Raw genomic sequence first — 1,153,433 nt, forward strand, 5'->3', positions numbered from 1 at the left:
AACACTGGAGGGTTCCTTAGACCACTGTTACTCTTCACTTCATCTCTTTCTTCTCTAGCTCCCCTCATCCTTTTATTTTATTCTTTCATTCTTTCTTTTCTTTTTTCCTGGCCATATTCTAGCTTTTCTACAGAGAAAATTCATCACTCTACTTCTTCAAGCTCAGGGATGAATTCAACCACTTACTCAAAGCTGTAAGAATAGTTTAAGTTAATAGGTTGTCTAGACAGTTAAAAAAGATAAATAAAAATCTTCAGAAGGCAATTTTTTCCAATATTAATTTTCTCAGTTTATAGTAAATGGGTCAGTTCCATTCAGATGCATTTGTCTGTTAGTAAAAGTCACCTAGGCCCTTAACTTTAAATAGATGCCTTGATTTTGGACATCTTCTTCTCTCATGACTCCCTGTCAGGCTGACAGATGAGCACATTAGTGACCCTTAAAGGAGAGTCACCCAATACAAGAACTCATCATTTCTTTTGATGGTGTCCATATATGTTCAGCTCTCGTTTGGGTTTTCCTGGCTCTGAGAATCCCATCCACCTGAATCTAGTGCCCAGACACAGAATTTACCACTGTTGCCCCTGCCTACCTTGCTGAGTGCTGATACTGAGTGTTCAATTATTATTTTATATGTGCATGTGTATCCACCTACATTGAAATGCTATGCCAAAAGTATTTGAATTGTATGCAAATGTGCCATATTTACTCTTCCAAGTGCACTTATGGATGTAGATGTATATATATAAGTATAAAAATGTTTGAATTAGCTACAATCAAACTAGCCCAAATTTCAGTTCTTTATAATCTGAATGATATTTCAAATTCCTTGAGTATATGGAAATTAATCTTAAAATAACAATTACTGAGAAGAGCATCAACTTAGTAATTCAGAACACCCATGCCAATTATCTTATTACTATATTATTGTATTACTTTATTGTATTATTGTCAATTACTGAAATTATATTATGAGCAGAGCTGATATTGTTCAGAGGAATTGAAAATAATTTAGTTTAGCATAGCACCAGTTATCATTAGCACCTTATTAGGAAGTTTTATTTCAGAATTAAAACACACAGCTTTATGTATAAGTGTCTGAATAAAAATTTTTAAGCACTCTTTTTGATATTGTGATACTGTTTTCAGAAATTGTAGGATAGAATGTTGATGAAGGATTTATTGGAGGATTTGTTATTCGCCCTAAACAGTGTCTAATGTTTATGATTCCTACTAATTTCTGGTAAAATGTAGAGGTTTTGAGGGCTGGCTTGTGGATATGCTTGGCACCCCCACTTTACTTTTAGTTAACAGTAAAAGCAGGTGCTTTTTGTCAGCTCCTGTGAGTTTAGAGTGGATATTTATGTCTGAATTTAGTGTCATCACTTTTGCTATTCTTCAGTGCTTCAGCTTCCCAGTGGTTTTGGTCAATGGAAGTGAAGAAAGTAAGAGAGACTAATGTGTCCTCATTCTTCTGTACCAATCAAAGATTAATTCAGGCTGGAGTACAATAAAAGGATGGTTACTAGAATGGTCAGTTAAATAGATGACATTTTTTGGAAGGACACTAAAAGAAATAGATATATCTTGGTTAGGAAAAGAAGATCAAGAGTGAATACAGTTGAATTCCTCATGAGTTCTCTAGGATGAGAAACACAAAGACCAAAAAATCTGAAGAGATAACTATGTACAAAATTATCAGATTATTTTTAAGATGGAGGATATCTCACCACCAAGGTGGCAGTCTAGGGCATCATTCTACCAGGAGCAGAATGAATGGAATTACTGTAGGATCAAGTCTGGTCAGCAAAAGAGATGATAGGCAAATGTTGGTAGTCACAGCAGAGAAATGAGCTTGGCAGGATCTTCCATCTCTTGAATTATTATTCTTCAGTTATGGCATTGAGATATTTTCAATTTCAGTGAATTTGTTCCTTACTCATGGCAGTAAAAGTAAATTCATCCACAATATTCTCTTGTGATAGTACAAGCATATGGAAAGATGCTGATGCCAGCACTCCTTCATCTTCCAGCTTGACTACACCAATACCCTTCCTTCCAGGATTCCTTCCACTAGAGTTTTAGAAATAATCTATTTTTATTTTTATGTCTTTACCTGAGAATTCATGTAGAATACCTGGACTAGCAAAATGATGATGTTTGAAATATGGCACTACTGTAATTGCTGAAGAGTGAATGGGAAGTGTTAAAACTTCCCACCTGCTCACTTACGGATTAAACAAAATTCTAGAAGTAATGCAAAAAAATATCACAAACGAAATATTTTCATAATTTTATAAGATATATTTTTTTTATTGTGTAAAAGATAACTGTAGGACCTAACTTTTTTCTTCTAGTGATGCTGGAAGAATCTTTTGGGCTGAAGTTGGTCTTCTGTGTAGGAATGATCTAAAGTTTAGGACAATAATAACTGCTCAGCTAGTGTGTGGGTAGGTGTTTTTTTTCTTTAGCCAATGATGTTTGTAACTAAATAAGTTTTTTTAAACGCTACAATATATATATGAATTGACAAGAACAGCACATTTTGGAGACAGAAAAGACACAAGCATATTTTCCCATATTAAATTGAAATTGCATACAAGCAGACAAGAAGAAATACAGCAGTAAAAAACCAACCAACCAACCAACCAACCAACCAAAAAAAAAACCAACAAAAAAACCCAACAAAAAACCCAAACAAAACCAAAAAAACAACCAAACAAACCCAAGATTCCCCAAAAAACCTGGAAAAGCCCCAAGAACTGATGAACAAAAGGGAAAGGAGGAGGAAAGGGAAAATTCCAAAATGTTAGGACTTTAAAGTCTTCCTTACAATCTAAGTTTTTCAGAGCTTGAGGGAAATGAAAATTTGCTGAAAATCTTTTCTTTAATTGCAATCACATTTTTTATTTAGCCACAAAGTGTAGATGCATGTGGCCTGTACTCTGCACTGGCCTGCAGTGTGTGATCTGACATACAGCCTCCAGTAACCATCCTGAGTAAATGGCTGTGTTTGGATAACATGGGAGCCTCTAGCCAGAACAACTGCCTTTGAGTGTGCTTCCTAAAACAGAATGCTAAAAAAAGGAAAAGGAGGGAAACCATTCAGTTGCTGTGTTACACTAATGTGGAATGTCAGAGAGGAATGGATTGTACCATAACTCAATAGGAAATTTAAAGCCTAGGGATATGACAGAATCTGTTGGCCTGGTCCAACATATCATTTAACCCACTTTATCTGAATTCCTGCTGAATCATAAACGCCAACCTTTCAAACAATGCAAATTAGATCAGAAAAAATTATAGCCATTCTTATTCACAGATCAATAGATTGAATAAATATGCCATTTATTTGATTTAGCTAAAGGTAGAATTAGTTCTCAGTCAATGAAAATATATTAGATTCATAATTATTTTCTAAATTTTTATTTCCTTTTCCCTTAAGATACAAATTGTATTGACAAGCTTCCCTAAATTTCACAAGAAACCAGTTCTTCCTCTTTGAAGTCATCTTATTCTCTTCTCCACTGTCAGTATTTGGACTTTTTGCAAAATTACAGAATGATAGAATCGTTTAGGTTGTAAAAGACCCTTAAGAACATGATTCACTCCTGGCAGGACTTCTGTGGGAAGGATAATTCGTGACTTGTATTTAAGAACAGTAATTCTCTGACAATAAGCACAGACTGCTCATTGCTTCTCTACTTCTAGATTCAGGTCTTGAAATCTCTGAGGTTTCTGAGATATAATGTGCCATGTCTAGAGAGTCAAGTAGTGAGGTTCTAATATGCCACAATACTGAAAAACAGGCTGTAGCACAAAGCAAATTAAACAGCTGCAATTTTCAAGGAGATATTGATTTTCCCCTGAACAGTTGATTCGTCTCTACATTTTGTTGTATGGTTTCCTGTAGCTAGTACATATGAGTTATAGTCACCAGTAGGTGAAAATTCAGAGCAGATTGTATTTTATCCAAATTGTTAATATATCTTTCTACTAAAAAGTTTCAGAAGAAGTGCTGGATACCCCAATATCCCGCAATAAGAATATCTGATAGAAATGTAGGATTTGCAGACCTCTTAACACATACATTTAAAAACAAAATGATAATATTTTCCTTTAAAAGTAAAATTTTAAAACTAAAATTATTTTTAAATTATTTGATCATGTATCAAGGATAATAAATATAAACCTTTAAATTCAGCAGAATTTAAGCAAAATTTTGAGGCACGTTTCAAGCTTAGTAAAGTCTATGTCCTTCCATTAGGGTGATTCTAGCCACTTGGAAATATTTTACAGGAACAATAAATTTTTCAGTTAGGAAAATCAAAATATAAACTGCTTCTCTTTACTATCCTTGCTGAGCAAGGACATGCTGGATATGGAATGTGACACAAGAACTGTACCCCAAAGTACATTCTGCCTTATGAATATGAATTGCATGTTACTGGGCTTGTGCTCTTTATAACTATTATGACACAATTTAAGGAAGCCTGTAAAAAAATATTCTTTTTCTTGATGACTACACAGGGCAAGAAAAACAAAACTGAGCTGAGGTGTGGCTCACAATATCAAAGTTAAGTGGCAATTACTGTGGATGAGGGATTAAAAAAAAACCTTAGAAAGAATCTCCAAGGAAGAGGCATGAAGCAAATCAGAGTTGCTGGGAATGCATATGATAAAATTCTTGGTTCCACTGATCATAGGACACACCTACAGCAACAATCTCTAATCACCAAATTCAGATTCAATTAAAAAAATACATTCAAAACTATTTATGTTTGACATACAAGCAACATTGCTGCTAAATCAGAAGCAACATTAACTGTCTGATATTTTCCCATAATTATTTACTTCTCATTTTGAAACAGGTTTTTGCTCCAGTCCCATCAATATTCAAGCAAGTATAACATGTCCTTATTCCCAGTTCTGAGCTAATTTGGGTGTACAACTCCTACAGCAAAATTAAATTGAATTTTCTTTTTGATGAAGAAGCTGTCCATCAAGAAGGGCTGTTTTATCTAAAAACTTCCTTTTTTGAGAGAATATGTCAAATTTCGACAACATGATTTACAGAAAAAGGACTGCATGATATATAGCTCAAAGATTATATTAACAAAATCAAAATATTTTACTCCAATATTGTTAGACCTCTTACTGCAATTTATTTTCCAATTCTGATGATTTATACTACACTGTAACAAAATAAAGGCATTTAAGATTTCAAAACAACATTAAATTATATAATCTCTTCTGAAATAGCTAAAGGTTTTTTTGCTGTGCTGCTAGTGTAAGCAAAAGACAAAGCACAAAATAATTTTCTGAGGTGAAATTAAATTAAAAACTTCTTTCAGAACAAGAATGTTTTCCTCTATTCATCTCCTCTTTCCTTGATTTGAGATAACTTTCAGTTGCTCCGTTATGAACTTTCTTTTCATGTGAAGGCCCTAAATCAGGCAACCATGCAATCATAAATTCAAAGAATGGTTTGTATTGGAGTGGACGCTAAAGGTCATTTAGTTCCAAGCCCCCTACTGTGGACAGGGATATCTTCTACTAGACAAGGTTTCTCAAAACTCCGTCCAACATCCACAGACATGGACTCCATGATTTCTCTGGGAATCCTATTTCAGTCCCTCACCACCCTCATAGCACGCAATTTCTTCCTGATATCTAAGCTAGACCTATCCTCTCTCAGTTTAAATCCATGCCCTCCTGTCCTATCACGAAAATCTCTTGCAAACAAAGTCCCTTCCCAGCTTTCCTGTAGACCCATTTAGGTACTGGAAGGCTGCTACAAAGTCTCCCTGGAGCTTTCTCTTTTTCAGGCTGAAGAGACTCAGCCTGTCCTCACAGGAGAAGTGCTCCAGCTCCCTGATCATCTTCATGTCTCTCCTCTGGACTCACTCCTGCAGGCACATCACCTTCTTATGTTGGAGTCCCCAGAGCTGGATGGAGAACATCAGAGAGGGTCTCAGGAGAGGAAAATAGAGGGGCAGAACCCTCCCTGGACACACTGGCCATGTTTCTTTAGATTGGCAGCCCAGGACACAGTTGGCTTTCTGGACTGCAAGTGCACAATGTTGGGTCACACTGAGTTTCTCATCCACCAACAGCCCCAAATCCCTCTCTCCACATCTGCTCTCAATCCATTCTTCTCCCAGCCTGCATTTTTGCTTTGAGTTGCCCCAGCCAGGCACAGAACCTTACACTTGGGCCTATTGAACTTCATGAGGTTTGCACAGGCCCATCTCTCAAACCTGGAAGATAACATTGTAAGACAAAATCTGATTCCATCTTCTATATCTTGAACATAACTTACTCTTCTTTTGCCTTTCATATTTTTTTTATTCCCCACCTTCCCCATAATTTTCACACACATTTTGCTTTTTCACTGTTTGTTAATCATCCTCCAGCCCTCTTGTTATAGAAATTGTTAGTTTAGACAGGTTGATCTAACCCTGATTATCCCACTTCAACTGGGATTTTTTAGTATTTAGTCTTGATTACTATATGGGCTAAGCGGTCTTCTATACAAGCTATACTACTGGTTTTGCTACAAAAACATCAAAATTAAGGTAGCTTTCTGAAAGACAGCAGTATGGATCTAAGCTATGTGAGAGTTTATTAGAGCCCATGTGATTAGGCTGAAACAAAGTGGTTATTTTAAAAATGTTTATGGCTCTTAGATGATGGATGATGGAACCCAAAGGACTTCAGTTTCAGGAATGCAGTCAACAGAACACTACTTAAAATCATCAGGAAACAAACAAACAAGCACAAACCATTCGAAGTGGAGAAAAAATTATAGAAAGTAATGATTATATTAATTTCCACATTTTTTCCTTTTTTGAAGTGATTAAGTTCAGTGTATATATGTTCATACATACAATATATAGGAACATTTTAGATATTCAAGACTCAAAGAATAATTCTATCTATCTTAGAGCTGGGAATTATGAATGATAGAAAAAAATACCAACTCTCTTACCAAAATTCAACTTATTTGATGACAAAACTCTATGAATCACAGAAGGCTAACAAATAGGCAAGGGCAGTCACCGGTTATGGTGACCTTTGTTCCTTAGCCATTCAGAACCAAAACTGCTGCCACATTTGGGGATTCATTTCTAATAATGCCTCTTCCAATGAAGTGACTGTGCTCTCCAGGCTCTCTCGGTGTGAAGCATGGATATGACAGGGCTGAGCTGCCTCTTGTAATTTATTCATGAAAGTAAAGATATGTTAGGTGGAGATATGCAGAACTTGCAGAGATAGATAATGATCTGTCAGTCAGCTGCAGGCTGTGGAGGAAATGAGGACATTATTGTTCCCTTGAATGTATGCACCGTGCTCTACAAGGATGTGGCCAGAGGAAAGAAGGAATATGGATCTACTGTCAGTCCCTCTGCAGAATGCTGAGAACTGCATACTCCTTGAGACTCCCTGCTGAAGGTACTGTCTGAAGGAGAATGTCTCAGGCAACCCTTGGATTAAATAAAATGCTGTCACAGGCCTTAGAGAATGTAATGCAAGATTATTTTTTTTCCCATGCAGCAAGAAGCAACCTGACTACCAAATAAAGTAAGAGCAATGTAGTCAGCTTCCAGACGTCTCTGCTTCAACCAGACCTTCCCAACTGTGCCAGTGGTTTGTGCAGTCATTGCCCTGTGTTGGTACCTTATCTATGCATCATCTGACTTAACTTTGTACTTAAATTTTGAATTTGAATTTTTTCTTCCTTTACTGTGTTTCCTGAGAGAATATTTTCATACCTCTTCTTTCTGATAAATGGATTATAGAAACAAATGTGATATACATATAACCATGAGTGCTTGTTTTGCCTTGAAAGAATTTTAATATATCCTGTTTCAGCAGCAGTTAAAAACTAAGTATCCATTATTTTGCATACTGCAATAAGTCTTCAGTAAGCCTAAGTGAAAATCCTTATTTATAATAGATTACTGAAGTTAACCTAAATATTTACAATGGTTGCAAATATAATTAAACTGAAACACCAATATGCATATTATTGAATCCTTGGTAGTTTGCAAAATATGCTAACAGTTTCTATAAATATGCAAACTTAGGACTGCTTTGTTGCAGACTTGCTACTTTGCTCACAATATCACAGATTCACAGTTTTATATGTTTATATAAAAGGTATGAAATAAAGTAATGAGATTATCAGTCATAGTGCTATTTTTAGTCTTATTGTCCTCACAATTTCACAGATAACACAATATACCCAGTGATAGCTGCAGAACACACAAATTATTTATTGTACCTCTACCCTGGACTTCTCCTGATGTCTTTACATAAGTAAGATTTAAATATTTTGGAAATTTCAGCCTCATATTTTGGTGGCTGTACAATGTTATCTTAGTGCTCTGCAAGAAATTGGTATATATAACATAATAAATATTGAGGCATTTTTGCATGGTGCATTTGTTATAATTTTGAGGACCAAAATTTATCTTTAGTTCAGTTAAGATTAGTAGGTGGTATCCCAAGCCTTTCAGCTGCAAGAAGAGTTGCAGACTACGAGGATAAGTAGATTTAAGGAATAGAAATAATTTGGACAGGAAAGATTTTTTGTATCTGTGTAGACTAAACTAAGGGGATGTCTGTGGGGCCTTTATACTCACTAATGTGACCCTCTGAAATTCTGCAGTGGGCTTGAAAATGTCTGGATACAAGCCAGGTTCAGTCTGGAAGAAATACAGCTTCATTCACACAATCCTGCACCAAAATAATAAATCTTTTCTCTCCCGACTGCAGTGGTTCTGCAGCTATATTGGCTCTCATCTTTGCAAGCCTTGGAAACTACACTGTGCTCCATTGTACGGTCTAAATTCACCCACAGCATTTGACTGCAGGGCAACTGTAGGCACCTTCCTTTTCAGCACACTTCAAAGTGTCATAGCACAGAAGCTATGTCTACACTGCTTATTGTGTCAGGGGCATTTACTGGAAATGATAAAACTGGACACCAATATTTTCTGGATTTCATTGTGTTTGTTTTCAGAAACCTGAATTTTAATGAACTGAACTTTTGTGGCACACTACAAGACATCATCTAGAAACTTTAATTCTGTACTAATGAAGCACTGGTATTTTTCCCTTCCAGTTAATTTCTTCAGGGATTTTTGTTTGATTTGGCTTTTATTGAATTGAGACATACTTCTTGTAGAAGATGTTTGCTGTTTACATTTAATGTTGTCAGCCAGGTTGAAGTTGAGATACAGCTATAACTAGATTCTGCATGCAAAATGACTCAATATTTTCCCCTAACCTGAACACATGGGTATAAAATGCTATGTTACACTTATGGTAGAAATGAACCAGCAATGCACTCCTGCTGCAAAGACAAATGATCGCATCAGACATTACCAGCAGGTTGAGGGAAGGATCACCCCTCCTTGTATCAGCACTGGTGAGACCACACTAAAAATACTTTATCCAGGTCTGAGATCTTTGGCACAAGAGACATTAGTCCATATTGGAGACAGCCCAGGAAAAAGCCAAAAGAATGGTCCAGGCAATCACTATCTGTATGAAGTTTAACAAGGTGCTGGATCCTGCATCTGGGGAGGGGCAACTCTGGATGTATATTCAAACTGGGGAATGAGAGGCCAGAAAGCAGAGCTATGGAAAGGGATCCTGGGAGTCCTGGTCAATGGCAACTTGAACACGAGTCATCAGTGCCCTGGCAGGCAGGAGGGCCAACTGTGCCATCAGGCACAGCATCACCAGCTGGGCAAGGGAGGGGATTGTCCTGCTCTGCTGTGCTTTGCACTGGGGTGGCCTCATCTTGAGGATTGTATGAAGTGTTGGCTACCACAGTGTGAGATATTAAGCTACTAGAGAGTGTCCAAAGGAGGGGAACAAAGATGGTCTTGAGGGTAAGTGATTGAGGTCACCTGGTCTGTTCAGCCTGGAGAAGATGAGACTGAGGGAAGACCTCATTGTGGTGTACAGGTTCCTTGTGAGGGGAAGAGGAGGGGCAGCCACTAATCTGGTGGTGACCAGTGGCACCACTCAGGTGACCAGTGACAGGACCTGAGAGAATGGTCTGATGCTGTGTTTAGGGAGATTTAGGTTGGTATTATAAAAATTTTCTACACTCAGAGGGTGGTTGGGCACTGGAACAGACTCCTCAGGGAAGTGGTCACAGCACCAAGCCTGACGGTTGAAGAAGTATTTAGACAACGATCTCAGGTACATGGTATGAATCTTGGTGTGGTCCTGTGAGCCACCACGAGTTGGATTTATATTATCCTTGTGAATCATCTCTCTGACGAGGAAAGGCTGAAAAAGTGTTGTTGGACATGGGGGAGAGAAGGCTGAGGGGGAAATCTTATTAATGTGTGCAAATACCTGAGGGGTGATGCAAAGAGGACAGAGCTTTTCAGTGGTGCCCAGTGACAGAACAAGAGCCAATAGACACAAACTGCAACACAAGATGTTGCCTCTGAACATGGAAAAAAACTTCACTGTTCAGGGTGACTGAACACTAGCACAGGTTGCCAAAGGGAGGTTGTGGACTCTCCCTCGTTGGAGATATCCAAAAGTTGTCTGGGCTTGGTCCTGGTTAGCTGGCTCTATGTAGCTGTTCTTGAGTAGATAACCCTTAGAGGTTCTGTCCTATCTCAAGCCCATCCTGTGATCATATGAATTCACTCTTTCTATTTCTTTTACCATTGATAGAGTGCAAAGGGGAAATGATGACCATTATATTTGCTGTGATCCTTTACCTCTCCAAAACTTCATCTCTACATTGCATGTTTAGATGGAGTGGGTCTTGTACCAGGTGGTGCTTCTGGGCATGCACAACCTATGCAGGGAGCCAACTGCTGGAACTATTTGGGTCTGCCTTGCCTGGGGATGCTCCAGAGCTGCACAAATGAGTGACTTTTGAACAGGACATTGAATACCTCGCAAGCACTCCTGAATGTGTACCACAAGATACTCAGACAAATTCACATAAAAAATTTGTTAAGGTGGAGCACACTGACACCCTAGTCTGTATCCCAAATCAACAGAAAGAATTACAATAATTTATGAATGTGGCTTAAGACAGATCTGCTTATTATCTTCCATTTGTCTCTTCCTGAAAATCAAACCATATTTATAAATATTTCCAGTTTATTCTAATTTTCTTGACTTCCAGCCAGAAAGTCAACATATTTAAAATTGTACTAGTGTATGAAGAGTGCTCTTTTGCTGTATGACACCCTTTCTGCCCTATAATTTTGTTAGAAAAAGGAGTATGTCACAAGTTAGCACAGCTTTCAGACACTACAGTATACCTCAACACTTTCTTTTCTGAGCTTAACCTGGCTGGACTTCCTGCCTTTGCTGCAGCTGGACCTTTCCAGCAAGGCCTAAATCTCATTCCCTGTGTTGCTCATCTACCCACAACTGGTTCCTCTACTTCTTGTATGAATCACATCTCAGCTTTGTATTAGAACATCTAGACCTTTCAGATTTCAAATTACTTTGGACCTAGTTGCTGCCTTTTCAGAGACAGAGAGTTTCTCAGATCCACTCCAAAAGCCTTCTACAGCCCTTGTGGGGCCTCAAGAGTTTGGGAAAAGAAAAAAAGGCCCAGGGGGTTCCTAGAACCCATGAGAATACCCAGCTGTGTGACATGAAGGAAAAGCAGTTCAGCTGCAGCCAGGAAGCCAATTTTCTCTCACAAACCTGATGGTGCTTACTTATACATTCTGAATATTTTCTTCAGTGACATGTTAAAAAATTTGCCAATGGAAAAATCAATAGCCAGAACACACTGAGATAACTGTGTTGTGACAAGGATTTGTGGTCCAGTCAGTGACATGGACAGAATGTACAGCATCAGTCAATGCTGACCTTCAGAAGCACTGTGTATCCAGACTCCCGTGTCAAATGATCTGGTAGGATACTTAGTTTTATCTTACTTATGAAATACATCAAATTTCAATGAAATACAAATTAAAAATTCTCTATTACTATGGTAGAGAACTCAGTAAGATTTTCAGCTCAATAAAACTATTCCAGAGAGATGAAGACACTCTGAAATCACAGATCTGAAAAGTGTGACATAATCTATACAAGTTTGTGCATTCCCTCTATATTTGAGCACATGCATCCACTTATCACACAAGAAGTACAGGACTTAGAAGGTAGATAGATAGGAAAGATGGAACCCCTACCATTGGAAAAAGACAGGGAAAAACCCAAACCCTTGCAGAAGGCATATATACCTTCCAGTCTCCCTTGTCCTGCTGCATTCTTCACCCATATCTGAAGGAAGAAGCCTGTTCTGGAAGGAAATTGAATTGCAGGAAAAACATTCCTTGAATTCCTAAAGAGGGACAGGTTTGATTTACACTGTACACAGAAAAAGCTACTTCATGCCTCCTTAAGGTACCTAGTATTTTTAAATGCTAGGAGTTTTGGTAGTTAAAATATACTCCTACAAATCAGTCCCTCCTTGCACAGTGTAATCCATCTGATTTTTAAGACTACATGTGCATGCAGCAAGAGGTGTGCCTTGCTTGTTTAAGGCTATAATTTTAAATTCTATTTTCTCATAAAAACAGTGCAATGCAAAAGCCACTGGGCATCTGATCTCAGTGTCAGCCTAAGGTTTGAGGAAGAATTGACTGACATCTAAAAAAACTGCTTATTTTTCTCTTTTCAAATTCCTGTATTTCAGGAACCTTTTACCTAGACTTAGAATATTGAATCTGTGCATTCTTAACTTCCAAAAAATTTCAAACTAACATATGGGATTTTGAGCATAAGACAACCATCACAATGAAAGTCCTGGGCTCTCACTGTGGGAGATCGATATGCCAGGGAGAGAGACAGAGAGAGAGAGAGGTGGAGCTAAAAAACTGGCCCTTACATCACAGGTGTGGGGAGCTCTGCTCCTGTTTACTACAAGTGTCCAGGAGCTTTTCCTTTGTGAATCCCTCTCAAAGACAGCAAGGCAGCTTTTGGCAAATCCAGTTCTGTTGCCAGCCTGAGCATTTTTCAGAGATGTAGGATCTGGTCGGAAAGTGTAATGATTTTTGTTTTGGTTTTTCTTTGTGAAGTAGAAAAGCTTACCTCATTTACCTGCAAAAAAGACACAGAATTAACTTTTATGGGAAAATAGAGCATAATTTGTAGAGAAAATTTCCAGGGAAACTTTACCTAAAAATTGAATTATCTGATGTCCTCTTACTTTGTCTCTAGTCAATGTTGTACTCTCCATCACAAATATTGTAAAGGCTGTAGATGTACTTGCTCAGATTGGGAGCTTACTCTACAAGCACTGTGTAAGTATGGGCAGGAACTGGTCATTGGATAAAATTAATATACTTTGGAAAACTTTTTTTTTCTATTTTCAGGTCACAAAACATCGGAAAATTCTAATAGAGTGATATGTTTAAGGGACACAGGAGGGTTTTAACTAAGAAATATTTTTGGCATGGGACACATCACATCTGAGAACCCACTGGTATTATTATATCATCGACTGATTCATCCTATTTCAGCAAACAATGCATGATGGCTGGCTAAATTGTTTTTGAAATATCATCTTGGAGACAGTTTTCCTCTTTTAAGAACCCAAGTGGCAAAAGCAATTGAAGGGAATATAAAACAATCAAATAGATGTAATATAAAGGCAAATAGGCAGGAGAACTGATAGTTTTCTCTCCAAAACAGCAGGAGATAGTAAAAGATTGCAGGAAAGGAAGGAAAAGAAGTGAAACAGAGGTGTAATAAAAAATCCTGGATCCAACAACCTGACTTTTAATTGCAAATCATAGAGCAGTGGGACAAAATCAAGGACCAATTTTCCAGAAACCAAGAGATGAAACTTGTTTTTCTTTCATAAATAGTTTGTAATTTTTCAATATTCTTTTAAATAAGCAAAACATGACAAAAAATTTAATGGAGTTATATTTTTGACATTTATAATTTGTTCAGGACCATCGTTTCTGCTGATAATTATAGTGATACATGCTACCAAACTGATAAAAAATGTTAGAAATACAAGTGGTTTTAATACTCAAGCATATGGGACATTTCTTACAATACTGTTATTTTCTCCTCATTTTATTTTCCTTTCACTCTTTTAAATTCCTTTGTTTTTCCTTCTGTCTTCTTTTGAGGGTTTTCATTGTTTTTCTTTCATAGAATTTATTTGAATATATTTAGCAAAAGAAGTAAGAATATTTATTTTTGGAGTTCTTTTTAAATATCTGTTATTCATTCAGGATAAAAAAATTGATGTTCAAATTTTGTTCAGATTTGGACATTCTGTGTGTCAGTTTCTTATGAAAGCATTGGCTACTATCAGTAGTAGGCAATGAGTGGAGGCTACACCCTTTGGAAAGAATACAGATTTTATATGTAACATGTCACATAATTTAAAAAAAAAAAGCTAGCTGAATAAAAACTACTACTTTAAAATAAGAATGACTAGTAAATTAAACAGCCAAAATGGTACAACATTCTATCCAATTCTTATTTGTAAATCATTACCACAAAATTGTGCAATTTGATCATAAAAAGCAATATTTTCTAAATAAATTTTAAGTTTCATCCACACCCATTCTAGCTGTTGCATTAATGAACTAGAGTCCTGCTCTGTTTTCTCTAAAATCAGTGGAAAATTGATTTTGATGGGTAACAGAAAACCTCTCAGAATTCAGATGCTCTTCCAGTACTTAACTGAAAACTTTAACTGGGTAAACATCTGTTACAGGTAATAAAAATTAAATCAGAAGAAAACCCACACATTACTCTAAATGAATACAAAGAATAAAATCTTTTGTATTGTAGGTAACAGATGCTCTTACTCATTTATCTCAGGGCAAAATAGAAGAATGTGCTTGCATTAGCAAGTGTTCTGTATCATACTGATGATCCTTTCCATTCGTAGAGGAAGTGATTATTTGGGAATTAACTCATTCCACTTTCACCTACACTTCTATATCATAACAGAGATATCAGCTCATAAGCACTGAGCATTGCTCATTCTTACGTAATTACATCCCAGATTTCTTTTTTCTAACTGTTCAAAGCACATTTTGGGGGTTTTGGGATGGTACAACCACAGAGCAATAGCATTCTCTTCTTGCAGTGACAAAACTGCAAAGGGTTTAAGGATAGAATGTTTAAAAATAGCAACATGAAAATCAGTCATTTTTTTATTACTGACCTGCAATGTCAATTCTTAATGACAAGAAGCATGCACTTACTGTCAATTTTGCTAAAAGAAATCAAGAGGGAAAAGAAAGCAGGCTGTGAAGTTCGGAATGCTAGAGACAAATGGTTCGGCTTTGGAGAACAATGTGACAAACACAAGGTCTGCAGAAAAATGACTTTGCCAGACTTTGCCAGATCACAACTCCTGCCCAGAGAAGCTTGAAAGTTACATTGCTAACTAGGTAAGAAATTGTTCTGACCTTTTCACTGTATTACAAGCATACTGTTATAACGTGATTGCTATTGAAATTGATTTTGGTAGCAGCATAGAAAGCATTTTTGTTGTTCATCATGTTTTTGTTTTTTAACAGTTTAAACTCATCTTGGTGCTGTGTAACAATATGCTTTCCATAGACTGAATAAACTGTATTGATTAATCATGACCTTAAATTCATGTACAGAAAACAAAAACCAAATCCCTCCTGATAATATTACATAAGGAACATGCCTCAGTTTAAAATTCTTAACGTGATTCTTTTAATATGACCATGGAGCAGTTATTTAAGAACAAAATAAACAAAAAGGATTATTCTCTAAAAGTCTTTACAAACAGCTCTAAGTATAATACTAACTGCAAATTATATGCAGTTAGTATTATACTTAGAGTATATATGCATTATATACAAATTATATGCAGAGGTAACTTATCAGACAAGTAACTACAAAATATATATACAAATTATATGCAGAGGTAACTTATCAGACAAGTAACTTCAGAAAGAAGGCAATCTCCCTGTCCTGATGAGAGTTTGGATTACATTAAATTTAATTGCTGTATGTAGCTCTCCTGTAATAAGTAATGTGGTAGCCTGGTAACATTACTATACTCTATATTTGTTATAAAGATAACTAAGAAGAACTACTTTATAGTGTGAGTGGTTTGTATTTCTAATATAGCAATAAAGTACAAATAGTGTAGAAATTTAACTCAGCATCTGACTACATCTATGTTTTCACATTTTGTGTGTAACAGAATGAATAAAATTTATAGTGATGAGGCAACTCCTCAAAAGTTTCACATTTTAAAGCCTTCTCATGAGAAAATTCACATCTCCCAGTGAAAAAGACCTCCCAGTCTCATTCCTCCAGCCACCCCTACCCTGATGGATCCTCAAAAATAGAAAAACTACTTAGTCTTTTTATCTTAAGAGCACCTACAGAAGTCTGGGGATGAAAACAAAGAAAGCATTATCCACTTTTTGCATTATTAAGAGATAAGGTGTAATATGGTGTGGAATGAGTATTTCTGAGACTCTCTTGTTATTCATCTTAAGTTGCGTAGTGTAACTATACCAGATTATGACATATTCACAGTGGAGTAATCTATTATCATATATTTAATTTTTGGTGTTACAGTCAGGAAGAAAAATAATTCAGATTACAGATTTGAATACTGAAGCATAACAGTAGCTCAAGATAAAACCTACATATGGATTTTTCCATTAGTGCAAGAGATAAATTCTTATGCTACGAGGCTGGTGGGCTTGGTTCTAGCAGTATACTAAATTAATGGCAGTACATGATGGCTAATAGGCTTTACAAAGCATTAAACTGCCCTAGGTGTGGATAAGAAATTCACATATCAGGAGATACCTGGAGTACTTCCACTAAGAGAAATCTATCTGCTCTGCAATCACAACCATGTGGAAAAGCATAAAATTATATTAGTAGGCAAGAAGAAAGTATGTATTTCGTGACCTTGCAAAATTATACAATAATTTTTATCATTGGTTTTCACTCAGATCTTGCTTGTTACTGTCCCTATAATTTTTTGATTTGACAAGGGAAGTCATCATCATCCCAAATTACAATAACAGAAAGGGCATATTAGGCATTAGTGACAGAATAATTTATGAATCAAGTAAGAGCTTATAAGCAAATACTGCCAACACTATTTAATTTGCAGTGATGGAAACCAAGAACCAGTGACAGCTACTGTCTCAGCTGTAGGGTGTAATTCACTACAGCCTTCTTTTAGGGAGCACCAGGGGGAAAATTTCATGAAATGGAAAATAACCAAGAGTTTGATCCTCCTTTCCACTGGGAAAAAAATTTTCTCAGTAATTGCAAAAGAAATCATAAATGTGATCTTCAGATAGCTGTTTTTGATGTTTCAACATAGGTAACAATAAAATTCAGAATCTCGGTTTATAAATATAATTTTATTAAGGAAAAAATAAATGGGAGTAATGCTGACTATATTAAGTCAAATGGCTGCAGAAAACCTAAACTGTATGACATGTAAATTAAATATTTTATAGGTAAAAATTAAATATTTTATAGGTAACAAACACTTGGCTTATGTTAGGAAGTTTAATAATAATAACAGACATGATTCTCTAGAGATGAAGGAAGGCTATTTCAAAGTTCTCATGTTGGCAAATCATATCCAGAGAGAGGGCTTTGCTTATTCTGAGCATGCAAAGAATGCAACTCAATTTTGATAGCAACAGCAAAAATAAGAGAAAATATCTTTTCTTCAAGCCTTGGCATTTGCAGATAGAAAACTACACCTATATGGATTTGCCAGAATAATAACTTTATTTTGAGGCAACTATATGTTCCTTGCAATTGTCAGTTGCTGTTTACAAATCATGAGCGTACAATGTATTTGCCATTTGCTATCAGCAAAAACATAAAATGTCTTTCTGCATACATAACTGTATTAATAATAAAAATTAGTCTTTCTGTAGGAAACTTGAATAAACCCTACAACCAAGATTTCTTTTTCTTAACCTAGACAAAGCATACTAGACCATGCTGAAAGAAGGAGTCTCAGCCTGTGTGGAGAAGCAAGTAGGTGGTGCATTTTAGATGGCCATTTAAAATTTATTGAACTTAATGGCTTCCTCTTGTAAGTCTTATTGTTTTTTTGTAGTCAATGGAAGTTTTACCTGTGCACTAAAAGCACAAAGGGAAATATTACTCTGTAACTGATTTGAGTTGATAGAAAGTGAAGAAATGTGAAGATGCAATTAAAAAAAAAAGACGTTTTAAACATTTATTCAGACAATAACTTTACTGCTTAAGATATTATATAGGCTGCAATTTTAAATTTTTGAATTGTGTGGTTTTCACTAGGGTTTTGGTTTTTCCAGGCCCTGTGCCATAATATCCAAACCAATGCATGATTAGATTTGTAAAAATTCTTCTAAAATTTAATTATTTAATTCTTATCCTAATCCAATCATAATCAACCAAAGAATTCATAGTGATTTATTTGGCAGCTGAATAAAGTGGTACTTAAATATAAATCAAAGCGACAACATATATGCTGATCTTCACCACAAGCAGGTTGACTGGATTTCATTTTGAAATACTCAAAAAGAAGTTCTGTCTTCACAAGACACTTGTAAGGGAATTTAATATTGTTCTCCATCTACCTTTCTAAAGAGCAGAATTTTAACCCTCTTTAATAATAAAACTTTGGGAAGGGGTTTCAGGTTTTTTTGTTCTCTAACTGATTGCAATCCTGAGAATTTTCTTTTTATGTTAAGAGTTTTTTAACGTTTTTAATTCTTTGACAAAAAGATTTTTTTTCAAGGAAATGAGTAAAAATACCCAAATTATTCTGATTCATCTGTAATAGAATAAAAGACTCAAATTCTGGCAGTTAAGTTGCATGTAGCAGAAGTATGTGTGGTTTAGATTCTGTAAGAATATTTTGTATTTTTATTACCCTTTCAGTTCTGATGTGATTGACATGCATTTCCTAATTACCAGGCTTGTTAGATATTTCTCTATTTCAGTTGTTATAATCTCACTTTTGCTTTATTGAAAGATATAATCGAGTGTAAAGGTGTAAAAAATTCCACCAACAACAACCAGATCTCAAAATAGTACTGAAAAACTAATTCCATTTATGCATGACTTAATGAGATACTTAGGGCCTAATTCCATACCTAATGTTCATCAGCCCTCAGTAGATCATAAATTTATGAGAAATTTTGTTAACTTTTAATTATTAGATTCAATTTAGAAACATTTTTTTTAATGGGTGACTATAGCTAGCATTTCCTCCCCACCCAAAAAACTCCAAACAAAATCAGCAGAAAACTAACTTTCTCAGACTCTTGTATTCCCCTACTAATTAAAAAAAAAAAAAAAGTCCAAAAAATATGATCATTATAAACTGCAATACAACAGAGGAAGTGACAAAAGAAAAATCTGTTTGATCATGTTGAGAGTGTTCGCCAAATGTGGCTATCTAAGCTACACTTTAACCATGACCCTACAGTATGGATTAATGAGGATTAATGAAGTGCTCTGGTTTGTTTCCAAATTCATGAAAGTCTTGGGTGTACATAAGTCAACTCTCATCTCCAAAAATTTAGCAGTAGATAACAAAAGATTAAGTTGTTTCAGTCTTTTGCTCTTCAGCCGATCATAATTCTGGCTGCCAGGAAAAAAAATTCAAAAAACAGAATTCTCAACTCTAGAGGATTTTTTTTTTGTTGTTCTAATCTTCTCTCCTTCTTGAGTCAAATCTAAATAAATATTTTTCTTTAAATTTGAAATCACAGTGTGAAAATATTAATGGTTTTAAAATTAAGGCATTAATGTTTTTCAAAAAGATACCTGTCAATTTCAAATAAATAGTTACCGTGTGTAAGTTTACATAGCAATTTTTTGTTCTTTCTAGGAAAATGGTGGTAGCAGAAAAGTAGTTTCACTAAAAAGCAGAGTAAGAACAGAATGGTTTCCTCTTGATTCATAAGCTCAATGGTTTGCATCCACCTCTAGGTTGCAGAAAACATTTACTTTTCTCTCGTGTCTGAAGGGACTAGGAGGAATTCGTGCCACTTCTTTGAAGAGTGCTGTGCATCTGCATATCACTCTTTTGAGAAGTGATTCTCTCAATCCTTTTCGATAAAGAGTTTAATTTAGTCTGTAATACTTAAATGTTCATGCAGTGAGCAAAAGTAAATAAACTAAAGACTGTAGTTAGTTTGGGGCAGTTGCTGTCAGAGACTGAAATGTTATTGTCAATAGCTTAAACATTATTAGGAAGGAGTTTTACCCATTATGGCAAAACTGCACAGAGAAGCTGAGACCACCAAAGCAAGCACACCCTTACCTGAAAATGCCCGACTGGAACTTTGGATTGTGAGTTCAGACACCTAAGGGAACTTGAGATAAGATAAAGGTGACACTCTTGTCCAATTATCTCAAGTCCAAAGAGGAATAAACAAAACTGAGGGAGAAAAATGCTTTCACAGGAAAGCCAAACCCAGTTCTGAAAATGATCCATGGCTGGGTTTGGAGTGGGGGAGGCCAAAGTCCCCAGGTTCCTCTGCTGAGGCCAGGTTTGCACACACTCCTCCCCATCCAAGGAGAAAGGAGGAAAGTTTTGGGTTGAGTGGCGAAACCTCTGGTCAGAGGGAGTGAACACCCATCCTCCCTTACACAAACTGCCTCATCTATAAAACCCTTCATCCCGGGAAGGCCACATTCATGGGATATTCACATGAGAGGAATGGCACTTACAGCACTTAGGAAGTGCCATAAACCATCAAAGATCCCCAGGGTACTCCCCTGGACTAATGCCTGAGGTTTTGCAGCAGAGCATGATGCAAAGTGATGCAACAGATCCAGAGTCTGTTAGACTCAGTCTGCAAGAGACAGTGACAAACTTCACCCACACCCCCACGGGAGGTACCTGGGCGTTCCCACATGGCCAAGGAAGACCAGATGGAGATTATCAATGGGACTCCCTTGGGATCCACAACGTGGTGACATTTTCTACTTAATCTCTCTCTCTCTCTCATTTCCAGGTACATAACATCCATACTATTGACTTTGGCATATGGTATCATTTGCACCTGAATTCAGGCAGAAGCATCTCTAAACATTTTAATAGCTGGCTCTTAACACTTGCTCCATTGGAAAACTCAAATTGAAACCTTCTAAAACCAATGATGGTAACATATGGTTTCTATAGCTAGGTTAACAGAGACCTAGTGAAACTGATTTAAAGTTTAGTGATATGGACTACCCAATTCTTTCCTTTTTTTTTTCTTTTTTTTTTCAAGAAAAAAAGCTATGTTAGATACATTAAGAAAGAAAAGCTGTCTCTGAATATGGACTAGGACTTCTAACACAGGAAGACACAGAAGACAATTGGTTACCAGTTTCCTCTTTTCTTTGCTGTTTTTGAACCAGTAAAAGACATTATATAGCTTTCAGCAGTTGAAAAAAAAGACAGTAATTTATTGAAAGAACTCTCTGCCTGAAATATATTCCAAAAATTATTGATTATGATAATTTCATTATCAGAAGATAATTTCATATAAGAATGTTGTCTGTGAATCCCAGATCAGTATAAAATTTACATTATCTGCTAGTTCACAATAAACAAAAAGGAAAGAGCAGTTGAAGTACACAAATGCTTATCCACAAGAACTTTTCCTTCATCAGTATCAAGGGCAATACTTCTTAAATAAGATGTAGGATCATCTTCGTGGTTAATAAAAGGTGACTGCAAGAAAAATAAGGCAAAATAAGAGATTTTGGCTGAAGGCACATATGGATAGAATGCAGTAGTGGTAAAACCTCGGGAAGAATTATCATACTGGAAAATGAGGTATGCTAATAGCAGTACTTTGTTCTGAAGCTCTGACACAGCATTATACATTTCTTGTTCCTGCTTTGCAAGAACCTCTGGTGTGCAAGAGAAATCACATTTCATGATATGGGCCCAAAACACAGTCCTGGTATATATGCTCCCAGTACATGCTCCAATTACTTACTGACATTTCTTAGCACAGGAGTGTAACAGAAAAGTGGTGCAGTAATGCAACAGGAATTTTATTAAACTCATTCAAATATGCATCTTCACTCATTGATGTAAATGAGATGAATAAACCCAGGCAGAAATAATCAGGCTCAGTGCAATGTTAAATATGAACATTAAATTTTGTCTTTGTTGACACACATAATTTTAAAACTGATTTTTTTTTAATCTTTTCCCCATCCTGGTCAGAATGTTTTCATTAAGCTAGAATCCATTGTAAATACATTTAAATTAATTCAAGGCAGAATTTGAAAGTCAAAAGTATGCAACAAGTGCCTGAAATTTAGGACATTTGAAAAACCCCATCACATTTTTTTTCTGGTACCCTGTTACAGATGATTAGAAGTGGTCTAATATTTGCAGACTCTGGTCTTCATAAAAGTAATAAAAATAACGCTAAAATGAGATTTATCTATAAGTTGAATCAAGGAGATAAATAAAGGAGATCAATGAAAGCTCCATCAACATTTGAATAGAGACTTGTGATCTCAGATAAAGTTGATAGTACATGACTGACTTACAAATTCTACAGGTTTTATATTTTCCAGAATCCACTCACCTGACAAGGGTTTTCATCCTCAAGGAATTACCCTAGGCAATACCTTAGGTCACCTGAGCCATGGGGAAAGTTCTCAGCTACTGGCTCAGTGCTCCAAGGAGGAACTGACTCAACTGACCTTTCTGCAAATCTTCATTTATAGCCCATTCAAGCCTCATTTTTGGTCAAATATGGGCTGGACTAGGAGATCTTCAGAGCTCCCTGACATACTCAGTGTTCAATGTTAGAAGACCAATCCTCTGTTCTCTAACTAAACACCCTTTTCTATATTATTAGTAGATAAAAGTGGAAATTGCCATTGACAGAACACTGATGACAATAGAATAGAGAAAGATAGCCTGTTTCTCCTGGGGAAAATAAACAAAAAAAATAGCAGTAGTGTCTTTTGCAGCTTGAAAATTTCTGGTTCACCGGTGCCAGAGACTGGACAGATTGATGTCTTGAGACATTTTGGGAGGCATGTGTGCGCAGGAAGGGGCAGTTCTGGCCTTGCCCTTGCAAAGCAGTGCCCTGCCCCATACCCCCACCCCTAGAGCCTGTATTCCAAACCAGCAGAGCTGTCAGTCATGGCACACTGGAGGCAGTGCTCCACATGTCCCTAACCCAGCTCCTGAGTGGCCAAATGACCACAAGTCCCACCTGGGAGAAGGGCCCATGAAAGCCAAGGGGTATTTAAGGCCAAACACAAGACCATCACTGTCTAGACCCTACATCTCCTTGGATTTGTTGCTGTTCCCAATCCTCTAAGACAGCTTTTCATTCACTTAGGAAGATATCTATCTTTTTATGTCCAGCTGGTTATCCACTATTATTCTCACACCCTTTGAAAATCTTCACATTCTGAAATTTGTCATAGCATTTGAACTTAGGTAAGTGAATTATATGTGCCCACAGTAAAATATGTATTATTTTTTGATTTACAAATCCATGTCTGGCACCATGTTGGTGTCATGTTTACTATTTATCAATCCTCAGACACTGGACCATCTGAATATTTTACCAGTGGTTCTAACATTTATGTAAAAGTAATAGCTAGACTCAAAGGAAATTCTGGAATCCATCTAGGAATAACATTCAGTAAGTGATAATTCCCTATTTATATATATTTTTGAGAATTTAACAAATCTATCATATTATTTTTGTATTGTTTTAGGGTTTTTTTATATATGAATATACATATTTAATTTGGACATAATACTGTTGCTGCATCACTGTTGAAATATAAAATCATCTACATCCATTTAAATCTGGACCAACTATTGTTTAGTCAAAGCAGCATGAAGATTTTCTTGTCTCCTTTATGATATATGATAATTATTGAAATAAATGGAAATAAATCTGTAATTTCTTTTGTGTGTCTTAATAATGAATAGGGAGAAGAGAATCAGTTCTACCTCTATCCCTGCACCCTTTCTTGTGTAAGCATAATTTGGCTTTCATCCATGTTTATAATATAGGTTGTAGAACCTTGGCATCAGTTCTTTCTTCTCATAAATGCAGCTTGACTGCACCATAGCCTTCAGAAAAAAACAAATCCATTTCTTAATTAAACCAATAAACAAACAAATCTTTCTCTTTTCCTTCCTGACCTTGTAAACTCTCCAACTCTCACTTCCTCCCTCAATCAGGGAAGTAGAAAGTACTCTCATATAACTATTTAGCAGAGAGAAAGTAACAAAATTAGAGTTTAAGGTCATTCATCACTGTTGGTTTTTAACTTCACAGTGATTCTCTGTCTCTTTTAAAAGGTTCATGAACTTCTATGTGTTAATCAGTTTGTGTGTGGAAGCTTATTAGCAGGCATATTTTGGGTTTCTATACAAGATGCAGACAGCAGAGCAGATGCTACAGGCAACCCTTGAGATCTAAATAGTACAAAGGTAGATTAAACAAAAGCAGAAGACAACACAGATATACACAGATATACACAGATATACACAGAAGTTAAGTTGCTGTCATTTAATTGTCAGTACATTTCATCATGAGTCTGCATATGTTCTGAAGTACACACAATTACCTCAGTCCAGCACAGAACTTAGCCATCTGCTTAACTTTTAGCATTCTTAGAATTTAAAGGAAACAGAGAAGTGCTTAAGCATAAACAGAGACTTGAATCTTTTGGATATCTAAATGTTCTTATTGGACATATTTAAGAACAGAGGATAGACATACAATTTTTTTCAGATTTCAGAAAATTATTTGAGTTACCAGCATTCAGTAGGGAAAAGATATGCAGCAAAATTGTAATTTAGCTGCAAATTAAGATACCTGAAACTGGTGAGTACCTGTGCAGTGAAGGTCTAAAACTTGGCTGTTGTGAATAGAGACCTGGGGAGTCCAGTCAAAAGAGCCAGGAAAACAATTTTGCTCAACCTCTTGTCCATCTAGTGAAAAAAACTCCAAGTGCTGTTGACTTCGTTGCCTAAAGCAAGGGGTTTTTGGAAATCTGGCTCCCTTACAAACTCTGACACATTTACACATAAATTTAAGGTTTTCACCTCCAACTGAGTATCATTGTTAAATTCTTTTTAGATGAATCCCAGTCTGTCTCTCATTATAAACATAAAACTCAGTAATATGCTCTGCCCACAGAAGTTTAAGAATTGACAGTCTAAAATAATGAAGCTAAGCAAATTCAGCTCAATAATAGGACTTTAAAATTTGAATTATGAGAGAATTAGCTACCAGACTAACTTATAGAGAGTTCTAATTGTGCATCAGACAGAATACTAAAAATTAGATGGGTTATTTCACTAGTTGACATTATCACTTGAGAATGCTAATCCTAGCTTTTACTGTAGGTCACATTTGATATCTCTTTTGGCATTATAATCTATGATATTTGATTTATCACAGGACTCACAGATTTACCCCAGCAGAATTTGGAGCTCAGCACTGGTTTTTAATACCCAATCAGAACCTAGTTTGCAAAACAGTGCTGGTTTTATTTAAAAAACCCATTAGACTAACACTTTAAACTTTAAAATTCAAACTTATTGCCTTATAAAGAACAGCCTATGCAAACTACAAATGTCTATTTTAAATAATACACCTGCTGCTCCCTCGCAGCATTTGTGACAATAGGATTTTAATTCTGAGCATAGATCAGAGTCATTAGTGCAGTTGTGAGACAAGACTTAATGTCATTAAATGAGCAATCAGTTGTGCAAGCTTCTAGCATGAAGGGAATTATAATAATAAATCTGGGCAACAAAAACCAATTCTTTCCCTACATTTTTTCATTTTTATGTTTATCTGGGTAGTAGGTTTTTTTTTTTTTCATTACCGTTTTTCTAGAAGTGAGATAGATATATATATATATATATATATATATATATATATATATATATATATATATAATGTTTTTATATTTAATGAACATAGTACTTACCTTTCTCAAGATGTCTTGAAAACCAAATGTATGGGAGCTTCTGTAATTTGGATATGTTCAGTAATTTTTTTCTAAAACAAAGGGAAAAGGAATTAAAAAGACAGAAAAGTTTAAGAAATATTACATTTCAGTAAAAGGTACACTATGTTGCCAATGCTTTGCCTGTGCATTACCATTAATCTTTCTGTAGTAAACATTGAAAATTTTATCTGTAATGGAATAAAATAAATTTTAAAATTTGGGGGAGGGGAGTGTCAAAAAGGACAAATTCATTTTTTATTAAAAATTCTATTTTAAGATGTAGCATTTCCAATCAAGTCACTAGGGAAAGAAAGCCAAGACTCTGCAATTAGCATGCATACTACAGGAAGCAGAACAGATTTTCTTGGCAGTTATCAAAAGCTTCAAATATATCTATATCTGTGACTACCATCACAGTAATACCTGTGGAATTAAAAACATGAATTCACTTACCACCATAGTACCAGTAAAAGCTACCAAAACCATTGCACTCCACACTTAGAAACTGATTTTCACAAAAATACATGAAATTTCAAGAAAATAAAGTATATGGTTGTCCTAGTTCTCCTAATCTTTGTCCAACTTTAGATGTTATATGTGTTTACCTATGTTTATTATGGCATTCACTGCACTTTGGTTGGATCATGGGACAATTCTGTACAGTTGGTACATTTTTGCTAACATGAAGATATTTCTAAAATGTACTCAAAATGCAGTGAGACACTGGATGAAGGATGATATTATGGAATGGTATTTCTGCAGACAGATTACAATAATGAAAATTAACAAATAAATAATTTTTTTAAAGCTTCAATATAACTACTAGTTCCTTTTAAAAACATATTTTCTGATACAGGGCACCTGCTCTGAAGAAGTACCTTTTGAACAGAAAGTGGTGATATTTAACCCTTCATGATTCATATTCTCTGCTTGCTATTTCTTGTATACATCTAATTTTTTCCTATGTTGTCACTCTTTCTTTCTATCTTTTTCTTTCTTTCTTTCTTTCTTTCTTTCTTTCTTTCTTTCTTTCTTTCTTTCTTTCTTTCTTTCTTTCTTTCTTTCTTTCTTTCTTTCTTTCTTTCTTTCTTTCTTTCTTTCTTTCTTTCTTTCCTTTCTTTCTTTTTTCTTTTTTTTCCCCCTTTGTTTTCTTTTTAACTGTTATTGTTATATTTTAAGCCTAGGCGATCTACTTCAGCTAAATAAATTTTGAAAGTTGGCTGCATGAAAAGATAACCTAAACCTCTATTACTTTTTCTGTTACTTCCACTTATCTGAGATGAGGAGGAGAAGGTGGAGATAAACTCCTCCATAACATAACCATAAATATGTGATCCAAAACAAACTAAAAGCAACTTGTCCATTCCTTTATGTAATAAAGTAAAATAAAATAAATAATAAAGTAAAGTAAAATAAAATATTTCTGTTGGGAAATAAGGTAATAAACCACTCCCAAGTTAAAATGTCAAGCTGTGGCACTATTTGTGTGTGATGACTGAGGCACAAACTACAGTATGTTTGGGAAAAGTCCCAAACAATGAAATAGTAATGAACTTAAAAATTGATTTCAATATGGGTCCCTGAGGCCAGAAGTGATGACTTTCCTGACATGCTACTTTGCTACTCATCCAGTGTGGAAGGGGTTTTGAGATTTGATTTCACCCTGCTGTGAAGAGGTAACTAGAACATGCACTTTGAATTTTTCAGAGCACACAGTAAATTACAGGAGGAAACTGTCTGGTGCAATTTACTTAACATTTCAATCTGTTAATTTTCTCATACAATTCATTTCATATTCTACTTCTGAGACAGAAGTACTATGTTCTAACTCAGAGCTGACCAGACAGTTCTGATCTAATAAATTTTGTTTGGCATCTCTAACCAGAAAGACCCCACACATTAGAAAACACAATATAATGAAAAGGGGTCAGGTTTTCTTGGGTTTTGTTTGCTTGTTTTTCCTTTACCACCATCATAAACACTGTGGTCACAAAGCCTGCTTTTTCCTCTTCTTACTACAGTCTTTGTCAGTGAAATGAAACAGAAAATTTTAATACCCAGTATAATCTCTGAAAGACAGTAATATACTGTGTAACTCTGACCTTTTCAATGTTGTATAATTTGATTGGCAGGAAGCCATTCTATTTCTCTGTTACATTTTTGGCAATCTAAATCTCAAAAGAGAGGCTGTATGACCAACCAGTCAAAATGCAAAGTATGTCAGATGCAGTGAGTAAGGTTCAGTAATATAATTTACAGATTACATTAGAGACCAGAGAGAAATGAGATTCTTGTCACCAGTCAATTATTGTATGATAAAAATGTTGATAAACAGCCAAAAAGAATAAAAAAAAATTTCTAAAAAAGGGGTAAAAGATGCTTTTTTTTCTTTGTATACTGATGAGAAGGATAGTGTTAATGAGATCAAGAAGAGTGGAGAAATGCCCACATGGACAAAAGATATATATAACACAATATAATCCTTAATATTATATAAATACTTTCCCAAAGATCTCTGACTACCATTTTAATCCTTTTTTGTTCTGGGATAAAAGGAAAATAAAGGAAAAAAAAAAAAAAGAAAGAAAAGCGAAAAAAGAAAAAAGCTGTGTGAAAATTAAATGCAAAAGAAAGAAGAGTGATTATTCTCTTGCTAATGATTATTACAGGAAACAAAGCATGTAAAGTCTAAAATGGAATGACTTTATATTCTCTGACAGCACATCAAAGCTGGTATCCAGAACTTAAAAGACTGAAGTACAGATAGAAAATAAGATGTCTAAAATCTTGGCATCTAAGACTGAACTAGTCACTCCTGGGTCTCTTTCTAATCAAGGCAACATCAAGGTAACATTTGCTTCGGCTCACACTTAGACAGGTCAGTTGCATTTCCTTCTAAAGGTGCCTACTTCCATCCACTGTTTGCAGAGTGAAGCCCACTGAGAGGAGCAAGAGCTCAGAAACTTTCAGCAAGGTGAGTTGACCTTGTCTTGATGCCATATGCCCATCCATCTTCTTTTCTCAACTGCTCAGGGGGAGAAATGAAAGAGTTTGTGGATCTAGATAAAGATAAGGAGATCATTTATCAATTACCATCATAGGAAAACCAGATTTGATTTGCGGAAAATTAATGTCATTCATTGTCAAATAAAACAAATTTGGATATTGAGAAATAAAGATCAAAATACCTTTGACTCCACTTCTTTTCCCAGTCTTGATGCAATTCCTTCATTCCTGACTCATTCATCTCCCCTCAGCCTGAGCAGTGCATTGGGGATGAGAAGTAGGAGATTAAGAAGTGAGTCTATTAAGACATCCTGACTCTCCTTCTTCCTCAAACTTTTCCCCAGCTCCAGTATGATTCTTTCCCATGGGCTACTTTTAAGAGCTGCTCTGGCCTCAGTCCTCTCTACAGGCTGTAGTCCTCTAGGATAAACCCAGTCCAGAATGTGCTTTCTACCAGCAGCAGTTCCTGTTGTGAGAACCTGCTCCAGCAGAGGCTCTTCATGACATGCAGATTTTGCCAGAAGTAGCCACTGACTCTGGCATAGCTGTCTCCATTGCCTGCAGGGAGATGCCTGCTCTGCTGTGGTCTCCCCCACAAGTTGCAGGGGAATCTCTGCTCTGGTACTTGAAGCACCAGTGCCTCTCCTTGTACTCTCATCTTGGCATCTGCAGGGCTGTTTCTCATCGTCTTTCCTCTCCCTCTCACACTGCTGCATACTGTTTTGCCCTATATTTATTCAGTGATGTGTTCAGCTTTGTTCTGTGCTGGGTCTGCTGCAGGGATGGCTGGAATTGGCTGGAACCAGCTGTATCCAGCGTGGTCAGCCTTGATCCCACCTCACAGAGGACACCCTTGGAGTGACCCACTGCCAAAATATTAGCACGGATACCCAATGCAAAACAGGATATATACACTACCCCAGACTCCAGAAAGAAACAACCCCAAGCTCTGGATACAGAATTTGTATCCCCATCTGTAGTTTAAAGCATAAATTTTGGTTCGTCCTTTTATCTGAAAATAAAAGGTAACTTCAGACTGTGAACATATGATACATTATCAAATTAAAATATTGTTTTTCAAATAAGATACATACCTCCACCTTCCAGCATATATGATTTCAATGCTATTTATCAATACTAATTGTGCTTCTCAGCTGTGGAAGAATCACATTATTCTTTTATGCAAATACTTGTAGCTACAGTAAAGACAAAGATCCTTCCAAGCTTCTTAGATTCAAAAAGCTGGAGTGCAGATTTGCTTTGCTCATGAAGAAATGTTAGAGGACAGCAAATATTCCCTTTCTACTTCTTTTCCCATTTCAATTATGTTTGTACCATGTTTCACTGAAGAGGGATAGCTCCTGTGTACAGCTACAAGTCACTTGCTCCAAAGGGCAATGATGAGTGAGGAGCCCAAGGCTCTATCCTTCTGTCTGACAAGCACAGATGCTGTACTTCCCTGAGCAGTATTAACGAGCGTAGCCCCAGTGCCTACACGTCAACATTTTATAGTAGTGCAAACCGACACTGGTAATAGTGGAGAAAGCTGAAAGCTGCAGGTCCTCTTGCCTTTGTTAAATGAGCAATGACTTATCTCACTGGTATCAGTGAATCTGCTTGTCAGGCTGCTTAAATGGAGGAAGCATTTAGAGCAAGATACAGGTGAAGAGAGGCTGAAAAAAAATTGAAGTCACTGTCCCAAACCAGAGTTCAAGTAAACACCTGAGAAATTCAGAATAAGTTCCTTGGAGCTGTATAAAATATGTGGAGGCTCTAGCACTTGTATTTTACCTGTGTAATGATGTGTGCTTGTATGTGAAAGGATGCCAAAGGCAACAGGAGTCAGAAGAAATGAAAGATTGATGGGAGTCAAAACAACTGTGCTAGTGCTTGTATTAACTGAAAAGTCTGTTTAGGAAACAGAAAATGTGTAAATTGATTTCTCTGGCTTGATAAGGCCATTTGAATTGCTCATGAAAATCAACAGAACTGAACATGAAATAACTAAGTATCATTAGCAATTTTTCTTAACAATGGAAACATCTCAAATTATTAACTGCCTGCCCAAGGGAAAAAAAAATTGAACCCACCCAAAAAAAACCTGACAAACCAAAACCCCAAAAGATTTTAGGTTATTAAAGAAGAAGAAATAATATACTATATCATTCCTCAAAATTATTTTGAATATATGTTATACAAATAAACTGTGTATTTCTCTCTAAGTTTTGGCCATTGATAAGAATTTCTTGCTGCTGCAGTCATGGTTACATATTCCCTATTATCTCCTCCAGCCCCCAAATCTGTCTGCTATAAGCGATGAAAAAAAATCTTTCAAACATATCTTCAAAGAAAATTTGCCTTGGTGATAGTCTAGTAGGGGAAGAGACTGTTTCTAAACAAAAATAGCTCAAGAATCTAAAATATTATAATTAATCTGACTTCAAAATTAACATTTTAATGAGACTGACATAATCCAATTTGCATTAATTCCTTTTAACATTTCAGTCAGCTAGAAAACACTACTTATTCTTTCCAATATACTAAATAAAAAGCATAAATATTTCTGAGGCATTGAGATTTGCTAGAAAGTCTGAAAAAAGGCTCCTGTTGAGTCCTAACAGCAGCATACAAGCCATAGTCCTCATACAAAAGAAATCTTCCTCACCTCTTTTATTTATAAAATATTGTTAAATTGTGCATAATGGGATGTGGATGAAAGACCACAGTTCTGTAACTGTTTCCTTTACTGCATTCTGTGAGTAATAAATGCTTAATGGCTTAAGCATTTCTAAAATCATCAGAGGACTTTTGCCCACTATAGCAAACTGCAAAGAAGCAGCTGTTCATCTGTGACCACTGAAGTCCACCCCTCCCCAAACAGGCCACCTAACTGGGATTTGGACTGCGGCAGGAACTTAAGATAAAGGGGATAATACTGTCCAATCATCCTAGGTCTGGAGAGAAGAATGTATCCAACAGTGATCCTGGAAGAGACTGGAACTGATGGCTCAAACAGGGGACAAGCTGTTGATGTGCAAAATACCCACCTCAGGCTACAGCTGGTGTTTACTGAGGTACAAGGGAAACCCTGTGGGGCCTGAGGCCAGTACCAACTCTTTGTCCTTACCCCAGAGCCCTTTAGAAGGACCTTGACAGGTTGGAGAGATGGGCAGAAAAGAAATTCTTCTGAAATTCAACAAGGGCAAATTCAGGATCCTGCACCTGCTGAGGAACAGCCCCAAGGACGAGTAAAGGCTGGGGGCTGGCCTGCTGGAAAGCAGCTCTGTGGAGGAGCACCTGGGGATCCTGGTGGAAAACAAACTCTCCATGAGCCAGCAGTGTGGCCTTGTGGCCATGAAGGTCAAGGTTATCCTGGGGTGCATTAGGAAGAGCATTGGCAGTAGGACAAGGGAGGTGATCCTGCCCCTCTACTGAGCCATAGTGAGGAACATCTGGAGTGCTGTGGTGAGTTCTGGGCTCCTCAGGAAAAGAGAGAGCATGGAGCCCTTGGAGCAGGTCCAGTGGAGGGTGACAAAGATGATTAAGGGACTGGAACACCTCTCTTAAAAGGAGAGGCTGAGGGAGTTGGGCCTGTTCAGCCCTGAGTAAGGACAACTGAGAGGGGCCTTCGTTAATGTCTATAAGTATCTGAAGGGAGACTGTCAAGTGGATGGATCCAGGCTCTTCTTGGTGGTGTCAAGCAATAGTACAAGAGGGTACAGGCAGAAACTAATGCACAGGAAGTTCCATCTGAACATGAAAAATAACTTCTTCACTGTGGACCCTCACACAGCCACTGCACACAGCCACTGCACACTGGAACAGATTGCCCAGGGAGACTGTAGAGCCTCCTTCTCTTGATATATTTAAAAGCCACCTGGATACAATCCTGAGTAGTGTGCTTTAAGACGAGTCTTAATCAGTGAGGCTGGACTGGACAACCTCCAGTGGTCCCTTCCAATCTTACTCATTCTGTCACTGCGTGTTTCTGCAAGTCAGAAAATCAGGGGAGGAAAATCTCCTTTTTTACTTCCTTAATAAAGGACAAGGTTTTTGAGACTGAAACATGGGAAGCGTCATGTAATACAAGGCCATTAGATAACACCTTGAATTCATTTGTTGTTATTTCATTAAATATATCTGACTATTTTATCTTTTTGTCTCCTATTCCAATTACACCGAATATTCTTATTAGATTATCAGTTAATAAACTTGTTAACTTTCACCTACATCTGGTATTATTACATTTATGTAAAAGTTCACTACATTTCTTATGTGCTATCTATGTTTCAATTCTGAGAGCAAGAAAACATATTTTATGTCAGTTTCTAGAGGGAAGAACCTGAAAGAACATACTGCTGTAGGATACAATACAAGAATCTGAAAACATCTTTAAAATGGAGGTGTTGTGGTATGAATCAAGTTATTGTACATCTTCATGTTAGAACATCTGCACTTTTCAATGACCCAAAGATCTTTCCATTAGCTGAGGGCCCTTTACCCACCTAATCCCTCTGAATTCATTTTTGGATCCTTAAAAAAACTTTGTTTGAAATATTAATACTATTCAGGCTCTAAGAAAGTATCACAAACAAACCCTTTTGGGAAAAGAAGAAAGAACTCATGACACTGAGTCTATGGTCAAAAATAAAATTACCTCTTTGTTTCAATTTTCTACAGATATAATTAAATAGTGAATATATATTTTTAAGAGAAAGAGCCATTAGCAAAATTATAATGGTTTAAGAAGATATTTGTAGTATAGCTATAACCTTCTTCTAAAGGGTACAAATGGGAAAGCATTTTGTAGGATGAAAATCCCTTAATATTTTCAAATTCCTAATATATATTATCAGATGTCAACCAGCAGCTGATTTGAAAAAGAAAAAGAAAAAAAATGTTTCTGGAATGGCTTCATAGAGTGGTCTGTTACATTATTTCGGAAAATTTATATCATGAATCTCGTCTCACCCCTGAGTATTTTAAGTTCATAAATCTCATAGGTTCATTTAGGAATAAGAAAATCCACAAAAGTTACACTTTTATATCTTATCAAGGGTGTTCGAGCATATAATATTAGTACTGAAATAATATTAGTATTGAAAAATATTAGTATTGAAATTTAATGTCAATATAAAGGTTGACCAACCAAGCTACATCTAATGAAGAAACCTGAAAAAAGAGAGAGAAAACAAATTTAAAAACCAGGCCAAGCAGAGCACATTTTAAACAATTTGCACCTATAAGGGAGTGCCTCTTAAGACACTGTAACAAATACAGAAAATATTTTAGGAAACCAGGCTTTTACCTGTAATCAAACAGCTCATCATGGTTCAATGGTGTCAGCTTTTGAAGATCTGAGTCTTCTTCTAATTTCTCAAGGAACTTTATTCTCTCTTTCTATACTTTGTTTTAGTCCACAACATTTCTGCTTAGGCATTTTGCAATACAAGTTACAACTTAAATATATGGAGAAATCAGTGTAACTAAAAAATAATGAAGGCACCAAACAAGACTAAGCATGAAAATTATGGATTCTCTCTGTGATTGTTACTTCCACAAAAACTGTCTTGGACTTGGAGGTCCTGTCAAATGAAATGAAAAAGTCATATTAGTATGTAGCCAAATACTTTAGCATTTTACAATTGTGAGGCTAGCATATCCAGTTTTAAAATATGTGGTTTGTTTTATACAGTTTTCCATGCATTTTGATAAGATTAAAATGCTTTTAATTGCATAACTGGATGGGAGACAGAAAAGAATACTTAAAAAAAAAAAGAAATAGAAAGAAAGGGAGAGGATTAAAAAGGGCCAAAAACCAGGATATGAAATATTAAGGGTGAGAAAATCAGAAAGAGCAATGATTAGCACTTTTTGGGACTGATTTTCATTTTCCTTAAGTCAGTCATAAGCATGAGAATGAATATAAAAAGAATCACGTCCAACCCTTAATCCGTAATTGACTGGTTCTGAATACACTGGGATTTTTTGCTTCTCTATAGGCCCTAACACACTGCCAGTCTTGGGCTGCAGAATTGCTGTAACTCTGCATGTTTCAAAAAAATCCTCTAAAACTATTTACTACCCTCTGAGGATTTGACCTATTGTTTAGAAATTCCATAGTTACAGAATAAAGATGATGAAAAACAAACAGAGAAACCCGAACCGCTCTGAGTTTCCTCTGTGTCAGTGAACTGCCTCTGAAAATCCCAGGCAGACTGAGACAAACAGGCTTAGAGAAGGATCCCAGTGGAGCACTCTCCCTAGCAACAATAGTCATGTAAAATGAGTCTCTGCATCCTCTTCTTCTTCATGTAGCTATCCCTGGCTCAGAAACACTCAGAAGCTACAGTCAGTGTAATTTTTGAGTCAATTGGTACCTGTAAAGATATAAATGAGGAAAAAAGAATTACACGGTACTATGTTTTCTGATAGAGCATACTTTAAGAAAAGAGTTTGTGTTATTCTGCACATAGGAATTTTCTCTCTTTTTGATATTGCCATCATAATTTATATTATGGTACATAATTTATATTTTGGTACAAGTACTAAAGACTAGAAAATTGATGGATTTTGATACGCTTACCTAGGAATGGTTTTCAGACCAATTTTCTGACCAGTTTAAGTCCCACTCATTTTTCTTACACAGTTTACTTTTTTCCCATTATAATAAGTTCCTATGGTATTTGTTTCTTTCATTTTAGTCAACCCTAAGAGATAAATAAATACACTTTCTGTTGTACCAAATTCAGGTTATTCTGAAATTCTCGAATCATGCAGTCAATGCATGTATGGAAAGGAGAGGCAGTTGCATCCAAAGTGGATGAAAGTGATTAATGACAACAGCTGAAAGGAAAAATATCAGAGATGGAAATGGTATGAAAATGAATCAATCCTGGCATAAAAGCTCCAAAATGCAGTAACTTGGAATTCACTTTCAGTAAAGGCTATTTTTCTTATGCAGTGTCTTGATCTATTTTCTATCCAAAACATGCAGGAATAAATTCTACAAAATTACACTGCACCAAATGTAATTTGGTGTAAAAAAAAAACAAACAACAAAACCCTATTAATTAAAAAAAAAACCCCAACTATTATTAGGTAATTCAACTCACTCCCTTAATTTTTTTATAATAAAAAAGGATAATTCCCTACTTGCCTCTGCATATAATTCATTATTCTATATGGAGCACATTTTTTCAATTTTAAATCTTATTTGGTCATCCATGCTTCTGATCTCTTGCAGCCTACCCTAGAATATTTTCTATTTCTACTGGTGCTTCATCTTCTTGAGAAAGTTCAATCAATAATGTTTAGGAATACTATGGATTCATGTATTGGCTGAATTACATTTTCTGCTTTGTTTTCATTTCCATTCCTAATATTTCCTAGCTTACTTTTTTTTTTTTTTTTTTTTTTTTTTTTTTTTTTCCCCCCCACATATTGAAAGACTTTATCCCCTTTTTGACAGAGCATTTCATTTCTGCTACATGCAGGAAAGCATGTATAATGTACAGAATAGCTTCCCAAAGTAGCACCTTGTTCTCACACCCTAACACCAAGTCCCAGTAACATCTGCTGTACACACCTGGATGCACTTGGCTGTGGATGCTTTTTAATGACCTGGGATCTGCCTGCACAAATATCCTGTGTCCAAAGCTGAGGAAAGTAGAATTATTCCATTTTGAAGAATGCAACCAGGAGCTACTTTCCTGAATGTTATCTGTACTTGTTCCTATCTAGAAAATGCTATCATATTTATTTTTCTAAATGCTGCTCCTCAAAGTTCTTAAAGACCAGCCCAGTCTCATTTCATTATGGGTTACTGTACTGAAGTATTGTACTTCAGGATCGGTGACCCACATATACATTTCATTACTTCATTAAATACTGGTTCCTGATTTCCAGTTATTTCTGTATTTTACTTTTTTTCTGCTACTTGAATATTCTCAGGCTTTTGATGATTTTTTGCATAGCAAATTCCTGGCCTCCTCTTTTCTCCCATGGCCTGGATATATTTCTAATGGCCCTCATTAGCTTAAGGGAGTTTTTCAGAATCAAATGATAGCTGAATAAGGCAGCAGTAGGTCTTTCCAGCTTCAGTTTGACCCAAAATTCTTTCAGAAAAGTTGCTTAATGCAGGTATATTCTCACACCACTGTTAAGGCTTGCCTCTTCTTTAACTTTTTTTAGTAAGAGTGTCATCTGTTATAATTATCTGTTATAATCCTTCAAAGCCTAGTTTACTTTATGTCACTATTGACTTGCAGGCTCTGTTCATACCCAGAGCCCTTTGTACCCAACAATACTTGTCAATAGGCATGTGAAATACTGCCAAGCTGTTCCAATGACACTGATACTTTGCATGTAAAAATACACACAGTCAGCAGTTTAATCTGGTAAATCATCTAGAGTGTCCTCAATAGCTGGCAAAGATTAGTCATTCTTTTTCCTTGCTTTGTTGGGAGGTCTTGTAAAAATTAATCTGAAAATTTTCCCATGGTACTGAATTTATGTTTTTATTTGTGCCAGTTGGAGTTGGGATATTGAAGTTGCCATATTGAAGAGGTTGTGTGGGTTTATATTAATTTGATTGGTTTTTTAGAGATTTTTCAGTTGATTCCTTTTGCATGACAAAATCTTAATTTTGCATATTACCACTGTGTATTGATACTTTTTTGCTATACTTTTATCTATAATCCCTAATGAATATTTTCCTTCTTTCCTCATTCTGAGGATAGCTTCAAATTATCTTCAGTTCATATCTATATATAGCATTGTTTTGTTGCCCAGCAACTATATCTCAGAGTACAATGTCCTTGTGTGTGTTTCTTAATGGACATTTTACATTTTCAAGATTCGTCCTCACTATTAGAGTCATGATGAGATATCACAAACACTTTATCCACCATTTGGCTCAAACTAATACTGCTGGTTTTCAGCATTGATTGGATTTGAGGTATAACTGAATTAGGCACCAATACAATAGCCTAGCTACAGATGTGACATTTGAGTGGTTTTTGCAATATGTGTTCACTAAGAATCTCAGGATATGCTCTTTACAGGCTATAATCTCTTCTCCAACAGAGTTCTGAAGCTATTCAGCCAATACCTGGACTGCAGGTGAATAAGTGACAGTGGACACAGATGAGACTCAGGCCATGAAATACCTCCCTTGCCTCAGTCTTCACCACTGGGGGCTCCAAGGTCCCTGTGGTCAGTGAAAAGGTTCAAGGCTTGGGTTTATCAGCTGTGAATAAGAGATGAGCCAGGGATTACTTGAGAGGGTTGAACCTCTGCAAGCATATATAAAAGGCTGTATGCAGTGATGCTGGGAGATGTGGCTGCTCTCACCTTAACAGGTCATGAAGATAGAGGGAGTATTCCCAAAAACAGGAGAAATGTGCATATTGTACCCATCTTACAAAAAGTGCAAAAGAACAGCCTGGGGAATTACAGATCAGTCATAGTTTGCTCCCCATGAAAATCACAGAGCAAGGTGTGTTGGAACTGATTTTCCTCAGACTGTTTTATGTACTTTTACACTGGACAAGAAAACTCAAGGTCTGTCATTTCTCTGGTTTTCTTTTGCCTAAAGCTGCACAAAATGCTGCAGTAGTAATAATTGTTTGAGTTAAAGTAACAATTTCCAACAAATTAAAATAATTTAAATTCTTCTTATACAAATATATTTTAATATTATAATAATAAAAATATATACAATTCTGCTGTCTTTACAAGATGAATGGCTTTCTATGTTACCCTTTCATGTAATCTTCAGAGACTTTATACTACTTCAGTTATTGCCCACAGTCACATCTTCAGGTTTAGTTCACAGCTGTATCTCTTATGTTCCATTAGCAGGTGTTCCTTTTCTTCCTACTACTTTCTAAAATTATTCTTTTCCTTTCTGTGGATCCTGGTACTCCCAGTGCGATCACTACTTCACTGCTTCTTATTATTCCCGAGAGATTCCATGATAACTCTACAAGACATAAGTTAGCTCCAAATATTCAGCTGTGCCTACATGAAGTAACATGGCAGCTGTGGAAGAACTATTTCAGATTATCACTTATCCCCAGCCTGGTTTCTCAGCAAGATTATTGATTACTCAGTTGGTGTAAAGCACTGCACTGACTCAGCTGTAGCATACATAGTTATGGGACTGGCTCATATGCAACAAATTTAAATGTATCCGAGTAGTTGCTATGCTACTTGCAGCAAATATCTAAAACTAAGTAGGTTTTATATAAAACCAAACAAAATAGAAAAAAAAAAATAAGGAGAGTGTTAGCCATGCAAATAACATCCAAACCATAGTAGATAGTATAGATAGTTTTAGGAAAGTAAAGCAAGAAATAAAATAACTATACACTTTCACTCATTGTAAAGAAATATCAGTGTTTCGCTTGGGGCCAATAAAATTAAATCTATTTGTCTTTAATTAGAAGTATGGTTGGAATTTTTTAAAATCATATTCTTTAAATCACATGAATTAAGGTCTATTAAATCACCATTAAGTGAGAGAAAGATTGAACAATATACACCATTCTGTTTACTATTCTATACCTTCATTCCCATGTTAGAAACATTTTACTGTTTTCCAGTGAATTCAAAAATCTTGAATTGAAACAATAAGCAGAACAACATATTAAAAAAAAAATAGAAATTTCTGTATAGAGTAGCTCAAAATATCTAGCTCACAGTATGGGGCATCTGGTTTTTGTTTCTTCGTGACTACCACCACTTTTCACCCCCTTTTATTGTTTTACTCATATGGAAATATAAGTTAAGTGTAACAGAATAGCAAGATAATTTCCAAAATTTACAGTAATTAATTAAAAGCAGGCAATTCCTGCAGCATTTAGGCTAGGAGTCAAGATGATTCCATGTTCTAATTTCAACTATGGCAGTGACTGACTTTGGACAACTTTTCTGACTTTTTCTCCTTGTTCCTTATTCAGCTCAGCTGCACAGCTGAGTAAAAAGCAAGTCACAGTGACAGCCAGCTGCTGTGCCTAACCCGTACTCTCTGGGGAAATTGAAAAGGAATAGGGAGGGAAGAGAACACACAAAACCACCTACCATCTCAAACCAGATAATTGCAGGTACCAAAAAAGTGCTAAATAATGTGCATGGTCCGAAAGTCCTTACTAAGCATCACCAAGATTCTTCTTGTTTAAAAGGTTTTTAATCTCATGAAAAAATACTCTTGTTGACATTTTATTGTGAGGTAAAACCACTGTTTAATATCTGGCACTTGCATTCTACCTTCTCTAAACCCTGGTTTCTGCTTATGACAATAAGCATGTTTTATTTAAAACTGTAGCAGGGCAACATTAAACGCTGCTAGTGATCAGCAGCCCATGTGTAGTTGATGAACTATGAGCAGTAAAAGTTTGTAACAATGTAAAACCTTGATAAATTCCCACCGTCTCTAATAAGAATTGATTTAAACACTGCAAGTGAGAGCATTTTCAGTGCTCCATCACTGAGCAAAGTCAGGATTGAGACATACTGGCACAGCAGTGTGGAAAGCACAGTAGTGCTGATATCCCTTTTATAGCAGACACCATTTCAGTTTCGATAACATACTCATCATCAGATTGGCCTTATGAACAGTGGCAGCTTGTGTGTTTGCCAATGGGTTAATGCCACTTATTTTGGGTTTTGTTCAGAGTGAGAAGGAAGTGCATTCTGCTGTTCAAAACTGTGTATATATATGATTTCTAGTAAATAAATAAGTTTAGAGTTAGATGCCTAAAATTTGGTGTCTGAATTACACTTTTATTTATCTCAGATACTAGTTAATAAATGCCTACAACACATTGTGATGTATTTCTCCAAGAGAAGGTAAAACTCCTAAATATGTTACACCAATCAAGAAATCTTTTGTATGTGTGTGTGTTTTACTTGGTACAGTTTATTTCTCAGTTTATGATGAGTCTATTTAGAAGAGAGAAGAGCCATAAGGTCCCTGTGAATGAAGGGCAGTAGGCAGTCTCTCTCATAGTGTGCCCTGCAAATGTTCACTGATTTCATGCCCCTCTTAGTCTTTAGCTTAGTCCCCAGTGACAGGTCACAACCATAAGGACATTTGTACTTCTGCCTGGTCCCTAGATCAAGTCTCAATTTTTTATGTTTTTTTTCGCTGCTGTACATTCTATCAGTGCAATTCTGGGATTGTGCCCAACCACAAAATGTTTCTTTACAAAGTAGTTTTTGGAGTAACCACAGGTAAGAAACGCACTTGTCCTTTATCTCAACCTGCATTGTAGCACTATACACAACTGTGAGCAGTGTACTGCAGAATTATTAGTCCTGCTGAAGACAGCAGAAGACAACATACTGCTGTGAGGCATCTTGCCAGAGACTGGTGATTTAAATGCTGTGATGTCAAACCATTTTAAAGTGCACACTTTAAGTGCCATTGTTATCTAACCTTTATTTATATCTTATAACTGGCAATCACTGAGGTACAGAACAGAACTCTGCATGATACAGATACAGCTGAAAATATAACACAGCCCAAGTATTGTCATTTCTGAATGAGCTATAAACCGGATTTATTAAACGTACTCTATCAATGCTACACCAGGAATGGAGTGGTTACAGAACCTTTTACATTGTAAGAATGTATAATTATGTATCCTCCTTAAGAAGAAAGAGGATTTTTTTTATGACATACTTAGTATTTTTCAATATGCTGGGCTGTGTAAAACTGATAATGAGTTGAAAATTAAGACTGTCAGCAGTACATTTTACAAAAGAGTACATAAGCCAGTCAAATCCGGAAGCTATAATGAACTTTTTGTTTGGGTTCTTCTGGGAGGGAGAAGGGCTGAGCTGAGTGATTTGGGCTTGGGGTTTTGCTCTCTTGTTTGAGAGGAGGACCAAAAAGGAGAAGCTTTTGGGGAAAGGACATTGACCACCTCATGACAGCTTTAAAAAAAGAACCCTAGAATTTCTATGACAGAAATAAAAAATCGTTTTGTCATTATCTTGCAATTTAAACTACTATAATAAACCTCAATATTCAATAAACAATATTCTAAAGCCCTTCATCAGCTCAAACTCCTAATGAACTCAATGGTAATTTTTCATTTGAGGACAGATTATAGCTTCTGAAGGAAGCCCACACAAACTTTATGCAGAACTAAAATCTATCATATGTGCTGTTTTGAAGGCTTATGTCCAATTTAGATGATGTGATTTTTTTTTTTTTATCTCAGCTAGAAACCTGCAGGTTTTTCTCAAAAATTATACTTACTCACTCTAGTACTCATCACCTTTTCATAGGTTTTTAGTTAGCATTGAGGTATGGCATGACATTTGTCTTCTTTACTGTGATAGCAGTCTCCTTAGACATAACTCCCTAATTTAACATTAAATCACTTGGGACTATGTTAATGTAAAACAGGTACAAGAACACTAATTTTGATAGGATAATTATATGAGTGAACAGTGAAAGATTTCACTCATTCATTAATTAGCAATAATAAAATGAAAATCAGTTTTACAGAGATAACTGCAACAAGATAAATGTTCTTGGTATTAAGCACAGACATCCAACTACATTTTAAGAAAAAAGATCTTAAGTTTTGGTTTTAGATCCATCTGCAAATGCAAATACGTTAACAATCATTTTCATGATTTTCAGGTTTTAGTTACTCAAATATTTATCAAAAATTTTCTTTAATAATTGGCAACATGTTCTACTGAGGTTATATTCTGTATCCCTTATTCATAGTTACTGCATATATTCTCTATGCATATTTTATTTGTATTGAGCTAGATATCTTGAGGGGGTAAGATGCTCTTCAATGACATAAATAAGATGTTAGAATGTGTCTACAACTGCTCAGGTAAATTGGCATTTGGTCACAGTAGCAGAAAATATTTTCAGAGAGGTGATAAATAATCATGCAACTCACATTTTACACTTTTATTTATCCAGATACAGAGCATTATTCTGAGTGAGGTTCAGGGAATAGTAAGCAAAGGGAACTAACAATCTGAAGTAAGGAAAAAGAAATCAGTCCCCTACAAAGGATAAGAGTATTAGGCCTGCACTTTCAAACTGTAAATGACTAATAGATACTATCAAGGAGATAAGTAGAAGCAATATGGTAACATGAACAGGAAATCTGAGCTGCTCTGAACTGGACAGATGAGTAAACTAAATGCTTCTGCATTTAGAAGTTGCATGTGAAGATTTTCTGTTTTCAAAGATATGGAAAGAATTGTGCAGATTGTTGTGTAAGGGGGACAATTAAATAAGAATGTACAAAGAACACCATAAAAACAATGAAAGATTTGAGAATTCAATCAACATGGCAGAGTCACTATGAAGAGAAATACATGTAAAAAGATTGTCAACAAGGAAACATTTGCACCAAAAAGTCAGGCAAAGTAGGTAGCAAGATCTTAACTGACGTACCACCCTATAATCAGGATAATAGTATTTGGGCAGGAAAGAAGTAAAATTAAGTGAACAATTTATCTGTGTGAACATCTGAAAGAAAAAAATGCTCACTCTTATCTACTTAATAATTCTAAATGCCCAAACTAGAAGGACCTGCAACTTACGTAACAGAAGTATGAGTGCATGTGGGATTCAATACATTATGTTCATGGAATCATCATCTTCCCTCTCATAATAACATTTTAAATCTGGTCTTATTTAGTACTTCAGCTGCTATCATTTATGTTTTAATCATAGTGAGAGAGAGACTCATGTAGTAACCCGCAATAAATAAGTTTGCTAAAATACACAGGCAAATTACTTTTATATCAGTGTGCATATTTGTAGAAATGGCAAATGAAAAGTTACATCAGAAACAATGATATTAGAACAAAGAAATCATCGACAAAACAGGAAAAACAAACCATGTTTGAAGAGAAGTCTAATACTTTCAAAGTTAAATACTGAAATGCATAAAGGTGATTGTTGAATGTTAGATACTCATGAGGTTCATATTATTTTGGTGAAAATACTATCTCCCTGTCCCTTGCAGCTCTAGCACTGTACAGCTGAGAATGATGTTCATGTTCTGGTTTTTAGTCCACTATAATTTTGTTAATCTAGGAACAGTTCTACAACAAGATATATAATGAAATAATACTGAACTGATGACTAGGTAAGCACATATGACAAAGCATATGGTTGGTGTAATATTAGTGTATCACACCAAAATTATTACTCCATGGAAATATTAAACCCATTGCATTCAATACCAAAATAATTTATGATGTAAATTTCTGTTCCTCATTCAGACAGAAGAGCATATTTAAATTTTTCTTATTTAACACTTTCTTACATTTACATTGTAAAAGCATAAAGAATTCATATAATGGAACTCATTGACAAAAAAAATGTTACCAACTATCAAGTGGAGCCTGTAGAAATAAGACCTATGGTGGTGTTTACAAACAACTTCATACATTTATTCTGAGGCAATCACCACAACAGATTTCATGGCTGCGCAGAGATCACAATTTTCACCTTGGACTTTGCCTCCACTGCTCAAAGCTGTGAGCACTTGATATGTCTGTCTTTCTGAAGTCAAAAGGAACTTGGGAACCTCATACATTTCCAGCTTTTATTTCAATGTACTAAAGATAAGTTCTTTTGAGACTTTACTTCTGAGTCCCTTTAGTAGGCATTTACAACACACCAAGATTTAGAGGGGCTACAAATATGAAATAAAGCTGCTTATGGCATTAGTGTAAGTCAGCCTGAGAGTGTAAAAGATATTGAAACTTAGAGTCTTTGAATCCTTTTTCAATTCAGTACTTTACTTATTTACTTCTGTGCACACTTATTTTTATTACCTTGGATTAATAAATAAATGTGCATACTAGTATGTGTGAAGCTTATTTGAAGCTTTTTGAAGCTTATTATTAATGGGATTTGTAGACAAGCATCTCTGTTGCTTGCTGCTAAAGGACAGATTGCTTAAATTATATATCTTCCAAGGAGAGGATCCTCATATAAATCCTTCCTTTCACTCACGTGCAGATGTTAGTAGTGGAAGAGATTTTCTATACATGCAGCTCATCAATATTAATCTTTTCTCTTACAGTATAAATTATAAATAGTTCTATTTAAGTTATACAGATAGGGGATTTTTCTTTTTTGTGGAAACCAAGATAGCCATTGACTCAAGTTTCAAACCACTTATGCTGAAGAAGATAGCCTTCTCTTAGGACAGGCTTGTGACAAAACCTACAGACTTTAGCCTACAGCTGTGGAATAGCAGCAGGTTTTTGGGATGCCTGTGTATACATCCACTGCCCTTGGTTACCTATTTCCTGTAGGATGAACTAGGAGCTCCCCACTTTGCACAGAAGAGCCAAAAAACTGTCCTGAGACAAAGGACTCATCTGCAACAACCTGAGATTCAGGCACTCATGAAGATTCCCCCAGCAGCTTCTGCTGCATCTGCACTGGCTGACAGGTACTATTTGTGTGGTTGATTAACCTCCTGGATGGAGAATGTGGCCAGAGACAGCTGTGGGCCCTTCCTAATGTGAAACTGATGGAAATTGTACACAAACAAGGTTCTTGTAAATAGCCAGTAGAAACTGTGCTTGCAGATGCAAAATGTTCACATAAGACAATCCTCCTCAAATAAATGAAATAGTTAAGATATGTTTTGCGCAAAGATTAATACAAATAATAGAAACCAATCATGTTCTGAGGGGGTTGTATGGGCCCACAGCCCAGCTGGACACAAGAACAGAGCAGCTCAGCGATTTGAGGAAACCCATTCAATCCAGCTGGATGTCATTGCAAGGACTTGTGCAACAAAGACTCCCATCACCCTCTGGACTGTGACCAACCATCCTGTCACAGAAATTCAATTCCCATTACAGTATTCAAAAGATACCAATAAATTAGCTTTTGTTTGTTTGCTGGTTGTTTGGTTTTTTTTTGTTGTTGTTGCTTTATAGGCATTCTGACCATGAGTGCAACAGCGTTCAATTCAAGTCTGCGAAAAGTACAAAAAGAACACTGATGCAATACACAAACAAACAGCATAGACATGGAAATTCTTGTACACCCTTTTCTTATGCTAACACATTTTTTTGCTTTGCTTCCTACCTGTGCTCAAAGGAGTAACCAGGGTTAAAGTAAATAGCAAACAGTGGAGAGCAGATTAAAAAAAACCTGTGCAATAAGGAGCCACTATTCTTAAAGTAGAAGGTTTAACATCATCACTAGAAAAAAAGAACTGCACCTCTCTTTTTATTCCTTTTATGAGGAAAAAGTAATGATCATCTGTGCATGTGAATTAGCAGACTTTTTGCAGTGAACTTTATACAAATAGCTAGTGCTATCACAGGTCTATAAGATGATTCTTTTTAGAAAGATAATGCAGATAAAAAATTCAGCAGGTGTGAAGATGAGGTAATTGTCAGTCTTCTCTATGAGCTATTTCAAACTCAAGATCAGTAAAATAACATATAGAAGTTCAGGAAAATAATATATACATTTCTGGAATAAGTTATGATTGATATTAAAGATCTAGTCACATTTCAAGGAAAAGTTGAAAAATCATACCACAGTATTATGCAGAAATAATATCTATCAGACTATAAGAAAGTGTATGATAAAATCACTACATCACATAATTACCCACTTGTAAATTCATTGCATCTATTTCTTAATCTGTTTTTCCTTTGTAAAGCCATAATGGTATATAAAAATGAATGAAAAGTACTATCTGAGGCTCCATATTTTTAATTTAATATTGTACAATAGATTTTATCCAGTAATCCCAGTAAAACTAATGGATTTAAATGGATTAAATAATTTCATATCATGGAATTATCTATCATAAGTTGTATTCTTAGATATGCAGTCCAAGAGCTGTAAAATTTCTCTTTTCTTGTAGGAAATTTTTCACCTGAAGAACAATCCAGAATACAGCTTAGATTACTTTACTCTTGTGAAATGCCTGGAATTTTTTGTTCCTAATGCAGCATGTCTTACAGCTGTCAAGACTTTTTTCCTAAAATTTCTGTGTTGAAATTGAAAAGCACTTCCCATTTTGTGAGTGCAAATGTGTGCAAAGAGGACCCAAAGCTCTTGTGTTTTTATAAATTTTGTCTTTATATCAAGAAGAGAGAGTGAAAGAATGAAATTTAAGACTCAGACTGAATTACTGATTTTAAAATGAGGCGTGGGGAGGGAGTGTGTTCCAGTTGAATATAGTCATCATAAAATGAATGTGAACACTTCACATGTGTATGAAGGGATGAAGTATGCTTGTACAGAGATCTTACAGTCACATTCAGAATTAAATTAATAATTTTCACCTGAAGTTTTCATTGTCTATTTTGCTTTCTAAGCATCTGTCAAAGGTCCAACGTGCTAGTCAAAGGAGTTCATGGTACCACATATACACAAGGTCATGACTACATGACATCTTGGAGTGCAACACCTTGGGGTATTTTTCTATTTCTCCATCAGCATGGTATCTTTTACATTTTGCTTTTTCTATATGTCTATCTCATCACTAAATTGTTACTGATTGGGTGTAAGCATTTGGTACAATTTGTGGATTACACAATTTCTTTGCCATATTCTGTTGTTTAGCCCAGTTATTCTCTACTTACATTTTTTTATTCGACATTTCATGTACATTAGTGTCAGTGTGTTCCTTTCTTTCAGAAAGGAAAGAAATGTACATCTTATTTCCTAGTCTATAGGGTCTTTACTTGGACTTCTATTTTCTAAAGTACACAGGCAAATCTTCCTTTGTAATTCAAGACTTGCAGACCTGGATCATTTTGTTTGCCCCCTTTCAATCTCAACAATGTATTTCTTATATTGAAAAGAATAAAATTGGATGTGATATTAAAAAAAATCAATTCAATTTTTAAACCATTATCTGGGGAGCAACATAAAGTGCATTATTAGCAGTGTATTTTTTCTTTGAAATCAGAATCTGTTGTGAGATGAATTTAGGTCTCCCTGGCTACAATAAAAGTAAATGGAATATAATGGGCCAAAGCGTATACAGTACAAGCCTTTTCAAGCTAAATTTTGTCTCACTGTCAAGTGAGATTGATATGTTATCACAGGCATTAGTACATACAAATCTATAGTAAATGCAAACTCTAATGGGAGATAAGGTGCCAAAACAAAAGATTCTGTGCAAAACTGAAGTAATTAATTTTATGTATCTACTGTAGTCACCAGCTGGAGCCTTGTGTGATCACTAATAGTAAGTTTTAAAGGTATCCCATATATCTAAGGTATTTCATAGAACAAATTAAGTTAGGAAGTCTAATTTTTATGATTCTTCTGTGGCTTTATTTATATAGGTCACTGGAGCGCAAGTTTATGTTGTGTATTAGAGTAGTGAAGTAACATCCAGAAATTTAGAGAAAGATGAAATGTAAAAGAGAAGAAAAAAGGATGACGAAGGAAAATGAGAGTATCCTACTACTGTTCTTATTTAATTTTCATATTCAATATGAATATTTAATATTAATTTTCTTATTGTTTCACTAAAATATCAGAATTTAAGTTGATGATTAATTCATCCAATGAGAATACAACATAAAGATTGGATCACTGCTCTATTTGCTGAACAAATTGGTGGCTGCATTCCAATATGATGATGTAATTCATTTGTATCTTAAATTGAAATCTTCAATATGACCCACAGTTGGGTTTTTTTCATCTGAGACAACAGTACCATTAGATGGCACTCTGGGTAAAGTTGAAAAATTACTTTGTAAGGCTTTGCAACTCAAGTGTTTAATGAAAGCACAATAAAAGAGAAAATAGAAAAATTTTCATCAAATGAAAATATATTAATATTAATTATACTTTCAACAGTCTATTATTATATTTATATAGAATTATTTCGATATTATATTTGAAAACAACATTTTGAGCTTTTTTTTTGCTTTTAAATGAGAGTTAGTGAATGCTTCCTGTAAGATATACTAACATGCCCTTTTTTAATCTTCTTTTCAGCTTTCTTTGGGACATGTTAAAGGCAATGGAAAGAATGTCAATATCTAATTATGTAAGACAAGTATCTCACAACATGAACATTTCACAGTTTTATCACAGTGATTGAAAAAGTAAGTTACCTCTCAGATATGTGTTACTACCTCATACATATTTTATCTGAAAGTGAAAGCCTGAAATTTTTTATTAATATCAAGTTTGGCTTTCCCTTACTTTGTATGTATAAGTATTAGAGTATAATAAAAACATGCTTTTGAAGAATGCTCCAAGATGCTTTTTTTTTTTCTTGACAGAAGTCTTCATGTGAAAAAGGAGCAAGCAAAACTTCTGAAACTCAAAGGAGTCAATTATTTAAGGGAAAAATTCTCCTAGAACTTTGAGACTAGACTATCTTTTCATCTGTGTCTACCTGTACAGACATCCTACATCCTGGTAGAAAAAAGCTCAATAGAATAGTCAAGTGATGATATACTAAATAATATTTTAAATATTGTCCTTTAACTCCAAAATTGCCATTATTCATACTCAAGCAACCATGAATCCAGTGAAATCCCATGCAGTTCCAAAAGTACACTGATGCAGAACTGTGTGAAGACCTTAATGATTAAATTATTACCTGGATTGTTTCTTATGAAAAGTTGGATTGCCACAGTTGAAAACCTTTCACTTCAGAGGTTCAATTTTTCTTTCAAGCTGTTCTTAATAACCTGTTTTCAACCAATATTCAAAAATATTTCAAAAGCTGTAGATTTAATCTTAAGACACTTCTATCCCAATAAACCATCACACGTATTTCAAGAAGGTGCTGTGAATTTCAAACTAGACTTTTTATCATGAATACTAGCTAATATGCTTCAGTCTGCTCCACATTGTGGAGAAGAGCAAATGGTAGCTAAAGGGCTGGAAATGTCCTTCAATATGCTTTTGGGGAGCAAAAAACCTCAGTAGTGCTTTAGCCATGTGAAGCTAAGTTACTAGAAAATCATATTCTGGAAGCTCTCCAAATTTTTAGGGTCAATTTGTCAAATAATTTATGCCATGGACACTTCTGGCTGCTGAGAAGTTCATTGGGAAATTTTGAATAATTGATGATGGGAGTGGGACACTGTCTCCTTAACATAGGATGAGGAAAAATTTAGAAATATTAGTATCCAGTAATAGCAGGCATTAGCATTAGTATCCACTCACTCATATATGATATATAACAACACCATCTGGTAGTACAGGAAGATTGATTGATTTTTCAAAATTGATCCCTGCATTTTATATCTTCTTTCTATCCCCAGTTTTTGTGAACATTAATTCCCTCTCCTTCCCATCCACTAGTTCATTTCCACAAGAAGTCCCATTCTAGAGTAATGATGGTCTCACTTGATATTCAGAAACAGGTGTGAAGCTGCCTTTCTTTCTGAGTGCAGCCTTCACAAATTAAGTTCCACTCTGGTACCTCTACAGGGAAATACTCACAATTCTGACACCACTAGGGCACTGTAGGCTAGATCTAAGCCTTCAGTCATTCCCAAAAGATCTAGCTGAGCTCTGATAATGTTATTCACTTTGCAAGTCTGTATTAAGAAAGTTAGGTATTACAGAATTTAAGCTAAAAAAAAAGGAAAAAATATTTCAAGAGGAAACCCTTTAAAATTGGAGATTTTTCATTCACCACACAGAATAATTTTCTGAACTTTGATGATAATCTAGTAAAATATAACTTCTCAGAAACTTATTCTTCCTCCTTTGCAATAGTCCCTTTGATGTCTTTTCTGTGGAACTCTTCTTTCCTTGCCCTTGACTATTCTCAGCACTGAAATATTTGCTTAGAGGTAGTATTTCTCCAGCTATATGTTTCTTTTTCATTTTTTATTCAACCAGTCTATTAAGCTAAACAAATTTAGTCAATACAGTAGATAGTTCAGGAACTGGATCCATAAAGATAATTTGATTTCAATTTCTATATGAATTTTCAGAGTTCCCTTTACAATAGAAACTCTAGTCTCCAAATACATACAGTTATTTTATTGATGCTTCAAGATTCCATCAATTAATTAATGAACTAATAGAACTATTACCAGTGTAAATCCCTCTATGCTATTTGGATGCAAATGTCAACCTTGTGGAATACCAGTGTTGGTATTCCACATTTGGAAGATAAAATAAAAAACAGCAGCACAACAGATTTTTCTTGTTTGGTTAGTTGGTTCATTTCCAAGCCCTCTTTTTGTAGCAGGCGAAATGTGAAAACAAAATGGTATAGAGAAAATGGAGCAGAGAGTTTTTTATCTGTGTGTTAGGACAAAAAAATATCATGCTATGCCTAGTTTGAGATAGAAAATATGCAGTTATTTTCCACTGCACTTCACCTAGAGGGATAATCACTCTGTCACTCTGCAGACAAAGAGGAAAGACCCACCACATCAGGAGAGAAGCTGCAGCTAAGGCAGCCTCACCTGCTCCCGGTACAGCAACCATGGTAACTGAGTAAAGCAAGGGGATAGCAGCAGGTGACTCTTCTGAGAAGGAGGGAGGATCCCCAGCTGCTGGCCTGCTGCCCTCCTCTCTAGAGGTGAGCTCCTCACCAGGGCCTGCTCCTGGCTGGGCTGTTCCAGGACCTGTACAGACCACGGCTGTTTCCCGTCAGTCCAGTGACAGTGTCATGGTTTAAAAGGAAGTGAGTTTTTTGGAATGTTGTGGTCAAACCAATGGGTGCTCAGATTTGAATGTTGGCACCTAGTGTGGCCACTGGGGACATGGATACTCCTCTAGGAACACAGGGGTTAAAAGCAGAGAACTCGCCGGGGGAAGCTCTCTTGAGTTTCTGTGGGGAAAGAGGTCGGTCTTCCCCCGGGCCCAGCTGGGCAGGGGAGAGGAAGCCATGCGGCCTGGCCCTAGGCCTGGCCCCCGAGAATGGAAGGGTGGAGGAGCACCAAGAGGCATTCGGCAGCCACGGCCTCCCCCGCCCCTGCCACGAGAGAGAGAGAGAGAGAGAGAGAGAGAGAGAGAGAGGGAGAGAGCCAGCCTGTGCCTGTGCCCGGGACTGTGCCTGGGCCTGTGCCCGTGCTTGTGCCACCTTGAAATTCGATAGCAGGCCGGCCGAGGGGGGCGGGGGGGGGGGGGGGGGGGAGGGGGGTGGTGCGGTGAGCAGGTGCTCCTCAGGCAGAGACTGAGATTTTTAACCCTTTTCTAGCATAATGGAAACCTTACAAATGCTAATCCTCCTGGAGCTGAATGAGAAGAGAGATAGAGATGAGGTAAGAGAAAATGGCCACGAGAGAAGTGAAGAAGAATCCTAGGTAGGTGGAGGTGATGGAGTGGCCTTTGGCTGTATTTTTCTTGTATAGCCATGAACAGAACCATTTTTTTCCAGTGACACAGAGACTGCATTTAGGGGGAGGCAATGGCTTGGAGCCAAGAGAGTGCAGTGATGTTATGTGAAGGAGTGTGTGAACAGAGACAACAGGTGAGGAGGGTGGTTGGTGCCCTCGATCTTGAGTGGAAGAGAAGATCTCTGTTTTTGAGACCCCTTGGCCCCAGGGGGTGAATTTGGGGGGGGGGACAGGTGTCCCAAAACTCAGTGACTGTGCTTTTTTTTGGAACTGGACAAAGCACCCTTAAAAGGGGAACCCTAGAAGCAGCTTTGGTCCATGCGCAGTGGTGAGAGCACTGGGCATGGAAAGAAGATGTCACGATGGCAATGATCTCTGGGCAGTGCCACATGTGACATGGAAACACAAGAGGTCTCAACTGTGTTTCCAGGGGAAGCCCATGGCACAAGAGGGACTCCTCACCCCTTAATGAACTGAGAATTGATGATCTAAACGGTGGTGATGGACTGACAGTTGGTGATCTGAGGGATGGATGTATTGGAAATTTGGTGGAGGGGAGGAGGAAAGTTTTTGGAAGGTTTTCATTCTTTCTGTGTGTTTCTTTTTACATACAGTTCTAAGTTAATAAAGTTTTTTTTATTCCTAAGTTTGGAGCCTGCTTTGCTCTATTTCTGGTCACATCTCACAGCAGACACCAGGGAGAATGTATTTTCATGGGGGCACTGGCATTGCGCTAGCGTCAAACCATGACACACAGAAGCAGCACGAGCAGGATCAAAGATTACAGAGTCCTGTGAGCAGTGATACAGGACTCAGAAGCACAGGTAGTTTTTTCATCAGTACTCCTGGTCTAAGGGAAGGAGGTTGAAAGGGACAGTAGTGTTTGGAGAGTAAACAATGGTCATGGGACTGATGGTACAGCCAGGAGTGAAGTACTTATACCATGGGGTTTGCTTTGAGAAACCTGTTCTGCTGAGGTCAGATGCAGCCCAGCTGTCAGCAAAGGGGAAAATCATCTTTGGTCACAGACTTGACAAGCTGTTAAGAGGGCTTTAAGCAATAATTAGTGGATAAAAGGAACTGCAGTCCATCTCACTCCTGTCAGTTTTATGCCAGTGTCAGAATGAGATGTGCAGAGCCTAGAGTAGGGTTACAGATCAGCAGGAGAGCACACAAACACAAAGGAATTCCAGCCACTCCAGACAATAAGGCAGCTTCTATGGGGGCCCAACTTAAATGTCTCTATGCAAATACACACAGCATGAAGAATAAACAGGAGGAGCTAGTGGCATGCACACACCTCCAGGGCTGTCATCTTATTAGAATCATGGAGGTGTGGTGGTATGACTCCTGTGAATGAAGCATCAGAATGGAAGCATACAGGCTCTTTTGGAAGGACAGCTAGGAAGGGGTGTTGCTCAGCATTATGGAGACCATGGCAGGAAGGTTGGAACATGATGATTTTTAATGTCTCTTCCAACCCAAATTATTGTATGATAACAGAAAGCTAGAACTATGAGCCAAATGTCTGCTGAAGATTCTAGAAGAAAGTGATCAATAGGAAGGCAGCTACACCACATATTTACATGCAAATATAACAGAAAGTGACATTGACTTTCACAGAATGTTCTGGCTATGTAGTTATCATTAAGGTGTCAGACAAAAACTTCTATGAAATTAACTATGAAATTCTCCTAAAGTCTTTTATCTGGTGCCTACCTCTTTTATCTATCTCATACAACTGCAGATCCCTCTGTCAACCAAATAATACTGTGGTGTCTTTATGTTCATATCTATCCCTTATCCTTGTCCTTTCACTCACAGTAGACCAACAAGGCTATGCAGGAAGGCCTGGAAGACATGTAACAAAAAGTCTTCCAGTACCCTCAGATGTCTGCATCATCTCCAGCAACCCACTGAGCAGAGCAGCAACCTATCAGGAATGCTTTTCTACAGAACCCACAAAGCTCTACACTCATATTCATACAAAGTCCAATGAGAAGCATTTATTGCTTTGTATAATAACACTGGATTAAGCAGAGTTTCAAATGCCCAGGAAGAACCAGATGGCATCTGATCTTTGTGTTTAGAATGGAATTTGTCTACAGTTTACAATGTACAGCAATGTAGTTTGTACTATATACATTTCTAACTCCTGAGTGATGCTTAACAAAATAAAATTCTGGGTTTTTTCCTCTGTCTTTAGTTCAAACATTTTTTTTTCCCAGGCTGATAGAGATGTGAAAGGAAGTAATCAATTTGCTAAATAATACCCTCTGGTATCTTCAAAAAAAGGGACAACATTTCATTGTGTCTAATCATATGGAGTGAATGGCAAACTGACAAATTCTCTGGGGTTGTCACAAATCTTCACACCTACACTGCACAGGAATTCAAACACTGTACCTTTTTTACAGTGAGTTGCTAAATTAAATATATTTCATTTTCTTTCTCATAATCTTCAATGAAACTATAAGTCCATTCTCAAGTTTTGATGGACATTTATTGTTTAACAATTAGGTAGGTGGCAAAATTATCATCATCATCATCATATTATTATTATTACTATTACTATTATTACCACTATTACATAGCCATTGATATTTTTGTTTAGTATTTCTATAGTACCTGTGACTAGACTTCCTCAAAAGCAAGAACTTTATTTCATACAAATGTTAAGTTTTGAAATTAATTTTCATTTTTCATCAGGAAGAAAAAAAAAGCCCAAATGAAAACAACAGCAACAAAACACCATAAATTAAAAACAACCAAACAAAAAATCCTCTACAGAAAAAAAGAGGAGAGAAATACCAAAACAGTCCAAAATGACAAAATTACTAAGGAATTATTACATAGCCAAACAAGCAGCTGGACTACTACTAGTGTTACTTACTGTGTGAGACAGCTTCCCGTCTAATTCCTGCAATGTATGTTGTCCCTTTCTTTTTTCTACATTGACACAAACAGGGAAAAAGTTGTGGAAATGGTAATACTGACATAAGTTTATAATTGGAAAATACACAGATGCTGCTTTCTACTGCTGCTACCTCTTCTCAAAATAGTTTCAATATGTTGACTATCCACCCAGCTCGGAGGAATATTGATGATGTTGGGTAGTCAAAGACTTATGTAAGCCCTGGTTGAATGAACAGCAGGAATACCTGGGTGGATGGACTGGCTTACAGGTCTGAGCTGCATCCAAGCTGCCAAACAGCTGAAAACTCTTTGCCATTAGTGGGCCCAGAAATAACTAAGAAGCTGTATCCATGAATACTCTGTTATGTAATGCAGAGACTGTTCCTCTATCTAATATGTGAAATGATGGAAAGAGATGTCAAAGGACTGGGAATAAGGAAGAGAGGGAGAAGGGAACAAAAACCTTAGGATATGTCTATATTACAATTTAGTTTGGCCCTTGAGTAAGAGATCTATACAACAAAGCAGATGATGTTGAAGAACCAATATTCAACATATGCTTTTCAGAGCTGTTGTCTGGTCCCAAAACATGAATGTTCATTAATGCCAAGAATGCATTAGGTGTTCTTCTGGGAAGCATTTTCTTGTTTACTTTCATCTAGAGGAATTTAATTTGTGAGTTCCAAGCCTGCACTGTGATGCAATCTGAAATCAAATGGCTAAAAACAATAAGTAGATTTATTTTTCACTCTTAATCTAAACAAATTATAGACACACCCCTAGGCACTCGGAATTACTTCTTCATTTCTCTGGGTTTTGTCCAGTGTTTGTAGGCTGTGTGTAAACAGTGATTGTCCACAACTATTTAGGATATTAGTAGTGACTAATATTTTAATTCTAGGTAAATCCATTAGGAATTAGCTTAGTAATTGATTTTTCATCCTATGGCTAAGAACACTGTAAGTGATAACACCATTTATTGTTTCAAAGATCCAAAAACCATTTATTGATTCAAAGATGTGAAAGAGTGACTGAAATGTTCCTTGAGCATCATCACCATTTGTTTCCTCATGATACATGGAGAAATGTGAAGGATGTGTCCGTGTCCTCTAAACTTGCAGCATTTTTTTAAGTGTGGCCATTTCCACCCTGATAAAGCAGATTTTGCTGATTAGGTCTAAAATTCACAAAATGTGGTCAGTTTGCTGACGTTATCTGAAATGATCTGAAGAGTGCTCAACCCCAAATTTCTTGAAATACTATAACAGTTCAGAACTAAGGAAGTGAGTGTGGTGAGAATTGGCAGCCAAGCTTATTTTATAGTTGGAGAAACATAATTTTATCTTATTAACAGAAAACAAATTTTTGTCAACATAACATAAACTTGAAACTTTCACTGAATTGCCCCTGACATAAGTCAGTCATGGGGGCCAGTGCTGTGGGACTGTAACTCCTTGCAATATTTTGCAAGAGTGATAGAAAGGTCCAAGAGAATCTTCAAGTTCTCAAGCGCAGGATTCACTATCAACCTCAGAGATTTAGAAGATGAACAGTGAATGCTTCTCAAGTGTTATGAAAAAAAATTTTCACCTAACAACATGAGAGTATGCAGCTTCAGAAATTTAAACCAAACAATATTGAAAGCTGTTTAAAGCTGGTTTACAAAGAGATTTTAAAATAAGCATTGTGATGTTTTTCAATGTTAAAAAAATCTTTTTTATCTAATAAGACAAATATCACCACTAATAGAGAATATACTCCCAAGAGTATTTTACTGTACAATAAAAAGGGACCATTATTCACATGTTAATAGAGCAGGAATATGCAGGAAGTAGTGACTTCTTTATGAACAAAATGAGAAGATAGAAACAGATAGATCATATTTAACTGTATTCTTGCTCTATTAGTTACATTATGCCTTTTGGAATTAAAAGGTTGACTTGTACAAAATTAACAAAGTCACCAAAGCATCACCTAAGATTTGAGCCTGAACAAATGCAATATATCAAGAGTTTGAATTAGCTTCATGCTGGCCAATGATCTTTTCCCCAACAAAAAAAAGTCATTAAAGGAGAACATAAGTTGACCAAATTGCAATCTGATGTTTTCTAAATGTATTAATTTTTGGTATTAAAATATCTTGGATGTTTAATTGAGAAATATGTTTCCAAAATATAATGACAAACCATTCTGATTTATCCATCCCATTCAATGCTTAGGGAAGTCTTCTCCTTGCAAAGACAATGAAGTAACCAAATGAGGAATTTTTCTCAGGAACTTTCTCAGGAAAGTGTAGAACAGGATGGAAATAATCTGAAAGAATGTGGAAAAAATGTGTCAAGGAGAGTGTTGGATTTCTAGCCTGAAAACATTTATACTCTCTATTCAGTGTTTCAGTTTAAGAAATACAGTTCTCTATCCAAGACACATATAAGCAAAATGTGTCACAGACAATAGCTTACAGCTATTTGCAGTGCAGAATACTATATTCAAATAAGAACGATAACTCTTTTAATGTAACCACAGTGATCTGTTCTTCTACCACATCAGAATGGAAGCTGGATTTTTGCCAAGAGAAACACATATAGCTAAGAATATTTTCAGGAGCGAATCAGGCAGAATAGAGAATACAAAGGATCAGTAGGAAAAAAGGAAAACAGAGGATACTATGCTGAGATTGCAGATGGAGTTTACGTGAAGATCTTTGATATCCATATCTCCTATTTCCCCTTCTCCAAATTTTTACAGGCACACGTGAGCTCCTAAATTTCCCTCCAAGTTTCAGTCTCCAGCACTAGCTCTACACCCTCATTAAAGATGTTAACAGGATTATTATAAGAAAAATTAGTCATGTTAAGTTAAATATAGCTGAAATAACTGTAAATAAATTAACTTGGCATAAGAATTACTCTGGATGTATCCGTGCAATAAGTGTAAATTGAGACAAGTAGCTCAACAAAATAGAATTTTTTTTCTTAAAATTCTAGGTTGATTGATTTTTCTTTAACCCTAGGATCTCTATATTACACTGCAGATTCCAAATGAGTGTAACACTGAGGTCCTGGATCCAGAGACACAAACCTTCTTTTCCTGCAAAGATGTCCAAGATCACTCACAGACAAGTTCTAACTATTGGTATATATCTGGTAGTGTCTGGTAGTGAACACTTTCAGTACTGGTTAAACAAAATTAGCAATCTGCACACATATTGTAGACAAGACATGTACCTTCAGTTTCAGTTTTTAAAGGAACTTAAATTTCCAGTGAAATAATAAGAAGTAATAATTTCTAGGTAGTCACACAGAGATAAGTGGTGCTAAAACTCACTTGAATAGTTTCATTTTCCCTAATAGTTTTCATGAACAATACAATACTCACATACACAGTTATGACAGCTTCCCTCTTCACACATGGTGTTATAAATCAACTTTCATTCAATATTCAGAGTAACTTGAATAAACATTAAAAGATATTCAAAAATTGCTTTGACTTTTGTATATTAGATGATAGTTGGGAAATAAAAGACACAGAGGATGGAGATACACCAGATTCTGCACCTGGAATGAGGCAACCCTGGTTGTGTGTTTAGCCTGAGGAATAAAAGGCTGGAAGGTAGTGCCATGGAAAGGGACCTGGATGTCCTGTTCAATGGCACATTTAACACGAGTCAGCAGTGCCCTGGTGGGTCAGCCAGGAGGGTCAACCTTTTCCCAGGGGCATCAGGGACAGCATCACCAGCTGGGCAAGGGAGGGGATTGACCTGCTCTGCTCTGCAATGGGGCAGCCTCACCTCAAGTGCTGGGGGCAGTTTTGGGTGGCACAATATAGAAGACATTAAGCAATTAGAGAGTGTCCAAAGGAAGGCAAAAAGGAGGGTGAAGGAGGGAAGCCCTATGAGGGACAGCTTATGTCACTTTGTCTGTTCAGCCTGGAGAAGAGGAGACTGAGGGAAGACCTCATTGCAGTCTTCACCATCCTCACAAGGAAGGCAGGTACAGATCTTTTCACTCTTGTGACCAGTGACAGGACTCGAGGAAATGGCATGATGCTGAATCTGGGAAGGTTTAGGTTGGATATCAGGAAAATGTTTTTAACCCGGAGGGTGAATGGGCACTGGAACAAGCTCCCCGGGGAAGTGGTCACAGCAACAAGGCTGTCCAAGTTCAAGACATGTTGGACAATAGTCTCTGGTACATGATGTGATTCTTGGGGCATCCTGTGCAAGGCCAGGAGCTGGACTTGATGATCCTGAAGGGTCCCTTCCAACTCAGCATATTCTATGATTCTATGGTTCTGCATGGACTATTTCCTAAGCTCTTATTTTTAGATTTAACCAACCAGAGGTCATGAGTCAGCTATTTCAGATAATTTCAGAACTCCCGATACATTTATCAAGGAAAAACTTGTATGTACAGAAAAACCTTCATTACGAGAAGCCTGTATTATTTATATTTGTTAGGTAGCAACATCTAAGATTGATATAAGATGTTCTCTATCTGATAGATAACTAAATAAAGTTTAATTAAAATTACTTTTATCAATAAGTTTATTGTTTATATTGTTAATTATTTCAAGAGTAATATTCATCAAAGATTATCATGCCTATCTTATTAATAATACTAGAAATCTCTATATTAAAAATTTATTTGCTTTTAGCCAGGCTATTTTATATTGTATTTTTTTTTAATTTAAGTTTTAAATTTCTAATTGTATGCTAATTTTAATTAGCATAAAAATTAATTTAGTAGGAATGCATGAGGATTTTTCCAAGGTGATTTTTGTTCAACATACATAGATTTAGTGTGAACAAAATTACCTTGAACTTGAGTGGGAGTCAAGAAAGCAGAAATTTTGTTTTCTAAGGCTTATTTCTCTGTTGTTTATATTTTGTTATTTGATGGCAGTAGTCACTGCAAAGGTTGCTGTCATGAGCAAAGTGAATTTGATTCAGCTGCTGCTAATCTTGTACAAACACAAACCTGCTAATTGAAAAGCTAATTATGATGATGGAGTGATGAGAAGCACATTGGGCAGGATGACATAAAACCCATGAAACATCTATTATAAACCAGCTGGTATCCTTTGAAGCTGGAAGTATTATAGATTGCCTTCTTGTATTAAAGCAGGGATATTAATGTTATTCCTTGCACAGCTAGCCATTTTTAAAATCTAGAACTCTCAATAACCAGAGACTTTAAGCAGACAGCGTAGTCCATAATAATAATATGTACATCAGTTCTATCAGTGTTGACTTTAATGGAAACGTTTAATAAACAGGAAAATGGGAGGCATATGAAGTGCTGATAAATATGAAAAATGAGAAGTCATCAAACACAAACTGTGTTTTTGCATCAGTCATTGAATTTTTGGCAAGATACTGATTTGTATTTGAACATTATTAAAGATGAAGGTCAGATGAACAAGGATTTGAATCCTTTTCTATTCAGACATTTGAGAAAGTTTTTTCTAGCTTACAGTGGAAGTCTGTTCCAAAGGAAAACTTAGATGCAAATTTTCTTATTTGGTGTGCTATTTACTGGGCCATCCTTTTCCCCACAACATGCCACCAAACTGTCTAACTCCATAAGGCTGTAAAGCAGAGAAAGAGTAGAAATGGAGATCAGGTTTTTTTTCTTTAAATATTTTACAGATAATAAAAGAGGCTTAATAACTAAGATGTTATAAATAAACAACTGTAAATATGTATTTCATTATAGTTCAATTGATAAAAACATCTTTTAACTCAAATATTAGGGTTTAAAAAAAAAAGATTTTAAAAAAATGAAACTGCAAGAAGCATCCATGTCAGAGATTAACTTTTAGACAAAATATGAACTGGAGATTAATACTTCTTGTCCCAGCTCTGTTGAATTTTCTCCTGAAATTTCTTTGTACTGTCTCATCAGGGAAAAAAATCTTATTAAATCTTTTAATGACATCAAATAAGTCTTCCTTTTTGAAGGGTCAGTAAGGTTATTTACACATATTCTGCCACAAGAAGAAACATATGACTATTGTGGGTATTCTTATAAAGCCACAAATATTCTTCATTTTCAATATATTCTAAACATCTTTTTAAATTGCCTTATGATTTTGACATGAAAATATTTGCCAGAAATTATTGTAATGCCATACAAAAAAATTGTGACTAGTGAACATCTGGACAGAAATTATAAAATGCAATTAAAACAACTGGAGAAAGATTTTAGACTGAATACCAAAGCAAATCTCATTTTTCTATGCAGACACAGATACCACTTAATTCAGCATAACCTGGCTGTGATTAAGTAGCAATTAGTAGGAACAAACCTAATGGAAATAAGAAATATGTAATAGAAAGCCTAAGCAAAGCCAGAATCAAACCTGAAATTCAGAGTTTTCTTTAGCTTTATACCATTGTCTAATGCTTTATTTGTAATAATATTTATTGGTTTATCAGAACTGTAAATTATGGAGTCAGAGAACTGAATTCATATATCTGAATTCATTCCTAATCTCTTCAATTCCTTCCTTCACCTCTGTGATTTTACATTTAAGGTGCAAAATCTGTATCTCCAAATCACTGTGTGAACAGTCTTGTACAATACTATCCATTAACTATATTTTATAAAAATTTGTGTGAATATGCTCTCACTTCTATCCACAGATTTTTATGAGAAGGAACTCAAACTCAGATTTAGAGCTTGAATTCTTCCAATATTCTTGATCTAGCTTTCACTCATCATCCTGGTTTGGAAGAGTTAGCTCAGATCATGTAGGTCAGAATCACTGAGAATTGTCTCCCTCATCCAGCTTCCATAAAGATGGAAGGTTTCCAAGCATGAAGGAAAACTCCAGGGCGCTGATAGATAATTTCCTATGTCTATTTTGTGCATATACAGAAAATATTTTAAGAGAATAGAGGTAAAACTGATTAGACCTACAAGCTAACTTCAGGAGCTGAAACCAATTCCAAACCATTTCCAAAGGAAATAGAAAGTTTGATGGACAGATTTTGCTGGGAATAGCTCACTTAGTCCTTCTCAAAGAACAAATCTCCTTAATTTATGTACCAAAAATTTTAACAATTTTTATTTACATGTATCATATTTTGTTTCTCTGACTTCTTTTCATTCTTGTGAATGTTTGACAGAGGTACAGAGTTGTGAAAATTGTGGATGTACATTTGTAAATGAAATCAAATATTCACTTACTGATAAGAGACCATGACTATTCCATTTTTTAAGAAAAATTCTTTTTAGCATGTCTAATTTCATGAAATCACATGGGGCATACTGATATATTTAAAGTTAGACCTCTTGATCAGACTTTTTCCAAGTATGTCTGTTGCTCTGTCCTTGATGCAGGAACAAGAATGCCAGAGTCTAATGAAATTTGATTGAACTTTGATTAGGATAATTGCACAGGGCTTTCAAATGCTAGCCTTGATAGAACTACTGGATCTGTTATCTTCAGCAGTGTCTAGACTAGTAAATATTTGTTCAAAGTAGCTCCAAATCAAAAAGAAGAAAAGCAAAACTGTAGTCTCATCTTCCGGGGGAAAAAAAAAGTTGAATGAAGCAGTCTCTAAAGCAAATTACTTTGAAAACATTCATTTAGTAAGAGACAGATCTGCTCAACTCTGTTCAGTCACACCATAAGTCAAGAAGATTGGTGATAAAATGGAATTTATACCTCATATTTTAAAATATTCCACTATTTCTACTGAAATCACTGAATTATTAGTGCTATGCTAATAAAGTAAGTTGGGTCACCTGAGCAGTCTCCTTGCTATGTAATAAATCTTTTAATAAAAAAGTGCATTTCATCACAGGTTTGTGATATCTAAGCAGGTAATAAGGACCACGTTGCACAGACAAAAGTGCATGCCAAACAGCAAGAGTATCTCTAGGCAGAAAATAAGGAAAAGAGATTTCCAACCAGTGGCAGTTTCTGAATATTGAATGAGAAATATTCCCAAAACAGTTTCTCTTTCAACAAGCCAGAAGTAAGCTGAAAGAAATACATATCACTGTCTATACCCAAGGCTTTGTTTTTACAACTTGACAGGAGTATACAATCCTTGCAACAATTTCTCCAATGAATGAAGAACAGAAAACAACATATAATACAGCTTATGATATGGGTTTTTCTACTCTGAGTGCATGTTTTTCTGTTTCTGTTTCTGTGGAAATGACAATAGTATTAATGACAAAACTAAGAAAAACTGAAAATTCAATTACAACTAAGATTATGAAATATATCTTACTTTTTTGTCTCAATTCTATTTTTCAGAACAAGTACTTTCTAGCTGTCATTATCTTTGCACATTCCTATATGATATTCCTATATCGTTTTATAATCCTTAAAAAGATATAGTAACATCATTTTATGTTGGTATATTTCATATGAGTGACTGAATTTGGGAAAAAACCACAAAACCCAACAAGTTCTTTTACAGATAAAATGGCAGTTACAGTGTGTAAGGAATGGGAGATAATCAGTATTCCAGGCAAAGGCTTATTATTATGCAATTAGTCCAAAGTAGAAATGCTCACTGTTTTACAAGAAAAATTTCCTGATGTATTTGTGGTGAGAAATTTGAGCAAGAATCAGCTAAAATTATGCACATGTTCCACTTCCCTTATGCTGAAGTTCAGTTCTTTTATTTTTGTAGCCTTGAAAGCCCCCTGACACTTCTTACCTCCCGGGAAAATAGCCCCACACAATTGCAACTTCAGGTGGAACTTATGGAATAGCTCACTGCTGATCTCAAGGTCCCATCAGGAGTAAAGTTTAGAGGAAACAGTCTTTTTGGAACTTGTATATTATATTTTTGAATCTGCCTTGCACTTCATATGGCACCTGGAAAAATCTGTGTGAATTAGCAGGGGGTTTTCTGAAGAATTCAACCTGTGTTATAGAATAAAACTAGAATCTGGAGGGCACAAGAGTAAAGGAACCTTTACAGATGGTCCTGTGAAAATTATTTCCTTTTTTTAAATTTTGTTTAAAATATTACAGAATTTTAGAACCTTTTTCTTTTTAACCTCCTGGCAATGATTTCTCTCTGTATATTTTTCTCTCTGACACTTTCTCTTTGGTATAATAAAAGACTTGCAGTCCATCAATCTTTGTACACGAGCAGCAAATGCATATATGTTCAAATTTTCTTGGTTTCCTTAACAACAGCAAGCAGTCTGTGTGAGAAGATGATTTCTAGTCAATTGCTGCAACAAGATGTTTCACTGCAAGAAAGTCTGGAAAAGGTGATTTACCAACTTTAATTTTTTTTTGTCTGCATTTTCTTTTCTGTGATGTTGTCAATGTTCATGATGATTCAGTTTGCAAAGTGCACTTGAGAAAAATTCAGTTCCAGTTAGATTTATGTGTATCGACTAGACAATACTATCTCAACCCACAAAGACAAATGAGAGAATTCTGTTGCTGCTTTCTTTTGTCACTGCCAAAAGCTGCCAAGGTGAGGTCCCACACCCTGTTTGAGATTCATTAGCCATGTCACCTTTGCAACTAATTATCCTTTGTTTTGACTGTGACTCCACACTTCTAAAATCTTAAACATGCATCTAGGCCAACTTGAACACAACTTTTCACTAAAAATGCAGAGTGAGCAGTTGCTGCCTGTTTATGTTAACAAGTTATTGCCCTCAGACCGGCAACAAGTGGCCATCCTGTTTCCCTTCTTTTTCTTCTTATCCTTCCGAGTGGTTAATATCCACTCAGACAAATGCTCATCAATTTCATGGACACAAGAATGTGAGAAGGATGGGAGGATTTTAATTTACCACTCTGTGTTTGCAGCAAAGATAGCTCTTCTTCCAAATCAAATTCACTTTTATATATTAACTACTTTCCACTATTAATTCTACTTGTGTACTATCAAGCATATGTCATTTGTCCTACCAAAATTTCTAATTATTATTGAAAATACATGAATCACTCATTACTGACTGTGATTCACATTGCTTGCAAGTATTTGTCCAGTTTAAACGATACTTATTTCTTTTTATTAAATCTCTGCAAAAATAATAAGAAGGAATGTCTCAACAGAAATATTTCTGATTAACAAAATCTAGCTACAGGACAGACAAATACTAGAGGTTAATTGGGTTTTTATTGTTTGAATTGATTGAAAATGTCTCCTAGGGTTTTTTTCAGATTCAGTCTGGGTGGTAGGAGCATGTTTATTGCACAGCAAGGTTCTGTGTCTTCTTGTGAATTCATTTTATACTCGATAGTAGAACAGGGCTAGACTTGCTAAGATTGACATGTGACGTCTTTGTTAAAAGATATTTTAAAATAGACGGTGTAATGAAAGTCTAATATCATAAAGAAGTCTACAGAGAAGAACAAATTCACAGTACAAATGATGAATGCAAATAAAAAGAGCAGAGACAGAAATGCTGCCAAGAAAATGCAGTTTAAAAAAGTGTATTTATGTTTATCATATGTCTCAATGAACAGAAGAATTTCCTATCTCAGGCTTCATTCCTTTAGCAGAAAATTTGACTTTTCTACTGTTAGTCCAGAAAAAAAAACAAAACTGAAAACTACTAATCACCTATAGAGAAATTAGTTTAATTTCTAGAATTTCAGTGAGAGAAACATAAGCAGCTTAAATCTCTCTCAGACACCAAGTCAATAAAAGTCCAAATGCAATGTGATGCTATCATAGATAGCTATTGTGTTGATTTATAAAATATACAACATTAACGATTGTCACTTTATCCAAATAAATATTTTAGGAGCAATCACCTTGCAGTATAAAAATTATCAGGCTCTAAATTAGCCTTGAAATACCAGTTAGCATCTTTAAAATTTGCATATAAAGATAATGCATTATGCAAAATGTAAAAGGATAAAATTTTCCATTGGGCTCAACCTACAAGTCTGTAAGTAAATGTAATACATTAAAGCTAAAATTCAAGGACTGTATAATGACATAAATCAAATCATGCTAGGAAGGTTGAAAATTTTCAAATGTGCAGCATTTTCAGCTATTACTGGCATTTTCAAAGGTGAATGATTATATTAGTTGAATTTGCAATGGGAAGTACCATTGGATCAGACATTACTAATTAGGAAGAAGTAAAGATGAATCAGCCTGAAAACAAGCTTTGAGATCAGATGATAATTACTATACAGCTGTGATTATTATGATAAAAGATGACAGATTCTGCTCTCTCATGCTATGCAAATCTAGAATCATTGCATGTTTGGTAATGCAGACCTTTATTTTCTCATCAGAATGGCAGAAAGGAGGAAACTGTCAGAGAAAAAAATAACTGAAAGAAGGAAGTAAATATGCCTCCAAGTGGGAACAGACAGTATTAGAAAATACAGTGAAACAGTAACTGAGTAAGGAAATAGAAAAAATTATTCTTGAGATTCAATATCCAGAAAATAAAATAGACTATAGGGACTGACAAATTGAAAAGGCACAATTTAATAATCAGGTGTTTTAAAATACTCACCAGAACAAAATGATATAAGGTGGAAATACTTAAAATCTTTCAAATATTAAATAAAAATAATACAGACAATACATGATGAAAATTATAGAAACTATTATACTGTTCAAATGTTGCTTCAAATGATGATGAAATGCCTCAGAGCATTTCCTAAAAAGTTCTGATCATTTCTTCTCAAAGGGATGTTGCAGAAATAGGGTAGGCACATGAAAGAACAGTGTGAAATACACTAGTAGCTCAGAATACTCAAAAAGACTGGAGAAAGCAGGCTTTGTTCTTAACCTTAAGAAGGCAGATGAGGTGGGATATTATTGAGGTGGGATATTATTGCAGACAGCTACCTACTGTTGGACACATTATAGTCATGGGATGGTTTGGGTACAGTGGACCTTTAAATATCACCTAGTCCAACTGCCCCTGCTGTGGGCAGGTGCAACTTCCTTAGACTGTGCTGCTCAATGCCTCATCCAAACTTACTTTGAACACTTCCAATAATTAAAGGGCATCCATAGCTTCTCTGGGCAACCTGTTCCAGTGTCTCATCAGTCTTATCATAAAAGATTTTTTTCCTTATATCCAACTAAAAGCCTCTTTTAGTTTAAATGCATTGCTCCTTGTCCTGTCACTATAGGCCCTGGTAGATGTCTTGCTCCATATTTCTCTAAGTCACTTTCAACTACTAAAAGGGCACACTGAAGTATCCCTGGTGCCTCCTCCTCTCCAGTCTGAAAAATCTCAACTTTCTGAGCCTTCTCTCATAGAATAGGTGTTCCTCTGATAATTTTCATGGCTTTCCTCTGGGCCCACTATAATCAGTCCCTTTGTGGATATATACTATGAAAGGACAAAACCCAAAACAAAAGCTACCAAAACAGGTATTCAGTTAGGGAAAAATCTTCACTGCTAAGTTTGTCAAAGCCTGTAGCAGGTTGTCCAGTGAGACTGTAGAATCCCCTTCTCTGAAGATACTCAAAATTGACTGCCCAAGGCCATGTGCAACCTCCTCTGCTTTAGCCCTGATGTGGGCAGAGGTGTGCATTAGATGATTCTCAGAGATCCCATTACACCTGTCTTTTTCTAGAATAGAGAAGAGAACTGAGAAAAGGGTTTTTCAAAAGAAGTAGTCAGTATCTCCTACAACAGTATTTCCTCATTTAATGACCACAAAAGTGAGAAGAAAGTTGGTAGAGTTCAAAATTTTCAGTGCTAAACTCTGAAATCCTTAATTGCTCCTCAAACTAGAAATAATTATTAAAGATCTGACTGCACATGTGGGAAAATTGCCACATCAAATGTTTCTCATGATGACTTGAAAATATCTACATTAATCTTCTCAATCTGAGTACTATTTTCTTTAGGATATTCACAAAATTAGCGAAATTCAAGTTTCTTGCTGCAATAATGTAATTTTCTAAAGTAAAAGAAAAGCTTTCCATATTTAAAGTAAAAGAAAAGTTTTTCATATCAGAGTGACTTAAGAATTATTACTCTTTTGCTGAAACTTTACAAAAAGAAATTCCATTGTTAGCATCACTAGTTTGAGGATAATAGAAGTTTATAATAACATGCTTAATATCAATAGTACTTGACAAGTAAACAAAAATAGCAAATGAGATGGACTATGTTCTGGTGGATAGGGCTTTGTCCCTGGCTTTCACATTATCCTGATGTGTAAATTGTATTGCTTAGGTTTTTCTCTATGTGCTTGATTTTTCACCTTTTGTTCATCTTTTCTTAGACAGCTATACACTGCTCTGAACAGTAGCACTGAATTCTTGCTTGTTTGTTTTGTTCCTAGTATAACAGAGCTTCTGAGGTTGGAACATCTAAATAATGCTGTAGTGAAAATTAGCAAATAACAGTAATGTCACAGTCTCAGATATTTTACAAGACTTACACAGACTCAGGCCATGAGGTAGATATGGCACAACAGAATCATGTCTTGTGATAAGAGCTGCTGATTTATGTCACTGAACCAAACTTCTGAACTTCTGACTTATTTATGTCACTATCACCTCAACTCTTCAGCCAGACAAAGTAACTTTTTAAAATGGTCTTTATATTTGTTTTATATACTATACAGCCACAGAACAAGACTATATGCCTTACTAACAAGATCTCGAAACACTTTGATATCTAAGTGAATAAGGCAGATATTTTTTAAAAGCAGGCAAATGTAAAATTAACAGATGATGAGTGGAAAAACAATGAAAAAAAAGGTCAGATCTAGAGGACATTGTATTCAGTGATCCAATATCCCATGCAAAATAGATTTTGGATCAGATTTTTAATCAGCAGAGAAGAAAATCTGTCTCTCTTGCACCTGATTTATTAACAGGTCTGTCTCCCTTGGAAACTAAAACAAACTGATAGCATACAACAGTAGTGAAATAATACAGTTTGATTCATAAATTGAAAATACAAGGAAAAATGCATATATCTTAGAAGATTAAATAATACATGAGTTTATGAGCAGGCATTCCTACGTAAGCACGAGACCAAGTTGCTGGGAGGAAAGTGTTAAAAGTGGAAGAACAGCCAGGAGAATGGTAAATTCACTTGAGTATCCTTGCAGGTGGGATTACTGAAGTCTGGAAAATAATAGTGTGGGAAGCCTCATTATATTATGCCTATGGCTATTTTTCCTCTCTCTGTTTTGAGATGTAAAATCTCTGTGTAGAGATAACATAGGTGATTACAGAGATTTGGAGGCACTCTCATGGACATGCTTGAACTCCCTGTCTTGGGAGAGAGTTCAAAATTCAGAGATCACAAAAAGCACAGAGGAGATCACTTTATGGGAGGAAACACTGCATGCTTGGCCCTTTGCTAAGTTGGTGCAAACAGCAGCCCTGCCTTGCTCTGACTGAGCCTAACTCTGCCAGAGTTCCCACTTGTGTGTCTCTGCCCAGGTGCTGCTTCAGGATCCTTCAGCTGCAAGGCAATGAAATAAATTTACTCTTTATATTTCAGCCATGTTTTCATGTTCTATCCACATGACTGTGTCGATGACACACACAAATCCTCTGCAATGCCTCTTTCCACATTCCCAGTTTCCTCTACCCACTACTGAAATAAGCAGTCAGTCAAAGACTTTCAGGTTTCAGTGGATTGGTCACCAGTTTGTCTATATATAATATTTTTGCAATGATCTATATCTGCCAGCCAATACAAGAAACAGCAAGTGCAATAGAAGTCTGCATCTAAATGTTTTGAAAGTCTCACATGTCAGCATCAGTCTCTTTCTTTTTTAGCAGAACTGAATTTCATAAAAGGATTTCTACAGCTTACAAGTTCTTTTGAAACCTCTCTTTACTGTGCATGGCATTTTTTCCTCACAGTGTTTAGGGGAATTTATGTCATCACTTTGAAAAGCAGTAAGTATTGGCTTAAGATGTAACCTCATTCTTACTGTTCGTTACCACACCCACAACTCTGTTGTGGTAACCGATTTCAGGGTAATCCCTTGATACAAAGCATGTTTTTGCAGCTTTGGGATACAGTTCTTGTAAATTTTCTTTGATGGATAAGCTCATCTTTGAATTCCTGGACCTCTCTCCTCCCAACTTTCCTTTTTAGTTTCATTCTGTAGTTCCTTATTTCTTCAGGTAGCCTGCTTAAATTTGTAAAGTGCTTCTGAAAACCACGTTGGTGATATATTTTGGGAAAAGTTTTCATAGTGACTGTGTGATGTCACATCTAGATTATTGTAATCTTTATGATGTGATTTTTTCATTTATAGCTAAAATTGCTTGGTAACTTTTCTAAGCACTACCTTCCTCTGAAAGTATATCTGCAAAAAGATGTATTGGGAGTTGAAAAGAGGCAATTTGAACAGATAACCTAAAATGTTCTGTAAAACTATTAAAGAACCAATTTTTGCTAATAATATGGCCAACTAATTTACTTGATCACTCCAAAAGGACATCTGAATGGATATAAGTGATTTCCTGAAAACTCTTGCCCTACAGGAGCTCTCTCCAGTTACTCTCAATGTGCTCTAAGAGATGGCTCTTAGATTATGTAGCAAATTAAGGAGGTCACTAATTCATATGTCTCTGCAGAAACTCAGTCACATTCTTCTACCCCACAGGCTTACCCAGTTAGAAATTTTTATTTCAATGATTGTGATCTGTGTCAAGATTTAGTTTTATTTTATTATTATTTTTTTAATCCTTATTATATAAGACAATTATGTGGTTAGCAGGGAACACATGTAAGATTGAGGTATGGAAACAGATACAGCAAAGGTGGAAAGCAGATAGTGGGATGCTAACAGCTGATGGTGTGAAAGGAGCAGAGAAGACGACAGGACCTGCAGTAAGTGGTGGAAGGACTGAGATATTAGGGGTCCAAGAATCTTAAGGACACTGAAGGCCTGAAAGAGTGAGAGAGATATTATAAAGTTGGATTGAGGTGTTTGCAGACCTGGGGTACAAGGGATTCCAAAAATTCTGAGGCATGAAGGAGCAAGGTGTCACCATGATCCTTTACCCTTCCCTTCTCCAAACATTTCTAACAGCTCAGTTTGGGACACTATTATACGTTAAGTCACTATTGCCATCATTCTCTGTCACTCTGATCCTCATTCAGGTATAAATATGATGATTAAAAAGATACAGCTGTTGCAATTTTTTTACAAATTTATCTTCTATGATGCCTAGATACCTGCTATATATTTCAAAGGAGAGGCCAAGAACATAGGTGTTTAAATATTTACTTTTCAGTGAACTAAACTATATATGAAATTATAGTGGATTGTGCTATGCCACTACAAATTTACAAACACACCACATACAGGGCAGGTCTCTGCATGCTCAAGTGGAGCTTACTCTTTGTTCCTTCTGCAGGAAGTGTAACTCAGCCCTGAAAAAAGAGCAACCATAATTTTATGTGCAGATGAAAATGGATACATACATCATCCTACAATTTTTATGTAGGATGACAAGCACAAACTCTATGTAAGAGATTACTCATTTGTTTGCCACCTTGGTCAGTTTTGTTGTAGTATTGTACAAAGAACTCTTCTCATTTAGTATGTACCAGAATGATAGTAAAACATGTGATCACTTATCTACCAGGTAATTGAAGTCTTCTGTACACTATGGTGGTCTCACTGACATAACCCCATCCTAGTCTTCTTATCTTTTGCACAGACAGGTATTAAAGATTCAAAATAAATTTCAATACAAATGCTCTAAATGCATGTAAAACACTTTCATTTGAATACATGTACACATGCATCCATGCAATAGAACACTTAGAATAAGTTCATTAATGCTGTAAGCACTTTTCTTTTCCTGAAAAAGAGTTCCACATTTCAATTAAAAAATCAGAAAGTTAAAAACCGAATTAACTTTGCTTCCTATAGGACAAACATTTCAAACTTTGATGATTATTAAAATATTTTTTCCTCTTTTTTATCTGTAGAATGAAAGAAGAGGTCACTCAGGCTGTCAAATTTTGCATAAATCTTGTTGTTCGGTACATATTATATGCAGAAGTATCCCATTATTTTTAATCTCCATAGTCACACTTTGATACTGATTCCCAGAAACTGTCACAGACTTTAATCCTAAGCCAAAAATCCCAAGAAACACAAAACACTAGAGGGACAGTCTAGAATACACATTTACAGGTCCTTGCAGCAGCAGAGCATACCTTAGGTAAGAAAACCAAAAGACCTGGAAGCAATATGCTATAGAAGAAGAGAATAAATTCACAAAAAAAAAATAGGATCTACTAGGAGCCCATGAAAAGATACACAAATTTTATATTCTTATTCCAAATTAGATCATGTGAGCAACATACAATTAGTCATAAGAATTATTTCCCAATAGTGTTTATGGTGCATGACAGGTTTGTCTACTTCATCTCTTGCCTGCAACTGTGGAACATAAAATGTATATGGCCTTGAAAAATAATTTAATATGTTTTGAAATCAGTTTTCTATTAGGAATTAATTAGGAATCAAAATACTTCAGAAAAATCTCTCATGTTCCCAAGACAGATTAAATGAAATCCCCAAGGCTTTTTTCCTTTTTCCAATGAAAACATTCTTCTGGGTACTGCACATAATCAGCTCAAGTAGGGAAGAATTGACTCAGAAACTGAACTTTTGTGTTGACATAGAATTCTGAAATCTCATTAATAAACTTTATAGATATAATAGTATCTATTATTTTCTTTATTTATTCTAATTAGCTATTGTTAAAGGCAAGTTTGATTTTCCAGGAAAAGCAGCAGGAAAATATTGGCTTGTTAAATCTGTTAACTTATTGTGTATTTCACAGCATTTCTGACATGAGCAAAAAGATGATTCATCATTCAGTTAAAATAAATAGATATTTGTTCAACAAAGGATATTCAGTAATCTGGCTATTGAAACCCACTACCTATGTGGCTGAGTAAATGGAATAAACTGAGTATGAATGTTAAACTTGATTTCACGTGTGGTTCATCCTAGCAATATACAGTTGCACTGAGATCACAAAATCACCAAATACCTAAGGCTGGAAGGGACCACAGTGGTCATTTCATCCAAATTCCCTGCATGGGATTGCATCCAGACAGTCATTGACTATCTCCAGTGAGGGAGACTCCACACCCTCTCTGGGCAATCTGTTCCAGTGCTCAGCCACCTGCACGGTAAAGAATTTCTTCTTCGCATTCAAGTGGAACTTCCTGTGCATCAGCTCTGGCCTCTTGTTCTGATGCTTGGTGCCACCCAGCAGAGCCAGGCTCCATCCTCTGACACCCTCCCTTGAGGGGAGATAGACATTGAGAGATCCTGTCTCACTCAGCTCTTCTCAAGATGAACAGACCCAGCTCCCTCAGCCTGTCCTTGTAAGAGACGTGCTCCAGTCCCTTAATTATCTTTATCTCTCTCCACTGGATTCACTCCAGGAGCTCAGATACTGAGGATAATCAGTATTTAATTGCTTTAATTTAATAATTTCATCCAATAAATAAATAAAATCACCTAAATCAATAAAATATATATTTGCTTTGTGATGCCTAGACGAGCTTCTAATCAACTGAGTCTTGATTCAGAACTGAAGGATATATACGTTAATTTGAGAAAACAATTATTGAAAATGTAAGGAAATAAACCCCCTTCTGATGTATTGGCAAGATATTTAAATAGCAGGATATTTAGATAGCAAGACTGACGCATACATGAGTTTCTTTCCTTGTTACAATCCTATATATTGCCTATTAGCATAATACCTAATTCTAATGATTTTAGTAGGAGGTAGTGTATTTTTAAAGATGTCAGGAGGTGGTAATCTATTATTATGCACAATTAAAAAACTTAAGTTAAATCTGTAAGCATATTTGCAAAGGTAGTATTAGAAGATGTTTTTCTTTTTTTAGTTCTTGGCTTAGGAATGAAATATAATGTGTTTTGGATTCTGACCAAAGAAATTTAAAGACCAGCATTTTTGGTGAACTTGCCATCCTCAGTCACTTTCAACCTACCAAGAGAATGTTGGCAGTAGCTAGTTTCTGAAAAGTGCCTTTTTTTAGCTTGCTCATCACTCTACACAAACAAGTTTCTGTAACTAACTTATTTTAGTGACAATTACCATTTTAATTAGTAAGTCTCTGTAACACTTCAATAAAAAAAAAAGAAAAAAAAACATTTTGCCTTTCACTTGCGTATATATGTATCTCAAAGGGATAAGACTGATATAAAAGTCTATCATAGACACAACATTTGGGAAATAAAAGTAATTTCATTGTTAATCTTTTCTTCTTCTCTCTTTTCCACCATGTAATAAACACACAGAAAATAACAAGTTTTCTTCTACCTATTTGATACACATGCAACTACCTGCTAATGACAGCAGTAAGAGTTGCACTCTGGAGCATAAGATAGAAGTCTGACAATCAAGACTTTTATTTTATTCATAAAAATAAAATATAGCTCAGGTTGCGCTTAATTTGCTTTGGTCTTGCACTTAGGAAGATTTAGGAAAAAAAGACAGAAATATTTTGGAAAATGGGAAAAAACAAACAAAAAGAATGTGATAATTATTCACATATATTCACATGCTCAGTATCAAGCAGTATCTAAATATAGCCATAGTAATTTTTTTCCTCAACATGAATCAAGAAATCTCCACCCATTTGCAGTCCCTGTTTCAAATACAGAGACACAGCAAGAGTTTCTGCACAGATCTCTGCAGCCTCTTGGAGCCCATCTGCTGATGTCTGAGCAGCCAGAAGATATGGCTTTACAGGACTATCAGAAAGGGCCAGTTCCAGCCACATATGCTATATATTTACTTATGGTGTTAGATAAGTTGGAAATAACATTTTTTTTTTTTTTAGAGAAACATCCTTCTTATTATTTATTTGCTCATGGCAGAAACAATGAAAGGAGTCTGCTTTTTTATGAATAGTTGGTGACTGAAATATTTGGTGTACATGTTATTCTTTGCTTAAAGTATATAAGTAAATTATGAGGCTTCAATAAACAAAGAGAAATATAGCTATCATGAAAAGGAGAGGAGAGGAGAGGAGAGGAGAGGAGAGGAGAGGAGAGGAGAGGAGAGGAGAGGAGAGGAGAGGAGAGGAGAGGAGAGGAGAGGAGAGGAGAGGAGAGGAGAGGAGAGGAGAGGAGAGGAGAGGAGAGGAGAGGAGAGGAGAGGAGAGGAGAGGAGAGGAGAGGAGAGGAGAGGAGAGGAGAGGAGAGGAAAGGAGAGAGGGCTACTGGCTGATTAATGGTGAATGTCCACCAGTACCACAAGGCTGTTCTCTACTAAGTCACTTTCCAGATGATTAGACATAATGTGTATGACAGCATGGGGTTATTCTTCCCAATTTCATGAGGCTCTTGTTGGCTCACTCTTCCAGCCCCTCTAAGTCCCTCTGAATGGCAGCACAAGCCTAAACCCTAAATGCACAAGTTACTCCTCTCAGTTTTGTCTTATCTGTAAACTTTCTGAAGATCTGCTTGGTCATATCATCAGTGTCATTAATAGTGATGTTAAGCAGTGCTACATCTACATTCATCTCTGGTACAACCCACCAGTGTCCAGCTTCTAGACAGACTTTATGCTGCTGATTACAGCCCTGTTCATGTTTGTTTTTCTGTATGCTGTCACTGAAACCCTAAAGTTTACAAAAGATTGGTGGGTTAAAGACAGGAGCAAACAAGGAAAAAAAATTGAGGTTTTTTATTTTGAAATTTTAGCTCATTCACATATTAAGGGAAAAATATCTTTACATTTAGCTACTCAAAACAAAACAAATAATTTTGAGTTTTTAAATAAAGTTCTTTATTAGTATTAGTGTGTTAATTATATGATAGCTTTTATTAGTGCCAAAATGTTAGCATTTCCACAGAAGTAAATACTTATTTTACTTTGAAGATAGATAAAAAATAGTGGTTTTGAAGCATGCTTACTTCCCTTCTTACTGGTATCTATCTTATTATAAAGATTTATGAAGAGAAACAATTAAGGAACTGAGATAATCTTCCTCTATAAAGTTTATCTTTTTAAATAATAATACTGGCCTTACAGTGACACATGCAATTCTTGTTAAAACTTGGAACTGAAAACAAGCACTCTGCAGAATGAGATCTTTTTAAAGTAAACAACTGAAATCAGGGAGGTTCATTACATTTAAATCCTGTTTTCTCATTAGGACTACAACTCCTTGCCAGCTGGAAGTGACAAGTGTTTAAGAAGGGAATTTGCTCTGCTACTACTTTAATTTTTATTTGTCAGTTTGCCAAGGCTTACCTCTTGGTTAGAGCATGGTACTAATAATGCCAAGGTTGTGGGTTTGATTCCTGTACAGGCCAGTCACTTAAGAGTTGGACTCAATGATCCTTGTGGGTTTCTTCCAACTCAGAATATTCTGTGATCAGCATCAGCATCTTATTGCAGCCACAGACCTGAGAATAGATAGGACTTGGCACTGGTTACTGCAGTAAAGAATGCCTCTTGTCAAGACTTCTTGAAAAAATTTAGTGCCAGAACAATTTGCCAGAGAGAAATCCATGCCCTTTTCTTTATTTTCCTTGTTTAAATTTCCTATTATTTTAATCTTAAGAAAATAATGAAGAAAATAAACCATTCCAAAATATGATGAGAGAGGCAAGATCAAACACAACAATCAACTTGAGAAACCTATCCAGTTGATCTGAGGATAAAAATCCTATTTCATAAACAATTCTGAAGTATGTGTTTTTGCAATGGAATAAAGAAGAGACATTTATCTTTTTTCACCAGGGAAAAAGAGAAAAAAAGTAAGGACCAAAGAGCACACAACAGCAGAGCAGACCTCAAACTGACATAGCAAGAAGTCCTGTTGTTTCTGCAGCTACATTTTGATGTATGAATTAAACTGTGATAGAAATTGGAATTTGAATCTGTCTCCTCTCAGAGAAGTGTTTTTTGTTGGCCTTTTGTGAGAAGGAATATTGAGGAATGGAAGCGCTGCCATAAGCTACCTCTGTCTCTCCCTGCAGAAGAGAATTTAAGCTGCAATCTCTGCAAGGTTCAGTTTCCTAATATAATTGATTTGTCTTCTTCAGCTATATAAAAAGAAGTACTGGGTCTGCTTTAGTTTTAGCTGCTTTAACAGTTCCTTCTGCCAAGACACAGGATGCATGAAAACAGATAAAAATGTGGCAAACACAATGTCAAATGAGGTCACACCCCACTGCCAGAATAGCCATTTGGTGTGGGAACACTTACACAGGATAGTACACCAGGAACCCAGTACCCATCTCTAAGCCAGGCAGTTCAGAAGCATGAAAAAACTAAACCTATTTTTGTGAACTGTTTGTCTGGCACATAGATTAGCCAGCACTGAGAAACTAGCTTTTCTCTCCATAGGAAATTTATTTGTCCCAGCTTTGCTGGCAGTTTTGTTCTATTCCCTTGGCACGAACCTGCTGTTCACAATTTTATTCGGATCTTAAGGAACATATTATATGGAACACATTATTGTTCTTGTTGGTTAACATGCTATGACAGATAGTATCTGTGGAGTCCTAGCAGCTACAGTGAATAACAGCCTGGAGTCTTACAACCTTTTAGGATACTGCTTACAGTTAAGTGATTATCCTCTCACATTCCTTCCCCTTTCCACTTCTAAGGATTTGCTGGTACCATGATGGTGTTCATTGCCGATCCAGAAAAATGTGCACTGCAGAAGGGTGAGATAACCAAAATGGTGTTGACATGAAATGGGTACATGTTTTTCACCCATTCATATCACCTAATTAATGATTAATGACTAATAATGATAATATTTTCAATAATAATAATAATAATAATAGTAATTTAAACCAATCTCCCTTAACAGGTAATACATATAAAAACTATTATCCTTTGTTAGTCCTTCTGTCATAGGTAAAACATATAAAATTTAAAGCAGAAAAGACTTTTCATTTCTAAAACATTGGCAAAATTGTCAGTGTCATTACCATTTATGAAAGTGGTTATACTGGAGTAAGACCAAAGATAAGCTATCCCAAAATATAAAACTTTTCAGTTTTCCTGTGTGACTGTGTAGGCATTTCAATCTTTAGTTGGAATGCCCTGTATATTACAGATCCATGCATCTCAGAGATGAGTTCTGACAGCTTTGGTGGAAATATAACGTATATCTTATTCCAAACATCTAGTATGTCATATATCAAATCTCCCTAAGCAGGCAGTCAGCCAAACTGCTGTACAATGTCCAGCTTTGTGAGTTTTAAACTTGAAGGCAGGAGTCATTGGAGGCAGAGGGTGATGAAGAGAGAAAGTTTACCTAAGTATGCACTGAGAAGAGAATGGATTGTCCAGCAAGCTCTGGAAATGCACTTTGTAAAGGCTTTCAATCTTCACTGTGGTTAGGACAACTAGGTGTTGTTTTCTACAAAGTAGATGTACCAACTGGGAGGACAATTGAGAATTTCAGAGTGAAGGGTTACTTGGATGATGGTGACAATAAAATTAGCACTTTCATGGAATTTAATACAGATGGAATTTTATCAAAATAATAATTTTTTAAAATTCCAGTTATATACTTCAATAAACTTAATGCATTTATTTGAAAATTTCTATAATGGATCCATCTAAGAAAAGAAATCTGGAATAAATTTTGAAAGCATAATAAAAGAGCAGTCAAACAAAAGATGAGTTCAGTATACAACTCACTCACAAAGATTAAAAACATGATTTCAAATGTTTACTACAATCTTGAGAGAAAAAAATCAAATGAAGCACAAAGATGCAACAGTAACCAGAAGCCAATTAGTTGCAGGAGGGAAAGCTAGAAGTGGGCTCATGTGCCACTCAGTGGAGAAGGAAAGCTATGGATGGTTAATACCAAAAATATGAACTAATTTCTCCCATTTTTTTTAACTTAAAAGCTAACTGGACTGAGCTATGACAATTATTTTCAATTGCAGAAGGAGAAAACAAAAAAAAAATACAATAACAGAGCAGATTATAGGGGTTAGTTAGATAAATTCATTGAATTCAAGCCGTTGCATTGTAGGAGATGTAGGCATCTGGCTGATGAAATTTAGACAAACGCATGGCCAGACTAAAGGAGGCGCAAAGGAGGACCACAAAGGTGCTTGAGCATCTGGACAGCATGCTCAGTGAGGAATGACTAAAAGTGTTAGGTCTTTCCTTCCTGGAGAAGGGAAGGCTCAAGACAGACCTACTTACAGCATTCCAGTTCTTAAAGAGCAGCTCCAAAGAGGAGGCTCCCTCTTCCCCAGGAGGCACATGGAGACGACTGAGGACAGCAGGTGAAATTTGCTGTGGGAGTGGTTTCCTCCCTACATTAAAAACTTATTTTCTATAATAAAAAAATTATTTGGTGAAAGGGCACAGAGTCCCTGTCGCTGAAGGTTTCCCAAAATGTGATTGAACAGGGTGTTGGATAATCTCACTGTGGCTTCCACTCCCATGAAATGTTTGACCAGATAATATTTTGAGATTTCTTCCAACCTGGTCGGTTCTATGATGCTACAATTCTTTGATTCTATGGTCTTGTGATCTCAGCTATCCAGTGATTTTCTTTACAAACTTTTGAAGGACAGGTGAATTTCCAGAGGACTTGGAAAAAAGCCATAAATTATGTTTTAAAGAAAAGAGCATATGGGCTATTTAACAGACTCCTGATATTAATTTAAATTTTGAAAGGAATATTAGGTAGCATTTTAAATTAGAAACAAACAAATAAACAACAACAAAAAAATTCACTCCACCTTTAAATATTTCAAATGTGACAAGGAACTAAGGAAAAGAAAATAGAGATTTATTAAGAACAAGGCTGGACAAATCCTAATTCTTTTACATGAGAGAGTAACATTAGATGGGAGAAGGCATGCAGAAGGGAAGAAATAAATAAAACCAAGATCAAGCACAATGATGCATGTCATGTTTGGAAGAAAAATGCAAGAGACCACATGTAGGAAGGAAGACTGAACAAACACAAAATGGTGAAAAATTAGCTTAGTACAATCCAAAGCTTAGAGCAGATCAAATCTGTAAACAAGATGACAAATGAAATAATGTGTTGAAAAGCTGTGCTGGGCTTTGTAAACAACAGTACAGTATGCAGGAACATAAAGTAATCTATCTGCTAGCTAAGACACAAATAAAGTAATATAGAAAGATGGGGACTTACTAAGAAAATTGAACAAGTGATTGATAAAAATGATCAAAACACACTGTCTGAAAACTGTTATCCTAAGAAGTACAAGGAAGGATATGATAACTGCTCTGAAGCATGTAAAAGGTTTCTGTGAATGGTTAATTTTTTTCATATTTATAGTGGAAAAGACAAAAAAATATAGATTTAAACTGCAGAAAAGATACCTGTAAATTAAACATTAGGGGGAAAAAGTTTTCTATTGCTAATGCTGGTAAGGCTTAGAAAGGAATTGCCTGAGAAGTTGTAGAGTGCCCATTATGGGAGATCTTTAAGAAATCATTACACAAACATTAGTCAGAAACAGCAGAGATATATTTGATCCTTTTCTGTGTTGGAAGTGAATACTTTTATGATTTCTTGAGTGACACTGAAACTCAAGAAGTTATCCTAATCTTTTAGTTTAAGTACACCTATAAATGGTGCTAAAAATGGAAAAGAACTGCACATTAATGTAATATTCTGATAGCTTCAAAGGATGATGTTCTTTGCTATAATGCATGTATTTACTTTGTTGCTAGTTTGATAGATCTTTACATGGAAAAAAAAGGACTAGCATAAAACTGTAGTGTAAGACTGAACTGGTAATTTTTGAGTGAGAAAGTTCCTTCTTTAATTTATTTGAGTATGTTGCATTTAGCTTTCACAGAGCTACTGGAAATTGTGGTCACATGTTATACAATATGCAATAGATGCTATAATATGAATGTCCTGCTGCACTTCCTAAATATGTAAAGATAGAAAGAGTAAGGGAACTTTATTAGGTGACCTGGTGTTCAAGGATTGGATATAATTCCCAGCTCCAGAGAGAATCCAGTTGCTTATGCATGTTCAGCAGACCTAAAAGAACTCTTCATATCAGCAAAAGAGCTGGTCATTTTGGAAAGACCAATTCTCTTCTGAGAAAGATGAAAAAAATAAAGATTAGAAAAAAATTAGGTATGACACTGGGTCATTTGGGGAACATTCCCTCATCTGGGTGACTTAGTATTTCTTTTTGTTCTTAGTGGTACTCAATTTATTTCCTACTTTCTTATTTTCTTTTCCCGGCTCCCCAGAATGATAAGACTGAGCTTCATGTATATGAAGGACAGGAAAGAGTTCAAAATCTCCAGAGGTATTGAAGTATCCCTCACATTAACTTCTCCACATGTCAAAAGTTTCTTTAGTGTGGTAAATGGATTTACCTCCATGTGGTTTTCCATTATGTAACAACATATATAGGCTTTTCTACTTTATTTTAAATATACCTTCCTCCACTTGCTAGCATTAATGGTTGTTCAGACATGCATAATATGCAAACAAATTACTTTTTGTATGGAATGAAATCTTTTCTGTACAAGAAAAGCTTCTGGATGAAGTTTCAGAAAAGATTAACTGCCAAGGTTCAGCCTTCTGTAATTGAAGCCAATGGGAAAAAAAATCTTATTTATTTCACTCAACACACTAAGGATGGTATCAAACTTGAAAAAGAAAAAAACCTCAAAAACCTACTTTCCCCAAAGATCACACATCCTAATTGCAGGAATGAAGATAAAGTGACACACATTAACTCTAATATTAATCTCTAGAAGTATATTGGGGCAGTGACTCCAACTTTAATAAAATACTGATTAAAAATTCTCATCACATCAGAACATAGAACAATTCAGGCAGTTTAAAGTTCTGTTAAACTTCTCTCAAAGCTCTAACTAAATAGCAACCACTGCCAAAGTAATTACGTGGAAGAAAAATACTTCTGAAAATTGTTTTCACTACTGAGTAATTTGATGTCTGAAGTATTCAGAAACACTGTACTTTATTAGATAGTTGGATGGTTGGGATTTGTGTCTGTTTGTGTTTTAGTTGTGTGTTTTATCTTTTGGTGTTGCTTTCCAATGCCTTCTACAAGTACTTTTCCTTCCACTACCCAAGGTTCAAATTTTACCTTCATTTTCCCTTTCTATCTGAAACAGCATTATAAAAAGAAAAAACAAATCCAAAAACAAAGAAATGCAAACAAAACACACCCAAAAAGCAAAACCCCACACACATTAGTTTTTGAACAAATAATCTTTTTCTGTCTGTTTTCAATAGAATCTCAGGAAAGCTGGAGGATCCTTGAATTTTTCTATGTGATACCTGTTGAATTGGATTTTTTGAGTGTCATGGTTTAGGAATGGTATTCTTTAATTTAGTACTCCAACTAAAATGACCACATGACATTTCCCTTTCTGCTCCAGTGGGAGCCACAAAAGCTGAAGATCACTGGCTGGGATATGAACAATTTACAGAAACAGGAATGAGATAAGAAAATGAACAGTAATGGCAATAATAGTAAAACCAAAAGGTAAAAGGCAAAGAAATTATTTACACAGAAAAACCTCTGAACATAAACATACTGGACTTTCCACCTTTTTCACTGGAAGGGAAAGCCCATTTGCCCTGCCCCTGTCATATCAGAAATAGTCCTGGCCACATGCCCTCAGCCACACTTCCCTTCCCAAAACCAGGACAATGAGGTATCACTTGCAGCTGCACTGAACGTGCATTTTATGAAAAATGAATGATAAAATTCTATTCAGTAAAATCTCATCTACCATAAGGTTTTTAATAATTTGTTCTCAGTCCATGTGTGATTAAATTGCTACTGTAGATCTGAAGCTACTGTCACTGCTCTCTGCCTTCAGATATTTACAAAGGATAATGTGAACAATTTGATAATAAAATCATGCCCATAAAAGAAGTCTTCCACCAAGTTAAAAAATTATTATCCAGCCAAAATATATTATATCCAGAGTTGTCTTTATGAAGCTGGATTAAAAGTGATGATCACAAACCTGCACATTATTTCAAACAATTGTGTTGTATATCTGGGTTTTCTTCTATGTCAGCTGGATAATACTGCTATAACATGTGAACTTGTACTTGCTTTTTACATTTATAAATTTTAAATTTACAAAAAAATTCAAAGCTTTATTGAATACTATGAAAATTCAGTCGAAAACCAAGTTCCTTGCTACAACAAAAATATATTTCTCAAGTAAACATTTAAATATGCATATTCCTCTGTTATCATTTTATGAGACTCTTTTCTAGGAGGTTCCAAATGCTTTTCCCTTTAATCCAAGAAAGTGTGTGATGCAAAATTCAATATTGTGCTAATCCTTACATATAGGTAATGCTGACTGAAAGATGCAAAATAAGGTTTATATTTATGGGATTTGCTGCACTAAACTAAACCTCTGGTGCTTCAAAAGAGAATGCTCTCAGTAAATTATTTCTCCGAGTGTCAAAGGTTGGAAGAGGGTAGTGGAATATACTGATAATGATGGAAGTTTAATCAATAATTCATACTTTTGTTGATATTAAGAACATTCTCATCATAAAGAAATCACAAACTAAATTTGTTTCAAGGAGATAAGTCCTCCAAGGCTTTCTATACTCCTTAGAGAGAGATTCCCTCAGAGAAAAACTCAAAGCCTCCACATCATTTTTGCATTTTGAATCACTCTTTAAAATAACAGATTATTTCTATCTCTATTGTCTAGCACCTCAACTCTCTTAGGTTGAAAACAGTCTCTGGGAACACCATGATCCCAGCTCTAGAAGAAAATTACTAAATTTTGCAACTGCTGAAATAATTTTGCATGTATTTTTTTTCCTGCTGAATCTTTACGAGATTTTAGATTAAAAATAGTAAAATAATTTCTTTTCCCTTTTCATCTACAACTTCACAAAGATCTTAGGAGGCAAAATGGGTACTTCTGTAAACTGATCTCTTCTTTCAGATCTTTATTCTCTCCATGTGATGTGGCTTAAGCTTGGACCCTAAGAATCCAGTCTGCACTATGTGAACAGTTTGCAATACATTAAAATATTGCTGAATACAAATAGCAGTAGTAAAAATCTCCACCCAGTGTGACTAGTTTGTGTTTTGAACATTAATTTACAAACTAGTTTGCATTATATTTTTTCTCTTTTTAATGTACTTTTTATACTGGCCTCCTTTTACTTTTTATTCTATGCGTTAAATTGTCGATCTCCCCACATAATCTTTAAACTTCTTTTTCTCACTTGTTCTTTTCACACTCAAATTAATTATAACTCTTTTTAACTAGCATCCTGAGAAGTTATTAGCAAATTTACAGACTCTAATCTGAAGCTCTGAAGCTCTCTCTTGACCTTCAGAGAAGGATTCGTCAGCAATTCGTAAGAAATATGATAGCAAACATAATTTAAAAAAAATAAAACCAGGATATGAGTGTATTTATCATGGTTCAGCCAAGATAATTAGTCACTTTTTATAATCTTGATATAAAAATCTTATCTGATTTTTCCAGATTGAGTCTACTACTATGTGAGAGATGTTAAGCAAGATAAACATCTTCCATTCTAAGTACCTTGACTCTCAGCAGAACCACCAGCAGTTGCAAATCTGTTCTCAGAATGTATAAACCCACAATTGCATGAATGTTTAGCTGCCAGGCAATGACTATAGATATAAAAATTCTATGTTCATGAAATAATTGATGAACACAGGGAAATTATATATCTTTATACTTGAATTTGCTACAGCAGGTAAAAGACCAGATATATTACAACCAATTTCAACTCCAAATGTCTGTCTTGGCTTGATCTTGAAAAGACAGCAGTTGAAAACTCTTGATCACAGTACTTTTTGATAATTGTACTGTGTAAATCCTTTTGTTCCTGTCACTGGCTTTCAGAAGCCATTTGGAATCATGCAGTTTGTGATATGGAAATTTCTCCATTTTCTACCCAACTTAGCAACACAGTCAGAAACAAAACAAATAAATCCTCTGAGAAGTGTTGAGGTCAACTGTCGTGAGTAACAGTTCCAGTTCAGTTAATTCAAGCTGTTATCAAAAACACTTAAGATTGATCCCTGAGTAAATAAGGCATAAAAATAACATTGCCTCTTATTTGAAATTTGAGAAACTTCATCTGGAATTTTAGTAGGAAATCATTATTTTTGTGCAACAATATTTTAAAATTAATAAACAAACTGTAAATTTTCACAAAATTCAGCAAGAAAAAGGGAAGATCAGAAGGACATCATATATGAATGTATATATATATATATATATATATAAAGTATATATATATATATAAAAAGTATATATATGAACATATATACTTTGCTTTGTAATAACAAAGCAAAGTATTAGCAACCTTGGTTTTAATAGTTTCACATTATGGTCAGAAATGAATTTTTAAAAATTCACCTAAGTAAAATAATGATGAAATGTAGAGAAGAAATTGCTATTCCTTATAATTTCTAATATGCTTATAAAAGCATATGAATGAGCTCACGTTTATATAGCACTTTTCTTTCAAAAGATTCCTGAGTCTTTTGTCCAATATTTTCAAAGAATAGCTAAAAATTGAGATTTTTGACTGAGTGCAGGTTAAAAGCATCTAACTCATAACTGACAATCTAACTAATCTAACTCACAACTCTTGGATAAAGAAAAAATCAACAACATATAAAGTGCCATCATACAAGGACTGAAGGTCCATTTGCAAGGTAAATACATCATAAGATTTGAAGGTGAGCAGTTCCCTGACAATGTCTTTGACTGCAATCTCCCGAAAAACCTAGGGTTTTTCTGAGCTATCCTATCAGTAACCAAGTTTTTCCTGTAATTTTGGTGTCTTTGAGAATCATGGCATCATGGTTATCAGACTGTGTGCACACTGTGCATTTCATTCCCTAAATGAATGGTTTAGTGGTTTTCCCTCATCTTGTCTCTGAATGGAGGAGACACCAAACTGGTTTGGGACAAGGGTCTCACCTGGGACAAGGTAATTTCCTGAACTCCCAGCTGCCCTCTCAGCAAAGCATTTGACTCTCTAGTGGGCATTGTACATACATTCGATGAGTTGTTAAACCTTCTGCATGAAGAATTTATCAGTACAAGGAATTTATTGCTACTGCAGACTTTCCAATGAAAATTTGCTTTGTTTCTTCTTTTGATATTTCTCTATTTTTCCAAACTTTGAATAAAAGACTTACAAGACCTATATATCTCACAAAGTTTAGAGGCTTCTTAAAATACCTGTAAATATCTCTCAGTATCAACACCAGTTTATAGTAGTATTGATATTAATAAACAGAAACACTTGTATTCTAATATTAATAAAATAATATTAATAAAGTTAAATGAATAAATAATATTAATAAAGTTGAATTAATAAATAATATTAATAAAGTTAAAAGTCAGCAGCAATAACATTTATAATTCATAGCAGCAAAATATTTATATTAACTAATACTGAAATGTAATAATAGTCCACATAAACATTGGGATCTAGAGAATGCATTTTATTTTGGATCCATGGTGTATAAATTTACAGTCCAGTCTCTAGTGTAGTATGACTAGAATTATTCACCATTTTAGGTGATACTTAAATTAGAAATATGAAATAAGAAAAAATATCTCTTGTTATCATTTTAAAAATTACAGACAAGTGAGGATTAAGAATCTTTTATTTCAATTGAATATACAAGATGCTAGTTATATGTTCCTTGCAGGTAATAGCTATGCTTTTTTAATTAATCTGAGGAGGTGTATAAAATGTTTTTGGTTAAGTATTTTCCAACTTTTTTTTTTTTTTACTCTTTTTTCTTTTACTTTTTTTTTAATCAGGTTCCTTATACTGTCTTGAACTCACATTTTCTAGGGAAGTAAACTTCCCTGTATGAGATTACTGAGTATAATAGCCATTATAAAGGAATATTAGGAGAGTATTTTCTGGTTATTCAGTGGAAAAAACCATAACTAATAACAGTGTAATTAGATTTGATATATGTAATGTACATCAATTCTGCTGCCCTTCTAGCAAATTATATCCCCAGAACTGATCAAGTGTTTTTGATTCTCTGATGAGACAACTGCCTCAATGGAAGAGGAAAGTACTGTAGATATTATTTATCCTGATGTCAGAAAGGCTTTCCATTTAGTATCTTGGTGTATCCTTGCAGTCAAAATGTAGAGCTGTGATTTTGACAGTAAAAAAAACTGTACATCTTAAGCAGTAAGACTGTGACCAGCAGCAGGAAGAAGAGCTGATGTCCACTTACCACTGGCACTGCTCAGGGTGCTGGTGCTGTTAAACACCTTCAGTAGTGACCAGGGTGGTGTGACAGAAGGCACCTTTTAAAAGCTCATAGCTGATACCAAACTGGGAAACATTTGATACACTGGAGGGTAAGGCTGTGATCTTAACAGGTTGGAAAAGTCCCTGGCAAACTATTAATGAATTCCTGCAAAGACAAATGCTAAGATCTGGGACAAAACAATCACATGTGACAATACCTGCTGAGAAACAACTGGTTAGGAAGGACTTTTACATAAAACAAGCCCCAGGGTCCTGGTATTGAGCATGAGTAGGCAGTAAGCCCTTGTGGCAATGGGAGACTACAGTAAATATAAGCATTTTTCATAGATGTGCCATACAGGACAAATGTATCATCAGAAAAATTGTTCCTCAAATATTTGTTGTGCTCTGTGTATTTAATTATAGGTAAAGATACCTGGAAAATAGATTCTACCCACAGATATGGATATCCAGGTATGTGTTTTGTCCTGGATCAAATGCTGAGAAAGCTATTCAATAATTCTATTGCTTCCAAATTATTTAAAAAGGCAAGAGAAGGCAAGGTTATTTGGGTTTACTGATTTTTATGGAGTAGTAGTCATTTAGCATTATCAAGCTGTTTCCTTGATATTTCATTTTAAAAATTGCTAAGTAAAATAGTGTTTCTTAATTGTGGATAGAATGATCTGAATTGTTTATGCTTCCTATCCAGAAATGGGATAGAAGTAACCAGAATTGTCTCTTATGATTATATATGGCAAAGCAAAATAATTTTTACTGGCCCTTCCTGGAAACAGCTGAACTATTTTATCTGAAACATCTCCAGAAATAGTTAGCCTGAGGGAAGCATACTCCATGTAAAACCTCAGCCAAATGCTTAGAGATTGGCAAAGCTACAAGTAGATGTATGAATGGTCCAGGTTTTAAAACTGACTATTAAAAATAATGGAATGGGAAAAAAAATCTAACTGTTTTTGAGAAGAGCTTGATATATGTGCTATTATTGAATTATGACACAGTTTCTTGAAAAAACAAAGCCCTGATTTGGAAAAACATTAAGGTTTAGTCAGCTATTGAGTCACATTTCACATCGTGGTTACAGAAAATATTTGAAATCAATAGACACATGTAATAGACACAATTAGCAGCTGCCTTTGTAAACAGTGTAGAATATCAATTTTCTTCTTTGCATATATAGAGCTCCCAGGGGGTACTTAGAGGAAATTTGAAGAAAACCCCAAGGAAATCAAAACGCACACACACACAAAAACCAAAACAAAACCAAATTATGTCTTATGATTTAGAAATTAGGAGGTTGTCACAAGTAGGATTCTGGCCTTTCACTTGATTGTGGAAAAGCATTAACCAGCAGCTAGAACTTTGTGTGTTTTCTATTGTTTTATAGATTTTGAAAAGTGATCAGTCTATGGGTCATATAAAAAAAACACTAAACACCTCAAACATCATAGCAACTGTAAATTTTTTTTTTTTTATTAGAATACACTGGAAAGTCAAGATTTTTAAAGTTCTATCTAGAATGGCAGTAAAACAAAGTTTCTTCTAAGTCCTTCTGCACCACATGACAAAGAATCTAGGGAATTCATTGAAAGTACAAGCATTTTGTTCATTTTTTCATCACTCTACCTTTAGTCTGGTCCTGAGGGAAATAAATACAAAATATATAATATAAATTCTGCCATATTTCTACCCATGAAACAAAAGTAGGATTTGAACATAAAAGCAAATTGAGTATAAAACTACATTCTGAACCAAAAGGGAAGAAAATCTTATTTTTTCTTTCCCCAGTGGAAAAAAAAATTAAACACTTTAGTTAAAAGCTTAGGAATTACAAGTAAATAATATTGTCTATTTTAATTATTTCTTTTGGTTTATTAACCCAAGGCATAATTAAAGAGAGTAGCTGAAAAGTTGGCACCACTGATCTTGTAAGGAACACATTAGCAATATTACTTCCCTTTTGCAATTAACACAATTGCTATTGCATGTTGTCACAGCACTTTTAATGTATATCCTTCCATTCTCTAAAAATACTTAGGAAGAATTTATTTTTTGTTGTATAATAGCTTTTCCTCTTTGTCTTTGTCAACAGATGCTGCTCTTTTAAGACTAGGCCTAAGAATCCAATTACAAGCTTTTTGGAAAGTTCCAACTAATTGAGAACAAGATGGTTTACCTGATAACACTGCAATTACTGACCTGTAACACTCCTGGCCAGCATATAAACAACATCAAGATACAAGCCACTAAACTAGTCTTAAGAATCCAGGGCTAATTATAATTTGCTACTCTATACATAAATAATAAATAAATAATAAAATTAATAAATAAATAATAGAATTAAAGTATTTCCTTGTCCTTTTCAGCTAATAATATCACACACATAATCTTATTACAAATTATATGTTTTCTTCTGAATATCATTTGCTTAATAAGGTATTTGAAATGTGACACTTTTTTATGTGTACTAGGACAACTTATTTACAGTAATTAACATGCCAATAAATTATTACACTAGCAAAAGCTGGGTGCAGTTTTTCAAAGAAGATGATGTTTAAGGCACACTGGTTTTCATCCCTTACCCTTTCCTTCTCCATAAAAATAAGACTGACAAAAGTACTTGTCTAACATCAAGTAGAATAGTTTCTTCTCAGGGACTTGAAAAAGGATCTAATATTTCTATACTGATATTTTCCATTATGATTCCTCTTGTACTTTTCTACTATTGGTCCTTGTAATATATCATGCTTGCAATTAGCATTCTCCAGTAGTTCTGTCTGAAATTCCTTCTTTCCTATTTAATAGTATTTAGTTTTATATAACCAGCTATTAAACCAAGTATTCCCTTGACAAAGGAAAATACATCTTTTCAGTTTGTGGTTTGAGCAGCATTTTGAAAAGTAAAATTAAATTCAGCATTTGGAATTTTTCTTTTATTTTAGAGAAAACTAATGAATCAAAGATGATATTCTGGAAAAGGATCTTAGACAATGGTGAAACGCTAGCTACTCCAAGGTTTGGTTGTCAAACTACTGAGCAGAAGCTGATGGTCTCCTACCTGTTATTTTTGTGTATGCAGTGCTATCAATATAGCATTATATTCAATATAGCAATATATTCAAAGCCCTGAAGAGCTCTTAGGGCATAAAAAGCCACAAAAGAAAATTTCAGCTTTGAATCAAGGACCCTTTTACCAACAGAGTAAAAATCCTTGACAAATATGTTATGCATTGAAAGACTGATAGCTTTCTTAGACTGAGTTTGCATCAAAATTTAGATCATTCATTAAAAGAATGTAATATAAAAAAGCCAAACTCAAACCATGACATATTTGATGCTACAGAGTAGGGACAACTTTCTATAGAATTTGAATATTTCAAATACAATTGAAAAATCTTCAAAGAGAATTCAGAAAAATGAAATTGCAGATGCTTACAGAAAAAACTAAAACATCAGCTACTTTAATGTTCATTCAGAATCAGGTAGAAGTATGTCTTATATTCTGATGTACAGCATAAAACAGACAAAATAATAACATTCATTAATTCTTTCACTACAAAATAATAACATTCATTAATTCTTGCACTGTGACTCTAATTTCTGATACAGTTATAGTATGGTACTTAAGAACACAACTAATCTTCAACCAATTTAATTTTTAAAATTTCACTTAATGCAAAGTTCTCTAGCTCTAGACACATTTCCCAAAGGTTAATTATACTCTTTGTTAAAGTGTACACTGTGTTTCTCAAAGGAATTCATTTCTTTTCCGTTTCTACTCACTTATCCTATTGTTGTTGTACTGACTCAAAAATACATTAATATTCAGTTTATTTCAAACAAAACTTTTATGTTTTGTTTGAATTATGTGTATGTACTCATGACTATATTCATGGAATCATCTGACATACCAGGTAGAGAACATCTGGTTGGTTACAGCAGCCAAGAGAGCACACTTTTAATTAAGAACTAGTCTACCAACATGGGGTACAAAGAATAATATTTTCTTATCCTAACAACCACAAAGTTAGAATATACGAAGATGAAATTATTCTCTCATTCATCCTTTTTTGTACTTCTGTTAAAATACGATACAGTTATCATAACAAAACATTTCCCCCTTGTCTCTTCATAAGCATATCAAATTGTATCATATAACCACCAAAGAAAAATACTATGTAACATATCAGTGGATTCCCCTCAATTCATAAACTAAAATGGTGGGTCTGAACTGTGGAATTATTTTTGTATTTTTTATTTTTTTTTAAAAAGATAAAAGCTGGTAATAATCCTTCATCTAAAGACTAATCTTATGACTAAGCTTGAACTTCTCTTAATGGAAAAGTATTTATTGCTTAGAAACCACCTGAAAATTGCCCTTCTATGAAAAAACTAACTTCTCTAACACATACTGAGAAAATGTCATCATAGGAAAGGTGTTTCAGCCCTCTGATCAGCCCTTTGTGTCCCCCTGCTGGACTCATCTTTCTCATTGTCTTGACATCTTTCTTGAGCGAGGATGCAGAACTGCAGATGGGGTCTCATGAGGGCAGAGGAGAGGGACAGACTCGCCTCTTGACCTGCTGGCCACTCCTCTCTTGATGCAGACCAGAATGTGGTTGGCTTTCTGAGCTGCAGGCTCACACTGTTGACTCATGTTCAGCACTTTATCCACAGGAACCTCCAGGTACTTCACAGAACTGCTCTCAGTGACTTCTTCTCCCAGTCTGTACTTGTTTCTGGGATTGCCCTGACCCAGGTGTAGCACCTCTCACTTGGACCTGTTAATCTTCATGAAGTTCTTATGGGCCCATTTTCATGCTTGTCCTGGTCCCTCTGCACATCATCCCTTTCTTCTGCTCTGTCAGCTGAAGTTCTCAGCTTTGTGTCATTGGCAGACTCGCACAGGGGGAACCCCACCTCACTCTCTGTGTCATTGACAAGGGTATTGAACAGTACCCATCCCAAGACAAAGCCCCAGCTATAGTGAGTGTCTTATTGCCCTGAATTCACAGTACTGGTCACTGTTGGACCAGAAGCCTCAACTGATGTGAGTTTGCTCTGCACAGTGAGTGTGACTGTGTGACACACATGTGCAATTTTTGTAGACCAGAAATCAAAACCCATTTACTATATCTATTGCATTCAGAAACCAAATTTTGAGGAATTTGTTTTGCTAATGACTACCGTGTTTCTGTTTTTGAGATTTCCTGACTCCTAAACTCCACTGGAAACAAAAAGTATTAGTTATGTGCACCATTCAGTCAACAAATCAAAAAAAAAAGTTTCTGAAGCAAGTTTAGAAGTGGGATCCTACATGCACACATTTTGGTACCTCTTGATGGTAGAAGAGAATGGACACAGCTTTCTTCAGTGAAACTGTCCCATTCTCTGCCCCATTCAGGCATGTGATTTCAGTTATAATCTAATATGCTGCTTTAAACATATTACTTTAGGATTGTTATCTACCTAATTTTAAGAAATACATGAGTTCAATTATAATTTATTTTCTGTGTCAAACGTAGGGTAGTAGGAATACAGCAGGATTCTTCAAGAACACACAAAAAAGAATTAAATTTAAATTCTGGAGACACAATCAAATGGTAAAATCTCCTCATCCAGTAGCAATAAAAGAGAGATTACTTCTCATTTTAAAGGTCAGCCTATTTGTTAGGAAAATAAAAACATTACTTTTCATTTGGATGAGATTGTCTAAATTATTAAATACTTGGTTAAATTGGAAAAAATGTGTTTACTCTCAAATTAAAACAATCAGTGATCCTATAAATAGTTCTTACTTTGACACATAGCAATGTGACTCTTCTAAGAATTCTCTAGCACTTGAATGATTAATGTGCCTATTGCATATTAAAAATGTAGTTATGCTTTGTGTAAATTATAAGCTCCATTCAAGTGCAAGTATGCTAAGGAATTTTTTTATAGTTTAATCTTCAGTTTCAAATTATTTATTTTCAGTATACAGCTAACAGGGTTCAAATATCTCTTTAGAATTATACAAATATCTGTTCTGAACTACCAAAGATGTTTGTGTCCTAAACCAAACAAACTTTTTCCAGTGTTATATATTTGCTACCATGATTCTCTTCACACATTATTCATTTGAATTTTAAAGTTCTCATTACTTTCCAAATGATAAATCACATTGTGTTCTTGGCCTTTCAAACAGATCTGCATTGGCATATATTGTTTCTCTTCTTCTCTTTATTTAGATTTGATTAAAGACAGTTTTGCATGAATAAGTTCATAAAGAAAGTGAGTACTCTCATGTGTATTTATGACTTTGGGGTATTGATGCCTCATATTAAAATTGATGAAACAAAGTGCAGAATTATGATTTCCTATTTTCACATGTCAGTAGAAATCACACCCAAATCAAGACAAGATTGAAGGTTCCTTAGAAATATAAATACCTTAAGAGCATGAGCAAATAAGTGAAAAGAAAAACCAAAACCACAATCTTCACAAAAAGCCCCAAACAAAACCCAAACCAAATATTTATTTATTTAAAGGAACATGATTTTAGGGGAGTCAATGATTATTGCTCTAAAAGTTAACTTAGTCATTAATTTACTTATTTTCCAGCATTTTTTTTAGCAATGTCTTGGTAACTTTCCTATTTCTTTGCCAAATAAATAAGTACTTGAAGAAAGATTACATTTTATTACCTAATTGGCTTAATACAACAGGTTAGGCACATTCTGCAAGTAACTTTCTACTTTGGGCATCTCTCATATTGGCATAAATCATCCTAAAGATGATATTACCTTAGCACAGAGTTTATTTAGGCTGAATCTGTTCCTTTTGTGTTCAAGACATATGTACTCAGATGAGCACTCAGATGAGACTTCTGAGTGCTGGGGAATAATAGGAGTTAAAACAGAAACAAGATCCAAAGATTCTGCTCTTTTTTGTCCTTTGTGTTACAAAAATGTTATCAAATTGCAGAGAATATTAATATCAAATCAAAACGCATGTTCTGTTACAGGCATTTTAAGCAAAAATATTCTACTGCACAAATATTTATTGTATAACATTGAAGAAAAGTGCTTAAAACCATCAAAAACCATCTTACATCTCTAATATAATGTTTAGAAATTTTACTCACAAGGTATACTAGAGATGTTAATAGAAATGCTTTATTTGAGGTTTCAGAGGGAAAAGACTGCAAAAGACAAATTTAAATTATCTTTCTTAACAACAGAAAGAATATTAAAAACATTTAATGCATGACTGAGTGCTCAATAAAAAATATTCATGTATGTGAAAGTATATGTACATATGCTTCACTGTATCAGCATTTACCACTCAAAGTAGGTGTTTTAATAGTGTAGAATATAAAGTATGAACCAGAAAGATATGCCATATAAATAATTTGTTCAGCCCATTAGTCATCAAAACTGCTGCAGGGCAAGTGAAATCTCATAGCTAAAATATTAAGAACAGAAAGTGGCATAAATTGGCTTAGCTGAATGATTGAATTCAGCAAATATTTACTGATGAACATGAGTCAGTAAAAGAAACTCATGTGACTTTTCAGTCACAAGTCCAGTAGAATGTTTCAAAGATGTCTTTTCGGTAACTGAGGTAAATAGAGCCATCTTAAATATTTTGTTATTTCTAAGCACTAGAAGTCAGAAGTCAGAAAATGCTTGTACAGATTCTTTTGAATAGGCAAAAGAGTAGGATTTAATACAATAAAATGCTTTGCTCTGTTGTTTTTAAGAAAATTTTTACTACAGAAATGCCTTCTGTTAGCAATTGAGGCACAGAAGAAGGAAAGAAACTTCACAGGATTTTGCAGCAACACAAAGGCAAACAAGGATAATAATTCACATTTTCTCAATTCCAGACTAAAATTTTTACTACTAAAAATGATAAACCTGTACTGCAACTAGAGCAGATATAACTGAAAAACTTTGTCTATTTGTAAAACATCTTCTTGTAAAAGTATTTCTTTAAACTAGAATGAATAAGCCTATGTGATATTCCATAGACTGAGGCATTTCCTTTGCTTCAGTCTCCACTCTGAAGACTAATTGTCCCCAGGATTCCCAGCCCTCAGAGCTGGAATTTAGGGACAGGGATCTTAGGGAAGCCCCCGTAATCCTGGAGATAGTTAGTGACCTGCTATACCAATCAGACAACCATAAGTTATGGGTCCTCATGGAAGCCACCCCAGGGTAATGAGGGAAGTGCCAAAAGAACTTGCCAAACCACTCTCAATCAGCTACCAGCAGACCTGGTTAACTGAAGAAGTTCTGGATGACTGGAAATTAGCAAATGTAACACCCTTCAACAAGAAGGATTGGAAGGATGATCCAGGGGCATACAGGCCTGTCAGCCCAACCTCAGCACTGGGCAAGGTCATGGAAAAGATCATGCTGAGTGTGATTAAACGGGACATGCAGAACAACCAGGGAATCAAGCCCAACATGGATTTAAAAAAGGCAGGTCCTGCTAGACCAACCTGGTCTTCTATGACAAAGTGAACCTGCTTGACAGATGAGGGAAGGACCTGTGGATGTGGCCCATATAGACTTCAGTAAAGCATTTGACACCATCTCCATGGCATCTTCCTAGAAAAACTGCTTACTCACATCCTGGGTAGACTCTTTGCTGGGTAAAAAAACTGGTTGTCTGGCCAGGCACAGAGAGTTGTTGTTAATGGAGCTAAATCCAATTGGTGGCAGGTCACTTGAGGCGTTCCCAAGGCTAGTTTTGGGGCCAGTATAACATCTTTACTGATGATCTGGATGTGGGGATTGGGACCACCCTCAGTAAGTTTTTCACAGAAAGAGTGGTCAAATACTGGAATCATCTGCCCAGGGAGGTGGTGGAGTCACCATCCCTCGATGTGTTTAAAAAAAGACTGGATGTGGCACTTGGTGCCATGATCTAGTTGAGGTGTTAGAACATGGGTTGGACTCGATGATCTTAAAGGTCTCTTCCAACCTAGAAATTCTGTGATTCTGTGATTCTGTAAATATGCAGACGACACCAAGCTGGGTGGGAGTATTGATCTGCTCCAGGTGAGGAAGGATCTACAGAGAGACCTGGAAAGACTTGATCAGTGGGCTGAGGACAACTGCAGGAGGTTCAGTAAGGTCCCGTGCTGAGTCCTGCACTTGGGTTAGAACAAGCCCATGAAGCACTATAGGCTGGGGAGAGTGGCTTGAGAGCTGTTTGGCAGAAAGGGACTTGGGGATGCTGTTTGACAGCTGGCTCAGTAAGAGCCAGCAGTGTGCTTGGTTGGCCAAGAAGTCCAATGGCATCTTGGCCTCTATCAGAAATAGTGCAGCCAGCAGGACCAGGGAAGTGGTCACCCTCTGTGCTCGGGACTGGTGAGGACACACCTGGAGTGCTGTGTTCAGTTCTGGGGCCCTCAATTTAAAAGGGATTTTAAGGTGCTGGAGCATGTCCAGAGAAGGGTGACTCACAAATGGATTAGAAAACATGTCCTATGAGGAAAGGCTGAGGGAGCTGGGTTTGATTAGTCTTAAGAAGAGGAGGCTCGGGAGGGACATCATTGCTCTCCACAAGTACCTGGAAGGAGCTTGTAGTGAGGTGGGGGCCAGTCTCTTCTGCCATATCTGCAGTGACAGGATCAGAGGAAATGGTCTTAAACTGACACAGGGAAGATTCTGATTAGATATTAGGAAAAAAAAAAATACTGTTATGGTGGTCAGGCACTGGAATAGGTTGGAATAGGTTGCCCAGGGAGGTGCTGGAGTCACTACCCCTAGAGGTGTTAATGAGATATCTGGATCTGGTGCTTGATGATCCAGTTTAGTAGTTTAGAGTTTAAAGGGGTAGTGCTGGGTTGGCAGCTGGAGTGGATGATTTTAAATGTCTCTTCAAACCTTGATGATTTTATGATTTTATATTTACAGACTAATGTAAGGTCTCAAGTTTGAGTATCTCAAGTAGAGATAGTCAAATTTTGTTTTCCAGACAAATAAACATTATCCTTTTTTAATAATTTTTTTTCTTTACTACATTGCAATTTGCCTCTTCTGCCTCCTTATTCCTGAATACTTTTGGTAAACTTATACAGAATAACATTAAAGCTTGGGTCCTGAAGTTGAATGCTTTTTGCTCTGCAGCTGATGGAAACCCATAAGCATTCTGTATTGAAGTGGGACATACAAATTAAGCTAAACAGGACAGTTTCATACATAAAGCATTGAGTTCTGTTATAAGAAAAGTCTCCTTTGCCACACTGGGATGTCGGTAATTGTATTGATAGATTTCATTGCCACCTCTTATTTTTCCCACTTTCTCCTTCTTTTTCAGGTTGTAGTGATCCTTCTATGTTGTGTTGTGTCTGTATAACTTGGACTGTTCTGTTCCCCCTATCATGTAATGGTTCTGCTCTGGTTCTCCCTTCCCTCCTTTATGCTGCCAGTTATCCCAACTCCTCCCCAGTTGCCTTGGAGATTAATGCACCCTTTCTCAAATCCCTCCCTGGTGCCCTGTCCATCACCTGGCGCTCCCACCCTTCTCTCTAGAACTCTCTAGAAATTTCCAGCTAGAGCATCGAGTGATTGGCTCAGGAGCCAGGGCCCCACCCTCAAGTTATCCCCATTGGTGTTCTCCCTAAGTCAATCTTTCGTATCCCACTCCCCTCTGAAACCCTATTCATCCAAGGACTGACTCCGCCCTTTTTTCCCTCCCTCCTTATAAGCTGTTGCAATTTTCCCCTCTTCCTCTTTGGCCGCGGGTTCGCCTGGGACCCAGTAAACCTGGATTCACCACAGCTGGAGAGCACTCTCTTACTTCTGCTGACTGTAGCCACAGCCCAAGCCACGTCCTACCACAAGGCAGCGCTGCTGTCACAGCACAGGGTTTGCCTCAGGTGCTGTCCCGAACCACGGAGATGGGGACAGTGCCCCCGTACTGCTAGCGGTGCTGGATAGCCAGCGGGATGTCCGACAAGGACAATCTTTCTCCAGCTGCACCGCTTCACTTCTACACTAGTTTGGGGAGTCGGACTTTTTTGAATGATAATTTAGTTATTAATTTACTTATTTCCCATATTTTTCTTAGTAATTTCATATTAATTTTTCTACTTCTATGCCAAATAAATAAGCACCTGAAGAAGGACTCTTTTATCATATGATTGACTTATTATAAGAGGTTAGGCATATTCTGCAAGTAACTTTCTATTTGGGCACCCCTCATATTGGCATACTCTTCACTATGGACTAACGAAGAACAAAAAGGATAAGCAATGAGTAGAGTTGTGTTCACATATATGATTCTTCTCTCTTATCTCAAAAAAATATTCTTTGATAACTTTGTATTAATAGCCACAAGAAGTAAAAATACTATCTTACAGCTTTCAAACACTGAAAACATTTTTTTCTCTTCTCCAGTGAAGAATTTTATGCTCAGAACAATGATTTTCATTTTTCTTTGTCCTAACATTTAATTGTTTCATTGGCTGTAACAGCCCAAGAAGGCTTTTCTTTTATGTAGCTGGAATAAGCAGTGGACATAAGTTACAGGAAACAAAGCCCACAATAAAATGCAATTCCTTCCCATTTCTGTAGTAGTTGCAGAATATTCATAATTCTTGCATAGTTGCAAGTTATACCATTATTTTACCAAGATGTTTGTTGCTGGGTTTGTTATTTATGGTCTGAAACTTAATTTCAGTTGATATTGTAAATATTTCTAACATTGTTGTTGGGCCATGATTCACCCCAAGACGCAGAGATGTATTCACATGAACATTGGTGAGAAGAGCACCAATTTAATTTGACAGCAGACCCTATGGAAACCTCACAATCTGCACTTCCATGTAGATACAGCTGTGAAAGTTTCCTTTTTTTTTCCCTTTTTATAAATTTAAAACCTTCTATAAAATATAGAAGGTATAAAAATGTTTTCTTAGGAAGTGTTTTTAGAGAGCACATAAGAATGCCACTATGGCAAAGCACTGTGTTAAAGACTTTTATTTGCCCAATTCAGGCTGAACTGGAATGAGAAGGTCTGGCCTAGATAAGTCAGGAAAGATACTGAAATAGGACTATACAGTTTACAAATCTGGACCAGGAAGAGTATCCCGAGGCCTGAATCTAAACACCAGGCCACTTACAATTTTCAAAATCAACAGCTCATGGTTCAGTCAATATTTTTCACAAAATTCTATTTTTCTGAGAACACTGTTTTCAGGAAGGTTTTCTTATTGTTCTACTGTGGAAAAAAAAATCAGTATAGTTCAAAGTCTAAAAACTTGCTTCAGGATGACATTGATTTGCCATTTAATTCTGGCACCACTAGACTGTGGCACCAAATACAAAACTTCAAAAATTATAAATCAAATCTCTAGAACCCATTGAATGTTTACATGTCATCATATATTTCCTGAATTGGGTTTTTTTTTTTCTGGTTATTTTGTATATTGCATCATGTTTTCTGGTTATTTTGTATATTGCATTGTGTTTTTTAATTATAATTACTAGAAACTGAAGGAAAAATTTTAAGGGAATAAAAGGGAAGTTTCTTACAGAGATGATATTATAATTTGGCAACTGTGCCTTACAGATTCACGGACATTTTGGTAAAATATTAAGTCCCATTAAGCTGCAAAAAGGCATCTCCAGAACAGGGAATGACCAAAAGTAAATTGTTTACTCTTGTAAACTCTGGATCAAAAATTTGCCACAAAAGTTTGTTACATACTGTGTACTATTTCAGTTGACTGAAGTTAAACTATGCTTGTTTAACTCTGATTATGTAAGGTTGCATTTGATTTTAGACTCTAAGAGAAGGCATTTATAAGAGGTCTTACAACTCCTCACCCCTTTGGATATGTCATAAACATAACACAGGATAGAAGTTAATTTGCACATATGTAACCTCATAATTTTTTTTGGAGAATCTTAGTAAGGTTGGCTTTACAAATATGAATCAAAGCAATGAATGTGAAACTAAGTAACCAAGTTTTTATAACTGCAAATGCTGATGAAAAAAGCTGGTTATGAAAGTTTCATCTTTCATTTTTGAATTTACTATATCTTACTATGTTTTCATGGCAATATGATGTTATGACTGACATATAAACTAGTTTCAACACAGTGATGGATTTTTAAGATGGATGGATTTTTAAGAGTTATCTGTATCGTGTGATTGATTCACAAAGTAATGTAAGGCTTATTTTACAATGGTTAAGCAGGTAGGATCCCACTTAATGTTTTGAGTTATCATGAAATTTTCATTTCATTTCTAAGAATATAAAGATGCACTCTTTAGTTAGATTGAATTGTAAGAAAAAAAAGAAAAGAAGAAATGTAGATAATCAGTTTCACAGATAGTGACAGGCAGTAGAGATTAGATCATTTGCCACAACTGATAATACACAAGTAAAATAATTCTATAAGGTGTTCTTCCTGGCTGACAGTCATGGAAATTACAATAAACAGATGAAACATAATTATTGACATAAAACAACTGAAAGAGAGACTGTGGTTTGATTCATGAGTCTTGTCACACAGACAATGAAGGCAAGGCCAGATGCAGTTAGAGTAACCACACAGAGGCTATACAAGGACAGTATCTGTCCCTGATCATGCTGGGGGGGATGAGGGAGAGGCTGTGTAGGGGCTTTGGGTGCTGGCTGGAGTTAGTCCATGACACCTTTGGGCAACTCATCTCTTTGCCCTCATACCTCTACATACTGTACAAAAACTCCCATTTATCTTTGCTCACTAACAACACATCTCTTATCACAATTTGCCTTAGATGTATTGGTGCATTCTTAGTGGGGCAAGCAACATGTCGGAGACATTGAATCAGTGCATCCATGTGGGGAGAGTGGAGGAAAACCATGCCCAGAGCCTACTCCAGAAAAATCCATCAGAGCCTTTCCTACAACAATTGTATGCATGTTCTTAATTCTTAACATTCCGGGTTTAAATTTATTGATGCCTCAGAAATTCTCTTAGAATCTCTTATGTAACTGTCATTGCAACTACACAGATAGGAGATTCAGTCAGCCAAATTCATAGACTGGCTCACAAAAGACATTTGAAAAATCTGGATTCCTGCAGTTGAAGCACCAGGGAGTATAAGTGAGATTAAACTTGTGGTGTGTCCATGTGAGTGTGAGAATGAGGTATGACAGAGTTTGAAAGGTCATTTGCATTTCCTTATCCTCTTGTACAGGGCAGAAAAACATTCTTTTCTTGGCAAATATTTTGTAATGCAAAATTCAAACTTGTCAAACACAAGCTCCTGTGGAGCCACAAGCAATCCCCTTGAAATATTGAGCCCTAAATAACTGCTTTTATTTCCAGAGCAAGAGTTTTTGTTATTTTCTTATCTTTTATTTCCATCCAGTGGACAATGCAGTGCTCCCACTAGAAGAGATATGAGAATGGAGATAAATACAATGAATACAGATATAACTTTTAGAATAGGGAAGATATTGTTGTACGTGTGAGTCCTAGGGTATTCCTCCATTAAAAATGGGGGGGTGAGAAGAAGTGAAGAAAAGTGATTTTGTGTATTATAAATCATATTTAACAGCAACAATTTAAAAATAACAGCTTTTAGCTCTAAGTTTTAGATAACTGAAAAAATAAAAATTATAAAATATTAATAATAGCCATGTTTCTACTGTTAGAGGAGAAACTTACCACATAACCATATAATTTCACATAGAAACATTCAAAGATACTACCAGTACAAAACAGAAGAGCTCAGAAAGTCAAGACTGATAACACTTGCACGTATTCTATGCTACCATCTCTGGAGACAAGTTCAGTCACTCCATTTCAAGGACTATGGCAGAAAGATGTTACCTGAATGTGTTGGCTTTTGTCAACATACTTATCTAAACTGTCCCTAAAGTAGGAATTTGATTACCAAGAACAATGTAACTGAGCTATGGGCCAGCAAAGCTTGTGTGGAAAACTGAAAAAACCAGCTGTGACTAGACCTACTGCTGTTCCTGCTATATTCCTCAGTTCTCCAGATTAATGCTGATTTCACATATTCCTGAACAGTCTTTGTCACCTCTGTGTAATCCAGTGGTTGTTTCACAATCCAACTCCAATCACAGCTCATGAATTGTGTTTCTTTTCCTTTTATGTATCCTTGGTCCTAACTTGGTATGTCACTGCAGAATTTTCAGCAAGACTCCGATGGAATTCCAGTGACTACGTTCTGATCAAGTGACTTCAACTCATCCAAAGAACTTTGGTAAACCAGTCAGCTGAATGGGGAGTTGCCACAACCTGCACCACACAAAGCCTGGGAGAATTCCATACTGAAGGCCTCTTAAAGAACAACCTACCAACGTGAAACCTGTATGTATTTGCTCACCAGTAAAAAATTGTAAAGGAGAAAGAGATGGTGAGGAAAAAGGAGACAAAAAGGAAGGAAAAAAGGGAAGGGAAGGGAAGGGAAGGGAAGGGAAGGGAAGGGAAGGGAAGGGAAGGGAAGGGAAGGGAAGGGAAGGGAAGGGAAGGGAAGGGAAGGGAAGGGAAGGGAAAAAAAAGCAAAAGGGAGATATGGAGAGGGATGAAAAATAAGGGTGTGGGGCTTTTACATAAAATTACAGAAGAGAGAAAGGAAATAGGTACCAACATGATAGAGGAATTGTCTAATGTGTGGATTTGAAATGTGTGATATATCACTTAGCAAGTTTTTTTATATCTAATTTATGCTCAGGTCGTTACTTTTACTACCAGTTAGCCATGCTCAAAGGCATGGCTTAAGCTTTATCTACACAGGACTGACTTATAACCTGTGGAAACTTTAAAGCAGTAAGCATTTTTTAAAAGGAAGAAAAGATGACAGCAGCAGAGTCAGAATCTGGAGACAGAATCTGAGAGATCTTAGGCCTGGGTATCAAAGCAAGAGAAGATTTAACCCAATAGATATCAGAGAAAGGCGATTTGAACATTTAAGAATTGTGGTTTCTGGAGGAAAGATTGTCTTTTTGATCAGCAGTGTCATATAGCAGGATTTCTCACTCTCTCTTTAAAGTCACTAGCAAAGAAACTTTCTTATTTTTAAGCAAGTGGATATGAATGGTAATCATATTTCTCTTACACAGGCATTTTTTACTTTTATTTTAGAAGTTAGTAGAGAGAAAGAAAAGCTTGTATTCAAAGAGTTGCTGTAAATGAAGGAAAAAATCTGCTTAATAATCAACAATAAAGAGAACATTTTTTCTCTTTCTTTTTAACATTTTCATTTCTTGATATGGTTCATGATCAGGAGCTTCATCAGTGATGAAGGCAAAAAAAAACAGGTGTGCTTTTGAAGGAAATGCTGTCAAGGTAAACTCCATAAGGATTGCTGCTCACAGCAAATGTGAAGACTATTTGAAAAGACTGCACTATAGCACCATAGAATCATGGTTTGGAAGTACCTTAAAGATCACCTAATACCAGCCCCTCCTCCCACAGGCAGAGCTAATGCCATGAGGTTGGATCCCAACAAGGACCCTATATGCACAAGTACTGCAGGAATCTTCTAAGTTTTTTTCTTCTATTTGTGCAAAAAAAGTCGTAGAATCACTGAATAACTTAGGTTGGAAAAGACCTTTAAGATCATTGAGTCCAACTGTTGACCCAGCACTGCCAAGTCCACCACTAAACCATGTCCATAAGTGACACATCTACACAACTTTTAAATACCTCCAAGGATGCTGACTCCAAGACTTCCCTGGACAGCCTGTTACAATGCTTGACAACCCTCTCAAGGAGGATTTTCTTTTTTCCTAATATCCAATTTAAGCCTCCCCGAGCACAACCTGAGACCATTTCCTCTCATCCTGTCACCAGTTACAGGGGAGAAGAGGCTGACTCCCACCTGGCTACTTTCAGGAAGCTATAGAGAGTGATAAAATCTTCCCTGGGCCCCTGCCTTTTCCCCAGGCTGAACAGCCCCAGCTCCCTCAGCTGCTCCTCATCAGACTTGTGCTCCAGGCCCTTCACCGTCTCTGTTGCTTTCCTCTAGCCCAGCCCCTTGTAGTGAGGGGCCCAAAACTGAGCACAAAATTCAAGTTACAGCCTCAGCTGTGCTGAGTACAGGGGAATGATCACTACCTTAGTCCTGATGGACACTAATAAGTACTGATGAACAATTAATAACTTCCTGTCTGTACTATCACCCACCTACGAGCAAAGTTTCAACAAAATCTGTGATTCTTTCAATCTTTCTCATATAAAAAAATTGGATTAGGGGGTATATTAAAGTTTTCCATTAGAGAAGGAAAGAGTGAGTTTTCAGAGTATTCAAAAGGATATATTATATTAGTAAAATAAAGTTGAGTAGTTTCCCATTTGAGAGAAAATTATATACCAGTCTTCTCCCAAATGTGTAATTGGTGGGAACAAGAAATAACTAATGGAATACTTGCCATTCTCTCTTCTTTTTAACCCCTTTCATAAATTACTTTTCTCTCTGTACTTTTCCTAATGCCAGCTAGGCAAATGTAATTTTTGCAAAATTAAGTTTCAAACCTGGTAAAATAATGATTAGATGACATCAATATGCAAACTTCCTGTAAAACTTTTCACTGAAAGGTAAAGGAAGATGACACAATGAAATTTTAAAAGCAAACCTGTTAGGCTAGCTGCAGTGCAAGATTTCTGGGTTTCTGACCTCTATTTAAATATAATTCCAACTTTTTCTGCCACTCTGTGAACATATGCTGTTGTTTGTGCTGCTTGCAGACAGATGGACTGTGCATTTGGCTACAGAAATGGATATGTAATAAGAGAAGCAGCTCCTGAAACTTGTACAGATTCATGATTTCTTTTCAGAACTTTTTCTTACAACCCCATCCAGAGCTACTAATCAGGTTGTTGGGCTGAATTATGTACAAAATGTGGATAGAATATATTCTATTAACTGATCTATTTATTTACACTACAATAATGATATTTTAATATATATTTTCGCAAGTCTATCTATATAAATTTATGAGCTGAAGAGAGTTCATAATATGTATGATGTAGCTAACTTCCTATATTGTGAATATAATAGCTCACACATTCATGAAAATACTGATGAATCACTGGACATGAAATTCAAACTTTCAGAATCTAATCCAAAATTCTCTAATGTTCTGCAATACTTGATTTATATGGTTTTCAGCACAAAGTAATCAAATAAAATAGTCCATCGGACTGATTAATATTAATCAACTAAAAGTATGGAAATCTGCTTTGAATAAAACAGTACAAACAGGGTATGAAGTTCTGTTTAAGTGTCTTTTGTTTCCTGACTATGGATAACCACATCTCTGGCAATGTGTCCTCCAGATACAAGTGCTGACAAGGCAGGAATCCATCACTGTCCAGCCAATTCAGTAAGCCAGAATCACTAATGGTGGATGAATGCTTATGTTGTGCTCTTCTTAAAGCCAAGATTTCTAAAGCTGTGTCCCTAAGGTTTTACTTAGATATCTGTTTTCAGCTTCTGTTTGACTCCATTCACAGTAAGCAATTAGAAACTTAATTTTATGTATACTGTTTTCAAAATTTGAGTCTCTCTTTTCAGTTCCTTTGTGTGGGTGTTAATAAAGGAAAAAATGTATGCTTTCCTTATAAAGAAATTGAAAGTTTGCTTCTTCTGAAAAATAAGAATATTTTGAAAATTAACAGTTGTGTTTTTTTCTACACATTTCTAACATGAACTTAATCTTCACAGCTATGTAAAAAATATTGTGTTTTATCTAACTAAAAATAATAAAGCACATAAAAGAAAACAAAAATGCATACATATGAAATAGCTGTAAAGACAAGATTAATTAAGAAAAATGGGTGAACTGCAATTCTGTTTGCAGTGTTCTGTATCCAGACTAGACTTGACAAATTCCCTATTTTTGCCCGGAGGGTCCAGATTTCCATCCCCACCTTCAGGCTTGCCAAGCTCATTCATCTGGCAGCTCATCCTTCTGCCCAGCCGAGGTAGCGCGTCCCGCTGACAGAGCAGCCATTGCAGCCATCGGTTGCCAGGGGCCTCGGTGGCACCTGCTCAGCCTGCAGCCATCTGACCTCCTTTCCCTCCATCTCCCAATCCCCTCCTGCAACCCCACGCAGGCGCGGAGTGGTTTAAAGCTTCTGATTCCGCTGATGCAGCCCTGTTCCCAGGCAGCAGGTTATGTACCAGTTAGCCAGACTCGCAGCAGCCCTGTCAACCCCTCTTTGTCGTGCCAGCCCTGTGTTTTGCCCACAGCTTCCAGTTCACCTGACCCAAAGAATGTGCCTGCTGAAATAGCACTGCATGCACAAGTTGCTCAGCCCTGTTCTCAGGTTCACATCAGTGACAACTCTCATTCTTTGAAATCAGCCATACAACAGCTTCAGTTCCTAGCGGGTTGTCATCAGCAATTTGTCAGTCTGTTATTTTCCATTTGGATTGTAATGCTGCCAAACACAGAGCTTTTGCATTTACCTGACTTCTGATTTCTAGATGTCGAACCATGATTTCTCTGTTCTTATTGTAATTGGGATTTTCAGATAATATCTAATCCAATCTACTTCATATTTAATAGCAGGAGAATTTTTTCAAAGGGAATTACATTTACACTGTTTTCCATAATTTCTTCATGATGATAGAGAATTAAGAAGAGAAGTTTATTCCCAGTGAAAAAAACCTACCAATTACTGCTACCTGGAACTGCAAGTTTTCTTTTCCTGTGAAAGAGGAGATTGATTAGAGACACAGAGGCAACAACCACCTGCCTGCAGCTGTGTCATGTGATGCAGAAGGACATGGATTATTCTGGCTGAAGAATGGGGAATCCCTCTTGACAAATCTGAGGTTGACTGATGGTACCTTCAAGCATTCTGTATGTGATCTGATGCTGGGGTACTGATCACTGCTACAAGTAGCTTTTATTATTGACCAGAGGAAGCGCTAAAATCCTTGATTCAGCAAAAGCTTCATTTACAGGTTTCATTTGGCTAGTAAATGGAGAATGGGAGAGGGTTAGGGACTAGTTTAAACTGCCTTAATATTTCACATGTAAATAACTGTAAAGTATAACCAAAACTCCATTAGATAGCTAATAGTAGACAATTATTTTTATTAGAAATGTTCTTACTACTTTGCAGATTTGTCAAGGCATTCAGTACAGGCAACATGTTAAATCACCACATTTTTCCAACAAGCTATTTGAAATCTGTGTCAGCCAGATTTGATTGATGCAGTGTACCAGAGAGCATAAGTATTGCAGAAAATGCCATTTCAGAGTTCAAAGCAGTAGAAAAATTGTTGTTTAATAATTCAGCAGTGAAATGAAAATAATGTAAAGAAGATTAGCCATGGTCTTTTACTGCGTGGTATTCATAGTAACATTCTCATTTCTAGGCTTGTTTTGTCCAAGTTATATTTTTAATCAAATGCTATTAATGAAACCTTTTTCCTTCCTGTTGTGAGTAAGGCCAGAGAAGGGACATCTTCTAAAAGAACAAACTACCTTTTATTCAGCAATAATACAGAAATAAAATTTGTTCTATGTATTATACATTTGTTTCTGTCATAATGATACGCAAAAAATTCAGCCAAAGCCTGTGTCCTCCAAGAAGCTGTTGTTTTCATTGTGTGAACTCTTCAAAGGCACTTGTAAACATTCAGCTGCACCCTGTTTTAATATAGCTTAGATCAGAAGTGGAGCTCTAGGATAACTGTTCCATTTCAGTGTTTCTCCCATGTCAAGGGCTTCTTTCACACTCAAAAGAGCTGCTTGGCCAGCAAACACAGTGTCTCCTACACAAGTCTATTTCCATTTCTACCCAGTCACAATTCTCCCAGAAATCTTGAAAAGCAGGAAACACTCAACATTTGCAATATACTAAATTCATGCTCTGCAGACCATTTTTTTTTTGACACCTAAAGTAATAGGTTCCTGGGTCAATAACCCTTCACACATTTCCAGGAAGATCTAAAAATTATGTAAATGTATATTCTTGAAAAAGCAAAACAAAGCATTATTCTTCACAGTTATTTTCTCTGCAACTGCAATGAACAAAATAAATATTCAAAGTCAATTGAGCTTGCTTATCAGTCAGTTGGACAATCTGGTAAATTCTCAATTCTAAGAATTAAATTTCCACAGTTGTTCTGCAAAATGTTCAGTTTCAAATGTTTATTGATCTGTTTGAATATCCTGGCTATTGGAAATCCAGTTTTCAGCAGAAATTATTTGCTAAATCCTCTCTATGTTTGAGAATACAAACACAGAGTAAAATACATTTTGAGGAATTGCCTCATCCTATACATTTTCCAGCATACCTTACCTAAGCCTTTTCCTTTTGAAAATACAAAAGAACAATTTCCATGAGAGCAATAACTCATGTCATTTCTAAATTTCAACTGGTGAAAGCATCCAGTAAATTAATTCAGAAATTATTTTACTTGACAACAGGTTTATTAATGGAACTGATATGGACTGGAATTCAAAACACAGCTGTAACAGTGGAGATTTTTTGCTGCAGTGTATATCCCCTGCTGTGCAAAACATCCTCTAAGATATTGTAAGATTAAGGCAGCCTAGAGATGTTGTTTAAAGAAAACCACCAGCCGTCACTGCTCTATTTCCCAGCCTGGAACAACTTCTATTCTAGTACTGTGGTGCTGCTTGGAGATTGAAAGGCACCATTCATTACATCAGTCACCCTAGCTATATCTTTTGGTGATCTCTGATTAAAAGATCATCCAATTTCTAAAAATCTTGAAATGTATAAATACATTTTCAGCATGTTTTCAATAGAGTTGGAAAAAGTAGGAAAAAAGACCCATCCCCAAACATGAACTAGCAACATCTGTAATCTACACTCTAAAGTATTTGCAAGAATGCAGATTTAGAGCTTTTTTTCCCCTGAGTTTCTAGTCCTCTGTCTTTCTATATTCTGCACACTTTCTTGTGTCAGAAAAAATTAGGAAATTTTTTATATATATTGTTTACAAATGGAAGGGTATAATTGAGGAACATGATATTGCTTGAATTTTGACTGGAAATATTCAAGCCATTTAACATATAAATTGCAAAGCTGTTTTCTCAGTTCTGCAGGCAGCCATGTATACAGGTAAAGCAGTGCATGTGCAACAGTCTGAAAACATCAAGCAGCAGGGCACCTCACAGGTTAATCTGACATAAAGTGGAATGAAGCAGTGCACAGCAAATACTTGTTCATAACACAGATGCTATACCATAGCCTGCAGTTGCCAACAAATAACTTAACATTTTGTTTTAAAGAAATCAGTAGAAAGCATGCTGACCTTTTAAAACAGACAATATAATCACTTTCTGCTGGGAATATTCACACATTTAAATTTACCAAGGTGTTTAGTTGCTGTCCTGAAACCATGCCAGCATGTCCAGCTTCTTTCATTATCAGGTACATTGGAAACACTGCATAGCAATTATTTAAGTTTTGGTACATTGCCACAGCAATTATTTAAGTTTTCGACATATATGGAAAAACAACTCAAGGAATTCTAAATAGAGCTTGTCAAAGAACATGTTTCTTAGTCATGTATGACAAAAACACTGAGAAACAAGAGCAGGGATCAGAAATTACTAATTCAAAAGAATCCCTGATTTAAATTAACAAGAAATACTGTCCACAGTATTATCCACCTCTTACGATCCAGTTATTCAAATTATTAGAGTGATGCCTCTGCCCGAATTAAGGTGCAGACAAGACCATATCCAAAGTCAATAGTATGGATTTTATTTAACAGTAAATGGGAGGTAGAGAACAATAGGGAAAAAAAAATAGAAAAATAGGTGAGAGGGTAGATGAAAGACAAAGACAAAGACAGATTAAGTAGAAAATATCACCACTCTGTGGATCCCAACAGCATCCTGTTAATTTCTTTTTCTGGTGATCTTGGAGGTGAGGGTCCCGCAAAACACGGAGTTTGATGGATTAACAAGCCCGGGCCAGGGCTAATGCCCAGGTACCTCACCTGGCAGGGGGGAAGGTTGATTCTGTCTCTTGCAATGGACTGGATCTATTGAATCTCTGCATCACTTGCAGTTCTGTAGTGCAAGGCCTGAGGAATCAGTCTGGAGAGAACTTTGGGGGCGTCTATGATGGTTTATGACACCTCCTCAGCTGCTTCTCACAGGAATGTCTGGTGTGTCCATCTTCCTGTGGCTGGGGGCAGGTTTACTGCTGAGCCAGCCTGTGCAGGGGAGAATGGGAGTTCAGTCTCTGCCCAGAAGTTATGCCACACACCCCAGAACTCTTCTCCTTCCCCCCTGGCTGCAGGAAAGTGTGTGTAAACCTGGCCTCAGCAGATGAGTCTGTGGGCTGTGTCCTACCCTACACTGAAGCCAGGTGGGGATGATTTTCAGGACAGCTGCTGGATTTGGCTTCCTTGTGGATACATTTTTCTCCCTCAGCCTTGTTTACTTCTCCCTAGACCTGAGATAATTGGACAGTAGTGTCACTTTTTAAATCGCTTTACCTCAAGTTGCCTTGGGCAGCTTAACTCACAGTCCAAAGTTCCAGTGAGGTGGGATATTCAGGGAGGAGTGGGCTTTGGTGGTCACACCTTCTTTATACGGTTTTGCCATAATAGGCAAACTTTCCTTCATGACAACATTTAGGTGATTAATCATAACATTTCAGTCTCTTACATCACCAAACAATATTTTTCAAGATTTTAATTAGGAGTAAGCCTTATAAGAAATTAATCAGAGAGCATAAAAGAAGTTATGCACAGATCATAATTTTTTTCATTGAATTTGTTAAAGAACCACATATTGGATATTTTTAACACCAATTCTTGGAATTCCAAAACAGTAATAAAGTTAATTTTTGAAGAATTCCATTAATAATTTTCCCTATGTAAACTTCATAAAACATTCCCATAATGTAAACTACTTCCTATTTAATGAATGTCTGTTTAAATCAAAAGGAATTGCTACTTTGGGGTTTCAGAGGAAATATCAAAAAAATGTTTATCTCGACAAATAAAGGTAACTGTAATATTCAGAAAGCAGATACAAAGATTTTTATTCTGATTTTTATTAAGACAATGAATCAAGATTTTGTAAACCTGTTCTTACTAAATGGACATTCTGTAGCTAAGACTAATGCAACTGTACTGTGAATCAGCATGTGAATTTAATCTGTGCTGTGGTGTACATGGGTGCACATTCTTCAGAAAGCTATTTAAAATGCCTCAGCTTTTACATCTGCAGAAAAAAGTGCTAATTTACTAAATTACTGATCGTAGAGAAATATTCAGTTGATGGAAAAGGCAATAGAATTACAAAATAACTTTGAAATTACAGTGTCATTTTTGTTGAAAGTGAGAGCACCTAAACAACCAGCCTGCTCAGGGAGGGTCAGCTATAATACATTGCCTCAGTCCATGTTTTGACAGGCTTTGAATATATCCATAATGGAGTTTGCACAAACATTCTGGTCAACCTGTGCCAGTATTTTACCAATCTCACAGTAAAAAATAAAAGAACAAAGGGGTTTTCTAGGATTCAGATTGAATCTGCCTATTTTCTAATTTTTGGCCATCATTTCTCCTATCACTGTCTACTGCTGAGAAGAGCCTGCCTATCACATCTTCAGTTCTCTCATCAGGGTGTTATACACAGGGATGCTAACCATTCAGAGCCCCACCTCTCTCAGCCTGCTCACTCCAGTGCCTTAATCATTTCTCTGGTACTCCACTGGGTGATCTCCATAAAACTCCATATCTTTCTTGTGCTGGGAGGTGCAGAAATGGCACAGCACTCTAGATGTGTTTCATCAGGGCTGAGCAGAGGAGAAGGATGACTGTCCTTGATTGCTGGCAGCAGCCTGGGAGGTTGTCAGCCTTCTTTTCCTCATGGGGCATTTCTCACTCAACGTCACCTTTTGTCCACCAGGACCCCAAGTCTCATCTTTACAAATTTGCTTTACAGGCAATGTAATGTGTCTATTGGTGCATAGGGATGCTTCACAGGTGCAAGATTTTCCTTTCCCTTTGTTGAATTCCATTAAATTCCTGTTGGTCCATTTCAAGTCTGTCTAGGCCTCTGAATGGCAGCACAACTCTCTGGTATCCCCAGTCAAACATCTCATCTCACTTTTTATATCTCTGGAATTTAAGGGAGACATCTCTGAGACATTACTATTTGCCTAACTTGGAAGATAGTCAAGTTTTCCAGACACTGAATCCAAGGCAATAATTCATGTTACAGTGGTTAAAATTGTATTGTTTTCACTGTATTCAGTGTCCCTGTTTGTATGCAGAAACTCTGAGCTCTCCCTAATTTAAACCAACAGTACTGAGCCTACCATGAAGCAGACCTTCAGGTGTATTCAACAACATTGTGGGGGGCAAGAACAAGCCTGCCAAAGAGCTGACTTTGGTATTAGTCTGGGAATTACAGTCAGCACCCAGAAAATGGGGAGGTCTTGTCTCTTGACCTTTTCAACCCAAAGTGATTTATACCAGCATTTCTCCTTCTTCAGACAATCTCATTTTTTTTCCAAAAAAACCCTGATCAAATAAAAAACTATAAATGAGGAAAGAAACTTGGGAACATAACTTAGGTTTGTCCTTTCTTGTTTTTTTCTTTAAACAGATTTCAGCCTCTGCCTGGATATTTCTCTTCTGTTTCCATGATAAATGAACTCTCAGTGGTTACTTGATAACCTATTATTTAGGGAAACCTCTAGAAAAATGATTTGGTTCCTTTTAAAAGGAGACAGGCCTATAACTAGTCTTCATTAAATGACATTTGAGTACTACAGAAGCAATACCTCCTGGAAACCTTAAAATCCTGCTCAATATATGCACTTGCAAAGAATTACTTCAGCAGTATGTTCCAAGGGGATGAGCATATTCATCCTGAAAGTGGCATAAACTTTCAAAGAAGCCAGCCTTTAAGTTCCAAAATTGGATGCAACAGTATTGATATAGATAGCCCTGCACTTGGCCTTTCCTATTGATTAATGCTAGGTCAGCCCTTTCACAGTATATTCATCTTTTTGGATTGCACTTCGGAAGCGACAGATGCTTCTAAATGATTGTGTGGGGAGCACAGAGGTCTAACCCTGCCTTTCTTGGAGCATTACTCAATGAGAATGTTAAATTAGTCTCTGTGGATCTCACCTGAAGGTTGCATTTATCAGATGCTGCTCTTTCCTGCCTTTGGATATAGTTCATTGCCAATATTTAACATCACTTTCAAAAGTAAGGAGAAAAAAACATAATCATTATATACATAAGATGCCAAGCAAATGAGAAATGATCACAATGCTAAAGTAATTTTTTTCTGATTCAGAACAACCTTATAATATTTACATTCTTATGTTACTATTGTCACTACTATTTTTGTGACCAGAACATTCACTGTGCAAATTTCATGGTTTTTTTCATGATGGATTTATTTTAAGTTCACTATTTGGTCAAAGCAACCAAAATGGAAAGGCATACCAATGAACACTGAGGGAGATAATGGGAAGTTTATATGATAGAAGTAAAATGTATAAATCTGTGACCTGAATATGTCTGAGTAGCCAGATTTTCTCTTTATAAACCTGCACACTCAGGATTAAGTCCTGCAGCAGTAACACCACAAGTATATTAAAAATTAAATTCAATCTGAAGTGTTGCAGAAATTTTTTTGTTCTCTGGTTTATCACTGTGATAAGGCTGTATTTATATGTGTTCATGATTCTTGAAGAGGTACATGAAAACTGAGGGAAGACATGTCCTTGCCTTGGAGAGCTACCAAGGACTGAGAAAGCTCTGGATGATGTGGCTTGGTGAAGGAGCATCCTTGCATAGTCCTGAAGCCAACCTCTGAAATAATGGAAGATCTTCTTGCCAGCATATGGGGCCTTAACAGAATGTGCTGCTACTCAGAAAGATTATTAAAGAAGAAATTATTTGGTTATGGTATAACCACCTGGAATGAGATAGGTAGGCAGGAGACATTGTGTGTTAACCCTTTGTTAACTTACAGCAGGAAAGTCAGTAATTTATAAGTGCAAGCTTTAGCCAGAAATTGCATTTCAGTCAATGTTCTTTGTTATCATCCATTTCTGATGGTTTGCATTTTTTCCCCCTAGCAGACCCTTGTTAGAACCAGAAGGTGAGGATAACTTAACTTCTTCTTAACAGATCCCTTGGGGTGGATTAAAGTGAAGCAACACTGAATGATCAATGTTTGTAAATATATATAGGGTTTATTTTAGAATTGGTTGCAAAGGAAAACAAATACATAGCCATTTGGGGGTTATTTTCTATAGTAATATAGAAATAGAGTAATATAAGAATAACACTTAGGAAAACACATAAGAAAAAGACAGAGAAAAGACAAACATTGAAAGATATATACAGTTACCACCCCTAGGATCCAGTGGCAAGTCTTGGTTGTAGCAATTTCAATTTTCATTGGCCAAAGTGACTCTTGATCCATCAGCAGTAGAAAAATTCATCAATTTTGTGAATTGTATACACTCAGGTTCAGGTGGAAACACCCAGTACTTCCTGGCCTGAGGTGGGAAGTTTTACCCTGGATGATGCAATGCTGTGAGTCTCAGGATACTGTTAGGAGTCTTTGATGGTCTAAGTTCCTAGAGCTGCCTGGTAGGTAGGTGCAGTTGAGTCTATTATGGCCCATTATGGTCTGTCAGCAGATATGAATACTGTCAAGCCACCTGTGAATGTCCCAGTATGTCCCAGCAGGAGAGTTATCACAGCTGAGTTCGCCTGTGTAAGGACAAAAAGCCAGTACCAGCCTCACAGGATTTGCCTCTTTCCTTATCTCAGTCAGCACCAGCTGTAGCCTGAGGTGGGGCTGTGCTCACCGTCTGCACCTGGGTGGTTTCTTTAGCCATCAGCAGCTTGTCCCCTGAATGCTTAGGCTGTCGGGTCCGGCTGTCTGTCTCTGCCCTGACACGGGCAGGGTGGTTCTTGGGTGGCACGCGATGCAAAGGACGAGTCTGGACTCTTCAGCTTTTCGATCTTCAGATTGTTTATTGTTTCTTATCTACAAAATTTTCTGTCTGCCCAACAGAGGTCTGATCTGCAAGGCAGCCAAGGGCACTCGTGACCACCCACGGGGCGGTCATGTCTTTTTATACTAAAATCTACGTACATGATATTTACTTTTATTTTCCAATACTTTTCACCCATGTTGGCAAGTGCACCTTCACCATAAACCAATCCCCAAGTGCCAACATCACCACAGGAGATGGAAGACAAGAAGAAGAAAGAAGAAGGGCGAGACATGCCCTGATCCCTCCATCTTGTCTCCATAACCCCCCTGTACCAAAAACCTTAAAGTTTATATTTCACCCTATAAATGTGTCCCTTTTACACCCTTCACTCTAAAGTGATTCTCATGTCCTCAAACTGCTGTCACTTCTGTGGATGGATCAAAATCAAGCCACCAAGCACTCTTGGCAACATTCCAGGATTTCCGAGACCCCCAAGGGTTCTCCTGGCATCTCTGGACATCGGGAGCGATGTGCTGAGTTCCCACATTAGGCCATCAGCATTCCAATCTCTCTTCCAGTATCGCCTGTGGATACATTCTTCTCCCCAGACCTGGGATGGTTGGACAATAGTACCTGCTTTATCTCAAGTTCCTGTCACAATCCAAATTCCAGTTAGCTGGCCTGTTTGGGGAGGGGTGGACTTCAGTAGTCACAGATGAACAGCTTTTTTCTTTGCAGTTTGCTACAGTGGGCAAAAGTCCAGGATTTTACCAATATTTAAGCCATTAACTATTTCTGTGTCTCACAACCAAGATACATAGAACAATTCGCTAGAACTAGGTTTGCCTAGGCCAAGAATCTCACATCTTTACCTGTGCTCCTTCCATTGCAACACTCACATAAAAGCTATAAACTTTTAATAATAAACCAGCTGAGTTGGGCTTATTATTTTATTTATAAATTATTTTTAAAACATTTTGCACATAACTTATCTGTATAACTAAATACTAGTACTATAGTCACTATGTTCATTTTCTTTCTCAAGTTCAAAGGGCACATTTTTCAAATTAGGTGTTAATTCCTAATGGAAGTTCTCCTTCATGTGTAAAGGACTACTCTCTGAAAAAGGGATTTTATGTTTATTAAATACATTTATTTGAGGTCACAGACTTGCCAGTGAAGTAAATAGCTAAATGACATTAATGTCCTAGTTCTTCATGAGTTCACAGACTTTCTAGTTGTATATAATTTCCCTCTATTTCCCCAGGACTGGGAAGGCAAAAAAAAAAACTGATGTGTGATAAATTAGGAGATAAAGAATCCAACTTTATAAAGAAATTAGCATTAAAAACAGCTTAGAGTTCCAAATTTCAGCAGAGGTAAACAAAGAACAAGAGAAATAGCTCATTATAATGAAAATATTTTGCAGTTTTCACTGCATCATAATATTCACTTCTGACTACATGGCTGCAATAGAAGTCTTCATCTTCAAGGGTGCTGTATAAACATAAGCTGTATTTTTAAATGTCAAAGCAAGCCTTTCAGAATCAAAGAGTAAAAAAGAGATTTATGAATGTATTTTTTTGTATAATATTCATTCAGTGCTGATTCCAGAAAAATATTCTAGATGCATTTACAGATAGTATCCACTCTTGTTTTGGCTTTAAAATTTAAAATTGTCATAAATACTTTTTGTACTATATTTATTTATGATGTGTCAATGGTAAAACTATTTGTATAGTAAAGACCATTTTTATAACAAGGATTGATAACTTACTTTGGTTAAAGTCTCAAAAGTACATCTACAAACCCTCAACTTACAGGAACCTCACAGGAGCCTTACTTTCTGTTCTTTCTATCCTTCACAGGATGACATCACTTAAAACAATTTCCTGATAACTTTGTGTGTATTCTCCTCAAAGAGCCAACCACTCTTTTGCCAAAATGCTACTCACCTTTATCTATTTTCAAGTAGTCCTTCCCATGAGATGAAAGTATTGCTTACTTCCACAGTAAAACAATGTATATATAATTTACAGCACTTTCTACACTACATTTCCAGTAATTTAATTGACCTATAAGCTCTTTTTTCTAAATCTTCCTGGATTTTTATGACTGTATAAATATATTCATACCCTAGCATCTATATAAGGAAGCTCTGCAGACAGAGATAAATCTTAAATTCTGATTCTGTCTGCATCTTGGTGTCTGCCTCAGCAGCTCTTGAAGGCAGTTGCCTGAGTAAGAGATCCATATGTCAGGCTTTTCCCTGAAAGTAGTTGTTCAAGTCTAAGTCATGTAGGATGCATTAGATTCACTGTTGATATGAAAATCAATTGCTGCTTGGACTCACTGCTTATGTGCTGATCTGCATGCACGGAACAGCCATTTACTCATCACTTGCAGAAATCAATAGGTTGTTACCTGAAAATAATAATTTAAAAAGCACGTCAGACTGCCAGTGCAAGGAGAAAGGTTCACAAATCTGTTTCTGAAAATGGGGCAGCTGCTTTCATCTTAACCTCCTCTCACTCCTTCTCCAATCTAGCAGGTCCAAACTCAGGGCAGACAATTAGTTTGAACATAGTTGGATCAGCATTTTCTGTGCCTAACAGAAATCAAACTGAATTCTTTTCTACAGAAGTGTTTGAACCATGTGTTATTCTAACTGACCTACAGAAAACTTCAATGATAATAATGAGTTTACTATATGCGCTGATGTAATTATATTATATAAACAGACGTGCTAAATAGCAATGAAATGAGATAAAACATGCTTTTCTTCTATTCTAAGGACATAATTGAAAGAAATAAGTAGCTTATATGCCACATAGGGGCAGCTGTCTCTGACATGATCATATCCCGTTAAATCTTTAAATCTTCATATTTAAAGATGTCAGTCAGACACAGGGCATGAAGACATGCTGCAGAAAGGCTGAATTTTCACAATGAATCTTGGAAACAATTAGGTCTTGATTCATTGAGGTAGAAATTAAGTAAAGTGACAGTAGAATCATATTTTATGTTAAAATGCTTGGGTGGACTTTTCAGTCCGTGTTAAGAGAAAAGAAATGTCTTGAAACATGAATAAAGTTTTACATAGCTTGTAATGTTGATGATAGCTGGAAGCCAAATAACTTCTTCTATGTTGCCCCCTTCCTAGCACACGCATTTGTTTACATACACATACATGGACACATACATACTCGTAGATGTGTTTGTGTTCTTCTAAGGTCTAAACACAGATTTAGAGATCTTCCCTTTTAGAGAAGATCTGCTTTCCACCAAATAAAGTTAAAGAAATGTATCAACAGAGTTGATTTTAGTCTTATGGTCAAATTCTTTGATCTTTACCAAACTGGTGCTTAATCAACTATCAATGGGAAAAAAAATGAGTGAGAAGGATGGCTGTCTGGGGGGGAAAAAGAAAGATGTAGAAAAGTTTAAAAAAGTCAAATGAACAGGAAGGTTGTAGATAAGTATTTCAAAAGCTCATTGAAGAGAAAATGAACCTTCCAAAAATAATGGTAATAGTTCTTGCAATATTATCAACTGAAAATTTCAGAAAGGACAAATTTGAACATTTGAATAGTTTCATTCTCTGAGTTGGTATGTATCTATTAATGATTTGTCATTCCCCCCACCCTCACACCCCAAAAAAATTTTCTTGAGATATTTCAAAAATATGCAAAAGTCAAATAAGTCTAGATACTTATGAAAGTGTTTGTCATGCTTTTGTGTTTTCTAGGTGAGTTACAGTGTTAGGCCTCTAAATAACATGTTTTAAATTTATTACTGTTACAGTAAGTTCAATGATAACAGATAAAAGAAACCTTTCCTATCTCTCCAGCCTAAAGGATGGAATGTTTTTACATGGTGTACTTAGTATTTCAAATTTGTCTATCTTCTAATACATGGACTGACCAAATGTTACAGTGTGTGACAAAGTTATTTTAAGTTTTATCTACTATCACAGTAAAGTCTTAGAAATACATGCAAATAGATAAAGTAAAAGTAACTCATTGCAAACACAAAAATCGTATTTCTCTTTAAAGAAAGAGTGCTGAAATCAATATAACTTTTGTTCCTGTACTTCTCCATAGGTAGGTCTGAGCATTCAGCTCATTATAATACATAACTTTGGTTCAGATACAGGGCAGATTGTGGTGTGTGATGGGTAACAATGTGTGACATAAGAGCACAGTGAACATAGGTCAACAATTTATCTGTGGAACACTTACATTTGCAAATCAAAATATCTCATGGACTACTTTTAGAAGTGGAAAATAGAAGTAAGATAGAAAAGTATTTCAAATCAGGCTTTTTGCCATGAATTCTTATCCAAAAAACTTCTTTTTAAAGCTCTTCCTAGTAATATATGAGAAGGATTGATGGTCTGAGCTTGAGATGCAGTTCTTGTAAACATCGCCACCAATTCCATAAATTTGGTCCAGAAACTCTCTGGTCACCATTAGTCTGAGAAGAGTGGGATTTTGCGTGCTGGTAATATAATGTTAATGCTTTTCATTTCCTTGTGAAAAATTTTCAATTTATTCACACATTTGCCTACTACTATTGTTTATTTTTTAAATTTAAAAATCATAAAGTTGCGGAATACATATCTGGACAACTTTTTTAGAATTGTCTTAAGCCTACATACAGGGCAGAGGTTTCTCTAAAATAAAAACCATAGAGTAAACTTTTTTCACCGTTCTTTTGAAACAGTTGGAAGAAGTATTATCTCTGGTAACAACGGTATTGATCAAAAATATAAAGAGGTTCTTAGATGTCCATTTCTAGTTTTTGGTCCTATTTGCCTTTATCAACTTAGAGGGATTCAATCTTTCTCTCTCAGCTTCAAAGTAGAAAGAAAAACTAAAGTCAGAGACAGTATCTGGAAAACCATTCCATTTCCTGCTAATGCAGATAAAAGAAGTACTTCTGAATTATATTGGAGTAAAATATAAAGTCTCCAGTAGCAGCTTACCGCCAAGGGTCAAGTCATGGCATTTGGAATGTGTGTGTAGATCAAGATAATTAGCATAACTGAAAGAATATAGATACATTTATGTATGTACATATATGCACATTTTTATTTTCTATCTTACTAAAATGACATTTAATACATTTTCATTACAGGATGATTTCTTTTATCTTAAAATGTGTTTATCATAGATTCATATAATAGGATAACTGTCCTGTCTAATGCATAAAATGAATGACTGACCAGACAAAAAAATCCCCAGCAAAAAAAACCAAAAAAAGGAGTATCAAGACAATAATTAGGAAAGGGAGAAATTATATAAACCCACCAACCATTTAGAAGAAAGATGGAGAATACAATGCTGTCTCAGTTCTGATTTTTCTCATCAGAGCCTGACACACATGACTACCTTGACTGAAGACTAAGAGCCACCAAGGACTGCAGTCAAAAATGCTCAAGACTAAGAGCCACCAAGGACTGCAGTCAAAAATGGCATCAGCTGTGGGATGTTTTGTTAATGCATCTAAAGTAGTATATGATTACTAAAGAGTAATTTCTTTTTCCTACTGGTAGTGATGATGTTCAATAGAAGCGCGAACTATGAAAATATGAAAGTGTGTTGCTTAGGAATTAATTCAATTAAGTTTAGGTATAAACTGGTCTGATTTGTCAGTCTTCTAAACATTCCCATCCAAATTGCCTCTAATTTGCTAACTGGCATATTGATAAATATGTATGTATGAAAACATGCATTTACTTGCAATAATGGGGAGGTAAATATTTGTACAGAGGAGCTTGATTAGTGAAAAACAGACTGACACAGTGTGTAAAATAATTTTTTTCTTTTTATAATTTTTCTGTGGTGGTTTATATTCTTGAAATAGGTTCCTAAACTAATGCATACCCAACTCCCTTCCTACATCCTATTAAAAATTATTAAATAATACAAGCCTAAATCACCTGAATTATCTTCTGCAATACTTAATTTCTGGGTATAGGAAAAAAAAATTTATACATGAAGAAAAAACAAAGAAACAATCAGGAAACAGATTATTTTGTGTAGATTCCCATTCACTGCAACTGACTAGCTCATAAACCTTCATCTCTTGCTTTCTTGCATTCTACACTGAATGCTTGCAAACCCTCTACAATTGTGTATAAATGATGGTTCATTCTGCCATAGTATCTACTCCACTGGAAGAAAATATAAATACATTCTGATTTCTTTTCTGGCCTTTTTCACCTGAGTTAGATTTATGTGTTTTATTATAGATAGCTGTGATCCTTTCTTATACCTATGTGCTGGAAAACTAAAACATTCCTGAATCTAAGTGATTGCCCATCATTTGCTAGATTTATACAGTTATCAGATTAGTATAGAAATATTAATTCGATAAAATGGTGAGGCTGAAAACTAAACTAATATATGCAAAGGGTGTTTTTTTACAGATCCTTTAGATTAAAAGGATCTGTAAATAACAGTTTATTGTACAGAAATTCAGAAAGTTTTTTTTTACAGTAGATTAAAATGTTCTGTTATCACTTTATCCTGAGTTTCCATTTGCTGTTCTTCTGCTAAATTTTTACTTCTTTCTTGATTAAAATGGTACTTCTAGTAGAAATATTCTCATCCAAAGTCAAAGTCTGCAGTTTCATGTGGCCTTTGCAACCTTATTAAACATACCCTCAGTAAAACTAAATCAAGCCCAGTTCAAATCTATTCTTTATCAGCTCATCCCTCTTGGTGAAAAAAAAAAAAAAAAAAAGAGAAAAAGAAAAATCTGAACCATTTCACTGTTTCATTGAAGGATGATATCAAAAGCTGATCAAATAATTATAACAGCTTACTAACTTAGAAGAGATTAACATATATAAATATTGGGTGTTTATGGCAAGGTTTAGGTAGCAGGGGGACTAAAGAGGTGACTTCTGTGAGCAGCTGCTAGAAGCCTGCCCTGTATCCTACAGAGCCAATACTAGCCAGCTCCAAGAAACCTTGGCCACTGGCCTAGGCTCAGTCCATCAGCCACAGGAGTAGTAGAACCTCTGGGATGCATTTAAGAAGGGCAGGGAAAGGGGAACAAACAAATAAACACCACAACAAAAACAAACTTGAACAAAGGCACTTGCAGCCCCCTAGAGGAGTGAGAATATGTGAAGGAAACAATTCTGCAGACACCAAGAGCCATGAAGAAGAAAGGGGAGGAGGTGCTCCAGGTCTCAGAGCAGACATTCCCCTGTGGCCCATCATGAAGACTATGGTCTTGGAGATTAACAATGGAGCATATACCCATAGAGGAGCAGATACCCATAGAGGAGGCACGACAGACAGATGGATATGTTCAAAGGAAGCTGTGACCCTCAGAGGCTCCTGGAAAGATCTGTAGACCCATGGAGAGAGGAGCTCACACTGCAGCAAGTTCCTAGCAGGACTTGTGACCCTGTGGGGGAACCACATTGGAGCAGCATGTTCCTGAAGAACTACACTCTGTAGAAGGAACCCATCCTGAAGCAGTTTGTGAAGAACTGCAACCTGTGGCAGGGACTCATGCTGGAGAAGTTTGTAGAAAACTGTTTCCCATGGGAGGGACCCTGTGCTGGAGCAGGGGAATAGTGTGAGGAGTCCTCCCGTTGAGGAGGAAGGAGTGGCAGACACAAGATGTGATGAACTGACACCAGTCCCAGTCCTTGTCCTCATGTGCTGCTGGGCAAAAAGGATGTAGGAAATTTGAAAGTAAAGCCCAGAAAGAAGGGTGAGGTCAGAGGAAGGTCTTTGGCAACAAATGAAATTAATTTCCCCAAGCAAAATCTGTTTTGCCTGTGACAGTAATTGCTGAGTGATCTCTCCTTGTCCTTATCTGGACCCCCAAGCCTTTCATTATGTCTTCTCTCCCATCTAGTTAAGGAGAGGAGTGATAGAGTGGCTTTGGTGGATGCCTGGCATTCAGCCAGTGTCAAGCCTCCACACCAAAATTTCCAACTGCAAGCACAGTAAACCAGTGAGGAACTGATGTCACATATTTCAGCTTCTCTGTCATTTCCAGCATAAGGTTAAAATTTAAAGCTAACCACAACAAGGTATTCTGGATTCTGGAAAGAGATAAAAATACTCTGCATTTTGCTGCACCACAATTTTAGATATTTGCCTCCTAAATGTAAACCACTACATCTATTTTACATGCTAATTCCACATTTAAAGCCCAGAAGCATGTAAAAGCATAAAAAAAAATTAAATTTCCAGAAAGGCCATATTGAATGGAAGATACCTGAAGTAGCCAGAAAAATTGCTGAGGACCAAGGAGGATGTTAAATTTTGCTGCTCTTCAGAGTTTGTGCCACAGAAATATATCTTTTCTCATTTTGTTTACACCTTTTTGGAACCAGGTGCAGAAGACCTTATTTTACAACAGACAGATGGCAAAACTGGCACTATTTCCTTTGCTGTGCCCTTTATTCATTATCTGAACACTCACCCAAGACCTGGTTTCAGGTGCCAACAACAACCTGATGAAATGAAGGTCACAGCCACTATTCAAAAGAAGCCAGACTTAACTTCAGTGGTGTGGATCACCTCAGACTGCTTAAGATGATCCATCCTCTGTAATATAACTAAATAGCTACAGGAGAGTGTGACACTGGAGATGCTCTTTACTCAGTGAGTAACTGGTGGAGTTATCATCCCTGGAGGTGTTTAAGAAATTTAGTGACATGAGTTGTGGCATAAATGCATTTAGTGCACTTAGTGCATTTAGTTGACATGGAGGTATTTGGTCACAAGTTGGACTTGATGATCTTGGGTTTTTTTCCAACTTAATTGATTCTGTGATTCAGTGGCTTGACCCCCAAATGGGCCAGAATCACTAATGATCTTTATGTCAATTTTTAATCATGAGAGTGAAAATAAATGTCAAACGTCCTTTGAAATAAGAGAGAGCTTGTTTGTTAGCTACAAAGTTCAAGTAGACTTTGGGCAGTGATTGACAGGTAAATGGTGCATATATAAAACTATAGATTTGTTAAACTTGAGGAGGTATTGTGAATATGATTTTTTGTATAATTTATATTTAATTAAAATTAAATTTGAAGAAGATTTACTGGGAGATTTTTTGATTTATTAAGTCTGACTGAATGAATTAAAGGACAGGTTAACATGGGTGGCACTGTGAGTTTTTACTACAGGTCAGCTGGGCAGGAAGAAGTCAATGAGGCCTTTTACAGACATTTGGATGTAGCCTCATGACCACAGACCGTAGTTCTCATGGAGCATTTCAGCCACCCTGGTATCTGCTGGAAAGACATCATAGCTGAAGACACACAGTCTAGAAGGTCCCTGTAGAGCACTGATGACAGCTTGACACATGCGGCAAAGGAGCCAACAGGAAGAAATGTATTGTTGGACCTTGTACTAACAAAGAAGGACTGGTTGGGGATGTGAAGGTTGGAGGGCAGCCTTGGCTGCAGCGACCACGAGAGTGTAGAGTTTAGGATCCTACATGGAGAAAGCAGGGCAATTTGGTAGGACTGCAACCCTGGACTTCAAGACAGGTAACTTTGTCCTCTTCTGAGACCTATTTGGAGGAATAGGATAGGTCTCTAGAAGGCAGGGGAGTCCACAAAACCCATTTAATGCTCAAGCGTCACTTCCTCCAAGCTCAAGATCATTGCATCCCTATCAGTAAGAAATCAAGCAAAAAGTGAAAAAGACCTGCATGGATAAGCAAAGAGCTTCTCACAAAACTCAAATAAAAGATGAAAATTTATGGCATATGGAAAAAGAGACAGGCAACTTGGAAGAAATATAGAAACACTGTCAGAATTTGCAGGGATGCAATGAGAAGGATAGATAAGGTCCATCTCTTTTGTGAGGAAGGGCTGAGAGAGCTGGGCCTGTTTACCCTGGAGAAGAAATTATTTTGAAGGGATCTTATCAATGCCTACAAATGTTTTAAGGGTGAATGTCAGGAGGATGGGGCCTCTTTTCAGTGATGCACAGCAACAGAAGAGTCATCAAGCCCAAACTGAACACAGGAAGTTCTATCTGAATGTGATGGAAAACTCGTTTGTTTTGAGGGTAATTGAACACCAGAACAGACTGTCCAGAGAGGTTATAAAGTCTCCTTCTCTGGAGGTACTCAGACCTGGACATCACCCTGTGCAACCTGCTCTTGTGGACCATCCTTTTGACACCTTAGATTTTAGCTTTCATATTTTTCAGATTCTGTACTGCTGTAGTGTGTAGTTCTGAGCATCAAATTAAGGGACAGTAAGCTCTCTTCCCATAGTAGCTAGACAAAAAAATTCCTTTTCTAGCTTGGGACCAAGGACAACTGATCCAAATTTCAGGCCCAAAATCATAAACAATGTGGACTGAAGAGGAAAAAACAAGAAGGATGTGACTTCATAAGCTAAAGCTATAACTGGACAATTAACTCCAATATGTAGATGAACCACAACTAATAAAAGTGAGAGACCTCATGACCGGTCATCCATTTTTTTGTGACCATTTTGGGTTCATCTGGGGTGTAGCCCTAGCTGGGCTCTGGTACTGCCCAAAGTGTATCAATTGAGGCCTTTTAATAAATACCTACTTTGTTCTTTAACTCCATCATGCCTCTCTTCTAGGTCAGCCTTGACAAGGCATCACTTTAACAGCAGGATTGGACTAGATGATCTCCAGAGATCTGCCAAACCCAACCATTCTGTGATTCTGTAATTCTGTGACTAATGGAAATGAAAGAAAATAAAATATTTACTGTCTAGTAACTAATTATTGGGTGAGGGAGGAAAGAAGATAATAGATCCATATTTTATGCCACCTAGACTATTTATGACAAATGAAAACTTCTTTCTTTAAATCTTTAGAGGAGTAAGATGAACATTTTTCCTGTAGTTTCAGTAGAAAGCTTCAGCATTATTTATGTACTGTGCTTTTTTTTTCTAATAGATAAAGTGCATTGTATGGTTAGAAGAATTCCTGATAATTTTGTTCTTGATGTTATAAATTAAATCCAGAGTAACTCCTCAAAGGCTGATGATACTTGGCATTTGTGACTTACTGGACAAGTGCAGCAAGCCACAGTTTTATTAATATAAATAGCTAGTGGAAATTGGTATCAATATCATTGGGAAAAAGTGAAGTACAAATGTTTTCACAAAACTGTGAAAAGAAAATGACTGACTAACTTTAACCACATTTTTGAAAGAGTTATTAAATTGGGGAAAAAGAATAAGAAGTCCAGAATTAAAAGACCATGTAGGAACTTATGTACAGAAGAAAAGTTATTATATTTTTAAAGATGGACTTGAATAAGCAGCAGAATGAATTCAGACTGTAGTGCAATAAACATGTAGAAGATAGATGTCACAGCTATCACAAATAGATTTTTAAAGTGTAAATATCTAAAACTTACTTATCCTCATCAGCTGGGTAAAATACAGAGTTTAATACCCAAAGTTTTCTATTTTATATTTCTGGCGTGATTGGTTTTTTTTACCCTTCAGGTAAAAGTTTGGAAAGGCACAAAACTGATATAGTCAAGACCTCTAAGTTGTTCCTAAAATATCTCTTTCCTTTTTTCCCCCTCCTGCTCCGTAATCCTGAAAAAAATGTAATATAAATTATTCAACTTGATCTCAGAGAACTGATTGGATTTTGTGATTTGGCCATTTTTTAAACTTGCTACAATTTAAAAAATGTGTGTGATTTTGTTTTTGTGTGTGTGAAATTCAAACAGCAGTAAGTGATGCAGGATTTTATATTCCTTGAGTTTTCCAACTTCATAATTGTGATAATTACACATCATCACTATGAGCTGAGTGAGCAATTGCAGCATATGGTCAGCCCTTGATTCAGATCTCCTCTAGCTAATGTTTATGTTTTACAATTTCTGAATCAGTAAAAGTAAATAAATGAAAATGCAACAACCACAAAACCATAAAGTGTCTTCTATTTAATTATTTTATTCATTCTCTGAAACTTTCTAGAAAGTGAACTTTTTCAGTCATTCACTCTCAAATGTAATGTGAAACCAATGAGTACATTAACATCAAGTGAGTATTTAATCTCTCAGAAGCATGGTAGACTGGTTTGCAATTGTTAAGGCTTAGCAAGCTCACCTGGCAAATGTGTTCTTCTTTGGATAGTTAGAACAGCTTAAGCTGTCCAAAATCACACACCAATGGAGAGATTAACAATGTTTGTGTCTGTCATTTTCAAATATTCATTAAATATATTAAAAGCTTTTCAGTCTTATTCACTGTGGAAATGTTGTTTGTTTTCCCCTAGATTGTACAAACAATGTTCTGCCATACTAATTGGAACAAAATAAGATATTTTCTATGAGTCACCTTATACTGTAAAATTGCAAAGACTACTGGTATTACTCAAGCACCAAAATGTTGATAGAAAATTCCTGATGCACATCTATCATTCATTCTGAAGTAGATGGATAATCAATTTTTAACCAATGTAACATTTTGAGGTGTCAGAGTTGAATAGGATTGGGAAATGAATTAAAACAGTCAAAATCCAAAGGAATTTTGAGGCAAAACCCTGTTTTAATAAGAGTTATATTATTGTAGTGTCTGATTTTTGTTGGTCCTTATTTTTCTCTTGCAAAATAATGTAAAGGATATGAGTTATAAATTTAGGGACCAGTGAAATAAGTGACAGATCAATATTGTGGAGAAAGTATTTATCAGAAAATACAGTTTTGAAAAAGACATGATAGTTGGTGCTGGCCACTTAAAATTTATGAAAGGTAATGCTTTTCTTCTTCATTATCTTGAGGTAATTACCAAATGACAATTAACTTAGAAGGTTATATAAACAATTAAACAGTAGAAGTTGACTGCATAAATTGAGTGTCTTGAGAAGACACTTCATGCAAGTCCACCTGAATTATAAATCACTAGATACTTGAATCTTTCGCAGTAGCGGGAATTCAGCTTGGGCATTTAAGGTAATTTTGAAACATAGTTATGTTCCTACCACACCGTACAGAATAATAAAATCTCTTTCCAAGGTAATATATTGTCCATAACGTTTATCTAGTGTCACAGTCAGAAGTTCAGGACTAAGAGTTTCTTGCACAGCCAATGCTTCACTCACTAATTTTCTTGCGTACCAAAGGTCAGAAGATGACCGGAGCCACCAAAGGTGATGATGCTATGAGGGTGGTGAAGCACTGATACAGGTTCCCCAGAAAAGATGTGGGAGTCCCATCCTTGTAAGTCTTCAAAGGCCAAGCTGAAGGGATCTTTGAAAATGTTGGTCTAATGAAAGGTGTCTTTGAGCATGGCAGGAGGATTGAATTTATCCCATGGCATGATCTTTAATGTCCTTTCCAACACAAATCATTCTTGGGTTTGTTCAGCCTGGAAAAGAAAATGTTTAAGGATCACTGGTTGTGGCCTTCCAATACCTGAAGGGGGCATACAAAAAGGATGGAGAGTTTTTTACAAGTTTGTAGGGATAGGACAAGGGGGAAATGTCTTCAAACTGAAAAAGAGTAGGGTTAGTTTAGATACTAGTTAGAAATTCTTTACTGTGAGGGTGGTGAGGCACTGGACACGTTGCCAAGAGAAGTTGTGGATGCTCCATCCCTGGAAGTATTTAAGGCCAGATTGGATGGAGACCTGAGAAACCTGGTCTAGTGAAAAGTGTCTCTGTCCACATCAGAGGGGGTGGAACTAGATGGTCTTTAAGATCCTTTCCAACTCAAACTATTCTCTGATTCTCTGATTCATTGATTCTATGCTGTGTAAATATCTAGAATTCTGTGAAAAATAGTGGCAAAGGGAAAAATGTAGTTCCCATGTTTTGTTCTTTTAATTTACTCTATTTTTAAAAGTTCATTGGTTAATGACATGAAACAAATAATTCAGCAATGAAGATCATCCTGAGTTATTTGAATCAAACTAGTTTTCTACAAAAGTATATTAATGCTTTAGTCTATTCTGTCTCTTCCAAATAAGAAGGAGTCTTATGAGTCTTAATGCTACCTATGTTTGTTATGCTGCTCCTAAAGATGTTCCTCAATCAAAGCATTCACCAGTTTGTGTCATGAAGTATTTACTAAACTATACCTCGTTCTGAGCAGATCCATGAACTTACTGGTTCATGGATAAGCCTTGACTTTCCTAAGTTCATAGCCATCTCCTGCTGTCTAAACTAAACTAATTATATAGTATCACACTAACTGGACATTAATTCTTACCATTTAATAACATTTCAAACATTCTTAGGGAAAAAACAACAGTCCTTAAATACAGCAGCCCAAGAGAGGTGTTGGTTGCCTCATCTCCAGCACCCCTGGCTGGGTAAGAGGTGAGGCTGAAGGTGAGTTTCCAGGAGGCCTGAGCACACAGAGCACATGCAGGTACCATGTACATACCTGTGGCCACACTGGTAACCAGCAGACACACAGAGCATTGCACAAACGCCCTCATGCTTCTTCCCTCTCTGGCTGAGGAGGTGGAGGTCCCCTAGTGAGAATACATAGAGTTATACATAGAGTTATGCATAGAGTTATACATAGAGTTATTATGTACAGCTTGTACTCCTCCCAGCCCAGCTGCTGACACCCAGGGCTCCCTTGCTGCAGTTACACCCTAGCCACATGCACCCCTATGACACACTGTACCACTACAATTCCTGCTGCTTGCAATCCCTTACTTCAGTCTCTCCACTGGCTGGCACTGCAAGCACAGAGACCCTCTGGCCCATGGCCTAATTCCATTCCTCATACCCCCATACACATACATGCACACAGAATAGAAAGAACTTCAGCCAGGAAGAAGTTAGAAAATAATTCAATTGTAAGATGGGACAGACTGTGCAGATCAGGTATAGCTCATGATCAGAGAAGTGCATTTACCACCAAACAAATATATGCCTGGCTTCTTTTACCCCCTTATCCTCTCTTTTCTCATATTATCCCTCCCAAAATCATTCAAATATATTCCTTCACCTACCTTTGGCCCCTCCCTAAACATTCCCATAATAACACTTCAAAAGTGCTCTTCCCCTGCATTGCTCTCAGGTAACATGTCTGGCATTGGCTCATCAGGATGGCTTTCACACCCAGTCACTGGGGCTGAGGCAGTCCTGGGACTGTCCTGGGAGGCAATCAGACAGGGTGTCCCTTTGTCTGAGTCCTCAGAGTCCTGTCTGCCATAGAGGCCTTGTGGTGCTGTGAATTTAGGATGATAAGCCTTATTACCTTATGGGCTTATGGTTCTTGTTTTGGGCCTGATAATATTCTACCAGAGTGTTATTAGGGTTTCCCTGCTCCTCTGTGAATTTATAGATGAGCTTTTAGCACACAGCCTATATAAACAAAGTACAAGATGCAAGTAAAATATTTTAAAAGGCAAACCCTTTTAAAGAATTAATTTTGAGTCCTCATTTATTGCTGTTGATCATCTTCGCTTTGTTATTCAGCAACTATTTTAATGGAATAATCCCTGCAATGGAACAATTATCCTCTTACAAAGAAATAGAGATATATAGAAGCACTTCATATTAAGTTAGTCATTAAGTAGTCAAAAGTTAGTCATTAATTAGTCAATACCCTATTGTCTGTATAGGAGCTATCATTTAGGATATCATTTAGGATATCTAGCTATCATATAGGAGATATATTAGCTATCATATAGGAGATATCATTTATTGGATAGTCTTTGATATTTGGAGTAATTTCATAACATTGTAGTCAAATATGATGATAATATAACTCAGTAGTTATCAGGAATAGACAGACATGTCTGAAGACCAAATCATTCTGCAGTTAGTGGAAGTCTTATGGGATGAATATGTTTACATAATTCTGTCTCTCTCTAAGGGCTGCTGCTGAGGGAACCTGAACAGGTAATTTAGCCTCGTGTCCTGGTTTCATCTGGGACACAGTTGAGTTTCTTCCTAGTAGCTGATACAGTCCTGATCTTTGGATTTAGGGTGAAAATAATGTTGATAACACACTGATGTTTCAGTTGTTGCTAAGCAGTGCTTACACTGGTAAGGTCTTTCCAACTGGTAATGAAGCTGGGAGAGCACAAACATCTTGGAGAGCACACAGCCAGGACAGCTGACCACAGCTGGACAAAGGGATATTTTCTGCCATATGTTATCATGCTTAGCTTATAAACTCTTGAAAAAGTTGAGCAGGAAACACTGCTCAGAAAGTGTCTGTGCATCAATCAGTGAATGGTGGGCAGTTGCATTTGGACAGCATTTGTTTTGTATATTCTATTATTATTATTATAATCATTCTTATTGTTACTATTTACATTCCCCATCCTTTTCTGTCCAATTCAAAGGTCTTTATCTCGACCCAGGAATCTGAGATTTTTTTTCCCAATTCTCTCTCCCATCCTACTGCAGGAGGGAGGGAGGGCATGGCTGTGTGATGTTGCCTGACAGATTACACCACACACCTGGAAACCTACCTTTGGAAACGAGTTTGGGGAGTTTGTTTGTATCACAAATGCTGTTCCTGCCTAGGTATTATATGTGGAGTTCTTTAGAGGTAATCCCATGCCTTTCTGAGAATTCCTCTTCCAATGTGAGTGCCATCTCTGGCTCAGCTTGGGGTGTGGGCAGAGGTAAATACACACCACTTTGGGGTAACAATAACAGTAAATTCCACACCTAATAATATTTGGAGGTGGCAAAATAAAACACCATCCCTGCCTGAAGGGAGAACACAGTATGTGATTCTAGTCTACTGAAATGTGTTTCCTTGAACAATGTTGGAGACTTAAAGCTTCCATTTTTTCCAGTGATTTACAGAAAAGGTATGGTTCACAAAAACAACGTGCTACTTTTCAAAGCAAAACATGCAAATTTTGGCCTCCTGAAGATTCAGGCTGGCTTCTCTTCTACTGATTTTTATCAATGACATTTCAATTCGTGTCCTGCATTAATACCCATAACAGTGTTACCCCTCTTGTGTAGACTGTGCTTTTAGAGAACACCTCTGAGATGTTATTGCTCTCAGTAAGTAGGGGTAGTGATGCACATAATGAACAAAATGCAGCACATTCCAATTAACTTTCTTTTCTACTTTATTGGCAAAGCTGTGCTAACAGTAAGTGATAACATTAAAACTTATTCTCATGACTACAGTCAGTAACTATGATTCTGAATACACCACAGGGCCAATCCTTTGATATTAAAAGTCTCACTTTAGGAGATTTTAAAAAAGAAAAAAAATTAGAACTAGAGCTACACTTTTAATATTTAAACTCTTAGAAGTGGTTATTTAAGGAATATTTACCCACAATTAAGGACAAAAATTTATGGCATACAGATTATTTTATTTTTCAACTAATCTAGTAAGCTGGTGGATTTTAACTATTTGGTAAATGTTCAAATAGTTGGTCAATGCTTAAAATTTTACACTTGCTTAAACATTTAATTAATGTCTTTATTGTGAACAAAATATATCACAGCCTTATCTTTTAAGTAGAAATATGAGTTCAAATTAAGTAAGTACAGTTTTGTAAAACCATCACCCTATAGACTCCAGTCATCAGTAACTGATGTTGGCAGATATACTGGTCTCATACCAGATCCATACCAGCTAGGCAGAATTAGGATGAGTTTATACTGTTGTCACAATGAAGACTACAAAAATATTGCAAAATAACAAAGAATGGTTTGGGATTTTTTTTTCTCTCACACTAAACCCTGTCACCTCCATCTAAATGAGACAGGATTTTTGTCTGACACAAACATTTGAGCTCAGACCAAAGGGTATTTAATTTCAGTTCTAGTTAGGATCTATTAATAGAGAAAGAGTTTAGTCATATATCTTATATATCTTCATACATATTTTCCTTAAAGGTTAAAAATAGGTTGTTCTTATTTGGCAGCAAAGGTACGTTTCTTCAACATAAATATGTCTGTGTAGAATCTATCATGTTTTAATTGGTTTTAAGTCATAGCATTAACTATGTTGCAAAACTCAGTTCTCCATATAACAGGTTCAACTGAATGACAGATTTAGAGAGTATAAAGCTGTTGATTTACCAATGCAATGCAAGGCGGTATTCAACTCTTAAAAATGGGGAAAAAAGGCATTGAGGATGAATTATTATGTGGCTGAGACATGAAGAGATGCAGTGCACTTGGAAGGAATTCCTCTGATCCACTGTGGAAATCTACAGCATCACCTTCTCAACTTAGCAATTACCATAGCACCATTTTATAGTTAAGGGGGAAGAATAGGCACTCACTGAAAACTAAGTCTTATCCTAAAACGACCGCATAAAACCTTGTGTAAGGATTTCTCCTTTGACTAGAAATGTAACTTAGTGACTTTCTCATCTCTTGCTATCTACATTGCAAATATCTAAAATCATATGACAAATTTAAAATTTAGAGTAGGATTGATTTTCCTAAATGGAGGTAACAGGTGGCATTTGAGACGTTTAAATCTTCTTTGTGAGCTTGGGAGGCATCACAATAACCTACCACCCTTGAGGGTCTTGGTGTCAGGCTGCTTGAGTCAGGCAGTGTACATTATATACTTAGAGTTAAAACATCTGTATGTCTCTTTGCAGATAATAAAACATCATCCTTGCTATCTTTTCATCTTCTATGATTTAATACAGAAAAAGTGGGATTCATTTCTCATACCTTTTACAGGAGTTAAATATATTACATATTTGCAATTAACATCAGAGAATCTGGAGATGCTAATATTGTAATAAAAATAAATTATTTGTGATACCTTATAAATATTTTAATGCTTCCTCAAGTATTGTTAGCACTAAATGGCAAAATTCAATGAGTAAGACTCAAGATAAAATAGTTTAACTTAATGGGTATTCTCATACCAACAAGTATTGATGTGCTTACTTTAGGTGGTAGAAGCTGTTACATTTTGTCTTTTTGCCAGAAGTGGTTTGAATGTATTCATAAAACAAGTCTAAACTATCTTTCAAGTCTAAAAACTCAGCCAGCTACTGACAAATCATTACAGATAAAATCATGAGATTACTGATATTGATACACTCATACTCAATTAAAACATTCTTTTTTCCTGTCTATTTTCTGCCTGTTAGAGAGAGCTCTGGAATTCTTCTGAGGACAAACTACCCCAGACTCTGACACCTGACTTCTTATGTCGATATATTACCTAAGAAAATGATGACTATTTAGTTTTGCAGATGAAATTGAGCCTTAAATGAAAGGCAAAATTCGTTAAGGCACAAACACACACAGGTGTATGTATGATGATAGAATAAAATTCTGGTTTATATTAAGGCAAATAAAAAAAAAAAAGTAAAAAAAAGGTTATTTATCTTACTGCAAAGGACATGTACATTCAGATTACAAACTTCAAATTTAAAACTAAACCTCCATTATTTCAGTGTCTTGTTCTGCCTGCTATTTAGAATTAGGCTTGCATCCAAATACAATTTGGGTTTTAAATATGAGATGTGAATTAGCTCTGGAAGTTGGGGGGTAGGGCTGGTGATGCTCTGGCTGCCCCTCAGCCACCTCTCTCTGCTTGGACTGCAGGACAGTCCTGGCTGCCCCAGGGGGGCCCTTCCCTCCCTCCCTCCCTCCCCAGGTGCTGAGGGACACCTGAGCCCGTGTGCCCTGACACACCTGTACCCTGACATCTGCCTTGACTAAAGGCAGTACTTCACAGTTCTAACACCTAAATGCATATCAGTAGAGTATAAAATGTTTATTATTATTATTCATTTACATTGATCCCATAAATGTCATGTAAGCTTTATGGAACAGATAAAAAGACATGGTCCATGAAATGAAAAGCTCACCATCTAATTTTAGAGGAGAGAGAGCCAGAGTAAGCAAATAAGTCATACTGCTGAAGAGAGTCATCAGGAAAGGTATCCAGCTGCAAAAAAATGTAAGCTGGTGTAGAGCAGCACATGTAGGCTAGGAAAATGACTGTATGAATTTCCTTAAACTGAAAAGGTATACTGCCTAAGGCTCAATAGGAATTAAAAAAAAAAAATATTTTCATGTGTTGGCACTGAAATCAAGCAAATGATTCTTTGTATGTGAATATCATGCAAAAAACTGGATTAAGGGAATACTGATTGTATCATTCTGACTTCATAAATGTGCAAATTAAATCATGAAATGCAGCAAATTTATTTTAACAGAAAACACACTGTGAGAATACATGGAGTTCATTTCAGACAAGTCCATTGGAGGAAATATGAAAATCTGGTACTACTGGCTCTCGCTAGGCACCTACATAATGCCAGATTTTTCATATCACACATTAAATAGTTTTTGGCAGCTCATACTAGGCAGTGTTATTAATGAAAAACTCTTTTAAAAAATTGGCAGCACTGGTGTGAAAGTGAAACTAATCATAATGGTGTGGTGTGGGAATTATTTCAGGACTGACAGAATTATATTTGTTTCATTAACAGAGAGTCATTTTAAATGGTAAAAATACACAAGAAACATTTCTTGAAATAAACGGATCCAGTAACCAATTAGATGTGACAACAACTTCCTGTAAATTTTTAGTTTTATAGATACTCCATATTGAGCAACCTATAAAAATATGACATGGACTAAAGCAATTGGATGATTTCCAGTTACTATTCCAATTTTCCAAATACTTTTCTAAGTGCAGACTGTCCCTTACCTTTATTCAGACTGTCTTTGATTTCTATTTGTACATCATATAAGCGTCAAGCTCAGTTCATACTTCAAGATAGAGATCAAAGTTCTAATTCTTTGGAAAAGTCTATGGACTTGCTTATATTCATGTACTGAGGGTAGCTATCTATGCTTTATAGGTAGTACTCAGTGCGTGAGGAGCAGATTTAATGATTACAGCAATGGTGCAAAGCAAAGCAAAAGCACCACCAAGGTGTACTGAAAATAAAGATGTTAAAGACAGGAGGGACCATCCAACCAGTCAATTTTTCACTGCATATTGCCCACTCTTGACATTTCTTTTAGGTTTTCTCTTTTAACAGATAACTGTGGTTTTTCTTTCAGATCTTTATCAGGTCAGATCATTTTCCTGTAAAAGAAATCACGATCTTCTTGAATCTTTGCCACTATTAACTTTTCCATTTGTATCTCAACAAAGTCCTCATTATATCTTAATAAAATACTTACCAGAGTATTCCTGATTATTGTCCAGAATGTCACCCAACTCATGGATCCTTTTAGCCACATCTCAGCTGTGAAGTTCAGATTTGCCTTAGGCCCCAGACTAGACAGTAGTCTTTTTCAAACTCAGGGCTGCTGTGGATACTGAAATTAGTGTTTCCAATCTCTTTTTGTTATGGGAATGTGTTGCAGTGGAATATCTTCTGCAGTCTTCTACCTGGGGGGAGAGACCTGAAGTTAATCGTCCATGTGTGCTCCAAATGAAACTTTCTACGCTTGAAGTTGCTTAGTTCCTCATGTTAGCTACCACATCTCTGTTGCCACATTGCTGCTAGCCTGCCCACAGCTGCAAGGGGGAGCAGCTCCTTGTGTTGCTGATGCTGCAGGGAACAACCTTCATTCAACACCTGCTTGCTGTTCTGCCCAGCAAACTGCAGCCACAGCCCTTCCCGAGTTCTGCAACGCTGAGCTGCATGGAAGGCTTTGCTCACAGTTTGATGGGTTAAGATGATATATATTTCACACACGTTTTCTTCTGTGTCTGAAGAGACTTTATTACAGCTTTGACTGTACCTCTTGGTTTTTATGTTCCTTATGATATTTTCTGCTGTCCAGATGACTTGAATCCAGCACAGTTCTCATATGCAGTACTGAAGACCTACAGTATAAATCATGACTCCTAGTGGTCTCCAGAAAATATTAAGTCCTATAAAGGCTGTAAAGGGATATTTTAGGGCATGTCCCTTTGGCCATCTAATTTTTACTGCAATAATCAAAATATAACACAGATTTTAAGATGGAGACTTTACAAACAGTAGATGTTTGTGAGAGCAGTTTTGTCCTTCTCTAATATGATAATATTTCAAGCTAAAATGTTATGAACTCCTGAAGCGTAGGCAGGTATAAAAAAGGGCGTTTTACATACTGTGAACACGTTAGTGTTTTCCTTTAAAAAAACATGCATTGAAATCTCAAACATCATTTTACCATTATGTTCTAGGTCTCTGGAAAGACAATGATTTGCAGTGGAATTGCTGACAAACGGATTAGTTCTAACTGTATTGGTACAACAACTAGATATCTCTTTCTTTAAATATCTTTGTAGCTTATAGTGAATTCTTTGAGGTTTCAGGTTTTCACATTTCCAGTAAAAACTGAAGTGGACCTATTAAATACCTAAATATTTTCCATTAGAGAGGCTAATACTGTTTATTCATTAACACTTTCATTGATTTATGATATGATGATATTTTGTTGATTTATCATATGATGCACAGAGCTTATATTCTTCAGATAGTTTCATATAAAAAGTAGAGACTAAAGAATTTTATAGCATACCTTAAAATGTGCATAAGCTTAAAAGCAGAAAGGAAACATCTCAATTACAACCTCAAGAATGAAGGATGAGACACTAATATTATATACAAAATTCAGTAATATGTTTGGTAGCCCTTCCTTACTTTTTTAAGAACCAGAATTTTGACAGTGCCCTTGAATTTTAACTTCTGTGGAGACAGACTCTCAAATAACATCCTTCTAAACTTATAAACCATGCTAGGAAATGGAACCTCTCTGCCTACTACCCACCAATATGTAGGATCTCAAAAGTTAGGTGATGCCACTGTTATATTCTATTTGAGAGATTTTAGTAAGGGGAGCTAAATTCTGATTAGTTTTGGCTTCTCAGTGTCTCACAGAGATTGCAGAAATGCAATTTCAGGTGAAAAAAAAGCATGGTGAGATGTATCAAGGTTCATATGTGAAACACAATTCTACATTATGTGCCTAAAAGAAAGATGGGAAAAATAAATAAAAAGCAATCTGATCTGAAACTACCACTGCCCAAGAGTAGCTGAAGGTTTATTGATACCTCCCTACAGGAGAACATCCTAAAGAAGGTCACGTGCAGAGGACATTATAAACCTCATGCCTTCATTTTTGCCTTCCAGCATACCAATAATATTGCCAATTTATTGAGAGACAACCATGGTCTAGGAATCTAAAAGCATGAGACATGATTGTAAATAAAGGAATTAACCCATTAGCTTAAAATTTAACTCTGTCAAATCTCATTTCACATAATACAGAGTCACAGAATTGTTTAAGTTGGAAAAGACCATTGAGTAAAACCTTTGACTGATCACCACCTTGTCAACTAGGCCATGGCACTAAGTGCCACATCCAGTCATTTTTTTAAGACTTCTGGTGGTGATGACTCCTCCACCTCCCTGGGAAGCCTGTTCCAATGCCTAAAAAAACTTTCCATGGAAAAATTCTTCCTAATATCCAATTTAAACCTCCCCTGCCACAGCTTGAGGCCATTTCTTCTTGTCTAATCACTTGTTGTGTCGGAGAAGAGACCAACCCCGACCTCGCTACAACCTCTAGTCAGAGAACTACAGAAACCAGTAAAATGGCCTCTTGAGCCTCCATTTCTCCAGACTAAACAAAGTCATCTCACTCAGCTGCTCCTCATAGGACTTATGATCTGTGGGCATGATGTTCATTGTAAGTTCTCATCGGGTTGAACAAAGACACCAGACCACGTGTCAGAGAACTCTTGCACTTTTATTGTACAGTCACTTTACCTCTGGCAACTAGCCCACTATGTAGCCTCAAAGGTGTTGGCAAACAGGCCCTTAAATTCTCAATATCCTTTGTAAAAAGTGGAGGTTAACAAGCCCTTAGATTTTGTATAGTACATTTCTATAAGTTCTCAACTCCCACAACATCACTTCTCAAAGGTGTTGGATGACAAGCTGCAACAAACCACCAAAGGTGCTGGCTAAGAAACCACAACCCACCAATACTCAAAGGTGTTGGCTAACAAGCCACAACACACTTTTACAAGCTTTCCATTTCCAGAATAAAATTCAGTACAGAGTATGAGGTAGAATACCACAGCTGTGTTTTGGACAGTCAAAGCAACAGAAGAGAGAAATAAAGACAGAAAAATAAGAGAGAGAACAAAGAATATCACTAGTCCTTGGACAGCACATTCATCCTTCTGTGAGCATGGTCCAGAGCTGGGGTGAAAGAGAAAGAGAAGGAAAAGAGAGTGAGGGGTCCTAATCCTCTTCCTTTTATAGTTAAACTGGTGCATACCTATTATGTAAACTAGATTTTTTCTGCTTTTTGCTCACATATGCACAATCAGCCCTCCTTCAGCAAGTTGGGGTAGGGGGACATGACTGAGCACAAGTCTCAAGGTAGAACAGGAAGCTGGTTCAAAACAGCACTGCCCCAATTCCATGGGATCCTCTCCTCTGATCACTTTTTTGCTGCTGTAACAGATAGAATGTTTGAAACAAAACATGCTTAGGTCTGGTCCTTTCCACTTACCTTCTAGAATGGTCACCACTTTCATTGCCCTTCTCTGGATGTGCTCCAGCCCTTCAATGTCTTTTTTGAAATGACAGTCCCAAAAGTAGACACAATACTCAAGGTGTGGCCTCACCAGTGACAAGTATGGGGGCAAATCACTGCCCTGGTCCTGCTGGGATACAGGCCAGGACACCATTGGCTTTCTTGGCCACCTGGGCCCACTGCTGGCTCATGTTCAGTCACTGTCAACCAGCAGCACAGATCCTTTTCTGCTGAGAAGCTTTCCAGCTACTCTTCCACCAGCCTGTAGCTCTTTGTGGTGTTGTTGTGACCCAAGTGCAGGACCCAGGACTTTGCCTGGTGGAACCTCATACTGTTGACTTCAGCCAACTGATCAATATGCTAAAGCGGGACATGGAGGCACTGTGAATCCAAACAGGTTGGCCCTTCCACACAAACTCATTCACTTTTCTCCACTACATTTAGCATTCCAGATATTAACTATTACCAGGGTTAAAAATATATCTGTATATCTATTTTTCATTTTTCGAATTTTTACTTTGGGCTCTTTCACTTGATTAAACTGAAAATTTACAGTAAGTTATTTCCTTGCTACATATGTATTACCTGCTCAGGCTACTGAATAAATTTCTATTCAATAAAATAAATTGATTGATTTCTTATATTTCTGTTAGAAATTATGTTTCCACAGCCACATACTTGATGTTGCAGTTTTCTGCACCTATAACATTATTAAAAATCTTGCCAAATATGGGCATTAGAACAAGACTGTTGGAGTATATTCTCACACAAGCATTGTTTCTCTAAATACTTTTTAGCTACTTAAAGAAGAAAATATGGAGAGGTTCCTTAGACTGTATTTTTCATGAGGTGGATGTCAGTATTAGAAAGGATAAATTATCCAGTTCACTTACAGGGTACCAGGTAGCTTCTGTCTGGTATTTTTTTTGAATTATTTTAATAATTCAAAAAATGTTGCTTATGTCATGGTTATTTCTGAGAGAAAAATAGGCTTGTCTTTGCACAGTAACCTGAGAGAAAGAACAACTTACCCTTTGGAATTTCACTTTGAACTGAAATAGGTTAAAGAGAAAGTATGTTTCAGTTCAATTTTTGTCAAGAGGGAATTTTTTAGAATTCTAAAATAATATTCAAATAATTTCTTTTGTCATAATATGTAACTAAAGTTGTACACCTACATTCTGTTCTATCTTATTTCATTTTCTCTTATTCGATACCCTAAATGTCATTCATCTAAATGGAAGCTTCAGAAGAAGCTTATTAAAAACTTTATCAAAATGTAATATCCATTTCAGAAAAGAGATGAACTACATGTCTCAAGAAGAGCATTCATCAGAAAGCTTTAAAATGAAAGGTAGGTTTCTAGTATCTTTCAAACATATGAAACAAAAGTTCTTGTAAATGGAAATGTATGAACAGGAACTCTTTTCTTTTAAAAATATACTGAAATTTTGAGTATTTGCAATAAATATAAAACATGATACATAATATGGTAGAAATTTTCCCTTAATAAAAATCTTTTTCATTTCACTGCAATATTTTGTACCAAAGAACAAACTGAAATATTGCCAGAAAAGCATACAATGGCATAGAGTTTATATGAGGAAAGAAATAGCAGTGAGTATGACAAATAATTAATAGAATAAAATGTCTTACTACATTTCAATAATTCTGCCAACAACACACATGTATTTTAAAGTTAACTGGAAGCAGCACAAACAAATTATGTTCAGTATTAAAATATTGCATAAACGTATAGATTTGTTTCTGTTCTTCCACATCTATACCTAAAGGTATCATTGCCTGATTGACTGGCTGTTTAATGATGGTTTGTGGTAAGCTCGCTCTAATACAGATCTAGCACAGCAAATTTGATGTGGTACCTCCCTCCTAAACCTCATCCCCAAATTGCCTGTGGGCATCTGATGATGGAAAGTAACTGTACAACAGGGTACATGAACACAGTATGAAAAATATTTAATTACTTCTAGTTTTCACCTTTATGGACTAGAAATGTAAAGTAGGGGGTGATTTATACAACAGAAATAATCAAGAGCATAGGAACTGCTATGATGTTTCTCTTTCTTATGATTTCTTTTAATAAAGATGAGTGTGATTCAGCTACATGTTAGACACATGAGGTAAGAAAGAAAAATGATGCAATAAAAGCCAAGGAGAACAGGAAGAAGAAAGAAGATGTGCAATTTCAAAAGGCTTTCTTCTGATGTGAAGATACTTTTTAAGGGACTGTGATCATGGACTATATTCACTACATTCATAAAGTTGTAAAGTCATTGTCTTTGGTTAAAACACAAATTTTTGAAAGTAATAAAGGAGAAGAAATTTTTTTAAGAAAATATAGTTCCAAATAACACTCTGACTGCTCTAATTTGGACCAGTGAAAATATCATTCCCTAATTTCATTTTGAATTTTAAGGAAGAGAAAAAAGAAAGGACAAGATTGAGCAAGAAAGAAGAAGGGATAAGAATGGGCAAAAGAGAAGAATATAAAAACACAGACTTGTGAGTCTGGCTCAGCTTTCAAGACCTGTTTAACTGTTAGTAGAATCTATCTCTGAATTTGGTATATTTACAAGACAGTTGAGTTTTGGTTCAAGGAAAGGTAAATGCAAAAACTGCATGCAGAAATGCTGAAAAACCATCAGTAATTCCAGTGCAAAGCAAGAACTGAAAATATTTTATTTTTCTGTGATATGTTTAAGGTTTCAATAGGAGTATCATATAAATGTATGAGCTACAGGCTGTTTTACCATTTTGAAATATAAGTCTGATTATACATAGCAGAAAATCTCATAGCAGTAACTTGCATCATTCTTTAAAAATGGATGTAAAGGTATCAAATGCCATTGCTCCTTGCTAATAAGTCATTCATACTCTAAGGGTAAGTGCAGGTATAGAATTCAAGCTCTTTGCCTGAATATTAAATAGTTGTTAAACAGACTTTTACAGACAAAGGAAATTCACCATGTGTTTCTGAATTGCCAAGCATTATATTAATATTCAATTGGTGAGCTGCTGTGTAGAAAGAATGGCTTGCTACAGGCTTAAAATGCTGAATGCATGTCTCAATTTACTGTAACTGCATACTAAAAGGACTTCTCTGTCATACATTAGAAAAAGAAGTTCAACAGCTGTTGTAATGTAGGAAAAGTCCAAATGCAAGGTACTTGGTTTGAGTTCTTAGAATTAATTGAAGTCACAAGCACACTAAAAAAAGGGGGAAAATCCTTTGCCTACATGAATATACTTTTCTTCTTAAAATTATATCTCTTCTAGGCTTCTGTATTAATCAGTACTTTAAAGGATATCTGTTAGAGTTGAGTGAACTGTTCAGGTTGAATAAAAGCAGATTAGAACATTTTGCCATGACTTGCACTTTTTGAGCCATACATGGTAGCATTGAAATATGCTTGGCCACAGACTTCTTTGTGTTCTACCTAGGGAAAACAGAAGAAAACTAGAGTATTCCTAGTATGCTGAGTCCATCCAGGTGAATTCAAATGAGATCATATGATCTCAAAAAATGCTCAGGGCAACCATAAGCAAAGATATCCCCTGTGATGCCAAAAGAGCACAACTATGAACTGGCATATCCAAATTTCATGCAGGTCATGTGCAAACCATAAGCAAAGTCTGATTAGTCTACTTAATAATCAACATTATCCTTGCAGGTTGTCATCAGTATCATGGTAATGTCAGTGACAATGTTATTACCATCCATGCCAGTCTAATTGATTCAGAAATTTACAGCACACTTATCACACAATTCTATTCAAATATTAAGAAAGACTAGAAAAAATTTGCAAAAGCCTTAACAAAACTAGTATTTTATTTTTTTGGAGGTAGCTTGTCTCTTTCTTTGCAGTTCCATTTAAAAAGAAGTATATAGCTGCCTTGCCTCAGGAAGCATCAAGAAAAGATATTATTCTCTCACAAAGGCATGATTTCCTCCCTATTCTCTCATTACTCCCAGAGGTTAGCAATTTGTTACTAGCTCTGAACAATGCCAAATGCTGTCTTAGCAAAACTGAACACCACATGGGATTTGGAGGGAAGCAGAGAGGAAAAATCATGGTTCCATTTTTCCTTTTGTCCAGTTTCCGTACAGATACAGAGATTAAGCAAGTGCTAACTCTGCCCTTGCTTTGCTCAGATTAGTTGTTGTGGCAAAGAGACTGGGAAAACAGTTTGAAATTTTATTTCTCAGCATAAATAAGGATAATAATTTGAGATTCAGAATTATTATGGTTTTAGATGCTGAATTAATAATTCTCAATACATGTGGGATAAAGCCTATAGCATATAATCCTTCTACCTTAATTTGTGTTACTTCTATATTTATTGAAATTTCTCTATTAAAAAAAAAGTATTTGTAGTCACTTGTTTGGGGAATATGAGTGATTCATCCCCTCCCCTCTTTTTCTTTTTCTTCTTCTTTCATTTTAGGTAGGAGTTGGGTTTTTTTTTTTGTGGATTTGGAGTTTTTGTTTGTTTGTTTGTTTGTTCTGTTGAATTTTGTTTGTTTGTTTCTTTTTTCCTATGGTAGATGTGTGGCTTGGTCACTTTTGGAGGTAACATTTCAAATAGATATTAGCTATGGTATATAACTATATTTTAAACTTTATGGTTAAATTTTACAATTATTTCTTTTTATAATGATAGGCCTGAAAGAGAGACCAAAAATTTCAATGAAATTAATTGTAAGTGCAGAAAACTTCTCATGAATAGTATATTTAATTCCTTTCAGGGAAAAAAAAAAGTGTTAAATGGGTTCATGTTAATAGTCTTGGCTAAATAATAAAAATGGGAAGGGTGCCCAATTCCCCACAGTGCTTTGCTGCCATGCAGGAGGATCTCGAGAGCCTGGAGAGATGGGCTGAGAGGAACATTTTGGAGCTCAACAAAGGCTATGGGAGGGTCCTGCACAGGTGGCAATAGCTCCATGCACCAGTACAGGCTAGGACTGACCCACTGGTGACCATCTCTGGGAAAAAGGACACTGTCCATGAGCCAGCAGTGCCCTTGTAGCCAAGAAGGCAGTGGTATCCTGAGCTGCATTAGGAAGAGCATTCCAGAAGGTTGATCCTGCATCTCTTTTTAGCCCTGGTTTGCCATACAAGGATTGGCTGAGGTCACTTGGATTGTTCAGCCTGGAGAAGAGTGAGTGGAAAACTCATTGCAGTTACAACTTCCTCATGATGGGAAGAAGGGAGGCAGGCACTGATCTCTCTTTTATGTGGTGACCAGTAACTGGACCTGAGGGAACACTCTGAAGCTGAGTGAGGGGAGATTTAGATCAGATATTCTGAAAAGGGTTTTCACCCAGAAGGTGGTTGGGCACTAGAACAGACTCCCCAGGGGAGTGGTCACAGCACCAAGCCTGACAGAATTCAAGAAGCATTTGGACACTGCTCTCTGGCATTTGGTGTGATTCTTGATGTGGGGCTGTGGAGGGCCAGAAGATGAACTTCAATGATCCTTGTGGGTCCCTTCCAACGCAGGATATTCTTTAACTCTATAATAAAATGGAGTGAAGCACAAATCACATAGAAAGGCTGTGCAAGCAGCAACAGACTTGGCCTGTGCAAAGCAATAGATCTAGCTAATACCTTTCAAAGATCTGAGTGATGAGTGTAAACTGGCATCTGAAAGTCAAGATTAATTTTGTTCCAATGATTCTACCAACAATAAATACACCAGTAAATATTTAGTTGAGTCCTGTTGTTTATATGACCAGAATAGAATACAATTCACTTACCTACACATATATTGACACCACAATACTGACAAAGCAAGAAGGATGTCGATGTTGATCACTAAGCTAGTAGATATGAACCTGAACACACAAGAGATTCAGACCATAGAGGAAACTTTGCCATTTCTGTTTTTCCAATCAGCCTAGTTAATCCACTTTCTTCTTGTTTAGGAACAGATCCAAATAGTTACCACAGTGAGTTTTAAAAAGCATGACTTTTAAGTACAATCTTCTCTCTTTACAAAAAGTGTGTGAAATCATTGGACTGTTCTAAGAGCATATAAGAACAGGGCTGTGCTCTAGGCCTTAGAAATGTTCTAGTGGAATAACACTGTCAATTTTCAGTCCAGGTTTTAGTGACAAGTGATTAAACCATGACAAAATAGCCTTCTTCTCAAACAGCACTGCCTGGAAATATATTATTTTTTATGATTAATGCATGTGAAGTGTGAGCTGTAAGGGGCCCAATTCAGTTGTGTGCATTCAGAGAACCATCATTACTGTAATATATTAAAAGGTTTAAGCTGTGACTGAAGAATGGCTGTGAGTTACAGAGGAAAGGAGCTCTGAGAAGTCTTTTATACGAACAGGAGAACTAAATGCTTTTTCTGAAAGATGTTCCTTTTAGCCATACTGAACATAGTTCTGTGCACCAGGGTATATTGCACAGAAGGTCCACAGACCAGCAGCTGTAGCAGCAGATTTCCAAGGAATTCAGTTTCCTTTTTCTTTGCAACTGTAATGTCAGCTTAAAAACTTTTCAGATGCTACAAAATAACATAATAACAGTAATAAAAGAAATTGAGAAGGTTTTTTTTTTTTTCCATCTGCTGTTCCTATACTATCATTGATATAGGCAAACCTATCAGGTTTAAAACAGAATTATTTTAAAATAAGGAATTACAAAGATTAATAATATTTTTTAGAATTCTCTGATATGAATCAGACTATTCAATTCCCGCTTCTATAGTTGTAGGGGGAAACGCCTAAATCATAATTTATGCTGACAGCCAGACAACAGCCTTTGAACAGGTTAATTTTATAAAACCCTCAAAACATTGATGAACTTCATTGTACATAGGTCTCAACACTTTCAGTTCCTAAAGGCTTAATTTTCTCCTAAGTCTACTTTTTCTATAAGCAATTTTAGAAAGGCCTAAAAAATGAAACAAAATTTAATTTTTTAAATTTATTCTCTGCTCTCAATGGCTTCTGTCACTTTTGTTATGTTTAAACAGCACTCTTTAAATAATAATATGGTGTCTGGGATGGAGATAATTTTCTTTATGGCAGCCTGTAGGGTGCAGGGTTTTGGATTTGTGAGGGGAACAGTGTTGCTAATGCGTCTGTTTTGTCACTGTTACTGAGCATTATAATGTCAAGGTTTTCTCTGTTTCTCACTCTTGTCTCTGTACCAAGTGAAAAGGCCAGGAGTGGACAAGAAGGAGTAGGAAGGGACACAGAAGGGACATCCCATCCTAAACAGCCAAAGGGATATTCCAGGCTACATGAGGTCATGCTCAGCAATAAATAAAAAAGAAAAAAAAAAAAAAAAAGCAGGGATCATTCAATGTAGCTGCATTTCAGAGACTTATTGTACATCAATCTGCTAATGGCAAAGATTACTTCCTTTGGATCACTTTTGTGTTTTGGTTTTGTTTTGTTGGGGGGTTTGGTTGTTTGTTTTTGGTTTGTTTTTTGGGGGGGGGAGGGGGCAGGGATCTGGGGGTGATTTCTTTTGTTTACCAAACTGTCTTTACCTCAACCCAAAGAAACCTCAGCTTTCTTGATTTCAGTCTTCCTATTCACTCCTCAATCAGAAGTGGGGGAAAATGAGTGAGTGGCTGTGTGGGTGCTTAGCTGCTGTGCAGAGTCAGCCTACTGCAACTCTTGAAATGTTTGTCAGGGTTGCATGCATGAGACTGGATTGCTGACCTGACCTTGGGCTGAAGTTAACAAAGCAGGATGTGACAAAGTACCAGAAAAATCACCAGACATGACAAATAGCAGTCTGAGAAGCAGCCAGGTGTTAAAGATAGTGCCACAAAGTAGAGATGAAGCTCAAGAGTGTTTAAAGACAGAAATAGGAAGGGCCTGAGCCTCACAGATCCTTTCAGGGAGTACTGACTCGTGCTGGGATTGTGTTTGCCCAAGGCCAGCTCTGCCAGGATAACTGACAGTAATGCTGCACACCACTGTCACCCATGTGGTAACAGCAAAAATACCAAATTGAATATGGATATAGCAGTGCTGGGATTGAAAGAGAAAAAAATATAAAAAAAATAAGGGCAGGTTCTTTATATGAGGCTGTATGGGTGGTAAAAAAAGGGTCAAGAACCAGAAAAAATGATAACAATTTATGTAAATCATGTCATTGGTGCTGTACAGAGATACCTGACAGGCAGCCCTGTGTTTGATGGCACAGGCTGTGATGGACTAAACCCTCAGGAACATAATGTGACTCCTATAATGGATGAAGGCCCAGTGGAGATCCACAAGGATGATATGCCATGAAGCTTAGAGAATAACTCAGAGAAGATAACTTTATCACAAAACAAAAAGAGAGGTTCTTTTAGTAAATAGCTATCAAGGTGAGTGTTTCATCTGGTATAAATGTTTCTCTCTGAGTTCATTAAATGAGTGTGAAGTGTGATGCTCCCTCACCAATATTGTGTAGAAAACTGTGTGTCTCCTAACTGCAAAGTCAAGTCAGACACCTGTGTTCCCATCAGAACAGGTTTGTTGTTTGGCTCCAGGCTTTGCTGGTCAGATCAGGGTTGCTCACCAGGGACCTCCAAACAGCCCCACTCACAGGTTGTATTTCACCTTATAGTTGGGTTTTTTGCCCTCTTCCTCATGGATAAACAATTTACCTACATTAAACTTTTTTGCCATTCATTCCAGTTTTACTGATTTTACACACTTGGTTTAATTTTGGCCTTAAACACCAAACCCTTGGTGAGCCAGCTGCATCTGTTCCACTATTTTATCGGCTTCTTTGGCTTATATTCAGCTCCTGATACTACCAAAATTTCCCTAGTTTCTGCCTTTCCTGTCTTAGTAGCTTAGGCCCTGGTCAGATGGGGCAGCTACTTTTCCCCTTATGTTTTCTGCAGGATCCAGAAAATTTTCATCTTGAAACCCTAAGATGGAGCTCTGTGGAATTCCACTCGTGACAGGTCACCAGTCTGATGTCACCCCATTCACTGTAATCCATCGTGCCCAACCTGTGAGCCAGCTGCCCACTCATCACATGATGCATTTATGCAATTGTGTACTGGATTTGAATATAAAGAACAGTGAACTTCTAAGTGTACTTTGTGTGATGCTGGCAGCAGGCACAATCAGATGGCATTTTCCATAGTTTTAGTGCATTGCAAGAATCCTCCATGTCTAGCTCCTTACTCAGTAATTTTTATTTTGACTAGATGACTTATTAGAAGAAATGCCTACTATCACCACATTGAAACTGTGTCCCATTGCTGTGAAACAGCAATTCAGGGTATAAGGCAATAAAAAAAGCACTGAAAGTTTTATATTGTGCAAATTAAAATAAAAATTCTGTTAATTTGTATTTATAGCAGTTACTAATTAAAACTCATCAAAATTCCATTGTTCAATAAATAACTATATATAACAATGCTACTTTATTTTTTTTTTAAAGTGTTCCCCTTCAACAATGACAAAAACATCATCTGTCATTCACAGACATCCTGGTTGGAAGATGAAAAACTACTTGTTTAGTTTCTTTCTTTGGTATTTGTTTTCTGTTGTGTCTTTTTACAGCTTTTTTTGTTTGTTTTCTTTACATAAATTTGCAAGGTTGATGAAGCAATTAACCAGATAGGACAGAGGCTAATTTCTCTGAATTACTCCTGAGAAACCACAGAACCCTGTAAAATCAGCTATAAACTGAAAAATCAGTTCTCATGAGTTATGAGTGAATTTTCACAAATCGCTAGAAATTAGTCCTGAAATAATATTAGCATAGTAGAACAATAAAAAAAAGCGGAGAAGTAAACTGAACTTCCAGGGAGAAGAACGGAAGTTTTTTCTTTAGTGGAGGTTACTTATGTGGGATATGATCAACTTTTTGCTGTGAATTGCAGCTGTAAGAAAAAACTGAGCTACTGCTCAGACAGCAATAGCTGTCTTGCAGTGATAGTGATGACAGTGGGTAATTTTTTTTCTTAAAGAAACAGCTACAGAGAAGAGTCAGTGTGAAGCATAAATAGCAACGTCTCTTCATAGACACTGAAATTAAAAAGGTAGGTAAAAGAGAATGCTAGTTGAACAAATGATAGATGAGTTTTGTGTTAAACAGGTCATTAGCACAGATCAAATACATCAAGGAGCTTATTAAAATATTACTCAAGAAGGCATATTAATAAATATAAATATTATTCTAAAATCTTTTTGGAGCTGGATGAAATTTCTCCTTCTCTGTATCACAAATTGGAATAAAATGTGAAATTTCAATACTTGTATATGACATTTTGTCTTGACAAAACACTTTTGTTTGGTAAAGTCAAAAAATCTTGTCTAGATAAGATGAAGAAGTCTTACTTTAGTAGTATCATTTAGAATATACTATACAGTAGTGTAAATACCAATACAAATATTGAGTCATAGAGTCAACATTGTGTCACATTACAAACACACAAACAAGTATGTCACATTAAAAACATGGACAGATAAAATAAACTCACCTTAGAAAAATGCAAATTGATATAGTTGATTGAAAGAGTGAAACCAAAGCAATAACTGTACCATCTCAACAGGTAACCCCTGTTGAGATGGTACAGAATTTTTTTCCTTCAAAAAGTAAGATTTTTTTCCATCAAAAATGCCTTAAATTGGTATTCCAGAGGAGCATTGAGACTAGCTGTGCTCTTAGTTCTGCTGACTGACACACATATGTTTGACAAGACATTGATTCTAGTAATGCCTTTTCACCCCAGAGACAGTCATAGACAGAGATCCTTGTGCTTGGGAATGATGTTCCAGTCTAGGAATTCACCAGAAGATGTTGGTCTGACAGTGAGACCTGAGGCATATACTTTGTGAAGAAAGAAAGGAAGTGACATTTACAAAATAATTTATTCCCACTGAGTTTCTAAAACATAGGCTTTAAAAATTTAGACTTCTTTGTTGTTTTGTAAGCCAATGTTAAGGAGGAGGTGGCAGAAGTTTTGGCTAAAAACACTGGCTGACCTGGAACCCAGTTACAGATGTACTAAAAGATCCTCTGTACTTTTTGTCCAGTAGCTCCTTTTCTATCTTGAACTGGGCATCCCAAAACTGGAAACAGTGTTTTTGATGCAGTCTTAGCAGGGTAGAATAGAGGGGGAGTGTAACCTCCCTCAGCCTTGTGGCCACACTCCTCCTGACGCACTCCAGCACTCAGCCACAGAACTCCTTGCTGCTGTTCCTGTCTGCCTCACTGACTGACTTTGTTCTACTGAATTGCTTTTCTCTGTAATCATAAATGTCAGCTAGATTACTCTTCCTAATCATGGTGTCGATATGCTTGAGTTTTGAAAGGCTGATACTTTAAAAAATGTTCTTTGATTGATTAACTTTAATTTGAAAGGCAATAGACGATGTACCAGACTTCCAGTACCTAAAGGAAGTCTACAAGAAAGATGGAGAGGGACTTTGGACAATGGCATGTAGAGATTGGCCAACAGGGGATGGCTTCAAATGGAAAAACAGTGAGTTTAGATTCAATGTTAGGAAGAAATTCTTTGCTATGAGAGTAGCAAGGCACTAGAAGATATTTCCCAGAGAGGTTGTGGAGTCTCCTTTCCTGGAGACATAAAGAGTCCCCTGGACAAAATCCTGAGTCATGCACTCCAGGGGGCCCTGCCTGAGCAGGTTCTGTGTTTCTATGACCATTGTTTTCAAACAGCAAACAATTCCATCAATTTGCAATTAAATGTGTTGTTACTGTCTATTTATATATGTATTTTGAGAAACCAGCTTACCATTAAATCACTTTGTAATCAACATATTGAATCCAATCCATTCATTTTGCAGAAAGATGGGCAATTCACATATATATTTCAAGTCTTACTAAATAGATTTATGACATTGAGTGTAAATGTTCAAATTTTATGGGGATTTATTTCTATTTTGGTAGGTGAATTTCACTTCTACTAGGAAGAATGACTAGGGTTAAGAAAATCTTGTAGGTAGTTTGTGTCCAGCTCAGTATAGTGGCACAGGATGCAGATTTCTAATCCTGTTAATCACTTCAAAACAACAAATCCATCTGCAAGGAGCAAGTACCATGTCTATGATTCATTTTAAAACAAATTCACGTACTTTTTCATTTTCCTTTCATCATGTAAGCTACATCTCTTGTAAACGCGAGCAATTTTCTTAAAGACTATATGAGCTACCAATTAAAGCAAAACACTTCTCTTGATAAAGCATTCCAAACAGCAATTCAAGTCAGCTCCCTTTACAGCAACAATAAGCTCTCTTTGTTGCATTTTCAGCTACAATTGCATCTGAAAAATGCCCCTAACTAACTACTGTGAATGGCAGTAATATTTTGAGACAAATATTTGTGGATGGCAATGAAAGGGCAGCAGCCTTCTGCTTTTTGTCAGTGTGATTCAGCCTGAAGGCCCAAGTGAAATGTTAGCTTTATTTGTATAGGAGCATAGGCAAATGAAATAAATCTTAAAAAAATAAAAGTGTGTCATGACTATAACAAAACACTTTTTGGCACATTGAATCTCTTTTTCTATTGCTACATATATCCTGTGTATGGGTGGATTTGCCTTGCATCACACATTATTTTCAGTTAGCCCTTTGGATTTTATCACTGCTGTCACACAAAAAAGTATTTGTTCCTAAGAAAATCACCTGGAAGTAAACTTCAGATTTATGTATCTTGTGTTCTTGGCTGCATTCTGTGCTATTGCATGACTAAAAGAGGAGAAAAAAAAGAATATAAATGTTACAACCTGAGCCTGAGACCAGGCTCTTGAGAGCTTTCTTAGGTCTTCAAGTTTAGACACAGTGAATGTGGTTAGAGAACAGAGCAGCCATGTACATTTAACATCACTGGACTCTTATATCTGGAAGAGTTAGATTTGGGCAAAACATCTTCAGCGTCTGCATTTTCTGGTGGGTTGCAACTGGGTCACAGAAGACTGACACATTACTTCACCAAAATCCTGTACAGAAATGTGAACTCCTCAGGAACTGACCAAACACAAATTCTGGAGTAGAAAAAGCATCAAGTAGATGCTTAATGATCCCATGACCCTGCAAAAGTATAGAAAGAGAGAGATAAAAAGAGAATAAGTGAAGTAAAGAGTGGGGGAAAAGGAAAAGGAAATAAATTAAATAATGAAAAATATCGGACTTGTAGTCCCTAAATTTTTTGTTTCACTACACATGATGTGAATTTGGCTTTTTAAGGCAGAAATATCTATGTACTAGAAATTAATTAACTCATTTCATAGTCGTTTTTTTGTTATCTGACCTGATGCTAACATCTAACCAGATGTTAACTGAGAGTAAAAAATGAATTTGCAGACCTCTGTGCAAAAATGAGTTTTGTCTTTGACCCAGTGCTTCAGAAGCAAACATATAACATCATTTTATTCCTTTAGCACAGAGAAAAAAGCACTACATTGAGCATTCCTATTATACCCAATGTAGTTAAATTCCACCTTTCAGGAAAACTATTAATTAATGAAAGTGAGAGTATAATGATCATTCTTTAATTTAGAAAAGGTAATACTAAAATTATCTCTGTACACTTTACAAAAAAAAATATTCTGGGAAAGTCACACTGCAAAGAAATTAAATATATTTAAACTCAAGTAATTAAATTCCTGTGAACTACTTGTAAGTAAAAGTAGTGTCCACCAAATTTTTGCTCATGATGAATATTTGTACATGCAAATAGAAATAGTAAGATATGTCTAGAGTATATGGAAGTATATAAGGCAGAGGGAGTTTTTTCTGACTAGCTATTTCTCTAGGGTTCAGTGTGAGCCTTATTTGCTTTGTTAAAATTGTTAAATTCTGGTTAAACAACTTTAATTTCACTTTCTTAAAACCCTCCCATTTTTTTTTCTGAATTCTGGAAAGCAAATACCATGTTTATGCTAAAATATAATCTTGATGGGTTATTTAAATTTTTCCCCCCAAAGTGTACCTCCTTACAAAAAAAAATCAGTTATTATACTAGATGTTGTATTCTACATGGTTTAGAGAATAGTTTCTCTGAGGTACTCTATGATTTCCTGACTCAGAGTTTGAAATTCCTGCAAGTTACAAATCCATATTATGTTTGCAAAATAAATTAATAACATTCCCCAGAACTATAATGAGAATCTCGTAATACCATATTGTATTATAATTAGCTATTTGTAATAAATCTGAAGGAAAAAAACCGACATGTTTAAATGAAACTAGTCTGAACTATAATTGAATTAGAAATCATTTTGAAGTTTAAGTAGCCACAACCAGCCATAAACAGTTGTATATTCATCAATTATGTGAATAAATAGTTTGAAAATTTAAAATCTATCACCCATTAAAGAATTAATTCTCATTGTCCAAAAATTTTAGCTGGTTTTTACTTTAAAATCTATTTTTACAGTGTTAATGATTTTAGTTTAAAAATCATATTTGCAAATGCAAATATATCAACCAGTATAAAAACCCATCATCTCTACCTGTTAATCATATTTCTCTTTTTAATTGTAACACACATTCTTGTGTCAGTCTTGGTTCCAATGGATCCTCATCTTTACAAATTTTTTTGAAATTCTTAACCTACTTGATCTCAATAGCACCAAACAAATTTACTGATGTCAAATCATATTAAATCACAGTAGGCAAAATCGTAAGCATATGATGTCATCAGCTAATATGTTTAATTTAAATAGCTTCAGTTTGCAATTTGTCACTTGAGGGTTTACATGGGTTCTTTGTGGACCAGGAGTCTGACATTGAGTTATGCATTTACATTGTGTAGTAATGCAAAATGTCCAGAGCATTTTTCTCCATTTCAGGCAACTGCCCATGATGTATCTCTTGACACTGATGCTCTAATACAGCTCATTCCTGCCAGACATTTTAATCCTGTCTGCCTGAACTGAAAAAACATTTAAGAAAAAGTATTCATCTTTATGCTGGCTCATACTACCATTATTACAAGGGTGAGAACTTGTAACAATGTGCTGCAGCCTGAGCATTATGTGTTAGTCATCAGCTTTGATCAATGTTTTGGAGCTTCACTGCTGATGGAAGGAATAAAAAGCAATTATATAGCATTACCACTGAGGTGCTATTCTAACTTCATCATAGTTTTCATTCTTTTTCTTCTTTTGCTCTAGAAACTAGTAAGTTTTATGATATTTAATATCCTTCTACATTTTCCTCAATCACTCTTTTCTCCTTCAGTTATAAACTATCAATAACAGTGCCTTAGTTACTTAATGCATTATGTGAAATAAATGTTTAAGTTATAGAAGATAGGTACATACTTCAAAATGGTGAGGACATTTTTCCTTCTTTATAAGGACTCCCATATCCTTTTCCTCAGGGCTGGTCTCAATCCACTCTCTGTCCAGCCTGTATTTTTTTTTTGATTGTCCCAGCTCAGCTGCAGAATCTTGCACTTGGCCTTGTTAAGCACCATAAGAATTGCACAGGCCCATCTCTCAAGCCTGTCCAGGGCCCTCTGGATGTCATCCCTTCCCTCCAGAGCTGACCACACCCCACAGCTTGGTGTTGTTGCCAAACTTGCTGAGGGTGCACTGCATCCCACTTTCCATGCCACCAACAAAAATGTTAAACAGCGCTGGCCCAATGCCAGCCCTTGAGGAAAGCCCTCAGAACATGCTTAAGTGTTCTTTGTTCTGCAGTTTTAGGATGTGATTGTCTTGTCGTTACTGTTTTTATTACTGTCTTGTATGACATGTAGCAATCATGGGGGGGGGGGGGTTAGTTTTCTTTTCAGTGTATTCTGCAATCTCACATAGTTTCAAACATCCTTTTCCCTTTTAAATGATTTATTTTTCCAGAAATGTTGACAATCACACCATAGAGTGTCTGTCGAGCACTGTGGGATTTGGCACTGTGAAATCCCTCTTTACCACCCCACTCCTGCCATAAGAGTGAGTGAAAAGATAGGGATGACTTCTGTGATGAACTTCACCTTATCAAGAGGGGAAATTAAATTTATAAATGTACTACAACAAATACATTATTGTTAGGTGTTTAAGGTCAAGGCTGACCATTACTGAAGATTCAGCTCTCAGCATTGCTAAAAAGACATTTCAATTAGGAGTCACCCATTATCCTGACCATATCTAAATCAATAGATTTGGTTCAGACCAACTCTTCAGACAGTATTACCAATCACTCCAACTGTGTGTCAAAAATGAGTGTATGTTTCTAAGAGATTTGGGACTTTTTTCTGCTCAGAACTAGAAGTAGGGGTTTTCTTTGTAACCTAGATCCTCTGGATGTTCTCTGTGCTATGTCCCTCAGAGTTGAGAGATGTCTCATGGGAAACAATCATGAAGAGACTTGAGGAGAAATTACCATTTCCAGTATCCAAACAGTCTTTATAACTTGACCGTACCATCATATATTTTATGTCTTGCTTTATGTCCCCTAAGACATAAAGAAGGTGAATGTTTGAGAAAAGAAAATGGTGAATGCTTGAGAAAAGAAAAATCTCAAGCTCAAGCATTAGATTGGAACTTATATTCTGTAGTTGCTTTGAAAAGATTAACATGATTTACACATAGACATCTCTTGGGTTCCATGTTTTCTTTATGAAGTAGTATAGGATTCAGAAGCAAGACTTAGAGGAACTGATTTCTTCTTCAAAGCATATGTACATTTATAGTAAATCCAAGAGAAGAAAACAAATCGAAAAAGGGATTTTCTAAAGCATTACTTGATATAAATACTTTGGAAAAAATGTAAAGAATCCCAAAAATGGGACATACTATTTTTAAAATTAATCCACTCAGAATTGAAACCCATTATTTGCATAACTTCATACATATTTCCTGGATTTGAATGTAGTAAGAATGAGGAATTTCTGCTCTATTTAAAAGAGATTTAGTTACTGACTGAAGTCAAGTACAAAAATACAAGAATGCACAGATCATGGAAATGATGCAACAGAAAAATCATAATGTTAAGAAAAGTGCTTTGTGTCAAGGACTTAGAACAAATTTTTAAAGAGGTAAAGCAATAAGATAACCAATGAGAAAAAGATAAGGTGGAACATGCTTTAAAACTGTAAAATTTTATTGTTCACATGTTCCATATTAAAAACAAGTGAGAGTGATGAAATCACATAAGAAAAAATCAGTTTGAAATAACAATATATACACTATTAAGACTATTATATCAGTATATTATTAAAACGAAAACAACAGGGATGTATTTCAAACAAGAGTATATTTGTTTCTGAAATGGAATCAATATTACTGAAATATCACAAGAAACCAGCAGGTATACATGTGTGTTTAGAAAGTAGAACTTCAATTTAAAGATTCACTTTAAGCAGTGAAATTCAGTAGAGGATCATTGGAAGGAGTTAAGAAGATTAATTAAATTTCCAAAGTTCATGTGTGTTAACAGACAATATAAGAAAGGTTTAATTAAAATATTTAAGGTTTTTCTAATATGTACAAAATCTCCTTATGACAGTTATGATTTAAAAAAAAATGAGTTGAGATATCAAGCTTAATAACTTTGTGTGAACATAATAGCTGTTACATTGCTATTTAATTTACATTAAAATGTAGGTTTTATACACCTTTCTTTGTATCCCTAAGTGTTGAATAATTTTAAACATTAATTTAAATTACATTTTATTATTGATACAACAAGCAATGACTTTCCATCAAAAGTGCATGGTTAATACATCTCTGTATTTCTAATCTTGCTTTCTGATAGGTATACATTTGTTAATCTTGGTGACTGAAAATGTCATAAATTTAAACAATTTTGTTCAAATGAAGAAAGGTAGCTTTTAAAACTTGGGGTTTATTTTGAGGTATTATAATGGTAAATAACAATATCTACATAAAGTAAATTTGAATAAGGATCACTACTCTTTTAAAACAAATGGATTAGATTTTTAGGTTTTTCATGTTATGAAGCGCATTTTTAAACTGTAAAGATACAAATTTTTATTTTATTCCTAAACTTATGTCAATTTTCATTTTATTCCTAAACTTATGTCCTTTTAATACTTATTCCATAATGTCTATCCAAGTGGAGAATGGGAGGGCAAGAACTTGGAAAAAAGGCAACCGGATGCCTCTGGAAGGAAAATGCCAAATCATAACAAACCTCTCCAAGTTCCACCAGCTGCTGCTTCTTCTTGGGAATGCTCTTGTTCTAGGGAAGAGGGGTTACCAGCCATATCTGGAAAAGGCTGAAGGAATAGAGAAACAACATTTTGTAGCAATTCTTTGTTGCTAACTAGTATGCCTTAATTTTATAATTTCTACTCTTTGAAATTCAAATAATAAAAGAAATAAATCTGTCATCCATGTATACCAATACCATAAATCAATGATAACCTCCATTTTCTTACAACACAGTTGGGAAAGTGTTGTCATACAAGACCGGCTACATAGTCTCCTAAGAGTAATTTCCTGTCAGAGTATAGATGAGATATTGTGGGTGATAAATTGCAGTCAACCCTTTAATCCAAACTGCAATTCTTATTCTATGGATAAATACCCAACCTTTGAGTTTATTTTCTGACACTGCACATAGGAAAAACTCAGACAACACTACCAACACATTTTTAATTGAAAGCCTCCAGAGGAATGAAATAAACTTATACAGGAAAACAACATAGTGGAAATCTACTAATTTCATAATTCAGATCTCTTGACTGTTGAGTCTTAAGGCTTCATATTCCACAGCTGTTGGTAGAATTATAAGTATATTGGTAGTCTAGAAAAATCAGTTAATAAAGAGATATGTCCTATGAAAGAAACAGTTTCCATATATTTGTCTAAAAACTATTTTTAGATTTCAAATGCATCTACCAACTTCTGCAGCTTATGCAGTGAATATTAATAAAACTGAATAATTGTATGGTTTTGTACTGGATTTCTTGTGCAGAGTAGTTTCATTTTGGTCTACAAGTCTTTAGACAAAAGTGTCACCTTTTAATAACTGTCTTTCCATTGTTTGAATGGTATTTAAAAAGGATGTAAAGGTCCTTGAACACGTCCAGATAAAGGCAACCAAGCTGGAGAAAGAGGTGGTAGGCATATCCTGTCAGGAGCAGCTGAGGACTTTGGGCTTGTCTGGTTTAAAGAAAAGGAAGATGAAGGATGAGCTCATCATTTGCCACAGCTTCCTGAGGAGGTAAAATGGAGAGGGAGAGGCTGACACCTTTTCCCTGATTTCCAGAGACAGGTGTGTGGGAATGGTTCAAAGCTGCATCAGAGAAGCTTTGATTTGGTTCAGACTTGATATGAGAAAACCTTTCTTTACTGAGATGATCATTAAATACTGGGAACGGCATCACAGAGAGGTGATCAGTGCCTGTTAGTTCTCAAAAGGACTAGAAAATCATTGTGGTCACTTCCAACTGAAATGATTCTATTCTAGTTTTTAGATAAATGTACAGTTTTCTTAGATTCAGAAAAAGTCTTAAATGAATACTCACATATAAACTCAAAGGTTCAAACCTGGAATCACGCAAAAAATCTGTTATCAATTCTTTCATTCAGGTATTCTTTAAGATTTTTCATAAGCTTAGAGGTTTGAGTAAAAATGTTTTAAATTTTAGCCTTGGCAAAACTTCCCTGTTAGAATAGTGGACACATTATTTTCCTGAATTTTAGATGGAGAATTTGGACTGGGTCACAATGTTCTGACACAAGTGTTAGAACAGCCTCAGTTTGTAAGTTATGCATCTTCTGACTTATGGTAGGATCCACAAGGAGAGAAATGTGTTCTTGTGGCAGCTACAAGTTACCATATAATCTTCCCAGACAATCTAAATTTTCTTTATGCAGTCAAATTGTACAGTCTGTTAATGGTCAAATATCCTGCAAACACTTTTCCCATGTTGCTCTCTGGAATATTATAGATTACAACGGCCTCCCTCCCTGACATTTGATCACTGGGCTTCATCACAGTCACTGCACTTATGCTTCCTCTCAAAAAGACTGTCTGCATTTTCTTAGATGTTAGGAAATTCTTTGTAGTGATAATCCTTTGTTCTTGATACAGCTGTTGCAATAGGAATTATCTAAATTTGATTAGCTGGTTGATAAAATGTTATACTATCCTAGAAGCAATTTTGGCACTTTGATTTTCTTCTTTTTATTAAAGACAAAACCTGCAGATTTAGAAAAATTCTTTAGTGAATGGTCCTGTATAATCTCATTTTATTCACCTACTCTGAACTGATTTTAAACAAAGGGTAGTGTTTTGTTTATGATTTGTATAGTGCTTTCATTTGTTTTTCTTTTTCTGCCTCCCTATGTTTCTGCAGAGTTACAACCTTGATTTACAGCTGGTTTGCCTTGATTAAGTCTTTTTAATATTCCAGAATGTTTGGTCCCAGAGCTCAGACATTTTTTTACGGTAGCGAAATTTGCCAGCTTAAATTCTCCTTTTTTTATTGCATTCTGCTTTTAAACATTTGCTTCTGGGAAATGCTTGGATGCTTTTAAGAAAACTTCATCACATAAAAGACATTTTTAGTAAAAAGAGTGACTTGTCTCAGCAGGAAATGCAATTTTCAAAGACATCAACCATAGGAGATGTCCACATTCAACTATGTATTATGACAAAGAATTTGGTTTCTAGCAGCAGGAGTATCTCTGAGCTATAAGAAATCACAATGCTTTTTGAAACTGGAGAATATGCAATCTGTCCTATGCTCAAGATATATTTAAGAAGTGATTAGGCTTCTTTGTATAAATGGGTAGCTGAAACAATGGCTGCCATCACATAAAAGGTGAAGAGTGTGAAGGACATCAAAAACTAAACATATGGAATAAAAACTGGTTTCAGTAGAATGTTATAAAAATAATGGATATGGATATGTTTGAATGTGAGAGCAATGCTAACAGCAGTAAGAGAAGAAAAATAAGATGAAAAAGTGCACAGTGTTCTGGGGGAAAATACATTTGGGTTGCAACCCAGGAAGATTATTTTGGTTTCCCTTATGTTAATATTCAGAAGAACGGAATTTTGTAACATTTTATGTATATAACAAGAACTCTGCCAAAGATATTTAATAACTAATTTCTTCCTTTCTTCAAAGGGGCTTTAGAGCTGACATTCATAGTAATTAATTCAGTTGATTAGAGCATGATGCTAATAAAGACAAGGCTGTGGATTCAATCCCTCAATCCCTGTGTAGGCCACTCTCTTAAGAGTTGGACTCAAAATTCTAGTGGGTCCCTTCCATCTCAGAATATTCACTAATTTTAATGAATTCAGCTGACTGAGGTGCTGTACTAGCTCAGAGACTGCCGAACAACTCCTCCTATGGTTTAATTGTTAGGGCTCCCACTTGCATGACTTATCCCACACCAAACCTCAAACTCCTAGACAGTGCCTGAGAATAATGCTCAGGAGAATAATGGGCCAAAGCATAGGCAGCATGAAGGAAGATGCCTGTTTTTTACTCTGGAAGAGAATATAATCATAGGGCCTTTTCTTACTGGAAGAGACATAACTTCTAAGTCTTCATATGAGTCACCTGAAATCTGACATTAAGTTAGGTGCAAGGTTGATGTTGCACAATGCCAACCAGTTATAGCTTTAACACTTTTTCTTTTCCAAAACTGTTAATACTGCACATTTAATGTATAGAAACATTTTTTAAAGTTTCAAATAATAATTGGCTAATTACAGGATCACAGAATCATGGAATATGCAAGTTGGAAGAGATTCACAAGGATTATTGAGCACAACCCTTAACCCTAAACAGGACCACTCCCCAAGAGTTATACCATGTGCTTGAGAGCACTGTCCAAACATTTCTTCAGCTCTGTCAGGCTTCATGGTCATTGTGGCTGAGGCAGCTGCCAATCTCCACTCATTCATGAGATCCACTCTGTTCACCAGCAGCAGATCAAGGAGGGCATATTTCCAAGCAGGCTTCTTTAGGACCTGTTCCATAAAGTTGTCATCCAGATTTTTTAAAAAATCTTCTGGTGCAGGTTGTACCAGCTGTGTGATGCTCTCATTTAGCTTCTGGCAAGTTAAAGTCTCCGTAAGGACAAGGGCAGTTGACTTGGAAGTGTCCCTTAGTCCATCAAAGAATAAATTCATCACCATCATTGTCCTGGCTGGGAGGTCTACAGCAGACCTCTGCAATGATATCTGCATTATTTTTTTGCCCCTTGATTCTGCCACAGAGACTCTCCATTGTGCCATTCCCAACTGTGAGCTCCATACATTTGAACATTTCTATTACATACAGTGACAACCCCCAGCCTCTGCTCCACTGCCTGTCCCTCCTGAAGAATCTGTAACCATCCAAGAGGGCACTCCAGACACAGGAATCATTCCACAAGGTTTTGCTTATACCAGTAATGTCAAATCTCTGGGACTGGGACAAAGCCTGAAGCTCCTCCTGCTTGTCCCTCATGCTACGTGCAATAGTGTAGAAACATTTCAGGTGTGGTACATTGGCACTTACACCTCATGAAGCAGGCTGAGAGATCCCATTAGTGCTCATTTCCTCAAGTTCTGGCACACCATCCCATCACTCATCACTGGTGACCCTGGGTTTTTCACTTTCCCCCTTTTAAATCAACTTTTAAATAAATACTTCTGAGGATGACTGTGTTATTCATCTCCTCTTTTGAAATATCTATTAAATCAGAATTTCATTCCAAGGTTTACAGAAGTTTAAAAAAAACCAAAAAAAATTAAAAAAGAGAAATAGCAAGCAAGTTTTTTCTTTTTTTTTTTATGTGAATTCAGTTTTCCTCAAAATAGTCACATATTTACTATAAGGTTGTTTTATGCTGCAATACTCCTGAAATAAATCAAAAGTCTTCATTTATAGCAATCAATGTATATGAATTAAACTTATATGCAGAATGCTGCACCCTTTGTTCCAAAGAGATTCCAAACAAATGATTGTCATTTCTGTGACTGTGGAGATGTCATGCTTAGTCCTACCTTACAATATTAATTCATTCATCTTTCTTGGTTTTGTCCTGATGTGAGAGTCCAATGATTACATTCACATTTTAGTCTAACCTGTCATTACCAATATTTATGCTGACATAAATGTTAAATACTTTGGCACCCAAAACATTTTTGACTGGCCATTTTCCAGTGGGAAGAAAAGTATAGATCCCAACCTGAAGAAAGCAGAGAAAATAATGATATCCAAGAAGAGCAAACTAAAAAATGCAATAAGTTCTTGCCCAACTAGATAAATGCTTTTCCTAAATTTAAGTTTTTTGAATGTCCCTTGCTGCATTCATCACTCTGCTATATATAAAGCTGCCTTGCAATGAGGCTTTCTTAGCTGGATGACCAGAAGGGTACAGCCATGCCCAGTAAAGCTTCATATATCAAAAATTCTGGTGAGGACTGCAGTAAAACTTTGAAATGCAGTTGAATATATTTTACACATATATCATATGGTGACAACCAAAGTTCTTATAAGGCGTTGACATAAAAGCAGAGAACACAAAGAATTGTTAATCTTCAAACTAAGCAGTCAGTGCCTGGCATCACAGTAAATCCATTGTTTTCCAGAAATGCTCATTTGTAGCAATGTATCAGAACAATTTCTACTACAGGGTGCACCAGCCATCCAGCTTGTAACTGCTCTCATCAGGATTTTCTCAGGGCCCTGTGGTATTCATCAAGGTTACTAAGACATAAACTGTGCTAAAATAAGAAAGAAGAAGCTGAGAAACTGAATTTCAAGACCGCAAGAACTTGATAACGGGGCAGCGAAGCACCGGGACTGTAACCAATCACATATTCTGAGAAGTGCATGCAAAACATGTGGACAAGCAAAGGCACCAATAAGAAATGCGTGATGAGGTGTGCAGTAGAGTTAGAATGCATAAATAAGTGCATAATGTAAACAATAAATGGCTTCTGCTTAATCATATTGGTTAGTTGCCCAGTAATCTTGAATTTCCCACACTCATTGGCATTTCTACATGCACATTTGTCCTGTGGTAGAATTAAACCTCAGCCAGTTGTACTCACCACATGGAGAACAAGTGTAAATTACAAACATATTCCCATCAGAAGTAGAGGAGGCCTAGTCAAATCAGACTCTTGTCCAACCACTTATCCTCATTATCAGTTCACTTTTGTGTACAACTCTCTAGGTATTATATCTTTCTAGTCTTCCTGATTATGTAAATTTTAAGTCAGATCCATGAAGTTGATGTAATTGATGAAAACACTTAGAAATGGCTACAAGGCAAATAAGATAGTAGAGGTACTGATTTTTCTCATTCTTCATTAGATTACTGCACAGCATCTAATCACAAAGGCATAGAGTTATTATGAAGTTCCATGAAAGGTTTAAAATACATCACGTGTAACAGTGTTTCTTTCTCTCTCTTTTTTTCTCTGACAATGAAGTACAGAGAAATGACACCTTTCTGACCCTGAAGGAATCCAGGAGATCAAGGAGGCAACTGAAGACAACCTGTGACATTGACAAGATGAACTCTTTAGACAGGAGATCTGTTAAATTGGAAGACAGTATTGTTTCTTTTAAGCATATTCTTAATTTAAACAGATGTCCTTTAAATAATTGACAAACAACCTTTGTATTTGTATAAGAAGGGAATACATTCAAACAGGAGGTATTGTGTTGGGAATTAATAGAAAATGTCATGCAGTCCAGCATCTTACACAGTAAAAACTATGACAAACTGAAAATTCTTGCAGCCTGCCACACAAACCAGGCAATAAGGAGAGATTCAAAATAATTACACTTATTTGATATTAAATATGACATCACATTGTGTCTCTTGCCTGATAGCTAAGGTTCTGAGCATCTGATTGAGGCCTCTGAAACAATTCCGTAGAATGTAGGTCCCTGTAAAGAGAATTCCAAATTTACATTAATGTGTTATCCAGGGGCATCTGCAGTTCAGTCAGAATTATCATTCCAGACCAGCAGGAGTTGCAGGCACCTTGGCTACTTTTATTTTTACATGGGGCTTTTTATTTAATTAATAGTCACTAAGCATTTATGTGTTTCAGTTCTGCTGTTACCTTCTGACAGTGTCTACAGAGAATTTGAAATTCCCAAGAGGGCTTTGATATTGTCTGGACCTACTTAAAGTATATTGAATTCAACAAAAAAAAGCACATTATGTATTGTTTCTTGCATTAACATTACAGGCTAAAGAAGTTCTACTGCCTATATACAGTCTTTAAAACACTGCAAAAATTTTGGAGACTGGACTTCAAATGTCATTCATTTGTTAAAGTGCCTCCCTTCCCTAATATATAGCAAGCACGTAGTTTTCACTTCTTATATGAATCTTCTAAACATAAGAGCCTTCTAAACATATAAGCCTTCCTTCCTTCCTTCTAGGCAAGGAATATTGAAGAAATTAACAAAAGAAAGACTAGCTCCTTAGCTCAATGACTACTGCTCAATTCCTTTTGGAGTGGTTTAGTATATAATTGGTTTAGTTTCTGATACTTCGCTGAATAAAATGGATGTTTAGTTCTGAATTCAGGACCAGAATGTAAATATACATTTCTCGAAAAATGTCATAAATATTATGATATATTCCTGGGTTGGTACTTCTGTGCTATTCTATTACACTTAAAACCTCTGACTATCACATCTTTAGGTATTAACTGTCCCAAGCAAAATCCAACAGAGTTTTTTTTGTCTTCTTATTCTTTTCTTTGCCAACACCTCTTGGGAAAAGCATTTTTTGGAGGGGCAAGGGTGAATAGGATATTATACTCATAGGTAGCATTTCTGATGAGTAACTGGTGCAGTGTCACTAATCAGATTGCTGGAACACTGAATCACCTTTCTCTGCACCTCTCTCCATCCTTCAGCAGCTTTAATTATCTACACAGCAAACACTGTGAATCACTCAGTCATAGGCAAATAGGCATTTTAGGAATGCCCATATTAGCATTCCTCATATAGTGATTGTATTGACAGTAATAGATTTATTTTGGTCAAATCAAATATGTAAAAAAGACTGTATGGATATAGCTGAGCATAACATCTCAAGAAAATGCAGAAAGTACCAAAGATCAAGACAGCATCAAAATCAGAATTGATATTTGAAGACTAAACTGAACTCGTCAGATAAAAGCAGTGACAGGCATCTTTAAAAGAACTGTGTTTAGATGCTAAGAATTCTGATCAGTTAACATTTGGAAGAAGTTCCTGATACAGCAACTCCAACAAGAAAAAAACAAGAGTTGGAAGAGGTTACAAAGAAATAATTAAGAGATATAATGTGAAGGAAATACACTAGAAACTAGGTGGAGAAATGTAAACCTACACAGAGGCACTAATGTGCTCCTTGATCCTTGTGAAGTCTTAGTGTAACGTGAAATAGAATGAATGTTGTATATGAAGTATGAAGGAATTTCCAGGTCTAGTTTTCAAATACAGATTTCTAAATATAACTTAACTGTATATTTAGGCATCAACAACATATGTTGGTCATAAATTAGTGCTGACTAGCTATAACATATATTTGGATACCCAAAAAAAAACCCCAAACCCAACACCTCCTCCCTCCTTCCCAAGGAATATTTGAAAAATCAAAAATAGAGAATTGTGATAATTCAATTTCATATAAAATATAAACAAAGTACAACCTGGATTTTATTAAATTATGCTTAAAATAAAATGCAGCTACTTGGAGTTTACATTAGAAGGTGTCAGTAAAAGCATTGACTAAGAATATCTCACCATCCTCATTCCTTCTAATTATCTTAAGGTCACTTAAAGAAGAAAACAAAGAAAAAAAGTTGAATATAAAGGAACACTATGAATTTTAGACATTAATAGCATGTCTTATGCAAGAAGTATTTGTAAAAATGTATGCAAAGGTAAATATATCATAATAAGGCTTTACAAAAAAAGAAACCCCAAGGCAAAACTAAATATGATTGCTGATCCGGCTTAAAACAGAGCAGTAAAACTGACCTCACTTGTGAAAAGTGCATATTATATGGCTCTATGCAGCTATTTACTGTATGTGTTATGTTGTATTGATTAGTAGTGCTGTATTAACATTTTAATAGTATGGTAAATGTAGTTCTTGTAGTTAAAATATAAACTATGTATGTGGGATATTTTTTAATGAGGTACTCGCACTGAGATAGCAGCCACAGGACACCTAAATCTTTCAGGGAAAAAGAATTTATTGCTCCATTATCAGAAGAAACCAACTTCTTCCTGCCTTGCTCAACCCTGAGACACCATCAGGATTAAGAGGAAGAAGTTGACACTGACCAGATAGAATCCTTTGTTTGAATGGAATTTATGCAAGATGTATGAGATGTACAAATATGCAATGGACTATTGCTTTTTAGAGTTAAACCTCCATTAACGTGGGCCTTTTTCGGGCTTATTTTGCCCAGAAAAAGGTACCTGGACTGTCCATAACTCTTTGTTTTTATTGTCTTGTATTGTCCTCAATCCTAATTGTCCAAATTTTTATTACTCTAACTATATTACTATTTTTATAACCATTTTATTACTATTAAACTTTTAAAATTTTAAAAACAAGTGATTGGTGTTTTCAACATCCCTCAAGCTACACCTCTTCCCCTGCCCCTTTCCAGAAACAGTGGAAATACTAGGACAGATCTCAAGCTGGAATCACAATTTTACTAAAAAACTGACAATAAACACAGAAATATTATTAAAACCACAGAAATATTAAAAGAGGGCACAAAAGAGAGAGTGCTCTACCCACAAGAGGGTATTCACCACTCAACAAACAAAACCACTTCTGAGAGAGAGGGACAGGAGAGAGGAAGAGCCTGGCATTGTTTTCTAGACAAAGACAAAATGCCTATCCCCACTCTGCCCATCACTCTGCCCGGGAGAACAATGGACAGGCTCTTCCCTTTGCTCTCCCCAGTCTGCAAGCACGGGAAGCCAGGGCAGAGCAGAAGCTGGCAGCTGGTTCAGATAAGGAGCCTTGCTGCCGAGCTGCTCGCTCTGCGCTGCCCAGCAGGGCTCGGCTCCCAGGCCGGGTCTGGGCTGCTCCATCCCAGCACTGAGCATCCAGGGAGTCCCAATCCCGGCCCACCACAGACCTCCCATGAAAAGAGCCCCACAAATAGATGGAGACCCTTCCAGCCTTCTCCTGGCTCTTCCTGCTGAAACCATGGCCCCACTGAGAGTGCGTGATATGGAATTAGACAGAGCTAGAAATGCCACCCCTCTTTCCCTCTGTAACCAGGACAACTGCAATAGCCCTTCAACTTTTGATACTATCAGATGGTTTTCTGTATTGGTTTTATTTTCCTCAAAGTCATAGATAACATGAAAAGGCTCTATTTTGTCATCTTTGAGGAACTTCACTTGGCTGAGAAAATTGTTTTTCCAGTGCAAAAGTTTCATCTTTGCATCTCTGCAAAACTTTTTGAATTTATCTAGTGCATGATCAATAAGACAAGAATTAAAAGACACTACCATTTCTAAACTGGATCAATTGTGTACTATAGCATTAAAGATTAGTCTCAATCTCATCTTAAAATGTTCCAGATATATCAATTTAGAGTATATTTAATTTTATAAATGCTGCTCTAATTATGTATATTAATTCCAGTGAAGCAGAACTGTAAGCACCTAGAAAGCTGTGTCAGCAAGGGCATAGTGTGTTTTAAAAAACAATACGTGACACATCTGGCTGAGTTACAATACCAATATCACTTAAAAGATCTTGAAGAAGTGGAGAATTGACAGCATCTCCTCACAGCCCCAAAGGCATTAAGAGCTTCACCTGGGGCCCTCAGCCACCTTTGCACACAGATCTAGGGCATAATTTTGTCTCAGCTTTGGGGCTATCACAGCTCCCCAAACAATACTGCAGAAGCACCAGTCTGCAGCCCAGCCCTGGTCCCCTGGATCAACCCCCAGCACTATGATTTGGCTTACCTTGATTTCTTCTCCTTCTGCTCCCAGGAGTAGGACTTGGAAGGACACTGAACCTGATTCATAGCTTGTCCCACTGAGGGACCCTGTCCCCTGTTCTGAGCTCTGCCCTTGGGTTCAGGCCTTGCAGGATTTTCCCCCATCATCAGCAGGGAAATGTCCTGCCACAGCCAGCCTTGGCTCCCAGATTCCCATCCCTTCAAGGGCAGCTGTCCCTCACTGCTCTGTGGCAATCCACTCTTAAAAAATCTTTACCTTCAGGTTGTCTGAATTTCTCTAGTTTTAGATTTTTGATAACAGTTTTCATTGTGCTGTAGCCAGCTGAGCACAACAAGCATCTTCTCTCCTGTTACAGGCAACTACAGATCCAATGTTTGTTTTTACTGCTTTCCTTAAGTAATAATGCAGAGGTAGAGAAATAAAAATTGGTCTGTTTTGTTCCCCTTATGTGTCTGTTTTTATTGAAAAGGCATGCCATGCTACAGATTTTGTGGTACAACCAGAAATAAAATCTTAGGAATGTTACTAAGAATTGAATTTTGCTTATGGCTATAGATGAGTGAGCAGGATTGTTTGAGGACTTTCCTACAAAAACTTCTGAAAATTGTTATTTTCCAATGACACTGTAGGGATGAAAACCACTGTTTGTTCTACTACTGCTATAGACAAAGGGAGTTAGTGACACACCAATGCTACACTTTGGAGTCTGTACTAAGCTAGAAAAAAAAGTATGGTGCTAGAGGGCACAGACTTGCTACAAACATCACATTTTTGCATGAGGCATAGCAACATTAAATCACTGACTGTGAAAGTCTCAGCTTTGTGCAGACATGAACAGCATTAAAAAACCCTTTGGAAACCATTTACCTTCTTATATTGGAAATATCAATTTCCATCTTTTTGCCAGGTTTCTGAAATCCTGGAATATTTAGACGACATCTTTATTAAGTGAATTTCTAATCTTACTTAAGACTATTACTTAAGACTATTACCTTACAACTCTCTCTCTGATATTGAGCCCTTTGTTACAACTCAAAATAAGTCATAAATGTTCAGTACAGAGTTAAGGAGCCTCCCATAACTGAGCCATGCAGGTGTAAAAGTTGTGCTGTGCATTCACAAGTATTTTCTCTGCAGTGAAACAATACAAGCATGTTCCTCATGCAAGTGAGGCCCCGAGTCCATATGTGGGTCCTTTATTTAATCAAATTATATCTTTTTTTCTGTAGAAAAGGTTCTAATCCCCTGAAGGGACTGTGGAGTCCCAAATGTGGGACTGTGGGGAGACAGTGCAGACCAAAGCATGGAGAGCCTTGTCAGTGTCCAACAGGCATGATGCCACACCTGGCAAAAACAGCACTGAAGTTTTTACAGTGGGGGTGAACACTGAGATGGACCAATTCATCCTGCTACAAATCCTCTTAGGTGACAAATTTAACAGGGGAGGAAGAACATGTTAGGAAAAGCTATGCTGGAGACCTGTTGGCAGATCAGACAGCACAGAAATGGTGACAGAATTAAAAAAGAATAAAAAAAAGTGTTGAGAAATAGTAGTTTCACATTAAATTAAATAAATTGAAAGGAGAAAAAAATCAGCAAGCTTCACTGTCTTTATCTGTCACTAGGCTTTCTGCTATGTATAATCTTCAACATCATGAAGGTCTTAATGGAAAAAGGCAGGAGAAAGGGATCAGTGAACTGATAGCAAAAAGTTATTGTAATAGCATGCTAACAAATGGCCCTCAGCCCTTCTGATGCTTTATATTGCATTATTAACATAATTCAAAATAATTTGGGGAAATCATTTTACAAGATAATATCTAAAAATTTGCTTAAATATGTCCAGTAAGGAAAGAACTCTTCTCTATTTGAAATCACTCATGGTAGGAAGAGGAAATGTTCTCTTCATTTTAACCAGAGACACTGTTCAGATTCGTACTTCTATAAAGTCAATAGAAACACTTATTATTTGACATTATTTCTGCTAAATCATCTGGCTTCATTGCTTAGAAGTTTTCAGTAGAGCCCTCCTTGGTATATTTTCACAACATAGATTGTATTTCAACTGACAATTGATGTTAGTTTACATATAGTTCCTATTGTTTGCTCTGAAAAATTGTCTATAGCCTGGTAAAAATAGAGCAATTTTATCCTTTTGTTCCATTCCTAACACTCCCCTTTATGTTGCAATTGCCAGTCATCTTTATCCTTACATTATCTAATCCATTAATGTAATTAAGTTAAATTTACAATATTTTTGGCTTGAAGTTTCCTCTTCTTGACTTTAGAGAAGTGGAAAGATTTGCTTGTTCAACCCTTATATTTCTTCTCTCTTCTCCTCTGCAAGATATTTTATTTATATAGAGTCATTTCCTTCTACAAACTTTCACTTTTATCCACAGAAATTAATGGCTTTTACAAAAGCAGCATCTTAAACTAGAACACTTGGAACACTTGCTTACGACGATCTTCTGCAGATCAAATGAAACAATGGTTGGTGACCATTAGTACTATCCTGCTGATCAAATCATTGTGTATTTTTGCCTGCATTCACAGGGTGTCCTTTTAAAATAATAAAATTTAAAGAAATAAAGTTTCAAAATTTTTGGATTTCCAATATGATTTCACTTTGTTAATTATTTCCACGGAGAAAGAAAATCTTTTAAGTAGTGGAAAGATAGTGATGAGCCTGTATTAAAAATGCATGTCAGAGATCCATTCTCCAATAAGTTCCTTGTATTATTTCTTAAGAAATAATTCAAGAATTCTTGATATACTGTAGATATTGTGAATGTTATACATTTCTTGTAAGTAATGTAATGATAAGCAAGAACTAATTAGATCTACTAACATGGCTTTACTTCTTTTTATTTTATTATTGACAAAGTTTGACTGTAATTATACAAAACAACTAAAAATAACCAGTGTAAATAAATAGGGACATTTATATAAAGATTCAGAAGTATTAAAAAAATACAAATTTTTAAAAATGATCCAAATTTCAGGCATTTCAAAGGAGAAAATAAATAAATACAAAATTTTATTTAGCCAAAATTTTTCAAAGGATTGTCACACTAACAGTGTGGAGTTTTCCATTAAACACATACAAACAATTTGATTTCAATACAAAATGCAAAGTTATTTAAATAGGAGGACTGTCCTTTTTTAGTGCCCTCAGTAGTGAATGGACTTCAGCAGAAGAAATTAATTGCTTTGTTTAAGAGAAACAATAAGTTATCAGTTAATGCCATTTTGTGAAGTTCCATCATAACATACAGGTTTTTTTGAGGATGGGGCTTCTCACATAGAAATGTTTAACCATGGGGAACATTTAGGTTAGGTGAGATAGTGGTACAGATGCACAATATGTAGTTCAACATAAGAAATAAATCCTTTATCTGCTTGTACTGCTGTTCTACTTTTGATTACAGGCTTTACTGTAGTCTGTAAAGAAGAATTTCTTCCCCTTTTCTTTTTTATTTTTTATGAGTTTAAAAACAACACAAACAACACCTACTTTAATGAAAATTGAAGCCAAGGTTTATGTTCCAGAAGATCAAACAGACCCCTTGGCGGCCAGTGCTATGAACCTTGATGTCACAGTTTGCATCTTGGGATTTGGCTTTGGTTTTAATAGTCTTGACATTTCTGACATCCAGTGACACTCAGCACAACTTCACTGAATTATGACAGAAACTAAACTATAAGAAACTAAGAGCACATGCCAATCATTTACTGCCTTTTTTGACCAGTCCACCTTTACATGGATTTTGACAGTAAAACAGCACTAGTTGAATATGGCCACTGATGCAAACACCATTGCATTGGGTTTGCATGGCAAAGTTTTGGTAGTGGGGCTAGAGGGCTGGCTTCTGTGAAAGGTTCTGGAAGCTTCCCCCAGGCTAGACAGGGTCGATGCCAGGTCTGCTGGCCAAGGCTGAGCCTGTCAGTGACAGTGTTAGCACCTCAGGAATAATGTATTTAAGAAGGGAAAGAAAAAAGCTGTGGAACAGGAGTGAGAATATGTAAGACAACTCTATGTAAACAACTCTACACACACTGAGATCAGTGACGAAGGAGGGGAAGGAGGTGCTCCAGGTGCCAGAGCAGAGATTCTTTCCCCTGCTGCCCCTGAAGGATCCCACATTGGAACAGGTAGATGTGCCCAAAGGGTGCTGTGACCCTCTGGGAAGCCCACCCTGGGCAGGCTCCTGGCAGGAATCGGCAGAATCATGGAGAGAGGAGCCCACACTGGAGCAGGTTTGCTGGCAGGAGTTGTGACTCCATGAGGGAATAGCTGGAGCAGCCTGCTCCTGAAGAACTGTACCCTGTGGAAGGGGATCATGCTGGACCATTTTGTGAAGAACTGTAAACCATGAGAGTGACACTGCACTGGGGCAGGGGAAGAGCATGAGGAGTCCTCCCCTTGAGGAGGAAGGAGCAGCAGAAAAAACGACTGATGACTTCAGCCCCCTGTTAGAGCCCCATCCAGCCTGACCTCAGATGTTTCCAAGGATGGGGAATTCAGTTTCCCTGGGCAACCTGGTCCAGTGTCTCACCAGCCTCATCATAAACAATGCTTCTTTGTATCCAGTTTAAATCTATCCTTTCTGTTTAAACCTATTGTTCTTTATCCTGTTATAGAGGTTTTGGTATGAAGTCTCTGTCTTGCTTGTACTCTTTCTTTATATATTAAAGTCCTAAGTATTATTCAGACAGAGGAAACATAAACATAAATACAAATAATATTTGCTGTTTAGTCTAATCCTCAGTCCAGCTGATAATGATTCCACATCACAGTTTTACAGAGATCTGGTTCCAGACATTGGTTGGATTCTTGCTGTCTTCCATTATCCTCCACTTCCACGTATAGTACAGAAGATTTATGTATCAGAAATTAAAAGGCAAATAATTACCATGAGAAAAAAAAGTCAGACTAACATAGAAAATTTGATCTTAAGTTTAAAATTAAGAATGATAGGTTTAGAGTTCTCCACAGTGAACAGAAGGTGGGTAGCTGAAAAACTCAATTAAACAAAAGACAAAAGACATATTTTTGTTTTTTTTTTTTATTCCCCAGGAGAAAAGATGAGTGAGAGAGGACAAAAAGAACCAGAACATAACAGAAAAATATCCTTAATCTTAGCACAGAATATTTTCATGCTCACACTTTGTTTTAAGCTGATAGAACTTATGGATGATAAGGTTGATTCCCAAGAACAGTGTTTATAGAAGTAGTCTACAAGTTGAGTTTCAAGAAGTCCATTGGCCTTATTTATTCTGAACATTGAAAAATATATAAGTACTCAAATATAACTGTTTAGGCCTTATACACAGCACTTAGGAATAAATAAGAAGCTTAGAAAAGGTGTACCTTGCCCCTAAAATTACTTGCATTTTAATTTAACTGGAAGAAAAATGAACAGTCCAAATAGCAAAACCAAAAGAAATAGTCTACAGTGAAAATTCAGGAAGAAATGCACCACTAAAAGAGTGAATAAATTAATTGGAAATAATATCTCTGTTATTCCTCAAAATACAGCATTATTAATATCTGCATTGTCTGTATCCCTCCACCATTCATTACAATTTTAAATTTCCTAGCTAAATATTATTGTATGTAAAATTTTTGCAGAGATCGAGTAGGCTAACAAGTGTTACATAGTAGTGATAAGCATTTTAGAGATGCAGGGTAAGCATTGTGTTCAGCAGTTGGATATCAAAACTAGAGTCTACAGAAGAGAGCTCATCCATCTTCTTGCACTAGCTAAATCCCACTGTTACTTCATTCCTCTCAGTGCAATGATTAATGCCTCTCCTGTTTATCACATGCATCCAAATAATGATACAGACCTATAAACAAGTTATATGAAGGAACCTAGAGATGTCCTCTGCTCCACATAAATGTCTGTCTGTTTAGCTAATACATAATGGAGGGCAGTTTACTCCTGAATTGAAGCTGCTACTGAGAGCTTACAAATAATAATGCAGAACTCTGATGTATATTTATTATATTTGCATGATTAAGTATGTTGTGTATTTGTATATTTACTGACTCAGCTCATGTCCATAGCACCACATTCTTCTAATTTAACGTGGATTTTCTTAAAGATTCTATGCTACTATGTAATACATGTATGACTGTACAGAAATAAGACAAAATAATTTGGATCTTGAAGAACATGAATTGATATTTGGTAAAAAATACAATCTAATCTGAGTTGTGCAAGTCCCACAAAAAGGCAGGTGGTATTTTTATTTCTTCTATTTACCCATAAAATGCTCTCATTTATGGTTCACTACCTTTATACATACCATTTATGTTAAATTAATAGATTTAAATGTCCTTTTTACGGATTTTGTTCTCGTTCTTTATGTTTGTTTGGGTTTTTTTGATCTGCAGTGATTCTCTTTTTTTGTATCGGACAAGACATTGTGCTATCTCTTTCATCTCTCAGAACTGTGTTTGATTAATATCCAATTCAGCAAAGAGGAAGACAGATTTATATATAATAGATATATTTAAATGAGAACAAATAGTTTACATACTAGAAATAATCTCCATGACCATGGAAAAAAAGGCTTCACTAAAAGTATTTTGTAAAATACATGTCCATGGCCTCATAGAGTCTGTAAATGCTGTCAAATGTTTGTCTGTAATCTCATGAGTAAGTGGAGTACTACATCACATATATGTATATAGATATATCCATATATATGCATATATATGGATATAAATATTGATATAGTTATATTGTAGTTCTTAACTGTTGAACAAAGAAATAGTAATATGGGGATGTGAGGCGAGGGAAAAAAATCACTTAGATATTAATTAAGAAAACATAAAGAAGAGAGAGGAAAAAGTAATGACATGCATGCAGAAAATCAGAGACTTTGGTGGTGTTTCTGCCCTTTTAAGTCTAACCAACACTTATGGTTCCAACACTTTCCATTACTTTTTTTTTAAATGTATGAATCAAAATGCATATGCTTCTTTTAAACACCCTGTCACAAATTAACAAGACTTTCATGACAAAATGTCCCTATGAGCAAAGTGACACTATTGTAATAAAAAAAGGTTGAGTCTGGTCTCTCCTGGACAAAACTGTTAGATGTCATTTATTCTCAAAAGTATATTTACCATTTTACATAAAATATTAAACTTTCATTGCATCTGGTAATAACACTTCAACAGAACCAGACTGCATAATTTACATCAGTTAACTACTGAATTTCATAAATTTTTTTCACCTTTTTTCTCATTAGTCTTCCTTCTCTCATATTTCATCCTGAAATAGTTTACATGAATTTTATGGTACTGGGGAGTGACATTCATCTTTATTTTCTTTCCTCCCATCCTTTTCTTTCTTGCATTTATTTCTTTACCTTCTGAATTTACCTCCCACTTTTCTGTTCATGTTGTGTGTGTCATTTATCAATTGCCAAATAATAACAAATGAATTACTGTGTAAGTATAGAGATTTGTGTCCCAGACTTGCTGTTGCACAGGTTTATGTTTCCAGCTCCATCATAAAATAATATTCCTGAAGATTTATATTTCTTACATATTACAAAAGAAGTCTGAAATGGCTTACTGGTGATGTCAAGCTTAGTTAGTGATATCCTCTCACATAGTTTGCTCTATATAGACATTATACATGTCTAATGATGCCTGCACTGTCATGAATAACATGCTTAATCTCAGTTTGAAGGATACTTGACCTCAACTTTGCCTTAATTATATTACATTACATTTTATTAATTTATACAGCACTTTTAGTATCAAACACTGAGAATGTGTTTCATTTTCAAAGGCTGTCCTTCTAGCATCAAGCTTCATTACTTTTTGCCTTGCCAATGGCTAGTAATTGCTTGATTAGTGATACTTTCTAACCAAGCTGTGAATTTTTGTCTTCAATTATTAAATATGCTATCTCAAACCCTCTTCTAGGACCACCAGTATAAATTACTTCAATAAATACATGGAAATGGATGAATACTTATGTATAAATATAAATATTTGAAGTTATATGGTGAAATTCTGTTAACAAGTGATTGCATATATGAATAGATTTGTATCTTGGTTTTGGATGAGACAGAGTTAGTTTCTTCTTAGAAGCTAGCAATGTGCTGTGCTTTGGACTCAGTATGAGAATAATGCTGCTAACACATTAATGTTAGGTTGTGCTAATCCTAAATCAAGGACTTTTTAATGGCTCATGCTCTGCCAGTGAGGAGGTATACAAAAAAAGCTGTGAGGGAGCATGGCTAGGATAGGTGCCCAAAACTGACCCAAAGGATATTCTGTACCATAGAACATCACGTCCTGTATATAAATTGGGCAAGTTTTCTGGAACGGGGACTGATCAGGGTTTTGGACAGGGTCTGGCATTGGTCAGTGGGTGATGAGCAATTTTATTGTGTATCACTTGTTTTTCCTTGGTTTGTTTCAGTTTTTTCCATTATTATTATTTAATATTATTATTATTATATTTTACTTAGTTTCAATCATTAAAATGTTCTTATCTCAACCTACAAGTTTTACTTTTGATTCCCCTTTTCATTCCACTGGGGATGGGGGGAGGCTGTGAGCAAGCAGCTGCATGGTGCTTAGTTGCCAGCTGGCTTTCAACTACAACAATCCTTTTTGGTGCCCAATGTGAGGCACAGTGGGTTGAGATGACAGATCTGACCATACTGTGTAAAATAAAAGTCGTTATAAACATTCATTGCATTGGTTCACTAGTTACTGGTTATAATGGTGATTCATTTGCTCTCACAGTTGTGTTTTAGCCCAGGGCTTTGTGCTGTAATAGCAGTAGTATCTTACTTGCAATATGTGTTCCCTGTAGCAATCTTTATTGTCCTTGGGGCCTTGGCTAAGATTATCATTGAGGGGCATTTTGTAGTATTGGCTTATGATATGGTAGTTTTGCTGGTTGGTAAGCCAGTCTGCTGAATGTATTCAGTATTGCAAACACCTCTGTGCTTTGGGACTCATCTACTGAATGATCTACTGGGAAGGATTAATAATCATACTTGTGGCCTTTTCTCCTCAGAAAGAGAGCTGGATATCCTTTAACACATAGCTTTATATATTTTGTAATACAGTAGGAGAAATAAACACCATACATTTGTTTACTCCACGACAATTAAAATTTATGATTGTCCTGGGGTAACCCAAAATGTTTTTGCATTCCATAACTATTTGTGCCCAAAATTGTTAATGCCTCTTAAATCCCAGAGGCGTGACCAGAACCAGAACTGTGTGGCTGTCAGGAGGTGCCAGTGCCCTTAAAAGGCTGGGGTACCTGAGCTGACTCCCTCTTTTGCCTGGCAGCCTGTGCTGAAGGCAGAGGCACTGCTTTGGAGGGTGTTGCTTCCCATGGGTTTTTGGGCTTGCAACTGGAGCAACTTGGAAAATCTGCATTTCACAATTAGAAACTGTTCTCTGAGTGAACTTTGCAAACTCTATCAGCAGAGAAGCATGAGCCAGGCCCTGGCAGCCATTTCAACCCTGTGTGAGCACCAACAAAGCTATTTTTCCCCCCAGCACACCCACAGAGCAGGGGACATCAGCACCTGCACCACGAGTCTGATGGACAGCAGGAGGAAGCAGCAGGCAGCGGTACTGACCCCACACACGCTGGCAAGCCTCCATCTGCTACTAGAACTTCTCCATAAGTTCTTGCATTTGAGGAAGAGTTTGCCACCACCTTGTCCCTTTGTTTCCCAGAGCACGCAGTCCCCCATGTGTGCCAGAGACCAAAGACGCGTCTAAGGCCTGACATATTTGGTCTGTGGTTGTGCACATCAACAAGATAATGTAGAAGAAGAGCTTATTGTTAGCTGGTAGAACTAACCTTCAGAAATGAAACTATGTATTGGTCACCTGGTGGCATTTATCCTGTGAAAGGGAAACAATATACAATAAAACCACTGTGATCATGGGCCATTGTGACCTCATCTCATGCATTGGCCCTGTGTGAGATGATGTTGGAACTGGCCACTCCTGAGGTGAAGATATAAGGGTGTAGTCTCAGGGTGGAGGGTTGAGGATGACATGAAGCACATTGTTTTCATCCAGGGGATGCCCTGAAGGTGCCCTCCCGCTCAGGAGCCATGCTCTATCTCTTCCTCCTGCTTGGTGGCTTCTCCCACATCCAGGAGTTGGTATGTATTTATTGCTTTGCTACTCTGACTGCATCTTGAATTTTTTGTGCACAGGCATCTTCCCTAACCCATAACACCATGGCAGGCTCCATTTTGGGAATGGTCTGATGTCATTTTCCCTTTGTGTCCATGCACACAGTCAGCAGTGGGGCCATCTTGGACGGGGGTGGTGCCCTGCCATTTTGTGTGATCCTTCCCAAGGAGTTAATAAGATTTAGCAGTTTTGTTCCTAATGATTACTCACTGTTATTTTATGCCTGTTGCTGTTTCACTTATTACTAAACTGTTATTTTTTCACTTACATTTTCTTGTAGCCATTGCTTATTGGTGGAAAGGGATTGGTTCAAACTAAAGGAAGGTAACTCATTTTAGAATGTCCACCTCTTTAAATTGTCTTAAACCAAGGCAATGGTAAAATAGATTCCTTCATACTTTTGAAATTATTCCTTTATTGAATCATACACACACACAAGGTATGTGAAAATGGAACAAAACTTATACAAAAATGTAACTTATTGTAAGAGGCTAGACAATAATGTAACACATAAAATGGAACTACATAAATAGACTAATAAAGACTACCTAAATAAACTAATAAAAATGAGCTTCTCTTTTGTTGTGCAGCCCAATATTAATTATTTTTAAAATTAATTTATGTAGTTTTTCTTTAGTTCTCCTTTGATAGAAAGGATCTTCTCAAATAATTACTTTTAACTAATTTTCATGAGTCCTCAAACAAAATCTCACTCAGCAACTCAACATCCTTCACAAAGTATTTCTCTTTTCCTTTCCTGAAAGCTATTTTAAAAAATAATAACAGAAGTTTCCTTCCTTAAGCTATCAGGGAAATGCTCATGGTAAATGAAATCCTATTTTGAATGAAATAATAGTGCTTCTTATCATAATTCCTACATGAAGATTAGAGTAGGAATTATATATAGGTCAATGTTTTATCTTTACAAATTTAAAGACAGGAAACAGAGAAACCAATAAATTAGTCACAGTACAATGAAACCAGTCACTAGCCAAAAAGATATAAAAGTCAAAATTTGAATGGGGATTTAAATGCCGTAAAACATTTTTTTCAAAAAAAAAGAGGTGAAGGTTCTTCTATGCAATTCTATCTAATCTGTTTATATGGATAGTACAATGTGTATGTCATTATTTGCATAAATGGCAAATTTAGTGTTATTTAAATATTCTCAAATACAGTGATAATTTACAAAATAGGTAAGTCCCATTTCTGTACCAACAGATAAACACCTTTCTGTGTTTAAATAAATCTTAAATCCTACGTAAGAATTCCCTATCAACTTTCTCATAAACACCATTCATTCATTTCTGAACACAGTCTCTTCTGTACAGTTAGGTGTGAGACTCTCTGATATGTTCATTTGTACAATATTGTTCACTGATTGGCTAGTCTTATAGGCAACAAGTGAACCAATTCTGAAAGCAATTTAGATATCTTTGTGTTTGGACTAAATAATATTGTGATCCTTTGTTGGATCCAAATAAAATCTTTGAAGGGTTGAATTCACTGGGTATGACAATCACTATGACAGCTACTAATTTCTGGTCACCTTAAAACTTGTTCTAATTCCCACTGTTCTTGTTATTTTATGACTAAGGCTAGTAAAGAAAAACAACCCAATAATAAGATTAACAAAAACCAGAACACTAGCTTAGAACATCAGTACCTACAGCTTCAATTTTTAGATATATAAGAATATAATTAAAAATCTCATTCCTCAGAACTTCATAAGCACACACATTTCATCACCATTATCCATTTCTTATCTTCATATTTCCTCCATGGTACCTTTGTGCTACACCCACATGTGTGTGAACAAGTTTCACAAAATTACTGGAACAAGAAGTTGACTTGAAAAATAACACAGCAAAACACAATTAGTCTCCACAGAATTTCTCCAGCTTTTTAGTTTGTGCAATTTATAGTTAGTTCCATGCTATAAAGCCCGAGAAATCCCAAAATACCATATAATAAAGGCATTAGAGAACTTTTATGGGTGACATGAGCCCATGTTTCCTCAGATGAATAAAGTATTTGAGTTTATATCCTTCATGTTTCATCTAAATATTCTTTTCTTCCCTAGAGTAGGTGATTGGTACAAATTCTTCTCAGAAACATTTTACTAAATATTTTTTCTCTGTCTGTTTGCTTTGGGTTTTTACTAAACCCCTGACTCTTTAAAAGAGTCTAACTCTGGAGAAAAGACATTAGGCCAACCCCAAATAATCTCTTTTCCTAATTAAACAACAATGAAGACAACAACATTCACAATCTATTTAGTTCTCCTGAAAGCAATGTTTTCTTTTTTGTTTGCTTTGTTTTGGTAATTGTTATACATGTATAATATGTAGCCATATCAGAGAATTTTTTTGTCAAAGTCTGGCCACCAAGATGATCACCATTTGTGATGAATGTAAAGATGTGCTGTACTTTTTCAAGTAGTTATCTTTACTGTTTAATTATTCTGAGTATTTTAGGGAAAATATTGATTGCCGAAAATCTATATTGCTATTAAGAGACTGCAATGAAAACTGAAACTTCTTACACTGAAATGTTTATTATACTGAAGTGGTGTCCGTATAAAGTAAACAAGTTTTCATCCCCGCATTATTTTAAACAGTTTTATCGCCATTGTAAGATAAGCCAGTCCAATCAGATATAAATAAACCGTTTTACCTCTGAGTGAATTAAAATAGCAATTATGTAAAAAAGCAAACAGGAAGAAAAATCAGAAAGCTCAGCCAGACCACTATTTTGTTCCTCAAGGACACAAATGTGTCAAGGACACAATATGCCCCTGAGGGGTATATCAGATTCACATGCAGTAGAAATAAAACCCTTTTTCTTACCAGTATTACACATGAGAGTGATTTGAAGATTCATATTCCCATGTTAGAGGTTGCTGGATTGGGTAGCCTGATGGAGATAAGGCTATTGTCCTCCCTGTTTCCAGAGTTCAGCCGGCAAAAAGGCTCATCACACGATCCCCAGCAGGAACACACACACCCACAGTGCACTCACAGCCTGCTCCATGAACAGCCTGTCACTGTATACATGTCCAGCATGCACACAGCTGGCTGCACAGACAGCACCGAAGGAAAACTGTGCCTTACCAGCACCTATGCAAATATGCAGCATTCACACAAACATGAACAGCACAGATGGCTTGATCCTCTTCCTCCACAGGAGCAGGGTTAGGAAAGTCTGTTGGTAGGATGATAAAAACCCAAAGAAGTCACTGACTGGGAAAAGGCAACATGCCTTTACTGATGCCTGACTCACCTGATCACCTTCTACAGCAAAATAGCATGTTCTGTCAGCATGAGTGGAGCACTTGCTTACTTGGATTTGAGCAAATCATTCAACACCATTTCCCACAGCCTTTTCCTGGACAAACTGCCAAAGCACAGCTTGGATAGGTGGTCTGTGTTTTGGGTATGGAATTGGCTGACAGGCTGCACTCAGATGGTTTGTGATCAAAGTTTTCTCTCAGGCTGGCAGCCTGTCTCCAGTGAGGTCCCCCAGGGATCAATGCTGGGCCCCATAATGTTAAGCATCTTCATAAATTACCTGGATGATGGGATAGAAAGCAGCCTCACCAAGTTTGCTGATGACACCAGACTGAGGTGAGGCAGACATGTAAGAAGGAGGAGGCACCTTACAGAGAGACTAAACAGGCTGGAGGAACAGGTGAGAAAAAACTGTGAGGTTAACAGAAACACCTGCAATATTCTGCCCTTGGGATGACAGAACCAAAGAGCCCAGAACAGGCCATGATCTGTGTGCTGGCTGGGGAGCAGCATCACTGAAAGGCTCCTGAGGGTCTTGGTGGACAAGAAGCTGACTGTGAGTCAGCAGTGTGTGGCTGCAACAGTGAAAGCAAAATGGATCCTGGGCTGCATCTGCAGAACCATTATTAGCAGTGGTAGAGATGTGATCATCCCACTTTGCCCAGAATTTTTAAGGCAACACTTGAAGTACTCTGCCCACTTTTGGCACCTGAAATTTAAAAGAAGATGTGGATAGAGGAGAGTTCAATGGAGTGTCACCATGAAGATCAAAGGGGCTGGAGAGCCAGCCCTAAGAAGAAAAAACTGAAGAAGCTAGGTCTTTTGTCCCTGGAAAGAGAAGGCTTGTGGGAACCTCATAACACCATCCCTGCACTTAAAGAACAGTTACACAGAGGGATGTCTCTCTTCATGGCGGAAGCCACGTGAAGAAATCCATGCCCAGTGAGTACAAGTTGCAGACCGGGACCAATTTAATCTTGATACAAGGAAAAAATTTTTGCAGTGAGAACAGGCAATGACTAGAACAACTTCCCCAGAGACATGGTAGAGTCCCCATCACTGAAGTTTCACAAGACATGATTAACAGGATGCTAGATAATCTCATCTAGGCTGAGGAAATGTCATATAATTATGTCAAAAATTTCACTATGAATATCCTGAAAAACAATACTTTCAAGTGTGAGAAAAAAATCCACTTGCATTGTTAACATTTTTTGTGTGAAAGATACCTTGAAATAAAAGTTATTTGTATTATGTATTTTTTACATTATTTTTCATAATATTTGAAATTTGATCCTGTTTATTCATTAGTATATATCACATCATGCTAGATTACATTTAAATATATTTATAAATTCTTCTGATTTTAATTTATTTATAGCAGGAAAAAATGTTATGTATTAAAACTATTGTAGACTTCTGATGAAAAGTGTTGCTTACAAATTAGAATACAGATATGACTCTTCTAAGCTGTTTGAATGGTACCATATATGTTGACACGTGAAGTAAATATTGTATCAACTTCTGCTGAAATCGCTGACTTCACAGGAAAATGAGTCATTGCTTTATAAAACTGCTTTCTGAGAAATAACAAAAGCTACTTAATAATAGGCTACTGCAAAAAACATGAGAATCTTCCAGATAATCTTTCCAAGCCATCTAAAGCTTCATTTGTTACTAATAAAACAAATGACAAATAAAATGTTTCCCAGATCTATAAAGAACTTTTAGTGAAATTAAAACTGAAATAGAACTGAGTGCTTGATATCTTGATAAACCTATTTTCCTCAATGCTTTAGCCCAGTGGATTGATAGGAAATTAAAAGATTGGGAAATATATTTAAGATGTAGAAAAAAAATAAGAAAGCATTCAATAACCAAAAGTATTTTTATATGATTAGCTGTCCAGTTTAAGTCTAGCCACAAGAAAGAGATGGGAACATACAGAGACCAGCTTTGTATAGCCCCCCAAGTACGCCTCAGTTTTATGGAATAGTGTTTCCTTAGAACGTTTCTCTCCCTAGACATGCCAGGGCTGGTTTAGGTTGTCCTCCCCCTGGAAATGTGGAGATATGGGTCCAGGTATGTGGACACTAAGGGAGCCAGTTCATATCCTGAGGGGAGTGCAAGGGAACCAAGGCAGCCAAGGCTCACTGGGTCAGTGTTGACTCACCCACTGCAGGAAAAGGTTATGTCCCCTGTGGCAGCTCTCCTTCCAATAGTCAAAGCTCAATGGTTTCATTCAATATGAAATTTTCAGATAATCTTTTAGGTGAGCTGAATACCATCTTTATGCCAAGCCACTCCAAAAACCTTTAGACAAGATTTATAAAGAAACTGAGCTTTATGCAGATACATTTTTGAGATGTCAGCTGTCCTCTGCAGTTGGCTGTCCCGAGTTTCTGGATCAATATGGTATCATGCTGATGATATTCATCAAAAGATTAAGAGCCTCTGAGGAAAGACATTACCACGTTTTACAGTGTTAACAGCTATTGCATATGTATAATATAATATATGAGTATTCTGGATTAATATACACTATTGCAGAAAACTAGACTACCCAGCAAAAAGTAATAACAACAGATGCAGAGAATGAATTTAGTCATGAACTGCAGAACATGGGAATTTAAATCCAGCTTCAGCTGAAAGATCTCAAAAAACCTTAAGGACCTATTAACTATGGATTTAATACTTATGCTTACATATTTTTCTTTCTAAGTAGGACATTTTTTTTCTCTCTGTAAAGCATAACTTGGTACTCATGGAACACAGTGGCTTTACACAACATGTGAAATTTTAATGACAAAAACATGATTCGCAAATTAGACATCTATGCAGATGTACATGATTTATGCATTGAATTATTTCTGTGTTACACAGAAAGGACAAGCAGGTCCTTTTAACCCAAATTTGACTTTGATTTTGCTGTTTTAGCCATGACCTAATTTAGAGCTGTCTCAAGCATGTTTATAAAATACTCAGCATTTAGACCATATGGTGTAGTTAGAGACACATTTGAACCTTCCCGAGAATTAGACTTCAAACTCTTTGTAGTGTTAACATTAAAACCTAACTTTTTAATTTAGTAAATACTATACAACATAGATATAATCCTAAAAGCATAGAAATCCAACATTAAATCTTCAAATTCTCTGAAAAACAGTCCATCTCTTTCTGATGTCTATAAATAGCATTGTTCATGAAAACACAACCCTGATGCTTCTTAATTTATGTCTGAGTAATTAACTATACGTATAACTAAATATCTGCTTCTGCCTTTGACCTAGGAATTGCCTGCAAGTACTAAATCACACATTGTCTTTAACCAACAATTAGATGTATTTACAAAAACTCCAGAAATTAATGCATTTAACTGTAAATAATCCCACTGATGCTAAAACTGTTATCAGCATAAGCAAATAGACAAATAAAACCTGTAGGCTAAAACATTGTCACCTATTCTCATATCAATTTATATGTGCTAAGGAAAGAAGACACACAGGCAGGCATCTAAAGAGACTGTCCAATCTTTCCAGCTGCCTCTGGCAGGACATTCTGTTCTATTATGTGTAGACTATATAGATATAAATTTGTGAGATGATTTTTACTCCACTGTTGAAGATCCACTGAGAAGAATCCAACTCATTCCTAAGCAGGATTTTTAGTGCTTTGTTTTACTTACTGATTCCTGCAAACCCCTATCTTTTTGGCAGTGAACTCAAGACTACAACAGACACAATTTCTTTGCCAGACTTGCTGGAATTCCACCATCAAGATTTTCATTCAAACATTTTCTTTTTTTTTTTCTCAGCTTTCTTAGTATTATCATGAGACACAATGTTACAAGACTTTAAAAGCTACGTTATATGACTCTACTAGTTCTGTTCTGTCTATGAGGGCTTTTATCCTGTTGCAGAAATAAATTAGCGTGTTTTGAGGTGGTTTGTTAATAAACCTTTTTTTTTGGCTATTGCTCTGCTCTTTCTTATTTGCAGGCACTTCATGTTTGTTAGATTATTTTTTCCAGTTTCTATTTAGAAATTAATATTAAAAGATGCACAGTTCTACAGTTCCTCCTTCTCTGTATTTTCTTATATGTGGCACAGCAATTAGCTTTTTGATCTGTAAACTCTCAAAATAACTAATATCTGATTTCACCAATTAAACCTTTAACTACGTAGACTAAAAACTATATAGACCAAGTTACGTACACTACATAACTTGTATAAGTAGTCTCTAGCCTATTCTTGATTTATTTAAGGCTGAAAGATTTCTTTGCTCATTTTAACCACATTCATTTCTAGGCTACAGCTCAGCTGATATTTAAGTCAAGAATTCTAAAAAACATAACTTATCATGTTGAACTTCCTATCATCATCTACCAACAGTTTCCTCCTCTTGTAATAGTGGACCCATTGTCACTAAACCAACTTTTTCATTCTCTTCATGCCCTCTTCTTATTGCAGTCAGTTAAGAGTAAACCCAGTGATCTGTTACTATATTTTTGGGAGGGATTAATTAATTTGATGACAGGTAAATGTCTATTATGACTTCCCTTTGCTGTATAGGTAGTGTAATGAATCAGATACTCTTAGAATGCAATTCAGCATATACTAAACTGCAGCAGACAGTGAGTAGCAGTTTTCTTCTGCTCCCAGGAAGAGTGCTTAGAATTACCAGCTCCCATGCAAAAGTCTTAACTGTGTATATCTGTAGTTATGTGAAATTAGTCACAACAAGCCTAATTCATGTCATCTCTCAGATTTACTGATCTGTGGAGATTCCTATAATGTTAATGTTCCTTTTGTCCTGAAGCATTACCCAGAACATTTCCAAGAGCTTCATTTAAAGTTTCAGTATAAGAATTTTTTCTTTATGTTAGAATGCTGAGTTAGTCCCTCTTCTGTGCCTTTCTTTGCTAGCAAACCATACCCCTCTCTTGGGCACAAGGGCACACGGCTGGCTCATGGACAGCCTGCTGTCCACCAGAATCCCCAGGCCCTTCACAAAAACTGCTTTCCAGCAAGTCTTTCTTCCAGCCTCCTGGTCACCATGACCCTTCCAAAATGATCATGAGTGGCACAGCTACAGTGCCTGCCAGTTTTCACAACACTCATGGGTGCATCCTGCCAAGGCCCACGAACCCAGGGCCCGAAGAAAGGACTTATATAAGAATATAAAATTATAAAAATAGACTAAATCAGTAACAACTTTAACTCAAGTCTGTATTGATAAGTATAGTTAGCAAATGCTCTACATCATCTTTGGTTTTGTACTTTTAATTCTTCGCTGATAAATGTTTTCTATAAAAGTATCCCCTCCACATTTTATTTACCCTAGCATTTACCCTCTGATATTTTCATTTATGATTAATGAATAGTTACTGAATGTTTAGTGTCATAAAATAATGGTTGGTGTTTAGTTGCCATAGAAATGAGAAATATATTTATGCAGGTTTATCCCCAACCTCTGCAAAAAACTAAACATAGGTGAAAAAACCCAAGCTTTATTTTGTCGCTTCTTAGAAAATCAATATTTTTAATAATTTTTCAGCATCTGCACAAAATCTTACTAGTTTTCTTCCTAAAGCTGCTTAGAAAAACTGATTTTTAAAAATTTATTAGACCATATTTTTGTTACTTATGACTTTGGTGAAAAACTTCTATAGTACCTTATTTGAATAATGGATACAAAATATTAATTTCTTTTTTCCACTGGAAAAAAAACCCCACAAACAAATAGAGTCCTAAAGAAAGATCTTGGTAAAAATTAGCCTGAGGTACCGAGAAAGTAAGAGTTTTAAATGCCTCTCAGTAGCTCATATAGTTGCTTTCATATGTGTTCAAGCAGCAAAGGATGCATGACTGAAGTTTTGGTTATAATGAATTCATTATCTGTGGTACATTAACTACCACATTTCCTTTTATTCAAATTACACAGATAATTTTATATGTTCCATACCTAAACCCTATGAAATCCAAGTGGCATAGATAATGTTTGCACTGGCACAAATGAATACTAACTATAGATCTTGTCCTTTTCCAGTCAACCCAAATTTCCACAGATTTTCTTCCCTTCACGTGTGTGTTAGAATTGAATATAGACTAAAGTTACATGAAATACCTGAGGTGACATATCTGAAAAGTAATTGAATGTAGAGTTCAAAGTTCTGTGAAACAATAGAAAACCCTTTTGTTTGTTTGTTTGATCCTGAACCCTCTTTATAGCATAACTTCAAAGAACATTTGCAGGCACAACTTTTCCTTTTGAAATGACCTGTTGCTTACAACTCCCAATGAAAATCTTGATTGCATACATTACTTCAGTTGCTGTCAGACACATGAACATATGCCTTTCTCTCTTTGTGTATTTGTATTGTATTTGGTTGACTGTGTTGGATTTCTATAGGGAGATAAATGCTCTTGACTTGTTTCTAAAAATCTTTTAACACATTTTGGGAAATCTGCTACTAATGTAAACCTAACAGGGCTCATGAGACCACTGCTGAAAATTTTCTTAAATTTCAAACTGAAATGGTAATTAGGCACACATTTATTATGCTTACATGACAAACATGCAAGATTCTTTACAGAAGGACTTTACACAAAAATGTTTCAACTTTGGAAGCAGAATATTTTTTTCTGATGAGAGCTGAGATTTCTCACTGTATTTTATAACACTTTTGTATTATTTCAACATCTCAGTAGAAAGGTGTCATGTGACTCAGTAGCTAAGGGTATTGATGCATTGCAAATGTCAATGCTTATTAAATTCTTTTTTGATAAATTTACTCTTCTCTGATGTGTAGAGCAGGTATATATACATACAGAGACCAAAGAATATAAAAAAAATATTTAAATTATATTGCAATTCACATTGACATTCAAATTTTGTAATACTAAAAATTTTTTATGCACCTTTGTAACTGAGAATGAAGGAAAGAATGATGGGCAGAGATTACCTGAAAAGACTCTCTCAGTTTTTGATTTTCCCTTGGATAATGTGGTATATGTGGTAGTAATACATTTCCAGGGGGAAAAACTGAACCAAAATAAAATATAAGATAACATTTCTCTTCTTGAAAGGAAAAAAAAAAAAGAAAATCAAGACATCAAGATGCTGAGTAGAATTAATATGGACGGAGTGATAGCAATGGAAAACAATATAAAAGCTTCTTCCTTGTCTCCCTTATTTGCTTTATCTTGCTATCTTCTGCAAAGGAAAGTTATAAAGTTGGGGAAGCCTTTGCAGTCATATTAAACAGCCAGTCTGTAAAGGAAGGTAGTTTAGTGTGTGGTTCCAGCCAGGACAGGGTTAATTTTTCAGTAGCCAGGAGGGGGCAAATCCAGGACCCAGAGGTTATTCTGCACCACCTCATGTCATTGCCAAGGGCAGGGGAAGGAGTCTCTTATGAGGACAAGGGTTCCTTCTGGCAGAGGGAGAGGTGGGTTGGTGGCTGGAGAGAACAGCTGGGTAATGCTGCTTTCAAGCTGGAGTGAGTGTTGGGCTATTGCCTATCATCAGGGCCTTTTACTGTGGGCAGTAACATTTTTTCCTTGTATTCTGAGCCATTAACATTGTTGTTATTGCTATTCAGTTTTCTCTCATTGCTGTTTCCAGGAAAATGTTCTTATCTCAATTTGTGATCTTTCCTTTTTGTGCCTCCAATTCTCCTCTCTAGCCCACCTCAGGAGAGAAGGCAGTGAGGGAACAAATGAGTAGTGCATAGTTCAGGAAGTGTCTGTGGGAGTACTAACCTGGGGAGTATCGTTCCTAAATCACAACACCTTACCAGACAAACACTATCAACAAAATTGGGGAGCAAATACTAAGCTACAGTTCCTTTTAATGGCAATGGTTACACAGGCAGCAGTGCAATAAGAGGCAGGAGTAATCAGTCTGCAGATGAGTTTCTCAAGTATACTGTGAATCATTGATTTATTTTCTGCTGGAGTCTTCTGTAGTGTTCTAGAGAGCTTACAGACAGCTCTGCCTACAATGTCATGTATAGGTTCCATATTAGGGTATGATGCAATTTTCTATCAGTAAAAAGGAATTTTCAAAAATACACTAAGAGCCTCCTGAACTTTGAAAAACCCTAGTTTTGAGGTGGGAGAAGTCAAAAAAAGGTTAGATGTGACTTTAACAGTCTTTATATAATTTGGTCACATGCATTCTTATTCCAAATTTGTTAATAATTTTCTCTGACAACAACAGAGCCCAGTATATATATAATTTATATAAAAACATATATAGTATAGCACTATAATAGTACAATAATGTGTACAGGAATTTTGTGATATTGATATCTATTTAGTTTATGACCATGTTCTGATATGAGCAACAACTTAGTTGCTTTCTGGATGAAACACCATGCATATATCTTGCCAAAATAAATTCTTGTTCCACTAAGATTTAGCAGTAGTAACACACACTGATTAAAAAACCCAAAATATGTCATATGTAGTTACGTGTCATACATGCAATTACTGGACACTGTGAAAAAGGATTTTTCATTACTTGTTTACTGTTAGTCTTGTGCATCCCCAGAGATGAAACAAGATGGTTCTGTTTCTTTGGTACAAAAACATGCCTGTTCTTCTTTCAGGACTAGAGAACAGCTTTGCAGGCAAAATGTCAAACATTCTTGGAATAACATATATTCAGAAATTTTCTACCTCAATCCTAAATGTCTGCTCCAAACAAACACTGCTAGACTCCTCCTGAAGGGTCTAGCCAGGAGCAAAGAGCACAGAAGTGTTTTTCTTTGCTATTTTTCAAACCTGTTAAAGTCAAAGACTGAAACAAACATTAGCATGCTAATGTAGCTGCTAGTTTGGCAGTTAATTTTCAGCACCATCTTGCTACTCTTATTTCATTATCCCAACTGACATTTTATTCACTTAGTCACAATTACACTGCAGGAAAAGTGTAACTGTGCTAACATAACTTGGAATGGAAAGACATAAAGCATCATACATTTCCACCTATTAACAATCAACAGTTGTTGGCTTTTTCCACAATGTTAAATGCAAAATCTTTAATTCCTAAATTGTATCATATGCTTAGTCTTTGCAAAATTTCCATATTGAAATGGTGGAAAATAAGAATAATGAACCATGCTGGGAAATCTGAATATAAAGAATAGGAAAAAAAAAAAAGTTTAAACTTTATTCTTTTAATCCTTTCAGGATGTATCTTCTGTATAAAATGTTTTGCTGGTGACAATATATTTAATTATGTAGGTTTTAGTAGACATTTAGACATATCTAGATTAGACTCCAAAAATTTTCCATTAGAATGCAAAACCTCAATTCATCTCATCATTATAATTTTTGTCATTTTGGAGATATATTTCCATTTAGCCCTTTCTCAGCTTTTTCAAGGCTCCTTTCTGCATAGTCTCCAATATAATTTCCAGCTTTTAATTTCTAATATTTTCTGCATATTGATACTGAGCTTTCATTCAAAATGATCTTTAGAAGCCATGGAGTACCGTTTCTCTCCTATTGATCCAAAACTAGAACTAAAGCAAACATAATGCCAGAAAGAGGAATGTGAATGAACAAAAAAAAAACACAACCAAACCAAAAACAGAACAAACCCCACACAACTTGAAGAGGGTTTTTCCCAAACAGAATATTCAGTCAGCTCATCCCATTTCATTCAGATTGCTATTACCTAAACCTTCTGGCAATTTGAAACTATGTCAGCCATTGCACATTTTCTGTGCAAACCTTTAGATGACCTACTCACAATCCATAAAACCATAATGACTCTAAAGAATGTGGACTCTTTTCTCCACCTTGCTTTAGACATGTACTTAGAACCAAAACTGTATTTTTTACACTTCAGTAAATGACCTGTTTGCTGGGCTCCCACAGCTTCTACTGATGTCAAGGTTAGTTACCCTTTACATTGTCCTATTTCTTTCTCCAATACATTTACATGGCAAAGCTACAACTTTATGATCATTAATAACAGTTACAACTATGCAAGCTAACATAATTACAATAAAATTGTATGCTTCAGGGCATAAACTGATAATCTGTGGGAGTCAGGAAATAACTTTTCTTCTCTCATTATGACATTAAACAATGGACAAGTGCTTTATGGTGGCTTTTGCTGTTATTTGAAGCATCAAGTACAGGCAGCTGCTTATGGAATCAGAATACCAGAGTAGATTTAATAATTCAGTAATTCAACATTACCTCTTTTATAGTCTGATAAAATCTCACCCATCATATCTCTTACTGTAACAAATAACATTGATATTAGAATGAATACAGAGGTCATTTTTATTCTATCATTCCTATGCCAAAAAAGTATTCCTCGGTGTTTCCACTGGCAAGATTGATATTTTCATGGGGTTTTTTTTTTTGTTGTTAGTTTTTGTTTGGTATTTTGGGTTTTTTTTTAAATAAGTAAATTCCAAGTGAATAGTTCTGAAAAAAATCTTAAAATGAAAGGTGAACAGTTGCTGGGAGGCAATGAAACTAAGAATGTTGACTAAGTGTGCATGATAAGTCTGTCAAATTGACTCTCAAAAATGTGCTCCAAAGCCATGTTTTCCTTTATTCCATTTCCCTTAGAATGTAGGAAGAGAGGAAGCAAGAAACAAAAGAAGAAAAACCTTTAAAAAGAAATTATAGAAACCATGACAAAATAATGTGTAATGTAATGACAAAAAATATGTAATACAATAAACACACCCTTGATAAACTTCTCCAGTTTTTTGGAGGATCTGTTTCCAGTGACAATTGATGATTTCGGACAACTGGGAAAATAAAATTAAACTTTTAGCAATTATAAAATGTTTTCTTTTTATTCCTTCTAAATTATTATCCTACAATATTACTTCCCAGCTGTGATGAAATGGTCAGTGAAATAAAAAAAATTAATTTCAAAACAGTAAATTTTATTCTTAGAACTACCATTGTTAACTTGATATCCAGACAGAATTTTTCAAATCATTAACTACATCTTCCTGGTATCCTCAGTGGTGTACTGTCCCTTGGGATAAAAGCCAGTTGTCTTTATTAATGACAGAGGAATCAGAGGAAGATTAAAATCACTGGGTTAGAGTTAGCCTTTGGGGATATTTCCATAGATTCTTAATTTTGTTGTTGAAATCAGGTGAAGTAAATTCTGATTCTGTATATCAAACACAGAAAAATTTATTATTAGAAAATAAAGCATGTTATTATTGCATGTGGATCCATAATAAAACAGTTGTAGTTTTGGAGGGGGAGATGATCAGGAAACTGTTACCTTGATTCCCCAGCAGCTTTATCTAGTAGAGAAACTATCCAGTACCAGACCATTTACCTCTCTCCCATCCAGAAAATTGATCTCATATCATAGTTTGATGTTTAGTTCCCAAATGAGGAATATATTCAGTCAACTTCTCTCAGGTCTCTTGAGAGTGCCATCATCATTCTCTGTCTTCGACATGCTATAATTTCAATTTCAGGTAATGCTTGAAAGAAAAGATAAAATGAGAGTTTGCTTAATTTCAGTGACCTATCTAAGCACCCAGATCTCAAATTTCTGTGATACATTAGCCGTATTATTGCTATCAAGGTTATCTCTAACAGCCCTTTCCAATCCAATTTTTCTTCCACGTCAGGCTACCTGCATGAAAAAATTCAAGCTTGCAAAAGGTATTAGTGCTTTTAAAAATGAGAGGAATTCTTGGTTAAAAACCTGCACAAATGATACCCTCTTGATAGCCCTATTTTATGCTCCTCTCACATAAAGAGAAGACAGGGCTTTCTTTCTCTCTGAAGCTCTGTACTGTGGTATTTTCGCGGTCCCCCATGGCATAAAGGAATGATGAATCTGACTCCATGTTCTTAGAAGGCTAATATATATTATTATATATTATTATATATTATATTATATTATATTATATTATATTATATTATATTATATTATATTATATTATATTATATTAAGAATAAAGAATATATCTAAAGAATAGAGAAAGGATACTTACAGAAGTCTTAACAAGATACTAATGAAAAACTCGTGACTCTCCAGAGTCCTGACACAGCTGGACTGTGATTGGTCATTAAGTAAAAACAATCCACATGTTAGATAAACAATCTCCAACCACATTCCAAAGCAGCAAAACACAGGAGAAGCAAATGAGATAATACTGTTTTTCCTTTTTCCTCTGAGGCTTCTCAGCTTCCCAGGAGAAGAAATCCTGGTAAAGGGATTTTTCAGAAAATATGACAGTGCCACTGTCATATCTATGTTTTTGCTAAGTTAATTTGGCAAACAAAACCCTCATTGTCATTTTTCCAGTGGACCCAATGGGAATAGTTGCTCTTTAAAACTTAAGAACAGAGATATGGTTAATTCACAATCTTGAACACTCAAATATCTGTACATTATATAGTCAAATTAGGAAATTGCTATAATGTGTCTATAATTGGTCATACCCAATAGACAGAACCCAAATCTGAAAAATTGCCTATTTATAAAATCCTGCTTGCTATTATTCACTGAGAAGAAAATCTGCTTTTTTTATAGACAGGCTTCAGAAAAAAAATCACAATGTGCTCACTAGTACTGAACAAAGGAGAAGGATTACATTACCAAAACATTTAAATATATTTCCAAATTCTGGCCAGGGTGAAGGCATTTACTTTGGCAGGGTCTCATACAGATATTTTTAGGCTGCAATCTTCATGAAGAGTGTGCATATCTATGTATAAAAGAATAATATTCAGATTAATTTGGGGGTGTAGAATTTTTACTGCATCTAAATCTGTTCACTTGATCTTAATTTACTCAGCTTGAAGTTGAAGCAGGATCCTGATTCAGTTTTCACAACTAAATTACATACATAAATCTGAACAGACTCTAAATTCAGGACCAGACTTTGTCACTTAGGTATATTATTACTTTAAATACCAGCAGAAATCATTACGAGAACACAGAACACAGAAACACATGATCCATCTGAGTCAGTTATTCCTTGAAGGAATATTTTATATTAAAAAATCCCTTCAGAATAATATCTGAGAGATTGGATGGAAGAAAACATAAGGATTCTCTTTTGCATGTTGCTTAATTACCCCTGCTTCACGCCAGAAAAATTAACTATTCCCTTTAGGATGTGATCTGCAATGCGAGCTATGCTAATCGTGAAGGCTACTGGTGCTGATCTTTAAGGCATGACTAGAAAATTTTTCTGAATTCAGAAAAGCAGAAATTTAAATCAGATGCATTTTGTATCTCTAAAGGTTTAATGATGAGTTTATTTGGTTAGAAGGCATTGCTACCCACTTTATATTTTCACTTACCCTTTTTTTAAGTCTGTGTACCTTGCAAGTCCACCTTGAAGAGACTGCACAACTGCCTTATCTATAAATTCATAAAGATGCTTATAGATTTGTCATTATATATATTTTTGCAACATTAATTGGTGCATAGGTGTCCTGACTGTTTTCAGTCCCAGTGAACTCTAATAGCACTAATAGCACCTTACATTTGGTACTCTGATAAGTTTAGAGGTCAAATACCTCTCCAGAAAGGTTCCATCATTGCAAAGAAAAATGAGAAAAGGAGCAATGCTGCAAGTAGCTGAGCTATAGCTCAGGTAGAAACTACTGTCAATCTTCCTTTGCATTTAAAAGAATTTTCTTTGCCAAAGCCAAGAGTTGGAAAACAGTGATTGTTAGAGAAATTAAAATACATATTATGCGTTCATGGTTTGATATGAATACTTCAAGAAGAGTTAAAAACTGACTCTAAGGTACTCAAATCTTTGCAATAAGAAATCGTATTTGCCCGGAGAGTTTATGGAATCTCCCTCACTGGAGATAATCAAGAACCATTCAGACACAATCCTGTGCAGTGTGATCTGGAATGAGCCTGCTTGTGCAGGGAAGTCGGACCAGGGAAGTTGGACCACTGTGCTCCCTTCCAACCTGACTCAGGCTGTGATTCTGTGATCCTAGCTGGAAGTTTCTAATGCACAGATGTAAGGCTTTTTAAATTCAGTGAGAAAAACAATAGAGTAAAGAAAGTTTTAAGACACTGGTCAAATCATGCATGTATAAATAAATCTATTCAGAAGAAAAATTATCCCATCCATTTGAAGTAAAATAGGCAAATGTCATTTCCAACATAAAATGGATGCAGTAAAATATACAGCAAATATTTTATTGAAAAATATTTTAATTCTGCACCTTTTTTAATTTGCATATTTCAATCTATTGATAGATGAAGTTACTATGCCTGGGAGGTGGTCCACTGAGTTTCCATGCATTAATACAGCATAAGCAGAACAACCAAGTCATGAAATGGAGTCTTCTGGAATTCACACATCGGGCTGGAGAAATATGGAGGGACCCAGCTGCCAGTGGAATATTAATCAACAACATTTTTCCTTCATTTTTACCCTGGTGTATCCTGTAAAATAAAAACCAAAAAACAATTGCAATTTTTAAAATCTGCTCCTTTCTACTTCATGGAAGTCCTGTGGTTACATAATAGGCATCAGAGAAGTTTAATAGGAAACAGGCTGGACTTATTCAGTTACTCTGATTTTACTGTTGCTATTCTCAATCTTTTCTCTGTGTGTCACAGAAAAAAAATAATAGAAGGATAACATTGTTGTTGTTCATTGTAGTACCCTCTAAAATAGAAATAAATTCCTCAATGTTACCTCATTAAAATTGATTATCATTCTCAAACAGTTGATTTTCTATGGGTGTGCATTGAGACATTTTTGTGTCTTTATTCAAATACTTGTATATTTTCTGCACTAAAGGCTGTTTCTATATTAACTACAAGAAGTACAGACCTTTCACTAATGAAATCAGTCCTATGGAAAATTATCAAATCTCCACATTATGATTTTTCATTTTGTATTTTAAAGAAATAAAAAATGCAATATCTTTTGTACCAAAAGTTTGATTTCTTTTTCCTACAAAAATCAACAGAATGAGCAAGAGGAAATGAACACCCTACTCTCTTCTACTATTGAAAGTATATTCTAAAATAAAATATTCTATCTCTAGCACTGTATCATCACCTCTCTGTAAATGGATATATTTAATAGATACATTTAATTAATTTGAAGTCATAAGGCCCAAAACCATTTGTTTCTACCATTTCACTTTTTTTGTACATTTAACACATCCAGTTTACCCTTAGAACATAATTGATTGCAACTAATATTAGCCTTCTTAAGTGTTAGGAACTTGGGATGCCTCTGTGGTCAGTTAAGACACCTGTCCAGGATAAACATTGCAGAAAGACTAGATGTGCTTGTCTCTTGCTATAAACACCAATGAAGCCTAGATAGGTATTTGTCATTAGATTTGTGGCAAGTAAAAAGTTATTAAATGGATCCCAACCTGTTGATTTTAGGGTCTTCTGCATATTTAGAAATTACATATGCAGATCCCCTAAACATACAGCCCAAATTTCATACCTCCTGAGTAAATTGTACACTGATGATAGAGAGCACTGAACTATTGAATAGATAATCTGCTGTACATGCTAAAAAAAGTATCTTATTATTCCCAGAGATGGTCTTTTGATTAACATGCTAGACAGAGACTCAAGCAATCCTTACATTCACAGACAGCTTCACTGAACAGGAAGAGCCTTTTGTTCATCTTTAAAGCAGTGTTTTAAAAGAATTTCCTTTCCCTCTTTCCATTTCTTTTAACACAGAGCTCCTTGCAAACTCAAATCCTTTGGCTTGTGGAAATTTTTATTAGTGCCTATTAAATTAGAACCAATCACACTTGGTAATATTTTATCATGCATAGTTATATTAACATGTTCTCTGTTTTTTTCAGATATAATTTTAAGATTATGTTAAAATATCTACATTTATTCATTAAAATTAGGATAGAAGTCATCTTTTATACAACATATATTCTGCTACTAAAGCACACAGCCAATGCTCCTCAATTCTGTAACAATACATGACTTTTTCTTTTTTTTTTTTCTTTTTTTTTTTGTCTCCAGAGTGGTAAAGATTAACACCCTTTTTTTTCAGAAAAAAGAATCGGAATAGCAAGTGCCAATGATGTATGAAATGAAAAAAAATTCCAGTCCAATGTGCAGACAGAATATGGACAATGTTAGGCGTTCTTAAACATTCTTAGACATCCACAAGGAAAAAAAAGTGTGGAGGGAAAAAAAAAAAGAATATAAGCCAGAACACTTAAAGAGACAACCAAAGCCCATTGTAGTCACAGAAAAAGACTCTTATTAACCTCTGTAGACTTTGGATGTAGTGATTCTAGATGGCTTCTTTGAAGGGGCTATCTTTTTTTTATCCCTTCTGTCTGACTTCTTCCTTTGAATCTTTAAAGCTTCTTGCAGTCATACAGCTCTAATACCAATGTTCCTTTAGACCCTGTATTTCAAATCACCTTCAACTGGAATATATATACAAGAAATTTCATAGGAAAATGACATAATCATAGAAAAGTCCAGGTTAGAAGGGAGCTCTGGGATCAGATATTCACCTTTCTGTTGAAAGGAGGCATTAAATTAGACTATTCATGGCTCTGTCAAAACTGTCTTGAATATTTCCAGCAAAGAAATTGAACCACTCCTCTGGGCAACTTATTGCAGTATTTTGTTATTCCCACAGACGTGATTATGTTTCTTATATCCAATTGGGATTTCCCCCGAATAAATTCATGCATGTAGTCTTACCACCATATATTCTTGCAAAGGAAGTATCCTCATCTTTACAGTAGTTATGTTCTAGGTGTTGGAAGGCAGTGATTAGACTCACACATGTCCATCAGCAACCTCCTCTCATAAGGAGAGAAGCCACTTTCTTCAACATTCTCATGCCTCAAGTTCTTCAGTCTTTCAATCATCAGAGTGCTGTGGCCTCACTGAGCCCTTTCCAACATTACAGTTTTTCCTCTTATTTGAGCTGGGGGAAGCCACAGCTAGACACATTTTTCCAGGTGTTGTCTATGATGTTGCAAGTGGAGTGGACTAACCACACACCTTTATCTGCTGGATATCTTAGAAATGCAGCACAGGTTTGCCTGCCTTGCTGCCCTTCCACACTGCTAATCAATGTTCATTTTACTGTCCACAGAGGGACTTCAGCAGAACCATACCTCAATCTGTATTTCCTTTGGGGACCATTCTCCTGTGTAGTACTTTCCATATACCATTGTTAAACCTCATAGCATTATTTCTATCCCAATCTTCCAGCTCATTGCAGTGTCTCCATGCAGTGGCTTGTCTTTGCAGTGTATCTGCCTTCCCTCACAATTTGATGATTCCTGCAGTCCTTTTTAGGAGACATAAAGTCCTGTAATTCAGATATTTTACAAGGATTTTGAATAGCATTGGACCTAGTACCGATCCTTTTATGGGGAAAACTTTTCTGAAAATGCTGGTTTTTTCACAGCATGAGGATCAAAGAAAGCAGGAACCATTTTATTCTGATGGAATAATGGCCAAACACAAAATCCAGAGGCATGAACGGGGACATCTACATGATACATCTGGTGTGTTAGAGAGGGGTGTTTGGTGGCAATTTGCTAATATCCATGCTCACAGGCCTGCACCATACTCCCAAGGGCACCACTGATATGCTCAGAACAGTTTCACTGCCAGCAGAACCAGTGCTGAAGCCACAGGACAGGGAGTCACTTAAAGCTCCTCACTTGGCCCATGGATGCAAGGTTCTCCAGCTGCTCTTTCCATGTGTGCATGGCTTGTGCTAGGACCAGGATCTTATGCAAAATGTGCTGCTAATAACTCCATGATGGTCCTGGAACCATAGCAGACCATGTTAAATCAAGTGTTTGACCTTCTTTCCCTGCACTGCACCTGAAAATATTGTATATACATCCACAAAGGACTATTGGATTCACTGTAATTTGATTGGGCTGAAAACACCTAATGTAATCCTTGCTAAAAATCAGGAAATCTTTATTTCTTCCAGACTGTCTTAGATTCTTCTGCATAAAATACCTACTATTTGCTCAGGTAGATGAGTTGTAAACTATTCAGAGCTAATGTAGCCCTGAAAATATAGTATTGCTGTCCATATTGCCTAACTCCTCAGGGCCTCAGAGGTAAAATTGCCCAATTGATGTTGGCCTGCCTGGAGATAAAACTTGCTTGTTTCCTTGCAGCAACTAGGTTGAATACTACCTAACTCAATCTAGCTCCAGCTGAATTTTCTGCTATTATGACACCTCTTCTTATAATAATTTTTTAAAAAAATTCTGTAGCAAATAGATCTTCACAGAAAGTAGGTGTTTTTTTTATAACTCTAGAATAAAAATGAAATGCAGAAAATGACAAGTGTAAGAAGTTAGCAGAGGCTTTGAAAATAGGGACACCACCTGAGCCTTCAAGCATGAAACATCTAAAAAATTATCAAATCCTGGTCAACAATGTAATACTATCTTGAATAATTTCCTTCAAGAAACAGCTAAAAGACTTTCACCCTGAGTGAAGGTACCTCACTACACCCATTAAATTAGCTCAGATCTCATATTCTCAATTTCTTAGGTTTGCTCTGTGGCAGAGTACTCTAGAGATCCTAAAAAGCACTTTGGATCTTGAGTAGTTTGAATCATAGAGCATTTGAGCTGGAAAAGACCTCTGATGGCCATTTAATCCACTGACCCTGCAATAACAAGGGACATCTCCCACTAGATCAGATTGCTCAGAGCCCCACCTACCCTGATATTGAATGTTGCCAAGTATGGCCATCTGCCACCTCTCTGGGAAAACTCTTTTGGTGTTTTACTGTACTCATGAGAAAAAATTCCTTACTTCTATCTAATCTGAATCTACCCTCTTTCAGTTGAAAACCATAGTCCCCTGTCATATGGCAACAGGCCCTACTAAAAACTCTGTCCTCATCTTTCTGAAGTACTGAAAATAAAAAAAATATGGTCCCCTTCCCTTCCCTTCCCTTCCCTTCCCTTCCCTTCCCTTCCCTTCCCTTCCCTTCCCTTCCCTTCCCTTCCCTTCCCTTCCCTTCCCTTCCCTTCCCTTCCCTTCCCTTCCCTTCCCTTCCCTTCCCTTCATTTTCTCAAGGCTGAACCACCTTTCCTCACGGGAGAGCTGATCAGAATCCTCTTCATGGGGCTGCTCTGCACCCACTCCAACAGGTCCATTCTTTCCTGCACTGACGAGTCCAAAGCTGGATGCAGCATTCCAGGTGGGGTTTCAGCCCAGCAGAGTGGAAGGGGCAGAATTCCCTCCCTAGACCTGCTGCCTACTCTGCTTTTGATGCAGCCCAGGGCCCGTCTGGCCTATGAGTGCCCATGGCCAGCTCATGCCCAGCCTCCCATCCAGCAGCAGCCCCAGGTCCTGCTGGGCAGGGCTGCTCTCCATCTGCATGGGCACCTGGAGCTGCCCTGACCCAGGTGCAGCACCTTGGACTTGGCCTTGTTGGCCCTCATGGTTCACATGGATCCACTTCTCCAGCTTGTAAAAACACAAAGATATCGTGTGGTTATAAGGAACTCAAAAACTATAAAAGAAAAATTTCTCAGCTTTGACAACATCCTACTCTCACATTTTTTTTCTTTAATATATTGCAATCAAAATACTGGTGAACTGTAGATTTGTGGCTAAAAGGTTAAAGATATGGGAGCTGAAAGAGTTTCACAGGGAGACATCAAGGCTACCCTCTGTTTTACTTGGAACAGCATAATTTCATTATTCAGCAAAACTTGGACTATTCATAACATTATTTCATGGCATTCAGTAAAACTGGCAAAAGAAAAAGTGGTTTGATACCTAACATCAAAAATTTTTGCAGACTAGATCACAACTAGTGTATAATATGAAAATTCATTCCAAAACGAAAAGACTAATCTCATCCTTGAGGTTGTAATGATGTAGATAAAAGACTAAATCAAAAAATGATAATGCAAATTTATAATGCAGAAGTCATAATTTTCAAAAAAAGATTATTAAAGTCAAGTTCCTAAGATTATGTTTTTGACCAATGAAATCACAGGAGCTTTCTAAGAGTTTTATTTTCAGAAACCTTTGTCACTTCAACAGGTATAAAAAAAAATTAATTTGTACAAATCTTAAGATTTTTTTTTTAACTTGGTGAACAAGGTAAAGGATCAATGCACAAAATGAGTAAAAATTGATTTTTCCCCCCCGTACATCTGTTGTGCAGTGTTTCATTTTTCAAAGTTAGTGGGTTAATTTAGGTAACTCAGAATATTATTTTAAAATTTTATTTTATTTATTATTTAGAGCTTCTTTTCCTACCTTGGCTATAGAAAAGGCTGTGAATTGACATGGATTTCTCCTGGCTGTATTTCAAGTGGCAAGCAGCCTCCAAATCCTACACATGGCCTTCCCTTTGCAGTATCAGCTATGCTGATTGGAATTTTGGGGAGTTCCAGAAATGCCAGGTGAAGGAACTGATCTCCATAAAAATAATTTGGAGAGAAAGAAAAAAGTGAAACAAAATGTATTTTTTCCCCCAATCTTTCCCCAGGGATAATTGTATCAGTGGAAACAACTGAGGCAGGGAGACTGAAATGGCAGCAATGGAATTTGGTAAAGAATCCACATCAAACCTTTCCTGACTGTAAAAGGTTCAGCCCTTTGTGGCAGCCAGTTGATTACTTTTTCCCCTTGATATTTCAAACTTCCAACAGAGGACTCTATACTATAAGCATTATTTGGGCTAAGTAATAGCTCCTAATTCAACCTTTCATACTGAAATGCCATTCAGGTTGCTGCCAGTAAATGCCACATGGGTGTATTAAGGATTATGGCACTGTCCTGTCTTCCATTTGTTCAGAAACTGTTCAGTCAGCTGACATTTCTGACATGTAAATTACTCTGAATCTCAGGAGTTTGTTTGGTTTTCATTTACTAAATACATTCAAGTAGATATATCCAAGGCAAACAAAATTAAAAGTTAATGTGAAAAAGTCAGTGAGTCATTCACTTTACTGACTCAGCAGCACTTGAGATAGTAAACATTAGTATTAAAAGGAAACAGCACTAGTAGTCCTCAAGTAGGATAAGACATCTATCTACTTATTTCAAATAATGCATTACCTTATCATGGTCCACCCAAAGAGGGGGAATGCTTGAAAAGGACTCCTCAGAATCACAGGAAAAAGGAGACAATGTAGGGTTTACTCTGAAAAACAGTTTTGAATAATGAGACTTATTAAGATATGGATGGTGGAATCCTAACAAATTCAAAAGTTTTTATCATTAAAAATGAAACATTTCAAATTTTCCTAATGCTTTTGATTAGTATGCCTCTATGGACAGAGGACATACTTCAAACAGGTAACTTTTATTGGCCTAACACTGAGAGGAAGTACTGAATGCTTTCCTCTTGCAGTTACTGGTGATTTAATAAGAGCTTGGTGGAAGATTGCAAAACGCTTTCCATCACCAATAGCTAAGAATTAGTCTGCCTCATAGAATTACCTGTTTTATTTTATATAATTTTATCCAATAAAGGACAGCAAGGAGAACATAATTTTTCAATGATTCTTTGTTCCTCTCAAAAGCTAAAACAAAAAAAAATATTATTCCTTGCCCCAACTTTAGGGGCTGGGCCATTCAGATTTACCTCTGCTGGATATTGTTGACAATTTATGGTGAATGAACCATCGTTAGAGGCAGATTCCTGTTGGTTTAATCTGAATTGTGTTTCCCAAAGCCCTGATCAGTTATTTATCAGATTCATGTAATCTTGAAAAATGAATTTGTATGCATCACAGCCACAAGTAGAGGAGGGTGAGAAGGACAAAAAAAGCAATTTGGCAAGCAAAAAAGGGCAAAGAAGAAGGAAGATGAAAGACTGTAATCATCTGGGAAATAAACACTAGCAATAAATGGAAAATGCTGGTAGCAGAAAAATATTATTATATTATTAGAAATTTGCTATCAAATAATTTTTTTATTAATTATTTACCCTAGAAATTAAAAATTACTGAAAATATTCCAGAATTATCTCAGTGACAATGATGTAGTGAAAGGATATAAATCAGAAGGAAGCAAGGAAGGATGAAGGGGATGCAAAAATTACTTTAATGATAAATTTCAATTTAATAATAAACTTCAATTTGTTGGTGAAATAACTTATATGACTGGGTTATCTGTCACAGCAGATGACTCAAGTAGAAGGGTTTTCATAGTTAAATGCTCTGATCTGATGAATACAGAAGAGAGAGGACATGAAAAAGAAAAAAAAACAAAGTTCTTATGACCAGCTTTGAAACTTGTTCATGTGTCATACTAGGCAAGCAATCTCATTGTACCAGTACAAACATGAAAATTAATAGGTTAGATGACAGAGAGCATTGTACTTTCTTTTCCTAAAATGATAGGGAAAAAAAGCTAAATTACAGTTCAAATTGTAAATGAAGAGAATTTATGCCTTTGAATAGGCTGAAGTAGGGGTACCATGGAAATTAACAAAGTTCCAAAATATTAGAAGGATAAATTACACTGAATTTTATAAGCTTTTCAAGAAGGTGTATAAAATGTTAGTTTTTCTGGCACATTTGGCATAAGATTTATAATTTTGTTTTTCTACCATCACAGGATGCATAATACTCTTGTGCCATTATTAAATAGCATGGATTTCTATATCACTTGCAAAGCCCATATTTGTGGACCTGGATCAAATGTACTTGCCATTTAAAGCCTGAGTTGATGAGTTTGGGGACAAAGATATAAGACATACATATGTGCTTGCAAACCCTGTTGCACATTTCCTTATAGTGCTTTTGTTTCATTTCAATTTATATCTGTTTATTTTATTTATTTTTGTTTCATTTCAATTAATTTACTTTGAAAATTAAAAGGATTTTTTTAATTTTTATTATTTGAGGGTCGTAAGAAGAGTCTCCCTATGATGTAAGTTACATCTTTCTCATAGAAGTAGGACCAACAGAACAAATTAAAGTGCTGCATTCCATTTATTAGTACAATCTATTTGCTTTCTTTGTCTAAGCAAGAGATGCAAGAGACAGTTGAGTTTATAAGGAATCACTTTGAGTTTCTCTTTGTCCTGGAACACAACCATGAGGCTGAACTTCTAACTTGAGTCTGTCTAACTAACTTCCAGCTCCTCTTGAGAAATGCACTGTTACAGAACACAGCAAGAGCTGAGCTATACCACAGACATGAAAAACAGATTTGAAGGAGGCAGAAAAACCAAATCTTTCTAGTTCACAGAGGTATTAGTTAATTAAAGAAGTTCTAGGATTCCTCTGAAACCTTGCATGTAAGCTAGAACAAGCTGGATCTTCAGGAAAGGAATCCTCCAGGGCAGGCAGAGGGGAGGGGAGTTTGATGTTCTCTGGTCTCATAATAGGTATTGCCCATAGTGCTCATGAAATCCCCTGAGCAGTGCTCCTACTTAATTCTTCACTCATATGATATCTCTATCAGTTCTTCATTAGGGGATGCAAAGCAGAGTCATCTATAATTCACTTATTTCCCTTTTATCACCCACAGCCTCCTCATTTCTCAGTGAGTTTGCTACGGTGCCAGAAGCAAATCACTTCAAATCCAGTGCAGATTCTTTCTACTTACACATTTAGACCTTATCCTGGATGAGCACTAGTAAAAGCAGTAAAACATTTGCAAAAGCAAGCCCCGTTGTATTCAAAACAAAGTTATGATTCAGTCCATTTTTAGCTCTTCAGAAATTACCTCATAGAAGAAATTAAAAGACACACAAATTCAAAAAACTAAGATCAATACAGGAAGCCTTTCTCTCTCTAAAGCACCATAAGAAAAACTGACAGCTGAAGGGAAATACATTTTTATCTGTTGTCACTGGGGAAATCAAGACAAGACTTCAGAAAAGAAAATAATATAGTTTTAGCAACCATAAATAAACTTCCTTAGAAAGAGTTTAAAACAGAGAATCCAAGTGACTTTAAGAGATATTTTAGTTGGTTTATAGGTAGCGAGGGATGAAATAGAAAATCATGATTACCATACCACTGGAAAAGTGATGTGAGACTTGTGTCTCAAGTCTGCTGAGACAGATGCCCTTTCTGATCCTTAGAGTTCTCTGTTAAATATACTGAAGTAAAATTATGGAATGGATAAAATTAGCTGCTTTATCCAAATGACTCATCATATTTTTTCTTTGTTTTTAAAGACTTTTTCCTTTGCTTTTTAAGATGGATGATCTATGAAAATTGATTGATTTATTTATTTTTATTAAAGTATATAAATTTAATATCAAAGACCATGTGAATTGGTTAAAAAGCAGTGTCATTTTCAGCATAGATTTTCTTGGTGTTTAACACCAGCAAATCATGCTGTGCTGGGAATGGAAGATAGGAAGCTTCTGGTGAGCTACAATACAATGATTGATTGTACTTTTCTAAAGTGAACACAATTTACTTGCCATGCTAAGATTATTTACTTTGTTATTTACTTAGTATTTTTGTTGATCAAAACTGCTGGCAATAATTGCAGACAATATACAAACCTATTGCTTAAATCTTGAAACATAAACACTGTATTTCTGAGCAAAATTTTATTACCAATGTGAGTTTTTCTATACTGAATTTATGCTAACATCACCACATTAATTTCCTTTATGAAGAATGAAGTTCATTTCTTTGTGAAGAGTAGAATTTCAGAGATTCAAAATTAGAGAAGATACTTCCTTAGATTTCTAATTGTAACAACTGAGTTAAATGAATAAGATGGATATTGATTCAATATTAATCTCCTTGATCATATGCAAAAAAAACCCCTATACAGCAACATAGGGCCTCAAGTTTTTATTTTGCTATTTGTGTATGTCAGAAGTAATTAGTTACACAGCCCTGCAGCGGTTTTTGCATCCTAAGACTATTCAATTATTGAGGAACATGCTAGTGTTGTGTTTTAGAAAGTTATTGAAATCTTAAAAACAAAAATACATTCATTCAAGGACCATAATCTGGTAAATAAAGAGAAAATTCCTTATATTAAAAAATTCCAATGATCTTCATTTCTATATTTTCCTATTCCCAAATAGACAATTCTACATACTTTATTTAATAGAATCAAGGACTCATTAAGGTTGGAAAAGACCAGTAAGATCATCAAGCCTGATCTTTGTCTGAACACCACCATGCCAAGTATTCCTTTAGATACAGCTAAGCAACAGGGTATTTCATCTTCCACAATATCCCATGTATCATCACAGCAGTACTGTGTAGTGGGCAGCATCATGATATTCTGTTTGCAGAAAAAGAGATTGGTGTGGTTTTACCACAGGTGGCAGCTCAGCTCCACTGATGGAATGCAGGAGAGAATCAGAAGAGTAAAAGTGAGAAAATGCATCATTTGAGATAAAGACATTTTGATAGAGAAGGTGCACGTGTAAGCAAAGCAAAACAGGGAATTCATTCACAACTTCCAATGGACAAGGAGGTGCTCAGGAAAGTAGGACTCCAGCATGCATAATGATGACCTGAAAGACAAACACATCACTCCAAAAGTCCCTTCTCATTCCTTATTCCCCAGTTCTATGTGCTGAGCACAATGCCATATGGTCTGGAATATGGATCTGAAGGGACCAGTTATCCTGGCTGTGTCCCCTCCCAGCTCCTTGTGTATCCCCAGCACCCTTGCTGGTGGGGTGCCTGAGAAGCAGAAAAGGCCTTAGTTCTGTGTAAGCATTGCTCAGCAACAATGAAAAAAAATCCCTGTGTTATCAACACTGATTTCAACACAAATCCAAAACACTGCCCCATACCAGGTACTGTGAAGAAAATTAACTCTATCCCAGAAGAGAGATAAAAAGATAAATGTTTAATTGCATGTCAGAAAGAACAGCTATGATAATTAAGACTCTGAAATTTGCTATTCCAAATGCTACATTTCTATTCAGGATGACTTTATAAATTGAAAGCCTAACTTTCATCTGGTTGTCTAAAATGAAAATGTTTTTTCAATTCAGTATTGTTCCAGAAAAAAAAAGAAATTATACCAAAGCTTAATTTGCTTATCAAACCATGCATAAAGACTGGTATTTTAATTTCAAAGGAAGAACTATGTCTTCTTTTCATTCTTCAATAATCATCATCATTAACATCATCATAGTATTTTGTTCTGTTACTGATTGTATAGTTTTTACTGGCTGCTTGAGGAATTCCCCTGTAAATATTCCCCAATATTTCATGCCCTATGGAATACATAAAAAACCTGTTCACTCAAATCTGGAAAATAAGAATTCAACCTGCATTAAGGAAAGAAGAAAAGGAAAAAAATGCTGCTGTACAGAGCAAAGCAAAATGACAAAAAGATAAACTGTTTAAATTACAAAATACCTATCAAAAAGAAGAAAACACTTCAACAAAAGTAGATGTGTGAATGTAGACACTTTAAAAGAATTTCTCTTGGTGGAATTTTGCTATTATGAAAATAAATATAAGATACAAAATGAGTTTTATTTGCTTTCCTTTAGCATTGAATCACCATTGAAAAGCAGATTTGAAAATGCAATCTGAAAACCAAGTTATATGCTAAACATCAACCAACCTTAGTGTCATCATCAAAAACTATAAAATCCCTGCAGATAAAAAGAAAAGAGACAAAGGTGTCAAGAGATAGGAATGAGAGATAAGATAGTCTGGAGATTTTGATAACAGAATAAACACTGCAGAACATAGAAAGCCAGTACACCATTCCAGGAGCAAGATTCAAAGAACTAAAGCAGCATTTCCAAAAGGAAAGAGGGAAAGTTTGTATGTTTTACACTACAACATGGATTATAAAATACATCAACAATAGCAGTAGATAGTTTTATCAACAAGACTCAGTCCAGTTCTCTTTTATTTTTTCTTGTAAAAATAATAATTGTTGAAAATCTAAGTTTTGAATGCTTGGCTGTTATAGATGAGTCATAGCTAAACTCAGACATGCAGACAGAACACCTTAATCAGCATTCAGACTGTTGTACATTTTGTAGCCTCTTTGGAGATAAGCAAACATGGTATTTGAGAGCCTTCTTTCTGGAACTCAGCATGAAATCTGCACAGAGAAAAAAAATCACCAAAAAAGAACACACAATCAGAAACAACTTCCCCCTTCCCCCCCCCCAAAAAAAAATTAGAAAATAAAATTCTTAGTAAAGCTCCCTGGTTACATAATTTTTTTTATAATTTTGTCTTAAAATGGTGTTGAAATTATTTTCTGATTTTGGTATGACTGACCTTTTGGAGTCTTCAAAGCTGTCATATTTTAGTCCTACTCCTTACGATTCTCTGATTTTCTTCATGGAGTAATTGCTTCTTTCTTCATCTATAAAGGAAATAGACTCTTGAAAAGCTTGGATTTACCCCTTACTTAAATGCCTAAACTGGATATGTAATTAATGAATCAGTAGTCACTTCAATTATACTAAATACTGCTCACTGCACTAACCATATTGCTCATATTTGTCCTTACAGATTAGACAACAGAACTAGGAGGTATAGAAATTTGAGCAGGTTTCAAATCTCCCATAGAGCAAATTTAGATACCAAGGACAGGTTAAATCAGAGCCCCCAAACACACAGGAAAAAACAAAAAGACATTAAATGAGTCCAGATTTTGAGTACAGCACTTTTGTGCTGCTATGAAAATTTTTCATCTGTGTTCTCCATATTATTCATTCACCAGGTCTCAGCTGAGGAGCTAAGTCAACTTTTGGAAGGATACCTTCAGGAATTTTGTAGTATTAGTTGAGACTTTTCCCAACTAATTTTGTGATTATTTTTCTGCATACAAAGGCAAATATGACAAAGTCAGTTGATAAGAATGTTTGAAAAAGGTGGGTGGCACTTATGACTTTCACAACTTTCACAGTAATGCAACAACAGACCTGCTTTAGAATAAGGCAGAGCAAAACCATAAAGTGGAATGTGGAGATTATTTCAGTTCTCTAGATTTTGAATTCAAAGTATATAAAAATGGATCCCAAAAGCTATTGAATACTAATTTCTTCATTGGAAATTAGTAAATTAGGACTAAAGCTTTGTCCTTTTTGTAGATTTTAGAAATTCACTGATTAATCTTCTTGAGATATTGAGCACTGATAAAACCCAGAATAATCACTTAAAAGTTCTACTCTAATAACTCATCAATACTTTCTTTTCCTAGTTTGAAAAAAATGAGTGTTGCATTAAAAATCTTGTTCTGGGCATGGAAAGTACACATTTTATTTGAGAATCCAAGAAAATAGTAAATTGAAATAATTTTAATGGTCTAATCAAAATACAGCAGATATAAAAATAAAATAGAGCATCATAGCAAGGCTTCAGAGTGCAAAGGTGTCTTCCAGCAGCTCGGCTCTGTCAGCTGGGGTACTCATGGCTGTCTCTGTGTCCTTGTGTTCAGTGATTCCTGATTATTGAGGCTTTCTATGCCCCTTGTTAACTTTAAAACAGATTTTATCTTGAACAATACCTGGTGTGATTTGTGATTTCTGTTTGTGAACTACCATTTTTAGCTCCGTAGCTCAGTAAATATATGGTTGACATTGTTAGTAACAGGCTGTGTAATGACTTAGTTGGGACCTCCAGACCGACGTTACAAAGTTTACTTTGTCTGAATTTGCTTCATCCTGCCTGGAAATTTGTTTTTATTTGATTTCTCTGTAACAGCAACTCTTCCAATGACTGAGGCTATACCAAATTTGTTTCTTTTCACTTATATTTGTATAGTATAGCTGCAGTTTTTATATAGAGAGAAGTGCAAGCATGGGGGTGGCAAAGAGACAGAACACGGGCTCCAGACCTCAGGGTTATAAACAATTCAAATAAATGCAGACATAAGAGTAGGTTTTGGGGTTTGTTCATAAAGAGAACAAAGGAAACCTAAACTATATATATAAAATGCACCATATGTATGAAATGGTTACAGACCACAGGAGTGAAATCAAACTGCAGTGGGTTTAACAAAGGCATAAAAAAAGCCCTAAGTAAATTCAGGAGAGAGAAGGAGGAAGAAACCATCATAATTAACACCATATGAAAGGACTTAGGATGCTGATGACTTGCAATACCCCAATTATATTGAAGCCATTTACCTCAGAATACAGAGAAACAGTGAAAAGATAGTCAAAACTCAGAAAAAATGGGTTAGGCACCAGGATGTGTGCATAATAACTTCAACAGTATTCTAAATGATTTTTTTTTCTTTTGATAATGATGTTACTCCTTATTTTCTTACTTGGCAGTAACTGAATCTGATAACAAATGAAATAAAATAAAGTGAAATAAAATAAAATAAAATAAAATAAATAAAATAAAATAAAAATCTTGAATAGACTGTTAAGATTTCAACTGTATGAAAAACAAATTTTTGGCTATATACTTTGTTTACCCATAATAAGATACCCATAATAATATTTCAGTACCAGGAAGTAGCCTCTGGTATCATTCTGTGTCCACTCATCCATACCATATTTTATTCAGAGACAATTTAATCTGCACAGAATAACTATGTCTTCTCACTATAGGCTAAAGCAAAAAAATTCAGTTACCTGATAATTAAACAACTGCTAATATATCTAAAAGGAGACAAGTACAATCATCCTGAGTCCCCAAAACCTGTGGCCCATCTACCTATAATGGAAATAACCTGATTTACAGAAGATGCTTGGATAAAGTGAAAAAGCATAGGAGACCTGGATTAGAAAAGTAATTGCTAGGGAAAAATAGGAGAAAAGGAGTAAAAGGTGTGAGGGATAGATGTGCCATGGGGGTGAGATGGAGAAGCAGGGAAGGGCCTTGTCAATGTTCTGATACCGAAAGGAGCGGTATTAGTGCACTGCACCCCAGCACCGTGGCAAATACCAGTGCCAATGTCAGGGAAGGAAAAGGCAGGATTCTTCATTCTGAATTTGCTGTCATCCCATGGGGTGTCACCAAGTGCTACATAATTTTCACCTTTGCCACTTTAGGAAAACTTACCAATAATTTGTCTACTTACCATTGTTTTAGATAAAAGATCTACTTGTTCAAAGGAGAGCTAGTCACAACTAAAATTTGATTGGGACCTTAATTCTTTTATCCCAAAGTGTGTAAGGTTTCTTAGACCAATGTTTGGGTTAAAGTGTATTCCTTGCCTTTCTCCAGAAGAATTGGAATCACAATAAATGAACTGAAATAACTAAATGGCAAGGTGACCAGTTTTTCCTTAGTTATATGAAGCATGCTGATTCTCCAAAGGCTCTAGAAAATGTGTAGATTTATTCTAATATATATGTTCAAAAAATAAAATATACCTAAATAAATTCTAGCAATTCCTGAACTTTTTAACTGTAGCTCAATGTACAGAAGAGCTCTTAGTTAACAGTGGGAGCTGAGCTCTACTGAAATTCTTTTCAAATCCACTGAAGGCACACATAGTTCTTGGTAGCGATAAATCATTTAATATCTACTCGGAAGAACTTCACAACCTTTTCTAAATTAATTTTAAAAATCAATATAAAAAGCCAGCTGTAGATTCAAATACTGGAATAGATGTGTCACCAGAAAAGAAAGTTAATGAAGGCAAGATATGACTAAAAGGATTCAAGGTGTTACCAATGAACATTAGAGGCTCCGGCCTGACATCACCCAGACTTACATCAGCTTTTTATCAGCTCAGGTTCTGACCATGAACTTAAAAGCAACCCAGGGGCACATGCACCCTACCTACCACAGGAAAGTGGTTTCCTGGCTCCAGCAGGACCTCCTAATGAGGCAGCCAGACTCCTTCCACAGCTTTCCTAAAAAGATCTTCTGGAGAAGTTACTTTTCTCCACCAACATATTTCTCTACCTGCATTTCCAAAGGCTGTCTCACCTAACAGAACCAAGCAACAGAAAACATGAGTCACATCAAAATACTCTTTTAGGAATAATTTGTCAACTACTTTTTTGATCAAACAAGACCACTGGAACAAACATGACAATCCTTTCACAGAGCAGTCCTGTAGTAAGCACCTGAAGTACTGAAAGTAACAGAACTGAGATATTAAGTCTTTCCTGCCCAGAGCAGCCTTAAACCCATAGCTCTGCTTTCTGAGAAAGTGTCTGAATTTACAAACTGCAGAGCCTGGGGCTGAGCAGTTAGCCTTCCAGATGGAAAGGGAATCATTTTAGTTACCAGGAAAGTCATACAGAGAATAAGCAAAAAGAAGCCTTATGGCTTCCATATGACAAGACCTCTTCTGAGATTTAAAATTTTTCTTTTTTCTGACCAGCATTCCCAAGGGTAATCATGCATTTTCTCCAATTAACTTTAAACATGAAGTTCGTAAACAATCTTTGACATTGAGTTCAGGCTCTCATTCCCTCCCACCTCCACACCCACCTTGCTGAGTGACACAGTAAGAAATTCATGCTGGGAAGTATAAAATCAGATAGATGGGCATTATCAAGGGCAAATTAAGAGTTTCCAATTACAGGATTTTCTCCCAGGTGACACTGTTCATTAGATTTGTCTCAGATTCAGAAATTTCACTGCTTAGCACATTTTTTAAAATATTGATCATAATGGTTAGGCCCTTTTTTCCTTGACTGTAATAATAATATATCTGATTATAAATTTAAAAAAATATAGATATTATGTCTTTTATTTGGATTTTAGCTTTTTGGGGGGTTAAGGGTCCTTTGGTAGTTTTGGTTGTTTATTTGGACTTTTTTGCAGCATTTTCTATATACTAACCTATTTTGGCATGTGTAAGTACATTTATAAAAAGTATATTTTGTATAGAGAACATAATGTTAAAGGTTAGAGAACATTTCTTCATTATAATTATCAGTTAAAGGAGCTGTAGTATGCAGGTGTATTTCAATGGGTAATATGCTTAGATTCCAAGAGTCTTCTAACAATATAAGATCTTAAACAAACTTTTCCATACTATACCATGCACTCTATAAATGATATACAATATCTATTCATCATATACGTTTTTTCACATAACTGGAATATGCACAATGCATTATATTATTTTTTTATTCTTTGAACTTATTTTGCGCTTAAAGCCATGAATTTAATTTAATCTTCTATCCCAGATAGGAAAATTAATTGACCACCCCAAACTTATAGCACAGTTTTGGTGGAGGTTTGAGTCTGATTTTGCATTTTTGAGGTGGTTTCTTGGTTACATCAAGGTAATTTAGTTCTATTTCTATTAGAACTGACTATACTTCTGAATCAGCACTAACCTATAAAGCTGCAAATAGTCAGTTTGTAACTGTGACTTCATTCACAACCCTGGTTTGCCTGGTTTGAATAAAGAAACTCTCAAACCAAAGTAGGAAATAGCTGGCATAATTTCAAATACTTGCTTGCTCCATTTAGTTGAACAGGATATACCCAAACTCCACAACCCAGCCACATGTTATATCCTGCGAGCTATGGGTTTCTCTCCATAATCTAGTGATCACATTCCACTGATCAGGAAAAAAGACTGAGAAAAGCAAGACAAACCAGTCAAAGCAAAATCCAAAGGATCAAAGCAAACAAAAGGTATTTTGTGAATAAGATTCCTTTAATGTGGGAATACAAAATAATGCAAAGACTTGATCTGAATATTTTCAGTTATGAAAACATATGAAGTTATTCCAAGTTTATTCACCTTCATTGTTTCATGATCTTGAATTTTTTTGTTCTGAAATGAAATATTTGTCTTGGTTACATTTTACATAAAATCAGTCTGCTTCTCTGGAGAGCCCTTGTCTTGACAAGCTTCTATTGTCTAATAGAATACATTTTGTTATTATACCAGTGTCTGCTTATAATACTTGTGTCTACCAAGTCTAATGATAAATGCATGCCTGCAAGCTTCTCAGAATGATGGGTTTGAAGGGCCCTGAAGGAACAGAGCTGAAAAAAAACCCCATCTTTAGAGTTAGAAACATAAACAAAGAATCCCAACTGCAACCCTTTCAGACAACAGAAGGAAAATAAAATATATGCAAACTAATAGTTAATCTAAATTATTGTTTTATAGGCAGTGTGGCAGTTACTCTTGGAATCCTGGTGTCTTAGGATAGTCTTCAGCACTTCAAGACACTCTTATTAGACAGTATGATAGAATTCTGTGTGCAAATAGACTAAACTCTGATAATCTAACACAAATTCCCCATTTCGATGAAGAAGCTTTCAACATGTGTAAGAAAATGAAAGATTTTTTTTTTGTAAAGGCCCTCATAGCAAAAATTATTCTGATTCCAGCTATATTCAACCCTAAATCCAATTCTTAAATTCAGTCCATGGATTGAATATTCTAGGATTATATCTGAAAAACCAGATTAAACACTCAATGACTTTTACTTATTCCAGCATATTTTTGCAAACTAATGTCTTTATTAAGCTATATTTAATGCTGAGCAGCTCTTCTCATGGTGGTCTGTTAAAACAGATTGTTTCCTCTTCTAATTAGAATTTCATTTGCATGAAGAGTATCTTTGATTAGAAGCATTTACATCTTATTTTTTACCATGGCCTTCTGTGAAATTATAATCATTTTCATAGCAATAATTTGAGATATCACAAACAGAAGATTATTAATTCAAGTAGAGACAATAAGCAGATAAGATCCTGTTTTCATTCAAGGTTGTTGGCCATATGGAAAATAAGAAAATGGGTTACATAAAACTGCACAGCATCAGCAGATACTGCAGTGAGAGCTCTGAAGACTGATGTTTATCTGCAGAGCATGTGTCACTACTTTTAGCCTCTCACACAGACATACTGGTAGGTGTTTCAGCCTTGTTTTGGAAGAAGTGCATCCAAAAGAGTGTATGAAAGCTGTTGACTTTGTTCAACTAGAAAGGGTGACACAGAAGCCAGTTATTGTGTGAGAATAACAGCTTCTTCTGAAAAACATTTGATGAATCACTGTATAGCCTGAGAAAAGTAGAGATAATATAGTTTATTTTTTACTTTCAAATTCTAATTTGCAGGAACAAATGTACTGACACACTTTTTAGCACTCTTTAGACAATGCTTTGTTGATGAACAATGTAAACTTTCTTTAATTTCCTTTTTAAAAAACTTGTTACTTCATGCAGCGTTATTAAGCAGTGTTAGTAAGTGTAAATAGGATCTTTATTTTCTAACAGGTCATCTGTTCAGCCTGAATTTGCAATCATCTGTCTGTGGCAATATAAATCATTCATTTAGCTTATAGTTTTGAACTCTTAAACATTTTGCACTGTTGTAAAATATTTTTATTGTAGTGCCTTGTAGTATTCTTGAATTTTAAGGCCTTTCTGATCAAACCTTTTAATTGATTTTGTTTACTCTTGAGGTCATCTGGTAAGAGAAAGATTGTTTTCTTGAAGTTCACAAGGAGTAGACAGATTTTAAATATTAATTATTTTTTCAAAGGTCTTAAAGTATCAAATTGTATCAAATGCATAGCATTATTACCATCTATGAGTCATATGATTTTCACAAAAACTGATCCTGTAACTAATTTAATACAGACCTACATTCATTTGCTCTTAGAATTATAAAAATTGTCGAATTGCTTAGGTTGGAAAAGGCCTCTAAGATCATTAAGTCCAACCATTTATGTAGACAAGTACTCCAAGTCCACCTCTAAACCCTGTCCTTAAACACCACATCTACACATCTTTAAACACCTCCAGGGGTGGTGGCTCAATCACTTCTCTGGGCTGCCTCTTCCAGTGTTTTGACAATCCTTCCACTTGAGAAACTTGTACTAACTCCTGAATCAAACCTCCCCTGGTGCAATTTGAGGCCATTTCTTCTTGTCTTGTTGCTTATTATTTTGGAGAAGAGACTAATCCCGACCTGGCTACAGCCTTCTTTCAGGGAGTTGTAGAGAAGATCTCCCCTGTGTCTTCTTTTCTCCAGACTAAACAATCTCAGCTCCATCAGCATCTCCTCATCAGACTGCTCCAGACCTCTCACCAGCTTTGTTGCCTTTCTTTGGACACACTTCAGGTCCTCGATGTCTTTGATGTAGTGAGGAGCTCAAAACTGATTTGTGTTCCTATTTTAAAAAGTACTTATTCCCATCAGAATTTCAGATCCATCACATCTCTTAAAAATGCTACTGCCCATGGCGGGCCAATCTGTGAAAGCTTTTAAGTATGGAGTATTTCCTGTTCATGGAAGCATAGGGGCACAGAATCAAAAGCTAATGATTTACAGCAGCTTTACAAGCCACTGTTCATGAGGTGAGTTGCAATAGCCCATATGTGCACACTTAGCTCACCCTATCTTCTGAGGTAAAATGCATTAGTTTAAAGTAATTTCATGGGGGTATAAATTCTACCTTATCTTTTGGCAAGGTTAAGATGACACATAGCCCATTGCAGTGATATAGCATCTATCTGCTGACTTGTTGGAAGGCTGTAACTCAGTCTGGATTGATCCAGACAAAGCTCTTAGACTATCAGCTTGACTTCTGTAAAAGGTAATTTTTATTGATCTCAGTGATTGCATAACGATAAATCATCTCTTTAAAAAGAAATCCAGTCTTTATTCAAAGAGTCAGAAAGAGGAAGCTTTAATATTTGTGAGAGACTGGATAAAATTATTACTGGCTCTAAATAACTGAAATATGGATTGGGGGGGTAGCAGTGCAAGTTCTGTGGAAGTAGGACATGCCCTGCTCCACACCTTATCTCCCTGGAGCCTCTAGCCCAGCCCAGAATGGTTGTCAGCTGCTGGCACACCTGGCACATGGGAAACCATGCCCCCACCCCACCCCTGCAGCCCCACTGAGCCCCAGAGTGGCCACAGGTCTGGAAGCCCCTCCTGGGTGAGGGTGGCAACAAGAGGCCAGAGCAGATAAAACTTCTTGCCCTGAGACACACATGGTTGTATCCCTATTTTACTTGAATTTTATGGCATCTGAAACCACATCAGGATCCAAGACACTAGCTGTATCTTGCTTTTCCCTCTTCCTATTTCTCTCTTTCTCTTTCTTCCTATTTCTAATTCCCTCTTTTTGAAATATGGGTTATTTAAGATTGGATGAGTAGAGTTTGCTAAGCCTATTCTCAGTGAAATACTTTATTTTGATTGAATGGGTTTTTTTTTTAAGTTTTGCCAAATTTCTGATCTTTTGAAGTTTGCCAGTAAAGTTTGGTTTTAACCTCCTGAGAATGTTGTTGCATTTCTCCCATGCACCCACCTCAAGACCCTTTAAAATAAACATGCCAAGTGAGGACTATGGCTCCACACCATTTTTTACTTATTTAATTGCATTTTCCTTTCATGAAAAAATATACCTTTTATTTCTAATTTACTAGATTTTATACTTTCAAGCTATGATTCCTTTTATACCTGTCTCCAGCAGGTTAAAAAAAAAAACCAAAAAACCACACAAAACAAAAAACTCACCAGAACTTTCTGTACCTTGAGATATTTATACATTATTTGCAGTTTCTTTGAAGATTGTGATACATGTAATTTCTACAATAGCATCAGCTTCAGGGAAGGAAATAATTTTCAGAAATGCTTTCAAATCCATTCTTCAAACCTGCATTTGTGATACACATCTTCAGTTAATCATTGTCCAGAGGGGGTCAGGAGGCAAAGTTTGGCACTGTGTGGGAGTGACCAAACTGAGTATTGTACACCCACCTATGTTACCTTAATTGGCTGTCTTTTGGGGCAGAGAATTCTTCACTGGCCAGGGTGAGGAGAGGTGGCTGCTGCTGGAACCACACGTGGTGCTGGGAGGGCCCTGCCCACACTGACGCCCAGCTGCTGTAGCGATACCTGCACTGCTCCTCTGCAGCAATACCTGCACCTGCTGCAGCGATACCTGCACTGCTCCTCTGCAGGGATACCTGCACCCTGTGCTGGCCGCTGCTGCAGCGATACCTGCACTGCTCCTCTGCAGCGATACCTGCACCCTGTGCTGGCCACTGCTGCAGCGATACCTGCACTGCTCCTCTGCAGCAATACCTGCACCTGCTGCAGCGATACCTGCACTGCTTCTCTGCAGCAATACCTGCACCCCGTGCTGGCTGCTGCTGCAGTGATACCTGCACTGCTCCTCTGCAGGGATACCTGCACCCTGTGCTGGCCGCTGCTGCAGTGATACCTGCACTGCTCCTCTGCAGCAATACCTGCACCCTGTGCTGGCTGCTGCTGCAGTGATACCTGCACTGCTCCTCTGCAGTGATACCTGCACCCTGTGCTGGCCGCTGCTGCAGCGATACCTGCACCACTGTGCTGGCCACTGCTGCAGTGATACCTGCACTGCTTCTCTGCAGCAATACCTGCACCCTGTGCTGGCCACTGCTGCAGCGATACCTGCACCACTGTGCTGGCCACTGCTGCAGCAATACCTGTACCACTTCTCTGGCCGCTGCTGCAGCGATACCTGCACCATTGTGCTGGCCACTGCTGCAGCAATACCTGCACCACTTCTCTGTCCACTGCTGCAGTGATACCTGCACCACTCTGCTGCCCACTGCTGCAGTGATACCTGCACTACTTTGCTGCAGCAATACCTGCACCCTGTGCTGGCCGCTGCTGCACAGGACCTTAGACCAGTGCCCAGGCAGAGTAAATCCCTTCAGATGGAATCAATGGCCTTCTTTCACCTCCCAGCCACGTGGAAATTTTGGTTTTGCCTGAGAGGTGGGGGACCAGGTGGCATTTTTCCTCTGCTGGTTTTGTAGGTAAAATGTTTTTCTCTGTACTGTTTGTGAGTTTAGCTTCAGTAAAACTGTGACTCTAACATTTTTAACCTCTCTCAGTCTTGTTTTCTTTGGTTTCCCTCCACAGGAGTGGGGTTTGAGCAGTCTTAACTTTTCTCCAGTGAGTTTTTAAAACCAGTACAATAATTAATACATATTTTTGAGTTGTTACTTACTACTGATGATAAACATCAGACTAAACACAGCTTCCCAGTTCAATAGCAAAGACAGACACCTATGAATAGTTTTTCCAATATATTTGTAAAATGAGAAATTTTCAACAAGTACAGGAACATGATCACAAAATTTACTTTTTTTCCTGTCTTCAATTTTTCTGGTTTCCTACTTTTGGACTTAACAGGATCTTGTTATATTCTGCTTAAAAGCAGATTATGAATGCAGTTACTGGTGAAACTATATGGAAATATATCTTCCATTACTTTTATCAGTTGCATGTAGTAAATTCAATATAAACTTTCAGATTCCATAAAAATAAAAATAACATAGATATTTATCAGTCTAGGCACACCAATTAACTTTTCATTTTGCCATATTTTTTCTTAAAATTTTCTAGTCTACTTTTATTTTTAGTTCAGGATCTTACAATCATCAGAATAATCAGAATTTTATACTTAAATTCCCTATACAAACAAAGGAGTTAGAATATGGACTTGTAAGCAATATTACATTGTTCCTGAATAAAGTACCATGAAATTCCTTCAGCTTGAATAAGAATATCTTAATTTCTTTGTGAGATTCCATAGACTAAAATAGGAGTTTCTACAGTAAATTGATGGTAAGAATGCACTTAGCACATAAAAATATGGTTCTAATGATAATCAAGTCATGTATGAGCTCAGAGAACTGCTTGTCTGAAGACTGTAATCAAACAAAAACTGTTGTTCTCTCCTACAGCCAGCTTTTCCAGGCAGTTAAAGGTCTTGTTAATCCTCACTTAATATCCTGTCCTTATTATGACTGTGTCTCCTCTCAGGTTGATAGCAATGGGCTGAGAATGCATTAATGCCATGTTACTTTTTTCCATTGTACAATGAATAATTACATACAGCTCAGTAAATGTTCATCTACTTAATTAAAGTGTACTCTGGCACATATTGAAGAAAGCGTGATGTGAGACATGAAACCTATGTTCCTACAGCAAAAGAACAAGTGTACAACATGTAAGTAACAAGTTTTTCTTGCTATGATGAGATGCAATGAAATCTAACATCAATGTCTTCAAGATAAAGAGTTAACTAAATAAAAGTTATGTTCTTCCATTGCTCTGGACAATGACCAGTAAAAAAATTCTGTAGCATCACAGTGCCACTCTATCAACTTGAGAGCTTTCAGAGCTCTATTGAATATTTAAAATTTAGATTATTTTATAATTTAGATACTGGATGTAGCCATGATTTGTTTTATAATAAAGTAAATTATTTAAAAGAAAGTCTAGAGTTTTCAAAACAAATTGATGCTTTAGAAAACTGCCTTGCCTTCCAGTGTCAGGAGACTCATGGAAAGATAAATGTCACTAGAGAAAGACTCTTGTCAACCACTGGGGTTTTAAAACTTTTAAGTTTTTCAGGCATCCCACTGAGTAAAGCAACCAAAAAATGTTAGCTCTTCCCCTTATAAAATCCTGTAATATTTTCAAGAACTGTGACAAAATACATAATTGTGTGATTATATAAAACACCCACACATCTAAATATTGTCATCACATATCTTTGCATTAAATACTAAGATAACAGACCTCTAAAGATTCTACAGAGAGATTGATGACCTACAAGTAAGGCACTAAGTATGTGATATTAAAGGAATGTATTTTTTCAGAAATTGGGAACTGTAGGTTGAAATTATTTCTGAGTAATTGGAAAGTAGTGAACAGTCTATCCCTAATGTCATTCAAATAAATTGTTTTCATTGACATTCATGAAATACACTAGTTTCAGCAGAAAGCTGAGCACATACTTATTTGTCCAATTGAGTTGTACAAGATTACTCAGCACAACACAAATGCTACTTAGCAGATGACAGAATTCACCATTTTGTAAAACAGAGAACAACTATAATATTGGAGCATTAGTAGTCCTGTTAAATGAAAACAATTTACAGGTCCTCCGAAAAATAGGTTATGAAAGTTGTCTGAGTTGTCTAAGAGATTTTATTTTGGTTTTCTCCAAAACATCATAGATGCCTTAGAAAAAAAAAAAAAAAAAAAAAAGCATCATTAGGTGTAAATAGAATCTTTATGTACAATATATCTTGCACAAATATAAGGTTTTATGCTTGGAAGAAATTATTCAGTAATAAATTAAAATGAAACACAAAAGTTAATATTTTCTAAATAACAAAAAAAACCCCCTCAAATATTTTATCATTTTCTGTGTATTTAGAGGTCCCGTAATTTTTTAGTATTTCAAAAATTTTTCACTTGAGGGGCTGAAGTAAAGAAAAAAATCCTAATATTAATGTCCATAGGAATATTGTATTTAGTTCTTTTGCATTTTTATATGCTATATTATTTCTAAAAATTAATAACCTTTCTTAAAATTTTCAGTTATTCACATAGTCCTTTATACACATATAAAATTGATTAGCCAAACTACCCAAAGATGAAGCAATAACTATGAACAGGGAATAATCAATCAATAGTACATGGAGTATGAATTTGCTTATCTGAACTGTTCAGCAGAAAGACGAAAGAAAAGACATTCAATGAAATCAGGCTGTTAAAGCATTTCATCCTCAAACACAGATTAAAGGAGTGGTTTTTTGATTTTTTTTCTCTGTGCATAACAATTTATTCTCTTTTACTTAGAAAACTTTTTTATAATATAACTATTAACCTTGGTAAAAATAAAATTATAGGCATACTTAAAAGTGTTTATACAGAGACTGTATATTGATTCAATTCACAGAACAGCCTGCTAGCAAACAAACACTGCAAAGGTAGCTGGTTCCATGCTTAAATATTTAATATCCTTAGAGCTTCTGGACCTCTAATTACAGTACTGCTCCCTGGATTTCTGAAAAAGAAGTTACTTATTTAAAGGTTGTCCCTACAATTATACTGTGTTGCATCAGACTTATTAGCTGTATGGATCATATCCTCGTGGACTAGAAGATCTTTTAATTTAAAAGTTATTGGCTAGTTTTAAAGTCCTTGAAACAAATAATAATATATGATACTCTTTTTTTATGCAGGTTGGTCTACTGATTACATAAACTACTCTCTAAGATCTGGCTAAGTAATGCTTCAAGAAAAGAGAAAGGAGGTATATTTCCAAAGGGTCTTTAAGAGTGATGTTGAATTAAGCATGTTCCAGCAGAAAATAAGTAGATAATATAATGGTTGAAGACATCCCTATTCAGGGAGTTTCTTGGTTCTCCAGAAAGAAAAGTTAATGTTCCTCTTGATTTTTTATGAAGTCGATGTCTTCTTTTACTAGAAGGCATGTATGTGTATACTTGTGTACAATTTAGTGTATCTGATATCAAACAACACTTGACCTACACAAATTACAAATGCAAGAAGAAAAGTAAGCAATCAGTTGATTAGTTTCACACGTTGAATGTGTGCAAGGAAATCACATATACCTCAGTTTCATCTAAAGGCTCAAAATATTTCAGTGAAATTTGTATCGTATCCAGTAACTTTTGAAAAAAAACCACAAGACATTATGCAGTAAACTTCTTTAGTTAAACAAAACTTAATAAAAAGAAACAGCCATTTGATAAAAAGTCATATTAGTGGCTCTATGGTTTCTGTCTGATAATGTTTAAGAATGTAACCTATGTACTCCTTACAAACATTCTGTCATGCTTCAGCTCACAGTACTATGAGCCCAGAGGATAACTTCATAAGGTATCCATCTGGAATTATTTCCAGATACAGTGTATTGATCCATCAAAGATGTTCTCCTAGAAAATATGCAGTTGGCTGGGCTGCCCATACTCAATATGCTAATTAATATTTTCTTTCCTCTAACTTTATCTCTGTGTTTGTGCTCTCCAGAGAAAGAAAATAAGTCTGTTGGCAGTTTGAGTCAGAAAAATAAATCAAGCATATGTCAAAAAAATTCAAAAAGCATCTTCAAACTATTTTAAAGGATCATTTTAGATTCCAGATTTTTGATGAGTGATTCATATTTTTAAGTTGAGCAACAAAAATCCATCATCTTTGCAACAGGAAGGCTTTGAGCTCCTAGATGAAATTTCTCATTGAAGGAATACTTTGCACTTAAAGGCCTTGGGAACTTAGATGTTACTTCTTCTTAAACACTTTCTAAAGATGAAAGCATAGGCTTTGTAGCACCTAGTTATGTAAGAAAAAAAAATCACATGAGAAATGTATCAAATCAAAACAAGTATGTTGTCTGCCCAACAAAAATATTCTACATCTCCTGCATTTGTAAAGTCACAGGGTGCTACTGAAGATACAGATTATGTTTTACAAAAGAAATACAATATTTTAGGGATTAAATAAAATCCTAAAAACTTAAGAATAATTGAACATAATATTGTTCTTAGCTCAGAACTGAAAGTATCCTTACCAGATTTGGACCTGCAATTAATTTATTTCATGTGTATAACATGGGAAAATCCATTCTAAAAGGAAAGGGAATGTCAAGATTTTTCTGTACTATAAAATGTTTTATGTTTCCGTTTTCTGCTTTTTTTGTGGTCTTTTCTGTTCTCATTCTCCAATATAATTTTCCTTTGCCTTTTCTCTTGATCCTGTTAACTATCCCTGAACAGCTCTATGACATCCTTACCTCATTGTCAAACTCTAGAAAGTTAAACAAAGTCTTTATCAGCCTACAAATTGGTTGTGTTTAGTTTCCTAAAGTTTAGCAACAATTTCTTTGATTTATCTTCTCAAATTGCAGATATTTTTTTAAAAAAATAAAACCAGGGAGTTTTCCTGCTCTACAACAAAGAACATTTGTATGATTTTGATGAGGCCTTTAGGTACAATTGTAAAATGAACAACATAATTCACAATAGTAGAAAGATATTAAGCATATGACCTTAAATAATATTTGTATATTTTTCTCTGCTTTCAGTTTATGAAATTCATATACCATGTCAAGCAAAATTCACTCTGTATTCTGCAAGACAAAGATAATTTATTTACCTACATGAGAAAGATGATGACAAAGTAAACTACTCAAGTCATAACAATAGGTGATGAGATTGGAGCTATTGCTCTGCATTTCAGATGGCATGCTATGGTATGGGGTACTGTTTTTTTTAAAAAAAGGGATATGTCTTCCACTCTTGTTGCTAAAATGAAGCAGGTACAAACAAATAAAATAAATAAAATCCTTGGGCCTAAGTAGTAATTTATGATGAATGATCAAATGGATCTTGCATAAATGTCTTCTCTCAAGGATATATGTCCCTACAGCTATGTACTTATGTATGTATGCACAGAAACCTTAATAGGTTGACCTGCACACCTGCTTGTGGAAGCAGCCCTTTTGCCATCACAGACCATAAAGTTTTGTAGGCATATTTCAGTGAATTTGTGTAACTAGCTGTTAAATCTCATTAAAAAGCCCACATTGTTATTCTGAAGTCTTCAGAATGGAATTCTGGTTTCATTTTAGTAATAATACTGGTCTGTTTAGTAAGTGATGTTTTTAGGAAAGGAGTGAGGATGATTCTTCCCTCAGGGTATTGATGATGAAAGAGCTCTAAAATGCATAGTTTTTATAATCACTTTAGCATCAGCAGGTAGAATCCATCCCACACAGAAAAAAGAAAAAGAACAAAAAGTATTAATTTGATTATGTGGCTCTCTGAGATTCTCTGGGAGAGTTTTTCAACATTGTTCCAGATCCTTAAAGAAGTTCACACATATCATTAGATCATTGCTGTAACTGCAACCCATGGAAAAAGCTCAGCTACTGCTAAGGCAGACATTTTACTTTAGATTAGTAGTATTTTATCTTTAACCCCTGAATTATTTCTTTATTTTGCAACAGTTAGGTCTCAGAACAAATATGTCTGTATTCTATTACATCATTCCTTAGTTTAACCTTATAAAAACAATTATACATTTCCAATGACTAGTGAGTAGGAGCCTCTTTAGTATTTTAGATGTTGTTCTTTAAACTCTGCCAAAGCTCACACTCGGCTGGCATTTGTTACCTGTTACAATGCTATGTTTATTTTTAATTAAAAGTCACTGGAACCACAAACTACTCTGCCTTCTGAAAACCAGTAGATTTCTCTGAATTCTCAGTCATTACTTCTGCTAAAAGAAAATATCAACCAATTTCTGTTCAAGAAAAGAGCAAAGAGGTATCATTAAATATATGCTTAAAGAAAACTCTATTGAACTAATTTTGCTTTCTACCACAGTTATGCTCTTCTGAAACACATTTGTGTGTGCTCAATTAGCAACATTACCCACAGCTACTATTCTTACGTAAGATATCAGATGTAGGTAACAGTGAAATTCTTGCTCAAGTCTTCTGAATTTAGATTGAAGAAAACTATAGTTCAAGAAATATGTTTCCTTGTCTACTTCATAACCTGTATTTCATGGCATCCACGAGACAAAAAAAGAAAGCTGTATCTCCACCTCTCGTAGTGGGAGCGAGCTCTGCACCTCCTTCGGCTCCATTTCCCAGGTGTTCTTACTCATGCAAAAGAGCCTGTGCTTGGATGGGCTCCAGGCTGGCTGCACAACCAGGAGCTGCCACTTTCCAGCTCTCTCTGCATGCAGGGCAAGCACGGGCCAGGCATGGTGGCGCTTCTCATGCATCACTGCTGAGATGCAGAGCAGAGCAAGTTCTTGAAGGCAAAAGTAGGCTTGTCACCAGGGTGTCATACTTTCAAAAACACCCCAGAGAACCACACATCTCCTCAGTCTCACTGTGGTCAGTCCTGGTGATCATTCTTCAAGTTTCCACTTTTTGGGAAACAAGACCAATTGGTCTTGTCTTGCCACTGCGTTTTGCTGCTCTGCGACTTGCCTTTGTCACACTGCAAGAGATATTTTTTCCCAAGCAAAACTGAAGCATGAATCAGCCTGCTCTTGGCTACATCACCTTTTGTTAATGCTAATAAGCATCAGCTCTGAAACAGATTTAGAAAAATAAGATAAAGGAAATAAAATAATAAAGTTTCCACTTGTAATCTTTGTGAAATGTGTCCTTGAAAATGTTTTTGGAGCTGAAAAAACCCTGGCATTTCAGACAATAATAGTCTCTTCATCATTTGACTCACGGTGAGCTCAGGGAATAGGATGGGACAGAATAACATAGAATAGAATATAATAGGTTATGCTACATAATGCCTATGGTAATATGTGACAGTCTAGACCTAGGCATGAGGGGTCCACCCAGGAGCAAAGGTATTTGCAGTGCAGATCCCAGGAGACAATATCAGAGACAGGCACACAAACAGCATACTTCCAGCAGGGACTGCAACATTCCTGTACTGTCAACACTGGTTTTAGCACAAATCCAAAACACAGCCCCACACAAGCTACCATGAAGAAAATTAACTCTATCCCAGACGAAAACAGCAAAATAGGGAGTGATTGCTAGTTTGTAATATCCCTTTGAAAATACAACTTAATGTTATTTTCACACTGTATTGAAAGTGTTCAGAATACTACCTCTAATTGCATTTCTGCTAGCATTAACAATATTTAAAGTAAGAACACTATATGAGCACAAATTGTATTTGTACTTGAATTTTTCCTTCATGAATTTTTCAGTGTTTCGTCAAGCTGTAATAAATCATGCTGAAATTCTGTTTTCTGTGACAGTTTCTGAGGACAAATCAAGTGAGAAACACACCTATCATCAAGCTAGAGGCAGCAGGTGAAACACACTTTTGACCATTTTATTTGAGTTCTAGTTCTGTCTTTGTGTAGTTGTGGAAAGAAAAATGCACATTCACTGTCCCCTGTGGAGCTCAATATATAGAAAAAGATTTCAGCAACACTTGCTCTTTTTTTTGGCACATGCTGTCTTTGTACAGGATAGATGTGTTAGACAAGAGATTTAAAAAAAAAAAATCACACTCCACACCACAGTGAAACAAAATTTTTATATTACAAAAATGTCTAGGGCAATAAGAAGTTACAGCATGACATGAACTTTTTGGTATCCAGTATTTCAGAGTTTAAGAAGTTGGAATACACACAGGTTCAGAAATCAACACATCATGAAATAAAATGCCATGATTTGGGGAGCCTGTTCTAGTGCCCAACTACTCTCTGTGTGACTAAATTTTTTCTAATATCTAACCTAATCTCCCTAGACACAGCATCATGCCATTTCCTTAGATACTATCACTGCTCACTAGAGAGAAGAGATTGATGCTTGCTCCTTTTTTTCTGCTGGTGAGGAAGCTGCAGAATCCTCTGAGGTCTTGGTCTCCTTCAGGCTATCAGACCAAGCGACCTCAGCCATTCCTCATATGGCTTCTCCTCAAGGCTCTTCACCATCTTTGCTGCTCTCCTTTGGATGCTCTCTTACAGCTTAATATCTTTCTTAAATACCAAAAACTGCTGACAATATTTGAGGTGAGGCTGCCCCGGAGCAGAGCAGAGCAGAGCAGAGCAGGACAATCCCCTCCCTTGCCCAGCTGGTGATGCTGCCCCTGGTGCCCCCAGGACAGGGTTGGCCCTCCTGGCTGCCAGGGCACTGCTGGCTCAGTTGCCACTGATCAGGAGCCCCAGGTCCCTTTCCATGGTGCTGCTCCCCAGCCTTTTCCCAGTCTGTCTGTACATCCAGGGATGCCCCATCACAGGTGCAGAATCCAGCACTTGCCCTTAGACTTCACATGGTTGGTGATTGCCCAGTCCTCTCATTTGTTGAGGTCTCTTTGCCTTCGAGGGAGTCAACAGCTTCTCCTAATTTTGTATCATTGGCAAACTTACTTATGACAGAGTACGATTTATTTTGATTGTCCTTAAAATGCTTAGTACAAAATACATTTTTCAATTATTTTTGTTTAAAAATATGATTAAATATATTATGAAAAAAGACCAGCTAGTTAGGATCTATCTTCTTTGACTCTCCTGGGAGCATATTGATTTATGCTAGTTTTCTATATCTTAACTAAATTAGAATGATACCATCTTAGATTAAGAATGTACATTTCTTTGTATGCTTTGGAGCCTTGCACTAAGTAGCAACTATGAGTTGAATATGGAGCATTTAGGTTGTTATAATCTCAATATGTGAATGCTACAGAATAAACATGTTCCTATGTCAAAAGAAAGCTTACAAGTATCAACTCATATTGAAAAGTCTGTCAATTATGAGAGAAAATTAAAAACCCCAGAGTACTAGCACTTTCTATTAATTATTGAAGAACAACTTTGTATAGAATAGTAATAAAATCATATCAAAGACGGTTGGAGTACAACTTACTAGTTTATTTTTAATTTTCTGTATATATTTTGCCCTGTTGATTTTTTCCTGACAATCTCCTACCAAAAAAAAAAAAAAAAAAGTAATTTTCCTTTCATTTTTAGCTACTCTAAATTGAACTGGTATGATATACAAAATTGTGTGAAAACTGAAACTCTGTTTTAAGGTCCTTGAATACCATAACTTTCTTCAGAAAAGTTGGCTGAAATCTGAGTCTGTGCCTATAATACATTTGAGTATTCATGTCATGGAAATAATTGCTTCTGTGGCTTTTATTTCTTAGACATATACTCAGGTAAATTTTTCCATAGTAGGCACCTCCTATTAAAACCTACACTAAGGGATTGGAAATACTGGTTAATTCAATTTTTTATTACATATAAATGCTTTTATTACATATAAATGTTTTTATTATTTTGCTGTTTTAGGAAACTTTCCCTAATGAGTGAGAGCATCAGTCTCACACTTGAGGAAAAAAGATGTGTAACTCTACGGTTTACAATGTTGGCTTCAGGCTTCTAAAGCAGAATACTTTTTTTAAGTCCCTTGTGAAAGCCCTTTTCTTTTTTTTCCCTCCTTTTCTTTAAACCATTTGAAGATAATTTAGTGTTGATGAAAAGATGCATTGTGATAGTAATGGAAAGTGGGTTTCTTCTCTGCTTAGAGCAAGTATACAAAGACACTAAAAATAAAGTAAAATTTAAGGCAATTAATTTACCCAATGAACTCATTTCATATGTCAGCATTTAATGATTTAAATGATGCTCATTTAAAGTTCCTCTTTCTTCTTACTTTTTTTTTCCCAAGTAAGGAAATAAAAGGATCTGTTGATAATTAGACTCCACAGGTCCTAGCATTTATGCATCTAACAACATCTACTTCAAATCCACTGAGGGGTTCATGATCCCTTTCAATTTGACATCACCTTTCAATTTCTTACTAAACCAACCATCAGAATTGCTAGATTCACACCAGTAGGACCTTCAAAAACATATTGCTTGCAATGTTTGCAACCAGTCCAAAACTAATTGGAAAAGTACCTTTGGTTTTTCTTTCCCTGCTAACCCGGAACAGCAAATTCTGCATTTTTCTTGCTGTGGTCTTTCTACTTTTCACTGAGCATCACAATCAGACACAAAAGGTTTTGCATGGATTCATTAAAGGGCTAAAAGCTGTTCCAGCCCCAAACTGGAAGGCAAGAAATCATTGTGGAAAGATACAACAACATGAAATTATCATTCTTCAATCTACAAAGTGATACAGAGCCATTCCATTATTACTGTCTGTTGACCTAAAGTTGAAACAGAGAATAGATATACCCTACAGAGCATCCCTAATATAACCTCTTCAATGCTGTCTCCATAATAGCAAAGTTAATTAATTCCTTGCCCAAAGGCAAAAAAGGGTCAAATCAAGAGAGGAAATAATTAACAAACCAAAACCCTCCACCAGAAATAAATCTCACCTTTGGTCTTTTATAGAAAAAACATATATTAGCAGAAGAGTATGCACTCCTTGGTGAGGACTGTAACAACTTTTTCTGCTATTCAGATCCCTTATTTTCCTCACATGAATTCATTAAATTCTTTTCTTACCTTGTTTGTTGGTGTTCTCTCATTCTCTATCCTATGTATCAATGCTGCATTCCACAGGAATGGCAGCAAATGGAGAAGGGGATGTAGGTCACGATGTCCACAGATAAATGTCCCAGCAACTAGAGAGACTTGACTGTGTTTATCTTTGCCCAGGGAATTTAATACTGAACACGTGTGTGTGTGTGTGTGTGTGTGTGTGTGTGTGTGTGTGTGTGTGTGATTTCTTAGCAAATGTTTGAGTCCGCTGTGTGTCTGTGAGTGTGTGAGTGAGAGTCCCTGTGCTGACACATGGACTCTGGTACACAGGCTCAGCCTCACTAGCTGCCAGACCTGCAGACAGGAACAGCAGCAGCCATGGAAGCAGGATGGAGAGACCCCTGGGTTCCTAGGCTGCATCTGAGATGGCTTCAGCCACTGCAAAGAAGAAACCCTGGCCCTGGAATCCACAGATTTTAACAACTCATAACTGGCAAAATATTTTCACTTTTACTACCTTTGAATTAGACATGCTGGTTTTGATTTGATTTGCTTTGAACAGCTTTTACACAGATCCATTAAACATACAAAACATTATTTTCATCTGTTTGACTAATATCTTTTTCACAGGAACACAGCATCTGATGTAGAAGATCAGAGGTCCATTTAATCTAATTTTCAAACACTTTGTGCAGTGAGATGCTATGAAAGCTGTCATGTTCAATGGTTCTGCTAACAAACCCCTCATTTTAGAAATTATTAAATTATGGATCTAGGATTCTCTGAAGACTGGTAAGAATAGAAAACTCAGCACTAAGCATGGGACAAGTAGAGTGTCCTTCTGAGTAAGCAAGTATCATCCACAAGCTGAACAGCTGCTGCTTTTATGAATGCTACCAGCAAAACAAGAATTTCCGGGTCCTCAGTGACAGCATGGAGAAGAGGTGACAGCAGCAATGAAGAGTCTGGGTGAGAAAGCAAGGGAGGGCACAAACTGAGACCTGGAGGATCCTGCGGTGGAAAAAATATCTGCAGAAGATGAGTTGGCTGAAAGACAAAACACAGCTCTTCTCCTCCAATGGCCAGGGCTTCAGTGTTCAACTTTTAGGTCATTGCAATTGAACAAATATGTGTCTATGCATCTATGTGTACATATACAATATATGTATGTGTATCTATTTTTTAGTTAATTAAGAGAATGCTGTATAAGAAGACTGACAAATCAGGTCAGTTTTAAGCTTTAAACCCAAACATTACTAAATTTATTTATTAACAACACATTTTGTGCTAATAATTAGTTTTTCCATATTACCAATCACTGCAATGTATACAAAAACCTGTCAGTCAGTAACATTAATATGCTACTCATTAATATGTATATAATTTATTATGAGTATGCAACACCAAGGATTTCAGGATGACATTGTTGTCATGGTTGTTATCAGTTCTCAGTTGCTGAGATTAAGATGATTAAGACCAAGAGACTTTGATGAGAGAATTTATAACTGAAGGGCATTAATTTTATTTCTTCTTTATATTTTCATTATGTCTAATGTTTCTAGGCTATTTGGTTCTCCCAAGGGGAAGCAGGCTCTCAACTTCTTCTAAAACTGTTTATATTGGGGTTTTTTTCTCATTTTGTAAGTCTCGCTTCTTGAGTATTCCCCAAATCATCCTGTATGCAACACATCTTTGTCCCTTTGATGATCACAGTCCTCATACACTTTGTGAAGAGGTTATGCACAGTTCTGCCATCACAGCACTAACCAATACATAATATTAATGCCTTATTTTAAGTTATTTTATCAGTCTTAAAACTGAGTTCAAGGCAAATTAATACAGATTACAGCATTTACAGTTTCTCATTGACATAGGCCTCTGCTTTGGCTACAAGGTATCTGGCACCAAGATAAGTTATTTAAACCCTAAGCTCAAAATCTTTGCTCCAGGCAAAACACACAAAGAGACCTGGGCCTTCAATAATCAGATGCACAACAGCCAGTCCTCTGACTAGAGAGTTTCCAGAATGAGCAATTATAGAATAATGAAAAAATGCATCAAGAGTGTACACACCTAATTCTCATCCAAAGGGAAATTATTTTATTATGAGGATTATCAGCCTCGAATTCTCTCATGGTCCTTGGTTCCTAAACAATTTCTTTAAGAAACACAAATGAGTCATTTATTCCAGAGGATGCCTGAAAGGAATTCTGTTTACCAAAATCTCAGGAGTAGGCAGCTTGCCAGGATTTGGTAGTCAGACTGGATGCTCAGCATAGGAGACAGACTGCCTAGAAAGCATGGACACTGATCAAAGGAGAAAAACATGCTTTGTCCCCTTGAGAAAGGCTCGTGAATAAGTATTAGATGATTAATTCACTTAAGAGAATAGAAACATGTGTCTAGTCCTAGTAATTACGACATAAAAATCTTACTAAATAGTCATTACAGAAAGTAAAATTTAATAAGTTCCAACTTTTTCACTTTATTCAGAAATATTTTCTCATCTCTTCTATTTTTTCCATTCTATATTCACTCTATTTCCCCTAAATTCTGTATGTAATGTTGTGGGCCTCACATGAGTCCGTGGCGTCTCCCAGTATCATCAGCAAACTTTCTAAGCATGTATTCAACTCCTGCACCTGGATCATTGATAAAAATATTGAACAGAACTGGCCCTAGATTTGAAGCCTGAGGGACACTTGGTACAGCCAGATGTAGCCCCACTCACTGCAACCTGTTCAGCCAGTTCTTCATTCAGGTCACCACTGAACTTCCTCCTTCTACAGGTGGACAAGTAGTTGAGAAAGATGTTGTGAGAGACAGTATCAAAAAGGCTCACTGAAATCCAGAAAAACTACTTCCACTGCTTTCCCTTAATCCACTATGTGGGTGACCTTAATCAGAAAGATACTAAATAAGGTAAGACTTTCTCTTTGTAAACCCAAGTTTACTGTGCCTGATGATTGCATTGTTATTTAAATGACTTTCAATACCACCAAGTATAATCTTCTCCATAATATTTCCAGGACCTGAGGTTAGACTTACATGTCTGCAGTTTCCTGGGTCTTCCCTCACACCCTTTTTGTAGACTGGAGTAACTCTGGACAGTTTTCTGTCAGGAGGGACTTCACTGAACTTCCAGTAGATGACAAGAGGGGTCCTTCCATAACATCCACTCCTTCAGTGCTCTGGGTCGAATCCCATCAGGCTCCTGCACTTACAGACATCCAACTGATACAACTGCTCCCTTAAAACTTTAGTGGCCTCCCCTGGAAAATCACCATTTCTGCAGCTGTGGTCCTCCAACTCAGAGGACCACGTAGCCCAAGGGCTTACCAGTATTATTAAAGACTGAGGCAAAAAGCCCCCAACACTGAATGCTGTGGAGACCTTGGGGGGCATTCCCTGGTTTAGGGAGACACAGAAACTTACCTCAAAAAGCTGTTAGACCCATTGGCTCATTCCCCTGTTCCTACCTCTGTTCCTATGTCCCTGAGCCACTCCCTCCCTATTCCCTGACTGGCCCTTATCTTTGTTCTGCCCTGGGACCAGGTTTACCCCCAGGCCCCTCAGAGATGGACAAGCTGGGGATGCTCCATGTGTGGTGCTGGGCCCTGATCATCTCACCGTGCGGCTGAATAAACAATCTGTGGATACCACACAAGGACCCTTTTTGCTTCCTCACCCTGGACTTTACCAGCAGCAATTCAGGCTGCAACAGAATGCCTCCAGCTTTTCTTCACCCTTATTTGTCAGGTGACAATCAAGTATCAATCAAACATTTTCCTTAGACCTCTCTTGCTATTAGTATGTTTCAAAATGTCTCTTTTGTTTCCAGACATAACACTGGCCTGTTTCAACTGTATCTGAGCTTTGCCCTTTTTATTCCCTGCTCTGTGAACTACATCTCTGTAATCTCCCTGAGAAGCCTAACCTTGTTTACAGAGATCATACAGTTTCTTTTTCCTCTTGATCCCCAAGAGGAGTTCTCTGTTCAGGTAAGTTGGTCTTCTGTATCACCTACTAGCTTTATGATACTATCTATTAATGATACTGAAAAATTATAAAGTCCCTATAGTATATTTTATAGTGTGCTTTTTATTTTCCATCTGATTCTAGGCATACTCCAACATTTTAATGTGATGAAACAAAATTAATTGTCAAAAATCTTTCAAATATTCAACATTCTTTCCAAAATATTTTCTTGAAATAACCTTGAAATATTTACAGTAAATTTAACTTTCACCATTTAATGATTGTAGAGCTACTGAAGATTATTTTACAGTCACCTGAGTTAATTGTCAATTTTTCAATATATTCAATATCTAAGGATCTTATTATTTTCTTTATTTGTAGCCCTTCAATATTTCTAGTGCAAATATTTTTTCTCATTTAGTATAAAATATTTGCATACCATTAATTGTATCTCTAAAATACTTCTGCCAGAGGATATTGGGATTTCAGACAAAAAAACTACTTGCTTATAAATGAAACTATTTTCTTAAAAATATGAATAGACTGAGATGCATATACTCATACATTCAGCAAGACAACACACTACAGTCTTATTTTATTTTGTTTCTATAATAATGGCAAACACATATATAGATAGACAATAAGCCTGAAATTAAAAATGTAACTGATTACTCTTTCAGAACTGTAGCTAACACTTTAGTGGGAAACTGGAAATCCTAAAGCAGTAAAAATACATGAGTATGGAAAACAAAAAATTAGTGCCTCTATATATTAATACTATACTTTATTGAAGTACTCTTTTAAAATAACTTTAATTTTTAATAACTGAATTTGGAGGACTTAAAACAATAGTTCATTCACGAGCATGGGTCATATAATACATTCTATATTTTATGTAAAAAAAAGTAATTACAGAATAGTTATAGAATCAAAACTAGTGCACATAGCATGTCAACAAATTTTGCTCTAATGAAACCAATAAATAGGTAAGAAACAGCATATTCAAGTGCATCAAACTACATAAACCATAGATGTATAGGACTGAAAAGCACAGCCCACCACCTGAAACACAGAGTAGGGTACCAAGCAGCAAACTGTCAGCAGATTCCCTTTATCTTCTTCTGTCTCCATTTTTGCACATTTGTTCCTCCCCAAACTGGCTTGATCTCTTCATCTGCCCACCTTTGGTTTCCCCCAAAATGTTCCATAGTAGGTCTTCCACCACCCCAGCATGCTCTTTCCCTGTATCCCATAATGAGCTCTGTCCCCCAGGGCAGGGACCCCTCAGCCTGTGTGCTGTCCCAGGGGGTGATCCCCAGGGACTTGTGGTGCTTTACCTCACCTGGGGCTGATGCTCTCCCAGGACAGCCCTGAGGAGCTCAGGGCAAGGGCTCTTTCTGCTCCTCTGTGAGGGGGAAGGTAAGCTTTTCATCACATCCCTTAACACAGGTCAGCTCAGATCTGCATTTCAAGCTGCACAAAAAATTACAGCGTCACCACATCAACACTCATTACTTTTAGCTCATCATTCTCCAAGTGACGTGATGCCCATACAGAGAACAAAGCAAGAGACAGAGCTGGTTGTGAAATGCTATTTAAAATCAGCACCGATATACTCTTCACTGTAATACTGCACTCAGCTAAAAAAGGGAAGGGATTGAAACATTATAAATCATTTTAGAATGGAGTACAGAGAGAAATAGATAGCAAAAGGGTCTAGCTATGTTCATGCATACCAAGTATCTAGCTGAAACAAAATAGCTTGACACTAGTCCAATATTCTTTCCCACACACTTTCTTTGACCCTCCCTCAGCTTCTGATTAATGTCTGACATTAAATAATATGAAGAAAAGCCTGAAATATTTTACTAGGCTGCCTTGAACACCGCGACAAATTAATAGTGCAGTTGCGAATCAAAATTAAATCTTAGCTGTTTATCAGATATCCTTACGTTCCTGTTTTTCCTGTCTTCTCTTCAAGATTAGTAATTACAAACACTTGTTATCAGAATTTCCTAAGCTATCTCTAACTTTAAAATCCCAACATATGGCATCTAAAAGCCATCAGTATATGTTAGTTGTGTGTCCAGAAATACATCTCTAAACTAGGTTATCAATTGCCTACAATGTCAACAGACATTATATTCTTAAGTGTTTATTAAAGAATATATGGCAGGTAGAATTCCCATCTTCTTTCTAGCTACAAATTACTTATAAATGTTCTTTATGTAATTTCTAGTCTGAAATTAGAGTCAGGGTTACCAGTATTTTATGGGCTTTCATTATGTACAGCTGCATGCACAGAATTCTGGTTCAAGCCAAGGGAATCCTTCATGAAGAATAACAGAGAAATAGAGGCTTACTAGATTTGTTCTAGATTTGTTTCTCTTCTCTGGCATATGCCAGAATATTTATATCCATAACTTCTGCAAGTATTATCAAGAATAATTAATAATTTTATAAATATAGTGTTTATCTTCCCTGAAACTTCAAGAACCATACAAGGAAATTGAAAACATTACAAAAGATAATACAGAAAAAAACCCCAAAAAGAACAGTCACAGAAATAATTAAAGCAAAACCTGGGATGCGAGAAAATTTTTTTGCATAAACAATTCTTTTCACCCCACAAGCGAACACATAGAAGTTTACAGAGAAAATCTACACTCACCAGTGGAATGCATTTCAGATTTGATCAATGAAGAATGATTGTACATACACTGCATTTCATTATTACTCAATTGCAGTAAATAACTGACATGTTTAATATACCTTAACTATATCTCAATCCAATGCAAACAGAAGAGTGGAATTCTGAAGGACAGTTTAACATCTTCCCACCAGCTCACGAACTTTATTACCTACACAGTCCACTAAATAAACAAATTTTTTTTCTTCCTGTTACAGCACCTCACTACCCTTTCCTGACTTCTTTTCCTCTACATACTGCAGTAGTACTATTACAACAGAAGGATAATATGTGATGCAATTCTGGATAATTCCCTTTTGCTTATTACATTAGTGACAAAGCATAGCAATTTCCTAGCACACTTTTTTTCCCTGCAATATTTACCTTTTCTTCTCTTTTGTTCTACTGTCACTGTGTGCAGTAATTTCCTATTATGGAAAACAATGGTATATAGAACCCAAGGTGATATTCTGTCTTGAAGTATATATTAAATAATTTTATTTGGTGCAACGATCATATAAAATGTATTTTCTAAACTTTCACTATTCAAGTGTCCCTTGGAAAGCTTCCACTGCACAATGCTGTACTGTATCTCATTCATGTGGGAACTATCATGTTGTTATACTCTCTTTTACTTTGTATCTCCACAAAAGCAGTGCATTGGGCAGAATAAACATTGGCATTTTTGGTCACAGACTGAAAGTCCTAAATTACTGAGCTAAGGGGTAATACTAGTGTTCAAATAGGTATCTGAACAGAAACCAGTCCATTAGCAAAGACAGGGAGATCAAGATATAAATTCTGCCAAAGCTAATGTGATTGTACATACTAGATAAAAAGTCATTCTGCCTGTGTAAAGAACTCAGACACTTCTGGTTTTTACACACCCTATAGAATTCCCAAATCATCCAACTCTGCAGACAAGAGATGGCAGAACAATACAGTAGTGACAGCTTTTGCTGAGAATGCCCATTGTCTAAATCTCAGACAGACACAACTACACACCAACATCATCTTGACTGATCATGACTAATAAAATACAATACAATAAATTTAGTCACTAAGATAGAAAAATCTTGTAGCAGTAGAACAAAACTAATTCCTTGGATTCCACTTGAGAACTAAGTGTCTTATGGTACAACATCTAAAACATTGCATAAAAGAGAATTGCATTCTCTCTCTTGTCTGCAAACAGATTTCACAAGTGGCCTCTAGTAGAATACAAGGAACATTTAACAGGGAGTTAACAAAATCACAGCTAATTCTGATGCTGAAACATAAGAACCCCATCTCCCTATGCACAGTGCATCTGAAGGAAATACACTTTATTTTTTAAGTCAGAACTATAGTGGGTACTCTTGAATATTGCTGCTACTCAGTTTCGTTGAACAAAAAGAAACTATATTTTCTTGAAATATTTTGTGTTAGAGGCAGCTTAGAACCTTACTTGTGAAAGCTTAAGTAGTCAAGAAGAGGTCAGTAATACTGCACTTTCTCCTCCAACTTTCTCCATTACTATCTTTGCTTTAAAACATCTTTTAATTGTCTGGGTTGTATTATCTTTACACTATGACTGTATCCTGTACTGTGAATATGAAGCAGTAACAGCATCACATAATAGTATCCCAATATTTATGGAATGATCTCCATGGACTCTTTTCTATTGAAAATTCATTATCTGTTTCATGCAGTAAAATGATTCTAGTCTGAGTGAAGTGGGAGTGGCACAATGGTGTCCTTCTCTTTGTGACCTCCCCTGAAGGACTCCAACATGTTCAAAAGCCTAAGTGAGGAAATGGACGTTTACAGCATGTGATTGTGATACTCTCCTAGTGTTTTCAAGAATGTTAGGTCTCACTGATACACATGCGGTCTGTGTTCTGGGTCAGAGTTCAGACCAACAATCGTACCAGCATTTATAACCACACAGACTAAGTTACAGGAATACAGAATATTCTGCAGTCAGGATTTGCAAAAGAATTATATAAGTGAATGAATTTTGTATCCCAAGTCAAATACTCCTTTTTAAATATCACCGCCTATATGCTTTGCACATGCCTACATATGCTGTCTGTATTTGCAAGCATTGTGCACCATATTATTCACAGCATTATTTGTCACAGAAGACCCCAGTGCATTTTTTAAAGCAGAGCAATCAGTCTATCCACAATTAGAGTGACGTTACCTGGAAGCAAAATGTAGGAGCTATTTAACAAAATACAGCTACCTCACACAAAAGTATATGACAGTGAATGGAGAATAACAAATGCAACTGAAAACGTAGGAGGAATTCGTAATGTAATTATCAAACTCAAATTTGATCTGCCTTGGCAAAGTGAGCAGGGAACTGTGAACGGGGAAAATGTGAATACCAATAGTAACACCTTATTCTGTAGAACTATTTTGGTGTATTTACTTCTTGGAGATTCAGAGGCAAGTGCCTGCTTACAGATAGTGTAACTAAGGCATCACAGCCTGTCAGGTCTGGGATACAAGTTTTCCCCTAGCAATGCTGATATTCATGTGCCTGACAGGTCAGACAGTTAAGTATCTGCCCATTTCTGATTTCAGCACATTTTAAAATTCTTGGGAGTATTTAATAATAGTGATTGACTTAATGGTCCTTGCCAAGTCACTTTCATCCTTGACTGATACCCAAATGATCAATAAGCTTGACCATGCCAAAAATGAGAACAGAGAGAAGGAGAAAAAAAAGACGGTGAGAAAAAAAAAGAATGGGGAAGAAAACACAAAACACAAAGGGAGGAAGAAAAATAGAGTAAAGAAGCACAAGAAGGAAAAAGGGAAAGAAGGGAAGGAAAGAAAGAGAAGAAATTGAGGGGAGAAAGGAGAGAAGGAGGGGAGAGAGAGAGAGGGGAAAGAAAGACAGGAAGGAAAACTAAGATGGAAGAGGTGGAGGACACATTATGAGTATGAAACATACAGCATAATCTACAACTTGAACCCAGAATCACACAGAAGGTTATGGGACAATGGTATTGAACAACAAATCAATCACGAGAAAAATGCAGCATCACCGTGTTGGAGGGTTGGGGTGGGGGGTGAACTATGAAGAAATTCCAGTCCATCTCTAGCACTAATACTACCAAATGTGCCTAGCATTTGCCTTAGTAGCTGAAGTGCTATTTTTAAAATGCATCTAAATTACTTGAAAACCTAAGGGTCATTGAAAATTACTAGGAATTGCACCACAAAAAAAAATAAAAAAAAAATCTTTGGTTCCTTTTTTAACTGTAAGCAGTTCTTTGTTCATGTTGAGCATCTAATTGATGATCCAAAAGTTCATTTTCAAAAAATAATACAGATAACTTGCAGCATAAATCTTTTTGGATGCCAAACAGATGTGACTTCTAATGACATTAAAGACCTCTAAATAAGTTAGGTATTGAAGTATTGAGCAATGCAATGCATGAATTAGAAATAACAAGTCTGTATCTTCAGTATCTATTTCCTATCCTCTACAACTGATAAAGTATTTACCCCAAGGGATTTTGAATTTCAGAACCAGAAAGTGTTCCTGGGGGAATAAAGGCAGACTTTTATTCTGAGGACACACACCCCAAAATATGAATACTCGAGGTGTGGCCATCTATGCTGTTCTGAAAGCACAGGTCTTCAGTTTTGAATTTCTCTTGAAAAAATGGATTACAGTTACATGCATAAATGTAAATACATGTATCTAGTAAAGAGAGAGATTCCATAACTAATAAATGCAGTTGACAGGTTTAGAACAAAGTGATTTTCACCTATCCCACTTTCGCTAAAATAAGAACCACTTGTTTTAAAAATGTTGAAAATTTTAAATGAAATTTTGTCATAACACTGATCCTACCATGGCACTGCCCTTAACACCAACACAAGGCTCACATCACTTGTGCAATCACATTCTTGTGTCACTGCAGAGGAAGAAAACAAGCCTACCAAGTTTCAGTTACAGTAGTCACACTTCAGGACTTATGTGTCAGCAAGAGAAGGCTGTGGATGGTACACAGGGCTGTGAAATATATACCTTGGCTTCTCCCCAGTCAACAAACATGTATGGATCCAATGGGACTGGTTAGTGTCAGCACTTGTAGCTGAAGTGATTCTTTCCTCACACATGAGAGCTATAGAGCTGGGTACAGCCAGCCGTGTGCAGAGCCACATTCTGAATCACTGCCGGCCTCACTGAAAGAGGGTTTAAGTACAGGTGGAAGAAAGGCACATACTGCTCACCCTGACACCCACATGGGAGCAGAATTACAGCCATACAAACCTCCTCTTTTACACAGTGCTTTCGCAGTAAAGAGTGAATAATTACCTTTACAGATTTCTTCAATACTATTATCTGTGGTGTTGTGGCACTATTACATATATTGTGTATATATACAAATATGTGGTCATACAAATTCATACATGCACCTACACCTATACAGAAAGCCTCAGTTCATATTCAAAGTTCCTAACCAGGACAGATCTTTCCAAAAATGCACTCTATGCACGTAAGACACACCTCCACACAGTTCAACACAGGGAAATGCAAACCCCTCCGTGGACACACCTTCAAAGATACATGCTTTGTTACTGGCTGCCAAAATTTCCCAGCTCATACACCCATGTCCATTTCCATCGGCACTTCGAGTTATGCATTTACAGAAGTCACACATTTAACAAATGTGCATGTGCACACATGCGCCATATCAGCCATGCAACAACTTATACACACAAACCTGCATGAATTAACAGGTGTGTGAACAAACCCGTGTGCACACACATGCAAGACATAAGCACATCAGAGGCACACATGTGACGTGATAGAGCACATTCACACAAATACACTTGCACAAAATACACACATACAAAGAGGCACCAGAAAGAACCCATGCACACTCACACAAACACTGAAGCGTGCACGTATGCACAAAACACGTGTGCTCACACACCCGCACCGAGCCACACAAGCACTTGCACACACGGACACGGGCACACGCACAAACACGCACCACACGCGCACTCACATTCATCGCGGCAGCACACACGAGCACGCACAGACATTCACTCGTGCAGCGCGAATGCTGACAGGCACACGGGCACCCAAACACTCACTCCGCCCCCAAGAGAAACCTCCCACGCACGCACTGCGGGGCTCGGCACACGCGCGCAGCCTTTACGCGCAGAAATGCCCCCCCACTACTCCCACCGCCCCCGCACACCTGGGACAACACCCCCGCGCCCACCCACGTGCGCGCCTCCGCGCCGCGGGCGGTGCCTGGCCGCCCCCTGCACAAGCTCCCCGCAGCGGCGGAACGGCGCAGCTTGCGCGGTGGTTGGGCGGGCCCAGGAGGGCAGCCCCAAGCGCGGTTCGGGTTCCCCAGGCCGGGGCAGCGCCGCTCCCGCGGCGCCCCCGCTCCCCCCGCCCCGCGCAGCGCCCCCGCCCCCGCGCAGCGGCGCGGCCCCGGCGGCCGGCAGGTGGCGCCCGCGCTCTTCTGGCGGAGCCGCGGCCGCGCCGCCCCCGCTCCTCGCCCGGCCCGGCCCGGCCCGGCCCGGCCCGCTGGGAGCCACCGCCCGCCAAGCCCCGGCCCCCGCCCGCCGCGCCAAGGGGCCCCCTCAGCTGTGCTCAAAGGGAGCCGGGCTGTGCCCGCCGCGCTCCCCTGCCCGGCCTGTAATTGATGTCCCCACGCAGAGCAACCAGGCTGCGCATCCCCGGGGGCCGCGCTCGCTGCCGCGGGGTGTGTGCCCGAAGGCGCGGGTGAGCCGCTGTGTGCGAGCCGCTGTGGCCATGGCAGCCCCGAGCACCGCACGTGTGTGCTTAATAACGGGGCTGTGATTGCTGCCGCGAGCGGGATGGGCGAGCCCCGCCGCGCCGGCCGCTCCAGGCTCCGCCGGGCGGCGGGGGGATCCCGGCACTCCGTTATCTCCCGAGCCGCTCTCCCAGGCAGAACTGATCCTCTTGAGAGAACAAGGGGGTGGGGGGAGAGTCTCAATCGCAAATACTGTTCGGAGTTTATTGGAGAGAGCGTGTGAGCGCTGAGGTGCTCTCCCGTGGCTCCCGGTGGATGCTGCGAGGAGGGAGGATTGTGGTGGGTTTCGGCTGTGCAGGGAGTTGGGGTAGTGGGGGGGGTGGGGGAGGAAAAGACACGATCGAGAGTAGCTGAGACTTTGTGCCCCCGTTGGAGAGATGGTTGAGTCCTCGTCAAGGTTGCTGTGGTATCCCAGAAACACCATTCACTCCGAGCTGTGACCGCGCACCATCAACAGCAACAACTCCGCTGCGCCTGGCCGAGGAATAGGAATTAGGAGCTCTCAAGAATAATATGAAAGGGATCTGCAGAGGGGAAATCCGTGCAAAGGAATCGAAATTAGCAGACTTTTGGGAAAGGGGATGTACTAAATGTGGCCGGCTGGACTTCATCCTGGTGAAGAAAATGGAGATTAAAAGTGGATTTACATTTTGGAACCTCGTCTTTTTATTGATGGTTTCGTGTGTGAAAGGTAGGGTAGTATTTGAGTGGTATATTTTTAGGGGTCCATTTGCTTTCTGTCAGGGCGTTGCAAGCTCTCGCCTTGTATCAAGGTGTATTTCAAAATATATTTATCTCTTATTTTGTATTTTTGCCCTTGGTACTTTGCAATGGAAATATATAAACGATCGCTAAGGCGGGGAGGAAAGAAGGAGTTGATTCAGAGCTCTCTTCGGAGATAGGAAATGTATTTGCTTGCCAGAGCTGGCGTTCAATGCAGTGACTGAGCTGGGGCTCAATAAATATTCTTGCAGTATGCTCAAACGGAGACGTGAGTTGCTTCATATAGCCTCTAACTAGTGTATATTCAAACAAATCCCACTGGTTCACTTTTTTTAAGGTGACGATGATGTTAGTGCCGGGTGTGTGGGGGAATTACCTACAATTCTGGATTTCGGTCGAGCAGCGGGATCTTTGCGGGAATGCCTGTATCGATGCACTTATTAGTTTAACCCGTTGCGTGGGGAAAGTTACGGAGGAGCCCAGCGTACTCGAAGCCGTCTCACAGCCCGAAATGCGCTTCACGCTCAGCTGTCTGTACGCATGCAGGGCTCCCAGGCTGTCGGAAAGGTGCGTTAGGAATTCATCCTTGGTCTGTCGCTGGATGCAAAGATCGACACCTTTTCTATTCCCTCCCTTGGTCCCTTTTCTCTGATGTGTGTGAGGGAGTTTGGATGGTGGCTTTTATCTCTATTTTTTTTTTTTTTTTTCCCGAGGCAGGGGCTATTTTGCTTTCTTCTTGCTTCTGTGTTCATGAAAGGAGGGCAAAAAGGAAATGTCTAGTTAGCGGCATAAATATCTTCACTAAGTCTGTGCTTGCAGGCAGTTAAGCGAAATGCTACACACAGAGAAAAGAAGAAATATGTGGCTTGAATAATGTGCACCTGCAGAATTACACAGGCATCGCTAAACAGTGAAGTGCCGATCCCATCACGCGTGCCTTCAGTAAAAGGATCTATTCTGCTACTCCTCACAGTCGGCTGCCTACCCGAAATAATCTCCCCTTGTTTGTGGCCAGTGATTAATATCCGATTAATCACCCTTTTATCCCCCTCCTCATCCTCATCCCTCCTCCCCGCCACACTCATACACTCCCAGAATATGTAGTAGACATTATCGATCCCCTCCGAGTTTTTAGACTTGGTTATCGCCTACAGAGGTTGCCTGCACGGGTGGGAAGGAGGTGTCTTGTGGGGGTGGCATTCAAAGGCGCGCCTTCCTGAGCTGGCGCTGGCTTGGATGAAACAGTTTATTGTAGAGCTTTGCAGCTGCTTTTCCCCCCATTTGCATCGCGTTGAAAAAGACAATTCGCGTTTCACGGGGAGGGTCTGGAGGGCTTTTACCTCATCCCGCGTTATCCTGACGCGGGGTATCCAAGGGGCTTGCCTGCGACGTTTATGCACACTGTAATTAAAGGCAGCCTTTCTGTGTTTGCATCTATTGAAGGGAGCCGCTCCCGGCGCTCTGCCCCGGGCTGGAGACGATTTGCTGTTAGCACCGGCCCGGGCCTTTGGGGGCATTTCTTTTCCCTGGTTCAGCCTTCTGCCATCAGCGCGTTCTGGGTGCCGGGTGCCAGGGTTCGCAGCCCCGGGCTGGCTGCCGGCCAGGCTGCGCGGGGCCCGCGGGCGCGGTGCGGGCGCGGTGCGGGCGCGGTGCGGGGGCTCCGGCGCGGATGCTGCGAGGTGAGCGCGAGTCGCGGGGCGGCAGCACCCGACCGCGGGACGCGCTGGGCGCAGCGGAGCGGAGCGGCTTCCCCAGCACCTGTTGAGAGCCGCCGCTTGCCCTTGGGGGTGGGGTAAGGAAAAAACGCTGAGCACAGAGGGCAAAAGCTGCGATGGAGCGCCAGAAACAGCCCAAGAAACAGAGAAAAAAGGGTTTTGCAAAACTGGCTGTTTCTACTTCTTCCCGTTGTTAAGGCCTAAGCTTCCCCGATCCTGGCAGTTTCCATAGACTTCCTTTGGACTGGGGTGGCTCACCCAGAAACTGCCGACCCAGGCGGTGATATTTTACATTCTGGATGTGAGTTCCTTTAGGCAGCCAAGCCTTACAGAGCTGGCTTACACTCACTGCAGCACTGCATCTATTCTGGATGTTTGTATTAATCCTCCTTCCACTCCCGTGAATGAAAGCATTTTACTTCGATTTCCATTCCCATTGTGTCAACAGAGCTCCTGCCCCCAGAAAGCAGAGGCAAAGGATGAATGAATACCTGCCCACGTAAAACATTCCAGATGTTGGGAGCAAGATGACTCCACAGATCCTACATCTGCTCTACCATTGCTTTGCAAGGCCTTTTTACCACACCCCATCTCTGCAAGCTCTAGCCCATACCCTTCCTTGTTTAAACATTTCTACTGAACAGTCCAGCACCACATCATAACGCCCAAACTGTTGCTGTCATTCCTGTCATCCAGACCATTTCCACATATCTTTGCTTGATATTTGCCTCTCAGGCTTTTCCAATTTTTGTCATTGTCCTGTCATCGTTTTTCCAGTTTTGATCCACAGCTCTCCCATCATTACATATGCCAAACTATCTCAGGATGCTTAAGGAACCACACTCACATCTGGATAATTAGGCTTTCCTTGGATATATTAATATGGACAAAACAAATCCTTCATGTTTATCTATAAATTAATGACTCTTTGGAACCTTCAACAATATTAAAAGGGGTTAGAAAAGGGAGAAGAAAGCAGGAGAAGGTGGAAGAAAGGAAATTGTCAGAACTGCTGAGGAAGGAGTGATAGGTAGAGCTAAGTAAAAAGGAATTGTTCCTTTTTCAATTAAAGTCTTGCTTATACAATATCCCATTTATGCCATGGAACCATCTCCAACAAAATCTTCCTTCAATAGGAATGGAGTAAAAAAGCAAAGAAATGACACCACTGAAAACTGAGTGGTGTGAAAGGCATTAAAACAATCAACTACATCCATGATCCAGCCTTTAGAAAAGGCCAAGCAGAGTGATTCCTGATCAGTTACAGGGGGTGATGAATCCTGTGCTCTTCCCTTCAGATGAAGGAGGCACCCAGGAAAGCACCCTCCCCTCACACCATGGGAGAAATGAGAAGCACCATTGAGGCAAGGGAGATACAAACCAAGTTTAGAGGAGGAGAGAATGGAAAACTCCACTGTCTAACTCCCTTACAGAAAGTGTGGAAGAGGGCATGAAAGAGTGGGAAAAAATTAGGCAGTATCAATGAGGTTTGCCTCCTGGGATTTAGGAGAGGACTTGCACGCCTTTGGCTTGGCACCTCCTTCCACAAAAAAAAAAAAAAAAAAGAAAAAGAAAAAAAAAGAAAAAGCTTGCGATTGTTAGTGGAGGCAAATCTGAGAGGAAATCAAGCAAGATTCCTCCATCTCTTCTATTTGGCTGTCTCTCCAAGAGAGAGAGCACCAAGGTCGACTTTTGTCTGCCCGGCTAAAATGAAGCTTTGCCGCTGCTGTTGTTCTCTGTTCCCTTCTTGCAGTTGTGACAAGCAGAACAAGGGCAGCTTTTAAAATGAAAGGGAGATGAAGCACTGAGATTTTAAACGGCTCATTGACAAGAGAAGTGATGAGAAAATGAAAAGCATTTCCATTTCCAGTGATGGGTACCTGGCATGTGGGACTATTTAGCAGGGACAAAGCATTCTTTTAACCACCTCTGCCATCTCCCTTTTCCCTCATTCCAACCTTAATCCCGCTCCCTTCATGCTCTGCCAGCCCCTCCCCACCGCTTCCTTCCCAGTCACTTGATTTATGGAGTTTCTGACGATGGGATTACTGGCGGATGGCTTTCCCCAGTGGGCACGGGTGGGCGCAGCGAGATGCTGGCTCTGTCCCCGAGGCGGGGATGGTCGGGAGAGTAACAGCAGGTCCAGGTTTCCTCAAATCCAGATGGCTGATGCCGGCGCTGCACCTTTGTGTGCATGTCTGTGTGTTGAGTTAGTTCTTGTGTTTGTGCCTATGCACTCATGCAGGGGGATAGGGACAGCGTCGTCCTTCCTTTCCAACTCCTCCACACCCGCTCACCTCCTCTAGGGAGCCTCTTTGCGTAGCCCCCGCGGGTGACACGGGGCTGGCTGTGCTCAGCGGGCTGCGCACCGCGACCCGCCGTGTTTCCAAGCTACGCAGCTCTTCAGGGTTGCAGGCAAAGTTACCCTCTGTCACCCCCGCCTTTCTCAGGACTAAAACACAGCACGGCTGTGCCCCCGCTTAGCGCTCGCCTCCTCCTCCCCCTCTCCTGCAGGGCAGCAGTGAAGCAGCACACGACCCCTCCCAGCAGCGCCAGCAGGGACTGTTTCTCCTTTCCCTGCCGGTGCCACTCGGGTCTCACAAAGGGCACAGGAGAGCCTCACCTTCCTTTCCTCTCTTTCATTGTGAGAGGCAGCAGGGTCAAGGCGGAGCCGGCCCGCGGGCAGCGGCACCCGGCAGCGGCACCGGCCCCGCAGCGCTGAGGTGTCCGCACCTCCGGGCACTCCTGCTGACAGAATTCCGTCCTTCGGCTTTGCTTACTTTATCTCGGTCACTCCTGCGCGTCTTCGGACGGCAAGGCTGGTCGGCTGATTGGTTTGTTCGGCTGACACACAGAAATAGCCCCTCAGTCCCTAAGCACAACCAGCCCGCTCCTCTGCGAGAGGCTGAGCACTTGAGCAGCCATCCAGGGTGGAGAGGGACAGGCTGTACCTTCAACTCCATTATCAGCATCTCAGTTTGCAAGCAGCAGTGCATGAGACCTAAAGAATCCTATGGATGTGCTTCAAAATTCCTCCTTTTCCAAAATTCCTGTGCAGAAACATAGCAGAAGCTTGTAGTATACCGGTGTTTTTTCCTTGTTTGCTTGTGTTTGGGGCGGGGGAGGATGTTTTTGAGCAACAAGTCTAGCAGGATAATTGCCCATCTAGCTTAGTGTCCTTTATCTCCAACCATAACAATTAGCAGCAGGCTAGTGAAAGGCTGTAGAAACACAGCAAGTGGAGTGACTAGCACGTCCTGGATTTCAGCAGCCAACAGCTTTGGATCTCCTAAGATACAGACTGCTTTTGAAACATCACATTTGGAAAGGCATGGACTGGCCTCTGTTCCTCTCATTTGTCCGTTGTCTTTCATTCTGCTGCCTTTTTCCCTTGCTTTGCCCTGCCTTGCCTTCCTTCCCTGTTTCATACCATGGCGTTCATATAAATCCTGCATTCTTTCCACTCTTCATCTGGCTGAAAGCACTGGTTTGTATGAACATTTGTGATAAAATTGGTTGTCGTTGACATGATGTGAAGAACTACCCACAAAATCTGAAGTTTGAAACCATTGCATGCACATGTATCTAGTAACAAGAAAGAAAATCACATACTTGTTCAGAGAAATTTGAAAAGGTTTTAAAATATCCTACGGGGATAGTTCAATTTGCCTGATCGTAAAAACTTTTCAGGGGAAATGTTCTGAAGAATAAGACAGCCTTGTGTTGTAGCTTAAAAAAAAAATACTGTCTTAGACATTGTCTGATTTTCAGAGGTATTGAGCATTTACAATTTCAGGTGGCTCTAGTAAGAGTCTGGAGGACATGTTAGCATCTCTGAAGCAAGGCCAAGTGAGTCCAGCATTATGATACTGAGACACAGAGAAACAGTATAAGTAAAAGCAGCTATAAAATAAATTAAAATTATATATAAAATTTTGATTCTACAGAATCTGATAAATTGGAATGGTTGGAATAAGAAAGGCTTTATGATCTGCTGTAAAATTAGTTGTTGTTTTGGGGTTTTTTCCCACTTATAGGAAACTTCCATTCTAATTCCATGGGGTTGTGATATCTCAGCTTCAATTACTTGCTGATACATATCATTCAGGTTGTGTTTCTGACCATAATGGTTGAGGTTGGAAGGACAGAACAAAGCCTTTGAGGGAAATTAGCTTACCAATTAACTTACAAAGCAATTTCCAGCAAAGAGCAGTCAGAAGAGAACAGACAACTTGGTCTAAGCTGTTGGGTTTTTTTCTTAAACCCCTATATTTTTAAGACAGCTCTTACAATGTGAGATATTTGAAGAAGCAATTTTTAAGTCATAAATCAGAGCCACATCTGATAAAATAAATTATTGCAAGGTTATAAACCTTACCTCAAAATTTTAAGTAATTTCCATGCTAGAGTTTATTGCAAAAATCCATAACATTTACAAGATTTAGACACATGCCTTTTAATCAAATTTACAGAAGAATGTTTCCTTGTCAGCGAAAGGGTACAATTTCTTTACAAAAAAGGATAACATTTGTCTTTATCTAAAATTCAAGGGACAATATTTGTCAATTATCTTAGGCCTAAATAGAACAGGGTGTGACATGTAGTGCACTAGTTTTAAAACTCCCTTTAAAAAAACAAACAAACAAAAAAAAAACTAGTAGTAGAAAATGTTGAAGATCTCCTTCCCAATATCCAGTTAATCTTCTGGGAAGTAAAATGGAGAAGGATATTGGACTATAAGGAGGATTATTTAAAATACACATATACACACAGACACACATTTACATTTGTACTTGTTTACATTCAGTTGTTTACCTTTCCTGGGCAGATTTACAATCATTGTTGCATTGCTTTGTTCTCACAGAACGGGTAAGATTTAGTATGGCTTCATAATTTCAGCATTACAGATGCTGAGTACCGTTGTAAATGTCAAAGATGGGAATAGTGGGAATTCATCATGTCCTTCCCAGGGTCTGAAATCTTAGTTGGGTAAGTTTATAGATTTAGGAACAGTGTTACTCATAAAGGGTGAGCCCTGGCGTATTGATGAATGGCAAACAAGGGATCCCAGCAGGGCTGCTCCTCTTCTAGAACTCTTGTTGAAAAACAAGATGGGATGCAGCCAGCACAGACACAGAGAGATGGACTGCCCATTTTCCCTTGGATTCTACAAAATGCTTCATAGCATCATGTGTCATATTTGCATTGTATCATAGAAATAAGGAAAATAACTGTAAATAATTTTACCACAGAAACATTCCTGGGGTGATGAATTCTCATCCCCCAAGGCCTGTAAATAGCACAGACTGTCTTTGCAAAAGAACTGAAAGAATTTGGAGGCTTGAGGCAGAAATGACTGAGTTGATTATTTGGATTATACTGGTATTGAATCACTATTTATGACCTTGAATTCTATTCTGTCTGTTTCCCTTATTTATGTAACTTATTAGCCTTATGTATGTAACTAGTTTGATTCAATTCTCATGGAAATATGTATATGTATATGTCTACACATGCATATGTAATATGCATGTGTAGAAATTATATCCACATATTTGATTATGTTATGAAGAAATTCCAAAGACTGCATTGTTACCTGTCAAAGGCACAGGTAACAACTCAAAACTTATGTCCTTCCTAAGTTACCTATTACCTCTTAATTTATTGTGTATTCTGAACCTCAGAAGGAAGTTCCACTATAATACATAATTGATTTCACTAACAAAAGAAGAGTGATAGTAGTGATAGCTAGGTGTACTTGTTAGGAGAAAAGCTTGATGAAAAGAAAAAACACTAGTTACTAAAACCAGTAATTAAAAAAAAATAAGAATTGACTGTCATATTTATTCCTAGTGATTTAAGGGTTTTTTACCAAATATAGTTTCTATAAACTGCTTTTAGTAGATTGAAAACATCTAATCACCTTTCAAGTATACAAAAAAATGAGCATTTCTGTGCTATCTTCTGGTTTATTTTAATACTGGTATTATCCTTTGAAGAGACTGACATATCTCAGAGGTGGCTGTATTTCAGTGCAGTTAAAATGAACTCTCTGCCATCATTATCTCCTCATAGAGCCATTTTCAAACCCAGCAAGCAGATACCTTGGTTAAGGTAGAAGAATAGAACATAGCCTTTGAGGGAAATCAGTAGTTTGGAGTCCTTAGTGAAAATGAACCACAGAAATGCAAAGCACACATATTCTCACTGAACATATTGTTGAGATGGAACTACTTGAATTATGAAACCTTTTCTCCACTATTTAATCTGACCCATAACGAAAACTTCACAGTCTACTATTAGTTAGCTTTCTTGATTGCTGTGCAATTATTTTGGGAAATGAAGCTCAGTCTAATTAAAAGTATTCTAAAAGCCTATACTAAAAGTTGCATTTTTGCTTCTTTGTATGAGCTTTTACCCAAAGGTAGCTAAATTTGTAAAACAGGATATAAAAAGAACCTCTAAGCTGTCTGTTGTTTGAGCCCATTGAAGGCAAAAGGAGAGTCCAGAACAAGATCTCTGAGAATAGATTTTCCTGTTTCTTTTTGTACTGAGTTTTGAATTACAATTTCCTTTACATATATTTTGTTTGACTCATAAATATTAATTACAACAGAAGTAACGTATTTCACAATATATGCTTGATATTTTAATTTGAAGTGGTCTTTGGAAAACTCTTATTGCATTGTAAACTGAAGGATTACACAAGTAAATTGTTTATGATTAAGGGAAAATAAATTATATATTTGGATACAGTAGGAAAATGCTCTTTCCCCATTTCACTGAGGGTCACATCAGCAGGATGAGTCTACTGGATTCAGTGTAATGATAGTATGCTAATACAATGTCAGGTGTAGTCCCTAGAACCCCAGAATAGTCCTGTTTTTGTCAGGACATATGATGAAGTACAGCAATTTTTTAACCTAGCTTCAAGATTTCATATTAATTTTTTTTGTTTTTCAGTAAAGCATTTTGGAATTTGCACAATGCTGCTAATGGCTGCAGAGGAACTAGGAGGACTTAGGAAAATAGATTGCAGTTTAAAATGCTTCAAATTTAATTATAAATGCAATTTGGTTTTACTTGTATCAGGTTATCATATATTCCAGTATGGAGTTATATTTGAAAATGCTGAATTAGCTAGTAAAACCAAAGCACAAAAATCAGAAAGTTTCCATGTTAGTTTTATTGCATTTTTTTGTAACACATTCTTTGTATTTGCCACTGTCTTATTTTAAAGACATCTAATATGCTGAGTCAAAATCAAAAGAACTGAAATATAGTGGAAACCAAAAGTTCCAAACCTGACTCTTGGGAAGCCTACATGGCTAATCAAAGATTTGGGGAAGAAAAGAATAGGTCTTTGGCCACCTGACATAATCATGGCCATTGGCTTTGTGGTAATAGATGCTTTTTTCTTGCATCTCCAGGGGCATGCAGGAAAACAGACACACCAGCACTCCTGGTAGCAGGCATCTGTAACTGTGTCCTCTATCAGGAAGAATTCTGCCTAATTCATGGCTATGCTCTCATCTTCTGTGATTTCCCTTGAATGCATCTGTGCTGACACTTCAGTTATATGACTCCTGCTGACCTGAGCAATGCTTGTTGCATAGAATGGCAGATTTGGGTGGGTTGGCAAGGACCTCAAAGATCATCAAGTCCAACTGTTAACCAGCAGTACTGAGTGATGAGCGCCATGCAATTTTAGTGGCCACAAGAGAAGAAATACGCATAATAAAAGGACAATCTTTGCATCAATATAGTGCTCACAAAAGTTCTCAGCTGATTAGAGAGTTTTTATTGGTATAATATACTGAAGTATATTGGCATTTGCACTGTCAGCAGTGGAAAGTTGCACCAATCAACCTTATAAGACACAGTCTTCTTGAAAATGTACTGACAAATGTTTGATTTGCAAAGCTATTTATCTGATATAGAAATGAGCAACAGAATAATGTTTAATATAGAACAAGTTCAACAGCACTGCTGACTCCTGAATGCCTACCTCCATAACTTTCCTAAGGATATGCTTCAAAATTCCTAAATCTTTCTAGTACTACAATTGCAGTCCATTGAAACATGTATGAGTTTCTACACTATTTTCAGCTACTTTTAAATTAGACTACCCATAAAAAACCCCACCATTCTCCTTAGCTCTAGCCATATATTTTTACTACACTCAAATCTAGCTCATCAACTAGCTCCTGTAATTTTTCTGAATTTATTCAGCCTCCTCTGCACTTCTGGGCTCCCTTCCCAAATTCTCTTCCCACTCCACAAGTACTGCTGGAGAAGTCCCAATAACATAAAGCCTGCAGAAAAATATAGAAAGTTCTCTTCAATTTCCATGTAATTTGTAAAGTCCTTTTTTGGCCCAAAGTAATAATCATGTAAAGGTAATATGCTAGGAAATGAAATATCCTCCCAGCCTTACAGTCATAGATTAGACTTACTAACTTTTTCAGGAAGTTCTTTGGATTTTATATCATCTCCAAGAGTGCAAGATTGAAAGAGTGGTTTTTCAGTTATATTTCTTTTCATTCTTCAGTATCTCATGCCTGTTTACCTGATTATTTTTTGCTAACCAAAATAATACCCATTCACCCCAAAGAAGAAAACTTCAAAACACACTTAAAAAAAGTCCAGAATTTGATATTGAGATATTTTTACACTCACTTGTGTATAAATGAACAGTATAGAATCAGATAGTTAAAATTGGAACACTTGATATATTTTGGAAATCCAAGATATATCTTCCTGGTTTTTCAAGCTCTAATGTATACAGTTTAACTGTCCAAGTGACATGATAAGAAAAATTTTACAGATCTAATATTACTCTTGTTAATCCTTTACTAATATCGTTGTTCTGGGATGACCACTGACTTGTTGGGACTCTGGATTCTACATAATATTGTAGAATAAGAAAATAAATATAAAAGGAAAAAAATTGCACATGGTAAAACCAGGCTAGATTTGTCGGGATGCTGTTACACACTTGCTCCCATTGACTTTGTGTATTCCAATGAAGTCAGGAGGGTTTGCTGTGTATCTGATTTGTGAAAGGTACTGCTCCAAATTGCTCCCTTTGGGGCCTCCTGTATTTGTCCCCTCTTTGAAATCCATTGACAGCTGAGTTAACACAAATCTAAGAGTGTGCCACAGATACCAACTAAGGAGAGAATCTGCTCATCAGAACCACTGTAATTATTAAGGAGACATGAATTTCCTCCAGGAATTTACAATAGATCTGAGGTAACTATATGGAAAATGGTTAATTTATTTTAGAATATGTATGCAATACAATGAGCATTGAATCATCACTTCTGAAAACATCACTGGATTGCAATATTGAGGTGTTTTCTGAAGAACATTTTCTTCATTCTTACAAGTTTTATTATTTTGCATTGTTAAGCTAGTACACAGTGTCCTGTAGGTAAACATCCTCTGGCCAAACTGATATGGGTATATTTTTTGATCAACCATTTCTCCTCATCTGCTTCCTCCATGCTTCATATGTGGAAAATTTATTTCCACTATCTCTTTTGTATCATACCTTTTTTGTGCTTTTAATTCAGATTGCTCTGGGCAAGGTTCCTATTTTTTGTCTGGTACACTTGGATGATTGTGCACTTTTTAGAAGGTGTATCTTTGATTTTTCCTCTTTTCCCATCTCTTATCAGTATTAAAAGTATGCTCATTATCTACATGAATGTCCATATTTTACAATCTTATTGTCTTTTTTTTCTTACATGACAATACTATTTTTTTATTTCTTTTCTATTGATGGCTCCGTTGGTGTTCCTAACAGTGTTTCTATTTCACACTGCTTGGTGGCTCTAAGTCTCCCCATTCAAAGCTTCTTGCTTCTCAAGTGAGAAGTGTACTTTTGAAAAGAGTGATCATCCATTCAATTATAACCTTATTGAAATATTTACCAGTAGATTATTTTAGAGCTTGTCCCCACTGAACTGAAGATTTGTCATTGACTTTTAACAGAACAGAGCATATTGATACTAAAAAGCAAAATACTCATTTCAATACAGAGGAGTTTATTTAGGATGTGACAGCTCTACAAAACTGTTTATATCTTGCATGGAACTGAACTGATGAAACTGAAAAGCTGTAACAGATGAACTCCACCAGATTCTATTTGCCAGTACCCTAAAATGGTATTAGAGCTAGATGGGTAAATTATTGACACTCAAAAACCTGACAAGCTTTGGTCCCTTTCGGTTCACTGTCTTATGAGAGTAGTTAAGTGACCTGACAAAAACAATGCTTCAGACTACAAGATAAATAATCGGGTTTTATTATAGTTTTCAAATCCTATTCTAATTCATCATTCATTTATAAAGATGGCAGGAGTAAGGCTACAGTTGCAAGATGACCAAAAATCTAAAATCCTTTTTAAAGTTTAAAGTAAATAGTATCAAAATTTTAGAAGACAATGAGGTAAAAGTTTATTAACCAATCACTTTTTTTTTTTTTTTTTAACTGATTTGGTCTAGAATTTGGCAGAAACACATGAGGAACCCTGAGAGTTTAAAGTTTCTGGCTGATCTCTAAATCTAAAACAGCTGAGCAGATTTAAATATTTTGTGTAAACAAATTTGCATCCAGGCTGCTAATCTGCATGCCAGCTTTCAGCTTGACATTTTCTGAAATGATGGAAAAATGCTAAGCCCTTAATACTAAATGGAGTTCATAATGGAAATGCTGACAGACCCTTAATTACCTGTATTGTGATTCTGCTGAAAGCTTCTTTATCTGTCTAATCTTTCACAATGCAGTTAAATATATAAATTCTTGAAAGGAGGAAGAAAAGGAAATTTGTGTTGGAAATACTAAACTGTAGCAATGCTATATTTTCTTCCAGACATCCACTTATGGAGGCAGCAATGACAAAAAAAAATATTTTAAGAAATATATAGCATTATCTGTGCAAATGTAAAGGCAGCCGGTGATGCTTAAAAGTTTAACTTAAACTCCATTTTTCAATCTTTTTGAGTCACCTTTCTGGCAAAGTATGATTAAACAGATGCAATCAACCATATTTAATATGATAATGAGGTATTATTATAGAAGAAATTTCTTATTGACTTGACATGGCAAAAAAATCACAACCAACAAAACATATCGAAATTATCATTCCACTGCCCTAATACTGTGTACTTATGCTTAACTCTTCTTCACTGAGTGGAGGAGGAAGCAGAGGATAATATGAGAGAAATGCCATTGTCTGGACTCTAATTTACAAACTCTGTAATGTAGAAACTCCACTATCTGCCAACTTTAGAATAGAGTCTTTATGATTCTCTGGAAGAGATTTTTGTTGTTGTTGTTGTTGTTTGTTGTTGTTGTTGTTGTTCCCACCATGAAAATCTTCCCCAGTTTGTCCAGGCTATAACCACCTGAAAAACTAGACAGTGTTTGCTCTGCAGAGATTGCTTAGGGTGGATGACTCAGACATCCCATCCTTGCTGCAGCTCCACACAATCTCTGCCCCAGCCAAGGCACACAGCTGTGCCTGTGGAGCAGCTTTCACACAGGACCTTCAAGGAAACAGAATATCCTCTAGCATTTTTGCCTTTATGCTTTGCTGGGCGAATGAAATCTATTTCTTCAAGGTTCCCATAGCAATGACTGACAAAGCTCAAAGAAAATATCCTGAATGAAAATGAGAAACATATCACTCTGATACCTTCTTTCCAGACTGTCACCTTCTCCAAAAAGACACCTGGAATTTTAATTTTTCCTTATAAAGAAACTACTTTGGTTCCAAGATCAGCTATTTGCCCATCCCTGTATCTTCTTTAATATGAGTCTGCCTTTCTTGACATAAGGAAATTAGAAGTCTGGGCAGTGCTCAAGATAGGGGTGCATTGGTGTTTTTTGTAGGGGATAGATTTCACTCTCTTTGTCTTACTCTGCTGTTTGTGGAAGTGTCATGGAACATGAAGTCAGTAATTTCAAGGAAATTTCAGTGATGCGTCTGAGGTCAACTCTGAGTTCAGCTCTCAGGTCAACTCTGAGTTCCAAGCTCATCATCATGCAGGTATCATTTAGTTATATTTTCCTATATGCATATTAATAGCTAAAACTTGCCTACTTCTGTGTTTGCACACCTATTGATTTTGGGAGGACATTTTGGAATACTTTGACATTGCTGCATCATTTGATTACCCAAAAAATCTTAACATCTCCAGTCTAGCAAATTTCCCTACATACTCCTTACTCTGTTGAGGATAGAGATGTGAGGAAAACTGATGCCACCACTAATCTGAAAGTGGCAACCCCACTTTTGATTCATCATCTCAGCAAGTGATCATCACTTATTCTGTGTCTTATATTTTAACATCTTTAAGTTCATTAAAGGATCTTTCCATACATCCTACGTATTTTTAATAGCTTTTGGCGGTGAGCCTTGTCAAGAGATTTTTGCATGTTCACAGTGACTAAACCTAAAAAAATTAGTTTTTCTGATTAATGGACCTATACCCAGAGTTCCCTTCTCCGGTGTGACAGCTTTAACCAAGGACCAAAAGCCACAGGAGAAGAGCTGCCTGGATACATTGCCTTCTCTGCTACCCAGAAGAACCATAAATATTTTCTAAATCAGGGCACTTTTCATAGTACTTCTGAGATACAATGAGACTGTTTAGTACTTTAATAGCTGTCTTGAAAATATATTACTGGAGTTGTAGGAAATGGTGCTGTTTCTGTTGGAAGCATTTTCTAGAATTTGAACAAATTACTATTCCAAGCAAAATTTAGAGACACTGAGATCTTGCAGTTGTCATGTTTCAGACGAGATGTTGCTGGCATGTCTGCTCCTGAAAGATTGCATGGTATTTTTCACAGAAGATTGTTATTAGCCTTCATCTGCTGGCTGAATTCCAATTTGGATAATTGCAGTCTGCTATCTAAATTCTCTAAGCAGAGTGTGTTAAATAACCTTCTACACTTCCTTTTCTAATCTTCTGAGGGGCATTTCTGAGAATTATTAAATAATAGATCTATTTAATCTAAAAGGCAGCTGCTTCAAAATGCAAGGGGAAAGGAACTGTTTTAGAAGGTGTGTTGACTACTCAGTGCTCAGTGATAAATTACACAGTGGTATTGGTGTAGGAAATGCTCCTTAGCACTGTACAAGAAAATAAGGAAACTACCTCCTTAACAAGATTGCTGTAATTTAATTAAGAGTTCATGGATACATTTTAGATAGACAATACAGTATGCTCCTCCAAGATGAGAAGCACTAGCCTGGAGAAATCCATATAGAAATTTTTGGAAAAGTTGCAAGTTATTGAAGGTTGAAATAAAGATTTCTTATTCAAGATGAAGGATTAATACACACAACTTTAGTACACAGGAGAATATAGAAAAGTGCAAAGCTTTGAACTTCCTCAGATATGAAAAAAATCAAAGGGAGAAAATGGGTCAGTTGGACCAGTCATGAAGTCAAGTCCCAGATTTGAAATAAATGGATGAAAAGGAAATATTGCAGATGTAGTTGAGTACAACATTTTGCTGATTACATACTAGTTCAGTTGTTTCTTTCAATGTGAGAAAAGAAGGGAAGGGAATTCAATATTAATCACAATTGCTTGACATGTCTTTGAACATGTGTAATTATTGGACTAGTTTAAGGATAATTTGTTAAGCATCAGCTCATTGGTCCATCAAAAGTGGTGTTTGCTTCTCCCTCTTGGCCTGATGGTAAGTAACAGAATTCAGCAAAGTAAGAAAGAGATAGGAAGCAAAGAGATGCCACAGAAATGTCTTGACTCAAAATGTGTTCTCATATTCACAATCTCCATCTTTCCTTGGGGCCTGTTGACACAGATGTGTTAAACGAGAAGAAACCCTTTCCTGTACCCTTTCTTCCAAACTTATTTACCTTCCACAGAATGCCCTCTAGCAAGCCCAAAGATTTTTGGTCTCCATGAAGAAAAGACAACAATGTCAACATTTTTGCTTATGATTGTTCCACCCTGAATTTTGAGAACTTTGTACAGGTTCACAGTAAAAATTTTTTGTGGGGGGTTTTATAGAGAACAATACAACCACATAATAATTCTATGACTCCTGTTACTGTTTGGCATTATTTTAGTTCAAGAAAAAAACATCATACCCACTTGTGCTCTTAAACTATGTCTAAGCTCAGTCCAATCTGTTTGAAAAAGCATAATAACAAGATCATTTTAGGTAACGTTATGTTCAAATTAGGCATTCACTGGGTTGATGCATGGCTGGATGGAATGGAAGCAGAGGTTGTTTATAGCCCTTTGAGAAAGCATTTCAGTCTGGTTCTAAGAAAACTCTGTTATAACAGTGCAGGTGGTTGAGTTGATTGCGATCTTGAAGATTAAGGATATCTTCATTTCTCTGATGTTACAGAAACACGGGGAACTTCTTGGCCTGATTGTCACTATGACTTACTGTTGCCAAAAACTGCATTAACTGCTATTTTGGAGCCTCCTCAGTACAGAATTTTCATTAGCTTAGTTTCTTGTATGAATAAAAAATTAGTAGATATGAGTGTAACACAATATGCACAGTTCCAAACCAAGTAGCAGCATTCTTAAGATAATGATCAAGAGAAAAATGGAATGAGCTTATTTCTCTGTTAAACAGCTTCATTATCTGTTGGTTAGTGAAAATTCAGGTACTTTTGTGTGCAATTTAACACTACATTGCCAGAAAGATTCAGTATGTATATTGCAGTTTGAAATGCACTTTGAAGTCTTCTGTTCTTTATAGTTGTGTAAGAAATTGGCTTCAAGGGAATTGCCACTATCCTTTGCTAGAGAAAAACCAAAAATAAAATCTTGAAGTTAGTGGGTCAAATATCATCTGCTTTAATTACTTTAAACAGATGGAAACCATGAATAATTATTCATAAAAGCCTTTTTATATGCTTTTTCAGGGGGTATTATTGCAAGATTTTTTTCAGTTACATAAATAGCAAAGTTAAAAAGAGCAAGTAATATCATCTCATATCTGCATTAAGAAACAGCAATAAATGGTTTGTTTTATAAGTGCTCTGAGAAGTTGCATGGGTCCAAATCCAGTGCAGACAGCACAAAAAAATTTCTAATGATTGAGATCAAACTTGATTGAAGGATTTATTTCCAAGTTTCATTAATGCATGGTGCTAAGAGGGCAACTGGGTATTAATTTCTTGGAACTAGATTTTTCACTAAGAGAAGAAAACATACCTCTTTTCAGATAAACGTTCAGATAATGCTTGATTTCTACCAAAGGAAACTGTGCAACATTTTCAAGATTCACAGAACAAGAGTTCATTCATACATGAAAGATTTTTTTCCTGATGATTACCCCACTTTCATAATTGTATTACATTTCAATTTGCATTTAGATATGTATTATTTCTGATTTTGTGCTCACTAACATACCATGTTTTTGCACCTAAAATCAAACATTTTCCTGCTGACTAGTGGAATAAATATTCTTATATAAAATGCTGAAACATATACAAAATCAAAACCATGGTCAAACAACTGCATCACCATGGGTATTTAGACCCATGCATCTGCTCAGTTTCCCACCCTTCTGAGCTTGCTGGATATTTGTATCAGCTTCTGAAAATTTCTCCCTGTCCATTCTTACAGTTCAAGGTATACCACAGTATAAAATAACTTACACAGTTACAAGTGCTGAAATAATTTACTTCCTACAGTCCATCAGCACATTTCAACTAAGAGGCAGCAGGTCTTTGAGTTGCTGTTACACAACTACAAAATAGACATATGAGAATGTCTGTTTCCTCTTGCACTCACTTGTGGTAGTGAACTCAGTCCTCTGTAATAGCACACCTTTCTTTTTTATTTTTTTTAATATATTTCTGGCAGTTCCTAAAAAAAGAGCTTGAATTTCAGAAAATGGAAGAAAAAAGGTAGGATTCCTCAAGTGCCTCTCATTCTACATTTCAAAGACTAAAACAGAAATTGGAGAGAAGAAGTTATATATTTGCAAAAATAATAAGCAAAAGTAATTGTTGCTTGTTTCTGCACTTTAATAAGAATGCACTGTACATTGCTAGTTAACTGCAAATAAATTACAAATTATGGTTTTGCCTTTGATATATTATTTTTCCTTCCCAAGACATTTCAACACCTGTTTATCAAAACTGCTTAGGCAATCTCACCAAAATTAGTTTTGTTCCTGTTTTAATTATAAACATTGTGGCAGGTTTTTGGTTGGTTGGTTGTTCTGTTCTTATTTGAGAAGTGGTCTAGGGGGTCTTTTTTGTCTCATCATTACAAGATTTCACAAACTTTCCCTGTTAGGAGTGAGAACTAATGAAAAAAAGAGCCAAACAAACCTTGTGAGGGTGTTTAGGGCAACATGTTCTGGCCTGACTCCACAGATGCTCATCTATGGAGACGGTTACTAAGGACAATTTAAATTTCAGTTTTTGTATGCTTTGTGGTCCTTTGGGTTAAAAGTTGCTACTTCCATGTAAGCATTACTTCAATAGGAAGTCATACAATTGTTTTAGGTATCTTCCTATTGTTTTCTCTACCCAGTAGGGGGGTTTATCTGCCAGTGAGGCAGCCTGGCTGCTCACCTGTGCAGAGCAAGGGACCTGAAGGGAGCACTGGATGCTCCTCCACAGAGCACAAAGCAGCCACGCAGAGTGGAACATCCTCTGTACTAACTAGGACGTTTCCCAACGTATTATAATAATTTCACACCACATTATACTGTGAGTCTTAAAGGACTGAATGTCTCCTTTGAACATTCAAAGGTTCCCTACTCTGCTAGCTCACTGTTATCTCTTCCTACATTGCCTCGTGGCAAATTAATTGAATATACTGTAAGAAATGGGAGATCATCAGTATCTTATTTGCATACAAACATCATATTATTTTCAAATTATCTTCTTTAAGGTTCTCATTTTCTTAGGATGTTTTCTTCTGCCTGTATGAAGTTTGCTCATTCTATATGCATTCTTCTACTAGTGTTTTGTTGCATAACATAATAGATTTTCATTTCCACCTTTATTCTCTGCCTGGATATAAGTGCTAAATTACACAATGGTAAGAACATCAGCAATACTTCACAATTAACTTTTACCAATTTATACAAAGCTAGTCAGAAAAGTGAAGAAAAAAATTATACAAAATTAAAAAAAAAAACAAAAAAACTCTTCTCTTTCTCACTGCATAAATGCTTGGATGGTTTGAATATTCCTATCATTGTCACTTTGCCTAAAAACTTACAGAAAATTTCTCAGGCTCATAATGCCTTAGGCAGCAACCCCTATGTTTTCCCCTCCCACAGAAAAGAAGAAAACGCTTGCTTACCCAACAGTCTTCATGGGTGTCTTTGGCTCATTCCAGTAATTGTATTGGTTTTGTGTTGCATGAAAAACTTGTACTTTGAGGGACACATACTTTGAGGGATAAGGGAATGGGAGGTAATTTTTCTAAGAGGAACATGCTGAAAAAAAGTTAATCTATGTACAGTTAGCAGTGCTTTCACTGCTGACAATGTCTGAACTGCAGACATGCTGAGATGTAATGGGGAATCACAGATTCAGGGAGCCATCTGTGGATCTCAATGCAAAATCATTCAACCCAGCGAAGTTAAAGCAGAAGCAGATCTATTTGAATTTTTTTTTCTTCAGCTGGGAAAAGACTTTCTAAGGAAGATTACAGGAGAATTAATAGATTTCAACTCTACCTTATTTCTTCTTTGTCTTGACCAAGCTCCTTTATGCAATGATCTGGTTTTTGTGCAGTACATAATATTAACATTGTACCTCTCACTGAGAAAATGTTAATGTAATTCCTAAAAGACATTTTCATTGCAGCTTTTGAAACATAGGGAAATATGTAATTATGACATTCCTTAACTTTTATATTCTGGAGTTCAGTACCTGAAGAATATCTCAGGTGCTATTGGTCTTGCTAAAGGGAAGTGTCAGAACCTTACTGTGTTAGGACTGAGAAAAAGTAAAATGTTCTTTGAAGCAGAATTCTGTCCATTGCTTCCTCTCTCTACATGACAGAATAACAAGGACCTAAAGTATGTACAGAATAAAATGAAATGCTTGTTTAATGAAACTGTTATTTGCCTTATATTCTACATATGGTAAGAAGTTTAAAATGATAAAAATTATAATTAAATAAAAAATTCCATGGCAAGTCTTTAAAAAAAATGTCTCACAAAGATTGCCATACATACCACACTGTTTCTGGATTTCATGTAGCTCCTTTCACTGTCAAGTACTGAACCAAACATCACTACACTTAGCATTGCAAAGTTCATAGGGCCTGTGGCTGACTTCACAGGCTTTCAGGTCCATAGCAAAACAGACATCACCGATATGAGCAGTGAAACCTATGTAAATCCATCACTAATTTCTTAGAACTATAAAAAGACAAAAATATTTCCTTTTCATTGCTAAAAATGAATTGCAATGTATGATCATATAATCACGGTTTGACATTCGAAATAAACCACAGGCATTCTATGTTTGAAGTCATGGAAAAGGGGAGATGTGTAGGGGAGAAAGTGGCATCTGGCCAGTGATTTGGTTATTTTTATTCCAAAATACAAGTTCTCTCTGCTACTGATTAGGAACAGCATGTTTAAAAGCTGCAGTTCATGTGGTGTCAGCTAAATATTGTCACTCTTTTGAGATGTGAGTAAAGAAACATTATCTTTCACAGAATACTGGTTTTCTAATAATCTCTGGCAGTTAACTTTTTCGTCAAGGATTTTAATAATGCTGCTTAGATATATAAAAATGTGATAGTCATTTCTAGTAACTGAATGTTGAAGTATGTTTTAAGACTTTCAAGCTGGTTATGAGGGTTTTAATTGCTGTTGTTTTCCAGTCTCTGTCAATACATTATCTGTCACATAAATGCATACTATTAGTGGGATGTAAGGTTTGGTCATAATTAAGAGTCAGGTCCAATTTTCTTAGTGATCTTTCCTCATTGTATTTTGTATTTCAAAGTGATTAATGAAAAAAATCAGATTATTCACTATTAATCACTAAAAATCAGATTATTTTTTAGATTTACTGTCTTTTCTAATAAGAGTTGCCTTACCTTACCCATTTCTGATGGAATTGTTTTATTCACATGCCAAAAGCAGATTTCTCCATTTCAGGATAACAGCCTTACTTTCAAATACTGAAAAAGCAACAGTGAAACAAAGATGCTGTTGTGAGAAATCCTGGTCCAAAATACCTCTAAGATAATATGAAGTATTAGTAAAATAGAAATGCAGTATATGTGAAGCAGCACTGGTAAGAAGAAAAAAAGAATATGAAAAATATTTCTAGAAAACTTTCTAAAGGTAGTTGATCCAGAACGGATTAGTTAGACATAGTCTGTCATGTTGCAAGAGTATTTATGACTTTTTTAACTCTCTCATGCATTACATTTCTTATTATCTTCTATGATACAATTTATTGACAGTTGTTATTTCATCAGTACAATAATTCCTTGCAAAATCTTCATTAGCAGTGCCATGCATTAAATTCACACCTGTTTCAATGGACATTTGAAGTGTTCTTTTGATCAGATTAGTAGTTATAGAGAAAAGAGGATGGCCAACTCTGGACAAACAGACAAACAAAACAGCAGAGACAAAGATAAGCTTTGAAATTGAACACATACATATACTGGCTTTTAGTGTAAAATACCTTTGTTACTACAGAATATCTGATAAATAGTGCATCAAAATGAAAGGAGAAATGGAAAATACCTAGAGCTGAAGTGTTAGTCTAATGTGTGAATGCCAGTAAATTGGTACAAAGTGCAGGTGATTAGAACAGTGAGCATACCAGATCATTTAAGATCTTGATTGAAAGTTTGGTTTCCTTTTTGTTTTTCAGTCTCTGAGTTTCTTTCAACTCTTCTCAACTTCCGTTCACACCTTTTTTCAATGCACTTAATCCTTTTTGTCGCAGTCTTTAAAGCACCTTTAATTCTGCAGTGTCATCTCTGGTACAGTCTGGGCACTACTGTCTGCAGTTTTCTAGATACTACTACATCATTAATATTATGTAATGACATTTTTTAATGATCTGTCTTACATATTGATATACTATCCCATGCTTTAATATATAGCAGTGCTATAATCTTTAATGCATGTTTCCTTCTACCAATGTCATAAGGGAATACTATTACCTGTTACCTTGCTTGCAGATAGAAAATCTTTCTGCAAGTCAGTTATGGGCCAGATCTGTTCAAGGTATTTAGGTACCTAATGATCCAGGCAAGTTCCTAGCAGAACTGACAGAAGCCTAAATGTGTAAGACCCATTATTTCAATAGGTGTTAGGTACTACATTTTTCAAAGTCATGCTATGCCCTCTCTGGAAAATACCTTTTAAAAATCTTAAAGAAATTTGAAAATGTCCCAAGTGACTTCCCAAAGTTACACAAGTCTTTCAACAAGCAGAAAGCTGAAGCCATATCTCCTGATTCCAGGACACTTCTGTTAACAGTGATCCATGAAAAATCCTCTCCTTTTCTATGAGTAAACATAAAATAATAACCATGTTGTTACTAGGTATAAAGGAACAATGTCCAAGGGGCTTTTTATATTATTGTAAATTTATATTTTTTTCTAATAAGATGTTAGGTTCTATGCCACTTTTCAGTACTGATCTGCTTTACATATTAAATAATCAGCTTAGTACAACAATTCATAAAATAGAAGTGACACAAGTCTTTAATTACTAGGCATTACTTTTTCTCTCAGAAATATTAAAATTTCAGTGGACATATAAACTGATATACAGTCAAAGCCATTGGAAAGGGACACATACAATGAATGCATATGATAATTATTAGTGTTGACTAAAATTTACAAATAATTGTAATTCCAAAATATAGGTGCAGGATCTGGTAAATGAGACTGGTAAAAAAAAGAATGTAGAGTTTTTTAACATGCACTAGGAATGATTTCTTTTTTGAGATTTTTTTTGCTATAATTTCTCTAAACCTGGTACACCTCTGGCAGCTGGTGAATTGAAAGCACTGCATTTTATGGTGATTAGCACCATCTCACTGCTTCTTTGTGCTCCCTAGTTTACATGCACTTGCACTATCCTGCATTCTGTTTAGTCTGAAGTCTTCCCAAACTGAAGTCGGTGTCTCTCCTGTCTCACTGCAGTGTGTAGCACAACATGCGTCTTGTATATGTCAATATTTTGGAAATATTGTCACAAAATAATGGCTGAAACTATGCATGTAGATGATTCAGTGGGTCTAATGATTGACTGCTTGTTGCTTTTGAAAGGCAGAGTTGTTATGAAATACAACCAAATCATAATTTTGCATTTCCAATGACAATAACAATTTATGTCCATTTTTAAAAGACATTAATGGCAAAAGGACATTCATGGAGATGAAAGATCAAATCTCATCTCTGTGGGATTCTTGGCCTGTAAATAAACTGGACTTCAAAAGTTTTTAAATCTCTTAAGCATGCTTCAGTAGACTGATTAATGATTAATCAAAATGCATGTAACAATAACCTAATTATCTTCAAAGTTAGTCTGGGTTTTTTTTGGGATTTATTAATTACATTAAAGTCCAAAATAGAAAATATTTCTCTTGAATGTCACAAACAACTTCATACTTTAACTGGAACTTTTTCATATTAAATCAATTGTCAATTTTCAATGAAGAAAATTTGGTGGTTTCTTGAAGGTTTTTATTTTTAAGCATAAATTTAGAAAAATGAATTGTCATATTATATGCTAGATATGCAGTAAAAATATGCCTACCAGTGTGTAAATATTCTGATTTCTCAAATATGCATTGTGAAGGTCTGCATTCTTGTCCATATTCCATTTTAAAAAAGTAGAACACATTTTTGCCAAACATTAATGATAATTTTGACATGTACACACTGAACTTCCATCCCTGAATTGCAGAAAAATGCAACTAGCCACACGATATGCTGAAATGTGCAGAAATCTCAGGGAAAAAAAAAAATAACGGGCCAAACTTTCTCCACTCCCTTGGTATCCATTCAGATTTGTATGCAAAGAGGTCAACCAAAGAGACCAGCCAGTATGGAATTCATTCTTGTAATAAAATACATACTGAAGTATTTATTATTAATATGCTTCTCCACTACATTGCTATTGTTTAGTTATGTCTGTAAGATACTAATTATTTTTTTAGTTTACATTGTTCTTATAAAAAATTTACAGTAAGAAAAGGGGCTGCAAGGTTGTAGAAAATCAGACCAGATGCAGAGTAATGAAGACATAGGTTCTGGTATTTATCTTGCACTTTAGTGGTGTCTCAGGTGTATGTAAATATTCTATCTTGAGATGTATATTCTATATTCATTACGAGCTCAAATAATATAAAATTTAAACTATCTTTTTTTTTCCCCTGAAGTTTGGAGGGTTTTGTCCATGTTTGCTATAGTTGTATTGGCCAACAGCTATTATTAATACTCAAGGCAGGGAATTCTACTTATGATTTAATAGCCATCTTTTGGTTTGGTATGTTACTCACGGGACACAGAAAGAGAATTTACTTAAGTGATTATTAGTGCTTGAACCAAGGACATTTTCTGGCTTGTATTCTTGATCTTCCTCTTGCATCAAAATGTATACTTTTTTTTTTCTTTCCCCCATACTTTTTTTGCCAAATTGCAATAGAGTGACTACAAATGGAGGATTGGAGAATGTCCAAAAATCATATTCTGGTGTTTAGGAAAATATAGAAGACAAGTGAATGGCTTCATGAAGAATCAACAATTTTTGAACCAGGAAGAATACTCTAGTTATAAGCTTCATTGTAGTGTTTCTACTTATTTTTTTTTTCTCTTTGGGAGGTTTTTGAGACTAGGAGGTTTCAAACTGAAACTGCCACAACTAGAAAGAGGAACAGAGTGTTACATTAAATTGAAGTATTTTGGGTAAAGTTGTGACTCTCTTAACATTTTATAAAAATCACAGAATTATCAAGGTTGTAAAAGACCTTCAAGATCATCTAGTCCATCTATCCAGAACCATCATAATAATCCCTAAGCCATATTCACAAGTGACATATCCAGACCCCTCTTGAACACTTCCAGTGACAGTGACTCCACACCACCTCCTTGGTCAACTTCTTTCAGTGCCTAACTACTTATTCAGTAATTTTATTTTTTTTTTATAATAACTAATCTGAACCTCCTTTGGTACAACTTAAGGCCCTTTCCTCTCCCTTTTTCACTTGAGACATGCTAGAAGAGAACAAATCCCTCCTTCAGTACAACCTCCTTCCAGGTTCTTGTACCAAGTAATGAGGCGTCTCCGAGCCTCCTATTCTCCAGACAAAACTATTCCAGTTCCCTCAGCCACTCCTGCTAAAATGTTTTTTAGACCCCTCACCATCTTTGTTACCTTTTGTGGACACAAAAGATCAGTACAGACTAGAAACCTAGTCTATTAGATGGATTTTGAGAATGCCTACTAGATGTTCTGAAGACAGAAGTAAAAGGATGGCCTTAGTCCAGACTAAGTATCAAAGAATTTCTCAGTGTCTCAACTCCATCATATTAAACCCCAGGCTTTTAAGTTTATTCTGTCCTTGTTTTCTTTTTGTGTTTTTTTTTGTTTGTTTTTGTTTTTTTGGGTTTTTTTCTTTTTTTTTTTTTTATGGTAGCCAAGCAGATTGTGAATGTTTCACATTCAAAATGCTCAAATCTTCAGAGGTACTTCAACTCCAGTTCCAATTGTGTCAGTTGCTTTGAAGTAACTTATTTAATCCCCAGCTTAGCACAGAACTTCTCTATGCCTAATACTTTCTAAAAATCGCATATTCGGATAACATCAACACTTATCTAGTAGACAGAACAAATCATGAACATGATTTGCTCAATATCATTATGTATTGATTCATCAATATCTGTTTGGGAGATCTGTAGGTGGAAAAAAAAGGGAAAATGTTTTATTAAGGTTTTTTACTAAGTCAAAATATAGCATGTAGTAGTGATAAATCTTAATAATCATGAAAAGTAGTTGAATTTAAACAAGTTGGCTTAAATGTCTCACAGTGGATTTTTTTTTTTTAATAACAAGGATTAAACAACTATTTCCAAATAATACATGGTTTGTTGAAAGAACTGGATTTACTTATGGGTTTTGTCTGTTTGCTGTATAGGTATTTAAAGAAGCATGTATATCTTGCCTTTCTGTGGATGTTTATTTTTTTCCTGTCCTCTGGTTTCGTAAATTCTCAAAATATGAATGCATCAGAAGTAATTCACTGGCCATGCATGAAACGTGTGAAAACACAGTAACTGCTCTGTTTCTCATAGCTGAGTTCAAGCCAATGCAACTCTTTGTGCTATTAGGGATTAAACCTTTTCTATTTTGTGCTACAACGTCTGCAGAAAAACTTGGCATTGATCTGGACCTTGTTTGTCATCTATATTGCTGGGAAAGGGAACTGCATTCATTTACTGTACACGGCTGCTGAAAGTAAACCAGCTGGACCTTGGTTCTGGTGTGAGTTTGTTGTTTGGGGTTCTTTGTTGGTTTGTTTGATTGCTTTTAAGAGCAAATGTTCACAGCAATACTACTAAAATATTTCAGTATTCAAGAAATAGTAGATATGGTTACTCCTCTGTTGTCAGTGCATTTTGATAATGGGAAGTCAGTCTCTCATCTTATTACTCTGCTGCTCTTGGCAGGCTTCTGATATTATTTATCCTGCATTTGATAATTCATCCTCATAAAGCTGACTTCTCTAAAAACACTTGTTTGTGGGTCTAAAACGTATGAGATGAATTCAGCATGTAAATTCTGAATTGCATCAATTTCATCATATATAAACTATCTTTTACTAGCAACACATAGATTTTCTTGTGTAAAGATTCTAATGCATAGTTTATAATAAAATAAATGCTCAAAACTTAATGTAAATTTTCATAATTCATACATGTAGCTTCATTTTTTTGAAAAATTTGTAAGCAGAGAAAATTTCTTTTCATTCCCTAAAAGTATATCATAGGCACCAAACAATATTTGTGAAGGATTCTATGATTATGAGCCAAAATGTTAGGGAAAAGATGAAATATCCATTACGCAGCATAATACCTTGCTGTATGTTCTTACTTCTGTGTCTGATCCTGCACACAAAAGTTTAATTTAATTTACAGTGAAACAATCCTACTAACTCTTTCCTGTTCTTCTCCTGTTGATCTAAATGGCAAAACTTGCACAAGACTTGAAGAACAAGACAAATTTCTTAATATGAAAAGTTAATTGTGTGGCTAGCTTCAATCACACGGGTATCACAGAACAAACAGCATTTACTTGCTCCCTTCTTGCTCCCTCAATACTTTTGCCTTCCCTCCTTCCCTTCCAGAGGCCATCTGAAAAAAACATGTTGTAATCTAGAACAGAGCTGTTCTACTCCTGTCTGTGTGTGACTTGTGTTTAACTTAGGTAAAAGCTTAGATTGCCTCAAGACTTCCCCCCTCCCCCCAACAATTCCATGGTCCTTTCATCCAGATTTTATAGATTTCACAGAGATCACCTAGCAGTCTGTGCATCTACTTTTACCAAGCACTTAAAAAACAGTAAAATGCACATGCAATATGTGCATATGTACAGGATTGGTTTTCTCTTCAGAATTAACCAACATAATAAACAAAAGTGCTGACAGAAAAAAAAAGCATTGAGAAAGAATATTTTTCATGTATCCATCAATTATACAAATATAAATCTGAAGTGATGTTTTAATTACTGTACCATCGAACATTTCAGTGTTGCATGCAAGAGCATATTTCCCAGAGACTATTTCCCAGAATATTTTAGAGCAAAAGCAATTCTATCTGAAAAAAAAAATCCAATTTCTTTTCGTCTTATTTTTCAGAAGATGATTTTCAAAGCTTGTTAGATAAAGTGGAGATATAAAAAGCCACTTGAAAGTACAAACAAAAGAAAAGGGGGGAGAAAAGCAAAGGAAAGCAAGGAAAATCAGAGTAAACACTTATTAACCCTTGACAGCAATACCTTGCTCCCACATTTAGCAGCAGAAAATGTCTTCAATGGCCTTATAGACAAAGCTGAGGTTTCATAAAAATACATAATAGTTCAGCACATACTTAAAATTAGACAACTGAATTTATGTACTTCCTTGAATTAAAGGCATTTTTTCTACTTTTTCCATAAGTTTAGCAGTTATAATCAGATGAAACATCTCTGTGCAACAAATAGCTTTTTCTTCTCGTGCAGTATTAAAAAAAGCCTGTGGTGGGTTCACCCCTGGTTGGGGACCAGGTGCCCGTTAAAGCTGCTCTATCACTCCTCTCTCCAACTGGGCAGGAGGGAGAAAATATGAAAAAAGGCTCATGAGTTGAGATCAAGGCAGGGAGAGATCATCTGTTACTATCATAGGCAAAAAAATTTAATTTAGGGAGAATGAGGAATGGGACCTGTGGCCAGTTCATCACGTCTCTGCCAATCCTTCATCCTCAAGAGGAGGACTCCTCACACTCTTGCCCTGCTTCAGTGTGGAGTCCCTTCCATGGGAGACAGACCTCACAAACTCCTCTGATGTACGTCACTCCCATGAGATGCAATTCTTCACGAACTGCTTCAGTGTGGGTCCCCTCCAGAGTCACAAGTCCAGCCAGGAATCCTTTTCCAGGCTGGGCTCCTCTCTCCATGAGACCACAGGTCCTGCCTGGAGCCTGCTGGAGTACCATCTTCCCACAGAGTCACAGCATCCTTCCGGCACATCCATCTACTCCAACACTGGGTCTTCCATGGGCTGCAGGTGATTATTTTCTCCACAATGGCCCTCCATGAGCTGCAGAGAACAGCCTGTCTTGCAGAATCTAAGAATCATAGAATAGTTTGGGTGGGAAGGGACCTTAAACATCATCTGGTTCCAAACTCCCTCTGCTATGGACAAGGACACTTTCCACCCGACCAGGTTGCTCAGAGCCCCATTCAGGCTGGCCTATACCCACCAGGTATGTGATATCCATAACTTCTCTGGGAGGTGTATTCCAGTGTCTCATCACTCTTACAGTGAAGAAATATCTAATCTAAACCTACACTCTTTCTGTTTAAAGCCGTATCCTATTATCCTATCACCACATGTCCTTATAAGTAGTCCCTGTTCAGGCTTCTTGTGGGTCCCCTGACAGTACTGGAAGACTGCTTTAAAGTGAGCTACAGTCTGTGGAATCCCAACTCTCTCAGCCCCTCTTCATAGGAGAGGCATTCCAGCCCTCTGATCATCTCAGTGGCCATCCTCTGGACTCTCTCTTTTTATGCTGGGGACCCCAAAGCTGGATACAGGACTCCAGGTGAAGTCTCAAAAGAGCAGAGAAGAGGAGGAGAATTACCTCTGTGGATCTGATGGTCATGTTCCTTTTGATGCAGGACACAGTTGGCTTTCTGGGTTGCAGGTGCACATTGCCAGCTCATGTTGAGCTTCTCATCCACCAACACTCCTATTTGTGGCTTCTCCTTAGTGCTGCTCTTAATACATTCTCTGCCCAGCCTGAATTTGTTCTTGGGATTGTCTTGACCCAGAGGCAAGACCTTGCCTATGGTCTTGCTGAACTTCATGAGGTTCAGAGGGAACCACCCAAACCTGTCCAGGTTCTGCTGGGTGGCATCCCTTCCCTCCAGAGCATTGACCACACCACACAGCTTGGTGTTGTCAGTAAACTTGCTGAGAATGTACCAGATCTCATGCTCGTTTCACTGACAAAGATGTTGAAGAGCACCAGTCCCAATACTGACCCCTGAGGAGTAACACTCATGACAGGTCTCCACCTGGACAGTGAACCATTGACAAAAGCTCTTGGAGTGTGACCATCTTCCTAATTCCTTATCAACTGAGTGGCCTACCCACCAAATCTCTGCCTCTCCAATTCAGAGACAAAGAAATTGTGCAGGACAGTGTCAAATACCTTGTTCAATTCCAGGTAGATGATGGCACTTGTTCTTCCATTACCCATCAACACTATAGTCCTGTCATAGAAGGCCATCAAATTTTTTGGCACAATTTGCCCTTCGTAGACCCATGTTGGATGTTAGTGCTCACCAATCATCTACTTATTTATCTTAGCATAGCTTCCAGCAGGTTCTGCTCTGTGATCTTGTCAAGCATACAGGTGAGATTGACCAGCCTGTAGTTTCCTGGGTCATCCTTATTGCCTTTTTTGGAAATGGGAGTTTTGTTTCCAGTTTTCCAGTTAGTAGGAACCTCATTTTTCCACTATGCTGGATAGTGGTTTAGCAATTTAATCTGCTCATTCCCACAGGACCTTCAGATGCATCTCATCACGTCCCAAGGACTTGTGCACTTTCAGGTTCCTTGGGTGGTTTTGTACTTGATGTTCTCATACACTGGACATTTATTTGTTCTCTCAGTCACTTCCTTTGCCTTTTGTGACTTGGGTGGTGTGTCTGGAGCACTTGCCACTGAAACAGATACAGAAATGTTGTTGAGTATTGAGTACTTCAACCTTCTCTGTAACTCTGAGTAACCAGGTCTGCTGTGTCCTTTCACAGAGGGCCCACATTTTCCCCAGTCTTACTTTCAATGCTAGCATACCTGTAGAAGCTTTTCTTGTAGTCCTTGACATTCCTGGCCAGAGTTCTGTCAAGGCTGTAGCTTTCCTGACCTGATCATTTACTGCTCAGACAATTCCTCTGTATTCCTTCCAGGCTACCTGTCCTTGCTTCCATTCTGTATCTTTTTGTATTTCAGTTTGTCCAAGAGCTCCTTGTTCATCCCTGCAAGCCCCTGACTTCTTCTTTGTTAGAACGCATCACTCTTGAGCTTGGAGGTGATCCTTGAATATTAACCAGTTTCCTTGGGCCATCTTACCTTCAGGGCTTTATCCATAGTACTCTACCAAGCAGATCCCTGAAGAAGCCAAGGTTTTATTCCTAGAAGTCCAGGGGTGAACTTGCTGCATGTCCTCCTCATTGCCCTAAGGATCTGAAACTCTACCAATTACTGGTCTGTACAGCCAAGGCTTCACATTCCTTCACAACCTGGAGTGTCACATCACCAATCAGGCCCTCCTTTTTGGTGAGAACAAGGTCAAGCACAGCACCTCTCGTTGCCAGTTTCTGTCCCTTGGAGAAAGTAGTTACTATCAATGCATTCCAGGAACCTCCTGGGCTGCTTATGCCGTACTGTGCTGTCCCTTCAAGAGGTATCTGTGGTTGAAGTCCTCCATAACAACCAGAACTTGTGAATGCAAGGCTGCTCCTATTTATATCTAGAAGTCCTCATACACTCAAGTCTTCCTGGTTGCAGGGCCTGTACCTCTGTGAGTATATCACCTGCCCTTACCCTTCCTTTAATGTCAGGACTAATCCCAATGTAGGCCACCAATTGTTGGTACCAATCTGACTGTCACCATCAGTTCATCATCTTACCATAAAACTTTCATACCTTCTCTCTGTGAGTTCCAACAGGCAGCTTCTTACAACTCTGACTCCTTCTCTCTTCCTTCTGCACGGTCAGCTGATTCCTTCCTGTCCCTTGCATAGCCACCTAACCCTTAATATCCCTCACAGCACATACTTACCCTTAGCTGCTCCTCACAGCACACCCAACAAACTCCAGCTCTCTTCTCAATCAGCTAACCCACTCTTTTAGAGCACCCATCCTTATTGGACATAGCTGTGCCCTTCCTACTCTTTGGTAATTAGTACAGCTGCAACTCCTCAGGCATGAGATTGCCTTCAGCACTATCTCCGTTCTCCTACAATCCATCCTCCCACACTTTAATTCTGATGATCCATAGGCTCTTGGTCTGCTCCTCAATCATTCTCGAGCAGACCTCCATGAACTCCAGCTGGTCTTTGACAAAGAGTGTAACACCCCACCTTTGACTCCTCTACCTGTCCTTCCTTAAGACCTTGTATCCTTTCATTTCAACGCTCCATTCACAGGAGACATCCGTCCCACCAGGTCTGTATGTTATGCAAGTAAGATCACATTCCTGTAGGCATGTGCTAATCTCTGACTCCCTTTGTTTATTCCCTATGCTGCTTGTGCTTGCATAGAGGTATTTGGGTTGGAGCCCCAGTGAAGCTGCCCTATGATCTGGAGTGGCTGGAATTCCTTTGTGCTGTTCTTCAGGTGTTCTCCTGCTGACCTGCAGTTCCTCTCCAGGCTCTGGGCATCTCTTGCTGACACTGGAATCAAACTGGTAGAAGTGGGATGGACTGAGGTTCCCTTTCCCCTGGCAACTTCCATTGTTTCAAATTCCATAGTCAACTGAGTAATTAGAGTAAAATCTAATGATTCATTTCACTGAAAACAGCCAAAAAGTGTGTCTGAAGAAGGCAGGCTACTTGCTTATGTAAACAAGCTAGTTTGTAGCCTACAGAGTTAGGCTTTTTTGTCTAAAAAAGGAAGAATTATTTTCTTTGTGATCACAATACATAGATAGTGTGCTGCCTTTTTAAGGTGTGTACATTTTAGCGTGGCATAATATAGGGGGTAAGATTTTGAAAGCCCTTAGCGCTGACCTAATCTTGTTCTCATTTAAGATACTGCTAATGACTGACTGTAAAAGAAGGGATTTTGTCAGGCCTGAGTGCTACTGCAAATCCTATCCATTATTTTTAGTTGTACTTGTGCACATTGTGTTGTTTTATGAACACAAAATCTCATATAAAAACCTTAATGGAAAGATTCATGACTTATGAGTTAGACATCTCATTAATGCCAACAGTGAGTGACAAGAAACTGCATCTTCTGGCAAACACTTCAGTACTGAAAGTGCCACCTATCCATTTCAGTTAAAATTGCCTATACTGAATGAGGATAAATAAGTTGATATGGTTTTGAGAGACTGACAGGAAAGATCCTTGATGCTTGATTGTCACAAAATATAGGCTTACTTTAATAATTGTTTTTATAATCAGTAAATTATGGAGATACCATTTTTTTTAGTTTAATATAATGCAATTTAATTTAATTTTAATAAAATTTTACCATTTAAAAAAATTAAACACTTTATAGTGTAACTTAAATGAGTAAGTAATTTTCAAGTAAAGGTATAGAACTTTTAAATCTCTTAATGAGACATAGGCTACCATATTTCTTTTGTGAATTCTTATGCTGTATCCTCTGATCTGCATTTGCAATGAGTTCATTAAAAAGTATATTATGCAATTTGAATTGGAACACTCTTCAACTGCATATAAATATAGCTGCTGTACCTATTAGAGGTTATCTGGGTTTATCTCTCTAATTTAAATTTCATTCCACTGTCCACTGGTCTGTCAGTCAAATTTACTTCTCTTCCTTCTGTCAGTGAAAGTACTTGAACAACATGAATGACACATAATTTGGTCTTTCATTAAAAAAAACCATTTAAATTATTAAAAAATTTGGTCATGGAGGAGCTCTAGATCAAATTTCTTTAGCATTTTCACAATTTTGAAATAGTTCAAAATCATAAACTCCAGAGACCCCTGAAAGTCTTGAGAGTTCAAGTGTTCAGGGAATACTGAGAATGACAACCAGTGAAGGGAGGGGGTAAAGATGGTGAGCACATTCTACATTTTCAATTTTCCTCAAAATTTTAAGCAGGATTCTTAATGAAAAAGGCCCTTTTAGAATTATTTCCATCTTAGTGCTCTTCTTGTGCTTTTTGGTAGTGAATGCCTACTTTGTTTCTGCTTTTTTTTTGCCCATTGTGTCATACGTTGGATAATCTAATAAAACATTGAGGGTATACACTGTACTAAATTGATTCACACAGCCAATATTGCTATTGCTGACAGGACTCATATAAGGAAGGATGGGCCTGGGAGGTGGCCACTTCAGGTCTAATACTAATGTGGGTAGGATTGAGAAGGTTAAATTGCTGCTTTTGTGTAGAGAAACAGAAGCACGTAGCTTCCAGGAAAGTCAGTTTTTTTTAAGCTGTAGAATTCACTTTTAAATTATTCCTAGTTTTATTTAATTCTCTGTTTCTGTGCTGCTTTCTGTTTGTGCTTCTCCTGATCCTGTTTTCCCAAGAGGTAGTTAGAGCTCTTCTTACCTTTCTTAGACATTTTCCGTACACAGCAGACTGATTTATTTCAGAGTGTTTATACAAATTTCCAGAGGTGAAGATACTTGGCTTTGGCTTAAATCTGTCCAAGTGACTCTTCCAATGACTGCTGTGGAGCAACTGCAAGCAGAATTCCTTGTTTGTGTGTGTGCCAGGGCAACTGTCAAGGGAAGAAATGGAAAGCTGCAGGAACAGGAGGAGAATTAAAATGGAGCTTTCAGATTTGCTCTAGATAAGAAATCCTTACCTAATAATTTTTTTTTCTGTTTTATTTTTTAAAAATATATTTATATATTTATTCTTATTTGGAAATGGAATCAATAAGAAGAGAATACACTCACAACTGTCATTTGGGTGGAATAATATATAAATCATTCTGATTATCAGCATCAACTTGGAAGTCTAGATAAAAAGAGTGAAAAACTAGGACTTATAAAAGTAATAGGTAATTTTTTATTAGATAGAAATTAAAAAAAACCAAAACAACAAAAAACAACAACAACAAACCCTCCTTGTGCAAAATCCAGGTCAGTTATGGTGTGGTAACAAGGAAAGCTGAGGTAAGAAAAGGGAAACCAAGAATAGTGGGCCCTGCATTAAATGAATGCTTTCCCCCAGTGGAAATGGTTATTAATCTTTCTGTCTTGGAAATATAAACGTTCTTCACATTTCACCAATCCACCAGCTCTGCTTTATGACCCAGATATTTGTCCTATTAGTTTGTTATGTATGTAATGGTGCTGCAAGCAGTACACGTATCACTTGCTAAGGTCAATGACATTTCTAATTTATTCTTACTTTAGGAATCCATCAGTGACCAGCTTAATTTAGTGCAGGTTGGTTTCTGCTACTGAAATATACTAATTTGCAGTATGGAATTGTAGCATTGTTTCCAGGATCCATCATATTTACAATTAAAAATCTGTTACAATTTAAATGTCATTGATTAAGCACTTTATTTTAGCTGTCCAATTTTAAAAAAATACCTATGTCTAATTTTAATTGTAAAATTTTCAATGGTTTAACTAAGTAACATGATAAACACTAAAATCAATTTATTAAAATGGACGGTAAATCATTACATCTATAAAATTTACTTGCATTTCTAATAATCTTTAGTGATATTTACTTGACAATAAGGTTTCAAATATAAGCTAAAATATCCACTAGTGTCTAGTTTTAGCTGTCTCTTTGGTTACCTATTCATTGTGATTTATTTCCATGAAACTTTCTAGTATTTTTGTCATAAGAGGAAACAAAGGGTCCTTTCAATGTTGGAATGACTTCATATTCATGCAGGTAGCCTTTATGTTTCTGACTGCCAATGTATCCTGTATCAGCACTAAAGTGACTATGTTGTATGTTTCAGAAGGTTGTTATTGTTTCCATAACTTATTTCACCTCTATTATGGAAATTTATTAATGCCATTAAGAGAACATTGTTCTGGATTCAGTTAATCTTCAGCCTGGAAAAAATGCTGCAACTTTACACATCGTGGTATCCTTGACACAACTGCAGAGCTGATATAGGTTAATGTAATTGTTTGTGTGCAAGACCCTTGGCATTGACCTGAGAGACATCAAATTCTGCCTTTACTAACACTCGTATAAATCAGGAGTAGGTCCATTGATTTCAATTACTCAGTATTTACAGTGAAATGAAACAGAACATAATTTACCCTATACATCTAAATTTAACCTTGACACAAACTCTCACAGTCCCTATTTACTTGGATGAAGCAGTTAGAGAATTCCAGAACTGTACTGTAAGTGGAAAACAATGATATCTCAAATAGGTAAAAGTTAGAAAAAGTAGCTGAACAGCCATTAAAATTTAGTGAAATCACAATTTTATCATTCCTTCTGCCCACAAAAATATCATTTGCTTTTAATTTCATAGTTTCTTACCAGATGTAGCTTATTTGCAGTACAGTCTGGATTACTCTTAATTTTGTCTTCATGAAGAACTATTCTCAATTATGTACTTTTGCATCCAGTTTCTGCTACTTAGCTCCATGAGAACAGAAGAGGTAACCCTTTAGTCTCTTAGGAGAGACTGAAAATTCATCTAAACCAGAAAGCAATTATTCTTAACATGGAGTTTTAGTATTTATAGTGAGCAGTGATTAATCTAAGCCTTAAAAAATATATAGAAAAACTGAGATTAGGAAGATATGTTAAAAGGCAGCTTCAGGTTTATACATGATGTGTAGGAAACACAACTAATGCTGTCTTTCACCCTGTTTTGGAGACTAAAAATAAGTATTTATCAGGTTTCTATATCTAATAAGGCTATAATTAGTTGTCTGATATAATATTATTTTTCCAAGAAAGAATCCACTCTTGCTTATCCCTGCAAAGAACTGTGCAGATAACAGTGATTTATAAATTATGATATTGTATATTCCTTGTGCCTCAATTTTGACTGTTTCAGCTGACTAAAACTGAAAGTTTATTTTAAAGTCTACAGTATTCTCCATAGAAATTATTTTCATATGTTTTATTTTCAAAATGCATTTTATTCTGTGTTCCATAAATAAAAATTCCTCTCAATATGGATATGATGTTTGCTAGCATTACATATATGTGGTTTTATATTCCCATTTTCTGTAGCTGTATTTAAACTGTACTCCCTGTCCAGAATATAACAAAAGACGATAGCACGAAGTACCTATCTGGGTCATCACAATTAAATTGTATAGAAATAGATAAAAGAAAACTTTAAAGAAAATTGGTTCCTTTCCTCTGCAGAGACTTGTTCCTCCAGGGTTTCCTAAGGATGAGCATCTTTAATCTTTAAAACCAGACACTGTGCTGAAACTGTTTCAGAATAAAAATATTTTTGTACAGTAAATACATTTTGCAAAACTGAGTACTGTAGCTGTCATATTCATCAGGAAAATCTCAGCATAGAAAGCTATGTCTCTGACTTTATGCCTACACTTACATTCACACACATCCTTCTGATGGCCAGATACAAACTTGTGCTGCTCAAGCTGGGTCAGGTTTTGGGGGTTTTTAGCCTCTCCCTCATGCACATAGGAATAAACATCAGCTAATTTATTTTTTCATAAAAACTAGTGCATTTTTTTTCTATAATAATCCTCTTTAAAGTAAAAAAATGTAACTTGCAAGATTTTAAAGATAGAGAGGTGACAGAAAATACAGATGTGCATCTAGTAATAATATTGATTGTGCTTAAATAATTAATTTACAGGTCACTCTGCATCAGCAGATGCCTAAACCTCAATTCAGAGGCCAATAAATTTAATATAGACATAACAAGCTAGTGGTAGAAAATTCATATTTTTTAGTTTAAGGCTGAATGACCTGTTCTTTTATTCAGACATCATGATATCAAAAATCACTGAGCTCTTTCTCTGATTTTTATCTGGTACTGATAAGCATTTGCACTGGTATTAACATTGCAATCCCTTTTACATGGCTACAGAAGTGCTTCCTCTTTAAGAGCCAGGTGTTTAATCTTGAAGAAACATATTCTGTATATCCTGATGTTGTGAATTTGACCATATAAAACCATATTAAATTAAGATTAATTAAATTTGTACATTTATATCTACTCAGTCCCTTAGAAGTTTAAAATAATCCCCTCTGCCTGCCTCAGATTTTACCATCTCTTCCTGTGGTGAGCAAGTTGAACAAAATTCCTAACATTTCACTAGGCTTCTGGAATAAAGAGGGGCTGAAAAATCAGAACAAAAAATTGGTACAGGACTTCAGAGGATGTTAGATTGCTTTCTCATATGAATAATTCTGCTAGTAGGATGCTGTTTTCGGGACTGGATGAAGATAACAGAGGTACTTAATTGCCCTTCTAGTTTATCTGTAGATAACAGCTAATCTGTACCACATACATTGCTAACCTCATAATAATTTACTTTGTAAATTTTACTAGCTAAACTTGAGGCTGAAATATGACACTGTTTTATAATGCATTGTTTTCGTCCTCTATGAAGTAATGCAATATCAGAAATCTAATGCCATCTATCCCTCCCAATGCAAATTATCAAGAAAATTAATTCCAGATGTTTTCACTCCTCAAAACTAGCTGAATTTTGATGGGAAATGAAAATGAGCATATTAGAACTGAGTAGATTTTTGGCCTGCTCCCAAACTTGGAAAGTAACAAAACCCTGAGAGGAAAATTGAGAAACACTACTGTGGGAGTGGATGGTTACAGTGGAAAAGTTTTCAGAGTTTCACAGCAAGGTTATAAGCTAAGGAACATTTTTCATTATTCATCCACAAGGCCAATGATTAGGGACAAGTAGCCTTCACACTACTGCTCAGCCTGAAGATAATGTTGCAAAGAATTTTCTCATGAGTATCTACTCTATATATGATGGAAAGGTCCATTGCACTCAAAGTCTTGAAGCAATCTATAAAGTATGCATTTAATTACTAGAGAGGTAAAATAGATGGATGTGAATGCAGAAGGAATACATGATCCAAAAAGCTACACTGCAAGATACTTTTGCTTCTCTTTCATAACCATAGAATTTGTTTTTCATTTACAGCAGCATGATAACCACTCAGAACAACAATCCACTGCTTAGGTATTTCCCTCACTGATTGCAATGCCCACCCTCATCAAGCACTTACTATAAACACATGGAAGAATGAACTGGTTTATAAACTATGGAAAATAGAGTATCTCTAATGGATGTAGTCAGGGCCTGTGGGATACAGATGTTCTGCTACTTAAACTACAGTGCCCTAACAGCATATGTTGGGTATAGGCAAGGACAATTAATCTTAATTAGAGAAAGAGTTTAAAAAATGGTATATACTTACTGCCACCAGCTTTGATTTGAAATAATTTGAGTCTTTAAAAAGCAAAATTAGGAAATAGAAATACAATTTTATGTCATCATTTATTAAGGAAGTAGAGGGGAAAATATCTATGTAGTTCATGCATCCATGAGCCCTCTTGATGTTTTTAGCATTTCTTCCTTGACCTGGTCTCCTTTACATCTTTTTTGTATTTCTTCTTGATTAGTTTCAATGAAACAGATGTTTTCAATGCAAAGCGATGCTCTCATCCAAAATAATTTGTACTATTAGACAAAGTAAAGCAGAAAAAAGAGAGCAAAATAGCAGCAAATTAGCACTTTTAAATAGTTCCAGTTTATCATGGGTATAATTTAAAAGAAATCTTATCAATTCAGCAGTAGCAAGCAACAGAATTGTTTATTGTGGTGGTTTGAATCTGGATGGGTGCCAGGTACCCACCAAAACCACTCTATCACTCCTCTTGCAACTGGGCAGAGGTGAAAAAATAAAATGAGACTGGTGGGTTGAGATAAAGGCAGTAAAGGTCACTCACTGATTACCATCACAGGCAAAACAGACTTGAATTAGAGAAATTAGTTGAATTTATTACCAAACAAAATCAGAGCCGGATAATGAGAAGTAAAGCAAATCTTAAAAACACCTTCCAGCCAACCCTCCCTATTTCCCAGCTCTACCTCCTCCGCCTCAGCAGCACAGACAGACAGGGATGGGGGCTGCAGTCGGTTCATCACAGGGTGTTCCTCCTCAGGGAGAGTCCTTGCCCTGCTCCAGCCTGAAGTCCCTCCCATGGTGGGAGGGACAGTTCATGAACTTGTCAAAAATGAGTCCTTCCCATGGGGTGCAGTTCTTCATGATCTGCTGGGGTGCAATCTTTCAGGCACAGGCTGCTTCAACATCAGTCCCCCGCAGGGTCATCATTCCTACCAGCAGTCCTGCTCCAGTGTGGGCTTTTCTCTTCACAATTTTCCAGATCCCTGCCAGGAGCCTGCTCCAGCATGGGCTTCCCACGGGGTCACAGCCTTTTTTGGGTTCATCCACCTGCTCCAGGGTAGGTTCCTCCAGGGGCTGCAGGCGGATCTCTGCTGCCCTGTGCTCTCCAAGGGCTGCAGGGACACAGCAGTCTCACCACGGGCTGCAGGGGAATCTCAGCTCTGGTGCCTAAATCACCACCTCCCCCTCCTTCCTCACTGTTTCTCTCATATACATCACTCTTTATCTGCAATTATTTCTGTGCAATAACATTTTTTTTCCCCTTCTTAAATACACTGCTACATGATTGCCATCTGTGGTGGGCTCAGCCTTGGCCAGTGACGGGCTGTTCTTGGAGCCGGCTGGCCTTGGCTCTGTCAAACACGGGGAGCTTCCAGCAGCTTCCCGCTGAAGTCAGCCCTGCAGGCCCCCAAAACCTTGCCATGCAAACCCAATAAACTTATTAGGGAAAGGGATTATGGTGATCCATGAAAAGATGCATATAGAAAAAGATGCATTTATAGAAAAGATGCATTTATTCTATACTACTGTAATAACAGTAAGTTATTACAATGATACAGAATATGTTTTGTTCCTCTGCTTTCCTGAAGAACTGTGTTTTTACTGGTTTGCTTTTATTCTCCCAATCTATACTTTCTGTTGAGATATTTTTAAAACATGCTCTTCATAGTATTAAAATCAGTGAGTTCATGTACATCACATCTTTACTGAATGCCTGTCTTACGTTTAAATTGGGTGTCCTTCCCTCTAAAACTATTGGGAAATAAAATCCCTGAGAAATATTAAGCATAAAGGAACATGCCTTAAGTTCATAAATTTCCAAGGAATTTGACTGCAGAATATGCCAAGGAAGTTTTATTGCATGCTTCCTTGTTTCATAGTCTTCTCCAAGAATTTAATTTACTGACTAATATATCATGCATATAAGCCTGTCTAAGTTTTACTGTGCTTCTTTTTTAGGGATGTAATAGCAATGTGAAGAAAATACCAGTTTTTAACAAATGTATGATTTTCAAATGTAAAAAACATATTTGTATTATTACTCATGCCCCAGGCTGTATTCATGGTGGTAAGAAATCTTGTATTAATTTCCCATGATAAAAAAAGCTGAGATAAGAACATGATTACCACTTCCTAAGAAAATACCTACCATAAAAGCATAAATTTTTTTAAAAGAATCCATACAAGGCCCATTAAATGAATTGACTTTGTTGCCTGATGTACACCTGAGAGGATCATTAAATGTATCGGAAATTTTTATGCAAAATATTTGCTTTTGAACCATGTGTTGTTGTTAAATCACTAGTAGCAGAGGATTCATAAACTTAGGAAGGGTAGTTAGTAGCCATTTTTTCTTCTGTACTGAAGCTGGTGGGAGTCTAATATTACTGCTTTCACTCTTTCTTAGGTTATTTCTTTTGGTTTTTCAGGAAAGATTGTGATGGACAAGCATCCTCATAAAACAAAAGTCTGTGTTTTCTTATGTTTGCTTGTGAGAAGTTGTCAATGTACATGAACTGATGTGCTGATTTTTCTCTTGTGTTCTCTGGTACCTGCTAGAGCTAATGGATGCATGATTTCATTCAACAGCTCTGCATGTGTTGGCGATTTTCTGCCTCTTCCTGGTCTAGTTTTGCATTTTGATGCTTTTGGAAATACTACATACATAGTGTTATGTTCTTTATTCTATTCAGTGTTCTAACTTCTTCCTATACTGTCCTCTTCACAATTTTGGTATGTTATATAGGAAGAAAGATAAGAAATACCACTCTGCTAGCATTTACTCTGATTTATTCAAACTTGCTGAGGATATAATCTATACAATCATCCAGATAATTAATGAAGATGTTAAAGAGAATTGGGCTCAGAATTGACCCCTGGGGTGCATCACCAGTTCCTGTACTTTAAGTACAGTTCATCCCCCTGATCACCACCCCCTGGGTCCAGCCGTCCAATTCACCTCACTCGCTGTTCATCTTACCCATACTTCATCCACAGCTCTGGGAGGACTGGGAGAGATCCCTCTGGGGAAAGGAAGGATTTCAGGAGAACCTTATGATGGAAAGATTGTCTTGCAGAAAATGCAGTCACTATATCTTAATTCTTTTCATAATGCATGAAGTAAAAAATAAAGAGTAATGACTGTTATCAGCCATCAATGAAAAAAATGGAAAAACATTAGAAACCTTTTATCTCTACTGGAGGTCTGCTTAAGAACTTTAATGAGAACTTTCTACATTCCAGTAATTTCCAGATACACAGGTTTTTTTACTAGTTTCTTTTTGAAAATTGTTGCTAACTGTAGTCAAATTATCCAAATTCCACAGTCTTTCAGGAAAGCATTAAAAAATACTATTCAATGTATCAAAATAATTAAAAACCCCTCTAAATTAAATTTATTTTTTAGAATCTAAATATATACATTACTTAGCAAAAATTAAAATAGAAATCTATTATCTAAATAATAATGTATTTTTTTAAGAACCATAAGAGTTGGTGATTGGCCTCATGTTTTTTGAGGGAAAGGTCTTTGACATTGCTTGTTCTTTCTTTGAACATTTATATTTCTTTTTAATGTTTCTGGAATTTGTCAACAAGCAGATAATAGATGATAAAGGAATTTTAAGGTTTAATAGAAAGGTAGTAAACACCTTGTAGTAAATATTAGCATCTTAAACCAAGTTGTGTGTGAGTATCTTTTCGCACTCTATCACAATCCAGAAGTAGGAGCATGTTCTGTGTTTTTTGGACTCCCTCTGCTAGTTTTATACCAAGAAGCTAAACACGACAGATGCAAAACAGAGAAAAGATACCCAAGTCTGTATGAATGCAGATAAAAATACCCAGACATCTTTAATTTATGGAATCCCAAGCAGATGGTAAAATATGTTTACTGAACTCTTCTCTCTTTTTCTCTAAAGAACCAGAAGCTTTAAATATCACATCATGTTTCAGAATTTGGCAGTGAGGACATGAGTTTTCTCTGGTTTTCTTCTTCTTCTTTTTTTTTCTTGGAGTCCTAATAAGATGTTCTTAAATTTAGAGCACTGTTAAGATTTTGATAGCTACAAATCTGACTCAAATTATTTCTTTGGTGTCTCTATGTGAAAAATTTACTTTTTAAAATGATATAAAAGAAAAAATGTTTTCTTACTATTTTCAGTGTCTGTACTACAATTTGATTTAGGAATTAGAATTTAACACTGTCAGAATTAGGCTGCTTTGAAGGCCAAAGTTACAATTAAATTGTGTAATTTTTATTCTTGCATAACAGGATTAGAATAAAATAATTTCATTATTTTTGCACATATGGGCAATGTGGTGTTTGTCTGAATGAAACACATCTTCCAGTTAGACATTCATTCCTGCACTGAGACAACAAAAGACTTGAGTCCTGCTGTCACTTATTGAGGATCATCTTAGAACATTTTATTTCCTTCAGTTGTTCCTTCAGTTGTCAGATGGTTTACTTTTCATTCATTTTTTATTGTTTTTATTTCTTTTCTTGTGTAGATTCTTAATCATAATTCAGTTTCAGAAATTGAATAGCATTGATTTAAGTGATTAAAGGAAGAGTAGAAGGAGATGATCTGAACTATTGCTACTTCATATCAGTAGGTGATATCAGAAGACACATACTGGATGCCTCTTGTACATCCATGTGGCTCCATGGTTCAGGTTGTTGTTCCAGAAATTTTTGCTAATATGCCTGTCTGAAGACTCTACAATAGTAGTGTTCTATTTACCTAGATAATTATTAATAATTACATTGAGCTTTTGTGTCCTCACAGGTAATCATGTACTTGTTTTGAATTAGTCTGAAAACTTATTTGATATTCAGGAGTTCCAAATTATTCAAAATTTTTTATTTCCACAATCTTCAAGATAATGGTGAACACACTGTTGGACTTCCATATGAGGTTGTTGGTATTTGCAAGGTGTTTAGATGCAATATGTGTGAAAAGTGTGTGTACAACCTGTGTGAATCTATCTGAAAAAAATGAAGTTACAGTCTAGATCTTCTGAATACTTCTTCACAAAAGTGACTGTGAGAGCTTCCTTAGAAGCCTGTCTAAACCAGAAGAGGAGAGACCAAGCTGTGTGGCTGGGCAATGTGCAGGCAGCAAACAGCAGACGCTTTCTCAGGAGACCATTCTTCAGGATTATTTCTCTGAATAAATTGTTGAAGAACAGTTTCCAGATGAAAGAAGGAAAAATGGATTTTTGCATGCTACATTTTTATGAGATTTTTAATGGACTCTGAAGGAACAGGCATGTGAAGCAGAATCAGAGTGCTGCTGTCATTTCCTGTGTTTCCAGGACTCAAAGTGAAACTCCTGTCCTTTGTAGCTCACATTTCAAAAATTTTGTGGGTATTACTGAATTTAGATTTTTTTCCCAACATCTCTGAGGATAGATAGTATAATGAGAACCAACAACAAGAGAAAGTATTCTCATGCAAATAACTCTGTATTCTGAGTGTTCTGAATGAGAGCTATAGTAGCAATTCAGGGGTGACTAAGCCTCAAAGTTGGAGTAAGTAATGTGTGTGCATGTGCATACATGTGTACATATCCCATTTTACATATTGAAAAGTATAAGGAACTGTATGAAAGCTGAATTTGATCTACCTCAATCTGCAGGTTTTCCATTCAGCAAGTATAATCTCAATAAAGAGGAAGAGTATGTTTAAATATGTAGCACTGTAGAGTCAAATTTGACAGCAGAGAAGAAAACTGTGGTTTGGGAATCAGGTTCCAATAATATGTAGAAGTGGGAATATGCACTTTTTTGATGGAGACACATACATTTCAATATATGCTTTAATATAGACATTATTGTGATCTGTTTAAAGGCTTCCTTTGTTTTTTCTTATTTATACCTTCCTAAAATTTGCATTTCTTTGATTCCACAATTTTTAATAATTATTTCTTTACCATTATATTGATTCTTTAGAAAATTTTCCTACCTTCTAATTACCCACAGTAACATCAGATATGTATAAACATAGGGTTATAAATAATATTTGGCATTATTGACATATATCATTTAATTTATCCCTTTGAACAATGCCCTCTGAAATGCTGACATTCTAAGTTTTTGACACATGAATGCTGCTCTGTGAAAACTTCTACATAATGGTTTTGGAGAAAGTGAAGGTGTGAAGAATGAACATTTAGAAGGAAATTTGGAAACAGTTTTCCTGAAAAATTAGGTTATGAGTATGGTATTGTCCTGTTGAACGTTCCGTTAAGCATAAGGGTGAGAATTCAAATCTTTTATTTGCTTTAAGCACTTTTACTACCCTTTTGTGATTGCTAGTTATAAGCATTTGAACTGCATACACAATTAAATATTTTTAAAATTAGCTATTCTGGAACTCCAGTCTTTATTCTCAAAAATTAGAGAATATATGTCAAGAACTTGACTAAAAAAGAAAGGTAGGGATATGAGAACTGGAGTTATGAAAAGTTTGTCTTTAGCTGTGTACACTTGTAACAAAGATATCAAAACTGAACTTCCTCCATTTCATCCAGTGAATTAATAAGAGAAGTGTGCCTTTTATTAAAGCAGTGACCTTAATGATAATGGTAAACAAATGCTTTACAGCCTAGCAGGTCAGTAGCTTGGTGATTTTAGGATATGGAAATATTTTGGTTAAGCAACCTGCATATTATTCTTTCTTGAGGAACCAAAACACTTTCATGTGGTTATAAATTACTTCATAGCAGGATCTGTTTTGGTATAATCAGGGTGGGGAGGTAAGCTGGTCAGATGCCTTGTCCCTGCTTGCCTGTATCTTGCACACAGGTTTTGACCAGAACTGCTGGAATTCCTTTTAAATAAGTTAAAATTGTAATAATTTTCTTTATAAACAGTCTCCCTGTACAGTCACATAAGTTATGGATTCTCTTATTTGTTTTTAAATGCATCGGTTTGTAAATCTGACGTACCTATTCTAAGCACATCGTCTTTCTGCTCCTGAGAGTATAGAAGGTAGACTTGTAATAGCTATCAGAATATATTTTCTAAAGCTTATTTTTTTTTCTTTCTTTAACCTTGTTTCTTAATCCACAAGTCTTCAACAAGAAAAGGGATCTAGTCAACTATGTATCTTCCTTATTTAAAGGTACCTGGTTGTCGCTGAAAATAGTCACATAAGGGGAAAGGAAGGGAGCATCCTCTGCAACCTGATGATCTGAGAGATAACAGAATTTCATTTAAACATTTTCTGATTTTCCCATGAAAGAAGCACTATCAAAATGGGACAAAATATCAAAGAAGTGGAAAACAGTGAAATGATAAAAACAGAGCTCAAGTACGTTGTGAATAGCATGTCTAAATATATATGTGTGGAAAATTATTAAAACTTGTACACTTGTAAACCTGTAGAGTGCACTTCAAGATCAAGATGGTAGATATTCTAAATCTCATCTGTGTAGGACAAAGTTCCTCCCAAATGCTGACTTTGTCTTTCTGTATCAGTTTCTAAAAAATAACACTAAAAAATGTGTTTCTTTTTCTTCTCTGACGATTTTTAAAGAAAAAACTAATTTAAAATCTGCCTTGTGATTAAGTGCATTAAGCATTGTTATACAATATTTGCACTATATTAAGGGAATTGCAATTTGTTGGATCCTAATTTATTTCTTTAAATTCTGATTATATCAAAGCCTGCAACAAGGAGTCTTTTCTTGATTGGAAAGAAAAGAAAAAGTGGAAAAGTCTCTCCATATAAACATTTATTTATGTTTATGTGAGTGTATAGCCATAGCCTTCAGTGCAGATGTAGTTTGGATAGCAAGGGATGCAACATCAAATAATCATTATTTTCTGTTACATTAATGTAAATTCAGCAACTATATACCAATTTCTGGGTTTAAATTATCTGGGAGGCTTTTGAGGGGAAGATGGAAAAAGGAGCTGATCAGGACTTCTAGAAGTCAGTCCTATGTAATTTCAAAGAGGAAAAACATGATGTACAGCTCAGCAGAGAATCTGGGCCATAATTACCAGGGGTAAATCACACCTGACTGATCTGATTTTCTTCTATGATAAAAGGACTGGGTATGCAGATGGGGAGAGAGCAGTGGATGTCATTTACACTGACTATAGCAAAACCTGTAATACTCTCAGCCACATTAAACATTATGGTCTGGATCAGTGGAAAATCAGATGGGTAAAAAGTGTTTGGATGGCTGGGCTCTAAGAACAGTGGTTAGCAGGTTGGACAGTTCAGAGGCTGATAACAAGGGCAGGGTCTTGGGCCTGTCTTATTTCCCACCTTTTTCTATGACTGGAAGAAAGTTATGGAATTTCTTGGTGACAGCAAAGTGGGAGGAAAATAAATGTAAAAATCAATACTTAGTAAAACCTCCTTTAAAATTCTGTAATTCACCTCAAAAACTAAATAACTTAGGATATATTAGAGAGAATAAAGTGAATTAATCTGGATGTGAGGTTACTTCATTAATCTATTATAAAATACAGCAAGTTCAGAAAGATACAAAATCTACCGAAAGATAAGCATAGTACAGCTACAAGTCATAGGTCATTCTCTGTGTTATTTCATTTAATTAGAAAGTATGAGATATCTTTTTCTAGAACTCAATTTTGAATGATCAAGTTTTGGAAATGTAAATAGGACCTAAAGAAAACTGTTCCAAATACGTAGGTAATGATCTCAATATATGTTTTAAATTTCCATTTTGGGAACACTCAGAATTTCACACTGAATTTTTAGAGAAACTTCTAAAAATGGCTCCTTTTTATCTACTTTTTTTTTTAAATAATTCTCTTGGTATTTACCATGTGAAATCCATGTCTGTCTTTTACACCTTTAAGAGCACAGCCGCTGTTAATGCGGACATTGTTTTAAAAAGCTTATAAACTTTAATGAACCAAACCTGCTCCTGATTAGTCTCTTTCAGTGTATAGTCTTTCAGTGGAACATTTCAGTATGAAAGATTTTTTAATGGAGGAAAAAACTAAAGCAAGGTGTGATATCACAGCAGATATGACACAATTAGTGATTATAGAGACTGCTAGATTTGAGGCTTAATCTATTATGCTCTTATAACTAAGTTAACACAAAGTTAAATAGCTTTTTTTTTTCTTGAATGCCAATATTATGTAACTTAATTTTGGATTTTTTTGCTAAGTTTTATGCATAATATGGACATAAAACTATATTTCTCCAGTATGATTTGGGTTTCATTGCCAGAAAACATTCAGGTTTAACTTCACATGGAGTTAGTAACTTTGGTGCTTGATAAAATTAGATGGTACCATATTATTTCCCATAAAGTATTTTGTTTCTAAGTAGGTTATATTATCATTACAAATGCACGTGACCTGAAGTAGCTTAGAGACTGCATGCATTATTATAAAGTTAAGCTGCTTGTAAAATTGTCTGTAAAAACACCAAGAGAAGAAGGAATAAATACCTGCAAGTACACTTTCCCAGGCATAATAGAAAGAAAAAGAACTTTCAGTTCATAATTTAGCACTTTTTTTTTTAGTAGAAAAAGTGTGCTTCATTTCTATTTTAATTAGAAATGTAACAGTCAATGAAATGGAGATTGAAGTGCTGGAGAAACAAATGAAAGCTCCTATTTTCCTTTTCCTTGTTTTCCTATCTTATTCTTGCTCTTATGTTCTTATTTTCAGCTCAGCTTCTTTTTCTCCAAATAGGAATATTGTTGAAAATGTGGATTTTACAGGATGTTCAGAAAAAAAAAATCCTGTCCAGTTTTTGTTATAAATCATTAAAAACCCGGAAAGGATTCAAGTGAACAAAGTGCTGTTTGGCTATTCATATAAATTACTGATAGAGATTGTTTTTAAGACCATGTTGCCCATGGTTAAAGTTTCTTTCTGTCTTTCAGTTTTCTAGACCATTTTACACAAATTCTCTTGACTGAATAGCAAGCTGAAAATCCTGATAAAACCCCCAAAGCTGGCAGCTCCTCTCCCCATTTTGTGCGTGAAGTACAGGACAGAGACATTTGAGCTCGTGGGATGCCACAGAGGTTGCGTAGCAACGGATGCGAGAGGCAGCTCATCTCTGCTGACTGTCAGACTCCCAGGACAGCAGAGAAAGTATTTCAGGGATTGCAACCTCAGATCTTTTAGGCTCTTTAACCTTTTGTGTTTAAAAGAAAGAACTATTTTTAAACAGTACTGGATAGGCATACATAGATTTTTAGGTTCCACCAAGACAAGGAAAGTTAAACAGGAATATTAATACTACTTTTCAAAAAAGCTTTTTATTTTTCCTTGTACTTTCAGAGAATAAAGCTGGAGATGGGACAAAAATGTTAGAGGGAAATCACATACTCTACTGTTCATTGGCAAGATGGTGCTACAATTAATTTTTTGTCAATGGTACAAAACCAATAATTTTTTTGTATTTTTCTGGATCAATGGATTTTTTTGTGTAGTGAGAGCAATAAGAGATGCATGATATGCATAGAATTATGAAAGGGTTGGAAAGGATTGACACTTAAACATGACAATGCAAAGGTTGCATTTGGGACAAATAACACTTTATAGTTTATATAAACACAGTTTATATTATTTCAACATGTCTGGTCACTAGGTAGGCAGCACTTAGGATTCTTTATATTTCTAATATTTTAGTTTCAGGATTTTCATGTTTTACGAAGTAGAAGTGGGACTTTGCAAGCTACTTTCATTTCTTTAGGAAGAAAATGTAAATCCAAGTAACACTTCACACATCTATGACAGTTCCTTTAGAAGATTATAAAGGCCTTTAACAACATGAAGCAACAAAGCTTTGTGACAAATTACTCCCAGATATGAACAGAAAACAAGTATGGCTCCACAGAGAAATAATTAGGACAAACTGGCACACTATTTAGATTGGAAATCATCATAGGAGAAGATTGCCCTTTTAAGCCTCAAAAGAATTTGAAGTGATAAATTAATTTGTCAATGAAATGTAGACACCTCCTGTGTTAGGCTGAGTGAGGATTTTCAGGATCAGAAGTCTGGACTTAGATGCCTAATATGCCCATACATTTCCTGTGATCCAGAGTCTTTAGTTATAAGTTGCTTAAAACAAAAACTTTAAAGGGATTCAATTGTTTTTGTCAGTAACTGATCCAAGGTCCCATAGGCTGAGTTTTCAGGAGCACTAAGACTTACAGTTCCAATGGAAGCTGGCACTACAGTGCTTTTGAACTTGTATGAACTCATGAAATGTTACACACTGCTAAGTAGTGTGAAAAATGAGATGACTTTAAATACAAACTTCGTAATTATTTTTGGATTTGAAGGCTCTGTGATTCAGTCCCTCTCCTATAAACAGTATTGGTTAATCTAGCATGGATATTTTTTGGTGAAGCCATGTTTATGGTTTTGCTATCTGATACTTGTAGAAGGGTTGCTCTAGCTGAGGCACAGGCACTGTATTTCAGTAGTGAAATTATCTCTGCCATTTCACATGCAGGCTTTTACTAATCTTTTCATATTTTTTTAGTATCAGATTAAAAAAAAAAATCTGGATGCTCATGCCTGATCTTTGCTTAAGAAGAATGGCATGCAATTCAAGACGTGGCGAATTTGTTATAATCCCTGTCAACCAAAGGCTGGCCCAAGTGGGAATGGTATCTCCATGGCTGAAAATGACAGGTTTTGAACTGAGCAGACACAATTAGGCTCCTCATATCCCAAGATGAGAAAATTAATTTCCATGCCTGTAAGCAAAAGTAGTGCCTAGTATTGCAAGTTCCCCAAGGTACAAGGACTCCAAGGCATCCTTACAGAGATAAACAAAGCCTGGGATGCATTACATTACCTGCTAAACTGATGGAGTACAACACAATAGTAACAATGTTGCACACATAATGATATTATATATTTTTAAAGAACTATATTAGATAACATACATAAAAAGCTAATTAAGAGAAGTGTCATTCACAAAAGATTTTGAAGTAAATATTGCGATTTCAGATCCTGCATCCATTTTGGAAAGGAACACAACATTGGAACCTTCATTTTTTTCATAAGATTTACTGAATAAACTAAACTAACATTACTAAATAATTTCTCTTGTTTAAAAAATGTGAAATACAGTTCATATTGACCTATGACATTGAATATAAAAATAGCTGTACTATTTTAAATATAAAACTTTTTGGTAAAGCTGACCATTTGATTGTTTATTGCCAATATGACTTACCATATAAAAAACCCCAAAAACAACAACAGCAACAAAAACCAAACCAAAACAAAACACCAAAAAACAAAAAACCCCAAACAAACAAAAGAAAAAAAAACCAAAAAAACCCCAAGAAAATAAACAAAAAAACCCAAAAAAGCCCAAAAGAAAACCCCTCAAAACAAAACAAAACAAAAAAAACCCACCGAAACCCACCCACCTTGGTTCACATTAAAAAGAACTTAAGATTTCTTTATATTTTAATGCGAGTCTTGAAGATTATTGAATTTTTAGTATTAAAGCTGTTCTCACAAAAATTTATCCATAAAAATTAGGTTACTTACATGCTTATGGATGTAGATTTTTTGAGGTTTACAATAGTATCTTTCCTAGCATCAGATAATTTAGCAGCAGTGACCTTTAGTATTTGGCAGTAGTACTTTTTTTCCCAAACAGTACTGGAGGAAATGAAACACATGAAAAAATACTTAGCTTGTGCTTTGTGGAACTAACAATTTCAATATCTAAGCCTGAGGGACAGATTTATTTTTAATAATCTATTTCTGTAAATGGGATGCAGAGTCACAAAAATTTATTTAAGACCACAACATTGTATAAAAAGTGGTGGAATGGGAACTGAGAGTAAACCTTAAAGAAATCACAGTGATTTACTTGTTACTAAGTTTTTCTCAGTCATAGAAATTTTCTCCTATACTCAGTGCTCTCCTTTTCTAATCCTTTTTCCTACTCATAGCACTTACCTTATTCTTGCCTTGCTTGACTTGTTTTCATGCTAATGCTTTCTCTCCACTTCTGCAATTGCTGAGAATTTTATAAAAGCACATTCACACAAACAGAAGTATGTAGTTAGCATGTAGTTAAGTGTGCATGTAGTTGTGTACATGTAGTATGAATTGTAAAACTAGCTACCTACATTTTCTAGCATTTGATGACTAGAATAATTGTGAAAATAATATATATTTTTCTGCCATCTGTCTTTAATACTTCAAGTAGAAAGGACTAAAATGCTGCTTTTATTTTCCTTTTGATTTTTCTCTTAAATTTATCTTTCACATATATGTAAGAAATATGACTTGTTCTTAAAAATACTTGAAGTATTTGTATTCTGCCCATGTAAAGTCAAACCTCCAATGATTTCAGTGGAAGTACTCAATACGATTAGGAAAAGGAGAATTACGGATCCATATTGAACACTCTTTTTATTCAATCCCTGTTTATTATTTTCTAGCATTTGCTGCATATAAGTAAATAAGTATGACAGCTTAGTTTATATTATTTCAACATATCTAAACCTGCAAATTAAAGAACCTATAGTATCAGAGCAGTTTCAAAACTTCTATTTGCATTTCCAGATCAAGTTTGGTTTTCAGTTGAAAAATATACTAGAAAAAGTAATATGTAGCACAGGATAACTGCACATAATTTCCATAAATGGGTTTTCAATAATTATTTGAATGAATTTCATGGTACTCTGCCTTCAAAGAAAAATCAGAAGAAAACACTTCAGTGTTCACTATTAAAAAGTACTAAAATTAAAACTTATTATAGGCTTCCAGTTGAAATCACTGAGGCATTTTTCTCAGAATCATTTTGTAAAATTAAGACAAGAATCCAGTACAGATAGATAGTGGTGCTTGCTTGCAAGTGTGCAGTAACAACATCCTTTAGTATTTAGCTGCTTCCCACCTCTGAAGTGCTCTTTTCCTCTTGTCCCTTGCTATATAACATGAAAGTTTGTCATCTGCACTTTCCTAGAACTCAAAAGAGGAATCTACATATGGAAACTTCTCTCTGGAAATATTTTGACTTTTGATGTAATGCAGATTTTTGCTTGTCTGACTAATGCAGCTCTTTATTGTTACCAAATCTATTTATTCACAGAGCTGGGTTTGAGGTCCTTCAATAACATTATTTTTCTCAGTAGATATAAAAGAGAAGGAATGACATGAGGCTCTTATTGGTAGGAGGCTGCAAGGAACACATCTGTTCCAAAACAATTTGTATTGCACAGTGTGGGTTCCTGAAGTTTTACAGCCATGATAATTTATTAAATAAAATTCTGATCAGGAAAGTTACTGTGATAGCAATTGGACAGAAGGGGAGCTAAAAATAATTCTGGTATTTTAGACCTTGTTAACTTTTCCACATGACTGTTTCAGATTTTTTGGGACTTCCATAATTCTGTGACAGAAATCCATAGTATTCTAGCTTCTGGAACACTTAAGGATTTGCTCATTATGCGTGGCAAAATGTGCATAATTTGGCTAATATATGATCCTATGGATGCTAGAAGGTACAGATGTCCGCTGGTGTGCTTGTGACAAGCATTGCTGATGCTGCTGTGCAGTGTCGGTGTGTGGAGGAAAGGGAGAGCATCCTTTGCTGGGAGCCAGAGCGGTTCTGCATCTGTGCCGCGCCCCCGAGAGCCACCAGATGGAGCGTGTCACTCACTGGGGGACAGTGTCACTTACCAGGGACAGTGTCACTTACCAGGGACAGTGTCACCAAAGACCGTGTCACTCACCGGGGGACAGTGTCACTTACCAGGGACCGTGTCACTCACCGGGGACAGTGTCACTCACCGGGGACAGTGTCACTTACCAGGGGACCGTGTCACTCACCGGGGGACAGTGTCACCAGGGACAGTGTCACTTACCAGGGACAGTGTCACCAAGGACAGTGTCACTTACCAGGGACAGTGTCACCAAAGACCGTGTCACTCACCGGGGGACAGTGTCACCAGGGACAGTGTCACTTACCAGGGACAGTGTCACTGGATCGTGTCACTTACCGGGGGACAGTGTCACTCACCGGGGGACAGTGTCACTCACCAGGGGACAGTGTCACTCACCGGGGGACAGTGTCACTTACCAGGGGACAGTGTCACCAGGGACAGTGTCACTTACCAGGGACAGTGTCACTGGATCGTGTCACTTACCGGGGGACAGTGTCACTCACCGGGGGACAGTGTCACTTACCAGGGGACAGTGTCACCAGGGACAGTGTCACTTACCAGGGACAGTGTCACCAGGGGACAGTGTCACTTACTGGGGGACAGTGTCACTTACCAGGGACCGTGTCACTTACCAGGGACCGTGTCACTTACTGGGGTACAGCACCACTTACTGGGGGACAGTGTCACCAGGGACCGTGTCACTTACCAGGGACCATGTCACTTACCAGAGGACAGTGTCACTTACCAGGGACAGTGTCACTTGCTGGGGACAGTGTCACTTACCGGGGAGCATGTCACTTACCAGGGGACAGTGTCACTTACCAGGGACAGTGTCACTTACCAGGAACTGTGTCACTCACCGGGGGACAGTGTCACTTACCGGAGGACAATGTCACTTACTGGGGGACAATGTCACTTACCGGGGAGCGTGTCACTTACCAGGGACAGTGTCACTTACGGGGGAGTGTGTCACTTACTGGGGGACAGCGTCACTTACTGGGGGACAGTGTCACTTACCAGGGGACACTGCCACTTACCGGGGACAGTGTCACCAGGGACAGTGTCACTTACTGGGGACCGTGTCACTTACCGGGGACAGTGTCACTCACCGGGGACAGTGTCACTTACCGGGGAGTGCAGCCGCTCGCAGCTCCACCAGCTCACCTGGCCCCGGAGCCTCCAGCACAGCAGTCACACCTCTCCTTTTAAACAGACAATGCTTAAAAGCATTCAAATGAGAAGCGACTGTGATACGAAACTTCTCACATTTCCAAATATTATTTCTATAATAATAGTATTACTAAATATGAATGCATCAAGTATACTTTCTGTACATTCCCAAAATTTAAGCTGGTTTATGTAAATGTTATGCAAACAATTTAGTACCTTGCAAAAATCTCTTTCTGTCTTTCAATTATACTGCATCTTTTCTGGAAAGGACCTTCCTCTGTCCCCCCCCCCTTCCCCCCCAATTCAGTTTACATATATTCATTGTGCTCTAGTCATAGCCTTTTGTACTCTTGATTATTTTAGGATAGATCTTCCATGTGCCATTTAGCAGAAATTATGGTTTATCTAATTTCTAGAGACTAAAATAGGCTTTACCTTTAATATAGAGCTAGGGTAAAACAGTATGATGAGTAAAATTTAATCTTCATTTCTCTGTTGGTGCCATGTATAATTCTAAAATTAATTTGTACATTAAAATATGAATCATACTGTGAATCCCCCAGTAGCTATTCTAAGAAACCCAGACATCAAGGATCCAGCAACCCCTTGCCATCCTTAGCTCCCCTCCCCACTGCAAAGCAATCTCTGAATGCAGAGGAGCTGACTGGGACCTCTAACTTGTTGGTCATAAGCTCATATCAAAACAAAATTGTGATGCTACTCTATCTTGACATGTGTTTGAATTCTTATGAAGAAACACCAATTGTAATCATTGTATTAAAAAAAAATCCTTCAGAAATGCAAATACCTTCTATATTTAAATTGAAAGTAAGCTTTAAAAGTTTTCACACAGATGTGGGGTATTTTGGTTTTGTTTGAGGGGTGGTGTTTTATTTCATCTGGGAGGAAAATTTCAGTTTTTAAAAACTAGAAACCTAGACTTCCCCACCCCCTCCCCCCCCCACCATTTGGATTAATTACTTCTGGGCCTGTTTACTGTTTAAACACAAGTGCTTAATGGCATTAACCCCATAACACTCCACAAAGAAAACAAACCCCTTCCAAACATATAAAGTCTGGATCTTTTTAGAGTAGTCAGTTTACAAAGACGAAAGTACCTTCATTCTTAAAGTGTATAATGATAGAAGGAATCATGTTAATATAGGACTTTCATTATCTGACTAAAATTAGTTTATCTGGAGGAATGCTTCTGTGAATAAATCTTGTATGCAAGGCTGAACAGAAATACTTTTGCAATATGATTTTTATCATGTCAGATACTTTTGTGTCTCTAATAAATACTTTTCTACTGACATTTTTTGTATAACTTACTGCATTCCCCATTCTCAGGATTTGAATTCATAAAACCAAAACTTGGATGTTTTATCTTAAAAAGATTTTTTAAATTAACAGCGATAACAAAACAATGTTGACAAAATGTAAAGCTTAACATCATTCAGCTCTCTGAAAAGATTTGCACAATCAGTTTTGAATTAAAATGCTGTATCTTCTCTTGAGTAAAACTTAATCAGAAGAGTAATAGCATAAGAAAAATATACGGTGAATAAAAATGGTATCTATTGTTTTTTGTAAGAAGATATGCATTCATGTTATTTTCATGGTTCATTGGTGGAATTAATACTTGGAACAAAATTATAGGAACAAATCAAATGTTGCTATTCTGCAGGAGTTACTATACAATTGTTTTTCTCTCTCTTTTAAACCAGAAAAGGAGTTGTAAAAAGGCAATGCTGACAACAGATTCTCAAATCAGTTCAAAGTTATTCATACAGAAAAGTTCAAAACTTACCCACATTTCAAGAGAAGTATTTTTGAAAAAAAAGCAAATTAGAACTCTTCAAAATTTTATTGAAAGGGGTAAAGTTGTTAAACCATTTTCTTTTCTCCCATATGTTTATGAGAATATGGATGAAGTCAGAGATACAACTTTTCCTGTTATTTCAGCCAACACAATAGGTTTTTCCCCAATTCTTTATTTCCTTTGATGTCTTAGAGGCCATCAGTGAGAAACTCTTCTTTTTGGTTGGGAGGATTGTATGCAATAGTAAGGAAAAGAGAAGGCAGCTCTTTGTGTATAAAATAAAGTAATCTAAAAAAATACAGCAGAATATTTGCTAAGAAAAGGAAATCTGAAAGAAGTAGGCATGCAGACCTTAAAATGACAATGGCAGCCATGAAAATGTGTCTTTATCTGGTACAATGGTGTGGACTCACACACATATAGAGAAGAAATATAGGATTAACATATATAAATTGGTATTTTATTCCATTATCTTTCATTGAATTGATTAACAATATACAGTGATTCAGAGACTTTGACATAGTTACAATAGTCATGTTTCATTTATTATTTGGACTGTATAATTTCATACTCATTATCATTGTGTAGTTGCAAAAGGAAAGAATAATTCATAGAAAGGTTTATTCTAGAGTGCTTTGTGATGGAGCTACCTCTGCCAGTCTGACTGCAGCTTCAGTTAGGTTTGTAGGATGCTCTAGGTTTAGGAAAGGAAGGGATTTCTGAAGAAAGGGTTTTGGTATCTTTTTTAATCCAAGAAAAACTAGAGAAATCTTATAAAACTGGAGAAAATATACGAGAAAATTGCAATCACATAATGTAGTGATAGGCAATAGCATCTGGACCATGACTGCTTGTATGCCTATGTAATGTAATTGTGGGAACTATTTTCTTTCCATTGAGATAGCTTATCTTGCATTTTTACTAAATTCATGTGCTAAGTCTTTTCTTGCTTGAACAACCTCTACAGAGCACTGGTTAAACAGAACTTTACAATGTATAATTATCTTCTTTTAATATTCAAGAATTAGGCAAAATAATAATTTCAGAGCATCTTATCTGAACTGCCTGACCTATCATTTATGCATTCCATCATTTCATATACCCCATTCTTATTTATCTCTTTTAAATGGCCTCCTTTCATTCATTCTCACAGTATCTCTGCACATATTATTTTTCTCATAATTTCTGTAATATTTCTAAAGAGAAATGAATGTAGTTGATCAGTTATCAGCTGTTTTATATCTGTGTAAATTTTTGGGCTTCAATGGATTTATTCCAATATGTATCAGAAGAGGATGCAATTTAGTACTTCAGAGGAAGAATTTTCAGGTGCATTAATTCAAAAATATAAACATTAAGTTTATTTTGTGTGTCTACACACAAATTTTTTATTTAAAAAATACTTTAGATCACTGTTTCAGTGTAATTAAGATTTTATTCAGATAATCAAAATTGTGTCCAGTAAATCAGTTAATTTTCATTCAGAAGTGTGTTAAATCATATCAAGCTATGTTCCTTTTCATCCTCTTTCATTTTCTCAAATACATTTTTGTTTGTTTCTTACAAACATCCTCCTGACTTTTTCCATCCTCCATCTCTCAAATTATTTCATCTCTGTAAAATCCTGATCTCTTCCTTTGCCCTTTTCAAAAATCAGTATCCATTTGAAGAAAAAAGAGCTGCAGTACAGTATTTTTTCTCTCCTCTATTACACTCCACATGACTTACAGCCTGATACAAGTAGGTATTAGATACACCAACTTTTGAAGGTATCTGTACTCATTCAAGTTTAGAACAATGAAATTAAATTTCTGCTTTGTTCATAGATGATATAAACTCGTAAGAAGGGACAGGCAAGGAAAGAAAGGCAGAGGTGCAGCCCTGTATGTTTAGAAGAGTTTCAGTTTTCTAGAGTTTGATGCTGCTGATAATAGGGTTGAGTGTTTCTAGGTAAGAATCAGGAGAAGACCAAGAAAGCAGACAACATGGTCGGAGGCTGTTAGAGACCACACATCAGGATGAAGGGATGGATGAAATATTCTATAAGCAGATGGGAGAACTATCATGATTAGTAGCTCTTGTGGGGGGCTTCCACTTTCCAGAAGCCTGCTGGAAATAAGGTACAGCAGAAAGAAAGCAGCCCAGGAGATTTCTTGTATCTGTGGAAGATAACTTCCTGACACATCTGGTAAGGGAGACAGCTACAGAATGAACTTGTTTGAGAATAAAGAATTTGTGGGAGGTGTGACGGTTGCAGACCAACTTGGACAAAGTTATGGTGAAATGATAGTTTATAGTTCCCAGAGAAGTAAGGAGCAGGCCTGATAGACCCGCTCCCTTAGACCTCAGACAGGCAGACTCTGGCCTGTTTGGGAGACCAGTTGACAGAGTCCTTTGGGATGTAGTCCTGAAGAGCAAAGGAGTCCAGGAACACTTGACATTCTTCAATAAGGAAATCCTAATAATGGGAGCAGGCTGTTCCCATTCACAGAAAGACAGGCTGGAGGGCAAGACAAGTCTAGATGAACAAAGAGCCTTTGTTTAGAACTCAGGAATCACAGGAGAGTTTATGACCTCTGCTAGAAGGGGCAGACAACTCAGGAAGACCACAAGGATATTGTGAGTTTATGCAGGGAGAAAATTAGAATGACCATAACCCAACTAAAACAACCCAGCTACTGCTGTAAAAGACAATAAATATGTTTCCAAAAAAACACAGTAACAAATAAAGAAGGGCTAAAGAGAACCTTCATCTTTTTTGGATCTGGTGAAAAGCCTAGTTACAAAAGATGAGGAAAAGACTGAGGTAGTTAATGACTTCTTTGCCTTGGTCTATAACAGTAGGACCAACTCTTCTCTGGTTCTCAGATGCTGGAGCTGGAAGACAGGGATGGGGAGCAGAATGAAGCCCCTGTAATCCAAGAGGCAATGATCAGTTACATGCTATACCACAGCAAAATATGAAATCTATCTACAAGAAGGGTCAAAGGGAGGATTCAGAAAAGTGTAGGCCTGTCAGCCTGACCTCTGAGACAGGGAAGGCCCTGGAGCAGATAATGTTCAGTATCATGACACAGAATGTCAGGGGATGAGGCCCACTCGGTGGGGGTTTGTGAAAGGCAGCTCCTGCTTGGCAAACCTGGTCTCCTTCTGTGATAGGATCACCTGCTTTGTGAACGAGAGAAAGGTTGCCCATGTCTGCCTGGACTTAAGTAAAAAGCATTTGACAATAGTTTCTCACATAAATCTCCTGGAGAAACTGTTTGTTCATGGCTTGGATGGGTGGACTCTAAACAACTGTCTATGTCTGGGCCCAGAAGGTGGTGGTGAATGGAGGCAAATCTAGCTGACATTCCCCAGGGCTCAGTATTGGAGCCGGTTCTGTTTTGTATCTTAATGATTTGGTCAAGTGGATTGAGTGATCTTTCAGTCAGTTTGAAGATGACACCAGGCTGGGTGGGAGTGTTGATGTTATGGAGGGTCGGAAGGCTCTGCAAGGGATCTGTACCAGCTGGATCAAGGTCAACCTCAATGGTGTCACATTCATTGTGGCCAAGTGTCACATCCTGCACTTGGGTCACAACAAACCTGTGCAGTGCTACAGGTTTGGGACAGAGCATCTTCAAAGCTGCCCAGCAGTAAAGAATCTGGGACTGAAAATGATCCACCATGTACCCAGGTGGCCAAGAAGGCCAACAGCTTCCTGGCTTGTATCAGCAATAGTGTGGCCATAGGTACTAAGACAGTGATGATGCTCCTGTGCTCGGCACTGGTGGGGCTGCACTTCCAATCCTGTGTCCAATTTTTGTCCCCTCACTACAAGAATGATATTGAGGCACTGGAGTGTGTCCAAGGAAGGGGAATAGAGCTGCTGAAGGAGCTGAGAATGTTTAGTCTGGAGAGAAGGAGGGTCAGGGGTGACCTCATGACTCTTTACAACTACCTGAAAGGAGGGTATAGTGAGTGGGAGTCAGTTTCTTCTTTGAAGTAACAATTGATAGAACAATACAAAATGGCCTCAACTTGTGTCAGGGGAGGTTCAGATCGAATATAAGGGAAATTTTTTTTCCCAAAAAAGGTTGTCAAGCATTGCAACAGGCTACTCAGAGAATTTGTGCAGTTGACATTCTGGGAGATGTATAAAAAAATGTGTAGATGTGGTGGTAGATGTGATGTTTAAGGACATGGTTTAGTGGTGGACTTAGCAGTGCTGGCTTGAACTCAGTGATCTGACAGGTCTTTTCCAGCCTAAATTATTCTCTGACTCTAGATGCCACCACAATAAACATGATCAAACATGTATTTCTATTCACCTCCTTACTAGCATCCGTATCAATGTATTATCTTTCACTGCCATGTGCCAATTAATTTATGGTCTTGCAAGGCTTTTGTAAAGGACTTTTTGTAAAGGACCCTAAGCTTTTTAGGCATTCAGATAAGTCATACCTTCTGTTTCTCCTCTGTGACACTACTTTGAAGACTGCCATCTTCAAACACAATTTTTTTTACTGTCTGGATTGTACTCTTCTGACTGTCATGAATTTCATTATTGTTTGTATCAGTTTTCCAAAATCCAGTGTATGAATGGCCCTTTAACTACCAGTTTTCCTTAGCAGTCCAGTGTAAATTCTAGTACTATCTAATTCATTGTATCTTAAATGTCTTTCGAATGTCATTTGAAAAAAATAATAAGCAGAGAATTTTATACCAATCTTACTACAAAAGAAATAAACTGAATAACATATGTTTTTTCTTTTCTTCTCCTGAAGGCAGAGGAGTGGAGTGAGGGGCATGAAAGTTACCCATTGTGCATGTTTTGAGCACGTCTTCCAAATCTAATGTAAATGTTCTACTTGCTAATCAAGTCTCTATAGCCAGACTGTGTAAGACTGCAACACCTGCAGTTCTGCTGTCTTGTTCTAACTGTATTTTAGTTTCAATATTAAAACAAATATAATGAATTTTGTTGTGTAATAAAAGGGGAGAAATAACAATGGCAGAAAATAAAAGCACATCTCATTTAGAAGGACTTTGCAATTTTGCAGGTAGGAATTCTTTCCTTTCTCTTGGAGAATTTTTTTGTCTAATGAGTAACTTATAGCTGTTTGAAGGGCAGTGAACTTCATAGATATCACTGTGCATAGCTGTAGTATCTTTTCTTCTCTGTCTTATTTTTTTTCCTAAGGCAAGGAAGCAATGATTATCTTAGTTCAAAGTCAATGTTGCTATGTCATACTGTTGTCATTTAGGTCTGATCTTTATGAATTAATGATAAAGATCTATGAACTCCTTTGCCTCAACTTTTTATATAAATGTTTTGCCATATAGAATCCCAAGGAACATTAAGTTAGAGGAAAATTAAAGAGAAAAGTGACCAAGAATGTCATAATTTGTGAACCCAGTAACAGCTCAGTGTAAATCTTTAAGAGTTCTTTCATCTCTCTTGAGCTCATTAGCTGTAATAATCTTCCTGATTCTGGGTCAGCCATTGAAGTGTAAAACTCTCAGGGATATGATTATATTTACCTGTTGTTAAGACAATTTTTTTGACATCCCAGGACTGATGAGAAGGGTAACTGTAGCTAATGCTTCTGCATTATTCCTTAGGCATTTTGGAAATCTTGTAACTCAGCCAGGTGGAATATTCCAGTATGTTTCTCAACATTATCTCAATGTCATCTTCCCCTGTAGCAGGTAATGCAAGCCACAAAAAGGTTACTAGCTTAAGTAGGCAATAAATTCCCATCAAATGGAATTTAAAAGGCAGATTAAGAGATGTTTTCTCTCATATGTTTTAAAAAAATTGCCATTGACAATCATTAATGTTTTATAGCTCATCCCTAAAACTACTTGTCTCTGCTTTTTTTCTTCATTTCCACAGTAATATGAAAATTAGAAAAGTAGTATTTAAACAAATTGTCCAAAAATACAGCATACAATTTATTACTTGAAGACTTTTTTGAGAAAAAAAATTCATGCAGAAGCTAGAAGAAAATACTGGAAAAAAAACCAAAAACTGAACAGCTGATTGAAACAAATATATGATGAAACAAAATAAAGTAGTAAATATAAAAACACAGTGTTACCAAGATGTTAAAATATTGTCTATCATACACTGCTAAAAATATAGCAATCTTTTCAATTTTTCCTTATATAGGAATTTTAGTATTTGGTGTCCTAAATTAAATTAATTGTAAAACATAAGGATATACATAAACTGTCAATAAGTAATAAATTTTTTTTTTCTTGTATCATTCATAGTATATTAAGGTAACTGGAAGAGAATATTTGTACTTAAATGGTCATTAAAGAAATGCATTTCATGACTGGCACAAACTGGTTGCTCTGTTATTTCAAAAATTGAGATGAATTTAGTACAGGGCTTAACACTTAGAAGGAAATCAGTTAAACAGGCTGGTATTACCAGCCAAAAAACCAAAAAAATTGTTATTTTTTTCCAAAGAATGGGTTTTGTATAATATTAGAGCCATCAATATTTATGGATTTTAAATTAAAATAAAATCTATATCTTGTCTCTTTATAAAACCAGAATCTTTAATTGATTGTGAATTGTAAGAAACAAGTTGTTTTGATTTATTCCTGCTCACATGAAAAAAAATCAATTTAGAATTTTATAGAGGCATGAACAATTTTAAATAGATTATTTCAATTATTCTTGCTGTTTATTAGTCTGCATGGGGTCATTAACCCTACAAACATTTAGGATTACAGATTTACACAAGGAAAATATTAAACAAGTCTGGAGGCAAAGCAGACCAGAATGTCTCATGTAGAGAGTTTGGATAATTGTTTTGCTGAGCAGGACCCTCTAGAAAGGTGTTATCCATAATTATTGATAAATTGTTTTTGACAAAGCATTGTTAATAAGAATAAACACAGATTTTTCTGTGGTGTTGATAAAGTACAAAGAAAGTAAATCTTCAGATTTTCTCCATGCTAAGTATAATTTTGAAATATACCTCAGTGTTGTTAAACTGTATGTTTTAGTATATGGATAAAATGTATGTTTTATAAGATGGATTCATTAGAATTAATTCTTTTAAAATTCTCACTGGAATGTAGGGAGCTTTGAGTGCAAGTGGAGAATTTTTGTGAGGTTGTTTTGTGAACAGAATTGCAAAGTATCAAAAGGATCTAGACAACAGATGCCACACTTTCTAAATGAAATCTAAACGTATATTGACATTTTCATGTAAATAAATACTCTTATTTTTATCAGGAACAGCCTTATTCTCAACATTTCTGAATATTTGATATACATATTTTTGATATCTAATCTTCTATTTCAAATTAAAGCTAATGGGTTAGTTTCATTTGGTGCTTAATGTGTTGAGGCCAGTGGCACTTAAAAAAATTAAATCACAATTGAAATTGATTCTGTTCCCTCCTTTTGTTCTTATAACATTTATCAAATAAAGATAGATGCAATGCAATCTAGCATTATTTTTTTAAAAGCTAACAACTTGGAGTGGTGATTTGTTTTGTTTCTGAAGTACTGAGCAGTCCTTCTCTGAAGTTTCTTATTGCACATTTGATGAACTTTCAGAGAGCTTTAATGAACTTCTAAGCTTTGAAAAAAGTTGCAGAATCTGTGCATAGGAGATATTTGTTCTTTAAATGGAGACCCTCTCAGCTTTCTGGTGAGTTCTAAGAGTTAGTCTATTAATCAACTCAAATCAGTGTTTAACCTTGATATAGCAGCTCACATTACATATTCAAAAAGACTTTCCAGTATATTAATGATGGCAGTGTCTTAGTAGGACACAATTTTTTTATAGCCTAGCAATCAGGATTTTTGAATGCACTGAGCAGCAGTTGTATTCCCATCCCTGCAGTGTCAATCATACACAGTTTGCCACCATAATTCAACAAAGTCAGTACATCCTTTACACCCAAAAGGTAGGTGGTTTTTTTAGAGGTAGTTGGGTTCACTGTGCATTGACTTCAGCATATTGCAGTGTGTTAATACCCTAGTCACATCCCTCAAATTACAACAAAGTAATTAAGAGAAGCATAAAAATATAATTATGTTTTGTTTGAAAATTCTGTAATTTCCATGCAGACTGGGTAAATTATTCATACTGGATGTGGATTTCATTTTTGCTTTATTGCACTGATAGGATAATCACATAGTCCTAATTATAGAGATAGTAAATAAGAGAGAAAAGAATATACCAGCCCTTACTCCTAAAGAAATTTCTGCTGGCACACTAAGGACTAATTAAAATTCATTATTGCATCACATTTTGCACGAATACAGAAATTTTGTAACAAAAGCCTGTGTGGGAAGGAAGGAGTCAGAGGGTTACTGTTGGGATATTTTTCAGTGAGTATTATTCTTTCTCTCTAGCACTTGTTCAAATGCTTCAGATTGTTCCCATAAAGCTGTTGCTGTGGGTCACTGGTGTCATGTGGGCTGGGGCACTCTCCAGTGTGGAGCATTCGTTTGCAACACCTGCAGAGCTAATGCAATTTTCAGTTTTCCTTGAAGAACTGGTTAAGCTGTATTGCCATATGCACTGTTTTCTTCACTGCCATGTCTCCATCAACTCCACCTTGCACACAGAAAGATCTGACTTAGGATTTGAGGCAGAGGCAGAGGGCGATAGAGCAGCCTAATTACCTTCTGCACTTCTTGGATCTGGGGGAGAAGCTGTTACATAGAGCTGAAACAAACCAGCTTGATGGTCCTGCCCAATGGCAGGATGGCAAGATGTGATGTACTGCTGGAACATGCTGACAGATTTTGTCTTGCTGTGCTGCCCATATTGCATTCTTCTGCACATTCTGCAGTGATGGCACCAACCATGGCAAACCTCTGTTGTAATGTGCAAGTAAGAAATGGAGACCAGACATTGAGCATGCACTGCTCAGGTACCTGGCCCTCATCTCTTTCAGAAAAGGCAGAGAAAAAGAAAACACTGTGAACTTACAGTAAAAATTACAAGTGAATACTGAGGTTTATAAGCAACTGTCTACTTTTCCATTCATTTACTCCTGTCCTTGTCTTGCTAGAGAATAAAAAAGGCAATAATATAATAATTGAAAAGGAATAAAGTATCAATTTATCTTTGGGAGGATTCTCTCACTTGATCTTAGGCACCTGTGGAACAAGTGTTTAAGTTGACCTAGATATTTAAATTTCTGTTATAGACAACAGAATGGAGTCAGTTTATTTGATTTCAGTCTGATATACAGGACTAATCATCACTGAATCTATTGTCCAGGACTTGACTGATAATAACAGGAGCCTTCCTGTTAGGACATTGTAAACACCCACATTTAATCAAATTGTGCTCTTTATATCTCATTTGTAAGCAGATGAGAGAAGAATAAATGTCAGTACTGGAACATAAAGATGACTTAAGTCCCTGGACTGCATTCAGTAGCTAGAGGACTCTGGATACCCTGGCAGAAAAGTTACTGACATGCAGTTAAGGCTGAAAAATAAATCTGCTTTTACAGAAACACAATTTGCAAATTTGGATTCGATCCTAAGCAACAAATTTAATGAAAACTAAGACACTCTAGAAGATACAAGCATGAAGCTGACTTGCAATTAACCTGTGTCAAATACTCTGTGGGACACATAAATTGGGAGAACACAGAGACTGAGGACTTGAAATTGAGTTTAGTATACCCCAGTAATTACTGTGAACAGCTAGCTATTACATGGGATGTCACTCTTAGTTAGACCAGAAGTTCATGTTGGCATTAAGAAACCCTAATAAAAATGTATTTGGATATACATTTAAAGAGGTTTTGATTGAACAAATTTTTATTATATGGAAGGAAAAAAAAAGAGATAAATAGTTATACCCAAGCATTCCAATCAATTCTGTTTCCAACTACACCGTCTCTGAAGAGAGTGCCACACAAGGTGATCAAATCTCTGAGACAGGTACTTTGATGCAATCAAAGCTTTTTCAGTGTGGTGCAGTCTTTTACCATGCCCCACATCTCTGGTACTTTTTTATCAAACATCAATCCAAATTCCACTCCTACACCATACATAGGGTGAAACTGAGCATTTCCTCATCACAAGGATCATTTTGAGCTGTTAAAAAGAATATTTAAAGTATTATAGGTATGTGTGGTTTCTTTCTTTCTTTCTTTCTTTCTTTCTTTCTTTCTTTCTTTCTTTCTTTCTTTCTTTCTTTCTTTCTTTCTTTCTTTCTTTCTTTTTCTTTCTTTCTTTCTTTCTTTCTTTCTTTCTTTCTTTCTTTCTTTCTTTCTTTCTTTCCTCTTTCTTTCTTTCTATCTATATTCACATACATGCATATATACAGAAATCAAGTATTTTAAAAATATTTCCCATGAAAAAGGCTTTCTCTGTATTCATATTTACTGTCTTATAAGCAGACATTTGCCTTTGCTGTGAAGAAGTAGAGAATCAGAAAGTAATAACAACATATCTTTGGTTTAGGGAAAGAAAGCAGCATAAAAAAGAGGTGAGATCCCTAATATTTATACTAAGAGGATCCAATGCTTACTGTTTAATGCCAAAATATAAATCAAAGTAGAAAAAAATAGTGCCTCCCTCCTGAAAATTTTGGTGGGTAAGACACTGCTATTATCTGATATTTAATAAAAAGAATATGACCTGAGAAAGACACAAAGGTTTCTCTCGTCATTGGTTTCAATTGAACAAGCTTTAGTACTCTGTTGAGATTCTTTACTACTGGGGATATTTCAATGCAGTACAATTTGTTTCAAAGTAATAGCTTTCCTGTTAGAGCTAGTTTGTCATGTCAGAGGGGGTGATTATTTATGATAAGCCACTGGCAATATTACCAGCAATTTTTAAAAAATGTAGGGTACTGATTAATTTCAGAAATATTAGCTACTGAAAGCAGACATCAGTACTGCAGGATGGATGAGACACTTGGAGTAACAGTTGCCAAAAGGTGAAATAAGCTAAAACTTGGGAACACATCAATTACAGATATAAAGTCACACAATTTAATAGAAAATGATGTGTTTTGCTTACCTTATCAGAAAAAAACCACTGGACCCTGCTGAGTATTAATTATAGGGAGGGAGAAACTGAATGTCTCAGACTTGGGCTGTTGTACAACAAATTTTCATTAAGTGTCAAGAAATAATTAGCACTTTCTTTTTTTTTTTTTTCTTGTGCTGATACAAGCTGAAACCCAAGAAGAAAGACTCAGTCTAGACATTTGCACTTTTCCCATGCATAAATTGTTGGCATAGGAGTAGTTATGATGTAATAGTATATAAGAGGCATTAGTGAATACATAAAACCTAGCACATAAGTAAAGTATGTCCAAATTCCAATCAGCAGATATGGCAGAAATTAAGTAATAAGCCAGACTCCTTTGTCCCATACAAATGAAAAGAAAGACATTTTGCTAATAATATCTCAGTATTTGCAATAATATTTTTTTTAATAAAATGGTGTAACTGTCCTCTAAAACAACTTTACATTCCAAATACACTATCCAAGTCAGAACTACTTACCTAAACATTTTTTCTTCCTGTTTCTGTTACATCTGTACTGCAATGTTTGACTTAATTTCTCTAGGGTATTTTTTTTTTACATTCTTAAACATTTTGTATAATTATTCATGATAATCATGTATAATTATTCATGATATTCTTATGACTTTTCACATAACCTTTTTATCTAACTTTGTTCTACATTCCCAGTTGAGGTGATCCAGCATTTTTGGCCAGAAGATGTTGTTGGTAGGAATATGGAACAGGGTAGCTGGTCAGTTCTGAAGATCAAATGGGTTTTTCTTTGATGCTGAGCTGGTGTGGTTGAGGTTTTGTTGGTTTCTCTGTTTGCTATTTTCAATGGAGCGCGGGAAGAGAGAACGTCAATCAATGGTGCTGTTAAACATTTACTCCTCTTTCCCATTTTTGTAAATGGTCACAGTGTAGCTTCAAGTTTTATCAAAGCAGGTCGACAGATAATTATTCTTTTCTTCCTGGTGATGACTCTACATGGGGATGCTTATCTCACATGGTAGGCTGGAAACTTCAGCTGGGGTGGATGAATCAGTTCATGTTGACTCAAAGTCATAGTAAGGGCAGCTGGCCAGGAGTAATTCTCATCAGTTGATGTTTAAAACTTGTCTGCTCCTACCATCAACTCCTAACATTTTGCCATAATATGCTGATTTCCTACTCAGCAACTCAAGGTATGAAGTTCACCTGTCTGCCTCTACAGTGTAGTAGGTTTTCTCTGGAAAGAACGAGAATAAATATATAGAGTATTAGCAACAGTTTCAATAGTCCTGTGATTATTAGGACCACAATAAAATCTGAAACAACACTCAATTGTATTGCTCAGCTCTATAACATTTAAGCATTCTTATCTCTACTAAATAGTGTAAAAAAATCAAGAAGCTATCAGTGCCAGAGAGTTGGACATATTTGTGCAGCTTTTGTTGTAGAGCAGTTTAAATACCTTGTCTAGAAATTTTTTTGTGACTTTGAAGTGCTTTCCATGGTATGGAGAAATAAATACCTGATTTATTTTTTAGAAAATTATTTTATTTGTTAAATACATATTTAAAAGTCAAATCCTTTGGTGATGATGTTGGCTTTCTAAATGGAAATGATGAGAATATATATATTATATATATTAGATAATATAGACATTAGATAATATAATTATATAAACAATATTGATAAGACTAAATTTATTGTTTTCATGATATCAATAAATTAAGTACCATTAAAAAAATCTTAAAAGCTCAGATATTAAAGTAACTAACAGCAGTCTTTATCCTTTATCATTTGATCTTTTCTTAGCCTCAACTACCAAAATTTAGATTCTGGCTTATGATAAAATATATATATATATATTTATGACACATAAAAGTACATGGTAAAGAAGTTTATCCTTTGACCTCCTGAAAATTCAGAAGTGTACAATTTGAATAAATTCAAAGTTAAAAATTGAGCAGAAGTGACAATATCTGAAAAATTACTTTTGGATTCACACACCTGAAATTATTGAAAAAAATCATGGCAGTCTGTAGATTTTTAGATGAGAAGAATTAATTTTTTAGTGTATTAAAAGTTTCCTTCAATCAAAAATTACCTTTCTAGAAATTTTAAATTTAAAAGACAGAATTAATTTCTGTTTATAAAAGGTGTTTAAATTTTTCCAAGATGTTTAAATTGTGCTCCCTTCATTTTTAAGAACTGGCAGAAACTGTCCCATAATGTCAAATTCTTCATGAGAAGTTCTCCTGATCTCCCTGCATTTGGTTGACCCTTATATAGTCTGTGTCTCTTTGAAGTGGTTTTGGGATTTTCTCCACTATTATGTGATCTAGAAAATGAAAAGCAGAAAACCCCTGGAGTATATCAAAGACTCTAGCTGGATTTTCCTGCTGCTGCTTCCTTTAATTCTCAACATAACTTTAATTTTGCTACCCTCAGATAGTTTAGGTTATTGTAGAGTACATGGAGTGCATTTGGTACAACAGTCCAAATCCTACAGTAATGGCAGAGTAGCTACGACATCAAGTTTTATATAGGCCTCACTGTGAAAGCTGGCATTTCAGAAGCATGAAATACTAGTTAGGTAATTATTTAATTTATAGCAGAGTCTCAAACGTCTGAAATTCCATATGATCTAAAGCAGGAATACTTTTATTTTATTTTGTAAAAATTGTATTTTATTAAGGTCATCCTTGTGAGTGAATGAGGAGAACAAGTTTGTTTATGTGTAAAGTAATCTGAGCTGCCACAGAAGTCTGTCTTTCTCTTTTTGGAAGAAGGAAACAGAATATAGGAAGACTGTCTGTGGTAGTGTTCAGTAAACACTGTTCAATGTCTATTAGCAGAAACTTTAAACATAGCCTTAATTTTCTGCTGATTTTCCAAGCACTGAGTATTGAAAATCTTTTCTAGTCTCGCTGAAGTCACTTCAAACCAGCATTGTATTTATTTCATAGTGCTTATTTCCCTTCTGATTGCTTACTAAAAATTTTATCCTTATTCTGACTTTTTTACCCCTTCTCCCCACTCCCTCCTTGAGTTTGACTAAATCTATGATGTTTTTGAAGATTTATGGGAACTGTTTCTTTCTTTCTCTAAAGCTATATATGAACTTCAGCAGATTACTTAGATTTACAATAATCTTTTCTGTCACTTACCTGAAACTGCTGCAAAATTTCCAACACCAGAGGAAACATATTGTGGCTCCCTTCCCTTCCCTTCCCTTCCCTTCCCTTCCCTTCCCTTCCCTTCCCTTCCCTTCCCTTCCCTTCCCTTCCCTTCCCTTCCCTTCCCTTCCCTTCCCTTCCCTTCCCTTCCCTTCCCTTCCCTTCCCTTCCCTTCCCTTCCCTTCCCTTCCCTTCCCTTCCCTTCCCTTCCCTTCCCTTCCCTTCCCTTCCCTTCCCTTCCCATCTCTATGCAGTGGTCCATATCCCAGGTCTGAGATTTCAATGAACCAGGAATATAATGACAGAGGTTTACTGCGTATGCTAATGGCCTTTAAAGTTAGGGAATTCAACTCAGCATTATATTGTCTGTTTTCCTGTCACATTAGAATTAATTTGAAAACTAATTAATGCTATAGGACATTTGAACTGTAAAAGTGTAGTACTAAATCTATCTTAATTTCTTCAGAAGTTACTTTTGTTACAAACATTATTTGTAGAAGGTATTTCCTTATATTCCACTATTGCCAAGAGCAAAGACTCTTCAAACACCTTATTGACTGTTTCCCTTAATTAAAAATTGTCTTGTTTACTAATTTTACATTTGTTAAATTGTACATATTGTTAATTAATTATTCTGATATGGAAAACTCAATTTACTCTTTATATTTTTGAAAATTTCTCCAAGCCCTGTTATCCATGTATATCCTAGAGACCCAAAGACCTGTACTCTAAAGCAAAGTAAATTATAAACTGCTTTAGAGGCAGTTTGACCTGATACTGCAATGGTTGTATCTTACAATTGTCTTCATGAGGTTCACATGAAAAGAACTGGCTAGTTATCAACATGTTTTAATAAAATGAAAATTTTACTCTAAGGTATTTTAATTTCAAATCAGTTAGAAAATCTCTGCAAATTAAAATTTTATTTCTAAATTAACATAACACTTCAAATTATATTGCCAATACATAGTATTCTGTGAATGGTCTTCCCTATCAGTTTGACTTGCTGGGACATGGTTCTAAGGTAACTTTACAAATATCACAATTTAATTATGAAATTAACAGTTTCACAGATCACACATAAGATTAAAAGAAAAAAAAAGAGCAAATAAAGAGCATTAAAATCTTTGAACACGTGGTTAGATTTGCAGAGAAAGAAACAGTGAAAAGGAAATGTAGACTAAATATAATTCTTTCAACAACTTATCTTTGTAATGGAATCTCTGTTCCTGTCTTTTCCAGAGAGTAAATTTCCTATGTTATGTATTTATGTAAACACAAAATTTGAATGAATTCATTTTCAGATATGCCTTTGATATGCTGTTTTCTTAAGGGCTGCTGGGAAGATTCCTGACACAATTTCTCATGTGTGATGGTTACTTTCCACTTTTCAAGTGGAAGAACTGCAGGAAGAGCAGGTAGATGCAGAAAGAGTTTAAGCTCGGAATACTAATGAAGAAACTTCACAATTCTAAAACATGGAAGTCATAGCTCAAAACGTTTATTCACAGGAGTGAGAAGCAGGATAGCCAAATGCCACTGAAATGAGAAATTCTTTTATTTGAAATTAAAATTATCTTTTAAAAAAACCCTCAAAACACTTTAATATCTATCTACATTCTCCCCAAGCATAAAAAATATGATTTTGCCCTGCAATTCTGTAGTGCTCACATATATGAATGGTATTAAATATGGCAGGATTTCAATCCCAGAGAGTTTTTTAATTTGTTCTGTGATGAGATTCCAAATGTCCTCTCTTGTTTTTATGTCTAGTTCTATTGCCCAGATGCTTGTCACATCTGAGAGATTACCCTTATCTGGCTGCATGAGCAAGGAGGCAGTTGCTTTGGAACAGATGATCCCTTGTCTACCAGGCATTGAGTATTACGTGAGGAATAGGAGAGAAGGAACAGGAATAGGAGAGAAGTATTGAAATATCCTTAGAAGGAAAGTTAATTGCATACTGGGGATAAAATCTTGGGTGTATTTCAGCTGACTTTGTTGAAACCAGACTTTCATCTATGGTGGTGCTACCAATGCTTTTAAAATAGAAGCAGAAGACTATTCCATATCAGAGAGTTATGTATAATCAAATGCCTAAAGGTGAGTTAGACCCTCCTCTATTTTCCTGTGAAGGTGATAATCTTCTATTGAATGATTTAGAGATTTCTAGATTTATCTTTCATCTTTTTTTAAAATTTCTCAAAGACTGGCAACACTATTGAAGCTAAACCCTCTTTGTTTTCAATTATAGGAAACAACAGTTTTCTGTTGTAGAAAAAGAAATACAAACAATGGCAATAAATCTTTATTTTAATACATGTAATAAAAATTGTATGGGTATTTCTGTTACATGAGATCCAGTTTCTTATTTTGCTGCCTTACAAGTTAAGCTTCCTGCTGCTCAGAATGTATTCCATATGAACATGAGTAGCCCTAATGTTTCTTACACCTTATGATTCTCCAAAGAAGTAACACACTCAAGGCTGACAGGAGAGAACAGAAACTTTTGTCTTTCTGGTAGTTTTCACAACTAAGACAAGGGGGAGACAAGACTAAAAAATATTTCTAAACCTCTTTCAGAAAATGTGTCTGTAACAGAGATACAAAATTACCCTCCAGAGGGAAAACAATACCTCCAGAAAGTGTTTCAAATGTGGTGATAATATACAGTGATTGTTTCTTTTTGACTGCTATTCTGTACCAGTTCCACTGATTAAGTTATAGAGTTTCCAGTCAACCCTGCCAAAAGATTGGAAAAGTCATTTTGGTACCTTATTATAGCTTATGCAAGGGCAAGACAATCTGTCTTACTCAGTTATTTATCAAAAAATATAACCATCTTTTCTCATAGCCTTAAAATGATAAAAATCACAGATAAACTTCTTTTGAAAACTTCATGGTGTCTAAACTTCATAATGTCCCAATTTCTAGTAAGCTGTTTCAGAATATGTTGTTTGAAAAAGCAAACAACAATGCTTTTAAGAACAAATTGAAGTACAATGGCAATTTATTTAAGAAAGGCTCAATTACTTGGAGCTCCTAAGAGCTGATTTTCAAAGAGGTTCTTCAGTGTTCTTTGTGCACTTCACACACACAATATTTTTGTGGGTTTTTTGTTTGCTTTTGTAATAAGGCTTTATTAAGCAGGTCTGAGATTTCCTTTAGCTAATTAAAAGTCTTAAATCAAGGAAATTTGCATTATATATCAAAACCACTAAGAATTATTTACAAAAACAAAAAATAAAAGACAACCCAAAAAGATAGACATTACCAAGACAGAAGAAGTTGTAACTGTGAGAGCTGGAGTGGTTTAGGTTCCAGGGACACCTTACAGAAACCTTCCAGGACCTAGAGGAAGTCTACAAGACAGTTTGAGCAGAATTTTTTAGAAGGATGTGTAGTAATGGGACAAATAAAAATAGCTTTAAACTGATAGAGGATTAGATATCAGGCAGAAATTGTTCACTGTGAGGGCAGTGAGATACTGGAACAGGGTCCCCAGTTTGTAGATTTTCCATCATTCAAGGCCAGGTTGGGCAATCTGGTCCAAAGGAAGGTGTCCCTGCCCACAGAAAGGGTTTGGAAATATATGACCTTTAAGGTCCCTACCAACCCAGACTCTTTTATGATTCCAAGTTTTTATTACCTTGGTAAATTAAGATATAGGACAGTAACAATTATAGGTGGTCAGGCAAAATATTAAATGTAGACTTTTCTCAGCTGGTAGAGAGCTCATTATAAAAGCTACTATTGGAGCTGAGAAAGAAGTGAGAATTATTTGAAGTACAGAAAATCAAATTAAACAAAGGCTGAGATCTATAGGAATACAAGATAGTATTTTCTGAAATAGCTGAAATAGCAGGAGCTCTAAGGCCTTGGGGCTGGCATGGTGTCCTGGTTTAGAGCAAATTTAGGAGAGAACCTCTGAAGGGGTTTCTCTAGAAAGCAGAGTCAAGCGGCCCCTCCCCCAACTGGATCGGGAAAATATTTCTTTGGAGGAAAGTGGAAAAAACTCTTTATTTAACAGGCAAAGCATTTACCAGCACAAAAAAAAAAAAAAAAAAAAAAAAAAAAAAAAAAAAAAAAAAAAAAAAAAAAAATTTAAACAATAAAACCTCTTTCCACTTCATGAGATGACAAACTCAGAAAGTCCCTCCCTGGTGGGCTGTAGCTCAGCTCCCCCAGCCTGTTATCAGTCCCTCTGGCGCTGGAAATGCTGCAGCCCAGGCCTGGCCACAGGTGTGAGCTCCTGGTGCTCTTCTGGGTGTTCAGTCCAGAGCAGGTTTAAACAAGTTCAAAGAAAAAGAAAAAACAGAGTCCAGGGAACTTCTCTGCCTCAGATCCAGGAGCAGGAATGTGGAGGAGGGAATGCAGTTTCTGAAAACCAACTCCATGCTTCTTCTCTCTCCTCCCTTACTCTCAGAACCAATCTTAATGGTGCAAAACTGATTTCTGGGCTAAACAGACGAATGGGGATACGAGCATCATAAAGTCACCCCAGCACACGTGGATTCCTACTCCACTGTGAGCTGCTACCCAGGTGCAGGGTGCTTCTGTCCTGGTGTGCTGTGCTGCAGGGCTGCTGCTTGTATGGGCACCTTCCTGCCAGGACAGGGGAAACAGGAGAGCTCTGAAGGAAGAGGGGGCTGTAATGTTCGGGTAGGAAGGGACACCAGGCAGTGTCCTTAGCAGTGTCCTAGGGTGTCTCAAACTAGGACAAACAGTCAACAGTCTTTTCATATGAAAACACAGTAGAATAAGGAGGAAGCTTGCAAGCTGATGGAGACATGGTGTAGGAGGACAAAAAGGTGGAGGGCAAGGAGGAAACTAAGTCCAGTACATTAAAGGAGATGATTACCTTTCATATTTGTACTCATGTGACAAAATCAATAAAACTTTGTCTTATTGGAAATTAAAGTTAGTGAAAGGAGGCTTGTTTTATGTAGAAAAGAAGCATAATGGGAACGGAAAAGAATAAATTAAAGAGAATTAAGACAGGATGAAAAGTAAGAAAAAGGTTAATTTCAAACTCACTTAAAATGTAGTCATCACATCTGATGTGAGCATCCTATTCTCAGTTTTATAAATGGACTTAAAGATCTGGGAGTGAGGCATGTCAGGACAATTAAAGTTGAGATACAAATAAATAATAGAATATTAGAAATAAATATTGAGCTTATATTTTACAAAACTGGATAAGATTGATAGCAGAAGAAAAGGATTCACAGCAGAGGGATGGGTTCACATCACTATGAAATCTATTTCTGTTGAACTCCAGTAGGTCCTTTGAAGTGCTAACTAAAAGGATGAACCTACCGGAACCATAAAAAACCAAGGTGATGATAATACAAGTGAACAGAAAGAGATTCCAGAAAAACAGAACAGAATTAGCAGGACAGTTTGTACTGATTTATGGTCACCATGAAAAATAACTACTCTTTGCTGCCAAATCCAGTCAAGTGATCAAAGGCCACAAACAGAAAACAGTGTTGCAGAAACTTGTGATGAGCATGAGGAGAGATAAGTGACTAAAGTATTCTGAATAGAACTACCATTTAGAGGGACAAGAATAATTTTGCAAATAGGTATATTGCAGACAATAAAGGGACATGAACATGGGTGACATGGCTAAGGAATACTTTAAGATAGGATTGACTATGTTTTAAGATAGGTGCAAGTGAAAGAAATGAAAGGAGATCACATTATCAGAAAAGATATTGAAGAAAAATGCAGCAAATATGAACAAATAGTCTTCCATTTCTTTGGTTTTCTCTTAAAATAAAACGAAGAGAGTATTAAAAACTTAATTATAAGGAAATACACAAGCAACTTAGAAATGTATGTGTGTTAATCAAGGCAGACTCAGTCTAATTATCTTATATTAATGACTATTATTAAAGAACACACTAAACAGGGACTAAACTAAATTAAATTAAAGGTGTGGAGTATGGAGTATTTGAAAGGTGAAAGGTGTAGAAATATGTTATTAAACAGTATAATTGAATGGTCAGGAGAAAGAGAAAAAGCCAAAGTCAATATTGTTGAGTATTGAATGAGTGTAATTATGGGACATTCAAGGGCGAGGGGTATGGACATGATATAAGAAATACTTGCTTTGTTAGAAGGCAATGAATGTTGAATAAATGGATTAAGAACTGCTGTTACTGATGCTCACAATAATCCAACAATGAATCAAAGGATGACTGAAATCAGGAAGAAGAGCTGTGTCTTCTGATTTCAAGAAGTATTTATCCATGTAAAATTGATGAGAATTAAACATCTGAATTTTAAAATCTGGTAGAAAACAATGCAACAGAAACTTTGAATCGTACTAGCTATTAAGAGAATCTCATGAGTGGTGTTGTTTATGTTCATACTTATTTCAACAAGAATTTTTCTTTTCTAGTCTAACTTCAAGCTTTTCAAAATTCTTTGCTGTATGCTTTGAATAAAGTCATCCCCGTAATGAAAAGCAGTTTGCAAGTAAATTCTGCTTGGAATGCTGGTTCTGAAATCTAAATGAAAAAGATCACAGTATATGCTACTAGTTATTTCAGCATGAATTTTACCTCTTGAAAATAAATGTCATGTTTTCCACATTTGATCAGACCAGTCAGTTAATGCACGCTGTCTATTTTGATCATACCCAGGTTGGAATGCCAAGGTGAAGAGCATCACAGAATGAATTAACATATGAAAGCAGAGATTAAAGTGCACGTTGTGCACATGGTTTCTGTAGGCATGATTTTCTTTTTATTTTACAGACTAAAAAACTAGACCTATCAAAATCAAACTTCACTGTTGGTTCGTTTGTTTTTTTTTTCCATTCTTGGAATTAAAAGTGTATCTTCTGACACGTGCATAGCTGTGCTACATTCTGCTAGTCATCTCTGAGAAACATCCAGGTTGTATCATCTTGCAGCATATGAATAATTCTCTTTTGTTACAGTTTGAATATGGAATAAAAGGAGTAATTGGAACTTGTATATATCATGGATGTTTACATTTCATATCTGTGTATGAAAAGGGCTAATTATTGGATTGAGTATGAAGCATTATAATTCTTAATAAGTAGCATGTTATCTCAGAAGACTGTTCCCTCATAGTTGTGGCTCTGGGGTTTTTTGGTAGATGTTTTCTTGTGGGATTTTTTTTTTTTTGCTGTGTTTTTGTTTTGTTTTGTGAGTTTTTTAAAATATAATTTTATTCTGGTAACAGTAGACCTATTATAGATGAGTTTTTCTTTGTAGTTTGCATTGAATTAACAGAACAGTCCATATGTAACTTCATGAAATAGGTACAGCAACAAAATTCTGAATTATAGAGCAGTATTATGATCTTGAGCCAAAGTTTATACTGTACTTTCCACACTTGGTCTGGAGAGATGGATGAAAAATTAACAGTGTATGCTATTTAATTTTCAAGTCTCTAAGTTTTTTTCTCTAACTCTATTGAAGTAGGCCTCAGCAAGAAATTTCTAGGAAAAGCTAGAATAATAAATATGTGGAGACAGCTATTTAAAAAGACTTATTACTGTGATTGTCTTTGGTAAGAAGTGTTCAAGTTCTAGGATGTAGATCTTACGAGTAAATAGTTTGATTTTCCAAAGGGTCTTGTGCAAAACTGTATTCCAAAAGTGCTAAATAAAACAGCTGAGCTTAAATAATAAATAGTAACACATAAAGAGGATTTAAAAATAGTTCAAGTATATGAGGGAGATGCAGAAAGAGATAAATAAAACAGACTTCTAACAATGAAGTTTGTGCAGGCACTGATATTAGAATGAATTCTCTAAGGCAACTTGCAGTCGAAGGTAAAATTTGCTATACATGTCAGATGAGGTAAACAAAACCCTAATTACATTCTAAGAATATTTTCCCTTCCCTTTTTGTCCTCTGTATCTATGATACACTTGTAATTGTACTAAAAAAGCAGTCAAGCAGTCATACTTCACAAGAGGCACCTCTTCTCACCACTGTAAATATATACGAAAAAGCTGAGAGTAAAAAAATTGTACATGCCTCTCTTCTTTCTGTCAAGAAAACACAAATAGCAATACCAAGTGTAAAATCTCAAGAGATTTCTGCTTAGTACTTCAGGGAAAGAGGACTCTGTACATTTAAATGCTCAACGTGAAGACGAGCTTGTGAATGTGCCATGAAGAAGATGATTTAACGAGCTCAAATATATACATGTGTGTATAATTTAAGAGTTGGCGTGTGGTTTGTTTGTTTGTAGTTTGTTATGAAGTGTACATCATGTTGCTGTGAAAGAGCAACTCAGTGCTTTGTGCTTTCTCTCAGATGAAATCCCTCCACTAGAAGAGGATTTCTTGAGGAAATCCTCTAGAGGATTTCTAGAGGAAATCTTCAGAGCAAGGAAGCAAGATCCTTGCTCTGAGGATTCTTGGGGAAGAGAAGTTTCGGGGGTGTAAAAGGCAAAGCAGGAAAGCTGATCTAATATTTAAAGGATAAGAGAGCAGAAAGCCTGGAGAGGGAATGTAGAACTACATTCAGACTACAAAGCTGGTGGAAAATAAAAAATATTCTAAAGTCCCAAAAGTGTTAAGAACTGCCATAACTGAGCATTAGAACTTGAAACAAAATTGTAGAAAAAGACCTGCCCTACCAATGAACAGTGTCTTGGGAAAGGCCTTTTTATAATAATCCTTGTTCTCTTATTTTTTTAAGGAAATGGATTTTCTATATAAAAAGAAAATTTGTTATAGTCCAAGAAAAGTTAGGGTTTGAATGTAGGGTAATTTCTGACATTTAAGAAGGTTCATTTTAAAAAGGATCTATCAGCAGAACAACTTTTCAGCTTTGATCCACTGTACTGAATTTGGCTGGAATAGTCTTAATTTATTTCATGGTAGATCCTATGGTCTTATGTTTTAGGTTTGTGACCAAAACAATGCTGAACATTTGATCAGTGCCTACACCATCCAAGCTTCCTCTGCTTCTCATACTTCTGGGAATGGGCAAGAAGGAGGTTGGGGTTACAGATGGGACATAGATAACCCCAACCAATAAAAGGGATATTCTAGAACATACGGCAGCATGCTCAGTGGTAAAAGCTGATGGAATGAAGGAGGAAGGGACCACGTTCAGGGTTATGGTGTTTGTCTTCCCATGTAACCATTAGGCCTGATGTGGGCCTTGCTTTCCCAGAGGTGAACACCAGCATACCAAAGCAGCAGGATGAATTTCTTCATCCACTTTGCTTGCATGCACAGCTTTTGCTGTGCCTATTAAACTGTCTTTGTCTCAGCCCACAAGTTTTTTCACTGTTACTCTTCTTTCCTCCATCCCACTGTGGGGGAATAGAGGGGGAGTGTGGATGTGCTGTGTGAGGCAGCAGCTCTGGGGCCCTACCTGATCACTGCAGTTAAACAACATCCACATAGGGTCAGTCAAAACATGTAACCTGTTAATATTTATATGAGATGATATAGTGGGGCAACAGATGGCTATTTGAGATTGAGCCCTTAAGTACAGAGTTCTCATAACCCAGAATTATCGATTGGGAAAAGCTTGTTCATAATAAATAGACTTTCAGTCTTTTCCAGAGCCAAAATGTATGGAGGAAAAGCACAAGGTTTACAGGATTCACATGTATCAGACCTGTATCCAAAGAGACTTATTTACTCTTCCATTTGACAAAAAAAGGAATTGATGTGAATACTTTGTTTCATAAGCAAACAAATTTAGTCATAGATGTTGTTATATTTATTTTCAAAGATGCTACCATATGTCTTTAGATAAACAGTATGGAAAACACATTTGTTATGTAGGTGGGATTGTTTTGCATTAAGTGGCCAGCATTTGTTTAAAACCATGGGCTTTACCTTTCTAAATGCAGTAGTTGCTAAAAAATATTTTGATACTTTTTCTAGTGAGTTATTCTATTGAAGGTTGATATAAAAATGGATTACTAACTTTTTTTCCTTGATTTTTTTTTTTAGGATTTATTTATACCTGTGGTGGGACTTTAAAAGGACTCAATGGCACTATAGAAAGCCCCGGCTTCCCATATGGATATCCAAATGGTGCAAACTGTACCTGGGTTATAATAGCAGAAGAAAGAAACAGAATACAGATCGTCTTTCAGTCTTTTGCTCTAGAAGAAGAATATGATTATTTGTCATTATATGATGGGCATCCTCACCCTGCAAACTTTAGGACAAGGTAAAGAATAAATATTATTAAAATATCACTTGTAGTAATAAATAAAAAATATCTGATAAAATAGTTAAAGCTAATGTTTTTAAATTATGGATTCTTTCTTAGTCTTTAAGATGTGCTTCCTCTAATTTATCAGGTGTCAAAATGTATATCATGCTTTAATTTTAGTTAAATTAATGGCTGAAATTAATCTAGACCTCATAAAATAGGTCCCAACAAAACATTGAATTAAGAAGCCTATGAGCATGGATACATTTAATGTGAAGTGAATATGAGTTTGTGGAGGTCTCAGTCTACACGATCTAGTAACAGTGGAACTTTTGTAGTCTTTGAAACAGGGGGCTTTTTATAGAGATCAGGAAACATTTAATTAAGGTAGACTAGGTAATTTGTGTGTGTGTGTTTGTATATGAACATCTAAAAAAAGGGTTTACAAAAGTGAAAAAATCTGTTTGAGATATCAAGAGTGTGATGTGCCACAGACCATTTTCTGTCAGAGCCAACTTCAGAGTCTTAGCCCAGATGTTCAGTTCTGGAAGGCTGCAGTTTAAGGAATAATTCTACAATACCAATAGATACATTACTCATACATTTGCTAGTTATCTTTACTACCATCTACCTTGATTTCTGTAAGTCAATTTGTCATCTGCCTAGACATCTGTAAGGTCTTTGGCATCACCACACAACATCCTTGTAATTAAAGAGGAGAAATTTTTATTTGATTGGGTGGACTGTTTGATGAATAACACAGTGGCCATGTGGCCATACCCAAAACATTGCATTCAACAGCTTAAAGTCCAATTAGAAATCAGCAACGAGTGGTGTCTCTCAGAGGGTCTGTATTCAGACAAATGCTATTCAATATCTCTGTTAATGATGTGGACAGTGGAAGTGAGTGCTGCCTCAGCAAGTTTGCAGATGTCACCGATACGTGCGGTGCAGTTGACATGCTTGACGGGAGGGATGCTGTCCAGAGGACATCAGCAGGCTGGAGGAGTGAGCCAATGGGATGAAGCCAAGTGCAGCATCCTGGTCAGTTCTGAGTATCCATACTGACTACTGGATCAATGAATTTAGAACAGTCCTGCAGAGAAAGACTTGGGGATATTTGTAGATGAAAAGTTGGATGTGAGCCTGTAACACAGATGAGGACTGGAGCACCTCCCCTACAAAGACAGGCTGAGAAAGCTGGGGCTGTTCACCCTGGAGAAGGGAAGGTCTTGTGGAGACTTGCACCCTCCCAGTATCTGAATGGGCCTACAGAGAAGTGGGCAAGGGATTCTTCATCAGGAACTGTAGTGATAGGTCAAGGGGGAATGGGTGCAAATTGAAAGAGGGGAAATTCAGGTTAGATATTAGGAAGAAATTCTTTACTGTGAGAATGGTTAGACACTGGAACAGGTTGTGGATGCTCCAGCCCTGGCAGTGTTCAAAGACAACTGGATAAGGCCTTGAGCAACCTGGTCTGCTGGGAGGTGTCCCTGGGGGGGTTGGGACTAAATGATCTTATAGGTCCATTCTAACCTCTTAAAATTCTTTGGATAAATCATAAGGTTGGATATGAGGAAGAAATGCTGTATGTAGAATGCAGTAAGATACTGGAACAAGTTGCCCAGAAAAGTCTTGGCTTTGTGTAACCCGAAAGACGTCCCTTCCCATGACAGTGGGGTTGGAACTAGGTGATCTTCCAAACCAAACCATTCCATGATTTTATCCTGTGGTAGAGAATGTAATATCTCTTCCTAATCAGGGAACATCCAGTTTCATTTTACTTTGCATAATGTTGCTCAAAGAAAGGAATGTGTTTTCATAATATTTTGTTAAGTGTTGATACACTGGTAATGTATTTTTTAAACTATTGCATAACAATCTGGCATCTGATCACTAAAAGGAATACATAACTTGGTACTACAAGGAAATTAGAAGAGTAAAATTCTACATCTCAAATTTGTGCGGGTTATAAATTCTCTTAAATGTTTAAGTCAGCAGATGCAGAGAGATGAATCTCTAATGAAATTGTTTTCCTTTGTACTTCTGTGTTTTCATTTCTATTTCATGAGTGCTTGCATGCAATTCTGATATCAGCTGCAGGAAAGAGGCAACCCACAGATAAAAGATTTGAGAGCTGTCTTCCACAAGTTTTTCTCCTTTTTATTCACTCCTCAAAAGATAAAATAGATTTTCTCAAATGTTGGAGCCTGAAAAGGCCCTCACTGTCAGTTGAACCTTTGGTTGGTGAATCTACTTTAAACTGCATTCTGAAGGAGTATGTGAACAATGTTCTGCTCAAATGCAAAGAATAAAACTATGATACCAGTTAGGAACCAATAGTCCTTACTGAGTTACAGTTTAAATAACCATCAGGGAAAGCAGATGAAGATAGTTAGCAGGCTAAAAGGAAGATGAAAATAATATCTTGTAAAGGCAGAAGTATTTTTCTTTATGTCCTGTTCAAGCTGCTGAAACTGTTTATATATATTTGTGTGAACACATACATTCATATATATGTATCAATACATAGGTATATAGATAGCTATATATGCATTTATACATATATGTGTGCAAGATTCTTTTGAAATTAAACTAATTCTTCAATGCTGGAGCTTTAGAATATGGGGGTTTTATAATATCTTAGAAGAAAGTCAAGGAGACCTGTAATGCTGAAATGTTTCAGTACTGTATATTTAGTATGCCATTAGATTTTGGTGAAGAACAGTGTAAGAAGTTATGTGGAAGAGAAAAGAATCAGTCAGCACTTAAAAAGGAAAAGATGATTAAGCCTCAATATAGGGCTTGAAATAGACCACTTTTGCAAGACTTACAAGATCTTTTCAGAGTGTGGGTGTGGAAGAATAGTACACATTTGTGTGAGTGGAGAATTGGCTTTAAAATTTGGAAAGAATGACAGTGAAATTACGCAAGCTTTACTAAATCTTTCATAGTGACATTTATTTTCTCAGATTGCTGTAGTAATTAGCAAGGTGATGTTTCCTTAAGTTTTCTTTTTTACAAATAAGTCAAGTTTTACCGAGGAACAGCTGCTTGTGGAAACTTTCCTTCTAGCATGACAATGTATTTTGACATTTTACTTAGTGACATGAATGAAAGTGTAATCAGATTACACTTTTCTCCCTCCCTTTAATTTTGTAACAGGCAAAAATATTTTCAGGGGACTACACATGTACTTGAAAAAATACATAACTAGACAGCTAAAAAAATTGTCTTGGATAGACAAGGCCACTATTTCTGTTTTTTTTACTTTAATATTGTGCAATAACTGTCTACATGAATGAAATGATTTTGCAGTTCAACTGTTTGTTAATCTAATCACCTTTGTCTCCCTCCTCATCCAGTTTTGTACTTTGTCTAATTGGTCTCCTCAGAATTAAATCCTATTGAAATTACATTGCATGTCTTCAGCAAATGCTCAACAGCTTTTAACTGATTTACCTGGCACTTAAATGGCAGATAAACAGTAATAAATGGAAAAGAAACATGTCAGATATGACCACTGTGGAAAGTGTAGTCAGTATTTTGCTTGCATCTTTTACTGTATGCTTGATTTAGTTTATTTCACATTATAATCTTTGTTTCAAACTGTAAATACAGAACAGCTTAAAACTCTGAACTTTATGCATTTTTTTTTATAAATCATATTTTTAATCACTTTAAAAAAAGGTTTTTTGCAGAAATAAAGTATTGCTTCCTGCATTTGAACCAAGCTTTTTGGCAAAATTTTATAGTTGGGAGTATTTCTGTGTCATGTCACTGTCTATTTTTAGAGCTTTCTTGTTGTCCCCTGAATGCATATTTGTGATTTTTGAGTATACCCTTTCTTTCACATTTATACAATTAGTTCCCCTCAAAATAAAAATAAAAAAAAAAAAATCAAGGCTTGATATTCTTATTGCTTTTAAAAACGTTGTTTAGTCCTTATTTTGGTAAGTAGCTAATATTTCCAACTCCTGCTCTAGATAAAAGTGGTGCATTTCCAGATTAAAACTCCTGTTCCATTTTTTCCAAATTTTCATCTTTCTCTTTTGTTTTTTTTTGTGTGGCACATGAAGAATCATTTCAGCTAAGCTTATAATATGTTTTCAATTTTCTGAGTGCCCAGCTTGAGAAAAAAGGGTTTTGTTTGCACTAGTGATAAGAAATCCCATGCTTTAATGAAGTTAGCAGAAGATATGCTTGAACCAATAAAACATCACATAAATCAACTGCTTTGCAAAGCCAGTAGGAGTCATCTGATGATACCTTTTGCATGTTATGAAAATAGCCTTTAGTGCATCTTGTAAATAATTCATTGTACTAGTGTTATCCTAGGGAGTGGTGGGGAAAGAGCTGCTCCACAAAGGCACAAGGCAGGAGCCAAGGAGATCCTGCTCAGGCACAGCCTGGCAGGGGCTGAGCAGCAGAGCAGAGCTGGGATCTGAGAGGGTCCAGCACAGCCCTGCAGAGCCTGAGGCAGGCCCAGGGTCCCTCCAGGCTGGGAGCAGGAGGACACAGGGCTCGCCACAGAGGCTCGGGCAGGAGGCAGGGATGGGGACAGAGCTGCAGCTGGATGCCTCAGGGTGGCTGGAAACAGAGGCCCAGGGACCATGGACAGTGGTGGGTGGCAGTGCCACCATCTGAGGCTTGTCAGGGCCAGGAAGGGTTATTGGTTTTCTCAGAGTCCTGACTCTGCAGAAAAGAATCTGTGAGAAAATGATTTAATTGCCTATAAAGCAGAAGGTATGGACCTAACTATATGAATTCTTCATTGTGTACTTCTCTTGTCAGTCCTTGAAAAGTCACATGGAACCCATTATTAGTTTTAAAGCACACCCTCTGTGGCAGTGATATGGTACATATGTAGGTGGATGACTGAATGGCAATATGAACCCTGATTATTCCTTGCAATTATTTTACTTTGCAACTTGGATAATATCTTGTTTTCTTCTTTCTTTAAAAGAATTGCTGTGTGTAAGACATAATACATTGTCAGTAAATATCAAAAAGCATATTGGTATTTTTCTTTTTTTTTTAATTAAAGAGTTAGGTGTTTAGAATTAAATACTAATTTGAAAAGACGTGTTGTACTCAGCAGTTGTCTAAAACTCTTTTTTTCTATAATTAGCTTGCAGTGTAGTATTCAAAATAGCTTTAAATATTTGAATAATAATGTGACTATATACCCAAACTCTGTTTGCAGTTCCAAGGAAATATATTTCCAAATTTACTAGTACTTAACCAGTTAATTAATTTAACCAGTATTTCATTAGCCTACCATAATGTTGTGGTAAAATCATCATAAAATTCCATCATGTGTGTCTTCATAAAGACAGACATGGTACAGGAGTTTAGAAAGCTCTGCTGTTAGAAAAATGGTATAATCGTTTGTGATTCATTTGTTTGCATAAGTGAAAAAAATTATGAATATGTTTATTTAAAAAAAAAAAGTGGACTTGTGAGAAACTACCACAAAATGGAATTTTTGATCCCTGAATAAATATATATTTTTTTTCCTTGTATGGAGAGCCTGCAAGATCAGCATGTATCTGCAGAGATATTTTTAAATGTTGATAATATCACTGTGTCCAAAGATTTAATTATATTAAAATCTTTTCTCTTGTGACTCGTAGTTAATTTTCTCTTAGGAACCTTAATGGAAGGAAGCTTTAAACATAGTGTTTAAAAGGGGAGTTAATACTCATAGTTTTTAATCTCTTGTATTTAAGCAAGACAAATCATCCTTTCATCTACACTCCCTGCTGAGGCCACCAAGAATTAAATGTACAGGTTACCTGATCAGTCCTGCTGAGCTGAATAGGAGAAATTAACTGAAATTACTGGAGACATCTGCTGCCTTTCCTCTGTTGGTGAATTGCTCTCCTAAAACATCTGACTCCCTGACTATGCCTACATTTTTAACATTTACTCCCCTTTCAGAGAAAGCATTTTCAGTAGATTAATAAGTAGATCTGTAAAATTTCAGCATGCTCCTAGTGTTAAATATAATTTGGTATTGACTTCTCACTCAAGTACTTCCAAAAGTTTGAATTTGGTACTTAATCAACAGACTCATACTGACTGTAAAATTAAAATTAATTTCTTTGGTCCAACTTTGGTAAAAGCAGAGGAAAAAATAAGCGCATAAAATATGTAAAATTACAATTTATCCTTAATATTCATTCATATTAAATACTGTTACAATTGTAGGTGGATGAATTGTCTGTTTACTTGACTCTGGGGCAAGGCTATGGTAACTAAGAAGGGAATGGAAAACCATCAAACATGCCAGAACAAGAAGCCAAACTGGCTTGTCTGGCCATGCAGGAGTTAGACCTGTCTCAGTGGTCTAAGGGACCACACAAACAGCAGAAGGACTGGTGAGGGAACACCCATCAGTGCCTGCTCCTGGCCTGAAAACCTTCTCAGATATCTGTTTCTCCATGATAAATGTGCCAGGTATTACTGACAACATGAGCAAACACTGTATTTTAGCTCAAAACCAATCACAAATCTATGGTATATTTTCTCTGAATAATTTACTTTTTTATTATTATTTTTTTATTTTAGGGCTTTGAAATCATAGAATTATCCATCCTTTTCTCTACATCTAAATTTTAATTGAAAACCATTCAGGACATTGGATAAATAAAACCAAATCAAAACAAAATCACCAACAAAATCCAAAGCGAAATCAAGAATACTTTCCCGATTTCATGTTCTCACTTAAAAAATAAACAGCGCTAAGTCAAATGCTAACAATGCCCAATTTTAAAAGGCAAAAAGTATATTTTTGGAGGACTAGATTTTGCTGTTAAAACTTTCTATTTTTAAAGTGAAAGAATTACAATTTACATCTTTCATGTGCTAAATTGTCAAATTTATCTTACAAGACTTTGATGAAGAAAGGCTAGCAAAAGAACAAGTGTTGTCACTAGCAGAAGCTTCCAGTGTCCTCATTTAATAATTCTGCTTCCTTTTTCATTTCTTATTCTGGCACATATGTGTTTCTCCTTTCAGTAGATATCAGTCTGTGTCAAGCAGGCAGCTATTAGATTATTCTGTTAACATTGTTCTGTCAACTAAATCCACCCTGGTAGCTCCAGTAAGTGTTTTTTTCTGACCCTGACCCTTTCCTTCTCCTGGTCATTAGAAATTCATCCATATTTCTTTATGAACATTTATATGTATCTTGGATCCTTTACTATCTCCCAGCCAAACTCCTTACCTTATTTTTTTTGGAAATGATCAGGTTATTATGTATTTTTATATATTCACTATATGTTATTATTAGAGCAAGTGTTCCACTCTTATGCTGATTCTCATAAAAAACAGAAGTCAAAAAAAGGTCCACATTTTTGCTTTGCTTTTGCCTCCTTCTTCCTCCATTTCTGCTATGTCACGGTTTCAACTTCTAGAATTTCCTGACTTGAAGATTTGTTTTATTTGCTCTGTCTTTTCCCACTTCCTCTCCCTTTAGGTGATCTACAGCACTACAAGATGTAGTGCAGGGTGCCCAGAGCTAGACCCAATGTCTTGTCTTGGTAAAGTACCGTGAGGGTGTGTTGATTCTCCTTCCTGAATCCAAATTTTGTTGTTTGTAGATCCATTTTACTTCTTGTATGTGTATCATTTTTTGTCTTATTAAGTTGTTTCTCATATGAACAATTCCTTCCTAAACCATATAAAGACCCTTTCAGAGTATTTTATCAGTTCACTTAGATTATTGCCATTTTAAATGGCAGATGGAATATCTAACTCCAAGTTAATTCTGTACATTACATCTACTAATTTAACAGCTGCTCAAGTTAGCAGACTACTAATAAAATAAAGAAAAAATGTCAGCTCTGTGAGGTTCTAGATTAAGTCTGTCAGAGACAAGCTCTCTCTGACTGTTTTGTTATTAGGGCTTTAAGACATGTCAGGGTGGAATATTTGCAGTCTTCATTCACCACGAACATTGACAATTGAAACTTACAGAGCTTTCTTTTTCACTCTCCTGTTTATGTCTTTTTGGATATTGATGAAGACCAGGACTTGTTGATAGGGAGACAATGAATCATTGTACCTCAAAAAGTTTCCATTATCAATCATAGTTCTGATTTTTTTCAGCTCATGCTGTTTATTGTACCTTAAGAATACACATTTTTCTTCTTTCATCATGGTTCACTTCCTGTCCAAATTTTCAACCAGAGCAGATACTGTCAGCTGATTAGGATCAAACTAGGGATTCTCCACTTTGGAAACAACTTCAAGTCTCTTATCACACTGATTTTTATTTCAGCTGCTCCATGGTTTTTTAGATTTCTCCATTATTTGTCTGGAAAGAGAAGAAAAAAAGGAATTTCATTTGAGAATTTAGGGACTAGTGAACAAAACCAACCGGATTATACTCTCACAAAGAAAGAGAAAGTAAAAAAAGGTATAAATCCTAGACAAAGGCCAATGAGTAGATAAGGATACAGAAAGCAGCAAGAACAAATACCAAAGGAGTTGAAGGAGAAAACAAAGGCCATTAAAAAAGGAAAGAAGGAACCAGCAACCAAAGTGGAAAACTATGAGATAGTAAACTAAATTATTCATACTGGGAAAATTTTCACAGCACAAACAACCAAAATAAATCATGTAAAATAAATAAATACTGTGTCAACAGAAGATATGGGGAATCTTGAACTGAAAATTGGTAGGGACACAACAATAAATACAGAAAAAATTGTAGATAAGAGAAATAGATAATTGAAAGAAATGCAACAGAATTAAATATATTGGTAAACAGATATTTAGCTCTGAGATGGATTCTGAGTAGACAAATCATTTAAAAAGAGGAGTTTTTTTAAATCTGAAAAGTTTGCTTTATGAAAAAATACATTGAAGTAATAGCATTTTTGGCACTGTGCTTTTAAATGCAAAGCTGAAAGAACATGTCAATTGTTCTATACTCTTAGAAATATTTTTATGTGATGTTAAAAGTCTAGAGACTGATAGAGAGAGAAAGGTAGATAATTAAAACCGATAAAAGAATATACTTGTCTGGACGAGGTGCTACTTGTCACTTGAATTTATACTTACATTACTACAAAGAAACCAAGGTTTTTGCAGGTTTGGAAAAACCTGCAATAGTTAGCTAGAAAGGAAATCTAAAATTAAGTGGTAAGGATTTGAAAACCAAACCCAAAACCAAACCAAGGCAAACTAAATGAAACCTAAGCAACCAACTAAAATTTTGGCTATATTTGAAGGTGGAGGTAACTTTCTAATAACTGACCTTAGAAGAGACGTCCCCATTATCAGCTTTCCATAGGATATCTTTCTCTGAACTGGATGGCCAGTGTGGCTGCTTTGAATTGGCTGATGGATATTGGACTAGCTTGTTTACTTCTCATAGAAGGCAAGAAAAACCTCTTTTACAGCCTCTGAGATCTATTCTCTGTTTTCTTTGGATAAACTGGTAGCAAATTTAAACTGATAACCACCTATATATGAAGAGTGCACTTGCCAGTTTCATAGTGGGATGAGTATGGTCATTTCTGAGAAACAAAAATTTTACTTATTCACTTTTATTTGTGTTGCTAAATTCCTTCATGGTATTTGAAACAACCTAGGAAGAAAAGCTGATTTTTGTTGTGAGGCCATTTATACTCTGTAACACAACCTGCCAGCACTCTCTGTGGCCATTAGTTTTTCATCTATGTTTCAGTTGTAGAAAGGAAAAGAATGATCACAAAAATAGTCTTCTCCCAGAAAGTTCTAGTCTTTGGGAAATTATCATTCTATTACAGGGTTGTCTGTTAGACCTGTTTACATGACAGAAAGGTAACTCTTAAACCAGCTATTAAATTCACCTTGTATTGTTGCAGTTAGCAGTATCAATGAAAATGCCTTATAAAGTTGATAATTGAATCAGAATATATCTGGAACAACCAAATATTGTTGCTAAACTAAACCCTGAACTGTTGGTTTCTGTATGAATACACTATTTCTAGTATCTTTGAAGAAAGGCATAATCCTTCTATTTTAACCTGTATGTCTGAAGAAAGCCAAAAGAATCCTTTGAGGTTTTGTGCAAATATATGTTTGTTTGTATGTATTTACATATACACTAATTAAAAAGAACATCAGGCATATGGCTTTACCTGAAGAACTTTTCTCTCTGTCTCTCTAATACCTGCACCTGTAATAAGCAATATGCTGGTAGGCTTTCAGCTTTGGGTATATTGAAAGTTGGAATGGCATCAATATGATTCAACAATTATATGTAGAGATTTTAAACCTTTTCTCTTCCCCTATGTTTTGGGTGAAGTAGATTTAATCATTCTGTATCTCAGGTTTTCTTGATGGTTGTCTAGGGAAATTAAGTCTTTTTTGTTTGTATTTTTTCCCAGTCTAATATTGGACATAGGATTTTGTCTAAAGATTTGGTTGTATAGAACTGCACTAAACTATTGATCAATATGCTGTAACAACAGGTTTCATTATTATGCTAATGTGTTCCACACATATATGGAAGTGGCTCTTAACACTGTTTTATGAGATGCAGCTGTAAGAAATTTTTTAGCTGATAGTAAGCTATGAAGAAGTCAAATCAAAAACATGAGTTACTTCAAAAAAAACAAAACTATAGACTTCATTAAACAAACAAATTTATTTATTGCCCTTTATGTTTGGTTGGGGTTTTTTAGTAAAAAATCTGTTTTCTTAAACAAAGTATCTTTTTAGATTGGTATTTAGAGTAGTGCCCAGTTATTCTTGATATTGAATTAAAAGGTAAAATTTGAAGTAATGTTTAAAGCAAGACCAACTTTGAATGCTCTAAAAAACCCTATTCACTTTATGCCTTGTTAAATGGGTTGTTTAAAGAATAATTTTAAACTGAGTTCTCACTTTGTATTACATGAAGCAGTGGTTTGACAAAGTTATATTTAGCATTTTTATAAAGAGTATATCCATAAAATGCAAGGAAAATGGAAAAGTTTTAAAATTTCTATGTAGGCTTTTCATTGTCTTTATCAGTCACAGTACTAAAAAGTAACAACTCTAACTCTTTATTTTGGAATGAAATGTGGGTAGTCAACTCATTTTCTTCTCTGTGAGATATCCTGTTTGCATTAACAATTGCTTCCCTTTTAAAGTCGTGTTTACTCCGCTGTCTGATTCTATTAATGCCAGTCAACGATGATCTGGTCAATGTCAGAGTTATGGCTCTGATATGGAACCAAGATAACACAGATAACCTATCCTTTGATGATTGCAAAATAGATCAGCTAAGTGGACTCATATTTCTATTATAACTTTCTTTTTATTTAAACCCATTTATTAAAAGGCAAATGCTAGTTTTAGACCAGTCAATCCAAAAACTATTTACTGATGTGCATTTCATATGCCGTAGCTATTATCCAATCCTAAATGCAAAGACAAACACTAGTTGCAGTTTCTTATCTGATTTCAACAAAAGTAACAGAATCTTTTAAAATCTCTTTTCTGAAATTATTATGGCATTTCTTTGTTCATTTTGGAAGTATTTCTTCTATGTTCAATCAGGTATTAGAAGATTATGAAGAGTGGAGGTTAGAATAGGTTACCTGACACACTTCTGTTATATTTCCTATGTTCTCCAAGTCCAAATTTTAATTTAGATTTTTCTCCCTTGGAAAAGTGAGCTTATCTTCTATTTTAAACTCAAGTATCCTTTTCTTAAAAAATGCTTTTCATTTTTCTCTTAGAAGTTTTTCTAGGGTATTTCATATGTAGTAACCAATATAGAATTAATAATTTACCTTCTATGACACTGGAAATTGCATGGCTTTTTATTTATGTTTATATAGAATATAAATTGTACTTATGTAATAGGTACATTACTTTAAACCCTTTATTTCACTGCATTTGTAAAGATCATTATAGGGTCACGTTTCTGGTTTGATGGGATAAAAAGCACCTGAAGTGCCACAACCATTTTTCTTAGATCTGTCTTTTTCAGAATTTTAGATGTGTAAATGTAAAATATTTAGCATTATAACCTGGTTTTCTTTTCTTCTAATTTGTATTTAATTTGATTGTCTGTTTTGTTGCTTTTTTACCTACCCAAACCCCAAGGGCATTTCAGAGAAATTCTGAGTTTAATTTCTCACTGCAGTGGTCAAAAAGAAAGACTTTATTCATACTTATTTCCTCATTGCAGTGGATTCAGGCTCTGCCTTGAAACACACCATATGCTCCAGACCTCTGAGTGTAAAGATAGACATACCCAGTGCTGGAGGAGAGACACCTTTACTCTAGCACCTCTCTTCCCTCTCTTGCTCTTTCCAGTACACTCTCCTTATATGTTCTTTTTTAAAGTGAACAGGGGCCTGTGAGATAAGTAAGTTGTTTCTGACAGTGAAAGTTTTCTGGAAGAAAATAAATTAAATAAAATCCATGGAGTTTTTTGTTTGCTTCTTCTTTCTAGGTATCACAGCTAATTTAGCTGATGAATCTGTTGGTTTTATTCTATTTGTTGTCATTACTCTGTTTTAAAAGGCTGAATTTTTCATATTAAAAGCATAGATTCTGAAATATATGCATGTAGTTGGTCCTCTTTTACATGGCCTGCTACTACAAATTTATCTCTATACCAGAACAGAAATAAAGAGTGTGGTGATAATGTCACAAGCCTTTTGCTCATGGATGAATTCCAAAGTGACACAGAATATTTAGTATAAGTTGGAGCTGTTCTGGAAGTTCCTGGCACCTACAATGGTGAGAAGCAAAATATGGTATCTCTCCTTTCCATATTGTGCTATTTTCACACATTAAGGCAAAGTTACAAAAGATAGTCCAACTCATCTAAGAGCTTGTTGTCACTCACAGAAGGAAACCCATCTCCTGTGTTCCTCTGGCTTTGGCTCTATGATCCTTCTCTTTCTTCCACTGGCTCTGGCACTCATCAGGCATACCACTTTGAGGATATGCTTCCCTTTGCTAACTGAATTGACTCAGGTTTATTTTTAAAGCAATAATTCTTCATCAGGGTGGTTAAAGAAATTCAGAGTGAAGGGTGCAAATGACTAGAACCAGTGTGAACTCAGTGTTAAAACTCTGGGGAAATTGGAAGGAGCAAGTTCCTCTCCTTTTGTGCTTTGAAAGCTCCAAGATCTGCTAAAATGTCTCATCGATCTTCACCCAGGTTTAAGATGAGGACAGTAAACTATATTGTCACAATGTTCCAGATGCTCAAGGTTAAAAAGATGTACTGCTTGCTTAATGTTTTTCTTTTTTAATTCTAGTTACTTTAAGGACCTAGGATGCTTTCAAATTCTCTAAAGGTATTGTCTTGATATGTTTTGTTCTTAAAAGTTTTTCTCTCCAAGAAGCCAGAAAATCCACATCCTACAGATTTTTAAAGACTATTTGTATGGTACTGCAATATCTGGTTCTTCTTACTTATCATTTGAAATTATTCTTGATAGTTTTATATCTTAAAACAAATTGAGGGCTTTAGAAAAGATAATTATTTATAAGATCTGTTTCATTTCTTATGATAGAAAAAAAGTGGAGAGTTTTATAATAAAAGTTTTACACTGATAATGGATGATGGCAGGTTTTAGAAACATGTTTTGTACAGAATATAATGATCATACCAGAACCTGATGAGTACTTAATTGTTTTGTTCAAAGCAGCCGTTCAATTAACAGTTTTCAGCCTTGACCTATAATCATTATTTTAAAATAATAGATTGCATGAGCAGTTTTGCATTTTGACAGGGAAAAAATTATCATTTGACAAAAATTAAATTAGTTCATAAATCATATGTCAATTTGTTAATGACTTGTTGAACAAAGCAAATTTTTATTACTATTTTCAATGAAAGTAAAACTCAAATCTAGTCGACCACTTTTGATCAATCAATTTTTGCTTTGTTTTATAGACTATTAAATTCTGTTTATTTATTTTAAACCAACTGAAAAAACATATAAAAATTGTAGGAGTTACTCCTATTAATATTTTAATTGGAATACTCTTAAGGAAGCCTTTAAATTTCTTACTTTCTTCCTGACTCAATGGCCGAGTAACTGTTTCTTTAGAAAGAAATTTGAAAGACCAAAGATACGCTGAATTTTTCCAGGATGTTGCAGTCCAGTCTTGCAATACTCTCAAATGCAATTTAACACCTTTATTAACTTCTCAACATGTACACATGAATGCACACAAGCACATCCAAAAACATAAACACTAAAGGGAATTGAACTTAATTGTCTATTACTCAGTAGATAAGTGTTATCCTTTTCTAACACACTCCTGAGGTTTAAAAGTTGTTTGTTCTGAATTGGTGTGTAAGAAAGAACATTAGAAGTTGTGCTGTTGACTTTGGCTGGCTGCCAGATGCCCATCAGCCACTCCATCACTCCCCCTCAACAGCAGGAGAGCAAGCAAAAAGAAGATGAAAAAATTCCTGGGTCAAGACAAAGACAAGGAGGTACCTTTATGCCAGAACCCAATGTACACATGAAATTTACACATTACAGAGCTTCAGTCACTGCCTAAAAATTGATTGATTTCTTGAATTATGGGATTTTCATATCCCATGTATTTCTTTAGCAATTCTATCAGCAATATATTGCTGAACTATGAATTCACTTATTACATGAGTTACAAGTCCAATCCCTTTCTGAATTCTTTTAAGCGTTTGGATTAATTGAACAACTAGTTCAACAAGGTAATTGAATTTCACCTTACCAGTTTTAGTTTGACACTTTTCAGTTTAATTAATAAGTGTGTGTATATAACAAGTGAGTAATTGATCACTATCATGGATGATTGTGTGATCCAAATAATCAGAATTCTTTTGGAGTTTATTTGATCGTCACTTGAATTAGCTACTAATATTTGCAGACTTTTTGACCCTTGTGATTTTTGAACTTGCTATTAGGATATGGTCTTTTCTGCTCGAAGCTCAAAAAGGCATGGTTGCATAGGCAGGTCAATAAAACATGGATGTGAGAAAAGGCCAATGCATGGGAGTGTTAATGGGAGATTAGTTTTTCTCTGGCAGTTAAAAGAGTCATCAGAAAGATATAATCATGGAAATATTGTTGATGCATCAGATTAAGTACACAATTCTCAAATCTTCAGAAACTTAAATTCATATGTAAGATGTAAAGAGTGTTATTTTGCTTTAAGAAATATTATGGTGTACTAATATTAAAATATTGTCTTTTTAAAAAAATGTAAAACTTCTTTTAATTCTAGAAAAGTATTTATTTTCTATCTGGAAAAGGAAAAAATACTAAAAGTAACTCAGAAAACCCACCCCAAACATATGCTATAAACTAAGGAAAGTAGGACTCTTTTGTGCACAAGTAGAATCATAGAATCATTGTGTTTCCTTGGGTCCTGTCACTGGTCACCACAGAGAGACACCAGTGTCTGCCCCTCCTCTTTCTCTCATGAGGAAATTGTAGACTGTGATGACATCTCACCTCAGTCTCCTCTTCTCCAGGCTGAACAGACCAAGTGATCTCAGTCTCTCCCCACATGGCTTCTCTTCAAGCCCTTCAACATCTTTGCTTCCCTCCCTTAGATGCTCTCTGTAATAGGTTTTATATCCTTCTTCTATTGTGGTCCCCAGAACTGCACATGGTACTCAAGCTGAGGCCACCCCAGTGCAGAATAGTGGGGGACAATCTACTTCCTCAACTGGCAATTAATGCAGTATGTGATGAACTTTGTACATCTACTTGATGTAGAAATACTCTTGTAAAATTTGTATCATAAATAAATAGCGGTAGTACCAACAAAGATTTGGGTTTTTTTCCCCTCCCCTCAGTTAGAGGTTCCAGGGACCTCTTATTGTGATCTTTCAGTACCTAAGAGAGGCTTTTAAGAAAGACAGGAAGACTCTCAGTAGGGCCTGTGGTGACAGGACAAAGGTTAATAGTTAATAGTAAAAGCTAAAAGAGGTTAGATTCGGACTAGATATAATGAAGAAATTTTTTACAGTGAGGGTGGTGAAAGAGTGGGCCAGATTGCCCAGAGAAGTGGTAGATGTCCCATCCCTGGAAATACTCAGGGTAAGGTTGGATGGGGCTCTGAGCAGCATCCTCTAGTTGAATATGTCCCTGCTTATCACAAAGGACTTGGACTAGATGACCCTTGAAAGTGCTTTACAACCCAAAGGTTTCTATGCTCCTATGACTTTATTTATCATAAGGACTGTGAAAAAGAACTCTCTACAGAGATTGGGGCTTTCAAAACAAGCCTGAATCCTGGTATCCAATTCTTTGTACCTGTTCAATCACTGGAAGAACAACACTTTCTGACTTTGGTATGTGCTGTCAGACTAAGCACATTAGAATTTCAAGGTTCTCTCTCCTGTGGTATTTGTGATCGCTTTGGTTTGTTACTTAGATCAGGTGACAGGGCTATTATCACACAGAATAATTTGAATCTGATTTAGTGTGTCTCTTGGACAGTTAAGGACTGGATCTGACTGCCCAGAAGGCTGAGACACCTCCTTTCTTGCAGATTTTCAGAACTTAACTGTATAAAGCCCAAAAAAACTGTTCTGACCTCAGACCTGCCCCTGCTTTGTTTGATGTCCTCTTATTTAGTGCTGTGAAATGAATATTTTTTATATCCAAGCAATCTTTTTACAGTAATTTTCACATATATTTTTCATATTTTCCACATTAAAACTTTTCTATTTATTTATTTGGGATGATGAATGTAATTTTGGTAATGTGCAAGGAAAAAACATAACAGGAGTGAAAAAAAACTCCTTTCTTTTGTGGCATTCATGATACTTTACAGTGGATATGGAGACAGTAAAAAATGCTAAAATCTTAGAGCTGCATCTCGAGCACTAGGCTGTGGAATTTGATATAGAAATCCAATAGCATGATATGTACTTCAAACTGAATAATCTGTATGCATTTGTGTATGGAGTATGGATTTCTGAGAAGCATAGGTAAATATGTTCTGGACCACTTTAAATGTTTTGTTCAAAAGAAAAGATAGTTGCAGTTGATAGTTGTAGGTGACTTTACTTTTAAAAATACTTTATTTGATTACTCTTTCATACACTTAAAAGCATTGTTGATACTTAAATAATGTATTTAATGATATAGAATATATTTTGTTTCATCATTTTTGGTAGTGAATTACACAGTTTTTAAAAGCATATTGCCTTGCTTTTCTTAGCTTTTCTCTTGACTGCCATTTATGGATGACTTCTATTGCTCCTTAAATAGTTTTCAGAGCTTTTGAAACTTTCTACTGGTAGGTGCTCAGTTTGCTGTTTAGATATCAGAGATGCTGTTGTGGTTTAACCCCAGCTGGCTGCTAAGCACCACACAGCCACTCCCTCACTCCCCCACCAGGGGGAAGAGAAAGAGAAATGGAAGAGTAAAAGTGATAAAACTCATAGACTGAGACAAAGACAGGTTATTAGGGAAATCCAAAGCCACACACACAAGGAAAGCAAAACAAGGAATTAATTCACCCTCAGGCAGGCAGGTAGGCATTCAGCCACCTCCAGGTGAGCGGGGTCCCATGAGGAGTGATGGTGACTTGGGAAGACAAATGCCATCATTACAAACATCTCTCCTTCCTTCTTCTTCCCCAGCTTCATATGATGAGCCAGACACCGTGTGCTATGGGATATCTCTCAGGTCTGGGGTCAGCTATCTTGGCTGCATTTCCTCCCAGCTTCCCATTCATCCTCAGCCCCCTTACTAGAGTGGTAGCACAGGGAGCAGCAAAGGCACTGCCCAGCAGGAACAGAACCATCCCTGCATTATCTCACTGTTTTCAGCACAAATACAAAACATAGCCCATATCAATCAGTGTGAAGAGAGTTAAGTCTGCTCCAGTCAAAATCAGCACAGATGCTTACATGTCTGATGAATTATTATGGAAATGACACAGAAAAAAAAAAAGATAACACAACAGACTGAAAGAGAAAGAGATGCTAGATTCTGCATTCCCATGAAAGAGGGCAACCAAAAAAATTAACAACCAAAATATGGGATGTCAAATTTGACACATTCAACATTGAAAATCTATGTTTATTAAGTAATCATATATTTTCTTTAATATCTTGGTATTAAAAATAAGAAAATGCCATGACGTGTAGAAATAAAGGGATATGGTCCTCAGAACCAAATATTTAATGCGTATGAGATAAAAACAAATTTGCAGCTAGAAAAAAAATACTGAAGAATGTTTTTATTTTAGTTGAGTAGATGCTGGCCACAGCAAATGCCGCAACAAATTGGGTGAGAATATAATGCTTTTATCTTAGAGAATGCAAATAAGCAAACCCTTCTGTTGAGGGCTTTCTTTTTTCCTTTTTTTTTTTTTTAATAATAATTAGAGCTAGTAGGAAAATGTTAAACAAGTATCTGGCAGGCAAAAGATCTCACTAAATTTCAAAATGAATAGTGTAGCATCAGGCTAGTCAGATGTTAAATCTAATCATCTGCTACTTAGAAAATTAATAGAAGTTTATATGAATACAAAATCATACAGACAGGACTCCAGCAGCTAATAATGGATTCATCAGTATGTGGTCCAACAAAACCAAGCCCCAACAGTACCCAACGAAATTCAAGATGTATTTATTTGCTAAGTATTGACTGGTCGCGTCTGCATAAATAACAGATAGCAAGTTACTGGACATGCCAGCAGATGAAGTGGCTGGTAGAAGGATTATAGCTAGCTTAATGGGAAAAATCCACTGGTGATGAAGCTTCATTTGTATATGTGTTATGGATTTTAGAATAATATTTTCTGAAGATTATCAACTTAAATATGTATCATTAAGACCAAAATTTTTTAGTGGAAAAGTTACATTCATGTAAAAGAAGGAAAAGGAAAAGTTACATTCATGTAAAAGAAAAAAAACCTAGAAATATTTTCTCTGTTATTTGAAAATATTAGATATTTCAGTTTCCTGTAAACTGCTAAATACTGAATAAAATTTCTGTTGTCTTCAGAAAGTTTTCCTTTACTTGTGGGGAAGATTCTCAATGAAGTTATACAATAGTTTGTTTTACCTACCTTCCTTTTATTCTTAGACTTTGCTTATTATGCATATTCTTTTTCAGAATTTTTCTTCTCCTTTTTACAGGAAAAAACAGTTATTTGGAGATCAAACTAACAGTAAGAATGTAGAAACTTTGACATTCTTTTTAATTTTGCGGTCAAAGTTGCAGTAACTCGGCATGTTAACACATTTTATGTTTCTGCATAATAATTTTACATAAATTAGGGACAAACAATTCTTGCACCTTTCAGATTAGACTAAAACTCTTCCTGCTGTAAAATTTCTGTGACCTAATCAAAAATTTATTAAGTGAGACTGCTATTCACTTAAAACTTTTTTGGTCAATTTCTTTGAATACGATCCTATCTAAGCAGAAGTATTCCTGAGGAACTGTATTTTCTTTGGAAACAACTAATAAACTGTACAAAAGCTAGAATCTTGTGAACACAAAAAGAAAGCAAAACAATACAAAGAGCTGTTAAAATACATGCAAAAAAATTACCTATTTAAAAGCATAATGAATGTCAAACAACAAATATCTAAGTAAGACACACAAGCAAAGAGGAAACACAGTCATCATCATCACATCACAGTCTCAAGTAAACAATTTATCTAGGAGCACTTTTCTATGACTAATCAATATTTCTTTCCATAATTTCAACTATGCAATTATTAAATGATTGCTCTATTTAGATTCTGAAGCTGGGAGCTGGTCTTCCTTGAGGGCTGATGAGTTTAAAGTTCAGCATGCAGCTTAAAGTGATATATGATTTAAGTTTTATCACAGGGACCACAGTAAAAGCAGAAAACAAATGATTTATCAAACTGCAGAAAATTCCAGTCAGAACTCTAAAGTCTTGGAAACCCCAAATCTGAGATTATTTGTTGTTTTAAAATTATGTCATATGTGATTGAGAAAAGATGGTGGGAGAGATTAAAATAGAGAGATCATAATTACTCTTGGAGTAGTAGTGTTTTAAAATATACTTTGAAAATGAAAACAGATTCAACTGTTTAATATACATGCTTTCTTTTTTTGAATGTGACAGAATATAGTACAGGAGGAAGAGACATGGGGACACACTCTGTAAATGACCTGTTTGAAAGAAACTAATTATGTAATTTTTAATCATTTACAATGCCAAAAAATATTACTACAAATTTGCATATAGGTATAAACATTATCACTACTGCCCAGAATTTAGTTATTGTATTTTAATTGGTATTGAAAGAATATTTAGCAATTCCTGCATACATAAGACAATATTTTGTTTGAGACTCCATTTGACTTTTTCCATTACTGAAAAAATAAATGACGATGGCGTCGGAAGACACATAAGACACAGATTCCTTCAAAACTAGTCTCTCACCTATAAAAAGACATCCTTAACTACTTTATTTGTACATTACAAAATTGTATGCACTTGGACCACAAGTATTTAGAGACATCTGAGGACCCAAAAAAAATCTGTCTTATTTCACCAAGAAGTCTTAAGAAATGAAAATATAGCAGTAAATATAACAGCTATTGTTACTAATCCGCCTATAATATTACTAACACTCATACTCAAAATAAATATTTATTCAAAAATATGCAGTTAAAATTGTACAGAATTTACTAGAATCTACTTTTTTTTTTTTTATGGTGGTGGTCTGTGGTGCTTTTTATGTCCATTTGGATCCTAAGCCACTTTGGTTTTCCTTGGGAGGATAAAGATAGCACCATGGGGTAGTTATGGAAAAAAACCAGCAAGATTAATTCTTTGTCACAGAGTATGATGGTGAAGATTTTCTTATCCTCAGTCTTGGGTCTACATGGAGTAATTTAATCTCATATGTCCTTTTCTCTGGTTCCAAGGCAATGGCTGTTTCTGTTCTCCATTCTTACACTCAGAGATGATTGCAAATACATTGACAGATTCATGTTACTGAAACTATATAGCATTGTAGTTTTGCATGCAAGTAATGTATAAATTCTGAATACATATTGTGTCTCCAAATGATGTCATTAATTTCACCATATTTACTACTGGAGTTTTAGAATTTCTATATACAATAAATATTTCAGGATGAGCATCTGGTCTTTCTGACATAAAAAAGTTGAATAAATAGAAATACCTCTTAACCTTTTCCTGTGCTCCCACAAACATCTGTATCCTTGCACTACATACATAATGTGTCCATTTCCTGTGGGTGTTAGGTGCCTGGCAAGCTTGTTAGACACATCAGGAAGAAAAAAACAAATATATTCATTCATGCAGTGTATTCATTTACAAATTTGTATCACTGTTCTGTGTTTGATAACATTCTGTAGCTAAACTGCATCATCAAAATCAAATACTCAAGTGGAATTTCACAATATAAAATTTGGGTTTTTAAGAGTTGAAATAGGAGAAAATAGATTTTCTTAAACCTCTATAGACATTGTCTTTTAGTTCCCATGGTTTCCCATGGCTTCCCATGGCTACCTGGTATCAGGTACTGAGGGGATCTTTTAATGAGGTCAGAGAACACTTCCAAAATCAAAAAGGGAAAGAAGAAAAGGAACAGATAATCCCACCAAAAAGGAAAAAAAGAAAAAGAAAAAAAAAAAGAGAAAGATCATGTGCAATATTTATTTTTTTTTTCTGCTAAAGTGCTAGACTATAAAGGAATGATTGAAGAGCCTACCAAAAGATGTAGGCATGTACTGATGTCCTGCCTGGCCTCCATCTCTCCAGAAGCACATGCATCTCACAATGTCATACCTACCAACTCTGTGCTGATGTTTCAAATATCTCACAGTATCTAACACAGCAATGGAGACTCACCTGAATAACTCCATTAGGTATTTTAAATTTGAAAAAAATTAGTACAAATGGAACGAGATATGCAAATGCAATGTAAGATGGAAAATTGTTTAGATAAAAAAAACTTCAGCTGCTAGAAGAAATTTAAATTTTAAATGTGTTTAATATGCATATGATATCTGCTTAACGAGATGACTTCTGATTTTGCATAATTTTTCCACCTAAAATTTCATTTTTACCAGAGTGCTGAGTTAGACATTTAGTTGTCTAACATTTAGTTGGAAATTGAGACTGATCTGAATAAGTGACAATCAGATCCATGCAGATACATTGTCTTACAGGTATTTTGCTGCTTACCTGCTGTCTCTCTCCTGCAGTTATGATGTGCTTGCTATGTTTCATTTTAAAAGGCAATGAAAACTATTCTAGCTAAAACTTATGACAGTTTGTAGAGATATAAGACTTAAATAAGTGGTAATAAGACTCAAATAAGACTTAAGCTCTGAGGTCAATATCCTTTTGTACCTAATAAATAATACTCAAGTATTAGGTTATTTCAATATTAATTACATTACAGTTCTTTCTAAAAATCTGTAGTATTTTACTGAGTGATATTAGCATGTTGAATTTTTACTTACTAAAACTTTTGATTAATTTTGCATCCACTAAACCAAAAATATCACCTTTGAATTTCTTCATATCAATTCAAGTGTAGCAACCAAATTAAAGAAAGAAGCTTATCCTTTTTGACTAAATGCAACATAATGATGGTTATAAAAGGCCCACTGCTGAAAGCTAAATGGTATCCAACAGCTCCTATAATGATCTGTTTTGCATCAGGAGTTGTAATGCTTACTATGCTAGTAACATATGTGTTCATTTTAAAAATCCACTACCCATCTAAGCTGTGTCTACATACCACTCATAAAATTCAATACTTTGGGATAACTGTATTTCTTTTCTGCTGGGTATATGTTTATACCCAGAATTCTTTTAAATCATTGAGTACATAAATGGATACCAGCTAAACCTACTGTGAGTTTTATTCTAATTATTGGTTTGGTTTTACATTAGGCCAGCTTATTTTATAGTATTGATGTTAACCAATGAATTAAGTTATTTATTGGTTGATGACCAATCTCTTAGAAAAAATGCACTGATATTGAGTTATTAAAAATTATGTATATGCCTGTTTGGGAGATGTAAGCATTTTATTTCCTTTTTTTATTAATAAGACAAAAATATACTTTCCTAATGAAATAAAAGATGCATTTCCTTAATCATAAATATTCTGTACATAATTATTCATCTTCTCATATTAACATAAGTTCTTTAGTCTTGTTTTAATTATATTATTCATAAAGATACCAATGACAAAACAAAGAACAGCTTTCCAAATACACCCTCTAAGGACCTGCTACATATAAATATGTGAATATATGCCTCTTTAGGGGCCTTTCCTACTTTTGTTCATGTTTTTCATTTTTATGGTTATATGATGTGAGTACTATTATCATTTGGTTTTCATACCTTGCATGACTGTAACGTGGCGAAAATTGGCTGTTGCATTGAAGAGTTTGTTTTTTTTTAAATTTTGTTTTGTTTTCCAAAGATTGCTTAAGAAAAAACATCAGTGTACCACCCATCAATTTGCAGTATCCGTTAAGGACACCAAGTACATAGAGATAAAAGAAATATATAAAGCTTTTTATGATTGCTGCAGTAAATAACCTTAATGGTGAATTACTGGTACAATATATAGAACTCATCTAAAGGCATCTTAAAGCTAAAAATAAGTATAACATTAAATAAATGCTAATATTGCAATTACACTATTTTTTAGCAGATTATTTCCTGACCTTTTGAATTCTGGGCTTCTCATCACTCTACATCCTTCCCTCGATGAGACTAGAAATGCTGATAATGGCAGGACATAACTTATCAGTTAATTTGTGATTTCAGACGACTGAGACTGAATTTCAGAATGAGAAGCAATAAATGTTCTAAAACGTCCGTAAACACCATTGGTGTTTGTTCCTACATCAAGCAAAATCAAAAATATGTCATCTCTTCCAGCAAAATCATCAGAGTTTAAAATCTTAAAGCGTTTCTTAAAGCGCTAAAGCGTGTTTCTTAAAGCGTGCTAAAGACCAGCCTATGTAGCTGCACATATATAGCTGTATTAAAAAAAATCAAACCAAAACAAAAAAACTAAACCAAACAAAAAAAACCCCTTGGGAACAAAAAGTCACCATGAATTTGTTCTATCAATGAAAAAGGAAAGTGTAAATCTTGAGCCACCCAGATTAACTCTGCCTTTTATCCCACATTGAACTGTATGTTGGACTATGTGGCCTCCACAGGTCCCTTTCGACCTACAATTTTCTGTTGTTCTTAATTCAAAGTAAAATGTAAAATAAGGGCTTATCTAAAACACATGAAAATAATTTTAATCACAGTCATTAATAAAATATATCAGCCTATCTACTACACAATTCACCACACATGGCTAAGTGGGTTCCAAAGGTATGTGTTGATTTCACTGGTCTAGTTGTACATAGCTAAGTTTTTCAACTTGTTCTTTACACATTTTTGACAGTTAAATGTTACGGGCTATGTTGGTCTGATATGAACCTGGATAAGGTTATTCTTCTAAAACTGAGGAAGATAAGAGTTGTCATATGGACATCAAATAAATATGTAGAAGTGAGTATCAGCAGAGCTTATCAGCAGTGCTGAGTACACAAAAATATTTTCTTTCATTTGTGTCTCAAACACAGTGGTTTTAATAGAACAAAAGAAAACCAAACATACAAGTGACAAAACCACAAACCTTAATGACCCCGTAATTCCTTTCAAGAGAGCTTTTTGTATGGATTTATTATTTCACAATGACACTGCTCTTCGAGTTCAAATTAAAAATTTTTTCTCTGAGGCCAAAGTGTACTGTTTAAATACTAAATTCCCTCATTAAAGTGAATCATGGTCCCTTTCTTTCATCACATTACTGTGGAAAAATTCAGCTACTACAAATTTTAGCAGAAACCTGTGTAAGATATTTAGCGCAATACATTTTTGAACATAAACTCTAAATTGTCTGGTGATTTCTTTTGTATTGATTCCTTGTATTGTGATTTCTTTGGTTGTTCTATTTTTCCAGCTACTGACAATCTGAACTGGTTTTAAGTCCAGTTTCTGCATCTTACTATCATCTATTCTAAGTATAGTGTCCATCAAATATAGTAAAATTTTCTAATAATTCCTCATTTGCTATATAAAATAATTTTTGCAAGTAATGCAAACTACATCCTTTTAAGACAGTTGTCCTTTCCATGATTAAATATTATTGAGAACAGCCATCTGTCACACACAGTTTTATTTTCCAAACAATTAACCGTGAATTGTGCTTTTTTGTTTCTTAGGTTAACAGGATTTCATCTTCCTCCACCTGTGACAAGTACAAAATCTGTATTTTCACTGCGCTTGACAAGTGACTTTGCAGTTAGTGCTCATGGGTTTAAAGTTTACTATGAAGGTAAGACATTCTTAACAATATAATCGGGTTTTTTTTCTCTGATTTTTATACATTAAAATAACCCCTAAACATCCCCCAGAAATATACAAAAATACACACATATAACTTTATCCAAGTAACTATATTTGCTTTTCATGTAATCATTTACAGATGCATAGTCATATCTCAAACCAAAATATTTTAAACTCTGTAATCTATAGTACCATCCAGACACAAATATTTTTTTATCTGTAATAGTGGCGAGTTTTTTTAATTCTGAGAAACTTAATTGTTATTGAACAATTGTTATTGTTCTGATGCTTCTGACACATGCATATTCAAATTAATGTCAAGACACTACTAGTTAGTCTTGAATTTCGCTGGATTGTGGCATCTGCAAATTTTATGGGTGGAAGCCTTCTCATATGTTTGCACAGGAGAACTGCTGACTCAGTTCTCTGAATTGACATAAATATATTTCTCTATTGCTGTTTACACAATTGCCTGTAGTTTTCACACAGACACTGAAGTTAATGAGCTGGAACATGTATTCCTGAAGTCTAGAAGTTGATAGTATTTCATATATATGTCCCAGGAAGGATCTTGTTTATGATCAAGTTCACTATGGTAGTATTTGAAGAGTTGGTTTATACCATGAATTTATTTTTTAAACCCTTTTCTTGGTATCAGGGACTATGAACGCTAATAAGTTTTTATAGGATATAAGCAGAAGTTGTTGTTTTTTTCTTTGCTATAGTGTCTGGTGTTTTGGTTTTTTTTTTCATTTTTTGGATTCCCCACCCTTTTTTTAAGGACACTTGGTGTTAAGACACTTGATTTTTCTATTTCCATGAAGTGTCTCAGTCAGCAAAGCTGGAGCTCTGGTAAACTGCCTAGAGAAGTACTGAGGCCATTGCTGTGCCCTGCTTGGTCCCATCTGCAACAGACACTAATCTCTGAGAAAGTGACTAGCTGAGTAACACTTTGATAGCCAGGAAACTATCCAAAAATTGGTAATACAGTGAAGAGCTGCTGTAGAAATACAGCCCAGAATCACTCTGTAGGAAAATGTCTTCAGCCATTGGAATAATTTACCTTTAGGTATGATGCATTAGAATTCTACTTCATGTAGAAATTCTCTCCTATGTACCAAGATAGAAAATGAAAAACATAAAATAATTTTTAGGTCTTTCTTGTTCCTTGATTTATTACAGAAAATAGATGAAACTATTATGCACTATCTTTTGTTTTTGGAGGGTGGGTCGCACATAAAAGAGAAATTCAGGCTATATGTAAGTGGTTCTGTCTAGATTACAGCTACTCTGCAGTCTGTTATTTTTCAAGCATTTGGTAACTGTTCAGCAGCAGATAATTAAAACTGTTTTATTAAAATGCACTATGAAATTCCTATGGATTTTTAATTATGCAAAATATATGCTTCTCATGCATGAATTGAATTCATTATGTATGATATCATCTGTCCCTATAAACAATTTATTGAAAGATTTTGCACTGCTAACGCTAACACATAGCATGCTATGCATCTCAGTTATGATAGAGATTAATTAAGATTAAAATGGATGATCAGTCAAAGACTTCAGCTTGCACATATGACTGACCCCTCACACAGCTCCTTTCTAGGTGAAAATAACATGCTCATTAATAGAACTCAATCTCCTGGGTCAATATAAAATCTGGGGAAATCTTACCTTCAACCACAGAAATCAGCATTTTAGAACAAAGCATAAACTTGTTATCTTGAACTTGATACTAATTTCTTTTTGAAACTGATGTTTTGTTTTGTGAAATTAGGAATTTTCAAAAAAGTTAAGCTGGATACCAGAGTTTTAGTTCAATGGAATCTCCCTTTCCACAGCCAGATCTACAGTTTTAAGACCTGAATCGAGCTAACTTCATTCAGAGAATTTTTCTTTCACTATATTTTTTCCAACTTCATGTGAAGCTATCCTCTTTAAACCCAGATAGCAAAGTGAAAACTCATTACATTACATTACATTCATTTAATGCCTCTTTCCTTGATGTGAGAGAATAGATGTATTTAAATGATAATCACATCAGGGAAATTTCCATTTCTGTTCTTGTACTCTTTGTGAACATGTATAACCCTGCAATCAACATTTTAAGATCTGGTTCTGCCTAGTATCCAGTTTTCAAAAATTTTGATTGCCCAGTAGCTCCTTTTTAGCTTCTTGATGAAACATCTACATACTTAGCACCCTTAAATATCAGGCCTCATAATTTAAAGCTTCATTATGGATATGTAATTTGAAATTTAAGATAGAAATGATTAACAACCTGTCATTGCAATAAAGCAAAATTATAGAGGTGGCTTGAGAGGATAGGGTGAGAAGTAGAGAGACATATATCTGAAGGGATTAGATCCAGTTGTAATTTGAAAAAGAAGGAACATACCTTTCATAATCAGAGATAATTTAAAACATTTTCTTTTGAGATGATTTGAAATAGATTTCATAGGTATATGGATATATGGAATCCATTACTGTTCACTATTTAGAAAAAATAAAATAAAATAAACAAAGCCTCCAAATATCTATTTTATCTCATCCTCTTGACAAATTTGCAGTTGAGCTGAAAGTTGACAAGAAACTCCAGAGTACCTAACAGAATCTCTGGGAAATATGAATCCATGTGGACTTTCTTGATCATACCATATAGGAACATATTAATTTTCTGATGTCATGAGAATAAAAATGTTTATGAAAAGATATAAAATTGTATCATTAATAGAAAGACTATTCTGATCCACCTTATATAATCCACTGCAATTGCATTCAGTCAAACCAAGGGCACTGTAGACCACAAAATATCAACTCTGGCCTGCTAAACATCAATATCATAAGCCTCAGTCTGCAATCTTCATCCCTCCATTCTTCTCTCCTTCTTTCTCTTCTTCTCACCCCCTTTTTCTTTCCTCTATCAAGTGGCATATTTGAGTTATCTTTGGTACCATTATACACAAACTTCTTCATGTTTAATTTCTTTATTATTCAGAAAAGAACACATCTGATAATCACCCCTCTCTATATAGCACAATACCCCTGAAGAAAAATTAGTTCATGAGAGAAAACTGGAGCAGATTACTCAAAAGTAACAGACTTCACTTACAGTGACAACAGAAAATGGTGAGGAGCACTAAAAATTAAGGAGGGATTTTAAAAATACCCTGAAGCTAATTTTATCACTGTCTAGTAACACAGCATTGCTGGTTGGAGTAAGAAATGGGGAAGTTCTAAACCTGCTGATTCTGTGCCTGGGTTTTTTTGTTTGTTTGTTTGTTTTGTTTTGTTGTTTTGTTGGTTTTTTTCTGGAGAGGTTTATGGGGAGGTTTTTAGTAGCTTTCAGGCTCTCTACAACATGTATTAATATCTGGAGAAGGAATGCTATGCTTAATTTCCTATTTGATAATTTAGGCTAAGTACAGCGTAGATGTGCCCTTTTATTTTATTTCTTGTGGGATAATTTGGTTTTGGAACAGAAGAGGTCGAAGGACTTTTCCATTTCCTGTTGTCCTAAGATACATAAGCAGCTTTATTCATGAAGAGTACGGGAGGGGAAATACAGCTGCTGAGAAAGAAAGCAGCGGAGCAGCTTGGCCACACAGCAAAGGGGATTCAGTGGACCTAGTCCTGCTTTGAACAGTGCTTCCTTCTGTTCCCACTGTGGTATTTTACAGCTTTTAAACAGGTAGCTGACATTGCTAAAATCACTGACTTCATTAAGAAATGGACTGCTAGAATTTATGGCAATCTTTATTCAAGTTAAATATGATAGACATTTTTTGTGTTATCCTATTGGCCATGGTAGAGAATAGAAAAATTTAATATATAGATTACCCTTATAGTGGAAACTCTGAATGCCCAGGAGGTGAATTGCAAATATTTATAGTAGTGGTATGAAATATAACTTTATCTGGTTTGTACTGCTGCACATAATTTTAAATCCATATTACAAAACTGAATTATTAGACACTGTATAAGTAATGAAATAGTCTTAATATTTGTACTGCAGTGCTGCCATGGAGTTCAGAAATTCGGCTGAAATATTTTTGAGAGGGATCTGAGTGCAATGTTTAAAATTTCAAGCATGATCACAGCTTTATCAATAATGGGAGGTGGGGAAGCAAAGAAAGGAGCAGATGGTGTTTATTAACAGAATAGGATTTCCATCTAGTGACTTCTGTGGACTTATCATGCATTTCTTTCAGAAATATTAAGAAAAACTGGTAGCTGATGTACAGCATTATTGAAGCATGTAGATAAGAAATACTAGTAGGACTTAAATATGTCAGGATGTGGGTGCTAAAAATAATTTTGGCAGTTGGTATAAAGCTAGAGAATAAATAGGATAAACAATTTTTAGCTCTCCTGCATATCAGAATTCAGAAATGTGGCTACACATAATCTCAATCTGGGATTCAGGTAAGGTACATGAAGTCCTAGGTGTATAAAGCTAATAATATCACTGCTAGCTTAATATAACATTTAAAGGAGTACTAATGAATTATTGTTTGATTTTGGAGTGCTTTCTATAATAAATCCTGAAAAATTGTTTGCCAGGTTGGAGTTGTAAAAGACACTGAATTGAAGCTGTAAGTTTGTCACCAAGCTGGTACCTGATGGATACTGCAGGCTCTTTGTTGTTCTGTTCACATTTTGCTAAAACTGCTGTGGGTGTGGCTGCTCTCTGTCATTACATTGCTTCAACAGCCCCTTAATAAAAATTGAATTGAATGGAGGGGAAAGGAGAGGAAAGGAAAGGAAAGGAAAGGAAAGGAAAGGAAAGGAAAGGAAAGGAAAGGAAAGGAAAGGAAAGGAAAGGAAAGGAAAGGAAAGGAAAGGAAAGGAAAGGAAAGGAAAGGAAAGGAAAGGATTAAATTGCATAGATACATTTAAATGAAACATACCAAATCTAACAAAGCAACATGCTAGACATAAGCTGTTATGTCTAGCAACATGCTAGACATAAGCATATATTTTCTATTTATAGTTCTATTCAACATGTTGGATAGCAAGAAGAAGGAAAAAAAATGGGTGCTGGAGTTTCTGTATTTTGTCTCAATGGACAAATAATGGACAAATATATGCCAAATTGTCTAGGAAGTCCCAGAAAATTATCTAACAAATCCTTTTTGTCCTGGAATACTAGCTTGGATGGAAAACATCCCACTAATTCCTCTTCATAGACTTGTATCTACTACAGATTTTTATGCCATTCCAAATGCCAGATGCTTAGTAAAGCTGTACAGTAGAATTCCTTATGAAAGCAATACCAGGTTGCCATGGTGCTACTACCTATTTTACCTATATGCTGTACTGGTACCATCATTCTTGTATAAGTCCAGAGGAAGCAGAGAGAAAAATAGCTCTGTGGACTTAATCTGGTTAATTTTTATAGCATTTCCCACTATTTTCTTGATACCACAACCACTGATTTGTCTAAAGAATAACTTCTGGAAACAAAGTTAGCTCTCAAAGACATCAAGCTTTAAGAAAACTTTCTTTGATCCCACTGATCACTCTGCCTCACTTAGAAGTAAGACTTTTTAATTCTGATTTTTGAACTTCCAGCTGCTGGCTTTTGTTCTGCTTTTATCTGCTAAATTATAGAGCCCTTATTATTAGAATCTGTGAGTTCTTATGGAAGTTCTTAAGTACTGCAATTAAATCAGAGGCTTCAGAGTATTCTTTCTCTTTAATAGGGGCTTTTGAAGCATTAACATTAATTTTCCAAATAATGAATTATTTTCTGTCATTCTTCTGTATTTTCATCATTTTGTTACAGCTCTGTGAAAAAGGGCTCTGATCAGTACACCTGTCTGGCTGAGGCCTGCACCTGATCACCATAACCTGTCCTATCTTCTTATTAAATCTGTTTTTAACTTTCAGAGCAATCTCTCTCTGTGGTGCATGTGTGAGGGTTAAAGGGGCTGAGTGCCAGCTACTGGAGCCAGGCTGGGTTTGTAGGTAACCCTGGTCTGGTACCAGCTACTGGAGAGCCTGGGGTCTCTGTGCCAGCTACTGCAGAGGGTGGGGATCTCAGCTGCCACTCACGGGGTGGGAATGGAGTGTGTCCCAAAAAACAGCTATCAGGAGGAACCTGCATGAGCAAAGCAAGGGAAGGGCTCCATGCCAGCGCTTGGAGGAAGCCGTGTGACAGGTGCTGAGGCTCTGTGGTGACAACTCCCCTCAGCCTCTCCACTCTGGGTGTGCATGGGTCACTCACCTGCACGCTTCCATCTGGACTAACCAGCAGGAAGGAGATCTGGATTTAGGGTGAGGTACCATGCTGGACAAGTGTGCCAGTACTGCATGTTTGCTAGTGAGCATCAAGCTGGACCAGCCAGTGATGAGGGGACTCCCGAGGCTGTAAGGGAGCCTGGAATCTGGGTGGGGTTTCCAGGCAGGCAGAGGGATCATGCTGGCAGCTGTGGGACCCGTGAATGTACGTGTGCCCATGCAGTCAGGTAATTCTGTGTGTGTGTGTGCCTGCATGGATGGCCTCCTGTGTCTGCCAAACAGAGAGAGGATTTCACCACTGGTGCTCATGCTCAGGGGTGCTGGCAAAGCAGAGTCTTGCCTGTGACAGTCTGTAGCCCCATCTGTCGGTATCTTGTGTCTGTGTGTTTCTCTGGGGTACTTACTCAGCAGTGAAACTGGTTAAATCCACAAATGGGAAAGCAGCAAAAAAGTCCATTGGCTTGACTTACATCACCAGGCCACAAGCTGTCCCAGGTGTGGGCTCCTGTGGCCAGGTGAGGAAATCACCAGATTTCAGAGTGGCCAGTTGCTGCTGAAAGCAGTGGCCACCTATTACATCCCTTCAGATGCCTAAATTACCAGATTTCAGTCATTTGGGTTCACCAAGCAGAGTTTGCCCTTGGTAAGACTGTGCTAACTACTCCCAGTTAGAGTCATTCTTTAGGTGATGGAAAAGGGAATACAAAAATGTGTTCTTAAGGCTACTTCCAGGAACTGAGGGAAGGATTATTTGTTTATAGTGTCTGTAGCAATCCCTCTCGCTTTCATTAGGACAAATGTATCACTAATCTGTCTAATCATGAAGGACTACTGCTGATTGCTATAATTTTTCATGGATTATAGACAGCAGCTTTTCAGGTAGAGCAGGGGGAGAGAGCTCTTCTGGTGTCCTTGGGTGAATCTGTGAATTGAATATATCCAACTTTTCAATGTAAACCCAGAACCAATTACCACTCTCCTTCCCAACTGGACTGATATATGAACAGGTTACTCCTTATGAAGAACAATGCACACAGGGCATGGAGTTCCTTGGCCTTTTCCATATTGAATATTATTGTCTTTTCCACCTGGTGAATCTGCATTTTTTCCACCCTTTTTTGCCACGAGCATACTTGTCAAGGCCCTTTGCATAACCCATGAAACTCTTCCCTAGTGTTAGTGCCCCCTTGGACTTTGATCTTCTTGATTTTTCTTCCTAAGTTCCATTCCTAATACCTTTCTGTCCACCCTATTTCCCTTTTTTTTTTTTGTCTGTACTTCTTTGCATTTTAGTTCATTAGGAAGCTCCCTTATTAGCCTCATGAGTCATTTGCCAAAGTTCACTTCCCCTTAAAATAGTTGGGTTGTCATTTAAAAAAATCATCCATCTCTCTGACTATACTTCCTCCCCATAATTGCTTCCCAGGAGATTCTGCCTAAAAATTCCCCAAATAAATCCAAATATGATATCTTAAAGTCTAGTGTCCTAATTTTAGTACTTACTTCTCAGCCTTCCTTCTAAACCTGGGCTCAGTTTTCTTTTACTCTGTAGTTAGGTCCCTGTCCCCTAAAAGAGTGAAAATAGTGTTTTTAAAGGCCCTCCTTCTGAGTTAAAAATGCCTACATACGACTATATTCTTATTTGTGCTGATCAGGCAGTTTCATTTCTTCCCAGCACTCCTACTTTGTCTTCAGATGAGCTACTATGATTATGAAGACGTGTGAAGACAACTGTGCAACTAGGCATTGTTCTGCTGGATGCACTTGCAGCCAGAACTTTTTTCCTAATCAGAAGGATTGAAAGGGATACCAACGCCTTAAGGGATCACATGCATCCGTTCTTCCCCTCAGAATCCCATATCAACCTTAGATCACCTTATGGTTTCCCTTGGCCATCTTATTACCATTTAGATGAGTGAATAGCATGAAGCAGCAGTTGTGAGGCTGAAAAAAGAGCAGTTGCTCAGTAAAATTGTAAAAAAATATTCCTGAGCTCCGGGCAAGGAGTACACAGTCCAAGACTAGAGGTCTGTCTTGCAGGCAGGGGATTGTACCATGCAGGAGGGAGTATCTGACCACTAGAACCTCTCAAAAGCTCATTATAGATGGCTGTGTCACTTTATTATCAGTACTCAGAAAGTACAGTTAAAGATTGTTTCTGCTGCCAAATATTTGTCATCCTATTTTTGGGAGAATGTGTCATAAATTCATCTAAATAGACTTGTCACTCTCTTCCCTGTTCTTTTGTTTGAAAAATAACATATCATTTTTAGGAAAAAAGCTCATGCACACGTGCTTGATTACAGATCGAGTTTTATTCTACCATAATTAGCAGTTAGCCTCTAGCGGTTGTTGAGTGCTCAATTTTCTTTGATAAATCTTAAAAAAAAAAAGTTGATTGATTAGAGAGCCACAGAACATGCATAATATTGTTCCAGACAAATGAATGGAAATATATTTATTTGTTTTATCTTTTGCAAAAAATGTCATTCTTTGAAAGTTAAAAACCAATTAAAAACATATAATTTCTTCTGCCTTGATAAAAACTAAATTATTGGGAAAAAAAAGATGTCTGTCCCTTAATCTGGTAAAAATCCACTTACTATTTCAATGTTCTGTTTAATTTATTTCTTTCAGAATAATGTTGTTAAATAAGCTATATTTGTCAACTTATGGTACTGCAATTTATCATTTTGATACGTGCCTCATATTGAAGCTTAACTAAGACAGTGATTAATTTGAATCTTAATTATATGTCAGCCTTACTTTAGCAGGTTTTTTCTTATATTTCCAATGTCATTTTTCATTAAAAGAATACTTGAATATATACTGGAAGTCTTGAAAGAAATTTCCCAAGAGAGTCTAAGGTTTTCTTGGTGAACTTATATTCTTCAGCTACTGGACTGTTAAGTACAGTACCCTGACAAAAGCAGATCTTAAGGCAATCTAATTTAAGATTCACATTTTGATCCCATGTCTAGACAAGCATTGATAACTATAATCCAATGTAGCTGAAACAGTATTCTGAAGGAACCAGTGTATAGTGCTCATTAAAGTACCTAATTCAATGCAGCTCCATGTTTATAAGCAGGTGCTTCCTTCAAGTTTTAAGTTACAGCTCAATGAAATCTTTAAATAGTAATTCACAATATCAGACTTTGAAATATCCATACAATTCATAAAAATGAAACTGCTGCTAAATACCACTTACAAATCTAGAATTACATGGCTTAATCATTCAATCTGCATTTGGTTTTTGATAGCATTTTGGCTTTGATTTGTGATAGCTTTGACAGAACTTCTGTAGCAATAATATCAAAATACAGAGATCTGCAAGAACAGGTTCAGTATGCCAGCAGGCAATCTTAAAAACTCTTCAAAACATAGGAGCTCTGCAGATGGAGAAATTTATTTATGGAGAGAACATAATACGGAATAATACAGAACTGTAACCTAAAAGACTCATTTTGTCATCTTAGCAGGTTTTCAAATTTGCAAGTTTTTCATGTGAGTTAAATTTATATTTCATATCTGGACACTTAAATCTATAAAAGATAGTCATACTGTTGAGCACAAATTATGTGACGTGTAAAATACTTGGAAATAGGTGAAATTTAAGTATCCAGTTTTGTCAGTCACTAACATCATCCTGAACAATACCAGTAAAATAATTTAGTGGTGATTATGACATCAGTTTTATTTTAACATGAAGAGAAAAGCAATTGCTTACTCAGCACTGGAATTCTCTGCCTTCTAAAGTGAAATGAAATTTTTTAGAAGTGTATTTTGAAAGATATTTACTTTTTTGAGCAACTCTTAGCAGAGAATTTCTCAATAGCCTATGAGACCATCCAAGGAAAACAGTGCAAGTGTAGAGAGCTTTGAGATGGAATAATAATACTGTGAACTAGATGGACAGTCAACTGCCTCACAATTCGGAAAAAAAAGTTTAAATTATTGAAAATAATTTATAATTAAAATGTATTTTTATATATATGAAATAATTAAATACAAGCAAATAGTAATCTTCTTTTGGAAGAGTCTTTCTCCTTTGAACCCCTGAACATCATAAAGAAAATGTCATTCCTTTGCCAGGTGACAATAGGCCACTAACGTTTCATGAACCACCAGTGGTATGTTACAGCTAAAAATTATTTAGCTAAAATAAATACTATAGATGTATTTGGAAAGATCACAAAGCATTCACAAAATTTTAAAACTTCTTTTTAAAATTTAAAAGCTAGCTTATTTTTTTTAAACAGATATTTATTCTAAGAAAAAGTAATAATAAAATCTTGATTTCTGATAAATTCATGAATTCATGGTTAATTCTTGATAGATATTTATTTTAAATCCTAGAAGATTACATACTAAAAAAACATTAGTTCATTACATGTAGAATGTAACATATAAAAAGAATTTTCTGAAAATAGTACCAATGGAATAATTAAAAGAAAACCTATCAAAGTATCAGCTGGAGTTTTGGTGCAGAATTCTTATGCCTTCTTTTCTTTTGTTTTTAATTTTGCATTCTACATTTTACCTGCTATAAAATAGCATGTGAAGTGTGTATTGAGAAAATGAAGAAACCTGACATCAGAAAATAATCCTACTGCTTTCATATGAAAAAAATTAGAATACTTGGAGACATCCTTATACATTTGTTGCATGATTAAAGAAGAAATAAAAATATTAGGATCACAAAATATTTTTTAAAATTTAATTGAGCATTAATGTTGTTCTACCTTACTCTTCTGTCAGTGTGCTTCTAAGCAATGTGTTCTTAGCTCTTTTAGGACCAGATCCCGTTGCCACTTGCAGCATTCAATTCCCAGTCTCTCTTAAAGATATAATCAACACTGATGCACTTAGTGCCAGTTGTAGAGCTGATTTTGTGATGAAATATGCATCCTATGGGAAATGATTTGAAATCACAGGGTAAGAAAATGTTCCTAAACGACGGCTTCTCAACATGAAGTCCAGGTTTGAACTGATGATGTAGAAATAAAAGTCTGTGCTAAATACTTATTCTTCTCAGCATCCTGTCACTCCAGATTACTAGTTAATAGTAAGTAGACAGCTGACAAGAATAAGATGTTTATAGGCAAATATTGTTGTTAAATAAAAACGTGCTGTGTCATCTTTAATTACAGTGTAGCATTGCTCAGTTCGGTGCTTGTGACAGGAGCTCATACTGCAAGAAATAAGAATGTGTTATTCTGGGCATGAGGCATCTTAATTTGGAAAACTTTCTTCTTCCACCCACAATTCTGCTACTGTCACACCTAAAATACATTCCAGCTTCACATATTGTTGAGAAGCCATGAAATACAGATTCCTTACCTAGTTCAAATCCCCAGGCATGGGCAGGGACACCTTCCACTAGAATGCATTTGTCAGAGCTCCATCCAGCCTGACCTTAACACTTCTGGGGATGTGGCATTCACAGCTTCTCTGGTCAGCCTGTTCCAGTGACTCACGGCAAGGAATTTTTCACTGAATCACAGACTACTCTGGGTTGGGAAGGACTCACAAGGAGTATTGAGTCCAACTCTTAAGTGAATGGCCCATACCAGGATCAAGTCTGTGACCTTGGCATTATTAGCACCATGCTCTTTTTCATAAAATCTAATCTAAACCCACAGTTTCAGTCACTTTATAATTTAAATACATTTATTTATTTACTATTCATAGGATACCTCTTAAGTGCAGCATAAAATAACATTTAATAAAACCAGGGAAAATTGATCAAAACCAAGGAGTTAATTGGAAAAGAAATCAAAATAAGAAATTCTTCAAAATTAAAATGCAAAAGGAGACAGAACTTAAGCATTGACAAAACAGATTTAGTTATACTGCAAAGTCAACGGAAGACTCTTATAACATGCATTCTCACATTATTGTTGGTGGGCAACACATTTCAGTTTTGACCAGCAGACCAAGAAAAATAAGCACAGCACTAGAGAAATTTTCAGGGAGTTACTTGGTGAGATCAAGTCAGAACTAGAGAGAAGAAAAAGGAATTGAAAAAGCAGTGAAAATTATTTTAATTTGATTATTTAATGTCACTATTGCTTTTGAGGTCCCACAGACTTCATCTGATTCCTATTGTCATGTTTCTTTCTCCCTCTCTGCTCAGCACTCACCAGGCTATATAGGGAGCAATCTCAGGAAAATAATATGGATGAAAACAAATTTTGTTGCATCTGTATTAGTTCTTCATCCTTTTCTCTAGTCCAGCCTGCTGTATGGCTTAAAACCACCAGCAGGAACACAAGCAACCAAAATCATAAATGAGATACAAACAACTGATGCTGTGAGAAAACATATCTCCATTGGAAACAGCACATTTACTTTAATTTAAAACATTTATCAAATTGCATCTTGACGCATCATGTCTAATGCAGAGTGACAATAGGAGGTTGCAACAGTCAGAGCTGTAAATTGACTCACTAATTATCTGCATTTCAATGCTTAAAACCTGCTGACAGATTTACTCACACAAAACTGATGCTTGGTGCTTAGGAGAAAATGCATCACAGTATTTTGGATTCTCAAGATTGTTTTGAGTTGAAAAGGCTCCATGAAGCAAGTTTGTCATGTTTGGTTTTGGGTCTTTCATGACAGAGTTACACAGCATGTCTGTTATATTCATTTGAATCCTGTTTAATCACTATGCAGACTTGAAATCATAGATTAAAAATGAAAAAAATAAAGTCCCAAAGATTAACTTTGTATTACAGATTGAAAATAGTTAAAAAAGAAACACTTAAGGCTTTTAAATCTTAACACTTATTTTCCTTTGAACTGTTTCAATTTCCCTTGAGACTGAGATCTCTTTTTTCCGAACTCTCATCTGGAACCTCTTTGGTTTTAAGTTTGGCTTTTCCATGTGAGATATTTCAGAATATACTTTCACTATTCACCTCTATGGGATGGAGTTCTTTTGTCTTCTTCTGTCTCTATATTTTAGAACTTAAGTTTATTTATTTGATAGATAGAATGTTCTGAACTGTCCATGAAAATCATGACATGCATCAGTCTTCACTACAGGTACTACTTCAAACAAAAATGCAAAAGAAGGAAAAAAGGATACTGCCGTGTTTTTTGGCATTGGTTTCCTTTCTTAGGAATTTTTTTTAAACTTTCATTTTAATGGCATTGTTTCTATAGCTCTCTCCTTTAATCCTAGCACACCATCTTGTAGGTGGCATTTTTAAAGATTACTACATCAGTTTATAACTCCTATCATGTGTGAGGAATTAGGTGGTAAGGATTCACTAGACATATCTTCCAACACATATTACAGTGCTTATGCCAATATCCTGTACCATCATTGCAGACATCCTGTACCTTGGAGGGTAGAGGTAAACAATTCCAGAGTACTATGCTATTTTTTTTCCTTACTATTGACTATAAAGTAAGCATAAATGAATAGGAGTTGTAGGTGTATAGCTAAATCATACCAGACCACACTGCAGCAAACAGTTTTTTTCTCTTGATTGCCATGATCACGCATATTTGAGTATAAATGTTTTTCACCCCATTCCCCAGAAATCTTAATCAGTTTTACACTTTTTTCACATAGGAGCATGTGACATGGTGAAAACCATAAGTACTTGTGGCATTATTGCTGCTCCTGCCTTTGGGTCACAGATGAGCATTGCAGTGACTCCTAGGGCAGCTGGGACTTTCAACTCGTGGGAGGGCTGAAAGGCCACAGCAGTATTGCAGTTAAATTCATCCTGTCCTCATCAGAGCACTAAAAACCTCCTCCATACTGCTACCCTCAACCAACCTGTCTGATCATTTCACCTGTTATTTGCTGGTGGGTTTTTCCTATGATTTTTGCCTGTATGCAACAAAGGCAAGAGTAGTTTTCGGTTTCTTTCTGAATTTGTCTGCTTCTTTGAAAGATTGAAGCTAGGAAACTTATTCACAGAATTTACTTGGATTTGCTCTATATTTAATGTTATGGTCTACAGATCTGGCCTAAATATGTGCATGTCTATTCCTGATCAAAATTACAACTTCATTACAGTTCATCTGATCTGTTGACTCTTTTTTTTCTTTGAGAATAACTAAATTAATTTCATTTCATTTATCACAGAAACTGCACAGAATTCTAAGGATAGTTATCAACTGATTTTACTTTAGGAACAAGATGAAAGAACTAATTAGTTGTAACTGACAGGGCATCAATTAAAAGTCACCCATTTTTTATTCTGTGGCAATGATTCAGTCTCTTTGTTTGGTATACAAAACAAACATATCTATCCTTATACATCCACATGTTAAAAGGCAACACCATTAATGTTTGGAAACAAATGAAAAGCTTTATTTCAAGTCTTGTGTTACAGACCTTTTTCTTTCCAGTAAATATTGGAAGATAAATCTAGTGTTGATTTTCATATTACAGAGAAGGTCAGCTTCAGGATAAAAAAAACCCAAAGCAACAGCTTTTCTGTGATTCCAGCCAGAATTCTTTTAATATTTTTCTTTCTTTAGACCCTCATAGATATGCTATACTCTTTTTTAAAAGAAAATTAATATATCAGGAGCACCTGTTCATGTCATTCATTTGGGCCTAAAATCATCTTTTCTGTTACTGGGTTGTTTTGGGAAAATGCTAATAGAAAATTCTTTTCTTGTAACAGGATAAACATAAGCTTCAAATATTTGTTACATGATTCAACAGTGCACCCAGGAAACCATGGAAGTTAATAGCATACTGGGCTGCCTCAATGCAAGTGCAGTCAGTAAACCAGGGAAAGCAAATTTTTCCGCAGCTTTTAAATCTGGAATGTGGCCTTCATTGTTGGATCCTCAGTGCAAGAAAGATGCTGATACATTGCAGCAAGTTCAGGGAAGGGTCGCCATGGAGCACTCACCCTTCAAGGAGAGGGGAAGGGAGATGAGCTTCTTCAGCCTGGAGAGGAGTTTCTTGGGACAGAGAGGTGTCACAGGATTCTTCAAATACTTGTGTGGAGCTTAGTGGGAAGGGTCTTCATTGAAGTGAATGGAAAGACAGACATACTTACCAAAATATTCTGGAGTGATTGTGGAATCTCCCCTTTCAGATCTATTCTTCCAGTTGACTCTGCTTTGATCAGGAGGTTGGTCTAGAGCTCTCCTGAAGTTTCTCTGACCTGAATTATTTTATGAGTCTATTCTAAGCAACCCATAGGAAGTAACCAAGAGTAATAATTTTAACTTGTTTAATATGAACATCAAATGTGCATTCTTGAAGGATTTATTTCCCTGCAAATACAGACAGATTTTGAAGTTAGCTTGACATAGATCAAATTAAATGGAATTTTATTTTCAGAGAAAAGCAAAGGCTGGACAAAGAACCTGAAACTGAGGGTCCCTGGGTCAGTTTCACACAGACTGTGCTCTCTTCAATGGGACACAGATCCACAGCTGGGACATGGGCCACAGAGCCAGGGGCTGGTAACAGGGTGAGGGCCAGGCTGGAGATAAAGTACCAACACAGAGCTGAAAGTCCTTACAGAGCTCAGCCCACTGCATCACAGGGCAAGGCATCTGTGCAGCAGGCTTCCAAAGGCTGGCTAGAGGGCACTGATGGATCCAGACTGGGTTGAAATGGGACTCCTGAGCCCATGGAAATGCACATCCCAGTAGATGCTGATCAAGTTCTATTGCTGCCTTTACTGCCTTGGCATTTAATCTGCCTCAGGTTATTGAAGATATTTTTACTTTGTGTATGCATATTTTCCTTTTTTTTTGTTGAACTGTGATAGCTGCAAGTATGCAAATCCTACAGTTTTACTACATATCTTGAAATCTAAAAATAAGCAGACATGCTCTGTTAATCTTTTCTACATTATTCATTCTTTATATTTCTGAATTGACAAGTCAGAAATACCATCATGTCAAATTCCACAGGACAATAATTTTAACATTTGTAACCAGGTGACTTCTACCTTCAAAATAGCTCAGAAGGCATGATGAAAGTGTTTACAACACTAAAGTCGGTTTATCTCAGAGAATTTTTTTTGGACTTTAAATCATCCTGTGAAAAGGAAATATTTTTTTCCATTGATTTTCTGGAAAGCATTATCTCTTAATTTTGAGAACACTGTGAGGATCTTGATAGTAAGAAGGCTCCACAGAGGAATCTGGGCAGGCTGGATTGATGGGCTGACACCAGTTACATGAGGCTCCACACTGGGGTCCTGCCCTTGGCTTAAAACAATCCCCTGCCCCAACAGAGGTTTGGGGCAGAATGTCCAGAAAGCTACTGGGTGGAAAAGGACTTGGGGTGTTGGTCAAGAGCCAGCTGTACATGACCCAGCAGGTGTCCAGGTGGCCCAAAAGTGCAGTGAGATCCTGGCCTGTGGCAGGAGTAGTGTGGACGGCAGGACCAGGACAGTGAATGTCTGATACTGAGTACAAACAAAACTAATCATTGATATTGACAGTGAATTTCCTTTCTTTTCAAAATGCAATTGTACCACTTTGTTATCTGGTGAAATTAACTTAAGAGAATTATATTTTGGATATTTTAAAAGTGTCATCAATTTACATGTTATATTTGAAAGCCATGTAAAACACATTTCCTAACCTTGAAAGGTTTGCAAATTGAGTTTGTCACAGACCATACAATGGACAAGACAAAAGGCTGAGAGAGTATACTTCTACTATAAATTTATAAACTTAGATTAAATGTCTAAATTGCATTGCCAATACAGAATACCTTTGGAATGTTCATTACTCCTGGACCAGCATTAGAAAGTAAATTAATTAAATTCTACTAATTAAAGCTGCATAAACTCAATGCAGTAAATTATTTGCATAATTTTTGGCTAATTTTTCTGGCCAACAACCAGCTCTGAAAAAAATTAAATGTGGTTAAGTAGTTATCACTATCAATAAGGACTTGTGCCTTTTTCTGTTTAAACACTATTATTGCTACCCTGTGCACATTAGCATTTTAAATAGATGGCACATTCTTTTAACTTTTCTAGAAGTGTTCATCTACCTCCACAAACCATTGAGAGCTTATTAGCAGAACGTATTTGTTTGTGACTTGTTTTGTAAACTGCAGTAATTTGAAAATTAAAAATAATCCAAAAAACCAGAAATAGCAGTATGTATTAACAATAGTCCTAAAATTAAAGATTTTTTAATAATAACTTTTTTCTTTTGTCTTCTTTCTTGTTTGTTTGTTTATTTGTTTCCTTTAGTAATGGGCAACCATTCTGTCATTTACCAGGAGTTATGTCATCATTGATTTTTTTCAAGTGAAAAAATCTCTGTAACTCATAGTACTATCATTAGAAATTTCACTGTAATATTAGACAGACCTAATTTGGAAGAGCATGGTTTCACAGTCTGCACCAGGAAAGTAAAGAGGTTGTCAGAAAGACTGAAATAAGACAACAGGAAACAATCAATATCTGGCCTTATCAAAGAGCCTCAGCTAGGGAGACAATGAATTGTCATTGATCTGAGACTTCATGGAAAAACTCAGCAGATCAAGAAAGATAATTGAAAATGTGTTGAAAAGATAAGAGGAACAGTAGAAGTCTACAGATTGTTGGACAAAAAAATCGTGAGTTGATTTGTTGAAATTTTAAAACAGAAAAGAGGAATTTAAAACTTAGATGAGTAACTCATTAACCTAATAAGGTTCAATCTTACAGTAACAAATGAAAATCAAAATAATTTCTGATACAGAAGAACCAGATGCAGTAGATTAATAGCTTTGCAATCTGAAAAAGATAACTCTTAGCAGGTTGGGAATTCCTTGTATTGATTAGAAAACCTCTTCTTAAAGAAAAGATCTAAATTTAAATTGCCACCCTGCTTGCAAATTCAGCTAAATTTGAAATGGGCACTTATTCAAGATCTAGACTCTGTGAACCTGTTAATTAACACATAATCTGTAGTGGTTGTCTCAGTCTAGATGGTTGCAGCTGTTCCACTTGTATGGACAATTAGATATTTCTTTCATCTGGGATTTCAGTCTCTTTTATTCCAGGTGATTATTTGAAGAACCTCACTTTCTTTCTCAGCAAACTCATACAACCCAGTTAGATACTAGTTTTCATATCTTCCTTTTCAGCTTTATTTAAAATGAGGAAAGTTTTTTTCTCATCCAAAAATTTGGTATTAATAATATTATTTTTTGCACAATTTTTTTGTGTCTGTTCTTCTGAATTTGTTGTGAAGAACTTTAATAATTTAAAAAATATATAGTTAAATATAGTTAAATGTCTGAGAGAAAAGCATTAATTTATATGATCTGAGTAGTATTAAAACAGAAGAATTAAACTCTTCATATATTTCAAACATTTAGATAATCTTAGTAAGAAAATACTCTGTTGCGTGAAAATCTTTTTTGTAGTGCAGTAAAAAATACAATTACATTGTAAAAGAATCTTCTTGCCCAACTTAAATATAATTCCGTAAAACAGAAACATTTAAAAATATGGTGCTATTGGAGGTTATATTAACAAAGGAAAATGAGCATGATAAATCATATTAAGATCATAATAAGAGAGAGATGAAGATGAAGTAATAAAATGAAATATTTTCATTTATAAATTAATTCTGTTGCATAGTATTATGATTGACTGATTTGACAAAGAGCCATAATTAACTGATTATGGTTCTTTCCTGTATGAAAGAACCATTATCAATAGGTATTGGTATGGTATGGTTCACATTACTGAAATACAAGTTTTATACTATTATATATTTATATTAATGTATTTTTCCTTCATTTAAAAAGCCACGTACCATTTTAAATACCCTGGTTTCTCATAGCAAGGACAAGGCAAGATCCAGAAGTTCTGTGTAGTACCAGACCTTATAATGAAAAAAAAAAAAAAGATATGGATTAGTAGACTTGTTCTTATTTCCCATACAGCCTCACTGGTATGATTTGTGAATAGGGAGAGGCCTGGTGATGATTTCCAGTAAAGTCCCTGGCCTACAAAGGAGCAGCAAAACAGTAATGAACTTGAAGGCTTTTCTCATCCCCAGAATTCTACCAGCACCTTACTAAAGAACTCTTTGTCAGTACAAATTTCTCCTGATATTTTTTTATTCTTTGCATAAAGGAGATCTATATAATTTTATTGAAAAGTAAAAGAAAAAAAAAAAGATAAGGCATAGTCATTAGCCATCATAAGATATTATCTGCAATTTGGAAGTAACATTAAACTAAACCAACCTTAGTTCCTCTTCCTGCAGACCAGTCCAGGGGCTCATAGAGTGTTAGTGGAGACTGTGGTTCAGCAGCAGGGTGATGTGGATTGAATCAGTGCTCATCACTGTTCAGGACTTTATCCCCAGAGTACTGAGTGCTACAGGCAAGGTAACAACTGCCAGTGCTTCTACCCAGTGCACTGCAGCTTTATGCCTGCTTTTGTCATGAACATAACATTGTGTGATGTCTTTAGCCTGCAAACTGGGGAAAAATCTCCTAACTGATAATATATCATATGAAGTTATTTCAAGAGCATAAGCAATACTGCATTTTAATTCTGCTATAAATGCACTATTTATATATTTTTAATCAGGAACATAGTATTCTATTCAAGTAATTAATAGACCCATATTTCTGTATGTTTAATTTTAAATAAAATAATCATTTGTTCACAGAATTTCACTGTGGTGATAGAAATTCCTCTTTCATTGTCTTTGCAGGTATTCAATTAAGCTTTCAATGTCGAAGCAGTTTTTAGTCAGCTAATGAAAGTAAACTTTAATAAAGCACCTTTTTGTAAATTAAATGGTTATTGCGTTCTATGTTCTACTATATTTAATTCTTGTAAAATTCAATTAACCCTTCATATGTTCTCTTTAATGTATTTATCTATTTTAATTGAATTCTCCTCTCCCGCAATTTAGTGAATAAATAGGAAAAGCAAAAGTGAACAAATAGCATTTGGCTGTACTGGGAAATGAAATGTTAAAAATGAGAAAATTAAATAATCACTAAAGCACATGTGGAAAAATCACCATCGAGGCTAAAATTTGGTAAGATTATGGAAAAAAAAGGACTCCATATCTATACAGTCACCTTCTACCCTAGCCCAAGTCTTTAAAAGATCAGGAGAGATCCAGGACACCATAGGATTGCATTTTAGAAACAATGATATTTTAAAAATAATCTCTACAGGGTCCATAACTGCAGCATGTCTGTCATAGAAAATCTAGAGGATTCTAGGTCACTTCTCTGCTGTGAACTGTTGAACAAAAGATTTGAAATAAAAATGCTATTCGTCAGCATTTCTACTGCCTGCAACCTAATAAGGGCAGCAAAATGTATAAAATACTTTTTAAATTGTGAAGGAGAAACCATTCAAGCCCTTTCAAGTTTCAAGTGTCAAGAGTTCCAGGCCTTCAGCTCCAGGGAAGAAACTTGTATTTTTTATTCTATAATCTGCTTGTGTGGATAGCAGATGATCTGTGATTTCTGGGAGCATTTGCTCAAGATGACAAACACCAAAAGAAGTGGTCTTGTAAAAGAGACAGGAGAGTGAGCTAGGGGTAGTCTTTAAAATCTTCATTTTACCAACTTCTTTTTTAACTACCATTTTTTCTCTAGCTTGCACTTGACATATGTACAAAATTGAAAAACAAATATTAACATGTAAAGTTAATGACAACACTCACATCTCTTACCAGTTTGTTCTTGCCCAACTTCTATTTCTGTGAAAAGCAGGCTTTGAGCTGTATCTGCCCTTCCTATCATTAACGCTGGCAGAGTCTGCTTTACTTCATGTGGAGGACTTGGAGCAGCAAATGAGATGCATCAGCTAAAGCTTCCTAATACCATGGCAAGGTAGAAATGTAAATATAGCCTGTGTACAAACCAACCTCTTTTTCTGGATAAGGGATTTATTTTGGATATGCATAGCTGGGAGAGTCTCTTTTTGAAGTGACAAGGAATTCTTCTTATGATAGTCGATGACAAAGTTGGACATTTTGATAGGACAGTATTAGTACAACCTTAGGCAAGATGGGGAAGTGGTAATTGATAGTTCAGTAGAAAAATATGCCAGATAAAGCTGAAACATGACATGCTGCTTATATTCTGTTTGCCCCACTTCTGGATTGCAGAATTTTTATTTTTTTTTTTATGTCTAGACATCATTAAATTTGGACTGTGGGTTCCAGCATAGTTTCCCACAAAGTCTACCTGAAGGCAAAGATAAAATCTAGCATTTCATTTGGAATAAATGACTGCAGTTGAGATCATCACATCAAATTATACTTATTTTTTGGAGAGAAAATTATGTCAGAACATTCAGCAGTCAGTATCATGGAAAAAAACCTTTGCTTCTATAATTCAGAACTTCAGTGCTTTCACAGAATGCCAAAAGCAAGAAAATACCCCCTAATAAAAACTTGCAGTTTTCCAGTGCTCCAAAGGGCCACAGGACTTCTTGCCCTTGGTTTGTTTGTACAGCTCCCTGTTACATTAATGTGAATCGTATGGGTGAATTAAAGGCTTGGCTGTAGCCTAATTATCCTGACATTTCCACAGTGTATAACTTTTGCTGCACAGAAACCACACCAATAGAGTTATTTAAATGTATGCTAAAAATAATAAGTAGAAACAGGTATTTTGCATGTAATTCAGCTCTTTACAGAAGAGGGGAGGAAAACAAGCTAGATCACATTTCTTGCATCTTCCTGGACTCAGCTTCAACTTTTTGTTCTTTAAATATAACAGAAACAGAGAATATGTAAGGCAAATATTGCATTTTTTTATGTTTCCACAGAAGTTTCCATTATTAGTTTTATTATTTTATTCATAGTTTTGTTGGGGTTTTATTCATAGTGAATCAATAATTTTTTTATTTTTGTATATGTTAAAAATTTATTGCTTTTGCACTGAAATCAAAAGGGTTTTTCCAGCTTTATTAAAAGGCAGATATGTCAAAGACCTGTATTTATTTTGGCCTCTGAAGTCCCTATTCATGGCATGATTCTGCATGTGTCTTGTGGTGTTTATAAATCCATTAAATATATTCTTTTTTCTAGACATCCATCCCTGACCTCTCTGTCAAAAATTATGAAGTTCAAAATGAATTTTTATACATGGCAAATAAAGTCAACTTCCAACAGGTCTATCTGGTGAGGACAGACTGTTTATCTATTTCTACAGGACAAAGTACTGCTTTTAATTTATTGTAGATTAAACAGAAAATCCTATCTGCACTATCTGGTAGTTAAAAGTATTAGTAGTTATAGTATATCCGTACTAGCTAGGGCAAAATAACATGGACAAGACTTACTTTTTATCTTCTAATTTAAGTTAATTATGTTAAGGACTATTATTTCAGAATTGCTTACAGGCTGAGTTAGCCTTTGTTATTCACAGTTGTTAACAATATTGATGTCTGGAGGTGAGTTAATCACTGTTCTTTTTCTATAAATGACAGGAAATAAAGCATGAGCCACCCAACTTGGTATAACACTAATGTCATTCATTAAGACAATTAACTGTTCTTTAAAGATGCTGCTCACAACTAATTATAAATGGAATGCAGAAGAACAGTTCATAAGTAACTACACTATATATATCTGCATTTATTATAATCATCTGTTGTCCTGGAAAGTCTATTTTTTGCATCCTGTTGCTGTATTTTTTTAGCTTTTTTTAATTTTGCTTTGACACAAAAGCAACATTTATGCATTTCCTATCACAAAACAATTATGACTGATACACTATTGAGTAGGAGAAGCTTTTTCACCTGTTGTACTGTGTCTGTCTGTTGAGCAGGACTAATATCAGCTTTATTAATCATGACTTAGAAACAAACATGAATTAAAGAGAACTCTTGCTGCATGGTCACCTTTGGCTATGCTGAAAGAATTGTATTTGCCAGCCTTTCTAAAGGGTTCTTCAGGGTTAACCCTGTTCCTCAAGTGACTTGTTTGTCATCTCTGTAGCTCAGGTCATGCTGGCACAGTCAAGGTCCAGAAGTGTAACTGAAAAAAAAAATTCACAGTGAAAGAGATAAAAATTCTGAGCAAGGATTTCACCTAGAAGTTTTTTAACACTTTAACTAGGTAAGATCTATTTGGGTTACCATAACCATAGACAATAATTATAAATATTTTAAGCTTCTTCTGCAAATAATATGCATGTGTTAGTGTTCACTGCACTCTGTTTTTTTTCCAAACTTGATGCATTTTAATGTGTTTCTCCTCTCTCTGATACTTTGTGATACTTGAAAGAATGTGTAGTGTGGTACTTGGAGGAAAAAAACAACAATTTGTTTATTTTAAATAAGTTGGTCTTTGGTCATGGAAAAAATTATTGTGTAACAGCCATGGGTTTCTTTTTATTTCTTGGTCTGATAAAACTGGTTCTGGAAGCATTCTGGATAGTAAAGTTCTGAATTTATAGGTCAGTGGGTATAAGATTAAAAGAAATTTTAGTTTTATAGTTTTGATTGGTACATATCTTTCTTGGTAATGTCTTTTTGTATTTTTTTTTTAATAGAGGATCTGGATATAAATGTTGATGTAATTTAGAAAATTAAAATTCAGCAAAGCATCTGGATATTATATGTTGAATAAATATTTGGAAAGAGTTATGTTTAATTTAAATAAAAACAAGAACCCAAACAAACAAGCACCCAAACAAAACACAAAATAAAAAACCAACAAACCAAACAATACCACAAAACAAGTACCAAGTCAGAAAATATTATATTTACTTAATCTGAGGAAGAAAATTCCCAACTCCGTACTTTTTTCTATTTCAGTTTTCTGTAAAGTTGTGTAGAATCCTAAATGGTCTGATTAGATTCTAATGAAACAGATAAATACCATGTCACTAAATATGTACACCATCTATGGTGTACATATTACCTAAACACTGTGTTCTTCTTTTTAAGTTGGAGGAAAAAGAGGTGTGCTTCAAGAATCCAATTTATCCAGACTCTGTACTCATCTACATTAGGAAGGCAAAGTCTTTCCCCAGCATCTTTCATCAGCCCTAGCAGCAGTCTTGCTGCCACACAGATTTTATTTCCCATCCAAATGGTGTCAACACAAATAAATACAAGTATGTCTTCCCTCCATATGGAGTGCTTGCCCCTCAAAATTTCCAATATTCTGGAAATTTAATTTCAAATTTTTGCTATAGGGGCCTTCCTTCTGCTTAACACTGCTATTAACAGCGATTCCCAGAGCCTGCTACATAGAGTTCTTGCTCAGGGAATGCATTTCCTTCATCCACATCACATCTGCCACTTGCAACTGCATCAAAGTTAAAGATAAAACAATGATCCCAGCTTGAGCTTTTTAAGAATAGTTCCATGGTTTTAATTAACAAGGAACCTGATTAGAGCAGATGGAAAGACATTTATGCAGCACCGACTGAATTACTTCAGTTGTATGCTCAGTGGTAAACCAAATTTCTCTAGGATTGGTCTAGATCCACCCTAGTAGGTGATCATCTCTGCTATTTAATTGTAATATTATTCCCTAGCATTTTTTCCCTTTCTATAAATTAGCATTCTGATTCAATTCAAAGGCATGATGTATGGGATTTCATGTGTGGATGAGGCTGTCATAGTTTGGGAAAATACTAGAACATAAGGATTTTCACCATGGCTTTCCACTGGTTCTCAGGGGTAGTGAATGGTTGCTGACCTATTTCTTTACTAACATTTATGTAGCCTCAACCTCTCACTTGACAAATGTATAAAAATCACTTGTTTTGCATGGTTTTACCAGCTACCAAATTTTGTATATTCCCTTGGTAAATACCCATACCTGGGAACTATCTTTCCTTGGTATTCACTTTTTCTTTGTGTAAGATATAGAACTAAGACATGGAATTCAACTTTTCAGATTTTTGCCTTGGAAGATGGGTGTTTAAAATCTAAATAAATCAACAGAAAATATGGCAAGTTTTTTACAATTAGATACTTTTTTACAATTAGATGATCATTGGATTTATTCTTCTCAAAATAATTTCAAAAATAATTAGTTAAGGATTTCAAAATAATGGCAAGAAAAAGGGATAGTCACTTTTATCATGGTTTGGTAACATTGGAAAAAACAATCATTCCAAGGCACATATTCTCGGAGATGAAATAAATTATTTATCTTGATGAAGGGCTTTTATTAATTACTTTCATAATTTAGGAACATTCCTTAAGCAGCTAAAAAAGCTGCATCTTTATGCTGGAAAATGGGAGCAGGTGCATGTCCAGCTAAGAAACAGTCATGTTAAAAAAGAAAAAAAAAAGAGAAAAAAGGATTTTTTAGGTGTATGGTAGTTTGGCTTCCTGCTGGATAGTTTAAGTTATTTAATATGCTTCTAGGTCATTAGGAAACTTTGCTTTGTCTGTAAAGTTTCACATGTTATACATCAAACATGAGAGAACAAACAATTGCTGGTATAGTATCACAAATCAATTGAATGCTGCTTAACAATTTTTATTTCACACCAATCATCACTACTAGGAAATGAATTATGTTAAGATAACCATCATTGTTTAACAAATAAGGGCTTTAATTTCAAAATTTTTGTTGTTCTGTATAAAGCTACCAGATGGCATCTTAAAATATATCTAAATCTGTTGATCTGAGGTTTAGAAACCCCAAGTTTTAGGATGTTCGTGACATGTCACTTCTAACCTTAGATTTCTCAAGTCATTCAAGAGATGACTGTTCTGGCAGACATATAAAAAGAAATGAACTAAAAACCATAAAGAGGTAAATGAATGGGATGAGGGCAAATTATATGCTAACTGCAGAGAAATAACTGGATATTATATTGAGCTACTAGTTTCTTTTAGTCTATAAAATATATCAGGCTAAATCTGATTTAATTTGAAATTTATATAAATGCAAAATACTTCACAAGTTAGTGATGCTGTTGATATTAATTTAACTTATGCCTTGGGGCAATTGCCCCACTTTGAAATCAATACATCTGCATAATTTCAAATTTATAGCAGCATTGATGAGATCTTTGCTTTGCTGTTCAACATTATGAATAATATGAATATTATGAAGCATATAGCAATCAAAATCTTGAAATATATAAAGATCTGCATGATCACTAATATGGCATTGCAGAAACTGAAAAAAAAAAAAGAAAAAGGAAGTTGGCACATTAGGACACCATGGCTCCATGACCAAAGATTTATTTCATCATGAAAGCATCACAAAATACCAACAAATATAAGCAACTTATAATAAAAATAAGCAAATATAAGCAACTTCCTCTGCTTCTTGTGGTAAAGAGTATATTTTCACTCCTTTCACTCCTACATTCACAGAAACTAGACCCTGACTGCCACTTTCCTGCCCATCAGAGTACTTTACCAACTTTTTGTGTAGTAGAATTAACTGATAGTTTAAAACAAGGCCCAGTGCTAATTAAAATCATAGAAAAAATTCAAGAAGACAGACATAAAGGTTATAGTGATAAAGTGTTGATTTCTCAATCTCTGGGCCTCAGGCTGGGCCCTCCCAGGGAGTTCCCTGTCAGGGAAGACCCTCCTGGAGTGGCTTTGCATCAGGAAAGAGAGGTGCACTGGATTTTTTTGGTCTTCAGGTTCTTGTTCATCATTATCTTATCTAAAGTTTTGCACACTGTCCACACCAGGCTTAGCACAGTGGAAAAGCACCACAAAAATGGCCAACAATCTCTTGTTACAAGGTCTCTTAAGACTAAACTATCCAATTAAGAACTGACACCTAGATTATTTCCCCTTTTAACCCAATAACTGATCTCAAAGAGCCTGTAATGTGGGTTTTTCTGCCCAATTACAAAATGCCACCCAAACCCATGAAGAAGAAGGAAGAAGAAGCATGAAGGAGGAAGAAGAAGCATGAAGAAGAAACCCAGGACAATACCCTGTGCTCTCCATCTTGCTCCCATCCACAGCGTACTAAAAATTCCAAAATCTAAATTTCTCACCTAAGTGTTACACCTGCACTACTCTCTATAATCCATTTCACACTTTTGTGGATTCTAGTCTATCTTGAAGTCTAGGAAACTTTCTCCATGGATGAGGGTCAAAGTCAATGCTCCCCTGGGGGTCAGGACACCCTAGAGCAGACAGAGAAATATTCCCAGCGCCCTGGGTTTCCACAATGAAGAAATTTTCAGTTCTGCTGCTCCCGTAACAAACCCTCTTCTGTTCTGATTCTATTTTACATTCTATTTACCATGCTTGGAACATGGAAGTATGTGCATTTTTAAATTGAAATAGTCCCTAAATTTAAAAAAACCCGAAACATTTTGTACCCTCAAAATCTCTTGCTGTCACCTGTAGAAGCTTTGTGTCTGTGGCAGCAGGACAGGCAGCAAGTTGCAATGAACAGGATGGCCTGATGGTAATGAGAGAGCTACAGCAAGCCTTTGTATGTCTCAATTTATATGCAAAATCTCTATATTCTCTGGATTGCTGCTCAAAGACCCATTTGCAATTGTTCTCCGCAGCTGTAATTTTTCCTTAGAGATAGCACTAAATTATGGGATGGCTAAATTAGTGTTATAATCAGAAAAATAGAAGTAGAAACCACATTCCAAGGAAACCCTTAAAAATGTCATGATACCTTCCTACCAATACCAATATTAAATCCTTTATCCTAGCCAATTGCAGTATGAATAATTAATTCTGCTGAACTATTTTGAACTGCAAGCTATTTTCTAATCCAAGACACAATGCCCTGATTATGTTTTTCATTTTAAATACTATGTTTTATCTGGGATCTCAAGATATTATCCTGAGTAAAGACATTTTCTGGATACAAACAAGTGAGGAAAAAACGGGATTTATCAGCTTCATAAAAAATCATTTAGGTAATTACTTAGTCCAAAACAGTACCAACAGCATACCCATATGCTATAATGTGTTTTCAAAAGAGAAATTGAATTACATTTCTAGAATGACAAGGCAGTAGGTTTTTACCAGGAAAGATTGCTGAAAGCAAGACTGTTGGAAGTGAAAACACAAATAGACTAAATCTCAAGCAAACTCTGAACTGAGGAAAAAATAACTCTGAATTCTTGGAAAATGTACCATTAATACCAATACCAAAGCACTTTTAGCAAACTGAAAGCTAATTAATTTCGCCAGGTAAATATTATTCAAATTAAAATCATCTCAAAATAGTGTGAATTCAATCAAAGTAGTAATGTCTTTAAGAAATGGTCAAGGACAGATAAGAAGTACTTAATGCATTGAAAAAGTTTGAGGTAATAATATATCAACCCCTGAAACATATAATGATAAAGTTCTTTAACAATACAGCTCTTATCTGAATATTTTTCATGCAAATGATATATTTAAATGATTAAGTGAATCTATTTGCCATGGTGTGCCATATTTACAACACAACTTCATGGAATGCTCCTTCAGAACTGACTTTAAAAGTGAATCTTCTTTAAATTCTCTCCAGATTTTTATAGTTTCTATATGTAACATTTAGCTTGAGAAACAGCTTTCCTTTGAAATATTGCAGAGTGGATTACTTATCATTATATAAATGTATTTAATAAAGGGGTGTAATATTTTCTGTTGTTTGTATTTCTAAACATTATGTTTAAATTGAATTTTTCCCATTTTCCAAGTTTTAATTTCTGGGAGGAAGTTTTTTCTTCCTGTCTGAAAAACTTGAAATGCTTGGTAAGTTTTCTACATTCAAGAAGATCTTGAAACTTTAACAAGGTAAACTTTGTGTGTTTTATTACCTTGTCTAATTATGGCTATCACACCAAACTGCAGAGGCCAAGTTCAGTGGGAATCTGGGCAACCTCTCAGAGACTGTGGTTATGGAAAGTTAGGACCATGTCTTTTCAAACAGAAAGGACCATGTCTTTTCAAACCTTTGGAATGAAATTTCTGCACTTTAATGATGAAGGCTTCTCATTGCTTCCTCAAGCTCAGTTAGACCAAACACTGAGGGTGAGATGAGGGCCTTCCTCTCCTCTGATCCCAAGGCTTCTGCTGCTGACACCAAGGACACATGAGACACTGCAAGGCCTATGCCTGTTCTACATGTTAGGAGGTAATTTTGGATTGAAGGAGGATGCAGTTCAAGAAACTCTCTCACAAAAACTGGAAGATGATCAGCATAATGAGAAGGAATGAAATAATAAGCTTCTTTTGACAGATTTTTTTAAAGTACTTTTTTTTTTTCCAGGCAATCACAGCCTCTTTGTGCTCCGCATATCTTAAAAACAATTTCTCCTTTTATATATTTTTTTTTTTGAAAATGATGAAATTCATGCCTAATGTCTAACATTTATAACTGAATAAAAATTTCAGTTTTCTTCCAGTAATTTTGGTTTTCAGCTATAAAATCAGTGGATTTTAAGCAGCATCATTCTTGAGCAACTAAAATATGAAAGGTCTTTTAGGAAAAAATCCACTGTAAGCCTTCTAGACACTCTGGTAATTTTGCCACCATTGTCTCCTGTATATCTTGAAAACTGTTGACTCAGATGATTTAAAATCCTCTAAAATGACCTGAGGCCAGTGTGGTTTTGACACAGAAAACAGATAACCAAAAAGAATCGTATCAGAAACAGCTGATATGAGCATATAGATATATGGATTTACGTCATAAATTAGTGGGGTTTTTATTTTTCTTCTTACAGAGGTAATCTTTTCAGAAGAAATTCTAGATGGTTCATGATCAAAAGGAGAGCTTGTGTTGTGAAACATGTCTTCTTATATATTCTACATATCAGGTGGAATTATTACTTGTTAAGGGTAGGGAGATATTTAAATGAAAACACTATTTCTTAAAATGGAAGCAATCATGATCCACTGAATGAAAGAATTTTACTGTGAATAAATTTAAAAAAGATTGAATAATTGCATTTTCAAGTGAAGATTATGTAATTATCAATAGGTCATTCAAATGGATCTGGTATTAGTTAGGACTAAAATATATAGAATGGATCCATTATTGATCAGAAATGAATGGCATTTAGGAAAGCATTTCACCAGGAACTGAGGTGATGTATTTTGATTTCTTGAATTCAGTATGTGGATTGATTTGCATTTGAGGTTGCCTTGACATCTGTTTCTAAACCCTTGTAAAAAATTACCCTTTATTCCAAAGCTGTAGTGAAAATGGACACTTCAATGTTGTGTGATGCTCTGACACGTACAAATTGAAAATAGTTATAGTTATAAACAATAACTGGCATTTCTGGACACTGCTGATGCTTGGAACTTGAGTTTTGGCTGTGAGCCAAAGGACTACAATGCTGAAAAAAGCACTGATTTTGGAAGAGCAAGCAAGAAAATTTGATGTTGTAGTCAAACTCTTGAGGTGTTCTGGGGATTGTTTTCCTTTTGCACCACCAGGAGCAGACTGATCGCAGTAAAGATTGAAGTAGAAAGCAGTGCAGAGAGATTAATGTACTTTTCCAAGGAAAGATATTAAACTAGTTTGGCTTTGCATAACCAAAAGCACACTTGACCCATCTATTTTCAAGAAAAAACTATGTCTGAGACATTTTCTATTATCTCTACAATTTAAATAAGTTTCTAAATACAAACCCAGTATAGATATACATAGAAATACAGACAACAATAAAAAAGTTTTATTTCTTTATTCAGCCACAATAATTTTCATCACCAAGTACAGCAAGTCCTTATTCATCTAGAGCTTGGTATCCAATCACATATTTAAGCTTTTGTTCAAACACAACTATATAACTTAACAGTTTTAATAGCTAAATAGTTCCATAAATTGCAATTTTGTTGAAAAATTACTTATATCAGCAATGTAGCAATGCAATGAAGCATCTGCTAAGGAAAGTTTGTAATTGCTGATTTTATTAAATCACTTTGTTTCAAAATATCTTTTATTTCACAAGAGCAAATGAAATATTTTAAACAAATAAGAATTTTTATTCTCTACTCTCAATCTTATTTTTGATGTCACAGAATTAATGCACCAGAGTTACCAGTGAAGCTTTCTCAACTTTATTAAAAAATGCTCATTAAAACTGTGAATGAGGGGAGGTCACAGTATAAATTTGAAATGCTATCTAAAATTTATCTGCAGTTTGTAGATTTGATTAATTTAGGTACTGTTACCTTTATAAAACAGCACTGTTGACTACAACAGTAGTCAACTTTACCATAACTGTAGACTTTATACTTAAATCCTCTTGTAAAAATAACTTAGGAAAGCAGAAATACACAGACTTATTGCAGTTGAGATTACATGGTTTTGGTTATGTCTCAGAATATTCCCAGTATCTTTTTGCAAAAGTTGCTAGTGTAAGAGAAGGCAGAACATTACATTAAAGAATTGATAGATTTAAAATGGAATAAACTACTGGGGGAAAAAAAAGAGACTCAAATTATAATAAAAATTTTCAGCTTATATATACATTCAGATCTATTATAATAAGATTTAATAACTCAATTTTCTTAATTTAAACTATATGTAGAGGGAAGAAAATATGATGTAATGAAGCTATGTTTGATTTTCCTTGAAATAAGATAGATATTCCAGAAATCCCATTAACACTATAGTGTTGTCTATGTAGTGTCCCATGTCTTTTAGTAAATATTTAATTAATTGATAAATAATAAATGTTTTTCAGGAATTCCAGAGGTTATCCCCAAATAGCAAACTTATTACAGCAAAACTTATTACAGAAGAATGTTGGACTGAGCCTTCAGGGTGCTGAGACACAAAAAAGAAGTCTGGACATCTGTAAACTTCCTTGCACCTGACTCAATTTTTTTTTTTTTAATTTATTATTTAGAATTTTCCTTATAGCCTTCTGTTTACATTTGGCCAATACATCAATTCAGATAACATCTGATAACCAAGTCCATGTCAATTGCAAAAGTACTTCAATTGTTACAAATGTGTCTGATGAAAGGTTTTTTTGTCCTGAATGAAAACATATCTTTCTAAACTTGTTGAGAAAAAATTTAAAAATGGATTTTTCTCTTAATTTTTCTCATTCACCTTTATTTTGCAGGGGAAAAAGGAGGAAAAACCTCAAATATTCATCAGTTTGTAAGTGTGTGTCCAACAAAAATGGAAAATTAATCTGAAAATAAGGGACATTTGTCTGTCAATTGCCTCTGGCAATCTCTTGCTCCTTACACATTAATGTAGAACTCTGTATCACGTGATTGAGTGTGTCAGATATAGACCAGAGGACAGATTTCTGCGTATTCCCTACCATTTCACACTGTGTTAACAACCTACTTGTATAACATATATTTCTTTGACGCTGTTTAGCTCTTCTAACACACCAATCTGTCACTCTTTAAAGAAGTTTTGCAAAGATCTCTGTAAGATATATGATCTTTCAGTGAGTTAGCACCACAACGAACACTTCATAAGCTCTGTCAAACAGTGATTTGTGCGGCACTGCAGCAGGCTTTTCCTAGAACATTTTTCTTTTTCTCAATAAAATCAGAGAGTATTGAAAGTATTTAAAAGTAGAAGCTGACAGGGTGTTTTCAAGCCATTTTTCAATACAGAAATATCAGTAAGTTCAGAGACATGACTGTCACAGCTGTTTCAGTACTAACCTGTCATGGAGAGATAGCCAGAGAAATGGTGGCCTACACAGATGTTCAATGTGAAGTTAATGCAAATCTTGAGTTATTTAAATGATAATCCTTTCTTTCCTCTCAAGTTATGACCACTTCTACTCAATCCAATAACAAATTAATCAAGAGAGGAATGACCCACAGAGGATAACATGAAGGGATAGGAATAAAAGCAGTTCTTATTGTGGCTGCCAATATGAAGGCTCTCTATGTCAATTCTAGCTTATATTATTTACAAAAGGAGACTTTGAAGAGAGAAATTTTACATGTTTACGTCACATTAATTACTTGGCTGTTGCTCTCCATGATTACATCTATAAAATAAGATTAAATGCCTTTTATTACTTGTGTCTCAAACCAGTTATTTTAACGAAGGAAAAGCAAAGCAAGTTGTTTGATCTCTGATCCTGCAAGACTTAGACTAGAAACTGCAGATAGCTCTTTTGATGTTAAAATGTCTGGGGAAAAAAAATGATACCCACAACAGTCCATAGCTCAGAATCAATACTGTTGTGAATAGTTCACATTGATATGTTATTTACTTTTTGACTGTTAGGAAGAGAAAAAAGTCTTGATTAACCACTTTTCCTTGAGATCCACACAGGATAGCTTATATAAATCAGTGCCAACTATGCCAGGTGATACTTGCTTACAGAAGAATGCTGATACATCAATCAATTTGAAAGTTCTTTCTTCAGAATTTGAAACCACTCCTTCATAACAAAATCATGTTTCATCAAACAATGCACCACTTTCACTCTCCCATGCTTCAGAATTCTGAAAATGGTTTTCCAAATGTTCCAGGGAACTTGGGAACTTGCCTCCAGCATAAGGCAAAGCACACAAATTTTGAGACTTGAGAGATGTTCTCTTAGAACTGTTCTCTTAGAACTGCTCTCTAAGCCCAGGCAACGAAGGTGATAATAGGATGCTGAACAGCAACATGATGAAGAAATTCTTTACTGTGAGGGTGGTGAGACACTGGAACAGGTTACCCAGAGGAGTTATGGATGACCCAGTCTTGGCAGAGCTCATGGTGAGGTTGGAGGGGGTTTTGAGCAACCTGGTCAGCTGGAAGGTGTCCCTCCCCATGTTAGGGGTGTTGGAACTCGATGATCTTTAAGGTCCAGCCAAATCAGTCTCTGATTCTGCGATACTAATGATAACTCTTGCAAAAGGAAAATGATAGCATAATGTTGAAATAAAATAACAATTAGAGTTGATTGCTTCTCAAGTGAAGGACATCTGGATATTCTTACTAAAAGTGAAAAGGAAATTTGGAATGGGTAGGAAAAGCAGATTTAAATTTTTCATGTTTGCAGTATAATGTACCTTTTCTTCCATGGGAAAAGATGACTTTTGAAAGCTACAATATTGTGGGTGCACATCTCAGCACTGATTCATAAAGCAAAATGTTTATGGAATATAAGTTATTCAAAGGTTGTGTAGTTGGTCTTGATAAGTAGCCTATGGCAGATGTTTATGTACATTGCTATCCATTAATTTGATTACACCATCTTTCTTGGTTAAGTAATCATCATGTAAGTAATTTGGACAAGATCAGTAATGTCCTATTATTTCACCTTATGAAATGGAGTCAATAAGCCATAATGCATTTTAGTTCTGTAAAATTATCAGGGCAAGTACCATTAAAAGCATAATAATGCAAATATCCTTGATCTAGTATTTTTTAATGTTCTGTCATCTGGACATTTTTAATGAAAAATTCATAATACACCCAAGATGAGTATTAACCTGAAAGACCTTGTCTAGTAAACAGGACTGCATTAGGTAGCCTTCTGCTTTAGATTTTGAATGTATGATTGTGTTAGAAAAATGACTCTGAGAATAGTACTTTATTATGCAAGGTTTTGGATGTATTTCTGAGTTGAATCATAAACGCTTAAAAAAATGATCAAAATAAAGGAGCTTTACTACTACTAGCTGTACACTTTTAGCCATAAATTTTCTCTGCTTAATGCATCAACACTGTTTTCAGCTATATTCTGAATGCATGATCTTTGATACAGTCTCATGTAAGCAAATGAGATTACACTTCCATCCTAATCTAGAGTGGAGATTTTATTTCAGTATTTTGATAAAAAATAATTTGATAAACAGTAAGACGATGTATTTTAGAATGAAAAAAAATTAGCTCACAATTTTTCTACATTATCACAATTTGCATTCTTCAGAGTATTAATAAATAATAATGACAGATATATAAGGCAATAAAACATGTTCAACTGAATAAACTGTATGACAGCTATATAAAGAGCGAAAGATATTCTGGTGCACCATGAAGCATTCACAAAAATACTTTAAATGGAAGCTTGGAGTAAGGGCTTTAAATTTCACTTGATGTTCTGAGACCTTGAGACAAAAAAGGATAAACAGTTTGTGTCTTCTAAAAAAAAGACTTGTAAAAAAAGAACGTTCAAGAAATTTGTCGAGTATTGGCTCAACAAAGGCACTGCCCAACCACCATGTATCCTACCTACTGAGCAAAATTCTCAACCCACCAGCTGAGATGCACTATGGAATTTAAAAAAGACCTCTGAAGAGTTGGGTAATGTCCTCATGACATCCCAGAAAGCTGATTTTGACCCTTTGCCATCAAATACAATAAGGGCATTAATTCTATCAATAAATGGTGTACTGCAAAAACAACTCTGATACAGATTTTGGAGAGAACAATGGTTTAATCTTCTAAAGGAAAATTCTAAACCATAAGACTTTCTAAATGAAAATTAAATTACAGAACTAAAGACATCTTTCTTTTCTCAAATTTTATTCTTTTTCTTCTTCTTCTAAACCAGGAGCATTTAGAACATAAACACAGAAATGTAAGTCTAAATTTGTTAACATGTCTCCTGTAACCAGTGTTGTCACAGGTTTTCATACCAAAAGTAATGGTGGAAGCCGGACTGAAATTTCACTGTAAGAGACAACATGGCCTTTGAGTAAAAGAAGCAGGTGGTCAAAGAAGTGTCAAATTGCCCCAAACATTTGGATTTCTAATAGGGCACTGCAGTGTCTCCTAATAGTAATTCTACACAAAAACAAGAACAGATACAAACAAAGCATATGGAGTCAATATGAGAAATTGAAATATTCTTATCTCTGAGATATATACAAAAGGAAATGCTTGTTACTCTGCCAGATCATACAATAGCTCTGAATGTTTCAGATGCCACCTAGTGCCCAGGTCTCAGGTGTCAAAGTTCCCTTCAGGAGAAAACAACTGTTTTTCTTTGTGCCCTTTTATGCCACTGTACAACAACATGCCTATGACATCCCATATCTACGTCTTATGCTTTAAATTCCACTTTTAAACTGAGTGATTCCCAGTAGTAGAAATAACTTTATATATTTTTTTCCTTTTTCTTTCTTTTTTTAAAACAAGTTGAAAAGTTCAAAATACCATGAGTTCTGCCTTCATGTTAAGACACAACTTGTGAAGAAGGCCTGTAGCAGGGAAACCTTGGCTAGCAAGTCAGACATGAAGCATGCTTGATTAGCCATGTGGTTGTATCATCAGACTACACACTGGTCAGTTCAGATGAGCTTTGCCAACAGGAAAGTTGAAGAGAAGCTGCATTCTTTTTAAGGTTAACCAGTCTCTAATTTAAAATAATTGAAAACAAAATTTTCTGAGTATCCTTTTTAACAGCTGAAGAGCCAATGCATTACATAGAAATGTCTATCAGTGCTCACTGAATCTTCTATTTCTTCTTTTTTTCTCTAGAGGTCCCAGTACTTTTACATTAAATGTGCAATTTTATCCTGTTCTCTAATTTCAGAAATTCTATCATCTTGAATATAAAAACTATGCATCTTCCTAGTATTTTTGTTGCACCTTGGAACAAAAAATGGGACCCTAATTTCAGTAGGAAACTAGATATGCTAGTACATCAAATATATGAAATTCATAACTTTTATTTGATATATGTATCTATTATTGTTTGTAAAATTTGTGTGGAGATGCTGCCTATATAATACCACACAACTTTTTTGTGCTGTGACATCCTCCTTCAGTGGCTAAACTGATTTTTTCTAAATTAGTTATCTTTTTACATATTTGGTTACTGTAAATCTGTAGATTCTCCAGGTAAGAACAGCCAGTGGGCAACAATGCAACATTTCTATTACCTAACACAAGGTAAAATCAGATGAGGCATTGAGGCTAAGATGGAATGAAGAAAGGTAATACAATAAGATAGTTGTTGCCATAATATTTCAGAAATTGAAAATTAAATTGTTTTATATAACTGTAAAAGTCCTAGTAAGAAATATATATTGCAGAAGGATTATCAATAAAGTGTAAATTTTAGGAGTGTTTTTACTTTAGGTTGTCCTGGGCTCTGAAATAATCTTTTCTTTGTAATTTCAACAGCTTCTTCCCAGCTGCCTCCAGAATACAGCCATATTAAAAAAAGTACTCAGAAAACACTGCAGTCTAAATAGAACAATCCCATTTTGACACATACATAGGCATATCTACACAGCCTTTGCATGGCAGGCAGGATGCATCTGTCTGGACTTCATCCACCTGAGAAGCAGAACAACCATCACATGTGGCAGATACAGCATCTCAGGACTCAAGTTATACTGATTTGGTTGAATAGTTTCATAACAGGGTGGATGCAGCAATCTCTGTGCTACTTGCATTGATACTTCACATCCAGGCCAAAACTTGCTGTAGTTTCCAATGGTCTCCCTCAGTCCATGCACTATGTGCATCCACCTTCCAGCCATACCCAGGATTAAAGTGGTGCCCTCAGCAGCTGTGCAGGAATTGACTGCAGCTAGAGCTCTGCTCAAGTGGAACTTGGTAAAGGCAAGGAAGCGTGGCTGGTGCTGTTCACTGTATAGCTTTGCTAACAATCTGGTATTTGCCTGCTTGTCATTCCCTTCAGGTAGCACTTCAGAACTGTGTCTGATGGGGAAGATTCAGATTTAACCATATCTACTGAAGCATGTAGTCATCTTTCTGTTGGTTTCACTTGGTCCCTGGTTATGATGCCCTGTGGTTAAATTAGTAACTGCCATTATTTTTTTGTTTTTGTATAATCCTTCACCTCTAGTGCTGCATCTGCAGCTGATTGAAGCAGATATCCTGAGCACTGTGTTGCATGTGAAGGGAATACATTGCAAGCCCTGGACATTTTTCATGCTCACTGTATTAATGTGACTACAGTATTGTAATTATCCCTTGTTTCCCTTACATACCCCAGAGGTTTTTTTCTATACTTCTTCTCCCTGTTCCCTTGCTTGCAGAAGAATTATGTTAATGCAGTTCTAACTTAATGCTGAAACAAGTTTGTCCCTATTAAAATAGCATATGACTTTATGCTATAAATAGAAACATTCTTGTCTTACTGGCAAGGAAGACAAAACCAGTGCTTGTTTCAATGTCCTTAGAAACAAAATCAAATTCAGTATAAAAAAATCTACATTGAAAGTTCCCTCATAACAGGGTCCTCTGTAATTTTTTACATGAAAATAATCTCAAAGGGAAGAAAAAAAGCAAAATTATGTCATTCATTGAAAAATAGGTAGGAAACTGCAATGTAATTAGCTGTATTATCTTTAGTGAACAGTAGAGACCATCAGTGAGGTTACTATTACAGATATATTAATCAAGAAAGAACAATTAGAACAGGAAAAGAAAAAAATGTTCTTTTTCTTTGGGGAAAAAAAACCAAACAAAACTTCTTAGAGTTTCTCTTGCTTGGCTATTTATAGTTAGACACCAGAATATGACAGTTTCTTTTGACTGATCCACAAAAAATGCAGAAATTAAAATAAGAACTTCAGAGAAGTTTAGATTGTTAGACAAACGGTTCCTGTCGCTGTTGTACACAAAACTGAATTTCAGAATAATGACTCTTCATTCTGCACTTGCATCTTAAGGTGACAGATTTGTTGGAATCAAGGGATAATGATTTTTGTTGTTGAACTTCTACTAATGAAAAACCTGGATTTTGGGGGAGAGAATTTTTAAAATTCAATAACTGTTTTAATATATCTGTGCTGTTTTCAAAGCATTGATTTATAATGTGTCTTTACACTCTGAATGTTACATTTTTGTGCAGTTAAATTGACCTTTCAAAGTTAAGTTTTTCATTTTTTTCTTTCACTGCTCTTATGTTACCTACTCCAAATTTTTCTTGTGGTTTCCTTCACTCTGTAATCTCAAGTGAAACATGCATGTATATGTACATTTCAATATGTGTGTAGAAAGACAACAGTATTCCTATACTCATCAGTTAATTCCTCTAGTCCCTATTATATTTGAATCTAGACCATGCTTACTCATATATTCACAGCAATGTGAATGAGGACAGAATAGAAAGTAAGCAAACTAGGCAAAATATTATAAGTTAAAAGCTATGCATCTAAGTTATTTTTTTAGTTTGCAAAACCTGTGGAAAATAATGGACAACTGAAATAAACTATTATAGGATCCAATATAGATGAAATTTTGGACAAGGTACTTTCAGGCTACTTCTTATTTTTACGAAGGCAGCACCTGTTGTAGTATTTGGGATCTTTAGAATGCATAGCTCTCCCTATATCCTCACACTTACTACATGCAGCACTTCTGAAATCAACTTTCAGTCTTCAATACCAAAGCATTCTTGCCTGTCAGTAAGCCAAAGAACATATTTCCAAGGGATATCCATGTACAAACACATTCTAGTGTTTCCAGTACACCACCACGTCCTGTCCCAAATAACAGCTGGAGTGGTCTCTAGAATAACATGTCTCATCTTTACATGGCAGAGGAATTCCTGTTTGGGGTAGTAGACACAGTGAGCAGTTTAGGACTGGTACCACTCCCATAGGGGGAGATCTCAAACTGGGAGTGTAGGGATACCAGGAGTATTTAATTTCAAAAGGACTACATGAAACAATATTAGATACATCTTTCAGTGAGTGAGTACTCATGTGTTGACAGTATTTCTCACTTTATTTTTGGAAAAATGGGATCATAATAAATTGCAATAACTGCAACAAAAAATATGAAAATATATGGATCAACCGTTTAAAAAAGTAAAATTATTTGTGTTCCAAATTTTACAATAAAATAGTGTGTGAAGGACATTAGTATTCATAACTAAGCTTAATAGAATGCAGTGCTATGACAAATGCCTTTATTACTGGGATATGTGATAATACTTGTTTTGTATATTTAGACATTGATTATAAATTTAATGTTAAACATTTTAGGGAGGATAATGCTGCTCTTAATTTCATAAATATCATAAAAGAAAATACCCTAAACATTCCTGACTGAAAATCTGAATAAAAAGCAAGTAAATTTGAAATTTCTCTATCTGGTTCTGGTTTTGTTTCCCCTTGAGTGAAGGCTGACAAAGAGAGTCTAAATTTCTGCTAGTCTTGTGTTTTGAAAAAAAATTTCAGAAATAAATTATATTTAATGTTGTTTAATTTTAATATCTTATTAATTGGTATCTAAAAGGGGCTTAATTTTCTGCTAATTAAAGTCTTTAAGAGAGTGGGTCCCTTCCTGCTAAGCAGAAATCTCCCAGATACATTTTACCCACAGCTTTTTAACAGAATTTACAGTGGCATTAATAAGAATTAATTCAATAGAAACTTACTGAACAGCATTGAAGGATATTTTAAGCTTCATGTTTTAACATGAAAAAAAAGAGGACAAATATGTTCATATATACCTTGTTTACAAAATTAAATCTAGGACAAATAAAATTCCTGCTTGGAGAGAGATTGAAACAACTGGGGCAGCTTGCTTTGAAAAGGAGATGAGAAATAATACACAAAAATGAAAAAAAGTGTGAAGGCGTAAAAAATTCAATTATGCTTATTTTCAGACTACATGAACAAGGAGAAGTTCAACCAAACTGCAAGATGGCAAATTTAAAAGGAAATACTTTTCCACCCTTCATATCATTAGTTATTATCAAAATGTCACTAAAGTCAAGAATCTGTGCAGAGCTGAATAAAAATTACAGTCTAATTTAGCAATTCCTGTGTTCCCTGGCAGATGACAATCTTAGGGTAACAATCCGTAGCTTTAAATGCCAGGGAGTTGGTAGTACAGTGTCAAATTCAGTTTGAAAATAGATACTACCTATCAAAGAAGACAAAAGCAGTTACTTTGGTAAATTATCTCCCTCTCACCCCCAAATAAGGCACTTGTAGATGTTCAAAATGAAAATACTCACAGAATAAATTAATATACTTAAAAGTGTATGATTTATTTTTTCTACTTTCTTATCTAGAATCAGGAACAAAATTGCTTGAAGGGTTAGAAGTAGTAACATACTCCCAGGCCACTTTATCATAAAGTTAAAAAGTTAATGAAAAATGCTAAGAATTCCTTTTAGATGAGTCATATAGTATTGCAACTGGAAAATTAGTTTTATTTTAGAAGGAGGGTGATTTTTAATTAGTGCTTTAAAATATAATGTAATTTCACAAGAATAAATTGCCTTCTGTGGGTAATTCTTGGTGAGACAGCAGTAAAAGTAAAGGAAGTAATTTTAGGTAGTGACATTGCTAATCTTTATAGTTTTTTTATTTCAAAGGACAGGGAATCTTTCTGTGGCCTTTTTACAAAACCCTAAGAGATACAGGCTTCTGAAAGACTTCATCTTCTGGGAATAGTTGAAAATGAAAACACTCTGTACAGGCCGTGTTTTCAAGTTAATATAATATGATTCATATGACAACTAAAATCCACAGGATGATATTCTTACCTTCATTTTGACATGCTGTGATGATAAATAACAAATTAAATAGCCTTGAAAACTGTTAAAAGATTTAAAAGAAATTCTTTTGCGCAAATATGCAGGAGACACCGCAGTATTGCCTTCTCTGTAGAGCTTGCAAGCAGATTTGAGGGCTGGGGAATATTGCTTCAGCACAGAACACTTCAGTAAAAGAGTGATAAGAATATCAGTTCTTTAGGTGAGCTTTGAAGTGCTCAAGGTGAGATAGGCTACTTTCTTACTTCTGTGTTGTGTCATTGTGCAAGGTAACGAAAGTCAAATCCAAAGCCACAGTTTTATTATGTAAGAGAAAGCAGGGAATAGCAGCAATGACATCAGCAGCTAATATGCATATTTAACTTATTCACATCAGAACATGACTGGTAATTAAAATCTTGCAAATTAACTCGTTGTTAGCATATATTTTATATATATAGTGCTTGTATATTGTATGGACATGTAGAGAATGTATTTATGATTATAGTGAATTCTGCCTTTTAATAATAGTTACATAGTTTTGTTTCATGGCTGGTATCACAAATCTAGTAGGATTTCCTAGTTCTTGGTAGTTCTGGGCATTGAAGTTTGAGAATGTAATGAATGTTGGGAGTTATACTGATTGTTTTAATAGGCGTTTATAGATCTTTTTTTTTAATTGAAACCTGTAACACCTTAGATATTTAAATAGGTTGTACACACAATCATGAGAAATTCAGGGCTACCAAAGAATGTTTTAGTCACATGGAATTCAGGAAAAGAAATTAAAACAATACATACATAACCCTCTCTTCTTTCATCATTTTCCTTTTTAGATTAGGGGAATTTGGTATGAATACAAATATAGGTTTATCTGATTTGCCTCTTCCCCATTAGCATTAGGCGGGTAAATATACTTGGCGCAAGCCTTGAAGAGGTCAGGATGGGATTATAAAACATGTTTTGTTCACACTTGCAAAAAATCTATGTTTTAATGTCCATTAACTAAAGGACATTGGTAGTAAATGACTGAAAATGTTGTAATCAAGCTATTTATGATGCTGAAACACCAGTCAAAGGGGTACACAGTCAAAAGAGTACCAGCTACTGAAACTGAACTCCAATTAATGGCCTCAGAGATCACACTAAGAGTAACCATGAGTAATTTTGGATTCTCAGTGGTTTAAAGCTCTGTATTATAAAAGTTACCAGACTTGAGGTATTTCACATGATTAAATTAACTAATTCTTTGCTCAGAAATTAGTTACCCATAGTATCTCATCCATTTTCCTCATTATCTAAAATCTATTAAATCATTAAACAGATTCCTGATCATGCTCAGGCTTATGCTTGTTAAAATTTTCTTTTGTCATGATTAATTTTATTTTTCTTCCAGATTTTTTTCAATTTGAATCTGATGTTCTTTCATGTTTGTATTACAATTTTGTTTATTGTTTTGCATTTGTGTAACTTGAAAGTCAGAAATATATCAAGCTGCTTTGTTTCCTGTTTGTATGTAATGATAGGTATTCATATGATTTTCATATGTAATTGATACAAAATAAATCATTCTTTTGTATCAATTTAATTAAAAAATTGCATTAATATATTGATAGCTGGAGCTTAAGTAAAACCTCATGCTTATTTTCATCTTCCTTTGGATATTTGGGTACTTAAACAAATGTTAAATACACTAAGTCAGCAATGGATTTTCAGTGTTGAGAGCTGTATAATATCCAAGAAAACACTATCTGTCCCAAGATGCCTTCTGTTCTATACTCTTAAGCAAAATGAAACATTTATTTTATAATATCCAAGAAAACACTATCTGTCACAAGATGCCTTGTGTTCTATACTCTTAAGCAAAATGAAACATCACATTTTAAGTATAAAAACATTTTAATTCATATATATGTATCTTTTCCAGAATTACAGAGTAGTTCCTGTGGCAACCCAGGAGTTCCACCAAAAGGTATTTTGTATGGTCAAAGATTTGATGTTGGTGACAAAATCCGATACAGCTGTGTAACTGGATATATTTTGGATGGACACCCACAGCTTACTTGCATAGCCAGCTCTGTCAATACAGCATCGTGGGACTTTCCTGTTCCTATCTGTAGAGGTAAGAGAAATCCTACAATAATGTTCTTGAATATATACGTTAGTAGTAACAAATTTTAATCTCTCTATTAGTAATTAAGTTTTAAACTATGATTAAAGAATTCCTCTTTTGAATATTTTGATCTCTTGCTCACATATATGATGTATCTCAGCATATATACCTACCAATTTTTAGGTCAATATTCTACTAAAATTATAGTTATCATTTATTTTTAAAATATATATTATGCAATAAGAACTAGAAATCTAGTAATAAGTAGAATATAAATGTCTGCATACAATGTACTTGCAACTATGGGAATATAGATTTGGGATCTCTTATTGCTTTCTAAGAGCTGACTTTTTGTCTAGTAGTAACTTGGCTATTGAGCAAACAGAAATATGAAACTGCCAAAACAATTGAGTTACAGGGTCTTACCTCATTGTCAGTCAGGTTTGATTATCTTAAGATTTATATATAGCAAATCCCTTGTATTCCAACAGGTATTGTAGGTCAAATCCTTTTTCCTTGCTCTTATTAGAAATATAGCAGTAGTAGGGAAGCCTGTATTACGGGTAAATCTTATTTTCTGAGAGAAATATTGTTAAAGATGAATAATGTCTGCAGAGCAGCAGAAGGAGGTTATGCTGATAAAATGAAGGCACTATCACTACTATACACAAGCACAGACAATATGTCAGGTAACCTAGGGATCAGTTTCTGGATTCACAGGTTAATTTTACAAAATGCAACCTTTATATTTGTCTAAAAAGTTGATGAAGTATTGCAGAGTCTACAAAAAAAATCCAGCTGAAATTACCATCCTAATAAATACAGACTAATGAAAACATAGTTAAACAGCACTGTAAAAATTAATTATGCATGAGAAAAGTGTGTCATTGGAAACACCATACTTTCATTTCCTGTTCCTGGATTACAGCTATTAGCTATTGAATATGTTTATCGGTGGTCTTGAAAAAATTATAAAATTATTTTTAATAGTAATATTTTCCAGTAAAAATATTTATAACTTCTGAATCTTCCACTCCTACTTCCCTGAAAATTGCTAAGTAATAATGAAGGAAATATAAAATCAAGGCATATATCCAAATTTAGTTTCTGGAGATGACAATGCAAAAGATATGATGAGAATATGTTGACTTGCAAAAGACTTATATTTGTAACAACATCAAAGTCTAATGGACTCCATTGCTCCAATTCTCAATCTCCAATTTTGAAATGAATGGCATAGAAAACTGTGTTCTTGAATGAGTTACACATTCTTCTTTCTGATACTGCATTTTTCAGGAGATCTTTGGATATATTTTGGTTTTGCTCAAAGGGGAGATGAAAATACACTGTGTAAATTTGTACTCATAAGATAAACTCCCAAAGTAGCCCTGTGGTTAGTTTGTAAGAGGATGACTTGTAAGAGCCCTTACTAGTTTGTAAGAGGATGACTTCTACATGAGAATATGAAAACCATTTTTTTAAACTCATAATTAGAGAGGTCATTATCTGCACAGTGTCATTTCTTAAGGCAAAATAAAGTTAACAAATTGGAAAGGTTTCAGAAAAAGAGGAAACAAGTTCTGTTAGGTTTCAAAACTGTTATTTTGTCTAGAGACTGAAGGACTTAAACTTTTCCATGTACATGAAAGAAGATTAAGACAACAGCTTGATTCACTGCAGAAACACATGCAGAAGGAAAACTTTTTTTTTTTTTTCAAGAAGACAATTCTTTAATCAATAGCAGTGAGGAATTTAAAGGATAAAAGTTTGATGAACAAAAATAAAAAAAAACCAATCCAAGGTACATATTTTAATAGTGGTGGTTACAACTTACTGAACATAACCTAAGAATGTGGCAGACTCTTGATTTAAGTCTTAACATTATGGCTTAAAGTCTTAATGCACAAATTGCTGTTAAGGTATTTTTTTGCCATGTCAAATAAAAGAAAAATAACCAATTATTTTCAAGAGTTCCTTCTGTGACTCAATGTTTTATATCCGAAACATCTAACTTTACACATAAAATGCACCATTGTGATTCCATTCAAATGAATCTCTCCTAATTTAGCCTAATACAATTATCCAACGCAGAATTCTGCAGAAGGTTGCTAAAGATGATTACAGACTAATGACCTTCTTATCTCTTTCTCACTGTTTGCCATGGAGACTCTGATTAAACACTCATCCTTAAAGATTTCCTGTGATAAATGGCTTATTGTTCCCTACCAATGGTCATTACATCTAACACAGAGGATTCTGACACAAGCAAGAAAAAAACTAAGAACAGAACAAAAGTATATTTTGTTCAATATTAATTTGAGGGTTGGTTGTTTGCTGGTTTTTACATTTCAGAAAAAACCTGAATTTAACGCACACTTAGAAGTCAGCAGGCATAAAATCACAGATGTCTGTAGATCAGCTGTGTGTAAATATCATTCTCATCTGCCTCTTGTACTTCAGAACAAATAAATTTGAGGAATTTTTTTTTAATTTTTATTTTTGATCTTTCCTCTTACATTGCCTTCACTTTAAATGAAGAGATAAGGAAGATGTCATGCTTGTGCTTTAGCATTGTGATGATTATGGATTGATGTTTCAAAATGGGGAATTTCATTGAAAACAACAGTGTTTTGTAACGTCACGAGCAGAACACTCTACTAATGTTTTAATTTTTGATTTGTCAAATTATAACAATATTTTAATTTTTGAAAGTAATAGATTTTTGGGCCTAATTTTATTAATGAATAAAAGAGTTATTCCTCAAATAGGTTTGTATTCCTTTATTTGTCTCTATAGGATTTTATTGAAAAATCAGCAGACATATTTAATGATTGCTTTATTTCATAGACTCTTTCTAACTGAACATTGTTTGAATGAACAAAGATTTTCACCTGCATGTTTTGGTATTCATTAAAATATTGTTACTTTATTAGATTTATTAGAAGTGAAAAAAATACCCTAATTATAAAAAAGCTAAATTGTATTTATTTTTCTGGTCAACTACGTGGTGGAGTTGCTCTCTATATGAGACAACACTTGAAATGTACCAACATCTGCCTTGGTGTGGACGATGAGTGAGTTGAGATTTTATGGGCTCAGATCAAGGAGTGGATTAATAAAGGTGACATTGCTGTGGGTGCTTACTACTGGCTGCCTGCTCAGGTGAAGGGGGAGGATGAAACTTTCTCTGGGCAGCTTGGAGTAGCCTCCAAGTCAAAGGCACCAGCTCTTGTGAGGGACTCTATCTACCATGCCATCTGCTGGAGAAGCAACACAGCAAAGCAAAAATAGTCTATGGGGTTCTTTTGAAAACATTGATGACAATTTCCAGTCACCAGTATCAGAGGATCCCACAGGGAATGGTGAGCTGCTCAACCTCAGATTAACAGCATCTCCTTTCTGGAGATGTGAAGGCTGGGGGCAGCCTTGGCTGCAGTGACCATGAAAATCTGGAGCTGCATATTGGGAAAGGAGGAGCAAGTAAGACTTCAGCCATGGACTTCAGGAGAGCTGATGTTAGCCACTTTAGGGATTTTCTTCGAAGAATCAGACACCATAGGGAAAAGGGGTCCAAGAGAGTTGGTTGATATCCAAAGGTGACTTCCTGCAAAACCAATAATGCTTTATGTCAATAAGCAAGAAATCAGGCAAAGGCAAAGGGGGAGAGAGACCTGCATGGATGAACAAAGAACTTCTGTCATTACTCAAGCATAAGCAGGAAATGCACAGGAGTTAGAAGAAGAATCAAGCCACATGGAATTAATATAGAGATTGTCAAAGTTGAAATGGGATCAAGAAGGCCAAAGCCCATCTGCAATTAAATCTGACCAGGATGTCAAGGACAAGAAGGGTTTCTTAAAACTCATCAATAACAGAAGAAAAACAAAAGTATAATGTGGGCCCATTAGTAAATGGAGAGAAACCCTGGTAACAGGGGACACAGAGAAGGCAGAGTTATCAAATGCCTTCTTTGCATCAATCTTCACTAACATGATCAGCCCTCAGGGTTCTCTGACACAGACCAGGGTAAAGGAAAGAAGACTTCTTGGAAAGAAGACTTTTCCTTGGTGAAGGAGGATTGGGTTAGATAACACCTAAGCAAACTTGACATCCACAAGCCCATGAGCTCTGGCAGGATGTGTCCACGAGAGAGCTTCTGGACACCGTAGCAAGGTCACTCACAGTCATCTTTGCAAGGTCATGGCAATCAGGAGAGGTGCCTGGAGACTGGAAAAAAGCAAATCTCACCCTGGTCTTCAAAAAGGTCTTCAAAGTCAGCCCCACTTCAATCCCTGGAAAGGTGATGGAGCATCTCATTCTGAAGGCCATCTGTATCCATATGGATGACAAGAAGAGGTATTTAGCAAGCAGAGGTATTTAGCATGAATTCACTAAAGGTAAATCAAGCTTGACCAAACATTGCCTTCTACAAGGAAACAACTACCTGGATCAATGGGGAAAGAGCAGTGGATATTGTCTGCCTTGGCTTCAGCAAGGCTTTTGATGCTGTCTCTCACAAAATCCTGATAGACAAAATCAGGAACCGTTGACTGGAAGAGTGGACAGAGGTCGATTAAAATCTGGCTGAATAGCAGGGCTGTAATTAGTGGCATGGGTCTGGTTTGAGGTTTGTAATGAGCAGTGTCCTCCAAGGTTCCATACTGGGCCCAGTATTGTTTAACTTATTCATCAATGACTTGAGCAAAATGGCAGATGTCTCCTCGACAGGTTCCCTGATGACACAAAGTTGGGAGGAGTGGCCAATACCTGAGTTCTGTGAGACCTTCAGAAAGACTTTGACAGGCTGGAAAGATGGACAGAGAACGACTGTCTGAAATTCAGCAAAGCTCAGGGCAGCACCTGGGGGAGAATAACCTCACGGACCAGCACAGTCTGGGGGCTGATCTGGAAAGCAGCTCTGTGGAGAAAGACTTGGGGGTCCTGGTGGATGCAATTCTGTGCCATGTTCTCTAGCTGGCCCTGCCTGAGTAGCAAGTTTGGACCAGACCACCCACTGTGCTGCTTTCCAAACTTAGCGGTTCTGTGATTCTTTGACTTACCCTATCCACAATCCATGACAAATTTTTAAATAAACCTTCTCCCCTGAAAATTAATTTTGATAGGGTTGTTTATAATCATGAAATATGACAGAAGCTTAATTATATCACCTATTCCTGAGCTAATGTTGCAGCTTGCAGTTTCTCCAAAATGCAGCAAACTAGAAAAAATTTACTGATAGTAATAAATAATGTTACACTTGTATATAACATTTTCATTCTATAAAGGTTATAAGAATTAGACACTTTCATAATCAAGGAAGTATTCTGACATTTATGTCTTCTAAAAGTTTCTTATTCCATGCTAAAATGGGTGTTGTCAGATTCTCCATTCTAAAATTTATTTTTTTTAGAATTCAGAAATTTCAAGTGCAGAATACAGTTGTTTTTATATTCCTAGATGCTCTAATAAACTTTAAATTAAAGTGTCTTGTGAACCTTCCAATTGCCTGTACATATAGCTAAAAAATATCTGCCAAAATAAAAACTCTGTATTTTCAACAAGAGACTTTGGTTTTCTACTTGTCTAAATGAACAGGTATTTTGATCAGAGAAGTGCACAACCCATGGTCTAGCTTCATTTTTTCCATTGAAAAACTGCGTTCTCCTTTTTTTACTATTTATCTGGGAGGACATTGAGTTATTTCTTGCATATATTGTCATGACAGGTAAAAGGCTGAAGAGGTTCATACTCAATTCCAAGTCTAGGAATTCTGTAACTCCCCTGCAATATATATATGTATGTAATTATAAAGATATGTTTCTTTATACCTATCTTCTTCAGTGGATTTATTCCAAATGAACTTAACTGAAATACTTATAAACTCTTCTTTTTAAAAGTGATCTAACACATGTCAGAATTGAATTAAAATATTCAGCTCACTATTTAAATATTTTGCCATTTCCTCTATGCAGAACCCACTGGACTGAAACAATTTGTTAATTACAAGTCACTGGTATAATTGTGTAAGTACACAGATACATGACTATACATATTTCAACTCCATGAGGTAAGTTTTAGGTCAGATACAACAGAGAGTAGCTTCAAATTAAATTAAAGTGTTTTGTGGACCTTCCAATACACTTATATTTAATGGTTCTATTTGTTTATGTATGGCATAGAATAGTATGGAATTTTGAAAAGAGAACAACTAAAATTAAACTTCACATAATTACCAAGAAATAATCATATAGCAGTGTAAGCATTTCACAGACATATGTATTTGGTTGCAGATGGATTTATGATTTTATGAAATCATGTCAAATAGAACCTAGTAATATAAACAGTAAAATAAGACGACTGCCTTGGCATCTTTGTTATAAGCTGGTCTTTGTAGGCTTTGTAAAGAACAAAGCAGGATATAAAGTCAAAGTACTGCACTTGATGCCCTGTAATGCATTAACTATTGGAACTGACAATCTGCACAGAAGAAAATAGAGTGCACTAACTTGAAAGCAGGAATAAATTACATCTCACAGGGAACGAGCAGTTTTCTGCCTGAAGCGAGTTCTTATACACAAATAGTTACTCCTGCTTATTCTTGGGAAAAGCCCAAGTATAGCTGTGTGAGTCTGGACAAGAAACATGTTGGATTTTTGAGAAAATTGAAAAGAAAACAAAAAAGTATTTTCTAGAATTATGTATATAGACATAAGAAATTATTTTCCAGAGCTTTTCTAAAGATCTTTTTGGGACATAAGTAATCAGTGGCTTAGAACACTCTTATGGGTGGTATTTAAAAAAATATAAATGACAATGTTTCACCTAGAATTAGAGATATTAACTAAGATTCTTTGGGGGTGGAAATGATGAAAAATATCTACTATTTTATTGAAATAATAGAATAATGGTTGGGTGTTTTCAAGTACCATGCTGTGTGCTTTCAAGCAGGGCAGAGAAGATCTTCAAAATAATACCCAGAATGACATTTTGAATAAAAAAATATACAATACCTTTTGTTACTTTGAATTTTTGCAATAAAAGAGCTTTGTGAGCTCTTTATTTTAGACATCTTTAAAATGTGTAATTTTTCGTACCAATAGAATCAAGCTTTTCCATTTATGAAAAGCCTTGAAATTGCTCACCACTGTACCTTACCACACTTATATTTTCTCATTATATTAGTGTTATTCTCAGGATACTCACTATTCTTACTGATACTCACTATCAGGGAAATAATGCACAGTCTTCTTGTGTAAGAAAGCAAAAACCTGAGCCTGAAGAATAGCAAATCCCCACGTGAATTTTATTATGTGACCAGAACCATGGATTTCTTATCATTGCAAATAGAGGTAAAACTTTGCTGAGTTATGCAAAGCTATTTTAAGTCATTATTGATATGTTGTAAATCAGGAGATTGGTACAGAAATAGAAATGCTTACCACATTAGAATTACCACATATTCCTAACATTAATGGTAAAATATTCTAGTTTTACTGTATTAATACAGTAAAATTAATACAGTAATTCTGTATTAATAATAAAAACAATATTAGCATTACTGATATATGTAGTGTCTATTAAATATATTCCTAATGCACTGAAAATATACCAGCAATAATAATGATTTAACACTGTACATTCTCCGTAAGCAGGCAACGCTATTCATGAGAATTCCAATTGGGTTTAATACAATCAATCAATTAATGTCCAGACTCTGTGCTTCTTCATTTATGATATTGGTGGTCAAATAACGAAGTCCTTAGGATGCATGGAGAACTGCTCCCATGTGAAAATTTATGGCATGCAATGATGTGCTACTGTAATAGCAATGATACTTGAAAAAAAAATTACAAAATTTCAGAAAGCAATCTAACAATGGAAACTTTTCTAACAGAAAATAATTCATTTTTATTAGCTTCATTTTTTAATCAGGATTTACATTTTTAAAGCTTTGAATATCTTAAAATGTTTTTCTTACTTGTCCTTTCTTTAAAAATGTATACCTCCACATCAGAATATTAATCAGAACATCAGAATCATACTTCCATTTGGTTCACATAATTTTGCTTTGCACATCTTTATGTAATTTTGGTAATTCCTATCAGTAGTGAAGGAAGCTCTTTTAAGATCCATTAGAAAGTTGTATGACCAGTGGACAAACCCTCAGGAGGTGTGATATACTCCAGAATGAAAAGGTATATGCATCCAAATAATTTAAATTTATCAGTGCAGTAACCATGTTAATTTGGAAAACAAGCCTCTTACATTACATCTGCAAACAGTATGTAGAGGACTGGGGAAAGAAGCAGAAATTAACTCTTTTTAAATAAATTAAATTCTGCTTAAAGAAGAAAGAAAGTATATGTAATTATTCCAGAGAGAGAACGTTTGGGAAAAGTTGTAGTTAACACCAAAGTAAGGAAAAGACAGATATAACAATGCCTTTTCTTGCTACTTTTCCCAGAAAAAACACCAATAAGATCCAATTTAGCTACAAAAGATTGTTGTAACAATTGATATAGGCAATGAAAAGGAAAAAAAAAGATCAGCTTTTAAAATCAAGAAATCTACCCCAATACTGAACACAATAAAACTTCTTGAATACCAGAATCTTCATTTCCACCATTTTAAAGGTGGTAATTAGGACTTCTTACACAAATGGTGGAAGTTAATAGGGTGGTTTATGAAAAGTTTGAAACACTGCTTTCACCTCCTGTTTTCTTAAAATTTTTCTTAATGAAGGACAAAGGACATAGAAGTTGTGCTAATTTTTAATGTTAACATATGATATTGAAATTAAGTTGTGAAATTTTCACTGAGGACAACATAACAGTGAGAATTATACCTGAAATTGAAAGGAGAAAGATTACTCTGAGTAATCAAGATGAATGAATGAGAAGAAGGAACGTGGAAAAATAAAATATTGGTTTAGCATGATGTTTAGCATCAAAGCACCATACTAGAATTGTCAGTTACAACAAAGACTCAGTCTTTCACATCTGATTTAAAACTAATATCTTTATTTGTACAAAATACCTATTCCAAGAGCATGGGTTTTAAATGTATAACTAGCTTAATCCCAGTTTGGGCTAGTAAATTCTGCTTTTGCAAGGCAATTGTTTCCCTTTAACACCCTCCTCTTCTTCTACGGTTCATGTTCTATATGGCATTCTTGGATAAAACCTTTGTAGTTATCAATTAACAGAAATAATATTTGGAAAATAATTTGAGATACTTTGAAAGTAATTACTCGTTCATTAACTCAATTTACTAAACTGCTTAATCTAAAACCTTTGTCTGCCATAGGCTTCTAAACAGACTGGTATGTTTTCCTTAACATTATTGAAATCATGGCTTGATAAATTATTGAAGTCATGGCTTGATAAACCTTTCAATGTCTCTCAGTTTCTGCCTAAAATGAGAATTTACCTGGCTATAAAATGAAATTGTGAGAATATTGTTCAGAATTTTGGTATCACTTTGCAAATCCTGATTTATAACTCAGTTGTAATTACATCTGGAAGGCAGAAGTTATAGCAAATTAGTTTCCTGGGGAGTATTTAAAGTCCTTCAAATATTTAAGAGAATAACTAATGGCCAATAGTGTTTTTTGCAGGTGGAAGATTTCATTGCTAAAATTCTAGCATGACATTTTAGCATTCTTCAAGACTACCTCTGTCTAAGGCTGCATCTTTCTTAGCCTAAAGATTGATTCACCAATGGAACATGAATCTTCATCTTAAGCATTAATTAATGTTGTTCTCATAATTAGCAGAAGTGTTGCTGGTTTATTTAAATATTAAGACATCACTTTTGGTGCCTTGTGAGATGGTTTCCAAAACTGTAGCTTGTTTTTAAATTCCAATATTTACAATTGTACACTGATGAAGGAGTCTGAAGATTATGCCGTTGTGTTAGTAAAATAAATTTGGAATTCCACAAAATTTATTCATCTTTTCATTCAGCTCTTCAAATTCAGAGGCTAAAACCAATTTGCCTTAAATTATCTTGACTCTGGAAGCGTATTTAAATTTAATGAAGTTGTAGCATTTTTGCTATATGTGTATGAAAGATTCCACCAGAAAAGATTTAATTTCTCACAGAACTACTGTAATGAACATATAGGCAAACAGTCTGTTTTGTTAATTCATTCATCTTGTATGTTGGCCTTTTGAGTTTTGTTTAGGATTAAACTTTTGGTGGTAGATCTGTACAAGTGTAGCACATTAAATTTATTTTGCATTTCTGTTAACTGGTGGAGGTAACCTTATCTCAGCTGCACAAAACAGCTCATGGGTAAAAGCTCTCTTTGCACTACACCATCAAGCTAATTCTGGGTTCTTTTAAGGCAAACTGAGAGGAGGTCAAAAATTTTCATTGTGAGAATTTAGCATCACTATCTGCCTCATCAGTTTAACATTCCTAGACCAAATATTCTTAACATTGGCTGGTATTTTGCAGTTCAGAGAAAGAAACATCCTGGTGTGCAGTTATGCATCAATTCTCTCCATGCCACAGTTCCCTCATCTTTCATTTTGAGGATTTAATATCATATCACCATATTATATGATTCACATAATCACAGCATGATCAAGGTTGGAAGAGACCTTTTAGGTTATCTAGTCCAGCCACCAACCAAGCACCACCATAATCAATATCCCCAGGTGCCACATCCAGATGCCCCTTGGACACTTCCTGAAATGGTGCCTCCATCACCTCCCCAGGAAATTTGTTTGAATGCCTAACCACTCCTTCAGTGAAGTTTTTTTTCCTAATATCTAATCTGAGCCTCCTCTGGCACAACTTGAGGCCATTTCCTCTTGAGACATGACAGAAGAGACAGACCCCCATATTTCACATTTTTCTTCTGATATAATTGTAAGTGTGTATATTTAAAATTTTTGTATACATCTTGGAAACTGTAAAAACTGTGTAACTAATAGTGAAAAAAAAAGTAGTCTTTGTTTTTGACTGTTAGTCCCTAGTTTTGTCTTCTTTAGAGAACCATGAGGAAATATTTTTCTTTAGAGAACCATGAGGAAATATTTTTCAGTATCAATACTTACATAATCAAGTTGAAAAGAAAATAATTTTAAACTAAGAAAATAATAGATAATAATAAATAAGAAATAATAAAAGTATTAAATAAAAATAATAATAAACGAAGAAAATTATTTTAAACTGAAAAAAAATTTCAGTATCAATACTTTCATAATCAAGTTGAAAAGAAAATAATTTTAAGATCCATGGGAAACAGATATTTTGACCCACATTTAAGTCAGGTAGCAGTGGATAGGGGTCATAAACAAAGGATGCAGAATGATGGGCACATGGGTGACATCAGAAATGGTAAGGCAAGGTGAAAGCATACCTGCCTCAAGTCAGCCTGGGAGGAAAGCAGGAATCTCAGGAGAGCAACATTGTTGGAATAACTGAGATAGTAGGGCAGCACACATGCTGGAGTGTAACAAAGGATGTATACAAACTTTTCGGAAGACAAAGATGCAGAATGGGCTGGAACAGGGTTTGTGGATCAGGATTGGAGAACACTAGAACAAATCAAGGAACTCAGATTGTCAGGATAAGGACAAGGCAAGGTGTGAAGTGTTCTTTAAAGAGCTCAAGGAAGTCTCTAATTCACACACTTTAGTTCTGATACATTTTAACCTTCCTGTTTCTTGTTGAAAAGGCAATAGGGCAGGATGAAAACTGTAAAGACTTCAGATCTTAAAGAATCCTGCATTCCACTGCAAGATTTATTCCCACTAGATAACGTCCTGATAGTTTTTGAAAACCTTACCATTTTCCAAAGGCAGTGGTCTTCTATATTTTTTATTTAACATTATTAGAAAGAACTTTTATCATTTACTCCACATGTATTTTTTCCCATTAAAATTTAAACATACTATCTTCCACCTCCCCCTTCCCTCCCCACCATATATACTTTTGCACCTATGCACATTAGAAACCAATTATTTTCTTCCTCTTTGCAATTTCCTTTTACATATTTAGTTTAGGTCTTCTTTAACTACTATAATACTAATGCTATCTTACTTCACAACTCATGAGACCACGAGTAATGTTTGCTAATTTCCTCTTGATTTTTTTAAATTTATCTATGCTTTCTTTTGAAGTATTGGGCCCTGATTAGCAAAGACTAGCTAAGAAGTTTTGTGCTTCATGGTTCACAGCTCATACTTACAGCATGCTCTTTTTGGTCTCTGGATGTGTCCAGTTAAACTGTGAGGGCAATTTTAATTCTTGTTCCACTTTTTAAATAATGTCCTGGTTTTTAAATAACATTTTTTAATGAAAAATATTTGGGTTTTACTTTTATTGTTGATCGGTTGGTTGGTTGTTTGGATTTGTTTGGTTTCTGGGGTTTTTTTTCAGAACATTTATTTTTGAATTCCAGGTAGATAGGCAAGGCTTTTATCCTTCTGTTTTGTCCATGGAACAAAGCACTTTTGATAAGACACAAATTAAAGGGCTTCAGTAGACAAATTTGGCCAAAGTCCCAGAATAATATGGTGTTTATTTACTGCAATCTATAAATCTCTAGGCTGGCCAAAAATGTGGTGTCAAATTCCAATTTTCTAACTATCTGAAGTAAAAAGCAAAATGCATTCATCTGTAGGAAAAATGCTGTGGTTTAACTCTTCATTTACTCTTATTTCATTTAATACAAATACTGAAAAAGCAATATTTGGAGCTTCATTCCTCCTGCATCTTTGAACACCAAGTGAAAATGCTGAGGTAGTGGTTGCTTCATGTCAAACTGAAAGAATGCTAAACATTTTTTCTACATTTGTTTATCTGAACCTGACTTAAAAAGCAGAGATTTATTAATAAAAATAATGACTGTAACTTCATGAGCAAACATTCTAGAATTTTATTTTAATTGGAGATGAAAGCTTAAAGAGTTTCTGCCATTTATCCAAGTCTTGTGTATATTATCCATACACCAAGAATTTATAAAGTGTTCAGTTCAGGATTTATAAAGGTGTTCACTAGGAACACCAAAGACTGAAGTAAAATTTTATAATCATTAACAAACACTAGGCTTCCATCACCTAAGTAAATCAAAATAAAGTGACTGATATTCACTGAGCTAGGGTTTATCACCTATAAATAGTACAGCAAATGGATTAAGAGCACTTCTTCACTGAAGGGAGAAAGCAGAGGAATGGACAGCACAATAAATGGCTCTCTGGATTCTCAAGTACAATAATGAGAGGTTTTTCCCTTTCCTAATTCCCTGATAGAGAAGTCAGTTCTTTCCAGATAGCATGCAGTTATGCATTAGTCATAGTATAAGATTAATAACTGCAGAAGAATAATAGCTGCATTTTAAATACAGCTAAGTCAGCAAAGTACTTGCCAAACATTTGCTCTTTCTAAAGGTTCCAGGCAGCCCCAGTAGAACCAGTTATTCTTTATGTTTGGGTCCATTATCTTCTGCTGGTTACTGGTGCTGGTCGAGTAAGCTTGAATTGTGCAAGAAAAAGAAGTCTATATAACAGCTATAAGTGTGTCTGTGGAAAAATTCCTACTATTTAAAGAGACCTCTTAAAAGAGTCTTTAAACTCCCATTTTGCAAATTTATTACTTGCTTTCTGAGTCTGTAAACTCTTGCCTTAAATTAAACACAGCCTCATATGTCTTACACAGTTTGATGGCACTTTTAGGAACTGTTTTTCATGTTATTACAGGTTTAACATTTGATCACAGTCTCGAGCAGTTTGTTTTGGGTTTTTTTTTGTTTTTTTTTTTTTTTTAAAGAGATGCACTCAAATATAATCAGAAAATAAAATATAGATTCAACATATGGTAAATATGTTCATGGTTCCTTTCACCTATTTTTCCTTCTGACAATCCTATATCAGTAGAACAAGGTCTTCCCCTTTTGATCTTGTTTCATCTGGAGCTGTCTGGAAGAGTGGCTGGATATTCCCGTCATGTATAGTTGACACAGTGAGGCATGTTTTATTACACTTTCTAATCCCTTATAATTATCAGATGAAAGGTATAATAAATTAGATATTTTCATTAAATGTGTAAGACACAACCTGATTACTATAACATTGCTCTTTTTACTTCTGTAGGTACCAATTAAAAGGCATTTCCTTCCCTGTGCTGAGGATAACTCTCTTAAATTTAAACCAAGAAGTCCCTCCAAAATTCCTTTACTGATGCAGCTGTTTGTACACGATATACTCAGTTCATTAGCAACATAGAGAAAAACCACCAACCATCTTAATGATTTTTGCATTATTTTTCTCCACTTCATTCCCAATAGTGACACATTTTTCTGTTTGTCCAAAAAACCTTAGTAAACCAGGTGTTAATTTTCACATAAGTAGTAATTTCAGACTGTTATTTTAAGCGCTGTAATTATCAAAGAGACCAGAGTACACTGCATACCATGTTCTTGGACATAGTATATCATACTCCTTGGACTGAATTTCAAACATTGCAGGAAGACAATTTAACCATTCATTTTGTGTAAGAATAAAGAAACTGCATCTAAGACTCAGATCTTCTACACTCTGAAAAGTTTATTATAGTATCCAATGGCTTTTCTGTGGTGAACCTATCCATTCATAATTTCCTAAAAGTACAGGTGCTGAAGACATTTGTAAGCAAGTTATTTCTATTCATCAGTAAGAATTTTTCACTACACTTCTAGCTTTTTGTATTTGGAAATTAAACTACCATATTATATTTAAACTATGTAGTAGGTAAGTGTATGAATTTAGATTTCCACAAAGTTTAACTATGCAAGTAGTCTCATTGGACAGACACTGAGTTTGGCATCTATTCTAATAGCATTAAAAAGCTAAAAAGAAACTAAGGAAATATATTTCATATATCTTAGAGTTTAAGAGCCATAGCAGGAATGTATTTTTTAACCAAATATTTTCTACATTTTTATGGAGTTTTTTTTATTTTTTAAAGGAAGGTGATATTAAAAATCTTGAATTTTCAATGAAATGTTTTTCTCTCATTTCTAAAACAAGAAAAAATGTAATTAGTTTACTGATGTTCAATGAATGTACATTATAAAAATATATTAATGGAGTTCTAGATTATAACTGCCTCATTTTGGAGAATTTTTTGAAGCACAGGAATTTTTTCAGGGGATTTGGAGGTTTCCACATTAGTCAGGCTATCCACTGAATATGCTGTTTATTAAGCGATGTTTAGCTAGTCTTTCAGAGTCTGTTACTGTTAAAAACAGCATTAGCATGTTCCAAACATGATATTTGACTTTTCCTCTGAATAGTGACTCTCCTTAAAGCAATCATATACCTATGTCAGGGAATATCCATGTTCTTGCCATGCCAAGCTTACTGCTGATTGCCTTTAGTTTTGACTATTAATTCTTTCTGCCAAATGAGTTACCAAGCATATTTTAAATAGTACATAAGCTACCAGGACATTATGTAAAAACCTGCAACATATCAGATAAAAACAGCATAATGTGAAATTTCCATGTAACATAGATGTGTTGAGCGGGTAAGGAGAGATTATTGAAAATATCACTTTTCCTTGCCTCAATACATTGACACAGTATTTGGAACAGAGATTTATCCTTCTGACCTATCCTGAAAGAAATTTCTATCAGTATATAGGTATCATTAAGCCTTGCTGTCTGTGCCCCTCTATCACCTCCCTGGGAAACTTATTCCAAAGCTTGACAACTGCTCACATGAAGAAATTTTTCTAATAGCCAATCTAAACCTCTTCTGCTGTAACTTGAGACAATTTCCTCTTGTCTTATCTCTTGTTCTTGTTTACCTGGGAGAAGAGACCAACAGCCACCACTCTACAACTTCCTTTCAGGCAACTGTAGAGAGTGACGTCTGCCTTGTGCCTCCTTTTGTCCAGGCTGAACAGCCCCAGCTCTCTCAGCTGCTCCTCATCAGACTGGTGCTCCAGTCCCTTCACCAGCCCTTCTCCAGACACACTCCAGCCTCTCAATGTCTTTATTATAGTGGGAGGCTCAGAACTTAACACAGGATTCAAGGAGTGGCCTCACCAGAGCTGAGTGCAGAGGTACAATCACTGCCCTGGTCCTGCTGAGCACATAATCACTGACACAGGTCAGACTGTCATTGACCTTCTTGGCCCCCTGGACTCACTGCTAGATCATGTTCAGCCACTGTCCAACCAACGCCCCCAGGTTCTTTTCCACCAGGAACCTTTACAGCCACTTCCCCAAGTTCCAGCGAACTGAATGGTGATGGTAAGAGGCAAAAAAACAATAACAGAGGAAGCGGGAAAGATTAAGGGATTCAAAGGATTATGCTACAACAGAGATACTGTACTACTGGGAAGGGTAATATATGTGCTATTTTGGTAAACAAAGACTTTACCTAGGAAGCCCACTACTTGACTTTCCTTTTAGTACAAATCTATATTAATTTTGTATGTTGGATCCATGGTCCCTTTTTCCATCCTACCTTTTACAGAACTCCTAAGATGATTTTGGAAAAGAGTACGTAAATCCAGGATGATATCCATCTGCACACAAATCTGTCTTTCAGAAGTGTAGTTTTCAAGCATTCATTCTATCAAATTTCTGCCTCTCAACTCTGGAGGTATCCACAAGAAATGCAAGAAACTGGTTTAATTATCATAAGCTAATGTTGCTTTAAAAACAATATTTCTTCAATAGCAGTAATCTAATTCCTAAGGTTCCAGATATAATTTCTAAGTTTCGTCAGTGAGGGAAATGATTTTACAGTTTTTCCAGGCTCTGTTTACTGGAAAAGCTACAGGGTAATCTGGTTTTTCAGTATCTTCTTCAGTCTGTGATAGCACATTGCTGTTTACGTGCCGTGTTTCTCCATTATGAATACTACTGCTCACCATCTAGAACCTTAGATAAATTGCTTGACCAAAGGTTCATTTGGGCATAGAAGAGACAGAAATATCTGCCATATATCAGGAATTGCTAAGTCTGACACTGCATGTTAATTCTGTTTGTTTTGTGCTCTTGCATACAGCCTTACAACCATTCTAATTTCAAGTATCTTTGGATTATATTTGCTTGTGTTTCATGTCTACCCTGCTATTTGTAAGACTACCTGCCATTTTGAACAAGGATGTTATAATGATCTTGCTATTAGCCAAATAATTTCCTCTCAGACATAAATTCCAATGCTTCATATTATCTGCTTTGTGCCAGCACTCTGGAAATGGTTTACAGACAATAGTGATTTTGTAGCCCTCTAGTCCAAGAATAAATTAATGTATAATCTGCACAATGCCAGCACAGGAGTTGGCAGGCTTAGTAGATTCTACTGCATTTCAGCCATTTCTGGCTAGGCTAGTACTTAGAAGGTCCAATTAAGAGATTTTCTAAATACATACAAATAATTACACTAACATCTTCCTTTTCCATCATCCCCAGTATTTCACTCTTCCAATCTTTCTAAAGATCCAACTTTTTTCTTAATTTTTGTACAATCATTTGCGTAACAGACTGAAAGATCTATGGTCCAAATAAAGAAGCTGCTAGCAAGGAGCTTTGCCATCAATATTTAGATACACTTGAAGAATATATTGAAATTTATAAGCAACTCTAGCATGCTAAGAGAACACATTTATTTCTGGACGCTGATAAGATATCTCTGTTTGGTAAAAGCTTTCAGTTTGTGGATAAATATTAGACACGTTTATAAAAAATATGTAAAAAGCGAAGATAAAAATGTGAGCATTAAAATCCTACAAATGAAGAAACTTCATGAAGTTAATGATGTCTGTCATATAACTTGTACATTTAGGAAAGAATATGGAATTCTGGGACAAAAATGCATTTGTTTCTCTCCCTGTCATCTATTTAGGGAGTTCTGAAGATAAACTGTTCATGTCTAATTATAACATTTGTCATAGTTACCTCCAAAGATTTCACGTTGTTAAACTACCATTTCATCTTTGTATCAAAATCTAAAGCAAACCCAAATAGCAAATGAAGAAAAATGAAATGATTAAGTCACAGTCAAGTCTAGCAGGTATGTAAACAGCCAACACACAATTTTCAAGGTCTCATAACAGCCCCTGCCCAGAGGCTGCAAACCTCAATGAAAATTATTATTTTGTAACTACAGATTAGAAACTCCTGAAAAAAAATTACAGTATTTAATGTGAGCAAATATTTGACAAGCAAAATAGGCCTACGCAAACTGAAGCCTTATGGAGAATCTGAAAATGAGGAGACTCCAAAGACTGTTTTGCAGAGCTGGCTGATGAGGACAAGTATGAAAGTTCACCTAAGAATAAGACTGATGCACAGGCTACCCCAAAAGAAGAGAGAAAGGAACTCAGGACAGCCCTGTTTCAAGGCACAGGCCTCAGACATCTATTTGCAAGTGCCTGCAGAGGTGGTATGGGCCATGTTTTAGACTCAAATCCACTGACAGAGATTTTAGGTTCAGAATGTATGATGCAGTGTATTCCATACAGGAAACAAATCTAAAATTTTTTACATGCATATGTGTATATGCAGATTATTTCTTCTACTAAATATTCAGATGAAAGAGAGTATTCTTACTGAGGTTCTATTAAAAAAAATAAAAGCTGCAGTTTTTGCATAGATTGTCTGGATACCAAACGTGTCAGATGGCTGGGTGCAATTCAGCTTGAATAGATTTAGGAAGTTTTTATAGGGTCACTTGGAACCTTTTTATATTCTATTGCTTCTTAAAAATTGGATTGCTTTCTATCTATATTACTTAATTTCTTAGTTTTAAATATTCTTACATAAATTTTAATGTATTTAATATGTGAGAGTAGAGTTTGTGTAAGTCAACCAAAAACATTACCTTGTCCTTCTGTGTAGTGAGTGTACTTTCATGTTGTATTGTTCTTCTTTTCACAAAACTTATCCTGTATCCTTTGGCAATATACGTGTGGTATTAAGTGAAGATCTATACTTGAAAAATAAAACAAGTTGTTGCTAAACAATTAGGAAGCATTATGTGATCACCAGTTCCCTAGAGGAGTCTATCCAGCACACTGGCAGGGTTTCCATGGAAACAAGAACATTATTAAAGACTCAAAAAAGTCCTGTCTTTCTCTGATTTGTCCCCTTTTCTTTTTTTTTAGGTAGTTTGTGTTGTGCATGAGCATTGCATTTCAAATTGTGTAATAAATGAAAGCATTTAATCCCCTCATTAAATGGAATATATTCCTTTCTATAATAAGCTCTGAAATTCTCTGAATCTTAAGCTGCTGTTCTAATTTTAGGCAGTTTTACATTAAGAGGATATGACTATTCATTTACTGAGAGTGAATGAGAAATGTGACCTAGACTGCTATTTTTCTGTGATGCTCATTTTTTCTAGTAGCTTTAAAAAAAAGAAAAAAGAAAAGCAAGAGGAATATGGTATGGGCATGTGACTTACATCAGCCTAGTAACTTGCTTCCTCCATATCTGAATTTCCATAACTCTTAAAGAATACCAGCACTTAGAGGGTGGGTTTTCTTTCTTGGACTGAAATGTTTGCATTTAAACATTTCCTCTGGGCTCTGAACTGTGTATGCAATTGAGATGTTCGTTGACAACTGCAGAGAAATCATACTTGCAAAAATAGAATGTTTAGATGAGAAAACATTTTAATGAAATATTCATTTAACAGGACAGCAGTAAATACGTTGTTAAATCTATCTTTGTAATGGAAATGAAACTGTGTTATCTTACTAATAGAAGTATCATGTTCTCTTCTGGGATCTTTGAAACATAGAACTTAAGTAAGACTGGTTTGCTTTTTTATTCCATTTCTCAAATGTCCCTTTCATCTCATGATAATTTGTTATCATATTATAAGACTACTTGACATTAAAAACCATGTAACATTTTAAATTCATTTTACGGCAGTTCTCAAAATTTTTAGTATTTAGGAATATTGTTAGATGACCAAAGACTTATTCAGTCTCCTGTACTATCAACTTAAGTGAAGTTACAAAGCAGAATGGTGTTTAGCTAGATTTGGAATAGCCAGGATGAGAGGGATTTCTCCAAGCATCTTCAATATAGAAGTCTACATGTCTATATTTTTAAGACCACAACAGAGAATAAACAACTTATGGTCCATCTTATGTTCTCTGCTAAAAGAAATCATAGATTTGTGATATCATGTAGGTTGGAAGGGGCCTCAGGAGGCCTTCTGTCCACAGCAAGGTCAACTACAGTAATTTGCTTGGGCCTGTGTCTACTCTCAGTATCTTCAAATATGGAGATAATGTCTCTAGAGACTGTCTCTGGGCCCGAGTTCCAGTGTCTGAACTCAATCATGGAAAATTTATTTTACCTTACATTGAATCTGAATTTCACGTTTCAGTTTATGTTCATTCTCTCTTGTCCTTTCCACTATTTACCCTTTAGAAGAAACTGACTCCATGTTCTCAGTACCTTCCCATTAGGAAGTTGAAGACAAGAGTAGTGCCCCATATATTTTCTTTCCTCCAACCTGAACATATCTATTTTTTTCAGCTTCTCTTCTAGTCATAAGCTCCAGCTCCCAAATCACTGTGGCAACCTTCAACTTTACTCAGTCCAGTACACCTCTGTCTTTCCTGTTGCGTTGGGCTGACCTTGGTTCTATCCCTTCTCAGCTGGGCAGGTGAGAGGAAATCTAACAAAAAGCTTATAGATTCAGATAAGAACAGAGAGAGATCAGTCAGGATTACTGTCACAGGCAAAACAGCCACAGCTTGGGGAAATTAGTTTATTACCACTGAAATCTGAGTAGGATAATGAGAAATAAAACCAAATGTTAAAACACTTCCCCCCCACTCATCCCTTCTTCCTGGGCCTAACTTTACTCAAGATTTTTTCTACCTCCTCCAACAATACAGTGCAGGGATGACACAGAATGGGGGTTGATGCCAGTTCATCACACATTGTCTCTGCCATTTCTTCCTCCTCATGGGCAGGACTCCTCAGACTCTTCCTCTGCTCCAGGGTGAAATCCCTCCCATGGGAGAGAGCCCTCATAAAACTTCTCCAGACTGAGTCATTCACAGGCCAAAGTTCTTCATGAACTGCTCCACCACAGATCTCTTCCATGGGGTGCAGTTCTTCAGGAACAGATTGTTCTAGTGTGGGATATCCCACGGGGTCACAAGTCCTAATAGCAAATCTGCTCCAGTGTGGAGTTCTCCACAGGTTCTGCCAGGGGCCTACTTCAGTACGGTTCCCATGGGGCCAAGTCTCCTTCAGGTGCATCTACCTGCTGCAGCATGAGGTTCTCCAGAGGCTGCAGGTGAGTATCTGCTCCACTGGGGACCTCCATGAGGTCCAGCCTGCCTGACCATGGTCTTCACCCCAGATTGCAACAGAGCTCTGCTGTGGTGTCTGAAGCATTTTCTCCCCCTTCTTTTTAACTGACCTTGGTGTGTGCAGGGCTGTTTCCCTCATGATCTCATACCTTTCTTGAGCTAAAATTGCACTTTTTATGCCTTTCTTGAGTACATTATCCCAAAGGTGCTATCACTGTCACTAATGGGCTCATCCTTGAAGAGCCATTGGAGCCAGCAGGCATTAGCTCTGTCAGATACAGGGGAATCTTCCAGGAGCTTCTCACAGAAGCCATCCTTGTAGCCCACCTTGTTCTAAAACCTTGTCATTCAGACCCTTTACACTCATACTGGTCTTTTAATATGACGCACTGTAAAAGTGACTATTTCTCATAAATCATTATGAAAGAGCCTAAGGTGACTAGCTCAAGTACAGAAGTCTAGTGTATACGTATATGAAAATTAGATGAGATTTCCAGTTCCATATATTAAGTGAATACTGCAAATGCAAAGTGAAAGAAATTGCTGGAAAAACCTATCCTGAAGTACCAGACTATGAATAAGAAGTATGAGAGAACACAAGATACAGCAGGCAAGAAGATTCTGAGAAATGGAACAGGCAATTTTGAAACTGTTAATGGAAAAAAAAAGTCACTGCAATCCAAGTATGGGACAGAAGATAAAATAGTAACTAAGAACAATACAGTGATTATAGGGTATTGTTAAAGGACCAAATGAGAAGGTCAAATCTGGGGGAATGGAGAGGGTGCACAAAGGGATATAAATTTATACAACTGGCAACTAATTTCTCCATGGCGAAAACAAATTGTATGTTTCCTTGAATGCATATGACTCTGTTTTGAAAAATAAACAACCCAATTTTGAATATGAATTAGTCTGTATTTGATTTTCTCTTTTTTTTTCCTTTTTAAACAACATATGATCATATTTAGAGGCTGCTGCTCTTCATTTATCAATAACCACTGTATTGTGTTCTGCCAAAAACGGTGCATTTCCCTTTGTTGAACGGAGATAAAGATTTTTACTGTGTCAGGAGTACAAACATGAACATTATCTTGACCACAAATTAACAGATTCATTGGCAAGTAATCTAATTGCATCAAAGAGGCAAGGGAAAAATTCATTCATTATAGTATAGCATTTTCCCAAAAAGAACCTAAAAAAAAGATAACCTTTGTAAAGCTACTGCATTTTGAATGAATTTTATATATTTGCTAAAAAATTCTAACTATAGTCTTGTAAGTTTTTCACATTTTTATTTCAAATAATAAAGATATTGTCCTGAGTACATTTTTTATACATATAAAAACATAATTACCAATAAAATACATAAATATATATTTATATAAACACTATAGTGACCTGCTATATGCATTTATAGTCTTGTGATATTATTTTTGAGGTAATTTACTTTAATCATATTTTATTATTTTATAATCATATTTATTATTTTATAATTTTTGAAATTGTATGCCACAGGCTGAAAACTGTACTTTTTATTTTCTACAAGTTTTAATATTTCAAAAGTGTAACTTTATGATCTTAATTTTTAATAATTTCTGCAGAAGTATAGGGAATTTCTACATTAGAGAGTAGAGTAGGAAGTAAATAGAACATGGCTTCAAAAATAGTAATAATTTTGGTAGGCCCTCAGTACCTAGAAGGAGACTATGAAAAGAAAGCTAGAGAGAGGCTTTCCCCAAGGGAGTGTAGCCATGGGACAGTAGGGGATGGCATTAAGCTGAAGGAGGGTAGGCTTAGATGAGATATTAGAAAGAAATTCTTTACTGCGAGGGTGGTGAGGCTCTGCAACAGGCTGCCCAAAGAATTTGTGGATGTCCCATCCCTGGAGGTGTATAAGCCCCAGTTGGAAGGTGCCCCTGCTCATGGCAGGGGGGTTGGAACTAGATTATCTTTAAGATATCTTCAAACCCAACCACTCTATGTTTCTAGGACTGCTCCTCATTTAGCAGAGGTTATTGTAGATACAGAGAAATGCAATCACTTGTAGAAACCACATCAGTTTAGAATATATGAAAAAGGTAAATAATAGAGTCGCAAGTATCAACGTTTTTCTAACATTTAAAATCTAAAGTAATAAAATTACTTAGCTATCTTCAGACTCCTATCTAACCCTTCAAAAACAAACAAAGAAAAAAAAAACAAGGTGAAAATCTTTATTTTCTGTGGTGGTCAGCTGTAAAAAAAAAAAAAAAAAAAAATTTGCTTTCTAGTCCTTTCCCTTCTGTGAATTTTCATTGTCTAATAATATGATTGTATTTGCTCTCCATTGTGTGAATTCTGCAAAGAGACTAGTATTTTACATCTATCTAGCTGCCTATTTTCATGAAAAATTTAGCAGAGTTTTTCAGAATGTGTCACTACTGCTAAATTTGCTAAAAGCCCAGCTATAGATTCAAGAGGTGCTGGAGTAGGAAGAAGACAATGTGAAATTCTTAGTGATTGTATAGTCAATTCAGCATCAAGTTTCAACAGTGCAGTTCAGGGCTTCTTTTGCATTTTTGCTATACAAGTAATCATATGCACTGTGTTCTCCTAAGCATAATGTTTAATTTATATGACAATAATTTATGCTGTTGTTGAATTATTTAACTTTCAGGTAGTCTATGCTATAATGTAAGGAATGTGTTTTTCTTTGATTCTAACTGTTACAGTGTCATCACGATGAAAATAGCATGTTATGCATTTTATTACTGTATTTTTACATTGTGTGCTTTGAGAATTGTCACTTGATGCAAATACTTTTGCAGTCAATTAATTGCACGAGGTTCCTCAGCCATTTTGTATTTTCTTGTTGATTTTCTGTGCTGTTACTTCACTGAAGGTGTCCAGACACAGAAATGGTATTTGCCTTGTGTCAGCATGACATTAAAAGCCAACTCATTTTAGAATTCATATTTTAAAATTCTTTTGATAGAAATTTGGTCTGCTGAACTCAGATTTTTTCTTCATGTTATCTCTAAATACCTTCCTTTACTGAGTAAAAACATTGCTTTAGCAAATCCTGTGTAATGCCATTGGTCCAGATGGAATTGCAAATCAATCCAGCAGTACACATAACATCGCACCATCTTCATAAACAGTGTGATCTGCCAAGTATCGGATGAGAAGTGTTACAAGTGAATGTATATAAATATGTCCACATGCATTTATCAGGGTGTAGGGTCTTGAAAACAGGTCCTTGACAGCCATTCTCATATAATGGACTGGACAGGACAGCCCATTGCAGGTTTTTTATAAGGATGTCTCCTATGAGCAGCTACAAACAACCTTGTCCCTTTGGTGAACCACTCACATACTTTTCAAAGCCTCTTGGGTATTGTGTCTCTCTGTGGTGATACAACATCACAAAAATGCTTAGGTACTACTGGTTATGCTGCTTGACTGGCTACACAGTTCTAGTGCTTTTAGTTGGGGGTCAAGGTAAGGAAATAATTATATCTTGATTAGTACACTTTAATTTATGCTCATAATAGACCTCAGCTCAAGCTACAGGAGTCAGAGTATGAAGATGCTTATATTGAGATAAGATGTTCATACTGATTCCCTTTTGATATTTATTTTGTCTAGGCACTTCAATAGCACAATTCCATTGTAATATGATATTTCATTTTCAACGTGCTACCCATAAATATTTATCACAAATAATATCAGTATACCGATTTTAATTGCCTTTATCAGGAGAGGAGCTTGACAGCAACCATACATATTCAGCTTTTTTTTAACCCTGGCAAAGTTTTAAACTTAGTTAGATAGAATTTATAAAGCAAAATACTTCCATGTCTTGCATTTTGGAGGTGTCCCTGCCAGTGGTAGAAGGGTTGCAACAAGATGATGATTAAGGCCCCAAATAAAACAATTACTTGAGTCTATATCCTGCTAGAGAGTTAATAGGGGAAGAAAGGATGAATATGGCAATAAAGAGAATCTTTTTCAGAATTCAGAATTCTGATTTCAGCAAGGTGATCTACTACAAAATCAGAGGGGTGATCAGAGCCATGTCCAGTTGAATTTTGAGTATCTTGGGATAGAGATCCCACAGCCTCCCTGAATAACCCTCAAACAGGTTGTTTGAGTATTCAACCAACCTTACAGTTTGAACTGTAAGTTTGAACTGTATTACTTCTATTTCAATTTATGCCAAATTTTCTTGTTATTTCTCTTTGTACCATTGAGAAGAGTCTGTCTCCATCTTCTTCACTTCTCTGTCAAGTATTTATAAGCACTGATGATTCCCCTTGAACCTTCTCTACCCCAGGCTGAACATGCACTCTCAGTTTCCCTGGTATGTCTGGAACTCCAGTCCCTGAATAATTTGACTCTTTGTGGGACTCTGTCCATGTCTCTCATACTGGGGAGCTATCACTGGATTCAGTGCTCCAGGTGCAAGGGAACTGGTCTCTGTCTGGACATTATGCTGCTTTTTGCATTTCACCACCCTTCATGCATTTCACCTCCCAGCTCTTCAGTCACTTTTCAACACACATCACAGACTCGTCACTACCCCATACTTTATCAGTTTGTCTACGAGAGTGTTACTGGCTAAAGTGAAGAAGATATATTCAACTTCTACTTGAAAAACTTTGTTCATCACTCAAGCAGAACACTGAAACTCCTATTTCTAAATGCTTCTGTGGTGTAAAAATCTTTTCCTTCCAGTTCTGATTTTAGTTTTCCAAATTTGAATGTCTCTGTGAACTTTTCAAATGCAGGCAGACTTAATTTAAGTTTGATAAATTTTGGCAAATAAGGTAACAGAGCTGCCAAAGCAGTCATAAATTGGCTGAGAAAATGTCTTCAGAAGAGGTTAAGTCCTGCTTCTCTCTTCTGGTGAAGCAGCAGTCACAGTTCACATTCAGGAGTGCTGAATTCTAAAGTCTCTGCATAATTAAGCAACTACAGAAATCTTGACTCTGAAACCTTCTTGACTCTGAAACATTTTGCCATCATTTAGGGATTTTATGATGCAATAAAACACAAATTCTTATAGAAATGTAACTTTACAGAAGTAAAGAGATCACAAATAGGCCACAGAAATTGTGCTTCTTATTTTGCACAGTGTTGGGTAAGAATACAGCCTGTTGTTTAGAGGTTTTACAAAAATGAGCATATGGAATTGCACATTTTAGGAAGAAATTTTGATGAACATTTGCCTTTTTCTTCAGTTCATAAAAGTAAATTATTTTAAGATCCATGCTCCTTGTAATCCAGTTGTCATCAGGCCAGAAGTTTCAAAGGACTAGACAATGAAAGTCTTATGCCTCTAAAGCTCTATACTGAATGTAACACAGAAAAATTAGTATGAAATCTTGCTTGATGGTTTAGACACTGAAGTGGTCTCATTCCAACATTTTTAAAGCTAAGATTAAAATAACTGAAGATGTACGCATTGAAATCCATTCTCCATTGAATGGTGCAAAACTTAAAATAGTGCACCTGTTCTGAGGAAAAAAAATACAACTTTTAATCAGGTCAAGAGAGTTGAAAATAAAACAAAGGAGGTATTCTTCTTCTCCTGTTCTTGCTCTAGGTGTTCTACTAGATTATGTGCAGGAAAATTTAAAAAATATGAAGTGAATTCAAACAATACAAGTTCTTCACTGTTTTAGTTTTTCAATTTGCTTGGATGTTATGTTTCTATCTTGAAGCTATCATAGGATAACTGTATTGAATGATAGGAGAACATATTTTGGGACCACAAGAGGTTGTCAAATCTAACAGACCTCTCAAGTCTGACTTTAAAGGCAGTTATTTCCAAGGCTGTAAGTTTCACACCCTCTCCAGGCAAACATAAGCTCCCAGGATATAGCCTGTATCACCATGGTCTTCTTCACCAGGTACAGGGGAACTTTTGCACTTGTAGCCTATAATACCTTCTTCTTCTTCACTAGACTTGGTGTCTTCAAGTTTGAATCTCTCATTTTTCTTACACCTCCCTCTCCCTCTGTCTCCCTGTCTGCTGCTGTACTGCATTTTCCCCTCTTCTTAAATATGTTACCACAGAGGCACCACCAATATTGCTAATTGCCTCAGCTTTACAGTGGTGGAGATACAACTTGGAGCATCCTGGAACTGGCTCCATGGAGACAGCCCCTGGCATCTACAGAGATCCACTTCTGCAGCCTCCTGATACCAAATCTTGCCACACTAACTCACTACAATGTTCATTTGTGCCATTTTTTCTTGATGGCTTTCACATCCTGCCAGCTACACTCTTATCCTGAGAAGCTCCTCCAAACTAAGAGGTGTAAATTGATCCCAAAGCAATTGCTAACTCTTCCTCTCTGCAGGCACTGTCTGTCAGATGACACTGGCTGCTCTGGTTAGGATTCAGCCCTCTTCCTGACTACCACCACGTGATTTTCACAGAATAGAAACAAACTTCTTTTATACAGTAAAATATCAACAGATAAATAAAACAAGTGCCACTTCAAATACTTAGTTACTCATTTGGAGTGAGTGGATGTGTGGTGCTTTGTGGGTTAAAACACTACAGGTTTACCAGGTGGGTTAAAACACAACATTGCCATTATTTTATATATTTCCATAAATATTTGTTTTTAAATTACAATAATTTAATTATATTTTTTCTGTGGTTCAGAGGCAAAACTGCAAAGCCAGGTGTAAAAATAAGCCACTGCCAAGTTCATAGTTTGATGTAGTTTCTCACAAGAAATAAAAAAACCCCAACAAAATCCATGAGATCATCAGTAATTTCTAAAATCTCAAGTATTATGTTATTTATCATCTTTCACATTTTTCATGCTTGGTTTAAAGACAAGACAAGTTTTAAAGACAAAATTACATTTATAAATCATAGTAAAGGACGTTTTTCCCTGTAGATATTAAAAATAATGAGAAATAAAAATAGTTGAATTTCAAGTTGATGAATTGATGTATTTACTTCTAGGTATTTTTTTTCCTTTTCTTTGTTGAAGCAATCAACTAAAGTAATTTCTACTTTCCTTTTTATTCCATTTTTAATGAATTTACTCTTATTTCTTCTGCCCCTCAGCAACTCAAACAGTAAATATCAGGGTTGAGAACCATGAAATCTAAATGAGTATCTTAATGCTGCAGAGCTTCTAAGCTTTATTGTTTCACAAAGCAATAGGAAACAGTTTGATCATCAAGAAATCTTTATATATTTTTCTGTTGAGCTTATATTCATACAAGGCCTGCCCAAATATTTTAATTTAAATTATCTTGGTTTGCAAGCAATAAAAACACTAATCTTTTCCCAAAGCTCATTTTATGTGACAAAAAACTGTAATTAATTTTTTTGTCAGAAGACAGCAGTAAAGGCACAGTTGACTGATATAAAGACTGTTATTTTTGTTTAAAAAATCTTGTGAATTAATCCACTAATTTCACATCCTGGTCTACTAAAACAGAAAATTTAAAAAAGTAATTCTATGTACATTTTTAACCAAATATATAGGTAAGAGTTCAGGAGGCTGCACCCTTTGGGGCTTTTTTTTGTTTGTTTGTTTGTTTTGTTTTTTTCCTTTGTATTTTGTTTTGTTTTTGTAAAAAAGACAAAGTATTGGCTTTATGTGCCAAGACTTTACTTGTGTTTAAATGTTTCCTTCCTTCTTTATAGAATAAACAACAATAAATGAGACCTCTGTGCCCCATTTACTAGAAAACAGCTACTTTTCTTAGCAATACAGAAGAGTCCAACTTGCCTAAATAACACCCATAACATGACGTTTCCTTGGAGAAAAAAGGGGAAACCCTTAGGATATCACTGAACTTTTATTTATTGCCAGGTAACAAAAGCGTTTAGCTACTGATTCAGGATTGCAAAAAAAAAAAAAAAAAGAAGACAAGATGTTAGAGCACTTAAGCACATAGAGAACAGCAATTTCCTCTGCTTTCACCTTGGCTCCATCTGTCCCTTCCCCTCGCTCCTGCCACACCTCACCTTCCTTTGGCCATCGACCTGCGGCGAGGGGACAACGCCCACAGCTCCCCTTTGTCCCTCATCCTTTGCTGTGTCCTCATAGAACTGTGTCTTCCCCTGCTGCCCTTGGTGCCCTTGGTGCCGCCCTGTGCCCTCTTTGCCACCCTTGGTGCCCTTCATGCCCAGCTGTACCTCCCCTGCTGCCCTTGGTGCCCCATTGAGCCTCCCCTGCCACCCTCGGAGCCCTTGGTGCCCCACTGAACCTCCCCTGCTGCCCTTGTTGCCTGTGGGGCCCTGATGAGTGTCCCCTGCTGCCCTCAGAGCCCTTGGTGCCCTGCTGAGCCTCCTCTGCCACCCTCAGTGCCCTCAGTGCCCTGCTGAGCCTCCTCTGCCACCCTCAGTGCCCTTAGTGCCCTGCTGAGCCTCCCCTGCCTCCCTCAGTGCCCTTAGTGCCCAGCTGAGCCTCCCCTGCCTCCCTCAGTGCCCTTGGTGCCCCGCTGAGCCTCCTCTGCCACCCTCAGTGCCCTTGGTGCCCCGCTGAGCCTCCCCTGCCGCCCTTGCTGCCCTTGGTGCCCCGCTGAGCCTCCCATGCTGCCCTTGCTGCCCTTGGTGCCCCGCTGAGCCTCCTCTGCCGCCCTTGCTGCCCTTGGTGCCCGCTGCCCTCAGCGCAGCCAGGCCGCAGTGCCGGTGGGGCAGTGCCAGGCCTGGGCCGTGCATGGCTGCCTTCCTCATGGGTCACCCCGTGTTGCCCAATCCCGGCCTTCAGGCAGGCACAGGCTGTGTAGATATTGCAGTGTTTTCCTCTGGCATAGGTAGTTTTTGTGGTTCTAGCTCAGAGGTGGTAGGTGGGAAGGCAATTTATTCTGTTTAACCTATCTTCAAGCACCATTTAAACTCCTCACCTCTTTAGCTACAGATGCATTATTTGATTTTTTTATTTTTTTGCTGGCTGTCAAATCTGTATAAATTTTACTGGTATACAGCACAAAAATGCAAAGTGAGAGATCTGAGGATGTGAATCATGTCAATTTGTAGTCATCACTGTGTTTATTTGGAATTTAAAATCTGTGAGTTTTACAAATCGATACAGAAAATAAGACTTCCATTTGTCCTCAAGAACTGTTTTGTGTCCCTCTACTCAAAAGCTGGATGAACTTTATGTAAGTCAAAGATGAAAAATTTTCTGCAAAGCTATCCTGAAAGATTTTCAGTTGATGGATGTTTTTTAATCTTTATATTTCAATTTCTGGAATCTGTAGGGTTATTCTTTGTGCATAAATTATGAGGATAGGCTGAAATATTTTCATTGCTATAGATTTGTAGAAAAAGTCAACATATAAGTGTTTCTCAGATATTATATTTATATATCTATCTTGCATTCTATTTTGGAGTTTCTAGAATGTATCAAAATATTATATAAAGTAAATATAATAGACATACTGTAGACACTGATTTCTATACTGTACAGATCCATTCTTTTAATCTCTGACTCTAAACATTACATTGAAGAGCTAGTTTTTATTTAGCAGAGCAAGATCTTGCTATCCTAATGAGAAGGTCTTTGACCCAGGTCCACTGGGTTTTTGTGGCTTTACCAAAGCTTGAAGGCTTATTGAGGAGCAGAGGATCAGAGTACACACAGAACAGACTGATAAGGGATTTTCTTGTGCTCTTTTTGATGAAGTGGGGTGACAGCTCTCAACTGTCTGTACGCAAGCAAATGTGGCACAAGAAGCCCAAGAATTGCAAATTTACATGTGATCAGAGACGAATGACATAATTAAAATCACAGAGCCACAGCAAAACAGTTGGCACTGCTGGAGTTCTGCAATAGACATATAGAGACTCTCCAAGAAAAGTGGGCAGGAAACAAAAGCAGTAAGTGTTTGTGCAAAGGAGGAAGCAGAGGGAACTGGCATTGCCCATAGAACTTCCTAAAGATATTTTTGTGCCTATGTAATCTATTACTGTGCTCATTAGCAAGTTTCATAATCACACTATAATACTACAGACTTTAAAACTGAGTTTAACTTTTTAAGGTGCTTTTCACTTTATCCTGTATAGTTTCTATTCTGCCAATTGTAGCACAGCCAATGAAGAAACAGAATAAGAAACTAAATTGAAGCTGGTTTTTTTTTTGTGAAGGCAGTATAGGATGTGTGGAAAATGTAATGTTTAGTTTGCTATAAATATCTAGATAGATAAGATGATGTGATACATTGTGTATCATATCATCTTATCAGATTAAAGCTTGATCTACCATACAATCTCATGGAATTCTCAATGAAATCCACAAATTTGCATGTTGTATAAATCATTGATGACATTGCCTGTCTTTGATCATCCATTTTACTGTTCAATATTTATGTAACATTATTGTGAGTATCACTGAAAGCTACAAAAATAAGCAGGAAATTAAATAAGACATAAGTAGAGAAATATATTTTCAAAATTTATTATGAAAAATGAACAGTGAACAGCAAAACAGGAATTAAAAAAAGATAAAATTTGATGAAATCAGATTTCAATGGAGATTATTTGAAGTTTTAGACATTTCACTTCTTTTTCCTTCTTTTTAATGGGCATTTAATCATAAGATTGTAAAAGCAAAAAAAAAAAAAAAAAGAAGAGCGATAAGAAACTGCAGGTATCTATGAACATAAATAGAAACAATCTATGCCCACAAAAAGAAAAACAAAAACCAAACCCCCAAAACATTACTTTCATAATCATTACTCATCATGATATCAGTGATACTCCCTCTGCACAAGAGCCCTTATGCATATTCAAACAGAGATCTTAATTTAAATTCATAATACCTTGAAAAGCTTTTTAATGCCAAGTCGCCTCTTGCATATCACTTTGAACAAACTTCCCCTTTCAGCATATGGTTAAGATCAGAGAAATATGTTGGGGAAAATGACATTTTGGCAGCAAGTGTATGTTTTGCATTTATGCCTTCATATCACATTTGCAAGATGGCTATTGGATAAAATTTCCCAGTACATGACCAATTCAATTTAATTTGAAAGTATGTAGTATGAATTTTAAAAGTAGATTTTGAAATAAATCAGTATTAGCAATGTAATTGTAATTGAACAATGTCAGACTATCAAGTCTTAACTGAAGTGTTGTCTTCTCACAATTTCTGTGAGTGTTTTTCTTCATTTTTGCTAACTGGAAATTAAAAGGATAGGGATGCACACAATTCTTTCAAGGTATTTAGGTGCTTTACTGCTGTTTAGCTACTACATTTTGACTGTAGTGATCGTAGTGTGCACTGGGTGTGGAAGCATGCAGCACATACACACACACAACATAACTACATCCTTAAATTCTCTTGATAACCAACAAACAGATAAATGCATTCTCATTAACTACTATCTTCCATCCTTTCACAGAGAGGTACCATTTTCCCATTTCATGGACTTCATCCTCCCCTCCAGATGTTCAAAAATAGTCCATGATTTGGGATCCATTCTTCAGGATGGGTGCCTATGACAGGAGAAGCAGCACACTTGATGATTGGGCACCAGCACCAGCCAGATCCGGGTCACTGCCACACTGTCCTTGCTCCTCACAAAATTCATTCTTCATAGGTTCATGTTATTCCTGCTGTTTTACTCCCTGCAGCATAAAACTTGCACCACAGATTATTTTCTCCCCAAGATTAAATGTCCTTGAGGCACACACTGGGTTTCCCCATCCTGCTGCTTTAGCCACCAATTATACTGTGGTCCTTGAGCAAAGACAATCCCATGCAAGGGCTTGTCTTTTCCCATGGAAAAAGAGGGTTAGGCTCTTAAGTATCTTTGAGGACTCCTACCTTGGTAGTTTGTTAGAGGTAATTCAGAAAGTTACAGAAAGGCAGGGAAAGAGATTGTTGTGAATCTGTACCAAAATCACAGCAAATATTATCTTTCCTCTCTTCCTTGTTCACATCTCCTTACTGGGCTTGTTGCACATTGATGAAGATCAGCCACTGTTACTCTCTATAAATGTTCCCGCACCAGTTATTCTTTTATTTGCAACATTTCATAGCTGACATCTAAGAAATTATGCTGCTTCAATTGTGATAGAAATAGGGGTGCTAAAAGCAGGTTGCACAAAATACAATGACTACATTTTCTTTAATTTGTCAGGGTCTTGTACACTATGAAGTTAGTGGTAGAACTCCTGTCAACAGTGTTTTTCAATTTACTTGAAAATCAAATCTTTTTTTACACTGTCTTCACAACTTAAGGCACCAAACATTTGCATGGGCATAATGCTTTTCAGTCTTCTCACAGATGGGAGCTTTTACCTATGGGGATCTGATTGCAAAACTTGAACCAAGCAGATTATATTGTAGGCAGAGGAAAATAAAAACACAGTACAGTAATTCTGTTATTTATTGTTTTAATGCTTGCAATACACCAAGATGAGTGTGCTTTTGGTTATATATGCAACACTTAAATGTAGGTGATATTAATTGTATTTGTAGGAAATTTGCTACATGAATCAGAATAAAAACTGTGATGATTTGTTTGGGCCATTTTGCTGATGGTAGCAAAATCACACTTTGGAAAAATTCCTAAACAGCTGTGGCTCAGAATAAACTGTACATTCATTGGTATTGTTTATATTTTTAAACAGTGCCACACTAATTTTTTAAGTTTTGGTATACTATAGCAACATTGTTAGTAAACAGTTTGTTGTATTTCTCAGAACTAAGATAGGTTTCTCTATAATTAATTAGTGAAAAGCAGAACATGAATTCTGCAATACAGTAGGAAAGTTTGCTACTGTAAATTAGCAATTTAAAATTATTTTTCTGAATGTCTGTAATGCAGGAAAACATTATATTCTTATTTATTTATATTTTTTTATTCCTTTCACAGTATGGGGCCAGAACCTGTGATGTGATGAGGTTTCTCAGTTTTATTATATTTAGTAGATTCAAAGTGATTTGCCAAATTAGTAGGAATACATTTAAAATATGTTTTTACTTTGTGTTTGGGTGTTTTGTTTTGTTTTGTTTTTTTAATCTGGCCATGGCATAATTTAGCAGAATTTTTAAAAGACAAAACCTGGTATTTTAAACTTGTAAACTGCTGTAAGAAAGTCATGAATTTTTTTCTTTCTGTTAGAAGTGAGCCATTATGTGTGTCAGAATTCTTTAAACTTTTTGTTCTGTGATCCTATATGCCTTAAAGTTGTTTTTTTGGGGGTTTTTTTCCCTATCATTATCATTCGTTTTTCATCAATATTGATTGGATTTTCAGACTCTGAGGCAAATTTTATTCATACTAGCACTCTAATTGAGCAGAAATGACCTTCAAATATGCTCCAAACATTTGGGTAATAAACTGAATAAGTAATGCAATATGGTATTTCCATTCAAGTTATTTGAAAGATATTTCCATTTTTGAAAGAAAAAGCACTAAATTTACAATTAATTTTATTAGCTCAAAGAAATAATTTTAACATAAGATCCTTAAAAATAATTTTTGAGTTATTAGGCATATATATGCTACTAATAAAAAAGATACAGAACACCAATCATTTGAGAATTGTTTCATCATAGAATAAGTTATTTTAGAACTGATTTTGTGAATATCCAATGTTTGCCTGGTATATCCAGTCTAAGATCACGTGCTAAAAAACAGAGCAATTTTCATTTCAGAGCACTGTTAAAAAAAAAAATCATTGTGATAATTGATCAAATAGTTCACAGTTTCATATGACATGAAAAATTTATTCCTATGGTAAAATTGCAAATATTTGATCTATTAAAACTTATTACATTGATGTAAACATCTTAATTGTGAAAGCATCTTGCATCTGGCATTAAGAAATCACTCATGAATGGCTTTGGTTTGAAAACTGATCAGCTGTTTGAAAATGAGAAAATGATTTCTCAAGACTAAACCTTATGACTAGATACTCACTAAAATAAAATATGACAATACAATTGGTATATAATGTGTAAGATTTTCATGCTTCTTTTCTCAGTATAACATGACTACTGCACTTCATGTGTCAGACTGTTTATGATAGGGATTAAACTCAAGTTGATTCATGAAAGCATTTTTGGTTAAAGCAAAAGAAGAAATAGTGACATTTTTGCATGCTATTGTAAATTGAAACAATGCTAATCAAAATTTATACTTATTAATAAGTAGTAAATTATAAAAATATGTGATGGCACAAGTATAATCATTCTTAAGTAATTGGTAACTTGAAGCAATTACTTTTTTAGCACCCTCATTTCGGAGCAGAATTCCAAGTCCAGCATGTTAAAAAATTTTAAGCAATTGTTCACCTAAAAAGTAATGAATTTCTATTCTCAGAAAGAAAGCATACATTTTTAATTTTTTTTTTTTTTTTTTTACAGCTGAGGATGCTTGTGGAGGAACTATGAGAGGATCAAGTGGAATCATCTCGAGCCCCAACTTTCCTAATGAATATCATAATAATGCAGATTGCACATGGACAATTGTGGCAGAGCCTGGTGATACTATCTCACTCATATTTACAGATTTCCAAATGGAAGAAAAATATGATTATTTGGAAATAGAAGGTTCTGAACCACCTACAATAGGGTAAGTCAAAAATTGCAACTTTAATGTGATAAAAAAGATGATGAAATGTGAAAATACATCTTTTTGCTACTTTTCCTTTGTGAATATGTAGTCTTGCTAAAAAAAAACCTTCACAGTAATAATTGTGACATTGCATAAATATTGATATTCCAATTGCAGCTGTGAAATGGTTTTTAAATATATTGTGAAGATGTAGCATCAAGATGAAGGGCACTGTAGACTCATTTACCTAATTGTGTCTAACCATTTAACCATTATTATAGGGAAAATGTTTATATTTAGAAATAGACTGGAATGGACTGTTGCACTTGTAAAGATTGGTGAAGCCTTCACAGAGTTTCATAATGTCAGAAAGTGAATGGCGTGGAGGCTTTCAGCACAGAGCTAGGGGGAATTAGCAGTGGCCACACCTGTTGGTCATGGGCTGCCTCTGGAGGAGTTTCTGTACAGAGAACTGTATGCATGGTCTCTAAATAATGTGAGTATGGTTGGTGATAAACTTACCTAGAAATATCCATCCTGATCTGTAAAACCAAACACCCTTAGCTGAGTAGTTGCAGTACTTTTTGACACTGGTTTTACCCCAAATATAGCATTTTCAAAGAGAGTTTATGACTGTTTTTTTGTTTGTTGACTTAGCAGTAGGAACAATATTTTTGCTAGTCTGACTTCTTAAATTCTTAATCTCAGTGTAGATGTGTTATGTAGGTGTCGTAACACAAGTACAAGAAATAAAATAGTAAATAACCTCTTTCAAGATCAGATTCCATTAAATAGGAAAAATAAGTTTTATACATTAAATATAAATTTTGTGGCTTTCTGGTCTGGTAGTTTTATGGTAACAGCATCACGCTACTCAAGAAACATGTCAATATGACAAATCCTTTTGTTTATTTTATTGGTTTAAATAAGCTATTGATTCACAGAAAAGGAGTTGTATACAAACCCATAAATCACAGTTATGCTCTCCAGTAAAATTTTGGTCTCTTAACTGACTCATGAAGCTTTCTGGAGGTTCTGTATGACAGAAGCATGTGAACAATAGGTGATACAAGTGGTTGGCGAGATACATTATGGTCAGTAGAGTCTGGTTTTCTTCATATCAGTGTAAAGCCCTTCCAACTGTAACAGACCAAACAAAATGGTTTTGATTTTATAATAAGGAAAGATCTAAAATTAGATAATTATATTGTTTTAAAAGCATCAGACTAGGTTTCTGTAAGTGTTGCATATAAGTAATATATTTTTACTGCTTCAGAGTGTAATAAAAGTCTAAGATTTAGCAAATAGTGTTTTCCTAATTTGAGTTAATTTATACTGCCACCTACATAGTTAATTACCTGTATTAGGTATAATTGCCATTGAGTTTTTCAAGCTCTTAAACTGAAATCTTTTGAACTAGCTGTCAGCTAAAATAAATTTTAAATAATAACTTATAATAATTAGTGAGGTAACACCAATGACATACAGACATTATGAATCACTTGAATAGCTAAATGTACATTAAATTTTTCTTAAATGTGTTTTATTTATTCATTTATGAGCTACAGACAATTATTTCATTTTTTGTTCTATAAATACAAGGCTGTATTCAAATGATATAATAAGACTACTTTATATATGGGAATTCCCATTATGTGTTTGCAAAACATGAAAATTTACAATGCTAATTTAATAATTGCTCATGTAGAGAAACAGACTGAGAGCATATTCTTTTTTTAGCTTGTCATTTATATTCCCTAAATAGGACTGATATGTTCAATTACGGAAAAGTATCCCCCCATATGTTGGGAAAAACAGCTTTGGAAAGCTTAATTAACAGCAATTTGTTAATTAGATTTAGAGTGGTAATATTATATATGCCCTTAGACTATAGTTAATCTAAAACTAATCCCAGGATCTTTATCTTTCATTCTGGAAAGAAATATTTACCTAATTTTCAAAATTACTAAAAACTTACTGGTTGATCTGGATAATGAGTATTATAAAATTTTCCTAGAAAATATGGTGCTTTATATGACTGTTACACGTATTGATTTAAAAGAACCCCTCAAACTTTTCTGCTGAACATCTGCTGTGTAAAAAAATATTTCTACTTTTTATTTCTAACTGAAATAAAGAGCCAGATTGTGCATCAAGTGGATAGACTGGTGCTATCCATAAGACAAGACTTGAAATTCTTTATGAAGTGCTAACTTTCTATAGTTTTGTAGTCAGTTGTTATAATATTTCAGTTTTGGCAGTCTTTTCTCTCAAGAAAATCTTGATAGGCCATTTTCATTTAAATAGTAGTAAAAAGTTATGTAGATGCCCTTCAGAGTTCTTGTTGTCATGTTGCTTATTCTAACATTTGCCAGCTTGAGTTAATAATAGCATTTCTTAAATTTTGGAAGTGAAACTGAAGGAAAATTATTTGTTTGAGGAAATTATTTTACCTATTTTTTGCAATAAACAAAAAACTGAAAGTTAATAAAATCTAGTGAAATGTTCCTTTTTGTCTACCAAAAACTAGGCTGTGCCAAACCAATACACAAGTTGACAGCTGTTCTTCCTCCATATTTGGATGGCTTGGTTGTTAATTAGCATTTCCTGACTCTAAATTCCGTTTTACTAGTGCTGTGAAAGAACCAAATGATAAACAGAACTAGAAAGAAATATTAGTGAAGAATATACTAACTAGTGGTAATTAAAGTGAGGGTGAGCAGGCAGATAATATCTGTTATGGAAAAGGGTATTTTCTGGGGTTGTTTTTTTGTGTGGAAAATGCAGTTATCCATGTTAGATAGATATATGGTCACTTTTATTGCCAGTTTGGTTGCAATAAAAATTAGGAGGCATTTAAAAATTAAGTGTACTGTCATGACAATTAATCTTCAACAGACACATGCATTAATAAAACAGATTCTCAATCAGAACTTTTTACCAAAGTGGTTATTTTACTTATCCAGTGCCCGAACAGGTTAGAGTTATTTTCAGTTAATGTACTTGATTAAATAATGCTCATATCAAAGGCTACAGAGGAAAATCCCTGCCTGACATAAATATGGCAGCACAGGGATGAAAATCACACCTCAATAGTACAAGTACCAATGAAAGTAACAATATGCTGAAGGAAAAAGACCAAAACAGACAAGACAAGAAGCAGAGGTTCTCATAAGAAGAGATTAAAATAGGAGGGAAAAAAAACCCATCTAAGGCCCAGCATTTATTTTCTTGAAAAATCACTTCAACTTAGAAAGTGACAAATATACCAATCTCTGTTTTAGTAACAAAGACTGTTGACACAGCTTTAGATAATTATTACTGTTTTCTCACTAATGCAAAGTCTTTAAATCTGCGTTTAATGCGAAGAGGAAGGACTCAGGAAGGTAAGGTTTATGAGCAATATGATTTTAATAAGTATGCTAAAAACCCCAGATGAAAGTTTTTAATCTGATAACAGTTGAATTTAAATTTAAATAATAGTATCAAAATTGATTCTGCTTATCATAGGAAAAAATATTTCAGAAGAATGTCGTGGTTGTAGCCAAATAGGTAGAAAATTTTATTCATTTAATAGGGCAAGAAAAGTGCAGTCAGAAAATCTCCTGTAATTATCAGAGTGTTTGTTTACTGATAGTGGATAGAATTAATTTTTACTGGATTTAATTACAAAAACAAAATAAAACAAACAAACAAATAAAAAAACCCACACATTAAAAAATGGACAAAAGAAAACCTAAAAAACCAATAAAAAGTCACTGCAAAAATCAGCCAAGTTTTGGAGGGCCTAAATCCTTTTCTTCTAATACAGGGAACAGAAGGTAACAGAGATAATGCTTAACTGTGGAACAGGGAGAGCAGAAAATCAGGAATAGGACAAATACCAATGCTAAAAATATTATCTGGTTTGAGCCTTTGATAATCTGTCCATTGTTTGTTATCATTTTTACCTTTTTCTGAAGGACTGAGAACAAAAATGAAGTTCTTGGCTTTCTTGGAAACAAAAGCTTTCCACAGAAGCGAGGTATTTCTGTCCTTTGCTGTTTAGTTCTGTAATTTAATTTTTTCTTGGCGATTCAGCAATTTCACCTGTGGCATCTCCATGAGGTCATTTGGAACCCTCGTAGAAGCATTCTGTAAGGTGTAGGGTTCAGGCACAATGAGTGTTTAAGAGGGGAATTTGTTAAGTGACTGTGGAGGTTAATGACATGTTCTTCATTGTTCTATTGTGTGATTCTATGTGATTGTATCCGGCAATCATCATCTGAAAAGGACTTTGGGACTAGTTTTACATCTGGCACGATCAAATTCTTACTGAAACATGAGAAAGGATTTGAATGTAAGAGAGGAATAAGATATCAAATCATATATTTAACAGAAGAGATGGAGGCTTTTCTTGTGTTATTTTCTACTACTTGTTCTTTTGTGTTTCTGAAAAAATGGAAGTATAGTGAGTACCCTGTTTTGTTGGGGTTTTCTGCATTAATTTCTCAGGTTTTAGTTCAAAGTGCAGCTACAAATGTGCCTCAAACTTTGCAGCCAGAATAGACACAATAAATATGAGTTACATGATGAAGATCTGTAACTTAAGGGTAGACACCTTGCAGTCTATGCTTCTTATAAAAGTTATTTTGTGGCATTTCAATTTAGTGCTCAGTAAAAGGAGTATATGATTCCTAGAAATTGTCATATCCATGGAAATAGAAATCAATCAAGCTGTAAATCCAGAGTTTAATCCTGGATTCAATATGTAATGTACGTGTCCACATAACCGGCTTGTAAGGAAACACAAGACAGAATAACAAAATTTTATAAGCAGGATAGTTCTGCATGGAAGGGAACTCAGGAGCAGACTTGTCCAATCTACTGCTGAAAGCAGACTCAGCTTTTAGGTGAGGCAAGGTTAATCAGGCCTTTATCCAAATATGGAGTCTAAACAATCTGTGTGGACAATGTTCTTAATTTCCTGACTGTCCTCATGGGAGGAAAAGCTTTTCCATTTTTTCCTAATTTAGAAATCATTGTTTTCAGTCAGAAACAACACAAAGAATTTATTATTACCAATTACCTGTTTGAGGTCCAAACATCTCCTGAGTTCTCTTTCTTCCTTATGGATAGGCAGTGGTATGGCCTTTCTCCTGAGCAGGTTGGCTGATATGGCCAATCCTAGCTCATGGGTTGAAGATCTTCCTTCATCAGGCTCAAGTTGTCCCATTCATCTCACAGGGATATGTACAGGAGCAGAGATATGATTTGTCCTGTCTTCCTCTAGAATACTAAATGCTAAAGCTTATCTGGCACATGTGATTTATAACTACATAGTGGAGTCAAGCCTCAGTGAGAAAACTATCTGTTAAATTCCAGCATGTATTTGCATCAGACAAGTCAGGTGCAGGCACAGAATCCCCTTGGCTCACTGTGATACAAATGAACAATTTACATGGCCACTGTGATGCCGCTTTTAAAAAAAACGTGTCCCCACTTCTATTTCTGACTCATCCCCTACCTGGTGTTGGCTCAGGCATTTACCCAGTCACAAAGGAACTGCACCAGGAAGTGACACAAGTTAAAACCAAGCTTTTTTTCCCCCTGTGTTAGTGAGCAGGAAACACAAGAGTTGAAGACAACAGCAAGGCAAATAGGGAGGGGAATATTGTTTCTTGAAGAAATAGAACAACTTTATTGTCAAAATAAAGCCTGATCTGTTGTCTCCTCAGGTACTTGTATGTTGAATAATTTGTACCTATGCAAAGATCTACTTTTTTCCCCCCTTTTGCAGTAGGTTCAGAACTTCAGAATAAAATAACTTCACAGAGTTATTTTATTTCCTTTATACTTTTTTTATACTGTATCCTTAATTTAATGCATTCTTGCGATGGTATGAAATATTTTATTTTGATTAATACACAACGTCAGGAAGACAGTACTAGGTTGTTGCTGTTGCAAAAGGTGGTTAAAAGCACTTCTTTTGAGGAAACTTTTCTGAAGTTCTTCTGCTCCTAATTTCTTACACTTCCTATGTTCAGGAGCACTGCAAAAGGAAACGTTTGTAAACCTTCTCTGAAGCCACGTGTTTTCATTATTCTGATAGTACTTTTTAATATGCATGAAGTTATTCTAATCTGGAGTCAGATATTCAGGAGTTATCAAATGAGCAGTTATACATTGGATGGGCTTTTTATGTACATTCTTCTCAACAGAGCTAGGATTATATTATTTCACAAAGTCTTAGCAAGATTCAGAAGCAAATTGAAAAACATTTCTCTTGAATCTTTTTATGCAAGAACAGTACTCTGGTTTTCCCACATCCCTCTTAGACAAAGACTAGTGCTTTTGTGCTTCCATGGGTCACTTTTATCCTCCTTTGATGAAACAGATAGAGGGCTTCCAGTGTGGCTTATTTGTAACTCTGCTTTGTAGAAACCAGGTAAATAATAGTCTAGACCTGGAGGATTTTGATAATGAATACTTTAAAAGTGTAAACAAAAAGAAAGAAAAGTAGGAATAGAAAATTGGAAGTCTCTTACAGCAGATTTGGTGAATAAAATAGGGGTAGGAAGATGGCTTGATGATTTAACAGGGAGCACTTTCAGTGTGCTTACTGCAGCAGAATACTGCACTTGTATTGATGTGGTCATTCACAATAGTCTCAGGATGGCAATTGTTGGAATAGTAAGGGAGACACTGCTCTGGTCTTGACTGAAACATCAGTGACGGAACTCGTAAGTAATTTTTATGCTGTGTGACCTGTATGGTGGGGGAAGGTGTATTAGGGTAGCATAAATCTCAAAACAAGGCAGGGAAAAAACATCACAACCAACTCAAACCCCAAAGAGAAACTAAACTGAAAAATGTATAATTGTTTCATTCCAGTGTAATTAAAACATCACATTTTCTTCTCATATGTTCTGGGTCTTTGCCACATTTACTTTATTTGGCAACGTAAGTGGCACGCTGTGGGAGAGCAGTGATCCCTAAAGAGATAATCCCAAATAACTCTCATTCCTAGATTCTGAATTTAAAATTTTAGTATGGTTTGTATGCTGAGTAAACTACATGCATTCATAATTTCAACTTTTATGTCTCAGGCTACAATAGCTAAAAGTAAAGCATTTTGAATACATGAATGAAATCCTTTAAATTAATAAATTCTGACAAGATAAAAGACTATTTATATGGGCCCTACAGGCTAATTATAACTTCACAAACTAATGCTTCTTTTTGTGGTTGTCCATCTGTTTTGCCTGTGAATATCACATTAGGGTATGTAGGGTGCAAATTCACTTGTAAAATGAACCAGTGACTAAAACAAACAATTAAGCATCTTTTGAATCTGCTAATGCAATTCCATTATATTAAGGATCCACACAAGGTCAAACTAGAGTCAGAACAATTTTTTATAATTACTTGCCGGTGATGCAGGTGACTAGTGACAACCCACAACTTTCTGGCCATGACCTAACAGTCAGTAAAAAATCAAAATAAACCAGTCATGTACATTTACTGTATGTTTATTTCTTCTGCATACAGTAGATCATGCAAAATTTGACTCCTAGGGTAGTCATGCATTGGAATAGGTTGTCCAGAGAGGATCTTAAACACCAAGCTGGTGTTTAAGAGATGTTTGATCTGGCACTGGGCGATATAATTGAGTGGTTTAGGGACTAGAGTGGTAGTGCTGGGTTGATGGTTGGTGTTGATGATCTTAAAGGTCTCCCAACTTTAATAATTCTCTGATTAAGTGATTTCACCTGACATTATCTAATGTTTAATCATAATAAATGATAAGATGCAAACTATACTTTCAATGGCAGCTTTATTTGGTTGTTTTGTGAGGCTTTTTCATCATCAGTTACTTTTCTATCCTCTCCTAAAAAGTTTATTAATGAAGATCTATCCTGATTACGTGAACTCCATTCTTCTTTCTTTGCTAAGTAGACTTTTTGGATATTTCTGTAAGTAAGGATATTTGGATATTTCATAAGTAAGTTGTTGGTAGCTTCACATCTCTCCATCAACCTTTTTGGTATCCAGACTAGTGTCTTTGAACCTGCAGAAAAATTACCTACTGCATAGTGCATACTCTTTCTTCCTGAAGCATGTAACACAGGTTTTGACATCTTTCATGTGGATATATTGCACTGCTGCAGAAATTCTTTTCCCCATTATTTTTTATGTCAGAGGACAAACTTAAACCATCATCTCTATTTTCTGAGCAAGAATGTGCTGTCCTGAATGTCCTAAGGGAAGTTTAAGGTAAGGTGAAGGACTGTTTGTATAAGGCTTATTTTCTGTTTAGTAACTGACACTATGCCTTTCAAGAAAAAGAATCAAAACAATTCTGAACTGAAGCTTCCAACTTTTTACCTAACTTTCCAATCCTAAATAACTTATAGAATATGAGATTAAATCCCAAAGTGCATGCATGTTTGCTCATTTGTATTTTGGTTATTTCTGAGGTTCATGTTTTCCAGAGTGTTAATTATAAAAGGGGAATTCTGTAATAAGGTGGAATTAAGGAATTGCTACAGTGTTGAATGCAATTTAAAGCAGAGTTCAGCTCCTATGGGAGAGAAATGAGAGATTATTATGACAGAGGCAAAGGCTAACAGCCATTAGAGTATTATTTTTTCATTTAGCTTTGAATTACAATGAATCTAGTAGCAAGACTTTCCACCAACTTGTAATGGATTTAAACCAGGTAGCTGAAAGTTACATTTATACTGAAAATTTCACTAACTATGAAGCCACAGCTTTGCTAGATAGGCTGGAAATTATTTTTATTACTGTACTCTTGAGCATCAGGCATATAAAGACATAAATTGGAGTGTTACAGAAATGTTGCCATTCCATCTGGTTTTGGTGCTTTTAAACAGAGGTTCCCCAAAACTGTGAAGCAGAGCAGTACATTTTATTATTCTGCTCTATAAAGATTCCATAGAAATCTTAAAATGTTAAACTTGTAATTTTAAATATGTGTTGCTGTTTAAAAGTGATGCAACTTGGTTTAAATAAAAGTCTGATCTATTTAATATGACTTTTCCTCTTAGTTTGTGAAAAGGTTGCTACCCATGCACAAAAAGGGTAAACATGAACCTGGTGGTTTCAATAGCCTAATTGTCACACACAACTTTTCACTAAAAATCCTTTCTTTAGGATTTTTCCTTCTGAGAAGCTAAGAGGCCTCAGAATGTAAACAATGGTTATCTGCTGCTGTGGAATGCAACAGGTCCACCTGTGATTGGCCCATCTTGGATGTTTATAATTAATGGCCAATCAAGGACCGAGCTATCTTGGACAGAGTCGAGAGAGCTGCCTTTGTTATCATTCTTTTATTTTCTATTCTTACCTTAGTTAGCATCTGAGAAAACCTGTCCTTCTTTTTCTTTTTAGTATAGTGATAATGTAATATATATATATATATATATATATGTGACTGTGGTCACAAGGGTTTCAGGGTGAAGAAGAGACAAGAATGTTGACTCCATGATCAGAAGGCTTGATTTATTCTTTTATGATATATGTTACATTAGACTATACTAAAAAGCAATAGAAAGGAAAAGTTTCTTCAGCAGCTAGCTAAGCTAAGAATAGAAAAGGAATGAATAACAAAGATCTGTGTCTCAGACAGAGCAAGAGCCAGCTCTGCCATGAGTGGTCAAGAAATCCAAACACCCACAGGAGACCAATCACCTGTTGCATTCCACAGCAGCAGATAACCATTGTTTACTTTGGTTGCTGGAAACTACAGCTTCTCACAAGGAAAAATCCTAAGAAAGGATTTTTCATGAAAGATGTCTGCGACATGTCACCTTTTTTTATTTAATTAAATTAAAAGGAAAAAGCGTTTGTAATTTTCTCTGCTGTACTCATGCTGAAGAAAAAGACAAACACTTGACAGGTTATCTGTTGCCAATCAAACTCCACTCAAGTGCTCCTGTGGAATGCACTGGGAATTTCTTCACCTGTAGAACATAAAATTCTATCATATTACTAAAACAATTCTATAATATAGGAAAATGCAAAAACAATGCAAAGAAAATTCAAGTCCAAGCAGCTGAGTTTCAGGAAAAGTCCATGGCTTGAAGATGTTCCTCTTTGCCATATCTGAAAGTTTCTTTTGGTCCTGAAACAGGCTTGCTACAGAAAAGGTCCATCAATAGTTATCAAATGTCCATTGACAGTCTTCAAAGAATTTCGAGAAAATTTCTGAAATGTCTTGCCACAGCCCTTTATTGAACAACTTGGGCTGAAGCCAATCCCTGGCTCCTCAATGCCTCTGCTCAATGCCTCTGAGCTGCTGCCAGCTCTTTCACCCTTTTTTATTCAATTAATTTTTTTTTTTTTTTTTTTTTTTTTTTTTTTTTTTTTTTTTTTTTTTTTTTTTTTTGTCGGAAAGAGCAGCAGCAGCAGAGGAGCCAGAGAGAGGCCCTTGGGGGCCCTGGCCCATGTGGAAGGATCAGGAACCCCACACCTGGCCCACAGAAAGGTGGCCCAGGACCAGAAGGGGGAAGCAAAGCCCCCAAACCCAACAGGAGGCCGGGAGGTGGCCCTGGCCCAAGCAACCAAGGCAGACAGCCCAGGCCCAGCCCCCGAGGCAGGCTCTGCATTGGCACAGACCCGCACCCTGCTGCCAGCACAATGGCAGAAGGGGTGACCAAACGCTTCCTTTCCCCAAAATCACCGAGGCATGCCGGCAATGGGAAGACAGAAGCTGTCCCGAGAAACTTCGTCTCAGGTCTGGGGATGTCCTTTCCCCACAGCAGACAAGCGATGCTCGCTTCCTGCTGTGCCCTCTGCCTCTGCGATGCAAATGCAACAGGTGTTCCTCCCATCTGCCTCACGGCACCACCGCCACCCCCTCTGGGCTGGGGACCAGGGGCAGAACTTTCGGGACCCACCTCCCCCTCGCCGCTGGGGCGCGCGAGGGGCGGCAGAGAGATTCGCATCCCCCAGGGGGAAACCCCGGACCAAACACCCCCCAACCCGCCAAAAATGCTGATCTTGAAAACAGGCAGCCGCGCTGCGCCCACAGCCAGCTGTCGGGCCATGCCTCCTCCACGGAAGGACAGGCTGACGCCCTCTTCCTCTGTCCCAGCTCCCGCTGTAGGGGCAGCCCCGGGACAACCCGAAAAACTCGGGGAGGAAGTCACGCTAGATGCAGGAGGCGCCGCTGCAGCTGCCGCCGGCTCCAGGGCAGCCTCTGACGCAGACACCGGGGACGAAGTCCCCACAGGCGGCAGAACTGCCGGGGCGGGCAGCGGGGCCGCCTGGGGAGGCGGCGGGGGCGGCACGGGGTCGGCAGCATCTTCTGCGCCGGGCTCTGACATCGGCCGCGGAACCACAGTCGCAGAAGGCGGCGGGACGGCCGGGGGGAGCGGTGGATCGCTGTTGCCCAGCAACATCGGCGCTGCCGCGGGAAGCGGTGTCTCTGAGACCTCAGATGCAGGCAGGGAAGCCGGCGGAAGCGCGGCCGGAGCGCACACAGGCTCCTCCGGAGGGGCGGCCGCGGGACGGGCCGCGCGGGGAAGTGCCCGCACCCGCGGGGCGGGTTGGGGCGGCGCTGGCGGCACTGGCCGGGGCGGTGCCCGTGGCGCTGGCTGGGGCGGTGCCCGTGGCACTGGCCGGGGCGGCACCGCCCACTCCCATCCCCCCTGAGAGCAACGGGATGGGGGAGAAACCGGCTCCGTCTGAGCATGCTCCGAAGACACAGTAAAAAAAACTTTGGTTGCGGGTGAAACTTCGCCCCCCCGCTGTGGTTCAGGGGGGCTGGAAAGCAGCAGATCGTCTCCTTCCAAAGGGTCTTCCCCCGGAATCGGGGGGAACGGGGCTTTGCCCTTGCAGTTAGCAATCCAGGGAAAAACAGCTGCTCTCCGTTTCAAGACTAGAAAGAGCTTCAAAAAGGTTGGATAAATCGAGGGGCATCCGAACCCACGGTCCAAAAAGAAATGGAAAATGGAGCCCATACACTCCCAGACAAACACATCGAGGGCATATAGCACATCCGTAAAAAAACCAAAGAGCTTCGCCCATCGAAAAAACTCATACAAATCTGTCTCCAACAGGAGAATTCTGTCCTCTGCACCCCATTTTTGCCAGAGGGCAATAAGTTTCTCCTCTGAAGGGGAGAATGGAACCTCATCCTCTAGGGGAGGAGTCCTCCAGATGAGCAGCCACAAACTGCGAATGGCCTCATCTTTAGGAGGGGAAAAACCAACAGTACCTTGTGACAGTGTCCAGGACTCTCTGGCTATCTGCACGGTGCTGCTGAGCTTTCTGAACATCTTCCTGGAGGCTTTTCAGAAGGTTCTCTCTGTGGTCAGCCTTGCTGTGAACTCTGTCCAAATTCGGATCTTCAGTTCTTCAGCTCCTGGCTAGAATCCACTTCTGTGGTCACTTGTGAAGCAACCATCAATGCCACACATTCAGGGTTTACCCAGTGCAGCAATGCTCCTCTGGTGGTCTCACCAAGTGATGATTGTCCTCCTCAGTCGGGGGTCACCAATTGTGACTGTGGTCACAAGGGTTTTCAGGGTGAAGAAGAGACAAGAATGTTGACTCCATGATCAGAAGGCTTGATTTATTCTTTTATGATATATGTTACATTAGACTATACTAAAAAGCAATAGAAAGGAAAAGTTTCTTCAGCAGCTAGCTAAGCTAAGAATAGAAAAGGAATGAATAACAAAGATCTGTGTCTCAGACAGAGCAAGAGCCAGCTCTGCCATGAGTGGTCAAGAAATCCAAACACCCACAGGAGACCAATCACCTGTTGCATTCCACAGCAGCAGATAACCATTGTTTACTTTGGTTGCTGGAAACTACAGCTTCTCACAAGGAAAAATCCTAAGAAAGGATTTTTCATGAAAGATGTCTGCGACATATATATATATCATAAAATAATAAACAAGCCTTCTGATCATGGAGTCAACATTCTCATCTTTTCCCTCATCCAAGAACCCCTGTGAACACGGTTAGACCTAGTTCAGTTTACACAGTAGAGTTCAGATACTTTGCAAAATATCTTGTATTCCTGGTCTCTGATTTTCTTTGGGTTCACCTGGAAATGTGGGGCATAGATTTCAACTTTAGTGGCTCAGAATTCATGGTAGGAGTATCTGTTGTGGTGCTCAGATTGAAAACCATTAGATACAAGCAACTGGCTCATTCAAGAGAATATACATACATGTTTTCCCATTAAAAAAATCTAGGGACAAACACTGTGAACTGAAGTTTGCACCTCAACCTGAGAAAAATCAGAGTTTGGAGTAAGATGACATTGGTGACAACAGTACTCAGCCAGATAAATAATTGGTATTTTTTTGGTGCTAAATAAGATAGACAAAAAAGAAGGTAGTGTATACCTATTTGTCCTGAATACCTATTTGTCTGCATTGATGTAAGCAAAATAAAAATATTTCCCTTTGTATTATATTTTAATATATATCTGAATTTAAAAGAAAAAAAAAGAAAAGACTAGTGCTGCCAACACTGAATGTTGAAGTAGAAGAGCAAGGTATTCTTTGTATTCTGAAAAACTGAAAAAATTAGCTACATGTAAAAGACTATTTGATGAAAAGGAGGATTTAATTTATCTAGAAATTGGTTGAAAGAGCAGAATGGCATTATATAGGCATATGAAGATATTTATTTTTTATGAAAAAAAAGTATTTGTCTAAAAATATGAAGGATTAAGGCAGTTTGAATGGAATTTTGTTACTGTTTATGGGTAAATAGATATCAATACTGTGGAGGACATCAGGCATTAAAAAAACCTACCAAAACCACTTCAAAAAAGAAGGGGTTAATATAATCCACAGGAGATCTGGCAGTAAGTGGAAGTGAATATATCAAGTACATAATAGCAGACTACCCTATTTCAAAAGAAAGATATATATCACAGTAAGAGACCTTTAAAGCTCCTGGTGCAGTCATAAAGATATACAGAGCAGAAAGAAATTTTGCAAAGGGTGAGAAAAGAACCACATGACTAATGAATAAGAGCATAAAATACTAAGAAGCTTTGAGAATACAGTAAGAAAGGCTATCACAGTTGCTGAATTACAATTACCAAAGGATATAAAAGACAATGATGGAGAGAGCTTGTAACTACATTACAAGGAAAGAGAAAACAAGAAAAATTGGTTCCTCAGTGAAACAAAAGCAACAGAGGGCAAAGGAAAGGGACACCTGGAGAGCTGTAATAGAGACAGTTAGTACTGAACCATGTAAAAATAATGGAGTAAGTGATGAAAAACTACTGAATGAAAAAAATTAATTCTTTTTACCTAGCAATTTTTTATTACAAACTAGTAGAAAAAAGAGTCAGTGTTGTCTGTAAATATGTGGTGGACTTAATTGGGAAAAGGCACACAAAGAATATGTACTGTTTACTCTCTGTAAGTCATGTTGTGTTGCATCTTAAATGGATTAGATCTAGGCCCGGTAATGTTAAATATTTTTGCAATATCTGAAGAAGGATTATACATAAATATCAATAATGTCAATTTGGAGGGTTATAGGCTTTTTAAAGGACAGCAATATACTTCAAAATAATGCTGATAAATCAAAGTGAACTTGAACATGTGAAATTTACTTCAGAGAGTACAAAATGCTGTAGGCTAAATAAAGAAGGCATAGGAGTAAATATCAAATAAGAACTAAATACCTAGTCAGAGTACTAATAGTGATTAAATAGATCAAGAAAATACAAAACAAATAAATATTCATAAGAAAAAATATTCAACAGTGTCTCCTTGTGTGCACATGCTTTTATGTGCACAAAAGTAAATTATTTTTATAGTATATGCCCTGCATCTATACAAGCACACAATTTTCCTAAGTTGCAGGTACGGTTAATAAAGATTCTGGAAAGGGTTGAATTCTTATTTAGCTGAAAAAAAATGTGCATTGATGTTCATTTACAAATGTAAATGACACTTGATATTTATACAGCCTTTAAAACTGCATTAGCAGTTAACACAAATCTTTTCATGTTTTCTAATGGGGTATTTTCAAGTATATCTCGATAAAATAAATTAAAAAAAAACATTTGAAACAATATTAAATCATCAGGCAGTGGTGTAGCTCAGTAAGCCCAACATTTGTTTGGTGAGTCATGCTAGAATGGGTATTTAGGGTTGGGACTAAAGAATACTGGCACAATTTTGTAGCCTAAGCTTGCTTTCACCTGCCCATCTCTGGTTAACTTTCTCATAATTACATTCTTATAAGTCAACACTTTAAAGGTCAGTCTTAATGTATAGCATGTAAATTAGTAACCAACTATCTTTTATCAGTTATTAGATCTGAGTTTTTCCAAACTTTTCAACTCACATTTTTCAGAAGAGTTGCTCAAGGTGTTCAGATAACATTATCTCATTACCACTAAAGCAGCAAAGGTATCATATTTATAGATAATAGACTCTGATACAAGATATTTTAAAACTGATATTGTCTTTTTTACTGCATAATTTAGAATATATCACTTTCCAGTAAAATTTCATGAACAAAGATTTTTTTTGGGAACTTTAATTTTTGCTGTTATACTTTATGTATGTGGTAAAGTAAATAAAAATCATTTTTGTAAGGGACACTTACTTAAAATCTGCTCCAATCTGGAAAATCTGCATAATGAGCTGGCTGTTCAACTAGGATACCAGAATTTTCTAGAGTAGTAAGGTACTTAATTCTAAAACCACAGAATATTGATAAATTTTATAAAATTTGTATTTTTTTTCTCTAGCAAAGTTTTCATATTTATTAGTCAATACACTGAGCAATTCCAATAATTTTATTAAGAAGAAATATTATAGTAAATATTTTGTGTTCCTTGTAAAAGCCAACATTATTAAGTAAGTCTACTTGGTTCATTTATGTGGCAGAGGGAGAGGCAAAGACGTGAGGGTTAAGAACAAGTTATATCTGCTTATAGGACAGTGAAAACTTTAGTTTTACTTTCTAAGGAACGAACATTTATTTATTTTTTTTTATGTCTTTTTTATGTCTCTTTCAGATGTAAATTGAAGACTTTTGAAACCAAGGAGTTTTTTTGAGTAACACAGATTTATATAGCAAAATCAATTTGAAGTACTTTCAATTATCAATCATCTTTTTTATTTTTAGTAATAATAATTGTCCCCAATTAAAAAGTAGATTATGGGATTTTATACTATTGTGGAGAATCTTATACATTCTTCTTATTTCATAGTTTCTTGTTGTATCATATTTTTAGACAATTATTGCTCTTAAAACTTCAGTACACCCGCTGTTTATGGAAAATGTGATGTCTTTTTTAAAAAAGTTAAATAACAAATGTTCATTTTGGATACACGGTGTCAAATCATGGAGAGATGGAAATGCTGTGTCATGGCTTGTTCACTGGCTGATTTACTGGAAACAGCAGGTGGCTAGCAGTATCCCAAAATGTATTCTCATCTCTGAGAGCAGCATTTAGTTTTTGAAAAAAAATAAAATTTTATAGATTGTAATTTTACACACACCTGTCTATTAAGAATTGACATCATTATTTTTACACTTACACTTGCTTATGCTTCAACTTAAGAAACCAAAATTCCTGGTCTCATTTTCCATAATGTTTGACACAAATATTGCTTTTTAAAATTCTTTATAAAATATTTATTTTCTAAAAGATACTAAACACACTGAAAAACTATGTCCTTGGTGTTTTTTTGTTTTTGTTTTTTTTTTTATGTCTTAGCATATGGAAACTCAATAATCAAGAGTACATCAATACTAAAGTTTGGTGAATCTTTTTCAACATGATCTCTTATAAATTGGTAGTTTGGCCCAGACTTTCTTTACCCACACATCAGTTCATGTTTATCTACAGGGTTCAGTTCAGTGTCATACCAGGCTAGGTCTAGAATTGGAAGCAGTACAGCTCTAACAACAGGAATCCTTGCTCACTGCAAATATTCATGCTTTTGAGAGCATGAATATCTCTGAATGTTTTTTCAGTTCGAAACACAGGAGTGTTTTAACTCCAGCATGTTAGTTATGTGGCATAAAGGGGAAGGGCTCAGTGTTCATTCATTTGGTGTCTGATATCCACACCATGTGCTCTCCAGTGGTTCAAACTGTAAAGCAGATGTGTGATGTCCAGAACTCAGATTTAATGAGGTGCTTGGTGCTGACTTGAATATCTCAGAGGTGTTGCTCTTCATTGTCTAGATATGCCAGTAATCTCCAGAATACACACAGAATAGAAAAGGTCATGTGTTCCCAGTAAAGAACAGAAGAGAGAATTTCAGTTACTAGTGTCAGGGGTCACTAAGAAAGGCATTATTTTTGAATGAGAGAAGAAAATCTTCTAATTTTTAAGATTCAATATGTGTTTCACAGATACAGGGTTTAGTGCCAGAAAGAATTAGTGGATAATCTAGTGCCCCCTCCTGTAAATGAGAGTCTTGTGCTTTTCATTTGCTTTTCTATGCTAATTAAAAAAAAAAGGCAAAAACAAACCAGTCTTCTTTTAAAAGTCCTAAATTATTAAAATACTTGACTCTTCTTTTTTTTTTTTTTTAAATCTGCTCTGATAGTTACTCACCATTGTCACAAAAATAGGGGAACAATACACTTTCTATGTGTTTATCATTGACTTCAGCTGCTGGTATTTTTTTCATGTCTTTGTCCGGTTCGAGATTTTTGTGGTGGAGAAAAAATATTATCTATGTGTTGGAAATTTTAAAATTATTGTTATTGTTATTACTATCATCATCATCATCCTCATTATGTAAAGAATGGTAGTTTCTTGGTATTTGTCAAACACTTTGAAATGAAAGTTGTATAAAATTAATAAGAAATTTCTTATAGATATATTGAAGAAGGGGAAAAGTCACAACATATAAATGAAATCAATTAAAAAAATTAAATGTCTAATGTGATAAATCCAGTAGAATTAAAAGGAGACACGAAATTGGATATATAGAAAGAAGTTCTTGCACAATATATAGCTGAACAAAATATGAATCCACCTTCCATAGAAGGTGAAAGCTAAGGAAATGGTTCTGTGAGTAATCTGCATAGATTCTTTCACTACAATTATATTTAAACTATGCAGTAAAATGAGCCTTTACTGGCAGATTTTGATATCTACCTTCATACATTTTCAAAGGGAAGAAATAGGGGGAAGAAAGGAGAAAGTGAAGTTTCAGAAAAAGATCACCTGTAATTTGAATTGAAATGTTTAATGTTTATCTCTTTACTTTGTATTGATGAGTTGTTCTTTAAAGGCATTTCAGGACTGTCTTATTATCAACCTTAAAAGATGAAATAACGTAACTGACTCCGACTTTAAGTGACAGCATTTCAAATTTTTATTCTAATGTTAAGGAACAACTCTTTTAAGATATTTGCATTTTGCATATCTAAATATGAGCAATGAGAGTGTCAGATACTCAGGAAAACTCAGAGTCTAGAAGTACTTTTTCTTGTAAGACCCATGGGGTTCTTAATTTTGCTGCAGAGTGGGAGTAATTTGACTTATATTTTAAACTTTATCACCATCCAGAGCTTCATGCCAATTTCCCTTCATGCATTACAGAAAATAAAATTAGAGTATTTTGCCAGTTTGACCACCACATCCCTATATGAGGTGTTCATTTTACCTACTTTATTTACATGAAATACTAAGGATTATGGGAAGAAGTTAAATGAGAATTAGCTTCATAGGTAAGTGCCCTTTGCTTCCTATTTTTAGTGCCTCCATGTTCCTTTAGAGTCCATCTGGCCACACTGATAGCAACTGAGCAGTCAGCAAATACAACTTTTGCCTTACTATTGGGAAGTGGTCAAAGGCCTTGTATGGCTGTGTATTGATCTGACAGTGGTATTCTCTTAGGACTCTCCTGAAGTGTCTTGGCCTGAGCTGTTTTTATCTTTTCTTTGTCTACTGTTCAAGTCACTATATGACTATCATGTATACCAAAGGTTTGACAACCCTAAGCAGTAGCTGTGCAACACATATTGGGCCTCTATGATAATCGGGTCTTGAGAAGGCTGGGAACTAATGAGAAAAATCAAAGATTCTGTTTAGGAAGCATCAGGTAGCCCAAGGATTGCTGCGGTGCTGGATTTCATTGGCCCGACCAGCTCCTGACACCGACAGCACGAGTGGGCCGCCCCCAGAAAGCTGTCTGGGGTGCAGCTGCAGGATACAGCTGCTCTACGGCACAGGTGGACTGTGGACTGTGCCAAGGGTAGGGACAAGGATCAGGGAGAGGTCTTCTGTATGGTTTCCAAAGTAGTTTATACCTGGAGGTTCAGGGACAGAAACACAAACTCAACTTCATACATCAATTTATAAGGAGGAGGAGGAGGTCCCAGGGGAGGATACAATCTTTGACCAATTGGGAGAAATTGGGGGTGGAACGCAAGGCGGGGAATACAATGTTTAAACCAATAGAGGACTGCAGGGGGGGAGAATAACTTAAACAAACCAATAGGATTTTGAAGGATACAAACTTGATAGGGAAGTTTCTAGAGAAAGGGACAGGCTTGGGGAGGGATTAACATTCAATAGGAGGAGGAACAGGGAACAGAGGGGCAGATCTTTGGGGAGATGGACAGCTAGGGCAAACCCAACAACACAGGGGGGACAGGAACAATCCATCAGTAATAAAATATGCTGTAACAATACGAAATAGGAAAGATTATAAAACTGGCTGCTAGAAATGCATTGCAATCAAAAAACACACTGCCACAAAGGATGACTCAAGACTGAGGAAGGAGAGTGGCATCATGATGATCTCAGGATACTGGTCATAGAATCATAGAGTGGTGCCAGTTGGAAGGACCCTAAAGATGATTTAGTTCCAACCTCTCTGCTGTGGGCAGGGACACTGTCTGCTAGACCAGGTTACTTGCAGCCCCATCCAGCCTGGCCATGAGCACTCCCAGGGATTGGTATCCCCAGCTTCCAGTAACACGGTCTGGTGCCTCACCATCCTTACAGTAAAAAATTTCTTCCTAGGATCTTATCTAAACCCACTCTCTTTTAGTTTAATGCCCCTTTCCTTGTCCTATCACCACATTACCTTGTCAAAATTCCTTTCAAGCTTTTTTATAGGCTCCCCTCACGAACTGAAAGGCCACAGTTAAGTCACCCGGGAGCCATTCCTTCTCCGGGCTGAGAAATACCAATTCTCTCAGCCATTCCTCATACCTCTAATCATTTTCATGGACCCCCTCTGTACTCCCAACAGATTTATGTCATTCTTGTGGTGGGAACTCCAGAGCTGGATGCAATATTCCAGGTGGGGCCTCACCAGAGTGCACTAGAGGAGCAGAATGACTCACAATAAAATTTTCCCCCTGCAATTTAGGGAAGAATGAAGTGCTGATCTCAGGGTACAGAAGGACACTTAAAATTTGGACATGTAAAGAAAATAGATGTTAGAAAAATTTCTTTAAATAAATAAGTTACTGATAGCATTAATGAGACTTTTCAATATTTAGACTGTTAGTCTGTTAAAGCATTTATTGGACTAATAACAATTTTGACACGAGGCTCTTCTTTTCTATCCCACCAAGATTTTGTGTGTAAATAAGTACTATTGCAGAACATCAAATTGTAGGGCAAGTGTAATATTTTCTAGTTTTTAGTTTCATTTATTTATTTACACTTACCGGAAAGACTCAAGAACAACTTTCCTTCTCCTACTCAGGCAATACTTGTAAGTATAACAATTTCTTATATAGAATTGAAAAGAAAACAGTTGCTTCAGAAATGAGTGTGGCAACATTTTAAGAGAGGTAAATGATATAAGCCTCTCACAGGTAATAATCCCAGTTATTCAGTTTGACTGTTACCCAAAAAAGAATTGGTTGCATACAAGTTGTATTCAATTTAGTTTTATTTAGATTTGCTGTGAAAGTAGGAGGAAGAAATGTGCATGATTCCACAGAAAATGCTCAGATAATCACATTCATCTTTATACCTGTCCAGGGTCCTCCACTCTCCAGCCAAGGCCCTCAGTTTGAGATTCTTGAAACAGACAGTTTGATTTAGCATGTGCAGAAAAAAAAAAATCCTGGGACAGTTCTTGGTGTCCACCTTATCATAGGTTCTGGGCCAGCAGGATCAGTGCCTTGGTGGGAGCCCTAAACTGCACAGCCTGCACCAGATGGGCCTGTATCTTCTCAATGGCACATCCAGACTTGTCTGTCTCTGCTCTTTATTGACTGCCCTGAGCTTGGTCTCACCAATTATACCAATGAGCTGCTTGTGCAACTCGTCACAGATTGTGTGGTAGAAAGACCCAGGTATTGACCTCCATGTGCAGCCCAGCCCAGGAAAAGTGAATATGTATTTATATTGTTTCTATGATATGCTCAAGGAAATTGAGTTGTGAGTGCAAGGTCACTTTGTATCTTGTACATAAGACATTTGCATCACATTTATGAAAAATGATTTCTTCTAAGACCCTGACATCTATATGAAAATCAGCAGCTTGTACTAGGCCTGCAGGCAATCAGGACACACCACTGTCCATCAGTGTTATTTTCTTATGTCACAAAGACAAGATTATATGTATCATGAGCTAACAGTTGTGTGTTTAGAAGGCTCCTTTCCTCATACTTTATTATTCTGTCAAGTCAAGAGATTAGTTGGAAAACTTTGACATAGGAACATCTGGCTTTGTGGGGAGCAATCAACTTCTGAATTCAAAAAGTATTTCTTAATCTTGATGCTTTTCAACGTTTCATATCCACAGTACTATAAACTTTCATTAATCATCCCTTGGACCTTTATTCAGTCCTTGATGATCATACACAGGCTTCTCATGGAGCTGCTTTATATGACAGTGACTCTACTCTAAAACTGAACTTTTTCTAGCATTGCAAAGGCAAGACAAAGCTTTCATATATTTCAACACTGACATTTTTAAAACAAAGACCTTTTTTTTTGGTCTTTCAGACATCATAATGTACTTGACAAAAAGAGTCAAAGGGTGAATTATTTTTATCCATCTAGATGAATAACTCTAAAATTAATCAATAGATTATTAAAGTACTTTACAGAAAAAGTATTTTTTTTCAAGGTTAAATAATGTAGAACTTTTTTTCCTCTTCCACCCAAACACTCACTTACCTAAGTTTCCATTTTTTTTTGTTTTATAAATCAGAAATAAGTGATTGCAGTGAAGTTTCAACCTAAACCCTTAGTTTAGTTCTAAATAGCTCATGAGTCTAAATTTGAAGAGTGGCAACTTACTGTTCTAAAGATAAAAACCTGCTTTTTGTCATTCATTTGGCTGCAGTTCTGAGATATGGAAACAACAATTAATATAATATCAAACCTGTGGGTGTCCACATTCCCTGATATATGAATGATCAGTCCAGCTATAAATATTACAGGAACTGACCATAAGAATTAGCTATTTTAATAACTTCATAACCACTTAAAACTTGGGTTATATATTGCCCTCAAAATTCTATTAGAGTGGTAGATTTTAGGCTCTCTTCTTTTGGGCATTTTACCTTTACTTTTCTAATGAACATTTACCATTGAGAATGGACTTGTTTTAGGAAGGGACTTTTTTTTCTTTCCTCTTTAAATACTAAATTATGACCGTTTAATTTCTCGTTGGAATGATTGTTCTGTCATTTATTTTGACAGGACATTAGACTATGGCTATGCAGAAGAATAACTTAATCCTCTTCTTCTTTTGTTTCTTTTATATATATATTTGCTTTATTTCCAAGTTCATCTTTCTCTTCATGTGTTATTTTTGTTTTCATCATTTGAAGTCTCATCTGGGAAACTGCTTATTTTAATATTGTAATTACCTTTCAAATTAGTCTCTTTTCTGAAGCCAGTCTATCTCACAAGATGGACAATTCCTTAATCATGTAGGGAATTAATGACTTGAGTGTACTGACTGCATACACAAAAGCAGCCCTGATGCAACCCACCAGCAGTTTGAGTTTTATATATACAATTAAATGAAAATCTCAACTTACATTAAAGTTCTATAGCTTCTGTCACAGAGATGTCTCATTAGTCTTTTTCTGAAATACAGATATACTAATATTATAAATGTTAGTACTGCATAAATGTAAGCTACAATTAAAATTCTAGGGAAACCACAGCTCTTAAAACACTTACTTTATGTTGTAAATTCTTCACAGTAGCAAAATTTACAGGCAATTATGCATTTTGTTGACCTTTGTTGTTATCCAAAGACAAGAGAAAATGCCTATTAGCATTTAATATTTATATGATATCTTCAAAAAGATTTAAATCCTGAGTTATCAGCTTAGAAGCAATAGATTTTGTAAGAAACATAAGTTGGTGGAGCTTTCTTTGCTTTTTGACAATATAGGTCAGAGCCATGTCCTTGCTCTGAAATGATTTAATATAATTTGGATAGAACATTTCCAGGAAAAAAAAAGGCCAGTAACCAAAGCTGTCATGCAACAGACACTCACATCTATAATGAATGCCATTAAGACCCATTAAACTCATCAGTGAAATTGAAAACATAAAAAAAATATATTGATATGCCTAGTCCTACAAAATACTTACTCTTTTAGTGCTTGACCAAAGAGATAGGTTAGGTTAGAGTCTGGACTTCAGTGTAAACATCATACAAACTGAGTTGGTGCAACAGGAGGGATATGTTAACTTAATCATTAAATCATTCAGGATCTTTCAGATCGAGTAATATATTAAATATTGAGTTGAAATCAGCTTTGCTTCTCTAGTGTGCAACTACTTGTTTTAAACAGATATGGATTTATTAAATGAGAGACCTGAGTTTTAATCTTGTGCCCTTAAATCTGCGCTGTGTGGTGGATCCTTTGCAAAAGATGCTTATTATGAATCTTGTTATGTGAGGTGTTTCTTTATGGGGTCAAGGCAGTCATGAAGAACAAAAGAAAGTGTCCCAGAAGTCTTTGGTAATGAGTATACGTTGCATACAAATACAGGAGACACAATAAGCTGTAAGATGTTGCTACTTCAAATTTACATTTAATAAAAGCACTGCCTAATTTAAGCATAATTTAACCAAACCAGAGAGGTCATCAATCAGGTCATTGAGTAAGTCTTTCCTCTCCTTTCAAGGGACAGGTGGCTACTCTCTCTCTTAGTGCATTATGCTGTGTAATCATTAAGCCCCAATAGCACATATATGAACATGCATAGGCCTTATCAAAACGTGTGATAATTTGCCCTTTTTTAATCAAAGCTTTATATACAGTGGTTTTATTTAAACATGCAAATAATACCAATAAGAAAGAATGCACACAGCTGCAGTTTGCATCAAAACAAGCACTTCGGATTTTGTAGTGCATATAAAATGAGCAATGAGATCTATGTATGCACTTAGCCATGCTTAGATTTAAGTCTTTGTTAGCCTAAGGCTTTGGTAGAATTAGAAAGGGTTTCAGCACTGTTTATAAGAGTGGTATCAGCCATTTTTTTAAAATTAATTCAATTTCTGTGAATCTGGGATACAAGGAAATGTAGAAACTATATGCTTAATTAAGAAGTTTTGGGGAAAGTTTGCTGTATATTTTTTTAAAGAAAAGCAAAACTTTTTTCTCTTTGGAATATTTTTGGACATATTGAATGACTAAATTAAGGCCTGTATTACATCATAATAATCAGTGTATTGACAATTGTGACAATCATGACAATATGTTTGTAAGAGCTGTCGTTTTAGATGACTTTTAGAAATTAAAGCTAAAGTCTGGTACATGAGCAAGAAGGGAATGATTAAATTACTTGTCAAGATTATAGCTGACAGTATACATTTCAAATGTGAAAATAAATGTGTACTGTTCCTTTTCTGAAAGAAATAGAGAATGTGCACTATGCTACTAAAAAAAGAAAACACATCAACCCTGAATTCCATTTTTCTACTTAAGGTGGGAATTATGTATTAGAATTGACTTCACTGGATCAGAATTAGCACAAAACAGGTGATTTCTTTTTTTAATTACTACCTAAATAGTGTACAAAGGAAGGGAGTAGAGGCATATTGTTGTAATGAAGTGCAAGAATGAAATTTTGATTCTCAAAAATGTTAGTCCCTTATTTCTTCTGTAAACTGTGGTTTGCAAATTAAGTGTATAGATGGGAACTTCCCTGGCATTTTACACTTCTATTAGTCCCTTGTTTAGCAACAAAGGTGCATTGTTTCAGAAAGCACTTCCTTTTTCAAATACATTTTGCAGTAGGTAACAGTCAATGCTGTTGACTGCACATAGTGGTAAGATACTTTAAAACTCTGGTTCACAGCCAAGATTCTCCATGAACATTTCTAAGGGTTTATGAAAGACATCTGCAGAAGGGCAGCCTACTCTCTGTTGACTGAAATTTACTATGCAGGATTCTGTGCAGCTTGAGAGGGAGCTACATCTTTTGAATTACAAAAGAACATGAGACAGCTGTGTTTCCTTTATGGAAGATATGGTGTTTTACTTTGAACTTTAGGAAAATATTGTAGATGATGCAGCATAACTACGCTTGGAATGTAACTGACAGAGAAGTAGGTTGAGCTGCCAATGTATTATTGTTATGGTGACCAGCTTTATAATTTGCTGAGAAGATAATTTGACATGAGAAAAGGGACAGTTATATCAACAGAATAAATTCTGTCAGTTTGCAAATCTTCTTTCTGGGAAGAATCCCATGGAACCCATGAACTGTAAAAATTGGATTGTAGGAACTGTGAATTTAATTAGAGGTCAGCATAGATGTAAGGATGCATATATTAATAAATAGCTGATTTGATAGGTAAGCTAGATTTTTAGCTATTTTAGAAACAAAAGTAATATTTTACTGTGAACATATTTAAATGTCTAGGGTTATATTTTCTCATGTCTTGGACAATAAACTTGCAATTTATTTTTCACATAGTTTTGTGATTATTGAAAAGAAACCTTCTTATGGGCAGAATATATGAGTCAAAATACAGGTTAGGAAATGTGTTCTACAGACTTATTTTACTTCAATTGTTCAGTAAGACCTCTTCCAGTAATAGGTTTATTCTAAAATATGCAAGCAGTGAAAGGTTGTTGCCTCTGTCTCTATATTGCCTAACAATTATTTATAGAGTGAGAATTTAAATAAAAGAGCTATTTCCTCTTGCATCATTAGGTAATATTATTATAGAGAGAAATAGCTGTACCATAAAGGATACCCTAACCTCTACCTTCCAAAAAAGAAGACGCAAAATAAAGTACCCTTCTATCTGTAACAAGAAATGTGTAGCAACTAAAGCCACTTTATATCTGTTAAATTCTAAAATTCACGAGGAAAATGCAGAAATATTTGATGTTTTCTAATTGAAAGGTGTAGGCTTCTGTCTCTTACACTTTATATATATATGCTAGTGCATATGACTTTAGTACAGAGAAATGTGTATTTTGTTGCAATCTAATACCACATCCTGTTGCAATCTAATAGCACTATTTTTTCATTTGGTTGGTTGGGTTTGTTGTTTTTTTTTTTTAACTTCATCATCTGGGTTTCTCGGATCTAAAATTGAAAGTCAATTTCATAAGCTTAAAAAACTTAGATTCTATGTGTCGTTCAACTGAAATGAATGATGTGAGTTAATATGTTTCCACAGTATAAAAACATCCTTTTGCAAGTATGTGAAGGAGTTTTAATAGCCTATGGTGTCAGTCAATCGATGTCATTTATATCAGTGCCTGAGGGAACAAGGTACTACTCCAGTTTTAGAAATTTGGGAAGTTGTCTTAAACATGTTTTGTTTTGAGGTAAAGTGAGTAGGAAAAGATGAAAAGAACACTACCTCTACACTGTTATTATTTCAAAAGTCTTCCCCACAGAATAGTACCTGTACAAACTTATTAGTTATTTATTTAAGCAAGGTTTGGGGTTTTATTGCACTCAAAAAAATAACTTCAGAATTGATTTATTATGAATAGAGTTTTTCTCAAAATAAAATAGGAATCCATTATTTCTGAACATAAAATGGCATACTTGTTGGATAGTATTTTATTTTATCTATAGGAAGAGTTCTGTTTATAACTAAATGGAAGAGCATAGGTAAGTATGTTGACATTCTGAAGATGTGACTTATCTTTCTGGTTTTGGTGAGAAATGTATATTGAATTACTGCTTTAAAGGAAGAATTTTCTATCTAAATTTTATTCTCCTTTTTTAAAACATGATATAGCATTTAAAAATAAAGTAGCAACAACAAGGAAAAAAAAAACACTAAACAAAAAAGAAATTCAGACCTTCTTAAGAAGCCAGTCAAGATGAATGCTACTATAATTGGGGCAATATCCTTATGCTAAAAAACAAACAGAACAATACAAACACAAGCAAAACAATAAAAAAATACAGGTAATTTTGTATACTGGGTCTAATGGCTCATAATTAATTTTTTTCATAGAAGCCCATAAGGTGCTATAGTTTGGATTTGTGGCTAGACCAGAGTTGATAGCACAACAGTGTAGTGGCTGCTTCTGAGCCATGCTTGCATAGCATCAAGGCATCCTCTGCCCCCTCCTCCTTCCCCTTAGTGAGTAGACTTGGCATAGACAGGATACGGGGAAGGGAAAAAAATTAAACAGAGCCAAATTGACCAAAAGGATATTTCATATCATATACCTTCATGGTCATCAATAAAAAATTAGAGGTGCTGAGACAGCTGCTAATCACTGGAGACCATTTTGATTGATCTATTTGTGGAATATGGTCAGTTACTGCTTTTGTATCACTTCATTTTTTGCTCAACTCTTCACTTACAAAACTGTCTTTTGAAGTGTCTTTCTTGCTTTTGCTCTTCCTGTCCTCTCCCCTTAAAATTGTTTGGGGCAGGGAAGGGAAGGAGTGAGCAGCTGTGTGGTGCTTGACTGCTAGCTGGGGTGAATCCACTAGAATTCTCTACTCTTCTTGTACATCTAAAAATTAATTTTCAAATCCACACAAGTGATGGAATATTTCTTTTATCTTTATACCCTAAATATAAAAAATTATTAACTCTTGAAAAGTAGATGTCTATTTTATCATTTTAGGTAGTGGTTTGCATAACCTAAGCTCTTCTTCCATGTCTTGAAGGTGAAAGTCACAAGGTACAAACCTTTCCCTGGTGCCCAGAGCAGTGTTCTGTCTAGCCCATTATCTCTCCTGTGTTGACACAAATTCTTTCTAGTCTGAGTGCCATGTACTTCCATCTTTACTATGCTGTGCCTGACCAATAACATGGTTATGTAATTTTTGGCTTAGCACTGATTTGTAGCCCATCACTTGATTGGGCATAATGTACAATTTTGTGTGTGCATGCTTGTTAAAATGCTACTAGCGAATAAATAAAAAGTCCCACAGAGGGCATGTCAATGAATGCTAGTTTGGATATAAAAATTTTCCAGATAATATTGAGATCCTGTATTAATTTTTTTTATTTATTTGTTTTATTTCAGGCTCTCTGGAATGAATATACCTCCTCCAGTTATAAGCAACAAAAACTGGCTCAGACTACATTTTGTAACAGACAGCAATCACCGCTACCGTGGATTTAGTGCCCACTACCAAGGTACATTTAAAGAAATAAATTTTAATTGTGGCTGTATTTGTTAGAAAAATAATGCCTGAAGTTTTAGGAAATGGGAAGGGTTACATTAAAAAAATAGCATCTCATAAAAATATAGTTTGTTTTTCAACCTGCTATATCAAATTACAGTCTGTTAGAATATGGGTGGTGTGTTATCTAGTGTATCTAAATTCAGTTACCAAAAAAATATTATGGGAGATCCCTGCTTTACTTTAACCTGTGCAAGTACTTAGCTTTTAAAATGGTCCTAATATTCTGAAAAATACTGTGGAACAGTAACAGAGAGCGTGTCTTTATCATTAAATTATGGGAATGACTCTAGAGTTATATAAGTCATATTTGTAAAGCAGTAAGTTTCTGTTTACTAAAGTAGCATTTAATCACTATTACTTTTTACTATGTTTTGGAATATTTTTCATTATTAAAGGTTTAATTAATCAGAAAGATTCTTACTCACAGTTTTTATGAACAAGCATTTATTTTGAGTAAGAGGGAAAGCATCTGAAGCATAATTTTAGGAATGTCACTGTTTGAAACAAGGTCATTCTAATTATGAAGTGCTAATGAAAACTAAATGTCAGTAGTGCAAGGTAATATTGTAAATAATATTTTTCAATATCCACAGTGTATCAATGGATCTTCAGGGAACAGTAACCTCTTTCGTGTTTTTGTGCTTTTTTCATTTATCTGATGAGAAACATCATGACATTCCTACCAAGATCTAGTTCAGGAATGTTTTTTACAGTTTCTTATAGAAAATCTATTTAGTTATATAGAAATTAGTTATATAAAGTTTTCCAGAATCTGATAAAATTAGTCAAGTAATGCAAAAAAATGCAATTATCTAAAGCCTATGACTAATGTTTTTAATTTGATCTTTGATAATAGCAAGTTTTACAAGTCTGTGTGATTGCCTCAGATAGCACATTCTAAACAAGAACAGGAAAAAATTATTACTATTTTCAGCAGGTATTGTATATCTTTATTTGGACTTCCTGAGTTCATAGATGTTCTGGAATGTGTATTCTGAATGAATTTAAATGAAAGAAGATTTCTTAATGTAGCTTCAGGGCTGCTATAATGATTTATGAAAACATTGACTCATTTTTTGCATGATATCTTTCATACCACGTATGATAAACCACTCTCTATTAAGAAGTTGCTAGCTTATGGGACTGTAAAAATATAGGAAGTAGGAATTCTCTCTAATAAATCTACCCCACAATTGAGAAACCATGTGATAGCTATTTTCAGAGTGTTTTGGATTGTTGAACTATTTCTTCTGAGCTAGTGAGAAAAGAAGAACAAACAATGTCTCATTGTAAACATACATGCATTCCTGCCAAAAATGTGAGCTAATAGCCCATGAAAGAGAACAGGCTTATGTTTATTTTTAAATATGTGTTCTATCCAAGACCCATAAAACATGTGAATTGGTAGGTGTGGGAGATTTGAATATGCTGTGTGTCTTCTATTTCTCCTTACTGCCTGAGAATGTGGTGATTAAATAATAGTGGTTTTACTATTTGGTTTGCTTATTTAATATTTAATTGGGTACTGCTGAATGTGTGTTAAAGTGGACTAAATAGCAAGTTGTCAAATGCTGCAACAGCCCACCATACTCCAAATGAAGAAAATGTCTTTTGCTACACTAAAATAAATGTAGGCAGTAAAAGAAAAAATCAGCATGTAAAGGAATTAAATGTGCATACTCAAGCCTATATGATCAGTAAAAAATAACCTTGATAGTAGAAAATAGAAAAACTCATGTTCAGATAATAGAGAAGTGTATTTTCTGGTAGGTTAATGGTAGACTAAAGGAGAGAGTGTAAGGAAATTTAATACGTATCATAGAATCATAGAATGGTTTAGGTTGGAAGGGACTTTTAATTCCATTTAGTTCCAACCCCTGTGCCATGAGCAGGGAAACTTCCACTAGACCAGGGTGCTCAAACTCTGCCATGAACACTTCTAGGGATAGGATGTATTAAAAAACCTTCCTACATTTAGAAAATAAATATTAAATATAGAGAACAAGATATTTCAGTTTATTTGAGAACTATACCTTATATTTTTCAGTTAGAGATAACTTTAAGCCTTTCTGTAAGGACAATTTTCAAACTTTAATTTCACTAATTTTGTGACATGAGTTTTCTGAAAATCAGATATTGACAAAAATATTAAAAGTATTGCAAAATGTCTTGTAGTACAAGGGCTTGATTCATTCTCAAGAAGTTTATTTCTGCATTACTTTTGAGAGGGAATATGTTAATTCTTTCAATAGCTTTTTTTTATCAGAGTGCTACACTGTAGTAACTGTGTTGAAACCTAGGTCCTTCCCCTGCTTAATTGATGTAGATTGACTGTAACTTCTTTCTGAGTTCCTGAAACATAGTGTTTGCTACATATTACCACTATAAACAGGCTTAGTAATTTCTTAGTACTTCCTCTAGCGTAATTTTCTGTGGCCTATTGTTACATGTTTTTAAGGACCTGGAATTCAAATTCTGAACTTCAGAACACTGCATAATTTTAGTCTGTCACTGCGTGGCACTGCAGTACCCTTTTCAACTAATCACTCCCTTGGTTTACTGATTTTGTTTGCAGTAGTGCACATTTTGTTGGTGTATTTGGATCATGGTTTAACCCTAAGTAGCAATGAGGCCCTCTCATCATCACTCACTCACTCACTCACTCACTCACTCACTCACTCACTCACTCACTCATGCCATCCTCAGAGTACAATGGGGCAAAATAGGAAGAACAAGAGTGAGTTTCATGGTTGGAATGAAGATATGGCAAATCACTCATCAACAACTGTCCTGGAAAAAATGGCCTTATTATAAAACCTTCAATGACTGTTTTGGGTGTTGGAAAACAAAGACAAATAGTAAAGAAATTATGAAAAACACCCTTACTCTCCTCTTCTGAAAGCTTAACTTCATTCCAAACACTTCCCCTTCCTCTATTGGACCAAAGATTGTCTCTTTGGTGATGTGAGCCAGTGCAGGAGGTTCAGGTCAAAGTGTAGGAGTTCATTTCTGCTGCTCCTCATTTCTCACTCTTTTCTTCTGCCATTTCTTCCCTCTTACTAATTTCTCCTGCCTTCATGTGCATTGACCATGGATCATTGTCTCTTAGGGGAAGAACCTGCTTCTGTGTGGCTTATCCATGGACTGCAAGCCCTTTGAGGGTATTACTAGCTCTGGAATGGAGCATGCATGCTCTGATCTTGTTCATTTCCCTCAGTGTTTATTGCCTTATCTTAAATACATCTTCATAGAGATGTCACAAAATTCTACTGATTCTACACACTTGTGTACTGTGGTGGGTCCATTGTGGAGCCAGATGTGGCGGGTTGTGACCAGCGTGGGACAGCTTAGTGCCTGCTGAAGGGAGAGGTGATACGTTCAGCCCTATACTCCTCTGCTACCAAACCCCTGGCATTTATACCAATTACAGTTTTATTCCCTTCTGATCTCTTAAGTTTTTGAAAGCTGTTTTTTAAGATTCTTTTTCATAAGGCAGACTCACCTAGCTGAGCTTCAGTGTAATACCTAAAGCTGTTGTGGCCTAGACATTTAAAAAGAAGACTAAAAGTTATGCACTGCAAAGTCAAAATATAGTTGCCTATGGAAAAAAACACCACAGCAACAAAAAAAATAGAAAACCTAGGCTATTACATATTTTTTTCTAAACACACTTTTAATGTAATTAAATATATTTTACTAATTTTCTGTTTAAGACCTTGAAAATAGGCAGGAACTTTTAAAGCCCTTAAAGTTTTTTGATTTTTTTTTTAATTGACTTATACAGAAAAAATGAAATCTGATGAGGTACATGAAACTGTGGGAAGCTCTCAGCTTCATTGAACTAAACAGTCACGTGAGTTATGTGTATTACTTTCTTTTAATAGGCAATTTTATTCATGAAAGGTATTCATTTATACAATATTTAAAATACATTGGTAAACAATAACCAATGTGATTAGAAGAGAAATTTCAGTAAGAAATTTCAATTACCGGAGAATGAAAATATTTTCCTACCTAGGTTGTGTTGTCTGGTCTTCTGTGTTTTAGCACTTCTTCCTATTCACTGAGAGTTCCTTGCCTTGATGCTTTCTCTTCTTGTTGCCTTGTTAAAACTCCCTTTGAGTCAGAAACTGTTGGCTGAAGTAGAACAAAAGCTTCTTTGGATCTTCTGAAGCAGCTGCTTCACTGTTTCTTGGCATCAGTAATCCTCTTTTGCTGTTTCTAAAATTAGTTGTGCTCTTTTTCTCCTTCCATTTCCAGTTCCTTTTGGTTGCTGCTTTCTTTTGGTTACTTTTTGCACTCCATCATTTATGTATGAATCCATAATATTATCTAAGTGGGCAGAAGGGATTAAGTTAGCTTCACAGCATCTGGTCTTACTGACTGGCATACACAAACTTCAATCTTGATATCAAGCATACCCAAATTCATAAAGGGCTTTCAGAAAAAAGAAAAATCTTCATTTTCTGATAGTTAGACATTACTTTAAGCATCTTTAACTTTGCTATCTTTTTAGATCCAGTATCCTTTTCCTCTCACTCTCTACCTTCATTCTTCCTTAAGGTCTGGAAAGTCTCAACAGTAGCCCTACAATTGCCAATCATTTCACTTGTGAAATCCATTTCTTAACTGATTTTGTTTCCTTCCCTTGTTTTTTTACCTTTGTTTAAGCCATGTGCAAACTCATGCTTCTACTTTGAGCAAAATAGTATCAAATATATAAATTGAGTGCACAAACACATTTGCCATCCACTAAGAATATTTGCTTATAAGAAAATACAAATGAAGCTATGAAATATATTAATGAGCATTTCAGAACAGAATAAAATTTAGTTGTCTTGCTCATATTTAAAAGTATGCAAAGGGTTACTCTCCTTCAGACTTTACAGACAACTATGTGGAGCTGAGGTTGGATAAATGTGAGCACCTTAAATGAGGGATGAAATATGAAGAAAAAGATGTTGAAAAGTTTCTTCTTGCTCTGCTTGATTTTCTATTGTTACTTTCTTTTTCTTTCTGTCATTTTGTTTATGAATAGAAATGTATCTTCATCCATAAATTATTTATGGAGTTAGCTCTTCTTAATCTTTTTTTTCTTGGTTTTGCTTTCAGAAAGAATGTAAAGCAATTGCCGATCAGGTAAAGAACAATAGTACTAAGCTGCCTTAGAACATCATGGCTAGAGTTGCCAGAAGGGGAAAACTGTCTTTATCACTTTTTTCACAACATTAGGCAATTTAATCAGGATTTTGTCGTTCATTTCTTATCTCAAAAGTTATTGCAACAACCACTACACTGTACTACTGCAGAAAGACTAGCAGCTGTAACAGAGATATAGGTAAGATTTTTGTTTAGACATCTATAGGGGTCTGCATACCTATTAAAAGCTGGAGAGCTGTGAAGCACTGTGCCTGTATATATGTGCACTGATGCACCACAGAAATCACCCAATCACCTTGGTGTTACCAAGACGTATATTTTGAAATTAAAAAATTTCTCCAATCCAAATTGTGTATGGGTAAGTGAGCCTTCCCTATACCTTGCTAATCCTGCCAGTGTGGGTTGCAGAGTGATTCAGCTGACCACATGGTAGATGTTGGGTAGAGGTGTTCTAGAGTCTGCATGGTAGATGTTGGGTAGAGGTGTTCTAGAGTCTGCATGGTGCTGGCAAGTTAGAACTTACAGGAGATGGAGTGTTTGGTATGTCAGACACCTAAACACTAAACACTGTTTCCTCCCAGCGAGACAGTGGAGAGAGTCATGTATTGAGATAAAGCCAATTTAACACGACAGAAAATGATGGGAAAGTAGTATTTTCATCAGAAAATAATGATAAAACAATATACAAAACTAGTGATACAAAGCAACTCACCACCTGCCCACCAATTTAATTCCAGTCCCTGAGCAGTGGTTGCCACCTCCCAGACAAGTTGTCTCATCCTCTGTTCAGCATGATGTCATGTGGTATTCCTTTGGCCAGTTGGGGTCAGCTCTCCCAGCTGTGTTCCTTTTCAGCTTCTTGTGCACCCTCATCCTCCTTGCTGGCAGAGCAGCATGAGAAGCTGAAAAATCCTTGACTCACGGTGGGCACTGCGCAGCAAGAACTAAAACATCAGTGTGCTATTCTCATCCTAAAACCAAAATATGGCACTATAACAGCAACTAGGAAGAAAATTCACTCTAATGTAGTAAGAACCAGGACCCCATGCCATTTCGGCATAGAAACTGGAAGATGGGAAGGAAGAAACAGCATATAGGCATCTGTTATATCCTGTCTTGGATGTGTGCTTTAAAATTAATTAAAACACTACATTCCACTGAATACAATGACTAGATATGCATTTATTCTAATATTTTGTATTTTGTACCTAGTGCAACTACAGGTACACTGATGTGGGTTTTTAATCTCAGTTTGCATTTACTAATCACTAATTGAAATGGTTTCTTTTAATACCAGAACATTCAAGGGCTTGAGATTCCCTAGGAGAAAGAAAGGGACTGCATTGCTTGAGTTGCTTTTGTAGAATCTACTACTTTGACAAGGGCTGTATCTTCTGCATAGGCCAGTGCAAATAAGTTGCTGCTTTCATTGATAATATATTGACAGATGACAGATATTTACTTTTAAAGACAGATACTTAGTTATCAGAATTGTGAATCTGTGACTTTTAAGATCTTGAAATTCTTTTGTCAATGCAGCACAGATGGCTACATGATTTTGCAATGGATGCAGGAGTCTCTTCATAGACTGAAATTACCAGAGTCTCTCAGAAGTACTTTTTTTTTTTTTTCCTCCAGGCATAACAAGAGATTAAATTGTATACATTGTCATATAAGTAAATGTTTTTAGTGGATTTTCATACTCCCAGGTCTTTCAGCTCCACTTCATCTCATACTGAGATATATTTTCTAAACAGATTATTTTTCACCTTTGCACCCTTGAGATGTCTTTTATTCGCTATTATATACCCAAACAATTACAGTGCACAGAATGACATTGACTTTGTTCTAATCAAGTTGTAGAAGAGAAAAAATGTTACATTTTGTTGACTATTTCCAAATTTAAAGAACTTACTTGCAGAATTCCCCCAATGTTAGATTTTAATAACACCACTATTGGCAGTCAGTTCTTATACTGTGTACGAACCCAGAGAGATCTAATTTTAAAATTTTATTTCCATTTTTTTTTACTTCAAGTAACATCATATTTCCTTTAGAAAAGTCAATGGAACTAACATTAAGTATGAAGACATGGTAGCAATTTACTTCTGAAATGAGCATTAAATGATGCAGTAAAGAGTTGTCCTTTCCGTTTTTAATGATTTAATGGATGCATCTTCTTAATTTCATATTTACCATAAAGAAAAAACTCTGATATTTTAGAGACATTCAAAATATAATATCTTTCTGTTTCATTTGCTGCTCTGCATGCATACTCTTCTTTATTGTTTAAAAAAGAGTAAATGATAATACTTTATATGCTGTAATTCAACTCCTCTGCAAAAGACAAGAATAAAGTAGTGAATTACTCTTTATTTCAATTTAGGTAATGTTTAGAAGCATTTTCTTTATTTGGGTAACACTGGTGGAAAGCTCAGTAATTTAGAAATTGAAATGAAATACAAGATTTCAAACAAATAGAAAAACTAGGAAAATGTTATATTGAAACTATGAAATCCATTGGTAATATGAAGAATTCTGGTTTCTGGAAGGGAAAAGAATTATTTAAACCTCAGTATGGTTTTAGTATCCTATTTATGTAGATAGACAAATATATACATATATATACACACACATATATATACACACCTATATAAATATATTGAAAATATTTTAAATGTATAAAAGCATATATAATATATTTACATTTTTACCTATATTAATGTGTATCTGTATATATTTTTGTATATGTATGTATAATACACCTATTAAAATATTTCATATGTGTATTCATAAGGAAGTCCACTAAAATTCAAGGAAAATTAACTGGGAAAATAAATTTTCTATGGCACTCGAAAATTTCTATTAATTGTATATAAACTTTATAGGACCTTCAAAATTCTTCATATTTATTAGGTCAAGACATTAATACATTAACCTAGACATCTGTATGATTCATAGCCACCAAACAGTGTAATGTATTGCACTGACAATCTGTTCATGTCAGGATGATAAAACAACTGAAAGGAAAACCTGGAATAAAACACTTGTTTACATTCAGAATATTTAGTGGTGAGATTAAATGTTGGAACATTTTGTTTTCTCTTGGAAAATTTTTGACATGCAAATGTTCTCATAATATGCTTGGGCTTTTTATTAAATTATTTATATTTTTCAGCTGTGAAAATTATTTATTTATTATTAATTATGATTAATAATTGAATGCAAGAAGCCATTCAAGTTAGTTTATTAATAGTTTTCACCATTATAAGTTTACTGTACATTAAAGAAAATAAAGCTGATATGGTCTAACTTTAGAAAGTAGATTTAAATGCTAAAATTAATAGTGTCACTGATATCAGATACATTGGATTTATTTCTGCTGGAAGATTTACTCCTATTTCCTTCTCTTCCTCTTCACTCACTCAGCATTTTCAACATTTTTTTTATAGTTATAGAAGATAATTTTACATTTTGGTGGGATGATTTCCTACCATTAGGGGACACAAACACAAGGAAAGAAATAATTTTGATAAGAAAAGAACAGGAAGATGAAGAGAACTAGATAATGAAGTAACTGAATATGAGTTTTTTATGTCTACCCTCACACTCAAATTTTCCCATTTACCTTCTAATTAAATGACATAAATTATTATTCAGAAATATCTTTTCTTTCTGTCTCTCTTTCTTCTCTTAACCTAAACTGGGTATTGTATGTTATTTGGTTACTGAGAGCACCTGTATTTGTGAGAGAAAGCATATCCTCATGTCCTTGAGGCTATAAAGGTGGAGTAATTATGTAGTTTTAATTTTAATTTTAAATTATTGAATTGGCTAGGTTAATATATGTGAAATATAGCTGTTGTGTTCTTTAAATGTTTCTCCCTGGTCTATTATTTGTAAAAATACGAATATGGAAGTGATCTGTGCAAGATATTATGCCAGAAGTTATTTCTTAGTGTTAAATGAGATGCTGTGGTTTTCACTCATTCCCAGTATAGATAAAGTGAGGACATTTGGTATTACGCTTCAGAATTAAGTCTAAGATTATCTAATTCGAGAAGTAAAAGTACCTTTTGCAAAGGAGCCCCCAGTAAATAAGAAGTCAAGTCCATTTAATGAAAACTTAATCTTTTAATGAATGTTATTTCAAGTAAGAAATTAAATTTTCTGAACTACCTTTCTAATTCCCAGTTACACTTTCTCCTCTTTAGTTCCAGTCAATGGATCTCTTTATACTCTAAAACATTGGCATCTTTATTTGTGTACTGTCAGTAGCAGTATGAGAAATCTGAAGGAATTAATTATTTTTTTCCCCATTCACAAGCATTGGGAAATTTTTAAACATACATCTCTGTTCAACAAAGTGTTTTCACTTAAATGCAGCTAAGGCAACAAAACCTGCGTACTAGTGAATTTTATTCTATGGAATTGGTTAATATACAAAATCACTAACTAGTACCAAAGAGATTCTCAGTTATAAAATTTCTTAGATTTTTATTATGTGAAATTTCAGTACCATTCATATTTAAAAGAAAAGTAAAAGTCCCCTGAGAACCATGGTGGTCAAACCTTCTAAGTCTGTCTGAAAAATGTCGGAGCAAACATAGAATAGCAGTGTGAATACTAAAGTGTTTCTAGCACTGATGTTTGTTGTATTGTGTGTTTCTTTCTAATGTACTTGCTTAGTTTTATAGATGCCAAAATGTATATTGTTTGTGGTCTGGATCCCAGGTCAATATGAACATTGTTAATACCTTTTCAGAAAACTAAATTTTCTGAGTATGTAGAAGAAAGATAGAGAGCCAAGTAAAGTGGTTAGAGTGGAGAGTGAGGGATTGTGAAAGATTTAGGTGACAAGATGGGTAGTAATAAGGAGATTGAACCTGAAGGGATTATGTTGAATAATCATGACTTCTTATATGATACATACCCTGGTTGAAATCTAGTCTGTGCTAGCTGGATTGAACAGTCAGCCAGGACAAATCTCTTTTCCTGGCTGAACAGGCTGAATTCTCTCATCTTTTCTTCATAGGAGAGGTTCTTCATCTATCAAATTATATTCATGGCTCTCCTCTGGACCTTCTGTAACAGGTCTATGTTCTTCCTGTGCTGAGGGCCCAGGTCTGGATGCAGCCCTCCAGATGGGATCTCACAAGGGCAGAGTAGAGTGGCAGAATGCCTTCCCTAGCCCTGCTGCCCATGCTGCTTTTGATGCAGCCCTGGATACCATTGGCCTTCAGGGCTGCAAGTGCACATTGCTGGGTCATGTCCAGCCTCTCATCCACCAGCACCGCTGGCTCCTTAACAGGGCTGCTCTCAATCCATTCATCTTCCAGGCTGTATTGATCCCTGGGGTTGCCCTGAACCAGGTACAGCACCTTGTGCTTGGCCTTGTTCAATTTAATGAGGTTCTCATAGGTCATTTCTCAGACTTGTCCAGGTCTCTATGAATGGTATCCCATCCTTGTGACATGTCAACCACAGCACTTGGCTTCTTGTCGTCTTCAAACTGGCTGAGGGTGCACTCAATGCCTCAGTATATATCACTGATGAAGACACTAAATAGTACTGATTCCCATATGGGCCCCCAAGGGAAACCACTTTTCTATCATGCCTGTCAGAACACTAAACTGTCCAGAACATTACCCTCTGGACACAACTGTCCAAACAATTTGTCATCCATTGAACAGTTCACCCATAGAATCCATTTCTCTTCACTTTAGACAGAAGGATGTTGTGGGAGACCATGTCCAAGGCTTTGCAGAAGTCCAAATGCATGACATATATGGCCCTTTGCTGGATGATGTAGTTGGTCCATCATAGAAGACCACGAGGTTGATTAGAGAGGACTTGCCCTTGGTGAAGCTGTGATACTGTTCTGAAACACCTCCCTGTACTCCATGTGCCTCAGCACAGCTTCTAGGAGGATTCTGTCCATGGTTTTCCCAGGCACAGAGGTGATGCTGACAAGTTGGTCATTGCAAGGATCTTCCTTTATACCCTTTTCAAACATAGGTAAAATGTTTAGTCATCTGGGACTTTGCCTGGCTGCCATGAATTTTCAAGTATGGACAGTGGCTTGGCAACTATATTGGCAAATTCCCTCAGGACTCTGGGGTGCAGCTCATCAAGTCCCATGGATTTAGGTCTGTTCAGGTGATCATGATCCTGAATTTCTCTGGCAGTGTGAAGGACTTTGGTCTTCCAGTCCCTGTCTTGAAGCCTATCCACTTGAGAGGTGTGGGAAGAGGATTTGCCAATGAAGATTGAGGCAAAAAAAAGTTATACTGAGAGCACTCCATAGTCCTCAGGTCCATTCTTAGAATGCTTAAAAAAGCACACCTTAGTGCTTTTTGACCTAAATACTAGGAAAAGAGTAGAGAACAGAACAGAAAACATGCTGCTGTATAAATCAAACTTCACCTTGACTCCAGTTGTTGCTCTTGCCTCTTTGCATTTCCGAAGAATATAGCAAAGCTGAAGAAAGTTCAGAGAAAGCAAAGATATCAAACATAAGGGTAAGTTTTTGATTGAAAATTCATCTATCTAGGACCCTGCAGCTTGGAAAAGGAATATATCTATGGAAGGAGGGGAGATAAACAGACCATAAAGTTATGAATCACAGGGATATTGGAAATATTTATTAGATCTCTTTTGGATGTCAGAATTGAGGCACTGCTTCATAGTGACTTACACAAAATAATTAAGTTACCAATGGAATAAGGCACCAGGTCATTTGAGCCTAATCCAGGGTAGCTAGAAGCTAGGTAACACTTATCATTCCATTTTTCACAAAGCTGGCAGAATTGCTTGGATAATGCTGGTTTATAGTCCTGCCTTGGTACACTATGATATATGAAAATGTTTGTGAAGAGAATTCTTAACTTGAAGGGCTTTGTCTGACTCAAATTCAAAAAGGAAGAAGTCTATTGATTTTATGAAAATAAAACAAACTGCTGCTTCTTCTATTTTTCTTCACCTGAGTACTTTTCTTCTCAGCTAATATTAAACCTGGGATTGAAATTCATACCTTTTAATTCCTAACAAATATGTCTAGTGCAATAATGTAACAGGCAGGTAGCATACACAGCTGTTTAATTGTAGATATAAGAAGAAAGGATTCTTCATTTGTATACAGCATCGTGTTGGGTAGTTTGCCTTTTCGTGAAAGATATGTAAGGTTTGCATGTTTAAATAATATTTTTCCCTAGAAAGTTCTCAAACCCATAATTTAAATGAATTAGTGATAAAAATAGTAGAGTTTTGAAAGAAATTTCAATTATAATAATCAGACCTTCTGTTTATTGAAGACATTTGAGCACACTCTTTTGACACTCAGAGCAAACCAGCCAGTAATACTTAAGCTAAGAATCATTCAAATTCCCAATGACCCTAGTGGGAAATTATGAATATTAACCAATCTTAAAGAAATTGACAGAATCATAGAATGAATATAATAGAATAATGGATTCATAGAATGGTTTGAGTTTGAAGGGACCTTTTGTTCCAAACCCCTGACATGGGCAGGGACACCTTTCACTTGACCAGGTTGCTCAGTCCCATCCAGTTTGGCCTTGAAATGTTGGGAAGGACCACAGTGGAGTCATCTGGCCCAACTCCCTGCACAAACAGGATCCTTCTAGAGCACATTGCAGAGGATTGTGTTCATATGGTTCTTAAATATAATATATTTCTCCTTATACTGCTTGTGGAGGTTATCACAGTCATTTTTGAGTGTGTAATTAATATTTAAGTAAACCATGGTCTTTATACAGAAGCAAAATGTCTCTTTTTGTACTCAGATTTGTACTCAGTTTTTCTAGAATGAATGTGATAGGGTTTTTTCTTGTTTTGGTTTTGGTTTTGTTTGGGTTTTTTTGTTTCTTTGTTGTTGGGGTTAGTTGTTTATTATTTCCTGGGGAACAAAGTTACTGCTGAAAATTCTCATTGACTTCTATCCAGCAACGTTTTCTTACATGTGAAGAAGTTGCTTTGGAACTGTATGGAACCTCTCAGAAACTCTTGCCTCTGTAGAGATGGTCATACCATTTAAGTTCGGTAAAGTAGATATCAAGCAATGACTGTAAAAATGCTGACAGTTCTGAAAGTGGCCAAATTCTAAGATGCCTTTCAACTTCAACCATTTTGATGAAGTCTTAAATTTGGAGATATGATGAGCAAGGAGCTCTCGAAATTTGATATTTTTATGTTTTATCAGTTAAGAAGTGTAAGAAGTATTAAAAAACTGCTGCAACTTCTGAAAAATCACAGAATGACAGCATTGTTAGGGTTGGAAGGGACCTCTGGAGATTATCCAGTCCAACCCTTCTGCCAAAGCTGGGTCACTTACAGCAGGTTACACAGGCACATGTCCTGTACTTTTGAGTGTCTCCAGAGAGGGAGACTCCACAACCTCCTTGGGCAGCCTGTCCCAGTGCTCTTCCACTCTCAACGTAAAATTCTTCCTCGTGTTGATGTGAAACTTCTTGTGGTTAAGTTTATGGCCATTGGCCCTTGTGACATCACTGGGCACCACCAAACAGAATCTGGCAACATCTTCTTGACACCTGCCTTTGAGATGTTTACTTGTATTGATGAGATTCCCTCTCATCTTCCTGCTTCTGCAGTCTCTCCTTATAAGAGGAATACTCCAGGCCCCTCATCATCTATTTTGCCCTCCACTGCACCCTCTCCAGTTGGTCCTTGTCTTTCTTGTACTGAGGAGCCCAGATGTGGACACAACACTCCACATGTAGCTGCACTAGGACCAGGTAGAAGGGGAGGATCACATCTCTTGATCTGCTGTTCACACTCTTCCTGCTGAATGGCAGCACAGCCTGCAGGTGTATCAGTCACCTCCCCCAGTTTCATATCATCAGCAAATTTGCTGAGGGTACATTCAATCCCTTCATCCAGGCCATTGAAAAACAAGTTGAAGAAGAAGATTGGACCCCGTATTGATCACTGGGATTCATCACTGAGTACAGGCTTCCAAGTAGATTCTGCTCTGCTGATCACGACTCTTTGAGCTCTGGCATTCAGCCTGTTCTTGATCCATCTGACTGCCTATTCATCTAATGCACATTTCCTGAGTTTACCTTCTAGGATGTTATGTAAGATAGTGTCAATTTACCATGTTTTTAGATTTGCCAATATATTTTTTCCTGTAGAAGTTATCTTTGTGAACATTTCCCTGTGCAACATAAAAGTGAGGATAGATACTCGCAGTATCCAAGCTTTTATGGATATTGGGAACAATTTCAGCTATTGAGCAAGAACACTATAATTTTTATCATTTTATTGTGGTGCAAAATTGCCTGAAATGCTCACTAAGGCAATGCATATGTAATTCTTCTTAAAATTATTTTGAAATTTTAGTGTGTAAGCATTTACCTTAGGACATCTTGAAATTGTTGTCTAATGGATCGCTGGGGTCCTCTCACAGGGAAGATTTTCCTCAGGCAAAGCTCTTGTTTTGCACTGGATGCCACTTCTTGAATTAAAAGTTCACTTACTGCCCACTTGATGCTGACAGCACAATGTTCTTTGGGAATAGCTTTATCTCTGTAAACTCTAAGTGGATTTTGAAACAGTTTTTATACTGAAAAAAACCTTTTTCCTTGCCAGAGAATTGTTTTCATCTCACTTAGGACATGACCTTTCTTTAAAAGTATTATTTTTTAGTCTATCCTGACCTTTTAGATAAAACCAAAACATAAAAGACAGTACAGTTTCATTTATAAATCATTCAACTTTGCTTTGCTTTATAATTAACATTTATTCTGCTTAGAGATTAACTTTATTTATTCAGAGTGAGAAATAAGGGGAAAATAACACTTCTTGTTGAATTTAATGTATTGCTTTGTTCTTAGGCATTGTATTTTTCACAGTGAATAAGAGACAAGCACAGACCAACAGCTCCCTGAAGGCTGGTGAGCTCAGGGATCAGGGTTGAGGCTGGCAGCACAGGGCTTTTCAGCCAGGGAGTAGAGCAGGCTTTGGGCACATCTGGAGGCAGAACAAACCCTGGGCATTGGACATGTCCACGGAAAAGAGGACAGGCCAAGGCCAGGCATGGCCAGGTAGAGCAGGAGTAGGGGAAGAGGGGGACAAGCACTTCTGTGGCATCACTGGGGCAGAGACTCATGGCTTCAGCCTTGGGGCCCTGGACCCATAGGCATGGGTGGGGAGAGGCCCTGGGGAGGCTGGCCAGTCCTGTTTGGGCTGATCAGAGCCCTCAGAGTTCCGACAATCATTGGAGAGTACTTTAGGGGGTAGGGCACATAGAAAAATGTTCAATATACAGAACTTCAGATCAGAAGTTAGTTGGGTTGTAATGCACTTGTGTAACATTATGTTAGCCAAAAATCTTGTTGTAGCCAAAGGGAATACAATTTATTATTATTCTAATTAATGTTATTATGATCTGATAGTATGAATTATCAAATATAGAAAAGCATCAAGGATAATAGTACACTTATAAAAGTTAAGAACTGCCTTTCTACTTCCCCCTCTATTTCTTTTGTCTGATTTTTACCCTTTTCTCTGTGCTCCTGGCTGGAGATTATGACCCATTGAGAGCATCCAAGGATCTGTTAGGAGAAGTTTTACACTTCTGGACATGAAGAAGTGAACTTCCTCTTCAGTCTTGGAGTTGAATGATTCATTTTTTGTATATTTTCTTAACAAAGTCTCCTTGTTTCTCATTGTTCTTTACTAAAATCTGAAAGTTGCACATTAGCCTCCCTCAGCCTAAGTATATTGCTTGCCATGCAAGACCTATGTAATTTATCAGCTCATTACTGTATGCAGTAGTATCAAAGCACAACACTTCTGAAATGCCACCAGCTCAAGAAATATTCACTTGATACCTATGAATTATCAAAAATAGTGAAAACAACCTCAGGCCAAGGCAAGCCTACATGATGTCAACATAAATTCTGTGGCCTTGTATTACTAATGGCAAAATTGTACTTACTAGGCTGCAGTCTCTATTAATTTTGTGTGACATAGGTAAGGTAAACAATGAACAAGATATGCTGAAGTATTAAGATTTGTATTCAACAACCTTGTCTTTACCATTTGCCAAATAAATGAACAAACTTTCTAAGAACTTTATATCATTTCTGACAAGTGCTAATCAGTTTAGAAACATACAATAATTAAAAATATATTAAATATATTAGCTATTAAAATAATCTTCTCTGTAATTAAAGTTACTATATTGGATAATTTATTATTTTAAATTAGTTTAGCGATCTCTAGCAATAAGTTTAAGTCAAATAAATTCTTGATGCCTCATATGGGATTTAGAATAGAAAATCTTGGCATTAGCCTGCTTAGGGCAAATATTAGACACTCAAGAGCAATGGTACAAAGATTTTTGCTATTGAGAATAACTGAAAGAGATTATTACTGGGTTTAAGATTCATTATTTTCCCATGTATCTGAACTCCATTGAAAATATTAAAACTATGACTGAGTGTCAATCATATCAATATATAATTTGGGCTTTAGCAAGTATTGTTCTATCTGAAACTGTATATTTGATTTATAAATACCACTCGCTTATGACAATGAACACCTATATCTTGGCAAGAAAAGATAGGTGTCTGCTAAGGAAGGCAGAAGCCTTCCTTGAAATGGAGAATGTAAACCCCCTCCCTCTGAATTATCATAATTTTATAATTTTATAATAGGAATAACAGCTCTTCATTAGGGAAAAATAAAAATAAAATAACAGTAATAAAATGCAGTAATACAAAATTGACAGAGTCAAATATGACCTGACACCCTGTTGGTCAGGGTGTTGGTAGCAGTCCCATTAAATGGTGGCTGCAGTTCTCCAGGAGTGACAGATGTGGCTCTGTTGGAGCAGTGATCCTGTAGAAGGGTATAGTTTTCCTCTGAAGGTCTAGTGGTGGTGTAGATGGGCCTGGTCTTCCTCTGGGAATCCAGTGGAAAAGAAAGCTGCTTCTCTGGGAATCCAGAGGAGGAAAAGGCTGCCTGTGGTGCTCCCAGTGTCAGATTTTATCCAGGTAGGAATGCTTGGCTCCTCCCCCTGGGCAGAATGTCTTAGAATGGGATTATAATTTTATCAGTCAAGCAATGAGACTCAGTGGCCCATTAACAGAAGATATTTGCCAGAGGGAGGATTGGTTGTGGAAGAGATAAAGAAAACTGCCCAATTAACAGAAGATAACTGCCCACCTCTAACAGATGGCAATAGAATATGCACCCTCATTTGCAATCTAAGACAACGTATTGGGCAAATAGCGTTAATATTAAAAGGAAAGTGAGAATTAAATTTGTTGAAAAGAAATGAGATCACAATATCATGGCATATGCATGGTATCACAAGAAACAGAAGTCAGAACCTTTAAATTTTAAATTTATATTTTTGTTAAGTGGTTGCTATATACATTTTAATGTACATAGTCTGTATAGTAATTATTCTTTCAGATTTGCTCATTTGATGTTATACTATCTTTGAAAAAGGGAAATAACATTCTTGCACTATGATTCACAGAGTCAAACTAGAAAGAAAATAAATATGTAGCACAATATTGGTAAGGCTTTTTACTTGACAAACACAAAAAAGCTACTCTTTTTAAGGCCAATAGATGTGAGTGCTTTCTATTCCCAGCATTATATCGCTTATTTCATAGATTCCTACAATATTATTGAGAGTCTTGAAGATTTTTTAAGTTGTATTGTTTGAGGGGTTTATTGTATGATTATGTTTGATTTTACAGATCTATGTTACATTGATATATATCTCTTTTGAAAAGAAAACTAAGTATAAAAATATGATAATAATTATTTTGTATTTTGAATAACTGCTTTCTCATTTATTAACATTCATTAGTGTTAAGTTTTGGTTTTGTTTTTTTCTTTTTCTCAAAAGTAACAGGCCTTTTAAAAAGTACTTTCTCACTTTAAGTAAACCAACTGAAATAACGTTATCCATATGTGGGTCTATGTTGGTAATTTTCAAATTTTTTTCTATTCAACAAACATATATTGCTGTAATAAATTCTATTATTTAGACAAATACATATGTTAAAAAAAATAGTAGCTCTGTCTATGTCCTGATTTTCATAGAAAGGAAATGAATAATGTTAGAGGTGTCTGGCATTTTGCCTGAATTTTCAGATTTCCAAATGTAATCATTTTGACAAAATAAAGATGCAAAAATTTACCATATTTTCAATATCTGCTTAAAAAATGTAAAGTGATCTTAAATTCGCTGAGGCATATGGAAGATCATTGAGACATGCATTTGTGTATACTGAAGTATGACATACCTCCTGCATCTCTGAAAATTTCTGGGTGATGCTTAGTTGTCACTTTCAGAGTGTTTGAGATATGTCTTACTATGACAATTGATTAAATTTACATAAACAATAGAGAACAATAGAAAAAAAATATAACAATAAGGAGGTTGAGAAAAGGAAGCAGAAAAAAAGGCAAGATTAAAAAACAATTGTAAGAGAACACAATAATGCCAAAAGGTAAATACTGGTGCCAAAAGGTAAATACTGGTACCAAAAGGAAATAAAAATGAAATTTTGACTCTAGTCCCACAAATGTGGACAACATCAAAACAAAAGGAACCAAAAGGATGTTTTTAAACTTCTGGTTAGATAGCTTTTGGAGTTTTTGCTATTTGTATAATTCATTGCCTGTTTGAACTAAAGTCTAGAAATTTGTTTTGAACCCTATCTTTTTCAGTCATGTATTTCTTTGCAACCATGGTTTTATTGTATTTATATAAAACCACAGTTTCATTTCTTTTCTGAACAGCTGTGAGGTGAAAATAGATTTTGTCAGAAGAATATTTTATGGTAGCCATTAATACTGACTTTATGTTCTAAAATCCATGTTTATGTATCTGTTTCCTTTATTTTCTATTACATTTAACACTAAGAACAGGTAAAGATACTAGAAATTTATGAAGAATAAAATAAGTGATTGTTAAAAATAATATGTCTGGAATGACATATGCTAAAAGAGTCGAATAAGCTGCTATATCTACATAAACTTTAAAATTCCTTTAACAGATACAGAATATATTCTTCTAATTAAGTTTATAACTCTACTGGAAATTTCTTGTAAGCATCAGATATTTAATGACAGAGAACATCAAAGAGAACAGTTAATTAAGATAGGAAAGAAACCCCCATCTTCTTAATAGGATGCTAGGGTCACTCCAAAATTAGTTAAGTATAGGAAGGTTTTAAGTGAGGAAGCTAAATAAGCCTTGACTAAAAGTCCTTGAACATCTGAAAGAATGAAGGTGGAATATAGTTATTACGCTTTTAAAAAATTCTGTTTATAATTGTAACGCTCTTTTTTCTTTTAATGAGGTATGAATTTATTTTTTTGTTTAAGACTGTTTACACTTTTTCCTCAACCACTCATTGCAAAATAATAGACTGGCCTCTTGCTAATAACATATACAGGAAAAGTCCCAGGCTGATCTCATGAGAGTTACCTCATTAACACCTTCTTGTAATCTGAGTCCCATTTAGGGTCATCTGCATTAAGGACCTTTAGCCTTATTTGGGAAGTCTGTGGCTGGATCATATGTGTCACAAGAACTAATAAAGTCCTGTACCTTTATTCATCCTGAATGAATAAGATAGTGAATATTCTGATTTGCTTTCACATTTTGAACTCAACATGGTTTTAGGAATTAATCAGAAAAACGAATTCTAATGAATTAGAATAGCTGTTGGATGGTAGCCTTAGGTCTCATTTGGTCTTATGAACAACTTGCATGTTTTTATCTGTTCTTCACCATTGAAGTTAAAAAAAATTAAATTTAGAAAATAGTCATAAATGGGCCAGACTTTCTGCCTGGAGTCCAGTAACAGGTGGAACACTACAAGTGTCTGTTCTGGTACAAGTTCTCTTCAATATGTTTATCAATGAGCTTCAATCAATGACAGAGAGCAGTCTCATTGGCTTTGCAGATGACACCCCAATGTCAGTCATTATAGTCAAGGACCAACAACCAATATAGCTGAGGACCGGGTTGCCACAGGGACACAGACAAGCTGGAGGAATGAGCTAACAGGAATCCTGTGAAACCCAACAATGGTCAGTGTGAAGTCCTTAGGTGGGTAGGAAGAGCCCCTGGCGACAGGAGTGTCTGATAGCAAAGCACTCTGCTGAACAGACCTGTGCGTTGTGGCAGACAGCAAACTGAGCATGACAGCAGCATGCCCTGGGGAGAAGGAATGCCAACAGCATCCTGAGTTATGTTAATAAGAACATGGTCAGTAGGTTCAAAGGGAAAGATTTTTGTCTTTGTCTTAACTCTTCTGTGACCATAGCTGGAAGACTGCCTCAAGACTTGGGCTTCATGACAGGGAAAATGAGTTTTTCACTGAAGCAAGTTCAGTGGCGGGTCACCAAGATGGTTGGGGGCTGGAGCGCTTACCCTTTGAGGGAAGACTAAGTAACCTGAGCTTTTTCAACCTGGAGAAGAGGAAAGCTTTCCAAAGTCAGAGTCCTCTAAAAGGAAAAATAAAAATATCATTTACAACAAGCGTTTTCACTCTGTTAGATACCATTTTCTGCCTTATATTTGTTCCTGCTGAATGCTTCTTAGAGTGGGCAAAGGTATTTATTATCTCCCTGGATTATTCCCTCAGGAATTACCCATAAAAAGTTAGTCCACTAGATTAATTGGTAATTGAACTTCCACTATGAGTTTATCTGGGGTAAATTTCCTTTGGTATCATGTTTACAACAGGAACCCTGTGTATACTTGTAGCATATTGCATATGCAAAGTGTGTGCATCCAGCACAGATTCATAATCTATTTTTGGAGCTTTGTTTCAGGCAAATGTCAAAGCCTCTTGCCTCTTTTCTTTACTAAAAATGATCCTGGAATCAAGAACAACTTCCACTCCTATATAAATAGAAAGGCTTATGGGTCTCCCATATGTTTGCATTATCCTAAGTTTTAACGGTTGCAACACTTTTGAGTGGTGTCTTGTTAAGACTAGTTTTCTGAACTGAATTTCTCTGTAGATCATCAACTTGATCTTTTTTCACTTCTGCAGAGCTACAAGTTTATAAGTGTAAACATTGCTTCGAATCTTTTCTTGTGTAAGCAGACTAATTTGACACATTAAAGGTCCTCTGGTTTACTGGCTTTCATCTGTTCTCCTTCCACAGAGACTTGCTTAGAGAAATGCTGGTCCAGTCTAGTAGGTCTCAGAGTGTTTTGGTGTGGGTTGGTCAGGTTCTCTTTCTTTGTGAACCCATATCCTAAACAGCCATTATACTTTCTTGACCCCATGTCCTTACTGCTTCCTCATATGATTCATCCTGGCAGTTCATCAAACTTCACATCTTCTCAGTGGCTGATTGTGAGTTCAAAGTGATGCTTTGCCTCTGAGTTGTCTTCAGTTGACTGCATGGTTGAAGCTTTTCCCAAAAAGCAGAGCTCAGTCTTCTTTTCTTCCTTTTTGTGCCAGTTATCATTGAAAGTTTTTCTTCCCTTTTTTCTTTTTAATTTATTTTAACTAGAATATTAAAGTAAAATACTAAAGGAGCATTTCTTTATCCCATAGAAAAATGTAATTTTTGAAATAATCTCCTGGACAAACTGAAATGTCAGATGTGATTGCAGAAGATTGGAGAGTATATTAAAATGTCCTTGCAACAAATGTGTTTCAGTTGGTCTAAGACTATTTTTATAAAATAAATACACCAAAATTCACACTTTTGCAGATTACTGTTTATGGAAAACATTGATTGATCTACCCTGTGCAGTAGCTGATACTTACAAGATTGTTTATACATAACGTTAATTTTCTCTCAAAATCTTCCATGTAAATGAAGCCATATTGTTTAACTTAACATCATCTGCATGAGTTCTTCAGTGTAAATGGAAGTGGAAGCCTAAAAACTTTCTGTTTGAAAATTGCCTCTGTATCAAAGCAGTACTTTCCAGTGTGTAAGCTTTGTAAGTTTAATTTTCCTTGCTTTTTTCTTTTGAGATAAACTTTCTTTTAAGTTGTTCTCATTTAAAGTGCTGTGACTATTTAAATAAATAAGATAGATCATGCCATTTGATGGAGATTTTGAATATAGTTTTGCTTTGACCTTGATATTGGAAGCAGGTGAATGCCTGTTTTTGTACATTTGCATGCATGATAAAGATATATTCACATAGATTTTGTTTTAATAAGAGTGGTTATGTAACATACATTAAGTTTTCTTTGTTTTAAACAACACTTTTCTGTTCCACAATATCTCTTGGCCATGCATTTGTATTTTCTGTGTTTTAAACTTGGTACCAATCTGTCAAAATTTATTGTACACTGAATCGTAAGTAGTCCAGACTTTTGATATTGTGCATATTGTGACAATTTTCTTCTTTTATTATGAAATAAAGAATAAAACATGTCTAGATTTATTTTAGTTACTTAAGCCACTGTAATTATAGGATAGCAAATGGGTTTTGGTTTGGTCTCTGACAACCTGGAGTCTTACATGGTGCTTCTAAGGTTTTTTAGTTTTTCAGGGGAAATCACCAGTATGATTTAGAAGTGCTATACTACAGAACAGTTGTTAAGACATTAAATATCAGATAGCAAAAATAATATGCACCCACATCAGCTTTATTTTTCTTGATAAAGCTAACATATCCTCTTATCTTAGTATTTTAATAGTATGATAAAAGAAACCATTTTAGCCTAAAATTTCTGCAGTAAACAAAAGAGACTTTATTAGCAAGACTGTTTCTGATATGAGTATCTCTTCCATTATTTTAGACAGAAAATTTGAGAATTCTGTCAAGAGATCTGATATACCTTGTGCCTTAAATATACTATATAATGCTTAATTTCTCTGGGACTCTTATTTCCATTTTCTAGTGGACAGATTTTTCTAAAAGTGTGAAAACTCTTGTTGCTTTCCATCTTGACATCACCCACTACATTTAAAAGACAAGTCTCAAAGTATGAGAGGAGATCACAGAACCAAAAAGAGAAGTGTGGAATATTATTGTTTGAATGACTGTTCAAGCACCCCTATTTATTATGATGGAATAAAAAAGCCATGTTTTAAAGATGTTAGTAAAACATAGTACAGTTCATGCTACATCAGCTTTGTTTATGCAATTTTTTACGGTGAATTTTGTTATTCATTGCCCAGTCATTTATTTGTTCCAGTCAAGATGGAGTTTCTACTGTGTTAAGATGTTCTAAATGCGCACAGGTGAGAGACTTGGCTTCCAAATATTTGCAACCAAATGTGGGGGATGGGGAAGGATGAAAATGTTAATAAAATAATAAAAAAATTGCTATGTATTTTAAATACTAGAGAACTTAAAAGAGCTAACAATGTTTTCACAGGTAGGGCATTTTTGTTAGCTTATCAAACATTTTGTGTGTGAGGATTTTTAGTAAAATAATTTGGTTTATTACAGAAATCAGACAGCAAAAACAAAATTACATATGAAACCTTTTTACAATCTTAAGTATAAATAATAATGCTGACAAGTTTTTTTTAAATGGGTACCTCTTATTATTCCTCTACACTTGGCTTTGTGTCAAGTCTAAATTGCTTTTAGAGCCCTGTCAAGCTTTGATGAAGAGAATCAGCATATCTGGCAGCCTTATTAGTAGCTGGATTAGTAGCTTATGGCAGCTTTTTCTGCTGCTTAGGTTACTACATAATGCTGCATTTCACTCCTCAATGGGATGGTTACCAATTTTCAAAGTGTGGGGCCCCTGTCAATAGTTTAGGTGTATATTTTGATCTAGCCATGCTGGTTCAGGACTGAACATGCAGGGGTGGAAATTATGTGTTGTCATTATGACTGGTAAAAAAGTTTAAGTTTTGGGGACATTTAAAACTTAACATGTATTATCACTATTAATACAAAATGTTCACTAGCATTAAACAATGCTCTGATTGCTTCAAATTTTTAAATAAAGCCTATTGACTTTCCTCTTTTCATGTCAGTTGTCTTTACTATGTTAAACAGAGGGAAATTTAATCTTTTAGATTTATCAAGAAAACGCAATTCAAAAGAAAAAGTTAGCATCCAGTACTACTGTGTGTCCCACAGGTTCTACTTGCATCAAAGCTGCCTCCACTGGTGAGTTAGAGGAGCATATTGCAGCCACTACTGGTGCCATTACTGTTGCTAGCACATCTGCTGATGTTGCTGTATCCAGTGCAGTGACCACCTGTAGACAATCTGCTGAAGAACAACGAGTACAAGCTATGAATATAAGAAAATCAGTTCTGGAGTCGCCCACTTACGAGGAAACACTCTCTCTTCATCAAGCAAATTTACAAAGCACAAGACGACGACCAAGAAATGCTGAACAGATAGAAAGAACTAAAGAACTTGCAGTTGTTACTCATAGAGGTATTGGATATTATTTTACTTGTGCCCATGTAGTTATGAAAGAATATTTTGTATTAATTAAAAATGAAAGTTCAGGTATCCATTTAGGAAATGTAATTGAACCAAATGGGAAAGGGATTAAATCTGTCTAACTTTGAGTTCTAGCAGGACAGTCAGATGGAAAAACAAAATTAGTAATAATATTGTCTTGGTTATTTAAATTGATTTGATTTATAAAAAGACAATATGTACGTATAAGGAATTTTCTTTTGATGTGACTTCATAGCTTGCATTATTATATTTCACAATGAAGCCTAGTGTAAGAGATATCTGATGAAAGTTTAGAGAATTGAGATTAGACTATTAATCTATTCTGCATATGTGATTAGATATAATTAACCATAGCATTAAGAATGTACTTTATAAATAGCTGCTGTTCTAAACTAATAGGTGATGCAGTTGTATTCATCTCCCATCTGTTTAAATGTTCAGCAAAATTTTGTTTTTTAAAACATTTGTACATATTCATTCTGTCAAACATGAAATCAATGATCAAAGCCACATTTAGAACACCAGGATATTCAGCAACTATCAAAGTGTTAAAACTAAAGATCTCATATATTCTTATATTGAGATCGTCTAATCTGCATGTTAAAGTATTCATAATGAACAACATTTGGAGTATAAAACTAGCATTGTTTGCTGTGTTAAAAGTAAATGTCTATATCTGAAACATGAAGCTCATAAAAAGAAACACTGGAATGTCTTAATCTAACCAGCAGATATTCAGAAAAAAATTGCATGTGGTGTGTTTTTAAACATGCACAAATTCAGGAAAGGATCAGCTTAATTTTGCAGGCTAATGTTGTTGAATACAATTTATTTTGCATTTTGCATTTTTACTATGTGCTTCATGTTAATCAATTGTACATGAAAAATTTATAGAAACAAATATATTGATAAGAAGCACCTTTTGTAGCCCAAGCAATTTGTAGAAGTCTTATTGTATGATTGATATTTTGTAAGGACAGTTTCATTTGGAATCTGTTATCTTACTGGATAGTCACCTAGTGTAACACCTAACTTTTACTAGCACCTTTTGAAACAGGAGAGCTGAAGTTATTCAAAATTTTAAAATAAATAATTAAATAGAATAAATAAAAAACAAACACTGTCTTTGGTTTGCATATAAAATATAAATCATTAAATAGGCGTTTATGTTTCATTTGTATTAATTTCAGTGGAGATCTGAAGTATTTTCTGGTTATTGACTGATATAAATTAATCAACAGTTTGGTTTGTACTAGTTGTGTGGCTGTGCACTCACTTCACATCTCTGGACAAATTTAAAAAAACAGGCTTATTTTCAGTTATGAGGGAGTATAAGAGGATCTGTAATAATATCTTCTAATTTAAAGGTGTAAGAATGTACTACTCTAGCAGTTAAATATGGCAATAATTGTGATACATATATAGTTTTTTCCCATTTCCTCTTTGGAGTCATTACAGTGCAGTGTGCACTCCACTGTTTTCTCGGCCTTCCTTTCTTCTGTGACTTATTCCTTAATACAAGATACAGGTACAGCATGTACTTCTAAATTATTTTATTAAAATAAAATGCTAAACATTAGATTATAAAAAAAGGAGAATAATTTAGACATCAAGATACTGCTAAGATAATGTTAGGGTGCTAATTTTTCACATATTAAAATAGTACTACAGGTACCAGAAGGCATGACAATCCACATACAACTGAAATCAGACTTGTGTAGACCTTAGTGGAGAGGAAGGGCCACACCTAGTTTCGTGTGCATTTTATTCCCTGATGCAACACTGAAAGTCTAGGTTTTGCTAGCACTCATTATACAAAACTTTAAAAGTTTTTACTGTGTCTCTTACTCATGGAACAGTATATGTGTGCATGCTATTAAAGGATATTCCTATACTGAGTAAAAATTTACCATTTTTACTCAGTAAACACCAACATTTGATAACAGCCATTAAACCATATCAAATGACCTTGAATAAATAACCTATAATTTTCTTTCATGAAATATTCCCTACTAAAAAGACACAGATATATTCTGAAGGAATTTTTGTGAATGTAAGATAGCTGTTAATTGACTTGAAGGATTTTTATCACAGAAGGATGTTCCAGAGGTATTTCTGTAGAATTTCCTATAGGTTATTATTATTGAAGTATTTTAACCTCTCTTTGACAATGCATTATGCACAGAAGTTTAAAAACTCTGCATATTAAATAACTGTGGAATTAAGAATTACTACTTAAAATTTTTATATTAATTACTTTCAAAATTATTTCTCTATTTAATAGCTATTAAAAATTAGTTTTTACTTTGGAAATTTTTTTGCTGTTTTTAATTTAGGAATTTCACACCCAAGTTATGCAAATTAATTCATAATTGAGAAGACAAAATTTAATATACTAAATAGAGTTACTAAAGCTTATTATATGTAAGTGTGAATATTTAAAATTGTAAAAATTTATTGTATGTATAGACCTAACTGCAGGTTTTTTTGAGAATATTACTAGTAAGATCCAAATAGTGCAGGTTTATGATACATTATTATAGATGCAAAATCATAACTGCAGAAAGAGTAGTACTGTTGACCTTCCACAGGATTGTTCTGTGAATAAAGTGTTTCAAAATGAATAGACAATAAGAATACTCTCTTGTTTTGTAAAAATTTTTTGGAAGTTTATGCATGAACAAGATGTATAGAGAGAACTAGAGGTTTATATATTCCAAAATTTCAACTGCTAGCTGTAAATTGCTGTACTATATATATTACCTGGATCTCAATAATAATTTAAATTATGTCAAAAGCTGACTGATCATTATCTTCTCTAAGCTTATTAGCTGGAAAAAGGAACTTTAGGTGCATTTGGTGAAATACTTTCCTTAAAGTTAGGGGAGTACATGTATTATTTTTTAAGGCAGTAGTGAGATCTCTTGAGGAATATTGTACATTATTATAGTTCCTTCATCAACAAGAATTCACACTCAATCAGATAAAGGTTATATAATCGTGTTACATTTTTCTGATCATCCCACCTTACAAAATAAAATGTAAGATAGGATGAAAGCATAAATTTTGAAGTGAATGTCAGTATGTAGAGAACTTAAATAAGGACAAGTTAGCATGTAATATATAAATATTTTTATTAAGGAGATGGTTAAGAAGAGTTCTTTTTATTGGAACACTGAAACCTTGTAGGAGAGAGTAGGTGAAGGATGAGAAGCTTACTTTGAAAATTCACCTTGACAGGCTAATGAAAAATATATTTAGATAGACTTGCTGGTAGTGAAAAACAGCATCTTTTGGGTCCTTAGTTCTAATGAAACCAAGTGGTTAAACTCAGGAAAGTTTGTGTCCTGAATTCAGAAGAAGGGGGAGAAAAAGGAGATCCCTAACCCCTTTTATTCAGTTAAACCTAGGAACTTCAAATGCTGAGATTTAGTAGAAATTCTTTTTGATGCTACAATCACAGTTTCTAGTATGATCTGTATTTCTCAGATGTAAAAATAAGAAGACAATGAAACATGATAGAAACATGACATTTCCAATTGATTTTTTTTTGTTTTTTGTTTGTTTGGGGTTTTGTTTTGTTTCATTTTGGTTTTGTTTTTGGTTTTTTTTTTCCCTCTTTAAGTATTTAAGAATTGTTGACTTCATCATGACTAAAGTAATAGAGGATAATCTGACATATTTTTGTTTTCTACAATTTTTGTTTCATACGGTGAATTCAGAGTTTAGTAATGCTTTTAGTCCTATTGTTCTATAGTTTGTATCAACTACGTGCTTTACTTATTAAGGTTTTAGAATTTTTATTTGTGTACATGCATACATCATGAGAGATATTTTAGAACATTTTCTTGTGAGAGCTTATGTAGCATACTTCTACTGTCTAAAGATATGTTGAGGCATATGGCCAAATGTTAAAAGGCATTTGTACAGTGTGCTTAATAATATGACTTAAATTTTGGTCAGCCCTGAAGAGGTCAGGCAGTTGAGTATTGATTGTTGTTGGTCCCTTCCAACTATCCTATCATTTCTACTCTATTCTATTCTATTCTATTCTATTCTATTCTATTCCATTCTATTCTATTCTCAACATTCATTTTATTACAGAAATAAACATACATCATAATTAAATGCCCCTGAGAAACAAATGAGTACCATGTGCAAACAATGAAAAATATCTCTAGTACTGTTTGTAAGTCATAAATTAAATTTAGAAAAATAAAGAGTTGGAAAAAGAGACACAGTAGTTGGAGGAAAAAATTGTTTAGCAGACTCAGGTTCAAATAGTGCCAGGAAGTCTTAATGGATGACTGTAGTCATTATCTAGCAGTTCACAAGTGTTTCTGTGCTTTCCTTATGAAAACAATTTCAAGAAAACTCTGGATTACAAAAAAATTTATGACTCCAAATTTCTCTTTTTAAAGAGAAGAAATGTCTCTATGCATTTGTAAATTTTTAACCATATATTCTCAGTTTGAGGAAATGTATATGCTTTGATGATTCTAATTAACAATTTTTTTACAAAATTTTATAATTCTATGGATATCTCCATTCTCTATCTTTCTCTATGTTTTCTATTACTTTCTTGTAAGCCTTTATAATTTTTCTGTCCTTTCCCCATTCTTCCATAAGAGTACTTGCCTTATGCTTTTTGATGTCTGGCTTTATTTATTATCTTAGAAATGGTCAGGAAAAAATGAATCAGGAAGAAAAAATCTTGCTACTGAGTGTTCCCTATTAAACCAGCATTTCTTTTTCCTCCTGCCTTACAGGAGAATTTATGATGGTAGAAGGCAAGAAGATTTTAAGATTTGTTACAGGGAATTAAATCATATGCTAATTAAACTTCTGAGAAAAAAAAAAAAAAGATTTTATGAGAGAATTATTTATCTTTTTTTTTTTTTTAAGATTCTGATAAAAGTGTATGATAGATCATTACTTTGGGATTATTCAATATAAAACTTCTAAGGATTTGTTAGAAAATATGTATTCACATATCCTATTTTTTTTTTGAGGTCTACTTAAAAGAAGGAAGAAGAAAGGAGGAGTAAAGATGGAGAGGTTTTTTGAAGAGCTCGTTAATATTTTTAAGTCTAGTAGATAATCAATCTGCATATGTCCTCAGGGAATTTTGGTTTCTTTGTTTTTGTTAGTGAAACCCAGAACTACAAAGATGGGAGTCTGAAGAAAGTAAATGTATTTGGCAGTAAGATTTCTAAGATTATTTGTATATAAAATGATTTGTATATATGAAGTTTTCTCCTTAGAATATTTTAAAAGTTTCAAGAAATGAGCATAACACATATGTAATCTAGCACTCAAACATTTAATCAGTGAATTACATTTGTTTAATATTTCATTATAGTTTTGGAAATACCTATTTGATAGGTGCAACAAATCCACAGATATGTTCTGTTTTGTGGATGAGCTCTATAATGGATTGGTTGTTAAGGTCAAGGTTTTTATTAGACAAAAAGTGATAATACCCTAAACTTCTTGATATGTTCTCACTTGGAAAAAGGAAAGAAGATAATTTTCTTAATCCAACAGTCAAGTCTGGAGTGCTTAGAAGGAAGAAAGGGAAAAAAAGAAAGTCAGTCATACAGATTTTATTAAATGAGTTCTGGTAATGTTTTAATTGAATTATTGTCTTTTATACTTCTTGTCAATTTTCTTCTCAGAACTAGTTTTCCCTATTCATGTTTTTGCGTGTCCTGCAGTTCTTATTTTTTTTTTTTCATTACACTATCAAAGTTTGCTTCTAGAATTGATATTTGTCTGATGTGTTGTGTCATTACTTTCCCTTGGTATTTTGGGTTTTCTTCTTTTGACCTCAAACTGTTGGTATAAATCAGACTTATTTTAGTTAGAATATTAAAAAAAATTAGTGAATTAGAATTTAATTTTAAAAACCACATATTAAATGTATTTCCTTCCTTTTAAATATTTTTTTTCAAATTAGAGAAATTTTATATACTTATAGAATATAGTAGAAAAACTGCAATTTTGATCATTTTAAATTAGTAATGCAGTGCAATAATTCAGTGTAATAATGCAATAGTTGCAGTAATTTGAAATATAAATCTTCTATACAATTTTATTTTACCAGGGTACTTTAGAGTTTAAAGGGGAGAGGGATGTGGGAAAATGGGTGGAGGGGGTGGGTAGTAAATAAAAAATGAAGATCAGCTCATGTAAAAAGTAAAAAATTTATTAGTATGAAAAGTGGGTGTTTCACCACTTGATTTTCTTTTCATCTTCTGTATGGCTTTTCAAATTAAGAAATTGTTAGCCTATGCAGTTCATGCTGTACTACAAAAATGGATGAAAATTCATGTTCTCTCATGCTGACTTTCAAGGTGCAGAAAGTTTCTAGAAGATAGTGCTACATTCGTTGGTGTGTTGGGTTACAGTGAAGTTTATTTGGGTAATCAATAGGTTTAGAGATTTTTTTAGTGGTGATGTCTAAGATACCTGGATATTTAACTTTTGCATTATTAGAATTTGGAAATTATGGATAGTTATGAGTAGTATGAGTAGAGAATATGATGCAAATGCAAAAAAAAAAGGTAACTGACCTTTTTATGAGTAGTGAGTAGTAAGTTCAATGCATTTAGGCAGCAGATGTACTTCTAGAGGAAATACAATGAATTAGACATGTGCCAAAGGTGAACTGGAAGTATCATGCATGGTGTATTTGGTATATCTGCATATGCACAGGCAATGCTGGAAGTCCAAAGTATACAATACTCTTGTTTCTGTCACTAGAAATTAAGATTGTGAGTAACATCTGCCATCACCACATATTGAAGATTTTGAATAATTAATGAATTACTGGTTCTGCACAAGTCAAAATCAGTTCTACGCTGTATACCAAACAATTTTTTTTCTGCCTCTTCAGAAAGCAGCTGAAAATTTAATTCCTCTATTTCTCAGATAACCTAACCTCAGGTTTTCCTGTAGTATTATGCTTTTGCAGATGTAATTTAAATTGGGCTGTATATACAATCTTGAAATAATGGCTTTGATGTTATCATATTGTTCTCCATGTCCGTTAGCTGAGTGATAGTGCATATAAAGTAAGAGTAGTTCTGAAGAGGGGAAGGGCTGTTTCCATTGTTCTGTATAGTTGAAATAATGCAACCTGAGTGCCTGCTTTGCATAGAACAGTGGTGTTTTAGTACTCAGCATTTGAAATATTGTTTATATTTGAAAATTTGAAAATTTACAAAATATAGAAAGGACAAGTTGGATACTTCTGTTACATAATTGCTGTTGCACAACCAAAACAAAGATGTGAACTTGTCAGTTGACAGTGTTTTAAATAAATGTCCTTCACATGGCTGTATTACCCTGATGCTTCCATATTGTACAAGCAAATTTTCCTTCCTGAATTTTTTTCTCATTTGGCCCTCAGGACACACTTTTTCAATGAAGCTGGAACTGTGTCAACTGAACAATCTTAATTCAAAATGAATTTTGTTTCTAGTGTTTGAGAGCTTGCAGTACTTTAGGTTGTTATTAAAAATTTACATCTAAGTGGGTTTTTTTATGATATCTATGCTTAAAAGTTCTTTACTTGAGGCCCTTTTTTAATGCAGTGCCTATCCTGAAGTATAAAATGCTGGAATTGTCACTTAGTCCTCTCTTACAGGACTTACAACTGTTTGTATGTAGCATGCCTGCATATATTGCATACATGCATATATTGCATACATTGCATACATACATAAGACTTTGGATAAATGTACATAATTACACAGGCTTTTTATTAAAGAAAAGGAAAAGGGCAATATTTTAGTCTTTATGTGTGCCTAAAATTTTGCCTGTAAGTATTAGAATCTTCATTGTCTTACACAAGAGACCATTTTGGTGAAAAACTTCAAGAAAATGTTTCAGAACACGTTTCACTTTATATTGGCTGCTTGAAAAGTGTACATGTCTCTGGTGTGTCTATTGACTGAATATTAGCTCACAAATCTGTAATGAAAAAATTCTTACCTTTATTACTGGCACTTCTCTCCTTAATAAAGCATTCAGATCCATTTTCCTTCTTTACAGAAAATATTGCGCCTTCTAACTTCAGAAAAAGTTACAGAGAAAGAGTGAGATGGAGAGAAAGGTAGAGCTGTTCAGTCTGAAGAAGTAAGGGCTTTGTGGGGACTTTGGAGCACCTTCAATTTTCATAAAGAGGATCTACAAGAAAGCTCTAGAGGGAGTTCTTACACAGGCAGGTAGTGATAGGACAAGGAGGGTTGGCTTTAAGGTCAAGGAGGGTAGGTTTAGATTAGATATTGAGTTCTTTACCTTGAGGGTGGTGAGGTACTAGAACAGGTACTTGGTACTAGATGATCCTTAGATCCCTTCCAACCCAAACCATTCTATAATTCTACAATAATAATAATTCTGTATCTGTATTAAAGTGACGTGAATGAGGAGAAAAGCATGAGCGTGAGCAGGAATGCCAAGGTGGATGCCTAAATTATTTTCAGGGTTTTGACATAATCTCTGATTTGTTTTCACAGAGTTCTGATGCTATTCTTTATGTTTCATCCGGTCATATGATCAAAAATAGATTTAGGATTGTCAGAGATTTATTCACATAGGAGATGTGCGCCAGTGTTCCTTCTTCAAAAATAAACAATAGAAATAAACAAACCTGCTGTCTTTATAAATTTAAAGCCAACCAACCAACCAACCTAGAAGCCATATGTATTTAAAGTATCATTAAAAAAAAATTAAGCCTCTCCTTGTATCATAACACTGGAAACATGGTTATGTCATATAGGTTTTTATAAATTTAGATTATTTTTAGAATATACTTTTGTCTTATCACTACCTTCCTATTATATTTGCATGTCTCCACAGGAGTATGCTACTTCGTTGGTGTAATTTATTTTCATAGCTCTTGGCTGTTCAAATATATGAGAACATACTAATCTGACTGTATTTAAACATTTGTACTGTTGTTACTTCTGAACACTTTTTCTTGAGATAAATGGGCATATAAACTCATTTTATGCAAAAATAGGTATTTAAAGACCAGGTTAACTGATCTCTTAAAGTGCATGTTTTTCTTTGTGGATGGGCTTAGATGTGTACAACTACACAGTTTGTTGTCGTGAATCCATCCTCTGAGACTTTTGAAAAGTGAAATCCACTTTCCATACTTACTGTCATGTGTTTGACATGCAAAAGAATGCTTATTTTGGCAAGTATAAAATAATCTATTTATTGGGTAGGAGATTTTTTTGTGATGGTGGGGTTATTTTTATGTATGTTCATGCATTTGCAGTCCAACACATAGTTTAGAATCAGCATGTTTACCATATAAATTTCTATAGCTACTCCTTCACAATGTATTCAGACACTACTGTTCAGTAAATCAACATACAAACCCCAATTAAGAGTAAAATTCTTCCCTTGTAAACATGCTTTAGAGAACTGGAATTGCTTGCTTTCCTAGTGGTATTAAATATCTTGGCAAAGTGATTTTTTGAATCAATCAAAAAATCTTTGATTGATTTCACTGTGGTCACCAATACACTCTTTTTACTATTTGCAGTTCCACCTTAGATCTTGTGAACTCTTTTTTGTACAAAAACTAGGGATATGCTATCTACATGTTTCAGAATGAGTAGAAACAAATGAAAAAAAGAAATGCAGGACAGTCTTCCTTTGTTAGTGTGTTGTTTTGATGACTTCTGAAAATAAAGGACAAACATATCTCTAGTGAGAACATTTAAACTCATTCCAGCATCTGATATCATATATTCAAGACCACTCCCATCTTGCTTAGGTGCTGGAAGAATAACTAAGCCTATCTTCTTATTCACGAGGAGTTATTTTAAACTTATCCTTGCAGAAAGCCAAAAGAGATTTAGAGCCATAGTCCAACATTCCTATTTACATAGAAATAACATTTTAGAAAGCTCAGACCATGATGAGAGAGCATTGCTGTTATTGCAGTATTGCTCTGTAGTGTGAAAGTAGAGTTCTTCAGTCTATGATTTCTCCTGAGGATAGGATTACTTATGGACTTGAGGTAATTTGGAGAGGGGGAGGGCCTTCTCATATAAAGAGTAAAAAATCCCAAAATCAAGTACTTTGTGTTAACATATATGTTTTACTTCTGCAAATAATGTATTTCCCAGAACCATTATCAATGTTTATATGTTACATTATAATAACACAGAAGTAAATTTACATTTTGCCTTTTGAGATATTGTTGTTTCTGTATTTATAAGAAAATTTGGTCTCTTCAATCAAAGGTATAAAAATATTTATTAACACATCCTGTATCTATCCTATAAATTGTCTTTCCTAGTAAAATGCTCTTTCTTCTGAATCTTGTTCTTCTCTTGTGCTTAGTAATGATATTTTTATTCATAAAAAGATATCAATAATGTTTTGCTACAGCAGTATTTATACCTAATGTAAAGGTTCTTTGACTATCCATTGATTTTCTCTAGGAAGTAATGGGTATAAAAAAATTACTTGATGAAGTACAGTGTATCTACTTAGGCTAAGTTCTCCTAGATGCAGCTCCTTTAATTTATGCTGTCTTCATAAGCAGAAATTGCTTGTAGCCAAGATAAAACATCTTCTATATGGTTTTTTTAAAATATATAGTGGCTATAAGGCCACTTAAGTATATTGTACATAAAGTCAACTTAAAATTTAAAATTTTTAAGCAGGTCCATTTTAATTTATAAGTCACTGCTTACAGGCCAAGACTATTAGAGATGAGGCACTTAGCTTAATGACTGAAAAGGAAAGTTTCTTATAGAGTTTTCTTTCTTCTTTGCTTATTCTTGCTTAATTTTTTTATATATGTTAAGTTTTGGGTTTATTCTCTTTTTATTAGTTGTTTTCTTTCAAAGATATATTGAGGCCACAGGGTTTGCCTGGATTAATTGTTTATATCACAAAGCCAGCCCAGAAGAAGGACTTTGACAGAAACAGATGAGCTCTGGGCTTAATGGAGAGGTGGGAGACAGCTATCTACCATATCAAATTTTGCAAATAACAATTTTCAAGCTAGAAAGAAGACCAGATGCAGAACCAACAGCAGAATACTATACTGTATTTTATTTTCTACATTCAAATACCTTTTTTCTTCCTTTGTCTTTTTTTTCTCACCACAGAAGAAACAGCTATTTTTAGAGCAAACATAATTTTAATTCTTATCATTTTCCAAGTTCCATAAATGTGTGACAATGTTTTACACAATTATGTGGTGCATGGAAATAAGCACTTCTAGCCATATTTTTTTTTTTTATTATTTATTCAGGAGAAAAAATATGTTGCAAATACCATTTCTTTCCTTTGTCAGGTATACAAACTGGTCTCAATATTTTTTTTTTGGTAAATTGTTTCACACCAAAGGTGCAAAATCTGAACTTGTGAGGTAGCCAGTACTCAAATTTGTATATACTTCCATTATAAAATTTGTCAAATGAAATATTTTAGATTGTATTGCCTGATACATGTTTTTGTTTTTGTTTTTGTTTTTAACTAGTGAAAAAGGCCATAGATTTTAAATCTAGAGGATTTAAATTGTTTCCAGGGAAAGACAACAGCAACAAGTTTTCTATCTGTGAGTGTACTCCTTTTTGTTACTTTTTTCTAGTGCAAGAGTGAAGTTTGTGGTGTGCTGTTTGTGTGTAATTATTTATGTATTCTGATAATAGAACTGGTTTCTCCAGTCTGCATGGTGGATTTTTAAGTTTGGTTCTATACCAAAGACAGCCTTTCTATAAATTTGGCATTGTATAAAGACACATTATTTTGTCAATAATTTTGCAGTAAATTTACTTGCAGTATTTGAAAGGAAACAAATATTCAGCCTTCTATGTGTCAGCTGTAAATTTAGTTCTAAGAGATCAGTTTTTGAAATTGAACATTAGAAGTAGCATCAAATGCTGTGCAAACTATAGCATATCCTCATTTACAAGTGCACAACCACATATAAGGTCACTAAGTTTGCACATATAAGGTCATTAAGTTTGACATTTTAACTGATTAACTAGGTGTAGCTTTAAAAATTCTGGAGATGCTTGGTGCCTTCAATTTTAGTTACAGAAATTAGAAACTCAAAGTGCTTGATATCTCAGTGGACCAAGTCCTGATTAAATCACAAGGAGTCAGGCAACTTTCTAGCACAAATTAAACAGGTGTGTCTCTAAATGTATTGAAAGGATACTTTTGAAAAAGAATGTGCCATTTTTATAGAGGCCTTTTTGGAATAGAACCACATTTTAAATATTTAAAAGTAAATAAAATGGACTAAATGTTTAGCATATGTTGGATTATACTACATTTCATTACTCTTCACAGGACTGAAATTATTTGCTTTTGAAGCTCCCTAGGTTGGACTTGTTTGAATTAATTATTTGTTTAAAGTATCTGTGATGAATTCAGTTTACAGAACTTAGCAGCGTTAGCATATGTTTTTATTTTCAGTGTTAGATTTTAAACTGTCAAGGTATTATTTTTTTAGACAAAGATATCTCCAAGTACCATGACCCTTTAGCATTCACCAAGTCAGAAAAATAAAGCAAAACACACTTCTGTTCAATTTTTGTAATGTCGTGTATTGCCATATTCAACTTCTCTTTAAACTGCATCACCTAAATAGTTCTGTAAGACATTTCTGGTTTACTTGAAAACTTTGTATCAAGATATTTAAAAACAAATATTCTTTTTATACCTTTTGGGTGAATGGAAAACAGACTGATTATGCAGAAGAAGTAACAGTAAGATAATTACAGTAGTGTTTATAAAGTACATCATTGAGGTCTCTGCCTAATGGCCCATCCATGATTCTGTAGTTATAAATAATAATACAATAATAACACAATGGATGATAAAATATATTATTTTGCACTAATCATTACATTTTCTACTATATAAACTTTTATAGGAATTCCATATTTATAATGAAGTACCAGATACTAATGATATCCAAAGTTGATTGCTATGAAATTAGTGATGAAATTTATCAACGTATTTTTGAAGTCTTTAGATAATTTTATCATATTCTATATGAAGCTGGAAACTTCTTTATCTTTTTTGTTATTGATTATGCAGAATAGATTACATATATGAGTCAATAATAAGTGAAGGTGAAAACCTGGGTGATTTGTACCTTTAGCGATGGTAATCTTGTCATAAATAGGTAACTCAGGTTTTATATTATAGTTTAGCATTTGATTCTCTAGTCACTTTGGTAGCTGAGAATGTTGAAGAAATAGTATTTCATAAGAAGTTTATGTATTTGGCTGTTGACAAGATAATTTTCTCAGTGTGCCCTCAGCTGGGTCTAGTGTGATTGTAGTACAATGACAGATAGGGTCCTTTGAGAAAAACATTAACCAACATTCAACTGTTAGTGAAAATAAGGATAAGTGAAGATCTTTTTTAGATTATACCTCTTATTAGTAATGTCTTTAGAAATTTTTTTTGTCTAGCATTCTCATCTGTATGTCTTTTCATCATTTTACACATTTTTTGGGTTTTATTTAATGTATCAGTCGTATAACATTCAATAGTAATGCACAGGTGATTTTCACGGAGTAAAGCCAGAAGATATTTGATATGATGATACACTTTGAAACAAGTAGGCATCAGCTTCAGTTTAGAAGTGTTAACACTGACAAATGAATAATTGGTGGATCTAATTCAATCTGGATTTGAACTGTGGATTTCTTGATACCAGTTTCATGACCAGATCATGAATGAATGCTTTTCCTAGATGCATTTAATTTACTACAGGAAACCCTTTAATTGCTTATTGTGCACTAGCATCTGAGGTGTAAAACAAAAATATATAGACAGATATCTGTGGAATTACATAGGGCTGTAGACTGAAAAGTCAAGCATTATGTCTATCAATACAAAAATCCTAAACTGTGAAATTACTTTTCATTAGGCACTTTACAGAAACTAGAATGGCTTTAAGATTGTGTAAATGTATTTTGCAATTGGGATCAAATTAGAAATTAATATTTACCTATAAAATTTTTATCAATGAGTATTGATAATTCCATATATTCTCATTTAAAATTATATCCTGTAGAATGTTTCTAGGAATAAAACTTTATACAGAAAGTGTCAAAAACCAATAGGATTTTCAAGCTTCCATTTCTGGTAGAAATCAAAGTGTATAATAGTTCTTGTGTCTTGCAATCTGGCAGAATATTCTTTTTTATATGAATATTTGCTCTATTACCTGTGTATGGGGAAAAATTATGTATAAAAATACAAGAATTATTTGAAATATTAAAACATGAACTATGATAAATAGAGATAATATTGTTCAAACACTATTTTTTACAGTAAAAATTTCTTCTGGATGCATTGATTTACAATGCATGGCCAAATGGCACTGTTATAATTTCTATAATATTATCAGACATCATGAATAATTTTTAAATTATAGTTTTAATACATATTTAATGTCAGAAAAGTTTGAATGTCTTCTATTTATATGCGGGCTACTTTTGATGATTCTGACTTTCTCACATCTCATAATGAAGCCTCCAATATTTCAAAGAGAGTGTTAAATTCTAAATGCTTATCCAACAAGATGGCTTTGACTGCTTTCCATGCAGTCTATGGAATGGTAGCTGTCAGATAGATATATATATAGATATATATATATATATATATATATGTATTTCAACACTAGCATGAATTTGGGTTTCTATATCTAATATGCTTTCATCACATGTACATCTAATATCCTCCATATTGGAGGAGGAAAAGACTGAAATCTGAAACCAGGATGGAAGACTCCTTCTGGCCCAAAAGTCCCCTGAACACAGAAATGCAGAGATTGCCTTGCAGTGTTTTTAAAGCAACCTTTGACATGTTACAGGTGTCTTGGGACAGAGGAGAGTAAATACTGTGGTTCCAGCTGACAAGCACTGAGCTTGACAGGTTTTTTGAGCAGTGTGCTGTGTTGAGATGTTTTCTGCTTAAGTCTGTACAACATTTGCCTTTGGCCTTTGTCTTCCTCAGGGGTACCAAACCAATTCTTCCCTTTCTGTGTGTATAAGAAGACAAATTTCAAGGAAGAGAAACACCCAAGGATTCTGAAATATATTTCTCTTCATTAAAAGCTGAAAGTTAATGAACAGCCTTTAAAAGTATAGTTAGAATCTACCTTTTTTTTTTTTTTTTTTTTAATCCAACAGTGTGTTTACCCTAATTATATGCAAACCTTTTCTTTAAAGGGAAGTAAAATTCTGATACTGCAAATCCATTGGGCTGGTTCACCAGTAATAAAGATTAATAAAGGTTAAAATATTTCCCTGCTTAATACAAATTACTTGGCCTCATGTCAACTCTTTTTTTTAAATATTTTTCTGTCAAGCCATGAATTTATCAAGTAATATCAGACTAGCATCCTTTGCTAATTTTCCGCTTTTGTGAATAGGTGGTTGAATATGCTGAGATATGACTGGATTGTTACATACAAATTTCTGGAAAAATACAGAGAATGGTTCACAGGAAGTTTCTGTCTGAAGATCCATTTTAGTTAATAGTAAGATAAATGTATGCAAATCAAACTGGCATTTTGAGTTTACCTTCAGATCACCATATTTTGGGTATATATCCATTTTCAATGCTGATTAAGGACAATTCTCTCAGCAGGAGTTTACGTATTCAAGTTTTATTACAATTCAAGGAGAAAATGTCAGCTCTTAGTGGAGATGACATTTATTAGCGTATGTTCAGAATAAAATCTTACAGCGCTAAACCTGATGAGCATTCCTTTAAATGTTAATTTTTCTAAAAAAATAATAATATTTCCATATGAATTCAATAATATTGCAAACAAAAAATATCTGATTAATGCATCTGATAAAAAACTTGTGGGTTTTTCTTTGGAAAATAACCCAGAAAATACGTGCTTTGCTAATTATAGGGAGGACAAACTTATGTATAGAGTTTAAATGGGTGATCATATTCTGTAGATAATCTGTTTTAAAAGACCTAAAAGGAAAAGGATATACTCTCATATTTGTTAATTGCTTGCCTCTGTATTTTCTAAAAGCTTTGTTTCTTTATCTACTTTTTGTTTATTTTATTTTGTTGTTGTTTGTTTTTGTTTTTTTTTTCCAGTAAATGAGGGAGGTATTAAACAGGCGTCCAATTTGTGTCCAGATCCTGGAGAACCAGAAAATGGAAAACGGATAGGCTCAGATTTTAGGTAAAATATAAGTTCTACCATTGTATCATTTCTCTAACACTGAACTTGCAAAATGAATATGTTGAAAATGTATTTGTGTTGCTGAGTACTTCTTCAAAACTGCCCTTCTTAGTAAAAAGTGCACTATAATTCTGTATAAAATTATGTAATGCAATATAGCATGTACCTTTTTTGCAAATAGATAAAATACCTGCCTAGGAGAGATCATATATCTCTGAAAATCTGAAAAAAATAGGATTGAAGGTAAGTTTAGGTTATTTTCTCCTGTAAATACTGTGTAAGATTTATAAATATTGAGCATACATGTTGTACTAGAGGGTTTTGCAAAGGACAAAGTAAAACTGAATACAACACAAGAAAAACAATGAAATCTCAGAGAGAAATTTCAGATCTTACAGAAATATTCATTCAGTCTAATAGAGAAATTACAGTCCCTACAGTATGTTTTTCAGGAACCCAGAAATTCTATATATGCAAATGTATTTCCTTAGTAGTCCTCACATTGGCCTAGAACTCTTAACAAAGACTATTTTTTTATTATTTTTTCTTCTATTCACAGCTATCTTTCAAATTCCTTATCTTGTAAGATAAAAAAGGCTTTCAGTACTCTTCCAAAATATTCTATGTTGTTTTATCAGTTAACTTGACTCCTAATTCCAGTATCACCACTGGTTGATGAGTAGAGACACACATAATGAATTTTTAAGAACGTTTTGGATTAATTTTAATCTCTTTTCTGAATTTCTGATTTTTACCTTTTCAATTGTTGAACATTTATTTAAAAGGGTTAACATGCATATTATTTTCCATTTGACATACATAGACACTTCAGACTGTATAAAAAAAAATCTATGTTCTTGTTTCACATCATATGCTAATTTCACATTATGTTTACAAAACATGAAACACCTTAATGATGAAAGAAAAAAGAAAGAAGTAGAAGGCTGATAATTTTAAGACTAATTGGTTTTGATATATTCAAGGTTTTTTTCTATTTATTTTGTATTGTACATATCACACAGCACACTTCTAAACATTTGAAGGGAACTCAGAGTAATCTGAATGTACAAAGATTTTACAAAATTATGATTTTTCATTCTTTTACATAACTTCTTGTTCCTTTTTGTGTGTGTGGTTTTTTTCTCGTTCTAATCAAGCAGAAGACAGGACTGAAAATTGCATCCTAAGTAAATGTGCTAGCTAGCAAACAGTTATTACAATTTCTTAATTTTTCATGTCTCCCTATTTCTATAGTTTTGAGAAAAGCAAAAGCTCAATGTGCATCTGAGAAAGCTTTATAACTAATTTTATAAAAATGCAATTTCTAATGTTGGCTTTCAAAATAAAAAAGTTTATATTTTCAGAGAAATAAAAAAAAAGGCTGTATTTAACCATAACACTTTCTAGAATCATTACTTTGGATGGTATTTTGTATTTTAACTTCAAAAATATGGCTTGAGAGCAACAGCATTTGACAGACAACCTGCCAGTTCTTTTCTAGTGTTAGCTCTGCAAGGGATCTTGAAAAGACCTACTTACAAAAATTATTCTAGTTAAACTTATGTGAGGGCAGTACCTTGAAAAAGATATGATGATGATCATGCCCTCATCTTTCTTTTTAGAGCAAAATGTTAGGATTTCAGTTAGCATTATTTTTAACTGTATACTGGGATGATGTATCAGGCTTTCCTATTTCAAATGCATTGATGAGAAAATGAAAGGAAAAGGCATTCAAATTACTGAACAATAGTATAAAAGATCTACAAGTACCAGCATCAACATCTTTTCCAGTGTTTCTTTTCCCTAATTTCTCATTAATCTTGGTGACATTTTTTTATCTTAGAAAAGAAATCCCCCAATAATCTTTATTAATTTATACTTGTAAAAACAGCACTGGTGCATATTAGTAAAACATGCATTTAGCTTGGATTGAAAACTTCATACATTGATAAAGGTCTTACAGGGAACAAAAGCAGACTAAAAATTTTCAGCAGATTTAATAAAATGCCTGTTTAAATTAGCCTGGTTTCAATTCCTGACATTATGATAATGGTGGTTCAATTGCTTCATGGGCTTCCAAAGTAAGAATTTTACAAATTATTGTTGTTACATTTACTTAAAAACATCTAGTACCATGGAAAATAGTTTTCATTCTGGCTTATACCTGGCAGATAGATAAATAGCACACTTTCACCTTTTCCTTCCTGAAGTCACTCTCTCTGTAGTGAAGGACATAGCTTTAATTTAAGCTTGACTCTTTTTTCCTTTATGAAAAGAAAGTACAATTCCAGTTACAATGCCTTCATTTGAAAACACAGTATTTTGAAGAAGGGTTTAGATCTATCTCTACTAAGATCAATCAAAATTTAATTTCTGTACAATATAATATATTTTAGAGAAGAGCATGCTCTTGTCACATCTCCTCCGTTTTCTTTAAATGTGAAGGTGTAGGTTTGGAAGCATTGTATTGCAGTTTTACTTCTGTTCTGATTACAAACACCAGCTGCTCTCAGCACATTAATTTCCTCTTACATGGTTCTTACACAGATTTACAAAATCTCTAATTCAAGCTCTTAAACAAACTGGAGCATTCCATGACATTATTTGTGGGCTGTAATTCCATGTGTATTCTTTTGGATATTTCTTCTAACATTAAAATTCCCCATAGCTGTATTTTGGAGTATTAAAGGCACTGTTTCTGATGCTAGATGCATATTTGAGCATAAGAGGTTTTGCATGTTCAAATAAAGTCAAGAAGACTTACTTATAGCTGCCAGCTTTTTCTGTATTGAAAAAAAAATTCTACTTCAGAAAGGAAACTACCCATCCATCCCTAGGAGTTTCTTAAAATTTCAGACACAGTAGTGATTATTCAGCTAGAATTTACAATTTTACTTTACTTGTCAACCAATGAAATAAATCTTTTTAAATCTAATAATAAATCTTTCTCACCTGTCCAGTTTTAGAATGAATGCCACTATGTAAAAATATAAGATGTAATAGATCAAATAGATAAAAGTTTTGTTTCTATTTTTCTTTATTTCTAGTGGAATAAACATATCCATATTCATATCCTGAATTATCCTTGAACGGGTGTTTTTTTATGAGGCATACATGTTCTTTCACCACCATCTCAAAGTTCTATCTTCATGGCATGAATTAACAAGCCCATCTCTATCCCTCTACCTCTGTAGTGTGGTCCCACTAGGATTTAAAGATTTAAAGAATTCTGATCAAACCTGTATCACAACAAAGCAGTAACTATTGTTGGACAAAAATGCTGATATAGTCTTAAAACTCTATATTCTACTGACAGAAGGAAGAATATGAAGTTTATGATAAGGAGTTTATGATAACAAGTCCATGTAAGTCACCAAAAGGTTGACTTACAGTATAAATAATGATAATATCTTCTTTCATTTTATATAATAAATTATTTTGCAGTTCTTTTCTTTGGAAGAATGAAATTCAGTATTAATTAACTAGGTTTCACACTTGATTTTTCTTAAATCTTCTCTGAATCACCTATCCTTATCTGCAGATATGCAAGGTTTATGCAGATATGCAGATATTCCAAGCTTCTAGACTTGGAAACTTGAAGCCAAATATCCTAAAAATGAACCAGACTTGGTTTGCAGCTTGAAATATGAGGCTAGTTTATGGGGGATCTGTGCACCTATCACTTTTTAACACTTAAGTGGATCCTTTGTCAAGAACAAGTGTCTGACAGTACAAGCTTTGCAAGAAAAGATTACACTTTTTTTTTTAAAGGTGACTTAACAATGACTTCCATAGTGTCAGGAAATCCTCTGAAACTGAAATTTAGTCATCAGTTTAGTCTTTTTCAGCACACAGTAAGGATTTTTCTTGATCAGAAATTTGGAAGATTTAGCTATTCTAACATTTTATCATGGAATCCTAGCATTTTGCAGTAATATTTCCATGTACAAACTGATCTGTGAAGATGTTCCTATGGATGTTCTTGAGAGAGATGCTGTGACAACTTAGATCTCATACTGTGACTCAAAGACAATAGTAGAACCTATCTGTAGCTTGCACATAAAAAAAGTATGGATCAGCAGTGTGTAGAAAGTTGCAAGGTTAAAAAAAAATCACTGTTCATAATCTTGAAAACTTATGTCTTTACTTTCTTTTGCTGCAGACAGAAGAAATAATATATGTGTTGATTGTTTCTTTATGCTAGGATTAAAATATATGATACTGCTAAATTTACAATTTCATAGAGATGGACTTTAAGAATTGATTAATTATTTCTGGCTGTACATTTTCTTCTATGGCTAAAAATTGTGTCCTCTCTCAAATTTGTTCAGTTGCAGGCATAAACTGAACAGGTTAATAAATCATAAATATGGTTTTGATTCCTTGCATAATTGATTATTTTTCAATAATAATTTTAAAAAATTGTCAAATAATGGAGAAGAATTATTACCCAAAATGAGGTAGTTTGCCACAGAAATGCCAACTATTACAATAATACTATTCAGTATAAACTTCCTATGAAGTTCAAAATATTAAACTTTCTCTTTCTCATCCTTTAGAGGTCCTATAGTTCATTTTGGACTCCTTACTGCTTTTACTTTCTGCTGTTTAAAGAGAAATCACTAATTTGAGGAAATGATGAAAATTTTAAAAACAGATACAAACTTAAAATTTTGTCAGATTTGTATACTAACTCCCTTATTTGATATTTGTTTGTACATTTTTCCTAATAAAAATATATCCAAAGTTTGGGGTTTTTATGAAAATGCAAACCTAATGGCAATCATGTTTTGTCTTATTAGAAACAGAAATTTGCAGATGAAGTTACTGAGACACACTCAGGTCAAGCATTCATTTTTTGAGTTATGAACTGCTGTAGCACATTGTGTTATATAAGGCAAAAGTTTTGCATTAATTCAGGACAAATTAAGCAGTTTATGTGAGTCATAGAAATATTGATTGGAAGGTCCTTCAGGAGGCATCCAGTCCATCCTCCTGCCCAGTGCAGGACTAGTCAGATCAGCTCTGGCTTTGTTTAGATAATCCTGAAAACTCCCAGGATTAAAGATTTCACAAGAGTTTGTGTATGCTGTTCCAGCTCTGCTCTCCTTTATTGAAGGAAATTTCTTGTTAAGTAAAATCTGAGTCTTCCAAATTGTGCCTTGTATATTATCTGGCACATTTAGAAAAGTTTGGCTTCCTTATCTTTGTAATGGCTCCTGAAATTGTTATGGTCTGCTATTAGATAGTACCTTAGCTTTTCCTTTGTCAGACTAATTAAACCTAGCTGCCTTAACTTTTTATTGTCGGTCATATGCTTTAAGCCTCTGATTAATCTCCAAATTCTTGAGTTTTTACCAATATCTCTCTTGATGTGGGAGACAAAACATTGGGTTTAATATTGCAGATACAGCTTCACCAGCTGAGTAACAATTTCACTTGATCTGCTGCCACCACTTCTAGTACTGATAAGTATATAGTTTGTCTTTTTCAGGATGAGAACATGTTCAATAGTGCAGAACATTGCACCTCTACTTGTTGAGTTTCATGAGGTTTCTGTTTGCCCAGTGCTGGACTGTGCCAGGCTTCTGGATTGAAGGTCTGATCTTCAGTGTGTCAGCTACTTTTCCCATGGGTCCATAAATTCTGTCTCCCCATCAAGACTAATCATGAAAATATCAGGCAGCATCAGACCTTATGTTGATTTCCTAATGCTCAGATTATTACTGTCCACTAGCCGAATATGAAGAGATTGAATTCCTACTCTTTAAGCACAGCTGCCAGGCAGATTTTTATTATATATATCAATTCAGTGTGTATTTTGTCACCTCTCAAAACACACTGCTGTAAAAGGTGCTCTCAGAAACATTGTTGATGTTGAGCACTGTTATACTGAGCACTGCTACATCTACCCCTGGGCTATGTAGCCAGTCATTTTGTCATAGAAGACAATCAAGTTGATCAAATATGACTCAACTTTGGTAAATTTGTGTATGTGCTCTTATTTCCAGTTCATGCTTTACTAGAGCACATGTTCTTTCCAGAGATCAATGTAAGATTCCTAGCATCTCCTTGCCCTTTTTAAAAGTTCATGTAATGTTAGCCTTTCTATGATCAGTCAGAACATCTCATTATAGTTTTTCATAGATGATACCCATCTTGCACAGACTCAGGGAGATTTTTCAGCAGCCTTTGGTGAAAGCTATCTGGCCATCTGGCCTAGAATACAGCTGCTTCCTTCTTCCTGTTGTTTCCAAGTATTGGCTGTCCCTCTTCTTTGCAAATTATGTTGGTACATACAGATACCTGGGAGCACATCTGCTGTAGAAATTGATGCAGAAAAGGCATTTCGTGCTTCTGCCTCTTCCATACTGGATTTCAGCACCACAAGATTGCTTCATCCATTTACAAATGAACCCACATTGTATATGAATTTGCTTTTGTGACTAATATACCCAAAGAAGCATTTTTGCTTTACCAGTGTGCCTTACTAGTCTTAGCTTTAGCTAGAGTCTCATTCAAAAGTCTAATTTAGTCACCCAGGGACTACTAAATTAGTAGATCCAGTTCAGAAAGTTCATTAATCTTAAATGACCAGAAGATGTGCTATAAATGATTCCTGTATTCTAAAGATTTTCTCTGAGCATTAACTTTTCATCACTTTCAGTGTTAGCATACTGAATTCAATGGTCATTGACTGCATCCACAAACAAATTTTTAAATGAATATGTTCTGATTCTGAAATTTTATGAGATTTTCATTCTATCCTTGATATTTTTTTCTTTTTTTGGTGATGTATATCTATATTGTATACCACAATGAACAGCTTCATAATTATATCATGCTTCAGTTCTCTTGATATTTTCAAAGCAGAAATAGTCTACTTTTAGGGGGCTTCATCTTGTAAGCAGTTTGGACCAAATGTAAGTCAGGACATCAAACTGTCCTTATTTTTTCACACTATTTTTGGTCATTTGTTCCCATAATCTGTTTTCGGACTACTCTACCAGTTTTATCTAAAATAATACCTGCCCACAGTTCAGAGGTTCCCCTAAAACCAGCTTCCACAATCTGATTTTCTCACTACACAATTTTTAGTTCTCTACCATACCAGAAGGCTGAGATCAGATCTCTCACATGTCCTCCTACAGTACCTCTGGATATGTAATAGATGTCATCAATTTTATCCTATCAAGGTTCTGTCTTTGTCCTATAACACAATCCTTCCATCACCTGAGATCCTGTCAAAGAAAAAGAAAATAGAAAATAAAAACTTAAAATGCTACTGAAATTGTTGCTATGTCACACACCACACAAACCCTCATCAAACTCTTGGCCTATCTTTTATTTCATTTTGTTTTAGAGCTAATAATTTTTTCTTGGTAATTTGCATGTCCTTTTTGAATCTTCATCATATTCACCTCATGGGCCTCATGCACCTGCCAATGGAGGGAAGTGACACTTTACCCTTTTGTACTCAAGTAATCAAACTGCTTTTAGAGAAAGATGAATTTCTACCTGAATAACTCTAGCTCACATATTAAAGGTATTGGAAAAATAATACTGTCATCAGAAACAAGAAGAATCTCTCCTTTGACCAATGTGTGGATCATTCACTCAAGAGTTGGACTCCATGATCCTTGTGGATACCTTCCAACTCAGAATATTCCATGATTCTGTGATTCTCTGATACTAGAAAATTTGGGAAGAGTTGAAAGAATTTCCATTTTTAAGAGTGTATAGATAGATAAGGGTAGCAAAATATTAAAAAACGGTAATCTTGACTTTGCTTTTAAGTTCCTGAGAGACACATTTTCTTAACATTTTCTTGACAAGCTCTCTATTATTGTCTTTTTTTAGTTGATCTTCTCAGGAACTAATCTCCTGCTCTTCCATTTTCTTTCTTAGACTGGTACTTTATCATCTGCTTATCTAATTGCCCTTAGTAAGTCTCACTCACACGGCATATATGTCACAGATTTTGTAAGTTATCCAGTCGCACTCTGAGTCCAGTCATATGCTTATAGTCATATACTATTAAATATCAGTTTAATATCAAAACTAATTTGGACAAGTAAAGTGGACTTCATAATGTGAATATTATTTATACTTTTGTACATTATAGAAATAATTATCACGCTCGTACAGTCTTCATAATTATTCAGACCTCTGGGATTTTTGCCTGTTACAGTTGGTTTTTTTAACCAAGAGTTTAATTTTATTTGTAAATGGTGTATTTTTATGCTCGGCATTTCCTCTTTAAATCAGTCCATGGATAGTTAAAGGAAATATATTACCATGTTACTTTTCTTAAAATGTTCATTTTTTTTTCCTAATAAAAAAGACCCTCAGATTTTCTCAACATGACTTTGTGAAGCAGATGATTATGAAAATCTAATCTTAAGAAGGATATTCTTGTCTTCCCAATTGCTACCTTTTGAACTTTCCTAACCATATAGTCCCTGTAGCAGCTGTACATAATTTTTAGAATTATAGACAATCTTTGTGTTTCATAGTTTTGAAATATCCTCCAGCTCTATGATCTGCCTGGTGGGTCTTTTTCCTCAGTCACCTATAAAAGCCTTTTATCCTTACATTGCAAGGGCCTTTACATTATGTTTACTTTCTTTTTTTCAGTTTTTCAATTTTATATCTTCATTTTTGGTGGATTCTGCAGCTTTTCTTTATCCTATTCTTTCACAAATATTCTTACTCAAACAGGAACTGTTTTGGAACTGTTTATAGAGCTGTTACCCACTGTTAAATCCTCCTTTTCTGAGATATCTGTTCAGGTGACTGTATCATCTTTCATGTCCTCATTTTCTTAGTATCTGTGTCTCTGTAAGGCCCAGGTACTTCCCAGATTTCATCAACTATTTTGTGCTAACACCGTTCTTTTTCACATATCTAACATTTCTAACTCCCTTAAGTTAATTCTTGTTCTGATAAGTATCAATCTTCTTTAGTAGCTTTTTTCATCATAGATTAATAGATTACCTGAAAAAAGTTATTCTCTGGATTGTGTGCTCAGCCTTTTTATTTTTCTCTCTACCTTTGTGAATTGAAGAATTGCAACACTAAAATGGCCATCCGTCCATCCATCCATCCATCCATCCATCCATCCATGCATCCATGCATCCAGGGTCAGATAACTACATGGCTTACAGTGTTATACAGGAAGGCTGCTATACCAAGCTCTTGGGGAGTTACTGCACATTTAATCTTAAAATACCCAGAGAACTGCATTCAGAGTGTAGCCAAGATCCTGTAAGTCATTTGTGTGTATAAAGCATTTTACACTTTGCAGCCGTGACAGACAAGCCTTTAAAAACAGCAGGCTGAAATTATGAAGTTTGATGTACTGATATCAGAGATAGGCCTGATGTATTGGCTATTTTCAGCTATAATCAGGATTTGAAACCATAATGATATTTAAAGGAAAAGACTTATCTCAAGAATATACATTTATGTATTGATTTATTCAACTTTTCCAGACTGAACAGCCCTTTTCCCTCTTCCCACCTAGCCCCAATTCTCCTCTCAGAAAAACTTAACAACAATAAAAGCAAACAAAACCAACCAACAAAAACAAACAAAAACCCAACTCAACAAACAAACAACAAAACAAAACAAACAACCAAAACATTTTTCTGGACTTCTTGTTTTGTCCTGAGCTGTTTCCAGCACCAGATGTCAGCTTAATATGAGAAAGTATAAAACCTTTTCAAGCCAGCATTATAACTTTATAAATTATCACAGCTAAACACCTCCAAATATGTTTTTAGAACTCTTATATTTTCTTCCATTAATTTGAGAAACATATGCTGGTTAAATGAGCAAATCCTTACATTCTAGTAACTTTCATTTCTTGCAACTTATCTAGTAGATGTTACATTCAAAATCTTGTTACTGGCAAGAGTATAGAGACCACTGTATGAAATTAAGACGTCACTGCAAGCTTAATTAAAATCTTAACCTACTAAACAAAATATAAAACAATGCTATAACTAGTATTCTTACAATAATACAAATTAATATAGTATACTTTTATTAATAATATACTACTTTTTAAATACAAGAAACATTATTAATATCTAGCCCTTTTTCTCTGGTATTATGCTCCACCTTCATATGCCCTCCAGCTCAAAAGCTCTAGATTTCCTCAAGAACAATCAGGAGTGGAAGATCTTCACAGCATATTATTTATATCCTGATGTCTTCACTGGGAGAAATAAAATGTTTATAATAGGAATTTCTCTTTCAGTCTTGCAGTTGACCTTTTGCCTTTTCTTATAGGTGATTCCCTTATATTGCTTTCCCATTCTTTTCTAGCTTCAATTAACATAACTACTTTTAGTTACACAATGTCTAGATTTGTCAAATTTTTACTGTATGGAGGTCTGAAGTTAGGTCAGAAAATAGTCACCTGACCTCCAAATTACTGTTAAAAGACGTAAACCAGCTCCAGCCAAAGTAGGCCCAGGGAGGGCTGAACGGTGTGCACTATCAGGCTAGTACATAACCTTCAGCATTTTACTATTGAAAGCAGAAATTTCTGGATTACATATTAGTATTGTTTGTAAAGACCATCATATCTAAAGGAATGGGAACAATGGACTGCTATCTATTTGTTAAAAAATGCTTCTTTTTCTGTCATTGTTTGATTTTAGCTTGGGAGCAACAGTACAGTTCTCCTGTGATGAAGATTATGTGCTACAAGGTTCCAAAAGTATCACCTGTCAGAGGATAGCTGAAGTTTTTGCTGCATGGAGTGATCATAGGCCTGTGTGTAAAGGTAAACAGAAATTCTTACTCTCACAGTCATTCTTCCATTTGTCATCTATCCATTGTTTGATCGCCAATCCTATTAAATTTTTTGTAAGTACCTGCAATTTTAATCCTAGTGTCCCCACTCTCTTAATAAAAAAAGATTCTCCTATGCTGTTTTGTTTAACATGAACTTTGTATTTCAGCATGCTTGCTTCAGCAGGCAACTTACATTATAAATTTTCCTTCATGAAGAGCTGACACAAACCTATCACACCCTAATTATTAGAATTTATCAAGATGGATATCAAAATTGCAGTGACTTAATATAAAACCAGTAATTCATGAAGCTTCCTCATTACACATTTTATAAGCAGATAAGAAATTCTTGAGTTTATAGTAGGTAAGTAGTGGAGTAGCAAGTCTACACCTGGTTTTGACCCCAAGCAAATGGATAAAGGGCAAAAAATTCAGTGAAAGAAGAAAAGCACAAAAGAATTTTGCTGAAAATATTTGATGACCTAATACAGCAGCAAGTGGTATGATGAATGCCTGAATCCTGGAATGAAAGTGTCAGTGTGTAGGTACAGATCAGATATTAATATATAATGAAAATATTAATGTGCACAAATACACAGAAATTGTCCTAATCACAACAGGGTTTTTTTCCTGGATTTCAAACTTAAAGTACTGGAAACAAGTATCTGTTAGGAATATTTTAAATCAGTATAAATAATAGACATTGTGTGTCAAAGACACAGATTTCATTCCACTGTAAACAACATGGTTCCTTTGAGACCTTCACTATGAGGCTACACCAAGAAAAGACAGCAAACAGAGCTCATAATTCTTCTGCAGCACACAGGCAAAGGAGCTGTGCTTTACATCCCAACTCTGCCCCAAAGGATGGACTCACATGTTCAGATGGAGCAGCAAATTTTCTAGAACACTCACTGTTTTTCCTCTCCTGACTTACTTCCCACATACAAGCTGCAAGAAGTCATACAATTTCTTATTAAATATATAGACAAAAATGCTTGGCATTAGTGTTACTTGTGATCCTAATGTCTTCAGCAACTGATCCTAAATGAGGAGCCTTCCTCTCACCTCTGTACCCTCTACTTCTTTCCAAGCATCTGGTGTGACTTTGAACACACTCATCAGCAGAGTACTGCTTCTCTGAGGGTGGTGCAAAAGTGACATTCTTTCTAGAGAGTAATGTGAGTGAAGGAACAAGCCTTCATCCAACAGCAGCTGAATCCTGTGTTCAGTATTGATCAAATACATATGCTTTGTGGAAGTGCAATGCAACTCTCGGATTATTTCTCTTATCTAAGTGTCAATTTGTTTTATTCAATTATGCAAGACAGTCTGTCAGAATATAGTGGAAGAAATAGTTCTTTAGCTTTTGCAGTTTATGTGGTGTCATAATAATCACTGGAGAAATAGGATAGGCTCATGTTTAGTTGAGGTTGCTTGTCTGTTTTACATCTTCATACAGGAAAAGTTAACCAGTAGGGCATTCAGCTAAGATCTGAATATCAAGAAAAGAACAATAAAAGTGTTATTGACTTCAACAGAATAGGAATTTAGTGCCTTGAAAGTGTCACTTGAAAGCACAAAGGACACAGTTTATATCCTTTGTATTATTCATGAAAGAGATGCAAGCTATGTAAATAAGAATATTTTTTTTACTGACATGCTATTGTGAATAACCATACAGACTTTGAATTGAAAATAAATACCCTTTGTAATCTTTAGAAATAGATAACACTGTTTTGTGTTAGTTTAACTTTTACAAGATTCATTTAAATTTTTCAGTGCTTTGGCCATTGATTCAATGGGTTGTACAGGGGTTATAGAAGAAAAAAATGCTGACATGCCATACACCAACACATATGCCAGTGATAAAAAACCCACCTATGCACAGTGATAAAGGTTTCTACTATTTAAATTTGTCTTTCAAGACATTAGCGAAGGTGGAATAAGTTAGTCTTTGAAGAATTTTAAAAATAAATAGGGCAGATTCTGTTACTGTATTTACTGTTTTTCCTCAAAATACTTTCAACATTTTTTAAGATTATAAGTTTAGGCACAAGAGATCTATTTTATTTTGTCAGAATAGTTAAACATGAATGTTCTATTCTAAGAGGTGGTTCTGTTTTTGTTCAGTGGTATTTTAATTCCTCATACCTTGATTAGAGTAAGTTAGAGATCAGTTTATGAACCTGCTACATGTGTTTTCTATGTGAATTAAAAGGTGGACTTTCTTTTTGCAGTCAAAACTTGTGGATCCAATCTTCAGGGGCCTGGAGGCACTTTCACATCACCCAATTTTCCATTTCAATATGACAGCAATGCTCAATGTGTGTGGGTCATCACAGCTATCAATACCAATAAGGTAAGTTTAATATTCTGGCTTTTCTTGAAAAAAAAACCCAAAACAAACAAATCCCTCCCTCCACCTCCACCCCCCCCAACCCTAAACCAACCCAACAAAAGCACACATAGACCACAACACTCTTCACTAATACGATTTATCTCTACAGTCCAGGTTTTGTACTAGGTGCATTTCAGATATTTTTAAGAAATGTCTAACACCAGATGAGTATGGACAGATGTTAAAAACTCTTGTTTCCCCTAAGATAGTTTTAGTTTTTGTATGCCAAGTAGATATTCTCATGTTTTTTATGTCATTCTCTAACTTAATTCCCAGAAGCAACTATCCAATGGTATGAGGCAATTTCATGGGCCCACTAGTATTGTGTTATAAGTGGAAGAGCTACTTTGTGTATGTTTATATCATGTTTGGCCTTTGACTGTGGGAAAAATCACTGAAGTTCTTGAATTCACTTTCCCTTCGTGAGGAACTGTTTTGAAGATGTTTATTCTATTGTCTGAACCATTGTATAAAATCCCATGTGCTTTATACCTACGCTTTAAAGCAAAAGTACTGAGAGTTCTGATAATGTCAAATGAGTCAAAGTAGAGCAATTAAGCTAAGTTATGACACCAGTTGTCTTTAATCTCAAGAACTAAACACCTGGCAGCAATGGCTATATTCTCTTTGCAGGTGTATCATTTTGTGTGAACTGAGTGTAATGGACTTGTTTAGATGTAATAAAACATAAATTACCTGTGCAGCTCAGGAATGTTTTATAAAAGACTATCATCATCTGTGTTTTCTGGTACAAGGATATATTTTACCTCTAAATTTTGTTTTATATTGCCATCTGCATCACACTCCATTAACTGCTAGACAGGCCTATAAGGCCCATTCCTTTGCACCTGAATTCATCAGGACTCAGTGAAAACCTGACTATTTTCAAAATTTCAAAAACCATTTAGCTACACTGGTGTATTTTTCACTCTAATTTTACAAAGTCCTGTGTGGAAGCCATCTTTATGTTCCATTTCAGTAAAAGAAAAAAGGATATTTATACACCTGATTAGAATTTGATAATCAAAATTATAAATGTGTTTAGTGAGGAGGTCATTTGTTTGTTTGATCCTTGTTCCAGGGACTACTAATCAAATTTATCCAATTTACAGGTCATAAAAAAAGTGTGAAGAGTTCTTGAAAAATTATTCAGTCTCTGTTCCACAGATAGGCAAAAAGTTCAAAAGTAATATTTAAGATTTCTCATCCCAAAGAATTTTCCTATTTTTATTTCTTTAATTAAAAACTATTTGTGAGCACGATGAAATCTGTATACGTCTAGAATTTCTGAAAGTTTTGTCAAATGTGCCAGCTGAATTCAGTATCATACCATTTGAGGAAATGAAACACAGCTACCAGACTTTGTGCAAGTTCTCTAAATGGACTGAAAATCTTCAAGGAGCAGTTGAATGAACTTAAGACCCATTAGGCCATACTTTGCATATGGCCTAATGGGTCTTAAGTTCATTCAACTTTTGCATAAAATGGTTTCCTTTCTTAAATGCACCAAGGGCATGTCTACATAAAAAAAAAAGAAAAGCCAAATAAGATTTTTGCTTCTACCATTGGTAGAAGCAAACCCCTGAGCTCATAAACTGGTACATATTTACTGGAAAGTCACAGGTGACTGCAGCTTTAAGATGTTAATGACTTGGTGATTGTTAAGGATTACACTCTGCTGGTGATATTCATGTCTTAATGAATATTCCTTCTTCCTCCCTGCCAATTCACAAGATGGTGACACAGTGTTAGTTCAAAACCTCAGAACTTTGTTTTTACCAAAACTATTTTTATGGGAATATTTAAAAACATTATTACTCAGTATTATTTTCCTTTGAAATTTACACTTTCTGCATTTATAGAACTGCAAAAAATTAACTGAATAAATGCTTTGTCTCTGGTTGTCAGTGTGGTTGAGAGAGTTACAGAATGATTGAGATTGGAATGAATCTCTGGAAATCTTGTAGTCGAACTCCACTGCTCAAGCAGAGCTGCCTAGAAGCAGCTGCCCAGACTTGAATATCTCAGAAGATGGTGTCCCCATAATCCCTCTGGGCAACCAGAGCTAGAGCTTGCTCACCCCACAGGGGAAACTGTTTCCTGATTTTCAGAAAGAATCTCCTGTGTTTTAGTCTGTCCCCATTGCCTCCGGTCCTGTCACTGGTCACCACTGGAAAGAGTTTAGTTTAATCTTCTTTGCATCCTCCCATCAGGAGTTTATAGACATTGAGATTCAGTGATCCTCTTCTTCTTTAGTGTAAGAAGGCTAGGCTGTCTCAACCTTACATGAAAGAAGTTCCAATCCCTTAATCTTTTTAGTGCCCCTTCACTGCACTTACTCTATTAGCTTCTTGTTTTGCTTGTACTGGGCAGGTGCAATTGTTTTCCTTTCTCTCAAAACACTTGAAAAAAACCCAAGTTATTCCACATATAAAAATTCCAATTCTAATGAAAATAAAATTGGCCCTCTCTTTAGACAGAGATCATTCCTGCTATAGTTCAAATAAAATGTGCTTAAGCTTTATTCTACACTGATTTTTTTTTCATGAAACTGTAAATACTGCAAAATAGCATATGATCATATGAAAACTGTCCTAGTACCTGAACAGTTCCATATTCTTATATGGAACACCATATAAGAATACACACAGTTTCAATATTTGGGGATGAATCAGAGCTCCGATATTTAACCTCTGCTGGCTCAGTAAAATACTTCAGTATATGTATGCTTCAGTCTGATTTCATTTACAAAGCAGAGTTTCAGTAGCATGGATGGCTGTAGGAGTGACTTCTCTAGGAAGAGATCAGAAGTGGCCCCCATATCAGACTGAGACAGTTCCAGCTGACTCCAAGACAGACCCACTGCAGGACACAATCAGGCAAGCTGGTGGCATCTCTCTGATAATTTATTTGAGTAAGGGCAAAAAAAAGGCGTACAACAGCAGCTAAAGGAGGTGAATGAGAATACTCAAGAGAAATAATCCCACAGAAACTACAAGCAGAGCAGGAATGGAAGAAGGCACTCCATGTGCTGGATCAGGGATTCCCCTGGAATCTCTGTAGAGTGCCATTGATGCAGGTTGTCCCCCACAGCTCACAGAGGTCCATGGTGGAGCAGAGATCCACCTGTGGTGTGTGCAGGACATGTGCCTGAAGAGGTGGGTGTGCCTGAAGGAAGCTGCGACCCCATGGAAAACCCAAGGTGGATCAGGTTTCTGACAGGACCTGTGACCCCGTGGGAGGAGCACACTGAAACAGATTTTGAAGAACTGCAGCCTTGTGGGAGAGACCCATGTTGGAGAAGGGTGTGAAGAACTATTTCCTGTGGGAGGCCTCTAACTTTGGAGCAGGGAAAGAGCATGAGGAGGAAGGAGCAGCATGGATGAAGTGTTACAAACTGACTGCAGCCCCCACTTCACATTCCCCTTTGCCACTTTGGGAGAGAGGAGGGGGCAGAAGAGTCAGGAACAAAAAACTGAATTTGAGCCCATGAAGAAATGGGTTGGGATGATGGTGGGTTTATATTTGTTCTTATTTGTCACTTTCCTACTCCAATTTTAATTGTCAGTAAATAAAACAAGTTTTCCCTAGATTGAGTGTTTTGCCCATGACACTAATTACTGAGCAATCTCCCTGTCCTTATCTTGACCCATGGGCTTTTTCATCCAGTTTTTTCATTCTGTGCTGCTGAGGGGTAGTGATGGAGTGACTTGGTGAGCATCTGACAGCCAGCCAAAGCTAAATTAGCACACCTTGCATATTTATCTGTCCTCTCAAATATTTAAATACTCTGAAGATATAGTGTGAAAACAATAATTAACAACAGGTCACTTATTTAAAATGAGATATGAACATTTAGATAAAGCCATAACAAGGAACACCTGTTTGTTGGTGGTACATTAGTATTAGACCAGTAATAGGAATACAAAGAAGTAATGTTAGGTTAAGCAAGTAATTTTATTTCAAAGTATAAGTTGGACACTGTTTCTGAACTTCTGTAATATACTACTGAAATTACTGCACTTGGAGTTAGATTCATCATGGGCACATTGTAGTGCTAGGAGCTATATTATAATAGCTACAGTATTACCCAAAAAATACTGTTCTTTGCATGGTATTGGTTGGACTAATAGCTCTTTGATATTGCAATGAAATGTAGACACAGAGGAAATACGGAGTTTTTAAATGAAGGAACAGATAAAAGGTTTACAATGTTATCTGGAACAATATTCAGATATGTTTATAGTTTTCAGAAAAGGTGTCTAGCACTGATTAGAAGAACATTAACTTGTTGAGATTAAAAGAAAAAGAGATCTTTTCACAAATTAGATCAATTTCTTTTTATGATGTATTGAGGAACTTGCATGTATAAAGTCTTTGCTTATATAATCAGTGATTTAACATGTTTAGTTTTGATTCATGCTAAAATTGCCTTCCTGTTCTGAACACAATATTGCTGGTCCCGTATAACTGCTAGAAGCCATACAAATTGGGAGGAAAAAATGGGTAAAACAAATATTAACCATGTTATGAAGTAGAATTATAGTGGAGAATTTGTATCGTAATTGTAGTGAAGGATCCAGGGGTGGATTTTTCGTAATTTTTCCTTTCATTCTGTGTTGTGAAAATGTATTTTTGGATTTGATGTAGGAAACTTTTTTCTTCTGTTTAATTTAGTCAGGATTTTTTGGTTCTGAGTGAAGATTTTATATTGAATGTGGATTTTAATGATGTTTTGTGCCTTGAAGTCAAAAACCTCATTGATGTATAAATGAAGATTTGTCATTAAGAGATTTTTATAGTGACTACAACAAATAATGTGATGGTATTCATTATTAAATGACAATATTTACAATATTCTACATCACAGCTGTGAGAACCAGGATGACTTCATCATCCTGGTACTTCAGGGCTGCTACTTGTTGCATAATTTGCAGCAAAATAGCTCAGAAACAGAGAATCTTTTAAGGGAGAATGCAATAGATGAAAGACCCTGAAAGGCTCTTTAACTCTAGTGTAAATGGCTTTATGCAAGACTAAATCTAGATAATTTTCTCCCAAGCTGATTTCAGAAATATGTTTGAAAACAGCACCATATAGTTGAATGAAATGTTTCCCCAGTCAATTATCTGCCTCCTTAGCTTTGTCCTGCATTATAGTTGGTTTCTTGCCTCATACAGTTAATTAGATATACTGTTCATACCCAAACCTTGTTGACAGTGGAGTAGGGCCAACTAAAACCCTCAAACATGGCAAGACATGACAGTGAGTTCACTATTGAAAAGTAGAATAAAAATTATTTGTGAAAGTCATGTAGATGGAGTCAAAATTAAAACTCATTGATGAAAGTGCACTGACACATCTGATGTTATCAGTGAGATCCCCATATTTTCATTGTTCTTGTGCATGTTTTCTGCATTCTTATTCTTATATTAAGATCCTGTTCTCTGGAGCTGATCTGTTTAAGAGAAAACAACTAATTTTTCAATGATTAATATTGTGATTAGAATATTTATAATTATGATGTACAAAGCTCTTAATAATCATTCAGTGGAGAAAGAAGTATGGGCAATTGATACATAACTTTGCAACAGTGAAATATCTATGGCTGCCTGTATGGTATCACATCAACATATTCTTCAAACCTTCTCGATGCCTTGTACCTTGTTTTGTTGCCCTCTTAGGAGGGAAGGTTGAAATTCTCTAATTCTCTGTAAAGATCAGTAGCTGCACATGTAAGTCTTTTCCTGTTTTCCCATTTCTGGGTTGTCCTAATATGTTTTCCATATAGCATTTTATATACACCAATGAAGTGATTGTTGCCACTTTTATCCATGGCTACACTGGAATCAACAAAAGTTTTGTTCATGAAAAATAGCAAAGCTTTAATTACAGGGATCTACCTGAAAGAACATTAAGGAAAATCATATCTTTCTGTGGAACTCTGAAGAAGCAACAAAATTTAAACTTTACTCGTCTTCAGCTGTGCTGCACATATTATTAATCCTTGGCTCCCTTGAAAAAATTATTGTGAATATCCGAAACAGAAATGAGAAGAAGAGTTTGTCAGTTTGGACTCCATTTCATCACATCTCTCACATTTAGTAAGGGAAATTATACCTGAATATCTTTTGGGATACTGTATAAACTCATCAGTTAGGTTCTGGACCATGCTATGTATTGCCAGTAATTTATTCTGACATTAGGTAATGGGATAATTTTATGTTTACATTTTGAGTAGTAAATCTTTGTATTTTCAAGCTTTAATTCCCATCTCTTCCCCAATGCATTTTTTGTACTTCTTTTCTCCTAAAAAATTAAAACCTATTTTCCTTTCATTGTTTTATACAAAAAAAAAAAAAAAAAAAGAAAGGACTACAAAATGATGAATTTTAAATTTAATGCCAGGCTAAAATACTAGTGAAATGTGAATTAGTGCTAAAGTTAACCAGAGAAAAATACCAGTGAAATCTGAATTAGAGCTAAAGTTAACGAGAGTTCAAGTCTTATGGATTATACTTGCTGATTTTTTTCTAATCCAGAGTGGCAGAAACACTGTGGAAAATGTCAGTGCTAGAATGGCAGACTTTCTGACAGATCTCAACCACATTCACACCACATATCATTCATCATCAAGAAGGAGAAAACTAAGCAAAAGGGGTCCTTTAAAAAAAAAAATCAAGCATTTTTTTTTAGAATTGTAAGAAGAAATTAAATATGGTGAGCTAACTGCTAAATTTAAATGGAGCAGAAAACTAGGTCCTGGTTCTGTTAGTTTTATATGACAGGAATTTTTTAAAAAAAACTTACCTGTATGTTATCTTTTGTCATCACCATATTCTATCTTGAATGTAGTTCAATCATAAAAATCTCCTTACTGCTTGCATAAATACATTCTTTAAAATGTATTCTTTAGAATATGGGTTTTTGAAATCTTGAAAATTTTCACATTGTTATCCTTTTATCTATCGAATTTTGAAATAATTTTGAAATTAAGAATGACATGCTTGAGAGCTGGGAGATAGCTGACTTTTGGTTTTGGCTTTAGGGTTTTTATAATTATATTTTCTAAGTTTTTTTAGTTTTTTGAAGTTTTTTTTTTTTCATTTGGTTTGTTGGGTTTTTATGTGGATGTCAGTTGTCTTTTAGGAAATTTATAATCTGAGTTTTATTGAAATAGCAGAGCTTACTGAAAATTTACAACATCTGTTTCCAATTGCTGTAGTCCTTTACTTTCCAAGAAACTGTTTGAATAATTCAAAGTATCTGGGAAATTCCTCACATGACATTTTCTGCAAGTCTGGAGAATTATACTGAGGGAATATATTGCAATTATAACTGAAATAATATTAAATATGGTTGTCATTTAATCACTTGGTATTAAAATAGTCTTTTTTTAAAATATGTTTTTACATTCAATTCTTCCCTTCCTCCCTTCCTAATGTCCTTAAGTTGCTGTTTTCTTCCTGCAAGAAAAATGAATCTTTCAATTTATGAGCTTTTTTGCTTTTAGACCAAGCCAAAAATAAGCAAAAAAATATTCAGTAAAGCACTGAGTATTTACATTTAATTTTCCACAGCTGTGTTATTTTGTTAACCATGTCAAAACTGTCAGTGAAACATTTCCTAAGCTTGCTGTTAAGCCTAAACCCAGTTGCCATCCATATTTAATCAGGTTAACAGCATAAATTTGAAGCAGACAGGGAGCTTCAGCATGAATTCAAAGATCCATTTCATGAAGTTTCTTTTGGTCAGGTCTGTTGGAACAAAGCACACTGCACCTCTTTTTTACAAGCAAATGCCTCCAACTTGGCTTTTCCTAAGCCTAGTGTGAAGCTGTACTGTGGGTGTTACAGTCAGTGAAATGATTAAAAAAGTATGAACATACTCAACTCGCTCTAAACTTATATTTTACACATAATTGTGTTCTTCATCCATTCAGATTAAAAAGGCTGCTCTTGTATTTATCTATATTAGATAATGCATTTTTATCTTATATGAAACTAAAAAGTGTAAATATATTTTGGTTCTGTTCAGAACACAATAAATTTTTTTGTGTTGGCTACACTATTCTTCCATATTGTTTGTGTACATTTTGATCCAGTTAAAATATCTAAGTCACATATATACTACAGTTAAAAAATCTTGGAAATATATGTGGACAGAGGGGAGATTCTCTCAGCAGAATAAGAGCACAGTAGGGAATCCAGCTATTCCTATGCCAGGAAGCAAACAGGTTTGGCTATGAGGGAACATGCTAAGTTGTTAAAAAAGAGAATTTGGAGTCAGGAAGTCTGTGCAGTTGTAGAGGGATAAATGACTTGTTGTTTCATCTGGAAATTTTGCTATAGGTCTTCATTATGAAAGGAGGAGAGGTTTATTATCTTAATTATTGTAAACTTTTTTCCTGCTATGTCTGTGACTATAGGACTGATGTTTCACACTCTGAAAATATGAGCATAGGGAATGGGTGAGATTGTGCTTATTGCAATAGCTACAACATAAGTAATTATTTCTCTTTGAGCCATTAACAATATTAGATTTTAGCTGTTGCCTGTATTTACTATACCTGGAGCTATTAACTCCACCCTTTGATAAAACTTTATGTAAAATTAAATGTCAAATTTGACTTTTAGTTCTGTTTGACTTTCTACAAGTTCCTAAATTTGGTCTCAGTTATGTCTCACACCAATTCTAAATGCAAACATTTTTCTTACTTTTACTTATCATGAATATCCACACCCAAACTAGAACTTTTAAAAAGATATATGTATATGACTAAGAGACTTTGATAGCAAATTTCCAGTGCTTGCACTGTGAGCATTTGAGATATTTTGGTCTTTTTTGTTTGATGAATTTTTGGCACAGAACTTGTCGCTTTTCTCCATGGTTGAGTTCACTTGGTTGCTCTTGTGAGTGATCTTTACAGGAAATTGTTCTGCTCAATATATACCTTTTTTTGTCATATTAGACTGGGAAATAGAGCTGCTAGTAGTTTGTTCGGTTGTTTTTCTGTTTTCTATGATGGGACTCCTTCAAAGGCTCATGGTTACCATTCTATGGTGTGATAATCTTGGCTGTCAGATGCTCACCAGACTGATCTGTAATGCTCCCTCCTCAACAGGACAGAGGCAGAGAATATGAAGAAAAAGCTCACAGATAAAGATAAGGACAGGAAGATCACTCACTAGTTACTCTCATATGCAAAGCAAACTCAGCTTGGAGAAATTAATAAAATTAACGGACAATTAAATCAGAATAAAATGGTTAAAATAAGAAGAAATCTTAATCAGCACCTTCATCTCACCCTGCAGTACCTCTGCTCCCAAAATCTTTCCTTGTAAATATAATACACATTTGGAGTGGAACCTGAAGACTTGTTCTGGGACTTAAGTCACAGTATGATTCCCATTTTTCCATCCCTTTCAGGATGTGTGGCTGCCCACCAGGTAAGGCTGACATCAGTTAGTGACCTCTCTTCTTTCTTTTGGAACAGATGGCTTACCCTCTGTGGGAATAAAAAGTGCAGATTTCTATGCTGGGTGCAAGGATATCCTTCTGAGTAACTACAGAGAGGAAGAACCAAAGCAGGGACAAGTAAATTTGAAGTCCTCAGGCCCTTCCTATGATTCCAATTATTTTACTATTTGAGAATAATAATTTTTTTCTTTTTGTAAACTCTGACACTGAGCTTATTTTTTGAGAGAAAGATGAGTGTGATTTTTTCATTGTGGTTTTATAAATTAGTTGATTTTCCTGCTTATACCTATTACTGTCTCCTTATTAATGGTCCAGGCTAGTCATACATCCTTTCAGGCTGTCTAGAGCATCTTTATCTCCCTTTATCTCCATAGCTGTGACAGTAAAAAGAAAAAAAAATAAATTCTGCAAAGCAGCTTTCCAGCTGGATGGACCCCACTATGTATTGGTATGTGGGAATCTCCTGCCCAGACACTTGACTTTACTCTTCCCTTTGTTGAACTTCGTCTTAATGGTCCATTTTTCCAGCCTGTTGTTGTCCCTCTTCATGGCAGCATGACCCTCTGGCCTATTAACTGCTCATCCCTTCTCACTTGCTGTGGCAGTCTGCCCCATCATCTAGGTATGCCCATCATAGAGACAACCTATAAAGATGTTAAAGAAGACTTGTCCCAATATTGACCCCTGAGATACAGCATGAGTTATTGGCCCCTAACAAGACTTTGTATCACTGATAACTATCCTCTTGGCCCAGACTTTCATCCGGTTTTCAATCCACCTTGCTGTCTGTTAAGCCCACACATCAAAGGCTTGTCTGTTAATATCTTGACAATGCCAAAGGCCTACCTGAAGCCCAGGTGGAAAATATCCACTTCTTTTCTTTTGGCCACCAGGCAAGTCATTTAATTGTAGAAGTCTATCAAAGTTTGTCAAGTATGACTTCCCCTTGGTAAAGCCATGCTGACTACTCCTGATGATTTTCTTGTCCTTAATTTTCCAGGATTAGCTACTCCATGGTAGCATTAATATTAAAAAAAATTATACCTAGTATAAACAATTTAGATAAAATTATGTCTAAGTCTTATATGGTTGATTCAATATATTTTCCTTCTGAAACTATTCTTCTATGATCAAATGTATGATAACAGAATTATTTTGATTGAAGGACCTGTGATTCTATGGAAAATTATGGTGATAAAGCTGATCATCAGACAGTGATATTTCCTTGGCTTGTACCATCAGATATAAATGCCCATTATTTACTTACTGGGAAGTATTCAGAGATCCTCAGCACAAAAGCAATTAACCATCCTGAGGGCATATGAGGACACAGATACAAACAGGATGTGTTTTCTTCTCCTTGCCTAATTTCACTTCTACAAGTGACAAAGGCAACCAGACATCATTAAGAGTCTTTAGGTAGTTTTTTTTTCTTGCTAGGGTAATAATGAAAAATCGAGAAAAAAGGTATCTTGTGAATATTTTTCAGTGACGTGGATTTCTTATGTTTTGTTCTCATAACATGTAACTGCAAAAGAACCAATTAAACTATTGCTATGTTACACAACAGTCTTAGATATGTTACATTCTTGGAAGGATGTTTTAATTAATATTTATTCCTTAATATTATCTAATATATAGTTCATTTAAGCTGTGTCTTATCTTCATACTTAACTACATTTGTAAGAAGAAAACAATCATTACATCTAAAGAAATGTCATCATTATTTTACTGGTAGAATGTCCCATTTTATGGAGGGAAAATGTTACTATACATCTGAAAATACTTTTAGAGTTATATTTGCATTGGAAGACTCAGGATAAGAGATGCACAAGTACCTTCAACTTTGTGTCTTTATTCTTCCTGTTCAGAAGCAGTTCTGAGAAACTTATACTTGCCTCTGTTACACACCATTCTGCTTTGGATGGTTTGAAATTTTTAAAAGTTGAGTACTTCACCTGGAACACTACCTTCCTTGGAAAATCTTCAGGGAGGTAATTTCATCAGGAACTAGGTACACATATTGAACAACTGTCTGGAAAATCTGTTGTCTGGAACAGATCCTTCTGAGCATGCTCTCTCTGAAAAACTCTAGGAAGTTCTCAAAGTAGTCATTAACTATTCAATAAAACCTTTTTGCATTTTTCTTCTGAGCTGGTGTTTTGCCCTAGGAGTGGGTTCTAAAGGATATATTCCAAGGCACAAAGAAGGTACACCTACAGAAATGTGTTAGAAATTAGATCTCTGCTCCCAATGATTCCTTTGGAAAACTTCTTACAAAATAATTGGAGACCAGAGTACATAGTTACAATTTTCAGAAAATTATTTTTCAGATAGGACTTTACTTTTTCTCTGTAGAGACTGGATAATACTTATTAGTTTCACTGTCTCTTATTACTATTTCTGTCTAGGTTTATAACTTCAATTTAAATCAGGCATTAAAACTTGCTTATTGTTTTTGGGTTTATAAGTAGCAAGAGCAGCCCAGGATGTAGAGAGACTTTTGCCTTCTATTTAGCTACTTTTTAATTTTTTTTTTTTTTTAGGCAATTGTGCACAGGTCAGCATATTTTATTTTGAATAAAAATCCAAAACAAAACAAAAAAAGGTACAGGTTTTTTATAAAGTGTGTTTATGGAGGAAGAGGAAATGCAAAATTCCTTTTTCCTCATAGTAGTATATAGGGATGTATTTAATAATATCCTCTGGAACACAATTCAAGATATTATTAGCCTATATCAGAACAATTGTAGCAGTCTGATACCTGCTGAATTTATCACAAATGCTGTTATAAAGGCAAATAACTTGTAGGGACTACTGAGTATCTCTTTCTAAAAAAAAGAAAATATGGTAATTAATATATTGCTTAATTTTAAGATATTCTTCTTAGTTCTGAAGCCATACAGATACATATCTGATATCATTAGTTGACTGATTATGTGTGAAATGTTAGCTCAAGACTGGTGGAAAACTGTATGAGATGATATCTTTGAAATTTTCTTCTTCTGCTCTCCAGAACCAACTTTTGGTAGTATAATCCTATTATTGAGAATCTTACAGCTCAGACATATCATTAGCGAATATTTTTGTTCATAATATTGTTCCCTGATGTTATACCTTGTTATTTGAAAATATTTTGTGGTCCCTCATTTTTTCTATTCAGCTTTGAAAGAGACTGTGGGGCAGTGGATAAATGCAATAAATGCATAAATATATTATAGCATGATCAATGTTTGTATACATCAATAAAACCCATGGATCCTATTTCATTCATATTAATGCTTTAATCTTGCTCTGGGAAATTGGTAAAATAGGCTTTACTAGAATGTATAGATCAAGAAAAAGACTTGTCCCTGTGCTTCTGATTGCTATGCATCTACTAACCAGATCAATAGCACACTTTAATAATGCTAGTCTGATTTAAAAATATGTAGAATAAAGCAATAAATCATCACAGTTTTCCCTGAAGTGTTTATTCTTATGAAAAACAGACTAAAAATTAAAATAATTCCTAAGATTTTACTCTAATAATAAAGCAATTCAAGGATCCTACCCAACTTTGGTTTGCCATTTATAGATTTTTCAGAAAAATTAACAAAGACACGGTTAGATAACTGGTAAAACAAGACTTTTTAGAAAGTTTATTAAAATGTTTTAAGTTATTTACTCATCTTACCCAAATTTCACTTTTTATTTTGAAAGGTTCCATCACAATCAACTTTAAATGTTGATATAATCAAAAAACCTATTCAATATTCTAAAGGGAATAGTCAATATTATGAGCACTGCAAGTCTAACTGACTTTGAATGTGATCTAACTAAAGCTGACATTGTAAAACAAGGACTCTGAAAACAAAGCCTTAAGACTACTTATTTTCTTGCTCGTTGGCATATTTGGAAGGATTTAAAGAACATTTTGTATTGTACATTGTGTGTGTACTTTGCATGTCAAAGGATGAATTTCCAAGAAGTATCCAGGGTTTATTTTTACAGTCGGAACATGTAAAGGCTTGTACAGTACATGTGTAGTAAATTAGTTTCCTGATGGATATTGACAGCTCTGCTGTTTCTATATGTTACTTTTGCTCAATTTGTGCAAATTCCCTTAAAACTAAATATCTTCAATATCAGCTGACAAGCACATTTGTTAAATAAATGGCAAGTTTACTTTACCAATTCCAAAATTTGTGCTGTGAATCATGTGAGGTTATGTTAAACCTAAGTTTGAAATACAGCTCATTTACCTTTTAATGACCTGGAGTTATGAAATACTTCATTGATACTATAGACTGTTTAGAGTAGGCCTTAGCAACTGGTTTTAACCCTCTTCCAGCAGGGGTATGCATGGTGAACAAAATTATTTACTGTCTCAAGGAATAATATTTTACTTTCTACTGTACATAAAATATGATTCTATTTGGTGACTGCTGTTTCTAATTTTAATTTACTAGTGTCAATTTTGCACAAAGATGAAGCATTTTCTAATTTTCAGTTGAAACAAACTTTAAAGAAGAAATCTAGGTAATAGACTCACAAGAATAAGATTATCAAATGTTAATATTTCAAATTACTTATAGTCAGTTCCTACAACATATTTTTTTTACATTCTAACATTTTTGAAGTCATTAATGACATCATTGCTTCTTATAGTCTTAAAAATGTGACTGTTTCACAGAATATTATACAAGACAGAAGTAGACTAAGCTATGCACATGTGGCTTTATAGAACTACAGTTTTCGATGTCCTACCTATCCCATTGTCATAGTTTTAGGTGAGTTAGAAAGAGAGTGAGACAAAAGCTTGAAATTAAACATCCTTCTCTGAAAAACATTAATGGAGAAAAAAATTATAAACTTTTTAAATGTACACCTCTTTTGATTAAAAATAAAGCTCTCTTTTCATGGAAAAAGAAAATTATTTTCTTATCATAGAAAATAAATTCAGATTGTAGAAAAGTGAGAGATTATATCAGAGCAGCCAGATTAGAACCAAGTCATCAATAATTTGGATATTCACTACAGATGAATGGAAAGATTGAAGCTGAAGCCTAGTGCAAAGGTTGAAGCTGAAGCCTATGATTTGAACAATAAAATCAGTTTTGATTATTTTTCCATGTTCCACAATATTCTTCAATGAGAAAGATATTTTTCAGAGTTTTCTTACTTTTTTATTTGTAGGCATTGTTAAAAAAGAATGACAAAGATCTTACTTTTCTGCAGTGAAATAAAGAAAACATTTTTTGTCATTACTAATTAAAAAACCCCATACCTTGAAACTTATATTTTCCTTAACCTCTATCTTCTCCTCTGATGAAATATGCATCAAAAGGGATAATGTTGATTGTGCTAAAGAAAATCTCTTTTAGCTTTCTGACACAACTTATGAAGACAAGTACTTCCATTGCAAAGGAACAGATGTTTTGTATCAATTTGGTAATACTCAACTAATATAAAATACCTAGAAGGATATTAATTTAAAAAAATATTACCATTGCATTCACAAAAAAAAAAAATTGAAAAATAATGAAATTATATTTCTTCATGTTTTTAATGGAAAACAGGATTAAGATTTCTGATCATGAATTAGTTACACAATTTTTATACTATCTTCCTCTTCTTATTATTATGCAAATAGTATTGATAGTTTTGCTGCAATATTATTTAAAAATGTATTTTACTGTTTGTAAGTGAAATATGCTTTCAAGTTGTATTCAATACTAACATTATTTGCCCATGTTTTATTGTGGAGTCTTCTGTTCTGATGTAGCTGCACATCTAGTTGCACATAATTTAAAAGTGGACCAAAAATAACAGCTTTTTTTTTTTGTTAGTTTTGGGATTTTTGGTTTTGGTTGGTTGTTTTTTTAAGTTCTGAGTGAAATATGTGTCAGCCTTAAATGTAGTTATGGATTTCAGTTTAAATTCTTATGTCTCGTGTTACAAATTTTGTGGCTAGAGCAGCACAAAATATCCAGAATATTTTTTCCAACTAAGAAGATTAAGAAGATTTATGTGTAGTTTTCTCCTCTTTACTCAATTAGAGCAAATCAGCTGCTTGCCTATGCAATTTTCCACATGCTTTCCATCTGCACCCTCTTAACTCTCTGTACTTGACTGCAGTTCCTGGGGTATGGCACACATATACGTACACATGTACATGCACACACAGGCATTTATTTATGTAAATGTGCCAAACTGGCTGTTCTTCAGTGTACTTATATCACCACTTAGACCTGTAAAGGAAAGTGTTTCTCCTCCCTTTGGAACAAATTGCAGTTCTTGGAACATACGTCAGTTTCCAGCTTGCCCGTACTGGCTTTTGCTCATAGAAACACGTCCTCCTTCAATTACCAGAACCCCAGTGTAACAAAGGAACAGGAGCTTTCAAGGACATGATAATAATCCATCAGAATGGCATCCACATCTTTAAACACAAATGCTCTCAGTTCTCAATTATAACTGTAATAAAAGATTATTTATTACAGTATTAAAATTCCTACATATAAGTATTCTGTCATTTTTATCCATATGAAATTTTGAGGAAATAAAGACAGAGTTACCATGATTAATACATGGGTGGAAACATGGTTCTTTTCTCTTCTCTTCTCTTCTCTTCTCTTCTCTTCTCTTCTCTTCTCTTCTCTTCTCATTGTGCTGAAATTTTTATCCTTCAGCAGAAATATGCATAGATTATATTAAATATAATAATATAAATATTAAAAATGGCCATGATTCTGATAGTTGTATTTTGCTCAGCTTCATGAATTAAGAGAATTGCTTTTACCTTTCATACCTCTTTATCTTACTTGGGCCAGATTATACATGTCAGGAGTAAATGATATTCTTCACCTTCACTGCATTTACTTAATGATGTACAATTATTCAGTTGGTATTTGAAGACAGTGGTACTGCACATAAGGCAATTAGTTTTTTTGCCCTTTGAGTATACACTAATCAAAATGTAATGTGATTACCCACAACTGTAATAAACATGTAACAACTACATAAATAAGTGAAATCATGGTGCTTTGAGGAGGTCAGCAGAGTGATGATACCTAAAGGGTTATTATAATTCACATTTCATGAATCAAAACCTAGGGGTTAATTACACTAATTTATTGTGAAATATGCTTAACTTACATGCAATTATTAATTGGAATATCACTTTTTTTTACACTGCTGAAAAGCTTAATTTGCAGACTCATCTCTCAAGTACCTTTATGTCTAAAATATACTTACTTATTTTATTTTGTAGGTTATTCAGATAAATTTTGAAGAATTTGATCTGGAGATTGGCTATGACACACTGACAATTGGTGATGGAGGAGAAGTGGGTGATCCTAAAACTGTACTTCAAGTGTAAGTCTTTTGCATTTACAGTTTGTGTACATTGAAGAATGTCATTAATGTGTTTTAATGAGACTAAATAATTATTTGAATCAGATAAATCTGAACAAAAACTAAGTGAGCTTCTAAAATTATAAAGGTGACAGTGTAAATATATTGCTATATGTTTACTGTTCTGAAGTCAGAAAGAGATGACCTAGACATCACAAAAGAAAAAGATGAACTCAAATCAGAAGTTTGAAAGGCATGGTGTGGAAACTTACATTTAGATATGTAAATTTTAGGAAGTATTGTTCTCCCTTTTGTGTGTGCTCAAATTAAAAGTGTACAAGAACATAATTGAAAATAGATATATGGATAATTTGTGCACAAATTTTACAGTCCTCTAGCAAGGTTAGCATGACAAAAGATGTACTATAGTGTCTTGACCTTAATTTGCTTAGTGACTATTACAGATAACTCAGAAGAGCAAGTTAACATAGTGAAGAAAATTACTACAGAGAAAGGCTGAATAGGGTGTTACCTAAACCACATTTTGCAAACCAGCATTGAGTATTGAATAGATTTTTATCATTCGTGGACATTTTTTCTAGAATGTGTGAGCCCAGATATATAGATATATAATATTCTTAACAATCATTGATTAACTTAAAATCCATATTTCTCAAATACTTAGCTTGTGGCAATAATACTAACAATTGTCTGAAGACAAATCCAGAATTGTATTAGTTTGTAAAATTTTCAAGACAGTGTTAAAAGTCAGTGATTCTGTTTGTTCCACAGTGACTTAAAAATATGCAGAACACTGTAATAAGGCCTTATAATGAATCATTTTATATAACTCTAGTTCTAGTCTGAATAAATCAGTCATGTAGGAGAAATTAATGTATTTTAAAGTACATTGTATTTATCTTTTCAAATCTGAGTTAATTTTATTAAAAAAAAAAAGTGCTCTAATGCTTAAAAACCATAATTTGCCTGTAAGGGATTATCTGCTATTTAGAAAATATTTTTAAAGGCCAAATAATATTTAGGTAATAATTTTAAATAAACGGACCTTTCAGCAAATACCTGATGTTATAATTAGTTGAAATGCGTTAATAATTTAAACACAGACAAGAATGTGATACAAGTTTAGTACAAAATATATTTAATCATAAAACAAAAGAATAAAAAATTAGGATTCTTTAGAATTATATTCCCTGCAGTATATTTATTGGAAATGTGTTAAAAAAATTTACATAGTTTTCCATTATTCACCAAAAGAATCATATAAAGAAATAGTTTCATTTGAGTACACTAAACCCAAGCTTTGGCTCTTTTTCTGTCCTAATTTTACCTCATTCATATCAGTAATTGCAAAACTTCAAACAGAACATACGATTTTACTAAGATTTACAGATTTTTCTAATGAATTCCCCTTTAGATTTATCCTCCAGGTGATAGATTATCTGGCCTTCTATTTTTAATTGGTTTTGTAATCATTCTATCCTTTCTATTTTGTTCTATTTTGTTTAATATCTTCATTAATGGTCTGGACAAGGGGTTTAAGTGCACCCTCAGTCAGTTTGCAGATGACACCAAGCTGGACAGGAGTGTCCCTCTGCTGGAGGGTAAACCCAGAGCTGAAGCTCCCGGGTCTGTAGTTCCCTGGATCTTCCTTTCTCTCAGGAATGATGTTTTCCTCCTTCCTGTAACCATGTGACTGCCATGGCTTTTCCAATGATGGAGAGTGACCTGGCAACAACATCAGCTAGGTTCCTTATGATCCTGGGATGCATGTCATCAGGCTTGTGACTTTTCAATTTCATCAAGTGGTCTTGAACCTGCTCTGTGCTTACAGTGCGAGTGACCTCTCTCCCCCAAATCCCATGTAGAGGATCAAGTACTTGAGAGAAATGGGAAACCTGACAGCCAATAAAGACTGGGGCAAAGAACTCTCTGAAGTAACTCAGCCTTCTCCATATTTGTTGTCACCAGTTCTCTCCTCTCGATTATCAGGGGAAACACTCTCTTCAGCTTTTTGTTTTCCTGACTATGTCAGAAGGATTGGACATTGTTCCAATGTCAAGAACTGGATGAGACTGCCCAAGGAGGTATTGGAGTCAGCATCCCTGGAGTTGTTCACATGTGTAGATGTGATGTTTAAGGACATGGTTTAGTGGTGGACTCGGCAGTGTTGGTTTAACCATTGTACTTGGTGATCTTACAGGTCTTTTCCAACCTAACTATCTGATTCTAGGATTATTATTCATGAAAAGACCAGCATTTGGCCAGGTATTTATGGTGCAATTTCTTTAGGATAATGCAGTCTCTTAATGGATTGCAGATGAGTTAATTGCTACCACTAATAAATTTGAGATGTGTGGAAGTACTGTAATCTCTACTTTTTAAGCAGTACTAATCATTAAAAAAATATTGCTGACAATGCTAGAATTTAGTTTCAGCTATTCTTAAATTCCTAAGCTATATGGAATAGTCTCTCTTGTGGAACGAACCTTTATTGAGTGCCAATTTATAAATTATTATTAAAGTTTAACTAAAGTATTGTTACTAAATTACAGTAATGCATTAAGGCAAAGTGCGATATTTTAAATTTTGAGTAACAAGGTAGAGCAGTCTGCCCAGAGTGTATTTCATTGAAGATGTTAGCATTTCATAAAAGTATTTCTGATGATGTACCTTAGATTGGGGAGAAATGATGGAATTATTAAAAACTATTAAAATTGCCACAAACATAAAGAATCCTGAGTATTTTTTTAAAATTAAAAAAGTTAATTAGAATTGTGGAGTCTTAACATACAATAACTGTAACTAACTAGGTAAATAATTTTAAAGAATGATTACTATGAAGATCCTGGAAAAGCAAAAAAATACTCCATTAATTTATGGGGGTTTAATATTAAGTAACATTATACAATAAGCCACAAGTATATTTTTTTGTTTACTCATAGAATCATTATTCTGTGATCAGAAGTATCAATGGTGAAGTTATTAGGGTTAAAATGCATTAAAAAATTACACAGAAGATGGACGATAATTAAGTACTATAAAAACCATGTAAATTTTTTCTCCTGTGAGCCATGCAGACTTTGTCTGAGATATGATGCATAGCAAATAAATCAGCTGTTGTATCATTTAATTTTTTGGTTTTTAAATTTTAAAATGATTATCTTTCCCCTGGAAAATTGCTAAAGAACATTGGTTTAAATATGTCTCATTTATGTGTTAATAATGTGAAAACATTTATCTTCCAATTTATCAGGGTTAATCAAGAAACTTATCCAAGTGTTTAATCTGATAGTTTTACTGGGCATTGCTTGAGAGGAAGGTTGAGAAGCAAAAACGGAAGTTAAGTGGCATTTCAATAGAATTAGGTTCCTAAAATGTAATTGCAGTCCTGATTAATCCTATTCTGCTGATGTAAATCAGAGAAGGAGCTAAACTCCAAAGCCTTTTCAGTACTTGCCATTAAGTTTCTCTGGTGGCTGTGATTCTGAGCCTGTACATCCATGCAGCCAGCAATGTGACAGTCTGCTCCAGCCTGGGAGCCTGGCACCCAAGTGAATTAAAACCTGATTGCTATAATATTTTTAGTCTGTTGGAAAAGATGACTGATATGAAGCCATTCTTAATGCTTTCCCATGAAACTAAAATGCAAGGTGGAGCAGTGTTGAGTGTTATTACCAAGGGATAGAGGGGAAGAAGGAAAACAAATGGTGACTCCATACATCAGTCACAGCACTTTTTCAGGACGTTTGGAAGTTTGCTTTCAGCAGCTTGGTCTGACAATTACTGCAGTGACTTTTAATGCAATATCCATATAGGCACTGGTTCCTGTAACAAGCCTTTTGAAAATCCTGCATACAAATCGTGAAATTAAATCTTTTAGTACGCTTGCTGTGTTGGGTGTGCATGTGTCTAATCTCATATTACAGGTTGTCTTCAACAAATGGAGAGTGTCACAATCTTCTGAATGTCCTCAAACCCAATCTTCAGCATACTCTCTCAGGGGGAGAATATATGTCACTAGGATGTGGGAGGAGTAGTTCTGGAGTTGTAGAGGAAGAACTGGAAAACACCCTGCTGAGTGTTGTAACTGTTAGGCTGTTTAATAAAAAGGGAGACATCATAATCACATACTTCCATTTCTACTGCACTCAGTGTTCACTCTTCAGCTCTTAAAAGGGAACATGTACTTCCAGGAGAGGAATCTAGGTACAGGGTAGAGGAAGCTGCATAAATCCCCAGAAGGACAGAAAGAATAATTCTCCACTGCAGACTTTCATTATTTTTTTAAATAGCTTCCTTCATATAATAATGGTTTTCTGGATCTTATTGTTCTGTGGCCCATTCCTAAATGTTTTACAGGGACTTAAAAAAGGACTTAAAAGATAGATCAAGAAGTGATTTTTCTGTTCTCTTGATTTATTCTTGGCTTTTTTTCATAAATGTATTTTCAAATTTTTTTTTTCTTCCTGTACTATTTAATTGGAAAGTATTTATTGTAAAACTATGGATAAAAAAAAAAAGTATTTATAATTAATTTCAGAAAATGGGAATGCTGAACATTCTGTCTGACACAACAGAGAGATTAACATTCTCAATGCCCTTAATAGTCAAAATACATACTGTCAGTCACCAGTGACAATTACAAAACTCTGTTAGCCATTACATCAGTGTTGTTTCTCAGAAACATCCTGTTAATCTACTAATTTGGCAAAGACTGAACTCATTGAAGACACTTTCCCTTAGTGCAGGAATGAGCAGTTAATATGTTATTTTGGCCAGGCATTTACTTGTTCAGTTCTGGCAAGAGTCTTTCTAGTAGCTCCATCTGTGAACACAGATGTGGGAAACAGACGTGGGTTTTTTTCCCACAGCAGACTATTTAATAGAGAAGGAAGCTAAAAAAGACCAGAGGGAAGAACTAAAATTAACTGTAAAATGCATTTAAAATAGTCCATTTTAAGTTTCAGCTAGCTTTAAAGAATGGTTAGAACTTCAAAAAATGAACAGTTTTCACTGCTATACAGTATTGTGCTTGTGATCCACTTTACAAGAATAAAAAATATCTGGAAACTGTTCAGAATTTCACTTCAGATAATAAACTATAACAAAATCTGAGACAAAATTTTGGGGAAAAAATGCAGTATAGCATAAAACTGCAGCTTTCACAACATTTCTTTATTGCTATCACACTGTTCATTCAGCAAATAGAATCAACATTTAGGGTTGCACTGATTTGCAAGTTTTTGCAAACAATATTAAAATTTAAAAAAAAAGAAAAGAAAGAAAATCAGGTTTATTTCTTTCTATTAATCAACACCCTGTAACAGTAGAAGGTTTTAAAGTTGTGACATTTGTTAGTTTTCTTAATGAAAGAATAGACAACAGCTGATTCTGATTCTTTTTAGGCTGTTCTTCCTTTGTTGTAGAAGAGGTGATGAGAGGAGGTGAAAAAGTGCAGGGAACACAGGAGCCTTCATAATAATGTTGCTACTTAAAAATGACAGCTTTCATTTAAATATGGAAGACTTGTATTTCAAAGTGGGTAGTTGCATATTAGAAAAATCAAGGAATCACTCTAATGTCTCAATATGGGCTTCTAATGCTATTGATATGCCTTCATGTACCTGAATAGTGGACACTGCTGTTGATATGCCTTCATGTACATGGGTAGTGGATTGTCAGATGAGGTTAAGGATTAGGGAGATTGTATTTCTTTCTGAAGCAGCAACTGAAAGTGAGATAAAATATTTCAATACAACATAAGTAGTAGTTGCATGTGCTTATAGACTTCTATCAAATTTCCAGTCATTGGAAATGTGAGAGCTGTCTTGGTGGGCCAGCTAGTAAATAACTAATTTAGTGTGATCTGAATGCAATGAATTTAAAAGTAAATATTAAAAAAAATGCTTGGCAGTTATTTAGATTTCTTACAAAAAGAAAAAAAAAATCTCCTTACTTAATGCTGAATGGCTTTACAGAAATTTTCTTTTATCTATAGGTTAACCGGGAGCTTTGTACCTGACTTAATTGTGAGCATGAGCAATCAGATGTGGTTGCACCTTCAAACGGATGAAAGTGTGGGCTCAATTGGTTTCAAGGTTAACTACAAAGGTAATGACATCATTGGAAGCAAATGGAATGGTGTACCAAAAACTAGGCCAATATTATGGAATGTTTTTCTTTCATATTAGTGAGTGGATGCATTCTATTTCCAGTTCTGTCAGTTTTAAAAAGAAGAAAAATATCAGCTGAATTGTAAAAAGAAAAAACAAAAAACCAAAAAAACCCAAAAACTCTTAAAGGTGTTGTGTTACATGAAACACAAGCATTTGTTTGATGTGTTGTAACAGCAATTGAGTTTTGACATATAACTTTACTCTTATTTTCTCTTATTTAATATTGGCAGCTATTAAAATGAAATAATTCTGTGGTTATTTAAAGATGAATGAGTAAAACAAAATGAATACTTCCTATATTCTTTTGAAAATGAATGTCTATCATAACATAAAAAAACCACTGTGAGTGAACGACTTGAATTACTACTAAGTTTTGAGCCAGGACCAAGAAAAACCTAACAATGTTATTCTTTATGCTCCTAAAGTACATAATGCACTATATAAACCATCAGTTGCTATTTGATACCTCTGGAAGGGCATACAGTTTTTATAGAGCATGAACAGCAAAATCAAAAAAAAAGCTAAAGTACAACATATATATACAAGCATTTCTATTAAAGAATTAGTTGGGTGGTTTTTTATATTACCTTTGACACAGATGTATGTCTTTCTTACAAGAACTTTTTTTGCTGTCTAGCACCAAAACCAGATAATAGAAAGTATGATTATTCATCAGAAAATGAGAGAGGGGAGACAAAAGGTAAACCAGTGATTGTACATATTAGAAATGGAGCTGATGTTGTTGAGAATCAGCAGATGGAGTGAATGAGCATTTTGTGACTAAACCTGCACAGTGTGACTTGCTGGAGTTTTTTGGTTTTTTTTTGTCCATAACTTTCCTGTAGTGTAAAGTAAAGCTCCACAGTGGTGTGGTACAAGTGCACTTGTGCTCTCTAGATATTCATATCTAGTGGTCTAAGATAAGAAGATCTTTGTACTTTGCTGCATGGTGATAATTAAGACCTAGGATTTCCAAATTCAGGCTATTGAAAGGGGCAAGAGAAGGATTAGTATAAACAAGTTTAATAATTTCCTAATACAGCAAAACTAGAACCCTATTTGAGTGGAAAAGGGTGGGGTTTAGATCTGAACTCTAACTTGCAGAGCTCAAGTTGTCGATTCTTTTATTTACATGATTCTTTCCTGATAAAATTAGTTTTACTTGCAGCAGTTTTAGTTTGCAGAAGGCAGAGGATTATTGTCTATTCTTATATCCTATGTCTTCTTTTATTCATGAGTTACATTTATTCTTAGAAGCTATAGTTCTGCAAGAATAAAATTAATTGAATATGAATAAGTAGAAGGGTACAGAAGGGGTGAACATTCACAACAGCATCTCCATATAATCAACTTTGTGATTGTATGCCTAGATATTGAATCTATTTCTCTCTTGCCCTACAATGGTAATTTTTGTTAGTTCACTAAATAGCACTTGAAAGAAGCAAACAATGAATATGTGCTCTGTGGTGGTGGTTGTGTGGGGGGATTGCCTTTTTTTTCCTCCTTTTATTTCTGTTTGGGTTTATTTTGTGGGATTCCCCACCACCACCTCACCGTCTATCCAGAGTCTGGGATAATTTTTTTATCTAAGTTGCCTTCATTTTGATGCCTGAGAGGATGTGTTTATTAGACATATCAGAAATTAGGCAATGGTCATAAAATGGAAAGGGTATCAAGGGCAAATCATGTCTTAGGGGATTGCTATTTCTGTTGGTTTTAAAACTGTGTTAAGTCCTTTCTAGTAATGAGGGTAGGCACTGAAAACAGATGCATAAATGGGTAGTATTTTGGATTAGCAACAGTTCTGCAATTTAAGTTTTGAAATTTATGAATTGGAAGTTGAGAGAAAGTCCAGTGAGGTAAAACTGAGTATTTGCATTAGAACAGTGCACTCAGGGCTGTGATATAACACTGAATTATTTACTAGAATAAAAAAGTTGCAAAGAATTTTCCCTTTTCAGAGAAGTTTTAGAAATACTTATGAGAATGATGATTTCTAGAAGTCAGGGTCAAAGGAAATTTCAGTTTAAGTTATTTCATTAACTCTTTAGAATGTATGCTTAACTTGCTTGTTCATCTCTTTACTAGATCAAATGTATTACTTTAACTTGACCTCTTCCACCTCACAAATTCTACTATCCACTTAGACAGCTAGCTATGGTTGATACTGTATTTATTTTACATGTATTTAATATGTGTTTAAGTCTTGTAAATTTCTGCTCCCGTGACAGGTACAATTACGTTAGCATTTTACCGTAGATCCAGCAGTTTGATTTTTGAACTGAATCTTCTCCTGATCATTCCCACTGCCCTTGTTTTAGTTTTCATCATGGAGCAATCTTGAAAGGCACAAATTACATTTGTTTGAGGTAATTCATAAGATGCAATTGAATGGCATCAGGAACAGCCTTGCTGTGGTGCTTCAGCTGCTAATGGGCATTTCTCAGGAACGTGTAAAGCTTTTTTCAAAGTAAAACCACTAAAACACAATGAAATGCATATAGATAATATGGGTATTTGTTGTTTCACTTTACTGATCTACTTATGCTGGAGTTAATTACTTGATATTGTACTTATAACAGTACTTACTAACACTAAAATAATTTACTACTAAAAGGTTTTGATGATCTGCTTCTGTGCTTCTCAGACTCAACTAACTAGATGTAGTGGAGATATCCATGCCTCATCCCATAGAAATTCATGAAGACATTCTTAAATCTTAGTGACATTTGCATCTGATTCTGGGCATTTTGAAGATCATTCCAATTCCTACATAGAATATGAGGAGCAAAAGGTTATGGGATGTCATCACCCAGTGCCCTTTCCCCACTGTTCCCCAAAATGGTATATTTGCTTACAGTGCAAGATAGAAGGACACCTCCTTTCTGACTGGAATAGAACTGAATATGCCACGTCATTTTTAGTTTTAGAAAAATTAATTTTTAAATACATCTGTATTTATCAGTTTTTAGCTGAGTAATTCTTTTAAGTTTATGTTATTACAAGAACTAACAGATGATCCTCTTTTATGTATCTGCCATTTGATAAAATCTAGGTAGATTTTGTGAAATTTTGTTTACTTACACATTGAGGTGTTGCACATGGAGCTATTTCATGGTTTTTAATAGCTGGATAACATTATAAATATTAAAAATTAAATATTTATGAGACTATTTTAAAGTAAATAAATATTAATTGTTGTTTTGAAATCTCTTTTCCCGTATCACATAAAATAACACTACTTAAAAAGGTAGAATAATTAATATAGGGATTAGACAGGACAGAAATACAAGCACTGTCTCATTATAGACAATATTTTATCTCTTAGCCACTGTAGTATAAATAGTTTTGGGTCTGTTTCATGCTTCAAATGTATGTGTAGCTTTATTAAGTAAAAACATGGAATATTTAGAAATTTAACTGAATTATTTTCACATCATAATTTTAGGGATTATTTGAAAATCTTTCTTTAAAAATGAGATCAGACTTTGGTGATTGTGTAGTTAACAAGTAAAACAAATAAATAATGGATTTTCAGACTTCCCATATCATTACTATGAAAAGAAACCACAAATTAATAGTTTTAAATGTTAGAGTGTTTCATGAATGCTTAGGATCATTCAATATTTCAGAAAATGGTACCATATTGTCACAGTAGCACTTTTATTCTCAAAGGCATGGTGAAGAGAAAAGAAATATGTAGCTAAACAGTAGTAGTAGAGAAACAATTTCCAACATACTCAAACACTGGAACTGAATGGTCTTCATCTATAATTGAGTATAAAACACCTGCACAAAATATGAGACAAATACATGGCAGAGCCTTCAAAGAAACCCATTTTTCTGAGATAAGATTTTGCAGATTTTGATTTCACAAAATCTTTTATAATCTAGCAATAGAATATTATATTTCATGGAAAATACAAAGTGTAATAGCTTTCATACACACTTGTCTCCTTTTGCAACTTGGGACATGTGTGAAAGATTAAATATAAGATATTCCTTATACCGTCTTTCAACATAAGCTGTATAACAAAAATTTTTTGGATTAACAAATAATGTAAATATTCATGGTGTAAAATAGTAGGAAAAGATGCTGTAGGGAATGAAATCAGTAATGTAAACATAGTAAAAATTAGCTTTATCAGCATCATGTGGGAAAGCTGAATTTCTGTTTAGGTCAGATTTGAGTCTTCTGGAACAGACAAAACTAACCATTTTCCACAATGATGACTGAACTTTAGGATATGGGGTTTACACTCTGACATCCTGTATTTCAGAAGATTTCTTTTTGCTTAAAGCATGACGTTCATCTTGCTTCAAGCTCTATGGCTTGTTCCTGAGTTCTTGGGATCCTAGTGGAGCCTGGGGCAGCTGTCTGGAGTTTGTGATCCACATTTTATCCTATTTTCCTAGCACTAAGCACTGAGTTTCAGATACATCTGAGGGTTTTTGTCACAGATGGCACTGAGATATTTTTCCATAACTAACTGCCCAACAGTGATTGCTTTTCTATTGGTGACAGAATACTGAATTATCTGAATCCATTGTTAGTCCCCCATGTCTAGAAACATGAATTTCAAATGTGTGAAATAAGAACCATTTACCATAACACAGACTTCAGGAAGGTCTCACTTTGACAAACTGTGAAATTAGCCTATCTATGAAACATGTGCCTTCACGTTCATTCTACCAAGAGAAAAATATAGCTTTCATTTTACTGTTCCTATTATTGGCTAATTAAAAAAAAAAAACAACCAACAAACAAAAAAAACAACTAAACCTCAGTGAGACTGTGGACAGTTTCATTGTGTAGTTTTGGGTTTCACAAGACAGTTGATGTGTTTCTTCAGTTAAATACTATTTAATCCCCCTTTTGTGAGGATGGAGGAAGTAAAGCTTTTCTTCTTTCTACATATCAAAATCAAGAATTAAATCTATGACACATTTCTACTTTCTGAACTGTTCAATTTTATAAATTTCATGGTATATTCTCTTGTGGTATTTTCACTGTTCTGATGATTTCTGTTGCCTTTCTATCCACTCTTCTCTGTGTTTCTCATCATGTGCTTGTTCTTTTTGTGTGTTTTGTGGTGCATTAACTCAACAGGATCATATAAATTTTTATTTCATTGGATTCTAGCCTCAGTTCTATGCCTTGTGCATCCTAACTTTGTTTTGCAGAATGACATGCAGAGATTTACACTAATGTTGAAAATCCATGCAAATTATTTTAATCCATGTAAGTTTCATGATTAGTTCAAATTCTTAAATACAAATACTGCTTTGTATTTTTCAAAAATTTAAACACTTATTTTTGGGCAACACTACTTACCAACAGTTTACTAATACAGGAAAAAATTCTCTATACTGATTCCACATCTGCTGAAAGTTGTTGCAAGTTTTATAATTCATAATAATAGATCATTTCTATTTCAGGTATTTCTTGAACATATTGAGCAAAAGTGTATCCATTTCAGAAACTTGTGGCAGTTTCCCTTGTTAACTTAATGCCAAGATAGTAGTTGATTGTGTATTTTACTTTTGTGTTCTTCCTGCTTTGATGGCCACAATTCACCACTGACTTTTTCTGACCCCACTCAGTCAGCATTATCCAAATATGTTAACAGTATTTTTATCTAATTTTCAAACCATGCATTCAACATAAAATTTCCTGTTTGTAATCCCTAGATTAAAAGAGTATGAGAACAGTTTTAGAGAGGCAGAAGAAAGATTCATGTAACTGGATACAACATAAGAAAAAAAATAGCAAGAAATTATATAGTGATACTTCTACAAAATATTTTCTTACTCCCTAACAGTTTATGGCATAGACACTTCCTAAATCCAGTGTATTTAGAGTAAGTAAAACTTGATGGACTTTTTCATCCATGATTTCATCTGTTTTTCCTCTCAAGCTCACATATAATTTTAGCATTCTAAATATTTTATGACAAGGACATTTCAGTGAAGAAGTTTTTCCTTCTGTTCACTGTAGTTTTACTAGCTTTATCTGATGCTTTTTCAATTTTTCCTAGAAAATACAATGTATTTAATCTTTCATTTAACTGCTTACTTGGTTTTGCAGGACCTTTATTTCTTCACAGGTAATTGTCCTCATTACTGTTTTGTGTAAGCTATCATCAGCAAGCTTTGTCATTTCACTGCTTGTCTTGTTTTCCATCTTCTAATATATTGTCAGACAATAACTTTAACTATCCTGACATCTGCTGGACAAGCAACACAGCAGAGCAGAGACAATCCAGGAGGATCCTGGAAAGCATTGGTGGCAGCTTTCTGACACAGGTACTGGAGGACCCCACAAGGAATGGTGTACTCCTCAACCTCGTTCTACTGAACTGGGAAGGCCTTTTTGGTGATATGAAGGTTGGGAGCAGCCTTGGCTGTAGTGGAAATGAGATTGTGAAGTTCAATATTGGGTGAGGAGGAAGCAGGGCAGCAAGTAAAATTGCAGCCATTGATTTCAGGAGAGATGACTTGAGTCTGTTTGGAGATGTTCCTTGAAGAATCTCCACAAAAGCACCACAGGGAAATGGGGTCTAAGAGAGTTGGTTGATGTCCAAGCATCACATCCAACTCTGCACAAGAATGATGCATCCTAAAAAGTAAAAAATCAGACAGAGGAGACAAGAGATGTGTGTGAATAAATAAAGAATTCCTGTCACTACTCAAACATAAACAGGAAATACACAGGAGATGAAAGCAGGGATGGAAGTGGCCTCTTGGAATGAATATGGAGAGATTGTCAGAATAATTAGAAATGAGAGACCAGGAAGGCCAAGGCCCATCTGGAATTAAATCTGACCAATGATGTCCAGGACAACAAGAGCTTCCTAAAATGCATGAATAAAAAAAGAAAAACAAAAGAAGAATGTGGGCCCATTAGTGAATTGAGGGGAGCCCTGGTAACAGGGGACACAGAGAAGGCAGAGTTATAAAATGCCTTCTTTGCATCAATCTTCACTAATATGATCAGCCCTCAGGGTTCTCTGACACAGACCAGGGTAAAGGAGTCTTGGAAAGAAGACTTTTCCTTGGTGAAGGAGGATTGGGTTAGATAACACCTAAGCAAACTTGACATCCACAAGCCCATGAGCTCTGGCAGGATGTGTCCATGAGAGAGCTTCTGGACACCGTAGCAAGGTCACTCACAGTCATCTTTGCAAGGTCATGGCAATCAGGAGAGGTGCCTGGAGACTGGAAAAAAGCAAATCTCACCCTGGTCTTCAAAAAGGGCAAGAAGAAGGACACGAGGAACTATTGGCCAGTCAGCCTCACATCAATGGAGCGCTTCATTCTGAAGGCCATCTGTATCCATATGGATGACAAGAAGTGTTAGATTAGAAGTATTCAGTGTGGATTCACTAAAGATAAATCAAGCTTGACCAAACATTGCCTTCTACAGTGAAACAACTACCTGGATCAATGAGGGGAGAGCAGTGGATATTGTCTACCTTGGCTTCAGGAAGGCTTTTGATGCTGTCTCTCACAAAATCCTGATAGACAAAATCAGGAACTGTTGACTGGATGAGTGAGCAGTGAGGTGGATTGAGAACTGGTTGAATGGCAGACCCCAGAGGGTCATAATCAGTGACAACCTAGTTGAAGGTTTTTCACTAAGGGTGTCCTCCAAGGTTAAATGATACTGGGCCCAGTATCATTTAACTTATTCATCAATGACTTGGATGAAGGGGCAGATGCCTCCTTGGCAAGTTGACTGATGACACAAAGCTGGGAGGAGTGGCCAACACCCCAGAGGGCTGTCCAGGCCTTCAGAAGGGCCTTAAGAGGTTGGAGAGATGGGCAGAGAAGAGTTTGAAATTCAACAAAGGCAAGAGCAGGGTTCTGCACATGGGGGAAAATAACCCCATGGACCAGTACAGGCTGTGGGCTGACCTGCTGGGAAGCAGCTCTGTGGAGAAGGACCTGGGGGTCCTGCTGGAAAACAAACTGGCCATGAGCCCAGCAGTGTGCCTGTGTGACCAGGAAGGTGTTCTGGAGTGCATTAGGAAGAGCATTGCCACCAGGTCAGCAGAGGTGATCCTGCCCCTTTACTCAGCCCTAGTGAGGCACATCTGGAGTACTTTGTCCAGTTCTGGAATCTTCAGCAAAAAAAAAGCATGAAGTTGCTGGAGCGAGTCCAGTGGAGGGCAAAATAGATAATTAAGGGCCTGGAGCATCTCTCTCATGAGGAAAGACTGAGGGAGCTGGGCTTGCTCAATCTTGAGAAAAGATCTTGGAGAGAGGATCTCATCAATGTCTATAAGTAATTGAAGGGAGGGCATCAGAGGATGGATCCAGGCTCTACTTGATGGTGCCAAGTAATAGGACAAGAGGCAATGAGCAAGAACTGGTATGAAGGAAGTTCCACCTGAACACGAGGAAGAACTTTAGTGTGCAGTGACCATGCACTGCAATCTCCCTCATTGGAATTATTCAAGAGCTGGAAATATTCAATATCTGGACATTCTCCTGGGCATTGTGCTCTGGGATGACCCTGCTTGAGCAGGGAGGTTGGACCAGATGACTCACTGTGCTCCCTTCCAGCTTTACCTATTCTGTGATTCTGTGAAACAGTTTAGATACAGAAGAAGTCCATTAATGACTTCTCTCCTCTGGTGGAACTGACCATTTACTTTTACCATCAACTAACTATATTTTAAGCTAACATGCAGAAAAAGAGCCTGTCATTTTATGAAAGAGTTTCTAATCTCTGTAAGAACCTTCCATTTGGGCTTCCTCAAATGCCCTTTTAGAACTACAAATAGTACACCTAAACAGAATTTCTCTCATCTCTATGCCAGCTAATCTTTCTGGAAAGCATTAGTGGATTTATAATGCAGGACTTATAATGCAGGACTTTGCTTTAAAAATAACATGGTGGTTTGTTGATGTAATTTTTATCCATGTGTCAGCTGAATTTAAGCTTAATTATAATTTCTACAGTCTTGTTACATCTCAGGTTTACATCTGTACTTTTCAGGTGTCTTTTGGAACTCTTTCTGAAAATAGAAATTGTATTTGCATCCCTGTCCTACATTACTAAAATCACCTTAAGAAATTGGACATTTCTTAAGATTTTCAACCTGCACTTTGAATCATGACCCAAGTTCTCATAGAATCATAGGTACAGAAAAATTACTTAGGTTTTATACTATTGCTTTATGGCAGCTAGGCAAGTTGGAAGCTTTTAATATTCTTTCAGATGGAGTACATATGTTATTTGGATACTAGTTGATAGTTTTTGGGGGTTATGAGAGGGCTGTTTACAAATGATCATGTGTTGTTCCCTAGAAAATAAGTTCTTCCAAAACTTTGATGCATACCTTGAAGTTTCGTGATGTGTTTTTGGTTGTTTTGTTTTGTTTGGGGTTTTTTGTTTGGGTTTTGTGGTTTTGTTTGTTTTTAATTGTTGTTATTTTTGCGTGTTTTGTTGTTGTTATTGGGATATTAGCTTTTAATTACTAATTTCTTCCAACCAGTTTTTTGACATTGCAGTCTGCAATAGTTCATCTTCATTATTAAAAAAGTTCATGTTTGTTTAACAGCTGAAACAAGAAATTTCCTATCTTTATCAGGATATATGTTTTGCATTTGGGTTTGAAGAAAAAGACTACTGCTGCTCTACTAGCGATTGTCTACCCTTAATCAAGAGATTGTGTGCAATTTTTTGTATACATGTGCATTTAAACACACACAAATGTATTTTAAATCCAACAAATAGTCAAATGTTACTATGTAATTGGTACTTTTTAAATATTCAAAATTATATACTTCATAAAATTTATAGCAACAAATATAAATCAATGTTGCATCAGATGTGATCTTTCATAAAACCTTATGTGGTATTTCTGAGATTTTAAAAGGCTATGCAGGTTACATTATAAAGAAGGTCTTAAAAATATAAAGTAGGAGAGGGTTAAGAAATTACAACATTTTATGCAGCCACTGAAATTTAGCTTTTCACTAAATTTTTACCAGTACTTCTTGTAACTCTGTAATCATTCAAAGCAAATATATTGGTCTCACGTCATTTAAAACTAACAATAAGATGTGTCTCTAAAAGTCATTGCATCAGAATGTATTTTCATGTAGGGTTTTTTGGATGTCTTTTAAAACAATTTCTGGAAGGTGTATTTTTATGGTGTTGAGAAACTTTCATTTTTCTGTTAACTTTCCCAGATTGGTGAAAATTGGTCTTCAGTCTTAAAGCAAGTTCTTAGAAAATGAAATTGTATGCTTTTTCTCCATTTCATCTTTCTATGTCCCAAAATATTTATTTACTGGTGCTTTTTGCATATAATCTTCTTTTTGAATGTTGAGTTTTAAATCTGATTTGGCTATTGGGCTAGATCATCTCTGGTTGGACTAGGTCATCTTCAGAGGTCTCTTCCTACCCTAACTATTCTGATTCTCCATGGTAGTGCTGTTTAATATTATATTCTCCAAGTTGATTTAAAAATGAGATTATTTGGCTTCAACAAGTCAATTTAATATTCATAATTGCACTTAATTATTTTGTTTGGTTAAAAGGAAGGTGGCATACGACTTATGATCCTTTTCTACAACTCCCCTCTTGTCAGTGGAGAACTGGTCAGACAAGTTTTTATTTGAAGGTGACTCCCACAACTTTTTAATTTTGTTCAATAAAATTGTAGGTCATTCTTTCTGCTTTACAATATTTAATTAAAAGCATTTAGCAATTCAACCTTTCGTGATAGTGTTATCCATAAAGAATTGGAAGGATTTTCACTGCTCTGACCTTAGTCTGTTGGGCAATATGAATACATTACATGTAGAAAGGTCATCTTTTGCTATGTCCCTAAGTATTAGCTACTGCTTAAACCAGGACACTGGGCTAAGTGGCTGTTACTCTTTGTTGTCTGCAGTATTTCAGTGTGTATTTAACTGCCATCAGTTTTGTTGTATTCTGCATTAAGCATATATGTTATAAGAGAGTAACTTTGATTGGGAGTAAAAAATGTATTCAAAACAGCTTAAGTTAGAATTTTGTTACAAGCATTTATGAACCTTATCTCTATAACTGAAAGAGAAAACAACACAAATAATAAAGCAATTAATGCATTTTAAAGATTCTCCTGGCCAAAGGGTAGAATTTAAAAGCCCAACATGATAGATTAGCAGTTAGGAAATCTTGACCTGAAGAGCTCTAAAAAGTGGCAGGAATATAGAGTTCTTTGTCCATACTTAATACCTTTCTTATCTCTGAGTGAATCTACCTCCTTATTTTCAGTGCATAGTTTTTTGTGTTCTCTACCAACTGGTCGTGATTCCTGACTTCAAACCTCTTTTCTCCACACATTTTACAACACTGAGAATTTGCCATGCCTGATTAATCCATGCCTTTTACTACACTTGCATTGAGTTGATGGAGGCTCCCCTCCTGGCTGTACTGCATCAATTTCCTTGCAGTGGTGAAGGTCTGTGTGTAGCAGTCTCTGGAGATGTCAGCTTTCAAAACACTAAAGATGCATTTCCTGCTACATCAGCCTGTGAAAGGGTGACAGAAGTAAGATTTCCATCTGTTTATCTACTGAAATAACATCATGGCATAGTAGTTGCTTAATTTATTCATCTGTTTGCATTGCATGAAACAGTGGGCTGAAAATGCGTCTTGCTTGGGTAAAGTAGTTTTGTTTTGTATATTTCAGTATGTCAGGTAGATGCAAGCAAGTCATATTTAGAATCCAGTCAGGACTTAAAGTGTATGTATGTATAGATTTTTTTTTTCAATTATTTTCCAGATGAAACATTCAAAAGAATAAGCATAACTGATTGAGATGTTACACTTTACTAACTTGGTCTTCTGGGTTTTCCATATTGCCAAGCATATGCCCTGAGAATATTATTTTTCCCTTCTTTTTCCTCCAAGTCAATAATTAATTTCTGTGAGTGCTATTATGCTAGAAAACAACTACATCAGCAGGCCTTTTCATCATATATTTTGATAGTCTGAGAAATTTCTATTAATTACTTATATCGTATTAGTGTAGAGTGTATCTTGCATTTATTGCTGGCATTTATTTCAGTTTGCTGTTGGTTGGCATTTTCTGTAACATATTTCCAGAGAAAATGCCTAAAAGCTATAATGCTTTAATGCTATAATGATTTGCCTGTTTATATTTGACTATTGCCGTTAACCCCATCAGACACCTAAATCCCACATGCTCACACTCCTTGCAGCAGGATGAGGGACACAGTCCAAAAGGAAAAAAGTGAGAAAACTCATGGACTGAGACAGAGTTTAATAAGTAAATCAAAAGCTGCACATGCAAGCAAAACGAAGCAAGGCGCTCATTTTCCTTTTCCCACTGTCAGGCAGATGTTTAACAATGTTATTCATAAATGTGTCCTTGGGAATGCAAGCTCTGTATCTCTGAAGGTCCCTGTCTCCCTCCTTCTCCCAGCTCTTATTGATGAGTGTGACATCAAATGCTATGGGCTATCCCTTGGGTCAGCTGGGATCAGCTGTCCTGCCTGTGACCCCTCCGGCTTGTGCTGCCACAGCCTCCTCACTATTAGGGTCATGAGAAGCACCCAAGGCCTAGATTCTGTGCAAGCAGTAGGTTAAACATCAGTGATTCATCAATGCTATTTTCATTGCAAATCCAAAACACAGAATCACAGAATCACAGAATTTCTAGGTTGGAAGAGACCTTTAAGATCATCGAGTCCGACCCATGTTCTAACACCTCAACTAGATCATGGCACTAAGTGCCACATCCAGTCTTTTTTTAAACACATCGAGGGATGGTGATTCCACCACCTCCCTGGGTAGATGATTCCAGTATTTGACCACTCTTTCTGTGAAAAACTTCCTCCTTAATTCTAGCCTGTATCTCCCTTGGCACAGCTTGAGACTGTGTCCTCTTGTTCAGTCTGTTCTCGCCCGGAGAAAGAGACCGACCCCCAGCTCACCACAGTCACCCTTCAGGAAGTTGAAGAGAGTGATAAGGTCACCTCTGAGTCTCCTTTTCTCCAGGCTGAACAACCCCAGCTCCCTCAGTTGTTCTTCATAGGGCTTGTGCTCCAAGCCCCACCAGCCTTGTTGCTCTCCTTTGGACATGCTCAAGTATCTCAAAGTCCCTCCTAAACTGAGGGGCCCAGTACTGGACACAGCACTCAAGGTGTGGCCTCACCAGTGCTGAGTACAGGGGAAGAATGAACCTCCCTGCTCGTGCTGGCCACACTATTCCTGATACTAGCCAGGATGCCATTGGCCTTCTTGGCCACCTGGGCACACTGCTGGCTCACGTTCAGCCAACTGTCAACCAGCACGCCCAGGTCCCTTTCCTCCTGAGCACTGTCCAGCCACACCGTCCCCAGCCTGTAACGTTGCAGGGGGTTATTGTGGCCGAAGTGCAGGACTCGGCACTTGGACTTATTGAACTTCATCCCATTAGATTCTGCCCATCCATCCAACCGTTCCAAGTCCCTCTGCAAAGCCCTCCGTCCCTCTAACAGATCGACACATGCTTAGTGTCTGCAAATTTGCTAATGAAAGACTGTAAACCCTCATCCATGTCATCAATAAAAATATTAAACTGAACTGGCCCCAGCACAGACCCCTGAGGGACACCCCTGGTGACTGGCCCCAGCTGGATGCGGCACCATTCACCAGCACTCTCTGGGCCCGGCCATCCAGCCAGTTCCTAACCCAGCAAAGAGTGCTCCTGTCCAAGCCATGGGCTGCCAGCTTGTCTAGGAGTGTGCTGTGGGAGACAATGTCAAAGGCCTTGCTGAAATCCAAATAAACAACATCTACAGCCTTCCCTACATCCACTAGGCGGGTTACCTGGCCATAAAAGGTGACCAGGTTGGTTAAACATGACCTACCCCTCCTAAACCCATGCTGACTGGGTCTGATACCCTGGCCATCCTGTAAATTCTGTGTGATGGCACTTAATAGAAACTGTTCCATTATCTTGCCAGGTACTGAGGTCAGGCTGACTGGTCTATAATTACCAGGATCCTCCTTTGCACCCTTTTTGTGAATGGGTATCACATTGGCCAGCTTCCAGTCATCCAGAACCTCACCAGTGAGCCAGGACTGTTGGTAAATGATGGAGAGTGGCTTTGCAAGCTCATTTGCCAGCTCTCTCATTACCCTGGGGTGGATCCCATCTGGTGGTGGTCCCATATATTTATGAACATCCAAGCATTTCAGTAGTTCTTTGACTGCCTCCTCTTGGATAATGGGGGGACCATTCTGCTCCCTGACACCTTCAACCATTCCAGGTGGGCAGGTGTCTTGAGGGCAAGTCATCTTCCCACTAAAAACTGAGGCAAAGTAGGCATTAAGCACTAATGCCTTCTCCTCATCTGCAGATGCTAAATTCCCTCCCTTGTCCAATAAAGAACAAAGGCTGGTCTTCCCCTTCCTTCTAGCATTAAGGTATTTGTAAAAACATTTTTTGTTATCCTTTACAGAAGTTACCATTCTAAGTTCAAAATGAGCTTTAGGCTCCCTAATTTTTTTTCTGCATGCTCCAGTAGCCTTCTTGAATACTGGGTTCACCCACCAGCTGTGACAGAAAGTTGTCCTCCATACATTCTAAGAATTTCCTGGACTGCCTCTTTACTGCTGTATTAAGTTCCCAGCAGATGTCTGGTAGGTTGAAGTCACCCACAAGAGCAAGGGCTGATGATCTTGAAACATTACCTAGCTGCTTATATAATAAGTCATCTACCTCTTCTTCCTGGTTGGGTGGATGATAACAGACTCCCAGTAGGGTGTCAGCCTTGTTGGCCTTCCCCTTAATTCTTACCCATAGGCATTCAACTCCATCTTCCTTAGTTTCAATTTCTAAGGCATCGAAAGTCTGCTTAATATAAAGGGCCACCCCTCCTCCTCTTCTTCCTTTCCTGTCTCTTCTGAGGAGCTTGTATCCATCCAGTGCAGCACTCCAGCTATGTGAGTCATCCTACCATGTTTCTGTGATGGCAACTACACCATAGCTCTGCAGTTGCACCGTGGCCTCCAGCTCTTCTTGTCTGTTGCCCAAGCTGTGTGCATTGGTATACATGCACCTCAGCTGGGCTACTGACTTTGCCCCTGACTTAGCCTTGCAACCCTTGGGCCTGCTTCCAGATAGCTCAGCTGCTTCCCCTTCCCTCTTCAAACCTAATTTAAAGCCCTCTCAATGAGGTCTTCCAGTTCATGAGCTAAAAACCTTTTGCCCTTAACAGAGAGATGTACCCCATCTGGTTCTAGCAGAGCAGATGCTGTAAAAGTGTCCCCATGATCAAAGAATCCAAAATTTTGCCGATGACACCAACCCTTAAGCCACTTGTTGATGATGCGGATTCTCCTGTTTCTTTCTTCATTTTCCTCTGCCTTCAAAGGGACTGAGCAGAACACTACCTGTGCTCCTGCCCTATCAACTACCTGACCCAGTACCCTGAAGTCCTTTCTAATTGCCTTGACACTCCTCTTTTCAATCTCATCACTGCCAGCCTGGAGTATCAGCAGTGGGTAATAATCAGAGGGCTGAATCAGCCCAGGAAGTCTCTCAGTGATATTTTGTACGCGGGCCCCAGGGAGGCAACAGACCTCCCTGTAGGATGGGTCTGGTCGACATATGGAGCCCTCAGTTCCCTTCAGAAGGGAATCACCTACTATGATTACCCTTCTTTTCTTCTTGATGTTAGAGGTAGTGCTCCATCTTACAGATGAATCATAATTGGGGGGTTCAATTTTCTCCTAAATCATCTAGTTGGGTCTCTAGATCCAGGACCTCATACCTGTTCAGAAGTGGTACCTGGCTGGATGATGGGAATGGGGAGGAGTTTTTGTTATTACCTCCCCAAATGGGGACCCATTTCCACAACTCTTCATCTACTGGGTGCCCTTCTATTGCCTGAGAGTGGGAGGCATATAAGTCCTCAGTCTCTCGGTCAGAGGCTTCCCTTAAAGATGGAAGGGCTGAGCTCCACCAGTCTGTTTCCCTTTCACTTTCCCTGATACTCCTTAACCTATCAACTTCTCCCTAAGCTCAGTCCCCAGTGAAAGGAGGTCGTTCACTTGTTCACACTGCAGGCAGGTCCCCTCCACAACACTCCCTGAAGCCACTGATAAGCTCAAACACTCTGGGCACGGATGGATCTGTACAGACACATCCTTTTTGGAGGGCTCGACTTGGTCACTTACACTTGTACCAGCCACAGTTTTTGACCGTGTAGAAACCATTATGAACAGACACCTCAAACACAACCAGGCAGCAGAAAGACCTCAAAGAACACAGAGGACTCCTTACTAGCAAGAGAGCTGGCAACCCTGCCTGCTTGCCCTGCCTGCGCAAACTGCCGCGCAAACTGCCTTGTATACGCCCCAGAGACTCACCACACCCCTGTTTGCCCGCTCCTGTTCCCCACGCTCCCCAGAAGCCTCTTCTAATCAGCCACTCAGCAGCAACACAGGAAGCTCCACCCTTAGCTCCTCACTGACTCACAACAGCACCATGAGCCTCTGGGAAGAAAACTGCCCCTTACCCCAGGAAAAACTATTACACCAGCTTACTACATGATGATGCTTATTTCCAAAGATGGTGCACAAATAGTGCACTAATCATTAAATTAGTTTGGATTAAATTCATTTCTTATTTTTCTTAACTGATGAGCCTGTACTTTCACAGTAATTTGTGTTATTGACAAACTTTTACTAAGTTTTTGTCATATTTTTTTGGTGCTGAAGCAACAGTTTGCTAAAACCTAGTTTCTTTGCCACAGGGGACATTACCAGAATTTCTGCTTGATCTTTTTTTTTTTTTTTTTTGCTTTTATAGTTTGTTTTTTTTTAATTTTAGTTTTTTTAATTGAGAATTATATGAAAGACTGTACAAAGAAAGTTTTAACTGAAAAGAAGCCTTATTTATGCTGATAATTGATGTTGGTTATCTAAAATATGTGCTGAACATCCCATTTCATCATTATATTTAATGTAAGAAATGGAAATGAAATAAAAATCCAAAATAATGTCTTTTTTTCTTTCCCCTTTCTTTTAGCCCTGTGTGGTGTATTTCTATGTGTAAAGTATTTCATGACATATGAAAAATGCTGGAATAATACATTGTTGATCCCCATGGTGCAAATCTGTTATTAAAGTGAGATGTATAGTGTGAATTTACATTCCTTAAAAATAAGGCAAAAATCCAACCTCTAATCTCGAGAGGATTTTTTTTCTTTGTTGTCACATCAAAAAATAGACAATCATCTTTATCCTTGAATTCTAAATCTAGCCTTTTAATTTTTTTTTCTTTAATAAAAGGAAGATGGTGGCATCTCTCTTTGCTTTTAGCTTTAGCTTTTTGTTGTTTTTTAGTAGGGTGTGCAAAATGCCGAAAGATTCAATTTTATCAGAAAACAAAATACTGCACTGACTGGCCAGTGCTCCAAGGTGGTGCTAAGGTGTCTAAACACTGAGTCTTTACCTTCTCTATCAACAACTCAACTTCCTTTTTTTTGTTGTTGTCATTGTTATTACAATAATAATGTTGCCATTATTACATTTCTGTGTTTTAGTATCTGTCCATATCTTTTATCATTTGCAATTAATGGATTCTCCAGATATTGAAGAAAAGTCCTTCCATTTACACAAAAAGGTCTATTTGCCAGGGCCACTCTGTTCTCTCCTTTAATCTCCCCTTCCCTCCCACTCCTCCTCACTCTCACTTTCCATCTCATTCTTCTCCCCTTTTCTTTTCCTTTTTTCCTCTCCCCTTCCTCTAAGCTGAAATATTTTGCCTATTGAAAGTCATGTAGAAAGTGATCTGAGAAGCGAAGCTGAAGTACCACAAGATAAGAGTAGCTGATCTGAAATTCCTTGTCACTTGATGAATATTCATGAAGTCTGATTGAACACCTGAGATAGTGAGTGGCAGAGAAGCCCTAAGAAGATCCAAGGTGATATGCCTAGGCAAATGTTACAGTTTTCCAGACAACATTATGTGGAGTTTAGTGCTTCTGATGCAGTCTTTGGTCCCATTCACTCTAAAAATACAGTGAATATTCAGAATTAATTTTATTTTCTAGAATCTATGAGTTGAAGTGAAAGAAAAAGTAATGGGAGGGTTAAAAACCTTTCTCCTATGCTCTCCATGATAGCTTCCTTCTATTACTCTATTTTTAACTTTAGGAATCACAAACGTCAGGTTCGATAGATCTGTCAACATTTATATAGTATGTAATTCTGGAGATAATCTGAGAAACAAATATTTTTTGCTTTTTTAAGCAGGAAAAAATGAGGATTTTGAAATATAAACTTGCACTTTTTTATGTCATTCCTCTAAAAATTATTTTCAACTTTTTCTTGTTCTAAAAGACTTATCATAATACTGACAATAAAGACATTTTATATCAATCCAGCATCCCTTGGAGACAGTTTTCTGTGGTTTAGTTTTGTTATGTTGAGAACTAGCAGAAAAATACCTGTTCCTTTATGGTTTGTAACAATCAGAGTTCTATATTTGTTCTTTACCATGGGAAAAAAGAAAAAATTAGACTCCCTCAAGTGGGAACAGATTTCAGTAGAAAAAAAATGAAAACACACAGAGAGATTTTGCAGTTGAATAATCTAACATGTATGTGCAATTTCAATTATTTTACCTAGGTGAAAGTACAACTGCATTGTGAAAGTAAATCTGAACCAAGTTGTAATTTTTTTGGCGAAAACTTTAATAATGCTGATTGACAGGCAATGAGGATAGCAAATGAAAGACCACAGCTGACTTGTCAGCTAAACTGAGTTTTGGGATGCTGTTTTGAACTACTTATAATTGGGACTTAGGAGAGCGGCACTTGAAAATACAATGTCTGGGAAATTTGAAATAGCTTCAAGAAACTTTGGTGATACAGAAAAGCATTTAAGGTCTTTGTTTCAATTTCTGCAGATATTAGGTGTTTTTTTTCTTTTTAAATGGAACTGGAGTTGGTAGTAGATTTAGGTTGTTTTTTTAATGATTAATTAATAGAGAAATACATATAAAGCCATGGAGTATAGCATTTTAAACTCATTGGGAAAATATAGAGATATGAGGATGTGCCTCTAAACTGACAAACCTTGATTACTGCTTTTGTTAGTCACTTAAGACTATTAAATTGAACTGTTTGGATTATTACAGAGACCCATTTGTGAAGAAAATGAACTTTACTAAATGGGTGTCATGACCAATATTTTAATTAAATGGTAGTTAAATAGATATTATGACAACTTCCTCTGAGTATTAATGTAAATTATTGAACAAATACAGAAGTTAACCTGATGAAATCAATTAGATGACATGAAATAAATGAGTTCACAAGTCAGCCTTAGAAGGTGCTTTTAGTAGGCATTTAATAATAATGGAAATTAGAAGGTCTGTTAATGATGTTATTTAAAACTCAGCTGAATTCTTGGAAGTAGGGAAACAAACTTATTCTAAGAAAGAAGGAATTTAAAGAAGGAATTTAAAAAATTTTTACTTGGTGAAATTTTGAGCACCTTGTCCCTAAAATCATGGGGCTTGCAATTCTTCCTCTTTGAGGAGGCATTTCAAGGAGGTGATCTGAAGATCAGCTCATCTAAGATGATGAGAGCTGTGTCATCCAGACAAAGGAAGGGATAAAGAGCAACTTGCACTTCAGTGGAGTGATACATTCAGTCTAAGCATAAGCAAAAGGGCACACAATATAAAAAGAACTAAGAATTTCTTTGTCTAATTCACGTTTTAAGTCTAGCATTAAGATTATCTAATTAACACAGAGGAACTTTATTAACAATACAGATAAGATGGCACAAAACTTTGCTAGTATCTGCTCCTTTTCCCTGGATTTAAGTTTACCTTCACAAAGTTTTTTTGTGCCCTAACATTAACATTTGCCTTCCACTTGCAGAAGGCACTGGGGAGGAATGTACTACAATTTATCAGCATCCTGACTTCAGTGCTTGGAGGAGTAGAATGATCCTAGTGGGACTCTCTTCTCTTTTGGGTCTCCTTAGGCAGCTATCCTTACATACTACTTGAAACAGCCAGCTTGTTTGTGGTTGGTTTCTTGTTGTTTTCTTTTTTATTTCTTTTTTGATTCCCAATTTCTCTTTTGAATTTGCAGGATCCACTTGCCCACCTTGCACCCCTATTCCACAACCACCAAGGGCTATGAAATATTATGCAGTGTCTACCCCCATTAGTCAGAGCTTCCTGCACATTACTGGCACAACAGTTCAGACAGGATAAGTAATAGGTCACACCATTACCAAACAACTTCTGTTTTGGCTCAAACAAGTTTAAAAGCAGCTCTGCTCAAGGCAAACCCAGCCAAACACTGAACCCTGCCATGGTAGGTGATTGCAACACTTGTGACCATTTAATGTTAATGGGATAGCAAACACACTCTATATAACCTTCTTAAAAAGAAACTTTAAATGCTTTTAAGACTTGGCCTCTAGAATCCAGAGTTCTCTCCAGTCTATTGTCTATGCATTGCTAGCAAGTAGACCACATATAATTTATATATATAATAGCTATATATAAAAAATTGTGAAACATATAGGTGTCTGAATTAGTTCTATGGAGAAAAATTATGTTAAATGCATTCTTTCTTTAGTCTGAGATGATTAAAAAAAGTAATCAACATCTCATATATGATGAATTAGGATAAGGGAAAAGGCAGACAAGTGGTAAAGTTCACTATAATTACAGAAAATACTGCTTTTATAGACCAGATTTACAGTAAATACATATAGGTGCATAGAGAAAATGGTGGCCTTACAACTAGGAATTTCAAAAGGGGGAAGAAATTGTGCTTGACTTTCTGAAAAGTAGTGAATTATATGAAAATTTAAACTTTTTGGTAGTAGCATTGTCAGTAGTAATGAAGGAAAAAAAAAGACCTTTCATTTTAAAATTTTGGACAAATTGAGGGGAAAACAAAATTACCTTACTTGTGAGTGACGAAAATGAAGTGCGCTGTTGAATACAGTCACTTTCTTGTTGGCAAGACCTAGAGGTTGTCACTAATTTATTGTTTATTACATACAACCAGAATTTTTTAGAATTCTGTCTTGCAATTACTTAAAACAGATATGAATGTAATATCTGTAGGTTATGGACATAGGTGCAATAATAAATCTTATCATAAGTCTAACTGTAAAAAGTATGAAGAAAACCCCTTAGACCATAAGTGTTATGGTTGCTTTCTACATGACATTTGTAGATCATATTTAGATTAAAAAATAACTTCATATCTGATGATAGAAGCCATTGAGCACTATGGCTATCTGAAGATACTGCATTGTAATTTGTTTATTTGAGTGTACTGTGCTAATATTATTTTCTCCTAAAATTGGTTATTTTTCTCCCTAAGCTTAACCACTTAAATGTATAGTAAGAAATAGATAAATTAAATCAAAAATTATCCTGAAAATGTACATTGTGTTAGTGTACTTATAATCTGGGAAAATGCCTTATACTTTGGCAGTAGTGAATACACTATGTATTGAGTTAACATGGCAATTACTACTGTTAACTTTTTATTTCAACCTAAAGGACACCTGTAATCTGACAGTCCAGCCCCAGGCTTCATAAAATGAAAGCGCAGACACAGTGTAATAAATAACATTTGGCATAGCAGTATGGTGCATTATTTCCTACTTTAGCATTGCATTTAAAAAGACTAAAAGCTGCACATGACAGAATTTAGGCCCTGGGCATAGTTTTTTTCTCAAAATAAAAAAGGGTCTCTAAAATATTACAACCAACAAATAAGCATAATCTAAAAGCTTCAAGGCACCTTTTCTACAACTTTGTAGAAACCAAATCACCTCATCTAGTGTGACATATGTACTGTAATATATAGTGTGCCAAGTCAATTAAATTGTTAATTGTCTGTTTTTAAGAAAAACAGATGGTGGGTCAAATTTTATTCACTTTCAACAATTTTAGGTCCCACACCTATTGGTGATATGCTCATATTACCAAGCAGGGAGTTGAAAAAAGATTGTCAATGCCTTTTTCAAACTGTCTGCTTTTCCTCCCCACTTCCACCCTTGTTTTAAGGAGTATTTAAAACTGGTTTTAATTTGTGGATTTTTCTACAAGTATCATGGGGGTTTTTTCTGTTTATCTATCCAAAATGCAGCTGTAGGTTAGAAATAATCATATAAAGATATAGAGTAGTGATTGGAAGTTTTCTAGATTTGATCTCTTCAACCATTTATTAAGGATTATAAAATTAATTTGCTTTAACATGGCCTTATTACCCAGCTGACTGGTCCTGGAAATCTTTTCTCCATTATTTCTATAGTTTAGTCTTTTGCAATAATTTTACAATGGCTGTATTTAGGATATTTGGCTAGACATCTGAACCATAATTAAAATCATTACATTTGAGGCATGTTCTCAATTGTTAAGAGTTTTGTTCTCTCTGTTCTCTAAGTAGTAACTAGTTATTACCTTCCATGCCAGGACAACATTTTCTTAGAATAGAATCATCAAGGTTGGAAGAGACATTCGAGATCACCCAATCCAACTGTTCACTCAGCACTATCATTGCAAACACTAAACTGCTAAACCAGATCATCCAGTGCCAGATCCAGACACCTCTTAAACATCCCCAGGGATGGTGACTCCAACACCTCCCTGGGCAACCTATTCCAATACCTAACAACCCTAACAGTGAAATTTTTTATTCTAATAGCCACTCTGAATCTCCCCTATATCAGCTTAAGACCATTTCCTGTGGTCCTGTCACTGCAGGCACAGCAAAAGAGACCGGCCCCCACCTTGCTACACCCTCCTTTCAGGTACTTCTAGAGAGTGATGAGCTCCTCACTGAGCCTCCTCAGAGATTAAACAAAAACAGCTCCCTCAGCCATTCCTGCTAAGACATATTTCCTAGGCCTTACAAGAGCCCTGTTGTCTTCTTCTGGGCACACTCCAGCACCTCATTGTCCTTTTTAAAGTGAGTGGCCCAGACCTGAATGCAGAACTTGCAGTGAGGCCTCACCAATGCTGAGTACAGTTCTTCCTACAGATGCCCTCTTCTTTCATAGTATGTCTGCTAAAGCAGAACCATCTGTTAGCTAAATTCTGGAGTAAATACTTTCATTTAAATATTAGTCTAATAAGACTTGAAAGTGGAAAGGTATTATATTCTGTCAGTGTGAAGCTTTGTGCAGGTAATGTATGGACGGCCAGAACAAAACTAGCTTATTCCTTTTGTCTCTTTGTTTAGCAAGCCAGAACTAACCTGACCAAAACAATCATCATTCCAGTCCTCCTCAGTGACTGTAAGCCTCCAGTTTCCAGTGAGACCAATACTACTGAAAAAACTTAACACCTCATCTTTATTTTAAAATATGAGATTTAGCTATACCTTTCATTTACCAAGTGGGGAGGGGGGGGGGGAAGCCCAGACTTAGATAGTAATTCAAAAAGAAAGAGAAACCTAAAGATTTAGATTTTGCCCAAATTGGGCTATTCCTAAGATATTTGGAGAGACACAACAATGAGATAATTACCTAAGATAATTTTGTTTCCATTGAATTCTGGTTGGCTTTATGCCCATGATCATAAAGTCAGCACTGCTATCTCTAGTTTTCAATTGTTAACAGAGTCAAAATTAATGTATTTGAATCTACTATTTCTGTGCTAAAGGAGGTACTTATTGTCATCTATGATGTGCATCTATTTACTTTAAAAAACTTTAATTTTCCCATTTTTTCTACTAGTTATGATATTTTTGAAAAGCCACATTTATTGTAAATAGGGAAGATTTCTTGTTGTTTGCTGACACATTAGTTATATTATTTTATTTTTCTGGAGCATTTCAAGTAGCATTCTTGCCAGACTTAAATGCTCCTTTCATAAAATTGTCAAAATTTTAGGGTATGGTTGAACCCTAGACTGATTTACTCGGGGCAGGTAAAGAAGATCAAGAAGATTTTGGTACTGTGTTGTGATCCAAGTTGGTAGTGAAGATAAATCATAACAACATGGCGTGATCTGGGCCCAGTGAAGCTGCAATTTCATATTACTCCTGTACCTCTTCCACCATTATTGAACTACCAGTAATATACTTGAAGTACTTACGAAATGAATGTGTTTCAAAAATGTTAGGTTTTGTTGCTACAGAAACCTCTTTAATGAGCAGTTCGCTTTAGTGTATTTCAAGTATAAATGTACTTCGTATCCAAGTTTCTTTTGTCCAGTGAAATGCATGTATACATACAGTTTCCATATAAGTGCTTCAGTCACTTGACTAAAGGATAAAATGAGATAGCTGTTTTGTTGGGTTTTAGCTCCTTTTCAGCTTTTTATGGCATCTTGTCTTCAGAATTTTTCTGTGAAAGGAAATATTTAGTGGAAGACTTTAAGTTTTAGAGAAATAATGAACATTTGACTTAAGACCTAATTTCAAATTCCTGTAATTTCATTAAAACTATTGGTAGAAAGTGAGGGTCAGTGTGAAGGAAAGTTAACTCTCCTAAAATAATGGAGTTGGTGTGAACAATCAAATTTACATCTTGAGCAGTTTCATAAAACTGCCTATTGAGAAGCAGGGGTGGCACCCCAGAGTAAAACACAACCTCTCAAAATCATAATGTGGCTATGGAATTGCCACAAGGCTATTTGGTGACAAGGTGAAAAAAAAGCATTTTGTGTAGAGAAGTGTTCCATGTCCAGCTATCTTGCAGAACTGATATTTACTGGGTGTTTTAGTGAAATAATTAAGTGTGGGTAACATCCCATTAGATCTCTTCTGAAAGGATCCAAAAATAAGTGTCATTCTTTATACTTCTAATTTTTCATGATTTCCAGTGTAATTTCATTTTTACTACTTTTCTATGTTTAAGCACCACTTACACCATTACTTCAGTATTAGAAGTGAGCTGATTATTGATGAAGTGAATATTTTTTTTCTGGCTAAGGGGTTCCTAATCTTGTTGGAGATTCCATTGTCATTTACATTATTCAGACCTTTCAAGTGAAAGTTTGGTCTGTTCAATACTGCAATCATGAGTTTGCATTTATGAAATCAAATAAATGTGTAGGAATATAGTTTTTTTCAGCTAGACTGGCTGAACCTGCTTTTGAGAAACTGGCATCTGATTAAATGTATCTGACCTGTGATTTTTCTCTTAATACTTGTCAGTCTTCAAATAGGCAAAACAGTTTCCAGCTGTAGAACACAAAGAGTCACAAATTTGATTCCTTTCTCTCCACAGAGGTTCCCTTCAACAAAGGACCTTTCTTATTTCTTTTACCAGCTTCATTAAAACACTTGTCTTCAAAAAGGGAATGGAATTATATCTTGCAGAATTTGTAAGTGACATTGAGGCTAACTTATAAGAATATTATGTATTTCCTTCTCTCATTCTTTCATTTTCTATTTCTTTAATTCATTTTCAGGCTTCCATTGGATGACAGTGGACATATACATGGTATATTCTTAGTCCCTAAACCCATGGCAAACCCAGTTTACACTCTGCCTCCTGGGCCAGTGAATGTAATTCAATGAGACTTGGGAATCCCCATTTTAACTTCTATATCTAGAAATTATAGGGAGCTGTCACAAATAAAACTCATTTTAACAGAATGTCATAAAGTGTAACTTTAATGCAATCCTCAGCACTTGATGTTTTCTGGCTGGTTTTAAATCTGTTATTTTTTGTGCATGAGTTTCAAATAAACTAGAAACAGTAAAGGCACTTGAAGGAATTCCAAGGGATGCAAGGAAGTCTAAATTATCTGAATTTAAATATCTTTCTTGGTGGTCATGAGGAGAGTAGTTTTGTTTGTAAGTTGAAGAGGGGCACATGCTATTTGTTGGAATTCATTTTTTTATATGCTTTTCCCTACTTTTTCTTTGGGGTCATTGTCTGCTTTTAATTTCCTTGTCATGACTCCATGACTGTCACAAATGTTAATGATCTTGAAATTGCAGGAATGATGTAGAGATAATTATGTCACACTTTTTTTCCTCCAATTCTTACTGTAGGTCCAAATCATTTTATGTTCTGTGGTAGCTCAAAAATTAGGCACACAATTTTAATTTAGTTATTGCTTTGAAATACGCATGATCCATGATTTTGCAGTTCTAGCAAATGAAGGAGGTTTGTTTTGAAATATGCATGATCCATGATTTTGCAGTTCTAGCAAATGAAGGAGGTTTGCATAATTTTCAAAGTATCTCCTATGTCCTTCTTATAAAGTAATCTACTTAATCTACTTAACTTCCATGGAAACATGGAAAAGTTAAAAACTGTGGTGGCTCTCTGACAGATCTTAGTCATGGTAACTGTCTTGCCTGACAACCTTTATTGCAAAATTGGGATTCTCTGAAAAAAATTAACAACTGGATTCTGCCTATCATTGAAAAGTAACAGCAATACTTGTCTTTATTTTTAGTCAGTCTGGGTTCAAATGGTGGACCATGAAGGAGATTTTGTCCTGTTGTAGTAAACATTTTATACATGACTGCAGAGACTGTCTATACTACATTATGCACATCAATAAATATCACATTCACTTAAAAAATCCTGAGACCACAAGTTAAAGTTAAAATAAATATTCTGGCAGTAGTTTTGGTATCTACTTTCTCCCCATAAACTATTGTTATGATCCAATTAGTGAGAGATGCCTCTGCCCAAATTGAGATGCAAATGAGACCAAATGCCGAAGTCAAAAATACAAACAGTAGTTACCACCCATGGATCCAGCAGCATCCTTTCTTCACCCTGGGCTTCTCAGTGCTGGGCTTCCCAGAGTTGTTCTTCTGGGGGTAACACCTTTATACAGTCCAAGTTCCAGGTATACTTGGTGCTAATAATGCCAAGGTTGTGGATTCAATCCCTGTATGCGCCATTCACTGAAGAGTTGCAGTCAATGGTCCTCGTGGCCTCTTTCATCTCAGGATATTCTGTGATTCTCTGTATGAGTTGTTATTTCACCATTTGCCACAGTGGGAACTTTTGTCTGGATACATTAACCAGGATGTATTAACCAGACTGTACCTCTGTCTGGCCTGGAATCAGCATCTTCATGTTGCAAATTTCTCCCTTCTGGGCTCATTAAAGTTCCTGCTGTGGTGGCTTATTTTATGGCAAGTTCCTTCTGTGGCCTCCACAGTGTTTTGAGAGAGGCAACTGCGCTCTTTAAGTCCTTAGAACTATTAAAAAGAGCAATATCCTAATTGGTAATATCCTGCCACATAACAGAAAACATGACTACAAAATCTAAGCAGGCCTTATCTGATAACTGCTCATCTTTTTCTGATCTTTATAATCTTTAAGGCTTATTTTTGATAGAAGTATTTGAATAGGATTGACCATAAAAAAGCATAGGGAAACCCCAGAAAATTATTGTATCTAAACATTGTTCTTTTGTAGGCCTTAACTAGATGAGTGACTAATACCTAACATAAGCATACACAAATCTAATTGAATAACAGTATTTTGAAAGCAAGACCATTTCTTCATTAGATAACTGTCACAAAAAAATTCTATTTTTAAACCTAAGAAAGCTTGGCTGTGTGCTTCTTTTCTTAAAATTCAGACATTTGAGATTTGTTTCTGATACATAATTATTTCTTTCACGATTTAAAAAAAATCTTATTTCTGTTTAGAAAATTTGGCTCAAATGTAATTAATATTTTAATTAATATTCTGACAGAGTCAGAATATTCTGACAGAGTTCATAATTACAGGTTTGAGGTATTTAAAGTGACTTCTTAATTTTAGTAAAGAGATAACTCATATACCCAGTACTATTTTATAAATCAGAGCTGATTCTGTGGAAAGAAAAGCATGAATCCAAAACCTGTTTATTCTCTCGAGACTTCTATGTTATTTTGGCACCTGAATGGGTGATGTTTGAGTGATGCACCAGCACAGGTCACAGTGATCCTTTTCCACTGTGCTGGAATTAGGACTTCTTCACAATCTGTTTATCATTAGACCTCTGAGTCAGTTTGTGCTGCAGTAACTCGCTTTCAAAAACTACTAGTGAAACATAGTGTGATAGAAGTGAAAAGTTTATTCAAACAATATGTGACATTTCTGTCTTTACTTAACCTACCTATGGAGTGGATTGGATTAAAAAAAACAGTGGATGGGTTTTATAGGGGGCAGTCTTTCTGCAAAGTTGATTTTTCAAAAATTAAGAAGTGTCAGGATGTAAGTTACTCATGAAAGCTTAATTGAGTCTCTGTGCTCAAATTCATTAGCATAGTCTTTAATTACACAGTCACACAGTATTTCCCTTAGGCTCCCTGCCTCCTTCATTGCATTGGATGAATGGTGTCTTGAGTATGTGGCAGCTGTTTAATATTTTTAAGTTCATCATTCAAGTGTTGGTCTTTGCCTTATTTACTGCACAGTCTTTTGAAGCCTGAAATAAGTACACAATTATTTTCTATCAATTTTAACATATATATAATTTTTTTAATGATAACAACAATAATAATAATTGTAATTGTAAAAATTGTAATACTTTCTTCTCTACTTCAAGAGAAAAAAAATATCCTAGCATCATATGTGGAGAAAATGGGATAAGAATAAATCAGAATTAGTGGCAAAACTACTGTAATAACTTGTTATTGCATGATGCACAACTCAGGCTTTATTGCTCCTAACCAAACTGCAATATTAGGTGATGCCTTTTATCTCTCCTGTAATTTTCTGTTATTTTTTATTGCTCAGGCACCAGGATCTCAACCTAGGCACTCCAAAAATTAAATACTTATAAGAGATGACCACATGTTAAAATTGTGGTTTTTCATTCTTACCAGGGTTATTCGTTAATTGCTATTATCCATTTAATGGTGTTAACATTTATATCACATCACAACCTCCAACTTAGATTCTCCTCATCACATTTTTAACTGCAACAGTCTGCTCTTGTCTCCAGGTGTCTAGAAGGACATTTTACTAGTTAGTTTCTCTTCCCTGTAGAAAATACCTCAAAAAATTTCATCTCAAGCTATAGTCTCTTTGAACAAGAGTAACTTACATAAATAAAACTGTGTTCATCCATAAAACTAGTGTTTAAGAAACTGCTATAAATAAATTTATTCCATCCACATTTTCCCTACAATAATCCTTTATGTCTTTTTTTTTTGTTATACAGATTTAATACCTAACTATCAGTATACTGATCTTGCTGGGCAGTAACATTTAGGCCAAAGGAATTCTGCTTTCTTTGTATTGTAGTATCTGTTAGTTTGCCTGAATGCTTATTTCTCAGACCAAGCTTACAGTTACAATATCAAGGAGTAACACATTTTCCTAATAGCTTCTGCTTGCTCCTCCCAAATTAGTTGTTCTTCAGGTGTTTTTCAATAACTCCCAGAACAGTCTTCTCCATAGTTTTACCAGGCACTGAAGTGAGACTGACAGTAGCTTCCAGGGTCTTCCTTCTTGACTTTCCTAAAAACTGGGATGCATTAGCCAGCTCCCAGTCAACTGGTACCTCTCCAGGTTCCTAAGAAGATTAAAAAATCACTTAGAGAGGTTTCCCCATGACATCAGTCATTTCTTTGAGTGTTCTCAGTTGAATCCAACTGGGATCAAGTGGAGCAGCAGATCCCACACAAGTTTGGAGTTCACTGGGAGTTTATCATGCTCACAGTCAAGTTCCTCCAGCTCAGGGAAATGGATGGGAAATCCATAACCCATAACCAGTGTTTAAAGCTGAAGCAAAGGAAACATTGGCCATCCCTGTCTTGTCGATACCCGTTTTTCAGGTGATCCTCTTGCTACAACAGGATGATGTTATTTTTCACTACCTTTTGCTATCAATGAATTTTAAAAAACTCTTTTAACTGTCCCACATAGTTCTGGCCAGATTCATCTCTAATTGAGCTCTGGCAACATGAATTTTCTCCCTGCAGTGGAGGGTAGCCTTTCTGTATTCCTCCTATGTAACTTGACCTTGCTTTCACAGGCAATACACATTATTTTTTCACCTGAACCCCAGAAGATCCGTGTTCATCCAAGTGAGCCCTCTGCCTTGCCTGCTTGACATTTTGGAATTGCCTGCTCCTGTGCACTAAGGAGGTGGCTTTTAAAAAGTGACCAGCACTGATGAATTTAAGCAGCTTCAAAAGCATCTGCTCTTCTTATGTCCAGAGGTGAAGTTTTTCCTGAGAGATTTCCTCCAGCCACTGGAGATTATAAACCCAACTGCTTTATTTCCTATAGCAAGTATGGTCATCAATCACAGCTTGACCCGTGAACCTGTTATGATCCCACTTCTGACCCCAAAATAATGTTAGGGTAAGATTATTAAGAGATGCCTCTGCCCGAATTAGGGTGCAAACAAGACCACATCCCAAAGTCAATAGTATGGATTTTACTTAACAATAAATGTGGGGGAGCAAGATACATAGGAGGAGAAGAAAGGAAGGGGGGAGAGGGGAAAGGAAAGAGTAGGGGGAAGAGAAGGGGAGTGGAGGACAGAGTTGGGGGGAGGGAGGGAGGGAGGGAAGGAGGAGAGAAGGGGAGAAGAGAGGTAGAGAGTATATAAACAAAAAATACCACCACCTGGTTCTTGCAGCATCTCATCAGCCCTTCTTCTTCTGGTCTTCTCAGGGGGGAAGGGAGGAGGGAGGGAGAGGCATTTTTTATACAGTCTGAGTCCCAGGTATCCACAGAGTGTAAATGCTGTTCCCACAGCTTTGGCTGATGTGTATAAGGACTTGCTTACTTTCTCACAGTTTGACATGGTGGGAATTTTTGTCCAGACAGGTTACCCAGATCTGCCTCACCAGGTCTGGCATCTTCTTGCCATCTGTTGCCATCTGTGCTTTTCCCACAGTTTGCACAGTAGAATTTTGTCCTGTGTGTTAATTCCAAACCTTCTCCTCTGTTAGGTCTGGTATTAATGCCTTCCTGTTTGCAATCTGTGCCTAAATTCCTGCATGGTGGCTTATTTTATGGTGGCTTATCTTTGACAGTACTTGAGACAGTTCATTGTGCTCTTCAAATCTTGACAGAGCCCCTCTCTATTAATAAGCAACAAATCAAAGAGAACATTTTCCCTGGTCACCTCCTCTAGTACCTGTATCAAGAAATTATCAACCAGGTGTTCTAGGAATCTTCTGGACCTGTTTCTATCAGCTGTGTAGTGTTCATAGTTAACATCTGGCAAGTTGAACTCCTCAACTTCAGTTTGGTTGGAGAGACAGCCTTGATGCTTTATCAGGACCTCTTAGCAGTAGCCAAAACACTTGAGTGTCATCAACATGTTCTAGCTACCAATATAAAGCACAGCCCTATAAGATCTGCTGTGGGGAAAGGTGACTCCATTCCAGCCATACCCAATATACTTTACACTGCTTACTCTTGGTGTAGAAAGTCTGTCTTGCACTTTTTTCTCCTGAGATTTTTCCATGTCAAAACTGAGATTAGTTTATTCTGCTGCACCAGAAAACAGCTTGTCCTCAAGTTACATTCTTAGACAATTCTCTTTGGAGTATGTGCACCAAAGTGATAGCTAAGAGAGGATTTAATTCCTTCCTGGAAGAGAAATATACAGGAAAAATTTTCATTGTTCTGAAAAGCATGAGCTCATAGAGGAAGTAAATAATTTTCTGATTCTCGTCATACCAAACTATACTGCTGCTGATTATTTCACTGCAGGTGAAATCATGCAATACATTTTTATTTTCTTCCGTAAAAAAGTTTTAAAATGCTCTATTGTAGCACTTAGTGAGTATTACAGAAGCCTAGCCTAAAACTTGCTGCACAACATTTGTGTTACATTAGGATAAAGTACGACTATGTTTATTTTACTTTGTGTTGTGGGAATCTCCATAAATATTTTCTCATGACATGCACATCTTTAGTTTTAGTTTAGTGTTAGCATTCTTTTACTGCTTTACCTAATGTCACTGTGCTGACCTTCAGCAGCCTAACTCCACTGTAACTTAAGTTTTAAGGCTGGAAATAAATATTATTCACCTTTATTAATTATTAGGTACATTTAAAAAACAATTTCTAATGTAAGAATATTTATTGATTTCCTAGTTTTTTTCTAGTGGAGGAAGAAATTCCTACGTGTAATTTAACACGAAGCCTATGACACTGTAGAACACCAACTTGTAGTAAATGTCTTTCAAGATATTTTCTCTGAGTTTTTGTTTTGTAAGCTTTCTTTTAAATGTCTTGTGATGTTTTCAGTCTCTGCATTAGCTTAAAAGTAGCATAGTGACATTTTTGCAGGAACAACTCTTATTTTCAGGAAACTGTCCAGTGCTAAGGAGGTCATCTTTCAATCATTGAAACTATGGGCTCTTTTTACTATTATACATGGAAGAGTGGAAATATAGCATAGCAGATGATGTAGTGGAAGAAGTACTATTTTATGACCATTTATGGCAGGGCAATAATCAAGTGTTTCATGATAAAATTTTCCTATAGTGCTAGTTAAAAACTTTCACTAAATATGATAATGTAAAGGAGCAGATTGTAAAGGCAGTGCAAGCTATAGGTCTTGCATGAGATTGGAAAGTAAATAACAATTTTTATCAGCTTCAGGTTGAACATCAAGTTCTGACAATGAGAGTAACTGCTGCATAATTGCTGTTTTGTTCTAAGAGTTTGATGATTTACTGAGGCCCATGTGTATTTTATTTGCGGGCATATCACTTGGAATAATAAATCTATAATTATCTCCATCTACTTTGTGGGGAAAACTCATGCTGTACTCATAGTGTTACAGCAGAGTGGCCCGAGATTGTTAGACTACCTTGCCAGGAAATCATGCTCTTTGAGTCAGAAACAGTAAACAAGAAACTATAGTTGCTCTCTTGACTCATAATATTTATCACTGCTTCAAAATCAATGAAGCTTCTGAGAAAGATAACAGATTTCTAAGTGCTGTTTAACTTCACTTTTTTCACTTCATCATCTGTATTTTAGTTTTGTAAGTAAATGAAAATGGTAACAGGCAGCCTAAATAAACTTTATGGCCATCAGGCTATTCCCATTGTCATTTGCTTGAATCCTGTCAACTCAGCTATCAAGTGATGTATTCACAATTTGATTAAAAATTATTGCATCTTCAAGTTCTCTGACATAAGTCCTTTAAATACATTTTTTTTTCAGTAACATAGAATGGTTTAGCTTGATATTTCCTGAATTACATGAACTGTATTTTCTCTTTCTTATCAGATTGAATGGAAATTCCATTAATAGAGACTATGAAAAATGAGGTCATTAGACCTAAAACAAAGACATTTTATTGTGTATCAAGGAAAATTAAAATGTTAATGAACTATTATAATTGAACTATTGTAATTGAATATGTTTTGAATCAGTCTGAATCAGGCCTTTTGTTTTCTGTGATCCTAATTTCTCTTATATTTCTGTTTCAATAAATAACATCACTATTTATATTCCAAGTTGTATAAGCTGTCAGTAAGGTTCAGTCCAGGTTCAGTACAGCAAGAGGGTGGACATGAGAAAGAAAAAACAACAAGAGGAAGAAATGAGGTGCTTCAATATTTTTTTACATGGTTATGTTCAGTGTCCTGTAGTTGATCTAAAGCTTATAGGTTAGAAAAGCATTATACAATCCATTAAGTATCTTTATAATTTAGAGGCCACAATTTTAGGTTCAGTCCTTATTGATTTTTATCTTTAAAATTTAATATTAAATTGGATGTACATGCAATTTGGAATGCTATACTTTCCTCTCATGCTCTTTAGGTATTTCTTAGTCTTTTATTTTGTGTGGAAATATGCACTTAAAGCAGATCACATGAAACTTATAGGTAAATTTATTTCAATACATGGACTGAAAAATTTACTCTCATCCTCACATCGACCTTTTTCCAATATTTTAATATTACAGATTGGACACAGTCACAGTGGTAATCTTTCTGGTATAGAGGGGGAAGTCCTGTCTAAATTTTATTTATTCTAATCCTATCCATATGCAAATAAACTCTTTTCTCTGATTTGTATATTTTAACCATAATAGAGAGTGAAACAATAAAACATATTATTGGCAAAACCAATTCATTGCTTTGAGGTTGAATCATAATTTCCTAAGTAAGATAAGAACTAGTTTAATTATTCTTTACAGTTTAGAAACTCCGAACTTTAACTGGTTTTTTGGGCTGAAGTTATCTGTGCTCGATGGCTATCTCACTTGAAATGATTATGAGTAAATTCAAGCAAAACACTTAGTATCTTTAAATACCATGATTTCAGGAAAATTCATTCCATTGTGACCAGTAAAAAACAAACAAACAAAAAAAACCCTGATAACCTTTTTGATAAATTCTGACTTTCTTGCAGATTGAATCGGTGACCTGAAATTTGGCAAGGGGATATCTAACCAGATTCAGTTTGTAAAATTATGATTTGCATAGGCTTACTTACTTGTTTAAGAGGATTTAGCTTACAGAAACTGAAATCCCCAAGAGCTTAGTCCGAGCTGCAGTCTTATCAGAGCTCCTAGCAAGGTTTCTGTCTCTTATTATTACTTTATTTTTTGAGGTGTAGGGGGTGTGAGAACATTCCATTTGCAACCTGGAAAAAGTCTACATTCAACAGCCAGGTTTAGATGAAATTTATATGCATCTCTGTGCTGGATAACCTTGGCTGACTGCAATATGTCCATGAAGCTGCTCCCACTCCCCCTCCTCAGCAGACCAAGGGAAGAAAATAAGATGAAAAAACTCATAGGTTGAAATGAAAATGGAAAATAACTTACCAGTTACTGCCATAGACAAACAGACCTAACTAAAAGAAGTTTAATTTGATTTATTGCCAAATAAAAACAAAGTAGGATAGGGTTAGGGTTAGGGTGAAAGTGAAAAGTGAAAACAAAACTAAAAAATTTCCTTTGCCTCTTTTTTTCCCAGATTCCACTCCTTTATTCCAACCTCTTCTAACTTTTCCTTCACCTGGGCAGTAAGGGTGGATCAGGAATGGGGAATGGGAATTCTGGCCAGCTAACACTTGGTCTTTGCCACTCCCTCCTCATGCTCTTTCCCTGATTCAGTGTGGAGTCCTTCGCATCATCTGAGGTTCTTTTAGAGCTGCTCTAGCATGTGTCTTTTCCAGGGGTGTGGTCCTTCAGGAAATGACTGCTCCAGTAGTTGCAGATCCTTTCAGGGCTTATGCACTTGCTGCTATGTGGGGTCATCCACAGGCTCCAGCAGAGAGCTCCATGTGCTGCAGACAGACAGACTGCTTCCCTGTGACCTTCACCACGGGCTGCAGGGGAATGTCTGCTCTGACACCTGCAGCACCTCTTCTGCTTCCTTCTCTGACCTTCATGTTTGCAGGGCTGTTTCTCACATATTTTTATTGATCTTCTGTCACGGTTGCTTTGCAGCATTTTTTTACCCTTCTTACATATGTTGTTATAAGGGCACCACCATTGTTTCTGGTGGGTTCAACTTTGACCAGAAGTAGGTCCTTCTTGGAGCTGGCTCTGCCCATCATGGGAGCAGCCTCTTCTCACAGAGGTCACTTCTGCAGACCCCTGACTACCAAAACCTTGTTGTCTAAGCCCAGTACAAATGTGTTAAATTACTTTTGGAGCAAACCCTGCTTTATGTTCATTGCGTTGATCTGGGAACTGTTGTGTGTGTGTGTGTGTTTGCCTGTGTGTGTGTGTGTGTGTGTGTGTGTTTGCCAGAGAACAGTATTTATTCTGTGTTTTGGGATTGGGGTTTTTTGTGTGTTTGGTTTTAGTCTATTGTAGCCTCCTTTTGGAAAGATATAGTTGCCTGATCTCAGAAGGGAATAACTGATTGAACTAGAAAGAAGTAGGTTGAAGGATCATGGGACCAGAAGCTTGGGAAAGAAAGCAAGGCACATAAATAAGTCTTGGTAACTGTTTCTCTAGAGACTTTCCTTTTTGCTCTGTTCCATGACCTTCTAAAAAAGGCAAAAGCAAGGTGGAACTGACAGTCTTACATCCCAACTAGATGTTTAGCTCAGCAAAACTGAAAAAGTTTAAATGACAATAAAGTTGCTACCAAATTAAAACCTTGGTAGTGATCTATAGTCACATGTATATTCAGAACGTGGAACCATTATGAAAGGTATCAGAGGACAAATTTATTGATTGCCATTAAAGAAGAGTTGCAGAGCTGGTGCAGGTTGCCTTGATCAATAGATTTGAAAGGGTCAACAGATAATATACTAGCTGCAAATAGATTCACTGTTGTCACAGACCAACTCTGTAGGTATCATAGATACGTTCTTGATATTAGCTTCAACAGTCTTGGGTTTGGACTTTTGTCATTTACCATTAAAGATGAAAAAGAAGAGCACTATTTATAGCAAAAGGATCAAAATTATCTGTACAATGCTGACTTCCATATTGCCAGAAAAATATTCCTTGAATTAGTTAATTTTCGTTTATATGTTCTTCGAAAGCATGCTGACAGTTGGAGAGGAAGCGATTTAGTCCAGTGAAACATTTTGTTTTCCCAAAGATTTTCTAAACTGGAGTGAAAGGCCTTAGTCAAATCATCAATGACACAAATGACATTCCTGTTACTCATATTATTAAAGCAGGGTATTGCATGTTCTTATCACAACCTAGAATACTTTGTAAACATCAAAGAAACACATTCTCTACAGCTCAATCTCTTTAGGATGATTAACAAAATGTTTACATTTTATTTAGTCTAAGGAAGAAACCCAGTCTTCTTTTAAAATGAGAAAGTCCCCACCACTTAAATAAAGATGATTCAGACACAGAAATTATAGAATTTGTCTAACTGCTAATAAATGTATTTTAGTCTTAATTTTACCTTGAAAATTAATTCAGACATTTCTGCATATGGTGGCTACCTATTCACATTGTTTTTTTTCCTTTTGACGGGTCAAGCAGTAACTACTGCTCTAAGGGATGTTCCATGTATTTGCATTGAAACTGTTCATGTAAAGGATTGCAGACTTACATAAAATTCCTTACTATTATTTTTCCATTTATTCCTCATTGAGATTGTCTAGGGTCTATAGTTCCATAAGGAAAGCTAATAATGTAGTTGTCTGCTACTAAAAGTTATACTAAGGGAGAACTGCTGAAATTCATAGATATTTTTTCTCTTTAACAAAACTACTTTTTTTTTTTTTGAGGTTTAACTATGTGATATCGCACACCAGAATGTCAAACCGCATTTTAAGTTTTAAATTTAAAAACTTACATGAAATGTTCTTCAAATTATTCAGTGATCCATCTTTGGTCCAGCTAAAGTCAGGTACATTGAGGAAAAGTCATCCTGAATTAGTTAACTATGCCCCAATGTAGTTGCTTCAGATTGAATTAGCTGCATAATGAAAGCAAATATAATATGCCTCCTTCCATCCCATTGTCTTGGTTCTTGGTAGAGGGAGACTAGCTGAAGAAGAAACGTGTGACTGATTAAAAGCTCTAGTGTTTGGGAAGCAAAGGGGATTGAAGAGGTGGACAGGAATGTAAAGATACATACACACACTGCAGTTTCAGAAGAACACAATGTCTCTCTTGGCATGCATCATCACATCAAAATTATACTGAAACAAAGGAAGTATTACTTCAATATGACTGAAGGAGGAAGACCATAGTGACAGGGTTTGGGACAGTATAGTTATGAAGGCAACAGAAATCTCTTGAGGCAGCATAGATTCAATACAAACCTTGTTGCTAATTCTCTCAACTTTAACTGAAATTCTTCAAGAGATAAAATACCAGCTGTTTTTGCAAGCAAATATGGAATTAACAAGATACTGTGATTTAGAAGTGATTTATTAAAAATACAGATATCGATCTAGTACCGATATCCAACTGTGATGGACAAAGACTCTCTAACAGTTTAAAGTTAGAAAGTGTAAGTTTATTGTGACAGCCAGGCAGTGTACAGGATAGCTCCCAAATACACACTGCAATTTACAGGTGATTACAGAGTCCTTTTGTCTATACAAGTATTGAATACCCAAAATACAAATACATATTCATAACTTTGGTACATCCCATTCCCCGCTTCTAATGGTAATTAGTTAAGCATGCATAGTTTGTTCCTTGAAATGGGTCAGTGGTCCCTTTAATGAGGAGGGGTCCCAAAATGAGGAAGTAAATGAAGTCTTCCTCGTTCTGACCTGTCTGCCTTTTCAACGCAAATGTGACAAATGAACCCTTGGTAGAACTCCCCTTCCCTGTTTCAGAACAGAGGAGGCCTACAATTGTCTTATGTTCCTAAAAGCTATTTGTCAGTTTCTATATTCTTCATTATAAACCCAGCTAACCAAACATTATGTTGACAAGCAATCAATTATTAGTTAACCACTAAGTCCTAACTTCATCAAGGCCTACCCATTTATTTTAACTCCAATAAAGCTTATCTCTAACTAAAACCTCAGCTCCTCTAAAATCCCTAAATTCCTTAAAGATTATGCCTCAGAAGTATTTCAACAAAAATTTAGGAAATACTCCAGTTTTTGTTCATTTTTTATATGAATGAGAAGTCTCATGGTGTAATTAAATTGTTTGTGTGGATAGAGTTCTACATAACAGTTCTTTTTCTAAATCTAAATTAAGCGAGTAACATATTTTATTGGAGATATGGTTATTATTTAAAGCCAGGCCAGCTTATTTATCACTGACTAGTAAATAACTCAACTTTAGATATGGAACACAATCCTGAATAAGAAGAGAAGAAATATGTATGTCCATGAAATCTATAAGTACCTAAAATATATAACAGAAAGTAGTCATGAAATATATTATGGTAGTAGTAGAAAACTTCAGATAAATTATGGAATAAAAATCATGTTGATATATCTGCTGTCCCTCTGAAAAGTCTATTGTCATGAAGAATGGCTGTAACTTGTTTTCTTTTTACTAGAAATGTTGAGTGATTGTGATATACTTAAAATGTTACTTTTAACGGTGTCTGCCATTGTTTTCTTACTTCATTCTCAGAGGATCTTCATCTGACTTTCCTATGAGTTTCATTAGAAAAATGATACTCCTTTAATTTATTATCTTAATTTTTTTCTTTGTGAAATGATCACATTCTGGCTCATCAATTTATATGATCAGGAAATGAGAAGTACCCTGACAACTGGCACAATTCAGCAAGGGCATAGAAAGTTATCACCACCTACATAGTAAGGAAATAATAACTCTTTTTTTATAGATTTCTTTTCTCCCCATAGAATTTGAGCAGAATAGAACTGACCCTATACCCTAGAATGGCTGTCCTGTATAGCACATTATAGACAAAACATCTCATGAATTCATATAGGGAAAAGGCTGTGTGCTTAAATCCTCTTCGTTATCTCCTTTCCTCCCTTTGCATACCTGTTTCTTCTGGAGAGGGACCCAGGACCACAGAGAAGGTGCTGGAACACTGTAATGGGTGTCTCACCTGGAGCAGTCAGGCACAGATGGAGTTTTCTCATAGTTTGGCTACAGGCATCATTCCATTCTGTTTGTATTTAAAAACTGCAAGATTCATTCCCTATCTTTACACTTGCCAATTGCTAAAAAAATAGCCCCACTGCATATTACACAAGATTCTTATTTCCTATCTTTTAGGCAAAAAAGGAAGGAAAAAAGAATATAAATATAAAATAAATATAAAACCTATTCTGGTCAGAATTGAGGGTGAGAAAATCACACTAGTTGTTCTGGGTAAAAATAGTGGTTAAGGTGAAACAGATTTTTTATATATCTGGATTTCCCAGGACTGGAATCTGTAGATAAAAATCTGATCATTAGAAGGAAAGAAGGGTATTGATAACCTTTAAAATACAACTGAAAATCACATGGAAATAGACATTTTATTCTTTCAAAAATGAACTTCCATCATTTATTTATAAAAGTACTCACACTTAATAGTAATAGGTAATACACAAAGCTATCTCTTTTATTTTAAGATACATACAAATATTATAATATTTAGGAGAAGGACTGTTAAATGATTCAAATTTCTGTTTGTTTACAGATACCTAAACCTTATTACAAATAAATGTAACCAATCTCCAATCTATTACCATGTAAATTGGTAAGAATCATCTAAGACTGCTGAAATTTGTCCAAAACTGTTTGTCTGCTACATGTCTTTAAGATTATGTTTTTTGAGTATGCACACTATGAAGACACATGGTGTAATTTACATTGTTTATTATCCTGGTTTATACTGAGAAATGTATATGTTCTTCATTCATAAGTAATTAATTTTTATTTTCCTGATTTCTGCTTTTTCTGTGCCTTTTCTCCTTAATATTTAAGTTTGATTTTTCAGAATAAGATAGATTATATGTTGGATTGATTCCAGCTGAATGCCAGGTGCCCACCAAAGTGGCTCTATCACTCCACTCCCCAGCAGGGCAAAACAAAAGGTTTATGGGTTAAGATAAGGCCAGAATTACCAGTCACCATGGGATGCAAAACAGTCTTGATTTGGGGAAATTAATTTAATTTGCTGCCAATCAAAATCAGAGTAGGATAATAAGAAATAAAGAATGAAACTTTCCCCCTGCCCCCCCCACTTCTCCCTTCTTCTTGGCCTTAACTTTATTGCAGAATTCTCTCCCTTCTCCCTCTCAGCGGCACAGGAGGACAGGGAATGGGGACTGCTCAGTTCATCACACAGCGTCTCTGCTGTTGCTTCCTCCTCATGGGGAAGGACTCCTCACACCTGCTCCAGCATGAGGTCCTTCCAATGGGGGGCAGAATTCCACAAACTTCTCCAGTGTGGGCTCTTCCCACAGGCTGCAGTTCTTTTCAATGTGATCTGCCATGGGTCCCTTTCAGGGGCACAGTCCTTCCACTATCAAAACCTTGGCTTGCAAACCTAAAGATGATTATTCTAACACTGATTCCTTGGCCTTTGCAAGCAAAATTATACAAATTGCCTCCCTTATTTGAGATATTCAAGAACTGTCTGGACCCAATCCTGGGCAATGTGTCTGGGATGGCCTTGCTTGAGCAGGGAGATTGGACTGGATGATTCTCTGTGCTCCCTTCCAGCCTTACCTATTCAGTGATTCTGTGAAATATATGATGTTATATTTTTCTAAATTTTTGAATAAGAAAATCCTGTATTGGGAACATAAGCACAACAATTTCACAACTAAGTTAGATATATGTATTCAGTAATGTGTATATAAATTGTACGTACCATGGTATTTCAAAGTGGGATTACATAAATTTTTAATGCATTATCTTGAAAAATGTCAGTGTGTCAATATATGGTGGTGAATGCCTGTAACTTTTGCATAAAGAATTCAAATATCAAACAGCAAGTTTTATCTTTTTGAATTACATACTTGAACTTTCTTTTCACATATTAGTGTTTAGTTCATCCAGTATTCTTTCAAAACATACTATATAATGAATTCAAATGCTCTTTTACTAATGACTAAACAAATCTAGTTGCATGTCATATTTCCTTTGATGCAGTCAGTAAAACAAATAATGAGCATTATTCTGAGATGTTGTTAAAGTAAAGAATGTTTGGTCTTGCTTGGTGTTTCCCTGAAGGACTACAGATTTTGAATCTCTGCTGAAGTAATAACAAGTCTTCAGTATTGCACTTTTCCAGAGTTCACCAGTGATCTCTTTTCTTTCAAAATTTTTTTCCTTATAGGAATCACATTCTTATCTTTTATTCACTCTTGAGTTACAGGAATGGAAAGATAGACAAGTTACCTCTTCAAACCCTAACTCCAGTGCATTTCTGTCAAAATGCATTTGTGTAGTAAGTGACCATTTCTTTTCCCCAAGGCCCCCTTTAGTCACCTCCAAAATGGGCTTGTCCTTCACACAAAGAGAAGGGTAAAAGAAAAACAAAAACATTCCTATCTTGCTACACTGGGGGCTACTGTAACCTGGGGCTCTCCCTTCAGTACATCACTGGTTAGAAACATGCAAAATCTTTCAGTGAGATAAACAAAAGTAGTGTAAGGATAATTTAAAATGAAAGGAGATCGTTATCTTAATTTTCTTTATATTATTCTTTTAGTCTTCCCTTAACCTGATATATTTTCTAGATATTTCTTGTTAGAATTCTTTGGCAATTATTAAATTAATTCAGTTCTGTGAAACTTCTAACTGTATAGATTTTTTAGGATAATTGCTTTTTTTCAAACTTAGTATCCTAAATAGTTTCGGCAGGAGTTTATCTTTTTAAAAGATATGGCTTTCTAACATCACCAGAAATCATCCCTCCTTTTACTGTTATTGTCCTTTGTGAAATCATTTCTGAAAACAAAAATGGATTTGTTTTCTATCTCAAAAAACTTAAAACACAAAATATGCCTGATTCATTGTTAACATATTTAACAAATTTTATTTATGGGTAGAGGTTATTTCCCCTTTTTATAAGGCTACAAAGGAAATAAGGACTATTTATCAGAAATAATGTTATCATAAGGTGATGTTTTTTCCTTAGGCACAAATAGCAATACTTATCTTTTGTATCACAGTGGTAATGATCACAGGAAAGCAAATATCCATCCTAGCCATCTCATTGTAGCTAACATGAAGTGCAAATCTCAAAAAGCAGAGTGAACCATAAAAGAGATCAAAAACCAATATGTAACACTACAAAGTAACCAAAATATAAAATAAAATACAAAAATATGCTTAATCAACAAATTTACTTTTGACTTTTCAAGGTAGCTGAAATATATAATAAACTTATTCCAATTACTTAGACTAATATACTACAGAAATAGTGTTTCTAAAATAAAGTATACTCTATAACAATATCTGTTGTGAATGGGACCTTTTTTTTACAGCTGCATTACATGAAAGAGAGCATAAAAATTACTAATATTTTAGTCCAACAAATACACTAAGCAATGGACTCTTGCATGCAGTTTTATTGATAGGCATTCAAGTTATATTCCTGAAGAGTAGCCCATATACCTTCTCCTTCTCTTCACTATTTGGTGCCTCACACTGAAATTTCCAATTTTTTAGTTGTGAGGTTTTTTATGTTTTAATTATGGCATTAATAATTAAGCTGTCTGAAAATTTACTGTTTTATTGCTAATCGTAAAACAACAGTAAATTATTTCTGTTTATCATGAATGAATTATTTACAATTAGGGACTAGTGTGAGTTTTTCAAGAAGAGAGGCTCTGTCAGGCTCAGAACCTAACTGCTTAGGAAGTTTTGAAACAAAATAGGTAGTGCAGGGAAGCTGAAACACAAGTGGTAGAACTAGCAGTAAAAAATGTGATTTTAATTTACTCCTTAGTGAATTAAAATAAATATCAATACACTTTCCTAAAATCATGCTATTTAAAATGTGATTATCTGACAAAAGCCCAGGAATCTGCTTGGCTTTTTCCTCTCTGTTCTAAAGAGAGGGTTTTGACATTTTCTAAAAAAATCTAAGTATTTGCACTTTAATTAAAAAAAAACAAACAAAAAACCAAAAACAACCCCAAACAACTAAACAGCAGCAAAACCCCAAACAAAACAGAAAATCAAACCAAATTATTTCTGCTCCTGTGGAAAATTAAGTAATGACAGAAATGGCCTGTTTTTAATTCAGAGATGAACTGATGCTAATACAAAATTTAGAAAGTGTATAAAAGTGTTGCAAGCAATCCATCCAGGAAAGTTTCAATAGTAATGAAGGAAATATTTGCTATAAATTTAAATTAATACAAATGGGGTTTAGGGATGATTTAATTAATTTAAACCCATTATTCATACAACATTTTGTTCAACTTGATTTTGTTTATGAAAGGAAATTCAGCATAAGGCTATGGATGTAATCTCTCAAATACAGGATGTCATCTCTCAAATACAGCAATCACATATAATTTTTTTCCAACTAGTTCCTGTAAATGATTTTACTCTACCTAATAATTTTTTGAATGCAGAACGGTTCCTTTAAGTCCTAAAAGGGATAGTTTCGGTCAGCTTTGTATCCTTACAAATTTTAGAAAAAAGCATGGAATCTCTTGCCCAGCTACATCAGAATAGAAGACCCAAAAGAGAGTAAATTGCAGTAGATATAAATACATTTACTGCTTACATTTACTATACCTTGTTTGAGAAAACTACAGTAAGTTACATGGTGTAGTCACTTGCTAGAGAACTCGTTTATAGAATTCATTTGGGTATAGAATATCTTTGTTTTCCTAAATGAAATATGAAATGACTTAGACACTTAGGATAGTATTATCTACCAGGACAGTCTAGGAAAACTTTATATTTCTTTGGCAGTTAAAAACTGAGCAGTTCTGTAGATCTGACATTAATGGTCCCATGAAAATTGATGACAGGAGAGTGAGTTTGTGTGTTCTTTGGGATAGCTTTTGTTGCTTCTTCAGGAAAGCTGTAACTTTTTTTTTTTTTTTTTTTTTTAGGTTTGTAATCTCAGAATAAATTGAACCTGGGTATTTTTTGCTTTTATAATAGTAAATTATATCAACCATTTCTAAAACTGCTTGGAAAAAAAATACAAATAAACCAAAAAGAAGTGTTCCTGGTTTTTTGTGCTTTTTATTAGATGGTTTTCTTTTGTTGTTTTTGAGTTTTATTTATCCAAAAAGACTAATAAAGACTTTCAAAACTCAGTGGAATATATTTTTAGATAATCTTCAACTCTTTTTCAGTTTCTTGTGAAAATTGAATGGTCTTTATTTGCTTCGTGTCACATTTTAATTGCATTTAGAATCTTAATATCTGAAAGCTTTGAGAAATCAAGTGCATGCTGCTGAAAATATTACCCTAGAAAAATTGTTTGAGTTAAAATCAAAACACTTGCTATTCTGTTTTTACCTTGTACTCAAACTATCATATATGGAAATGTGAGAAAAAGAGAAAAGGCTTCAAGACCTTTAAAGAGAAAACCTCAAACTATGGTACAGGGGTGTTTGTTGCTGTCATTACATGTAAATTTTTAGAAGATTCTTCCATGCCTGTAACCACTGAAAGTTCAAAACAGGATGCAACTTGAGAGACTATCACAGCTCTAATATTTTTTGAATTAGTAATCATTCAGATTCCTTGCTGTTAAAACTACTGAGGTAAAATGTTATTTGACTATAGAGAAATTATTTTTTGCATATGTTTTCATAATGTATGTGTATATAAATTTGTATATTTATTTATGTCTAGCCTCCTTTTTTGCTGTGGGCAATTCTTTTGGTGCCACCACTCCCTTATATGCCATGTCATTGGTACCTCAGTTTGAACTGTATTGCAACATGGACAGTGTTCACACATTGGGGAACTAGTGTCTCTCTCTAATTTTAAGTGTTCATGTTCTACTACCAGTATTTTACTTAATGATATTATGGTTTAAAATTTTATGAAATAAAATAGGGCAGAAATACTTTTCCTCATATCCTTTAATTTTCAAGTATTTTATAAACACAAAGAGTTTTGATCTTTCTAAGCCCTTGTAGTGGTTGAGCTGTAGCCAACAACTAAGCCCAACACAACCACTCACTCCCTAAGTGAGAATTTCCTCCCTAAGAAGCCAGGGTATAGAATCAGATTCAGTGGTGCATTTTGACAGCTGTTCTTATGTAGATCATTTTAATTTGCTTAGAATTTTCTACATGTCAGCATATACATGCAGCAAGTTTGTTTTACTCTTCTATGAATAAATTCCTTATTTATTTCAACAGAAATTGAAAAAGAAAGCTGTGGGGATCCTGGAACACCATTGTATGGTATTAGAGAAGGGGACGGATTTTCTAATCGTGATGTTTTAAGGTTTGAGTGTCAGTTTGGATTTGAATTAATTGGAGAGAAATCTATCATTTGCCAAGAAAACAACCAGTGGTCTGCAAACATACCAATCTGTATTTGTATGTACCACATATTTTCTTCTTATTATTTTTAAGGCATTGTGATAAGCTTTACTTATGGGTAATAATTATGGGTAATTATTTGCGTGATTGATTTCAGAGTTAGTAAAATGCTATTAACTCTCCTGACAGGATGAATTTACTTTTTCTTAACAGGTTTGCCTAATGTACATGCCCAAGGGACAGGTTCTAAAACTGCTAAAACATTTTTTTTTCTAATACCAAGTCTTAAAGCAATTCTCTTTATGTGCTTTGATATAGAGGCTTATTATTGTTTTTTTTTTTGGAAGGATTCTGTTGATTTGATGATGTAAATTACGTATGATACAATTTTGATAGCCAGTATTAAATTTTAATATATTTCCTCAGATTAGAAGTCGCAGAATTGAAATCAAGAGTTTAAATTATTTACATTTCCCCCATGTATTTTATATAAATACCTATTAGCACTTAAATGATCATAAATATTTATAGCTCTCTTCCAGCAGCATTCTATAGCATAAGTAAAACATTTGCATTATATAGCATAAGTAAAACATTTGCACTACATAGCATAAGTTGTATTATATAGCACAGGTATATACAAGGTTGTGATACTTATTTGTGGCAGCACCTACCTTAACTTTTCCACTAAATAGTATGGATCAAATATATTCAGAGTGCAATCAGTTGCTTTCATCTCTGCAACTCAATTTAATATGGCTCAGCTGAGTTTATTGAATATAATATGTTATCCTGATAACAACAAAACATCTCATCTCTTTGAGGCTTCTTAATTTCTTGTGCCTCTGTGTGAACAACAAATGATAAGGGCACTATTGACTTTCTGCCCCTTTAATGTGCTCAGTGGGAGGTCTGCTCATCTAAGCAGTTCCCTACAAGAGAAAATAAGTGGTGCCAAGTGATTATTATCAGGGGTAAATTGTAAGGACTGCTATGGATTTCCAATGCAACAAATATGTCCCGTATTTTTTGTGAGCTCTGCTTGAGAGGTAGTTTTATTGAGAAGAAGGAAATATGAATATTGGAAAAACAACCTTCTTTCCAGATTCACATATTACCACAAATAATGGATTATTCAGTTGAGGTACTCAGCAAGTTTTAAGATTTCTTGCAAAAACTTAGCACTAAAAAAGTCCTTATTGAAGTGTTTTAGTCCATTATCTAATTTATCTCTCCTTTTTTTGGCAGTTCCTTGTCTTTCCAATTTCACTGCACCGATGGGAACAGTTCTTTCACCAGATTATCCAGAGGGATATGGGAATAATTTAAACTGTATCTGGACAATAATTTCAGACCCTGGGAGTCGAATTCATCTCTCCTTTAATGACTTTGACTTGGAATCTCAGTTTGACTTCCTTGCAGTTAAAGATGGCGATTCTGTAGATTCCCCCATAATTGGAACATTTACTGGTGCTGAAGTTCCTTCCCATCTTACCAGTAATGGTCATATTTTGCGTCTGGAATTTCAAGCTGACCATTCAATGTCAGGACGTGGATTTAACATCACTTATAACAGTGAGTAATCTTATTTTTTTTGTGTGTGTGGTTTTGTTTTCAACATACAGTCTAGGAGATAGGCTTAAGTATTTAAAAATGATGCTATGGTAATGCAGCTTCAAGTAAATCGTATATACCTAAAAATTCCTAATATATGTGTTTGGATTATTGCTCAAATACTGTGCTAGGGCTAAAAATACAAGTATTGCTCTCATTTATGGCTTTAGATATCATTGTGATAGGAGTGTTTGGCAGACTGACAAATCAGGCCAGTTCCAAGTTGTATAATAGGACTTTAATAAATTTGCTGACAATGCAATGCCACATAATATTAATTACCATCACTGCCTGAACGAAACTGTTCTTGAAAACTCATATGTTCAGCTGTGAACTTGTGTTATGTCCTGGAGCTGATGGCTGCAATCTTTTCTAGCTTGTAGTCATGGCAGTTCCGTGAGCAGCCGTAGGAGCTCTTTGATCAGTCAAACCACAGTAGACTTATCTTTTGTTTGTTTTTTTTTTTTTTTTGCTGTTTTACCTTCCTTACTTACTAACCACATAATAAAATTGAAAGTGATATCAAATATCCTCTCCAGTATTAAATACCATTAGCATTTATTCACCTTTTTGCTGCCAAAACTGTTACATTTCTTCTGAAACACATATGAAGAGCTGCCTATCTTGCATTGGTACCAAGTAATTTGGTATTTATTCCACACTAAAATCCAGACAGGATATATTCCCAGTTAGTGCAGACATGGTGATGCAAGGCCATAGCATGAATAATTGCAAGATACACTGTGAAACTTTCTTGGGAGCGTATAAAAAATTAAATTTTGTCACTCCAGCAGTATCCTGAAGTGTTAGACTTGCTGCTATGGGTAGAGTGTGATAGGAATAAGAGAATATCTAGTAGGGGGTTCAGCAGTACCCTTCAACCAGAGCTTCCCCACTTCAGCAATCCCCCACATCTGGAAATCTGGATTTCTTTCTTTTTCTTTCTTTCTGATGGTAGGGGTCGCAGAGTTTTCAATGCCAATAGATAGAAAAAAATAAGCAAAATACAATAAGTATTTTGATATTTCCAAAATGTGATGTAATGTGTAATTAGACCCATTCCTGTCTTTCTCCCTAACATCTGAGAGTATATCTAATTCCATAAGGCTTGCTTGAGATTTAAGAGAATATACAACAGCATGATTTGAAGGAGAGCACATCTCTCCTGTGAGAACTCAGCACATCCCTCTGGGTGTCCAGAGTTGCCAAAAACCCTCTCAGGAGGCTCAAAGACCCTAGCATGTTGCCCAGAACACCTAGTAGCTTGACTTTAATCCTTCCAGCGAATTGCAACCTGTGTGTGAAGACATAAGATCCACACGAGTTTGAATAGTGCAAGAATGATGTATTTACAGGGTAGAAATATAGATTTTAGAGGTTTTTGGTATAGAGGTTATGGAGACAAGATAGAAGAATCAGAGCGTGTCTCGTCCTTCTTCTTTCTTCTTCTTGTTCTCCATTTTCTGCTGTGATGTTAGCACTTAGAGATTAGTTTAAAGTAGAAGTGCACTGTCTAACATAGGTGATAGGTATTAAGAATTAAAAGTAAATATGATATACGTAGTTTGTAGTATATAAAGATGACACTGCCTCAAGAGCAGTCAGAGTGCTTGTGGCTGCCTTGCTGTGCAGACCTCAGCTGAGCAGAAAGAAAATTTTGTAGATAAGAAATAATAAAAAACCTGAAGACCAAAAAGTGAAGAATCCACAACCTTCTTCAGAGCATGAGCTGCCTCAGAACCATCCCACGCGTCTCAGAGCAAAGACAAACAGCCGACCCGAGACTCTCCCTTCCTGTGTTACCTGCTGGACTGTATGAAAAAAACCCCAACTTTTGCTATTTAGGTTTCTTTACTCTTAAAAAACCTAAACAAACCCTTAAATCAAAAAGGAAGTGAGAGATTAAGAGAAGTTGATAAGTGAGAGACCTAGACTTCACATTTTTCTCAAATGAATGTTAACAGTTAATATTGTTTTCATAAAATTTCAAGGACTGAATTCCCATGTGGCTGCTTACTTTTCTTACATCATCTTTCACCTTTCCATGTTTATTTTTTCTCTTTTTATTTTTGTTTTGGTTTAGGTTGCCAGTCTTTCAGAGAATGATTTATTAAGATCTACATTAAACATTTCTGTCTGAATAGGAAAGAGATAAACTGACAGTAGATTATTCTGTAAACATTAGTTTTCTGATATTGTCTTATATTGTCTTATATTTCTGCTCTCAGCCCTTTGATTCATCATCAGATCATTTGTCACAAATGTAGAATGTAAGCATGAAGAATATGTGGTATCTTCTTGGTACCTATAAAAACCAGTATCTTCTTACTGGTTTTTATAGATACCAGTCATCATTCCAAACTAACCTTGGACTGGTAGCTACATATCTCAGTACTGTAACTAAATATTGGAAAGTCAGGGGTTGTTCAGAGCTACTGAAATATGAAATCAGGTATAAGGAAAATGAGATATTGAATCCATGTTTCTTTACAGAAGTTTTAACATTTGCTCTTTATTTTCTTCTGTCTAATGTCCTTTTAACACTTATAACAGTTCTCTTTACTTTAAAGTTTCAGTGTCGTGTGCTCAATGCTCTCAAGCCTAAATCTAAATGAGAAAAGCAAAATCAGCTATTGGAGGATATAAGGTAGTCTTCTAGGATAAAAATTAGGACTGTGTATAAGTGGATTTTCTCAAGTTATCCCATTTTGCACAACTAGAACTAAATGTAGGTCAGTTAATGTAGAATTTGTAGTGAAAATGAAAGATGGAGAAGATTAGTATGGAATGCTCCTTGTATTTAGTTCATATATTGAACTACATAGAAATATACTTATCAGATAAATTCTGCTTCTTTAAAAATTTGCAGACTTCTTTGGGTATGTATTAGTTTTATCATGTCATTTAAATTATGCACTAATAGTATCAAATGATACAATTTTAATTTTAAAAAGAAGCAACAGTCCAATATCAACTTTTACCTGTTGTATAATGAAACTACTTAACTCTGAAAATAATTTAAAACGTTTTACACATTTGAACAATTTAACACATTTATATTTTTATTTCTTTTCGCGGGTGTGTTTGTGGATGTTTTTGTTAAACTCTGTAGCTAAAATCTACTTACAAAAGCAGCAATATCTCCAAATAATGTCTATTATTTCTTCAGTAAAGTCAGCTTCAATCTGATAAATTACAGAAGTAATCTTTCCATATTAAATAAAGGCCAAAAAAGATAATAAAAAAAGGCATGAATAGAATTTCGCTCTGTCTTAGCATTTGTAAACCCAAAGTTAATTAAAAATATCTGTTTTCTGCTAACACTCCAGTTGATATATTCCAAAGCTATCCATCTCTTTTTGCCCCCTTTCAAGAGAAGAAACAGTGTATCATGGAAACAGTATGTCTTGATCAATCTTTTCTAATAAGAATGTAGGCTAGTAATGTAAATAACTTCATTGATGTTTTTGAGGTGTAGAATGGAGAAGAATAAAGCTGAGTTACTATTACATAATCTGATTATTTAATGGTATTTCTCAGAAAATATTTCAATGCCATATTTATTTTTATTACAGAAACATATATTGTCTCAGATAATTACTCTCCTTCCAGTAAAATTGAACATAAATCTAACTTTCGTTTGAATTAAGAAAAATATTAGATTTCAAGTGTGTCATCTTTGAGTTATTACACTAAGTCTAACAAAGATTTCCTACTTAGTTCAATTTTGGGACTATATCATAAAAATATGTGACTTGAAAATGGATTATACAGAGAATGTTCCAATAAGCAAAGGTATAAGAACTGAAAGGCTGTTATATTCTGCTTGGAAAAGGAGACAGAAGAATGTTTCACTAGGTTCAGCAGAACACAGGGACATAGCAACCTAAAACTGCATTTGTTTAAGTTGCTATGGAAATGCATACTTACACCTGATTCCTTGTTTTCCCTTTATATCCCAAACCCAAGAGCTGTTAATGATATTTCTGGTGCCTGTGAAGATATTTATAAAGTCAGTCATCCCCTAATCCTGCCTGTAGTAAGCTATATGCATTGTACTACTCAATTTAAGGAAAGTATGAGCCTTTTATTGTACTTGTGACTCCTTTATGAAAGCTTCCCACTTTATATATATTTATCTTTGTTTAATTATAGAGAACAGAGCTAGACATAGTAGTGAATATAGTCACATAAATTAAAAGAAATAAATTTATATAGCCTCTTTGCTTCAGTGTAGATTTCCTAGCTTAGGTTAGATCAGATGAAATGCACACCTAAACTGCAGTGTGACAACTGAAGCCATGTGACAGACAATGCATATTTGCTTCCCGTGACAATGGAGTTAATGCAGAGGAAACTCAAAAGTTCCTAGGTCCTCAATGGGCAGGAATTCCACAAACCAGACTTGTGCTAACCTTCCTTTGGACTGAGATGGGTGAGTATTTTGAGGTGGAAAGCATCGTCCAGATTGCTTGATTTATGCTTCCTGTGGACTTCTTTGAGCTGTCCTCATTGATTGGGGTATAGTGCTGGGCAATTTTCTTTGAATAAGCTTGAATGACCTGCTGCTTTTTATTATGTAGATATTTTTGTTACTTTTTTTTTTATTACAGCTGTTTAATTGTGCTAGCAAAAAACCTTATGAATTACATAGCAGCCTGACAAAGGTCAAACTATGGGCCTCTCACATCAGCCTCATTACTCCAGTCATTTCAGCTCAGTGGACCAAAACATGGACAATGCCAGATGATGTGTTTATATACAAAAACTGAGTTAGTATGATTTATTGCTGTGTTAGCATATGTTCATCACAACACAATTTTCCTGCCAGTTAATCTTGTTAAGACTTTTTCAGTCTCAGTACTTCTCAAGCTAGAACTCTTCAGAGGGTAGTGTACTAGAAAGAAGTAGGAGTTTACATGTGATGGTACTGAATAAGCTGCTACTTGTTTACATAGCTTTAAATAGTCTTTCACAATAGTTTTTAGTATGAAATATATTGCTATTATTTTATATTCCCTTAACTTTTGTTTTTTTCTCTGATATTTTCTTCTGAAAGTACTATCTTTACTTCAAAGTTGTTGCTATACTTACCAGCTAAAACTCTTGGTAGGGCAATCCACCAAAACAATTAACTGTGCCAGTGGACCACACATTTTTAGTCCTATTTGGAAGGACCTTTCAAAGCTGGCTTTAGATGAGATGAGCTGTGATTAGCTAGATACCTGCCTTCCTATCTCATGAGATCTCTGCAGTTTCTTCCCTCTGGTTTTTTTTTTTGTTTTTTTGGTTTTTTTTTTTTTTGGTTTTTTTTTTTTTTGGTTTTTTTTGTTGTTGTTGTTTTTGTTTGTTTTTTAATGCAAAATGCATATTTTAATATACTTCCGAGTTAAAAGCAGAATATCACCGTTGCCCTGATCTGTGATTATATTTCCTGACATTTTCCCAGAAATTGCCTTATATACCTGTGCAGTCATGATAGTTGATGAAGATAAATGCCAGGAAAACTGTATCTCCTCTTTACGTGTAATAGTTCATAAGGAACTTTTCTATGGTTTCTTGACTTTTTGATAATAAGTAAAATATTAATTAATCATTTACCCTTTTTCTTTTCAGCCTAAGGCTAATATTTCATATTACAGCTCCACCATGAAGCTTTTTAGAAGTATCAGCAGATGGAATTTGGCACATTGAATAATATAATTGTAGGCAGGCTAAGCCACAAGTGACTCCTGTTGGTGGGACAGATTGTCTTTCACTATCTTGCCTCCCAAAGTCATTTTATGCAGTAAAATTGATCACATAGGAGCAGCAGTGGCAGCATTTCCTGAGCTGAAATATAGAGCAATGAATTGATTTTTCAGCCTTAATAAGCTGGTGTCACACACAAGCAAGCTAAACCTGCAGTCAACATTTATCTACATTTATAGATAACAATATTGAAAATCTATCTCTGGGTTGTCTGAAAGTAGTAAGAAAAGCAGACAATCAATGCCTTCTCTAGAAGTGATGACTGTGAACAAAGAATTAGAAAAGTTTTTGTAACTCCTCTGAAAAAGTATGAGATTGCATCACTTTTAATGGAATCTTTAAATGGTAGACAATTATTCAATGAAAACACTCTTTTCATTCCCAGTATATATGACATTGTCTAAGTCAAAATGTCAATAAATAAATGCTTTCTCTTGTCTGTTATTATGATTTAAAATACCTCTGTAATGGAACATCTGAGAAATATTTCTAATAACTTATTGAAATATTACTTTAAAAAAATCATTAGGGGATTTATATATGTTTTGTCTAGCAGACACACTAGTAAAACTGCAGGGGAAAAAGTGAAAATCATCTTTTTAAGGACTTAGTATTTTATGATGTCTCCACATGTAAACATGTTTAGGAAGATACAATTTGCAGTCATCATACATAAGGAAGGTGGATATTTGTTCTCACTGAAAAAATCAACATTTTAAAAAATATAAGATGTATGTGCAGTATTCTTCATCAATAAAACAACAAAATACAATAACTACTACATATAATTTAATGATAATGCTATATATATGACTTTGCTAATTTCTGTGAGGAATATGGTCTTTCTTTTCCAAAAGTAAGGTATATTCTGCAGTAAAAGACATGAACAGTCTTTGTCATAGTATCTACATTAATAAAGGGAAATTCATTTTTTTCAATTTATCCAGACCTAAACTTGAAATGTTCAAAGTTTCAAGTTTTCTTTTTTTGGCCAACATGACCCTTTTTTTCACTGTTCACCACCTCGAAATACAGGAAACAAAATTAACTATGGTAGGATGAAGCCCTTGAAGGTCAGTATGGCTCAAATGGTGTGATGGTGAATTACATGTACAAAAGATGAGTAAAGTTTTTGATTCATACATAAATGCTTGCCCTGCCCTTCTGAAGGAACATTCTGTCCCATTTTAACATTAAAAAGGATGAGTGTTGTTGAAAAAGGAGAATTTAGCCATCACTGAAATCTGCCAGCAACAATCTGTCCAAGCTGAGATCCATACTGGTATAACTTCATATTTTAAGCAATTATTTATGTTTTGCATTTTCTGCTGTTGAGCAAGTTCTTGATTCTTATTTTTCCCTTCAGTTTCTTATATAAATTGTTTGTTCTTACTAGCGAACAAAATGTTAAAAATCTCATCTTCCTTGCAAGAGTTCTATGTCCTCTACCACTTTTCTTTTTTCCTCTTAAAAAGCATTTGGACATAATGAGTGCCCAGATCCTGGAGTGCCAATCAATGCTCGGCGTTTTGGTGATAACTTTCAGCTGGGGAGCTCAATTTCAGTTATATGTGAAGAAGGATTTATTAAAACACAAGGAACTGAAACAATTACTTGTATGCTAGTGGATGGAAAAGTAATGTGGAGTGGACCTATTCCTAAGTGTGGAGGTATGTATAATATTTCTTTCTAAATCAGGAGAACTTGATGTAATGCATTTCAAATTGCCACCAAATGAAGTTGAGATTTTTGCAAATGAATAGCACAAAGCTTCTGTTATAGCTGATATAGTATTAGATTGGAATGAAGAAGTTGATCTCTTCTGGCTACAGTATTTAAAACTGTTTAAGATATTTTAGCTCTATGTTGCAGTACTTGTGTTTCTTCTATTTACATGTATTCTTCTTGTGTTTCTTCTTGTGTTTCTTCTATTTACAGTATTTAAAACTGTTTAAGATATTTTAGCTCTATGTTGCAGTACTTGTGTTTCTTCTATTTACAATGACTCTAGGCTGGGGAAGACTCTCTTAGCAATTGATTTCTCTATTTTATAGAAATTAAGTACTTCCATACATAGCAAACTAAAATCACACTGTTATATATATTTCCTTTGATTTGTTTATACTAATTGACTCTAAAATATAACCTTTGCCTCATTACTTGTCTATATTCTGGGATTTTTGTACCCAAAGGGGGAAAATTAATTCAGCTATTTGTAATGATTAAAGAAAACCAAATCAATGATAATATAATATCTGGTTTGTTAGCTTTTACTTCAAACAACAGTTTAGTTCTTATTTTCACTATGTAACTGCCTTCCTGATAAAATTTGAACAATTTTAATACATTAGTGCAACTGCTTATAATATGCTTTGCAGCCATGTTTACTTTCTGTGATGAATGATTATTGTTTCATAGACATAAGATGTGTGAGTTTCACTAGACATGATAGGCCATAATACCTTTTCTTTATTATAAGGTTCATGGATCTGTTGATCATGGATCTGATCAAAATTGCTAATAAAAGATAAGGTTGCATTTTCAATGTTACATTAAAATCTTAAATTACTGGGAATATTTTTAAGTGTCACTCCATGCACAATGATAATATGATTCACAGGTGGTCTGAGACTGAGTGGAAAATATTTTGGAATCCCAAAGTTTGAGACACAGGTATATTTGAATTAGATGTTTTTTATCAGCTGTAGAATTAGATATATTTTTTAAATTTATAATAAAATTGGAAGGCAAATTAAAATATTTTTAAATTGACAATTTAATTTGGTCTGTTAGGGTGTTCAGAAGTTTTATTGACTGTGTACACATTTTTACATAAAACAGAAAAAATGTTTGATATAAGCTGTTTGTTATAAACTCTACATATACCTTATAATTTCATTGTCAGATATATCAAGTCGAAGGCATAAGCTCCACATACTGACTAGGAATGTGACTGCTGTGCAGTTTTGTTTTCCTTACAGTTGAGAATGGTCAGAAATTACAGTGTACAGGAGGGAGCTATTTATTAATCTGCTTCAGATTAACAGGGTCAACATTCTAGTTTTTCAGGGCAATCCTGGCTAGCCTCTATGGGACTTCCTCCCAGCCCTGCCCACAGCCCAGGATCTGTTTCAGCTCAGACAGTCACTTTGTTGTCACCAAACCCCTTTCCTGTAACAAAACCAGTCCTGGTCAGCTTTCTCAGGTGGAATTGGATATGTTTGTGAAGGCACTAACTCTGTGTGTGTGTATGTGCGTGTGCACAATTGAGCATCCCTGGTTCCTGGCTTCTTTTTTTAGTGAAGAGGTCCTGCTTTTGCTGCTCCCTGATGAGTTTGAGTTTGGGACTCCTGTCCTCATGCCTTTCATCTTTCCTGTGTGAGGGTTATGTGGAGGATTTTCCCATAATCTGTTCTAATATTGTGCTGTTGTACCCATGCTGAAGCTCTAACCTTGGTCTTCCTGCATAACTCCTGTAAGGCTTAATATCCTGCCATTCTGTAGCATTAGTGATAAGCTCTTCAAAAAAACATTTCTAAAACTATGAATCTACAAGATGTTTAGTGTTTCTGTGAATAGCCTGTTATCCTAAAGCCTTTTTTCCTGCTCATGTAGGAAAATTTCCTGTTTTGACCCATGCACCTTGCTATACAAAGAAATAAATACAAAGGACTTTGTGAGAATCCTTAGATCAGACTGAAATTGTTCTTTACTATTTGACATAGACATGTGTTTGATAAAGAGATTCTGCTTGATGACCACTTCTAGTTGTGTTTTATTTCTAGAGTTTCATTTTAAACACATGAACACTGGGTATGAATCTGTCAGACAACCATCAAACAATACTGTAAGAATGAAGAGGGGATTAAAATCAGTGTAAAAAAGGTTAGGGAAACAATCCTTTGGCACGATGACTGGAGATTTTATTTTCTAAAAAACAAGGCTTTTTAAGATAAGCTCAGTAGCTAGGCTATTCTGAAGGGAAGTACTCCTGTGTTTAGGAAATCAGCATGTAATGGTGAACGTCAAACAAAAAAAATCCATTTGATATTTATCTGCAAGAGCCACAATCAGAGGACATTTAAGAAACATTTTCTTTAAGGAAAACCAGCAGCAAAACTCTACTAAATAAAATTGAGAAATCATTCCAAATATAGGCAATTTTACAGTGTGCATTACTTTTAATGCACTATTCATAGGAATATTTTTGTAACAGGGGTTTGGAGCTTTTTGTATTCCAAATGCACTTTATGTCATGAAAATTTGGTGAGATTATGGAACTTTGCACAAGTTTAGTAACACTGTAAATTGTAACTATGGAGTGTACTGACTCAGAATAAGGCCATCTGGTCCCTATTCTACTTAATATATTTTGTAGTTTGTAGGCTCTACATGTATTATGAATATTTTAAAGTGCTTATATACAATAAAATATAGAGATTATGAATGTTCTAGAGTTAACCTTCTGGTTTTTGAGGTAAATATGAGTTTAAATAACTTATTGTTTGACTGATACTGTTTACTGAAGGTAGTATGAAAAAGCGACTCTAAGATAAAAGGTGAGAAACGCCCACGTTAAATCCATCAGTGAGTATAAAAAGAGGCATGCATCTCCATATTTAGAATTGTTTGCAACATAACTGAAGTCTGAACTATGTAACTTCTAGAAACCCTTTCTTTTCCCTACACAGGATGGAAAGATGGAGCATTATGTGCTTAAAAAAAATAAAAGAAACCAAAACAAACCTATTTACAGCAATTTGTCATTTAAATATAGGGCCCTGGTATTCTCCTGAGAAAAATGAAGATCAGACAAACATGTAATAATTCATGGTCTTCAACTTGAAGTTGTGTCAAAGAGAGCAAAATTAATCTATTTTTTTGTAATAGAGAAGTTCAGAATAATATAGACAATGATATGTACTGTTCTACTTTGTCAAAATGAACAACCAAAATGCTTTGCAGGCTCTGCTAGGTGAAATAACCACAAACAGAAATGGAATAAATAGCCATGTTTTTGTCAGAAAATGTTGTGTATTTTACACTATTTTTAGTAGAGACACTAGCTTGTCAATGGTACAGTAAGACCTTTCCAGCTTCTTTGTGATATACAGTGATATGCATCATTAACTGTGACATTAACTGTGACATAGATTTTTGAAAATTTTTTTGATTTTTTTTTTTTTTTTGAGTAGCCTTGTATGCATAAAGGCCACTGGAACCATGGTGTTATGAAACTCTGTGGTGCAGCCTTCTCTTCCTGCAAAGTAACATGCTTCTGCTGTCAGTCTGAACTCAGTCTGAATGGCAAAGGCCCTGGGTGTCCTCATGGACACCAGCTTAAACCTGTGTCCTTGATGCAAAGAAGGTCAGTGGTATCCTGGGATGGATAAGGCAAACTATTGAGCAGGCTGAAGCAGGTGATCTTTCCCCTCTACATGAGTACTGCTTGCAGAAGTATATATTGCAATATTGATATATATTTTCCAATTAAAAAAATATCAACTAATGGTAAGTGTGGTAAGAAGAATGATAAGCATGTCTTTTTTATGAATGAGTAATTTGAACTGCTAACATGCCAAGCAAAGCATATGTGGTATGACAGTGGATTCCATGATGTCAAATTTAAAATAACAGTTCACTGATTTCTAGCTTTAAACTCAGCTGAAACTTCAGCAAGTTTTTCAAGACTCTCTGCTCACAATTAAAAGCAAAAATAATGATATTTTGTAGAGACTGTGTTTTCTTTATGTTCTTTAATGCAGAAAATATATTATACACATAAGAACACAGTAGAGAAAAAACCTTTTTGAGAATAATTGAGCAGTTTATTTCATCTTTTTAAGGTCTTAATTCAGTTATCTACATCTAATTCTGAACACCCCAGAGCCTGTCAGTTTGAAGCAACTGCATCTTACTGCAACTGGGTTTTCAATATTTGTTCATTCTAATTGTCCTGTATTGAAATTGGTAAATATGAATTGCGCCCAATAAATCTATACTATTTACCTTTCTCTTTGTTTCATTTTTAGCTCCATGTGGTGGGCATTTTTCATCTCCAAGTGGAGTAATCCTCTCTCCAGGCTGGCCAGGGTATTATAAAGATTCCTTGAATTGTGAGTGGGTGATAGAAGCTGAACCTGGACACTCTATCAAAATTACATTCGAAAGGTCTTGGCTAATGTTTTTCTTACTTCATGTTTTCCAGTTTTTATCAGGAAACAGGAGTTATTAGCTTTATCATAACATTAATTTGCATTATCTTTAAATCAAATAAATTTATTATCATGTAGGACTTTTGGAAACTCCTTCAGAGCACAGATATTACCTTCAGTGTAATTTCCACTGTGATGTGCTGAAAAGCTTTTGAAATTTCTACCTTCTTACCCATATTTAAACTTGTCTAGCCAAGTTAAAAATGTCTGGTTTTAAATATTAGCATGTTTCAATTGCTTTTAACTATATTGCTATGATGAATTATAATTGCTAAGTTCTTTTTCTTCTTTCAAAATATGTAATCGTCAACTCTGAAAATCTGAATCAGCTGTGAAAACTAAATAAATGCAGTCATAATTTTCCCCACTCTGAATATTTAATTATCATATCAGCTGAACTATTGGGAAAGGACTGTGTGCTCTAAGGATGGAGTTCCAGTGTCCCCAAATTACTGCAGCATTCCACCTTTCCTAGACTGATGTCTGTCACTAAGGTCCCTTCCTTATTCAAAGGATTGAAATGTGCTGAAGCATCTTACATTTCTCATGGTAGCAAGATGTTGGCATTTAATTTGAACTGTTTAGCAGAAAATAAGACAAAAAATGCAATAAAGAATGCTATTCTTCTTATATTTTAGATTATTTTTAATTGTAATATTAAAAAAAATTAGATGACAACCCAGTAAAAAAATGCCATCGATGATCAAAATTATAGTGTACAAATATCATACAAGTACTTTTCAGTTTATATTTATGCAGCATGTTCTGACTAGGCCTGCTCACACTTGACTTAAAAGAAGGTATTTCTTCATTATAATATAATTCAAAAGGTTTTTTTAGCAAGGGATGAAATTCATATTCTCTTCGTACAATTCGTCATTGTGATAAGATTTTTGAAACCTTTTTTTTATTACTATAGCTTACTCTATAATAAAATATACATGGGACAATATAAACAATCAAAGGACATGTAATATGTACACTTTATTTATTTTCTAACCTTACTATAACATGAAAGCTAGTCTTCCAAAATCACTAGTGTATCACTTAAAATTATGATTTACCAAATTTTTGCCAATTAGACTACAATAAAAAATTGAATAACTCCCTCCTGCTGAAACTTCTTTTAAGTTTTTGAAAATTATAATTTCAAATAGTTGATTTTTAATTCAGCAATTCATTTAAACTACATTTTTGATGTGGAATGTCATTTCAAAGTAAAAAGCATTTGCCTTTATATTTGCAAAATACAATGCCAGCTGCATTTTCTTTCTTTGCACCTGAGTTTTACTAAATCTGACACTCTCTTGCATACAGTTTTTGTTTGTAATACATTAATGCCTTGTCATAAAATTGCACAACCTCTATTACTCTTGTAAGAAAGATCAAAAAAGAACAAGATGTGGTCTCTTTGGATCACAAAGAAAGCTTCTATCCTCTTTATGACACTTTTTTCCCAATGCTGCTCATTTTTGACACTCTTGTCACTTGTCAGAACTGGTCTGGTTCTGGCATATTGCTCAGATGCAGCAATCCAGAGAGGCCCCACTTGCAGATAAACATGTATTTTTATGTATCTCTGGCAGAAGTACACTTAAAAATACGTCTATGTATGTTCACACAGATGCACTTAGATATATATAGTTATGTGTCTGGATGCAAAGATAAAAGTTTTTCATAAATTAAATGATGGAATAAAACTTTATACTGTAATGAAAGAAAACATTTTGTAAAGTACTGTTATGTTATTTACTTAGACATTATTATTTTCCACGTAGTTTAAATTTGACTTCTGAGTAATTTATGCATTAGCTTTTTAAAGGCTCATTCTTGTCTTGGCTATTCTTGTTCTGCTGCTTCTGCTTGCAAATTTTCAGCTACACTTTCTTAAGAGAAAAGGATAATTTTGTTGAAATACACAGTTTTAAAACTATAGCCAAATGACTTTCCTATATGATTAAAAAAAAACCCTCATATTTTTCCTATTTCTTTGCCTTTTAACTTTGTCCTGAGAAACACACATACTCTTTATAGCCTTCATTGGTGCAAATACCAAAATTTCCACAATCTGTGTGGATGTTTGAAAGATTTTGAATTTCTTGGTCAGCGATAAATATTTATTGTACATATCTATACCTTTTAAATAATAATTTGGATTTTCTAAGTTTCCCACTCACAGAGTAGTTTCCTTTTAATCTTCCTACCTTCCTATATCTTCTCTCTTATCACATTGGATAGGAGTGAGGTACTGCATTCCATGACTGTATGCTAAACCATTCCTGTGCCAAGGAGATGGACATGAGAAAAGAAGATCTACAGACAAATCAAATAAAAATGACTATTAATTTTGTGCTTTTGGCATGCAAAAAATAAAACTTTTTCACATATTTTTATATGATTGTGCATGTATTTTTTAAAATGTTTATTCCTGTTCTACAAGGAATTATCTAAGATAGATAATCTGTTGATATTTTGTTATAAATCAGAATCTTTTTAGGCTCAATTGAAATGACAGAAGTGAGAAATGGCAATGCCATTCTTGATTGTAATGAAGTGTTTATCATGAAGCCTAATTATGAGTATTTAAATGTGAGAGATGCTGATAGCAAACTACTGATTGGGGTACTAGTCACGTTTGTCTATTGAGTATTTACTGTGCAGCAGGAAATCCTGACACTGCAATGAGTTGATAAGGATGTCTCTTAGAAACAAAGATGTGTGTTATAAATATTCAGGCACCTTTATCTATTCAAATAAGGCCTCCTAAAAAAGTGTATATGGGATCTCCTGTGTTAAAACATTTTTCACTCCTGTCTTCTTGTGAGCCCTTCATAAGATTAGATGTGACATAGCAATTAAGACATCCAGGTTAATTTAACAATAAGGATCAACTAAGTAGGAAAGAACATTGGAAGGGTCTTGCATGAGCATAGGGTATTTCTTATTCAGTTTCTTAAAAGCCTCTACTGTTTTGTTACATTGAGGGAAAAAAAAAGTATGCAAATATAGCAGATATGTTGAGCATCAAGGGAAAAGATACTGAAGGAAAAACTGATATAAGCCTGAGATTTATAAATGAATTTTTTTCAGTTTTTGAGCTAAATGACCAAGCAAAAGCATTGAACATAATGCCTTCTTCAAATTTGTCTAGCTCCTCTCACTTAAAAATAGTTCTTACATTGTCCTTCATGGGTGGTTTTTAATTTTTTTCACCTTCATATTTTTTTCTGATATTTGTGGTGCTGTAGTCTAAGTAGTTTTGAGAGAATTTCCTTTATGTCTTTGGAGATTCAACTTAATTTCAACTTGACTTTAGTTGCATTACATTTATCAGATCCATGGCTTTTAACACCTTCTGTCTCAAGTATGCTTTTGATATAGGTGCTAAGAAAGTTGAGCAAGACTAAATGATCTGTTTCCAAGATTTCTCCGGTGTTGTATGGATTGCTGGAAAAAAAGACAAAAAAAAGAAAATATGGGAAAGAGCATGTTATTGCCTAGTAGTTTTTCAGCAGAATGTCATTACAGGTTACTGGGGGAGCTAACAAAACCCAAAATTTTCAGTTTTCCTGCTTCTAGGATTATCCCACTTCATTTCTGTAACTCCTTATCACTTTAGTTCTGTGCTCTTTTATATGTTATTTAGTGGGAGCAGAACATCAATAAAAGAAAATACATGTTTTGTAGGTTTAATTTGTCTTCTTGTCTTTTGCCAGACTCCTTTAGATCTTTAGGCTCAGACTCATGGGACATAAATACTGAAATATCGAGTTCCTCAGTACACTGGCTTTACTCACACAGTTCTTTGAATGGATTTCACCAAGCTAAATTAGGTGTCTAAGTAAATCAAAGCAAGAATTAAGACTATCTAAGGGCCGTTGTAAGACCCTGCTGTTAATTGTTGCTTTTTAATTCTGGAAAGGTCTTTCAGTAATCCATCAGAGTCCATTATAAAGCATTATGATTGATTTAAAGTCTGTCATAGCAAGAAAGAGATAAGCCACTGTCAAAACACCAAACAGGTGTTTAGAATTGCTGATACCATCTAAAAGAAGACAAGCAAGGAGATATCTAACAGCACTATCTCACTCAGCTTTCCTTGATAGGGAGAGCACACATACTGTATTTAGTGCTTTCTAAAAGGGATTTTTAGCTGTGGGTTTTTCTTCAAATAACTTCTGTCACTACTTTGGACTGAGTCTCAGCTGGCAGAAAGCCACTGGAGTCAAGAGTCAAATAATTCTATCCCTGCTTATAGATGATTGTGAGGAAGGAACTCAAGAGTATGAGCCATTGATGATACAAAGTACCTTGATATTTTTGCCAAATGCATCAATATGCTCTCTATATAATTTAATTTGTTATTGAAAAAGAATAATAATAATATTATAAAATAGCATATGAATTTTTAATTGTTAATATTTATTAACAAACTGTTTTTAGCTTTTGTTTCCTGCCATACAAACCAGCTCAAGGAGTTTAAATTTATTTCTCATCTTTTGAAGGAATTAACTTGAAATTTTATTATTGCATAAATTATATAGGATAATTAATATATATAGGATAATTAATATAATATAATAGATATGTGGAGAAAAAATATTTTCAGGAAAGGTGCACAGTTTAAAAAATATGTGTTTATTGAATTTGCTTTAACTGTCTCTTAAATTTGTGCCTCTGTGTTTTTCCACAATTCCAGATTTCAGACTGAACTGAATTACGATGTTTTGGAAGTTCATGATGGACCAAACCTATTATCTCCACTTCTGGGTTCTTACAATGGTACACAGGTCCCACAGTTTCTGTTTAGCAGTAGCAATTTCATGTATCTTCTCTTTACAACTGATAACAGTCGTTCTAACAATGGATTCAAAATTCACTATGAAAGTAAGTACTTCTGAGTTGTATTATTTGATCTCCCCTCCCCCTCAATGCTTACCCTAGTCATGTACAGATATCAGATTGGCTAAATTCCTGTTACTTCCCAACCTGAGAAAGATTTAGTAACGTTAAAGTGCAACAGAGATGACCACTAATTTTATTTATATTTAATGTCACTGATGTACTGCTCGGTGCATTAAGAATCAAAAGATGAGAATGAGAAGTAAATGCCTTTCTTCTGGAGGCTGCTTTTATGTCTTAATATTCTTAAATTTTATACAATGCATTTTTGTGCATGTAAAATGGCATGAGATCAGGAAGATTATGAAAAACTAAGAAAAAAACTGAATTAGTGTTCTGGTTGATGTATCTGCATCTCTAACTGAACATAGGGGAAAATGCAGTTTTCATAATGATCTGAAAATCAAGAAACGGAATTGGTTGATTATGGATTTTTATGATTCTAAAAACTTGCCTATATGATTTTTTTTCTGACATAAAAATACTCTTTTGTCCTTATTTTAGTCATATAAAGTATGTTGCAGAAAGTATCTGTAAGATTTCCTACTTCATTAATTATTAAAATTCCTATGTTGAAATACTATAATTCAATTTACATTTTGTCTTTCTAAATATAACTTCTGTCGTAATAATTCCTATTTATATGAGAAATAATATTTTACCATAATTGCTATCTTATTTGCTTTGTAAAGGTTATTGGCATGTTGCTTGTACTTGATGGAGTTATTACCAAAAATTTCCAGATGTTCTTAATTTTTAACATTATTTTTTACACTATTCCTGGCCACTATAAGGGTACTAAAACTAATATGCATAGGGGAGATATTGCCAGATAAAATTTGGATTGATTTGAACTCCAGTAAATGTTAAATTCAGGCTTTTTATTGAAAAAAAAATTTCGTATTATACCAAAATTATTACCTGTCCTAGCATTCACCCACAAATGTTTATCTGTATAATCTTCTGCATTATGAAAAAGTGATGATTTTGTTAGGTTTTCATCCATTCAGAAGTTTGAAAAAAGGCTATGCTAACACATCAGGAACACTAGATTAAGATTGCCCACCAATACACTAAATTCCTAGAAAGACTGAATGTTAAATGGTAGAAATTATACTTTGGGAATGTGAACAGCAAAAAAAGAAAATCCGCACTTATTACAAATAATTAACAGTTTCAATTAAATAAAGTTGGAAAGGAAACCTGAAATTTCTTTATAAATAAATTCTTGAATTTCATTATAAAATCCTCTTTTTTGTAAAAGTGATCCACACCCCATAGTTCTCTACACTAGTGGAGAAAAAAGGCTAAATTTATACTATCAGAGAGCATGGAAAATATATATTCTTACCCCTGGTACACAAAATAAACAATTTTCAGTATTTTCTGTTTAATAGCTCCTGTTTATACATGAAAGTCTAGTATTCATTTTATTTTTGCTTAATTCTTACTGGTTTCTCATCTTGCATTATCCAGGACAATCCAATTCTGCTTTCCTTTTTGGAAACACGAATAATAATGATCAGTGGTCTCCTATTCATCATTTCTTCTCCCTTCAAATATTGTATTGAAAGCTTTTTATATCTTTTATATGTTCATAACTTTTATGCTAATTATATCTTTCCACAATGAATTTCTTTGTAATGAAAGATTTTTTATGACTTCTATGTAGGAATAAAAGGAATAACATGCATAAAATTTTTGCACTGAATACTTCTAGCAATTTACTAATTTCAGTACTATCTGTAGAGGGTTGAGTTTTTTTCATTATTATTTTATAATGAACTTCTTTATATAAGCTTTGTATATGAACTTCTCACTGGGAAATAATCTAAAAGGTTTAATTTTTTAGCACACATTGAAATCCCTTAACAAGTCAACTTCTCTTTATTCTTTTCCGCTATTCTTTATCTTCTCAATGTCTCATATATCAAATAACATTAGGTATGAGGATGATTTATGTAAATAATTGATCTATGTAAATATTTAAAATATAAATATCAGAAGAAATGTAACCAATTTCAGCTATGCTAGCAAATTTTGTTCAGGAAAAAATAAAGGCTGAAAATCAAAATTTTGAGTGATCATCAAAGCTTTTTAATATCAGCATCAGGTACAAAATCATTTAATGTTACTAAGACAGGATCAAACTAAATATCCTGTAAATTTTGGGATAGTTTTCTTATTTTTCTCTACAACAATGGCAGGATTCAAATTGTGATCCATAGTATCTTTTAATGGTAACATCGAGAAGAATAGTGGAAAGATAATGCACTGTAAATGTGAGATAATAAAGCCTTCACTGCACAACCATCACAACCAATTACTTAAATTAATTTTAAAAAATCTATAGGTCCTTTGTTTAATTACTTTCTTTTCTTTTTTTTTTAATTTTTTTTAATCTAGGTGTAACTGTTAATACTTACTCTTGCTTGGATCCTGGCATACCAGTGCATGGACGTCGTTATGGACATGACTTCTCCATAGGTTCCACTGTCTCATTTAGTTGTGATCCAGGTTATAGGCTCAGTCATGAGGAGCCTTTACTATGTGAAAAAAATCACTGGTGGAGTCACCCACTCCCAACTTGTGATGGTAAGGATGAACAGATTCAATACAGAGTACTTTAAGTTATACAAGTTTTGCCAGACTATTATTAGTCAAAATGATTTAAATGCCAGGGCCTGTAAAACCTGTATTTTTAGGAAAGTAAAAGAGTAATTAGAGAAAATAAATGCCATATATTTCTGTGATAAGACATATGAAACAGAGAATAATATATAGTTATTTAATCCTGCAGATTACTGAAGGTATATCTATCTGAATTTATGTAACTGTGAGCTAACTGATTGCAAACTTTGTGTATATCTGGTTGTAAAGAACTTATTACAGCTTAAAAATATTTGTGTTTGGGTATCCATCTATGGACAGAGATTGCTGACATAAAATAAAACCCATGAAATTAAGTTCATTTGCACCTGACTCAGAAACTTCATTTTCTCCTGTTTCATGATGATCACTCTGTTTATAGCTTGTTAACAGAACTTCACACCCTTCCATCACTGTGGAAATTTATTAGGACCACATTATATCTGATGATTATTAAACCAGACAAAAGTGGTCTCCACTATATCATTAAATCTGAAAAATTATTTAACATTTTCAGTCATCTCTTGTAATTGGAATTGTTCATTTAATGCTTTCCCAGTTGGGGTCATATCATTTATATGTACTATTTATATGTACTATTAAGAAAGTGGATTGTGATGTTCATTCAGTTACATTATTTGAGATATTTACTTCTTAAAACAGTTTCCCTCTTTGCAGCATGCTGCATGTTTTTCATGTTAAAAATGTTTTCAGGAGTAATATAACCATTTAATTTCTAGTATTTAACCAGAGAAAGTCTCCTGACTTCTGTAGTCTCCTACATTCTGTAGGAGAATGTACATGATACTGTATTTTTTCTAATACAGTTCTTAGTGTCTAAGGACAATAATTTTGAGAGAAAGATTTGAATGAAGACTGACACAGAAGCTCATTGAATTATGTGTGATTTGCCATATGGAAGACTACTCATTCCCGCTGCATTACTTTCTTAAGAAAATGATAGGGACTTCTTTGGCCTTCAGATTGTTTAGTTAGGAAATGCTTTCGGATTTTATGTTCAGGAAATTGAAGGTGTCAGATTATGATAATTCTCAAAATCTGTGGTAATAGAAAGGGATGTGAATAATCACTTTGCTGAAAACGGCCCTCTGTAGTTCTCCGAGTCTGTTTTCTGAAAGATTCTACATCTCAGTCAGGTTCTTGCAATGAAGAATTACAGGGTTCCCACAATTTGCAGTCAAGGGGATGATATTTTTCTGAATAGACCACAAAACTAGGATGTGTTTTTTAATGGTGATAAGCACTAGATGCTAACCATGTAAAAGACACAAATAAGCACACTCCTTATGAATACTGTGCTCTGTTGTGAAATAAACTTACATATTATAATCAGTTTCTTCCTAAAGATGCCGAACTAATATGCAATTCATTAGGTGACTGAGGTTTCTTTTTCTCCAGAGCACATTGCTAAATGGTGATTTTCCATTCAATAAATATTTTGTAAAAGTAGGATTGAGTACATTTTTTCTACTAAATGTAGTCAGTTTATGGTTGATGTAATTTTCATTTCATTGCTGAATTTCTTCTCTGGTGGAATGTTTTTTAAAACAATCCAGAGTCCTTGCACCCCAGGCAAAAAAGGGAATTTGCTAAATGGGCTGTTCTTTGCATAAATTATGAGTTTGGGTTTGTATTAATCATACCACTAACAAACACATCAGTCACTATCACATGCATCAGTGCATTCAGAATGTTACTCTGATGGTTTCTGAAGAGACAAGATCTTTTTTGTTTGCTCTTTTGATAACTGCATCTCTTTTTTTATAATTATATCGTGTAGTGATGTGGAGACAGATCATGGTAATTGTGCAGATAGGTCATGGCAACTCATGAGTGGGTGTGGTTTGCAGAAATGACTATAAGACAAAAAATTTTAGAATCTTAAAGCAACTTTCTCCTCAAAGTAGAACATGGTGTTGACTGAAATTCTATTATTTGAAGGAGCGTAAACGAAATTTTTCATTATGTGTTTGATGTTGCCCAGATAAACAAAGAGGTAAAAGAGGTGGTTACAAGCTTTGCTGAGAAAACACTGCTTGTATTGCATCTCTACAATTCCCATGTACCTGGTCTATTTTAGATTTAAATGAGAAGGTCAAAATGCAAGTTTATATTGTGAGTAATCTAGGCTACACTAGTTTATATTAAATGAATCTCTTGCATAATATAAGTCTAAGGTTTATTTCTTGCAGCTGAGTATGTTAATTTGATGTCCATATCCTTATTTATTTACCCCAACTGAACTACATCCCATTTTAAGATACATTACATTTTCTATAATTAGGGAAGACAAATGCTGAAGTTACTTGGTCTGTGAAGCACAGTATATTAGATTCAAGCTCTAATTCAGTTTCAATAAATTTAGTCTATTCTATATGCCACTTTTCTTATCCAATTGCACAATAAATGAAAATCATCGCAGAATTACATTTGCAGATGGAAGTTAGAGTCAATTAAACAAATTAATGTAATGAGGCCTCTGTGTGTTTTTGCACACATATATTTGTATTTAGACTTATATACACACAGAGATATTTCCATATAAATAGATTTTTCTTTTTTTTTCTCTGCAGTCCTTTCTAAACTGGCCTATGTTATTAGTCTTCTTTGATGATGCTTCAAATCTAAAGCTAATTGTTATTACTAATCAATTATAATTGTGTGTTTTCTCTTTCCATCACTTCTGAAAACCAAATAGTTTCCAATTATGTGTACTTACAACAAATTGAACTTCTGCAAAAAAGTTTGTGGTTGTTTTTTTTCTTGTTTTTTTCTGAAAACTTTTCTTCTTCTTAAGAGAATTTTATCTTTCCTGAGAAAATTGAGATAACATTATTTTATGTTAGTGTCTCACTTGCAGGTGGTGATCTGTGGCTAGTCTCTTGAAAAATCTTTATATAAGAAAATAATAGATTATACCATTTGAAAATGTAAAAAATGCTAATTTCACAGATATCACCATCATCAATCAGGCTAAAAAAGTAAAACAGGTTTTATTTTATTTTTTTTAAGTGAATTACTAGTGAACACAGTTGAAATGCATCAAAAATACATTTATATGAATCTTTATCTATCTATCTATCTATTTATCTATCTCATACATTTTCTTCATATTTTCTGTTCTTTTTGGATATGGGGACTGTTATGATCTGATTTAAACCCAGAGCATTAAAGAAAGACAAGTCTCTGTGTATAAACCGGACAGAACTTTGAAGGTTCAAAATATACCCAAAAACGAGATTAAAACCAAATGAGGTTAGAAGCTGGTAGCAAAGAATTGATATGTTTAATTTAATAGTAAAAGAGGCAAAGAGAAAGGAGAGAGAGAGGGAAGGAAGGAAGGAAGGAAGGAAGGAAGGAAGGAAGGAAGGAAGGAAGGAAGGAAGGAAGGAAGGAAGGAAGGAAGGAAGGAAGGAAGGAAGGAAGGAAGGAAGGAAGGAAGGAAGGAAGGAAGGAAGGAAGGAAGGAAGGAAGGAAGGAAGGAAGGAAGGAAGGAAGGAAGGAAGGAAGGAAGGAAGGGAGGGAGGACAGGGGTTATGTAGAAGCATATCACCCACCCAAGGGTCCCAGCTATGTCTCACTGATCCCCTCCATCTGGTCTCCTTGGTGGTCAGGGTCCCCTGTGGCTGCCACACACAGCACCACACTGAAGAGTGCAGAATTCCGTGGGTTAATCCACGCTTTGGGCAGGTGGGAACGCCCTGTGCCTCCCTTGCAGGAGGCCAGTTTGACACTGTCCTTGCAACACTGAGGGTCTGTTGCACCATCTCTGGTGCTCTGCTGCAGGGTCTGGGGACCCCTTTGGGGGCCCTTTGATGGGCCATGCCATGGTTTAGTTGAGGTGTTAGGGCATGGGTTGGACTCGATGATCTTTAAGGTCTCTTCTGTATATTCTGTCACCCCCTCTGCTGTGGATGAGCTTTTCCCCGGGGGAAGGGGCTGCTCAGCCCGGCTCCTCTGCACAGCGGAGGGTGGAGACGCTGCCTCTGCCCAGAGGCCTTTCCAACACACACCCAAAGCCTCTCTCCCCCACCCTTTGCTGTGAGGGTCTGTGAGCCTGGCAGCTGATGGCCCTGGGGCTCTGGTCTCCACCCTGAAGGTACCAGGCTTGTGCTCTGTGAATGTCCCCAGCCAGCCCTGAGTTGTTACTACAACTTGTTTTCATCAGCGAATGGTGTAGGGCCTCTCAGACCCCCATTCAGGGTATGGTGATCTTCTCTGCAGCTTTTGTAATACAGTTTTAGAAGTCCTTCATGAAAATGTTTAAATCATAAACTACAATATTTCAGTCATAAACTATAATATTTCATTCTCTGACAGGGACCCCCTTCTTCTCATAACCAGATTTCTAGACATTTCATATCACTATACTTTTCATAACTCTGAGACTTACTTCTATCACATGAAAACAAACTAGTTTTACATAGATTATAAATTGTATTTGTAGATCTCAGGTGACAGCAACATAATTAGTGGTTATTGAGTTTTCCTGATGGTTATAAAAAGCAAAATTTAAGAGAGTTTTCTGTGAATAAGTGTTAAGCTAGCTATACAGGATGACCCTGTGTAGGAAGAGAATATACAAACTGACTTCTACAGTAGAATGTGCTAAAACCAGAACAGAGGGCATGTGAATAAAATTGAAAACACAAATAAATAAATATGAGAAAACATGTCATAATGTAATGTGAAGTGTCCTAGAAATATATTTCTGTGGCATAGATGCTGTGACAAGACAGCGAAGTACTTGCAATTGTTAATGCGGGGTCGTAGAGATGGAAACCATATCTTATTGAAGTAGATTTAAAAAATCCTGTCTCATTACTGATCCAAAATCATAGATTCTTACATGGTTTGCTAGCCTTCCCAAGTGAGACCCCAAGAGGGAATACAATATAATGACAGTTTAGCAGAAGATCAAATGGGTAAAAATAGACTATGAATAAATTTAGGCTGAAAATTATAAGGCTATTTCTAGTATTGCAAGATTGATTTCCTATAATAGTTTTATAGTAGCATGAAATATGGTCTGAAGTGGAACTTTGCTATGAATGACAAAAGTCAAGTGCTTTTATTACAATTATTAATGTATTTTTGGGATGAAACATGGCCTGCATGTCTCCCACTGAGACACAAGTAGCCTGACTAAAAGTTCTGAAATTGTTTGGGCCAAAAATTATTTTCAAAGTATATATGGAACCATTTTCTAAGCTAGGCTTGCTTGTTGTCACTTTTTTTTTTTGCGGCTGATCATGTTACTGTGCAAAATAAAAGAGAGTGTAAGTATTCAACCCAATATTGTAAGAATTTATTTCAGCAGAACATCTGAACAAAACTCCACTATTAAATTGGAATCCTCATTCATAGTTATCCAAAACTTGCTTCTTAAATTGTTGCATCACTTCTGATCACCACAGTGTATACTTCCACATACTGATCTGTATTTCATAAAACCACTTTTATATTTTGTTCTCTTTACTCTTTTGTTCTTTTATTCTCATTGTTGTTGTTGTTTTACATTTTTTAAAATTTTTTTTATTTTGATTCACACTATTTGGAAAACAGTAATGCAGGCATGTCTTGATTCAACTTCTCTGATTGCGTAAAAAAAATTAATTGGTGTGTTAACATAAGGTTCCATTTTCCACATTATAAATCAAAAGTAGTACCTCAGTTGTTTCCTTAAGTGTTCATTCTACTTTTTCCTAGCTTCCATCTTGGTAATCAGATAAAGTGAAAGGTAGAATTTGGAAATACGTGTATTTATCCTTTGCTGTTCTTATTTTTACGTGCTCCTGTTTTCCTTTGCACTCTGAAAAACAGTCAGATACTAGTAGTGATATTACATGCTTGGGCTGTTAGCCATCTTATCAGGGCCAGTTGCACATCTAGGATTTCAGATTTGTCAGCTTGGCTTTATTTTCTAAAAGGCTGCTCCCTTGATGCCTTTTTCTGCCATCTGCTAGCCTTCACAGAGTTACACTGAAGGCCTGATGGCATGCCATAGATGTTTTGTCACTATTTGCATTCCTGAAATGTTTTCCAAACACCTCCTGTAAAATATATCATTTGGTCTATAGCCCATGATTATAAAAACTGGCTGTATTTATTATTTAATGGATGAAGTAGATAGTTACCATCAGGAGCTCCAATAATATGCTGTCACAGCCTTGGCTGTATTTTGCTAGTGTCTAAATATAGCAAGATCAGATTATAAGGTGGCAGTATTTGCCTTCACTGTCTCTTCATCAGAGAAGTGAGGAGGAAAATTAATATGGAAGGAGGTTATTTGCCTGTGGCAACACTGAAGAGATTGGGCACATGTGGTCCCAGAATGTCTTATTTCAGCCTGTGGTACTGGATTTGCAAATTTCCATCTTACAATTAGGCCAACAAAGGCTAGAAAGTTGGCAGGAGAAATAGCACATACAAAGCAATCATGAGGCTATCCAGACAAGTAAGCATGTTTAAAACAGAAATATAGTTTGTTAGAATGACCAAACAAATTCTAGCTAGGCAAGACAGGGCAGCCTTCAACCTAGTATATAGGATGAAATTCCATTTCTGGTTTATAAAATAAGGCTTATTAAATGTATACTTCTTTTAGTGCCCTGAACACAATGATGATATGCAGTGCCATAACCTCATTATGAAAAATAATTGATCTCTATGAAAACATTCCACAGTGCTACTGCAATGTCTGGAAAATGCATGTATTTCATTGACACAAATGTCTGCTTAGGTACAAGGTGAGATTGAAGGTACATTCTGGATATTCTCTTGATTCCCTTTCTTCTGTGTCCTCAAATCAGTTATGAATTTACATCTAAGCAGAAGATTGTGACATGTCCATATATTCATTCTCAAATATAGAACAATAACAGCAAAAGCATAATGAGTATAACTTCAATCATTTACTCCATCAAAGTGTAGTAGAAATTGCCATAAGCAGGATAACTATCAAGACATAGGAGAAGAAACAGCATGATGCAGCAAATTACTCACAGCACCTTACTCCTGAAGTATGTAATGTTTGAGCACATACTGAAAGGCCCAACTTCTCCCCCCTTTACAAGTCACGCTGTTGAGTGCTGCCTTAGGAGGTGCTGCAGATGTTTCAGGAGGGGTAGGAGCAGGTTAAATCAGCTAGGGCAGGTGGGGCAGCATCTCAGAAAGAGGCATTGCTCCTCCAACCTTTGACAGGCTCCTTCCCTCACCCTCATTGCTGTGGCAGCAGGGTGGGAAGCACAGACGTGAGCAAGAAATAGTTGAGTGACCGCTTATAGAACAAGAGGAGGGTTTGATATTTGAATCAACTGGAGTTACAGACAAATAGCTGCCATTTACATCTCTCCAAAAGTGCCTTTGAAGAACCTTTAACATCTTCTAAAGATAAGAGAAGAATTTGTGTTAATTACTTTGGAAGGACTGCTCTTAGGGAGAGCTGCAATCAACTGCTGGAATGGTCTAGATTATTTGACCTGAAACTGGTGACAATAGTTCACTGCTTTTATTCTAAAATATTTCTGCGAAATAATTTCAGTAATGCATATAATTAGGCTAAGGAAAATAAAAGGAATAGATGCTTTTAACCTTGAGAAAAAAAAAACAGAACTAGTAATTTGTTTTATAATGTATGCCCTTGTGAGATAATCTATATTCAGAGAACTCTGATGTAATGACTTGGTACTGAATTTTAATAGCTGTTATTGATATATGATAATCCTAAAATGCAAGACTCTTCCTCACTAAAATTACCTGATTAATGTTGTATTTCAAAAACCCTGGAACAGAAGATCATTGAGCTGTACATTTTTGCCAGTGTTGTTATGACTAAATTTTTGTATTTTGCATTAACTAAAGCTGTAATTTAATTTTTGTATTGCTCAATTACCGATTACTTTTATAAAGTTGCTAATGAAACTATAGAAATGCTTATTCTTGTACTGGAATTTGTCATTAGCACGAACATCACAGCTATAAACACATAACCAATAATTATAATTGTATTCATGAAATCAGGTCAACCTTCCCTGCACAAATATTTTAAGTAAATAATTCTTCAATAGCCAAGATCCACCATTTTGACTCTCCAGCCTTGGCTTCTGTTTAAGTGATATTGTTTGGCTCTCTATCATCTGCCTTCATCTCTCTGCTGAACTTAACAATTTTCACAGAGACTCCAGAAACCTGAAAAAAACAGCTAATGAAACTTGATTTTGATTTTCTTATGCATATTAAACAAAAATTAATTAATAATTGATTTAATTTCTTTTTCTATTGTATAAAAATGGCCTTTAGTCATATCTTAAATTGCTAAATCATTTGAGTAACTACTTTTAAATAATTTTAAAGGCAGAAATTTTTAGGTTTGTTCTCTCACATTTTCTCTTATCTGTATGTTTTCTGTTATTTATATTATTATTATTGTAATTGTTATTATTTTCTTTATTTCTAGCTTTATGTGGTGGAGATGTTAGAGGACCTAGTGGAACAATTTTATCCCCAGGTTATCCTGATCTATATCCAAATTCACTGAATTGCACATGGACTGTGGATGTTACCCATGGAAAAGGTAAAAAAAATCCTTTTCTCTTTTTCCACTTTTTTTTTGGTTCTTTGTTGTTTTTTTGGTTTTTTTTTAGTATGTAAGCCCAGTATTCTCTGCTCTAGAAGGAGACCTAGGTTAGCACCAAAGCACTTGGATTTGCATTGCTGATTTTTGGGTTTGTTTAATTTTCTTGTAGTAATTCCTAGAATTCCAGAACTGGACTAGGCCCTTACCCTTCCCACAGAATGAAAAATCAGTGAGAAAGAATTATATAATGGCTGATCACAGAAGCTGAAGGAGAGATGGCTTTTAAGGAAGAGGTGGTTATTTCTTGAAGTCAGATTTCAGGAAAAAAATGTAATAGGGATTTTAGCTCTTCTCTGAGAGCTTAAATAATGCTTAGGACACAAATGGAAGCTGGTATTTCCAGGTATCAAAGTTTCCTAAAAAAAACGTGTCCTAGTTGCTTTCAAATGAAAGGTTTTGGTACTAGATGAGATGGATCATACTTTTAGGTTTTTGTTGGTATTTTATATTAAATATGGGAGTGACTCTTGTACTATGGGTGGGAAGAGCTAGAGCAGTATAAGATTTAATGTTAGGGGAAGGAGACAGAGATAGATGTCGCAAGAGAAATTTAATACAAATAGAGTAAGCTGGTAAGAACAAAAAAAAAGGAGAATTATATTGTAACACTGGAGAGAATACAGAAAAAGAAATGAAAGAGAGAAGAAGGAAGGCAAGTTCAATTCTGAATTTCATCATGGTTCTCTGTGAGGGTATGAAAAATGAGACAAAGTATGCTGATGATGTATTCCTCTAAGAAAGAGTTATTGGTAACATAAAAATAAGACTTCAGATAAAGAGAACTGTGCTGATCTGTGATCCCCTTATTCTATTTTGTACAAGTAGTGTGATAGTTTCTCATCTAGATGTTAAATCACTCTGACTGGGTGTCCCATTTAAAACTCCTTAAAACATTAAAGTGGTAAAGTGTGTCTCTCAACATTATTGCTCCAGCTCTTGCAGTAATAAGAGTAGTCTCTCTTATTACCAAGTGATGCCTTTGTGTCAGTGTAATTTGATTCTAAATATCCACAGTGAAAGAGCCTCCTGAACTTAGTGATGCTACATCACATACTGCATTTGCCTTTGTTACCTCTAGGTATGATACGTGGCTTTTAGAGTTGTGGGAATATAAGGAACTGTGTATCTTTTATTCTTCTGGATAAGCAAAAAAGACTAAAAGAAGGTGTAAAGAAACTCTTAGACCTGTAGTCATTTATCTTGCACTCTGTCTGAGAAGTCATTGGATAACAGCACAAGCTTTATAATCTGAGAATTGAAGGCAAGTAGCAGAGATGAATAAGAGTTTAGCTTCATGGAGTAATACATGACAGAAAATGATGAGAATCCTACAGTAAAAATGAGGTCAGATTAAGCCACATTTTTCAGGATTCTTGAAAGACATTTTATTAACTCTTTCATTTCTCCTAAAATAAAAACAGGATTATGAAGAAAAGTACTTGGGAAGTTTTGGGAAGTTTTGGGGGTTTCTTTAATTTTCTTTTCCTTTTTAGAAAATGAAACAGCTTTTTTGTGATTCATCATTTTTTCTTAAAACCTCAGCTAGAGAAATACTTAATAGTTGGGACAAATAAAAGCTGAAATTCTCAATGTTATGATATTTTAAATGAGCCTGTTAAGAAAATCCACCATATATAATGAGACTCCTGGGAAAACAAATTTGCAGAAATAAAATATAGAGGGGAAGACATAATAGTATAAATATGGATATTTATAAGCACATATACACCGAAACATGTATGCACACATATCTATAGACTCGTAGTCTTGTTTGATTCAATGTCATGTAATGTTACAGTCTTGAGGCAGAGTGGCTGGAAAGCTGCTCGGTGGAGAAAGATCTGAGGGTGCTGGTTGACAGCACCTGAACATGACCCAGCAATGAGCTCAGATGGCCAAGAAGGCCAATGACATCCTGGCCTGGATCAGAAATGGTGTGGCCAGCAGGACCAGGGCAGTGATTGTATCTCTGTACTCAGCACTGGTGGTCCTGTGTCCAGTTCTGGGCCCTTCAGTACAAGAAAGGCATTGAGGTGCTGGAGCATGTCCAAAGATTGGACATTAGGGGAAAATTTCTTCATGGAAGGAGTTATCAGTCATTGAAACAGGCTGCCCAGGGAGTTGTCATCCCTGGAGCCATTTAAAAAACATGTTGATGTGGCACTTAAGGACATCATTTAGTGGTGGACTTGGCAGTGCTGGATTAGTGGCTGGACTCAATGATCTTAGAGGTCCTATCCAAACTAAATGACCTATGGTTCTGTAATTTTTATTGTTGTATGGAAATGTTATTAAGGAAAAAACATTAAGCATGTATGCAATGTCAAGATTTGACTTGGACATTTTGATTCATGCTGCTCAAAGAGCTGCTGGAAAAAACTGTAGAGTGGTATTTGCTCTGAGTAGGAAATAGTGTATGAAATCTTCATATTTTGTACTTGTCGGCAAAAGGCTATTAATTCTTTAAGCTCTTCCTGTTGTACTGCATGAGGAAGATAGCTGTCCTTTTATGATAATGTCACAGGCTTACTTAATTTAAATTTCTAACAGTTAAGTTCTATGTCACAGTGAACTAGTCAAATAGGACACTTCTGTATTTAATGGAAAAATGCATATAACTTTAGGATATGAGTCATTGCACCCTAAAGAAATGAGTGGAATGAACTATCCTCTGAAGGTACCTGTTCATCTCCATCCATCATGTAATGTCCAGTCTATGGGGAGACTGAGTGACTAAGGTTTACATGGTTACCATTTAGAATAATTGATCCCATACATATAAATGGGTTATTTTTATGATAGGGAGAAATTGTTCTGATATCTCATTTTCTGCTCTATTTCATGGCTAGTGTAATTTCAGCTTCAGAAACCCAAGGAGTATCTTCTACTAGCTACTAACTAGTGAGATGATTTTTACTTAAGACTATTTTGGAGTTTTTTTCTACAAGGTTTTGTAGTTTCATGGCAGACTGCCAAGAGAAAAGTATATAACTTGTAACTCCAGAATGCTGTGAGGTACTTTCTTATACACGCATCTTTATGTTAAAACTTCATACTGCTATTACATAATAACAGGTAATTAAATGCATAGTTTTAGTTATTATGTATATTTTATGTCTGTATATGTTGAATTGCTAGGAAATACAGTTTCTGTGTTTGTATACACTGTTTTAAATGACAACATTGCAATATAAATATATCTGGTTTTAATTTTACTCTTCAAGTGTATCTAAAGTTCTAGAATTAATTTTTCATTTGTGTTCTTGTGGAGCAGCATTATGATTCTTGAGTGTCTATTAAAACGATATAATTTTCTTTCATTTTTTTAAAAATGTATTAACTAGAGAATTGAACATTTATCTTAAATATAGTTAATATGTCTATTAATCACTATAATGAAGAGAAAAGGAAACACCTATTGACAATAATTATTGCATTTTGTCTGTGATTAGAATGCAATTTAAATATATGGTGAAATGAAATGTGTGAAGTGTCAGTGGTATGTTTTAAAAGATCTATTATGAGATCAGTTAATTAACCCGTCTCCCAACAGTCTGGATTGTAACATAGAGAAGCGACATCTCACATTATGTCTTCCTATCTTCATTTCAGATTTTAAATATTACCCTTATAAAAAAGGTGCATGTGGGGCAGAATGAGACAGAATCTACCTGAACATATCTTTTAGAATTCTTCCCTGGAGAAGACACAATCTGTCACACAGCACTTATTAATGTGATTAGAATATTTTCTGAAGAAAACCAAATTGTACAGCTACTGCTGTAATATACCTTGGGGTTTTGCTAAGAAATGTCATGGCAATCTGCAAAATTGATTGAAACATTCCCTTGAGTTAAACCTTGTGTGATGTTTGAACAATAGTCAGTGAAGCTCAGCTGTGATTCACAGGAATTTCATTATTTTGCGTTACTACCATAAAATTTTCTTTGGCATTTCTGATTTTGTTGTTTCAGTGTACATGCATGCATAAAAAGGACCAAAATTAATTTGGAGTGCAGTAAATGCAAAAAAAATATGAGCTGATATTCAGTCTTATTCTGTATCTATATCACATGGGTTTTTTTAAGAGCTCTTTGCATGTGAAATGAACACTACATCCTATATGAACTAAGTTAAAAAAAAATGCAGACATTTAAGAATTTATTAGTTCCAAAGCTATATTTATATACATTAGTTCAAAAGATATGCAACTTCATCCCAATTCCAGAATTCTGTGTGTCATTTTTCCCCATTTATTTTTACACAAGCTGGGAGAATAAATAGAATTATCAAAATAGATGAATGGCTTTGCTCATGTAATTAGTAAATTAAGAACTTTTAAAAGCCAGAATAAATCTTTTGGATTATTTATTTTTACCATAAGCGTAAAATAAAATCTCATCCAGTAATTTCTATATCAGTGCTACTTAGTAAGAATGTGTTTTTCTGGATTCAGAGGGAGTATGTGATGTGTGTGGAGTTTTAAGAAGAGAAGGAGTTATCTACTTGAAAAACCTGAATGGTTCTCCAGTCTCTTTAAAGGGAAGTAAAAGATAAAGGTCTCCAAGATCCAGGGTTTTTCTCTGATTGCTCCTATCTGTATGTCCAGCTGATGGCAAGACCAAGCATGTATTCTAAAGATGCCAGTATGTATGGCTGGTCACACAGTTTAACAAGGATGGAGGCAAATGTCTTATTGGCCCTCATAGAAACCAGCAGCACTGAAACAGACGTGAACACCACAGGCAACCAAATCCTATTTCTCCATCCAGGCTGAGGGGAAAGGGGTCTGTTAGAAATAACACTCACAAATGCACATGCATGTGCTCCCCCAACCTTCCATATTCTGACCCAGGACCTGGAGTTCAGATTCTACTCCTACTAGGTTCTGCCTGGTCTGTGATCAATGGCTCTTTTTCCAGTTGTCCCCTGACCTCATCCTGCTCCCCAGACAGTCCACACTAATGTTCACTAGTGGTCACCCATGTGCTCAATCTCTGGACAGAAGAAACATTTGCACACTAATAAGGAGTAGAGTTTGAAAAGAATAGAGGACAGGTTGCACTGGTTAGGTGCAGGGATTAGAGAGCCTTAACTCTCTCCCTTTTCTGACATGTTTTTCACTCTTACCTGGCATGTTCCTTTCCCTTATCTTCCTTTGGCCCAAAACATCTCACTAAAAGTTTTAAGGTCTCCAACCACCATTAAAGAAAAAAAAAGTCTTCAGTTTTACTTAATCTCACAAATTCCTTCAAATACTCCATGGTAAATTTTTAATTTTCATGAGACCCAAGATAAAATTCTTTCCCCCATTACATAAATTACTAAGATGTAACTGCTTTAAGATTACAATAATACACTTAATTTGCCATTAGACAGAAACATAAGAAATCTGGTCATTGTTAGTACTTCCACTTAATGCTGCTCGTTAAAGCTTATGTGTGTGTGTATACCATTCATTACTTTTCTCATTTCCTGTCTCTGCTTCCTGTCCTGAAAAGTCCTTTACCAGGTTTATAAACCAAGTGTCCTTGCATTCTAGATACCCATGCAAGCTGTATTTCTCAGGTGTGATTGAGTTGCATTAACATAAATGTTTAATGCTATTCAGGCAACCTCAGAAATATTATAAAAACAAACAAACGAAAACAATAACAGACAATTGTACTGAGAGCTTCTAAAGCTGCCTGTGAGGTCTAGAAAAGGTAACCTACAACATCTGATGGGGCATTATATTTCTTTATTTAGACAGCTTAGTCAAGCAGAGTATAACTAGCTTGGATTTTATTACCCTGTTTGGGAAATTTGGGGCTGGTGGTAGGGCAAGTGGTGCAGTGTTGGGTCTGTAGGAAGGGGAACTGTTTCTTTGCTTTTTGATTAAATTCTGTTTACTATTAAATATCTATTGGCCATGAGAGTATCCAAAGGTCATTACTATTCATCTGCTATGTTAATCCGCAATCATATGAATGGATCATCCTAAGTATTGCACCATCAGATATATTTGAAGAGACTGAATCATTGGTTTATAACTTACATGATAAAACTGAAAATAGCATTACATTAGAGGTATCCCTAATCACTTAAGCTAGCTAATGGATCCTTCTGTTTATTTTTCTTGGTTTTTCTGTGCATTCTACCAAAAGATCATGCTCTAACTCTTAGTTAAAAATGCAGAAGTGATTTAATTGTCTGTCTTGATCTTTAAGTCTTTTTATGGCTACTGGGTTTCCAGGAGATATCTTCCTTTCTGCATGTGTGATTTATAGATGATGATTGGCAAAAAAAATTGTACTGTTGATGTATGTCACATCTTATTTAGAGATCTCCCTTTTTTTTGGGAGGAATTGGTGAGGCTACTGATGTGTCATTAGAATTTAAGATCATATAGTTTATAATCTTTTCTTTCACTGGTGCTACTCAAGGATACTGGTGATTGTAAAAAATAAGGCTTACCTTTTTTATTCTGCCATTAATTAACTGTATTTTTGAATATACATAGCGCGTCATTGAATTTTACACAAAAATGGAAGCATCTATGTTTAAATTCTATAAATCAGATGTCCATATTTTGCAGCTAAAGACAAAAGTTAAATATGACGTCAGAACAAAACCTACTGCAAAGATATTTTAATTCCAAAATCAAAAGAGATACTAATTTTTAGAAAAAAAATGATTATTTAATTTTCCAAATGATTATTCATAATGCGATGCATGAATTTTAACTTTGGCTTAGTTACATGGATGTTAATAGGGTGACATGTATATCTAATTCTACTTTTTCTAATAGGTGTGCAATTCACCTTCTACACATTTCATTTGGAGGATCATCATGACTACTTACTAATAACAGAGAATGGCAGTTTCACACAGCCATTGGCACGTCTGACTGGCTCAGAGCTTCCTTCACCAATCAATGCTGGTCTCTATGGAAATTTCAGAGCTCAGTTGAGGTTTATTTCAGATTTTTCAATATCATATGAAGGATTTAATATTTCTTTCTCTGGTAAGGAAATACCGGTAATATCTGGCTCCTGAAAAACTTGCTATTTTGGGTTTTTTTCTGTATACTATATAAAGAAAAAAATACTTTAAATTATTTTGATTAATATATATACTGAAAAATTGCGTTATATATTTTTTTCCTCAGCACAATAATTTAAAAGCAAGTGAACCTCTGTGCCACATGATGAATAAGATGGCAGTAAACTGTAAGACACATTATCAAGTGAGGGCAGGAAAGAGAGCTAGTCTAATTTCTGTTACTCAAATTCCAGATGAGCTGAAGTGTCAACTATTTAGTTTTTGTTATGCAATTTTTAAAAATTTGTTTTATTTACTGGAGTTATTTATGACTCTTATAAGAATGATAAATCATGTTGCCTAATGCATTCTTAAAACATTGTGAATGTATTAATATGCCTTACTTTCAACATAATCTAATTAACAATTTATCATTCACATTATAATTTTGTTTTAAAATCTGATGCCTGTATTGATATTCAGGTGGAAATATACAGAAATTACTAGACTGCAGGATTACATATATGACTGGTAAAGAACATGTTCTCATAGAAGCTGACTTGCTCTTGTTTGCAGAGTATAATCTTGAACCTTGTGAAGATCCTGGGATCCCACAATTTGGTAGCAGAACAGGATTTAATTTTGGTGTTGGAGATATTCTGACATTCTCCTGTTCATCTGGATATCGTTTAGAAGGAGCTTCAGAGGTTATTTGTCTTGGTGGTGGACGACGAGTATGGAGTGCACCTCTGCCAAGGTGTGTGGGTACGTGGTCAGCTGCTTTCATTTGCTTGTATGTGTAGTCATTGTCCATGGACTCATAGATTTAGAGCATGGAAAAGCATGGTAATACACCTCTTTTTAATGTACTCTCATATTCTCCATATCTCCTTAGTCAATTTTTTAACCTTTTTTTAAATATATATTTGGTATTATAACTATAAGTGGACTTCATAGTCTATACTTGAAAGCAATTCAAATTAAGGGCACAATGCTTACTTCTCTTATTTGGATTAATAGGTTAGGAAAACTGGGTATAAATTTAAATCAGCATTTACCAGTTCAGATGTCAGGTAATAGATTTTTTTTTTTTGTCAATGAAACTTCCAAGTGATACCTTTATTATAAAATTGTGGTTAGATCACTTAGAACAGATTTGTTTCATAAAACTGGGTCCCTTTATAGGAGTACAGTCAACCTGGACATTCTATGTAAGAACCATATCCTCAGAATATCCTTAGAACAGTTATTCTGGTTTTTAAATGATAGCTAAGATAATTGAGAAGAAACACTTCCTGATGATTCCTACCTAACACTCTCCACTCACTGTACAGGTAGCCTATACATGTAGATTTGACTAGAAATTTAGCTTTAAATGGCTAAAGAATGTTGATTGAGCTGAATGCTTCCTAAATTATTTGGTTTTCAGTTCCATTGAGAACTGTTAAAACAATAAGATCTCTAAAAAGTAGGAGAGTTGCTTAAATGTCTGCATTATTTTTATTTAAGGGTATATATTGCTGAAATTTAGGTTCTATATGGAAAGGTTTATACATAAAAACATTTATATCAGTGTGCATTTAAAATATTTTTTCATACTAAATTTTATGTTAGTTAAACGTAAATGTCTTTCACATGTTGATTGCATGGTAACTATGGATTGATTATGTGTTTCCTCTTATTTGTTGTTAGATACTGTATCAACATTTTTAGGTTCAAACCACTCCTATACCATTTCCTTTACCTCAATATAAGGAAAATTATGAATTTAGCTTATGCATTAACAACATTTATATATGTACCTATAGAAAAGATGATTTAGATGCTGAGTCAGAGCTATGGATGAATAAAAGATTTTTTTGTGTTGGGTTTCATGAATTTTTTACAATAAGAATAATAATGAATGTGTGCACAGTCAAGAAGATAGGTTAAATTTCAGTAATAAATTTCAGGAAGGGTTAATAAAAATGAATTAGTAAGTTATCAGCAAAAATAATCACAGTGGCATAAATATAAAAAAAATCCTATACAGCTTTCATGACAGAAAAATAATGTTTATGTTTTCTTGTTGGAGGAAAAAAGAAAAGCTGTAATAGAAGGAATAAATTATTTTCTAGTCAACATGTTTTCTCCTTACTTTTGGAAATAAAAGATAGTCTCACTAGAATGGCTTAATTAGCCATTTTCACTCCTTAAATATCCAGTGCTTAATTTATGTGTCATAGTAGTGAAATTCAAACAAGACAAGAGTAGAAATTCCTGTCAACCACTTATATTGGACTCAAAATTTATGTATTGGTACTGTTGCTCACATTTGGCGTTTTTTGTCAAAATGATTAATGAGAGAATGCTTCTGATACAACATGCACTTTCACATACACGCAACATCGGTTGGGAAGTAACCACTGCTCATAATATTTGTGTTCAGATTGTCAACACAAGAATAAAGAAAGACACAAGAATAAGGAAGACAGATAAAGTAGAAGTTTGGTGGATGGCCAAGCATCCCTGTCTGGATACAACAAAAGATAATATGTTGGGTTTTGAAACAGAGTAATCAGTCATAATCAATTCTAAACCAAATAATTTACCAGAAAATTAGCAGCTGTCTTTTCTTATTTAGAAGATGGATAAATACTTGTAATTTATTAATTAATGTTATTATTTAATTTATAAAAATAATATTTTTTAAAAATTTACTTTAGACTTAAAAAAATGAAATTTTGAAATTAGGAATTATTAAATTAAGAATTCTTAATTACAAATAAATTATTTTATTTTAAAATAGGAATTATTAAATTATTAGTAATTATTAAATTATTAGTAATTATTATTTAAACATTAATTATTATCAATGTTCAAATAGCAAACAAATATATTTTTACTGAATTTTTAAGGCCGAATTTCTCAAGTGATGGTATTGCCTTAATTCAGTAGGGCTTGATGTTGTACTGAAATAATTTTCATAATAAGATTTTTCTAAAAAATGCATAAAGGTTTTCCATGTTTCTGTTCACCCTATGATGCAGCTCTTCTTGGTGTAGATGTCTGTAGTCACTCGGGGCAAGCATAATTCAATGGTAGCTGAAACTTTGGTGTGTTATCTACTCTGTGTTGGCTAACAAAACTAAACCATGCTCTGTATGAATTACTACAAAGCAACTGCCACACAGCCAGCTGAACTAGCTGTTAATAAATGGATGTATCTAATGATAACAGAAAAAAGTCCATAATCTTTAAATTGCTTTCTTTGAACTTTTCCATGGACAGTGAAAATGAAGTCTCCTCCTTTTGAATCTAAGTAATATATTTGTAAAAAAAACTTTTTACAATAAATATGAATGCATGTTCACTTTTGACTTTATAAAAAGCTAAATCTAAGCTCCAGGTGGTCCTAAGGAATCAACATTTTCCTCAATATGCTAGGTGTTTGTCTCCAGCTTGTAACACAGAGCAGAGAAATCATCTTAAGTTTGTGAATATGGAGCTGCTTTCTTAGGGTTGTAGTGCCTCTGAAATGTTCTGATGTATTTGGAACTCAGACATCTTTGCCTAGTTCTCTTTATAATTTTCAATGCCATAGATAGCATACAAGAATTTTCCTGTAACTGTGTTACAGATAGGAACAAACAAGAGCAATTATTATTGCTTGAAAGGGAAAAATAATGACAGAGATAAAATTAAACATTTCTTATCATCAATAATGGAATGAAGATGATTAAAGATCTTTTAGAACACTGTTATTCCTTAGTTTCATGATTTATTTTTATGCTATACTCAAGAGATAACCAAATGCAGTGTTCATATTCAGCCCACATATTTCTTTCTTAGAAATGCTTTTCAGTAAAATGTGGAAAGTTGTTTCTATTATAGCAGGATTTCTTATGTCTTTTTTTTTCCTTTCACCTGCCCTTTTCCAGTTTGTTTTTTTTCATTCCTTATAAGGCTCTTAAAACACAAATTGTATTACCTTCCATTATAACTGTCATGTTTGAATTTATAAACCCTAATTGTTTCTATGTCTGTGTAAATTATTCTGTGTCTTCATAGCTTCCCAACTGTGTCAAGTCTTTTCCTTTGGCTTTCTTAGGGCCATACAGTTTCTTTCCAGACTCCTAAACCTTCACTGGAAGACATTGACGCTAAAACTTTTTTCTTCTGTGCTACTTTCACTTTTTCTGTTCATTCTTCTCAGTAGGTCCTAAACAGTCTCTAATTCTGGACTTACAGATTTCCAAGGAACTATGCCCCTTGAAATTATAAAAAGCAGACAAACAGACATAAAATATTTACAGGCAAACTCAATAATTTCTGTCATGTTGCATACTTTTCAGATAATATCATACATGATTTTTTTCCATCAGAGGTTTTTTGCCAAGGTGTTCAGCTTCTTTGCCAAGATTTACTTAAAAGAGCTTTCAAAGAACACTGAGAACAAACATTTCAGAAATGTCTGAAAGGTTATATTGTTTAAAAGAAAATATAACTTCAGCATTGACTGGATATGCATAAATGGAACCAAGGAAGGGAAGCTGCTACCACAGATTCATCTGTAGTAATTTCCCTTATTAGCAGGAGAATCATTGGTTACCCTCTGTGCATCTTATTCTATATTCTATTAATCTTACTCCATCTACATAGCTCTATCCATTTCTGTGCATACGAAGCATTCAAGATAAAGATTGCTTTTAACGTATTTTGCTTCAAAAAAAAAGTCTTTTTGCTTGGTTTGAGATTTCTTTTAATATGTGGATAGTTTGGGCAGCATGAATTCTGAGTTTAAGGATTGTGATATCCACTTGCAAAGGTCATTGATTCATCTCAGAACAAATGAATCCTAAACTTTCTTTTGTTCATCAGAAGTAATTTTATTCCCTTAAATATTTCTTCTGTCGGGTGTGGAAATGTTACATATCTATTATTTTCTTCAGGGATAGGATTCCTGTAAAAAGCAAAACACAGTCATTGAGGTCTCACCATATGTTAGTATAATAGCATTATGATAAGACATTTTTAAATATTTCTTATGTATTTGTAGATTTTGCATCAAGTTTTAACTGTTCCTCTTCCCCATGTGGAATTTTTTACTAAGTTCCAACAGTTTCAGCACTTCCTGAGTTATTTTGTGGAGGGGTTTTTTTGGTTGTTCATGTTTTTGGGATATTTTTTGTTAGTGTTGGGTTTTATTATCAGAATATTAAATTAGTTTAAAGGAAAATCATGCACATTGGTAGTTTAAATTCTTCTAATATAGAATGTGGGGTTTTTAATACAATTTGCCTTGTTAACATTAATTCAAAAGCTCATTTTTCATGCTATTTCTTCATACTCCTTTGATTGATTGCAATGCAGGAGCAAATTATTTAATGTATATGGGACTCCTACCCACTCTTGTCAGCTGGAGGGATCAGTTATGAAAAATAACATTAATAATGTAAGTAAGTCTTTCTAAAAAAGTTTTCTTTTGTATTTGGCCATTGGCCATTTGGCCATTGATGTAGAAATATCTTTCTGTAAAATTATTTCTGGATCATAAATACAGGATCTTCCCAGATCTGGAAATACTATCTTTCATTATAAGATAAATAATGTAGTCATAAACCAGCCAAAGTATATTAAAAAAAAGTTTAATACACAAATAGCTGCATGAATCTTTTGATGTTCAGATCAAATAGGAAGGAGATAACCTCTATTGCAGATACATAATAAGGAATTTCTGTTAATAATTTTTGTCTATATGAAAGGAAGTCTTGTAATTTGGAACAATGTAAAATAAAAGGAAACCCCATAATTCTTACTGATTGAAGAAGATAATGCTTTTACTTTTTTCATCAGCATAGCATTTCCTGTATTTAACCTGTCAGAATGTAAGAACTGCCTGGAAAATTTGTGATAACCTTATGATTCATGCTATTCACAGAAAGAAAGCTTTAGCAACAACTTAATCCTTTCAGAATTTTTGTGCTACTGTCTCTTTTATTGCTATGTTTTGACAAGAAAGTATTTTCTGGTTTCTGCCAGCCTTCAGTTGAAGAGGTAGAACATCTGAAGACAAACGGCTTTATAAAAAACCCTTTGTTGAGCACTGAATATAGATACAGTTTCTGAAGTAACTGTTTATTTACAATCTAGTACAAAGTTGTATAAAGATAAAATCCTTTTTGGAATGCTTCTGCTTACTTGCCCTGTCAAGCTGTTGCAATACAGAGACTCCTAACCAAGAGATACCATCTGTTCAAAACACAGGACTCCTAGACGTAGCTCTTATCTTTTGATTCTAAAGGATTGTATTGAAGAAAACAATTTCCCTCCCTCTGAATTTTGATCTGTAGGAGCAGAGTGTGTTTTTGATTCATAATTATTTATGGCAAGAATTTTAATCTTCAATTCATTGAAGAATTGAGTTCAAATGGTTAAGTTACCCAAATAGGTGAATTTCATTCTTTGGTTACAATCACATTCTTTGGTTACAATCACAATGACATTTCACCGGCTTACAAAATTGAAAAGCACTAATATAATTCATCTGTCCTATTACAGAAAGGTGCAATGAACACACATTCATAACCAAAAGCATCACAGTCCGTTATTGCAATTATCTTGTTATAGAAGTTTTTATTTTTCATTATTTTTCTTTTGATTTTTTTGTTTATTTTCCTTTCTAATACTGAAATGAATCTATTATTTCTGTCACATTCTGGAAACAGTAATTGACTTCAGTATTTACTTACTGTTACATCCTTCTACTTTATATTAGGCTGAATTAAAGTCTTTGTGAAAATATGTCTGGATGCGGAATATTTTTCCTATTTTTCTTCGTACAAGAAAAGTGTGTAAGGCAAGTTCCAAGTTTCAGCAGAAACAAGTAGAATTTTTTTAAAAACACAAAACTTTATTAATAAAGCAGCCTGATTTTTATCTCTGTTGAACAGGGAATATTACTAAAATGAAATATAAATACAGTAACAAAATATTTGTAAATTCTGATAACAGCTCTACGTATGATTTAAAGAATAGTTACAGACTCTCTGATCCTCTGTAATTTTTCCTTTACTTTTGAAGTACTGTTTTGTCACCTCTTTTCTATGTTTCCCTGTTTACACATATTCCTGTAATTTCATCCTGGTTTGCCTCTTCAGTTTCTTTTTAACTTTCATTCACTGTAATGCCTGTTAAAATTATTTTCCAAACACTTTGAAAAAATTGCATGTGTTTAATATTTGGATTTATTTTAAACTTAAGAACTCCATTGACATTACTTTTTCTGGACACTTTTTTACTCAGCACTTAAATGCAAATATAAGTATTATGGTCTTTTTTTATCTTCAGTATTAATGTCAGAGAATAGAAAGAAACTGTAAGTCCCATGAAGCTCCATGTGATTTTAAACAATATAATATGTTTATAGATAGGAGTGGAGTTCTCACATAGAACTGTCTGTGCTGCAGTTTGGAATGTCTTGCAATATTAATTGTGGACCTTCCCCGTTTGATTTAGCTCTTGTTCCAAAATATAACCCTAACTCCTGTTTTTGTCTGAGCATGTGTTTGGTGTTTTCTGGTCAGTTGTTCTGTTGTGGTTTTTTAAGCCACAATTTGCACTGACAGGAGGCAAGGAGAGAAGCCAGGAACTAACTGTTGATTTTGTCAGAATTCTGCTGAGAAGTGTACGAAAGAAGCAACTGGAGGACTGTGTGCCTCCATGGAACTGTGATGATGCTATGGGAGAAATTGTATTATACTGTGGGTTTTGGCAGTGTGTTTACTAAACTAGCTTTCTTGTCTGCTAACATAAGATACAAAGAATCTCAGAATGGTTTGGGTTGGAAGGAACTTTTGAAGATGATGTGGTACATCCATTTGCCATTGGCAGAAACATTTTTCAATCAATCATGTTGCTCAAACCCCATTCAACCTGAATTTGGACACTTCAAAGGATGGGATATCCACAACTTGGAACACAATATTCTCTCTCTAAATGCAGAAAATCATATTGATAAATACCATGTCATGAAACACAATGACATATTCACATCCTTCTTCTTAACAGAAAACTTGGCATGCTTGTAAAACATTAGTTGAAATTGTCTTAACAGTTAGCTTACTGCTGTGTTCAGATTTTAAAAAATTGCTTTGAATTACAGTTCTGAAATAGCCCAGAGTTGTTGGATCAACTTAATACCATAATTATCTTGTGCCTTTTGGCTTTTATACCCTCTGGATTGTGAAAAGAGATCTCTCAATCCTGAAATTACAATCATCTTACTCCTTTCTGTTGTAATTCAAAGTGACCTGTGCATCTTTGAAATAGGAAATACCCATTTATTTGAGAGTGCAATAAAAGGATAGATGTGATCATGTGGAATAGAAGGTTTTCCGCTTCTGCCTAGATTGGTTGTATCCTGCTGTTCCAGGACAAAATAATGTCACCTGAATTATTTGGGTACTTGTTCTATATTGTTGAATGAGATGTGGTCATCAAGTATTTGTTCTTCAGTCTGTGCCTGATTTGGATTTCTGTGCAATGTCTGCTTCAGCTGCATACAGAAAGGGTAGTTTATCAAGCTGGGGTTTTTTTGCCATTGCTGTCTTTTAATTTCATGTACAAAATATTTATTTTAATATCCTGAATTTTACTCAAACAAGTCTGGGGTGGAAATTATAAAAATGCTAATAACAAATAAAAGCTTTTAGAATAGACACCATAGTTTGCCTAAACATCTTCTAAAACTTTAAGATTACCGCGTAGTTTTACACTACATTACTTATTCTGTGAAATTATAAATCAGCTAAATTTCCAGGTTAAAATAAATGAGATGCATTCTCATGAGGGTAAAATAAGTGACAACTGAAATAATCCTGAAAACAAACATAAACCCATAAAATTTAGTGTTACAGTTAAATTCAAAATTAATCTAAATCTGTTAAAAAGACAGGAAATACTCCTGTACTTCCACTATAATGGCCACATACAAAGATTAAATAAAAAGGGAAGCAAAGAATTGTAATAGTATTTCAGGGTCTATTTAAAATACATGGTAACTAAAAGTTAAAAATTACTTAATTAAAATTATGTATATAGTCCAATATATGATAGGAAATGAAAGTTAGTTTATAATGCCTAATGAAGCATTGCCACAAGTGTTTATGTTTCTAGGTTTTTTTGGGTGATTAAATGAATTGCCAAAATCTTTGATTATAAGGTATACTTCTTGAAATAAAAACTTGAATTACTCGTATTACTTGAAAATTATTAAATTAATTATTTTTTTCCCCTGAGACTTATATTTATCTTATTTACTTGTTATTGATTTTTTTTTTCTATATTTATCTGGTAGCTATAACATAATATTTTACTACTGTAACTTACACCATTGACTATGTTGGTTATCTTGGTTAAAAAATACCAGAGGAAAAAAAATATTTCTTTTCATTAATCTATGTGAAAATTTATGTACCTACACACATATATATATATATTTATTCATATGTGTGCATACATAAATAAATACTCATATAAATTTATAGAATTCTTCTACTTTCATTTAATTTGCACATCTTTATGAATTTCAGTGTTGGAGAAATTGAAACAAATACAACAAAATTCAAGGAAGATCCTCCAAAACACTATGATTATGAAATATGCCATTAATATGATTTTAACTCTCAGTGGTTTTTGACATACTTTTACCAAAGTATTGCAATTTAGAAATATTCTTGTAGCATCCGATCACCATCATGATCATGTACTTAAAACTGGATTTTAGATATTAATAAACATTATTAATGTTGAGCTAGGTTACATTAACATTACCATTATCACCATTATAAAATATTTATGTGTTTTATTAAAGCACGCCTTAACTTTTTTTTTTCTTTCAATTGCAGCTGAATGTGGAGCCTCCACAACAAATAATGAAGGAATCTTACTGTCCCCCAATTATCCTCTTAACTATGAAAACAACCATGAATGTATTTATAGCATTCAGGTACAAGCAGGGAAAGGAATCAATATTTCTGCCAGAACATTTCACTTAGCCCAAGGAGATGTTCTTAAGGTATGTAATCCTGTAATTTATTTGTTATTTCTCAACTTCTAGTACCTCCCATCACTGAGGTTTATCTGCAGTAGTACAGTACCAGGTAAGTGGATATAAAGCATCTCTTACAAAATATCTTTCTAAACTGGTTCCATTTTTAAGAAGTTAAAAATTAGGCACCCTCAGGTGCCCCCATAGTCTGTTTCTTAACACATGTTTTTCTGACCAGAGATAATTAAAGAAGAAGTTGAAAAAATGAAACAAATGTTGCCTTAATGGTTATGGGTATTGTATTTTCAGTGTTAAATATTCATCAATTACATCTTTGGATTTGTTTTCTTCCACAATATCTTCATAATTTGAGCTGTGATGTAAACATAATAAGAAATAATGCAGCACCCATAACTTTAATTTAATACAGTCTAAATACTGCCTATTGTACATAAGTTTTACGTTTTAAATTACTCTAATCTGGTGTGCATGGAAAAAAGAAACAACAAGAGGGAAAGAAGGATACTATAACTTACCAGAGTTTTATACAGTGATTTCCCCCTGTCTTTGATTTGTTCATAGATTTTATTATTGTACTCCAAAAAATATAGTTCCAGATACATGTATTACTTAACCATCTACACATTTAAAACAGATGTTGGTCAGGGTGTCTTTTCACATATGCCATCTGCAATAGCACAGCAATGCAATAAGATATCTGTGATTAAATAATTGTCCAATTCTTCAGAATATGTAATTTAATTAAATTTGCCTCTGTGAAATCCAAGGAACAAGAGGTACCTTGCCACCCATGTTTGATTTAAAAAAAGTTTTCGGCCATATTCTTATTACTTATGTAATAAGTACCCTGTACTTATTAAATAAGAAGAATTATGAAAATATGTATTCCTAAGAAACAACCCTGATCCATACTGGGGTTTATCTCATCTATCTGTAACCATCTGTGCATTAGGGTGGGGTTTCTGTCTTTAGTTGTCAGACACAAGCATTTCCAAAATGGGCTAATTATATAAAGTACAAGCAGGCCTAAACTACTAATGTAAAATGAAATTGGGCATCAAAAAGAAAAATCAAATCAAATGGTTTTTAAAAAAAATACTATGCTCTTCTTAAAGCAAAAGAGAAGTAAAGAAAAATTAACCAAAAGGTATTACATACCCAGAATGCACAGGTGTGTTTATTTTATATTAAATTTGTTGTTTATTTGAGAACCAAGTGGGATACCCTTTAAGTGTTACATTAATTAATTTTGAAAGATTTAATTTGAAAGCTGTTTAGTATTTATTGAAATGTAAGCAGTAGGGGAAAAAAATACCTCAAACCAACCAATGAACCAATCAGACCAGTTGTTCAAGTAACTGTTAGCCAATAAAAGCATATGGATGGATTTTTCTCAGGATTTTTAGGTTGAAACCATTCAACTCTATTATCTTAACTTAAAATACATACCATTGTGGGAATGGAGATACAGTTGTGTACAGTTAGATAAATAGAAATTAATATAAAAATAAAACAATTCAACTTTTTCTTTTTTTTTTCTGATCTAATAATTTATGACTTTTCAGGGGCCATTTGAACCATATGCAGTTCAGATGTTTAAGTTTAACTAGACAATCTTTACTCAGAGACTTAGAGAAGAAAATTCTGCTTTAATGCTGCTACTCATTTAATGTGAAATTAAGAGCAATGCAAAATTAATTATGAATAGATGAAGGCCAGCACTCAGCTGTAAATATCAGTGGCAGAAATATTTGCTGTGTATTGCAGGTGTATTTTTTAAATGAAATTAGTGTTGTGTAATTAGAGTGTTTGTTTTTCAAGTCAGCAGCCTTGAATTATAATGAGCTGAAGTTCCTCCCTATTTAAAAAATCCAAAACAAACTCTAAGAGGTATTCTTGATTATGACTATCACTTTTTTCAGTCTAGCTGACATCATAGCAAGGCAGAGGCACTCAGCCTTTACAATTGTGGGAAGAAATATCCATTGTGTCTTTTCCAGCCTCCTTTTTTAGATGAAATTCTCACAAACTGTCTTTATTCTATCACTCTCTTTTTTCATGTGTTCATTTGATAAAGAAAAATTCTTCGGGGAGCAAATTACCAGTCACACATTCCAAACCTTTTCTCCCAGAATCAATTCTGCATTTGTCTGTTGATCCCTTTTTATGATCCTATTCTACTCTGAAAAAGGAAATATTTGACTGTTTTGCTGATTGTGGAGAATAACCTTTTGGCTACAGAATAGAACATTGGGGTTATATTTTAGTTTTAAATGAATCATTAAGAACCAACAAATGCTTTTAACCTTAAATATATATATCATTACTTTTACTTTAAATATAACCTTTAATATGTATCACTACTTTGTAACTGGAAGGAATTTAAGTTAAAAAAAGAAAAAAAATTCATCCTGTCTTCAAAACAGCCAAGTGACATACAGTGAATACAGAGTTCCATGTCAGCTGTGAAAGAGGGAGGATATAGTAGTCACCATTTTAAAATCAAGATACTTAAAACACCAGCTTCTAGAGCAGTCTTCCTTCCCCTAAACACAAATGAAGCAACTCCATAATATTTCATGGTTAAAACTCAGCTTTTTAGTGATGAGCTTTGCTTGGATAATCCATCTCTTTTCATCAGAAGCTAGAGATGAAAATGTTGGCAAGGAAGTTAGTAATGTGCTTTGTGTTACTTTTTCTTGCAGCTAGGATTTTTAGATCACTAGAGGTATGCTGCTAAAATTCCATTCAAAGTCTAAATAGACTGAGTATTCTAATAAAATTTTGACAAGTTCTTTAATGAAGCCATGAGGTCTGCTGCTTGCCATGTGGGTTAACTGACCGTGGATGATGTTTATATCTGACAAGCACTGTGACTGAAACAATGTAACAGCTGTATGGGAGTGCAGCCTTAGAGGGAAACAGCGTATTTAACACAAATCACCAGTAAATCACCACCCTTGCTATTACTTCAGGGACAGAGAAGGAGGAGTTCCCATTTATCAGTTCTGAACTGGTATAAAACAGAGGTTTCAGAGCATATAATTTGTTTTTCATTTGCTTCATTTGGTACTCAATTCTCTTGTTCTCCTTTCAGTGTAACTGCTCTGGCTACTTACATTAATGGTGAAGTTCTTTTTGGGTTTTATTAGAAACTGCAAGAAATATACAAATATCTCTACCTTTTGTGTATGTGTGTGTGTGTAGGGATATAACCTGCTCTTGAAAGTGCCATATATTTCTCTAATATTTATGAAAGTTATATGAAGACATATGAGGAATTTAGGATCTGTACAATCACTGCATGCCAATCCATTTAATATTAATCTCAGAAACTCGGTAACATTTCCTTCCGTCTCTGAAATTGTACAGATAATTGAGTTTGTGCACTAAATTTCCATAATTCAATATTTTTAGGGTAAACTACCTATGTGGCAGTCAAGGATAAATAATGCATTTTTTCCAAAGTATGAAAATTTTTCTACCTGGCTTTTTTCCCCCTGCTTTTATCTCCATCCACCAATTTTGCTTGTAAACTCTCTAGTCTCTGCTAGCTGTAAGCAAGTCCTTGAGATATACACAGAAAGAACAGAGTTATCATTGTTCTGCTTCCCTGAATAGTCCATTGATAGTAGTGAACGTGTTATTTGTGTTGTAAATCTGTTGAGTGTAGAAAATATTCTTTTATATCAAGGGTGTTTTAACATACTTTTTAATTTACAGGGAAAAAAGGACCTTTATTAAAATTGAAACTTGGACATGGTTAATATAATTGCTTTCATAATTTATTTTCAGTAGATTTCAGCATAAATAAAAATGCCCCTGTGCGTGGTACTAATTAATGGGTAGTTTTCTGGTAATGTTTAAATAAAAAGAAAATACCACAAAACAAACCACCTCCAAAAATTCTGCAGACAGATTTCATTGAGTAAACCTAAAACAAAGGAGACAGGAACACTGACTATGAAAATGATCTTTTTTCTCTTTTGAAGCAGACTATGGTCTTGGCTTTATGTAGCATGACAAATGATTTAATAGGTGATATTGCATCTATGTGGAAAAATGGATTTAAGAATTATTTTTAATAACATTCTAAAGCAATCTTTCTTGTTGCTTTTACTAAAGCTCTCACTGCAGCAACAGGCAGGTAACAGCGTGTCAGCAAACAGAACTGGCACTCGTCTCTCTTCGGCTGTGCTTGGCACAGCACTGTCTGTGCTCCTGCCAAACACAGAGGATTCAGTTTTACTGCATTTGTTCATTGTCTCCTCTGTGGGCCAGATTTTAAATGTGTGCACATGATCCAGTTTTTGAGGGGTTTGGGCAAACACTTTGAAGGGATGTGATATTCGGGTCTTTTTGTTAATTTGTTTCTTTAGAATCTTCATGTTTATAATAATAATAATACTTTTAGCAATATCATCCTGAATATGACTGAGAAAAAGGTAATAAATGTTGGGGACAAATCCCCCACCCCCTCACCCCCCCAAACATATGGACCCCTTTCTGTCTTTATATTAGTGCTTCTATTTGCGTGTGATATACGTTTGACAGGGCGTTGACAGCCTCAGTTCTGAGCTGCTGATTTTATGTTATTTCTTCTCTTTATAAAGGAACAGATCTTCATATCCATATGCCTTTTATGTTTCAATGGAAAATCTCAAAAATAGCTTGATTAAAATGCACAAATTTCATACATTCACTTATGATACTCCCTTGCTAAAATTTTATATAGTTAAATAAATTAGCAGGAACAAGGGCATTGATTTCCATTTAAAATTTGTTGGTAATGGAGCCACTTAAGAAATTAGCAAGTTTTATTTTCCCTCTAATTGCAAATGCAAATAACACTGCCTTCAAAAATTGAATATAACATCTATTAGTTCAAATATTTAGGTATAGTGTTTCCTATTAGCATCCTTCCCTGTAACATTTGAACATATTATTGTGGTATGAAGAACATTAAGTCAATTTTCTGTGTCTTTTTTTTTCTTTATGAATTAATTTTTAAAAGGTTGGGTCATTAAATACCTAATAAAGATAGACTTTTGTTTTCTGAATAGTTTGTTACTGGCGTAACAAGAATTATCCAGTCATGAATAGATTATCTTTCAATTAATGTTACAGGATGACTTTAAGAAAAAGTTATCCTAGTGAATAAATTTTTTATAATGATTATTCTTGGACTTATCTTTAGCATCCAAGTGACTTAAATCTAGATGCACTGGCAAGGACTATAAGAAAGTATATTCATATTTTAAAAATAAGCTAATTGTGCTGCCTTAATTCACATGTAATATTGCCTTCCAAAAGAATTATGAAGCTGAATTGCTAACTCTTTCAAAATAATTAGTTCCCACCTAGTTTAACAAGGTTAGAAAGAAAACATTGGTTCTGCAATTCTCAGAAGGGTCTGCTACCATTTTATTGGCAAGCTAAATGGTATCATATAAATGATTCTACAAATTTCCATTTTTTCCCCTATTACCTTAAATGTAGTAGAGAAATGAAATGTGACCTAAATTGAGGGTTACACTACAAAACATGCATTCATTTATTGTGCTAAGGGAGACCCCAGTGTCTTAGGAAGAGGGGTACTTTAAATGTCTGAAAGACAGCAACCAAAAGAAAAAAATAATTCAGTTTAGTGTTCAGGTGAATCACAATCCTGCCTCAGCCAAATGCAGTTCTACTCAAATGAATCCAGTTCTGAAGTGTTAGATACTTTAAATTCTGTTCCTTCATAGAAATTATATAGGTTTAAAAATATTATACAGTGAGACAGCTGGTTAGGCCATGAAATAGAATGAATATTAACTAATGAGAGATGTTCGTGGACTAATGTGCAAGATTTAATGTGGTAGGACACCTAACAAAATTGGCAATAAAGTGTGTGTGGGGAAATTCTAACATGAAGAAAATTGGTATCATGACATGGCTTATTCAAAGTTTGTGTGAGACATTGAAAATAGTTGGTATCACTTCTTACCAGATTCCTTTGGTTAAGTATTGGTGATACACAGATAGCAGGAAGTGGTTCACTCTTACATAGCTTTTAAAAATGAAATAAATACTGAATCCTGGGTTATTATTAATTATAAGTAGGTTCAAGCTGGGTTTTGTTTATGTCTATCATGATGTAAATATCTCTGCTGGATAGCAGTAATTCTCCTGAAAAGGGTATTTTCCTTTCAGTTGCTAAAACAAAAGTTAGTGCATTTCAGATTTAATTTCCTGGATTGGGTGGGGGGTTTTTTGTTTGGTTTTGGTTTGGTTTGGTTTTAGTTTTGTTTTCTTGTTTTGGGGTTAGTTTTGGTTTTTTTTTTCTTTTTCTGAAAGATAACACATCTATTTTAATACTACTTTATATATATTGAAATTATTTCTTGGTTGATATGCATTAATTACAATTGTTTCTTCTTTTCTGATTTCTTACTTTTGGTCCATATGAGGAAATTGGCTTTTAAATTTAAGTTTGCTTGGAATTAATTTGCTTGTGTCACTAAAAACCAAGGAATTATGTCAAGTCATGTCGTGCATCTTAAACTCCTGTACAATTATTTACTCATTACACATAGCTAGAAGTCACTTATTTGTTTTATTTCAGCATTTCATTAAATGTAAAGTCTTTTTTATTACTAGAGACATGAGGATTTCTGGAAAATAGGAATTAGGTGTATAATTCATTTTTAAAGATAGGGAAAAGGCGTCAAAATACTTCACATTTACTTTTTGTCTTACTTCTATTGCTGGTGTATTTGTTATGATTTCATTCTGATGAAGACTCCTGTCTAAAAATGCAAACTTTTTTGTAATTAATATAATTAAAATAGAATTTAGAACTGCAGACATTTCAGTATCTTTTAATAAGGCTTTACAATTTCCCCTTATTGCAATTTGAAAATTATTCAGAGGTCAATTTACTCATTTGCAAGTGAAATTTTTCATAAAACACATCAATCAATGTTTTAGTTATTATAGAAGTCCCTAAATAAATCCTACAGGAAATAATGTTTGGGTGAGCAATTATAGTTAAATTAGAGGAAGTTTTTTTTAGGAATTACAGGAATACAACAACCTGTGCTGTTTTAAAGCAACCAGATTTGTAGGGAAATTTCCTGAGAATTATTAGAAGATTGTTCTATATATTTAGTATTCTGATAGATGGAAAAGAACAACACTTGAAGAAAAATAAATAATAAAAATGCAGTACTGTGATTTACATATAAGATTACAATACTCTTTCAGCTTACAGAAGCAGTGGTTAAATTTATTTCCTAGTTTCCTTTTACTTCACGGTTATATTTTAACCTGTCTTCACAGGATAAAAAACCACCTTAGGTTTATTTAAGAGGCCAAAGTTGGGAATATGTGAGAATTTTTGTTCTGCCACCACAGACTGGAGGCAGATACATGTTATAGGTGTTTGCTGATAGGTTGTGATCAGTACAATACTGACAGTGAAAGAGAAAACACAGAGATCTAAACAACCTGAGCTGATACGGCACCTCTGCCCCATTCTATTGGCATGTAAAAAATGAATTGACATATTTTAAACTACATTTGAAAATTCAAGTTTTGAATTTCACAAAATTCAAAACCTAAGTCAGCTTAAGTCAAGAGAGGTAAACGGTATATCCAAATAGTACTTCAGGTTGACTGGCAACAGATCTCCCTTGACAAAGCTGTTCTTCCTCTTAATGCAGATGTACAGAATTGTTTTGTGAGTAAAAGATGTCTTCTTTTCTTTTCTTTCTTCATAACTGTAAAACTCACATTTTTTACAGATCTATGATGGCAAAGACAACACTGCTCACCTGCTGGGAGCATATACTGGGGCATCATTAAGAGGCCTGACACTAAGTAGCACTTCAAATCATTTATGGCTGGAATTTAACTCAGACATGGAGGGCACTGATGAAGGTTTTCAGCTCGTGTATACCAGTAAGTATTTAAGTAGAAATAGATTTATACTTTTAAAGGAATGAAAAATCTTCACTCATAAGATGAAAATTCAGTTAAATTACAATTATGGAAGAAATTATCAACAAATTACTTATCAAAATAACATACTTTCATTGCTGTACCTCACAAAAACCCAGAACACATAGCATACTGAAAGCTGGCTTTGACATTTCATCTGGTACATAAATTGCTGTCGTTTTTCTAGAGGGGTATTTTTCAATTTTGGAGAACATAAGAAAAAACAGGGTAAGTTTAAGTTAATTGTTTTAGCATAGAAAATATTGAAGTATGTGAGTAGTTTAAAAGATGCAACCAAAAAGCATTGCTTCATGAAGATAAGTCATAAGTAAGGAAATTCTCCTTTTTAAGACTTGTTGCCGTCACTTGTGGCGTGGCGTCCCGGGTCGAGGTCGGCTCGGTGGCAGCACCTTTGCCACACGGACCAAGCACACGCCCACACCGATGTGGGGGACGGTGACATGGCGTTTATTGACGGTTCCACGGGGTCATTTACAACGGGGGTTAACGGTCAGGTAACGGTAAAAGGGGAGGGGTTCCACCTGAGCGTAACATCGCGACATCTTGAGCGTAACATCACGATATCTTCACACAGACTAATCTCTGATATTTACTTTGCTTTTGTTTCTGACCTTGGATTATTGTTTAGAACTAAAATGATTAAGAAAAGTTCCTAACAAAAACCTATATATGGACTTCAACTATGAAGATGAGGAGAGGAAAAATATTTCTGATATCCAGCTTAGAGGGTATACAGAAGAAGCCATATGCATCTACTTTACCAAGTGTCTGTTTCTGAAAATTGTAGCACATGACTATTGACATGTTGTGTATATGACTTTTTTATTGTATAATTTTTTTGCTATCACTGAATTATTATGTAGAGCTAATTTTTTTCAAGCAGGACAGTGTTATGAGGTAATTCTGTAATGCAGCTATTAACATATTTTCTTTTTCCTTGTGCTCAAATCATTCATTTTTCACCTGTTCAAAAATTGTTCATTTAAGGACTCAATATAATGTTTTTAAAAGTAATTCTAATAAAAAATAGCATAATTCTTGCAGTATGAAAGGAAAATACTTCAAGATAATAAAAGAATATATAATTATTTTTTAGATGAAAGTAGCATAATTATATTCTGTAATAGCATGTGATAGAATAGGACTGTACCCAGTGATTAAGGATAGAATGTTCAGTGCTGTGTTGCTATATAAGTGTCAAGGAATTTAATTTTTCATATTTTTATAGGTAGAACCAAACCCAGCACTTGAACCTTATCAATAGCCTTTCCTGTCTTTTGAGACATTCATATTAGAGTACACTTTCCTAGCTTCAAGAATTCTTAGCCTGAAGAGTGATGAATCTTCTTTTGTTGATAGTGGTAGAATTTAAAGAAAAAATGAAGTCCAGAAGAAGGTAGCAGAGATGATCAAAAAGGCCTGGAACACCTCTCCTATGAAGAAAGGCTAAGAGATTTAGGGGTCTTCAGCCTGGAAGCTCTGGGGAGACTTTTTAGGATCCTCCAGTGCCTAAAGAGAGCCTACAAGAAAGATAGGGAGAGACTCTTTACAAGGACATGTGATAACAGGCTGAGGGGTACTGGCCTTAAATGGGAAGAGGGCACATTTAGATTGGATACAAGGAAGTGCTCAGTCTGAGCACTGGGTGAATCCATAAGCCAGGAGAGATGGTGCAGACCTCCCAGTCAGAGCTGCAGCCTGTGCTCTGAGAAGTGTCCACCATTCTGCCTTGACGGTCACGTTGGATGAGCACCACAAAACCAGGGCCCCTGTGCTGAGTTACGAGGAGTTCAAGTCTCTCTACCAGGGCCAGGGAAGCTTCACCCTTCAGAAAGGTGTTCTCCCTGTGTGCTGCCCCACACAAACTGCCCCACCAGGCCCTGGCTGAGGCACCACACCCTCTGCCTGCTCTGGTCACACCCAGTTAATGCAGCAAAATACTGCTAACTCCTGTGGTTAGGCAGTGGAGGTACACGGCCACCCTCAACAGGGTGATCAGTTAAAAAGTTGACTTTGGTTCTGTGTCTGTAAGAAGGCTGTCCAGAAATGAGGATACATCAGGGATCAAGGCAGATTTGCACTTCTTTTCACAGCGTGGATAGAAGTTTTCTTAGAAGAGAGGTAGTTTTAACTGGTCAATATGTGTCCAGACCAGCATTATCAAAAATGGTTCTTCCTCTGGGACTCACGTTAATGTCTTTCAGAGCTTCTGCAGCGCACACTGTACTAAGAAACAATAGTTTAGGAATGAGAAAAATTCAGCTCAGAGGTTGTGGAGGCTGAGACATGTTCAGTCACACATGAAATGAACTGAAGGAAGAACCACAAAGATACATTTGATATACTTTTGTTTTGTTTTGTTTCCTTTTTTCCTGAGCAGCCTTATCCAACATTTACAATCCATTTACAATATTTTGCCTGTAAAATAAAATAAAGATTTTTTTTTCAATAAAGAATAGTAATGCACCGTCTGAGGAGAGATTGTGAAGGGCTACCAACTGTTGACCTGATGGACAGATACTGTGTGAATGATTTGTTGAACAAAGTAGACATGAAAATCCCTTCATTTCCTCCCATATTACCTATGTATAGGAATAGCAATCTGATACAAAGGCTCTATTTTTTTGCCTATATACAGTCTAAGCCACATGGTAATGATAAAACTATTTGATTAAAAACAAAGTAAGATTTCAAGTTGCTTCTCAGTTAATAACAAAATACTTGGTTTGGAATAGAAAATTTTTCTCCTAAATTGCAGCTTATTTTTCCCTATAAGTTAGCATACCTCCCTGTTTCCATGTAATGCGTTGTTATTTTGTTTTCTTCTTGCTTCGAGTCTCTTAAGTCTCAAAAATGTCCAAGTTGTTAGGCTTGAGTTCTCTCTATCATCATTTTCATTGATTCCTGCATTACGAACTGATGAACAAAAAATTAGCATAGAGATTGATGAAAAATAGCAGTTTTTCTTTGCTGCCACAGCAGCTATTGTGCTGCTGTTGTTACAATGCAAAATAATGAGAAATCTGCTGTTGTTTTGTTTATGAAACTTTAAATATCTATTGACAAGTAAGTGGACAGTCCCTTTAGCTTCTAGTTTATAATTCATCATAAAATTTAAAAACTGATTGATCTTGATAATGATTTTTTTCTGTCTTTAATTGAACTCTTAGGAAAATTGAATTTATGACACAGCTTGGTCATGCTCTGGGAAAGGTTTATAGGCAGTTATCCTACTTAAAATGCTTAATAACAGAGAAGAAATCCTAAAGATGTTGTTATATGTAGTTTGAAAATGATTGATTTCCACTGAAAATCAGAAAATCTGAATTTCTTTCATGTATTTATCTGTTTGATTCTGTAAATACATTTTATTTCTCACACAGGTTTTGAGCTGTCACATTGTGAGGACCCTGGTGTGCCACAGTTTGGATATAAAATTAGTGACCAAGGTCATTTTGCTGGGAGTACTATAATTTATGGATGCAATCCAGGTTACACACTCCATGGAAGTAGCCTTCTAAAGTGTATGACTGGGGAAAGAAGGGCGTGGGACTATCCTTTACCATCATGCATTGGTATTGCACTCTTCTAATTTTTTTTTGCCTCTTTACTTTTTTTTTGAATGCAAGAAAGAAAAAATATTGTAAGGATTGTTATATCTATGTAAAATCTGATGTGTATGATCTGATCTAATCTGATATGTGTAGAGATCTATTTACACAGGCCCTTATAGTTCTCTCTACAGGTATCTCACCTAAGCCTTTCTAGGTTAAAAATAGATAGCAATTCTTAAACATTTGTGCATATGGAAAGTCCTAATATATGCAAATCTAGTTAATGTCAGAAAATAATCAACATAAAATGTTTAGTTAGAAAGACATTGTAAAACTAGTATTTTTTACTTATATATAAATATCAATAAGCTAGAAAAATCTCTTATATTTATGTGAAATAGATTACATAAAATAAAACAAGATATGAAGAGATATAAAGTTTTTTTGTGTTTTGTCGTTCCTGTTTCTTTACAATATTACTATAACTTCATAAGTTTTGCAGCTATCTACAGGCTCAGTTATCCCCATGGGGGAGTGATAAGAAGACAAGAGTTAAATATTATTGTAGCTTTCTTTTTCATCTTTATTTAGAGGAAATTTGGATTGGTAAGTAGGTGAAGCAAGGGGTGAAATGTTTATATGTTGTTTTTTAATATTATGGCATATGGCCAATTTAATTGTGTAACCTGTTCAACAAAAGAGTAAATGTATAAATTGTTTGCTCAGATGATTAGCTTTAAGATCATTCCATAATGCTTTTTATTAGCTGAATGTGGAGGACGGTTTAAAGGAGAGTCATCAGGAAGAATCTTGTCTCCTGGCTATCCTTTTCCCTATGACAACAATCTGCGCTGCATGTGGGTGATTGAAGTAGACCCAGGAAATATTGTCAGGTACTGAAAATGAATCATAAAATTTAGACTTGTGGGTTTTTTGGGTTTTTTTTCACTATAATCAAATCTTAGAGCCATAATAACCAAATCACTCTCTAGAGTGAAGGAAAAAAAAGGGATTATGGGTGAAAAACTTAAGATGTAGATCACAGGTTTTGGCATTTTAGGTTTGGGTTGAAACTGTTAATTTTTAATAAGCATTATCCAAAGACTGAGCTTTAAAATTGGTTATAATTTTGTGAAATGCAGGAGGCAGAAGAACTCTTTAGTGAAAGACTACATTAAAAAAACCCCACAAAACAACAAAACAACACAACCTGCATTTTCACAGCTCTTTTTAGTTAATTAGTTTTGATGGGAATGTGATATATAATACTGTTTTAGAAAAACTGAAACTAAAACTCTCTTCTGAAAAGATTGTGTAGATACTTATAGATTATTTGAATGGCTAAAGTAATATCTTTATGGTGGACAAATTCAAATATTCTGTTTTTTTTTTTCTTTCAAATTTATTTTTGTATTGGGCTGTCATGCATTCAAAGATAAATGTGTGAAACATTATAAAAATTGCCCTTCGGAGTTAAATTTTATTTGTTGTTTTTCTGTTGCTTGTTTAGTTTTGTTGTTAAAGTTATACTTTTGAGTAATATTAAAGCTGACAATAAAATCATTATGTTTTTTTCAGCCTCCAATTTCTTGCTTTTGATACTGAGGCGTCCCATGACATTCTTCGAGTTTGGGATGGTCCGCCTGAGAATGAGATGTTGCTCAAAGAAATTAGTGGCTCCCTTATTCCTGAAGGCATTCACAGTACACTCAACATAGTAACTATCCAGTTTGACACAGATTTTTATATCAGTAAATCTGGATTTGCCATACAGTTTTCAAGTAAGTTGATTAATTTAATTTTTAATTTATTATAAGATGAATTCACTCACAGATAATTATCATGCTCGAAACACTTGAAATCAGTGACTACATTTCTGATGTTTTAAGGGAAAGAATTGGCACAGACTTGAAGATTTGTTGTAAAGCTATATTTTTATCTTAAAGAAAGAAACAAACAAAAATAAAATCTCATGTTCTTTGCTAGTATTGGTTTTCAAGGGCAGCTGGCACAGTGCAAGAATGCTTATAACTATTATTAGTGTTTTTCACAAAGGAGGTGAAGTAGGCATGTTAAAATCTCCATCCTTTTCTAATCAGTAAGAGTTTCTGCTTTCAGAGATATCTGTGGTGAGTTTTCATTTCTTTTGTGACTGTATGGGATGAAACAGGAAAGAGCTCCACAGGAACAGCAATGTCCTTCTCCCTTTTGCCTTCTAGTGCTATATCGTCTTATTACAGGCAGCAGGATGACAAATCTAAGCAGTTGCCTAACTGTTATTAAATCCCTTTAGACATTTTATTGCTGAAACAGAAGAAATCATTGAGCCAGGTCCATTTTGACCTTTTTCCTCGGGTCAGTGAAATTTATATATATTTTTTCAAGATTAGCAAAGGCTAGTCTAATACAATTTTGTGTAGTGGTAGCAACATTTCTAACATGGGTTGACACAGAGACTCAATGTTAACACTGTTTACCTCATTGTGCTTCCTGTGCTTGATAGTTGTATTAGCCCTTGTATTAGCCCTACTCTTATTCTTTCAAAATGTGTATGACAAATACATGTATGTGCATACAGTAATTTAAAGGAAGAATGAATTATGTAAATGAGAGTACAAAGTGAAAGATATTTTATTTGTAGTGACAGCGTGCTTCTGCTCCATCAGCTTATTTTTGAAGCTGTGAATAGAGGTTTTAATCCTTTGGCTCCAAGGTATTTTTGCCATTTTACTACCTTCCCCTCTTCCAGACCCTGTTTGAGAGATTCTCACATGTGTGTTTCTGTTCTCAGACATGCTTTTATATTTAATGTTGAAGCCAGAGAGGGAGAGCATTATGCACGGGATTTATTTAGGCAGTCATTAAAGCTGAGTGGAAAAATAGATTGATGCAGAATAATAATGAAGTTACAAGGAAAAATGGATAGTACATGGGAGTAAAGTTATAAAACAGCTCTTGATGCAAGTTGCATTGATTTATGTGAAAAGAGGGTTTAGAAATTTATCTGATAGGCTTTTTATTTGTTTCTCCATGCTGTTGCAGTCTGTTGAGTTCTAATGACACTAAAGAAACCGTGACATTTTATTGCCTCAGCGTTTCTCTTTGTCTTTAGTCCAGATTCTCAAAAGCAGAGTGATCCTTCTCAAACTGTCGATGTGGCACGGTTTGGGTGTATATTCTCAGTAGAATAACAGAGGTTTTTTGTTTTGTTTTGTTTTTTTTCCCCTAAGTAAAGATTTTAAAGTAACGTGCAAATAGCTACACAACCTGAATAACACTATTGCTCTATGGACATATTATCTCACTAACCAATAAAGAAAAATATTTGAGGAGATGGAGGAAAGAGAAGGACAATTCTTTGCAACTTTGTTCCAAGTATTCATGTACTTTCTTTGAGTATATAATATTGTCTGAGTAAAACAGATGGTGTCTTTATACTCTAGCTACACTGTAATTAACCAACAGAAAGCTCACACAAGGGAGGTATCTGCTTTTACTTTCCTCTTGCTATTTCATGACGTAAGACTATTTAACTGGATTATTGGCCCTTTTACCTCAAGAGGAATGTTATTCAATGACAACAGATATTTTATGTTCAAACTCATTTAAGACTTTGAATGCTTTATTTTCTTCTCTATTATGTTCTTACCCTTCAAAGAAAAATGTGTTTCCAAAAATGGGTTAAGCCTTCCTATTAGCTCCTTACAGTTTTTTATTTCATTTTATCAATGGTTCTTACACAATTTTGCATCTGTCATTTAATGAGCAAAAATTATCACCACTGATAATGTGGTATAATTTATATTTGACTCCTCTATAAGCCATCCAATATAATCAGAAAAATAATTTTTGTCTGGAGATACAAAAGGCAGGTGAGATAGCATCTTTCACCAAATTAAAGGGTGGATGGAAAAACCTAAAGATGAAATGTTATATAAAAAGTAGAAAGAAAGTTATATTTAATTAGTATTATGTATTACAGCAGGTAATATTAGAATTGTTTCTTTCTAGGGCTGCCCAAAGCAATCCTTTAAAAGTCCTGGAAATTGTTATTAATTTTTTAAAATTTAGAGGATTCAAAGGGAAAAAGTTTCACAATGAGATTTTTCTTGCCCATTATGTCAATTAGTCTATTTTTTTTCTTTTTGTTAGCTTGCCTTTTTGTGGAGGAATTAAACCCCAAAAGGTCATTTGTATCTGCAATAGTAGACCTATTTGATGGGTTAAACATTCATAATCTCTTTCTGTAAGAAAATAATCACAGAATCATTGAATGGTCTGGGTTGGAAGGGACCTTAAAGACCATCCAGTTCCAACCCTCCAAGCCTCTTGCCATGGGCAGGGACACCTTTCCCCAGAGCAGGTTTCTCTGAGCTCCATCCAGCCTGGCCTGGTGAACGCTGCCAGTTGTGGGTCACCCCCAACTTCTCTGGGCAGCCTGTTCCAGTGCCTCACCATGCTCATAGTAAAGAAATTCTTCCTAATATGTAATGTAGACCTACTCTGTTTCAGTTTGACCCTTGTCCTGCCACTCCATGCCCTGGTAAAAAGTCTCTCTCTGTGTTTCATGTAGGCTTCCTTCATGTACTGGAAGTCCACAACTAGGACTCCCTGCAACCTTCTCTTTTCCCGACAGAGCAATCCCAATTCTCTCAGCCTTTCCTCACAGGGGAGGTGTCTTAACTCTCTAATCATCTTGGTGGCCTCCTCTGGACTCACTCCAATAGGCTCATGCCCTTTCTGTACTGGGGACCACGAAGCTGGATGCAATACTCCAGCTGGGGTCTCACAAGCTCAGAGTAGAGGGGTAAGAAATTATTTATTTTATGCTGAAATAAGGAATACTGGAGATTTTTTTTATGGTTGACAAGTATAAATTTTTAAATTTAACAAAATTGTGCATAACTCTCAGAGGAAGAAATAAAAATGGTGAATTTCAGATGAAATAAGGGAATTTCAGATGAATTTTGAATTCAGATGAATGGTGAATTTCAGATGAAATAAGGGATCTCAGCCTGATTGTTCTTCCCTACTTTCCACCAGTTATCCAGGGCTAGTGAAAGTATACAGCTTCTTTTACACATCTAATGTAAACAAAGAAATTAATCACTTCATGTCATCACTAGGCATAGCAGAATTTTGGTCTAATATTTCTTTTATGTGTGTTTATGTCTTTCATTTTTGTATTGGACCTCTGCAAATTACCACAACAGTATCTCTTAATTAAACATTACAGCTTTTCAGTTTCTGCAGTCTTCTTTGAGACTTCGATGAAGTAACATGATAGAAAGCAGAGCCCACAAATTCTGAAAATCAAAGTAGCAAAAGATGTATAATAAAGCAGAATATTTCAAAAACTTTGTATATATCTGTAAAAGGAAAATAAGAACCTCTGGTGATTCAACAGTAAGACAAAAATATGAGGATTTTGGAACATGTCTAAATGGCATGTGAATGCCTATGTAGCTATAGAACAGATGCCAGTGGTCTAACCTTAAAGAAGTGTGAAAAGTTGACAACAGGCCAGAAGCAATATGCAAACAGGAAATACCTGTTACAGTATATTTTCTCTCAGCTGACAGAGACAGAGCATGGGGAGCCCAGTACATACTGGAAAAACACCAATAAAATCAGCAGTAATTTTTTTTTTTGAACTGTAATTTCTGCACAAAATAGAAAATTAACCTTCAAGACAAGTGAAGGGAGCAATCATGTATTTGCCAGAGACATGAGCTGTATGTCTCAGGGTCAGAGCAAAATATTAGGCACAGTGAAACATTTTCATCAGTTGATATCACTTCATGTTACCAAGATGAAAGTAGTACCTGTGAAAAAAGAAAGAGAACTGAAAGTAGTTGAGTAAGAACACTAAAATGTAAAACATTTGCTGATAAAAATTGTGTGCATGTTTAAAATAATATTTTTAATCCTTTAATATGTCTGAAGTGTGTAATATTAAATCAGATCCCAATGAAGTTAATCAGATCCTTTCCACAGATTTCAATGACCTTTGATTCTGGTATTACAGGAAAGTTTTCTCTCTGCTAACTTTAACATTTCAGGTACCATTTAGCTTTCATGCAGAAAGGAAGGATCTGTATTCATCTTTAGTAGGCCATTATTTCACCACTAATAGCTGCACTACTGAATCACTCAGCATTACAGAATACATTCTGCTCAGATCTCAGAGTGCAGACACATTTCTGACTAATTAAGCATCACACAGGATAGAGCATTTTTTGAGCATTATAAGTCAGTCACTGCAGAACTAAACTGTAAATATTTTTTGAGTTTTAGGAGGATTTTGTAAATAGATGCTCTAGCAGTATCTCTTATATGACAGGATGTGCCTTAAAATGCTTGGATTTACTGTTGAACTGCAGCTAGCTGTTCCTCCTTATTTTAAGACTGGATGAATAGCCCTTTGGAGTTACTTGCCTCTCTATACTATAGAAAAAGCCTAGAACCCTTGAGGCAGATACCTGCTTGCATGGCTAAGTCTGACAATATTAATTTCCAGTCTAGAATTATAATGCATGATATTGCTTACATTGATTACTGTGATGATTAAATGCTTGCAAGTCAACTTTCTATATTTATGATTTATAACCACAATGTCTTCTGAATGTTTTGTGTTCAATTTTTTTCTTTTATTTATTTTTTCTTTTATTGTTTTTGGTTGTTTTCATTGTTTTGTTGTTTTTTGGTGGGATTTCTTTTGTTCAAAGACAGACCTATTAGCCACATTCATATTTAGGAAGATTCTTTTGGTGATGAACACCTTCCTGTATTTCTATTTTTTTTCTTTTCTTCAGTTTTCCAGTAACAAAGATCTCTACTTCTGATATATTTACCCTGAAGGTGATTTGCACATGCATATGGGGAATTTTACAGGTTTCTTTCTCAGAATGCTGTTTCCTACCACTGCTGGTATAGGGATCACTTCCTGATATAACTTGTTCATTTTTCTGAAGTCACTAACATAGGGTTTATTTTTCCTTGTGTCTACTCCGTAGCAGAAAGAAATTTTAATCTAAAATATTTTCACACTCTGGTTTGCTGATATCTTTCAACTTTGAGCAGAATCCTTTGGATTTATGGATTTCAGGAGCACTACTTTCCTATCGGAAATATCTGTGGATGTCCACACTTGTAAATTTAGCTCAGTGGATTTGTTTTAGGTTTGTAGGAGGTGGTATTGGTGTGTGTTTTCTTGTTTAGTTTGGGGACTTTTTTGTTTGATTTTGGGGGTGGGTTTGCTTTGTTTTTAGCATCAAGAGGCTTAAAAAGAAAGAAACCATTTAATAGATTTGTTTACTTCGATTGGCTGTTGCCTTTCTTTTAAGAAGCAGATATTAGTAAAAGGATTGTCTTTCAATGACAAAAATTTAATTCCTATCACAAGTTTGTAAATGGCAATAACTTAGTAGCTGTCATCTCTCACGTCAGTAGCATAGATGGTATGTGCATTTTATGCAGGCAAATAGTATGAGTTAATGCTTCCATGTAAAATGCCTTGGTAATGACTTGTAGCTAGAGAGGCCTGGAGTTGTAGTATTAATAAGTGAAAGCTGAAAGGAAATATCAAAAGAAATTGGTGACTTATAATTACATTATAAGTATTTTTAACATTATAAATAAACAAATCCTTGTCTCCACCATGTCACCGTAAAAGTAACTTCTTTTAATTATATTTGAGATTGAAATTCCTGATTTTTAAACCCCACACAGTATAGTTTGTCAAAACTCTTTTGACTTGTATGAACAGAAAGTCTACTCACCTGTCCTAAATTTACATACATAAAGTTGACTTTGTCTGACTTGTGACATGGCATTTCAGAGAGATCAAGCTGATAGGGTTCCAAATTTCAAATGTTGTGTGTCTCAGACTAATATTTTAATTTCATATTTTAATTTTATAAGTGGAAAAGCTATTCTTTAAATCTGAAAAATCTGATGCTATGTTTTCTGTAAAAGAGTAATAAAATTGAACGCTCTGCTTTAAGTTTCTGGATAAAATTTTCAGTTCCAATGGGTTATTTTAATTGCAGAAGAAGTCCATTACAAATATTTGTAATTGTGTATACAGCAAAGTAAATTTGGAAATGCAAAACTATACTTGTGTGGTTCTTAATATTATAAATAAAAATACTTTTCTGTTTCAGAAAAGGTTCTCTACCTTCCTTATATTTTTCCCTTTGGTTAATTCAATCTTTTTCATTGAAATCTAAGTCAACTATTGAACAAAATAGAGCACCAGACATCAAAATATTTATGTAATAATACAAATCCTTGAAATTATTTCAACTAAGACACTTTGAAGATTTAATTAATACCATGTATTGTATTTTCTGTTTCATATTAGTCACTAAAAATTTGTCAAAAGTATGCAGGTTATGCTATTTTGTGTACCAGGTAATTTCCTAATATTTAGGTGTGACACCAACAGAAAAGTGTTACAATTTGGTCTATATTCACACACACAAGTGTATGATTTTAGTCAAAGTATCAAATCATAGAATGAGGATATGAGGAAGACTGGTGATCAAATAACCTGTGCTTATAACCTGTGCTTTGCCTCTTTGGGGCCAAAATTATGTGACTCCATTGATTGGATAAGGAGTATAATCTCAATTAAGCTTTCCTTCCTTTGTATTTCTTTTGTTACCAATAAGTGGACAAAACTGCATGGGACCAAGACTTATCATGTTTTGTCTTCTGCATACAAAGAAACATAACCCAGACCCCTTGTCTTTTGAAGAATTCACCATGACAATTAGTCTCTGCATTCATATGCTAGATTGATTACTCATCAGTCCATATTTGCAATCTTATATAGAACATCAAGCAAAATACTGGGGGACTGATGAATCCATCATTTGAGGCTTATGTGATTTATATGTACGAAACCGCGCACAGGTGACTGGTTGCACATCTTTAAATGTACGTGGAGTTCATTTTCTTGCAATAAGTTCTGTACCTGGGAGAACAGTATATTGAGCTGTTTTTGCAGAATTATCCAAAATGGTATCTTGCTAAGTATTTGATATAAAAGACAGAAGAAAATTGTGGAATTGATATTCAACCACATGACTGAGGAAGCCATTTTCCAATGGAAGATAAATTGGATGCCATAGTTATTCTGCTCTCTGTCGTCACTGAGCAATTTTGTTTTTTATTCATTCTAGTTAATTTTACTTTGGAGATAGATGTTCTGTTCATCATTTTCAGTATCAGTATCATTAGTTTCCTTTGTTTATCATTCATGTGCCATCCTTTATAGATACATGCACATGCATGCATGTGATGGGATCTTTCCTGCAAATACAGGTACATCTTCAGGACTCTTACCTTTTTTCTACATTCAGATTACAGTAGAGTTCACAAATGTACAGGAGGGACAACTATTTTGAGACTTATCTTTTGTTTCTCCAAGGTCTTAATCTCTTCTCATTTGACCATCTCTCCTTTTTAAGTCAATGAGTATAAAAGAAGTGCATATTCTATTGTATACAATCATACCAAAGGAAAGGAAAGTGTTTTGGAGGTTTTATTCCAAGCTTGTAATTAACTTAACATCACAGAAATGTGTATGTATACATATATACATATATATATATATATATATATATATAAATCATTAATGTTGGAAAAGACTTCTAAGATCATGAAGCTCAACCATCAGTGTAGCACAAACACCCCATACAATGGAGTTTACTTCAAGTTTGTCAGCTTATTGTCTGTTCCTTCTTTCCCTCTTACCCCATTTCTGCCCAGGGATACCCATTTTGTAACATAGTAATATAAAAGAGAGAGATTTTTGCTGCTATTTTTTTTGTCAGGGAAATTATATTTTTTCTTAACAGCATTCTAGTAATCTGCCTGATCTCATAATTGACAGATAGAGAAAAGACTCTTGGCTGATCTTGCTTGTCTTTCGGTCCTATGTGTATGAATGTGGAAAAAATTATTTGTGGGCTGATGTCTTCAATTACAAGCTGGACATATTCAGACATGCAGTCTGAGATACAATTCAATTGCAGAGATGAATTTTAAAATCTTGCTAAGTATATAAATATAGAGTCTTTATTCTTATTAATATTCCATTGTTGTTTTGATAAAATGTAATGTGTATAATGCTAAAGAAAACAGAAGTCATTCTTTGACAGTGTTCTTTAAATTTTTCAAGTGACTATAGTATAATACTTCCTTCAACAGAAAAAATTATTCCCTTTGCAAAGAACAGGGTAATTACATTCAAGTGTATGGACAGAATGTTACCAAATGATGTGGCAAATTCTGCATCAATGTCAAACTTATCAATTATAGTACATCCTCCCCACCCCCCCAACCCAACCAAGCAAACAAATAAAAAGAATTATTGGAAAATTTTGACAAAAGTAAAAAATTCAGACAGATTAAAGATTTGGCCATATCTTTAGGAACTATCAAAATATTCTTGGTGTTTTGAAACTATAAATCTATAATGCAAGTATACAATTTGTGAAACTAAAAGGCAAAATAAAAAATTTAACTTTTAACATAGGAAAAATCTCCCCTCTCTTCAGCAGATTTCAGTTAAAGGACAAGGCAAACCAGAAGTGCTGTTCTCTGTTGTACAACCATATCCTTAACAGTTGCAACAAAGCAGGTTGCACACTATTCTGCAGACCACCAAATGAAACTCACACATTTTGCCTCAAATCATCTGAATAATCTTTTTGATAGAAATTTTATTAAGAACTGAATTACCATTAGTAAGATTTTTCACTGCATGAGCAGCCCTTGTGTGTAGTCCAAGGTTCTCATAATTTCTTCTTTTTGAGAAGCTATTTCTATCTCACTGTGTTCACATGTATACATAAAGGAATATACGGTCTGATATAGTATAAAAATCTTAAAAGAACCAAAACATTCCAAAAAACTCCAAGCCCTAAACATGCAATCTAAATGAAATTAAGATTTTTCAAAACCCTCCTTTCCAGCTGGAATGCATTGCCAGCATGATTAGATATTGTCACAGTATCCATTTTCTATTGAGTTTCAGAAATTATCTGAAGCCATATGTCAATTTATTTATTTGGGCCTGAGTTTCATACTCATTGCCAAAGCTCTGAGCAAATACTTAAGAAATAATACCTCATCCAAACTGGAGAGTTCATATTTTTGGAAAAAAAAGATTATTACTTATGAACTGGAGATAAAATAACTCTTAAGGTTTCCAATTAGACATGCTTAGAGAAGTGTAGTGCTTTGGATGGTTTTAACAACTTGAATAATTGACAAAACAAAAACAATAAGAAAAAGTAAAACTATCTCTTTAAACCAATGTCATTTATCTCCCTAAGAACTACAATGTAGTTGTAATCTAGTAGTACAATCCATAACCTATCCTTTCTGATAACCTATCTCTAATCCTATCTGATAGTAAAATCAGATAAAGACCCTTAAGAAAAATCTTTATGTCTGCTCTTGCCTTTTCCCCCCATTTACCATCCCCACCCACCCCCCAAAAAAGAGACTCTACCAGGTTAAAGTGTAAACAAGAGTTTTAAAACAAGTTCAGTTGATATCTGAGATGGGGTCACACTGGTGAGGAAACTTGTTCTGAGCGTGAGTGTGGGGTGTGTGGCTATGAAGTAGCCTTAGCCCAAGCTGTGGTTGTGCAAGTGTGACTGCCAGAGTTAGTCCAGGATGGTTGGATGGGCAAGTTTCCTTAGCACAGAGACCTGCCTATACAACCTAGAAAACCTGGTTATGCAATATATACTTCTTCATTGAAGGGATGTGCTGTCCAAAATGAAATTCTGATTCTTTGATTTATTCCTAATATTTTCCCATTTTAATCTTCAAACAATAACTGACAAACTTAGATTGAATCCATGAAGTCATGCAAAATCAACAAATGGAGTCTGTGGTTAGAATTTACTTAAGAATTACAATGACCATTCTTCTAAATATCTGTTAGATCTACAGCAGAAAGGAGAGTTAAAAATAGATTAAAGAAATGCTGTCAGCAGTGCTTCTCTTGGTAGAAGACCATGGAAATGCTTTAGGTAATTTGTTCTTTCCTTTTCAGGAAAGTTTATATAGAAGGTTGGATTTAAAATAGCAAATACCAGGCTTACCTGGTTCTCAAGCAGCTTTGGAGATTCAGGGAGACTGCAGTGTCCATTTGGGTAAAGGTATTATGTGGGTCCTGAGACAGCTTGAATTTTGAAGGTGCAGTCAGGTTTGGTTCAGGCTCATGCGTGTTTGATAGACCAGCAATACTAGAAAGCCTTTATTTAAAGTGATAGGAGTTTGGAAGAGTTGGTTTAAATAAGTTTATAATAATATTTTAAACATGATTTGTGTTATGATGGCCCTGAAATTTGGAAGGCTTGAAGCTGCTGACATGACTGTGGGCTCTGGGGAAAGAAAAAAAATAAAGGAGGAAAAAAAAAAAAAGAAAAATTTTTTTTTCCTTATTTCTTCAGCTTTGTGATTCAGACTCTTTAATTATATTTGACTTGGCATGCATTATGACATCAAATTTAGAAATCACTGTGAACATCAAGAAATCTCAAGACATTTATTATATTGTTTCCAGCATCAGTGGAGTCTCTTACAACCTTGTCCAACTTTTAATGCTATGTTTCAAGGTATCTTTCCTCCATGAAATTAGAGCTTTCCTTTTCAGTCACCTGTTAAATTGCCTGGGCTATCAACTATCAGAAACCTTTTGAACCTGGTAGTAACTTATGGCTTTTGAAGAAGGAATAATCAATTTAGAATATTTAATGATCTGATTTATGGGTTAAATATATTTTTTCCTTATTATTGAAAAGATGTATCAAAACTTTTTTATACCCCACATAAAGGACACTTGTAGAAAGATCTGTGTTTACATCTTTTCTGGGTATGATTGAATGCTGGTTTAATGGTTTCTGTGGCTCTGTAGGAACATTTGCACAGTATTGTACAGCTCATAAAGAGATGATTTAGGATCATCTCCCTCATCTCTACTGCTCAAAACATAAGAATCTGTTTATATGAATGCTCTTAGGAAAAATTCAAACAAGTTTTGGGTGGAAGGGAAATTAATTTTTTGCATGGCTTGGCTGCCAAGATTCTAGACAAGATTCTGCCCCACTTTATTCAAGTCACCTAGCAGGAACTGTGTAAGATAAACAACTTTCCAGAGTAAATACTTCTGCCTGTGCAATGGCATTTGTTTTCTGGAGGATTGGTGATCTCATATTCAAAGTCTAAATTAGAAAATATGGTTATATGGCTATCTGAGGTATTAAGTCTCACTTGTGGGTCCTTCAGTTATTTCTGTGTTAGCATATCACACAGAGGAACTAAGAGGAGCTGATGCATTGATTGAAACAGCTGGTAATGAGCCACTGCTGGCAACACTGTTTAGAGATATTCTTAATTCAGAGTCGTTCTAGCGTAGTTCAGTAGTGTGTCTTCAAATTTAGCATCATCCGAATGAAAACAACTCATCTGCTCCAAAATCATGCCCCACTGCAAACCAAAACACAATCTGGAGTTTTATTTTACAAACATACTCAGCTCAGAAGTGTGTAATAATTGTGTTGAAACACTTTCTGTCACTCTGACCATGTAGAGAGACACACAAGCTCTGTGTATCTAATATGTTCACTAATCTCTCACTCACTGAACAGTTTGAGCATGAGCTGCATTCATCTCCATCCTGGAATTTGTGATCAAGAATTGTCACTTAATTCATTCTCTAGCCCAAATTGTTTGACTGATTGCATGTGATTACTCTGAACCAGCAGTGCTAAGAGAAAAAATAAAATAGGTTTCTGCATTTTTCTCTCTTCATTAGAGAAAAAAAGCTCTCAGATGATCACTCACAGGTTTGTGCTACACACAGAGTCCCTCTTTCACCTGTTATGCTGCATATATTAGGTAATAGACATATCTGAGTTTTGTCCATTTCCCATAAAAAATGTTTTTATAGGAATTTAATGGATTACATTCACAAATCACAGCTTGCTAGTTATTCAAGACAATATTTCCTACTCTGAGTTTCCAATTACTGTAATAGAATAAAACATGAGGTATTCTTTTCTTAATTTATCAACTCTAATACATCACAAAGAACTTTAGCGCTTATACATGAACTTATGAGGAACTGTGATAGACCACTCTTTATTTTGCAGAAAGCTCTCAAGATTGCATTGCAGGTAATCAGGCATATATAAAGGCATTATTCCCAGAATTTTTGCTTACTCCACAAATTTTCATGGGGAATGATGTGATCACTTCAGTGATTGAGGTCCCTGAATATATTACAGGAAAAAAATCCCACTTTTTGTACTGGAATATACAGTTCATAAACAATATTGACACATTAAAGAGAGAAAAAATTAGGCTGAAGATAGGTAATGAAAAGAAATATTAAAAAAATAAACAGATTAAAGAGGCAAAAAGAGTTGAGAACAGAGGGCAGAACACACAGATAGCCTCTCTGAAATAAAAAACCTGTAAACATAGACGGCTTTTAACAGTAGTAATGATGGGCTAGAGTCAGGCACACGAAAAAACCCTTACAGCTACAGCAGACATGGCAGAAAGCTGTGATTAAGAAATTCAGTTTGAATATATGGGGAATATATGTTAACTCTCCAGAAATGCATTACTCCTATAATTGCAAACAGTATCGAGATATTCTTTCTCCAGTTTCCTTCTTGCATAGCTATTTTTTAATTTTTCCCTCAAAAAAAAGATATTTATGTGTTTGAGGATTCTTCTTCTGACAAATTTATTTATTAAAAAACATACACCTCCTCTTTGAGGTAAATATATGACAATAAGCAAGTAAAAATGGAATTTACCAACAGATTTAATATTAAAATAGAGACTATACATTTAATATAATTTATTAATACATCATTTCTGTCTCCATTGAAAAAAAAAAAGTATTTCCTTCTGTTCCAGTGGATGAGAACATTAAGTGTCAATCTTAAGTGAAAGTTTCTCCCTAGTGATACTGATTGTAGAGAGAATTTGGGGAACAAGCTTATTAATAAGATGCCTAACTTTTGCACGGCCAAGATTAAATTAAATTAATCCTACTCCTAATTAAGCAAGTTGATTTAGACATGTGCTTACAAAGAAAGATATGTGGTGTTCAGAAATACCATGAAGGAATAATTTATTTATGTTCCAATCTCCCTGTAGTTGTGGAACTCTGGATACCTTCTCTTTGTTTATGCTCCTTTAAAATGAATTAGAGAGGAAAAAAAAAAAAAAGAAAAGGAGGGAAATGCTCATTTTTAGGAAATCTGTAATGCTCACTTATTTCCACGACAAAGTATGGTGACATGCAAGAAAATCAAGGAAACAAACCAGCATATATATGCATATGTATGTGTCTTTATATATATATATATATATGTATGTATTTAGTTATATACATACCATAAATTATGGTCGAATTTCATATATATATATGTGTGTGTGTGTATATATATATATAAAATTCGACCATAATTTACATGCATAAACATTTACCACCATTTAAAATTACCATCAAAGTAAAATAACAGCTGAAATTTGGTATCTAAATCTCTCAGTTCCAATTGTTAAAATGCTCCGTAGAGGTAGGTGTATAGGTGTAAATGGAGGTGAAAGACACAAAGTTCTCGCTTTCAAATAAATAATAAGTAGTTTTTTATATAGATACAAATTAAACATTTAGAGAAAAATGTGTTTCAAAACCTTGTATATATATTTGAATTGTCCAGTATGAATAAGGCTAAGGCTATTTCCTATTTTTACCCTACCACATCTCCAAAGTCTGTGTGAAAAATTGTACTAAGTGCTCCAAGTTAGTAGCTTTATAGCTCTACAGGGTGCTTTCACTAAGAACTCATCACTGTTTTATTATCCTGATGATGATATTTAGGATAATGTCGTACAACTACGTGAATAAATAAATCACATATCATGTAGTAGCTTTATTATGAAGGTTTTTTTCTCTCTTCCTTTAGTTAGTGCTTTAAAGAGAAGAGAGAAGCAAAATTTCCCACAGATTTTAGGCAAATCTAGCCTAAGTAATGATTATTTATTTATGATAAATCAAAGTATATTCAGTACTTTTAATGGCATGCTGCATTCTTTTCCTTTCTTACATCCTGTTCATTCAGAATAAATTTTTTATCAGCCTGTTGAGAAGCTCACCTGGTCTGTCAAACCAGTTCATAAACCCTTCAGATTTCATACTTTTAATAGAGCCTTTCAAAATGCTGAACAAACTCAGAAAACAATGAGAATTAGACTTCTAGAAATCATCTACTTAAAATTCTAAAACTCAGATGATGACATAGTGGGAGCAGAGAAGCTCTCTTTTGCCTTCTAGCGTTCTAATGCAAAAAACACTCTTAAAGCAGTGGGTTTAGTTTTAAATTAGATCTGTGTGTATTTATTGTGAATTTGCAAAGTTTAAAAATACTCATGGAATAGTTGAAGTTGGAAAGTACCTCTGAAGACCTCTATTCCAATTGCCTGTTCACACAAAACAGTCAAACAGATAACAATCCCTCTGTAAAAAAAAAAAAAAAAAGAAAAAGTTTGAGCATACTTGAAGTGAAACAGTATTTTCCTTTATACATCTGGAGTTTTGCTTTTTGCATCTTCTGATTGCTGTCTTTGTTCTTTTGCTGCACACATGCTTCCTAGAAGGGCTTTTGTCTTCTCTATTCCTTTTTTGTAAAGCTGCTTTCTGGTGAATTCTTTCTTGGGATTCATTTGTCCCAGATGAATTTCCCTTTTAGAACCTCCTGAAGTTTGTCTCAGCCTTTTTCTCCAGCCTACTGAGACCTCATTAAATGGCATCCCTGCACTAGAGCGTATCTACTGATCAGCCAGTGTCTGTAAACTTGCCAAAAGCTAACTTTGTCTCATTGTCCTCATCTTTAATGAATATTGAAGTCAACAACCACCCCTGAGGGACACTGCTGCTAAACAGCTCCCGCCTAGGTTTTGGATCATGGACACTCTTTGAACCTGGCACACCAACCTGTTTTCCATCCATTTCAAACTCCACTTATCCAATCCATGCTTCATCAATTTGGCTACAAAGCCAAAAGACCAGGAGGTGGGTTGAGCAAGCGTGCAAGCATGCAAGATGACTGCTATACAAAGCAAATAAGGGTAAGGTGATAAGTTTGGGACACAGATCTCATCTTATAAAAGTAATTTGCATAAATATTAGTAAGTGATTAAAATATCCAAAGAGATTGTATCAGAAATTCCTATTTGGCCCCTTCATGTCTTTTTCAGCCATATCCAATTTTTTTACAGAGTGATGCAATCTAGTAAGAACAATATGATGAACAGGCAATAACAAGTTTCATGCCAACATTCTCTCTTTAGCCCTTCAAGACTGATTGCAAATTCTGAGTAAGAACCAGCCTCCAGTATTCTGGAATAGCATGTTTTAGATAAAGCAGAGAACTTTTTTTCTTGTTTATGGTAAAATTCAAGGCAGATAATATTAAAGTGGGCAGAACACAGTGAATTTAGTAATTTAACATTTTAGTAATATTTTTCTAAGTTTAAACCCAGCAACATATTTAAAGATACAAAGAGGAGTCATGGTAGTGTCTAAAACAGAAGTTTTAAAAAATTACATGAAAACATACAAAAATAACTATCTTTAATTTATTATGAAACATTTAAAAGAAATATATATTTAATATTTGAGGACTAAGAAGGAAAATTTTCCCCTTCTTTTCATGCTTTATTTTTTTGTGAGAATTTATTTGTGGGCCTATTTTTTTCCTATTTTTTTTCCTGTAGTCAGTACTTCCTATGTTCAAAAACAACCCCCTAAAAATCCCAATTTTTATACAGCTATAACTGTATAGCACCTGTTATATTTTTAGTAAGTGCATCTCAGAAAGGAAGGTCCTTGGAGCGTTTGGGTTTTTTTTAGGAGAAATACAGTTTAGACCAAATTTTGCTCTTCAAAAACATTGTAAATACAAAACCCAGACACATTTTGGATGAATACATTGCTGTCTGCTGGTATTACCTTCCCAGAAAGAGGGCATCTGAATTAAATCTCAGTACTGCCACTTTGTGTTTATGTTACACAGGTTGCTGAGCTCAGTGGGACTAGTTCCACAGGCAAGTCTGACATTTGGTATTTATTTGTAATACATGTAACATGTTTCTGTTTCATAATGTTAGTAGGAAATAATATTTACTTAAATAAATATTGATGTACTTACTTTTTGCTTAAGCGTACATGTTTTAGTGCATATTTTATTATGTTGATCAAGAGGAAAATATCTTTAAATTTTTTATACTTTTTTGTAATTATTGTGATTGTATTTTATCTTAATAACAATCCCTACTGATGTATTATATATAGCTGTACATTGTCTCAGACTAAATCCATGTGTATTTTTTGTAATGATTTCTTTATTATTACTACAAAAGGCTAGTGTTGTAGATAGGTCATGTGCAAGGGTATAGATATGAATGATCAATAAAATTCTCTTCCAAAGTCACAGCTAAATGTTACACCATAGATACACTTATGAACTATAGAGTTGTGGAGAATTGAAGATGTGTGCAAGCATACCTTAATCTGATTTTAATTTTATTCATATTAAAAATTGCTCTAAGTTAAAAGTACTAAATGTCCAGGGTAATAGGAAATCTCTTCCTTACCTTTTTGAATACTGCAGTGCTTCATAAAATTAAAAAGTAACTAAAAGAAAAAATAGGCACTTCTAATAACTAAAAGAGATAGAAAAAAATAATAGTATAAAATCAGCAGATTGTTGGATGATTTCTCAACATTTTTTAACTGATTAAGGAAATTTTGAATTTGCAGAGCTGCCTGATTAGAAAAATGCAACAAAATGGATTTTTTTTTTTTTCCAAAATGTATTTATATTTTTTTCACTGTGTTGCTAGGTTCTGTAGCAACTGCCTGTCGTGATCCTGGTGTCCCCATGAATGGAACTAGAAATGGTGATGGAAGAGAACCTGGAGACACTGTCATTTTTCAGTGTGACCCTGGCTATGAACTCCAAGGAGATGAGAGAATAACCTGCATTCAGGTAGAAAACCGGTACTTCTGGCAGCCAAACCCACCAGTCTGTATAGGTATGCAGAAAAAAATTAAATAATGCTTTCCTAAAAATAGAAACCTTTATGTACTGAATTACACTGTTCTAGGAACTTGTTTAAAGAAAATACATGTACTGCACATCTTAAAAATTATTTAACATCAACCTCTGATAGTCATAACCAAAACCTTTCCTCTGTAGTTGTTAGTATAATAGTTCTCATGCTCTCCCTCTCAGGGCCATCTCATTTATAATTTGATGATCTGGGACAGAGAAAACCAGTCATGTCAGTGACTATTATGCTTGGTAGTGTATTCTTGGACAAACATTGCAGGGAGGAATTCGCCAGAGATTACAACTGCAAGGAGCTCTGTAAAGCTTTCAAACACTCTCTTTCATTTAATAAACTTATCTTGACCTTAGTGTTACAAATAAAATCTGCATTCTATTTGCATATCCTCTGTATGCACACTGTCTACCTTGTTCTGCAGACAGGTGTTTGCAAACACTACAGTACTGACTTGGTGTCTTGGCTATTCTACTTAATGTGTTAAAGTGTTATTTTCTCTGCTCTTACTCTCCTTACTATGCCTTCCTGTGTCACATGAGTTTATGGGCTTGAAGACAAGAACTGTCTAGACTATTTTCTGGAAGACTGCAGTAAAGAAGCATTTTATTGCTCATCTCTTGTAATTCTTAGATGTGAAAATATGCATTATATAGTAATGGTAACTGACCATCTGTAGATATCTAAGTGAGCAAGTAAAAGGAATTCTAGGGCTCTAGGCCGTAACGTTAAAATATTTTTCTATCATGCTGGCCTTATTGCTGTTTTTAAAATATTTATCTTAACTGAAAAATAATTACCCTATTATAAAGCAGTACTAGCAGTTTTAATCACTATCAATAGTGAGTTGAAGATATTACAAAATAGTCTAAATGTAGATGTAGGTGCTCAACTGACATTCTGTCTGTAGCACATATTAAATATGCATACACTTGATTTTAGCTGCAAGCATCCATTTAATTAATACTAGTAAGTTCCACACTTCATGCAAAACACCTACTTTACACAGAGTAGGTATGTAATAAGAATGCTTATTATGATGATTTATTTGTCTAAATGTCAAGCATGATGTTATTCTCCATTGATTTCCTATAATGATACATTCTTGGAGAATATGAACTGCTAATAGACTAGAGTGTGCAAACCTTGTCTTGGAGCTAAGTGATTTCAAAACTGTGTTGTAGCTCAGTACACCCTGAAGTTCATTGATTTTTTTTCTCATAACTTGTAATATATTCATTAATGTTCCTTCCACCCCTGTAAATCCAAACTGTGCAATACTTACCCCACACATAACTTCAACATCATCGTTCATCCGCTTTAGAAAAAAACAAACATAATTTTGATGAAAGAATAAGAGGCAAGAATAATTCTGAAGATGTACAGTTGTACCATGTTCTAGATCTATTTTACTGGTTCTTTACACACCAAAGTTTCTTTTCAAACCTCTTAATTATTAATGTTCAAAACTAGGGAAATGTACTTTTTAATTATTCTTACCTGTGGGAGTGCCTTGTTTTTTTTAATTCCCTTAGTCTTGCCTCGCAAAATTTTAAGAACATCTTCCTTTCAAAGGTACTAGCAATGGGAAAATAACAAAGAATTAAATAATGATTCATGTATTTGAATGAAAGATAGTAATTAAAAATTCTTCTATACTAAAGGTATTCTGAGAAGCTATAAATTTGAGAGCATGTTTCTGCCAAAAGACAGTTCTTTGGTTTGTGTCTGTGCTGCAAAAAATAGCCCCATGTTTTCTATTCCAAAGATTTTCTGGATCCAATCCTGCATATATACCAGAATCTTAAGTGACTGTATTTGCTTATTTTTCTCAGAGATTACATTAAAAAATCTGGTATGCAAAAACAGATTTTAGGATTCAGGTTAACTATACATATAGGGGAACTATAAACTATCTCCCAAGGTTTCAGACTTTCTTCAGAAGTTCAAAGGTCAATATTTTTTTCTTTGTGGCTCGATTTTGTTTGTTTCTACTGTTTTGTTTCAGGCATGGTCTTGTTTTTCGTATTTATATCTATAAAAAGGTTTTATTGTAAACACCTAATTCCAATGGTACTTTCCATTCAAAATCAAATAATGCAATGATTCTTTATTTAATATGTTGGGTTTTTTTTTTTAAGGAAAGAAAAAGTAAATGAAGCCATGCATTCTGTTTCATTTCTTAAGAAGTAATTAAATAAATAAATAAAAGCCAGAAAACTGTGGAATAAGATTTTGTTGCCTCCTAGAGAAAATAAATAGATTGTAAATAAAAACCACCCCAACCTATATTTCCTTATATAGAAATAATGAATGCTGAGATCATCACAGAGACAGTAAGGCTCAGTGCTCGCTTACCATTGTGTCTACACAGAAGTTTATAAAGACAGGTTCACATAACCTACTTCTAGTTTTTACTGCATAAAAATTATATATTTTTCATAGTGTTTTGACATTTGCCTTTCTTTCTAGGTGAGATGTTATATTTGTTCAGTCTCACCTCTTATGTCCAATACTGTAAAAGGTTTTCTTTAAACTTTGTTTTCAGAGCTTGTCTGTCCTCAGTTAAAATTAAGGTTATGGCAATAATAATTTTCTACACATTAAATTCAGAAAATTATGGATTCTGAAACACATAAGAATTTAATTAAAATGCACAGAGAGAGAAGTCTGTGGCTAAGTTTAGAGAAGATAGTAAACTGGAAAAGGGAATATAATCTAATAACATTTTTCACTAGATTATGTTAACATTCTCAACTCACTATCTTGTGAACTGACAATTAAAATAATCTGAAACCATTCTATTGGAAGAAAATTTTATCTGGGAGATATTTTGCAAAGTTGAAGATTATGTTTTTTATTATTATCTTTTACTGCTGTTAATGGCATGACTTGAAATAAAATATATTGTGTCTGTCTGTCTAGCTTAGTGCACTTTCCATTTATTCTCTTTTTGATTATCAACAGACCTTGGGAAGAATTAAATGGAAACACTGTAAACAGCAAAGGTAACTGCTGATGTGGTAAAGAAAGAATAGGTATATAAGAAAGAAGTTACTCATATGAAAATATTCTATCAATGAACTAACAGGGAACTAAACTAAATCAAGAGCACAGGAAAGTAGCATGAATGCAGACATTGGCAGAATTTAGTCTGGAACAAGGACATAGCATTTAACTTCCTTGTATCATTATATGCTAATTCAGAATACTTCAAAAATATCATCAGACTCATGCAGTTTAGTGGTCATTTCAGTGAAGCCTGGTTACAGAGAATAACCTAAATCTCCTCTTTGGTGTTCTTCACATTTTCATTCCTAGGATATGCAGAGAGTGCAACCTAAACCATTAAAGTACATGAAAAAGAGGAATGTACAGGATTATACTGAAGAACATTAGTTCCAGCTCATGAGCAGCCTTTACATTCCATACAACCTCACAGTTCCTTTTTTACAGGACCTTTCACTTCAACAAGGTTACAGGAAGTTACACTGAACTATTTTACAATTAATGAATATGTATTGTTTTATAATAATTTAATTTTGCTCATTCTAAAATTGTGACAAAGGAACATTCAATGGCATATGCTTTTAATTAGAAATAATAAAAATTTTAATTTTTTGAGGATAGAAAATTTGCAATTATTATCTTTATTGTAAAAATAAGTAAATGTTTCACACTAAATGAATTTTCTCCCATCTGTTCCCTTGTAGCTAATGGAACTTTACCTATCAACTGAAACATCTGGGAAAATGTTATTGTGATAAAAAATTGTATTTGGCAGTTGTCAAAAAAATTAAAACAAATGGTGCTAGGTCTGGAATATATATTTTATGCATTTGCTGGTACTATTCATTTGTGATATTATTGTGTTCCTAAAGCCATCTTAGTGTCTGTTGTTTCCACTTCTGTTTTTATACAAAGTGATGATTTTAGGATTCATCACCAATTTTAATACCAAAATGTAAACAAAGATTCTAAATTTTTTGGTGTTTTGTTTTCTTTTGAGTTAATTTTGCTATTTGTTTCTCCCTTTTAATGTAAACAGATAGGTAATATGTAGAAAGACTATATTCATGTGACTGTGGATATGTTAATCTACTTAAATATTCTACTTGAATTCATAAATGACCTGTGGTTTAATTAATAGAATCATAGACTCACAGAGTGGTTTGGGTTAGACCGCCTAATTCCCACCCTCCTGCTGTGGCAGGGACACTTTCCATTAGACCAAATTACTCAAAGCCCCATCCAGCCTTATCTTGAACAGTTCCAGGGATAGGCATCCAAAAATTCCATGAACAGCCTGCTCCAAGCCTCACCACCCTTCCAATAAAGAATTTGCTCCTAAAATCTGATCTTAACCTCCCTTTAAGTTTAAAACACTTCCCCCTTGTCCTGCTACTGAATGGCCTTGTGAAAAATCCCCCTCCAGCTCTCTTGTAGGCCCTCTTTAGGCACTGGAAGGCACCATAAATTCTCCTGGAGCCTTGTCTTCTCCAGGCAGAGCAATCCCAACACTCTAAGGTCCTTTTTGTAGGAGAAGTCTTCCATCTCCCTGATCATCCCTCCTCTGAACTCTCTCCAAAGGATCGATGTCTTTCTTGTGTTGGATGCCCCAGAGCTGGAAGCAGTATTTCTCATGATATTAGGAAATATTCTGTATATTTCCCAGAAGGTTTAATTATACCTTTACATATCATCTTTATCTGTGCAAATCCTCTTGAGTGCAATCACACAGCATATACAGAACAACCAGAGGATCAGGCCCAGACAACATTGGTTTATGAAAGGTAGTTTTTGAATGAGCATCCTGATCTCCTTGTGACAAGGATGCTCAAAATGACAAGGACACCTGCTCAGGGGGTGTTAGCTATTCAGCATTTGGTAAAGTGTTTGACACTATTTCCAGCATCATTCTCATGGAGAAACTGGCTATTCATTGGACAGGTTCACTGGACTCTTCACTGGGTAGCTACTGATTGGATGGCTGGGCCTAGAGAGTCAGGGTGGATGGAGTGACATCCAGCTGGTGGCCAGTCACCTGTGGTGTTCCCCAGGTCTCAGTACTAGGGCCAATCCTTTTTAATCTCTTTATTGATTATCTGGATGAGGCAACTGAGTGCACTCTCAGTTTTCTGGCGTCACTAAGTTGTGCTGGAGTGTTGATCTCCCAGAAGGTAGGAAGGCTCTGCAGCAGGATCTGGAGAGGCTGGATCAATGGGCCAAGGCCACTGCTACAAGGTTCAAAAAGGTGAAGTGATGAGTCCTGCACTACACCATGTAGCACTCCAGGCTTGGGGGATCATGGCTGGGAAGCTGCCCATTGGAAAAGGACCTGGGAGCATTGGTTGACAGGTGGCCAAACATGAGCCAGTGTGTGCCCAGAGGCCCACAAGAAATCCAGTGGTATCCTGGCTTGTATCAGCAAGGTATGGCCAGCATGATCAGGGCAGCAATCATCCTCCTGTACTCGGTGCTGGTGATATTGAGGTAATAGAGTGAGTCCAGAGAAGGGCAACAAAGCTGGTGAAGGGTCCAGATAACAGCATTATGAAGATCACCTGAGGAAGCTGACAGTGTATAGCCTAGGGGAAAGGAGGCTCAGGGAAAACATTCTTGCTTTCTACAAGCACCTGAAATGTAGTTGTATTGAGGGTGTTGTTCATTTCTTCACCCAAGTAACAAATGACAGGATGAGAGGAAATGGCCTCAATTTGCACAATGGGAGGTTTAGGTTGGCTATAAAGACAGATCTCTTCATCACCAGTAGGGTTACCAAGCGTTGGTACAGGCTCACCAGGGAAGTGGCTTAGTCCCTGACCCTGGAGGTATTTAAAACACATGTAGATGTGGCACCTAGGGACATGGTTTGGTGATGGACTTGGCCGTGTTAGGTTTGTGGTTGCACTCAATGATCTATATGATTCTTTAAGAGATTTAAATAGCCCTAGAGCTCACAGAATCTCTGTCACAGAAGACCTGAATAATCAATTACCTTCCTAGGCCCAGATGATCACTTAGCAGAATTAAAACTCAAAAATATAAATCTTTATAAATCTTATCTGGGATCTTTTGAATAATACTATAAGAAGTTCTTTCAAAGAAGATCTTTAGAAAACCTAATTATTCTCTGGTGCTACATGAAGTCTCAGATAAGGAATACTGAAGAACAAATTTCATTACACATTCCTTCTTTTTTTACTATTCATTTTGCTGGACTGAAACCCCACAACATTTGGGAACCTCAAAATCACATAGAAAAATGTGGTTGTTTTACTCTGATTGTGCTTAATGCTATTTTATTTATCTCCGAGTTTGAAAAGTGCAATTACTTGAATATTTTTTAAAATTTAATTTATATTGTATCCATCTTGATCTGAACTAATCACTGTTATCTGGTGAAAAGGCAGATAATTGCGTTATCAGTGTAAGTATCATGTTTCATAGCCTAAGGAGGTTCTTTTAGAATGTCTTTAACAAGAAGTAGAAAGAGGAAAACTTATCTGGTCAAGTCTTTTTATGTATGTAGCCAGAGCATTTTTCAAGTTCACATATATTCAGAAAAACCTTGAAATGATGCTATGCAAGCAAAAGGACAGATTTCAAAAGCAAGAGTTTCACATAGTAGTATTAGTGTTTGTCTAAGGCAAAATGTGAATATGTTTTTTGTTTGTTTCTATTAAGACTTTGTAAATACTTCACTTGTTTAACTTTTGGAGGACACTAAATGTCAAGTGAACAGATTGCTGCTACTTGCCTCTTTGTCTCTTACCTTCTTTCCTCAAGTTCAGTCTATTTTTATTCACAGCTCCCTGTGGAGGAAACCTGACTGGCTCATCAGGTTTTATACTTTCACCAAACTTCCCTCATCCATATCCCCACAGCAGAGATTGTGACTGGACTATCAATGTTAATAGTGATTATGTTATATCGTTAGCATTTATCAGGTAAGCTGCTACTTAAAAATTTTAAAGTCATGTTTATAACTTTATTATTGGCTTCATTATTATAACTTTATTATTGTTTAGATTTCTGTAGGGTAATATATGTGTACTTAATATAACTATCAAAGGGATTAGTAACTATTATCTTTGTTAAAAGTTACAATAAATATGTCAGAGTCATCAATACACATACAGGTGGAGCTTGAAATCTCTTTACTGTTTCCTCAAAAACATTCTGTTTACACTGGCTAATGTTGAGGTAGATGGTGCTTAATTTAACTAAGATTCAGTTCCTGAGAAGGTGGCATGGACTAACTCATTGAAATGTCTGCAAACCAAGATGGTCTTTAATGATGAAAACTATTGATTCATCTACTTGTATGTGACATCTGCTATTTAGGCAAAATTTCAAAAATAGTCTTTAAATTTAGTTTTATTAGTCCATGTAATTTCAGGACACTCAAGATACTTCCTGATGTTCTGGCTATTAAATAGAATTGTTCTAGACTTTTATCACAATAGAAGACTAAATTGAGCTTAATAGAATTCACAAAGGAACTTCTGCTGTCTGCACCATTTGTAACGCATGATGTAAATTAATATATTTATTATGTGTGAAAATTATGCATCCTAACTAGGAAATATGTCACAGAAAAGGTAAAAATGGTACTTATGATGTCCCATCAAATTTAAGTTCTTCTTATGCTGGGTGTTCTATAATAGTGTCTATATTGTTCTGACCAGTGTTAATGTGATGACTTCTTTAGAGAGGTAGATCATATAGTTGTCTGTTCTTGGTGGTCAATAACATAGTATGTATTTTGGTGAATCCATCCTAAGGAAATTAATCATGTAATTATATTTACATAATTAACAGTATAATTATTTTGTTGGTGATTTCAGAAAGTTGTAAGTTGGTAGGAAACTTTCTATTGCGTACTTGCACTTTGTTGGTTTGGCTTATATCATGAGCTCAATATATTTAAGAGTATTCTGCTTTTTATATTCTACATTTAGATATGAGATCCTCCATCTTAGAATAAAAAAAATGTTTTGCAGTTTGAATCCAGATACTATGAACAGTTTCTAGATCCCAAATACCAAGTTAAAAAAAAATCTCAATATTTGGTCTGTTGCTATTAATTTTTGATAGAAACTCAGAAGCTTAGGCTTGGTCAAAGCAGATTGCATCTTTACTGAGAATTGCCTCATTTGTGACACACAGACTGACCTAGAGTGAGAAACACTGAATACTCCACTAAGTCCTGTTAAATAGTCTTTTGAGTGGAACTTGTTCCAGCTAATCCTTTTAAACTCAAGGTGAACTATGGCACTTTAGTAATCAAAGCTGTTGACTTTTTACTTTCACATTTCTTTTATAAGGAAATATATTTTAAATAATCCAAAAGTTAAAAGGGGAGCTCTATCAGGTCTTCAATGCCTACATTTATTTCAGTGAGGGGCTACTGTCAAGTAGAGACATAATAGATTGGATTTTCATTCTCTTACTAACTACCTTTTTAGAAAACTTTCTTTTTGTACAGGGACAATCTTACAAGTAAAATTGGTTAACTCTCTGCTCTTAACTAAAATTAAGTTTGAATTTAACTAACTAAGTTATCAAATGTAGTTAATAATGTAGTTCAGAAGAAAATAGGAGGTTTCAAAACTTGATCTTTTTTATTTAAACTGATCATAGGCAAAATGCTTCTTGCTCTAAGAGATATAGGAAGATCATCCTCTGGCTGTCTGAAAGTGTTGAACCTGGCTGAAAGCCGAGTGCATTATATCATAAAGCATTTCTGCCAAGGGTTCCAATCGATCTAGGTTGTTTATTTTTCTAAATCTTTAGGAATATGTTATTATTTTTTATCTATTTAAAAAGCTTTCCTTTTTTCTGGCTAGCAGGAAATTTTTGTTTCTAAGGTGTGAACCAAAAGATTGAATATTTCTGTGTTTGCTAATAAGACACTTCTACAAACCATTTTTTTTTCTGACAGTGGAGGGATTTTTTTTCCTTTTATTAAAACAATGATAGTAAATTTCAAATTTAAGCTAATAAGAGTGAAAATGTTAGGCAAAGCATATTCCATCTGATATTTCTCTTTTTTGTTTTCTAGCTTCAGTATAGAACCAAATTATGATTTTCTTTATATATATGATGGGCCAGACAGTAACAGCCCACTGATTGGTAGCTTTCAAGACAGCAAACTGCCAGAGAGGATAGAGAGCAGTTCAAATACCATGCATCTGGCTTTTCGGAGTGATGGATCTGTTAGTTTTACTGGATTCCATCTGGAATACAAAGGTAAATAAAATTATTTTTCTCTATATTTACACCATTCAATGCATGAGTGCAAATTTTGGTTTAAATTCTCATAATTTTCTGCCTGGTAATGTTTTTGTTTTGCCTGAGAATGATAATGACAATGTGAATACTCAATTCATACAAGTACAATGTTATAAGATTGCTAACTTAAAGTTTCTAGTATGATTTCATTTACCTGTAATGTTGAATGCCTGATTCCTTTCAGTGTTTGAAGCAGGCTCACAAGAAGGCTGGGCAGGCGCCTTTCATGAGGGCATGTAGTGATAGGACAAGGGGGAATAGCCTTAAGCTGAAGGAGGGCAGATTTAGATTAGATATTAAGAAGAAATTCTTTACTGTGAGGGTGGTGAGGCAGTGGAACAAGGTGCCCAGAGAGATTGTGGACTCCCAGTCCCTGGAGGTTTTAAAAACCAGGATGGATGCAGCCCTGAGCAACCTGGTCTAGTGGAAGCTCTGAACAACCTGGTCTTCCTTGCTCATGGCAGGAGCATTTGGACCTAGATGATCTTCAAGGACCCTCGCAACATAAATTATTGTATGAATCTGTGATTCTGTGAAAAAATAGGAGACAGCAGTATACAGGTTTCAAAAATAATGTTGCAGTGGCATAACAGCCTATACATATATACATATATATATCTATATATATATAATCTAGAATTTAATTTATTTTTTTATTTTATTGATTTAGGCGCATTTAAGGTCCTGTCAGATGAAATGACATGCTAGAATCTAAGAGTCCAATATTGAAAATAAAACACTATTTTGGCTAGACCTTTATATGATAGACCATAGTAGGGCTGTCCACCTGTCTCAGATCTGCCTGAGGTCATAGCACAGTAAACAAGAAAATGTAGACTTGCAAAATATATAACCAATATGAACTTTCATAACTGCCTCTGCATGGCTTGAGAAACAGAAATATTTTCTATTAAATGAACATGAAAATATTCTGTAAAGACAATCAGAAAGAAAATAAGGGTGATATAGACCTCCTTGATCTTATTTTCTTCTCCATTTATTCTGAGAGCAGTTAGTTATTTCAAAGGTATAGAAGGGAAAGAATGATGTATTCAGTGCTTCATAAAGCCCATGAAGCCTCCTTATACTTTCCTACAGTCATTGGATCCTAGAGATGTCAAGAAAGTTGTCTCCACAGTATGAGCTACTCCTGAAAAGTTAAAAGTAGGTCTCAACCATATTGATGGTGAGCCCAGATGTATGATGTTTCAGTTCACTTACATACATTTCTTCTACTAAATTGAAAAATAAAAAATGCAGATAGAAGTGCTATAGGGAGATCACAGAACTTCTGAAGAACAAGAAAATAAATTATTTTTAAGGAGTCCAATATTTTTTCTCTGTACTGTTGAATGAAGTCTAGAGTCATGGAATCAAAGTGTTTCTCCTTTCTACAAATCTGAGCGTGAAGGATATTTGTTATGGAGACAGTCTCTTCTCATACTTCTTTGCTGTTGAGGGGTCTGGGGAAGCACAAGAAGCTGGGAGGGAACACAGCCACAGCACCTGACCCCACCTTTCCAACATGATATTCTGGCCTGAGAGAGCCTACTTAGGTGCTGGCTGGGCATCAGTCAGTTGGTCATAAGCAATTGTTTTGCTTTTACAGAACATGCTTTTCTGAGGTTTTATGTCTGTATCTTTGTTTAAATTTTCCTTCCGTTACAGTTTATTATTGTTTCTATTATTGTTATTACATTTTATTTAAACTATTAAACCATCTCATTTCAATCTACAGATCATCTTGATTCAATCTTTCCAGTTCTCTCCCCATACCACTGTGGATCTCATTGAATGGGCAGTTGTATGGTCCTTAGTTGCTGAATGGGCTAAAACTCAACTGTCCTTTTTGGCAGGTTGACTGCAGGTCTGACCAGAGTGTGCTTAAGCAAATTTGTTTTAATAATCCATTTTGTTAATCAATAGTCACTGGTCACAATGTTGATTTATTTGGAGTCAGAGTTGTTGTGCTTGTTCTGAGAATTGGGTTATGTATTACTTTTTCTCTGTGTTCTTCTTTTGTTACCTCTGGGGCCTGGATTAAGGATATAATTTTGGTGAACTGTGTAACACTGGCTCAAGATATGATAAAATAATTCCTGTTTGTGAGACTAATCTTGTATTTTTGCTCAGTATGGTTGTCATATATGTACTTTTAGGGAACCACCTCTTGAAAACTATTAACAATCACACCTTTTATCTTTTCTCATCAGAGACCCAATCTATGGGGCAGATGAGGAGGAACACATTCCTTCACCTTTTCTTTCACTTTCACCTTTTCATTCTCCTCCAGGCTAATTTCAATAGCTCTTGAGAATTTTGAATATCCTTGAGATGTTTAAACCAGTATATTCATATTGCTATGTTTCCTGCATGTGTTTCAGGTTTTGCTTGAGGTTAAACAATTATTTAGGGATTCTGCCCAGGGTTCTGCCCTGAAGCTGGATCATTACAAGTTACAGAGTGCATGGGAAAGGGTAGGCAAGTACCAAGGACAGTGTCCACCTCCAATGTTTTGGTAGTTCAGCCCCAAACAAGTGTAGAATGCTCAAAAACTACTAAAATATTTGAGGAAAGTATCTTGTCACACTAGCAATTCCAGAGAGACATAAATCATTGCAATGTGCTGGGACCTGGCCCAGGCCTACCAAGCCCTAATCAACATAATTGACTGTCCTCAAGCAGAAGAGGCCTCTGGATCTGACAACAAACCAACGGGAGCTCTGGCTGCTCCAGCTGCCATGATAGGCCTTGCAACTGAACCAGAGGAACAGCCCATGCTGGTGTCAGACACACCTACACACAAACAGAAATATTGCGAACATCAGCTTGTTTGGTAAGGACAGAAACTCCTCCTAAGAAGGAAAAGGAGGAGGAACTGGATGAAGAGGGCTACTCCAAAGGGCCATCACAAGAGGAGGAGTAAGAGGAAGAACTCATAAGCAAGTCAGTGACCATACAATGAGCAGACACTTTGGCTGTGCCAGTGCTGGGTTAACAGGGTCAGTAATCTGGAATTAGAAGGAAAAGTCCAGCATGTGGGATCCCTTTCTAGGGAAGGGGACATTGTCAAAATGATTGAAAATGGGGTACAAACCCTCTGAAGATGATTCCTTCCAGGCATGAGGAAAATCTATCCCTTCTAAGATGATGTTATAATCCATTCAGGCAAATGGGCCCCCATGAGGAGATGTATTCAGTACCTGAAGAAATTAGCTATGCTGCAGGCGATTTATGATGACCTTTATACTGAACAGTTATCCAAAGATCCAGAAGTCCTGTGTAAATGATCCTCATGCTGTAAGTTTTTTACAGAGCACATCAAATGTCACTGCCTCATTGGCAGTAAAGACTTGGAAAGACAGAGAGGGACAATCAGTGGATAAACTGGACATGGAGAGAACGCGAGAAAGTGAGATAGAAAATCAACCTCAGTCCTAGAGACATGGGAATGTGAGTTGCAAGGAAAAAATCATAAAAGGGAGTTTTTCCAGGAAAATGGCCACTCCAGTTTCCAGCAGGATGGGGGAAATAATAAGAGTAAAAGTGAGAAAACTCATGGGTTGAGATAAAGGCAGTTTAATATAGAAAACAAGAGGCATGCTTACATGCAGAGCAAAATAAGGAATTCATTCCCATGGGCAGGGAGATGTTCTGCCATCTCCAGTAAGGCAAGGCTCCATCACACGTAATGATGACTAGGGAATACAAATGCATAACTTCAAATGTCCCTCCCTTCCTTTTTTTTCCCCAAAATTTATATCCATGGCATAGCATCATATGATATGGATGCCATACCATATGGTAGGATCCAGCTTTGGTCATTTGGCATCAGCTGTGCCAACTGGGTTTGCTCCAACTACCTAAGGAGGGAGTGTTGCAAGGGCATGTTGAAAAGGCAAAGCCAAAGTCTTCTCAGGTTCTCAGAGTGATAAGCTGAGAGCTAATGGACTGAAAAATTGACATAACAGAAATTTCAATTGCATATTAATAAAAAAATTAATCACTCTGATAGTCAAACATTGGAACTGCTTGCCCTTAGATTATGGCATTGGAATCCTTCAAAATCATAACTGGACTGTACAAAGGCCTAAGCAACCTAATCAAATTGGCCCTGATTTGCATGGGCAAATGACTACATCACTTTCAACCTAATTTTTTGATGAACATAAATTTTTGATTTGATGAACATAAATTTTTCATGCAAATTGTAACTGATGCAGTTGTGCCCTATATCTACATTAATCATATTTTAATTGTAAGGGTACTCAAATTATACTTCATTGGTGGACCCTATTTTTCAGATCTAGATCTCACACTGACCCATGTCCCAGGTCTAATCTGTAACCATGTGGTTGAATTTTATTCCCATTCTCTCTCCCTCACTTCATTTCTATATTATAATGGAGGAAAAGCTCTTTAGTTCTATTAGGTACTCTCGAGAATAATTACTGAATGCTTGCTATAGTTTGGTATGTCTGTAATATTATCTCCAAGAAGTTTATTATGGCTTTATTCTCTTTGAAACTTAGGGATGTAGTGGTAAGTCATCATGTTCTGGACAAAGCACTTGCTATTCTTGCCTTCCAATAACATTTCCCACACACTGAGATACTAGTTTTCAGGAGGATTTTGGCACTAACACTATGATATTCAACAGAGACTTCCTTGTTCCACTTGAGATTGAAACAGCATGTGTCACTGTTTTCAGCCTGTATTTCAGAGCCTTACTTGATCCAGTGATGTGACAATGTTATCAGAGAAGTAAAGGCTGATTTCTTTGAAGCACCTTGCAAAATTTTATTATGTACAGAAGGAATTGGCACCTGGTATGAACAGACAAGAATTTAATGTTACTGTAACCCAAATCTCAACTGCCCAATGAAAAAAAATTATTTCCTGGCATAACAAATAATAACTTATTATTTGTTATTACAGAAAATAATTTTTAAAATGCTCCTACTGAAAAAATATCTTGTAATATTACAGCATTTTCTCTGATGTTCTGCTATATCTGCCACTCCCTTCACATGTTTTTAACTTAATGATACTAATATTGTTAGGAAAAAAGGGAAACAGCTACAAGGATAATCAATGTCTTGTGTTCCTCAGTTGGAGAAACATGATGTTGTTGGTGAACAACTTTCCCTCCTGTCTCCTGGGAGCACTTATAAATTTGCTGAAAGAGCCTTCTTACTTGGTATTTTTTCACTGGTTCTCAGCCAGATCTGAAGAATTCTTTTGCCTCATCTGATTTGTTCTTTGTACATTGTAGAATATTTACTAACTTTTTCTACAAATTCACTTAGCAGTTCCTTCACATTTGCAGAAGTAGTTTTAAGGTACTTAGTATTTCAGGCTTTATTTTTCAGAATTGGTATTAAGAAACTGTATTTCTATAGTGACATTGTTACTGTTTAGTCAGCAATTTCAGAAGCCTGTCACAACTATAATTTTGGGGAAAAGAAAATTACAGGGCTGTATTTTTTTCCCTAGAGGTAATTTGTGCTGTGACAGATCATTCTTTTCTCAATTTTTGATTTATGTGCCAGACATAATAGATTATTTTTTCTCTCTATTTTTTTCATCTAGGACTAATATCCACTTTATCTGTGTACCTTCTGAAGTACCTTTGAAACATTTTGAATTATTTTTGTCATAAACTCAAGAATGATGATTTCACACTAGCAATTATGAATCAATGCAGTTATATCAATATTGGTTCAATAACAGGAAAAAATGTTATTGTATTGATTTTCTAAAGTATTCATTATAATCTTAAATTAATTTATCCTTTTTTTTTTCTTTTTTCCCCCTAAGTTTGATAATTTAGACTTGAAAGAGTTTGAAATTTTCCCTATGACCTGCCAGACTTCTCAAATGAATGTGTGGATGGCTTACTCAATAATATCTATGTGATATCTTATAGACTTTCTAGTAAATTGCATCTTTTGACTTTTCATTGTCCATCCAAATTTTTGAATGAGTGTTAAATTATTTTTAGACTACACAGTACTTCTACCTATATAAATCAATGTCAGTACCTAATCCTGTTCTTAAAGATTAAAGATGTATTGTAATTATTATTTGTTACTGTGTTGTTTTTCATATCAGAACCATGCTCTGTAGATTATATGTGCAAATCATAATAAATTTTTAAACACACTAGGAGACCTTGACATGCTTTTGAAAGATGTGAAATTGAAAATTCAAAAGAATTATTCTATGTTTCCTTCTTCAAATGTTACCACAATGTATTTATTTATCTCCTCTCAGAAACATTACAACATAAAAGTGGCCTTAAGGGATGTACTTAGTTCATTAACTTGGCTCTAGTAGTGACCAATAGTTTATGTGTGGCCAAACTATATAAAAGTCAAATAAATAATAATTGCTCCTGCTTATCTATAATTTCTCAGAAACTCCATTTTAGGTACTGACAGGATCAGATAAAGTGTCTTTTTATATAAAACTCTTAAAAAGCTTTCCAGGAAGTTCAATGCTCATATAATCTTTTGGCAACCATACCTACCTGTAGCAGAAAGTTCCACAGTGCAAATATGCCTGGTAAATAAACATTTTTTGATGTATTTGAAAGCTGGCACTGGTCTTGTAGAAAATTAAGAAGTGTTCCCTATTGATTTTCTCCAAAACACTCTTAAATGTTAAAGAAAGTCTGACATTTCCATCTTCTGCTTGCTAAAATATATTATTCCATACTTCATCCAGCACAGCATAAAATAATCTGTTTTACTCCAGCTTCTACATAATACATTTACTCTTGTTTCCTTAAAGGAAATTGCATTTTTTTCCTAAATGTTTTACTTTTCTCACCTTCTGTGTAATAATGCTGTTAATTAGAAGTGTTGAGTATTTATTTTTGTTCAATATGTTACTGGACATTGGTATTCACATTATAGAAGTAAAAGGGAAGCAAAGATAAAAGCCTATGCATATGTTTGAATTTATTTCAATAATTTGAAACAAATAGTTATAAGTGATAAAAGAATGAGATACATTTAGGGAATATTTTTATATTTTTTCATCCACTGAGGGATAAATATGTATATGAAAATGTATACCATCACATCATATACATATAAAAACCCACCTGAGGTTTATTAATTTTGAAGACATTCTGGTTCACATACTTCTTATTGTGCAACAAATTGTTCATGTTGGTTTCCTCCATTTACCAGTCTTCACACCATAGATTTTAAAACTAGGATGTGCCTTATCTACTGGAAAAATTTCTGTATATCTAACTTAATCTAACTTTATCATTGATCAGAATGAATTCTGAAAAAAAAATGGAGCACTATAAGAATTATATTTAAAAAAGGACAGAAGACATGTTTTCTGACATGATATAGTAATTTGTACAGTTGTTAGAATGAAGTAGAGAAGATATTTGATGGAAAGACTTCAAAAAAAAAGAAAACAGGTTCTACAGGGTACTCAAAGAAGGCCTCAAGGGAACTCTGGGAAATATTTAGATTATAAGTGTTTTTATTTGTTTTAGTTTATATTTCTTATTTATTAATTTTGGATTATATTTAGAATTATATTCACACTTGTTTCCTCTACAGCAAAACTTCGTGAGTCTTGTTTTGATCCTGGAAATATAATGAATGGAACCAGACTTGGAATGGATTATAAACTGGGTTCCACTGTTACATATTACTGTGATGCAGGATATGTTCTTCAGGGATACTCTACACTAACATGTATCATGGGAGATGATGGAAGACCTGGGTGGAACAGAGCCCTGCCCAGCTGTCATGGTAAGAGCAGTTTTTCATTTATTTTAGTTGCTGTTGTCATTACTCTTGCTTTGTAATAGGGAAGAAACAAGTAAAAATTTTGAGGTGGTTTTAATAATACTCTCTTTCAGAAAAAAACTCTTTCCAATGATACATGTAATAAAATACATATGTGACAACTCAGGAAACTATTGATTCCAGTTTTTATTAACATTGAATAAATAGTGTTATTATTTTGAATTTTGTCTTAGTGGTAATGTCATTCTCCATGTCAACATGTGTTCTTGAATTAACTTACAACAGAGTATAGAGATATATATTATATATATGTATTTAAGTACAACAGTAAGTATACATTGGCTGTCATGATATATGTTTGTTTCTTTTTGCTATTACTGGCTTTAAAAACATGCAGATGAAATCTTTTGTATATATTGCATTACAAGATTTAAATTCTTGTACGTGTTGAAAAGCCTTAAAATGCAGGAAATATCCAGTTAAGATATAAAGTCTGCTCATTTCAAGATTCTTCTGACTTTAGTTGTATGACCACTGACAATCTCAAGCATCAGCATTTTCAGATTTAAACTCTAAGAAAAGATTAAAGTTTTATTTTGCTGATGTCTTAACAGGAAGTGATAGCCACTTGCTATTTTAACTTTGTGAAAAATCACATATTCTGTAAGATTCAGCACAAAACCTCTCCCATGTATGCAGATATTATATGAGAAAACTAGCATTTGCTTCTTAAGTTAAAATAAAATCCAATTATTATGTTACTTGCCATTCCTTTTCAAATTTGAGGACAAAATGTCTGTTAAATCCATTTCCAATTTGAACAAACATAGATTTTAAACAGAATGTGGATTTTCTTTGTTTTGTGCTCAAATTTCTATTGCAAAGTGGATGGTAGAGTACCAGCAAAACCAACAAAAAAATTTGAAATCTAAATAATATCCAATATTATAACCATTTGAAGATGTTCAGTATTTTCATTATCTACCAAAACCATCATAGCACTGCATTCCAAAACCCAGTGGCATCAAACTGGGACGTCGGCCCTTGAAAAAGTTTGGAAATGTGTTCAAATTTCTAAAATCTCAGCATTAGAAGTCAAATATTTTTCCTCATTTTAAAATGAGGGATGAATGTTGTTTTTTAGAGAGGAGTTGGTGAGGAAAGTTGTTGCGTACAATAGGGGAACGATTCTCTTTTTTTTAAAGAAAGTCTTGATAGGTAATGGAAGTTAAAAAATACTTTATTGATGCAATAATTGTGTCTATTAGTGTCACTTATAATCTACTTAGCAATCTTCCAGTGCTGTCTGTTGTAACTTCCAGGGAAGGGAGAGTATTTTGCTTGGAAGTACTGCCATTGTAATAGATTGAGAAAAATAAGGACCTTATTTCAAACATGAAAAGCCCATACTTCTTAGGATATGATGACGCTGAATAGATGTTTTCACTTTTTTTTTTTATTGCTTTTTCCTCCAGTTAAGAATCAATGGAGTTTTTTAGTTATGTTGCTGTGATATATTATATTTTGACCATGTTTTCAATGCTTTCCACTTTTGTGTGATTTATCTCAAGAAAAACAGAACTTTTATACAGATATAAGAAAGATCAGATCAGTTAATTAGCTCTCAGGTACAGAGTTGGCAAGAAACAATTTGAGAGCTGAATCTAGCTCCTGAAAACCGGTCTCACCTACACAATAAAATTTGCATAGTAGAAATCAGATTCCTCCATTCTTTAGTTTGTATTTTTGCAGCTGCTTTGAAACTGATAGAGTTACAGTGAAATATGGTATAAAATACCACCTCAGTGTATACTGGGGGTTTATTTCGTTAGTTAATTAGTTACAAGAAAAAAACTGAACAGATGCTAAGATTATCTAGGCTAATGTGCTAAGGTAGTGGTATTTCACTATGGATGTTAAGAACAGGATGTAATGAACATCTGTAGATGCATTATTAGTACGACAGAGACAATGATTAATGTTTTCTTTCAGCTTCAACAACTATAGGTAATTTTAAATTTTTGGTAGCAAATAATAATTGTTTACAGAATAGCAAAAAGACAACTAATGGAAAATCATATTCATAACTGAATGTGAAAACCTTGTTCCCAGCAGAAGAAATAATTTATTGATCACTAAAACATTTTACTACATTTCATTACAGTTGACTCCTTGGAAATATTTGAATCCAGGCTTCAAAAACCTTCCATCTGTAAGATATATCTAAGAATATCTAATATTTTTTAACTGACTATGAGAATATGCCTATGCTTAAGATTTATTCACTTTTTTATTTGGTAGCAAAACCAATTCAGGATATTATATCAGTTTCTTTTGATCTGATGGCTATTTGAGGCAGCTCAAATCAGGTTTATATCTGAAAAATTTAGGGTAGAAAAGAGATATGCATAAAATAGCATAATGTTACTGCTTATTGCTTTGTAATATAGGAAATGCTGACAACTTTTTCATAAATTACTCAACATTGTTTACTTAATCAGAGGCTTTATAGATCATATTTTTATGCACTTTTTATAAACAACCATATGAAGAGTTGTAATTTAAATATATTTCAAATTTTGAATGAGGAATGAGTTGGGCAACTGCACAAACCAGAATATTCCTGCAGTTAATGAAGCTGAATGTTACTGGTAATGACATGCTCTGTGTCTCTGTGTTTTATAGTTCCAAAGTAATGGTCAGTTTCACCACTTAAGCAGCATATTTTACTTAAAATTGTCATATGTTGACTTTTTACAAAGCATTTCTCACTTTCTTTTTGCCCAGATCATCATGTTTGTTTTGTAGAATCACATAAACAATGACCTGAGTACTTAGAAGTAGAATGGAAATCAGTTAGGATTTTGCTTTGAATGCAAAAATGCTATTTAAATTCTGAATACTCTGAAAGCTTAATTCTAAACTTGAAAAATCAATTGAAGGTATTTTGAAAAAAATATGAAGGATTTTATTTTATTGTTATTGAACTGTCTTCTGAATTTTTGTTCCCAAGCTTCCACATCCAAATTTTTACAGATTTATGTACATTGCTTTACCATTCCAAGCTTTCCTTCCATATAGTCAGTGAAGAGAGACATGTTTCTTAAAAGGTCATCAAGGGGCATTCAAAGAGCTGGTTAAGAAGGTATATTTTTTTCCATTTGCATTTGGACTGCATTAACAGGATTTAATCTGCTTGCATGCTCAGCAGAATATGACTTAGAACAGCAACACAGGAAATACTAGATCTAGTGAAATATCTGAATATACTGTGTGGAAACAGCACTGTTTGCACTAAAAGCACACAAAAAACTCTATTTTGGAGGGATATATGTGTTAAAATTTAGCAGCTAGATTTCTGAGTAAAGTAAAGAAGTAGGCATCTGAGTGTATCTTAACCCATAAACCTCACACTACAGACCCTTTTCTGTGTGAGCAAACTCATTATTCCTCATCCATGCAAAGGGGAGACCATTGTACACTAAGAACTATCAAGTCAAAAGCCGAAATGAGAAAATCTAGCTTCCACATCGTGGAATTTGCAGTAACTGTCTAGGGATTTAGTTGTCAGTATATACTTCTCAGAGACAGTGGTCTCATTCTTCTAAGGATGTGTGACTGGTTCTTTACTGTAAAATATACAAATAGTTTTGTAAATAGAAAATGAAACTAATCTCTTTCTTTATGGCTATGCAGACAGCTGGTATTTTGCTGAAAACCCCACAGTTTTTTTAAAAAAATGTGTTTAAGTTAAAAACTCAGCTTTTCTTACAGATTTTCTCTTCATATCAGAAAAAGTTTGAAAATTTTACTGGAGTTAACTATAAGTATTAACAATTCTGGAAAGATCGGAAGACAAAAATAAATACAGACAGATGCTTATATTCACAGCAAGAACTACTCTGTCTGACCTTTTGCATACACATTTGGAATTCATATTATGGCTTTACAAAGTCCATTGAATAATAAATGTTGTGTGTAATTATTTTAGGCTTTCATTTAAGAAGTAATAATATCATATAATGGTAAGTAAAGTATTAGAAATGAAGAAAGTTGTTAATTACAATGATCTTATTAAAATCAACTACCAGAGAACCCTAATTCCCAGTGAATTTAAAGGATTAGTTAAGTGGAGTGCATCATAAAACCAGTCACTTCCTCTTCTGTTGAAATAAATCTGCAGCCAAATTTTGGGAGCAGAGTTTAATGAAGGAAATGTTATAAGAATGAGAAATATTTTAAGCTATAAAAAATGGGGGGTTTTTCAGCTTTCATTTTTTACTTTCTTTGCTATAAAAGAAATTATTTAAAATCAAGCATATTTATTCAAGCCACAGTTTTAAATGATTTTGTACACAACTGTTAGTTTGAAACAACATCATGAATTAGCAGGGAAAATGTAACAGCAACTTTAATATTTTTGAAAATAGTGTTAATTATAAAATATGCAAATTAATTGACAGAGTTTCTAATTTGTTTGGCAATAAAGTATACAGAAAGTACCAATGAAAATACATAATAAATTATGTGATCTTTTTTCTCTTTAGAATATTAAAACCCAACACTTCTCTGTGCTTTGAATATGTAAATTTTCTAGTAGAAGATTGAAAAACCATTACGTTAAAAAAAATCTTTCATAATGTGTTTTGAGGTGCAGAGAAAAACTGGTTTAACAGTAGTTTACATAAATATATGCCTTTTCCTGTATTTAGTATTAGAACCATAGGTGCATATTTTTCTTTGAAGATTTTTTTCAAACAGACAAGGTGACTTCAGGGTATTCTGTTCTTAGAAAGAAAAATATATCTCTACGTTTAGTCACACAGAGAAGCAAATATTTATTTTCTAAAATCTACAAGACACTGAATTAGGACAGGATTATGTAATATCAGTTCATAATCATGGTAAACTAATTAATAACTGGAATTAAAGAAACTGATCCAGTCATCTGCACTGGCTATAGCTGACATGCATATTTCTAACCTAACCTCAGGCAGCAGTCAGAACGTCCTCACTCTTGTTTAATAAGACCTCAGTAATGCACTGGAAGAGGATTTATTATGTGGAATATGCTGGTGGTTACATCCATAAGACTCATATTTCATTGTCATCTCCACTTTGTCGGTCACAGTGGAGACTGGGGGATGGATGGTTCTGATCAACAGAAGAAACCTGTAATTAAGAGACTGCATTGTTTTAAAATTGAATTCTATTTTGTTTTCCTTCTTGACTGGGCTACATAAAGCATTTTGCCAACATACTATAGGAATGTAGGCAAGGACTCTGTCCAGCATAAAAATAAAGAGCATAGCTCCCTCTTGCAGATCCCATGTCTCTTGACATTTAACTCAGGAGCTGCTTGTGTTACAGCCTTTTTTTGCTGATGTTACACTCTTATGAAGGAAAAGTGTCTTTTACAACAAAACTTTACTCTTAGGTGTGAGGTGTTTGCAGGAATCTTTTAGTGATATATTTCTGTTTTATGCCATAAAGAGTAGCTGAGTTTTAAGAAGTTAATATAAACATCACAGCACCATGCAATATGCAGTTGTGTACTCCATCTAGTGCAGAAATTATTTTGTTGCTATAAATTTAAAAGATTACGATTTCTTCCCTGTTGTACTGCACATTTTATATGTTTCTATTATTTTGTTATTCCATTACTGACTTGGGTGGTAGTTGAAACCTTTAGTTAGGTGACATGTTAGGAAATACACTGCTTTATTTTGGGGTTTTTTAAAAAATGTTTAAAAACAATATTTTTAGACATTAATCTATATTCATATTTACCATTGAGAGTTAAATACAAGTAGTAGAAGACCAGAGAACATTATTTTCAGTGATATTTTAATTATTTTCAGTTCGAATGCTGATGATTCAGTAAACATCTTCTATTTCAGTATAAAATAAAAGTATGGAATTAATAGAAAAACAGCTGGTCTAAAGCAGAGCAGATTTTCTCAATGGGAGTAAATGTCACAATAATATGCTCCAAATGTATCTGAAGTGTCTATAATGCATTCAAATTGGACACCCTAGGAGGAAAGAAAGAGGAAAATTATTTTTTTTACTTTGTATGGGGAATAATATCAAACTAGGGAAGGCTGTTGAAATAGATTTGAAGACAACAACAAAAAGGTAAGTATTTACTGTTGAAGTCATGTAAAAACACCATGTTAGCATATTGCCAATCAGAATCAAAATTTAAATGGATCACCAAAAGAGGTGATGAAACAACACAGTCAAGTCAAGGGATCAAGTAGATATCAGGATATGCATTTCAGGAAAACTAAATGTTTTAAGAAGCAGGTAGTAGAAATTGTTTAAAAGAAGGTAGTAGAAATTGTGGCCAAAAGGGTTTTGAGGAAAAAAAACAACCAAAAACTTAATTTAAGCAGTAATACAGTTTTGCAAAGATTAAAAAAGTAAAAACTTACTAAAGAGTCAACAACAGATCAAGGCCAAAAATAAATTCAAAGACAATGTTATTGAGGGGAAGGAAAAAAATTCCTTATCTATTATGTTGTATTTCTTATATTACCTTACTGAGGTAACAGGATAAGTAGTGCGTTGGAACCATTCCTTTGGCCTGAAGGAACTGAGTCAAAATAAGGAAAATCAATAAACAGAAGCATAGCAAGTTGCTAGGATTAGACGGTCTTTTCTGTGTAGTTGTGAAAGAGACAGATATGAAGTGTTTGAAGTACAAATGTTGACCTTGAGGTTAAGTTAGTCTTTCTGATGAAGCAGAGGGAGGTGATAAACCCGTCAGAAATCTTCCTTGATGAGCAGCTGGCCAATTTCCAAAGTTAGAAAATTGGTAGAGATTAGTTAAAAAAAAAAAAAAAAAAAAAAAAAAAACAAAAAACTAGGAGACACATTGTTCAACAAGCTGAAGAAAAATCAATATAACTTTTGAAGAGGAATGTGGATCTTTTTAGGATGTCTTAGAGCTCAGCAAGCATATGGGTGAAATTAAAAAATAGTTGTTACCATGTAATTGAATTTATAAAGATTTTTGGCAGTGTTCCATGAAAAAATACTATCTTTTAAGGGAAAGTAATAGAATGCATTAGGATAATATTTGATTACAAGGTAAGAATTGAAAGTTGTTGATGTGATGTCTAGTTCTGAGTTATCTAGAAAAAATCAATAAAGGAAGGCTATCACAAAGATCTCATATCAGTGATATTTTTGCCCAGTGTCCGGGAGGAATGATGAGGAGGACTCCATGGATATCAGAAGGCTAATTGATTATTATACTATATTATTGCATACTATATTACTCTATATTACATTACATGTAAACTTAATCTGCCAAGCTCTCAATTCTGCACACAACTGCACAGAATCTCATGACTGTCTGCTGACCAACAGTCTGGATATGCACTTGGCCCTGATAGGCCAAGGAAACAAAACACCATCACTTTGGGGAAACAGTCTCCATAGTGCATCCTACTTTAGCACAACACAGGAGCAGCAAATGAAATAAGAATTGTTTTGATCATTCTTTGCTTCTCTCACTGCTTCTCTCAGGTTCAGAGAATGTGAATCCCACAATCCCATGCATATTTTTCCTATGAATTGTGCAATAGTTGTATTGTTCCAATAAAAATTCACATAAAATTGAGATGACAAAGTTCACATTATCACAAAATTATATGGTGTAATCATATCTAAAGTCAAATGCACAGAGTAAAAGGTACAACGATTTCATTTCTGTTAAGTGCAGATAAAATGCTTATATAAGAGATAACCCTGAGTATAGACATGTGATGATAATTACATTTTGGTTGTGAAGTATCACAATATCATAGAGTGGGTAAGCTTGGAGGGGACCACAGTGGGTCACCTAGTCCAACCTCCCTGCTCAAGCAGCTTCATCTCAGAGCACGTGACACAGAATTGTCTAGACAGTTCTTGAATATCTCCAATGAACAAGACTCTACAAGCTCTCTGGGCAGTGACCTAAAGTCAGAAGTTCTTCCTCATGTTCAGGTGGAACTTCCTGTGCATCAGTTTCTGTTCATCATCTTTTGTTATTCATTGGCACCACCAAGAAGAGCCTGAATCTATGCTCTCTCACCCTCCCTTCAGGTACTGATAGACACTCATAGGGTCCCCTCTCAGTCATCTCAAATGAACTGCCAAATAAGCCCAGTTCCCTCAGCCTGTCCTTGTAAGAGAGATGCTCCAGTCTAAGATAAATTACCTTGAAATCATTATTACTAGTCTTTTGCATATTATAAAAATTCTATCAGAATTATATTTGAGGATTTTTTTCCCTCACAGAGCATCCTAACCCATTATTTATACTCTGATGAGGCAGTGTTAACAAAAAAAATAAACAAATATAACATGAAAGTCATATTTACTTCTTGCCTGCAGGTACAGGAGAGTCTATTTCTCAGCACTCATAGTTCAAGGAAAAATAGATTTGGAGTTTTTTATATATAGTCCTTATTACAACAAAATAAAAAATCTTAAATTTTTGAGAAGTGTAATTAAAATCTTTCCAATGCTGAGAAATAGATCTGTACTCTTCAACTGGGTGATTTGAAATGTAGTAAATAATATTCTCTGAGTTGCTGATCCCTAGAGATCCCAGTGACATGTGTGAAAGTTCCCCAGACAAAAAATTTTCATGGGTATTTTTCTTTCTTTGTCTTCTGCATGTTTTAAATGTCAATTCTGTATTATTTAATTTTATATTTTCAATTGGTATTTGTGCTCATAGCTGTTCATTGACTACTTATTTTGACTATTGTTCCATTTTATAGTTCTTTCTGACCCTACTTTTCCTTCCTGTGTTTTAGGAGTCCCTGTTCCTAACTTTATTGATTAGTTTTATTGACTTCTAATCTGAATGTGTCTTTAATTATGGATAGTGTATTGTTTCCGTCTTTTTTTCTTCCTTCTTTTTAATTTTCTGTGGTTCATTTTCCTTTAGTGAGTTTGAAAAGTGGTAATTTCTGTCTCTGTAAAATTAATTTAAAAGTCTGTGTGACAAACCTAAACAACCGTGATGGAAAAGAAAGCTGAGATTGAGAGGATTACAATGACCTCAGTGAATTTATCAGTAACTGTCAGATCTCAAATTTAAAATTACAATCATTAACTGTTCCTGCAGTTTCCTTTTAAACTGCTGATGCACACACACTCAAAATATTTAAAATCACTTGGAAACAAAGTGATCATCATTTGAAAACCTAAAGTGTCATTCTAGTATTGTAATATTATTTGCAGATGATTCAAGAAAAAGCTGATTCTTTGTTCCAGCTGTGATTCACTGCTAGTGCTTAAAAACTCATTTGGGTAAAAGAACATTCTAGAGACGTGTAACTAGGCAGTATACAACAACATAAAGGGGGTTTGAATGGGCAATATACTCATTACAGAATCACAGAATCACTAGGTTGGAAGAGACCTTCAAGATCACCAACCCACCCCTGACACCTGAACTAACCATGGCACCGAGTGCCACATCCAGTCTTTTTTTAAACACATCCTGGTATGGTGACTCCATGACCTCCCTGGGCAATGCATTCTAATACTTTTTCACCCTTTCTGTAAAAAACTTTTTCCTAATATCCAACTTATATTTCCCTTGGCACAGCTTGAGACTGTGTCCTCTGGTTCTGTCAGTTGTTGGCTGGAGAAAGAGACCAACCCCCACCTGACTACAGCCACCTTTCAAGAAGTTTGAGACAGTGATAAGGTCACCTCTGAGTCTCCTTTTCTCCAGGCTGAACAACCCCAGCTCCCTCAGTCGTTCCTCACAGGGTTTGTGTTCCAAGCCCCTCACCAGCCTCGTTGCCTGCTCTGGACACGCTCAAGTGTCTCAGCATCCTTCCCAAACTGAGGGCCCAGAACTGGACACAGCACTCAGGGTGCAGCCTCACCAGTGCCGAGTACAGGGGAAGAATGACCTCCCTGCTACTGCTGGCCACACTATTCCTGACACAGGCCAGCAGCCATTGGCCTTCTTGGCCACCTGGGCACACTGCTGGCTCATGTCCAGTCGGCTGCTGACCAGCACCCCCAGGTCCCTTTCTGCCTGGACGCTGTCCAGCCACAGTGTCCCCAGCCTGTAAACTGCAGGGTGTTATTGTGGCCAAAATGCAGGACTCGGCACTTGGATTTATTAAACTTCATCTTACTGGACTCTGCCCATCCATCCAACCATTCCAGGTCTCTCTGCAGAGCCCTCCTACCTTCCAACAGAATGACACATGCTCCCAGCTTAGTGTCATCTGCAAATTACTAATCAAAGGCTCAATCCCCTCATCCATGTGGTCAATAAAAATATTGAACAGAACTGGCCCCAGCACAGACCCCTGAGGACACCCCTGGTGACTGGCCCCAGCTGGATGCAGCACCATTCACCACCACTCTCTGGGCCCATCCAGCCAGTTCCTAACCCAGCACAGAGTGCTCCTGTCCAAGCTGTGGGCTGCCAGCTTGTCTAGGAGTGTGCTGAGGGAGACAGTGTCAAAGGCCTTGCTAAAGTCCAAATAGACAACATCCACAGCCTTTCCTGTATGCACCAGGCAGGCCACTTGGTCATTAAAGGAGATCAGGTTGGTCAAACATGACCTACCCCTCCTAAACCCTGCTGGCTGGGTCTGATGCCCTGGCCCTCCTGTAAGTGCTGCATGATGATACTCAGCATAAACTGTTCCATTGCCTTACCAGGTACTGAGGTCAGGCTAACTGGCCTGTAATTACCAGGACACTCCTTCCCACCCTTTTTGTGAATGGGCATCACACTGGCCAGCTTCCAGTCCTCTGGAACCTCACCAGAGAGCCGGGACTGTTGGTAAATACTGGAGAGCAGCTTTGCAAGATCATCTGCCAGTTCCCTCATCACCCTGGGATGGATCCCATCTGGGTCTATAGTTATAAATATCCAAGCAGCTCAGCAGTTCTCTGGCTGCCTCCTCCTGGATAACAGGGGGACCATTCTGCTCCCTGACACCATCTACCAACCCAGGAGGACAGTTGTCCTGAGGACAAGCTGTCTTCTCACTAAAGACTGAGGCAAACAAGGTGCTAAGCATTTGCACGTTCTCCTCATCTGCAGTTACTAAGCTCTCTACCACATCCAGTAGAGAGAAAAGGTTTTTCTTACCCTTCCTTTTGCCATTAAAATATTTGTAAAAACATTTTTTATTATCCTTTACAGAAGTTGCCAAATTAAGTTCAAACTGAGTTTTGGCCTCCCTAATATTTTTCCTACATACCCTAGCACCCCCTTAAATACTTCTTGAGAAACCTGACTCTCTTTCCAAAGATGATACATCCTCTTTTCACTCCTAAGTTCCTTTGAATTTACAGCTTCCCTAGCCCTAAAATGGTGAAAGTCCTATCACCATAACAAGATTCAGTGGCTGATATCACTTATAAGCTCTATAGTAATAAGTAGATTCTTTGTTCTGTGAAGTTTGAAATGAACTTATAAAGTTACTGAGATCTGAGAGAGCTCATAATTTAACTTTCATCCTCACATTTTTTATGTTTCTTCTGCTTAGAAGCCATCATCATGCTCTTCATCATATAATAGAACTTATTCTTTAAACCAAATAAGTAATGAAATCTTATTTAGATATGAAGAGTGCACAGATGAACAAATAAATAATAAGTAGGCTATATGACCTTCAAAAAGAAAAAAAAAAAAAGGAAGTTTCTCCTTGGAAAGGATGATTATTTCTTGTGAAGAGATCTATAAATCCTTACACATTTTTGATTCATATTTTCTGATGCATCAATCTCTCAATTCTGCTATTGTAGCTAAAATATGTTAAGCTTTGTTAATCTCTGATTTATTTTTACTTCTGCACATCTGTCATATAATGCTCTTTCCTCTTGCTATCTTAATATACTTGAAAGACTCTGAAATGGTCTTCCCCAGAAGACTGCCAATTTTCTTTTCTCTTCTTTTTTATTCATTTAGTATGTTGGCAGTTAAATTGTTTTAAAATCATTGTTCGTTTTCCCTCAGCAGTTCCTTAAATATCCTGTCAAGTCTCCTGCAGGCAGTTGACTTGAAAAGCTTGTTCAAACTCTTATTTAGTTACTTTTTTTCAGCTGTGGAAACTATAACACTGGTGTGCTCTTTCAAAGGAATGAAGCTGTGCTGAAGCATAGGCTGTCTGCAAAGACCTATTCCATCTCCATTTATTATGAGCAGAGAGTGTTTCACTGCAAAGATCTTTATTCTAGCACAAAAGTTGTTAGAAAATGTTTTCTCCTATTTGTTGGCTTCATTCTCAGAGCCTGCTACTCTAATTCCATCTCATTGGCAAAAGAAAACAAAACATTAAATGAAAGAACACAACATTATTAAGGGAGTGCTTATGCAGTGAGAGACTCCTGGAAAAATATCACACGGCTTTCTGCTGGTTTTATCAACTGGAGCAGTGAGAAACATGAACAAGAGGAGCTCCAGCTCCCCTGCAAACAGCTCCCTCCCATGCAAGACAGGGAGAAGTCAGATCCCACCCCTTGTTCTAGAGGCAAGCAACATAAGAAATTTTCATCATCTGCACACAATTCCTTCAGAACAAAAATATCAATGCATTAAATATCACTTGAAATTCTAGAAGACTATACTGCACTGGAAATTAATTTCATCCACTGCTCCCTGTTGAAGAAAGCTTTCTTTCATGAAGCTATTTCTTGCAGTATTAGCAGAAAAATGAAGAATTAAGAATAATTGTCTGAAATTTAGCTATTTTAAATTCAAAATTTACTAATGCATCTGTTAAACAGGGATTTAAAATTTCCTATAAGTTAGGATTAATTTTAATCTGGTTATTTTTAACTTTATTTATTAACTATTAATATATTAATCATACTTATTTGGTTACCTATTTGGTATCTGATAATGCTATGGAATATTTTGACATTTACATGCCACAGGCCTTGATAATAAGTAATTCATGATGTGTAGCTATACCCTGACATTTAAAAATGGAATCATTATATAGAATTAGATTTTGGGTTATAAAATTGGAAATCTGACTCTTCAAATCTCCTTTAATGTTCTCTAGGGCTTTGACAATTGAAATAGGAGCACACAATTTTTCATTTATGCTTGTTCTCTTTACTGCTCTTCTAAAATGGACTTGAATTTAGTCAGATAGGGCAGAAACAGAATTATGTCTAATTTCCAGCTAATTGCATTTGTTCAGAAAAATGTAGAAGAAAAATAAAGAAGAAATAATTTTGCAAACTGATAATATTTTGGATTTATGAATAACAGCCAATATTATGAAAGAACTATCAGATGTGAACCCATTCTACAACAAAAAACAATGCAGGATTTTGACCTTCTGCTACATCTCAGTTTCTATTTAAAAAAAATAATTTCACACGTTTCTTACACTTGGCTAAAATGAGTAAATTTAGTAAATGAATTTTAAGCAACACGTGATTTCAGCACTTGAGAAAACTATATGGGATTTTTGAAAACTCTGTGCACCACAGTTCCTTAAGGAAAAACTGAAGAGAACTGATATTTATATTTAATCATTAAATTGAGAACAAACATTGTTTCTAAAGTTAGATTTCCCCTGAATATAGAACTGCATCTCATAATCAACTGTATAAAATCTGCTTTTTGTATCTTCAGAAAAACATCTAGTTTTGTTTAAAAGACTTCAAGAAACAGAAACTGAATATACAAAGTTATTTGGCTTATTTGGCTTTGGTCGTAAAAGTTGATGAACTGTTAAAAAAGTTTTCATAGAAATAATTTGATAGTGTGTTTAGTTGCATTTTATGTATTTATATAAACTTTATGTATTAACATCAAAGGCACTGCTAAATTTTCTGCTGCTTCTCTTTATTTAAAAGAAAGAGGCACTTTCCTCTTGAAATGTACTTCTCAAACTGTATCTAATTGTGTTTCTCTGCTAATTATCTGCTACACAGATTCTAATCTCTTTGATTTTCTCCTTACAAGACAAATTTTACTGATTATACATCTTTTAGAAAACTTCGAAAATAGCTGTAGGTTCTTGGGGATTTTTTTTTTAGGAATTGCTGTTAGGTGTTCTCCCATTTGTATTGTTTTATTCATAATCTTTTTTCTTAATGAGTTTCTCTTCTTGAAAATATTAAATAACCCATCATACTATAACAGTTGATTTGTGGGTTTAGCACTGCCAGCACCAAAGATATCAGACAAACTTCCTTGTCATCTTAGAATCAATTACTATGCATAGATCCATAACCAATTATAATAAGTACTATCTCTTTTCTATTTTTATATCCTTAACCCATTGTGACAGATATTTATATCTCTCTCTCTTCCAGGAATCACACAATAATTTAATAACATCCCAAAAATATTTATGAGACTATCTAAAATTATTTTATAATACCAGAATTGCTGGGCAATTATTCCTCTAATCTTTATCTCAATTTACCACATATTCAAAAAGTGACCAGACAGCCCATGTTCTCATTCTCATTTTAAAGCCTAAACCCCCCCTAGTATTTCAAAACTTTGTGCTAATATGAAAATATAGGTTTGGTTTTTTTTTAATGGCAAAAACTTGATGTGATATTCTTATTGAAACTTCAGTCCACTAAAATGGAACAGAAATGTTACCTTCTATGTGTACATTAAAGCCTAGCTTACATATATCTTTCTCTACAGCAATGTTTTATTGAAACTCAAAATCTAACTTTGATCTTTTAGGTTTTCCTGCAACAGTTGCTAGCTGCTTTTGATCTTGAGTTTCTACAATTGCTGATTCTTTTTTTAAGTTGCTACTTAGAATTTCTCTGTTTGGGGTTTTTAGTTTGGGTTTGGTTTTTCTTTTTCGTTATTGTTTTGTTTTGGGGGTTTTGTTTGTTTGCTTTTAAATAATGCCATGATTTCCCCATTTTCTGTTAATGATTCAGGGCCTGCTTTAGTAAATTTCTAAATTGCCAGCTTCTGCTGGCCTGTTTTAACTAATTATAATCAAATACTTTTACATATACTATCCTCAGTTTCTTTCTCATTTTTTACATCGGTTTTGATTGCATAGTTAAATTCTGTTGTGAAGACTGAAGAGACTACAGTACAGAAATCTATATTCTTTATGTTTTCTTCTTTCATACTGCTTTTAAGCATTATGATGTTGCACTGTCTCTCTCCCTGTATTTTTTAGTGTCTTTTTATTTCTAATGTATTTCTGCTTTTCCAAGTCTCAACTAAAACATACATTTTTTATCAGATTGTCATTTACATATTAATTGTATTTTAAAAGCAGCTTTAGGTTCATCATGAGTTTCACATTCACAGACTGATATCCACAATAAATGTATCTGTAATTTAGAACTTTAGAATAAATGTCTACCATTTTTATATGTTACAATATCTTTTGCATTAAAATTATGTTCTATCTATAAGGTGATATATCAGTCTCTGTATTTATTTTCTTTTTACTTATAACCACTACAAGAAATCATTGCAACTGAAAATCTTGTAATTGGGCTACAAAGGATAAAGAGAATGATATTTTATTACATAAGACTAGGAAAAAGAGCATCCAATGATTTAATATATGTGGAAGTCTGGGCTAGCACATAGTTCATTTTCTTCACAGTAGCTAGTAGCACCTGGATTTTTGCTGGTTTGGTAATACCAGGGGGTTTTCATTACTGCTGAGCGGTGTTTACATAGAGTCAAAGCCTTTGGTGCTCCTCATACCATCCCACCAGTGAACAGCCTGGAGGAGCACATGAAGCTGGGAGGCAGCACAGCTGGGACAGCTGATCCCAAATGACCAAAGGGACATTCTGTACCTTATGGCATCGTGTTCAGCAATAATACGGGGGGAAGGTTGGCCTGGGGTCACTGATGAGTAACTAGCAAGATATTCGTTGCTTGATGGTGAACAAGTGATTTCATCACTGTTACTTGGCTTTCGTAGGTTACATTCCTATTTTATTTTCCTTTTCTTTACAATTTCCAGTTTTACCCTTTCAATTTTCTCACCCCTCCCACCCCAAGGGGAGATAAGCAAGCAGGACTGTGTGGTATTTATTATTTATTTTCCAGCTGGGGTTAAACCACAATAATATATTAAATTTTATAAACATAAATCATGTCACTAAGTAATTATTTTCTGAACCTACTCATTTAGATGAACTGAATACTAGGTATCTTAGACTGGATTTTGATACAGTGACCCATTACATAAAAAGTCAGTATCCCATCACCAGTTCTTCAAGGCATTTTTCCTTCCTTTTCCAGACTGCATGCACAGTTGCTCTTATTTTTTTATTGTATTTGTAGCTCTGTAATCAAATTTATCTGCATGATATAAAGCCATATTGTGCCATTCATTTTTAAGCAGTGTTCCCCATTGATTCCATTGAGAACTGCTGTTTAAAAATGGATAGTGCAACATGGCACTTAAATCTGCAAATACAATGAAATTATATTAGATCTTAGCTGTAGGAGCTAGAAAGTAGGTGATCTGAAAGCAAGAGTAGGAATTTAAAACTTCAAGCTGCATTAAAAAAAAGCCTTGATAGCTAAATATTCATTTTTAAAGAAAATTACGAGATTTGAAATTGATCCTCATGCTTAGGTAGTCCATTCTTCACTTTTTTCTTACTCAACTCTTACCTTGTGCATTCTTTCTTTTGGTTAAACTGCAAAGGCCTGATGAAAAACATATGAGCAATAAGCACATGACTGGGGCTTTTAACACTGTACTGTTTAGCTGGAGGCACAGAAAATTTGACTTTATAGCAGTAGTTAGGCATCGATTGCAAGAACCTATTGTTCTGCTGGGTGATTTTCCCTCTGTGGTTTTCAACTACATTTCTTTTACAACTACTAAAATTTGAGAAAAGATGTCGTTCTGATGGTAATGCATTTTATATTGCATTCTCTATTTACTAATACACTGCCATAATGAGGTAGAACGTGGTTCTTTGACAAAGGTAAATGAATACTAATGATCAAGGTGGGTAATCTTCCAGATAAAATGCTTGCCAATTTACATACAAAATGGGTGATACTCTATTGTTTTTGTGATAGGATTTGTCAAGGGCTACAGGGGATGCTGTTTTACAAGGCAAGATACCATTAAGTTCAGCACATACAGCAACTTTTTACCATTAATGCTAAAAATGTTTTAAGGAAATAGTGAGAAATGCATCAACACACTGATCTTTATCACATTCTTAATGGAGTCAAGTCCCTTGCTCTCCCACTAGTGTTCCATTGCTGACCCTGGAAAGCAGGACAAGGACAGCATACTGCATAAAATTTTGGTGAATAAACTAGAATAAGCTAGATCATAAATAAATACATCAAGGAATACATTATTTCAGAGTCTAAGCAAACATTATTAAAAATAATGAAATACTATTGGAGAATTACATTAGAAAATATCAGTTGCCTCTTGAAGGGTTTTTTTTTTTGCTGGTTGGTTGATTGGTTGGGTTATTTTATTCTGCAGGATGTTTTACATTCAGGGGAATGGTTCTCAGTATTTTTTGCATTTTTGGTTTGTTTTAACAATTTATATTTGTGGGTGTGATGGGTTTGCTAGATTGTTATTATAGCTAGACTTTTCAATGCAGAGCATAATAATTAGACGAGTTGATTTTCACAATTTATAAGTCTTTGACCTTCTATTCATAAGGAAACTAAACAAATCCTTGCACTATAAAACTGAAACCAAGACAGTAAGACCTACTTAGCTGAATTAGGCATTAGTGAAAGTCAATGGATAGCATGGTAGCAGTGGAAGTTTTACATCTATCCAAACAACTTGATGCTAGCTGTTTTCTGGAGGCAAAAATATATATTTGCATCAGCTTAATGTTTTCAATTCACTGTAGCTATGGTTTCATGTCCATCTTTGATTTCTGAGCATTAATGTTTAGTGTAGGTCAGGGTAAAATCTCTTCTTCTTGAAACTTTTTGGCATTTTAAATTCAGCATTTCCCAAAATGCAAGGAAGGAAATACAGTCAGTGAGCTCTCTAAGCTTACTAAAATACCAAGCAAATCTCTTCCTCCTCCCTGACACATTCAGAAAAGTCTTGAAGGACCGTCCGGCTGCTATAAGAGTTAAATTGTTCACTACCTAATGATTTACAAAATTTAATATTTTCTCAGCTTGCAAAGGTCAACTGGATGCTTACATCTTGAACCAACTTCCCTTTATACTAGTTATTTTTGAGACCCAGGAATGTGAATTCTTGTGAAAACAAGAGTCACCACAGAAGCAGCTGGAAAATAAAGGATATAATAAGAGGAAAAGTAAACTCAGAAAGAGCTGAGTGAAAAAAATCCAGAATGAGAAGACCAAGGAAAGAAATTCAAGGAAAGAAATACTTAACACAAGCATTAAGTTCTTACTGCTGACTGTATATTGCATATGCCAAAGTGACAAATAGTTCATGTCTAACTCCAGTTTGTACTGAGGCTATTGTACTTTGCTACTATTGTAGCAAAGGCTGAAGACAACTGTTGTTGAAAGACCTCGTACCTAAAAGATTCTCAGTGGAAATCCTGCTTCAGTGTGTGTCTTCTCCCCTTGTGTGAACAGATATATGCCAGCTTCTCTTGTGTGAGCATATATAGGCCCACTTAAATCCAGTGCAGATGTATGTTACTTTCATGGAATTCAGAATGTGGGAAAAATGTTTGGATGTTTCATACAAAGTGTCATATAAACATCTTAATTATCAACTGTAAAAGAAAATGGTATTATATTCACCTTTTAGAGACTTGGAAGTTATTTTAACCATAGGTCAGTACTAATGAGAACTCTCAGATTTTTGAAGATGCTAGTTTTTTTTTTCTTAATTTGCAAAAATTGTTGGATTTAATGACTTCTAGATATCTATAAGCACTTTTCAATAAATATATTGGCTTTTTAAATAAAATTAGTGAATTTTTTGTATCAGCTGTCATAATGCTATCTTGATATTTATCATGACATATTTTGTCTAGATCTGTATATAGGTAAATATATTTTGCTCTGATTTAAGCATACTAGTGTAAGAACCCTTTTTTACAATTAAGATAATGCCTTTACTAATTGCATAACCTGTAAGAATAGAAAAGAAACAGAGTATATACAAACTTTTATTTTTCTTTATAAGTAAATGTCAACAATATGCTGAGGACTGTATTTAGCACTTTTTTTTTTTTTTTTAAGTACATACTGCCTTTATGTGCAAGGACTTCAAGTTTCATTAAGGGTGAAATTATGTTCCTTTTCGTGTCAATGCCATTGACTTTAGTGGAACTGTAGTTTTACCCTAAATTTGCACATAATTTCTGCTGATTAGGAAGGTGTAATCATGATGTGAATGCTAGAGTGGTACAGTGGTACTGGTGATTGTAGCTTATCCGTTCAACTCAAAAACAGGAAAGAGAAAAGAAGGTCGGGATGATTTTTTTTACAATCTTATTTTTCTTATTTTAATGCTTTTGTTGCTTATATTCTTCCATATTCACTTCTGTTTAATCCAAAATCTGGAATAGAAAATCTTGAGTACTTACAAGCTGGTAAGCAGATATGGTTTTGTCACAAATATTTGCCACATTTAAATAGTGAATGTTTCTTACTTTGTGTTTTTCCAGTAAGTCATTGTAAATAAGTGTCTGCAAATGAGCCTCAGCCAAGACACTTACTGCTTCTTGGAAAAAGTCCAGTAGTTCTATTATCTAAATATGTTTTCACAAGAGATTATGAATTCTAATATTTCACATGGTGGTGGATTGATGGAAGGCACTGAGATTACTCTTTTAGCCACAGAGGGCAATATTCCATGTACATGTGGAAGTCAGTGCTTACTCTGTGTGTCAGGGCATGTGCCCATTCGCCGTCCTAAGTCTCACCAAGAGCTCATCCTGGTCTGGTTCCTGATGGAGTTTGCTTAACTCCAGTATATCTGGAGCACTTGTGTGCATGTGCCTCATCTGCCACATGCATATACATATGTACAAGCAGAAGTCACAACCCTTCTGTTGACATATTTCAAATACCGTGACTTTCACAGCAATCCATTAAATAATTTCCAAAACTGTATGCAAACTGGAGCAATAGGTGCCACCTGGTCCTGTTTCAGGTACATAGCCCACCAAACTCTGAAGTTACACCATATGAAAGGAATCCATGCTAATGCAAATTGCATAAAAATGTTCTCAAAGTGTTGGGGCCTTAACTTGCTACATTTTAAAGATGTGTTCTTTTCATGGTATACTCCACCAAACAATTTGTGTGAATTAACTAAAAGTAGTGTTAAAATATGTTATTTGTAACAACACTAATAAATGTCTTGATTTTAGTATGACAAGTACTGAAACAAAGTCTTCTGTAATAGTAGTAAGAAAACCATCTTTTTCTTATTTAATGTAATTCATGAAGTATTAATATTTTGAGAGAATACCACAAAAAAAAAACCCCAGATATGTTTAGCAAATGAAACTGATTGAAATGAAACTCAAATGAAATTGAGTACTACTTCATTTATAAATTCATGTCTTAACAGGAAATAATTTTTTTAAATAGATAAGTTAACAATAAACTCATTAAAAAGAGTTAAAAGAAAGAGAAAAAATATTCTAAAGAGCTGTGACCGTGGTCACAGGGGTTTTCAGGTGAAGGAAGAGACGAGAATGTTGATTCTATGTTCAGAAGGCTTGATTTATTATTTTATGATATATATATATATTACATTATGACTATACTAAAAAGAAAAAGAAGGACAGGTTTTCTCAGAAGCTGGCTAAGCTAAGAATAGACACGAAAGGAATGATAACAAAGGTCCTTGATTGGCCATTAATTATAAACATCCAAGATGGGCCGATCACAGGTGGACCTGTTGCATTCCACAGCAGCAGACAACTACTGTTTGCATTCTGTCTCTGAGGCCTCAGCTTCTCAGAAGGAAAAATCCTAAAGAAAGGATTTTTAGTGAAAAGATGTCTGCAACAAAGAGCTTCCATAGTCTTGAAAATAGATTAGGGTTAAATCTAAATTAAAGCCCTAAATTACAAAGTGTCTGTGACAAGCAGGCAATAGACATAGGAAACCACTAACATTGAATAATGTTTCATATATATGCACCTGTACATCTTATGAAAAAAAAACAAAAAAAAAAGAAATAACGCTGTTTCTTACTTGACATTTTTGAATAATGCCAAATACCAAGTTTTGTTATAAACTGTAGAAAAATACATTGTTGCGATAAAAAGCACTTGTATCTATCTTCCATTTGATCAAGTATCATGGCTGTGGCAGCATAAACATGATGTTTCTGTGATAAAGAAAAGTATGTGGTCATAACTTTTTATATATAAAAAGTTATAAATAATTGAGATATAAGTAAGTGGTACATCATGTTCAGTCAAGAAAACCTGACTTTCTTATATCAGTAGTTGTAGTTATACATTATTTTGCATGATGAGTGTATTGGCATGAGTAAGAATTTACTAGGGTGTAGAAGGGCTGTATAATCTATGCCTTTAACATAGTATAAAGCATCATAGGAATGAATAATAGTTTTATATGCTGTAAATAATAGCATACTGCATATAAATGACATCATTACTTTTATTAAGAAGGTTTATAAATTTTAAAGAAAAAACAATTGATCTGGAAATCTTTAGAGCACCATCAATTCTCATTTGATATATGAGAGAATTGCACATACTCCATATGTCACAGGATGTACAAATTTAATCCAGTGTAGAAGTGTAATAAAATTTCCTGTAATATCATATACCAGCATACAACAAATGCACCTGCCTGGGGACTCTGCGTCACTCTGCTTTGTAACACAATTTAAACTGATTTTTTAATGATATTGCATTTTTTAAAACCAATTATCTTTACTTTCTAGCACCCTGTGGAAGCCGATCAACAGGTTCTGAAGGGACTGTATTATCACCAAACTATCCCAAGAATTATAGTGTTGGCCACAACTGTATTTACTCTATCACTGTTCCTAAGGAGTTTGGTAAGTCTGGTCTCATTAATATCTTTTTGTTGCTTGGATACTTTCAACAATTCTGGATGATTTGTACGGTTGCTTTTACATAAAATTATTAATGTGGATAAGCTATTTTAAGCTGATACTTCTATTAACACCTCTATCATTTCATAGTGCATTATTTTCTCAAAACACTTATGTTGGCCTTTATCTCTTGAAATTAGTGTTCAGTATTTTTGTCTCACTGCTAACTAGCATGTAACTTAGAATACTACTGTGATGCTAACCAAATATATTTGTAGTACCACTTCAGGTTTCTTTTCACCCAGGGTCATGTGCCTATGCTCTAGAAAGTGAAGCATAGCTCCAGTAAGTCCATGTAAGCAGGGGAAGCAATGTTTATCTTAAATATTTGGTAGCATTGCTTTTTTAACCCTTGGCTTCTCTGCATCATGAGGCAATGGCATAGTCTTCATTGACAAATGAAATTAGAGCAGCAGGTTTCTGCTCAGGTTTTGTAGATTCTCTGATCCTCCATACTAACATTTTTTCTGTTGATTAGACAAATATTTTAATGGTGTCTTCTGTCCCATACAAAGACAGTTTGCCTCCCTGGATTTATGAATTATTCTATCTCACTTTATTATTAAATGTTTGTGATACCTGCTGATGGGTTTTTTGTTCACTTTGACTTCTTGGTAAGCAGTATGCCACATATTGAGTATCATTTAAGCTTTAAATATCCATGCTGTGGTTTTATGCTTGGAAAATCAGGACTTCATTATGACCCCCAGCTCACATTTCAGTTTATCAAATAACAGGTGCCTAGGGATGGGGATGGGTATTTCTTAACCTTCCTTCATGTTGATTCTGCAAACATCTTAGCCAAATTAAAGACAATGTGTCAGCTGCTGTGTGTCCATCTGCCATACTCATGATATCTGAACTCCCTTAATATTGAATTAGCTTATTCTTAGGTATAGTGTAGAGGTGCGTAGACTACTACAAAATAAATAAGGTTTTTAAAAGTATTGTCTCCTAAGTCATGCCGATTTCTCATTACTCCAAAAATATTAAGAAAAAATTAAACAGATCTGCACAATTCTTGGTTTATTTCTAGCTATTTATAAGCATGGACTTTTGACAGATCTAATAATTTTTAGATAAACTGAAAAGTTTATATCCTCCCATTTTCATAAAATCTGAAGTTACTCATTGAATATCATTATAGTGGTGCTCAGTTTTTGAAACAGATGTCAACATGTAAAGCCTTAAAATTACTACAATAATGGATTCAAAATGTGTAGTTTTGTGATTTCCAGAAATAAACCAGATTTCCAAAAACAGCACATGGAAATGGAGAAAATCCCACTGCTCTGCATAGTTATTTGGAATAATTTGAGAAATACTGGTTTTCTTACACACTAAGAATGATAGTAACAGTATTAAGGAATTCTGACTGTTTCACGGTGATTAGACAAAACAATGCTGATGCAAATAAAAATTATTAAATATGCTTAACCTTAGCATATAAGGATTCATTGACATATTGTGGAATACAAATGTTATAGAATACCTAAACATTTTGTCTGTCCTACTTTGGGATAAACCTTTATTTTTTTTTCTTGTATTTAAATAGTGTATTTTGACAATTAGTTCAGGTGCCTGTAGAATATGTCATAGAAGATATTTGATCCACTTTTCTGAATGCAGAACACAAAAGTCTGTTGAAAGAGAAAGGTAAAAGAAGTATTTGGTAGTAACCACTCAAAATGAGGATGACATGACACATTGAAACAAGTGCCAAAACATATATATTTCTGTTTTAGCTGTTTTTTTCCAATGATACTCATACAGAATAGGCAGCAGAATTCCTCACACCCAGAAGCTTACATTTTAAAATCTGAATCTTTCTTTGAATTGTACAGTGATGTGTAATTTTTTTTGTAAGTTATTAATACAGATTTTTTCCTTACCTGGGCTCTTTCTGCAATCTGTCTTCAATAAAATTATTCCATTAAAAACCATTAAGAAAAGCAAATTTTGACAATTGATTTAACTGAAGTTTTTTACATTCAATGTAATTATTTGTCTCAGCCTGAAATTTTACAGTATGACTAATGAATGTGTTTTATCTAATAGCTTTTACCTCTCACTCATCAAAATATATTTAAGTTCAGAGAAGAATAGCCATAAAATGGCAATGCTGAGGTCTTTCAGATCAATTTTAGTAAGTAGAATATTTTTTTCCTGTAACTCTGTTGTTTTGGGTCCTGATAGAAGATATTGCGTTAAGTCTTCACTCGCAAATTGTTGGTATGTAGGGATCACTCACTGACAAATGGTCACCAAAAAATCTGGCCTTTGTGGAAAAAGACATAATATTTCATATTTAATTCACTTGGTAATATATATCACGTCGTGTAGATTTGACAGAGATTACTCCCAACAAAATAATCTTTTTGAGAATGAAGGAATGTGGGAAACCAGGACTCCTGTGTGACTAACCAGTATGATTGAGCAGAAGCCATTTACTGTTTACATTATGCACTTATTTATAGATTCTACAACTACTGCACACACTGATCACACCTTTCTTGATTGGTGCCGCTATCCTGTCCACGCGTTCTGCACGCACTCTTCAGAGTATGATTGGTTACAGTCCAGGTGCCTCATAGCTCTCTGTTATCAAGTTCTTGTGGTCTTGATATTCTGTCTCTCAGCCTCTTCTTTCTTACTTTAGAATAGTTTATGTCTTTGTAACCTTGATGCATTCCAGAGGGCTCTGCTAAAGAGAACTGCAAACGGTATGGCTGGAGCACAATGTAGTCTAAGTTGCTACAAAGGGGTACTCCAGCAAAGCTGCTGACATATGATAATTTAATTTTCCTAAAGAAAACAGCAACAAATCTGTCATCTTCTCTGTGGCTCCAACTTTCAAAGTGAAATACAGCAATCAAATATTTGCTGAATGGAAACTCTTCAAGAACTGGTTTTGGCATCCAATACAGTATATGAGAACTTAAAGAACAGTTAGAGAAAAAAAAAGGTGAAAACCTGGTCAATAGAGACAAAACCCACAAACAATGTAATAATATATTCAGTGTGTAGAAGGGAACCTGGATTAGTTTTTGATGGACTGAAAAGAAAACCTATTTCATCTGCAGCTTCTTGGGTTCTCAAGTCAAAAATTCAGTGGAAAAGTCATTTCAATGTGGACTTTTTCCCAGTGTTTCATTATTCTGTCATGCAGAATCACAGCTGCAATATTTCATACCATGACAGGTTTAAGCTACAAGATAAATGATTCACAAAAGCACACAGTATGCCACAGGCAAAATCTTCTGTAAACATGGAAGACTCAGCTTCTTATCTGACACTCTCCCACTGATATTTAAAGCGGTGTAATGACTGTTAATTGTTCAGTCCTGAAATACAGCTTTGGTCACAATTAAAATGCAGATGTTTGAGATTTATTTATTTTCCCTGATGGACATGATCTAAATTGTATGCTCTGCTCTGTATAATGGTGTCATCTATACTTCTTTTTAAATTAATATTTTTAATAGCAAAATCGATTTTATATCAGCTGGCCTCAGCAAATGGCTTTCCTTTTTGTTAGAGCAAAAAGATAGATTGAACATTCATGGTAAGGTATGTAAGTGTGGCTTTGAGCTACACTACCACAAAATAAATATGTTTTCTCAGTTGCCATCAAAAATTATGAAATTTAAAGCAGAGCTATCTTTTCCCAGCTAGAAGCTAAAACATTAATAGGGAAAATGTCTAGTTTCCATGGAAACATTTGCTTTACATCTACAGGAAAATGTAATAAAAAATAGCAAGAATTTTATTGATAAGAATGATATTTTGGGAGAAGACTTCTTAGAATTAGGTCAATGAAGGTAGATCCAGTTTGCTTACTGTAAACAGGGAAATTTAATTCCACTATTCTCTTCAGTTCCTGAATAACTGGCTTATATTTGCAGACACATTTATGTCATTTTCAGCTTTTGCTTATGTCTTGTCTTGAATTTCTAAGAGATAGACATGAGTTATTCCATATTAGCAACAAAGGAAAAAAGAAGTAGAACCAAACAACTGAACTTTGGGATTATTGTTATTATTAATAATGTCCTTGAAAGAATAATTTTTACCAATTACTAGAAGGTAAACCTACAGATTTTATCCTGCCAGTGAAAATACACACTGATCAAACAATGGTGTCAGCATAGGTTTTCTGTTAGACAGCCCACTGCATCTACAGCTATTAGACCCCTTAACAGTCGTGTCACAGTAAAGTTATTTCAGTAGTTTGATTTGATTGCAAACTCAGATTACATTTGGAAAGAAAAAGATAGGCAAGGACAGACCATAAGGAGCAGAATGTGCCAAATGACAGCCTCATATCAAGATGGAATGAGAACCAAAATTCTATTTATGATAATACTTATCTGAATTAGAGTCAAACATCTGTATTTCTACAGATGTAGATCTACAGTAAAAACATTTTAGTAACTTGAATCCATCATCACTGCTGTGTACATCTTAATATAATTTAAGAAATGTGGCAGATGCATATGGACTGACATTTTTAAAATGTGGAGGGTTTAAATCTCCATCTTAGGTAAAAATGGATGGAAATGTCTGGCTAAATAGCTTGGATCAATATTTTTAAACATAAACTAAACAATTATTGAATTAAGCAATACTTTGCTGAAAGGGAGATAGAAATGAATGAATATTTTCTAAAATATCAAAATGCCACCATAGGCAGGAATCTGATTGGAATCTGATTCTGCTCCTACCCTCTTTTTATGCAAGCAAACACTTCAAAGCTGTGAGACTGCACCGTTCAAGCAATGATTACTTGTGAACAAGATGGAGTGAAGCCACAAAGACTGCTCCAAAAGCTTGAGTGTCCAACTGTATAAAGGTTGAAGACACTAATTTCAGAAGAAAGAGACAGAGATCCAGCTTGTACCCTATATTTTATAAAAAGCAAGTTAGCTCACCTTTCTTTCCCAAAAATAAAATTACTTCAAATCAAAATGACTTCCAAGAAAAGGGACCATTTATTTATTTACACTTTTTTATGTAACCATAAAACTATTTTTTAAAGAAAAAAATCATCTATGTTTTTGTATTTGTTCACAAAATTTTTGCATTAAAACATAAAAACTGACTATCACAGGGCACTTCATATAAAAAATAAAAATATTTTAAAAATATGTATCAGTTAATCCAGAAATTTAATTAAATCAAATTTAGTTGAGTAATTCAGTTTTCTGGTTTGTTTTCTCAGCTTTCTAAAGTATAGAGTGATCATCATGGAATATTGAGGGTGTACATACAAATATTTATTGTGACCAATAGGAAGAAGTACCTTCTGTATAAGTAATACCAATAGTTGATAGAAAATTCACACCTCATCCTTTTTTCTTGGTATTCTATTAACTCCGTTGCCATGTTGTTACTTCTCTTACCACCATTCTGATACTGCAGTATTTTCAAAGGATTTCTACTAGTTAGAATACAATGATTCTTAGTAAATTCTTGAAGCTAAACTTCAAGAGCTCAGCTTTAAAAATTTGATGGCAGTCCTTTTCTTCAGTTTTCTCCAGTCAGCTAATTAAGCTTCATTCAAAAGTACATTAGCAGGAGTTTCATCCATTATAGACTTTAGAAACCCTGGCCAGAACTGAGAGATCATTGTGCAAAGGATATCAGGCAGACACAGAAGTGCTTTTCATCCCAGAGATAATAAGCTTAATAAAGGTAATATTTATATGTAATATTTAATTACAATTGCTGAAATAATTATTTTTAATGAATTAATGAAAATGAGTGTTTCGGTATGGAAGCGTTCACATTGGTGTAAATGCTGCTTTATGTTAATTTAGCTAATTGCCAGAATATTGTTTGAATTTGAAAATTCTGTGGGTGGACGTAACATGATAGGTATGTGTCTTTTCATTTGACTCTTTTTCAAATTTAATTTTGAGAGTTAATGAAGAGAACTGAAGAGGGTTAAGCATGGAATCAGGTTGATTATGGCCAGAAAAATGTGTAGATTGTGTTCGTTGTGCTTGAAATAAATTAATGCACCCTCCTACCACAATAGAAGTTGAATATTCTCAATGTTCATTCAATGTGCATTGAATGACTGAGTATGAATTTATTTTCCACTATTATTTTGATTAAATATGATAAACGGACAATTTTTCTGAAATTCACAATGCATAAAATTAGCCATACGAAGTCATGGTTCATTTCTTCCTTAAAATAAGAAAACTGTATAGCTATATAATGAATACAATAAAATTGGTAGAATCTGACTCATTGTATTCTGCACAATTTAGCAAGAAAAGAATGTAGTGGTGTTGAGCCAGAAATAAAAAGCTTTGAACTCTATCTTCTACATCCTAAATGGGCATGAAAATCTTAATTAAAAAAAAAAAAAAAGTCTTCATCCATAAATGTAAATTCTGGACTTTTGGAGTTGGATACAGCAACAGGATTTGTGTTTTAATCTGTATAATCCAAGTGGGGATGATCTAAATCTGTGAATGTCTAGAAGAGCTAACCTTAAACAGTGCAGATTTAGGCTTGCAGGCAAAGCAAATAGGTGTGTATGCATGCAATTGAATCCTATGCTGGAATACATTTCCTCTTGTTTTAGTTATACACCAAATTAAATAGATATCTTATCTAAGGCATTCAGATCCTTGCTCTAATCAACAAATAGAGATACATATTCCCATGGTGTGATTCAACCCATCTAAAACATCTATCTGCAATTTTTGAAACAACATAATTTATTTGTAATTTAAAAGAAACAACACAGCCTTATTTTATCATATTTGTTCTGGCAGCTATGAAGGGTTAAATGAATTAGAGAACATTGCATATGTGATCTCCATCCATCCTGCAGTCACATTGCACACACAGAACTTCATTATTTTATCTTATGCATATGTTGTAAAGCTGGCAATTTCTGATACATTTCAGTGAGCAATCATTTAGTGCCTTGGGATTGGTTAATTCAAATTCAAGCTATTCTTAGTGATTCCTCACCCTCAAATGTTTTAAACCTAATTTTGGAGGTGAACAAAATGTCTAATAATGTCCTACTATTAGGTGTATATTTGACAATAATATCTCTCCTTCTTAGAGTGTTGTTGGACACAAGAAGAATTGGAGGTGATGCACTGCATTGTGTTAGTTTTTCTACAGGTACAGGAAGCCATGCCCTCTAGCCTGTCTTCAGAATGAATACCTAATGGATTTAGGAAAAGGGAAAATGAAAGGCAGAATTAATTATATGCTGGAAATAATTTTATTTGAGGTTTTGGCAGGAACTTTAGTGAGTATTAGGTATTCGCTTCTCCAGAATAGACAATATGTGCACCTAAAACTGCTATTTAAAATATGAATATTTTCATAATTTAGTATAAAAATAGTTATAGCACAAGAATTTAACTTAAATATAAGAACTGTGAAATTATTTATCCTTTAATGTACAAATTTATTCTTTCGAAGAATATTTTGCTACTTTTAACAAGGTTGTGCCAAATATTTTTATTTTTCATTGTATTTCAAACACAGAACAATAATACTGACTACTTTTTTTTTTTTTAAATAGGAATCTTCCAGTGGTTAAATATTGTCTATCAAACATACCTGATAGATAGTGAATATTTTTTTATTATAATTTCAAGTATACATGGATTACTGTGCTACAGGCTTTCCATAGAATAGCTGGAGTTTGCAGCCTAAAATTTTTTTGAAGAAGAGAAGTGATCATTAGTTGTATAACTATTAACTTCTGGTTTGATTTTCTAATTCAAGGACAAAGTTGTGTCATTAAGATGCTAACAATATAAATTACAGAAGTTCCAGAAGGTCATTTTGCATTACTTTCCACTGAACTATGAATCTCCTAGGTTCTGAAAGGAAGAGCTAGATGATTTTATGTACTCAAACTCACAGCTGGGGAGTACTTCATTAATTGGTTCAGTGCTTAACATGCTTGCCAAGTGAGCAGATGCCAATAAAAAAGTCACCATAGGGTGACATTTAAAGGACCTCAAACTATTCAATATATTTTTGAAATGAAATTTAAAGAATTTAGTTACTTCATATGATCTGAAGTCACTTTTTCAGTGCTGTTTTTAGATTTTTTCCAATAAAAATGATTAGTTTTGGCTCAAATATTAATGATGTGTTTGAATATAATAATGACCTATTACATACAGACGACAAAATAGCTTAAGCTATTGGGTTTGACTATGAACTATGGCACCAGTAGAGCTGCCTTTTTAATGCCCTAAGCCCAAAGTTGAGTAAGACCACATCTGTGGTCTTCAAAGAAATTCACAGTTCCCCAATAAGTAAAATAATTTCACTGTAATGTGATTGAATTGATGCAAGATTTCTGAAGACTTTTTCTTGTTTGTTTGTTTGTTTTAATTTTCTAAGCAGTAGGACTCCAGCTGCTCCAAATATTTAATCATCAAATCTTGTTCACAGAAAAGGCTGTTATTAAAATAGCTGAAATTAGTCTGGATTTCTGGTTATTCCAAATATTGGATGAAAGACTACATTAAAATCATTGCTTAAAGCTTTTCAACACATGTTACTGTCCCAAGGAGGAGACTGAATGGTGATATATATTCTGAAACAATTCTGTTTTCTATTTGGTTTACTTCTTAGGACAAGATTTCAGTACTTTGGAAGGACAATAGAAAAAATCTTCAATCTCCATTTGTTTGGACATCTTATCATAAAGTTATATTAATAATGAAGGCATAATTTTTACTGTAAATCTTTTCATGAGTAATATAGCTGCTTTCTAAGTCTTCAAGCCTGGTCAGTTGTAGGGACCAGGCTTTTCTTTCTCTTGGGTTTTGTGGTTCTTTGGTTTTAGCAGTTTGGGTTTTTTTGCTATGTTTCTCACCCTCCACTGCATTTTCCTATTTTGTAGCTCCAAAAATCAGTAGGAAAATCATGCTAACAGAACAACTGCAGAAATGCTGCCTCCCTGATACATTTTTCACTTGTTGGCAGTAAGAGACAGAGAGACCTGGAAAGAGATACATGAAAAGTCAGTGTGACCATGGCCAAGTTTCCACCCTGAAATATTCTGATACATTTCAGGGAAGGAGCTCATTAGGATCAGACTGGGATCAAGGAACTGCAAAAATCTCTTTTACAAAACATTTTCTGCTTATAAAATGGTTCACTGTTAGGCCCTGTTTACGTACTTGTAATCCATATTTCTTACTTTTCCTCTTCATTATGTTCCTCTGGATATAAGCCAATTCTCTCTCAAGTAAGATTACCTTTATTGACTCAAATATTTGTGTTCACCACTGGGTGCACAGATACAAATTTCAAAGATACTGGATTTTTCTCAGTGATTTCTATTTAATTTCCTTTGTTTAGAAAACAAATAAAAAGGTCTTTGCAGTCCCCACTATATTTTGCTTTGCATTTCTTCAATGTATATTCCTGACTGCAGAACTGGCTGATTATTCCACTTGCTTAGAAAGAGAATCTCTGAACAATCTGTTTTACTGAAAAAAGGAGAGGGGGCTGTTAGCCACTTGCTGTTTGTACCCAGTTGTTTATTTATAGTAATTTTATAAGACATTTTCTAGTTGAATTTTAGATAGAGATGAATTGCATCTGTTCTGATAACATGAGTAAATTTCAGGAAAATGTGAATAAATTCTCGAAGAGGGAAATAAACAAATTTGGAAGCTTTTAGTTGCACATATTTTGAGGCAAAAAGTGATCCCATCTCCTTATAAGAGTTTATAACTTGAATTGCATTTTGGGAAGTCATTGAAAGACTGTTAAAATATGGCTGTTTGGTGAGACAAAATTACTTTGAGTTGTTACTTAATGAAAATGTTGAATTTCTGGTTTTGGAGGCCAGGTTGAATTTTTGGTTTTGGAAACAACTGAAGGATGACAGCCCTATTGGCTCTGAGAGGTAGAACCTGGGGCATGTCAATAAGGCAGGAAACTGGAGGAGGACCATATAGATGATTACAAGGGATGAATAGCAAAAGAAAGAATGGGAAGAGTAGGAAAAGTAGTGTGTACATATATATATATATATATATATATATATATATATATATGGATGGATACATATACATGTACATATACCTATATTTTGTGAAAATGTAAAGCCTCCCTGAAACCAACACTTGGGTAATGAGACTTGCCCAGCTCAAACTGATCATATAAGGGTTGCATGAGAAGAAAAGGGCAAACATCATCTTTGTTACTTACATGGGGTGAGACCATGCAAGAGCACTGGTCTGATAAAGCACCTGTGCCACATCTGTCCAGGTCTTGTAAATGTTTGGGATGATGTCAGAGCAATGTGGTTCTCTTGTTGTGACTATCACACTTCAAGTTCCACTCTAACAGTGCATGTATTAAATGTAACTTTGGATGGAATACTTTGCTTTTTGCTTCAATACTTGAGGCCTGGAGAGACCTATCATTTTAAAATACATGTAATGGTAAACACCCATTTGCACTGTTTAGAAGTAATAATAGACAATAAGAAATAGCCTTCTAAAAAGCCTGTGTTTTGTAAGGTTTCTCATTATTGAATCACCAAGTCAAACTTTTGTTTCTCCAAGCCATATGTTCCTCCTGTTCTCAGCCTCCTTTCTCCCATTCCCATTTTCTATAAAGGACTGTAGATCCTAAAATGACAAGCTGATTGTTATGCAAGATTTCCTTTCTCCAAAAACAAAAAACTTTCTCATTTAGGTCTTGAAAACCTCCCTAGGTTCTGACTTCACATTTCAGTTATAGACTCAGGCAGACTGGCAACACATCTGTTGCCAGACTGGCGACTGATAAGTGGTTCTATTTACTATAAGGATCATACTGATTTAGTCTTGTTTCTCATATTTACTGCCATCAGATGGATGGAACATTTTAACTTTTTCCTTTCACAGGTTTCCTTTATATAATTTTTTGATGATTTTGACTATGAAGGATTATTTCCATTTTCCATGTTTTCTCTCTTTTGTTGTTTTTTTTTTTTTTTTTTTTTTTTTTTTTTTTGTGTGTGTGTGTGTGTGTGTGTGTTCCACTGGGAGTTCTTTGGGGTTGCCTACAAATGAAAAGAAAAATAATTACTCAAATATTAATTTCATCCATATGATTCAGTAAACTGAAATGATAATTTGTTTCAGATGAATGAAGAGATTAATCATCTGATCTAAAAATTAACATTTACTAGTTGGATGATAAAAGATAATTATTTTATGTAGAAAGCTGTTGTACTTTTAATTAGTAGCTCTAAATTAGCTGAGAGGTGACTGAAGAAACAGAGCTTTTTCAAAGTGACTTTGCCATTAAATTTAGAACCCTTATTACATAATTAATAGTATGGTTTGAATTAAACCTCCTATCTTAATAAAGTTCTTTTTTTATTTTGGCAAAATAGTGTTCTATTATTGTATTCTTCTTATTATTACTATTGTTACTCCAGAGTTTAAATTGTTTATTCCTTCTACTATGTATATTACTTAAGAGGTTAGTCTCCCTAAGTACTAGAGAGAGACTTAAAAACAAATTTATCAAAGGAAGACCAGCCTACAAATTTGGGCACCTTACTTAAATACCTCATTAGCCCATTTCATGGTCCCTTGCTACATTTTTTTTTTATCATTTTCTTATATTAAAAAGCCACTTCTGCCCAGAACTATAATGAGGAGTTTTGAGAGATACAATTAATTTGAACTTAATGTAATTTATGTTTATATAGATAATAGTTTTATGAATGATTTTGTTATTGCCATCACAAGAGTCATCAACAAAACCAATTTTTCTAGATCTGTTGTCTCTTTGGGTATTCCTTCTGTTATATACAGGCTACTATTAAGATCTACAGAAAAGCAACAAAAAATTGCAGGTGTTTCCTTTATTCTTCAGTTCAGAGACTGTAATAGAAAAATTAACAATAAACAAAATTCAGATCTTTTACTTCTACCAGTTTTTTTCTTTTCAGAAAATCTTACTTAGACAGTCAGATGCTATGAAAGTGTGATTGTGGTTTGTTTTCTCAAAGCATGGAAGCAATTATGTAATAACACAATGAAGCAAGATTGGAAGATTGCCTATGTTCAAGATTAGCAAGATCTTCACATTTCTCTGTTTCAGAGCACTTTTGTAGTAGCAGGGCAACGGCCTCCTACTGACTGTCTGCCGTCTAAACTCTTCCACTCATTTTTCTCAATAAAATTGGCCAATGAAGTGATGGATCATGCAACATGCACAACTGGTCTCAGAATGTTATTATCTGAGTAGTACCTTCTTCACAATAAAGTACATGTCACTAGTTGTTAGCTGTACAGCCTTGGATTCTTTTCCTGTTCACACACTATTTTGTAAGAGACTCAAGAAAAAAACTTTTTGGGTTACAATTACTGGGCCTAAGTGAAAAGCATTCCATCTAATTGCCTTGTTCCTTTCAGAGAACCCTGAGTACTTGCACTTCATAACAGTGTTTTATTTAGAAGAAGAAAAATAATATCATTAATTATACTTTCTTTTTTTTTTTTCTCACTACTGTATTGCTCATAGATGTACTTTCAGAGAAGTGAACACATAATTTTGTCTCCCTTGCTCTTCCACTCAGAGTAGATTTGAAGCCAGAAGTTTAAACTGTACAAAACAGTTTATTTCATATCAGCAGCTAGGTCTGCAGCTTTGACTACTGCCTTGGTAAAATAATCTCAGAAAACACAGCCTGTGCAAAGTAGATGTGAAATGTACTTTCATTCTTCTGCTTTTATTTAGGTTTATAGCATTAATCACTGATGGATCTGTTAGGCATTATCATAGATTTAAAATGTGTTGTCTTATACACCACAAAAATATCTAATTAAAAAACATTACTAGTGACCAAAGACTTTAGTTTTTAAGAAAGACTATATATAGGACTGACATAATGTAGGAAAATGTCTACACACCTTCATTGAAGCGTTTCAGTAGGATGCTTTGAAATTAGTGTACTTTTATATCAAACAGTATATTGCCTTATTTATTAGTAGGCTTTCTCTATGCTGCTTTTATTCAAATTAAATTTCTAATTCTCACTCTAGTCAGTGCTCCAGATCTGTTAACTCACTCTCAGTCTATTAAATAAAAAATAATTACAGCCTAGGGCATCTGTATTTTTTTTTGTCAAACTGTTTTACTTCAACTGTATTATCACTTCGATCCTCTTTCCCTAGTTTAGAAATGACATTGGCAACATATGAGAGGTATATTTTTCATGCAAGACATTGAGAATGACATTCTTTCAAAAAAAGAAAAAAAGAAAATAGTAGGTCAAGCAAGTTTTGCAGTGTCTGTGATTTGGGAAATTTATTCCAATTTAGTGCTCTCACTAAAACCATACTGCCACTTGCTACCCCATGCCCCGTCCCTCTTGTGGGTGGCTGGAGATAAGAACTGGAGGCTCAAAAGATCATGGTTTGAGATAAGAAAAATTTACTGTAAACAGCAATGAGATAAGAATAAGATCAGTAACAGAAACAGTATTAATGACAGAGGGCATAAGAAAAGAAACAATTCACATGGAAGAGAAGCCAGATGATAATAGACAGTACCAGATGGCTCTCTGTGCCAGGCTTGCAGGATCTGAAGGAACCGCTTCTTCTCAAAGAGCCTTCCTTCCCCCATCCCTGACTGTAATCACATGAGGTGGTAAAGAAAAACCTCCTGTCCTGGCCATGCCCCTCCTGCTACTGCAGAATGTAACCCTGTCCTGGTTGAAACCAGAACACACAGGAACAGAGACCTTTTTCTTTTTAAATGTGGTGTTACATTTCCTTCCACTCAGCAAAAATACTGAATAGTAAGGCATAAAATACCATCTATTTTTTAGGTAGGTAAGAAAATGAGATAAATTTAACATCTATAAATCTGAGGAGTATTAAAGGAGTTAAAATTATAAAATATATTTTTTTTTTGTCCACAGGGATAAATTAATCTATGTTACCTTTTTAAACAAATTATAATAATAGGTGTTTGAATTTCAGTTGAATAAAATCAAAACAAATCAATATAGAGAAAAGAAAATTTGTGGGGTTTGATGCTTCCTTCAGGTTTCTGTGATAGCAGATGTACATAATAGGAATTTTAAAATTATTGCAAGTAATATACTCTATAATTAATAATATAAAATAAAATTATATAACTAGCAATAAATAAAAAATAAATATTGTTTTAACTGTTTTCCCTCTACTGTTGTGTTGTTGCAGATCCTGAAAGAGCTTTACATGTATGCATGATGATTCAGGCCAGGAGAGAGGGATGAGAGTTGCAGAATGGGAGAAAAGAGGGAGGCAGAGGTTTGAAGCCAGAGGAGAATGATAGTTTATTTAGTGTAATAAACTCTGCTGATTTTAGAAGAAAGCAGGAAATGTGTTAATTAGGAGAGTTCAGTCCTCTTCCAGCTCCAGGAAAAGTCTTAAATCTCATACTTTACGTGAAATTGCACTCATTTGTGGGGAAATATGCATGTAAGTTTTTTTCTGTGCAGTTTAACATCACTCCTCATGCTGAGCTTCCAGTGTTAGTAACTGCCCATCTTCTGTCTCCAAATTTATTCTTATTATCTTTTTATACATTCAGATAAATATTTCCTTTTCTCAAACATGAGAAATCAGCAGATCCCATCTTCTTCTTCCTCTCCAAGTCTGAGAATGCAGGAATACTATGAGAGGAGAGAGGACAAATCATTTTTCTGTTCAACCCTTCCTTTGTAGAATTGAAACAAAGGAAGAACAGCAGAGGATGACTTACAGCTCAGTCTAGATCTGTGGGCTCTGGTTTTTTTGCGATCACAGAATGGAACAGCTATTTTCTTCACCTTCATCTCTGGGAGGAAAATGGCACATGTGAGCTTTAAGAGCCAGAACTCTTTCTTGTCCTTCCTTACCTCTTCCTTCTTTGCTGAGAGACTCATTTATTCTGCCTTTTCCTCCCTAATAATCTGGATATCATACCAGGAAATGCAGGATTACATTTGCCATCTCCAGCTGAGATTACCAAAGGAACACCAATAATTCTTGATGAAAAGCAGATAATTCAGTAAAGGCTTTTTCCACAGACTTTAAGGAGAGTCTCCACAGAGATTAAGGACTAGACAGTAGTGTTAGTCACAAACATTGGGAAGAACTAGTATATATTCCAATTAATTCACCCTATTCAAGTTAACTGGCACATCTTTGTGTGGTTTGGAAAACCTCCATGACTTTTATGTTAATCACTCATAATAATTTGCTAGTAACAGTAAATTAGTGCTATACATATGATGTTGAAATAGAATTTTGTCATATTTGAGGACTTTTGTAGGTTTGTCTTGTATGGTCATGCTTCTTTATGCTGGGAGACTTGTGTAAAGTTTCTATAGCTTATCTACAGTTCAGTTGCTATAGAAAATGTGTGTGTATATATATATATATGTGTGTGTGTGTAAGAGGGGGCTACTTTTACCTATTGGCAGCTTTAGCAACTTTTCAGTTATATAATTATTCTCTTTATTTTATCAAGTCCATTTAGTTTCATTGCTCAGTTACTCAGCACATCTCTGTCCATAACTGATGCCAGTAAGAATATCCCTTTCAATGGTTTACACATAAACCCCTCTCTAGCCTTATTTTGACATCTAGTCTGTAGTGCACCCAAGAGGCTCATACAGGTGGAATTAATTTTTAGTTCTTCCAAGGTCAGGAGCACTAGACAACTGTTTTATTCTGCTGTTTTGAAATGAATCAGGATTTACACAACAAAATACTATTAGCAGAGACTCTATTTGTATTCACAAACAATAATTTTCCTGTTGCAGCTTATGATAAGAAGTGTCAACCATAACAGAGAAATGCAACGGATATCACTAAAGATCACTGCTACAGACACAGACGAGACTGAATGTATTAGCAATAACTGGCAGACAACCAAATGTTTGGAAATGTCAGAGGAGAAACATTTTTTAAAAATGAGACCTCTGCTACTATTTTCATTTAGAAATTACAGTAGCAGTGCTAACTCAGACATAGTCAGTGTTATGTCAAACTGAATTATTACACTGACCAGCAAAAGATCAAATCTTCTAATTCTTTTATGTGAGCTGGTCAAAATCAATTTAGGTTTCCTTACTGAGAGCAGGACTCCTATCCATGAGTTCTGTAAGATCCTCTCTTTAGGATGTCATCTTTCAATCTTTCCTCCAAAAACCTTCTCAGAGATTATTGACCTACTTCTCTTCAAAAAGCGCAACAAGCACTCAAATTATCTTGCAGCTTTACTGGACATTTTTCTCAGCAGAAGGGGGCAAATATCTGTTTATTTGGTGTCTAAATGAATATGTTACTTTTAAAATGCTGAGTCAGTCTGTCATTTGTATTTCAAGTTCAATGCATCACAGTGTATTGCTGATTAATCCTAAATACAAAGGAAAAATTCATAATATTTTTCTTATCTCCTGTTTGTTACAAAGCTAAATATTTAAATGAAAAGAGGCATTTAAAGAGAAAGGCTATGTTCCTGTAGGAGGGGCAGATATACATTGCAACAGAAGGTAGACTGATTTTTTTAACATTATAGTAAAAGTAATTTTTCTGCTTTTGTCATAGATTAAAACAGCAAAGAGTCATATTAAGACTTTGTACCAGATCATCTCTGAGTTTATTATATATAATTTCCATGATTAAGCTATGTTATGCAAAAGTCTTGGCTTGCAGAGCTACTTCATATAAATAATGTATGAACCTTAACTTTAAAATATTTCTAGATGCAGATATTATGATATTAATTTATGCATTTATTTTTTTTCAAGGCTACTCCATGGCTGGTTTGAGATGTCTTGAAATTGAATCCAAAGGAAATTGTAGAAATGAAAAATTCAAATAATGTCCCATTTCTCAAAAAAAAAACAAACCAAAATCCCAAAACAAAACAAGAAAAACCTCACTCTTTCCTCCCCTTCTCTTCCTTAAAAAAAATCTAAAAAACTGTAACTTCTGCAAAGAAAACTGGTTGAAAGTGATTTTCATCATACTAGGGTAGTCAAATCTTAATGCAGGTGTCTATTTTGTAAGGAACTCCTCTCTTTCTTCTGAGAATGGCACAAGGTTTTTCCTATCAGTTGATCATTTGATTGATGGCACTAACATGATCAACCCTAAGGACTTGCTGGGTCTCTTTCATTGAGAGAAAACATCACACAGTAGTTTCCTGCTTCCTGGAGTTATGCCTGAATTCTGTTTATTTAAAGCATAGATTTTCTGGATTGTCATTTATCATTTGGCTGACTGACCATGAACCATCACTTAGCACAGTGAATGGGATTTCCAGACTTGGGAGTTAGGATGCATGAGAAATTTGCATTTCTTCTTTCTTAGTGCACACTTGTTATCCTTAATCACCATAGATACTATTTCTCTAGTGATAGATTTCTCTGTTTTTTAAAGAAGTTTCTCAAAAATGTGGACTTCTTCCTCTTTTTTATTTTCTTTCCCAAAAAAAATTTTAAATATGGTATTGTAATTTTTTTAAGGAGTTCACAGGAAAAAAAAAATTAAGCTAAATCATAAGCAAAGAGAGCATATCATCAGTGGACCAGACATAGAAACAGATTCTTATGGGTTTTTTTTCACTGTGAAATAAAATTTTTATATTTTATTTGTTCATGTTGTGAACAAAACTCTCTTTTGGAAATATTATTTAGACAGACTACAGAAATTTTTTTGAAACTACGAAAAGTTAACTATTACAGAGTAACTTCAAATTCTGAGAAAGACATCTAGCTCTAAAATTAGATCTTTTTTATACCACAAGTGGTAGACACCTGAATACTTTATTTTTCATTCACAGTTAGAAGAAGCCTGCTTTAAATATATTAGAGGAAATTATCTAAACTACCGTTTTAAAGCACAATTTTAAATTCACATTCTTAACAAATAAGTTGACTTATATGGGTCTTTTGTTTGTTGGGATTTTACTCAGTTCTTTCAACTGATTTGGTGCTAGAGAAACAGTGAAGTTACTATAGAAAATAAGGGCCATGATATAGCCCATATATGTCTTTTCCAGACTGAAATAGATTCTGATTGGAGACAAAAGAACTGTAAAGGTAATTTGGGTTCTGTTACAGTTAATAGGGCGTATTTTCATATTTCCTTGTCAGTTACTAAGACCTATCATTTTAAATGCTGATTCAGGCTTTAAACAAATGCCTAGAGTCTCACCAGCAGGGCATATATGAATAGCACATTTCAGTTTCTGTAATAACAATGCTTAAACCATGTTAGTCCTTCTGGTGTTTTTTTAAAGGCAAGTGAATTTTGACTGTAGTGGACTTGATTTTACACTAAAGCTTACTGATTTCAGTAAACCATTAGGCACACAAAATATCCCTAAGAAGGGAAAATCCAGGGTGAAGAATTATCATCTTATTCTATTGTTATCCATGTAAGTTTTAAAGAGTATTTCTTTAAATCCAATAGCTGACATAATATATAAAATAAATATATTTTTTCCAAGTTAATACTACTTGCTCAGTACTAGCATTAATGACAATTACATCTACATGTTTGAATTTTGAGTTAGGATTAACTCTTTCCTGGATTAGTGTTGTGGGTTGATCTTGGCTGGATGTCAGGTCTCACCAAGCCACTCTATAAATCCCCTTCCCAACAGACCAAGGGAGAGAGAATAAGACTGAAAACAACTAGCAGGTTTAAAGGAAAAAAAAGTCAAGCAAAACTTTGTCTGTACATAAACAAAGGGAACAGTTAATCTCTACTTCCCATCAGAGAGCAATGTTCAGACACTTCCCAAGAAGCAGGGCCTCAGCACACATAGCAGTTGCTCCAAGAGGCAAACACTGTAGGATAAAAAATACCCCTCATTTCTCCTGTCTCCCTTAGTTTTTATATCTGTGCTGCCATCATATGGTATGTAATATCTCTTTGGCTAATTTGAGTCAGGTGTCCTGGTTCTGTCCCCTCCCCCAGGACCTTGCCCACTCCCAGCCCTTGTTAACACTGCTGTGTTATCAACACCTTTCCAGCTACCAATGCAAAGCACACTGTGAGGGCTGCTAAAGAAAAACGAACTCTATCTCAGTCAGACCCAATACAGTCAGAAATGTGAGCAATTCAGGGGTCTCTTTTGGAAGACTCTGATTGTACATGGCCCTGGAGAGATGAGAAGTCCAGGAAGTAAATTTAATTTTCAGGGATCACAACTTCAAGAAAGTAATGGTCCCTGCCAATGATCAGACTATCAAGCAAAGACCCTACCCAGATGAACAAGGAGCTGCTGATAAAACTTGAACATTAAAAAAAAAGAAAAACTCAAGGGGTTGAAGCAAGGTCAGATGTTCGAGGAGGAATACAAACACTTGAACTGCACTGAAAAGATGAGGCTAGAAAAGTCAAAATCCATGTAAGATTGAATCTGGGGTGAAGTCTCTGCAGAAAAATAAATTCAGAGAAACATGAATTAATAAATTTCTTTTTAACTACCGTCTTTACCAGTAAACCAATCTTGAACAATCCTGGAACCCTGAGACCAGCAGAAAAGTCTAGAGTAAGGACGACTTAGAGGAGGATTAGGAGCACTTAGACAAACTGAGCAAACCCATGGGACATGATGGAGTGCATGGGAGGTCAGTTACCCTTGGCAGGTTGTGACTGCTGAGGGAGGTTCCCAAGGGCTGGGAAAAGACAACAACACTCCTATCTTCAGGAAAAGCAAGGAGAAGGATTAAGAGAACTAAAAGCCAGTTGGTCTCACCTCTCTACCTGCAAAGGTGATAGAGGAAATAGTCCTGGTCACCATCTGCAAATATTGGAGATGATCAAGATGATTAAAAGTAGAGAGTTGGCACTGTTCAGCCAAGGGAAAGAAAGGCAAGGCACGGCAAGGGATAAGAACGGTAAGGGACGCAGGATGCTGGGTCAGGTTGCTCAAAGAGGTTGTGGGTTCTCCATCCCCATAGAAGTTCAAAACCTGATTATACATGGACCAGAGCGATCTGGCCATCCTGTCTGAAAAAGGACTGTACTAGATCATTGGCAAAGGCTTCTAGCCTCAGTTATTTTCTAATTTTGTGATAGGAATTATACTTAGGATACTGTTCATAATCTAATGCTATTTAAATTGTACCAGTTTGGGTTTTTTTTTAAACAGGCAGATGTAAATTCTATACATATTGATTTCTTGCTCTAAAGATGAAACTAAAATTTCTTTGATGAATTTTTTAACTAGCAATCTATTTTTGGACAATTACATCTGTTTTTAGATGCTTTCCAAACTCTTTGAAAGTGTCCAGATGTTACAGTGATGAAGGCCATAGAAACATCTACATATTTAGAGGCATGGAAAGTCTGCTTATCTAGCTATTGCCTGTTTAAAAGGGAGCTTTCTTGTGCTGACATAATTTGAATTAATGAATTCCCTCACTGTCCTAAATTATTGGCTATATTAACATTACAATTTACTTGGAATTTTAAAATTTAAAAAAATCACACAAATGGAAATGTATAAAAAACCCCTTAAAATGAATTTTGTTTATTTTTTTCAGAAATGCATAAATCATTAACTATCAAAATTTCAGGAGAAAGTGGTTTTTGAACAATCTTGCATTGTTTATCTTGTAAAATAAAAGACAACTAAATGTGTAAGTAAAATATTAAACCACAAAACACAGAGAAAATTGTATTTTATTTTTAAATAGTATTGCTACAAAACATTGAACGCCAAGATGAGCATAAATTCAGAAATAATTTGCTCAAATTTAGATGTCAAAAGTCTAAAGGACATCTTTGGACAGATGATTTTCAGTTGACAGGGGATAGCAGATGATTAAGTCATTATTCAGGGAATGCTTATCCATCCATCATTAGAGAAAAAAAAAGTCACACCCAAATTCTTCAGTTGAAGTGATTTGATCTTTATTTGAACTGGATAATAGTTTTCAATTATTTGTTTCCCAAAGGCAGACTATACTGAATACTTACATAATATTTTATCAACATTTGCTAATTTAAAAGGTGGTTTGCACACCAAAGAAAAGAACACCAAATGAAGAATGAACACCAAATGAAACCACTACCAAAGGAAGTAGACAATAATAAGCACCAGAAAACACAGGACTAATGAACTGGTTTTTTTTCTAATAATCTGAATTTCCTTTCTCACAACATTATGTCAACTAGTTAGGTATCAGTCACTATACCTTTCAACATTTTGCAGTTTAATAAATCAAAAGTATCCTGGCACACAAAAAGGAAGGAGAATTGTCTAGATTATTTCTTCCCTAGGGGCTGCAACATATTCCTGCTTAATTTGAGAAAGCAGCTTGACTCATGTAAATTGCTCATAAAAGGCTCAAAAACACTTACTTGAGCTTTCTGCTGTTCCATGTTAACCCCTTTCTGGCAGTAATTCCTCTTTAACTCTTCTTTTGATGTCTCAGTCACTTAAAATCTCTTTAAAATATATTTTATCTCAAGTCAATGAAAACTTTTGGTTATGTTCTTATATTTTTGTTTGTATTTTATTAGGAAATGCACAAATGATAATGAAAAAAAAAGTTGCCAAAAATTATACGTGGACCTTTCTCATTCCAAAGTGGCTGATTTTAGGTCATGCATTAGTTCACCTTCTTCAGTGTTAAACTTTTAGATCAAAGGATTCCCAGGACAAAACCAGAGGAAAAACCAATATTGAAATACTTACAAAACATATAAAAAAGACCTGGAATTTTACTCATATATGGTAAAACTGTGGATAAATAGCTTATTTATTTATTTTGTAACCCATTAAAATACAAATATAGCTTAACAAGTCAATTTTTACAGTTTTCCCAGTATACAGCTCTTGATAACAGCTATGTGTACTTGTTACAGGAGCCTCAGCTCTTGCCTGAATTTTCTATGCATATTTGAAGCTTAATTGAAAATGGGAAATAGCAGTGGAAGTCACAAGTAACTTTTCTTGTCTCAATGGCAAAATGAAATTCACTGAGTACGAAAAAAGATTTGATAAAAATCAAAATATGACAGAAAAAATTAACTGGATTAAAAGCTTGTTTGTCATCTTTAGCAACAGCAAGAGAAGACTTGAATCCAGACAAATATTATTTTGAAAATAATCAGAACTATTAAAAACGTCAATGATTTATTTTCTGGAAATTGAAGGAGAAATTCAGCATCTCTCTTATACTTGCTCTTAAAATATGGACAAGAATCTTTGGAAGTGTCTCAGAAAAACTTTTGTTTCAAATTTTTATAAATATAACATTCAGTCTTTTCCTTCAAAAAGAGGCTTTTAAAAACTGAAACAAATATATGATAAGATCATGAGTAAGGAACATGGAACTGCCTTTAAAAAAAAATCAGTCAAAAAAAGTCAACAATTTGAAGACAATTCAGTTTTAATATACAATTTTTAAAGCTTTAAGGATGTATAATCATTGAAAGAAATGGAGGTGAGAGCTTCATCTTCTATAACTAAAACTACCAAATGAAGGTACTGCAGAACTTTTGACAGACAACCAGAACCTAGTAGGAACACACTGGAATATTTATTCCAAAATGTCTAACCTGGATAATGAACAAGAAATGCTTCAATTTATTTTTAGTTGTTCCAATACATAAAAATATCTGGCTGCTTCCACCTTTATATATGTATAGTTCCTAAGTCATTTTCCCCTCCACTGCTTATAGTATTGCATATAAATGTTTTCTAGGTACTAGGGTCAGAACTAACCCAAAAATTTATTTTTCTTTTTTTTTTTTTCCCACTGATTACTTGTATTGAAAGGGAAAACACCTTTAATTCAAATGGGCTATGCAACCTTGCATTGAGTTGCTCCACTAGAATGACTTTAAAAATAAAGATTTTTGTGATTCAATAGATGTATTCTAAAAATTGTTTGTTGCCTTCAATCAGTTGCTCATTTATTTCAAAAAAGCAAAGATGTATGGAATGTTACTATTCTTAAAAAAAGGGGAAACATTCCAAGGTAAGTTACTTTCCAAGTAAAAGTTACAGAGGTTTATCAACAAAATGAATTAATAAAGCACAGCCTATAATGATATGCCTGGAATTATAAAGGAGAAAATTGCACTGAGAACTTAGATGTGTGGTGGAGGGCACAAAATTTGAAAGTAGAAAATAATTCAATGGCAGTAAAATTGTTTTGTTCTATAGTTATTAGAATCCTTTAATGATTATATGTATTTGTAAGGCTTCTGTACCTTCATTGTCACTTTTAGATGTACTTTCATCCATTTACTGTACTTTTAATGGTGTGAAAAATAACCTCCATTCAGCACCAGGACAGGTGATGTAGTTATTTTTAAAACCATATATTAATATATATTTTGTTTTCTCTCTTTTTTTTTTTCCCCTTTCTTATTCTATTCCATGTGTTTGGCTTTGTGTTTTTTTTGTCTTGGCTACTGGTGCCTATTCCTTCTTTTCCTTTCTATTTGGTCAGTTGTTTTTGGCCAGTTTGTGTTTTTCCAGACATCACTCCATGATGTTGTTGAAGTATATGATGGCCCAGCTCTTCAGTCATCTTTGTTATCCTCTCTCTCAGGATCTCATTCAGGTATCATTTAATAGAACTCTCAGTATATTGTTATTTACTTTTTTAAAATCAATCTAGAAAGAAAATATAGTCCAAAAAAAATAAAGAGAGAAAAAGGATTGTCGTATTTGCTTGAATTCATCTCAAGCAAATATATGAAATCCACATTTTGAACTAAACACTTCAAAATCTTTGCATTGATAAATGAAATGGAGTATAATTGCTTTTTTTTTTGCCTTTTTTTAAATTTTGATATTTAGCTAATATTCTGGATATTTAGGACTTCTTACTCTGTGCCTTTTTTGGCTTTATCTGAAATAGGTAGCACATATTCTAAAGGGAAAGCAAGGCATATTCGTACCAAAGTAAAATTAAATAGATTAGTTACATGTTGAGTCTATTTAAAGAGGTTGGGGGCTTGGGGATTTTTTGTTTGTTTGTTTGTTTTTTTCCATTTTTGTTTAGGTTTTATGTGGGTTTTTGTTTGTTTTTTTTTTTTTTTGAGGGGAGTCTGTTGTGGTGTGGGTATTTGTTGGTTTTGTTGTCATTGGTTCATTGGTTTGGGGTTTTTTTTTGAGGGGAGTTGTTTTTTTGATTTTGGTAAAGGAAAAAAGCAACAAATATTCTTAGTAACTAAGATGAGTTTTAACTCCCCTTTCCTAGAATGACATAATACTGTCAACAAAAAATATTAAAACTGCATATATCTTGCAAAGTTTACTGAAGCAGAACGGGGTTTGGAGAGTATTATTTCTATCTGCAGAGATGTTGACAGGTGTTTTCTTTGGTAAAAAGTGGCTATGATAATTTTGTATTTTCATTGTTTGAGTAGGCGAATCCCTTCCATTAAGCTCGGGGAACCAGATCACAGTCAGATTTACCTCAGTTGGACCAGTAACAGCTAAAGGATTTCATTTTGTTTATCAAGGTGAGACAACCTAGGGAAATGTGTACATTTATTCTGTTCATCATAGTTTGTAAATCATCAGAGAGGAACAGACGGAGAATGAAGAGGAAACTAATAGCCTTTTAACTACAGAAAATTGTCACTATTTCTACATGTTTTGAAAAATGTTTGAAACTATTCTTTTATCTGTATTTTAAAGCTGAAATCAAATACTTAAGTAACATAAGAGGGGTTCTAAATTTAAGAAGAGAGTTACACAAAACTGCTGTTTTTGTTTGCTAATCTGATTGACAAATATTAGACCCATCTGGATGCTCTAACTGCTTTATCTCCCAATTTAAATATGAATAGCTGTAAATGTTATTACCTGTGGATTAAAAATGATCTTACTGTTATTAAGATATTTTTCTTGGTTTACATTATTTGCCTGTTTATGGGTCAAGTGGAAAATTTTATATACCAACACTTGCAATTGCAATTCACTCTTTCATTATATATAAATCCTCATCTGACAGTCAGAACACACATTTAGAAATCCACATGAATAAATGTAAATATCTGACACAAAATTTTATTTTGAAACCCTGTATTAGTTAAGTATCTCATGGTAGTATTTCTTATAAGTGTCATTTTTGATAGGTTTACATGTGGATTTTATGCATTACTTCCAATCTCAGCAAGGATATCAGTGCTATGCTCTCCTAAATAGTAACTCAGACATCAAAAGTGAGCAATCTCTATTGTGAAGATTCATTTGGGGATTATGGAAATGTTCTCAGCTGGGAAATAGCTGAAAGTTTCTTATAGACATTTTAAATATTTGTGATTCAATATCTGTATTCCCTCACCAAATTGAAAATTAAGAATCCACAATTCTTTGTATATTCACAGCTGTTCCAAGAACAAGTGCAACACAGTGTAGCTCTGTGCCTGAACCAAGATTTGGGAAAAGGATTGGAAATGAATTTGCAGTTGGTTCACTGGTTCTTTTTGAGTGCAATCCAGGCTATATCCTCCATGGGTCAACAGCAATTAGATGTGATACAGTACCAAATGCATTGGCACAATGGAATGATTCACTCCCTACATGTATTGGTGAGTTCCTAAGGCTTTTTAATATAAATAATTACTGCTTAAAGTGTGGACTAGTCTCCTGTTGAATATGTTTATTGTTTGTCATTGGTATAGTATTTTATTCTTGCTTACTTTATTTTACTTCCTTTTTTATTCAAGGTTAAGTTTTATTCTCCTTTCTATTCTAACCTTTCTATTCTATTTCTATTGCAACCCTGCTGTGAACTTTCACAAGTTTCATGAACATGCTCTGCTGCCATATTTAATGTGATAGCTTCTCTTACATTAACATCCCTGGAAGTTCCTCTTCTGAGTATCCCTCTTTAATCAAGAATCAGAAATATTAGTTTGTGCCATGACTTCTTGCAAGACTAAGATGCTTTTACACTGCAGATGTCTAACAAGATATTGCAAGCTTTTAGGAAGAACACTACTATATTAAAGATTTAGAAATACTTACATTAATATTTTGTTACTTGTCAGGAAAATGCCAGTAGCTTTTCAGATCAGAAAACATACTTTTTCTGGTTCTAGTCACTTTGAGATTAAATTCTCAAATTTAAATTCATAAATTAACATGCATCCATTGATATTTATAAACTGACTTGGACCAACTGGAAATCTAGTAATTGTAATGAAATTCCCCACTTTACTTTTCCTGATAGGGAACAGAAGTTTTTATAAAAAATATCATAACCCGTTGCAAAAATGGCATTATTGTACTGACTCCAGCAGAATACATAAACACAGGTTTGGGTGAGTAGATGAAAAGAAAAGAAAGAACATGTTTTCATTAGGCTGATGTTTCATCTGCCATGCTAACCAGCTGATGATGCCCAGTAGAGTATGAGTGGTTTTTAGTAAATTATAAGATTATCTCCAAAATATCAAAATCCTGATAGAGATCAAGGCTAAGTATCAATGGGGTACTATTGATAAAATATGATTAATCAAGTTTTAAACAAATAATGTTGCTTTAGACTGTTTCAGGCATAGCAACAGAACCACAATTTCTATATCAATAAGAAGGTGAAGTATATAGCTCTATCTATTTTAGTTTCATAGATTACAGTTCAATCAGTAGAATTGGACTACTTTTCCCCTTGAATTACATTCCCTTTGGTTTTTTTCAGTTATAACAACTTGACTAAGTGTTGAAATCATTCTTTTGGACAGTTATTACAATGCATTATTGCTATTTTAATACATTATTTAGTCTATGAAGAGAAAGCTATCTGTGTCTAGACAAGCTCAATTGAGGAACAGTTACAGTCTACCTTCTGTGTGAAAATTCCTGTGTCAATAAAGGTGATAAAACACCTATGAGATTAAACTAAACCATTTTAATAATTGAAGGGGTAGACGTGACCATATTAAATTGCCTTAATTCTAGTGAGTGTTTTAATATTACATATTCAGATATAATACATATAATCATTGAATCATAGAATCATTAGGGTCAGAAAAGACATCCAAGATCATCGAGTTCAACCTTTGATCAAACCTCACCATGTCATCTACAGCACAGCACAAAGTGCCACGTCCACTCTTTTCTTGGACACTTACAGGGATGATGACTCCACCATTTCCCTGGGAAGCACATTTTAATGCTTAACCACCACTCCTGTGAAGAACTTCACCTGCTGTCCAATCTGAACCTCCCCTGGCACAGACTGAGACAATGTCCTTGCCTTACTTGCATGGGAGGAGAGCCCAACTCCCACCTGGCTACAACCTCCTTTCAGATTGTAGAGTGATAAGATCTCCCTGAGCCTTCTTTACCCCAGGCTGAACAGCCCTAGCTCCCTCAGCCACTCTGATGTTGTACTCTCTAGAGCCTCCACCAGCTTTGTTGCCTCTTTTTGGACTTACTGCAGCACTACAAGGTCATTCTTGTAGTACAGGGCTCAAAAATTAACACAGCATTTAAGGTGCAGCCTGGCATCAACCATTCCATTTGGTCATCCTTTTATGAGTAATTGCATAAACACTTTCAGTGGCAATAGCTTTTAATTTATCCATGTAGTTCCAAACAGACTCAATTAATTTTATGCCATGCAATATGTAGCTACAATATTTATTATTAAGATAAGTTTCATTCTATCTATTTTCTAAATCCTCATATTTGCAGCTCCTGAAGTCCCTTCAGTAATTAGTGTCATGGTTTGACGCTGGTGCAATGCCAGTGCCCCCATGAAAATACACTCTCCCTGGTTTCTGCTGTGAGATGTGACCAGGAATAAGCAAAGCAGGCCCCCACTTAGAAATAAAGAAAAGAAAACTTTATTAACTACACCACAACTATATGTAAATAGGAACACACAGGAAAAATGAAAACCTTACAAATACATTTCCTCCTCCCCCCACCAAATTTCCAATACGTCTATCCCCCAAATTTCAACTCTTGGTCCAGCACCACCCTTCAGACAATCAATCCTCAGTTCATTAAGAGGAGAGGAGTCCTTCTTGTGCCATAGGCTTCCCCTGGAAACAACGTTGAAACCTTGTGTGTTTTCACGTCACATGTGGCACTGCCCGGAGAACATCTGCCATCGTGACCTCTTCCTTTTATGTCCAGTGCTCTCACCACTGCACATGGACCAGAGCTGCTTCTAGGGTCATCTTTTAAGGATGCTTTGTCCCGTTCCAAAAAGAGTGCAGTCTCACTTTTGGGACACCTGTCGCCCCCAAATTTCACCCCCTGGGGCCGAGGGGTACCAACACTGAACCCTCTTGGCTCTGAGTCATTGCCTCCCCCTGGATGCAGTCTCTGTGTCACAGGAAACATGGTTCTGTCCATGGCTATAAAAGAAGAGTCCAGTTAAAACCACTCCACCATCCCTTACCTAAGATTCTTCTCTCCTGACATCTTTCACTTGCCCAGACCTTCATCACACTTGCCCATTTCCTTCTTCATCTTCCACTCTATCTCTCTTTTAGGAAAGGTTAATGTTCTGTAAAGTTTTCATTGTCCAAAAAGGGGTTAAAAACTTGGGGTCTGCCCGCCCGCAGAATCCCACAAGTGGCCGGACACCTTCTTGCTGCCCCTCTCTCTTCTCCACAAGCCGGGCTGTGCTGCCAGGACATGATATCAAATTTCAAGGTGGCACAGGCTCTCTCTCTCTCTCTCTCCCTCTCTGTCTCCTGGCGGGGGCTGCTCGATGCCTCCTGGTACTTCTCTCTCTTCCACCCTTCCACCCCCGGGGTCAGGCCTACCTCTCCCGGCCTCATGGCTTTTCCCCTCCCCTGCCCAGCCAGCAGCTGGGCCGGGGGAGGCCTGACTTGCTTCCCTCACAGAAACCAAGAGGGCTTCCCCCGGGAGTGCTCTGCTTTTAACCCCTGTGTTCTCAGAGGTGTATCCAATGTCCCCAGTGGCCACACCAGGTGCCAGTATTCAAATCTGAACACCCATTGTTGTGACCACAGCATCCCAGAAAACCCACTTCCTCTCAAACCACGACACTTAGTGATGTTGCATAGAAGTGATGCATTAGCTTTTAATGGACTTGATAAACCATCTCATCAATCTTTTCCTTCAACTTCAAAAATACCAACAGAATATCCATATGCAGATTAAAATGTAATATTATTTGTCTCTGTTAGAGCCTCTAATGATATAGACAAGATGTATTCAAGTTGAACATTCAAAAGAGAAACTTGATGGTACTTAATGTGTCTGTCCTGTTTCATGCGTAACGCTTTTATTAATCCGTGAACAGATGTGATGAATGTAGTCTTGCAAGGATCTTGTAAATTCTTTACTGATGCAGTAGATGCACAGACTGTGATGAAATAACTCACACAAGCACACAACAGTCAAGGAGTTGAGACTGGTGTTATTAATTATTTAGAGGAGCAATATTAGAAAGAATGAATGAAAAAATATTAGAAAGAAAGAAGAAACAATGCTATCTTTTTTGTGACACTTTTTATCTTTTATAGTTATACAATACTTATAGTTATACAATACAATATATACAATACAATACTTTATAGTTATACAATACAATACAAAGTATGAGTTTTTCATACGTCAACCTAAGCCTTAAAAAATGCTTTATTTTTGTAAGATTACCAGGAGATAATAGAATGGATTTCACTCTGTAAAGGTCAAATAAACAAGGGGAATATTAGAATGATTCTGTCAGGTAAGAAACTGACATAATTCTAATTTTCTTCTACTCCTTTTTTGGTCAGATAAAGGAAGAGTTTTGAGATATAAAATTTTATTTTCCTGAGGCATATAGGTATTTTTTAATGTAGCATCAATTTAATATGTTTCCAGCCATAGTACAAGCTTTTATAATAAGTCTTCTCATTCTAAGCTTTATACTTCTTTTCTTCCCTTATGCATTTCCTTTCAGTGCCCTGTGGTGGTATTTTAACAAAGCGCAAAGGGACCATTTTATCTCCTGGTTATCCTGAGCCTTATGACAACAATCTGAATTGTGTGTGGAAGATCACAGTACCAGAGGGAGCTGGGATTCAAGTAAGTTTACTTGCTATTTGCTTGCTACCATCATATTTAGAACTGTTTTTCCTTATGCAAAAGATGAAAAGATCATCTATCTGTACAATATTTCTAGCTCATTAGTGATTCTGAAAATTGACTTTACTGCACGTCTTTTTAATTATGCAGTGATTGAAAGTTATGAGATTCTTAAAAATCTTAAAATATGCACTTGTAGCCTTTTACTTAGAAGAATATCACCATAACTTCCAAATGTATTTCAATAAATCAGTGACTCCTTATAAGCCAAGGGAAATAGAGAGCCTTCCTAGGAATTCTTTTTTGCTCTCCCCAGATTTATATGTCTCCTTTTGCACAGTGAAATTAAGTGAGTTGCTTTCAAGGACAAGTTATATTATATATGTTATCCTAGAAACTCTGCTATTTACTCTATGTTTATGGAAGTTCACTGTGATGTAAAGATGCTTCATTATGTTTCAATGTGAGATGGGAATTTATTCTTTTAAATAGTTTCAGAGTTGTTGCTAACTTACATAGATTAAGAACCTCATAGAACACACAGTAGGAAAGCATCCATTAAGCTTAGTCATGCCTATCTCTAGAGTTCACTAAAGAAACTGACAGAAATCTGGTTATTGCACAGGCAGTTGAATTTAATAAATTAGAACTTCTAAGCATCATCTGAACAAATTCCTAGCAAAATGCACATCAAGAAATCATGATAAAAAGTTTTCTATGTCTATCCTAGTTCAAAATATAACTGCTGTAGAAAATGAATAAAGAGCTCAGTTTATGTAGGTAAAGACTTAATAAAGAAAATATGAAAAACTCTTCACAGTGCTTTAAAGCTTTTTTCAAGTTTCATTACAAAGTTTTCAATAATATTCAATAGCCTAAATCAGCTTTGAGATTGATTTTGAGAAACACTACTTGATTTAAAGAGTTGACTAGGACAGCTGACAGGATACTTTGTTCTGTGTATTTCTTATACTAGGAAGATAGTTCAGAGGATTTAAATTAGGCAGTAACTGTCCTCCTGACTTAGGCCATCACTGTTGCTTTTTGAAAGTGCTTATCTCTTATCACAGGCTGCATTTTTCAGAATCATTAATGAGGTTATTAAATTAATAACTTTGATTTCAATTTAGGTGTTTACTCTTCATGATATTCTTTTGCCTCAGAGTTGTAATAAACAAAAAGATATATTTACTGTCTCAAAGTATCTGAAGCATGCTAACAGTGAGGGCCTCTTCACTGCTTCACTTAAGAAAAAGAAATCTGTTTACTATTGTATCTGACCAATTCCTACAAAAATAGGTGCAGTATTTGAGGCCCCCATCCAAGAAATAGATAGCCAAACTGAACATTTATTTCATGTAGAACAAGGTCCAAGTCATCTATTTCACATAGAAAAATGGCTTCATGATTTATTTTACTGGAACTAGTGTTTATTTCTTCTGTTGCAATTATTTCATTCTGGGGGGAAAAAATTGAGGCAAAAGAAGTATTATTCTCTAACTTAATGACTAAGGCACCCCTTTTTGAGGGTGGTTGGGATTTCATCATGCCTCTGTCTCTTTTAAAGCTTTTCAGTAAACAGTTAAAACAAACAGAAGGCTAACGCCAGAAACTCTCCCCTACTAATCAGGAACAAGAATCTGATATTTCTCTACTTTGTAAGGTGTGATTTCACTATATGAGAACAGGTATGGCCTCCTGCTTGCAGTTTATCTCCTTACCACTTTGCATCTCCATATGAGTGGAAGAATATTTTCCCCTCTGGAAGAAAGGAAGTGACTATTCTGCCTTTTGTTCGTAGCATGCTAGTGACTGCCCCTCCTCAGGAGATGAGTTGGTGATGAAGGTAATCAAACACAGCGGTTTTCTCTTACCTGGAGGCAGAATTTAAAATGGCAAAATAGATGAAGCATCGTGCATCCCTGTGGGACTAGTTTAGAGAAAATAGAGAGAAAAAACCTTCATGTATTGAAAATACCATGTTTCATCTTCTCCTCAATGTCCTCCAAAAAAGAGAAGCATATTCTATACCCATCTGATTTTCATGGCTATGTGACTCTTGACAGAGGTAATATGTGGTTGTCACTAAAGGTTACAGGATTCATAGTTTGAATTGGCAATCAAATAAAAAATAGTTGCCATTTTATTCACTTAATGATGATTTTCCATTCTCTTTGACAAGGGGAGCAAGACAGCTTTTCATGACTGAGAGAAACAGAGGCTACAATTTAGAGTCATCTTTGAGCTTGAATAAAGAGGGGAAGAAGTTTATGTTCTTTGCCTCACATTTTTCTTCATAGGTGCAAGTGGTGAGTTTTGCCACAGAACACAACTGGGATTCCTTAGACTTTTATGATGGTGCTGACAACAATGCTCCAAGGCTTGGAAGTTATTCAGGTGACTGAGAAGATTTTACAATAAATGGTTCACAGATTCAACTCTTTACTGTAAACGCACAGCTGTTTCTGTGTGTGTAAGCATGCTTGAGCATAGTATGTGTGCTTGTTTCTCTTAGCAATAGGTAATACTAGTTCTGTTTTAATCAGTCATCACTTAGCAGACTTTCATAAACCTGTAAATTTTAAAATGTTAGAAATGAAATAACACTCAGAGGCTTCCAAACTAGACCTCTCTTAATCCAATTCTTTTCTCAGACTTGTAGCTGGGTCCAAAAATACAGACCTCAAAAATAGATGTCTCTTGCTATTGTATATGAAAAAAGGATGCATTCTTTATCCTTATTTTAGACAAAGAAGACAGTTCTTTTTGCTTTACTTTTCCTTATTATCTTTTATTTTCTTTCATTATAATAAATACGTGTGTATTCTAAGAGATCAGAGGTATCCATATTATCTTGACTAGTGCTTAAACACAAATAAATAGTCCATCACATTTCTAAGAACAGTCCAGCAACATATTTTCAGAGCTGCTTGATATATTATTTTGACATAATAAATAAACATAACGTGACTGTTATGTTTAGAATCATCCTGGAGACACGATTTGCTCTCGCTTTTAAAAAGACCCTAGTGAATATTTCTCCTTTTGTAGATAAAAGCAAGGAATATAATTTATATTAGCCTTTCCTTGTCTATTGTTCATGTCTCTGATATTGTGGTGCACTGAGAATGCAATAAAACTTTTATAGGGACAGGTATTTGATAGCATCCATGATGACAGAATATTATGGAATTGGTTATGTGATCTATCTCCTGCTCCCACCCTCTCCCCCCTCCCTCTTTCTCTTTTTCTCTCCTTAATTCTGTTTATATGCACACACAGACATCACACCCTTATGTCTACATTTATGTCACTTTCTGTGCTTTTCAATAATATTTTGAATTCTCTTTTCAGGAACAACCATACCTCCACTTCTAAACAGCACATCAAATAATTTGTACCTCAATTTTCAGTCTGATATCAGTGTTTCAGCTGCTGGATTTCACCTTGAGTATACAGGTAATTCAGAAATGTTCAATTAATAACGAGCACTTTCTGGTTCCAGGCATCAGTTCTACCTAAACTATACAAGAAAGGAATATTTATTCCTATTACACATAATGAGCTACATACTGTAACTTCAAAGTCATTTTTTAAAATTCTGATTTAAATCCAAGTGAGCAAATTCAGGCCTGAAAACTGTACTATAAGGACTGTGAAATTTAGTTTTTCTTGCTTTCATCCTTAAATTCCTTTTGCTCTCTGAAAAACTTTCTGAACCTACAGCAGACAGAAATAAATGCAGATATGCTCATGTGGCAATCCTAATCCACTGTGTCCAGTGCAGCCCTGGTCTCTTCCCACAGATGCCACCCTTGCAGCTCCACACCCCAGCACTCTCTGCCAAAATCTACAAATTATGCTCAATACAATAACATATGTACTGTACAGTATGTATGTGTAGGATACAACTAGTCACCCTTGGCAAAGAGGAGAGATGGAATAATCTGAAAATAGCAGTTGTGCATCTTAAGTGAGAAATGCCTGCAGGTTGGTGAGAACACCAAATTATTTTAAATGGTTTTTATTATTGCTGAGTACACCTCCAGTGGAAAAGGCTGTAGTTATAAACATACTTTCTGTCTGAATGACTTTGTCTCAGATGACTGACAGGAATTCTGGCAATCACCAGCTGTGTGGTTCCCTCTGCTTATATTGGTTCTGGTGTCTGATCTGCATAATTGTGTCACAGTTATTTCTTGTCAGTTTTACCATATGCAAATCCCATGCTCTGGTTGTCTGATTAGCCAGTTGGAGAACACAGCCTAGCAAAATTACAGCCTGATTGCTTGTCTATAACTAAACATTAATTATAGGTAGAATTATCCTGCCATTTCCTTGAAATGCAGATAGTCTCTCAGCCACTTACAATTTCAGATGAGAAAAAACATCAGGAAGTTATGAAAATGAAATAAAATTAGACTGAATCCAGTGAAATTGAAAAGGCACCTTTGTATTCCCACATGTCCAAATAATATGTGTAATATGTACTGCCCATGTACAACTTCCACCTTTAAAAAAGGAAAAGATTAACGGTACACTACTTAAAGTGTTGGTCCATGTCAAGAACAATAACCAAATATGTGTGTATGGATTTATACAGGGATGTATGTATGAATCTGAACAAAAGCAATATTTTCTGTGTGTACATTCACAGAAAATTATTTATTCAGGAAATAATACTGATGTCTCTCAGTAGATAGCCAATTAACCAGTAGCTCAGTGAAATATACTGCTTTGCAAGATAAATGATTAATTTACTTTTCTTGTGTAAGTGATAGAGATATGTGATTAAAACATCATTCAGTCTCTTGTGGTTTAATCCAGACAGCAACTAACCACATAAAGCTGCTTTCTCACTTCCCTCTCCAAGTAGGATGGGGAACAGATTTGGAAAAAAAGTCAAATTTGTGGGCTGACATAAAAATGGTTTAATAGAACAGAAAAGGAAGGGGAAATAATAATGATATGCAAATAAAACAAATAATAATATTGAAATAAAATATACGAAAACAGATGATGCACAATGCAGTTGTTCACCACCCACTGACTGATACCCAGACAGTTCACAAACAGCCATCCCCAGCCAGTTTTCCCCTTAGTTTATATGCTGAGCATGGGTCATATGGTATGGAATTTGTTCAGTTGGGGTCAGCTGTCCTGAAACCTTATAGTTAGTTACTTAGTGTGGATTTCGAGTCCTAGGCTCCAGCTGTTTCACTGCTGGAATCCATGACTCTTACTCCTCCATTATTCTCTAAGAAACACATAGTCTCTATTACCTGTGAAAGTTTATGATTTTTTTTCCCATCTTTTGTTCAATTGTTCTTCAATAAGAGACTGTGGAAAATTCTGTACTGAGCTGAATCATGAATTTGGTATGGGAGATTAAGCTAAAGGACAACACTTTGTTATCATTGCTAGGAAGAAAGACAACAGAAACTGTGCTTGTGTATCTTTTGGGTTTTTGTCTCTTGCACTTTTCTACAACAAATAGGATATTTGCTTGCAATTCCAGAACTCACAAAACTGCTGTATTTATGAAGAAATTTCCCCAGAAAGAAGGGGATACAGAGTTGCTCTCTTCAATTGTCCTGGTCATATCTGACTCTCAGACAGCAGTTCCTGCTCTAAAAGTTGTGATTATGTTTATAAAGATAGTTAGTAAATGGAAAGTAATGGCCAAATTTTAATGTCAGTGTTTCATAAATTTATTTCATTTCATTGGAGCACATGCTGGCCAAGGACATAATGAGGAGTCAGCTGAATTAAAGTTTCAGTCTTTGAAATATTAGGGCATGGTTCTCATGCAGAATCACATCAGAGTTGAAGACTTATCTAAGTCTTATATCAAGTGAGCTTGCCATAAAGATTGATTTTATCCAATTTTTAGTGGGTCTTCCAAGTCTATTTCACCTATTCTAGGAGGCACAAGTCTGAGAGGAAGTATGCCCCATTTGCCAAAATGATTACTTTTTCATTTCAGCAAGAGATTTCTCTAAGAAGGCTTCATTCTGTTTCATTTCCAATATCTCTTTTCATCCCTCCTGAATAGTTTGTTGTCCTGTCTGCTAGGGATTATCTTTTGAGCTTCTGAAAAATCCAAATGAGAATATGAAAGTAAAAGAAAACAAAAGGAACTTTATTTGTTGAAGAAATATTTTAACACAAGTAAATGATACTTTGACATAAAGAATTAAGTTTTCATGTTCTGAAACTGAATACTGTTCTTATCTATAATGTTTTTTCTATAATATTTTTACTTCTCTTTTGAATTCTTAAATTGTTATTTTATCCATAAAGTTCATTTTCTGTATTCCATTGGACATCTTAAATACAAATATATATATTGCATTGAAAACACATTATATCACCTGAACTTTTCCAACAAAGAATGCCACAGAATGATTTGTTAAACATTTCCATAATGTTTATATATTTTTACACCACTATAAAATTTTTGATTTATTGCTCATTTTCTCTAACTAAAGTTTTGTATTATCGAAAATCTCATTGGTAGGTTTTTGTATTGAGTGTCACAGGAGCTGCTGGAGAAGGGCAAGACAGCATCAAATAGCTTCTTTTTCTTTATACACAATTCTTCTTATCTGAAAAGCAGAAGATACTGAAAGTATGTTTTCAATGAATGCCTATGTTAAAATCTCTTTTTATTACCATTGGCTATGAAAGTTAAATAATTTAACACAATTTACTGTGAGAGTAGTATAAGGTAGTTCAAGAAAGTATTCATGCACCACAAATAAATCAATAATGAACAGACTGCAGTATAATATATTTATGAGCACATTTTTATGACCTGAATAAATATCACAACCCTCCAAAGACACGAGCTCTGAACTAGTCCTCAGCTGGGAAGATGTCAAAATTTGTTTAAGTTTTGGAAAGGTATTGTAGGCATTCAGACTATATTATTTTCCCAAATATTATTTTGTTAGTTGAAGTGAGAGACAATAGGATAAGTACCTGTGAATGTGGTTTGGGCTGCTAAGATAGCCTGAGAAAGGCATTTAGATGAAGTCATTTGCTTTGCATGGCCTGACTATTCACAGAGTTAGGTTATGCACTTCAGCTGAAGGTTCAGTTTTTGGAAACTAAAACCTGCTAATTCTTAGTTTAACTGTTCAAATCTGATAATAAGCAATCATCTGTGAAAGCCAAGCACACTTGTTATTTTGCATTTGTACTTTGTACATTTCCTGGATCACATTCTAGATGTCTGAAGTGTAAAAAGTGGATCTAGGTCCATCATTCACTTTCAAAACAAGTTCTTTGCTCTTCTCTAGTTGGAGAACAGAAAATAGAATTTGAAGACTAAAAATTTTTGTTAGCTTTCATCTTTCATATTGTATAAAAATGCACTTTTTTAAGGTGGTAGATTTTATTAGTGAGAATCTTATGTGAAGTGATCAGTTACTTTAGTAAGTTTTAAAACAGGCAGATTTTGATAGTGTTCTCAGGTAGTAGGTGGCCATAATTGAATTCCACAATGTTTCTCTATTATCCTGTGCACTGATGACCAGTTGTGTAATAGTCCTTACTTCACAACTAGGCTTTAATTCCCACATTAGGCAAAGAAATCAACTCAGTTGATTATACTTTCTTACCTTCCTGGACCTTCCTGGATAGATGCAAGGAAAAAAAATTTCTCTTTTTGATGACCATGAAAAAAAACATGTGGCATCTTGTCAAACAAGCTTCCATTGCAATCAGAAATTCAAAATATCAGTGTTATAGCTCTATAGGTACTTCTTTAAACATAACCGATTAGATGAAGTCGGATGCAAATATTTGTTCTGTGTGTGTGTCTGTCTGTCTGTCTGTCTGTGTGTGTAAATGAATGAAGGAGTTGAGTCAGACTTGTGGAGGATGGAATGCTGGAGAGCACTTTTACTTTGCACTGTTCTTCCAGTGTTTTGCAGTTGATGTATTGTTGGCCAGCCTCCCCTAGAACACATGCTGGTAAAGCATAGCAGAGGTGTTCCTAGTGTGAATGATAAAGGCTGTAATTACAAGTAAGACTGGAGGTAGAAATGAAAAAGTCTGTGCCAGGAGATAGTGGGATTTTAGAACTGAGACTGCAGGTTGGAAGGTGTTTTTTGCCACACCAATCCTTTTCCTTTACTCAGGAAAGAATATTTTTTCTCCTTATATACAGTAGTTCTGAAATAATATGCTACTTGTCCACAGACAACTGCTGTTTCCCAAGAGCAACCAAAAGGTTATCAACACAATGTGCCTATGTGTACACTGTACACAGTCCTATGCAAATCTAAAAAACAATTTTATGTTCATTAAAATGACTAAACTTCTCTATTTTTCTCAGCTATAGGTTTGGACTCTTGTCCTGAACCGCAGACCCCAAGTAACGGTATCAAAATTGGAGACAGATACATGGTTGGAGATGTGGTGTCTTTCCAGTGTGACCAGGGTTATTCTCTACAGGTGAGCCAAATTTCCTATTTCAAATGGTGCCTTTCAGCTCTTTAACATGGTTATGTTTGGGCCTGTCAGTACAAAATGGACACTGAGCTCTTCAGGAATTGTGTACACATGATAAATTTACAGGACTGTTTTCTAATCTACCAGATAGTGAATTAGAAACTACCAAAAATTCCATCACAAGTGTATGGCTTTGTGCTTCTTCTGCATTAGTGATTATAGGTTGTTATGTATTGTTGATAGGTTCTTTGATAATTATTGCTGAACAATTGTGGCAAAATAAGGTTAAAATAACTTGATGAACAATTAACAGTATTTCTCTATGCACAGGAGGAAAAAGAAAGTAAGTAAAGAGGGGAACTAAGAATAATTAAAGGGAAAGAAATAATTGCTTTTCTTAGTAAATCAGATAGTGTCAGTTGTTTTCTTGCAGTAATTTCTTAGGGTTTTTTTCTCCAAAATGTTTACCAAATAGGGGTATATTTTTGCCAAGTAAATTTCCAATGTCCTTGCACTAACAAAAGGTATATCCAGGGGAAATGTAGTGATTGCAAATCACCAGTAGGAACTTGTCTGCCTATAGGAAAGAAGATCAAAAATTTGTACAGTTATGCCATAGAATCAGATCCAAAACCAAGTATTGTTTTTACTTAAGACTCCCCAAAAAGAGTTAGTTAGTTCTACAGTCTTCCTTTATCTAGGTCTTTGAGAGCCAAAAGGACAGAAAATGATTACATTACCCAAGCACTGAAAAAAAAGAAAAGTCTTATAGGGAGAAAATAATTTCTGCCTATAACAGCACATTATGAACTGCTAATGGAGTTTTGGAAACTTTTGGGGCAATGTAGCAAAATATGCCAGAATGACCAAAATGCCATTAATATCAGTCTCACCTATAAAGTGTTGGTGTGAGAATAACTAAATGAAGTCTTAAAAATGCTAATAATTTCAAATATTTATTTTACATAATTCTGTGAAAACCTAGATAGAGGGTTTCTATGTGCTGCATCAAAAATAGAAACTGAATTATATTCTTTGACAAAACAAAAAAGGCCTAGTTTATGTATAGTGATCGAAATAAAGTAGTCCTGTCTGCTTCCAGATTTCAATTGCTGTTTCAATTTGGGACCTGTATCCCAATCAATTCTCCTTCAAGATAGAATTCCTAGTCATGCCAGTGAATTTCTAGCATTTCAAGAACAGATAAAACACATGTTCCGTGATTGCAACTCTGAGAATGACTATTGAAGTTTTCTTCTTATGTTGCCTGGTTTTAACTGGCCACTCTTGGAAATAGCCTGAGAAATATTTTTTGCTTCTTTGCTTTAATTCCTACCTTAAATATAAGTGAAGGTGAACAGATACGCCACAGTAAAGGCTGAAATAAAGAAAAGAAAAAATATAGAAAATAAAGAATTTAAGAGCATAGACTGTGCAAACACCCATGTAAAGTTTCTTCCCATCATACAGGTTTTCTGACTTTTGCAGTCTGACTAGTTGGTTTTGGAAGATATCCCAAGTACAGTTTTCTCTTAAGATTTTCCATTTTTGTTTGCTTTCTCTGGAAGACAGTTATAATTACACGAGGCTGATGAACAACACAGAGGGTGTGTCTATGATGAGTTTAGAATGTAAAGTCACCACTTACATAATGTATATGGTATGTAAAGTTTCATCATGTTCAACACCTGATGGGCATCCATACTATGCAAACATTGCTTCAGTTAGACCTGTAGTTTCCAGACCCTTGGTTTACACTGAAACAAGCATATGATTCAGCTGGACTCTGTAATAGTAAAGGAAATAATATTAATAGACACCATCATGTAGTGAGCTAACAGTCACGGTCTTCTCTGCTCTGTTGAGGGCATGATACAATTCACAGTGTACAATGTAAATATAATACCTTTTTGTTTTTGTGCATTTTGATGATGTTTTAAATTATACATTCTTTTTATTGAAATACTAATGTGCTGTATATTGTATATTTTTAATATGAATTAGCAAATATTGTGTCATTTTAGGGACATTCACATATCACCTGTATGCCTGGACCAGTAAGAAGATGGAATTATCCCATTCCAATATGTTTAGGTATGTTCAGCTTAAATAATTTTTCTTAAATATACCAGAATAAGGAAACCAGAAAATTCAAAAATAATAGACACATGTAGTGGAAAGAATTGGGAGAACTGGAGGAACTTAATTAAATGTGAAAATGGTCAAATTAAATTAGAGATTTTCAAAGGCTGCTGAACAGTAATGTTGGCAAATCTTTCCTGAAATGTCCAAGCAATAAAAGGACAACACATTGTTCCTTTCAACCCAAACTGTTCTATAGTGTGATTCTATGTGTTCTAGTCAGATATATCATCAATTCATTATCAGGGATGATACTTCCAGAGACTTCTCCAATATAGCTAATTTATTTAGGATTCATTTCCCCAGAAGAGTAATGGCAATTGCAGATGATAGGAATAACATTATATTTTCATCTCTAATGAATTCAAAATAAGCATGTCTACTGAATTTCAGAAGATACATGATTTTTCAAGTTAAATTATACATATGTCCATAATATTATTGGGAAAAGCACTGAAAACCTATCAGAAACCAAAATGAAACCTGTGAAGTGTGTTTAAATATATTCTTTTTATATGATAAATAAATGTGAGGAATGTAAAACTCCTTCTAGTTGTAAGCTTTTTCACTGCATATAAATGCCTTTTTGTTTGGGTTCTCTAACAATAAATGTTATCTGGATTTGTAATCTTGAATGTATGGAAAGCAGGATGCTGTAGATCTCATTAAAGATTTTTTTGCTTTGCTTTTCTTCCAGACAGTTAATGTATATCCTCTTGAGCTGCTTCACATAATCCTGTTCTTAATCCTGTGGGGTGTTAAAACCTCCTGTGAGGTACTGAGCTCCCTCAGCTTAGAATTTATAAATATTCAACAAGATTGAGATATTTGTAAGAATTTTTTCAAGAGTTAGTGTTCAGTTTTTGTCATTATGCATTAGCATATAGTTAGGAAGTCTGATATTATACTTGCACTGCTCTTGGTAAATTCTGAAGATAAAGATGCTGTGCTAAAATTTTGGTGACCTTTTTTTCATATATTTTTCCTTTTTTTTTCAAGTAATGATTTTTTCTTGTGTTTCAAATACTGTAGCAAATTTTACTTGGACAAAACTTCTAAACAAAATTCTGTTTATCATAATTTCCAGCTTTAAATGTAATATGGATGTCTAAGTAATTTTATTTACTGTTGTCATGCTTGAAAACAAAAATAAAATTAAGATATTCATTTAGCTCAATTTCTGGAAGTATATATATGTTTACTTTTCTAAGGTTGTTTATCTCATTTTTAGAACAAAAGGATACAAATTCAGTTTTTAAAAGGCCTCTTGAATAGCTTATAGTACAAAGTCTTTTTATAATACATTATCTTATATTATTCAGGTGCTCCTTTACAAACAAGCACAATTGTGTCAGCCCTGCTATCAGCTGGCGTGTGCTGCTTGCCTGTCACAAGGACAGTTCTGGTAGACAAATTGCAGAGTAAGCATTAGGGAAGTGATGCTGGTGGAAGCACAAGTCTTATGTGGAATGGCTGAGGGAGCTGGGGGTGTTTAGCCTGGATAAAAAGGAGGTTCAGGGAGATGTTGTCACTCTCTACAGCTCCCTGAGAGGAGGCTGTAGCCAGGTGGGGTTGATCTCTTCTCCCAGGCAGCCACTGTCAGGATGAGGGGACAGAGCCTCAAGATGCACCTGGGAGGGTTCAGGTTCACCATCAAGGAAGAATTTCTTTATGGGAAAGGTGATCAGGAATTTCAGATCATTTCTTTACTTAATGGGCTGCCCAGGGATATGGTGGAGTCACCATCCCTGTGGGTGTTCAGGAAGTGGCTGGATGTGCAATTTAGTGCCATAGTCTAATGGGCAAGGTGATGATAGTCAAAGGTTGGACTTGATAATATTAGAGGTATTTTCCAACCTAAATGATTCTGCAATTCTGTAATCTGTTCTATTTTGGGTGTATGTATCCCCCCAAGTTAAATGTATGCAACTCAGAGCTGATACAAAGTTGCAAGGTACTTACCTGTAAATTAATTTCTAACAGATATTTAGTGGTAAAGACATGCTTGTGTATTTGTCAAAATATAACCTAGGTATTATTATATTATTAATTCTCTAAGGATCTTCAATATTATGGATTGTTTTTTGTTCATTTGACTCCTCTGAAAAATATTTTTGATTTGTTTTTTTTTTTTTCTTAGCACAATGTGGTGGTGGCATGTCAGACTTCAGTGGAGTGATTCTCAGTCCAGGGTTTCCTGGCAACTATCCTAGCAGTTTGGATTGCACATGGACAATAAAACTGCCTATTGGGTTTGGTATGTGCTGTTTTATGGATTTAAAATTGCTTTTTTATGGGTGCAAAACACTGAACATAGATTTTAAAATATTGTTAATCTTTATGCCAGCAAAAACCCACAAGTAATTATAATTCATTTGAAAAAGTTAACAAAATCTTAAAAGAAATATTTAAAATAGAAAAGTTACAAGGTTCTTGGTTTTTTATTTAATATATGCCAGCATTTTCTGATAAAGACAAAATTGTTTAATTAGAATTCAGCACAATTTTCTAACTTTACAGAACTGATTTATCTTTTTGTGAAATCATAAACCAAACAAAAAAAATAGTTATCATGAATATTTCACACCAAATCAATTTAGAAGTTAAAGCTACATTTTAATTAATTATTTTATCATTAAGCTTCTTTGCATATCCTAGATGAAACTCAAAGCAGCACAGAAATGTAGAAGCCTTCCCACTCAAAGTAGAATTGTCAGAAACACTGGATCAAGCCCATGACTGGTGGAACTGTCTCACTGGGGCTGCTACTCACCTAATCCATCCCCAGGCTGTAACAGATAAGGATGTTTTACCCCAGATGTAGAATTTTGCACCTCTCCTTGTGCAAACCTTTAAGAAGCATTTATTTACTCAGTCCTTAAGTTTTTTAATGTTCTTCAGACAAAAATTGTGTCATTAATATATCATCAGTAACCCCTAGTTTAGTATCCTCCACACATTTGTTGAGGATGCCTGCTCATTTTCCAAGTCTCTTCTGATGACATAAACCAGTGTAAGCTTCCATAGCAACCCACAGAATATTGTGCTTGTTACTGGCTGCCAGCCATTGAATGCCTGATTATCACCCTTGGAGCCTCAAAGTTATGTTAATTTTTAACTGACTTCCTTTCCATTCATCAAGCTCATGTATGTTCAGCTTTCAGATGAGAATGTTGTAGACCAAGTCAAAAGCCATAGCAGGGTGAAAGTATATTATATACACTTTTCTCCCTTTGTCAATTTAATAATAGAAGGATATGATGGTTGATTAACTGTTATTTTCTATTAGAAAATCCATGATAAATGCTCCTAAGTGTCTTTTTGTCTCTTATATGTTTGGAAATCACCTCCAAAAAAACAAGCTCCATAATTTTTCCAAGGACTGCAATGAACCTGTAGTTGTCATTTCCCAGGTCCTTTTTGTTGTCTTAAAGGTGAATATAAATTCAGACTTTTTCAAGTTACTAGAACTTCTCTTATTTCACTATGGTTTTGTATAGATACTATCAGCATTTTAATTACATTGCCTAACACCTTGAGCAACTTTGGGTGGATCCTATGCATATTTTATTGTGAAATCGTTATTTGAAGCCAGCCAATAGAGTTGTCCCATCTAATTTTTTATAACATGTGGCACTTTTTGAGGAGCATGTGCACTTGGATTTTTTTCTTTATATGCTAGTTGAATGGTGTGCTGGTTTTCTTTGACAGGCCTTATTGTTTTCTAATTTATACTTGCCATCTTCTGCCATATTCTTTACTTGACAATTCAGAATTTCTGGGTCTTACAGAATGAGTGTGACATCCCAAATAGCATTCTCCTTCGCATAGGTTCAGATTCTTTCCCTCCTCTTTTTAAAATAATTTTTGTGGACTTTTTTTTTTTAGAAATCCCTAGTTCACTTATGATTTATATGAAAGCCAATTGTTCTGCATGGGTTGTTTATATTGAAAAATATTAAACGTTCTGTAACATTGACTTAACCAAAATCTATCTGGGGGAAATACATTATATTAAAATGGGGATTTCTATATAGAACCCAATTTGTTTGTTTGTATTTTGTTCAAACACACAAGATTACAGTCAATAATTGATTTTTTTTTTGTCTTAGCACTTTATAGAAATAACATTGACACTTTAACTCTGCCAATACCTGAATTTTTAGATAGCCTGGTGGGACAATTTGTAGTGCTTCATTATGAGTCATAGTGCTGTCTAGAATCACAAATCAATTTCTGCTTGTTAAGTTATCAAAAAAAAATTATAGCAGTGGTAGGTACATTATTTCTGGATCAAATCTAAGGAGAAAAGAATGTTCAGAGCTATAAGGGAACATGATATTTTGACAGATGATTCCAAAGACATTTGCTAACAAAGAAGAGATAATAAAAATCTGAAATATTGCTTAAATTTCAAATTTAACAAAATGGTATGTTCAACTGCATCCAGAACCTGCTGTCTTTTTATCCCAAATACATTGCCATCTGCCTCTTCCCTTACTTTACTGCTATCCTGTCTCTCTTCCCATACTGCCTCCTTACTCCATTTTCTTTGCATGCAGTCTGCCAGGTTTATGTGTTCAATAATTCTAACTTAACTCTTCAGACTGCTATTTACACTCTACATTGTTAACATACTATTTAGTTTGACTTCCATTAGGCAGGAGATTGAGCTACTGAAGTTTTGGAAACAGTTTCTTGGATAAGTAAGTTTAACCACCAAAATCAATAGTTCTGAACTGCTTTGTACCAACTGAAGTTCATTCACTGTATTTATGAACTATTTTCCAGTTCATGTATAGGAAAATGAAATTATTCATTTCCTAGAAGAAAACTAAAGCTGCGCTGATTGAAACATGCTTGATTTTTTTACCTTCTTTAAGTGAGATATGTTTGAAACTAAATTAAATATGAAAATAAAATTTCAGTGTAAAAAATAAAAATATTACTTTTGAAGGAATGATGGCTAAAACTGGTTTTAGTGATGCTGTGACTCTGATCCAGTGGAGGTATGTCCAACTCTTCTGTGTAGTAAATAGAAAAACTCAAAAACAACATCATGGGAACCTTCTATAGACTTTCACTTGTTTAACTCTTTTTAGAAAGGCTTTCTCCCAGTTATAAGTTACAGATCATGAGCTCTCCACTGTATATTAGCTAATGGTGTAATGTTTTTACCAAGGACACTGTTTATTTGCATATATAAATATATTAACTACTCTTTCAAGCAGGATGTCCAAACTGCAAAAAGACACAGGAAAAAAAATAAATCAGTCTAACAAGCTGAAGTTTCAGACAAATAGAGGCAGGTGCTACTGGCAGAGCAAGGGATGAATACTTGTGAAGATTGATATGGTTCAGAAACTTGAAGAGAAAGACAGTGTAATACAGAGAGCAGGATGATTTGCGAAAATGTATTTATACTTTTGTATTAAAGAAAGTTCATGAAAGAGGAAGAATCTGACAGCAAGGTCACAGGAGCTGGCAGCTGTTAATGACAGCTTAAACTTTGGATAAGTGTATGGCTCACAGGATCAAATGAAAGGCCAAAGAATCATGATAGAGAAAGAGCAAAGATTGAATATAGCTTGATTCTCCGTGTAGGAAATGTTTGGAAGGATGACAAAGTCAAAGAATGACACTTAAAAATGCTTTCTTATCACTTAAACTGTCTTCAGATGAAGCAAAACAGAAATTATCAGGGTAACAGTAATTGAATTATGCACATAACTTGCATATAAAATGTTTCATGCTTCAGAAAATCTTTTATAAACTTTACATAATATCTGAGGGGAAAGTTCTAAAAGACAGTGAGAAACACTATTTAGGTATTACAGTTCAGGAGTTACAAAACTATTCATGACTTTCAGTAATTTATCTGACATTATATCTTTTACTTTCAGTTTTATATGAAATTGTGTTGATTGTCTTTGCCAGAAATACCAGTAGGATTCAATCGTCTTTCTAGTGAAACTACTGCATTATCATGCCATAGTTGCAATAGATTCAGACAAAATGCAAATTTTCTTGGTTTTAACTTATATAAAAAATGTTATAAGCAGGAAAATGTTTAAGAGCCCTATAATTATTCAGTGCATAGAATTTTCTTCACAGGCTGCATAATTTTTGTAATACATCACCAGACTAGGAGAGATAACTTGCTAATAGATAGTAAGCTGCCCTCCTATTCCTTACTGAACCAAATAATCAGAAATTTTTTTCACCAAAACCATCACATACCACAGTGTGTGTGTGTGTAACGCTCACATGTGTTTCCCATGCACTCTGTTTTCATGGATCCTTGGGGTACCAGCAGAGGCTCTGCCTGCCTGATACTCTGAGCTGGACCTGAGGCCTTTCTGCTCACCATCTAGTCCAATTTAAAGATTGCTGGCAGATGTGCACCCCACACGCATCAGAACTGTGAAATACACAGATGCTTGCCAGGTAGCACATAGATTTCCAGCTGGTTATTTTCTGCAATTATCAGTATAAAATGAACACACTTTATTTTCCCTCCTGGTTTTGGTGCTGATGGTGTTTATTTACTGACAATGTTTTTCAGGTGTCCATTTGCAATTTTTGAATTTCTCAACGGAGACCATACACGATTACTTAGAGGTTAGGAGTGGATCTACAGAAACTAGCACTGTTATTGGAAGACTAAGTGGCCCTCAGCTACCAGCTTCTCTGTTCAGCACAACTCATGAAACCAGCCTATACTTTCACAGTGATTACTCACAGAACAAACAAGGATTTCATATTGTATATCAAGGTGAGATTTGGACATTTTAATGAGAGAGAGCAAGGTGGCTATTATAGATTTTATGGAGTTTTGGGGATTCCTAAAAATAAGTATGAAAAATTCTATGTGTTTCAGTGCCAAGCTTTAAACATTGAGATAAAACAGAAGAATTTAGAAAGTTAAGATGAAAAAAACCAATTAATTGCATATTTTTTCATTCAAATCAGGTAAATGTCAGCAAACACATAATTGCCAATATCTGAAGCTGGTTGGCATATTAATTTACATTGCATGCCTTTGCAAAAGAAACATCTCTATTCAATGTTTGGAAGCATACTGGAGTTTTAATTTTGTGTAATGGGTTCTGGAAGGTATACGTCTAAATACTGTTTTGTATTACTGGATAAATGTAGGCTTGTGCAAATTAATGCCAACCCAAAAATCAACAAATCCATTTTATTTCCTAGTTCACCCTTTCCTGAAGGTTCTTGTTCTTTTGTACCCAAGTAGGTCATGCTGAGCTGGTGAAGATCACGAGATCATAGTTCTATTTATAGAATTGCATTTTCATTTAAAAGGGATTAGATCACCACTGTTCATGAAAAAAGGTCAAATGTGTATTTTAAAGTAGACTTGTTTTCATTATACGAATAACACCTAAGAGTGATTTAAAGAGATTTTACTTTAGAGCAGTCTCCTATTACTCTTTTAATAGTAACAAGTCCAAATTGATTTGAACTCCATGTAACATTCTGGAAGTGAGCCACTGTAAAAAGAATTAGCTTTTAAAGAAAAAGTCAATTTGAGGCCTAAAGTGCTAAGGACAGTAAAAACCTAAGACCATATACTATTAATAGTAACAGTAATAATTTTGGAGATGTTGTCATTTATCAAAAAACTGGTAAGTTCTTTTCTGTGTTTTAACCACATAAGACAAAATTGATTCTTTCAAATATATGCGACATGATATTCTTATATTTCAGACTGTACACAGCTTATTTGTTCTCACATTGGTAATAAGAAGACAATGCTTCAAATCTTCTTGGAAAAAATCACCAAGATGTTTGAGAAAAGCTTGTTTTCAAATTGGACTTGTTCACTATAAAGTCTTTGATATTCCAGTTCATTATAGAGCCTTTTAATTCTTCTGGGAAAAACAAATAAAAGTATAGACATGTTTATTTCTCTTTTCCCTTAAACAGAAGAATGTAAAACCTGACAACTCCTATTGGACCAGAAAAGCACTTCATCTATCTCAGAATAGTATCTTCAAACAGCAAAAATAAATGTTACTTAACAGCACAGAAGTGTAGCTGGTTTCACTGTACTTCTCCAGGAGTAAAATCAATTATTTGATCACGAGCATCATGAAACTTTGGTTCCCATCATATAGGCTTTTATTTTTATTCTAATTAAAAGGTCTTATTTTTGAGATAATCAGAATTTTTATTTTACTGATTTTCCACCCTTATTATTATTTATTTCAGCATATCAGCTACAAAGCTGTCCTGATCCTCGACCATTTCGTAATGGTTTTGTTATTGGAAATGACTTTACTGTGGGACAAACTATTTCATTTGAGTGTTTTCCTGGCTACACATTGATTGGAAATTCAGCTCTAACTTGTCTTCATGGCATCAGCCGCAACTGGAATCATCCTCTCCCCAGATGTGAAGGTATGTTCCAGGTGACCTATAAACCCTTCATCATTTGAAAGTCTTCCTAAGACTGTCAACTGAAGTCATTACAGCTTTTGATTTATAGAGACCTGTACATTTACAGTGTAGGCTTTGCAAAGGAAGTATTCAATTTTGCACATTAAAATTTTAGCAGAGAAGATGAAATGTTTTGCAATGTGCAATCTCTTAAAACTTATCTGAGATACAATGTTTGCTTTTGGAAGGTTAAGCTTAAGGTCTAGAATATGGAGACCCATGCCACTTTTAATCTAGGTGAGGCAATGAAGTAAAAACTGTGGACTAAATTAAGAAAAATATCTTCAAAAATTGAATTTACCAATTCTGGCCACTTATGTTCTTTCTTATCAGTTAGTAAGAAATGATAAAGGTGGTCTAGAGTGAAATTGTATTCCAGCCAGTGCTCTGTAAAATCATTTGTACATATGTTTTTTTCTGAAATTTTTTTTAAATTACATTTTTTTGACCTTTTACATTTGTTTTTTTCACTTGTGCTTGAAACAAAAAAGAAGGGTCCAGGAACTGTGACTTGCACACAGCTATAATTTTAAGTAGACAGAATGACTGTGGTGGTTCTGTAGAAGTGTTTATCTCTTCCCTAGCTATGTTGAAAGGAACTTGTTTCTAAGCAGCAGGCCAAAGAAGGTCAGTGCTCCACTTAAAGGCCTAGCTCCCCTTCCTATTGAATGGTGAAACAGCATTGAGAATGGGATCCTCAGAATCACATAGGAGAGAAATGCCCAAATAAAAACCCGCAACAACAGCACAACAGCACCCCATCACCGAAAAATCTCAAAAAGCCAAATGCAACCACCCAAATAGAAAATAAAAAGCTCCCCTGTTTTCTGGATTTTTTCATTATGTTTTGCACCATATACTCAATTTAGGTACTTGAATGAAAAGCTTCATTATTCAAAATTCCTGCTGGACTCAAGTGAACCTTAGGAATTTTGGGGGGATTTGGTAGGTAAATTAGGACCTAACTGGTACTGAATTCAGAAGGGGAAGCCTTATATTATAAAAGACAGATGGCACCCACACTGTCATTTTTTTTTGAAAGGGGAAGAAGTTAATTAAACCACCCATTTTCTGGATCTTGTGGAGTAGTAATGCCTTCATAGTTCATGTCTTAACTGATAAACACTTAGCTTTTCCTGTTAGTTAGTTCTTGTTGTATTTTCTGTGCCTCATAATCAAAACAATTTATTGAATGCAGAGATTCCGTTTCTTTGAAATACCTTACTGGAACCAATAATTTAATTAGAAAATTTTAAGATGTCCAAAGCATGTTGTTTCTCTGAGTATCAATTTTTATGAAGTTCCTGAACAGTAGCTGAATGTTCTTTGTTTCTACTTAATTTGATATGAAAAGTGAAGATTAAAAAATCCACCAACTTGATAAAAGAGATCTAAGATGCATATTTTCTGCATAATTACAGACTGTCAACACTATTTAACCCCTAGACAAATTTCTTAAATTACATGGGGGTTTGTGCTGATACTTACTGTGGTATTTTTAGTAAAGGGTTTGTGACATTTTTATATGATACAGATATTTTTAAGTTGATTTGGGGGTTTTTGTTTTGTTTTGTTTTGTTTTATTGTTGCAGGAAAAGAATAATGAGTTATCTTCTAGTTTCACTTTGTTTGAATTAAGATAAAGGCTTTGTGTTCAAAAGCATTAAAATGAAGTTGGCATTTTTGTGTACACCTAGTACCAGAAATGCATGGCATGTCTTGAATTTGTATTTGCTTTCATGTCTTTATTGTAGGACAAGGCTTTTTTAATTCCTCAGATTTCTTGAAGCAGACAATCTGAATTAAATAGGACTAAACTTGCTTCTGTTTAAACAGTTTTATTCTCTTCTTGCATCCCCATGCACCTAATATCACTTTCACCTGTTCTCAGCATCATCTAACACTCTCTGACCCTTCTAAACTCATCTTCCTTGATTTAACCTGTTTGGATTCTGTTTCCTCTCCTTTTCCAAGAAGTCTTGTTCCCTGGCAATAGTCAGACCATGTTTTCACTCCCCTAAGAGCTGGCTGAAAAACCATTTCCATCTGTACTGCTCAAACCCCCTTGAGCCTTTAAGGTTGAAGCTGAAGAAAAGCAGTGCCCAAGCATTGAGTCTGAATGGTTGAAGTGTCACTGTGCATCACTTCTTACCCTACAGTTCAGCACCAAAGTTTATAAACAGAAACCATAGCATATGGTTTTGCTAAATACAAATGATGCATAATTCCTATATGTTAAATGTATATGTCAAAACTGCTCTGGTTGAAGATTTGTAAGCATATTTTAGAAAATCTGTGTTGCCATACCATGCACCTTGTGGGGTGGAGTGAGCAAAATAAATGTATGCGAAATAAAGCAAATTATACAATTTTAAGCTTTGCTTACTTTTCCAGAGCTAGGCTTGTATAACATTTCTCTTCTGTAATAACCAGAGGGTGTCATATTCCACATACATCTGAAATCTGTACGGAGAAAATAATCTAGTTTGGACTAATAGTTTTCCAGAAATAGAGAGTTATGAAAGTCCAGAATCTGTATGGTCCCTCTTGCACTGTATGATGTCTAAAATTAGCACTCTTTCACATGTATTCACATGTATAAGAGAACTCTTACTTTATCTACCAGAATTTATATCCATAAATGCAAAATTACTACTCCTACTGTTGGACACAATGTTTGAATTTTGAAGTTCCCCTCTAATGTTCACCCACTCCTCAACCTTGTATGTGCCTTCTTTCATGTGTTAATTTTGGTTGGCTATCTTCTTGTGACCAGACATGAAATTATGGTCACAAGAAGATAGCCAACCAAAATTAATTAGTGTGATTTGTTGCTGATTTGTAGCTGAAATTTGCACAAAGCCCTAACAACGTAATTTTCAGTTGTGTAGGGAATTTCCACCTATATGTATATATATTTATTAAATTCCATTTCTGATATTATTTGTTGCCTCAGAATTACTTTTTTTTTAACTTTTATATTTGACAAATACTGTCAAAATAGACTTCTGAATCTGCACAAAGCTGAATAAAATCTGTTTTCTTTGCACAGGAATGGTCATATGCAATGAAGTTAAGTGTACCAAATGTGGTCAAAACTAGAGCTTTGATATAATCTAAGTAAAATGCAAAAAGCATTTACTGGCTATTTTTAAAAAGTGTCTTTTTTATAGCTCTGTGTGGAGGAAACATAACTGCAATGAATGGCACCATATACTCTCCTGGATACCCTGATGAGTATCCAAACTTTCAAGACTGCTTCTGGCTTGTAAGAGTACCACCTGGGAATGGAATCTACATCAATTTCACAGTTCTCCAAACAGAGCCAATATATGATTTCATTACTGTCTGGTAAGAAAACACTTTTGGCATTTATTTAATCTTCATGTGACACTATATAACCACATAGTAATTTAAAAGAATATATTTTTGATTTTCCCCTTGAAACTGGTGTTCTCTCTAGGAGAAATGACTGAGTTGCACCAATCCATGTTTTCCAATGGACCATTCTCTCTAGATAGCACTGGACAAGAAATCAAAAACAATAATAGTGTTTCTCAGTTTGCCAACAAAGAAAAGCATACAGAGGTATGCTCTAATAGCTCATCAACAATCAAGAGAAATACTACTTAAGAAAGGAGTGATAAGGAGTTTCAGATGTATGTATTAGTGTTTTAGGAAAGGCTACTAGAAACTAAAGCAGGGCAACACTTCATTAATTTCTTCCAAGTTGGCTTCTTTTATTCTTAAGAGTACATAAAATGAGAGGCTCTTTTTGATTTGGCTGTGACAAAGCAAATTGAGCTTACAATAACTGTAAACAAATCCTATCCTCTGTGTACTTGAATCCATGTCTGTCATGGCTCTGCATGATGACCCTCAGCAGCAGCCTATCACATTAATGCCTCCACCACGTATTTGAAGACATTTAATGGCTTTAGTCCTCATTTGTACACATGTGTGTGTAAAAATTGTATACATGATGGCTATTTAATTATGTAGCCTATACAATTTCTGGGATAATTTTTATTAAAAATTTTATAGCACTTTCCAATGCAAAAAAAACCCCTTTTATTCACAATTCAAATGCTTCAAATCATACAACTTCCTTACTAAAACAGAAGGGAAAGGGTCTGTGCCATAATTTGGAGAAACATATTACTACAAAATTTTCAAAATAAAATATATCTGTATTTTTATTTGGTTTTTTTAAAATATATTATGCTAATAACTATTGAAAAAAAAACCAACTTTAAATTTAAACATCTGTTGCTTGCTATTTGACAATTCTAATCTGGAAGGAAATAAGGATGAACATTTAATACTCTTGTATCATGATGCTGTCCTCTGTACAGTTCCACTGTTGTTTAGTATTATCTTTGATTTAATTTTTCTGTTGAAATGACTGTTTCATTTCTCCATAAGGTAACAATGATCTTTTGAGCAGTACATGTATTGTCGAAACTATAATAAATAGTACAAAATAATATCAGTGCATTCATATGAAGAAGGATTCAAGAAATTATTCAGCTGCATATCATACTCAATTTTGGTTTAAGCTACCAAAAATTATATTAATATCTACCTGTAGTGGTAAACCATGACACTACCTGAATCAAAAAGACATGACCATTTATATAAAATTCATAACAGAGCAACACATTGATTGAGAAAACTCTGAATCATTCACAAAAATAAACTTTAAATCAATTCTTATCTATTCATATATACTATAAACTATAAACAATAACATTAAAACTATTAATTAGGGGGTGAAAGCTAGGTTAAAATATGCTGACAATATAGCATATCTAAAAGTAACTTAGAATAAGCATTGGAAATAAAATGTGCATTTATTGATGTCAACATGCAGTTTTCAAGGGGAATCTTGTATTCAGCAGTCTGTAAGCATTTTGGGTCTATTTTTGCCAAAGATTATATTGATTCTTGTATTTTTAATTTATTCTTTTAATTAATTATAACAACACTAGTTATCTCTTAATTTTCCTAGAAATTATCAGATTCAAAAGACTGATGGACATGAACAGCTATTAATTTCATTTATTTTCTGATAGTCACATTTGAACTTAGAGATACAAAAATGTGATCAGAGGTTATGGCAAGTAGATGAACTACAATCACAAATTCAGTAATTTTGAATTGGCTGAAATTTTTATTAGAAAATAAGAATTTGACTTTCAAAAGGTGGTTGAATTAGTATTCAGTCCACAAAGAGGATATGAGAAGGTCTTCAGCCATTGTTGTCTGGTTTATCTTATTTTAGTTGTCTCATGCCTTTTAGTGTAATCTAGGGAAATTTTACTACATTCACTTAAAATTTGGAGAAATCATATTAAATTTTTGGACCAGAGAAAGAAAAAAAAATTATTCTGTTTGTTTTTCTTAGGGATGGACCAGACCAAACTTCCCCTCAAATTGGACAATTTAGTGGCAACACTGCACTAGAATCAGTCTATAGCACTTCCAATCAGATTCTGATAAAGTTTCACAGTGACTTTACTACCAGTGGCTTCTTTGTACTTAGTTATCATGGTAAGTGTGATAAATTAAACTTTTTCACTGTTTTTACTGGTCACTGGAGGAAGACAAGGCATAAAAAAAACCAGTTGCTTTTTCTAAGAGTTGCTATTATTAATATGATTGACCACTACTAGAGTAATGCAAACACATGGAAGACTAACATGAATGATGAAAAATCATTTATTTTCTTGACCAGATATTAAATTTACTATTAGTCAAACAAAATAAAAAGACTGCACTATGATGAGACATGAACAAAGAAGGCAGCATCAAAGCTCAAGGTGCACATTCTTTTACTTTTTACAATGCTTCTAAAATTCCTTTGCAACCTAAATGTTTTTGGAGGACATTAAATTTCTTTTTGAAATTTGGATATTTTGAGATGTTGTTTTTGTAGAGATACCAATGATAGTGAACTATACCTATGATATATTGTTTACTACACTATATAGTTCAATGATAGTGAGCAACATAGTGTAGTTAACATTAATCTGCCCTTGAATTAAATACTGACTGAATGAAAATGTGTATGAATTAATTCACTGAATTCTACTTCTTTTTGTAGTCATCCAGACCCTCTGTGGCCAAGTGTCTTGTACATTGCTATAATTACAAGGAAACAGATTAAGAAGTAAGGGTGGGTTGAGGTGCTTTGTGAAGGCCCATTGGATTGGACATCCTAGGAAATTTGAACACACTACATCCTGTTTTCTGGATGCTGGTCAAATTTTGTGACTAGAAGATTTTCTTTTTGACTTATTAAAGACAGTGGTGAGTACAGATAGACAGAATTGACGGGCTTAAAGGAACTTTAAGCTAAGCAAAACAAAACAGAAAAATACATAAAGCCTACAATGAAAAAAAAACCACCAGCAATTGAGTATGGAAGAGAGACTCCAGCAGGGCTAGGCAGAGAGGGATCAGAATTTCCATTCCAAATCTTGGCATCCATATTACATGTATCAAACTGCAAAGGACAAAATGACATTTTGTATTCATTAATGAGTCCATATGTATTGGACTAACTACTAACATATCAATATATGACCAAACATATGCTAAAATGCTCATGGAATCATAGAATTATTCAGATTGGAAAAGACCTTTTAAATCATCAAGTCCAACTATAAACCCAACGCTGCCAATTTTGCCACTAAACCATGTTGATAAATAGCACATGTCTTGTAAATACCTCCAATGATGGTGACTCCTCCTTTTCCCTGAGCAGCCTGTTCCAGTGCTTGGCAGCCCTTTTGGATTACACATTTTTACTAATATCCAGTCTCATGTGGAGTAACTTAAGGCTATTTCTTCTGGTCCAGTAATTTGCTAGTATTAAATTGTCTCTAAAGATCTCCTTTTGCTTGTTTCTTTTGTTGTGAAAAGAAACCACAGGTGTGGGCTCTAATGTGCAATAAAGATGCAAACCGAGCAGCACAAAGATTACTTATAAAGAAACTTAAAACTATTTTTGTACTAATGTTGTCAAGACAAATAAATCTCTCTGTATCTTGGAGTCTGTGATCCTTCATATCAGCTGAGAAATTTATAGTAATGAAGGACAGGCAGTCAAGGAGTCAAATAAATGCAAGGAATCAAATTTATTTAAAATAAATGATTTTGGGATTTAAAAGAAATTATTTGGGATTATCATTAATTAATGATACTCCTGTTACCCTATAATGAGAGACATTTGAGGTAATTTGTAGGACTTCTTTATTGAATCAATTTTTAATTATGTTCATGATTTTTATTATTAATTTTCTTAAGATGCAAACAGCAAAGCTGTTTCATGTTTAATTAGTGTGTTTTATTGGTTTGGCTTTCTGACTCACTGATTTAAGTAGATCTTCATTACCTGAGTGAGGAAAAGGTGTAATAAGAAGATATCAAATAAGCGTGGCTCATTAGTAACAAAAGGTCTTACTTATGGTATAAATTTTATGATTTTCAAAAGTTTGACCAATTAAAGGATCTAATCACACAAAGCAACCACGAATGTGTATTACTGAAGCTGAACTGTCACCTGCTATAAATAGATGGTATTTTGTGCTGAAGAGAAATGCTATAAACCAATGCTGTATGAAAATGCAATATTAATGAAAACCAAGCATACTTCATCCTGAACATAGACTTTAACACAGGAAAGAGTCCACTGTAGTAAAAAATATGTCAAAGTGATTTCTTTTACCAGATTTCTGTCCTAATTGTATTAAAGTCAGATTGTATTTTGTCTGTCTCCAAATATGGGCCCATTTTCATTGGATCTCTGGGGGAAAAATCAGTCTGCACCACTTCTGCATACACTTCCTACTTATTTTTTATTTATTTGATGTGTTTGTCTTGCCTGGCTGTTGCATAATGTGCTAAATCTGAGAACATTATTTCGTGTGAAACTTCAAATGAGAATTTTGAAAGCAGGATTATTCTCTGACACTATCTGCAGGTTATGTGTACTCCACAACTGTTTATTTATGAGGAAATTTCACATTAAAAATGCTTCTGTCCATTAGTTATGCTGCCTCCATGTAGAATCTTTGGAATTCCAAAACTTGTATTTATTGCAAGGTTTCAAAAGTGGAAGGGTTCAAAAGTAAAATTGTATCATGAAAAGAAAAAAAAACAAAAAACCAACAAGCAAAACAATGATTGAAAAGTACAAAAATATTTGCTTTTTGACTAGAATTGCTCAAATGAGAAAATTGGCAACCACTTATAAACTTCTTATCTTTTTTATGGAGAGGATTTCACCACTAAAACCAAATAACTAATTGAGAATACAGACACAACTTCCAATATTTTCATTTCCTTTATTTTGATTCTTTTGAAAGTTTCAATATAAATTGAGTTTTTATGTTTATCCTGCTAATGAGGATATTAAATCTGTTATTGCATGGCTATGATAACTCTACTTGAGAATGTCAACTGTGCTTTGTTCCTGTTTATAGCCTATCAGCTCCGTGTCTGCCAACCTCCAGCAAATGTACCAAATGCTGAAATTCTAGCTGAGGATGACGAATTTGAAATAGGTAATATTAAAATAAAAACACAACATTTGTTTATGAAATAAACTTGCTGTGCACAGGGTGCTTTTCAGAATGGAAATCATACTTGTAATATTTTAGATTTTTATTTGAAAATACATTTTTTTAAGAAATCATTCCTCTTTCTTACGCATCCTGAATCCCATCCATGTTTCAGAGATAACTCTTTGTAATTGACTTAATTTTAAAGTACATTTTTCATAGTATTTAATATAAAACATTATATTTCGCTGAAACAAACAAATAACTCATAAAAAACCGTGTAGACAATCATACATTCAATGCCAGAATTAAGGTTCTGTGACCTAAAAAGTAAAATCAAATTTGTAAAAGTTATGAGGTTCAGAGAAGGGGATGATATTCTGACTTTCTGAGACATGTCAATAATATTACTTAGCCACTTATAGTTCAAAGAAATATGATTTATGATCTGATTTCAGATGTCTGGTGAGATAGTTTTGCTCATGTTACGGTAAAGAAAATAATTTTTTTTAGTATATGCACCAATATATGATTACTTATATAGGTCACAAAGAGAAATTACTTTTTTTTTTCGTTTTCTCTCTGTAATATGGGTCAAAGAGAACTTCTGGAATATGCAGGTTTTTACTTTTATTGGTGCATAAAACTACATGAATTTTTGGTTTCTTAATTAAAAAATGAAAATTTCTTATTCTCAGAGTGCCAGACTTAGATGACATAAACAAAACCATTTGCTATTTAATTTTTTCCCTCAGGATTGTATGAATTACTGACTTGATCTTAGACCTTTATTTAGTTCCATAATGTTTATCCTATAAATTATATTGCTTAAAGCTCTATGGACATTTGGTTCACATAACATCAGTCAAACCCAGACAACTTAGCAAACTATCTAATAAATAATGTGTTGGAAAGGAATGATAGATGCAACACAGTGTGCAACACAAAGCTCATTTACCACATTTCTTAGACTAATCAAAGTTGTTTATGCCAGAGGTCATTTAGCCCATTGTATAATATGGTGGTAAGAAACTTCATTAATCAATAATGTTTTCAAAGCTAAAAGTCCCAGTTAATTGCTGTTTAATGCTTATTTTGTTTGTGTGTTTTGCCCTGTGTTGTTTTTCTGAACAGGAGACATAATAAGGTACCAGTGTCAGCCAGGCTTTACGCTGGTTGGTAATGAGATTCTGACATGCCGGCTAGGGGAAAGGCTTCAGATGGATGGACCACCACCTACTTGTCAAGGTTTTTTCCTTTTTATTTTCCTGCTGCCATACCAGTTCAGTGGTGATTCCTTAAATAACTTCTGCATCTCTTTACATAAGACAGCATACTGAAACTATTTCAGACTTTTGATGATTTATCCCAATATATCTCTCTTTGGTTTGTTTCATGTATGTCAGATATTAATGCAAAATAATTAGTAATCTTTTAATGAACTTCACAAGCTAAAAGGGCTGCTACTCTACTTTGTGAAAATAATTGTGCAACTCCTTTTTATTTTATTTTAGGAAGTCTGGTAAATAATGAGACTCATTTCACTACAACATAATAGTATGAAAATTTATATGGGAATTCTAAAAGACGCTAAATTAACATAGCATGGATTTGGGTGAACAAGCTCACAAAATTATTTTTCAGCGCAGTTTTAACTACTTGCATTTTTTATTCAGTGGATTCCAAGAAACAGGTTTTCTGCATATGTGTGTGTGCATGCATGTGTTTGCTCACTTTTTCTCTATTGAGAACTGAAAACACGGAGTTAATGCCATCTCATTGTTAATGTCAAAATGATTACAGTCCTACCAGGCACTAACATCATACATACTTTAAACTAGTATTTATTAAGGTGAAATTTGATGTATTATGGTAGAATATAGATTTCCCATAATTAAAAAAAAAAAAAAAGAAATCTTTCTTTCATCCCAAACTGATTAGGAAACAAATGAAGATCAGCCTTGCACATGCTTCATTAAAAAAATGGAATCTCTTTGCAGTTCCAGCAGTGGGCATGAGTTTATGTTATGCTACTTATTCTTCCATTTACATCTGTAAAGATAAATAAGGACCTAGAGTTATAAACATGTATGATAAAGCGTTTTCAAGAAAAAAATACCAAACCAAAACACCACAGCCTCATAAAAGTATAAGTTATATAAAAAAAAAGCCATTTTGAATTCTGCTACTTTCTGTGATATACTTTTGTGATCTATCTGTTCCTGAGCTTAATATTCTAACATCTATATCAGGATTAAAATACTTTTTCAAATCAGTCACAATAAGTATGCTTGATTTATATTTGTATTATATGAAAAATACTGCCATCTGTTTTTTTCTACCAATCTGATGTTTTGGTGTGTCCTTCTACAGTAATTTTAATTCATTAACATATCCACTCATGCTCATGTTTATCCAACATAAAACACTCATGCTGAAAGATTCATTGGGTAATATTAAATTAATTATGAATAAATCTAGTAAATTTACAAGTAAAACTTTGTTATTTTACTGTTTCTAAGTATTTTCTAAAATTATGAAATGGTGCACAATGTAGATGTTAAGAAATTAAATATCAGTATATTAATTTTTAGGACTTTATTATCACTATATTATTCACCTAAGCTTGCAGTTCAGAATTAAAAAAAAATCTTGTATAAATATACTCTTTTCCTCCATTTCTAGGAAGATGGAAGTTACTCTTATAACTGAATAAGCTGTTTCCCCCTGATTTTATGAACAAAACTATGCAGAAGTCAGTCATTCACAGCCCTGAGTGTAATTCTTAAAAATGCAAAGTGAAATTGAAATGTGAGCTTCATAAGAACTTTCACACTGATAATTTCTGAAAATCTAGACATTTAGTTAGATACAAATGTGTCTAGAAATAGCTTCCAACACCTCCATTTAAATTTAAATCCTTACTTGGCAGATGTATAGCATTTAATAGGTGAAAAACCATAGTAACCTCCAGGCATTGCTTTAAATGTTAAAATGATGCAATATTAGATAGGGCAAATAGGGACATATGTGTTGATCCTGAAGCATTCTCTCAGTGTGTGTTGCTGAAGGCATATTTGTATTCAATGCAAGACCCAAGACAAAAACTCAGGAATGATGACTTCATTTACTGTAGCTAATCTTATATCTGTCAGATATGAATGCTAAACATTGGTTCCAATGCTAAACTTTAAATCTATACTCTTAAAATTTCTGTTTAAAGCAGAATGAAATTAAAATGGTCTTCAGAATTAGATTTGGAAAATGAAAAAGAAAATTGCAAAAGAATTTGTCAAATTGTGCTAAAAATGACCAGTCCTACTGGCAACCTAGAAAAGAAAGCAGCATATTTTCTTTTATTTTTATTTGTCTGATGTCTAAGTTTGAAGATCACAGTATATAAGTTCCACTTCTGTAATAAAGGATGAATAGAGAGCTTTGTGGAACCTAAAGGCAGCAAAAATGCATGCCAAAAAATTTCTGTCTTTCATGATTTTACTACATCGCATTGGTCTATGGATAAGCTGCCGCACTTCACTGTGCAGAGTATAACACGCCACGCAAGAGTCACTTGCAAGGAAAAGTCTGAGTTCTTCTGTTGGTTCATATTAGTATTGGTGTACTAATTCTTTTCACTGGGTAGAGAATATGGGGTTTTTTTAACTTAATACTGTTAATTCCTGGTGCTTTAACCTTGTGCATATCTTATATGCTTTAGCCAGTATAGTGGTATTTGATTGAATTTTTCTTTAATTTTTGACTTGAAATAGATCAATACCTACATTCAAAATTAATCCATAAGTAAATCTGAAGAATGCTGCTGAGCAAAAGTAACATGAGACTAACATTAGTCTTGAATCTAATATATTGCAGTAAAGATATACTAGACAAATGACGAATTCCTAAAAAAAATATTGATGCAAACTATATCTAATATTTATGTGGTAATTTTAATTATTACAGGTTAGTTTACATCACATTTAGTGCTATTTAAAACTATGTCAATTTTTTTTCTCCGTTTTTTCTCTTTTGTGTGTCAGTTGGATGAGCATTTCTTAAAATTCCTCCAGATTTCCTTTAGGTGTGAAAATAATCACTAAATTCTACAAGTTTAGCCAATTTTTATCAACTTATTTAGTTAAAATAGAGTATTGTCCAAACAGAGCATGTAACTTTGCCCTTAATTTTCTTTTAAATTAGCTTCTACTTTCAGGATAAAATGAAAATTTCAGAGTAAGAAGATTCCAACTGTATTTTGCATCATATTAAGGGGACCCTGAGAAAATTCTGTAATGGTATCTCTTAACTATATCTCAGATAATATGTTCTCTGATTCACATGAAACTTAGATCCCCGATTTCCAAGAGAATCTGTTTAACAGAAACAAGTCTTTAAATTCTCTATAAAATTCCTGAGGGATGTTTAGCCGAAAATTATCCTGAATTTAAGAATATCCTGAAATTAAAGACAGTTTGTAAGGTAAAACCGGCTGCAAATAAATGAGTGTAGCCAGATTACTGTTATGCTCTCCCTGCCACACATTTTTTATATAAATATATGTCTATTTGTATGTATAAAGCTGAGAGGATTACTTTGTTCATTTTCTTGAGATACGTGTCACACGTGCCACAGCACCGTAGTTTGACAGCCAGATTCCATCCATATAAGTTTTGTTAAGTGGGTTGGAGGTGCTGTATTCAATCTCTTCTTGAGTAATTGAAACAAACAGGTCATGAGAAACAACTCTTGAAGTTTAGCATCTAGATGCTAATTTGCAACCAAGATACAAATATTTTTTAAATATATGGGCTGATACAGTTTTTCAAGTTCAGTTTGGATGCATTTGAAGAGGGTTGGACTAGATGATCATCAAAGGTTACTTCCAACCCAAATATTCTATGATTCTTGCAAAGTTTCTTTATGAATATACTCTTTTTCTCTCCCTTTCTTTGCTTTCCTGTGTTCTTTATCTCTCTTTATAATTCAATTACTTTTTCAACATAAAACCTGATTTTCGCAATTAATGAGACAATGTTATTTCCAATGGTCTTGAGAAAACTAAGATCCTATTATTTTTCTTGTGTAACTCAAGACTAACTCAGTTTCATGTAGGAGTTAATTGTCAGTATAAAAAGATTTCAAAGCTTCTGTTTAGCAGTGTTAGGTTCTGAATATAATGAAGGTATTTGTTCATATATCATGAAGCAAATATATTTTTTGAAAAAACTTCCAATAACATGGTAATATCAACTATTTCTATTTAATGAGATGTGTATTCTTGTAGACCTAGTGAATCCAGATAAATTAAAAATTAAATTATTTCATCATATTTTAAATCACCATGTTTCTCAATTTAAGGAAATAGAATGAGTAATGCAGTTCTTTAAAACTCAGGAAAATCTCGTCAATTACATGAAATAGAAATAATGGGCTTTAGATTTTTTTGCCAATTTTTCTGTTTCACAGTGCTCTGTCCAGCCAATGAAATGCGTCTGGATTCAACAGGCGTAATACTGAGCCCTGGATATCCTGACAGCTACCCAAACCTCCAGATGTGTGCATGGACCATTACTGTGGAAAAGGGTTATAATATCAGCATGTTCTTCGAATTTTTCCAGACAGAAAAGGAATTTGATATACTTGAAGTTTTTGATGGTAACTATAGAATACATTACTTTGGATGATACCTTGTCTATATCATTGGGTTTTTTATATTGCTTCTGTCCAATTGCTATCATTTATGCATATCATAATTTTTCAGTATAAAAAAAATTAGGCAATTATTTTGATTTGTTATGATAAAAAGAACTGTTGGATTACTTTATTTTAAAATTGTACTGCATGGCATAATTAGAAATAATTTTTGTTTTGAGCAAATATATAATTTCCAGTTATAACATATTTCAATTTTTTAGTTCAAATTAATTTGCCATTGGCTTGAAGGAAGTTTTGTATGTATGTTAATTGTGTGCATATGTTTTATTGTATGTTATTTTAAACTTTGTAACTCCTTTTGTCCTTCTTTTTTCCTTCCTTTGTACCAAGGACCAAATAGTCATAGCCCATTGCTCATATCTCTCAGTGGGGACTATTCATCTTCTCTAAATATAACCAGCAATGGCCATGAAGTATTTCTCCGGTGGTCAGCAGATCATGGCACCAATAAAAAAGGTTTCAGGATAAGATATATAGGTATGCAAATGTGACTTTTTATAATGTGCATAAAAATTCAATGTGGAATATTTGTTTATGTGCAAAGGGTAATATAAGCTATGTTTGATATCCTTAATTAACCAAACTGAAAGGAAATCCAATCTGTTCTATATATTTGAATCTAATGACCCTCATCTTGTGAGGAAAAAAACCCCACACATTTGCTCTGTAGAGAATTAATAAAAGACAGGGCTTCAAAATGGCATAAGGCAGTACTACAGATACTACAGATAAAAGAAGCAGCTTCCCCTTCTCCCTCCCATTTATTTGCACTTGTGTACCTCTTCATACTAGGGTGTTTTTCTAACAAGATCTTTATGCAATTCATTATTAAGAATTTTGGTGGGACAGGGGAAAGCATTGCAACAAGGCAGGAGTGAACAGGTATAAAGTGGAAAAATATAAGACCCTGAAGGTTCAAACTCTTTTATTTAAGGTTCAACAGAAGCAGCAATCAACATTAAAAAAGATAAATTAGTATGTAAAAAAGCAAGTATTTTATGTGTTATTAATTCAAATTAACATATTTATGAATAGTGCATGAAAATAGTACCTGACAAAGTTAGATTTTAGTAAAATTGCTTTAACAGAATTATTATATAATATTTACTTTACTGGAAAATATTTTAATTAGTCAAGCTAAAGTAGATTTGTTGTAATTTACAGCAATTGCACAAAATCGATATTTGAAATTTTTTATGATGACCAAAGATATGAAATACACACAAGGAAGAGTACTGGGGATAGTATCTGTAGATATTAGAGAAGTTATTGGCATAGAAGCTGTTTCATTTCACAAGGTGGATAAAGAAATAAAGAATAAGCATAAAATTCTTTCTGCTGATTTTTTTTGTTTTGTTTTCCTCAATTTTTGGCTACTTCACAATTGGAGAAAAATAATTATGGTCATATATACTGCAAATACATCAGTTCCATCTTTCGCTTTAAGAGAGTACAGTTTTCTCAGACTTAAAATGTTTGTTGTTCATTAGGTAAAATTCACTGTTTACTAGGCATAAAATAATATATGCCATTGATTTTCATTTCCTGTAGTCCATTTTGGATCTCTTAAAAGAGAAAGAAGAGAAAATTCTTCAAAGTCTTTCCTTTCAGGCAGTGAGAAAACTGTTGAGAGGCAGACAGGAAATATTTTTTAGTGGTCTGTTTCACACAGAAAATCCTGGTATGTCTCGGTATCTTTGGTTCTTTCAAAAAGTGTAAGTCAGGAGACATTTACTGTAAGGAAGAAAAAACTTTCATAATATGTAGTCTGAAAGATATAGCAGTAGTTCTGATTCTGCTCTTTGCTTTAGTATGTTTAATAAATATCTTTTGTAAACAAACAGCCATATGACTCCATTCTGGCCAGAGGAAGCTTTCACATGAGGAAAACATTGACCTGAAGTAAGTCGTGAGACATGGAAAAGTTTAAAGAACGAGTAAAGCAGCAGTTCTCTATTTGCCTGAGAAAATAAATATCAAGTTATCAACATTTCTTCAAAGCATAAAAACAGCACTTGGAAACAAACTTCCAGCACAGTTTTCTTTCCAACAAAAAGGGAAAACAGCCTTTATGGCTTGCAGCTATTTATCAAATTAATCAGACACCGAGTTAAACTTTTGCCCACACAAAATTTATCTTAAAGTTGTTACCAGGTTATAAGAGACTTCTGGTCCACTCCTATGACAAGACAACCAAACCTAAATTTCTTGGTACTCAATAAACAAGTGAGATAAAGGAAACATAGTGAGTAACCAGTATTTAATGTCAGAGTTGTTAAGTACATAAATAATTTCAGATTATAAGAACTGTAACTCCTAGAGATATTTTTTTCCTCTCATATTGAGTTATGATTCTTTTTCATATTCTCTAGATAAGACTCCAGTAAAACTTAATGTGTTCTAAATAAATCAAGAACTAAAAGCAGTATTTTTGCCATGGATTTATCATGATTGTCATAAATATAATTAAAATCTATTTTTAATGTTTTCCTTCAGTTCAGTGTATTACAGAACTTAAATGAAAGAACTTATTTAGGACCAGAAAATAGGACTATTTAAAAAGAGTTTTGTTCAGGATGTACTAGTTATTTTCCTCTTTCAAAAATTTGTATACTACTGAAATGTATACAATTGCAATAAATTTCATCATAAACTAAAGCTCAGTAGTTAATAAGAAGATGATAAAAAAACCCCAAACCTCAAAGCTATACCCAATTATAAAAGTGAGCTATCGCTTCATTTTTTTGTTGTCTACTGAAACCTGAATCTTGTAAATAGCTTATAAAGCTCTATTTTTATTACCTTTATATTTTGTGAAATTGGTCACTGTATGCATTACAATACATAAAATACAACTTTTAGCAATGCTTTCTCAGTGTCCGATCAGATGTCCACTGGGTTCAACCAGAATTTCTCAAGAATTGCTACGCGAATTCCGAACACATATTTTATTCCTTTAATATTTATGTTTCAAGCTCTCTACTGCAGCACCCCAGAGTCGCCCCCGCACGGTTTCATTGTCAGCCAGACAGGCGGGCAGCTCAACAGCATGGTCCGCTGGGCTTGCGACCGCGGCTTTCGGCTCATCGGGAAAAGTACTGCTGTGTGCAGGAAGTCTCCATATGGGTATTACTCCTGGGACGTTCCAGTCCCAGCTTGTCAAGGTAAATGCTTTTGTTAAAAAAAGTTACACTCTAAGAAACTTTCTTTTTCTTTTCTGACTTAAAATGAATAGAAGGGAAATGTTTCACGGTCATACATCTGTGCCAAAATTTTTCAACCTCATAAAAAAAAATGCACTTTTAAGAAACCGTATTTCAAGTGGAGCTAATAAGACTGACATGCAGAAAACACTGCTTTAATATTCAGTGAAGAATATTTAAGAACTTCATTTTGGTCCAATAACAATTTCTGAAATTTCACATAAGTCTTTAAAATGCTGTTCTTCTTTGAGAACTAATATGACTAAGGTTTTCCAATGACTGTGTATATTTTTAATGTATATCTTTGGAACTGGAACTATGTTCCAAAGTTTGTGAAAAAGGAATAGATTTTAATGTTTCAGTTTGATTAACAATGTTGCCTAAGCTGACATATAGTGACCAAACATTTCTGTGATAGTTCTATTTTTAGGGAATTTTGGATATTTCCTATTTGTAATTTTTTCCTCTCTAAGTATCTGATGTGGCAATAAATTTTCCTGATTTTTTTTACGTTTTTCCCTAACTAAAAGGTAATTCTCATAAAATTATACAAGGGTTTACTTGGAAGTGACCTTAGAGTTGTAGTTGCAATCCCTCTGGGATGGGCAGGAACACTGTTCACTCAACTAGGTTGCTTCATGCCAGTCCGACCTGGCCTTCAGCACTTCTAGGGATACAGCATCCACAACTTCTCTGGGCAACTTTTCTGTGCAAGTTTCCACAAATATGAAATTCAGCTCAAAACTGTTGTAAACTGAAATATCATTGGGTGACCTCTGGGAGATCTGTTATTTATATAAAAGTCTGTTATCATGCCTTGCTGGTTTGCATCTTGTTTCTTAAAAATTTAGGGTTAAGGGACAGATATATTTTTCTTGTGCCACAAGATTAATTGTTAACATGGATAATATGACTCAAAATGTATCAAGTCCTAATGGAGATTTTTGAATACTGAAGGAATAATTAACTCCAATGGTAGATATAGAACACCTCAGATTGCAGCTAGAATGTATCTGATATGTATTTTACTGACTGGTGAAAGAGACAGGATGTGAATTATGTCCATTACATGAATAAGCAATATTGTAGAATTTGTTGTTGCTTAGGATTGTAATCAATGTTTGCATGTTACAATTATTTTGCAAGTGGATATTAATTTTAGGCACTGCTAAATGCTGGCCCTGATGTTCCACAATTGTTCGAACAACTCTTGGAATTGTCTCAAAGCTTTTATTATCATTAATGTGCTTCCGAAGGAAGAGGTTAAGCTAGGTCAGTTATGCAGTAAAGAGTGTTACTTGTTTATACAACCATATAGCTATCATCTTTGAAGGGAAAGATTTGTCTAATCTGCAATCCAAGATATTGAGGAATTTAAGAAGTAATAAACATGGCCACATGTTTTCATTTTAGTGCCATAGAAGTGGTTTCTTTCCTTGGTGATGGCAAGTGAAATAGTTTTATCAGATGTTCAGTAAAAGATGGAAGGAGAACATTCTCGTTTAATTAACTTGTCACTTTTTATCTCTCTAGGGTCATGTCGTCATACCCTCTAAAGCTTTGAATTCAATTGTAGTTTCTTGGGGTCTTCAATTTCTTAATCACAGTTTTCTTATTTTTTTTTCTAAATGTGTGTTTGTCTCTCCTTGCCAATAGATAGTGTGACAGTATTAGGTATATGTTCTCATATGTTCTTATGTCAAGACAGGTGATAGCAAATTAGAAATATTTTACTGTGATCTTTTTAGCAGAGTGTGCCTGTATTCTGGTTTTTTGATGTTTCTTTTTCCTAAATTTCCATGTAATATGCAAGGGTTTTTTTATGGCAATGCAAGAATATTTTAACATTGATTCTTATGCCTCTGTTCTGCAAGTTGTTATAGGATTGGTGCTTTACCTGTGTCTTAGCTGTGATTATTAGCTTTGGTACTGTGCCACACAGCTGTTATATTGCTTATGAAGCAAATCAGTTTTATGTCAGATCAGCTCCCAGTAGGGGCAAAAATAGATTGCATTTTTTTTTTTTCGCAAGTATTTATACATAGTCTGAGAGGATTAACCTTCCTGTGTGGGCATGATAGGTAGTTTCTTAAGGCTCAAGATTTGACTTCAAAGTAAAGTACTTCAGACTTAAATGTCTAAGCCCTTTTTTCTAACTTTTTTTTTTGATCTGACCTACATTAGATATGTGGTTTCAGAATGTGGAAAGGGGTTAGTTTTTATTTTTAGTCCCAAAACAGACAGAGAATTATTTAGAACCAGATTTTCTCTTGATACATTATTTTTGTTAAAGAAAAGAAATAAAATAGTATCTTGTACTTTTATTTGCAGTTTTCAACTTTCTCCTCTAAGAGATAGAGGAGCCAGCAAGGAGAGGTGCTATGCTAGATCTTTTTCTCAGCAACAAGCAGGGGCTGATGAGGAATATAAAGCTGAAGGGTGCAAAGACTGTGAAATTCTAGGGCACAAAATCTTTAGAGCAGAGAACAGGGTGAATGCTGGCTAGCATTGACTTCAGAAGAGCAGAATTTGACCACTTCAGGGATTTGCTTGGTAGACTACCATGGAATAAAGCCTTAGATTTAAGGCTTTATAGACAAAGATAACTGGTTAATAGTCAAAGGATCACTTCTTCCAAGCTCAGAAATGTTGCATCCTCAGAAATTTTGTCAAAGAGAAAGTCAGGTAGAAACTTCAGGACACCTGCCTGGATGAGCAAGGAGGTCCTGGACAAAACAAAACACAAAAACAAAGCCTAGAGAGGGTGGAAATGAGGACAGGCATCCTGGGAGGAATACAGACAGGTTGTCCAAGCAGCTGTGGATCAGGTTAGGAAAGCTAGAGCCTTGATAAAACAAATCTGTCCATGGCTGTCAAGGGCAACAAAAACAGCTTCTAAAGATATATTGGTGATAAAATGAAGACCAGGCAAATTGCAAGCCCTGTCCAGAAGGATACAGGACACTCGATTACCTGGGACAAGGAGACAGCTGAGGTACTCTGCAGTGGTTTTGAAAGTCCTCACTGACAAGTGCTTCAGTCTCACTTCATAAGTCACAGATCACAAAGACGAGGGCTAAAAGAAACCTACAGGAAACCTGGAGAGGGGCTTTTTTCAAGGGTATGCAGTGATAGGATAGGGTAATGGCTTTAAAATAAAAGGGGATCAATTCAAATTACACATCAGAAGAGAATTCCTTACTGGTTGCCCAGAGGAGCTGTAGATGCCCCATGCCTGGAAGTGTTCAAGTCCAGGCTGGACTTGAGCCATCTGATGTAGTAAATGATGTTCCTGCCCATTGCAGAGGGATTGGAACTAGATCTTTAAGACCCCTTTCACCCTAGGCCATTCTATGAGTCTGTGATTCAATATTTTCAAAAGGGTATTTTCTTTCTGCTTTCCAGGTGGAAAAAATAGAATGTTGAAAGGTAATTTTAGTGATTTGCCAGAGGTCACAAAGTACAACCGATGAAAGAAATCTGAACATAAATCATATGACACAGAAACACAGAAAGTGTGTTTCTCAGACTGGTGCCTTACTGATTCAACCATGCTGGTCATATTTTTTCCCAGATATTTTCTATTCCCTTTTGCTATATTATCATCTGCATTTTGAATTCTTAGCTGCAGACTTATAAACCATTATTCTTATTTTTTACTTTCTCCATCAAGAGCTTCATTGCATTCAATTCCCTAAAATCTTAAGAAAATTTATTTCCATGCTTAAAACTCACATTAATGAGGTAAAAATTAATTTTCATGAATTTAAGACTAGTGATTTTACAATGCATAAGCTCTTTGAGGTCAGTGGAAACTTATATTGAAGACATAAAAAACTTTGTTTTTGTCTCTACTCAGCAATATCTTGTGGAATTCCTAAAGCTCCACTAAATGGTGGGATATTAACTACAGATTACTTGGTTGGCACCCGTGTTACTTATTTTTGCAATGATGGATACAGGCTATCAGCCAAAGAGCTTACTACTGCAGTCTGCCAGCCTGATGGTACCTGGAGCAATCACAATAAAACACCTCGCTGTGTAGGTGAGTAACATGTAAGAAGTCTCTGGCGAGTAAAAACCTGTCTGTACATTTTTTTTTATTTATCTATGACACAAATCTTCACATGAATTAAATGCTCATCTTCAGGTTACTTTAATCTATGAATTATTTGCTGATATTCAATTATTATGAAATACACATATGAAGTATATGTCACTAAGACATGCTGAAACTTCACAGCATAAGCAGAATAAACATGCTAGAGCTTATAGAGTACTATCAAGCTAATAATTAATTTACAGTTAAATCAAACTTAATGGCTGCAGAGGTTTTCTACAAAAGTCATCTCTTCAGTGATAGCTACATAATACATGTACTGTTAGCAAACCCTTTTTACCATCCCGAATTGCAAAACCTGTGATAATTGTTTGAGACTGATGCTTATTATTTATATTCATCCCATCATTATAGACCTACACCATCTAAACTTGGGGGAACATCACTGCAGGGAAAATGCATTTAACTCCCAAAATCAAGTGGATATCAGCAATTACAAATGGGAAATGGGATATGAAAACCCAGGTGATTGCAAGAGTGATACAGGGATGTCAGTGTCTCATGCACATTGGGATTTGGATTATCTCACCAAATGTATTTTGGAAATGAAAGAAAATTAAGACTGCAGTATTTTTCAGGGATTTCCCCTTTCTCCTTTTTTTTCTTCTTGAAATTTCATTCTGTCATGAATTTTTCTCTTTCTAAAGAACCACTGAAAATAGAGTAAAACAAAGTGGGAAGAATCATTATGCTTCTTACACTATTTTTTATTCTATTACTGTTTTGGAATGTTATTGTTCCATTTCTGGAGGAAGAACACTCAGAATTAAGAAATGAGACAAAAATAAATAGCTATTGAAAAAACAACCTGTATATGGATATTTTCTGTCACCATTGTACAGCCTCTCAAAGAAGTCTTTCATGTCTCATAGAGTTTACCTAGGTAGAAAAATAATTTCTCCATTTAAATGTACTTAAAATTTTAGTAAAGATTCTGGTGCCTGATGTAAAATGTTACAGAAGGTCCAGCTATAGTGAATTCAACCATGCTATAGCTCCTATCTACACCAACTGCATCACTCTGCATACATAATCCCTTCTCTTTCTGGATAATTATTAATTAAATGAGACAACTCATGCCCTCCAACCACAGCCAATTTCAAGTACAGCTTTAGTTTTCAAAGATTATGTCATTGTGTTTAAAATACATTTTTTATTAATAATGGTACAGATTTTCCCAATCTGCCTGTGCTAAGCCACCAATAACTATGTCTTTTTGTTATCTTGGAAGTTGTTACATGTCCAAGCATCAATTCTTTTACCCTGGAACATGGAAGATGGAGAATAGTGAATGGTTCACACTATGAGTATAAAACAAAAGTAGTTTTCAGCTGTGATCCTGGGTATTATGGTTTGGGACCAGCATCTATCGAGTGTCTTGCTAATGGCACCTGGAGCTGGAGAAATGAGCGGCCTTACTGTCAAAGTGAGTACATCTTTTATCTGCATCTGCTGTATACAGATTTCAGGAAAAAATATTTTATTGGGTGAACTAGAAATGAACTAATTTAGTATTCAAAACTGTAAATTAGAAAAGGTGTTTCTTGGCTGGAATTCCTGGGTATCCTAAAGGTTGTTATTTACAAATATAATACATTAGATTTAGTGACAAGAACATATCTGTAGGCACACTTCTGGAGTTTAAAGGTCCCTAAATTTATAAAGGTACAAAGAAAATATTTTCCTATATGTTTATTTTAGGTCAGGAATGCTGTAAAGTCTTAAAAAGTGCAAAACCTTTGTATCCTGTCTTCACACTTGATAAATAAAATAATCTCTCCTTTCTGGTAGTTACCATGTAGTGTGAATTTGCACACATTCACATCATTCCTACCATTAGCTGGTATGCTGGTAACCTGCAATAGATAATTTAAAAAAAAAATTAATTAATATTCAGATATTTAAACCAACTAAAGATGTAGCTATCATTGTGTTTCCTTCCCCTACTGCTGTGAAAAGCACATTTCTTTATAAATTTACATTTAGACCTCTCTTTTACAAAACTGTGGTGTTTTGGTTACACTTTGAAGCTGCAAAACTCTTTCTCTTTATGGAACATGGTGTGACATACCCCCCTGACAGAATGAGATACAACTGTGCTTTTGGTTTCTGCATCAAAAATGTGTGTATCTGCATGTTTATGTATAAATACAAAAATATCTAAAAAAGCCTGTAGATAAGCCAGGTAACTATGGCTCAAAATACATTTGTAATTTATTGACAATATATATAAAAAAAAGAAGTTTAAAAATGCATTTTCAAACACAGATTAATTATACTGGAAATTAACCTTGATTTTGAGTTCTTTATAACTGGAAATTGAATATAGAATTTAGAGAATTTTAAAAAGTTAATTGCAATATTTTGTCTCTACTAGTGTTAAAAATACTGTGTATTTGTCTGTATCTATATCTCTCTGTATATATACTCTACATACTAAATTTGTATTTGTATCTCTTTTTACTTTGAAAGGTAAACTACTTTTAGCTATGTTTTGAGAAGCTTTGTTTGAAATATTATTACTTACTTTCCTCTAGGCATAAAGTGTGCTACCTAATTTCAGCCTTCTATTTACTACTAATATATTAGTTTTGTTAATTAATAAAATTGGCAGAAAAGAATATTATTTTGATTGAAAAGATGTTTCAATTGTAAATAAATAGCAATAAATTCCATCAATATCATTCACTCTTTATAAAACTGTAATGTGTGAATGCTAGGGAAGGCATTTCATTATGATCTAGAAGACCAAAATGACCCCTTCCCAAAGAAGCATAACTAAATCTGATAGTAATTGTGATGTTCCAGTATGCAAAACGTACTTGATAAAGCCAAGGTAATTAAACAACATTCAATAGTGTTCTGAGTGCCTTTTTTAACTTTACAGAAATTATTTCAATCATTATTCCCCCTCTTTTAAGTATAATTTCTGGGGAAGGAATAGTTTTTGTTTGCAGGTTTTTAATCTATGATTTCTACAGATTTCTGCAAAATACTTCAAGGTGTGAAATTTATTTATTTGATTGACTGGTTGATAAGTAGTGTTGGTTAATAGGAATTATTGTTTGGGTGTTTGTGATTCTCAGGTGTACACTTATGTTTTGTTTTTGTTTTGCCATGAAGTTATTTCCTGTGGAGAACTTCCTACACCTCCAAATGGGAATAAGATTGGAACTCAAATCACATATGGATCTACAGCTATATTTACTTGTGACTCAGGATACATGCTAGTTGGCTCTGCAGTGAGGGAATGTCTGTCATCTGGACTCTGGAGAGGAATTGAGACCAGATGTTTAGGTATGGCTACTCCTGTCATGACTTGTCCATATTCTTTCTCTCTAGGAGACAAAAGTAAGCAAAGTGATTTGCTTCTCCTTTTCTATATAGCAGACACATTGAAGAGAGCTCTGCATGTGTGTGTCTGGGCAGCATTGTTTTTCTCATCAAATTAGAAGTATGTTTATGTTTTCAAAAATTTCATTATCTTTGCAACTTGCAAAATCTGTTAGTGTATTTTTGTATATGCCTTTAAAGTAGAACTATACATAAGCAGCAAGACAGATTGATTCCAGATGTATCAACTCTAATACATATCCTCACTAAAATATCTGCATAGTAGATCTGAACTAAGTGGTTGTGTCATAGAATTGAACTGTATTCTTGACAAGATGCAGAAAGAAGAAAAAAATTGTGGAAACTTTGACAGGACCAGTGTAGCCTTATTTCTGAGAGAAAGCCACTGTCCTGATGCTTTTCACAGAATTTCAGACCCTTTACTTGTACAAGGTTAGGCATCTTCTCTTATTTAATATACTCAGACATTGTTGCCTGAATTATTTATGAATAAAATGAACACATGAAGCAATTTCAGGGCTTCTTTCTGATTCACTGTCATGTGTACCTTGAGCTGGGTTATTATATTATGTAGAGACATAGGTTTTAACTCTATATTTAACCAAAAATTTAATTTCAGTTGAAATCAAAAGTATGTTATCATTCTGAATTAGAATGAAATATAGAAATTATATTGTATCTCGTTTGTAGAGGCATGAATATATAACAGAATATCCATAAACTGATACTCTCAGAAAACTGAACTGGTATATACATTAAATACTGGGGTTTGTTGCAATATATATTTGTACAGATTGCTATTCGCCTTTTTAAATTATTTTTAATCCCAAATAAACAGCATTATTTTCTAATGTTCACATAAGTGAATGACTCATGAATGAGCAGAAGTTTTGCTTATCAGGCTACAAGTCTGCAGCTGGAATATTCCCTGATATGCAGCAGAGAGGGATAGAGGCTTCATTTATGTTTGACTTTAACAATGGAAACTATTGATATTCTTCATCTTCTAAATTGTCAGCAATTGCATGTTCTAAATCTAAATTTTTGAAGCGCTATACCATGTGTTTAAATCAAAATGTTCTGCTTTTTTCTTGTTTGCCAGTTTTTTTGTTTTTACTTTTTACTGATTTTTCTGCAGAAGTTACAGGTGTTGAAGTTAGGAGAAATGTAAAAAATTTTCTTCAGAAAAATAATAATATAAAACCAGATAAATTAGATCCTATTTGTGATTAGCACCTTGGAAAAATACTTGTGTTTAAGAATTTTGCCAAAATAACTTCATGCCAAGTGAAGATCAGAATTAATTGAATTTCTCCTACATTTGCCTGTAGAAATGAAATTGTAATATAATTTAATAATAGTAACAGATTACATAATCTTTACTTGCAACTTAAAAGAGGACCCATACATCTTGGAAGAGATTCATTATTATTCAGTTCCTACACTATAATGTCCAGTAACAATAAAAAGCTAAGAAAACAACTATATAACTAGAGGACAAAACCAGTAATCTAAGCCAAACAGAAAAGCTAGTGACAGAGCAAATTTATAAAAGGGAGAGAGTCATGGCTGCCATAATTTCTCTTGCAACAATGCTGCCTACTGTGTTACATCACTGAGTTACATCACTGAGTGCCCTGCAGACTCAGAATAACTCAGTTCAGTTCTTGTTTCTTCCATAAGAAATTTGAGACTTCAGAGGGATGAGATCAGCTAATGACAAACCAGAAATAAGAAATATTTAAAAGAAGGTTGTTGTCAGAAAGTATAGGAAGTGGAGGAAATTAAAGCACTATTAGAATGTGGGAGAAAGGAGATCAAATACAGCAGAAAGACCTACAAAGTGGGTATTTTAAGAAATTAATTTTTGTGGAATTTATCAGTAATGTTCACTATCTACTTCTGATGTTTTCGTGCTTTTGGTTGTAAACATTTTTTACAACTGAGCTTTTCCACTTTTACTTTCTGAAAAATGTAGTTGAAGTGATTTCCAATGTATTTCTGTTTTAAGTTTTGAAGATGCCCTTAGGAATATACTTAAATGACCTACATGAAATCCTACCGGAAAAAAATAATACCCTTTTCAAGTATTTTAATTAAAAATGCACTTGTTTTTTTTCAAAAGTGCTACTGAAATAATTACATTTAATTGTTGTATTAGATAGCTTGATTTTACTTCCAGGTATGTGTAATTTTGAAAGGTAGAACAAACAAGAATCTAAGTATCTGCAGTAGAACTTTAAAGTAGTTTGTGGTGAACCTAATCAGATACAGATGAGAATTAGAACTGAGGTAAGCCTTAAATCACCAAAAATATTGACTAAAATCCAAGTTATGTTATTCCATGACATTGGGAACAGTGCATGGTTTTGATAACAGCCATAATAGTGTGAGAATATGATAAGTGTGAGAAGATGATAAGTTTCACAGCTCTTTTTTGTCTTTCTTTTCTCATTGTGACTTCTTTTACTAAAAGATGGATAATTTATGGATAATGAATCTATGGCAAAAACAGGAACACTTAACACAACTGCCTTCCTTTCTCAATCCCACTATTTTTTCTTTAAATAATACCTAAATGACAAAATAGTACTTCATGAGTAATCACCTTATTATAATAGTAGGAAATTGACTTCTTGGTCCTTATTCTCCATAGATGATGAGAAGAAACAATGTTCAAATTGAAAAAAACAAATGAAACAAAACAGAATAGAGCTTCTGAAGTACTTCTGTTGTCAAAGTTAAAGAAAATTAAATGTCCAGGACATTTTATTGTGAAAAAAATCACATTAGACTTTTAAAATAAAAAACAAGCAAAGATTAAAATCATGATAGTTGTGTCTCCTAGGTTACAAACAGTCTTTCACTGTTTATTATGCTTGATCTTTTTCTGTACTGGTAACACTGAAACTGTCTATGTAATAAATCCTGAGAAACATTCAGAAACATGGAATAGATTTTTATTGAATATCCTAGTTATAAAAAGAGACTGACAAATCTGTGATTTTGTTATACATTTTCCTCTTGGGAAAATGCTTAAATATTCAACAAGAAATTGATTATTTTTTTGTCTGTTTGTATGAAAACTTTGTATATTTACAGTATTTACTGATGACATATTTACAATTTTATATTTTGCATTGTTTCCTTTATTCATTGCATTAATTTTGTTTGCTTTAATTTAAAACTAGTTTAATTTAATTTAATACTAGGAATAACATTGATCATAAAAACATATATTATCATACTTTAGGGGTTTTTTTAGTGTAATTATTTTAATATGTAATCAGATATTTAGTAAACTGGGCATTTCCTAGAGTGGACGTAAATTGGGTCTACTTTAATAACTCTATAGTACTTTCAGATAAACTTTGGGGTTAACTAGAATATGAATGGTAAAAAAAAACTTTCCTAAGATTTCTCTAGCACAATTTTTCCCCCTTTTTTCAGAACATTACTTTTACACATCATGATCGGGACTATTTTTTCATTTTTTTTTAACGTATTTTTTGCCTTTTAAAATGTTTTATGTCTTATTTTGGTTAACATTTTAGACAGCTTAGTCAAAAACACTTAACAAAGTAAAACTAACAAAGAAAAGTATAGCATGCTTTGAAAAGTCTGTCTGTTAGATGCAGTTCTTCTTACTGCCCTTCTAATGGAGCAGTTTTCTTAGATTCTTACAAAGAATTCTGATTTCTTTCTAGGACCTTACTCATTGTAAATGTAATGTACAAAATTCCATACTTCTCTTTGGGGGTTATTTTACTGAGCTTCCCTCACTTGTGCTAGTTACATGACTGATGGTAATTTTAAATGTTGTTTAGACATCTCATCAATGAAAACTACATGAAAAGGCAGCAAAAAATGTGATTTTTAACCAATACTTAAACTCAGAGGAAAGATATGCACATTTCTCTTTTTTGTTGATTGGTGAGCTAACTCCAAGTTTTCACATTTCTTGAACTCGTGACTCTATCCTCTTCATCTCAGCTGTACAACACCTAACACTTATTTCTTAATTCCTTCTTCTTTCTCAATACCTCATGGCATCTAAACATCCTGATAAAACAGATATGTTGATGTTCTCTCCCTTATTTACCAAAAGTCAGTGCCATTATTTCATATGGGATACACTCAGCAACTTCTGGAACAATAGTTTTGTTCAGTTCTGCATATTAGTATTAAATCTCAAATAAAGATAAAAGATAAAATATGATTAAATTTTTAAAGGGCTGTAAGACTTCATATTTTTCTGTTAATTGTGATATGACCAAACGATGTTAATTCAGTTCATTGGAGAGCACCTTTATAAAGTGCCCCTATGAATTAAATGCAAAAATGAAGAATGAAGTTTATTTGATTAATAAGGCATAAGGTAGTGTGGTTCCCAAAAATGGCTAATATTAGATGAGCTTTCAGTAAAGGCAGATGGATAGAAGAAAATAGCTTTTTTGGTTAGTGTGTACATTAAATGTCAACATTTGCACTTCCCAAACAATAATATTAAGAATACCATTCATCTCTTCTTTTAAGAGAAAGGCTGCACTTCACTTACTGTATCTTTGTCTGAATTAAAAAATAATCCATCAGATTGAGCAGATCATGAAACAAATAATTGATTTAGAATTATCTACATTTGCATTACATGTGGTTCAGAGAATTTTCCTTGGACTATATCTGCTCTAGTCCTCTGGGCCAAATGCCATCATTTCTTATATGGTTTTAAGTTGTCAAAAAGATCTGTCATTAATTTTGACTACCTTTTATCTAAAAGGAGATGAAACATGTTTTGTGCACCTAGTTGAGCTTCTCAGTGTGCTTCCTCTGAAAGGAAGCTAATTTGTTCATGGTAAAATCACTCAGCACATTTAAGAGAAGGAAGATCTGAACCAAAATTCCAATGTGAACACATCCTTTGATGTGTTAGCTGGGGAATATTTATCCCAGTTTTACTCAACTCTTTTTCATACAAAAATACTGCCTTAAAATGCTAATGAGTCATTGTTGGCAGCCTGTTCCTCGTAAAGGAAAAATCAGTTATCCATCAGCTCTAAGAACAATGCTGTCCATGGAGTCAAAAAAATAGCAGACATACCACCTGGGGCAAAGCAACCATGTAAGCTAACAGCAAAGAATGTTCAGGTACATTAATTTATCAATAGCATTTTATATATTTTCTCAATCAGCTTCCAGCAAATGAAAGGTTTCCATGTCTATGTAACCTCTGAAGTGTAACCTCTCTGCCACTATTTTCATACTTGAAACTTCTAGAAAACTATATAAGCCACTACCTTCTTCATCTTCACTGTTTTTAAATCTCTTTTTTAAACTCTTGGTATTTCAGTTAAGGGGGATTCTGCATCTCTAGTGTTACTGAATTAATATATCTGGAGTTAGCCATATGCTTCTCTTTGTTCTTCAGTACCACTGTATAATAATAACTAGACTTTCAGATTAGGTATATGATGTTTCATCTTTAAAGAATTATTCAGCTGTTTCAAGGAATTCAGCAGAGAACTTCCCTCTGTGGGCCATGGATTAAAAAAAGATTTAAAATAACTTTACCATTCATCCTGAACAGTTTTAGTACAGCTTGAACAGCTGTAAAAATGAGACTCTTCTGAAAATAGCAAGAGAAATGCCCACCCTGTTTTGTCCAGAACTGTGCCTTCTTATATCTTTTTATTAAATGGAAGCCCTGTAAAGAATAAAAAAAAAAAAAAAGAAAAAAAGCCAGGAAATAATTCTTCCCTTTTCAGCTGAGGTCATCTTGACAGGTTAATTAACTTTGTTGAATAATAAATAACATAAATATCTGTTTTCAATAATACATTGGTATGTAGATTTGTTTCACTACTGTGCTCATTTTTGACACTACTGACAACTAAAGTAAGTACAGGCATGTTTTTTGCCATTTAATGCAAAGATTCTGCATTCATTTATTCCTGTTCTCATAGAACAACCTGCAGAAAGGAAATCTCATTTGCAGCTATGGTTTCAAAGGTTCTGACACTAAGTTATTATGCTCATTCTTCATTGCTAGAACAGGATTTCATGTCAAATTAGGTAATTTATTTGGTGGTCACAGGTTATTAATATCCTTCATTCCCACTCTTTGACTAATTTTGTTTTTTAATAATATTTCATGCAATTATTCTTCTCAAGTTTTGCTAGACTGGAAATTGAGAACATTATATTTCTTATTTCTTCTCTCAAATCTGCTACTCGGTAAAACCTTCACATTTAGTCTCTTTTAATACTTTTTTTTGTAATTTTCACTTGTCTTTGCAAAAGTGGTATATTTGATTCAGTATTACAAGTTACAGGTTATATTCAGACCCATGGGTCTCATCTGAATTCATAGAAATGCTACAAAAATCTTTTACATCTATGTCATAGAAAAAAATGGAACTACAACTAGTCTTATGGTACAGCAAAAAAATAGAGATATTGACAATGGACAAAGTTGTCAAGAAAACACTCCAGAATAGCTTAGCTGAATGTAGTCTAGAATCCTAACTTAGTGGGACGTCAGCTATTTACTACCAGGGCATTAGAATTTACTTATTTGTCACAAAGCCCTTACAATAGGAGTTTAAATGAAAGTCCTGAGAAACAATTACCACCAGAATTGATATTTAAAAATACCAGAATATATAGCAATAAATATAAGCATATCTTTAATCTATATTGATCATCTTGGAATTATTTTCATAGATAGCTTAATAAAAAATGCTAAAGGTAAGAATTCTACTAAAATGTATGAGAAAAATAAATAAACACCTTACTTTTAGAAGAAATGAAAAAAAACCCAGAATAGAATTGAAGTAAGTAATAATTTCTCTTTTAAATACAGGTGTTGATAATGATAGATGTTTTTTGATGGTTTGAGAGGTGTTTTGTTTTTTCTTCCTCTATGCTTTTTTTTTTCCCTCTTGATATTGGAGAAGTAATTCTAGCTGCTACTATAAGTTGAGGTCTTAATTTCCTCTGGCAGAGAGCATCTCTATGGTTCTGTAAAATAGAGTGGAAAATTAAAGCAAAGAATAAAAGTTCTGGATAATATTCATGATTCTCTAACTTTTTTCAATCTTAGGGAATTTACTTATTTGCATGAATAAGTGGAAATTCTAGTAAAGTTCTCCAACAGTCTCTTGACAGGAACTATGTACACCATTATTTCAACTTATCATAGAAAACATAGAGAACTGCTTGCCACATTCACCTACATAACAGTTGTCAGGTTTTGGGGGTTTTTTTTGAAAATAAAACAAATAATGCTGAACCCATAATTTTGGGGTATTGGATTGTTTTGGTGTTGGGATTTTTTTGCCTCTTTTTTTTTTGTTTGGTTTGCTTTTAATGGTTTTTTATATATCCCTCAGTCACACTAAACTTCTTCTGGAAAGCAGAGTAAATACTGGCAAAAAAATCCTGCAAATCCTCACGTTTTGTTTGTTTGTTTGTTTTAATCTCTTTTTTAGATTTGAGATAAAAAATGTGTCACAAGTCTAGTGTATCCTGTTTTTAAATGATATTTACTTACTTAACATTTTCACTGATTGATTTAGAATTCTGTTTTGACAGAAGTACAGTTTTACAACATAGCATTAAAATATTCTTAATTAATTCAGGTTTATTTCTCAGTTTGGAAATGTTAAATAGGGATAGAAGTAGTCTCTACTGTTTTAAAATCATGTTTCGTTACTAGTAGTGGGAAGTTCACAATCAGTCATGCAATATAGTTAGCGCTCCAAAGGTATAACTGTTACACAGAGTGGGAGGAAATAATCAAGACAGAGGGATTTGAAGAAACAGACTCATAGAACAGCCCACGTTGGAAAAAATTTGAAAAATCATCTGATCCAACATTTCATGGCAAAGGAAGCTGGGATGGGATTACCTAGCAACCTGTTTAGTCCCATTTTGAAAACATCCGGTGATGTAGACTCCAATCACATCTCTGAATAGATTGTTCTGGGGAATTCTTGTTCTTACAGTCAAAGAATTCTTTCTTATGTAATGATGAAACCTTTCCCAGTGCAGCTTGCACCCATTGCTCTTCCTCCTCTCCATGTGACTCCATGTGAAGAGAGAGCGTCCAATATTTTCCTAGCCACTCTCTAAGTACTGGAATGCTGTGATGAGCCCCACCCCACCTCAGCCTTCTCTTCTTCAGGAACTAAGGCCTTCAGCCTTTCCTCATAGGAGAGGTTTTTCACCCTTTGATTATTTTCATAACCTGCCTTTGCAGTCTGTCTGAATCTTTCTGCATCTTTCATGTGCAGCCTGGCAAGCACTGGATAGAGTGGGATGATCACATCTCTACCACTGCTGATAATGTTTCTGCAGACGCAGCCCAGGATCCATTTTGCTTTCACTGTTGCAGCCACACACTGCTGACTCACAGTCAGCTTCTTGTCCACCAAGACCCTCAGGAGCCTTTCAGTGACGCTGCTCCCCAGCCAGCACACAGATCATGGCCTGTTCTGGGCTCTTTGGTTCTGTCATCCCAAGGGCAGAATCTTGCAGGTGTTTCTGTTAACCTCAGAGAGTTCTTTCTCACTTGCTCTTCCAGCCTGCCCAGATCTTTCTGTAAGATGTCTCTTCCTTCTCACATGTCTGCCTCACCTCACCTCAGTCTGGTGTCATCAGCAAACTTGGTGAGGCTGCTTTCAATCCCATCATCCAGATAATTTATGAAGATATTTGATGTCATGGGGCCCATTACTGATCCTTAGGGAACCCTGTTGTGATTGATTTCCAGCCTGAGTGCAAACCATTGATCACCACTCTTTTAGTGCAGCCTGTTAACCCATTCCCTACCCATCTTGAAGACCACCCACCCAATCTGTATCTTGCCCTTTTGTGCAGGAAAAGGCTGTGAGAAATGGTGTTGAATACTTTGCTGAATTTCAGGTAAGCAACATCCACTACCCCTCTCCTTGTATATAATAGATGCTGAAGAAAGTCAAAGTAAAAAAAGAAAATAAAGAAAAAAAGAAACTCAAAAGTCAAAGAAGTCAAAACTAGGGTCTGACAGGTTTATGACAATGAAAGGAAGTAGACTAAGAGGATGGGATTTTAAAATTACTTCAAATTTTCTGGAATGAGACTGGGATATTACCGCAAGACATACAGATGATTTGTAATGAATTTTCAGCTTCAACCTGTTGAAGTTGTATGGGTTTTGTTAAGTCCATGGACAGTTGCAGAAACTCCACTGTGATGTCATTTGTCTCACATGTTGAATTACTTCAGTTTTATTCTCTCTGCATAGGAAACAGAGATTGACCTTTCTAGTGAAGTATTCTGCTTCCACTATGCCATAAAGCAACACTAAATTCTTAATTAGGAACCAAGCCATATATTTTAATTAAATGCAACTAAAAAAATATTCCTTGAGCATGATCTGAATCACTGCAGACTGTCTGGTTGGATTTCAATAGAAGCTAATCTTTACCAGCTCAGTTTTTAGTCCTCATCTGGTTAGTCCTGTTTATAGTCAGAAATATGAGAGGATAGGGAAATTAGTTCCTTTGGATCATGTTCAAAAAAGTCTACTACATGCTGAATGGATTATGAATTTCTTAAAAAATCAAGAAATTCTCTGGCAAAAATTTTTTAAACATGTTATGCCATCTTATCCTAGAAAGCACAAATTTCATGTATACCTGTTTTTTACATAAGACTGAGGGAAACAGGGAGGGAATGAAGAAGGGTTAATATAACTTTGAACAGTACCAGGTTTGGACTCCTGATAAATACACAGAAGTCAAATTGGAGTCATCAATCTAATATATGTGGAGGTTCATATACTACTAATACTGAATTGGTAAATTCTGATAGTTTTATCATGTTTCATACAATGAAATACAATACAAAACTTGGGTTGTAAAAATATGTAAGATTTTCTTTTTTTCTTTTATTTTTTATATTTCTAGCCTTAAATGAATGAGGCAAAATGCAGAAAAATGCATCAGGGTACTAGAAGCATTTAAAATTTCAAAGAAAAAAACAGCCTGGTTCCATAGGGCTTTTCTTATCAGCAATTCCATGCTTTGGAGATTTGTTTGTTGGGGCTATTTGAGGAAAATTAGAAGACAAAAGGAGAGCAGAGGAATTTGGGTGGCTGATGGTTTGGTTTTATTTCCCTAAAAAGTACTAGCTGAAACACTGCTTTTCTGCTTTTTTTGGTTTTTTTGCTTGTCTTACTCTTCTTTTGGCAGTGAATTCTCTACAATATGTCACAGTCTTCATGAAGTCAACTATTCTTAGAAGACTTTCCCATTACCATATTTTTTGCTGAATCACAGTGCCCACTTTCCAGAATTCATTATGAAAAATAGCAACTACACAGTTTGTTGTTTTTTCCCCAGCCTCTCTGCAGGCTAAATGTCTCTTTATGACTTTCATAATGAAAATACAATATTTCTCATATATTGATAATACAGAGGAAAAGATTAGGCCTAGGCATAGACAGATTTTTGGTTGCCATTTGGCTGCTGTAAGATGTGGCGGCTGTGCTGACTGCCTTCAACCAAAGGATGTTAATCTCTTTGGGATTCCACTGGGAAGGAGAGAAAGAATGGAAAACATTACAGAGAGTAAAATTCCAGCAATAAATTGTTCAAGTTTTGGCGTTTTTTTTAATTGTACAAAGGCTATATTTATAATGTCCACATGGATTGATATCTATGATATTTCTATTATTTTTATTTATGTGGAATTTTTCTATTTAGTTAAATATATGATGTTTTAAAGTTTCCTTATTCATTTAATCATAACCAAAATAAAACTAAGGTAAATAATACATATTTTTTTACATGTTATAATAAAAAGGAATTATTCACATTTTAAAGGAAATTTGATGATATATATGACGTTTAATCTCTTTGCTACATCGTCTTTTTGTAAGTTTTATATGCATATAATTATACCTATGCATATGCATGACTGCAGTTTTCACCAAGCTAATAAAAATAAAGCTTTGAATTAGGTCAATAAAGAACCTTAAAAGATATTCAGCATTTCTTTGTTTTAGTTAGGAGGTTTATTTAAAGTTTCTATGACATATTTACTGATTTTTTTTTTTTTCTTTACTATAAATAAATCTAGCTGGTCACTGTGGTATCCCAGATCTTATAGTCAATGGACAAGTAATAGGAGAAAATTATGGCTATAGAGACACAGTTGTTTACCAGTGCAGCCCTGGTTTTCGGTTGATTGGCTCTTCTGTAAGAATATGCCAACAGGATCACAACTGGTCTGGCCAACTTCCATCCTGTGTGCGTAAGTAAGCATGGCAGAACATACTGATTGATGTTACAGGAATATCTGTGTCAAACAAGATGAGGATTGAATGCTCCTCAAAAGTATGGAGCCACATAAAATCTGTGATTCATCTATCAGGTGACGTTTAAGTGTTGTCACCTAAAATGTCCGCTGCCTCTTTTTGGTGACTGAATACCTGCTGTTTTGGATATGAAAATTCTTCAGAAAGTGATGGTATTTATGAATGCCACTACTCAAATATGAAACTGGCATTATGACCTGTAGTGGCTTTTGGAAATATTTAATGTGTATTTACTTTCACTCTTTCAGTTAAATAAGTAAATACTGTTGAAGTAAACTGTCAACACTGAAGATTAAAATGTTTTCTTTACCAAATTTATTTTTCTTCTTCTTCCTCACAGAGGTGCTGTTACTTTGATTTGTGGTTTTGGTGCTCTTTTGAGTGAATATTGTGCTTTGTTAATGAGATTTCTTTCTCATGATAAGTGTGTCAAGCTATCACATGAAAGACCTTTAAGTAATAACATAAAATGATGTATTTAATTTAGGAAAATTTGAGATTTCTCTAAGCACTTTAGTAAATTACCAGTATTTTACAGGTAATATTAGTGTATTGAAACTGTATTAATCTGCCTCCAAATATCCTATAGCTCTATCTTTGAAGCAGAAATTCTCTTAATGCCAAGTCATAGCACAGAATGTTAATTCATTTATTCTGTGATATTTTAATATTTCTTTTTAATTACTGATTTACCTTTTTTTTTTTACCAACAATTTGTTACAAAATAGAATAAAATATTTGCTAAGTGTTTTTGGATCATTTTGTGAATATTAATTTGTGTCCAATTTTCCTTATTTTTCTTCCATCTGGTTTTTGTAGGCACAGAAAATAAACTTTACCTTCTTTAGATAGATTTTTTATAAACATTAGAAAAATTTCACTATGCCAATAATCCTGTTTTTTTTTTCAAACAAAAGTTATAAATTTATAGCCTCACTAAGTATTTAGGCCACAAAGATAAAATATTGAGTTGATAATAAGACAAATTTGTAAGAAATACCTGAGGAACTAATGTAGTGAAATATTTCCTTTCAATTCCCGACTATGCATAATGAAAATCTGGTGCTTGCTTTACTCCTTCTTCTTCAGAAGAGTTTTCTTTGTTTGCTTTCATTACTGCATGTCAAATTCTGTTCAGTTTATTTAAAAATTTAATTAAGTTCTTGAACATGAATACATAATGGAAAATACGCAGTATCTTTATAATATCCAAACTTGAAAATGCTATTATATAATTATTATCTATTGTATAATAAATAATGAAAAGTGTTAACATCTTGTTCTGGTTTTGGATTTTTTTTTTTGACTGGTTCTATGCTAGCTGTCAGCTGTGGTCACCCTGGTAGTCCTATTTATGGAAGAACAAGTGGAAATGGTTTCAATTTCAATGACGTTGTGACATTTTCATGTAATACTGGGTACGTTATGCAAGGACCGACCAAAGCTCAGTGCCAAGCTAATAGGCAGTGGAGCCACTCACCTCCTATATGCAAAGGTAAGAAAGCAGCATTTACAGGTTTCTAACTAAATGCTGTAAAATTAAGGCTGAAAAATAAACAGAGGGTAAAGGAGCACAAGACAAAGTGATTCCTTTCTCACCAACAGAGAGACTGGTTAACTAACATAATAACCTTACTAGTAAAGACTTTTCGTGATGCTATGATTTTTTACAGTCATGCTGCCAGGATAACAGTTGCAGAGAAACTTTCTTATGTGTCTGTAGACTGTGTTGCTTTTTAAAAAGTTGTCTCTACTAGTTACTGAAGCAAAATTATGGAGAGATAATTAAGAGCTTAAAGCCTGAAATAATTTTCTCTGCATTTTTAGACAATATAGTTCTAACAGACACATAAGAAAAGCTACTTTTCTTCCTTTTACATTTCCATTGTGCTTCACAGAACATCTTGACTTTGAAAATTTCTATTCTAATTTATTACGTTGTCCATTTGTGCTCATTCTCAATGCTTCTAGATATTCTTTCACTTAGAAAAATAAATCTTTCACTTAGAAAAATAATAGCATGATATGAGTCCTATTTAATTTTTCATAAACAGTTTTAGGAAGGTTTTGTCATCCCTATCTTTTTTTTTAATTTCTATGTGTTTTTAAATAATTGGTTTTATTTAGAAAAATGTACTTTTTGCTGTAACTTGCATGTACATATACAGAAATTCTAATGATTGTTCTTCAGCATCTTCTCTGCAGCTTCTCTGTATTTTTATCTGTGCATAAACTAAATAATGTATTTTTATAGGAGTTTTATTGACTGTATTTTCTTTTCAATAGGTGTTCTCCACTTTCATTTGATTACTTTCCCCTAAGCGATACTGCCAAATAGTTTACAGAACTGAAATTTACAAGGAACTCTTTGTTGATGAGAAGACATTATTTTCTAAATTTACAGTACTAAACATGTACCATGTGTTTAGGATACCTACTTTATCTCATTTTCAATCCAGTTGCTATCAGTCACCTTGGTATTCTCGTATTGCAGAGTAATGTGCCAAAGTGCTGACAGCTTATTGGCATGTAGGGATTGGTAAATAAGTTGATCAGATTGCTCTTTGAAACTTTATACAGTCCTGAAATTGTATATTGGTTTGGGGAGAGATTTTAAAAACAATAAGTAATAATCTTGAATTGGACATCATTAATCATGTCAGCAATGTGCAGTGAAATTCATTCTAATATGATTTTGTTTTATTTGCTTTGAAGTTAAATAATAATAAAATGTTACCTTGCATATTTGTAAACTACCAAAAGTGCAATATTATGGAAAGGCTGCACTCTGTTGTGAAGTTTTTCCTTTTGTCCCATAAATTTTTCCTGTAAATTTCAGTGCACTTGCTGTTATGCTATTAACAACTTTATTAAATGTCTAGCTTCTTAGCCAACCATAATAATTGTGCAAAACTATTGAAATGGTCAAAGTTCCTTGTATTTTGTTTCAAGTGCTCACTACTCCTGAATAATGAACAAATTGTTTTCATTACTTTAAATATATGCTTAGTAACAGGAACATGGACAACATTCTCAGGCCCATGGTGTGATTCTTAGGGCTGTCCTGTGCAGGGTCAGGAGCTGGACTTCAATGATCCTTGCAGGGAAATAAACAGAAAAAAAAGACAGAAATGTAGCTCAGGCTTTCCTCCAGGAAAAGAAAAATATTCAATATTGACCATCAAAGTAGCTAACAAATTGTTCTGTCCTTTACTGTTAAAGAAGTCAAATACAAGCTGAAAGCTATTTTTGTCCTTAGAAAAGGTATGTTTTCTAGGCCTGTAGTATCAATATTTGAGACCTGCTAGAAGAAGCACACAAGCAGGCAAAAAAATTTAGAATAGTGGCTAGAGAGGACATGAGCCATAAAATGACTACATTAAGTGATTTAGGTAGGAAAAAGGATCTTGAATTTCATCTGGCAATACCATTTTTCCTTTGCAGATTACAGAGCTTTTCAGCATATTTTAATAATTTCATATACAGACATCCATGCATAGTTATCTCTGAATCCAATAAATGTGAATGCAGGGTCCTGTACCTGGGGAAGGAAGAGTAACTCCAGTAACCCCATGCACCAATAGAGGCTGGGAGTGGAAAGCAGCTCTGCAGAGAAGGACCTGGGGGTCCTGGTGGACAGCAAACTGTCCACAAGCCCAGCAGTGCCCTTGTGGCCATGAAGGCCAGTGCTGTCCTGATGTGCATTAGGAAGAGCATTGCCAGCAGTCAAGAGAGGTGATCCCACCCCACTACTGCGCCCTACAGTAGAGCTCAGTAATGGGGTGGGATCATCTGGAGAACCTGGAGTGTGTCCAGCTGAGCGCTACAACAATTATTAGGGACTGGAGCATCTCTCTTACAAGGACAGGCTGAGGGAGCTGGGCCTGTTCAGTCTTGGGAAGGGGTGACTGAGAGGGGTCTTCATGACTGTCAGGAACTGAAGGGAGGGTGTCTGGAGGATGGAGCCAGGCTCCTCTTGGTGGTGCCAAGTAAAAAGATGAGATGCAATGGATAGGAATTGATGCAAAGGAAATTCCACCTGAATACATATGCAGACATATAGATTTGCACACAGGTGTGTGCAAGTGCATTTATATAAATATGCAATTGATTCTAAGGATATGGGGATAGTAATTTTTACAGGAACTTTTGTTTGCTAGAAAAAAAAATTATTCACTTTGAATAAGTGATGACATGTTTCCTTGACAAGAGGAAACCATATGAAAACTGTTAAAATAATCTTTATGACCCCCAAAATAAGTATTATACTGAACTCGTTGGTAGCTGTAAGACACAAAAAAGGGGGAAAAAATCCATATTCAGAAATTTTCAAAAATATAACTTTTGAAGTGCTAAGAACTCAAAAAATTCATCAGTATTCTTAACCATTAAAGTTGACCTCTATTTTTAAAAGCTCTTACCCACTTGTTGGGATATGTTCTTATTCTGTCAGGTTCACCAGTCTTACCTAACTGACCTTGTGCCCTTTAGCTCAAAACACCTGTCTTAAAGGTGATCCATTATCAAAATGTCGGTATAGGAACATAAGTATGTTTGCATTTCTGTATGGGTTAGACCAAAATCACATCTAGCCCCAAAATACATTTCTATTTCTGGACAATAGTGTGTGTTAAGACAGGAATGTAAATTCATTTTATTGGTATGTTCAGTAACTTTTAGTGGCCAATAATTTTACAGTATTACCACACTATAAAGAAGCATTTCTTTTTATTTGCTCCGGGTTTAACATCTTCTGGCTTTAGCATTTTGTTGTTTCAGTTCTTCCTAATTCACTACCATTATATAAAAAGTTAGGGTATATAAAACCAGCACCATATTGGATATTTCTTATACAAAGAATAGGAGACCATTTTAGGAGACTGTATTGTTATGGCTTTCAAGTCTGTGCTCTTTTTCTTTTCAGTGGTCAATTGTTCTGATCCTGGAATTCCTGCAAATTCTATAAGAGAAAGTAAAATTGAACATGGAAATTTCACATATGGCACAGTGGTATTTTATGACTGCAACCCTGGATATTTTTTGTTTGGCTCTTCAGTTTTAATTTGTCAACCAAATGGCCACTGGGACAAACCTCTACCTGAATGCATTAGTAAGTAGATAATGAGTTTGTTTCTACAAAGAATGTGGACTAGACGAGGTATTATTTTACACAACATTATCATCAGTCTCATGACAGGAATTCTAATAATCACATTTATATACATTTGTGTGTGTCCAGTACTGATGGAGGGTCTCAGTAGCTGCTGAAATAGCAGTTATATTACTCTTGTATGTAGCAAATAGCATAGAATACTTATGAAATGCAATAGCCAAACAGACATCTCTGGATGCTCCAGCATAATAATCCCTGACAGCAGAGATGCAAGGTCAAAACCTGTCCATTGACTTCACCAGTAATAGCACTGTAGAACACCTAAGATGTCCTCTGGACAGTGTCCTCTGTTTACCACACTAATAGAGGTACCTGAACATCATACTCATACACAACCTATTCACTAAGGCAACTGCATCAACACATGTAGGTTATTTTTATTCTGGTTTGTCATGAACAACTTTCTAACTGTGATGCAGATATAGCCAGAGATGTTTCTTAGACTTTTAATTCGCTGAGACATTGATTTACCTGGTCCTCTATTAGTCTGTGGAAAGAGTTTCATTTAGGATCAATATTTTTCCCTGAGAAAGGCTTCTTTTCTAGACATTAAAAGGAAAACAGCCTAAAGGTTACTTATTCAGGAATCATGGACTGATATTTGCAATACTGTAGCTATTTCTTCTAAGGAGGCTTCACTAGTTCTACTATCACCTCTCAAAAAAACAAAAAAAAATAACCTTTTTTTCTTATTAGTGATAAAAATTTCAGTTATGGAACTTGTCTCTTTCTTTGATGGGATAAGCTTGATTGCAAGTCACAGTTAAACCTAAAACCAAAGTGTCTGTTGGTCACAAGTTAAATTTAAAGGCAACATTACCATTTCAAAAAGAGAAATATTCCTTAATAGTAAAGTATCCCAAAACGGAAATTAATTTAAAGGTAAAGTTACAAAGATTTCTGCCTTCCAAATTTGTATTTTAATCTCTTAGTCATTTTTATCTGAATTGTCACAAGTAATTTAATAATGCAGCCTTTATTCTTCTTTTAAAAGAACTTTGGTAGTAAAAGGGATATATATATACTTTTGAAAGGACATATTCTGCTTTATTTGTGTCATTTTTATAGAGGGGTCAATGAATTCTACCTAAGTGGTATCCATGGTATTTTGTAATCATAAGCTTACCAGAAGTTTTTAAGAGCCTTTTTTTTTTAAGAGCTTCTGGAGTGTTTTGCAAATTATTGCTGTAATGAAACTCTTTACAATGGTGTGTATTGATAGCGCAAGGAGTAATGGTTTAAACTAAAAGGAGTTTGTTTAGATTAGATATAGAGTTGTTTTTTTTGGTTTTGGTTTTGTTTTAATGAGGGCGGTAAAATAGAAAAGAAGAAAATTAGTATTTGAAAAAAAAAAAAAGAAATTCAATCAACTTCTCATATGAAATCCCAGCCTGAAAACATTAATATCAAATTAAATTTTGTAGAATGCATAATCATATAAAGGGTAATATTAAGGCTGCTATAATTTTAAAGTCAGTTATTAGGGATCCAAGACTGCTAGATATAAATGTAAAAAGAAAAGTGTGTACAGGAAAGCCCAAAGATAGAAACTGTAAGGTACCAGTATGAAATTAACTATGTCCTTATGACATCTGAATAGGGCAAAAGAATCAATCAAGAATACTACAGATAACAAAATATTCTGAAAAACTGTGAATGTTCTTCAGAGGATAAAGGTCTCATTTTTTTTGAATCCTGCATGACCAACATGCCTTGTTCTTGATGATGTTCTAAGTTTTCATTCTCAGCAATTATCCATAACTGATAGTAGATTTTAGTTAGAAGCAATTGATTAAAAAAATGACATACTGACAACAAGTGCTTGTTATATGAAGTTGACTATTCTGGCTGTCTCACTCAAAGTCCTCAAAGCAGAACAGTCACAGGGGTCAGCAACACTATGTAAGAATCAAAGTTGATCAATAGTTTACCATATTCCTAAATCCTTTGTGATCCTGTCACGAATGTTCTGCACCATGAAGGTTGGACCTTTGGGAAAACATGTCATTAAATGCAAATCAGTATATACATAAATTAAAGCTCTAAGACCATAATAATAATTTAAGAAAGAAAAATTGCCATATATGATCTTGGTCTTATGCTGTATTGTACAATCATGGTACTATTGCATGCAACTGAAATGCCATGAAATTGAACACATCTTTGACCCTGATCAGGCTTCTGATCTGGATTTTTCTTAAATAAAAAAGTCCTGCTGAAAAAAGTATTTAATGTGATGAAATTTTCATAAAAACTACAGTTGTATGATTTAGCAGCTGATTCTACTACACTAATATTTGCAGATCTAATTTGTGGGTTTCATGGTACATAAATACAAATATCTCTGGCAAAGATAGTCTACATACCATGGACAGATGTAAGATAAGAAATCAAACATCAGGCCTAGATTCATTTTGTGTACATAGTGGATTGATTTATGAAATTTTTTTTTAATGCATTTTTGTGCATTTCCCAAACTCAATTTATTTAGCTTGCTTTTAAATTAACTCCTTGTCCTGAATTATTAAAAGAGGGACGAATTTCTGCATATTCTCTACCACAGCAGTGACTTTGGCAGATACTGTGTTCCTGTATTTTTTCTCTGAAGAGTATAAGGTGTGTGTATGTGTTCATGACATAAAGGTCAACTTAGTGAATGAGTGGTTTTGAACATCTATATATGTATCTTTTTTTGACACCTCCAAACATTTCTTTCATAGCTTTTGGTCCGAAGCATATTTTGCATTCTAATCCCATGATCTTCCCCCTTCCCGCAAACCCTAAAAGTGTTAACCCCTTCACAAAGTTTATGTGTGCAGCTGTAAAAATGAAAACTAAAAATTGTGTGATCAGTGATAATAACCTTCTTTTATCTCCAATAATTATGCATTGTAGTGATTGACTGTGGACATCCTGGAGTTCCTCCGAACGCGGTCCTGTCTGGCGATAAGTACACCTTTGGTTCCACTGTTCATTACACCTGCACGGGGAGACGGTCGCTGTTGGGGCAGGCTTCTCGCACGTGTCAGTTAAATGGACACTGGAGTGGATCTCTTCCTCACTGCTCAGGTAATATATGTGAATTAATGACTGCTTCCTGAAGTGGTTTTAAATAAATTTTGATTTTTTCAGAAGGCCATTTAAAAATCTGAAAAATCATGTATAAAGCTGAATTACCAACTCAGTAGAAATAAAAAAAAAAAAGTAAAACCAAAGTAAGCATAAAGTCTTAGCTAGAAAATAATCCAGAAGAAGTAGACTTTCTTGGTGACACTTAACATGAACAAGAAATTTCACATTCAGTTGACTGTTAATGAAACCAGTTTGCTTTGAAAATATTTTTTTCAAAATATTATATGATTTCTGGCAAGAGTATTAATTTTCACAGTGAAATCTTGCAAAATTGTCTCTTCAAGATGATGGGTTAATTTTCTTATATTTTTTCTTTCAACTTGCAAATGTCTACTGGCTTGATGACACCTCAAATAACTTGATTGTGCAATATATCCATTAGTATAATAAATCCAGGTAGGCTTCACATAATTTCAAGACAGGGTACTCAGTTTTTGAGGGAGCATCATCTAATCCTTGAAATAGTTTAGCCCTCAATGAAGTCAAGATATGTTTTCTGAAAAACTATTGCTTAGGAATATTGTATTTCACAACTTCAATTTGATTCACTTTAAGAGCAGTGATCAAGTGAAAAACAAATCCAAGTCACACACTAATTTGGGATTTGATTAAATCCCTTTTGTTATTGCAAACTATGTAAAAAAATACTGTGATGAAGGTTAACCATGTTATCAGTTTTAATTCTCAGTAAATATTGGTGGAAGTTCTTTCTTGTCCTGCATATGTTTCATAATTTAATTGAAGAAATCAGAGGAGTTTTGAATCTTATTTAAACCAATGTAATTCAGAGAACTTAGACATGTTTAATGGCAGAAAATAATAAGTAAATAATTGACATGTTTTTCTTAGATTACATCTATGACAAAACTAGAAGTGAAAAATAACTGATGTGCTCTACTAGTTTCACATTCAAAATCCAAGATTATTTAGAGTATTGGTAAATAATAGCATCATAGAATGGTGGAAGTCAGAAGGACCTTTACAAATCATCTAGTCCAACCTCTGGTAATAGGTAAGGACGTCTTTCACTAGCATCATAGAATGGTTAGTGGTGGAAGGGACCTGCAAAGATCATCTAATCCTCCCTAACTACAATGAGAAGAGATGTGTTCAACTAGATCAGGTTGCTCAAAGTCCTGTTCAACCTGACCTTGAACACTCCCAGGGGTGTTGCACCCACAAGTTCTCTGGGCAGCCAGTTCCAGTGACTCACTGCACACACCGTAAGAAATGTCTGCTTTGTGCCCAAACTAAACTTAGCCTCTTTCTGTTTAAAATTGTCCCCTCTTCTCCTGTCACCACAGACCTTGATAAAAAGCCACTGTACATCTTTCTTCTATATTTTATGTATTGAAAGGCCTCAATGGGGTCTTCTGGAAGCCTTCTTTTCTTCAGGTCGAACAGCCCAAATTCTCTCAGCCTTGTTGCACAGCAGAGGTGTCCCAGCCCTCAGATCATATTTGTTGAATTCCTCTGGACCTCCTCTAAGAGGTCTTTGTTTCTGTTGTATTGGAAACCTCAGAAATGGATACAGTAGTCCAGGTGGAGCTCTCACATATTCTAAACCTTTCTGGTTTTGTTTTTTATCCTCTCCTGCCCTTATCTCTTCGGTGTAATCAGTTATAAACTGATTATCAGCTGCAGTTTCAGGATACAGAATTTTACATCCCAAGGCACAGACAGAGTTGAAAATAATATGAAATATTAAAATAGAGCTTCTTGGTTAAAATATTGCATTAAATTCTAAAGTGTTGTAAGAATTTTTCAGTATCTGAATCTTCTCCTGCAAACTCTCAAGAAACTAGAATGTGACAAAACCTAGAAAACTGTACACCTAATTCAATCCTTAAACTTTCTATTAAAATAGCAGAAGGAAATTTGGAACAATGAAGCAAAGATCAAGTTCTTATAAATTGTAATTTTAAAGGTATGCACTATAAATCAAACTTTAGTGTAAAATAATCTTATTATCTTATTTATTAAATAATGACATACTTAGGTATTTGCAAATTTGAACTATTTTAATAAAAATTGGTTTTACAGCTAGAATGAATCCATATTTATTTAGGGGGAAATATCCTCTTTAGATAAAATCTAAGGCTAATTATTGTAGTTTTTCATAATAAGAAAAAAAATTAAAATCTAAATAATGAATTGCAAAACTAATTTAAGAAATAGGCAAAAATATCAAGGAATATAGCCTAAACATACACATAAAAATATGAAAGCAGCCCTACTGGAAATAGGACTATTCTATAGTATTTCTCTAATTAAAGTAAATAAGTGTTGAAATATCTCAGATATTATGAGTGAGGTTCATTAATTTTTTTAATTGTTTTTCTACCTACACATAGGAAACTCTAATTAGATCTAATTAATTTTTCTTAATACTTTAAAAAAAATTCCTTGACATAGGAACATTTGAATGTTAATCATAATGAATTGAGTCATAGAGAATGAAACTCTTGCTTTCTTTAATGTTACTGTACCCGACTATAATTCTCAGTAAAATTTTGAGATTTTATTTTCAAAGTTTATGTCTGAAATAGTTTCTCATTATAAAATAATTTGCAGTTCATGATAGAGAATGTCTATATTTTGCATCTAAAATATGTTAAATCATCAGCTTTCATTATTAGCCTTTAAATTTGTTTCTTCATTTTAATGCATATTAAAACATTAAAATTTGTGTGTTTGTTTACATTATTCATAATATATAATATAGAATATTTAACTGAGAAAAGATGCAGCATACTTGTCCTTTTAGTATATGAAAAAGAATTTAAAAAGAAAATGCTAGATCAGTGAACATAAGGTTACTAAATTTTGTAGCATCATCCTTATGACAGTTTCTTGTCACATGACATTGAGCTAGAAGGAATTTTCATGTCCCATTGATATATACTGACATTCATAAACACTTTTCAATCATCATACGCATATCAGATGCAGTCAGAATTTTTTTGCAATGTAGAATTCCTCATAAGTGCAGCAAGGGTTGTAAATAGTCTAAATATCCTCCATTTCATCAAGATTTAATGTCAACTGAGAATTTGTAACACATGTGAGTGAAGGATGGCTCATAACTTAACAGTAAAAAAAAATTTAGTTGAGTCTGCATGAGGTAATAAAAATATGTTCTCTTAGACTTCATCACAGTCTACAACTTTCTCATGAGGGGAAGAGGAGGGGCAGAGATTGATCTCTTCTCTGTGGTGAGCAGTGGCAGGAGCCAAGGGAATGGCATAAAGCTGTGTTAGAGGAGGCTTAGGTTGGATATTAGGAAAAGGTTCTTTGTTGTAGTGCGTTCTTATATTTTGTAATATTTTGAAGTAGTTTGTTTTGTATTCCCATATTTTTCCCAAATGGTTTATCCCAGACTGTACCCCCCCCCCTCCTTTTCCCTCTACTTGTGTTATCCCTTTCCTGGGATGAAACCTCCAAAACCCCCACCCTGGCTCTCTGTCAGTCACCTCGGCATCCCAGCCCCCTATCCAGAAGTTTCGGTCCAAGTTGTCGAGTGATTAGCCAGGGGCTAGGGGTCAGCCCCCCAAGTCCTGCCCCATACGCTGTTTTGTATGTCTATTGCCCCAGCACCCATCCCCCAGAGATACCTATTGGTCAGTAGGATTTTATCTATGTTAGTTTCCTCCCCCCTTTAAATGTGAACTCCGGACATCCCCCGGGGCTCTCGGCAGGAGGCTCCCTGAGGCATAGGAGCTCCTTCGGGACTCCTTAATAAAACCTTGGAATATCCCCTGCTGGGAGCCGGCCCCTTTCTCTTCCACCGACATCTCTGTCGTCTCTGCTGCAGCGAAGGCAACCAGCCTGAGTGCCCTCAGCACCCTCGGGGCACAGAGAGTGTCTCCCCGCAGTCGGCCGTGGTGGGGCTGTCCCCCCACTCTCTGCCGACCCGGGTAAGGCCCAGGGACTTGAGAGGAATTGCAGAGAGACTCAGACAGTTCTTCATCCAGAGGGTGGTTGGGCCCTGGAACAGGCTCTCCAGGGACATGGTCACAGCTCCAGCCTGACAGAGCTCAAGAAGGGTTTGGACAATGCTCTGAGGCACATGGTGTGACTCTTGGGGATGGTGCTATGAAGGGCTGGGAGCTGGACTCGGTGATCCTTGCGGGTCACTTCCAACTCAGCTTATTCTGTGATTCTTTGATTCCATTACATCTGATGTGATTAGTCTTTTAGAAAAATTATTTCTGTAACCTTCAATCAAAGGAGCTGGTGGTTAACCTTCCTAAAATAAAAAGTCTAATAATCTGTAGTAATAATTAGGCATTAGAAAAGAACACATGATTTCCCTTAGAAGAAGAATATGTGATTTCTGTTTGGCATAGCAAATAACCTATTTTCATTTTTTCAACATAAAATTCTTTTAGGCATAATGTTAAATAACTTGCCAAAAACTGAGCTGTTATTATGGAGACTTTACAAGAGTAGAATGATGAGTAGGCCCTGTTCCAATTTTATCATAGTCTAACTAAATACTACTAGAAAATGTTAGCTACAGATTCCCAAAAAAACCAAAAAATACCCTTGATCTATGAATCAATTTTTTTTAATGATTTCAAAAAATATGAAGCAGCCTTTTTTTTTTAACTAGAGGGTTGTTAAGTCACCTAAGTACCTTGGGCATAAATTATTTTTAAAGCTTATAAAAATTTTTTGCTATAATTTGGGACTATTTGCAATTTCTTTTTAAATAGGGCTGGTAATCTGCATTACTGATCTGTGTCATATAATGAAATGGGTAAACAGAGAACAGCCTAACTTCTCAGCCTGTGATTTTGAAGCAGACAGCTAACCCTTTTACCTACTTGAGACTATTTGTTATTTATGAAATAAATTAAATACATAATACCTTGTACTTCTTAAACATAATGGACTAAACCAAGTATTTGCTCATGCGCCATAGTTTTCAAAGCAGAGGAAGCTCCTTCTACTCTTCTGCCTTCACTATTCAGTTCTGAACATACTTTTGTGAGTAGAGAGTTGTGTCCAACCGTTCACAGCATTTTTTAGCATATCCAGTGCTAAGTAAGGCAGCAGAACACTTGTTTTTCTCTGCATGTAAGACTCCAGGATGCTAACTTCCCAAAGAACCCCTCTCCAATGAGTTTGTCACTTTTGGTCTTTTGCATATTTAGAGTTTGCAAATCTGTTTACTATTTCTTTGTAAAAATTACTCTTATTACTTCTATTTAAGCTTAGAAAAAACACAGAAAATCTGCATGAAAGATTATATTAATTCTTTCTACCTGATTCTTGAAATATTTTACTTTTATTTAAAATAGCGTAATTAACTATAAAGTAATGAAGATTTTCTCTCAAGAATATTGACATGTTTGACATATTTTTTGTCTAGAAGACCTTGATTTTATTTGCAAGTTGTTAGAAAAACAGATGGGCTATGAAGAAGAAACCATAACAGTGGAGCTCCAAGAATTCTAGAATTCAACTCTTTAGTATTGAAACTCAGGAATATAATATACCTTCATCTCTTTTTACATAGAAAACTATCTTAAAGTTCTCTAAAAAAAAAAAAAAGTAGATGATTCTAAGTAAATATTAAAAGATTCAAACAAATGAGCTGATGTTCATATCATGTGTTACCTAGAACTTTAAAAGTTCTTATAAAGACTTAGATGTATAATCTTGGATATTATTATTACTTTTTATTGTTATCATTATAACTGTGTTGATTATTCTAACATTTATATTTATATTTATATACAGCAGATAGCATTTAACATTATTAATTTATTTGTATATGAATACAAACATGTTTACCATTAACCCTCTATCTTAGAATTTTCTAAAACATTTATATCTGAGGGAGATTTTAGCTATCAGGCAGTTTTGACCTGATGTTTCAATATTTCTAGAATCCAGAAAAATGCTTCATGTCTGTTCCAACTCTGGTGATATCATAAAACTAAGAAATATTTTATGAACATGAGTTATACACAAGAAAATTGTCTTTGCAATCAGGACCTTGGTTTTCCTCAGAATTCCTTATTTTAAAATGAAAAATTCCCAAGGTTTTGTGCTTGTCTTTTTCTCCCCTATTTTATTTGTTAAGTCTGTTATCAAAATTTTACCATGGAATTAGGGGAATTTGAGAAAATTATAATTACTTTTGTGCAATACTAAAAAGTAAGTAGAAAAAATTAGTGGAGGATCAAGTAATTTTGCATTTATAGGGACTCACACCCACTGATATATATGGGGATTTAAAAAAAATTATATATATTTATGAACTTATTTATAAATACATACAGACATGCTTTATAAATGCAGAATCATAATAATATTTCATAAGTATTCTAATCTTTGTACTCTAAAATCTAGGTGATACAGCTGGTTCTTGTGGTGATCCAGGTATCCCAGGCCATGGGTCTCGGGAAGAAAGCAATTTTAAAATTAAAAGCACGATACATTTCAGCTGTGATATTGGATATATCCTGCATGGCTCAGAAGAAAGAACATGTTTGGCAAATGGAAGCTGGACAGGAAGACAACCTGAGTGCAAAGGTAAATCAAAGATCCAATCAATTTTTAAACTGTGTTTTTAATACTGTTGATCAGAAAACTAATTTTGCATTGCCAGCTTTCTGTTGTGAAGAGGGTGCAATTTTTTTGGACAGAAATTTTTTTTCAAATAAGTTTTTGCACTATAGCGGTGGCTTGACATCGGGTGAAAAAATTTGAAACCAGTTCCTGGCACCAATGAAACTGCATGTTTACAGGTTTTGAGGAAAAAAAATAAATTAACCTTTAGAACTCAAATTTTTGATGAGTATTTTTTCACTTAAAAATCTCAGCATAACCTGATCTTTAATAACAACCACATAACACCTGAATTTCAGACAAAAACCCCAGTTTTTGGAAAATGTCAGTGTCAGGATTTCTTTAGGTTTATTCATCTATGTATAAAAGGTTGGCTTAAAATTTCAATTATTAATACTGTTGACATTGCTTTTTTTCAACAGAAAACAAAATGCTGAAACAAGTTTATTTTTGAAATATAATTCTGGAAATTTCAAGGTAGATGAATTATCATAAAAGAAAGCTATAAGAGGATATTTCTGAAGACTCATTTATTGCCTAATTTACCTTGCTTCAGAATAGGAAAATAATTCCCAACAGATTCTTTTGCAAAATAAAGTGTCTTGAAAAGAGGAGAATAATTTGAGAACGTGTACTCTGAATTTCTACTGTATCGCTGCTGACTGTGTTATCTGTATGAACAAGAACGAGTAATTTAATTTTAAAAATTTGTTTCACAAACTGGTTTTGTAGCGTCCTTTCTGTTGAATGATTGTTAAATTTGCATTACATTAAAAATATAGCATATATATGTGTGTGCGTATATATATATATTTATGCTTTATCGAAAGGGATATGCTTTGCCCAACTCTATCATCTGCTATTTTCCTTTGACCTTATCTATTACAGAAATAAATCAGCTCTTATATTTTAAGCTAGTTTTGATGATATTTCTTTCTTGAAATGATGAATATAGTTCACAGATAAATGTAGGTGTTGGTAGTGCATGCACAGGTATATTGTTCTAGTTTCGGTCATATAGATTAGATGTGTATATATGTAATCAAATAAGAAGGACACATTCAAATTCCCAAGTTGAACATTAAGAACTGGGCTACATCAGGATTCCACCTGCCTGTGATGTTGACTCCATTCAATCCTTTGAATTAGGAAGATTATATTTCATTGATGTTTTAGAAACACATGATTCAAATTAAATCTACAAATATAATTGTCAATCAGATTTTTTTAATAATTGGAAGGGGTTTTCTTTGCAGCTAAACTATCTTTTCACTAATTCAGATTATAAAGCTAAATTTGTAGGTTTTGTTTCTCTACAAACCAAAGGGGAAAAAATAGTAATTCATGCACACAGTTTTTTACTGTACAATGTGCCTTACCAGTAGGTGGTGAAACTTACATTTTTAAGGACAACAGAATGGATTTCTACCAAGTAACATTTCTGGAAGAAGGATTGTTCCTGCTCCATTTTTTCCCATTTCAGAAATCATCTTTACTACATTTTGAAAATATTCTGCATTTTCCTTTATAGCTGTGCAGTGTGGTAATCCAGGAACAACAGCTAATGGAAAAGTACTTCGTATTGATGGGACTACATTCTCCAATTCAGTAATTTATTCCTGCATGGAAGGATACATACTTTCTGGATCATCTGTAAGACAATGCACTGCCAATGGAACATGGTCTGGATCCTTGCCAAACTGCACAAGTAAGACACATTTCTAATGACTAATTTTGTTTTTCCTCTCCTCTGAAAGTAATAAATAAAGTAAAATATAGAAGTCTCATGCCAGTAAATTTTCAGCTTTTTCTTGCATTACTTCCTACATAATTTTGTATGCTAAATAAAAATATAATGCCATGCAAATATGAAGAATATGTTTTTTTAAAGGCAGAGTATAGTAAAATGTGTAGACTGCTGTTTTTTTAAGAGAGTTGTATGGTTACATGATCTACCTTCTTTAATTCTTTACCAGTATATATGTTCAATCTTCTTTATGTTTTGTGATATGACATATCCAGACATTTTTTATTTTAATTGCTTTACTTCCTCTTGAAAAATTAGCAGTATAATATTCTGTTCTTCCAGAGAGTAGAAAATAAAAACCTTGTAATGAACACTTGAGGATTCCTTTCATAGTGACTCCAAGGTTTAAGCTGTTGTCCCATTTTGACATACCATCTTCTCTTTGGCCTCTTCATTAACCTTAAAACTCCTTTGGCTACCCAACTAACAGAAGCTATTACAGCATCTCTAACATTTATAATGAGCACTTTGCAACACTTTATTTTCAAGCCCATCTGTTCCTTCTTTATTACATGTCCTAGTTCATCTTTTAGTAGCAATTATGAAAATTTTACATTTATGTGATGCATGAGACTGCCTATCATTTTCAAGAAACATATCCTTATCAGAGGTATAGCAAACTGTTTTTTAAATTTTGAACACACTTAGAGCAACTCAAATAAAAGCCAAAAGCTAGATCATAAAACTTCTTGTTAAATCCATGTTAAATGAATTTTTGCAGTCATAAAACCTGAGAGAGAGCCCAGTGTTTTTGTTTATTTATTATTTTAAAAATTAAAATGAGAGCCAGATTAATTGTACCAAAGATAAAGGTGGCTTGTGATGTCAATTGCATCTATATTTTTTTCTTGTATTTTAGAATAGCATTTTACTGAAATACATGCCAAACAATCTTCTCAGGACACATTACTCAGGTAGAAACATGAGATTTTAACTTGAAATATGTTGACAGAGGAAGCATAATAGTAAAACAAAGAGAGTGAGATTCAGGATATATCACTTTTGTTTAGTCAAGGTGTTATCACAATTTAGGGGGTTTATAGCTGACACTGTAAGAAGAGAATAGCCTAGATAATTTGATGCTTCTTTACAGGCTGGGAGCCCTGGGCAGCGTACCATCAAACAGGACTGACCCGTGTGCAATGCCATGCAGACCTAGACCATAGCAAGCTATTGTAGGATTTTCTTAGAAAGAAACAACACTTCCATTTCTGCAGCCAAACAGAACCAACATTCTCATGAGAGCTTCTTGTTGCACTGCTCAATAAAAAGCAAGGCCGTGCATTCAGCAAGGTGCAGTCACTGAGTTGAGTGCCTGCAGTGGGTCTGTTGCTGGGAGCTGGCTGGGGCTGTGCCCGGGCAGGAGAGCTGGGGGGCACAGCACAGCTCTGAAGGCCACCCTGGCTGGGCAGCACAGGCCTGGGGCTCCCCACCTCCACCCCATTGGGATTCACTGGCTCTCAGCAGGAAATGCTCTTCTGGTCAGCATCACTGCAACAATTTAAGATGTTTTTCCCTAAAACAGTGAACTTGAGTGAACTGTTCATTCAGTCCAACTGAAATGAAACAAAGATTAGAGGAAAAAGGATAAAGCCATTATCTTTATATTTTAATTCAATCAAAACAATAGTATATCTGTAAAAATTTTGTGGATTATTTCAGTAAAATTTACACATTAAGAATAGTAAATGGAATATTTCAAATAAAGAAAGTTTCAGAGTATTTGAAAGTACATGTGTAAATAAGAAAAATGGTTCTATCTTTCCCAGTTCTATGTTATTTGAAAAATGACCTAGAAAAATCTATGGTTTTTTAGTTTTTTAAAAAATTGAAATTACTGTGTTACTAGTTAAGCTAAAATAGATTGATCTCCAGTTTTCTTTATCAGTACATTAGCTACCTTTGCAGTAATTCAGATAACCCTGTGGTATGTTTTCTAGTCTCTTCTGTATCCATACAGTGATTGCATGGGACATTTTAAGATTTGCTATATGCTGTGTAATTAGTATCTGCTCACTCAGATCATGGTGAACTGTAGAGAAGGTATATTATATACATCTTGGATTCTCAGGTCCCGAGTTACTAGGTCAAGGGAGCTACACCACAAATGTGTAGTCATGGATTTTTTGTGATTTTGGAGATCCAGATCCAGAAAGAGTGATATTCACATCAGCCATGCTTTGACATTGAGTTAGAAGTGGCCAGGACGTGTACTCTGCTCAGAAAACTGCTTCTCATACTTTCCCAGAAGAAATAGCAATGCTGTAGGGTGATTTTCATGTTTACTATAAAATAAACCGTAAAACACATGGAATACTATATTTTGTGTGAACACTAGAGACTGTCTTCTCTCTCTAAAGACTGTCCCAGAAACTGATAGATCCAATTGACCAAATCTGAGGGAAACTTACCTGTTTTAACACTATTCTCAGATTGCAATGATATAAAACTTTTTATTAACTCCTTATGAGTATTTTATTTCATTAGGAAATTTAATTATCTCCTGACACTAGAAGTCATAAAAGGTTTTACAATCACTCCTACACATTAAAGTGCTATAGATCTAGTTTTTATGTAAGCCATAGACATGTTTGGGGGTCACCAGAATATTCTCACCTGTTTATGTACATAGCAAATATGTGAGCATTTATAAAGTGGGAGGTTTTTGCAGGCATATATTTTAAATTTTCCAGATTTTTTTTCCTTTCAGGATATCATAGAAAAATAAAGTAAGTAATGGGCATCTACTTTATTAATAATTAAATTGAATTGATAGGAAAATTTTCGCATATCCAAGGGCAATAGTGACATATGTATTATTTCTTCTTTTTTTTTTTTCATTTTGTAATCTTGAAATTTTGTCAATACAAATTGTACAGTCCTTTACTACTACTGCTAAACTAAAGTATTTATGTTTTCCAGATATAACTGTTATATAGCTCCTCATAGGTTTGACAGCTAATTAGGATGGCATACATTTATCTTCTCTTGGTGGAGATAAGATTTATGTTACTTTTCCTCCTTTTTTTTCCTCAGTCAATGCCTAGTTTTGTCATGTTTTTTTTTTCCTCACATATAGATAAATCTCATTTAGATTTTAAAATATGTTCCTCAACTATTTACTTGCAGTTATCAGTTGTGGAGATCCAGGAGTCCCAGCCAATGGCATGAGATATGGTGATGATTATGTTGTTGGACAAAATGTTACTTATATGTGCCAACCTGGTTATACAATGGAAGCAAATAGTTCCTTAATTCGCACTTGTACTAGCAATGGCACGTGGAGTGGAGCAATCCCAACATGCAAAGGTACAACATTTATTTTGCTTGTCAGCCATTTCTTCTATGACATTTACCTACACTGCTTATTGCAAATTGTTAATGTATTGCGTATTTCCACAGAAATCAAAACTTACTTTTAGTATGAATATATTGAATCATTTATTTAGCTGCAGAAACAATGACTTCATCTTTTACTTCTTATCCCTTTTATATTCCTACAAGCACAATATATTGAACATTTTTTTACAGGTCTGCGGAATACTTTAGTACTTTGCGGGATGGTTTAGATTTGTTAATTGCAGTTAGCCTGTCATAACAAAGTGACCATATATATGCCTCTGCTCTGAAAAACAGAACACTCAAACATGTATAAGACACCTCTGAAAAAGATCTAAATATATACAAACTGAACGTTGTCAAAGGCAAATTAATCTGAATTGCTCTATCTATAATGCTAAAATTTTTCCCCTGATCCTTCCTTTATTAGATGGGTACCTTTAAGCATCACCTCACTGTAAAAAGACTACATCATTCTTAAAAGTTTCCCAATAAAAATTTTTCTGTTTCATGTTATTTTCTCTACTGTGGAAGTTGAGAGGGTTAATCTCAAGATATTCCTTCATCTTCTTCAAATTGCATACCTGATTTTTATGGGGGTTTTGTTTGTTTGTTTGTTTGTTTGTTTGTTGGGGTTTTTTGTTGTAGTTGGGTTTGGGGTTTTTAATTTTAAAATTTAACCCTGTTAAAATTTTAGCAGCAAAAAAATCTGAACATAACTGAAAGACAAATTTATCTGTGTCATCAAAAATATTCTCTCTGAGAAACTCACTTGCTCAATGCTAAAGTTCTCTCTAGAGTAATTTTTCTCTCACACTGATGATGCATTTGTAGAAAAGCAGTATTACCATTTGGTGTATTCTTTCTGGGTTCACACTAACTACATCTGATCTCTTATTATTTCAAAACTTAGTTAGCTACCTTTGTACTTACTTTTTATTATCCATCTTCCTTCTGTTTCATTTTAAGGAAGCAAAGTAACACACCTGCTAAGCAGTGCTCATTTTCCTGCCATGAATTCATTTGTCAAACTAGATTAAATTAATTTCAAGGCTCCACCATATTTTCAGTTACTTTTCTTGCTGAACACAGTTTTCCCAGTATCTTACCAAGTCCAGTTTAACTCTAATTCACTTTTGACAATATCAATTTTTAAGTTATTTTCCTGACACACTCTTAAAGATGTCAAACACTGAAATGCTCTTGACATTTCACTCTTTTTTTCCTATTGGCATTGTGCTCATGGATAGCCTCAGTTTCAATTAAAAAATTATTTTAAGAACTGAAGATTGGACATAGTGGTCATATTGACCAAGAGTCTGTCTGTCTCCAAGAGTGGCTGTCAGTCAACAGCTAGAAGATCATAAGACAGAGCAAATATTTTTTATAAAGTCTCTCAACCTCAAATTCTTATGGTCTACAGGACACCTAACTGGGACCAGGAGATCTAACTCTGATTTGACTCAAGCAGAATGGTACAAAGAAAGAATTTTACTATCGATTTTAACTTTGAGTTTTTGAGTCTTTCTGGTTTTGGATCATACATATTTAAGGCTTGTATAAATGCTAATTAATAATCCTATGAAGAATCTCTAGTGTTCGCAGAATTTCATTCTACTTTACATTAGTTTGTGTAAGTACACTAGGCAAGTTAATAGTGTAATTAAAATAATATATAATATGCAGTAGTGTTAAATGTATAACAATTAGTTTTAACTGTCAGAATGAAGTGCCAGGGTCCTTTGGTACTATTTAGTTAAAATAATTGAAAAATGAACTGGGCAGAAAATACATGCATAATTGTCACTGTGCCATTGAAAGGGAAGATATAAATACTGCTCTGCTATGCCAAGTTGGAAAAGGATGCATGTTCATCTGCAGCTAAATATTCAAATATTCTAACATTGTCTTTTTTGCAGACTTGCATTTGTAATACACTTGTAGTTCTTAAACTGAGAATGTTGTGGTACATAATTATGTCTAAGTCTCTGACCAAAATAGAGAAACATTCTGGCTCGCTGCTAGGTATTGTTTTGTTTTCCTTTTCTCACCCTAAAATTCTGATGTTACATCTATTTTCTTCTACTTCTTCTCTCCTTTCCCAAGTATTCACCAATATTTTCTCCCTTATTAGTCAGCTCAGAATTTAAAATATAAAACCCTTTTAAAAGGACTATTTGTGAAGCTTTTGGAGAATGAAGACAGAATTCTGCTGCTTAGAGCACTTATTTTGAATTCCTTTTTAAAAAACATCATAGAAGTGTGGCAAAAGCTATCATGTCCTTTTCTGGGACAAAACTAAGGTCCCAAAATCTAGATTTGATTTACTGGCTGGTAAAGGGTTATTTGATACTAGTATTCTCAAACAGCCATGAATGCTGCTGTAAAGTATTTTTATGGTCTACATAACTGAGATTCTCTCACTGAAGAGAATAACAAAAATGTATAAATGGTACCTAGTGAACCCTCTGCAGGTTGCATTCAAATACATATTTGAATGCAAATATTTCACCTAGTAACTCTGAATTATTTTAAGCCTTTAAGCAAGATGACAGCTGCTCTAAACATTAGTTTAAAGATTATGGGTCCAGCATTTAACTTCCTCCATTGTTGTGACCTGTGTGTTCTCTGCTCGATTTTTAATCACCACATCTTCTCATTTATCCCAAATGGCTTTACCAGATTAAATTGTATTAGATTTTTTTGCTTTCTTTCTCTTTTGCTAGCACAGTTTGCCCTTTTGTCTACCTAATTCATTCTATCAACTTGGTCTAAATTTCATCCTTTCCCTTTCTGGTTCAGGTTTTCTTTAATTTAATTTCCTTAATACTTTTTCCCTTAAGCTTTCAATTAACAATTGTCTGTTACTATACCACTATCCAGTGAATAAAACTTTTATCTTCATCACAACAGTTGTATCTCTTTATTTCTACTGCCTTCCTGTACTGTTTTTCAGTCCTCTGGCCTACAACCAAGTACAAGATGTTTCTATTTTTTCCTAGGAGGCCTGGCAATTACAAAATATACTGAAATACTTCTTGTTGGCCTTCTTAGAGGTAGCAATACTAACAGTTTCAAGGAATTGCAAATCCTTACATTTTCTCCCTATTACTAGCAACTAGACGCTTTTTGATGATGAACTACTCACAAAGCAAATAGTAACCAAACTGTGCTACTTAGAAACAGGCTTTCAAGTAATATTTTGGAACAGTTATCCTGGAATTTCATCCCTACACGTTAAATCTAGCAAATGCCTAAGCTGGTCAACAGGAAGAAAATATTTTATTATTGCCACACTAATAAAATATGGTTGTACTCTATGTTGTCTTAACAGAGAAAAAAAAATTGTAGTAGATTACCAGACATATCTTAAATGTTGTACACATCAGTTTCCATACTGATTTTTAGGTAGTCTTCCTATTTGGTTTGATGCAATATCCTGGTTTATTTAAGACACTTCATCAATCATCCACTGCCTCCTAAAACAAGGAAACCAGACGTACTAACTTCAGGAAATGTGGCAAGAATACAGTGAGAAAGATAGCATGCCCTGACTGTATTGTCCTCTAAAAAAAGGTGAAATTAGCCCATATGGTTCTTCTAGTAATTGTGTACACCGGGGATATTTACAGCAGCTGGCCCTAATTATTTTGAATATTATTGCAGCTGTTACCTGCCCAACTCCTCCGCAGATCTCTAATGGAAGGTTGGAAGGAACAAACTTGGACTGGGGATTTAGCATTAGTTATGTCTGCTCTCCAGGATATGAACTCTCTTTTCCTGCTGTTTTGACTTGTGTTGGGAATGGAACATGGAGTGGTGAAGTACCTCAGTGCTTACGTATGTATTCCCATCATTGTCTGTATTTTGCGTATTATGGTTTTTTCCTCTTTGAAGTTTTCACTTTTTTTTCCCTCCCTCCCCCAATGGCTCAATTAATTTCAAACCTGGGATAATTACAATACTTCTAAAAATTCCTAAAGTTTTCCAAAATTTTAATGCTACTAGTAGATTGAGAAGGTCATGGGAATATCTGTAAACCCTATGTGAGCATATATGAATCTTTAGACACAGATGCAAAAAAAAAATATTACAGGCAATGTGTACAACATAATCCAAGGCAATTCAAATTTAAAAGGTTCTGTCTTGTTTTCAGATCCAGCTACATTTGTGATAAGGTAACTTTCATTATAATCCCTTTTATTTCCTCATACTCATCCTAAACTTCCTGTGATGTCACAGAGAAATTTTTCTGGCTGTAATGTTGGCTAGGCCCTGGGTAATTCTGTGACAATTATCTATTTTTCATATTTTATGCAGGTAATTTTATTAATCTGAAAGTTATAAATAACATTGATGGATTCTTGTATTGCTAAAAATTTCATTACAGTATCCAATCCTATTCATTAAAAGTGATTGTGATTTTTCTGAGAGATATTCAATTGATTGCACTGAAGAAGGAGGTTTTGTAGTTATTTGCAGAATAATTATACCACTCTGCAATAGTCTTCAAAAAGGAGTCTAACTGGAAGAGGATCTAATCTTATTCATGGCTTTACAGTCTCTGAAATTTAATTTGAACTTGCCAAGTAGCTGTGCTTGCCAGGTAGCTTGCTAAATGTTGCAAAATGCACTTCTGTTTTCTTTTACTATTTTTTTTTCATTTTTCATCTCTCCCTGTCAAAAATTTTCTCTATTTTGGCTATATCCCAGTACCATGAAAGCATATATAGACCATCTTTTCTTTTCCTTTTTTTCCAATTAAATTCTCATATCATCAGTTTCTGACTGCTGCTGAAACTCTGTGTGCCAGAGGCGGAGCATGATGAAAGGCATTTTTTTCTGGAAGAAAAAGAGCACTATTTGTTACTTAAATTCTCTATGTAGAGCTCTTCTAGAGTCCACTATACTGTGAATATCAGAGACTATGAAAAATTATTTTCATGATTTGTTCTTGATTGAAAAATGGTCTCCTTCATTCATTTTTGAATACCACAAGTTATTTATGATTTTTAAACTTGGAATACTCAATACTGCAGTATACTCTGAAAATTGGGCTCTACCTTTAAACTTTTTAAAGGTATATTTAGCACAGAATGCAGCTGCCTGGGAATTAAAGGCTATTTCATGCAGATTACATTAACTGAATGTTGTTGATGTGCAATGGCTATCCATTGGCCTGCAAGAGAAAACAATTGGCAGCCAGTGCTTGTCAAAGAGCTTAAGCTAGTTGCCATCTGGCAGAAATGAAGGGGAGCTGGTGAAAGTCATTCTCAATAAGCAGTTCCTGACATCAGAAATTTATTTCCTAGCTTAGTTCCATAGAGCCTGTAGCTGAAGATGTGCAAGGTACAGTTATGACATAGAATAATTATTCAGAATGGAATATGACCATGTCCTTGGTTGAGTGTTTGTCATCTATGACCCGGTAAATTTGTTTGCTTAATTACTCATGCAGTAATTTCAGTATTACTGGTTTTATAAGTTTGGCAATGGATGGGAAAAATGTAGACATATGCCAAAAAATTCCTAACTGCAGATATAACTTCAAATCATAGAATTATCACAGAATATAATGAATTGGAAGTGACCCATGAAGTCCAGCTGCTGGCCCAGCACAGAGCAACCCAAAGAGTTGTACCCATGTACCTGAGAGCACTATCCAAAGATTTCTCAAGACCTATCAGGCTGGGTGCTGTCCCTGACCCTGTTCCAGTGTCCAACCATGCTCTGGGGGAAAAACCTTTTCCTGATATACAACCTAAACCTCCCTGACCTTCATATCATTCCCATGGATCTTGTCACTGGTTACCACACAGAAGAGATCAGTGCCTGTCATTTTGCTTTGTCTCATGAAGAAGCTGAAGATCTCAATGAGGTCTCACCACAGTCTCCTCCTCTAGGCTGAGCAAATCAAGTGACCTCAGACACTCCTCATGTGGCTTCCTCTCAAGGCCCTTCACTGCCTTTGCTGCCCTCATTTGCATTCACCTCATTGCTGCCCTCTAATAGCTTTACATCCTTATATTGTGTCACCCAAAACTTCAGACAACATTCAAGGCAAGGCTGCCCCAGTGCAGAGTGGGACAATTTCCTCCCTTGCCCAGCTGTCGATGCTGCCCTGATACCCCTGGGGCACGGTTGGTCCTCCTGGCTGCCAGGGCACTGCTGGCTCATATTCAACTAGTCACCAAGCAGAACCTGCAGGTCTCTTTCTGCAGTGCCACTCTCCAGCAGTGTTTTCTTATTCTGGATATACATCCAGGGTTGTCCCATCCCACATGCAGTGTTCTTGTTAAACTTCATATCGTTGGTGATTGCCCAGTCCTCTGGTCTGTCTGGATTTTTTCGTAGGACACAGATGCCTTCAAGCGAGTCAACGGGTTCTCCCAATTTAGTGTCAGCAGCAAACACACTACCTTTTGAGTCCAGGTGTTTTAGGATTCTCCTGGACCTGTTTGTACCAGCTGTGTGGTATTCACAGTTAGCATCTGGCAGGTTGAAGACCCTCAAAAGGACAACAGAAGTTGATTTAGAGGTCTCCCTTAGTTAATTGTAGAGTAGTTTTCCAGTGTCAACGTCCTGAGTGTGTGTCCTATAGTAGACCCCCATAACAACATCTGCTTTGTTTGTGCGTCCCTTAATCCTTACCAAAGGCTCTTATCATGCCATAATATCCTGGTTTTGGCCAGGACAGGGTTAAATTTTTGCAGTTGCTGGGAGGGGGCAGGGCGAAGTCCCAGGTGTTATTCTGACAACACCTCACATCATTGCCAGGTGTGGGGGAAGGGACTTCTGCTTCTGAGGAGAAAGGTGATCTTTTCAGTTGGAAAAATACACTGTGATCAGATCAGATTGGGTTCTGCAGTAAATATTTTGCACGTAAATCAGCCTCTCTTTTGTATACTTTTGTAATTAATATTGTTGCTGTTACTGTTTGTTTTTTTATCTCATAGCTGTTGCCAGTAAATTGTTCTTATCTGAACCCATGATCTCTGCCTTTTGTCCCTGTAATTCTCCGCTCCAGCCTGACACAGACCAAGAGGAGTGAAAGAGAGCAGCAGGGTACTTTTGGGGAATCACAGTGGGGGCCCTGAATTTGGAAGTACCATTCCTAACCCAGGACACATAACAAACAGCAAGCTTTGACACCCCTCTCCCCTGCCTCATCCCCCACCTCACTTACCCTGCCTAGCGCTCCTGAGGCGTGTGCTACCCTCCATACTGGCACACAGACACAGGCCTGATCCCACCAGCTTTTGCTTGTGCCAAGGATGTCATATTTCATGGGCTGAGTCAAGGCTTCTAGGTCCTCATGGAGAAGACTGAAGGATCTCACTAATGCTAAAACTCTGGCATGCCTTCCCATTGCTTTTCACAGATGAACTGGATTTTGTCCTTTTCCCTCTTCCAGTGTAGTTTGAAATTGTACTGGTCAGCTCTTCTAACTCCTGCACAAAAACCATTTTTCTCCCCTGAAAAGAGAGTCTTCTGACTGCCATTGATTAGCAGTTGATCTGATGTTGTATAGACCATAATATGATCAAAACCCCTAAAGTTCCTCTGATGACACCATCCTCAGAGCCATCTGTTGATCAGTTGGGTCGGCCTGTTCCTTTCAGTATTCTTCCCTGATACTGAAAGGATTGAAGAAAACACTAGATGTCCTCCTGATCCTTCAAACAATTGTGCTAAAGCCTGAAATCTCTTTTGATTACCCTTGGACTACTCTTTGCTACCTCATTGCTGTGGCCATAAAGAGCAGCAGATAATCAGACTATAAAGTTTACTAGTAATGTCCCAGCTCCAGAGAGGCAACAGGCTTCTCTGTGAGTAAAGTCTGTTGGCATATTGGGTTCTCTGATTCCTTCAGAGGGGTTCACCTATGAAAATCACCATTCTTTTTATTTTACAGAGGTGATCATTATTCAGGGGGTAGATTATTTTTCCCTCCAATTCCAGAAGGACCTTAATCTGCATCTTAAGTTTTCAGTCCATTTAGTTGCCAGATCAGAAGAAGGACAGTAAATTTGCTAACAGTGCATTTACTCAATTATGACATGCTATAGACATAAGGAATCCTTAGGTGATAGGAATAAGGTAAAAATATCCATTTAAGAGCAGATTTTTATGAGTGAAATTTACCCTGTCTAATTGCAGTTTATTAGTATCTGACTTTTAAATTGCTACAGAAGTTTCTTTATTATGGGGTATTTTTGGTGTTTCATTATTGTTAACTGTTCTAACTTTCAAGTATTGTACTTCCATACATACCAAATCTGGCCTTTCAGTGAAGGATGAGGAAGTAGGACTTTATGACTCCTAAAATCTATCTGCTAAATTCTTTAATCATACAAAAATGTTGAGCACTGGGTAGGTGCCAAGAAAGCAGGAGAGGAGGGAAGATTGACATGGAAGTTTGATACACTCTTTGATTGCTCTCTAAAGATTTTCAGACACATGTGGTTTGGGGCATGGAGGAATTGTGACTATTTGGACTTTAATGAAATAAGTTGTCAAATTGATATGTTAAGTGTGAGGTACTGATCAAGCACAATATATAGTAATTTTGAACAACTATCAGAACTAATAGAATCTAGCAGACTAAATATTATATATCTAGTCTCTCTGAATTCCTGTTAAATGTTTTCATACTTGACCTGTGTTTAATAAAATAAATACAAAATTTTGAGTAATTTCTTCACTTAGTTCACCCAAGTGTTATTTTTTTTAAATAAATGCCACATTCCATTTCTATCATGACTTTTTTCACAGCAAAGTTTTGTGGTGACCCTGGAGTACCTGCTCAAGGGAAAAGAGAAGGCAAAAGCTTCATCTATCAGTCAGAAGTCTCTTTCAGCTGCAACCCTCCTTTTATTTTGGTTGGCTCTAACACCAGGATTTGCCAAGCAGATGGAACATGGAGTGGTTCTTCTCCTCGATGCATTGGTATGACTATGTCCATGAATTGGAATTTCTTTTCATGCTTATTATTCCTCTTCTTGCTAAGTCAATCTAGGATTTTTCTGTTATTTTGCATTATCTTGGTGTTATTCTATACTCTCTAAGAATCAAATCACTTTATTTTTGTCTTGTGATTGGCTTTATAATTGCATGTTGCTGAGCAAGATTAATTTTGTCATAGAATCATGTATTTCATTAAAATACTGCAATTTGTTTTGTCTTTAATATATTGCAACATTTTTAGAACCTACTCGCACAGCATGTGAAAATCCAGGAGTCCCAAGGCATGGGTCACAAAATAACACATTTGGCTATCAGGTAAAGTATACTTTTTTTAATTTACTAGCATAAATATTTCAATATTTTATACTACCTGAAAGTCTAGAAACATCTGATTAGAGGTTCAGAGACTGCTTCTGTTAGAGTTGTTTGCTTCTGTGTTGCTCTGTTTTCTTATTTCTACCTGTTGGATTACAGTAGCCCTGGGTCCCTATCAGCAATGCACTACATGAAAAACTTGTGATCAAGTTCTGCTTGATTTCACTTTGAAGACTTTCAGTATCTCCCACCAATATATAAGTGCTTCCTACAATTTATTAAATAGGCTTTTTTCTCCTCAAAAGTGTGTATACTGTGTGTCAAACTGATAGTATAGACATACTATAAGAACCAGGCCTTTTTTCCTGAGAGAAAATCTGTTTGGAACCACAAATGAATTACAGAGTCCCAGACTTGTTAGGAGAACTTCTAGTCCACTCCCCCTTCTCAAAATAGATCAGCTAGAACAGGTTTATGAGGGCTGAATATTTGCAGAGATGGAGACTCAACAGTGCCTCTGGGTATCCTGTGCCAAATTGATCATCCATACAGTGAAAATGAACACTTTTTTCTTAGTTTTAAAGAGAATTTTGTATGTTTCAATTTATACCTATTTCTTCTTGTTGTGTCTCTGGGCATCACTGAAAAAAATCTGCTTCTGTTGCTTGTCCTGCCCCTAGGGTTTTTTTTTTTTGCAGGCTGGATAACCCCAGGTCTTTCAGCTATGCCTTGTATTTCAGATGCTGTAGTCCCTTAATCAATTTTGTGGCCCATGACTGGACCCAGAATAGTATTGTTCTTGTCTCTCTTGCACTGGTGAGCCCAGCACTGGACCCAGCACTCACTTATGACTCACTGGGGCTAGAGGAGAAGAAACACCTTCTTTGACCTGTTTTCACTGCTCTGCCTGATGCTTTCCTGGAGACTGTTTGCCATGTTTTATACAAGGCTGTGTTGTTACAAATGGTGCTTACATATGTTTCTGTTGAAAAAAGACTTGAGAAACTGAAAATTATTTTGAACTGCTGATTTTCTGATTCACACAAAACACTTATGTCAGTGAGATGTTTTCATGAGTGAACAAATGTACCTTATAATTTGCTCGGAATCTTGTGAACAAAGAGAGAGCCCAATCTATCCTGTGACATCTGTGTTTGATGTCAGGGCTAAAAGCTCCAGGCACATGAAGAGGGATGAACAGACGAGTACCTAGCAGCTCTACAGCTGAATGAGGTTTCTGTCTAGTAGGAGGAGAATAAAAAACTGCAGTTCACTGGAAATGCAAGAAAGGGCTGGGTGAAAAAATTTACAAATTTAAATTAGTTTTTAAAAGCAAATTGTAGCTAAAAGAAAGAAAGAAATTTCCTTTTGAAAGTTTCATGACCAAAAATTTCTTTGGTTTATCCTTTTGGTGGCCTTTATGCAGTACTACTCTGGCTTGGTTTTTAGCAATATTTGGGTTTTCACAGTCATATGCAAGGGATTCTAAAATTGTCTAAGTTTTCTCTAGGAAATGAAAGTGCTGCTTTGTGTCAAGATACAATACATAGGGGCTTGGTTATAATACAATTTTATCCTAGGGGACAACTCTTTATTCAACTATGTATCAAAGAAATAATTTATTAAGCATTTTCTATGATTTTATTATCACAGTTTCACATATTAATGAGCTTTCATTGAAGAAGATCAGTGTCTCACTTGTGCTGTAGTTGTTGTGAGTGAAATATCACTAACAGCTAGCATGGAACTGTAAAAATATCAAGCAAAATGTCAATTAACAAATCATTCATAAAATAAGTATAAATGCTGGCAGGGTTTACAACCCTGTAAATTAAAAAAAAAAAAAAAAAAGAAAGAAAAATTGTAAGCAGTTATAAGGTTAGTGCCCAGATGTATGTGCTATAGTCTCCTTACCCAACCAGCAATTTATTCTCATGTTCACACAGTGAATTTGATTTTATGTTGTAACTAAATGTGCAACTTCTGATTACTCTAAGTATGATTGCTTAGTTAATACATAACTGGGTAGAAGTATTAGTCATACAGCTGAAGCTGAGCTTAGCTCTTGATTGGGTAGAAACAATTGTGAAAATGATTGGTTCTAGACAAGTTATTGTCTGTAGATCCCAGAAAGAACTTTTGCATTATCATATATGGCATAATGTTATGATTCCTTTAAAACCACAAAAATATTGTTAATTAATGTATATTATGCTATAATTAACTTCCTGTGTGAATGGGATAATAGGGATTTTGCTTCTATCCATAGCAGGAAGGTAAAAAATAATTATAAATTGTTCCAAAATACAGATGTGGGTTTTTCGTTTTGTTTTATTTGGGTTTTGTTTGTTTTGTTTTAACTCTCTTAAATACTTTATATTTAAATTAATATTAGTAGGGTAACTTAATTAATTGTCAAAGTTTAAATTTATTTCTCTGTCTCATAAAAAATACCAAGCTGTAGCCTTACACTTAGAATTCAAGTTCTCATATGTGGAATACTCTTCATCAAATGGCACTACTTCTTCTTTTATCTGACAAAAATCACTCACTGACACTTGCTTTTCACAACTCTGATATCAGGTTATGAGCTTCCACAGCACCATTGCTTTGTTCCTCTTTTTTCCCCTACTCTTGATTATCTGTTTTCCTATCTCATTGATTGGACTGAAAGTTCAGGCAAACACAAGATAATTCTAGGCTTGACTAAAAGGCGTGTCTAAACCTGACCTCCTGGAACCTACAGCCTACACAAATAACAGCACCAGTACCACCACGTCACATTTGAATGATGTTTCAACTGTTAAAAAAGAGCTTTGTAGAAAATGAAGCCACAGAATTTTGCAGGGACTTTATTGTTCAGTATTGAATTCTTCAGGCATAAGCAGTTTCTTATGTGTTCAAATAACATCAAAATAGCAGTTTAGTTCTACTTGGATATCTGGCATGGCATGGAAATGAGTAGCATCATCTGCTTTAATTGTTATGAATACATAGGTCTAGGATGTTTACCTTTCATCTGAGCCATTTTATTTGACAGATCTACCTTAGCAGTGTGTTAAAATGGAGACAAAATAACTTTAGAACTTAGTGAATACTGACTTCATCTGTAACCTGGAAAATAAATCACTCCTTGGAAAGAAACTGTGGGGTTTGAAATACTTCTTCAGCTATATTGCTAGAAACAGAAAAGTGCTTATAGCACTTTCACCATAAGCTGTTGTAACACAAGGTACTACTCAATTGAAGAAACAGTTTAGAACTGCTTAGATCAGTCAGTCATATATATAAGATTTGCTACTTCTCATACTTTTCCAACATGTTTTGTAGAAATTCAGCTATCTTCCCTTATATTGAGGCCTAAACTGAGTCAAAGAGCAGTCTTAATTTAAAAAGGAAAATGGACACAATGCAGTAGTGATAGCCCTCTGATAGCTCTTGGGTTCTATTTTATGAAATTCTATATGAAACTTGATCTGCAGATGTTGAGCAGCTGTACAAATAATCTCATTCTGTGAATGTAATGCTTATAAAAACTTCATTGTTGATTAAATTGTAAGATGAAGTTCCAAGAGAAGTGCTCTACTACCACAATATAGCTCTCTCTATTAGCACAATTGGCACCACCACTGCATCAATGAAAATGTAATTTAAGCCGTATCAGACACCATGTATTTTCCTACTTCTCATTGTCCTGAGGTCTCTGCTGTCAGTGTGTTAGTGTCACAATCTGGAGTGCTTCACTGGCACGAATATGATTTTTCTTTTTCTTTTTTGTTTTTTGTCATCCATGTTTCCCCTGAGGTTATTTGTAATGTTTCTAACACACTTTTACACCACTCACACTACAGCTCATTATCATACACATATATTTCAATCTATACTATAAGGTACATTTCACCTATGTTATATAGTTGCCTTTTTTACCTCTGAAATCTGATCCTGTCCAGGCCTGTATGTTTTTAAGGGTGAGTTGTTCACAGCAACAGGATCTCCAGTGCTAAGACTGTGTTGCATCTTTTATCATAGTCACACTGTAGTCATCCTCAGAGTATCCTTCTGTCAGCATTTCTCAAGGGCTTTGCTGTCATTCCAGGACCAGGCCTATATTTCCCTGTACCACATCATTTTTGTGGGAAATAGCTCATCCTGCATTACTAGATTCTTTTTTTTTCTGCTATGGATATAATCTGTGGTTGGGCCATACAAAGATAGAGAAAGGCATAAAACCTAATCATAGCTACCTGATCACAGGAAATTTAAATTTTACAGCTGAAGCAAGTTTAGAAACAAAACAAAACTGAAACAAACACAAAACTCCAGGCAGCTCAAAACTTTCAGACAAAGAAAGCCTGTCAAGCTTCTGCCCAGCAGTCTTGCAAACTCAAAACCCTGTCATAAGGGCAATAATGTATTAGTGGGTTACGAAACTACAGATTTAGTAAAGACTTAATGAGGCGTGTTTTCATTCACTTAAAATGTGATGCTCAAAGTTACTGAAGATAAATAACTGGCATTCCCTTCTCAATTCTTCTCAATTCAGCTTCTCAATTCTTCAGCAAAAATTACTGGGGATGAAGAAATTTATTAGAGTATTTTCATGTTCTTTGGTGGACTGAAATCTAAGAAAAAACTTGACTGTAGAGTAACTCATGAGAGTTAGAAGTATCTTCCAATCTTACAAAAAATATAAGAAATATGAAGGATAATAACTTATTATTTTGATAATTGTTACACATTATTTTCATCTTATTTGGTGAAAAAAATTATCTAGAGTACTTCGTAAATGGAAAGTTGATGGTTGATGTTTATTCATTTTCTTTTCAGATTTATGAATTTTCTTCTCAGATTCTCCTGTTATAGAATAACAAATAATACAAATAACAACTCTTTGAGGTTTAACAAAAAAAAAAGAAAAAATAAAAAAGTTAATTATTATGTTAATTTTGGGACTATCCAAGCTATAACTGACACTATAGAAAAGGCAGGTATAAGACAGAAATCAAGCACTATTTTTTTTTATTGGATGCAAACACCGTTGTGCAGAGTACTAATGCTTCTACTTGAGCTACAGAATCAAACTTAGAACAAGCCTGAAGATCTCAGGACTGGGATGTTTTTCAGCATAGAATACTGTATTGTAGCGCCATCTGGTGCCTCTGCCGCAAGAATATTGCAAAGTAAACCACAAAACTTTAAAAAATTTCTTTTATTTGTTTAATAATTACTATACATATCCTATATAATTAATTAGTATAATGTATTTTATTACAGGGTAATTTTAATAATATTTTAATTTCTTTGTAATCTTGAACAGCATGGCAGCACTTAAACATCTTCATCCCTTGGGCAGCTGCTGCATTTTTGATCCTGCTTTGGTGCTTAAATATATAAAGGTTGTGTCTCTTATGAAACCATAAAATCATGGCATGGTTTGGGTTGAAAGGGACCTTCAAGATAATCTAGTTTCACCCCCCTGCCATGGATAGGGACACCATGGATAGGTTGCTTAGAGCCCCATCCAGCCTGGCCTTGAACAGAGCCAGGTATGAGGCCTCAGCTGTTTCTCCAGGCAACTTGTCCTAGTTTCTCACCACCCTCACAACAAAGAACTTCCTCCTAGTATCTAGTCTAAACCTACTCTCTTCTGAATCTGTTCCCTCTTCTTCTATCACTACACGTGTCTGTAAACCATCCCTCTCCAGGTTTCTTGTAGGCTCCCTTCAGTTACTGGAAGACCACAATTAGGTCAGAATGAAGCCTTCTTTTTTCCAGGCTAAACAAACGCATCTGTCTCAGCCTTTTCTCAGAGGAGGATCCCTTAGAACATCCTGGTGGCCCTTCTGTGGATTTCCTCCAACAAGTCCGTGGTTTTCTTGTGCTGAGACACTCAAAGTGGGACACAGGACTCTGGGTGAGGTCTCATCAGAACAGAGTAGAGGGACAAAATCACTTCCCTCAACCTGCTGCCCCGCGTTGCTTTTGGTGCCTCCCTGGATAGAACTGGCTTTTTGGGCTGCAAGTGCACATTGCTGTCTCATGTCCAGCCTCTCATCCACGAGCACCTCCAAGTCCTTCTCAGCAGGGCTGCTCTCGATGTGTTCATATCCCAGTGCACCCCTACATAAGGTGTAGTGCAGCACTTTGAACTTGGTCATACTAAACTCAGGATGTTCTCATGGGCCACTTCTCAAGTTTGTTCAAGTCCATCTGGATGGATCTCATCCTTCAGATGTGTCACACTCACCACTCAGTTTGGTGTCATTTGTTAATTTTCTGAGGGTGCACTCAATCCCTTCACCTATGTTGTTAAGGAAGATATTAAGTAACACTGGTTCCAATATTGACCACTACCCTCTGGATGTGACTGTCCCATCACTTTCTTATCCATCTAACAGTCCACTGATCTAATCAATCTTTGTCCAATTTAGAGAGAAGGATGTTTTGGGGGATTCTTGAGAAAGGCTTTACAGAAGTCCAGAAAAATGATATCTGTAGTTCTTCCCTTGTCCACTGATGAACACATATGTGTTCATATGAACACATCTTTTTAAGGCTACTACTTTTTAACGTAATATATTGATGGCAATTGTTTTAACTAAGATCTTTACCACAAAATAAAAAAAAAAAGGCTTCTATAGCTACTTGGTGCAATTTCTAAAACTTGTAGTACTTTACTACTTTGTGCTTAATCATGCTAGTGATTTAGTATATTTCCTTCAAAATCTTTTACAAGTAATTACATGGTCCAGTGAACACAGAAAAGAGCAAAATAAAGGGAGATGAATTTTAAATAACATCCTGTGTTGATGAGCTACTATCTGTAGTTCATGGGTTATTATTAAATTTCATTCTGATGAGAAACTTGAGCTGAAATGGAATAGTACTATAAAGTTTCAAATAAATACTTTAGCAGTGAAATGCTATTTCCTGGTACTAAACTATCAAGAAATAATCCACATTTTACCTTTGAGCATCAGTCTGAATCAAGTGTTATGCATTTAAGCAAAATAATTAAAAAATCATACCCAAACCAGAACTATAAATGTGCTGTCACAGATAGTTTAATGTTTTCAACTTCTTGTTTAAACATGAGTTGATAAATATATTAATACAGGGCACTGCAGAACAGTAGAAATTATCTATGCACCTTAATATGTGAGTTAAGCACTCACACTATGTAATACAAATACTCTCTGAATTATGTACCTCTAATCTAATTCCCTTGCTTTTGATGGAAACTAAGAATTATTTGCATTTTCATCAATTTCACCATGACTGGACATGCTGAACAAGTTATTCCACTTTACGTTTGTGGAGAAACTGTAAGAATTCTATTTTCCTTTTTATGCAACACATACCCATAATAAAGATAATGATTAAAAGCTAATCTCAGATGAATTGCTATTGTAAATTGTAATGCACTTGTGTTCCAGTTTCTATTATCAAAGTGGTATGAAGAGCTGTTATTCTTTACCTCCTCTCATCAAAAAACAAAATTAAAATATCATAGGAACATTCTGAAGCATGAGACAGTGTTGTTGACCAGCCCCTATATATTTCTCATTATAATCTGTGAATATATCCAGCATTCCCCAAAGGGGGATCTAGCTCAGCAAAAGTCCAGCAGAATCTAATACTCATTTCAGTTCTGTGACTTCCCTTGTTTGTGGCAATTTTGCCCAACTGGCCCTCCTTTGGCCCAGAGTGGGGAAGGCACCATAAGCTTTGTTTCCAAACTCACAGTTCATCAACTGTTCCAGGCCCAAAGCAACACACTAGAGAGACCACAGATGATGAGGATTCGATTTTCTTCCATGGTGGATCTAATTTTGGAGGGAGAGTAATTCTACTGAGAATGAAGCAGTTTTTTATTTCATATCAAATTGTTCTGTGAAATTAATTTACTTTCCAGAGAAAGAGAATCACAACTTATCAAGTCTGTATTATGGGAAGGAGTGATCAAATTTAGGAAAAAAATTCCAGCTTGATAGTTGCTCATAACAATATTATTGTGTTTTCTACTTTTCAACAGGTGGGAAATGTTGTTCAATTTCAGTGTAAAAAAGGACACCTACTCCATGGTTCAACAACACGAACTTGCCTTCCTGATCTTACATGGAGTGGCATCCAGCCAGAATGTATACGTAAGAAATTATTAATTTTCTTCTTTCCTCAATTTTTTAATCTAGATTATTTAGCTGAAGTAACATTGTCATAAAGTTAATCTATATGTATTTATTAACTAAAAGTTAACAGAAATCTGCATTACTAGTGTACAGCAGCTAGAAATATGATTCTGAGTGATTTTTTGTATAATAACAATGTAACTTAAAAAAGAGATAAAATAGGCAGATCTTCATCCAAAGTCAATTTCTATCTAAGAGGGTGCAACCCTTCCAACTCAGAGAGGAGGTGGTGAGAATAGGACATATCAGATGGCCCTATTCTAAAATACACAGGAAAGCATATAATTAAAACCAATTCTAGTGAAGAGTTTGAACTGTTTCCCAGCCAAGGAGACACAGTATTTTAAGATGGGGAAAAAAGTGTTTGAAATTGGAAATTTTTGAATCTGAAATAGAGACAATCTTTTTTGAATATAGACAGCAGCACTTCATTTCCTAGATCTGTTACACTTTGGTAAATAATGATAATTTACTGAAGACATAAGATCATGGTTAATCTTTCTAGTTCAGCTAGTCAGCTGTATTTTCTGGAAATAGTCTTACTTTGTAAGGTCTGACCCTATAGAATGACACAGTGAATGGAGAACATATTCACAGAAGGAAACAGCATTACTATTATTTCAGCTGGTGCTAGCATTAATCTTAAACAAACAGCAAATCAGTAGCTCAGTGTGGAGGGTGAACTCCTCTCAAATCCCATATTCTGGTGATTGTTAAATATATAAGACTCTTCATATGACATTAGAAATGGTAACCTAATTTTTTCTGATATTTACAACTCACCATAAATTTCTCCTTGACTTTTCATAGTGTTTTCCAACTGACCATTTACTTAACTGTTATACAATGCTACATAGATATCATAAGTGGTGCAAGTCAGAAGCTATGATTGCTTTTAAGTCTGGTATGGTGTGTGCTGTTTCTGTTCTCATATGCAGACAATTAATTTTGTTCACGCAAGTGCATTTTAGTCTGTTCTTGATCCCTTGGAATTAAAAGGTCCATGTTTAAGGGTGTATTTACTGACTTATGGTGATATTTTATAGACTATATAGTAATTTAGAATGTGAATTTAAATATATTAATATGTAATTTCTATTGATTTTTTACTTTGCTAATTAACTGTCAGGATGGGCATATATTATCTTTTCAGAAATATTTTCACCATTTTGACCGAAGGATATTTTATATTTTCTTTGTAGCTCACAGCTGTAAACAACCAGAAACACCAAGTCATGCTAATGTTGCAGGAATGGATCTTCCCTCACTTGGTTATACATTGATTTACACTTGTCAGGCAGGCTTCTTCTTGGCAGGAGGATCAGAGCACAGAGCCTGTAGGTCTGATGGCACATGGACTGGGAAGGTTCCAGTTTGTGAAGGTAAGCTCGTCTGTTTCCCACTGCACCTGCCATCTGTCATATTTCAGAGCTTTTCTTTACTTGCAGTTGGCACATGCATGCCAGCAATTTGATTGGGCCCAGTCAGCATGTTTTAATGAAAGGAAGGTCCAGCTTGATGAACCAAATCTTCTTCTGTATCAAACTGACCTGCTTAGTGGTCACTCAGTACCTGGCACTGGTGAGACCACACCTTGAATAGTGTGTGCAGTTTTGGACCCCTCACTCTGAGAAAGATATTGAGGTACTGGACTGTTCCCAAAGAAGAGGAATGAAGCTGCTGAAAGGTTTGCAGCAGAAGGATTATGAGGAGAGGCTGGGGAAGCTGAGTCTTTATCCTGGAGAAAAGGATGCTGAGGGGAGACCTTATTGCTCTTTATAAGTACCTGAAAACAGGTTGTAGCAAGGAGAATGTTGGTCTCTTCTTCAAATTAACAAGTGATGAGAGGAAATGGCCGAAAGCTGTGCCAGACAAGGCTTAGGTTGGACATTGTGAGAAATTTTTAGGAAAATTTAGGAAGAGTTGACAAGCACTGGAGCAGGCTGCCCGGGAAAATGGTGGAGGTGGATGTGTAGATGTGGCATTTAGAGCCATAATGTACTGGAGGACTTGGTAGTGTCAGGTTAGCTGTTGGACTCTAAGATTGTAGAGGTCTTTTCCAACCTAAATCATTGAATGATTTTGTAGCAATTCTTGAGAAAGATACCTAAAGTCCAAGATGTCTGAATCACTGTGTGAAATTAATACAAAGAGATACTTATTATTTTATATTTTTATGTAAGGAACTGTGTACTACTAGGAAATAAAATGTATCTACTTTGTCCTTGCAGTTCCCACCTTTGTTTCTAATTTTTACTACCCACTTTTTCAAGGTAGGACATGGAAAACATCATAGCAAAGTCATGGTGAGCAAGGTGGTTTTCATGTGGGATAAGGCATATACTCAAGTGTTAAGAACTGTTTTGAATTTTATTTCCTGAATAATTAAAGGCCTTTTCAGATTATTGTTACCTAATGTTTCAGATGTAGTTATCCCCAGGGCTCTTGCAGAGGCATTCAAAGGCTTTTTAGCCAAACACTGCTACTTGGACGGGAAAGTGGAAATGAATAGTTTGTATTACTAAAAAACAGGTGTCCTGGAATTGCATGCCAGGCAAGTGCTGGGGGAAAATAAAGCAGTGCTTTGGGAAAGTGCTAGAAAGCTAGCAGCCAGGAAGCTTATGATTTGCTCAGTAGTTGGAAAGTATTATGGCAGGCCAAATGTAATTCATAGATTGTATTTTGATTCAAGAATTTTCTGCTGCTGGAAGAAGTTGTTCACCTCTTATTGTGAATTTCACAAAAATGACTTAGAAATAGGTGAAAAGGAATAAAATGAGCTAAGATCTCTAAAGGAATATGTAGGGGAATTAAACTAGAATTTGATGCTTTAAATACAAAATTGAAATCTTGAGATTACAAGGATATGGACTTACAAACTTAAACTTCATGTTAGCTACTTTTAGCTTTGAATTTGTATCTACCATTTGTATTTAGGTTTTATTTTGTGTTTCAAATTTCAGTTGTGGACTTGACTAGAAAATTTTCTACTTGACAAGGCAAATTGACTGATCATCTTTTTATGCTAAAACCCAGCTGGAAAGTGTGATCCAGATATTTCTAATGTGAATTTAATGTAGTCAGAAAGCATACACTGTTGAAGCATGCCCTCCAGGTCAACAATGTACAGTGAAGCTCAGTAAGTTTCTTTCAAAACAGTGAGGAAATAAAAGTTAATCAATCAGTAGTAACAGTCCATCAGAACCTTAGGTTGCATTTCAACCCTGCCCTTGCTTCTTCACAGTTTTAACATACTTGACAAGAAAACACCTCTTAAAAAAGATAAAATTTATTCTCATTAAAAATATTCTCAGTCCTTCTTGCAAAATTTTCCTTTTTATGCAGAAAAATACTCAGCTTAGGAGCAAAGTAGTTTCTTTTCTTGTGTACTTTTTTAGAACATGGATTGGAGAGAAAAGGCCTGGGTTTAAGGCCAAGACCCAAAATACAAAACATTGAAATCATAGTTGGAGCAAGGAATTGAGTCTACTGCTACATGAGAATATTTTACATTAGGAGACAGAATTATTTGTCTTCTTTATTTTCCAATGAGTCCAAATGAGTTAAAAAAATAGCTTAATCGCCAGAAAATTATAAAGTCCTAGTGCATTTATTTCATCATCCTCAGTGTTGGGAGAGTTTTTTCTCTAAGCAGAAAAGAAATTATATTCTCCAACTTCCAGTTCTCATATCACCTGAGCAGTTGGAGATACTCTGGGCAGCCTCTTTTGCTTGTTTCTTTCTGTTGTTATCCTTTAAAGAATCAGGGACCTTCTCCTTCAATATTAAGAGATTAAAGCAATACCTATGGGTTTTCAGTCTTAAACACAAGGTGTCTCATTGAGTGCTGTTGAAGATAGTTAAGACCTGGAGAGAAATTATTTCAAGCTCCCTTTGTTATGTATGTCTTCCCTTTTTGGTCTTACATTGCAGTCAATTCACTGTTCACTGTTCCTAATCCAAGTGACATAGCCAAGATTAGATGCTATATTAGAAGGCATCTCACATATTAGATGCATGATCCAGGACTGTAAATTCTGAAACATGGATTCTGAAGTGAAACCCTGCACTGTTTGACAGCTGAAAATGACTTAATAGCATACAGGTGCCTGATTTAGGAGGATATGGGAGAACAGAAGAAATTTGTGTGCCAGTGCTCCTGTGATACTAAGGTTTGATACCAATTGAAATGTCATTCATATTTGAGTTTTAAACATCATCCTATATGCCTTTAAACAAATAAATTCCATGATGGATTTTTTTTTTATTGTTTCTGAGTAACATCTTGCTACTGATTTCTCTTTATATCTTTCATTCTTTCTAACAGCTGGTTCTAAAATATTGGTGAAGGATCCCAGACCAGCGTTGGGAACACCAAGTCCCAAACTAAGTGGTAAGTACTCCAAGGCTTCTATCGTTATAAACCATTTCTGTAGAAAAAACAGTGAGGATGAGTTTAGTGAGATTGCACTGAGTGGTTTAGAATGTGTAAAGGATATTAGTTGAGGCACTGGATTAACAAGGGGGAAAATATAATTGAATTATTCCCTAATTTTGAAGCTCATCTATCATATGGTGTAATTTATATCTGTATACAATTTCTGTTATATAGTAACAGAACAGTTTTATTGGTTTCACTGAAATCACTGTGTTCTGTGTAAGATTCTATGTAATTTACCTATTTAGAAGCTGTACTACTCACCTTGAAATAATTTAAAGATGTTTTTCAGTTTTCTTCAGTCATGCACTTTTTTACATATCTCTAATTTAAATTGCTTTACCTAAATACCTCATATTAGCCTTGAACTTAGAGAAAAAAAGCTAATTTTATCTGAGACAAAGTAATCTCTCCAATTCTGGCTCAAGTCTCCAGTTTTAACAGATTTACTGAAGACCATATTTGGATATCCTGGCAAGAGAAGCTCTCTGTCCACTGAAGAGATTTTTTGATAAGAGCAGTGTCCTTAACTAAAATTAACCTTTGGCTATAATAAACTGATTGAATTTCTACTGATAATGAATAAGATTCAAAAGTAGTATTTTAACATATTGGGATTTGGGGGATTTTTCAAAAATATATTTTATGTACTAATTCAAAACAGTGTTTTTCAATGATGTTTTGCAGAATGGTAGGCATCAAGTTTTTAATTCAGAAAATTTTCATTCATTTTGTGCAATCCCAGTTAACTGCCAATATAGCACATAAAGATCAGTTTTCCTAAAAGTAGGAAAATGTATTTCAGGCAGACTACAAATCAATAACATCAGAGCATTTGCACCATTCAATTTTCTTGCTTACAGGTCCAGTACCTACATGTTTTTTCAAGCAAATATACATACACGTACACAGACAAAAAAATTAGGAAAGCTCCTTTACCCTTCATGTAGAAGACCTGTCTTTGTATTGCATAAAATAAATGATGAAGGAAAGCTGTGGGTATCCCAGTGTGCCCCAGTCTTGGATTTAGGCATAGCCTGAGAGAGAAAAGGGCAAATATTCCTCTCTGCTTACCTGACATGAGAGGCCAATGCGCACATGAACACAAAGCTTTAAATTCGATGTGAAGTACTTCAAATAATGTGAAAGTGCTGATTTTAAATAGTGTTCTTAAAAGGTAACTCTGATACATTACTTTGGAAAGTGTAGTAAGCCCATCCTAAATCATTTTTAATTTAATTGTTTGAAAGGTATCTCATGTTAAGATTTTAAAGATTTGCATGTATCAGTTTTTACATCACAGGTAGCTTTTTGTTGTTTTGGTGGCGTTATTTCCTTGCTGAAATAGCATTACTTAAATTAATAATTTTTCAGTTCACTAATGATAAGTATTAAATGTGAGGGTATAAATCTAGTGTATTTTTTCCCCAGGAGACTATGTCTGTTTTAAATTTAAATTAGAGAATTATTTTTTTCTCCTGGTGAAGCTCATAATTTTTTTAAGCATTTGAAGACAAGACAAAACTTATATTCTTTTTTATTAGAAAAGTTGAATAGTTAATAAAGAAAATTATTATAATATTTCATGTCATTTAAAGAAATTGCTTATTAAAATTTTTGATATCTAAATAGATACTAATTTCTGCAAAATCTCATGCTAGCCATATGTCCCTAGCTGTCTGTGCTGGCATAGAAAAGATTCTACAGTGAGTGGAATATGCTCTTCCGGCTAAAGCTTTTAGAATTTGTGAAACTGGTTAATTCTGGGGCAGGTCCATAATTTAGGAAAAAGGCAAATGAACATGTAGTTGTGGTTGTGTTCTTCAGTGCAAATACATTTCTTTCATAAAAGTTTATGCCAGGTTTCTAGTTTTATATCTGAAAATTACAACCTAGTAGATTTATAAAGAGTAAAGGAAAGAAAATGCTAATATTTATCATATATTTTGTTGGTTATTTGACTTTTTAAGTACTAAATATCACAAAATGTGTTGACACATGCTTTCGTCTGTATAGTTCCTGATGATGTATTTGCCAAAAATTATATATGGAAAGGATCTTACAATTACAAAAGCAAGAAGCAACCCATGACTTTGACAGTTACCAGTTTCAATGCAACTTCAGGAAGAGTAAATGCAACACTTACAAACAGCAATATGGAATTGCTGCTATCAGGTATGAGCTAAGGAAAACTAATTCCTTTTTTTAATTTTTATTTTTCTCTCTTACGTACATTGGTTTCCTGTAACTTTCTGCATAACTTAAATTTTATTATCTTATCAAAGAAATTTTCACTGTATTTCAGTTCCTTTCCAAAAGCAGGGAGTTTTCCATTTCTCTCCTTCCTCTTGTTTCTTTGTTTTGTTGGTTTTTTTTGTTTTTTTTTTTTACTTTTCCAGATTTTACTATATCTGGAGTTAATAGTCAATAAGGAGTGAAAGAATCGCATTAATTACCATGTTTCTCTTTTAAACATTTTAAATAAGATTCAAGTTTGTGCGATTTTCTTATTTCTTAATTATAAAATTTCCCCACAGTAGCCTAATGGCTAATAATAAATATATGAGATTGATATATGTTGACCTAGAAAGTCAGAGATACCTAATGAACATGGAAAGAAACTAGAGTTGACACTTGTTAGATTTTCTAAGAAAGAAAGAAAAAAGTTAGAATCCTAGAATTGCTTAGGTTTAAAAAGACTTCTAAGATAACCAAGTTAACCTAATACTGCCAAATCCACCACTGAATCATGTCTCTGGAAGTGTCACATGTGCACATCTTTTGAATTTCTCCAGGGATGGTGACTCCACCATTTCCCTAGACAGCCTGTTCCAATGCAGACAACCCTTTCAGTGATGATTTTTTTCATAAGATCCAATCTAAACTTCTGCTGGCACAACTTGAAGCCATTTCCCTTCAAGCACCAGAAAACACCTTGCTTCAACTTCTTTTCAGTTGAAGAGAGGATGTAGTCTCCTTTCAATCTCCTTTTTTTCCAGACTAAATAACCCAAATTTCCTCAGCCTCTCCTCATAAGACTTGCGCTAAAGACCCTTCTTCAGCTCCACTGCCCTTCTCTGGACATGCTCCAGCACTTCCATGTCTCTCTTGTAATGAGGGGCCCAAAACTGAATGCAGGATTTTAGGTGAGACCTCACCAGTGCCAAATACAGGGGTACAATCACTGCCCTGGTGCTGCTGACCACCCTATTTATTACACAAACCAGGATGCCATTGGCCTTCTTGCCCACCTGAGCACTCTGAAGAATCATGTTCAGCCATGACTAGCACCCCCAGGGCCTCCCAAGCCTGTAGAGTTGCCTGGGGTTGTTGTGACCCAGGTGCAGGCCCATTGATCCAAACTGTCACAATCCTTCTGCAGAGCCTTCCTGCCCTCCAGCACATCAACATTCCTGCCCAACTTGGTATCATCTGCAAACTGACTGAGGGTGCCTTATCCAGATTGTAGATAAAGATATCAGACAGGACTGGCCACAGCATTGAGCTCTGGGGAGCAGCAGTTGTGACTGGCCACCAACTGAATGTAACACTAATCAACACAAATCTCTGAGCTCATCCCACCTGTCAGCTTGTTACTCAGTGAAGAGTTCACCTGTCCAACCCATGAACAGTAAGTTTTTCCGGGAGAATTCTGTTGGAAATGCTGTCAAAGGCTTTACTAAAGTTCAAAGAGATGACATCCACAGCTTTTCTTTCACCCACTGAGTCACCTTATCATAGAAGGAGCCCAGAGCAGTCAAGCAAGATCTGCCTTTCATAAGCCTATTTGGCAGGGCCTGATCTCCTGGTTGCTGAGAGGGGTGGTCTACAGGAAGGATCTAATAAGCCACAGAATCTGTGTTTCTTTTGAGTTGAGTAGAATTGTGAATTTTTATTACCAGGTTTGTCTTTTAAATTATTTTGTAGGTGTCCTTTGAAGAATCATGCTTGAGAGTGGACGGAATGTTTTCTGACTGATAACTATGTTTGTCTTGGCTGTGTGTAAATTTTTTCTGTTGTATTAATTTCATTAATGTCATTTCTGTGACAATATTAGGAACAACAGATGTAGTATTTTGAATTTTTAGAATTAGGAAAGTAACCACTGTGTTTTCTCACTCAAAACACTCGTCCTCCAAATAAAAGGTTCCTTCAACTAGACACAAATGTGATTCCAAATGCCCTTTTCCACTCTATGTACAGGCATTACGCATCAGGTGTAATTAATATTACGTTGTACAGGCATTATGCATAATGTAATAATGTACAGGCATTACGCATCAGGTAATTAATATTCTTTTATTTCCCTGCTCTAAAAGTAGAACACTGAGATCTCGTATACTGAAAGGGTATCTTAGGGCCAGGAAGTAGGGATGGATCAAAAAAAAAAATTAACAGACTAGGAAGCTGAATTCACCAATACTCAGTTTGTATTTTTCTCAAATGAAAAGTAGTTCCCTCTTCCTGCATAATTTACTGTTTTGCATTCCATCATTTGACGCATCTATCTTTACTTCTTTTTATTTTGACACCTGTGCTTGCTGTAATGGTACATAGAATAAACACATCTTGCCAAGGTTCATTCATCTGAGCTCGGTGTAGTGTTTACATGACAGTAAGCCTTCTCATTATCTCAGAGATTATTTGTGTGTAATGATACCTCCTATAGGGCAGTCACCAATCCTTAATGTGGAGAAGACTTGTTTTTTCAATTTAGGCATGCACACAAGAGACATGAATTAGGAATGGAAGACAAAGTCACTAAACATATTGTGGTAGTTTATTTTAATTTCCAAATTAACAAGTAATGATATTTGGGTTCTAAATAATTATTCTGCAAGAACAAGAATGAGTCAATAATTATGTCTACAAAGTAAATAAACTGGCATACAAGTCTTCTCATTATATGGAAGAAACTGGTTTGTAACTGACAGTACTATGAAGAACAATCCAATTGTAAAAAAATATTTTCATTTTTTTTAAATTAGCAGCAGCTTTTGGAATCAAATTTGTATGTGGATGTTCCTATTATCATGCTTTCTATGTAATGACTAAATTATATATATTGAAAGTAGGGATGTGAGGTTTAAATACACTCTTCCTGATTCAGAACAATATTTTCAATTTCAAATCAGATTGCTGTCAATGTTCTGCCTCAGGCTTGAAGTAACAGCTGTGTGTATGGAGTTTCCCTTCTCTCCTCTCTACAGGCTAAACTAAATCTGTTTCTGTTGGAATCTTATGATTATTGAAATAATTTCAAAATAGAGTGCATCTTTTTAAACAATGTTGAAAATTGGTACCTATTCTTCCTGCTTTTCTTCTTAAGGACAAGAGATGATGTGTTTATTCTCAAGGATGACATTATTTTTCTATTCAACACAAATATAAATTTTTAAAACTATATTCTACAGGAGTGTATAAAAGCCAGGAAGCTCGGCTAATGCTCCACATATATCTCATTAAAGCACCCTCACATACATCTGCAAGCAAGTTGAAAGAGGAAAAATGGGCTATGGATGGTTTTGTGAGTATATTTCTGCTACAAAAGAGAGGGATTTTTTTTTTGTATGATTGAAATCATGCTGGTTTTTACATCCAAAAAATCCTCAGACATATCAAACAGAATCTTTTTAGTAAGGCTGATTCATTAAGCTACATGAAAATTTTCTTGTAAAATGCAGGAGACCAGTCCAAGGGAAAATATGGGAACAGTCATAGAGTGTAGGCAAAATTGTAATGCATGTTAGTACAGAAGCCTTTCTTGTACGTCTCTTTATTCCAATATATTTAGAAATTTTCTAATAATTAAACATAAACCCATTTATGATAATATTATATTCTATTAATACAATAACAATTATGATCATTATATTAGGATACGTTTTACTTTTTGATGATTTTTAAAAAATACCTTGAAAAAGATGAACTGTCACATGTGTATGGAAAACAAAATAGATTACTCCAATTTAGCATAGGCCCCTTGGGGTTCTGGATACAAGTTTATTCTTTAAAACAGGGAGGAAGAAAACACATAACTGAGGAGAGGTAAAGGAGAGGGTTAAATAGCCCAGATTTCTGGGATGTGATTAAACCATGAAAAGGAAATGCCTTCCAAGAATAAATAGAGACAAAAGTACAATTTTTAGAAAACAAAGAGCCTAAAATTATTTGAATGAGTATAAACACTCATATATCCTTACTACACCATCTGATTTTTTAAGGTGCTTGTCTGTTTTCTTATGTTTCAGCTATTGGTTAAGCACTAGAGGGACAATGTGCACATGCCATGTGTACATTGAACTGTATACACAAATTTTTATTTTTATAACAAGTGGCACTGGTTGAACAATTTTTTTTCAAAGGTTCAGAATGAAAACCTTAAACTAAACTCATTAAGCAAGAAATGAACTAGTAAAAAGGCTTAACTCTCTTGTCTTGTAATAACTTAAGGCTTCACGAACATGCCCCTGAGGTAGCAAAAGCAATGAATTTACTTTCAGATTTCTAAATATACAAAATTAGACAGTATACTCCCTATATTCCATATGCTATTTACATACTGCTCCTACTTGGCCTTTTTTTCCCTTGAGTCTTGGAGTAGCACAAAGAGGCTGCTCTAGCCCAAAGTAAAAAAGTCACCTAAAAAAGCACCTGGTCTTCAGTGAAAACACAGCTTCAGGTCACTGCTGAAGGCATACTGTGTCTTGAGAATGGGAAGCTTAAGGGAAAAGGTTGAAGGAACCTACCTAGAAAACACTGAATCTAAACATAATTATTCTTAGAAGCCATTATCTGTAGAGTTGTATGCAATACACTACTTTAGACTGTACTTACTGTAATAAGAGGGATAATCATGGGATCACAACCATCCCCTTGCTTCCACAAGACTTTTAGTTTATACTAGCATATTTTGCCCTTGTACCAAAGCTTTATTCAATATTCTTCTGGTCCATGGCCATATAATTAAGTGCTCTTTGGGACAGGTACTGAGAAAAATCAAAATAACTTTCAATTAATTTGAGGTTTTTTATAAAGTTTAAAACTAGGTATTAAAACCTCAATACTCTCATCCTTAGAATTATATGCAATATAACTTCTTCAATTAACTTCCCAAACAAACCAGAAAACTATAAAGTATAATACTGACATTTGAACTACCAAAAACTTTAGGTCTTACTGTTTTTTAAAAAGTACAGTTAAATGTAGTATAAGGTGTCATATGTGACCATAAACCACCTTGCCTAAGTTGTGCCTATAACAGTCCTGTCTTTTCTTTGGAACTCTCTATATAAATTTCCTATAAAAATAGGGTGTTTATAATGGGGAATAACAGCTACCAGTCAAGCATATTAGTATATAGAATAGAATAGCTCCCTATCATAAAGATACATGCAACAAAGTTTTCCCCACATAATTAAAAGTTATTTTATTTACAGGTTTCTGCTGAACCTGATGGAGCAACATATGTTTTTCAAGGATTCATCCAGGGTAAAGATTATGGACAATTTGGGCTTCAAAGAATAGGTATTAAAAAAATTCTAATTCTTTGCTCGTTCATTGTTCCATATTCAGTTTTCTTATATCCAGTAGTTTGAGGGTATCTGCAGGATGTTGCAGAATTGACATTTCATAGAATATTGAGATATTAATATCTTTAAATTGTCATTTAAGTGATATAAATTACAAATGAATTGTAAGATGACTTGCAATCTACTGCTTAGTATTCACATTCATTTGTAATATTTTGAGCAATTATTATAACCAATTATGTGTAAAATGCATTTAGTTTCATATCTTAACAGCTATCTAGAAAACCCATATTGTAGAATGCTTTGATAAACTGGTTTCTTGCTTATGAGGCTGAAACACCATTTCACCTAAACATTTGTTAGAAGAGGGAAACTGGTAAATATTTGCAGATAAATACTTATATTACTTTTACAAAGAAAAAATTCTTCCTTGATAAGTATTTATTTCATAAAAATTAACTTCCTATTTCTATACTAAGAGAGCTTTAGCAAGAAAGCTCAGGAATCAACATTCTCTTGCTATTTAAGAAGATAATTTAATTTTCTTTTCTAATGTTGTCTTAAGAACTGTGATATTTCTCCTTACATGAGAATTTGAATTTAGTTTATTCTGAATTTTAAATGATAAATACTGTTGGGAGTGCCTTAGAAGAGGACTTGCTTTTTACTAATATAATGTCTGTTGAGATAAAGTTCTTACCTTCAGGTAAAATCACTATATGTGGATGAAAAATTATGTTCTTTCAGCCACAAAATATTGTTCCTTCTTATTTTTTTCAGTAAAATCAGGAAATTCTTTAATTCTTGAATGTGCTGGAAAGAAGGAATATAAAGTCAAATTTATCTTTCACAGTTCTCACAGTAAAATATACTGATCTTGTTTTTCACTGTAATTTCTTATGCAAATTACTTTGCCAGAATTTTTAGAAATATCTTTATCAATAAATACTTTCTTTAGATGAATATAATAAATTATTTCCTTTTATTAACTTTAAAATATTTTAAAGTCATCTAAGAAAAATTAAATGCAAGACTTCCTTGATAAATTGTTTTGATAGATTATTACAAAAATTGTATTTCTTCATTTGATTTTGGATGATATGTTTGAGATTCTTTTCTGTAATATATTGAAGATTATTTTCATTGGTGTATAACTACAAGGAAAAGGATGATTAAGACTCAAATTCTATACAATATTTAATTGTAGCTAATATAATCAATTATATCACTATAAAGAAATTCACAGTCTTTGAACAGATTTTGTTTAGCATGCTTGCCATTTAATTATTCCATGCACACAAACTCAAAGTTAGCTTCTCTGAAATAAAATTTTTTGACTGTTATTCTCACACAGTTTTCCTCACATTGTTGTTGGTTGTTTGAGGTCTCAGCCATGGATGGTTGTTTGGGGCTTTTTTTGTGCTTTGTTGTTTTTTTTTTTAAATTTCTGTATATTGTCTTATATGGCCTAGAAATTCAGAAAACATTATGATCTAAACAATTCATAAATGATCCAGTTAAAATCTTGAAAATTAACTTTGAAGATGCATTAGAGGATCACAGAATCAACTAGTTTGGAAAAGACCTTGGAGACCATCAAGTCCAGCCTATGACCTAAGATCACCTTATCGACTAAGCCATGACACTGAGTGCCACAACCCATCTGTCTTTAAATACCTCCAGGGTCTGCGACTCCCCCACTTCTTGGCCAGCCCATTCCAATGCCCACTTTTTCTGTAAAGATTTCTTTTTTAATGTCTGGGTCATTGTTATAACTTTTCTTCACATTTAAGAGAGGTATAACTTGTCTATGTAGATATTGTATTCTTCAGCCATGCAGGAGGTCATGTTTCTAATTTTCTAATCAATATCTGGCTTTAACTATTCAAAATTGTACCTATCTCTTTCCCTCTGTGTATCAATAGCAGCACCTAAGGAAGTAATGAGTTTTCAATTTGTCTTTTCAGGTGATTGATTTTTTCCTTGATAGTGTGTTTGGGTTTTGTATATATAGTATTTATTAATTAATGAAATATACAAATGAAACTAGTAACATAATCAATCTAACATATGCATTATTATAAATTTGACTTTTCATATCACAGTAAAGTAATGTGTTTTCCTCACATACAGAAGATGAATCCCATGCAGAATTGTGCTGTAAGATATTTACTGTACCAGAGTAGGTGTACTGTTCTGCCAACATGAGGCATCCACATATTGATCAGAATATGGGATATATTCAAATTCCAGGTGGCCTCAGCATACAGCTGTATGTATGCAGCAGAACATATGATGATGACCTATTAACAAGGTGTTCTTGAATTCCAAAGATTATGGAGTAGTATGTGCTGCTGATAACAGACATGTATACGATATTACTTGTTTTTCTTTTTTTTTAGGTCTTAACATGTCTGAGGGTTCAAATTCTTCTAATCAACCACATGGTACAAATAGTAGTTCAGTGGCCATTGCTATCCTTGTGCCTTTCTTTGCCCTTATATTTGCTGGTTTTGGCTTTTATCTTTATAAACAAAGGTAAGTACAAATTATATATAAAGAATTCCTCTAAATGTTGGTGGTTTTTTTGTCTTCAGTTTTTGCTAGTGTAAATAAAGCTTTCTGTAAAACAACAAAGGATTTGCAAATTATGCATGTAGACAGGTCTTCCTACGTTTATTAATATCTGGTATAATAACTAAGAGATTAGTTTATTATACGGTGCTGTACTTTCATTCCTACTTATTTAAAATCTTATAAATTTATCTCTTCATGATAAAATGGATGCTGTAAATTATTAGCATATGCTGAATAATATAATTGGTAGATTTTTTGAGTAAGATTCTGTCACATGAGGAAAGGAATAAATTGCTTTTATTATTTTCTTCATGTGACAGAATCGAGTCATATCCTGAGTAATTTATCTTAATGCCTGACCAGCTTATTTGCATACAACTATATATGCAAACATTATGTCATTAAGAGATTTCATTGTGAATCTTTCTGCATCTGAAATCATTAGTTCATATACAATTAAATAGCCACCAGCCTTTCATTTTCATCAGTCTAAATTCATCAGTTTTTTTCATGTTACCTAGACCAGTACTAATTATTTGGATGCAGTAAACTTTTCCTGTAGCTTTAAAGCATTTGATGGCTAAAGAAACCTTAATCACTTTAATGCTGAGACAATTCATTGCATAATAACTGCTAAAATGGTGATTTACATCTGATAGTCTGACAATACTACTAGTAATATACGTTGCAGGATAAATTAGTTTAAACCCTTTTTAATTAGCACTACTTGTTTTCAACTGTTCCGGCATATGATAAATTGTCTATGTAATTTTTTATGTATTTGCTATTAGCTGTATGCTGTAAGCACTTGTCTTGGCTTTTTATATTGATGACTTACAATATAGTATGCAAAAAGTAAACCTTTTAAGGGTTTGAACTCTGGTAATTTGAGCTATTTAGTGAAAAAGATGGCATTTCAACTATAAACTTGTTCTGGGTAAAATTGCTGAGTCTCCAAAGGGAAAAAAGAAAGCTCATCTGACTGGGGAATTATTATGTCTTTACAAGATTTTGTTGTACTCTTTATAATCTGATTATCCAAGTGGAATGGATAACAACTTGGATAATGGATACAATAACAACCGATAGCCTCTTCTAAGGTTGTTAACTAAGTTCTAACTGAACGCTATTTCCAAGGAATCATAAAGCCCTTAAACTTCAATAAAGACAGTACTAATTCTTAACATAAATAATGTAAAAAAATCAAGATGTCATATTTAGCTCCTGTAATTGTAACTGGGAGCTAAACTCTGTTCTGATTCTTAAACCATATTAAGGAAAACTGCAGTTTTCAAATGTTCTGTCTTTCTTCTACAGGACTGCACCTAAAACACAGTACACAGGATGCTCTGTACATGAAAATAATAATGGACAAGCTGCTTTTGAAAACCCCATGTATGACACAAATGCAAAGTCAGTGGAAGGAAAAGCAGTACGATTTGACCCCAACTTGAACACTGTTTGCACAATGGTATAATGTGGTAATGATTTGTCTTCAAAGTCTGGGAATTGACACACAACACAGTGCACACACAGTTCACTGCTTAAAAAAAAAAAAAAGAAAAAAAGAAATGAAAAAAAAATTAAAGCACACTTTTCAGGATCTAGTGGGTCACCTTTTCCTGAGGATGATAGGCAAGTCTGGGTTGCAGTTATTTTGTTTTGATTTTGTTTTTCATAAACTGGATCAGAATTCTTCTTTGTGTATGCCACGGAGAGTTTTAAAAAATTTTGCTGCACTCCATGAGTGCTACTCACAGTTTATTTGCTTTTTTAAAAAAGGAGGATATTCTAAAACATAAAACATATTTGCATATATTGGAGGAGCATCCACTATCAGTATTCTGTGCTTTATAAAAACTATAATAGAGGGACTGGGTTAAAAAAAAAAAAAAAGATATAGGTAGAAAATAAGAGCTATACTTACAGGAGACAATAGGTCACTGATTTCTCTTTAACAGTCATATGCTACATCTTTCTCATAAGTTTGTATCTATTTTCCTTTTTCAGCCCTTTAAGCATTTTATTTTTTCTCAGAACAGTTGAATTTCCGACTAATTTTATTTTTTTTCAGAACAGTTGAATTTCTGAGTCCAGGATGTAGTATTTAGAAATCAGCAAGTATAACTTACTCTTTTCGTATCACAGAAAAAAATTAAAATTTCATGTCCTTATAAAATGAATTTTCTTCCCTGCTTTACATCTTGTTTCATTTTCATGTTCCAAGTCAAGCTTATTTTCTCTGTTTCTATCAACAATATCCACAAATCATAATGTTTTTCTATTTCTTTTGCCAATCATATATCTAGACAAATTTTACAATGAATAATCTAATATGAATTGAGTTTTGTATGTGACTATGTTCCTTTAATGTTGAAGAGTGTTCAGGAGTGACCATCTTACACTTCTTTCAAAAGTTAAAACATAATTTAATATTTCCTATTAAAAAGTGCAGTTTACAGTAATATTAATAACAAAATCCCTATATCAAAAATAGGAGGCCATTTTTCACTCCATGTTACTTAAAACTACACCATATCTCACCTCTTTGTTCCTTCAGCATTTTGACAAAATGTATGCACAAAGCATGATGTGATCCCTTTGAAATTGATGGATTCTAAGAGACTCCAATGAACTTTGGATCCTATCTACAAGGCAACAGGAAGTTATAATTTGGAAATACTGTGTTTTCACATCTATTTTATCCATTTATTCCATACTCTATGGAAGAAAATCCTTACAGCTCATTTAAAATTGAATATATTACCATAGTGCAATGAAAAAAAAGTTGATATATATATATATATATATCTATATATATATATAAAGCCATGATTTTATTAGGGACAATCCATTCATTTTAGGGACAATTCAGATACCACAGCCCTCAAATACGAGTTTTAGACATTCCAGAATCACTTTTAAGGAAATGCAGTTTTTAGTTTTGCAGTTATTTCATATCAGAATTATTCAACAGGAACTCAGTAATTTATTTGGTGTAGGTCATTGTCTTCCATTCATAGCATGACTCTCAAATGCTGTGTGTTAGCCAGTGTGAATTATCTGTTATTGTCCCTTTCAGACATTAATAATTCTGTGAAAATAACCTTTTTATTACCGTAATAGAGAGTGCCTACCAAAAATCATTGTACCCAGGATTGCTGCTTGGATTTCTATAATGTTTGATGAATTTCTTATAAATCATTTTACAACACTTTGTTTTGAATATTCATACAACTCTGTCAAACTGTATTCTACTAAAAGGATGCTGTTTTATATTTTATACCATTGGTTGTTATTTATTCTTGTTTATTCAAATGACTGCAATAACTATTATTCATTCATTAATGTTAAGGTTAATACATTTGAGATCGTTTAAAATGTTTCTTCTGCAACTGGCTACTCCTCTTATATTAATGCATACACTTTTGTAAAGAAGTATATTTTTATGAAAAAGGATTTGTAAAAGTATGATGTAAATTTTCAGTGCAATGTAAACAAAATAAAACCGGACAATTGCTTTTTTTAATCACGTCTCTTCTTTGGAAGATGAGCTTTAAACTTGTTAAGTTGGGAAGATCAGAAAATAACCAAATTAAGAATTCAAATTTGGTATTCTTGTGGGTCTTAAAATCATGTTAATTTTTCTGAATATTTCAGAATTTTACGTAAAGTTGTAAGATTCAGATTGCTTTCAAAAATAATTGATGAGCACAATGTTTGAAGCTCTTTATTTTCTAAAATTAATTTTCAGTTTTACTTGAAGAAGCAGTTTTACAGAAAAATAGACCTACCCTTGTCAACCCATTGGAAAGTACAGAAAAAAAGTTAGAAGAAAAAAGTAATGTAGAAAACTTTAGCATTTCTCAAGATTGTAGACAGCCTTTCCATATTATTTTGCTGCCTTTTCTCAGAAATGTGCAGGACAGTACCAGTGGATACCATATTTTCTGGCATTAAAAACCCCCAGTGATTCTTTTAGTAACTTTGAACTGGAAGGAGGGATGTTAATTATATTAATATAATATTGGAACTATCTTTTAATGACCCCTTTTACTTAAAAGCATGGAAAGTGGATGGTGAATCCTGATCTGAAATGCTAGTTGTAGAATGGGGGCATGGGGAAATAGTCTAAAATTCATTTGAGAATTTGATGCTCTATATAAACTAAAAATGCTAGTTCAGGTCCATGTTGAAATTGCTGAAAATTGTGTTGTTAAATACATTAGAGAATCATGGATTCCGTTTAAAAGGCATGAGGATTATGTTTTTGAGCTGAAGGAGGTGGTGTTCTAGAGCAAATTGGTTCACTCTGTAAAACAAAAAAAATCCTGTTTCACAGTAGCCTAATGAGAATATGAAGTTAAGCTCTTCGATTTTTGTTTATGCATTATATGTTTCAACATATAAAAGTAAATAAACTTATATCAAATTAGTTCCACAATTATGTTAATTAGCTTAGCTAATATACATAGTTTGTACTTTTCAAGAGTTATACTGACTTCATTGTTACAGAAAATGCATAATAGAGTGAATTTGGGGCTTGGTAGGTTTGTTTGCTTTTGTTTTGGATCTGTTTGTTTGTTTTTTGGATTTTTTTTTTTTTTGGGTGGGGGGTTGGTGGGGAAGGAGATTGTTTTTTTGGATGGGTTTTTGTTCCTGTAGTTCCTGACATGTTTGACCTATAAATTATGTGTGAAGTGTTTGATTTTCTAGTAGCAGAGTGGTCAATTTTCACTCTGACAGATGGAATTCCAAGTTTTGGATGCTTCATTGGAGGTTGTTAGCACAGTCTACTCACTGTCTTTTGTTTTCTTGGGAAGGTAGGTAAATAAAAGATACCACTTTGGCTGCCTTATTCAAGCAGAGTGAGTACACAGAGAAAATGTGCATGAATAGAAATTGTCATGCAACTCCGTGAGTCTTTTCAAGATTAAGTCATCTTGTGCAATATTATGGACTGAGGTTTAAAATTTTCTTTAAGGTTCTAGAACATTGAGCCCTTTTATTTCTACATTATCTGCATGTCAGGGCCCATCTTGTCCAGTACATGCCATTAAATCTCATCATGATCTGGTTTGTTACAGGAATCCAGAAACCACACAATTTCAACTACACTCACCAAAATAGCAGTTCTAGTAGAATTTCTCAGAAGCATCATAAAATTGAGCTTAAATTCGCATATTTTACTTTTGTTTGTAAAACAGAACTGCCATTGATATGAAGACATCTTAATGTGAAGGAATTCTTTGACAAAAGTAGAACGAGCTGTTCTTGTCAAGGAAATGGTTTAATGGCTCCAAATCTTATAGCTCCCTATGGAAAGCTAATGGAAAATAAAGTGAGCCTGTAGCCAAGTCATTAAGTCCATATGTGTTGCAGCATCTTTATTTATAGGATGATCAGAGTTGGAGAAAAATATGTCTTATATCATTTGCTGCAATATATTAAAGCTCCATAGTCTTAGATTAATTTATGAAAATATTTTATAATTTCAGATTTTCAATGGGGATTGATATAGGCACATGAAGAGTCTGGATGGCTACTTAAGCAATGTTAAATTCAGCCACCAAGTTCCAGAGCTCCTGTTACACAAGTTGCTTGTAGTCTTACTAACCTTTCATGGTGCATCAGTAAATCTACATAGCATCCCTTGAAATCCCTAACTTTCCTTTCATTTCTATGTGTTTCTGGGATTTAATTTTGATTTGGTCGCCCAAAGTTTAGTTCAACATGATGAATAAAGATGCACTATGTTGGCTTTCTGGTAAACTGTATTACTGGTTAGCAAATAAACATATTCACCTCTTTTTCTATCTTGCTTTATAAAGTAATCATTCTTAAAGAGGAGATTGTTCACATGAGGCAAGCATGATAAAAGGTTTAGGAATGAAATTAGGATTTAAGATTCCTGTTCTGTATATTTATTTTCCATAATCTTTTTGTGATCCCAGATGTTAAACAAATGAAGGCCTGTCATTTCTGCACTTAGTTTCAGACTGTCTCCCATTGCCTGATCATTTTGTTCATCACCTATGTAATGATGTCTTAAGTGACAGTTAGGAAAATTAAAAAAAAGGACGATGTTGGGACAATGAAAAATGATTCATCTTTAATTTCCTTATGTAGTAAATAAGTGAAATAATTAATAGCGCAGTAAAATAATTTTGAATAACTTAAATTCATATATTATGCAGAACCTTTATTAAATTAGCTTTTGATTACACAAAAAAATGTTTCAGTGAAGTAGCTGTGTTCCCATTAATTATCTTCTTGTTTCTGAAACAAAGACAACATAATATCCTGATTTGCTGAACTAGGAGTAAGTGTAGTAATAGTTCTGAAATGTAAGTTCCATCATTTTATGAAAAACTGTTGTTGAAGACACATATCACAGTAATTATGCAGTGATTATTTTTCAGTGCTCCATACTTTGCCGCATATCAATTCATGCTAAAGCAGCCAGCTTAAGCTGATCAGGTCAAAACACATTTTGTCTAAAGTATATTGAGAATACAGTTGTAGAAAATGCCCTCGTGGCAAAATAGGCTGAAGAGAAGGTAACTTCCAACAAAGGAGCTAAATGTGGATTTTAAGGAAAAAAACACATTAACTAGTGCCCAGAATTTTATGCTTTAGTTGCATGTTCCCATTTCTAAGTATAGAATTATATATCTTCTCTGTACAGATTATCTCTAACCGTATCTAAAAAAGGCTAGTTGTGCCCCATCAGTCATGCCCATAATCTAAAATTAAATGATGGTGGATTTTGTCATTGGTAAAAAGCAAAATTAGTATAATTGGCCTAGTGTACAGAGCTTTCCAGAGCTTTCTTCAGTAAAGAAATTGGCACCACATGTGAATGAGCTAAGATAAATTGTCAATTTCTCTCTGAGAAAGAGATTAAATAGCACAAGTAAAATTCATGAGAAAAAGCAACTGTCCTCACCACAGCCATGGGATCCAGAGAATCACGTAAAGTGACAAAAACAATTAAAGAAAATAAAAAGCTGATAGTTGAGGAGCCAGTTAGGGTGAACGTCTCATATAAGGATCCAGAAGACACTGATGAGTATATATTTATATATGCTGGATGTATATTTATGTGTACACTGAGTATATATATACTATAAAATAAATAATAAACCAGGTATATCTATGCACACATCTAATTTGCAATAAAGCCAGCTGTGGTGAGATTTCTTTATTCTTTTTAATGGAAAGACAAAACATATGCAATATATTATGCACTACATAAATATATCATTTATAACTAGTATTCTACTCTACACAGCATAGGAAGCATATGAAATATATAGGTTATATATATATTGCATATAGACTAATATATACACAAAATGTACATTTTTATACATACTCATATTTTTTTTAGTTACGTGGCTAAGTTAATTTTGCAAGTGGAGGATCCTCACAAAACATTTATTGCTTCAAATTATAGTATATTTGCATTATATTGATCCATAACAGTAATAAGAGTATCCAATGTCTGAAGTAACAAATGTTTCATGTTAAAATAATAGAAAAAGGTACTGTAACCACTGCCATAACATTAATAGACATCTACAGAAATCTGTATACCAGAAATAATTAGTAGCTTCATATTTTAAAAAAATTCTTTTGTAAAATATTTGTGTTTGGACAGAGCAACAAATTCTGGAGAGGAAGAAAATGGTTTTGTGAAAATGGTCTCTCTTGAGAAGATGAGCTTATATAACCCATGTTAGCTATAGAAACAAAATTGTAAGTTCTCAGAACTAAAACATACATATAAAGCTCAGTATTTCTTTCTAGTCAATTTAAAAAACTTCAAGTTAAGACTTTTTTTAACTATTGTGCAATAATGGAAAGCTGCAGTTATAATAGCCAGGAATATTACAATTGGGTAGGAAAAAATTTCAGACTGTTGAAATAGTTCATTCTCCATCCTAGAATCACAGGATCATATTATCATAGAGTAATTGGGAAGGAACCTCAGAAGCTGTATCTAAAGTTTCTTAGGTAACCATCCAGTTGGGTCTTATAAACCTCACTAATTGGAGACTGCACAACTTGTAACCTTTTTTACCTCCTAACTGTCCTCATTGGGGGGAAGTTTATTTGTTGGTAAAGGTGGAGTCACTCATGAATTTTGGCTGTTATTTCTTGTCTTCCTGACATGTATTGCTCCAAAAATTTTGACTCTGTCTTCTTGAGACCATTTTGCAGATTTTTGGATGACTAGCATTAGGTCCTCCCTGCAAACTGTTCTTTTTTGTAGGCTAAATGAACTCAGGTTTCTAAAGCCCCACAAAACAAATTTTGCAGCCTGAAAATTCCTTGGTGGCCAAGCCAATTTATCAATACCTTTTTTTGGACTGGAAGTCTCTAAACTGGCTGCAGCAATCTAGCAATCTAATAGATGTTGAGTAAAAAGGAAATCCCTCTTTCCACTGCCTGTCCTACCATTAACTCAGGCCAGGATTCCTTTGTCCTTCTGCTGTGGGGCACAGCGATGTCTCACAATCAGCTTGCTGCTTGCTGCAACTGCCTGAGGTTTTTCAGGAGAACTTTCTTCCCCTGCTGCTAGCTCCAGCTTGTACTGTAGCCAGAGGAATGTCTTTTCCAGGTGCAAGGTATCCTCTTTGTTCTTGTAGAATTTCATAAACTTCTTGTAATTGTGTATCAGGTCCTTTTGGATGGCAGCACTGCCCTCAGTATACTGCCTGCTCTTTCACTCATACATTGTCATTCGCATATTTGCTGAGAATTCAGTCTGTTAGCTCCTCTGGATCACTGATATGGATCTTAAACAGGACAGATTCCTGAATGGACCTACAAGAAACAACACCAGATCCCATGGGTTAGGGCAAACACTCTCCTTTGATCCTGACCTCTTAAACAATTTCTTTTTATTCAGATAGTTATCCACCCATTCAAACCATAATTTAAACTCAGATACAGGAGTATTTTGGGCCACTCTAAAGACTTACTGAAGTTAAGATAAATGACATTACACACTTCCTTCATACACTACAAATATAATCAATTTTTATTTAAAAAAGGCAATCCATTTTTTAGGGCAATATATTTACTACAGCAGTGATCAAATACACTTAAAGGCTGCCCACAGAGGTTGCAGAATCTCTTTCCATCTCTGGATATAATTCAGAAATCAAATAGGCACATCCATAAGCAGCTTGGTTTAACTGGCCCTAGTTCATACGTGTTAGTCTAGGTCACTTCCAAATGATCCTTCCAACTATTTGTTTTGATGTTTCAGTAGAAGTCACAGGGGAATGGTAGGGCATTCAGGTAGAGAAGAAATCAGGGAAAATGTTGCTGAGTGAACTCACATAGTTTGTTTACTAGAAATGAGGAAACAAATCTTTTATACTGGATTAGATGAGCTCTGTTCATTCTTTCTCATTCACATTTCATTATTAATATGACAATTAATAGCTGTCTCCTTGCCATGCCTTTTAAAGTTACTTCTTAATCTGTAAATGTGCCCCTCTCTTTCCACCTTGAAAAGTGGAGCAATGTGGTAAGGAAAAGAGAGTAAATTAAGGGCTAAAGGCATTTAAATTGCTATCTACTTTGTTTGACCATTTCCTGTGAAGAACCCTAGGAAAGGCAACTGAGCAGGAATGGAAAGATGTCATAAGACTATGAAGGGAGAAAATTAGAAAGGCCAAAGAATTAGACTTTATTCTGACTACTATTTCAAAAATTAAAAAAAATATTTCTGTAAATAAATTAACAAGTAAAAGAGAGCTAAGGAGAATTTCTGTGCTTTATGAGATGTACAGGGAAACCCAGTAACAAAAGCTGAGGAAAATGCTGTGGTATTTGATGCCATCTTTGACTCAGTCTCTTACAGTAAGACTAGCTATTCTTGGAGTACCTGGCTTCCTGACCTGGAAGATAGAGATGGAGAGCAGAATGAAGCCCCCATAACCCAAGGGGAAATGATCACTGATCTGCTGCACCACTTAGACACACACAAGGCTGTGGGGCTGAATGAAATTCACCCAGAGGTGCTGGTACTGAGAGAGTACCCAGAGAGCTGGTACTGAGCTGAAGTGCTCAGTGAGCCACTTTCAACAATTTGCCAGCAGTCCTGTCTAACAGGGGAGGTCCCAGTTGACTGAAGGTTAACAAAGGTGGCAGCCATCTGTTAAAAACCACTTTAAACACAGAAGAGCAAAGAAAATGAAATCTCTGTGAATAAAATGGAAAACTTTGAAGATACAAAATATTCCTAAAAATCAAGATAAAAACCGAATGAGATTAAATATTGATGCCAAAATTTGATATATTTTTATTTAATAGTAAAAGAGGGAAAGAGAAAGTAGAGAAAAGTTAGAAAAATCTAGGGTTACTTTAAAAAGCACTGGAGAGGTCATCACCACAGTGTTCTATCTTTGTTGCTGCTGAGACCAGGGTGCACCATCACGTGGCACATACAAGAAAATCACATGTGCTGGGCTGACCTTGGATGATGCCCAGGCTCCCACCAAAGCCACTGTATTGCTCCACTCCTCAGATGTGCAGGGGAGAGAAAATATAAGAAAAAGCTTGTGGGTTTAGATAAGGGCAGGGAGAGATCATCACCCAAATGCGAACAACTAACAAAGGAAACAGACTTGACTCAGAGAAAATTAATTTAGTGTATTAAGAATTATTAAGAGTTGAATAATAAGAAATAAAAACTAAATAATAAAGTTTAAACATTTGATTCCTTCTACTTTCCCACCTTGTTATTCCAAACTGTCACTAGTAAATATACTTGGAAATGATAAAAATATTCATTTTTGTTTTTTCAGCCAGGCAAAATAACAGCCTTCAGTATTATACCATCTAGGCAGAATACTTGCTTATTTATTTGAGGCATGCAACATTAAGCTTTAGGGGAATCTGCAGAAGTAAGAGAAAAAAGCTGAAGCAAAAAAACCAAACCAAAACAATCAAACCAAAAAAAAAAAAAACACAAGGAAAAAAGAAAAAACAAACAAAAAAAGGAGACAAAACCAAACCATGGCAGACTGACATTTTTTCCCATAATTTTACTGTTGTGACTATAGTGTACCTTTGTCTTTATCCATCACCCATGTTCTTATTTTGCTCTTGAGTTGGTAGCATGTGAAAACTGGACAACATTATATAAAATCAAGTACATAAGCTAGACAGAGAAGATGGAACCAGATGATCTTCAAAGTTTCTTCTAATCATAACTATTCCATAAGTCTCTGTCTGTATAATTCTCTTAAGACAGGAAGTATTAGGGTTCAATTGACACAGTAAAAGAAGTCTGAAGAAGATGTTCTTGTCGTATTTAACTTTGGCTCTATATGTAGGCAATGTCTTATTATAACATCTTATTTAACTGGGGGATTACATTTAGAGACACACAGAATTGTATGTTTGATGTCATCAAGAAGATAAACCAGCCACAATCACTTTACCACATTTTACACCCTATAAATTAGCAAAGAGTGTTGATAAAATAGATTCAAATGATAGGATTTTTACCAGAAGTAATTACATCACATCAAATTAGAAACAAAGTAAACCCAGTTAAACTATCCCATGAAGAATTTACAGGTCTAAGAGTCAAAATCCTCCACATATTATTGAGTGGAGATATTCCTTTTTCCTGTTTTCTATTTGAATTATCTTGCAGCTGAGTTCCTTGTCTCCCTGAAAAAAAAAAAAAAAAGACATTACACCAATTGCTCTTAAACTAGCAGCCTACATATACATCACTTTAGAAAACACACAGGCTGGTTTGCATGGCAGTTTCAGTGCTTGATTTTCCCCAAGCCAAATACACCTCCTGGCAGATCTCATCACTGAAGAACAGCTGAAGAGTCATCAGGTAGAAACCATGAGTCACTGGCATTCCTCTGTGGGGAAATCCCACGCGTGCCTTACTTGCAATGTGTATGGAATACATCTATCAGCCCTGGCAGTAAAATCCCATGGCCCACTCAGCAGATGGCACGATGACAAAGCCTTTCCTGGAAAGACTCCATAAATGTACAGCAAAGGCTGATGTGGTGCACAGAATTATGGAAGTGCCTGCACTGCTCTTTGCTAATGGTCTCAAAGTAATGAACTGACCAAAGGACACACAAGGCAATAATAAATTGACTTTTGTCCAATATTCTACTTTAATATTTTTATTTAACACCAGGAGGATTGCAACATTTTAAAAGCAACAAACGCTGCTTCCAGAAAAGCAAAACTGCAGTGAAAGTATACTTTTTTTTTCTTAGAAAAGATCAAAAGATTCATGTAAACCATCTACAGCTTTAGCATCACAGCTTTAGCTGATGAGACAGCAGGCTGTGGAGTTTTTGTGAGTTTTGTTTTGTTTTGATTTTTTTTTTAATCTTCTTTCACTGAGTAACCTTTCCTGAGAAGACAGATCTTTTGCTTTGCTTAATGTAGGTGTGACCGTGCAAGCTCTGAAGTTTCATGGCAGTATCTCCATTCCTCTTGACTTCTTCCATAGTGGCAACTGTGAAGAATCATTCTCACCACCCACACTGTTTTATAAGATTAGAGGAAATATTAAAAAGTACAGAGACCATAGGCAGATGCTTTTTTTTGGCCTGTGCTAAGAAAGAATATAAACAAAAGAAATGTCTGCTGAGGAAAATCAAGAATAAAAAATCTCTAGTTGCATGAGCAAATGTCCCACCCTAGTTAACAGAACTGTACTTCCTCATTGATTTAGCACATGCTGCATTCATTTCTGGATCACATCTGGAAAACTTGCCCACTGCAGACAACAGAGGGAAAAGCAATGAAGGGAATTCATTGAACAGAGAAAATACTTCAGGCGAAAAGTTGGGCATTAAGGGATAACAAAAGATGTCCACTAAATTCTGTCCAAGAGCAAGATTGATTTACTTATTATGGTAAAAAGTACCATAAGAAAAATATCTGTCTTGACAGGGCTACAGATATGAATTGTTTTAAATTACGAAATATGAAACTTTATAATTTATTTAATGACTTCATAGCAAAAGAGTTGCTATAGAAAATGTTGAATACAATTGCACATAGAGAATTCATTTGTACTGAACATATCAAGAAATATATTTTATTTCAATAAATATGGGCATTTAAAACAAACAGTTTAGCATTGATCTGGAGAAAAAAATATCAGAGAAAAAGATAATCAGAGAAAAATTAATTACTCACAAGAAGCTGGTGGCTTTGCTGATCAAATCCCTTGCAGAGAGGTATCTACACAGTTTCATAATTTAAGATATCAGGAAAATCTTGGCTTTCTGTGACTGTCAAAAAGGAATGTATCATTTCAGATCAACTTCATCCTTTTGACTGAGAGCATTGAAAGAAAATAAAGGATTAGAAGTTTTACTGCAAAGTTTTTTGAATATTTGTGAAACCCAGGAATGTAATTGTGAAACCCAGGAACTCTTACATTGAACTTCCGGAGGGCAGACTTTGGCCTGTTTAGGAGACTTATTCAGAGCGTCCCTTGGGAAACAGCCCTTAAAAACAAAGGAGTTCAGGAAAGGTGGGCATGCCTCAAAACAGAGATCTTGAGGGCACAGGAGCAGACTGTCCCTGTGTGCTGAAAGATCAGTCAATGGGGTCAATGTCCAGCCTGGCTGGGCAAGGAGGTTTTGGAGGTACTTAGGAATATAAGGAGGATGTATCAGCATTGGAAGGAGGGTCAGGTCTCTAAGGAAGTATTCAAGAAGGCTGCTGGAGCATGCAGAAAAAAAATTAGGGAGGCCAAAGCTCATTTTGAACTTAGAATGGTGACTTCTGTAAAGGATAATAAAAAATGTTTTTACAAATACCTTAATGCTGAAGGAAGGGTAAGACCAGCCTTTGTTCTTTATTGGACAAGGGAGGGAATTTAGCATCTGCAGATGAGGAGAAGGCATTAGTGCTTAATGCCTACTTTGCCTCAGTTTTTCGTGGGAAGATGACTTGCCCTCAAGACACCTGCCCGCCTGGAATGGTTGATGGTGTCAGGGAGCAGAATAGTCCCCCCATTATCCAAGAAGAGGCAGTCAAAGAACTACTGAAATGCTTGGATGTTCATAAATCTATGGGACCACCACCAGATGGGATCCGCCCCAGGGTAATGAGAGAGCTGGCAAATGAGCTTGCAAAGCCACTCTCCATCATTTACCAACAGTCCTGGCTCACTGGTGAGGTTCTGGATGACTGGAAGCTGGCCAATGTGATACCCATTCACAAAAAGGGTGCAAAGGAGGATCCTGGTAATTATAGACCAGGCAGCCTGACCTCAGTACCTGGCAAGATAATGGAACACTTTCTATTAAGTGCCATCACACAGAATTTACAGGATGGCCAGGGTATCAGACCCAGTCAGCATGGGTTTAGGAGGGGTAGGTCATCTTTGACCAACCTGGTCACCTTTTATGACCAGGTAACCCGCCTAGTGGATGCAGGGAAGGCTGTAGATGTTGTTTATTTGGATTTCAGCAAGGCCTTTGACACTGTCTCCCTCAGCACACTCCTAGACAAGCTGGCAGCCCGTGGCTTGGACAGGAGCAGTCTGTGCTGGGTTAGGAACTGGCTGGATGGCCGGGCCCAGAGAGTGCTGGTGAATGGTGCTGCATCCAGCTGGCAGCCAGTCAGCAGGGGTGTCCCTCAGGGGTCTGTGCTGGGGCCGGTTCAGTTTAATATTTTTATTGATGACATGGATGAGGGTTTACAGTCTTTCATTAGCAAATTTGCAGATGACACTAAGCTGGGAGCATGTGTCGATCTGTTAGAGGGACGGAGGGCTTTGCAGAGGGACTTGGAACGGTTGGATGGATGGGCAGAATCTAATGGGATGAAGTTCAATATGTCCAAGTGCCGAGTCCTGCGCTTTGGCCACAATAACCCCCTGCAACGTTATAGGCTGGGGACGGTGTGGCTGGACAGTGCTCAGGAGGAAAGGGACCTGGGTGTGCTGGTTGACAGTCGGCTGAACATGAGCCAGCAGTGTGCCCAGGTGGCCAAGAAGGCCAATGGCATCCTGGCTAGTATCAGGCATAGTGTGGCCAGCAGCAGCAGGGAGGTCATTCTTGCCCTGTACTCGGCACTGGTGAGGCCACACCTTGAGTGCTGTGTCCAGTACTGGGCCCCTCAGTTTAGGAGGGACTTTGAGATGCTTGAGCGTGTCCAAAGGAGAGAAACGAGGCTGGTGAGGGGCTTGGAACACAAGCCCTATGAAGAACGACTGAGGGAGCTGGGGTTGTTCAGCCTGGAGAAAAGGAGACTCAGAGGTGACCTTATCACTCTCTTCAGCTTCCTGAAGGGTGACTGTGGTGAGCTGGGGGTCGGTCTCTTTCTCCAGGCAAGAACAGACTGAACAAGAGGACACAGTCTCAAGCTGCGCCAAGGGAAATACAGGCTAGAATTAAGGAGGAAGTTTTTCACAGAAAGAGTGGTCAAATACTGGAATCATCTACCCAGGGAGGTGGTGGAGTCACCATCCCTTGATGTGTTTAAAAAAAGACTGGATGTGGCACTTGGTGCCATGATCTAGTTGAGGTGTTAGAACATGGGTCGGACTTGATGATCTTAAAGGTCTCTTGCAACCTAGAAATTCTGTGATTCTGTGATTCTGTAATAAGTAGGAGTCCATTAAATACAGTAAAGATTTGCATTGAGATATCTAGGCAATATTTCTTCATTAATTATCAATTATGTTGACTAGAAGGTAGCATAGTTCTAAGCATTCTTTCTGTAGCAAAGGATCCAAATACCTGTTTCTTCAATGAAATGTGAAATTCTTATTTTTTCCTGTTCCGTATGTATTAGAATCCCTATGGTATTAAAAAAATTTTCCTGTCAGAAATAAATCTTTGAAATTTCCCTTCCTCCTTCTTCCATTCTCCCAAAATTTGAGCAGTGGAGCAGGAAAATAATAAAGAACAGCAACATTCCTTTTTTTCCTCCTTTATTTTTCATACCAAACTGACTGACTATAGTCAGGAATGGTTAGAGTGCTAAGTAAAAGAAATAGTTTATAGAATGTTTGAGATAATTTTGTCTGGAGAATTTTAGAATTCTCAGTTTTAATGATAAATTTCTGCAATGTTATCTCATTGTTATTGTTTCTGTTATTACTATTATTATCTCTGCATTTCCTTAATAAGCAGGGAAATCACCAGTCAGTTTTACGTAAATGAAAGCGCAGAATGGATAAGTGTGTAAAGCAAAGCACACAATTTCATATGGAATAGGTATCAAAACATCACAATGCCAAATTATCTAGTGTCCATAGAGACATTTTAAAATTTTTAAAAGAACATATCTTAAAAATACAACCGTTTAAAATTTCTATTATAATTTTAGGGTTATTTCTTAATATAGATTCCGAGTTTTTTTCTGGTCTTCATAAGGAAGTTATGAAATCACTGATTATAGTGAAAAAAGGTTCAGTGAGTTAATTTTTGTTAATTTTACTCTTTACTGGTGAATTCAGAAGGAGAGAGACCCTAGCTGTACATAATCTGAAGTAACAATTTTGTGTTACATGATATAGATGACAATTTCATAGGAACACATTTGTCTTTCATCATAAAGAATGTCCTAATATTATGGAAAATTAAGCTTCCCTCTGCAATTTTTGAGATTTACCCATAGGATACTGTGCTTTACTGAAGTAATCTGCATAAGTAGAGAATTAATAATCCAAACAAAAATCTATATTGATCAAGCACTGTGCAATATTTAATTTGCTAATTAAATATGTTAGACATCAATATGTTAAATATCCAATGATGCCCCACATGTCACAAAAATTGCTTTGGTAATAAATGTGACAGGTTGCTAGCATGGTTATAAAAACTTATTATTTACTTATTATTAAAAAAAAAGGTTATCTCTGGAGAGCGGAAAACCTTATGTGCACAGTGGTGAGTTGGAATGAGATGAAACAGTAATATGCAGCTTTCTAGTGACTTTGAACAAGAAAAAGTGATTTTTTGATGTACTCCAACTACTTAAATCCCTTTTGAGTAAATGACTTCATGAGTGAAAAAGCTGCAAAGCTCAAAAAAGCTTTATTTATGACTAAGGCATAAAAATCTATTAAATAGCATTGTTCTTTATAAATAATCTCAGTACAACTTGTTCAGTAAGTGAATGGATCTGTATGACTGAGGGTGTCAAACCAGTACATCAGAAACTTGTTTCAAATTATCATGTCAATAAACTAACCAAAATAAATTTCTCTGCCATAACAAAACGATTCTGCACTTTCTGAAAGCAGATAAATATGTTTCTTTAAGTACACTTTGCACTGTATATTTTATGGGAAAACATACCCTAAGTGTTTTAATCAATAAATTCAACGGAAAATAATTTACCTTGCAGCAACATGACCAGTAATTGGTCTTGTCTTGCTTTGTGTAGTAATGTACAATGGCCTTGGAATCTTACTCTTCTCTACTCACATATAATGAATAAATCAGATAGTAATAGCTCTACTAATTACTACATATTTCACTAAAAACAGAGATGTGTGAGACAAAAAAAATTATTAACAACTAAATAAAGCAAACTACTTCTAAAACAATTTAGCATTTAAAAAATTAGCTAATTAAATTTATTATAAAATGTTGATACAAAAAAGTGAAATAAAAAAGACAAAAAATAACAATTAAAAAATCTCAAATGGATGTCAATTTCAAAAAATTTTTAGGAAAACTGTATAGAATTATTACACTACAAGTGAAATGCCTCATTTTTCTAAGATTCCAGTTGCTGGAAACTGTATTTCTAGGAATACAGTTATCCTGGATACTGTTAGATAAATAAAATGATACAGGTCTTTCTGAAGAGTAAGATTCTCATTAATGAAGAGGATTAATGTATAGACTGTATAGATTATTTTATGCTGTACCACAAGACCTGTTGTATATTCTCCTGTAATGGAACTAAATTCAAAACTGGCACTCAAAATACTGAGGATTCTTTATTCAGACCTCTCATATTCATTGCCATAACCCAAATTACCTTTGATGAAACTTTTCCATAGAGTATTTGTAGAATCAAGATTTTTCACCCTGTACTAGATTTTGTTATTCAAAGCTCAAAAGCCCTGATAAATTTCTGATAAAGGTCTGATAAATTTCTCATAATGGCACTATTCTGCCATGCTGAGAAATTTATCAGACTGCCTAACAGTCTTTATATTTGTTAATCTTTATTTTGTATGCAGGAGAACTTGATTTTGATTATAAATACCTTTTGATTTAAAAAGGTGTAATTGTCTTGACTTCAGTTAAGTTTTTTCAATGGGGATCTGTACTGTTGTGTGGAAGAGGTGACCTTGTCCCTAAATATAATTCAACAGCTTGAGTCATTGTTGATATACACAGAAAAGAGCAGGATGTTACAAGTTTCCATTATTACAACCTTCGATTTACAGCTGTGTTTCGTTTTAGAGAATTCCTGTAAGATTCTAATTCCAGAAGGAAAAGGAAAAACATGCTGTCCATGAAGATAAGCAATAAGAGCCTTACACTTAGGTTCATACTCTATGCTGATATTCTCCAACATTGTCCTTTTTTCAAAGGTCTGAATATAAATGCAATAAAACCTTTTTAGGTGTGAATACATTATTGAGAAACTTCAGAAATATATCATGTTAGCATTTATCAAGGTCTTTAAGAAAGTCTACTCTAATTTCAACTTTATAACCGAGAAAGAAATGAGAAAATAGAACTTGTCATCACTATTGGAAATCAGCATTTCTGTAAATATGGAAAAAAATTCTGAGAGGTGGCATTTTAATAACAATTTCCTGTTGTTTAGCTAGAAGCTATGCTAAGGCAATGGAAGACTGGGAGGTGATTTGAGTCAGCCAGCAGGGGTTCACCAAGGGCAAGTCCTGACTGACCAACCTAACGGCTTTCTATGATGGAATGACTGCATCAACGGACAAGGGAAGCACTGCAGATGTAGATTTTCTGGACTTCTGTAAAGCCTTTACCATGATTCCCCACAACATTCCTCTCTCTAAACTGGAGAAAGATTAATTCAATGAGGGGACTCTTAGATGGATAATAAATTGATTGGACAGTTGCAGCCAGAGGGTAGTGGTCAATAGCTCTGAGTCCCAAAGAACATCAGTGACAGCTGGTGTCCCTCAGGGGTCTGTACTGGGACCACTGTAATTTAATATATTCATTACTTACATGGACAAAGGGATCAAGTGCACCCTCAGTCTTTGCAGAAGACACCAAGCTGAGTGGTGCCGTTAACACACCTGGAGAATGGAATCCATCCAGAGGGACCTGGACAAGCTCAAGAAGTGGGTCCATAAATCTCATGAAGTTTAAGAAAATCAAGTACAAGGTGCTCTGTGTGAGTTGGGGAAATCCTGAGTATCCATGCAGACTGAGGAATGAACAGATCAACAACAGCCCTGTTGAGAAGGACTTGGGAGTGTTGCTGGATGAGAGCCTGGACATGAGATAGCAATGTGCCCTTGCAGCCTGGAAAGCCAAGCCTGTCCTGGGCTGCATCAAAAGCAGCATGGGCAGGAGGTGCAGGAAGGTGAATCTGCCTCTCTAGTCCATTCTGGTGTAGTCTCCACCTCAAGTGCCATGTCCATCTCTGGGGTCCTCAGTACAAGAAAGACATGGACCTGTTGGAAAAAGTCCAGAGGAGGCCATATGGAGCATACAAGGAAAGGCTGAGAGAATTGGATTTGTTCAGTCCCTGGATAAGAGAATGCTTCAGGGTTGATCTAATCAGAGTCTTCCAGTACTTTAAGGGAGCCTGCAACAAAGATGGAGACTATTTACAAGGACATGTAGGACAAAAGGGAATGGCTTCAAACTAAAAGAGGGTAAGTTTACAGCAGATAATAGGAAAAAAAAATTCTTTATTGTTGAGAATATTGAGGCACTGGAACTGGTTTTCCAGAGAAGCTGTGGATGCCCTGTCCCTGGAAGTGCTCAAGATCAGTCTGGATGGAGCATAGAGAGTGACAGGTGTCCCTACCCATGGGAAGGATGATCTTAAAGATCCCATTCTATGATTCTGTGATTCTGTATTAATAGTTTGCAAAGAAAATTATATGTGCACTCATAAAACCAACACTTCAAATATATTTCAAATAACTTTTAATAGATATTTGATTAGGCCATTGTAGTTCAGAAAGAAAAAGATTTTAGGAGACACTGTAATACTATTTCTTTCCCAGACAACAGACACTGAGTTTAAAATGCAGTTATCTAAAGAGCATGAAAAAATAAACAAAACTTGAAAAAAACATGAAGCCCTCTAGTTGGCTGAAAGTAGGGGAAAAAATGAATGAAAGTCTATATAAAAGAGAAATAAGAGAACCTTTAGGAAAGCTTTCAAAGCTTTCCTTTAATAACACAATTTCACCTCCACTCCCACTCACGCTATTCTTTTTGTCAAACATCACACTAACTTTTCTGCTAACCTTTAGAAAACACCAAACTATTGCCCAGAGGAAAATGCAGTTGAAGAAAATTTCTCTTCTGCTACACAAAGGTTACTGCAGGAGTCCCATGCACAGAGGTCTGTTAATGGACACTATAGCAACAGCACACATCAACTCCAATGCCAAAAGAAAAAAACTCAAGGCCCACAAAATTAACAGAGAGAAGGGGAGAGAGATACAGGGAGACAGAGGAAACAGAAAAGGGATAACTCTTCCCAGGTGCCTTTCTTAGGGATCGGAGAAAAGTGGTCCCACATGAGCATTCCCCACTACAAGCTCTCACCAGTGCAGCAAGTGACAATGAAAAAGATTATGATAATTACGATCTTTTGTAGATGTTGTGCTTTACCTCAGGTTCAAGAGGCTTTCCATGTAGAGCAGCATAAATGTACCGTTGGTTGCGACTATGATTTGGTTAGCATTGATTATGTTAATCAGAATTAACACTGATCAGTTCTTAAGCTTCTGTTCACAATATTATTAGATAACATTTTTCAAGTATTGAAATTACTATTATTTTCTTAGTTGAGAATTATGTTTTAGTTTCTTTAAAATAAGCCAAGAACACAAACAAGACATGTAAAGGAAACAGGGACAAGGTGACTCAAAGACAACAGTTATGTACTGCCCATGCATCACATTAAACAACAAAATATAAATGCAGGGGTGCGTGAGAATGAGGAAAAGCATATGAGACTAATAGCCCAGGCACTCTAAAGCAAAAGTTTTGCAGTGCTGCAAAATGCTATCCAAATAAATTTTAAAAAGTCACAGAATATCACAGGATAAAGAGAAGATTTCTCTTTCTCTAAACCCTAACTTGAACTCTGATCTGTCCCTGGTGCTTTAGCCAAAGCCCCAGCCATGGTTCCAGGGATGAACCTCACACAGTCAGGGCACTATGGAAGCCTGCTGCTCCCATTCATCGTGCCATGCCAGCTCTGTTTTGCCAAAGTAGCTCTGTTTTTCCGTGAACCCAGACCCTAACCCTATGTTCCAGTGGAGCCCAAGGCACTGCTTCTGTTGTAGTAGGGCTAGGTGTAACAGAATTTTTCCAGTATTTGTACGATATGTCTTCTAGAAATAATATTTAAAGATTAAAAAAAATTAAGAAAATTTAAACCAGACATCCTATATGTAGTGCATATTTTTTCCTCAAGATGTTTAACTTTGTAAATGTTTGTATTATTATGTTTCCATTTTTTAAATTCATGGACCCAAAGAGGCAGATGGCTAAGTGGTTTGCAGATGGTTGAAAATGATAAATGGTGATGACAAGGTTAGTAATAGTACTTTTGTTCACTGTATTAGTACAATCTGTTTCTGCCTAGGAAGAAACCTGAACTATTAAGTGGACTTAAATTAACAAAGTATTTTCCTCTGCTTTTTGCTCTGATATTTTATGGCTTTATTTTCAATATAATTCACATTTATCTATACTGAGTGCCATTTTAATACGCTTGTAGTTTTACGGCTATTAGCTGTGTCTTGGGTGACACCTGCTATTTAATCTGTGTATATTATCTAAACTTTTTTCAGACATATTTACAGGTTTTTGAGTTCATGGCATGTTACTAATGAAGAAAGAAAATCCATATGGTCTCACAGATGCATTCCATAACTATCCTGTAAAACTGGTAGAGGGAAGTGCCTTTGGTATTTGGTTTTGTTCCCTTGAATTAATTTGTCAGCTGTGATAATTTGGAATGGCAAGGTTAGCAGTAAAAAGAAAAAGTATTATGTATTCTTACTATTTTTGTGTATTTATTCATTGTTTTCCCTTTTCCAATTTACTGGACTGACAGTGAAGAAAGTAGCAGGAGATAATAAAGGATAAGTAGGTAGCCAAAGCATTGGTAAAAGGTAGGGAAAAGATGATTATACGAATATGAGAATGGAGGCTTACTTTGACTCAAACCAATGGCTTGTCAGGTTAGGCCTCTTAAACATGACAGTATAGAGCACCATTGATTTTCAGATTAAGGTAGAGGAAAAACAGTGACATTCCCTCAATGTGGTCTTAATTTCATCTTCATTCTATTGATGGGTAATGGCATTTTTTACTGGAATAATTTATAATAATTTCCCAATAATCCCCATATTAAAACAAAACCAAAAAAAAAAAAAAAGAGTTTACAATAAACAGATTTTTTCCAGACACTGCTTTGTATTTTGCAAGTTTTTTTCCTAGAAAAAATTATGACTGGCCTTGCCATTTTTAGCTGGTTATTTTATCTATCACTGTCCATATGTGGCAGGATGTCTACCTCCCCTTGCCCCACTCCTCTCTACCACAGATAGCTGGTGCATAAGAGAAAACCCGGGTGGAAAGGCCCAGCAAGGGCTCATCTCTGGTGTTAAAAGAGCTCGGGCCTTAGCTAGGAATCAACATCTTAGTCTGGAGAGCAGATGTGAAAAGAGATAAAAGAATTATTCTTGACTGAGATACTGTTTTACAAACTATAAAAGGCACAAGAGTTATCTCAGAAGCAGAAGCCTCTTACACCCTGAACTGTTCAAGACTTTCTCCCTGGAGTTTGGGCACAGATTCCATGGTTACCTTCCTGGGGACTGAGGGAAAGGATCTTGACGTGTGCCCCACCGACTAATGGATACATTGAGTCCTAAGTTATATTATTTCTTCTCTAGCTGTAAAATTAATAACCTCATGGTGTAAATACCTACTAGTAGTTTTATTTTTGTCTTTATTCCTGTGTAGTATTAGTTTAAGTCGTAGGACTTTTAGTTTTATGCCTATTAAATAAATCATTCATTCTAAAACAGACTGATCAGCCATTATTAAAGAACTTATGAACGAGAGTGGGTTTTGGGGTGCTGGCCACCTCAATAAAGATACTGCCTGCTGCCAGAGGCCTGGGCAAAAGGCAAGAACTCATTCAACCCCCATGCCCTTTTGTAACACCATACCAGAAATTTTATTAAATTCTTCAAAGCTCTTGACTATCCTTTCAGATTTTGCTAAGAATTTCTATATAAATATTTCTGACAACAATTCTACTCTGGACCCACCATTATGAACATATCATAGTGGTGCAGTTAAAGCAATCACTTTGATTAATATTCTTCCTCTTTTCTAGTTTCAATCAAATACTCTAACTCTCATGTCCTTTAGAATAAAAAGGTGTTAGTCAGAGTTTATGGGTAATGTTTTAGGTATCTTAAATGTCTGGTTCTTATATATTTATGTGACTTCTTGTGACAAATTTATGGCTTTCTCATCCGCTAGTCTATGATCACTGATGACATACTCACCATACAGTTACCAGGTTCATTCCCTCAACTCTTTTTGAATATAATCTTCTTAATTTTTCAGTCATCTGGTACTTTCATACATTCTTAAAGATAATTTCCTGTGAATAAAGAATATTGCCAGAAAGTTCTTAAAATACTGAATACAGCTTTTCCAACCCTTCAGGCCCTAAATATTTCTCCTGTATTCATGAAACATACTCTTTACTTACTGAAACCAGAAAAGTCTCTCAAAGGCATGTAGACATAGACCTGCTTCCATATTAATACAGAATAGAAGTAGTTAGCAGATAGTTCCATCTTTCAGCAATACATCTGAACAACCTTTTAACATTTGGCTAGATTTAGATATACTGTAATTTGGTAGTTTATTCCTAATCTCAGTTTTGTCTGTCATAATAGTCTTATATGGTACTGAGATATGGCCAAATTTATAAAATAGTCTTAAATAGATTATCCCACAGCAATGACACAGCTTAGTGCATCCCTTTAAAGCCAGGTATTTTCAGAACACAGTTAAGTGGGGGAAGTCTGTGACAGTAGTCACAGGGGTTCTGGAATGAGGGAAGAGATGAAAATGTTGACTCCATGTTCAGAAGGCTTGATTTATTATTTTATGATACATTAATATATTACATTATAACTATACTAAAAAGAAATAGAAGGAAAAGGTTCAGATCAGAAGGCTAGCTAAGCTAAGAATAGAAAAGAATGAATAATAAAGTTGTGTGTCTCGGACAGAGAGTCCAAGCTAACTGGGCTGTGATTGGCCATTAATTGTAAACATTCAAGCTGGGCCAATCACAGACACACCTGATGCATTCCACAGCAGCAGATAACCATTGTTTACATTTTGTTCCTGAAGCCTCTCAGCTTCTCAGCAAGAAAAAATCCTAAGAAAAGGATTTTCATAAAAAAATGTCTGCGACAGAAGTCCAGGAAGGATTGACTGAAGTCATATAGACCAGGAACTGGTTTTTGTGAAAAGTTAGATAGGGCTGCCCTATGGAAGAATTGAGACTTCCAAGGACCAACAGGATTTAAAAACAACAGACTACCAACGGATATTTAAACACAAATAACATAGAGTTGCAATTCTACTTTTGAAAACGAGAAGAGCTAATTCAAACTACAACGTCAGAGTCAAAATCGGAGAACCTGTAATTCCAAGAGATTCAGCATGTCGAAATTTAAAGTAATAGATTTCTGATAAATATCAGGATCCTTAAAGCTTTAGTGTTGAATGACAGACAGGGAAGAATATAAGTAATATTTAGTTCCTAAATGCAATAGTTTAATTTACATTGACCACTTTCAATAATTTAAATGTAAAACAAGTGTTTCTAGTGATCATATAATCTACAGATGGCTAATACAAAAAAACAGTTGTCCTTCAGGGACAACTTTTCTCTTGTAGAGTTACACTCCCCTTATTCATACATACACAAACACATTCAGGACCTCCTAATAATACATAAATTTGAATTTGTTTATGCATCATCCACCCTATTCTTCAAAAAAAAGTGACAAGAAATAAAAATCCAAATTAAATCTGTGAAACTTATTGAAATGCAGACTTGCCAATGTAAAATCCAATCTCCTCAATTTTGAGCAGATCCCACCACTCAAACTTCCAGTCTTTGGGAATATTTCCATTAACATAGCCAAGAGCAGACTGCTGCCCTGAAACTCTGAAGGTAATTACTTTTAAAAGCCTTTGACCCCAGGATAGTAGTCACGTACAGGTGCATTTGCTTGTCCATCCTTGTTCCACACATTTTCTCCACAGAGCAGTTTATTTACATAGACCTCGCAAAAATAACTTTTTATGAATTTAGCATAATTTAGCAAAGCTCTGTGCTTTATTTGTGCCATTCCCCCTCTCAAGCTTAGTGAAGGATGAATATTACAATAAGGCATACATATTCATAGGCAATATTGTAGGCTAATTCTCACAGGGCTGTTATTATTCATGGCTTATAAATGAGTCCTTAATATCCATTCACATCTATAAATAACCATCATATAGTTGGTCAAATTGTCATTTTACTGCAGAACAATGACGAAAAAATATGAAGAATTTGTATGAAGTACTTTCTTTTGACATGCAATAGGAAAAATATGAAAACAGGCAGAAATACATATTTGATGTGGAGCCATCAAACTGTATATTATCCATTAATTTTTTCTGTTCTGTTGCATCTTACTACCACATTACAATGGATGTACATTCCCGCAGACCAATCAAGAATGCAGCTGACCAAATCCAGAGATCAGGCTTAAAATTATTGCAATGTACCAGTGTCAGTGTTCATCATGACCTCAGTAAGAAAAGCATTCAGACTCTGTTTTCATTTAAACACCATTTATTAAACCAAATGCTATAAGGAAAAAGAGGATAGATAATCCTAGGTAGCTTCATAGAATGTTTGGGTTTGGAAGGGACATTCCACCCCCTGTGCCCTTGGCCACTAGACCAGATTGCTCAGAGGCCCATCCAAACTGGCCATGACACATTCAGGGGTGGGGCATCCACAGCTTCTCTGGGCAACCTGTTCCAGTGCCCCAACCTCACAGTAAAGATTTTTTCTAACATTTAACCTAAACCTACCATCTGTTTAAAGCCACTACCCCTTGTCCTATCATTGTCCTTGTAAAAGACCCTCTCCATCTCTCTTGTGTGTCCCTTTTATGTACTGGAAAGCTGTTATAAAGTCTTTCTTTACTTCAGATAAAACAATCCCAACTCTTTCAGCATATTTTTATAGGAGAAATCTTCCAACTCTTTGATCATCTTCATGTTCCTCCTCAGGACTTGCTCCAACATGTCCAATTCCTTCATATGTTATAGGATTCCAGAGCTGGACACAGAATTCCAAAGAAAGCCTCACAAGAGCAGAGTAGAGGAGAAGAGTCACCTCTGCTGACCTGCTGGCCACACTGTTTTTGCTGGGGGTGCAGTCAATTCCACTGTCCATATCACCACCAAAGTTTTAAACAGCACCAGGTCCTAAAGAATGCCGCTGGTCTCCACTGGGACATTGAGCCACTGAGTGACACCATCCAGATAATTCCTTTTACCACCAAGTGATCTGTTTGTCAAACCCATGTGTCTCCAGCTTAGAGACAAGAATGTCACATGGAAAAGTGTCAAATGCTCTTCACAAGACTGGGTAGAGTACATCTGTTGCTCTTCTCTTATCTACCATCACTGTAAGGATCTACCCATCATATGTGGAGACCCTGCATTCCCTGGTCTAGAGAGACACAAGAAGCTTCCCTCAAAAAGCTCTGTTAGATTCATTGGCTCCTTCCCCTGTTCCTATGTCTGTTCCTGAGTCACACCTATTCCCTATTCCCTATTCCCTGACTGGACCTCATCTTTGTACTGCCCCACGACCAGGGCCAGCCCCCAGGCCCCTGTGGAGAGTAAATTTGCTTCTGTGTGGGTGCTGGGACCTGAACATTTCACCATGCAGCTGAATAAAACATCTGTGGATATTATGCAAAGGTCCTTTCTGCTTCCTTACCGTGGACTATGCTAGCAGTAATTCAGACTGCTACAATCATAGGAGATTGCTAAATTTGTCAGGCATTATTTTCTCTTATTGAAGCCAAGATGGTGGTCACTAATCACCTCCTAATTTTCTATGTACCTTTACATGGAGGATCCAGGGGCATCTGCTTCATGATCTTGCTGGGCATGGAAGCAAGGCTGACTGACCTGAGGTTCCCTGTATCATCCTTTTCCCCTTTTTAAAAATGACTGTTCTATTTCTCCTTCTCCAGAGAGCTGAAACTTCACCAAACTGCCATGACTTCTCTTGACTTATCAAGAGGGATAATAGATCAATGATCCATTTATTTAAAAGTAAATCAATTATTAATGGTATTTTGGAGCTTGTTTATTTGCATGTTATGGGTGTGAATTTCAATAAGATAGCACACTCTAGAAGCTCACAAATAAAGCTTCACGCCTGTGGAAACTTTTCTAGTGAACAAAATTATAGCCTACACAGTTTTTATCATCAAAGTGCTGTAAATAATTTGCAAACACAGAGATAGAAGCGCCTAGAAACACTGAAAAATTCCAGTCTGCTGCCTCACTTGTACATACTAATCATAATCATATTCATTCTTCCTTGACTTCACAGTCAAATCTTTATCAGCAGTTTTAATTACCCTTGAAAATTTTAAGCTGTATCTAATATAACAAGTTGGGGTTTCATAGACTTTTCTGAGAGTCAGAGGCAAACTAAGATTTCTATTCATTTGGATGTCTTTGTGTGTATATCCTTCTCATGGGTTAAAAGGAGGAGGAAGTAAAAATCCTAAGCACTTCATCATGCTAAGATGAGGAAGGGACTAGAGGATGTCTCATATGTTGAAAGGCTGAGAGAACTGGGACTGTTCATCCTGGAGAAGCAAAGTCTCTGGAGATCTTATCAATGTATATAAACTCCTTCAGGGATTCTGTGAAGACAACAGAGCAAGGCTCTTCTCTATGCTGTCCAGTGAGAGGCAAGAGTCACAAACTGAAACAGAAGAGGTTCCCTCTGATCATGAAAATTGAAAAATTTTGAGAGTGACTGAGCAGATTTCTCAGAGAGCCTGTGATATCTCCTTGAAGATACTCCAAAGTCATTTTGATGGGCGACCTCCTCTAGATGTGTCTGCTTGAGCAGAGAGACTGAACAGGATGCCTTCTTGAAGTGTCTTCCAAACTCAACCATTCTTTAATTCATTAAATAACATTAAATATCTGAGGAGATTATGGCATGAAGCCAAGAGAGTGAAAGAAACATAATGGAAGTACCTCTCTACTTAAGTAACTGGAGTCACAATAACTTACTTTCTGTTTTCATTACTATAGACTTTATTGCTTTTTTTTTCCCCTATGTACGTTTTGAGGATTTTATTGATCTTTTTAATGAAATTGAAAGGAACAAAATGATACTGCTTTGATTATATCACTCTGGTTTACAAAATTTTGCTCTTTTATCTGTACAGCTGAATGTGCAAACATAAAAAAGAACAGCCTGGTGCCAGCAAAAGTGGGCTGACCTGTCACTGAATATATATGTATTTGATATCCAAACAAGGGAGAATTCTAAGCTAGGAGTTGGCCACCATTTCAAATATACAGCTCTGTCAGAACATCTCCTGCATTAAACCAATAATGGTTTTAACTTTCCATTTAAAATAATTCTGTGCCTTTTTATATTTTTACTAGGTGGTATTTCATGGTCTATAAAATCACAATATAATTACATATTTCAAAATAATTAAATTCAATTAAATTATCTTAAATTAATTTAAATAAATTACCTTCCTACTGAAAATTTGAAAGCCTTTATTAGCAATAAATCTTTTTTTTTTGTAATAATATTCCTTCTCTGGGAATTCAGGTAAATGGTCTTTTTTAAGACACTGACTAAGGTCTTGTCCATCTTGGAAAGTTGCTGTGCAGCCCAAATATTACATAGCACTTCTACCTCAAGTTAGCAGCAATTTATTTCCTATGTGACATATTTTAGTCCTTGGCTCTTATGGTTCCACTTGGAGAGATCAAAAATAAAACTTCTTTAGCTGCTTGGCTACTGCTCTGTACTGGAAGCTCCCCAGTTCTTGATTCTGCCATATGAAAAGTACAAGAACTTAATCTACTTCAAACAAAATAGTCATCTTGTCTAAAAATATCCTTTAAAGCTTCATCACTTTAAAAGAGCAGAAGGAGGTTATCATTGCAACATCTGTTAGACAAGAATGTCTCTTCTTTCTCTGCTGCATATTTACTCTCAAGCCTTGACTATTTAGTCTCATAGAGTAAGGGATAGTAAGTAGTAGATTTTTGGATATTTAAACAGAGCAAACTGCAAAAATGAAAACAGATAATATAAGATTTTTTTTTATATCAACTTTGCATATTATTTTATTGAGAAAGAAAGGTTTAAGCAGACAAAAAAAAACAGTAAAAAGTGTATAAAAGTGTCAGGATCATTCCTTTTTCTTTAAGATACTGTATGATGTACATGTAAAGATGATTTGCATGCAAAGAAGATAAAGGAAAGGGGGAAAACCCAAAGACTAATCACTGATTTTAACAAAAAGCATCTGTGATGCTAACTTGGAAACAGGTACAACAGGATTCAGATTATTAAAATGTCACATGTTACCAGACTGAAATAATCCCTGCATTTGTGATCAAGGACTGAGGATGTTGCTCACATTGAACAGGATGCCAATCCTCCCTGAGCAGAAACACTACAAAGCCAGCTAAGAAAGAGTGCCTTGCTGGCTTTAAGCACAGTAGGAAATGTACCTAGCTTTTTCAGATATAACTCAATGTTTTGTACTTCACTTACATTGCATTTGGCGGTCTTTGTATCAGATGAGAACTACCATACCAATAACTTCACACAGCTGGATTTAAATGCACATAATACAATTGTAAAGTATTTTCTATGCAACTTTATAATTTCCTCCTGCCAATTGATGTGCCATTAACAGAGAGTAATATTTTTCTGAGTCTTTGTCTACTATCATACTTGTAATAGAAGTACTGAAGGAGAGTCCTGTGTGACTTTATATAAATTTTCAGAATTTTTTTTTTCTCCAGTCAAAGTCCTCTTTACTCTGCCTCCAAAAAGGCCCATCCCTACATCTTTATTTAGACTTTGAGGATACTCCTATTTGAGGCATTTCTGGGTAGTAACATCATTGTCAAAAGAAAGAAACATTTCTCCAAAGTTCTGAAGAAACTTGGTGATTTTTCTTTTCCATATGCAGAGACAATCTCTGGATGCAGAGGACATTGTTGGTCAGATTTAAAAGAATTTAAAATTATTTTACATTATGGATCCTGGACTATAAGCATAAAAGTTGCTGGATTTTTCTCCTTTGCTTTAAGCATTTTTCCTTGAAGAGAGCAAATTTCAGTGAAGAGAGATTAAGATAATAAATTCAAATGTCATCCTTTGTTTCTCTTCGCATATATACCAGGCTAAATATCAGAGCATTCAGTGACTCCTGTCTTACACTAGGAAATGAAAACCCCATTTTCCTGAAAATGTTTGGTCCTCTTCAGTGTCATTCCAAACCTCATGGAGAGCTAAAAAACCCTTCATTGTTCTAAAAAAATCTATATAAATGGGCGAATAAATTCTAAATTTACTACCCTTATTTATACTATTGAACCCTATTTAAAAACTTCAAATATATTTGGCTGAGAGCTTAATTATTTAATATGGAGTGCTCAAAGCCAATTTCAAATTACTGTCTTTGACACATCCAAGTGTAGCAGGTGTAGAGCAGAACCATGCTGTCACAGGCACAGCACAAGCAAGCCTATGCTTACTGTGTTTTTTTCTTACATTCTATCCACTATTTGGACCCTTGTGTGAGTACTGTATACTGGTTTCCTTACTGCAATAGAATTTTGAGTCATTTATTTCAATTATTGTCTTTTGGTTGTCTTCTGATTGAAATATAAGCCATTCTATATTCAAAGCAAAATATGCTTCAAATTCATCAAGAATCTTTCAATCAAAGCATTAGCAGCTGGGTAGGATAAATAAAGATAGTAGAGCTTAAACACGGGATTTCTTGCTTGGTCATTAGAAAATTATAGTGCATATTTGATGGAAGATTTCTAAATGCACAAAAGAGCAATTTCATTAATTCTGCCTTTTCCCTTGTATATCTGATTGCAATGTAACAGAGGTAATTATGAGAAAAGAAGTGAAGGTAGCTATTCATATACCATAGGCTATTTGAATTAGCTAAACCTTATCTCTGTTCTGCACTACTTATGAAGCTTCTCTGAATTTGATGTGAGAGTTCATCATATCCACTGAAGAAGGTAGAAATCACTGGTAAAGTATTTGGAATTATGCTTTGCCACTGCTGTTCTTTAGCCCATGGAAATCTTGTTAAAAGGCAATAAACAAGGAAACTACATTTTACCTACAAAATAACTCGGGCTGGGATTGAAGGCCCTGGTCTGGGCTTGCACAAGGGAGTTCTGTGTGAGGCTGTTTCAGGGCAGTTAAGGTTTCATACTTAACTGCTTTGAGAGTACTTTTATGTAGCAAATAAGACTACATAAGGCTTCCATAGAAATAAATACATTTCTATATCTATGAAAATATAGAGAATCTTCCAATAATTTTGAGTGACATAGACCATGGGAGGATGTTAATTCCACCTCTAGCTCAAAGCAGGGTCAGCCATAAAGTCAAACAAGGATGCTCTGGGTTGGAGACTGCACAGACTCTCTAGACAAGCTGTCCTAATTCATGACTGTGCTCATTACTGGCCTGTGATCAGTACTTAGAAGTTTTTATATAGTCTGAACCTTTGCTCTTTTAACTTATGCCTATTGTCTCTGTCCCATTAGGAACCCCTGCAGAGATACTTTCCTATCTTGATGACCTCACTATAGGTGTTTAATGGCTTCTATGAGGTTTCCCCATAGTCATCCCTTCTCTGCACTGAATCAGCCTCTCCTCACAAGGAAAGTGCCTTGGCCTTTCAAAATGATAGTTGCCTTGCAATGACACAGGCCAGCTCTCATCACCCTTGGATATAAGGTGTCCATCTCATACACTTACATCCATTCCACTATGCACTCCCTAGATTATTGATTTCTTTCTGTTTGCAATGAAAAATTAGACATGGGTTTCTAGATGCAGTCTAATGAGAGCTGACTAAAGAAAAACAATAATTTCCCTTGATGTACTGGCTGCACTTCTGTTAATACAGCACAGGAGGCTTTTGGCTCTCTTTGCTGCCAGTGCACACTGCTGGGTGATGATCAGCTTGCTGTCTGGCAGGACGCCCAGGGCCTTTTGAATGGAGCTGCTTTCCATGACATCAGACCCTACCCTGTAATGCTGTCAGGGATTCTTTATTGCCAGGCATAGGATGTCCCACTGTGGACAACCCATGGCTTCTGTCCCCTCAATCCAGCCTGCCTAGACTTCCTTGATGGTTCTCCTGTCCTGAAGTGCAATCATGAATACACCTACCAGTTTGGTGCCATCTGCAAACTTGATAAGGGCACACTGACACTCCTCTCAGCCTTTTATAAAGACATTAAATGGGATCAGCCACAGGACAGACCTCTTGGCACTGGTCTTGTTACCAGCCTCTAGGAAGAGAATCACCCACGACCCTGAGTCCAATAGCTCAAATACTTTTTTTCCTTTCTCCTTTTCCTAACTGGTTGTCCATGCATCCAAGTAACATCCTTACCTTGACAAAAAGAGTACTGTTAGGACAGAGTGACCACAGGCTTCCTAAACACTAAAATAATTGCATCTAGTGCCCTCCTCTTATCTAGAAATCCAGGCATACCATAGAAAGCAATTGAGTTGGTCAGGAGTGATTTGTTCTTCATAAATTCATGATGGCTATTCCTAACCAGATTTTTCTTTTCCAAGTATCCAGAAATTTTAAAAGGATCCATTCCTTGATTTTCTCAGGGACTGTGGTGAGGCTGATGAGCCTGTAGATTTCTAAATTGCTAATTCTCTCCACGGTTTTTGGATGAAAAGAGCGAAACATTTGCCTTCTCCCACTAATTGGAAAATGCCCTGATAAAAGTAACTTTTCAGAATGATAGTTGCCTTGCAATGACACAGGCCAGCTCTCATCACCCTTGGATATAAGGTGTCCATCTCATACACTTACATCGCTCGAGTTCTCTGAAGTGATCCTTCATACCTCATTCGCTGCTAACAGATCTCTTCCTTGAATCCTGCCTTTTAACATGAGGGCCAAGGACACCTTGTAGGAGGAAGTTTTTCCTTTGGCTGCCCTTGCTGAGCCAAAGAACACATTCAGTACCTCAGTCTCATCTGTCCCCAGTTTTAATCTATTCCTCCAATACAGCCCAGAAAATGCTTCCTTCGACACTTTGGGTTTTTGGCAAAGTAACTCTTAACGAGACTTAAAAAATTAATTTTAATAATTTTAAAGTGAAAGGGGTTTACTCTAAGTTTTCTGTAATGCCTTACTGGCATATAACTTTAAAAATTGGGGGCATTATGCAGATGTTGTAAAAATGTGCAAACTAATAAAACTTAGGAAGCTTTCCAAAAGTGTTGGTGCTCATAAATCATACTTGAAGTAAAATGTCATTGTAGTTTTGGAAAGCCTAGACTTAATAAATCATTGCTCAGCAAAAGATTTTCTCCATGCATGAAGGAGAGGATAGTGGGTACACATCATATAATTGCAGCTTTTCTTTCAGAGGGAAGTGGGGGACAGGAGGGCTGTAAACCATACCCCTTTTTAAATGATATGCATTTAAAAGAATATTGAAAGTAATGGACCTATTTCATAATGATTAGGCAAAGTTACTCCACTGTAAAAATTTTCAGTTGTTATTTCTCTTGATAAAAATATAATGCATATCTTGATTTAATGATCACTTCAGTGATCGCTTTTCACTTTACCAGTTCTGGTAATTTTAAAAGCATGTTCACTCAAATGGGAAACACATGACTTGATGCACACAAAATTTTCTCTCAGCAAATTTATGTCCTGTTATTTCGTTAATATTATAAACTATGAAACTTTTTCTATAGATTTACTAAATATTTAGTTGCATAGAAGTTCTTATATCTGTCTTATGAATATTAATACTCAAGAATTATTTCTTGTGCCATTTACAACTTAACTGTTGGGTCAAGTGGCAAAATGTGATTTCTTTGCACATTCTAGTACTGTTGCTCACTGACTCAACGTAATGGTGTTTTTTGATAAAGGAAATTACTTTGGAACCAAAGTGGTGTAATTGAGGCAAGCAGCTATTAGGGCTTAGCTGATGCATGATAATTCATTAAACCATAGTAATTCAATAGCTTTCGCTCATATGATAATAAAGTATATGTAACACTCCATTTTGTCAATGCAAATTAAAAATCAGTGGGTAATTCTTTGCATTTCTACCACAATCTTGTTCAGTTTTTTTTTTTTGTGATTGTAAGAAGCCTATTTTCTCTTTCTTTTTAATAAGTAATCTAAGTTTTAGACTAGAAATATATTCTAATTTAGTGAAAATCAACCTCATTCGCAGCTTTATAGTAATTTTGTGGGTATAAATGGAAATTTTTCAGTAACCACTGTAGGTTAATTCTTCTGCTACAATTATAGTGCCATACACCTTAGGATAACTGTGTCCCACCAGCATTTATTTTTAGTATTAGTAGAGTGAAATTAATGGCATGCAATACTGTGTCTCTCCATTATTTCTTGTTTTAGAAAAAAAATATTGATCTAGTTAATGAAATGCACATAGATAGCAGGAATAAATTGAATTCAATGGTATTTGAGGTACATTTGATGCTCTATTAATGTGATGTCTCAAGAGGAAAGAAATTAACAGTTTTTTAACACTTTCTTCAAAAAATGCTTATATGAAAGCTTATGGTTTCAATGTTCTTTGCAAGATGGATAAATGTGCAATATAATATAAATTCTTGAATAAAAGATATAGAAAGATAGAATATTCTTGCTTGTAAGATTTTTATAACTTCAAGAGCAAGGCATCAAAGCTATAAACATGTTATCATCATGTTCTTAAATATTTTTTCCTCTATATATCTTTTCTACAAGGGAAAAGAAAACCTGCTATATTAAATCGTCTATTTACTCCATTATCAACAGCTCCCCAGCCATTTATAGTAAAAGTGTATCATTTAAAGGGTTGTGCAAAAAAGCGCCAGATAATTTTATTTCCTCCTTTCAATATCCTTTCCCTTCATGTTTTTGCTTAATCTCTCTGTTGTTATAATATCTTAACTAAGAATCACAGAATTACAGATTGGAAAAGATCCTTGATATTATGGAGTCCAACAAATGACCTCCTGCAATTGCTAGTAAGGAGAGTTTAAATTCTATTCTCCTTCTATAACATTAGCACAAATTACAGGACATCACTTTGTAAGACAGTTTCACAGTAGGTAGATCATTAAAGGTTTACATTTTTCCCAGCTAGACTTGTGAGACCAACTACCTTCCTAATTAATTTTGTTTCAGATGTTGTTTTATTAAAACAATTTTGAACAACTTATTTATTGTTGTTGTAACTGCTGCTGCTGCTGTTGCTGTTGTTGACACTGACACAAGCTGCCCAGAGAGCTTGTGGCTGCTCCATCACAGGAATTGGTTAAGTCCAGGTTGGATGGCTCCCTGAGTAAGCTCATCTAGTAGTGGAATCCCTGTCCATGGTGCAGGCCTTGGAACAATGTGATCTTTAATTTCCCTTCCAACACAAGCTGTTCTAGTGTAAGGACTAGTAGCAGTGGTAGGTGGTGGAAAAATACAGCATAAAAAGAAATAAATAATAAATAAATAAATAAATAAGTGAAGAATTTTGTGTTTGATTCTTTGGAGCTGGTATAAAATAGTTCAGCAGAAAATAAGTAAAGAGAAGTTAAAAAAGTTTCTCTTTAAATGGAAAATTTCCAATTTATTTTCTTTTAACATTAGGTATGATTAGTCTCCTTTTATAAAATAGCTGTTTTCTTCTTTTCTTCCAAAAATTCAGCTGCAGATTATCTGTGTGTCTATTGTACCATTTTCTGAACAAGCTGCTGTTACTAACATTCCTGTAATTGCTTCTAAAATACATCAATTCAGAAGTGCTACTACCATTCAAATATCAGCCTAAGTGTAATGTTCTCCATATTAGCCACAGGACAGGGAACAGAGAGCAAATAAAGGAAGAGTTTGATATATTATCTCTAATAGGTAATCTGTGGCAGATAATTTGCAAAAATAATGAGGAAAATTGATAGTAAATTACATTAAATTGTTCTTATATAAACATTTTAAACTAATTTAAAAATGTTAGTTGTTCATAACATTAATTATTTTTATGGGAATTTTGCATCCCTAGGAATTACAAGTTCATGTATGGCTTTCTAGATTTATGTAAATGAAGATGAGTATGCTCAGAAATAGTAGAAAAAACATATTTAAGGGAATTATCAGTGAATAATGTTTGCTGTTCATAAAATATGGACATAATAACTTAGAGCTTAAAACACTTACTTCAGGTTTAGTTGGGGGTTGGAATAAATTTTTAAGAAACATTAATAATTGAAATTATGAGAAAGACAGAAGAAGTTACAAAGGAAGAGTTGGTGGGTAAGACAAGCTTGTGGGAAAAAAAAATTGAACAGTGGTAACAGTAGAGAAGTAGAAAAGAAATTATTTTACTGTAAACAAACTTTACTAAATTCACTTATTTATTTTGTCCAATTACTTAAATTCAAAGTAATATAATCAGCATATTTCAGAAACATTTAATGATCCATTTTTTGCACATATGAACCAATATCTACTGTTGAAAATTAATTTACTATACTATTATATAATACTACTTATTACATCATATCATGTCATAAATCCTTGATGTCTGCCTCCAAAATATGTGTTTATAGGCAAAAGAGATGTGTCTCTCAAAGCAGAATTATGCATTTCAAAACAAATATATAGAGCAGGCACAAAGTAATAATCAAAAATATTTTCAAATTTTTTTTATTATTTATTAAATAAAAAAAGGAGGAACCTGTTTCTCTTCAAGAGTTGATTAAGCAACAGTGTCACATCAAATACACTAAGGTGTTTTAACAAAAAAGAAAAAAAAAAAAAACAACCAAAAAACCTAAGAAAGATAGGTAGCTTCGAGTTTAGGCTGCTTTTCATTATTTCTTAAACTGAAATATTTCCATATTTCATATTTCCCCCTCCACTCTGCATTGGTGCAGCCTCACCTTCAGTCCTGAGAGCAGTTTTGGGCACCACTGTGTAAGATGGATATAAAGCTACTAAAGAGCATGCCAAGGTGGGGTCTTGTGAAGATGGTGAAGGGCCTTGAGAGGAAGCTGCATAAAGAATGACTGAGTTTTATGAGACTTTCAAAGAATCACTTGTTTTTTTCATCTGGAAGAAGAGGAGACCGAGGGAAGACCTCATTGGGGTCTGCAGCTTCCTTGTGAGGGGAAGTGGAGGGGCAGGCACTGACCCCTTCTGTCTGGTGACCTCTGGTAGGACACAAGGGGATTGCAAGAAACTGTGTCAGAGGCAGTTTAGGTTGGATTTTAGAAAAAGGTTCTTCCCCCAGAGGGTGGTTGGGCACTGGAACAGGCTCCCCAGGGACGTGGTCACAGCACCAGCCTGGCAGAGCTCAAGAAGGGTTTGGACAATGCTCTTGGGTACATGGTGTGACTCTTGGGGGTGGTGCTGTGCAGGGCCAGAAGATGGATTTTGGTGATTCTTGTGGTACCTCCCAGCTCAAGAATAGTCCATGATTCTATAGTTCTATGATTAATCATGAATTCCAAAGTATGTTTTCACTCAACTTTAACTCTTTCTTAAACAGATAGGAATAAATTTCAAGTGTGCAAATATTTATAGTATCAGTGGCTTTTGGACTAAGATTATGATGACCTTTTTAGTGGACTACTGTATCAACAGATTACTACAGTTTGATTACATGTTATTTTCATTTCATCTCATACTTCCCAAATGCCCACACGTTTGAGAAGCTATTATTTTATTGCCTTTTTTTCCCCTTTTTGTGTAGCTTAATTATAGAATGACATCAGAAAATGTGTTACAGAGTCTTTGCTGTAGCTGCTATAAATGTTATGAATCATAACATATTTGCAAATCATTGATGTTCAAGTACAAAAGAGTTCAAATTATCTCTGAAAGAAAACTTTGTTGAGAATTGTTGACAACTTAGAAATATCATGAAATTTCAAATTTATTGAGTGACTTAGGATGTGCCTAGGGTGCCTAGGGGAGATACTCAGAGTGCTTGCATTGTTCTTATACTCCAGGCATGTACTTATACTCCAGGCATATATTTATACTTTTTTTGCTACTTTTAGAGATAGGATACAAAATATGGTGGGTATTTGATTTTAAATCCATATGTTTTCTTTATGATAGTCCTACTTATTTATGATTCCTTCTAGTATTTTGGTTTGGTTTTTTTTCTGTTCTTTTGTTTTTTGTTTTGCTTTTTTTTTTTGTTTGTGTGTTTTTGGTTTTGTGGGTCTTTTGTTTGTTTTCATTTCTTGGTTGCTGTCAGTACTAGAGGCATTCAGTGCCTCTATAATCACAAACACCCATAGTAGTAACTATATTTTGTTGTAATCTTATCTTTCAAGTATAATCCATTTAAGGAGATCATTTTCCTATAATATGTACTTACATTTGAGTTATATATTAAAGACGAAAAAACATGGGTCTCTGTTAGCAATGGAATTGTTAAAACTATCATTAAAAAAAGTATCAACAGAAAAAGTGATGTTTTAACTTCTCTTGAAATTCATCCCTCTTAAAGGGTTTATGGAGACTTCCATTCTTAGGCTGATTCACATAAGAATTAAATTTACACCTTGCAGAAATGTGTAATTACTGATTTTTTACCATGAGTGATTATAAAGATGTCATCCTGTGTAAAACAATTAGCTAATTAATAAATTACTACATTGAACAAATGAAGGTTTTAACAGAAGGGCACAGTAACCCAGACAAATTATAAACATAATGCTATGAGAGATGTACAGGCAGTGCAGATGATGTCAGTGCAACTGTCTGAAGAGTCTGCCAATGAGCCAGATGCTGCTGTGGAGAAAATATATTCTCAGATGGCATCGGGCTAGTGATTGTCATCTGAAAGTGAAAATGACTTATGTTTGTAATGTGATAGGGCAAATAGTATCTATTCCATCACCAGACAGTCATCTTTATTAAGTGTCTTTGGAAATCCATTCTGTATGTGGATTTTACATTTCATATTTCACTAGTGGCAGGAGTACCTCGTGTAAGTAATCAAGGGAAAAGTTTGAATTAATCAAATGATAAATGGTAAATGATAGCACAGACAAATGCATTTTCTATTTTATTCTTAGGACAAACTGGACTCTTCCTTTACTCTTTGCATTTCAATGAATACTTTTTCAGACTCTATGACAGTAATAATTAATATTCTTACTCTTAAGACCAGATAAAGAAGAAGTTAAAGTGGTGTCAATGACATTGAGATTCAGGGCCATTTTTCCTAGTTGAAAAATTCAGAAGCAGAAACTTCACAAGTGTTTGGATTTGGTTTATTTTTCTCTCTGTATATATATCTATCTAGATCTAGACAAATACAAATACAGATACATGGATGTATAGAAAAATACAGAGAACCCTAACTCCCTTCTTACTCTGTATGAAAGAAAAATCAGACTTCATCTTTCAACCTTTCTCCCACTAAAAAGCTTTCAATCAGAATTATCAATGACCAAGTAGCACTCTACTTCTGAAATTATGACAGATCTGGAATTTTTTGGACTATAGCAGAGTCTTCGCAGCTTGGCAAGGAATTATGAACATAAAAAGGCCAAAAGTGTGTCTTTATGATAAAGAAAATTTCTATAAGAATTATATGTTTTAATATCATCACAGGCAAATTTAAGGCGTCACTCAGTGCTCCTTCACTGTAAAGAGATTCTATGATAAATACAAGCCAAAAGAAAAATGAAATGGACAAAGTGAAGTAGCTCTTTTGCCTTCTGGATTAAGTGTGACAAGTGAATGTTCAGCACAGACTTAATTTGAAAAAATACTAAGGCTTTTATACAGCTGAGATGTTTTATGAAATTCACCGCATAGTGCAGGATTGACCATGGGCTTGTTTGTTTGCAACATCTCACATCCTTAGCCAAGTTGCATCACCTCTATGTGAGTATTTTTGTATGTTTTAGCTGTATTTTAAGTGAACATACATTTGTATTTCCCTAACACTGAGTTTCTGTGGAGTCCTGAGAAAACTAGAGTATTCTGTTTAGCAAAAGAGAGTCTGGAATTTGACAGTGCCAATAACTTGACCAAATGACACTGGTCAGAGCAAGACCATTTATGTTAGATATAGAAACAGAGAAAAAAGTGGGAGACTGAACTGCACTGGGACTGCCCATTATTTGTACAATCTTCCAGTGGTTTTAGGGATTTTCTGATCTTGAAAAATGACTACAGGATAGAACTAAACTAACAAACATAGAAGGCCAAATCTAAATTCCTTAAGGTAACTGTCATACAATATTTTCTTCCCATTTCAAAACATATAGACACTAATTTTACCATCTGAGAGATTCATCAGAGTAGATCTATGTTTTACCATGCTAATAGTAAGTGTAATAAAAAATTTACCTTTCAGAATTACATGCAGTAAGTATGAAGCACAATTACTTTTGTACTAGGTCATAGAATCATAAAATAGTCCTTGAATGTTCAACTGGTCCAACATGTTGAGGGAAAGGAGTCCAGATGAGAGTACCCAACACCCTGTTCAGCCACCTCACGAACAGTGGTGACTTCTACTCATGGTGACTTCACCCCATCCCTGGGGAAGTTCTTCCAGTGCTTAATTGTTCCCACTGTAAAAAATCCTTCTTTTATCACTATGAAACTGTGCAGTACAACTTGCATTCATTGCCACTTGTCCTGTCCAAATAACAATCAGCTGTAGCAGATTAGCAAAAATTTGTTGAAGTAATTGGAATTCCACCATTTGAAGGTTTCCAGTAGCCCTGTTAACCTTTATACTCACTCTGGTCTCCATTTTATAATTACATCAGGATCCAGATCTATTTTTTAAAGTCTTAGAAAAATTTCTTTTGGCTTACTGACAAAATCCAAATAGTATAATCATTTTAATATCAGAAGTTGACTCCAGTGAGGATTTCTACTTAAAAGCTGGTGCTGTGATATATTCTAAAATTATTTGGTAGAGTTCAGTCTGTGGACAAGAAACCATCCATGGAATAGCAGTTGTATGGCTCTAAATAATGGGCTGTAAATAATGTCCTGATGGAATACTTTCTTATGAGGGTCTCAAAATCATTTGCAAACATAGGATTTTTTGTTAAAATTTAAGGAAAACCAAAATACAGCGCCAATGAATGTTTCAAGAAAAATAATTTTGTCATTTACTTGTTATGAGTTTTGCTGTTTGTCTTGTCCCTCATACAGCTAACTTACAATAGATGGGAAATAAAATGATAAAATCAATAATTCTGATTAAGAGAGTGAATTTTTATATTCATCAGGGATAAAACATTTTCAAGGCTATGTATTTCACCCATTATTCAATTTTGGATATGTAAAAGATGAATTCTTTCATTGTTCTACTGTGTTAATCCATTCTTGGAAAGCATCAGCTTTTCATAAGCAAGAATTTTGTTTGTCTGCATATTAGAAAACTTCTTCCCACTTATACTGTAATGTGAAAATCATAAATTATATTTTTCACAACAGTTACAAATGTTGGCAATGCTTGCGTTACAACATTTGCTAAAAAATTAAATGTCTATGTAGCATAACTTTCCACAGGTACCAGGAGATTTCAAGGATAAAACAGGATAATCTCAGTTTAACCATCTGGAATAATTTAATAAAGTTAAAACAATTTCAGTGAACTTGTGTTTTTCAAGTTTGATGAGGGCAGAGATCCACTTAGAACACTGCTTTGTGAAGTTAGTAACTTGAAAAGGAATTCGTCAGCTGTGCTCAGGGCCTGATAAAATATGGGTTCATTGAGAACTTTCCAACTGACAAGGATTCTACTTTAAAAAAAAAAATACTCTATGTGGATCAGTTCCATTAGAACATTTGATTGCTCTAGTGTGTTATCAAAAAACACATCAGAAATTTCCAGATGAGACTGCTCAGAATAATGGAAGCCCATAGTATAATACAGTCATGCAGTATAACACAGTCATGAAATATAATGCAGTCTTCCAACTGGTTTGCATCAGGAATCCACTAATTTGCCACTAAAATCTGCTTTTAAAATTTTCTTTAGAGACTTAAAAAAAATCTAAATGAAATATAAATCCCATTAGTTGAAATTAATAATGATTAATTTCCTTGTTTTCATAAAATGAAAATGCATAGTCAGAGAAAAATAAAGTTAAATTAATTTGTTCAAGTAATTAGGAGATGGTGGGTATGTCAAAGAGATGCAGGTAAAAAAGTTTTTGAATGAATAGTGAATTATCAATTTGTGTGGAGGCTCTTCTGCAGCAGGCACAACCATCTCTTTCAGGTCCATAAGGAATCATTAAAAATTTAAAACAAGCATTAAATTAATGGGTGTTTTTTTAAGGAAAAATGAATATACAAATGAAACTGACAGAATATCTGATATGTAAAATCCAATTCAGCCTTACCTTTTCAATTTTATTTATTAAACTCTTGAGAAAACAAATGAAAATGAGAAAAATATTGATTAAATGTCTCCCTTTTTCCAGTTTTTCTTTAAAAGATGGTGGTAAAATCTCAAAAGTTTGTGGTGCTTATTTTTGAAAAACCATACATGATTATTTCACAAAGTAGTTGTAATGGAGACTCTGAAATGCCTGCCTGTGTGTTTCTTCTGTTTTCTGAGGAACTGACTTTGTAACTAATGAACTCAATGGGAAATTTGATTATCATAATCAAAATACAATATTCCAAATTGCTTTCTGCAAATACAGGGCACAAGAATTTAAAATGTCCATGAACACTCTTTCCAGTAATGGCTGCTATATCTAGTAAGTCAAAATTTGTCACCAATAACAATATTTTCTCACTGCATAACCTCATTATCCTTTAGCTTTACATATTTTTCTTCCACTCATTCTGAATCCTCCAAAAACTTTATAAATTCCAGCAATGCATGATATTTTCAGAATGCTCCACACCTCATATTGCATGAGGCATACTCTTTGCTGCTGCCATAACACAAGCAGGAAATAATGATTTTAAAATTTTATTCAGTTGCTAGGAGTACTTGACACAGTGATGAATATGAGAGAACATGACTTTATTTATTTATTTACATGTGATTTAGAATGATGCCCTACTGCCCTGGGCACTGTGCAAATAAGTGAAATCTGAATGAAGCAGTGGTGTGGATGGAGGTTCGTGGCCACCTTCTGTCACAAGCAAGAGGAAATGGTGTGTCAGGAATGACAGTGAGCAGAAGCAGGACTGCTGGCTGCTCTCTGGCCAAGAATGCAATGCCACAACAAAGGCAAATCTTTATCAGTTTTCTGACTTGAGCCCATTGGTAGAAATTGCCTTCTGTGAGTTTCTGTGCAGTTGGCTACACCAGGTTGTGACTTGTCTGCCTCATCATCTGTACTTCGTGCTCCCAAAGACGCGAGAATGTTTAAAGCACATTTGCAAATGCTGACTATGTTTATGGGATGGAGAACTGAAAGATCACTTTGAGGTCTGTTTTCAGGTATTTCTTGGTCCTTGATTCTTTAATTTCCCATAAGGAAATAATCCAGATACATTTTTAAACTGATCCAGTGGAAAGAAAAATCTACATTTTTCTAGGTTCTTGCAGAACAAAATAAGCTCAGATTATCCAGTAGCATTTTGCAACAGCTATGCCAGGACATTTTCCATTATGTGTTTATACCCATGGGTGATTTTAAAGAAACTGTTCAACTCTTTAAGTAAAACATGATTTTCTGCAAGAAACAGAATTAAAACTATGGATCTCTTTTTAAAAGTTATTGCCTTGCAAATTATATTTGTTCTGAATAGAAGTTCATTGCAATAATATATAAACCAGTGAAATCTTTGAGTTATGAAAAATTAAAAACCAAACCAAACAAAAAACTGGTGTGGTTTAAGCTAAGCAGGTAACTCATTATCATGCAGACAGACATTTGCTTGTTCCCCCCAGTGGTATGTGGGACACAATTGGAAGGTAAAAGTGCAATCAGAAAGCCTTTTGTAGCTTATTTCTCAAAGGATAATATTTATTAGAATGAAATTTATTAATGATTTTTTTTTTTTACTCAAGCATGGTTGGTTTGATTTGGTAGAAAATCAAGGACTTTCAAAGAAAAGATAATGAGTCACATTGTTCAGATATAAATTGAATTTCATTTATTTAAAGCATGTGTTTATTACCCAGATATAAATCACAAAGAAAACATTTAAATTATAACCAAAAATCCTTGATAAGATGCTTTGAATCCTAGTTTCTCCCATCTGCTGTTTACGAAAATAGGGAAAAATTACTTAAGCAAGAATTTCTTTGTGGGGAAAATATGTTTAACTGGGATCAATAGTGGCCCAATAGAATCAATACAGTCTGACTGAGCAGCTGTCCAAGCCAGGGCTGTTTGCTACAACACAGGAAAAACAAAAGGGATATGTTTATAGTTGTGGCAAGCAAGTAGAAGAATAACCCCAGAGCATGAATAAAAATTACAACATTGTAATCATTTATATGAGAAAAAGTCATAGAAAATATATCATCCTGTCACCCCAGGCTTGCAAATGCAAAGAAAGGGACTTAGTGCTAAGTGATTTTTGTTATTCAGCCCTGTACTGTAGTCAAATGGCTGATATTTGACAGACATTGAAAGACAGCAGCATTAAACTTGTCCCTTCATCCCAGATTATGCAAAACAATTGCTCTTTCTGCTTCATTAGGTGCCTAAATCTACTACTTTGGCACCCGTGACATCTTTCAAGTTATATGTTAGTTATCACTAATTCAGTAAGTACTCACCTGTTTGGTGGATGTGAACCAAATTATTTAAGGTAACAAGATGATAGGAATTTCAGCTGAGACCTCTCTGGAGAAAAAAATTAGGTGCTCCCCAGGCATTAGCCTCAGAAAAGATCCTTCCATCTACAACTATATAGCACATGTTTGGCTGTTTGAGGAGATATTAAAAATCTACATTTCTCTGTGAGCTGAAGCCTAACACAGATTTCCAGGATGATTATTAGGCTGTCAGATATCTGTTCTGAGATATCTTGGCATATGCCTCTGGCAGATATGTATTCAAAGGACTAAAGGAAATTTAAGAATAAAGGAATTGTTTGTATTTTTTGTAAAAATGGTCTTTCATATCCCTTTGGGAGGATGCTATCTCAAGATAATGAGTATTAAAGGATAAGGTGTTGACTGTTCTTTCAAAGATATGACAGATAGAAACCTAAAAGCTGTGTAATAACAGCTTAGGAGTAGAGGACCATCATCATCCTTTGCCTTTCCAAGCAGTTCTCAATTTTCCACACACATTTTGGCCAGGATCCATTATCAAAAAAGCAGTTTTCTTTTGCTAAAAATTTTCCATGTAAAAAAAGAAGCACCTTATACATAAACACAGCAATTTATTATTACTATCATTAAAATCATAACAGCTTGATCATTTCTAGTCTTGCACTTGCCCTTACACACACACATTTCTCAGTAGTCCTTCTCATATGAGTGGCCTGGAAAAGCTCATTCATCATGGAATTACACCTTGCTAATGAGATAGGCATTTCTTGCATTACTTCAGTAAATTCTTTTAAGAACAGAGCCTATGAGACTTTCCTGTCTGTTAGCTTCCTTTGAAGCTTGGGGTGACAATTTTTGTTTTCCCAGGCTTTGTTTCACTTCTTCAGCCTGGTGCAAGCTTAGTCATCAGTTGTGTTATGTTCTCAATATGTGGGCAGAGTTGGAGCACTATGGAGGTGAGGCTGGCAGGCAGGAGGTGCCAGGAGAATCTGAAGCTGTGACATGCACTCCTAGTCTGGCTCTACCTTCCATAATACTTGTAGGTTGCACATGGTGGAAATGGTGTGATAATCACATAGCATGATCATGAGCTCAGTCCAAAAGCTGCATATTGTGGAAGGCAGAGGGGTCTCATACAATGCAAGGCGATAGCACCAGTCACAGCAGTGGCAGAGACAGGAGCCAAGCTCACAGTGAGCTCTGCATGTTCTCAGACTTTCTATGAAGGTGGTTTTTTTGTTTGTTTTTCATTTTTCTACATTTCTTTAGAAAGCTATTGATGCACATTACATCTGTGCATCATTTTAGATTATCTAAGACTTCGTTATTGATCATCCAGATCCTGAAATAAAACATCTCCGGTATCTAAACTGCTATCTGTGTGAACAGGTTTAAATATGACAACATAGTAAATAGTTGCATGTATTTTGAGACAATAAGAGTGAAATTTTAAGCTGTAGGGAAGCTTGAATTGGAAAGATTCCACAGGGAAAAAACATTAAGTTTCAGTTTAATTTCCAGTCCACTCTGGGTTGCAATCCTTTGTGAACTTGAACAATTTTCATTTCTGTGCATGAGTTCTGCTCAGCTCCTATGTCCTGTGCCCTGCAGATGCCTGCATTTGCAGGATTTTTTTATTCTGCTTCAGTAATTGGAGTGTGGGATTATATGCTACACCTACTGAGCTACCGCTGAGATTATATTTATTCATGGAATTTTGCTGACAGGCCCTGTTATTACCTGGCCTACTCTCTTTGTGTTGATATGTTGGCCACAGGGTGTCCTTCTACAAAAATCACATGACCACACAGAGTCTTCCTTCAGAAGAGAGATATGTCCTTGTGAATCCCTTATGTGCATTTACCTAAATGGCTTACTAGATTGGATTTCCTTCACCAAAGATAGAGAAAGTAAGAAAGTAAGAAAGATAGAGAAAGTAAGCAAGAAACATCCTTTGCACTTTCTAGCAAGCAGGAAAAGATGCTGGATACTTCTTAAAACTCAGCCAAAGGAAAGTCTGCTCCTATGTTTCTGTCTACCCTTGGCTTTACTACATGACAGAAAATGCAGCCTTATGAGAATGATAGCTATTACAAAGGAGTTTGTCATATTAGTGTACATTTAGGATGTAATCTTTCAAGATGCTGCAGGCCTTTTGGTAGCAGTAGTGAAATTCCAACAACATTTAACAATCTAAAGATCAAGTTCTCATGAAAAATATGATAGCTATGAATACGAATATATTTTTAATTATATTCATATTTCAAAACAATACTGAGGCATGGAGGAATGAGGAATTAAGACACATTTAAGAAGTTTCAATAAATCAATATCTAAAGAAGAAATTTTTCAAGTCCAATTATACTGGAGGTTTAAAACAGAAGGCAGCTAGGAAAGTATCGCTACTTCCTACAGTTTACAAGTCTACCTTCCATCTTTCACACCAGGTACTAAAATAAAATATGAAGATAAGAGGAGAAGAGTAAGTACCCTGGGTTCTTTCCTATTAAAATCAGATTATGAAATGTATCAGGAGAACTGTTCAAATATCCTAATTTGTCGGTCATTAAATCTGCAAACCATGGTTAAATGTAGAAATGTAGAAATGTGCTGACATTTGTATACAAGCATAATTACAGATTTTTAAAACATATTTTATATAATTCTTGTTTGACATGCCACACAGCAGACCCTTCTAGAATCAGCTCTTCCTTAAGTGAGAAAGAGAGAAAATTTTTTCATGTGTGCTTCTGTAGCACTTCAGACATGAACTGAATGGTGCTATCATCTTTTGGATTTTCTAATCTTGAGTAGTGATAAACTTATACAGAACATCTGAGACTCCAGACATTTGGAGGAGTATAAAATGTCAGTTAGGTCTTTATTTACTATCATTAGCTTATGATCCACTAAGCCTTCATCAGAGACACTGTTTTGGGTTTGTTTTTCCCCCAACAGCTACAACACCTGGTCTCTCTTGGCAGTAAGTTCTATGTGTTATACAGCAATTACCTCTGATATATAAAAAGCTTCCCTGAGATCTGGAGTGGAAAGCTAACTCATGGAGTCTTTTCACAGCCACCAGAATTTTATATATATATATATATATATATATATATATATATATATATATATTTCATTGACTATTTTACATAATTTCCATTAAGATTTTTGATGAATTCAGCACTTTTAAACTGTAACTTCCAATCTATTTGGAATTCTTGACAGGTTATTGAGGTTCTCAACCTCACCTAGATGGGAGAAGAAGAAAAACTCAAGTGTGGGACTTTATACTTTGCACTGACTATTAGAATTCAGTTCACTAAAATAAGCTGACAAAATGTTCCTGTGGTATATTTTTGGTGTGTTTTATTTTTTTGGTTGGTTGCTTTTTATTTTAGACTTTTTTCTCAAAAGAATGGAATAGAAAGTTCCTGAAAATTCAAAAAGATATGCTTGACACCAGAACAAAAATTACTAATTTTTCAGAAGCAACTTTCTTTTACTAGAAATATATATTAAAATATTATTTGGATTCTATGTGCATACCATTTATGTATTGCACTATTAGGTACTGACAGTAGGATGATGATGTTGTGCTTAATGTAGCAGTTCCTCCACTACCTTTACAAAAAATTCCTTTTAATTGTGAAGACCTGCAGTTTCAATGAGCTGTCAGGGAATGAGATGCAGGGCTAGAGGGCAGGAACAGAATCACAGGGGATCTCAATGATCGCAGGGAGGAGGATGGCAGAGTCAGAAATGACATAGTGTGCACCAGCCTGAATAGAGAATAGGCAGAAAAATAGAGAATAAGTGCAAAAAGCCAAGGGGATATAAAATCAAAGTCAAATCTAAAGATACCTCTTGGTCAGGATTTAGCCTCAGGGTAGCTTGCACTGCCTTTAAGGAAAAAAATTCAAACTATTTTGCTGACATACTAGAATCCCATAATTTGCTTCATTTATGTCATAATTAACATTTATGTTATTAACATTTATGTTATTAATTAACCACAGAAATGAAATCTGGACACTATCTTAAAAGGATTGGAACATATCAACAACTATGTCAGAGCTGGAATTCTAGGACTCTCAGGATTTCTTCCTTCTTTTGCAATGGTGTCCTAGCATTAGGCAGTTTTTATTTCTCCCTTTCTGGTCAATGCCTAAATTGTGGAATCAGAAAAACCTCTCCTCAACCCTTTACAGATGTAAAGGGCATATGGCATATGCATGGCATAGGTGCTACTAATTTGCTGACCTCCTGTCATCATATAAAACAGTGTGGTGATGTAATAGAGCTATCTTCTTGGAATTTAGATGTTGGAAACAGCATTTTAATGTTTTAAATTTGGCAAGGTTTATTCTTTAAATTGATTGACAGTTTTGTCTCTAGGCATAGACAAAATTGGCAATTTGACACCCTGTGACAACAGATCGACTGATTTATGATTTATTTAAGCTAGACTGGTTGTTCACTGCTTGATGGGAAAATTCAAATTGTAAGTTCTCAGCAGTGGTAATTCGTGATACTAAAATAATCTGGAATGGAGGGTGAGAAGGCCATCCTACAGAAGGGTTTAAATTGGCTGGAAGCAGGAATTTCATAGCCAGAGGGATAGACTCTGTTGAAGAGACAAGAAACAGACAGCATTTACCTGTCCTGTAGCCATCCTACAGTTTGAGCCCACAGGAGCTACACTTGGCAGCAGGACTAAAGCCTGGACTAGGTGCCCCATATCAGCATTCCCAGGACTGGTGCTAATACAAGCAGATATAAGGAATCAGCTTAGCATCGGACTCAGCTGGGTTAGAAACAGTGTTGCCTGCTGCTTTCCTAAGAATGCATCAATAGTAAAATATTTACTAACAATAAAAAAATTGCCTTATAACTGTGAGGCAGAAAAGATGTAATTTTGTCATAGCTAGTAAAAAGATGAGGTCTTTGAAAATAATGAACATTAAATATTTTTGGAAGCACAGAATTACAGAATGGGTAAGGTGGGAAGTATCCCCAGTGGATCATCTGTTCCAACATCCCTTCCCAGAGCACATGGCAGAGAATTGCACCCAGATGGTTCTTAAACATCTCCAGTGAGGGAGACTCCACACCTTCTCTGGATAATCTTTTCCAGTGCATGGTCACTGCACATTAAAGAGTTTCTTCCTCATGTTCAGATGGAATTTCCTGTGTATCAGTTTCTGCCCATTGCCTTTTGTCCTGTTGCTTGGCACCACCAAGAGGAGCCTGAGTCCGTTCTCTTGACACCTTCCCTTCAGATACTCATAGACATTGATGAGTTCCCCTCTCAATCTCCTCTAGGCTGAAAAGGCCCAGCTCCCTCAGCCTGTCCTTGTAAGGGAGGTGCTCCAGTCCTTTAACCATCTTTGTCACCCTCCTCTGGACCCTCTCCAGGATCTCCAGGTTTCTTTTGTACTCAGGAGCCCAGAACTGGACACAGGACTCCAGATGCGCCTCACTAGGGCTGAGTAAAGGGGCAGGATCACCTCTGCTGACCTGGTGGCAATGCTCTTCCTAATGCACTCCAGAACACCATTGGCCTTCTTGGCCACACAGGCACACTGCTGGGCTCGTGGTCAGTTTGTTTTCCACAAAGACTCCCAGGTTCCTCTCCAGAGAGCTGCTTCCCAGAAGGGTCAGCCACCAGCCTCTACTGGCGCATATGTGTTGCAACTCCAAAATACTTATGTTACTTCCAACTCTTAGAATGACTATAGACTATTTTTGGATGGGAAAGAGAAGAAATTAAATTATAATGATATCAAAAATTGAAAAGTAATGCATATGTATAAAAGCTGGTTAGAATTGAGATAATAAATTTAGATTTGGATGAAAATTGGTAATTACATTTATTCATATGCAAAGTAGATTTTCATATGCCAATCTGCCAGCTGAATAACTAGCTTTAGTATGTCCACTAATCTGAAATTCAAATGAATCAGTATTTGAATAAGACAAAGTAAGCAAACAGATAATTTTAAAATGTAGTACAAATTTACAGGAAACATCAATCTGATGTCTTGGATTCCTTATTTTTTTTAAATAAACTGAGTTTCTGAAAACCTCAGTATAAGCTTGTTCCAGATTCCTAACACTGTTTTATCAAAAATGATGGTGTAATCCCATATATTGCAAAATAAATGCAAAAATAATTTGCACGAATGGATTTACAAATATTATTAATGTGGTATGTGAATCATTCTATGATTCTGTAGTAGATAAGAGAAAAAATCTGAACATTTCAGAATTCATCAGGAGCGTGTATTGCAGATGTATTACACTTCTTAAATTAACCATATAATGTTAAGTAGTGTCAGTTTTCTGGGATGCATGAAGCAATGAATGTGCCAGCCATTTGAGAAACTCTGCAATGTAAAATTGAAGATTGATTCAGTCATTGGAGATATAAGTGTGCCTTTTTTTAATCAAGTGGGGTGGGTATCTACTAAATTTATGATCAAATTTTCCAAAAACTGGTGCAATAGTCAGCCCAAGTAAATTTCTCTATTCTTTGTACAGAATAGAGATAATAATTAGGGCAACAGAATCTCATCTGGAATTCTTTATAAAAATGAATCTTATCCATTAAATACAGGCAGCCTGAATTATCTAAGATTCAGCTGCTTCTAGACATTTATTAAAAATAGTTGTGCCTTTATAGAAAGATAGGAAGATGGGTTACAATTCAAATTGGACTTGAAATTCAAAAGGTCATTTTATAGTTGACTGCTGCACATGCTTTCTATGGTGATTTTTGTCATTTCAGCGAGAAACACAAACCCCTTACTTCTGACTGCAGATATTGTAAATGCACCTGAAATGGTTTTGTAATTTTCAATTTTCTACTCCTAAAATATTTTTTGCGCCCTTCAATAATTGGATGTATTTTTCATATACCCAACTTCTTGTTTTGAAGATTTTACATCCGTGTCTAAACATTCCAACTAAATTTTTTTCATCCAGGATCTGTGCCTGAAAAATTATTAAACTTTCATGTCAAGTAATTCAGTTGCTTCTAGTTCTAGAAAATTTTACCTTTTTTATGTTCGAATTGCAGCAGCACAGCTGCACAGTTGGGATAGAAATTTGAAATCCTTTATCTGAAACACACCTTTTGAGGTCTTCTTGGAACCTGCTATCATCTTATGGAACTCACCAGCGGTCTAGAAATGTAATTTTTTCCTCAGAAGAATGTCTCAGGGTTTTGCTGCTGTTTTTAATCATTCTTAGAATTTTTCTGCTCCCCAAAGTTCTATAAATACCTTTCCTTGTTCCAGCATCACACAGCTCCTTCAAAAGCGTCAGTCCACCAAGACTGTGATAAGACATAGGGACAGGGATCAGACAGGGAAGCTGGAAACTCAGCTAAAGGCAACTGTAGGAGTTCCTGTAACCTCAAAAAAGTAAAAAATGAGAAACGTGACCTAATTGTGGACGTTTGTCTCATCTCTTACACTGGATACTAAAAAATTTGCACCTCAGTCCTACATAGGTGTAGTCCTAATAAAATAAGGTTCCTATGTCCTGGCCTTGAGGGAGGCAAGTTTTTCTTCTCAGAGAAAAGTAGAGACTTCTCAAGATATGCACTTTGGATGGCTGGTGGAGATGAGAAAAAGTGAAGTTAAGGTACCTGAGCATTAAAAAAAGAAAAAAAAAAAAAATTAGGCTTTTCTCTGTTGGTAGCCCTTGACTGTTTTAATTTATGGTGGATACCTCAGAGGCATTTTTCCATAAGGGATTCCTCAAACACATGCCCAGACAATTTGTATATACTCAGTAGCTTAAAAAAGCCATGAAATAATTGCTATAATCTTTACAGTTGAAATCTTAAGAGTTTTAGCCTACTAGTTCATACCAAATTGGTATAGAAAAAGAAAGAATAATAACATGGTTCAAATTATTACATAGACCTTTCTACCCCTTTTCTTTTACTGTGTTCACCCTTACCCTTCTCTCCCTTCTCTGGATTCTAAGATTGGTGGTTTCATTCTGATCATACTGGTGTTGGGTATTACAGTGGGTGGTCAGCTCCAGGACACCTTCACCACTAAGTGGAATATAATGTGCAAGTTGATGGTTTCTTCTTCCTCACTGTAGAATCCACTTGAAATAATATTTTTTGTATATTTTATTACACAGTTTTACACTTACACTCCTTTTTTGTTGGTCTGCATTTCTATATTCTGTTCAAATTTACTAATTATAGTGTCTTTTACTTATGCTGGATTAATTTTTCTCGTTGTTCCTCTTAAGAGGATAACTTTTTTTTTCTCATATTTTCCATCTGGCTTCATAGGAATACAATTTGATACTAACAAACAAATGTGCATCCATTTCAGCATTATCCACCTGTGCAATGAGACGGTGCACCTCTGTTTCATTTCTGCTATTCATATTCCAAGTTACTAACAGACATTTTAGGAGGACCATCCACATTTCTTAACACAGCTTTTACTATGTATTAGTATCACATTATCTGTTAGCTTGCTTTTGGCTCACTAGCTGAGGAAATCTGTTTCAATTTTATTGTCAATATTTGAGCACCTGATACTGTGGGGATAACGACATTTTAAGCCTAATAACACTAATGTTGAGAGTTATGTCCAGCTGAATGAGGCTATAAGGATGATATAAAATGCCTGTGTCAGGTACTTACTTGCATCCTTTTATTGAATGGAAATAGAGCACTGTTACACCAACAAAAAAAGCATCTATATTTTTCTCCTCTTTCCTGTGTTCTGTCATGCCTGAAGGATTTTTTTATATTTCAATCTTATTCAAAGGTTTCCTAATTTTGCAAATTCATTTTACCTTCTTTTTTTAAAATAAATATTTCCCACTCAAAGAGCATTTTAAAAAGATCTGTGGAAATTCCAAAATCTGCTAAATAAAATTTGTGTTAGAACCTGATTATTAGTCATGATCCTTTTCTTTTACATACATATTTCTACATGTTTTTTTTTTTTCTTGCAGGAAAGAGTGGCTCTTTCTTCAAATGATTTATTGCAAATAAAAAAAAATATTGTAAATATAGGCAAAAAGTCTTTCTCTCTTCTGTAAACACTTATTTTCAGAAGCTGGCCTCTTTGAAGAGAAAAAAAAAAAGACAAAAACAAACAGAAAATTCAAAATATCTGAAAAAAAAGACAGTTGCATGTTGAGAGCTGACAACATTTCAAACAAGCACCCTCTAGGCAAGCAATTAAGATGGGTCAGGATTAAAAAAAATGTAACATATTTGAAGCGAACTTTTCCTCAGAGATCCATCTGCTCCCTGATGGTGGGAAAGTCAGATTTAGAAGAGGCTCCACCTGTACAGCTGCTGCAGAAGAGCTCCCCCTGGCAGCCCTGGATACAAAACTCATCTAACAAAGGTTAGCATCTGAAAGTCTGCAAACATTCACTCTAAGCTAAACAAAATTTCTATTTTTTTCACTCTAGATGATTTTTTTTTTCTTACTTGTTATTTTAATTAATATGTATTTCTGTATCTCTGTGCACTCCCACAAAAAAAAAAAAGAAATTAATGCTGAGATAAAAAATACATTAAGTGTTCATTTCAGTGCTCCTCTTAGGTTTTTTTTTCCAAATATTCAGGGGTGAAATACTATAATATGCAAATAATAATATGCTAAAATATCATGCTGATGATATTTTTAATATCATCAGGATATTAAAAAAAGTAAAGATGTGGTGTAAAAAATAGGAACAGGAAATTCCCAGAAGGGGAAAAAAAAAGTAGAAAGAAAGAAAATAGCTGAAGGTACTGGGTAATTTAAAGTATTAAAGTAAATCAGTAGTGTAATGGAAAACCTCATGCATTGTTATAGGAATAAATTAAATAATAACAATGAACTCTATATATTTTCAGTGTGAAAATTCAAGCTTCCTTTTTGTTTTTTCAATATTGCATTTTATATCTCTCTTTGACCTAACCTATTAAAATCCTGAAATCAAGAAGCCTGATATGAGTCCATAGCCAGGTTTCACAGAATTACAGATTGAAGCACAGCCCATAGACTGAGAAAAGTGATTATCCTCCATTATTCAGCACTCATTAGACCACATCTGGAATATTATGTCCAGACTTGGTCTTCCAGTATAGAAGAGACATGTGTAAACTGTAGCAAACTCTTTGTGAGGCCACCCCGCTGGCTGAGACTGGAGCCCTTGTCCTGGGAGCAGAATCTAGTGGACTAGACTGCCTGCAGGAGGACCAGTTATGAGTGGGTGGAGGGCTGGTTGAAGATGGGCCTTGACAAGATCAGTGCTTGGTGGGTGGATGAGCAATGATCATAAGCTGAGTTTTTCCCCACCACGGGAAGAGGCTGCTGAGACAGTCTGTGCAGTCCCCACCCCTGGAGGGTTTTGCAGATCTGATTAGGCCAGCTGTATAAACCCCTGAGCAACCTAAACTCATTTCACACCTGACCTTGATGAACTGGAGACCTCCTGATTTCTCTTCCAGCCTAAATTATTCTACCTACACTATCCTTAATTGCTGTATAAATTAAAAGCAATATTCTGAAACACCAGACAGATTTTTTCTGCTTATTCCAATATCACCTTCCACCTGTTAATTTTGTACTCAGCACTTTTCCTTTTAATGTGTATTAACTGGCATGAAGTCAGTTTAATCTTTTCCATGACTCAGAAACTCTCTTCTGTCCAGCAAGAAATCTCTGGCTTCCAGCAGTCCACTGCAATGAATGGCCAAGCAAAAAGCAAAAGGATGCAGTAATAAACCATGACTTCTAACCTTTTTCACACCATTTTCATTAAAAATACATGAATAATATGACTAAAAGCCACACCACTGGAGTGACACATAATGTTTCATCCTTGGCCTCTACTATGCATGTTAATTTAGATTATCATTCTTAAATATTTAACCTATTTTGGTTTTTTTTATAGTATACTTATTTTATATTTACTATTTTTATTTTTTTATTATTTTAAGTGTATGAGAATAAATAATCTGCTGGTATCATGAAGTAAAGATGCATACAATAATTTCTGAAAAAATTCTACCTAATTTCTTAATTTATTCCAGAGTTCTAAAGATGTAGTCATCAATTTGAAATTAAATTGATTGAAACACTGAAAAAAAGTATTAATGGTTAACTATCAGTAAGCTGTTTTAAATAAAACAGTGTACTGAATGATGTGGTGTCCCACCCTTAAGGGGAAAGGGTGATTTTCTTGGGGGGAAACCAAGATTCACAAAATTTAGGACACGACTGTATATGTAAATTAAGCAGTACTGTGGGATGTTTTCTAGTACTCTTTCATTTAGTAGTGTAGAAATAGCCTTAATACATTGAAAGACAGGGGCTGCCCTTTTCAAAGATCTTCCTCTGATGTAACTCTGGGCTCCTGACATGCAACTATATTCAGGTTTTGTGAATTCAGGTGGAATATGTGGGGTAAATGAAGATACTGAAGATGAAAATACACTGTCATTACACAGATAGTAGGAGAAAGTGCCTATAGGGTGTTCATCAGATGAAGAAAAATAAAAGCAGATGCTATTCCTTTTGTGTGTGAAACTCAACATCCCTGATGTCATGTCATCTGAAGGGTAAAATGAGGCATTTTTGAAAAAGAGTATGGATTTCTTACTAGATAACCCCAACTTTCTTCTTCTTATACTTAGTTTTTATATACTTTGAGAGCTTAAGTTCAGCTTTTCTGTCTTCAAGCAGCTTCCTGCTCAGCTCTTCAAAAGACTTTTCTTTTTTTAAGAGATGGGGTGTCCTGGAGATCAATTATGTGAGTTATGCACGATTTCTGAAGCTATTGAACTGCCAAAGCTTTGGAAATACATCTGTAAAATGTCAATTTAAAAATAATATAATTAGGCTGATATGAATTACTATATTATTACACTTTTTTTTAATTAAAAAGAGAATAATGAAATAAGTGCAGAGGGCGTATTTGTTTCTCTCTATGAGAATCACATAAAATGAAATAATATGCTGTCCTACCTTTACTAGCTATATTTCATCTACCTCAAAGCAAAATAAAGTAGTAAACTCTGTAATAATCTTTTAAACAGATCATATCAGAGAAAAGTTTCATATTAGCAACATGGGCTGATTTAATTTGCCCCAAGTTTTTGACATATTATGGTATGCAATTTTGGGTTTAACTCTTGGGCATTATTTATCCTAACTACTTCACAAAAGTTTTCCAAAAATATTGCTCAATTTCTCTCTATTTTAATGCAGAGTATTTTTAAATTTTGAAAGCATTTTCTACCATTTTTGTATCTATAAAATGTTAATAATGGCAATTTTTAAGGATAACAATGTTTCAGTAATGAAGCTCTGTATTTGCTAGATATCCTCAATGATTTTTCATCTTCAGTTTCAACCTGATGAGAGAAGATTAATATGTAAGTGAAGTGTTTGGAAGTGGAGATTATAGCAGTGCATGAGTGAAGCTGTGGTACATGCCCTATGATTATCCAAAGATTCCAGATGTCTATCACAATCTTCAAGTAGTCATAGCTCTATTCTTACACACCAATGGTGTATAATTTCAGTGTCATGATATGCTCTTCTACTTCTGAAATGGGAAAGCACACATATATTAACATTTACCAACACTTTTCTTCTTTTCTTTTTTTTTTTTTTGTGGTGGTATTTGTTTTGTTTTGCTTTTTTCCTTTCCCCCAGCTTGATACAAGCAGAAAAAAACCATCTGTTGTTCATCTTCACTCTGATTGATAAAATAATGCAGCATCTAGGCAAACCTACTATTAAAATGAATACAAGCAAACTAACACAGATTAATTTAGCATGCCACAATGCACGCACAAATACTCCAAATTTAGGTGTTTAGGTTTTTGCATGAAATGAATGAAAGTTTTAGGATTTTAATAAAACTTTAGGACCAAATTCCCTCCTGTAGTCACCAGAATAATTCATGAGTCATTGAACATATTACAACAGAAACAGTATCATTATTTGGCCTTAAGGAAAGGCTTATGATTCTATATGTTAGCAAGATTCTGGAATGGGAAATAAGAATTTCTTTCTAATCCTGCTTCTTCAAGTATTATTTAAAGAGTAGAACCAACTACTAGATTATAGAGTTAAAATACAGAGAATGTGCAATTTCTATTTGTATTCAGTAGTTTTTTTCCCTCAGTCATAGCAAAAATTTTTCTAAATTTCTTGGTTTTTTGATGTGTCAAACTAATTTTAAAGTGATAACTAATTTTAAGACAAACATTGAAATTTTTATTCTAAAGGGTTAAAATTAATTAATCAGCTCTGCCTGTTAAAATCTTGAGTTTTGAAGATAACAAAATATAACATAATTTTTCATTATTTTTAGTGTGGAGTTTCAGTTAATTGCTTTTTTTGTTAGTGTTTGTCTTTTGTCTTTTGATTTCTAAGCTGTCTGGGTCTTGGGATTTCTGCTGGTCGGAGGGACCCCGAGATATGTACAGGTCTCTTTTCCCAGCCCAGCAGTCAAAGAAGGAGTCAGCGTTCTTCTGTTCTTGTTCTCAAGGTTGTTTATTATTTCTTATCTATAACATTTTTTCTCTGACCCACTGCAGGTCTGTTTGGCAGGTCGGGTTGAGGTGCACTGCCCAGCCTTGGGGCGGTGTTGTCTTGTATACAAAAACTACATGTGTATTGTTTACAATAACTTCCCAATACCTATCACTTATCACTCATAGACAGTGAGTTTCTACCTTAAACCAATCCAAAAGTGCCAACATCATCCAGAAGATGGAGGCTAGGAAGAAGAAAGAAGAAGGACAGGATACGCCCAAATTCCTCCATCTTGGGACACCGAGCCCCCATTCTGAAACCCCAAAAATTTACTTTTCATCCTGTGACAAAATAACTATTATTCTACTTAAACTCTCTTGACTCTCTCTTCATATAAAGGTGGTAATTTGCTCCCTGGGTCAAAATCAAAGTCACAGATATCTTGGGCTCTGTGCCAAGGTCTCTGAGCACCCTGGCAGGGGCTCGATCCATCCAGGACAGCCAGAGAGATGTCCTGAGTTCTGACATCCAGGTAAACAAAAAAGGTCATATTTTCAAAACTATACAAACTATGTATTTAGCAAATATTTTTGAAATATTTGTAATGAATGTTGAAAGAGAAAAAGCAAGCTATTGAAAAGAGTGAAATCAAGAAAATACAGAGGAGGAAAAGAATTTACATTGTACTTCATTAAAAAAATTGCATTAATATCATGAAGAATTAGCTAGTGAGCTAATTTCAGAAATACTAAATATATATATGCATACAAATATATACTGTTGTTGAAAATCCAGCTTAGTTATCAGCTACACTAAAAAGCTAGGCTACTCTTTTGCTTTGTCTCACAAGGATATATATTATTGGTTTATTTTTCTGGAACAAAATATGCAACACTTTTAATAAATACACACAGTGTTTGTTGTCTTTTGGGTATTTCATAGATCAGATGCATCTGTTTAATGTCACCTGTAATGATAATGCTTGAATTCACACAGTCTGAATCAATCTATAGATGCATCTTTATAAATCTAATTTTAATATATGCATAAGTTAAATTGATTCTGATGAAACTGAAATATACACATATTATTACTGTTTTTCTGAATTGTCTGATAAAGAGGAACATCTGTTTCTTTGCCTGAAATTTTGCTTATTTCAACATTCACCTCTTTACTTCAATTTTCTCTGTTTGGGCTATACATCTCTGATTATAGACATGTCTTAGAGGACTGTATTATCAGGTGAATTTGACGACTATAAAATTTCAAGTGTTTATATTATTTCAGATAATATCAGAGTAAGCTTTGGTTTGGTTTTGTTTTTTTTTTCTCTACTGTTCCTGGAGTCTAGCCCAGAATTCTTCAAAGGGCATGTATTTGGCCTGGAAAATATTCACAACATCTTGAAAGTCACTGAGGTACAGCACTGAAAAAAATGCAAAGTACATGGTGCTCAGAAATGTAACATGTTGAAATCCAAAATCCCTAGATAGATATGATGATGTTTGCTATGAAATAAAGTGGGCTTTGAATCATTCACTGAACTGAGGATAGGAGCCTTGTAGTCATTTAGCTAAACTCTCACCCTGCTTCAGCCAGGGATCTGTCACTCATCCTGCCTCAGAAGTCCCCAAACATCATCTGGAAGAGCACTTGTTGATAAAGGCCAAAAACATTTCTGGAAGCATTTTGAAGTGGTATTTAAAACACGTATGCCTGTCTATTAATTTAGAAATAGACCCTTTATACAGCACAAACTGAGGATGGACCCATAAAAGCCAGACATTAAATTGAGCACTGCTTAATTGAACATTCCTAGTCAAGAGGAAACACCGAGGAAAAGGATTCTGTGACTAACTGTGGTTAATTCGACTCTTCTACCACAGCATGCCTCACTCTGAAGTTAAAAGAAGCATCTTCCTGGAATGAGAAGCAAGAGATTCACAATGCTATGAGTCCATGGACCTTGTTACTGCAAACACAAAGTGCCATGGCACTTATTCAGAAGATCAAGCAAGCGTCTACTGACACTTTCCTTCTTGTATGAAAGAAATTAACCCACAATTGGGTACAACATGTTAAGAAATATACACTAGTGTATGTTTCTCTATTTTAGTCATACCAATAGTATTTAAATAGTTGCAGATTAGTTATTTCTGTAAAGGACATTAATAAACATTTGTAGGGCAACTGCAGTGGCCAAGAATGATACATTTTTTTTTAAATACAAAAATATATGGCTAAGGCTAAGGAGTAACTTTTTACATAGTATTTAGAACCCATGTAGAAGAGAGACAATGAAAAAGAAGTAATGCACATCAATAACATATTGTACAATCACTTCAAACCTCATTTAATGTATATTTCCTCATTGAGAATTTCCAACTACAAAGTAAGATTCAGTTCTTCTGAGGTAGAGGATGAATCAAAAAAAGAAGAAAAAATTTAAAGTTCTTATAAAGCTGTGATCTCTTCTTTTGGAAGAAATTATTTAATTAGGAATTTACTTTGTGTGTACACAAAACTTACATTGAACTCATAAGTATCAAACCACAGTCTGTTGAGACATTTTAGTAGGCCACCTGTATCTCAAATTTGATAAAGCCAATGATCATGGTCTTTCTTTTTAAACCCTTGTTTTAACTTCAAGATATCAAGTTTTGCAGTCTTACATAGCTCTCTACTGTTCTGAAACTTAAAGGCATTTTGTCCTTGAAAATCATCTTTTGAGTGTGGATGTCTATCCCCATTCCTACTGGTTTTTAGCCATGCTTCATCTGGGCTATTAGGTGACTCTCTCCACACTCAGTAGGAATCCACTGTATTACTCTTCTACTCTTCTAACAGTGCTTTTCTCCTGAATATACTGTAGAAGATATTTTGCCATCCAGTACTGTCTATTCTGCCCTCTGATAACAACTCTCCTCCCTCACTATTCACAACAAAGACTCAGTGTGTCTCCATTCTGGTTTTAATCGCTATCCTGTTTCATTCCTCTGCTCCAAATGATTTCATTTTTTTCCCCTTTTATCCTTGTCATCTCTTCTTTTCATCTTTAACTGCTTCACTGAGCTCTCATGTTCACCTTTGACCCGGTGTGGAATAAAGTTCCACCCCTTGTCCAGTAGTGAGCTGAGATTGCACCATGAGGCTAAAATATCTCTGCTAGTCTGACATTGAAGTATATGTCCAGATATTTTTATAGTGAACCATAAAATGGATATTTATAAAACCACTAGCATCTTCCAGCAGGTCTCTGCTTCTGGTTTTGTTTTTGGTTCGTTGGTTTGTTGGTTGGGGGTTTTTTGTCTTTTTTTTTTTTTTTTTGTATTTTTTGTTGTGGTTTTTTTATTTTTTTGGTTTGGTTTGGTTTGCTTTTTGTTGTTGGTTTTTTTTTTTTTTTACTTCTTGTGGAAGTCTTAAGTTCTTTGAAAATTTTCTTACTGAGAAACAGTCATCAGGACAACAGTTTTGTAAGACATTGTGTATGTCTTCATAAAGACTAATCTGAGTTACATGACATAAGTTTTAATATTGTTTTAAAAATACCACAGAAATATCTCCCTCATTTTTAATGGGCTCTCATTAATATTTTGTTTAGGTAGCTCCTTTTCTTTTTATAAGAGTTGAAGATGTACACATGGTACCTTTCAAGCCACAATTCCAAAAGAATGAAACTCCAAGCATTTTTTTCACTTGAATGACTATTACACATGATAGTCTGTTCTGAAACCTCAACAGCTAAGGAACTTCTTTGAGGAATGCTTTGGTTAAGAGAAGGTAGCATCATGAATATGGCCACTGTAAACTTCACATGGATAAAAAAGTAACATTTTTATCTTGGACATTTGTAAGGATAGGCGTTTGAGAAAAGAGCAAGAAGATGAACAGAGAGATACCAAGAAAATAATTAGAAAGTACCAGAGACATGACAGATGTGTGTTTAAGAGCATATCTCAGTTGTCAGGTCAATTTTTTATCACAGTTTATAGACTCCTAAAATGGAGTTCTCAGAAGGGAATGTTAACCTAGACACAACACCATACTCAGAAGGCTATTGGGCCTTTGGATCAGAGCTAGTTCTATTTTGTCAGCTTAGAGCTCAGTCAGGCTAAGCTCAGCTGAGGTGCATGAACAAGTGCTTATGACTTTGAGTGATTTAGATGAATCAGCTTTATCAGCCAGGCAGTTCATGGGCTTGTTAATTCTATGTTTTGATTGAAATTGCATTTTACATCAGTAGTTACTCTTAAGCTATTAAAACACTCTAAAATGGCTACCTTAATACACAGTAATTTAGAAAGTTAATAAATATCACTGTCTTTGGAAACTTGCAGACAATGGTAATGCCTTATCTGTATGTCTTTATCCTAGAACTACCTGTCCCCATTTTTGGCTTTGATATGAAAATAACTTGGGTTATGTGCACTGCATCTTCCCTAGGCCTTAAATATGAACATTGTATTCAGATAAGAGGAAGGGAGAAATGAAGTTTAAATGGATATTTTCCTAACATGTGTGAAATGGATGTGAATGTTTTCTTTTTATTTTCTCTAAAAATGGTTATTATCACAGGTTTTTTCATCTCCAAAGATGTTGCATGTTCTTTGTTTAAGTTCTCATTATCTCATAGCTTATTTTTTGTTAAGAAAATGTTGTTTACATATATACCCAAGAAAGGTATGTAGTGCAAAAACAAAAATTTTACCTAATTTAATCCATTGAATTATCACATCATCTGGTAGACCTGTTAAAGATAGAATTACAGATTGATTTACATTTGTAAATCAGCATATGGAAGGGGTTGGAAATTTAGTGGTAAATTCAGAGAGAACAGATTATGCACTAGTGATTAGAAGTGATTAGGTCACTGTGCAGTGGGGTTGTTGTAACCTCAGGCATTTTAAGGTCAAAAGAATCATACTGGTCTTACTGAGCTGTTATATTAACTCTGTTGTATAGTTGTTTTGGTAAGTTCAACAATAAAATGAAATGTGGATTACACTATGGTTTTTGGCTTGTTTGGGAGGTGGGACTGTAATTTTTGATTTAGCTATTCATGATTAACACAATGTTAAGAATCTGAAGCTTATATCAAGTCATAATTTTCTAATTCCTAGTAATTGGATTTTGTTTTGCTTTTGTCTACTTAATGGAGTAACTTAATTATCCAATAGATGTCATAGGATTGGGATGAAGTTGCTTCTGTCTTAATTGCAACAAATTATATAGTGATTTCCTTACATTTCTTATTAAGAAGCTCACTAATCAGACCACAAAATACTCTAGAGACAGTTTTCAGATACTTATTAAACATTTTCTTATCCCTGTTGTAATGTTGCTCTTCATCTCTCCTGCTCCCTCTCTCCAGTACTTTACAGCGTCACAAGTAGAAAATGTCTTAGCATTGTGATAAAGGACTGGAGAGCATTTTATATTTCATACTGTGTGAATGTAGTTTAACTGTGATATTCTGTCTTCTCTAAATTTCAGTTACACAGCAAATTGAATTACAAAACCCTTGCCTCAGTGACCCTCGTTTTTCACTGTATTTTTTAATGCCTGACTGCCCACTTTTCAAGTACTTGTCAATACCAAGCAGGTAAATATTACCCTTCTTCATCAATGAATACTGTCCTATTTTTTGACCTCTTAAAAGTCTCACCTTCATACAGAAAGATGATACAGAAAGTATACAATGATATCTCTTCCCACAAAAACGTTGAGCTTATAACTTCTGCTCCAGTTCCATGGCAACTTATCGTTTCTTTCCCAGTTATGCATAGAATGGTAGCTGGAAAGTCAGCAGAAATAAGAACAAAGGATTTTGGAAAGTGCCCTTTGATTTCTGATCCTCTGAAATTTCTTTCTAAGCATTATTTTCATGTGTTTTGGGCAACTAACAGAGAAATAGTAACAAGACTTTTCTCAGCTGGATTCAAAGACAAGTCTGAATTCAAAGGATTTCAATAAATGAAATAAAATACTGTAGCATAACTTAGATGATCTATCCAAAAATGCCTCTGATAAAAATAAGCCTTTTCCCAGGCTTTCATGTCTTGAAATCAAGATTTAGTCTGGGAATATCCTCAAATGGGAAGAAATTAAAAGAATATTTAATGCTTCCTTCTCAGATATGCTAAACTTTCTTATTTCCTTGCTGGATTCACCCATCTAGACAACTTTGTTTTTCCTTTCTTCCCTTCCCCACAGCTAGAAAGTTCATCAGGTGTACTGCAGTCTGTGTACATCTTATCTTATTCTGTATTTATCTCTCTGATCCAGAAGAAAAAAAATGCTGCCTTTCTTTCCATACACACGGAAAACAAAACAAAACAGATATGGAGTTTAGGTTGAATGATTTGTCTTCCTCTAAAATATAGAACAGATTTTATTATGCCTTGTAACTCTTCTATGTATTTGATTTTCACTTAATGTGAGTAATGTAATGATATTTTGACAGTGAAATACATTAAAACATACTGTTATGTTCAAATTCTGATCTTTTTTTTAATTAAATTTTTTCTCATCCAAAAAATATTATTACACAAAATATGATATTGATTTATTTATATGTGGAGTTATCTGAATTATTTATTGTGAATGAAAACATTTTTTTTTATCTAGAATGCATGTTTGTTTAAAAACTCAATCTGTTAATGACACTGGTGACAGCTTCAATAAGAGATTACTCTTCAGTGTAAACCAGTGATGAGGAAAACATCAAATTCTGGTAGGTCACTACAGAATTTACTCCCTCATTCACCAATGAAGAATTGCTGGATGTTTTGTACTGTCAAGCATTTTGAACAGTCCAATTTTAAATTGGCTGACTGATTGGTACCCAATATTGACACATAGTTAAGCAGTATATTCCTGGCATGGCTTTATTTTTTTCTTTGTGTTTCTGGCATTGTTCCTTGTTTTACCTCTCTGAAACAATGATTAGACTCTTGTGCTCTGTTTCAACCTACTTTATATTTGCCTGATTTTTTGCATGAGGTACTCATCCTTCTGCCTTGCATTCTTCAGCTAAACAGAATAAAACAATGCAAAGCAGTCATATCAGCTCAGCAAGAGTAGAGAGAAATCTGACTTTCATACCTTCAGTGTGATGAAAAGTATCAACTATTCTATGTATATGGCTGTGGTGAGTTTTCATGGTCAATTTTTGGTAATTGGACAGATCCAGGAGTGGCAGGGGAGAAGCTGCTGGAAGCTTCCCTTATGTCTAACAGATCCAATGCCAGCTGACTCTGAGATGGACTCACTGCAGGCCAAGGATGAGCTGCCCATCAGTGAGGATGGATAAACCTCTGGCATGATTTTTTTTAGGAAGCAGAAAAGAACCTGTGCAATAGCAAACACAGCTGAAGAGAGGAGTTAGATTATATGATAGAAGCAACTATGCAGATTCCAAGGTCAGTGAGAATGAAGGGACAGAAGATGCTATAGGTAACAAAGAGCTTCCTTTGCAGCCCGTGGTGAAGACCACGGTGAGGCAGCTGTGCCCCTTCAGCCCATGAAAGTTCAGGGGTGTTCAGAGATCCGCATGTAACTTCTGGAGAAGCCCCCACTGAACAGGTGGATGCACCAAAAGAGGCCTGTGAAAACATGGGAAGCCTGTGCTGGAACACAGTGCTGGCAGGACTTGTGGACCCATGGAAGAGCCCTACATTGGAGCACCCTGTTGCTGAAGAGCTGCACATCTGCACTCTGTGATGAACTGCAGCACACATGAAGGATTCACACTGGAGAAGTTGATGGAGAACTCTCTGTTATGGACAAACCCCAAAATGGAACAAGGAAAGAGTGGGAGGAGAGTTCCCTGTCAGAAGGGTGGACCAGCAGAAACAAAATGAGATCACAACCCACATTTTCTGTTCCCATCTGCCACTATGGGGGAGGAGATATAGAAAATTGGGTGTGAAGTGGATCTAGAAAAGAAGGGAAAGGTGGGGTGAAATTTTTATATGATTTATTTTATTTCTCATTGCCTTACTTTGGTTTGATTTTCAGTAGATTAAATTGGTTTCCTTAAGTGTGTTCTGTCTATGATGGTAATTGGTGAGGGAGATGTCCCTGTCCTGTCTTGATCCATAAGCCTTTCATTGTATTTTTCTTCCCCTCTCCATCTGAGAAGAAGTGATGGAGCACTTGTGGGTACCTGGTGTCCAGGCAAGGTCAAACCCACCATAATGACCATTTAAAAATCAGATACTTCAGTTCTTCATAAGTGTTAACAGTTGACTTCTACACCCAGATCACCTTCATGGCATTCACAGTTCTTGCTAACCAAACTAACACAACTTAATTCCAATACTACATCAATATATACTATTTATTCTAAAACTTATCATTATTCTGCTAGGAGCAGAAACTTGGACTCAATGATCCTTAAGCATATTTGAGATGTCCTCTGTTCACATGATACTTTTATATAACTATACTTGTATATGTATACTTATTTGATTTTGCTAAAAAACTACTTTTAAAATAATTTATTTTAATTTAATAAAATTTAAAAATAAACATACATATGAATAAAAATTTATCTGTAAATGCTAAAAAGACGTAGAATAAAAGTTGTGAAACAGAGGTCACAAGTAGTTTACATGAATAACATGTGTAGCTACAAAATAATCGATAGTTCATATTCATAAGAAAGCCCTGAACTCTTGAGAAAACAATTGGCATATGATAAGAAAATATGGTACTTAATTTTACTAAAATAGGAAACAAAATTTGAGGTGTCAGGAACTCATGAAAACTTGATGACCTGCACATCATTCTGTGTGTTCTGGCTCTAGTAAAACAAAATATTGAGAGGGGAAAGAAGGCCTGCATTTTAAATAAAAGCTTAAACATGATGCTTAAATTCACAGATTTTTTTTTTTTAAATTCAGTTCTTTTTTTTTCCTCCAAGTTTTAAAAAATCAGTTATAGCTAATATGTTTAAATTTTAATAATATTTGTTATAACATTGGAAGATATGGGAGAAAAAAAAAAACCCTCTGAATACTACAAATGATTTTTTATTTGGTCTGGTGAGGAAACAGACACTAAGGAAGAGAAATAACAGTAAGAATTTTATGGTTAATGATGGCCATATTGCAACGCTATTGTGCTTCACAGAATAACGATCTGGAAGGAGGGGGTAGACAGCCTCTAATTGAAAATCACAGATTATCTCAGAAGAAAAAAAAGAGCCAATAGAGAGAACATCAAGAAAGTTAAAAATTGGATAGGAAAAAAAGCAATATGTCCCTTTGTGTGTGTATATATAAGGGTATACAGAAACACTTGCAATGTCTCTCGTAATTTCTTTGGCTTTGGTTTTCCTTGATATAAAATGGAATATTGAAATTTCAATCTCAACTTAGAGAGATGAAACAAACTATGTTTCAAAATCTATGTCCTCCTGACCTTGAACTTGCTGAGAGTTCCACTTATCACACCAGTTCTCTTTTTTCAATCCATTAGTAAGTATTCTAATGAACTCAACTCTCTCAGGAAAAGTTTTTCTAGAACTTCAAGACTTGAGAGGAAATAGAAAATAGAGTACCAGAGAGGGGACAACGGAGGGATCCAAAACTTGTAGGCATAGTGGGGCACTTTCCTGCCTGGTAAGTTCTTTTGAAACCATATCACAAGGTATGCTTTGACTCTTGGGTTTGGGAAGATACAATACCTAGAGAGTAAGTAGTGGAAATGAGTGTCACAGGGTGAGCTGGCAATATCAAATAAAATAAAATTGTTAAACTGTTGTTTGGCTAAAACAGGTCCAAGTGACTTTGTAGCAGTAGCACAGACATTAGCCTGAAGCTGTACAATGGTACTGTGTTGAACAATGGAGTAAGACTGAAAATTAGATTACTTTGACAGAAGTTTGTCTTTCTCTCAGAGCCATGTACTTTTGCTTTCTGTAAAAATGATCCGATAAATGCCCTTTGTCCTCAAGAACAGAACATTCTTTATCATCATATGGAAAAGACTGTTCCCTGAGTACTTGACTTCCTCTAACATATTGGAAAGGTGACATACTGCATATTCCGTGGTGGGCTCTACTTGCCTTCCTTTCCATTTCTTCTATTTATTCTTTGTCTCACTGATAGAACTCATTGGCTAATTGAGATACTTTACCAAAGTGTTTTTCCTGAAACACCATAAAATAACACTCAATTACCACATAATGAGTCTCAGTTTGAAAATATTGGAAGAAGAAATCTGAATTAACTATGGACAAGAACTGTCCTTCACCATGGCTGTCTAGGATATAACTATGATTTACAATGTTTGGCGGTAGGATTTATATGCTAAGCTGCCATTAAAATCTTATAATGTGAGGTCCCCAGGAGTCAGCACATGTCTTACTAATGTCATAACTTTGATAAGCATCAAATGAAAGCAAGGTTTTGAAGTTCAAGTAAAAGTTTTTTCCAAGGTGTTTAAAACTGAAACATAATAATAATAATAATAATAATAATAATAATAATAATAATAATAATAATAATAATAATGACACAGACTAATATTTCCTGAAAGTTTTTCTTAATAATTGGAAAAAGTCTGATTATCTTAACATATATAACCTTTTGCCCTTAACCAGTTTTTATGGACTACAGATGAACTAAAAACTAACCTAGAAATACTTTTGAGTTTATATTCTTGGATAATTCAGTGTTAAAATGCATTCTTTAGACATTTTTGAGGATTTTTCTGCATTTCTAGAATGGTCATCGTTTGGTTCTTGCTGTAGTCCTTGGAAGACAAGCAAAACTACTCAGCAGAAAAGCAGACATTAAAAAGCAGAAGAATTAGCAATGCATTCTCAATATATTTTGTATATGCAGGAGGTACAGGTAAGGGGAAGAGGAAACAAGACAGAAAAAGAAAAAGAACCAGAACGAAAACAAACCCCCTGCATTGACAATATGGATGGAGTCCACAAATAAAATGCTTGCCTACCTTCCTTATGACCAAAAAAAAAGAAAGAGGACATTTATTGTTGCTAGAGACAAAGCCAATTGACAAAATGGAGACAATTTTGAAACAGGAAAGTTCACAATCCAGTCACTTCAGTGTGACTCAGGGAGTGTAGCAGGAGCACAGAAATAAAAGCTAATTGTGGCATGGCTCCTTCACTTAGCCTGAAGGATATTTTTGCCTGGATTAATTTTGCACTTGTTTAAAAAACTCCCCATAGTTTTTAAAAGTCTAGACACAATTCTGAAAGAAGTCTCATGTATACATTTTCAATGGAAATATTCACCCAGCTAGTGAATTATAGCTTATAACTCGTTTCAAGTATTTGCTCATATCTGGTTGTATTTTGTTCACATGAAATAATAGAAAGGCAGACAGAGGGAAAGAAAGATATTTGAAAAGGTCATGAGACCTCAAGCAAAAGCGATGCTAAGCTCTGTCCTGAAAAATATTAAGTTATTAAAAGATCAAGTGGGTCTGTAAAGCTTCCAAGAAAATTCCGAGTTTTGAATGCATGTATGACCAATGCAGAATATTGAAAATGAAGCTTTACCATGCAAAGGAGATTCAAAGTATCAAAAGCTGTAGGCAAAATATAGTCCAAACACCAACTGTACTGAATTATTGAATGAAAAACATAATCTTGTAGATATATTGAACATAAATTCAGTGCGAGTACTGTATCATCATTTAAACAGTGCAATGTCATCATTAGCCATTAACCCCATAAACAATCTTACAGTCCCTTAAAAATTCAATCCCAAATTTGGAATGACCTTTATGTCATAATCAATAATCAGCATCAGGCTATTTAACCATAACATGGCCAGAACAATAAAATTTCAGGAGCCAGAACAGATTTGAGCACAGACTGCTTTATGTATCTTCAAAAAGCTCAATAAATCATCTTTAATAAGGTTGAGATACCCTTCAAACAAGTAAACAACCTTTGTGTGATGATACTTATAACGAATTTCTATGCTGCCTGGCAATTGTATGTCATAATGACAACAACAGCAAGCCTATATGCTGCCTATAGCCTGTAGCCTATAGGCTGCATTTTCAAATCAAAAGGGTTCCTACCAACAACCTTGCTGGTTTTTTTTTACTATTAATGCATTATCTAACCTGACATACTTTTGTCTATAGTACATTTAATCTAAGAATCATGAGTAGTTATAACATTTCTGTTTAAATAGTAGTTAAAATTATTTTCTCAAGTGTTATTTTGCCATATTTATGCCAAATCATTTTAATTCTCATTTACTGATTTACTGCTTTTTAAAGGAATCTAGTATTTGGTAGAACCTGTATTTGGCCACCAAAACAAGAGATGTAGTCATGCACCCCAAAAATTTCAGTTAACATTTCTCTGCTGTAAGTACGAGGAAGAATCCTTTTCTCTCTCAGGTTTGGTGCATTATTTCACTGTGACTAAGAATCTACATATATTTATCACAGAATTAAATGCAGCATACAAACATATCCAAAAGAAGCCTTGATTTCTTTCTACACAGGAAATAATCAGGCCTGTAAGGCACCTCCAAAGATGTGCATGTGCTTCCATGAGAAATGAGAGGATGGACATCTTCGGCAAAGTGCAAAGATGTGACATGTTATTTAAATTATATGATGAGCAAAGACACATTATCACCCAGGAGGTGCTCAGATATAGGATTCATAGGTCTTAGCCATGTAACTTTATTGTCACATTGCATTATTTTGAATTGCATGTTCTGCTTTGAGTTGGTGTCTTGGTTTGCGGGGTGTGTGGTTTATATGTTAAAGAATCAGAAAATAAATGATTCTTGTTTGAGGAAAACAAAAACTTTGGAAAAGCATTTCAGTGAAATAAAGAGTTGTATAAAAATATTTTCATGTGTATGATACTTCTGTACTTCCATACATTAGTGTATGTCCTATGTTTCATCACTGTATGATGTGTTATTTTTTTCTATCTCATGCTTCTCATAAAAGCCAGACATAACACACAGTTGTAACATAACACTGTCTCTGGGCAGAAGAAATAATCAGTTTGCTCTGAGTTTCAGTTACATGTTTCTCACTGCCTCTTGGGAATACTATGTTGGATTTTTAAATATAAAATTATTTATATTTCAGGACAACCTATACAACAGTGAAGAAAACCCCAGCAAAGCAAGCCAAACTTTTTCTAGGTAATCAGCAAAATGTAAAACATATTCCTCCAGGCTGTTATTTTTTTGAAACATGGAGAACAATAAAAAAAATTGACAGAAAAAAAGCATTGTAGAATCTCTGCTTTCTGAAAACTGGCTTCTTACACAGCTGTAACCTAGCACCTATTAGCCTGGTGCTCATGGAGAGCCTGCTGTCCTTTGCTGTGCATTCATAAACATCTTTCTGTTTCTATTACTTGTTTAACTCTGAATATCTGTCTTCAAACAGTGAAATGTTTTTTTCTCTTGTCTGTCCTTAAAATAAAAAGGACAACAATAAATACTGAATTTTTATTTTATTTTTAGGTTTTCTCTGGCATAAGTAATAAAATCAGAATATTCAAAATTTTTTATCTGGAATTTTCTTGTACTTTATGTTTATATAATTTCACATAATCCTTCCCAACATAGTTATTCGTGCAAAACCAAGACGTTATACTAAATTAGATTTTCAAAAGTAGTAGTAGGTGAATTTTTGCATCTTTATTCTGATAAACATGTTCTCAATTTCTGACACAACAGATACACATAAATTGATTTTTTGGAAACAAGACTAATGGGGTCAGAACAGTTGCAGGGAGCAGGGCAGGCTTCCTAAGGCAGCCCCAGACAAGGCATAAGGCACCTGCCTGGGGACAAGGCAGGTTGAGGCCAATGCTGGGGTACGGATCAGGTCCAGTGAGAGTGGAATTGGGGTCAGACATAAACCTGGGCAACAGGGCAGATGAGGGGATGGGCTGAACCCAGGCCAGGATGGCAGCATGTGGGTGAGGATCAGGATCAGACAGTCTGGGCTGTCCACCATGGCTGGATGAGGTCAGACTGCAGCATGGCAGGAGCTGTATTTCAGTTCCATGCACCTGCAATCCTGCCCAGGACCCTGGCAGGACATAAACTGTGGAAGGCAAAGCCCTCCACCTACTGCACCAGGCAAGTGACAAGTGCCTTCCACTTTCTAAAGCTTTGCTAAACAAGTAATAAATGTTTCTTCTAATGCCTGAGGCATTGCCCACATCCAGTCATGCTGTGACCTGGATTAGAGTGACCTAACAGAAAAAGATCAGGAAAACAGATGCCAAAATCAGGACACATAATTATCTTCTTATCAAGTTAGCTATAGCAGCATGGGGGGATTCTGCATGAACCCTTTGAATGAGTGCATTTGCCATCTGCTGTTCTCTTGCAAGACATTGTTCTTCTGCTTAGCACTGCTCAGTGCACGCAAGCAGCACCCAGCTACCTTCAACCATGCACAGAAATGGTGTGGGCTATTCCTCTACAAAAGTAGTGCTCTTTGGAAATATGGCATGAGAAAGTCATGAGCAGTTTTTGTTAAAACTGGTAAAAAAACATCTATTCTGACTATAGTTTTCAGTGTACAAAAATCACTGGTTTTTTGTGAACAAGATTTCCTTGTTTGTACATTTAAACTGGTGAGGGAAATGACATTTGTCAATAATCATAATTCTAGCTGCTCTTTGGAATATTATTTGTTGGACTTTTCAAATAGGTGCTAGTCTTCTTAAGGTTTCTGATCTGTCAGCCTTTATCAATGAAGAAATCTGAAGTTTGAAGACTCTGTGTTGATTTGAAGATTGAAAAAAGAAAAAGAAGCCACTGTGCTCCCTTGACAAGACACACACTTGGATGGGATTGGTTTATTGAAGCACAGATCAACATTCTGACTTTTCAGAATGTGTTAAAAAGGAATCAAACCTCAGGGCAATAATAAGCATGCAACAGTAGTTCCCTGCTGCCTTTCAAACTATAATTTTTTCCTGTCAAAAAGAAAAGAAAAACAGAAATAACCTACATAGAAAATGTTTTTGGTACTTCTAAAGATGTTTTGTATTATGGAGAATTATTTTTAAAACAAAAATTATTCAATAGCTTGCCAATGTTCTTCTTATACACTACCCAGGCTTCATGTAATATATATCATAATGTATGACTTCAAAATAAAGTTTGCATTTGAAAATATATGACATGTTTTTATGTATTTTTTTCCCATAGGGCTGATTTCTTAATCTGTTTTTCCTCCTCCCAGAAACATTGCTTGCATATTCAGATCTTAAAAATAACTTCATAGCAACTGACTTGTCTTCACATCCTGTGCAGAACCACTCTGGAAAACCTTACTGTCAGCATTCCAGCAGTCTTATCAACAGCTACCTGCTCTCAGTTGCTGATGAAGCTATCTAGAGCAGTTCAGTTATTAGAGTATGCATGTAATAATGTTAAATTTGTGGATTTTTATAAATTAAAATATAAATCTACAAGGTAGAAGCCAAATAATATTTTCAAGATATGTCTATTTTAACGTAGAACAGAAACTAGCAAGCTCTAAAATACTATTTAAAAAAAATATTTATTTTCCAGAGTAGAATGATATCACAAGTTATTATTTAATTTTGAAACGCAATAAATAAATTTTTGGAGTAGATTAGGCAAAATTTTCTTGACAGCTTTTCCTGAGTCAAACAACAAAAATATATAAGCTTCCAAACGTTTTGTAATGGAGATATTCTGTGAACATAAACATATTGGCACTACTTTCCTTTACTGTTAATAATACTGACAACAATAACAAGAAAAGTAAACATGTCTTGGGATACAATTTTGCAATAAGTTCTTTGCCTTTTTAATGGAAGATGACATTTGAGACATGGCTTTAGTGGGTTTCCTTAAAGTTCAGGATCCACACTTTACAAAATATAAATATACAATATTCTTTTTAAGACAAATTGCCTTCATGCTTTTATCCTGTTCAACACTCTTCATCTGATTCGCTGCTAGATTTTAATACAAGAGTCTAGATGTCAATGAGGAATTTAATAGCATTAAATTATTATTAAATAAATGGAGCAAATATGCTCTTAATTAAATTAAAAGATTCAAATTAACAATGTTTTTCTCAACTGTTGATGACATGTCATTTTGATATAATTTTTTGAGGGGTTGCATATTCATGTTATTAAACCTAGAAGTTATCTTCTTTCATACAGGCTGTAAATCACCCTGAGCTGAGTTCTTGTTTCACTTGTTTTTCTGAGGTCTGCATTGGGAATACTAGGAGAAATTAGGTTTGTGCATATAGTCCATTATATAGTGCATTTGCTACAAACTAAATTTGCCTTCAAAACCAGATGTGCAGTCTTATAAGAAATGTGGATTCATAAAAATGAATGAGGATCTTTAAAATTCTGGTAGTTCAGCCAGGTCAAAATTCACTAATTACTTTTTACTATTCTAGAAGTTGTAAACTCATTCTGTCCCTCCCATTGCAAAATACTTGCACTACTTCCACATTTCTTCTCATTAAAAAAAAACCCACACAACTTTTTTTCCTTGCAAATTATATTTTAAGGTGATGCAGATGTGCATAACTTTTTCTTTCTTTCCTCCCACCCTTCCTAGGGTAGAATTCCCTAGAAATTATGAAAAACTTAAGCTCTGAGTCTGCTGAATAACTGAGCACAGAGTCAGCAAAAAAGTGAGTTTCTTGACTTTGGTTATGCAGACTATGCAGCTTTCAATGGAAGATGAAATGTGATTCAAAATAATCTTTCCACCTTGCACCTTTTCGCTTTAAAAAGTGACTGCTCTACGTTTCTACTTGCATAATGGAATGGGAAATTAAATTTTCCTACTAATTCTTGAAACTGAAGTTAGCACATAACAGAGGTTTTCCTGAATGACCAATTCAGTGGCTAGAGGACAGGTTTTATTATTAAAAATATATCTTTACAATTAAACTCATGGTTCTGAATATTTTCATATCACCTTGGTTCCTTAGAGTTATTATTTGAATCTGGCATAGATTCAAGTAATTTTTAATATACCTGCAGGTAATATACAGATGAAAATGAAACTAATATCTGATCTAATGACATCTGTGGTTAATTTGTCATGGATAAACTGGCAGAGTTGCACAGCTATTATATAATTAGGACAAAAAAACCAACTTAGAATAGGATATGGCCTGTCCACAGCAATACTGAATTCCCAAAATGGGATATGAAAATGATTCTGCATTGAGCTATGTGACTGTATTGTTTCCAGTGGGAGATAACGAACCAAAACATAACTATAGTGATGCGTTAGGATTGAGCACAGTATCAGCCTGATTTAAAATGAATGTATGTTTGAAATTTAGGTGTGTATTAATAATTCCACGTGTTACTAATAAACCTAGTTCCTCAGCAAGGGAGGATTTTGTGCAAGAAGATAAATCTAGGAATTAATTTACTGGCCTCTACCAGTTGTGGCAGCTGGGTCACTTTTGAGAAGATACAAAGAGTCTATAAATAGACTCAGTTGATTCAATATTTTGCTTTGCAGTTATACTGAGTTTTCAACATGCTATGGGGTCTATTTCTAATATAATTTTGGAGCCCTTTCCTACACATTAATACTGTATGGCATTACAGTCCTTTCGCGATTAAAATCCAGGTTATCGTGTCTGCCTAGAGTCCATAACAAAAAAGGGGAAACCTTGTATGTGTTATTTTGGCCAAATTATCATAAGGAATATCCAAAGTGTCAATTTATTTCTAGGTAAAAGGAGTGGCAATTTAGCTGTAGAGATAATAATATATATTATTGGTCTACTTAAAGTCTAGAGAGTTTAATCAAAAGAAAAAAATCTAATAGTAAGAAAAATACAGGTGATTTCCAGCTACAACATTCAGTTTGAATGAACTTAGGAAAAACCTTTTCAATAATGGAGTTAAAACTTTCAAAAAAATAGAGAAACCCTGAAAAACAAACCCAAACAAAGGGAAAAATCTATTTAGTTTATCCCCTTTTTCTTTGTATTACTTTTTCTTATCCAGTGTCCTTCTGAATCCCCATGTCAACATGTTTTCAAAAAAACAAAGATGAGTGGTTAAAACCAGGTCAAAATATCTCAGAAAAAGACAAATCCAGAGAGTTCCTGCAACCCAGTATGGGTGGGTTAGTACAATGTCTGCGGCCTTTTCTTAGGGGTGGGACAAAAAAAATCACATTTAGTGGCTATGTTGTGAAATATCTGTAGAGTCTTTTCTTCTCAACACAATAAACTAAACTGATGATAAAGTGAGATTTCAGATGAGACTCAAAGAGGGGTCAAGGAAGTGTAGTAGTGCCACAATGATAAGCAGACAGGACTCAGTTTCTTCATGCAGAAAAGCCCAATCTTTATTGCATAGTTCATATTTTTGAATGGATTCAAAATATTAGGATAATAGGATTATCAGAAAGGCACTGTGTTAGATTTAATTGGCTAACAATACGCTGACACTCAGTTCGTTGGTCAGTAAATGGCATTTTGCATATCCATTAAACCTCTCTATTTTTGGTTAGTTTACATATTTTCTTCACTGATTCTCATGGGACAGATTTCTTGTTTATTGCAGGTGTGAATGGTTCTCTTACCAGAATAGATTCGTGTGCTAACTGGCTTTCATTCTTATGATTTTTTTCACATGGAAAGTTACAAGCTAATTGCTAGCTTCATTCAGCCAAAGTAACAGGCTGAACTCTGTATTTTATAAGGCTTTCCTTTTGTCAGGTATTACCTGTATGCAACATATTCGTCTTTGAGTAGGAATGTGGCATACCAGTAGTTATTTCACAATTCAGTTAAAATGTAAATATAAATTTAGTCTTGGCTTCATTTTACTCTTCTATATAATTTTAGTTAGGACTGGCCAAATGTGCATCTTTACCCAAGCTCCAAATCATTCATTCATAAATGTTATCTTGATAACTTGAGTCTCAAAATCTACATCTTTCACAAAAATGTAAAAGTGCTTCTGGAAACTATAATATATTTTTATGAGTTTGAACTGATATCACATTTGCCAGGTAAATGTCTGTGTGTGCATATGTATGTTCTTGTTCTTGATGTAGCAACTGGCATCGATATCACTGCTTGCCAGTTGCAAACCTAAGATGACTGCAGTCTTGAGCTGAATGAGTTTTGACATCATGACTTCTTAATGGGTTTTCCACGTGCCCAGTAGAATATATGCCTCAATGACAGCTGCATGCATATGTAAAATCTATTTTTTTACATTTTATCTATTCAGGTAATTTTTTTTGGCTTATGCAAATCAACTATTGTCCAGAAGTGATGCACCTGAAATAATGAAGAAAAGAAGTCTCAAAGGAGGGAGCTTCTTCAGGAAAGGGAGAAGGTTTTCAAATAATTTTCATACAAACCATCTACATGCACATTGTCTTGGCAGATATCTTGCACTGAAATTAAAAAAAAATCTGTTTCAGGCATTGAGCCTCTGGAAAGATGGACAAAAGTGTGCATGAACAAAAGATGAACTACAAGTGTACTGTAGGTTTGCTAAAGGTAGGACAATCTTGCCAGATCTTCACTGTCCACCCTGAGGATTTTACTTTTATGAAGGACAATGCTATGTCCAATCAACCTTATGAATACACTATTTATTTTTAAATAAAAATTAAAAATCATCACCAGTGTTACACGCAATACTTCTGGCTCTGTCAGGACATGCTTGTTTCTGAGTCAGGTTATATGCTGTGGTGTAAAGCTGTCATGTAGGAGATTTTACCTTAATATGATATAAATAGCCATGGGGTACCTTGAGATTAATAACTCCTTCTCATATATATTACAGTGCAGATTATAAAATAATATTATAAAATAAAAAAGTAGAAACATTTTCTATCTGTGATTTCCTTATCTACCTTGAGGAGTTAAAGCTAAACAAAAGTCAACTAACGACAATCTCTGTCACAAAACAGCTTATTGTCAAAGTGTAGTTAACCAAGGATAGTTGCACAATTTGCAGGAGCAACATATTAGTGTAAGCAGAGAAAGATCATGTGGTAAATGGCATACTCACAGTTCAGCTTTGGAAGAACAGTTCAGCTTTGGAAGAACAAAGAAGTTTCCCCAGGATGTGATTTGAAAAGGTACTGAAAGCTGATGAAGAAAGAATGAAAGAAAAAGCATTTTTTAAATAAGAAGAAAAATGGTTGTATTAAATTCATCTTAGCCATTTGTTTCAGTGTGTTTAGAGGTCTCTGTTTAATAAGTTGCTGTTCTCCATTTTAATTTTTAATTTTTTTGCATTATATTAAGCATGGTGATAAACAGATGACTGGAAACTTTATTAAGCTTCTTTTTTCATTAGATATGTGTGTTTGATATGTTAGTGGTGGGAGGGGGGAAATTTTCATGTCAAGATCTAAAGGTCATGTCACGAAGCCTTCATCATTTAAGATTATAGAGAAAGACAAGACATTAGTTTTACGTAAAATTTCATTTTTTGTAACATGCCTTTGATCAAAATTAGATAAAATTCATTACAAAACATTTCTGTGGGCAAGACATTTCCTGTAGATGCTTAGTAAAACTGACCTTATTGTCAATGTTTTCGCTGCTAGAAGTATTTGGGGACCCGAAGAGGATGCTGATGTTATTTAGCTTTTTTAGAAAGTTCTAACATGGATGGCTAATTCTATAAATTTATAGGAAGCCACAGAGTTTGATCTGAAATGAGAGGCTTAGTATATTTGGCAGTGGTAGATCCAGAAGAGTTTTCCTCAGAGATTTAAAGATGAGCTAAGCTCCAAACAGAACATGAATTTTCAGGGCTTTCAGATGCCAAACATCAAAGGAAACAGCCTAGGTTACAGATATCCAGGCTTACAAGCAGTCAGTGATGTAGAAGTTTAAGAAATTTGTTGCAACATTTTGAAATATGGAGAAAAGAATACATGGCTCTAAATACTGGAGGAATATACCCTTTAAACATGAAAAAACTGCTTTTGATGAGATAATAGAACATTCTGACTACAGACAGTCCTTTTCTTGTCTATATATCCAAAGCTGTTAAAACTCTATTAGATATAGTTTTTATTACAGACCTGACATTAGGGATCATCATTTTAGCACACTTCAGAATCCGAAAAAGATTCTGGGTTTTTCCTTTAGGACAGATCCAAAATGTGGCACAAAGAAACTAATTGATGTAACGTTAGGTTTCAAAGTAATTATTATCTTATCAAAATGTTTGAGATTTAGCTCTAATGTGTCCTCTTAGAAGTTGCACTAGAAAGAACAGTAAGTTAAGTTTTTACTGGCCTCAGAAGCAGAATGCCCTCTGATGTCTTTCTCATTTAATCTGAGGGTTTTCTAAGAATCTGAATGTCTGCAGAAAAATAAATACATTGCACTTGGTATGCTGTATTATGACCTGAACTCAGTTCTAGATATCTCTAATTACTTTTTTTCTTATTTCTGAAATGTGGCTAATCCACAAAGCATATTCAAAGCATACCTGAAGACAGTTAGACTTCTTTCAATTTGTCTCCAAATACTTATTCTGTGCAATTAGCTGATCAAGCCATTGAAACAATGCTGGAACCATGACCCCCAAACACTCCCCTCTGCTGTCCAGTGTCACACACCCTGCTGGTAAGGCACCTAACTCACAGAGGATGTGTAGGGGCAGCCCAAGGACTCCCTGAGCAGCACTGCAGGAAGCCTGGAGGGTCTCAGAGGTACAGAGCAGTGGAGTTTGTGTGTGCCCTTCCTGTGCACAGCCCTTGGCCCGTGCTCGGTGCCTTAGCAAGGCTTAGGACAGCAGACAGCCTTGACACATCAGCACATATTTGATATGCAGGGTTATAGCAGGTGGGAATTTCTGAGAAGGAGTGGATTACATAGAGAATCGTAGAAATAACCCAAATTTATTTTCACGGTTGGTTTAGAGATTGTCTGGGGGTTTTTTGTTGTGTTTTGTTGTTGGTTTGGGGGCTTTTCAGTGGGTTGGTTCTTGTTGTGCTTTTTTTCTGGTTTTGGTTGCTTTTTTTTTTTTTGCATTGTCTCTCACTTTAAATAACTATGTGGAAGCTCATCTATCAGAACTCTATTTTAAATAATGCAGAAAATTATTTCCTTTTCCTGTCATGTCATGTTTCCTTAAACACACATAATCTTTACTTAAATAATAATAATTTACTTTAAAAAAAACCCAAACCTAGAACTGAGAAAATATCATTACCTTTTTTCCTTATAGGTGAAATACACTAAATGACATAGAAAAAAGAAATCCAGACAAAATTTAGCAGTTCCCAGTTGAACCAGAATTTAATTTACAGGGACACACAAACGTCCTTTGAAGGGAGAAAGAGAGGAAAATTTATTTTCACCTAATTAGCCCACCTAAAAGTAAATTGTCAAAATTAATCCTTTTCAAATTAGTTTCAAGATTTTATGTACGCATTTCACATTAAAGTGCATCAACAGACAAAATTAATTAAATACCCAGGATCACAGACAAAGTAAATCCTGCTGTCTTTATCAGCTTGCTTATAAACAATAGAATCTTGGTAAATCAAGCAAGTTCTTCTGGGTTCCATCATGTATCATTTCATTTAAATTTACTAACCTTCAGTAGTCCCTGTACAGTCTACAGTTCCCCCTTCATTTATCAAACATGGCATATATACAGCACCCTAGATTAAGAATGAAAGTAAATTATCTGTATCCTAGAGACTCTTCTTTGTCAAGACTAATTATCAAGACTGATTGTCAAGACTAAATTATTTGTTGGAATAAAAGGTGTTTAGCAAATAACAAACTATTTGGAGATTTTAAAAAGGTTATTAATGACATTATTGTAGATAAAAAAATACAAATACTATTATATAGAATCCTGTATATTTTAGTGTCTTTCTGAGTGATTCAGAAAAGTGAGGGAAACATAATTTTAAGCTCCCTTTTTTGACTTCTTTTTCTGGGATCATGCATCAAATTACTTGACATATAAAGAATTTTCAAACACTTTCTCAACTGTTTTAATAATTGTATTTCAGGAAAGAGTTCATTAAGATGATTCCTGAAGCTGTATTCTGAAGATTTTGTTTCATCTTTGAATATAGAGCAGGATGTGTTGTGTCTTGAATCCTCTTTTTGCCTGAAAATTCACTATCGCTCTCAACAGATTTTCATTTTGTTTTGTTTTGTTTCTTTTAAGACATTTTTCATTTTCAAAGAATGTGAAAGATTTTTATTGAAAATAGAAATATAGATTTTTTTCATGTCAAAGACAGATATTAATATATTAGAATTGATTTAAACATTTTAATAGTGGCAAAATACCAAATGTGAAAAATTTATGAAGTGCAGAGACAGTGATACCATTCCTACTGTAGAAAACTTCATATCAAAGTATGGATGGAAATGTTCTTTTACATATCTGCCAATGGCATTTCAGTTGTTTGTCTTTAGAGGAAGGCCCATACATTCCATATTTAAAGAGATTTTGTAGGTCATTGACATTTAAGCACAACAGTGCAGGGCACTTCTACATCTGAAATAAAGATAAACTTCATTCACTGAAGTTTATTTCACCTTGATAAAAGGTTTATCTTTATTTCTTCTGTAAGATATTTCAGTGAGAAATTAGTGGGGAAAAAAGTGCTAGTCTTACTTTTACTTCACTTTTATGATTGAAAGTGAAGTATCTACAACCTCAAAAATAAATAATTTTTTTTGAAGTGTCTCCTCCCAAAAATGAAGTGGAATTGGAGACAGATTTTGCTAATACCCATGCTGAACATTATAAAAGAAAAAGGTGAATAATTAATGCTGCATTTGTGGCTGCATGGGTCATTGGATTTCTCATGCATGATTGATGATAATGATGGATGAAAAAGAGGTGCTGCAATAAATTCTCAGGTAACTGAAAGGCATAGACAGCTTAATGGTCTGAAAATTTTAAAAGAAAATTTCTTCTTGCCTTGTTTTCCTTGCAAAAAATGCAAGAAAATGTGAAAAATGTTCTTTTTATCAACGAGTTTTGACAATTTTTTGCCATTAATTATGATATCTCATTTTGCAAGAATACATAACATCGTGTTATAGAGTATGTGAAAAATGACCAGGAAAAACTCTTCTTGTGACTACTGTTCCAGCTAAGACTCAAATGTGATAGTTGTTTATGTTATCAAAACTTTTTAACAATTTAAAGTAACCAGAAATTCAAAATGCCTCCAGACACATTTCATCAGTTTAGGTATTTCTAAGTTATTTAAATGTTCTACTTAAAAGAGATGAACAATTTACTTATGGGGTCTTACATATCCGTATGTAAAGATGATATGCAGGATGTTGAAATTTTTACAGTATGCTTTATATAACAGTATTTTATCCATTTGTTTCAGTAAATCCCTGTAAGTTTAGTTTCATAATGTGACTAATGGGTGGGGTCTTGTTTGTCCCTTCTTTCTTGTCAGTGAAACAGACTATGAATAAATAAAAAGCAAGTTATTGTATTAGAATTTCCTTTGGTGATACAGGAGCCTACTGGGATTTTCTGTGACATTTTCAGTGCTTGTCTGTCTCTCACAAGTCATGACTTATTTTCAGTTCCTGAGTGAAAGTGCCTGAGTAGCTGACTTAAAGGCTGATTATTTTATTTATTTATTTTAATACATGTACCAAAATAGCAAAGCAAGAATACTGTGGAAGATGATTATTGCAAATACATTTCAAACCGAGACTGCAGCTATCTACTGCTGCTAGGATAAAAGAGTTTTCCTAACTGCATGATACTGAGTCCTTTAATGCTTTGTTTATGTTGACAGTAAAGGGGGAAAAGTGGGAATAAGTTCATGGTTTTATTTTCAAATCTGGTAAACAACTCTACTCCAGGAACTTGTCTATGAAGAATCAACTCATTTTGTGGGGGTCAAGAGATAGCTATGTCATCATTTTGGGGGTTTAGTTAAAAGGAAAATGCTGTCAGTTTTTAGAAGTCCAACCGCACTTACAACACAAATGTGTCCAACTTGAGACAGAGAGCATCTATGCATGTCTAGTCTCCTGTGGAATTTCTGGTCTTGTGCAGCAGATATAAATTCTGGCAAGAGGTGTGGCAAATTCCCTGTCTTGCTACACTAGTTATATTTGATGCTGTTTTTCATAATTCTGTGCTTCATTTCTTATTTTTATTCTTTTAGAAATAACCTTGAGTTTATCCACTGACAGTTTATATTATTTTGTTGTCTTCATTTTCCTTCAGCTCTATTTGCATCCCTAGTTTAATTATAGAAAGAAACCTACATTTCATTTCAACTTTACATAAGGAGTAGTTTTAAGACTTATTTTTCTTTTTCTAAAACCTTTTCTTTAGCCTTCACTTTTAACAAGCTTTTTCTGCATTTTTTCTAGCTCAAATATATGTTTCTTAATTATTGATTAAACAGCAGGCCATACTACATGGATGAGTTGCAATTAATGCTTTGTACATTGACAGTAATATTATATCTAAGTTGTTTTTACTATATCCAGACATTACATTTGTTTACTGTCATAGCTTCATAATGTTGGTAATTTGCAACCACCTTATTATCAGTTCATAAATCCTGGTCCTATTTCTTCTCTGCTTCAATCCAAAAAGTTCCCTGTTCTTGTTAACATCAATAAAGAACCAGGCATCGTTCCACTAAATTTCATTCTTCTTTTTCCATCCCTAAAGATTATCCATCCCTTCATGAATATTATTCTAATTCTCTCAAATCTTGTTAATTGCTTTTAATTTTATGCTATAAATTAAGTAAATTATCATTCTTCTTCCATCAATGATGCTAAAAAAAATTTTTATATTAATATGAGTAGTGCCAAGACAGATTCTTTAGAAGTTCACCACATTGGTAATTCCCCAGGGTTGTAACACCATGACTAAATAAATAGATTTATTGTGATCTCCTTCTAAAAGTCTCATTAGCCTTGTAATACATTTATTTTACTGCTGTGAGAGAGAGGTTATGCTACTCTCTCTAAAACACGGTCCAACATAGCACAGTTCCATAAGTATGCTTCCATTTCCATTAGCTTTTCTATTTTTGCTCTGTGTTTGAAATTATCTTCTTTTATGATACCTGAATGAAGAATTTATGCAATTTTTAGGCAATACCTAGATTATCTGCAATCTCAGTGCTGTCTCTGTGAAAAAATGACATATTATCTCATTGCATTTAAGGTTTGATAAATCATATTCATCTTGCTTTAATTAAACTTTGTAATACATATGTTGAAAGACTTTATGAAACTCTTAAATGACAGTCTGAGTTTCTACACTGTTTGATAAAATGTGAAGTCAATAATTTTTGTAAGTAAAGAAACTCATCCAGATTTAAACCTCACAGTGAAATGCTATATCCAGCTCAAGCTGACTTTGCTATGTCTGCTTCCTTAATTCTTGTTTGTTACATACATATTGGAAGACCCCTGTATGCCTTCTATGGATGTGAATATGGAAAAGAATTAATTGAGCTGTAGAACACAGAAGTGTTATGTCCTCTGTGTGGTACTTTGACATTTGAGGTGGGATATGTTAAATTCTGTTACAAACACATTAATTTCCTCAATTCAAGGCATTAAAAATAATGTTCCAAGACTTCAACAGATCATAAACAGCTTTTTCTAGACATTCTAATATAGGAACAACCAAAATACAGTGTTAAACATCCAATTTAAACACAACTCTTAATCTCCATTAATTAGCTCATATATGACAATATTTTAAAAAATTAGTCTAAACCCATAAGAAAAGAGTAAACTGAAATGAACCTTTTGGGGAAAACAAACAGACAAAACTCAAACCTCCAGCATTCCGTTAGTTATACAAAGAGTAAAAAATTGCTTAATATTATTATTATACATTAGCCAGTAAATTAATTGTCATATTAATATATAAAATTATCAGATCTTACTAATTGTTTTCCACTCTGTATTCTAATATTTCCTTTTGAGGTTATCTGGGTCAGAAAACTGTCAGTGAAGTGGTTGTTACTGTCTCCATGTGTGATTGATGGCTCATTTTAAATAAGACAGCAGCATGATTCTACTAGCAGTGACACAAGATATGCCAGAATATTTTAATAATATACACTCTGGTATTTTTGCTGCTTTGAAAAAAAAAAAAGTTAATTCCATTTTTAGCATGGAGTTGAACAGACTAAGGATTTCTTAATTAGGCTATGCCATTAGTATCTTTAATTTACCTAAAATGTTAGTAAATAGCAATGTATACAAACAAACAACTGAACCCTACACATATAGTATGTGATTTAACCTTGAAATGAGAAAATCTTTTCCTGTCGGTTAAATAAATACAGATGATTGACCAAAGTTAAATTCCCCAGCAAAAAAGAGAAGACTCAGGACTATTTATTTAATCTTGCTATATTCCTACAGATTATATATTGATGAATATTTTAAGAAAATACTATATTATGGATTTTTTTAAAGTCTCACACATTTAAAACCCATGAAACACATGGATATTAGATATGAAAAAAAAAATCTAACTCTTAGTCCATCTTAATGAAATTTCTATATCATATATATTGTTAACTATCCAGCAGTACTGCTTTATAATCTAGATGCTGCTATCTGAAACCCTCTCAAATACTTGAAGCAAAAGGGCTTTCTTATGTATGTATGTGATTCCTTTTATGCTTGACTGTAGTATAATTTTAAAATATTAGTTATGGATCATTATGTAGCATTCAGCTAGAAATTCCAAGGAAGGGATTTCACCCATTTCTTTCAGTTCTCCAGAAAGGTAGTCAAAGATACACAGAACCTGAAGACTTGTTGGTTGTCTACTGAAGGCTTTTGAAATAGTTTTCATGTTCCAAATTGTCCTAAACACCCCTTCATAAAGATTTAAACTTCCTTGTCCTCTTTAGCTAGCTTAAGTACAAGACTACTCCTTCTCATTTGCTTGTAATTACCTCCTTCCTACATATTTCACTGCATATTTCACTAAGCTAGAGAAGTCCTGGAGACAATTCTTTTTTTAGAAACACAACTGTAAAGTGTTCAAAGTCATGAGTCCTGAACCATGAAACCATGAAGAGCATGACATTTATGTTGTGTCTTTCTTCCTCATCGAACTTGGGCCACTTGGGTCCATTTTTATTCTTGCTGAATGAAGTCTGAGTCCTCTCTGTTTTCTTTGTTTCCTAAATATTGAATTTTTCTGTTCTGTTGGTTATCAAAAGAACTGTTTTTATCTGATTCACAAAATTGCACTGCTGCAGTGACCAGAAACTGAGCATAGTATGTGGAACCATCTAAGACCTGTGGTATCATCTCCTTTCTCTGCTTTTTTTGTTACAGGGGAATAGCTAGTTCATTGTACAGAGAGTAACTACTCTTCCTATAAACTCCACCAAACTAAAACCAATTAAGGCAGAAATTTCCTATTTGCAACACAGCTTTTAACAGGGATAAAACAAATCCAGATTGGCTGAAGTTCACAAGAATCTCATGTCCTGTATTGTCAACATAAAATCTGTGGCCCTGAACTAGCAAGAAAACACTGGGCTACAGCTGATGAGTTTTTGAGCCAATTAGAAAAGTAGAGAGTCCTACTGGCTATGTTATATTCATATCTCAATGACCTTCTCAGGAGAAATTTTGAAATATTTTGGTACACTAGCCATCTGCCACTTCATTTAATGCAGTAAATGAGATCCAATTTTCCTCTTTAAGTTGAAATACATCAAAAAAGGTTATTTTGTCTATCTGTTTCACAACTGCCCTCTGAAAATGGAATAATACTGAGGCACAAGTTTTTTGGTTGTCACTTAAAATTTTAGTCCTTGGATATTGTAGGTTGATAATTCTTTTCATCACAAACTTAAGAATTTATCTCCTTGTCCTCCTCATGACTGCTGTTCAACATCTTTTATCAATAACAGTTCATCTTCTCTTTCTTTCCTTTTGATTTCATCCTACGAGCTAGTCGTGCAAAATGTCAACCCTGCTAAGACAGAGGGAAAACACATAAGTAATTCTACAGCAACTGCCAATGTCTCTCTTCTCTCCCAGGCTTTTTAGTCTGTGGCCACAGATAAGTCTTCAGAGTCATCATCTGTACATCTGGAGATTCATAATTTCACTTTTGATGGCCAAGGTACCTATATGCTTATTTTATACTTTTTTATAACCTAAAAATTCACTGTCTAGTGTTTAATTTACCAGAATACTTTTTTAATGCATAAGTTGCAAAATTTCTACTAACACTTAATGGAAAACACACCTTTCATATTGATTCAGCATAAGCAAAGGCTTTGATATCTGTCTGTTTAATCACCTTTATGAGTTTTTCAGTAACTCTTCAACCTATAAGAGTTTTAGCAAATGGACTTCTGAATAAGTGTTTTTGATGGTTCTAACATGAGAACTTACATTTCACATAATTTAATTGGGACTGTAAAATGAGTAACTTTACCTACAGGATATTATTTCTCTTGCTGTGCATAATCCTTATGGAAATAACTGTGAAAACACCCCTTGTTATCAGAGACAAAATTTTGAACTCAAGACACCTATAATGTGAGATAAGACAGCTGGAGTATTCAAGATGGGTATTTTGCAATGAGAGTGCACTATTTTGCTTTAATTTTGCTTTATTCAGTCATGACATAAAATTTTAGTTTAGTGGAAAAGAAAACTATCACTGGAGACTGAAGGACTTTTTCAGACTTTATTCTTGTTAATACACATTCTTTAAATTTTAATGTCCCTGCATAAATAATATTTCTTTAATTTGTTCTATTTTTTTAAGTACTCCTGGTTAATGCTGCTGAAATCTGCATTTTTGGTATTTATTTGAAGTTCAGCAGGGTAATCCTGCCTATGAAGGGTTGATTTAAGTGTGTAAGACAGAAAAAAATTAAAAAAACATTGAAAGAAATGTCAAAGAGATTGAAAGATAAAATTTCCAACAATGCTGAGGAATTAGGGACTGGACTAGATGATACGGTGTCTTCTTTTATGATAAACAAAGAAACTAACATGAAATTAACAGTGATGTTTAACAGGCTATGGGCAAATTCACCAAGAGGAATATAGAAAATTTAGTCTATTTTGTGTGGCACTATATATTTTACTGTGATTCCTCATGCCCCAGCTGGAAAACATGGAAAATGGGACTGGTTTGTCTTTCATTCCAGCCATCTGCTGCTGACAGCAAGTACCACTGGTCAAGCAGCTTCTGCAGTTAGCCTGCAAGACTCTTGAAGCAGCCTTTTCTATGGAAACAATTAATTGAGGCTTTTTAGAGACCAGCTAATATCATCAACAGGCTTCAGTGGGAGCTTTTCAACATTTCTAAAATTCCAACATGCCATGTAGTAAACAAACGCATAAGTAAAGGAAACTCCCAGAAGATAGAAAAGGTGACTAAGGAAATCACCTAAAGAAAATATATCAGCATCTTAAAAGATTGAAATGAAGGATTTAAACAACCAAAATTTCTAGGTATTGCAAAGAAACAGCAGAAACTTAGGAGAAAAGCATATAATAGGCACAAATCTACCCAAGATTTTCCCAGGAGCTTCACATCTTGTTGTGTAACATACTAAAAAGACCAAAAGGTCCACATATTTCTGCAGTGTTAATTTTGCCTGAGGTTACAGCTAGATGCAGAGATTGGTTAGGGCTTTCTTTCTCCAAAAAATCCCAAACTCTTCAAATGATACCATAAGCAATGGAATCACTAAAATATAAGGAGACATAAACTAGAATTGAATGCATTAAATGAGTGAAAATTTGTTCAATATATTTGCTATATATTGAGAGGAAAATACTGCAGATTATTAGTTATTATGGTACAGGAAAGATACTTTTGCAATGATTGTACATGAAATATGACATCAATTAACCAATCCTAAGAAGATATTATTTCATTCTTATAAATGAGAGCAGGACTGGATCTGCCTCCTGTGACTATTCATCACAAATACTTGAGGGTATTTCTTTTACCATTCTTGTTTAATAGTTCAGTACTTTGGCTTCATCTCATTAACATTGTCCCTTATTCATGCAGTTAGTCATTTGCTGCTTCAAAACACTTCAAACAGAGCAATTTAAAGTACTAAAATGTACTGTTGTGTATCCTTAGTAAAACCTCAACTCTCCTACACAATTGTCGAGATGATAGAAATAAGCTCAGCACGATGATAAAAATAAGCTCAACGTTTCAGAGTCAGTAACATTGCTACAGATCTGTACTAACTCAATTTTTCTACCAGCAGGATCAAGAGTACAGTCTGCTTTGGGGGTTTTACAATGCTGCTATGGTTCTTAATGCGCAATTAAGAAACTATCTGTCCATAAATATTCCATAGACTGAGGAGCAAGGATTTTGACTGCAAGGACAGACAACTTTTTATTAAAATGCATATATTTTTTTAGAAAATACCAAAACATACTGCCTGACAGGAAAAGATTACATCTGAATCTCTTGTACATAAACCTAACAGACTGAACATGCTAAGTGTGATTTTTGTTTACACAAACCCTAATGAGTGTGGCATGAATGAAAACCAAAGGAAATTCTTCCCTGTATCAGTGTAAGGCCTCACTGGCTGACCTGATCTAGAAAGGTTTCCTGTTTGCCAGGGCTCAGATTAGGGGCAATCTAGTCTGGCAATCCTTATCCAGACCTCAAACCATCATGCTCTGCTCATCTTCCATCTAGGTGCTGACACTGCCCTGGCAAAACCTGGAGAGTATCAAGCTTGCTTGCATGTCTCTAGAGGTGACAGCAGAGTACAGAGGGATCAGGTGTTTTTCTTCTCAATCCTGCTGTCAAAGGAAAATCTCTTGAGATGCCACAGTGTTCTGCAGGTCAACAACTACTTGCACACTTGCTGTTGACCAGAGTGTCAGGATCTAAGAAATGTCAAAATATCTGTTTTTTTCAGTTGTCTGCTTAAGGACTATTCAGTACAATACAAAATCAAATAAAAAGGAAACTGCTTAATTAGGCCTACAGGCCCACAGACTCAGAGTCACCAAAACATTAATCTTGCATGAAAACAGGGGCATCAGAGAAGATCAGAACCTATCAGCCACTGAGGGGAGAAGGTCAGGCACTGTCTTGAGGAGGGTTAATTCATCACTCATACAAAGGGGGAAACAAGAGTTACATGAGTATTTTAGTATATTTGCTGTTACTTCTGGAACTGCATAAAACTTACTGTTGGATATTTGAGGGAAATTGTGGAATATTCAGGTGACGAACAAGTATAGTAAAAGAGGGACAATGGCCCTAAAATGGTTAATGTTTTGTAAGCCTGCAGTCAATCGAATTGTCTGACAGAGCTCTACACCTGAGGGCAGCAGTCTGTCCTATCTTATGACCTAATTTTATTTTTTTTCTTTGTAATCCCATTCTACTCTACATGTAAGAGCTGCAAAGTGTGTTAAAGGTAGGAACTGGCAGAGAGGCCTCAAGTTGGGTTATCTGTCTAGGTATCAGTCTTGTTATCTGTCTAGTATTGAGCTTAGAAGGGAGGAGTTAGTGAACCACACAATGGCTAATCCAGGATTACCTGGGTGATGGATAGCACCTGACCACTACTTAATCAATGTATATTCAATCAATAGTATAAGTAACTTTTGTATGCATCATCACGACATAATTAGTAAATATATATACAATGTGCACTTAACATAATTCTATGCATAGAGTATTGTATTTTCCTCTGGAAATATTGAAAGAATTTCTTCATGAGCTAATATTTTATAAGAACATTCGAGTGTACTGTCCAAGGGAATGTTCAAAATTGTGCCCACATTGCAGATTTGTCTGATGTCTGTGATGGATGGATCTCTTTGTGAGCAAGGACCCATCAGAATACTAGTGAGTTTAATGAACAAACCATGTCGCAGATAGAATCTGTGCAGCATGTTGTGTCCTGACCAGAGGTCCAGATTTTATCATCTTGGGGTTCCAAGCATCAGAATCTACAGTCAAAGCTTTATCATTTATGCTCCCAGCATCAGAAGTGACATAAGATTTTATACCTATCTGTCACCCTTTCTGGGCTGCTGATAAATATCAGTATTTATCTGCAAATAGTATCTGTAGATATTTCTCTCATAAATAGTTATTTGCTTTGCAAGATACTATGCCTTTTTATTGACATCCAAAAAGAATCAGCACTTCCTCAGTGTGAAACAGCCTTGGTGTCAACAAACAGAGGGACTGGGTGTTGATATATATGCAATACAAAATGTGTTAAAAGGTATGAGTGCAGGCAGCTGGAGGCACTATGAACACCAGAACTCACAGGCTTGTATGCCAGCACTGAAGAGGCCAGGGTGTGTGTGCAAGTATGAGAGGTCTAAATGCCAAGAGCTAGGATTTTCTGGAAGTACGTGTGTTTCCTTGGTGTATTCAGTCCTGCATGTACGTCAGTGTGTTTAATCCACTACCAAACATCAAGAAGGACTAACTGAAGAGTGGGAGAAGAGCAGTGCCTGAGCTCAGTCTCTGAGAATGGATATTAGCAGACCAAGAGTCTGTACAAATATGTGATTACAGAAGTGCTTCTGAGATGACTGTGCAGCATCAAGCTGGACTCTCCAGATAGTAGAAGACCTGTGTACTGGGTAAGGAAGCCCAGCATCTGGGCATGGATATTAGCTGAAATTGCTGTGAAATATGAGCAAGATCCTTCCCCTCTCCTATGAATGTAGCAAATTTATTCAGTCTTTAAAGCACAGACATGTAACACTAAGTCCTCTAAGAACAAAAAGTTATTGCAGTTAAAATAGAGAAGTAAACTGACAATTTAACTTAAAGCAAATAGAGGATTGTTCTTCCCTGCATTTCTTGAGAAACTTATTTCTAGGGTTTATTCTGAGAAATTCTTAAATAGTTTATTAGAAAAGGAGTAAATCTTTGATGTGTACTATTTTTATGCTTAATAGAGCTATCAACACCAGGGGCACACAAGCGTTATCAGGCTGAACATACAACACAGCAAGTAGGCCAGCTATTTTAAAATCAGATACTTCATTAAGATTGTTAAGTAAACTATTGCTTAAATATAAAGTTACTATTCTACATATTCTAATTTATTTATAAGTAGTTGTAGCAGTTTGATGTATTTATGTCTATGTTTCTGTAACTGGGTTTCAAAAGAAATATTTTCTACTAATCTGAGACAGTAAAAAATAGATGTGTTGATGTCTCATGTTCTTCACAGTATGGGGCTATGGGCTATGGTTTGGATTTGGGCTGAAGATAGTATTGATAATTATTACTGAGTGATGTTTGCATATCATCAATGCCTTTTCTGCTTCTCACCCCAGCCCACCCGAGAGGGGACTGGGGATGCACAAGAAGTTGGGAGGGGATATAGTCAGGAGAGCTGAGCCCAGCTGGCCACAGGGATATCCCATAGCATTTGGCATCATGCTCAGCATATATATCTGGGGGAAGAAGGCAGAAAAGGAGAGACCTTTGGAGTGGTGGCATTTGTCTTCCCAAGTAACTGCTCTGTGTGATGAGAGTTTTTCTGGAAATGGCTGAATACCTGCCTTCCCCACAGGAAGCAGTGAATTAATTCCTTGCTTTGTTTTGCTTATGTGGACACCTCTTACATTACTTATTTAATTGTCTTCATCTCAGTCCATGGTTTTCTCACTTCTGTCGTTCTGATTTTCTCCCCATCAGAAGTTTCCATAGTTCCCAACATATTAAATTCCAGAAAATTCCTGTAGTTATACAGATGCTCAGAAACAGACCGATATTATCTCTGGTGAATAATTTCTTGTTCTTTCTAAAGCTGTTTTTACTATTGTTCATACCTTATGTAAACTGAAAGAGCTTGTATGGAGACTTGAATATACAGTGTGTATTTATTTCTCATGATTCTACACTAATTTATATGTTGATAATATCACCTGTTAAACATTTAAGTTATGAGCTGTCATCTCTCTCAATCATTAGAGATTTTTGAAAAAATCATTCATGTCAAGTCCTTTCATATTCACAAGAACAACTACATAGTTGTTATTGACATTATAATGAAAATCATATCCTGATCATCTTCTGAATAGTACTATCTTTTATTCTGATAATAATTATCTGTAATACCAGGTTCCAGAGCCATTGATTTTAAAATTAAGCTTTTAAAAAAATTAACTACTTGTTCCCTCTCTTTTCTTTGGCTATATTTGAGACATGCTATAATTAATCAATCTTTACTGTAATTTCTTCATGGTTAAGTAGTGCTAACTGCAAAAACTACAGAAGGTCAAGAAAAAAAAAATTCTGAGATCAGAAACTGAATATGAAATTCTGTCTGCATAAAATAAAACACAAGATATTATTGTAAAATAGTTTTTTACAAATTATTTTTACACTACATAATATATCAACAGTTTAATCAAAACTCTAAGGAGTTATGATGGTGCTAACACTCACAGTCTGAATTACTTAATTACTATGAAATGCCTCTCTTAAACAGTTGCAGTGAAAGGTTTACTGTCCTGGTATCTCTTATGTTTCCTTTCTGCTGCATTCACTGTTGGACTGCTTCTGAGTGCTGATAAAAGATTGTGGAGCATGGCTATAATAAATTTTGAGCCTCCTGATGTCTTTTGCAGGATGCAAGCTTTGTCATAGTGAGAATTTCTTTTTTCTCTTTATCTAGACGGCCATGATGCCAATGATTATAATTTGTTCTTCTTTTCCCGCTTAAGTTCATTTTTAACCTCTCTTCATAAATTTTGTTTTTTCTCCAGTAGTTTGCAGCTCTCTGTTATTTTCAACTTTACTGTATATGTAGCTTTTAATATGTGTTAGATACTTATCTTTTTATTGCCCCTAAAAATTAGGTTTTCTCACCTTCTGTGTTTACACTGTTACCAGTAACTTACCATGCATGAGCTCTTGATAATTCCAGAGATTTTTTTCATCTCTGGTATCATCTGGCCCATAACTTTAAAATCTCTGTTGCCAAGCCAGTCTTGTATTCCTTCACAAACACCATAACCTGTGCAGAGGATAGCAGAAGGGCTGTAGATGTTGTTTGCCTGAACTTTAGTCAAATCTTTGACATTGCTTCCCACAATATTATCCTGGAAAAACTGGCTGCTCACGGTTTACTCAAGTGTACTGTTTGTTGGGCAAACAACTGGCTGAATGGCCAAACACAGACAGTGGCAGAGAATGGGCTTAAATTCCATTGGCTGGTCAACGATGATGAGTTCTCAAGGTTTTTTTGCTGTGGCCAGTCCTCTTTAATACCTTTATCAATGATCCGCATGAGGGAATTGAGCACACCCTCAGTATACTCAAAGATCAAAGGAAGTTGTGTAGGAGTGCTGATGTGCTGGAGGGTAAGAGGGCTCTACAGAAGAATATGAAGAGGCAGGACTGATGGCCAGAGGCCAGCTGTAAAACTCCCAACGAGCTCCCATCACAGCAAACCCATGCAGTGCTACAGGCTGGGGGCAGAGGAGATGGAAAATGGCCCAACAGGAAAAGACCTGTGAGTATTGGACAGCTGGCTGAACATGAGCCAGCCTGTGCCCAGCGGCCAAGAAGGTCAATGACATCCTGGCCTGTGTCACAAAAAGTGTGGCCAGCAGGACCAGAGTAGTGATTGTTCCACTGTACTCACCACTGGTGAGGCAGCATCTTAAATACTATGTTTGATTTTGGGACCTGCTCTTCAAAAACAATATGGAGGTGCTGGAACAGGTCCAGAGAATAGCAAAGAAACTCAAAGAATGGTCTGAAACACAAGTCTTAAGCAGCAGAGGGAACTGGGGTTGTTTGGCCTGGAGAAAGGGAGGCTCAGGAGAGACCTTCCTCTATCTATAACTGCCTGAAAGAAGATTACTGTGAGGTGAGTGTTTGTCTGTTCCCCAAATCAACTGGAGATAGGACAGGAGGAAATGGCCTAAAGTTGCACCAGGAGAGATTTAGGTTGGATATTAGGAAAAAATTCTTTCCAGAAAGAGTTGCCTGCTCATTAGAATGAGCTGCTCAGGAAAGTGGTGAGTCTCCAGTCTCCATCCTTGGACATATTTAAAGGAAATGTAGATAAGGCACATGGGATGGGGTATAGTGGTGGACTTGGCAGTATTAGGTTAACAGTTGTACTCCGATGTTGAGTCTTTTCATATGTTAATGATTCTATGGCCATATAATTCTGTTATTCTAGGAGCTTAGACAGTTCTTTCAACTTACATGGTGTAGTCAATTGTTATGTATATCAAAGATTAAAAAAGACATAAACAATTACAGAAAGGTATAAAAACCACTGCTGTCATCAAAAAATGCAGACTTGAGCCTCTGTTGAAATTCTTGACCTTTTGTAATTATCTTCTATTTTTCTCTTTTCCCATCAATCACAATACTAAGGCATTTTTCACCAAATGCATTGCAAAATTAACTTGTCAGTACAGCCATCTGAAAGAAATGAAGGCTCATTAATACCCTGTTTGACCTCAAAGATTTTCAGTAGAATACATTACAGGACAATTTGACTCTCTCTGATTGATTTTGGCTGTGTAAATAACAAGAAATAAAAATACTATAAAACCCACACAGAAGAAAACACCCCACAATGCAATTCTTTCATTACTTTGCACGTCATGTGTGTCCGGTTAAGTCAAAACATTTTTGTCTGCAATGCAAGTTAACAGCAAGTCTTTTTTAAAACTGACCTAAGAAACTTTTAATATGGCAGTTGAATCCAACAGAGACAAGCACTCAAAAATATCTGAACATGGTTTAGATCCAAAGAGAAAAAAATTATATCATTTTACTGGAAATGGGAAAGTAGAAGACAGATATAAATCAGTACAAGAAACTGTCTTGAAATACACCATACAGGAAGTCTGGAGAAAGAAATCAGGCAAGATGTCTTGTGAATAATAATCCTACAGGCATCATTCCTTTATTTCTTTTTATTCTGTGTATATTTATTTTCTCTGCATTGACACCAAACCTGTCCATCATAGCTTAGAATCACCAACTTTTATTCCAAATTTTCTCTATGAAGGAAGGATCTTCTAATATTCCTTTCATAATAACATAGTTCTTCCACCTACAGGGTTTAATTAGATCAATGTCATTTGTCATTTTCATTCTGCTTCAAAAAATAGATGTTTCCATTTTTTTAAGTAATTGAATAGTGCTAAACTATTTTCCTGTCTACATATCCAATCTTTCCTAAAAAAAAAAAAAGGAGAAAAAAAAGAGAAGACATGCTTTCTTCACTCTTTTCTGAACACTTAAGGTGATAATCAGCTTTGTGTCAGGCTGAGTTGCAGAGAAACTGCTACTTCTATATGTTCATAAAATATTCCAGGACTTAAGCAGTTATCCATGAAGCTTTTAATGAAATTAAGCTATTAATTTTCTTTAATATTTAATGTTTGCAGCTATTTTGTGGTAAGGACATTTATTGTAAAATCTGGTAATGACAAAGAAGATATGTGTATTGGCTTTGCATGGCCTGTTTTTTGGTGGCATGGGGGGCTACAGGGGTTGCTCTTGTTAGAATCTGCTAGAAGCCTTCTTAGTGTACAGGAGAGACAAACCCTGGTGACACCAGAGATGGGTGTGCTGCTCGCCAAGGCTGGGCCAATTTGAAATGATGACAATACCTCTGTGATAACAGATTTAAGAAGAAATCAAAACAAAAAATGGTAGCACAGTTTTAATTTCAGCCATAGAGTGGAGTAAGAGGATGTGAGAAGAACAGCTCTGCAGACACCAAGGTCAGTGCTGCAGAAGGAGGGGCAGGAGGTGCTCCATGTGCTGGAGCTGAGGTTTCCCTGCAGCCTGTGGTACAGACCTTGGGGAGGCAACTGTGCCCTTGTAGCCTATGGAGGACCACAGAGATCCACCTGGACCCCGTGGAGGAGCCCCACACCAGAGCAGGTGGAGAAAATGTGCAGGATAATGTAACTCTGATGATGGAAAAAGAATTGGAAAAGAAAAAAAAATAACGCTGATAAAATAATGGATGGGACAATAATTAATGTATAATATGATGGACAGAACAGTTAAAAAGTCATGGTTATAGTATTAATAAGAAAGAAATTGGCAGGATTGTGTAAAGAGAATGAGCTGCTGGTCAAAAACAAATAGCCTTAATAAAAAAACCTGAGGAACTGAAGATTGAAGAGTGGAATAGAAGAGTATGATTAAAGATCACATAAGAAAATAAGGACAAGGAAAAATGGACTACAGGGACATTTCTGACATGAATAGGAATGTCAAAATCACTATCAATGAGGATGGAAGATTAGATTCTTCACTCTCATGCTTCCTCTCAAAGTCCTACCATATCCCAGCTTGGTTGGATGAACCAAGTTCTTCTTGCAAAGCATTGACAAACAGCTTTGTAAGTGTAGGTGATTTTGCAGGTGACTAAGAGGTAAATGTATACTCAGAGTCCAAAAATGAAGCTTATTTAGGACAATTAGTTTAAAATGTGCCTGCATTTAAGATCTCTAAGTTCAAGGGTAGTAAACAAGAAATTTAAGGTGCAACTACTCAATAAAACACACATATGCAGATAACCATATTCATTAACTCGCAGACATGTTTGACAAACATCAATTTAAAGAAACTTATAGGAAAAATGATTGAATATAAGTCTCTGAAATTATTAGGAAAAGAGACAGAAAGACCATTTCACTTTCTGATGTGATGAGAATTGTATCTGTCCTTTAGTGTTGAGTGGGAAAAATTCCCCTCTCTCTCTCTCTCTTTCTCTTTCTCCTCCTTAATTTATCTTTCTCCCTCCTCACTTTTCAAGTGTCAATCCCATACTTATATGAAAATGAAAATCCCATACTTATATTTACACATTAAATAAAATGTGCTCTTAGTGTAGATGCAGAAAATTAACAGAAAATTAAAACTCAGTGTTAATCCTGGCCTTAGTAAAAGGAGTGGCACACAGTTTCTTTTCCTGGGAACAAAGAAGGATTTCCAGAGAATGACTACGTTGAAAATCTCATCCATACCAGGATTAACAGAAGCTAGCAGCTCCTTATGAGCTAACAGCTGTTCCTAACTCTGTCTAGGCACAGGGAGCTGTCCACATAAGGAAATTGTCTTATCATGGCTGAACAGAAACCTGCTTGATCATGCATTCCCATGCTATGTCCATCAAAACTATTGTGAACACTGAATTAGCTGAGGAGACTGCCCAATTGATTCAGAAGCATTTGAGATTTACTGCTGATTAAACCCATTTCTTTTTTGTTACTAATATCTCCCATGCAACTCATCCTTGAGCATGGATGGAATAACCTTGCTTTTTAACACTTACAGCTTCAGATCTGAACCTATTTCAGACACAGTTTCTGTGAGTCAGTGGATTTCCTGGGCACAAGCAGGGAGCCCACCTTAACAAACTCAGTCATGATTCCATTGCTGAAAGTAAAAATTGTTTCCATTCAGAAACGTATTGAAGCAATGTAAGTAAGGACATACCAGTGGCCTTTGAAAGCAAGATCCATAATTTACATAACCTTCCTATAACAGATTTTCTAGAGCTAATAGAAACTGTTGATCTCTCCAGTATCTGACATATTGCCCATACCTGGTTTGAACCTTGAGATGTAGTCATTAAGCTTAGGACACTGTTCAAACAAATGTTAAGATTATGTAGAATGGAAAAATAGGAAGTGTTCTGAAACACTGCCATCTTAAGATATAGAAAAGAAGAAAAGCCAAGATTTTGATGTTCTACAAACACAAAGAAAAGTTAATGTTTTATATGCTTCTTCCTAATTTATGCTTTTCAATTCTTGTTAAGTTTCTGAACACTGCTCTCAGCAAAATTAACGTAATTTTCTTTCAAATTAATTTACTATCATGCTTAATGGTTGAAATATATTTTGGCATTTCTTGAGAGAAAGAGGAACCCAGAAACTTTTAGAAGGTTACTCATTTTTTTTTTTTTTTAATTACCATTTTTGAAGTTGTATTTGTTTTTGACACAATTTGAATTTGTTCTTTAAGAAAATACTTATTTTTTTTCTTTTTGCTTTTCTTATAATCATTTGGAAAGAAAGGCAGGCAGAAATTTTTATAGTTTTACTTGTTGCTTTTTTAACCAATAAAACCAAAAGAAAATCATACCTTACCATGAAATGCAGCATGTCTCACAGTAAATCACAAAATGAAGTATCTCATCATCAGGATATTTAGACCCTTTGAATTGTTAGTCTGCACCAGCACTTGGAAATGCAAAATATGGTCTGTCACCCTACTTAAAATAGTGAAAATGACAGTAATTTACATCACAATGGAAATACTGTTTCACTCTGTTTCAATAATTCCAATAATTGAAAAAATAGTTAATTTCCTACTAATAATGCTAACATTCAGCTGGCATTTGCAGTTTAAGCTGCTTACCAGTTTTCTACTAAATGTGCTTTGATGACTTATTTACTACCTTGTTCAAATCATAATGTACAGATGTACAAGGATTATTCTTTTCACCTGCTGAGATATAACAACTTTGGCTTAGAATTTACTGTCTATTTTAAGCATTCTGTCAAGAAATTAGATTAGTTCAGGGACATGAAGACATTTATTATGAGGAAGTACAGGAAAAAAAATAACGTCACATCATCTATAAAGTTTAAATAAAAGGTATATTGGGATATTTCTTTTGTCAGGGTCTGATCAGAAGAAGCAACTAGAATGTAATATGAAACCTTCATCAGTAAACTTGAAACAGACATCCCAAGAGGAAATGACAATTATGACAAATCTTCCCTTGTGTGGCATGTTTTAGGTGTCAGTATGAGATGAAACTATGCACAAATTTAATCTTACAGGCAAGACTTCACTGTCATTAGCAGCACATGGAAAAGTGCAGAAGCTCACTTTAATCTCTCACTGTCAAATATGTTTTGCTACTTCCATGTTCTTTTGCAGTCCTTCCAGTTAATAATCTTGATTACTTCTACTCTACCAATTCCAGAAGGTCTGCACTGACTCTTTCTATTGCACAAAATAATTACAAACATGAATATTATCCTAGAGGAGTCTTTTAGATGTCTGAAGCTGTTATATATATCCAAACAACACCTTTCCTTTTAAAAAGATGAATAGCTATAAAAAAGAATGTAGAACAAATAGTCAGCTATTGGCACTATGTTGACTTTCTTTCCCACACTAATAAAATGTACTTCAATATACTTCAAAAATATTAATTAAGAGATTCTTTTTTCCCCTAGGCAGTTGACGATTCTTACCTGCGCTTTCTTTTCTAGAAAATTTGTTTCATATTGAAGGGGAAACTGCGGTAGTGGCAGTCTGAGTAAACATGAAGACAAAATTATCTTTGCAACTTCTTTGTCAGTTGTACCTCTAAACAGATAGGATGTACACATAATTTTTTTTATGCATTTAATAACTTGGTGCTCATATTTATATGAAAATTAACTGGGCAAAAAGGGGAAAAAAGGCCTTTAATTTTCACACAACTGAACTGCAAAGGAAGTTTAATATAAGAGTATAAGACCTACAGCTTTTCACTGGAGAAATCAATGTGTAAGCATTTTTCACTGACTTTAGTATCTCATGTGGGTGTCAATCTAGCCAGAAAATCTTTCATTTCTGTGCTACTGTACTTCCAAAAAGCCTCTAATCTGGAGAAAAGCCACCTGAATCAACACAAATCTTAAACCCCTGTGGAATTTCACTTCCTAAAGTAGATAAATAAATATTTAATGCATTTCAGAATCAATATTGTGGCAAACTATAAGCCACTTAGATGTGTTTAGGAAAAGTTTTTTTCTTTTCAGTCCTTTGTGCTGGAAACTCCCAAGATACTGCTAGAAGTTCAATTCCCAATCCTCTAGCAGGTCCCATGTGAAACAAATGCTGCATTCAAGCTCAAAATCAGGTTTTCCACAAGACTGCTACCCTTTTCATTTATCACAGAAGAAGTCAAAACTTCAAAGATGGCAGAAGCAGCATGTAGTTAAGAGCACTTTCATGACTTAGCTAGCTGAAGTAAGTTGCTTCCAAATATTTCTTAAAAAATGTAATTTTGCCTGGTGTTTGAAGAAAAAAAGCTTTGTTTCAGTTTAAGACAGAAGCCTATTAACTAAATCATTAATAAGGGTAAGTTTAAATATTTTCTTTTTTGAAATGATTAGTGAGGTTGAGTATTCTTCTTTGTACCAACAGACTAATAGAGAGAGAGCTTTTAGCAGTTATAGCAAAGCTGAAGCTTTTTATGTCTCTTTCACCACAAAGATTAAACTTTGCCTTTTTTCTTCTTTTAGGATAACAAGGGAATTTCAATACATTCCTTTTTATTATGTCACCCTGACAGGCCTGTGTTTATGCATTAGACACAGTATATGTGTCTAATGCATAAACACACAATGCATAAATGCATAAATACACAAATGTGTAGATCCAGCCTCTGACCTGGTATTTCTTTTCTTTAAGTCAATATCAAGCGCCTTAAGTGCCACAGTACCTTTGAAAATCAGTACATTTCCAATACAAGCAATTCAAGACATAAATCCAAAGCCTGACACGCCTTTCATATTGCTTCATTTTTAACATATTATAGCTGCAATGCCAGTGAATCACATACATATAACAATATGTACTATACCATGTCCTAGCTTTTAGGAAGTTTTGAAGGAAATTTTTATAAATTCAACAGGTACCAGAAATACCTTAGGTACTGTTTGTGCAGCTATGGTTACAGTTACACTGACTACAGTCGCATGTATAGATGATCCACTTGTATAATTTAAATTCCACTGTAATTAAAGGTTATACAGGTGTGGGAAACTGATAAATAATGATGTGTCTGGTGGTGCTCATTGAAATTCTGACTGGAGGAAATTATAAGGTAAAATAAGGACATCTGGTACTACATAATGAACCTTGCAGAGAAGTATTTGTGAAAGCAAATTAATTTCCATTATACTCTTTATTGATTTTTCTTTATAAAAGAATGATTTTTTTCCCCAAAAAAATTTAGAAAGTTAAAATCTTAAGAAAATCCATAAGAATGTGAGCAAATGGAGAGAAACTTGATTACTGAATATTTGGTGGGCCACATGTGAGTGTAGGAAAGTATTTGTTTTCCTTTGAGACCTAGGAAAGTTTCAATATACATCCAACTATAAAAATAGTGGAACTATTCAAAACTAAGACCATGAACATCAGAGGAGTCAAAGGCAATGTCAAGATGATAGACAACTCATAAAATAAGGGCATTTTTATTTAGAAAATAAATAACTCCCAATCTGATTCTGGAGAATGAGGGCTTCCAGTGAGTGTATTTCTAAGATTTAAAAGCAACAATTCTAAAAACAGAAATAATATATTCTTTTCTTAGAAGCTTCTAAACATAAGTTTTAGAACATTTTAATTTCTTATAAATTGCTTTAAAGGGGTAATGTTTCAATTGTAAATATATATATATGATTGCTATTAAAAATATAGACCAATATACTAGCATTGTTCACTGTTGAACACAAATTCTGTAGCTGGAAATATTAGTTTGACTTTATTTTTGCAAAATATTATTAAATACTATCATATTTGTAGTTTTTTCATTCTTAAAACTTTTTTCTTTTAAATTAATTTGGAAATATAAGTTCAATTATATCTTTAATTTGAAAGAACTCAATTTATGAACTTCAAAGAAAAATAGAAAACCACACTGTAACTGTGCTGAGTATATGAGACAACTGAAAATTTTGAAAAGCACTGAATGTGCAATCAGTATCACACTCAAAATGCTTGGCTGACTTGGGATCAAATGAATAAAAAATGGAAAGGAAAATAAAAGCTCCTTGTGTTCAACCTGATAAACATAAGGCTAAAATTAAATAAACACATGTCACAGGACTATACATTCTAGTAACGAACTTGAACTAGATTTCAGAATTTAAAAAAGGAGGATGCTAGATTCATCTGCCAGGAAAGACTTGACAGATGAAGAACAGTCAAAAGCAAAACAAAGAGGAAAGAATACGTAGGGGAGTCAGGAAATGCATAAGACATGTCAGCAGGGAAAATTCACAAGACTTGTAAATAGACTTTAGATGGCACTTGAGGGCTATGAGACTCCAACTGACTGCAAGAGGATAGCTACTGTTATTAATAAAATAGCATCAAAAAACTGTTTAAATTGTCAAAATGTCTGAAAAAAATGTCATGAGTGTAAAATAATTTGTGCTTTGTGTTTACTGTCTTTAAAATCTGACCTGTAGTATGAAAAAAAGTAAAAAGAACATCCCTCCTCCTCCAAATCATAAATGAACCCCTCCTTCCTGTGTTTTTATGGAAGACAAAAATTATAAGCAGGAACATAAATTCTTATAAAACCTTTCATGCTTTAATGCTGGACTTGCATCAAAACAGATTGTTGAAAAAACAGTTCTTTTTCATGTGCTGCAGATTAATGAATCCTGGCAAAGTATAAAGCAGAGATGTGATAAAATAAGCAACATTAATTGGCCAAAAAGGAAATGGAGAAAACTCAAATAGAAATTAATTAATTAAATAAATAAAAATCAAAAGATCCAACTTGTCTGCTGTCACAGATCAGGTATCATTTAATGAACTTAAAAAGATGGGACTAGCTTTGAAACATATAATAACAAGAAAAGAGAAAGTCAGACAGAGGCTAATAATGTCATCACCACTAGTGCCAGAAAAATTGAGGTCATAAGTGCTACTGTTAAAAACAGTTGCAGCCATATGTGATGACAACAGTAGAAATTGATGAATCTTCTACCTCTAAGCAACCCATTCTTTTTTTCTAACCATTCCTCTGAGGTTTCAGTGCTATAGTCTCCACTTCTATCCTTAGAACTTTGAATTCAGTCAGTCTGTAACTAACATATCTATCATTTTCATGCAGAGGCAGAGCTCTCATCAGAGGCCTAATTATTTTAAACATCTGATCAAAAAGAACACATCATCTTACACCTGCCCTAAAGTCCAAAAATTAATGGGGTTTAATCCCAAGATCATCTTGGGAGTTCTTGGAATTTTAGATATTTGGGATACTGCTTCCTACCCAGACAGATCCTGCATATCCTCACCTTTTCTCTTCTTACTATTTGTTCAGATGCTGCAGTGACTGACCCTCAGTGACAATCCCTTAAAGGCCAAAATGAAATGTTTCTACTCACCTTCTGGTGTGTGACTAGCAATAAGAATCTTGGGACAGAACTAAGGCCAGCTATTTCAGGTGTTGACACCAAACAAATATAAAATGATTCTGCAAAAGATTTTACCAAAATTTTCCCAAAGATAGAAAAGGAAGCACACATACAGAAAAGCAGGAAGGAAAAAATATGCACAGCAAGGACATAAATCATTGTTCTGAAGTGAAATTACACATACCCAAATTTCAGATTATGAGGCAAGAGAAAATTGACTTGTAAAAGTATTAATTGTGAAATTAATCCCGCAGTCCTAAAAGAAAAGTTAAAATGACTGAATCAGTAAGGCAAAATCTTGACCAAAGCTATGAAATGTTCCTTGTAGTGCTGGGCAAAATTATTTCTAAATGTTTAGAACATCTGCATAAAGTAAAGAGACAATATTATGGCTTCAGAAATTAAATATTAATTACTCCTGGAAAAAAAAGAGTTTCTGGGAAGCCCAAAATAATATGGAAAAACTATGCTCTTTTTTGCCTACTCCTTCACAACAGATAAAAAACTTCTGGCATACAAAAACAAAAAAAGAGAATGCAGTTTAGGAAAATTGCTATGTCTGAGCCCCATTTTGTGTTTTTGGTAAAGTTAATTCCATCGTATATTAATTGGTGTCCTGATTAGCATTGCTGCAATTTTAATTCATCTTCTTACAATCTTGAAATAAATCATACATATATAAGATTCCACTTCTTACAAATAGGATGTCATTTTACACTTTACATCTGATACAAACAAAACACAAAATGGTTGTAATTGGGCGTAACATTTACTCTTTGGTCAAAAGTAATTTGCATTGACATGTATGTCTTTCATAAGCATCTAGAAATAGTCACGTTCTTAATTTACATGATTGATACTAATAAAAAATAACTTGGCATTTAAAATGTCAATAATTTTTTTCACAGGTAATCATAATTCATCCAGTTATGTTGTTAGTGAAGCCTAATAGATCAATAGAGGTAGCTAATACAAAATTTTCTCTGAGTGCAAGTTCTATTCCATTCTTCCATTATACATTATTCTTACCAAAAAAAAAAGTCATTTGATAAGACAAATTGTGTGTATTTTTATTTTTCCCCTACTTACGTATAATAATCTGCTTGAATATATGAGCAAACTGTCAGTGCAACTCTTAAACATTATATATGAGATGAGTGTCTCACAAACTGTTCCAAATCATATAAACATATTTAACATGTATTTACTTATTCAAACATACACACAGAATTCAGTGGGGTTTGAGTGTTGTAGTATTTTTTTAAACAGATTAGTCCACAGAACCGCAGAAGGGTTAAGGGGCCTTGAAGGTCATGTAGTTCTTACCCTCCTGCCATGGGCAGGCATCCTTTTACTGTGTGCATCCCATCAGGGACCGTGCACTAAATGTATACCCATGCACGTAAGTGTTGCCTGATCTGGTGCTCTTCACCCAGTGTATATCTTTGCTCCAGCCTCATCCCTTTGTCTCTGGGATCTTGGTTTCTTGAAGGACAGTCTTGCAAGCAAAGGCTGAGGCAAAGAAAACCTTTTATACCAGAGCCTTTTCCAGGTCCCCATCTTGTTGGAATTGGCTCACATTTCCCCTAGTCTATCGTTAATCACCTATGTGCTCATACAAATTCTTGTTTACTTTGACATCTCTGGCCAGATGCCATTCCATTTGGCATTTAGATTTCCTAATTTCATCTCTGGGTGTTCTAAAAATGTTTCTGGATTCCTCCCTTGTTATCACACCCTGTTTGCTTCCTACCCCTGTATGACTCCCTTTACCCCTTTACCTGATTGAGTTTGATCATCCACACATGCCACCTGCTATTCTTGTCTAACTTCATATTTATTCGAATTGTTGGACATCATTCCGTATCAGTTAGTATAGGCATGCATGCTGCACTTGTGTTTTCTTCTTTTATTCCTTCTGGACAACATTTTGTTCATCTGAAACATTTAGAAAACTCTTTTCAAAAATTCAAATTTGTGAAGGTGAGTGGCTTTTTTTATTTTAAATAAGATTTTTCTGGCACAAGGAGAAGACTGCTCTCCATAGTTTATTCATACTTCCATCAGGTGTGATTCATCTGTTATAGAATTAAATGCAGTTTGTGCTAGCTGTACAATGACTCAGAACCCTGCATAAATTAGAGTCTATTGTGCTGTGTGTTGTCACAGCAAGGAAAAGCAGTAATGAGCTTTCAGGTGCTTTTAAACATTGTTTGTTCAGCATGGAAGAACTGATCTAAAATACAGTGGTTTCAGTGTTGCTTGTATATTTTTGTATTTTGGAAAAGATAGCTCTATCCAATTATAACCTTGCCATAATGTTCATCTTCATGCAAGGCATGAAAACAGGTAACCACAGCAGCATCAGAGACAGAGCGAGTAGTTTAACCTTGGTGTGTTCTCCTACACCCACACCTCAGAGCAACCTGCTGGACACAAGACACCTCAATCACCTGCAGTCACACTATAGATATAATACAGAAGATCTTGTGCAACAGCATCTTCAGTGAAGAAAAATCTCTGAGGACTTTTGGCATCTCTCCATTTAAGGCATAGTGTTACAGGGAGATCTGGAAGAGACAGCGTCCTTTTTTGCCCCTCACGTATTAGTAAATCGTGTGAAAAAAAGTAATTCCATTTCAGGAAATGCTTTTTTCTCTTTTTCCTTTCTGCTGTCGACGTTGTGCTTATGTCTCTTGTAGAGAGAATAAAAATGTTAAACTATTAAAAGTATTTCTATTTTTTGACATATTGTTCTACATATTGCTGGAATCCTCCATATAATTTGGTTGGAAATCTTGAACAGGAAAAATGAACAGTTTGAAATAGATTTTAAAATTACTAGATAAAATATTTTTTTAATTTTAGTTTTAACTATGTATACATGACAATAGTCTTGGTTAGAATCCAAATCTGAAGTAAAAGTTCCACCTTCACTTTTGAAAATGTATGTCCTAATGACATCAGCTATGAGATATTCTATAAAGTTAGTATTCTTCAGAAGAGGTGCTTGTGTCTGGTCTGCAACACAGAGTCAGCATGGGCAATAAAAGATGACATCACCTTGACAAAATTTTTAAATAAATATCTTGACTAATAAGATCCTCTCCTGGGACTTGGAAGACATTCATTAGCACCAGCTCCTTTTGTCTCCTTAGAAATTTTTAACAGAGACATAACTCCTGTTGTCCTAAAGTTTGTGTTGGAGAGATCCTAAATATATTATTCAAGGCAAGAAATTATGGTTTCTGTGTTGTCACTGTACATCTTAAGCAAATGAAAGAACCCATGTTGTGTTTTCTAACCTATCTAACCTATCTATTGCAAACCTTTTCCTACATGAACAGATGTATCAGTAGTATTTGTGTTTTCTAAAAGAGATAGAAAGATAAAGGTTACTAACAGATTACAGATTCATAGTAATTTAAAAACAATGACTGTCTGTGACAGAGTGTAATATATCTGAAATTTTCAGTGTTTGAGGGTTGTTTAAAAGTAAAATCAGTTAAAAAGTGATGCTATAGGCTAAATTTTCACCTAAGCACAGGGTCACCAAGTTATAGTCCAAGAAAAGAAAAATGCTTCAGTCTTTTGTCCAGTGTAATTGCAAGTAAAATAGTTTGTAGCTGTCTTTCATAGGATCAAATTAATGACTTTTCCCCAGGCTTGAGTAGTCAAGTATTGATAAAGAATAAAATGTTGGTTCCTTTATTCCTACTGATCATGGAGTAAGGGTTCACAGCATATGTACAAATACAAAAACAAAAAAAAAAAAGCACAAGAGACCAACCAAAAAAAAATACAAACACAGAAACAAAACTTAAATGCCTCTTATTTGAACAATTTACTTGCAACCATATAAAATTTAATTTTTCATAATTCGGAAAATGACCAAACAAGGAAACGAAACCAAGAGCACAAAATGCTGACATTTCAAAAGTCATTGTAGATCATCTGCAAGCCTCCTAAATGTAGGCCAATATCTCTCTGAACTTACCTGAACTTTGGATGAAGTTTGTTTGTAGAGCTGTCAGTAAGCAATTTGACATAAAGATATACTTTATATAAAATTCATCAATTTAGGAATAATTAGGTTGAAGTCCCATCTTAGAAGTGCTTTGTTAATTAGAAATAGATGAATCAATTTAGTAATAAGACTAACAGAACAGACATCTTCAGAGCTGATTCTTTTCTTTATAAAGAAGGGCAGGTAGTGCTCCTATTTCATACTTCAGGGTTTAGATTGTTTAGTCCGATAGTCCTTTACAAATAGATGTGTTTGTTACTAAGTACTTTTAATAATGTCTTTTTTTATATATTTTCTTGAAATCATATTCTCAAATATAAACTTTTTATGTGAAAAAGTTTAATATTTTAAGTTTAATTTACCATTGGCAAACACTTTAATTCCTTTGAAACTTGCATTAAGTACTATGAGTTGACATGGAACGCACTCAGTCCTTTCTTTTGTTGTAGTTTATTTTTACACCGTGTGGATTTCCTAATGTCTATGGAAAATTAGAAATAAGCAAAAATGTATAAGCTACAGTAAAACAAGTAGTATCAGGAAAGGGATAAGAAGACTATAGCTCAAGTCTAGAGAACAAAAAATAACCATTTATTATGGTAACAGGGTTGTCATAACCTTTTTTCTCTACACAGAGTGGGTGGTGGCTATATCTGGCATCCCTCAGTGTGTGAGGGTCCAAAAAAGGGTCACTAAATGCAAAATACTGTTAAACAACTGCAGTTATAGTTAAAAACATTTATAGGATTTAAAATGAACTAGCCAAAATTTATTTCCTTCCTCCTTGCTTTTATTTTATCTGTGATTATGTCAGAAGATAGGATGACCAACAGTTGCATTCTCAAAATATACTGTCACCATTTTCTTGTACTTCTTTAATATTATTTTCTTTTTGTTTTCCTTCTCAAAATTAAAGAATAGTTTGGTTTTAAGGTACCTTTGAACATCATCAGCTCAAACCTCTGCAATGAGCAGTGGTATCTCCAGCTAAATCAGGAGACTCTTGAAGAAAGACCAAAAATTCTTTCACTGCAGAAAGGACAGCTTAGACTTCTTGATGGTAGTTTCATATAACCTCAATTAGTTGTCTTAACTAGCACACTGATTCAGCAGCTGTGAAAAAAGAATACTTATAAGAATACTTGTTTTTTTTATACTTTTCCTAATTTTCATAATGGACATTTTTCATTGCCTTTCCATCCCCATTTCAACAGACGGTTCATTTCATCTACTTCTTTGTTGACTGCTTTCTGGAACATTTCCATTCCTTGGGATATTGGCCTACAGATCCAATATTTTAATGGCCATGATTTGGTGGAATAGTATGAGAGGTCCTTTTACTTTCCTAAATTATGTCTGGCATCCTGTAGAACTTGCATCTTGCAGTCCATTGCTTGTTCCTACTATTGTTGAGCACAAATCACAAAAAAATTCTTTAGGTACTGCTGCAGTTCTAAATCCACCATTTTGTTTCAGTCTCACAATTGTTATTGCTACTGGTAATAATAGTATATCAGCATATTCTCCGTGATTTACATTCATACTATGAATTCCAGGTGTTAGACTCTTTTTAACATCCTCCACTCTCTGTCAGAAGACGTGGGACAAAAGGTAAAGATAATTAAAATAATTAGAAAAGTTCAAGTATGAGATTTGTGTTAAATATCAGAGAAAATCCCAGTCTGCAGTAGGATATTGATATGTTAATTAGCTTGTACTTTCGCTAAAAGGAAATGTGAAATAAGGTCTCCACACACTTTATAAGCAGAACAGCTTGAACAATGCTTATCCTTAATCTAAGAAATACTTTCATGAAATAATTCTTTGGGTTTATTACCTCATTTTTATAGCAATATTATATTTGACAAAGGTAAGTAAAATTGTTATTAAATTTAATATTTGAACAGAAATAATTCTTTTTAGTTTTATAGAGTGTTTATCATAGTGCTTTGGCTGAAAAAGGGAGATAGAAATTTGAAAATAATTTAGATATGTGTCTGAGAATGTCACACTCTTGACATTAAGATGCAAACACTTAACACTTAAGATGCAAACCAAGTTTCAATGGCTACCTTTTGACCTTCCACTTGGTGCTGATCTGCCATACTAGATATTTGAGATAAGAGATAAATTTATAATGCAATCGGTTTTGTTATTGTAAAGTCCATTCTTATTCATTTAAAGAGGAATTTAGAATATCTGTTTTCTGGAATTTCAGAAGGAGATAGCGCTAATGTCTATGTACGCTGCTCCTATTCCATTTTGGAAACAAAGTTCCAAAAATTATCCCATGTTGTTTTAGTTACATTTCTCTTATTTACTTTGTGTCTTTAATGTCTTCACTTCTGCTTGTTCCCTTTCAGCTTAGTCTTTTGGCTCTTTCATATATAAGAAAATTTTGTCAAACAATATTCAATAAAATATCTAGGACTAAATATATATGGTTCATGGATTTTTTTTTTTAATTGATTTAATATATGCGTGAAGATTCCCTTTATTACCATTTGCCTCTGTAGCAGATTACCTGGTATGTAAAAAAATCAGATATGTTTTTACAATTAATTAAATAAAAGGGTACTTAATTATCCCATATCCACGCCAGCTCTTATTTATTAGAAAATGTGATCTGCATCTTAGATTGCACAGGACCATGTGAATGGGAAGCAGTGGGCATTTGCCTGGGAGAAGAGATTCCTTTCACCACTGCAGCAGCTGCCACACGTACAGCAACCAGCACGCTCGTATCCTTGAGCATACACTTGTATGCCTTTACTCTGTGACTGGGCCATTTAATCTAAGAAAACAAATAATCTGTGTCTGAATACCTCTTCTGTGTGCATTCAGTTTGGGAGAGGGGTGACAAAGCTAAACAAATTCCAACAGCTTTGATTTAGTTTTTCTTTTTTATTTATAAATAATCCACTGAGAACTGCAGTATCTGTGGACTCATCTAGCTCTGAAACAAAGAGGCAGCTGCTCTTGATTCTAGGAAGAACTGTGTTTTGAAATATTTCAATATTACAATATCCCAATATCCAAATAATTTTGTCCAAAGCTAGGCTGGGCCTAATTGATCAAGCTTTTTTCTTTTAACATGGCTGTTACCCTATCTCTTTCAAAAGATAGTACCAGGTTTTCTGTGTCTGTGAATTTCTTCAGGCCAAAGTGTTACATAGTATATACAAAAAGATGCTTGAACAATTCAGTAAATGGCACATGAGAGCCAAAATTTCTCTTTTGCTGCTAGTTCTCTTACACCAAATTCACACTTCTTTCTCTTAAAATAGATATGTGTTCATAAAGGTATAATAAAGACTTAATTTTCAAATTTCAAAAATTTCAGTAAATTTCAAAAAATCTGAAACTGAAGGAATATCATTGGCTGATTTAGATCAAATAACACTAGAATATAATTTGGTTGTGTCACACACTGCATCCACTTTCCAATGCCCCCAGCTTTTTCACCAAGTCTGGGACAGGTTTTGCCTTATTTGATGAATTTGTAAGAACCCTGAGGGTTTGGCTTTTTACTCTTTCTGTCTCAAGTCACTCACAATAGTAACTAAAATGTGTGATTCACTTCAAGATTTTCTGACATGTTGCAGAGTGGTAGATTGTAAAATAGAAACACCTAAAAGTTAAAGCACAATAAAATAGCAACTTTTTTGAAAGTATATGAGACAATAACAGAAGGTCCAAAAATACTTATGGTCAATTGTGATCACTAAAAGAATACAACCCTGGGACATACCTGTTCTCAGGGATAGAAGCAAGGACCAAGCCTTTAATGTATACAAAACATTCTCTGGGTAATAAAGGTCAGATACAGACTGGAATTTGTTGAGCAGCATTGACAGGGAAGGTAATTAGACAGTGAAAAAAACACATAAAAGGCCCTCTAAACAATTTCATGGATATCCTGCTTTTGACTTTCATGGATATCCTGCTTTTGACTATCTCTGGCTGAAATTAAGAAAAGTTTAGTCTACTCAAAAATTATTTTTGCTTAAATAAGGACCCTACTGCCTACACACCATTATTCTTTGGCAAATAAAATGCTTCAGAAGTGTTCAGACACATGCTCTCTCAGCTTGGTATTTTCAAAAGAATTTCAGTGTTTTCCTAGACAATTTTCTGTGAGACTCAGAGGTGAGGGACATTTTGTACAGTTTGGCAGTGCATCAGCATGGCTGGACTTGCTTTTATAAATCTATGTGAGATACCAAACTAAAACCCACTGGTTTGGAGGAATCATGTGTGATGCCCCACCCTTAAGGGCTTGGTAGCACTCAAGACTTATAAATGCTCATGGTTGAAATGAATGACAAAATTTAGGAGGCCCACAAAACAATAAAAAAAATTATTAGTAAATTATACTCTTGTCATGTAAATTGGTGTGATTCATGTGTTAGTCCCTGACCTATTATGTAAGTACATGGCAGAAATTTTTGGATAAAGCACTAGGGTGAAAGGGAAGAGAGAAAGGAAGAAATTAATTCATAGTGGGGGAAGGAAGAAGGGGAGGTAGACATACACACACCCACACACAGTGACAGAGATGGGAAAAAAGAAAGAAAAGAGAGAAAGAGAAAGAGAAAGAGAAAGAGAAAGAGAAAGAGAAAGAGAAAGAGAAAGAGAAAGAGAAGAAAAAATGAAAAGAGAAGAAAAGAGAAGAAAAGAGAAGAAAAGAGAAGAAAAGAGAAGAAAAGAAAAGAAAAGAAAAGAAAAGAAAAGAAAAGAAAAGAAAAGAAAAGAAAAGAAAAGAAAAGAAAAGAAAAGAAAAAAGAAAAGAAAAGAAAAGAAAAGAGAAAAGAAAAGAAAAGAAAAGAAAAGAAAAGAAAAGAAAAGAAAAGAAAAGAAAAGAAAAGAAAAGAAAAGAAAAGAAAAGAAAAGAAAAGAAAAGAAAAGAAAAGAAAAGAAAAGAAAGAGAACACCATAAACCACACCATGAATAAAGTTATAGCAGCACTTCATGACACTAAACCATTTTCCACAATTTTCATACAGTCAAAAAGCCGCAAAATAAGATTCATACAGATAAAAAGTCTGAAAAGAAAGAAGTTCACAGGCAGAAGAGTATCCTTTGTAAGATCCTAAATGTCTGCTGTAGTTTCTGGGTACACAACAAATTACCAGATAAATTTGGCCTCTATGGCCTCTGTTGACTGATTTTCTTTTACAGCAGGGGGTTCAGATTAGCTATCCATCGGTGTCCTGCAGTTCAGTCTGATCACATAATGCATCCCAACCAGAAGCTGACTTCTTAGTCTTAGCATGTCATCTTTTTAGGAGGTTTTGCCAGATGTGATGAAATAAAATGGAAATAAATCCAGTTTAAAACACCCTTACAAATGCATGAGAATTTGAAAGAGCTAGGTTTTTATAATTCTCTCTTTTCATCTCCCTCCAACAACTGTAGTTATGGATCTGACTGCATTGTTTCCTTTAGATTTTATACTTATATTAATCTACCCATGATTTTATTAGGATTTGGAGGTAAGAACCTAAAAATAATATTTATCTATACCATAATTTTGCACTATCATGATTACTAATGCTTCTTTTACAAGGAACTTAGTGCTCAAACTGCAAGCCAGAGAAACAATAATATATGAAATCTCTATTGTAGGAAAGAGCTGCAATATAAATTATGTCCCTGAAACATTCCCCATAGCACATATGCCCAGTGTCAGAAACATGAAAACTTCATAACATTACTTTTATGAAGTGAAGACTTTAAAGGCTTTGCCTGCTTTGGCCAGGGTGAGATAAATACCTAAATCTCTTTTTCTAAGCAGACCTCATCTATTTGGAAGAGCTTGTCTGGATTTTTGTCATCCTTTTCTCCAGTGCTAACACTTAGCATTGCAAAATATGACAAACATTAGTAAATTAAAAGCATTGCCTTATTCCACAAGAGTCTGAACATTTTCTAAGCTCAGTAACAATGTCTGTCACCAAAAATTCTCACTGCTAAAAGTGTGGAATTATGAACAATTGGTGTCTTGGTTCTCTGACTTAAACAAACAATCAGGGAATACCAGTCCTGGGTATTTACACTGCTTTATTTCTGAAGTCCAGTTGAAATGGAAACATTAATAGGACATCTCAAGGTCTGCATGGATTGCAGATATCAAGATCTGCATAAGATTTTATCTCTTTCTGCTATTAAATCTACATGCCACCTTTCTCCTTTAGCCTGGCAACATGTACAAATATTATAGAATCGTTGAATCCTCAGGGTTGGAAGAGACGTTTAAGATCACCAATTACAACCATCAACTCAGCACTACCACAGTAATCCCTAAACCACTAAACCACAACACCCAGCACCAGATCCAAACATCTCTTAAACGCCTCCCGGCAGGATGACCCCAGAGAGGTAACAACCTCCCAGAGCAGCCTACTCCAATGCCTGACCACCCTTATAGTGAAAAAACTTTTTCCCAATCTCTAAACTGAATTTACTCTTTCTCACCTTAAGGTCATTTTTTCCTGGTCCTCTCACTGCAGGCACAGCAGAAGAAACCAGCTACAAACCTTGCTACAATCTCCTTTCAGGTACTTGGAGAGAGCAGTGAATCCCCCCTTAGCCTCCCCTTCTCGAGACCAAAGAAATCCAACTCCCTCAGCCATTCCTCATACAATGCATTTCCTAAACCCTTCATGAGGTGCCCTTGTTGTCCTTTTCTGGACACATTCCAGGACCTCAATGTCTTTTTCAAAGTGAGAGGCCCAGAACTGAATGCAGGACTCCAGGTGGGGCCTCACCACTGCTGAGTACAGGGAGATGATCCCTTGCTAGTCCTGCTGGTTGCACCATTCTTGATAAGCTGTGCACAGCACACACTGTTGGCTCATATATCTTTAGGGAATTGCTTAAATTGCTCATCAGGAACCCACCATATCATTACCTTGCAGTCCTACAAGCATTAGGTTTATTGTCACACTTCATTTCCTACTTGGAAGCACGAGTTGTGAGAATCTATCTTAAGGAATGAGACTGCAGGCTAGTTCTCACAGGTGGTGTCAAAGTGTCTTTCTTTAGTAGTATGAAGTACTAGACTCAAGAGTACAAAATTTATAAAGCAGCCTTAGATTTCCATTTTTTGCTGTTGAGATACAAGACTTTTACAAGCTGAACTTGCCTATTTTAGTTCATATACCTGTCCACCTTAAGTTTTTGCAAAAGGTAGATGTTGAGGCTTTAAGCAAAACAATAGGAATAGTTCCTTCAATTATTACTCAATTTGGTTTAAGTTTTTGAAAATTTTCTGGAATGTTTACCTGAAGATAAAAAACCCTCACATTTATTTTGATAGTCTCTGTCTGCAAGGTTTCTATATTTTAAATATATAAATTAAAAACAAATTCAAGAATATGAAGAATTCCTTTACTGTCCCTAATCATTTTGTTTGTTTGGTTGTTTCATTTTTCTCTGAAATACATCTATGTGTCTAAGTCTTGTTCTGGATCTGGTCTTCTGTTTATTATAAGGTTAAGTGAAATCCAAGACTTTGAAGAGCACAATAAATAGCTAAATAGTTCATGGGTTTTTTTCTCTCTCTATTTATCTATCACTGAGAGAGACACATCTGAGTGTGTATGCTTCTGCCAATTTCTTGTGGTTTTGGGTTCTTTCAAAATAGTTCTTATTTTGTAAACTCTTCTATAAATCAGATTACAATAATCTGCATTGTGATAAATGAAAAAGAAATGCTTTAACAGTAGGAGTACTATAGAATTTAAAGCAAAATAAATAACTACTTTTCCAATAAAAAAAAAGTTAACTTTCAAAGCTCAGTTTTAAAATCAAAATCTTGCTTATTTGCACTACACCCAGATATTCTGCTTCTTAGAAAAAATTTAATTGGTTATCACCATATCAGTATCAGTAAACTGGTTCCAGAAGACAAAAAAAAAAAAAAAAAAAGAAAACCACACTGTACTATAAACTGCACTTCTAAGAGACTATTTTCTTCAGACTTTATTTCTAAACACGGCAACATTTCTTCATATCGGTCTTTAAAAAATGTTAATTTCTTGCATTCCCTTTAAATATACCACACAATTCAGAGGATTAAGTATGCATATTCTCACACAAACACATAGAAATAAGATACTGTTATCTCTTTTTAAAATTTGCTATTAATATCTGATAGTTTATTACTATCAGGAGGGCAGCTCCTGGTAATAAACTCATTCTGAAAATAAACAAAGATGGGAGATACTCTTATAATGCCTTAAGAGGATCTTTAGGTTTCATTCTAATTCTTGTGATCTGTAAAATCTGCCATACAAGAACACCATAGACATTTGTCAAGTATGCAGGACTAGCAGTCACAGTAATAACTGCTGTAATATTGCAGATTATTTGCAATCTTAGTGTACAAAAATTCTTTCAATTGTATGCAAATTGACATTTAGCAATAGTATTTCAACAGTATTGCACCAGTGAACAGTTCAGTCTCAGAAGCATTGGACAAGACATTATATTGGAACAATTCTGACTATATTTTGTTTATTATTCTAATGAAAGTCAAGAAAATATCCATGCTCAATCCAATAAGATTCAAAATAGACCATGAAAACTTCATAAAACACCCACTGTGTATGTGGCATTGTTACTTACATTTCTTTCATGTCACAGTTTTTGATCTGAGTGACAGTTAATTTTGCAATTGCATTTGCTTTTGCTTATTATAAACCAAGTCCTGAAAAGAGATGTCTTCAACTTACATTGACCTCAAGGGAATAATTCCTTACAGTTTGCTATGGTTTCTTAGAAACATGAAGATGATTACTATTTTTTTTTTGCTCGGTTTTCCAAACTCTGCTGGCTTTAGGATCTGGAATCTTCTGGTAGAATTTTGTGTCCAAGACTTAATGACTCTGATCCTATTTCTATTTTTTTTTTTTTAACTTTTACAATTCCAAAAGTGAGGCCGAAAGATACTTGAGGGAGGAGAAACTGCTATTTATTGATGCATACAAGTGGATGTCTTGAGGAATTATGTTCAGGATCAAACAAGACAATGTTGCCATGGTTAAATAAATTCTGTGGGCATGCAAGGCTGGCATTACATTAGAAGAAGGACAATGGTAAACAGGGATAAATTTAGATTAAGTGGAGAAGATAACTATTGAAAAGATTTCTATAGAGACACAAGTGAAGACAGATTGTTCAGTGCCATAGAAAAAGTTGCAAAGTTTTCTGTGAAAGATAGAATGTAAAACCATCAATTTTAGGCTAAACATTAAGCTTTTTATCGCAGTCTTTAAAGAATGGAGGTTGTATATTGTCCTGGTTTAGAGCAAATTTGGGATAGAATCTCCAAAGGGGCCCCTGCAGAAAGCAAACCCACACAGCCCCTTCCTCCCCGCAACTGGTTCGGGAAGAATTCCTCAGAGAGAAGTGGAAAGAACCTGTTTATTTAACAGGCACAGCATCCCCCAGCACACAAAATGAACAATACCGGGTGACACCACTCTTTCACCGCTCTGAAAAAGATGACAAATTCAGAAAGTCTCTCTCGGGGGTGGTTGCTCTGTTATCAGTCCCTCTGGCGATAGGGCAGCTGCTGCAGCCACAGGGTGCAAACTCTCGGTGTTCCCAGTCCCAGTCCGGAGCAGGTTCAAGTAGGTCCAAAAAGGAAAGGAGAAACAGTCCAGGAAGGAATTTGGACTGTTTAGCTAAACTAGCTAATGAGTAGAAGCAAGAGCAAGCAGAAGCAAAGCAGAAGCAAAAGTGAGAGGAAAGCGAAAAGCCAGGCAAAAAGCAAAAAGCAGCACAATGTACTGTCCCGTCTGTATGTCCCGCCAGCCATGGGGGAGCAGCTGATAAGAAACCCAAACAAAACATTCACTCTTCAGAGCCAGTCTTGAAGGCACAGAACATAATATCCAGCATAAACAGCACACACGAATGGGGATACCAGCATCCTAACGTCACCCTAGGGTACCTAGGACACATCACCCTAAGTTGCTTTAGTGGAACTCATTAAAAACAGCTCAGAATCCGGTGTAAATGTATGCCCTCTGTCTAGTAAATCTATCAGTTGATTGGATTCTATATTGAGAGTTTTATTATTATTTTGTAATTATATGTTTAGAAAAAACATACCTTTAAAGTACTTTTTCATGTATTTCTGGAACAAAAAATAAAATTAATAGGTTAATTTTGTCCAGCACTATGGCTGAAAAGTAAAATTTAGATGAAAATTTATGTAAATATAATTGTACTAAAATCTAAACATATAGAACAGGTGACATAATTTTAGAGTTGTATTTTAATAGCAAAGACCGAAAATAACCTTTCCTGAAATGCAGAAATCTGACTTGTCTTCTTGATCACATCATAATTAGGTCACTTCACTCTATTTTGCTTTCACTTAACTTTTTTTTCTGTGACTCAATCTGTAACTTCCCATGGGTGAGTCTACTATCTGCAAATCTTTGCTTTAAATTTTAGATGCCAAGGAGATGTTGCTTAGTTTCCTTTAAGGCAGATTTTATTAAGTCCAAAAGTTCTCAGAGGTGTTAGGGCTTCTAATCACAGGATGTAAATAAATTAAAATTTTCCCCTTTATCATGCTAGCTATCTGTAATATTCAGGTTTGATGCAGTATTGCTTATTTCTAGACATGGAGTAATCTGGATTACAATCTTGAATGAGAGAACTGAGAGTGTCCTGGGGATCTGTTTGTGGACCCCATAGAGGGAGAACAGATTGGTAACTCTATAGGTCTATCAGAGGTGTGAAACAAACCAGACTTCTCTGCAGACTGTGTGACACCATTTTATCTGCATGGTATAGTGATCTGTAAAAGATAGACTTGGTTCAAATAAAAGGGAATACTGTGCTGTGACCAAGGGTATGTGAGAAGGACTAAATAATTTGCGTGTTTCAAATTCCATCAATTCATTGACACTGATAAATTCTGTGTCAATGAGAATAAAAAAAAAATCCATAATGACTTGAATCTTACAAGTCTGGAATTAATTTCAGGATCCTTTCTGTTGCAATAGCTCTGATAAAGCCATTCCTGTTAGTCATAGTAATATTTTAGCAAATGGCAGGGGCACATTCTGGGGGATTCATGTCATATTATCCCCTCTCTGTATGTGTTATCCCTGAAATTAAAACAATGCAAAACAAAACAAAATTGGGAAAAAGATGACTTAAAGTGAAAAGAATAAAAAACATACAAAATTGAAAATAAAAGGGATGACTTAAAGTGAAAAGAATAAAAAACATACAAAATTGAAAATAAAAGAGGAAATATTTCTTGGGCATGCTGTGTAAAGAGTTTTTGATTACTGAGGGTCTTGTTCTGTCATAGTCTCTAAATATAGCATTTATCTACAGTGCATTGGTAAGTTTACAGACAGTTCTCATTTAGAGAAGGATAAAAACTAAAACACATAAAAACATCTTGAATTTTTTCATACAACTTTTATATCTAGCCTTTCATCCTGTTTCCAGTAATGGCTATATAAGTCACTTGCCAGGAAAATGTATCACTAGAATAATAGAACAGTTGGAAGGGACAGCTTCCACAGAAGACCCTCATCCAACCTGACCTTGAATACTTCCAGGGATGCACTTCTGGACGTGTTTCAGTGTCTCACAGTGTGTCTCTAAAGGGTTTTCTCCCTAATATCTAATCTAAACCTACTCCCTTTCAGTTTAAAGCCATTCCCTCTCATCCTATAATTGTACTCCATGAAAAAGGGTCCATTTACTCTAATCCTTTTTAGGTATTGGAAAGCTGCTCTAAGGTTTCTGCACTCTTCTCCATGCTGAACAGCTCCATCTCTCTCAGCCTCTTTTCAGAGAAGATCTGCTTGCTCCAGCCTCTGATCATATCATGGCCCTCCTCTGGACGTACTTCAACAGGTCCACATATTTCTTGGGTTGGGAGTTCTAGAGCTGGGTAAAGAACTCCAGGTGCAGGTCTCATGAGAGGAGCAAAGAGGGAGCATGAAATTCCTTGTTGGCCAAGCTGCTTTTGATGCAACCCAGGATGTGGTTGGCTTTCTGGGCTGGGAGTGCAGATTGCAGGCTCGTATTCAGTTTTTCATTCACCAATATCCTCAAGAAGTTCTGCTCAAGGTTGCTTTCAATCTACTCTTTGTCCAGTGTGAATCCTCATTTGGGATTGTCAAGAGTCAGATACAGGACTTGGCCTTCTTGCCTTCAGAAACTATCTGAGATTCACACAGGCTCACCTCTCAAGCCTGTCAAAGTCACTCAGGATGGCATCCCTTCCCTCTAGAGTATAACCACAGCACAAAACTTGGTGTCATCCCTTTTTCCAGCCAGTGAAAGCTTCACTAGTCTGTCATAACTGTCCAAACATGACAGACAGTGGCTTAGTATTTGAGTGTTCCCTCGGGACCTCTGGATACATCTTACCAAATCCCATGGACTTGTGCTGTTTCTGGTACTTTATGCTCCAGTCCCTGCCTTTTAAATTTGTGAATTGGGTAGTGTGGCTGGAGCACTTGCTGGTGCAGACTGAGGCAAAAGAATTATGGAATATTAGAACTCAATAGACGTTTGAACTAAAATATGCAATCTTACTACTAAATACTGATTTTATTTTTTTGCCATATTGGGTGACTTTTTAAATTGCTAAAAGCTTTTAGAAAATACAATGTCAATAATGTGATCATCAAAACTCAGAAAAATAACAGTCCTAATTTTTTCTGGTATCCTAAAGACAAACTGTTTCTTTATAATAAATTTGTGCCTATTATGCAACAGCTAGCCAAGTCAAAATATTTGAAACAAGTTAAATAAATACTTTTTACATTGTTATGTCCTCCAAATGCAACCATTAGAGATACATTAAATACCATGGCTATTTTACATGTCATGACTGTGAACTGCAGTTACCAGACAAGTACAACACTCTGGAAGAGATGAACTGTTTAATGATTTATTTGACTCTCTTCGCTGGTTATCTTGTTTGAACTTAGTGAGCTAAAATGGCAGCTCTGACCCTGGTGTGATACAGACCCTGCATGGCCTCAAATCTCACCATAAGATGAAAAACAGCCAAATTTGTAACAAAAGACTTGATGCTAAGGAACATATCTTGGGCATTCAGAGTCTAAAGAAATACAAACACTCACATGTGTATAGTCCACCAAAAAAATATGATGGTATGAAACACTGACCAGCAAATATTTTTCATGAGTACTGACTATATGCAATTCTCAGAAATATATCAGAAAGATTAAAATAGAAAAATGATGATCCAAAAGAAAGTCCTTCAAGAATAATTATTTAATTTTAATGAACTGACCAATTCTTTCAAACTCATAAAAACCGGTTGGTGGTAATAGAATTTCAAACACAGATAAAAACACAGCATGTATTTGCAAAAGAAAGATATAAAGTGAAAGATGCATCAAAAAATAGCAGCAACACCTGAGTAATTCATGAAATTAGTGGTGTTGCCAAGTTTGCAGCTAAAGATAATTGCACTTAGACTTGTGCATTGAGCTATGAAGTCATTAAAATTGACTCAATTCCCACCCTGTTGCAGCAGTTATCACCTTAGCCACACTGCCATAAGATGACATTAATCCCTTTGAGGAGCTCTGAACTCTCAGCAGATAGCACGCATCCCCTGAAAATAGGATACTTGGATGCAAACCATGTTTCTTCTCTCCCATGAGAGGTACTTTAAACCTCAGGTCATAGCACAGACTGGGCTGGAAACTCTAAAACCCTCTTGTCTACCTTCTGACATTGTTAGGAAAGAAATACCTATTCATGGATTCAAGATGTGACAGACAATGACATTATTAACTTTGTAAAGAAATTTGTTTGGGAAGGTGAATGGCTTGACCCTGACCTGAAAGACATTTCCAAATCATCCATTAACTCTTACAGGAAAAGGGTCATCACAATGTTCATAAATTCAAAATGTAGATGGCAAGACTCATGGTGGAAAGAGCTGATCCTGTAGGCAATTATGGTAGATAATTTAGTGATACACTATTGAATTTGGGTTCTGAGGGTTCTTAAGTACCATTGTTTCAATCTTCTGAAGTCTAAGTGAATTAGATAGAAATCAGGTACCAAGCTCCTGAGAATGTGAAAGTGGTTGAAAATGTAGAGAAAAAAACATTGAGGATTTTTAAGTCAAACTGGAAGATGTCTTTTAGGTTTTGGAATATTATGATTAGATGTCAGCTGTCCTTTTAGTTTCTGCTTTATTGATGCACTAATACAGCTTTTGAAATCATGATTCTTCTATGAAAATACATAATGTAAAGAGATTAAGTTGCATGCAACATAAAGTAGAAATAATGACCAAATGCACAAATGTATATATTCTCTAGAATCAAATTAAATATGCAAGTTCTGAACAGAAATCTTTACAGGGAAACAACAATAACTGAACAATACTTTAATGATAAATACTATGCGTGATATTGTAAAAATTGAGAAGGTTCAATTAATGCAGTTAATCTCATAAAGTATGTTACATATGTGCATGTATATATGTGCATGAAGTAGATGCAGCTACAATGGATGGATCCACACAGCCTAGTTGTTGCTGTGGTAAACCATTGCATGTAAGCTACAAGACCGAACTAAACCAGCAAATGAAGGGTATAAATAATTGTTCCGCAAAGAAATCAAGATGTGAAAAAAAGAAGACATGGATGGGGATGTCTAGAAATTAATATGAATATAATCACAGTTCCATTTTAGGGTATCTTTGTATTCAAAGATTTACTATATTCTTTTTTTCTTTGAGTATGTTCATTAGTAATTACAGAACACAAGTGTCTGAAAAAAGATGCTATAAAAATGTATAAATATTGATTTTAAAAGAAACATTAAATTAGACTTGCTTTATATTTTGATAGTTTTGGTTTAGCTGTTTTGGGCGTAGAAGATGAAAAGAGGATATAATTGTTTCACAATGTAGTCTGATTTCAAAGCATTTAGGAACAATTTTTTTCTTCCTAATTTATCACTAACTTTAATTAATTGTTTTTGTTTGTTTTGTTTTGTTTTGTTTCCCCTTCTATCTTTTTATCTCAATGGTCTTTAATTATACAGAAAGATGTGATCAGGGTTTACAGAATGATAACAGACAATCACAGTGCAATCAACACCAAATCCTGCTTCATGATGGAAGCTTCTCTACCTTTGATGAGGATTCTCTACTGCTTTCAGAATATAATTTTGAAGAGATTTCTTAACTCCCTATTTGACTTTCATTATGAGAACACTGCATAATAGCAGTGGGATACCGATATCAAAATTATTTAAATTAGCCATTATTTCACATTTTTAGTGTTAGCCAAGAGAGACACGCAGTGGTGTGATAAAGATACAGGCTCTATGGTTTCAACAATTATATTATTTTGTCTTCTGGAGAAAATTTAACAACTTAAAATTACATCCTATTAGAAGAATTTGGTGCTGCAGTAACTTGATTATACAATTAATCACTTTCATTTAAGTATCAGTGAAAAAAAAAAAAAACTACTGGAGTTGAAATCATATGGTAAGTTAGTATATAACCATGCCCTCAGGCATTAAATTTGTTTTCTTTTAGCAGTTTTTAATTTCACTTGCAGTGAAGCAATTTGAAAGAACATATGATATACCATGGGGGCCAACTTTTCATAAATGTAGGATCTGTCATGCCCAGTACCTTGCTGTCTAAGCATATACAAAATTAAGGAAATATTTTTGCCAATATTTTACAGCTTACTTTAAAAACACACCCTTAGCTAAACAAAGTGTCACTTCTCAAATTTACTTCAGTTGTTACATAATAGTCATGGGTAGATGGTTTTGCTGTGTAGAATGTGTACTAAAGAAGGCATGTCTTAAGAAAGAAAAAGTTTGGAATTCTGACCAGACATTGGAAGGGGAAGTGTCACAGTAAGCTAGAAAGGTTAGAATTAGGACTGCTTCAAAGTATTTAAATGGGAGTGTAAATTGTCAGTAGGAATTTGTCTTGGAAAAGATGATTAAACCACCCACAATATTGTCTAGAAAGTCAGAAATTAACCTTACAGATCTTTAGCTTATAAATGTGATATAAATTCTGACAAACTTTGCTTTACTACATCTACCTACCCAGACAAAAATTACTTGATTTTTCTCTAAATATTAGTAGTTTGTTTTGGGGTTTTTTTGCTGCAAAAATTCTAGACAGTGTACAACTTGAAATGGGACTAGTTTCTAACCACACTGTGCAGAACACTGGAAAAATTCCAACCATTACCTGTGCTTTTTCTGTTTAACTGATTGCATAGCCAGATGGGTCTTCAGAAAAAAAATTCTCATAATTTCTACTGACAATCTTCTAAAATATTTTATATGTTTTGTGTTTGCAACTTACTCAGGCCAAGGAGACGGAGTGAAACCTCTTGGAAAAAGTAGAAGCAGGTTACACCAGCACTGGTTTCTGTTGTACCAGGTAATAACCACCAGATCGTATGGTTTTTTGGGGCACTTGAGTTCCTTTACATTTTACAAGCAGTAATTGAGGTACTGCTGGATGGAGTTTAACTGCACACTGTAAATAAGCAATAAATGCTTCCTTTCCAGGGGGTAGTGTTTTAGTGTGGTTTTAACATCTCCTGTGCATGGTCATGGGCACATTTTAGAACACGTGTTTCATCAGCTGATCAAACCAGGACCAAGAAAGTGAAAATTATAATTCTGAAATAGCTGACTTGAGCAGTTTTTTTTTTGTTTGTTTCGTTTGGTTGGTATTACAGTCACTTTTAGTAACAAATACAACTTTTCACTTCTGAAGACAAACTGTTCTTCCTACCAGGATGTTTACAACTTTAACAAGAATCAGAATAATAAAACAGTCAATCCTATCTGAATGAAGCCTACTGACAGATGAAGTTGGCAACCCTCAGTGCTTAAATGAGTGTTTCACCAGTATTCTAAATGGAAGCAGATGGCAACTTCCAGGAGAATGTGCACATTCCCCGGGGGAGAGGAGAAATGTTACAGCACTCCACCACTGCACTGAAGCAGATAATTAGGCAATTAGATCTATTAAAAGCTGACAAAAGGAAAAGTATAGATGAACCTTCTCCTTAGGCTTCAATATGGCAGCACTTGTAATAGCCTAAACAAATTCACAGTGAACACATGATTTATGAATTTTAAGACTGATTTATTGCAAATTACATATGTATAATCCCATGCACACTAAATATATACTAGGTATATTTTTCATATATCCATATATGTTTACACATATAATACAGGTATGATTACAAATAATTGTCTTTTTTCAGACTTTGATGAATTTGTTAAAAGTCTGAGTCAAATGTAGTTTATGCTCTAATTTCCCCCAGTGGACTTGATTCCACACAGATCTGTTTCAGGATACCAAAATGGAAGACTAGAAGTGTTCTGCTCCTCATGGAAGGTAGCTGCCTTTTCCAATGCATCTGGGAGAGACAAAAGTTTGCAGTATAATGAGTGGAGAGAGAGCTTCTCCATTTCTCAAACAATAATTTTGCTAGGAAATGAACACATCTTCAGCACAGACTCTGTGTGTGTCTGCACACATCCTTCAGCAATAGTCAGATAAACCCAGCTTAAACACTCACGTCACAGAAAGATTTTGTGGAAGCAAAGATTTAGTAAGAATTAAAAGTTTTGGGATGTGGCATAAGCTACTAAAAAACCTGTGAAAATAAGTAGATTTTAGGAAAGGGGATCCTTGTCAGTGTAATGTCAGAAAAGTTCCACAAATAAGATCTGATCTATGAAACATTTATGTCAGCAATTTCCTATTCATGTGATTTTGAAAGATAAAAAGATTTTTTTTAATGAAAAGATTGGTGGAACTGAAACTAATTTACTCTCTAAACTCTCATATTTGGTTAAATGATAACACTATAAAAGGTGCAAAATAATGGTGTCAGTTAGACCTGCTTATATATGGTGTATGAGTACAAGTAATAGATTTCACAATTTATTTCCTGCATGTTCCTTCTGGTACGAGGAAAAATGCAGATTTAAAGGCCCTTCCCAGTCTGCTCTTTTTTTTAGGTGAAAAATGAAGATGCAACTACACATTTCTCTGTCTCTTTCCATATATTTGGATATACAGAGGAATTTTATTAAAATATATTTTTAATTAAATAATAATATACTCTCTATGTTTTAACTGTATTATTTACTAATAATGTATTATTAATACTATAATATTTATGTTATGCTATGACTCAGGAGTCAGTCATTGTGACAGGCAATATACAAACACAAGAGAAAACAAATGTGGATGAAAGCACACGTCAGAAAATCTATACTACACAGTATTTTAAGACATACATAGGAGCACGAATAATAAATTAATTACAGACACTACGATAAAGTAAATTCACATCAAATAAATTAGAAAGATTCTGATCATAAGGAAATTGAAGGAACCCAAAGCTAAAGACATCAGGCAGAATATACCTTTTGTTATCTGATGCAATGTGGCACAGAATGAAGAAATGAAAATACAAGGGAAAAAACAAAGCCTTAGAAGAATAAAACAATAAAAAGACCAAGCAATGCTAGAGGAAGAAATAGTAAACAGTTGCTATGAGACAAAGCTATAGATAGGCAATATCATCAGCTTCTTAAGGCATTTCAAAACTAAGTTGATTTAAAAAAACCTTTCTTCCTAAGAGGCGCTTAGCTTTTACGTTGCTTGAGTACTTGGTTTATTCTACATTGATGTTCTCCCTCTTGAATTGTTCCTTTGCAAGAAAAGTGAAAAGTTCTTTATTTCTCAGCAAACAAAAAAAATCCTTTTTTCTAAATTACTTCACAGTTTTATTTACTTTTTAAAATATGGCATCCTTGAACTATTCTTAGCTTGTTCTGTACATCAGTGGCAGTTTTGCATTCTCCTCTTGTAATTTCTGGATAGTTTCCAATTTCTGTGACTTCTTTGTGAGGCCAAGAATATAAATGTTCTCTCACCACTGCATTGTAATTCTAACGCCCAACCTTTTGCAGGTTTCAGAGAGATAGTTCACATGCATGAGCATACAACTGGGTTTTATATATATATCTGGTTGTCATTGAGGAAGGAATCTAGGAGGGTGTCATTGTCCTCCTTGTCCCTCTCCCTTCTTCAATGAAAACTGTTCATTGCATTGGCAAATGCCATTTTAATGCAGGAAATCTAATGTCTCTGTATTCCCTCAGAGTGCCTTTTGAGAGTTTGATTTCCTTTCAAGCAAAGAGACTAAATTGACCTTCATCAGATCAAGCTAGCATCTTTGAAGTTTCCTTATATGACTTCTTATTGGAAAAAACAAAAGTGATGAATCTCTGAGACTTTACAACAAATGGGGCTTTATACAGGTTAACAAGGAAAAAAATAAAAAAGTAGTTCAGGCCACACAACCCAATGTCTCCTTCTGGTATTTAATTCAATGCATCTATGACTTATTATTTTACTATTTCTCCTTTCTGCTTAAGCATTATGAATATGTTACTGAACAACTGAAAAGGCACAAACGGAGTGAAAAGTCTGTGTAAAAAGCAACTAGCTTAGATGTTGCTCTAGTATAATTAACACATAGTTCTCTGAACATGTACCAAGATATAAAAGTTTTCTATTTTATAGAGGGCAATCTGAAATTTTGGATAAAAGGATGCTATATTTGAGATCCTGTAAGAGACATAATGGTTTTTAAAGCCAAGAAATCAAGATAAAGATATTTTCAAGCAGGTTGAAATAATGTGGTACCCATTATAAAGTCTAAAGTTGAAATTGTGATTATTTATAGAACTTCATGCAGTTTTAAGTTAGAGAGTAACATGAGTAGTTTAAAATACTGTAAGCGATTAAAGGAAGACTTTTCTATCCCATTTGAATTTAATGTTTCTGAATGAGATTTCATATTATTTTTGTCAGCTGATAGTTAAAAAGGTTAAATAAAATAAAAAAATAAATTTGTTTAATTCATTTTTTAAATAGACACTACTTCTATGATCATAAAGAAGCTTGGTTCTGAACAGTTCTTTAATGCTACTAGGAATATTTCTGTGTCTTTTGTTTTTATTCAGTTCATTACATGTTGTGATTGGAACGGAGACCATGAAGGTATTTAATGAAGGTATCTCATGAAGGTATCTAACTCATTTTCTGCTTAAGTATAAGTCATTTTTGACAGATGTTATTTTTATTCTGTTCTAAACAGTGGTGGTGGAGGCCAAAGCCTTGATAATGTAGTTCAGAACTGTTCTATCCATACCACCAGACATCTCATCTGTTTAATTTCTTAGCTACAATTATTATTGATGTTTCACATGCAAACACTGAAAGAAGGAAAACTGAAAACATAGTTGGTTTGATTACATGTTCCTAATAGTTTTCAAGGACCATTGAAAACTATAGGTATATCTATATCTCGTAATTCCTCTTTTCGGATATTATAAAAATAGGGACCATAGAGCTTTAACCAGTCTTTCAAAATCTCAACAAGTATCCCTGAATTCTAAATAGATAAATTACTTAATCTCTGAGACTTCATTATCCAAAGTCCAAGTGTTTTTATATGAAATTAACCTATAAAAGGAAAATGTGTGAATTTTCAAAGCACTTTAAAGCTTTCTTGCTTATTCCTGACTAAGATTTTATCTTTTTCATTGTAATTGCCATCTGTTCTGTGTTCATCAAGTTAGTATAATGTGATTTACTTCATTTTTGTGGCATTAGTATGAATTTCAAATTTTCCATGTTCCTGTTAACCTACTTGCAGAATAAATGCTTGTGTAACTTTGTACCTTAGTATATTTAATTTGTGAAGTGGCTTTCCTAATTTTGCTCAGGTCAGCTTATGCTTAGTACCTTGTCCTAGACTTCAATTTTTCTACATAATGTCTTCTGTGTATGAGGTTCATGAAGAAATATCCATATGTAGCCAACCTAATTTTTAAAAAAAATATGCCCAAGCTTTCTTGCAGTCAGACTGTTTATATGTGCATTTTCAATCCAATCTTTTAAAAAAAAGCAATATTGTAAAACTTCTTTAGTACTTTCTGACCTATTTCTTAGGATTTTTTTACAGGCTTTCAGAGTTTATGAGTTTAACTAGTAAAATGGTGTAACATTAAAGTAAAAAATATTTATATTTCCATAGTCCTTATAAAATAATGCAATGGAAACAAAAATATTTAAGTCCTTCATACACTACATTTTTTTATTTTATTTTGCTCCTTAACACAAGAATTATGAACATATTTTCAATATTTCAAGTTTTTGAACGATATGTAGGACAACCTGCCCTGCAGGTGTTATGTATAACTATATATTCAAAGAATTTTGCTGGGATTCAGTTTACGAAGCATTGCCTCTTTGTCAATAGTGGCTACAGCTTCACCAGTCATCTAGGTTATATTCATGGTCTATAAAGAAATGAAAAAGATAATTTTAATGTTGTGAATTATGTGATTAAGTCTGCGTTTTTTTTCCCCCAGAGCCAGTTCAGCTGATAAGCAATAACCACTCATGCACTCAGAATTGGAAAGGCAAAATCCTACCCTACATGTCATGCTGTCCTACCTCTCACAGTACCATACCATACTAATAAGTATCCCAACACCTATAATACCAGCCCTTCACATGATTCTGGCAGTTTATCAAATGAAGCTGCATCTCCCCACCCTTCTAGAATTGCCAGCGAAATGTTGCTAGACAGTAATTTATTAATTTTCTTCTCAAATATCTTCTGTTCCATATTTTACATTCCAGATGACCTGTATGTGCCCTCATCACACAAGGCAAACAATGGTTGTTTATGAAGTCATCAAGGTCCATGCATGGCCCAGTAAGGTGAATTTTTTTTTTGCATTTCCTTAGGCTTTTGCTAACATTATCCTGCTACTTACATATAAGAAAAAGTATAATTCTGCTCTGTGCTTCCATCATTCTTTCATAGGAATGCTGATTTTCTGCCTCCTTCTCCTCTCATATGAATGATTATATCTGTCATCTCCACCATAATTTCATTTCTTCAGTATTGTATTTCCTCATTCTAAAGTCCTTTTCATCTCACTTTCATGAAGACAGCTTTCTTCTTCTAGCTTTCTTGGCTTTCATAAAGCCAAATGGTTTAAAAATGTAATGGCTGAATATATTAGCACCTGGCTGTACCACACTTACTTTGTGTTTAATATATATGCATAAACACATAAAGCCTAAAGTATTTTATAATTTCATATATATAATATTATTTCATATTTTTATATGTGTGTAAATATATATATATATATATGTATATGTATGTATAATTCAAACATGCATACATACACACATGCTTTTGGCCTTCCATTTTTTTTTTCTTGTTTTTAAAAAATTTAATGTCTTATTCCTTCATTCTTTCACTTAAAATTGGGATTTCATGAACAAGCTACTCTATGCCTCTTTTAGACAGTGAAAAGACTAAGAATGAATTAGAAATTCACATTGCTTTTCCCATAAACCTATTTGCTGTCAAATGCTCCAAATGAAAAGCTAATTTATTAATCCAATATTTTCATGCACCTTTGAAATAAAATGAAGGGTGGTTTCAGGAAACTAATGCACAATAATTGAGAAATAAGCCTCAATACTGAGGCAATGATTCACTTCATGGTAAAAGTAGTTTTGTTTGATGCCACTTATGACATTAATATATGTTCTTGTTCAGAAGTTTTCGGAGGTGTTAATTTAAATGGAAAAGTCAGACAAGAGAATTTTTCTTACTTTAAGTATAATTCTTTTATTTCCAAGTTAAAACTGAAGCTGTTAAAGCTATCTTAAATCATGATTTAAGCTGTGCCTTCACGGATCTTTTGACAAAAGCTTACTAGGTATTCTCTGAAGATCTCATTCTCTAATCTAAAATTCAACATTTTGAATGCATTTTCACAAATTACTCACAAAAAAACCCAAGAAAAAGGTCTGCCTTTTACCAATAACTATTCTCCTATAGCAATATTTTTAAACAAATATAGGTTACTATATTTGAAAAATGGGAAGGATCTCAGTTTTTACGGCTTTCATTATTTTTATTATTTTTTCTGCTAATTGGTTTATATAACTGTTCTTTTCCTAGAGAATAAAATTATTCTCTCAGTTAAGAGTGTGTCCTACTCCCTCATCACAGATACCTTAACAAACTGCTATAGAAAAAGACAACATTAAACAGAATGCAAAGCAGGTCTCGTGCACTGGCTTCAAAACATGAATGAGGCACATGATAAAAGCTTTACATTGGCATGTTCTACAAATGTCTCATGTTTCAGCTTTACAAGAGGTAGCACTTTCATTGATACAGCATGAAAATGCTTCATTTTCCCCAACTTGTCACAGTACATTAATCCACTCAATTATCGTTTGCTGGCCTAATTTGTCAGTTCCTGTCATTTAAACTGAGAATTTTTAGCAGCAGATAATGTATTAAACTAGAACTTGTTTACTGTATACCTTGGTATTTGGATTTAATGACCTAAGTGAATTGTTTATCTAAGTATATACATCATTTCCTTTAATGAAAATATATTATTCACTTAAATCTGAAAATATAACATCGGCCAATGCACATATAACTATGATGACTTAAATATCAAAATTCCATTCTTTACTTTCCTAACTTTACACACTAAGCCCTCAAAACTTAGAAAGTGAAAAGAGTTGTTATTGTTTTCATATTTTTTCATTTATTTCTTTAATTTACTTACATATATTCTTTGCAATGCCATTTTAATGAGACTATAAATGTCATGTTTTCTACAAGATCTCTGTCTTTTTGCCTGCAAAAATAGAATTGTTCAGTATGTGAATTTTGATAGTACTTATTCTTTGGAAGAACACAGCGTCGCTTTGTTACTGAATCTTAAATTGAGTGGTTAGAGCCAGGAAATTATGGTACTATAAACTAACTTTTATAGTTAGCAGAATATTATTTTGAAACTCTATATTAAACTTGAGTTTGAGACACATCTAGCACATAATACTGGACATAGCAGCCATAAAAGACTTTGTGTTTGGAATTTTGTGAATAAGTTTTTGAAGGCCTATAAGAGAAGACATCCAAGATGTTGAAATGCTGTATTCACAGCTTTCTCTGAAGGCTAGAGAAGCACCTACATTTCTGGAAATATGCTAAATTAAACATAGAAGCATAAAATTGTTACAGCTTGAAAAGATCCCCAAGATCACAGACCATCGAGTCCTACCAGTGAAATACCACTGCCTCTTTCACCAATAAAAAATGTCCCAGATGCCACACCTAGATATATTTTGAACACTTCCAGTGATGGTGATTCTACCATATACCTCAGCAGCTTTCTCCAATGCCTGACCACCCTTTTGGTGAAGAAATTTTCCCTAATATCCAATCTGAATATCCCCTGAAAGAACTTGGGGTGATTTCTTCTCATCCTATTGCTTGTTACTTGGGAGAAAAGACTGAAACCCACCAAGATTTAACTTCCTTTCAGGAACTTGTAGAGACAGTGAAGGTTGTCCCAACCCTGCTTTACTCCAGGCTAAACAACCCCAGATCTCTCAGGTGCTCTTTATGAGATCTCTGCTCCAGTCCCTTCACCAGCTTCATTGACATTCTCTGGACACTCTCCAGCCCCTCAATGTCTTGTTTATACTGAGGAGCTCAAAACCAAACAGCGCATTTGGGTACGCAAAGGGGGATGATCTCTGCCTTCTTACTGCTGACCACACTGAACTCCAGGATAGCACTGGCCTTCTTGACCACCTGGGCCCACATTGGCTCAAGTTGAGCCACTGTTGACCAGCACACCAAGGTCCTTCTCTGCTGGCAGCTTTCCAGACATTCTTCCCTCAGCCTATCCAAATCCAGGATCCAGCACTTTGCTTTGTTGAACTTTAGAAAATTGCCTTTAGCCATTAGGCTTTGGCCTATAAATCCAGCTTCTCCAGGTTAGAGCCTTTCTACTCACCAGCAGGTCAAGACTCCCACTCAGCTTGGTGTAATTCCCAAACTTACTGGAGATGCATTTAATCCTCTCATCCAGGGATAGAGATATTAAACAGGATTTACCCCAGTACTGAGCCCTGGGGAGCTTGTGACCAGCCACTAACTGGATTTAACCCCATTCATCACCACTTTCTGGATTCCATCATCCAGATAATTTTTTACACAATGGACGTTGCACCTGTCCTAGCCATGAGCAGCCACACTCTCCAGAAGAATGCTGTGGGAGACAGTGTCAAAGACTTTAATAAAATCTAGGCAGCCAACACCCACAGCCTTTCTGTCATCGACCAAGTGGATCACTTTTTCATAGAAGTAGATGAGGGAGGTTGAGCAGGACCTGTCATTCATAAACCTATACTCTCTGGGCCTGATCCCTGGTTGTCTTGTACATCTTATGTGATGGCACTCAGGATGATCTGCGCCATGATCTTCGCTGGCACCAAGGTCAGGCTGACAGGCCTGTAGCTCCCCAGATCCTCCTGCCTGACTGTCTTGCAGATGGGTATCATATTTACTAATGTACAGTCAGCTGGGATTTCCTCACTAAGTCAGGACTACTGGTAAATGATTGAAAGACGCCCAGTGAGCACTTCCATCAGCTCTCTCAGTACGCTTGGGTAAATCTCAGATGGCCCCATAGGCTTCTGTGTATCTAAGAGGTGTGTTCTGTGTATCTAAGAGGTGTGTTCTGTGTATCTAAGAGGTGTGGCAGATCTCAGATTGTTTCTTCCTTGTTCTATGGAGATTTCACTCTGTTCCCTGTATTTCAGCTCATGGGGCTGGGCAACATGAAGACAACTTGTTGTGCTATTAAAGACTGAGGCAAAGAAGGTGCTAAGTGTCTCAGACTTTTCCTCATCCTGTGTTATGATTCCACCCCTCAACATGCAAAGCATGGAGATTCTCCTTAGCACTCATTTTTTTGCTAATATATTTATAAAAACATTTTGTTTTTCACAGCTTTAGCCATATTAAGTTCTATTTGGGTTTTTGCCCTTCTAATTTTTTTCCCTGCATAATCTCATGACACCCTTCTGAGTTCTGACTCAAGACAGTCCTCCTGAGTTGCCTGTCTGTTCTTCCAAAGGTAATAAAATAATGAACATATGAAATATTTCCAGACACACGAGTTTGGTGTCTAAGCTGGGAGAATTTTCCCACTTATATTACAGACTAGAAACTTGCACTTTAGCTTTGATATGGATCTGCAAAACCTTTCTTAGATAAATCCCAAGTGAGGCTCATAGGTTACCACTGCTTAGAGATAATTTCAAAAAGGCAGTTTTGACATGATAAAATGCTATTCAGAGAAATAAGATGAGGTAATTTAGACAATGGATGTTCTCAGTGAGAGAGAATAGTCTAAGGTGAATACAATTTTCTGTTGTAGGTACAGCATTTAAGGCCTTTATATTTACCATTTCTTGTTATATAAGAAGCAATCCAAAGAACACTTCCAATTGAAAGATATTTTTGGCCATGAAACAAAATGAATACTTGTAGTCACACAATACTTTTTTTTTAATCTAGGCTGAAATTACTTTTTTTCTTTCTTCTGGGTATGATAAGAGTAAAATAAAATTCTCTACTGAAAGACCTCCTAAAAAAGATTCAGTTTTCATGGTCTGGTCCAGCTGCTTGACAGAATGTTCACTATCAGTATCAATATTGTCCTGCTGTTTTTATCTCCCTTATGCCCAAGAGTAAAAAGATGAGAGGCCCATAACAAAGTTAAGAATATGACAGTACAATGGAAAAAAAAAAACCATTCCAGAATAGCCAGCCTCACACTCAGAAACTAATGCCAGGTACATTGAATTTACAAATATGGATATAGGTATGGGCTGCCTACTAATGCAAAATACTCTCCCTCAACTCTGGGTCTTCAAGCCTTCAGACATTAAGATAAAATAAAACATATTTTAATTTAAAAAAATAAAATAAAAGGTATTTTTAGTGTTAATCCCTAAGTGCACAGATAGAGAAAAGGACTTGTTCAGGCCTCAAATAAAATAAAAGCTGAGCATTCCCTCTGCTGGGGTAGGTCCATGCCCTGAAATTACCTAAACATGTTATTGTTCCCCACTTCTAGCAATCTGGTCTTCAGAGAATATTCAAAGCATTTCAGAGATGAATTCCATCCTGTATATTTGCTTGTAAATGCAGCTCATTGTAGAGGAGGAAAAAGAGACACTTTTTATGATGTCCCAGTGACCCAGTGTTTAGACCTTCTGTTCAAGAATTAGGAGAAACAGAAAATTCAGTGCTCTTCCTGTCTTTGGACATGTACAGCTTCTTAAAACATTTTTAAGTACTTTTACAAGAGCAAGTGCTGGATTCTGCACCTGGGATAGGACAACCCTAGTTCTGTGTACAGACTGGGGAACCAGAGGCTGAAGAGCAGTGCTGGAGAAGGGCACCTGGGGGTCCTCGTCGATGGCACATTTAACATGAGTTAGCAGTGCCCTGCAGCCAGGAAGGCCAGCTGGGGGAATCAGGAACAACATCACCAGCTGGGCCAGGGAGGGGTCTGTCCTGGGATGCTCTGCACTGGAGCGGCCTCACCTCGAGTGCTGGGAGCAGTTTGGGTGCCACAATATAAGAAATGAATCTATTACAGAGTACCCAAAGGAGAACAAGGGAGATGGTAAAGGGTCTGGAGAGGAAGGTGTGTGAGGAGCAGCTGAGGTCACTTGGTACATTCGGCCTGGAGGAAACTGAGGGAAGACTTCATTGAGATCTTCAACACGCTCATGAGGGGAAGCAGAGAGTACTGACCTCTTCACTCTTGAGACCAGTGATTGGACTTGAGAAAAAGCCATGAAGCTGAACCAGGGGAGATTTATGTTAGATATCAGGAAGATATTTTTCTCCCAAAGAGTTGTTGAGTACTGGCTCAGGCTCCCCAAGGAAGTAATCATAGCACAAGGCCTGTCTGAGTTCAAGAAGCATTTGGATAATGCTCTTGGGCACATGATGTGATTTTTGGGTTTTCCTGCACCAGGCAAGGAATTTGACTTGATGATCTTGATAGGTCCCTTCCAACTCAGCATATACTATGATTCTATGGTTCCATGCTTGTTGTATTTCTAACTTTAAAGCGTTTTAATTAAAATCGAAAGCAACCAGGGCATTGGAAGCTGTTAATATTTGTCTTCTCTGAACATTTGAATACTCTGACTCCTCCTACATTAAAGAGTCATGTTTTTGCTTGTTAATATTTCAGCCCATGAACATTTTCTGGTTTGGATTTTTTTTTTTTTGTTTGGGCTTTTTTGTTTTGTTTTGCATTGTTTTATTTTTTGTTTTTCCTGTGTAGTAGCATTGTTAGCGTTCAGAAACACATAATGATGAGAATGATTATATACAGGTGCTTTTATTGAAGAGCTCTGGGTGTCAGGGGTGAAACCCAAATCTGACTCCAACATGCATTCAGGATGAACATGTTTTTATACTCTATTGTTATATAACTTTCATGTTAATTATTAAACTTATATTGTTCTATTGTATACATAGATTTCAGCCAAGCATGGCTCCTCGTGGCCCCCCCCCTAAACTTCTAACATAGTTTCTCATGATTCTTCTTATGATTATACAATAATTATATTTAATTACTAAACAATCATCACATCTAACAATTATATCATTTATCATACTGCTTACACAGGTGCAATTTCACATGATCTGGAAAAACACAAAGCCTAACATTTTCAGAGTCTATCTTTAATATTTTTTTCAGGATCCCACTATCAGCATAGCTTTTTAAAGGTTTGGAAGAAGAATCAGGTGGTGCCTAACAAAAACAGGCAAATATTTAATGTCTCCTGGGAACTACCTGATTAATTTTACCTCAACTAGCAGATATTTTAAAACCATTTTGTCATGGATGAATCTTCATCTTCTAAGTTGCTAGATATGAGACAGAAGCCATCCATAGTGCCTTCATCTGTTTTATTTTTAACAACTGCAACAACTAAGTATTTGTGTAATAAATAAACTGTTTGAAAATCTACCAAACTGAACCCCAAGATTATCTAGATTTCCTTAGAGTTTTGAGAACACTTAGAATTATCTGAAAGGTAGTCCCTGTCTCAATAGAGGCTTAAAGTTAGTCTACTCATCTCTCTTCTTCTAGCTTTTGAATGGGACACCCTAGAAAATTTTGAAACTCTGTCTCCTAAACTAAAAAAACCCAATGGTTTGATATTGTCGCACATAATATAGCATCTCAGTTTGAAAATTTAATTTCTGAAAAAATAACAACCAATTGAAAATGAGATCTTTCAATGGAAAATTTCAGTTTCCCTCAGCATTATGCAATGCTGATAAAACCAGTCAACATGTGAGATTCTACAAATAATTTGATATCAAAAAGTACACTCATAAATATAGATATAATGAATATTGCACATACTCCTGGAAGTAAATAACTGAATAAAAATAAGTAAAATTCAATCCTCTGATGGGGAGAACAGTAGTCTAGCAGTTTTTAATTTGTTTTTAAGATACTTAAACAAATGAAATATAAAATAATTTAAAAATAAATTGCATAAAATAATTTTTAAAATAAATAACCTAAAATAATTTAAAAATTAACAATAACTTTTGTACATCACAACATTTTTTTCTGAACTGGCCATCAAAAATGAAAACTATATCTGTTCAAGTTATTTATAGTTTTGCACTATAATTTTTCCAGCTAAACTGCTGGAGAAACTTAGAGAGCTTGCTTCAGACTATATTGATCCAATAAATAATCATTTCATGTCTACATTTTTGGAACCTTGGAGACATCCCCACAAGCACATGGTAATTACTGTGCTGTATACACATGAAATTAGAACATGAGTATATCTTATAATGACCTTATAATTCTGATATGAATAAAGAGACAGTAGATGATGCAAAAAAAGCTAGGCAAGGGGAAGAGAAGTTTGCATCCTGATCTTAGGACACCAGCACTGTCAGAGTTGTCAAATACTTTCTAGGCAATGCAGTATAGGTGGAGTATTTTGCAGAGAGCAAATAGAGAGGAGAAGCTCCAGATTAGTCAATGGCCCATTAGTAGAAATTTCTAATGATTCATGTTTCAGGTCCTGTAAAGGCCTTCCTTTTCTTGTTATTGTTTTCTTCTTATTGTAAGAAACCTTCCACGTTTCTTACAATAGCTACTTTAATATTCCTAAATCTCAGTACTTAATTCATCTTCTCTCTAGATACATTTTTATTTAATATGGTCACAACAGGTTTTGTTGTTGGGTTTTTTTTTTTTTTTCTCATAAACAAAAATTGTAACTCCTATTTTGGTGTTCTTCTTCATTTAAATATTTTGAAGTATCAAAATCAGAATTCTATGAATTTTACCTTTCTTATTTTAAACATAGAGCCGTGTATATTGCATGAGAAACGTAGGCATTTGCTGGAGTTTGAGGTGATATTTACAGTAACTTTCAATGAAGATAAAAAAATCATGGAGTGTGTGAGACTAGAAGGCAAGTGGTCAGACATACGATCCATTGACTCAAATTTATACTATCATATATTGCCTGATTTGCAAAACTGTCTGAAGAAAAAAAGAAGAAAAAGAAAAAGAAAAAGAAAAAGAAAAAGAAAAAGAAAAAGAAAAAGAAAAAGAAAAAGAAAAAGAAAAAGAAAAAGAAAAAGAAAAAGAAAAAGAAAAAGAAAAAGAAAAATCTCTTTTCTTGGGTCACACTGTAAAGATTTTAAGTAAGACGTTTTGTGATGAACTCAGCTGATTCATAAAGCTGAAAGGACACAAACTGACTTAAAAAATTATAGACTTGAAAAATTAAATTTATGAAAATCTAATTAATTTGTCCTTCTAGATATTTTCTGATGATCTTCAAATCTCTTTGGTAGTGAAAAAATAAATATATATGCCTATTATCCAATTTCTAAAGGTATTTATACTCTTAGATCCTGTTTAAATCAATGAGAATTTATGTTCTTCAATTACTTTGAAGTTGTGATTACATAAGTCTCATCGAATATCTAATTTTTATGCAGCTTAGTCTCAAGTTCTTATGAAATTTCCTCCCATTCCTGAGATATAATTCTACTGTTTCAGTCCTACCTTACTGCATACAGCTGTTTTTCTATGACTAGCCATTAATATTGACTGAGGAATATTTCTACTTTTCTCTACTAGAGATATTTACTTTTATTTTGTTAGAATTTGATCCAAAATCAGTTAATGAGAGTACATCCTATAGCTTTATTTATTTATAATGTGGCAATTTCAGTCCATGATAAAGTTAAGTTTTTCATATCTGCATTTAAACTTGGACCTGCTTCTCTATTCATATTATCGTGGTTCATGCTTTAATGTTTGTCCAGCATCAGAAGGTCAATTCTATATATTCAACAGCTTCAAAAATGGAAATTACCATTACAATAGGATTTTTTTTTCAGATCTCTGTTTTAAATCCATCAGAATAGTTAGTGACAGAGCTAATAAACATTGGCTTGACTATTCATTTCTATTTTTTTTCCTTTCTAATCACCCTTGTGCCTGAGCAGGCCTACCAGGATTAGCCTCATTGCTGAAACCACTGAGACAGTGCCTCATTTTTAAATGCTGCTTTAGATCTCCCAGGAAGGACATTTACTTGAACATGGGCTTTTTAGCAGACTGCAGGGTACTCCTAAATTCTCTATAAGTACTTCAACAGGACTTGGATAGAATACAATGGTGAAATTCCTAAAAAGATAGTGAACAGTAGGTAAAATTTCACAAGTTTCCCTCTTAGGCATCTGAAAATATTTTAAAATATTAATTGAGAAAATAAGGTGTTTTTGAAAGCAGAACTTTTTATTTTTAATTTAATTATTTTAATTTTTTTCATCATATATCAAACTGAAAAATTAATCCCTGCAAAATGTACTAATTTCACAGACTTCTCAGGATATGGGAGAAGTTTGTTCAGGGCCATTTCCACCTGAAAGGTTAGAATCTTTATTCATACCTCATTGGCCAATATTTATTACATCAGAAATGTGACCAGCAGGTTGAAGGAGGTGATTTCTCCCCTCTGCAGAGCTCTTGTGAAACCTCACCTGGAGTAATGCACCCTGTTCTGGGGCCACCAGCATAAGAAGAGCGTGGACTTGTTCAAGCATGTCCTGAGAAAAACAACAAAAATGATCAGAGGGCTGTAGCACCTCTTCTATAAAGATGAATTGAGAAAATTTTGGTTATTCAGCCTGGAGAAGAGAAGGTTTGAGGGAGAACTTATCATTGCATAAAGCCCTACAAGAGAACTGGAGAAGGACTTTTTACGAGGGCATGTAGTGACAGGACAAGGGTTAGTGGTTGTGAATTGCGAGAGGATAGGTTTAAATCAGATATTAGGAAGAAATTGTTTACTGTGAGAGTGGTGAGACACCAAAACAAGGTGCCCAGGAAAGCTGTGGATATTCCAACCCTAGCAGTGTTCAAGGCCAGGCTGAACAAGTCTCTGAGCAACTTGATCTAGTGGGTGGCATCCCCACCCATGGCAGAGGGGTTGGGACTAGATGGTCTTTTAATGTCCCTTCCAACACTTAAAATTCTATAATTCTATGATTCATAAGCTTCACACAGGTCCACCTCTCAGGCCTGTCCAGATCCCTCTGGAAGGCATCCCTTCACTTCAGCATGTTGACAGCACCACAGTGTCTCCATGCCATCATGAGATTTGCTAGGGGCACACTCAAGTCCACTGTCCATCTGGCGGACAAAGGTGGGAAGCAGATCCAGTCCCAATGACAACCCCTGAGAAACACCAACCATCACTGGTTTCTACCTGGACATTGAGTTGTCGATCACAGCTATAAACCAAAGAAGCATGTAGAACGCAATATAATGTAAAATGTTATTTATCTAAACTTAGTTGGAACATAAAATTCTCTTTATTGGTAATTCTAAGCAACATCATGCTTTGATATTAAGTAGGGTGCATTGGCATCAGCAACAGAGACGGTCCTCTGCCCAACCCACCAGAGAACAGTGGTGGCACTGGATGCTGCAAAAAAAATGAGAATGTGGCTGCTCTAAAATTTTGCAGTGTACTTACAGAGGATGCAATTTCTTCAGTTTCAAATCTAGGCAAGAAAAATTCAATCTTCTGTAGCACTGCTTGAAGCACATCACAGACCCTTTCCCTTGTTTAAATTCTATTTCTATGCATGAAAGTCATCTCATATATTCTAACACTAAAAAGTAGTTGTAAAGTGTGTAAGACTAAACTACCTGAAGCAAGATGAACTCTCTGCCTCCTACTCCTGTGGCTCTCTGGACAACCTAATGGAACACCAGATATTCTCTGCCTCTCTGTCTTTAATTATGACATGGAAACACAACTGCTTCCATGTTAACAAGATGATAGAAGAGTTCTTTACAACATTACAATGAGCAAAGAATCTATGAGGAGATATTAAAACTGGTACAGAATTCCTGCAGGGGAACTGCTCTGTAAAATGCATTTTGCAGTCCCTTGAATAAAAAGAGAGTAATTATATCAAAAATTTGGTGCAGGTGTATGCAATTAGAAGGACTGAAATATGAACATGGGAGTATATGGCTAGGATGCTGATGTGTTTAACTCTTCCTTCTACATTGTTTAGGTAGCTACCCCATAGTTTTAAAGTCAAATAAGGACATTGGCTTCCTGCAAAATCACGTTTTTTACAATTTCAGCTTAGTTTTCTTTTACTTTTAAAAATCATCTTCATAAGAATTTGTTTATAGAAGCTGTTGTAAAAAATTAAAATCATCATGATTGCATTGCATATCCAAAAGATACAAGAGAACTTATCCACTATCAACCTATTGAAAATATCAGGTTAATAATTTATTCCTTTTTCCATGATGCAGAAAGATTTAGTTGCAATTACTTAATATCATACTTGAAAAGTTGTTTAATATACCAGCACACATGTAATTATATGATCAAGTGATGATTGATAATGAATATGAATTGGTGAAGCTTTTTTCAGGACTAAAAGAGTGAACTTGAAATTTATGCTATGAAAAATCTAAGAAGCCAAAGAGTTAGTTGATTTCCATTGTGTTTTTATCCCTACCTTGTGTCACCTGAAAATTCCTCTTAATGTAGTAGGCAGTCAGCAAAGATCACAGTAGGAGAAATAGCATCAATTAGAAGAACAGATACAGCAGAAAAACAGATGTCATATCTTAGCCCTTTATAAAGAATTTTCATTACCTACAGATATTTTAGAAGCTGTATTTCTTTCAATATGTTATTTACAGTTCCTCTCCTGTGTTTTGGACTAAGGCCAATAATCTTTCTTCTGTGTAATGTTTTTGTGTTCTTTACATGAGGGTGAATGTAGACAATAACATATGGATTCTCTATTTCTCTTTCTGAGAAGTAGTGAAACTATACTCTTCCAACTTAAAAATAAATATAAAAAAGGTAGGCTTTAACAAAAAGCAAATAATGGAATAAAAAGATGACTCACTTCTTTTGTAAGGTGATATACACACACATCAAATTACATAATATATCAGCTGCTGATGTCATTCCAGAAAAACAAAATATAAGCCACTGGAATAACTGCAAGTTCTGTGTTAGTCTATAGCCTAATCATACAGTACAGTATTGCTAGAAGCAGTCTATGAACTGTATACCAAGATTGCAAGAATAAGCTGTGGTTGGCTAGGCTTGCTCTAAGTGAAGCCACCAGTATCTCCAAACGCCTCCTCCACAGGGCTACTCTCAACATATTCACTGCCCAGTCTATATTGATAGTGGGGATTGGTTTCCCTGACTCAGGTGTAGGATCTTGCACCTGGCCTTGTTGAATTTCATGAGGTCCACATTTCCCACTCCTCAAGCTTGTTCAGGTCCATCTGGATGCTATCCATTTGCTCAAGAATATTGACTGAACCACTCAGCTTGCTGTCATCTGCAAACTTGTTGAGCACACACTCCATCCCATCATCTGTATAATGAACTAAGACATTAAATATAATTGGACCCAGTGTGGACACTCTAAGGAATAACACTAGTTTTCTATTTGGGTATTGAGACATTGACTGCAACTTTGGATGCATCCATACAGCCAACTCCTTCATCAAATAATTCACTCTTCAAATATATATCTCTCCACTGTAGGTGTAAGAATGTTGTGGCCCATCATTATCAAGACAGAAGACACCAGTTGCTCTTGCCTTGTCTTCTGATGCTATTCATTCCATTGTAGAAGTGGTGTAGGGGAGAGTAATGCAGGCCTGATAGGAAAGCAGAGTCCTTGAAAAGTGTGGACATGGGATGCAGCGTAGCGGAGTATAGGCATAGGACATAGGCTTTTCACTAGACACCCCTTGGCTATAAACAACTTATCCATGAGCAGTAACAGAAACTGATTCTGAGTGCAACAAAGAAAACAGACAACACGTACTAGCACACCAGCACATATAGTCAATTTGGAGGTGCAAAGCCACTGAAGAAAGATCATGTCACTAAACATGAAAATGACTCCTTGGGAAATGTAGAGAAAAAACTGTGTAGAAGAATCTATCAGCATGAATATCATATCTTTCTGTCTGGGCAATGTAGCTCAGATATTAAAAATTCCCAATAACACTCCATCACACACACCAACACTAGAAAGAAACTTAGGACATAGGAGCAGGGGGAGGGCAAACATAACACCAGGAGAAGCAGTGATAGCTGAGAAATGTGTATTTAACAATTTTAGGTGGATTAGTATTTTTCTTATTCTGCAATAATTATCTGGCCAAAAATTACTAGATTTAGGTTATAACAACAATATTTGTTAAATGAACAAAAAGTGTTTTTTTTTCTTTGACCATAAAAAGATTTTAACAACTCATGCATTTCTCATCCTGGTGTTAAAATTCTTGGGGATATTTTTAGAGAACTTCTTTGTCACGCCTATTCCTTAAAAGGCACACAGACATAGTAGAAACTCTGGAGGTGGGAGAATGACTGGATGAGTCAGGAAGACAGGAAAGAATAGCTTTGTTGTTTACAGAGTACAGAGGAAGGAACCAACACACAGGCTGCAGAGATCTTGGATAGCTATATAAGGGATAGTTTCACACACACCTCTGTGCCAGAAAAGACTCTTTAGCGGGTTCACAGCATTTATTCAGTGAGTTTCTTTCTGAACTGAGTTTAGCCTCATAATGTGACACACCAGTGCCTGGACTGGAGTTACTCTTGATTTAAACTGTGGTAACTGTGATTACAATTTGCTCCATTGCTTGAAACAAACATTCAAGAGGAGCTGATCATGCAGGAAAAGATTCAAGTGACATCCAAAATATCCATGTCATGCAGCTGGAAAAAGCAACAGTTAACAAGCCCAGTGAAGCAATAATAAACTGGGACTTGACATTCCTCCCTTGTCTCCAGGCTGTTGGCTTGTGCAGTAAAAAGTACTAACTGTCCATTCACTGAATTTTGTCAGTCTGATTATCTTTTTTTACCTGCAGGGACTATCCAGTGTAACAAGGACTTAGAAAAAGATCATCGTTCTTTTAGCCTTTTAAAGTAATTGAAGAGACAGCTTCTAGATGGTTTAACCCCAGTGCCCTTTTACAAGATGAATTAGTGGATGCCAGTGGGTCTCTGGAGTTTGTTGCTCTTTTATTCTCTAGCTATATTATAACTCAAAGACTAAGCCCTCTGTAAAATCATGAGTCCATTTTTTTTTCCTGACAGTAATTTTAGTGTTCCCATTATTCTTGTCAGTATCTGTTTCTCTCTACACAATATGGAAAGTATAAACATGTAACAACACTTCCCAGTCATCATCTAGTATGGAACATTTATATCTGTTAAACTACACAGGTATTGACTGTACCCTGCAATCATACTCTGAAATCTAGACTGTAGACCTGCTTGATCATAAATATCTTGACAGATAAAGCATTTGCCTAAAGGCCATATTAGAATGGCCTTATCAGTTTCCAGCTAAAAATGATTCAGCCAGAATTCCCCAAAAGACATAGCTTTAGTCTAACTTTGTCTCAGTGAATATCTAGTTAACAAGTATTATCTCCCTTGAAGCTTATGAAGTAATTTATTTACTTGTATTTTTATGCTGTTGCTTTCCAGGACCTTGGCCTCTTGAGCTCCTTGCAGACATTTCTCCCTATCTTCTTTTTCTGTTGATAACTTGCTTGTTATTAAGCTGAAGATGCTCAACATAAAGAAATTGAGCAGTTAAAAGGCAATAGATTCCCAGGATTTTGTTATATTTTTGTATGTCTGCTAAACACTGTCACCTGTCCTATAGGTGGTTTCTAAAGATCTATCACATTTCATAGCACAATAAGGTAGTTAAAATGAACATCAGAAAATCTGAGGCCACGCTGTCAGTTCTTTGTTAGCCTTTCCATTACTTTCAACAGTGCTGCAGTATGTATTTATTGGGAAGGAAATTGTAGGTTTATAATAATTTTATATTCTGTTCTTTTTAAATAACTTATCATGTGCTTTATTAATTGTCTGAAAACTGAACTGATGTTTATATGAATAATGCAATAATAGATAGCTATAATATCCCCAAGGTTTCCCTTCTCATTAATAATGATCACATGATTTAAATACATATATTGATTATTTGACTCATGAAGACAGAATCATGGAATCATGGTATCATACAACAGTTTGGATTGGAAGGGACCTTTATAATAAGCCCACTTTCTGGACCCAGTGTCCCTGCAGAGATATAATGTGAGAGTGAGCCATCACATCCTGGCCACACTGCTTTTGACACAGCCCAGGATACATTTGGCTTTCTGGATTGCCAATTCTTACCCAGTTTCTCATCCACAGTATCCACCTATCTGAGTAGTGATCAGAGATATCAGTGTCTCCTCTGAGTGATAAATCTAATTTATCTTCTCCTGGACTCACGAGTGGCAAACTTAGAAATTTTTGAGCCTGCTAAACATATATGAATGAACTGTGCCACCTTTGTCTTGTTACCTTCTGCATCAGAAAAAACCCTTCATAATCCTTAGCAATCAAAGTTATGTCACTTGAGCGTCCTTTGCAGATCATTCTGAATAGCATTCAAATTATACAATTTGAGGAAAATAATGCTGAATGTCTTTTGGCACTTAAAAAAAATGAAAAAGTGACTGACCATATAACAATCGCTTTCATAGACAACTTCTCTAGGAAAACTGAAATTTTACAGCTAATTTCACTAGGTGAAGATGTGAGTATGTGTCTTCAAGGTGTCACAAGAGTAATGTATGACATGTATTTCACAAGGGCTGACAGACCAGGTAAGCTCTGGTCAGGGACTCTGCAGGAGAGGTGTGCCTCAGCAATATTTCCAATTTGTGATTTTCTCTATGTTCACCTCTTCCCCTTAAACACAAATGCTGAGAAGTGCTCTGCTCTATTAGAAAATCTATTGCAGTATTGTATCCATATAAAATGTATAATCCATCAAACCTATATTGCCAGGTATTTTTTTCACCATTCAGTAACTGCAGTATTTTATAGTCCTGCTATATGGTCAAGCATCTGAATAAATACTTATTTCATAATCACTCTCACACTGTACTCATTTATTTCCCCTTGCCTGGAGTCAGTAGTCTGGAGTCAGCATAAATTATGAGCATAAAATTAATTCCTGGAAAAATGTGGATTAGTTTTAACATAATTTTATCTCTTCCAAACAAGCAAGACTGAACTAAATATGAAGGAATTCAAATTAAAAAAACCACACTTAAATTATATATTTTTAGCCTATTGAAATGTGAAATTTACATTCTAAGCTAGATTTGTTTAAAAGTGTTTAGGGTTTTACCCACATGTAAATATACTCACTCAAATGAGCAAATGTCTGAAAAATCTTAAATAGCTTTTAAATTTTAAATACAAGCACCATAGAGAAGTTGATTGATTACTGATATTCTGCTTAGGAGACTATAATTCAGAACTTTGGGACCTCCACCAATTTCATAGCTCTGACTGTATTTTAATAAATTATCTAATTGTCCAAGATGTTAATCCATTTCCTGTGACTCAGAATCATCCTCTCCCTCCTTTCTCAATGGTAACTCATTTTTTTTACATGACAACATGATATTTGGAAATTTTTACAGCTGTAAGTGTTTAAAGAATATTGTTGCCTCTCTCAGAACACTGTCAAGGCCACAGAAGGAAATTGCATAAGATAAACCACCACAGCAGGAACTTGAAATAAACACAGACAGGAAAAATTTACAACAGGAAGGTACTAATTTCAAGCCTGGTGAGGCAGATCTGGTGAGCACATCATGGTCAATGAATCCTGACAAAAATTCTCACTGTGGAAAACTGTGAGAAAGGAGGTGACTGTTTATACATAATCACCAGTCCCACAGAGATCACCCCAAGTTATGGGCACAGCCTCTATTGGTAACTGGAACAGCCTGGGAACAGCCTCTATGGATGCCTGGAACTTGGACTGTATAAAAGTGACACCCTCAGAAGAACTCTGGGACCCTCACCACCTAGAAGCCCGATGTGAAGGAAGACCAGAGGGACGCCATTGGATCCCTGGGTGCTGATTATCATCTGCTTGTCTCTCTCTCTCTCATTCTCTCTCACATTTTCTTGACCTCTCTCTTTTCCATTTCTTTTATCTTTCTACCTCACATTTACTTTTAAATAGAATCCACACCATTGACTTCAGCATATGAAAAGGTCTTTCATAATCCTTAGCAATCTAAGTTGTGCCACTCAAGTGTCCTTTTGTAGATCACCTTGGAAACATTCAAATCATATAGTTTAAGGAAAATGCTGATTGCCTTTTAGTATTTTAAGTGTGAAAAAGGCCTGCGAAAGTGACTGAACATATAACAATATTATTCACAGGCAACTTCACTAAGGAACACTTAAATTTTAGCTTAATTGAGGCAGAGGCACCTCTCACTAATTGGAAGATAGCAAATGGATTTTTTTCCTACCTGCAAGTGACATTTTAGACAAGAATGCAGAGAAAAATATTTTGAAAAAGAATTGTATTTATTTCTGATGTCTTTTAATTTAAAGAACACAATGTAATGCCTCATAAAAATTCTGAATAAATCCAGTGATAAATTTAGTCTAATAACCTTAGTCATATACCTATATTGGAGGGCAGTGCTGTGGATTAATTCCGGTCAGTATCTAAGCACACAAAACAGCTACTCATTCACTTCTCCCTGGAGAGGATAGGGGAAAAGATTGGAAGAATAAATGTAAAAAAACTTGTGGGTTGATGACCTGGTTCTCTCTGCAATAACTGTGTTTTTTCTAGTAGCAGCTACAGTGCTATACTTTGGGTTTAGTAAAAGAATGACAATACACTGATGTTTTAGTTGTTGCTGGGCGGTGCTTGCACTGAGTCCAAGAATTTCAGTCTCCCATTCTTCACCAGTGGAGAGTTGCACCAGAAGCTGGGGTGGAGTATGCCCAGAACAGCTAACCCAAACTGGACAAAATGACATTCCATACCATGCCACCATGCTCAATCTATAAATTAGCAGGATCTGGCCAGGAGGGCCTTATCAGTGCTTGGGAAAAGGCTGGGGTTGGCCAGCAGGTGGTGAGCAATTGTATTGTGTATGTGTATCACTTGTTTTTCCTGTGTTTTGTGTTTTGTTTCTCTCTCTCTTTTTATTCTTTTTTTGTTTTAGTTTGTTTTTTCTTTTTCCATTACAGATAAGGAATTATTTTTATCCTGGTTGTTCTTCCTCTTCTTCTTAAACTGTTCTTAATGTTCACAGTTTTTACCTTTATCTGATTCTCCTCTCTGTCTCACCAGGGATGTTGGTGGGGGGAAGTGGGGCAAGTGGCTGCAGTGGTTTAGTCACTGGATGGGTTTAAACCATGGTGGTTAAGATAAAGACAAATAATAAGCAAAGGAAAATACAAGCATACAAGCCAAGTAAACCAAGAATTAATTCACCACTTCCCATGGACAAGCAGGTGTTCATCCACCCCCAGGAAAGCAAGGCTCCATCATGCAGAATGATGACTTGAGAAGACAAACACCATCACACTGAATGTCTCCCCTTTCCTTCTTCTTCCAGCTTTATATGCTAAGCACAACACCATATGGTCTGGATTGCCCCTTAGGTCAGCTGGGGTCAGCTGTCCTGGCTGTGCCTCCTCCCAACTCATTGTGTACCCCCAGCCTCCTCCCTGAGTGTGATACAGTTGTTGAATATGTACATTACATATCATTCCCTGGAATTACTGACTTTGCAATATCTTTGTACAAATTATTATTATTTATTCTGTTTCTTTTGGTAATTAATTCTTAGAACAAAAACAACAAGAAAAACAAAAACAAAAACAAAAAAAAAAAAAAAAGAAAAAAAGATGAGTACTATCACATATTATTTTCCTGTATTTTTTAAACTTGTTGATACAGTTTTTTGTGATTTCAAGTAGGTACTCAAATAACTTTGGATTTAGATAGCTCAACAAATTTTGAAATACGTTTTGCTAATATATCTAGAAACCACAATCACAGTCTATTCAACAGTAATTGAATAAAAATCTATATTGCTAAAAAGTCAGATATAACATTCCTTTATTATAATACTCTGTGATATGCTTTACATTCATACAAACATAATAAGCGTTTTGCAGTGAGGTTCGATAGGAATCTAGCTGTCAGTTTGCATGCACATTATATCATTTTTCTTTCCAGTACCACTGGATGCATGGGACAATGAATAGTATCTGTTGCAGTGTGATGCCATGCCTGAGTTTCCTTGTCCACAAGGTTCTGGCCAGACTGCGTGGAAACTTTCCCAAAACCCTGTGTCCCCCGCTCTGAAACCCAGAGCACGTGTTAGCTTTTCAGAGAGCAGTGATGCCCAAAATGGGCCCCAGTCCCTAGGGGGTACCCAAGATGGAGGATGCCACATGGCACCATCCCAAACCTGGTCGTCTTCTTCAACAAGATCCTCTCAAGCATCCCAAAATTCCTTCCCCATCCCCCTCTCCTCCTGTTCCTCGTGACACCTTCCATCCTCCCCCCTTTCCTGCAGTACCCTCAGCTCCACCTCTCTGCTCCTCCCAGGGGGCGTCTGCCGATGTGAGGTCACCAGGTGTCCCCGCCCCCTGTTCCCACGGTATCCCCGCCCCCTGTTCCCACAGTATCCCCGCCCCCTGTTCCCACAGTATCCCCGCCCCGTCCCCGGGTTCCCAAGGTGGGGGCACGCCCACTGCATTTCCTCACGGCTGTGTCTGTGATCCCATTGCTTCCAATTCAAAGGATACAGGGCAGGAAGCTGCAGACCCAATAGAGGGTCCCACTTTGTCATTTGCTCCTCTTTCATATCAGCCTGCAGCACAAGGAGGAGCGGCCCCAACTGCTCATTGGAGCTCTTTTGGACGACAATTGATTAAAGAGGTCTGTAAATCTCACCAGGAGTATGGCCCATACAGTCCATATTTCCGTGGCTTTTAAATTCTGAATTGAGTAGGACTGTAGTCATCCCGCATGATTTAAAACAGCTTTTCTCATGCCTCGTGACCTCTACAGAATTCAAATTATGGGAATTAGCATGGAAACAACTGTTAAAAGAGGCTCTCCCAGGCTTGCATGCTGATCCAAACACAGCGAAAGATGATAATGGCATGCCAATTACCATTGGGCATCTCTTCGGTGAAGGTCAGTGGTCTTCACCCTCAATCCAAGCTACCACAATTCCTGTAGAAACACTCAAGAAAGTAAAGGAAGCAGCTGAAAAAGCATTCTTTTCCCTCCAACCTGAGGGGCCTTTTGAGCCCTACAGTAAGATTAAGCAGCTACCATCAGAGCCTTTTCTGAAATTTGTAGAAAGGTTAACTAGAGCCATTGAAATCCAAGTTAAAAAAGAGAATGCAAGGGAAGAGGTTTTAGAGGAAATGGCTTTTACAAATGCAAATGAACAGTGTCAAGCAGCAATTTTGAGTCCCCCTGTAGAACCTCCCCCTACACTAAAAGAAATGCTTCTAGTCTGTAACAGGAAAGTGCCTCTGATGAGTGCTGCTGAAGACACCAGACCAAGGCTGCTGCCAAGACCACCTCAGCATGTCGCCATTGCCAGCCCTGAGCCCATTCCCTCAGCACAGCAGTACCCTGGGCAGCAGCGACGACCAGCAATGGTGGACCCCACAAAGCCATGCCTGCTTTGCATTGGAGTACCAGTGCCCCCTGAAAAAGCAATTTGATGAATTTAGAAATGGCACGGGAGGAGAATTACAAGCACTCCCAGGGGGTCAGCAACAACAAAAAAACTGAAAGGGGAGCACCAGCCTGCCAGGCATGCAGACACAAAAAGAGCAGGCCAAGGGAACAAGGGAACCAAAACAAACCAAGCGGGTGGTAATATTACTATTTCTGTAAGTGAAGCAGACGCTTCAAAGACCACATCTGCTGGTCCACTGTTGAAAGTGAACAAAATAACCTTTGTTATGATTTAGGTGAACCTATGTTAACCACGTCTTCTGTCAATGAGCCTTACAGGTTGCAGCTGACAGAATCACTCCACCTGAAAGACACGGATTGGCATTTTGTCTCTGTCAACCCAGAATAGAAGGGTACTTGGCACCATATTCACTGTAAGTACATCGTCACTGAGGACACCAAACACACACCACATGAGATTGAAATTGCTCCAGGAATGACAACATCAGATCCTGAGCAATTCGTTCTTGGGTTGCACTGTTTCCACCCACCCCTGTTTCTTCCCAAAGGTCAAATTGTTGCACAAGCTATCCCTGTGCCATTTTTGCCTGAAGGCACCAAAAAACAAGGGCCCACAGTCGCCTAGGTCCAAGTTATTGGGAAAGAAAAACCCAAATTATGGTGTAATGTCTGTGGGGGTGGAGAGTCAAAACGCTTTGAGATGCTTGTAGACAAGGGTGCAGACTGCACAGTGATCCCAGTACAAGACTGGCCAGCACATTGGCCTTTGCAAAACATTGCTGGTCATGTTCAAGGTCTAGGAGGCCTGCAATTGGCAAGACAATCCAAAAGCTTCATCCAAATAGAGGGACCAAATGGACAATTGGCAAATATCCGTCCATTTGTGTTAGATTACTCGGAACCTTTGTTAGGGAGAGATTTAATGGCCCAGTGGGGTGTCACAATTGATATTCCAGACTCTCCACAGCATTTTTGTACAGTGGCCATTGAACAACAGCGCCCCACCCAAAAACTGAAGTGGAAAACAGACAAACCAGTTGAGGTGAAACAGTGGCCGTTCAGTAAACAAAAAATAAAGGTGCTTGAGGAGCTAGTGGAAGAGCAACTGAAAAAGGGTCACATTGTGGAGACCACGTCCCCGTGGAACTCTCCCGTGTTTGTTATTCAGAAAGCTGACAAAAAGAGATGGCGGCTCCTCCACAACCTCCGACAAATTAATAATGTCATTGAAGATATGGGCTCTCCCCATCCTGGTATGCCATCCCCAACAATGCTTCCTCAGGATTGGTAATTAGCTGTTATTGATATAAAAGATTGTTTTTTCCATATTCCCCTCCACCCTGACGATGCACCGCGTTTCGCATTTTCGGTCCCCACCACCAACGTGGAAGCCCCTATGAAAATATACCATTGGACAGTTCTCCCTCAGGGCCTTAAGGTCTCGCCAGCAATCTGCCAGTGGTATGTCTCTTCCCTGCTTTCCCCAGTGAGTGCAGCTGCAGAAAAGGCCATCATCTATCATTGTATGGATGATATCCTTGTGTGTGCCCCCAATGATGATCTACTCACACATGCTCTTGATCTAACGATCGATGCATTGATTGTTGCAGGGTTCGAGCTCCAGGAAAGGAAAATTCAAAAGATGCCACCTTGGAAATATTCGGGCTTAGAAATTGGAAACAGGACCATTGTTCCTCAAAAACTAGAAATCAATCCAAGGATCAAGACCCTTGCAGATGTCCACAAGTTGTGTGGGTCTTTGAATTGGGTAAGGCCATGGCTCGGTCTGACTAACGAAGACCTCGCCCCTCTTTTCAATTTATTGAAAGGGGGAGAGGACCCAGGTCCTCCTAGGTCTATTACCCTAGAGGAATGGAAAGGTCTAGAAAAGGTTCAGATTGCAATGTCCACAAGACAGGCCAACCTGCTATTCAAATTTATCATCTTAGGTAAGTTGCCACACCTCCATGGAATCATCTTCCAGTGGGAGGAAAAACAAGCACCTAAGGCAAAGGACACACCTAAAAAGGGCCAGGACCAGAGGGACCCTCTGTTGATCATAGAATGGGTTTTCCTCAGTCACAAAAGGACCAAGAGAATGACAAAGCCTCAGCAGCTGGTAGCAGAACTGATCCAGAAACCAAGGACCTGGATCAGGGAGTTATCAGGATGTGACTTTAAGTGCATTCACATTCCAATTAAGTTAAAATCGGGTCAAAATACTATGCAAATATTGGAACACTTGTTTTGAGAAAATGAAGTGTTGCAGTTTGCTCTGGATTCCTACTCAGGACAAATTTCTGTAGAGCGGCCTGCCCACAAAATGTTCGAACAAGATGTTCAATTTATTCTGAAATTGAGAAGTGCTCCGAGTAGGAGACATTTAAAAAAGGCTCTGACGCTCTTTACAGATGCGTCTGGGAGGTCCCACAAGTCTGTTATGACTTGGAAGGATCCTCAAACCCAGCAGTGAGAGATGGACATCGCTGAGGTGGAAGGTTCACCTCAGGTTGCTGAATTGGCTGCAGTTGTTAGGGCTTTTGAAAGGTTCTCAGAACCATCCAATCTTATTACAGATTCTGCATATGTGGCAGGAGCAGTATCCAGGGCAGATCAAGCAACACTGCAAGAAGTGTCTAACATCACACTTTTGGAATTGCTCTCAAAACTTGTAAAGTTAGTCACTCACCGGAAGCAACCATTTTATGTGATGCATGTCAGGTCACACGCTGACTTGCCAGGATTTATTTATATGCTTATTATTTAAAGCAACAGAAGGGCAGATGCCCTTGCTGCACCTGCAGTGATGGCCACTCTCCCAAATGTTTTTGAACAGGCAAAAATCAGCCACCAGCTTTTCCACCAAAATGCACCTGGCCTAGTTTGTCAGTTTCACATCACTCAAGAACAGGCCAAAGCAATTGTGGACACATGCCCAAATTGCCAACAACATGCACTCCCTACAGTGAGTACAGGAGCAAACCCAAGGGGGTTGAACAGTTGTGAACTGTGGCAAACAGATGTTAGACACATACAGTCATTTGGATGGCAGAAATACGTTCACGTTAATGTAGATACCTTTTCTGGAGTGGTCTATGCTTCTGCCCACACAGGAGAATCATCTATCGATGCCATTAAGCACCTCTTACAGGCTTTTTCTTTCATGGGCATCCCCAAGGAGTTGAAAACTGATAATGGACCTGCCTACAAATCCAAGGAATTCAGGAGCTTCCAGCAGCAATGGGGAGTAGAGCACAAAACTGGCATCCCCTACTCCCCTACAGGTCAAGCCATTGTAGAAAGGAATCACCATGATATTAAAAGAGTCCTGGACCAGCAACAACAGGTTCTGAAGGTGGAACCTCCCCACATCCTGTTGTCCAGGGCGCTGTTCACAATAAATTTTCTGAATTGTTCCTTTGGCAGCCTGAACCCGCCCATCCTACGCCACTTTGGGGGGAGCAGTCATACGTTGATGAAAGAAAAGAAAGGTTTTAGTAAAGGACTCTGAGACTTGGAAGACGGTGGGACCTTACAAATTGGTTACTTGGGGATGTGGATACGCCTGTGTGTCCACTCCCTCTGGGTTAAAGTGAGTTCCTTCCAAATGGGCAAGGCCTTATATTCCCAAGGTCTCAGAGAAATCGACAGAAGCGCCCCAGGTTGCTAATGCTGCCTGGAGAAGGAAACGCCGCACGCATTCTCTGGAGGAAATTCCATTTAAGCCTCCTATCTGGAATAGTTTGTCTTAAGTTCCTTGTACCAGTTTAGATCCCATGTAGTCTCGAGATGCCATGAGACCAAGCCTGCTCCTTGTTCTATTTGTGATCATCCCACCAGCGATCTCCTGGATAGTCCCTCAGCCCAAAGAATGTATGGACTACCTTGGCAAAAGCCCTCAGACATCAAGAGAGAAACTGAGGACTGCCTGAGTGGACTGCTCAAAGGCTGGGGACTCTCAGGCTGGTTGGGCTCTATTCTGAAAACTGTGTTTTTAGTACTGTTTATATTAGTTATTGTTGTTGTAGTTGTTAGCATTGTTTTTGGACTAGTCAAACACATGGTTCTCACGTTGATTTCAAGCTCATCTCCTCCCCCTCCTGAAGTTTACCATTTGGAAGCCCTTAGAGCTCCAATGAATGACATGGAAGCCTCAGTGGAAAGCACTGAACCTCCTGTAGAGGAGGAACCGATTTACCAACCATGCTTGGGCAAGCTTTCTGCACCATAAACCCAGTCCTCTTTTTTTAAACAAAACTAGGGGGAGATGTTGCAGTGTGATGCCATTTCCTGTTTCACCTATCCCAACCCCCCAGGTGTGCCAACCTCTCCTTTCCCCTCTCCCTGTCCCCAGGCTTAAAAGGAGATGGGACCATGCGGTCTGGATTCTGTTGGGAGCTGTTACAAGATTCAGAGGTCTGTCATCCTGGAATAAAACTCTGGATTAAAACTCTACGACAGAATCCTCTCCTTTTTCTCTTCACCGTCGCCTGAACCTTTTCCACCAGAGGTAAACTGAGTTTCTACTATGCCTGGATTTGTTCCGAGTGCCCGGCTGTAGCACCCAGCCGGCCAAAGGTATCTCTGAGGTGAAACACCACAGCTGCCGCCTTTGGCCCAGCAGCGAGGGCCAGACGAGCCCAGGCACATCCCACCCGATAATGTTGGGATTAATATTCCATAGTATCTATGCAGTATGATGTTGTATGTGCTATTTTCATTGACACTAGTTTATTATTTGAAGCAAGAAGCTATGATGTAGAACTGGGTATTGTGTACTATAGAGCAAGAAACTGGCATTTGCATTTTTATGCAGTCTGTGAAAGACAGTCTCTTTAAGAAACACTGAAGTGCTGCATTGCCTGCATCTGTCTTCTCTGTAAGACAAGTAATTATTTTCTATGAGTCAGTATATTGAGCATGATAGCATTCACTTAACATCCTTCATTGTCTTTAATTTTGAAGTTTCAATGAAGTTGGATTGGCTTCCTAAAGAAGACTAGATTGATATGCTAAATACAATAACATAAGTTCTGGAAACTAAAGGCTTCTTTTTTCATGTTGCTTTCTTTGTGAGTACTGTACACGCTTTGTAAACAGAGAATTTTTTCTAGTTTAGATTATACTGTAGATTCTCATTCATGTTTTGTCATACCTTTCTTACATCTATTTTGAAATCTTATAAAAGATTTCCTTTTTATTTTTACTAATGAGACTTTTTTCCATCCTCCTTGAGTTTTCCAGATTTCTTTTTTTGCATCCAGAAAATAAAATAACAAGAAATAGTCCAGAAGCCATTAGAGTACGACGCATCAGTGATGAAGATTTTTATGGGGAAAGTAACATTTAAAAAAATCATTATTTTCTGCTTCATGCTACTGATTCGCGTATGGATGGTAATTATCTTACAGAAGCATACTGAGCATTGATGCAGAATGATGTGGAACAGGAATGGCCATTTCCTTTGTAACAGAGGAAACACCAATTATCTTGTTACTTAGTTAATCACTTTCCCACAGCAATGTAGTGTTTAGACATTCTCAAAGAAATAGAGGAGATTCAGAGTCCTTTTAAAACCTGTGTAACAGCTTTCTGTTTCATGCTTTTTCTTTTGATAATGCCATCAAAAATAAAAACTAGTATTTTCTCTCAATACCTATTTAAATGTTGAAGCCACATAGGAACTCAGAATAAATCTGTAGAAAGATATAGATATAGTCTTTCCTAATTTTTGGTATATTGTGTTATTGTAGTGATTTATATTAGGAGGTTTTAATTTATTTAAAATTCATATATTTTACTTAGAAATGAATTTAAATGTGTTAAGATTTCTCATGAGATTAGAGTAATGGATTAACTTTACAAAAGAATTTAATTTTTTTAAATATGGTTCACAAGTTTTGAAGAATTTTCCTTTCGAAAACTAATAATCTTCTGGGTCTGTGTTTCTCCTCAGGAGGGACTTTGGACATCTGGGCTGATGGCCACCTCAGGACTGCAAGAAGCAGTCTTTGTGATGCTCAGCAGAGTTCAGCGCCTCTTCTGCTTGGGACTTACTTTAAAATTCAAGATCTCTAACCAGCTTGGCAGCTTTGCTTTGAAAGTGGTCTGATATCTCTAATCTGCCCACCAGGTAGTCCTTTGTCTTGAGGCTGACCCTACCATGCACAGAGGGTGTGTAGGTGAAGCTGGACTCTTGTCTGCCCCAGCTGCTGCCTCCAGAGCTGCGTGCTCAGCTTGTTCAGCCGCCCAGCACAGCCCGGCTGGCCTCGAGCCTTCCCTCTGTCCTGCAGTGAATCCCACAGCTCAGCTCCCTCTCCTGGGTTTGCAGAGCCACTTTGCTCTGCTGCTCCTTGGTGGAGCTGTGCAGAAGTAGAAACAAGCATGTGAGTTTGAAAAGGGCCTATTTCTAGATTTTTCTCTGCCCAGTTATAAAAACTTTGTGCAGATCGAGCATGCCCTTAGCATCTAACTGTGTGAGGAGAGAAGAAGGTACAAATACTATTTGTATTTTTTAAAATACTGCTTCAATACATGCACATTGTTTGTCAGCACTGGATGTTAAGACAATTTAAAATCATTAATAATCTGGACACTGGCAAGATAACACTTCATCAATGACATAGTTTAGAATTAGAACTCTATTTATACAGCTTACTCCTATTACTGTTTCCTTCCTAATATGCATTTCTCCTAAGGGTTGTGTGCATTGCAATTAGTTGTAAAAAGTACAGTTATATTTTTTGAAACAGTAATGAAAATTATGAAAATGAAAACAGCATTCAGTTCTAATCAATCATATAACTGGTGTACAATAAAAAATTACAGTCTTGATGAATTAGATTTTTTTATTCCCATTTCTGTTAGCAGGTCTGTTCTCTGTTGAACATTTTTTCAAGATTTTTTTTATTTTTTTTAACATAATTCCAGCTTGCTTAACTAAATTTTAAGCAGCTTTATTCTGAAAATTGAAATATGCTTTAATTATTTTCTGGTTTAGGATAATCTTCAGCATAAATTTTTAACTAACAAAAAACCCCTGACATCTTCTGTGAAAGATGCATCTGATAGGATCTGGTTAGCTTCCACTACCATCTAAAGGAGCTATCTGTAGTTTCAGTCTTCTCATGGAATTATCCTGAAGATTTATTAATTTTAAGGTTTGTTGTAAGCTTTTTTAAACATAAAGTCAAGAAAGGAGGTCAATCTCATATTTATATTTTAATTTTGAGTAATCTATTTAGTTAAAAATCCAGGTGTATTTGCTTGAAATTTATATTTGTTTAATTAAAAATATTAATTTAAGAAAACCATCTAGCATACAGTTACTATCAGTCCTACAGGAATAATCAACATTTAATACCATTCCACATGTTGCTGTTTTACTCTGAATTTTATTATTGAAATATAAATAGCCATTTGTATTTTTAGATAAAGGTGTTACTAAGGTTGTTTTTATTATTAATCCAATTAGTCACCATGGCACAAAAGCTGGTAGTGAGTGATGAAGTCTGCTGACAGCACTAAGTTGAGACATTATCAATACAGAGAAACAGGATATCACAGAAGAGGAAAAACTGGAAAATGAGAGGATAGAAACAGGAAAAAATTGTATTAGAAATGAAAATTTACAGTCCTAGGTTCTATTAAAAATGCTATAATCTTTTGTGTTCATTATTTGGAAATAATTGAATTGTGGATAAGCTTTGTGATGAAAGGGGGTTACACAGCCAGAATACTCCAAGACAGATACATCAGCAACTGATAAGTGCTACCTTTCTTGTAAATGGCACCATTGAGAATTCATTTGAAATTCTGTATAAGGCTCTGGTTCTTTGTTGTAATGAAGATGAGCTGAATTGGAACGAGTGAGAAGAAAGACAGGCAGGATGACTTGGAAAAAGAAAAACCCATCTTATGAGAGAACACTGCCAAAAATAGTCTAAGAAGGCACAGAAAATATAATATATAATCAGTCATTACCCTGTTAAGGTAGGAACAAATTTTATGGCTTAAAATCCATATTAGAATTCTTACGGAGTGCTTTACAAAATCCTCTATTTCAAACGTTGTCTGCCTGTGATTATAGCTTAGATATTCTACACTTTCTTTTCTATTCTACATAGTTGACTCTAATGTCATATGTGATAGTAATGTTGCTAAAATATATTGTATCTATATATTTTCTCAGTCTCATAAGCCATTTTTACAATCTTGTTTGTAAAATAAAAAGAGGTAAAATTATCTGAATCCAAGTCTGAGGATATTATTTATGATTTGCTGTAACTGATGGTCTAAGACCAGTGTTATGAAAAAATAAACATGGTTAAAAGTCTTATCTGCTTGGACACATCAAAATTAGTTATTCAGGTGCACATCTTCTACATTTGAAGATTTAAAGTTTCATTGTTCCTTGTTTAAAAGACATGGGATGAAATAAAGCTTTTCTAAAGGTAGCCAGATCAAAATCAAAAACAAGGGCAGTCAGTGGTTACAAGTCAATTTTTTCACTAGAGATTACTGTCTAATTAGTGGTATAGCACTGACTTAAAAATTTTCAATAACTCCTAAAAATGGGATTAAAATTCTTCATGTTTTCAGGAATGGAAAGTCTCATTCCATTAATATTTTACCTATTTTTTGCCAATTTTTAAATTACAGTTTACGTTTCAGTTAAAGAATTATTTTTTTAATAAGTAATGTGCTTATTAATATTGTTAACCTCAGGCCAAATCTGGGACTTGGGGGAGCTCTCATCCCCAGTATGTTTGCTAATGTTTCTCTTTAGGTGACCCCATGGCAACAAGACAAAGCATGTCCAAAAATATAGATACACATGCACACAGTGCAGAGGTACATCTGTATGGATGGACATAGAGCAGTGATCCTCCTAGCACCCACTTAAACCCCATCAACACTGCCAGCTGTGAACAACTCGGGCAGATCTTTCTTTTCTTCACTTTATCAAGACAAGAGTTCCTCCTTTATCACTTCCCCCATCCCCAACTCTCCCTTGAGCAACTGCCACATGCACATCTGCTGATGTCTCTCAAAGCCTGAAAAGCCTTTGCCAATCATATCTTCCCAGAGTCCCAGCCCATGTCTTGGGCTCTGTTTGTCCAGCCTTCACTTCTGACACCAGCTTTTTCAGATTCTGAATAGCATTGACTTGCTGTTCAGTTCAGTTTGAGGAAAAAAGAGAATCCCATACACAAACAGAATCCACATATGTAAATACATACACTCACACTGAACAGAGTTGGTTGAACTTTCCATGTCAGTGCTGCACCATTTCTTTAAAGTCCCAACTGTTAGTGACCTAAGCTCGAGGGTTTGCTACTTTCTTAAAATGCACTTTACATCATGGTTTATATATCAGGGCTTTTTAAATTTATTGAATTTGCCTTTACTGTGAATAAGATATCTTTATAAACCATACTCTTACAAATATATTGATTGGTACATATTTGGTCTTGAAAGTGCTCATCATAATGAAATAAGTTTCAGGATGATTTTAGAGAGCAATGCTACATAAAACAGGATGCAGTGACAAGGTTTTATCTACTGAATAAAAAAAAGAAACAGAAACTTGGAATCTAAATGGCTACTAGAGGGGATAATTTTCTGTATCTTTTAGGTTTGGCTAAAGTCATGACTTGTTTTAAAAAAAGTAAACCTCAGCATCTGATTGCAAGAGATCCAATTTAAAAGCATCACAAAATAATTAAAATATAATCTTCACCAGGAGGTTTTGGACATCTTGTCCTTGTTGGTAATTGTATAAGAAAGAAAGGACTGCAGACAGGTAAAATCATACAGAAAAATCTCATAGGCTAATAGTCTGTTAAGAGATTTATCTTATTTGCTTCCCAGAAAGAGACTTTGAATTTACTGCACAAAGAGAAACATTTGCTTCAGTCTAAAAAAATAATTTTCTAACTTAAAAAATCACTAAGTACATAAATATCTTATGCTAGAGCACATGCTTACACTAGAGTGAAATTTTCTAATGCACGTACAGCTACTCTCTATAGTGACACCCATCTTCTCCCTGAATTTTATAGAATTAGTCACAAGCAAATTTTTTCAAGTCAATCTGAATGATTTTTTCTCTAATGCTGGAGGTGGCAGAATTTGATTCAGGAATCATTACTTGTTTTAAAATGATCTTCAGATCTGAGATTTGATTTTTTCACCCCCTTGGTCATATAAACTGATATCCATATCATTTACCTTTGAAATTTTTAAGCTGGACAGTTATTGTGCACAGTGCACAATAAATGGCAAGATCTTTGTGGTTCATTAAGCACAAATTATCTTTCATAATTGAATTATCCACATAAGTGACAAATACCAATGAATAGATATGGGAGAAAAATATCAACTGAGAACTATACTCTAGGGTTTTATGAGACATAACGCTGATTGAAGTTTCCTTGTGTTTAGAGAATGATAAAACTCTCCAGTGAGCTTGATGAGATCTAGTAAAAATGGACTTTATACAGAAAAAAAATATCTGTAAGAATACCAACAGAGTTTCTAGACAAGAAGGCAAATCATTTTATGCATTCTACAGAGCTGCTAGTTAAAGTCTACTTGGAATTTTTCAAAGTTTGCATGAATATGAGAAGCAGAACTTGAACACTATCAAACTTAAATGACATCAAAAGAAGCAAAGCAAAGAAAGTGGAGGAGGTAGAAGAATCTGAAAGACAAAAAAAAAAAATAATAACAAGGAAAGAAAGAAAAAGATGGAATAAGCTGAAAGGGATGAAGGGATGTACATGCTTCTGTAATGGGTGGGGAGCTAAAGTTACCAAATAGGATACCTATCTCTGCCAGAAAATATGATTCTTAGGCTGAAAAAAGTTGCAGTTTTCAAAAATTTTCAACACTATCTTTTATCTATGGATGAGAGGGTTGATCAGACAATTATTTCCCTCTGGTTCTAGTGAGAGCTGCTAACCATGCAATATTTGCTATATTTGTGTCACTACATCTCTATGATCTTTTTATTTTCCAAATTTTTTTCAGTAAACATAGGTAAGACATTTGAAGTTTCAGGATCATCTATAAACCTTTAATAAGGAACTTTAATAGTTCCTTACTAAAATGAATCAGTTAGTGTAGAATTTAGATATAACTTTCAGACTAAAATTGTGCGGGTCAGAGTTTTCCAGTGAAGTCTTTAATAACTCAGTTCATAACCTAACGTTTATAATAGTATTTTAAGTTATAGGGGAGGAGAAAAATGCACAATTCCAAGAAATTTTGTCAGTAATATTCTTACTTAAAATTCTTGTTCTCTGACCAGTGAACAAAAGCCTGAATCTGGTAGGAGGCCTGATCAGCCCAATTCTTTTCCAGAATAATGTAACAGAAAGAGTCCCTCAACTTTCCCTCCTATCTGGAAATGTCCTGATTCTTAATTAAGTCACTAACATGTCTAAAAAAGTGCTATACATGTTAATAACACCAAAACCATTAACAATGATAACAACAGCAACAGAAAAAATAACATATATACTAACCAGCATTATAGTGTGACTGTAATTTGAGACTAATACTTAGTACATTAAAAGTTGCATAGAGGCTAATAAACACCTTTGGCCTAAAAATTTATGTTCAGGACTATGGTTATTGCCTCGTAAACAAGAAAAACCCCTCAAATTACCATAATCAACTCTGCTACTTACCATGAGTAGAATGCTAAAATCTCTACACTGGTTTAAAGTAAAATGAAGCATAAATTCATTCCTTTTGTAGTTTGGATTGTGCATTTTTGTAGATCTAAAGAGAGAAATCTGTGTACCAACCACCAATTTATTGGAGCATTGCTAATTAGCATATCTAATTTCAAGCTGTACTAATTGCCTTTGAAAATACCAAGCTTGTTTATTAGCCATTTCTTATTTTCCTGAAGGAAGAGTCTATTTACACAGAAGCATTCTCCATAACTGGAAAATCATTATCCTGGGACCTAAGGAAAAAAAATAAACCAGCATTTCAAATGTATCATGGCTAGGTACAGTTTTTTTTGTCTTATATAATGAAATTTTAAAATTAAGTTAGCAGATACCTTCCGGCATTTCAGTGGGGGCATTATTTCTATTAAGTGTTTAATCTGCTTTAAGTATCATAAATTTGAATATTTCAATTGCTTTGCGAGCAGCACATAAATATTTTGCTTTTTTTTTTTGGTATATGTCTCATTTAATGGTATAGGTCCAGACAAAAAGCATTATGAAGTTTAATTCATGTGTGCTTATTCCATTAAAAATAAATTGCATAATTACTAAAATGTCTTAGTCATAAAATAAATTTCCATAGCTGCCTTCTCTGTTTCAACAGAATTCCTTTAGTTGTTTACCTACTAAAAAGTCCAACCATAATAAAGTCAGTTTTACTACGGCTAAAATTGAAATAATTACATGTTTAACATTCACAGTTTTATTTTTTTCTGTGATAAGAAGATATAAACTGCTAAATTTAAACTGCTATAGTACTGCTGTTACTATACTAGAGACTAATATGTAAATAGAAGCAACTGTGGTAATAGGGAAGTAAAACATTTAATAGATGACAAAATCAAATTTGAGTAAGTGTAATACCAATATTTTAGAAGAATCTAGAAAGCTTTATCATACATTAAGCCTCTGGAAGGAAAAATTTAAAATTCACTTTCTAATTGTTATAAGACTATAAACCAGGAAATTTTGTCCATGTTTTTAAAACTGTGAAATACAAGAAGAAAAATGAGAACAGTTTTTGTAGAGAATATTGATATTTACCTTAATGTAAAATTCAGAACAGATACAGAAGCCCATCCTTATTCACCAGTTCTCACTATTCACACAAGATAAATTAACAAGGTGGTAGCAACTGGTTTAGTTGGGTTTTTACTCCTTATCTTAAAGCAGGATATTCACCCTTTCTCATTTTCCCACTCATGTGCTTAGAAGAGAGGAAAGGGAAGGAAGGAAGGAAGGAAGGAAGGAAGGAAGGAAGGAAGGAAGGAAGGAAGGAAGGAAGGAAGGAAGGAAGGAAGGAAGGAAGGAAGGAAGGAAGGAAGGAAGGAAGGAAGGAAGGAAGGAAGGAAGGAAGGAAGGAAGGAAGATGAGAATTTTTTTATTCATAATATGACAGTGATTGAGTTAACTCAAATTTAAAAAACTGCAAAGGAATCATAGAAGTATAGAATACCTTCTACAGAATCATAGAAGTATAGAATATCTATCTATAGAAGTATAGAATCATTAATGTTGGAAAACACTTCTAAGATCACCAAGTCAAACCATCGACTTAGCACCACCACTATTCACCACTAAACCATGTCCTCAAGTGCAGTATCCACATGGCAGTGTGCATTCAGACATACAACTGGTGGTTGAGGTAAGTGCAACAATAAAAAGAAGCATAGCAGAGACAGCTCTTATCAAAAGAAAAATATATAATTTTCCTGATATGGAAATTCCAGCAACCTTAAAATTTGATTGAAACATATTCCTTTTTTATAGATTACATATATAAGGGCTAGCATAAAAATTGCATTATCCATAATCTATTGTAATTGTGATCTCAATCCTTTGCTCCGCAATATCAGAATCACAAGAATACATGGAGAGATGTGAGTTTGTGAAATGTAACCTTTTAATAGGATCCAGTTAATTTTTTTTTTAAACCATACAAATGAATGATCCAAGAGGTACAAAAAATACCCTTAGGATGACTGAAACATATTGTAATTTGCCACCTAAAGTTTTTAATTTGAAATTTCATAAATTTCATCTGTATATGTACTAAACTAAGGATTTGCAGTTTAGAGTCATAGTTAATCTGTGATCATGGATGTGGCACATAAAAATATCAGCAGCATTTGTCATGTTTATTCAATTTTAATAACTTACAGTAATAATGAACTGTGAGAAGGAAAATAAATAAATTGGGACAGGGAAAGCAAACCAAATATAAAATGAAAATATAACTGAGTACTTGCCTCTGAGTTGGTGCTACAGCATAGGAAGCATTTGTAGTGAATATGGCTAAAGAAATACCTGACCCAACTGAAAGTAGCTCTGTTATCAGAAGCTCACTTACAGCTTTTTCTTTTCCCAAATCTGAGCTACAAATCTCAGGACAGTGGAACTTTACCTAACCTTCTCTTGCATCACAGCCATGGTAGGTATTCCACATGTGTCATATCTAGGTATTCCACATGTGTCATTTTCACAGATTTTGTTTACATCAGTCTAGTTAAATTAAATGCTTGTGGAATGACTACATTGTTTAAATGCATTTAATAATGCCATGATAATCACGATAACATATCGCGACATATCACAATTGTTATAAGGATCTTCTGAACTTTCCTGATAAAAATTTAACATTTTGCCATAAAATCCATCCTTGATTCATTTTAAGAAAAATACTTAGTCTTTTTCTTTTTTTTTTTAATTTTATTTTATTAGATGTCTTAGGAACAGCTTTGGTTCAGTAATAACTAGTAAGTTGTGTTGTTTTCCATTTCTATGAGAAAAAATGCTTACAACTATTACACTCATTTTTGAATTAGTGATTTGAACCAGTTGAGAGATGTTCAAGATTTTTCAAATCTTTGAAATTCATTCAAGTGAAATATTGTTGGAAATGTGGAATTTCTTGTCAAGAATTGACACGATAACTTTTAAAAGAAATATTTATCAGTATCCTTAAGATCTGAAGATAATTTGCTGAAAAAGTGATTTGACCCTGCACTCATTAGTCTACAAAATTCTGTTTGGAATACTTTTCACAATTATAGAACCACTTAGATGGGAAAAGATCTAAAAATCAGTGAGTCTAACATAAATCTAACACTGTGAAGTCACTACTAAAACATATCTCTAAATGCCACATTTACATATCTTTTCAATACCTTCAGGAATGTGACTTAACCACTTCCCTGAGTGTCTTGTTCCAATACCTCAAAAGCTTTTTGGTGAAAGAATTTTTCCTAGTGTGTAGTCTAAGCCATCTCTGGGGTAGCTTGAGGCCATTTCTTCTTGTCCTGTCACTCATAACATGGGAGAAGAGGCCAACCCCCACCTGGCTACAAGCTCCTTTCAGGTACTTTCAGGTACTTCCATCAGGTCATGATGTGGGGTCCCCTGAGCCTCCTTTTTTACAGGCTAAACAACCCAAGATCCTTCAGCTGTTCCCCATAAATCTTGTGCTCCAGACCTTTAATCATCATTGTTGCCCTTCTTTGGTCATCTTCCAGTCAGTGTCTCTCTTGTATTGAGAGGCCCAAAATTATATAGAGGATTTGACGTCTTTCATACATTCTAAATTATCTTCACATGCTGTTTATTCATCTGTTTTTTTTTAAGATTGTATTAATTAAGCACTACTGAGGACATTGCTTAATATATTACCCAGGAAATTTGTTGCTTTAATGAGTTCATGATTTGATATTTTAATCTTTATTGCATGACTGAATGTAAGAGATTCTAGAAAAGGGTAGTACTGTTGGTATGAGTAAAATTTCATATTTCATGCTACACAACAAACACTTATAGATTGTTTGCACTTAAAAAAAGAAAAAAAAAAAGGAAAAGGAAAAGAAGAAGAAAAAGAGCAATGTCATCTTCTTGCCAAAAAGAGCATATGTAAATTCTAGTTAATTCTGAGACTCTTCACGAATGAGGCACCTTTTCAATAATTTTTTTATGAGCTTTAACATCTTTAAAGGCTGATGTTTTGAAGAAAAAAAATAACACATAGTAACAAAACTCAAGGCATATAGACATACAATGTTAAATCATTCATATTTTATCTTGTTTGCATTCATCAATTTTATTTTATCTTGTCTTTACTCACTGTAATTTACAATATTCAGAATGGACTATATTTCAGAAATATGAAATGGTAAATTTCAATGTATAACAACTATCTTTGTAGAATAAAACATCTTGAGAGTTCACATCTTAATGTGATTCAATTTAATCTGGAATCTGTCAGTGGAGCAGAAATGGGTGGACCATGTCTGTCACTTCAAGAAATATGATCACAATCTTATTATTCGCTGTCATACCAATATAGTCCTGGTGAGAACCATGTTCCTGTAATGTGAGGTTACGTACAATGAAAGAAACCTCCACTATTTCTATTACCTTCTGAAATTGTTTCAGTTACAAAATAATTAATAATGTTCATTATTTGATTACATGTGCTGGTTTTGGCTCGGGTAGAGTTAATTTTCTTCACAGTGGCTGGTATGGGACTGTGCTGTGGATTTGTGATGAAGACAGGGTTGATAATATGGAGACGTTTTTGTTATTGCTGAGCAATGCCTGTACAGAGTCAAGGACTTTTCTGCTTTTTGTACCACCACACTTGTCAGAAGACTGGGGGATGCATGAGAAATTGAGACGAGGTACAACTGTGACAGGTGACCCAAACTGAACAAAGGGATATTCCAGACCATATGGGATCATGCTCAGTATATAAAGTGGGGGCAAGAAGGAGGAAGAGGGGGATATTTGGAGTGAGGGTGTTTGTCTTCCTAAGTCAGCAAAATGCATGATGGAGCCCTGCTCTCCTGCAGATAGCTGAGCACCCACCTTCTCATGGAAAGAGGCAAATTAATTTATTACTTTACCTTTCTTGTGTGCACAGCTTTTGCTTTTCCTAATAGTTGTCTTTAGCTCAACTCATGATTTTCTGACTTTTATCCTTCTAATTTTGTCTCCAGTACTACTGGTGGAGGAGTGAGCCAGAAGGTATGTGGTGCTTGGATGCTGGCAGGGGTTAAACCATGACAGTACATTCAAAGTTTCATAAATAACAGGTTATTATTCTTTTTGCCTTTGCGAACTGGTCTGGTACCACATTTTTCTCTTACTTGTAATAAGGCTTGCATATGTGTGCACCTTGAAAATAGCAACTGTTCTGAAGAGTTGACAGAAATACAGAGAGTTGATTGTGTTCTCTTGCCAATAGAGACACCAATATACAACGATATTCAACAGTATTAGCTGAGTTAGAGGAATTTTTAATCTCACTAGGTAAGGCATCCCTGTTTCAAGAAGAGAAGCTTGTAAGCACTATTCCAGATGCTACCTAGAGGTGGTTGCTTATGTTGTTTCTTTGTCTGAAACTGTGAATTCTTTAAAATGTATAACATCTTTGAAATTTTTGCAGTATCCTTGAGAGTGTAAATGTTGAGGCAATTATGCTGTTTTAAAAATTCTTCTACCGGAATCAAATACCCAAATACCTATTATGATTATTTAATAATTAAATGTGTCCTAAAAAGGGAATAAATTGCTTATTCAGAGAACTTGACAAATTATAACCTTAGCATTTGGCAATGTTATACATGTGCACTAGGAATGCTGTAGATGGACAGGAAAATAAAACTGATTCATTAGTAAAAACAAGTCATTTAAACATAAATGTAGTAAGTTATGTGATTTTAGTTTTTTTTGCTTCCTACTAGGCATAAATATTTTCATGCTTAGTTTAACTTTTATTGTAGTGAAACCTGAAGAGATCTATTTTTCATGGTAATGCTGTCTACTTGAAAAATTGCCTTTAGTTAAAAATGTGATAACTAGCCTGAATAAGACAGTCTGCATTCATAATTGCAAACAAAAAATAAAGACGTACAAAATTCACTTTGGTTAAGCTCCTTGCTTGAGTCTTTATTCTCTAGGTAGATACTGAAAATTTTAAGGAATTTATATTATGTGGGTTTTTTACTAAAAATGTAACATATCCTTCAAAAAAAAGCCCTTAAGCCTATCACATTAAATTGGCATAATATATTAGCTTTGAGACCATACCATGCACATTAAGTGAATCTTATGTATCAATTTTTCCCATGTGTCTGCTGTGGTTCTTAGAGGAGCATCCTAGTAAGTATCAAAGTAACTAGGATTCTAGACTGTCTCAATCTATATGCATTATTCAAGAGACAGTTTAGCAAGGGGCTAATATTCTGAAAACGATTGTGCCATACTTCCTTTATTCATCACTTCTGAGTATTTTGACCTTCATTTATTTGTCCCTATTTTTTTTACTGTATAACCTGATTCAAAATTTCCCTTTCTCAAAATTTTCTTACAAAATAAATTAATTATTTCTGCAATCTGTCTTCTAAAGCATGGTGCAAGATACATTATCGCATGGGGTAATGCAGGGAGAAAGGGGTTGAAAATGGAAAATTGACTGAGAAGCAAAGGGATAAGAGCTGTTTTCACTCAAAGATGACCTTACAGCTGGAAGACACTAAGAATTTTCAGTGTGGGAATTTTATACATTGTGGTTACCTTGTGTTTTTCTGTCTGCCTCAGGGAGTGGAATTTCTGCAGAGGATAACAGGATGTTGTAAAAAAACCCAAAAACCATTTTTCACAGGCCTATGCCTCCCAGTGGGGAGGGGGAAGAGAGATACAAAGATTGGAGATTGTAAAAGCACAGTCTTGCGAAGGAATACACAGGTGGGAACCCCTACAATGTGTTAAAGTATAAACATGCACTTTTTGACCTTCTAAGAGGGAATGGACTTAGCAGTGTATGTGTCCCCATTTTGCCAGTGTGATGATGGAATAAATCTACTCTTTAAGCACTTCATCTGTGGATTTTGGCCATGTTTGTTACCTGCATATATTTGATTCTAACTCATGTAGTTATCAAAATGAAATGTATCTGAAGAAAAACATACTGTTTCCTACAAAAAGTCATTTAATATGAACACCACTTACTATAAAGTGTATTTCTTTCTTCCAAGATTATCCTTCAAATGTTGTTGCACTGTATGTTTGAAACCTTTATTGCACTAATTGCAAGCAACCATTTTCCCAATATTTACGCAACAAAAATTCAAAGGGAGAAAGTTTTTAAGTTGGATTTCTCACTCCAAATGTATAAACGTAATGGAGTACTATGTGAAACTTTATTAACTCTCATGTTCATTAATGCAAACCAGATCACATTTAAGAAGGAAGAAGGAAAGAATAGGCTATATTTCTCTATTTAATATAACATTTGTGATGGCTTACCTTTTTGTCCTCTTCAATGTAGTCACCAATGGTAATTTTTCATTATGTAAGTATTGCCTTACTCTGGGGATAAGTTAGACTCTGAGCTTTTGTACATAACACACATTTTGGAGTATTCTTCTCCCCAGTAGCTGTTGTATGTTAGAAGTTCCTCTGTGAATTTACTAGGTTTTCTGCTCTCCAGAAGCAAATAATGCCTTTTGAAAAAATCATCTACACACCGAGAGAATGTAGATTATTTTTTAAAAATGTACTGTGTACAGCATCTCTGCATTAATTAAAAATTTCTATCCTTACTTGAAAAGATAGTTTCTATAAAATAAAGGTGATGAAACTAGTCATTGGATGGGATCTCTAAAGGCCATCTACTCCAACATTCAATAAATGAAGCCTAGATAGATGAGTGGCAGAATTAGCTCTTCGTGTTAGCTATTACATGAATGATTAACAGTGGATAGCATCTCTGTGGGTAATGAATACAGGGTTCTGATGCAATGAAATACTTCAGACTCAACAAATTAGTGACAATATACTGCACTACAGCAAAACACATGCACTGAACCATATTCCCACAAAATCAGAAAAGCAAAAGGAGAAAATAAATTTTCATTTTGATCCTGATCTCTACATTTGTTACATTTTCCAGTCTAGCAAGTACTTTCCAATGATTAGTTCCAAAATGGTAGCCTGTATTTCCAAAGATTTCTTCTAGTGTGAATAGGTTATAAAGTCCTCACACATTTTTTTTTTCTGACATCTGTTTCACCAGATTTGGACTACAAATAGAGGAAGGATCCTACATTCTGTATGTTAGTTTAAATCCATCTGTCCAAGAAAGACCACATATTCAATCATAAGTTGGACTGAAATTAAATACTTTTTATAACAAAGATAATCTCTAGTTAAGAATTTTCTCTGACAGAAGTTAACATTGAACTTGGTATTCTAGTAATCACATTTTCTTTAAATTCCATACAGGTAATAAAATATTGTCTGTATTGACACCTCTTAGTCCATTCCTAAAAGGCAATTTCAAATGTCAAACAATCTACACTAGATCTACCCCTCTGTAGTTTAAAGAATTGCAAAAAGATCACTTGAGATGACCTCAGTAATTGGTTTCTGTACTGTATAAGCATTTTTGAAACATATTATAAGGAAAGTAAATCCAGGGCAGATAGATGAAGCAAAATTTTAATTACTTCTTTACAGGAACATACATTCTCCCTCTGCATTCAAAATCAGATAGAAACTTATATAATGCTGACAATAAATAGCACACGTAAAAGACTGTATTATTATTGGTCACTAGCTCTTCAAAGGTTCTGTTTGTTTTGGGGTCTTTTTTCCTTTTTTCCTCCTGTCTATACCAGCAAAGTGACTCAGCTTGAGGTCATCTTGAGATGATGCCTCTGGCTCATAAGTTGAAGGTACATATGCTCTTCAACAGCTGTCAAGGTGATGTCTGAAAAATATGGAAACAGTTTTCTTCATTTAATGTTTTAAATAAAAAATGCATATTTCTATCTATTTTTATCAAAGATTGAATGCTATTTTCTTATTTTCTTATGCACTTAGTAATTCCTTTTTGTACTAAACTAAAATAATTTTACTTTTTTGCTAAAGAAATATGTATTTTATTTGTCTATGTACAAATGGCCATATAGTTTATATATATATATATATATATATATATATATATATATATATATATATATATATATATGAAATATGCATATATTACCAGTTATCTATGGGTGTATATATATATGTGTGTATATATATATATCTACACACATATATACATATGCATACCTATATGTATATATATGTAATATATGTTATGTATATGTGTGTGTGCATATATACACACACAGACACATATACATATATAACATATATATTACATATACATATATTACTGATTTCATCCTAGACCATTATCTGTCTACACTTTTGCTTATTTATGCTTGTGCTCTTTAAATTTTAGTCTCCTTCCAGAATTTTTTCATGCTTATATTGTCTAATAGTCATTTAGAATGGCTCACCTAGATGAAATAATACTGTAAAATCAGATTCTGAACTGCTAGAATTAACTTGACATCTCAATTGAATGACTTTCAATACAACTTATTGCAAAACTTCTAAAATATCCTGTACAATCCAGGGTGTTAGGACAAGGAACTTACTTCTTTACTTTTTATATATTGATAAATATAAACTGAAATTCCTCTCCCTCATAGACTAGTTAGTAGAACTTCCTAAAGTTATTTCTTAATGGGTAAGATAGGTGCACTCCTAATCAGAAATATTAGTAGTACTTTGAATTATTTTCTATCTGCACACCTTATAAAACAAATGGAAGAAAACCAACACTATTACACCCATTCCTCCAATTTCCCAACAGACTTCAGCTCAACTATCAGACTTCTAATCTCTTTCATTTAGTTTAGAACAAAACAAAATCTACAATTCTTTCAGCATTAATTACTCAACTAACATAAATAACTTATTTTATAAATAATGTTTAGAATATGCAAAAATATTTTCTAAAACTACTTTAATATTTCTGAAAAGGTATACCTTTTATTTTTTTTAAATTCCTTTATCAGAGAAACCTTAACTTTGGGCAGGCTATATTAAATTCTCAATTTTCTAATACTTTCCATTTATTTGCATAAGTAAAAACACTTTTCTGATTGTAGAGACACTAATCCATTCTCTATTACAGCAGCCACAAAGCCACAAAGCCAACATTTGACAGGTCCAAGTTCTAACTTAACAGAACAGAAGCAACCTATTACCTGTCCAAGCTGATTCTTATTTCGCTTCTGCCATTTCTTATTGCCATACATATTTCTGACTCCCTGTTCCTTGAGGGTTTTTCATCATGAAAGAAACAATCTGGTTTCTCTTTCTCCATGGATATGAGGATTCTTCTTGTGTGAGCATTTCAGGCAAAATATCCAGTAGAAGAATAAATAGTGAGGTGTACTCGGAAGTGAAATAAATTATGTTTCAGAGGTTTTCTGTACAGAAATGAATCTGTGCTAATTCAAGCACAGCCATGGGACCTCAACGAAAGGTTCAGATGACTCCATGTCATCTGAAGAAAGAATGAGACCACTGGTGGGAACCACAGCACCAGACTGAGATGAAAAAAAATGTAGGTGCTAGAATCTCTCATTGCTAATATATTTTATTATTTTATTTTATTTTATTACAAGCTAATATAAGCTTGTAACTAGAAGGAAATGTTACATTGCCCATTGTAATATCATGGAAACAGGTTTTCTTCCAAGGTGATGAACATTCAGTGTATACTATCAACTTTTAACATTTCATTTAAGCAGGTAACATCTGACTGGTGACCTGTCGCTAGTGGGGTTCCACAGGGCTCTATATTAGGTCCTGTGCTCTTCAACATTCCCATCAATTACTTGAACACAGCACTGAAAGGGATACTGAGCAAGTTCACAGATGATACAAAACTGGGATATGCTGATACCTGTATAAAATCTGTTACTCCAAACTATATAATCACAGATGATACAAAACTGGGAGGCCCTGCAGAGAAACCTCAACAAATCAGAGGACTGGGTAATCCCAAAAAATATGGAGTTCAAGAGAGAAAGTGCTGGATTCTACACATGGGATGGGTCAACCATGGATGTAAGTCCAGACTGGGGAATGAGATGCTGCAAAGCAGTGCTGTGCAAAGGGACCTGGGGATCTTGGCTGATGGTAAGTTGAACATGAGCCAGCAGTTCCCTGGCAGCCAGGAGGGCCAACCTTGTCCCGGGGGGCATCAGACACAGCATCACCAGCTGGGCAAGGGAGGGGATTGTCCTGCTCTGCACTGGGGCAGCTTCACCTCGAATATTGTGGGCAATTTTGGGTGCTGCAATTTAAGAAAGACTATTGAAGATGGTCCAAAGGAGGACAATGAAGATGGTAAAAGGCCTTGAGGGGAAGCTGTATGAGTACTGGCTGAGGTCAAACAGTCTGTTGAGCCTGGAGAAGAGGAGACTGAGGAAAGATGACTTTGTAGTCTACAACTTCCTCTTGAGGAGAAGAGGAGAGGCAGACACTGATCTGTCTTTATGGTGACCAGTGAAAGAAGCCGAGGGAATGGCCTGAAGCTGTGTCAGGGGAGGTTCAGGTTGGATATTAGAAAAAGGTTCTTCACTCAGAGGGTGGTTGGGCACTGGAACAGGCTCCCCAGGAAAGTGGTCACAGCACCAGCCAGACAGAGCTCAAGAAGTGTTTGGAAAATGCTCTCAGGCATGTGCTGTAACTCTTGAGGATGGTCCTGTGAAGGACCAGAAATGTGGATCCCTTCCAGAGCAGCATATTCTGTGATTCTGTGATTTTGTGCTTTTCTAAGTATGGTGCAGTAGTTGCGATTGTATTTGAATATTTAAACATTAATATTTTAGCTTATGTTAGAGAGCAAGAAAATTCCTTCCAAAGGGTAATTTTCCTGCTTATGTTGACAGCCTAATACATGAATATTAGCTTCTATTAACCAGCATTTCATTATTTACTAAATCCCATTAAAGGAGAAATCTGAAAAATTTTTATATGCCGGCCAATTTATCTTGGCACCACAACTACCTGTTTTCTTCAGATGTTCTCTATTCTGACATGGTCAGTCAAACCATGCTTATTCTGACATTATATTCCAGGACCACCTTCCTAACTCAAACAATGTGTACTATTAAGCTGTTCTTACAATTCAAGTATACCTTTTCACAAGAAACACTTAGGGTTTTTTGGTTTTTTTCCCCTAGCTTTTTGCTAGAACAACTAAAAAGAACCTTAACCTTCCACCAAGAAATCCAATCAACCAAACAAAACCAAAACACAAAGTACTGGCACTTGGAAATGGAAGCCTTCTGTCATCTTGCAGTGTCTTGTGCACATTATTGTTCGTAAAGCATTCTAAGTTTTTATTCTTTAAGTAAAGAAATAAAACCAAACTTAAGGGTAAGAAGAAAGAGAAGGGGGAAGGGAAGGGGAAGAAGAAGGCAAGAAGAAAACGAAAATAAGAAAAGAAAGGAAAAGAAAAAAGAAAAACATAAGAAATGAGAAAGAAGAGAAGAGAAGAGAAGAGAAGAGAAGAGAAGAGAAGAGAAGAGAAGAGAAGAGAAGAGAAGAGAAGAGAAGAGAAGAGAAGAGAAGAGAAGAGAAGAGAAGAGAAGAGAGAAGAGATCCTTTGAAGCTGTGTCCTAAACTATTTAATTATGCAGTCCAAGACAGTTCACAGTACTTTATAGATCAACAGTTTGATGGTTGATTTATCTACCAATAACACTGGGAAGAAATTTCAGATCATAAAATATAAAATGGTTTTCTATATAAATCATAGCTGATGAAAAATTGAGGATGTATTCAGTCTGTCTTTGGAAGTAATTAATTTACTCCAACTGTATTCATGATCATCAACATCTTGATTACAGGGTTTCTAGAAACTGTGCAAAAAAAAATGTTTTTATTCATAACAGCTCGATTCTATGTCTTAAGCCCATTCAGTCACCAGCTGATAATGGTATTATCAATTCTGCATCATAATTTTAGTACAGAATAGGAATTAACTTTAAGTGTTAAATGCAAAAGATTGTTCAAAGATTTTACGTGGATGTTAGTGAAATAACAAACTTGAAAAAATAAGGAATTTACATATTAAGCAAATGATATTTGAAAAGCTGATGTAGATTTTTTAATTTCCGTAATGCTGTTTGGATTTTAAAATCCAGAAATAAAAGTATTTTCATTTCATGTGGTGTTGTGTCTGGTTTGAACATATGGGTTCTTACTGTTTCACAATGTATGGCTGGACTTATGCAAAATAATTAAATGGAAGATATTTTAAATAAGTAGTTATAATATCTGTTGAAATTAGCGGAATATCATGAATATATGTATAAATATATCTAATTATGAATTTATTTGGAGAATCTTAATTATTGAATAATCTTGATACATTATGATGAGTGTGACAAGGAAAAAAATCATAATTCTATATTTAAAATTAATCTGCTATTAACTGTTATATATTAAAATATTGTTTTATTTCTGTACTAAAATCTGTTACTCCAAACTATATGATCATCTTATATTCAATATAACTTTAAAAATCAATTACATAAAAAATATTTTAATGTCTTTTTTAAGATCTATTACCTTTATATAGTATTTGAACATAATATTTGAATAGCTAGTAGTGGTATAATTCACTGAAATCTGTCCAATTAGGTCAGATCCAAATCAGTTTCCATATAAATCTATTATGAACTGCCTTCGTGGAAAAAGAAATGCAATAAAAAGAAGAAACATTGTTCTAGTTATCTGTGCTGTACTGCCTTAACAATAATTGTTCTAATTTATTAAAATTAATTAACGGTATTAAAGTAGTGATTTTTAAATTTAGCTAGTTAGAAACATCCTATGTTCACTTACTCAAATCATCTCTTTGATATTCTGAAAAACAGATAAAAAGACTACTGAGGACTTATAACAGTAATTTGCTGATTAGGACAGAATTAACACTTTTCAAAGCATTCTATTCAAGGAAATTATTAATTTTCTAAATGAAGGAACAGTTTTTATATACAAAAATATAAAAGCTCTTTTCCCCAGAGATCTTTAATTGCTCTTCATTCCTTGTTTGATTTTAACGAAAGATGCAACCATTTCCCAATCCAGAATGTAATGATGCCTTCAGAACTCCAAGCTCCATCCTCTTTCCACGTGTTATGGGTGAGGACAGGCAAGGTTGGCTCTGTTGAGATTGCAGTGGGTGTCTCCTGTGGGCCACCTGCCCAGGAAGGTGACCCAGATCGGGCGCTCTGCAGAGTCGGCAGCAGCCTCACACTCACAGGACCCTGCCCTCACGGGGGACTCCAGCCAACCTGATACCTGCTGGAGGGAAAACAAGCAGGGCATAAGAAAATCTCCAGGAGGTTCCTGGAGGACTTTATTGACAACTTCTTGACTCAAGTGAGAAAGGAGCCAAAAGAGAAGTATTTTGCTGGACCTTGTACTCACAAACAAGAAGATGCTTATTGGCACATAAAGGGGGAAGGTAGCCTTGGCTGCAGCAGCCATGAGATTATGTAATTAAGGTTCCTGAGAGGAGGAAGCACAGCAGAAAGCAGGATCACAGTGTTTGACTTTGGGAAGGCAGACTGATCACTTCAAGGCTCTTTTGAGCATAGTCACAGGGAATAAGGTCCTGGAGGGCAGAGGTACGTGAGAAAGCTGGTTAATATTCAGGAATAACCTGCTCCAAGTTCAAGAGCAGTCCATCACAGCAAGGAAGAAATCAATCAAAAAAGGCCAGACCTATGCCACTGAAAAAGTATTATGTATTTAAAGACAAAAAGGAGGCATTCAGAGGGTGGATGCAAAGATGGGTAATCTGGGGCTAAATGGAAAATGAGAAAGAAACTAAAATTATGCAAATATTCAGAAAGGATAGATAAGATTATTTAAATAATTCTAAAACTAATTAGTTTAATACTTTATTTTGGGTATATTAATAGAAATCCTGATATAGAATCAAATAAGGTATTAAAGGAAAAGAATTAATAATAATTAGAATGGCTTTCTATATATTTTTTCTTTTAAAATTTTGCTCTTTTTTCTGACAAAGACAGAATTGATTGTAATATTGGTCAGCTCACAATTCAGTGTCACAGTTTTGATATTTTGATTTTAAAGACCTATCATGTTTTAAAAAAATAGTGTTGTGAAGATGATCAAGGCATTGACAAGGGAAGTTGTGAGAATCAAACCTTGGAGAGGTTGACAAGAGGTTGTGCAAGTTATGAAGTCTCCTTTCACTTCAGTAATATTCAAAACCTGATTACACATGGCCCTGAGTAAGGTGCCCTAGTTGCCCCCACTTTTAAGCAGGAGAGTTTGGACTATACAGTCTCTGAAAGTGTTTTCAAATATCATCCATTCTGGGATTCTGTAAATACTAAAAGATATTACTTGAAATAAGCCTTATTGGACTGACATATTTAAAAGCAGAATTTTCAGAGGAGAATCATGTTTGAATAATGTTTTTTCTAGGGAAAGTCCAAACTGATTGATATTAAAATGAAACTTGTTAAGACTTTATTATATCCTCTTGAAGTAGGTGTCAGTTCAATGTTGGTTACATTTCCAGATGGTGCAAAGATTGACAGAATGATAATAAATCATGAGGACAGAGTAATCATATAGCAAATTTTGTATGGAAACATGAACTCACCTCATTTGAAGAATAAAAAATAAAATGTTCTAATAACATAGGGCAATTATAACTAGATTAGGAAACAGTATCATGAAAAGCTGTGACTATAACAGGCTATAGGGGTCATGTCATGTCCTGGGCAGAACTGCAGAAAAGGAGGCTGAGCTTTAAAAGAATAAATAGAATAATAAGGAAGATAAAAGTTAAGAGGAGATTTGTGACTAGATTGTAGTGAGTACATTTTTTAATAACAGAAATAAAAGATTTTAAGAAATAAACAAAATTTCTCAAAAGAAATAGCATAGATTCAAACATCTTGTGAGAAATAGGACAGATTTCTGTAGAATTCAACAGAGAAAGTCATGTTGTAAAAACCAGTCTCTGGCTTAACCAAAAAACTGAAAAACAAATGAAGTCTAAAGTTGATTTCTTTATTTGTTTTGTAGGGATTTTCTTTTTTTGTTTTATTTTCCCCCCATTTTGTTTGTTTTTGTTTTTAAAGAATGTTGAATTTCTCTAAAGAAAAAAAAATACCTGTGTTTTGGTAATGGGATAATTTCCTGAATGTAGTCTCACACAAATATATGATCATGTGTTCCATACCCATACTACTGAGCAAAATACAAAGCAAGAAGATACACAGGAAATGGGATGAATAGACCTAGATGCATCTGCTTGCCTTATACCCTGTGCATTGACTTAGGATAACTTGTAAAATCAAGAAACTTTCTACTTTTTATATAAATTTATTTTGTATGCAAATACTGTGATCCTTCTGAAACCACAGAAATATTTTCAAGTATAAGATTAAATATTTCTAATCAGACCAGAAAAATCTTCAAGTACTTTCCAATAGAAAGAAGAAACAAAGTAAGTCCTATGTCTTAAAAGCCAGTGTGACTATGAACCACTATTCTAGGAAAGATATAATACAAAATATCTAGTCAGTTGAAATTCACTTCACTTTATTCATAAATTAGTTTCCAGAGTATAAAGACCTTTATATAATGCAGTTTGACTTTCTGAATAACACAACTTACAGTAATATACTTAATCAATCTACTATTACTGCTACAAACTGTGTTAGAGTAAAGCTTAAGCTTCAGAAAATCAGTTTCATCATACACTGACATTATTAAGAAACTGAGACCTCAGAGCAACAATTCCAATGTCATTTTTTCCAGTATCTCAGTATTGTATACTGCCTGTTTACAGCTGGGATAGAGTTCATTTTCCTCTCAGTAGCTGGTACTGTGCTATGTTTTGGTTTAGAATGAGAATAATATTGATAAGCACACCGAAGTTTTGATTTTTATTAAGCAGTGCAGAAGTACCCTGAGAACTTCTCAGTGTTGTACACTCTGCCAGTGAGGAGCTGCACAAGAAAAATTGGGACCAAGCATAGCAAGGACAGATGATCCAAACTGATCAAAGTGATATTCCATACCAGAGACCATCATGCCTGGGATATAAACTGTTTTATACTGTAACATAATCTCTTTAATAAATTAAACATAGTAAGGTTATATTAAGGACATTTTTACAGTTCTTGTCTTGAACTGTTATTTATTAGTTATACCATTTTTATATATAGCAGTAGAACCATATTTATTAGTTATTGTACCATCACTTTTATGGTCCTCAAATCTTCAGTGTTTTTGCTGGAGATATTAAAACTAAAAGCTTAATATTGGTCTTCACATTTATCAACCTGCTCACTATCCTTGTATTGATTCAACAAACCAAGATATGAATTACCAGTCTACTATAGCATTAAACAGAGTCCTTAAGGTTTTTTTATTGCCCAGCACGTCACCTAAATCACTTTCAGAGCCTCTGCTCTTCAATGTAATGTTCAGTGTGCTGTTCAACAGATTTCCATCATCTGATATATTATACTAGATCTTATTTTACATGTTATTCTAGAGCTTACCAGGTAGGCAGTTGATGTTGCTGCAGAGATCTCCCTGAGCCAAAAGCACAAAGGGACCAAAGTGACGGCTTCTACAGTATTGGCTTCAATGGAATGATCTTAAAATAATGGGACTTTCCACTATCCACTACTTCTGAGTTACTGGGCATGCTGAAAAACTGTGAGCATAGAAGAGCACATGAGTTCAACTGTTCCCCAATAATTCTGGTAAATCTTGCAGTACCAAGGTGTATATTTGAAGTCTACAGTGTTCATTGTTAAAGAAATTATGATAAATTATCCTAATTCATAAATGTAATAAGTATAATTATACATCATTGTAACTTATTATCCTAATTCCACAGATGGTGAACAGAGGCAGAGAGATTAACATTTAAAAAGAATTTACTGAGGAAAGAGTGAAAAAACTTGTTCACCATTTATCTTCATTCAGTTAAGAGAGTACTGTGGATTTTCAGCAGGGTCTCTGTCAGTAACAGCAATCCCTTCAGATCAGCATTTTTGTTCCAACCTTGGGTAATTCAGCGTGTGCTTCTCCAGTCTGCCTTAACTCAGGATTTCTGACAGTCTTCCACCTTCATCCACAGCCTGCACCCAGCTCAGCCCATCTCAGAAATCTGATTCCTATTCTAACAGATTAACAGTGCAGTGGAGACAAAACTCCTTCCACCTCTTCTTGTGCAAAACTTTCATTCTCTGAATGAAAAAATAAAAAATAATGCTCATTTCCAGGGCAGAGGCTGCTTAATCTGCATGGCATCATGGCAAGTTTATTTGTTCTGTCAAGAATTACCTTAAAACAAGTAAAATAAAACTTTTCCCATTCCAGTTAAGATTTTTATAGGGAGAGATATCAGGGAAATAAACCTTCTTTCAAATGTCAAATTGAAACTTTGAAATTCAGCATTGTTACAATTTATTAAAAAAACCACAAAGAAATAAAAAAAAACAACTGCCCAACATAATACCACCAAACCCCACATTCCTATAAATCTCTTAAAAATTCTCTATTCTCATGGATTAGTTCTGAATTTTTAGAAATAACTGTAACTTAGTCTGACATAGAAATGCAGTCAAGAATTAAATCCAAACAAATGTTTAAAGAAAAGTTTATATGGAATGAAAAATTGCAATAGCTTTATGTTTTCATTATAAAAAAAGAAAAATATCAGAAAAACTGAGCAATGAGCAACAGAAGAGATTTCAAATGGTAATAAGTCAAGAACATTGAGAACATAATTTATGATGCTATGCTGGCATTACAGTATTATTAAGTAAATCATGAAATGCCACACAAGCTGTTTTCATGCTGAGACTATTTTTATAGTTACTGATGAGTTGATGTTTCCATTCAATTATATAGGTGAAAATCTTTAATAATTGCTGTCAACGACAGGAGTGAACTTCAAATAGCTCTAAATAAAATACTAATGCTGCAATTATTAAGAAGCATAACAAAAGCACCTTTTAAAAATTCTCATGGGATTTATACTCATTATCATAAAATTTATGATTAGCTAAAAATGCCACCACTATTAATTCATTATATAAAATACCTTATTTAAGTGCTTGGCAAAAAAAATTGAATTCATATTTCATCCATAACTATTGGCTGTAACTTTAGAGCATTTGTGCAGTTCTAAAATTGCGTTTTAATATTGAGACTAGTAAAATGAAACTATTATTTCAGCAATGAACATTCACTTTATGCAGGTATGAAATAACTAGATGCATTCCCCATTCATAGAATTTAAAATGTTCGTTGTTTCTGCCATAAATATTATATGGGGTAAAAAGCAAGTTTTCTATGAATCTTTTCCTATTGCATTTTAACTATAACTTTTGCAGAGAACTTGACACACTAATACTACCTCTTACAAAATGTATCTTAACAGCATATTCTATACATCTATTTATGAGCATTTAGTTTAACATTCTATCATTTTATAAAGCCCAGAGTTATTGAAATGGCAATAAAATGCACAATAAAAGAGCATCAGTTACATGAATGTAAATTAAAATACTTTCTCATAAAAATATAAAGCAGTATTGCTTGAAGTTACATAGAATGAAAGAACCTCCGACTACATATTTAATTTGTAAGGATGCTTGCTGCAGTTGCTCCACAACTGTCTGTTAGAGTGAGGAATAGTCCTACTATCTGATATTTTTGGATTTCTCTGCCTAAGTTCCCATGATCATCTGGTCTCTTTTCCAGAAGCCAAGGGTAATATAATTTCTATAGAGGTTTAAGAGTAGGATAAGGATATAGTTTAAGGATATAGTTAAACATCAAGTTCAAATTAATGATCCAACTACCTAGTGATACGTGTCTGCCTCTCTTTTTTCCCAACTGCTTCCATGTAGAACAATTTTGTATTTGGTATCAGGTAAATTATTTAGCAACAGGGAAAAAAAAGGGTAGTTTATTATAGGCTGAGTAATTCAACCAAAAAAAAAAAAAAACCAAAAACAAAAAACCCCAAAAAACCAAACCAAACCAAAGCAAAAAAACACATGAAAAAAAGAAAAAAACAAACAAAAAAATCCAGAACCAAATAAATGCCCAGAAAAAGTAAGGAAAAGAGGTTGCTAGAAATGAGAATGAAAATAACTGAGCAGTTCTTCACTGAAACCATTAATTGTGACCAGCCCTGGGCTGTCTTCTCTTCAGCTCATACCAGTATGTTCCTGTGCTTTGACTTGAACTTGAAGACATTTCCAAAGAAACAAACAACTTAATCTAAAGCACAGAAAAAGGATTCACTGTAGTTAAAGATTTTCAGCTCTTCTCTCTTTGGTAACAGTCTGGAAGATGAGTTTTCATCATTTCTGATGATTTTGTTAATCAATAGAATCTGTGCTGTCAAAAGTATGTTTCATTTTGAAATGGCTGTAGTTATTCCAATGAAAGTTGGGTTTTATCAAGTTTAAATTTATTAAAAATGTTACCAAGCACACTTCATAAAAACCTTGCCTGTCAGCTAAGGCAAAATGAATCATTTTCTCAGTGTGAGATACATATATTGAATTGATTAGTGACAAAATAAGAGCTCAATCTAGAAACATTTGAAATTAATTAAAAACCCTGCTCCTTTCACTTCCATCATTGGGGTTTTTTTGTTTACTGTTATGAATACTATTGTTATCGCTATTACTAATGATGATAATTGTCAATATTAATTTTTCATCTGATTATAAACCACAATCTCTGGCTTTCAATGGCTTCTTGAAGAGGTAAAGAAATTTTCCTCATCTTGCCAGAACTCTGCGATTATGCAAACTCGTACCTTGCATTTCTTATTGATCTCTCATGAACTTTCATCCTGAGAGAGAATTCATTTTCTTTAGGGAGAATAAAACTAAAAGATAAATAAAATACAAATTAAAAATATAAATAAACTTAAAACTAGCACACAAGGGCAGCAGTAGGAAGCAATGTCCCCTGCTATCTTCCATCACACCTCTTTCCCACTATTATAATTTCTGTTGCAGTTGAAGCAGCTGAAGAAAAATGTACTTTAAAAAAGGTGATTTGTTCCAACTCCGACATTTGCAGATGCAATAGTCTGAGTCTGACAGAGACACAAATGGAGCCATTATTTCAAAAGATTGTTTTGCGTGTCAGAAAAGATTTCTATATGTCAGGAAAAGAATGTTGAACTGCAGTGTAAAACAGCAAAGAATAACAAGCAAAGATGAGTGAAAAGAAAAATTATGAAAACAAATTTATTAACAGTTGAAATGCTTCAAGAGGGCTTCATTTTCAAAATGAAAATTTAGTTCACTTTATATGTATTTTACCTGGTGTGTTAGGAATTCATAGTTTTAAGTAGAAGGTAATTTCTGCATGCTATTAAATTCTAAATCAGCAGCACAGAATATAGGAGGAGATAGTAATTCAGTATGAGGAAAAATTGATTCCTTGAATTTCAAGTTTCAAGAATAAAAATGTGATAAGTAAAGAGCTTGTTAAGCTGATACTGCATAGCATATCTTCAGAAAAAGTGCTCCACAGTCCCAGGCTATTTGAGTGAAGATTAAAAAATTACTGTAGGCACATGTGTTGCTGTGAAAATGTATTAACTCAGTATAGGATAGTATATTGTTTTTGTAATCAGTGTCAGATGATCTTATTTGTACCAAGTCTTTCATCAAGTAGAACTAAATGAGCTTTTGCCACTCTGGATAAGAAAGCTGACGATTCCAAATCCACTATTTTGTACTAAGTAGCTCAATTTTTTTATACTACATTTTCCTTAGTGCATAATTTTGTAAAAAGAATCTTAAAGTGTGCAGTGCAGCATTAGTGTTGCAGATGGATATTTGCAAGATGTCAAGGAGACAATAACTTGCATCTAGGGCTGGGTAATAATAACAAAATAATAATTGAAATAATCTCTTGTTCATTTGACACTTTATCTCACAAAAGAAAACACATGGAATTATGGTCGGAGGTGCCACTGCAGAGAATTGTCCTTCCACTGTTCCCTAGATGGAACAATATTTCATTTAGCAATGATTTTTATTGGCAATGACAGGTAGACACAGATCTTCTGCTACCTATGTACCAACTGTGTAGGCAAAAGAGGTGTGGAGATATAAGCTGATTTCCTAGCATCTATGAATTCACCCCAGAACCTGTCATTTTTTAAGACATGAGCATCTCCATCTCACATTGTCCTGACTGGCCTGACAGAGAACTGTGGATGAAGAATGTGCTTAATTTTGGGACACGACCAGCCTGCAGAAGCAGCATAATCTACATCCTCTAAAACCTTTGGGTTTGGGGATATTTGGTTTGGATTTTAATTTGTCATTAGTGTGCATTGTTCAGATACATTAGTAAGTATAGTGTACATGGTTTAGATCAGTTATTATATATTGTTCAGATCTATAAAATATTTATCTCAAGCTAGAAAACCTTTTGTATTGGATATTATCTATTCATGAAAGAAAATACTAAGTGTACATAACTAGATGAAAGGCTGAGACTAGCAGGTTTATCTGAAAACTGATTCTTTTTAAGGCCTTGAATAGTGTTTAAAGTGATTTTTACAGATGATTAGTAGACTTTGAAAAATCTGAAAGGCATTAGCTAATATTAGATGACATGAAAGCTCATTTTCCAGGACTAACCTTTTAAAATAGGTTGTACACCTTCCTTCAGAGTTAAAACTGCATGAGTATTAGTATCAGAAATAAAAGGAAGTGAAACAAATCTTAGCTTGTGGGTTCCCTCAGGATTTTGGTATGTACTGGATATCAATCAGATCAGAAGATGGATTTGACAGATATAAATTAATAAATTGCTGCTGGATTTTTAATCTCTTGGATTTCTTTAGTAGACTCCTGAGTAACAGCAGTGTGATACATGGAACTCTAAAAGTGAAGGAAAAATCACCTTGGGAAGTGACCTGTAGTTCCTGAATGTATTTGAAAATCAGCTAGATACCAAAAATATCCTGCAAATGATATATCTATTGATTTTGTGGTGTTTTGGTGTGTGTTTCTCCACATTAAGATATATGTGAGAAATCAGGATCCTAAGATTTATGTGCCTTTTTGGATACACAGATTCAAGACATCTAGAACTGCTGATTTAAAAATGTTTATTTCTAACAGACATCATCTAATAACCTTCTGTATTGCCAGAGGATTCAAGAAATGTTTTGTATGCAAGAGAAGCATTCATGCCATAATGCTACTTTTCAAAAACAATATTTTTTTAAGATAATCCTTAACATACTTTCTATTCCTTTCTAATAATTCACCAGAAACATTGCTACAACTGCTTTCCTGACATAGTATTATCCTTTCTTTTATCTAGTGAGAGTATCATGCATGAGGAAACTGGTGATACACAAATTTTTCAAGCCCAGGGAAAATGGTACTGAGCTGCACCAATAAAATTTGCTTTTCTACAATAATCTTCCTGATCTTTGTATTTTTTGAAGGTAAATATATATATATATATATATATATATATATATATATATATATATATATATATATATATATGTATGTGTTGCAATGAGGTACAAAAATTATAAAGAAAAGCCTTATAAAATCAAGGCCGCTCTCTAAAATTTTGGTTGGCCTTGTCAAGTTCCCATGTGAAAGCAATCCTGGTGTGAGCAGTTTGTTAACAAAACAATCTATTCCTTGGTGAAAAACAACTAGCACCTGTATAAATTGGTTTTAAACCATTACATAGAAAATTGAAAGCTATCTCTCACAAACAGCTTTCCTGCATGTACACACAGGGGGTTTGAGTGACCAATAGATACAGGATAACAACTTGTTTCTAACCAATAAAGTAAATGGCAAAAAAGCTACTGACCAATTGAAGTTACACAGGAGGTCTGTAAAACTGTATAAAATGAGTTACATGAATAAAGAATGGGCTTTTTCCACCGTGAAGAAAAAGGAGTCTGCATGAGTTATTCCCATATGTATGTATTTATATATTCTTTTATTAGAATATCTACCAGGTATCTACAACATCTGAGGAACCAGGTACATAAGTACTCAAAAAGAGTTTCCATAAGGCTACACATTTGTATTTCTTTTCTCTCTAGCATAATTAATCACAAAATCACTGCTAAAAGGTCAAAGAAATAGTCTAAGAAATTAAAAAAAATATTTCAATCCTTTAAGCAGAGAACAATTTCAAATCTTCCACATAGAAATTATTTTAACATGTTTTGCTTTCCTCAGTTTTAGAAGTGATAGTTATTTCTCTTTTTAAAATTACTTTTACAAGAAATAGCTGAAATAGCTACCCCATTCTAAATCAGTGGTACGTGTCTAAGGAAGGATGATGTACATGTTTCTTCTGTTTCTGGTTGCTTGGCTATGGTGTATTTCTATACAGATGTATGGCTATTGCAAACACCACCACATTTTTGGCTGGATTCTTTTGTTTCTTTGGGGTTTATTTGTTTGTTTGGGCTTTGTTGTTTTGGGGCTTTTGATTGGTTAGTTGGCTTTGGTTTTTGGGGGTTTTGTAGTGATTATTGACCTTAAAGACCAATCCAGTGCAGGGTTTAAATGGACCCTTAGATTAAATAAACTGCAAGTTATTTAAGTGTGACTTCTTTTGCTTAGGGGTCTAAAGCTTTGATAGGCACCTGTGGTCAAAGCTGAGCATGCATCTAATTCTTACCAAGCCATACAGAACCCCTCCAGAAAAGAAAATCCAGGATTAAAAACCTCTTTTTTTGGAAAGCCTAGTCAGACTTATGCAATAACATGGGGTGAAAGGGACAGCTGGAAGTCCTCCAGTCTGTTTTCTTAGACTAAGTCTGTCTTTGAAGTTATTTAAGGTTGCTTAGGGTCTTATCCAGCTGAATTGTAAATATTTACCAGGATAGAGATACCATATACATAGGCCATCCTGTTGCACTGCTATTTGTACTCACGATGAGCTCATGCTCATGATTTACTTTTCCTTATATCCAACAAAAATTTTCAGTGTTGCAATTTGTTCTTTATATATTTTACATTAAACTCCTTCTTTAGTAAGTAGTGCTATTTTCTAGTCACCTTTGGTCTCTATGAAATTCACCACCTGTTTTTGTACTGACCTAGCATCAGTGGGAAAGATTTAGACCACTTTTCATTCTGATTACAAGGTCAGCTTCAAAGCACACATATGGTAGTCAGTTGCATAAAACAACAAAGTGCCTGGGGCCTGACAAGCAGCAATAACAACCCATTTAGGCTATTATGCAAACCACTCTTTTCAGATTAAAATAGCAAGCAATGTGCCTAAGTCAATAACAATGTTTGAGATTCATTCAGTTTTTCAGAAAGGCACACAGCAAAATTGAGGAAGTCCTTTCTCTGTTGTTTCTTCCAGGCTTTTTAGCAGCTGACAAATGCTGGAAATCACAACAAAAACATTCTTTTAATTTGCTGGGTTTTTTTTTTTCATGCATAGTCTTATGCCAGCTAGCTTTTAATCAGGTTACTTAAGTACATTTGCAAAATCTAGTAATTTTTTATTTAGCTTTGAGAAGGAAGACTTAGACATATTTCTAGAGTACAGCTGAATATCACAAATATGACAGACAAATGAAACTAAGTGAATGATTGTCTGACTTTTTCCAGTTGATCATTTAATCTACATTATTGAGTTGGTTTATTTTGCTTTGTATTTTCTGATGTGCATTGCACAGTGCATTTCTCAGACCAATTTTTTGCCATTTACTTAAGAGAATTCCCTTTTGTACATCGTCAAGTGAAATATTTTAAGTAAAATACACGTGTTCCCAAAAAGCAGTGTAGAGAAGAGGCAGGAGGAATAGATTAATTCTTCTATCCACATGGTGACAAATAATTTCTTCTTTATCTTGTCCTCACTCAATGAATTTTAATGGCTCGCATTTAAAACCTTACTGAAACACAGCTCTTGCACTTAGACCTACTTTATTCTACCTCCATTGGAAAGATTACAATTGAGACAGGTAAAACCATGAAATAATTTTTTAAAAATAATTCATCTTTTCTGCAAAAAGAATTGAAAAGGCTAACAGTAGAGGTCTGTACATATCTGGTGATAAAAGAAGAATACCTACCAAATCTCTGTACAACCTGGAAATGCTGAGTGTTAATGAAGAACAAGACTCCCCAAGTGCATGGATATATGACTTGTTATTTTGACTTGTGGTGCAAGATATTGCTGTGGCTTAGATTTGCTCTTTATTTTGTGGTGGAGGTTTGTTTTGTTAATTTTTTTCATAAGAAGTGTTTACAGGCATGATGATAATTTACATGTTAGGTAGTCAGGCACTGGAATAGGTTGCCCAGGAGGGTGGTGGAGTCACCATCCCTGGAGGTGTTTAAGAGGTGTTTGAATCTGTTACTGCTTGATCTGTTTTAGTCATTTAGGTTACAGAGGTAATGCTGGGTTGATGATTGGTCTGGAATGATCTCTTGTAGCATTTTTTTTAAGGTTTTAAAGAACAGGAAACAGAGAAATCAATTCATTCACGTGCAGGATTGCTCATGAGCACAATAACATCAATAACACTTTTTCTTAATCTAAAGAAGCAGTATATCATACTTCTGTCACATATGTTTTTATGTTTTTCATGTATTTCTAGGAACCTTTTTCCCAAAGTATATGATGGCAATCTTTAACTCATGTGGAATACTTTTCATTTCAGAAATTCTCAGACATTTTTTAAAGGGAATTAATTTAGTTATTCTGAATTGAAAATACACATTTATATTTTTGGGCTGGACGTAAAACTTTTGAAAAGGCTTGTTACATCAAGTATATGTCAGACCTTCTAGTTTGCAGTTAAAATTCCAGTGAAATCTTAAGATGAATGGTGTGACAGGCATTAAGACATCCCAGAATATGCAGATATGCTGATCTTATAAACACTTCTAAGAGTATGTTAATTACTGGAGCCTGAGAACAGCTTACTTTCTTCTGTGAAATTAAAAATCAATTTGAGACAAACAAATTAAAACATCCAGTAATTCAATAATGTTGTGTTCCCTTCCTTTTCCCAAGAGAAGTAGCAAAAACTAACTTTATCTGCCTCAAGGATCCTGAATTTACAGTTCAGCCAGGACTGACAACACCACCTAATTCTGGACTAAAACAAAATCCCTTATAACTACTAAAGATTTCACAAAAAAATAAGACAACATTTGGATGAGCACTGGTACACAAGTGTAGAAGCAGTTCATAATTGTGAAGTTATATTGAACAAGTATCACATTAATTAATGGCATTTTCCATAAGGAGAGCAGGCCAGACACTGGGTAATTTGACATCTACTGAGATGAGCACAATTTAATTTGGAAATATACAGAATTAAAATTAGAACTCAATTACTCAATTGACTCAACTGAAATTCCTAAGAAATAAAACAGACTCTGAAGGTTCTTGATATGGTTATCAGTACACAGACAGGTATTGAAGAACTGAGACCGAGTTTGTAATTAATGTAAAGAAAAAAAAAATAAATAAAGATAAAAAAAGAAATAAATAAAAATAGGGAAAAGTGAAGGAAAGGGAAAAAGAAGAAAAAAAAAGAAGAATAAAAAATAAGTTTTCAGTTGTGAGGGATGTGCAGCAATCATCCTGTCCAACTACTTGAGTACTTCACGGCTATGCAAAAGGTAAAGCATGTTTTCCAAATGCCTTTTGAACACTGACAGATTTGGAGCATCAAACACCTCTCTCAGGAAGTCTGTTCTACTGTTTGATGATCCTTCCAGTAAATAAATGATTCCAAATGTCCAGTCTAAATCCCATCTGGTGTAGCTTTGAACCATGATCCGTCCCAAGAAGGAAAGTTCAGCTCCTCTGTCTCTCTGCCCCCTGTTCAGGAAGCTGTAGAGAGCAATAAGATCTATCTTCAGCTTCCTTTCCTCCAGACCAGACAGAGTCCTCAGCTGGTTGTCACAGGACATGCCCTGCAGCCCCATCACCAGTCATGTTGCTCTTCTCTGCCCTCCTGCTTTTGTCCCAATTAATCACACTAACAAAGAAAAAAGTGTGAAGCCAGATAAAAGACAAAACTGCCTTATTGAAGGAAACATTTGGAATTGTTCACCCTATAGAAGAGAAGGCTTGCAGGGGGTTCTTATTCATATATATAATTACCTAGAGGGAAGGTGTAGAGGGAATGGACCCAGATTCTTCTCAGTGCTGGGTAGTGACAGGACCAGCAGCAATGAGCACAAACTGAAAAAAATAAAGTCTCCTCTGAACATCAAAAAATTGTTGTCCTTTGTGTGTCAGTAACAGAATTTGATCCATATTTCCAACTAACACCACCAGTGCCAGGCAAGGACGAGTTCAGCATGGCAACATTCACTATGATTACATAATTTTAAGAAGCTATATTTGCCATACAGCTTTATAAATTTGGTTAACATATATCCTATTTTAGTCTATTATAGTAGCTACAAGGATGATAAATACATGTTTCTAACAAATATTTTAAAACCCCAAAAAACTAGAAATCTTCCAATTTAATAATGCTTTCATTTTCATTTTATTTTTCATTTACTTTGGCTTGAGGAAAATATTGGAGAAAATGTGTAAGCATAAAAGGACTAACATTTATGTGGAGTTTCTATTTGCTGGTAGCTGATACAAAAATATTTTTTTTTTACTTTTAGTTAAAAGGTAGTTTATTACTTGTGATGCATCTTCTCTTTATACCTCACATCCACATGGTCTTCAGGCAAAATGTGGGATGAAAAATGGAAAGGTCACAGACTTTTGTATTTTAGAATATTCTGTGATTCCTTTGGTTCTTTCAGCAGGTTACAGAAGTTGTGCTAAATATTAAGATGTCACATTACCATGTCTGCTTTTGTTTTTTTCCTATTATGTTTGCCTAAGTGGATTATATTTCACTCCTCTCTATATTCCTAGCATTGAAGCCATGAGAGATTGGTGGATAAATACCAGTTTTATTTATTTGAAAGTCTTGTTTTCCTCAGAAACCTTTGTCAGCTGCACATAGCCAATATTGTATAAATCTAGACTGACATCACAGAACAATGGAGTGATATTGTCATTAACAATCTAAAAAAAATTTCTAAGTTAAATAACTTAATAATTTTTCTCTGTGATTTTTTACTGTACAATGCTTATAATGAACGGATTTTATGATAAACTTCAAATAGAAATTTTCTCATGCATACTTAAACTATATGTAATATAGTTAATAACCATTCTTGAAATAGGAATGGCACTGTGTGACTTTGATAAATACAGTCTTCAAGGTGCTGAAGAGGAATCTGGTTCATTCTCATGTCTATACAGATAATACACATGGGATTAAACAGCTCATCTTCATAGTTATAATGTACATTAGGCTATACACTAGATTGTTTCTAGCTCCAGGAAAAGTCAAAAACATGGTGACCAAGTAAACATGGAGAAATATAGGACTTTATTTTTCAGTTTGCATGATGTAACAAGAAATAGCTACTGTAAACCAGATGTTTCTAGATATGCCTCCTACAGCTATATTTTTGATAGAAAGATTTTTCTTGGCACGATTATTCTGGTTATTGTCACCTATAAAATTTGCTTTAATAGCTCATTAAATCTGATTAAAATTACAAATTTGCAGAAAGTAAAATTTAAAAAAACCCCCAAAAATAAAAATATCAAACCAACAAAACCCAAATCAAACTCTAACACAAACCAAAATTAGTAATCACAAGAGTTGTATAAAGTGAACTGAATAAAGAAAGACACAGAAAAGGTAAATATTAGTTTTATTATTTCACTCATTGATTTGAAAGTATAGAGTTAAAATATACAGGCTGTGAAAATTAAGGGAAATTTGACTACAAACCTAAACCCGCTTGTATAATTTCTTTTTTTAGAGTTTATCTACAAGTGTTACGCTACTATGACTAGAAAGAACTGTTTACAAATGTGCTAGATTTTGCTGAAAATTTTAAGTACAGTGTCACAACCCAGCCATTGAACACCATTTTTATTTTTAGAAAAACTGCTGCAAAATATGAAAGAGGAAGCTTTATGATGAATAGAAAAAATACATAACAAATAAACAGCTGTGACAACTTTGCTCTTCTTATAAAAAGATCTGAAAGGTATCGTAGACATCTTTTGTGAAAATCCTTTCTTAAGATTTTTTCCCTTCTGAGAAGCTGAGGCCTCAGAAACAAAATGTAAACAATGGTTACCTGCTGCTGTGGAATGCAACAGGTGGATCCGTGATTGGTCTCCTGTGGATGTTTGGATTTAGTGACCACTCATGAAATCCAAACATCCAGAGAGCTGGCGCTCTCTCTCTCTGTCCGAGCCAGCTGCCTTTGTTATTGCTCTTTTCTATTCTATTCTTAGCTTAGCTAGCCTTCTGAGATGAAACTTTTCCTTCTATGCTCTTCTAGTATAGTTATAATGTAATATATATATCATAAAATAATAAATCAAGCCTTCTGAAACATGGAGTCAACATTCTTGTCTCTTCCTCATCCAAGAACCCCTGTGAGCACTGTCACAGAAAGAGAATTTTAATTATTCTAAGTATATTTGGTAAGTGGAAAAAAAAATTCTGTAATAAATATAGCACTTATATATATATATATATATACACTTATATATAATATACTTATTAGGATTGTCAGGATGCTATCATAATATATAGTCAGGTATTTTGTTACAAAAAGTTGCATGCAGACATTTAATCTTTCTTATTTACAAACAAAGGACATTTGACAATGAGAAAGAAAAGAGATAAATTTGTTGGTCACTTATGATTTCCCCTCAGCAAAATTTAATACAAGAGAAAGACCACTTATGATATTTAAACGTATGTGACACAAATATACATTCCTAAGGCAGTCTGTTTGCAAGCAATCTGTGACAGACAAATGTGCTATGAAATAAACTGAAGTTGACAGAGTCCATAAAACAAGCTGTGCACTTGCCTGAAGATGTAAAGTGTCAGACAAAGGACTGTAAATGTTGAAAGTCTAAATGCAGGGTACCATGTCCCATGCTTTTAAGAAGCCATAGATATATATAGGCAATTTTTTATATTTTCTGATGGAGCAAAAACAGACTGTGTCTTCTTGATCAGAATTTAAGGTTAAGAGAAGGAAACAACAACAGAAAACTCTAAATAAAACCAAAGTTCCAAAGACTACCAGGGCTTGGGGAAACAGGGACTTGTCTGGTCAGTTCAGGCATCTTGACTCTCACGCAGAGAGAGTTTCAGTCACACAGAAGTGATTACCTTCAAAAATCTGAGACTTCTGTAAGAGGTTTACTTTTCACAAGGCTTCTTTAAACACTTTCTGAAAATCAGAATTTCAGTATTTTGAAGAGATGTATATTGAGTTATAGAACACACTGCTCACTCCTTTTGTTTTCCCTCTCCTAATTTTTGTGCAGCTGGAAGAGACTCCCAATTTAAATTTTTACTAGCTTGTACCCAGCTCAAAGAGAGGGTTTTTAGAAGATAAATAGATGATAATATTCTATCAGTAGAATTGATTATGGTCAGTTTTTAACAGCTATCTTCCTTTAGGCTTCTTTTGGCTACTGGTCCTGCAGCTGTACAAAATCCTGAAAGAAATAATTATTTTTGAATTTGTTCCTTTCCATTAGTGGTAGGAAAGAACACCATTTGGAGTTTTGCCATAAAAACACAGAGGGAAATTTGGACTTTAAATCAGCATAAGGCTCTGAGTTATCATGATGCTGGAAGCTAATAATAGGCTTGATGAACAAATCTATTCAGATCTGTTTGGTTTAACAAGTGTTTCTACTTTTGGTGGCTGTCATAATGTTTGAAGCAGATTTCATGTTTTAACAGATGGTGAAATTGTAAACTGGACACAGAGCAGGAGTTCTGGCACAGTGCTGCCATATGAGAACACTGTAAGATTTGAAACTAACTTGACATTTCCAGGATGAAGCATTCCAGGATAAACTAAGAATGTATATTGTAATTTCTTGGTATACATAGGAAGCCCTACTTGTTCCCACAATACTTCACTCAATGTTACTGCTTTTATTGACTTCCAAGTCTCATGTAATTTAAACATAATTACTTTACTGCAACTACATTCTCTTGTAACAAGTGACAGTGACAAATATACTATTGAAATTTTTTCTATAACCTGTCAAAGGGAGTTTTGATGAGTGAATGATGACCAAGACATCCTTTCTCGGAAAGACTATTTAAAAGTACTTCTGATTAAAAATACTACCATCACTGTAATTTGAATAGCAATAAATTTTGAATAGACTATTAGCAATCTAATGAAAGTATTAGTAAATTTCTGAACTGATGAGTGAGATATTTTCCTTTATCCTATGTAAGTGTCAGGTGGTTTTTGGTCTGACAGACTTAGTTCTAATTTTGATGCAATGGTTGAATTACTCTGGAAAGTTTATTGTGGTTTTGTTTGTTTATTTCTCTGTTTCCCTTCCCTATTTTATTTTTATGTAGTGACTTATTCAGTTATTCAGTGTTACATCTTCTGGAATAGAGCTAACAATGAAGAAATATGTTTAAGAAAGAAGTATGGAAAAGAGAGATCATGGTTGGCACTGATTGATGGATCAGTATTCAAAGATATGTGGTAGTGGATCTTTGAGTGCAGTTAGGCAGGGAAAATGATGCATATTTTAAATTACTTTTCCTAAGAAAGATGATGGATGGGCTCAACTAAAAGGACAGTTCTTTTGCTGGGGAAAAGGTTTGACTTCTGTAATAACTAGGGAAGAGATGGCTTTTATACCAAAGGAGGGTTGTATTTTTTGGAAGACTATCCGAGCACAATTATCCCTCATCCCTTCAATCCCTCTTCTATGACAGTATTCATATCATGCTGTTCAATTACTGCCTTCAACCTCAAAAGAGAAAAAAAAAACAAAACAAAAAACAAAACCCATACCAAAGCAAACACACAAGAAATAAAAGAAAGTTTACTACAAGAAATGATATTTGTAGGCAACTCTCTGTTACAAAAAATATAGAATTACTTTATAAAAATATCAGTAGCATTTTATAGCTATAGACATTCTTATATTTTGATTTCACTATAAAGTTCTCAGAGTTCATTATTTCACAGTCCATTTTTTTATAGGGGCCATTTTGTGCACTTCACTGATAGAGTTTTTTCTGTTTCCAGTCCATTTATTACCTGATATAATCTAGATATTTTAGTTCCGTTTTTTGTCAGGAGTTCTTTCTTCTCCATTACCTACTATCTAGCTTGTTAGCACATAAACTTGCTTCTTCCCTCATGAAATAGACGTCCATCATATCCTTATAGGCATGGCTTCCTACTCTAAATGCCCATTTTTTTCACTGCTGTGAGAGCAGTCATCCAACTTTTTCTCCAATGTCGCATCCGTTTTTACCAAGTGTGCATGTTAGACCAAGAAACCATTACAAGACTTCCCATGTAGAGCATGAAGGAAAGATGTTGGGCAGCATTTTGGTGACTGCAAAGAAACTAATTTTTTATACAACAACTCTGAAAACAATGTTTTGATGTGTATAATTTAACAAAGCAAATGACAGACTTGATGAAAGTAAGTTGTACAGTAAAAAAAGTAGGTTTTTTTTACCTACCAACAAGACTGAATGCTGAATTCATAATACAGTTCTAAAAAACCCCAAACCCCCCCAAAAATCCAGAAACCAAACAAAAACCCAAATCCCCAACCTCACAAAGCTCTCAACAAAACAACACAAAACAAAACCAAGCAAATCCTCAATAGAAATGCTGTCTATTTCTTTTCACATAGATATTTCAGGAAATGAACCTTCTCCCTTGGTAAAAATGCTTTGGAGAGGAGTGATTTTGTTTTCTCAAAGAGGGGTATGGATGGGTTTAGCACAGATGGTAAACATGACAGATATTTATTTGCTGACTGTGTTTGCATATCAGGAACATGTTTTTTTGGAACAACAAGCCTGACGACAGATTTACAAACCACATGATGCTCATATATTTTTTAGCTTTTTGTGACATTAGTGGAAGTTGGATATGAGAGGCAGTTTCTCCCTTGATTTTAATCTTTGTTTGCAGAACTACCCTATAAACTGAGAGTATCGTTAACCAGCATTTCAAAATACTATAAGAACAGTGACACACAGTTGTTCACTGAAAAAACAATCAGAAGTAATAGAAAGGAATTTAATATGCTCTTTAAGATATGTAGCCTGACAAAGGAAGGTCAAAGAACTGATTGCATAATCTGTTGACAGGTATCCATTAACTTCCTCTCTTGATGTCTGACCACAAAACTTGGAACAACTAGGAAGATGGTATCCCTCAAATACCATCTCTGGGGACTGATTTAGTGTAATATTCCCATTACTGATATGACACAAAAGAATAATACCTTTAAAAAATCAATACCTTAAAAAAAATCAACAAAAATACTATATTTAAAAATGGGCTTGATTTTAAGAGATAAAGGAAATAGAATCAATATATTAGGTGCAAGTCTCTCAATTTTAAGGACTAGGAAGAATTTATCAAATAAAATGAAATGTCACATTCTTAAATATAAGGAGGACAAGAATGTATTAATTGATCAGAAAAGGACTATAGATCAATGGAATTAGGCAATTATGAAAAGGACAAAATTAAACCTGAAATGAATTCTAGTACATATATTAATGTATTTTGATTGCAGTATGTGATATTTTCTGAGGCTTGTATTTTTAATAATTTATTTTTAGGAGCAATAACTACCATTCAGAAGTTTAAGAACTCATATGTGAAGTGTGGCTGCCCCTGCTCAAAATTCCCCTGCTCATTCTGCTCAAAACTAACTGAAGAACAAATTGGTGCCATTAAGATTGTTCAATCTTCATAGCAAGGTATTTTCTTTATGTTTTTTTTTTTTCTTTTTGCTTATGATTTATTTAGTGGGTTTTTTGGGTTTTTTTGCTATTGTTTACTTATTGTTATATTAGAGGCTTCAGCTTGAACTCTTAATTTATATACTTTAATTTTTATGATGTTCTCTATATCATGGACTGAAATGTATGTAATACAGTAGGATAAGTCAGCATATTTTCCCTGAATAATTTACAATAAATTTATCCCCAGAGTCAGATGTCCCCTATCTTTGTAATTGCTTTGTAACAATATTCCAAAAGGCCATTCCATTTGGAGTAAGACTTCTGTTATCATGAGCCATCTTTTCTGTCTGTCTTTCTATGGTAGCACTGTAGTTCAGGCAAGAACAAAACTCAATTCTCATAGAAATATTTAAAAGACAGAAGGAGCTTTCTTTTAGGAAAGCCCTTTTAGTCCTGTATTTATACGATAAAGTACTGGTATTCACAGTAACAGACTATTCCTTGTATTCAGCTAACATCACATTCATCAGGCCTGGGACTATCACAAGAATTTTATCTGAATTTGTCTTTGTTATAGCTTTCTTTTAGCATATTTTATCTATAAAGTCATTTGCGCAATAAACATATTGTTGCTACCTAGCTTGCTTTAATTTTGTTTAACTTGGAGTATGATATTTTTATATTTGGGGTGCAATGTTTAATTTTTTTGTATAATATTTTTAAATTTTTACAAGCACTGTTACAATTTATTATGTAGACAGTAATAGCAAGTAGCTGTCCTTTGTGCTGGGCCCTAGGACAAAGACACAGCTAAAGGAATGCTGGCACACAGTGACAATGGAAACTCTTAGCAGGGGATGGCACTGGAGAACCACTCTGTCAAAGTCATCAGTGGCCATATATTGACAGTAATACAAAGATAGAAGCTGGACAAAAGTAGTTTTAGGTGCAGTAAAAATGAAACCCAACCTCTACCTAATACATGTAAAACACTCCAAAGGCAACAAAGTAAAATATAACTTTGTGTGTCAATGAAGAAGACCTCAAAAACAATCAGAGGACTGAAACATGTCTCCCATGAGGATAGGCTGAAAGAACTGAGGGTTTTCAGTGTGGAGAAGAAAAGCCTATAAAATTCTGCTGACCTTACTGCAGTCTTTAAATACTTAAAAGGGGCTAGTAAGAAAGATGGTGACAGTCTTGTTTAAACTAGGATAGTAGCTTTGGACTAGGTATAAGGAAGAAAGATGATGAATAGATTAAGATGGTGAAAAGATTACCCAGAAAGGTGATAGATGCCTCAGGCAGGGAAACATTCAAGGTTGGGTTAGGGCTCTGAGCAACCTGATCTTGTTGAAGATGTCCCTGCTCCTTGCAGGAAGTTTGCACTTGACTATAATAAAAGCTCCCTTCCAAGTCAAACTATTCTATCATTTGATTCTAAGAAAGAAGGTGAAATATGCAAATCGAACAGTATAAATAATCCTAAGCAAACCCAAAGGTGAGAAAGAGAAAAAACTTGAATATTAATGTCTTCTTCCTACTACTAAAAGGGAAGGAACTTCTGAATACATGATGCTTGGGATACTGACAACTTGTTATGATTGTCTCCTCCCTGCAGAACTCTTGATGCTAAGATCCTGAAGAACAATGAAAAGCTCAAAGCACAATGATAAGAAAAAAGGTGAAGATATTACATATTATATTTTTTGTATGAGAACTTGCAATTTCAGCACTGATAATGAAATTTTTTTGGAATTAATAATCTAGATAACAAGTGTTTGCATCATTGTAACTGGGTTAATAGTAACAACTATTGTATTTTGGTTACATTGGTAAATAGTTCTTAAAAACAAGTAATAAGTTCTTGGCTTCACTTACAAGTGAAGTGTTTACCTTTTTGCACATCACTGTTTAAATGAAGGGTACAAGGAACTATAGAACCAAAGTAAATCAAATGCACATATCAAATACATCCAAGAAGTAGAATTAATCTCCTTTAAAATCCTCTGAGAGGCAATATATTAGAGATGAGGACAGATTAACTGAATTAAAAAACTGGAGGAGTAAAAATAATAAGGAAAATAATTCATCCGTTCTTGAGACAGAATGCTGCCACTAAAACCTCTTACGACTGTCTGATGACACCTGTGATTAAAGTGTCTTACACAAACAGCCTTTTCCATTCCTCCTGAAAACTTCAGGGTCTAGTTGGTCATTTGTAGAATTTAATTCTATGGGAAGCAGTATCCCTGTATTTGTGAGTTTTGCTTTCACAACAGTATTGGTATGCATTGCCATGGTCACCCATTTGGAAGTATCAGAAATATAAAATTTAGGTGCATATTTGGGTACAAAGCTGGAACTAATGGAAAAAAAAGTAATTGAAAGAATTTATTTAGTAGGGGATGAGAGTGGTAAAGGAGGAAAAACCAGAGAAAAAAAACACAGGAAATAGGGAATATAATGAGTAGAAAATCATGTGATCTGTACTGTTTGATGGTCCTTTTAAAGAAGCTCTGTATCTGAATACAGCAGTTTGGAACAGGACAGTAAATCCACTGTTTCACTCTGCATATGTCTGACCTACTTCCAGTGTATGATTAGAACAAGGACCATGAAGTAGTACAGGAGATCAGAAAACCTGCCAACACTAAAAACAAAGTAAAAACTCTAAACTGGCAATATATACGTCAGAAAAAGTACACATCAGGACATGATGAAGACCAAGGATTTTAAAGCTACACTCATGGTTTCTTGGACTAGTTACTTGGAAAACTTATACAGGAAAAAAATATCTAATGTAATCCTGAAAAGTTCTAGTTCAAGATGTTAGACTATAAAAGCCACCTCACATTAGAAAAAAAGAGAAGTACATAAACCCAGCTTTCTTGTAGCTGGGAAGGCCAAAATTTCTGCTTTGGAACTTTGAAGATGAAGAGGTGCATTAGAAAGAAATTAAAGTTTTCACCTGAAAGAGTAAAATTCCTGTTCATTGCAACCTTGCAGAAGGATACAATATTAAAAGCTCAGGGTAAATGTAGACTGCCATTCAGAATGGCCTTTAAAAAAAAAACACATAAAGAAGGAACTAATTCCTCAGTATGGTTAGAGAGAAGCCGACAAGAGACTATTAGTGGATAAAAGATAGCTTCAAAAGTAGAAACATATCAAAATGAGTAGAACAGAAAAGAACCTTTTAGAGATTTTGAGAAGCAAATTCAAAGGTATTAAAACTAATAATAAAATGTTTCAATTCACAACAAGCAAAAAGCTTTCTACAAGCTAGCACTAACCCAGTGTATAGTTGAGCTGAAAAAGTAGCATAAATAACAACATACTCAGAAACATAAATTCAGTGTTTACTTCAGGGAATTGTAAGGAGTTTCTGCGGCAGAGAAAGCAGTAGAAACTTGAGGTATTTCCTCAGATAGACGTGTCAATGGAGGTATTAAAAACTACTAATTCAAGTAATAGTCATGTGCCAACTCTTGAATATATTCACTCAAGCATTTCCTTTATGTGATTTCCCTATCAGTTCTTCAAGTAGAGGTTCCTTCCTCATTTATGTATCACCAAGCTGTAAGTCTTGTAACTTCATCCATAAGAACAGGTCCAGAGTAATCTATAAGATGTATTTGATAGATAATTCATCAAGCATTACTGTTTATTATCACAGAAAGCAGTACTTGAAGAAGTGGTTGTCATAGCAATTAATTGTCAGCATTTATATTTAGAGGTGAAGTAGGCTTGTCATCTGTAAAACTTTTTCCCATCAGAACTCTGCAACAGATTCCTGAGGTATTAATTCTAAGGTTTCACTTTAATCAAGGTCGGTGGAATGGGTCTTTGTGTTTCTGTCTGCTGTGTTCAATCAATGACATGAACCAGTCCCTGCACAAGCTAGATTTTTGATTAGTAATGGATGGAGAGTACTTGTTCAATATACTTTTGTTGTCAAAGAGAGAATTAGATATTTACTTTGTCATTTATGATTCATGCAGTATTGCAAGAATTAGATTTTATAGATAGTCTTGTTTTATCTCATTGTCAGGTGATCCCAGTGTTGCAAAATTTGGATTACTTAATTAAATCATATGCTCAACTTGTACTGAGAATATTATTGAGCATTTAAATAAATCCATTTTTTTGGGCTTGACTTCCTTTTTAGACAATCATGAGTTTGCCAGCATTGCCAGCATTCTACTTACACATGTAAAATTTCAGATATTGCACAGTGATGGGTCCAATTACCCAGAAAAATAGTAGTATTTTGAGATTATGATTTTACTCCATGAGAAAAAAAAAAGGTGCCTGGGTATCTGACAAGAAGATCTCACAGACAGTTTAGATATGTGTCTTTCATCAGATTTAATTAGATTGAACAGAAAAATTGAAGTGTACTTTTGCATATTTTCTTTTCAAATCAAGTGCCAAATCTGAAGACTGAATTATTGTCTTCTCTAAAAATTGTCTTTCTAAAAACCGTATATGATTATAGTAATTTTAAAACTGAGAGATACAAGATTTAATGTTGTCTTCATTGCTTCATGTAGACTTGAATATCAATTAGATGAGATGTGTGAAATGCAGTTTTTTTACTTTAGTCTAGTGCACCGCATTATCTCAGCTTCTCAGAACAGATACAAATTTGTCACTGCCATAAAATACTGCATCGTCTATCAAAATACGCAGTTCACCCCAATGTGTCCCATATTTAAAATATAGGGGAGAGATCTTACAGAACATCTTTGACATACCTTGGCAAAATGCTGGAAATAATCTTTCTGGTTTTGCTGGCACTGCCAATCATTAGAAAGACACACTGCTCTGTGAAACACTGTAAAGAAAGGAAATGAAGCTGAAGCTAACCAGCAGCCATAGGGAGAGTGGCTTTGTGCATTCTGTCTGTCTCTGCTGTGTAGCTGCTTGAGAAACAAATGCTTCATTATGTACACTGAAAACCTCAGAAACTACCAATGATGTATGCAGACCACAAATCATTCTCTGGGAAAGAGAAAGATCATAGCATTTTAGTGTTTAGGGTTTTAGTTTTTTGGTTTGACTAATTTATTTTTTAGGCGTTTCCTTACTGTACTGCTATACAAAGAAGGATCAGAAAGCTCATGGTTGCTGCAGCTCTTTAAAATGCATTTGGTACATATTTCTTGTCTATATATCTGGACTGAAAAATCTGACATTCATTGGGGCAAAATGAGCAAGTGAAGTTAGTTAGTGGACATGAAGCAAATTATCATGTTTATTCTAATTCTAATTCCAATAAAAAAGTTTATTTCAAAATCAGATGTCCAGAATTAGATGTTTTTTGTACCATCCCCTTATATCTAATGGATAGACATAAAAATGTAAATAGCAACAAAGTGTAGCTTTTAAATTCTGATTTCAGCTGAAATAATTATTCCTGAAAGGATATTTTTAATGGGTTGTAGCTTTTTTTCCTGTATGTTTCTTTGTTTATGGACAAGTTTTGAGGATTCTCAGAATGAAGGCTTTCCATTTTTATTTACAATGAACAGACAAAAATATTTTATGCTGGGGACATGAGGAGTTTTCTTCTAACTAAAAGCAGTTAATAGCCCATTTTTAAAATAAATACATATATATAGCTGTTTCATTGTCCATTGCTTTCAAAAATTTGTAAAACTATAGGGAAGAAAAACCGGGCAACTCAAAGAGTTTGGAGGTTCAATGCTGTGAAACAAGGTCACAGTAGTGAACAGTTCCTCATATGCTTGGAGTATTTTAGAATAATCAATATTGTATAATGTCGCAGACATCTTTTCACTAAAAATCCTTTCTTTAGGATTTTTCCTTCTGAGGAGCTGAGAGGCCTCAGAGACAGAATGTAAACAATGGTTATCTGCTGCTGTGGAATGCAACAGGTCCGCCTGTGATTGGCCCATCTTGGATGTTTATAATTAATGGCCAATCAAGGACTGAGCTATCTCGGACAGAGTGGGAGAGAGCTGCCTTTGTTGTGATTCCTCTCTTTTCTATTCTTAGCTTAGCCAGCTTCTGAGGAAACCCTTTCCCTTCTATTTCTTTTTAGTATAGTTAAAATGTAATATATATATCATAAAATAATAAATCAAGCCTTCTGATCATGGAGTCAACATTCTAGTCTCTTACTTCACCTGAAAACCCCTGTGACCATGGTCACAGTATAAAAAAAAAATATTTTCATTGATATTTTTTCCTTCCACAAATTTACAATTTTAAGCAAGTAAATAATAGCAATGCTATTTCAAATTTCTGGTGCAGAGTGGGTACCTATACCTTCAATGATTCTAAAGGCATTACTGAAGACTGGAAAATAGGAAGTGAGGTAAAAACACCTTCTGGAGAAATAGTAAGAAATTAATATTTATGAATGAAATTTTGCAGCACCATTTCTGTGATTACTTGAAACAAACAAGGCTCTTCAAGAATTGTTCTAAAGAAACCAAACTAGTGTCCATTCAGAAGCTCATCTGCATTTTGTATCTAATTTCCTGAGATCTTTATCTCCAATGGACAGACAATATTAATGCTGAGCAATTTACCAATCTGTTTATGAGAGGTTCTGGAGGAAATGTGTATGAAATAGCCTTACAAATGACTCAGTGAAATCTTACGGTTCGTATGTATCGAATATGTCTGTGAAAACTGGAAATATCACTGAAGAATGGAAACCAAACCTACAGCTAAACTGCAAGTGTTTTAACAGGTAGAAAATCCACTCTCAGAGAACTGACAAAGCCTAAAGACAAATCATTGTCTAACTGGATAAATGTGACTTGATATCAGTTAGGCAGAGCCCAGTGCTGGAACACTGAGTACATAACATTCTCTCATCTAAGAAGTAACTTCATAAGGAGCTGAATGATAACTAGCAGGGAAATCTCACTGCTAAGCTCACTGCTTAGCACCAAGTCCATCTCTCCTGGTGATCAAAGTTGAGGAAGTGATTTTTTTTCTTTCCCTATTTTGAGGCAGCAGGAATATTTTTTGTATAAATAAACATGACAGAGAGTGGGAGAACAGGAATTGTGTCCTCCTGGTAATTTTTTTGTGCATTAGCACGATTTCCTTCCCTGCTTTGCTGGAAGTTTCTTCTTGGGAATGATTAGAGGAATTCTTCTTGTATGAGTATTTGAGTAGTTCTGTAACTGTTGGGGAAAAAAGTCATTACTAGGAAAAAAAAATTACTGGGCCAAGTAATTTGCTGTTTCGTAGTACTGACCCAGCTTATCCTTTCTAAGGAAAAAAAGTTGCTTTCCTATCTCCCATGACATTATTCTTCCATTCTCACAGAAGACATGGTAATAAGGGGATGAATTTCAGCAGTTTTTAAACTTTGTTTAAGGAGGACTAATTATGGGATTTGTTTGAGCCTGTTTAAGGAGGAGTAATTATATGATTTTGTTTCCCTTTGTGGTGCAGTAGTTGAAGAACTGATACCAACATTCTGAACTGATGAGGCAATACTAGTTCTTTCCAGATAATCACATTTTCTTAAGAATTAGTTTACGTCTGCCTTAAATATTCAAAGCTCTTTTCAACACTCTAAACCCAGTAATTGGATCAATTATGAGGAGAGAGAAGGAAAAGGTAATTTCATTTTAATCAGAATGATTTCCCAGTACCCTATTATCTAAAGGCACAGTGCTCTCCCATGGTAAAAGCATCTGCCAGGGCAGGACTCAAGAATGTCTTGGCTCTGCTTGAACTCTGGAGGACACATCTCCTTTTCACTGGTTGCCAAGCTTAGCTCATGGAACATGTCCCCCTGGGATCATGTTCCTGGGCTCATACTCTTGATTATTTGCTCTTCCACTGTGCTGGAAGAATTAAAGAAAAAAAAAAAAGAAAAACAGAAGAAAGGGTTGAAAGAATTCCTGGAACAAAAAAGCAATATATTCTACAATTGAAGTCAAGCTTTCTTAGATCATGTGCCAAAAAAGGCATAGTGACATGAAAGACCAATTATGATGAGATTAGCCTCTTCAATAAGACTGATCAAATAACTCATTAAGTGTGGTGTATAGCGTAGTAGCAATGCACTATGGTAGAACAAAAGGAATTTAGCATTACTATTCATATTTAATCAAGATAATTTCAAAAAAAAGTTGCTTTCCTATCTCACATGACATTATCACAATCCTTATTTCATTTAGAATAATTTTCATAAAGGTTGGAAAAGACCTCTAAGACCATTGGGTCCAACTGTGTAGCCAACAAGTCCACCACTGAACCATGCCCCTAAGTGCCCCATTTACATGCCTTTTCAATATCTCCAGGAATGGTAATTCAATCACTTCCCTGTTTCAGTGCTTGACAACAATTTTGGTGGAGAAATCTTCCCTAATATTGACCTAAACCTCCCCTGATGCAACTTGAGGCTATTTCCTCTAGTCCTGTCACTTGTCACTTGGGATAAGAGACCAACCCTCTGCTCATTATAATCTTCTTTCAGGTAGTTGTCAAGAGCAATAAGGTCTCCCATGAGCATCCTTTTAACCAGGCTAAACAACCCCAGTTCCCTCAGATGTTTTTTTTTTTTAATATTTTTTCAAAATATTTTATTGACTTATTGGTTAATCAAAACCATCAATTGCCCATCTGATATGAGCTATATAATACAAGTCATATACTATACAATACTAGTACTCAAGCTAATAATAATATCTGTCATTTTTATACTTTCACAATAGGAGTATCTAACAATATACCTTATATTAAAATTGGTTTTGCTCTTAGAAAACACATTAACATATTAAATGATTTTGTGGCTAAGTGGTCTTCTATTCCTGCTCTAGTCTTATTTCTTGACATTGTTTGTGTAAGTCACTTAGCTTCTTTTCTTTTTTCTTCATGTCCAGTCTGTAAAGTGACCAGCATGCATATTTTCATTCTACATTCCTTTTAGTGCAAGGGCATTTGTTCATAGTATTTTTCTACATCCGAGGGCATTGAGGTTCCTGGTCTAAGCTACATAGTCTGAATGCAGATTTGCAGCACCAATGATACATGAAAGCTTTCCTTCTGACTTGAAAGAGATCTGAGAATGACCTCATCAAATCTTTACTTAACTGTTTCTTCAAACCCCGAAATCTTCATCAATGTGTTATATATGATCGTGGAAACAGGAATGACATTTGAATTCCTTGTGTTGGCTGTATTGAATAAATCTCAGATTTGTATGAAAATGCTTGTGAGTCACTGGAAGGAGTTGAAGACTTCAAGCAAGTAACTTACTTTTTCTTGAAATCTGCTAAGTATGAGACTATTGCATTTATTCTTCTAATGGGAATCCTCTTTAATAAATGCTGGATTGCTAGAATGTAATTTGTGATCATATTAACATGATTACATCTCTCAGAATCCCAGTGGAGACTCTAGAAATATTATTAGGATTGTCAGTAGAAAGGAGTGTATGGTTTAAAAGGTTCTAAACTAATCATGCACTTATTAGTTATGGTCAAATTCTTGCTAACTCCCAGATGAGGGAGAAAAACCAGAACTAATTACTACAGTTGTGCACACAGGGGAATGTGTTAGAAAAAGTAGAATAAAATAGCTCTCATGTCTATAATTACTTTTTCCATTATGTCATTTTGAATTATTACAGAAAAAAAAATACTAGCATGATAATATAAGGTACTGATGGGCTACAGCAATATAAAAATGGGTAACAAGACAGCAGCTGCAGAATGTTACTCTGTGAAATAATTTTTGCAGTTAGTAGAAATAGATTTATGAATCCATTTAGCAGGACAAACAGGTGTAGCTCTGACTTGAAAATAAGCAGATTTAGGAGCACTAAGACGGATGATTTCAATGTTCAGTCTTCTTACTTTAAAAAATGTCAAATACCAATTTTTTTTTGTTTCAGAATATGAAACAAATGTGTACCACAGAAACAAACATTAAAGGGAAAACACTCTTTTCAGAGATCAGGCTGATAAGTTTCTATATTAATGTAGCTTTTAAAAACCAGCATCTAATCTTATTTTTTAATAAAATTATGATATTTTAATAGCAATTATCTAATAATAATCTAGTAATTTAGATTTTCCAGGAAGACCATTCTTACAACCTAATGTCCTGGTTCCAGCCATGACATCATTAATTTTTTGCAGTAGTCAGAAGGGGTCATGGTTAGGACCCAGAAGTTATTCTACACCATCTCACATCATTGTCAAGGGATGGGGAAAAGGACTCTCTTCTGCAGACAAGGGAATCTGTCCAGTTGAGAAAACATGGTGTAGGGAGCCATCCAGTATTTTCTGTTGTTGGGTTTATTTTTCCACGTGAATTGTTTCTTCTTAACTTTTGTTATTAATACTGTTGCTGTTACTGTTAGTTTTCTTCTCTTGTTGCTGGTTCCAGTAAATTGTTCTTAACCTGTGATCTTTGCCTTTTGTGTCTCTAGTTAGAGAGGGAAGAGTGAGTGGCACATGGTTTTAGTAAGAGAATACCATTCCCAAACCATGATAATCTATAAAAAAGAAATTCCTCCTTATTTTATTCCCCCATACTCAGCACTGGTGAGGCTGCACCTTGAGTGCTGTGTCCAGTTCTGGCCCCTCCATTTTGGAAGGACATGGAGACTTGAGCACATCCAGAGGAGGGTAATGAGGCTGGTGAGGAGCTTGGAACACAAGCCCTGTGAGCAATGGCTGAGGGAGCTGGGCTTGTTTAGCCTGGATTAAAGGAGACTCAAAGGTGACCTTATCACTCTCTCCAACTCCCTGAAGGTGGTTGTGGTCAGGTGGAGGTCGGTCTCTTTGTTCAGGCAGCAACTGACAGAACGAGAGGACACAGTCTCAAGAAAATATAGGTTGGATATTAGGAAAATAGTTTATTACAGAAAGGGTGATAAAGTACTGGAATGGTCTGCCCAGAGAGGTGGTGCAGTCACCATGCCTGGATGTGTCACTCAGTGCCAAGGATTAGTTGAGGTGTTAGGGCTGGGTTGGACTCGATGATCTTGAAGGTCTCTTCCAACCTAGTGATTCTGTGTAAAAAAATAAGAGAGTAAGTATCAGAAAAATAAACACAGGGTATGATTAAATTCTAACAATTGATGGTATAAACCAGGATCTGAATAGCTAAAATCACAGCCCTTTATAAAAACAAAATTGCAAACACAAGTAAAGCCAAAAGCCCTTAGAGCACATCTTAGGAAATATACTGGATATTGGAATTCAAATGGGAATACAAGTCTCCAATTTACTTTGAAAAAGCCATTCCTGACAAGAGAATCCCACCATGGAATAGAAGTTGCAGTTTGTGATATAATGTCTAATGATTGATACATGTTTTGTTTCATAAATGGTTCCATGCAGAGTTGCATGGAAGCTAGTAAAAGGCTTCCATTCATTCTCTCCGTGTCCCATTTTGGTCCTTGACTGTCCTTCTTTCTGGTCTAGGAAAGGTGACTCAACCATAACATTTTCTTTTGTTTTATTCAGACTATTATGTTTACTCATTAATATCTCTGGAAAATTTACCCAAATTATTATAAATCTAAAGACTTCTGAGGCAAAACAAGGAAGGTTAATACATGTTTTGACAAATTCCTCCCTGCTGTGCTTAAGTTCCTGCTGCAGTGGTTTATTTTATGACAAGTTGTTTCTGTGGCCCTGACAATGTTTGAGACAGGCAAATGTGATCTTTAAGTTCCTACAACCCACTGAATAGGAAGAACTGATTAGGATTTAAATATGTGTATAGGCACTAGATCTAATACAACCAATGACTGAAAGAGGATGATCTTAGCATCTACAGGGTGCTCTTGCAAAATCACTGAATCAAAAATTGCGGGAACAAAAGTCAGAGGTGTCTATAGCAAACACACAACATCTATTACAAGACACAGGCCTGTTTTCTGTAAAGGTTACTGATTTGAAAACTTTCAGGAAACTTAAAATAACTGAGTAAAAGCTCCAGCCAACCTGATGGTAGAACTTCCCTTTCTTTCAAATTCCAAGACCCTTTTACTCAAAAAATCTATAATTCAGCATATGAGGCAAAGGAAAGGGGCACTCAAGAATGCAGAATTTTTCTTTGCAGGAATAACAATTTCAAAAGTGTATGGCTCTGTACAGAATTATAATAATGCAGTTCATGACTCAATAAATCACCACAGCTCAAATGAAACATCTCATTTACCGATGTTTTCTGAAAATTGTTGTTTTAACAACTAGGTGGATCACTGGAAAAACTGCATCACATCAATTTTAATATATCAGATTTAAAAAGTCTACATATAATTGTAAGAAAGTGTTTTAAATACTTTAAAATTGGATTTTTTCTAAATTTCAGTGAAGAAAGGTCAAGCATGGAATGCATAACTTGGAAACAGCAGACATGTCTTAAAAGTAAGTAAACTATTAAAAAAATATTCCATACATAAAAATGAAAAGAAATATTATATCTGAAAATAATGTTCTGGTTCTCAGTTTTTCTTCTGATAATAAAATACACAATGTAGGTTTTAATACAGGAAACACTCTTTCTTCTTCCTTTTTTTAGACGTATAAAACAAATCCTTATTTTCAGTTAACTTGCAGAAAACCAGCAACTTAATTTGGCATATATAAACAGGAGAATAAAGACTGATACATTAATTTATATCGTACTGAAAAGCATGACATTGTGTAAATCCATTTCCTGAGCACCTGGATCTTTCCTGGCAATTTTAATTTCTGCCTTTGTGTTTATCTCCATCCCTGTACACATTCTTCCCTACCCTTTTCAAACCCTTACATTTAAAAAAGGGTATGATAGTATTAAAACCAAAGCAATTAAATTAAAATAAAAATTAAAATCCTTGGGTTTTTTTTTTTAGATAAGTTACTATTTTCAGGACTATTATGGAAGAATTTAGCTGAATATTTACTTTTTGTTTATCATCTCTGTAGAGGAGTAACACCTACTTTTTGTCTACATGACAACGTGAGGCAAACATTCTTCCACAGTATTCTTCAACAATACTTTAATTTTTAAATTGATCTGCTTTAAAATACCTAGCCATCAACTTTAAATAAGGGATTGCTTGCATGAAAATAATTTCAAATTTACTTTTTCTTAAGACATATTGAACAGCTTTAGGCAATATATTTTGTATGCTAAAAGACATATATTTATTTTAATTACCATAAAAAACACGGTAGGATAGCTGCAATAAGAAATTCTTGAGAACAGGCCTCATAATAAACCTGAAGCAATCACTCAAACTGGTATTAAAAGAAAATGTTTTAATCTGTGATGTACTATTATTATGAACTGATTGCCAAAAGCTTTTCCAGTTGGGAGCAACACACAGAACATGTATCTGACAGAGACCTACACTGGTACAATATTCCTTTACAGTTAGGTGATCACAAGCTGCCAAGTAATTTGTAGATATAGCCAGGGAACAGGACACAGACATGTTCTGCCCTGAGGCTTATCAGAAGGGCAGGGGAGTGATACCAACTAAGCAATGCACAACCACCAAAAAATATTTTCAGTATTTTACTTGCTCAGTACTTAGAAAATCTCCCCTTGCCTGGTGACTGGAAACCAAATATACCTCAATGCTGAAAAGGAGTACGGAATAAAGTGGTGCCTAGATATTCTTCAGAGCTTGCTTGCTTTTATCAGCAGACTGATACATGCATGAAACTTTCACACACAGCCAAATGCGTAGAGGTTCGATAAGACAGAGGACTTCTCTCTGTCCACTGGTTAGAAAAAGAAGAAAGAAAAGCAAGAAAAGGTATGCAGGTTAGATGTAATTAGTGAACCCAACATGTAAAAAAGGTACATTAGAGAGTGACATTATTTCCTATACTAAAGAAGAAATACATTTATGAAAAACTGAAACTGGAAATGAAGAAATATATATATCTGTTTATGGAGAACTTATGGACCTCTTAAACTGTCAAAAATAGTAAATATCACAATTTTCTTTTCTTTTTTTCCCAAAGAGTTACAAACAATAAAATTTCCCCCCACAGTTTACTTTTCATTGTTTACTTTTTAAGTTCTTTTTGGAATTTATGAAGATCATTTGTTAATTATTTGTATTATTTTCACCTAAGCTACTACACTCACTACCAATATCCTATGAAGAAAAAAATAGAATAGTCAAGAATTCTTCTCCTACATTCTACTATCTCTATTTTTCTTTATAGACAAAAGTTCTAAATAAATGTGATGTTAAACCAAAGTAAAATCTGGTTTATTTGCGGCAGAGAAATCATGCCACCACTCTCTTTCAATGTAGAAGCAAATGTTAGAGCAAGTATTAAGGTATAAAGTGACATTATCCCAGGTCCATTCTATTATATAATATATTATATAATAGTATATATACATATATATTATTTCAGCTAAAATAAATATTCCAAAACATGCCAAGTTTGCATCCTAACAGAATTATTAAGTTAGACTTAGAAAAATTAATAACATGGCCTCTAAAAAACCCTTCAAAACAATTAAACAAAAAATAACCTGGGATTATTTTAAAAAGAAGTATGTAATATTTTGGTGGGGAAAACCAAAAGCAAATACACATGAAAAATGTTAATTAGACCAAAGACCTCAAGTCACAGCCTCAAACAGGAAGGCTTTTTTTCTCTTTTGGTTGTTTTTTTTTTTGGTTGTTGTTGTTTCTAAGGTGTTTATGATATTTACTGCTTCAAGTCTGTCTGCCTTCAGCTGTAGATGTACAAAAGCATAAAAAGTGATCCTGTTACATTCCCACTTATCTGAATCCTTGTCTAACTTGCGCAATCTCTTCACAGTGTTGGTGATCCTCTTGTTTTTATGGTTATCACAAAGGGATAGGACTCCGTCAGTGCTCTGAAAAATGACTAACTATATAACTCTCTTGAGGCAAACATATAAAAAAAATATTTTAAATCCTTTAGAAGAGATGTTTAACTACAATATGAACTAGAAGTGAGTTTTAAACAGAGACACAGAAAGAAACACATATCCAGTAGTCAGATAAATTCAGATCAAACAGTTAAAAATAATAAAAAACCCTTGGAACCAAATATTGCATTTTTTCTTTCCTGCTGCATCTTACAAGACTTTACTCAAGTCAGTAACTTTCAGTGGCTTTAAAAATAGAAATAGAAAAGATAGCAATACATTGTGTAAATGTATTGGTTTTCACTGTGATAGAGTTAAATTTCTTTCTATATATCTAGGATGGGGTTAGTTCTGGAGATGTGATGAAAATGTTAATAACACACCAATGTTTTAATTTTGCCTAACAGTGCTTACAGAGCATTATAGCCTTTTCTATTTCTCACATCACACCAGCAGTGAGTAGGCTAGGAGTGCACTAGAATTTTGGAGGAGACACAGTTCTGGGGAAAAAGAGGAAATGGAGGAGATGTTCAGAATTAAAGTTTGCCTCCCCAAGGCACTATCATGCAAGTTGGAGCTTTGCTTTTATGGTGTTGTCAGTGAATTCCTTGTATTTTCTTGCTTTTGTGTGCAGCTTTTGGTTTGCATATTACATTGTCTTCATATCAATCCTTGAGTTTTCTCACTTTTACCTTTCTGATTTTCTCCCTCATCCCATCTAGGGTGAAGGACTAAGTGGCTGTGTGGCACAGAGTTGCCTACTGTGGTCACACCACAAGCACAGAATAACTTCTGAAGTCTTTAATTTAGATTTCTGATGCCACAGTAATGTTCCCCAACCCTGAGATGCCTTGTTTCCATGGTCACACTCTAGCACCAGGAGATGCTGGTTCCATATCAAGGCCAGAGGTTTTACCCAGGTAAGCTTTAATACTTAAATCTCTCAGGAGGGAATTAATGTCATTCACACCCACAAGAGAATGGCCTTCCATAGTCTTCTTCTCTACTGTTCAGTTTATTATTATATTGAACAAAGCTTAATATTAAACTATATGGAGCAGGTAGATAAAGAGCAATTAGGTCCTATCTGTCACAGGTGCCTTGCCTGACAGAGAGGATCCTGACTGACACAAAATTAAGACTTTCTTCCCTGGTGCACTCTACCCCATGGCACACCTACCACACCTGATAGAACCTAGCTACTTGCACATCATGCAGTCTTGAAATTGGACAGTCAAAGAAAGGGCACACAAGTACGTATACTTACATCTCCCACATGCCAGTAGTGTTTAAAAACGCTATCATAAGTGTTTCCTATTCTTGTCTCCAAATTTTTGTGCAGAGAATCTCAGAAGGATGGGGAGAGACCTCTGAAGGTCAGCTCTTCCCGCCCCCTCAACAAACAGCATCATCTAAAGCAGGACCCCCGGGACAGTCTCCAGACAGCTTTTAAATATCTCCAGGAATGGAGAAGACACAAATTCTCTGGGCTTCCTGCTCCAACCATATTATTCTTCTTTTATTCTCTTCTTGATGTACAAATAATGCAAAATTTAGATTCTATGCTGATTAATGTCAGGACTCATCCCCATACAGGCCACCAATTGATGGCATCGGTGCTTGGCACCAATTGACAGTGGATGGAAACTGACTGTCATTGCCAGCTTCTTATCTTACTGTCAAACTTTCATATCTTCCCTCTGTCAGTTCCCAAATGCAGCTTCTTGCCACTGACTCCTTTTCTCGTTCTTCTGCATGGCCAGCTGACTCCTTCCTGTCCCTTGCATGACTGCCAGGCCCTCACACAGCCACCTGGCCCTTCCTCCTCACAGTACAGCCAACAACCCCAGCTCTCCTCTCAATCAGCTAACCCACTCTTTTATAGCACCCATCCTTATTGGACATAGCTGTGCCCTATTAAGGGCAGGGCTGTTCCTATTCTTTGGTAATTGGTACAGCTGCAGCTCCTCAGGGGTGAGATTGCCTTCAGCACTATTTGTTCTCCTACAATCCATCCTCCCACAGAGTAACACCTTTTAAAATCCATGCATGGCAATACGTGGATTTTAAAATACAATTTAGTAGCCAATTAAAAGCTTTGTTTCTTAAGGGTGTCACTTCAAATTCTGATAATATACTTAAGGGATCCTGAATCAAGAGCCTCCAAATATATATATAAGTACTTCAATATTATTTTTGGGCTATATCACTTAAGTGCCATAATTTCATACTTAGAGGCTTAATATTACAAGAATGAGCCACAAGAAACACAGAACCATAGCATCATTCAGCTTGGAAAAGACCTTTAAGAGCACTGAGTCCAAACATTAGCCTAACACTGTGAGATTCGCCACCAGATCCTGTCCTTAATTGTCTCATATCTTAATTACCTCCAAGGATGCTGGCTCAACCGCTGACCTGAGCAGCCTGTTCCAATGCTTGACATATCCAATTCAAACCTCTTCTGGTGCAACTTGATGTCATTTAATTGTGAGAAAGAGGGCCAGGGTCATCTTTGAAAACTGGACATATGAACGTTTTTTACGTACCTCAAAAGTACTTCAGCATTGTCTCGTTTGTGTCTAGCCTGTTTTCCTTCTATTTGTCACGTGGTCCTGAAATATAAACAAACAGACTCGATAATGCAATATTTTCCACAACCCTGCTATTTACAAAGTGCATTTTGTTAAGTATTTGATTTTTAATAATGGGTAGAACTTGTTTTTATTTTCTCTGCACTCTGGAGTCACATAACTTGCTCTTTTCATTCAACCAGGGACAGGGACAAAAGCCATTCCTGCTTCAGGTGACATTAGCAGCTACTGAATCATTTCATATGCAGATTAAATACTGCATTACAGCCTTCTTCATGCCTAGAATACCAAATAATGAAATGCTTAATCCATAACTACTGCATCTGCCAAACTGTCATGCAAAATACTGTGTTGCCCTGCCTGCTGCTTCTGGTAGTGTCTGTCCATTATTATAGACCATTATATAATTACATTTGCATTATCGTTTATAATGATGTTGAAAAAAAAAGGGTTGGTAATTACTTCTGACCTTTTTAGTGTAGACTGCCTTATTCTTGGAGTATTTTTGAGGGATTTTTAGGGGTGTCTTCTCTTCATAGAGAAAAGCAAGGCACAACTTCCCAAGGATATTTCTGGGATTCACATTATCTGAACCTCAGAGAAAGGAAAAACAATTCTTATCTCATTTGCTGCTCCTCTTGTTGTTCAGAAGTGGAATACATTGTGGAAGATTGTTTACCTGAAGGGAATTGGAAACTGGATTCTGGTGTGAGTGTTTTGATTCATTGACCAATTGAGTCCAGGTTTGTGTGTCAGGACTGCCAGCTGACAGTCATGAGATTCATGTGCAGTTGAGTTGAGTTGGGTGCTTGTGCAGATTCAGTTTAGATGTAGTGTAATATAATATAGAATAATATAGTATAATAAAGTATAATAAAGTAATTCTGATATCCATGGAGTCCTCCTCATCATTTCTCCCAGATGTCGGGCAAAACTATCACTGATAATGTCAGATTTTCCTTCAAATGTAATGCAAAAGTAATATAATTATTTCTTAAGTTTTTGAAATTTATCTCAAAGTCTCCAAACTCCTTCCTAGGTGAATGTCAGCTCAACCAATATCAGAAAACATTGAAATGATGAATTTTACACTTGCCTTTGTTCAGTCAAAGATATGCAAGACAAATGGCAATCATTTCCTATTAAGTGGAAATTTATCAGCTGTTGCTAATACTATCTCTAAATCTTACAGTCTTACAGTAAACTTATTTTTGATGTGTTTTATTAATAAAAGCATTCATACACAAAATTACAAAGAAGAATATTTAAAATATATATATATATATTATACCAATTCTTGAAGACTACTGGAAGAAAAAATCTCCATGGAAATCTGTGACTGTACCAGAAATCTCGCAAAAGTCATATATTCTCTGACATCAAAGTACTTTTCACTTACAAGTATCCAGATGTCAGTACATATATCTGAGTTTGCTCTTTTGGAAGTTACATTATTACTCTTAAGTAAATCAAACATAGATTTCTTTATCCTGAAAACCTTTCAAAAATGTTTTTCCCTGGAATGATTAAATGCAAATTTATGAAAGAATGTGATGATTTAGAATATAATTAACTCAGCATAGTGTAAAACACAAGATCATTTCTTTGTGAAATCAGCACTTGGGATTTCATTTAATAATTAGGATATTCAGGTAAGTTCTTTCACATAATACTGCAAACCATTATTTACAGGGAACTTTCATTAAAAAAAAAAGAAAAAAAGCTTTTTGTTGCAGTTTGAGGGACAGTTCTAAAATTTCGGTAATATCCAGTCCTGTAGAAAACAAGCTGTTAAGAAATTATGAACAATCTGTTTTATCTGAACAGAAAACTGCAAGACTCAGCCTTACAATTTCATTTCCTAATTCAACCACTTGTTTCTTCAGTTTTATTTTTTAACTAGACAATTAGAGAATCTCCTTAATTACAAAGTACAAAACACTTTGGGAAAATTGTTTGGGACCTTGATGACCTTCTAGTGATATTTTCAGCATATCACTCAATTATGATATGGAGAAGAGAAAAATCTGTTACCTGTTATCTCTTATTGACTACTGGAATTTTGGAATAATCATATTACTAGATGCTGTGGTTAGAAGGCAATAATTAGGAAGAAAATACTAATATCTCTGTAGTCAGTAACTTGGGTAACACTGATTAAGTTTCTTTCCTTTTCCATTTATTTTAGCAATCCAAATAACTGCTGTCCTTGTTTTAGAGACCTTAGGTGCTTATCTGGACTTATTCTATCCCTTTGTCACTGTTGCTCAAGGAATAAATAAATAAAGGCACAAGATACTCTCTATTTTCAGTGTGAGTGACCTACTAAAGCAGAGGTGAATAAAGTCCAGGATTCATTGGGAGAACACACTCCCAATGAGTGACAGACACAGACACACTTGCACTGACCCTGGGCTGGGATGAAGGGTCCTCAGGGGGGCTGGGCTTCCTTATCCAGGCAGTCACAGCTCACAGCTGTGCCTGACCTCGGACTTCTGTATCTTCCAGGCTGCCATGCCAGGGACCTTCTGGAAGTTGGGTACTGCCAGGTCAAGGGATTTTAGGGGTGATTGCCTTAAAATATCCCCACCAGACACCATCCATTTTGCCAGTGCTGGACAGCTTCCTCCAAGCAGTGTAGCCAAAATTCCCAGCCCGTGCTTTCTGCTGATTCCCCCAGTGGTAGTCAGGTCATCCTCTACTCACACTTTGTCAAACTCCCCATCAGCTCCAGCACTATTGTCATATGAAATTAGAATATGCTATAATTTTCAAGGGCAGAAATACCAATGACTCTTAATGAAAAGTGGACACAGAGAATAAAACTTGTTCATGAGCTTGATCCAGCTGCTGCTGAAGTGAAAGATAATTTCCCCATTGATTAAGAAGGGTGCTAGTTACTTATCCCTGTCTGGTAAAGTTTGAATATTACATTTACTTTAAATAGAGAGAAAGTTTGTTATATATAAGATTAAAACTCCAAGAAAAGGACATTATCTAAAGGAAGGGACATTTTAAATCTGACTAATTAGATGGAGAAAGTTAGAGGAAATTATTTACTCATTCCTAGATACAAGTAGAGAGAAGCACACTTTTATACCAGAGAGAAACAAATGCCATCTCCCAAGACAGATATTAGTCCACCTCTTATTGACTCCTGAAACATGTTTCATTTCTATAATGAAAAAAAAATGTAGCTAGGGTGCAATCCTTTTGTTCTGGTTCCCTTTATATTTTCTTAGAATTAGCCTGGTAAAATAACCATGGCTAAAATTACCATGTTCAATATCCAGACAACTCTCCCTGTATGTCAATATCACTTCACAAATTTTTGTTTCAGAAATTGTACTTCAGCTGCAGAAAAATAAAGCTGACTTAACTGATTCTTGGTCTTGACTCTGTATCATTTCTTTGAGTGTTGAAAGGAAGTGATATCCTGACTTCCATTGGGGAAGTCTGAATCCCATGATGCTGTAACCCAAAGTGGTGTACTCCCTTTTCAGTATATATCAATATACTATTTCACTTTTTCTTTATCTGACACTTTAAGTTTGTAAACAGAATTTATACATTTTATACATTCATGCATTCCTCAAAGATTTAAATCCAGAAATGGTTCAGATTTAATGCAACTATTGCAAACTTCTAACAAACAGTATATTCTTAATGCACAGAAAGACTCATGTTCCAATGACAGGTAAATGATATTCTTAAATTCATGGTTGTTGTATTTACATAATTTTTCAGGTATTTTTTCTCACATGCATATGTGAATTTAGAAGTACTTGAAGTATGGTTAAGAAAATACAGCAATTCTTATTTCCAAACAAAGTTCATTAAGTTATTATTGCATCTTATTTTGAGCATTCCTCAGTACTTTATGTATTTTCAATATTAGCTTTCATTTTTAGCATAAGTGAATATCTGTATTGTTTTACATTTTGTATTATTTGATCTACTTCCATAATTCTACAGATAAAAAAGGAATATGAAGTAAAGCAGGAGGGCTTTTGGACAAAATCCTTATGCTTAAATAGAGTTAGTACACAAATTCATCTGCTTTTTGCAGGCACAACTGTGAACTTCATTTATATATCTTTTATCTGTAATTATCTATGTAGATGAGATAAATTGCTCTTGCCTATAAATAGGCACTTAAGCCTACAGTTACCTGACTGGCATGTGCAATCAGGGTAACTGATCTTGCAATTACATGTATCTACCATGCAGGTCAATAAAATTCAGTTAATTCTCAATAATGTTTTGATATGAGAATCATATACATATACTTTACTCAAGTAGCGAGCTGCCAAAAATAGAGTATTTGAGCTGCTTTTTCTGCACTGCCTTGTAAGGACAGGCTAAAATTTCTGCCCTTCAGCTGCACAAGGCAAATCCAATCTGTTCTAAGAGTGATGGCAAAACACCAGTAAAGTCGTCAGGAATTTTTTTGTTACCAAACTACTTTTCCTCATAAATAATTTGCTTAGCCACTATTTCAACCTTTCCTGCTGAACTTGATGGTGGTAAAATCCACAAAAAAAGGTACTGTATTTTTATTTCCCCCTTCAAATTTTAATTGAGAGTAAAGGAAGTCTTAAATAAATGTGTTATAAACCTGCAAACTATTCTTATTACTGTTAGCATTGATTAAAAAACAAAAATTAGAAAAAATCACTTTTAGTAGATTGCCAGTAGCTAAGAGATTAGCTACAGAATATTTTCTGCAAGACATTTCAGGTTAATAAGCATTTCATTAAAAAAAAAAAATAGGTTCTTCAAAAAGGAAAAGTAGCTGCAGGCTGAGGATGCTTCTCCACAAAAGCACATTTTCTATAGATGCTGTTCTCTTTGAATAGTATGGCCAGTCAGACCACTAGGGGCAGGTTAGAAGGAATGCAAAATATGACTTTTAACTCACATTTACATAACCTTCTCCTTGGAAAAGTCCATTTTCATGCTGTCTTTAAATAACCTAAGGCTCTCCCTTCTAATGCTAGGTTGCAGAGGCCACTGAGAATCATAAACATTGTTCAGCAAGGAGCACAGGATAAACGCAAACAAAATATGCTCCTTTTTTTTCATCTTAGATGCTGAGAGAGTTAGGCAAGAGCCATGTGTCATGTCATCTACTGCATGAAATATGATGCATTTTGGAGAGTTAAGCACAAATAAATTTTATGAAAGTATAGAATACCAGTATTTTTTTAATATTGTGGGTATATATATCTATATCTATATATATGCATGCATATATAGCTATATATACATATATATAAGTCTTCCCATGCATTTTCTCCTTCCACAAAAATGTATGTGCGCATATTCACCTGGTAATGGTCTATACCCCAAGATCCATGTTGGAGCTTTGACTCATCTTTCATACAAAGGTAATTCCTAAATCATATGCATTCTGGTCACATCTAGACCTTCCCTCCATGGTCAGAGCTATTGTGCATTTCACTGTTATCACAGAAGTGAGAAACGAAGGCTAAAACATCTGGGAAATGGGTTCGTACATGTGGGAAGAACGACATAGTGCACATACTTCCATTAAGGGAATTCTAGACAGAAATATGCTACCTCTAGTCAGTGAATTAACAGCAAAAAGTTGCCAGAAGCATGATGTGGCTGAACCACTTAATGTTTTCTTATACATTTTAGGCCTTGGTGGGAGCCACAGCATAATGGTTTGTTGGGCCAGAGACCGAACTTTTTTTGCTGGAACATATGATGCAGTCTGTAGAATACAATTTATTGTTTTTCTGCAGGGTGGACTAACTTTGTGAAGAGTCATTCAGAACGGCCACTTTCAAAGCAATCTATAACTCAAAAACAGATTAAAATATTGTTACAACATGTGAAAGCTGTTTGCTAAAATTGACTTCAACTCAGTACTGCACTGTTGGATATAGCAAGAAATTCTTCCTGAAATTCTTCCTGTTGTTCCCTGACACCACCCCATGAGAAGTCTAATTCTTGATGTCTTCTGGACAAAATGTAAAAGTAAAACCTTGTTTGTCCTTTCCTACAACGGATATAATTTTTTCCAATCATAGCCATTTTTTCCTCAGAGTGCTGTTTTCTAGGGAATATCACTTTTCCCAATGCTCCAAGAGTCTAAAGAATCCAACACGAGTGTATACGCAACTAGATAGTAAAATGCCAAGAAATTGATATTTCACTATTTTAATTGTCTTTCTGAAGTCACTATTCCAGCTGTGGGAGAATATCTGACCCACTTTTCTTTCATGCAGAGACAAGACTAGCATTCATCAAGGATTAGTTTATCAGTAACCAACTGACCCATCTTACAGTAAAAATCAATAGAAAAAGCATGTATGGATGTCACACAAAGCACCAAGCATAAAGAAACAAAAAATTATTTTGGTGATGAAAGAAGCTGCATATCACTAATTGCAAAGCAAGCATCCTGGCAACAGACAGAGGGGAGGGGTGATACCTCTAGCTCTCATTTTGGAGTCAGTCATGGATCATCATTATATGCTGATCTTTCACTTGTCTCTTACATGTTATATAAAGACCTGAAAAGGAAATGTATTTGTACATGAATAACAATTAATTTATTTTATAGCCTATTTCACTTTGTTGTCAGCTAATTAAATTCTGTCACTGAACCAAATATGATTGATTGTTACCTGCAGCTGTTCCCTCTAAATCTGTCTACAAATAGTTGCTCCAAGATGGTAAGCATTCTGACACTCTCTAAAATACAGTCAGCAACAGAAACAGACAACCGTTGAAAATTTAATCTTAACAAGACTTCCACTAAACTCAGGGGGATACCATTTTTAATTAGAAAGAGAATGCCAGACTCTGAGTAGCTAGCTTAGCAAAGTTCACTCAGTAACATCTGATTAAAAGACATAAGGTGGACAGCTTTATTTTCCCTCTAAGAAACCCAACAGCTACAAAAATTATTTCCTTCATAAGATTCATTTAGTCATCAAAATGACACGCTTGTCAGACCTGTGGTACATTACCTTTTATTTTTTTGAGTTTTTTCCTACTGATGTGTCAATAAAGAGAACACACTGCCAGCGAATTTTGCTATGAACAACATCTTTTATGATGGTGCGATGGGACAAAATGCACCTTCAGAAATGCTGCAATGACACACATCTGGAAAAAGTGATTCACCAGTGGTGGTACTGCCATTCAGACAGACCTTGAGAGGTTGTAGAAAAGGATATTGTAAAATCTCATACAGTTCAACAAGAACTACAAACTGAATAATCAGAATTATGCAATAGAAGAATTATAGAATTGGGATAGAAGGTACCTTAAATGTTATCTAGTTCCAACCCCCTTGACATGGGTAGGAATGCCACCCACTAAATCAGATTGCTTGGGGTTTCATCCCAACTGGCCTTGAGCACTTCCTTGAATGGGCCAGTCACAACTTCTCTAGGAAGCCTGTTTCAGTGCCTCACTACTCTCACAGTAAAGAGTATCTTCCTAACATCTAATCTAAATATCTCATTTTTTATTTTAAAAAACATTTCTCCTCATTTTTTCACTACATATCATTGGAAATAGCTCCTCTCCAGCTCGCTTATAGGGGACCTTCAAGTACTTAAAGGCTGCTATAAGGTCTCCTCATATCCTTCTCTTCTCCAAGTTGAACAAGTTCAACTCTCTCTGACTGTCTTCATAGGAGAGATGCTCCAGCCCTCAGATTGTCTTTGTGACCCTCTTCTGGACTCAATCTAGAAGTTCCATATCTTTCTTGTGCTGAGGACTCCAGGGCTGGACACATTACTCCAATGGGAGCTCTATGGGCCATAGTAGGAGAGAATCTCCTCCTTTGACCTCCTGGCTACCCCTCTTTTGATGCAGCTCAGGATGTGACTGGCCTTCTTGGCTGTGAGTGCATGCTGTTGGCTAACATCCAAATTTTCATCCACCAGTACCCCCAAGTCCTCCGGAGAAATGATCTCAGTGAGCTCTTCTCCAAGTCTGTACTCACAACTGGGATTCCCTTGACCCAGGTGCAATACATTACACTTGAACTTGTTGATCTTCACGATGTTCTTGTGGGCTCACTTCTCCCACTGGATGGCATCCCATCCTTCTGTTGTGTCAACTGAATTGCTCAGTTTCGTGTCATTGGCAGACTCACAGTGGGTGCACTCAATCTCACTCTCTATGTCATTGATGAAGGTATTGAACAGTACCCATCCAAGACAGAGCCCCGAGGGACATAATTCATCACCAGCCTTTACCTGGACACAGAGCCATTGATCATAACTTTTCTCTTTTGATTTTTCCCAATCCTCTCTATACCCCTCCTAGTAATGGCAGGAGTTGTCTTTGTGGTTCCTATTGACCTGTTTAAATTCTGAAAGAGAAGTTGATCACACTATCCACATTACACTATAGCACAGTTCAGCCTTCTTGCAAACTGTGGACAAACATGAACTGTTGTGATGGCCTCTGTGAAATTAGTGACATCTGGGGTGGGGAAACAGCAGAGAGGTGATAAAATATATTGAAACTGAATTTTAACTTTTTTGAAAATAACCATCAGATGAGGCCTCCAATCCTTGATACAAATGATTACTCAGTTTGGACACCATTAATTGTTCACAATACCTAACAGGAACTGACTGCTAATAACTTTAATATGGAAAGGTGAAAGTTTCTGAAGTTTTCCTCTTAGTGCAGATACAAAGCAGTATGATCCCTGTTCCATTTATTCTGGTAAATGTAATTTCTGTTTTCGTACATTACAAATGATGTATGGAGACTGACTCTACATACCAGGAAATAACAATATTAGTAATGAAATGTTAATACAGCCATCTGTCTTCTTCAGTGTCTAGTTAAACTGGAAATGCAAATCAAACATACACATTTTTTCTCAAAATGCAAAGTTTTACCTTTTTGCACAAGGTAGATTGTAGCCACATTTCTCTTCATAGAGAAAAGCAAGGCACAACTTCCCAAGGATATTTCTGGGATTCACATTCTCTGAACCTCAAAGAAAGAAAAAACATTTCTTATCTCATTTATCGCTCCTGTGTTGTTCAGAAGTGGAATACATTGTGGAAGATTGTTTACCTGAAGGGAATTGGTAATTGGATTCTGGTGTGAGTGTTGATTCACTGATCAATTGAATCCATGTGTGTATGTGTTGGGACTGTCAGCTGCCAGTCACAAGATGCTGTGCAGTGGAGTGCAGTTGAGTGCTTGGCAGATTCAGTTTAGATGTAATGTAACATAGTGTAATATAAAATAATATAGTATACTAAAGTAATTAATTAGCCTTCTGATAAGATGGAGTCCTCCTCATCATTCCTCCTGGATTTCTGGCAAAAATATCACCAAAAGTAGCTATCTTAATTCTTGGCTATTTTTCTTCTGTATTTAGTTGAAGAACACTTTGGCTGTATGTGATAGCTTTTACGAGAAAAAATTAGCTAACTCTCATATTGATGTAGAAGCTTGCTAGGTCCTTATCTATCCAGCACTTACTCAGAAGACATTCAGACCTGTAGCTTACTCATATTAAATTGTACTGTACTCCTCAAAAAATTTCCAGTGTTTAGCAGGGGTATTTCCAGAAGAAATTATCACCACATAACTGAAGAAAAGCATAGTCATGCCATTTTATGAATCCTTGTTTTACTTAAAATTATTCTTCTTCTGTCAGAGTAATTGCTGTTTATAATTTAAATTATTTTCTGCTCTCACTGAATCAACCATAGTCTCTGATGCAGAGTTGCATGTGTACTCTGTTTATACAAGGTTATATCCATCTCTGCATTTTACAGTCTTTATTCAATGTGGAGAAAAGGTAGATTTCAGGTCTGTGGAAGTAAACACTGGGTGTCTTTACATATCTGTTAGCATGTTCATATTAGGAAGGAAAATAAACCTATCTTAGGTGCAGTTATGTGAACTTGTGAGGTTGAGAGTAGTTTCAAGGTTGCTCTTTCTGGCAGTGAGAAATCTAATAAAATAAAAGAAGGCACAGATAGGAGAAACGCTGGTAAATTATTTCCAGACTACCTGCGTCCTAGACATGTATGACCCTACTTACTCCATACTCTACTCTGTTCAGTTCATGATTATGTATAAATAGCAATTTTTAAACAAGGAGTGAACAAGTGAGAAGTAGCATCTGGACAGTTAAATAGATCATGCCACCAGGAATTTCAAAGCTGATTAACTGCACTGGAGTACTTCTTCCCAAAATGCATACATGGCATCACTTTCAGTTCACTTATTCGCTCTTATATTTTTAACCTGACTTCTGCTTTTCTGTTTCATGTACCTTGAAGCTGAGCTCAGATGCTCTAACACAGAAACCTATGATCTTTCGCATATAGCTACATTTCTGTAGACATCTCCACAATCAAAAACTGGAACAGGGACTCCATCATCCCTGAAATTATAGTACAAATGCAGTTTACTCAAGACTAGAGAGCTTTTGGTCAAGAAAAAAAACACTGGTTTTTGCTGGGGAAAATTAAGAGAAGCATGCCTACATAACAACTGAAACAGAAAGATGTTTTGAAGCTCACAGTATTTAAAACCAGAAAGATCTATGCTGTTTGTCCATCTGCGCTGGGTTGGTTGGGGTTGAGTTAATAGAGCAGTCTTAAGCTGCACCAAGGGAAATATAGGTTGGATATTAGGAAAAAGTTTTTTACAGGAAGAGTGATAAAGTACTGGAATGGTCTGCCTGGGGAGGTGGTGGAGTCACCATCTCTGGATGTGTTTAAAAAAAGACTGGATGTGGCACTTGGTGCCATGGTCTAGTTGAGGTGTTAGGGCTGGGTTGGACTTGATGATCTTGCAGGTCTCTTCCAACACAGGGATTCTGTGTGATTCTGTGTAATATTCTTTGTAGTAACTAGTATGAGGCTCTGATTTGGATTTGTGCTGAAGTCACGTTGATAAGACACTGGTGTTTTGTTACTTCTGAGAGATGCCTACATACCATCAAGGCCTCTTCTACCTCTTACATTGCCACACCAGTGCACAACAGAGCGGGGACACAGCCAGGAGAGCTGACTCCAACTGACCCAAGGGACATTTCATACCATATGTCATGGTGCTCAGCATATAAAAGTGGAGGAAAAGAAGAAAGGAGGGGACATTTTTAGTGATGATGTTTGTCTTCCCAAGTAACTTCTCTTTCCTGGAGGTAGAACACCTGTCTGCCCATGTAAAATGATGAATGAGTTCCTTATTTTGCTTAAATTCCTTGTTTTTCTTTGCTTGTGTGCATGGCTTTTGCTTTACTTATTAGATTGTCTTTATCTCAGCTGCTGAATTTTCTTACTTTTATTCTACCAATTCTCTCCCCATCTCACCATCTCAGCAGGTGAGTGAGCAAGAGGTTGTGTGAGGTTTAGTTGCAGGCTGGGATTAAACCCCAACAATCTGGATTTAACCCTCTCAGCAAAGGTCAAAGATTTATATAGTGATTTTTGCAATGAGCCCATCCCCTTTCAAATAAAAACTACTTATTTTTCTGCTCTTAGAAGTACTGTTTCCTTCCCTGAAGGACCTGACAGTAGATCTTTTGGTCTGTTTTATTCTCTGTATCCCCCAACACTTCTACAAAAAAACAGGCTATGAATCTGAACCTATGGAAATGTCCTTCCACTGACTAGAAAATAACAGTCACAAAATTATTTTCTGTGCATTTTTGCTTTATTTCAAAGTGCCTGCATTTTGCTCTTTTCCAAGAAATTACTACCTTTTTCTTCCCTCATTAATTAAAATAATTCATAGCCACAGAAAATATGTTAATCTATATTGCATTTTCTATATTGCATTTTCTATGTTAATCTATATTGCATTTATTTTCAGTAATCCTCTAAGTCTGTATTATCTCAATAAATATATATTTTATGTTAAAGTTCAGTTTTACAACGTCTGGCAGTTTTGAAGCTAGAGTTTCTACACCAAAGCAACAATTCAGTGATTTTGTAATTGTTTTAATTTTTGGGAATTTCAAAGCTGAAGATGACTCATTTGTCTTTTTTTTTTAATATTATCTGGGTCCAAAGTCTAACTTATTTATTTGAGATCCTACAGTTAGTCATTGGTGAAATGAAATCCTTATGACCTCAAATTTTAATAAATTGCAATAATCTGTTAACTACATAACACTGCATTTCCTTTTAAACTCTAGATGTGTTTTAGAAAGATGGTCTTTATAGAAAATAAAAAAGAAAATAGAAAATAAAAAAGTTCTTTACACTGTCCCGATGGCACTTAAGGATGCATCTGTGGTCCTAAATGAAAATGGGGAGAATATCTAAACAGTCTCTGAAGACACTTGCATGGAGAAGAATAAGGACAGGGAGATGTTTTTCCAAATAGAGATGGATTTTTTTACATCAGATATCATGTAAGAGCAAAGTCAGAAAAGAACAAACCAAACAAAACAACCCCCTTAAAATTTAGATAAGGGACATGTAAAGCAATTATATCTCTCAGATAAGTTCTTATCAGGTCATTGAAAACCAGGGCCATCTCATTAGGCACTGTCTGAAATGGGCTTATAATGCTAGTCCTAGAGAACTAAATGAAGAATTATGAATTTAAAAAAAAAAAAACAAAACAAAAACAACTAAAAAACCCAAAAACATATTGGTGACGTTTGGGAAATGAGTAGGGAGCTTATTTCAGGACTGATCACCACTTGCACATCAGGGCAGGTTTGCCTTATAGTTATACCAACCTTTATGTGGTCATTGCGATAGTGAAGTCAAGAAGTACCGAAGAAGGCAAAGATCTTCTGTACTTTGTCTTAGCTGTGATATTGCTTAACTGGATATTTTCTACATGGTCACTTTGCCTTCTATTTTTTTGTCCTGATTAATCAACCTTTTATTTATCTGTATATTGCAAGTTCTCTTTTTTTTTTTTTTTGTTTTGTTTGTTTTTTTTTGTTTTTTAGGAGATATAAACAAATTTGTCTTGTTTTCTAATTTACCTTTATTATTATGTTTCACTGTCTGTTTCCTCTGTGACCCTGTTTTTATTTTCAGTAAGAATGAATTTTTGCTGACCTGATAAAATCTGCATTTGAATGTGCAGACTTTCAGTTAACACTGCAGTTTTGACATTTAGGCTTTTCAAGCATAACTCTATTGCTTATTGTTTGGGGCTCTTTCTTTTTCTTGTATCCTGTAATTGGTTATTCCACACAATTTCCTGACCTTTTTTTTCAATTTACATGAAAAATTGTGATCTTGCCTTAGTTTTATGCATCAAGTACATGAAGTTTATATTCATCCCAAAGGCTGGAAACCATAAACAGAAGAACCAAGTATTAGGTTCTAGAAATTTATAGTTCATATACAGATTAGTAATTTAACCTTTTATTTTAATTCCCTGTAACTAAGTGTAATGCTTAACAGTTAATAGGTAGTTGATAACTGTGAATCATGTTTACAATGTGGAACTATATAGTACTACTACATTTTGTTCAGTGGATGAGGAAGAGTAGCAGCTACACTAAGAAGTAAATAATGAGGGAACTGTAATAAATCAAAATTCCATGATACCTGATGTCTAGGTACAACCAGAATAATTATTTTACTAGAATTAATTTTAAAATTCAAGTTGAGAAATTTTCCATAAAATATTCAGAAGATAAAATTAAATTATTCTTTACTTACCCACAACCTACTACTGAAAGGTTTTAGTCTAAGGTAGAAACATAGGGTTAACATTTTATTCCTCTCATATTTTAATTGATTGAATATTGTCTTTCAGGCCATGAAAGATGTGGAACTGATAATATTACATAATTTTAATATTTAATATAAGATTTTTAACTTAGAAATGAAAGAGTTCAATATTTTCGAAATACGTGGTCTCACTCTTGTTTCGCAAGATTTTCTATTATGTGAAAAAGTGGCTTTTGAATCTTGTTTGGTAGCACTCAAAACAAAATTAAAACTAGAAATCTCCCTTGGAGAAAAATTAATTCTATTTTTATATAGTGGCCTCATGAGATTATTAAAATGTTCTAAAACTGTTTTGTTCTTAGGTTATTAATTTAGGTCTATGTTTATAGGTGTATAACTGAAACTCTGAAAAAGTTCTGACTAAATTCTTCAAACTTTTCCATCTTGCATGTCTAGAGGTGTATAGAGATTTTTCACCACTCACATCACATGCATCCCAGTTTTGCCATTAATCTGGATAAAACATAGAAAGAGTTTTAGTGCAGAAACTTGAGCCTTGGTTTCCTTAACCTCTCTGTAACAGTGTCCTACTTTCTAGCCAGCATGCAACATTTCCTTCATCCTTTCTCTAAATCTGACTTCAGTTTCTTTATTGAACTTGATTTATTTTCTTCATAGTGGCAAAACTTTCTTTAAAAAGATGGATAGTGTTTTTTTTATGTGAATCAGACTAGCATATATCTAAAGGTGATGGTATCTTATAGAGGGAGAAAAGAACTGGTGCATTCTCCTTCTCCAACCTCTGTTTTCCTGAGGTTGAACTTTAAAATAATGCTTTATGTAAAAAATAGTATTATTCTGATTGAATTTTTAAAATATAAGTTCTTACAAAGAGTTATCACGCTCCTTTGAAAAGTTTTGTGGCAAAAGGGCCAGGCACACTCAGGCTAGTTGGGATGAGTTATCTTTAAAAATATTCCAATTACTCATAAAGGAGATATTGATAACCTTATCAGATCAGACTTCAAAAACCCTAAATCACAGCATTAGATGCTGTGCTTAGGGTTAGGCATTTGCAATGAGCTGTTTAGAGTTCAAAGTATCCCAGAATGCAGCTCATAATTGGGATAATTTAATACAAATCTCAAATAAAATTTCTACATATTGATTCTGAAATTTAAAAAAAAGGAAAAAGAAAAGGTAATATCATATAATATTATGCATCTGTTTTCTTCTTTTTGTTTTATAAGAAGCCACATTTGACAGATAAGTTATTTCAAGACTAAATCTTTCTCTAAAAAAGCTTCAGGTCCTGACAAATATTTCCATAATACATACAAACATATTTTGGTAGAAAAAGATGAAATAATAAAATGCTCATGGATTACTCAAAATAAATATCAGGAAATCTCAGCAAAGGTTAGTCATGGTCCTGAGTGCTAAGGTTACTCTGATAAATGATTTATTAATGACATAAAACTGAAACAAAAATTCAGCCTTATTGATGTCTAACACTAGTAAGAAAAAAAAAATCTCAAAATTCAATATTTCTGTAGCCTGCTCATTTGAAAGACTGTGCAGACATCATAGTTACATTGCCCAACTATAGAAAAAAGGCATAATTATGATCATGCTTGTCTAGAACCTCTCTTCCAAGCATCTTAAGTTCTTTGTAAACAATAACTAATTAAATATCCTTATAACTTCCTTTCGGGTGCAGACAACAAAACTGTTCCCTTTCTTTATAACTCTCCTTTATTTAATGTTTTAGGGTGAGAGGTGGGAAGTAGAAAATTTCTTCTGATTAATGTTTCATTGGCAAGATCATCTTTCATGCTTTGCATTTTAGGAGGCTACACAAGCACTGTTTTTATACCTTTAGCAGATCACACACAAAAACACACCCGAGACTTCCACTGCCCTTTGTGAAAAGCTGTTTTGCCTCCTAGACATGTAGCAAGTTTCTGTATTAAATTCATGTTTTTGTCTGTTACCTTATTTTACAACAGTGGAATGTCATAGAAAATCTTCATTAGATCATCTGTGATGGCATCCCCATAAAAATCTAAGAAAATGAAACACAGATTTAATGCAATATAAATCTTCTGAGTATTCTGGATTATTTTTTAACCTCATTACAGAAAAAAAGACTCTTCACAGCAAAAAGCACAAAAGATCCACAGATGATCCAGATGAAATAGCAAATGTATACTCCATGCCCTCACTTTAGTTTTTTGACCATTCTACAACTGGGCAGGATTGAACACGTCCAGGATATTTTCACCAGGCAACATTCGGTTCAGTCACATCAAAGAATAAAAAAAGGGGTAATGGTTTGCACACATGTGCAGTCAAAGGACATTTTTCTCTCTCTGGTTGTAAATCTAGGGAAGGTAACATGGGAAGAGATATTTGAGTTGATATAAAGGCCTGGGAAACAAAGTAATGAAGTGTATGCAAACTTATAACAAATATACCTCAATACACATATGTTTATAGAACATTAATCAGCATGTATGAATGTATATAAACACACACACACATATACATGCAGATACAAATGTATTAATTTATTAATTTATCCAAATTTGCAATAAAAAATCATTTAAAAAAGGAAAGTTAAAGAGCAAGAGAAGGAAAGATTCAAATGTCAGAGCTTCATTGGGTTTCCTTAAAAGTCTTATTAAACATTGAAGGTGCACTTTGTCTACTCACCAGGATAGGTTGTTTACATTTAGCTCTTGTAGGTTATGTCTTTTTAAAATTTCACTTTGATTCTTCTGAGATAAGTTGTTTGTCCCTTTAGTGACTTGGAACACCTTTGTAAGTGCTGTAGCTATATTCTGTGAATATTTCATACAACTGCTGTTTTCTTGTAGGAAAGATGAATCATCTAGGTTTTGCCTTAGGAGCTGGGAGTTACTCTAAATATGCAACTATTTTCTTCAAGTCATTCCTGTAGGCAAGAGGGAGCACATCTGCTCCCTCGTAAACAGGGAAAAATTCAATAAACAAAGCTTCATGAAACTATTTTTTTTAGGATTTGCATGAGAATACTAAAGAATATTAACAATTGCTGGAAGTTATTTTTCAAAAATAAAAAAATTCCAACATGAAAGAATGCACGCTTGAAATATATCAATATATCTGGGATTCTTTTTCCCATTATTTGTAATGAGATTTTTTTTTTTTGGGAAATAATCAAAAGAAAAATATTTCTATTTACTCTTGATGTTCTGGTCAACAAAACTAGAAGCCATAAGACTTGATCAAATTTAAAGACTAAGGTAAAGAACAGTTTAAAAGAAATGCAATGACTACAGACCAGCATTGTCCAAAGTAAAAAATTTATATTGGCAGTTTGGTGGCTTGCCCAGTCAGTGAAAAGCCTATCCAGCTTCCAGTGAACACTTGGGTGACTTGTAGACAGTGTTTTCGCTGCAATATTCCACATACCAATCATTGCTGCAATATGCCACATACCAATCATTATCATTATCATTATTTAACTTTTCCTTTTCGCTTTTAATATTCAGCATGGACTAAACCACAAATCAATTGGCTGCTAGTGGTTCAAAACAGTTCTGACATCTTCCTTGATACAGGAGATAGCAAAATAACTAATATATATACAATGTTTTATTATAAGAAAATGGACATACAGAAAGGAATAAATGTTGGTAGTTTGTTTCTGTGCTTTTTATTCTAATGAAAAATTGTTTGAGTTTGCAAATTGCTAATTTATCATACATGCTCAAGCTCTCAACTGTTAGACTTCCAAACATGCTAAGATTGAACTCTACATCAAAATACCCCAAAAAGGTTATTTTAAGTACTTTAGAATGATAAAGAAATTTTGCTCTGCTTTATTTTGAGATAAGTTAAGAAAAATCTTGTTTTCATGAGTTGAAAATGCATTAAATTAATATTTGGAAAGGTAATGCAAAAAAAATGTTCAGGAATTTCCCACTCTTCAAGAAAAATAAGCAGCAATGAAAAGCTATGCTTACTGGATTTTAGTATTTATTATCTTTATATGTAAGCAAAACTGTAATGTTTCTTCCTGAAATAAAGCTTTTTCTACATTCTAGATGTGGGTATGCATATCCATTATATACATATAATGACTATAGCTGTTATAAACATTAAAGGTGATATGGAAATATATAATTATTATCATGTATTATAGCTCTATATTAGCATGCATTCAAACTATGAAATATATTTATGAAGAATTGCACAGATGGTTGTTCTGTTTACCCAGAAGAATACCAATTTATTTACCTATTTTGATTTTTGCAGAATTGGAAGACATTAAATTCTTTCCACAGTATTACTTTTCTCAAGGATACTGTGGAAAATTTTAAATATGAATTAAGAATTTCCAAATTTTATTCCAGAATATACTTCATATTCATTGCTGGCACTATGATTTTACTCTTGTGCCTTACTTGGCATCTTTCTTGATACAGGAGATAGCAAAATAATTAATATATACAATGTCTTATTCTAAAAAAATGGACAAACAGAAAGGAACAAATGTTGGTTGTTTGTTTCTGTGGTTTTTAATCTAATGAAGAACTGTTTAAGTTTTCAAGTTGCTAATTTGTTAATAATAATACTGTTACTACCACATTGAAGTTGACCAATGCACTAATATTTCAGAAGTTATTTTAACTTACTTTAAATTTGTATGTATTTCTACCTAAACTATTCTTCTTGTAAGTAAACTTAGGAAAATGTCAAAATTACTCACATCTGTAAAAAGTTTCATAGCTGAGTTCTTCTCAGGATAAGAAACTGATGAAGTTATTGAAAATTACATCTGAAGCCTACTATATAGGATCCTTTAAAATCAGATCTTTAGCATGTTCTTTTATGCTAACAGGCAGTGGAATAATATTAGTAGGAGTCATATCAAAAATAATGTGTTCAAAGGTCCCTTAAACTTAATTATAAATTATTTTAATTTAAACTGTGATAGTATACAGTGAATGATTTATTGCAGTACTATTAAATGTTCTTCTACATAGTATAGCAATTTTCCACTTCATTGCTGCCATTTGAAAATGACGTCAGAAGTTGCTTCACTTATTTCTTCTTCTTAATGATTTATTGTCATGGTTGCAAAGCATTTCAGCTGGCTACTATAGTTTCCTCTTTCCTCAGTGCAGTTAAAAAACACCTTGGTGTTTTCTCAGATTATGTTAAAAAACAATTTACCTTTTTAGCTCCCAGTTGCTATGGTTTATCTAGACAGCGATGGAAAATTCAATATCACTGACTGTGATGAAATTTTAATATGCAACACTAATTATCCCTTAATCCTTAGATATGTTTGTTGACTATGTCAAAATTTCCAATGCTTCTAATGTCAAAATCTAAACAGTGTAAGAGAAAACATAACAGGAAAAAATTTGCAAAGGACTGTTCACGCTCTTACCTTCGATCACAGTGGAGCTTCAGCTACTAAAGACTGAATCAATTGTTAACAAAATCTGATTTTTGCAGAGTTGAATGCAGCATTAGCTCATTCATTGCAAACCTGATTTTCACTTTTTTCATAATTTAGCCATCTTACATATATATACGTATACATAAATATATATACATGTAAAGCTACTACAACACCAAAAACCTACATGTGTTCAGGAATTTCCCACTCTTCAAGAAAAATAATCAGTAATGAAAAGCTATGCTTACTGGATTTTAGTATTTATTATCTTTATATGTAAGCAAAAATGTAATGTTTCTTCCTGAAATAAAGCTTTTTCTACATTCTAGAACCTCATCTAGAATGTAGAAAAAGCTTTATTTATAATGTAATAATAATAATAATAATAACAATATAATATATCTATTATATATATATAATTGTATTAACAAGAACTTCCCCTGAAGCAGGTTGCAAAGCCAGTCTAATATAGTACTCAACTATCCTTGCTTTTAAAATATTATTCCTAGTTTCTAACAATAAAGTCCTTTGCTATACATTAGCTCTTCAGCAAGTCCAAATAAAAAAGAATGCAAACAAATAATCTTATAAAACGTGAATTTTGTCTGTAGAAAAATGTGGGGGGTTTTGTTGATTTTCTTTTTTATTTTGCTCAAGAAATAAGAAGAGTGACTTTGTAAAATGATGTAATGGTACAGTCTCATCTCTCAAAATTAAGGATAGTTGAAGAATTTTTTTGAGCACCTAAATCACAAGAAAATATATTTATAATAGACTTTCTAGTATTTTAAGAAAAGTTATACCTTTTATACACTTCAAAAAAATGAGCATAGCACATACTCAGCATGATGCTTATGTCATACAAAAATTATTTGTTCTTGCAGGTATAAGCACATCAGAAAATAGAATTATGATGCTGAGTCTGAAAAATCTTACGATTTTGAAGGCTAATCTGAAATAATTTTTTATATCATAGAATATGCAGAATAAATTGTTAAATATTTTGAGATAAGAAAGCTTTTACGGAAGGAGGGTACAAGAAAGAAGGTGGTAGAACCTGATCATGAGGAGGGAGGAGAGGGGACATGGAACTGTGTTTCTGCTCTGAGCTCCTCCATAGTGAGCTGCTGTACTATTAATGTTAGTGTTGAAATGTACAGACTACCACTCCCTGCAAGAACACTGACTTCTTACCTTAAGAAGCAAGATTAGCCTCTCCTGAATGATGGCATAATTTTTCTTGTAGATTAAAGACTAACTATTGTTTCTGAATTACACCTGGATCTCTTCCAGGAAAAAGCAACATATCAGAGCTGGGACTGATGCCATAAATGCCTGCTTGACACAGAGTAATTTACTTGCAAGTGAGAGAACAAGAACTAATCCATGTGATTATAGATGGTTGATTAATCTTCATGCTGGAAGTACTCAGAAATTTTGGTTCCTTGGCCATATCTAATTTTAGGGTATTTAGATAGAAAGCAAAGCTCTGCTTCTATGTTTCGGAACATCTCCTGTTTTAAGATGTGAGACTTTCAAACTGAGAAGCCTGGAGGAGATTCCTCAAGTCAGATGCAGAGTGGTACAGTCAAAAGATCAACCTGGAAGTATGCAGTTTATGAAATTGTCCTCAAAATCCTTTTCAACTAGAACTTAAACGCATTTCATTATGTCACTTATAATTAATTAAAGAATTGCCAAGGAGTAATTAATCTGAAGATACAGGTATTTCTCCCTTTAACTATATTTAAAGTAAATATAAGATACAATTAAAACTATTATACCTAGTCTATTGTCTAAAATCAGTACACTGAATTACTAAATGTAAATCAACAAGCACTAATGCTAAGTATGTATTAATTGATGAAAAATTTTCTGTCACTATAGAAGATCAAATCACCTGTGGAAGAGCTCTTGCACTGAACAGGAGGAACAGGCATTAAAGAAAGGGGTTTTATTTTTTCCAGCATACATTAATATATGTGTCACTGGGAGACTTTGAGCAGTATATACAAATCTTATTAATGTTATTATTATATTAATCTTAAATTATATTAATCTTATTAAAGGCTAACAGTAGGTCCACTGCTCTTGAGTGGTGTGGAATGCTGTATGGAAGCAGACATCTCTTTTCCTTGTCACATCCTTCATAAACTCTAGACTTGAAGCAACTGCCATAATCTTGCAGTTTGATTTCTGGCTTAATGGGGTCCTAATGAAATTCCTGATATAATTTGTCAGTCCTCAGCTGGTGCTAAACTAAAGCATGCTTTAGTTAAATGCTCTTGATATAAGTGTTCCCAGCAAGAGAGAAGGCAGCAGAATTTTTGAGATGTTATTGCAATGGCTTGAAAAATGCAGTTGAATTGTCTGCCAAGTCTGAATTTATCTTGCTTAGGTTGAAGTGATAGGATCATGTTATATGCTTGTGAAGTGGCATGAGGAGCTTGCTATTGCTATTTTCATTCCTTCTGTAGGCTTTTACAGGCTGTGATTATGGCCTTCACCTCTTAGTTTTCTCTTAGATTTACTCAATTGGTTGAATAGGTTGAACTTTTCTAAATTATTTACTCAGAGCCTAACTGACCCATCTTTAAAATGTGATAAAAATTCTCATATTGCCAAGTAATGCCCATATTTGCCAACTAATTTATAACCTGCTTGTCAGTGGATAACATACCAAAACATTAACAGTATAAAAAGTGACATTCAGTAATACACATGACAATAATTAAACCACATCCATAGGTATTTAAAAGTGCAAAGGTGGAGAAACAACTGAAGCTGTAAATTATGTTTAGGTATAAACACAGCCCCCCACCCCATCTTCTCATGTATTTCTTCATTCACCTTTTGTGTACAAATATATATTCTTATTTTTCAGCATACAGTGTATTATGTCATGACACAGACAACATTGTGGTGATTTTAAGTGATTTGTGGATGGTTTGAGAGGCAGCAGCAGTTCTTCAATTTTGTGGCTACATTTAAAGGTATCATGCAAGTAGGTCTCTAATCACTGTCCAGTCTCCTATTTGCCTGAATTCTACGGCAGCGAAATAAAGGATATTAATCCCTTACCTTAATTTAGCATTAGTATTTAGGTGTGCTCAAGCCTTAGTCTTTAAGCTGTGATGTGTTGAACTTTTAACTAGCTGACTTAAAAGGAGGCTTGGAGCTGATTGGAGCTAGAAGATAAGGAAGCAAGAAAGGTTGCTACACTCATCAGCAGAAGCTGCAGCATCAAATGTAAGAAAAGAAATGACCCACCTAGAGGCAATGCAGGATCCAATGAGGAATGGACCCCAGACATTCATACTAGTTATAATTGTAATGAGAGAGGTGGGGAATTTAGATTGTATGGTAGAATTGCACGGGGATTTCTTTGTTCAGGATCCATTTCTGGAGAGACCCAGCTTGAGGTGTTTCTACTGCTGTATTACTCAAATAAATTACCTTATTGGACCTAAAGCTTGAGACTGCTGCTCTCCATAGACTGGAGAAAATTTGAACACCTACCTATTTTTGTCCCTCACAATTTCACCTATACCTTACAAATTTTCCACTTTTTCATGTGAAAGCATCCTGCTTCCCTTTACTGTATTCTAATTCATTCCAAAGATATCACTGAAATTATTTAGCTACCTATTTACCCCATGACACCAATGATTGTGTCATAGCTACTGGGTTCCGGGGCATGCTCAAACACCTCGGCTCCATGTGTGATTGAGATCACTCCTACTTCCATTACTTGCCTTCCATGAAAAAGATCTCAGCTCCTCTTGGCTCCTTACACCTTAGACTTTCCACTCTGTTGATTTTTATTTTATTTTTTTGTTGTTGTTGTTGTAATGGGAGATATAAAGTAGAGTCTTGGAGAATTTAGCAATATGGAAGTTGATGTTAGTAATATGAAACTATGGAAAGGGAATAGGTAGACAGAAGGGCTCATATACTGTGCCAGAGAGATCCATGGGGAAAAAACCACATGCTACAGCCTACTAGTACTTCTGGAAAAAGGACTTGAGGTAGCACTTTGTTGGTACACTTAACAGGGGAACTCAAGAGGAGTTACAACACTGAAGGAAGCCATTACAATTTGGTAGAAATGTCTTTATCTGTATTGTCTAAATCACCTACATCTGGATTTTATGCTTTTGCTATGCTACAAAATGAAACCCTTTCTTTTTTCTTTTTTTTTCTTTGTTTGATTAGAAAATGGATATTCCTTATTATGTTCTGAACAGCTAAAATTCTTGATGTGAGATTAAATGGATTCCTTTTATATGAATATAAGAGGGAGGGCACCAATCTTCTTAATATTAGAAAGCACACAATATAAGGGTATGCAATTTAAAACACATTAGCAGCTGGATATTTCCCAAACCTTCATTGAGCTGTCTGTAATGGAAGAGCATTGTGTAATAACCTCTTTCACTTGCTTATGCTCTGTATGACAGCAAATCTGAGGAGTGTTTTAAAGTGAGTCTCTGATAAGTACAGAATCTAGATTATAATCAAATCTTTTGATAGGAAGTTCAATAATACAGTGAAATGACAAGACAATTATGAAGGGTAGTTCACTTCAGGAAAAAGAAAGAATAAATTTTCTTTAAATTTTGAATAACCTATGCTAAATCTTGGGAATCTGGTATGTAAATTAGACAAGAGTTCAGCAAAAATCATGCAAACCAGATCCTTTGAAATAAAACTTCAGGCCTTAGGTTTTTAGAGTTTTTCTCTTGCTTCTAATTATTTTCTCAACTGCAGAAAAGAAGTGTCCTATCAAGGCCCATCACTAATTATTTGAATTATAGAATGAATTTTGAATATTATCCAGTATAACACTGATGACTGCAAAGGCTGAAGCTTGTAACCAACAAGCCCATCTTAGCAATCGAAGATCAAGATCTGTTTTCAGAAAAAGTCACAGAATTTCTGTAGTTGTCTTTAGTCCCTGAATCATAAAGCAGAAAAAAAAACCCTAACAGAGTGAGCTAATGTGTCTTTTACTACTTCTGGGATATAGGCTGAGAAAGAAAATCAAGTGAGATTTGGATTTCTGTTTCTGCATGCACAGGCACTAGATTTGCAGTTACGGAACTGGGCCAACAATTCCATGATGATTTAAAACAATTTAAAAAAACCAAAAAAACCCCAACAACAACAAAACCAATCAGGCATGCCATCCTCACAATCTTAGGTCTGTCTTTAAAAGTAAAGTGGCTTCTGATCATCTTGCAGCATCTAGCTTTCATCACATAAAATTCTCATGACTTACAGATGCCCTAGAGGTCTTACACCATTTTTTGTTTTTCTTGGACCTATTGAAGGCAATAACAAAACTGATATTTTTGAGAAAATTTTTGCTGTTCTTTGCACTTATATGTCATTTGAAGCAAATAGACTCTTGCTGTTTTATCTTCCCTTCCCTTTCATTTACATGCAACTTGAAATCACTTGTCTCACTAACAGCCACAAACTTTTTTTCACATTAAATATAATGTCTATGTACTTTAAAATTTAATTGAAGTTCAACATGTCTGAACTTTATTTTCTTTTTTAAAAACTATAGCCTTTAACTTCATCCCGACACATATTCTTGCATCTAAAATATACATAAGTATTGCTAAGCAACGCTTAGCTGATGCTGTTTTTAGAAACTTCTGCTTCTACAACAGCAACTCTTTAGTATTAATCATGCAAATTGTAATGATGTTCTTCAATAGAAATCAAATTTTAGCCTGTTAATGACCTTTATAGACATTTTTGTGTCAGCAGCAATCATCTGTGCATCAAGTTCAACCACATCTGCATAAGGCAACTTTATAAGATCTTACATTTAAATCAAAATGAAATCACCAATAGTGACTCCACTAGTATGAGTCTAACATTATAATGCAGTGGTAATATGTTCCTGCTTGCCACCACTGGCAGAACTAAGCAGCACAAAAATTACTGAGACAGATGCACAAGTAATCAGTTATGTCACCTTATTGATGCATTCATGATTATCCCTTAATGAGGCAGAATTTCTTAAGAGGGAGTACTTGTCCCCAATGAATGTTTCTTCAGATGCCAGACTTGTTTATCTTATACACCTGCTTTCCTTATATGACCTGCTATCCTTAATTACTATTTATAGGTACAGTGGGAAAGCAAAATTCTTGAAACAGCAGTAGATAAAAGATCCTGCATTTCATTAGAGGAAAACAGATTTAATGATAAAATAAAATGAGATTCTGAGATGTGACTGAGGTCTTAATTCAAACAAACAAACAAGTTAAAAAAGGAGAAAAATGCAACATAAGATTTTAATGCAAAATAAAGAATTGGCAGCCTTCTAATGGACTACTGATGGCATTTGAAATATTTAGTTCTTGGTTTTATTTCTCTTCAAAAGCTGGAGCATAATTTACCCTGTACTTAATCTGTTCCATTCCTGTTAATACTGACTGGTTAGAAGTCCAATAAAATAGGCACACAAGTCTGGTGGGGTGGAGAGCGGGCAATGCTCAACAGCCCATTAATAAAATGGAATCAGGAAGTGATTTTAATAGAGTGGAATCCAGTGTCCTGTTCTGTCATAGAATTTCCTATATAGCATTTCCTCCTATGAGAATGGGCATATCTTGGCACCTGAAATGAGATTCAAAATCATTGTTTACCGAAGAAAATGAAAAGTAAATTTGTTTTGTTTTGGTTTGGTTTTTTTCGGTGCATGTGTGGGGATTTTTCTTTTATTTTTTTTCTCTCCAAGAATTATAATATATCTATGGCTATGACTGTAGAGATAAACAAGTTTTCATCTCCATAGCCCTGGAGAGAACTCTGCATTTCTTTTAGAAATGCATTTATTAAGACTGTGTTCCCCAAATGCAGGAAACCAGCTCTTACTATTTTATGAAGCTGTCATGATAATTTAGTTGTAATTACTGTCTGTACTGTCTTCTCTTTATGCCCTGCTATAGAATGTGCATTTTTGAAATACCTTTTGATGTTTTTGTTTGGGTTTTTTTAATAAAAAATTTTAAAACTCTTTTGACCTTAATTATTTACTTGCTATCAAGGCTTACTGGTTTATTCAGTTTCTTATAAAATGTCACTTCAACAATTTTATTTTATTCAGATTTTCACTTGTTAGACTATAGTATTTATATGATGACCTAATGAAGGCAGTGACAATTCATATTTCACTTCAAGGCAAAAGAAGTACTGTATCTGATTCTCTACTTATCTCTAATGAACAAATTGGTAATTAATAATTTTACTAATATTCTCATAGAATATTTATAGTAAATGCTAAGTGGTTATAGCAGAAGGAAATTCTGTCATTATTGGAGATAATGCATGGTATAAGGGCCTTGCAAAGTATTTATTCACAATCATTCAGAATAATAGAAAAGCTGGGAATTGGATTTGATGATCCCTGCTGGGTGCCCTCCAACTCAGCTCATTCTGTGATTCTATGAACAGTTGGTTGGACATTGGAGGAGCTGATGTGAGTGCTAGGTTATTCAGCCTTGTTTTTTTCTAGTCAACTTGTGAAAAACCTCTAGTGAGATAAACTGCATAATCCCTGAGCAGCCTGTTTCTGCATTTCTCTCCAGTTTTTTTTTTTTCTGTTTGTTTTCATTTTTTAAATGTACAGTCTAAACTTCCCAAGCTGCAGTTTATGGCTACTTGCCCTTATTATATCATCTACCACAAATTCTTATGAAAATCTGAGCTGAGAATGAGTTTCAGTTTTGAATACAGACCTAACACTTGAATGGGCAAACACGAAAGAAAAATTCATGGTTTTTTGCTGCATACAAATTTTTTTATAACTGTAAGGCAGAGTTGCTTGTGACGCTCTGTGTCAACAATAGGATTTTGAAAGTACAAGTGCAGTAACAGTAGGGTTATAGATCACATTTTGACCTCTCAGGAGCTCCCCTTCTACCAGAAGTACAGTCTGATCACTCTCAGCAAGTTACTTGCTTGTAAAAACAGCAATGAAATTCAGACTACATCGATATGATCAGTAATTAGTATGCACCTGCTGGCTTTGCCTTGGTAATTCATTATCGTGAAGTTATCATCAAAGTTGTGGTGTGTTGATTACACATTAACTTTCATACATTAGCAGTGGACCAGTGAATTGCTGATATATTACTACAGAATGTCAGGTAAGCACCAATAATAAAATATGAGATAAACTTTGTTGTTTATTTGGTTTTGTCAAAACAAGATAACTTTATAACAAAGAAAGACACCAGCAAAAGTCTTATGCTCTAAACATCCTTCATCACTGAACAATGGACACTGGATATAAAATAGGATATGGACCAGCAATATGTGCATTGAAAATAGTATGGCCAGCAAGTTGAGGGAGATGATTGTCCACATCTACTCTGCTTTTATGGGACCCTGCATGGAGTACTGCATTCAGGTTTGGGGTACCCAGCACAAGAAAGACCTGTTGGTGTATCCAGGGAAAGGCCACAGAAATTATAACAGGACTTGAACACCTTTCCTATGATAAAAGGATGACAGGGTTGGGATTGTTCGCCTAGAGAATGCTCTAAAAAGACCTTATAGCAGCTTTTCAATATATAGAATGGGCTTGCAAGGAAAACGGATAGAGACTTTCATCAAGGCCTGCAGTGACAGAACAAGGGCTAGCAGTTTTAAACTAAACAAGTTCAGAGCTCTGGTGCGAGGTTGCCTGGCGTAGGTCTTTTGAGAAATTGCATTTCACAACCCTAAACTGCTTCAGAGCAAATTTCATAACACCTTTCTACAGCCACAGCACCAAGCCAGGGCCAACAGGGCCAAGGCGGCAGGTTTTGGTGTCCAGTGAATCTGTTTTCTTCCCCCTGCGATGCAGCAACATCTCAGAACTGCAGCACTGATGCCAGCTGGGAGGAAGCCTGGAAACCTAAACTGCAGGTTTGGCGCTGCCCCAGACAATGCCAGCATCCCCCATTCGCCACCAGAACTGCTTTGTAAGCTCTTCCCTTCCCATTTTTGCTCCAGAAGGAAGGTTGGGCTGAGCAAGGGGTTCTCTATTGTCTTTGTCTTCTGAGCCACATGGTATTCCAAAGCAGCCACCATTTTGGAGAAGGCGTTTCTCTGGCATACTGTCTTTGTCCTCTTTTCCTTGTGGCTGGCTACAGTAGCTGCCATCTTGGGGGAGGGGCTTACCCACCATCTTGTTATCTTTGTTCCTGGAGAGCCCATGGGATTCAGCACCTTTGTATCTTGTCATTTTTACTGGTATCTTGTTGCTGTTTGAGCTTTAGAAAGCTGTTTTCACATACATCTTCTTGCATTTTAAATCTTCTTGCCTAATTGATGAAAGGGGAGTGATTACATCTATACAGGGGAGGTAACTAATTTTTGGAGTGTCCACCCCATACAATTGTCTTCAAGACAAAGAGTCAGGAATGAGCCCCATCTATCCTGGCCTTGAACAACTCTGGGGGTTGGGAGTCTACCACCTCTCTGGGCAACCTTTTCCAGTGTTTCACCACCTTTATAGTAAATTTCTTCCTAATATCTAATCTAAACCTTTCCTCCTTCAGCTTAATGCTGCTGCCTGATGTACTATCATTACATTTCTATCTTAAAAGGCCTTATTCAGCTTTCTTTTAAGCTCCCTTTATGTACTGGAAGCTGCTCTAGGGCCTCCCCCAGAGTCTTCTGTTCTCCAGGTTGAACAGCCCAAACTCTCTTAGGCTGTCTTCCTGGGAGAGATGTTCCAACCCTGTAATCTACTTCATGATTCTCCTCTGAATTTGTTCCACAGGTCAATGTTTTTCTAGTAAAGAAGTCTAAGATTAACCCAAAATACAACGAGAGAGAGAAAGAGAGAGAGAGAGAGAGATGCATGCAAAGTGAATAATTTACAAACAAAACTGAAATCTTAACAGTGCAATTCAAGAATCATTACTAGTCTAGATCTACCTACAGAAAGTCAAGAGTAAAAATCTAAATAGAAAATAATCTATAAAGTAGAATTTTCAGTAATACTAATAATAACACAATTAAAATTGTAATGCACACTCAAAGTTTTTGTCTCTTTTTCTCAGTGTCCTGTTCACCCTTCAATTGTTTGCCTAGGTAATGGAATCAAAGAATTATTTAGAATGGAAAGGATCTGTAAGATTATCAAGTCTAATCATTAACCTAACACTACCAAGTTCACCACTAATCCATGTCCCTAAGTGCCATATTTTTTAAATACCTCCAGGTACAGTGACTTGCCTACTTGGCAACTCAGCTACCTCCTTTTTACGTGTGTTTCAATGTTTAAAAATTCTTTCCATGAAGAATTCTTTTTCTAGTATCCAATCAAACCCCCCCCGGCACTACTGGACACCATTTATTCTCATCCTATTTCCTGTAATCTGGGAAAAAAAGTCACCATTCTTCTTACTACAATCTCTTCTCAGGTAGTTATGGAGAGTCATAAGGTCTCCTCTCAGCCTCACTTTCTCCAGGCCAAACATTGACAATTCTCTCAGCCAATCCTCATTAGACTTGTGCTTCATTATCCTTGCCGACCTTCTTTGGACGTGTTTCAGCATCTGCACTTAGATGGGGTCAAAGTGCAACACCTGGCACTTCACCTTGTTGAACATTATACAGCTGTACACAGCCCATCAATCCAGCCTCTCCAGATCCCTCTGCAGAGCCTTCCTAATATCCTGTGGATCAATAATCCTGCCCCATTGGCTGTTGTCTGAAAACTGGCTGATGGTGCAATCAATCCCCTCTTCCAGGTCATTGATAAAGCTATTAAACAGGACTGGCCCAAATACACTTGTGAACAATCACCAGCTGAATCTAAATCCTTTCACCACCACTCGTTGGGGTCAGCCATCCAGCCAGTATTTTCCCAGTGAACAGTAGATCTGTCCAAGCCAGTGACATCATTGTGGTGGCAATGAAGGAATCACAGTGAGCATCCAAAATTTATCACTGGAAGGAGCATGATGTTCAGATTGATGGTTCTTTTTTCTTGGCATGGGATATAATTGTGGTCATGTTTGCTAATATATTTTTATACCTTTGCTCTTTCTTTATCGTTCTGTAGATCCACTTTGTATTCAAGTTCACAAAATATTGTGTCTCTTACATATGTTGTTACCCCTAAACCCCATTTTGTCTAGCTCCATGTTTGCATAGTGTTAACGACCATGGCTGAGTTGTCAAAGCTGTATCTTTTGTCTTGACTTCTGGAGGACTCTGATATTGTACCTGTTTTTTTACACTGCCTCACTATGTTAGAATTGAAACTATTCCATTGCTGCTGCTTTTTGCCTAAAATGATGGTTGTACCACCCAAAGACAAAAGTAAAACAAATTAGCCATAGACAGTCATTTGGACAAACTGTTGTCACAGCTAAACCAAGTAAAACATGACTGCAGGTAGGTCAAAGCGTAACAGAGCATAACTTTTAAGCATTGGCCCTGAGGCCTGGCAAACTCAGTACAAAGGTTGTGGCCCATTATGGTAATACCTATAGGAATATATAATTACACTCTGTGAACCTGAGTTTGTTACATTTTTATTTCAAATTAAATTTAATGCAAGATTGCTTCATCAGCATGATTTTTGTTTCTACAGTGGAGTAGGTAAGTCCAATACTAAACAAGAAACCAGGAACCACTTAATGAAGATCATTATGTTTTCAGCTGTTGATACGGTGTTGGAGCAATGCAGCTCATGCAAAGAATATTGCAACACTTCCAATATGAGAAGATATCATAATTCTTTCAAGTTATACCTATTTCTAAAGTAACAATAGTTGTAATACTTTCTCATCTATAAGAAAAAGAGCAGTAGGTTTGTGGTGGTAATAGCAGTTATCTTTATGTGTCCAGTCAATAGCAAATATAACAAGAAGAAATAAAGGATTCTTTATTTAAATACAGAACTATAATTAGTTTTCAACCAATAATTATTCCAAACTACATCAGTGCAAGTCTAAAACATAACAACATGGAAAGTCAGTAGAAAAGTGAACAATTATAATTCATTAACATTCAGTTTGGAGAACTGAAGTGAGGTTAAGAAGATATTGCAGAAGACACATTTTTTGTGTAGAGGGTCCATTAATATGTATTTTCTATCAAAATATCTCAATATATAGGAATGAGTACTGTTCAGAACAAAAGCAAGGAGTAACAAAGAAGACAAGAAAAAAGATAGCTTTGCATCTTCTGACAAAAGAGTCACAAATTCTATCAGGTTTTGAAGAATACATGGAGTTTGGATGTAATTCCTAACATTGTCTGGAAACGTCATAAATATTAATATTTTTTACCAAATTTTGGAAATAATTGGAAATATTTGTCTTTTTAATAGCAAATATACTCTCTTCTGTAGTACCTACTGCTCTTCTGGGCAAAACATTTTGTGATACCTTCCTTACCCAAAGATGCACATTTATGTCAAAGAAGCAAAAACTTAGGTCCTACAAAACTGAGGACATAACTTGCTTAAATCTTTCTGCAGTTTTTGAAGGAGATGCAGGAAGGATGAGAAACTCAGACCAAGTTCTACAGGATGCTGAAGACTTGTCCCAGCAGGCATCAATTTTCCTTCCCTGCCCATTACATCATATTGCACATTGATACGTTCAACACTTCACATCATTCTGTCCATCAACAGGAAAATAAACTGAAAATTCATTCCTAACTCCCACTTCAGCTTTACTGTACAAAAATCTTTGCTTCTAATTATTTTGTTTTTGCAGACACAAGTATTACATGAAGATCCACTCCATGCCAATTACATTCCCATCCTTCAGTAACACTACAGCTTTTCAGATGAATTCAGATGAATAGTTTATGAACAATATTTCTGAATAAAAATTCAGAGAATAGGGAAATTATATCATATTTTAACTTCAAGCAACCCTAGCCAGTTGAAAGGACAGGTATTTAGTACATAGTAATTAGGATTAATGAAGCAGGTTGGTTTTTGTCTAACAACTATACCAACTGTTAAAATAAACTTTATATTGTATAAGAATTCAGTAACAGATGAGGCTTCCTAAATAATTTAGAAATAGAATTGAAATAATTTTAATTGAAATAATTTACAATTTTACTGAAATCTACACAAAGGTAATTATCTTTTCCTAATGAAAGTCTTTGAAAACTGGAGATTAAGTCTTAGAAAAATGTAGAATTTGAGTTTCATCATTCCTATTAGATGTCTTTGACATTTACTATGGAAAAGACTAATCTGATAACCAATTATGAAGCAAAGTTTGGTTAATCAATAAGGTTGTATAAAAAGCTGAAGGAATTCTCTAGAAAATGGTTGAGTCTGTCTAAATTCTAATTAAAGCTTTTGTATATTCTTGAGTGTTACATGTAAGAACAAATTATCTGAAACTAAAATGAACCCAGCCTAGCATAAAATGCATAAATAAAAAGGCCGTTTTTCAAAATCACAACTGAAACCAGCCAATGTTAGAGTACTTACATTAAAATTGTAAAGTTTAAGCTCTTTTTTCAATATATCACACAAACAACATTTGCTGTAGGATGCATAATTCTCCTCAATTTATTACTACCTAAGGTGTGAGCTGTGTCCTTGCTTGCTGTGCCACTTTGCTATTCAATTAACTTGTACTCACTTTCCCTGTGTTGGAAGCAGCTACATGTCACAGCATGCCCATCACACTCTGGGTGACAGTGTTTGACCTCTGTTTAGAAGAAATGTATTCAAGAGGTCTCAGTGGCATATTGGAGTTTTCAGAAGTTTGATGTCTTTAAACCAAGTATGTAATAATCACAAAGTCTGTGAATTAGAAATGCAGAATTACACTTGCAATGCGGTACTGAAAGTTTAAATTGGACTGTGGTCCAAGGTTAAGGCCACATTACTTTAAGCCACTAAGAGGAAAACTGCAATAAGATTTTTAAGCAAAGGTCAAATATTACATTTTTTTCCCTGTTATATGTTGTCCACTGATGTAGTCATCCAGTCATAGAAGGCCACTAGGTTGGTCAGGCTGCATAATACAATATTTATTTATTTAACTTCAAGGTTCAAATTAAGCAAATCTATGAAAAACACAAAGAAAGTTGAGTTCTTTCATTTTAAGATCTTAAATAATAAATATCCAGTTAAATAAATTTATCAGGTAAATTTATTATTCTTACAAATGTTTAGATGTTTAAATATAAAGCACCATGTTGCACCTGAGCTTATACATATTGACTGGACACTTTGTTAAAATAAGTTAAAATATCTGTGGAGTTTTTATGCTTTTCTTCTGCCTTAATGTTTTTAGGCATTGATCTACATTTTAGACAGTCAACAATAATTGCATAAACGATGACAATTTGTAGCAGTTTTCTGTCTGAAACTACAATGTTTCAATTGTTTCTCAATCTACTTGAACACTTCAATGGTAAGAAAAGCTTTTCTGGCTTTTTTATTTTACGGATTTCGTTATCCCACAAGGTAAGAACTACCCCTCTGACTAAAGCAGGCAGAATGTTACAAATGACAGGTCATTCATAATCTTGTTTTTGGCTTTTTCATGCTCTTTAGCTTAGATTTTTTTGTAAATATGAAATCAAATATATATAATAAACCATTGTTATAGCACTGTTGATTTAATCTTAGGGGCTGATGATGGAAAACATACCATAGAACTTCCTATGGCATTTTTATGAATATTTCTTTTAAATGAACTTTTCTTGCTATTTGGTTATTTTCTTTCATGCAATCTCAACTGATTTCCATTGTATTTTTGATATATTTTTTCACCTTGCTGTCTTACACAGGAGAAGACTTCATGTCCTTTCCCCCCAAAACTCAGTAAATATTAGATGATTGTCAATACATTCAGAATAACTCAGACTTCCATCCTGTGAGACAATTAAAGCCTGTTCCATATATGCTTTTTTTCAGAACTAGATTCAGATTAGAGTCAAATGTGGCTTTGCAAAGTTTTTCTTCTCTATTATCTAACATTATAATAACTGCCAGTGTTTATTATTTGCCTCCTTTAAAAAAAGTGTTTTCTAAAAATATTGTTAAAGAGCTGTGAACAGATGGACAGTAACTAAGTTTGATAACACTGGTTAATGAGGATGCATTATTTTTTTTTGTTTACAACACAGAAAAGAAAAAAAGGGAGGTGTAACACAAACAAAATATTGCTTGGTTTGTTTGGTGTTTTTTGCTTTTTCTCCTCCCAGTTTTAAGTTTTGCTTTTCAGTTTCAATTCCAAAACCATTACTCCTCTTCCAAAACTCATATGAAATAGCTGGGATCTATTAGTATATATATATTTACCTGAGTTCCAAGATACAATAATTTATTGGTGGACTTTGGGAAGTGATACCAATCTTCAGACTTTTTCCTTCTAAGGACTATGACAGCCTTCATGCATTCTCATTTTGTGAGAACAACTAAAGTGAGTTTATTATTTATCTCTTATCACATTTTCTTCAAATTTGAGTATGTTGGATTGCCTTAGAAATCTGTTTTAGTAAATGGTGCTGTATGTAAGTAGCTTTTAGAGGAACTACTGGGATTTCTCATACACAATAATATACTCTTGGTAAAAGGCTATTTCTTATTAAGGAGTGTACATGTATTTTAATAAGAATGAAGAAGCTCTGACTTTGAAATAGCCTAAGGCACTGAAGTGCTTTGTGACTATTTGGGATGCCAGTAGCATTACAGAATGAGAGGTGGAACAATTTCTGGTTTCCCCAAGGCATCACTGTCTGAAGAGTTGACCTTCTTCCAAACTTTAAGTCCTGCTGTCATTGTGTGAAACACTACAAAATACAACAGTTGTTGCCAAGGTGAAAAGCATTTTAAGTCACATTACCCCCTTGAAAAGAGGTTCAACCCATATAATTATATGAAAATGACTGCCATTGCCTAATATTGATTCTGAACTAAAAGTCAGAAACAATTTATAGATGTTCTTACAGTCTCTCATATCTTTTGCTGTAAAACCCAAAAAGCACAAAAAGTACCCCTATTCTACCCAAGGTCAGATACCATCTTGGAAGGCATTTGCACACTTCTAATGCTTTTTGCTGTCTGAAACATGTGAATGGTTGAAAATAATGATTTCTAAAGCTGTTATTGTCATTGAAAAGCATCCTTGCTCTCACAATTTTTTTATTCTCATATGTTCTCAAGGAAAAAAATAATTGCAATGAAACCTGTGTGTGAGTCCCTGCATGTGCATATATAATATAGGCATATGCTTGCTTATATATGTCTATATACTATATCATACCTAAAAAATTATTTACTTATACATTTCTTATATGACAATAAGAATATTGAAATTGAAATATTTAGTCTTCTTTCTGTAGTTGTTAACTCTTATGGTACTGATTAAAACCATTACAAAATAAACTACATAATTACAATTGTTAACTGTTATATTGGGTATCCAGAACAGTGCACAAATTATATCATTAAAGAAAACTGTGTGAACATTTGTGTGTATATACAAGCATATATCTCTATTTTCCCCTTCAGCTTTGTAAGAATCCCTCACTTAATCAAAATGTTTTAGGAATATCAAAAACATTTTTTTCAATGTGAGCTCAGTTCGACTAATAGTACCTCTCTCACATAAAAGTGTTGAACAAATATCTTTTTGTAGTCTCTTGGAAGAGAGGAGTAAAACCCTAAAGGCTTTTTGGAAGAGTTTTGGTGGAGAAAAGGAGAACATGACAGGCATCATCCTTTTTCCTCAGTGTCAGTTTTTTTATGCCCAAGGAAATGAGGCTATGCCTGGGCCTTGTCCAGAAAGCTAATCACATGGTGACATGTGTGTCATTTCTGATAGACTAATATTGAGCAGCATTCCTTTTTGAAATTTCTGAGACAGGTCATGTCAAATCCCATTAATCAAAAATGTCACTTATTGTTGCTAGTATATAATAGAGAAAGGCTTAAATAAATTATTTTTATGGAATGCACAAATCTTCACTTTTGAAACTCCTAAGCAAAGAGGGATAGCTCTAAGTGCCTGTGTACTCCTATGACCTTTGTAAAACAACATGAGTGGAATCATCATACTTTTTAGGAAGAAGGCAAAGATCACTATTCCATATATAGGCAACAAAGCATGAAGACTCACAGTAAAAATGCCGCACATTTGAAAGTAAAATCTGGTTTTTGAGTTTCTAACTCTAAGAAAATTGATTAAATATAAAGGAGGGTGAAATCCATTCACATTTAATTGAGTAATTTTCATTTAATCTTAAAATATTACAACTGGAATTATAACATAGGGTAAAAATCCTATTCTTGTTAATATGATAGATGATTTAAATACTACATTACCTTTTATATCATGTTACAGAAAATAAGCAAGAATGTAATAAAAAGTAGATTGGATGATGGTTGATTCCATAGAATCTGCTAGAAAGATAAAATCACAGAACTTTGGGGGTTGGAATGGACCTTAAAGATTATCTAATCCCAATGCCCCCTGCTATGGGCAGGGACCATCCCACTAGACCAGGTTGCTCAAGGTCTCATCTGACCTGATTGTGAACACTTCCAAATGTGGGATTGGGGTGTCCACAACATCTCTGGGCAACTTGTTCCAGGGTCTAACCACCCTAAAAGTGAAAAACTTCTTCCGAATATTTAACATAAATTTCCTCTCTTTCAACTTGTACCCATTACTCCTTTTTCTATTGATGTGTTTTCTGCCTTAAAATCATAAGCCAAACAAGATTAAAATTATAAAAGTGGTTGCCATTTCTGTTTATGTCTAAATACATGGGAAAGTGACATAGCCTTGGTCCACTGAAGAAGATTAGAATAAGATTCCAGGAACGTGTTTGTCTATCAGGGTACTGAATTTAGCTAAGATACTATATAACTATACAATAATAGTCTACAGAGCTAAGAATTTATGAAAAATATATAAAAAGCAAAAATCTTTTGGCATCACTATCACTACAGTTCTTGATGAAAGTCCCTCTCCAGCTCCCTTATAGGCCCTATTCAGATACTGGAAGGCTGCTATGAGGAAGATTCTTTTATCCAGGCCAAGCAACCCCAACTTTCTCAGCCTGTCTGCTGAAATGTTCTGTTCTTTCAGATCAGGGGGCTGCCTAGCACAGACAGAGTACATCAGGGAGTGTGTCAGCCAAACCAGTATCTGGTTTGCTTTCCCCAAACTGTATATTCAGTCACTGGATTAGAGATATAGAGAAGAAAATGCCTGTCTATTCTTTAAGTTTTTTGTCTATGGGCCCTCCCTGACTTTTTTTTTTTTTTTTTTCTGATCAGATAACCACAGTTCTAGCAATGGGCAGAAAATAACTGAATTTTCACCTTCTTCGAATCTAATATAATATGTGAGCACTTATATGAGTATTTGATAGAATAGGTCTCGAAAGAAAATAAGCCTGGTTTTCCTTCATTAAATACATTTTTATATTTCAATATCACTAGGAAAGCTATGTCATAGCCTCCTTGAATTAAATAAAGACATCTTGGAGATTGTACAATGAGAATTTTAACATGTGTTAGATTCACTCTTCCAACACTGACAATAAGAGGAGTAGCCAAATATCACTATTTCATATTATTATTAATTTTGTGATGGACTAAATTTTTCTTCTATGCCACTACATGCATTTCTACAAAATTCTACAGAGATGCCTTAAAAAATCAAAAGGAAATTTTGAAAAAGTCTGGAAAATAATTGAGGTAAGAAAAACATATATGTCCCTCATGTTCAGGTACTCAATTACCCTTTACTCTGGTTGATACAGCTGTCCCTGTGCAATTCAGGTCCTAAAGTACTCATGTCAATACTGTCAATGTCTACCAGGTGAACTCACAAAGTCTGTGATAAGTGATCAGGTAGTTTACCAACACCATAATGTTAAACATTTCTGTAACACATCACTTGATAAGTGACTATATGAGTAACTTTTAACTATAGGTTCTGAGGTTTCTTTTGTAAATGTTTTTCAGCATATATAAATAATCCTTCATCCCACCCACCAAACTCTTTTACTTAATGGTGAGAACCTAAGCCTACTGAAAATGACAAAGCTCATGTCTATCCTCCTCATGTTAGGATATATGCTGATCAATAGTATTTTGCAGATATTTTAGAAAGGGGAGGACCATTCCTACCTATTTTTACAATAACATTATAACTTCAGTTTTTGACTAAGCTGGTAGAAGGAAGTTAGGGAGCTGTTCTCTTTGCAGCATGATGAAGTATAAATTATTTTCTGAAAGATGAGCAAGTTTTAGTATGCTTCCATGGTTTAATTCCAATGTACAGTTATGTCAACATTTTTCTCCCCTGCTTTATGAACAGAAAGAAAATGGAGAATGTTAAGAGAAGGACTACTAATTTTTTTTCTCTGCTGAAATGCTGCAGTACTAGGTTGCTTTTTTATTTAATAGTTTAATATATGGTAACAGTTATTGTTTAACATCTCAAGAATATGTAAAGGAGCAAGGAGTACAACTGTCATATGTAACTACACAAGTGGAGAAAAAAAAGATAACAGAAAAAAAAAAGACAAGGTAAAGAATGAAGAATAAAATGTGTTCATTGAAATCAATCCAACCACCTATACCTTAAGAGATGAGAGCTTGTATCAATGTCTTCCTTTAAGAAAGTTAACTTGATCAAAGCATTGGAATGGTGAGGGTTAAATGCTATACAAATACTACCTACTCCACCTGAGATTGTTGTCTGCAATTAGTTTAAGTACAACTTGCACAATGTAAAGACATTTTCCTGCTGGCACAGCCTCGTACCTAAGGACTGAAAACTAACAAGAGCAATCCATAGTAATATATGTACATCTCTTTATCTTGGTAAAAACAGATGAAACTCTCAATTTACCAGCCAGTTTCAAGTGGTACAGAAAATTATGCATTTCAAAGAAAATGTCTATTAGCCAAGGGAAAAAAATTAAAAATGAGAGGGAAAAAAAAGATGAGTGCCTATTTTAGATAAAATAAGGAGTTACTATTATCTGGAAGCACTGTTGTCACTGATATTAATCTTTTCATTAACTTATTTAGCATGAATTCATAATCTGGCTGACATTTTAAGTAAGGTCTCTACTGTGTCTGAAATAATCAGTTTGTTCTGCATGGCAAAACTATTTATTCTTGTTATATTAAAATAAATCACATTAAGAGAATCTGACTTCAGCTGGCAGTTAATTGAGATCAGGGATACGACACTGGTAATCATTTTACAAATGAGTTCCCTGTTTGCATTCAGTTCTGACTCTCAGCTCCTAGCAACTATCAGGTCTTTGTTCATAGATCCTTATCAATGGAATTCTTTAGAATACATCCCTGATTAAATGAACAAATCTGTTACTATGCTTACTGGTGGCCTTATTAAATATACTGTTTTCGAAAGTTATATACTGTTAAGATTGCATTTGACCTGCAATAAAGCAATAAGATTTTAATAGCATTTTAACAATAAATCAAAGCATAGCTTGCATTTGATTATGTAGCAAGCTATATTTTATTGCCATACTGATTCATAAGAAAGCCACTTGTCTTTTAGAAACAGTGTAAGTTGAACATTCAAGCACAAATTGCAGCTCATGGAGATCCATGCAGTTGTTCCTGTTAACAGAAACTCCTATGTAGTATTTTCTGATTACAACAAGCTTAGTTACCTTGACCAGTCTAGAAGGAAAAGACACACACAACCCATCTGACAGCTGGACTAGAACACTGTTGTAGGTACCTTTCAACTATTCTATTCTATTCTATTCTATTCTATTCTATTCTATTCTATTCTATTCTATTCTATTCTATTCTACTGTTTCATTATGTGCACATTAATTGTATATCCCTTCTTAGTAGACTATATGGATCTGCAAGGGAAGATTTTAACAATAAATGCCAACAGTACTACAGACCAAGCAATCATGGAAGATCACATTAGTAACTCAAAATCTTACTTTATATAATGTACACATAAATTTAGGGACACTGATATTTGCATTTATAACCTTATCCTTTATGCAATGCGATATGCGGGATTAAAAAAAATGACAGATTATGATGTATCTTTAATAACCAATGTTAAAAAATCTTGAATTATCCATTTTAGCTCAAAAAGTAGCATTTAAACAGTGTTTGCTCATAAAATAGCCCAATTCTTTCTAAAATCAGGTGCTTGCTGAATTAATTTAAAGGGTTAAGACCCACCCTGAATATTCTGTCATTAGTTATGGATGGCTCAGCTCTGTTGCTTTCTGCCTCTTAAAATGTAATATTCTTCAAGTATCTTAGACTACTAAAAACTTGCATCCACTTGCAGAGCACACATGTGAAATCCTCCTTTCTGTCTTCACTTCCACTATTAACTGCTATGTAGGACAGCTATATTCTACCTGTTACAGCAAAATAGATGTTTTCTTGAAACTTTCTACATGGTTTTGTAATATATTGTTTCATGGAAGTGCAAGTTGGTGGCATATTTATATACACTTCTGTCACCCTGCACAACTTTACATTCAATCTACATTGTACTCACCCTGATGTAGTCCCTGGGTATTATTACACATAAAAATATATATTTTGGATAAATCCTTGAAATATTGACTCTTACCTGACTCAAGCATTCTTCAGATTTTTTTAGTGTCCCTGTTTCATAAAATCTATAATTTTATGTCATGAAACTTCAGGCATAACTCAACAGGAACCATGCAAAATGTTTTTATGGCCCATACTGAAAGATCTACTACAAGACTACTAATAAAACCAAATTGCAGTTTAGCCAACTCCTACTTATTTTGTTAGTCATAAATGTTTTCCTATCAAAGTTGTATCACTTGGAATTAGATTTTTTGGAAACAAAATTCCTCAGCATTGTAACTAAGTATCATGAAGATATTTTGTATGACATAATTCCAAGCAAAATTATGTTGTACATTTTCACAATAATACCCAGAAGACTACTATGCTATAATGAAATGTAGTACAGTTATGTACCAGCATTTCAGAACAAAACTTCCTCTCTGCCCCCTCTTTATTTCAGATGTCTGATGTCTTCATTTCAGTTTGAAATGTTCCAACAAAGTTTATTGTAATGATGAAAACCAGAAGTAATGCTAACCATGGATTGTTTTTGAAATGAAAAACAGCTGGTTATAAATCAGACATATATTCCATGTGACTTTGTTTTTTTCTGCACCCTAACAATAACAAAAGAAAAAGAAAAAAATATGTGCTACAGCAAGCATCTATTACTTTTTTAATACATCATTTTGTTCTTGGTTTTTACATTAAAGTACAAGAATAAGAGAGGTTTTCCTTCATTTTCAGAGCACTAAGCATACCTAGTGCTGCCATTTTCCTCTAAGTAAGAATTTATATCCCCATACAAGTGGACTGATTCGGAAATAGAAGCTGAAGCAAATAGATTTAGTAATTTCTGGTTAATCCTCAGCTGAAAGTAGTGCCTAAAATTAGGGAGAATTTCCCCAGGGTTATTCAGAAAGGTAATTTTTATACAGACATATTTTTAATCCTGATATTTCATATTACATATGCATACAAATAGTTTACAACTAAATAAATGTTAGTTTTATCTGGCTCAATAGAGTCACAAAGTTGGATCTGATCCTAGAAAAGGCTGAGTCCCTACACTTGCTTTTGACCAGAACGAAAATAGAAAATGTTCAGTAACAGCTCCTCAGTATAAAGGATGCTTTAAGATGCTAAAACACCTACTAAAATTTCTCCTTCCCCTGCACATCTTTTTCAGATTGTTAGCATATAGTTTTAATATAAATAAAATATTATTTAATGCAAAGCATTGTATTTTTCTGAAGAAATGCAAAAATGTAAAAAGTTTTTTGTTTCCCTGTCTGTTTAGAAAGTTGTAATGGGAAAAACATTTAAACAGTATTTAATTAGAAGATTATTATTTTTATGAACTTCAGAACATGACTGTTTCATTAAGTTCAGTTTAAAGGAAAGAAAATTAATGTACAAATTGTGCTTATTCTTCCATAAAAAAAGAAACACAGTTATCAGATTACTACAGAAATCATCACTTTGTATAACATGAAAATAGACTAAGCCTAAGGATTTTGTAACAGTATTGTGGTATGACACTGGCCAAAGCCAGGCACTCACAAAAACCATTCACTCATTCTCCTCTGCTATATTTGAGCAAAGGAGGGGGGAAAATGAAGAGCTGATGATCTTAGATGAGGATTAGGAAAAGAGAAAAAATGCTTAAACTTACACAGTATTAAGAACATTTATTATTAACAGAATCAAAGGAGGATAATGAGAAATAAAATAAGACTTTAAAACACCTTTTTCTCTCCCAGCCCCCCTCTCCTCACAGACAGCACAGGGAGATAGGAAACGAGGGTTTTGGTCAGTTTCCCACTTGAATAATCTTTCTTCAGTTCACTTAAGGAGAGGAGTCTCTTCTGCTCTGTTGTGGGGTCCTTCCCTCGTGAGACAGTTCTCTGTGAACTTTTCTACTGTGGTTCTAATTTCCACACATAGCAGTCCCACCCAACCTGCTGCACGTGAGACCGTCCCATGGGTAAACAGTCTTCCCAAAACTGTTTTGCATGAGTCATTATTTCATGGGGTCTTTTAAGGATGAGCTGTTCTAGTTTGGAAGCAAGGGTCCTCTATCTCTGGAAGCAAGGATTTTTTTTTCTGTTTGGGTCTCCCAGTAGATTACAGCTTTTTTAGTATCTACTCGCTCCAGCATGAGCACGTTTTCTCATGGGGTGTGTGGGAATTTTTGCATCCCCCTATGCACCTCATAAATAACAGGGATGCAATTTGTTGTATTACAGTTTTTGCCACGGCTTGCAGATGAATCTCAGCTCTAATACCTGAAGCACCTTTTCCCCCTCCTTCTTTTCACTGACTTTAGTGTCACCATGTTGTCCCTCTTCACATGTCTTCACTTCCTCCTTTCTCTCCAAATAAAAGGAAAAAAGCCCTGCTGCTCCTAGGTAGCATCGCCAACAAATTCCACCAGTTCAAAGATTTCTGCGGGACTTTTCAGCACTGAAAAGTTGACTTTGTTGGGCCTCTGTTGGGGAATCACTTGCCATGCCCCTTTCCACCATGGTCCCTGCCATGGCACTGGCTCCATTCAGCGCCTTTTTCCATGCAGGGCACCAAAAAGGAGAAGGTGCTACTGCCACCTCCGCCCTTCTGCTTGCAGCATGTCTGGTTAAAGACAGCTGAGCAGGGAAAGTTTACTGCCAGCCATGCAGAGATATCGGCAGCCACATGGCCCTGGCACTGGCCACACGGCCCCAGCAGCATGGGACCAGTGCTGGTCCCAGCACTGCTCACTGCTCACTGACCACCTCCTCACCCCAGGAAGAAGAACTGTGCTTGCTTTTTTTCTTTTTACATATGTCATCACAGAGATGTTACCAACTTCTCTAATTGGGCCAGCAACATGTCCATCACCAGACACTTCAGGGATTGGCTCTGCAGGACATAGTAGAAGCTTTGAACAGCTTCTTTCAGAAGCCACCTCTGTGGCTTCTCCTCCCATGGAAAAAAAAAAAAAAAGAAAAAGCCAGGCTTTGTTAAACCAACACAAGTAGTCATATTTTTTCTGTTACATCTGCAGTACAGCTCAAAATCACCTGCAAGTATCTTGAAATTAGTTTTTTATCCTCTATTGTGATGGAAGAACAAAGTATCATTCACTGAAAATAGACCAAATGTAGAAATTTTGCAGTTGAAATTAATAGAATCGTGATCAGTTACTCATGGTTTGCCTACACATCTGTTGCATAGCAATCCAATTGTCAGAATATTTACTCAGAAAGTTGTGTTTAGCTTTCAATTTGACAGGAATTATCCACTGAGCAGGACTGGGATCTACTCAACAGAATGCATGCATGTTTTATAATAACTAATTGGATGAAAACAAAAAATAAAAACAATATTGAATTCCTAAATGTGAGATTATTCCCAGGCTAGCCTGGAATTGTGCAAAACATAGCAACTGTGTAGAGTATAGTGAAAGGATCAAAATAAAAGGCAAATACTGATTCCCCTTCCTCAAAGAAAGCCAGAATAATCTAATTTACAATGTCAAGGGGAAAAAAAATTACAATTTTCAACAGAAATTATGTATACTGTCAATCATAATTAAAGTTTAAAAATCCTCTAACCTGAACCCAAAACCAAATGAACAAGCAAACAAAAAACCAAAAACCCCACCAAAATTCTAAACACCAATTTCTTCCTGTGATTAGGACTTACTGTAAACCCTTAATAACTGGGTTGATAGTCCTGTTTTTCAAGAGTTTGCTCAGGAGACAAATTTATGCCATACTATTAAAATATGAATGTATATTTCATATTTAATTCTGACATATAAAACACAGATGAGCAATATCAGAATTAACAAAAACAGGTAAGCTAAATCAACATAGCACATATATATCAAAGTTGTAAACAGGAAAATCAGTTACACGCATTTGTTATCTAAATAAGAAAAAGACTCTTTTTAAAGCTGTCTTTTTACATCTGCCATGTTGATTTAAAGCTAAATCAACATGGCAGATATATATCAAAGTTGTAAACAGAAAAATCAGTTACATGCATTTGTTATCTAAATAAGAAAAAGTCTTTGAAATATTTTCAAAGACTATGTGCAAGGATAGAACATTGTCTGTGTAATAGTGGTATTTATTATTTACAATTTGATTCTTGGATATGCATAAAAAGGACAACTTTTAATTGAAAAAAAAATTCCTAAAGTCCCCTTGACAACTGTCCTACCAAAAATCACCATAATTTATAAACTCTGAATGTATATATTAAAAATAATGCAAGCAAGAACTTTTCATCTTCTGATTTGGCTCAAAAATAGACTGACTTTTTGGGAATGGTGAAAAAAAGCAGACCTCATTTAAATAGCCTCTAGCACCTGGTATTTGTTCCTTATGCTAATTGAAATTGTACCAGTATAGAAGAATAACTGAAAGAACTTTAGTGCTGTGGTCTTATCAATGTTGGTTATATTTTTCTATTGTAGCAAATATAAAAGGATCTGTTCTGCTTAATACATACACACAGATATTCTTATAGCCAGAAATATCTTTAGTGAGGTAATTATGTAGATTCAGGAGCTTCCGAAAAAGTATGGCAATTTATACCAGTCAACAAGCTCTCAGGTAGTCTATCAAATTATATATGTCTTTAAAAGAAAAAAGTTATTACTTTAATTCATGACTAAGTTTAACCATAGAATCTTCTTTTAGCTTATGCTTACCAAGTGTTAGCCTCAGAAATACTTTAGCTGATCCTACAGTTAGGTGGTTATTTTTTTCTCTTGAAAATTCTGTTTAAATGGTAGGAATTAAGTCAAAACAGTTCTATGCTGTCTTGCCTTTTTTAAGCAGCAAACATATGCCCCTACTACTTGAGGAGATAGCCAGCAAGAATCCCACAGCTTCCCACATCTCATTTTATAATTAATTTTCTATTACCCTTAAGTTGAGACAGTCCTTGAGAATCCTGTTATCTTTCTATGTTTAGATATCTGCATGTAGATGTTCTCATGTACCCTTGGTGCCTGTGCTGCCGCAATGCCAGTGAGTACTAGGGCTCCTTAAAGCTATTTTTTTCATGTGTGTGTAGTGTAATCCAAGATATGCCATGAAATCCATTGCATCTCTGGATGCTGCTGTAGAAGAACATTATTATCCCCTATGTCCTTGTACCTTTTGCCATACATATCAATATCATGGATACATTAATACATTGGAAGTGATGCTGGACATCTATCTTCAGGGAGCAGAATTGTTCTGCTCATCAGTGCAGTGAATGAAGCTGGGAGACACTGCCTCTTTGTAGCAGAAATTATAAGGGAAGTAAAAAAGCAGATTTGTTAGAATGAAAATATGAACCACAGAAATTGTTACTTTTGGGAAGGAGTTTCTCATTCAAACATAAGAAAAATCAGACTTCTAATAAAGTCTGCTTTAAACTGATAGCTCTAAGCTTCAATAATTATGAAAAGGAATTGAACTCTGGTTTAGTGCAAGTTTTTTTTTCTGTCTTGTAGATCCAGTTCTCAGATCATTAGAGTGTTTATACTGTTGTCAAACCAAGAGGAACTGTTTCTTAGTCACACTAGGAATTTTTATTTTATTTAATAAATACAATACTAAATGCAATGACTGAACACTTTACAAAATTTTCATTAATGAATAAGATTCCAGATAATAAATCTTATTTACAGCCTGATTTATCTGATTGAATGTAAGTAGATGATGTTCTACATGTTCATTTTTATCTGTGATGGGTTGATCCTGACCAGCAGCCAAATACCCAGCCTGCCATTCACGCACACCCTCCTACCAGGTGATGGAGTGAAAAATAATGATCACAAAGATACTTGGTTCAAGATAAGGAAAGTTTAATAAGAAAAACAAAAGCCACTTTTGGAAGCAAAACAAAATAAGATATCCTTTCTCTACTTTCTACTGGCAGCAAGATATCTAGCCACTTAAGTCAGCACATGGATGTGTTACCTGGGAAGACAAACACCATGACCACAAATATGGACCTCCTTCTTACCCTGGCCTGAGCATAAAATCACAGAGAATGGACCACCCCATTGCTCAGTTTGGGTCAGCTCTCTTGGCTATGTCCACTCCCATCCCCAGCCATCTGAGAGGATGTAATGAAAGGGCCCAGAGGTAAGAGTGATCCTGAAAGAATTCACTGTATAATAAAATACAATAATTTAATATTTAATATTTAAGTATACAAGATTGTATTATATAATATTATATAATATAACAATATATAATAATAAATATTTTATAATTAAATATTCAATATTTATTTCAATTTATTATTAGTATTTTCATCTTTTCATATAGAGAGTTGAAAAGCTTATGGGCTATAAATTACTACCTCTCTTTCAGTCTTGTAAGTTAAAGTGGAAGAAGGAGTGCTTTTGCTTCTCCTTTTAATAAATTGTTCAAGTCCTGAAATTGTAGAAGACTAAATGGGAAAAGTAAGAAAATAAGAAAGGTAAAGAGAATCTCAGGTAGCTACTTTAGTATTCAACACAAAGGCAAACTTGAACTGTGTTTGCTTGAATCACTATCCCCAGAAGAGAGAAACTGAAGATAATAATGGATTATGTTTTCTTTCGGACACAACTTAGAAAAGTAGGAAAACATTAGCATAAAACCTTCCTAAGCCTTTACTTGCCAATCTTTCTCTTTGTCTTTGTATTATCTTTTGAATCATTAAACTGTTTACGACAGACATTTTCCCTTATTATATATCTGCTGTCAGAGAAAGCTTCCCTGGATTCTCCTAGATCTATTACAAGCCTATGCTGCTTCTAGTATCCATTCCTGAATGTAAGTTATGACTTGCTCACTTGTGTTTAAGCTATTTTCATCCAAATTATGTGTCTTGGTTCACTTGTGGCTTACCACTGTCACATTCACATCACATTTTGGCAGAATGAACATACTTTCCCAGTGATCTCTTAAGCCTTTGCTCCCACTTATAAGATTCTCTTCTGACATTCCTGCACCTGGTTTTTCTGCTGAAAAGAACATGGGAATGTAGAAGTAAAGCATTTTTGTGGATATGAACTTCAGGCAAGTCTGTGGTAAGGTAAGCCTGGTTTTGGGGCTATATTCTGGGAACAGAACCAAAGTTTGTTCTAGTCTTGCTTCATCACTAAGTTTCCAGTGATAGCATCTTGAGTTAGTAAATGAGTTGAAGCACTGAAGTCTTTGAGTTGGCGTAGTTGTTTTGTGGATTGGAGCGCAAAATGAGGCCTTGCGTTAACATGCTACTGTAGACATAACCATCTGAACTACAAATCAAATCGAATCAAGATATTTCCCCTTACTCTAACGGGCTTTTAAACATAATCAGTTATTCCTGATTATGTCCATTATTAGTTATTCCTGCAGTGGCTCTTCAAGAAGTGATGCTACTTTTCTGTTTACTATGAAAGACAAAACACCACATGCAGAACCACTACTCAAGGTAATTACATTTCTTCCATAAAACAGCTGGTCTTCTTAGTATTTTATGAACAGTTTAGGAAAACTGCACAATAATGAACAATTGTCCAGACATAAGTGGTACTAGCTATATACATGCATGACACCGAGAGTGTCTTCTCTATGAAAAGTAGAGTTGATTGCTCTTCTCCACATGAGTCTCTTCTGCCTTTCCTTATTGTGTTAGAATGAATAATGTAAAGAATCTGTCAGAATGATTTATGTGCTCACCAGAACAATCTGACTGTAGCTAACTATCTTGTGCCTCATTTCTTCTATTCAAAGAAAGGATGAGAGATAGGTATAGGGAGAAACTACAGAGATTTCTCTGCAGCAGAACTGACAACTGTAGCTGTTAACATTTTCCCTTTATGTTTGATGGCCTACAAAAACAATACAGTTCCTAAGTAGCAAGCTGTGTGTAGATTTGCTATAAAAATATTAGATTAACTTTCATTAACTTTCTAGAACCTTGAATAGCTTTAACCAGTCTCCATTTCCAGCTCCTTGCTAGGTTTTCTATATATATTTTTTTTCCTTTGCCCATCTGTTACACCTAAGAGCAGGAATGTTTTATCACTGAAAAATCATTAAAATAATCATTCTTCTATTTGTAGTGTCATTCTGCTACAAAAACAGAGCAAGTAGAAGAACAGCTATATAGCAATATGAACAGCAAGTAAATAATTTCAACCTGCTGTGACCAATAAATGAATGCCTATAATAGAAGGCAGCTCTGAGGTGGAAAGATGAACTTAACACAGATTTGACCAGAATATGGCCTTTTTTTTAGATAAATGGTTTCATCAGGTGAGTGATGAACTAGCTGCATGAGATAACCAAATCAAGCAGTTATATCAGCCAAATGAATCAACCAGTTCTGTAACTGTTTGTCCCTGAGTTTATCAGAAGATTGCAAATAGATTCCTGAGTTAGTGAAGCCAGCATGGAAATGTAGATTTATCTCTTAGCAACTCAAAATGTAAGAAGTGGACAATCATCAAAAGGAATTTCAAAGAAAGCTGTTGTGGTTTTGCCCCACCCACAGCCACTCACTGACTCCCCTCTGTGTCAAGATGGAGGGAGAACCAGAAAAACGAGAAACCTCATGTGTTGAAATAAAGACAGTTTCCTAGTAAAGTGGAAGCCACACAAGCAAAGCAAAAAAAGGAACTCAATCACTGCTTCCCATGGCAGGCAGGTGCTCAGCCATCCACAGGAAAGCAGACTCCATCACATGTAACAAGGACTTGGGAAGACAGTTGCCATCACTCTGAATATCCTCCCCTTCTACTTCTTCCCCCAGCTTTAAATGCTGAGCATGATGACATGTAGAATGGAATATCCCTTGCATTCAGGGTTGGGGTGGTGTGACAGACAGCAGAGACCTTGACTCTCTGTAAGAGTCAGTCACTTCTCAGCAATAACAAAGATACCCTATATTATCAACACCATCTCTAGCATAAATCCAAACAATACCCCCTACAAGTTACTATTAAGAAAATTACCTAGGCCAAAATCAGCACAAGAGCAATAGGACTAAGCTTATTTCAACTCACATATTCCTTCCTGACAATCAGGCTACTCAACCTCATCACAGAGAGCACGCAACAGATAGCATATGGTGGGTATCACATTTGTATTCCAAATCAGCTGTATATTTCCATTCCTGTACTACATTAGTTGTAATTTGTACTTGCATTGTGGTACAAGTACTTTGCTCTATCACTCATATGTATCCAAGCCCTGTATAGCATCAGGTAACCTCAGGAAGGTAAACTTGGTATTAAACACTGTCTTTGTAATCTTGCTCTCATCAGATCATAGGATCATAAGTTTTTGGAATGGATCTTAAAGATAACCTGGTTTTAGATCATCACCCTCCTACTATGGGCAGGTACACTTCCCACTAGGCCTTATCCATCCTGGCGTTAAACACTGCTATGGTTGGGGCATCCACAACTTCTCTGGGAATGTGTTCCAGTGTCTTACCACACTCACAAAAATAATTCTTCCTATAGCTAACTTGAATTTCCTCTCTTTTAATTTGTACCTATTACTCACTGCTCTATCATTACATTTCCGGGCAAATACTTATAAGAACAGTTCCCAACAAATGTCTAGAAGAACCTGCTCACATAACATTAGACTCTGACACCTGCTTGTTTTAGATAGTACCTACTACTGTCAGCACTAAATTAACATAAGAGAGATCCTGAACATTAAAGAACATATCACACCTGGTTAATATGAAATTAACTGCAGTCACAGACTACATCAGTTGTAAAGGCAAAAAAACCACTGGGTCCTATCTTTGCCATATTTCTATCAATATCTAATTCTGGAATTGAAAAATCTGATCTGATTTCAATTCTTAATGTATACAATTCAAATTATAAAATGCAGTGATATATTATGCATAGTATTAAGATTAATAATCATATTTAAATCATCATATTGATTATATAAATATTAATGAAATTTTAGTTTTAGAGATTTTGTGTTATAGATGCCTTTAGAATTCAGCTACCTGCAAAAATTTAGCACTTACCTTCTTATGTCTCACAAACTATTTGTAATTTTTAATTAATCAGGTAAAAATTGGTGCTAAATGCAACATGACTACACCTGCAAAAGCAAAGTTTAACCCTTTTCCTTAGGACAAAAGATTTACAGCAGAATATTTCTTTATTGTATGACTGAACAGTATGAGCATGGACTGCCCTCAGTAAAATTTTCTCAACCTTGTCATAATACTTATTTTCCTATATATGTTTTAGTTCCACAGTACTCCTATATTTTATTCCACAGTAATCCTATATTTAACTGATTAAAAATGATGTTAAAAGAAATTAATGGGGATAGCATGAGTAATCTCTTTGTCTTAATGAATACCCTCACTACTGAAGCTCACTTCTTCACTGCTGTGTTTACTGAATCTGATTTTGCATATTTCATAGACAGGAGAGAAAGCATAGTTTTTTCTTTATGTTATCTACCTAGCATTGTGGCCTGCATTAATATATTTCCTGGGACTTTTACTGCAGTTAATTGGCTATTTGGAAACAATGAGATCAATTCAAATTGCACTGGCAGAGGGAGCAAGGATTGAGAATTGGGGTGTCTAAGCTCAGCAAATGGTTCAGATCACCTACTGCTCACATCTGCCAAGTCCTTGAGGAGCAGAAGCCTCAAACTGAGGTTTCAGCATCTAAAACTTCTTTGCAATTCCTAAATGAGTTGACAATTCACTCCCTTCCACAGAAGACCCCAAGAGACAAAGTTCATTTGGTGTGTACAGACAGTACAGTGACAGGTAAACATTGAATTCAGACCAATGTTCTGTTTGAACTATCTATGCATTGGAAAGAAATGTGTAGAAATGCCACAGGGATTTCTCACTACTTGCATCTGACTCTACTGCCCTAATACTGTTCACCCTGACTCAGAGATGGATAGTACTATGGCATTGTATACACATCTGAAAATAAAATGTTCTCTCTCTCTATGTCATCTCCCTGGTGCTATTTAAAACACTGCCAAGTGATTCTAATTCACCATAATTTGTGATAAAAAGATCAGACTAATTCTAATATATTTCTATGTGCTGTGGTCGGTCATTCTGCAAACCATCATTACACATACGTGTGCACACATGCTAAGTTATATAATAGAAAATCACTAAATATTAGATCTGCCCCACCATTTAACATTTTTATTATTCCTCTACTTGAATATGTATGATGATGTCTTGTAAATCCCAGTTACAAGACTGTGCTTGCTTCTGCTTCACTGTATTTCATTTATCTGACAGATACTATGTTTATTTAGAATGGATTACAATTTTAACATCTCTTAATACTGTACTTTCATGATATTTGGTTGAAGGTTGGACTTCAAGATCTTGTTGGTCTTTTCCAATCTGATTCTGATTCTTGAAAAGTTCATGTCTGGAATTTAAACACATGCTTTTCTCCATTTTAAAAATGATCCTTTTCAAGGTTTTGACTCATTGCCTTTGTCCATCCTTGTCTTTTAATATAAACCAATTTGTCCCATTTTGCTTTACCTGCAGCCTTGTATTTGGATTTCCAATTATTCAGCTGCACGTATATATGTATATATGCTGCATGCATATATGTGTTGCCTTGTTTAATGTCACTGCCATGTCTCATTAAGTGTTTACATTTTTTTTATTATGTTCTGAAATTTCTACTGTTTAATTAGATATTTTACCAGACTACATTAACAAGACTGACTTTGACAAGCTCCTCTATTTTTTCCCTACAATATCCTTTCAACATTTTTTATCTATTCAAATTTCTATTACTCAGTATTTCTATATCCTACATGAGATATAGATAATGCCTGCCTCTCTAAATCCCAGAGAAAACTTTACTTCATCTTTCAGTTCATTTTTTCCTCTGTTTCTTATAATCAAATTGTCATCTGAGCCTAGAGAAGTCTTACACAAAATTTCCTATCATTCCAAGTGCTGGTGAACTGCAGCAACCAATTGACTATAGGTTATTTACAGCCTACTAAAAAGTTTTCTCTTCTATTGCATCTTCTTGCAATATGTCCCAGTTACTTCTTATTATTACAAAAGCAGAAATAATTCCATATTAAAAAAAATTGTAATAAACCTCTAAAAATTATCAAAACAAACCATGAAAATGTCTCTTCTTTTTTTTTTCTGCTCTCCAGTGCACAGAATTTCCAGTAACACCAGAGTCAGAGCATACGAAAAGCACAGACTGAAGCACTCCACAGCAACTTGCTTGAGGGGATAACTCTGATAACACCTGTCCTGACCACTGGAAACTTGTTCTCAGTGCCTGCTTATCTCTCATGGCTTTGGGTCCACAGCTACATGGGAAAAATTTCTTGAACACCATTGAGGAGGGATCCTGAAGGGAAAAGGATGGACTATCCTCAAATCCTCCTTCTGAAAATCATGTCTTTGTGTTGTAAGCAAAGCAAGAATATATCAAGCTAGAAGGTGAATAGGCAGGAGTGTTCCAACAGTTAAAAGGAGATGCCTTTAGCTGGGTTCCTGCTTTTGTTCTGCCATTGAGCTGACACCTAAACATCATGTCACCTGTACATACTTAGTGCTTATATGCAGACTGGGATATGTTGTAATAGGATGAGAATTGTAAATGAACTTGAATAACTTGCTATCATGATTCAGGATCTGCTAAAGAGACATAAATTCAGTAGCCTAAATGTATGTATTTGGATAAATACAAACTTTATTTATGCTACCTGATGGAATCCAAAATATCCTCACAGAGCTGGTAGATAAAAAATTAAGAAAGTCATGAAATCTCTGGACCACAGGCTGGAGTCCAAGCAGGTATTATGAGTATCTCAAATGATGTGCAGATTTTGGCAGCTGCATACTCCCTAGATTTTAACCCGTGTACATATATTTTTAGATAAGTAGCTTTTAACACCAGAAGACCAATTTTTGTCTCTGATTTCAGTGTTCTTCATAATGCAAATGAAAGAACCTCAAATAAGAAATATTAATTTTGCTTTTGCAACAGAATGACCTTTAGAATGATGTCTAACCTTGACTTAAAAGGCTGAAATATGAGAATACATCATATCCTTACATCAGTTAAACAATTATTTATTACCTCCATGTTAAAAGCCTACTCTTGTCCAAATTCAGCCTCTAACTATCAAATCTCATTAGGCCTATTTCTGTCAATTTAAAGGAGTGCATGCCAAGAAAAAGACCCAAACTAACAAACCTGCAACATATTTATTTCTAGGCCACCATCTTAAAAGTTCAAATGTCAGTGCATAAAAGAGAGTGTGATTTGTTTTTACCACCAGAAAATTGCAGGACTGTCCATATCTTGAAGGAAAACAGTTTCCATAGTTCTTAGCCATATTTTCTTAGCAGTCCTCCTTCACTGTCTTATAGACAGCAAGATTGAACATTAGGATCATCATTGGACATATATTTAGGATACGTACAATTTGTGCACTTCATTAAGTAATCCAAATAAAAAGCAATGCATAAAATGAAACAAAATATCTGTTCACTAAAAAATAGTCTTCAGAAACACTCTTCATATTACTTCCTTGAGAGAAAAAAATAAAATGAAATTTAAAAAAAAGTAAATCAATCAAAAACTAATCAATCAAAAAACCCAAAACAACCAAACCAAACTGAACAATTCCAAAAAAAAAAAAAAAAAAGAGATTTCAACAAGTTTCCATTAATTTTTAGTATTTGTTGTACAAAGGAATGAGGGCTAAAATAAAAAGGACAAAACTAATCCAACAATTTAAACACTAATACAACAAGTTTGCCTTGGAGGCCTTGGGATCTAATTAATGGCTTAATTACTTTACATAAGAAATCAACAGAACATTCCAAGGTGATAAAGACCTGAGCTATCCATATTATATTTTTATTCATTTTATCAGAACCACATTCAGATGCATTATCATGCTAGGTGTTTTTCACTTGTTCAAATAAAAGCAATCTGTAACAAATGGCAGACAGTTTAGGAATACAGAAGGAAAAACAGATGCAGAAAGACTGATAAATGCATATTGGGACTGAGGAAATTAAAAACCACAACATTATTTACCGTTATGTTGGCCTGAACAGCCTCAGAATGGACACATGTACTTTATTTATTATCACAGAATTACATAGAATGGTTGGGATTGAAGGGACCTGTGGACATCATCAAGAGCAACCCCTGGTTAAAGCAGGTACACCTGGAGCAGACTGCACAGGTTTTTGCCCATGTGGGTTTAGAATATCTCCAGAGAAAGAGACTCCACAACATCTTGGGCAGCCTGTTCCCATGCTCAGTCACCCTCAAACTAAAGAAGTTTTCTCCATCTTCAGATGTGGGAACTTCCTGTGTTTCATTTTTGCCAGTTGTCCTGCATCCTGTCACTGGACACCTATGAAAAGAGACTGGTCCCATCCTCTGGGCACCCATCATTAAAATATTTGCATGCATTGATAAGATCCCTGCACACTCATCTCTTCTCCAGCATAAACAAGCTGAGCTCTCTCTCTCTCTCTCTTTTCACATGCCAAGCCAATGTTTGCTGGCAGTGCAGTAAGAGATTGGCTAAGTAGTATTTTGTTAGAAATTTTGAAGGAGCATTCTTTTAATTTTTGTTACTGTCCGGTTGAAGATAACCATACAGTAAAGCAGAAAATAAATACAGATGTCAGAAAAATCCAAGATGTATCCTTACTTCTAAAAAGAAAAAAAATGCTGCTTTTACATGCAGACATTTTGAAAATATCGTGGAGGCACCAGTGGGCTCTCAAGATGGTTAATATTTTCACTCTCCTGTGCTTATTTACTTACTGGATGTAAATGCATAATTCTATCTAAATATCTAAAATTGCAAGGTAACTACAAGGTTTTATGGTGGTGCTTAACAGGATGCAATTCACTATGAAACAAATATAAAGCTAAAATATTTTCCAAGATCTGCATATATAACTATTTCAGAGGAATATAAATTATGAGTATTAATCAGAGTTTGTTCCTTAATGTTTAACTTGATAAACACCTACTTCACATTTCCTTGAAAACAGCATTAGAATTGTGTCAAACATAAATTATGACCTAGATTACCATTTCTATCAAAGGCACTGAATAACAGAATTTGTAGGCATGTATTGAAATTAATTAGTTTGGACTGAGCAAAATATAGCAAGCCTTCTTCTGTATTATTTTAGTAGTTTCTTGAGAAAAGAAGACAAAATATCCAGCATATTCAAATAAGTTTTAATATGACAGGATCTGTGAAATATCTCTGATTCTCACATTATTTTCAGTTCTTTGGTATTTTCATACAAGAATTAAGGAACTTGCTTTTCTTGTCATCATTTAGTTAAAAGCCTCTAACAGAAAAAAGAAAAACAGAACCAAATCGTCACTGGTTTTCTATATATAAGGCAAAGATCAACTGGAGTTCACATTTTAACAAGGAGCAGGACAGACTATTGATCTGCTCTACAGGAAACAGAGTAGATAAGCGACTGATGCCATGGTGGAGCAGTGAGGATCACTCCGTGGATGAGCCCAAATAATTTCAATGCATTTTTCTCATCTAGTTCTAAATCTCACAGTCCTGTTCTCCATGTCACAAGGTTACAACAGTTTTACTTTTACAAAGGCAAGTATCAGACCCTTAGCTGCCTCGATTTTTACCATTTTAACTCATTATAGTGCTCCTAGATCTCACAGATCCAGTTCTTGATTTTATCAATAAAAATAAAAAAAGTTTGCCACAAGTCAGCCTAACCAGGAACACAGCATTACTTTTAATATGGGATAATATCACAACAAAGGATTTGTGGACTTTGTGTTCTAGCATATGTTATTGAATTCTTGAGGGCAACAAGTAATAAATGGTTTTGATGAACTCATGGGTATGTAGGGAAGTATACTAGCACTGCACACCAATCCTTTTGAAGTGTTTTGAGCATTTTAGAAGTTCTAAGATTTTGTTAACTTCATATGACTTCTGAGCAAGATACAATAGCGTTTTTCAATAGTCACTCACAAGGACTTAAAAAAACTATTCACTTCTTACTTGAAACTTAACTACTGAAATACCATTAGTATTTTGTAATTTTCAGTGACTGTCAGCAAGCTTCACAGAACAGCACAGAAATAATAACAATCTGAAAAGCTTGTGTGATGTTGGATGAGTTTTCAATTGCCCTGAAAGTTTCTGTCTATAATGCCTATAATTAGAGGATATTTGAGGTTGTAAGGGCTCTCTTGAGATCACCTAGTCCAATACAAAAAACTGAAGCAGAGTACTTTCAAGAAGGCTCCCTAGTATCATGTCAAGGTGGATTTTCAATATTTCTACTGATGCAGATTCCATAACCTCCCTGGGCATCCTGTTCCAATGTTTAGTCAACCTCTCCATGAAAAGTATATTCTTGTGTTCAGATTGAAATTCATGTTTTCCTAGTTTGTGTTCATTACTTCCTTTCCTGTCATTGGGGACCATTGAAAAGGTCTAGCTCTATCTTCTTTGCACACTCCTATTGGTTATTTAAATAGAGGGATGAGAGCCCAGTGTGCTTTTCTTTCTTCAGACTGAATAACCCCAACATTCTCATCCTTTCCTCAAATGAAGGATGCTTCAATCCTTTAATCATATTCTTGTACTGAGGAGTCTAGCACTGGACATAGTACCCTGGATATAAGATAATCACATTGCTTTAAAAATTATTTATTAATTAATCAATTAATAAATTAATCCCCACAGTCCATCTTTCCTTACTACATAGAATTATTCACCCTCCAATTAAGATGCTTCACAGGAACATCATATATGCCTACTTCTATTTCCTGTAATTTGTTCCTTTTAAATGGTGCTGGAATTCCCTTTTCAGAACAGAACTGAATGCCCCAAAATATCTTAAATGTCAAGAAGATATAAGTTGTTGTTCTAAAGCATTCATAAAATGGAAACTTCACACCCAGCAGAAATTCTTTATCAGTCTTTGTTTTGGTTTCTTATTTGGTAGGTCACGTTTAAACCATATGTTTACTTAGACATAGCTCTATTATAAAGCAGCACCTTTTTTCACCAAAACCTGTCTCACTGACACTGAAGCAGACAAGCAAATATCTTTGTTGTTCTCAAAGTACAAGATCTCCAAGGTGACAGTGAAAACAAGAAAGAGTGAAGGTGGGAGAGTGCAGTAAAAGTTTAGAAAATAAATTAAATTGGCATGTGTGAAGTGATGAAAGCACAAAAGTCTTGGTCTTTTTTTTGAGATGTATTTAGAATTCTGATTTACAAAACCATGTGCAAGCAGAGTAAATATATTAATGACTATATCTAATGAATTGCATTAGGGGTGGAAAAGAATCATGTCCTAATAAATGCAAGGATGTAAATTTTGAGGAGACCTGTGAAAAAGCATGCTTCCTCTTACATGAATTTAAATTCTAATACTGTACAATCCCAGTCTCAGACATATTAAAAATATTTTCAAATATTTTACCCCAGATCATATGAGTAGCATTAAAAATTCAAATTATCTTGACTTCAGATATTATCAAGTGAATCAACTGGAACATTTAGCATCTTCATTTGTAGTTCCTGATTTTAGGTAGTACTTCTAGTCTTTTTTTTATTGCAGGCGTACACAGACATAGATATTTCCTATGGACATAGGAAAATAAAAATGGGCATATGTAACAATCTGCAAAAGCAAGGTTATAAACACCTTTTAACCAGCTTTTGCAGAGGAAAGGCATAACAGCTAGTCAACTACAGAAGCCTTAGTAGGTATCATTCAGGATTTCCAATCACTATAAAAGGCTGCCATCTACTGGAAAATATTTATTTAAATCTTAAAGCCATCTTTATGACTGTCCATCAAATATGGGAATCCTCCTATTAAAGATAAGATATAAAGGATATCCTTTTGTAAGGATATTAATAAGAAGGAATCCTTTGATTTTTCAGGATGCCTTTTTTGGTCCTTGAGATTAATGATTAAACAATTTGCATAGGACAAGTTTCAGGCTGTAGAATAGCAAGAATGAAGAACTAAAATTTTACATTGGTTTTTATCTGAGACCATAGCTTAAAATTAAATACATGACTACTTCATTAGGAAATTATTTAATGTCTGATAAATTCAAACTTCATTCAACCTGAAGGACAAATATCCATTTTTTATGAAAGAAACTAATGACTGCATTTAATCATAAAATGTTAATCAGATTCAATATTTTGCAGTCAGATAGTGAGAGTTAGTATCTTCCAGAAGTCTTTGACAATGACATTTATAAAAATTTGGAGGTCATTAAGTGTGCAATATACATGGACTTTGTAAAGATTACTTAATTGGCAAAGAGATAGCACTGCATTTCTCCACCTTTGCTTTCTTCTGGTGAAGGAAAGAGTGGTAGTGTTGTGGAGACCCCCCAGGCCAGCTCATTAGATGTACAGAGACAGTAGAGCCATGAAGATACTTGGTCCCTTCCAAGACAGAATTGTTTCTGTGGGTTCTTGGACCTATTTATTAATAAGAATGATACTTGACTCTTTCTTATCATAGCCAGTGTCAACAGGGCAAAGCAATAATGTTGCATTCCATGCCATATACAGTCCTTGATTTAATCCAACCTAAATCTGAAACTAGACATGTATATTCACAAAATTAAATGGAAAAGAGAATTCTGTGGGTTGGAACTCACTTGTTTATAACCTCCTGTTTTAAAACTGCAGTTATCAGGACTATCTAATGATTTATTTTCCTAAAGCAGCTGGACACGTAATCCTGCACACACTTAAAATGAAATGTAGAAATTTAACTCAAATACTTTTATTAACATCTAGTGTGTATTATCAATGTAGTTAAGGCAGTGCCAATTAGTTACCTATTAAATGACAATCATTTAGCATTTAAGTTAAACATACCCAAGCTTTACAGAGTACAATCCTAAGAAAAGTAAAACTGAATTTCAGAATGAAACCAACTATGTATCAAGGAAAGCAGATCTGGAGATAACTAATGACCATTTTAGAAAAAGCGGAAACACCCTGGGAAAGACCTCAGTTTTGGTGTTCTAGATTTCTATTTTAGATGATAGTGTAAATTGTACTGTACTTTAGTGTAAATTGTACTCTGTACTGTAATTGCTTTATGTCTGAGTCCTTGCATATTGTTTTGGTTGAGATGTGACTATTTGCTTGATTAAGCAATCCTTTTGTCTATATTAAGTTTAGCTGATGAAAGAAGCAGTCAAATTGATTTTAATAATTTTTCTGAGAACAGAGAAGCATTTTTTCATGCTTAAGACATACCAAAAATTGAAGTCCTGCCTTTAAAAGAACACATCAATAGAAGCTTAAATATTTGCTTTGAAATACTCAGAAAATATCATTAGAAAATCACATGTACAAAGGCTTTGTTAGAGAATTCTTTAATGGGAAGCTATTTTATCAATTTTATTTTGTCATCTATATTAACAGTATTTTCAAAATTTATTCATCTTAACAAAGATCTAGAAAGAGAATATTTACATGCATGTAGTGCATGTAGTCTTTTGTTTAAAAATAAAATTAAATCAAAACAACTAAACTCTTATCCAAAAATTATTTACTTACATGAAAATTAGAATTGGTTGAAAATATTGCATTATTTAGTCCATTAAAAAAAAAAAACATGAATACAAAATATTTAACAACAAAGAATAAAAGCAAGAGACTTGAAACTCTTTTAATAAGTGGTAGATTTCACACACACAAGGACAGAAAAATCCTCAAGTAGAGATGACTATGTGATTTATGCCTAAAAGCTACTAATCTTGCATTTGGAAATAAAAAAGAAAATATGAGAATGAGACAACATTAACTATTCTCAAGCTTCAGCCTTGAACTTTCTTCATGTTTTTTTTTTCCAGTTTTCTCATTACCCACAACTTCCCTGAACAAGCTGTTCCAGTGCCTCATCATCCTCACAGTGAAGAATTTCTTCCTGTATCTCAACTAAACCTACTCTCGTTCTGTTTGAAACCATTTCCATTCTCCCACACTACATTCTCATGTCAAATGTCCCTCTCCAGTTTTCTTTTGGGCCTCCTTCAGATTCTGGAAGGCCACAATTAGTTCTCTCTGAAAACTGAAAAAAATTCAGACAGAGCTAATCCAATCCACTGAAGGACAGGTGCTGTAGCCCTATAATTTTGGCTCTCCTTTGATTTTTTAAGGGTGGATGCATCTCTGAGCACCCTGGTCTGTGACAGGGGTTTGGAAGTTGTACCTGTCAATGGCAGGGGTTTGGAATTAGACAATCTTTAAGGTCCCATCCAACCCATGCTATTCTATGATTCCATGATTATCTGCTGCTAGAAAATTCTCCAAAGGAAATATTGGACCATTACATGTAAAAATTACTAGGAAGAAGGCAGCAGAAAACAGAGACAATACAGAAAGCTCTTGTGAAAGAAGAACATTTGCAAAAACTCTGAAACAAAACAAAACAAAAAAACAAAAAGCCCGCCACTTTAAAATTTGTACATATGAGAGAAAGTAACTGGAGACCACAGAGAACCAAACCTGTCAGGCTCTCTGCTTTCCTGCTGAGATGGAGTGTGCTGACATAACTGCCTTAATATTTAAAGCTCTCATCTCTTCTGGCTATTGATTTGGAGAATAACTCATGCAACACAGATATATGCTGTAGAAGTCTGCTGAAGAGATCTGCATACCATCTGGAAAATGTGACTCTCTTGCTGCTAACACTAACTGACACTGGTGACTGGGAGAGACTGATAAGATTTGCTAGAGGGAAAGAAGAGTTATTATACCAAAATAATAGGATTCAATTGTTTCCTCACTTGAATCTTACCCAGTCTTGACAGAAGTAGCTCAACACAGTTTATAAACAGTTTAGAGGAAAAAAACAGGGAAACAGATGTGCTCTTTCTTACAAATGGCAAATACACTTCATGTACTGGGAGATTCTGAACTAGTTGTAGCAAATGCATCTGGATTCAGATGCTGCTACTTCTGCATTATGTTAGAGTTATTAAACTTTTTCATCCTAATCAAGTGTCTCAGCATAAGGCAATAAAGTCTAGAATTGCTTCAGTACTTTAATGCCTGATCCTTACACAAGTAAATCAACATTTTTTTTCACATAGGGGGAAAAAAAAAGAGAAAACGTCTTGAAACACTACACTGATCATCAGAAAGCAGCTCAGTGGTAGATACATGAAGCAAACTGCTCTGTGTAACAAAGAGATCAAAATGAATTTGGGTGTAGAAGGATTCTATTCTAGCACAATTTACAGACATACCCTTTCTGAATCTGTCTTTGAAGAAGGAACAATGAAGTCTGCTGTTCTTTTTGTTTTAGTCCCTTTAGTCACCAGTATGGCAAGAGCCACAGGCATAAGACTGCCATTTTATAGGAGATGTGAATGTAACCAGGTGAAACCACTGTCTTTCAGAAAGATGAGTTTTAAAAAAAGCCACATGAAATATCCCAGTTTACTGACACATTTTGCCCTGACAAAGTGTTAGTCAGTGACATAGTCACCTGTTTGATTGTTTGGGAAGAACCTAATATCATTTATTTTTTCTAAGCATTGCCTCCTGCTCTCCACTTTCAGGAAGTCCTGCTGATACTTTTCTTAAACCAGTGAATATAGACACTTTCACAATCTAAATTCAAACCAGTCTAAATCATTATATTCCTGATGGTAATGGATGTAGCAGATGCATTTAGTGTACATGAAAATTATTTGAGTTCCTCTGTAAAATCCCTATGTATCTGGCAAGCAAAGTAATAATAACTTAAAATTCTAGTTAAAATTAATATTAGTTTTAGCATTTTCATGTTTAAATCTTCCTTCCAAACTATAAAACTTTACCAGAAACAAACTGAGGTATAACCACTGTGGCCTAAAGAGAACAGGATGTGGCAGGTGAACATTCTAGATGCAATTACAAAACTACAAGCTGAATAAAAGAAATGTGGCCAGAGCATTTAAGAAATAATACTGATATATATTACTAAGATGTTTGCAATAATAATAAGAATATGTTAACCTGCTTTACAGATTGAAAGATATCACAAATTGGCATTTACAGTCCTCCAACAACTGGATTGGTTTGAATGGATTTTCCCTGTGAGTGGACAGGTGTTAGATATGTTCACATTTTCATTAGTGATATGGAGAAGAACAATACACTAAATATTGCCTAAATTGAAATATTCCCTTAAAGAAAGGCATTTTGTAAATATCTCCAAGATATAAAAAGATGATAAATACTTACAAACATGAACAGCAAATTATCTAAAATATAAGTACATTGGAAGATCTTGGGAAAAAAATAAACAGAAAGAAAGTAATTTTATGTGTTTCTGTTTAACATGTTAGTTACGTAGAACTGCCTACAAAAAGTGACGTTAATTATAAGAGTCTTCTTGTTTAAGTATGAAAATTAAATAATGCTAATTGAATTAGTATAGATATTCCTGCAAAAAGCATCTGAAGTTCAACTTAAAGCCCTTGGAAGCATTTATTTGAAAAGGGAATGTCTACCTGTCTTTTTTTTGCATGAGGTCAGAGTGAAAATACTGCAAGAGATGTTCACAGTTAATCGTCAAAGTTAATTTTCAAAGGTCATATTGAAGATCATTTGGGTGCCTGCACTCAACAGCAAATTACTTTTGAACAATATTCCTCATTTTTGATACGCCAATTAATTGATGAAGCAAGTTTCACTACTGTGGAATTTGCTGGCAACCTCGACATGGGAAGTGACGAGAATCTTGACTCCATGTTTCAGAAGGCTGATTTTTTATTTTATGATATATATTATATTAAAGAAAATTATATACTAAAATTGTACTAAAAGAATAGAAAAGAGGATTTCATCAGAAGGCTAGCAAGGAAATGAATGGAATGGAATGATAATAAAATCTTGTGACTGCTTACAGCCTTGACACATTGGTCATCAAGTAAAAACAATTTCACATGCTGGGCAAACAATTCTCCAAATCACATTCCAAAGCAGCAAAACATGGAGAAGCTGAAGTTTCTCAGGAGAAAAGATCCTAACAAAAAGATTTTTCATAAAATATGTCTATGACACACTACCACTAACTCTCCTTGACAAGGAGTGGTTTTCAGTCAAACCAAGACATTACTGTTTGATTTGAAAGGGCTGTGAAATGCTTTTAACTCTCATGGAAGACCTAGCTGCTCATTTTGGAATTCAGTTCTGGATGAGGTGAAACCTAGTGGTCAAGCAAGAGAGATAGAAAGAGTAATTTCTTAGATGGAGATATTTTTGTGTGCAATTGTTAACTCATCATTTTTAGTTCCCATTTTCCTTGAAGAACAAAAAGAAACAGAACTATGCAAAGGTTGTTATACATTAATGGCCCTAACAAACCAGACAGGAGGGCATATTTTAAACTAAAAGTTAAGATGTGGGAGGACATTGTGACATCTTTCCCCTTTCTTAAGAAAGAAGAAAGTGCCTAGAATTTGTAAATGCTCATGGTCAAAAGGAACGACAGAAGTCCAAGGATCCAGAATCAGAAAGTTCTATTGGTAAATTACACTCTGGATGTGGAAATTGGTACGTTAGTCCCTGGTCCACTATATATGGTAGGGAGAGGAGGGAAGGAGGGGAGGAAGGGAGGGGAGGAAGGGAGGAAGGAAATCACCTGTCCTGGTTCCAGCATTGCTCCTGCTGATGAGATGTCCAGCACCCCAGTATCACCTGGCTTGGGGACGGATAATTTCTTATGAATCGGTTTCTCCACCCTGAGGTTATGTTCCTCACTTTCTATGCAGATTAGTTATTGTGCTCAGCCCATTCTGGAAAGAGATCAGAAGTGTTCAGGGGTCTTTTGTAGTTTAGCTCCCTCTCTGCAATCCATGCCCATTTCTTGGCTTCATGACTGCTCGTGTTGTCTTATTTTTTTGCTGTGTCCCTGTGGACTTGAACAAACATGTTTGTCCCAGAAAAGTGCTGCTGCACATCCACCTGGCCCCCATCTCCAATCAAAACTCTGTTTTTTCTCATGGCATATTAATACCAACCAATCTCAGTTCTATTACCAACAATTCCTAACTGCTATAACTGCCCTTGGTTGGATCTGGCTCTTGAGACAAAGAAATTAGTCCCTAATTTTCTGGGATTCTACAGACATGAGTCCAAGATAACTGGTAAAACCAAATATAACAAGGAATTTATTTTATGTAAAACATAAAGGCTCCACTTTATTATGTTAAAAAATAAATTAGACTGTTGCCTGGAAATAAGGAATTGAGTTCAATTGTTGAAGTTGCCATAAAATCAAGTGCAAGCAATTTTTTTCTCATGGTACTTTTTCAAACTACTACCAAGCATTCCTGGAACTTCAAGAAATAAAATTTTTTGAGCTGTTCAGTTTACTCAGTTGTTTCAGATCATCGGTTGACTCCCAGGGACAAGATTGAAATAACTTCAGCACAGCAGGCACAGTGGGCAGGAGGAACAATGGCAAACAAGTTCAACATGTGAGAATCATACCTATAAAGTTCCTGGGGAGTGTTCATAGCTACATCGTTTCTAGAAGATTGATTAACTGTGGGAAATGGTAAACTGCCTGGAAAAGCACATGCTGTGGAGGCAGAATTTTCAAAGACATATTTCTGACACCAAAGAGACTACTGTACCAAAGCACTGCATTGCAGGTCCAAAGAAAGCAGACAGTTCTGTTTGAAGATCATAAGCACATAAGTTTTGTCTTGACAAAATATAAAGAAAACATTCCATGGCCAGACAATACCAAAACCCAAAAAATTTTTGGGTTTTTTCCTCTTCTACTTTTTTATTGTAACCTCATTATTATTTCCAAAATATATCAGTCAGTTATGTCATTTAGGCAATGAGTCTACACTTTTCTAAATTCAGATAGATTTTCAAAGTAATGCTGATATAGAGAGGAAAGTTATTTTAGCTTTCAGTTGTATAACCTTCATGTGTCTTTGTAATAAAGGAGTAATAATAGTGTTTCAGTTTCTGTTTAAAATAGCTGATCTCATTTAATAATATATATACTTGTATTCCATTTCTTTCTATTGAAACAGTTATTTGAACTCATTGAAAAGTTTGTTTTAAAATAAAATATATCATGGGTTATTAAATCTCTTTTAATACCTTCTTTAAACTCATATCACAACCAACCATAATAATGTTTTCAGTCTACCAAATACATCAATGATAATACTGATCTTTTCTAGTGCCATTATAGTTTTAATATTTCTCAATTTTATGTTCCAGTTGTGGTTTAATCCTAGTCAGCAACTCAGTGCCATTCAACTGCCCACTCACTACCCTCCACACCCCATGTGGGATGAGGAGAAGAATTGGAAAAGAAAGTAAAACTCATGGGTTGAGATGAGTACAGTTTAGTAATACAAAGAAAATAAACTGCGAGGATGCTGCAACTAAGATTAATAAATAATGAAAAATAATGAAAAAGAGCAAGGGACAAAACCCAAGAGAAACTAATGATGCCTGAAGCTATTGCTCACCACCCATGGATAGATGCCCACCTGTCATGCCCCAAGCAGTGATTAGCCCCTCCCAGCCAACTACCCCCAGTTTATATACTGGGCATGAATTCCGTGGTGTGGAACATCCCTTGGGCCTGTTGGCTTCAGCTGTCCCATCTGTGCTACCTATCATCTTCTTGTGCATTTTCAGCAGAGCATGAGGCACTGAAACATCCTTGATTCAGGGTGAATACTGCTTAGGAACAACTGAATCATCAACATTATTCTCATACTAAATCCAAAACACAGCACTGTACCAGCTACTAAGAAGAAAACCAACTCTATCCCAGACGAAACCAGGAGAGTTGCTCATAAATAAGAAAAAAAGAGTTGGACAGTCACAGACAACCATTTAAAGCACTCTCTACTGCTCAGGCAAGGTCAATACAATTTAGTTCACCTACAGAATGTTTTGGGATGTTTAGATTTTTACAAACTTAATTTATCACTCTATTTATCCTTTTTCTTTGTATACTAATATCATTCATTTCTGACACACTTTTGCCATACATTACAGTTATAACTACTTTGTTGATGTCTGTTTTCCCTGTTTGTTGATGTCTGTTTTAAAAGAAAATTATAATTCAGACATCTATTAAATTAGGTGCCTTCACAGCCATTCTTCAGCCAAGTTTTAATCTATTCTTTTTAGTAGAATGTGGATAGATTGAGGATGCTGCGTGATTTTATGTCTCATATTTAATTATTGTTTCTATTTTATGCCTTTGTTTTTTTCTTTTTTGTTTTTTTAACTAATTTCTGGATGACAAAATATGTGATACCTGCCATGTTGTAGTGTTCTGTTGTACCTGGTAAGAGAAACTCACTTCAAAATTAATAACACAGGCAGACAATGAGAATTAAGAGAGTGAAGTCATTTACCTGTCAGAGGCCATAAATTAACTTTTTTTTAACACTTAGTTAAAAACATCATGTTTTTTAACTTTTCTGCCTCATAACTTTTTTTCAATTCTGAGATAATTTAAAGCCCCTCAAATTAAATCAAGTTTGTTCAAATAAACAGAAAATTGAATAACGTAGAAGTGAAAAAGAACAACAGGTTGCAAACTGTTAATTTTTATCATTTCTTGAATAAATCATCATTGTAGTTCTAGACAGCTGCTGGGCAGCTACCCTATTGTGTTATAGTTTCTATCATTTATAACGTGACCAGCCTCCAGAAGTGTGTTGCATCAGAAGCTCGCTTTATTTTCAAAATGAAGTCATAGGTTGAAAATTGTGAAATGCCATTATCTAGTAACAATAGAATGAAAAAAAAAATTTGGAATGACTACACTATACATAGTTTATATTGCAGAATTTATTACAAGTCATTCAGAGAAGCAATTAAACTCTGTATTTGTGTGCAGAAAATTTTTTCTCCTAATCTGTGCAGGAAGCACTCTTTCAAACACACACCTTCTCTTTCTTTTAACAATTTAGTTTAATGTTTCAGGTAAATTGTTTCATAAATATGAGACTAAACTTATTTTGGAAAATTATGTTTTCCCAAAACTATGCAATTTATCTTTTTCTTTTTTCTTTCATGTTTTTTCTAATTAGAATGTCATCATTCAAGCATGAAGAAAACCAAAAAAACCTTCAATGCCTACTTTTCCAGCTTTCATGAACTAAGAATAACAATATTGTTAACATTTTTGACTGGAAACTGATTAAGGGTCAGAAAATTCAGAACCATGTATTTAAGTATTTAGCCATAAATTATGAAATACTTCTAGTTTCTAAAAAAAAAAAAAAAAAACAAACCAAAACTTTTAAAAATAAATATCCTACATGACTAACACATTAGAAACCAAACTGAAGCAAATCCAGGATAACCAACTAATTCCTAATAATACTCCAAACTGATATTAGTGTTTATGGTGTTTATGCCTTTTCTGAGAAAGGCGGTACAATGGTGCATATGTCTACTTCTCTCACATCATCACCATATAGTTTCTTCCTTACAAAACCATTTTAAAGGGAAGAGAACATTAAGTTTGAGTTCATCTTGGGCACCACAGAGTGACACTAGCTTGTTATTCCTTTACCCCCACCATTATTTACCATCTGTTTATTTGCAAGACAGCTTGTAACTAAGGAACAATGTTGTACTTTATAGGTACTGTGCTTGATTTTTACCCAGGCTCTCAACCCATTCATGGCTGTTACTCAGAGGCAGCTCTTCACAGTCTATCCTTTCCTTAACATAGAGAGCAACATCTCCACTTCTCCTTCCCAGGCTATCTCTTCTGAAAATCTTGTGACCCTAAATTGCAGTGCTCCCATCATGTTACTCATTCCACCATGTTCCTGCGATAGCAAATAAATCAGAGTTTCCAAATTTCACCATGGTTCATAACCCATCTGTGTGCACTGGTGCAGTGGCACTTCTGGTGGGCTGTTGGCCTCTTCACATTTTGGGAGACATGCTCTCTAATTCCTTTGGGAATTAGATTAACAGGCATTTCCATGATGTTCCCAAAAGTGCTGTTTGCTTGTTCCTTACTGATCCCAGTAGACCATCTCCTCTGGGGAATGAATTAGATTCTTAATAGAATTAATTATCTGCTTTCTGATTACCAAATACATAACAGTTTTAGTTACATGACTGGGTCTTTATTTTAATAAGTAACCTTGACTCCTTCTCCACCTTATGGACACATAATTTTTTGTTAACTGTAGAACATTTTATCATCAAGACAGATTCACACAGAAGAAACTCTGTGAATACCAGGTACTTAATATCCAGATACTTCTTCAGCCATGTGACATCCTGAAACTTACTCTTTTCACACAGGTAATAGAAAATAAAAGAAAATGTCACATTCATAGCATGGTCTATAAAAACTTAGAATTTTTATCAGAGATTTTGCATCTTCAATGTCCTCTGAAATTTTCAAGGTATTTCAATTTTTTTTAAAATCCTAGTTTTAATCATAAAAGAGTAGTAGAAGATTGTTGACAATTCAAGAAACAGGTTTTAGACCAAAAAACCTGTCTAATTATTTACCAGGTTCATACACATTACTCTATTTTCCTCTTGTCCTACTTATTCTTTTCATAACAAAGTGACATTCTATTTAGACAAAAATTTTAGAAGCTGTATATTTACATTAAATATTTAAATCAATCTGTATCAATCAAACTTGACCTTCCATTTTACTGAACATCTACAATTTAAATGGAGTTGCTGGTGCTCAATATCTTTGAAAGCACCAAGCAGTATGTCCTGGTTTGAGAGGAAGTGAGTTTTTTGGGATGCTGTGGTCAAACCATTAGGCACTCAGATTTGAATGTTGGCACCTGGTGTGGCCACTGAGGACATGGATATGCCTCTGAGAACAGAGGGGTTAAAAGCAGAGAACACCCAGGAAAACTTCCTCTTGTTCCAGTGGGTCAAAGAGGTCAGAGCTGCCCTGCCCGGCTGCGGGCTGGGCGGGGCAGGGGCAGCCATGCAGCCGGGTGAGGTAGGCCGGGACCCCGGACAGATAAGGGTGGTGAAGGCCCCTGCAGGATGGAAGGGTGGAGGAACATTGGAGAGTCATTGGGCAGGCACCCTCCCCTCCTCAGAAGAGAGAGAGAGAGAGAGCCAGCCTGTGCCTGTGCCACCTTGAAATTTGATAGCACGGCCGGCTGAGATGGAGAAGGGCGCCTGTGGTGAGAAGGTGCCTGGCAGGGCAGCGTGGGAGTTCTGGACAGGCAGAGCCTGAGGTTTTTAACCCTTTTCTTGGATGATTGAAACCTTACAAATGCTAATCTTCTCATTCAACAAATGGAGTTGAATGAGAAGAGAGATAGAGATAAGAGGAAAATGGGCCACAAGAGAAGTGGAGAAGAATCTTGGGTGGGCGGAGGTGATGGAGTGGCCTTTGGCTGGACTTTTCTTGTATAGCCATGGACAGAACCATTTTTTTCCTGTGACACAGAGACTGCATTTAGGGGGAGGCAATGGCTTGGAGCCAAGAGAGTGCAGTGATATCATGTGAAGGAGTGCATGAACAGAGACAATGAGGAGGGTGGTGGTAGTGTCCTCTGTCTTTGGGGAAGAAGAAGAAGATCTCTGTTCTTGAGACCCCTCGGCCCCAGGGGGTGAATCTGGGGGGGGACAGGTGTCCCGAAAGTGAGTGACTGTGCTTTTTTTTGGAACTGGGCAAAGCATCCTTAAAAGGGGAACCCTAGAAGCAGCTCTGGTCCATGGGCAGTGGTGAGAGCACTGGGCATGGAAAGAAGATGTCACGATGGCAATGATCTCTGGGCAGTGCCACATGTGACATGGAAACACAAGAGGTCTCAACTGTGTTTCCAGGGGAAGCCCATGGCACAAGAGGGACTCCTCACCCCTTGATGAACTGAGAATTGATGATCTAAACGGTGGTGATGGACTGACAGTTGGTGATCTGAGGGATGGATGTATTGGAAATTTGGTGGGGGGAGGAAGGACGAATGTTTTTGGAAGGTTTTCATTCTTTCTGTGTGTTTCTTTTTACATATAGTTGTAGGTTAGTAAAGTTTTTTTTTTTTTTTCTTTATTCCTAAGCTGGAGCCTGCTTTGCTCTATTCCTGGTCATATCTCACAGCAGACACCAGGGAGAGTATATTTTCATGGGGGCACAGGCATTGTGCCAGCGTCAAACCATGACACTGTATTATGTAATAGATTAGGCATTCTGTTGAAGGATTTGAACTAACAATTTACCGTTATTGAATTTTCCTCCTTCTCTAGTACTTCTTGTTTGCATTTTCATTATAAATTTCTTATCGCAAAAAATATTGCACATTCTATTGCATTGCAACAGAACTAGCTTCTTTTCTTTTATTCCCAAAATTATTGTGTCAGTACCTACATTTATGAACTTTTTTGAATATTTTTATCTTATTAAGATAGCTATAATAGTATTTCTTTTTTTTTTACAGTTAATATATTTAGTTTGCCTGAGAAGCTAAAAAGAAGAGGTTGCAAGATAGATCAGAAAAATGTTTTTTCAAGACCTTTGTTTCAGAAACTGCAACAGAATGATTACCAAAGCATTTTAATGCATAGAACCATGGTTCTTTAATTTTTGGTCCAAAGTTGAACACTAGGTGCATTTTCTAGAAAAGTTGATCTTCAGCAAGAGACAAATTACAAAAATGGTTTGTAACCCTTATCCAATGATTAAGCTATACTTAAATCCAGTATGAAATAATCATGTTATAATGATAATAGCAGAGAGAAATGTAAACACAAAAACAGTTTCTGAAAAAAGTAGCTAAAAACTCTGAGACATAAATACATAGAGAATAAATGCTTTCACATTCCTTTTATTCCAGTGCCAAAAAGGTAACAGAAAATTACTTGGCCTACACAAACAAAACAGAAAAGTTTGAAATATTGCAGTTCTTACCAATAGCATTTTTTCCAGTGCATACCCAACCACCATTGCAGTAAACAAGCTTTTGAGGATCCAACAGTGTATGGCCAAGTACAGACATGGTTTTATGGGCACAGATTTACATAAGATTATAGCATAAACAATCTAACTCATATTTAAATATTATAGAATAAGTATGAAAATATGTATTTGGTATTTGAATTATTCATAAAATACTGGATGGAGGATTTTTACAAGGGTGAACTGAAACATGAGAATATTTAGTTTTGAACTAAGTTACATATCAAATACAATGGATTGATTTTGAGTAATGATTCATAGCATAGATTTTTATTTCTGCATATACACAGTATATAAAAAGTTTGTTTCAGCTACATGAAATTTAAAAATTTAGAAATGCTCTGACTTATTGCTTTCTCTGTCTTTAGAGAAAATGTTTCAATTTGAGATGTAACAAAGGCATATCACAAAGCAATCAATCATTAGAAAGTAGATTTCCAGATTTGACTCTATTCACATCTCTTGGAGTAAGTGTTTATTCTGTGCTTACTATTATAGCAAATAATTGACTGGTGCTAACTGCAGGTACTTAATTAACAGCAAAGTACAGTTCTAACTAAGTAAAAGGAAAATTGTTTAAGATACAGGAAAAAAAGAAACCCCAACAAACTAGCCAACCAAAAAAACCCCTCAAAATTTCCCAAAACAAAAAACTGAGAAACAAGATTTAAAAGAAAATGAAGGAATAAATCAAATTGAGATCTAAGTGACATAAGAATTTAAGAAAGTTTCCTGAAATATTGCAAAAAGTGAAGTGCAAGAAGGCTGAATAGGCAATGCTTCCATCCTCATGCAGGCATAAGGGTACTCCTTGCAAAAACATTTACAGTGCCCATGTTAGCACTGTACCCTTGGCAAAGAGAAAGATATATTTTAAATTTGCAGTCATTAAACCATCTTTCATTGTGTCTTTAAGGTATCATAAATATAATTTTAATAGATATTTTACAGGTAATTGAAGAAACAGTGGTTCAAAAGGGATAAATTTCTACATGCAGCTCTCTTTTTCGTTTATTTCCCAAGTTGACTATGCTGCCAGAAAAAGTTCATGTAAGTCATATTCCTGTAAATGAGAGCCAGTCTCAAGAAAATAATGGTTTTGTGCTAAATTTAACCTTTATTATCTGTTCCATCATCATGAATGTTTCTAGTTCTGTAATCATCTGTACTGAAGGTCAGACATAAATCCAAAAAATTCACTAAGAAAATTTCATCCCATTCCCTATGGGCTGATCAATATTCTTATCACAAGCAATGGTATTTCTATACCCTTCCCAGGCATTAAAATTCCCCATACTGATAACATTTATGATCTACAGACAGAATCTGCAGTATTATCCTGGTTCTGGAATGGGTAAATGGATATTCTCCCATTTAGCACTCCCACTAACACCACACCACTTCTCGCTCCCCCTCCTTCTCCAAGTGGAAGCAAAAAAGCCAAAGGTCACAGGTTGAGATAAGAACAAGATAGAAATCAAAAATGAGGGAAGACAAAAACAATCACAGCAACAATATTAATACAAAAGCTTCAAGACAAAGAAATTATTTACATGGAAAACCTACAACAATAAACAAACACTGACCTGCTCTTCTCCACCTCCTTTTCCCCTGACCAGTTGGAATACCCTTCTCCTCAGAAGGGAGAGTCCCTTCCCTGCTCCTATTATTGTCATGAGGTGGTAATTGGATAATATCAGGGTCCTGGCAACTCCCAGCTATTGAAAAAAATTACCCATGTCCTGGCCAAAACCAGGTCAAATACTCACTAATCATTTCATTTTCTTAATAAGTAAAATAAGAATAAGGAAAGGATCTACATAAGGTGCAGGGTTTTAGTGTGACAAATGGAAAAATGTTTGAAATAGTCAATTTTTTGTAGCAGTCCTTTGAAATTCCCTGAGTCTAGTTGTTTAATTAATAAAAAACCATTGCTTCTAATTGCATTAAAATTACACCATTCCTTTTTCTATTATTGATACCATAAATATTGCTCTCATTATGTAGGGTTTTTAAAAATATTCTAATATATTTTATTTCTCTTCTATTATTGCAAAAAACCACTGCATTTTTTCTTCCCAGTCAGTCTGGTAATTATGGAGAAAATATAACCAACCTCTTCTTTACCTAGTGATCTGGAAAAGAAGGTCTCATTCATAGACTACATTCTGGCAACAGTGACATTTCAAAATAGTGATGTCAGAAACAAAATATTTTTATTTTAACCTGATTAATCTAGCATACTCCCTTTTACCTAAAATTAATTATTTATCAGTAGAAAAAATATTAACTCATATTTTACAAGAACAAGGGAGATCTCAAATGGGTATGTGGAGCAAAAATCACTTCACACTAAGTGATCCAAAGCTAGTTGATATATATAGGAGGTATTTTATTCTGTAGTATAAAGCTGATAGCCATGTGAAAAAGTTTCTATTTAATAAAAAGTGTTATCAAATACAGGGAAAGATTCGGAAGGTAATGCTTCCTTATTTCATCCACTTCTCACCTGATAATGAATGCAATCATTAGAATTTAACAGTTTATTTAATTAAATACTGATTATGAACCCAAATGTAAGGTGACAATAATACAAAGTATTTGGGAAAAATGCTACGGTTTATAGGTAAAGTGCACTTTCCAATGATTTTTTAAGCATCCATTTTCCACTACATAGCCAGACAAATAAGAGTCCAATGAAATAATTCTTGATTGCCAGTGGTATAAATGATTTTCCAGCTGACAAAAGGTGACCTTCACTGTGAAAGGTCAAATTTCCTGAGAAGAATTGTCATTCATGCACTGGAAGGACATCCTTAAATGGGAAGAAAAAGGTTTCTTTTTATCCACTTGTCATACTGTAACAAGTCATTTTGTATGTCATGGATAAATCCAGCCCATGTACCAAAAGAGGCCTTAGGACATAATGTCAGTAAGGTTAAAAAGAGAAAACTTGTTTTTTACAGATGTTTTTTCCTTGAGTCCTACCATACTCTACACGGACCCTTTCTGCCACCTAATTGATTTTCTTTATTTCTAACATCCAAGCAAAAGATCTAAAACATGTAGCTGTACTTTTGTGCTGATGGTCTTGAATAATTTTTGCTCAAGATACTGCATGACATATGTAACTTCACCATAGAGAATACCAGGAATCAGTTCTGCATGTTTAACCAAAACCCAGTGGTGTTTCTTAGAGCCTGATAAGCATCATCAAAACGCTTTTGCTCCACTTATGCTGCAGGCTGTGGTCAACTGCAGTCACCACCCAAGCGATTTAATTGCATGCTCCTTCAACCTGAGTATTGCTATTTTCCTATGGGAGAGTTCTATTTTCTTAAATATGGCAACACTAAAACACTTTGGAGCATATATTTCCAGAAAGAAAATGGCTTTTAATCTTTTACTTCAGATGCAGAATAATCTTCTTTTTAAAGCTTATCACTGTTTTTTTCCAGGCATTGTTCAAGTAATCTCTAGTAAATTTTTTGCCACAGATAATTTTTACTGTCTGATTTTCTGATTCCTCAAGGAACAAAAGCAACATGGAAACAGTAAAAGAACACACAACGACACACACACATTTATTTTTATTTTTATTTTTTAATTTATAAATATATAAATACATTGATATATCTTTCATACGCATCTTTTAATGAAAATGCAAAAACAAGCTACTTGTTATTAAAATAATTTTAATAATGACAATGTGAAATGTACATGTTTTTCACACTTTGTATTCAGCTAATGAAGAATGCTTAAAGCAATGGCATTACTGGTAAGCTTGGAGTTTGCAGAACTGAAAGTCGGAGAGATAGAAGTACTCTTCCTGCCTCCCAAAGTAGTGGTTTTCTAAATTAGTCAAGTAATTTACAGCCTCAGATTTATGATCTTTTTACTGGTTGTGTTTGGTTTAGTTTATTTTTGGGTTTTTTTTTTCGTTTTTCATAGAGTGATTGTAACATGTAAGAACAGACTGATTAATTCCCTCTATTGTACATATTTGTAAGTCTTTGTTATTATTTGAACAGCACTGTTCCTCATTTCTATTTTTATTATTTCTGTTTAACCTCTTTAATTTTCATTTTTATTACTAGGCATTCCATTACTTCCAGCAGCAGTAATTTCTCACATACTTTTTGACAAGCTACTAACTATAATCTAGAAGTTACAGCAAAGAAATGTCAATACATAAATGAGAATAAACTAGATTATTTAAAAACAAGGAAAAAAAAAGTATATTAAAATAACTTTGTTTTCCAGTTTCTACAGAAAATGAAATGCATTGTTTTCTGTAAGAATCCCAGATAATCAGAAAAATATTTCATTGCACTTACTCCTTAATATTTTCATGGCAACAATGCCCCAAAGCTCCAACAAAAGAATGAAGATTTTGCTGGGCTAGATGGAAATATATATGAAAACATAGATTTATCCTTTAAAAGATCAGATTCAGGCCAAATATTGCAAATTTTCATGAAATCCTGTAATGTTATATTTGCATTCAGTCTTATTGAGTTAGCAAGAGCATTAGCCTTGCTAATAAAAATGATGTTTAGAAAGCAGTGTAAATATTTGTACTCTTCAAACTTCAGATAAAAAGTCACATTATGTTATTGCAAATACTGTGCATACTTGTCAAAAACTGCAAAAAATGGAAACTAGTATTTACCCTGTTTCCTTTGAAATCAAGACCATAACAAGAAATAATGTGCAGTTTTAACTGAACTTAATGATTCTGAAATAACGTTGGGCTTAACACTAGAAGCAATATTGTGCTTTTTGCTTGTTTGAATAATCTTTTGGTTTTAAACACAGATTAAATTCCAAATATAGTTTCAGCTGTTACAGCTTGACAGTTTTTTGGAGACAAACTTAGAAGAGGAAATCTTAAATGTCTGATGAATCACAATTTCTAATAATTTTCTAAGGGAAAGTTATGAAAGTATTCAAATAGGGCATAAGATAGTAACTGTTAAAAAAATCTTTATTAAAAAAATGCAACTCCCCACAAAATCTCCAGAATGACTGCTTAAAGTTGATTCAGTAGAGATTATTTTAGATTCCAAATTCAAGTTAGAGGTTTGTGGAAGAAGAGAGATTTTTAGACATAATGATTCTTCATGTCAATGTGTGTCATGGTTTGACACTGGCCAGATGCCAGGCACCCATAAGAGCTGCTCACTCACCCTCCCCTGCAACTGGACAGTGGAGAGGAAATATAATGAAGGGTTTGTGAATTGAGATGAGGACTGGGCGAAGACACTCATCAATTACCATCAAGGGCAAAACTGGCTCAACTTAGAGATATAAAGTGAGAGTGTAAAGATTAGAGTAGGAAAATGAAAAGTAAACAAAGTCCTTAAAACATCTTTTTACTGCCCCCCTCCCCAACCCCTCTCAGCTTCCCACTGATAGTGGAGGGAGACAGGGAATGGGAGTTTTGGTGGCTTTTCTCACTGCTCAGGGAGAGGAGTCATTCTTGAGCTGAACTGTGGGGTCCCTCCCACGGGTGACAGTTCTCAATGAATTTCTTTAACATGGCTCCATCTCACAAGCAACAGTCCTCCCAAAACTGCTGCAAAGTGAGGCCATCCCACAGAGAGCAGTACCTCTCAATCTGCTCTAGTATGAGTCACTCTTCCATCGTGTGTAGTCCTCTAAGGACAGACTGCTCCAGCCTGGCAGCAAGGGCCCCCTTTCTCTTCCAGGTCTCCCCCTGCATCACAGCCTCCTCCAGGCATCCACCCGCTCCGGCATGGGCACCTCCCCCATGGGCTGTGGGTGGATCTCTGCATCCCTCGTGGATCCCCATGGGCTGTGGGTGGATCTCTGTATCCCCTGTGGATCCCATGGCCTGCAAGGGCACAGCTGCTCCACCATGCTCTGCACCACAGCCTGCAGAGGAGTCTCAGCTCTGGCACCTGGAGCACCTCCTGCCCCTCCTTCTCCACTGACTTTGGTGTCTCCTTGTTGTTTTCCTTCACATGTTCTCACTCCACTCATCTCTAGCTTGAAAATTACAAGCATGCCACAAACTTTGTTTTGATCTCTTCTTAAATATGTTGTGACAGAGGGATTACCACCATCTCTAATTGGCCCAGCCTTGGCCAGCAGCACATCCATCTTCAGAACCATCAGGGATTGGCTCTACCAGACATGGTGGAAGCTTCTAGTAGCTTCTCACAGAAGCCACCTCTGTGGCTCCCCCACTTCCAGAAACCTGGCTGTACAAAACCAACACAAAGCATCTTAACTTCCAGGAAGATCTTTTCTTTGATCTTCCCAGGCACAAAGGTCAGACTAACAGGTCAGTAGTTCTCAGAGTCCTCCTTTCTATGCTTTTGAAAGACAGACAGTTTCCTTTTTCCTTTTTTTCCAGTCTCCTGGGCCTGCACCTGATTGCCCTGACTTTCCAAATATCACAGACAGTGACATCAGCCAATTCTCTCCGGACTCTGAGATGCATTTCATCTTGTCCCATAGACTAAAGTACCTTTGGGTTCCTCAGGTGGTCATGAGCCTGATATAAGAGTGCGAAGGATTTTTTTCCCTCAGGCCCCATTCTGCTGCCTACCCCCTTGAGAGTTATACAAAAGGATAGGGAATGAATCTGGATGACGGAATATGGAAAAAGAACCCAGTATTTCATAAACATTATAAAATGTTAAAACATTATTATTTCATAAACATTATATAAACATACCACTTTGAGACTTAAAACATAATTGTTTGAGATCCATTTATCCTTTTCATAGTTCTGCCAAGACTAGGGAAACACAGGCCAAAGCCTGAAGCTTTTGTCAAGAGGATATGGGTTTCTGTCTGTTGGAATCTGCCTAATTTTATTTCAATAAAAGAATAAGGGTTTTGAGTACATACACTGAAAAATCACTATAAAGAGTCATAAACTGCCTAAGTTAGATGGTGAGAAATGCTGACAAAAAGGTGATAAAAAGGTGTCTTTAGTCATTTATCTGTCATCTTCAGAAGAAATGGATCGCTGACATAATTCATAGTCTTTGCATTCATCCAGTGATAGGATCCATTCCCATCTCTAAACTATCTTTTCAGTGGTTGGCACAACTGTTCAGACTACAGGGGAGTTTGGATTATTTTTTATCTTTTGTGTTACTTGATAAGATCTCATCTTCTATCTCTCAAGTATAGTAAATGCTTTCAGTAGCCCAAGAATATCTTCAGGCATCAACACAGTACACAGTTGTACAGGATGTCATGTGGAAAAATTATGTTTGTGTGACTTTACCCATGTGGTCTGGAAATCAGTCTTTGTGCTGCCAAGGGAGGTGTGATAATTTGTGTAATGGTTTCTGTCAATGACATTTCCAGGTAGCAGGAATTGCTCACCTCACTTCTCTTCCCGCAAAAGCTTCTGCTACAGAAGGTCTGCACCTCCTAAGAAAAGAAAGTTTCCCCTTCAAACAAATTGAAGGGTATCAAATTGAATTGAATATGTTTCTCCAAAATGCTTTGAATTGTCTTTACATGAGCTCAGTGCTTCCCTTGAACTGTCCTCCTCCCCTTCTCTTTGCATATCAATGAAGAAACACACAATGACTTCATAACACAATGTTAAGAAACTCACCTGCAAGTGAATATTTTTGCTCTATTCCTTCCTGAAGTGAATACTTAAACATCTGATGATATATATGCACTGGGTTAATGACTAAAATCCACATCTCCTTATTTCAGAGTGAAGTGTCTAATTATAATGTAATATAGTGTCTTCTTTTGCTTTTTAAATGAATATTGCGTGTGCTTTGCTTCTGAAAGAATAGAAGTAAGCACTCTTGCCACTCTCCCTCTGCTTTGGGATATTAGTTTATAATGTAGAATATATATCTGGCAAAAGAGGATTTCTCTAGGCAGAAGATCATCTGTTTCTCCAGATGCTTTCTAACCACTGAACTACTAGATTAAAGAAGAAGTGCAGAGAAGTGGAAATAGAGCATTTTACATTCCTGCATTTATATGCTGAGTTCCATCTGATAGTGGATCCTGAGAAAGCCTATGAGATCAATTTTTGGATGCAAAAATGTCAAAACAATGCTCAAATCTGATCAGACTTCGGCAGACTTTGATCTCTCCTTACAGTCAAAATGGTGAGATAATGTCGGGTGGGATACAAAATGGACTGAAAATTGATGGGACTCTTATGATTTGTTCAATATTCAATTATCACACAGTTGACAGACAGCACAGTGCTGGGGCTAGCATAGTTTTAGTTTATTAATTATCCTGGAAGGTGGTACAGAATGCCTCTCATCAATTTAATGGATGACACCAATATGGGGGAAGGCGCATGTCTCAGTGTCCAGGCCACTGAAAAATAAATTATTCTATATTCCGATTCTATGGGTCCAGAAAACAATGAATGATGAAATTGTGAAGAGTCTTAAGGTAAGGTCTGACACAATTGATTTGTCATTTGGCAATGGCTGCATGTAGAAATCCTGGTACCAATTATAAAGGAATAAAATAATTTTCACTAATTTATGAGAAAATAGTACATTTTCTATTATTAATATAAATACAACACTCCCATAGTAACAAAAAAAAAAAACAAACAACAACTGAATTACAGTTTATCTCTATTATTTGGTCGTATGTCTTACAAATCTAAGTGTGACACTTCTCAAAAAAGACTTGGGAAGTATTCTACTCCCTTTTAGCATAACAATTTGCATGTTGTCCAAAAAAAAATGCTAGCTATTTTAATTTAAATCTTCGCATGAATTACTTTCAATTTCAGAAGGTGAAAAATCACAATGTATTCTGCTCCAGAAGTGTGAATTTTCAGTTTGCTATATGGACAAATTGCAAGGTGTCTAGAAAACTCCTTACTGAAGAGTTCAAAAGCAAGAAGTGTTCCATTTTATTCTTCTAATATTAAAATTTTAAATAATCATAAAGTATATCAACTTTCCAAATTGAATTTTAACTTTTATGTTTTTCCGTATAAAGGAAAATGTCAACAATTGTGAAATAGATTCATTTATAGGTAGAACTAGATATTAATCTAGTTTTAATCTATGAAACTAGATGCTGAAGTTCCAAACTTTAAAGAATTTATCTTCTTAGAAGTTCTAACACAGTTTTTTAGAAATCTTTTTGTAAAAAAAAACCCCAGTCTCTATAACATATGAAATGTAGCTTATGTGGTTATTTTGCTTATTTTAATTTTTAGTTTAGGCCTGTGGATTTACTACAGTATCCTTAAACAGAGAGAAATAACTAAACAGAGGCTCTTTGCCAAATATGTTGGAAAAATGTTAGCAATTCAGAAACACCTAAAGGCAGCTAATAATCCAAGCATTTTTAATGGCAATGAATAATTCCACATCTGATTAAATGCAGCAGGGACACCTCTATCATATTTTCAGCATGTGTAATTTCAAACAACAAATTAGCTAAAACAAAAACATTCTGATGAGCAGAAATAATTTATACATTAGAGGCTTTCTCCACTGTATCTTCGCAATTCAGATAAATTGCTGTGTAAAATTGTGCCGCTGGGGTGTTATGCATCCGTCTGACACTACATGGGTTAGAAAAAGGTAAACCTTATGAAGGAAATCACAGAAATTAAACCTTTGGTATGTCAACAGAAAACAAAAATCAAATTAAAACATAAGCATTTTTAATTTCAGAGACCTAATCAGTACTATTGTTGTTGCTTTCATAAGACACAGAAGCAGCTACTGCACTTCTATCTTATTATATTAGCAAAGCTAGTTACTAAATCAAATATATCCTTTGGGCTTTTTTCTGGAGTGCTAGAGCAAAAAGCTGTGGGGCCACCTGTGATGTGTTCATGAATTTGCTCTAGGATCCATGAAAATGGAAGCTTTTTCATAAAATCAACTGAAAACCCCAGAACATAACTATTGTTTGCTTTCTATAGCTATTATAATACAGCAGTCAATGAACACTTACAGATAAAATAAAAAGTAATCTTCTTCATACCTAAAATAAAGTCAAACAAGACCCACTACTTCACAAATGTCTAAATTATTTTTAATTTTCTCTCCATAGGTAGGAGACTAACTATAAAACATCTCACACCCTTTGCTGTCTATGCTTGTAGCAATCTAGTGGCTCAGAATCTTTGCAAGAAATCTGTTTCTTATCACTTAGATCATCCAGATAAGATTTGAAACTTTCTATCAATTTCATTTAAAATTATGAGCCTTTTGAAATTCTTCTATACTTGACAGGAATGTTTTGTTTTTTGGTTTGTTTTTTCTTTCTTTAAAGAAATTCTGCAATGTGTTATTGGAGATACTTCTGAACTAGTAAGCATAACTAGTACTGGTTAATTTCATTGCTGCACATAGCTCCATTGCAACTGGAAGTGAGTCAACATCTTGTTTATCTAAAAAATGCATTAACAGGCTTATTTAATATTTCTGAGAATATATTCTCTGGAAAAAGTTTCATCATAAAAGAATGTAGTTATAATCAACATCATAAATTTAGTTCAGTACCATCAGCAATGCTGAAGAAAGGCAAGGATGAAAGTGAAAACAAAAGGAACAAAAGAAGTTTCTTCCTAGGGTTTAAGAAAAAGAAGACAGACCACTGTGAGAGTCTTAACTTCTTTTTGCCAGGGTTGGGGTTAAATGCACAAGACAGTATTTCTTGTTTGGACTCAGGTGTTTATTAGTTCTTATATACATTACAGCCTCACAAACCATGAGTTCTACAGCACTTCACTCTACAAACTAAAAATGGGGCTGTATCTCTCTCTGTCAGGCCTTTCAAGGATTAGCTGTCCAATTAAGAAATGACAACTAAATTATTTTTACTTTTGACCCAATAACCATCCACCTGTGGCCCACAAGGTAGACTTTTTTATCCAGTTACACAACACCACCCAAACCCATGAAGAAGAAGATGAAGAAAGTCTAGCCTCCACCCTAAAACCTCCATCTTGCTTTATATATTAACATAGTCTATTAATATATATATTCATATAGTCTAAAACCTTAAACTCTAAGTTTTCCACCATGTGATATTACATGCTTCTATTCAAATTACGCACCCATAATCCCAGTTCTGTCATTCAATTTTGGAAGCCTTCTCCATGGCCTCAGGTCAAATGCAGTTTTCTCTTGGGGGTCAGTGCCTGCCAGCGCAAAAAGTCTAAAATTCTCAGCCAGGTTCTCAGCCAGGGTTCCAACAGACCATGACCCCAAAAAGTGGGTCAGACCTGGAATTGCTCAGACATTGAAAGTATTTGGGAGGTCTTTCAAAAGAAAAAGAAACAATAATCCAATTTTGTGAAAAACATTTAGATGTCTGAAAAGTTAAACTTTTAAAAAATATTTTAACCTGAAATACATGGGAATGTTTCACCTTTTGAAAGTGTGACTACAGGCTACACGTGGTTACAAATATGTGGCAAAAAAAATAGATAATAATTGTTTCTCCTACATTTTTCCTGTGTGCATGTGTATATACACCTGTAAAACCTCTAAGCTATTCTGCTGACTTCAGTTTCTCAGTATAGGTATCACTGTAAATATCTTCTGCATTTCACTATAACAGATGTCAGCACCTAGATGCACTCAAAGCATATTTTCTGCAGTTCTTGTGTTTGCATGGTCAGAAGACACTTTAGTATATGAATGGTATTAGTTACATCTACTTGGCTGGTAATACTCAGAATTATATTTTCATTTACTGATTTCTCTTTTTATGCTACCAGTATAGCAGCTAAAAAATGTATGTATTCTGTTACACGTGAGCAAGGAGACATGTCACACACTAGACACTACAAGTTGTTTGATTTATATATGTATCCTAGGTTACAATATAAAGATGAATTCTATTCTCATCCTCGAGAGCTGCTGAAACCGGGAGGGGCATTGTTTCTTCCTTATGTCCTGTTAATGGGTCCATCAATGCGTTTTTGCATGACTCACAGGTAACTCCCTCTGGGAGCCATTTCTGTTTAATGGACCCACCCACGACTCACAGAAAGATAACAGCTCATTGTGAGATGCTCCGCCCAGCGGGGAGGAGCTAAGCATCCCCACCTGGATATAATCTGGGATTTGGGACAGAACAGTTAGTCTTTCCACTGGATTCCCAGAGGAACAGCTGTCTTTTCCACTGGATATTCAGAGGACGACTACAGCCTTTCTACAGGATCACTGCTCCAACAGAACCATGTTTACCACCCCAGGAGGACTGCAGCCACCAATCCAACTGGACTGCTACCAACACCCTGACCAACAGGGTGTTAAAGTGTATTCCGACTTTGTCAGTGGTTTGTCTTTTGTATTATTGCATGTATTTTGGTTTTCCTTTTCTGTTTTCCTAATAAATTGTGTTTCTGACTTGGAGTCTCTCACTGGTTTTGCTATCAAACCAGAAAAATATGCAAATCCCAAATGCATAATGGTAAAAACAGTCTGGTTTTGTTTTGATAAACTTAGTGATTTACACCTATAAAACATAAGACACAAGTGCTAAGATGATTTTAAAACTTTATCCATAAAGTTGTATTTTCTTCTAAAATAAACAACCCTCTGGTAGGATCATCCCATTGGACACTACAACATTTATTTTACCTAGTGTACAAATCATTTAAACATCCCCAATTCTTAAGCTTGATTGAATTTTAACTTTGCTTGTGGTTCACAGTGTCTTCAAGACAGAATGTATAATGATCAGACAAAAGACTCTCAAAAACAAAACTGAAAAGCCAGAAAGACTGAAGAGCGGAGCCTAGAAAATAAACTAGCAACCAAACAGAAACATAATGAAAAGAAAATGTAAGGACAATGACAATTCAAAACAAAGACTGAAAAAAGTACCAACAAACATGGGGAGATAGAATAATCTGAGGAGTGTAGTAATGCTTCTGGACCTTAGGTAGCTTTGAGCTACAGAAAAACAACAATGACAGAAGAATATCAGCCTTGATCTCACTACAGATACAATTTTAAGTTCAATAATTTTTTGTAAGTTTTATCATACAGAGTGTAAGCAAATTTACTTGCTTACCAACCTTTATGTGATATATTTCCTGACCTCATAAATTAAGCAGTTTGATTTTTTTTTTTAATTACCCATCTCTCTTGAATTTAAGAAGAGTGTTAGTAGTCTATAATACCCATATTAAAAAATGCAAAGAGCTGGTCTCACCTTTATCATCAACTAAGTTTTCAAGTAAATATGATCTTACCTGCTGTGCTTTGGGATTAACAAAATTTAATGTTCTGACATGTTATACAGTACTATTCTCCACAGAAGTTAATAGATGGGGAAATGCTCTGCTTTACAGGCCTTGAAAAAATTTAGGGGTAAGGTGATCATCAGCCTATTTAGTCTCAGCCAGATGTTTTTCATGACATAGCTTAAGGGCCCCAGGAGCCTTGGAGATGTAACCTTAACTGCACAGAATATTTTGAAGACAGAAAGTGGATAATCACAGGATAAGAAAATGTAGGAATATTGAGGTGGGATGCATCGTTATGCCCAAAGGATGGTCTCAACTAAATTTGCTATTATAGGCTTTGCTTCCATTTCCTTTTAGGCTAATTACAGATATATTTTTTCCTTAGTAACAAGATACACCTCAAAATGATATATGATCCTAAACTTTAGAAGAATTAGTGTTTATCAGTCAAGACTTTAAGCCCATATATTTCCCAGGGTTTGCATTATTTAATTCCCCATGAACATGTTGACATTAACAAAAAAAAAAAAAGGATATTTCTATATCAATTTTAAAACTGCTGGAAAGAGTAGACTATTATTTCCCAGCTCCAACTACTTACCAGAGATCACCATCTGCTCATTCAAATGGTACTAGAGGTTGGCACAACTCCATCATAGAAAAGTTGTATTAGCAGTGCCTAAAGCACACTAGCCTTGACAATAGAAAAGTTAGCAAGATCGGAATGTCACAGTTATTGACAAATATTCATCAAGTAAATCCTCTCTTACTCAATAATACTGCTCAAATAATACTGCTATTAACAAAGGGCAAAGTATAGTAGAGGAAGTGTATTTGAATATCTGTATAGAGGCTTTGCCCCAGTGGTCCCGGTTGCCCTTGATGGGCTGCAGCTGCGATGTCCTTAATTGGGCTGCAGCTGTAACCAATGAAGATGACTGGGATAAAAGGGGGCGGGATAGCCAGTCAGGGAGAGCCTTGGAGGGGCCCTGGCCTGAGAGAGAGAGAGAACAGTGTGCAGAAGAAAGAGTCAGTGAAGATTGGCAGCCATGAGAATACATCAAAGAGGTATGGAGTTTAGAAATCTGATAACAGCAATATGGGACTCTAGAGAAATAATAGAACAACAACAGCAAAGTAAGTCCAGGAGTTTCTGCTAACTGTGTTTGAATTGACTTTTCAGTTGTAGAAGGAGGACTTTCAGGAGGACTTAATTGTTTCAGCCACTTAGCAGTCCAGACAGATGTGCTAAAGAAAAAAAATATAAATACCTTTTTCTCAGAATGCTTTCTTCAACTTCTTCCTTAGGACCCAAGCAGAGTAATGACTACACACATACCTCATAATTCCAGCTTGTCAGAAGCCTGAGCAACTGCAGATTCTTATAGATATTTTTTCCTCATATTATCATAGACAACTTGATTACAGGCAAGTCAACAACTATCGATACTTTAACACATGCAAGCTAGCTGTAATGACTGTGCTATGCTTAACTTAAAAAATCATTGTATTTCTCTTGAATACCAAATGGTTCTTCCAATAATATTATTGAGACTGAGATAGTACAAATTTATGTCAAGTTTAGTCTTAGTTTATAGATCCAAAGGAAACAGGGTTTTTTCCACATTAGTTCTTGCATAAGTATTTGGAAACCTGCATGTTTCAGATGTTCCCTCCAGTAGTATCCATGCTTGCATATTTGTGTAATGATAATACACATCATAGTTATTTTCTGTTATTTTCCTCCTACCTCAGAATGGTCTCCCCTTTTGTGTTTACTACAATCAACTTGGCCCTGTCGTCAGAAGTTTCAGTGATATGAAGTTATATTTTAAGTTTTGTCCAACAATTTTAAGTTTTGTTTCAGTGATATCCAGTTATATTTTAAGTTTTTTCCTCCTGTTCAAGACCAGATTGAATAAGGCTATGAGCCACTTGATCTAGTGAAAGGTGTCCTTGCCCCGGCAGGTAGGTTGGGACTAGATGATTCTTAAGGTTCCTTCCAACCCACACCCATCTACAGTTCTGTAAAATAATGTTCACCTGTATGAAGACTTATCATATAGAAACATATATTTCTATGTACTACTTAACAACTACAAAGAGGAAGTATTCATTAAATGGAAGTTACCCAGACAAAGAGCAAGTACAAACACTACCAAGTGAATGCAGATGCAGTCTGCATCTGTAACATCCTTTTCTCAACAGCAGCTATTTCTTCTGCTATAGAGGCCTTTGTTTCAATGAAACCCCTGTAACATATTTCTGTGTTCCCATCACGACAATTTAGGATCCATTTATTGCTTATATAGATCTTGCCTATCAAGTAGTAGACATCTCATAAATATATTTATTCAGCTTTTCTTTAAAAATATCTGAGATATTTTTCATGTAGCTTGTTCAGCCACCATGTCAGTATACAAGTGCCATGACAGTGCTGTAATGCAGCTTTCTGGGATTGCCTCATTTGCTGCTTGGAATATTGTGCTACCGTACTTACACTGATAGCTATACCTGAGAGATCTCATTTATGTCTGGTTCTGTCCTCACAATATGCATTTTATCAATTTCTATGTAGACAATACCCCCAGAGATACATCCTAATTGAGGCAGGGTACAGTGTATGCTGAATTTAAGTATTCACAGACATCTATTCCACCAATAATACTGCAGTGTAGTTCTAAAAAAGCAATTTAATAAAGCCTTCAGGAAGAAAAAATATAGGCAAGTTAATATTCCACAAACCCATTCCTTTGACCTAGTCTTCTGTAATGTAACTGTTCCTTGGGGATTATGAATAATTCTTCATGCATTCACTGACTTCTGATACATGTTTTTCAGTAGAAATCCCTTCTTTTATACCCAAGACCATTTTAATAATAACAATTTCCCATCTAAAAAAGAAATAAAATATATGCTTTAAAACACTATGACTGTAACCCAGATATCTTCACATGATAGTGTAATATAACTTGAAATCAAATTAGAGGAAAAAAAAAAACCATGGACGTCTTGCATTCATCAATAAACTTTAATATACAGAACAGTTTGTATATACAATAATTATACTGGCTTGCCAAGAAAGACATTTTTCTTAAAAAGTGATTAAGTGATGACATTTAATGGAAAGATAGTGAAACAATTTCTGTAATTCCATTATTGCTAGTAAGAACATGTACTGTATATTTACCTTCCACAGCAAACTTCTTATCTCCATTATGTTGTATGCTGAAAGTTTTAAAAGTACAGTCTGTGTTCATGCTCATTTATCTTCATTCTCATTTACTTCTTTGCTTTATGTTCTGCAAAAAGAGTCTTCAAATGTTTTCCTTATTTATTTGCTTTACATCATCAATTCGACAAAGAAAAAGTCAAGTGGCAAGATAGTAGATAAACAAAGGTGATTGGAGTAGAACATTATCTAAGACTGATAAAATACAAGTCTCTGTTGAGGTAATAAAAGCCCTAAAAATGGTATTCAGCTGGCATAATGTCTAGAAAAACTAAAGAAATAGAGGGTTATAATTATTCTGCAATAGCTCCTCTCCACAGCACCCAATTTTTACACTTTTCCCCTGTTCCAATGTGGATCCTTCATGGGTAGTGAGTCTGACAGGACCCTGCTCTGGCTCTCCATGGGTTGCAGCTTTCTCCAGCCTGCTCTGGGGTGGGGTCCTCATGGCCTGCAAATGTGTACGTGCTTCACCATGGTCCTCCATGGGCTGTGGGGCAACAACTCCCTTCACCCTGGTCTTTTCCATGGTCTGCAGGGGAATCTTGACCTTGAAGCTGAGAGTGTCTCATCCCTCTTTTTCTTCTTTGACCTTGGTATGTACAGGTGTGTACAGGGCTGTTTCTCTAATTTTTTTTCACACTCTCACATTTGGTTTCTTAAAAATATTATCACCAAAGCATTGGAAGTATTACTTGAGCTCAACTGTGTCCTGCAGAAGATCCACTGAATCTGACTTTACCAGATGGAACTGGATGTACCTGGGATGGGGCAGCCCCTCTCCTCTTTTCTCAGATGCCACCCCTGAACTGCTGCCACTGCCAGCACTTGGACAAATAAACCAAATACAAAGGCAGGGAACAAAGACCACAGCTCAACAACAGAATCTGTTGAGGAGTTCTGCCTGTTTCAGAGGGGTCAGGCCTATGACAGAGCTTTCCTTATTCCTATTACTTTGTTTTTAGGCTTAATTACCTAAAGAATGTTACCTAGAGAAGGGATGAACAGTAGTATAGTTGTTCAACTTCTTTGATAAGATTCCATTAGGGACTCTCCAGTTATGGCTGTAAAGCTCCAGAACTCTGTCACCAAGTCCTTTAAAGGGGCTTACGTTTTTGCAGGGTTTTTGCATACCCTGATTTAGATGCAAGGAAGAAATACTGACAAGATATTCTCAAGAGATCAAAACAACAAAAACTTTACCAACAAACTTCAGAAAATTGGGGAACTCTGGCAAAAGTTTAAAGCAATATTCAATCAACATTAAGCATTTAAGTTAAAAACATTAACTTAGCAAGCTCTAAGCCCATTCAACTTAGGAAATTCTAACTTATCTGAATTTAAGTTACTTAGCCTTCATGAAGAATGAATTAGAAATAGAAAAGAACAAATATAGCTACTCCTCCTGCTTCAGCTGATGTAAAATCCAAGGGAAGGTAGGCTCAAGACATGTGCTTGTACTGTCCTTTGGCTTAAGTACCCTTTGGCTTTCCTGGGCTCTTCCCCCAGGTGGGAGTTTGGTCTGATGTCCAGTCAGGAGCTGGGTTAGAGGCTCCAGGGGCAGGTGAGGAGCATTGCCTGCCAGGGCTTGGTGACCATTGCAGAGGCTGGGATGCAGGCCCCAGAAGGGTAGGATGTGCAAAGCAGGACATCACCTCACTGGGGCAAGACCCAACCTGTCCTTTCCACTCACACATGTGCCTGAAAGGTTTTGAGCCCAAAATCTCCTCCCAAAATCTCACACAATTGTAGATCACCAAAATTGTTCAAGCATTAAAATATAAACCATGTCTGATTTCAGGAGTGCAAAATAAATGCTATCTATTTGTGAAATTTGTCTTTTGCCAAGTCTTGCATTTCTGATTACTTGGTGTCACAGCTAATTGATCTCAGAAGCATTTCAGCTCTCTGTGAAGCTCATGGGTTGCAGCTGTTTAAAAAAGGAAGATGTAAAGATATTTTTTTAAAATTTTATTTTTTAAAACAAATGTTTCTCTCCTTCCTTCCGCCACTTCCTTCCTTCCGCCACTTCCTTCCTTCCTTTCCTTCCTTATCAATCACTCTTTTCTTAGACAATCTTTACCTGAAGTTCATATGAACTGAAAGGATCAAGCACACAAAGTAAATTCATACCTTCAACAGAAGTGGAGAAGAAACTATTCTGAGGACTGAGCAGGAGGATGCAGTGGTAATGTCTGATTGCACTGGGTTCAGCTGTGATTCTTTCTTCGTACTAAGAACTAGACTGGGCAGCACAGAAAGAACACAAATGTTTCTTTTATTTCAGTTCACAAAGCTGTGGTTATAAAGTAAGCATATCTGATTTATATTTAATCAGCTGAATTTAATTATTTCAGTCAGGAGTCAATGATATTGGCTGGAGGTTTTAAATAAGCTTATGCTTCTTAAATAAAACTAAAGGATGCTAGATATTGGTTGTCCATAAGAATACCAAGTTTTAACATACATTTCAGTCATACACAGGAATATTTATTATCCATTATAGTGGATGAGAGTCAATGCAAATTTGACACATTTAGTCATGTAAATTTTGGATTTGAGCAATTCAGGTCAGTTGCCTTGGTAAAAGTTATTCTCATTTGAGATTATACCAGACAGGATCTACAGAAGACTGATGCTGTCCTGGATTGCCAGCTGAAGTCAGTACTTTCAAAGACAATAGATGCCGACCTTTGGTTAACAAGGTCTGAATCTAAATAGGAATCAGAGGAAGTCAGTTGAGTAAGTTAGTTCATGTCAGTTGCTTAAACACAAACATAAATTGCCATTGTAACAGCAGCAGAGTATTCAAGCCATCTAGATAGATATATGAAGATATAAGTCAAATATGGTACAAAAAGGAGATATACGCTAGGGAGATTCCTAAAATTTTTGACCTACAGTTACCGACCAGATAAGAACAACTTGTGAACATTTAAATACTGCCATAAGTCTGTGTTTGATAAACTGAACTATCCCATGTAAAGCAATTGAGCTCATTTGAAGATACACATTATCACTTCAAATTCCACACTTAATTAGATGTATTGAGAAATGCTGTGTGTGCCAATGGGACCAATTTCCAGCTGAGGAAATACTTTCAGGGCCTTCATCAGTTGGTTCTTCAAGGGGATAAGAAGGGCATTTCTACACAAAGGGCAAATTGCCTATTTTAATTAACAGTGCCACTTTAAAGCCTACTAGGAGTGACATACAACATCACTTAACGTGAGACTTTACCAGTTACTGCAGAATTTGTCCAGTTAGATGTATGTCTATTATAGAGAAGCTAAGCAATGTTTACATGAAATTTGATCAGCTGTTGTACATGTTGATGGAGAGTCGGAGTTCTCAAGTTGTTTTTCAGGCCATGATGTTGTTCCTTAGTGCTGCACTATCCCTTGTTGAGGTTATATTCGAATTTTCTTTTCCACTGCTTTCTTCTCCCCACGCTTCTACAGGGTCATTCTTCACAGTCCTTTTTCATAAGATCTCAGCTGTCATGCAGAACTCATTTCTGTCTGATCTGGAGCTGTGTCACACACACCAAGTGCAGGTGACCCTGAATTCTCTCTTAATGACTGTGGCCTTCAATACTGCTTTAATATTCTCCCTGCTTTAATACTATGAGTGACAGGAAATGTGACAACAGAGAAGGAAATCAGCCTTCAGAAGAACTAGCTGAAAATTCAGGAAAGTGAATGGGACTTAATGGAATTATGGTAAAGGATTTATGTCCCTGATATTAATACAGCATGATCTTAAGAACTGGGAATAAAACAAAATCATAAGATATCAGGGGTGAAAACATTAATTCTTTAGGCTTCTACTTTCTTTTGTAGTGTCTCATGTAAATTGCTCAAGAAGAACGACTGATATTCAGTCTTCTAAAAGATGCTTAGGAACTGTAAAGAACATTTATTTTCAACTATGATCTCTCTATTGGCTCTGTAGTTTCCTTCAGAGCTCTTCCCTTTTTAATCTATGGTAAAATATCAGCAAGACTGATCCCATAGAGATGGTGAGTTTCAAAATCTGTTAGTCCATAACAGCTGGTGTTGGGGCACTCAGTTTTATGTACAGGCACTGGCACAAAATAACAGAAGGAAGCACAAATGCTTCAGTCTTTTCTTTTGGACTGTGTAGGAAGAATGATCAATAACCTACACTGTACAAGCCACAACTCAGTGTTCTATTCTAATTAAAAACAGAAAAAAATCAGGTAGACAAAAGCATGAATTCGACAGAAACATATGCTAACGTTCATCAAGGGTAAGTCTCTTTTCAAAACCTCTTGCCAATTTTATTCTCCTTACTAATTTTCTAATTAGGCATCTATCACAAAGAATAATGTCAGTAAATTTCCATGATGCCAGGAAAGCTGCAGTAAAGATGACACAGAGAAACATATTGTCACACTACCCAAAAAGTTAATAATCTCAGAAAATATGTTTGGGAAAAAGCAAATTCAAAGAAAAGACACAAGTTATTATTGTCCCTCTCTATGACCTGAGGACTGTAGGAGCTCTAGAAAAAAGAAGTATGGGAAGTCATGAACACAGAATCTTGTTTTTGTAGAAACCCTAATGGTTAAACTTTGAAAATATTTATTCTAAAGAGTCTTGTCTATTTACAAGAATGGTAGTTTAAATAGCAGAAGTTTTTGATAACAAATGCTGTATCATCTAATAAGAATCTTACCGCATTCTAAAATATTATTTTGTACCTAGCCTAAAAATTATTTTTTTCTCTTTGAATGTTTTGTGTCATTCTTTGATCCTTATATTGTAAATTCCTGAAGTCAACCATGGACACCTTGTTTCTTTGATGTCTTTATCCACCTATAGAGCAGCAGGCTGACATTTCCAGTAACCAGCAACCTGTATTTTCCAATTTAATACACACAGTCAGAATATTGTGTCTGTGTGACTCAGTAAAGAGATCAGCATTTTGTTTTGTAGCAGGTGCTGATTTTATTGATTCAATTGGTTGATCTGCACCTTTGCAGTGAAAGTAATATGAATGTCCTGCTACACTGTTATAGTTAATGAGATAGTTCAACTCTACATCTGTTTAATGCACTTTGAAAACTGCAGACTGCAGGGCTGAGGAGCAGAATCACAAGAGAGAAAAAGATTGAAGGTTTTTGTATTATTGTTGAGGTTTCTTGCGATCTGAAGTGAAAGATTTTTTGGGGATTCTTATTATTCATCAGTTTCATATCCCAATCAAGTACCTGCTTCATATTTTAACATACTCTTATCTGAGTTTCATAGTATGTTTGAACTATATTAGTTTGCAAATATATAGACTGTTCATTTCATCTAGTCTATTTAGAATAAGTCAATTTTAATTTGTATTAATCAGGTTTTTGATAATGAGATTCTCTTCAACATGTCTTTCCATTTCCCTACAGTCCTGTAGTGCCTGACGAGGATATTTTTGACAATTATGATTTAATTAAATATTCCCTAAAGAATTGTTATATAAAGCAAAGTCATATAAAAAACTGACAGCTATTTAAAATCAATACTCTTAGAAGACATAATTCCCACAATTCTGATCAAAGTCTTGGATGAAGGCTTTGATTTAACATGGATTATAACATGGGATGGAAAGTTAAACTTTGTTGTTGTTTTCACAGTCTCCAGAAATGTCATTTATAAAACATATCAGAAGCTTACTAATATCAATAAATATATACCTAAAGAAAGCTTATCTTTCACCTGTATATTTATTCAGCCCTACATTCTCATGGGATAGGAACTATAATGTCTGCTTGTTGCTCAAACAACACCTACTAAAAATATTCTCCGTTGAAAATTGTCACCTTTTTTTTCCACTGAAAATACATTTTTGCAGAGAGAAAGAGAAGGTAGAGAACAATGAGTATGAAGCAGCAGTCTTGTGTAAGAGTGTGACAATCTAAAAGTTAAAAAAACAACTCTAAATTTTAATTAATTCTAAGGAGTAGTCCCAAATGATGACTTACCTCTGCTTTTTCTTTATTTCCAGTGAAAGCTATCCTTTTACCTTCTCTCTTCCTATTTCCTGATCCATTTGGTAATTTCAATTTCCTTATACTGATACATTTGTTTTTCAAAAAGACAAAAAAAAATCTGAAATTCTAAAATGAAGAATACTGTGTCTATTTCATTTTACTGTGTCAACACAAAAAATATCAGTAAAAATAAATGAGGAAAAAACCTAACTGAAAAGAAAAAGGAAATTTATTCTCTTAAATTGTGGGCATATTTTTATATTATGTTAGGACTTACTGCTAATGAAAATTCTGCTATGATTTAATATCAGCCTTTGATATTTCCCACTGTTAATCACTTTCCATTTTTAAAATGTGGTCTTAATTTCATAGACACTAAACTAGAAGGATCCCTAAGATTTGAGGAAGTTCTCAAGAAGACAAAAAAAGTCTTTGCTGTTGAAGTCTAGAAAAAACTTGCCTATCAGAAAATTGTCTAATTCCTTCTTAACATTGTTTTGTTGGAGTATTGGCAGATTCCTTGATATTAGTTTGTAATCCTTCCCAAACTTTTGGGTTTCATTTTGCTGAACCCTTGATTCAGAATTTTCTGATGATGAATGATAGACATGAGTTGCTTAAAAAAAGTCTTTTTCAATCTGCTTCAAATTTTGTCTTCCAATGTAACTGAACAACCACAATTTCTTATGAACCATTTTGAATAATGCTATTTTACCTCCTCATCTACACCCTACACCAAACATGCCTGTTTTCTCTTCTTTACCTGCTGCTCTAGCCTTTGCAAGATCTCTGCAATTTTAGCTACCATTCCAAGCAGAAGATTGCAACATCACATTTACTGGGGATCTGTATATGTTGTCCTTATTTAGAGTAAGTGAAAAATGTAAGTGAATTCATGCATTAACTAAAAAAGGGCAGGAAATATTCAATATCCACACTGACATATCAACACCCACAGTGCTATATGAACAGATAGGAGTCTCAGCTGTGAGAGGAAAACTAACTCATTATCTCCAGTTCAAGATGAATAAACTTTAGTATCAGATGCTTCATTTTCAAAAAAGACACACTGAACTCAAATGAGAAGGAAATGGAAGAGAAACAGTATTTTCCCACAAAGAATCTGCAAATTCTTCTTCTTTTTTGTTAGAATTAGCACTGCTAATTCTAACAAAAAAAGGGGAAGGCTTGGGACAATACCCAAATCATTGCATGTCATAAGCAGGGACTTGCAGAGATAACCAGCCACATGGAATACTACTGAAACTTCTGTACTGTGTATTGCATCCTATATATCCCATGCTAAATAAGAGAAGTGAGAAACTGGAATTATAGAGAGTTAGGTCTAGGATTGTGGATGGCTCTTAATATCAGGAAATATCGTTACTTGATGGCATGGAAAAGACATCGAGATAAATAATGTTACTATTGGTATTTACATCATTTTATGGTGGTGATGAGAGCTGACTACAGTATGAAGTTTCCAATGCCAAAGGAGAGCAATTTTATTCATAAATTGTGTAAAGAATTAAATATTTTATTATAAGCATTTGAATAATAGAAGTGTGATCCATCTGTCAAGATGCTGAGCTTCCAGAAAGGAATGTAAGATATGTCTAGGCAGACATTTTTAACTGAGATAGTTACTGAGTTTCCTGGCAGCAGAGAGAAATGGGTACATGTGGGAAATAAGTCAACTTAATAAAAATGTTTAAACCAGGTCAGAGTAACTGTCACCTGAACATAGTCTCATTTTACATAAGCCTTTTTTGCATGATTATTTTAAATAAAGTACTGCTGGCCAGAGAGGAGAGAGAGAAGAAAACTGATTTGATTTTTGTGACCCCTCAGTTCCACAATTGCGAATAGTCACTCGGAGCTGTCTGCAAACTATGGTAATTTTGCATGAGTTTCTCAAGGGATAATGAACATTCTTACTGTGCTAGTATATTTTTGTATCGAAAAGAGAAAAAGATTCAGAATAAACTCTGTGTCAGGTAAAACTTTAGGAATATTTTACAATAACATTATATTACAATAACATAACATAGGTCTACAGTCTGTGGCTTTCACAGGTCCATTAGGTCAGAATTTGACATTTACAGAATTTTATGAACCATATTTGTACATTCCAATTTTTCTTGCATCAGTTCCTTTACTCTGGCAATCCATGGCTCATCAGGTTTTTTGGTGTGGTTTTTTTTAGGTTTTACTTAAACCTCAAAAAGTTCATTCCTAAGGCTAGAAATGCTTTAAGAACTGCAAGCCTCTATCAGTATTTAAATGCTGTTAATTTCAGTAGTTGAAAATAGTCCCAATGAACATGTGGATGATGACAGACACAAGACAATCCTATCTCCAAGAGCTGAATTTTTATCCCACTTGCCAAAGGGGAGTCTGCATTGGCAGCTTTTCTGCTCTAGTGCAGGTGTTTTCCCCTCTGCCCATGGCTGTTGTGCCTGACAGATGGATCAATAATGCAAAAAAAGCAAATTCTGAACTTAGAATTTAAGAGTGGTGGTGATTTTGATGGTGATTTCTGAACAGAAAACCAGTTCATAATATTTTGATTATCGGAAACTTCTTGATTTTTCTGTTTAAGGATTTTAAGTTAGGAATAATCTTCTGTTACTATAGACTCAAAAGAGGGACTCTTCAAACACTGAGTAGCTGTTGTGCAAGACCACTTTGCTGAAAATAAGATGTAAACAATCTGGCAGGTGTCTTGTACCTGTCATTGGGGATGGAGATCAAGATAAAGACTCTTTTTGAGCAAGGTTATAATATACATATCTATGAATCTTAACTGTTTGGGATTTGAAGGTGTCATTTTTCACAGAAAGCATCTTGTATCTTGTATTTTTCATCAGCCTAAATTATGAGATCTCATCCCAAAGAAAATATACAAAACCTGTTTTATTTAACATGTGTGAGTCTAGTAAAACTTCTGTGGGTCAGAGCCTTGTTATGTACTTTTTCCATATTTTTAATGACTGATGTCTGTTTCTTACCTGTCCTAATGCCAGTGTAGGAGCTCTTTTTCTTCCATCTTTCTAATCAGCTCCCAGAGACAGGTGGATATATTATAAATAAAGGTTCCACTGGAAGCTTTCAGTTATGAACTGACTCCATGAGGTAAAAAAAAAAAAGAATTAACAATTTTCAATTAAAGATCCAAAGCTTTACATGTCATTTTCCAATTACTATTTGATCTTTGCTCAGCTATAAGGTGAGCATAAAATTGGTATTAACTAACTACTCTCTGTAAATATTTATTAATTGCAATCTTCAGTTGAATATTTTAATTCCGGTAAAATCTCATGTTAACACACACTCCCATCCTTTTAGCATTCATTGGTTGAACTTTTCTAAGTTGTCTGTCCTTTCTGAATATCCAAGCTTCTTTGGTGTATGTCATGAGACATGTCAGACAATACAAGTATAAAATGAAAATATTTTGATTATATTTTCCTAAAATAATTTCCTTCCTTCCTAAACTAACTTCATTCCTTCCGTCCTTCTTTTTCTCCCCTACACACAGCAGTCCAAAAAGAATTCTCCATTTGCTTATTTTCTTCTGCTATATTTTGGTATTTTGTGAATTTGTTTTTTCTTCTTGCATAACAAATTCTATGAGTTTCCATGAAGACATAGTTAAGATATATTGAAATCAAGGGCTCTAAATTTTTATCTCTGTCACACATTTTATATATGTCCTGGCCTGAACCAATATTGCTGTTTCTTGTTTTGCCCTCATAAGTTTGTCATGCTATTTCTTGTAGACCTACGTGTTTTGTTTTATTCTGTTGGTAACATTTCAAGTGCAAACCTAAATTCCACATATTCAGCTTGTCCCACCATTGTCCTGCATCAAAAGCTGTAGAAAATTTTGTAGGTCCGATTTGACACTAAAAAAAAGGATTAAATACCAACTCCCTGGGTGATCCTATATAATCTTCCCCCAACCTGCCATGTTACGAAAGTTTTTCTTTGAGAAATAGCAGAAGGAACCTATTTCAGAATGAATAAATTAATTTGGGTACCTGTATAGAACACCACATTGTTTTTAAAGCTTTCAAATTATGATTGTAATATGTTAATAAATGTAATTATTAAAGTTAAACCAGAACATATTTACCCTTTTCAATATATGTAAAGGTATTCTGTGATAAGTTCCTTAAACAATCATGTTGATCTAGCAAAGCTATTTTCTCAGCTTTCTCTGAAATACAATAACCAATTAACCCAATTGCATTGAGCATTTTATAGCCTCATCTGAAGCACATATTTTACATATGCTGTAAAGGCTCCTCTTTCAGGACTAAAGACAATAATATGAGTATTTTTACTAGAGTGTAAGAAAACAATTTTAAAAATTATATAACTTTGAAGTAACACTTGTCATAATTATATAATGTTTAAGAGTGAAAAGTAATCTGTTTGGTAAAGAAATATCATACATAAAATTATGTGGTACATGAATATCTTGGTTCACTAGTCTGGAAATTAACTGAAACAAAAAGGAAAATATTTTGGAATAAAAAATGGAAATCCAACCAAAACATTTAAATGCCTTCAAAAATGTAAGTTTTTATATGTATGTTTTTATTTTTCGTGATTTGAAAGTCTCAGGGTAATCAAAGAAGATTCAGGATTTCAAGTTAAAGATGAAAATTTAAAGTGAAAACAATTTCAATAATTGAAGCTACAAGTCATGTAGAACATAGCTATGAAAACAGCTCTGTTTAAAGATTTTGAAGATGAAACCATTTAAGCTTACTGAAAAGTTAATGTGAATTAGAAAGTCATTAGATCACTTGTGATTTAGATTTTCAGGACATGTAAAATGTAGGTTTTTCACAGTAGAGGTGACAAATCACAGTTATTTTTAAACTTTTTACCAAAACAAATTAAGATTTAAATGTAAGGAATTGACAGTCTGGGAATTATCTGTGCCTTACTCTCTATGAAAGCTGATAATACTTCTAATCAGCTTAATTAAAGCTTTGTTTGATTTTTTTTTAAATTTTTTTTTTAGTCATGGTGATGTCCATTTTTTGTTTTGGTTGGTTGACTTTTTTAGTATGCATTTGTTAAACACTTCTCCATATCCCAGCTGCATCTTGGCTTAATGAATCTCAGGCCATTAAAATTTGGTCTGAATTTGCATGAAAGTTTGCAAGAGAAGAAATATGATATTTTTCAAATGTGGATCCACTGCCTAGCTAGGTGGTGATGTGCTTCCAATAGGCTCTGTCTGCTTCTTTGCCAGCTACAAGCCACTGCTGAAAAATGCAAGGAATTCAAATTGACAGAATAATACTCATGTTGATGAAGTGGAATGTTAAAATCAAGCCTGTATTTCCACTGCTCTACCTTTTATTCTTCTTTTAGATAACCATAAGTCTTATTGACTAGATTTTTAGAAATCTCTTGCCTAAATATTGATATAGTAAAAATCTGGTAATTTTTAGTTAACAGAACACTGTATGGTCCTTTAAAAGAAGAAACAAAAATGCTTCAAATAATTTTTTTTGACTTTTTATTTTCTGAAACAATACCACATTAGGTGTGTGCAATTGTTATGTAAAATAATAATATTCAAATAATCATAATTTAATAATATATATTTGACCAAAAGTTTGGTATATTCTCTTTGTCTATAAGCAGTGTAAAGAATGTAAAGAATGCCAGCTGAATAAAATTTCTATAAAAGAAGATATCACCCATAAAAATGTATATTCTGTTATTACTGAATAATAAGCTCACTAGTTAGTTTTAACAGATTGTAACAGTTTCTGCAATGAAATTCAAACGTAGATGAGAAAATACCTCTGAAATCTTTAAAGTTGTCCACAAACAGCAATGTTGTACAGCTGCAAAGCACTGTAAACACACTAGAAACAATGGCATAATGGCTGTTGCTGTGAGAATCTATCCAGGAAGAAAATGCAAGCTCTTTAAAGATATTGAAGAGTATTTCTAAATAACCATAATGCACTCTATTACTTTAATGATTTCTATATTCACATGGCTTTGGATCCAATATCTTGTGGCTATTAAAAATCTGTTCTAACATTCTTCTCTGCAAACACAGATTGAAAATGTGATTGAAAATATATTGTCTATATAGTCTATGTAAGTTTAGATTGTTATCCCTATAACCTTTCCCTATATATTTAATCCACTTGACAGGTCTAGTCACAGGACTATGACTTGAGTCTTTTACTGTATGCTTCAGAGATTTTTACTTCACATTGCACATTAACTGGAAAATTTGATTGATCTAATTGGCAATTCTAGGTACTCCAGGGCAAACTACAAGCCCACAAGGTTATTCTTTTAAAATATATAATTTATTGGAATGAAAACTTGCTGAACATCCAAACCAAAAAGTGTGATAATCAGTGTCACAAAGGGTAGTTGGAGACAAGTCAGTAACAATGTACCCCATGGGACAATACCATGTTCCATTCTGATTTCATTTTGTTTTAATTTTCATTAATGATCAGGATGATGAGACAGAGTGTGGCCTCTGCAGGTTTGCAGTTGACACTAAGTGGGAAGAGTGGCTGGTATGTCAGAGGGTCCTGCTGCCATTCAAAGGGACCTTGACAGGCAGGAGAAATGGGCTGACAGTGATATCAGGAAGTTCAGCAGAGTCCTACAGCTGGGGAGGAACAATCCCATGCACCAGAATATGGTGAGGGTTAACTGGCTAGAAAACTACCTGGCAGAAACAGCCCTGGGCCTCCTGGTGGATCCAAGTTGATCATGAGACAGCACTGTACCCTTGCCACAGGTAAGGTGTTAAGATCCAATTAGTGAGAGATGGTTCCACATAAATTAACATGCAAACAAGACCGTATGCCTAAGTCAATAATACAGAAACAATAAATGAGAGGTAGACAGGGGGGAGAGATTGAGAGACCAGGCAGAAGATAGCCACCATCCACAGATCTGTGGTGTGCAGTTGATCCTTCTTCACTCTGGTCTTCTTGGTAATGGCGGTCCCAAGGTAGTTCAAAACTTCACTATTTATGCATTTTTGCAAACACAGGAATTAATGCTTATTGGCTATAGAATTCCCTTATTCTATTGGCTAAGTGATTCCCTTGCTTCTAATTTTAATTAGTCAAATCCTCAGTCTTTCTCTTCTTTTCACTGTTGGTTTTGAGGAGGTGGCTGCAATTTTCCCCTGCCAGAATTACCTTTTGCCCAGTCCAAGCTGATTTCAGCTCAACTGTGGAGCTGATTTCCCTGTGACCCATAAGTTCTGCCATTATCAGCAATACATTTTTGCTCCTCAGCTTTGTTTACCTCCCCCTAGGCCTGAGATAACATTTGGACAATAGAACCACATCTATCTTATCTCAAGTTCCCATCACTGGTAGCTTAACAGGGGGTGGGAGGGTTTTGGTGGTCACGGATACCATCTGTCTCATAACTGTGGATGATTTTTGTTTGGTCAGGGATATGTGTACAACCAGCTGCTTCTTGACACAGTTTGCCATTGTGTGAATGTTGTGTGGATGCATTACCCAGGATGTGCTAACCAGATTTGACCTCTCCAGACCTGGAGTTAGCACCACCTTGCCCTCCATTCTGCACTTACCTCATGGCAAAGTCCTTCTGTGGTAACTGTGTTTGAGACAGGCAATCACAGAATCGCAGAATCACAGAATCACTAGGTTGGAAGAGA

General features: G+C 35.2%; 1 protein-coding gene across 3 annotated transcripts; it reads left to right on the forward strand.

The window, feature by feature from the left end:
• The first annotated feature begins 243,788 nt into the window (after positions 1-243,788).
• CSMD3 (CUB and Sushi multiple domains 3) lies at positions 243,789-838,701 on the forward strand. 3 transcript variants are annotated; one of them, XM_077188509.1, is made up of 71 exons: positions 243,789-244,151; positions 324,552-324,774; positions 349,992-350,104; positions 393,591-393,785; positions 429,407-429,614; positions 458,028-458,140; positions 482,450-482,755; positions 494,304-494,381; positions 498,914-499,001; positions 509,672-509,796; positions 512,048-512,169; positions 528,944-529,047; positions 535,046-535,158; positions 580,855-581,037; positions 582,229-582,555; positions 589,821-590,015; positions 594,378-594,516; positions 599,260-599,447; positions 601,869-602,057; positions 610,591-610,707; positions 617,561-617,776; positions 618,370-618,558; positions 627,681-627,850; positions 635,632-635,788; positions 639,232-639,423; positions 640,169-640,295; positions 640,981-641,183; positions 658,354-658,545; positions 665,387-665,525; positions 667,643-667,830; positions 675,462-675,656; positions 697,529-697,645; positions 721,179-721,292; positions 722,104-722,199; positions 723,070-723,273; positions 727,617-727,741; positions 730,042-730,138; positions 731,096-731,200; positions 736,086-736,204; positions 738,226-738,295; positions 740,484-740,600; positions 744,909-745,118; positions 746,576-746,764; positions 749,977-750,154; positions 752,211-752,356; positions 755,293-755,373; positions 756,505-756,618; positions 760,837-761,025; positions 761,416-761,562; positions 764,061-764,249; positions 768,148-768,333; positions 769,640-769,834; positions 771,532-771,705; positions 782,884-783,057; positions 784,443-784,616; positions 788,046-788,231; positions 791,190-791,363; positions 797,790-797,972; positions 799,540-799,716; positions 802,945-803,124; positions 806,821-806,994; positions 811,930-812,103; positions 812,363-812,436; positions 820,472-820,583; positions 821,828-822,007; positions 824,953-825,018; positions 827,080-827,238; positions 830,478-830,590; positions 832,503-832,590; positions 834,998-835,133; positions 836,490-838,701. In XM_077188509.1, exons 1-71 carry the CDS (start codon positions 243,974-243,976, stop codon positions 836,647-836,649), a joined length of 11,118 nt encoding a protein of 3,705 aa, XP_077044624.1. In that variant the 5' UTR covers positions 243,789-243,973; the 3' UTR covers positions 836,650-838,701. The 3 variants fall into 3 exon arrangements, with proteins under 3 accessions (XP_077044624.1, XP_077044626.1, XP_077044627.1); XM_077188511.1 differs by lacking the exon at positions 482,450-482,755; XM_077188512.1 differs by lacking the exons at positions 482,450-482,755; positions 494,304-494,381.
• Positions 838,702-1,153,433: the final 314,732 nt, after the last annotated feature.

Source organism: Agelaius phoeniceus, chromosome 1 (genome assembly GCF_051311805.1).
Source record: "Agelaius phoeniceus isolate bAgePho1 chromosome 1, bAgePho1.hap1, whole genome shotgun sequence".
Taxonomy (NCBI): domain Eukaryota; kingdom Metazoa; phylum Chordata; class Aves; order Passeriformes; family Icteridae; genus Agelaius; species Agelaius phoeniceus.

Excerpts from the sequence above, each read along its gene's own strand:
- CSMD3 (XM_077188509.1), top strand. The coding sequence starts at position 243,974 with ATGAAAGGGATCTGCAGAGGGGAAATCCGTGCAAAGGAATCGAAATTA. Across the intron at positions 512,170-528,943 it reads CAGCTATCAATACCAATAAG|GTTATTCAGATAAATTTTGA; the intron begins GTAAGTTTAATA and ends TTTATTTTGTAG. Across the intron at positions 797,973-799,539 it reads AAGACAACCTGAGTGCAAAG|CTGTGCAGTGTGGTAATCCA; the intron begins GTAAATCAAAGA and ends TTTCCTTTATAG.